General features: G+C 39.0%; 12 protein-coding genes, 1 non-coding gene and 5 pseudogenes across 42 annotated transcripts in view; 11 read left to right on the forward strand and 7 right to left on the reverse strand.

The window, feature by feature from the left end:
* Positions 1-1,416: 1,416 nt before the first annotated feature.
* On the forward strand, positions 1,417-517,376 carry RELN (reelin). Of its 3 annotated transcripts, XM_050782662.1 has the most exons (66): positions 1,549-1,938; positions 76,289-76,399; positions 154,837-154,972; positions 211,010-211,080; positions 234,156-234,188; positions 237,698-237,776; positions 252,570-252,666; positions 257,633-257,684; positions 279,842-279,938; positions 282,757-282,997; positions 299,607-299,752; positions 317,609-317,760; positions 324,901-325,013; positions 326,347-326,555; positions 327,315-327,443; positions 328,757-328,866; positions 339,067-339,133; positions 343,193-343,426; positions 344,104-344,265; positions 349,384-349,620; positions 368,087-368,279; positions 369,076-369,188; positions 375,003-375,140; positions 375,992-376,178; positions 382,825-383,030; positions 385,009-385,180; positions 385,619-385,819; positions 392,173-392,405; positions 413,543-413,700; positions 414,937-415,144; positions 416,735-416,811; positions 422,570-422,728; positions 422,917-423,105; positions 423,790-424,063; positions 427,364-427,504; positions 427,609-427,786; positions 431,569-431,653; positions 432,457-432,639; positions 435,757-435,928; positions 436,030-436,132; positions 438,280-438,509; positions 444,267-444,487; positions 446,730-446,877; positions 449,135-449,393; positions 450,261-450,510; positions 454,365-454,533; positions 466,475-466,615; positions 467,839-468,016; positions 470,210-470,403; positions 474,291-474,547; positions 478,143-478,297; positions 485,900-486,114; positions 488,217-488,394; positions 490,905-491,080; positions 491,227-491,333; positions 492,371-492,613; positions 493,239-493,414; positions 497,110-497,183; positions 498,276-498,437; positions 499,198-499,355; positions 502,924-503,143; positions 505,339-505,536; positions 506,177-506,275; positions 506,874-506,957; positions 510,631-510,766; positions 516,259-516,353. In XM_050782662.1, the coding sequence occupies exons 1-65, from the start codon at positions 1,713-1,715 to the stop codon at positions 510,758-510,760; spliced, it is 10,494 nt and encodes a 3,497-aa protein (XP_050638619.1). In that variant the 5' UTR covers positions 1,549-1,712; the 3' UTR covers positions 510,761-510,766; positions 516,259-516,353. The 3 variants fall into 3 exon arrangements, with proteins under 3 accessions (XP_050638621.1, XP_050638619.1, XP_050638620.1); XM_050782663.1 differs by lacking the exon at positions 506,874-506,957 and having other exon boundaries at positions 1,550-1,938; XM_050782664.1 differs by lacking the exons at positions 506,874-506,957; positions 510,631-510,766 and having other exon boundaries at positions 1,417-1,938; positions 516,259-517,376.
* Positions 517,377-520,148: 2,772 nt separating this feature from the next.
* On the forward strand, positions 520,149-520,277 carry LOC126951918 (uncharacterized; annotated as a pseudogene).
* An 18,110-nt stretch (positions 520,278-538,387) lies between these two features.
* LOC126949857 (60S ribosomal protein L7a-like) lies at positions 538,388-539,228 on the forward strand (annotated as a pseudogene). Its single transcript, XR_007723980.1, has one exon. The product of XR_007723980.1 is annotated as a 60S ribosomal protein L7a-like (transcript).
* Positions 539,229-541,474: 2,246 nt separating this feature from the next.
* Positions 541,475-613,177, forward strand: SLC26A5 (solute carrier family 26 member 5). Of its 2 annotated transcripts, none has more exons than XM_050782758.1 (21): positions 541,475-541,526; positions 542,383-542,510; positions 544,495-544,623; positions 563,770-563,974; positions 564,456-564,595; positions 571,833-571,943; positions 573,372-573,538; positions 574,412-574,576; positions 577,274-577,426; positions 587,292-587,374; positions 592,114-592,261; positions 593,152-593,265; positions 594,682-594,759; positions 596,080-596,175; positions 596,391-596,497; positions 602,972-603,041; positions 604,189-604,281; positions 604,949-605,056; positions 605,707-605,907; positions 606,661-606,715; positions 608,872-613,177. In XM_050782758.1, the coding sequence occupies exons 4-21, from the start codon at positions 563,823-563,825 to the stop codon at positions 609,063-609,065; spliced, it is 2,235 nt and encodes a 744-aa protein (XP_050638715.1). In that variant the 5' UTR covers positions 541,475-541,526; positions 542,383-542,510; positions 544,495-544,623; positions 563,770-563,822; the 3' UTR covers positions 609,066-613,177. The 2 variants fall into 2 exon arrangements, with proteins under 2 accessions (XP_050638715.1, XP_050638716.1); XM_050782759.1 differs by having other exon boundaries at positions 542,383-542,506.
* Positions 613,178-615,654: 2,477 nt separating this feature from the next.
* PSMC2 (proteasome 26S subunit, ATPase 2) lies at positions 615,655-892,604 on the reverse strand. Of its 2 annotated transcripts, XM_050782773.1 has the most exons (13): positions 892,595-892,604; positions 637,076-637,185; positions 630,874-630,911; positions 629,903-629,984; positions 629,071-629,170; positions 621,850-621,981; positions 620,999-621,071; positions 620,311-620,406; positions 619,448-619,612; positions 617,606-617,693; positions 616,196-616,398; positions 616,001-616,097; positions 615,655-615,913 (listed from the first exon to the last, which is right to left on the reverse strand). In XM_050782773.1, exons 2-13 carry the CDS (start codon positions 637,143-637,145, stop codon positions 615,756-615,758), a joined length of 1,302 nt encoding a protein of 433 aa, XP_050638730.1. In that variant the 5' UTR covers positions 637,146-637,185; positions 892,595-892,604; the 3' UTR covers positions 615,655-615,755. The 2 variants fall into 2 exon arrangements, with proteins under 2 accessions (XP_050638730.1, XP_050638729.1); XM_050782772.1 differs by lacking the exon at positions 892,595-892,604 and having other exon boundaries at positions 637,076-637,343.
* On the reverse strand, positions 630,925-637,046 carry LOC126949882 (40S ribosomal protein S29-like). Its single transcript, XM_050782783.1, has one exon. The coding sequence runs from the start codon at positions 636,250-636,252 to the stop codon at positions 636,091-636,093; it is 162 nt and encodes a 53-aa protein (XP_050638740.1). The 5' UTR covers positions 636,253-637,046; the 3' UTR covers positions 630,925-636,090.
* Positions 640,581-675,032, forward strand: DNAJC2 (DnaJ heat shock protein family (Hsp40) member C2). 2 transcript variants are annotated; one of them, XM_050782760.1, is made up of 17 exons: positions 640,581-640,907; positions 643,215-643,405; positions 647,656-647,731; positions 656,251-656,349; positions 657,320-657,461; positions 659,453-659,533; positions 660,356-660,421; positions 661,049-661,140; positions 661,218-661,339; positions 662,258-662,407; positions 667,395-667,483; positions 667,574-667,643; positions 670,539-670,723; positions 671,455-671,555; positions 671,674-671,781; positions 674,453-674,607; positions 674,900-675,032. In XM_050782760.1, exons 1-17 carry the CDS (start codon positions 640,844-640,846, stop codon positions 674,972-674,974), a joined length of 1,866 nt encoding a protein of 621 aa, XP_050638717.1. In that variant the 5' UTR covers positions 640,581-640,843; the 3' UTR covers positions 674,975-675,032. The 2 variants fall into 2 exon arrangements, with proteins under 2 accessions (XP_050638717.1, XP_050638718.1); XM_050782761.1 differs by lacking the exons at positions 640,581-640,907; positions 643,215-643,405; positions 647,656-647,731 and adding an exon at positions 656,626-656,672 and having other exon boundaries at positions 656,322-656,349.
* PMPCB (peptidase, mitochondrial processing subunit beta) lies at positions 673,511-690,897 on the reverse strand. 2 transcript variants are annotated; one of them, XM_050782768.1, is made up of 13 exons: positions 690,767-690,896; positions 689,581-689,721; positions 688,760-688,846; positions 687,594-687,723; positions 683,843-684,041; positions 683,378-683,457; positions 679,806-679,918; positions 678,455-678,598; positions 677,095-677,255; positions 675,849-675,934; positions 675,680-675,768; positions 675,448-675,523; positions 673,511-675,370 (listed from the first exon to the last, which is right to left on the reverse strand). In XM_050782768.1, the coding sequence occupies exons 1-13, from the start codon at positions 690,863-690,865 to the stop codon at positions 675,306-675,308; spliced, it is 1,470 nt and encodes a 489-aa protein (XP_050638725.1). In that variant the 5' UTR covers positions 690,866-690,896; the 3' UTR covers positions 673,511-675,305. The 2 variants fall into 2 exon arrangements, with proteins under 2 accessions (XP_050638725.1, XP_050638724.1); XM_050782767.1 differs by having other exon boundaries at positions 673,511-675,523; positions 690,767-690,897.
* On the forward strand, positions 734,335-734,858 carry LOC126950826 (60S ribosomal protein L23a-like; annotated as a pseudogene).
* On the forward strand, positions 737,080-786,460 carry NAPEPLD (N-acyl phosphatidylethanolamine phospholipase D). Of its 5 annotated transcripts, none has more exons than XM_050782763.1 (5): positions 737,080-737,657; positions 758,973-759,282; positions 767,506-768,152; positions 772,853-772,967; positions 782,703-786,460. In XM_050782763.1, exons 1-5 carry the CDS (start codon positions 737,374-737,376, stop codon positions 782,826-782,828), a joined length of 1,482 nt encoding a protein of 493 aa, XP_050638720.1. In that variant the 5' UTR covers positions 737,080-737,373; the 3' UTR covers positions 782,829-786,460. The 5 variants fall into 5 exon arrangements, with proteins under 5 accessions (XP_050638720.1, XP_050638719.1, XP_050638722.1 ...); XM_050782765.1 differs by lacking the exon at positions 782,703-786,460 and adding an exon at positions 744,253-744,358 and having other exon boundaries at positions 737,590-737,657; positions 772,853-773,163; XM_050782762.1 differs by lacking the exon at positions 782,703-786,460 and having other exon boundaries at positions 772,853-773,163.
* On the forward strand, positions 745,155-748,794 carry LOC126949878 (60S ribosomal protein L19-like; annotated as a pseudogene). The gene has a single exon (XR_007723985.1). The product of XR_007723985.1 is annotated as a 60S ribosomal protein L19-like (transcript).
* ARMC10 (armadillo repeat containing 10) lies at positions 787,579-811,083 on the reverse strand. Of its 2 annotated transcripts, XM_050782778.1 has the most exons (7): positions 810,848-810,999; positions 810,388-810,491; positions 801,759-801,907; positions 798,843-798,977; positions 793,188-793,364; positions 788,924-788,995; positions 787,579-787,963 (listed from the first exon to the last, which is right to left on the reverse strand). In XM_050782778.1, the coding sequence occupies exons 1-7, from the start codon at positions 810,997-810,999 to the stop codon at positions 787,709-787,711; spliced, it is 1,044 nt and encodes a 347-aa protein (XP_050638735.1). In that variant the 3' UTR covers positions 787,579-787,708. The 2 variants fall into 2 exon arrangements, with proteins under 2 accessions (XP_050638735.1, XP_050638734.1); XM_050782777.1 differs by lacking the exon at positions 810,388-810,491 and having other exon boundaries at positions 810,861-811,083.
* Positions 795,950-796,937, forward strand: LOC126949751 (quinone oxidoreductase-like; annotated as a pseudogene).
* On the forward strand, positions 811,116-1,082,062 carry FBXL13 (F-box and leucine rich repeat protein 13). Of its 9 annotated transcripts, none has more exons than XM_050782737.1 (21): positions 811,116-811,571; positions 831,464-831,567; positions 832,028-832,118; positions 855,372-855,439; positions 856,044-856,192; positions 857,247-857,356; positions 859,560-859,727; positions 915,222-915,317; positions 921,344-921,476; positions 960,974-961,026; positions 966,578-966,678; positions 979,783-979,912; positions 1,008,612-1,008,710; positions 1,009,234-1,009,351; positions 1,009,453-1,009,615; positions 1,018,856-1,018,975; positions 1,019,714-1,019,840; positions 1,042,807-1,042,890; positions 1,062,044-1,062,178; positions 1,071,837-1,072,000; positions 1,080,507-1,082,062. In XM_050782737.1, exons 1-21 carry the CDS (start codon positions 811,116-811,118, stop codon positions 1,080,694-1,080,696), a joined length of 2,859 nt encoding a protein of 952 aa, XP_050638694.1. In that variant the 3' UTR covers positions 1,080,697-1,082,062. The 9 variants fall into 9 exon arrangements, with proteins under 9 accessions (XP_050638694.1, XP_050638695.1, XP_050638696.1 ...); XM_050782738.1 differs by having other exon boundaries at positions 811,116-811,562; XM_050782741.1 differs by lacking the exon at positions 811,116-811,571 and adding an exon at positions 811,670-812,017.
* On the reverse strand, positions 939,319-979,944 carry LRRC17 (leucine rich repeat containing 17). Of its 2 annotated transcripts, none has more exons than XM_050782770.1 (4): positions 979,853-979,944; positions 957,568-958,474; positions 952,789-952,944; positions 939,319-939,371 (listed from the first exon to the last, which is right to left on the reverse strand). In XM_050782770.1, exons 2-4 carry the CDS (start codon positions 958,337-958,339, stop codon positions 939,334-939,336), a joined length of 966 nt encoding a protein of 321 aa, XP_050638727.1. In that variant the 5' UTR covers positions 958,340-958,474; positions 979,853-979,944; the 3' UTR covers positions 939,319-939,333. The 2 variants fall into 2 exon arrangements, with proteins under 2 accessions (XP_050638727.1, XP_050638726.1); XM_050782769.1 differs by lacking the exon at positions 939,319-939,371 and adding an exon at positions 947,030-947,772.
* LOC126951766 (U6 spliceosomal RNA) lies at positions 1,060,061-1,060,166 on the reverse strand. Its single transcript, XR_007724632.1, has one exon. It is a non-coding gene; the product is annotated as a U6 spliceosomal RNA (small nuclear RNA).
* Positions 1,066,831-1,150,021, reverse strand: FAM185A (family with sequence similarity 185 member A). 3 transcript variants are annotated; one of them, XM_050782774.1, is made up of 9 exons: positions 1,149,325-1,150,021; positions 1,147,175-1,147,284; positions 1,139,841-1,139,933; positions 1,136,393-1,136,531; positions 1,124,044-1,124,085; positions 1,118,769-1,118,864; positions 1,108,728-1,108,862; positions 1,085,689-1,085,750; positions 1,066,831-1,066,955 (listed from the first exon to the last, which is right to left on the reverse strand). In XM_050782774.1, the coding sequence occupies exons 1-9, from the start codon at positions 1,149,773-1,149,775 to the stop codon at positions 1,066,884-1,066,886; spliced, it is 1,200 nt and encodes a 399-aa protein (XP_050638731.1). In that variant the 5' UTR covers positions 1,149,776-1,150,021; the 3' UTR covers positions 1,066,831-1,066,883. The 3 variants fall into 3 exon arrangements, with proteins under 3 accessions (XP_050638731.1, XP_050638732.1, XP_050638733.1); XM_050782775.1 differs by lacking the exon at positions 1,066,831-1,066,955 and having other exon boundaries at positions 1,084,792-1,085,750; XM_050782776.1 differs by lacking the exons at positions 1,066,831-1,066,955; positions 1,124,044-1,124,085 and having other exon boundaries at positions 1,084,792-1,085,750.
* A 248-nt stretch (positions 1,150,022-1,150,269) lies between these two features.
* The window catches only part of CCDC146 (coiled-coil domain containing 146), a 189,832-nt gene continuing 186,668 nt past the window's right edge, over positions 1,150,270-1,153,433 (forward strand). For 3 of the 6 annotated variants that reach the window (XM_050782732.1, XM_050782735.1, XM_050782736.1), the window contains exon 1: positions 1,150,277-1,150,382. The gene's annotated coding sequence lies outside the window, so the exon portion shown is untranslated. Of the gene's footprint in view, positions 1,150,383-1,153,433 lie in introns of all 6 variants that reach the window. The other 3 variants (XM_050782731.1, XM_050782734.1, XM_050782730.1) reach the window with 2 other exon arrangements.

The following is a 1,153,433-nucleotide window of genomic DNA, read 5'->3' on the forward strand; positions in this document are numbered from 1 at the left end:
CGCAGAGCTACAGTGTAGCAACTGTTACATCATATATATACACACACATATATGTATACATTGTATATTATTTATATGGCAGTTAAGCCTCTGGGGATTTTGAAGTAGGGAAACAAGAAGCTAGCTAGAAATGGGCCCTTTTTACCTGTCATTCGGTCTCGGTAAGAGGAAGAAAAACAATTTCTTCCTATTGCAACGAAGTGATTACAGAGGTCTCCCCTTGGACCCTGATTTTCACCGCCCCTCGCCTCACAAACGCAGGCAAAGGCACCATCCCTTCCAATTTTATAATCTACTCATTTCTGTACGTGCGGGTTTATATGGCTTGGTGGCAGGCCAAGGGTGGGTGGGGAGAGGCATTAAAACCTGGCAACCCCGCTCCCCCATCTCCGGATGCCGCAGGGCTCCTGCCAGCCGTCCTCGGCTAAAAACGTGCTTATGGATTATTTCACTTCCCTGCAGTTCATGTGCAGCCGCTCATTACCACCCGCTTCAATCGCCGCTGCCAGCATCTCCGTTTTTCCCTCCCCCGATTTCAGGGCCATTGGTCATAATCGACATTTAAAGGAAATAAACACTGATTTAAAAAATTACGACACCCATCTCCGACTGAAGAGCCCAGTAGCAATGAACAACAGAACAGTCCGGCGAAGAGCGCCTGTCGGATCTTAGCTCCGCCAGCTCTTCCTGCCTCACAATTCCCCACAACCGAGCAGCACAAATCACCATTTCCAGGCACCACTCGAGGCTGCCAATTCCACTTTCTCTTAATCTCATTTTAAAATCCGCTACAGATGAGGCTCTGTCGCTGCCGCGAGGGGCCGGGCGGGGTCGGCGGGAGGGACAGGGGGCCTGGGTGGGAAGGGAGCGCGAGGGCCCCTAGCGGTTCGCGGCCTGGGGCGGATTCCCAGAACGAGTGCGGGCCGCCCGGACCGCCAGGCTGCGAGCCCCGAGGGGCGCGGGACGCAGCCGGCGCAGACAAAGAAGCCGGCGCCAGCGGCCGTCCCCGCCGCCCCTCTCCTTCCCTCACGCATCCTCCCAGGAAAAACAGGGCACACTGATGGCAAAAGGGGTTGGCCTTCCCCTTCAGACAGCTGGGCGGGAGGTGCCCTCTCCGGGGCTTTGACGTCTCTTGCAGAAGAGTCGCGGGCTCAGCGGTCCTCGACAGCGTACCCCGTCCCGCTCCCCGGCGCGCGCCTCTCCCTGCCCTCCCGGGTGCGAAACGGGCGCTGGCCGGGGACTCCGGGGACGCGTGCGCCCCTCGCCGCGCGAGGTGCGGCCGAGCCAGCCCGAGAGGGCGGGGGGCGGGCGGGGCGGCGCGCGGGGGCGGGGGAGCGGCCGGGACACGTGTGGCGGCGGCGGGGGGGACGCGGCGCCCGGGGCTTTAAGAAGGTGTGGAGCGGGGCGGTCGCTTTCCCAGGCCTGGCCGAGGGGCGTCGCGCAGAGGCGGCGGCGGCGCACGGAGGCGGCGGACAACGCGCTCTCGGCGCCCGCAGCCCCGGCCCCGCGCTCCCGCGGCCCAAAGTAACTTTGGGAGCCGCCGTCTCCCGCGGAACTTCTCGGCGGGGGCCAGTTCCCAGGCCCCCTCCCGAGCCCGCTCCGCTCCCGTCCGCCTCCTTCTCGCCTTCTCTCCGCGTAGCTCCTCCGTCCCAGCGTCTCCAAAACTGAATGAGCGAGCGGCGCGTAGAGCGCGCGGCGGCGGCGGCGGCGGCATGGAGCGCAGTGGCTGGGCCTGGCGGACTTTCCTCCTAGCGCTGTTGCTGGGGGCGACGCAGAGGGCGCGCGCGGCGGCGGGCTATTACCCCCGCTTTTCGCCCTTCTTTTTCCTGTGCACCCACCACGGGGAGCTGGAAGGGGATGGGGAGCAGGGCGAGGTGCTCATTTCCCTGCATATTGCGGGCAACCCCACCTACTACGTTCCGGGACAAGAATACCATGGTAGGTACCGCAGCACCTCCGCGCTCGCCGCCGCCGGGTGCGCCAGCCAGCGCACCTTTATCATCCCTTTCCTTCTTCCAAGGGGCCCTGGAAACAAGAACCATGACAAACCTGGCCCCAGCTTTGCGCTCGGTCCAGGGAGCGAGAGTAAAGTTAGTGGAGAATGGAGTCGCGAGTTGGGATTCATTCTCCATGTCCCCACTCCCCGAACGCATTTCCTGGTAATGAGCTGGTGCTTGTGATAAACGCCTGAGAATTCTTGGGGTTCGGTGTCTTTCCCCCTCACTCCCCGTACTTAACGCAGGCACTTTAAATGGAACCTGCGCATTTTGTTTCTTTAATCCTAGGACTTGAATTTCAGACCTTTGTCCTGCTCCCGGTCCCCCCAGATGGGTCCCCGGGGGGCTTTGGGGCTGTCGTTGGGCTTTGCGGGCAGGCTGGTGACAGACTGAAGCGCCCAGGTCCGTGACTGCCCCGCGCCGCTCGCCCCCAAAGTTCCCGTTGCTCACCAGCCAGGAGTCCCTGGCATTTCATTCAGTGTCAAACAGCCCTCCTGAAAGGGAGCGGCTGCTTCCAGCTCCCTATTCTTTTGAAAGTGTAATTTAATATGTCAGTAACTGATGATTTTTCTGATTCCTGCCTTATTTCTACATGGTGCTTCTTGTTAGAATTATCTTTGTGATGTTTATTAATGACTTTGTATTTTATCTGCACAGCTTTAATTTCCAGGTACAGGCTGGAATCCCTTATAATTTAGAGGTATCTTTTAAAAAAAGGAATCATTATGCAGCCCTGCATCAAAAATAAACATTATAGAAGAAATAAAATTCAGCTCCAATAAATATAATATCATGTAGTGCATGTATTTTAAGCTAGTACATCGAGTATGTGGAAAAATAAAAAATGTCTCTTTTCTGTGTTTCTTCTGGGACTTCTGAACATTTCACTTCTATGGAGCTTTTAAGCAGCGACAGGCACTATTTAGTTAGAATTTCAACCCCAAAATATTTATACCCAACCTAATAGAAACCATTGTCCAGTAGGCTCCTGTTAATAGTTTGTATCTGTAATAGGCTAACAATTACTAGCATGGTGGGAGATAATCTATGGGGTGCTGGCACTAAAGACAGACAAGCATTTAAAATTTTTAAGAATCCTTAGGAGTTTCTGTTTTAAAAAAACCTTGATATCTATTCTATCTATCTATTTAGCCTAAATAAACGTCTCCTAGAGGTTTTAAACAGTGTTTTTTACAACTTCCTTGTGACATGGTGGCAGCCTTGTCTGTAAAGCAGGAGTTTAATTTGGTGGAATTTTAGAAATAATTTTGGAAAATTAATGTTCCGTAACTAGTCCCTTTTTAGATAAAAGTGCTTACTACCCCCTCTTCCCAAGAACAAGCTTGTGCTTTTCTGAGGTAATGGGAATCTTTAAGTGGAAGGAGCAGCTACTGTGATGGCAACCAGACCTAACCCAAAGCCTGATGACTGAGCCTGCTGCTCTGTGCGACTCTTAGCAAAAGTTCTTGCCCGGTATTATCTCCCAGTGAGAACGGTGGGTAAGTGGGCGAGGCTGGTCTCAAAGGCGTAACTGTCATGTTATGATGGAAGACCATGTGATGATACAAAGCTTTATTATTATTTTTTTCTGTTTTCCACATACTTTGGAAGGTCTTGATATCGAAAACTTAACTAAAAACACCAAAATATTGTACTCTCTTTGGTCTTGCTCCCTCAGTTAGCAAATGCAAGTCACCTTAAGACTCATCATAATCACATATTTAAGTCTGAAAAGGAATGGATAATGTAGAGTAAGAATAAAGTGTAGATACTTCAAGTTGGATATTGCGGGGGAGGATCTCAATTTCCACCTCTTTTCCACCACCAGAAAAGGTAGAGAAATTGTGTTATTTAAGTTATGAAAGGTCAAATTATTATAAGCTTTGAGAATTGTGTCAGATTTTATATTTCTATTATCTATTTTATTAAACATTTAGATTTTGGAACTAGCTGTAGCTATAGGCCTTCGAGTAAGAGGGTTTTTTTTTTGTAAAATGTTCTACAGGTAGAAGACATGTTTAAAAATGAAGTGGTGCTTATGTATGTCTCTTTTCCTTTTAGGCTTTTGAAAATTAATTTTAAAAATTCAGACACACACACACACACACACACACACACACACACACACACACACACACACAGAGAGAGCTTCTGTAAGAATTGAACTGCCAATGGGAAAACTTAATCTCATGTACTTTGTGGTTGGTCCATTTTGATATGTGACCAAAGTGAAAGGTCTTTTGGCCAAGAAGTCTTCTTAAACTTATAAGAAATCTGTAAAATGTTAGCTTGAGACTTTATTTCTAACCTTCTAGATCCTTAAAGTGTAACAGTTATATCAGGAAAAAATCAGTTACATTTATGATATACATTGAAGTCACCATTTGAATGAACTGTGTTTGGATGTAGAGCTGATAGTTGTGACTTTTTTTTTTTTTTACCTAAAAGAATGCATTGAGATAAAGGTGGTGTGCACAGTAGCACCTAACATAGAACATTTCTGTAGATCAGTCAGCTGCCCTCTGACACTGGGGTGTGTAGTAGAGCTCAGAATGTAAAATGGGGCGGCAATCGCCAGTCTAGAATAAAAGTGGTTCACAATTATAGGTCCCTGTATGTGTCGTATTTAAATATATCTATGGAATATCTTTAACAAAAATAAAAAATATATAGTACTAAAAATCTGGAGCTTTCGAGTCTAACAGAATTGTCACAGATTTTTACATTAAGTAGTATATCCATCTATTTTCAGTACTGGCAACTCTATAAATAGTGCATGGTTACATCTGGTGTGTTCTCATCTCTCAATTAAATGTCATTTGGTATCTCTCTCATCTTCCTATATCTTTTAAATTCTGTTGTCTATGACTCTTTTGAAAGGGCATTATTAGTCACAATGAACCGTGAGTATACCACAATGTAAAAGCTCAGCAAAAGGAGTTCTCATACACACCATGTTGAATTAGAAAGGTCCCAGCATCAGAACATTTTTTTTTTCTAGAATTTCCTTTTCTTTTGCACAAATCCTAAGACATGGTCAGTTTCCCCAATGTGCGTTTCAGGCACCAAACCTGGATTTTGTGTGTGTGTGTGTGTAGAAAGTTGCAAATGATGGGGAAATAGGCAACAAGAATCTACATGGTTTAGTCAGGTAGCCATTTCTTTTTTCCAGCCATGCCCCATGATTCAGCACACCTTCTCCTAGGGACAAAGGCAGTATTGTGAAAAATGTGATGGTTGGATTGAAGTCTGCACCTTTCCTCACCTATGATCGTTCCTATTCCTCACCCCCAACCTTCAGGTAGCTACCATCCGTTTTTGTTTGCCACTCTTCCCCTTGCCCCCCAATCAATTTTTGATGAATGTGACTTGTCAGTATTGAACTTTCCCACATTTTTGCTTATAGTGGTAGAAAGATGTCTTTCCCCTCTTTGCTTAAAGTAAGTTTAGCATCACTGAGCAACCAGATAATAGATTTGGGGATAGAAAGACTTGGATGCCCCTGTAATCATGTCAATAAGGAACTGCCCCTCACAAGGTTGGCTTTACTCAGTCACCATCAAAAAGGAGAGGTCAGCCATTAGAAGACACTGTACATGAAAGCCAAACATAAGTAAATGAGTCTGCCCAAAATACTTGAGCTTTGGTGAGACAATGTACCTGAATTTCCGAATGGACTAGAATTTCTGTTATTATGGTAGCATAAGATAGGGGAAGTGTTCCATTAACAATGAGAAGTATGCTCTAAAATATCAACTGAGAGAAAAAAATTTGGCCTTGAGTAGAATTGAATTGGTGATGTGGCATGATGTTTTCAAAGGGGGATTTTATTGTATTTTGTAAGTCCGGCATCACTATTGGTAATTTTTTCATGCTGTATATCCACTCCATTTTTTAAAAAAATTATATTGTGAGACAGACAGGAAAATCAATGTTCTATTCCTAAAACTAAACATTTACTTTAAAGAAAGGTATAATCAGGATAGAGTATTGAGGGCACTTTATTTTGACAATTTCCAGTATTACTGTTCAGGACACATATGTTCTGAAATTAACTGGTTGCTGTTTAAAAATTATTGTTCAAAGGAAGTGCAATTTAATGACCTTTCAAATACCAGATGATATTTATGTCGGACATAACTTTTGGAAATATATTCCAGATTTCCTTCCTTTCAAAGGAGTGATTTTATTATTTGGAGTAAATTGATTTGCTATTACTAAAGTAACTGCATTGCTGATGAGGTGATTGGTTATTTATCATTCATATGTTTCAGATTCTATAATCAGTGTATTTAAACTTTCAAAATCATTTGTCAAATGCAATTTATAAGCGAACTGAAGCTGCGTCCTGCCTATATAGGACTATGAAAATTGGGCTTTTTTTTAGCATTTTGCTCTACTTGTCACATATTTATCTTACTCTCTACAATTTATTTCATACATGTTTTACTGATGTGGTTCAGATTGTTTCTTAAATCATAAATCTTGCTTCCTGTAATTTATATTCACTGTGAGTTTCAATTCCAATTTTAAACTAAAAATCAAGTCTTTAGAATTATAGTTCAAAATATTTCATTTTGGCAGAAATTCATACTTCATTCATTCTTACATTACTAGGAGTTATTTAATTATATTTCCTTCCAATTTGTGTGAATCTTTGTTTTAAACTATTACTTTTATTTGCATTGAAAATGTTAATGAATAAAATGGTAACGTTGTGTCATTGTAATAATATGAATATAGTTTTTACAGAACTGTCTTGGTCTAATAAATTTGACTTTTTATCTTTAAAAAGAGTGATATTTTACGAAGATTTTAAAGTCAGCGTTTTTGACTTTCAAATTTTTATAGATTAGTTTTATTCAAAAGAAAATATCTAAAAATCTATCTTTGATTTTTTTTTACCGCCTGGGAATTGGTCAACTTTATAGAATAAACTAGAAGCCTTACTCCATCAATTATTTAAAATTGGTTGCGTAAGAAGCCATAATTGTTTTTCTGATCATTTGAAGTGCTAGTTTGAAACTTATTATGTCTTTAATCTTCATATATAGTTGCTGATGCAATGACCCCTTTATTTCAAATAACCTTTACGTTTGAAAAGCATAAATAAATTCAGTGACCAGTACTTTTTGAACATTTACATTTTAAAAGACACACACACACACACACACACACACGAATATGAAGTTCTTTGTGTCACATAGAAATAGAAAAACTGGATAGCCCTACACTGAGGAAAAAAAGGAAGGTAGAGTGCATTAGGTTGGAATGGGCAGGTTCACCATGGACAGAGAGAGGTGGTTTAGGCTATGCCTGAGTAATGACTTAATATACGTTAAAAGGGAAATTGACTTATCTAAATATTTTCATTTCAAAAACATTGGGGGTGATTAATCCACCCCCTTTACCTGATTTTAGAGTCATTTGAAAAATAACTGCACTATATAGCATTTCAGTCTCAACAACTTTAAGCAAAAGCGTTTTAAAAGCACTATTTCAGATATTCGAATTGAATTTTCAGATATGAATATCTCATAATGACTGTTCAAACACAGGAATTGCATAGCTTTAAAAAATTATTGGCTCTCAGAACGTTCTGCATGAGATGGTATGATCTCACTTTGGTGTCAATTGTGTGGCTCAGAGAGTAATTTTCACCACAGTCACCTGCCATGCACATCTCATTGAAGACAGAGCTTCTGAAGGGTTGAATGCTGTGCCTATAGGTTAGCCAATTATTTTTAAAATGTCTGCTTCTCTAAATCTATACCTATTTTTTTCTTTTTTATTCTATCCTCTCTAAGAACCAATTATGGCAAATGTATTTGAGTATGTGTGTGTGGTAGGGGGATCAGTACAAATGTAGAAATGTTGATTTGTGGTATAAGGCAGCTCTAAATCACTCAAAATAAAAAACGAAGCTAAGATAATTAGATAGCATTGAATCCCACTAAGAAATAACTATAGGAGTTCTGAGTTTTCAAAGTAAATGTTTAAAATGCAGGTTATCCTTTAATGCTGAATTTGCTTTCCTTAAAAAATTCGCTTTCCTTCAACTTCATGTTGAAAACAAAATTTTATTACAGCTAGGCACAGTGGCACACGCTTGTGATCCTAGCTACTTTGGAAACTGAGGCAGGAGGATCACTTTATCCCAGGATTTCAAGACCAACCTGAGCAACAGAGTAAGACCCCGTTTAAAAAGAAAATTATTGATTAAAATACTCTTACATGATAGGAGGGGTGACATGTTACGGATAGCACCAATTATTGATGTCTGCTGGTGCCCACAAACAAAGTGACCTGAAAAAGAGTGACAGTAGACCCGTAAGTGCTATGGTCACCTGAGTCATCTGTCTCTGCCTTTCCCCTCTCCTTCCTGCTCTGTCTCATCTTGTCTTCTTCCCTGTAAATTTTCTCTTTGTCTTTCCTCCTTTGCTTCCTTTGAAGCATGGTCCTTGCTTTTCCTCTCCTGTTCCTTTCTCCTTTCTGCTTCACAACTTTATTCCTTTTCTTTTTAAATTCTTTCACTTTCTTCCCTTCAGGTTTCCCCCATTGCCATCTCTACACCTTTTTTCTCTTCTTACTGATGATAATATGAAAAAAATCAGTACATTTATTATCAACTGTTTAGGTCAGTCATAATTCTTGTATCAAGCTCTGATTTGCTGTGGTCCTCCCATAGAATTGCTTCATATCGCTGAATTACATGGAGCTGCAAGGGAGCCATGGGCGTGAGTATTTTTAACTGGATGCTGAAGATAGAACCGTGTTCATATCTTGCTCTGCCATTTATTAGCAGTATAATTCAGTGATATGAAGTGAAAATCTATTGATTAGGGTCTTTGGGAAGGTTGTTTTTATTATTATTATTGAGACAGAGTCTCAGTGTTGCCCAGGCTGGAGTGCAGTGGCACCATTTCAGCTCACTGTAACCTCCACCTCCTGGGTCCAAGCGATTCTCATGCCTCAGCCTTCTGAATAGCTGGGACTACAGGTGGGCACCACTAGACCAGGTAATTTTTGTGTTTTTACTAGAGACAGTGTTTTGCCATGTTGGCCAGGATGGTCTTGAACTGCTGACCTCAGGTGGTCCACCCACCTTGGCCTCCCAAAATGCTAGGATAACAGGCATGAGCCACTGCACCCAGTCAGAGTCTTTGGGAAGACTCTTGATAAAACTGATAAAGAATATTTTATGAAAGACTCAGCAGGCACTTACTTTTTGTCCTAACCTTGCGTATTCTAGCTCGGATACAACCAACTTGTGACCTTGAGCATAATGGCCACATGCCAGTGATGGTGGAACAGAACTTTAGAGGGAGCTGGACCTTCATTTATATCCTCAGACAGCTATGCCAGCCTTGAAATCATGACTGGAATTCTTGTATTGTGAGAAAAATTAAGTTGTTTCTGTTGCTTGTAGCTGAATGCAATCCTAATTAATATGTATTTCATCTAAACACACAGATGTCCTAGTTAACATTCGCTTTTATGTCAGTCATAATTCCTGTATCAAGCTCTGAATTGCTCTGGATCCTCTCATAGAGTTGCTTTTGGTAACCTTGATAAAACTGAGGTGTTTCCTAGGAAATTTTTGACAATATATTTTCAAACTATCCCTTAAGGTATGCTACTTTTACAGGTGGCAACGATAGTGCATTTTATGTTAGCTTTTCTAATTATGCTTTGAGAAGGTAACCTGTGGCTGACCTCAATTTCTGGAGCTTCTTATATGCTGATAATTTATGCTTGTTAGTTTCCTTCACTTAACTTTATTTCCTGACACTCCTATCTCTCTAAAATGCAGTGTCACCATATGTAAATCCTGTTGACATTTAAAATATCTAGATGTGTGACATGGTTGTGAATGTGAGCTCTGCCCCAACCTTCACCTTGTTTGTCATATCTGGCTCAGCCTCTAGGACCATATCCAAGTTTGTCATTTCTTTTGCTTATTACATATTGACATAGGAAACAGACATCTGAGTCTTACCTTCAGGAACATGTAATCTCTTTGTTTGGGCCACCTTTGTTGTGAATGTTGAGATATGTTATGATCATAGTTCCAGTTCTTTTCACATTTCCTTTTCTTTCATAAACACTTCCTGAATTCTCGTCCTGCAAATAGTGTTATATGCCCAGTGTGTGTGATGGAGGAATATGAGGAAATTAGTTGGTTCTAAGCCCTTAGAAAAAGTGGATGTGCACTCCAATTTCAAGCACTAGTATTACCTGAAAAAAAGGCAACTCAAAGGCTCCTGAATGAATGAATTATGACAGTAACAGTAGCAAACCCTAAAGTAGTACTTAATATGTGCCAGGCACTGAGGTAAATGCTTTACACATATTAATTCATGTAATTCTCACAAAATCCTCATGAGGAAGGTACTGCTATTCTCATTTTATGGATGCATAAACTGAGTCACAGAGACGTTAGTGTTTTGCCCAAGATAGCAGAGCTGCTGCGTAGTTCTCCAGAATCCATCCTTTTAGATAGTAGATATTTATTTTTCAAAACGGTGGTTATTTCAGAAAAGGAAAAGGAAAATAATGATAAATAATAAAAGTAATCTCAAAAATGAGAAAACAAAGAAAAGTAAAAGCTAATTTTATTATTTAAAATAAAGATTACAAAATCAAACCAGAAAGCTGATATCTATGCTAAACAAAGTTGGAATTTCGTTGTCGTAAGTTCATAATTCTTTGACCAGACATTGTCTCCCAGGTAAAGCACAAAGCAATCATCTAGTATACTGTTGGCCTGAAAGAGTTAACATGCCTTCAAAGTATAATGACACATAAAAATACAAAAGAAAGCGATTTACAACCTTTTTAAAATTTATTTTTAATATTTTGATAATATAATTTTTATTAAGAAAAAAAATTTTTTTTGAGATAAAATTTCGCTCTTGTTTCCCAGGCTGGAGTGCAATGGCGTGATCTTGCCTCCCGATTCAAGCAAGTCTCCTTCCTCAGTCTCCTGAGTAGCTGGGATTATAGGCATGTGCCAACATGCCCAGCTAATTTTGTATTTTTAGTAGAAACGGGTTTCTCCATGTTGGCCAGGCTGGTCTCGAACTCCTGACCTCAAATGATCCACCCACCTCAGCCTTCCAAAGTGCTGGGATTACAGGCATGAGCCCTCACGCCCAGCACTGCCAGGGATTTTATACTTAACAACCTGTAAGGGAATATCAAAGCCTCTTGGGCTCAAGTGATTCTCCCAACCTCAGCCTCCTGAGTAGCTGGGATTATAGGCACATGCCACCACACCCCACTAATTTTTGTATTTTTTATAGAGATGGGGTCTTACTGTGTTGCCCAGGCTGGTTTTGAACTCCTGGACTCAATCAATTTGCCACCTTGACATCCTGAAGTGCTGGAACTACAGTGGTGAGCCACCATGCCCAGGCCAGGAGGTCGACCATTCTAATGCTTTCAGTGCTACCTTCATGCTGGTGACTCCCTAATGACTCCCTGACTGTCTTAGGCCCTCTGTATCTTACTGCCCACCCAGTATCTCCTCTTAGATAGCTACTGGAGCTTCTTGTTTCCCCTCCCCCGACTCTCCTGAAGCGTCTTCTGTAGTCTCTTCAGCTATGTTAAGGCCAACTCCGTTCCTACAATGGTTTAATCTCAAAATCTTTTTTCTCTAATGCTCCACGTCAGTTCCATTCCTAAGTCCTGCTGGCTTTGCATTTGAAAACACCCAGAATTTGCCATTGTCACAGCCACTTCTCACCTGGATATTACAACAGGCTCCTACAACTTTCTTTGCGTTAACGCTTGCTCACTTTCATGCTAGTCTGAAAACAGCAGCCTGGGTGCTCTGCTAAAAGCCAAGACGATGCCACTCCTCTGGTCTACACCTAAGACATCATATATTTCTCTCATTTGCCTATAACAGCCCTGGTCTTTCTCTATTTTGCCAGTATCCATCCACTTTAGCATTTTACCAACAGAAATAACAAAATCTGAATAGTAAATTATATAGCCATTCTATCTATGCCTTTAGTTGCTCCCAGTCTGTCTTTAAGAAAAAGATAAAATATTCAGCATGGCCTATAAAACCCTGTGGCACCTGCCTGTTTGGTTACTTTTCTGACGTAGCATTTTACCTCCTTCCTCTTATTCCTCCACTGAACCCATAGGACCTGTTTTTTTCTCTTCAAACACAGTAGGAGCTCAGACCTACCTCAGGACCGTTGCAGTGCTATTCCCTTGTCTAGCATGCCTTTCCCTAGATGGCCTTGTATGCCTGTCCTTTCCTGATTCAGATCCATACTGAAATGTCACCTTCTCCATGAGGCCTTCCCTGACCACACCATTTAAAACTGCTCCATTCTTCCCAGAACCCATATCCCCTTGACTGCTATATTTTTCTTCATTGCTGTTATCATCCTGTCTGTATTCTGTTGTTTTACCTTGTTCCCTTTCTGTGCTCTATCAGTATAAATACCTTAAAACCTCATCAAAGCGGGTTTTGCTTGCTCCTCTATTGCCTGTTTTGCTTCTATTCCTAGTGCCTAGAACAGTGCCTGGCACACAACAGGTGCATAAACATTTTTATTTAATTTAATCAATCAGTGAGCAAAAATAGCACTTGGGATCCCTGTCTAATATGAGTTATAATTAAAATTGTTGTCTGAAAGTGGCAATGCCAAGATAATTAATCAAGAGGATCATCTATAAAGATGGGTTTTGAGTACAATTTCTAAATTTTGGCTTTGAACCTATGATAACAATGTTTGAAAAGAAAATCTGAAAACCATGTTTCTACTTTCCCACCCTCCAAACTTACAAAATTCTCATGTCTTTTGTGAGAATATGCAAAGCTATTCATAGCAGTCTGTTGGAATGAGTTTACTTTATGTTAGCATATCCAAAATAGTTCTCATAGCAATTAGTGACTACATTAATAGAAACTATAATAGATTTAAAGTTGTTATTCCCAGAAGTTTCTCTATGCTGCGCCATAAATAAATTTGAAACAATCTTGATGAATGGGTAGCTAGTTTGTATTTAAAATTTCCTTTGAATAGGAATAAATAGTGGGAAGGACAGAAACCAAAATCGTTTGGCTCCATACTCAACATATATGTAATAACCTTATAGAAAACACACAAAAATGGAAACGCAACAAATCTCCCCAAGGATTTTGTCCTCTAAGAGGAATTTACTTGGACAGTGATGAACATACAAAGGAAACAGCAGCTGAGAATTTTGCATCTTCATTAAATTACATATATTGATATCCTGTAAGTTGAGAGGATCAGAGGCTCCAGACTTATGGAAATTAATATGAATGTTTCCAGGACTTGTTAGTGAGAATCGCTCAAATCTTATAGGTAAGATAGAAATAAAATTCCACTCTATCCATAACATATTTAGATATTGTAATTTATGAGCCTTTGAAATCAGAAATGACTTAACTCTCAGGGATTTGTGATAGTGGCTAGCACACAGGCTCAGGAAGTGGACTGGCTGAGTTCATTTCCAAGCTTTACACTTTTTAGTCATGTGATCTCGGACAAGTGATCTCACTTCTCTATGTCTTGGTTTCCCCTTCTGAAAAATAGTGATGATAGTACTCATCACACAGGGTCGTTTTGAATCTTCAGTGAGTTATTGCATATGAAGAACAACATGATGCCTGTCACAGAAGATGTTAAGTATTATTTATTTATTTATTGGGATGGAGTCTCGCTCTGTTGCCCAGGCTGGAGTGCAGTGGCACCGTCTCGGCTCACCTCAACCTCCACCTTTTGGGTTCGAGCGGTTATTGTGCTTCAGCCTCCCGAGTAGCTGGGATTACAGGCACCCACCACCATACCTGGCTAATTTTTGTATTTTTAGTAGAGATGGGGTTTCACCATGTTTGGCCAGGCTGGTCTCAAACTCCTAATCTCAGGTGATCCGCCCACCTTGGCCTCCCAAAGTGCTGGGATTATAGGTGTGAGCCAACACACCTGGCTGAGTAGTAGTAGTATTATGACATACTTTCTGTTATTTTTTCCTGTGATTAAAAAGGAATATATTTATTTAATCTATTTATAGTCTTAGGAATTGTAATCTTTTAAATCTTAACATTATGTGCTCTTGATATCGACATTTTTCAAAAACATAATTTTCATGGTCCATAATATCTTACTGTATGCTGTAGCATAACTTAAAAATCTATAAATATTTCACATTTTAGGTGTTTTCCTTTTGTTTTCAATGTTATAAACATTATGATGAATATTTTTGTACGTCTTAAATTTTGGCAAAATTCTTTCCCCCAAGTTGTGGTTTTATTTTTACTTTTTTCATGAATTTTTATATGCACATTGTGTTAATACATTTATGAAAACAGATACATTTTTGTTTCTTTGTTTTCTTATATTGCTTTTGTGCTGAGAGCGTCTTTTCCTAATCATAGACAAGGTAAATATTTACATAAATATTTTTCCTTTTTTTTTTTTTTTTTTTTGAGACGGAGTCTCGCTCTGTCGCCCAGGCTGGAGTGCGGTGGCCGGATCTCGGGTCACTGCAAGCTCCGCCTCCTGAGTTCACGCCATTCTCCTGCCTCAGCCTCTCGAGTAGCTGGGACTACAAGTGCCTGCCACCTCGCCCGGCTAGTTTTTTGTATTTTTTAGTAGAGACGGGGTTTCACCGTGTTAGCCAGGATGGTCTCGATCTCCTGACCTCGTGATCCACCCGTCTCGGCCTCCCAAAGTGCTGGGATTACAGGCTTGAGCCACCGCGCCCGGCTACATAAATATTTTTCTTATATTTTAAATTGTGGATTATAATAACTTGCATGCATTGTTAGTGGGCTGATCTCATTTGTTTATGTTTCTTTTCCTGTAGAGCAAAGGGTTCCCCTAGAACCACACAGACACTCTCTTATTACAGTAACTTCTGCCATTAACTGCCTTGTTCCAGCCACTGTTAGAAATGCTCTTGAAAAAGCTGTCCCATGCACCATATGGGTTGGATTATCACTACTGGCTGTGACAGTTGAGTGCAAATGCCAGATGCCTTCAAGGCACCTTTGCTCAGTCAAAAAAATTCTGGAATTTTGCACAGAGTTCTTTTTGGGATTCTAATATTCTCTATTATGAAACAACTGGATCACAGTAACTGCTGACATCATGAATACACTCTTCCTGATGGTCCCTCTTTTTTGGTGTCAATCATAACGTTTTTCTATCTAGTAGCGCGCACGCACACACACACACACATAATCATATACCCACATACATTATGGTGAAGCATCTATCTCTTTATGACAGAAAATATTAATAAGCCAGAAAAGGAACACATATGAAATGCAAACTGTGTAGGTTTCTTGTTCTTTCTGATTTAGCTTTAAAGCTATTCCTGCTGCTCTCAGTTCTCGTCTCATCCTTTCTTGTAAGCCTCTGCCTGACAGTGATGCTGCATCTCATCATGGCATTCTATTTTCCTAAATCTAGTAATGTCAAACTTTAGGAGTCTTTGATGGATGATGGCCCCTGTATTCCAAACAGAAGTCAGATGCCCAACGCCAGTCATTGTGATGGGGATCTGTTCATACCTCATGTGCATTCCATTCCTGTCAGTGCTTCTCAGTGGGACAGTGCCATCCACACCTATTTACTCTATAATTCTAAGAAATATCATAGAATTTCTTGGGAAGATTTAGAATATTTAGTTATGAGATCCAGTGAAATCCTCTTTGATGTGGTTCTCAGGACCAAGCTCTTCCAGCGCAAGGGAGGAAACTAGTTTCTAAATCCAATCTCTTACTTGTAAGCAATCTGTGTTTTAATTTGCATACATACATGCAGACATGAATGGAATCAAACTATACCTACCACAGTCAGCTTTTCTCACTCAGCTATATGTGGTCAGCATCTTTCCATGCCAATAAGTACAGAGCTACACCTTTGTTTAGTATTACAGTGTGTGGATGCACACAAACATACTCAGTTCCCTCTAATATTCAAGTTTTAGATTTTTTATTTTTTTATTTGTGTCTATTTATTTATTTTGAGAGGGAGTCTCGGTTTGTTCCCCAGGCTGGAGTACAGAGGTGTGATCTGGGCTCACTGCAACCTCCACCTCCTGAGTTCAAGTGGATTCTCCTGCCTCAGCCTCCCGAGTAGCTGAGATTACAGGGGCAGGCCACCACGCCCGGCTAATTTTTGTATTTTAGTAGAGATGGTGGTTTCACCATGTTTGTCAGGCTGGTCTCAAACTCCTGACCTCAAATGATCCTCCCGCCTCAGCCTCCCAAAGTGCTGGGATTACAGGCGTCAGCCAGCATGCCCAGCCAAGATTTTTTTTGAAGTTTATGCTTATTGTTTATTCAGTGATGCTCAAATACTTTCACAGTATCCATTCCTAGAACTGAAAGTTCCAGTTCAAAATTTATTATTAACACTACAGCTGTTGATACCTACTGTCAGATTGTCCTCCAAAAAGATATCACTTTTCATTTTGTCAGGCAGCCTGTCTGCATACACACACTAAATGCTGGGTGATAGAATTCTTTTTAATATTTGATATATCTGTAGGTTTAAAAACAGTATTTTATAATTGTTTTATTTTTATTTCTTTGATTACTAGAAAGGTTGAATAATTTTCTGTCTCATTACTAATTTTGTGTATATCTGTGTATGAATTATCTGTTAAATCCTGTACTTATTTTTAAAGTTTTCTCTTTTTCGTATTGATTTGAAAAACTGCTAATGTTAATAATTCCTTGTAATATATATGATAGGTATTCCTCCCCCCACCCCCCAGTTTGTCCTTTTTGGGTAGTCAAATCTATCAGTTGTTTCCTTTGTATGGAATGAGCATGACTATGTGTAATAGTATGATCTCTGGAATCCGATGACATGCCTGGATTCTAATCCTGATATTTTTTTTTTTTTGAGATAGAGTCTGGCTCTTGTCGCCCAGGCTGGAGTACAGTGGCACGATCTCTGCTCACTGCATCCTCCACCTCCCAGGTTCAAGCGATTCTCTTGCTCAGCCTCTTGAGTAGCTGGGATTACGGGCGCCCGCGACCACACCTGGCTCATTTTTGAACTTTTAGCAGAGATGGGTTTTGCCATGTTGGCCAGGCTGGTCTCAAACTCATGACCTCAGGTGATCCACCCACCTCAACTTCCCAAAGTGCTGGGATTACAGGCGTGAGCCACCACGCCTGGTCTTGACTACTTTTTAAAACAAGAGTTGATTCACATTATCTGTAGTAGTAATATTCAGTGAAGACTGTGAACACTGAATTAGTGACTACAGAACCACTATTCCTGGAGAAAATATAGAGTTAGGTTCCTGTCACATTTTCATCAGTCCATCAGTACATAACTTTGTTTTATGTATAAGTCTGTTTAGAGACACCTTATTAACTATATATTGTTGGTTCATTAATGTTGAACTCATGACCAAAGGCAATGTAACTTATGCTTGGATGGATTGTCTTTGTAAGGCAAGTCACAACCTTCTTTTACATAAATAGGAACACTAGACAACCCTTCAGCACTATCCTTGGGAGCCGTTTTAAACAGTGAAATCACCAAGGTGAGGTGCAAAAATAAATAAATAAATAAATAAAAAGAAAAAGCACTAAATAAATAATGAGAAGCCGGGAGTGGTGGCTCATGCCTGAAATCCCAGCACTTTGGGAGGCCCAGGCGGGTGGATTCACTTGAGGTCAGGAGTTCGAGACCAGCTTGGCCAACATGGTGAAACCCCGTCACTACTAAAAACACAAAAATTAGCCCAGCGTGGTGTTATTTGCCTGTAATCCCAACTGCTCAGGAGGCTGAGGCAGGAGAAGCTCGTGAACCCTGGAGGTAGAGGTTGTCATGAGCCAAGATCACAGCACTGCACTTCAGGCTGGGTGACTGAGCCGGACTCCATCTCTAAAAAAAAAAAAAAAGAAAAAAAGAAAAAAAAGAAATGGACAATACAGTATGAGATCTGAAAGAAGATGGCAGCCTTGTTTGACTTAAGCTATGGGGGTACGTATCCAATGACTCAAATTTTTTGCCACTCTGCATGTACATGTCTTCAAATGACTGTGAATATTGATATTGGAGTTACAGATAAATTTGTAAATAAGGGATCTGTGAATAATGAGGATAGACCATATACATTGACATTAAAGTTACTTATCTGAGTCTTCTTTCTTTAAATGTACTCAACTTCATTAAGTCCCTTTTCTTATATGTAAAATGAAGAATTGCATATCACATAGTAACATGATAATAAATAAGATATATGTTCAGTGCATAGTAAGCTGGTGAATGTTGGCTGCTATTGTTGTATGGTTTCTGCCTTCAGTATTATGCATGGAGAAACTTCCTGAATCCTCAGATTACAAAAACATTCTCGTATCCATTCTCCTACTACTTTAATAATGTTTGTTTTTTGCATTTAACTTTCAAATTCATTTGAAATGTATGGCTAAGAAAAGTTATACCTATTTAATTTATTTCCTAGATTTTCTGCCAGTTTTCCCAGTATCATTTATTAATAGAAAATTTTCTCCTACTAATTCCTAAGTATTTTACACAGTGATCTTTTAAATTACATCTTCTAATTGGCCATTTCTGGCATATAAGAATGTAATTGATTGCTGTATATTTTGGACCTAGACATATTATTGAACTCTCTAAATGTTTTTAAAAACAATGATTGGGGTTGATTTTCTTCCATTTTTAGGAAATATTTTTAAGGCATTTAAAATGAATAGGGCAGTATGGAGAAAAAGGCAGATTGTATACAAAACCAGAATGAGCCACAGAATTTAATTTTGCATCTTGCTGAATAAAATTTGTTTTCAGCAGGTCATAGGGCATGAACTTTGCCATAGTTATTGGAGGAGTTAAAAACCCCAGTTTATTAATCTTAAATGCATTTTTTTTTTTTTTTGCAAATGCAAACCTCTCTGTTTTATGAGTGGGAAAACAAGGATAGTAGGAATACTCACACCAGATGTGGGCCTTTCTCTAAACCTTTGGGGAATTAACTCACTTATTATTAGGAGAGGCTTATGAGGTAGGTACTAGTATTATTCCTGTTTTACATTTGAGATAATGAAGGCACAGAGAGGTAGTGAAACCTACAAAATGTCAAGTTAAATAGGTCATTTCTTTTTCATGATTCTGAAATTTTAATTAAATCTGGTACTTACTGGCTTGTTATATTTCCGTAAAACCATGACACTTCATATGCAATTCTTTTAAATGTCACGAAGGTTTATCCATAATTGTTTTTGTTGTTGTTAGGCAGAATGTCAATGGTAAATTTGACATCCTTTAGCGTTTTTGGATGATCATTTAAAAATACATCTTCTCATGGGTTCTATTTTCATCTTTTCTAACTGGTTCTTAATAATCTAATGCCTCTTTTCTTTAGTTGCAAATGTGTTACAGAAATAGCTTTGTGAAAAGAATTACTAGATGGTTAGATTAGATTTGAATAGGGAAGTAGTAATATCCTTTGTCTTGTTGGATCTCTCATTGAGGCTATCTAATTTCTTCGTTTTTACATTTACTTACCTTTCATAATTTCTTTCATACTTTTAATTTCTTTTTTTCCTGTCCCCTTATTTCTCATAGGCCACCAGTTAGTCCTCTGTAGCAACGCATGGTGCCTGCAGAACTGATGTCAAACCAACTGATGAAAGGGCACTTGGTATTCCAGGCAGCATCTCTAAGATAATCTAATATACTCTTCTTTAGTTCTCTTACTTCTGAGTTCACATTAAGCAGAATTTTAAGACATTCCTCTTACCTTCAGCCATGTTTGACAAGCCATGTGTGTGAAGATTGTATTTAATATATCATAAAGTAATGTTTAGCCTCCCAGTATATTTTTCTTATTTGGGGGGACATTATTTATTTTCCTTTAAAATCAATACACATTTGTTGAGGGCCTACTTTGTAGAAAGTATTCTGTTTGATCAATGAAATAAAAGTTGAGTTTTTCCTGCCATCAAGTTTGAGAAATATATACTTTGAGAAATATATAGTTTGAGAAATAGATATACTATATATTTAATATATGTATTATATAAATAAACTATAAATATATAGTTTGAGAGATATATACTTGAAAATCAAACCCAAAGGAAATTGTAAATACGAAATAATAAATGGTGTGACAGGAAAGTGGCCTGGGCCACATGAGTTAGTGGAATGTAGACACAAGAGAAGCCTCAGATCCAGAGGAATCAAAGATGGTTCCGGTATGGACCTTAAAGCTTGAAATTTTGACAGGAAAGGAGAGGGAAATGGTAGTTTAGGCCTGAGGGTGGCATAAGCAAAGGGGTACCTGTAGAGACTTGTGGGAAAAGTTGAGTGAACAGTGAGCAGAACAGCTCTGCTGGAGCTGAAGAACTGGTCTGGAGAATGGCAGGGGAGAGGGCTGATTTCAGGCAGGTTCTGTCTGACGGTGGAGCCTTGCTCACATGATAGAGGCATTCTCCTTTTGTCTGTGGGCAGCAGGGAGCCACTGAACATTTTCAGCTGGGGAATTGTGTCTTGAAAGCCTGTTTGCAGTTTCAAGCTGGGAAGCTGCCTGGAACCTAATTGAAGAAAAGGCCCGCTCCATCTGAGGATGACTGGTAGGTTCACTGCTCTAGGGTTGTCCTGGAAAGTGCAGACAACCACCTAAATCACTGCACTTCATCTTGGAAAGCCCCACAAGAAACTACAACACTTTCAACATCAGGAGCCCCTTGATATTGAATGTGTTTTGGTTTCTTGTAGGGCTTTGTAAAATGGACTGGAGTTGTAGAGGCCTGAGGAAGGAGGATCCAATACTGGGTACTAGTGATAGGAGCGCAAACAGGCTGGTAGAGTGGTTAAGAGCATAGACTTTGGAGTTGGTCTCCGTGGGTTACAATCCTGCCTCTGTCACCACTAGCCCTTAGTTTTCTCGTCTGTAGCATAACCACACCCATATCTTAGTGCCTGTAAAGGGCCTATCCCGTTAGTGGGCATATAGTAAATGCTCAATAAATGTCAGCTATTAATAGAACATTGGCAATGAGGACAGCTGCAAAAGGTCACAGGGAAGTTACACATGAAGGAAAGGCAGAGCTTTGATTAGGTGTAGGGGTGGAACAGAAAACGGTAGACTTGTCAGTGACCCCAGCATCTGAATTGTTGAAGAAATGGTGGAAGCATTGGCAGTTTGGAGAAGTTTTGGGAAGATGTGCACGTTCCCGTGTGAAGTTGAGGCTTCATTCAGTGTATAATTTTCCTTCAGGGGAAAGACGTATGAGTCACTCCAAGATAACTAGTGTTCTAAAATGGGCAACTTGCTTGGTTTGTTCATTCAATATCTGTTATTGGAAAATAAAGGAAGTTTGATAGCCTAGCTTCTGGTACATTTGTAGCTTCCAGTATTTGCTTCTGGTACATTTATGCCTAATCTGAACCAGTTAGCTCTGCATTGTTAAACTGAATCACAATAGATTATTTTTCATATTTTATGTTCTTATTATATATTGTATGCAAAACATTCCATTACAGCTGGTCCTTGAATGATGTCATTTCTTCTAATGTCCTTTCGTTATAACATTGATGAGAAAAGAAATCAATTCTGTACCTGGACCACCTCTGTGTGGAGTTTACATATTCTTGGCATGTCTTCCGGGGTTTCCTCTGGGTATTCTGGTTTCTTCCCACATCTCAAAGATGTGCACGTTAGGTTCATCCATATATCTAATTGTTTCAATCTGGGTGAGCGTGGTGTGTTTGATGAGCCCTGTGATGGGCTGACACCCTGTCCAGGGCTGGGTCCCACCTTGTACCCCGAGCTGCTGGAAACACTCTGGCCACCTGAGACCCAGAACTGGAAAAAGCGGGTAATTTTCTCACTCGTTTTTATTAATCTTTCTTAAACGTATCTGTAATTCACATTTTGGTGTTTAATATTATAAGCATTTTTTCTTTATTGAGAAGTTTGGTGACTTTTTGTGACCAGAAATATGCCATAGGAACTTAAGTCATGTTTTTATCAATTAGCCTGTAATAAAATTGGCTTTGTTATATTCATTTTGTTTAAAGATTCAGTTTCCAAGAATCTATCCATAATGTGAGGACTTACTATATTTAATTTTTCTTAATAAATTCTAAATCTGAGATTGTGATGTGGTAAACATATATATATAGTTATGAATAATAATTCAAGTGTTAGGAATAGGAAAAGAGCAAAGAACATTGGTTTAAATAAATTTTTACTTAATGAAATAAATGTTTACATAGTTTTAAATTTTAATTTTGGGGTATAAAGTCTTTTCCAAATGTTGAATACTGTTCACACAAGTACTCTAGACTTTTATATGAAACAAAGGACTTCGCAGGGCTGGCAAAAAGAGGAAAGATCTGGAAATTGGATTGATCCAACCAGGTAATCAGGGAAATATGCAAATAAATGTATTATTATTGCCTCTAGTGTCAAGGTTAATTTTCTATGCCCAAATGGATTATTTAGAATAGCGTCCAAGCCTTGAAGATACCAGGAGACGAACAACCAAAATACGTGACAGAGTCCTTAAAAATATATAAAAATGATGGTTTCATTATATTGTTTCCATTCAAAGACATGATTTTATGAGTATAATGCTATAATATTCCATTTTATTTATTTAAACCGTCATTTTAAAAGCCCACTCTATAATGTGTTTTCTACCAAGTATGTTGATAAAATTGCTTGGGGCAACCATTTTCTTCTCGTGGACAAAGGCACTTCATTGGTTGTGACTTCTGAGTTATTTTCAGCATTTATTGTGATATATTAATTTATTACATTTATTTGATGCACTTTGTGCTAGGCAGCCTATGAATATATTTACAAGAGCTGTTTTAAAAATTTCTCTCATTTTGATTTAAAAATAGATGTTATAAGGCAGCAAGTTTGAAAAATCTTGGCCCCAAGGTCTATGCAAGAAATAAAGGTTCTCTGACCACTAGTTTAAAAGGTACAGTTGGGTTTACATGAAAATGTGTCTTTGAAAACATTGCTATACATATTAAATTTTACCTTTTTATAGTATTTTGCAGTTTTCAACATTGCTTCATATAAATGATTTATTCCTCACAATGATTCTGTGAGGTAGCATTATTATCCTTATTTTAGAGATCACAAAATAGAAGTTCAGAAAGAGTGGGTAACTTGTCCTAAGTTATACTCACCTCTAACTCGGGGAGCTGACATGCATGCACAGAACTCTGGCTTCAAGTCCCTGAGTGCATTTGTGTGGGCACAGACATATCCAAGTGGTCTCACTCCGCAGTACTCTGCCAGTGGTCCCATTTTAGAGGACTTAATGAACTAAAGTATTTGACAATGTCTTGGGGACCGTAAAGTGATGACTATGCATAAACATGAGTGAACGACAAAGTTCAGTGCTTCATGTCAGTAACTTTATTTTTTTTACTTTAAATTTTGGATTTGGAAGGAAATAAAAGTTTCTCATGCCTTTACCCAGGCCACAATTTAGGTGCAATTCTGTAAATAATTTATTTAGTGGACTCTCAAGAGTGGCAGTTGTGGTCATTGTAGGTTGTGCCCTACCTGAGCCATCTGGACAGGTGGGATATTATTGCTCTAGGTGACATCATCCACTGGTGGTGGGGGGTGGAAGACATCATTAAAATTCTCTTCCTACAACATCCGGTCTAGAAGAGAGACACTGCTTGATCCTCCAATTGTGTGTGATTCATCTTGTCCGGTCATTTTCAGACCACTATTAGGAAATTAATCATTTATATATTTAGATTGACATTGATCACAAAAGGAATGACTCACTCCAATTTCTTTTGCTTCTCTTTTGAGTAATATAATAAGGAAATCTGCCAAAATACCCAGAACTAAGGAATTTATATCTAGATCTTAGTTATTATTACTATTATTATTATTTCTTTAGAGACAGGGTCTCGCTCTGTCACCCAGGCTGGAGTGCAATGTCGCAGTCATAGCTCACTGCATCCTCAATCTCCCCTGCTCAAGTAGTCCTCCTGCCTTAGCCTCTCATGTGGCTGGGACTACAGGTGTGTGCCACCATGCCTAGCTGATTGTTTTTATTTTTGTAGAGATAGGGTCTGTCTGTGCTGCCCCAGCTGCCAAAGTCCTGGCCTCAAGCTGTCCTCTCGCCTCAGCTTTCCAAAGTGTTGGGATTACAGACATGAGCCACCTAGCCCAGCCCTTTGTTAGTTATTAATAGTCAGAGTCCTCTATCTACAACTTGTGATATTAGTGTAACTTTGCATGGCAAATCACTTAACTATCTGTACTCTACTTTTCCTCATCTGAAAAGGGAGATACTGATATCCCCTTAACAAGGCTATTTTTTTTCTTATCTTTCTGATGAAATATTTCAAACATAGAGAAAATGAATGCATTGCTATGCATTCATATACCTGTGCATTGCTATGCAGATATAACAAATATTAATATTTATCATAGTTTCTCAGATTTTTAAAGAAATTTTTAGAAAAGATATAGTTAAAAGCTTCTTTGTTATCCAACTCAGTGCTATTCTGACTACAGCCCCCCACCAAATCTGCCTAGGGATGGTTGAAATCCTCAACCTAGCTCGTATCCACAAGAATTATTTTGATAAATAACATAGATAATGTCTATGAAGACTCGTACCTAGAACAGCTGAAGTGAACTTCATTAAGTCTTTGTTTATCTTCTTATACATACATTGACAATTAAAATATTTTGTTTACTTACCTCAGAGAGTGACATGAGATCATGGATGTGAAAATGCTTTGTAGTCAAGTGATACAGAAAATATACAGTAATATAGGATAATATCATGTAGGTTTAAGGTTTGTCTTATGATTGCAAGTGGTTGTATAGAAAAGGCTTGTGTAGGAAGAAAGGACAAAGCGAAGACAGAGGAATGAGGAGGAGGAAGAGAAGAGAGACAGTAGAAATCACCAATGAGAAAAAAAAAAAGAAGGGGAAAGAGGAGAGAGAGAGAATCCTGTTTAAGGCTGCTTGGTTTCGAGGCTTTTCAGATTGTCTTGTTGTTCCCATCACTGGCTTACATCTGTCTCCTGTTCTTGGTGTTTCCGTCTCTGGCACATCTAGCAAAGCTGGACTTTTTCTCAAGCTTTCCCCAGTGTCTTCTCTGGCTTGGGGAACCATGTCCTTAGACAGTGTAAGTAAAATTTTATATTACCTTATTTTTACCCTGTTTTCTCAGGCATATTCAAAATATTTCCTATCAGCTAAACTCATAATAGTTTTCTTAATTATGAAGCCATAAGTTTTTACTTTAACTTTTTTTAACCTTTCTGGTTAGATTGTCAGTTCAAAATGTGTTCTTATAACATTCAGAAGAATTCTTTCTTGTCATGCTATGTTTTGGTAATGGCAGACTCCTGAATTCATTAGTCCATAATACACACACACACACACACACACACACACACACACACACACACACACAACCTTTGAATGGAAAATTCAACAGGTCCTCTCTAAAATGCCTTTCGTCTTTGGGAGGTGTCCTCTTCTCTGGTTTGTGTTTCTGTGAGCTGAAATCTACAGGTGAGGTGCCTTAGTGCAGCGACCTTGTGACAGACCACCTGTGTGTAGCACCTATTTCTGTCGGTGGAGTCGCCTCACTCATTCCTCTTGGTGGTAATTAGAAAGGCAATCAAAGAGCACAAAGAGCAAAGAGAGGGAAGGCCACAGGGAAAGAAGGCAGTGATGCTGTGAAAAGAGAAAGACAGGGAAGAGTGCTGCAGTTCTGATGTGTTGCATGTATGGGGTTGAGAGGAATGTGTTCCAAGGAGAGAGTTCAAGGAATGCTGTCAGTGGTGAGGAGTGGGGGGAGTGGCTGTGCTGCTTAGTAGTTTGGGTAAAGGATGGCAGTGAGCAGGGAAGCAGATGAGTTCAGCAGCACAGGGAACAGGGAAGTGTGTTTTGTTACAGGTGTTGAATATCGCTTCCTATCACCAGCTCTAGGTCATTGACAGTACTAGGGGTTTAATAAAATGATCCAGAAGTGAAAAACTGTGACCAAAAAAAAAAAAAGAAAAGAAAAGAAATACGGTCTTTCAGAAAGAAGAAGAGAAGAAGAGAACTTTGAGAAGACTTCTCCACCCCTCACCCCTAACACTTTTAAAACAAGAGCTTATTTTTATTTTGTGTTGGTGACGAGACAGAAAGACCTTCCAATGGTGTTTGGGAAACTGAATTTAAAAGCTACTCTTACTAAAAGACAGCTAATACTTCATGCTTCCTACTCCCAGACAGCCTACTAAATATTTTATAGACATTATGTCATTGAATTCTCACACCTGTTTGGAATGATACGCTTATACACTATTACAGGTGGAGAGAATGAAACATGAAAAGAACTAAGTGACTTTCCCAAAGCCTTAGAGGTAATAAGAGGCAGAGCAGAGTTCATACCCGCGAGGATGATTTCTAAAGCCTAGACTCACAATCCTGAGTTACCTGTGATGTCCTTGTCTTCTAAAGCAAAGCAAAATGACAACAGTGACAACAGCAGCAGGACCTTATGTTTGTATACGCTTTGCTCTTGAGCTTTCAAGAATACGCCATTTCTCCATAGTGCACGAGAAAATTACCTGGTGAGTGAATTACTCAATTCGTTTGTTTTTTAGTATTGTCTTGCCCATTTTCTTGTTTATTAGTGGCCAAAAAATATAAATGATTCAAAAATGGGGGAAAAAAACTAAATTCATCAGTCTTTTGATTTCTGAGCTTCATTTTACTTACTCTATAGATAAAACAAAAATGGATCAAAATGTTTCTCAGATAGTTGACCATAACTTATAAAGTTCAGTCATGAATTCTTTAAAATTTAAAGTATACAGAAAACATACAGTTTTTTGGGGAAAAAAGATGGGTTTTTCATTAGGACCTAGAAAAACAGGTGGAGAGTATCTTCTTAAAAATGTTTTCTCTCACAGTTGTCCTGGTTTTCCTTAGTGAAGAATACAGGTACCTATAACAGGCATGTCTCCTGTTCTGTTTCTTGCACAAGCAACATTTTATACCTCTCTGTTCATTAGCACTTTGCTGACCAAACGTACAGTCTGTAGTCATGTTTAAAGAAATTCATCTGCCCTAACAATTTATATATCCCTCTTGTGTGCACACATACCTTCAAAAAAACACCAGCTATCCATAAAAGTTTGCCCGAGCTTGTTAGTGATTTCCGAAGAGTAAAATTAGCTTTTATATGAGGAAAACACCTTAAAGCAGCATTCTTTATTGATTACGTTGGCTTTGCCGTTTCTAGTTTATGCAGTATTTTTTTCTGTATATAAGGAAGGATTGGGGGGCAGGTCTGAGCGGAGAGTTTGGTTATTCACAGGCATCCTCACAGCAACTAAACCCATGTACATAGGCAGGCACATATGTGCAAATAATAAAATGTGTAAGTGTCTTTAATATAAACAATTTTTTTCTTAGCATTTGCTCTAATCCTGCTTTGGGAACCATTCTGATTTAAAGGGAATTCTATCCATTCACTGATTTACTCATTTACTTGTCAAATATGCCAGATATTTTCTGTTCTTCTGTTATAACCAAGATGAGGGCAGTCCGAAAATAATAAGATAAAGAAAATACATAGTATGTTAGATGAGATAAATAAAATGAAAGAGGAAAAAAAGCAGGGAAGGAGGATAGGGAATGTGAGAGATAGGGAGGTGGGAAGGAGACCCCCACGCCAAAGGTAACATGTGAATAAGGATTTGAAAGAGAAGAGAGAGTGAGCTTGCAGCTCACTGGAGCAAGAGTTTTGCAGCCAGAAGCAACCATAAACGTATAGGAAACTGCCTGTGTATTTCGGTCCCAGCAAGGATGGACAGTATGTCTGGAGGGGGACAGTATAGGAAGGTGAGAAAAGTAGGGGAAGGACAGCCAATAATGTAGAGTGTCCTGAGCTTTTGAAAGGACTTGAGTGAAAGGGAACATTTTGAAGGGTTTTGAGCCAAGGAACAACATCATCTAATTTCTTCTTTTCAAAAAGATCATTCTGGCTGCTGAATTGAGAATGAACTGCCGGAGAAATGGAGGGTAGTGGGGGCAGAGGGCAAGAATGGAAGCAGAAAGACCAGTTAGGAGGCTTTTGTAACACTATGGTTGGCAACTGTTGATGAGTTAGATCATGGTGATGTCAGATTTGAATTTGTTGACGGTGAGATGTGGTAAGATTTGGGGGGTCAGTGGGTGCAATGGCTCATGCCTGTATTCTCAACACTTTGGGAGGCTGAGGCAGGAGGATTGCTTGAGCCTAGGAGTTGGGAAACATAGTGGGACCCCATCATCACAAAAATTGTTTTTTTTTTTTTTTTTTTTTTTGTGGGGATATGCTGTCACCTACTTTTGTTGTATATGTTGTCTGTGGGATTTCTTTTCTTTTTCTTTCTCTCTTCTATTTTGATACATTGTCTCTTAAAGACCAGCCTAGTTTTCACCATCTTTCTAGAAGTCCTACATAATACTTTTTTTTTTTTTTTTTTTTTTTTTTTTTTTTTTTTTTTTTTTAAATTTATTTATTATTATTATACTTTAAGTTGTAGGGTACATGTGCATAACGTGCAGGTTTGTTACATATGTATACTTGTGCCATGTTGCTGTGCTGCACCCATCAACTCGTCATTTACATCAGGTATAACTCCCAATGCAATCCCTCCCCCCTCCCCCCTCCCCATGATAGGCCCCGGTGTGTGATGTTCCCCTTCCTGAGTCCGAGTGATCTCATTGTTCAGTTCCCACCTATGAGTGAGAACATGCGGTGTTTGGTTTTCTGTTCTTGTGATAGTTTGCTAAGAATGATGGATTCCAGCTGCATCCAAGTCCCTACAAAGGACTCAAACTCATCCTTTTTTATGGCTGCATAGTATTCCATGGTGTATATGTGCCACATTTTCTTAATCCAATCTGTCACTGATGGACATTTGGGTTGATTCCAAGTCTTTGCTATTGTGAATAGTGCTGCAATAAACATACGTGTGCATGTGTCTTTATAGCAGCATAATTTATAATCCTTTGGGTATATACCCAGTAATGGGATGGCTGGGTCATATGGTACATCTAGTTCTAGATCCTTGAGGAATCGCCATACTGTTTTCCATAATGGTTGAACTAGTTTACAATCCCACCAACAGTGTAAAAGTGTTCCTATTTCTCCACATCCTCTCCAGCACCTGTTGTTTCCTGACTTTTTAATGATCGCCATTCTAACTGGTGTGAGATGGTATCTCATTGTGGTTTTGATTTGCATTTCTCTGATGGCCAGTGATGATGAGCATTTTTTCATGTGTCTGTTGGCTGTATGAATGTCTTCTTTTGAGAAATGTCTGTTCATGTCCTTTGCCCACTTTTTGATGGGGTTGTTTGTTTTTTTCTTGTAAATTTGTTTGAGTTCTTTGTAGGTTCTGGATATTAGCCCTTTGTCAGATGAGTAGATTGCAAAAATTTTCTCCCATTCTGTAGGTTGCCTGTTCACTCTGATGGTAGTGTCTTTTGCTGTGCAGAAGCTCTTTAGTTTAATGAGATCCCATTTGTCAATTTTGGCTTTTGCTGCCGTTGCTTTTGGTGTTTTAGACATGAAATCTTTGCCCATGCCTATGTCCTGAATGGTACTACCTAGGTTTTCCTCTAGGATTTTTATGGTATTAGGTCTAACATTTAAGTCTCTAATCCATCTTGAATTAATTTTCGTATAAGGAGTAAGGAAAGGATCCAGTTTCAGCTTTCTACTTATGGCTAGCCAATTTTCCCAGCACCATTTATTAAATAGGGAATCCTTTCCCCATTTCTTGTTTCTCTCAGGTTTGTCAAAGATCAGATGGCTGTAGATGTGTGGTATTATTTCTGAGGACTCTGTTCTGTTCCATTGGTCTATATCTCTGTTTTGGTACCAGTACCATGCTGTTTTGGTTACTGTAGCCTTGTAGTATAGTTTGAAGTCAGGTAGCGTGATGCCTCCAGCTTTGTTCTTTTGACTTAGGATTGTCTTGGAGATGCGGGCTCTTTTTTGGTTCCATATGAACTTTAAAGCAGTTTTTTCCAATTCTGTGAAGAAACTCATTGGTAGTTTGATGGGGATGGCATTGAATCTATAAATTACCTTGGGCAGTATGGCCATTTTCACAATATTGATTCTTCCTATCCATGAGCATGGTATGTTCTTCCATTTGTTTGTGTCCTCTTTGATTTCACTGAGCAGTGGTTTGTAGTTCTCCTTGAAGAGGTCCTTTACATCCCTTGTAAGTTGGATTCCTAGGTATTTTATTCTCTTTGAAGCAATTGTGAATGGAAGTTCATTCCTGATTTGGCTCTCTGTTTGTCTGTTACTGGTGTATAAGAATGCTTGTGATTTTTGCACATTAATTTTGTATCCTGAGACTTTGCTGAAGTTGCTTATCAGCTTAAGGAGATTTTGGGCTGAGACAATGGGGTTTTCTAAATATACAATCATGTCATCTGCAAACAGGGACAATTTGACTTCTTCTTTTCCTAACTGAATACCCTTGATTTCTTTCTCTTGCCTGATTGCCCTAGCCAGAACTTCCAACACTATGTTGAATAGGAGTGGTGAGAGAGGGCATCCCTGTCTTGTGCCAGTTTTCAAAGGGAATTTTTCCAGTTTTTGCCCATTCAGTATGATATTGGCTGTGGGTTTGTCATAAATAGCTCTTATTATTTTGAGGTACGTTCCATCAATACCGAATTTATTGAGCGTTTTTAGCATGAAGGGCTGTTGAATTTTGTCAAAAGCCTTTTCTGCATCAATTGAGATAATCATGTGGTTCTTGTCTTTGGTTCTGTTTATATGCTGGATTATGTTTATTGATTTGCGAATGTTGAACCAGCCTTGCATCCCAGGGATGAAGCCCACTTGATCATGGTGGATAAGCTTTTTGATGTGTTGCTGAATCCGGTTTGCCAGTATTTTATTGAGGATTTTTGCATCGATGTTCATCAGGGATATTGGTCTAAAATTCTCTTTTTTTGTTGTGTCTCTGCCAGGCTTTGGTATCAGGATGATGTTGGCCTCATAAAATGAGTTAGGGAGGATTCCCTCTTTTTCTATTGATTGGAATAGTTTCAGAAGGAATGGTACCAACTCCTCTTTGTACCTCTGGTAGAATTCAGCTGTGAATCCATCTGGTCCTGGACTTTTTTTGGTTGGTAGGCTATTAATTGTTGCCTCAATTTCAGAGCCTGCTATTGGTCTATTCAGGGATTCAACTTCTTCCTGGTTTAGTCTTGGAAGAGTGTAAGTGTCCAGGAAATTATCCATTTCTTCTAGATTTTCCAGTTTATTTGCATAGAGGTGTTTATAGTATTCTCTGATGGTAGTTTGTATTTCTGTGGGGTCGGTGGTGATATCCCCTTTATCATTTTTAATTGCGTCGATTTCATTCTTCTCTCTTTTCTTCTTTATGAGTCTGGCTAGTGGTCTGTCAATTTTGTTGATCTTTTCAAAAAACCAACTCCTGGATTCATTGATTTTTTGGAGGGTTTTTTGTGTCTCTATCTCCTTCAGTTCTGCTCTGATCTTAGTTATTTCTTGCCTTCTGCTAGCTTTCGAATGTGTTTGCTCTTGCTTCTCTAGTTCTTTTAAATGCGATGTTAGAGTGTCAATTTTAGATCTTTCCTGCTTTCTCTTGTGGGCATTTAGTGCTATAAATTTCCCTCTACACACTGCTTTAAATGTGTCCCAGAGATTCTGGTATGTTGTATCTTTGTTCTCATTGGTTTCAAAGAACATCTTTATTTCTGCCTTCATTTCGTTATGTACCCAGTAGTCATTCAGGAGCAGGTTGTTCAGTTTCCATGTGGTTGAGCGGTTTTGAGTGAGTTTCTTAGTCCTGAGTTCTAGTTTGATTGCACTGTGGTCTGAGAGACAGTTTGTTATAATTTCTGTTCTTGTACATTTGCTGAGGAGTGCTTTACTTCCAATTACATGGTCAATTTTGGAGTAAGTATGATGTGGTGCTGAGAAGAATGTATATTCTGTTGATTTGGGGTGGAGAGTTCTATAGATGTCTATTAGGTCTGCTTGCTGCAGAGATGAGTTCAATTCCTGGATATCCTTGTTAACTTTCTGTCTCGTTGATCTGTCTAATGTTGACAGTGGGGTGGTAAAATCCCCCATTATTATTGTATGGGAGTCTAAGTCTCTTTGTAAGTCTCTAAGGACTTGCTTTATGAATCTGGGTGCTCCTGTATTGGGTGCATATATATTTAGGATAGTTAGCTCTTCCTGTTGAATTGATCCCTTTACCATTATGTAATGGCCTTCTTTGTCTCTTTTGATCTTTGATGGTTTAAAGTCTGTTTTATCAGAGACTAGTATTGCAACCCCTGCTTTTTTTTGTTCTCCATTTGCTTGGTAAATCTTCCTCCATCCCTTTATTTTGAGCCTATGTATGTCTCTGCGTGTGAGATGGGTCTCCTGAATACAGCAGACTGATGGGTCTTGACTCTTTATCCAGTTTGCCAGTCTGTGTCTTTTAATTGGAGCATTTAGTCCATTTACATTTAAGGTTAATATTGTTATGTGTGAACTTGATCCTGCCATTATGATATTAACTGGTTATTTTGCTCATTAGTTGATGCAGTTTCTTCCTAGCCTCAATGGTCTTTACATTTTGGCATGTTTTTGCAATGGCTGGTACCGGTTGTTCCTTTCCATGTTTAGTGCTTCCTTCAGGATCTCTTGTAAGGCAGGCCTAGTGGTGACAAAATCTCTAAGCATTTGCTTATCTGTAAAGGATTTTATTTCTCCTTCACTTATGAAACTTAGTTTGGCTGGATATGAAATTCTGGGTTTAAAATTCTTTTCTTTAAGAATGTTGAATATTGGCCCCCACTCTCTTCTGGCTTGTAGAGTTTCTGCTGAGAGATCTGCTGTTAGTCTGATGGGCTTCCCTTTGTGGGTAACCCGACCTTTCTCTCTGGCTGCCCTTAAGATTTTTTCCTTCATTTCAACTTTGGTGAATCTGGCAATTATGTGTCTTGGAGTTGCTCTTCTCGAGGAGTATCTTTGTGGCGTTCTCTGTATTTCCTGGATTTGAATGTTGGCCTGGCCTACTAGGTTGGGGAAGTTCTCCTGGATGATATCCTGAAGAGTGTTTTCCAACTTGGTTCCATTTTCCCCCTCACTTTCAGGCACCCCAATCAGACGTAGATTTGGTCTTTTTACATAATCCCATACTTCTTGCAGGCTTTGTTCGTTTCTTTTTCTTCTTTTTTCTTTTGGTTTCTCTTCTCGCTTCATTTCATTCATTTGATCCTCAATCGCTGATACTCTTTCTTCCAGTTGATCGAGTCGGTTACTGAAGCTTGTGCATTTGTCACGTATTTCTCGCATCACAAAAATTGTTAAAAATTAGCCAAGTATGGTGGCGCGTGCTGTAGTCCCAGCTACTGGGGAAACTGAGGCAGGAGGCTCCCTTGAGCTAGGGAGGTTTAAGCTGCAGTGAGCCGTGATCACACCACTGCACTGCAGCCTGGATGATGGAGTGAGACCGTGTCTCAAAGAGAAAGAGAGAGAGGAGTCAGGCTGGCTTCAAGAGTTCTGACTGGAGCAATTCGGGGAATGGAGTTGTCATTTACTTCAACGGGAAAATCTGCACGGAGAGAAGTTTGGGGGGAATGTCAGAGATAGGAACTCAGTTTCAAACATGTTAAGTTTGAGAGAAATGTTGGACACGTGATGATTTCTGGTAGGCAGGTGTTGAAAAGTCTGGAATTCTTGGGAAGGGTTTGGGCTGGGATATAAATAGGGACATCACCTGCATGTAAATGGTTCAAAAGGGAATGAATGCTGCTAGAAGAAAGAGGAAGTCCATGCAAATTCATTAACTGATGGAGGAGGGAAAGGAGCAGTGTATGATTATGAAGAAATCAACCAGGCATGATGGCTCAAGCCCGTAATCTCAGCACTTTGGGAGGCTGAGGCAGGCGGATCACTTCTGGTCAGGAATTCGAGACCAGCCTGGCCAACATGGCAAAGCCCCATCTCTACTAAAGATACAAAAATTAGCCAGATGTGGTGGCGGGTGCCTGTAATCCCAACTACTCAGGAGGCTGAGGCAGGAGAATTGCCTTGAACCTGGAAGGCAGAGGTTTCAGTGAAACGAGATCATGCGACTGCACTCCAGTCTGGGCAACAGAGTGAGACTGTCTCAGAAAACAAAAGAAAAAATTATTGGACTGGGTGTTTGGAGGTTTGTGTGACTGAACAAATCTCTATCTTCAGACTTATTTTTCTTGTCTGTAAAGTGGGAAAGGAAATAACCACAGACCTCACTTTGTTGGCCTAGATGATCCCTATGGCTCTGGCTATTTCTAAGATATAAAGTCTAATGTTTCTGAATTTTTTGCAGATTTTAGTTTGACAGTGAAGAAGCTAAAATACTTTAATCTCAATTCAGTAAGATTATTTCTGAGAGCCATTGCAGAATGAGTCACTTGTGTGTGGCTAATGACAGGTACTGTTTCTACCCTCTCCTTGCCCTTGTTCAAATGTAAGGTCAGACCAAAACTATATCCACCCACTCCTGCACACACACACACACACACACACACACACACACAGATATTCACTGAAATCAGAAACACACTGAGAGCCTCACAACAGAGAGCCCTATGTGTTCTTTGGTGGGAGTGGGAGATGGTTGAGTGGCTAAGAGGACAGTGAGTCGTAGAAAACTACCTGTGAAGCTGCTTCATTCATGTTGGGTCAGAAGCACACGCCAGTACACATGGATTCTCTTTAGACTTGAAGGAAATCAGTCACAAATCAGACCTTAACTCTTGTTTCAGGAATATCAGCCCATGGATCTTACTATCTTTCCTTACATAGGAAGCCATGTACCAAACTTACACAAGACTTAGTTTCAGAATGATGACTGTCACTGGGTCTTTTTTGTGACAGAAGAATGAATGCACTCCATACATTGCCAGGGAAGGGCAATTTATTCTCAGGGGAGGGGATTATTCATTAAGTACTTAATCCATGTAGACACTTCTGGGTACTTCATGTGCATGATCCTGCTTTAGTTAATCCTTGTATGAACACAGTGAGGTAGATACTATTTTGCCCATTGTATAGTTCAGGACTGAGGTGTAGGCAGTGTAAAGAGAGCCACTTTTGAGAGAGGTGGGATCTGCCAAAGGGAGCCTGAAGGGGTCTGAGTCTGAAGCTGCACATTATCTCTGGTGTGTGCTGTTCTAGTGTTTCCAGTGCTTGTGCGACAACTGGGTAATATGTTATTATCCTTCAGACTATTACTAATGCTTTTGTAAATCTGCTATTAAAGTACATATTTTGCCTTCATGAGGATTTTTTGCAGATTTAATGTTCCCTCTCTGCCCCACAGATGGGCGAGCATCACTTAGCCAACAATCCAGGAATGATTCTGAAATCTAAAAAGCCTTATCTGAAAGTATGCCAATACATGTAAAATGAACACAGGTACATTAAAAGAAAGGGGAGTGCAGAGGGCTTGGGCCACAAGGGGGATGAGTAGGCATCACCAGGTCCTGCTGTTGACTGTGAGTGAGTGCGTGTGAGCCTTTGTATGCATTTATGAGCATGTGTGTGTGTGACCAGGACAAGTCACTTCACCCTGTGCCTCAATTCACAAAAAGGCAAACCAGTCAACTCTGGTTTCTCTATATTACGAGATTGCCACGAAGGTGAAATGAGACGTGTGGCAGTGTTTTATGAAGTGATATGCACATGTTAAAGAACTGTTATTATGACTGAGTCAACTCCCTTAGAATTAGATAACTTTTTATTACAGTTCAGGGCTCTTTCGGTTTTGAATCCCCGAGCTAATTATTGCAACTCCACTCATTTTCATTCAGCAAACTGTATATAAAAAGAATAATTCGTTTTCCTTCATTTATTTTCTTCTGGAGTGTTGAGACAAGTTGAAAAAGTCTTCTTTTCACTTGAGACAAATTTTAGTGTAGCACTCTATCCTTTTTTCAATTCAAGGGAAATGAGTTCCATAAATATTTCCAATGAGAATGGCTTGATGGAGCGAAGGCAAACACCCGGTGTCCCTCCAATTTTATCTGTGCAGCATGAACCATTTCTCCTTCCCTGCACACTGCCAGTTTTCTTTTCTCTGTTAGGGTAAAATTCTTAGTCTCCTGTTACCTGTGTCTGTGCTTCCAGTTCCATATATGAAGTGTTAATCTTCTCTTTGGCTTAGAGAATCCCAAGACACCAAAAATACCCATTTATCCCCTGCCTGCTTTTTTCTCTTTCATGGACCTCTTTGACGGTCATTTCTAAGCACAACTTGTAAAGTTGCCAGGACAGTTCTCTTTTAACACTCCAGTGATTCCATTCTTTATTTTTGGTCCAGGACTACACTGCTTGCCATCTACAGCTTCATCCTTAGCATATCCACCTCCTTTTCAAGTCTACATTGAAATTTCAGCACTTCTAAGCCTTCTTAAATCCTTGCTAATAACCCCTTTTGGGAGAAGATGTAAACAAGATTTTTTAGTCTAATACACTTTTACATCTTCTCCTTTTAACCCAGGCTTCTATCCAAAGATTATAGTATATCAGTATGATTCCTAATTAAAAAGTTTTGAAAACTAGCCCAAAGGAAAGATTTTCTCATTTTTTAAATTTTTCTCATTATTTTTTATTATATCCAGAAGTCATGCTGTAAGGATATACTCTTCTGTTGTGCTGATTAGAACTCTCATTTCATGTCTGTTTCTAAAAATTTTGTTTGGGTTTATCCTGGTCTTTTCTTTACAGGAAATTGCTTCAGCAGTGTTGTTACTTTGTTTCTTTATTGAACACTTAACATTAAAATCATTTTTTACTGTGGTCGCACATCTTTCAGGAAAGCTATTCATTTCAGGTAGTGGCTTTTCTAGAAGGAAGAGGGACTCTCTTGACTACCATCAGCATAGCGAGTAGAGCTCACCTTGCAACTGACCCTTTGAATGTGCCGTAGTGACCACCTGGGGTTAGCACTTTATGGTCTATGAGCAATGTAGATAAAGCAGTAGCTAGGAGGGGAGCTAACATGGGAAAACCCTGATACCTTTGAACACACATTAGATGCTGGATAAAATATGACAGAAATTTTCTAAAAAGTGCATAGTTTTCTAAATTTTCTAAAAAGTGCTAAAACAAAATTACAGGAAATCTTTAGGTGCCAGGAAACAGGATGAACCCAAAGAGATAGTGTTTACAAAGAATGGAAGCTACAGTGGCCCACAAGGCTATCCAGATCTGGTACATGCCTTAGGAGCTGAGAGTTTCAATGTCCGAATCAAGGCTTCAGGACCCCTAAACACAAAATAAAGATGGATCTGAGCTCTCAGGACAAGGTCTGTAGCTGGGATGGGCTTTTCCTGTCCCTGCATAATTACCAGAAAATCTCTGCCCCTCAGATTTGCTATTTGACATGGAAGTTTCTTGAAGAGAAATAGAAGCCAAAGTGTTTTACATGTAGATAGGGGCCTTACAGTGCACAACTCATTGTCAGAAACCTGAGCCAGGAAAGTAAAACAACAACACTATCCTGCATCTAATAGGAGTTTCAGGGTTCAGCAAAGAAGCCAAATACAATATTCAAAGGGATACTAGCAGATGATTTTCTAGAATTGGAGGAGGTCGTAAGTCCTGGTATTGAAAATACACACTGAATGTTATTGATAGGATTAATTTGGATGGTGTAGAATGACAAGGAATTACCAATTTATAACCATTTCTGTGCTGCTGGAGAAAATAACCTTAAGGTCTACTAGGACAAGATTTTATTTTTACTCATTTTAATTTCTAGAGAAAGGAATTCAGTTACTGTTCATGGAAATATATTAAAACATCTCATAGGAATGCCATAGGGCCATAAGAGATTTTGAGCTGAGAAACATTTTGTATGTCATTGAATGGGTTTTAGTTTATTAAATTGGGGTCCAGAAAAGCAGATTATTACTCAAGGTCTCATAGATAGGCATTAATGAGACTGGAACCCTGGCTTCTTGCCTTACAGTTATTTGTTTAAGGTTGAACTAAATATGCTATTGGAAAAATATAAGTAGTTCATTTCTGTTGGATCTACCTTTGAGATCTGAACACCAGACCTAAGCCATTGGCTGGTATCCTTTTCTGCTTTCAATGAACAAATGATCTGGCATGAGCTAAAACCAGTTTTAAAGCCAAGGACGGCCCTTGGCTTTCTCTTTAGCTAAAAAGGCTTTTATTTTATTTTTTAAAGTCTTGCTAATTGTATTTTCTGAGGCTTTAAAAATTACTATTTTTAAAAAAAATTAGCATAAAAGATACATGGAAACTTTTACTTCTGTCATTGTGCTTTGAAATACAGAAGTTTAGTCTGTATCTAGATTAATAACTCATGACTTTTGTGTTGGCTTATCAGAATACAAAAATCAGTTCTTGCCGATCCAGATTTAAGCACTTTGATAACCTAATTATAATATCTCTTTATGACATATTAATTTTATGTCTAAATGTACTTATTGTAGATTCCATGCCAAAACTTGGTCTCAAGAGTATTTGGTAATTCTAATATCTCATGTGTATTTTGTTCTGTACCAGCATTGCTAAGGCTTTAATTCAGACTTTAACTGGGAAATGATTGTCAGTGGATGTCCAGAAAGGATGAATTGAAATAAAGGAAAATGGGACTAAATAACTTATGCATATGTGTGTGCTCACACACACACACACGCTCACACATACATCCTCATTTACACACACACACACACGCCCTCACAAACTCATGCCATTCTCTTCCAAAGTGTTTGGTTAGGTGTCTGTCACCATAGCATACTTGGCAACTGCACTTAGGAACTAGAAAAGACAGAAGCAGGATATGAATTACATAAAGCTGGTAAGTTTGTTTGTTTGTTTGTTTTGAAACAGAGTTTCACTCTGTCGCCCAGGATGGAGTGCAGTGGAGCGATCTCAGCTCGCTGCAGCCTCCGCCTCCCAGACTCATGTGATTCTGCTGCCCCAGCCTCTTGAGTAGCTGGGATTACAGATGCCTGCCACGATGGCCGGCGAATTTTTTTTTGTATTTTTAGTAGAGACGGGGTTTTGCTTTGTTGGCCAGGCTGGTCTCAAACTCTTGACCTCAAGTTATCCACCCACCTCTGCCTCCCAAAGTGTTAAGATTACAGGCATGAGCTTCCGTGCCTGGCATGTTTTTGTTGTTGTTGTCGTTTTTTTTTTTTTTTTTTTTGAGATGGAGTCTTGCTCTGCCGCCCAGCCTGGAATGCAGTGGTGCTGTGTTGACTCATTGCGGCCTCTGCCTCCTGGATTCAGGGGATTCTTCTGCCTCAGTCTCCTGAGTAGTTGGGACTACAGGCGTGTGCCACCACGCCCAGCTAATTTTTTATTTTTGGTAGAGAAGGGGTTTCATCATGTTGGCACGGCTGGTCTCAAACTCCTAACCTCAGGTGATCCATCCGCCTCAGCCTCCCAAAGTGCTGGGATTACAGGTGTGAGCCACTACACCCAGCGGAGGCTGGTAAGTTTTGGTCATTTATTTTTACTGAAAAAATTTTACTACAACTACTAGTTGAGATTACATTCTCATTTGGTATTTAAATTGGCATATTTAACATTCTTGATATAAAATTCTGTGTGTGTGTATGTCCTCCAACCAGTGCCTTAAAAATATCAGCACTGCCAAAATGTGATTTGTCAAGAGCACATTAGAACTGCTTTCAATGAAGCTACAAAGAAAACTGAATGTTGCAACTGATTGAATCACATTATCTGAGTTGTCCTGAGTCGTCTTGATGTTCTGTGGCAGAGAGTGCAATAAGCTATGGATGGGGATCCGAAACCAAACAATAAAACATAACCCTTCCAGTTGTTATTGTGAGTTTCAGGTAGGGCAGTATTTTAACTTTTTCAGTCAACTGTTTGAAATAAATATGAGTTGAGGACACTTTCAACGGTTTGTCTTCCGTGGGAAGAGTTTTCTTGCCCTGATTTTTCCCCTGTGTTGCTGATCTTGGAGCAAATATCTCTTTGAAGTGAGCAGGAATCTTGGTGCTTCAATCAGCATGTGGGATGAGGAAGAGAACGAGAGAAACCAGATGCTGGTGGTTAGTCTCCACCATAAGGCACATTGGGAGGCGAATGCAGTAGTGGCTGTGAGATTATAGAGGAGTATAGCATCTAATAAGTGCATAGTGGGGAGAGGGGGAAACACCTTTTAATGAGGTCAGAGATTAGTTCCATGTTAAAATACCATTTTCCTGGTTAGTAAAGATGGAATTAAAAACAGAAAGCAAAAGACATTTTATCAAAATATTTTTTCATCCTCTGTGAGTGTTAGATGTATTTTTCAGCATCCTTTTGCTTAAACAATTTTAAATGTAATTTCCTGACCTTTTGCATATAAACAGGCAATTTGGTTTTTTGAGTGTGCATCTCCATAATGTAAAGACATGGAAAGATACTACTTCTTCATGTCTCCATTTACTTCATACAGATTTATACATTTAAGGTCATTTGCAGTGACATATGTCAAGACCCCAGAGATTTTCTTTTAGTGTCAAGTTTACATCCAGAAAGAGAGAGAGAGAGAGACTGACTGACTGTGTATGTGTGTGTGTGTGTGTTTAAGGTTTAAAGCAGGGTTTATAAAAATGCATCAGGAGACATAAATATTTCAGTTGGAAACTGGAAATGAAAGTTGTTAGCTCATAAGTAAATACCTAAAATATAGCATATTAGAATAAATTTAAGTAAAGTTATTTAAAAAGTAATATTGCATAGTGTATCTGCAATGTCAGGAATCATAGGGAGTTGTATGGAGCTAACATTCTGTCATTTTCCCATTTCCTGACGTGGTAGACTGAAGGGTGACACAAAGAATCAGACTGAAGGTTCTCACTGATCCTTGGGCTCACCCATTTCCTGCCTTAAAGTTCACCAGATAATTAACAAAATCAAAACAAAATGGAATGACAGCAAAACCACTGGATACGTAAGCCCTAAAAAGCAATAAATATCAATAACACCCAGACTAAATTATTTTATTGAGGACTAACTTGACAATGAAAAGATGTTTGACTATCCAAAATAAGAACTGATAACTGAATGTCTGAATATTAGTTCATCAGAGTTTTTTATTTAAGGGCTCAAAAGCCAAAGATGGTCCAGAGGGTCGGGCGCAGTGACTCACGCCTGTAATTCCAGCACTTTGGGAGGCCAAGACGGGTGGATCACCTGAGGTCAGGAGTTCCAGAGCAGGCTGGCCAACATGGCAAAACCCTGTGTCTACTAAAAATACAAAAATTAGCCAGGCACTGTGGTATGTGCCTGTAATCCCAACTTCTTGGGAGGTTGAGGCACAAGAATTGCTTGAACCTGGGAGGTGGAGATTGCAATGAGCCTAGATTGTGCCACTGCACTCCAGCCTGGGTGAAAGAACGGGACACTGTATTATAAAAACAAAAAAACAAAACAAAACAAAAGGCTAGAAATGTGAGAGCTAAATCATATCAGCACAAAAGACATAATGAAAATGTTTTCATGGCAATGGGTGTTGGAAGATTTGATTTAAAAAGTTCAGGCTAACTCAGCTGCACTGAGGGGTGGCATACTAGGGTGAAAGGAAGGTCTTAAAGCAGGGTTCTGTAGAAAAAAGTGGAGATGAACATTCCTCCCCCCCAGTCAAGGTGCCTTGTTAGGACTGATTTGGTGATATGTGCAATATACAAACTAGTCATTCCATAATGATAAGACAGTCATAGGATTTAAATTAAAGTAGTATTTATTTCCCTTCCAAAATATTGTATCTCTAGAATATTATTCCTTCCTATTTTGTTTCAGTATAATTCAAAGACAGTATCTTGATATATATGTGATTTGTTATTTCCCTTCCAAAATATTGTATCTCTAGAATATTATTCCTTCCTATTTTGTTTCAGTATAATTCAAAGACAGTATCTTGATATATATGTGATTTGTTTATGAATTTGTAAATGTGCTCGACTATTAGCAGTTGGAAAACTGATAAAGCAGTTGGTGCAAGTGGTGTCAGATTTCTAGTAGATCTGATTGCTAGTAGATTTGAGAGGACTGGGGGACCCACTCATTTAAAAAACATGGTGAAACCCTGTCTCTACTAAAAATACAAAAAATTAGCTGGGTGTGGTGGCAGGCGCCTGTAATCCCAATTACTCGGGAGGCTGAGATAGGGGAATCGCTTGAACCAGGGAGGCAGAGGTTGCAGTGAGCCGATACTGTGCTACTGTGCCACTGCACTCCAGCCTGGACGACAGAGCGAGACTTCGTCTCAAAAAACAAACAACTACGACGTCAAAAAACAGCTGTAGTCGTAGTGACAAAGCACTGGAGATTCTTTTTTTGCTGAACAACATTTCAATAGTATTTATACAAATTTTCAGTAATGTTTCAGTAGTATCTTAACAAGGAAAAAGAAATAGATCATGGTATGATCCAATATTGGAAAGGAAATGTCTTCATCACAACTGTTCCTTAAAAGTCAAAATTGTTTATAAAATGTCTTTCAGTAAAAAAATTAAAAGATTTAGAATTTTATTCTGGTAGTAGAAGGCTAGAAAATACATGTATAACTAGATAAGATGATATTAAAATCACTTAGTCATATTTGATTGATGCTTGAAATGTTTGGTATTTATCTTAAGTTTCTATATTTGCATAAATATGGGCACATGCTGAGGAACCACTTTAAATAAACGTATCTAGGTTTAGTGTTTTATATACCTTTTTGGATAACTAAATTCATATTGCTGATTTTTTTTCATAATCTTAGTGTATCATGAATCAATTTAGTTTTATATTTATACATTTCTTGAAATTTTATTTTAGAATATACAATCTCATTATATTATAATGTGTTAATTATTATAACTGTGACTATGTCTGTAGAAACTGTGCTGTGGTGTGAATGTTTATGTCCTCCCCAAATTCGTGTGTTAAAATCCTGATCCCCAAAGTGATGGTATTAGGAGGTAGGGCCTTTGAGTTGATTAGGTCATGAGTGTGGAACCTTCATGAAAGGATTAGTGCCTTTATAAAGGATTAGTGCCTTTATAAAAGATACCCCGGAGAGCTAGCTAGCCCTTCCATCATGTGAGAACACAGAGAGAAGGCCCCATCTATAAACCAGGAAATGGGCCTTCACCAGGCACCAAAACTCTGGAACTTCCCAGCCCCCGGAACTGTGAAAAAGAAATTTATATTGTTTGTAAGTTGCCCTGTTTGTGGCATTTTATTATGGCAACCTGACAAAACTAAACAGACAACATGGTTTCCTTTAAGATATACGTGCTATAAGCTTGATGTAAATTGCTTTCTTTGGCATTTTGACACAGAAATATAAATTCAGTCCACTGAACTTCCAGGCACAAACTATGCATCTTGTAATTAAATGTTGAGTATAGAGTATGTGAGAGGTGTAGAGTAGGAAGGAAACTGTTCTTTTTGAGTTTCCATTCTTGAGAAACCATACCAGTTAATTTTCTACCAATTATGAAAGGAAGGGTTGTAATCTAGGATATCATTATCTCTTTTCCTCACATTTGAACAGGCATCTTAGTTCCTGCTGCTATAATAAATTACTGTAGACTAGATGGCTTAAACAAAAATGTATTTCTCACAGTTCTGGAGACTGGGAAGCAGAAGATCAAGGTGCTGGCGGCTCTGGTGTCTGGTGACAGGGGTTGGGGGGTGTGGGGAAGAGAGAGAGAAAAAGGAAGCTCTCTTGTGTCCTCTTCCTTTAAGAGCACTAATCTCATTCGTGAGAGCTCCTCCTTTATGACCTAATTACCTCCCAAAGTCCCCACCTCTAAATACCATCATGTTGGGGATTAGGGCTTTTTTTTTTTTTTTTTTTTTTTTTTAAGTTCAAAGTTTTAATCCAAATTTGGATGGGGACTAGGATTTTAACATGCAGATTTGGAGATGGAGGCACAAACATTTAGTCCATAGCAACAGGCTGATCCAGATTTGACTTTTGAACTTGATGTGATCTTGGGGAAATTACTTTTCTCTCAGTAGAGATTTGTTATTGTAAATAATACTCCCATTCTAGATTTTTCACCCATATGTTTTTGAGAATTAAAACTTTTTAAACTAAAAATGAAATTGCGTGTATACACATATATGTGTGTGTACACATATATGTGTGTGTGTGTACATATATGTATATGAGGTTTTTATTTTTTTTTTTGAGACAATGTCTCATTCTATCACCCAAGCTGAAATACAGTGGTGCAATCAAGGGTCAAGGCTCATTGCAGTATTTTCTGCCCAGGCTCAGTTGATTCTCCAACCTTAGTCTCCCGAGTAGCTGGGACTACAGGCATGCACCACCACGCCTGGTTAATTTTTTGTATTTTTGGTAGAGATGGGATTTCACCGTATTGCCCAGGCTGGTCTCAAATTCCTGGGCTTAAGTAATCTGCCCACCCAGGCCTCACAAAATGCCAGGATTACAGACATCAACCACATTGCCTGGCTTGAATTGTATATTTTAATTTATGCAAGCCTGATGTGAAATCCCCAAATTATTATTATTATTTGAGATGGAGTCTCACCCTGTTGCCAAACTGGAGTGTAGTGGCACCATCTCAGCTCACTGCAACCTCCGCCTCCCAGGTTCAAGTGATTCTCCTGCCTCAGCCTCCCAAGTAGCTGGGACTACAGGTGTATGCCACCACGCCCAGCTAATTTTTGTATTTTTAGTAGAGACGGGGTTTCACCGTGTTGGCCGGGATGGTCTCCATCTATTGACCTCAGGTGATCCACCCGCCTTGGCCTCCCAAAGTGCTGGGATTACAGGCGTGAGTCACCATGCTCGGCCCCAAATTATTTTTAAAAGATGAATTGAGATAGGATGAAAAATAGACATACATAAGTATACTGATTATATAATGAAAGTATATGTGTGTGTGCATGTGTGTGTGTGTTCACCAGCACCTAGAATGTGATTCTAGTTACGAAAATGTAGCACAAGGCATCTAAACAAAATACAAGTAGGTATTAAATGTTTACAGATGTTTCACGTGTTGTATTGAATATTCTTATTGCATTAATGATTATAATGGTTATAGGCACTAACAGTGCTGGACATCAATGTATTTGTAAATATGCTTGTTGTGCCTTTGTTTATCTGTTCTGAATTTTCATTACTGAAACAAAAGTAGTGTTATTCATCTGATGAAAATGATTATGTTTTATACCTTTTTCTTTGTTGTAGTTTTGCTATATATATAGACAGAAATTGGCTTATTTTAAAGAAGGCAAAAGATCATTTCATACTAAAAATCTGTATCAGTGTGAAAAAGTTAGACATTTCAGAGGAACAAATGCCATTGCAGCTATAATTCTCCTAAGCATGATTGACATTGTAAGGGGTAATATTTAATAATATAAGATAATTTCTCATATATGCACTAGAGTCAGATTGCAGCTGTACTGGGAAATATAATTTTTGTATTTTATGAATGGAATATTTATGTTGTAACACACAACATTTTACTATGTCACTTGCTGGGACTGCTGTAACAAAGTATTACAAACTGGGTGGCTTAAATAACAGAAATTTATTGGTTCACAGCTCTAGAGGATAGAAGTCCGAAATCCCCAGAGGGATTACTTCTAGAGCTGTGAGACAATAAATGAGGGAGTGATCTATTCCAGGCCTTTTTCCTTGGCTTGTAGATGGCTATCTTTTCCATATGTTTCTTCATATTGCATTCCTTTTATGCATGTCTGTCATTAGATCTAACATTTGTCTTTTTCTAGGGATATCAGTCTTATTGAATTAGGATCCACCCTAATGACCTCACTTTAACGTGTTTACCTCTGTAAAGACCCTATCTCCAACTAACATCACATTCTGAGTATTGAGGATTAAGACTTAAGCATATGATTGCTTTGAAGGGAACCACAATTCAACCTGTAACAGTCACCACTGTTTTGTATCTGATGCACAAAGGTACTTCCCTGCTAGGGTGAAAATAACTGAATATATTGTAAGGCATAATGAGTCACAGTTAATTTCCTTGAGACTTTTGAATGATGAGATATATGTAAGAATAAAGCATTATGGCTGCTGTTGAATTTTTAAATGCCAACATTAGTTTTAAGATGCCTGAGAGGACTTGGAATGGGTGAATTCATTTGGGGGGATATTATCCTATTATTTCCACAGCTAGTGTTTAGAAGATTTACTAGACTAACATTCCAACACTAATACTTTGTACTGCCTAAAATGCCTTTAGCATACCACTTACATTTGTCTAGGGGAGTTCATGAAAACCAGATTTTTAGTAAGCTGCTACAAATCATTCATCATGGATGAAAGGCAATCACATTGCAAAAGCACTTACTTCTGCTTATCATGAGTGTTTTTTATTATCTTTTTGCATCTGAGACAAATGTGTTGAGAATTTCATCAAAAGCTTAATGCATTACAATCATGTTCTCCTCCAATATACAGATCACTGTGGATTCCATAACCAGAATTCTAAGAAAGTATGTAGCAACTCTATTGTTATTCAGTTGTAAGAGACATAGTAAAGTGTAATAATTCCAAGAGACTGTGGAAGCACTAGCATTAAATATTAAACATTTAAATGAGGAAGTGCTGATTAATTCATAATATTCTGAGCAGTTCATGAATGTTTAATACTTATATCTTGCCTTGATTGGATATTATTTAACTGAAGCCATGGTCACTATAGAACTACTTAGTTACCATTTTAAATTGCAGACCCAGTTTACAAAATGATTCATTTTACTTTAGGTAAATACTAAATTGAACTTCTCACCTTTTTTTGGTTCAATGTTTCATAAACTATAGCGGAATGAAAAATTAAAGGTTTATCTGTTAAACATTTTAAGCCATAATTATCTTAAAAAGTAGTAGTTGAGGTTAAGTTTGCATAGTTTTAATAAGTTTTAATAAGTAAAAGTACCTTACAATAACTTACATTGATTTCAATATTTAGGTGTTCCACTATCATTAAGTAGATATTATTGAGCACCTATTATGTGCTCAGCACTGGGAGAACAGTAACAGTGAACAAGGCAAACACAGTCAGTGCCTCATGAAGTTTTTTTGAGAGACTTTGAGAGATTTAGAGATTGAACAAATAATCACAGCCACACATTGCTTAACAATGGTGATACATTCTGAGAAATGTGTCATTAGCAATTTTGTCATTTTGTGAACATCAGAGTGTACTGCACTTACAAACTTAGATGGTGTAGCCTACGAAACACCTAGGCTGTATAGTCTAGCCTTGTTGCTCCTAAGCCATAAACCTGCACAGAATATTATTGACTGAATACCAGAGGCAATGGTAACATAATGGTAAATATTTGTATATCTAAACATATCTGAATGTAGAAAAGGTACAGTAAACATATGATATTATCTTAGGGGATCATTGCCATATGTGATGTCCATCACTGGCCAAAATGTCTTTATATGGCTCATGATTATACTCAAATAATTATTTGATTACAGCCTGGTAGGTGCTCAGCAGGAGGAGTGTGAGGTTTTGAGGGAATATTTAATGGAGTTTGTAACCTGGTTGAGGGGATTAGGGAACTCTTCCCTGAGGAAAAGCAAGTATGATGTGGCTTGTTGGCCAGAGGAACAGCTAGAAGGAAGAGCATTCTCTGCAGGGGGGACCATACGTGAAGGCCTGGAGGTTCATCTGTCTTTGGGAGGGGGTAAACTGAATCAGATTTGAAGGCCAAAATAATATTACAGTTGAGAACTTGTTTTCTTTACAGATTAGGATCAGCTGTTGGAAAGTGTCTGAGAGGTCTAGAGAATCAGGAGTGTAATCCCTGAAATAATGGATTATGAGTGTTCATGGTCAAGACTGATCCTAGGTAAGGGAATAAAATGACAGGATTTCTTTGGCAGGGGTTGGGTTAGGTGAAGGTCTTTCTCACATTGGTCAATTTTCTCCTGCTGTTCTTTCCCCTTGTCAGTCTTTTGAGAGCTCCCTCTGAGAGCTCCCAGTATTTGCCATGTAATGCAGAGATTCTTGTTATTTGTAGCTTGTTTTCTCTTTCTGTGAGTTGTTTAACTCTTGTCACAGTTTGTCTTGTAATTGTATTTTGCAAGTGGACTGGAGGCACTGCCAGGTAGAACTACAAGGAAGTCCATAGGTGTTTTTGTTGTTGTTGTTTTTAATAACATACCTGGAGACTGGGATTTTTTACTTCTCAGGGAGCAAGCATGACAGATTGTCCCTCCAAGGGCTTTGGTAAAGGGATTATGGGGTCACGAAGGTACTGGTTAGCTCTGTCATCCCAAACCAAAACAGCCTGGAGCCATATCAAACACCCAAAGCTTAGCCAGTGTCAGAGTCTTCAGTGGATTCTTTACTCACATCCCAGTCTACAAAACACCAGGCGTGAGTGGCTGAAGATCCCCATTTTTGGCTCAGCTTGCCACATTGGAAGCCAACTCAGCCATGACCTGGCAACCTACTGCTGTGCACCTGCTAGAATTTTGTCAGTCAGGGATTCATTTTCAAGAGACAGAGGCATAGCTATAGTACAGCTGGCTTCCTAAGACCTTACTTACAAGATGGGCATCCTCTCCTTTTTCTTCTCAGCCCAGAATAACACCATCAAAGGAAGAAGTCAGAGGGCTCCTTAATGGTCCTGATGTAATCCAATGTAGTATATCCATTCCTGACTTATATCACCCTTCCTTGAACTGGACTTGGCTTCTCTATCCCTTGGCAAAGGACCAAAGACAGTATGTCTTCCAAGGAGAACACAGTTTCAGAGTGTTCTTCCTCCTCTGGGCTTAGTAAGGTTAGAAATTTGGCCTGGGAGTCCCAGTCACTGTTTACCTACTATCCTCCACATGCCTAGTACTTCTCTGTAGAAAAAAAACCATAGTTTTTTCTTATGGTTTCTTCTTATTCTTATGGTTTATTAATTAATTTATTGATCAATAAGAATTACTGCTACCGCTACTATAGGGCCACTGGTCTAGTTTGCCACAGGTTTTTCTCCATTCCCCTGCAATAAGGGTTTCTCAAGTTTCTGGAGACAGTAGGTTCATCTAGGAGTTCCAGCCCCTGTTTGATCTCCAGTCCTACTGTAGCCATCAAATCCCTAGAGGTCTGGCTTGGCTACTGTGTGGTGCTGAAGCCTTAAACCAGTCCGACCAGGTTCATCATTATCTTGGCATCCATAAAGGACTCCAAATTTCAAGGGAACAGTTATCTGTGGATGTTACGGGGAAACTAGTAATTTCCAATATATATATATATTTTTTGAGACAGAGTCTTGCTCCATTCCCCAAGCAGGAGTGCAGAGTGGCATAATCTCAGCTCACAGCAACCTCTGCCTCCTGGGTTCAAGTGATTCTCCTGCCTCAGCCTCCCCAGTAGCTGGGATTACAGGCACCTGCCACCACACCCAGCTAATTTTTGTATCTTTAGTAGAGACAGGATTTCACCATGTTGACCAGGCTGATCTCAAAGTCCTGACCTCAAGTGATCCACCCACCTCTGCCTCCCAAAGTGCTGGGATTATAGGCGGGACCCACCGCACCCGTGCTCATTACTTCTAAGTGGAGCTTTTTAGATTTAAGTTTTGTGAACTCACATAACACTTACTTCTCTGGAGGGTATAGTTAGTCCTCAGGAGTCTATTCTCCCCAAATTTACACATCAAATTTGAGTACAGCCTCAAGAAGGTCTCATTAAATTTCCGTGTTGTGCCACTAAACATCATGGTTTCCCCCTTCATTAAATCTCCTGCACAAAGCTTTACATGGTTATTCTAACAGGTTGGTGGTCAGGATGTAAATGTGTTTCTGGCTCAGGGCAGCTGTCACAATTTTAATACCAGTGGTGTCCTATCTTATCTCCAACTTGGTACCCACCCCTCTTATATCCACTATGACCAAGGCTAAACTTGCCTTCTTTCTAGCAAGGGAGCAGCTTTTCTATTTTGAGAGAGAAAACTAGGTTTGCAATGATATGATTCTTATCACATCACATTATTTATTATATTCAATTTAGAAGAAAGTCGTTGTCTTCAATAAATCCTTTCAGTGTGCACTTATTTCTGGCCATGTCTGTGCAGTGACACCAAAAAGTATAAATGGTTCTTTGAGTTTTGATTCTGGAGACAATCCTGGTTGGTGGTTGTTTACTAAGAAACAAAGCAGTGGTTCTCCAACTTTAGCACTTTAAAGATTTTTTTTTTTTTTTTTTTTTTTTTTTTTTTTTTTTTTTGAGATGGAGTCTTCTCTGTCGCCCAGGCTGCAGTGTAGTGGTGCAATCTCGGCTCACTGCAACCTCCACCTCCTGGGTTCAAGCGATTCTCCTGCTTCAGCCCTCCTGAGTAGTGGGGATGACAGGTGCACACCACCACACCCAGCTAATTTTTGTGTTTTTAGTAGAGATGGGGTTTCACCACGTTGGCCAGGATGGTCTCAATCTCTTGACCTTGTGATCCTCCTCCCGCCTGGGCCTCCCAAAGTGCTGGGATTACAGAAGTGAGCCACTACACCCAGCCAAGAGTTCTTTGAATGCCTGTTAAACATGCAGATTCCCTGGGTCTTCTCTCTGCCACTGCCACATTCTGCTGGGAATTCTGCTTCTTAGATTTTTGGTAAGGGTTGAAAATGTGCATTACTAAGAAGTCCCCTAATTGATTTCTTTAAAAGTGTTCTGTAGACCACACTTTGAGAATCACTGAGCTAGGAAATGTGTCCCTCATTATGCTAAGTAAATGAGCCAGACACAGAAAGACAAATACTCTATGAACTCATTTATATATGTACCCTAAAATATTCAAACTCAGAAGCAGAGAATAGAATGGGGGTTGCCAAGGGATTGTCGGGGAGAGTGGAAGATGTTGGTTAATGGGTACAAAGTTCCAGTTAGACAGGATAAATGAATTCTGGAGATCTACTATACAGCGTGGTGACTGTAACTAATAATTATTGTATCCTTGAAAACTGCTGTTAGCAGATTTTAAATGTTCTCACCACAAAATTATAAGTATGCGAGGTGATTGATGTTAATTTAAAAAAGTATCTCTTAATAAGTTTATAGGCATAAATTTAATTTTTGCTTTATGAAAATGTATGGAGTGTGTAAAATACAGTAAATCAAATTGTATTTTAAGTCTTAAAACTATACTAATACTTAATGTATTAGTAATTACATATAATTTGTTATATAGTAAATATAATGATAATATAGTATTTTGACATCATGATGTACATGTCAGTTTTATTTAAAGAGATACGGATGTCTTGCAAGTTCTCTCTGTTTGTCACAGTGGCCTAGTGTTCTGCGGATCCCTGAAACAGTCTGATGATGTTACCAGTTTACTCATAGCCTCATTTGTAACTTTTTAGTTTCAGAAAGTCACCAGCTTTTTGATTACCAGGGAAGTAGTGGACAAATGTTCATTGTTAAATGTTATGATTTTATAGATGTGTTTGGACTAGAATGTTGACACCAGTGATTTCTGGATGATATTTCAAATAATTTTATCTTTTTTCTAGAATGTTTAAAAATGTTTTCAAAATTTTAGAATGAGTAGACATTAAATTTATGATTAGAAAACATTTAACTTTATTTTAATACATGAAAAATAATTTTCATTTGACTAGGTATGTTGAAGATAGAGACTAATAAAATAAAATAGATATTCCAAATAAGAAATCAGTTAGCTCTAGATGGGGGTTTTACTTGTGAGTTTGACAGAAGCGGGAGAAAGCCAGTCTGCTTTAAGAGGAAAGAGATGGCTTGTATTCTTCCAGGCCCTTCAAACAATCTTGACAACTGATATTTGTCTTAATAAGTTCACTTACCTAAAAATGTTTTACCTACCACTTAAAGGAAACACAGGAGGATTTGGGATTTATGGTCAGAGTAAGTCTAGTAGAAACTTCAACACATCTTTCTCTTTTTCCAGCTGCATTAAAACCCTCCCAAGGTGACAGTTATGGAAGTCTGAGCTCTTCTGAGGGGATAGTATGTCTTAGAGAAATTGTACCAGTCTCATGTCAACCTGATGGTGAGGGAGCAGGAGGGGAAGGGGTGGTGACCCAGGGGTAATAACATCCGGGGAGAAAGATCTGGGCCTTGAACATTTATTGAGTAGAAGCTAACCTCAACTCATTCTCGACCTTTAGAATCAGAGGTTACTATTAATTTAGCAATGAAGTTTCCAGGCTTGGATGGAATCCAGAATGTCTTTCAAAATGTTAGAAAGTAGGCAAAAGCATAACAAAGGAAGGAAATAGTACTGACAGCTGATATCTCATAAGATTATTTCATTAACAAAATAACTGTGGAAACTTTTGGTTTCAGTTATCTCTTCTCTGAATCCATTGTCCAAGCAATCACCCAGCCAATCCACCACAAAAGGAAGCAATTTTATTGAATCTGGAAGCAAATTAAGGCAATTTGGTTCCTTTCAGGTTTCAGATTTACTTATTTTATCAGGGATATGAGAGGTTTATGCCTCAAGGTGCTCCCAGGCCAGCCCTGGAACTCTACTGGGTGCTGCAGGGAAAGAGCTTGGGGAGTCCACATAAGGGGGTATGGAAAGGATAGCAGCTGCTGCACAGCAGAGATCGTTGCAGGACAGGAGGTTGATGCTGTAGTACAGTATACTTTGTGTTTTTAGTGATTGCTTTCAGTAACCACATTCTTGACAAGAACTTAAGGCCCGTTGTATGGTAGTTCTAAGGCTGTAATAACAAATCTGATAGTTTGAACACAGAAGTGTTATATGTCTTCAATTACTCATAATAATGGACCAGACAGCCTTCTAAAAAAATTCGTATAAATCGTTTTATTTAATTCCTGAATCACAGTAACCCGCTTTTACAGATAAGGAGAATGAAACTCAAAGAGGTCATGTAGCCCTAGGCAACCCAGCCAATAAGTAGTGAAGCTTGGTCTTGGAGCCCTTTTGCTTTCCATATGAGCCTTCCTCCAACTCCAGTAAATTACCAAGGCAAATACTGGGAAGATTAAAATGATTTTCTGTTCATATTTTTTCCCGTTTTTTTGGACTGGGTATATGTATAAAACATAAATCAACCATTAACAAATGGCTTCTTAATGTATATCATGGATATAGAAAAATAATAGATAACATACAGGTACAGATTGTTGAGTTTTCACGAACTAAACAGACCCATATAACGTTCATCTAGTTCAACAAGCAGAACATGTATAAATATACTTTTAAACAGAATTGGATCCTACCATTACATAGAATTTGGTCTCCTACTTTTTCCACTTAATATTTTATTGTCAAATATTTACCACATTAGTACGTATCTCTCACAAACAAGCTTTTTAATGGCTACATGATAGATCCTCTGTGATTGTACAATAATTTATATAACCATCCTTTGGACATTGAACATTTAGGCTGTTCCAGCTTTTCATTATTGTAAATGGCATTGTGGTATATAGTATTGAACATAAATCTCTGGCTGTGTATTTGATTATTTCCTTAGGATATATATGTAGAAGTATAATTCCTAGATCAAGGAGCATGAATATTTTAAAGGTCTTGATGTATATTGACAAAGTACACACAGAATGGTTATACCAACCCACCACTGTTCATGAATGCTCATATTCTAATGCTGGTTCATTTCATCATATGTGCATGGTGTGCATGTGTATATATGTGTGTGTGTTTGTGTCTGCTTGTATTTATCTTAGCCTTTTTGATAGGCAAAAATTTTTATCTGACTACTGTTTTGGATTTGCTTTCATTGTTAATGAGGTTAGTATATTTTTATATGTTCATTAGACATGTTGCTTTATTTTTCTATTTATTTTCTATCGAATCTCTACGAAGTTATTCCTTACTTATTTTCTTTAATTTATTTGGAATATAAAAGCTTATAAAACTTTATGGCTGGGCACAGTGGCTTACACCTGTAATGCCAGAACTTTGGGAGGCTGAGGTGGGCTGATCACCTGAGGTCAGGAGTTCAAGACTAGCCTGGCCAACATGGTGAAACCCTGTCTCTACTAAAAATACAGAAAAAATTAGCCAGGCATGGTGGCGGGTGCCTGTAATCCAAGCTACTTGGGAGGCTGAGGCACAAGAATCACTTGAACCCAAGAGGCAGAGGTTGCGGTGAGCCGAGACCACGCCATTGGACTGCAGCCTAGGCAACAAGAATGAAATTCTGTTTCAGAGAGAAAAAACAAAAAAAGCTTGTGAAACTTTAGGAGAATGTCTTTTTTAGCTCATAAAAATTTGTAAAGTAATGAAATAAGTTTTCCCTTCATGACCACCTTTTTCAAAGCATCTGTATAACTGTTTTGGAGAAAAATCATCTCCCAAAAGCTGCTCTAGATAGATCCAGGTGAGATTTGAGTCTTAATTGACATGTCTAATTGGCACACTGTTTCCTCACAGATGACTGTGGTCTTAATGTGGTGACTCATTTATTCAAGAGGGTCAGACCTCTATTCCTGTATCTGGAAAATAAATGATGTTGGAAGATACTATGTATTTGCATCAGTGAAACACAACATAATTAGATAATTCAGTTATTAGAAATTTGCACATCCGTATTTATAATATTTCCTATTTGGAGAATAGGATTGGACAAGGTTTTAGATCATTTTTTCACCTTTTGAGAAATACAATGTGAAATTTAAGGATTATAAGTAAAATAAAAATTATATCAAAGGTTTTATAGTTGGCTATTCAGTATATGAAAAAATTTTGATATTAAGGTTGTTTCTCAGTCTTTAGAAGTATATTATGTATTTAAAAACTTGTCTGGGAGACATAAAATATAGGAAGCCTTAATAATTTGAGGAAGTAGGGTTTTTCTTTTTCTTTTTTTTTTTTTTTTGAGATGGAATGCAATGGCACAATCTTGGCTGACTGCAACCCCCGCCTCCTGGGTTCAAGCGATTCTCCTTCCTTCTTCAGCCTCCTCAGTAGCTGGGATCACAGGCACGTGCTACTGCACCTGGCTAATTTTTGTATTTTTAGTAGAGGCAGGGTTTTACCTTGTTGGCCAGGCTGGTCTCGAACTCCTGACCTCAAGTGATCCGACCACCTTGGCCTCCCAAAGTGCTGGGATTACAGGCGTGAGCCACCATGCCCGGCCAGGAACTAGGGTTTTTCTAAAGTGGCTTTTCCATGAAGGCAGTGGACTTTTAATAAAATAAAAAAATTCATTCACAAAAGTGAAGGTTAGTGGGGATGGGGTGAAAGATCTGTGTTTCATTGTCAGATATATCTCCATTTCCTTCTGGTGTTTATCCTGAGCCTGGTTAGTGAGCAGAGGCTGCCAGGACTGGCAGATTGTGCTGTGTCTTGTGTTACACGAGCAACTAACCTGCAGTTCTGAGCTTATTATGATGAGACCGTTTTAACATGTTTGTTTTAATTTCTATGTCAGAATTCTGATCTCCAGATGTTATAAACATTAAACTATTCTTTTCTCTTTTGTAAATAAATTTTCCAGAATATTCTCTGTTGTTGAGAGTACCTGGACATTGACTGAGTTTTACCTGTTATTCTTTGCTTTGCATTTCGATGTTAGCTAAATCCAGTTTTCTCCCATCATTTCATAAATTTTTCTCACACAACAAAGACATACATGGTTTTCACAGTTAGACCTTCAAGATCATATCATCCTTTAGATCCTCAAATCCAAATACCTTCCAAGGCCAACGATATCCATATGACCTTATCAGGGGTAAGTGATAGTGACTACACAAACTAGAAAGTATAAACCCAGCCTAAAGGCATCAGGTTTTAAAGTTTATTCAGACACTGTGCTGTCCCAACAAAACATGTTTGTGGGACACATTAACCTGTAGGCCTCCAAACTGCAGTCTCTAGTCTTCTTATTTTAAAGATAAATTGATCTTTCTAGTGAAGTTAGTGTGAGAGGTGATTTGAGACCAAGTTTTCTTTCTTCTAATGAATTGATTAATTAAACATCTATTGTGTGCCCACTTCCATCAGATATTTTCATATATTTATTTTATTTGTATATGCCTTCACTTACAAAAGCAGATTTAAGGCTAAGGACAATAAACACTAAAAAATCCATAAGGAGGGTAAAATAAAGATGAAAAAGATTTAAAACCACAGGGGAAAAAGAGCTTAAAATTTTCGAAGAAGCTCAAGGTGAACATGGTAGGCAATCTTTTTTTAAAAGAACAAATGAAATAAAAGATTATCTAGAAGTATCTTATGCTGACTTTTGATAACATTCATTGGTTAACAGATATCCTTGGAAATAGTTCAGAGCAAACAATATAGTTGTAAACTGAATGAACACATGGAAAGTTAGGGAAGTCTTACCTGCTGTGACTGCATAAGAAATAGAATTTTACCAGGAAGGTGTGCGTGTGTGTGTGTGTATATGTGTGTGCGGGTGTGTGTGTGTGTAGGAATTTCCCAGTAAAAGAAACAGCAGATAGATAGGTACAGTGTTGGGGCAGAGAAAAGGTAAGTGTGGATAGAACAATGAGGGCATATATTGTTCAAGATGAGGCTGAACAGTAAGCAAGAATTTGTAGGCCATTGCTGAGAATTTTGTCTTACATCTAAGGAATAAATAGAAGGGAATGAGAGGTTTTAACCTGGGGGTATGAATGAGGAAGAAGAGTCCCATGATCAAATGTACCTTTTGAAAAGACCACTGTGGCTGCTGTGTGAAGAGGCACACTAGAGTGAACATTGAAACACCAGTTAGAAGTCAGGCTGGGCACAGTGGCTCACTCCTGTAATCCCATCACTTTGGGAGGCTGAGACAGGCAGATTACTTGAGGTCAGGAGTTCAAGACCAGCCTGGCCAACATGGGGAAATGCCATCTCTACTAAAAATACATTAATTAGCTAGGCATGGTGGCACACACCTGTTATCCCAGCTAGTTGTGTGGCTGAGGCACGAGAATTGCTTGCACCCAGGAGGTAAAGGTTTCAGTGAGCTGAGATTTTGCACTGCACTCCAGCCTGGGTGACAAAGTGAGACTCTATCTCAAAAAAAAAAAAAAAAAAGCCATTGAAGCAAGTCATGCAAGATGAATAGGGAGGGAATAGAGGAGATAAACAGACTTGAGACTTGGACCAACATCAGATGTATTTAAGAGATAAAATTGGCAGTATTAGGATGGATGTGGCTGAGGGTGGGAAGACTGAGACAAAGACTTGTTAAAGGTGATTGCAGAAGTTGGGTTTTGCACCTGCTTGAACAGCTGTGCCCCACAGGGAGGTGAGGAATACTGAGAAAGGATCAAATTGGGAGTGGGGGAATAGAGGGTGTTTTTATGCCCCGTAAGGTCGGGGCACAGTCTTACTCACTGATGTCTCTGAATTCCGGAACAGTGCCTGGCACACAGTAGGTACTCAGTAAGTATGTTACATAAATGAATTATGTATTGAGGTTTAGGCAAGTTGAATTTGAATGTCATTGAGACATCCAAGTGGTGATGTGAAGTACACGTCTGGTCTTACTGGTCTTACAGGGAGCTAAGCTGGAGCTTAAAGGAAGGAGACTTGGGATCCATTGGCATGTAGATGGTATGTAAGATGCTGCAACTGCCTGGAAGTAGGAATATAATAGGAGTGGAAGAGGGCCTAGGACAGAGTCTTAAATAATACTGGCCTTTAGAGTTGGGAGGTATCAGCCAATAAAAGACAAGAAGGAATTTCCAGTTATGCAGGAAAAAAAAAATGAGGCTCATGGAAGCGAAGAGAAGAGAGTAGACTGGGACAGAGGAGTCAAGTAAGATGAGAATGAAAATGCAGTTGAATTTAGCACCATGGAGGTCATTAGTAACCTTAGTGAGAGCTGTTCTAGTGGACCATTTGAGATGGATGCTTACTTTAGAATTGACTGAAAAGTGAATGGGGGTTGAGGGAAGAAATGCAGCAGTATTTAGGCAAAACATATGCACATTTGATCACTTGTAAAATATGATTACAGACCAACTAAAACCCAGGAGATTCCAGAAACTGGAATGTACTTCAACACAAATACTTGGGATACAGAGAAATTTCATTCACTTATTCACCAAACATTTACGGAGCACTTGGTTCCAGGTCTTGTGCTAAAGAAACATGTTAGTCTGATGGCTTTTCTTGTGTAGCCACAGTGATTGGAGATGTCTGTGGCTCTGTACTTTAGCTGCTAGTTGTTCTATTTAAACGTCTAGGTTAGTATATAGGTTAAAGTGCTCTCCTGTGTGGGATCCTTCCTAGTATGGTTCTGTCATCAAAGACTGTGATTCTCACCTAGAGCAGATGAGGTGAACATTCTTCTCATACCATTCTGGAATCCCTTTTGCCTTTAGATTAATGGGAATCCTGCGTCAGTGAAGTGCCCTTTGCTGCTGCTGCCAGCCATTCTGACTCCACAGCCAGTGAATAGGTGCTGCTTCCACCACCAGGTGGAATAATAGGAGCATATGCTGCCAATCAGCATGGTTGCCTAGCAACAGGAGGAGATGCTATTCATTGTCTATCAGTGTGGGGGCACAATATGTTTAAGTTTAAGGTGCTTGATGAACACAATGATTACATGGACCCTCCATATCAGCCTTGGAAGTTGTGATTCTGAGGCTGGGAAGCTGGACTATCTTTGAAAGCTAAATTTGGAAGTGAAAGGGGGATATAGGATATGATCATCTGGTTACATAGATAAGTACTGAAAAATAGGATTTGGGTTTCTGGCTATGGCTTAAGCTATAAGAATAATGGGCTTCTGGCAAAGGATAAAGTATATCTCATGAAACAAGAAATAATGTGTCTGGCAGGCATGCGATTCTCACTGAATATGAGGAAGTGGGAGACAAATGCCTAGATAATCTGAAAAAACAAAAAAGAGATTTTACGGAGGACACCAGGTATAAAGTAGAAAGAACCACAGTGGGAAAGATACCCAGAGTGAATATCAAATTTTTATACAAGACAGTACTCCTAGATATTATTGATACTTGGAAGTGTCATGCAACATGGGTCACTTTGTGATCACCAACTGTCCTAAAAAGATTTGGGACAAATTCCACAGTGTCATGGTATGGATGCACAAATAGGCACTGTTGAGAACACTTAAAGAACAAGAAGCAACAAAAACAGAAGGTATTTGGCTGTTTATCATCATCTCATGGAAAGGTGAGCAGGGATCAGGGTGCCACAGAACCCTTGGTGTGTGTCTGTGTTTTAGCAAAGGAACCCTCCCTTCCCCTATGGTTCTCTCTGTTTATTGAGAAAGTGGAAAACAACAACAAAAACAAAACAAAACAGTTTTGTCAGTGGGGAAATAATCAGTCTGCATGGGGCCACGTGGTCAGAAACCTGAGTTGTCTGGAAAGTTAGCCTGTCCAGCCTCTGGAAACTTTGGGGCCCAGAGAGTGTTGCAAGCCCCACTGGGGGAGGAAGACCCCCATTCTTTGGGAGGCTGAACTTGAGTACATCTTCTTCTGTTGCAAAATTGTGGACCCATCTCTAACTAGCTCTTAGGCAACCTGGGCTTGTCGACGGTTCTGCTTGTTGCCTCACAGGTAGGATAGAAGGCATGGTTGGAATACAGCATAGAAAGGCCTTCCTTCTTGACTGCCTGCCTGCCTGCCTCCCTTTCCTCCCTCCCTTCCCTTTCCCACCCTTCCTTCCCTTCCTTATCCACCCTTCTTCCCTCCCTTCCTCCCTCCCTCCCTTCCTTCCTTCCTGGGCTCAAGTGATCCTCCTGCCTTGGCTTTCCAAAGTGCTGGCATTACAGGCAAGAGCGACTATGCCAGGCCAAAAGGGTACATTTTCAAAAAGAACACCTATTTTAGTGCCCTCTCATATTTGATTAGCTCATGAATGCCATTGGTTAAATTTTCAGGAATTTTGCAAGCCAGTTGTTAAATGGTAATTAGTAAACATTAAATTATGCAATATTATAATTAAATTATCTCAAAAACAAAGGTAATGCATACTCAAAACTCATCACTTCCTAATTGTCTTACTACCTTTTACTATTGTTTATGTGTCCTGTGTCTGTATGGGGAAAATACTCTGTGTGGGCTAACAGTATGCTGCTGTGTTGTCCTTCCCAGTTCAGTGTCCTGTGAGCTAGTTGGAAGCTTAGAATCCACCATGGTGGGATTTGGTAGTATTTATAAAACACCATAAACCAGAGTGTCTTGCCCCAGAAGGGCAGTTGTTACACATTTACCAGCACGCTCTCGCCCATAGCCCTTGAATCTTGCCATTTCATTGTGCTCCAGCCCAGCAGCTCTAGCATGTGTCTGTCTGCCAATGTCTGCATCCGTGTGCCAGAAGGCTTTCTCTGGAAGGTAACTTTCCTCTTGCCTATGTGCACTGCTACATAGGAATTAACTGTCTCCAAAAGCTGCCATCACCTTGACCTTTGAGTAAGATAGTTTTGAAGCAATGGTTTTGCACCATTTCCCAAAGTTTTACCTGAAGAAACTTGCTTTTGCATCTAGATTAATGGGAATCCTACGTCAGTGAAGTGCTCTTTGCTGCTGCTTCCAGCCATTCTGACTCCAGAGCCAATGAGTAGGTGCTGCTTCCACCACCAGGTGGAATAACAGGGGCATGTGCTGCCAATCAGCATGGTTGCCTAGCAACCTTTTAAAAAATCTTTTAAGTTCAGGGATAAACGTGCAGGTTTGTTATATAGGTAAACTTGTGTCATGGAGGTTTGTTGTACAGATTATTTCGTCACCCAGGTGCTAAGCCCAGTACTCAGTAGTTGTTTTTTTCTGTTCCTCTCCTTCCTCCCACCCACCACCCTCAAGTAGACCCCAGTGTCTGTTGTTCTCATCTTTGTGTTCATGTGATCTCATCAGTTAGTTCTCGCTTATAAGTGAAAACACACAGTATTTGGTTTTCTGTTCCTGCATTAGTTTGCTAAGGATAATAGCCTCCAGCTCCATCCATGTTCCTGCAAAGGACCTGATCTCATTCTTTTTTATGACTGTGTAGTATTTCATGGTGTATATGTACCATATTTTCTTTATCCACTACACCATTGATGGACATTTAGGTTAATTCCATGTCTTTGCTATTGTGAATAGTGCTTCAGTGAACATATGTGTGCAGGTGTCTTTATGGTAGAATGATTTATATTCCTTTGGGTATATACCCAGTAGTAGGATTGCTGGGTTGAATGGTAGTTCTGTTTTTAGCTCTTTGAGGTATTGACACACTGCTTTCTACAATGGTTGAAGTAATTTATGCTCCCACCAACAGTGTATTGTGTCCTTTTTATTGACTGCCCTTTCTGGCCTGTTTCACTTCTTTTGCTTCTGTTCTGGTGTTCCCTCCACCTCCAGGTCTACTTCTGAGTGAGTTGTATACAAAGGAGGAGTAAAGTGCTGCCTGGGCAGTGGAAGCATATTGGAGAACATTTGGGTAGGACTAAGGGGGAAGAGGCAGAAATATGACATCCTGTGCGAATTGACATTAAATCAGCCAGATGGCAGATGTGGATGGTGATTTTCTAATAGCTATCACAAAATTGGCAGGAAAGCAAGATAGAAGAGTCCTAAGGGATTTCAACTGTATTTACCTAATTTAAATTCAAATTCTAATAGCAGTGCATATCTGCTTTAAAAACACTTGCTAATAACCTATTAGGGACTATACTCAGTGGTGTGGGGATGCAATGAGGAATCACACGGCCCTAGGTTCCAAGGCACTTACAACTTACCAAGGGATATCAGATGTGTACACAACTATTTCGAGGTAGAATGTGGTAAGCTTCACAGAGCTGAGAGTGGTTGTCGCTCTTGAGAGGGAGAATGAAGTCTCAAATGCAGGGGGAACTTCATAGAAGGGCTGACATTTAGACAAAGCGTTGGTAAGTTGGGAGGATTTCAACCGGAAGAGATGGAGAGGAAGAGGATTCTAGGTGGAAAGGGTGGTGAGAACAAAGGCCTGAAATTGGGATAACAATCCTTGTGTTCACATATGGGACACATAGAGGTGTTCCAGAGCGTGGGGTCAGAGGAAAGCCTAGAATGGCAGGTGAGGGGCGTGATAGGGAGGCTTGGATGGAATTCTGTGGGATTCTTGATACCTGCCTAATAAAATTTAAGGATGCACTGAAACTGTATAAGGGATCTGATCCCCTGGCCAGAGGCTCCAAAAGGGAATTTTATAAGACTCAGGAAGGACAGCAGTCTCTAAAAGTCAATCCTAATTATATATCGTAACTTGTTATAATGAGGAGTAAAGGGGAGAAAGTCCTGATTGGCTTGGATTTCAAAAGCCATTTTAAAAGAACAGAAGGAGACACACACACACACACACACACACACACCCACCCACCCACCCACCCCCAAGAAGCATGACTTGAAGAATGCTTTTGAGAAGTCCAAGCCTTCAAGGAAATGAAGCATGAAGAAAAGCAATGAATAGAGATGTGTTATGGGGCTGGGCATGGTGGCTCATGCCTGTAATCCCAGTACTTTGGGGAGGCCAAGATAGGAGGATCTCTTGAGCCCAGGAGTTAGAGACCAGCCTGGGCAACATGTCAATACCTTATCTATACTGAAAATTTTTAAAAATTAGTTGGGCATGGTGGTGTGCACCTGTAGTCCCAGCGACTCAAGAGGATGAGGAGGGAAGATCACTTGGCCCAGGAGTTTGAGGCTGTGGTGATCCTTGATCGTACCACTACCCTCCAGTCCGGGCAGCAGAGTGAGACCCTGTCAAAAAATAAAGAAATGCATTATGGGCTGAACTGTCCGACCCCGCCTTCCCCCTCCCCCAGCCCCGCCCCACCACAACCCCCTGCCATTCATATATTGAAGTCCTAATCCCTGGTAACTCATAATATGATTATATTTGGAGATAAAATTTATTGAGGTAATTAAATTAAAATGAGGTCATTGGGATGGCCCTAATCCAATATGACTGGTATCATTATAAGAAGAGGAAATGTGAGTACAGACATGCGCAGATAGAGGAAAGGCCATGTGGGGTCACAGTGAGAAGGTGGCCGTCTGCTAAGCGATGAGGGAGGCTTCAGGAAAAGCAAACCTGTGAACACCTTGCTCTCAGATATCCAGCCTCCAGAGCTGTGGAAAAATAAATGTCTGTTGTTTACACCACCCCATCTGTGGTATTTTGTTATGGCAACCCTAGCAAACTAATAGACTTGGCATGAGGTGAGCAATATATGAGGCCTCTGCCTTAGGGCAAATAAGACAGATAATGATCCTCATTATTTGCAAGTTCCTTCTTTGTGATTTCATCTATTGACTAAAATTTATTTGTGACCTCAAAATCAACACTTGTGGCACTTTGACAGTCATTTGCAGACACGTGCAGAGCAGTGAAAACTTTTGAGTTGCCAGACGTGCTGAAGTCAAATGCTCTGCCTTCTTGTCTCAGCTCTCCTACTGTAAACAAGTGTTCTTTCATAGGCTGGAGTGCATCTTTCAAACTTTTGTTCATGATTTCACTGTTTAAAATGGCCCTGAGGTGTCGTACCAAAGTTCTGAAGGTAGTGATGTGCCTTACAGAGAAAATATGGGTGTTAGATAGCTTGCTTCAGGCATGAGTTATATTACTGTTGGCCATGAGTTCAGTGTTATGATGAATCAATATATGTTAAATAAGGTTGTCTTGAAACAGAAACACACATAAACCAAAACTATGTATGATCAGTTGATGAAAATGTCACCAAAGCCTCACAGGACCCTAACTCTGTATGTCTCCTAGGAGAAATGGTTCAGTATTTGCTAATTCGGTGTTTGCTGTGACTTTGGTGGTAGGAAAGTCTAGCTATTCAAATTCTGTTTTGACCTTCTTCACCAAGAAGGGTATTGCAAATGAAAAATTTAGAACACGAGTGCTTTTTAGGTAAGAGTTGAAGCTCAAGGTGGGTAAAGTAGTAATGAGATGACCTAGACACTGGCAGTGAGCTCAGTGCTTCAGCCATTATGCTGAAAAAGTTATACATGATCACTGACCACTATTTCTGCTTCATGGGTCAGATAAGTACTACAATGAAGACTCCAGCAGCAACCAGATGCCATTTAACTTGATGTTGGTTCATTGGTAAATTCAAGAAATTCTGATGACCTAAAGGCAGTCAGAAAAGAGCAGGTTGCAACAAGATATGCTGACCTAACCTCATCTCTTCACCTCCAATTATTTTTTGGAATGAATTATTATAATATATGTAATGTTGGCTAACTGTTCTTTCAACATATACCTGCCAAATTCAGAAAATATTTAGGTACTTTTCTTTGTTATCAGTTCAGCCAGAATATATAGTGGCCTTGTTTGCCAAGAACATCACCGCAGGGCTGTGACATTGCTCTTTAGTGCTCACCCAAAATCCCCTGCAGTGTTGGCTCATCATCTTCATTCTGGATTGGTTTCAGTCCTTGTCAGTTAGAGAAAATTCTCTGGCATACATGAGGTCTCCTAAGAACAGGTGTCCCATTACGTCCTCATCTTGTAAAACATCATTTACACTAGGAGGAAACTGCAGTATAATAAAAGGCAAAGTGGCTTCTTACTGTAGTGGAATTCATAATGTAGCCTCAATTCAATTCAATTATAATTTTTCATCAATGGATAGCCTTCTTTGGAAATTCTGTTTCTTAAGAGCTGTGGATTTGCAGCTTTTTGTATCACTGTAGTTGGTCTACGCCAGGACCACTCACACAAAATCCACCTAGATGGACATTGTTAAATACACTGATTCCTGGGCTTTATCCCAATAATACAGAAACAGAATCCCTTTGGGAACTGGGAGTCTGAATTTTAAAAACCTTCTCAGGTGATTGAAAGTTTTGGTTATAAAAGTAAAATGACCTTTGGTGGAATTTCATTGGCTAATAGTTCTAACAAATATTTGTTATTTGACTAAAAAGTAATAATTGTATTGATCAAATTGGCACTTACAGAATTTGAGTCTAGCACGCAGAATTTGAGTCCATCGGTGTTTAATAGGTATTTTAATTGATATTGGAAATTGTTTAGAACTTATATCTTAAGCATTTCTGTGTATGGATAATTGTGAGCAAGATATATGTTTATACAAATATATCTATATTTTAGTTTGCTTTTCATCCAACTATGGTTTTCTATGCCATGTCACCAACTTAAGAATTTAGATCAGTTTTCTAAAATAAAAAAAAATCAACAAATCCAAACCAAATATGTGCTAAGGGTAGATTAAGATTTAGTTAGAAATTGTATACCAGAACATGAGGAATATTAAAGCCAGCAAAGCATACTTAGTCCTTTGCAAAGTCCTTTCATTTAAACACTCTTTAGATAACGAATCACTTAACTTTTTCCTAAACTCCTAGGCCTCAAGACATCTCGTGATAATTATTCACACCTGGAGTTTTTCTCCATCCTTATCCTTGGAAAAATTGTCTTATAACTATATTGAAAACACAAGTTTATACTTAAACCACAAAGATACTTTGTTATTTTAAGAAATTTTAAGACTCATTGTACTAAGTGCCGTCCCGTAAAATAAAAAGCATTTTCCATTTTACCCATAGGAGAAATATTATTTATAATTACAATTTAATGTTACACAAATTAGTTGTGCATTTATTTCTTCTTTTATACTTTCCCAAATAACTATCAGATGCCATCTATCAATGTAAATGTCATTTACATTATATCCTTATTTGGTAATTATTTTAATCTGAAAATCTTAGAATTCAGTTGTAGCATATTAGAGCAACTATCTGTGCTACTACCTAAATGTCATTTATTTAACATTATTTTGTGAATTTAACATTTATTTTGTGAATTTCGGTGTCAGCAATAATAATTTTAGATATTATGAATTGGATTTTGAAATGTGGAATAGAGATTCTTCTAAAAGGGACAGGAACAATAAAAATGTTATTTTTATAAACATACAGATGGTTCATCATTATGTTCTCAGTATCAAGAGTGGCACTTTATAAATATTTGCTTAATAAATGAATAAGGGGAGCAATACACATAGTCTCACACCTATAGGGTCTGATCATAAAATAAGTGACAGTTTTAGAATTTGTCTTATATAAATTAGTAATAGAATTTTATAGTTAGTTTAATCATGTGTATGCCATGTGTATATTTACTCAGCATATATTTAAATGAATTTTTTATTTTAGCATATATTTAAATGAATTTTTTATATTTACTCAGCATATATTTAAATGAATTTTTTATTTTAGGACACTTGCTTATGATTAGTTTTAGTATATTGAAATGAACATATGGAAGTACTAAAAGAGAATACTGTGGAAAAACTTGTTTAAAAAACTTAGGCCCAGTGCGGTGGCTCACGCCTGTAATCCCAGCACTTTAGGAGGCCGAGGCAGGTGGATCATGAGGTCAGGAGATTGAAATCATCCTGGCTAACACAGTGAAAACCCGTCTCTATTGAAAATACAAAAAAATTAGCCAGATGTGGTGGCTCATGCCTGTAATCCCAGCTACTTGGGAAACTGAAGCAGGAGAATGGCTTGAACCTGGGAGGGGGAGCTTGCAGTGAGCTGAGATCGCGCCATTGCACTCCAGCCTGGGCGACAGAGAGAGACTCTGTCTCAAAAAAAAAAAAAAGAAAAAGATATTTTAGAGCTGCATTTGGTTGAACTATGTGTATTAGGAATTCTATCAATTATTAATGTTGATCTAGACATTTTACTAACATAACATATAAGACATACACACAAGTCTCATCAAAGTCACTCTTGGCGTGTTCTTGCACAAGCACAACGTTGTTGCAAATATGAAAATATTTAAGAATTTTGTAATGGCATATTTTCAATATGTTGAACTACAATCAAAAGCTGCCCGGGTGCGGTGGCTCACGCCTGTAATCCTAGCACTTTTGGGAGGCTGAGGTGGGTGGATCACAAGGTCAAGAGATCAAGACCATCTTGGTCAACATGGTCTCTACTGAAAATACAAAAATTGGCTTGGTGGCACGCGCCTGTAGTCCCAGCTACTTGGGAGTCTGAGGCAGGAGAATTGCTTGAACCCAGGAGGCAGAGGTTGCAGCGAGCCGAGATTGTGCCACTGCACTCCAGCCTGGAGACAGAGTGAGACTCCATCTCAAAAAAAAGAGGGGGGCATATATTTTATGTTTTAAACTATTTGGGGCACTATTAGGAGTGACTTCATTATTTGTTACATGAGTTCAAATTTTCTTTAGTTACCTTTGGTCAAAACAACATAAAAAGACCCAAAATATAATAGAAACAGAAAATTTAGAAGCCTTTTTTATTGTATAAAAGCTTACACACTTGATGATTTGGGGGAGAAAAATCACACATGTATTTGTTCTCTAGGCATCTGTGTATTTTATTGTAAAGTTTTCACCTGTGTATGTGCTTATAAGAATTACTAGACTTGTTTTTCTCAACCTAGAGAATAATCCATGCCTCAAAAGAAAAACATTGTTAAAACTTCTTGTAGAGATTTGGAGTAATAAATCTCCCAAAATGATTTTTTTAAGGCTAATCTTTCCTTAAATTTTACAAAGATATGTTGCGTTATAGGCAAGATAGTCTTTCCTTTAAAAAAGCAAGAACAAAAGGATAAAAATTGCTGAAAACCTGAACACTACATTCCTATTCACATCCCTTTAATAATTTATTGAGTGCAGGGCCAACAATATGAAATTTTCATGGATGAGTATTATCCAGCCTCATATAAAGGTAACATGAAAAATAAGGTCAGAGATAAATCACAAATACCAGTTACTCTTGTCTGTGGTTCTCTAAATTATAATAAAGTATCATTTATAAAGAAAAAAATTTGGGGTTCTATAATAGAAACTAATTATCATTATTTGTAGAATTTTTTAAAAATTCAGAATTAAATTATAAAAGCCAAAAGTGGATGATAAAATGAAATTATTCCTACTTTAAGTGTGGTTGGGGCTAAAAATTGGTAGAGAATTGTAAAATTATATTTTTATTCTTTATCGTTAATATTACTATTTAGGAATTTTTATTTAGGCCAGATTGGACAGTCTCCGGAGATTTCAAAAATACTCTTCAGGACCTCATTCCAGGTGCTTTATTCTGACATACATCTCCAAGTCTAGGGAAGGGATCATCTGAATAAGATGAGAGATTTTTACTCCAAAGTTAATATTTTTAGAAATTCTGAGTGAGCGCGTGTGTGTGTGTGTGTGTGCACGTATGTCAGAGAGTGCTTGTAGGGTGGGTTGGGGTTTGGAACATAAAGAAGAGGAAAGGCAATGTAGAGGGATGGAGTAGGAAAGATTTATATTCACCAAGTGCTCTCATTTAAACTTACTTCCAAAGGGCTTAATTTTAAAATGATAAATTCACAAACACATTTGACTGCACCCGTTTTATCTCCCAAGAACTTGAAGAAAAAAAAAATCTCAATGGATCTCCTTTTATTACTGGTGGTGCCGGAAGATAAGACTTAGGCTACGTGTGGTTCATCTGAATCTCTGAATTAGTAATAAGTATATCATAATAGCGTTCCACAGAGATGCTGTACCCCTCCTCTAGCCAGCAAAGAGCATTTTCCAGACACTGGAAGGTGTTTTCATCTGTCATTAAGTTTTGCATGTGATGGGTCTCCTGCACCTGCTAGAATTCCTGGATCATGCTCAGTTTTTCCTCTCCTTGCAGGTGGAGACAAAGGTGGAAAGCATTTGCAGGGCATTCTCTGCCTGCTTTCAGAGGTGGGCTGATCCAGGGCTCTTTGACCGTATTATTTTGATCTTAAGCTTAGTCCTTTATCACACTGCGGTTAGTCCTCCCTGGAGGCCACTCCTCCTCCTTCCTTTTTCCCCCAAGGAACAGCACAGATCCATATAAAATGAAAAAGAGAAGTAATAATAATGATAACAAATGACTGTAATAATAATTGGTACAGCAGACATCAGGTTAAGTACATTCTACAGAACAACCTGCTGGGGATACGCCAGGAGACTATACCCGTGTACCCAGAGCATGGAAGCACTGCCTTCCAGGAAAAGATCAAGCTCCTGCCGTCCTCTTGGGCATAGCACAAGAGAGATAGAGGCTGCTCTACTTACTGCAGTCCATTCAGGTTGGGGAACATGACCTCCATGTCCATGTAACTAGCACCTTTCATGTGCTAGTTAAGGCACATGACTTAGCCCTCTCCCCTCTTTGTTTCAGCTTTAATGAGTAAAAGGGGTACAATTATAGTAATTATCACGTAGGATATTGAAAAGATTAAATAATACCTATAAAAGATTTAGAACAGTACCTGGCATGTAGTGCTCAAATATTGTTTAGCTGTTATTGTTAAGGAGGTATCTATTAAATCTGAGGGTGAAGAGCTCTTAGAGATGATCTAGTCAGCCATCTAAGCCTTATGGAAGTAGGGAAGGGTGGCTGTGGTACATTTAGCAGTGTTCCCCTAGAGATGGACAGGAGACTATACTGGGTGGGCAGCCAGCTCCTTCCTCATCGTGCTCCTTATCATTAGTTGTTGGAATAGATAGGTAAGGTGGGAACAATCTCCCTCTACCCCTCACAGAGGGCTGACTGGAGTCCATTTGTTCCTGGAATAAACTGAGTTTATTATCCTGATCTCATTATTTAAGATCCATTTTCATTTCTATGGATTCATGTCCTCACTCAGTGAATCTTGACTTCCAGTCATTTTTTTTACTTACTTATTGGGATGATTTTTTTTCTTTGCTGTTGTTGGTTTGGGAATGCTATTATTGAAATACCTGACTTAATATTTGAAATCCACACAAAACCATGTCAAAATGGAGTTAATATATGTAATGAGAAGTAGTGCAAGGGTCATGTTCTTCTGGAGGTTTGGAATGGAAATTATAATGTATTTTTTTATGGTCTCTATTTGGTGCCCAGAGCTAGTGGCACTTTAAGGAAGAATCAGTAGTTGAACGTACAGTGTTGATGAAATTTTGCAGCAAATATGCTGTTTATTTTATTTTCAGAGAAAGATATTTGTTCCTTAGACTATTTAATTTGTTCTGTATTCAAAAAGCAAACAAATTTCTCTTCATAAGGCAAAATGCGATGATGTTTTCTTAAATATTGACAATATTAGATTCTGCTGGTGTTTTTCATCTTCAGAATATACAACATCAAGAAATGGAAACTTTGCAATCGGTGCATCATCACTAATGCTTATGTACCTAATTTCAATTTTTTTGCAATTTGCTATCCTCTGATGCTTGTCGTTCTGAAAAAAAAAGTATGGGAACATCATTTTGAGTATTACTTAATATATTTCTTTTCTGCACATATTAAAGATCTTTTGTATAAAGTGGTAATGGAATATCCTGGAAATGATCAAAATTTAATGGACCGTAGAGCATTTGTAGACCAGAAGCTTTAGAATGAAATGCAAACAGCATTAAATGTCTAAATTTATTTTCTTTTAGACTTTCATCTTACAGTGATTTTCTGCAAGAATGGTATTAGGGTCTTGTGGGGAATGTTTAATAGAAGCTATAATAGATAATAACTGACTCTGTAATTAGTCATTTCAAGACAGAGGTACTCTTTGAGACACTGATAAGAATTGAATTGTGTCACTACATCATGTTTTCATTCCGCTGTCACACCCCAGCAATCCATATTCATGGTCTCCCGGTGCTAAGCTCATTGCCAATTTAACACAGATGTGGAAGAGATATTTGTAACCTGCTCAGCCTTTTGATCCCTTACATTTTATTTGAGGAAATGGCAGAGTAACTTAGGAGTGAGGATAATAGTGTAAAGTCTTAGTGACAAAAATTATCAGATTAATTTGGTATGTACATTTGTACGTATCTATATATTCACATACAAAATACAGATATGCAAAAGAAAAGCTATTGTGGTTAAATGTAAAATCCAACTAAAATTTTCCTAGACCTACCTGGTTTTTGAGTACTATAATTGAATACTGCGTTATTTTTTACTTTTTGTTTACTTTTCAGAGGAAACTTATTTTTCATGTATCTCTAAGAATAACAGTGGTCCAGTTTTTACTGCCAAAGTTAGATTTTATGATTTTGGTTACACTGGCTACATTATACTCTCAATTTTATTTTATTCTTATATGTTATTTTATGCTGTAATAAATGTTTCTATGTGGTTGAATTCAACAAAAGTTGAGCTTCTCCCTTGAGCCAAACTCTGGGGAAAGTAGTGTGTGAATGAGCTCCGGGGTCACTGAGGAAGGAGAGGTGACTTTCCCCAGGAGATCAGAACAGACTGCATGAGAGAGATGGCATTTGAACCTGCACCTGAATACCTTAACAAAAGGTAACCTGGTGAGGGGTCATTCTAGGTGAGAGCAGAGGCCAGGAGGCAGAGAAGTACAGAACATGTTCTGGTTTAACTGTTTAATCCAGTTAACATCTTTTAATCAGATGTTTTCAGCTGAAATGGAGAAATCTGACTGGAGGGACTGGTTATGGCCACAACCCAAAGGCCTTTGAAACCACATTGAAGATTTAGGGTTTTAATCTACGGACGTTAGGAAGCTAGAGATGTTTATTGAACAAGGGAATTATGTGATCTAAGATGCATTTGCTTTCTAATTATAGGTAATAATATACGTGCTTTATTTCCCCCTTAAAATGGACTGGCAAGTTCAGAATTCTATTTGAAATCTATAATATTGATATTTTCCTCTGTAATAAAGTAGCCAGTTCTATTGACACTTTAATGCAAAACTATGAAAGACATAAAAATTGACTCCAAGAGGGAAAAAGTCCCTTGGGAAAGAATGTTACAAATTTGACCATAAAAGTTTGTAAAGCCATGAATGGAGACTGATTATATAGGAGAATGGATTGTTTAAATAGGTGTTTACTTATTTAAGCTCATTAGATTATTATTTAATGATTTTATGTAAACCTTTGGTGTCTGATATGGATAACTTGTGGGTCCTATCCCATAGTGGTGATCTATTTTAATTTGTATAAAATAGCTGGAATTGACAGGATGTCAGATGGAGTTTATAAACATTTCTGTCAAGGGAGAACTATTTCTAAATATCTCTGCCTGTCCAGTTAATGAAACTCAAATTAAAGTGCTAACACAAGTCTTGGCTCATAGAAGTTATTTAGTTTTTTGTCTCAATCAGTCATACACCTTGCTTCATTCTTCGAGTATGAATGCATTACGTACCTTCTAGTGCATTTTACTGTTTGGCTTAACTTGCTCATTGGAAGTGCATTTACCACAAATTTCTTCTTCTCCCCACCAACTTTTTAATATAAATGTTTTCTTTTTTTTTTTCTTTTTTGAGACGGAGTCTCGCTGTCGCCCAGGCTGAAATGCAGTGGCGCAATATCGGCTCACTGCAAGCTCCGCCTCCCGGGTTCACGCCATTCTCCTGCCTCAGCCTCCCCAGAAGCTGGGACTACAGGCGTCCGCCACCACGCCCGGCTAATTTTTTTTTTTGTATTTTTAATAGAGACCGGGTTTCACCGTGTTTGCCAGGATGGTCTCGATCTCTTGACCTCGTGATCCGCCCGTCTCGGCCTCCCAAAGTGCTGGGATTACAAGCATGAGCCACTGCGCCCGGCCTAATATAAATGTTTTCTAAAATGAAAGTTAAAAGACTAGTACAACAGGTGGGCATGGTGGTTCATGCCTGTAATCCCAGCATTTTGGGAGGCTGAGGCAGGTGGATCACTTGAGGCCAGGAGTTCAAGACCAGCCTGGTGAACATGGTGAAACCCCATCTCTTCTAAAAATACATTAATTAGCCACGCATGGTGGCACACCCCTATAGTCACAGATAGGCAGGAGGCTGAGGCACAAGAATGGCTTGAACCCAGGAGGTGGAGGTTGCAGTGAGCTGAGATTGTGCCACTGCATTCCAGCCTGGGCAAGAGAGCGAGACTCTGTCTCAAAAACAAACAAAAAAACCAAAGGCTAGTACAACAAACATCTGTATACCCACTACCTAGACTTGGCAATTGTTCATAGTACATGATAAACTAATTTGAAAGAGAATTAACATGGAAAATATTTGTTCCCCATTTTAACATTAATGAGAGCATTTGACTGATAATCTTGGAAAGGGCATGAAGGATTTGCTTTTTAACATGTCTGAGTTAGATATCAAACACATGAAGCCCAATAGTTACTTTTCTTAAAAGCAGTTCGAAGATAAAAAATTTGTCCAATTATCCTCATCCTAGTATACCCAAATTTATATCTCTTAACTACAGCTTCTACTTATGCAAGCGTATTTTATAAATATTTTTAAAGGAAACATTTTAAGGTGACAATTGCTATGGAACATTTTAAACTGTGCAGCTTGGAACCATAACATTCTGAATCGGAGTATCAGAAAACTGCAAAAATATCTGTAGTGGGAATTAGTGTATTTTACGTTCTTCAAATGAATATATCTAGATCTACACACATGGATAATCCTATGATTCATGGAGAGCTTGTTAATTTTAAATAGTAGACAGCAGTTTTATCTCTGTCTGTAATCAGCTTCATCAATGGGCCAAATTGTTGACCATGAAAATTATAAGTTTCCTTCTAGTTCATGTACATATTAAAATAGTTTTACATTCACAAGTGTGAACCTCAGTTTTTAAAATCATGACCATATTATTTCTGTGCATGGTAAATTTTCCCTTTAACTTACCATAAATCACTTTTCCGCTTTCAAGAACCATTCCAGTTGCCTGGATGGCACAAGGTTGTGGATGTAAGTGATGAGTTAAGACTAGAGAAGCTAAAATAGTGCTTGAAAAGTGAGTCCAGTGAAATTAGAGGAAAGAAAGTCAAGTCAGGGCACAGAGGAAAGATGAGAGCTGGTGCACGTACGGAGTCACATAGCTTGATAGAAAGGAATCAGGAAGACGCCAAAGGGAGAAGTTGGGGGGAGAGGGCCTCATGTGACAACCGAAAACTGCAGGAGCCGATGTCACAGGAAACTGGCAGATTAACCCAGGGCTGCAAGTAGAGATAAGTGGAAGCATTTCGGTGAAAGGGAAAGAAAGGGGGTGGAGAGAAGGGTGTTGCTGACATAGTTTCAAAGTCGAAGTTCCTTGGTGTGAAGTTTTCAGTATGCTCCTTTATACTGCTCATGGGTTCACCACCAGTGTTCCAGTCAGTGAAAACGCGGGCTGCAGACATTCTGAAATGGTCTGCCTGCTAACAGAGAATCTACACTGTGTCCAGTGGGTTTTACATACAGAGATTGGACCCATTATCTTCCTGAGTAAGTGGAAGCCTGGTGACCAGAAAGATATGCCTTAAATCCCATGAGAGTCTGGGCAACATTTCCTCCTCTTTCTTAAAAAAAAAAAAAAAAAAAAAGACCGATTACCAGTTCACATATGGATTATGCATCACATTTGCTTAAACGAGGAAAAGGAATGCTTATTCTGCTGTCAAAAGAGTAGCATTTTTCCAAAGGCAAATATCATTTTTTCCTTAAAAAATTCTGAACTCTAGCAAGCAGATTATAAGCAATACATTTCAAACAAGTATTTTTTTTCTTTAGATGATTTGTGTAAGCATACAGCATCTGATAAAATTTATGCATAGTTATGCCTTTTAAAAAATGTCTTTGGCTGGTCTTTTAGTCAGTTTCTCTCTGCATTGATCTGTCTTGCACTCTGGAAAGCATTTTACTTATTTAAATAGCCAGGTTTTCTCTGTCTTCTTTTTTTCCATGTGGCTTTTCCAAGTGGGGCTCATCTGATGTATAAAGTCTAGGATTCATAACATACTTTTCCTCTGGAAACAAGCTAAAGATAAAATAAGCTTTTACTACTTTTATATGAATAAATTCTTCATTAATAATTCACTAAATATTGAGCACTGAAGAGTACCATAAATTATTCTAGAGACTTGAGATAGATCAGTGAATGAAATACTTGAGATGCCTGCCTTGATGGAGTTTGACCATGGTTACTTTGCCACTTTGGGATCTGAGGGGAGCAAAGAAGAAACAGGAAATGTCCATACAGACAGCATCAAAACATTTTAGATGGTATCAGATGGTCCTGGGCCAGTCTACACATTCTTCTTTTGTATGCTGGAAATAATAATAGTACCCTTCTTATAGGTATGTTTTGACAATTAAATGAGATAATATATGTAAACTACTTACCTGAGTGCCCAGCTGAGTGGTTGACTTGCCAGCACTAAAAAATGTTAGCTATTATTTCTTATTAAAGGGTGAGAAGGTGATTTATTCCAATCCCCCATACCATTATGGTAGTAGCATGATGTCAGGCTATTCTATTGATATGTGTCTTGTTTTACACTTTATAATGTGGATGTTTCAGACCATTTAGCTCTGTTCACTGGATTTTCTGGAGTTTAATTTAAACATGCTCATTAAAGTTAATGTGACTCTGGTCATTCTCCTTATTGCCACCAAGGATGATGACAACCTTGTACTGTGCACTACCTAAATAATGTTATTACCTTCCCTTGGCTGCTTCCTACAAATGGCATCATCTCAATCTTAAAAAACCTATGCAGGAGAAAATGTTATGTCAAGCAGGAAATTATGATGAGTTTTTAGGGTGGTGAGCAAGATACAATTTGAAGAAGCCAAGCCTGAGTAGCATACATATACATTTAATTTGATCCTTTTCTTCCCAGCAATGTCCTGATTTTATGGTTATGAAACCACTCCTCTTCCAGACTTTGTTCTAAAACTTAAAGCATGCAGTGATCTTCCTTTCTTTTTTACAAGAGGAAAAAGTCTGGCTGTCTTCATGCAAATTAGTCTGCTTTTGTTGGAAAACTTCAGGGAACTCATCTATGAAATGTGGACTCACAATAAGAAATGTGGTTCATCTTACTGTTCTTCTTTCAGCTGATGTACAGTTGTTTCCCACAGTATGAAATACTTAAAAAAAAAAGCATTTTATCATAATGCCAGAACTCCAGCAATGCCTTTGACTCTTTGACTGCCTTCAGGCGTGGTAGTGAAGGTGGGGAAACCATCTATTCAATATTACATTATTTTCAGATGATTGTTCACATAGGAAATGTGTAAATGAATGCAGAAAGTAGGGCTGATGTTCTAAATTTAGGACCAGCATTTGTAGACACTGGAGTTCCGAGCTTCTTTACGCTCTGCTGTAATTTCTCATACAAAAAATACCAACTAGGGATAGTATGAAAATAATAGGTTAATGAGTAAAGATTGTTTTGACAGTGTCTAACACTTCAGAAATATATTGTGTTATTCTGACTGTATTGAGTTTTTTTTCTTTCTTACATTTCAGTGACAATTTCAACAAGCACCTTCTTTGATGGCTTGCTGGTGACAGGACTGTACACATCTACAAGTGTTCAGGCATCACAGAGCATTGGAGGTTCCAGTGCTTTTGGATTTGGTAAGCTATTCTGACAAAACAAAAAAACCCCCAGCAAATTGGGGTTATTTTATATAGTCATAGGTCTCATGTTTTAAAGTATCTGTTTTAACAGTGTTATACCTTTATTACTTCCAAGAAAATAATCTGAAGTGTTTTGTTTTTGTGTGTGTTTGCTTGAAGTTGGGTGAATTGAAATAAGTCATGTAAATGTGCAGCTAACCTTGATCTTAGTGTGATGAACTTTCTATCATTCTCACCCTCCACTGCCACAATTGTACTTGGCCCTCTGGGGTTCATGTAAATTTCCATATTCTATTACATAGGTTGCTGGAATTTGCTCTGATGCCCATGCAATCATTCGGTAATCTGTTCTCATAAACAGTTCTTAAAATATTGTGGTTAGTGAAAAGTGTCATGTTAAATCTGGCAAGCGAACGTTGTATAAAGCAGAAGATGGCAATATTTGATAAAATTATCGAGTTTTATGAGTATTCATAGAAGAATCCTGTTTAATATTTAAAATATTTGGATGTCCTTAAATCAGAGATCTGGCAGGTTACTTATGTAGAGAAACAGAAGATCACGTGATGTCCATTAATCTCAGAGGAGTCTCAACTTAGGAATCTCTAGTTTACCGATAATGCTGTTAAACATGCCAAACTGGGATTAAGTAGATCCTTCACAGCATCAAAACTTCAAACTTAATATATCAGTTTATGTAGGTTATGAAATCACTGATCTTACTCTGAAATTGGAAGACTACACAGGACTTCGTCCATAGATGTGAGAAGGATAGAATTGCATTATCAGACACAAAGTTATGTGTTCAACATTTTATTTTTTTCTGTGATGTTTATCAAACAAATAATTTTCTACCTCCTTCTGATACATGAAGTGTCGAGTCCCAGCAGTAGCCCTGCCCAGATGACTCATCGGCTGATGTCAGAGCAACAGTGTTGATGCTGCATTGTCACTGCTTGCCCAAGATGAGGTCCACAGCCCACAGCTTAAGGAAACCGTGAAGTCATTCTGTCATCATTTTAAATGATTTCACATTGAGAATTTGCTCTATTTTAAAAAGATCCCAGGTTAGATTTCACACTCTGTTGGTAACTACTTCTAAGGTCCAAACCTCAGGGGAAAAATGTCCTCTTAGGTCTACAGATTCCACTTATTTAGTCCCTTCCTTTTTCTGCTCTGCAGAGAGAAAGGGTGAGGTCATAGTCTCATATATATATGTAATATATATTATATCTGCAATGTATATAATATATATGTAACATATATATCATATAACATAACACATATAACATGTTACATATATAACATGTTATATATAAAATATAAGTGCATAAGTATATTATATGCTATATTATATATATTTTATAATATATGTAAAATATAAGTGCATAAGTATATTATATACTATCTGTTTTGTTACAGCAGGACTCATAAGTAGAGTCGTCAGATTTAGTAAGTAAAAATACCAGACACTTTGTTAAAATTGAATTTTAGGTAAACAAATACTTTTTTAGTATAAGTATGCAATATTTGGAATAAGACCTTCTGGGCTGCAGCCTAGCCCAATTAAATGAAAACCCTTGGGGGTGAGGGCGTGGGCACTGGTAAATTTTAAAGTTCTCTAGGTGATTCTAGTGTTTATCCAGGGTTGAGAACCACTGTACTGGATCAGTGCCCAGTCCAGTCATCAGCATCACCTGGAAAGTAGTATCTGCAGGGTTCTAGACCTCACTTCAGACACGGTGAAACAGAAACTCCAGAGGTGGGATCCTGTGATCATTTTTTGAAATAAACACTCTAGGTGATGTTGACCCATGTTAAAGTGTGAGGACTTCTGTTCTAGTGGAAAGACAGATGTTGATTAAATGATCGTGTAAATATGCCATAGCAAACCTTGCTAGGGGTTGACAAAGAAGTATACTGAGTGCTGGGAAAGGGTATGACAGAGAAACTAGATCCAGTCTTGAGTAAAGTGTGGTGTAATTTGGAAAGGTCTTCCTGAGGAAATGGCATTTGAGTGGAGTATGAAGCAGTAGAGATTATTAACTGAAGGTGTGTGGATGGTGGGTCACAGCATACCCAAAGGAAGGAACAGCAGGTGCAAAGGCCACAGGTGGAAAGAGGCTGGCTATGTTCTAGGAACTGAAAGAAAACCTTGGAGTGGCTGGACCTGGAATCAAAAGGGAAAGGGATACAGCTAGATAGGAGACCAGAGCCAGACCATTCAGGATATTGTAAGTTTGGGACCTTTATCCTAAGTGAAAGGAAAGGTGTTGAGGATTTTAGGCTGAGGAGTTACTCCACCAACCTTTCATTTTAAAGAGATCACTCTGAGGTCATTATGGAGAACAAACTCTAGAGCCCAGTAGTGGATTCAGAAAGATTGTTCTGTGGTTAAAGATTCTGATATGGCAAGGCGTGTAAGGTGTCCAAGGTATGGGCTGGGATGGGCAACAAGAAGGAGTCAGATGTGGGGGGATAAGAGTTGAGGCTTTGAATCACATTGGCCTGCTTGTAGATCCAGTATTCATCTCTTATTAGTTGTGTGCCTCAGCCAAGTTGTTTAACCTCTCTAAGCTTAATTTTCTCATATATGAAATGATGATAAGGTTACCTTCTTCATAAGATGGTGGGTGGCCCTGATAATTAAAGGAGGAAGTGATTTATGTAAAGCCGTTAGCACATAAAAAACACTCAATAAAATGAGCTTTTCCAAATTATAATCTTGGCAACTGAAGCAGACAATTTCCTTAGTCCAAGGCTTATAAACACGTCCTGTGGGGGGCAAAAAAAAAAAAAAAAAAAAAAAGTTCTGATATGTAATTAATCTGAGATATGTAGGTTGAGATGATTTGAGGACACTTGGCTGAATTAAGGAACTATCATTTGTCAGTGCGGGAGCTTTACATAAGGAAAATCATTAAAGATCATTCATAAGTGTGTTATAAGCACATTTTGAAAGAACATGTAAAATGCATGTATCATATTGCCTCAGATTTTAGCTAGTAAGGCAAATGAACTAAGAATAAAATTGTTACAAATTATTTAAGAAACTTGGTCTTCAAGACATTTCCTGTGGTAACTTTGAAAGCTGTAAAAAGTCAGTTTGTACTTGACATTAAAATGTATTTTGATGAGCCTAAATTGCACCTTGCCTTCCTCTCACAGCCAACCGTGTATCATTGGCTTAATGGTCCAAAGGGGCTTCTGAGCTTGGGCAGAGCCCATCGGTGACTTCCATAGCTCAGGTCTTACACTAGATCCTTTGCATTTTTATAGGATATGTGTTTTATATGGATGTATAGATAGGTGAGATCTTTTATTAAGTTCTGATAATATCCAAATAATTTTATGTGTATTTATGTGATAGTAGTAAATAACTTTACAAATAAAATTTAATAATATGCCTGGATATTACGTAACAAAGTTAATTTTCATGAATAATGTTTAGAATGGAAAGCAGGAGTTAAAATGTCTTTTTAAATAAAATGGTCACTTTTGAAAAAAAAGCACATTAATTTTTTGGGTATTTGATCTAAGTTTAACATATTCTTTACAAGTTGAAAACAAAATTAAAGATTTAATCTGATTAGGGTGCAGGTAGGAAAGTAGAGGACAATTATAGAAGGTATAATTTCTAAATATTGCTGCTTTTTGGTAGTTAGTAGTTATGGTAGTATCAGGCTAAAGTAATGTGGCATTTTTTGACCTAGAACAAAAGAGTTATTGAATACATAATCTATCATTAGTCTCTGATTTTTTTGATGGAATGTTAAGCAAATGTGGTTAATTTGGCATTTCCCCAACATATCATAGGATTAATGTGCAATATGTTTAACTAGCTGTGACAAATAAGGCAAAGTAAAGCATTTAGTTGAGTCTAAATAGGTACTTTTGAAAGTTTTTTTTTTCTATTTGTAGTAGTTATTTTAATTGTACTAATTACACTAAAGTTACAGCTACTCTTCTTTGAATATAAAATGTGTGTGTGACTAGCCAAAATGTCCATAATTATACTTAAGATATTGCTATAGAAATGTAATTCCACTAACATTACTACAGCTTTTTATGCAAAGCCAGAATTCTTTAGCATGCATGCCTCACTGACCAAAAATAGACAAATGCCTAATAGCCAGAAATACGTTAAGACAATAGCTATGCAAAAGATGACTGTAAGCCAGCAATGCCTGATTTGAAATACCTCATTTTACTTGTCAATATAAGAAAACATGCTGCCCTTGGGAAGTGTGATGTTTAATTATGGATATCTCTTTGTGCATCCCAGAAAAAAAAAAAATGCTTCTCTCTTGTCTTTGGCTTTGAATTCCAGCTCAATCATGTAAATCTTCAGGGCTCATTGTGGTCGCTCAATGAAGGGTTATTTGAATATCCTTTCATACAAAATTATTCCTTTTCCAGGGCTGAAATGCATTTACTCAAGATTTAGAATTCTGGTTCTAAAAGCTAGAGATTTTACCCAATTTTTGATATTCTGGCTCTGAAACCTGAGAATCAGATTTACAAGTCTGATGAATGCAGCCAAATTTCAAATTGTTAGACCTTCCATAAATTAAGGTCTTTGTACTTCCTAGATAATCTTGCTTAGCTAATACATCAGCCATTACAGCACTTTTTTACTTAAACTCTTGTAATTTTCTACGTGTTTCATTTATTTATTCTGTAATAATTAGGAATCCTAGATCTAATCATTTAAGTTAAAAAATGCTTAAAAGGCTTTGCACGGTGGCTCATGCCTGTAATCCCAGCACTTTGGGAGGCCGAGGGAGGGGTGGATCGCAAGGTCAGGAGTTCGAGACCAGCCTGGCCAGCATAGTGAAACCCCATCTCTACTAAAAATACAAAAAATTAGCCAGGAATGGTGGCAGGCACCTGTAATCCCAGCTACTCGGGAGGCTGAGTCAGGAGAATTGCTTGAACCTGGCAGGTGGAGGTTGCAGTGAGCCAAGGTTACACCATTGCACTCCAGCCTGTGCAACAGTGCAAGATTCTGTCTCAAAAAAAAGAAGACAAAAACTTTAAAATGACAAAATTTGATTAAATCCAAGTTGTGGGGGAATGTAGTGAACAGGTGTAGGAATTTTTTTTTGTAATTTTTTTCTCTTAAACATTCAGTTATTCATGTCATCTTTTTAATGGAGATTAAGCAATTAACATAAAACTAGTATTTTCAACACTATCTTTCAAACACAGTATTAGAAATTTTTAACTTCATTATCTGATTATTTTCAATGTGATTTGACACCTTAGGGATAGGAGTATAATTACAAAATAAATTATTTAAATATATATTATATATAATAGATATGTGTGTGTGTGTGTGTGTGTATATATATATATATAGTTTGTTTGTTTGTTTGTTTTTGAGACAGTCTTGCTTTGTTACCCAGACTGGAGTGCAGTGGTGCAATCTCAGCTCACTATAACCTCCACCTCCCAGGTTCAAACAAGTCTCCTGCCTCAGCCTCCCGAGTGAATTATTTACATATTTTAAGAAAAACTTCAAACTTTAGTAAATCTTATATTAGTCACTGGTTAATAAAAATTGCACTTCATTAGTAATTTTAGATTTTATGTTAATGTTTCATTGCCAGGATGAAGTTTTTACTATTTTGTTTTATTTTTCACTGAAAATAGAAATGCAGGGTCTATATATGATAACTTTTCATTATCCTTCATGTTAGGACTAAGTAGAACCTATTACAAATTTACTAATTATCATCAAGATCTTTACTCCCCAGGGCATTAGCAGCAGTTGAATCTTAGGTATCTTGTCTGTGTGACTATGAGACATACATTATGAATGCATGAACATATTTAGGGCTTAATATTCATGAAGAGGGACAACCATTCACAATTTCATTAAATAGAGTATTGTATAAGTAGTGGTACTTATTTACTAGCCTAAATTAAGCTAATATTTTACTTAGAATAACCTGGCTAAATTTATTTTGTCTGCCTCTTTACAAAGAAACACAGAAGTAAATGCAATTTAAGCATACTTGAGGAATTCAAAGGCACAATCTTTTATTGGGTATGGTAAATGATCTGTAATTAACAAGAAGACTTCAGATTAATTAAACAAATTACTCTAGCCAATGGTACAAAGAGCAGAGCTGACAAGAGATGAAATTGCCATTAATTTGTCCTTTTAATAAGATATTAACTTAAATTTGTCTTTATTCATTCCATTTGAGTATTCCATTCTTACCTTCATTAAGAAATAGTTTTATCTAGTTTATATTTGACATATGATAAATAATTCAGGGATATTTCCCAACTTCCAAATAGCTAACTTGAAAATAATCACTTATTAAAATAGTGAGCATGACAAATATAAAGCTATTGAATTAATTAACCAATAAATTGTTAAAGCAGATGTTCAAGGGCATGAGACTTGAGCCAAGGTGGAGGAATTAGTAGAAAAAGTCAGTTCAACGCAGTGGCTCAGTACATGAATTCTGGAGTTAGGCAGCTCAGGTTCCATGCCTAGCCCTGCTTCTTGCTAACTTGGGCAACATACTTACCTCCGTGTCTGCATTTGTAAACCAAGAATAACCATGGTGCCCAGTTCATAAAGCTGTTGGATGCATTAAATGAGATTATCAGTTCAAATACCTACTATATGTTATCTGCTCTAAAAATAGGTATTTAAAGACTCGGAATGAAGTAAGAATCCTTTCTCTGAGAAGGGCAATAGAATGAGAAGATTGTTCCAGTGGCAGGGGTTTGAGAAGTTCACTTTAATTTTGGGGAGCTGCACTCAGTTTCTTACCCACAGAGTTTAGAGCTGGAATGGACCTCCCTTAGAGCCTGGCTCAGCACCCATCCCCAGTGTATATTCAAGGAAGCAATGCTTGGGAAGGCCAGTGATGACTGTTGCAGGACAGTGTAAGTGTGAGGATAAAACCAGGTGTTCTCCTCATGTTCTCACTCATAAGTGGGAGTTGAACAATGAGAACACATGGATGCAGGGAAAGGAACATCACATACTGGGGCCTGTTGCAGGGGTAAGGGAGCAAGGTGAAGGAGAACATTAGTACGAATACCTAATACATGCGGGGTTTAAAACCTAAATGATGGGTTGATAGGTGCAGTAAACCACCATGGCACACATATACCTATGTAACAAATCTGCATGTTCTGTATCCCAGAACTTAAAATTTAAAAATAAAATACAAATTTTTTATAAAAAGAATAAAACCAAGCTTTCTGGCATCTTATCCAGTTCTCAGATATTCTTTTAAGGCTGTAATTTATATACTATAAAATTTACCATTTTAAAGACTGTATTTCAGTGATTTGCAGTATATTCACAAGATGGTACAACTAACATCACTAATTCCAGAAAGCTATTCACCTCCAAAAGAAGCCCTGTACCCATTAGCAGTCACTCTCTTCTCCCCTCAGCTCCTAGGCGACCACCAATCTGCTTTCTGTCTCTATGGATTTGCTTATTCTGGACATTTCATTTAAGTGGAACCATATAACATGTAGCCTTTTGTGCCTGTTTTGTTTTTGTTTTTGTTTTTGTTTTTTTGATGGAGCCTTGCTCTTGTTGCCCAGGCTGGAGTGCAGTGGCGCATCTCAACTCTACTGCAACCTCCGCCTCCCAGGTTCAAGCAGTTCTGCCTCAGCCTCCCAAGTAGCTGGGACTACAGGTGCACACCACCATACCCAGCTAATTTTTGTATTTTTAGTAGAGACGCGGTTTCACCACGTTGGCTGGGATGGTCTCAGTCTCCTGACCTCGTGATCTGCGTGCCTCAGCCTCCCAAAGTGCTGGGATTACAGGCATGAGCCACTGCACCTGGCTGTGCCTGGCTTTTTTTTTTTTTACTTAACATGTTTTCAAGGTTTATCCTGGCATAACATATATCACTGCTTCATTTATTTTTATAGATGAATAATATTCCATTGTATGGATATGTCTTATTTTGTTTAGTGGATGGATATTCAGCAGTTACCAGATTCTTAAAAGGAATTAGGGCTGTGTAAATAGGAAAAAAAAAGTTTAAGGAGGATACAAAGCAGTAGGATCACCACGTTCCTTAGATATTCATCCGTGGCTCAAAACCTCTAAAGATTAAAATTGCTTAGCCTGTTCTGTGGTTCAGATGTGAAAATAGTTATGCTTAGAAATCAAGACAGATTTCTCCTCTGCCCTCTTTTTCTGCCGCTCAGGAGAGATAGGCCACTGTATCATGTTTTTACCCTAACCTTTTGGCCTTAGTTTAAACCATAAGATACAAAAGCCAAGCTAAGTCAAATATACTAGCACAGGAGTTAGGAACTGAGACATGTCAATTCCAGTCTAACTCTATGAGCGGAATCCAAGGAACATGTAAACATTCAGGAGCTATGGGCAGCCATGCTCCATCATGGCTCAGAGGAATCATGAGCAGAGAGAGGAGAGAGAGAGTCAGAATGCTGCCTGAAGTACCAGAGCTTTCCAGCCTCCTCTTTTAGGCTTGCTTTTCATCAGGCTCAGGTATTTGGGGGTTCTAAGAAACAATAAACATAGCTAATGTTATCAAGCACTGGCTGTCTGCCAGGTGTGTTGCAGATATTAACTCTTTTCATCCTAAAAACATATTCTACAATTCTCCTTATTTTATGGATAAGGAACCCAAGGCACAAAGAGCGTAAGTAACTTGCTCGAGGTTATGCTTGCTTAGGGAGTTGCAGAGCTGTAATTCAGACTGAGCCCTGCAGCCTCTCATTAAACTCCCCTTGCAGCCCAAGCCAGCTTGACTTGATTTTTATTATCACCCAAAGAACCTTGACTGAGAAAAGGCCCTCTCTGCTCTAACCCTGCTGTCCTTTCTCACCCCTCTTCTCAGCCTCTTTTCCAGACACCTACTCCCACCACATAAGCACATATACCCCCTTGCATCAATTAAAATAACCCACACACAGCTTCAAAATTCCAGCTGTTTTAAACCTCTACTGCCCTTGCTTGTGGCCCTTGGAATTCTTTCTGGCTCTGTCTCTGGGGCAAACCTCTATCATCTTTTAGGGCCCTCTTCCCTACTCACCTCCTCTATTAAAACTTTAGAACCCTTCCCCTCTGCTCCTCCCTTCCACTAACTCCGTGGAACTCTCCACTCCCTCCTCTGTGCTTCTCTGTCTTCTCCGACCTCCACCAGTCACTTCTAACAAGCTACCAAATTTGCTTGTTTAAAAACCTTTAAACCTCTTTGAAGACAAAGAGATAACCTGGTCATCTTCACTCCGGTGGCACATTACAAGTGCTCAATAAATATTTACTGGATGAATAAACCAATAACAATCTTCAAGGATTCTAAGGTATTTGAGCTGCTGTTAGTAAATGCATGTGTCTACACAAGTGTTTGGGTATAGACTGGGCCAGGTGGGGTGGCAGGTTGGGAGGAGAATATTACTGTCTTTAAGTTGAGGATATTTCTAAATCTATATGTGTCCCTATATGTGTACACATCTGTACATGCATTTAAAACTCTACAAATATATGTTAATCTTATGAAAAGAGATCATGGGGAAATTGATCATCCTGGCTACCGCTTTGTCCATTTCTGTCCTGGAGGTGGCAGACACCAATATTTACAGGTAGGACAGTGATTAAGTATCTTCTGTAGAATTAAGAAAATAGAGGGCAGGAAGCAGTGGCTCATGCCTGTAATCCCAGCACTTTGGGAGGGTGAGGTGGGTGGAACACTTGCGGTCAGGAGTTCGAGACTAGCCTGGCCAATATGGCAAAACCCTGTCTCTACTAAAAATATAAAAATTAACCAGGTGTGGTGGCACATGTCTGTAGTCCCAGCTACTCAGGAGGCTGAGACAGGAGAATCAATTGAACCAGGGAGGCGGAGGTTGCAGTGAGCAGAGATTGCACCACTACACTCCCGCCTGGGTGACAAAGCAAGACTCTCTCTCAAAAAAAAAAAAAAAAGAACCTCAAGGGATTGCCCAGTCCAACCTCATATCTTACAGCATATTGGTGTCTTAATGATACATTATTAAGTTCTTATTTCATCTCTTTCCAGTTTTTATTTCATCTTCTTTCCAGAAATAAGTCTATAATTTCTTGGTAATATATTCTAATATTATGTCAATTGAAATGATTAAGGAAGATTCCCTTGTATGAAGGTGCGATCCCTTGCTTTAACTTCAGCACCTTTCTCATATAATTTCTCATAAAATTGAAAAGGATAAGTGTTTGTTAAAAAGTAATTAAGTCACTTGTTTTCTTTAGGCAAACAAAAACACATATTCCACATGAGACTCATCCATTTCCTAACTCCTTAATAAAATTTTCATGTCAGTTTTCTCTGGACACTTCACAGATCATAGAAAGAGGAATTTAGTCCTGATAAGATATGTAAAGTCAAGAAACAGTAGATGCTGGTGAGGCTGTGGAGAAATAGGAACGCTTTTACACTGTTGGTGGGAATGTAAATTGGTTCAACCATTGTGGAAGACAGTGTGGCGATTCCTCAAGGATCTAGAACCAGAAATACCTTTTGACCCAACAATCCCATTACTGGATATATACCCAAAGGGATATAAATCATTCTATAAAGACACATGCACATGTATGTTTATTGCAGCACTATGTACGATAGCAAAGACATGGAATCAGCCCAAAAGCCCTTCAGTGATAGACTAGGTAAGAAAATGTGGCACATATACACCATGGAATACTGTGCAGCCATAAAAAGGAATGAGATCATGTCCTTTGCAGGGACATGGATGAAACTGGAAGCCATTATCCTCAGCAAACTAACACAGGAATAGAAAACCAAACACTGCATGTTCTCACTCATAAGTGGGAGTTGAACAAATGAGAATACATGAACACAGAATACAACACACATCTCGGGCCTGTTGGGGGTGGGGAGTGAAGGTAGGGAGAGCATTAGGACAAATAGCTAATGTACGTGGAGCTTAAAACCTAGATGACAGGTTGATAGGTGCAGCAAACCACTGTGGCACATATATACCTATGTAACAAACCTGCACATTCTGCACATGTATCCCGGAACTTTAAAAAAAAAAAAAAAGATATGTACCCAGAAACCATTGTAGATACTTTAAAAACGTATCCCTAAGTACGAGCAATTCTTCTAGTTCCTTTCTCTTATATCTGTTCAAATGAATATGCTCAGAATCATATAGAAAATTGAGAAGTATGTAAATCATATATAGGAAATATAATCATATCAAAAACAAAAAGGAAATGTACACTTTTGAGCAGATTCTGATAGAAGTTGCCACTAAGCTTTATAAGTTATGATTTTTGAAAATATTGTTGTAATTTTGCCTGTTAGTGTTAAAAATGTATTTGTGAAATGTTTCTTCTGTCTTGGCAAAGCGTAACCTTATTTCTGTTATTAAAGCAGACATTTGCCCTGATGACTGAGAGAGAACAAACAGGAACACAGCAGGAGGTCATTACATGGGATACGTTCTCATGTGCCAAAGTTTAAGAATTCTGGAACATAAGTTTCTGTAAATGAAGCCTTATCCCTCACCAGATAAAAGCAGAATCAAGAATACTTTTCTCTTTCTTAAATACGAACTGAAACAACAGCAACAACAACAACAAAAAAACCACTTAGGAATCATGGGTCTTTGCTGATAAGAAATGCTGTTTTCTAGGAGACTGGTGTTTTTTTGAGTATGCCAGACTGTTCATTTTAACAGGAGACAGGATTGAAGTATATGCTTGAGGGAATGAACTTCAAAGGTTGACTCTGACCTCGCAGTCATTTTATTTGTAGTGTGGTTTACTCTTGAGGTTTGAGGTTTTCCAGCCCTTTTTTGGGGTTTCCAGATAATGATGAATGAGTTCCATGTTGACACTCATTGACTTATAAATACTCTTGGATAAAGTTGACTTTTCCTGGCAGTTAAATCCAAGAAAAACTTAAAATAATTTTATAATGTTATTACTTCCCAGATATGATTCTGATAATTATCATTGAGATATTTTTTAAAGTAGTAAAAGTGAATTCTTGGCATGTCCTAGAAAATAGTTATTGATACAGCATATGAATTTGAAAGTAGATGTAGGAGTCCAATAAAGACACTTCACCAAATACGAGCTCTGTTTCCACTTCTGTCTTCTGTTTTGTAGTTTGTTTTCAACCCTCCGATGCTGAGTTTTGCATTTAGCATAATAGGCGTGTAGGCTGTTCTCTGAGGCAAGCACACAACTAAATTACTGTTTTCAGGACTCTGAATGTCTGAATGGAAAGATACTTGTTAGTGTAGGAGTTGCCATTTTGGAAAACAGAATAGCAAAAATTGTTAATATTTTGGTAAAAATTCAGATTGAGCTCTTCTCCTGCTTTTCTTCCTACATGTTTTCCTACATCAGAACCACGTTGTTGTTATTATAAAGTTAATTATGTTATTTCTGGTTCTTTTTTGGAAAAGTTCCTCTCCACTTGAACTCTTGTAAATAGCAAATTAAAAGTAAAATATAGCTATCAAAAATCATATTCTGGAAAGATGTTTTGCTTATGGTTTAATAGTTTTCTTTTAAAAATAATTATTTGATTATGAGAAGATTCTTTTTAAACCTTTTAACATATGATTTGATAGCATTTCAATAATAACAAAAACAGAGAGAAATCTGTTACTAATAAGAGAAGAACTCAACTGGGGTTTGGCTTTCTTTTTCTAGAGAGTGGGACAAACGACTAGCTCTAGAGTAATTATGAGGCTGATGAAGTTTATCCCTAGCCTCTCTGTTTCTTTCTTCTTCTTATCCCTTTTTCAGCAAGGAGCTGATGTCAGCCATATCTTAGAATGAATTTTAAAATATTGTGTTAATAGCCAGCTTTCCCCACACTGTGCTGTTACAAACATTACTGCTGCATGATATATTAATAAGTCTCACATGGAAAAAGAGTATTGCAATATAAAAAAGCTTGGAATATTCTGGTTAAACAAAGTTAAAAAGTAATGTGTTTTTCTTTTGAGACACAAATCACATACGAAAAATTTAGCATTTTGTATTCAATTCAGTGGTTCTTAGTATATTCACTATGTTATGCAACCATCACCACTAATTTGAAAAGATTTTTACTACTACAGAAAACAATCCTGTATCTATTAGCAGTCAGTCCCAAATTCCCCCACCTCTCATCCCCAGGCGACCACTGATCTTCTTTCTGTCTCTGGACTTGCCTATTCTGGACATTTCATATAAATGGAAGCATATAACATGTGGCCTTTTGTGACTAGCTTCTTTCACTTACATGTTTTCAAAGTTTATCCATTTTGAAGCACGTGTTAGTACTTTATTCTTATTGTGACCGAATAATATTCCATAGTATGGATATTCCATATTTTATATCCATTCAATCTATTGATGGGAATTTGGAATGTTTCCACTTTTGTCTATTATAATGTTGCCATGAATCTTTGTGTCACGTTTTTGTGTGAACATTTGAAATTTTCTTGAGTATATACCTGGGTGTAGAATTGCTAGGTCTTTTAATTTTTTGAGGAACTGCCAAACTGCTTCATGTAGCAACTGTACCATTTTACATTCTCACTAGCAATGTATGAGAGGTTCGGTTTCTTTGCATCCTTCCCAACACTTGCTTTTTGTTTTGTTTTGTTTTGTTTATTTATAGCCAACTTCATAGGCATGAAGTGGTATCTCATTGTGGTTTCATTTTCAATTCCCTAATAATTAATGACACTGAGTGTATTTTCATGTGCTTATTGGCCATTGTGTATCTTCTTTGGAGAAATGTCCAAGTCTTTTTCCAATTTTTAAATTAGGTTATCAGTCTTTTGGTTGTTGAGTTGTAACAGTATGCACAGTGTGAATTTTTAAGAATATCATATGATAAGCATTCTTTCAAAAATGTATGTTAACATGGAGTTCTTTTTTCCCCCCAAAGAACATCTATTTACATCTTTACCCATGCCTACATCCTGAATGGTATTGCCCAGGTTTTATTCTAGAGTTTTTATGGTCCTCAGTCTTACATTTAAGTTTTTGATCCATCTTGAGTTGATTTTTGTATAAGGTGTAAGGAAGGGGTCCAGTTTCAGTTTTCTGCATATGGCTAGCCAGTTTTCCCAACAACATTTATTAAATCGGGAATCTTTTCCCCAGCTTTGTTCTTCTCAACCAGGATTGTCTTGGCTGTGCGGGGTCTTTTTTTCTTCCATATGAACTTCAAAGTAGTTTATTTCCAATTCTTTGAAGAAAGTCAATGGTAGCTTGATGGGGATAGTATTGAATCTATAAATTACTTTGTGCAGTATGGCCATTTTCATGATATTGATTCTTCCTATCCATGAACATGGAGTATTATTCCATTTGTTTGTGTCCTCTCTTATTTCATTGAGCAGAGGTTTGTAGTTCTTCTTGAAGAGGTCCTTCACATCCCTTCTAAGTTGTATTTCTAGATATTTTATTCTCTTAGTAGCAATTGTGAATGGGAGTTCACTCATGATTTGGCTCTCTGTTTGTCTGTTATTGATGTATAGGAATGCTTGTGGTGTTTGCACATTGATTTTGTATCCTGAGACTTTGCTGAAGTTGCTAATCAGCTTAAAGAGATTTTGGGTTAAGACGATGGGGTTTTCTTTTCTTTTTTTTTATTATTATTATACTTTAAGTTCTAGGGTACATGTGCATAACGTGCAGGTTTGTTACATATGTATACTTGTGCCATGTTGGTGTGCTGCACCCATCAACTCGTCAGCACCCATCTACTCGTCATTTACATCAGGTATAACTCCCAGTACAATCCCTCCCCTCTCCCCGCTCCCCATGATAGGCCCCGGTGTGTGATGTTCCCCTTCCCGAGTCCAAGTGATCTAATTGTTCAGTTCCCACCTATGAGTGAGAACATGCGGTGTTTGGTTTTCTGTTCTTGTGATAGTTTGCTAAGAATGATGGTTTCCAGCTGCATCCATGTCCCTACAAAGGACACAAACTCATCCTTTTTTATGGCTGCATAGTATTCCATGGTGTATATGTGCCACATTTTCTTAATCCAGTCTGTCACTGAGGGACATTTGGGTTGATTCCAAGTCTTTGCTATTGTGAATAGTGCCGCAATAAACATACATGTGCATGTGTCTTTATAGCAGCATGATTTATAATCCTTTGGGTATATACCCAGTAATGGGATGGCTGGGTCATATGGTACATCTAGTTCTAGATCCTTGAGGAATCGCCATACTATTTTCCATAATGGTTGAACTAGTTTACAATCCCATTGTAAACTAGATGATGGGGTTTTCTAAATATACAATCATGTCATCTGCAAACAGAGACAATTTGACTTTCTCTCTTCCTGTTTGAATACCTTTTCTTTCTTTTGCCTGATTGCCCTGGCCAGAACTTCCAATACTCTGTTGAATAGGAGAGACAGGTGAGAGAGGGCATCCTTGTCTTGTGCCTGTTTTCAAAGGGAATGCTTCCAGCTTTTGCCCATTCAGTATGATATTGGCTGTAGGTTTGTCATAAATAGCTCTTATTATTTGGAGATATGTTCAATTGATACCCAGGTTATTAAGAGTTTTTAGCATGAAGGGGTGTTGAATTTTGTTGAAGGCCTTTTCTGCATCTATTGAGATAATCATGTGGTTTTTGTCATTGATTCTGTTTATGTGATGGATTATGTTTATTAATTTGCGTACGTTGAACCAGCCTTGCATCCCAGGAATGAAGCCAACTTGATCATGGTGGATAAGCTTTTTGATGTGCTGCTGGATTCGGTTTGCCAGTATTTTATTGAGGATTTTTGCATCGGTGTTCATCAGGGATATTGGGCTGAAATTTTCTTTTTTTGTTGTGTCTCTGCCAGATTTTGGTATTAGGATGATGCTAGCCTCATAAAATGAGTTGGGGAAGAGTCCTTCTTTTTCTATTGTTTGGAATAATTTCAGAAGGAATGGTATCAGCTCCTCTTTGTACCTCTGGTAGAATTCAGCTGTGAATCCTTCTGGTCCTGTACTTTTTTTGGTTGGTAGGCTATTACTGCCTCAATTTCAGAACTTGTTTTTGGTTTATTCAGCGATTCTACTTCCTCCTGGTTTAGACCTGGGAGGATGTATATGTCCAGGAAATTTATCCATTTCTTCCAGATTTTTCAGTTTACTTGAGTACAGGTGTTTATAGTATTCTCTGATGGTAGTTTGTATTTCTGTGGGATCAGTCTTGATATCCCCTTTTTCATTTTTTATTGTGTTTATTCAATTCTTCTCTCTTTTCTTCTTTATTAGTCTGGCTAGTGGTCTATCTATTTTAGAACTACTTTTGTATGGGACAGTTTGGGAAGCACTGTTTTAAAGAATATCATGACTAAGTTGATATATTTAACTCTCTGGACTATCAGGATGGCTTAATTTTAAAACATCTAATACTTTTCTTCTCTACTTTCTAATTTTCTGACAGTGAAGAAGAGCTGCTTGTGTAATTTAAAAATGCTAATTTTTAAAACTTAAAAGGATAAACAAACATTTTGCTCTAGCTCTAAAGGGGCCTTTAGCTTTTAAACAACCAGTTTCCTAATAGAAAAGTCTCAAAAACCCAGATCATTTACAAAGAAATACAAATGTTCAATATATGTGAGCAAAATATTCAACTTACTACTAATAAAAAATGCTTAATTACAACAGTATGAGACACCTTTAACTTTGGCAAAGATGTTTAAAATTATGCACACTCAATCCTGGCACCAGTGCTATAAAATAGATATTTATTGTTGATTTTAGTGTATATTGGTTTAGTTATCTAGAAAGCAATTTGATACTATATAAAAAGAGCCATTAAAAATGTTAATATAAGTTATTTTGCTTTGGGGAATCTTTTATACATTTTTATAAATGGAAAAACAAACAGTTTGATGTATATCATTGTTCATCAAAACACTATGATAGGAAAATTTTGAAAAATTTCTAAATGCCCAGTAATAGGGAAATGATTAAATAAGTTATATTAAGAGGAAGGACTAGTATACTGTCATTAAAATAATATTTTTAAATAATATTTAATGGTAGGGCAAAATGATTACTGCAAAATTGAAATAAAGATAGAGAATTTAGAAATTTACCTTCCTTCCTCAAATACCTACACACCCATATCCACACTCACTTACTTAAGAAACTGTTATTTGACATGGTCAGTACTAGCATTGAGTCAGCTAAAATAAATTGGTTAGACATGCTCGTTGTTTATTTTCTATGAATAATTAACTAAACTGTAGTTTTAATTAGTTTGTTAAAAAGCGATCAATCCAATGGGGAGGAAGTAGGCTAGGGAGAGAGTGACTGGAAGTACTTATGTGGGTCTTATGTGGGTGCTTATGTGGGTAGGCTAGGGAGAGAGTGACTGGAAGTACTTATTAAATAGGACGACTGGGTCATAAATTCGTCAGTTTTCAGATGTCAGCTGAGAATGGTTCTTTAAATATGGATCCACAGATTGGAGTTTCACTAGGATTCTGTTACACAAGCCGTGTTTCCGGTTTTGGTTTCTTTAAAGTGGAGCAAGAAAAAGAACCAGACTTGTGAAGAAGTCTGTGTGTAGAATTCTAGATTCTTATGGCTTTTATTTTGCAATCTTTAACAGGTGCCTTTTCCACCATAATTTTAAAATAAGATTTCTTTAGCTTATTTTTGTCAAGTCTTTCCAAACCATTCCAGCTAGCTTTGTATATAAACAACTCTCTTTCTTAGGAATATTCATTTTTCATTGGTTTAACTAACGTTTAATGAAGTAATATTAGGAGAATAACAGGTTCAAATGTAATAAACAAATATAGGGGCACACACCACATAAATACACATGTGAGCACACACCAGTTAAGCACACTGGTAGAAGCACAGAAGACGAACACGCAAGCAGCAGCACCTACTCTTCTGTGTCCAAAGCTGATGTCACCAAGTGAATTGGTGAAAGGAATGCTGTCAACTTTGGTGAAAGAAATTGCTGTTTCAACAGTTATATTTACATGGTTTTATATTGCTTGTCGACACTCAGCTAATGAACTGATTCTATTTTTAAAAGTAATTGATATAGTTTGGCTCTATATCTCCGCGCAAATCTCACCTTGAATTGTAATAATCTCCACGTGTTGTGGGAGGGACCCAGTGGGAGGTAATTTAATCATGGGGGTGGGTTTTTTTTCTATGCTGTTCTTGTGATAGTGAATAAATCTCATGAGATCTGATGGTTTTATAAAGGGGAGTTCCCCTACACAAGCTTTCTTGCCTGCTGCCATGTAGGACATGCCTTTGCTCCTCCTTCACCTTCTGCCATGATTGTGAGGCCTCCCCAGCCACATGGAACTCTGAGTCCTTAAACCTCTTTATAAATTACCCAGTCTCAGGTATGTCTTTATTCGCAGCATGATAACAGACTAATACAGTAATTTAATATGTATCTAATTGAAGTCATATCAGTCTACTGTTCAACATTTTATTATGAAAAATTTCAAATGTACGTCAAAGTTGAAAGAATTTTACAGCAAATGCCATGTTTGTAAAGTATGTATACAATGATATGCATACATCTTAAGGATACATGATATGAGATTTAATAAATGTACACACCTGTGTAACCCAAGCCCTTCCCTATCATTACCCTAACCTCAGAAGTGCCCTCGTGTCTCTCCTCTGTCACCTCTCAGCCCACTACCCAGAGGCAATCTCTGTTTTGATTTTGTTCAACCATAGATTAGTTTTGCCTGTTCTAGAACTTTATGTAAATGCAGCCATTCAGTATGTACTTTGTTGGCTAACTTCTTTCATTCAGTAGTTTGTTCTTTTTTACTGTTGAGTAGTATGTTTATGTTTGTTCTTCCATTCTCCTGTTATTGGACACCTCAGTTGTTAGTAGTTTGGGGTTATTATGCATACAGCTGCTATGAACATTCCTGTACAAGTCTCTTTGTGAATATGTGTTTTCACTTTTATTGGCAAATACTTAGTAGTGGCATTGCTGGGTTTTGTTTTGTAAGAAACTACCAGACTTTTTTCCCAAAATAGTGTGCCTTTTAACACTCTAACCAACACAGTATTAGAGTTGCAATTGCTCTATGTCTTCAGCATTCGGTGGTGTCAGTGTTTCTAATTTTAGCCATGTTGGTAGGTGTGTCAAGTGTTATCTCACTGTGGTTTTAATTTGCATTTCCCAGGTGACTGTTGATATTGAGCACTTTTTCCTGTACTTAATGGCCACTTTGTCAAGGGTCTGTTCAAATCTTACAGCCATTTTAAAAAATTGAGTTGTCTTTTTATTACTGAGTAATAGTAGTTTTTAATAGATGCTGTATATCAGTCCTCTATCAGATATATGTTTTGTGAATATATTTTCCCATTCATGGCGTGCCTATTCTTTTTTCTCCATGTTGCCTTAAGATGAATAGTTTATTTTGATAAATTCTAATTTATCATTTTTTCTTTTATGGTAATTGCTTTCTGTATGCTGTCTAGCAAGCCATTGCCTACCTCAATGCAATTTTTTCAATGTATGCTCCAGGTGGTAAAGCCCAGCTATTAAAAAGTAGTTATTTTTCAATCTCACAACCTTTGGGTGAGTTCCAAAGTAGATACTAGAGTTGATATACAATGTTTCTAAAAGTTTCTTTTTAAGCAGTGCCTGCCTGTTTTTAAAAAAAAAATCGGGACCATTTTCATGATGTAGCATCATATTTACACTTAAAAGTTTTTCATTCTGCATGTATAAGTTTCTGACTTCAATGTACCACTTTATAAATGACTGAAATTGCTTCAGACCCCTGGATTATACTGTGATAAGCCAAATGGGCTTCCGGACACTCCCTTCTCACCAGAGCCACATGCCAGAAACCAAACAGATGGTAAACTAGGCAGAAATGACCCTCGGCATTCTCATTAGAGCAGTTGGGGAAATTTTAATGGGCCCCCATTTTCCTCGTGTGGTATCTAATACCCTTTGAACTACCACTTTTTTTCCCTGTTACAAGTCAACAACTGCCATGTATATTTTAATAAGGATTATCGAACACAATTTGCCCAGAAGATGTACAGCCCTCTAATGCTAATTAGTCAAGTTTAAATAATCACTGAGTTCTGGGATAATTGGAAAGAAACACTGTTTTTCTTGCCAGTGCATAATTACTAATTAACAGGAAGATAAAATATCAGTGTAACAGTCATATCTAAAAGAATCTGTTAACAGTTAATTAACTGACGAGTTGGTGCCAAGTTGATTTTAGTCAAGAAAGTTTACAGATGAAGTTGTCCTGTCAAATAAAACAATAAATATACACATTATGTAAAGATGCCATGGCTGAGCCAGAGCAGAGCATAAGCAGGGTAAGTATACACGATTTTGGCTCTGCATTAGAGTGCTTAAGGCAGAGGTCAGGTCATCACATTAAAGACATAGTGTTACTTTGACTTTCCGTATTAAACGCACCAACTGCGGGTTGCTTCTCTGCTGCTTACATACAAAATTTGAGGCTTCAGAATTTGCTTTTCTCTTGATCCTAATAATTGCATGGGCTTTCTCAGCCTTAATATTTCCCCATGACATTGGGCCACAGCTGCCTCTGCGTTTTTCTACATATTAGAGTTAGGACTTGAGTGCTTGAAATGGGTAACTAGAGATTCACAAATGAGAAAATAAAAACTTGACTTCCCATTTTCTTTGTTTTTGTTAATGCAGGAATTACCATTATGTCATTCTTTGAAAGTATTTGAAAGCACATACATTAAACCATTTTTAAAAGTTAACAGTTTTTGTTAAAAATAGCATGCTTTTAAATCTGTTTTAAATTTTTTTATTTAGACTAATGAGGGAGTGGGTACTGTCAAGCATTTAATATGCACTGCTTGAGGTTTAAGTGTTTTGAAATTGTATTTGTTTGGGGAGTCATTTAGTCACTGGGCAAAGCCTAAAACTTCAATTATTTATGATGCATACTGTTTATTAAAACTATTTCTGCAAAATCTTTACTGCAATGAAGAGTATACTATAGGTCAAAGATCTTGTAGAACTTAGAAAATTTTATAAATAACAAAATGCTGAATTGTTCAAAAGATAGGGAGGTGGTAGAACGTGGTAAAACTATGGTTTCATAGATTGGTGGATATGAAGAATGGTTTTGCTAGTTTCTCTTGAAATAAAAGAAAATGCATGAGGAAGACTTTGTAGCAGTAACATTTTAATAGTTGTACATGCACATTAAACATACTGAAAATTTTGGAAGTTATTGGAGCAGGAATTTTAATAAGTTATAATTTATTCTCTTATATTCAGTGTTCAGCTATGCCTGAGAGTAGTTTCTCTTCAAGGAACACAGGAAGGAGAATCAGTGCTGTGTGATTGTTTTACTTATATATTAGTCTGCTCTCATGATGGGGAATCACTTAACCAAGATACTGCTTCATTATACACATTATCTTAATGATCCTCAACCTTTGGAGGCTATGTGCTATTCTGTAGTTAATGTTTAAACATGTCATGACAAACATAAGTATTGTTTCTTGAATTTTTTTTGGTTATGTGGGGGTATACTTGTATGTCTTTGGTTGCAAAGGAAAATATCTATTGTTTGCTCTGGACTATGGTATTAAAAGAAGATTGAAAAGCACTCATTGCTTTAAGAGGTCTCTCCAACACTATGTGGTTGCTTAAGTGTGTTTGGATTTATGTTCGGATATCTATACATGCATTAGATCTTTGGCATGTAAAATTTACATTTGTACTTTCAATGACTAGTAAGCCTCCTCAGGGAACAAGGTCATGCATTACCTTATTTGGCTAAGGCAACATTGGAAAGATACACATTTTAAGACTTAATGAGGCTGGGCGTGGTGGCTCACACCTGTAATCTCAGCACTTTGGGAGGCCTAGGCGGGCAGATCACGAGGTCAGGAGATTGAGACCATCCTGGCTAACATGGTGGAAACCCCGTCTCTACAAAAAAATACCAAAAATTTAGCTGGGCGAGGTGGCGGGCGCCTGTAGTCCCAGCTACTCAGGAGGCTGAGGCAGGAGAACGGTGTGAACTGGGGAGGTGGAGTTTGCAGCGAGCTGAGATCACACCACTGCACTCCAGCCTGGTCGACAGAGTGAGACTCCGTCTCAAAAAAAAAAAAAAAAAAGACTTACTGAGCTCTCAATATTCATATTCAAATGCAGTTTTGTGTTTTTCTAATAGTTCTCATGCAATAAGGAAGTGACAAGAAATTTATTTCCTTGTGAAAATTACCGTACAAAGGAGATCAAGAGCTGGAGACAGACATGGAAGGAAAGAGACAAGTCCTAGCCTGGATACACACATTCTTGGGCTTTTAACTTCATGAGTCCCACCTGAGAGTTCCGCATCCTGTATAGGAATTTCTCGGGGGTCTGGCTCTCCCTAGCTGAGTGCTGGCATCCCTATGTTCCATCTTCATGTGGAGTCACCTGTGAACACAGCTTTTGGGAGCAGAAAAGAGAAACTAATTTCTTTCTCTTCTCTCTGTGCAGTATCTTTTTCTCCTCTACCCATGAACTTGGGCTGTACAGGGAATTCCTTTTGGCCTCCCTTCAAGACCCTTTCTACATGATCAGTCACAGAAGCCTGTCAGACCCCTCTCTTCTCTTTCACAGTTTCTGTGTTGGGCTCAGAGCTAAAGACCCCTTTGGCTAAGCCATCCGTTTTCCTGTTAAATATGTGAATAGAGATTAGTGAGTGATCACAGGTATATTCTGAATGATGTTACTTCCTACATGCATACAGGAATTTTTTACAGTGATCCTCGTTTCACAGTGATAGTATGAGTCTCTACTGGAAATTATATTTTAAAGTATACCACAAAAGTGTATCTTAGGCCGGGCGCGGTGGCTCACACCTGTAATCCCAGCACTTTGGGAGGCCGAGGCGGGCGGATCATGAGGTCAGGAGATTGAGACCATCCTGGCTAACAAAGTGAAACCCCGTCTCTACTAAAAATACAAAAAAACTAGCTGGGCGTGGTGGTGGGCGCCTGTGGTCTCAGCTACTCGGGAGGCTGAGGCAGGAGAATGGCGTGAACCCAGGAGGCGGAGCTTGCAGTGAGCTGAGATCAAGCCACTGCACTCCAACCTGGGTGACAGAGCGAGACTCCGTCTCAAAAAAAAAAAACAAAAAAGTCTATTTTAAAGTATTTTTTGAATTATTGAATAAGGGTTTTATGCTCCCTATTCATAATTGTTCTTTCAGATATTTGGGAAATATCATGAGTTCCAAAATATTAAATACTACAAATGTGTTAGCTCTATATAAAATCTCTGAAGACTCCAAAATAAATCTGAACAGAAATTGGTTGTGACCTTATAAAAAGTTACCCATATTCCTTAACGCACATCTGGAAAATGGATCTATTTCCCCATGACTGTGGTAAGAATTGTATAAAATCACAGAGGAAAAAAGTACTAATGTGAAACACGTGCTCTTCATAAATGTTTTTAATATTCCCTTTCACCCTTTAAATGTGTTAGGAAATTAGTAGGTGCTGTCACATGTGCGTGTAAAATTTCAATGGGGTAAACAATAGAATTTCTGTCCTCACTTGTGTATGAGCCCATCATGGGTGCTTTTGGTCAGCATGGAAGGCTTCTCTCCACACAGTCATTCAGTTCCTGAATGACAGAGGCTCTGCTGTCTCCATAACGCTTCCAAGGTCACCTTGGGTATCAATTTCCAGCTGATTAAAGAAGGAAAGCAGAGAAAAGAAGGTGTGACTGCTTCTTAACTGTCTTGGCTCAGAATAATACATCATTTGGAAGATGATTGAAAAATAGTTCTGTGGCTTTGTCTGAATACATTGGAGTAGGGGAAGGATATGCTGAAAACTACAGTTCTAGATGGGACAGTTGCTTCCCAGCAATAATTCCATTCTGTGCCTCTGACACATTCTTTGTCTTACCCTACATACGATGTTCTTCCTTCCTCTTGTTCATTCTGTTCTTGGAAGTTGAAGAAAGGGTGTCTAGAGTGCATTGGATATGAACTGGTTAGAAAAAAAACTGAGGCTTAAGGGTATTAGGAATGGAATTTAAGAGAAGTAAATAAATCAGAGGTCAATGTGGTCATATAGGTGATACGATTTTTATTGAAAAAAAAATGAATAATGAATAGATAGTAACATGGGATAAAGTGGTAAGAACTGGAAGAAGAGGAGTGTGTGGGGAGATCCAGGATGTGGGGATTTGAAACTTCACAGGTACAACAATTCCAAGTGAGGAAAAGGCCCAGAATGTCCTTTGAAGTGTTGCTGAGGTGGAGCGGAGGAGAAGAGAACTAGCACAAATTTGCCAAAAAGCTGGGAGTAAAAGCTGCAGCAGGAGTCGCCCATTTAAGCATTGAACATGCTCACTATTATAGTAGGGGTTATGCTAGACAGGAGAATACTGAGCCTGGTATACAGTCATTGTGCACTCATTGGAGATGGGCCTCCTGCTTCACAGGAGACATTAATTACCATAGCCAGCACAATAAGATGAGAATCACCATTCTGACCAGAACATTTGTATGATATGCTGTAATTTACAAACCAATTTCATGCATATAACCCCAGTTAATATAAGCCCTAAAGTGTCTAAGTTGAACAGTGTTGTTTTTAAGATAGAAGAGTTTATTCTAGCTGAAGCAGAACAGATGAGGAAGACATTTTATTTTATTTTATTTTATTTTTTATTTATTTATTTTTTTTTGAGACGGAGTCTTGCGCTGTGGCCCAGGCTGGAGTGCAGTGACCGGATCTCGGCTCACTGCAAGGTCCGCCTCCCGGGTTCACGCCATTCTCCTGCCTCAGCCTCCCGAGTAGCTGGGACTACAGGCGCCTGCCACCTCGCCCGGCTAGGTTTTTTTTTGTATTTTTCAGTAGAGACGGGGTTTCACCGTGTTAGCCAGGATGGTCTCGATCTCCTGACCTCGTGATCCGCCCGTCTCGGTCTCCCAAAGTGCTGGGATTACAGGCTTGAGCCACCGCGCCCGGCCGAGGAAGACATTTTAGAGAAAATGATGACCCAGCTAGATGTCAGTTGTTAATGTCTTATCTAGCAAATAAACACTTTGATGGAATTCTACTTTCTTTTTGTTTTTTGTTTTGTTTTGTTTTGTTGAGACAGAGTCTTGCTCTGTTGCCCAGGCTGGAGTGTAGTGGTGTGATCTCTGTTCACTGCAACCTCTGCCTCCTGGATTCAGGCAATTCTCCTCCCTCAACCTCCTGAGGGATTACAGCATGGTGAACAGCCATGCCCAGCTAATTTTTGTATTTTTAGTAGAGACGGGGTTTCACCGTGTTGGTCAGGCTGATCTCGAACTCCTGACCTCATGATCCACCCCCACCACGGCCTTCCAAAGTGCTGGGATTCCAGGCGTGAGTCACCGCGCCTGGCCAATGGAATTCCACTTTCAATTGCTACTACCCACTTTGTGATTCAGAGACAGGACAGGACTCTGGAGTCATATCATGTCCTGGTGCTTATATAGGAGGCTTGACTGGTAAAATGCTATAAGGCCCTGGTGTCCCCCTTAATTGAGTATCATAGTGCAGCAGTCCCCAGCCTTTTTGGCACTAGGGATTGGTTTCTTGGAAGACGATTTTTCCACAGACATTGGTGGTGGGGATGGTTTGGGGATGAATCAAGCACATTACATTTATTGTTCGATTCTCATAAGGAGGACACAGCCTAGATCCCTTGCATGCGCAGTTCACAGTAGGGTTTGTGCTTCTGTGAGAATCTAATGCTGCTGCTGATCTGACAGGAGGCAGAGCTCAGGCTGCTCACCTTACCTCCTGCTGTGTGGCCTAGTTCCTAATGGGCCAGGGACCACTACCCCTCCATGGCCCTGCGGTTGGGGATCCCTGTTATAGTGTGAATCCCAACGACAATCTTCTACAGTCTGATGGACACATTGTGCCAGAGCTGCAATGAGAAGAATTGACAATCTTGCTTAACTGGAAAGAAAAACCTTTAAAAAAAAGTTCAGAGTGCCTATGCACATCCAAGACATAGGTATAACTGCAGTATCAATGGTGAAGACCCATAAGACCTAGGAGAAGAAAACCAGAGACGTAGTGATGAGCAGACTGCAAAAGTGTTTGCCATAGGTGCTGTGGAAGGGCTAGAGTGAAGTCAAAGAAACGTGAGAGAGGAGGAGTGCATTAGCAAAAAGGTCACAGAACTGAAAAAAGAATTCATTTGGCGGTAACTATTTGGCCAGAGTTCAGAAAACTCCACAAAGTGCCAGCTAAATCAGAATTGGAAAGGTCTCATTTTTAGCTGACTTAAAGTCTGTGTTGTGCTACCTGCTTGGAGGAGGTTGGGAAAATGTTTCTAGTGCCTGGTTTTATGCTAGGATTTTAGGGTTGGTGCTTTTAATAGTGTCTTATTTTCCTCTAACAAGGGAGTGTTTGAGTCTTTGTAGATAACTGTAGAAAACTTATTGTTTGATAGAACCTTCCTCAATATTTACAGTGTCAAACCCCTTTGTAGTTTCAGTGTCTCTGCCTGCCTACCCCGCCCCCCTTTCTCAATCTGTCAGGTGGAAAGAATAAGATAATGCTGGAAAATATGTAGTATCTCTGGGGAGGGGGTGCCTCTGACTCCATCTAAGCCGTTTCTATCAACAGTGACTGAAAAGTGAAAAGGTTTCCCTCCGGTAGCCTTACACTAGGCTCACTAAACCCTCTTGACTCAGAAGTATAAAACTGTACTTGGCTTTTCACACTTTCCATGAGTTATGCACTTAAACTCATAAGTTACACATTAAGTTCTTGGTAACATTCCCAAAAGAGAAACAAGTGTGGCTGACCTTTTGTCCTCTGTTGTCAGAGCTCTTAATGGGTAGAATTGGCTAACTTCTTACCATGAACATTCCCGTGTAGCTCAGGAGCGGCCCGCAAAGCTGATCACCTCCTAAAGGTGTGTTATCAGAAAAGCAAGAGTGTTTTAGTTACGTGACGTGAAGTATAGATTGTTTTCATATTCTAAAGCAGTCTGGGATCTTAGGGTTTAGGATAGTTAAAAGATGGTGTAAACGGTCTCTCTGCTCCTGACACCATCACCCTTGATAAGTATAAGTTTCTGTAATTGGCTGTTTTGGCCTCTGCATTTCCTCTTGTCAGAAACAGAGCTGGTTGACAAGGGTCAGAACAAGGAGCTGCAGTGCTTGAGTCCTCAGCATGTTGAGGTCATGAGTTGGGGTCAATGATCAGCAGGCCAAGTGAGAATGTCAGAACCCTCCTGGGATCTGAGACCCAGAAAGCCAGGATGATAAGGGTGGGTCAGCAGGAGTTATCTGGAGATGTAGTGCATGTGGTTGGGATCAGGAAATGGAGTGCTGCCTTGCAGTGTTGTGTAGTTTGTGCTTTAAGCCTCCTGGCAAGTGGGGCTGAAATCTGGCTCATATTGTGCTTGCCAAGTCTCGTGCTTTGGTGCAGACCTGTGTCTGTTAGGAGAATACACTCATGGATTACCAAGCTGTGGCATCATGGGGCTTCCCTGATGGAGCGGGGGGTATCTTTATACTTTCTACGAGGACCAAGGACAGGCAAGCAGTGGCTCTGCCAGGGAGTCTTCTTTACTAGATTTTGAGGCCATCTCTTTAGCAAAGTGCTAAATAAATGGTCCTTAGACACCTTGTTAAATGATTAGTTGGGATTAGGTGGTGCCAAAAGTTGTTTATAAGTGTACTATCATCGAGGAAATATAAATTCTAAAGTAGTTTCTGATTCAGCTTTTGGAATTTCCTGTGGCTTTCAGTGGCCAATCTCAGGTTCTTGGTCCAAGCCCCATCTGTGGGAAGAGGCTAATAAAGATGTCTGGTCAGGTGGGGAGAGTAACAGCAGCTTCTTGTGATTCCTCTCTAGGTATCTCTATATCTTCACTTCATAGATACTTATTTGATTTCAGGTTCTCGGGTGATATTTTTTTTTCTTAAAAGAGCTGGTATAAAAGAGCTTACGTCCAGATGTCAATTTGGGAGACCAAGATATTTTATTTAGGGGAAAGAGCATTTGTATAAATTTTTTAGAACAGCTGGAGGATGAGTTAGAACTCTCATGTTGTCCAGGGATATCTGGAAGCAATAGAGAACCCCTACAGGGCAGGGTAAGGCAGTGAAAATGCTGGAAGTCTGAGGCTAGTTACTGTTTTTTCACTAACTTCTATCGCAAAAGGAGCACAGTTGATCCATGTCACTGACGGTTTTCCCTGGAACTCTCTGGGTTAGTTCTATCCTAGTTATTTTGCCATTTTATGACTGTATGTAATGAGAGAAGAACATATTCTTCCTAGAACTCTTCTGAAAATGTCAAAGGTAAGGAAATGGAAGAACTTTCCCAGTTCTGGTGCTTCTTCATTAAATCCAACTACCTATCTTCCTTTCCACTGAGACACCCCCGTACACACCAAAACACTTTAACTAGGAGAAAGACAGAGCACCTCCTCCCCATCTGACATTTCTTGTATTCTCTTCTTGTCTAGACTGTGTTGATCTCATGTCTGACCACAGAAATCTCTTACTCATATAACATCCAGTTCCTAGTTCTCTCATCCAATCTGCCATAGGCAGAGTGGACTGCAAATCATCATGCTACACCCCCAACTCATTTTCTTTTGAATTTTTGTTGCACAGGAGACCCAATCCTCAGTTTGCACTTTGGATGTCCCTTATATAATTTCCCTTTCAGTTGCCAATATTTGAGTTAGTATCCTTCCATCCATTCAAACTTCCCTCTCTTCTGCAGCCCATCTTTTGGTTTGGTCTTGTGTGTTGTATGAGGAGCAGACACCTCCATTCTGCATCCTTTCATGTGTAATGACTAGGGTCTGTTAACCAAGACCCTCTCAAGACCTATCATAAGATATATAACTAATCCTCACTTCCATGTAATTGTTAATCAGCCAACACCAAGATTGGTGTAAATTGTGAGGCTGTCTGGGGTGTCAAATATTGGAGTTGAAGAGGAAGTAGTTTCTAAATTCCCTCAAACTCTATTTCAGCTCTTTAGCAGCCACCTTGTGTTAAGGCAGATATGCTTCTTCCTTGGCAATTAAATTGCCAAAATTGTCCAAGGATGAGAACAAGCAGAGGCTTTGGAGTAACTATTCTGTTAATTAATGAAGACCTTGCAGTAGTAATCTGGATATAAACATTTGCATGAAACAGGAAATCACCTTGTGCTGGTTTTTATATTGTCTTTTTTATAGTTTTATTTGTATATTATCCTGCTACATGTATTTATCTGTTCCTCTTCTTAATTTCATCTTGTCCACTTTATATCTTCACTAGGTTGCTAGCAAGTGAGTTCAAGGGTGGTGGCTGCCTAAAAGTATATACTCCGTAGCACCTATTATGAAGACAGATACAGTGTGAGTATAGAATTATCATTGGCAATGAGATACATTCTTACAATGGCTGGAAAATATGACATTTCATTAGGGATTGATAAATTTAGGTGACCTTAATTGTTATCACAATTGTTAGTTCACAAACAGCTATCCTTATCTCATAGCTGTTTTTTAGATAAGTTTATAACATTATGGGATTTACTTAATTAGAATTACTTTTTTTTCTGTTCTGAATATCAAGATGACTTTCATATTCACACAAAGCAAATAATTCACCATTGCTTAAAATCAAGATGTGCATTAATTTGTACATGAAAGATAATCCCTTGATTGAAAAAGGCTAATTGGGGTTACCTTTTGTTAGTACAGAATCACAAAATAGCTTTGATAGATTTTAGCATATGGATAAATCCCTTCTCCAAACCTCCCACGATGAAGAATATCTTTCAGTTGGATATCCTTTAAAGAATTTGATGCATAAAGAAAAAAAATCTTATCGGGCATAAAATGTTTGTCCATTTCCTTTTGATATGAATAATGAGTTCTCTATCCTATTAACAAAGGTTAAACTTATGCATACCAAAGAGATGGGGTTCCAATGTAGCTTTTTTTCCCTTTCCTTTTGCCTATTTCATTTTGGCTTTAAGAATAACAAAAACAAGTTTAAATTGCTTCCTCAGTGGAGTCATGATCTATCATCTACTCTAATGGCACTGTTCATAAACATAACTCATAAAATAATAGTCTCTAATATTTAGTCACTTCACGTAGTTTTTAAGATGTATTTACTTTCACCCTTACAAATAATATAGCTTCTTTTTGAAAGAGAAAAATGGTGATTAATCACCATTTCTTCTTTTTCTTTTTTTAAAAAGCATACTTAGCCTGACATTAAATGTTTAAGTTATAAAAGCACTTTAGATTGGACACTTCATTACTTGGAAATGTAAGTATCTCGATGCAGCATTTTAATTGTTAGACATTTAAAACTTGTAGGGCATTTAGAAAGCTATTAGAGTAATGGGGTAATGAGAGTGTGAACTACGATGGAGCAGGAGGATTTCTTTTTTTAAATACTTTAAGTTCTGGGATACATGTGCAGAATGTGCAGGTTTGTTACATAGGTATACATGTGCCATGGTGGTTTACTGCAGTCATCAACCTGTCATCTACATTAGGTATTTCTCCTAATGCTATCCCTCTCCCAGCCCTCCACCCCCTGACAGGCCCCAGTGTGTGATGTTTCCTTCCCTGTGTCCATGCGTTCTCATTGTTCAACTCCCACTTATGAGTGAGAACATGCGGTGTTTGGTTTTCTGTTCCTGTGTTAGTTTGCTGAGAATGATGGTTTCCAGCTTCATCCATGTCCCTGCAAAGGACATGAACTCATCCTTTTTCATGGCTGCATAGTATTCCATGGTGTATATGTGCCACATTTCCTTTTTCCAGTCTGTCATTGATGGGCATTTGGGTTGGTTCCAAGTCTTTGCTATTGTGAACAATGCTGCAATAAACATACGTGTGCATGTGTCTTTATAGTAGAATGATTTATAATCCTTTGTGTATATACCAAATGATGGGATTGCTGGATCAAATGGTATTTCTGGTTCTAGATCCCTGAGGAATCGTCACACTGTCTTCCACAATGGTTGAACTAATTTACACTCCCACCAACAGTGTAAAAGTGTTCTTATTCCTCCACATCCTCTCCAGTATCTGTTGTTTCCTGACTTTTTAATGATCCCCGTTCTAACTGGTGTGAGATGGCATCTCATTGTGGTTTTGATTTGCATTTTTCTAATGACCAGTGATGATGAGCTTTCTTCATGTTTCATAAATGTCTTCTTTTGAGAAGTGTCTGTTCATATCCTTTGCCCCTTTTTGATGGGGTTGTTTGTTTTTTTCTTGTAAATTTGTTTAAGTTCTTTGTAGATTCTGGATATTAGCCCTTTGTCAGATGGATAGATTGCAAAAATTTTCTCCCATTCTGTAGGCTGCCTGTTCACTCTGATGATAGTTTCTTTTGGTGTGCAGAAGCTCTTTCGTTTAATTAGAACCCATTTGTTAGTTTTGCCTTTTGTTGCCATTGCTTTTGGTGTTTTAGTCATGAGGTCTTTGCCCATGCCTATGTCCTGAATGATATTGCCTAAGTTTTCTTCTAAGGGTTTTATGGTTTTAGGTCTTGCGTTTAAATCTTTAATCCATCTTGAGTTAATTTTTGTATAAGGTGTAAGGAAGGGGTCCAGTTTCAGTTTTCTGCATGTAGCTGGCCAGTTTTTCCAACAACATTTATTAAATAGTGAATCCTTTCCCCATTTCTTGTTTTTGTCAGGTTTGTCAAAGATCAGATGGTTGTAGATGTGTGACATTATTTCTGAGGCCTCTGTTAAGTTCCATTGGTCTGTATATCTGTTTTGGTACTAGTACCATGCTGTTTTTGTTACTGTAGCCTTGTAATGTAATTTGAAGTCAGGCAGTATCACACCTCCAGCATCGTTCTTTTTGCTTAGGATTGTCTTGGCTGTATGGGTTCTTTTTGGTTCCATATGAAATTTAAAGTAGTTTTTCCTAATTTTGTGAAGAAAGTCAATGGCAGCTTGATGGGAATAGCATTGAATCTATAAATTACTTTGGGCAGTATGATCATTTTCATGATATTGATTCTTCATATCCAATAACATGAAGTGTTAATCCATTTGTTTGTGTCCTCTCTTATCTCCTTGAGCAGTGGTTTATAGTTCTCCTTGAAAAGGTCCTTCACATCCCTTGTAAGTTGTATTCCTAGGTATTTTATTCTCTTTGTCGCAATTGTGAATGGGAGTTCACTCATGATTTTACTCTCTGTTTGTCTGTTATTGGTGTATAGGAATGCTTGTGATTTTTGCACACTGATTTTGTGTGCTGAGATTTCGCCGAAGTTGCTAATCAGCTTAAGGAGATTTTGGGCTGAGTCGATGGAGTTTTCTAAATATACAATCAGGTCATCTGCAAACAGACAATTTGACTTCATCTTTTCCTATTTGAATACCCTTTATTTCTTTCTCTTGCCCAATTGCCCTGGCCAGAACTTCCAATACTATGCTGAATAGGAGTGGTGAGAGAGGGCATCCTTGTCTTGTGCCGGTTTTCAAAGGGAATGCTTCTAGCTTTTGCCCATTCAGTATGATATTGGCTGTGGGTTTGTCATAAATAGCTCTTATTATTTTGAGATATGTTCCATCAGTACCTAGCTTATTTAGTGTTTTTAGAATAAAGGGTGTTAAATTTTATCACAGACCTTTTCTGCATCTATTGAGATAATCATGTGGTTTTTGTCATTGGTTCTGTTTATGTGATGGATTACGTTTGTTGATTGGGATATGTTGAACCAGCCTTACATCCCAGGGATGAAGCCGACTTGATCATGGTGGATAATCTTTTTGATGTGCTGCTGGATTTGGTTTGCCAATATTTTATTGAGGATTTGGGATATTGGCCTGAAATTTCCTTTTTTTGTTGTGTCTCTGCCAGGTTTTGGTATCAGGATGAAACTGGCCTCATAAAATGAGTTAGGGAGGAGTCCCTGTTTTTCATCTGTTTGGAATAGTTTCAGAAGGAATGGTACCAGCTCCTCATTGTACCTCTGGTAGAATTCGGCTGTGAATCTGTCTGGTCCTGGGCTTTTTTTGGTTGGTAGGCTAATTAATTACTGCCTCAATTTCAGAACTTGTTTTTGGTCTATTCAGGGATTTGACTTCTCCCTGGTTTAGTCTTGGGAGGGTGTATGTGTCCAGGAATTTATACATTTCTTCTAGATTTTCTAGTTTATTTGTGTAGAGTTGTTTATAGTTTTCTCTGATTTGTATTTCTGTGGGATCAGTGGTTGATCTCTCCTTTATCATTTTTTATTGTGTCTATTTGATTCTTTTCTCTTTATTATTCTGGCTAGCAGTTTATCTATTTTGATAATCTTTTAAAAAAAACCAGCAGGCAGGAAGATTTTTAAAGGACAGGTTAAATACAAAAAAAGAAAAAAAAAGTTACCGACCCAAATTGGTGGGAACTAGAGCCTGGATATATTGATAGGGAGATAAATAATTATCTCAGTCAAAGATAACTGAGATTTAGAGAATGAAGAGTCATAGTAATATAGCCAGAATGATCAAATAGGCCCTGGTTTGAGGATTTGTAAAAGTTGAATTTTGAGGTTAAGGAGCAGGGACACACTTAAGAACAAATATGTATAGGAAACAGAAGTGAGACTGTAGTTATAATAGAGATCAGAGCTAGAGATTTAGATTGGAAAGTTGCTCCAGAAACAGCAGCTTACATAGCATTAGTTATTTTAATTATTTCTCCTTTTCTCTCATTTTATTGGCTTCCCTGTGCTTTGGTTCAGAGAATCATTTAATTAAAATAAGGTAGAAAGAATACATTTAGGGAACTTTGGTTGATGGACTGGCTTGTTCATTGGTTAGTTGATTCGTTGGTTGGTTGACTGATTGATTGATTGATTCATTCATTGGCACTTCATGAACCAGGAGATACATTGGTTTTAATACAATATTCAATGAAACATGATTCTGCCTTTTAGGAGCTTAAAATCCAGTGGGTTTGGGGGTGTTTTGCATATCCATTGCTGCCTGGTAAACCACCCAAAACCTTGTTGCTTAAAACAATAACATTTATTCATCCATGATGTTTTAATTTGGTCAGGGCTTCATGAGTTAGCTTGTCTCTGTCCCATGAGGCATCTGCTGAGGGCGGAACATCCAAGATGACGTTACTTTTTCACTTGCAAATCTGGTGTCTCTGCTGGAATGGCTGGAGCATAAGGTGATGCTTGAGCTGAGTTTTGAAGGACAAATACAGAGGACAAGTGAAGGGAGGATAAAGAACCTAACAAAAAGAAGTGTCATCTGGAAGGCTGACAAACAGGATACAACATGATGCATTCAGGGAACTGGAAGTAGGTCAATGACATAAAGGGGCAGGGAGAAGGGGGACAGAAATAAAAATATGTTATTAATTTTAGAAACTGAGTCTACAGAACCAAGCAGGGGTCAGATCACAAAGAGCTAAAGCTCTTTCTGTCTCTGATGATGATGCCAACAGTTAAGAATGTGGAGGAAGAGGAATTTATAGGAAATCAGAAGCAGCAGGCATAGTAAGGTAGGAAAGAAAATCAGGAGAGAGGGTTATCACTGAAATCAAAGGAAGAGTTTTCTAAGAAGGATAACGTGACCAATGGGGTCAAATGCTCTAATGACGTAAAGAAAGATGAGGAATGGAAAGTGTTCATTGTATTTAGCGAAAAGAAGTGGTGCTCAGTAGCCTTGTTAAGATCAGTTTTTGTAGAAGCAGAAGACAGATTACAAGGGATTGATCACTTAATAGGTAGTAGGGAATTGAAAGAAAGGAAAAAGAGAGCAGTAGTTAGAGTACGATGAAGGTGGAGAGAGTTGGTTTGTTTGCTTAAGATAAAAGAGTCTTTGGCATGCTTTAATATTATGTTGATAGTAACTGATAAATGGTAAGAAATAGTCTGGATGTGGTGGCTTCCACCTATAACTCCAGCACTTGGAGGCCGAGGTGGGTGAATTGTTTGAGCTCAGGAGTTTCAAGACCAGCCTGGACAACATGGTAAAACCCCATCTCTACAAAAAGTAGAAAAAATTAGCTGCGCATGGTGGCACATGCCTGTAGTCCCAGCTACTTGGGAAGCTGAGGTGGGAGGATTGCTTGAGCCCAGAAAGTTGAGGCGGCAGTGAGCTGTGATTGTGCCACGGCCACTGCACTCCAGCCTAAGTGTCAGAGGTAGACTCTGTCTAAATAGAAGAAATACATTATTAAGTGCTTATTAGGCCTTTGGATGAGGAAATTGAAAATCAGAGAAGTTAAGCATCTTGTTCCAGGCCATACAGCTAAGAAGAAAAGGAGCAGGAATTTGAACGTTGGTCCCCCTTGTCAGAGCTCGTGCTCTTAACCACTATACACAATGATGATGATGATGACAAAGGAGGGACTCTTCCACTGAATTTAGACAAATGAACTGGACATTGAATTTATACAACCTATAATTATTGGTGCCTTAGTTTTCTCACATTTGAAATAGCAGCTTTATAATGGTATTGACTCATGATCTGCATCACAGATGAGCTAAAAATAAAATAATAGCAAAAATAGCTTTAAAAAGATGTAAAGTTTTTACATTTATAAAATTCTATTCTATGTTTTAAACCTTTTTTCAAGTTATAAATAAAAGCTACTAATAAATTATACCAAGAATGTGTAAGCTTTTTAGTCATGCTTTGCCACCTTTCTGCTTGTGATGGTGGATGTTAACATCACCTGCTTCTTAAATCAGCCATCTGTTTTAGTCTGGAAGTAACAGAGATGAAGAACAAGTGGGCTCAGCTTTGGCTACTGTTGGGAAGAATGATGGTATTTTTGTAGTTTTTCAATCCAGAAAAGGGGAAATGTCTTATTTAAACACACATTAAGCCCAGCTTGTGGAAAATGCTTACAAGCAGTTTTTGTGATATTTTGATAAACATTGCAATGATAGGTAGGTGAGAAAAATGGCTCAAGGGAAAGGAAATTAATGATGGCTGGGAAGAAGCCAGCTGCATGATTATACATGTGCAAGATCAGTTTTTAGAAAAATGTTTTTATTTTTCCTACCAGTGCTTTAGTTGTCACATATTAAAAAATTAAAATATGTTCAAAAGAAAATTGGCCTGTGGGAAAGATAGCAGTCAAGGTTATCCAGACATTAGAAAATACTGAGTTATCCCACCCACTCCCAGCACCTGTGAGAAACTGCAAAATGATGAAAATGCATATGTTGCAGACTGGGCCATCTGTTCTAGCTACCACTGGCCTGGTCAGTGTTTGGAATGGAGACACCTGTCAGATCTATTCACATGTTGCAGGAAGTCTAGTTGTTGGTGTTTTGGCAGGTTATTCTCTCCTCTGAATAAATGTGAAACAAATGTTTTGGCATTAGGAAGACTGAATATTCCCTCCAGTGGAATATGAAAGTGTGGTTTGGTTCCCTCACTGTGGTAGGCAGTCCCACAGCACTCCATTCTAACACCAGAACATTAAAAACAGAGATGTTCTTTCTACCCTTGATAACTCCAGTTATCTCTGCCTGACTTGTAAAACATAAGAGGAAGGAGCAGTAGCAATATGATTAAGGTAGCTAATACGTGTTTCAGGTATTGTGTTAAGCACTTTGTGTGTATTCGCTCAATTATTCTATTAAAAAATACTTTGAAAGAGATATAATCTGTGTAAAAATTAAAGCTAGGAGAGTTTGAGTTACCTACCCAAAATCATACAGGTAATTAACTGAGATTAGAATCTGGACCTCTCCAACTGCAGAGCTCAGCCTCTTAACCATAAAGTTATACTCCTTTTCATGTCTGAAGAGGATATAGTTAACAAGAGTTAACACATAGCTTGAAATTCAAGATAGCTTAGACATGTCTGTTACCCTTTGCATTGAATAGGGTCTCAGCCTGAGGTTCGCTTTGTTAGTAAAAGCCTGAGTTATGACTTCACTCTAAGTCTAGTGTTTGAAGATTGACCACGATTAGAACCAAACTCTGATTATCTGCCTGCTTGTCAGGAAATAGGTAAATAATAGAAAATCAATGTGGGTTAGGTCTGTAGTCAGAAACATATATTCTGTTGGAGGCAAACATTTGGACAGATATTTTTAAAAGGACTTTGGGAATCTACCTTACTTGAAGACAGAGAAAGAAATTAGACATGATTTCTTTACTGAATTCTAGTGTTTCGCTATTCTGCCCCCCATCCTGGGTACAAATGATTGTGTAATTTTTGATCTATCTGTTGGAGCTAACTTTTTTGAGGAAGGAATTTTTGTCATCCATTCACTCCCATGGATGTGCCAGAGCCTGCGCTGCTGGAGCCCCATTCACACAGCTGTAGTCAGCACCCCAGGTGAGGTCTCTAGTGAACACCTGCTCTTGCTTCTGGAGCAGGCAGTGACTCCTCCATCACATTACTGGATGAGCCACTTCTCAGGAACAGTTCTGAGATATGTATACCTAGAAGTTGGGAGAAGGAGATAAACACCAGTAATTTATAAATATCCCACAATTTGATAAGTATTTATCAAAGTAGACACCAAAGATACAATGTTGACTAAATCACAATGGTAGCTTGAGGGTAAAGTGGCTGTGCAAAGGTCAGGGTAAGAACAAATCCTACATTAGGAGGATAGAAGAGGGGCAGAGTTTCTTCTCAGCTAAGCCATAAGGGATGCTTAATTGTGGGTGTGAAATTGATGGATCAGTTAAGAGAGTGGTGTTTTAGAAAGAGGGACCAGGCCGGGTACAGTGGCTCACGCCTGTAATCCCAGCACTTTGGGAGGCCAAGGCGGGCGGATCACCTGAGATCAGGAGTTCGAGACCAGCCAGGCCAACATGGCAAAACCCTATCTCTACTAAAAATAGAAAATATTAGCTAGCCGTGTTGGTGCATGCCTGTAATCCCAGCTATTTGGGAGGCTGAGGCAGGAAAATTCCTTGAACTCAGGAGGCAGAGGTTGCAGTGAGCCGAGATTGTACCACTTCACTCCAGTCAGGGTACAGAGCAAGACCCTGTCAAAAAAAAAAAAAAGAGAGAGGAGAAAGAAGAAGAAGGAGGAGGAGGAGGAAGGAGGAAGGAAGAAGGAAGGGCCTGGAGGCAGGAGAGAGTACTGCAGTTTGAATAACTGGAAGGAGTTTAGGATGGCTGGAGAAGAGATGGAAGATGGAATCCTGATAAAAAAAAAGCTAGATTCAGACTTTGAAGGGTCTTATGGGTTATACTAGGGAGTTGGATTTGATATTTTAGCAGGGAATTCGTATGATGAATTTGCACTTTAAAAAAAATCACTCTGGGCTTTGGGGAATTGAATCGAGAAGGTCAGGAATGGAGGAAGGAGACTCAGCAGTAATCCAGGAAAGCAATAAGAGCTGAGCCAAGGTGGTAGCAGAGGGAATGGAGAGACGTGCGTATGCTTAAGAAATATTAGAGAAATAAAATCTGCAATTTTGGAAGCTGGAGTTGAATGAGAGTAAAGGGTCAAAAGTAACGCTCAGATTTCTGACTTGAGTATAAAGTGATGATCTTCACTCTGGCAGGGAGCACATCATGAGCAAATAAATTGAGGCAAACATGTTGGGATATTCAAATGGAAGTATCCAATATGCAACTGTAAGGAGCTCAGAGGAGGTTTGTGGCTTGAGATATAAACTTGGAAATGAACTGTTTTCCACAGATGACAAGTGAAGCCATAGGAGTAGATGAGATCACCCTGCAGGGGAAAAGGAGAAGAGAGGTGTGCGTTAAATTCTGAGGTGTACCAATATTTATGGGAGAGGCAGAACAGGAATTTGCAAACAGCCCCAGGAGACAGGTAAGAGGTAGAAGACACTGGGTGAGGGCATAGAGGAATATCCCAGAGGCTGAGGAAGAGAGAATTTCCAGAAGGAGTGAGGGAGTGAGGAGGTCAAAGCTATGGAGAAATCAAGTGAAGTAAAGCCTGAAAAATGTCCATAGGGCTTAGCAACATAGAGGCTCTTAGCAAACTTGAGTTAGATGTTCTCTACTGAGAAAGCAATAAGTGAAAGTAACTGACTTAAAAAAAAAATTTAAGCCTGAAGTAGGGCTTTTTAACCAAGAGTTTTTCTTTCTTTTTTTTTTTTAAAGCAGACGTTTTATCATGTGATCTGATAGTTTTTTTATATTTTGAATCAGAATTTTTAAGTTAGCATTAAGCATCATGTAGTATATTTCTGAAAAGAGCTCTCGTTATCAAACTTTTTAGATGGAGATTAGTAAGTCACATGTTCACACAGTGCAAATAAAATCAACCATGCATCAGGCTTTACCCTATTAATGCTCAGTGTAATTATAATATAAAGTATTACTAATGTCAATAGAAGAAACAAGAGCAATAAAAGCTTAATGATAGTAATAACTTATATTTGATAGTATTTTTTGCTTTATATATTTAAGCATGAACAAAATTGCATAGACCAATAAATACTTTTGGAGGGACAGGAGGTAACTGTGATTGAGGAAAATAGTAATTTATATTTGTGTGTGTGTTCAGAGCTTTCAATGATATGATAAACCCCCAAATTAATGCTCCATATCTTTATCTTGTGTGAGCCTCCCCTTGTGTATGGCCTTTCACAGATATGTGTGTTTAGAGGATGAAGCTAATGTGTTTACACGTGGGAGGATGAAGCTAATGTGTTTACACGTGTAAAAAAGATACATTCTAACATTTCATCTTAATTGAATCCCTTAATGCCTTTCTTTTCATCTTTCTATACAAGTTAATCCTTAAAAAAGTATCAGTAATGACCAATTGTTAGAGAAAGTGAAATACAGAAACTAGAATTCGTAGCCCCTTAGGAGTACATAATCAAACAAAGAAATCTCCACCCTGCAACAAGAGCATAGTGGTTACTTGGGAATTCCTGTTGTTATGTTGTCTTTAGAATGCTTCCTCAAGAATGCTTGCAGGAAAGTGGCTTTTATGTGATGTTGCATTGACTCTTGGGGGTTGTCTCTCACATGTGCTTAAAATATGAATTATGCCCTAAGCCTCTTGAATCTCTTCAGAATCATCTTACTGCAAGGAAATTTCATTCTCTTGAATCGTTTCAGAATCATCTTTCTCCAAGGAAATTTCATTTAGCAGGTCCCAAGGTGATTTCCATTCATCAATTATGAAAGAGAGATTCAGGGTTTTGAGTTTTAACTGGTTGCGATCTTTGACATTTCCAGACTATGCCTGAAAAAAAATCCCTAAGTCTTATATATATTTTATTTTGCCGTGGTCATTTAAGAAGTAAGTCATAGGTTTATATCCACCTGGTAGTTTTAAAAAGGCATTTTAAATTTGCCTAGATTACAGTTGATATTTAGCATCTTTTTGGTATAACACATTAAATATCTGTTAAGTATAGTGCCAACCTATATATAATGTTTGACAAATATTTCAAAAATGTAGTCTGTTAAGATGTTTGGAATTTATTAGTCAAAAATATATTCATATACTGTAGATAGAATGTAAGTAATAAGTGATCATGTGAATAATTAGCATTATATCTCAATGGTTTACTTTGCCTAGTAGTAAAATGAATGGAGTATTTCTAATATAGACTCTAGTATTTAAAATCTCTGGCAGGTCTCCAGAAATAAAGAAATCTTGAAATATACCAGTGAGCAAAGCAGGGATTGCCCTCTCTTCCAAAGATGAACTGATACCATGTTAGTGAAATAGTGATTGCCAAAATGTTGTTTTGCCCTTCCATTCTCCTTCTCTCTTACTAGTCTCTTCATACTTTATATCTGAGGCCTAAAATAAAAATACATCCTCCCAAGAGTTCTCTGTGACCCTTTACTGTTGTCAGCATTTAATGGACTAGCTTGCTCACTGCTGCTTCTCCACTCCTGCCCTCCATGGTTTGTAGTGGGCCAGTAAACAAGCAAGTCACTGACGCAAAGTGGTCATGCTTCCTCTGAAGTTACATACCTAAAAATCCATGACTGTCCTATTATTAATATGGCAAACGTAGCCTCTTGCTTTGTTCTTGGTAGTTAAATATTTTATGATCCACGTGTCACTTTAGTGTTTATAACACTGAGAACAGTATGATAAGTAGTAAAATATAAATTTGGTTGCTGTTATTTATTTGCAATCTGTCACTCCCCACTTATGAACAACTACTTACAATATAAAAATAATTACAAAAGGTAGTTCTCAAAGTAAAGAATGAAAAGTGATATAACACCATAATCAATCTTAAAACTGGACCAAATAGATTGGGTTTTTCCTTACTGGACAACAGGTAGTGTAACAGGAAAGGTGAGCTTCATAATCACCCCTGTTTTCTGCCTGAGACAGTTTCCTAACTGCAGAGCAGTGAGCAGGAGTCCAGAAAAAGCACAGTGGACCTGCTGAGATGAAGAGGCAGAGATCACAATTCAAGGCAGGTGAATTGGCAGGAATCTGTGGAGCTAGGCACCCAGGAGGGAGCTGCTCAGCAAGAGGACTGCAGAAGTCTTTGTGGATGGATATTGCTCATGAGTTCTTGGTTCAGGGCAAAGCTGCACACATGTAGGAAGAGACCACGTGATGCTTTCCAGGCAATGGCTGCTACAGGGTTGAGAACAAAATAGAGACTAGAGGGTGAGTAGGAGTGGAGGACATTGAAGGTCTAGCCTTGCCAAAGTGAAGAGATTATATTAATACCTTGAAAACACTCTGGGCATCTAGCTGAGATACCAGAAGGCCAGAAGGGTCATGCTCTGGCAATAAGGACGTGACTAAGAGTAAGACCTCCTCTAGAATTACCAGTACTTGATAGAGATCCTCAAGGATGATTGAGCTTGGATGCTGAATCTTGCCACGTTAGAGGGACCTAGGAAATTTACTGGGCATTCTAGAGATCCATCCTAGCAAAGATTTTATAAAGCAGAACTCACACAAGTTTAAGCTAAGTAACCAGTAGTTGAACTGCCTGCTAGTAAGTAATCCAAACTCTTCAGAAAAAAAAACCCCAAAACCAGATTCTGTACATTGTATCATTAATAGTATGTATGTGAAAATGAACAGGAAAGCGGGACCCATCATCAAGAAAAAAGCATTCAATAGAAACCAGTCCTGAGATGGCGCAGATGTTGAATGGAACAAAGACTTTAAAGATGTTGTTGTACATAGGTACAAAGAACTAAATCAATATATGTTCAAAGCACACACAAAAAATCATGGTCTGAGTTTAGCATATATAGAGAATCTTAGGAGAAAAATAAACTATATAAAAAACCAAACTGAAATTCTAGACCGGCATGAATGAAGAGTTCATTGGATGATCTTAAAAGCATGTAAGGATGGCAGAAGAAAGAATCAGTGTACTTGACAGCTCAATAGGAATTACTCAATCTACAGACCAAATGGGACAGAGTTTGAAGAAAGACTTCAGGTATCTATGGGAAAATATGAAATGGTCCAAAATATGAAGAACAGGACTTCTAGAAACAGAGAATGAAAGTTGGATATACAGATATTTGAAAAAATAATGGTTAAAAATATCTTAAATTGTTGAGAAACATTAATTTGCAAATTCAAGAAGCTCAGCAAATGCCATGCAGTGTTTTTTCACAAAGAAATTCATAATTTGGCACACTGTAGCCAATTAGAAATCAAAGCTAAAGATAAAATATTTAAAGCAGCAAGAGGAAGAGAGATAACTTACACATAAATAAAAGTGCTTATTTCTTGTCAGAAACTGGAATCCAGGACACTTGGTGACACTATTAAATTGCTAAAGGAAAATAAAACTGTTATCCCAGAACACTATATGCATCATAAATATCCTAATATCCTCAAAATAAAAATTACAAAGATATTTTTGAATAAGCGAAAGCTGAAATAATCCCTTGTCATTAGATTTGTACAATAGGGGATTCTAAACGTTATTTCAGATAAAGGGAAATAATAATAGTTGAAATCCTAGATCTATATAAAGTAAAAAAGGTATAAAGAAGAGCACTGGAAATGGTATAAAAGTGGGTGAATATTAAGTGTAGTGGGTTTTAATCCTTATAATTTCCTAAAAGGAAGAAAAATAACATTAAAATGTGGGGCTTAATATGCCTGTTTATTGTATCACTTCACACCTGACCCTGTAGATGTCGTTCTTCACACTTTCAACTTCTTACTTTATAGCTTGAAACTCCTCATCCTACACTTCACAAAATTTGTAAGATTACCACTTGTCCCAACCGTTTCTGCACAGAGGGGACAAATAAAAAGCAACGATCTTAAACCTAACCATATTGATAATTACACTAAATATAGATAAACACTTCAGTTAAAAGGCATGTATTTTCAAACTGGATATAAAAGCCAAGATTCACGTGTATCTTGTCACAAGAAGTACATTTTAATTAGGAAAAAAAGCAAATAGATTGAAAGCGAAAATATATACTGTGCAAACAATATGTATAAAAACTTTATTTGGCTATATTAATATGAAACAAAATGTCAAGACAAAGGTTATTACAAAAGATAAAGAGGAACGTTTCATGAATATAAAAGGCATGATTCAGTAAAAAGTGATCCTAAATAACATATATATGTACTGTTTAACAGTCTCAGAATTCATAAAGCGAAGCGTTTGAAAGACCTAAGAGAGACATAGCCAAAGCCAAGATCATAGCTGGAGATTTTAAATTAACTCTGAGTTCCATAGCCTACCAGGCAGAAAAAAAGGAAAGATTATTATTGTTGTTTAGTCTTGTCTGATTAGTGGAGGGTGATCTGGATGGACAGACTTTCCCTAGCACTAAATTCTGGGAGAGACTTACGGCACAAAGAATTAAACTAAGGACAATTTCTTAGTAGACGAAGATTCTGAAATGATGTAGAAACAATTTTCACGTAGAGTTTCTCATTTTATGTTTTCTACACAATAAAATTTAACAAAATATGTTCATTTCTATATGGAGGTAGGTTTAGAAAACACTATTTTGCCTTTTAAATTGACTTATCTTAACACAGACATAGAGTTTGGGAAGCCTAAAAATATTAACGTGACCCTGGGAAGCTTTCCTTGGATATCAGATGGTTCAACCAGATGTGTAGCTTGCTGGATTTGAGGCGGAATTTCCAAATTGGTTCCCAATATCCTATTTTACTGATTAAGAAGAGATCCACGTGTTTTAGAGGTTGCAGAGATGCAGGTGGCACTTCATTGTGAAAATCCAGAAGCTCTCTGTATTTGTGTCCATATGGAGTGCCATCCACTTATGCATGGAGGTGGCCTTAGGGGTGCCTTTGGGAAGGGCCAAATTTCTTCTCAAAATAGAGCTTTGAATTTTGTCAAGCACTTGGACAGAGCAGGAGGGCACTTGGCGCCAGGAGGAAAAGAGACTTTGAAAAGGGAGGTGGGAGGACACAGTGGATGGATTTGGCTGACTTCACAGCGTTGCCTGGGGTCTGCTCTGGTTTGGAATATGAATTAGGCAGTTTGTGATTGGTACACATTGTTTTACCACAGAAAAAAATCAGTCTTTTTTTTTTTTTCTCTCTTGCTATTCTGTAAAATGAAATAAAGAGTATACCCACTTGTATGATTACTAAACATCATAGCCTCCTGCAGTCAAGGAGAGATTAAATTTCAGGATGGCACAAAGGAAAATAAGCTAAATCAGGAACAACACCAAGATTTTTTAAATAGCATATATAAAGGTAAGAATTCTGACTCCCAAATTGATTCGGCTTTATTTCAATGGAAGGAATACTGATTTTTCTTCTAGGAAATATTTTCAGATTTTCCCACTTAAATTTTTATTCTTTTCTTATATAAGTTTAATAGTTGCATAGGAAGCTCCACAGTTTTGATCCAGTACATTGAAAATGGTTTGTAATATATATTCCAAAACAAAAAGTAGCACGAGTCTTCTATGACTTCATATTTTTATGCCCCAAGGACAGATAACCTGTATTTTTTTTTTTTTTTTTAAGTAAGGCAGTATAATGAACTAATCTTTCTCTTAGGGATTGACATTTTGGGGAACTATTATCAAACTGGGAAATATAAATGGTCTGGTTTATTGAGTTTCTCTTTTTAAATGAAGGTACTGCTTCATGATTTGACTGCACTCTGCACAGGGATAACAGCACATAAATAATATTTATTTTGTAACAAGATCCACACAGAAATGTTTAGTTAAATTGCTTCAGGTAAATATTAACTGTCGCTTATTCAGCTGTTGCAGAACTCATGTAACATCTATTCGGTGATGATTGTGAGATAGAAGTAATCTAATTTCAGTCTTAACAGTTCTCATTTTTGGTCAGGGTTACTTAATTTTAAACAATACAACTACATTTTACATATCTCCTGGTGTTTAATCCATGAAACGTATTGATCTGTTAGGGCAGTAAATAGGATAGCTAATGATTCCTTGTCTAATTAATTAACAAACAAAGCACTGTCTAATTCTGTGTCTCTACAGTGTGTATGTCAGGGGTAGGAGCAGGCTGTGTAGCCATAATAGAGAGCAGACAGGATGATCCACTGGATGATGTAAAGAAAATATTAGAACTTCTGCCTATGTATTATTTATTATTTCATCCTTTGAGGATTTCTAATTTGGGGTATGTTTATAATACACATAATGGTACAGTAATTAGTGCATTATTTTGTAAAATAAAGACATACATCTTGGGATACATGTCATAAAAATATTTCTGATAGGGATGCCTATCAGAAATATAGGTGTTCTAATTATAACACCTATTCTTTTTATTTAAATTACAAAAATAAGAAAAATAACCATTTAGTTATTTATTTTGATTACCTAAATGATTTACTGGGGTCCAAATGATGTCAGGAGTACAATCACAATTATCTAGTTTTCAGAAGATGTAATTAACTATACAGTTTAAAAATTGGGTTACTAAAGCTATATCTGTCCTTAAGGAGAAGCCAGCTCATGCTTGCTGTCAAACATACCCCAAATCAAGTCCTAAAACTGCACCTTAGCTTGGTTTGGGGGAACCAGAAAGGCAAAGCAAATCTGTTTTGATATGTTTTTTTCAACTTTAACCTGGGTTTTTGTTGTTGTTGTATTAAAGCTGTAGTGCTCTTTTATATATGGTGAAATCATCTTCATTCCTTGCTTAGTAATAGGCTGGGAAGTTTCCAGGACTAGTTCAAAGACAGAAACTGATATTTTAAAATAATAATTCTTGCTTTTGTTATGGCTGTCAGTTTACAAAATATTTTAACTGGCATTATCCCATTTGATCCATGTAACATACTGTCAATAAAATATTGGTAATAATCTCATTTTGCAGATAAACTGAAATCAAGTGGTTGGGTACATTGATCAAGGTTCCATGGCTTTCAAATGTCAGATTTAGGTGTTATATCAAAGTACCTTAACTCTTAAGTTCATGGTTTCCCACACTCTGCCTTTCACAATAAACTTTTTCCATACTGTGTTGAATAGAAGTGGTGACAGTGGGCATCCTTACCTTTTTCCTGATCTTAGAGCAAAAGCTTTCTGGTTTTCACCATTGAGTATGATGTTAGTTGTGGGCTTTTTATATATTGCCTTTATTGTATTGAGGTAAATTCCTTCTGTACATAGTTTTTTGAGAGTTTTTATCATGAAAGAATTTTGAATTTTTTCATGCTTTTTCTGCATCTATTGTGATGATTATGTGATTTTCGTCATTCATTCTGTTAATGTGGTATATCACATCACTTGATTTGTGTTTATTGGAAGTATCCTTGCCACCCCAAAATAAATCCCACTTGATCATGGTATATGATCCTGTATGAGCTGTTGAATTTTGTTTCTTAGCATTTTGTTTCAGCATCTTGTTTTAGGATTGTTGCATTTATGTTCATTAGGGATATTGGCCTGTAGTTTTCTTTTAGTGTAATACTTTTTCGTCTGGCTTTGGTATCGAGGTAATGCTGGCCTCATAAAATGAGTTTGGAAATATCCTTCCTTCTTCTATTTGTTGCAAGAATTTAAGAAAGATTGATATTACTTCTTTTTTAAGTGTTTGGTAGAATTCACCAGTGAGTCCATCTGGTCCTGCGATTTTCTTTGTTGTGAAATTTTTTTATTACTCCCTGAACTTTCTTTTCATTATTGATCTGTTCAAATTTCCCATTCTTTCATGATTCAATCATGGTAGCTTGTGTGTTTCTAAGTATTTCTTTTTCTTTTTTCTTTCTTTCTTTCTTTTTTTTTTTTTAGGCAAAGTTTCCCTCTTGTTGGCCAGTTTGGAGTGCAATGGTGTGACCTCGGCTCATTGCCACCTCTGCCTCCCAGGTTCAACAAACAATTCTCCTGCCTCAGCCTCCCCAGTAGCTGGGATTACAGGCGCCTGCCACCACGCCTGGCTAATTTTTGTATTTTTATTAGAGACGGGATTTCACAGAATTTATTTCTTTTGGGTTACTCAGTTTGTTGGTGTATAATTGTTCATAATAGTCTCTTACCCGTTTCATTTCTGTGACATCAATTGTAGTGACTCCTTTTTCATTTCCGGTTTTTTTTTTTTTTTTTTTTTTTTTTTTTTTTTTTTTTTTTTAGTCTTCTCTTTTTCTTAGTCTGGCTAAGGGTTTGTTCATTTTACTTATTTTTAAAAGCCAAACTCAGTTTTGTTGATTTTTTTCTATTGTTTTTCTATTCTCTATTTCTGCTCCAATCTTTATTTTCTACATGCTAACTTTAGGCGTAGTTTGCCCTTTTTCTAGTTCCTTAAAGTATAAAGTTAGGTTGCTTATTTAAGGAAATCCTGTCATTTGTGACAACACAGATGAACCTGGAGGACATCATGCAAAGTGAGATGAACCAGTCACAGAAGGACAAATACTGCATGAATTCACTTCTATGTGGGATCTAAAAATGTCAGACTCACAGAAGCAGAGAATAGAATGGTGGTTGCCAGGGGCTAGGAGGAGGGGGAAATAGGGGTTGCTGTTCAACGGGTATAAAGTTTTAGTTATACAAGGTGAGTAAGTTCTAGAGGTCTGCTGCATAGCATTGTACAACCTATAGTTAAAAGAACTTCACTGGGCACTTACAATTTTGTTAAAGAGGGTGGATCTCGTGTTAAATGTTCTTACTGCAATAAAAAAAAACACTTTTTGTTAACTTTTTCATGATACTACATACATATGGGTCTGAGATGACCCTAGCCTTGTGAACTTGGGCTAGTCACTTAAAGTTGCATTATAGATGTGTTTAAGTTATGAGATTTCAGTTATGGTTGAGAGAGACAGAAGAGTAAAAAGTAAATGATGTGAGTGATCCTACCCAACTGCCCATCTAGAGAGCACACACTTCTGAGTGAAGTTGAAAAGCAAGATGTGAATCCGCTGTTCCTTCATTCTGAGTTCTCGCATGGCTCCCGTAGTGTGAGCATCCCCAGCCTGGGTGTAACTGTATTGTTTAAAGTTTATTGTTTAAAGTCCATTTGTTTTTTGTAGCATGTCATCTTCCTGAAAGCCTGCTACCTAATTTGGTGCTCAGCCAACAAAACAGTGATTTCTTCCAATGTTGTAAAACTTAGAGGATTTTTTTCTTAAAAAAAAAAAAAAAGATTACAAAGGATTTATCTCATGTGAAATTTAAGACGTGATTCCATCATACGATCTTAGAGTGAAATTTCCTCATCTGTAGAATGGGGCTAATAATGTCCATTTTACTAATCTCAGAGGAGATTCAGGTTAGGAAATGTCCTGAATGCACCTGGGGTTCTTTGGATGCCCTCTCTTTAAGCCCCATTCCAAAGCTTTTTATAAAACCTTTCCTCAAAGCTCCAAGGGTTAGCGTCTTATGAAGATGTGGTTAAGAAAACTGATGTGAGGCTGTTTAAAAAAACGACTCCCATTGCAGGGATATAGGATTTTTGGAATAGCAGCCTGGGCCTTGGAGACCTGCATTCCAGTTCCTGCTCTCTCACTAATGACCTCTGTGTCCTTGGACAAATCACTTCACGTTTCTGGGCCTTAATTTCCTTACCTGTAAAAGGTGGAGATTAGATCAGATGCTTCCAGGGCCCTTTCCAGCTCTAACATTCTATGATTCTTTCATATCGTGCATGTGTCAAAATTGTCTTTTGGGTAGATACTATAATGATTATAATTATTCCTCTTGCTTTTATGCTTCATGTCTTTCTTAGATTCGTAAGCATCTTGACACCTTCACTCAAAATGATCCACCTCTTTTTTTCAGAGTTGCCAAGCTGATCATTGCTGGTGGCCCACATTGCTGCTTATTCTTTTCAGTCTCTCTTGCTGAGCTTTATTGTCTTAATAGTAGATGACTGAGTTCTTAAAACTTTTCTTCCGTTTACCCTCTTGGTGTTTGGCCTGTTTCAGCACGCCAGCTGCCTAGCCTGTTGGACATTCTGACCCACAGTAACTGTTGAGATGAACTTGAATAGATGGTCACTCTTCAGTATATGGCTCTCCCTAAGTAATCCTTACATTCTTCTACTGGGAGAAGAGCCATGTCCATTCACTGATTTCCTGCCTATTTTGCAACAAATCAAATGTTTTTATCCACCTTTAGACCAGCTACTTCTGTCACCCAACTGCTGAAAGACAGTGTCCTGACTGCCAATGGATATGCAAGGCTTAAATTTCTGTTCTTTCTCAGCTTTGTATTTCAATATGTTTGACTTTAGAGGAAGAGTTTGTGGCATGAAATTATTTTTTTTTTATTTCAGTGGAAATGTAATGAAGGCCCATCATGTGACATGCACTGGAGATACAAGTGGGAACCATCAATTAGGGAATCTGAAAGGTGAAAACACTAAAAGGGAAATGGGGAAAAATAAGACAAAGAGGTATGAGAGTGAAGGGAACAGAGAGACAGTGGTGGGAAGAGCATGAGGTGAGAGGGAGCCAGAGAGGGAGAAAGACTGAGAAGATGCATGGATGCATGGATGGATGGATGGATGGATGGATGGATGGATGGATGGATAGACAGATAAGATAGACAGATAAACAAAAGCATAAATGGAGGAGGCTAGTTCCATAACAGGATGGCCAATACCAAAATTACAAATTAATTTCCAGCTACAACTGCCTTTTATCCACCTGAAGACTATGAACATCTATTGACTACAATCACATACAAATACTCTGATAATGCTGCAATATTTCAAATTTACTGGCAGCCATGCACTTTCAGATCCATATACTGAAATGTCAGCCGTTCTGTACTACCTGATAATCTTAGCTTTTTCCTTCTTTAATTAGAAAATTTTTACTTGTTTTATTTCACTGTCCTTCTCGGATTTCCTACATCTTGACCTTATCCAAGGGAGTTTGGAGTTATGACCACAGTGAACTGTAGCTGATGGGCAGCCACCAAATTCATTCATAAGCCCTCCACTGGCAAAGCTTCACCTTATTTTTGCATACTTCCATGTTTTTATTTTTAATTTCTTCCTCTCTTCTGCTTATTTTTAGCTTACATCCTCAAAAGACCAAAACGAAAAAATAAACCCTGTAGTTGATCTTACATTGTCTTAAAATTATCATCATGCCTCCCAGCTTTCCTTCATCACCAAACTTTACGTAAAAATGCTAAGTAATTTCACTTCCTCTTCTTCTACTCACCACTTCATAACTTCTTATAAAGCTTTCTTTTGTCCATCATACTATTGATTTTACTTGCATAAAAGTCAACAGTGAGATTCTTTGAGCCAAATCCAATGACCTGTTTTTAATGTCTCACCTTTCTGGGTCTCTTAGCAATATGTGACACTGTTGACAACTTCCTGTATGTGGAACATCTCTTTTTGCTTTGGAATGTAAATGGGTTTTTCCTGTTGGTGAGCAGGGGTTTCCCCGATTCAAAATGGCCAGCCTTACTACAGCAACTATATATTACCTAGCATATTGTCAGGCAGCGTGCCACTCTCTAAAATACACCTATTACTGAGACATCTAAAACTTACCTATTTCCAAATACTGTGTTTCATAGCATAGGCTCTGCCAACCTTTAGGCTTGTTGAAGTCCCACCTCTTCCCTTCCCATCCCTGGACTGATAATAATGCAATAATTTGTAGTATGTTGCATTCTTTCCTAGTTTTGAACCCCAAGAGCCTATTAGTATACCAGGGATTTGAGACAATTAATTTTTTTAAAATACTTGAATAATATTTGTAGCTGCTTGAGATAAGATTTCCCAGAGAATTGAAAGTGTAGTTGAACACCAACTTCTAGGAATCTTAGTACCTTTAATCATAATAACTGTGTATATCAGAAAAAAGAAACTGTTATTTTAAAAGTCCCTCCTCACTTTACGCGTGGAGAAGAGATTACATCCTACTCTGTCATTACTTTAGCATTGATAAATTAGCATTTATCTTCTGTCTTGTGCTTTAATATTATTTGTCCTCAACTAGGAGATTAGATGTTTGTTATTATTTGTTATTTTTGTTATATTTGTTATTTTTGCATGTTATATACATATTCCTGTTATTAAATTTTATAATGCTAAAAACATGATAGAGTTATCCTCAAGGTGTCATGAACTTTTCATAGTAAAGGTATGTTAATTACTTGGAGGAAGTTAACCAGAAGTCAGCAAGTCATTTATCTTTTTAATATGATAGTGATGATGATAATACATTGCTGTTTCAGTTTTTATAGAACTCTTTATAATATTTTTGTTTGTTTTAGAATTATGATTGGGGCCAGGTGTGGTGGCTCATGCCTGTAATCCCAGCACTTTGAGAAGCCAAGACAGGTGGATCTTGGGAAGAGATTGTGTACAATCAGCTTTCCCTAGCCAGTATAAGCCACGTCTGCCATACTGCTGCTGCTATTTCACAGAGTGGCAGTGAGGATTTTTTAAAAATCCAAGTTATATGCTAAGCATCAATAAATGTAGTTCTCATTTTATTCTTATTTTTAGCCTAATGAAACTAACTCCTCACTTGAGAGAGTTCTTCAACAAGTCCTCGTTACACATTTTTCTGCATCTAAACATTCCGGTTTCAGTACTATCCAAGGACCAATAAAGCAGTGTGATCTCATTTACTGCCTTATTCCATATAATAATTGGCTTGCTACATATTATAATTAAAACAAAAACTTAATACCTTCATCCCTTAGGGAATATAGTAAAGAAGTGTTAACATATTTGTCTTACAGAGTTCGTGATATGATGAATATGAAGTGTTTTGAGAGTTGGGTATAAAGTTATTTGGGATTTTTGTTTTGTTTTGTCATCATTAATTACTAACTTCTATTGATAGAAACATCTGGGAATATTAAGAATTTCCATTGATAGTTTTGATATAATGAACAATGTATGACTGATTTAATTTATGGTGGCTAAGCTTGCATGTTTAACGCCAATAAAAGAAGTAATCGTACTACACGCCTTTAGAGGATGGAGCTTAATGGTTTACTTACATAGGGTTGATATTTTGTTCACAGGGACTTGAAGATTGTTAATTGTCATTGTGAACAGATTTTTAATGAAGTCGTCTTGCTGTCTTATGTTGGATATCTTCTTTTATCTGTGTAATCTCAGTGATGGCCAAACAAATGTTGAAACATTTCTTACTATGTTCTGTGCTCCACTTACATTTTTTAAAACTTGCTAAAGATTTGATATAAAAACAAAGTTAGGCTTGGAACTCTAGATTTTGTGAAGAAAAGTTCAAGTGCCATAAAGTTGTTTCACCATGGGGAATGCAATGAAATTGGATATAGTGCGTGCCATGTTTTTAAAAAGCCAATTAATATTCTATTTATATTATCTTTAATCAAATCTTCATAAAATTAAATATGAAGCCTTTGGCCGGGCATAGTGGCTCACACCTGTAATCCCAGCACTTTGGGAGGTCAAGGCGGGCGGATCATGAGGTCGGGAGATTGAGACCATCCTGGCTAACACGGTGAAACCCTGTCTCTACTAAAAATACAAAAAATTAGCTGGGAGTGGTGGCAGGCGCCTGTAGTCCCAGCTACTCAGGAGACTGAGGCAGGATAATCACTTGAACCTGGGAGGTGGAGGTTGCAGTAAGACGAGATCGCACCACTGCACTCCAGCCTGGGTGACAGAGTGAGACTCTGCCCCAAAATAAATAAAATATGTATATATGAGAAACCTTTGAAGACTCCAAATGTGCCAGGTATTATGGTGACACTGAAGTGTCCATTCTTTGACTAGTATTAATATTAGAATTCTGCACACACTTGAGAAATTCCCAAAACATACATATTTTTCTCATTAAAGCTAATCTGATAATTTATGTATTATTCTCTACTTATTTCTCCCCACTCACCTGACCCGTTTATTTTTACCACTTCAGTTTTAAAGTGAAAAGAAGCACGTATTTGCTACATTTGCCAATGACTGTTCACAGTCATGAAGAGCTGAAAATATGGAATTGAGGTCTTTTACCTCCAGTCTTCTTCGTTCTCTGTTCTCTAGGCAAGCCTGTGCTTGCATCTTCATTAAGTGTAGTAAAATGTACAGAAGTTTTTGTTGTTGTTGTTCCTTTAGGCTAGTATTCATTTCTAAAGCCAGCTAGATATAAAAGACTAATTCATTGGTAAATAAAATTTGTATCACATTGTCCACATTTGCTGTAATGAAAAATGAAAGCTATTAGAGCACCACTACTACACCAGGAAAGTGTCTTTGCATTTTGTGTGTTCAAGCCTGAGTAATCAAGGTGATGAAATAGGGATGTACAGTGAAGGATACGCTAATGACAGTGTTGGTGCAGGTCAGAAAGGAAATGCTCATGCAAATAGGCTAAGTATTATATACTATATTGTTTTAATGATGTTTAGGATTCATAATTATATTCTTCCAACTGCAAAAAAAAAAAAAAGCCTCTAATAGTTCCATGAAAATTATCTTATTTCTAAATGTTTCTAACTCCTAGCCCCCATTGCAATCCATCAGAGTATTTGGCTGGATTACCCAAATTTTATAATATTGTATTTGTTAATAATACAACTACCATGTCAAAGGTGAACAGACAGTATATTGAATTATAGTAGCTAACATTTACTGAGCACTTACTATGTGCCAGGTACTATACTAAGAGTTTTGCTTATACTGACTTATTTAACACTCCCAGTGATTCTGAAAACCAGGTATTGTTATGATCCCATTTTGTAGATGAGGAAACAGAAGCCTAAAGAGTTTAAGAAATCTGACCAAGGCCACACAGCTAGGAAGTGGTAGAGGCAGGATTTGAGCCCAGGCTGCCAAGTGCTAGCCCTGTTGTATTTAACCATTACACTACACTGCGTCCTGTAGAGATTATTGAAGAACAAACTAGACACTATATACATATATACATTTATTCAGATGCCATAGTTAACTTCTGGTGACATAGAAGGGGATTTGAAGATTGAAAAAAAATCACTGAAGAGGGTGGTTTTATAAAACATTGCTATGCTGTAAATAGAATTTAAAAAAATCAGTGAAGTTATAGCTAGAGAGAAATGTAGAACATTAACTAAAACCCTCTGCAAAGCCTTAAAGATGTGGCTTTTTTCCCCCAATTCCTTCCCTGCTGACTTATTTTCCTGGAGTAGAACAACTGATTAGCGTATTTTATTTCTGTCGTTCATGCCAAGCCTGTTTACCATGACTGGATTTGCCTGACTGGTGGTGTTTAGTGCAGTGCTTGGCGGTCCTCTAAGGAGCACTTAGACATCGGCTGTAAATCATCTGCTCAGCCTCCCTGACTGTGAGCTCCATACCTCCCACCTGGTGCACTGGGCACAAGCATCCACACACTCACCATATGCAGGCAGATTCGTGCTCAGCCTCTGGGGGCAACACTGCAAATTAGAAGGTGAATTCGCAGCTCTCTGGGCAGGCCCTTATGTGTGCAAATCCTGTTCCTTGTAATTGGAATTGTGTTTGCAAATCCCTCTACACCCAGGTGAGCTTGTATTACACCCCTGGATGTTGGATGGAGAAGAAAACACAATCTGCTTAAAAGAGGGCAATTCAACTTCCTCTAAAAACTGTAGAGTATGGGTGAGCTTTTTGCAACCACAGCCTTTCAAGGAATGTGATTGCAATCACAATACTGCAATGGTGCTCTCCTCGTTTCTTAAAAACATTCATAAAATTTATATTCAATGATAGCTTAGAGGTCTTTCCTAGCTGTGCAGTGAGTCTTTAGAAAGAGATCTTGATGTTGCCTCTAGTGACATATTTCTAAGAAACTACATTGTTACAATACAAACTAATCTCTGCTTGGCATGTGAGTAGATGATATAAGCAGACAATAACGTACGTTGCAAGAGAGGGGTAATGTAGTTAATTGAGTTGGCAAGTAACCAACTAGGATAGTTTTTACTAATAACTTTTGCTAGGTACAGTTACTTCCTCCTATTTGGAAGCCTTTAAATGACACATTTAATGATCATTATATTGTAAATGTTTATATGTTCTTTCAGAGTTTACCTTAGCCAGTGATTTTCAATATATATTTTTTAAAGTATGGGTGATGGTAGGTTAGAACAGGAACATACTCAAATTAAAAGTACCTAAATAGACAAATATATAATTATGCATGCATGATAAAAAAAATTGCTAATAGAAGAATCTAGTAAAAAATATTTGGCCACCAAATACAAAGTTCCAGCTAAATGGGAGGAGGAGTAAGTGTCCTGCAGCACTGTTCTCTCTTTAAAGGCAAAGTCATGCTTAATTGAAAAAGTCATGCTTACTCCTATGTACAATTTCCGATTGCAAAGCTAGAATTTTTTTCTAGATATTTTTGTCAACATATTTGCTTTTTTTTTTTTTGAGACGGAGTTTCACTCTTGTTGCCCAGGCTGGAGTTCAATGGGGGTAATCTCAGCTCACTGCAATCTCCGCCTCCCGGGTTCAAGTGATTCTCCTTCCTCAGCCTCCCAAGTAGCTGGGATTACAGGCATGCGCCACCACACACGGCTAGATTTTTGTATTTAATAGGGGTGGAGTTTCACCATGTTGGTCAGGGTGGTCTCAAACTCAGGTGATCCACTTGCCTTAGCCTCCCAAAGTGCTGGGATTACAGGTGTCAGCCACTGCGCTTGGCCCATATTTGCTTTGTGATGTAAATTTCCCTCCCCCCTCCCGCTGCTGTCTAGTCTTCCAGTTTGCCCCTCCCCCATTTTATGTGGCATTATATTCTGTTATACTTGTATTTTAGGCAAGTTTGAATGGTAAAATCAAACAGTATTTAGAAAATGAGTTATCCTTATTTGATAGCATCTTCATAAGGAATAGCCCTTCTACCCAACTCTGATTCCCAGAACACCGCTCATGCTTTCACTATCAAAAACTTATTTTTCTGGGTAGGAACACTGCAGTTCCTTGGGTTCGTCTTCATTCCCTTGAGGCATGTTCTGGGTTGACTTCTATCCCCCGCAAAATACTGTGTTGAAGTCCTGACCCCTAGTACTTCACAGTGAGACCTTAATTGAAAATAGCGTCATTGCAGATATAAGTTAAGTGAAGATGAGGTTATACTGGAGTAGGGTGGGCTCCTAATCCAATGTGATTGGTGTCATATTGGATACAGATATACAGGGAGAATGCCACATTAAGATGGAGAAGCTCAGGAATGCCTGAGGCTGCTAGAATCTAGGAGAGAGGCTCAGGACAGATCCTCCCTTAGGGCCTTCGGAAAGAGCTAACCCTGTTGACACCTTGATGTTGGACTCCTAGCCTCCAGAGCCGTGAGACAATACATTTGTGTTCCTTTAAGCCACTCAGTGTATAATAAGTTGTTACAGAAAACTAATAAATGGCATACAGCAAGGAATTCAAATCAAAATCCTTTCTGCCTCTTAACAGTAGAATCCTTGCCCTTTCATGCCTTGCCTGGCCTCTTGCAGGGATCTTCCAGGCATATTCCTCGGTGCTCTCTTGATCTGCACTCATTCATTTTAGATGCCACTACTATTTTAGTACTTTCTTACACACACACACACACACACATTTCCAGTGGTCACTCCCCATTGTGTCTGCAGTGGCACACATTCTTTAGTGACTCAATTGATGGCCTCCCTTTCTGACTTCACTTGCCTTTCCAGTGTTTTCTGCACTGTGCTGCCTGCGCACACCACTGTATTTCGGCCACAGCACTCTTCCTGTTAGTTCTCTGGATGCAACCAGCACTTTTCCACTTCAAGCATGCTGTTCCTTTTGCAACAAACCTCCCAAGAGAATTTTACTCCTCTTTCAAGACCTGTTTCAAATGCTGCTCTAATAGAGTTTGTACACCAAATGCTGTGTATTCAAATTCTATTATACATTCAGTTCTATACATTCATTTTAATATATTCATTGGATACATTCATTTGATTCAAATGCTGGTATACATTAACTCCCACTCTTAAGTAGATGCATTTGCCATCTCTTTGGTCTCACAAAATAATTCCTACTTCTTTTATGAAACTTATAGTAGTGTTCTTTGCGTTATTGGTATTTGTGCACTAGTGTTTCATTGTCTTCAGCCCTCAGGGCATCTTTAGCCCTTTTTGGCAGAAATCCGGAATCCTCAGGCTAGATCACAATTCCACGACAGACCAGGGAGACACATTCTGCCAATTTCAGGCGGATACGTTCCTCCTGACATGTTCTTTGTTCCCTTGAAGGGTACTGCAGTAGACTCAAATCAAGGCCTTTTGTGTTCTTATTCCCATCACTATTATACTTGGTATCTCCTTTCTAACCACAAGAGGATAAATTAAGAATCTGATGGTTCCCTCATCTCAGAAAGTCACAAGGGAGATGATTTTTCTTCATACTAAATCTCTTAATCCCTTAACTCATCCCTGACCTGATGAAGTCTCTAAAGCAATTGTAGCCATTTTTTTCAAGACTTTATGCACTTTATTATATGCATGTTATACCTCAATAAAAATACTTTAAAAAAGCAATCAGAAAAAAGAAGAAAGACTGCCAGCAAAGAGATGACAGCTAGATTAGCAGCCTACATTTGGTCAGAAACAAAAAAAGTTCAGAATATAATTCAATCGTGACTTTAAAGTACCAGGGAAGATAAACATCATCTCAGTGTTTTACCTAACCAAATGATCATTTATGAGTAATGGTGACTAAAGTCATTTTCTCACCAAGACTGAAACAACCTCTAAAATATGTGCTTCAGCAAGGACTACAACAGATGAATTGATAATAGCAAACAGGTTGGTGAATCTACATAAGCATTAACTTCCAAAAATAATGAATTTTTTCTTTTTTTTTTTTAGTGACACATAATAATTGTGTATATTTATGGGATACGGAGTGATATTTCGATACATATATACAATGTGTAGTGATCTAATCGGGGTAATTCACATATCTATCACCTTAAACATTTATCATTTATTTGTGTTGCAAACATTGAAAATCCCTTCTTCTAGCTTTTTGAAAATATACACTAAATTATGGTTAACCATATTCACTCAACTGTGCTACAGAACACTTATTCCTCCCACTTAGCTGTAACTTTGTATATGGTAGTCATTTTTTACTGGGTTCTTCTATTAGTAAACTTTTTTTTTTTATCATGCATGTATAATTACATCTTTGTCTATTTATTTACTTTTAATTTATGAATTATATAATAAACTCATGTTCTGAAATAATTTGTATATTATGAGACATAAATTTTACATTAAAATTTAAAAATTCTCATATTTTATTTGCAACTATAGATAGAGGTATATAAATGAATTTTTTAAAAAATTATTTGCGATTGTTTGCTGAGAATGATGTTCTTTTCAATTAGAAACTGTAGGTGAAATAATTCCAAATTTAAAAATAAATTTGTTTCCCTTGAATAATACAAACTGGAAATGATGTCAGGTTTGCCAATAATGTAAGAAGCAATGTATGATTACAAATTCACATTAAAGATAATATCTTCTACATAAAGCCTAAAAGAAGCCATATGGTAGAAATATAATCATTCAGATTGATGCTTGGAATGATAGAATTTGAATGAAAAAGCAATATCGAAGGGTTCACAGCATCACCTGTGATTTATTATAAATAAATGAAAGCTACAGGGGAGAAACAAAATTAAATTTACCTTTTAACAAATAACCCAAATTTTTGAGAATCTTTTCTTTGTGATCTTTCAAGTGAATGTGTATTGAAATAATCTCAATATCATTTTTTAGTCAATCCAATGTGCTCTGCCTAACTTCAAGTTAATAGATTATAGCAATTTTTAGAGAGTTGCAGTTTGTCTGTTTTCCCCCCAATCTATTTTAAATATGAGGGAACTTCAGAATTTCCGAGACTACGTTTATAATCATTTAGCCTCAAGGAGTATGAAACAATCAGTTTTCTGATCCAAATTACTCCAATTATTGCCTCAGTGGAGTGTGAATTTTAATAAAACTTAAATGAAAGTAGTAGTATACATCATGTGAAAAATAATTCTTCCTGTGATTTGTCTTTTTAAAAAGTATTGTTATTTCTCTTGTCTAGGCACTATTGGAATTAGAAAAACTGCAAACATGATGAAATATATTTTATCATCAGAATTAATTAATGGTTGATGTTTTCTTATGGTATATAATCTGCTACCAATATATAATAAAGTTCTTGAAATAATTGTAATGTGATACACATTTGAACTCTAACTTTTTGGTATTATACGTGATTTAATGTTATTTAATGTATTATATTTAAAAGCAAAAAACAAAAACAAAGGTGAGTTACTGAATGAAGTTTCTTTGCCAGAAAAAAAAGTCATTGATTTTGTCAGTCATTAAGGACATAGATAGAAATTTAGGGCTCCTAAAAAGTTTTAGCAATATAGTAATAGTCAACATTTACATAGTACTTTCTATGTGCTAGACACTTTACATACATCGATTATGTAACCCAATGAAGTGTTGTCTTCTATATTTCACATGTGAGAAAAGGGAAGCATAGAGAGTTTACATATAATTTACCAAGGACATAGCTAGTATATGACAGAAATGAATGTGAACACAGGTAATTTGACTCCACAATCTTTGTTCTTGACTACTACTATACACCTTATATTCATTACAGTTTTTCTCTGTTGGAAAAAAGATAGTTTGTTCTGTTTGAGGGTATGAAATATGGAGAAGAGAAAAACAGACTTAGAAGTCTATTCATTTGTTTAGCAATTGGGTGATGATCTTCAGAATCAGTAAGACCAAAACACTTCTCCAAAAAACTTATAATTTAGTAAAGTAAGTAGAAGTAAATGGACTGTGATTAAGTGTTATATTCAAAGGGTATATTACTCAGGTAAGTCCTGTCTTGCTGTGGTAGCAAATTAACTCCCAAATCTCAGTTTAACTCAACAATCTTACATAGTTGTCCTTTATACAGGGACTCAGCAGCCTAACTACTTCCATATTGTGGCTGTGCCATCTCAGCATGTGGCCTCTGTTATCATCAAGACAAAGGAATAAAAAACACAGAGGGCTCATGTTTTCTATTCCGTGTTTCAACTAGGGAATAGTATACTTCATTTCTGCTATTATCCGATTGATTAATGCCTACTTGAACTGCAAAGGAACTGGATAATGTGTAGGAGCATACAGCTAATTGGTAAGCAATAAATGCCTTGACCAAGAGGTATGTATGTCACCTGGAAAAGAATGCGGGTTGGGCAATAATTAGTTAGGACCCTACAGGAAGTTGACTGAAGAGTGGCAGAAAAAGCATTGATAGGGGCTGGTGAAGATAATTGAGGAATTGCAAACAGTAAGTTTCTGGGCACCCCACAAGAAGAAGCTGTAGCAAAGACTTCAGTACCACGGAGAGCTCCTTCCATTTACTTTGCTTCCTTGCATATAACGTAAATTGTTTTTCTGTTTTGGGGGGATTTATTTATTTTTCCATAAATTATTGGGGTACAGGTGGTATTTTGTTACATGAGTAGGTTCTTTAGTGGTGATTTGTGAGATTTTGGTGCACCCATCACCTGGCAGTATACATTGCATCATATTTGTAGTCTTTTATCCCTTACACCCCCCCATTCTTCCCCCTAAGGCCCCCAAGTCCATTGCATCATTCTTATGCCTTTGCATCCTCATAGTTTAGCTCCCGCATATCAGTGAAAACATACGATGTTTGGTTTTTCCATTCCTGAGTTACTTCATTTAGAATAATAGTCTCCAACCTCACCCAGGTCACTGCAAATGCTGTTAGTTCATTCCTTTTTATGGCTGTGTAGTACTCCATCATATATACATGTACATCACCGTTGCTTTATCCACTTGTTGATGGGCATTTGGGTTGGTTTCGCGATTTTGCAATTATGAATTGTTCTGCAATAAATATGCCTGTGCAAGTATCTTTTTTGAATAATGACTTCTTTTCCTCTGGTAGATTGAGATTGCTGGATCAAATGGCAGTTCTGCTTTTAGTTCCTTAAGGAATCTCTGCACTGTTTTCCATAGTGGCTGTACTAGTTTACATTCCCACCAGCAGTGTAGAAGCATTCCCTGTACACTGCATCCATGACCACATCTACTGTGTTTTGCTTTTTTATGGCCATTCTTGCAGGAGTAAGGTGGTATCACATTGTGGTTTTGATTTGCATTTCCCTGATCATTAGTGACGTTGAGCAGTTTTTCATGTTTGCTGGCCATTTGTATATCTTCTTTTGAGAAATGCCTCCCAGCTGCGAAAGAAAGGGGCATTGGTTCTTCCCCCGTCTATGAAGTCTGCATGCCTGATTCATGCCCTCCTCTGAGTTCTGGCCAGGAGGCTTCTTGCCTCATTCAAATTGTTACAAAATTCAGCTAGAGAATTCCTTCTCCCTGTGGAGTTTGACCTTCTGCTGCTCTGGCCACCCTCTCAATGGATCCCTGTGGTGCCAGGCAGGAATGGGCCACCTGGCAACCCAGAGAGCTCCTAGGGCTTTTCTGCTGCTTCCCCTACCCCTGTATTTCACTCAGCTTGGCATTTTAACTTGACTCAGCTCTAGGCAAAGTTGGAAACTTCTCCCGCAAACAGACCTTCAGCTTCTCCATTGGGGGTGTATGTTAGGGAGCGGAGGGTTTCCCTTTCCCACTTCCACATTTGGATCACTCACAGTATTTGGGGTGTCTCCCGAGTCATGCAGGAGCAGTCCGCTTCCTTCAGAGCATCTGTGGGTCCTGTCATATAAATTGTAATGTCTTTTCAATAACAGTTTATTCCATTGACATTTGTTATGAACCTATAATGTATTTTGTGAATAGAAAAAGTCATAACACATAACCATCATTGGGAAGATAAAACTCTCTCTAATGCAGTTGATATGTTCAATGATAGAACCATTCACTTGGTATTATGAGATTATGCAGATGTTCCTAACATTAATCTTGGGTACAGAAAGGAGTTGCATAGGAAAATTTCTTGAAAGAGATGATTTATGATTTCATACATTTTATTAAGTGATAAGTAGGACTTTTGCCAAAACAGAGAGAAAGAAGACAGTTTTGGTCAGGAGTTGAAAAACTTTTTCTGTAAATGGCCAGATAGTAAATATTTTAGGCTTTTCAGGTTATATGTGGTAGGTCTCTGTTGCATATTCTTTGTGTTTTACATATTTTTAAGATATAAAACCATCTTCACCTCAAGGGTTGTAAAATATAGGTTGTGGCCCAGGTTTGATGTGTGGTCCATAGTTTGCTGACCCCAGTTCTATGCAGAGAGAGCAGTAGCAAAAAGAGAGATGTGTACTTAAAACTATAGACAGTCTCGTCTTGACAGAGTATGAAGTTTGAAGAAGGGTCATGATAGATAAGCCCAGAGATGTAGGTAGGGGATATGCAGGGTGTCACATTGAGGAAATTTAGACCTACATCTATAAATATGAGTATCAGTAGAATGGTAAAATCATATTTGCATTTTAGAAAGATAGCTGCATCTGAACTCAGAGACCAATTAGGAAGCTGTTGGCAGTGGTCAAAAAGGAGGTAATGAAAGCCTGAATTAACGCAATGGTGAGAAGGATAGGCAAGAGAAGACTCTGTTGAAAAAAATCTTAAGATATCATAAGAAAGACTTGGTGATTGGTTGACTGGAGTGGGGAAAGTAATCAATAATGACTCCTTGTTGATTGATTGAGTGGGAAAATTAGTCAATAATTACTCCCAGACATGATAGCATTGCTTTGACTGAGATTATAAATATTATGCAAACTCATTAATGTTCATTGTTTAGCAGGAACTGTGATTGTTAAAAGGATCTGACATTTAGTCCATAATCCTGTCATCTAGGGTCAGACGGCACTGTCACATCTTCTGACATGATGTGACCCTGTCACACCTGGCAGGCTGTGGGAAGTCTGTTAGGCCATCTCAGGTAGGGTATGGGGAACTTTTGCTGCTGTTCATCAAGTAGATTGACTGTGATAAATAATATCTTTCCCATTGCGGAATGCTCATTCAAGGTAAGAGGTAAGGTATGCAAAGTATAGATTCATGGAAATAGTCCTAAAGACGATAATTTTTTAAAACTATCAGTTATTTTAGCTACTTTTAGATCAAGAAGTCCAAAATTGTGTAGATTTTGAACTTGCCCCTATGGGCATGTACCATCCATGATTGCCCAACATTTTTATATAGTTTCCCACATTGTGAATATAGTCTTCCCAAAATACAATTCCCATAGTTCCTTCCTTTCTGGGGTGAAGGCGTGTCACCTAGTTTACACCTATAAGACTCAGCCTCATGAGACTGGATATCGAAGAGTGCCTGGGAACCAAGAATGCCAATGTGACCTGGGGACCCAGTATGGCAAGATCAGTATTCTATCAAGTGAAGATTCTTATTTTGGAGGAATAGCTGAGGTGACAGTTCTGTTGATTCGGGGGGAAGAAGCTGTTGTTTTTATGTTGGACCTGTCCCATGGTGGGGTGGACATGACTCTTTGCTGGGTAACACCCAAATTTACTTCTCCAGGCCTCCCAGAAAAGCTATATATCTTAAAATCCCTTCAGTTAGGTTACATTCTGTGCTTTCCAACTGAAAATGTCAATAGCCGTATCCTGGGCTTCAATTCATTAAACGTTGAAATTTTATTTGTAGAATTAAAGAATATATCTCAGTCCTCTGTTTCTCCTGCACTCGAACAAAATCTCCATTTAAATAGGTAAATGATCTGGAGATCACCCATGCTGAGCATGAAACCACAGTAGAAGTGATGAACAAGAGGCATGGTAATCCTTGTCTAACTCCAGAAAGCCTCTGTATGTAGAAACAGGATCTGATTATTTTAACTGTACCCCCAGATTGGCTGACCTAAAAGAATTATCCCTAGCAATGTTATATCTGAATAACCTGCGACTGCTGCAATATACAAACAGCTCCAGGTAGAAATGTTTTATCAAATATTTTATTTATTTTTATTTATTTATTTTTTTTTTGGCTAAATGAAACTAACGGCAACATGCTAGCTGCCTGTCCAGAACCGTATTCTGCCTTAACACCTGGTTCCTGCTCCTGTGACCTGCTCTCTTGTGTGTTTAATTCACAACCCAGCTTCCAGTTTAGGAGTCAGATTTTACACATATGCAGGCCACAGAAATTCAAAGAAGAGGAGGCTTTAATGATACAAATACATGCCATGTAGGAGACTAAAAAGAGCCCCAACAAGGCTTTCTTTAACACAAAACAAAAATAAACTATCACCAGGTCCTAAAAACTACCTCCAATGTTCTCAAGCCTGTCTCTTCTCCTCTCTCCTCTCTGCCAAAGAAATGCCCAATTTGACCTATCAGTCAGTTACATGATATATCCTTTTTTGTTATTATACTTTTAAGTTATGGGGTACATGTGCAGAACATGCAGATTTGTTGCATAGGTGTACACGTACATTGGTGGTTTGCTGCACTCATCAACCCATCATCTACATTAGGTATTTCTCCTAATGCTATCCCTCCCCTAGCCTCCCACCCCCTGGCAGGCCCTGGTGTGTGATGTTCCCCTCCCTGTGTCTGTGTGTTCTCATTGTTCAACTCTCACTTATGAGTGAGAACATGCGGTGCTTGGTTTTCTGTTCTTGTGTTAGTTTGCTGAGAATGATGGTTTCCAGCTTCATCCATGTCCCTGCAAAGGACATGAACTCATCCTTTTATGGCTGCATAGTATTCCAGGTGTATATGTGCCACATTTTCTTTATCCAGTCTGTCATTGATGGGCATTTGGGTTGGTTCCAAGTCTTTGGTATTGTGAACAGTGCCACAATAAACATACATGTGCGTGTCTTTATAGTAGAATGATTTATAATACTTTGGGTATATACCCAGTGATGGAATTGCTGAGTCAAATGGTATTTCTGGTTCTAGATTTTTGAGGAATTGCCACAGTGTCTTCCACAATGGTTGAACTAATTTACACTCCCACCAACAGTGTAAAAGCATTCCTATTTCTCCACATCCTCTCCAGATTCTGTTATTTCCTCCCTCTTTAATGATCGCCGTTCTAACTGGCATGAGATGGCTTTGCACTGTGGCTTTGATATGCATTTCTCTAATGACCAGTGATGATGAGCTTTTTTCGTATGTTTGTTGGCCACATAAATGTCTTCTTTTGAGAAGTGTCTGTTCATATCCTTTGTCCACTTGTTGATGGGGTTGTATTTTTCTTGTAAATTTAAGTTCCTGGTAGATTATGTATGTTAGCCCTTTGTCAGATGGATAGATTGCAAAAATTTTCTCCCATTCTGTGGGTTGTCTGTTCACTCTTATGATAGTTTCTTTTGCTGTGCAGAAGCTCTTTAGTTTGATTAGATCCCATTTGTCAATTTTGACTTTTGTTGCCATTGCTTTTGGTGTTTTAGTCTTGTAGTCCTTGCCCATGCCTATGTCCTGAATGGTATTGCCTAAGTTTTCTTCTAGAATTTTTATGGTTTTAGGTCTTACGTTTAAGTCTTTAATCCATCTTGAGTTAATTTTTGTATAAAGTGTAAGGAAGGGGTCCAGTTTCAGTTTTCTGTGTATGGCTAGCCAGTTTTCCCAACACCATTTATTAAGTAGGGAATCACTTCCCCGTGGCTTGTTTTTGTCACGTTTGTCAAAGATCAGATGGTTGTAGATGTGTGGCATTATTTCTGAGGCCTCTGTTCTGTTCCATTGGTCTGTATGTCTGTTTTGGTACTAGTACCATGCTGTTTTGGTTACTGTAGCCTTGTAGCATAGTTTGAAGTCAGGTAGCGTGATGCCTCCAGCTTCATTCTTTTTGCTTAGGATTGTCTTAGCTATACGGGGTCTTTTTTGGTTCCATATGAAATTTAAAGTAGTTTTTTTCTAATTCTGTGAAGAAAGTCAATGGTAGCTTGATGGGAATAGCTTTGAATCTATAAATTACTTTGGGCAGTTTGGCCATTTTCATGATATTGATTCTTTCCTATACATGAGCATGGAATGTTTGGGCAGTATGGCTATTTTCACGATACTGATTCTTTCTATCCATGAGCATAGAATGTTTTTCCATTTGTTCATGTCCTCTCTTATTTTGTTGAGCAATCATTTGTAGTTCTCCTTGAAGAAGTCCTTCACATCCCTTGTAAGTTGTGTTCCTAGGTATTTTATTCTCTTTGTAGCAATTGTGAATGAGAGTTCACTCATGATTTGGCTGTTTGTCTATTATTGGTGTATAGGAATGCTTGCGATTTTTCACATTTGTTTTGTATCCTGAGACTTTAATGATATTGTATCATTTTAAAAATTACATGGGAAAAATTAGGAGAATGTCTAAAAAGGCTTTTTAGATGGATGATGTTGAAAAACAGATTGAGAACACTGTCATCAACTAAATGGGTGACAGATCACTTTGCAGATATGACAGCAGCCAGTATGGGCTACAGTGGTCAACCACAATGTTGAGAGCGAGCCGGGTGCCGTGGCTTATGCCTGTAATCCCAGCACTTTGGGAGGCCGAGGTGGGTGAATCACTTGAGGTTAGGAGTTCGAGACCCACCTGGCCAATATGGCGAAATGCTGTCTTTTCTAAAAATACAAAAACTAGCCAGGCGTGGTGACGCATGCCTGTAATTCAGTTGACTGAGGCCTGAGAATCACTTGAAACCAGGAGGCAGAGGTTGCAGTGAGCCAACATCGTACCACTGCACTCCAGCCTGGGTGACTCCACCTCCAAAAAAAAAAAAAAAAAAAAACAAACAAAAAAAAAAAAACAAAATATTTGATAAAATAGTTCTACCCAGAGCTGTTTCTGTATGGCAGCAGTCACAGGTTATTTAGACAAAACATTGCTATGGATAATTCTTTTAGGTTAGCCAGTCTGGATGTAGAGTTAAAATAATCAGATCCTGTTTCTACATGCAGAGGGTTTTCTGGAGTTAGACAAGGGTTACCATGCCTCTTGTTCATTCCTTTGGCTGGGGTTTCATGCCCAGTATGAGTGATCTCCAGCTCCTTTACCTATTTAAATGAACATTTTGTCTGAGTGCAGTAGAAATAGAGAAGGACTGAGATACATTCTTTAATTCTGCAAATAAAATTTCAACATTTAATGAACATTATCCTAATCACTTTATATGCAATTTAGTATTTAATCCTCACAATATGAATTATTTTACTTAATCATTCTCACAGTTCTATTGAGTAGATCTTATTATCTAGATATAACAAAATAATAATCCTGGGACTTAGAGAGTTTAAGTAACTTGTTCAAGATCACACCACTAAAAATTGACAGGGCTGAATCCCTTGTGACTATTAGTCACTGAAGTCACTAGTGACATGGACAACTTAACTCCTTTAAGCTTCTATAAAACAAGAATAAGAATAACACTTCTCAGGATTTTTCATGAAAAAATGTGTTAATATTTGTAAAACACTCAGAACTTTGCCTGCATCATTAAATGCTTAGCAAATGTTAGCTGTTATTAGTTTGTCCAGAATCTTCTCTCTTTCTCTGTTTTTTGAGTATTAGAGTGGGCAGAAATCTGAACCACGGTGCTGAGTAGTAATTTTGGTATTGTAGTAAACTTCCTAGATAGGTCAACTGGGCATTTCTTTGGCAGTGATGAGAGAGAAGAGACAGGCTTGAGAATTTTGGAGGTAGCTTTTAGGACCTGGTGATAGTTCATTTTTGTTTTGTTTTAAAGAAAACCTTGTTGAGGCTCTTTTTAGTCTCTTCTGTGGCTTGGATTTGTATCTCTAAAGCCTCCTCTTCTTTGAGTTTCTGTGGCCTGCATCTGTGTAAAATCTGACTCCTAAACTGGAAGTTGGGTTGTGAATTAAACACACAGGAGAGCAGGTCACAGGAGCAGGCACCAGGTGGTGAGGCAGAATATAGTTCTGGACAGGTAGCCAGCATGTTGCCATTACTTTGAGGAGAGGCCGGGGGCAGGCAGTGGGGAGTGATTATCTACCACCGTGCAGCTGTTAAACAGGGAGGGAGAGTATTCAGTGTTAGAAGAGAAGACAGCAGAGATAAGCTTTGGACCAGCAGATCAGAGAGCTTCCATTACAGATAGGCAGGGCAGAGTCTGCACAGCTCTTTGAAAAGGATGCTATATTGTGAAACTCAGTGGTCACACAGACCCGAGTATAACTTTGGAGAACAGCGTTTGACTTAGAAATGTCTCACTCATTTCTATATCTAACTCAGAGATGTGTCTGAGAGCAAAGGGTAAATAATAAGTGATGAAAAATTTAGGCATTTGGAGAAAAAGACAGAGAGCCTAAGCTTGTGTCTTATAGGAAGGGCTTTCTTCCTGTTCATTCTCTGATGGTTTGCATTCTATAATTGGATTTGGACAGGGTTTCTAATGGATCAGGAATGTGTCTTCCCAGAATTAAGGTACTACTATTTAGGAATGTGGGGAGGAAGCCAGCAGACAGCGTCGTGGAACCTGTGTGTAGATGCCACTCACTAGTCCTATTATCCTTGGGAAGTCACTTAAATCTACTGAGTCTTACTGGGCATAGTGACGTGTGCCTGTAATTCCAGCTACTCAGGAGGCTGAGGTGGGAGCATTGCTTGAGCCTGGAAAGTGAGGCTGCTGTGAGCTGTGATCATACCAGTGCACCCCAGCCTAGGTGACAGAGCAAGACCCTGTCTCTTAAAAAAATTTCCTGAGTCTTGGTTCCTTTATCTTTAAAATGGGAATAGTAATAATAGCCAACATGTACAACACCGTGTGCCATACACTCATTTACTCTTCACAGCTACTCTATTATTGTCATCCTCATTTTCCTGGAAAGGAAACTGAGGAACAGAATGATAGAGTAACCTGCCCAAGATTCCACAACTGCTTGGCAGTGAGCAAGGATCTAAACATAGGCAGACAGGGTTTCTATGCTCTCATCTTTTCCCTTCTCCTGCCTCTCTAAACCTGGCACAGAGAGGCATTCAGTAAATGGTAGTTCTGGGAGAGGAATGGGGAGGCAGCTTCAAGACCTCTCATCTTTAAGTGCACTGAGCAAGGAAAGAATCAAGTTGACTTAGAATTGGCTCTATTTATAGAGCTAACTAGAGGTGTGGAAATCGCATAGGTTCTCTTCCATTTCTAACTTGTGTCCATAGATACACAATTCCAGAATGACTTTTAAAAGATTTTAGTGCTTTTTGCCTTCTTAAACTTAAATCTGAAAACAAATACCTTCAAATCAGTGCTTTGAAAAGTAAACATACACAGTGTATATGTGTGAGTGTGTGTGCACGTACTATTCAATATCTTGTAGCATTACCCTACTTCAGAGCTATTGTTTTCATACCTGTTTTCATCAGGCTGGTACTTCACAGATAAGCTGCAATAAGGGTGTTTTTAGAAAATTCTATGATTACTTTTCAGCATATGAAATCGTGTTTGGCTTTGTGGAAATGTCTGAGTATACTGATCTAGCAAAGAAAGCAAATAATAGACAAGCCAAATTTTGTAAGTAGACAGTTACTCATATTTGAATTAACAGATTAAAGAATGATAAAAAAAATTCTATAATTCATTTTTTCTTTTCCAGTTACAATATAACACTAACTTTCCAAACTAGATTTTCAGAATAGTCTGTGTTTTTTTTTATTAACTGATGGAAGCCTCTAGATATCCCTTTTAAAGAAAGAGGCAAATGATGAAAAGGAAAGGAAATGAAAATCATCTTAAATATTTGTGCCATTCTTAGCTTACACTTCTTATGTAGACATAAGGTAATAACTTTGCTAAACTTCCTGACAAAACATTGTACCAAGCTTTCTGAAAGTGTTTGAAATAATAAAACATTTATTTTACAATTGTATCATTTTTATATATGAGGTTATATTTTTCACATAAAAAATCATAATTTTAATGTACTTGCCCTTTGTTTGGTGATACCCTATCTACAGATGTCTTCATTCTTGAAACCCATGAAAAATAGACCAGGACTTGTTATACCCACTTTAACACTAACCATAGCAAATTATAAACTAAAGAGATTTGAGTAATCCACATCTTTCATCTCTGAAATATAGAATTGACCCAACATGAATGTGTAATTTTATCAATAGGTTGCTTATTTTTGGTAATAAAATATTCAGTGTGTTTCTTGGAAGCGAGTAGCCTACATTTTTATGAACATACGTACATTTTATTGTAGAGATGGGGGATCATAGAACTTCTAGTTATGGTTTTGAAGACCCAAAGTGTGCACATTAAAAGCACAGAAAAGTATTCCTGGGGGAAAATGGGGTTCACACAAGATTTAGTCACAAACTTAAAATAACTGAAGACTTGTCAAGGAAAATGACATCCCGGAAGGCGCAGAAATATATGTCACTGTCTTAAAAGAGAGTGTGGGGGCAACTTTAAAATAATTAAAGACATTGTGAGTCAAATCTTGCTGAAATATAATGTGGATAAAGGATACTGTGCTATTGATTCCTATCCTTCAACCACAACTTTGATAAAGAAGACAGATATTTGATATTTGTTATCTAGATACCCACGGTTTGTAGGACAATGAATTTAAAACCCCATACTTCATTAAGGACTCGTGGCTTTACAGAGTGGTATTGGTTGTTGGTACAGAGATTACAGCAAAGTTATGATTCTATTTTTAACATGTTTGTACACAATATGCAAAAGAAAAACGTTTTGTAACAATAGATGCTTTAAAGTCTTACTGAAAATAAAAAAGTTGTCAATTTTGTAGAACTCTAGAGTTTGAAGGATAAACTCCACTTTCTTTGCCCAGAGCTACATCAGGAGAGCCACATTTGACTTGTTTACTTTCTCTCAATTCTCTTGAAAAAGTATAGCCTCTTTCTCTGGGGCAGAAGTTTCATATGAACATTTTTTTGCATAAGTTCATAACTTATGCATAACCAAAGCAATGAAAATAAAATCATTATTATAAGTACACTATACACACATATACATTATATGTACATATCTCTCTGAGAAAAAGTGTAGTTAAATTATTGTGTTATAGATCCTGTTTTCCCTTTTCCAAATAATAATAAAAATTCAATATGGATCCTATTATTCAGCATGCAGCAGGGAAAGCTGCATGTAAATTTAAATTTATTATCAAATTCAAAATTTTAGTTATCCCAAGAATGGTTTCCAACTTACATATATTAATTAGGTGGTATATGTCTGTCATGGTACAAAAGGCATTAAAAAGATCACCATGGTGGATGCAGTAAATTGTGTTTCATAGAACATGAGAAGCTGATTCTGAGTTCTCTCATTCTCCTAGTTCTCAATTTATGTATGCACCCTTGCTCATTATCTCTGCCTTTGTGTAATGTTCTCCCATTTTTCTTGTATTCATTTAAATTGTACTCAGAGATTACAATGAGGAGGGGGTCTTAGTGATCATGACCAGCATTTTAGAGATGTCAGAATGAAGCTTGAGAGGGGGTGCCCTGAGAGAGGTCATACAGTAGTGTGTGACAGAACTGAGGTAATCATCTCTGGGTTATACTCTGCTGCTTTGTGTAAATAAAAACAAATATGGGAAATCTTAGCTTTTTCTTTAAGACTCAGTTCCAGTCTCACACTCCAATAGGAGCCATTTCTGACTGAGGGCACTGACTGGAATCCAGGCTACTTTGTACACTTGCTGAATGAACATAAACAGATTCTTTTATCTCCATGTATTGGTCCATTCTGATACTGCTATAAAGAACCACCTGAGACTGGGTAATTTATAAAGAAAACAGGTTTAATTGGCTCACGATTCTATAAACTGTGCAGGCTTCTCCTGGGGAGGCCTTGGGAAACTTACAATCATGGTGGACGGTGAAGGGGAAACAAGTACATCTTCATATGGCCGGCAGGAGAGAGAGAGGGAGAAGTATTACACACTTTGAAACAACCAGATCTCGTGAGAACTCAAGATCACAAGAACAGCAAGGGGGAAATCCACCTCCATGATACAGTCACCTCCCACCAGGTTTGTCCCCCAACACTGGGAATTATCATTAAACATGACATTACAGTATCAAACCATATCACTCCATTTTATCAGTGTCTTAATTAGTAAAATGGAGAACCTAACACTCCTATCTCATAGGGTATGAAGGGCCTTAAGTAAGTTAATATTTTTGAAGCACTTAGAGTAGTGTCGGGTCATGGTAAGTGCCTAATAAGCATTAGCTGTCATTGTTATAATTGTCCTTATTAATAACTTTTCACTCTTATTTTGTGTTTTTTATCAATATCACCCAAGTAGCACTTAATTCTTTTCTAGCTGCTTTATTTAAGATGTTAGTTTATTCCAGTTTTTTCTTCCCAGCTCAAGTCATATCAGGGCAAGGACTATGTTCTCTATTTCTTTTATATACCTCCATAGAACCTAACACAATGTTTGATGCAAAATAGGAATTCTGTAAATAATTTTCTTCCTGCTGGTTGATTTTAGATAAATCTATTTCTAATAGTTGCAACTCTGGCCAATGTTTACATGTTCTCAAAGAAAGTGCCAATTACAATGTGTTGCAATATAATATGCCAGTGCTCTATGTTAAAAGAAAAAAAAAAGCAAAGACCATTGTATAGTCATAGTGTTTGAAGTTGCATAGAAAAGTCCAGAGAATACATGTTTGGGATGGTTTTAGGATTAGTGAATGAGAGGATAGGTTATTTTGTGTTACCACCAGAGACATTATGTAAGATATTGTTGGCTGTTTTCAAACTGCACATTGATACCATCATGATATGAATAGTATTACTCTAAGTCCTGAATTCTACACATTTTACTAAGGCACATTTTTTTTTTTTTTTTTTTTTTTTTTTTTTTGACAGAGTCTCGCTCTGTTGCCCAGGCTGGAGTGCAGTGGCCAGATCTCAGCTCACTGCAAGCTCTGCCTCCCGGGTTTACACCATTCTCCTGCCTCAGCCTCCCGAGTAGCTGGGACTACAGGCTCCCGCCACCTCGTCCGGCTAGTTTTTTGTATTTTTTTTAGTAGAGACGGGGTTTCACCGTGTTAGCCAGGACTAAGGCACATTTTTAACACAAATTATTGACTAGACATCAGAATTGCTTGGTGAGCTTTAAAAAAATCTCAATACCCACACCATACTTCAAAACAGTTAACTCAGAATCTCTGGGTAACAGTATTTATTAAATCTCTTCTCCTGATGCCACCGGGCAGCCAACTGGGAGGACTATGCTAGAATGTTAGATTGCAAGAATATCGTTCTATGGCATATTCACCCAAGGTAGGGCATTAAGGTAGCAACTTACAAAATTGTCAAGCAATATGTGGCCTAGACATTGACTCATTTTCAAAGAGGGGTTTTGAGAAATCAGGAAGCATTTGACCATAAGTCCTGTTACTAAGGCTCTATAATGCTGAAACCTTATTTTGTTTAATTTGTTTTCCTTCCCACAGGACTGTGGCTAGGACTTTGTTTTCCTTTTTGGCCAGGCAGACTCCTGTAGACTTGTCATTTTCCATACACTGGATCCCTGCTTTATGCCTGACCGGAGGGGAGTGGCAGCTCCTGAGTCACGCTATTGAGTCTCCTTGGGCACTCTGTGATTTTCCTGGGACTCTCGTATTCTCCCCAAACTTGTGATTTCTCTGGCTTGATGATTTTTGTCTCAGGATTCAGCTTAAAAACATAGAGTCTTGCATGGGAAAAAGAACATTTGGATACGTCAAAACATAGATTTGTTTTTCTATATTTTAGACCAGTTATGACCTATGCTGAACAACTTTATACTGTAGAATATTCTATTGCATTTAGTTAATGTGAAATGTGTGTTATAATTTCTGTCGTCTTTTTTTTCAGTCCTGCTCCTGAATAAATAATTTGTATTATAAGTTGTATTTATTCCGAAATTACTTCTTCTTTTCTTTCTTACAGTCTTTACCCTTTCTGTGTATTCAGAAAATATTTCTTGAGAATCTGTGGTATGTCAAGACACCGTGGCAGGCACTTGGGATATAAAGATTAAAGGCGGTATCCCTCATGGACAACTTGGGGAGATGGTCAAGGGCTGTGATAAAGGGATGTATGAACTGCTTTGATGCCACAGAGGGAGGAAACCTATCCAAACATGGGGCAGGGGCAGTGAGTGGGCAGCAAGTGCGCAGTGAGAGAGGGAGGGGCAGTGAGGAAAGTCTTTGAGGAGTGGGCCATGTCAGATTGCATCATTAGGCCTAGCATAGTAAGTGACTTCTCTCAATGTTTGGTGTTAAACAAAGGCTACATTGAGCCTTGCCTTGAACAGCACATAGAAGTTAGCCTAGTAGAGAAGAAGGATGGGTGGAAGGAGAGCAAAAGTCTGGGGCCTGTTGTGTTGAAAGCAGAGCATGTGCTTAGAGGTATGAGCGAGGGTGGCTCAGCCACTAGTGCTTGAGAGTGATGGCATCGCTGGTTCGCAAAGGATGGCAAGTGTGTACAGGCAGAGCAAGTGGGGGTCAGATTGTCCCACATCTTCTAACTGATGCTAAGAAGTTAGTATTTCTCTAGAATCTGATGGGAGCCATTTAAGGAGATGTCACGGGAATTGACGTGATCATGTATGCCTTTCAGAGAAATCATTTTAGTGGAACATGGGAGTGAGACAGGACAGAGAAACCTGTGAAGAGTAACATGATATGCCAGGGGAAGAATGGTGGGAACCTAAGACCATTTAGGGAAAAGTCAAATCCTTGCTTTGTACCACACAACAAAATAACATTCAGAAACATTAAAGATGTCAATATGAAAATAAAATAGTAGAAAGAAAACATAGGAGAATATTTTTTAAATCTTGGGGGTTGAGGAATCCTTTCAAAGGAAAGCAAGAGACCAAAGGCCAAAATATAACAAAAATGAAGGTTTGACTATGTGTAAGGTACTAGATGCTAGAGGAGTGTGGATTAGTAGACCTGCTTTGTGCTTTTAAGGTGCTTAAGAAGTAAAGAACGTTAGGAAACAGAACATTCCAAATGCCTTGGGCTAAGTGCTGCGTTGGAGTTAAGTAAAAGATTCAGTGGGGACCTATAGGAGCAGTTACCTGGGTTTGCTTGGAAGTGGACAGGAGAGGCTTGAAAAAGCAGAAAGTGAACCACATCTTCATGTAGGATCTGTCAGGTGTTTGAGAGCAGTGGAGGAGAGAGAGCATTTTAGGTAGAGGGTACAGCTTGTACGAAGATAGAGGAGGGTTCATTTGGTATTTTGGGTGTGCAAAGTGCAAGAGGATGGGCAAGACGTGGGGGTGGGAAGTGCTGAAGCTGAGGTTGGAGAAGGCAGTGAGAGGCAAATGCAGAGTCTTAATTATTCAGAGTCTTACTGATGGCCAGTGCCATCGATAGAGCTTTCTGTGATGATGGGCATGTTCTGTTCTGTGCTGTCCAGTGTGGCAGCCATGAGCCACATGTGCTATTGAGCATGTGGAATGTGGCCAGTGCAATTGAAGAACTGAATTTTTAATTGTATCAAATTTTAATTAATTTAAATAATTGCTGTGGCTAGCAGCTACCATATTAGACAGTGCAGCTATAAACAATATGGAGTTGGTCAGGCGCAGTGGCTAACGCCTGTAATCCTAACATTTTGGGAGACCAAGGTGGGTGGATCACTTGAAGTCAGGAGTTCAAAACCAGCCTGGTCAACATGGTGAAACCCCATCTCTACTAAAAATACAAAAATAATTAGCCGGCTGTGGCGGCAGGCACCTGTAATCCCAGCTACTCGGGAGGCTGAAGCAGGAGAATCGCTTGAACCCGGGAGGCGGAGATTGCAGGTTGCAGCGAGCCAAGGTCACACCATTGCACTCTAGCCTGGGTGACAGAGGGAGACTCCGTCGTAAAAAAAAAAAAAAAACGGGGGGGGGGGTCCTTGAGAGTTTTTTAAAGGGAAATATTAACAGTGTGAACAAGTTTATATTTTAGAAAGATCACTCTGGTAGGCAGGAAGAAAATCAACATTTGTGAGAGCCCACTGCTTCCAGATAGGATACTAGGTGCGGTCATATGTATTGGGTCATTTACTACTCACAGCAACTTCAAGGTATAGAGGGCATGGTATTTCCATTTTACAGACAAGAAAACTGATCTCAAAGAGAGTAAGTCATTTGTCCAAGGTCACAGAGCCAGTAAATGAAAGAAATTTAAAATTTAACTTCCCATTTCTGGCAAAGCTTTTAGTAATTTTTTTAAAAAAACTTATTTTTTAGAGAAACTTTAGGTTCACAGCAAAATTGAATAAAAAGCACAGAGTTGCCATACACCCACCATCCCTACACACAAAAAAATCTGACCTACTGTCAACATCCTTGGTACATTTGGTACAATCAGTGACCTACATCATCACGTCATTATTGCTCAAAGTCCATAGTTTACAGTAGTGTTCACTCTTGGTGTGTACATTCTATGCATTTGGACATATTTATAATGATACATATCCACCATTACAGTATCATACAGAGTCGTTTCGTTCCCTTAAGAATCCTCTTTGCCCTTTCTGTTCATCCTGCCTACCTCCCTCTTTAACTCCTGGCAACCCCTGATCTTTTTACTGTTTCCATAGTTTTACCTTTTCCATAATGTCATCAGTTGGAATTACACACTATGTAGCCTTTTCAGATTGGATTGTTTCACTTGGTAATAAGCATATTAAATTTCCTTTATGTTTTTGCATGGCTGCATAGATCATTTCTTTTTAGTGCTGAATAACATTCCATTGTCTAGATGTACCACATTATCCATTCACCAACTGAAGGACATCTTGGTTGCTTCCAACTTTTGGCAATTATGAATAAGGCTGCTATAAACATCCATGTACAGGTTTTTGTCAGACATATGTTTTCAATTCACTTGGATAAGTACCAAGAAGTACAACTGCTACATCATATGGTAAAAATATGTCTAGTTTTGTAAAAATACTGCCAAACTGTCTTCCAAAGAGGCTGTACCATTTTGCATTCCCACCAGCAATGAATGAGACTTTCTGTTGCTCTGCATCCTCACCAGCATTTGGTGGTGTCAGTATTCCGTATTTGGGACATTCTAATATGAGTGTAGTGGTATCTCATTATTGTCTCAATTTGCAGTTCTGTAATGACATACGATCCTGAATATATTTTCATATGATTATTTGTCATCTGTGTATCATTTTTGGTGGGATGACTGTTTAGGTGTTTTGGCCATTTGTTAATTTGGTTGTTTTTTAATTTTTGAGTTATTTATTACTATTTTATATCTGAGATACACCTAAGATAATCACCTTATGAAAAAAAGAAAAGCATCCCCTGATAGCTCAGCTTGGAGCTGACCTGCTCACAGCTAGGCCATGATGTTCTCATTTTGAACATGAACAATTCACAGAACATCGACATTACACAAGACCACTTTACAACTGTGATGTTATAAGGCAAAATCAAGACCGCTCTGTAACATACCTGAACACAGACAAGACTAAGAACATGAAGCAAACCACAAAGTGACCAACATCCCCCTCCATGCACATAGGACTGCTGTTGCTTTTCTGCCAGTCACAGATTTAGCCTCACCCCATTCCTCATGCCTCTGAGATTAAAACAACAACAACAAACTAAGATACTCAGTGAAAAGATTGCCTCTACTTTGTGATAGCCCCAAATCCAGAGGCAAAGGACCTTTTCTTGAAACCTCCTGAATAGGACTGGGGAGTTTTCCAGGCAAACCTGATCAACCTGCCCTCTGAAATAACCTAACACAAGCCTAAATATTTTAACAAGCCTCTCCTGACATCCTTTTACTGAGATGCCTCCCACCTCCCTATGCCGTTTGGTCTCTCTTGCTGCAGACGGTTCCAGTAAACCTAACCTTGTTCAACTGCAGGTTGGTCCTGTTGGTTTTTGGTGATAGGCAAAGACCAATCAACAAAATCAAGGCAAAGCAAATACTATAGCAATGATTCCAGCAGGTCACTCCTTTAACAATAATATTTTAAATGATTAATTTCCCTGTAGCAATAAAAAGTGAAAAATTACATAACTTATTGGGAAGCCAAATAGCATAGAACCTTAACATGAAAGAAAAATATTCAGAAAATACTGTGATGCCGTGATAGGCAGATGTTTGTTTTGTTGTCTTTGTAACAATTCTCCTTCCTTTCTCTCAGGGATCATGTCTGACCACCAGTTTGGTAACCAGTTTATGTGCAGTGTGGTGGCCTCTCACGTGAGTCACCTGCCCACAACCAACCTCAGCTTCATCTGGATTGCTCCACCTGCGGGCACAGGCTGTGTTAATTTCATGTGAGTACCCAAAGTGTCTGCAATACGTACAGAAGGCAAATACTTAGGACTTCTCATGGGATTACATATAGAGTAACTATTTAGTGTTTTATTTTGACAGATTTAACCTTAATTAAAGTCACTAATTTTGTCAAAAAAGGTTAAAACTTTTTTAAAAAGTAAATTTAGCAGTTTATTTTTGCATATTTATGTGTACCTCCAAAAGTCTAAATTGGATTTTAGCTGACAAAAGTACACAATAAAATAAAAGTAAGTGAATTGGTGGGACGGGAGGGTAGGGGACCTGGGGAACAGGGAGAAATTGTTCAAAGGGTACCAAGTTTCAGTTAGGAAAAGTAAATTTGGAGATCTGCACAGCATGGTGACTATAGTTAATGTATTGCATATCTCAAAATTGCTAAAAGAGATTTTAAACATCCACATCACAAAAAAATATGTGAGGTAATGGATATGTTAATTTGCTTTGATGTTTACAAATGGAAACATATATGAAAACATCACATTGTGCTCCATAAATATATGCAATAAATATCAATTTTTAAAAGACAAAAATAATCGAGTAAATCAGGGCAATTGGAAAATGAATGTTCAGAAAATATGGTGAAAACAGGTTACAACATGCTATAAGGCCTTACCTACCTTTTGGAAAAAGACCACAAATTTAGCTTTGAGCTTTCTGGCCATTAGTGCCAAGAGGAAAATGTGATCGGTTAGGGAATTCGTGGTGGCCAGAAGTCAGGTACTCTACAGGAACCTAACAGCTCTCCCAGGTGCTTTCATTTAGAGGAAACTAGAGGAGGTTTTGAGCAGTGTTCTCAAGAGCATCCTTAGATAAACACTATACTATGGTTCCAAGGCTGTGACTGTGACATCTCTTGATAGAGACTATACCCCTAACCCCTATCCCTACCCCACAGTCACCATGCCTCATCCTTCTTATTCAGGGTTCCTTTTTCCCCCCATAGCATTTTTAAACTTCTAATACATGATATCCTTCACTTATTTAGTTACAAACATTGTTTCTCATTTGTCACTTCCTACTAAAATGCAAGCCCCTTGAAGGCAAGAATTTTTTGTCTGTTTTTTTGTTTTTTGGTGGTGGTTGTTTTCTTCACTGATTTGTCCCAACTGTCTAGAACAGTCCCTGGCACATAGTCAGCCCTCACTAAATATTTGTCAAATAGATGAGTAAGCCAATGGTGTAAAGTCAAAGGCAGTTCAGAAACAACTGTTCTATGGGCAGTCAAGCAAAGTAGAGCTGGAAGGCATCTTGAATGGTTTTCTCTTCAGACTTTCTGCTCAGACAAAATCCCGTAAAACCTGTGTACTCTAAAATTTACCACTGCCTTTTCTTCCCTCTTGATGACAAACAGTTCAGTGTCTGGGGTTTCTATGGGTCAGACATCACTGAAATATATACTCTTTCTGCCTATCCTCTGAGTTACCCAAGCTGCCAACATCAGACTCATCTCACATAACTGGTTGATATTTAAACCCATCATTTTCTCCCTCAGAAAGTTTTTTATAAGTGAACCTTTTCCTTCCAGTACATTTTGCTAAGATGATTGCAGTAGCTTCCTAACTTGTCTGCCTGCTCACCTCTAGCCCATTTTTCCTTCAGTATATCCTGCATATTGTTGTCCAGTTAATCTTCTGAAAGTGCAGCCTTGATTACTCAAAATTTGGCTAAGTCTAAAACTCCTTTCTGAAGACCAAACCTTTAGCATAGGTTTGAAGGCTCTTCCAATGTCTTTGTTTATTATCTTCTCTCTTATCTCCCTTGGCACACACCTCCTGGTGGAGCCCGAACTGGCAGGCCTTCCTACAGTTCCCTACAGATTCTATAACTTTCTTTCTCCATGCCTTTTCCTTGGCCTGGAATGCTTTTCAGTCTCAACTTCAATTGTTAAAATCTTACCTATTCTTAAAGACCTGTGTTAAATTCCAACTCTTCTGTAAAACTTGCCAAGGTATCAACAACAACATTGATGTGTATAGTCACATTTTGCTTATAACTCTATTGTAGTGCTGATTATATTTTACTATATAGTTGTTTGAATTAAGTTATTGTCTTTTATGTTAGATTGGACAGGGACAAATTCATATTTCTTTTTGATTCTCCATTAGTTGCTAGTGTCTTATATATAAGATGTCAAAGAAAATTCCCCTTGAATTATATGATGGTCAATGTTGTCATTACCTTTAACTTAATAGTGATCACTGACTCTTTTGGTATGTTTTCTCTTACGCATATTGGCACTTGCAAGGATGAATTGAATTCTTGCCATGCATAACTTCTTAATGTAAAATAAAAGTTGCTTGTTTGAAAGACAAAACACAAAGTATATCTATATCAGCAATAAAGAACTGTCTACTTCCAAATGGATGTGTTTTTAATTGAATCTGTTTAAGACTGATATTTGTTAGCTTATGATCTCACTACTTTTGAGATATAAAACTCTATTTTCTTCTGAGAAATAACTTAGGTATTTTAAGTCTTAAATTCAAACAATGTTTTCTTAGCAGTTAGTTGGAAAAATACAGTTTAGTCAGAGTTTTTACTGGCTACAAAAAAGTTTACACATCCTCACCCATATCTCTCAGTATAATTTTGATGATACAGTTTGCACTTTTTAACATTCTTGACAAATGGTTAAGTCCTTTTTATCATAAGCCATGATAATGTTGAAAGCTACATGGAGTAGCTGCTCCCTTTGTGGGCAAGATGATTTTGTTGATCTCTTCCTACTCAGTTTGTGAGCGAGTACAGGAGAAGTTAAAATTGAACATGGGCCACTGAAGAAATTTATTTAAAATTTTCTGAACTAAATTTTTGCAATTTTTTACCTTTATTCTTTACCATAATATTTATTACATATTCAGTAGAGCTATATGTAAGAGTTAGTATCTGTAATTAGCAACTGCCCAGGAATTCTTGAAGAGGACTGCTAATATTCAATGTTAATTTTAAATATTAAACTGAAAAAAACACACAAAGCCTCTGGCATTTGAAGGTAAATATACCATGATTCTCTTTTCTGATTAACCTCAAAAATTAAGGATTTTACTTTTTAAGGTAAGAAATATTGTTTCTTAGAAATTAAACTTTAGCCATGCTTATATGATTTTGTAGTATATTCTGTATGACTTTTTGATATTATTAGTTAACTCATACCATTATTTAATTTTCCACACGCTTGTTTTCTTTTACTAACTGAATTTTAAGATCAGGGACTGTGTGTAATATTTTTATACACCTAATAGTTTCTAATGCTGAACTGTAGACCAATAGAATGCTCTTAATAAATATTTGTTAGTAGCTAATAATGAATCTGTATTTCATTGATTATAAGATACAGTTTTGTTGGTATTTTTTACATTTTGGCATCTCTGAAGTAGGGTTGTATTTTACATTTGATGGCATCCTACAATTATAATTGGCAGTGCTTATTTTTTAACGTCTTACAATTAATGGTGCGTTGTACTGGAAGAAATGCGGAAATGAACATTTATCATTTACCATTTACATGGTCTTTCTAATGCTGGCAGTTGAATTGACACTACAGTCAATTCTGCAATCTCATTTTAGTACAGCCAATGTATGATGCAAACTCTGTGATTTTTGAAACCTTAGTTACCTATTTAAAATCCTTTTTTTAAAATCCCATAGTAAGAATTAGGAAGCATTTGAACTGAAATTCAAGATGATTATATAATGTGCTGTGTTTGCCTTTCCCAGTGAAGAGTAAGAGGCGTGTTGTCTGAATAAACTGTGTTTTACTGGTAAACCACTTAGCCACATAGTCATTTGGGCTGTCTGTTTATGGCCTTTCTTGTTAAAAATAATCAAGTGGGAGACACAGAGGAGTGGATGATTTCAGGATAAAGTGATGGCTATACTGGTACAAATGTAGAAAAATGACCAAAATTATTTTATCATTACTTTTATGACACCTGTTGATAAAATTTATATTTGAAGTGTTAATTTTAATTCAAGATTTGCTGGGTATTCAGATCCTGTGGCAGTATAATTTGTTTTCACTTTTATATCTGATTATAGTCTTTAGTGACTAGTAAGTCTCAAGTTAAAAGAGGCAGTTAATCATCCAAACTTATTGGATATCAATCCCCTACCCCCAAGTCCAAAGGGGTTTGGGGAAGGGAAAGAAGAAGGAGGAGGAGGAAGAGGGGAGAGGAGGAAAGAGGGAAGGAAAGACAGAAGAAAGAAAGTAAGTCAATCTCCAAGCCATCTAACCCTAAAAATTAGTAAGAAACTAGCAGGGAAAGGGGGTTGTAAAATAACAACTACAACATTAATAATATTTTTGAAATTTTACAGTGTGCCAGCCACTATTCTATTTACCTCTTTTAATCCATTTAATTCTCAGTGATTCTGTAAAGTCAGTACTATTATTATCTCAGTTTGCAGATGAGAAAACTGAAGGACAGAGATGTTAAATCACTGGCCTAAGGTAACTCACCTAGTGAGTGACACAGCCTGGATTCAAAGGCAGTCTGGTTTCAAAGCAGGTGATTTTGCTACTTCACTCCATTTGCCTTTAAAATGATCACTTGTCTATTTTATCATGGTAAAATACAATAGTCATACAATGAAAATTAAATAAGAGTTTGCAGTATGGTATCAGAATCTCTCTAAGTTTTCCAGGTGACCCACATGTGTTTCCTATCTACTTTTGAAATCTATCTCTATGTGAATATAGGAATATTATTGAATTCATTCAAATAATGAGAGGTGCCACTTTAAAATTCTGAAATATGAAGAACATGGGTTTAATATTGATATGTATGATATATGGATATTGATCATGTCCTATCCTTCATCACAAGGGAATTTCATATGGGGAATGTGTGAATTACAGGCAAAATTCATCACAATTAGGTTTAGGTTTAACTATCTAGACAGAGATACTAGCATAATATTAGGATTAAAATGGAACATAAAAGAAGATCAGATTTGTGCCTAGATTAGTGATGATTTAATCTTATGTGAACTTTCTCAAAACTGAAAACAGAATAAACCAAGCAATATTCTATTTAAGATACTGAGCATGGACAAATAATGAACTTTGGTCAGCAAAGAGGAACATAAGAGGATCATATTTGAACATTTGATATGTTAAAGAAAGTATCTCCTAGAGGGATAGTTTTCTTAAAGTACACTAAACAAGAAGGCAAAAAAAAAAAATCATTTAAAAAATTGAAGACACTAGCACTTTCTGAACACCTGCCAGGCTCAAAGTAATAATACAGATGCAGAGATTCGAAGTGCTGCCTTGAGTGTATCTCAGATGCCTTTAATTTTTGATGAGAGCCATTCAAGACTGTCTAGAGAATTCTTGAGAAAATATAGTGTGGTTGTCCATTTATTTCCTTTCATCAGACGGACACATCACAGATGTATTTGCCTTGTTACTTAAACATTTGAAATAAGATCAGGGATTCCCCCATGGGTGTGTTTATTGGAAGTGCATTCATACCTATGGATAAAGATGCCAACAATGGATGCAGACAAATGTTCTTTTACTTTCTAGATTATACATAGCTTACTGCAAAAATAAATTACCTCCCATTTAAGTCTGAAATGATTGTACCTATGCAACGAGATAAAACCAGATATGCTGTCTTCTAAAGGGGAAATTTCATCTTTCTTTTAAATCATGTCTTTTTTTTTTTTTTCTGATGGTCTGGTTTTCTGTTTTTAAGTGGACATCTCCCAACTTGAGACAATTTCAGTGCTGCTTAAAAATATACCTCTATATGACAAGATAAAAAAAAATATTGTCTAGCCTTAAAGGTAAATAACTAGGATCCTAACTGATAGTTCTTACTTCCTCATAGGCCCCTGTTTTTCATCACATTTAAATAGCCAGTTAGGCATGAACATGGAGAAAGTCTAAGTTCAGGGACTAATGTGTGTTCTTATGTGTCAACACTTTGGCAAATGGTCAAATGCTTGAGGTCAGAATGCTTCTTAGGGATTTAGTTTTTAATTTTAGGAAGTATGGTTGAGATAAAATGTCAATACATCTCCAAGAGGGCTTGAAAAAATTATTTTTGTTATATTAATTGTACAACATATCTATTTTAAGACATTCAGTGAGCAAAGCTATTCCCTTCATTTTCCCCCCTCTTTTCTCCTTTCCTGTCTCCTCCACCTTCCAAGAAGTCATGGTATAAACAGCACAGGTTATATTAGGGGAATCTTCTGGCATCTCCGCAGGATGCTGCTTTACATCAAAATCATAAGACCATCAGAGAAGTGGAACTGCTTTACCGTGGGAAAATTTTCTATTCCAGTAATAAAATATTTTTTAACGAGGGTCCAAAGAAGTACCTGTTTCTATGGAATTTTATGCTGCAGCAAATAGTTGTGTTAGCAGATTTGCTCTTCTTCCTTTTTTTAATCTCTGCTTTTTTATTTTTTAGAGAAAAATGTTAGTTTTTTCCTGATGTTGAAGCTAGAAGCAAAAAATAAAAAATAAAAATAAAAAGCTATAGCAAAACAACCTATTCCTTTCTTTTCCTCTCATGTAACGTAATGGTGTGAGAACTTATGGAGATCACTCAAGTAAATGGACTGAACTTGGTATCCACAAGATGTTCCTTATTACAAGGCTTTGTGGTTAAGATGGGATTACTATTGTACTTGGCACTTCTTATTTGAAACCACATAGGACATTTGTGAAAGCAAAAAGACCAAAGTCAGTAAATCTAAAATTTTTATCTATTATAATTATTAGACGTTCTCTAAATCGAGTAGAAATTTTTTAAATGAGGTGTGGGCAGAGATTTGGGTTATTTCCCTATTATTAGAATTGATTAAACCAGTTTTAGAAATGTGAAATTTCATTTTTCCAAACTGCCTACACAGTCAAAAACATTGATGACAAGGACGTCTGAGAAACAGGTGAATAAATTTTTCCCATGGCAGAAACAGCTCTATGGTTTGCCAGTATAGTTATTTGGATACTAGCAACAGCATATTATTAAGCTCTATTTTTAGTAAAGTCTCTGTATACTAAAGTCTTATTACAAATGTGAAATAAAACTGATTGCTTCTTACAGATAAGAATTTTTTAAAGAACTTTTGTCCTCTGTGACCTATTTAGATATATAGACATGTATGTGTGTATACAGAAACACACACACACACACACACACATTGTTTTAGTCTGTTTTGTGCTTCTGTAACAGAATACCTGAGACAGGATCATTTATGAACAATAGAAGATTTTTGGTTCATGGTTCTGGAGACTAGGAAGTCCCAGATTAAGGGGCTGCATCTGGTGAGGGACTTCTTGCTGTGTCATAACGTGGTGGAAGGCATCACATGGCAGAAACTGAGCATGCCTGAAAGAAGAAAGGGGCCCATCTCATCCTTTTATCAGGAACCCACTCCTGAGGTACCTACTCTACTCCCACAATAATGGCATTAATCCATTCATGACGGCAGAGCTGTCATGACCTAATCACTTCTTAAAGGTCCTGCCTCTCAACACTGTTGCATTGGGGATCATGTTTCCAACACACGAACTTTGAGGTACACATTTAAACCACAGCACACATATAAGCACACACACATACACACATACGTTCTAAAACTTGTTTAGCACCATACTTTCTAACATGATACTATAAGCCATGTGTGGCTATTTAAGTTTGAATTCATTAAAATTAAATAAAAAATTCAGTTCCTCAGTTGTACCAGCCACATTTTGAGTTCTCAGTAGCCACATATGGCTAGTGACTATTTTATTGAACAGCACAAATATAGAACATTTCCATTATTACAGAAAGTTCTGTTGTATCGCATAAGATTAGATAATATGTTGAGTTATCTTTTCCCCAAATATTACCATGACATTTACAGAAATTAACCATGCAATTCAAAGGACACATAGAAGGAAGAAAGCAAAACTAAGTTTTTTGCCATTGTTATGTGAACTTGAACCATCATAACTTCTAAACTCACCAAATAAGACGGAAAGAGCTGCTTACCTAATTGTTCATTTTAGTTTTATTTGCCAGTGCAACAGTTTCTATGGTTTTTTATTTTATGGGCAATGGTAGCCAAATATGACAAGTGAGAATTGCCTCTAGTTATCATCCCTTACAGTGCCCAGGACTTAGTGCTGCCCTTTGGCTGCCTTGGGCTAAGGCATTTTCCTCTGCCTGCCCCTATGCCTGGATCTCAGTCCCTGCTTTCCCCTTGCTGATCTTCCTCTTCCCTGCTACAAGGTTTTAGATTCTACATCTTTTCAAATGTGCCCTTATGCATGAAAACTTACTGTCATGTACCTAATATTAAAAAATAGCTAGTCTGGAAGACTAATTATTAATATGAAAATGAACATTAATGGAATTTGAAACTCCATTTTATGATAATGATGGTAATAATAGTAATAATAATAAAAAAAGAAACTTTAATTATTGAGTACTGGTATACCAGGCAGCCTACTAAGTTCCTTTACTCTCCTAGAACCACCTGTTATGAAGGAAGAGCTTCAAGAAAGAGCTCACAAAGACAGGTGTGTTTTGATCTAAAACATGTCCTTTAAACCACCATTCTATACTACCACTTTGTATTGCTTTTAAAAATTAGTATTTATGAAGATAGTATAGCAATGAGAGATGCTTGGAACATCAAGTGACATAAACAAAATATTTGTTTATGTGGTACAATTTCAAACACATAAAAATACATTCGTAGAGGATTTCTGGCATCATGGAAGATTGAATTGGCATAGAAGAAATTCTTGCCACTGAAATAAAATAGCACCTCTAGCTAAAATGAAGCAAACACACACACACACACACACACACACACACACACACACTGTTTTGAAAGAAAGTGAAAACACTGGTTTCAAGAAGAAAGGAGATATATCAAAGCTGGGTCAAGAAATAGGAACTGACATTGTGGTGGCCTACACATCTCTTAAACCTGATTTAGGTCCTAGATCTGGAGTTTTAACCTACGTGGGGCCTAGAGCTATTGTCAGGAGCCTCTTAAAAGACAGCAGGAGATAAGAAAGGAGAGGGAGTTGGAACTGGGCCCACTGATTGAAACCTGACTGGGAAAACAGCAGAGAATTTTGTCATCTGAGTGGAGCCTTTGGTCAAGATAAGGTACTTATAAGAAGATAAAACCCTCAACAAGTGGAATCTAGCTTTACATTAGTAATCTGTGCAGAACTCCAAGTGAAGAAATTAACAACTAATTGAAGTTTTAGAAGGAGAGACAGATTTGAAGAGATAATGGCAGAAAATTTTCTAGAACTAAGGAAGATGTGTGTGTTTTCTATCTAAGCAAGATAAAATAAATTATTACTGATACAGGTCATGATAAGCCTTCAGTATATCAAAGACAGAAAACATCAAAGGTGACAAAATAGAAAAGACAGATTACCTATAAATTTAATCTGACAGTGGTCTCATTAGCAACAAGAGATGCCAGAAGACAATGGAACAATATCATCAAAGTGAATTGTCCTCCTAGAATTCTGTACCTAGATAAAGTATCAGTCAGGTATGAAAACAAAACAAGATATATTTTTAAAAAGTAAGTTTGATATTTTTACTGTACATAGCACATGTTAAAGCAAATTTTTAAAGGATGCCCTTCAGTAAAAACAAAACAAACCCAGAAGGAAACTGTGGGATACAATAAATTGCAGTGTGATACAATAATTAATAGTAAGTAAAGAAATTAGTAAGAACATTAGAAACTCTCAGCATTTTACATGCAAATAAATTTACGTATAACATATATACCAGTAATTATTTTAGGATAGAATTTAAAGGCAACGTATAACTAAAATATATGAAGCAACATTAATGTATACTTTGGAGGAAAAAGGAAATCAGTATTAAAGTTTTCTAATGTCATCAAATTATTTTGCAAGAAGGTTATGGGCTCAGTTGATTGTTAAAGATATAAATGTAAAGAACAAAAATAAAATTATAACTTCAAAAATAGGGAGGTGAAGGGCAAAGGATTAAAGAACAGTTAGTTAAAACATCAGAATAAAGGAAAAGGGTAAATTAAAAAATCATAGAAGTATAAAGCATAATATAAGATAACAAATAATTTTAAGTAAATTATCAATTACAATAAATATAAACAGATTAAATTCACCAGGCAAAACACTGTGACTTTCAGAATGCAATTACAAAAATACAGCAATATGCTGTTTCTGAGAGATAAAACTAACATAATGGCACAAAAACACTGAAAGTACAGAGATGGAAAAAAACATACCAGGCCAGTGCTAACCAAAGATAGGCTAGTGTTACTATATTAATAACAGACAAAATAAGTAAAAAATTATTAGGGATAAAAGGACAATTACCTAAGAATGAAATAACCTGCATGTGGACTAAGCTGAAGGAAACATACAAAATTGAAACCCGTCTTTCAGGTGGCAGAATACTCAGTACGTATCTCTAGTATTTCAATTGCAGGTAGTATTATGAAAATATTTGGGCAAAGTAATTCCTTAAACATTAGTTGTTGAATAGATGAATGAATACATGCTTACATGAGTGGGAAAATGCACGAATATGCCAGAAGATTGTGTTATAGAATTAGAGTTTATACTCTGCCATTTCTACCTTTAGGCATGTACTGCTGACAGCTAGCTTTATATTACAGTATCTTAGGTGCTCTGGAAATACCAATTTGGTAATTTAACAAAATTTTATCAATAATTTGAATTTTTGATTTGTGGTTAGTTTTTCTTTACTAATTTAAATGACATTGCATACATGCCTCTTCTAAATATTATGAAGGTTTAAATATGCTAAAGTATAAATAGTTAAATTAGATTTTTATGGTTTTTGAATGCTATTTAGACTAATATAAAATTTAAAAGGTTAATATTAATAATATTTTTAAATTGATGGCATGAATTCATGTAAAACTTTGTTTACATGAATCACAAAGTTAAAAGAAAAACAATTTGAGGAAATAAAAAAATGTAAGCCACATCTTTTCTGGAATTATAAGATAACCTATTTAAAATTAAATCAGTGCATATTGATGTTTTATTTAGCACTGAGAAATACTAAATAAAATTATTATTTCCATCTGTATTTTAGCACCTCACAATATTAAAGTGAGGTTTTGGTTATCCACATTGACGAGTTCAAAGCTGGAAACAAAAATGTGTTAGTCAAATCTCCTCCATGTATTTCCACTATTAGTATTTATAGAAGGGATTATGAATAGCATGAGCATATTCGTTATCTGGGCTGACATATATTTCAAAGAGCAATGTCCTAAATTTTACAGGAAAGATAAACAGCAAAAAGCCTTCTAATTAAAAATGTACACTGTAGTTGCAAAGGAGCAAAGATGGTAGGTCCCTTAATCAACCCCTGGTTTTAACCTAAGTAAATATATTGAAAGTGTGGCTGTAAAGCTAAGCCATATAAGCCTTTCTTCTAAATCCGCCTGCAGGCATTAATGCTCAGATTTGAGATGGCATCCTTATTTGCTAAGTGCAAAGATGGTTACAAAAGAGCTTTTCTCACTTTGAGGATAAAAGCTAAAGTATTCTTTAATTTTGGTTACCGCCTGGCTCATCTCAGCACCATAATAGTTATTTGGCTTAAAACCAAAAAGTAGCAATACAGTACTTACATGTCTATGGATCAAAATTAGATGAAAAATTGCTGTTTCTCATCTCCAAAGCTATTTGCTGCACATTTTATAACCCTCAAGATGCCTTTTGTAATATGTGATAACAGAGCCAACTGCAGCATCTGCCTGGAAAGAGATTACTTTAATTATGGACTCAATGTCCTATTTTCTGCAAGTGATCCCCAGAGACAGGCTTCCTGCTGAAGGAGAGGTGCAAGGATACACATTAAAGCCTACACATCAACCACGAAGAGGTGGATAAAGTGAGACAAGGACACCCATAAACCTCCTTCATTTTCCTAGTCTGTAATGTGATGGAAGAGTCTATAGTGATAGGTTTTTAATTATTGTAGCATCTGTTGTTATGGACTTTTGATGGTAAGGGCAAGATGAGCTTGTAAAATAGCAAAACCTTAGACAAATCTACAGAGAAAATGTTATATTTTAAAAGTTCAGTATTGTTTAAATTACTCTTGATATGACTTTTTTTTAACGAATAAGTAAAGCACTAAAAAATAAATGAATAAAAATGTTTTTAGAGGTTTGATAAACATGCTTTAAAGTTTTCCATTCAAAATTAAATGTGTGTGTGTGTGTGTGTGTGTGTGTGTGTGTGTGTGTGTGTGTGTGTGTGTGTGTGTGCTTTTTTCAGTTACTTGCTATAATATTATTAGAAAGTGAAGCTAAGTGGTTTTCTTGTCAACCCCAGTTCTGGATAACACATCAAGTGCCTCATTATTAAGAATTCATTTGCCATTCAGTATAATAGAGCTGCTCATAATGAATTTCATTTAAAATCAAGGTGGATGTCTTGTATATTTCCATGGAAATTCTTTATAATTTAACACTGATTTAACATTATGAATGGACACTTAAAGCAAATTGTTACCTTGTTCTTATTAATTACAGAACCAGACTCCTTGATTAATAGGTTATTTTTTTCTTAAGAATGAGTGTTTTTCTTTTTAAAAGCATAGCACATACTCACATAGGATATTTGGGATGTCATCTAATTTCTCAAAAAGTATAAACATATTTTGAATTTTTAGAAGATGGAGGATTATTGAAAAGTAATCATGGGAATTAATTTTAAACTTCAAAAGAGGAATTTAAGGGATTTGACATGGAATGAATTTGTGTGTGGGAAGGAAAGATGGAACAGAAAAATGTACCTTACAATCACATTAGGTGAAAACATCAGGTCTTTTAAGTATCATGCCAACTATGGCATTGATTACTTTCTGGTGTTAAAATGAAATGCTATTACTACTTTTATAATTTTATAAATAAATCCAAATAAATTTATCTGAGGTAATTTTAAATGGTACTATTTAGCCCTAAGATATTAAATGAAATATCTGATATTTTTCAGACTTCCTTATTTATAATAAATGCCACGTTGGATAAATTTTTTAAAGATATGTTGAAATGGATAGTTTTATAGAGATTTTTATATTGTATATTTTGTAAATGAACAATTAAATCTATATTCATACATCACCAGAACTTATAAATAGGAGCAAGGGTTTAGTGTTCATTTCTGTTTAAAGATCTTGGATATTAAGAATTAAAGCAATAATTGTGGACTTAGGGAAAATAGAAACTTATTAAAAGAAACTGAGAGCATGAATAACTGCTCTAAGGCATCAGTGAAAGGATGTCTGATTTTTATTCTGATCAGTGATTTTTAATTCTGATCAGTGAAAATAATTCCTGATTTTCAAATATTATATTTTGCTTTTCAAATATTTCATTATTTGAAAAGCAAAATAAATATTTCATTCTATGTATCTCAGATTTGTTCTGCAATCAGATATCTCATACAAATATATAGTAAGGGAGGATTTTTAAATGGCTCATTTGGAGCCTGAGGAGATGACCTCTCCAAAGATCAAAGGGACTCAGAGACTTCTCTTGAAGAGTGTTTATTCTGTAACTTCAATTCCATATTGTACTTCGGTAACTCCCAACCAAGCTTTTCTTTAAAAAGTTAAGTTGTTTAATCCAAGGGTTGTATGATATCTGAAATATATACTTACCCCACTAGCAACTGTTTCAGACATTGTATCTTTCCGAGTTTTGTTTTTGTTTTTGTTTTTGTTTTTTTGTAAAAGTGTTGAGTTAATTTTTTTTTTTGTCTTTCTCTATTTCACATTTGGGTTAGAAAGCAAAATGTCTTAGTTTAGACTTATAATTTAAAAGAATTTCAGTAAATAAATATATGTCATAAACAGAATCGATTTTAATATTTAAACTTGATAGTAAAACTTATTTTAAAATGAGTTTTAATTTTACCTTCTGATTATGAAAGCAATGCCTATATACATAAAATACAGCTAAGCAAATATTTATGTATGTATAAAGACGCACGGTTACACTGACATCTGCACATATGCACACATGTATGCATATCTCCACTATCCCAGAAATAAGAAAAATATGTATCTTGGGGTATATTTCTCTAGATATATGTGTGTGTTGAATTTTTGTTTTTACAAACTTGAGCTTCTCTTATACATTTTATTCTCAACCTAGCTTTAAAAAAAATAAATAACATTACATTATGTATGTTTCCCAATAAATATGTGTGTGTTCAATTTTAGTTTTTACAAACTTGGTGTTCTATTATACATTCTATTTTCTAATCTAGCTTGAAAAAAACCCTAACATTACATTACATTATGAGTGTTTTCCCAATAAATATGCATCTACAACATCATCTGGCTCAAATTCTATGTGGATGTATTATAATGTATTTATAATCATTGTCTTATTTCTGGACATTTTGCTTGTTTCCAGTATTCACTATTGTACAGCTTTGTGAAGAACAACCTTGTAACTAATGCTCTTTTCATTATGAAAGTATGTTATTTTTATGTTAAGGTTAACTATGAAGTCAACCTGATAAAATGAAAAGCTCAGACATATGCATAAAACTGTATATGATTTTTGTATCAAGGCCAGTATTACAAAGACTAATAGTAGTTAACTTTTCAACTGTTAACACTAAGAGTCTTGTATAATAATGTTTCATAATTACTCATAAGATAATGCCAGGTTCCTATCACTATTCTAATTACTCAGTCATCACATTAATTAAGAAAACATTGTCTCTCATTTTGCAATATTTTCTATTTCATGGTTGAATTTCAATAAATGCCTTTTAAATGTTTATTTTGTAAGGCACACTAATTCAATCGAAAAGCGACACATTCTGTCTCTTTTCCAAAGCTCCCTGGAATGCATAGCCTTGCAGCTAACTAGTATTAATTAATAATGAGTAAACCTCTTAGTCTGATACTTTTATTTTTAAAAAATCTTTTGATATTTTTAACTGTATACTTTGAATATAAAATTCCCATTTTTTCTTTTGTAAGATAACAGAATATAAGTTAGTGGAATCACTAGTGTGATTGATAGGTGATTGTGCCTGCATATTGATCTTTTTTAAAAAAGTGAGAATTGGCTTTGTTATATTATGTAAATTCACTTTTTTTTTTCTTTTTTTTTGAGATGGAGTCTTACTCTGTCACCCAGGCTGGAGTACAGTGGTGCGATCTCAGCTCACTGCAACCTCTGCCTCCCAGTTTAAGCAATTCTCCTGCCTCAGCCTCCCCAAAAGCTGGGACTACAGGCACACACCACCACACCTCGCTAGTTTTTGTATTTTTAGTAGAAACGTGGTGTCATCTTGTTGGCCAGGCTGGCCTCAGACTCCTGACCTCAGGTGATCTGCCCACCTCAGCCTCCTAAAGTGCTGGGATTACAGGCGTGAGCCACCGCACTTTTTATTCTATAGTCTGTATAGTCTTCACTGAGAAAGTAAAATTTTAATATAAATATAACTAAGCGTTTCACAAAGGAAATCCTACAGATTTCTTCTTTGACATCATGGTTTCTTGTACAAACATAAATGTGAGCATGATTAATATTAACAATTTCTACCATTTAGGAAAGCCTTTAAAGTCCTTTTCACCTGAGTAAAAGTCTTTTTCACCTCCATCTCTGCTTTTGCTAAATTAAAAGCGAGCATTATCTCAAATAGAGAGGTCCTGGCCACATATTTAGATCCTTGTCCTCCTCTTTTGGGTATCTGCCTGACCTTGGTCTTAACTCATGGCTTTATAAATCACCTAGAAGTGAGGATTTAGAGTGAAATATTCAAGTTTATGGGGGACACAAAACTGTTCTAGAGCGTGAAATGCTAATTTGATGTGAATAAATTGTGATATTGTATACATGAGTAAGCAGAAGAGTGGAAAACAGAATCAATATGTAGACAAACATAAAGAAATATAAGCAAGGGGCTGAGCGTGGTGGGTCATGCTTGTAATCTCAGCACTTTGGGAGGCTGAAGCGGGCAGATCACTTGAGGTGAGGAGTTCAAGACCAGTCTGGCCACTATGGTGAAACCCCGTCTCTACTAAAAACACAAAAATCAGCCAGGCATGGTGGTGCGTGCTTGTAGTCCCAGCTACTCGCGAGGCTGCGGCAGGAGAATTGCTTGAACCTGGGAGGTGGAGGTTGCAGTGAGCCAAGATAACATCATTGCACTCCAGCCTGGGCATCACAACAAGACTCCGTCTCAAGGAAAAAAAAGAAATATTAAGCAAGGAAAAGTAATCTGAGCTGTTTTACAAAATAGTGGTCTGTGAGTTAGCAGTTCTATTCCAAGAGGAAGACTCAAGGAGCAATTATGGGATGTATCTTCAAGAAATCACTGTCATTGTAGCTTACATGATCCCCAAGTTTGGAGAAGCCTCTCAAGGCCCACTGAAAGGAGAATAGAGAATGTTGGTCTTACAGATCCCTGGAATTATGGTTGCAATGTTAGATAAAATTATTTTCATGTAGAACCTATGTTATATCAATCCTGTAGGAAGGCGTTAGGGGGGTGTGTGTGTGTGTGTGTGTGTGTGTTTCTAGAGAAAGATGGTTCTGGATAACCACTATAAATCTCATTGTTTTCTTTTGGGAGATACTGTGTGCATATTGATCTTTTTGTATTTTTATGAAAAATAAAATATTTACATTAAAATTTTTTTAATGTAATGAAACTTATCCTTTTTTTTTTTTTTTTTTTTGAGATGGAGTCTAACTGTGTTGCTCAGACTGGAGTGCAGTGGCACGATCTCGGCTCACTGCAGCCTCTGCCTCCTTGGTTCAAGGGATTCTCCTGCTCCAGCCTCCTGAGTAGGTGGGATTACAGGTGCGTGCCGGCATGCCCAGCCAATTTTTGTGTGTTTAGTAGGGCTGGGGTTTCACCGTGTTGGCCAGGCTGGCCTTGAACTCCTGACCTCAAATGATCCACCCACCTCGGCCTCCTGAAGTGCTGGGATTATAGGCGTGAGCCACGGCACCCAGCCAGTGAAACCTGTCTTGAAAGCTATATTCCTCTTTTGCTAATTTGACATTAAGAAAATGAAGATAAAACTCTAGAGCAATCGGAAGTGCCTTTTTTTTTCTATTTTAGAGGACTTTGACATATGACAGTTTAACTTACTAGATATTTTACATGATTGAACTTAAAAAATAAGTGTTTTAATGAAAGATGTAGTCAGGGATTTAAGTATCAAAAACCCTTGAAATACATTTTTGTTGGTTCAAATCCATTTACACAGAGCTTTTCAGCACAGCAATGCTGGGTGGGAATGGACACAGTCTTGGACAATTCATGTCTACAAGAAATGCTGCATTCTCATGGAGATTTTCAGAGTAACATACCTCAGTGTGTCAATTTTAAAAAGTCTTTAGGGGATAGACATTTGTCTTAAAAAGGGTCTACCAAAACTGTTATTACAGCGCTTTAGTACACCTCTGCCAGATCACAAGAATTACTTTCCACAGCTCATAATGCTAATCCGTAAGTAGAAGTTCTATTTTTAAATATAAAATTGTCAAAATGTCCAATAACAGTATTTGATGGAGAAGTATGAATCACTGGCAAATCAAGTGTTGAAATTAGTAAAATTGCAGGAAACATAATGATATTCATCTTTTTAAATTTTCATAGATAATTTTGTTTCATGTATCAAGTCACACTTACGATTTTAAATCTGAGGAAGATTACATCCTAAAGATGTCCACCGAGCTACTTGTCTTAGAAGCCTCATCAATGAGCAAAGATTTATTTTATTTGCCTGGAAAGTGTAAAATGTTAATTCATTATGTGATAAACCTTACAAGTTTAAATATTAAACAGCATGTGACTATATGGCTGATAGCCGAATGTCTCAAATGTTTAAAGATGGAAAAAAATTCCATAGCAAAATTGACTCAAGAAATAGCTCTATGATAGCTTATTATAATACTTGTCTGCACTTCTACAAATTCAATCACTTTCATGAACAAATATTTTCAGTATATAAAGTTGCTTGAATGACAGTTGAACAGCTGAAAGCTGACAATGGAAAATTATACAGCAAAGACTCAACATATTTTTGTATTATCTTAAGATTGCTCATGTTTATTTCTGTACCTTCTTCCATCCCTAATTGACTTTGCAACTGTCCCTTCCTCTGGACAAAGATGCATAAATTAGCTTGGATAATACTATCTTTTTAGAAGCATTGCTAAATAGACGTATTGACAAGAGCAAAGTTTTCTTGGCCTAGCACAATTTCAAGTTCTAATGGTAGCTAGAAAGGCCTAAACTCTCACTTTAAAAATGAGGAAACTGAGGCCCAGAGAGGGGTGAGCTCTATGTCACAGAGCTACATGGTGACAGCCCACAGTAGAACCCAAGGTTTCTACTTCCCTGTTCATCACACCATGATGAACCTTCACTCCATGATTGTCTGGGCCCTCAGAGGGCATTGAAGGCTGAGCGCGACCCTTCTGCTCTCCATCTGTTCCATCATATATTAATAATGTGGCCAAGGAAGTGAAGCATAGCACTTGAAGACCACAACACTAATCCTTGAATACTGATGAAGATGGGGATGTTTCATTTGGATTTATTGATGTATATGAACCGTGACCTTATATTCTTGGTTTTCTGGCACAGGCTTACTTGCAGATAACTATATTCTTTCCAATAAAGGCATTTGTGAAGTGTATAGCACTAACTAGAATTCAATCTTTAATCATAAGTGAATCAGAATAAACTTCCAAATCAGAAAAAAATCTGTCAGGTGATCCATCTTTTGTCTTTCGTTTTCTTTAAACATATGTGACTCTCTAAATGTCTTCTCTCTGTTGCCATCCACTCTGCTAGGCTCATTGCCTCATTCTTCTAATTTAGTCTTCACAACAGTCTTAAGAATAAGCAGTGTTATTATGCCCATTTTGCATTTGAGAAATCAGAGGCTTGACAAGTTTAAATAGTTTTCTCCTGACACAGATAGTTGATAGAGTAATAAGTGCAGGATTCCAGCTCAGGCTTATCCTGAGTCGATTCAGGCCCTTAACCAATGCTCTTCCTATGACCACACAAAGTTGATTACCACTATATGTAAAAGTAAAGAAAGAAAATGAGAAAAGAAACTCTGAAAAATACTGTCATCTGGGGTCCACGTATATGGAAATGGTTAATAAATTGATTAATATGTATTGAGTTGAGTTTTTAGGAAAACTTCTGGGGGAAAAAGAAAAGAAAAACTTTAAATAAGAGAAAGAAGATATGGTCTTGTGATTCATTTAAGGAGTCAGAATGGCATGTTACACTAGAACAGCAGAGAAAAAGAAGACAAAAAAAAAAACAAACAAACAGAAAGTCTTCAAGTTTTCCTCTTTTTCTTGTAGATCTTCCTGATACAATATTACTTGTGCTCCATGTTTAAGATTTTCTTGCTGTGCTCATGGCATAAGATTCAGTTTTCTGGATTCATCTGGAAATTTTCCTTATGTAGAAAGTTCAGTCGTTCAGTTATGTCCAATTAAGCATTATTGTATGTACATATATATGTATGTACAAAAATTATAAATATTCTAAAATTATAAATATTCTCCCCTTAAGTATAAGACGAAAGTAGTCAGATTGACTCATTAAAGTTCTGATGTGATTGGCTTCTCTGCTTCAGCTTCTCCATCTGAAGATAAAGTTACTCTTATTTAGCATTTTCCTAATTTATTTCAGAGAAAAGTTCATGAAGAATTGCTTAAGTGTATGCCACTTTGATACTCCTGGGTGTTAGGAACTGTAAGTATACAAAGCACCATCACTTGGCAACAACTTTTCTCATTTCCAATGCAGTGTTACTGAGAAACTTCAAATTGACAAGGATGTGGGTGTTACCACATAATGGAGGTGAGAGAGAGACTAGCCAGAGGATCATAAAAGGCAATTGGCCATGTATTGATATGTGGAAAGAGAAAGGGTTTCCAGTGACCTTCCAGGGAAACAAATGTAGTATCTACATTAACATCCTCATCATTGACCTAAAACAGAGGGAAAAGAGCAAACTGATGAAGTTCTTAGATGATACTAAATGGAGAGATGTTTGTTGCAAAACACCAGTGAAGAATAAAACAAAATTTAAAAGGTGTCTGGAGATTGTTAGAGACAGGAAATAACTAGGAAAAAATTGAGCTTAAACATTCAAGCAAATGTATCTAGAGAGGGAGCAATTTTAAACACTGATGTAAGATAAGCAAGAATTAGAATGCAGTAATGACAAAAGAGGCCTAAGATGATATTAGACAGAAAATTAGATATAAGCTTGAAATGGAATATAGTTAAAACGCTACTGTATTTAGTCTTCTTGTATTGAGATTCTGCATAGTGGATCAGATAAACACTCTTTGCTGATGAGAGCTCATTTGGAGTTACTTGATTACAGATTAATTCAGGGAAGACTTAAATCTAAAAGTAGTAAGAAAAAGAAGATTGGCCTTTGTCATATGTGTGCAAATATACTACAGACCAGGGAAATCCAGTGCTAGCCAGCTATAAACTGCAATAGAACACTCTCTTCCCTCAAAATATCTCCCTTACCTGTCTGAACAAGTACATGAGGTTCTTATCTTTAGAGTCACCACTTTCATTTAGCTTGCTATTCCAAAATTTCCATTCAATTGCCCACTGATCGCCTGGGAAGAATAACTCTGGAAATGAATTTGTTTGAAAAACTTCAGCAGCAATGTGGCAGAAAGCAGGATTCTGAGTTGAGGGGCAGGACAGCTCATTGTGTGACATAGACTCTGTGCACAAGGTCAGAAGGGCAAGAAGGGGCCAGATAGTGAAGTCCTGGACAGTTTTAGGGAATCAGTTTCTGAGGGTCTGGGGAGAATGGATGCTTAGGGGAGTGCTGACTAGAAGGTGGATGACTGGGGAAATCACCCTAAGGAGTGAAAGTAAAAGTCACCTAGCAGGTTAGTGAAAGTCATCAGGGTTAGTGAAAGTCACCTGAAAGCAAATGTTTTCTCATCCACATAAGAAAACAGTGACTCTGGCCACATGCTATCTATTTTTACAGATCCTATGGCTGCAACAAGGCAAAGCCATTTGAATAACTAGCATCATTCTCACTAGCTTATTCTTTACAGAAATGCCATTAGCTTATCCAAGGGCTTTATGCCAATACCATTATATCATTCATTTGATAGATTCATAATTTGGGCTCTGAAAAAAGTTGCATTGGATTTAATACCTGACATGTATTTACTTCTGCATGTAAGGAAGTTTTGGGAGTTGATTTTAAAAATCAGTGTTGGTTTATGTTTGCCAAGGGAAATCCATAAGGAATTAATTCTGCTCAATGAATTTTTGCCCTTCTAAAATTGTTTTAACACCAAACATTGCCTGTTTCTAACACTGTACCAGAGGCATTTCTTTACAGTCTGGTACATATGTAGTTTGAGCTTCTTAGCATAACTTATGATGAATTAATGACTTGTTATTTATTGCTTAGCCACTCTGCAGAAGTGATTTATGGGCCCGTGCTATGCACTGGTGGTTACTTTGCAGTCTCTGTGCAGGCTATCTCATCAATATCATTAAATGAATTCACAGTGACACAGCTCTGCAACTGTAGTTTTTGATATGAGGGATAACTGAACATAAATCAGGACTTATGTTTAATTCATAAGATGTACCAATCTCTCATGTGGGTGTGAGTTAGGTTACAGATGTCACAAATGTGTTTTACAGTACCTCTTGTGATTAAACCCAGGCTCTTCCACATGACTTTATGCACCAGGTAAAAATAATAGGTTTTTCTACACTATGGCATTTTTCAGATACAGGCAATTTATTTTTATTTAGGCAGATTGGCTTCTATTGTTGCCCCACAAGCGGGATATATTTTAGAAAGTAACACTGAGAGAGGTATAATGAACAAACAGCTACTTTATTTGTAATTTTTGTATATGCTTTAACTAGTTAAATATGAATCAATGATTATTTTTAAAAATACTTTTTGCATAAGATTTTTTAAAATAAATAACATTAATGCCAAATCAAAATAGTTTTTATTTTAAGCCTTAACGTTTATTTTCAGTAGTAACTTTCAAAGTGCTTAAGTAACTATGGGAGAATGGACCTGGTTATCTTTCCTTGTTATTCCAATTGAAGCAAAACAGTACAGCTTAATATGCAGCAAGGAAAGTCAGTTCCTTTCTTGTTTGAAAGCAAGCAACTATACAGAAAAAGAGAAATCAAGATATATTTATATGCTAATTTCTTTAAAAAGGTAGAGAAAGTTAACTCTCCTAGTGTCAGTAGAATTTTTCTGGCATTGTTGTTATCATTGCTACAATGACCAGTATTTATTCTTTGAACAAACACTGTGCACATGCACTGTAATCCATGCAGAAGAGGCAAGTTTTTTTTTTTTTTTTTTTTTTTCCTGGAGGGAAGGGTAATCTGCCTCCAGCAGTGCTGCAACCGTAAGTACTAAGATAATAGCGAGATTGCCAGGTTGGCGCGCCTTGTCACTGGCCCGCTGTGTAGTCCTGTGATCGGCTCTGCTGACTGTCACGAAGAAAGAATGTGACATATTTCTGCCAAAGAAAATAATTCCAACATATGCAAGAAACTGACACAACTGTCTTCTCCTCCTTCCTCTGGTTCCAGTTGATTAGACCTAGCTTTAGGTCGTGATGATTGTTAAGACCTAGTTATTTGGGCCTTGCACTGAAAAGAAGATGGATGACCTATTGCTTTCAAGGCCCGAGTGACAAAAGGATGAGAGGAAATGACATTACTTAGTAGCTTAATAAGTAATTGATTTCATAACGCTTGGGGCAAGGGGCAGATTAAACGCACGCATGAGAGCAGAGGACGCCCCGGGCATGTCAGCAGAAGGGAAAGAAAGTAAATGTGCAAGTATTAGGGAGTGAGTGCCTTGGAGGGGAAAAATTACTATAAAAGGGCAATGGTAACAGTAAGATAATTGAAGTAGTTCCTTTGGTTTGAATTGGGAGATTAATTAAAAGTGGGGAATTTATTAAAAGTAGAGATTTTCTGTAAACAGTATCAGCCAGGAAGTCTACTTTCTGGAATTTGTATAATTTAGGAATAGGTTCCACTGCACACAAGAGAAAACCTGAGTTTTAGTGTCTTAAAAAATATAAGTCTCACCCAAGAAGTCATAAAAGTCACACTTCCCCTGTTATGTGTGTCTCTGATGCTATGGTCACAGCAGGGATCCTCTTTTAGCTGATTGTTTCTAAATTTTCCTCCGTATCTCTAAATAATATGCTTGTTTTGCCAATTCTTGTTTTTTCTAGTTTAGACATTGTCTGTTAACTTTCTACAAATGACAATTCGATTGTCATGTTAATGATCTACAATGCCGATTATGTAAGTACCATTCACAGCCCAGCCGGGTCATATACTGCACTGTAATTTCTTTTCCTTTCCAAACCCAAGTTTTTTATTTTCCTAGAATTAGTAATTGCCTTGCTTTTCACTTGCTTTGTTTTCTAAGCATTTATACCTCCCCTAATTGTATAAAACTTTTCTCAACACATTCAAACCCACTACAGTTTCCATCAGTTTAAACCTCTTGAGTAACTCTCCCCTGGAGGTGGCTGGCTGCTCTCGAGGCCTGTAGCACAGGTGGTACCCTGGGGGTTTCCCTCTGTCTCTCCTGCTGCTTTGGACCTCCAGTTGCCTTTGTTTTATATCTTTCTCTTTTTTCTACTACCTGCACCCTCATCCCACTTTTGTTACCACTGTCGTTATTTGGAGAAAATCCTCTAGTACCTTGCTGAGTTGACAGAAACATTTTTTGAGACTTTGTTGGTCTGAATATGTTTTAGTTCTACCCTCTTGAATGATAGGTTGATTGTGTATAGAACTTTAAGTTGGAAATGTGTCCCTTAGAATTGGAAGGCAATGCTCCTCAGAATTATAATGCACTGCCTTCTAGCTTTCAGTGTGGCTTGAGAAGCCCAAGGCCATTCTCATTCTTCACCCTCTCTAGGGAAGAAATTTTTGTTTCTTTAGGCTTGTTTGGGGTATTCTCTTTGATCTCAGAAACCTGGAAATTCTTGATGATGTACATTTTATGATTCTGTTTTTACCATTGTGCTGGAAACTCAGTGGGCCTTTCCATCTGCAAACTCATGTTTTTGAGGACCAGGAAATTTTATTGCTTTATGTCATTGAAGATCTACCCTGTTTCTGTTTCAGTTTTCTCTTTTCTATTTTGTTCTGGAATGCCTCCAACATAGCATTAAACATTCTGGACAGATCTTCCAATTTTCTTTTTTTTTTCCTCCTATTTCTACCTCTTTTTATTTGTACTTTCTGAGTAATTTCTTCAGTTATATTTTCCAAATCTTCAATTGGTCTTTCAGCTCTGCCATAATATTTCAAATTTCCAAGATACTTTTTTCCTTGTGAATATTTCTATTTTTATAGAAATATTTTAACTTCTATAAAATATTTTTTCTTTGTATCACTGTATATTCTCTATTTTCTTTAATTTGTATTTTTTTCCTTGCTGTTTGTATTTATCTCTTTCATAATACAGATTTTCCTAAAACTAGCGATTCTTGGCCTGTAAGTTCTGTGCCAGGGAGAGCAGGAGTTGAAGAAAGGTTTTTGATGGTTATCTTTATTGTTGGTTGATCTGACTTGGCTGATTACCTGGAGAGTCTCATATTTTAGTATCTTTAGATTTTTCTCTTAGGCCAGAATTTTTAAAACAGACTTTCCAATCTCTTGAAGGAGGATGTATACCTAATTTCCAGTCTTATGAAATCCAAGAGGAGGAAGAAAGCTGGGGATCTCATTCACATCTAAACTTTTACTTATCTCTGTTCTCAGAAGAGTGTCCCACCCTCAGTTGTGCCTAGTGTCTCTGGAGAATAAACTTCCAGTCTTCTGCTGGTGGGATGAGGGCCTGTTATGGGGCTGCATAGAATTGCAGAGAGGAGCTCTTTGGTTCAACTGGATAAAGAAAATGTGGTACATATACACCACGAAATAATACATAGCCATAAAAAAGTATGAAATCATGCCCTTCGCAGCAACATGGATGCAGCTGGAGGCCCTTATCCTAAGCAAACTAATGCAGAACAGAAAACTAAACACCACATGTTCTCACTTACAAGTTGGAGCTAAATACTGAATACACATGGGCACAAAGACGGGAGCAGTAGACGCTGGGGACTTCTTGAGAGGGGAGGGTGGAAGGGGAGCCTGAATTGGCAGGCTACCTGTCAGGAACTATGCTCACTACCTTGGTGATGGGATCATTGGTACACCAACCCTCAGTCACATGCAATTTACCCATCTGACAAACCTGCACATGTGTACCCTGAACCTAAACTAAAAGTCGAAAAATAATAAAATACCAACAAAAAGCTTCACGAATAGACTCGGCAAATTGTCTCTGTTTTCATCCTAACTTCAAAAAGTATCCAGTGCCACTAATTTCTGAGCCTCTTTCCAGTTACTCTACTGCTGGTTTAGGATTCAGTGTTTTAGTGTGTATTAGGTTAGTTGCAACTCATCTATCGGCTTTCCAGTTTCTCACATTTTGATATTGTTGTCATCTTTCTTGTCTTCTTGGCTCTTTGGGTATATGCTTTTAAAAACTCTTTACTGTATTCTAGCAGGTTTCAGGAAGAAATGGAAACTAGTATTGTATTCAATCTACATCTTTAAAACCTGGCAAACTCTCAGTTGCCATTTAAAACTCAGCTCCAGTACCTTCTCTCAGTCTCCCCATTCAGATTACGATCTTCCTGGGCAGCCATTGCACTTACCACGTTCCACTGTAATTGTCATTTCATGTGTCTCTCTACATTAGTCTGTAAAGCCATTGACTTGAAGGGATATATTATTCCTCGTCCTAGTTCCAGTGCTTGCGTGGAGCGTGTAACACTAGGTGTCAGGAAGAACTTGTTGAATGATTAAGTGTGGATATTAGGATAGGAAGGAAGAGGCTCTTTTCCTGGCTTCATCTATCTTGAAAGGATTATACTGACTCTAATGGATTTAGTTGTAGTAGTACTTGATTTTTAAGGCCAAGAAGAAGATAAACTGATTTTTTAAAAAGAGATAATAATTCACTTTTCAGATTCTCTTGACTCAAGTTACTGTTTTTCTTCTTTCTTAGAATGTAGGAGAGGTAAATCATATTTTTCCATAAGAAAGTGCTTATGGCCGGGCACGGTGGCATACGCCTGTAATCCCAGCACTTTGCCAGCCTGGCCAACATGGAAAAACCCTTTGTCTACTAAAACTACAAAAATTAACCCGGTGTGGTGGCAGGCGCCTGTAATCTCAGCTACTTTGGAGGCTGAGGCAGAAGAATTGCTTGAACCCGGGAGGCGGAGGTTGCGGTGAGCTGAGATCACACCATTGCACTCCAGTCTGGGTGACAGAGTGAGACTCTGTCTTAAAAAAGAAAAAAAAAGAAAGAAAGAAAAAGAAAAGAAAGAAAGTGCTTGCAGGGAGTTCCGTTCCCCCTCGGTAGCAAGGATAATGATTATTTTCACAACTGGACTAAGCTGAAGTCCCTCTACCCAATAATTATAGATAGGTATTACAGTTATCTGGTGTTTAACTCAGACGTTAGTGAAATGTTTGGCTCTTTTTCTCTTCTTGAATACATATGGTAATATTATGCCCTTGTCACCTGAAAAATTAAGCATGACTATTTTAGATTTCTCTAAAAATGCATACTATATTTTCCTTACCAACACATAGAGCATTTTTTCCAAGGTGGGTAAAAACTTGCAGTTGTAAAACCTCAACTTCTCCTTACTTATCAACTCAAAATTCAGGCTTTCTTCCACATATTTTCTCTTTTGTGTGAAAAAAAAAATTTCCATGGACCATGGTGAGTCAGTGCTCCTTCCCCATGGAATAACTGTTAAGAAAGGCTCTTGGGATGGCAATCACTGTCTTCTCTAGCCCCTCCTTGTTATTCAGCATTCTTCTAGACTCCTCTGTGTCTGTATTCTGCATGTCCCTTAAGTAAAAGCCAACAATTTGGCTTATACGTCATTTTAAAAATGACTAAGGGACCAATTATAGCACATTTTGATAAGTTAAAAGAGCCTGTGACTCAGCAAAATGTGAACAATCTTGCACATCTCCAAGATTAAGTGAGCACCAGGCCAAGGCTAAGAGAAGAATCTTCAGATTATAATCCAGTCAGAAGGAAATTGGCTGGAGGATTCAGGAGAATTTGGGAGGGGGTGGACCCACTCATGTCTCTGACACACACTTTGGCATGTTGTTTTAAATGTTTAGACCAGAGGACTAGAACATTGAAAATAGAGTTCAAATTTTAATGACAATTTTACAGATCTGAAAGTTGGCAACACATAGAGTTGTCAGTTACATGATTTTATGCATGGATGTACCACACATATGTACTCATTTGACATGCACGTTCATATATCTAAAGTTGGTTAGAAAGACTTTTGGGAAGTTAGATTTTAATTCTTTACATGTATTGAGTCTTTAACTGTTTACAAAGCACTTTCACATCTGTTGCCTTATTTGGTACTCACAGTAGCAACCTGTGAGATAGGCAAGCCAACTATCATTCCCATTTCACAGATGAAGAATCTGGTGCTTAGACAGGTTATACTATTTACCCAAGTTCACTCAGCCAGATTGTTAGTGGCAAAATCAAGAGCAGAATCTAGTTTTCTTTTGAACTGCTTCTCAACACTGAGTTCTTTTTTTTTCCTGTTCAACCTGAGGAATGTATATTATATACCTGATTATATATAATTCATATTTAATAGATATTAGATACCCAATTAGGTATTAAATTATTTCATGAAAGGCAAGTCCCTGCTAGACCTCCTGATGAGCAAGAATTGCAAGTTACTCATCCATGATAATCTGTTTACTTCCTCACATTAAAACTATGTTGGCTGGATGTGATATCTAGCAAAAGAAAAATGGAGAGAAAATTCATCACAAAAAGCCACTCCTCACTGAATAACGTGGGCAAGCTGTTGTCTAACCTATTTTTGCAACTAATATTTAAGATTAAGGAGTTTGATTTGTTACAAGAAGCAACCTATTACTATTTTCTACATTATTTCTTAGTGATAACATGCATTAGTTTATTAGCTATGTCTAAAAGATCTTGTTTCTTTTTCCTTATAAATAATTTGTGGATACCCAGCCACTGCAGAATCAGATTTGGTGTTACTACGCATTATTTATGACCATATTTCTTTAAACATATTCTAACCTGGAAGCTGTGTGTAGATTTTACATTTACATATCTAATATATGCATTGTCGCTGCCACACAGTAAGAAATGCTTACCTGACAGGCTGTGACCTGCATAGTATAACAGGCATTATTCCTAATTTGTCAGACATTCAGAGCATAAATGATGGGTTTCTTTTCATGCCACTATTTAGTGCCATTTTATTTGAAATAGAAAAAATTTCCAGCAACTTCAGACAAAATTTGGGATTTATCCTCATTAATATTTTGGCTTTGTTATCAATCATGCAGGTATGTTAGACATAATTTAGAATAATTCTTATATGTACTTGAAATAACCTTACTTTTAACCCCAAACTGAATCAACTTTTATAAAATTTTCAATAAACAAATACAAGACAGAAAGATTAAAGATATGAATAATTTAAAAATATTGCAATGGTAGGAATTTTTTTCCCTCTGCAAGATGAGGAAATGCATGGATGTGATAAAGACTGTCTCTCTGAGCAGTACTGAAGGTGAAGCTAATTACATGATGGAGCTTTTCTTTCCAATGACATGTCATTTGAAGATCTTAAATACAGAACTCAAAGATTCTCAGTGGTTTTTATGGCCTTGAGATATTTTTAGGTGCATTTTCCACCCTTTATAAAGATTTCCACCTTTAAAAATATCTAGTGAACCCCAATTTCTAAAGCATTTCCTGCATCTGTTGCTAGGAGAGGAGCAGAGGAAAAATGACAGGCTCCTAAGATCTGTAACCTTGCCAGTTGCTGTTATCCTGGAAATGTAGTAGTCAAGGTTGTCATCAAGTCTTACAATGATCTTCACTCATTATAATTTGCAGAGTGCCTGAAAAACTGTATAAGCCTCTAAGTTCCTTTTACTCTTAGAAGCTGAATATCTAACTTCAATCTCTAAGAAATTTGATAACAAGGTTTACTGGGTATTTGTCCCCCATAGAGTATAGCATAAAGGCTTAGAAAGTGCCAAAGAGTATTTATTTAATCAACCATTGCACGACTAGGTAGTCGTGGAGTTAGTGTCATAATTTGCAATTATCACTCCAGCCAGGTGTCTTTTATTGAATACTGTGTTAATTGTCCAATCTCTGACTTCTTAAAGTTTATTATATAAAGAAACAATGCTGAGTATATTCAAGATATCTAGCATATGAAGAAGCATTAAGCAAAGTCAATGAATTAAGAGTTAAGATGTACTTAAAATCACTAGATATATAAAGGTGTTTTAATCATCACTGTGAGTACATTAGTGTGAACAAAAGATTAATGTCTTTAGTGAAATGGCAGGTGAAAAAGCAGCAATTGTAAATGCATTTATAAAGTAAGTTTGAGTAGGAGTAAAGATGGAGTATTTTAGTGTTGCAGTCATTAAGCTGGACAGGGTTTTAGGGGAAAAAAGGAGCTTATTCTTGGCCCACAAAACAGACTCAACACTCTGGTTTTCATGTATCTATGTGAGTGATTCTATTTTGACCCAAATGTAAATTCACTTTGAAATAGGGCCTGGGAATGTTCATCCTACATACTGATTGGAGAAATGAAAATAATATTATGGTGTTATATTACTTTGTAAAACAAATGCTGTTGATTTACTTCATGTTGAAAAGTTGCCGGCATTCTTAAAGCAGTTTTATATTGTGGTGGTGGTAGTTAGGAAGTTTTGTTTTTGTTTCAGCCAGTAATACAAGCATTGCAGGAATTCTTATATCTACATTTTATGTGAAAGGTACACTTTTTAAATCCCTTCTTGGATATTTCAGATGTAGTTTATATATCTATCCCGAAAGCCAATCTGTGCCTTTAAATGAAGCCCATACTCTGATTTCATAAGGAGACTTGCAATTATATTGGTACTTAGAAGTCTAGTTTATTTTCTTAGGGATTTAATGCACAGTGCTAATATTATCTTTTGCTACTAAACAAGATGCTTCTCAAAATTTCACATTTGAGTATCTTGAATTTGTGTGACTTCTGCAGCAATTTTGTATTTAAATTACTTTAAATTCTGGTGAATCTTGGTCTAAAAGTAAATCTAATATATAAAAACCCAGGTCCACCAAAAAAGACCAATTAGGGCATTATGATTTGTTTTACAGTAGTAGTTCTTTTAACTGTGTACTTAATATTTAAATGTCCTAATACACCTTTTCAGTAACATACATATCACATCGTATGAAGCAAGTATCAGTTGACTTTGATTTATTTAGTCATGTCTTAATTCTACTTTGGCATTGAAAATGATAAACTTCAGCACTTGATCATGTTTCTTTTTCCCTCCGAAAAGTTTGGCAAGACCCTGTGACTAAATTTTGAGGACTATAAGATTGTTTCCTTTATTTTCTCCTGAATTTGCGAAACTTAGTGATCTTTCATCTTGCTCTTACTTTAGTTCTTTTATTTTCATGTACAAACAACTTTATGACCAAGAGGAAAGCTGGTTTGTATTTATTTTGTTTCTCATTAATTCAGTAATTCAAGAAATATATACTGACACTTAACTATCTGCCACAAATTATGCCAAGCCCCAGAAATATGTAAATACGTACCAGTGCATTAGTAAACAAGTAGCAGTGGTCCCTCCCTCACAGAACTTATATTACTACTACTGCTACTGCTAGTATTACTAATTACTACTATATTAAATCAAAATTAATATTGTAGCTAGCACATACTGAGAACATATTATATGCCAGGATATGTGTTTTGTGTGGATAAATTCTTTAAACCTTCACCATTACCCTATGAGGTGGGTACTATCATTAGTGGAACACAGAGAGGTTAAGTCACTTACTCTTTTTTTAATATATACTTTAAGTTCTAGGATACACGCGCACAACGTGCAGGCTCGTTACATAGGTATATATGTGCCCTGCTGGCCCGCTGCATCCACCAACCCATCATTTACATTAGGTGTTTCTCCCAATGCTATCCCTCCCCCCGTCCCCCACCCCACGACAGGCCCTGGTGCATGATGTTCCCCACCCTGTGTCCAAGTGTTCTCATTGTTCAATTCCCACCTATGAGTGAGAACATGCATTGTTTAGTTTTCTGTCCTTGTGATAGTTTGCTGAGAATGATGGTTTCTATTTTCATCCACGTCCCTGGAAAGGACATGAACTCATCCTTTTTTATGGCTGCATAGTATTCCATGGTGTATATGTGCCACATTTTCTTAATCCAGTCTGTCATTGATGGACATTTGGTTGGTTCCAAGTCTTTGCTATTGTGAATAGTGCTGCAATAAACATACGTGTGCATGTGTCTTTATAGTAGCATGATTTATAATACTTCGGGTATATATCCAGTAATAGGATGGCTGGGTCAAATAGTATTTCTAGCTCTAGATCCTTGAGGAACCATCACACTGTCTTCCACAATGGTTGAACTAGTTTACACTCCCACCAAGAGTGTAATAGCATTCCTATTTCTCTACATCCTCTCCAGCATCTGTTGTTTCCTGACTTTTTAATGATTGCCATTCTAACTGGTGTAAGATGGTATCTCATTGTGGTTTTGATTTGCATTTCTCTGATGACCAGGGTTGATGAGCATTTTTTCATGTGTCTGTTGGCTGCATAAATGTCTTCTTTTGAGAATTGTCTGTTCATATCCTTTGCCCACTTTTTGATGGGGTTGTTTTTTTTCTTGTAAATTTGTTTGAGTTCTTTGTAGATTCTGGATATTAGCCCTTTGTCAAATGGGTAGATTGCAAAAATTTTCTCCCATTCTGTAGGTTGCCTGTTCACTCTGATGATAGTTTCTTTTGCCATGCAGAAGCTCTTTAGTTTAATTAGATCCCATTTGTCTATTTTGGCTGTTGTTGCCATTGCTTTTGGTGTTTTAGTCATGAAGTCCTTGCCCATGCCTATGTCCTGAATGGTATTGCCTAGGTTTACTTCTAGGGTTTTCATGGTTTTAGGTCTTACATTTAAGTCTTTAATCCATCTTGAATTAATTTTTGTATAAGGTGTAAGAAGGGATTCAGTTTCAGCTTTCTGCATATGACTAGCCAGTTTTCCCAGCACCATTGATTAAATAAGGAATCCTTTCCCCATTTCTTGTTTTTGTCAGGTTTGTCAAAGATCAGATGGTTGTAGATGTGTGGTGTTACTTCTGAGGTATTTTATTCTCTTTGTAGCAATTGTGAATGGGAGTTTCCTCGTGATTTGTCTCTCTGTCTGTTATTGGTGTATAGGAATGCTTGTGATTTTTGCACATTTATTTTGTATCCTGAGACTTTGCTGACATTGCTTATCAGCTTAAGGAGATTTTGGGCTGAGACACTGGGGTTTTCCAAACATACAATCATGTCATCTGCAAACAGGGACAATTTGACTTCCTCTCTTCCTAACTGAATACCCTTTATTTCTTTCTCTTGCCTGATTGCCCTGGCCAGAACTTCCAACACTATGTTGAATAGGAGTGGTAAGAGAGAGCATCCCTGTTTTGTGCCAGTTTTTGCCCATTCAGTATGATTTTGGCTGTGGGTTTGTCATAAATAGCTCTTATTATTTGAGATACGTTCCGTCAGTACCTAGTTTATTGAGAGTTTTTAGCATGAATGGCTGTTGAATTTTGTCAAAGCCCTTTTCTGCAACTATTGAGATAATCATGTGGTTTTTGTCGATTCTTTAAACCTTCACCATTACTCTTTGAGGTGGGTACTATCATTAGTGGGGCACAGAGAGGTTAAGTCACTTATTAATGTGCTTTGCCTCAGTAAATGCTGAAATCAGATTCAGACTCAGATTCTAGGGCCTATGCTCTTCACTGCTCTGCTATACACAAATGGAACGCTTAATTATAACTGTGGCAAATGCCATGAAGGAAGAGTCAAAGTTACAGTGAGCAGCTGGAATAAGAAATTTGATTTAGTTGGGGAATTTAGTTTACTTTGGGAAAGGTCTGTCTGAGGAAGACATTTAAGATGAGACCACATCTTGGGATGACTAAGGGATGACTAGGAATTGGCCAGGAAAGAGAATTCCCCCAAACATAATTGGACAGCACATGCACATGTTCTGAGGTAGGAGATGGTTAGGTTAGAGGAGCTAAAAACATGCACTGGGCTGTGAGTGTGAGGAGTGACAAAGGAATACTGATAAGAGAGTAACGTGGGTTACAGAAGCCCTGGTCTCTTCCCACAGGGGCACAATTTGTTGAGCAGTGTAACTTTGCCATGGTTCTCACTGTAGTAGCATCCTATATAACTAGACCTAGTCATATAAAAATGCAGACTAGGGGTAGATAATGCATTATTTGATACCATCTTTATCATAGCTATGTGATTTCCTGTGTATTTCCTACTCAAGATTGAGGATACCTGGAAGTACAAAGTATTGAAATCTCTAAATTAGTTACTTAATATAGATAATTTTGGCACCATTTCAATTCAATATTACTAGTAAGATTGTAAGTCCATGAATATTCTTATTGCAAATTGCAGTTTTGTTACTAGGTGTGGCTCTCATGGCAACCCATGACATGTGAGAAGCAAAAAGAAAACAGGGGGTAGGTCTGAAACCAGTGCTTCAGAAACTGATGCTACATGAGGGAATGGCTATAGGCCCTGGGCAAAGACCACAGGACACTGATACCTCGGTTTCCCTTGGTTGGAGCCCAGTGACAGAAAATTTTGGTAGCTAACACAGAAGCAGGAGGAAGGCTGGTTTGGAGCTAAAGCTCTAGCTGTGGGTGACCATGGTGTAAACTTGAGAACACAAAAACATTTGTTCATTGCTTTATCTCCTGTACCTAAACTAGAGCCTGGCATTATAACCTACTTCTAAGGAAGTATGCACCTAGGTAGAAACCTTAAGCACGGAGATAGCATGGAAGCAGGCAAAGGAGTGCCCTAGAGATGTCTTCGTGGGAAAAGGGTCCTAGGTCTGCCTGGCAGAGGAGATTTATAGAGAACAACATGGGTGCTGAGGAATGATGACTGGCCCCTAAGATCCTATATCTGAGAAGTCAGGAAAATTCCAAACCTTACTGGGTAACAGGTCAAACCATTATATTCTTCTTCCTGCCTTTATAACTGGTTTAGCTTCACCTTTTGAGTGGCAGGCATGATTACCTGCCAAGCAGATATTCATGGGGATTAGCTCATTGAGTCTTCCCAACGATAACAGGTAGGCCTCATTATTGCCTGTGTTTTACAGATGAATACATGGAGGCTTAGAGATATTACTTAATTTGCCAAAGATCTTAATACTATGGAGTGTTGTAGCTAAGATTTGAACTTAGATTTGACTGCAGAGTTCTTGTTCTTAATCACAATACCTTTCTCCTTCTTAAAATATATATTTGTCTTCAAGTTGCTATAAGAAGAAGAGTGTAGCTAGTAAGGGCTCACAATGAAGTATATGCAGTAACAGAACTGCTCCACAATTTATTCTGCAAAGGCAGTGAGTAGTGCTGTCCAGGGCTGGGCAGTCGGAAATGTCTTCACATGGAACTAACTCCCAAGAGTGCAGAGCAGGGAAAGCCTGAAGAAGCAAAATGTTGGCTGACCAAAGGCACAAATCACAGTGCATGTAGAATCTACATACAAAGATTTTAATCCATGACTTATTACCATAATTAATGATTTGTTGTTTTCTCTCAAATGAAAATGAGTTTGTCAGATGTAGTGATTGAGGAAGCTAATTACACATAGCTGCACAGGGCCAGCCCCAGGCAAAATTGAATGTCTTTTGGCTTTGATTTGTTACCTCCTTTCTTGGCAGCATTTCTTTCCCTTCACAATCCCTTTATATACACCACATGCCCCGGATTTTCACGCTGCCCTTATCTCTCCTTCCAGAAGAAAATTGATGTAATAAACGAGTTCATAATAGGGTTGGTTGGTAATTTAATAAATTACACTGCCTGGAAATTTTTGTATTTACAAAAGGAATCTCACTAACTGTGATATGGTATCTCGGATTGAATATTGGAGGGATAAAGGACGTTATCAGAAAAAAAAAAAAAAACCTGGTAAAATCAGAATGTTAATTTCTTAAGGACAAATGAACCATGGTTATGTAAGAAGTTAACAGTAGGGAGAGTTGGGTGAAAGGTATTTGTGAACTCTCTTGTTCCATCTTGGCATTGTTCTATCTTAGCAACTTTTCCATCAGTCTAAAATGATTCCTGGCCAGTCACAGTGGCTCACACCTATAATCCCAGCACTTTGGGAGGCCATGCCAGGTGGATACCTGAGTTCGGGAGTTCGAGACCAGCCTGGCCAACATGGTGAAACCCCGTCTCTACTAAAAAAAAATACAAATATCAGCTGGGCATGGTGGTGGGCACCTGTAATCCCAGCTACTCAGGAGGCTGAGGCAGGAGAATCACTTGAACCCAGGAGGCAGAGGTTGCAGTGAGCCAAGATAGCACCATTGCACTCCAGCCTGGGTGACAACAGTGACACTGTCTCAGAAAAATAAAATAATTATAATGATTCCCAAATAAAACATTTAAAGGAGTAAAAGAAACTTACGGAGAGATCAATTAATAATATTCTAAAAAACAAATCTCTAAGTAAGAAATTTTAGGCAGGCAGGTCTTACCACAGAAGTATATAAGGATGCTTCCATAGTTATGTATCCTTTCTTTTTTTTTTTTTTTTTGTGAGACAGAGTCTAGCTCTGTTGCCTGGGGGCGCTGGAGTGCAGTGGGGCAATCTTGGTTCACTGCAACCTCCTTCTCCCAGGTTCAAGCGATTCTTCTGCCTCAATCCCCCAAGTAGCTAGGATTACGGCCCTTTGCCTGCCTAATTTTTGTATTTTTAGTTGAGACAGGTTTTTGGCATGTTGGCCAGGCTGGTCTCAAACTACTGGCCTCAAGTGATCTGCCTGTCATGGCCTCTCAAAGTATTGAGATTACAGTCATTAGCCACCACACCCAGCCTGTATCCATTTACTTTCTACAGACTCTAAGTTTCTTGAATATTTCTCTCTCTGCTTAATTTTGGATGCTATGAGTTGTATCCAGGGAAAGAAGATTATACCTATTCTTCTCACTACAATAAATGATACTGAAAGACAAAATCCAAACCACAAATTCAAATTGCAAAACAGGAAGTACAGACATTTTTCTTCTCTGGGAAGGATGATAGATTCCAGAAATTTGAATTAGGCAAACATTAATTGATGTGCTAGGAGATGAGTAATTAAGAAGAACTAAGGTCACAAAATTGCTATTGTTTTAAAGTATCAGAAAAATAACAAAGTCATTTGAGTTTTCAAATACTCACATAATGTTTCTTCTTTATGTAATGGTAATATGGAAATCAGTATTCTGTATGACCTAATTTAAAGGGGTAAGTGCTTGAGTACATACACTCAGTTCAGTGTTCCAAAATAATTTACTGCATATAACTTCAGGGATATTTAAATTATATAAAGTGTTTAAAAACATGATTTCCCTATTGAAATAGGTAGACCGACTAGTTGGCACTGTGTCAGATGAGAGACAATAGAAGCTTGTTTATTATTTATACAAATTGACTGGTTTGGCAGTTGCCACAGCAATGAGCCATAATGAACTACAGAAAAATGAAAATGTGATTTCTTTAGCACTATACAAAAATGGAATATTTACAGAAAGGCAGAGAATGACATTACAAGAGCCCCAGCCGTGTCAAAATGGTCTTCCTTGTTGCTACGTTATCCAGAATGTAATCCAAATAGTGTGTGTTTACTGGGGCAAAATTGTAATGATGGGCCATTATTTGCCTGCTGTTAGTAAGGGGACTGTGCTTTGTAATTCCAAAGGAATTTAAAATGTTCATTTTCCATGATTTACTTTTCACTTTTGACTATACCTTTAACCTGCCTTTGTTTGCAATAACAAAGTAGTGAAGTTCCTGAAATTAGATGGTTTGTTCATGTCTTCCCAGCAAATGGAAAAATAAACTCATAAAGCATATGACTCCACTCTAAAATACCTAATTTTTTGGTTAGTTGATTCAGTCTCTTTTGCTCTGTTAGGAAGTTGTTGGCTTTTCTGTTACAGTTTTGGCTTTGAACTTTCATGTTTATACCTTATATTTTTGTCCACTCCCGATTATCCACACTAGTTTTCCTGTAACCGTGTTTTGTTCACTTCCAGCAAAGACCTTTTAAACAAAAACACTATACATTTTAACTTTCCCAAGCCTAAGGGCTGTGTGAGTCAAACAGTAAATTCACAGAAAATGTGAGTCAGACGAGACAACTTTCTAAAGCCAATACTTAGCTTGAGCCTGTGAGGATCATTTATATAGATATCTACTGCAGAGTGTATGTTTGTCAAATCTTTCTTCTCTCTTTTGCCCAAAGCATTGCAGGAAGCTGGTTATGATTGTTCCATACAAATGGACTTCAATAGATAATACTAGTTGGCATTAGGGGATATTATATATAATTAAACTCCTAGACGTCAATAGAAAATACTAGTTGACATTAAGGGATATCATAGAAAGTTAAACTCCTAGTCATGAGCCAAATTTGAAATATTTATCATAGTGTGTCAAAATGCCTATGATATTCAGTATGGTAAACATGATGTTCTGTGTAAATACTGAAATTTTGATATGGACTGAGTTCTTACAAACCTATACACCAGGGGTTCTGAACCAGCTGTGATTTTACCTATGCTCCCAGGGGACATTTGATAATGTCTGGAGACATTTTTTGTTGTCATACTTAGCATCTAGTGGTGCTAGGGGTACTGCTAAATATTCTACAATGCATAGGAAAGCCCCCCTACAGCAAAGAATGATCCAATATAAATAAATGTCCAGTAGTGCTGAGGTTGAGAAACTGCCTGTTCACCAGTTTGTAAATGACTTTACCAGAGACAACTCCAAAAATGCATCATTTCATGTGGGGTCCTTTTTGACTCGTGGGAGAATCCTACTTCACTGAAAAATTACTATTTCTGCCTGTTGTTGTTGTTGTTGTTGTTGTTGTTGTTGCAACTTAGATATGCACGAGATATGCATCTACCAAGGAAAGTGAAAAATCAAAGGGGACTGGAAGGTAATCCACTGCCAGGCCAAGAGGATAAATTTTAATCCTTACCAAAGGGTCTTTGGTTGGGGAAAGAAGGAATAAAATAACTTGCTGATAGTGATGGTTGTGACAGGAATGGAAGATGTTACTTAGTGGAAGCATGAAATATGTCCGACTCATAGGGGGATGTTTAACAGTTTGTCTGTTCAGACTAGTAGTTTTCGAGCCTGGCTACAGTTGGAATCATGTGTGCCTGAACCCTGAGCCCAGAGATTCTAAACTAAGTGGTCAAGGTTGGAGCCTGGCAATGTGTATATTTTAAAATTTTTCCATTTCTAGAATCTCTAGTCTAGATAGTTTAGTATCAGTATTTTAAGTACCCTTAAAAAAAAAAAATTATCTACAAAATTAAAGACTATTACTTCTGTTTATGGCCAGGCACTGTGGCTCATGCTTGTAATCCCAGCACTTTGGGAAGCTGAGGCAGGTGGATCACTTGAGGCCAGAAGTTCAAGACCAGCCTGGCCAACATGGTAAAACCCCATCTCTACTAAAAGTACAAAAATTAGCCAGGCATATGGGTGTGCACCTGTAGTTCCAGCTACTCTGGAGGCTGAGGCACGAGAAGCACTTGTACCTGAGAGGCAGAGGCTGCAGTGAGCTGAGATTGTGCCACTGCATTTTAGCCTGGATGACAAAGCAAGACTCTGCCTCAAATAAAGAAACAGCATTCTGTTTAGCAAAATGTTCACTTGTCCTACCCATGACAACCACTGTCACTCTGACTGTCCTTTCCCATCTCTTGTTCCATTTGCTTTCCCTGAAAATGCACCTGCTAGGGTCACTGTCTTTCACTAGCTTCTAAAGTTTCTTATTAGACTTGTGCTAGAACTTTTACTATTCTAAAATTGGATTTACTAGTGACAGAGCTGGTAATAATCACCAGGAATATCACCTGGATGCTTAGCAACATGGCAATGCTGGAATTTTCATGAAACACTGAGGAGAGTCAGTCTAATTATGGTTCTATGTAGACTTAAGGGAGTGTATTTCTAGGTGAGGAGGGCACAGAATAAAATCAGCTATAATCCAGACAACATCTGCAGCATTCATTTTGATTAGCTCAATTCTTTAATTTATCAAAACGTGGTACGCATGACTGCTTTGGAATATACTTGTAAGAGTTGTATTTGCCTGAATGGGGCCAAAGGGCTTTGCTGTAAATATGCTAGATAATTTAAAGGGACTTTCAATTAATCATTACATCAATAATTTAATGTGTTTTCTTTCATCTAAATGTGTCCTGAGGCAGGTAAAAGAAGAACTACTTCTACATTGCAAAAGAAAAATTATTCTCTCCCTGGGCTCAAAGTTGCATGCAATATATAGAAATTCAACTTTGGTTTAATTGAAATTTCATTGCAATTTGAGGCTTTATAGTTTCCTTGGGCCACCTATTGCATTCTTTTTAATGAAGCATTGAAGGATAGCAGTCTTTAAAAAATACTAATTTAGTTTTGTTCTTTTCATGTTTCAAGCAACAAAAACATCTTTTGTCCATTATAATATCAGTCTCAAAAAACAGATGACCCCAAAACACACCAGACTGTCCCCAGTATTATTATGCTTCCATCTGCTATTAGCTTATCTACAGCCTTCCAGAATATACTTCCATTTTATTTTTTAATAACAGTTTTATTGCGATATAATTCACTTACCATAAAATTTATTCCTTTTAAGTATACAATTAGGTGACTTTTAGTATATCCGCAGTTTCACAATTATAAAAAATTTTATAACATTTTTATTACTCCCAAAAGACACGCTGCACCCATTAGCTGTCAGTTTACCTTTCCCCATCTCCCCATTCCCCGGAAACCACTGATCTATGTTCTGTCTCTATGGAATTGCCTAATCTGGACATTTCATGCAAATGGAATCATATAATATATAGGCTTCTCCGACTAGATATTTTTCACTTTGCATATTTTCAAGGTTTATTGATACTGTAGCATGAATCGTACTTCATTTCCATTTATGGTTGAATAATATTCTGTTGTATGGATATATACCACATTTCATTTAGCCAATCATCTGTGGACAGACATTTAGGTTGTTTCCACTTTTGCCTATTACTAATAATGCTTCTGAGAACATTTGTGTATACATTTTTTTTCTCTGTGAACATGTGTTCACGTGTTTCTTGTGTATACAACTGCAAGTGGAATTGCTGGGTCACACAGTAACTCAATGTTTAACATTCTGAGGCATTGCCAAACTGTTTTCCAAAGTGGCTGTACCATTTTTATTCCCACTAGCAATATTTGAGTATTACAATTTCTCCACTTCCTTGTCAACACTTATTATTGTCTGTCTTTTTTTAGTCTACCTTGTGAGAGTAGAATGGTATTTCATTTCATTGCATTTCCCTAATACTAATGATGTTGAGTATCTTTTCATGTGCTTATTGACTATTTGTATTTTTTCTTTGGATAAATGTCTATTCAAATTCTTTGCCCATTTTTAAATTGAGTTAGGCTCATTTTTTATTGAGTTGTAAAGAGTTCTTCACATATACTGGATACTATTTGTTTATCAGATATATGATTTGCAAACATTTTCTCCCATTCTGTGGGTCTTTTTTTTTTTTTTTTTTTAATTTTTAAATGGTATCCTTTGTGGCACAAAGGTTTTAATTTTGATAAAGTTCTGTTCATCTATTTTTTCTTTTGCCTTTGTTTGCATTCACCAAATGAATGCTGAGGATTTAAGAAACTATTGCCAAGTATCAGATCATGAAGATTTATCCCTATGTTTTCTTTTAAGAGTTTTACAGTTTTCTGGCCGGGCACGGTGGCTCAAGCCTGTAATCCCAGCACTTTGGGAGGCCGAGACTGGCGGATCACTAGGTCAGGAGATCGAGACCATCCTGGCTAACACGGTGAAACCCCGTCTCTACTAAAAAATACAAAAAAATAGCCGGGCGAGGTGGCGGGCGCCTGTAGTCCCAGCTACTCAGGAGGCTGAGACAGGAGAATGGCCCGAACCCGGGAGGCGGAGCTTGCAGTGAGCTGAGATCCGGCCACTGCACTCCAGCCTGGGCGACAGAGCGAGACTCCGTCTCAAAAAAAAAAAAAAAAAAAAAAAAAAAGAGTTTTACAGTTTTCGTTATATTACACTTAAATCTATGATTCATTTTGTTAATTTTTGTATATAGTGTGAGGTAGGGGTCTAACCTCATTCTTTTGCATGTGGAAATCTGGTTGACTGAACATTATTTGTTTTAAAGAACTCTTTCTTCATGGAATTATCCTGACTGTCAAAAATTCATCATAAATGTAAAAGTTTTCTACTGGACTCTCAATTCTGTTCTTTTGATCTCCACATCTGTTTTTATGGCAGTATCACATTGTCTTGATTATGGTAACTTTGTAGTAAATTATGAAATGAGGAAGTGCAAATCCTCCAGCTTTCTTCTTTATCATGATTATTTTGACTCTTCTGAGCCCCTTGCATTTACATTTTAGAATTAGCTATCAATTTCTGGAAAATACCCAGCTGAGATTTTGAGAGGTATCACACTGAATCTGTAGATCCATTTGGGTAGTATTGACGTCTTAATAGTTCATCTTCTAAGTCATGAACATAAGATGTTTTTCCATTTATTTAGATCTTTCTTTTTTTCAATGGTGTTTAGTAGTTTTGTACAAGTCTTACACTTTTTTGGCAAATTTATGACTAAGTGCCTTATTCTTTTCGATGAGTTTATAAATGGAATTGTTTTCTTTCTGTCTTTTTTTTTTGTTTTTGAGACAGAGCCTTGCTCTGTCGCCCAGGCTGGAGTGCAGTGGCGGGATCTCAGCTCACTGTAACCTCTGCCTCCCAGATGCAAGCAATTCTTCTGCCTCAGCCTCACGAGTAGCTGGGACTTCAGGCACACACCACCATGCCTGGCTGATTTTTGTATTTTTAATAGAGACAGAGTTTCACGATATTGGCCAGGCTGGTCTCAAACTCCTGACCTCATGATCCACCCACCTCGGCCTCCCAAAGTCCTGGGATTACAGGCATGAGCCACTGCGCCCAGCCTATTTTCTTCTTAAAAGGACACCAATCCTGTGACCAGGGCACTACCCTCATGATCTCATCAGCCTCCCAAAGACCCCATCTCCAAACTCTATCACCTTGGGAGTTAAGGTATTGACATACGAATTTGGAGGGGGGAGGGTGGGACACAAACATGAAGTTCATAACAAAAGCATTAAGTGCTTATGCCCATATTTTGACTACCCCAGACCTGGAAATACATCTTAAAATGCAAGAGATATGGTCAAAGGTTTATACACTTCATTATTTAAAATTATAAAGAAGTAAACTTCCAACAACAATAGAATAAAGAAACTGATATAGCTATCCAGTGGAATTTTTTTATTATTATTATAATTTAAGTTCTGGGATACATGTGCAGAATGTGCAGGTTTGTTACATAGGTATACATGTGCCATGGTGGTTTGCTGCACTCATCAACCCATCATCTACATTAGGTATTTCTCCTAATGTTATCCCTCCCTTGCCCCCACCCCCTGACAGGTTTTAGGTCTTACGTTTAAATCTTTAATTCATCTTCAGTTAACTTTTGTATAAGGTGTAAGGAAGGGGTCCAGTTTCAGTTTTCTGCATATGGCTAGCCAGTTTTCCCAGCACCATTTTTAAAATAGAGAATCCTTTCCCCATTGCTTGTTTTTGTCAGGTTTGTCAAAGATCAGATGGTTGTATTTGTGTGGTGTTACTTCTGAGGCCTCTGTTCTGTTCCATTGGTCTATATATCTGTTTTGGTACCAGTACCATGTGGTTTTGGTTACCATAGCCTTGTAGTACAGTTTGAAGTCAGGTAGTGTAACCCTTACAGCTTTGTTATTTTTACTTAGGATTGTCTTGGCTATACTGGCTCTTTTTTGGTTCCATATGAAATTTAAGGTAGTTTTTTCTTCTAATTCTATGAAGAAAGTCAATAGTAACTTGATGGGGATAGCATTGAATCTATAAATTACTTTGTGCAATATGACTATTTTCACGATATTGATTCTTCATATCCATGAGCATGGAATGATTTTCCATTTGTTTGTGTCCTCTCTTATTTCCTTGAGCAGTAGTTTGTAGTTCTTGAAGAGGTCCTTCACATCTCTTTTAACTTGTATTCCTAGGTATTTTATTCTATTTGTACCAATTGTGAATGGGAGTTTGCTCATGATTTGGCTCTCTGTTTGTCTGTTATTGGTTTATAGGAATGCTTGTGATTTCTGCACATTGACTTTGTATCCTGAGGCTTTGCTGGAGTTACTTATCAGCCTAAAGAGATTTTGGGCTAAGACAATGGGGTTTTCTAAATATGCAGTCATGTCATCTGCAAACAGAGACAATTTGACTTCCTCTCTTCCTATTTGAATACTTTATTTCTTTCTCTTGCCTGATTGCCCTGGCCAGAACTTCCAATACTGTGTTGAATAGGAGTGGTGAGAGAAGGCATCCTTGTCTTGTGCCTGTTTTCAAAGGGAATACTTCCAGTTGTTGCCCATTCAGTATGATATTGACTGTGGGTTTGTTATAAATAACTCTTATTATTTTGAGATATGTTCCATCAATACCTAGTTTATTGAGTGTTTTTAGCATGAAGCAGTGTTAAATTTTGTCAAAGGCCTTTTCTGCATCTATTGAGATAATCATGTGGTTTTTGTCATTGGTTCTGTTTATGTGATGGATTATGTTTGTTGATTGGCGTATGTTGAACCAGCCTTGCATCCCAGGGATGAAGCCAACTTGATCATGGTGGATAAGCTTTTTGATGTGCTGCTGGATTCAGTTTGCCAGTATTTTATTGAATATTTTCACATCAATGTTCATCAGGGATATTGGCCTGAAATTTTCTTTTTTTGTTGTGTCTCTGCCAGGTTTTGGTATTAGGATGATGCTGGCCTCATAAAAAGAGTTGGGAGGATTCCCTCTTTTTCTGTTGTTTGGAATAGTTTCAGTAGGAATGGTACCAGCTCCTCTTTATACCTCCGGTAGAATTCAGCTGTGAATCCATCTGGTCCTGGACTTTTTTTGGTTGGTAGGCTATTATTTACTGCCTCAATTTCAGAACTTGTTATTGGTTTATTCAGGGATTTGACTTGTTCTTGGTTTAGACTTGGGAGGTTGTATGTGTCTAGGAATTCATCCATTTGTTCTAGATTTTCTAGTTTATTCGTGTAGAGGTGTTTATAGTACTCTCTGATGGTAGTTGATCTTTCTGTGGGATCAGTGGTGATATCCCCTGTATCATTTTTATTGTGTCTATTTGATTCTTCTGTTTTTCTTATTAGTCTGTCTCGTGGTCTGTCTATTTTGTTAATCTTTTCAGAAAACCAGTTCCTGGATTCATTAGTTTTTTTGAAGGGTTTTTCATGTCTCTATCTCCTTCAGTTCTGCTCTGATCTTAGTTATTTCTTGTCTTCTGCTAGCTTTTGATTTTGTTTGCTCTTGCTTTACTAGTTGTTTTAATTGTGATGTTAGGGTGCTGATTTTAGATCTTTCTTACTTTCTCCTGTGGGCATTTAGTGCTATGAATTTCCCTCTAAACACTGCTTTTGCTGTGTCCCAGAGATTCTGATATGTTGTATCTTTGTTCTCATTGGTTTCAAAGAACTTATTTATTTGTGCCTTAATTTCATTATTTGCCCAGTAGTCATTCAGGAGCAGGTTGTTCAGTTTCCATGTAGTTGTGAGGTTTTGAGTGAGTTTCTTAATCCTGAGTTCTACTTTGATTGCACTGTGGTCTGAGAGACTGTTATGATTTCTCTTCTTTTGCATTTGCTGAGGAGTGTTTTACTTCCAATTATACGGTAACTTTTAGAATAAGTGCTATGTGGTGCTGAGAAGAATGTATATTCTGTTGATTTGGGGCGGAGAGTTCTGTAGATGTCTATTAGGTCTGCTTAGTCCAGAATTGAGTTCAAGTCCTGAATGTCCTTGTAAATTTTCTGTCTCGTTGATCTGTATAATATTGACAGTGGGGTGTTAAAGTCTCCCACTATTATTGTGTGGGAGTCTAAGTCTCTTTGTAGGTCTCTAAGAACTTGCCTTATGAATCTGGGTGCTCCTATATTGGGTGCATATATATTTAGGATACTTAGCTCTTCTTGTTGCATTAATCCCTTTACTATTATGTAATGCCCTTCTTTGTCTTTTTTGATCTTTATTGGTTTGAAGTTTTTGTTTGTCTTGTTTCATCAGAGACTAGGATAGCAACCCTTGCTTTTTTTTGGTTTCCATTTTCTTGTGTAAATCTTTCTCCATCCCTTTATTTTGAGCCTGTGTGTGTCTTTGCACATGAGATGGGTCTCCTGAATACAGCACACTGATGGATTCACCTTTAAAAATCTTGTCTGAAAAGTATTTAATGACATGGCAACTATTTATAATAAATATTAAATATAAGCTAATAGAAAACAGCTGTTTAGGGAAGCAATTTTCTAAACAACTTAATATTAATATTAAAAACTACAAGGGTATATGATTTACCAAAATATGAATAGTGATTATCTCTCCTTAGCATGAATATGAGTAATTTTATTTTCTCATTAATACCTTTATGTATGTAAAATTTTTCGTTGTATAAGTTACCTTTATAATGGAAAAAAGTTTTTTAATATTGTATGCCCTAGTAGAGGCTTGCTTTACAACTTATTTCCTTCAAAGCAACACTTGTATATACTTTGGCAGGATTTCTTTGCAGGAGTACACCATTATTGTCCTAATTTGTTATGATTAATTAACTAGGTTAGAAATCCTATCCTTTATTGGAGCTTTCATTGACTTCATAATAGTCAAAAAAAATTTTGGAGTTTACAGTCTTCCCTTTTTTTCCTTTTAAGATCAAAAATAGCTTTTGATCTTAAATCCTATAGAACTTGCTCCTTTAATTCCCTTTCAGTTTTTTGCTGTATTCTGAAGTGACCAGCCAGACATCATCATCGTAATTCCTTATATTTTCCACAGTATTTTCACAGAGTTGATCTCATTTGATTTTCATCACAGTCCTGAAAATAAATAGCACAACATTTCTGGTCCTATCTCAGAGAATTACCACTCATATGAGATCAACATAAATCATTGAGCTGTGGTGCAAACCCACATCCTCTGATTCCAGATCTGCTGTTTGAACCTTAAAATTATTCAGTCCATTCCGTTTATTTTATAAATTAAGAAAGTAAGACACACAGAAGTTAAGTGACACAGTGTAAATCATGGAGGTAATGAATGCCCATCCTAGAGCAAAACTCCTTCTTCTATTGTGGAAACTAGTACTCTTTCTTTGAGTCCAATTAAAGGTGATACCTGAATACTTTGCATACATCTTTCAGCAAATTTACAGACTCTTTAATTCATATCCAGCAGAAAAGATTATTTTTTACTAGGATTTTCTTTGGAATTAACGTGCCATTTTTTCAGTTTTATTCTTGCCTTGCCTAAGAATGCCTCTGAGACAAGTGACCATAGGCTTACTTAATTAAAAGGTGTTTAAAACAGCAGAGCCTCTCAAATAATTTAATGATTTTAAAAGGTGATATGGAAAGCGTTTTTATTTTAGCGTTTTAGAAGGCATTTCCAGAATACAGTTGGTTTAAGGAAACTCTGGAATATGTTAAATGATGAAATGTGTTGTGATAATAAAGCAAATACATCAGCTTATTTACTTTTACTGTTCTTGCTGTTAACTGATTTCCAAGATACATCTTAAACAATGTTTGTCTTGACTATTATTATCATCTAATCATCTTTTTCATAGTGTTTCTTATGCAATAACTTGCTGGTTACTTTTTAAAGCATTTAACATTCTGTATCAAGTGTAACATACATTAATCATTCACCCATTTCACAAATATTTACTGCATGGGTGCTTTATGTCAATTATCAAGTAAAATATTAAAAAAGAAATAGACCAAAATCCCTGTGCCTAGGGTACACATAACATAACAAAGAAGACATAATTCAAAAAGAATATTTGCTGAGATTATATCATATGCCAACAGGGCCAAGGTAAGAAATGTGAGCACCTAAAGCGGGCTAACAATTAACACCCTGTCAGATTCATAATTCATAATGGTTTGTTGAATAATTATTAGCAGAGGCAGAGAGAACATCATCTTTTTATTAAGAAAACTTGTATCCTTTTTGCTGTTGTTCATAATCAAGGATCCATTAGTTGTGAACCAGGAAAAATCAGGAAATTCCTGATAAAACCCAAATAAAGCCATTTTAAATTTAAACAATAAAAAGTCACTCACTCTTGGTAGACAGCACTGCTGCATTCAGTTTTAGAAATGTAGATGGCTTCACATGCTTACACCAGATCACTGTTAGCTGGGCTGGTCTGAGGATTTCACCTGTTACTAATGTAGGTGAGGGCTGTTGAGGAATTTTTCAGTCTGCATTTCTCATTTGGCTTAATTCATAAAGTTATTTTCTCCTGAAATAAATTACATATTCCTGGAAATTAAAGTTAATCCTAAATGTGAGTTGGGAAATTTTGACACATTTGACACCTTATTGGTGATCCTTCTTGATACATAAATCAGTCCAATCAGCATCCCCTTACTTTAAAACTTTGTGATAATTCTGAGAAATTTGTCCCTTTTTATTTTTACTAGACGAGCCATTCTTCTGCATAGGGACAAAATAAAATGTAGTTTAATCTGCTATCTTCCCTCCCCAGATTCACTTCGTTGGTGATTTATAAGAGATATATAACTCTGCCAAAGATAAATGTCTGCTTCTCTTTGGTATTACATATCCTACAACTACCAAGTGTTTTTCACCAAAATTATTACTCTTTATTTCAATGCAAAATCATTTAGTGATGTTATTGAAAACACTTTAAGTAAAAGAATTCACAGTACATGCGACTGAATACATACAATACCATGGATGAACAAATACTGTCAGATGAACATAAACCCTCCATCCATCTCCATTTCAGGAGTTTGCTGAATCACTTTGGAAGAAAGCTAAGTTACTATTAACCATTCATTGATTTGCCATACTTAAAAGATTTCATCTGTATGTTCCTTCTCTTGCTAATAAAAAGTATACTTTGATCACAAATCAAGGTTAAACCATCTATTTGGTAGCCTTTAAGGACACATAGACTTTGTGATTACTGGATAATGAACATTAATACTGAAATTTGTTGTTTTCAAGGAGATAAAGTATTTATACATTTGACAGAAAAAAAATTATGTGGCTTAGGAATAAAAGATGTAACTATAAAAACAGTTAGGTCAGTAAAGCTTTGAATAGCAAAAGCATTGTGAAAACATATGCAATCCTTTGCTTATTTTGCAATGACTTTGCCATAGTTGAAGTTGAGAGTTTAACAAAAATAATTACTCCTTGAAGTTATTCATTTCTCTTTTTTATGGGTTTTGAAGCATTTGAGTTTTTTTTCTTATTTTGATAAACATCAATATATATCCCCAAATTAGAATGCACTGTAAGTTTTATGCTTTTTAATCCCACCACGTTCAGAGGGCAAGGTGGGAGGATTGTTTGAGCCTAGGAGTTGAAGGTTAACCTGGGCAATATAGTGAGACCTTGTCTCAAAAAAAAAAGAAAAAAAAAGAAAAGAAAGTACTGTAATTTGCTGATATAAAGGGGTAAGAATTTTAAAGGGAAAATTGATTCCTTTGAAGATCAGATTTACCAAACTCAGATCAACTCTTTTTCCCTCATATTCCACATATTTAGTTACCTTTCCTGAAGGGTGGCTTGGCACAGGCATACTGAGTTACACAAGACTAACTTCAGATTGCTGATTAACGAATGCTCTTCCAGCTGTAAAATGGACAAGTCACTAACATACCAGACCTCATTGACAAAGCAGTAGAAAATGGAAAAAGTAGCCCACCCCTGGAGGTAAAGTGCATTGTCGTAGGTTTAACAATGAACCAAATGGTATGATTCTTTATGTTAATCTATGAGCAAATTGATTCATGAAATCAAGAAATAGTAATACACTTGGGAATTTTGGCATTATAGCAACTATGTTAAAATACTTTTGTATTCCTTCTTTGTAAACTGGATGTCAATACATGGTAAGCAAATTATGGAGTGATAAATATAAATCATATAAATATAAATCAAAAATATAAATAGCTCTGATTCCTTCATATATTCAAATCATTATGTCCGATGCCTTATGAGGGACAATTTCTTTTTAGCTACTGATTCCTATTCCAGAAGCTTGAAATCTGTTTAGGTTGAGAGACTCTAAGTATCTTAAGAGTGAATATTAATATATTGAAGTAATAGGTGTTATTCCAAGTTATCCCTGTCCTCAGATAGGGAGTCTGTTGCCTAGAGTGATTAAAGAAGTTGCCCCAAGTCATTAAGCTCATAAGTGGCACCTGTGTTCTGTCACTGGTCTTTCTCCTTGCAGAGACTATACCTCAGCACTGCATGGCAGCACAATGCACGCTTAATTCTTTTTCTTTTTTAATTTTTTTTTGAGACGGAGTCTCGCTTTGTCGCCCAGACTGGAGTGCAGTGGAGCGATTTCCTCTCACTGCAAGCTCCGCCTCCCAGGTTCACACCATTCTCCTGCCTCAGCCTCCCGAGTAGCTGGGACTACAGGCACCCACCACCATTGCCCGGCTAATTTTTTGTATTTTTTAGTAGAGACGGGGTTTCACCGTGTTAGCCAGGATGGTCTCCATCTCCTGACCTCGTGATCCGCCCACCTCGGCCTCCCCAAAGTGCTGAGATTACAGGCGTGAGCCACCGCACCCGGCCTGCACAGTTAATTCTTAAATGCTTTGGGTATGGCCTGGTGCGGTGGCTCATGCCTGTAATCCCAGCACTTTTGGAGGCCAAGGCGGGCGGATCACGAGGTCAGGAGACCTAGACCATCCTGGCTAACACGATGAAATCCTGTCTCTACTAAAAAAAATACAAAAATTAGCCGGACGTGTTGGCGGGCGCCTGTAGTCCCAACTACTCGGGAGGCTGAGACAGGAGAATGGCGACAACCCGGGAGGCTGAGCTTGCAGTCAGCCGAGATGGCGCCACTGCACCCCAGTCTGGGCTACAGAGCGAGACTCCATTTCAAAAAAAAAACAAAAAAAAAAAAAAAAAAAAAAAAAACCAGCTTTGGGCATACAGTTACTCTGTTGTTTAGTTAAGATGAAAATATCACAGGCTTTTAAAAAATCATAACAAATGCTTTTTCAAGCACTGAATATGATGATCATAATGAACTTTCTTCATTTTGGAGAATCTATAGAGCTTTTAAAATGATAAGTAATAACATAGGGGCTCTTGTTGGCAAGTTAGCCTTAGAGATCTGTGCATCTCCCAAGAAGAAGATAAGTGCTTATTAGAAACATGTTTAAGAAACTTGGTCTACTTTCCAAAACAGTGAACAATGAGGATATTTTCCAAACTCTTATGAAAAAATATTTCTAATTATGTAAAATTAAGTGCAAATAGTACCAACATAGTTAATAACACCATCAGCGTGCTGGACCTTCCCCCAGAGAGAGCTGTAAATTACATAAAATAACAATTCTGGAAATGAATCAGGCTTGTCACCATATTCCATAGCTCTGTATTCTTATTTTAAAAGGTATTGTGTGTTACAAATTGGAGGACCTGGTGGAATCTAAAAAAAGTTGGTCATATAGAAGTAAAGAGTAGAATGGGGATTACCAGGGGCTGGGTGGTTTGGGGAGTGGTTGGGGAGATGTTGGTCAAAAGATACAAAATTGCAGTTAGACAGGAGGGATAAGTTCAATATATCTCTTACACAACATGGTGACTATAGTATTGAACTCTTGAAAATGCTAAGAGAGTGGATGTGGATCTTACCACAGAAAGGATAACTATAGGAGGTAACGCATATGTGAATTAGCTAGATTTAATACACAGCTTTACATACAGTTTTATCTGTCAATGTAATTTTAAAAATTGGAGGACGTGACCTCTAGAGACTTAATTCTGAGTTACTGTGCTTTTAGCAATTTTGGAATATATAATATATATTTATATAGTAGAATATATATATTTCCATAGAAGATTTGAAATAAATGCTGTGATTCTGTGGGTAAACCACCATGAATTATTTGACAGCTCTAAATATGTTCAAATAGGCTTCCCATATTGACATTAATCACACCCTGAGGAGAGCAGTGTAGACGGCTCATGGGATAAAGCAAGGGAGCCTGTGTTATTGCTGGTCACTTGGGCTTCTGCTCTTTCTTTTCCCCAAGATAAGATGCCAATATGCAGACCTTTAAAAATACTAACCATGCATCTCCTATAGGGTAGGATCGTTTTAGATTAAAATGTTATCTGAGAGTTCTAAGGGTTTGGAAAGAAAATGATGCAAATGATGTTTATCTGTCAGCACATATGTGTGTGTTGGGTATCCACATATGTTCCAGGGTTTGGGCAGCAGCATGGCTGAGAACATCATCCAGTAATCTTATGGCTGTAGCATACAGGAAGATGCAAGAGGTCTTCATTAGAAGAAATATGACAAAGGGTAGAAAGGGCACTATAGTAAGCTGATAGAAGTCTAGGGGCTCCATCAATGGTAGACTGGATAAAGAAAACTTGGTACATATATACCATGGAATACTACGCAGCCATAAAAAAGAATGAGATCAGGTCCTTTGCAGGGATATGGATGGAGCTGGAGGCCATTATCCTTAGCAAACTAACCCAGGAACAGAAAATCAAATACCAAATGTTCTCACTGATAGGTGGGAGCTAAATGATGAGAACACATGGACACATAGAGAGGAACAACACACACTGGGGCCTATTGGAGGGTGGAGGGTGGGAGTAGGGAGAAGGTCAGGAAAAATAACTAATGGGTACTAGGCTTAATACCTGGGTAATGAAGTAATCTGTACAACAAACCCCAATGACACAAGTTTACCTGTGTAACAAACCTGCACATGTAACTTAAATGTTAAAACATTTTTTTAAAAAAGATTAATTAAAACCTATAAAATGGAAGGAAGTTTAAAATTGAACAAATACTATGTGCTAGGTGAAGACTAAATACATATGCAAATAAACATTTAATGGATCTTAGATTTTATATTAAATAATAAAAAGTTGAAAAGAATTTGAGGGGCTCACAGAACACTGCAGGAGAAGGGGTCAAGAGAGAGAAATGGTATTTTCAAAGACAAATTGCGAGGAGTTGCTGCCCAAGAGGCCAGACTTCCAATGGAAATGACAAGAAGTTTGTCCAAAAGGAGGTTAACTAAAACAGCTTTAGCCTGAAGGGTTGGAGTAGAGATCACAAGTCAGAGAAGACAATTCTTTAAAGATCAGGCCCTGGGCTGGGCATGGTCGTTCACACCTGTAATCCCAGCACTTTGGGAAGCTGAGGCAGGCCAATCTCGATCAAGAGATCAAGACCATCCTGGTCAACATGGTGAAATCCCGTTTCTACTAAAAATACAAAAATTAGCTGGGCATGGTGGCACGTGCCTGTAGTCCCAGCTACTCAGGAGGCTGAGGCAGGAGAATCGCTTGAACCCAGGAGGCGGAGGTTGCAGTGAGCCAGGATCGCGACACTGCACTCCAGCTTGGTGATGGAGAAAGACTCCGTCTCAACAGAAAGAAAGAAAGAAACAAGAAAATTGGGCCCTGAAAACAGGCTCTTCCTCTGAAAAGAGACTGAAAGCTACCATCATATTTTTGAACCAGGTTAATGAAATATTGCTGTAATGCTTAAAAGCAAAGACTCTACACTCAAACTGCCTTGGTTTTAATCCTGGCTTTACCACCAGTTGTGTGACATTTGTAAATCATGCAATAGTTCTGTGTCCCAGAAAAAATGGATAAGAATATCTACTTTGTAGGGACGTTGACAGGAATAATTGAGTTAATTTATGCAAAGCCCTACAACAGTGCCTAGGGGTAAATTTCAATTCATAATAGTTGTTAGAATAACAGTAGGTATATATACCAGCCACTGTTATTATTACTACTTCTACTTTTCCCAAGCAGGGTACCTCAGATAATGGCATTGAGCACATGGTATGCTGTGCTTCTCAAGCCAGCTTTTAATTGCTGAGCCCTTTCTTTAAACAAAATAAATTAATTAGAACATATAAAGCCTAGACAGTTTGGTTGAATTGGCTGGTGCCTGGAACACTGGCTGTTGCCCCTCCTTCTCTTGACTCTCATGGAGACCCCTAGGGCATCACTGTGGAACACATCTGGAAAACAGCTGATGCAAGGAAAAGGATCCAAGGCCTCGAATCAAAGACCTGAAATCACATCTTATCTGCCATTAATGGGCTGTGTAACCTCCAGTAGGTTAATATCCTCCCTGGCCTCATATTCCTGATCCATATACTGTAAGAATTAGACCAGTTTAGTGGTTTTCAAACTCTGCTCCCTTAAACCCTAAGAGTTCCAGAGAAGCACAACGGCAAGATTTGGGAAATAGGTAGTGCGGAGCCCCACAACTTCAAAAGCTGGGGCTCCTGTCTTTTAATCATTCGAATTCCGTATTTGTTTGAAGAATGAGTACCACTGCTAAAGACGTCTTGACTAGCTGATCTTCAAGGTTCCTTCAGGTTTAGTTACTCTATCATTATTCTTTAGAAATTTATGAGATGTATTTATTGAACCAAAGTAGCAGAAGTAAGAATATTAATGAAGGCAACAAATAATAAATCTGAGGAAACTCAGTAATGGGGAAAACAGTGTGGACTCCTCATGAGATGCTGTAAAGTGACTAAGAGATGTTGGTATATCTGATATTTAGAGAAAAGGTGAAACCTCTGTTACCTGGATCTTATTTTGATAATTTGGCTGATCGTGATCATGAGACATAGGCTGGCACAATGACAACTAGGCTTGTGGACCAAGAAGAAATATTATGATAGGAATATTTTATACTTACAACCAGAAGACAACTAAAACAAACAATTATTTAAACACTGCGTGTCGTAGGACTTTTCTTGGTGGTTAGTAATTTCAGAAAATGTGTCCCTTCCAAAGCAAATGTCACATTAAAATTCTAAGTTGGTGATCACTGTGTTGTTATTAGAAGTGTATGTAAACTCAGACGCTCTTGGCTTGATGGGTTTGAACAGTGTATTTAAGTAAAAAAGTTACAGTGTTCCCTCTGGTCATAAAATCTGTACTGATTAGTGAGCCTCTAGGCCATGTTTATGGCTTGGATTGGCCCTATATTTAGTTCTCCTCATTTTCAGCTTTCTGAAAGCAAAGGAAAACCTATAAACATATGTGAATATATAAAAAGAATGGTAGCATCTGTTTATGTGTAATTTTGATAATGATTAATATGCAACAACAAGGGCTGATACCCCTTATAGGCTTCACATATGGTGTGAGTTGAAGGCCACCCAATGATTTTTCTCTCGAATTATATCTCCCTTCCACCATTCAAAACTCTCACTATTGTGCCATTGTGTGTGTGTGTGTGTGTGTGTGTGTGAAGGTATAATACTTTCACTGCTGAAATATGTTAGCTTGAAGTGATATCACCCATTAACACTTCAACATGGATTAATTTATCAGATTACTTTCAGAGAGTTGGTTCCAGGGGTACTGACACTGGGGTCTACTTACAATTCAATCAGGATGGAATTCAGAAAGGTCTGCAGAAGAGAGGGGAAATATGCATCCACACATGGGCCACAGCGAGGAATGTTGGGAGCCAGGAAGTCCTACTGGGCCCAGCAAACAACAAGATGTTGACCAAAGGAAGGGCGCACGTATCAAGGGGGAATACATAGCCTAAACTTGGCCCTGTCGTGAGCTAGTACAGTGCCTTGTACATAATCCGTCTTCAGCAGATGATAGTTAAATTATTTTTGCCCTAGGATGGTTTTGGTTAAAACTAAAGTTAAGATTTCATGCTAATTATTTTGTTACTATAAAAGGTTTTGTGTATGGCTTATTTTCTAAAATCAAGTTTCTTAAAGAGACATGATTTTCTGTTTCAAATTTGTTTAATACATTTTGCGCCAGCAAGATTCTTTTTAAGGGAAAACCCTTCATATATAAAGCATAATTATTCCTTTAATAGGACATTTTTTATTATAGCCATTGAATAACACATCTGCTGCAAGGATGTTATTTTTTTTTCCATCAATCCATGTGCACAGCTCTGATTAGAAGAGGTAAAAGATACACATCGCCTTCAAATAGTGAATCTCCTTCATATGGTTTTATTTTGTTATGACAGATTTTATTATGAAAGCTTTGAATAGCCCTCTTTTTAAGAAAATACTTTTTAAAAATGTAATTCTCTGTCTCTATATGTTACAGTGACTATTGATTTCAGAAAAAAAGTACCTTAAGAGCATCTTTCTCCAGTATTAATATCAATATTGCTCCACAAAACATTTTATATCAAGGTCTCTTGAAGAAGAAATTTTAATAAGCCTCCTCTCCATCCTTTTTATTCTATAGGCTTTATTCACATCTGCTGTTTTCAGAACAAGCTCACAACTGTTACAATGTCTTTATATAGTAAAACCTGAAGACAGTCCTCAACCCAGGTGTCTTGGTTTAAGCTTTCACTCCGTTGTTATTTATATCACCGTTCTGATGTACTCATTAAAAATATCATATCCACACAATAAAGTTTAAGAGTAAGCTTTTTAAAAAAGTTTTAAAAATACATTTTCACCAGACATATTCCAAGATTTGAATTAACCCTTTCCTATTTGTTTCCAGGGCTACAGCAACACACCGGGGCCAGGTTATTTTCAAAGATGCTTTAGCCCAGCAGTTGTGTGAACAAGGAGGTAAGAGTCATATTTGATTTGTTTGTGTTACGTCCAAACTATTCATGATAGGTCCTATGTTCCATACCAAGTAAGCATTTCATTATGATAACTTAATCATAATGCTTTAAAAATTTAAGTATTGACCCTTCATATCACTAATAATTATTTATTTAGTAATTACTAACAAAGATCTATAGACTTCTGAAGATACTAAGTGTGAGCAAAAGAAAATTTATTTTCATAACTTTTTTCTAATGAATTACCTTTAGTTATTCTGGAAGTACAAATCTTAGTCGTAATTGTTAAATTCTACAGAATGCGTTTGCTTAATTTACCATTTAAATGTCTTGTCAGCTTTGTTGAAAATGTTTCTGATTATTGCTTTTAACATTTGATCATATTATACATGATTTTGTGTACAGTATCTATGGGTCTGTTTCAACTGCGTGCACTATTTCAGACTTGTGTGGCTAGACATTGTATCGATTTAGATTAAATTTTACATACTGTCAGATATGTATGACTGGGATGCACACACATGCACACACAAACACAACACAATGAAAAAGTTAAAACCAGGATCCACACTCCAATGCTCATTTGTTCCCCCTGTCCCTTGAGTTTCCACCCTACCTTGTGTTTCCATTATAGCATTTACCACTTCATAGAGAATTTTTCTCTGAAAAGGGGTGGGTGTTGCCCTAGACAGACTGAGCTTCTCAAGTATGGGGACTATGCCTTAAGGGGCTTTGGTTCCCCAGACGCTGACGTAGAGCTTACCATGTAAGTCATTCTAAAAATCTTCATAGATTGAATACAAGTTTGTCTCAGCCGTACATACATTCCTTGATTTCAGCATCTTGATAATGAAAACATTTGATGTTGGTCTTGGTAAATGTCATGCCATTTTCATTGTTTATTGTAAGTATAGTATTAATTTTTGTTTAAAATGACATTGGGGGGAATTTGTTAACTTTTAGAATTATAATATTGAATTTAAAGGAAATTTTTATTATCTCTCTGCTAAAGAATATCTAATGGGCTTTGGAGAGAAATGAGGAAAAATTATATCAGTTTTTGAAATACCTAAGAATATACCATTTATTATTAGTTATATATATCATAATATGACTTTATCTAAGTAACATGATGCTTAATGATTATTAATGGCAAAATCCTGATTATTTACACACATAGTTCTTGAATTATAAAACTTCATTCTAGTTATAGTATCAAACATACTATCAGTATTCCTGGGTTTAACAGATTTTTGTCCTGTGACTTTTGAGAATACAGATATTAAATTGTGCCTTTGTAGGTAGGCTCGAGAATTCGATCATAATACAAATCTTCTTCCAGACTATGAAACTGCTCACATTACTGCAAACATAGAGTACCACATAGCAGTGAGCATTAATATCCTGGAAAATTTATAGTGTCAGAAAAAGAAATGTCTAATTTTATTAACACTTACCATTGTCTACAAACTAATTTCTTTTAAGCCTTAAATTTTTTAGTCTTTTCTATTATAAACGAATTATTGGGGTTGGGAGGAGGCAAATTATTCTTTTCATTTAAAATGAAAAGAAAAAGCCAAGAAAAACTAATGGGAAAAACCTCTCAACCAGTGAGGAAAAGAAAAATGCCTTCTATAATAGTATTACACATGAGCATGATTTACACGATGGTAGGTGTGCATGTTATTAAAAATGCTGTACAGCCCAGGACCAGAAGAAAAACACTGAGCTTTTCAATAGCATCTAACTCATTGAAATTATATCAGTCTATCCAAGATAAAGTGAAAAATAATGCTAACAAGAGTGCAAGAGTGATGGCTTCCTACTGTCAGGAAATAATAAGGAAAATAATTAATGCTATAAACTATATATTTATTCTGGCCTTATCTATTTTTAATTAAAACATTAATTGTCTCCTCAAATAAAGTAACATTTTATCATGCAATCATTTTTATATATTGGATAAGGAATATCTAATATATTTATTAGAGGAAAAACAACTGCAGTCACCATACATCACAGCACCGTGCCTTTCCATTTTAACATGCTCAGTATATTTGTTGATTTTAATTAAACAATTCAAGCAAAGCGAACTTTTTCCTGTGGATCCTGAGGATATCTGTTATTACAAGACTGTACTGCTTGCTAAACATATTGAAAAAGTAAAAGGATTAGAAAATGTACTCGTTATGTCTTAGAGAGTCTGTAATCTTAATCCCTTTTCTTATAAAACATTAGTTGAAACTCTTTTTTTCTTTCTCTTTTTTTTTTGAGACAAAGTCTTGCTCTGTCACCCAGGCTGGAGTGCAGCGACGCAATCTTGGCTAACCACAACCTCCGCCTCCCGGGTTCAAACAATTCTCCTGCCTCAGCCTCCTGAGGAGCTGGGATTACAGGTGCATGCCCCTGCACCTGGCTAAATTTTGTATTTTTAGTAGAGACAGGGTTTCACCATGTTGGCCAGGCTAGTCTTGAACTCCTGACCTCAGGTAATCCGCCAGCCTCAGCCTCCCAAAGTGCTAGAATTACAAGCATGAGCCACCACGCCCGGCCGAAAGTCATTATTCTGCAAAACTGTATACAACACCTGCAAGACCTCTGTCCTAGCTCACAGTGCTAATATGGATATGAAAGTGAAAAGGACCCATTTCTTGTTCTTCAGGAACTCACAGGCTAAGATACAAATGACAGATCTATAGATCACAGAGGCAGCTAAGTTTGCTTGAAGGTGTTAGGAAAGGCATCCCAGGAAGTTAGACCTGAATGGCCAGTGACGTTTAAGAATAAAGGAGAGGAGGCCAGGCGCAGTGGCTCATGCCTGTAATCCCAGCACTTTGGGAAGCTGAGGCAGGCAGATCACTTGAAGTCAGGAGTTTGAGACCAGCCTGGCCAACACGGTGAAACCCTGTCTCTACTAAAAATACAAAAATTAGCTGGGCGTGGTGGCACGGGCCTGTAATCCCAGCTACTCGGGAGGCTGAGGTAGGAGAATGGCTTGAACCCGGGAGGCAGAGGTTGCAGTGAGCCGAGATCGTACCACTGTACTCCAGCCTGAGTGACAGTGAGACTCTGTCTCAAAAAAAAAAAAAAAAAAAAGGAAAAAGGGAGAGGAGAACCATCTATCTCCTCCTTCCCATTCTCATTGACCCACTTTACATCAGGGCCCAGCAGTGCCTCCTTTGGGAGCTGCCAAATATCCTCCTTCATGATTTTTCTGCTCCTATTTTCATGGTGCCTTTACAGAGCTGCTATAATGAGCTTTCTAAAATGGAAATATGCTGCTTTCATTTGCCTGCTTAAAACCTTTCACTATCTCAATTGGAAGCGATAGTTTATCTTCATAGTAAAATTCCTACTGCTTATCACACATGGAAGGAAAATCCCTTACAATCTGGCTTCAGTTTGTCTCTCCTACCTCATTTCTTGTCATCCTCTCATTTTTACCTTAAAACTCCCTGAATGCACCTCACTGTATCATCCTGGTGCTATCTGCACCCTATACTCTCCCAGTTTTCTTTGCCTGGGCTATCCTTTTACATTCTTTTGTTCTGTCTAACTCGGGCTGTCAGACCCTGCTTACGGTATTACTCCCTCCCTCTGGAGAAAACATCTCTGATTCCCTCCCTCTTCCTCTCAAGCCGGTCTAGACAGCCCTCATACATAACTCTCTACAGAATTCTCAAGGCACGTTAAGTAGGAACACTGTCAACACTGTTACGTGCAGACACCACTCCAAGCACTCTACAAACTCATCTAATCTTCACAGCAACCCTCTGAAAAAGAAACTATTATTATCTACACTTTGAAGATGAGGAAACAAAGGCATAAGGAGAGCAACTTACTTGTGCATGCATTCATTCATTTGACAACTGTTTATTGCATGTTGTCATAAGAACATCATCACAATGCCTTGTCTGCCACGAGATATATGCTCCTTGAGGATAAGGGCTGTGCTTTTTTAGTATGGAATCTCTAAAGCTTCTCACAATATCTGATGCACAGTATGTACCTCTTAAATGTTTGTCAAATGAATGAGCAAACAATTAAACTACAATAGTCTGATAGACAAGAAAGAGGAGGCTAGCCAGTAACTCATTACAGCTAAACCATGAGACCTGGAAAGGTAAGTGGAAAAGATCATGCAGGGCCTTCTGTTAATGCTCAGGGACTTAGGCGTTCTGCAGGCGATGGGAAGGAAGCAGGAGAATGATAGAACAAGTAAAGAAAACCTAATGGGGGTTGGGGGTGGAATGTGTTGCAGAGTTGTTGACAGATTAAAGGCAGATGATGGACAGCAGACAAGGGAAGACAGATTATTGTGAAACGAGAACTAAATGCTGGGCAGTTTAAAGTTGAGGCTTTGAAAAAACATGATCATTATACATTATATGTATTACTGTGATTAGATCTTGGAGGCCAGAAAGAAGGGGATATGTTAGAGAGACCTAGAGAAGGTATGGGGGTATGGGTGAGGACAGGGAGGAAATCTGGGGCTACTCTGTCACTTCTGGCCTTGGTGACGGGGTGGACATTGATGCCAGGAACAGAGAAGAAATGAAGAAAATGTTAGAGGTGTTTGGAAGAAAAGATAATCAATTGCACTTCCACATGTTGGCTGTGAGGGAGTTGCAGAGTTCTCCAGCAGCCTGCTGAGAAGGGGGCCTGTCACTGGCTGGAGCAGCCAGGGAGATTTGAAAGCCATCAGCCTATTGATGCTGGGGAGGCAATGCATTCATTAGGGAGATGATTGGAGCAGGGAGGAAGCAGCCAAGTGAGGAAGACCAGTGACTGAGCAGGGGTGGGAAGAAGAGGGAATTCTGGAGAAGAGGCAAGCCTCTGAGGTTGGGGGAACTGAGGGAAGAAATCTGAACATGGTAGAGATATCTAACAAGGACAAACAGAGGATGGAGGATAGAAAAGGACATTAAGATTTTACAATCAGAAGGTGATTGGCAATTTGGGCTGGACATGGTGGCTCACACCTGTAATCCCAGCACTTTGGGAGGCCGAGGCGGGCAGATCACCTGAGGTCAGGAGCTTGAGACCAACCTGGCCAACATAGTGAAACCTTACCTCTACTAAAAATACAAAAAAAAAAAAAAAAAAGCCAGCTGTGGTGGCAGGCGCCTGTAGTCCCAGCTACTCAAGAGGCTGAACACAAGAGAATCGCTTGAACCTGGGAGGCGGAGCTTGCAGTGAGCCTAGATTGCGCCACTACACTCCAAGCCTAGGCAACACAGCAAGACTCCACCTCAAAAAAAAACAAAAAAAAAAGTAGACGATTGGCAATTTGGCTGAAAATGAGGGTGGTTTTGGTGAGGTGAGACCACCTGAGGCAGCTTTGTAGCACAGAAAGCTTCTTGCTCAATCTTTGGAGTCAAGAGGTCAAGGGAAGACAGATTACTGTGACATGAGAAATAAATCCTGGGCAGTTTAAAATTGAGGCTTTGAAAAAATATCACTATACATTATATATGTGTGTGTGTGTGTGTATATATATATATATATATAGAGAGAGAGAGAGAGAGAGAACACGCTGTGGATCCAATGAATATGTACCGTTATTATTTGTCCATTAAAAAAAATTTTTTAAAAATAGGGAAAGAGAGAGGTAGGCACCCAGAGACAAAAGGATTATAGATTTTCTCTCTCTCCAGATCAGGGTGTGTTTATTATAGGCTTCCAGTGCCTTGCAGCCAAACACCACCAAGAACACGCCTGGTTGAAGTTGAATAGGTTAAACAGGTTGGTTTAGTGCTTGTTGCAGTGTGGGAGAAGGCAAACCATGGGGGAACCATGGGGCATCTCAAGAAGAGGATGTTACGAAAGGAATTGTTATTATAAGATTTGGGCTGGGCGGGGCGCGGTGGCTCATGCCTGTAATACCAACACTTTGGGAGGCCAAGGCAGGTGGATCACAAGGTCAGGAGATTAAGACCATCCTGGCTAACACAGTGAAACCCCATCTCTACTAAAAATACAAAAAAATTAGCTGGACATGATGGCACACGCCTATAGTCCCAGCTACTCAGGAGGCTGAGGTGGGAGAATCACTTGAACCCAGGAGGCGGAGATAGCAGTGAGCCGAAATCATGCCACTGCATTCCAGCCTAGGTGACGGAGTGAGACTCTGTGTAAAAAATAAAAATTAAAAAATTAAATTGAAAAGATTTGGGCTCTCTTTGGTGGTTAAGGTAGGGTTTAAGAAAGTGGAGCTGGCCGGGCGCGGTGGCTCAAGCCTGTAATCCCAGCACTTTGGGAGGCCGAGACGGGCAGATCACGAGGTCAGGAGATCGAGACCATCCTGGCTAACACAGTGAAACCCCGTCTCTACTAAAAAATACAAAAAAATAGCCGGGCGAGGTGGCGGGCGCCTGTAGTCCCAGCTACTCGGGAGGCTGAGGCAGGAGAATGGCGCAAACCCAGGAGGCAGAGCTTGCAGTGAGCTGAGATCCGGCCACTGCACTCCAGCCTGGGCGACAGAGTGAGACTCCGTCTCAAAAAAAAAAAAAAAAAAAGAAAGTGGAGCTTTGCTCTGGACTCGATGCTGTCTGGAAGTGGGAACAATTCTGTGGTTAGGTATCTCAATAAATCTACCCTAAGGGCAGACTAGAGCACGGCTACTGCTGTAATTGATAAAGCAGCAGCAGTCGCTCCTACGAGCCGGGAGAGAGGGTACTTGGCACCTTTGTGACTTGGACAGTGCTAAAGTTGTGTCTGTGTTGAGACAAGATTAAGAAATAGGTGTGTCTCTATCTTGATTCATCACGGTCACAGAGTAACCTTGTCTGAAGCTGATGTTCTGTGAAATTGTTTATGTTCAATAGGAGGACACCAAGGCCCAGCAGGGATTGCCAGGCCAGGTTCTGGATGTCAGAGGCTACTTTTTTCTCAATTGAGGCTGAGGAGAGAATGCTAGTGGACATGATTTACTTTTGGATTTTAGCCTTTACGAGGGCTTTGAAATCATAGAGAAGTGGATTGTCTTATTTGCGCTGCTATAACAGAGTGCCACAGACTCGGTAATTGATCAGGAACAGAAATGTATTTTCTCACAGTTCCAAAGGCTGGGAAGTTCAAAATCAAGGTGCTGGCAGGTTTGGTTGTCTGGTGAAGGCTGCTTGAAGCTTCTAAGATGGTGCTTTGATGATGTATCCTCTTAAGAGGAGGAATGCTGTGTCCTCACGTGGTGGAAGGCAAAGGGGCAAGCCAGTTGAGCGTGAAGCCTTCTTTATAAGGACCTTAATCCCATTCACAGGGGGAGTAACCCTTATGACCTAATCACAGCTTAAAGGCCCCACCTCTTACTACTGTCACGTTGGCAACACCTGAATTTTGGAGGGGACACATTCAAATCACAGTGTGGATTCAGGCTTTACTTGTATGACCTTACTTTCCAGAGTCCCTGGCGCAAAGCACAGATTCAGTACATCATAAAGGGAAGGGATTTTGCTGAAGCAAAATTTTATTCAAGGTTGGTTTGTATGAAATAAAAAGCATAAGTAGATCAGTGGGGTAAAATTATGAATGTTGGCCGGGCGCGGTGGCTCAAGCCTGTAATCCCAGCACTTTGGGAGGCCGAGGCGGGCGGATCACAAGGTCAGGAGATCGAGACCACAGTGAAACCCCGTCTCTACTAAAAATACAAAAAATTAGCCGGGCGCGGTGGCGGGCGCCTGTAGTCCTAGCTACTCAGCAGGCTGAGGCAGGAGAATGGCAGGAACCCAGGAGGCGGAGCTTGCAGTGAGCCGAATCACACCACTGAGCTCCAGCCTGGGGGACAGAGCAAGACTCCGTCTCAAAAAAAAAAAAAAAAAAATTATGAATGTTTAATTTTTTAAAAATGTATCTCTATTTTGTAAATTGTTTACAGTGAACTTACATTATTTGTATTATAAAGAAATAGCACATGGCCGGGCGCGGTGGCTCAAGCCTGTAATCCCAGCACTTTGGGAGGCCGAGGCGGGCGGATCACAAGGTCAGGAGATCAAGACCACAGTGAAACCCCGTCTCTACTAAAAATACAAAAAATTAGCCGGGCGCGGTGGCGGGCGCCTGTAGTCCCAGCTACTCAGGAGGCTGAGGCAGGAGAATGGCGTGAACCCAGGAGGCGGAGCTTGCAGTGAGCCGAGATCGCGCCACTGCACTCCAGCCTGGGCAACAGCGTGAGACTCCGTCTCAAAAAAAAAAAAAAAAAAAAAAGAAATAGCACACATTTCCTCCAAAAAGTGTACATATGGGGTTAGACTTAGGAAGGAGGAGGGACGAGTCTGCGTGGCAAGGGGAATAAATCCCTTCTCAAGAATCGAAGGAAAATTCTGAATTATAACTCCAATGTCTCCTCCTATATGATCCGCCTGACTCCCTTAACATGCTCTGTTTCTGTTGTGTCATAATTATTTGTTTAAACACTCATTTCCCCCAACTGAGAGCTTTTTGAGGGCAGGAACCATGATTTAACTTTTTGGTTTTTTTAACGTTTAATCATGCTTGGTGTGAAACATAGACTCAATAAATGTTTGCTGAATGATCAACTTAAACATTTTACAATTGAAAAATCACTGTCCTTACTGAAAAATCTTTAACCCTGAATGTTTGCTATGGACCATGATGAGGCAGTGTGGCTGCTACTAGCAGTGTTGCTCACACTGATGTCTGGTTGTAAAATACATGTACCAACATATTAAAAATCATTGAAAATTGTTCATGGATTTTCATGTAAGCTGTAAGGAGTCCCCTTAATGTTCTTGGAACATAGAACAGGTTTAGAGATTTTTTAAATATATCTCTGAGGTTCCAAGTAATCGTAAACACATCCCCATCTGAGTTCTGCTGTCATGTCATGGTGCAGACAAGGAGCTAGAGTTTTCCCATCTTTAGTCTGGGGTGCAGGGTTGGCTGGGCTGTATACCCTCAGTTGTTTTGAAAGTAAAAGATGCTTAGGTTAATTCACTAGCTATAAAACAAAAAGAACTGAAATTATTCAATATTTAGTACTAAACAAAAATTACTTAATGCTTACCATGTGCCAGACTCTGTTCTAGGCTAGGTCTTGGAATATGCCAAAAAACAGAGCAAAGATCTCTGCTGCCATGAAGCCTACATTGCAGTGAAGAGGAGACAGACAGTAAATATGAGACATAAGAAATGACTAAATGTGGTACCATGTTAGAAGGTGGCAGGTGTTGTAGGGGGAAGTAGACCACTAAAATATAGCAGGTAAAGAGCGTACAGTTGGGTGGAGGGGGAAGAGGCTGATTGCAATTTGGCAGGTAAGGCAGGTAGACTCACTGAGAAGGAGACATTAGAACAAAGATCAAGAAGGGGATAAAGGAGTTAGCCCAGTGACTATCTGGGGAATTGTCTGAAATGTCAGTAAGTGATTTTAAAGATAAACATCGTGGTGTTTTTTGAAGTACTGTTAGAGGTGACCAAAACAAAGAATAGAGACAGTATCAGAATAGACTAAAAACTTGAAAGGAACTAGGAGAAATCAGTTTTTTTGCAGAAATTATTGCTGAACTACCTAAAAAGAGCTGCAGACCTAATACGTCTCTCTCTGAGCCACATGAGTACTATTGAAAATGTTAATGTGAGTGTGGTATATATAGACTTAGGATGAGGACTAGTATTTGAATTTATGCTGTGATCATGTACCTATAGGTTCCTTATCTGTGGATTAGTGATGTAGCCAAACAAGTTAACTTGACAAAATATACAGTGCTCATGAGTGGCAGGCCTAGAATTCCAGTCTCTGGACTCACAGCCCAATGTTGGTTTGATTATACCAAGTAGATTCTTAAAGTTAAAAAAAAAATTAAACATTAAAAACCCTCAGGAACCACAGCCCTAATAAACAAGATTATTGCTACTGCCTAAATTCCCCGAAAACCTTGGAAAGAACACATATACTCTTCGGTGCCCTAAATCTACACAGTTAAGGAAAAAAGGATGTGAGTGCATCAGCATTACTGCCACTGGTCCAGCAGCATGCACACATCACATTGAAGATGGAGCAGGGAAAATAATCGTGTGTGTGTATATTCATTGGCCTGTGGGCTTCTTGGCATACCCTCTTCAAACACACACATTGATTATTTAGCAAGACCAGATGGCAGGCTTAGTGGCCTGACAGCAGTCATGCCCTGTAGTGCCCCCAAAGGGCGCGTGCCATTTATAAACCACCCTGGAATTCTCTGTTGTTGTGTTGATGGAAGTGGCTATAACTAAAGGCAAACGTTTTATGTCAGGAGGAAAGAGGTCAGGCTTACAGCTGGCGCAGAAAACCTTGACTGCTTTTTCTGCCAGCTTAGCAGTTTTTCAGCTGTTCATCACTCTTAGAACAGTGAGTGGTAGAAAGTGTGGCTGTGCTCTCTAAGGGCCCTTGGATCATGGTGGTAGGCAGCATATATGCTTCATCCCAAATGCAAACTCTTTGCAATTTTTAAATCATTTGTATTAAGGATTGGTGAAAGTTTAAACTGTGAGATGGAGAGGGGAAGAGGAGAGTTTAACAAGCAAGTCCATAAAGTGAATGGGGTGTTTAACCTCCTTTGATATTTTTTAGCACTTTAAGTGTAACTTTATACCCAAATATTGTAAAAATTGTAGATCAGATCTACCAAAATCTTCTCTTGGCTATCCTTGGTTATTCAACAGTTTATATTACTAAATATCTTTCCAATACCCTGAAATGCAAAGTCTTTATTAATTCAGACTTGTTTCTCTCTCATTGTTAGAATTGGGTTTTAACATATCTACTTTAATTGCTGAAAAGAAAAATAAATACTGATGTATTTCACTTGAATGTGCCCAGTGTTAAGCATTTGCTAGTCAAAGACATCTGTGCTCCCCTTGGCTATTTTGCAGCTTATATTTCATTTCAGTGGTTACAGCTCCTGTTCATGACATCCCTAGGCTTTGTGATTTATAAACAAAGAGAACTGAATTAACAGGATCAGGGAAGACCATCCAGGACCCCCCGATCTTGCTTCAAGGTCTTACAAACTACCCAACAAAGCGAGAAACTAAAGCCCTCCTGGGGCTATGGCAGGCAGAAAGTATCCCTAAGTGATCTGAAGACAAGCATATTAAGGGGAATGACAAAGAGCTGATTCACATGACCATAGTAAAATTTCTTGCTAGTGACTCTGGGGGTGGGTCTGATTATTCTTTTGATTTCCTAAAGAATGGTGTTTTGGACTGGTGCTGTTTATCCCAAGGTGATTGAACATAGATTTAAACAGCCTTCTTTTCAGTTCTGAGTGCTATATACATTCCCACTTGACAGCTTTATCTAGTCCAAAGTCAAAATTCCTAGATTTATGCCCAAGAAGAATTTTGCATTGAGTTATTTTGGGTGCCCATGGAAGAATTCTTTCTACACATGCTGCTGTATAACCTGCTTGATTCCTCCATATTTTGAAGGACAAAGACCAAATCTGGACCTATACAATCACTTGGGGAGGGAGAGCAAAGCTGTTACAAACATACATAACTCATAATTTTGTTTGGCGTGAAATATTATTTCATCCAATTTATTAATCCACATTATTTTTAATGCACATGTGAAAATTCAGTTGTTTCATGTAAAAATTAATATAGATTTTTTTTATAATCAAGATTTTAAGAGTTGGAGTTCATTGGTATTAATATATATTGTGCTGTATCCCCAGTGGGCATATGTGAAACACTGTACCAGACCCCAGGGGAGGTGTGTGGCAACATAAGGCAGTCTCCCATCCCATTGCTAAGATGCTTATAGTACAGATTTACTAATGCAAACCCAGAAGAGAAGGACCAAAACACATTTGCAGAAAAATATAAACTTAGTGGAATGGTGTTCCTCTCATCTCCTTTAAGGCCTTGCTCCAATAATTGTGCTTTCTCTTTCTCATAGCTTCAGTGTCTTCCTCTTCAGTAGCCACCTCCTCCTCTGTGCTTAAATATGCTGAAGCCACTGCTACTTTCACAAGTATTTCATCCTGAATTTCCAGTACCCCCGGCCGTGTTTCCTTCTTATACTCCAGCTTCTTGAAAGAGCAGTGGTGTCGCCAGGCTTTCCTCCTAACCCTGCCGTCTGGCCTCTACCGCCAGCACTCCCTGGAAACCATCATCCTCAAGGTCACCAATAACCTACTAGGGTGCCAACTAATCCAGAGGACTCGGATCCTCACCCTACCTGACTTCTCTTTTCTTTCTCAGTTTCCATAATGAGTTGTTCTTCTTCCCACATCATACATTCTGGGGTTGGGCTTCTTTTTGCAATTTTTTTTTTTTTTTTTTTTTTTTTTTTTTTTTTTTTTGAGAGGATTCTCACTCTGTCACCAGGCTGGAGTGCAATGATGCGATCTCGGCTCACTGCAAACTCTGCCTCCCAGGTTCAAGCAATTTTCCTGCCTCAGCCTCCTGGGTAGTTGGGACTACAGGTGCCCGCCTCCACACCCGGCAGATTTTTAGTAGAGATGGGGTTTCACCGTGTTGGCCAGGATGGTCTCAATCTCTTGACCTTGTGATCCACTCGCCTCAGCCTCCCAAAGTGCTGGGATTACAGGCCTGAGCCACCATGCTCGGCCTTCTTTTTGTGCTTTTATATTGTCCCTGTTGAACTTACTCACACCTATAATTTTCATCTCCCTAACTCTCCACTTGCTTGATGCTTATACAAAGAGTCAAGAAGGTAAAATGATTGGGAGCATAAAATTTGCAGTCACCTGCATACTCTTGAGTTAGAATTTCTGCTCTGGCACTTTCTAGCCATGTAATCTTTCTGAGTCTCAATTCTCTCATCTGTAGAAAAGAGAAAGGGATAGTATCAACTTTTTTGACCACTTCATACCATTCCTAAGAACTGGTATAATATTCTGTGCCCAGAAGGAACACCATAAGATTGTGAGGATTATATCGTGATGAAGTGCATAGCATAGTGGCTAGCACATACTCTGTAGATACTAGCTCCCACTACTATTACTGGACACTACATTTGGGTGTCGTTTAGGTACCGTGAACTCAATATATTCTAAACTGAACTTTCCTTCCTCCCAAATCTGTACCCCTCTGTTGCAGTTCTGGTTAGCACCTTCATAATCACCCCAGTCACTAAACAGAGCTCTAGGTAACACATTTCTTTGCCCATTCCTTTTTGTCATCCATGTCTATACCCGGTGTGTCTAAGGCCAATTTACATAATATCTCTTCAACCAACACTTTTCTTTCCATACCTACTGCCATTTTTTTTTATTCAGGCCTTTCACACATTGATCAAAATGCTCCTGGCCTCAAACCCTATAACTGCCCTCTATTTCCCCCCAGTTTAGCCTGGCTTTCAGGACTTCCCTGATCTGTCCCACCCCTCTCTCTCTCCAACCTCATCTCCACATCCATCACCCTCACCTGACACCAGACTCTCTATTTCAGCTGGAATAAGTACTTCCTTCATCAGAGATGCCATCCTGACCCTATCACTGTGGCTCATGTATGCCAACTCCTTTCCCCAGTGTACCTTCCTCAATACCTCCTCTGCTGTCTAACTGATGAAGCTGTGCTCATCCTTAAAGATCCAGCTCAAGTCTGTCCTCCTATATCATCTTTATTTAGGTATTGTACACTCTTTTTCACTGATGAACTTTACTAGGAGTAGCTTAACAAAACTCAGAGTTGGATAGATGGTATTTGAAATGATGTTTGCTTTATTGCTCAGGGCCCTCTATGAGAAACTACAGAAGAAACTTGTGTACAGTCTGTGTACCTGCAATAACTGTCCTTCTCCTGAACAATATGTGTTCTTTAAAGTTATGAACTCTTCTGTTTCTGTAACTTTATGGCTTGAGAACCAAATTGAAGTCCTGAGGGGCATGCATCTTGCATACATATCTCAACACGGCATGTATTATTTTTCCACCCTCGTTTGTCATCTTTGATTTCCCCCCCTTTATTGTCTTGTTCAGCTGTCTGCCTTTTTTGTAAACTGCCTTAAGTCTATCTTAGAGCAAGACAGATTGTACAGTTCATCCTTAGGTATGTAAAGGAAAGTGAAAAGAAATATGAAGAAAAATAAAGGAAGAAGATGACATATGTACACGCAATAAGGAAGAAAAGGAACATAGAAGATGATTATAATTTTCTAACAACAATGGTTTTAGTAATATTGCTTGCTGATCTTATCAGAATCCATTCAACTAGCATATTTGGAACTGCCATGTATGAGACATTGTGCTCAGCATTGGGAATGCAGAGATATTCAAGATAGAGTCTCTCTACTCACAGGAATTTGCAGTTTGATCAACTCTAATAGCTACTGTCGCCCTTAAGATTATGACTGAGATAAAGAGAAGAAACTTTTCCCCAAAAGGCTGTTAATTCCTCACCCATGAGAAATTAACTATTGTAGTTTGAGTATCAATTAAGCTTCTATGTACTTGAGGTACTAAGCAAAGTACTTCGACATGTCGGTGGGTTAAATGACTGGAATTTTATTTCTTAGTCATAAACCAGTTTGAGGATGGGTGGTCTAGGGCTGGCAGAGTGGTTCTGCTGTGCACAGCATGTAGCTTCCATATCTCGGAGCCAAGCTGGCTGCTCCAGCACTCACCACCTCCTACAGCAGGGAAGGGAAAGGGCCAAGGAAGCATGCCCATTCCTTTAGGGCATCACCCAGCCCTGAAAGTTACCTTAGTCACTTCTGCTCACCTCATATGGGCAGAGCTTAATTCCTTTGTCACAGGAAGCTATAGGGGAGGCTGAGAAATAAAGAAGTAAAAGGAGAATAGACATTGGTAAATCTCTAGCAATTTCTGCTGATGTTAGCAACAAGGTTTCTTCCTTCTCCAATTCTTCCTCCTCCTTCCTATTTTGAGCCTTATGATTTTTCTTTTCAACCTCTGAGTGTTACTTAAAAGCCATACATTCTCAGGTTTTGGGTCAATTTATACCTGCATTTCTGACATCTGCTCCATTGATGAACTTCATCTCTTCAAGTTCTCAAAGGTCTGGGATTTTTTAAAAATTAAAATTTGGCCAGGCGTGGTGGCTCATGCCTGTAATCCCAGCACTTTGGGAGGCTGAGGCGGGTGGATTGCTTGAGTTCAGGAGTTCAAGACCAGCCTGGGCAATGTGGTAAGATCTTGTCTCTACCCCAAAAAAAAAAAAATTACTGGTCTTGGTGCTGCATGCCTGTAGTCCCAGCTTCTTGGGAGGCTGAGGCGGGAGGATCGTTTAAGCCCAGGAGGTCGAGATTGCAGTGAGCCAAGATGTGCCACTACATTCTAGCCTGGCCCACAGAGCGAGACACTCTCTCAAAATATAAATAAATATAAATATAAAAATGTACCAACAATTCAAATGATACTGTTTTGCATTCTGATTTTTCACTTAAAACTTTTATTTATATCATAAGCAAATTTTTGAAAAATGTATGGATATCTCCCCAGAAAAGGTGGGGACATGAGCATGGTAAGACAATAAGCCATAATTTTTAATGTTTAAGGCCCCATTATTTACAGCTCCTATTGGAATCTTACCTGAAAGAGTTCTCTATCTCCCAGTTGCAGGTTATAAAGATATATTTTCATTTTGCTCCTATTTCATTTATTTTAGAATATGAAAGATGATAAATTGTTATGAGACACAAGTTGAGGTGGAAAATCAAAGAGAAGGAAGAGAAAAATAATCCCTAATATTGCTGGTTCTGTGTATAATTTAGCTGTCTCTGAATATTAAGTAATCTTTTATACTGATCATAAGTATGTTCCTGAACACAGGGAGAACTGTTTTCACTCTAAATTTATAACATTTTTGGAAGCTTAATTATCATACTTGAAGGTCAAATGGTGCTTTATTGCAATAAAATACAAAAAGTAATAAAGAAATTATTCCTGGGGAGATGAAAGTCTAGGTTCATAGCTCATTAAATGCTAACTTCAGAGCCCATGTCTAATTTGTCATATTTAGCTTTGGAAGTTTAATACATTTGAATTTCAAATTAGGTGAGGAGATACCTGAGGCAAAACTACCTAGGGCCTTTGAATTCTAAAATGATTCAGGAGATATAGTCCCCGTAACATAATACCTGTATTTGGAAGAATTGCTTGCCATCTATATATAATGCTTGTCTGACCCAAAGGCTTTTTTTTTTTTTAAGTAATCAATAATATTACCTCAAAGCTCATTTACCACCTCCCCAATTCATTTTTAGGCATCTTTTCGTTTTTCTGCTCCACATATTTACATCTCCATTCTTTGCACTGAGTAATTTGTTCAACAAGTTGGCTGAAATTTATTAGTACTACTGTCATTTGGAGTCAGATGATTACTTTAAAATTTCCATTCAAAATAAGTCAGTTGAAAGAAAAAAACACATCTGTCAAGAAAATAACCTTTGGGGGAATTAAACACGACCTCATTCTTTCTAATATGCCTACTTCAGGCTGCTGTGATCTATGAGATTCTGGCACGTTCAACTTTTGAAAGAGCATATGCACAGAAATGCTTCTTAAGAAATGAAGCTTTTTTTTTTTTTTTTTTAACTTTTAGCATGTAATTTGTCTCCTGGACAAATTGAATTGATGATGGGAGGAATTTAGGCTTCAATTTAATATTGAGATACCATCTAAGGATCCACGTTTATAATATTTATTTTGAAAGGCCCAATAGTTTAAGCTATTAAAATGTTATTAAGAAAAATATGACTGTGAGCACCAATAACCAAATGTAGTCACAGAAGCTAATGTGGAGATATTTGCTGCCTGTTTTAGTTTACAGAGATGTTCTAACTTTCATTTCTGTGTGCAAAGCTTAGCTGATGCTAATGCAAGAGAAACTGTCATAAAGATAAGCCACTCATTATAATCTGTGAGATGCGCTAAATAATTGGAGGTAATTTTGGAGACAAAAATACATTTAGTAAATTAAAGTAATGTTCACAAAGTAAGTCTATCTAATGACAAGCAATACATTAGTTGCACTTTAAAATTTAAAAAGTGAGTAAAAAGTGGTTCTTCTCATAGTGCGATGAAGGCCAGATTAATTCACACTGAGTGAAAATAGTGAGTTTTTAAAGATAATTTTTCACCTTTCCCAAAGATATTCCTTGGGAAAAGACCTACAACTCTTCTGGCTAGAACTGTCTCCAACACAGAGACATGTTAACATATATGAGCTAAGAGCTTTCCATCATTTATTCAAAAAAGTATCTGCATGCACTTTTTCTGCTTTCATTTTAAGTGAAAAAATAGTAACCTTGTTTAAAGAGACCAAGAAGCATGTTATTCCTTTGAAACTTTTGGTACTGAATTTACTTGCTTTCATGTTAGGCTCAATCAAGCCTTGTGATATGAATTGCTTATCTTATGAACTGGGTCTTTTCATGGCTGTTCTATGTAATAATCATTCACGCTCACTATTTTTTGAATAATTATCTTTATCGAATCTGCATTAGTACAGAGTTCTTGTGTTCATTCAAGGCAGTTCCAGTCTCTTTCTTTTGCTAACTTATGGTGATAAATCATTTCAAGAACAGTACAATTGAATTTTTAAAAAAAGAAGTTCTATAAGCAATCTATTTTTTTCAAACTTTGAAGTACCTTCCAAAAACAATGATTGTTTACTTTTATTCTTAGCATGTTTAAGCTTATTAATTTTAAAAATCTATTTTTCTCCTCTTTGCATAGTCTGTGACATCTTAGTAAAATACATATGTAATCTTCAGGTCACTTAATAGTACTCAAGCATCTAGGAAAATGCTTGGCTAAGGAAAGACTTAGAATGTTGCTGAAGCATACCATTGCTGATCTAAATCTTTGTATTTTTCCAAAACATCATCTGGATAGGCCCCACTGGAGAGAGAATTTGGAGGACAAATAACTGTTAAATGGCACTATCACAAACATCAAAAAGAATCTGGAAAAGAAATCATAAGTACACATTTATGAGTGGTTTTGACACTCATAAGAACATTTGTTTACTTATCTAGTATGAAAAGATTGTATTATGCTGAAAACTTTAAAGTTTCATTTTTTTCTCATTTAACTGCTCTGCTCTCAAGAGGGATTTGACTTATGAAATTAAGTAGATTCTCATTTATCAATACTTTCCTAGTAAAAATTGCTACCAATTTGTATTGATAGTTTTAAAGAAGTTTGGCTTTTTCTTTTTTTTTTTTTTTTTTTTTTTTTTTTTTTTTTTTTTTTTTTTTTTTGAGACGGAGTCTCGCTCTGTCGCCCAGGCTGGAGTGCAGTGGCCGGATCTCAGCTCACTGCAAGCTCCACCTCCCGGGTTTACGCCATTCTCCTGCCTCAGCCTCCCAAGTAGCTGGGACTACAGGCGCCTGCCACCTCGCCCGGCTAGTTTTTTGTACTTTTTAGTAGAGACGGGGTTTCACCATGTTAGCCAGGATGGTCTCGATCTCCTAACCTCGTGATCCGCCCGTCTCGGCCTCCCAAAGTGCTGGGATTACAGGCTTGAGCCACCGCGCCCGGCCGAAGTTTGGCTTTTTCAACTAAAAACAAGTCAAAGTAGGCTAGGCTTTCTTTCTGAATCCCTTGCTGGAAAAAAAGCTTTTAGAAAACCTGGTGATTTTAGTGAGATTCTATTGTAATTCCTCCATTCTGTTGGCTTGCTTTTACTTGTTTTTTAGGCAAAGTAGAACCTTCATTTTAACTTACCTGTGTAACTTTTTATATTTTATCTGTGGTTTTAAGTAAGTTAATTCAGTCTGAGGACATTTGGCTTACTCTTTAAGTTATCATGATATACCTAAGGTCAATTTCCAATTAAGTCTAGTTATTTGAACTTGATCAAGCTTTACAAAAAAGGATATAGTTTCTGTAATGTTTGTGAATTTCAATGGCATTGTATTTCTGGATAAAGATTACAGAGATGTATGGTTATTCTGAATGAGATTTAAAGTTCATTGAAACACAAACACATTCACATGCAATTTATAACAGGGAACTCTTAACAGAATTAGATATTCCTAGATTCATCCCAGCTGAACATTCATTCCTAGTTGAGCATCCTACCTTATAGAAAAAATATTCACTTCTGAAAAAATGTAGGAATTCAGTTTGATTTATACAAATACTTGATTCCTTATTAAATCATTTATCTTTCCGTAAGTTCCTTCCAGCCTCTACATATAGTTTCATGGGTGTCACCAATGAAACTAAAATAGGACCATATTATGAAGCTTCCCCACAGTGATCTCTGTGGGTACACAATGACTCCAGCCTATGTTCCTCTCTCTTCAATTTAGTGTCCTCTGACAAGCAGCACCATCCCTCGTGCATCTTCCTCTGTGCACACCTTTGGTCGTCTGACCTGATCTTCTTATCACTACCACAGAAATACCTGGAAGAAACTGTGATATCTTTTACACTTCTGTTAAAGGTGTTCCATCCTATTCTTTCTCCAAAACCAAAACCTACTTCTTTAAGAAATTTCTGTTGTCTCTCATCCTCAGAAACCAAAACTCCCTAGTTTAAGCCATTTGACAATTTTATGTCATTGCTAGATTTTAATCATGCAATTTTAGATTCAAAGGAGCTGAGAAACTGGGCAAGATGCAAGGTGGGGTAGGGCATTCTAGGGTCCTGGGAGAGGCAGAATATCAGTAACAGACCAATAAAATGTTGAGATAAAAACATAGGAGCAATCTAGAAAAATTCAATGATTCAATCTAGAACTAGTTCAATGGTAGAGGAACAGGAAAGGTAGACTTGGAGTTGACAAATGAGGACCTGTCTAGCAAGCATTTAATAAAGGAAAGAGTAAAGGCCTTTATGCCAAGTTCACATAATATAAGAACTTAATAATTCACTCATAGTCACTAGTATGAGGCAAGGCAGGTACTATCCAAATGGGAGTATACTAAATAATGTTGAACTATATCATTCTTCCTCAGGCTACTCTAATTTTTCTGTGGTGCATTTACCTCAGTAAATGTGAAAAGATGGTGAACTTCCTACAGGCTTAGAAAATTTGTTTAGACTACATAAAACTAGATTGATATGGTCACTTATTGAGAAATGATTAAAATAAACTTCCAGGCGCAGTACTTTACTAGCTTTTGGCCCATTTTTAAACTACATATGTGTGAATCTTTCTCAAGAAAATTTGTACTTTTCCTTTCATTAAGTTTTGCATACTAAACACGTTTCTCTTTTTGAGGAAATAATGTTTAGTTATCTCAGAGAGTGGACATTTTTGTTAAAATATATTAAAACAAGTCTTCGTAACTAGTGATTTACAATATGATGTAAATTTGTTGAGTTAAATTAAATCCAGGTAAATACTGACTGGGTGTTGAAGCTCCCCAGACCACTTATAATAAAGGACCTTTGGACAATGTTATGTGTCTATTCTGTCATTTTTTAATGGTTTGGATCTTCAATTATTTTCTGAAATATCATAAAATATATTACAACTAAGAAGTAGCTTTCAAATCAATTTGTTATTTATTGAGACACTATTACCAGCTTTGGCTGATATCTTGGGTGGACGTATTTTCTGCTTTTGAGGAGCCTATTTCTTCTTCAGAGCAAAGATAAGTACTTAATACAGAGAACAGTTCAGCATGCTATAAAAATAAACAGTGGATTGTGTTGTTTAAACCTGTGAATTTTAAATCTGGCTTTCCGTCAGAATCAGTCAAGGAGGTTTTAAAAAATACAACTTCTGAGCCTCCACTCTCAGAGATTCTGACTCAGTGGGTCTTTCTAAAATGTGATGTAGGTGTTTCAGTGAAAGCTCCCATGTGCCCAAATAGTTTAGCAAAGGTAGATGTCCATTTGAATAAACAATTTAAAGTAAAGCATTTTATAACTTATTCCCTTTATTGGGTTGAGGCCTTAGTCACCCAATCATTTAATGTAAAGTAGGCAACAATATTTCTGCAGATATTTCGTTATACATATCTAACCATTGTATTGCATGGTAAATATTTCTAATTAATAATTGTCATAACTTTTCCTACATTTAATTTAACCAATTTATTTCAAAACCTGTGAAATAATTTGAAGTTCCATATTGTGTAGACAGGTGTTTTTCCTTTCTTCTTAACACTTTATAACATCAATACAGAGAATTCCTTTTGCAATATAGCTAACATTAGGCATGGTAAACTGTCATATCTTAAGAAACAAAACAAAAAAACCCTTTGGTCCTCATCTCCATGTAAGATCTCATTTCTCACCTTTGCAGCTAACCTTCTAGAAGGAGCAGTTTGCACAGTAGTTGAGTCTAGACTCTGAGGCCAAAATCCCTGAGTTCATCTATAGACACTCCTTAGCAAAGTGCCTTACTAGCAGGGTGTTCTTCATAGATATCAGCTTTATTAAGATTATTTTGGCCTCTCCTTCAACTCTCTTAGCTCTTCAAACTCTTTCTTTTTCTTATTTCCTTAATGGAATGCACTTTTACTCATTCACCTTTGCTAGCTCGTCTTCTTCCACCTGTCCGTTAAATACACATTTGACTCCACATTTCACTTCTTTCTTTTTATTATGTATTTAGAGACAGGGTCTCACTCTCTTGCTTAGGCTGGAGTGTGATGGTGCATTTTTAGCTCACTGCATCCTCAAGCTCCTGGCCTCAGGTGATCCTCCTGCCTCAGCCTCCTGAGTAGCTAGGACTACAGGCTGCACCACCATGCCCAACTAATTTTTCATGTTTTTTTGTAGAGACGAGGTATCTTACTATATTGCCCAGGCTGATCTTGAACACTTGGCCGCAAGTAATCCTCTTGCCTCAGCCTCCCAAAGTGCTGGGATTATAGGCATTAGCTGCTGCTCTCAGCCTCACTTCTCTCTTTATACTTTATGTTCTCTCTGAGTGACTCAGTCTTCCTTTTGTAACTCCACCTCTCCTACTTGATAATGATTTCCTAATTGATATACAGTGCAAATGTCCCTCCTAGCTGTAGTTCAGCACTGTGTAATAGAAGTATAATGTAAGCCCCATGTGCAATTTTAAATATTCTAGTAGCTACATCTAAAAACCGGAAAGAAATAGATGAAATTAATTTAATAATGTATTTTATTAACAGAATATGTAAAATATTAAACATTTTGATATAATGTGGTCAATTTAAAACTACTAATGAGATATTTTACATTTTTTGTACTAAATCTCCAAAATCTAGTATGTACCTTACACTTATAGCACATCTTAAGCAATATTGGGCTTGTATTAAGAGTTCATAAAATTGACAGTTGAAAAGTAGATCCACATACCCAAGTGTTTCTTACCTACTTAAAGATCTTCCAGTAACTGAATTGAGTATCAAAAAATCATTTTCCTTTAATGTCCAGATCCACCTTTACAAATTTTTCATTTTTATTAGAAGAGCTGATTTACCTTTAATGCAAAAACATCAGTTTCAAAACTATATCCAAGTATTATTCTTGTGTCAGCATAGTATTATTAACATGGAATTCACAGAAATATTGGATAAATTGAAAAGCAAGTCTAAAACAATTAACATCAACAAGGCATTCTTCAAATTTTTCTTGTAGGTTTTTGCAGACAATTTAGAAGATACTGAAAATTACAGTTAAAATCTTCTGGAGACACAGTTCACGTTAGGAAATTCGTGTGTAAAACCGTTATTAATTTGTATTTTCAAAGTTTCAATTTCAACATAAATTTTCCTCCTTTTCCAGCTAGTTTGCAAATAAACCCTTGTTTTCCTTGAAGCTTCAGATTTGGCTTGTTCATATGCACTGTGATACTAGTGAGAGAATGTATATCATTGTGCCAGGGTTTTGTTATTCATTATTGATTAATTGGCAAGTATTCCTTTTGTTTCAAGAAAATCTTTAATTAGAGTCAACGATTCAGTGAATCTTTGTGAAACTCTTCTCTGATTTAACCAATAAGCGTTGGCACAAAATACAAGATCATTAAACTTATTGTATTCTATTTTTTCAAGAGTTCTAGAAACTCCTAAAAAGATGAAAAAGTCTGTAGCCATTTGATTTGCTTAATGTGACCTAAGTTTTGTAACTGTATTGTGACTGTTTATTACTGGATTTTGCTTTCATTCCTGATCAGTTGTCTTTCTTCTTTCCTCTCTTGATTCAGCTCCAACAGAGGCCACTATGCACCCACATCTAGGTAAGTGTTTAAGACTCTGATGTCATTAACCTTAGCACCTGATCTATTTGTTTGGCTCTTCTGGCTATGTGAGCAGATGTTACAGAGGTGAGGAAGCTGTCCTTTCTGGTCACTGATCATTCACTGAAATTAGACTTGGATACAGATTATACTTGAATACAGAACCTCCTTGAGGAAATGTTCATGTTGCCCAGCTGGGGGCTCATGCAGGAACTTTCGCACCTGTTAGTACCCTCAGCCCTGAGATCCTATTGAGTGTAAGCTTTTGCATTCTAATGCTGAATTTTCCCCAGAGTCCCTTATAATACTAGATGCCCATCATAAATATTAGAGCATAGAGCTAGTGAGTAAGAAGCCATGAATATAGAAGAATTGAAGTCATTTAGGATTTGAGATCTGTACCAAACGAATGTTAAAAATTAGTCGGTGTAGTGGTATGCACCTGGAGTCCTAGCTACTTTGGGAGCTGACATGGGAGGATCATTTAAACCAGGATTTCAAGGCTGCAGTGAGCTATGATTGAGACACTGTCCTCCAACCTGGGCAGCAGAGCAAGATCCTGTTTCTTTAAAAAAAAAAATTGAAATGAGACTGTTTAGATAAATACCTCCTTCTTAAAATGGCACCATGGATTTTCCATAATGTCATGCTTTTAGTGGTCCACAGTTCTTGAGGCAGGGTGTGTACTGGTTAGGATCACAGATTCTTGAACCAAACTACCTGGGTTTATCTCACTTTTACCACTTGCTAGCTACATAATGTAGAGCAAGTTACTTAACCTCTCTGTGCCTCAGTTTTCTTATCTGCAAAGTAGAATTAAGAATAGTACCTACCTCACAGGGTTGATATAAGGATTAAATGATTTTGTGTTCATAAAGTGTATGGTAAATAGTATAGTGGTGTTTGGAAGTAAATCAATACACAAGCAGGTATCCAGTGAGGCTTACCCATTGCCTTTGTAAATAAAAATGTCTCTAGAAAGCAAGTGATCTTTAAGCATTAATTTTCTCATTTGTGTCAGTGAGGACTTATTTTAAAAGCAATTTCCTACACTGTAGTATTTAATAAGAATAAAAAGAAATCATCCTAGCTGGTTGCAGCCTTTTCAAATGTCTCTCACTGTGGGACTTTCCAGGTAGGTCAGTTATTTGTCTCTTGGGCTTTTCCTTTCAACCTATAAACCCAATTAATTTATTTTTCCTCTTTGGAAAATCTGCCTTGAGAAGCTCTACTTTTATGTAATGCTACAGCTTGGGGCTCCTCTTACTTGGCAGACAAATGCAAGCGCTTAGAAGCATGCCTTCTGGCAGCCAAGACAGGCTGGTGACCCGCAGTGGCCCAGCCGAGTCTCGCCCAGATTGGGTATCTGAGAGAGCTGTACCCTGTAGGCATCTGAGGCACTGCATCTCATCGCTCAGAGGAATCATTAAATCACTCCATGCACAGAATACATCACAGCATTCTCTCCAGTGTATATCCATATTCTCCCTGTTCTCATGCCTAGGGCTTCGAGTCTGAGCATCCAGTCCTCTCAGTACATGCTGATTCACTGGTTTCCATGACTTCATTATGTGCTTGCCTGCTGGCATACCTGGTATAAAGGAGGCAAGGACTGCCATGGGTTGGGGATGTCACCAAAGAGAATGTGAAAGTATGATTCCTGATATTGGGAAGTGATTTTAATTACCCAGTGAGTTCAGAGAATTACATTTGAGTGAGCCTAAAAAAACAAAGTATCACCTTTAAAAGAAAAAATTGTGAGATATTTTTGTTAATCAGATAATATTATTTTAATTTTTCCAAAAGATAGTCTGTTAGCTACTTCAAACAAAATTGTCAAGACTCAAAGAAGTTATAGTAGCTGAAACAAACTTCCTAAGCAAACCATGAATCAGATGAGAGCATTGTTAAAGTACTAAATTAATTTTTACAACATGAATAGAAATAATTATCATTTCTCACACAACCTTTAAAATGAGCACACTTACATTGTAACTGGCCGTGAAAGTGATTTTACTTATTCATCATCTATTCAGCGAAAATATGAACTCTACAGTTGATGAAAATATCGCGCTTGACATGCCTGAAGTTCTTCTAGAACTTAAAAATAGATATTCAATATATCTCAAATGTGTAGTGATAATATATTTAAAACCATGTATGGCTTCCTGGCATTCCTCCTGACTTCTAAATTGATTTTATTTAGGAATTTTACTTATTCATATAGATAAATTCTCTTTTGCAGTTCTGAAAGAGAAAAAAAGTTAACAAATTTAAAAACTTTGAATAAAAATGAGTAAATATAAGGAAGGAGAGAAAGCAAGCCAGGGCAAGAAGGATAGGGGGAAAGGGAAGAAAAAAATGGATCACTAGATTACAGCAATTTTGGCTGACAATGAATAGCCAGAATGTTCTATCCAATTCCATGCTTTAAAGTGAGTTAGACACTGACACTGTCTGGGCAATCTCTTGGAAGCCATGGATGAGTATATGTTGAAATATGGGTATATTAGTTCATTCTCATGCTGCTAATAAAGACATACCCAAGACTGGGTAATTTATAAAGGAAAGAGGTTTAATTGACTCACAATTCAGCATGGCTGGGAAGGCCTTAGGAAACTTACAATTATGGCAGAAGGGGAAGCAAACACGTCCTTCTTCACATGGTGGCAGCAAGAAGTGCCAAGCAAAAGAGGGAAATGTCCCTTATAAAACCATCAAATCTCAGCCGGGTACGGTGGCGCAAGCCTGTAACCCCAGCACTTTGGGAGGCCGAGGCAAGTGGATCACCTGAGGTCAGGAGTTCAAGACCCAGCCTGACCAACATGGCGAAACCCCGTCAGTACTAAAAGTATAAAAATTAGCCAGGCGTGGTAGTGGACACCTGTAATCCCAGCTACTCGGGAGGCTGAAACAGGAGAATTGCTTGAACCCAGGAGGCGAAAGTTGCGGTGAGCTGAGATCGAGATCGTGCCACTGCACTCCAGCCTGGGCAACAGAGCGAGACTCTGACTCAAAACAAAAACAAAAACCATCAAATCTTGTGAGAACTCACTCTCACGAGGACATCATGAGAGTAACTGCCCCCATGATTCTGTTACTTCCCACCGGGTCCTTTCTACGATACATGGGGATTATGGGAACTACAATTCAAGATGAAATTTGGGTAGGGACACAGCCATCCCATACTGATGGAAGACAAGTCCCGTATAGCCTCTCCTTGTAGGTTGGTGCTGAATTTGGCCTTCCTGCCTCCCCTGCCTAGTGACAGCTTCATAGGTTTCCTTTTGGGGTCTTTGGTTTTCCCAACTTCTAGGTGTCTAAACTGCAGAGCTGTTTACCCTTGTCCCTTAGTAGTTTGAGGGACAAAGCAAATATAATCAACTGCTCATTTAAAATTTAGTTTTAAAATACATTATTCTTCATAAATACAGCATGTTGACACTTGTGTTTAGCTAACTATACTGTTGTAGTATATTTCTTTCCTAAATACTTCCTTTTTCTTGTAGCTGAAATACATAGTGACAGCATTATCCTGCGAGATGACTTTGACTCCTACCACCAACTGCAGTTAAATCCAAATATATGGTAAGTTACAGAAACATTCCTCACTTTGGTTTGCTTAATGCAACAAATAATGCTGACTGCTCCCTTAAGGAGCAGTTACTTAAAATTAAATTGATCTTTAGTGCTAAGGTATCAGTGAGACTTGTTAAGCTATAGAACTGGGCTTAATGTAGACTGCATATAATGTCTATTATTTGACTTCTCTAAGAACTGAATCCAGGAGCTCCTCAAAGCCATGGGTGTGGTTAGATTTTTTTTTTCAGTTTTGCAATATCCTTACATAGAAAATATTATGCTATTATATGTTTAATAATTTCATTTATGCCTAGCAAAGAAGGGAAATGGTTTATCTGAAATGACAAACGCTTTGAGTCATACTTCCAAATAATTTCTAAATTATTAGGTCAACTCATTATGTATACTCCAGTCTCTCCTTCAAAAGCTGTTTAAGTATAACTCTGTGGGATATTTGAGGGCAAATAAATAATGAACCAAAACTCACTCATTAAAAACTTGTCTAATACATAAATGGATGCCTGAATTTGTTGGCAATTTGTTGCATTTTTGCTGACTTTGAAGAAATAGATCTATTGACCCAGAGTTACAATGAAAATCAGTCTGCATCATTTGGAACAATATCTGAATTTGGATTTTCTGTTATACTAAATGCTTTTTGTTTGGACAGAAGAGTTCAAGATAAATTAGAAACTCTAATGTAAACTAAGTTCAAGCAATATAATAAGGCTAAAAAGAAAATAATCATTTCATCCTCGAATGTCAGCATATGATATTCATTTCTGTCTTATTTTCACTTTTTAACAAATATTTAGCAATAATCATTTTATTTTTATAGTAATTAATAAGAGGTATGATTCTCTCAAGTAATGAACGGTTTAATAGAGAAGACACTAAGACCACATCTTTAAAAAGCTTGTAGTACAGGATAGAAATCCTTAAATGTGACCGAGGGGAACAGACAACATACTAGAGGAATTCCAAAGGAAAGAGAGATGACTCTGGTGGGAGTTTGTTGGAGAAAGTTGCCTTTGACCCGAGAGTTGAAGATGACATATAGGTAGAGTGTTGAGGCTTCAATATTACACAAGAAACTTTTCTTTCTTTTCTAGAAAGAAATATAGATCTAGATAGTATAAATATAGAAAAAAATATTATCAGGCTAGCCAGAAAGTCTAGTCATAAAGTCTTATAATTTATATGCCACTTAAAGAAACAGTTTGTCAATAGAACTCTGCTTCCCTAAATATAAATTTTCTTAAATTGAAAATCTTTATTAATAAGCCAAAAAATAAAAAACCTTTCTAAGTACCACTTTACCCAGAAAAAGTTTTTTACTTCTGACATTTTGCTTTTTTATATTCCATTAATATAGATGTTATCATATGATTTTTTTCTTTCAGGGCAAATGCGTTTGTGTCAAGCTAATTCATTTTCTTCAGTGAGTTTTCTTGACAAATACAAAATGTGACTGTTATGTGGTGCAAATTCTGTTGTTTTTTAAATCAATAACGTGTGATTGATTTTTCTTCACCCATTTTCATGACTGATCTGATAGATGCTTTCTTGACCAAAGTTATGGATTTTATGTCTCTTTTACTTAAGCTATGGTTTTTCCTACCTTTTTTAAAAAAAAGTTTTTTCCTACTTTTTAAAACAATTCTTTTTTATCTTTAAAAGCTGAGTCTTTCTGCATTTTATCAGATATGCTTCGGAGTAATTTTACTTTATCCCTTATTGCCCACAGTCTCCTTCATTTAGCCTCTTTAAGATACAAAAAAAAAAAAAAAAAAAAATGTGAGAGTAGGGAATGGTGAAACTGTCATTATTTGAGAGATGACTGTTCTGTTAAACAAAAGGTGGCAGAGGCCCTGATATCAGACTACCCTGGCTTGACTCTTGACCACGCCACTTGCCAAATGAATACCTTGAGAAAAGCAAAAAGCTGCTTCACCTCTGTGAGCTCTATTTCTGTGCAGTAAAAGTAGGCAAATACCGTGCTTGCAGCATTGTGTTAACGTTTCAGTATCAAGAGGTCTAGTGTATTGTAGGTGCTCAATACACGTCAGTTTCCTCTCTCCCTTCCTCTCTTTCCCTCCTTCCCTGTCTTTCCTTCCCTTTCTCTCTCTTTCTTCTCTTCCTCTCCCTTTCCCTTTCCTCCCTCTTCTCTTTCTCTCTCCTACTTTTACTTCTGCTCACCCTCCTTTTCTTCCTTCTTCCCTCCCATCCTCCTTTTCTTTCTCTTGTGATGTATTTGTACATTGGACTGTTTGTTTCTTCTAAGCCCAGACATGATGAGAACATTGTTATTATTAAAATAATTTTAAGCTAATTTATTTAACTGAGTCCCCAAGTCTTCCTTTCCCTGCATTTTCATAAAAAACAAATGCCAAATTAAATATATTTATATTATAAAATCTATGGAATATAAACAGATCAAAATAGCATTACAGCAGAATCATAAAGGAGGGAAAAATACAGTGTTAGATGTATTGAACCCCTTAGAAGCCAATGTAAACATCCTAAAGTCAGAAACAAGCATCTAGTAAAATCGGACATCCCCATGAAATATTTCCAATAAACTAACAAAGCCCTACTTTGTTTTGGAACCTGATAGGCAGTTTTAACTCTCCCAGAGCTTCTATTTTCTTGCTACATGTTTTGTCACATGAGTTTTGTCCCTGATAACATTGTCTTTGATTCTCTTTACCCCAGAAAAGAATCAGAAACCCAGTGGAGCTTTGTAACAGTGTGGAAAATAGAATCCTTGTGGCCAACACGGTCCCTATGCCACTGCCACACACCACCAGATAGAAGCAAAGTGCCTGGGTATGCTGCATTTAGCCAAATTCCCATAATCAATACACCACTGAATAATTTCCCTCAAAAGAAAAACTGTGCTACTTATAAGAACATATTTCTCCCATGGGATTCTCAAAGCTTTATATGAATTGTTTACTCTGTACTTTTTATTGTTAAGCAAAAGAGAAATTAAGAAACTAGTTATGTCTGTACAATCTTAGAGAGGTAGGTCAGTTTAAAAGTTAAAACGCTCACAATGTATTCACTTCCATTAACTTTACCTAATGAATTCAACTTTTAATTCTATTTCACATAACCCTTTAATATTCAAGTTTATCTCATGTACTGTACATAAAAAATGAAGAACATAAAGTGATATTATTATGAATGAAGGTAACAGGTAAGTTACTCTTCCAAGTTTTTTATGGCAGTTGGAATAGAAATGAGAAACTTTTATGTCAGCTCAATATTGAATGTACTATCTGTTCAGTTTGAATATTTGAAATTATTTAAAAATTTAAAAATTTATGTGGTTAAAAGTTCAAATAATCCAAAAATATAAGCAGTAAAAATAAGCCTCCTTCACACACTAGACCTGTATTCTTTCTCCATGGTCAACAACTTGGGTAATAGTTTCTGTGAGTCTTTCTGGAAGTTGTTTATGCTTATACAAGTGTAGCAGTTATGAATTCTGTCCAGAAACTTGAGTATCAGAGAAATAAAACTTTCTTTATTCTTCCATAACCCAACCTAATTTCTTTATATTCTCCTCCTCCTGCCATGTTGGTGGAAACTTAATTTCAGTCAACTCTGGCTTGTCATCTTCTATTTTTTTTTTAATTTTTATTTTTTGGTTTTTGAGCCTAATGTCAGGTGTCTTATTAGTGCAAAGGCAGAAGATAGAATGAGGATGCACTTCTGGTCCCCAGCCATCTATCCGTTCCTGCAGATATCCACTGAATCTTGAGTTATCTCATCTAGTCTGGTGACTAGTCCACACAGCTCGGCTTTGTCCCTGTCCTCACCACTGTTACCAAGCAGTGGTTCTGTTTTGAGCCCAGCCTGAGGGCATGGAGACTGCTCTGCTGTTCCCAGGCCTGGGCCATGGGCATCTTTTCTGTGCTATACTCTGGTGTGCAATTGTGCAACTCTGGTCCTTCTGCCTCCCTCAGATGCAGAGCATAGATTTCTTCTACTCTTTGCCTCCTAGATCTCTCTGGGGCTCTGCTAGGGAAGTGGCCCTGCACATCCCTACTCCCCCAGTGGCTTCTGATTGACTTGTTTGAATGAGAGATGAGAAGTAAAGTTTTAAGGGAAGAGAGTAACAAAATCCCTTCATGTGAATATAATGGCAGCTCAGTCTTGATGAGAATGAAGCTTCTACGCTTTACCCTGAACCACAAGCAGCTATACCTCTGGAGCTCAACACAAATTGCATCAATTCCAATGTGCCATTGAACCCAAGAGGGTGAGGGAGAGCACAAATGAATGAATACCACTTTACCAGTGCTGTTAGCACGTGTGTTCAATGTGTCTGCACTACTGATGAGAGAGGGCATCAATAGTGCCTTTGTCATACAGCAACAACCCTCCAAAACCTCCCCCAACAAAATGGGAAGAAAAACCTCATATAACTAAATTCAGGAGAATGTAAGGGACCACAAATACATTTTATTTTATTAACACTTTACTTATGCAGCTACTATTGAACATCGACTACATATACATAGATTCTTTTATGAATTAAATTATTGCATTGTAATATAAACACTGCCAGTATTTTATGTGAATGGAGAAAGTCTTGATTTTTTGAAAAATAAATATACCTGAGAGCCAAAAACTAGAACCATCCCAGATGTTCATCAGCTGGAGGATGGATACACAGTGATGTGTCCACACAATTGAATACTATTAACATTCAGCAATAAAAAGGAATGAATTATTGACAGTTGCAACGACATGGATGAATCTCAAAAATTTTATGTTGAATGAAAAAATGCCATGCCAGGTGCAATGGCTCACGCCTGTAATCCCAGCACTTTAGGAGGCTGAGGCGGGTGGATCACGAGGTCAAGAGATCGAGACCGTCCTGGCCAATGTGGTGAAACCCCGTCTCTATTAAAAATACAAAAATTAGCTGGGCATAGTGGCGTGCACCTGTAGTGCTACTTGGGAGGCTGAGGCAGGAGAATCACTTGAACCCGGAAGGTGGAGGTTGCAGTGAGCCGAGATCACGCCACTACACTCCAGCCTGGTGAGAGATACTCTGTCTCAAAAAAAAAAAAAAAAAAAAAAAAACAGGAAGGAAGGAGAGATGCCAGACCCAAGAGTTCTATGAAATCCAGATTAGGCAAAATTAACATGATAGAAATAAGATCAGTAGTTGTTTCAGGGACAGAGAGTTGACTGGGAAAGGGCATGAGGCACCTCTCTGGGGTGATGATTATGTTGTATATCGTGAGGGGATGTGGATTACATAGATGGATGCATTTTCAGAACTTGAGATCTGTGTATAGCACTGTGTATAAATTTTCCTCAGTAAAAATTTCAATAATAAGAAGAAAGGCAATGAAAAAAAAATAAGACATAGGAGATATTTCTGATTCATAACTTGAGACAGAGAAAGAGAGACTGCAAAGGAACTAAAACATGAATGGATTCTAGTTTTCTCAAGAAGTGTTTTACCCTCTAAGCAATTACAAAGTCAGAGAGGATCTGTGTTTTACTTAAGTTTTCCCTTTAATGCTTATTTTCTGAAGATCACAGAAGGCATCCAGACTCTAATATCACCAGGCTCTGATGTTCTAGTGGGAAATGTAGAACTATTAAAAAACACAGTGATAAATGGCAACTAGATGACAACAGATGTTTCCCCTCCAGCACAATGATAGAACAATAATAATAGCAGAGATGCCCTATTCAACAGAGATCAGGGAAGAACAGGAGTTACTCCTCAGAAATAGCATCTTAGATACTGGGTTGTAATGCCAACAAAGATGTGAAACATCAAGAAAGTCACGAATAAAGTTGTTTCAGATCCTGTGGTACAAGAAGACCTCCATCAGTTGGATGATGATACAGAAAGGCCCACAATTTACAACAAAGGAAGCTAAAGCCATGGTTGGCATTGCATTGGATTGCTAGAATCAAGGAAAGACTAGAACGTTTCCATTTTCATATATAAATGACAATATTACAGGACCAGGGAAATAGCAATCATAGACTGTGCCACATCTGGTATTCTCTTGAAAATATCAATTTTTTGGAGCAATTAATATGAAATCAGAAAGAAGACTGGTGATTTGGCTTACTAACATTCCTTTGAGAAAAATAATTGTCTGAACAACGAGTATAAAAATACTGAGATTTCAAGATGATGGGTGAATTATTCTAACTGGAGCTTTATTTAATAATAGCTTAGCCCATAAACGAAAATAAGTCAAGCAAGCAGTAAAACCACTTTATAGTTCATTAGTATCTTGGACAACCCCCATGCCATAAATAATAAAAAACAAAGAGGACTCCTCCATTTAGTAGCCAAATGTGAGAACTCCAATGTAAGTGGAGTTTCTAGGTAATCAGAAAGAAGTAAGACTAATGAACAAACAAGGGAGAAATAAATTGGATAATAAAAGTATCTCCACTGTGCTCGGTATCCAACATGCCCATGGGCAGTGAGCCGGAAAGGCAGTGCTGGTGAAAGGGAGCATAAACCTTTCATTTTCTCAAGAGCAAGTGGCTACAGAAAATGGTGAATAGATGAAAAAAAGTCAAACACAATAAATATTTTCTCTGATGACATACCCTTGCCAGAACCTCTAGTGTATCCGTGCATTTTCAGGTTATGGAATTATAATTTAATATTTGGAGTTTAATGGTTCACTATTTTGATCATGTGTGAATCTCTGCTTTTTCTCTAACCTGCTCTCTCTTGATTTGTTCACCGCTTTCTACTCTCTTACTTTTTCTTCTCTTTTGTTAATAACCTTTTTCTCTTATTACAAAACTCTCCTCTAACTTTCCTCGCTAGCTTCCTCCCCCTCATTTCCCTCTTTTTCTATCATGATGTAATTGCTCCAGGGAAAAGTTTCATCTACAATAGAAAGGTTAACCAGGGGGTGTCCAACTAATAAAATAAGGTGTGAATCTAGAGGTTTATTACTTCCTTGTTTAATTTCTGGTTTAGGTGACAGAAACAAGAGCTCACTCAAAGGAATTAAATGTCAAGTACATTTGAAACAAGTAAGAAAATATTTCTTCAAGCAGCATGTAGTGCAATTTACCATAGTAGGAGGTCAGAATATTGTGTGCAGTAGTAAGATTTTAGAGGTGTTATTTTTAACCTAAATAACGTTTGTCATTCGCACCTGTTAACGAAGAAGAGATCAATTTTTTAACTCCCTAGTGAAATAAGAAAAGTTATCTTACCTTCCTCGGTGAAAAGTAATGAGAAAGAATGAGCTATAAATGGAGTTTGTCATTTTCACATTTACAGCATGTGTTAGCTCCTTAGAAAAAAAGACATGACATAGTTGAAGGTAATATTATTCTCAGTCTTATATAATGAACTTTCCTTGCTGTTTCTCTAAAAAGATTCCACATTTACAAAGAGAATAGGATTTATCATGGGGAGGGGGGAGGGGGGAGGGATTGCATTGGGAGTTATACCTGATGTAAATGATGAGTTGATGGGTGCTGACGAGTTGATGGTTGCAGCACACCAACATGGCACAAGTATACATATGTAACAAACCTGCACGTTATGCACATGTACCCTAGAACTCAAAGTATAAGAAAAAAAAAAAGAAAAAAAAACAAAGAGAATAGGATTTAAAAAATTTCATTTCTTGAAAATGATCATGTAAATTGCTTAGAAGTATAATGATCATGTCCTCTTTATTATTATAAAACATTATCTATATTGTAAAATATGGTCAGAAGTTGAGTATTTGGTTGTTGAGGTTTGAATGGAAGGTACAAAGAGTTCTGGTGTCTCGGAATAAGTCAGCTGACAGCCCAGCTACCAAATGGCTGGCAAGATCTCGTTTACTTTGATGAATTCATCAGTCCTTGATCTGGCCTTGCTTTGCAAGTTCACACCTCAGATTCTTGTTAGCACAAGCAGTGTGTGATCTGTACCTGGGGTTGCAGACACATTATCTTTGGGTCAGGAAATTACAAGAAACTTTTCTTTTCCTTTTTCATTTTTAAAGAACCTTTAAATAATCAGAACAAAAGTTAAAATTATCCAAATATCTCCATTCAGAAATGCTGGTGAATGTGGCTCAGAAATGCAGGTTTATAGAATGTCAGATTGCTTCTGGTGGAGCTGATCATCAGACACTGACCCCTTCAGCGGCAATACATTATGGAGAGATAATATGATGTCCTTGGTCTTGAGGACAAATTACATGTATCTCAAATGAGAATTTGATGATAACTGATTGTCAGTGAGTTTCCAGGTGATTAACTTGCTTCAGCAGAGTACCTGACTACCGGCTGAGTGATTTCACTATGATCTAAAAAGAATGAGTCATGCCATTAGACTGCTCTTGAGAAAACAATATTTCAGTTATTTATTTACTGTTATCAGGATGATGTCACCACCAACATTCATAAATCTCTGGTTGTGCAAAGGAGCTCAATTTTCTCATTCATCCTCCTCCGCTTTCCTGCATCCTGAGAGCCCATCTGAGTCACTGCTCTGTGGGGACCCCAGACTACAAGGACATTTCACCTCATCTTCCTCTGTGCCCGATGAATGGTGGTTGAGCATATTTTCATGCCTAATAATTTCAAAATCAGGATTAAAAAGCCCAGTTATATCTTCAGAAGTATACTCTCTACTGTTCAAAGGTATCATCGCATGTAATTCTTTATCCTTCGAAAAAAAGTCACCTGAATAATAAATAGCAAAAAATAGATAACTAATACCAAAATAACAAGCTTGCAATTTGCCAAGGAGCTTGTTACAGTGGAAGACAAAACCCGGGTTCAAAGCATTTGTTTTTCTTTTATGTTTATGGTTTGATCCTAGTTTTTTTGGTCAGCAAGTACCAGTCTTTATATTTACTGATTCTTTTATAATTTTGTTAGTGAAAAAAGAGATAGTGTACATACGAAATAGATTGTGATGAATTATCTAAGAATATATATAGCCAAAGGGGTACTGAATTTGATTGTTGTGTACTTCAGTCCAGTGAATTCACTCTTAATGTTTTTTATGAAGTAGTCCATTCATCTCTCTACTTTTTGTGCTTTTTTATCAGCAAAAAAAATTATCCTATAAATGAAAAAACAGTTTTTAAGAAAAGTTATTGTAAATGTTCAAAATAAATATTCACAGTAAAAATGACAAACATTCCTTGAAATGCACATTGTTTTTATAGAATTGGAATTTTTCCGTCACTAGCTGCATGAGGCAGAGTGGGAACAATACTGGACAAGAAATCAGGCAACCTGAATTCTAGTCCTGTTTCATCATCATAAGGGAGTGATGAGATGCAGTGATATTTCAAGTCCCCTCTCACTTGATGATCTGTAAACTCAAGTAATAGATAAGCTTCATGTAGAACCTAAGCATGTGATAAATTGGTTCAGGGAAGGTTTAATAAGTTCAAGCTTTCAAAGGTTTTTGAAGATTGCTAGTATTTCCCTTAAAATGTCTTTTAATCATATTGTTCATGGCAAAATATATTTTTGAGGTGGACAATCCATATGATACGCCAAGGTATCTGGCAGATTCTTATGTTCTGTTTTTCATATTGGGAAATATAAAAGGAGAAAAGCATTCTTAGATTAGAGAAACATTTAGTATTACTTTTACTATTATGCAGAGAAACAATCCATTTATAATCCTTAGGCTGGGAGGTCACATTCCTTTTCAAATTGAACAACAGAAGTCTGTTTAACTGGGATTGTTGAAAACTTCCTTCTTCCCACAAATCTCTGAAGACTATGTTACCTAACTTTACAAAGCCCAACATTTTCCTGAGAGAATGAGAAAGTAGAAAACATTTAATTGTGAGGTTACAGATTTACATGTCAGCAATAAACAACAGCAGTTTTTGTTTTTGTTTTTATTTTTGTTTTACACTGAGCCTAAAGAAAATTGAACCACTCATTATCCAGCAAATCAAATCCTAGTTCTTAGGAACTCATAGAACTTTTCCATAAAGGAAGAGTAGAATTTCAGATTACTTGTGGTCTTCATAGGAACATTTTTGGGGGTTAAATACCTCACTCCACTCAACCAAGTTAAATTGTTAGACACAGAGGCATTCTGAGAAAGTGAGGAGGGTAGGACTGAAAGAGCAGTTATGCATTTAAGTATTGTTTCAAATTCTGGGGTGAGCCAGGAATTATTTTTCTTGGAATTTGAATGTTTATTTATATCCATAGGTTTTTAAAATTCACCTCATCTTTCTAGCAGGGGTCACTATTCTCTTCTTGGAAGCCATGACCACCAGTTGCCCTCTGTACTGTCTTGCCTGGTCTCCATCAGGATCATTGTGTTCATCATGAAATTATGATTTATCTTTCCCTTTATCATAATGGCATTCATATGTGTAGTTGTACAATACTTAACTTTATTGGTAGAAAAAAATATTAGGAAGATCACCTTAATGGGCAGCACAGATTAGTTAATAATATGCATAGAAAGGAACCCCACTACCAATAATCATGGAGAAGTAAATGGAGATACACTTGGATTGATACACACTGAAGGATTATGATGATGGTTAGAGCTTTCCAGAAACCAGACCACGGGCAATCTGGTTGTTCCCCAGGAATTCATTCTTGGACCTTTTCTCTTTTTACTTTGTATATCCTCCCTTATCCCCAGGCCCCTAAAGATAAGCACTCCCATGATTTCAACTAGATCCTAAACTGTCCTATCAGTCCCAATCGCCTTTCTCTGAAAGTTCAGCTGATCATCTCCAATTTTGAGAATAACCAGAAAGCAGGCAGTTTCCAAGACCTCTAATTCTCTAGAATTGTGTTGTCCAACATGGTAGATGCTAGTCACGGATGGCTGTGGAGCACTTGCAATGTGGCTAGTCTGAATTGAGATGTGCTGTAAGTATAGAATATACCCCACAATTTGAAGACAGTATTTAAAAACGTAAACAGTGTAATTAATAATTTTTATATTACTTACATGTGAAAATATAATTTGAATATATTGAGTTAAATGAAACACTTTGTTAAAATTCGTTTCTTTTTAATGCAGCCATTAGAAGTAGAAAATGACAAATGTGGCTTACATTAGGTTTTTATAGAGCAGTAGAGGGTGTCCACTTTGCTCCATCCCACCTTATTTCAAGGCACCATTGTATCTTACTTGAGTTACATTGGTAGCCCCCAGTCTTGTCTACCTCCGGTCCATAATTTGCTATAGTAATTTTTCTAAAAGGGATTTGCCACATGACTTTTGAAACAAAATAATTAGTTCTGCAATTGCCTAGCTGTGTAACCTTGGACAGTAATTTAATATTTCTAAATCTCAGTTCTAGCATTGTCTAAGTGGAGATAAAAAATAGAAGGAGAGGATTTTGTATCAATTAATTGAGGCATTATTTGTAGAGCTTCTATCAGCACCTATCACATGGTAAATAGCGCATGAAGCCTTTGTGAGCTGGTTGCCACTTTCTGGCCACATCCTTTGCTGCCTTTCTGCATGGATCAACGTGGTTCCAGTCATACTGACTCACTGAACTAACAGTCCAGCTGTGTGTCATAATTTCTGCATTCCATGTGTCCTATCACACACTCATCTTTCTTCCTTGCTTGAGTAACTCCTATTTCTCATTCAGGACCAGTTCTGGGACCATCTCCTTTGAAGGCTTTCTCTTACTTCTCCAGTCTCTGCATTAGGTACCATTGCAACCAGTGTATGCTCCTGTTATGAGTGAAGAGCAATGACAAGTGTCACAGCTGTTGGAGTTAGCAAGTTGTAGGTCCAGATTACAAACTCTAGGTTCAAATTGCAACTTCACGACTGTGTGACCTTGAGCAAATGCCTAACTTCTCTGTAGCTAAATCTCCTCCTCAGTAAAATAAGACACTGATAACTGTCTTAGAGAGTAAGAGGCATTTGAGTATCTGATACGTCATAGAATGCAATAAATAGCTATCATTGCATTGATACCCTCTATTGTAACTCTTTGTTTACTTCTCTGCCTTTCCATTTGAAATGTAAGCTCCTGGAAGAAAATACAAGTGTTTCTTTGGTCCTTGTATCACTAAAGCTTAGTGCAGTGCTTGTGAGCCCTCAACCTAAGTTTGTTAAAATCAAGAATGAATTAATAAATGATGAATGAATAAATAACACCATTGGCATCTAAGAGAGGGTTGAATTTGACCTCCTAGAGGGATGGACATTCAGGGTAAATTAAAATAATTTATGTTGACAAACCCAGTCAGACTGTGAGAAATTCAAGTAAAGGACATTTAAAAGACCTTGGCAGAAATCTGACAGATTTGTCCCATTAGTCGTTGATGAAGCTATTGTTTCTGGAGGTAGCAGCCACACAGTGGGTAATATCTGATCATTATAAATCTTTTAGTTTCTTCAGCAGGGTTACCAATGCCTTTTTCCATTTATTATAAATTTGTGGAGATATAAAGCACAATGAAGAAGAGAAGGGTCTAGAGGATTGTTGAGTTCAATGGGAAGAATAGCTGTATCTGTTTTCTTTTCTCTTGTGTTTATTGTTTTTTTTTTAACCCCTGCTATTCTACTACATAGAAGTGATTCTCCAAAGACATCAAACATCTGTCATCTAAGTACTGGTTCTCTAATTCCAGGCTGTAGGCCATTACTTTTATACAGTTATCCAGTTTCTAGCTGAATTCTGTTTAAGCAAAACTGTGGAAGGAGGGGGCCTATAATACATATATTATATATAGATATTTTCTTGATATATAGTTGATTTGGAAACTGCTGAGCAATATTTATAGACAAAATAATTGCTATAGAAATTTAAGCAGCAGGCCTCAAATTTCACATCAACAATGACGCTTTTAGTTTAGAGTCACTGGAGACAAATTGCAGATAGCTATTGTGAGGTTTGAACATTCTTTTACCTTTTCCTCCATCAAACTTAATGTTTCTCTTAAGCCGTTTCACAATGACTTGGAGGCCAAATAATCTTCATCTCTCACTAAAGTAAGAAGCCTACTATAAATTTTGTGCTACTTCGCTGTACTTTTATCACAATCACAAGAGTTAGAAAAGTAGTAAGAAGTCATTCGCATAATACAGTCTCTATGGAAAAAAAAAACCCTCATGTAAGGTTCTGGAGTAGATGAAAATGGTGGAAATCCACGAGAAATTCTTAGCAATAATAATAGCTAACACTTACATCATGCTTACTATGTGCCAGGCACTGTTCTAAGTTATTTAGACCTCAGACCTTTAAAATGGTTATATTTATGAAGTTGTCTTATATTCATTTATTCATTCAACAAATATTTCAGGAATACAATGTTCTCAAAAGGAATATGCCCTAAATGATGAACAAGAGACAGGTTTATTGTCCTTATGAAGCTACTGTTGTGTCTCTTCTAATGTCTTGCTTCACAGTAACCAAGGGAAGATTTGAATCTCCTAAGAATTGTGATGCTATGAGATATTAACATTTCAAATTCTGTATCAAATTTGTTTGTTTTTTCTAAAATATGTTAAAAACACTTGGCACTGTTGATCTTTTGTGTGGGAACGTGGCTCAAAAGATTAGAATAATAACATTTAATCAATGTGGTAAACATAGAGGAAGAACTTTGATTTCTTTGCCAAGTTTTGACATGCAGTGTTTCTGCCTCCTGGCTTTATGGGCTCCTTTCACACTTTTGTCTTCTTCCTATTTGGATGGGTGTTCTACTCCTTTTCTTTAAAATTAACAAACGGCTGAAAGGGCATAATACAATAATCTCCTAAACAAAGGGCATAGTGCCCTTTCTGCAATGTTTGGCACCTGGAATGTGAAAGTCTTTGAAAATGTTCTTTCTGCATGAAATACAGCTCTCATGTGGTTTGAGGTTCAGACAGGGGAAACATAGCTCTTTCTTTCTACATGTTAGGAATGTAATGATTATAGGTTGAAATGTCACAATGCAGAAAATTGTAAATGTTACTGTAAATATACAAGGTCAAATCCAGAATACACATACCTTGTGTATTCAATCTCTACTAGATAGAGATATGAATAAATTCATTTTTAAGATCCTGTCCTAAGATTTTAATAACCACTTCATTTTATAGTAATAAAGATAGGAGCTAATTACGTTATTTGCAAAGTTAGCATAATAGCTCAGTATCCAAAATTTGCTTGAATTAGAATTTGTGTGTATATCATACTAATACGTGGATTAAATACAATCTGATTTCATTGTTTTTAGCATGGTGGGATGTATACATGCAGATTTGTCTGAGGACAGTCATTTTAAACATTTACATTAACCATAACTCCAAAGAAAAATGTTTAAAATGCATAAAACACCTTTTAATTTCAGAGATACAAGTTTTTATGTAAGTGGATATTACTCTGCTTATTTTCAATACTTGCAAAGTCCTTGTATTGGGCATGTATATATTATATAATTATTGATTATAATATCATCTTTCATTAAGTGCCTGCTATGACATTGGTTCTGTACTCTGAGTTTTATATATAGTCTCTCATTTCATCCTCACAATAACTATGTGGGATTTAGGTCAGTATTTTTATCCTCGTTTACAGGTGAGGGAACTGAAACTTTGGAAGGTTAAGTAACTTGCCCACCACTGTAAGTAACTGAAAGAATTGAGATTTATGTTCAAGTCTTTCTGGTTTCAGGTCTTCTTAACCTTATTATAATACAAAATACCCCTACTTTCCTCGAAATGGTGATTTGAGCTGACTAGCAATAACTGTTACATCTCTTCTTACCTGAGCAGTAAACCACATGTGCTACTTAGTTCTCAGACTGGAAATGTGTTCTGTGTTCCTGCAGGGTTGAATGTAACAACTGTGAGACTGGAGAACAGTGTGGTGCGATTATGCATGGCAATGCTGTCACCTTCTGTGAACCATATGGTCCACGAGAACTGGTAAGTATGTGCTATTTATGTACATTATTCCATTATAGTATTTACTGAGCTTTTTGCCAACAAAAGTTTTTCTTATGCTCTTAAAGTTCAGATGAAAATTCGAATATGATTTATGAGTCCTTTTACAAATATCTTAAAATTGGGAAGGGCGATTCTATGGCCTATTTTCAGATGTAAAAATAAGTAATTCAATAATAAAATTGTCAGCATCAATGGATCTCATTAAATATGGAGCATCACTATGATTAGATGGCTTTTTAAAAATATGAGTATTTGCTATAATATAAATAATAAACAGTTTATGACCTTCTAAGTTCTCCTATAAAGCCATGCTCTTAAAATTGTCCTTATTTTCTCCTTACAAGACAAAACTGTTAGATGTTCAGTTTTATCACGTTATTTTAAAACTTTGGTTCATAGTCACAGAAGAACCTGACGGATTTTTCTTTAAGTGAAAGAGCACACTGAATAAACCAGTTTTAAAAAATTTTTGATTCATGTCAAATTACTTAGAAGCAGATTATTTTCCTTTACTTTAGATTGATTAGTAGCTTTTGCTTGCCAAATCGTATGTAAAATGAAACATGAGCATTCAAAAAGGAAAGAAGTGAAACTACTAGCCATCAGCATGCAGCTAATGAGCCTTTTTTGTTGTTGTTGAACAACAAAAGAACTTGGTAATTCTTTCTGGCATGAAGACTACTTTCATTTTACCTTCTTGAAAAACAATATAAAAGCAATTGTTATGTTATATCCTGTCTCAATTCCTTTGTGCCTAATACTCTTCTTGTACTATCTCTTATGCTTTACTTTTCTGCTTTGCGGCTTGGCTTTAATGCTTGTTCTTTTATTTCCCATATCTTCCTTTTCAGAGGGCTTCTAGTAATAGGTTGTATTTTTCACCCTTTTGTCACAATTGTGTTTAAAAATCATTAACTTTCAAAGTTGTCAAAAGACTGACTTCCAATGTAAATTGTTGCGGGGGGGTGCCAAGATGGGCAATTAAAAGAAGATTTAGTTATCAAAATGTGAAAGCCAATTAATTGTTGTAAGATGGTTCTATTTTATGCTGCTTAAATACCCCTTTCATGCCAACAGATACATTTAATTTATTAAAGATACAAGCTTCAGAGCATTGATGAATTGAGGAGTTTTTAGTTGAAATTACAACACAAACAGAATTAATTGGATGCAAATTAAAATAATAGGTGCTCATAATTCAAGCCTCACAAGTGCTATAATATTCCTGCAGAGAAGTATGAGTCTAGTGGTGAAGTTTTTCTTGAAAAAATAGATTTGCTAGTACATTTTAGATAATATACCATGACAGAATTAATTATCTATAAACCTTACCAAATTTAATTTTTTTACTGTAGTTAATTGAGCTTAGACTAAATGCCTGTTTTAGAAGGTGTCTCATTTAGTAATATTCCTGGAAATTCTTGGCAAGTTATTTTTGTTGCCACTGGTGAATAGGAAATAAAAATATCTAAGAATATAATGCCAAAATTCATATTTTCATAGCATAAAACTGAAGTATTATTTAATCCTTTGTATGTTTAGTCCTGATTGTTTCACTATATCCCTGTTTATTTAGCATTAGAGTTGACATATTCAGTGGGCTAATTTTGAATTGTGTTTTATAATTAATGTGGGATTAGCCTTTCAACTAAAAAGGAAAATATTCAAAATAATTATCTTCATCTGGGAAATAAGAAAGCATGTAGTTTTTATATTTCCATTGTAAGCATTTTCCTAAGATGAATTTGTATGGTGAGATTCAAAGGGAATAAAATAAAACAGATTGAGAATGATGGAGATGATGTCCACATTTTATACTAACTTCTAATTTTTCATAATTTTTATACTGTATTGGTGTCCCCGAAGCAAAAATATATATTGTACCCAAGTTGTGTTTATAGAAGACAGATCAATCAAATGAAAAGTGAGGAATTCAATTTTCAGTTAACATTATATTCAATATTTACTAAAATCCAAACATTTGCATGGTACTTTATGACTGAATCCAGTCAAAATTGTTGTGCATGAGAACTAATGAAAGTTATCAGCCCCAAAACATCACTTTTTAAACAATATTCCTTCTTATTGTTCATAAAACCCATTCTGACTGAAGTTGTAAGAAAAAGAACCACAAGCAAAGAACCTTAGTAGGCTAAGGCTTTATCTTTTAAAATGCTAAAAAGAGGATCTCCATTTTTGTGAATGTAGTTAAAAAGCCATTTCATTTCAGGAGAAGTTAGTCAGTGAGAGGTGGCAGCAACTGTTACCTGGACATAGCACAAGTTTTTGTTCCTTTTACTGCTGTGCCATGCACCCCCTCACTGGGTTTTATTTAACCCAGTGAAGTCTCTGTATTTCAGGTGGTGACACTGAACTTTATTAATTTTGTTAGCATAAAATAAAGGTATAAAGGAATTCATTTACTCACTTCTTTAAAGGAAAAATATGCTCTCAGAATTTAAAATGAAATGAGTTACGTTACCCTCCATTTTAAAAAAAGAAATTATTTACTAAATTATTACTATTATGTTTTAAGGCAGGGCTTCACTCTGGCACCCAGGCTGGTGTCCAGGTGCGCCATCATGGCTCACTGCACCCCTGACCTACCGAGCTCAGCTGATCCTATGGCCTCATCCTCCCACCTCAGACTCCTGCCTCAGACTCCTGCCTCAGCCTCCCGCCTCCTGCCTCAGCCTCCCAAGGAGCTGGGACTACAGGCATGCACCACCACACCCAGCTAATTTTTTTTAATTGTTTGCAGAGATGAGGTCTCCCTATGTTGCCTAGGCTGTCTTGAACTCCTGGGCTCAAGCAATCCTACTGCCTTGGCTTCCTAAAGCGCTGCGATTACAGACATGAGCCTCCAGGCCAGGCCTATTTACTGAATTATTCTCACATATTTGGAAATGCATTTTAATTACAAGGGTGTGTTTGGACTAAAACAATATCAAACCCAATAAAAAATTTTAGAGAAAAAGTGCAGAACGAACAGCTTTGGCCTACAGTGATTTCTTCTGATTCATTTAGTTATCATACTAATTTCCTGTAGTTTTGAGTGTATTTAATAATTTAAGAGAGATTTGGTAAGAAAAAAGTTATGTCTCAGACAATCATAGTTAACATATTATTTACCAAAAGCTCTTTAAAGGCACCTTTTGTTTCAGAATGTCAAATATAAAGGCTTAATAACTCACATTTGAACTCAAGATTAATAATTTGTAATACCCAATTATAAATACAGGTATAATTTGTATTTATAATACTCAAGTATAAATATAGGTGAATAGATTTCAGAATAGATTTCATAGGCAGTGCTTCTTTTTTCTTTCCCTCATCTCTGCTGTTCTTTCTTGTAGCTGATATTTTACTAATAAAATAAATGGGTAAAGGTAAAGAAATGAATCAACCAGTCCTAATCTTCTGTGGTGAAAAAAAAATAGAATCAGTGACTAATCAAAGTCTAGGTTCACCCTCAGTTAGCACACATAATTTGAAATTTGGCGATATTTCACACAACTTGCTGTTCGCTAGCAGAAGTCACGGCTGTGGAACTTGATCAAGTAGGTGACACAAGCATCATTTATTACACCATCAGGATAAGTAAGACTCTTCAGTACATTTAATGCACTAGCAGTAGCTTTATAACTATGTATTTAAAGCACACATTCAGTCACCTCTCCAAGTCATGATATAGATATTTTGATATTCACATGCATCCGATCTTTTAATGTTCACATCTCAACGGAATTCCAACAGAGCAAGAGGCTTGCTCACTCATTTCCTACGGCTGTTCATGAATTGTATAGCACTTGACCCTTCTGCAATTGTGGACTCTATCCTATAAGGGGTAACAAAGTACAGGGATATGTCTAAAGATGTTATTAAGACATATAAGAAGCCAAGTACAACGGAGACTCTGTCTCAAAAAAAACAAAACAACAAAAACAAGAAGCAAAAGTAAGACAACCTACTGCCTCTGCCACAGTGAAGAGTTATCTGCTTTCTATTGCATAGGGCGGAGTCATTGAAATGTCCAATATTGTAGTGTACAGAGTTTCAGAACCCAGCAAAATGAGAACCTGAATTCTCGTCTCATTTGAGCTGGTATGTGTCAAAGTTACTGCTCTGACCCATGAAAGGGTCAGATAAAAAAAAGTTAAAGGATAAAAAAAATGTTAAAATTAAAGAAGCACCATTCTTCTTTCAGAAGGGGGAAATTTTGCTTAAGCATGCTTCTTCGTGAAACTAAGGAAAAGTAGCAGAAACTTATCTGAAGACTATTTCTAGGTCCATAATTATATTTCTTTTCTTCATTTTTTGGGTAACAGTTTTATTGAGAAATAATCCACAGATTCTACATTTTTAAAGTGTTCAGTTCAAGGCTTCTGGTTTATTTACAAAGTTATGGAACCATTATTAAAATCAATTTTAGACCATTTTATCACACCCCTCCACAAAGAAAGCCTATGACCTTTAGCTATTGTAGTTCTATTTCTTTTTCAAAATAATTTTATTCTGCTTATTTGTTCTTAATTTATCTCCCAATTTTTGTTTGGTAGCCTTTTGCTACATTCTCTTTGGGTCACAGATCTGTTGATATGGTAGGATGGAGGGGAGATGGTGGAATGAGTGGAGAGGAGCCTTGTTAAATGCCTTCACAAGATAACCTGCTGGATTCCACTAAAAACAGTTTATGAAAGGACATTGAGAAATATGCTATCCATTCCCAAGTCAGGATTTCACTTATTTATTCCCCACAGGGGAACAAGAAACAGATCTGTGTTTGGACACACTGACAAAATGAACTAACAACTGGATAAATGCAACTTCTGTTAATGGATTTCCTCTTTCCTCTTTTTTAACTCTTCCCCGCCCCGTACCCCTCCCAGCATCTTTCTCCTCTTTCTCCTATCTTGTCTTATTTTTATATATTCTTTTTCCCTAGATTACCACAGGCCTTAATACAACAACAGCTTCTGTCCTCCAATTTTCCATTGGTAAGTGTTTTTAGCAGTTATAATGATTTAACTTGGAAACGTTTGCTTTAAACATGGTGTGCAATCAGGATTATAATGCCAGATGCTTTCAGATTTAGAGAATAGTAAGTCTTAGTTTTGCAGTAAATAATCTACAACATTTTTAAAGTGAAATAAATATTTTTAAATGTTACATTCTGTTCTCACTTCTCTCCAGCAGGGAGTGGCATTAAAAATACTGCAGATAATTCAATAAATCTTAAGATGATTTACATATGTATTTTGCATACATTGGCTTATTCTATTACAGCAGGATTACCTTCCTGGTTGTGTTTTGCTCAGATTAAGATTGAAATATGTTCTATTTCCTGAGCTCTGGCTAACTGGTAGTGAGAGAGATAATTACTGGTAACCAAAAGAAACCAATTAAGGCTTCATGTTTGGCATGAATAATCTATGTTAAATTCAAACATAGGTAATGAAAACAATGACCGTGTCTGGCAGTGTTTCTTTTAAGTGATTTTGTTTTAGAGCTAAAAGTTCCTACCCAAAGTATTCAGTAAAATAGGGTGCCCTTTGATCGAGTGTTTGCAGTTTTGCTGTCTATTCTATTACCTTCAATTTTATTTTTCAAGGGTATGTATTTATAAATAACTGGTATACATTTGCAAAGGAAATGTTCAAGGGGAAGAAAGATGCTGTTTTTTAATGGGGCTAGGTCCCATAAAAACGAAACCCCCTCCTGGTCGTTCCCTGTGGCATGAGAATTGCAGATGTCCAGCAGCCATGCTGAGAACAGCATCCTTCAGTCGCTTCCATATCTTAGAAGATCCGCCATTAGCGAAAGGACTGTTTCCCTCAGGAGCCTTCTATTCCAAATTGCAAGTCAGTGTTCTACAGCCAGGAGCCCACTGTGGTTGATTGTGCTGAAGAACAGTTTTCTTTAAGTCATGTATTTGTCACTTTTTCATCAGAGTGCCTTGTTTCAGCCTGTGTAGCAGGTACTATGTGAAATCACCTGGTTACATTTTGGGTTTTCTTCTCCAGTTGACAGTATTACCTACAACAATTTACAGGCAGTTCAGAAGTCCATGTATGATCATAAGCTAAGCATTAGGAAAAACAAAAATAATAGTTTTTTGATGAAAGAGTTTTCTTTGACTTATTAACAAGTGTATCCTAACTCTTCTGTAGCAAACACATAATTTTTTATAATCAAAAGAATATTTTATTTTTAAAGAGTTGTGGTGCTACAAAAATAATTTTTTTAACTGTAGCGTGACAGGCAACTTAGAGCCTCTTACTCAGAATAAATGTGTTTAGATTCATTATGCTGTTAATATATAAAAATAAGCTGAATAATGGTTAATAATGTATCAGTATTCTGAGTACTTGTTCTTTTTGTTAAAGAAATGAACAGTAGTTTCAGATATTGTCTTTAAGCAATTAAAGAACACGAAAATCAATTTTAAAATACATGTCTCCTAATTCTAATATTATTCATACTTTATTCAAGGGAGGAGATCTCCTATACTGATTAAATTATCCTTTATTAGAGGGGAAAAATTACATTTTGGTGAATAGTATACTGGTAATATGGCATAGATTCTGTATTTCCTTGCCTTTCATTTGTACCTATTACAACAGAGTTGATGGAAAAAGTACCAAGAAGAGGAGGTAATCAGAGAATGAAGGGTTTATTACCTAAGACTCAAAACCCAGAGCAAGCACCAGGGCCAAGGTCTCAGGACTAGACACAAACATGGGACTTAGCAAGAACCCTTGGTCTCCCCACAAGCCAGAAGACTGTAGCCCGTCAGGCCAAATTATGTTATTTAAAGCACGGATTTGAATCCCGCTGGAAGACTGGAAGAGTAACAGAATTGGGGAATGAGAGAGAGAGAGAGAGTAAGGAGAAAATGAAGGAAGGGTGGAAGGAGGAAGGAAAGAGGGAGGAAGGAAATGAGAAAAAGAGATCTCAAGTTTATAACTAAAAATACATTTATAAATCTTTTCAGGTGGCAGTTTTAGAATCAAAAGTGAAATTTTAACATATCCTAGGAATGAAATGGAACATATTTAGTAAAAGAAATTGTAATTTATTGTTCATAAACTTCATTGGTGAATTTACTTACTACATTTTGAGAGTAAAAAATTGTGGGAAACCAAGAAGAGTTAGGATGGCAAAGAAACAATGTAGCAAACCATCTGTTGTATGGTATGTGGTGGTATGTGGTGAATACAGTATAACGGGCAGAACTTTCCAGAAATGTTTTTGTGTGTCTCATTATAATTTGTTTATATGGATGTTTATGAGGTATGAGGGTGTGACATCATTCTGTTTACTTGAGTGATATGAGGGCCAGATTGAGGAACACTCACAAATTCTAGAAATGCCATAATTCTGTGTATCCATAGTAATCAGACACCAAAATAGAAATTAAAATGAATCCAACCAATCCAATAGCAACCATAATAGCCATTTTATTTATACTCAGTTGAAAAATTATATTAAGATTATGTTATAAAAAACCTATATGTTAACAATTCAACATTTACATTTCCTTGTGTACTATGGAATTCTCCAAATCTATACTAATAATATGGTTACATATGTTCAGTTAGTTTTAGTTCACTCCTTAGGAAGTACTTTAGGGTATTAAATGTTAAATGTTCACTGTGTAACACAATGATTCAAGCAGTTTTCTAGGGAATTCCATTATTATTTACGACCTAAGTTGTCAATTATGTTCATAATTGAGCCTATATCCACAATTGGAGAAATTATTGTGTTGATACTTTCATATTGGTCTTGTAAACATTTTCAGTTGCATAGCAAATGTTATCCAAAAGACTCCCAAGTTCCTCATACAAAAACTGCTTGAATTATTAAGGGGTGTCTCAGATAAATTCCATCATGCCCATGTTTAGCAGCAATGCTCTCTCAGTTCTTTCAAATACACACATACACACACACGGTATATACAATATATACATATATTACATTATATATGTATACATACATGTGTATATCTGATGTTTATATAATGTGTATTTATTATGCATGTATATATAGATTATATACATGTGTATATACACATATACACATTCATACATATATATACATAAATGTAAGGCTGTCTTAACCAAATGATTTTAAAAGTTAAAGAATCCTGAAAATGCATTTCTGCAAGATGAAATTTATCATGTTATCCATAGCTAAATCATCTTGGAAAGTGTCCTAAAATATTCTTAGAAGAACTCTTCATTTTTCCATTCCAATGAAAGGTCTTGTATCCATTTCTGTGCTGAGGCATAGATTTGCTACCATTCTCACTTGATTCATTAGATTCAACTTGTGGAATTTATAGTTGTCGCCTTAGGGGCATTTATCCGCTTCCTTTAGATTTCCTCTGGGATAGGAAGAAAAATTTGAGGTAACACCCTTGGAAAATGTTATCCTACAGATGCCTCCAAACTCTGCTTTCTCAGGCAGGGTTGAGGGTCCAAAGGAAATGCCGGTAGTACTTCGTGTCCATCATTCACTTAACAAAATTTCACTGAGTATTTGTTGTGTGCTCAGTATTTGCTTGAGCTGGCTTTAACTCTGGGAAAACAAAATAAGTGAGAAAACAGAACACATTTAACAAGGCACTGGGCACATACAGAGCATGAAATCTCTAGAAAGTGGCATTGTTGTAAACAGGGTGGGTTTGTATAGAGGTCCCCAGGGTGGCAGTGCCTAATGAGGTCCTTTAGGAAGGCTTCTTAGGAAGGAGAATCCCTGTCAACAACCTGAGTCACTTGAAAGGACAGAGAAAGGTTTTTCAGTTGATGAGGCAGAGTGAACACAGGCAAGGCGTTGGAGGGGAACATGCGTGCCCTCCTGGAGCAGAGGAACTGGGCCTGGTAGCTATGAGCAGTGTCAGATAAAGTTGCATCTGTCTGAAGACTAATCTGTATCAGCTCAGGGCTTCAACTTATTTAATAGAGAGATAAATGTTAAATGGAGGTTTTAAACTCATTTAATTAATCTTTTAAAAGTAAAATAATGTTGTTCTTTAGCTATGTAATAGAGGTCTGCAAAAGAACCTCTTTCTGTCTTGAGCAATAGAGAAATAGAATAAAATTAATTCTTCAGAAAAATTATTTGGGTAGTTGTGTTAGGGGTGACTTTGTCATTTCCTTGATAGAGATCTACATTGAGTCACTCTAAAAGAATTTACCAAGTAATATGCTTGTTCAGTTTAGCTTACCTCTTATATCAGATTAATAGGATTCATTAGCCAAACAAGGAATAAAGGTAAAGCATTTAAAAACACACCATGAAGAATAAATAGTTTGGCTTGCCAGACAAATCTATCTTGTCCATCACAGTATCCTCAGTCACTAGCCCAGGGACTTATAATAAATAGATGCTCATAAATATTTCCTGCCTGAGTGACAAGTAACCATTACAAAGACATCTATAGTAGTATGTTACCAAGTGTTAAATTGATGTGATGCAGACATTTCATGCCAAAAGCGGGTTTGGGGGAGATGATCTGAGGACCACAGTCAATGGAAAAGATTACCCAGAAAGAAACTGAGAATCACCAGTCAACTATGCTTTAAGTGAAACAAGTAGACAGAAATATATATGCATGTGTTTTATCAGTACGTAATTACTGAGCTAACTAGAATCTGTTATTTGTTCATGATTTATAAGATTAGTACCTTTTCTCTTGAGTTTTACTCATGGATGTCCTAAACATTCGGGTTTTATTTTCGTATGTGTGTTTAATTTCTTATTTATTTATTTATTTATTGCTGCTTTGTTTTTGTTTTTATCATTTCAAGGCAGAGGGAAGTCATTAAATCATAAATTCTTTGTATTTACATATTAAGATGTACAAATGTTCTTAGGCCTGAATTATTCTCCTTCTGTACTGTACGTGCTACGGAGTCTCAGAGATGAATGAGAGCCACTCTGTTTACACGAGCGTATTTTGAAAAATAAAAACTGGGAAATTACAAAAGCTGAAAATACTCTTACCTGAATTGGAATATTGCTTTGTGAAAGAAAAGAGATCTGGTATTATTTTTTCTTTAATAGATGTAAAGGATAAAATGTCACTTGTAAAAGGTATTATATTTCACTTAGCATTAGAAAAGCAGTTGATTTTTCCCTTGAGCCTAATTCATAAACATCTTAATTACTCAGAACTTAATTCAGTAGAGAAATTCTCTCTGAACTCTTTTAGAACAGGTAATTCAAGAGGAGGAGAAATCGATTCCTCCATATCTTGGTATGAATTATTGCTCATTTCCTCCACGAACTTACTGAAATATATGTAAAATTAGATTCTCATTTTTTTTTCAAGAATCGCTCTCCCTGGTGAGTAAGACCTTGGGGAACTTATTATGAAATAGTGAACACCTCTTCTGAAACATGGACGCTTCTAAGTATGAGACTAACAAAATCTTTGGTGACCTGAGCCCAAAACAAAAATAAATAAAACGTTAGAAAATTTTAATGGCAAAAATCATACATATGTTTTATAAGGTTAAATACATGTTTTATTTAAGGGTAAGATTATTGAATGTAAAATATATTCAACTAAGATTTAAGATTTGATTTCCAGATCTTCAAATATCTATATTAAAACAAAAAATGAAATATTTATATATGGAATACCTCTATGTTAACTAAAATTTGGTAAGTAAAGGAGTGAAACTGATTATGATGCAGGGTATCCTGCTTTGTCATCCCAGAGGTGACATTTTTAGGAAATGCTTATTTTTAAAAATGAGTTTAAATGAAATATATTTAAATATATAACATATATTTATATATAGTATTTATAAATATATATATTTCAAATCCGCCTCACCCCAAACTCTTAAGCCCTAGCTTAAGTAATAAAAGAGAATATTCTGAAATCCTGTAAAATACCACTAAGCCCAAAGTTCTGGCAAAGATTGTTAAGATTAATTATAAGTGTTATTTAATTATTAGAACTGATAATTAAATATTTTTATATGAATTAAAATACACAATTTGACGTAAGTATTATCCCCTTTCTCTTTTGAGATATTCAATTTGTCACTCATCTGATAAGGCTTAGAAAAATAAATGTCAGTGATTCATTCATAAATCTGTGCTGTTAACATTTTGAGGGGACTGTTCTAGTAGAAGGAATACAGCAGTGAACTACAGGATGAGAAGAAATTCATTATTGATGTAGACCAAATGGTCTCTCAAACACCACTCCTGCATGAAAACTCATCCCGTTGCCCCAGCCTGATATCTTTGAAATCCCACCTCCTCTGAATTTATTTTATGACACTCTGCTTTGATAGATACACTGACCATTTCTGCACATTCACTTTCACCTTTTCTAACTTAAATATTCCTTGAGGGCTAAGGAACATACAAGCGTCCCTTTCTGTATGTAGGACAGAATTTGGCTCACACCTAGAACTAAAAAAAAAAATGTAACTAAATTGAATTCCTAGGTTACTTTAGGGATTTTGTACTGTTCCACCTTGGTGCTGAATACTATCCTCATTCTTGACTTCTGAAGCAAGGGAGTATGCTAAATGAAATCCATGGGCATTGTTAGAATTTAGTCTGAGCCTGCAGTTTCCAGTTTCTTGTCAATTAACCAGGGACTCATCTGTCAAAGAGAAGATCTTTAGGATCTTTAGAATGTTTATTATATGTATCATAATGTGCTTATGTTCACTCTAGAGAAAGCAAAGCCTAAGACGCTGCCCTAATCTTTGAGAAGTTTATTATCAAATAGAGGGGAGGGGGTGGGGGGAGAGTCCACATGGGAGAAGAAAACAAGTATGGCAGTAAACATTGCTGATTAACAGACGCAGACTACAGAGGAGAATGACAGCATGATTTGTTGGAAAGTCCAGGAAAGAGGGAGGGCTGGAGGGAGGACTTCATTATTTGGGAAAGAGATTGACAAGAGCAGGTATGGTACCACCAGAGGGTCAGGCGTCACAGTGTAGGTTAGGGAAATGGCACCCTGTAGGAAGAACAAGACGCAGGAGCCCTGCTAAGAAGTGGGGACCAAGGTCAGAGCCAGACAACAACAATGATACTAATGCTGTCTCCAGATTGCCATGAGTGGAGGAGAGGAGATACTTAACACTTGCTGCCCAGGGTGGGGATTAGTCCTCCTAGAAAATGGGCCAGGCATGAGCATCTGGGCGTAGTTTACATGGGCCCTGGGGAAAGGAGGACGGCCTGGCAGGGAACCTGGCAAAGCCAGATACATTTCTCTTCCTTGTGTTTCATGCAACATGGCAAGAGTTCTCTACTGTGGGCCTGGGAGAAAACTTGCAGGGGTTGGGCACTTGGAAGTGGTTGGAACGTGGCTTGGCATTCCATAACCTGGGAGATAATGGATCCCTCTCTCCATTATGGTAGGAGTACCAGTGATAATGAAGAAATATATATATTTTGGAAGTGAGGGAAGAGGGATAGGACTGGAAGGGAGAAAAGCACAAGCAGGGAGGAGGACAGCTGTTCATTTTATATCCTGTGGTCATTGTCCATCTGCCATGAACTGGAAGAAGTCCCCTAATGAGGTTTGGGAAATTCAGCCAGGAAAGTGACTAAGGGACAAAATATTAAGTACAATAAATCACGCACTGTCACATTTAGCCAGAAAGAAAGGTTTGTAAGTCTGATAGTCAAAACAGAGATTATTACTAGTAGCCTCATTTTAAACATAAATATAAAACAGAAAGTGGAAGACAGTTGCTTTTCAAACCTGATTCTTTTTCTATATTTTATGAAAAAAAGACTTTCAAGTATAAAGGAAGCATGTTTTTAGTTCAAGTATAGAATATTTTTGAAGATTTTTATTGATTTTATTCTTCTACTTTATTTGACCTCTCTTAATCCTTATTATCAGTTTTTAGATGCTTAGAATGAAAATTTTGCTTGCATATAATGTTCCCTCATACAACATTGTCCTTGAAATATGTTTTCTCACTTAATAAATGCTGAATTCCCCCGTGGGTATTTTTGGTGGGCAAAACAGAGGTATAGACATAAACTCTAGACTTCCCTATCCAAATTCCCTAGCCCAAATTAATTGATAATTTGGGCTGACCAAAAACGTTGGACATTCATTTCTTTAAATTTATAATTTCTATTCATAAAATAATTATCTTAATTTTGATGATCATGGTTTACCAAAATTAAATTTGTTTGCTCTGTCAAGAACAGTTCTTGACAGATCCAAGAGTAATTAGAGGATTTCTGTTCATGCAGAATGGAACTATTCTTAATTAAAGTAGTATCTGTGGGCTTCTTTCAGTCACAATTGTCATCCCTGTCATTTGGGAATGAGAAGCCCCAGGACACTTCCCGCCTGGGCTGCCACAAAGCATTATCCGATACAGTAACCATTTTTTCCTGCCCTGCTTCTTACCCATGAATCAAACTGCTGCCCTTTTGGCTAAGGCCCCTGGACTTCAACAAAGCGTGAGTTGCCTCTATGTGCAAGCATAGGCAAGGCAAATCGAGCCTGTATTTCATGAGAGCCAGAAGCTGCTCTGCATGGTGGGATGTGCACACACTGTCAGACATGGGGGACAGCAGCTGAGTGCATACCATCCAGGCAGATCATTGACTCAACTGCATTCCCTGTGTAGCCATTTCTCATGCATTTATTTTACCTGTGATCAGAGAATTGGTAAAATAGCACGCTTAGAACCAAATTCTCATCTTTCCAGTAGATTTTCCCTCCTGCCTTGAACTGTTTTCCAAAGTACCCTGTGGATATGTGATGTACGGTAAGGTAATAAGAGTAATAAAAACAATTTGCTTTGAATATTATCAAGCAAAAAACTAGCTGCTAGAAAATAAACACATATTTTTATAAAATTTAAAAATTATTGGAACAAATTTATATAGATAGTCATATTATCAAACAAAATGCTCAGATATATAAAATGTTATATAGTGTAGGTTTTTGTACTAGAAGAAGAATAAAACAGAATGAAAACTAAATGAAAACTAAAATATATATATAATCTATGTATTAAACCAGCCATCCTGGAAATTACAGCATTATATGCTTTAAACTGGGAGTCATATTTTAGATACTGTTCATGAGTTAGTACTCCTAGACTTGCCATGTCATCAAGATGTTGCTCTACTTAAGAGCAGAATATTTTGATACCATGGGCCAAGAGAGCTAATATTTTTAGGGATTTTCTGGCAGATGGTAAAGAAGGAAATTAAAATCTAAGTATGATATAATCATTTTTCTATAGTGCTGTTCATAGAACTATCAAACTATTGATAATCTGGGTAATAATGGTCTTATTTGGGGCAGAGTTATTTGAAAAAGAATTGCAAAGTAGCAAAGAAGCTTTTATTGTGTTTCTTAATTTTGTGGGGGGGGCGGGTAGAGTAAGTGTATTTTCTGCCTGGTGAATAATACCTCAAAATTCACCCTTAGCTTCAAAAAAAGGGGTAAATGCCAGAACTGCTTATGTTGCTCATCACATTTTTCACATTTCAATATAGAATGAGACAAGTCTTTCTTGAATGCCCTAGCCTACAGTAACATGTAATATTCCCTGAGAGTAACAGTTTCTAGCTGTGTAGAAGCTCCCTAAAGTTTGCCCATTCATCTCTTTCTCTTTCCACTCACTGCAACCTCCAGTTAATGGTCCCGTTCTCCTTTTATCTATCTAGAAAAGATGAAAGGACGTGCTGATTCTGCTAAGAGTTGTTCTAGTTTGTGGCAGGAGTTCTGAGTAGCCAGATTGCATCCATTCTATAACTTTATGATCTTTCTATATCAAATGCTGTTGTTTACATGCAGCTCCTAGAGCTATGCTTGTCTCTGAGGTCTGAGTTTTGAGTAATGGCAGTGGCAGCACTCGCGCTGCAGGAATCCTCAACAGAGTTCTGTCCAGACACTCCTCAAGCCTTCAGTATTTATGGGTCCCACTGTGCTATCTAGAGGCATGATTTCTGGCAGTGATTTTCCCCATCTATAAATTCTGTGAGATCAGTTCTCTCCTTCTGTGGCTCTGTGCTGCATTTGAAAAGGCAGCTCATTTTTAAGGCAGAGCTTTGGGGAAAGAGGCTGCTCCCAGCAACCACTACCAATCCCCAAGATAACAGTAGTTCTTCTATTGCATTCTACTGTGATTTACTTTGAAAAGTCCTGGGATTGGTGGGGAATGATATAACCAAATTAAAAAAAACTACCCAAAACTAACCAGGCCTTGAGAGACTAAACACCAATTGATTGATCCTTCTATAAAAGTAAAACAAAATAGATGTAATTCTTGAAGATACAGGCTCACAATCCCTAATCTGTAATTTCATATTACAAAAAATATGGAAAATCACAAGCCAGTTTTTTAAAAATGTATGTGATGGCAAAGTTTGACATGACCTGAATTCATTTGGCAGCAAGACCTGTGTTGAAAGGATTTAAAGCTATTTATGATCATTATTTCTGTTACTTATGTGAATTATCATGCATTTCACTGTAGAAGTATTAACGTGTTGGAATATAGAGTGCTGCTCTAGGCATGGCATTTGCACCATATTGCCTTTTTGAAATCTATAAGTTAATTAAGTTATTTGAATTATAGAATTCATTTAACTTCAAGGGATTATGGACCTATATGGCTATTATTCCAAGGAAGGAAGTAACTCTTTAATTTTCATTAGGAGTTACTAATACTTGTATTTTCAAGTGGCTTTGATTTTATATCAAATCAAGCTATTCTTTATATTGTTTGTTATTATGTCAACTACTGAAGAGGGATGGAAAGAGAAAACAAAGTTTATTTGTGAATTTTGGAAATTTCCTGGCTCTTTATATATTACGTGTATATTATAGTAAATAGGCTACTGCACAATGAGCAGAATTTTTATGTACTTAATATGGATTGCATTTGATTAGTACATAATTGCTGCAGGTTCATGTGCTTGTGTATTCTTAAGATTATAAACTCTAAAAGCTCTTTAGGATTCTCCAGGCCGGCATAGCACAGAAACATTCTGGTTAGCAAGACTTGGAAGTTACAGGTTCTCTCCGGTTTCTGAGTCCCTGAGGTTTAATGAGGTTTATGAGGGTCAATGTAGGTTTCATTTTGACAACACAGTCAAAAATGAATGGCAGGTCAGGTGTGGTGGCTCACACCTGTAATCCCAGCACTTTGAGAGGCCAAGGCAGGTGGATCATTTGAGCCCAGGAGTTTGAGACCAGCCTGGGCAACATGGTGAAACCCTGTCTCTACAAAAAATGCAAAAAAATTAGCCAGGTATGCTGGCGGGTGCCTGTAATCCCAGCTACTTGAGAGGCTGATGCGAGAGGATGCCTTGAACGCCGGAGGTTGAGCCTGCAGTGAGCTGTGATCACACCACTGCACTCCAGCCTGGGCGACAGAGCAAGACCCTGCCTTTAAAAAAATGGCATTTTTGTGTGTGTAAACATTGCTTAAAAGTCATTTCATCAATCCTGATCTAGTTGTACTGTGATTCACTTCCATATATAAATACTTTAATTGAGTCAAACCTACCTTAAGAGAAGAAAAGAATTTCAAAAATGTCAAATTCTTGTTCTGTCTTTATTCTTGTCCTGTCATTAAATACATTTGATTGTGGCATGCTAAGCAAAGTGGAAAATGAACTTTGTAGTCTGGATTGCCTTGCTCTGGGACCCGTGATTTAAGACAGTTTTGAAATGTAGGAATGTAGCGCAGTACAAGCTCTGTACAGAGTGGGTCTGAGTTGTGTAGGTCCACCTTTGAAGCTTAAACAACTTGAGTGAGGGTTAGGGTCTCTCTCTAAGGAAAAAAATACAAAATTACATATTCCAAATTAGGTACAAATGGGAAAATTTATTTAGAATGCAAAAAGAAGTAAAAACAAATTACAAATTGTTCAAAATTGACTGTACCACAAACATCACCAAATCAAGAAATATAACATTTTTGTTAACTGCCTGTTAACTGCCTGAAATGTTCTATAGTACTTTTTTCCTTATATCCTTTTTTTTTTTTTTTTTTTTTTTTTTTTTTTTTTAAGACGGAGTCTCGCTCTGTTGCCAGGCTGGGGTACAGTGGCGCACTCTCGGCTCACTGCATCTGCCTCCCGGGTTTGAGCAATTCTCCTGCCTCAGCCTCCTGAGTAACTGGGACTACAGGTGCGGTCCACCATGCCTGGCTAATTTTTGTATTTTTAGTTGAGACGGGGTTTCACCATGTTGGCCAGGATGGTCTTGATTTCTTGACCTCATGATCCACCAGCCTCAGCCTCCCAAAGTGCTGGGATTACAGGCGTGAGCCGCCACGCCCAGCCGGCCATGTACTCTTAAATTGCCTTTTCTTATGACAACAATTTTGTAATATTTTCTGGAAATAATAGAAAGGGTATTCTGCCTCTAGCTTGTTAGATCAGAGTTGATGCTTAATATTTGCCTTTGCAACTCCTTACTGATCATGTCATTTAGATTTTTAAAATCGTTATAGAATTGGAAAACCTCTCTCTTATTTATATTTCAGGACATTTCAACTTCCCTTGTGCAGCGACTAATCTTAGCTGCTCTCTGAATTGACGTCACTCATTAAATAGTATATCATCATTATCCTTGAGTCATGATGCTGGATGCATCAGCACAGTGGGCATAGGAGTTCCTGGAAGCTGTTTTTCTAGTGAGAATGACATGACTAGACTACAAAATGGAAAGTAAACCACATAACTATATCACACTAACCCAAGATAAATGTATTTCCACGATCTTAACCAACTGCAAGTGGTATAAAACATGGCCATCAGACTATATTGCTAGAGCTTCTCCCAGGACCTTAGATAGTGCTAACCAAAGTGAGGGCCGTGAAGCCGAAGCTTCATCAGCTTCGTGGTAAATCCTCTTCTGTCTATGACAAACATGTTGGAATTGAACATTACACTTAGATTCGTTGCACTGATAATATACGTTCACATTCTGACATTTGTCTTATTGACGCTTCCTTCCTCCTTTCTTACTCTCACTGCAAGTTAGTTGCCTCAACTTTCCCTTTCAAATTCTGATTACATCTTATCTTCCCTTTATTTCATGTTCTATTGCTTTTGCCTTGACATGTAGGAACCATAGAGATTTCTATATACTGCTATAGCTACTGTTTTGATTCTCAATAAGAAATAATCATTAATGCAAAATAATATTTTTAATTTAATGTAGGTATTTTAAGCCATGAATTTTTTTATATATTTGGAATATTCTACAGCATATGCACATCACTTTATGACTCATATATACTGACAACTTTTTTTTTTTTTTTACAGTTTTAGTAAGTTTTCTTTCTTTTAATTAGACTTTGTGTTCTAGGGTACATGCGCACAACGTGCAGGTTTGTTACATATGTATACATGTGCCATGTTGGTGTGCTGCACCCATTAACTTGTCATTTACATTGGGTATATCTCCTAATGCTATCCCTCCCCCCTCCCTCCACCCCATGACAGGCCCCAGTGTGTGATGTTCCCCTTTCTGTGTCCAAGTGTTCTCATTGTTCAACTCCCACCTATAAGTGAGAACATGCAGTGTTTGGTTTTCCATTCTTGCGATAGTTTGCTGAGAATGATGGTTTCCAGCTGCATCCATGTCCCTGCAAAGGACATGAACTCATCCTTTTTTATGGCTGCATAGTATTCCATGGTGTATATGTGCCACATTTTCTTAATCCAGTCTGGCAAACAACTTTTACTGTTGGTATAAATGGGCAGAGGGAAAAGAGCAGTGATTTGGGAGTCAAGCCATATAGTCCTTTCTCTGTCAGTTGAACTCCCCACATAACCGTGGGTAGTGGTAGAGGCTGCCTGGGCCCCTCACAAGTAAGCACGTTCATCTTTGTGATCTCTTAAATGTCTTACCACTGTGGTCCTAAGTCCTAGAACTGGGTAACAACAATGAACCATGAGTTAAGCAGGAATTTAGTTTGGCTGAAAACATGGTTATTATGTTTTCTGTTTCAATTAAGGCAGCCCTTACAAGAAATATTAAAGCAGTCACCATATCTTTAACCAATTGTAGTTAATTTATACTTGTAGCTTATTTTATCACCAGGGAAAGATATTAAACAGAGAAACAGAAATGTAGCTTTGGCAGAACCATGTGATGTTGTTACCCAGATAATACTTGGTGCCAGCCTGAGATGCTGCCCTTCTGGCTCTTCCTAGAAGAGCATCAGTGTTTGTAATAGTGGACAGGGGCTGTAAATCACTTCATCTCCCTATCCTGCTGAAAATAGGTACTACAGAAAAGTTATTAATAATAATAGTATTATTGTATTTCCAAAAGACACTCTTCCTGGAGTTTAACTGACGAGTCTCGGAAGGGCTTTATTGCCTTCATTCATTCAAGTGTTCATTGAGCTCCTCTTCTGTGTGAAGCAGCTTTCAAGGCACTTAAAATTTGTGAAACAAAATCTTTGCTCTGGAGGGGCCAACATTCTGGTGAGAGGAGGCAACCATCAAATAAATGAACATGTCAGGGAGTAATAAATGCAATGAAAAAATTAAATCAGAGGTCAGTGAGTGATGGGGTTAGCATTTTATTACAGGTGGCCAGGGTAAGGCATCTGAGGGGCATAACCATTAAACAGAGGCCCAAATCATGTAAGAGAGCTAACCGAGCAGAAGGACTAGCCAGCATCAGGAGTCTTACCCACTGGTGTTTGGGTGGCCACAGCAGCCCTTATGGAAATGTCAGTCCAAAATGATGTTTTACTTCTTAAGTAAGAAGGGCTGTTTAGAGGGTCTGTTTTTCCTACTTTTTTTTCTGAATGACAGCTGAGGTTAAAAGAAATGAGTCTGAATCACAAGACAGCAACTAGGCTTTTGAGTTCACATATACTTCTAACATAAGAGATACTTTTAATAGTTGGTCACCTCATTGATGAATTGATTGATTAATTCATCATCTTGGCCTGGCTTCCTATGACAAAAGTGGGAAGTTACTTGTCTATTTTATCTAAATGATACCAGGGACAGTAGTATTTTAAATAGAACCAGAGTAAAAGTAGATACCTATTTCAGTTGTAATTTTAGATTAGGTAAAGTAGTTCCTAGATCAGACCAAGTTTACAATAAAATATTTGTTAGAATTATACTGATGAATCTCTCCAACATTAAAAGGTAGCAACAGTTTAGAAATATCTGTCATTCTTTTTATTCCTTCATTTTTAAATAACAAGTACTGGGTACTGTTTTACACTGGTAAATATTATTTCTTTATGGTAAAAGTGTAACTTTAGAAATAGGTTTTTTTTTGTTTTGCTTATCTGAGAGGTCAAATTTTTGTAAAAAAGAATAGATTTGCGGTCGGGTGTGGTGGCTCATGCCTGTAATCCCAACACTTTGGGAGGCTGAGGCAGGCGGATCACAAAGTCAAGAGGTTGAGACCGTCCTGGCCAACATGGTGAAACTCTGTCTCTACTAAAAATACAAAAATCAGCTGAACGTTGTAGCACCCGCCTGTAGTCCTAGCTCCTTGGGAGGCTGAGGCAGGAGAATTGCTTGAACCCGTGAAGCGGAAATTGCAGTGAACCAAGATCATGCCATTGCACTCCAGCCTGATGACAAAGTAAGGCTCCGTCTCAAAAAAAAAAAAAGAAATAGATTTGCAAGCCATCATGGAATGTGTTATTTAGGAAGCAAATATGAATTACATGCATATCTTAAATTTATGATTGCAATATTATGTCAGGTTAACACTTCTCACATAATTGAGTTGGAAAATGTTGGGATATTACTTTTCTTGGAATGCAGCATTTTTAGCTCTCTTTATAGTGCCTTCCCATAGTTTTTTTTTGTTTTTTTTTTTAAGCAAATACATAATAAAGAAATTCTTTAGAAGGTTAATTTTTGTGTATTTCTTTTGAGCGCCCAGTTAGGAGGTTCTCACATTGATCTGGGTGAAAAATGATCTAAGGAGGTGGTGGTGAAGGGAAAAAACAGGTATAAATTTAATAAATATGTAGGGCTGGGTATGGTGGCTCACGCTTGTAGTCCCAACTACTTGGAAGGCTGGAGTGAGAGAATATCTTGAGCCCAGGAATTTGAGGCTACACGAACTCTGATCCCACCACTGCACTCTAGCCTGTGCAACATAGTGAGACCCCTGTCCATAAACAGATGAGCAAAAGGAGGGTCTACAGGTTTGGGTGACAGGCTATGAGGGCAGGGAAAGGAGAGGAATGGTCAAGGAATGTGCAGAGAAGTGATGCCCAAGTACACATGGTATTTCTTCTTGGTTCATTTTTTCTGTAATCTTCTCCCATGGTAAAACCTGAGAGAGAGTTGAGATGATGACTAGCAGCGGGATTAAAGGTTCAGTCCTTTTGGTTTTTCTCTCTTTATCAAAAACAAGACTATTATGGCCTTAAGTCATGAGCCTGAGTAGAAGCAGCAACACATAAACCCGTCCTGATACATTCATGTATCCTGTGAAAATGTAGCACTATTAAAAAAAAAAAAAAAAGATAAAGAAGAAGAAGAAAGTGTTTTGTACACCAGGAGAAGTATAGTGAAGTAGTCAAAAGCATGGATTTATATCTACTCCATTCTGAATCTCATTTGTTAGTAGGTGTCCTTGGATGAAATTTTTAACCTCTTTACCTTAGTTTCCTTACTTGTAAAGTAGAAATGTCTATAGCAGAGCCTATCTGTTCATAACCCCTATAATTGTTCTCTTGAGTTGCTGGAAATTTTTTTGGATGGGTACTATTAAAATTCTAACTAATCAGATTTTCTGGTTTCTTTGGATGCTTGGAACTGCACAATTAAATTTTTAACTCCACTCTAGCAATTGTATAGACCTTATGAAGTGTATCTCTTTTCCTAATCTGTCTTACTAGCCTACTCTCAGAGCAGCTCCCTGTTTTTTTTTCAACAAGTAAAAGGAGATTCTTCTCTTTCCCTACTAGTATATTTGCCAATGATGCTAACAAATAGATGGGCTACTCAAGTTAGGTCTCAGTTTTCATATTGTTATTGAATTTATAGCATGTCCAGTAAAGAGTAGGGGAATAGCCCAAAGTAAAAGAAACTATAGAGGAAAAGTGTACTGTAAGTTCTTTAGTAAGTAGTAGTTGAATTTAATATTTAGTCCATGAAAAAATATGATCAGGCATTACCTCCTTTTTCTGGGATAAATGAATTTAAACAATAAAATTTAAAAATATTCAATCATAGCTAAACTTTATTAAATAGTATGCACCAGTAACTATTTTCTAAGTACTTTTCTTGTGTTAACGCCTTAATTTTTACAACAGTTCTGTGAAGCAGTTGCTGTCATTTTGCACATTTTACAAGTGCAGAAGTTAGGACACAGAAAGAGTAAGTGACTTGCCCAGCGCCACACAGCTTAAGACATGTCAAAGGTCACACATCTTAGAAGTGTCAAAGCTCAGATTGCAACCCTGGCAGCCTGTCTCCTCTATCCATTCTCCTAACCCTACACATACTGCCTCTCTGGAAGATATGTTATATCAGAGGCAATTTTACTCTAAAAAGTGGAGTACAAAATTATATAGAATGGTTAGTAGTGCTAATAAGCATTGAATTCATTATCATGTAGGCTTCTCTCAAATAAGAAAAATTAAGTATGATCTGTTAAAGGCTAGGTGATGCATTGTAAGATACACCTACCATCAGATTTTTCTCGTTACTTCATCATATTACAAATTAGAGAACCATTTTTCTATAAGGTTACAATTTTATTATATTTCTTCCTAAACACCAAAGTGTTTTAGGTTTTTTTGTTTGTTTGTTTGTATTTGGGGTGGTGTCATTCGAAATGAAGAGACACACAGAATATCTGGTTACAGGAAAATCAATACTTCTGATTTTGACTTACTAAGATTAATATGCCCATTTAAGAGGTAAGAATGAAGTATGTGAGGTGATGGATGTGTTAATTGGCTGATCTAATCATTCTGGAATGTATACATATATCATAACAGCACACTGTACCCCATAAATCTGTGCAATTATTATAAATTAAAAATTAAATTAATAAAAAATATTTGAGAGTAAGAGGAAAAGGGCCACAAAGGAGACTCAGAAGCAATGGCCAGTGAGGCAGGAGAAAAATCAAGAGGGTGGTGGAAGTGAAGAGAAAAGAACATCCCAGAAATATCGGATCAGCCTTGACAAATCCTGCTGCAAAGTCACGTAACCTGAATTTGGGAAAGCAATCTGTTGATTTGGCAGCATGAACTCCCCAGTGACCTGGGGACTAGCCAAGAGTGGTATCAACGGAGTATTTGAGAGTAGAAGCCTGGATGGAGTGGGGAAAAGAAAATAAATTGTGAGAAAGTGGAGGCAGTCACTGGACGGCCAACCCCTTGGAGAAGTTTTGCCCGAAAAGGGAGCAAAAGTAGGAAGGGAAGGAGCAGAAGGTGGGCCCATGACATCGAGAAAGTTTTTTGGGTTTTTTTTTTGTTTTTTGTTTTTTGTTTTTAGATAGGAGATGAGTTGTATATTGTTAGATGTTTGTAAGATAATAGACATTATCCAGGAAATTCATTGGGAGAAATTGATGATGCAGGAGGAAGAGTGGAGGACTCTTAAGAAGCAAGGCAAGGTGGGATCTAAATAGACCACATGAGGAAGTTAACCTTTGATTATAGCAGAAATATTTCATCCACCGTAAGAGGAGGATGGCAGAAAACACTGGTAGGATGGTATGTGTGGATTTGTGGGTGAAAAGATGAGGGCATTATAATCTGTGTTCCTATTTTTTGTAATTACATGTTTTACATTGTTAACCTAATAAGAATGAACTTACACATAGGATTTTACATTAAAATGCTAGAAAATTTTTAAAAGCCAGAATTTTTATATTTAACTTGATCATACAAAGGAAGTTATTAAAATGACAAATTCATAGGCACAATTGATAACAATTTGCCTTATATATTATGGGGTTGAGTAAACAATATGATAGTGTGACAGTTGCTATGACTGTTGGTTTATCTTTATCATTCACCAATTTATTTGTCAATTTAAAATCAAGAATTGATAACCAAGACCACTGGAACCATTTACCTTTCACAAAAAAAAATCCTTTCTTCTCCCAAACTGGCAGCATAGAAGTATTCTGTGTGCATCAGTGTGTGAGGGCCAGATTTCTCAGACTGTGTGGGGACCTCAGTAAATTCATGATGTTTGCTAATTTTGTTTATGACTACCAAACCTTAGAAACCCTTACTCACTTTTACCCTTGTTGTGGGTAAAAATGAAGTATATGGGCTTTGCTCATTCGCCTGAAAGTACAAAAGAAAGTGCTTGCATTTGTAGACCAGTTTAAGTTCATCAGTTCCTCTCAGACCACACCTTGATAGCCATGATTCTCCATTACCTTTCCTCCTTCAACAACTCCTTAAATTCTTAAAAAATTGCTGCCTCAGAGTGAGGGATTACATTGGAAGTGACCTGAAGGAGGAAAACGAACAGGCAAGTAAGATGATATTTTGCATTTGACATTTGAAATTGTCCTTCCTTTCTGGTTTTAAATTTCAACTTTGGCAATAAATATCTCTGATTTAAGAGAGGAAATAAAGAAGTGCCTGTTACAGGTGCTGCCTCCTTAGCATTGCCTCCTCACTCCCTAAGAAGATACCTTGAGGGGTGTCACAGTGTCTGGGCACAGGGAACCAGGAGTGACATTAAGCACCTGGGTACATGACAAAGGGATGAGCAATGACTAACTCTTTCCTCCTCTCACCCCAGACAGAGTCAAGCAGCCATTTCAATCTGGGCAAGAACAAAACATATTCTGCTGACCAAAGTCTATGGGACAGTGGGATTGCAATTTGGAGGGTTTGTGTGAAGAAAAAACTTACCCAGTTATACATACAGCAACACTGGGCGGGAGTAGGGAATCATTTATCATTGGCCTGGTATGTTTGGAAGGGTAATCTGGTGGGAGTGGCCTCTGAGTGAGGCAGATTTCCAAAGCTGAGGGCTCTCTTGGGAAGTGCTCCTTCCAGCTGGTACCTTCCACCTCAGTTCCTCTGACGTGGGCAGTGCCTCTCCACTGGCTGACCACTCATACCCTGAGACCCAGTCATGGTCTTATAGTTGTCCACCCCTCTGTTGGAATCTCTTTGCCTTTTTGGTCATCTTTTTACATATGAATGCTTCAAGATAACCCTGGGCTAGTTCTGTTTCTCAGGGTACACATTTGATCTGTAGGATCTGTGCACCTTTACCCCACTGGGGATAGAAGTGCAGCTTTTCCCTCAAAGGACTGAGGAATTGTTACAAGCACAGAGGTAAATTCCGCTGACTTGCAGAAAGAGCGCTGGCAACACTAGCTGGGTGAGAACCGGTGAGGCTGGGACAGGGAGACTAACTATTCACTATCACTATTGCAGAGATCTGGCAAGAGCCAGTGAGAGTCCCTTGACATGGCAAGGAAGAGATGCATTCAACAAAAACTAATGTTTTAGATATAAGAAAACGTTACTGAGTGGCTGAGGAAAAGTGAGTCATCTGCTAGGTGCCCTTTTATTTTCTAGATGCATAAAATTAACCTCATGACACTGAGATGGTGCATAAGAAAATAGACAAGAGAAGTCATATATGTCATCAAGGCTATATTTTGACACATTTTTATTTTTGTGTGTATCAGCTTTCCTTCTCTTTCTTAATTTGTAAACAATTCACAAGAAATTGCATTCTGTAAGGAACATTTTTGGTTATCATTTGTAGAATGCTTTCCTTTTGCAGAGACTTGCCTTATACATTTGCTTTTAAGTAGTTACGGTGTGTAAGACATAAAGGAAGCACACGAGTAACATTTAAATTCTTGAGGCTAATTTGAACTTCCCTTCAAAATCACAGATTCTCTGCTAGACCTCATTCTTGTTTGTATTGAAGTTTGTCCTACATAATCCTTCCTGTCACCATTTCCAGTTGCACAGTTTGATATTTATTTTAAGCACCTGCTCATGAAAAGTAGAATTTTAGCAACAATTAAAGTAGCATAAGGCGGGTTTCCATTTGAGATCAGGGTTGCTCGGTAGCTTTCCTTTGAATATCCTTTTCTTTCATGCTTTTTCACTTACGTTTTGGCTGTGAGAATAAATCTAGGAAAACTGCTGTTTGGCCTTTTAGTACACTGCCAGTTCTGGCAATTACCAACTAACTGGTTTTGTACTAAACGCCACTGAGATAAAATAAATGAGTCTGATTAAAGCTTGGAACCCCTGAGCACTACAAATGTAAAATTTTCAACAGATGCCATTAGCTGAAACTGAGGCTCCTCTAGCAGATGGGTGAAAGTTAAACATAAATCGCACTATTTCTTTTTCTTTTGGTTCAGTCGTTTTAAAGATAGTATAAAAATTTGTGCTACATCCGTTACAATACTCTTCTGGCAAGTGTTTCAGGGCTGTTTTGGGCATTCTGAGAGCTTTGAAATTGGAGTCATGCTATGCTTTATTGTATGAATTCATTCGACATGGGGAAACAGATCTTATCAGCTTAAAAATTTTCTTTGGTGCTAGTGTTTCCACTATTGAAAATAATAATGATAAATAATCACCAAATATTCAAAGGGACACAATCTGTATTTGAAATCTGTAATGCTGGGCTATGGGAGAGTAATACCAATCACATCCGTAATAGGACTCATTCATTTAGTATCTGAGTTTTCTTTACAGTATTTTAGTTTCTCATGTACCGTCTCATCATTTAGATAATACACACAGAGAAAAAGAATGGTGTTTTTATTCTTCAATGGAATGACTTATGTACCATTTAATGTAATCACTCCTAATTGATATTAACTTGCAAGAACCATGATGACCTCATTAGCCATCCCATAATACTTATTTCTTGGCATAGCACTAAGTATTTATTTTACAATTAAATTTAGTAGTTCATGTATCTCTAAAGAAATCTGTAATTTTTATTTATTTTACCTTTTTTTCTGGTTCCTAAGATTATTTATCAAATGATAATTACCAGAACAGATCACAGGAAATTTCAGCATCGTTAGAAGAATGGGGAAGTTACCAGACAAATATCTAATAGTTTAAAGGTTATCTAAAATATTTATCAGAAAAGATAATATGTATTTGCATCATTTTTTAACCTTGAAATTTATTGTTATTGCTATTTACAGGGTCAGGTTCATGTCGCTTTAGTTATTCAGACCCCAGCATCATCGTGTTATATGCCAAGAATAACTCTGCGGACTGGATTCAGCTAGAGAAAATTAGGTTTGTTGTAATTTAAAGTATTTTCTTAAATTCTGACATAGATGGAATTCTACTCTCCTATATGCCTTTAATCCACCACCAACTTTTTCTTTAGGGTGAAAAGGACTCTGGTTGTTAATTATGTTGAATTCTATGGATGCACATGTTATGACCGGCCCTGCTCAGAGAAGATATTATTAAAAGTGTCATTTTCCATTCAGAACTTCCTCCTGTCAGCAGTACTTATAACAAATTATTTTTGGTAAAAGTAAATTTGCGATCATAGCTTTTATGATAACATTCTCCACAAAATAATATCACCACCCATTGCTCTAGGTGGCCTAACTCCGGCCTGCCTTATGGTCTGGAAGTACATCAGATGACTACTTAAATCCCTTCCAGTCTGTGATGATATTGAGTTAATAGCCACAAGGCCTTTTACATCTAATCTCCAGTTCTGTCACATCCTTTCTAACTTCCCTGAGGCCAGTTCTAAAATTCTATTGTCATAATTGTGATGTGACTTGTAATTACATATTACATTTTCTTTATTAAAAAATATCCCTCAATAAGAAAATAAGGTAGGATGCTTGAGGATGAAGAAATTCATTCATGTTAAAAAGATTTGGCTAGATTAGCAAAACTCAAATTACGTTTGCCACTACTGAAGAGTTTAAACCATGAAATAAAATTCTAAATGGATACTTAATTTTAGGTATAAGATATTTAAAGGAAAAAAATAGCTTAAACTTTTATAAAGTGATTATTATGATTGGGTTAGCTCTTAAGTTAGCATAACTTAAGTGGAATATTTTCTTATCAGTTTTGTGACAGCTTTCTTTTTTTCTACCAGTTGTTTTCTTTATTATAGTTCCATATTAAAAGAACTATTATTTAGGGTAGTAGAATAAATATTAGGCTGTCAGTATAATACTAAGCCAGTTTGTCTAAAGTTTCTTTGGTAGTGGTGTTTAAAAATAATAATAATAAAAACTTCACAAATCTTTAGTCTAACCAAAAACTGAGAAAAGTGTTTCTAACTCATGGATTTTAATAGATTGTCTTTCTCTGTGTCAGGACAAAATATAATGTATGGGCACCTGATACAAGCTGAGCGCTGACATACTGTGACAATTTTATAACAGAACATTTTGCTATTCTTTGCAATTTCTAGTAGTTATGAAAATGCATTCATATTAAATATTTCTATAAATGGCTTTAAACAAAGAATCATAAATATTGAAAATTTTAGCTATATTTCCATTTTTTTCTCTTTCTAGTATGCTATATATCATAGTTTAAGTAAATTATGGTACATATTTCTTGCTGGAAAACAGCTACAAGTTTTTGATATGATGAACAATGAAACTACATATTTAATTAGAACATATAAAGATCGTGTTCAGCAGAACCCATCTATTTTTCACTAAATGGTACTTCAAGTTTTAGGCCATGTACCAAACCAATGCAAATTTCCCTTACCATTGGAGGTTAGAGTGAAAGTGCTCCCAATCACTGCCTAAATATATTCTCTTCATCAATTTCAATTCTTTGGGAAGCTAAAAGCATAGTCATCATGAAATATTTTTAAAGAAAAGGGAATTGATTACCCCCAAAGGTAAGGTACACCATCTATAACCTATGGTGACAATTTTACGGATATATATGTGCTTCATTGATGAGTGAGAAATATGGCTCTTCTCTAGTCCTTTCAAAACTGATTTATGACAAGCCCAGGGTACCGCTAGTTTGCATTTTAGTACCACTTTTAATCTTAGCAAAGGCAATCATTTTTACTACAGCAGGTTTCTACTTTGGTGGAAGAAAATGTTTAATAAAAATATTTTATTATATAGCAGAAGGATCTAGATTCTAGTAGAGGTAATATAGAAAATCATGTTATATCATGTTTTTAAGGATGATCTATGTGAAATGGTGAGGTATTATAAGTGAGAGCATTTAATTATGGCAAATCTCACATTTGATACAGACTAAACATGAAAACATATCTGGTTAGTAGAAATAAAAATAATTTAGATTGATTATTAAACATATTGCACACAGTGGTTTCTAATAGGTGAATAATTTCAAAGTAAGAATCAACATTAAGATCACAGCTTTGCCAGGCATGGTGGCTCACGCTTGCAGTCCCAACACTTTGGGAGGCTGAGGCAGAAGGGATCACTTGAGCCCAGGAGTTTGAGACCAGCCTGGGCAACATAGCAAGACCTATTTCGACAAAAATAAAAATAAAAATTAGCTGGGTCTGGTGATGGATGCCTGTAGTCCTAGCTACTCAAGGAGGGAGGATCACTTGAGCCAGGAGTTCAAGGTTACAGTGATCTGTGATAGCACCACTGCTCTCCAGCCTGTACAACAGACCAAGACCCTGTTTTCAAAAAAAAAAAAAAAATCACCCTTTTATAATTTTTCTCCTTATTATTGAGTAACCTGTTTTAGGTTGTATGTTTGCCATGTGCAAAAAATTGTGCTGGATATACTTTGTGATTTGTAATTTTTTTACATAAGCCATAACAGTATGTACCATTTTCTCTTTAATTTTTCCCTTACTGACTTACTTGAACATACTTAATGCCTGACTTGTGTTCCATGTAAACCTTTTGTAGGTATTTAATACTTGAACTGTCGTCATTCAATATGAAAATCTTAATAGTCAGCAAATATTAAAAGATTTAAGGGCTACGAGATTGTGGGTATTTTATCGGTAATAAATATAACATTCTTGAGATCATGAAACTACAACCTTAAGAAACAAAATTCATCTCTAAGAAAGAAAAAGTCAACATTGCTGAACTTCCCATCTCTCTCTATGTTCCAGAGCCCCTTCCAATGTCAGCACAATCATCCATATCCTCTACCTTCCTGAGGACGCCAAAGGGGAGAATGTCCAGTTTCAGTGGAAGCAGGAAAATCTTCGTGTAGGTGAAGTGTATGAAGCCTGCTGGGCCTTAGATAATATCCTGATCATCAATTCAGCTCACAGACAAGTCATTTTAGAAGATAGTCTCGACCCAGTGGACACAGGCAACTGGCTTTTCTTCCCAGGAGCTACAGTTAAGGTTAGAGCTCTTTTTGGTTTGGGGGTTGTTTTCATCCTTCATCTCCTTTCTAAAAGTGAAGCTCAATAAACCAAATTGTATAAAGATAACTATTTTACGAAAACCACTATTAAAGGAATAGATAATATACTTATTTATCTTACTGTACCTTTTAAGGATGGAGAGTCATTGGTGTAAAACATTCACTTATTCATTCATTTAACAAGTATTTTTGAGAACCCACTGTGCCATGTACTGGGCTGAACCCAGAGAATATAACCACAAAAAGTTAGATGTGTCTCTTCCTATTGTGTGGATGTCAGTTTAGTTGGGGGGAGTTAAATATGTCAACATGCAAATACGAAACAGCCTAATGGTTATGATTTGCTGGGAAAGTTCAGAGTATTGAGAAAGTACAATATAACCAATGCAGACTTGGGGGTTACAAAGGCAAGGTAGGAGAATAGGGACTCCAAGTAGAGACTAAACAGTACTTTGGAGTTGGCCAGGTAGGAGGAATCGTGTGTCTAGATTTATAAATCAGATACATTAAGGCTGGGTTGTGGGCTGAGTGTGTCCCTCCACCTCCCCAGGATTCATACATTGAAATCCTAACTCCAATACAATGGTATTAGAGGTGGGACCTTGGGAGGTAATTAAGTGACAAGGGTACAGACACTCCAGAGAGCACATTGAGAACCACAAAGTAGCCCTTACTGAACACCAAATCTTCCAGTGCTTTGGTCTTGGAATTCCCAGACTCCAGAACTATAAGAAATATTTGTTGTTTAAGCCACCCGGTCATAGTACTCTGTTATAGCAGCCCAAACTAAGGCTGGAAGGTGAGAACACAAAGTAAAAGTCTTAGGCAAAATTCAGAATAGTTGTCTAATACATTTTAAGTTGAGACTTGTGATAGAAAAGTCTGAAGACATGGCCAGTGACAAGACCTGGAAGATCTTGCAAGAGTCTGTAGAGTTTGAATTTTTATCTTGAAGGTGATAGAGAGCCACTGAAGTGCTTTAAACAGGAGCCAATCATATTTGTTTTTGAAATATCCCTTTGAGGATAGAGGACTGAACGGAAGGAAGAAAGAGCGCATCCAGAGAAACCAAACAGGAGGCTTATTATAGTAGTTCAATGGGAGATCATATTGGCCAGAATTAGGAGTGAGAGGATGGAAAAAATGTGGCTATTTCAGTTTTTAGGACAGGGAACAGAAAAGGTTGGGGACGTATTGAGAAGACAAAAGAATGTTAGATGTCAGGGACAAGGTGTAGGCAACTGGGTGGACAGGTGCCGTTCATTGAAAAGGAAACATAGTGAGGAAGCAGTTTTGCTAGAAGTTGGTGAGTTCTTTTGGACATGTCAATTTTGATTATCTTGAGGGAAAGCAAGAAGAACGATTTGATGGGAGGGTAGATGTTTGGGTGAGAAACTCAGAGAAAGATCCAAATTTGGCAGTCATTAGGCTTATGAATGGGAATTGAAATCATGGGCTTGCCTGCTCGGAGAGTGCATGAAATTGCACTTGGGTGATATGAAAATGCCATGAGACCCTCAACAGTATCCTCTCAAGTTTCTAACATATGAAAATAAAATACAAACACAGCTTGAAGAATTTTTTAAAGTGTGTCTCACAGCTACAGAACATCCTGAGCTAGAAAGGGGTGAGGATCACAAGAAAAGTAGCAAGTAGAATAGAAAGATCGAGAATGCTCACCTCCTTTTAATAATAGAGTTGAGCACCAGAAAAACTATTACAAATTATTTAGTGAACCCTCAACACAGGAACTCTCCTGATGCAAATGACTTCTTGCTTAACAAGTCAAACCCTAGTCATGTTGCTTTGATTTGAAAGTATACTAATTGATGTTAGGAACAGGCATTATCTTTGCTCAATACAAGCATTAAACCTTATGGAAATTTATTCTGACAGAATCTGAAGTCATGGCTCCTTAAAGAGCCATGGATTTCTTTTGTATGAATCTAGAAAAAAAACATTTGTCAGAATAGCCTATGTCATATCCCACTACCACTTGATTAAAAGAGGAATTTCTGCTGTCATTGTTCAATGTTGGCAAGCAGATGCATAAACCCAGGAGACCTCAGGGCCTGGGATTCACATTTTGCCATGATGATCATTTATCATTTCGTCTGAGTACCCTTTATGGCATAAATGTCCTTTCTGTTTCATTTTACAAGCCATTACACTAATCTAATTAGCTATTCGGTTTCTCATTGCATGTATTTGGTACCACCCATGATAAAAATGCATGAAGTATGGTTTTGCTTCGGTAGTAATTTTAATTATATTACAACTTTATGTGGAATATGCTTTGCTTTGTGGTCCCTCATCCTACTCATAAGCTTTCCAATCACACGTTTGAGACTTGCCAAGTGACCTATGTCTATTAAGGAAAAAAAAATCATTGTAGTAATGATTTATAACATTATCTTTGACTTGGCCATTGGGTAGAAATTTTTCTCTGATGTTTCTTTTTAAAACTTCAAATAAATGCATTAATAAAATCTAAGAATTTGTCATTTTAATTCATTTACATGACTGCCCTTTTGTTTTTGGTTTCACCATCTGAGAATGAAAGAATTGCTTTTGCCAAGTGATTTAGAATTCTAGAAATAAAAATTGTTTCTTTAGACTATATGCAACTTCTCTGTCAAATATTGTTTCTTTACTTGACGGCCTCTGAGGTAAAAGCTAAATACAGCAAATTAGAAAGCATATCTCAATGTTCCTATTGGTCACAAGGTGTTTTTCAAGCATTGCTTTATTTTGGACTTTTAGTTTTTAGAGTTGTATTATTTGTTCAACCTACTCATTAAAAGTTCCCAAGATGGCCAGGCACAGAGGCTCATGCTTGTAATCCCAGCATTTTGGGAGGCCAAAGTGGAAAGATCACTGGAGGCCAGAAGTTTAAGACTTGCCTGGACAACATAGAGAGACCCTGTCTCTACAAAAATAAAAATAAAAAAATTAGCCAGGCGTGGTGGTGCACACCTGTAGTCCCAGCTACGCCAGAGGCTGAGATGGGACCATTGCTTGAGCCCAGGAGTTCAAGGTGCAGTGAGCTATGATCTGGAAAAAAAAAAAAAAAAATTCCAAGGTGTTTCCATCTTGATTATCTCAAAGAGTACATCTAACAGCAATGCTTAATTACAAAATGGAGCTATTTATGGAAAAATTTCCAAGCACAGTTAGGATTACCTTTGATCAAGTAATGAAAGCTACTTTTATTGAACACTTAACTCTTCTAGGCACTCACTATTCCAGACGCACGCACACATCATCATCATTGTCATCGTTATCATCATCATCTCATTTAACTGGATCCTCATAAACCTTTAAAGAAGATGCTGTATTAGTCCCATTTTTGGTATGTGTAAAGTGGAGCATAGAGGGTGTTAAATACCTTGTCCAAAATACACCTCTCACCAGTAGCAGGATAAGGATTCAAATCCAGGAACTGACTTTAGAACTCTTGCTCTCAGTTGCCACATAGCTTTGCTCTCACAAGTAGTAAGTAACTGACATGCTTCTTGATTGTCTTGTGTTTCTTCCCAACATATACCTGTTAAATTATCTGCATATTTTCTCCCCCATCACTCTCTGGCTGCAGGTTAAAAGATTCGTGTTTTTCTCATGTCTCTTGATCTTGCTCCAGCTTTGTTCCATGCGTACCACCTGTTCCTTCCTCCAGAAGACTGATTTTGTTATACATTACAGTTTAACAAGTGCAACCCAAGCACTGTTTGCTTCCCTTTCTTCCACATCATAACAGCTGATTTTGTTTTCAAAATTCTAGTTACTGGCTCATCTTAGGCACTGATGGGCAACCTATTGTGTATTTAAGGAGGAATAAGTATTAAAATATTTCCTTTATGAAGGCAGGAGGTGTTTTCAGTAATCTACAGAGGAGGTGAAATAGAGTAGGGGCCTTGGAACAATAAAGAAAGAGAAATCAACAGTCTAATGTGGCCAACTGCCTGGCAAGATGTTGGAACCAAGGATCATCCAAAGGGATGCCACTGGCAAAAACTCTAGCATCATTCCTTAACACATACTACATTATGCTGCCTCCATGCTTAAGACCTTTGATGACTTCCTATGTAGGCCTAGAGGATACAAGCCAAAATCCCTCACTTATAATTCAAGGCCCTTTCCAATTTTCATCCAGCCTAATTTTCTTTTCTTTTCTTTTCTTTTTTTTTTTTTTTTTTACTTTTTTTCATCCTTTGTTTTTTTTTAATTTTCCTGGATTTTGTTATATTCCTTTTATATATGCATACTTTAAGTTCTGGGATACATGTGCAGAACATGCAGGTTTGTTACATAAGTGTATGTGTGCCATAGTGGTTTGCTGCACCTATCAACCCGTCATCTAGCTTCTAAGCCCCACACGCGTTAGGTATTTCTCCTAATGCTCTCCCTCCCCTTGCTCCCCAACCCCCTGACAGGCCCCAGTGTGTGATGTTCCCGTCCCTGTGTCCATGTGTTCTCACTGTTCAACTCCCACTTATGAGTGAGAACATGTGGTGTTTGGTTTTCTGTTCCTGTGTTAGTTTGCTGAGAATGATGGCTTCCAACTTCATCCATGTCCCTGAAAAGGACATGAACTCATTCTTTTTATGGCTGCATAGTATTCCATGGTGTATATGTGCCACATTTTCTGTATCCAGTCTATCATTGATGGGCATGTGGGTTGGTTCCAGGTCTTTACTATTGTAATTAGTCATCCAGCGTAATTTTCATCCTCATCTCCTGATCCACTGTGCTCCAGCGTCACAAATACAGCCAACTGAAAAATTCTCACTTGCATTCCTTTAGGTGTGGTTTTCCACATTTCTTTATTCCCTTCCTAGTAATTCCCCTCCATCCTTAGGGGCTCAGTTCAAATGCCATTGTCTCTGGGAAGTTTTGCATAGCTAATGTCTCCCTCCTCTTTGTGCTAGTGGAACCATTAAGTTTAACAAACAGGACTTGTCAGGATGGAGACAGGTGACAAAAAAAATGCCACTCTTTTTCCACTGGTCATTCAAATTTGCTGTGGCAGCTCCTTTATCCCTGCCCTCTTTGCATGAAACTAGGATAGGTCCTAAGACTGCAGATAGACCAAAAGAGTCATCTAGTTACTTTAGTCTCCCAGATATCTCAGTTCACTATCAATATGATCAGTTAATGATGATAATGCAAGCTCCAGATTTCGTCCACAGCTGCTCACCTCCAGCGCAGGTCTCCTGCAGTAGAAATGGGGACAGTAATCAGCTCCTTCTCCCTCCTTACTCACCACCCCCAATCCTAACTAGTTTCAGATTCTTAACCCTCCAGGATTGGATCTGGAAGGAGAAGACAAGGCAAGAGGCACGTATTATTGTGAGCTGGCATTGATTCCTGGGCCTGGCAAGTGATCAAAACTCGCTTTCTATTGAATCTACCAGTAGGTTCTCTGGAAATCCTCCCACTCTTCACCAAAGCTAGGGCTCACTCACCCCAAAGCATCTCTCACGCAGGTCGTGCGTGCTTCCTCTCTTAGCATTGCACCTCTGGCTAATGAATACAACATTTTTGTGCTGAGGGCTCCTTGCCCCTTCATGATCCCACTGGGGGAGGATCTTAGACAGCCTAGAAAAGCTGGAAAAATATCAAGAGGATCTAATTTATAAGGCAGGAAGATTAATTTTTAATTCAGTGATGACTTAAAGACACTGCAAATGTTATGAAAGAGACTGGATATAACACAAGTGTTAAAACTGGTCTGGGTTCAAGTCTTGGCTTAACCATTTGTTAGCCATCTGGTCTTGAGTTGTTGCAGGAAGTCAGGGACCCCTAACGGAGAGACCAGCTGAAGCCACGGCAGAAGAACAAATTGTGAACATTTCATGGACATTTATTAGTTCCCCAAATTAATACTTTTGTGATTTCTTATGCCTGTCTTTGCCGTAATCTCTGAACATAAATCGTGAGGATTTCATGGATACTTATCACTTCCCCAGTGAGTATCCTTGTGATTTCCTATGCCTGTCTTTACTTTGGTCTCTTGATCCCGTCATCTTCTTTGTAAGCTGAGGAGGATGAATGTCGCCTCAGGACCCTGTGATTGTGTCAACTGCACAAATTGTTTGTAGAGCATGTGTGTTTGAGCAATATGAAATCTGGGCATCTTTAAAAAAGAACAGGATAACAGCGATGTTCAGGGAACAAGAGAGGTAACTTTGAACTGGCCGCCAGTGAGCCGGACGGAAACAGAGCTATATTCCTCCTCTTTCATAAACAATAGGAGAAATATCGCTGAATTCTTTTTCTCAGCAAGGAACATCCCTGAGAAAGAGAATGTGCCCTGAAGGTAGGCCTATAGACGGCCCCTTTTTAAGGCGTCCTGTCTTTTATGGTCAAAGCCGATGGGATGAAATAAGCCCCGGTCTCCTATAGTGCTCCCAGGCTTATCAGGTGGACAAAAATTCCCACCTAATAAATTATGGTCAGACAGGTTGTCTGCTCTCAAACCCCATTTCCTAATAAGATGTTATCAATGACAATGCGTGCCTGAAACTTCATTAGCAATTTCAATTTCACCTCATCTGGTGGTCCTGTGATCTCGCCCTGCCTCCATTTGGTTTGTGATATTGTATTACCTTGTGAAGTATGTGATCTCTGTGACCCACACCCTATTCGTGCACTCCCTCCCCTTTTGAAAATCGCTAATAAAAACTTGCTGGTTTTACGGCTCGGGGAACATCACGGATCCTGCCAACATGTGATGTCTCCCCCAGACACCCAGCTTTAAATTTCTCTCTCTTGTGCTCTTTCCCTTTATTTCTCAAACCAGCCTAGACACTTAGGAAATAGAAAAGAACCCATGTTAAACATCGGGAGCGGGTTCTCCCGATATTGAGTAAGCTATTTAACCTCTCAGTGTCCTTGCCTGTAACAGGAATAATAATAGCATCTGCCTCATGTTGTCATGACTCAATAAGAAAATATTAAATAATAAATACTGTTAAAGTATAGTAGTTTTATTAACTACAAATGATTTTTTGTTTTTATTTTTTAGTTTTTATTTCTATTTTTTGAGACAGAGTCTTGCTCTGTCACCCAGACTGGTATGCAATGGCATGATCTCGTCTCACTGCAGCCTCACCTCCCAGATTCAAGTGATTCTCATGCCTTGGCCTCCTAAGTAGTTGGGACTACAGGCGTGCGCCACCACACCCGGCTATGTTTTGTACTTTTAGTAAAGATGGGGTTTCTCCATGTTAGCCAGGCTGGTCTTGAACTTCTGACCTCAAGTGATTCACCTGCCTTGGCCTCTTAAAGTGCTGGGATTACAGGCATGAGCCACTGCTCCCGGCCTACGAATGACTTTTTTAATGCTACTGTCAATAAAACAAGGGAATACACAGAGTAGTGAGTATATGAACTCTCCACTGCTGATCTTAAAAATAATGTTGACAGTGGCAGGTCAAATAGGAAAGATAAAAATAAACCATTGTCATTCATAGTACATTTTGCTCTTGTCTTCTTTAGATATTTCTGTTTTTTTGGGGGGGGGAATATCTAAACCATTTCATCCGAGCCTATTCTTGTTTATCTCAGGTAGGGAAGGATGATATAGGACCAAATATGGTAATTATCTTCAGGACTTTATATGATTTACAGAATTGCAATTACAGGTCACCAGTTTAAATCGGCCCTAGGTTCATAGAAGGCTTTACCATCTGTTGACTTTTTTTAGTAATTAATATGAAATAGATGTATAACACTATCAGCTTTTAATGTAGAACCTGGCGTTATATTTGTTGTGCTTTTTGAATTGGGGTTGGAAAGCTGAGGAGGACTGTAAATGGTTACAGAATTAATCTATTCTTCTATGTCACCATCTGTTTCTCCTCCTTTCTTTTTCCAAGTCCATGGCCTTGCCTGATTCATCTTGCAGTGTTTTCACAGAGAACTTCCCGTGTGGAAGAAAAGGTGTACTACATTCCTATCCTGCTTCTAATTACCATCATAATTTTTTATTTCCCACAAATCTCTAAGCAGCCCTTTGTTCACTACCAAGGAGGTAGGGCTTTAAATACCAATAAATATAGTGCTACAAGTTCAAAAGCTCCCCAGAGCCCCACCCTCATTAGTAATCTCCCAGAGTAAGCAGCTCATGCACTCAGCAAAGGAAGGTGCCTGAAACTCACTCAGTATCAAATCACCTGCCGCAATTGTTGTTTACGATGATTTTGCCCTCTTTCACAGAATATTGTATCCTTCTTTGTATTTGCGTACATGATTTCCAGAATAATCAAGTATATTTTTCCAGCTGCTCCTATTCTAAAGATAAGGGATACACTGTATCAGCTCATCATCTGCAGTTACTAGAATAGCTATTCGTGCCAGGCAGGCCCTCTGTCATGTGGTTGTGGGTGTTTGTTCCACATTTAAGAACGAAAGGCACATTCTTCCTACCCATAGTGGGGGAATGATTAATCTCAAGGAACATCTGGTGCACCAGCTCTGTGAGAATGGTCTTGGTTTTGCCGTCAAGGATTAAAGGATATGAACTGATTTTTTTTCACTCCTTCCATTTACGGCATACAGTAACAAGATTCAGCATATCACCTTGAGCAGAATTCTCATATCCAGGAATGATACTTGCAGTGGCATGAGCACTACATAGATACTGGATAGTAATGAATAATAATAACAATAAATAGTAGTAACCATAGTTATGATAAATAATAGTAATAATAATGATAGTAAAGTATTGATAGCATTTCATGAATGCTTTGTAGATGCCAGCACCATGAGGAAGATCTTGCCATACAGTTTTATATCTAGAGTAGATGAACATTGTGTGTCTGTAAAAACCCTGGATGCTCAGTGCTTAATTTTCCTTAGTCACTCTTGAAACATCTGGGCAAGTCCATCAAAGTCATCTCTTCCCAACTTCTCAAATACACATCCTGCAATCTGAGAATATTCTTAATTTTAAGTTGAAAGAAAAACATTAGATGTAGGTTTTCAGAGGGTCAGCCTGGAGCTGCTGCAGCTGCCTGCTTTCCACAAGTTATCAGTTTCCACAAGTTTCCACAAGTTTGCAGCCCACCAAGAGCTGCAAAGGTCAGTGAAGCGCGTCACAGGGAACCCAGGGACAATTGATTTGGAAAGAGCTGTGAGCAGGGCTTTTTGTTTCTATTTATTTATTTTTGTTTGTTTGTTTTCCTCATCCTTTAATAATACCCCATGAAGCAGTATCTCTGAATGGATCAATATGCCATGGAAGTGGATACTGGTCTGGCAGCTGCTGCATTTTATTTGTTTATGCTCATCTTTGGTGGCAGCCAAAATTTTTATTTTGAAAGCATGAATCATCCTTGAACACTTGGTGTGTGTGTGTCTGTGTGGGTGTGTGTGTATGTTTTCAAAAGAGAAAAAAGGAGTGCTTTGCTCACTCACAGTTAATAAATGTTTATATCTGCTCAGCTATCCTGGTTACCCTCAGCTTGCAAAGGCATAAATCACTGGTTTCTGTCAACTCTGGAAATGACCTACAGATTAAATGCAGATCATGGTGAGATAGGTGCTTTCCACATATTTTTTATTTTTAAGAAATCTTCCCACTCTGCTGGCTGTGCCTGCACCTGCTAATCTTTTTCTATTTATTACCCTAGTTCATTGTGTGGATAGCAAAGAATTCCAGATTACCTCTTCTACACATTTATGTCAACTTGTTTTAAGAAGTAAATCAGCACTAAATGATTATTCTGTTGTGAAGATTTGTCCTTTAGAATAGGCTGTGATTTGATCACATGTATTTAAAAGAAATTTTATTTTTAAAAAAGTAATTTGTTAAATTTTGCAAACTAATATCAAGGATTTGGAGTAACTAAGCTACTGAATTTAGAAGGGTCATATCTTAATATTTCCTCTACTACTACTTTGAATTTGACTGCCTCGCCGTTATTACCTTTACTATTGATAAATATCCAATAATAAAGACAATCTTTCTAGTTTAACAAACATCAAAAGGCCCTAATGAAGATGACAGACGTTAGGTAAATCAACAACCCATTAAAGGGAAGCATTAAGTCTGAACACGAGAGTCTATTAATTTTCTGTTGTTCTTGTACCTTATGCATTTGCCAATTTCATTGTCCCAGTGGACACTAGGCAAGTCTCCAGTCCTGAATAAGAGCTGAATGTTTTATTCTGGGCTTCTGCTGTCACCCATCTAGTACTGTTGTCACAATTGCTGAACCATCAATGGAGAAAAAAGGTCGTTATATCAAATTATGAAAAAAAATAATTTGTCTGAAAAATTTAGCCTTAACACAAGGTAAGGCTAATGAAAAAAATCTAAGACAAATGGTGAAAGGGAAGATCACACTCAAGGTAGAATTCACCTATAAACCTACTTTTTGGGAATATAACCCCCTGGCACAGCAATACTATCATACCTAATTCATCTTCCATGCAATGTTCGATTGGGCACCTCAGAAAAAGGTTTCAGCAATTCATTTGATGGTTTTATATTCTGACAATACACAGGACAAATAAGAGAAAATCAGATTTACTTTTCAGAAATGTGCTTTGCATTATCACTGTACTGGAAACCATCTAGTGTGTAACTTGAGGGATTTGAGTGGTGGCTTTCTGATGAGGATAAACCTGAGCTCAGTTAGACTTGTGGCTAGCCCATGTTCCCATGTCTTTTTTCATTAAGAATCAGAATGTTAACTGTGGTTTTCTGGCCAGATTCCAGCATGGTTAATTGCATGCTGTCTACCTAAATTCCCTTTGCTTGGGATGTTCTTCACTTTGGATCGTATTGCTCTTATTGTCATGTTTCCCCCAAGAGGTGGGTACATGATATTGTAGAATGAGCCAGAATATAATTTGTTAAGCTAATAAGAGTACTTTGGGGATGAAGGGTTAAATGTAAGTAGTGTGCTTTTCACAATTCCCCCCAATGAGGCCTATTTGTACAGTAATTAATGTGGAATAACATTAGTGAAACATGGAAATGAGCCAGATCGCCATGACAAGAGTGGCAATAGCACAGAAACAACTAATTCTGATAATTTATACAGAAAATAATCATTTAAACAAATATGCAGAAGCTCCCTGCCTAATGCATCTTTTGCCTTATTTATTTATTTGGTCCGAAACTGACACATTCAATCACTAATTGAGTTAACACAATATTCAGTAGGTGAAATTTATTCCAAATGAACGTTAAAAACAGTTACAGTTTCTGTCATCTTTGTACCTAGCATGGCACCTAGAACAATAGCTTGCATAGTGACATTCATTCGTTAAAGTAAGGTTTGTTAATGAATGAAGATGGGGGCAAAAAAAAAAAAATCAGGAGGGAAATAGTGTTTACAGATTTCCTAAGACGCAGCAATCTTTAGGCATGTTCCCTGCAGTATTTTATCTAATACTCACAATTATCCCCATTTCACAGATGAAAAAACAGAGGCTTGGAGATGCCAAATGACTTCCCCAAGATCAAACAGCTTTAACTTTCAAAGCCAGTTCTATTTTACTATAAAACCCAACCATTCCTTGTTATCTTGCAGCCTCCCATGCTGTGCCTGGCATCTTTGCCCTTAATTTGAGGAGGCAAGTCTGAAAACCTCCAACACTGTGAAAGTCAAGTTGATCCCCAAAGACAAGGTTAACAACAGCCCTATGGAATTTTACATTGTTATTCTGCCTCTCATTACTCCAATTCAAATCTGTCACTATTGCCATTTTAGAGTTGTCATAATTATTGCCAAGTAATTATATACTTGTCATAAAATATACCGTAAATTGAATCTTTAAAAATTGTAGTACAAAGGAGTTCAAATGTGTTTAATGAATCCAGAAATTAATGAGAAAAAACACTCTTTAAGCTCCCTAAAATTGACTCACCATGGTTGAATCTATTGTGTTGACTAGAGAAAATGTACTTCAGCCCTCCTGCACCTGCACTGTATTTATAGCCAAGTTTTCAGTTTTTTAACTGACATTAAATTATCTAGAAATTGAATGTGTGGAAAATGATAGAAATTTATTTTGCCTCATGAGAGAAATCGTTCTCTTTCTATTTTAATTTTTCTTTTAATGTAGCATGAAAGTCTATACCTTTAAAGTCTGTTGAACTGGGATGTAGGAAATGTGTATTTCTATATGATAATGGGTATAGCATAGTAAAAGACTTGAAATACACAATAATACATAGACTATAAATTAGTCAATCTCCAACGGTTCTAGCACACATCTCACTTTAATACAGAAATTCTTATACCAATATATTTCATTTCCAGCCAGACAGTGGCTAATTTATGACTCTGCCAACAATGCCATTTTAATTAATTTTATTCATCTTATTTCTCTTTCCTCTGTTCCTCATATCTCATCTGTTTGCATTGCCTAGATTTTAATTAAAAAACCTCTCCTCTCTAAGGAGCAATCTGAAGTGGCAAAAATAATCACTTAAAATATTACAGTCATTAAAAAATTGGCTGTGGTGGAAGCCATGCATTTTCAATTTTCCTACAAATGATGTTTTAGCTTCCTTTTAAAGCGCACTTTGTATTTGAATTGTCTGCCACCAGCCAGCTTGGCTATCAAAAATGGTCTTCCAGCTGGGTGGGCTGAGTGACAACTCCTTAATGGAGGAAATGGATGGCTCTCTGCTCATGTGGAGGAGAAGGCATACCAGGCAGATTTCATTCCATCTGCCACCAGCTCTCTGCAAGCTGGCATTGCCCAAATGCCCAATATCCTCATTCCAACAAAAAGGATATCGTCAAAAAATAAATGGTAAGGCTACAGATGCCTGAAAGAATCATCAGGGTCATTAGACCCCAGGGAGATCATATTAAGAGGTGCCTTGGTGTTCATCTTTGATGAAAACCTAATAAAACAATGGTGGAGGCAAATGTAAGCACTTTTACAAGTACGGAGGTGAAGTCATTAACATTTTCAGCAGAGTATAGGGAGTAACCTTAGAAAACTACTATCCTGAATTGTGGCCAAGGACTTGTTATATTGAGGAATTTGCACTGATGTTTCCTGTTGATGATTTTCTGAATGACAAATTCTTGTCACTTAGTTACACTGCGTCCTGCTTGTCAAGTAAAGGAAATCCATTTAGTGGCAAAGTAGGAAAATATTTTTGATTGACAAAGAGAAACACATAAGAGCCATACTTAAGGGACTTTAGAAATCGGTAATCTGCTAGTACTTAGAAGTATAAAGTGTATGTCATTGATCAAGGCTAAATAATGAAACAAGTACAAACAATTATAATTATATAATAATGTAGTGCTAGAAATAGAAATAAAAATTTAGAGCCAGCTGCAGAATTTATATCTTTATTTCACCCTGAATAGATGCTTAGTTGCTTGATGTGTATTCACCGTATGTCAATCAAAAGCTGTGGTTCAGGAAGTGACATGTGATTTAGAATCATCTGCTAAAGAAAACCTAGTAGATTTTCATGATGCTCAACATAAAATAGTCCTGAATTCCAAAAATTCTTGTTTTTTTCATATCAAGAGCTCATGTGTCTTACAAAGTTACACATTTAATTGGTTTTGAAGTTGTTTAGAGTTTAATTGTTACTGCATACAAATGATAGGAGTTCAAATAGATGTTGAACAAAAATAGGTATTAAAATTGAGACCAATTTTTAAAAATTCTTTTCATGCTTTCAATGATTTTTAACATAGTAGATTGATGTTATATAATGCAAACTTATCTGTAAGAAAAGTGGCATCAGACATCTTGCATTTCCTGTTTTAGGAATATTTGGTAATCTGCCAAAATTTGGAGGAGGGCTTTTAAAGTTCTAATTAATGATTCAGTCTGCCCTGAAGATGAATGAATGTTTGCAGTATTTTTGCCTGTTGTATTGTGGGACATATTCTATGCATGTTACTAAAGGTTTTAAGTTGATCTGAAGAATTTTAATGACTATTCTGATGAAAAGTAGTTAAAAATAGATTGAAGTGCTCTTCTATTTTTCCATCATGTTTGCTAGGCATATGAAATGTAATAGCATATTTTTGGAAAATATATATATATTTAGAAATAATGATTATTTTGTAGCACTTAGAAGTTTCAGAATGCATTTCCTCATATATTATTTGTGCCACTAACAACACCTCTAGCAATAGATACTATTGATTCCATTCTACAACCTGAGAAACTGAGGCCTAGAGGGGTTACATGGCTTCTGCAAAAACATGGAACCATTAAATAGAGAAAATGTATTTCAACACATTTCTAATTCCAATCCCCAAACTCCTTGAGGGATTTCAGTCCTTATCATCTTAATTGTTTTTGGTTTCCAATTTTTATTCTTTTCCAATCTTAATTTCTTCAATTAATGTACGTGCTAAATTTACTTGAGTTAGATTCTAGGAGAAAGCTCAAGCAATGCGTAACCAAGGAAGCCATGGATTCCCATTCAGAGCCAGAAATGCCGATAGAAAGCAAGCAAGGCCCAGGGACACTATCTCAGTCTGAATGCATTCAGGCATAATTTGTAGTTTGGAGAGCATCTAGGAAGTAGGCTAATTCCAAGACAGCAAGCCCACTGTGACCAATCGTAAAACAGAATTAACATGAAATTCTAACTTGTCTTGTAATTGATTTAGCCATTCTCAGAATGAGAACCCTAATCTGGCCCCCCACCCTGGATAAGGCTCCAAAATACAGGGCCTATGATTATCAACTCCTTAGAAAGAAATGGAGACTCAGTATACCCATTGCTCTCAAATAGCTCAGGAATTCACTGGTTTCACAAAGACCATCCCCAGTTTTACAGGCGCAGTATACTACGGGCTCATATATCCTTAAAAGAGCATTTTATCACTGCAAACCTTGAGAACACTGGGTTCTATTCAGAATGGCAGAGGCAGAAATCATATCTTGATCTCCTTAGCATGGTGGGGAGCAGAGCAAGCCATCTGCAGCTGTGTGGGTTCTGTGCATCTCCAGACCCTGTTGCCTAGAGAGTGACAGTCCCATCTTGCTAAGAGACAGGGAACATCCAGCCATCTCCCGCTGAGGGATGGCTGCTTCCTTTGGGTGTGTCACAGCCTTTCTTTGGTAATATGTCACTCTATTAAGACTCTAAAGAAGAGAATATTCAAAGAGCAATACTTCACCCCCCTCCACACCCAAAAGTCATTTATTATGATTTTCAAATATTGTGTACCATACATAATTTTATATGCTGTTTTATAGGATTGGCAGCATAGTAGGTTTATTTGCACCAACATCACCAAAAACACATGAGCAATGTATCATGCCATGATGTTATGATGACTATGACGTCATTAGGTGATAGAAATTTTTTAGCTCCATTATAATATTATAGGACCACCATTGTATATGCGGTCTGTCATTTACTGAAACATTGTCATGTGGTACATGACTGTATGTGTCTTAGAAAATCATGTTGTATATCTTAGGCATACACAATAAATTTATCTTTTTAAAAAAATAATTACCTTAAAATGTATTTCCATGTCATTCACTCATTCATTTGTTGAACTATTTAACAAATATTTTTTAATGCCTGCTATATGCCAGGCACTGTGCTAAGACCTGGAATATAACAAGAAATAAAATGGACATTGTCCCTGCCCTACAGAACTCACAGTCCCTGGGCTTGACTGATAGGTTTTGTCCAATTGGTTTTTTTTCGTCTGTTTCATTTTAAGAGTATATAAAACTTAAAAGAATGTTTGATATTTCATGTATAGCATTTCTCTTTTTATTTCTCCTTTTTACTGTTTTAGCTTCCCATGACCAGCCCCAAGCATTTCTGTATATATGACTTATTACCAAAAAATGTTAATGCAAACTTATAATAATTTTTTAAAGTAAATAACATTTACTACCTCCAGAGTTTGATCTTGCCTTTATTCTCTTCAAGCTGAAAAAAAATGTCATTAGAAAAAGTATCACAAGAAATATATTTTCCTTATTTTTTATATGTTCTTTTGGGGATTAACAAAGTTTGTAGTTTCCCAGTTCCTCATTTGGGACTGCATGCACTTTTTAGGTCTGGTCAGAAACTTTTACTCAGAAACTGGTTGAGAATATGTGATTATATCTGGGTTTACTTTGACCTTTTCTGCATTGCGTATTTAGATTAGCTGGCTGTTCTACTCATATTCCATTTACAGATAAATTGTGGAAGACTTGAATGGCAAGTAAGAAATATATGGAATATTGAAAAGGTCAATGCTATTTAGCCCATAACCACAGAATTTAAAATACATGACAAGTCATTATCAAATTTAATTCCCACAACAAGGACAGTGGTAAAGATGGGAAATTATTCCAATTAAAATATTCTTGTTTCATATTGAAGACAGAGATGGCAAAGCTCAAATGCCCTCTTGACTCCTTTTTTATAATAACTTAATAAGTTAGAAAGAAATTGTAATTGAATTAAATAAGGCAAAAAGAGGTAACAAGCTCTTTTGATTTGAGAGTCCATCATAGAGGAACTAATATAATAACTTTTCTAAAAACTCTAATTATACATGAGTAAGACAAATACAGCTACAAAACCAATTCAACAGCCACCCCATGCTTTCTTTTCATCTATAGCATAGCTGTCAGTCAGATGGGAACTCCATTTATTTCCATGGAAATGAAGGCAGCGAGTTCAATTTTGCCACCACCCGGGATGTAGATCTTTCCACAGAAGATATTCAAGAGCAATGGTCAGAAGAATTTGAGAGCCAGCCTACAGGGTAAGTAATTGCTATCTCCCATGCTGTGTACGTAGCACTTACATTTATTCTACTGGACATGTTTTAAATGCATATTGTTAAATGGCAAAAGCATACTTAGATCAATACTGATGATTCTTATCGTAGACAAGCCAAAAGGGGTGCACTTACCCTAAAGATTCTAAGTTTATAATTAACTATTTTTTGCATATTAAAAATGTGTGATTGCAAATGCTTTTAACTTCACTTGACTCACTTATATCTCATTTTAGTTTATTCAGCTTTTACTGGGAGAAAGGTTTTTTCCCAATGTTTATATAGAATACAAAATCTTCCCACTACTATCATATTGAGATTTTCATTTGTCTTCCTGGGTTCTGAGATTTATAGATGCTGCTACCTGATTTGCATTGGAATGTGGTTTTGATCTATAAAAATTGTTTAGGGGATAAAATTTATCTTTGAGAGATTTATAAAGGAGGAATTTGGGACTGAGGTTGAAACAGGAGACCTGAAGCAGTGAGCATCCTTTGATGGTAGTGCTTTCTTGCCGTTCTGAGCTGTGTGCCGCCTTCTGGGTCCTAAGTCCCTAATATATATCCTACTAATTGGGCAGCACTTTCAGAAGTTCAAGTTGAAAAGAAACATTAATAAGATTAGAGACTCAACCCATAAGGTGGTATGAATTGGAGGCAAATGTTTTCTAACACTATGATAGGGATGAATGAAATTAACATAAAATATAGTTTTATAATGAATATGAAATAGCAATAATTTATTGACTGAGAAACTTTTCCAGAATACAACATTTGACGTATAGTCATGTCACTCTGATGATTAAAAACTGATTAAACTTCGAAGTCTCTGAGTGGCAAGATGGCTAGTATTGCCCTTTTGGGCTCCCTGCTGTGCCTTGCCCAAGAACTTCTTTCAAACCCAATAAGACTCTTCCATTCTCTCTCCCAGAAGGACCTGTCTTTTTTAGCTTGTATCCTCAAAGCTTATCTATGAAAGAACACAAAAATTCTTACCCTCAGCCTGAGCCATTGCGGCCACAATGGGGTCTTTCACTGTCAAATGCTGAATTTCTACTGCATTGACCCAGCCCTGCTCCTCCCTGCCTCAGGGAAGTGACTCAGGTCCAGCCTGTGGCACAGCGGGCTAAGCCTCTGCAGAAGCCTGAGAATCTGAATGACTCCACCCACTCAGGGCCTATTGACCTCTACAGGCCCAGCACCAAGGCTCAGTCCTTAAACCCACAAGGCCTTTTCTGACTTTCCTGATACCCTGAAGCTCCATGTGCAGTACAGCTCCAGTATCTCCCTGAGATACCAGAAGCCTGTTTCTCATTTTAGCCTCTAGGATCTCTCCAGGGTCAGGCTGGGGAGACTCTAGAGGAAAAAAAAAAACAGTGGTTTCTGGTCCTTCTAGCTCTTGTAAGAACAGTCCGCTCCCCTCCCAGATCAAAGAGCTTTGGTGGAGTCCAGAGCTTTGACAGTGCACAGAAGTCTTTCTACCTTTATCTTTCTACCTTTATCTTCTGGAGATAAAGGATCACCAGCACATCACTTCTCTCTGACTACTGATTAAAAAAAAAAAAAAAAAAAAAAAAAAAAAGACCAATTCAACTCCCTTTCCTGATTATGGAGCTTGATCACAGATGAGGGGATCCAAATGTTGAGGCACAAGAGACTCATTTACTCCCACGCTTTCATCTCTCCACTCTAATTCCATCCATATATCAGGGATAAATCACCCCCTTCAGGGAGTCCCAGAGCCCCTGGGGACTCAGATGATTCCCCAGTGTTACCAGCCCCCATCCCATTAAAGCAGAACTAAAGAGATGCATTTCCTCTCCAGGAGTACCATTCTGATTCACACATAAATACCAATCTGTCTCTTCCCCATCCTCCCTCTCCTTCTCACCCTCCACCTCTCTCCTTCTCTGTGTGTGCCTGTATCTTCCAAGAAAAATCAATATTTTAAATGTAACTTGCTCTTATTGTTTGGAGGGGAAATAAAATTTATTTTTACCTATGGCCTTCATACTGGCTGTTCTCTCTCCCAAAATGCCCCCCATCTTCTTAGCTTATTCTATTAGCAAAGCCTGTCTAATAAAAGGACACAATAAATGCCTTAGTAAAAGAATGAATAGTCCATTCAGCTCTCTATGAGTAACACTTGTGGAGACTTGGTACAAAAACATGGAAAACCCCTTCATGAAGTAAGCTTAGAAAGGAATTGACTTGATATTAGAAGAAACCAAGCATAGTTTAGAAGATTAATATATTAGTCCAGAAACATAGTTGGCAAAAATTATATATTCCAATTAACAGATCAGACATTCTGCTTTCCTACAGCACAAATAATATAAGAGAATTTTTGGCTACAACTAAATCATTCCCCCAAACAGAAAAAAAAGAACTAAAACTGTTTATGCCTGAAAAAAGAGCTGAAGTCAATATGGACACAGAGGATCATCGGAGGAAATTCTATTAACCAAATGATTCAGGTGGCTTTAAGTATGCTCTTTGGCTATTTCTCAGGAGTGAAGATTGACCAAGGTTTTGGTCACAGGGAAGAAGCTGGTACTTCCAGGCCCTGTCATTGTCAGCAGGTTTCTGTTCCAATAAGATATAATCATGTGCTTGAGAAAAGCACCTGTGCCACTCTCATTGCTCTGCAATTAATTTATCTAAATTCTAAAAGTGGTGTAATTCTTCTAGCAACTACACCTTGGGTTTATTTGTGACTTTTGGCCAGGACGTCAGGCCACACCACCAGAATTAGTTCATTCATGCTGTCATCTGGTGACCTAGCTATGAAGTTGGCATTATGTTATAAAGGTATAAAAGGATAATAAGAAGACCTAGTGTTTTCTGCGTTTTGGGTGATGATAAAAATGATAATTTAATCCATGGTGTTTTGTGTGCTTGTGTGTGTTGTGGGTTGGGGGGGCCTGCACTCCCACCTGATCCCAAATGTTACTTTATTGGTCCAGGAAAGAATGCTGATATAATAATTTTTAGTCACAGATTCAATTTTTTTAAAAGTCACAAAATAAAATTAATGTGAAGCATTTTTACCTAGGGTAAGAGCTGACACAGGAAAACAGATTAAGAATTTGGTAGTGAAATTCTTGATGTGTTCTGTTTTCTCTGCTCAGTTTATCGAATATTTGTCTCATTCTTCTTTCATCCACCACCACCCACACAAACAATTTATCATGGTAAGCTCATCTGCTAAAATAGACAGAAAACATAGTTGGCAATCCTCACTCATTCAAGGGTGGCCAGTTGAATTGACTGAATTCTACTGCTTTGAGTTCACTTTTTTAAGAAATAAAAAATTATTAATGTGAATATAATGCTTTCATCTCTTTAACAAGGTTTTTCTTCCGTAAGAATTATGAGAGAGAAAAAAGAGTATGCAGTCCTCTCTAATAATGTTTCCAAAAGACTTAATATGAATGGCAAGGAAGAAAAGATAGCCAGTAAGCCATTATGGCTTTTTTGGGAAACCAGTTTCCCAATTATCCATATTTTCCCACCATTTGAATTAAAGTATTTTATCTCAGATCACAAGGACACAAGAGCCGTTTGCCTTTCATATCGCTTAGCTGTCCGAAAATCCAATGTTGATAGGTTTATTTTTTTTAAGTGGGATTTTAAAGTTGTGTTTTCCTTTTTTCTAGAGAAGATACATCTGTTAGTTCAGGCAGGGAGAAACTTGAATAGACACACTGATAATTTATGTGAGTCTTTCTGAACTTTGGCTTAACCTTACAAGCATGTCATTGAATTAGCAGCTACCACATCTCACTTAGCTGAGGCTGTCTTTAGGTGGAAGGCGGCTTTGTAGAACATTGCACATGGAATTTGTATATTTGCCTTTCATCCCAAACGTAAACATTATATGCTTTTACTATTCAAACACCTTTTTTAAAAAAATCTGTTTTACTGCTGTTACCACAATATTTGTGCAAAAGAGAAACTCCACAAATGTAATGAATATTAAAAGCTGGAATCAAGACAGTATGTTCTAATCTTGCCAACCTGCCCCAAATCCTTGGAAATGACAGAAAATAAGCAAACGAGTCTATAATGACACTAAAAAACAAGAAAGTGACCCGTAGTTGGACCAGAGAGAGGAGGTATCTGATGGAAGGAGGGAGACAATAGCCCAGAACACATATTGAATGAGACACTACAAAATGCATCTCAGTATTGCTCCAGGTCATAGATGCTGCACACAGGAATCAGGGTGAGGCTATAAGGACTGCTAAGTAGGTGAATCCCTCACTACACCTACTTCTTTCTTTTCTTTTCTTTTTCTTTTTCTTTTTCTTTTTTTTTTTTTTTTTTTTGAGACAGATTCTCACCATGTCACCCAGGCTGGAATGCAGTGGTACCATCTCAGCTCACTGCAACCTCCGCCTCCTGGGTTTAAGTGATTCTCGTGTCTCAGCCTCCCCAATAGCTTAGATTACAGGCACGCACCACCACATCCAGCTAATTTTCTGTACTTTTGGTAGAGACAGGATTTCACTATGTTGGCCAGGCTGGTCTCAAACTCCTGAACTCAAGTGATCTGCCCGCCTGCCCGCCTTGGCCTCCCAAAGTTCTGGTATTACAGGCATGAGCCACCATGCCTGGCCCTCACTACACCCACTTCTAAGCAGAGACTTATGCCCCCAGGACCAAGCAATGAATATGGACACGTGGAATGGAGAAGCGGGGCATTGTACCCCCATGGAAATCCTCACCCAGGGGCACATCTGCTCCCGGTGAGTGGGCATTTTTCCACTGAAACTAAGAGAGAATAGCAGATATGAATTTAAGCAAATAATCTAAATCACTAAATCTAAGAAAACCACCTCCATGTAAAAGAAATAAAAGTAAAGCATTAAACTAAAGAACTAGGAACCAAGTAAGTAAAAGGAAGTAACAGATTAAACTAATGGAGATTGTATAAGAAGTATAATTAATATCCTCAGCAGGATAAGGGCGTATACTGTATTTGTGAAATTAGAACAAATTTTATGAGGAAGAAACAATTAGAGATGTGAGAAATGGCAATATATGATTGGTGAAACAAGTTTAATGGATTTTTTTCCCTGAGTATCAGTATAGGCAGAGCTGAATAACAAATTAGTGAGCTGGAAATTTGAGTCTTGAAATGTTATTTCATTACAGAAAAAGAGATATTAAGATATTAAGAGATAAGTGACACTTCCAACATTAGAAATAATAGGAATTAAAGAAGAAGCCAGAAGGAATACATGGAATGAAATATTCAAATTAATAATTGAAAAAAGTTCCCAAGATTAAAAAAAGGAGAAGAAGGAGGAGTAGGAAGAAGAGGAGGGGTAGGGAAGAGGAGGAGGAGAAAGGTATAGTGGCTATGAATGAAAATGTTTAGCAGGATGAATGGAAAAGTACCCAGTCCTAGATAATCAGGGAGAAATTTTAGAACACCAATAAAAGAAAATTCTAAAGCTTCTAGGTAAGATTTGTTGTACTTTCCTTGGTAGCATTAAGCATTTTTTCAAAGGAAGCAGTTATGTTGAAGTTCTGAAAATGATTTGAGTTGTAAAATTCCTTCTCCAGCCAAATATCACGTATTAGGAAAAAATAAAAATGTTATAGACACACAGGATTCAGAAAGTTTACTACCCTCTCTGGAAGAATTACTGCAAGGATACATTCCTGGAAACTAATCCAAGAGGAAGATGAGATATTCAAGAAAGAGTAGTAAACAAGTAAAAAAGTAAAACTTGTACTTCAGTCTAAATAAGTATGGATTATTTGAAAAGTTTAACAAAAATTTGAAATTAAAACACAAAAGATTGCAACATGAGAAGTATAGAAGGTGGCTGGCAGGAAGGGAAGCTGAAAAAGGAAATAAAATATTGCGCATGTTCTTAACATGTTTAGAATGAAACTGTAGATCTTGGTTAACTCTTAATGTTAATAGAAAACTTTAAATAAATATAGATATGTGTGTTAAAAAGTAGATAAGCCAGATAGAGGTTATATAACTTCTAAAGCATTAGGTTAACATTAGAACAAAGAAGACATAGTTCAGTAATGTCAGGAAAGTGGGAAAAATAAACAATAAAATACAGGGTAAATAGAAAATAGAAAACAATTGGTCAGGAGCCAATTCAAACATATCAGTAATGTGAAAAATTAGAGTGAGTTATATTCACTTATTAAATGAGATTCTCACAGTAAATTTTGAAAAATAAGCTGTATATTTGCCCTTATGAGAGACTTAAACTATAATAACAAAAGAAATTCAAAGTCAAAGAGGAACTAATACACCAGGCACATGTAACAGAAGCAGCAGGGAGGCGTATTACAATAGGATAGAATTCAAGTTTGAGCATTAAAAGGGCGAAAAAGGAATATTTCATGTATCAATACATGTAGAGCACTTTGCCTAAAGCATGGTGCATAATAAACAAGTTAAAAATTAGTTATTATTCAAAACACTGTCAGTAATATGATATGGGCAAAGTGGTGCTCAAAAGAAAATTATACTGATATTAATTAATTAATGAGATATAAAAGGTTAAACACAAAGTTGAATAGCCAATGAAACCTGAATCATTCTCTAAACAAGAAATATATCATTGGGAAAAAACCAATATTAATTAAAATGATGATTGGATATGTTTAAAAACCACACAAGTGCTAAAATGGATCAAAGTAAACTTGTTGCAGGCTGTTAAAACAGATGTATTACTTCCTCCTTTTTCTGATTTTCGTTTGACCTAAGTGCTAATATTGCTTTCTTTTTAAGCTAATTGTTTTTATAGTTTAAATATTAAAACAGTAATTTTTCAAATGACAAGTATGTAAGTTCTCTGTGCCAAAGTTGTTCTGCAGCTCCTTCACAGAAGTTCTGAGCCCTTCTTTAATTTATAGCACGTTTCCACACCATCTTTGCTCTTGGCACTGCCATACTTGAGTTGTTTAATAGGCCCCCAGCCCCAAAGTAGCTGTCCATGTGAGCATCCAGAATGCAGCAACTGGCTCCCTATCCTTGTTCCTAAGAGAGAGAACCAATGAATCTAACATATAACCAGGAAAAAACAAATTTGCATATAGAGCAACAAGAACAATCTCTACTGTAGCCCTTTTGATGTAAGTTGACACTTTCATTAAAAATAGGCTGAAATTTCTTTAGAGCTCTTCCAAACGGTTTAAGCATCTTATTTTCCACAAATTATACCCTCTTAAACTAAAATTTAGTGGAAAGTGTTCTAAACCAGAGGTAACAATTCATCCTATCCATCTGGGTAGGATGAATTGTTACCTCTGATTTAGAACACTTTCCTATCCAGACGAATTGTTACCTCTTATTTCAAATACTTTCACAAAATGCTCATAACGCTATAGAGGGATTTTATGTAAGCTTACAATTCAAGGTAAATGAATTGAAGGTAGTTTGGCAGTCTGAGTTAACATTATATTAAGTGGGTTTTGTTTTTACAGTCATGTTCACTTTTATTAAAGCAAAACTTAACCATTTAAATAACATAAATAATAAATTTAGGAGCCCAGATAGATTGTAGCTAAAATCTTAAACAGTGCCAAAGACCTACAGGTAGATAAAGTGTAGACAGTTTATCTTTTGCTAAATATATCCTTGATTAAAGATTGTTTGAGCAATAACTCTTTGCATACTGTACTGCAACTTCATCTAAGGTTGTTTATTAATTATAGCAAGAAAAAAGTAAAAACACTCATTATAATTTAGAAGTTCATTTGAATTGCCACGTTGACTTATTTTAAAATGAAAACAGCACTACATTTTACAGGAGGAAAAAAGGAAACCAACATTTATTGAGACTCTGTAATGTCCCAGGCAATACATCATTTTCTCTAAACAGTCTCCAGTCTGGGTTATGTTACTGTCTTATTAATGAGAAAGCTGGGTGCTTTCTAACCGTTCTGAAACCCAATATTCTTTATTAGTGTTGTTCCAACGAGAGTGTAAATAAACATGATGCATGTCATAAAAACCTAAAACAAAATTAAATTCGAGAGGAACCAATTGAAGAGAAGGATCTTTGAAATGTAATGCATTCAGGGAAGCCTTCAAATTGAGCTCATCCCTTTACCTTCACCTAAGCTGTTATGCTGGAGGGAAAACCTATAAATGCAATGAAGGTGGAGAAGGCTTCAGTCAAAGTATACATCTTGCTAGACTTCAGAGGACTCATACTGGAGATAAACCTCATGAATATAAATGAATGTGGAAGGTCTTTACCTATGACACATCCCTTATTAAAGAGCAGAGCATTCATCCCAAATATAGACCTTATAAGTGTAATGAACTTTTTCGACCTCAGAGGATTTATATGAGATTTTTTTAAAACCTTATTAATTTGGTCAATATAGGATCTTATAGCCAGGCTTTATTCTGGATCTTAGTTCATACTTAAAGTTACCAACTTTAGGTGTTTTAATATGTTCTGAATAATATAATTTAAAAATTCATAGAAAATATGAAATGTTCCATTACTTTTACTGCCTTTTATGCTAATATTAGTAGGGAAAAGGTCTGGCTAAGATACTAGATCTCTAATTCCTATGTTCATATTCTTAATATTTTCATCAACCTATATTGAGATAATTTAAATTTTCACTGTGAATTATAATCATATAAACTGAATACCTGACTTTTTCCTGGAAATTATTTGCTTATTGCAAAGAAAATGAGCAAAGTAAAAGTCCAAAATCTCCCAACCATGCTAATTCCCATTCTTCACTGTTGAACTGTTGGCATCTATTCATTCAGAAATTTTTCCATAATGATACCAAAAAAAAAAACCCACAAAACACTAGAATCACACTTTGCGTATATACTTCAACTTGATTTTTCAAAACTTAAACATATTATGAAAGTCCCTTCTAGTCAATAAATATAGATCTTCATTATTTCACAAAGGCCAGTTAATCTAACTGAACCCCCCTGTTGACAGACAAAGAATATTGTAGTAAACATTCTTGTGTGCTTGTTAAAATATTTCTGAAAGGTAAGTTCCTAAAAGGAAAAGGAAAACTAGATAATCAGATGTATATGCACACATATACATACATATGTACATAAATAATTTCAGTTTTGATAGTTATTGCCAAGCTACCCTGCCAAGAATACATATCATTCTTAAAAGTATTGGAGTATGAGCTGGTTAAAATATAATTAATCCTAGTTACAAAGAATTCCAAAACACCTGATAGAGAAGACCATCAGCTTTCCAGCTAAGACACCTCTTTAAATTACTTTTTGCTTACAAAAATATTACTCTTTTAGTGACAGAAAAAACAGAAAGCCTTATTTTAAAAATATAAATTAAGTATTTATTGTGATCTTGCTATCTCTAAGGAACAGAGTTGCCTTAAGGCATTTTATTGATCAGAAAACTTTTTCTGTGCTCCATCTTCACCTCATTCTATTTGTAGTAAATAATAGATACCAGTGTATTTATAATAAATAAGGTAAGGGTTTTTTAATTTTAGAATTAATCATAAAAGAATAAATATAAATTGCTGCATTGTAGAGAGCTCTCTCCCTCAGGCAGACATTCCTTCAAATGCACTTCACATAGAACTGCATTTCCTTAGGGAAAGCATAGTTTAAACCACAGAGAAGTAACATACCTTTGGAGGGAAATTGCCATGCCATCCGAGTTATTGACAAACCTATGGAGCTCCTCAAATAACCACTACTGGTCTCAAAGATTTGGTTATAATTTTACTTCATGTAATTATTATATTTGGAGAGAGTCAGGGACAATATAATTTTTGTACAATGTAATTTTTGTATATTTGGAGAGAGTCAGGGACAATATAATTTTTACAAGGTCACAACTTTGTGGCTTTGTAAATTGGGACTTTGAAGTCTGGGGAGTAAAGACTCCACCTGAAGTCCCCTGGTAGTTGATAGACCTCTGGGATCTCCTTAAGGATACTTTGCCTCCAACAATGTTTTAGCCAGTGTTCATACAAATTCCTGAAAGAGTGGGTTTGTGCTATAACAGGCTCCTCCTGAATTTTTAATAAATGCAAAGTAGTTATTCAAAGCAACAAGACTTTTGCAAAACATAAATCTTGTAAAAATTCAGTAAAGCAGATTTATCTCTGCCTTTTTCTCTTCAAAGTAGACTAAACTTCCCATTTCACTTGATTATAAATATTTGGATTTCTAAAGGAAGTAACTTCACTTTTGTTATCTTCCAACAGTTAGAGTGGGAGAAATAAAGACTAATTGAGAAAAAAAAATGGATATGTAAGATTTAAATAAAGATTGAAAGTTATTATATGTTCTGAATCGTATCACACAACGTTGTGGTAGAAGTGATAATAACTCATTTAAGTTAATCTAGAAAAGTTTTTCATTTACAACAAATAGAAGAAAAAGACTACTAATCTCATTTCTCACTTAAATAGAAGGTTCTTTTAGTCCATGAAAATTCTTTTTCAATTTAATTTTTCACTTTAAAAATACTCTAAAGCAGATAGATGTCAAAAAGGAGTCATCATCTGCATCATTTATAACCTTAACTTGCTTTGTGGATCAGTAGGCTGAGTGGTTTAATTGGGATAAATGGAGCAAGCAAAAGACCAATGAACCAGTGTGAAATTTTCATGTATGCGTCAAAAGAGGCTTCTGGTTAATTTGCAAATGATGCAATACTATTAAGAGCTATTTCAAAAAGTTACTATTCCGTTTGCTTGCTCCTTGAATGATTGATGTAACCTGTTAAAATTTTTTAAAAAGAATTTTCTAATATATTTGTCCCAAATCTGTTATAAAATGGGATGGTTCAACATAATCATCCTGGTATACATAATATCCTTTTTACAACTATAACTATGAAAATCACAGCAAATCAAGAAAGAAAAGATCTAAAGTTTAGAGCTGAACAGGTGGTTGGCCTTAGGCAAGTCACTTACCCTTGTGTGTCCCAGTTTCTTCCAAATGTAGACCAGTTAATTGTGTGCATAACAAAGGCCAAATTAGACATGGCCAGAAATAAATACTAAAGATAAAATCGGTTTTAAAATATCAAATATTTCGACTTTTTAAATATTAAACACAAGATCAAAATATCAAACTTCTCTCATAAATTATACAAAGTATACAATTATATATATATAATGATATGTGATACATTTTATTTTACTTGAGACAGAGTCTCACTCTGTCACCCAGGCTGGAGTGCAGTGGTGCAATCTCAGCTCACTGCAACCTCCACCTCTTGGGTTCAAGCCATCCTCATGCCTCAGCCTCCCCAACAGCTGGGATTATAAGTGTGCGCCAACACGCCCAGCTAATTTTTATATTTTTAGTAGAGATGGGTTTTCGCCATGTTGACCAGGCTGAACTTGAACTCCTGGCCTCAAGTGATCCGCCCACCTTGGCCTCCCAAAGTGGTGGGATTATAGGCATGAGCCACCATTCCCAGCCTATAATGTATTTTAAAATAATTCACGCATCTCCTTTGATATCTGTTGCCAAATGTGTGATATTATAGATATATGCTATTTGTTTGGTGTTCCTAAAAATTATTTCCCTGGATAGTCTTTGCTTTGAAAATAGAATTAAGTAATTCTAAAGTAAGTATACATGATAAACTTTGTGCAAGGAATAAATATACATGTTTTCAAAAACTAGAATGATTAAACATTTTACCTAAAATAGCTGTAATTCTGTTTGCATATAATGATTTCCAACAAAGTTTGGCTGCTTAATGAAATTTGATGAAACTGCTGTCCATATATTGAGAACTGAGCCTGTGGCTTAAATACATTGCTTAGAGACACTTCGATATATAAGCTTTGGATGAAGAAATTATGGCTAATAAATATTATATTTATTTTCCTGATAAGAAACATATCTTCATACCTTAGGATAATTATTAATATTCAGTAACTAACAATTGTTTTTGATTTATAAAATTGCTTTTTATATAATAAAGTCACCAAGGATATTTAGAAACAAAAATAGTTAACCAGACTACATTTAAAAATCGATTATTTAACATGTTAAAATAAGTTGAACCTACTCTAAAAGAGAAGCTTGCTGATTTGAAAGATGACATCGTCCTTTAATTTGTTAACACTTCTGATGACATAATGGAGAGCCTAAAATGAACTAATTAGCTTACCTCTTTTAGTTCCCCATCATTGCTAATAGTAATCAGCCAGCCGAAAATTTGAAACTGAAAACAAGGCTGTCTGAGCTCATGCAATTCCTTTTCCTCTGCAAACCCATAGAAATGTTGGATCAAGTATGATAATTTTCTTCAATATGTAGCCCTAGGATAGGGGAGGAAATGAGCAGATACCTAAAACAAAGGGAAATTAAAAACCTGATTAATAAGCGTTTAGATGAAACTTAAGCAGTTCAGGATGGACTGACATATGTAATCTAAGGCTGAAGATTAGAGTTAAAAATACTCACACAGGATCTTTGGCAGATGACAGATAGAACAGATATTCTTGTATAAATATGGAACCTTGAAGAGTTCCTTCTCCATAAAGACGTAATTAGGATAACAACTTCTCTCATTGATTCAAGAGTGAAAAAACTCCCAGAAGAATGGAAACTCCAAACAAATGTGAAATTCACGTTCATTCCACCCAGGTGGTGGGAAAATTCTAAACTGAGGAATTAATGTAAAAAGAAATTCAGGACCAGGGAACCTCCAGGATGCTCACAAATGCAAATGCAAAACCCCTTTGTAAAAATATTTCTTCTACACAAAGTGTGTAAAATTGATGCTGGAAATAAGTCCACTGAAGATGAGCTCACAACAAGAATTATGATCTATGTGATTTTATGATTCACCAAAAAGGACAGTTATCAGATACAACAAACAGAAGAATAAGTGCATTCCAATTGAGATAACAGAGAGAGATGAGTAAATATGATTAAATGATTTAAAAGATTTTTTTTTAATCTAAGTCATTTTGAAAGAAGAGGATACTATGAGAAAAGAATATGTAGATGGTAAAAAGAGTCAAAGAAGTGGGGCACAGTGGCTGACACCTGCAATCCCAGCACTTTGAGAGGCCAACATCGGCAGATTGCTTGAACCCAGGAGTTTGAAACCAGCCTGGCAACATGACAAAACACCATCCCTAAAAGGAAAAATACAAAAATTAACTTGGCATGGTGGCGCCTCCTTGTAGTCTCAGCTGCTGTGAGGAGAGCCTGAGGTGGGCGGGTCGCTTGAGCCCGAGATGTTAAGGCCACCATGAGCCATGATTGCACAGCTGTACTCCAGCCTAAACAGCAGAGCAAGACCACTTCTCAACAAAATCAATCAATCAATAAAAATTTAAAAATCAAAGAAAACATTTAAAAATGAAAAATACAGTGATGGAAATTACATATTAACCATGAAGGTAAAAATAGAAGCAACTGAAGAGAGAATTGGTATATTGAAAGAGACAGATCTGAGAAAAAAAACACATGTTGCAATATAAAAAGAAATAAAGATTAATGAGAGAGTGAGAGACATGGAGAATAGAATATGACATTTCAATACAGATCCCATAGAATTTCCAGAAAGAATATAGAATGAATAGAGGATAGTTAATATTTGAAAAGAGTGACTTACATTTTTTGAGAGCTGATTAAAGGTTTGGATCCCCAAACTGACAAGGTACACCAAGTTTCCATAGAATAAATAAAGTAAACCTACACCTACATACACTGCAGGAAAATTTTAGAATACCAAACACAAAAATGCAACCAGAGAGAAAGACAGATTATTTACAAAGGAGCAACAATTCAATAGATAGCTGCTTATCAGTAACTAAAGAGACATTGGATTCTTGTCAAGATCCAAGTAGGGTTTTTAATATAACTCAACAAAGTGATTCTAACATTCATTAGGAAGAGTTAACAAGGACAAGAGTAGGCAAGACAATTATGAAGAAGTGAAAGGTGTGGCTGAGGGACAGAGGGAGCTCAGCTATCAAGAGCTATTTTACATATACAGATAACATATATGTGTACACGTACCATATGTACGATATTTAAATTGGTTTGGACACGGAGATAGACATATAGACTAATGGAGGAAAAGAGAGAGACAAGTTAATTGTAGAAACAGACTCACGTTTATAGGGGATTGTTATGTGACAGAAGTGGCATTACCAATAATTAGGGCCAATGATTAATGGTTCTGGAATAAATGGCTATCTATATAGAAAAAACCATATTGGATCTCAAACTCATTCTTTACCTCAAATCAATTTCAGATTCATTAAAACCACATAAATGTGCAAAGCATAGCTTTAAGGCTTTTAGAAGAAAATATAGACGAATATCTCTCTGATTTCAGGATAAGGGAGAATTGGATAAAAAAGGCACAAAGCATAGAGAAAAGATAGATAAATTCTACTATATTAAAATTAAAACTCATCTATACATCCAACGAAACAAAGTGAAAAAAGTACAATACATATAGCCAAGAAAAGAGTACTACATGAAATATATAAAGAATTCAAATCATAAAAAAATGAGAGAAAAAAGCGATCCTAATACAAAATGGACATAAATGGGCAACTCAGATAAGAGTAACCCCAACTGGCCAATAAACATGAAAATATATTTAGCCTCACTACTAATCCTGTAAAATTTCATACTCATCTAATAGGCCAGATTTTAAAAACTTGGCAAAACGAAGTGATGGCAAGCTTGTGGGGACACAGGAACCTCGTACCCTCCTGGTGGAAACATAAATTTATCCAACCATTTTGAAGAGCAATAATGAAGTACCACATTGCCCAGCAACTCCACTTCCAGATATATGCTCTACCAGCCTTTCTTAGCAGAGATTCCTTTGTGCTAACCCCAGAACACAGAAAATGATGCCACTACGTCCTCAATTCTCCTAAAGCAGGTGCACCTGCGATTCTAGACACAAAGGCGAAAAAGCAATTCACTAATATAATGGGTGCCTTGGGGTATTAGGACTCATTTCTCTCACAGACACCAGTTAAGAAGGGCTGATAGGGAAACTCCCACCTGCATATGTAAACACACAAGGACCTTTATATAGCCTTGTTAATAATAACAAAAAAGATAGAAATGACCTAAATGTCTGTCAAAAGTTTATGGTCATTCCCCCAAACACCAGTTTATGACTTCTGTTATAGCCAACATGTATTGCAAGGTTTTTGTTTGTGTAGTTTCAGAGTTCTGTTGAATGTGGTGTTCTGTAAACACCTGTTCCCCTAACCATGGAGCTGTCTTTGACCTTCTACTTTGTTTTCACTTCTCACTGACACAGCTGGGACTTGTGTGGCAACAGATGGGTCCGCCTTGAAAAGGTGAGGGAAGAGGAATCAGACAGACTGGTAGTAAGGGTGGAGAAAGAGTATGAGTAAGGGAAGAGGCAGCTGTGGGCAGAGAGGCCAGATCTCTATATAAGACCATTCATCTAGGCCTGTAAATCTTTAAAAGAGATCTAAACCTGAAAACCTCTCTGAATATTTTGGGCATTTAAAGTGTGTGCCTAGAACCTAGACTAACAGAGAAGCTAAAGACCAGGTGGTCATTGCAGGGCTTGGATCTAGACAGGCAGATGGTGTAGGAAATATCTAAGGGAAAGAGGAGGCTGAACCATCAGAGCTATGATTGTAAGGTGACGCAGTGCCAAAGCCTGGCAGCAATGGTAGCAGTAGGCATTGAGTACAGATACAAGGGGACTTTGAGTGGAAGTGGTGGTCAGACCTGCCTGATGTGTGGTCAGGAGCAGAAGATGGTGCTTTCCAATATGCCAATTGGAAAGGCTGCTTTCCAATTTGTGCCAATTTGTGCTAATGGCATGAATTGTCTCAGAGGATAGGGCAAAGATGTGGCTAGAGACAGCAGAGGAAAGTGAGGACGGGATACAGTCAGGGCACTCTACAAGTTTCATTTATTTTCTGAAGATGGAATCCCTTAATCCCGCCATCACTCAACAAGAATTATTGAGACTCTGCTGGGTGTTGAACACTGAGCTAGGGTCTAAGGACACAAAAATAAGATGCAGATCCTGTCTTAAGAGCTGACATATCAGGGATAAAGAAAGGCAAGTAAAGAAATGATGGCAGTGTACTGTGAGAAATGAGATCACAAAGGAAGAATCTAACTGAGTCTGAGATGGAGTGGTGGGGCTGGGTAGGAGGAGCCAAGAAGTTTGGGAAAGACTGTTCAGAAAGGTGTTTGATATTTCAAGGACATCTTGAAGAATGACCCTGAGTTTGTTTGATAGACAATGAGTTAAGGTTCAGAGGGCTGACAGAGAATGTTTTAGTGACTTTGAATTCACATTGTATGGCAAAAGAGTTTGGGTACAAGGCAGAAGAGACATGGTACAAGGCAAGAGATTGGGCTAGAAATGTGTTCTTGGACCAGGCCAAGAAGGACTGCATATTCTGCATTAAGGAACTTGGAATTTGTCCAGATAGCAATGGGGAAGCCCCTGAAAGACTTTAAACAAAGGAGAGATGTAATCATATATGCAGTTTAGAAATATCACTGAGTGTCTACTAAATAGAGTCTGAACTCCTCTCTTTCCAAACTCTCCATGGATTCTTTCCACTGTACTATTCAAATGTATTTTTTCCTCTTCCGCAACACACATCCTCCACCAAGGTCTATTGATGTCTGCACTGTTAATAGTGTCAAGGTCATTCCCATTTCTTTCCTTTTTTTTTTTTTTTTTTTTTTTTTTTTTTTTGAGACAAGAGTCTCACTCTGTCACCCAGGCTGGAGTGCCGTGGTGCGATATGGGCACAATGCAACCTTTGCCTCCTGGGTTCACGCCATTCTGCAGCCTCAGCCTCCTGAGTAGCTGGGACTAGAGGCACGCACCACCACACCCAGCTAATTTTTTTGAATTTTTAGTAGAGATGGGGTTTCACCGTGTTAGCCAGGATGGTCTTGATCTCCTGACTTCGTGATCTGCCTGCCTCAGCTTCCCAAAGTGCTGGGATTATAGGCGTGAGCCACCGTGCCTGCTGGTCATTCCCATTTCTTAGCCTGTACTCATGTGATTTCATCAACACGTTATGCGACTGTGGTAAGAGCATAGGCTCTGGAGTCAGACTGCATGGATTTGAATACTGTCCTCTTCCTTTGCTAGTCATTCTTAACCTCTCTTCATCTCAGTTTCTTCATCTAAAATTGGGGTAGTAATGGTGACTATCTCATAGGGTCACTGTGAGAATTGAATGACTTCAATGTGTAAAGGACCTAGAAAAGGATCTGGCCAGGTAGTTGACACTCAGTAAAAGCCAGCTATTTTTATTCTCTTCTACGTATCCAATTACCTATTTGATGAGACCCAGTTTAAATCCCATCTCCTTTTTGAAAACTTGCTAGACTTTTGCCAATTCTTTTCATTCTATTGAAAAGATAGACTTTTCATTCTATTGCTATTTTCAATATGTAAAACATCACGTAAGTATATTATGAGTCTGTCTTTTAGAATTCACTGTTTCCTTAGTTCATTGATTTCCCAACTCAACTATAAGTACTTTAAGAATAAAAAGTGTATCAGTCTGGAGCATGGCTCTGATCACAATATACACCATATACAATATTGATTAAATTCATCCCTCTACAGGAAAACTATAACTGTGAATGTAATGTGTTTAAATGTTATTCACTACCTAAAATTTGTGTTTAAAATTTATTCATTACCTAAAATTTATTTATTACCTAAATAAAGTGCCATATCTTTATTTCAGAATTATTCATTACGAAGTAAGTGTCCCTCACTAAAAACAAAATGTTATGCTTTATAAAGATTTGACTTAATATTCTAACTCTAACTCTTAAATCCTTTTTTTTTTTCAGATGGGATGTCTTGGGAGCTGTCATTGGTACGGAATGTGGAACAATAGAATCAGGCTTATCAATGGTCTTCCTCAAAGATGGAGAGAGGAAATTATGCACTCCATATATGGACACTACCGGTTACGGGAACCTGAGGTTTTACTTTGTGATGGGTAGGTACATTTTGCACAAACTTTGTTCACCCTGGGGTAGATCCTAGGCCAGCACCTATTCCTGAGGAAGTAAGGTTGTTTGTTATCAACTACATAAAATGAACATTCATGAAATATGAGCTCTGCAGACAGAGCAGAAGCCCGTGGTACTCACCCGTGTATCCGGCTAACCCCACTGGAGCCAGCCTATAGAGAGTCGTGGCTTGCCATGGTGAGGCCTGAAGAAAAAATGCCGTAATACCTTCCTTCTACCTCTCCCTCCATGGTTATAGCTGAAAAGACAATGAGAGAAAAGCTAAAACAAAGCAATTTCTTTTTCCTAGCTTCCCCCAAAAAATAATCATCAAGGTGAGCCTTTGTTTTCATGAATATCTCATCATTGTATAACTCTTTTGTAATAGGAAGCTGAGAAATTTAGGTTAATACTTTAATAATACTCTCTATTTTCTAATAAGTTTGCAAACACATTAAGAAAAAAATGTGTTCATAAGTTATAGTTTTCTTCAAAGTATTGTAGAGCAAATATAGTTGGAAAATTACCCAAAAAGGAGTTAGAAGGTTGAACTTTGTGACCTCCAAAGTTAATCCTTTTAGTCAACAAGAGCCACAGTTACATATTCTCTCACTGACGTCATTCCAGAAATGTGAGTAGATGTCACATGCCTTCTTTGTTGAGTGACTGGAAAAGCACAGGCAACATCTGGAAGTGAAACAGGAAATAAACACTGTCTACCTTTGAACTTACTAGCGAAGATGTCAGTTCATCAGGACAAACAGATCTCCTGAGTCTCACTTCAGCAGTGGCGATTTATTTCTCTCGTATTCCTCACTTCACCTTTTTGATAATCATACAGCTCAGGGTTGCATGGGAAACCTCAGATTGTATCCTGCTCTCAAGTATATTACCTATGTGATGCTAACTCATTTTCCATAATGATCTGTTTGATAACAGAGAAATTGTGCATATAAAATAAAGTAATGTAATCTCACGTTTAAGGATAACCTCACCTTCACTCTGAACTGGTTTGTATATTTAAAGGCCCAGAGCTCATTTTCTTTACATAATTAGAGTTCAAACTGGCTCTCATTTTATCAAAAGGGATTCCTGGAAAACCTTAAGCCCTCCTCCAAAAAAGTTGTAATAAACATTTAGTATGCCAGCGTAATTTAAGTTTTTTCCCTCTTGCCCATTTTTGACACGATATATTTCATACTGTATTTTGATTTTATTATAATAAATTAGCCATATTTGGTGATTTATATGAGACTAACTCATCATTATATAAGTTCCTTTATATAATTGTCATATTTATATAAGAGATTAAGTAATCTTTAATTTTTCCTGGAACAAAGCATATTATTAATCAAGGAATTAAAACAGTATTGACTATGATAGGGAATTGATTTGAATGAGCCCAAAGAAGTACATTATCCCAAGTAAAAGCCTCTTCATTCAATTAAAACAGTAAGGAATGCCTATTGAATATAGAGCCTTGAGCTAGGATATATGGAGAATACAAATAGGGAGAATAATGTCACCTAAATCACAGAGTTGCTGGTCAAATGAGTTAATGTATGAAAAGCACTCAAAACCGTGCCAAATAAATATTTAGACTCGGTATATTTCTGTTGTTATTGATATAAAAATTAATCAGAGTTCCCACCCACACGTACCATGTGACTACAAGGTAGAATGCAGTGTGCTGTAATAGAATGAAATGCTATGGGAGTATAACAGAAGCTGTTATTGCAGTGGAGGGATTAGGGTAAAGCTTCATGAAGGAGATGGCATTTGAACTCACCCCTGAAGGATGGGCATGATTTAAATTTAAGGAGAGAATTCCAAGCTAAGCCATTATGAAAAAAAGTCACAAGAATAAAGGTATGTGATATGTTTGGGACTGGGTTATTTTCCCAGTATAAATAAGTGGAAGCATGTAAGATGGAACTAGAAAAGCAAATTGGAGCCAGAGTAGTGATTTTCTTTAATTCCTACTAAGGAGTTTGGATTTTCTTTCTCTAGGTAGTATGGAGCTATCAGAAAATTCCTGTTAGTTCAGTCTTACATGATCACCTGTGTTTTAGAAAGGTAATTCTAGCCTAAATATGATGAAAGATTGAAATAATTGGAAATTAAAGGGCAAGAGATCAGTTAGGGTAGGGTCGCTAGATTTAGAAAAGAAATATGTATATAAGAGAGTAAGTGTGGAATAGAATATTTTTATGTTACTTATGTTAAGATCAAGTTTCTGGAATGCCATATGAAGGGAGAAATTCTATTCAGGATATGAATCAGATTTGAAAATCATGCATATTCAGGTGATAACTGGAGCCACTAGAACTGCTGTGTTCTCCCAGGCAGAAGGTATATGACAAACAATTCTTAGGGAGAACCCTCATCTCTAGGTATAGGTAGAGGGGGAAATAGTAAAGCAGACTGAGAAAGAACATAAACAGAGGTGGGCAGAAGGTGTTATTGGAGCCTAAAGGAGGAAGGAAGAAAGTGGTTCAGGGTGGGATGGCAGGGAGATGATCAGCAGTATAAGGAATGCCACAGAGAGAGAGATCAACCAGCATAAAGGCTGAGAAGCCACCAGTGACTTTGGAGAGAGTTTTCCCAATGATGTGGTGCCTGGAAAGCCAAATACATGGAGTTAAAAATAAAAATATGTCCCTGAAAGAGGAGGACTGCCACTTCAAGAGTTTTATCAGTAGAGAGAAGAAAATAAATGGTGGCTGGATCTTGAAGAAACAGCAGCACCCGGGAAAGGTGTTTTTAGGATAGAACAGATGGATAGGATAGGGTAGGGTGGCATAGGGTAGAGTAAGGATAGGGTAGGTTATGGTAGGATGGGATATGGTAGGATAGATAGGATAGAACTGGACCTATAGAAAAGACTAAAATTGTGTTGGCTGATGGGAAATAAAGACATATGGAAAGAGATTTAGGATGAGATGGTTATAAGTAGCCCCTCACTAAATACAGTACCTTAGGAAAATCAGACTGATTGTTAATCTGGACTTGATCACACTCTCTCCCTCTCAGGCCCTGACTGTATGTTCTGCCCTTGGTTCATATCAGTCTGCTGTGAGCATATTTCTGGAAAATTTGCTTGACTTTCCAAGTTCAGTTCAAGATCTATTTCCTTTACTCATATATTCACGTATGTAACACCAATTCATTGAGGACAAGTATAGGGCACTGTTCTTAGAACCAAAATGCAGTGAATTAGACAAAAAATAACCTAACAGACATCAACTCATTCATGTATTTGTTTATGGTTCCTCCAACAAATATTTACTAGGCATCTGCTATATGCCCAGCTCTTTTAGCTCACATTGTACCCTTTTCTCTGTATTTTTACTGCAATTAGGGCAGCACAACACAGTTTACTGCCAATTATTATTCTTTAAAAATGACTGAAAACAATATTTAAAATATTTTAAACCTGACTGCCCCGTTCACTTTTATTGAAATCTTCCTGCACCTTAATTTCTGTACAAGATGCCTCTGAGTCACACCTTTCCACAAGGTGCCAAAGGCTATGAAGCTGAGGAAGAATCCATATCTCCCTGTTGAAGCTGCTGTCATTGACACTTCACAGAACTATAAATTGCTCCCGGAAGAATCTTTCAGATAAAATGTGTCATCATTTTCAAGTCTTGGCTCCTTTAGGACTTTTTTCTTCTGCCGTTCTGGGCTGGGTGTGGCTCTCACGTGCGTTTCAGTTATCTCTGAAGGGCAGATGCAGTTCATGAACTGTTCTTAAGAGAACAGAGAGAAGTTACAGAAAACGGGTTAATGAAATTAGAGAACACTGATAGTTCAGTACCTGTGTCATTAGATATGGTGTACTAAACCCACACTGCCTGTGATTATTCACCATTTTTGTCCTTTTTTGGTAAATCCTTAATATATAATTATGAATATCCTATTTTATTTATATATATATATGTATTTAGCCTCAATTTAAAAGTTTTGCTTTCTAATATGAATTTCATTTTCATGTGGATCTTTTCTCCAGAGACCATCAATTAGAACGGCTTTAGTAGCTGTATTTATCATAACACTGAAGTATGTAAGGAAATGCTTGAATATATGATATAAATGTCAAAATCATAAGATTTTTCTCTACAGGTTGTTGAACAGTAAACATTATTAGGGTGAGATATACATTGTCACCATACCTGACTTCTCCATTCTCAGTTCAAATTACCTAATCCAGTAAATATTTATTATATGCCAAATTACATGTGCCTAACATATGTAGCATGCCAGACTTCAATGCTTTGCAAAAACCATCCTCCAAGACTTACCTATTGAGTGGTAGTAAAGGTTTGAAGTCAAACAGAATAACATTAAAGACATGCTTTACTTTGGGACTATAGGCACATTATATAACCTTTCTTGGCCTCCGTTTCACTATCAGCAAAGTGAATCTGTATTAATTCTTACCTGAAAATGTTGTTAGGGGATGAAAAGAGATAATGGTTGTACTTGATTTTACATGGTGCATGGTTCTTAGTAAGTACCTAATGAAAAGTAGACATTTTCACCCTTACGTTATCATTAATAATACTCAAGGAGTCTGGCTACAAAAGAAACCCTGATCCAGACGGTACCAACCACCATTTGCAACATCACTCATTGTCAAAACAAAAACCCACAGATTTCCTTGGGAATAAACAAAATTATTGGGCAGTTTTCTCACAAATGACTCAAATATAAAATCAGTGTGTCGTGAGCTGGAAAATTCGATCTACCTGTAAAACCTTTCAGATCAAATAGAGAGATCAGTTTCCCATGGCTTCATCCTGTAACTCACTGCTATCCCATAAACTGAGCTGTTCTAGGAACACACCAATGGGGTGAGAATGTGTACTAAACTCTCTCCTTCCCTGGCTCAGCTAGAAACAGGCTTACCCCCAGATTCCCACAGCCCTCTCCAGTTTGTCTTAAAGGGCTTAGTTTTCAGTCAGACACTAGCTTTTCTGCCATCAAGCCAGCTTCCTGGGTTGCTTCCAACTCATGTATACTTAGATACGCCAAATAATTTTAGAATTCACCTAGAAGAATTTAGTTAAGAATATTTGTATAACGTAATTCCAATAGTGTATTTTCAAAGTCAAATATAAATCATCTGTTATTTAAGTTATTAATTTAGATCATCAAAAGTTGTTGCATTCTGAAAGATGAAATAAGATGTATCATATAAAGAAGACACCTGGCCAATCAGAATGGGCATCATAGGTGACCTTAATGAGGTTACTGCAGTCAATTGTACAGATCTCAGGTTTATAGATTCAGAAAATGAGTTTTCTTAATTACCCCAGAGCAGACATACTGGAGACCAACTCATGCTCTAAGCTCAGAGGAGACTTATGAACAAATCATAATTCTCATCAATAGACTATGGAAATTTAACTGCTAAGCATGAGGGAATAATCAATGTTTATGGAATCAAAAAAGATATATATCACCCAGTAATTTTAATGGCAGCAGTTCCAGAGCTATGATAGCCTGATGCATCCTGTTCCACTGTGGGGGACATTTTGCAAATGAATCCCCAAGATTTGCCTTGGTCATTAAGGACTTCTCTATTCCTACCCAGTGTATGGACATTCTATGAAAGTCTTGCCCTCTGATATCTGATTTTGTCTAATATTCCTTCTATTGTTAATGAAGTTTCTTGTACTAATTCAGTTCTAGCTTTCCCGCTTAATATCACATATCAGTCATTTCTCCCCAGGATCAGACCCAGTTACTTAGGTTGAGTTTGACCCAGACATTTACAAACAATTGACACTTTCTTCTTAGTTTATTTAATATCAGATGCTGAGTCTCAGCCATTATTTGTGTATTTTACTAAATTAACTCTCAGAGGGTAGTTTTATTCTAGAATGCTGATGTTGTTTTACTGTCGTCAGACAGTATTAGCAACAGCAGTTGCCTGTAGATAAAAATTAACATTGATGGTAGTTGATTTAGGAACTGAAGAAATTTTTTAGAAAGATAATAATAAAAGAAAAAGAAGTTCATGTTATAAATGTGGAGACTTAAGGATAGAATATTTGCCAGGAAATACATGTACATCCCCATTGTCCTGCTGTTTTGGTTGGTACGATCACAAAGGCTAATGGTGGATTAAGAGAGGCTTCTAGTTAGACATGTCATCCTTTAATATTCAGGTCGTACAGACAGTTGAGAGAAGCAAGCAGTAGCAAGAATTATTGACTGGGGCTGAGTGTGGTGGCTCATGCCTACAATCTCAATGCTTTAAAAGACAAAGGTAGGAGGATTGCTTGAGTCCAGGAGTTCAAGGCTAGCCTGTGTAACATAGGAAGACTCCGTCTCTACAAAATGAAATATTTTAAAAAGAATTATTAATGGAATTCAGTCATGAAAATAATGGGTTCAAAGACATACATGTACCCCTGGCTCTTCCAGTAGTTAGTTATATGATCTTAGCTTCAAGTACCTGCTCTGTCATTCAGTGCCATTATCAGGATGATCGTAGTTGCTCTTCAGCTTCAATGGCATATTGTTTTTCGTGACTATAGAGTAATAGAGAACAAAACACTCTATGTACCTTCTAACAATCAAATGAGATACCAAATATAAAAATGAAAAATGTAAAACAAATTGCATTTAAAATACAAATAATATGCTAAAATATTAAAGATACTATGTGCAACAGTTTAACTAACACTACTTCAGAATTCCTTGATGCAAGAAGTCATAACCCTTGTTTTAAAACCATAGCCAATAGGTTCTGAACTTTGGTCATAAAAACCTCAAATTAAAGAAATAACAGTTTATTAAAAAGCAGAGCACGTCTTTTTAATGTGGGTTAGAACATGAACATGTAGTTGCTGCTCAAAGTAGACAATTATTTGAGTAATCCCATGAAGCAAATAGCTACTTTGGCCTTCACAAATGTCAAGTCTTTGATCTTTAGCATGGCCTACTTGAACTATCGTTATAATTTATTTCCTTGAGTCTGTTTACCTTTGTTTAGGGTTATTCTTAAGTGACAACTGGGTACTATAATGATTTTTTATTCGGAAATTTATCACTATATTTGATATGTTTATGGATGCTAGTTGGTATTAGCAACTTAAAATTTTTGTTTTGTGCAGGAGGAATTTGTGACCCTGGAAATTCTCATGAAAATGACATAATCCTGTATGCAAAAATTGAAGGAAGAAAAGAGCACATAGCACTGGATACCCTTTCCTATTCCTCATATAAGGTACACATGCCAGTCTGTGTGGCAAATAGACCACCTCAGACCACCCTGGACAAGCCCAGGTCAAAACTACAAAGACTACTCCAGACAGAAGATACATCCCTGTTCTGGAAGGCCAGAGGTCGCCAGATTTCTTTAAAAGTGAAATGGACATTTTATCATTCATGTTTTTTCCTGATACAAGTGAAAAATGAGTTATCAGGAAGGAAGAGTGAATTACAGTCCATCAGAGACAGTAAGGCAGAACCCGATAATCTGACAGTTATTCTTGTCCCCAAGAAAGCCCTAAATGTAGCTCTAATTATGCCTCCTCACACACTTGCTGTCAGTCATAATGAGTATTTGTCCAGCATTTTGAGATCTCCTAGGTAGAAGACACTGTAGAAGCACAGGTTATTATTATCTTTGCTTTTTTCTTTGCTAATTAGAGTTACCGATTTGAGGTTGGCCTTTTTTCTTTACCCTTTGGATATAGAACAGGTGTTAGCTCTGGTTATTTGCAAACATCTTCAAAATTATGTGAGATACTCATCATAAGTTGTAAAATTATTTTTTGTAAAAGTAGATTTGTTTGTGCCTAAGCCACACCCACATACTCATTATTCGTTAGCCTTTTCTTCACACTGATGGTACCCTAAGTAGTTTTAAAAGCTTAAACACAGCTAACATCTAGCATCTCAGGGTTTAAGTTAGAAAGACAAAACAAACATCAAGGTTAAAATGGGAAACAACCAGAGTGAATATCCAGCACATTCCATGTGCAAGGGTAACCCAAGTTATACCATTTGGGATTTCATAAAGGACTATGTTTCCAGCAGTGGCAAGGTAGAACTACACCTGCCCTGGTCATCTTCATGCCTCATATCAAGTCAGCTTTGTGAGTTATAATGCATTGACTCATTGGCTCTTTTGTCCTATTTTCACAATACTAGTTTGGAAAGCCCTTAATATGATACCAATCCACTTTCAAAGAGGACTGATGATAAAGTATAAATGTCAAGTTGCCTTTGTCTTGTGCTAATTAAATAAAATGGATACACATGCTTAGATAACTCTTAAAGCCCTTATATCAGTTTATCTTCAGGCAGGGAAAGCCTAATCAAACACACACAGAGGCCCCCACCTCGTGCACAGGAGGAATTCTGAGTCACTAGATTGAATGCTCCTTGAGGATAGCGTCTTCTTCATGAAATAACAAATGCAACACAAAGGACATTTCCTGGTGCTCAATAAATGGCAGTTACATACATGGTGTTTACTAGGCCAAATCTAGGATAATTTACATGGATTAACATAGAAAGGATTATGAGTGATTCTGGTCTCCTTTGTTGGAAAGGTTCCATCTTTGGTTTCTGTGGTCATCAATCCTGAACTTCAGACTCCTGCTACCAAATTTTGTCTCAGGCAAAAGAACCATCAAGGACATAATAGGAATGTCTGGGCTGTAGACTTTTTCCATGTCTTGCCTGTTCTCCCTTCTACAATGTCTCACATGATACAGTTTTCCATCAACCTGGGATGTGGAACACATCAGCCTGGTAACAGGTAGGAAGCCCTTTTTTGTAAGTGTACAAAACTAAAAATGAGCTTGCAGGTTTGACTATTAAATAAGAGGTAGTTTCTAAGTAGAGTTTTAACTGGATTTTAAGTAAAATACTCATTGATGAGATAACACGCTTTTCCCAAAAGAAAAGTTCTTCAATTAATATGAGGGGTATGATTGGATAGATTTCAAGTAGGAATGGCTTCATTCTAAGAGCTTGATCTTAGGTGTCAGAGGTGTTTGCATGTGCTGTGGCAACCATCCATTACAACAGATTGCTAAGACAGAAAAAAAAAAAAGCAACTGAAAAAAAGCTTGACCTCCTGTCGGCTGGTGACCCCCTAATAATAAGCATGGAAATCAATTAGCGCTTTAAGAACTACGACTTCTCAGTTTCACTTGCCCAAGTGTTGCTCGTATTTTTTCTAGGAATTTTGTCGGTGTCACATTCACAGGATGAAGTGACAGTGTGAGACATGGTAATTGCCTTGCCACCTATCAAACTCAGGAGCATAAACTCAAGTTACCATTTGTTGTCTTTAAAACATAGTTTGTTTATAGCAGTAATTTAACTAATTGCCCTTTGAAAGCTGGTCAGACTTTAGTGAAAGACAAAACAATCATTTAGGGAACAGCATCTTTAAAAATTTTTACGCTGTTTTCACAGATGTTTAATGTACTTAACCAGAGTTGAAAATTTCATTTTTTTTGTTATTTTACCCTCCCCAATCTTCTGTGTGTGCTTGTTCTGGTTTTATTAGTGTCAGCTTGGAGTTTTCTACCAACCACGGACGTTCCTGGTCCCTCCTTCACACTGAATGCTTGCCTGAGATCTGTGCTGGACCCCACCTCCCCCACAGCACTGTCTACTCCTCTGAAAACTACAGTGGGTGAGTACATTCTCTCTGAGATATTGAAATACTTGAATCCATGTTGCAGAATAAAAATCAATGAGTAATCCTGAAATTAGCATTTTTGTCATAATAGGTAAGAAACCTAACCTCTTTAAAAGTGGTCTTGTAAAAAAAAAAAAAGAAGAAAGAAAGATAGTATATTTGGTAAATTGGATGCAAGATTAAAATTACAATTTGTGAGGCCATTCATTCTTTATGTACTTGACTTATATTTTGAATTGCATGAACTTAAATTCTATATGGCAGTTCTGTGGTTATTGCCAAAAGATTTATTGCCACAGTACTTTTAGAGAAATGCAGCATAGAAAAAATGGAAGAAAGTTAAGTTTTGAAATTGGACCTGGAATCCATTCTGTGTAACCATATTTACTCTCCCTGACTTTCCACTTTTTCTGCATAATTAAGGATATAATATACCTCATTGGGAGCTATTAAGAGAATTAAAGATGATTATATAAAATACTTGCCACATGACAGAATAAGCATTATGAGAATAGTAAAAATATTTGCAAGAATGGCAAAATTAAGTTGAGAATTATTTTCTTTGTTATCCCCTTTTAAATGTGTGTAGGGCTAGGGGAGAGCAAAAAATAAAAGTAATTGATGCTAAGTAGCAGTACATCTCTGCACAGATGTCTAGCATAAGGTAATATCTAAGGTCTGAGTATTGATGGAAAATTTTCTTAAAAGAATGTATAAAAACTAAATATCGCTCACTATTAAGAACAAACTGACTATGTACAATGACTAACACCTGTAATCCCAGCACTTTAGGAGACAAAGGTAAGGGGATTTCTTGAGGTCAGAAGTTTGAGACCAGTGTGGGCAACATAGTGTGAGACCCTGTCTCTACAGAAATAAAAATTTAAAAATTAAAAATTAGCTGGGTGTGGTAGTATGCTTCTGTAGTCCTACCTACTCAGGAGGCTGAGGCAGGAGCATAGCTTGAGCCCAGGATTTTGAAGCTACAGTGAGCTATGATTGTGCCACTGCACTCCAGCCTGGACAACAGAGCAAGACCCCATCTCTAACAATAAATTAAAACTTAAAAAACTTTTTAAATAATATAAAATAACAAATCCATTACTCTGGCATGCTGTGGATGTTTTTACAAGTTGTATATCTGTTTTAAAGATATAAACAAATTCCACAAGTGAATTTAAAGAGTTTATTGGTAAACTTTAGTGCTTTTGTAAACACACAGAAACTAGAGCATGAAAAGCATGTAAAATACATTCAAAAGATATGAACATAGTTGTGAAGATGGTTCTGTGCTAAATTTCTTGCAGGTGGAACCGAATAACAATTCCCCTTCCTAATGCAGCACTAACCCGGAACACCAGGATTCGCTGGAGACAAACAGGACCAATCCTTGGAAACATGTGGGCAATTGATAATGGTTAGTGTTTATGCCTGTCATAATCACATGCCATTGATGTAGAGTCTTCCTGTGCTTTTGTTTGTCAGCACAGACTTAATCACATTTCTAAGTTATGGTCTTGCAATTCATTAAACACCCTTTCTTCCGTTTCTCCTTTGCATTCTGTTAGAAGCCCAGGGATGTGCAATCAGAAAAAAAAAAAAAAAAAAAAAAAAAAAAAGCCAATGGAGTCAGCAGTATTAGATGCTAGAATGTTTCAACATACATAAATAAAAAATGCATAAAACCTTGAAACTGAAATTCACAGTTGATGACAAGGGATATCCTAACATTTTCTTTGAATGTTGTATGCAAAATTAACATAAATACTTACCATACTGCATGTATTAAAATAAGACCCATTCTTCTCTTAGTAACTACCACAACATCTGGAATGCTTTTCTTTTGCATGCAGACAACACACAGAAGGAAACATCATCTCTAAAAAAACTAGTGAAACTTTTACCTCCTTTTCAGAAAATAGCATAGAAAGAAAACTTGGATATATACCTTTTTTAAATCTTTTATCTTTCTTTCATTTTCAAGTGAATTTTTGGAATTTTGCATAATTTTAAAGCTGATACCACTTATGACAATGACAGAAGATATTTTAAGCTCTCCGGTTGCATGTCTGTACATTTCTTATACTTGTTATTAGTCACCAACTCTTTGGTTTTTGTCTTTCTTTTTATGGATTCAGTGGATACAAATGTAGTTTTGTATATGAGTATATTGCATGGTGGTAAAGTCTGGACTTTTAGTGTAACTATCACCCAAATAGAATACAAGGTAATTTCTCATCCCTCGCCCCCCTTCCGCCCTCCCACCTTTCTGAGTCTCCAGTGCCTATTATTCTACTGTCTATGTCCATGTGTACACATTGTTTAGCTCCCACTTATAAGTGAGAGCATGTGGTCTACAACTTTCTAAGTAATATCACTTAGGATAATGGCCTCCGATTCCAGCTATGTTGCAGCAAAAGACACGATTTCATTCTTTTTCATGGCTGAGTAGTATTCCATGGTGTGTTTGTGTGTGTGACATATTCTTTGGTCACCCATTAATGGACATTTGCATGGATTCCATGACTTTGCTATTATGAACAGCACTGCAATAAACATACAAGTGCAGATTTCCCTTTAATATATTGATTTCTTTTTCTTTGGATAGATACTCAGTAGTGAGGTTGCTGGATCAAATGGTAGTTCTAGTTTTCATTCTTTGAGAGATCTCTATTCTGTTTTCCAAAGGTTTTCCTAATTTAAATTCCCACCAACAGTGTATAAAAGTTTCCTTTTCCCTCACATCCTCACCAGTATCTGTTATTTTTTTACTTTTTAAGGATACCCATTCTGATTGGTGTAAGATGGTATCTCATTGTGGTTTTAATGTGTGTTTTTCTGATAATTAGTGATGTTTAGCATTTCTATATGCCTGTTGGCCATTTGTATGTCTTCTTTTGTAAACTGTTTGCTCATGTCCTTTGCCAACTTTTTAATGGAACTGTATGTTTTTTCTTGTCGAGGTGTTTGAGTTCACTGTTAATTCTGGATATTAGTCCCTTCTCAGATGCATAGTTTGCAGATATTTTCTCCCAATCTGTAAGTTGTCAGTTCACTCTGTTCATTATTTCTTTTACTGTGCAGAAACTTTGGGCTTAATTAAAGCCCATTTGTCTTTTTGTTTTTGTTGTCTGTGCTAAGGTATTAGTCATTAATTCTTTGCCTAGGCCAGTGTTCAGAAGAGTTTTTCCTAGATTTTCTATATTAATCCATTCTTGCATTGCTATAAAGAACTACCTGAGATTGGGTCATTTATAAAGAAAAGCTGTTTAGTTGTCTCACAGTTACATGGGCTGTACAGGAAGCATGGCTAGGAGATCTCAGGAAACTTAACAATTATGGCAGAAGGCCAAAGGGAAGCAGGCACGTTTTACATGGCCAGAGAAGAAGGAAGAGAGAGTGAAGCACGAGGTGCTACACACTTTTAACCAAACAAATCTTGTGAGAACTCACTATCACAAGAACAGCAAGGGGGAAATCCACCTCCATGATCCAGTCATCTCCCACTAGGCCCCTCCTCCAATATTGGGAGCTACAATTTGACAGGAGATTTGGGCAGGGACACAAATCCAAACCATAGCAGTTTTCTTCTAGGATTTTTATAGTTTCATATCTTACATTTAAATATTTATTCCATCTTGAGTTAATTTTTGTATATGATAAGAGGTATGGGTCCAGTTTCATTCTTCTGCAAATTGCCATCCAATTTTCCCAGCACTATTTATTGAATAGGGTGTTCTTTCCGTAGTGTATGTTTTTTTTGAAAATTGTTGAAGATCAGTTGGCTGTCTGTAAGTGGCATTATTCTGGGCTCTCTATTCTGTTTCATTGATGTATGTGTCTATTTTTATACCAGTACCATCCAGTTTTGGTTACTATAGCCTTGTAGTATAATTTGAAGTGAGGTAATGGGATGCCTCTAGCTTTGTTCTTTTTGCTTAGGATTGCTTTGGCTATTCACTTTCCTTTGGTTCCATATGAGTTTTAGGATTGTTTTTCCTAATTCTGTGAAAAATGACATTGGTATTCTGATAGGAATTGCATTGAAGCTGTAGATTGCTTTGGGCAGTGTGATCATTTTAATGATATTGGTTCTTCTAATCTATGAGTATAGGATGTTTCTCCATTTGTTTTTGTCCTACAGTTTTTTTTCATCAGTGTTTCATAGTTTCTCTTGTAGAGATCATTCACCTCCTTGGGTAAAAGTATTCCTAGGTATTTTGTTTGTAGCTATTGTAAATGGGATTGATGTCTTGATTTTATCCTCCATTTATTATCAATATATAGAAATGTTCCTGATTTTTGTACATTGATTTTATATCCTGAACCTTTACTGAAGTCATTTGTCAACTCTAGGAGTCTTTGAGAGAAGTTTTTAGGATTTTTTAGGTATAAGATCATATCATAACCAGAGATAATTCGACTTTATATTTTCAAATTTGTGTGCCTTTTATTTCTTTCTCTTGCCTGATTGCTCTAGATAGTATTCGCAGTACTATATTGAATAGGAGTGGTGAAAGTGGGAATCCTCATCCTGTTCCAGTTCTTAGAGGGAATACTTTGACTTTTTCCCCATTCCATATGATGTTGGCTTTGGGTTTGTTATATACAGCCTTTATTATTTTGAAGTATGTTCTGGCTACACCTAGTTTGTTGAGGGTTTTTATCATGAAAGGATGCTGAATTTTATCAAATGCTTTTCTGTATCTATTAAGATCATTTTATGCTTTTTGTTTTTAATTCTGTTTATGTGGTGAATCAAATTTATTGATTTGCATATGTTGAGCCATCCTTGCATCCCTGGAATGAAACCCACTTTATCATGTTGTATTATCTTTTAGATGTGCTGTTGGATTCAGTTTGCTAATATTTTGTGAAGGATTTTTTCATCTGTGTTCATGAGGGATATTGGTCTGCAGTTTTTCTTTTTTGTTGTGTACTTGCCTGGCTTTGGTTTGGGTTTATATTGACTTCATAGAAAGAGTTACGAAGGATTCCCTCCTCCTCAGTTTTTGGAACAGTTTTAGTAGGATTGGTACCAGTTCTTCTTTGCGCATCTTGTAGAATTCAGCTGTGAATCAGTCTTGTCCTGAGAGCTTTTATTTGTTGGGAGATTTTTTATTACTGATTCAGTATCACTACTTGTTATTGGTCTGTTCCGGATTTCTATTTCTTCCTGCTTCAGTCTTAGGAGGAGGTATGTCTCCAGGAATTTATCCATTTTCTGTAGGTTTTCTGGTTTGTGCACATAAAGATGTTTATAGTAAACACTGATTATCTTCTGTATTTCTGTGGTATCAGTTGTAATGTCTCCTTTTTCATTTTTTATTCTGCTTATTTGAATAGTCTCTCTTCTTTTCTTGGTTAGTCTAGATAGTGATTGATCAACTTGGTTCATCTTTTAAAAGAACAGCTTTTCATATGATTGATCCTTTGAAATTTTTTTTTTTTTTTGGTCTTTATTTCATTTAGTTCTGCTCTGATCTTCATTATTTATTTTCTTCTGATAGCTTTGGATTTGGTTTATTCTTGTTTTTCTAGTTCCTTGAGGTACAATATTATGTTGTTAATTTGTGATCTATTTTTATGTAGGAATTTAAGATTATAGCCCTCTCTCTTAGCACTGCTTTTGCTGTATCTTAGAAGCTTTGTTATGTTATGTCTCTATTTTCACTCATTTCTTAGCTGGGCGCGGTGGCTCAAGCCTGTAATCCCAGCACTTTGGGAGGCCAAGACGGGCGGATCACGAGGTCAGGAGATCGAGACCATCCTGGCTAACATGGTGAAACCCCGTCTCTACTAAAAATACAAAAAACTAGCAGGGTGAGGTGGTGGGTGCCTGTAGTCCCAGCTACTGGGGAGGCTGAGGCAGGAGAATGGCGTGAACCTGGGAGGCGGAGCTTGCAGTGAGCCAAGATCTGGCCACTGCACTCCAGCCTGGGTGACATAGCGAGACTCCGTCTCAAAAAAAAAAAAAAAAATTTAATTTCTGTGTTCATTTTGTCATTAACTCAAAGATCATTCCGGAGCAGGTTGTTTAATTTTCATGTATTTGTGTAGTTTAAGATTTCCCTCAGAATTAATTTCTAGTTTTATTCTACTGTCATTTGAGAAGGTATTTGATATGATTTTGATTTTTTTTTAAATTTATCGAGACTTGTGTTGTGGCCTAACACTTGGCCTATCCTGGAGAATCTTTCATGCACTCATGAGAAAAATGTATATTCTGTGGTTGTTTGGTAGAATGTTCTGTAAATGTTTGTTAGGTTCATTTGTCCTAAAGTCCAATTTAAGTCCAGTGTCTCTTTGTTGAATTTCTGTCTCAGTGATCTGTATGGTGCTGTCAGTGTCATGTTGAAGTCCCTTACTACTATTGTATATATTGCACCCCATCTATTTTCTTAGGTCTAGTAGTATTTGTTCTATGAATCTATATGTTCCAGTGTTGCATATATATTTAGGATTGCTACTATATCTTCTTGTTGAATTGAGCCTTTTATCATTTTATAATAACTTTGTCTTCCTTTTTATTGTTGTTGATTTAAAGTCTGTTTTATCTTACATAAGTATAGCTGCTTCTGTTCATTTTTGGTTTCTGTTAGTTTGGAATATCTTTTTCCATCCCTTTATCTTTAGTCTATAAGTGTCTTTACCAGTTAGGTGGGGTTTTTTTAAGCAGTGTATGTGTATGGTTGGATTGTGTTTTTTAATCCATTCTGTCAATCTGTATGTTTTAAATGGAGCATTTAATCCATTTCTGTTCAAGAACTATATTGACATGTGGGTTTTTGTTCCTGTTATAATGTTGATTGTTATCTTGTTGCTTTGCAGTCTCATTTGTGTAATTGTTTTATAAGACCTGTAAGTTTTTTACTGTCATTTGTTTTTATGATGGTGAGTATTGATCTTTAATTTCTATGTTTAGACCTCCCTTAACATTTCTTGTAGGATTGGTCTAGTGGTAATGAATTCCCTTAGCATTTGCTTGTCTGGGAAAGACTGTTTCTTCTTCGTTTATGAAGCTGAATTCTAATGGAATACAAAATTCATGGTTAACAGTTTTTTTCTTTAGAAACCTAAAAATAGGATCCCAATCTCTTCTGGCTTATAAGGTTTCTATTAAGAATTTCACTGTTAGTCTGATGGAATTCTTTACATATAATTAGACATTTTTCTCATGCTGATCTTAAGATTTTTTCTTTCATGCTGTCTCCAGATAGTCTGATGACTATATAACTTGGTGACGTCCTTACAATGTATTTTTCTGGAGTTCTGTGAGCCTCTTGTATCTGGATGTCTAAATCTTTAGCAAGACTTTAGGGATGTTTTCCTCAATTACTTCCTCAAATAGACTTTCCAGAGTTTTTGCTTTTCTTCTCCCTCAGTAATACTTTTGACTCATAGGTTTGGACATTTTACATAATCTCTTATTTCTCAAAGTTTTTGTTCATTTTTTAAATTCTTGTTCTTTCTTTCAGTCTGTGTTAACTTGAAAAACCTGTATTCAAGCTCTGAGATTATTTCTTCTGCTTGGTCTAGTCTATTGTTAAAACTTTCAACCATATTTTGTAATTCCTTTTTGTTTGGGATTTGGGTTTTCTTTAAAAAAATACTTACTTCTTTGGTAAATTTGTCATTCATATCCTGAATTGATTTTCTGATGTTTTTGTATTGGCTTTTACCTTTCTCTTGGATCTCATTAAGATTCTTTAAAATTAATATTTTGAATTCTTTATCTGGTATTTCAAGGATTTCATTTTGATTAGGATCCATTTTAGAGCATTATTATGATTTTTTAACACTCTGTTTTTGCATGCTTCCAGAATTGTTCTGCTGCTTCCTTCTCATCTCAAGATACTGTCTCTTTTTTCTTTTTAATTTACTTTCGTTTGGATGGAATTTTTTTCTCTTGAGGATGTAACTATAATGTATGCTGTGTAGGATCATTTGGCCTTGGTTCTTGGAGCATTCAGTGGCAAAGACTGTCTATGTGTTCACTGGTTATATATATCCTTAGTGTACTGGCTTTATCAAATGCTGATTGTAGTAGTGATGTACTGGGTATGAAGAGGCAGTAATTTTCAACCTACTCTTTTTAAATGTTTTTGGTAGTCAGCCATGGCACGTGCCAGTATTCCCAGCCACTCAGGAAGCAGAAGCAAAAGGATCACTTGATTTCAGGAGTTTGTGGCTACTGGGTACTATCATCTCATCTATGAATAGCTACTGTACTCCAGAACAACAGCAAGATCTCATCTCCCCAAAGACCATGGAAGCTGAGAGTCCAAAGAAGGAAGCTGACAAATTCAGTTTCTTAGGAAGACACACTTAATAAAGACTTACAAACAGAAGCTGTAGTTTTGGGAAGCCATGAGATAAGATGATGAATCCCTGCCTGATTTTTTGGTTTCTTATTTTAATTACAGGTAGATTAATAGCGTTCCTATTTTCAGAGAGCATATAAGTTGGCTGAAGGCTTATACTACAAGTAAGTAGAAAGGAAGAAAGAGAGAAGGGACAAAATGTCAATAGCTAAGCAAATTTAGCATAGCCACTGATTTTAGGTCAATTTTATAAAATAGAAAAAATATACACCCTTGTTTAATGTTGATTTTCCATGTCTTAATCAGGTCTCTGTTATTTTTTAATAATTTAGACATTGAGAAACAACTAATTCTTGAAACTGGAGAAAACTTTAGAAAAGATAGTTTGCTGATGAACCAATATGAATCATTTCCCAATATGTATCCAAAACACAGACCAATGGAAGGCCCACCCTCAAAGACCATATGAGTTATATGGATATAAACATAGTTAATTTGCAAAAACATCTAAAGATGAAGGGATTAAAATGGAGTTTCTTCATTGGTAGAACATTTTGCATAGCATTTTAGGTATTGCACCTGTTCATTAGCTCTAGGGAGTAGGCATTTGCATCTAGATAGCAGAATATGAGTGATTTTTTCTTGCTGGCACACTTTTTAAGGATTCTATAATGAACCTTTATTCCTTTGATAATTATCAAAGTGGTTTAGAAGTGAATAATGAAAAAGTATGTGAGAAAATTAAGAGTGCAATGAAGCACATGTAAGCCTATGAAAAGAATGTTTCAATTTCCTAAAGAAGGCTGTTACAACACAATTTTAGTTCAGAAAGTGTTCACTACACATCCTCTGAGTTCCCATGCTTTGAGTGGAATCATGCTTTGAGTAGAATGGGAAAGGGTAAAGATATATGGAATGCACATGGTTAGCAAGGTAGGCTGAATGCAAAACCTGGTGCAGAATCTCTTTAATTCTGTTATCATTCTATGTGAGTTTTTCACAGAAACAGGACCCACCGTTTGGCTTCTTTTACAAGGGAAGAAGAGGACACATACTCTCTCCCAAGAGAAATGTGTGCTTACTTGCCAAAAAAAAAAAAAAATCCTGAAATCTCTCCCATTTCACTACGTAATTCCAGAATTATGTCACAGAAAAAAATAGAGAAAAATAGATCAATATCATAATTCTGTTAGATATGTTCTTCCTTCATGGCAGAGTCAACTTCTGCTAGTGTGTAAAGAAATTACTTCGGAAATTACCCTGAAAATCTTAGCTAAATGGAAAGTCCTAAAGCAAAGTACATTTCTTACCATTTTTAATATTTTTTTCAACTTGACTATATTACTGATAATAGTGAAGAAAGCTATTCTATCCTATTCACACTCTTAGGAAACAAGAAGCCTGTTATGAGTCCTAATGGCTTCATCATTAGCAGGAAGGGATGACAATAACATTCTTTTTTTTTTTTTTTTTTTTTTTTTCTTTTTTTTTTTTTTTGAGACAGTCTCGCTCTGTCGCCCAGGCTGGAGTGCAGTGGCAGGATCTCAGCTCACTGCAAGCTCCGCCTCCTGGGTTTACGCCATTCTCTTGCCTCAGCCTCCCCAGTAGCTGGGACTACAGGCACCCGCCACCTCGCCCTGCTAGTTTTTTGTATTTTTTTAGTAGAGACGGGTTTTCACCGTGTTAGCCAGGATGGTCTCGATCTCCTGACCTCGTGATCCGCCCATCTCGGCCTCCCAAAGTGCTGGGATTACAGGCTTGAGCCACCGTGCCCGGCCTACAATAAAATTCTTAATTGCAACTTTTTTCATTGACTGGGAATGTCTTAATTTATTGTTGAATTTTTTATGATGGAGGTTTTTTGAACTATGACATGGGTACCCTATTTCTTAGAGCATATCTTCAGCCATAAAATCAAGTGTGCTGGGAAAACAATCCATATGCTTTTCCAGGCTGAAGAAGAATGGAGCCAGCCCCTTTCTTGTTCCTTGGTGCACAGTGGAGCACATCAAAACAACAGGACAAGAGGGTATCAAGGAATACTTGACCTCAGTATGGTGCTGATTGTAACCATATAGTGCTGGGTACCTTGCTAAGCATAATATGTTTCTTTACTTATTTCCTCCAAGAAATATCATTATCCCACTTTAAGGAATAGGAATATTGAGGCTTAGACAGGATAAATTACTTATCAGAATTTCCTGAATGAAGCCAGAATTTGAAGCCCGGATTATGTGACACCTGAAACCAATACCTTTAACACCTGAAACCAATACCTTTAATAACTCAGCCTGCTATCTAATCTCTTCCTAAACCAGAAGTTTCCATCACCAAGAGTTTTCCTTTTCCATTGGCCTGCAATGCATTGAATTTGAATTACTCCACCTGTTAACTGGCAGGTATTAAGTGCTTATAGGAGCATAGGCTACAGGAAAGTTTATTTTACAATAAAATTATTTAAATACTTTGAAATAACTACAGAACAGAAAAGAAAATGATAACGAGTTATAAATTTGCTTATGCCCAAAACACTGAGTACACGAGGTTTTATTGCATCTTGAATTTCTCATTAGTTTAATACCACTTTTACACCATTTGGTATATTATTAATTTTGCTGATTAACAAAAGAATTAATATATTTAGATGTGTTGGAGTCTGAGTATCTCAGAACCTACCATTCAACAATCAGTAGCCTTTTTCTCAGCATTCCAAAGATTCAAATTTAGGTTTGTAACATCCTATTATCAGCCAAGCCCAGCGTTTAGGAAAAAAAATCTGCATGATGGAGAAAACTTTAGGCTCAACAACAGATTCTTAACCCTCATTTCCAGGAAAGGTAGATTAATATTTAGAAATATATGTAATAGTCATCCACAGTATTATAGATTTTTCCCCTAATAGGAATGAAAATTATGGCATGACTTCTCCATATTGTGATATGTCAGATTGGTCCTTTGTAAATTCTTTTTTTCTACCTAAAGAATATAAACTTTGTAGAATGTTCAAGGCAGAAGCACTAATATTGTCTAATAGAGTCTATTGAGGAATTCATAAGCTCCTATCTTCTTTGATATGAAATGTTAAAATCTTAAAAGGATTATCTGTGTAACTTGTAACCGTTTCAGTAGCTTTGTAACTAAGCACTTACCTTATCACACAGCACTCCATATGTCACCCTGAATTCCTGCACACAACATACACACAAGGGGCCATGTTGCATGGATATTGCTTCACAAAATTGTACTGGTAGTGTTCTGTGTTTTTGTAATTATGTTCTCTTTTCCCCCGACAGTTTATATTGGCCCATCGTGTCTCAAATTCTGTTCTGGCAGAGGACAGTGCACTAGACATGGCTGCAAGTAAGCATCTTAAAATAACACTTACGCTTCTCCTTTTGGATGTATAATTTACATATTGAAGTCACATGTCATTTAATAACCTTTTTTAGGATTGGGGGTCTTTTAAGATTAAAAAAATGGATATTTCTAATAGAATTTAAGTGTAATTCAAATGTATTTTTAAGTGAAAATTAATACATTTTATGTTAGGCTAAATTGTGGACAAATTTAGCATTCCTCATGCGAATTTGTGAACAAATTGGAATTCCTCACAGCTTGATGGCTGCCTTTCCTGCCTGTAGTTACATCCCTTTCCATAAACTTGTTCGGGTGTTCGTGAGTCACATTGTAATTCCCAGCATGCTTTGTAAATGATTATAAAAATCAGTAATGACCCATAGATGCAATGCTAAAGGAAACTGGACTGGGCCAAATTTAGCAGATTTGATAAGCAAATTCATCATCTTTAAATATAACTTAAGAATCTTGTTTACTTTTGAAAATCATTTGGGTCTTTAATAAATTATAAAGTATTTTACAAAACAATGCTGTTGAATATGAAGTCTGAAATTATACATTAATAATGTAATATCTAATTACACCAGTGAATTATTTTATGTTTATACCAAAAAATGGATATTCACATTTATTATGTCATTCTTATATTAATATTTAATTATAAAATATTCTGGAAATTCCTGAAACCACAGGCAATCTGTTATAAAGATAAGTTTTCAACAGCTGATCATCTAGTCTACTTTTTCTTGTCCTTCCAAGAAAAAGAGTAATTAATCAATTAGTTAATTTGTTAATGAGTAGAGAACTCATAAAAGGGCTTTGAACCTGATCATTTAGAAATTGCAGACTGGGCATGGTGGCTCATGCCTGTAATCCCAACACTTTGGGAGGCTGAGATGGGTGGATCACTTGAGGTCAGGAGTTCGAGACCAACCTGGCCAACATGGTGAGACCCCCCATCTCTACTAAAAATACAAAAATTAGCCAGGCATGGTGGCATGCATCTGTAATCCCAGCTACTAGGGAGGCTGAGGCAGGAGAATCACTTGAACCTGGGAGGCAAAGGTTGCAGTGAGCCAAGATCGCGTCACTGCCCTCCAGCCTGGGCGACAGAGTGAGACTCCATCTCAAAAAGAAAAGAAAAAGAAAAAAAAGAAATTGCATGTATGAGCCAAGCACTTGTTGACATTGAGATTAGTGTGGCTTTTTAACTTTCTAACTTTATTTCAGTGATTTGAATTAACAAAGACATCACTCTGCCCAATGGAAACTTTTTATAAAATATGTGAAGAATTGAAAAATTTCCATCTATGTTTCAAAACTGAATATGCATCCTTGTGTTCTCATAAAACTACCAACTCCCACCCCAAAACACTACTCATTAGATCTATGAAACATTGGCTGATATTTTCCTCAAGTTGTTATGTGCATCCATTATCCATAACCAGATCATCTTCTTAGTGTATTTCAAATAAAATTAACATGAGGCCGGATAGTTTTGCAATTCCTGATGTTGTCCTGAAAAGTTTTGGGAAAAAAAAATTATCTAAAATGACAACTGCTTTTGTTTTCAAAAAATAGAAAGTGGTATTTATAAAAAGACCTATCTATAATTACTGTAGTTATACTTCAGACTTCATTTTATATGTATCATATTCCTCTTAGAATTAAGTGGTTTTATTAAGGCTACCATCTATGCCACCCATGGTGGATACAAACAGAAATCTAAATGGTGGCTTTATGCTTTTGAACATTGTTCTTTTTTGACACCATACATTATTCTGAATAGTCATAGTCTTTTCCTCCTTCTGAAGTTTTACCGAATATTTTCACCATCTGGAACTTTAGTATTTTTCCCTATTTCTAACAAAGTTTTATGTAATACTCACTGGCTTTGTCCACTTACAGTTGAGCTAAAAGTTTGACTACTACCTCCTTTTCCAGCAATATGTACCTTATTGAGTTTGAGCAAAATTGCACAGAAAAGAAATGTATATGTAATGCCACTTCCTTTAAACAAACCATTGAATCTGGGACCTTTGCAACTTTGTCTTTTTCTCTCCTCTTTACTCTGCCTCTCCCCCGTTTTACTGCTATTTGCTATCAAGATTCTACCCTCTCATGTTCCCTCTAACACTTTCTGGCCTGTGTACAATCCCAGACCTGGTTCTCTAAATGGACAGTCTACTAACCTGATAAGCCCAACCCTGTTAGAGATGCTAATGAGGAGAGAGAGCATTAGAACCCTTTCTTCATATGTGTCATCCATATAGCTTAACAGTGGGGTCTTTTTCTTGACACTACAGGGTGACTCTACTGCTAAATTTAAGCATGTGTAGATTCATCAGTAGGAGATGTATTGGGAGTCAGGAGAGACTCGTGTCATACTCAAAATCACCAACGTGGGTGATCCTGTTGTTTTGCTGAGAAACAGACTACAAAGTTTTTGTTTTTTAAAAAAGTTATTTTTAAAAAACTATCAGCATTATTTCTCAATTGAATAACCTTTGATTAAAAGTAGACTTTTAAAACGACTAAATGGAAAGTGACTCCAATGTGAGTCATCTCTAAATGAGCGCCAGTTTCTCCCAGTCACTTGTCCTGAGAAGACACATTTAAGATACACAAAAATGTAATTGCCCTGAAATGCACTCTGGAATAGATAGTCTTGTTAAGGAAAACTAATTCCAATTCGTGACTGTGGTAAAACACACTCAGTTTCCTGACTTTAAAAAGTGTTCAGTTTAGCTGATTTTAAACATTCTTTTCTGGAAACAACTTGGCTATTCAGTCTAAGTCCATTAGACAACATGTGAAAGAAGGCTCATCCAGTAAATATTGGCTTTCCTTTCATCCCCTTATTGATGCTACTTAAGATACCAAGACAACCTTCAAACTTCATGCTACAGTAGTTCTTAGCATTTTAGGCTCCAAATTATTTGGTAATCTGATAAAACCTGTGAACCTTCTCCCCAGAAAATCCAATATACATAAAAGTGGGCATTTGATTTTAGCATATTTTTACATTCCATGGATCCCTGAAAGGCCAGCATAGACTCGAGTCTCAGTAGTACTGCCAAAGAAGAATACTGAGTCGTGCCACAGTATCACTTCATTGGTACATTTGCTTTGTAAAGGTTTGTTTCAGATTTCAGCAAGCTTTGAATGCTCCCACGAGAATCCCCCACTCAAAAAGATACCAATTGAGCAACCTTATAAATGTAGTGAACAGGAAATAGCACAGTAAAAACAAAGAATTTGAAACTATTTCATGATGAATAATCTCCTTAAAACATAGATGTTTCCATTGCTGATTCATCTGTGATGAGGTTTTCTCACTGATAGAAGGCTTGGGTCACTCCTATATATTCTAGTCAGCTAATATAAATACAGCACATTCTCACATAGAAGCAAGCAGGTTATTGGGGAGTAGGGAAAGGTTTATTTTTCTTGAAGTGCCACTAATTTGGGAGAGTCCACTGAGAGGCAACGCAGTGCTGCTAAGGATGTCTATCTAGGTCAAGGGTGTACATATCCCCTTTATACATTTGAAATAGTTAGATTCATTTTCCAATAGTTTCTAAATATTTAATTCCTATCACAAGCATAACATGTATTTTAACATTTGTTCTTAGAAAAAGTTTATTCTGGGTATCTTATTAGAAGTGCTTTATGCTGTTTCTTTTATAAATGTAATGAGCATTATGAATAAAATTGTATACATAAACCTTTTACAGATATTTTAAGTTGGAAATGTGTATGAACATAGATGTATTTTAGATAAAACTGCTGGTACTGGTTGAAGGTACTGGTTGAAGCTGAATTGCTGTTTTAATTGTAGGCTTTTTATGGCAGTGCTGCGCAAAGACTGTATTTGTCTGGAATATTTACAGTCAATTAGCCCTTATCAAATCTTCAGATTCAGTAGTCTCCAAAGACTAATGAGCCTCATTTACCATTCAATGAAATCCTAGCCTCTGGACTTACTCCTCCCCAAAGTAGATTCGAGAATCTCCAAAACAGCCAACAGTTTAAGATTTAATTTCACCATATTTTTTTCAGGTGTGACCCTGGATTTTCTGGCCCAGCTTGTGAGATGGCATCCCAGACATTCCCAATGTTTATTTCTGAAAGCTTTGGCAGTTCTAGGCTCTCCTCTTACCATAACTTTTACTCTATCCGTGGTGCTGAAGTCAGCTTTGGTTGTGGTGTCTTGGCCAGCGGTAAGGCCCTGGTTTTCAACAAAGATGGGCGGCGTCAGCTAATTACATCCTTCCTTGACAGCTCACAATCCAGGTGAGTGAAGGCAGGGGAGAATACATACAAAAGCCAGATACTAATGTTGAATTTAGTTATATGATCCATTTTTATTTCTTATATTTTTTCTGATAGACATCTTCTCATTTTTAACCAGGGTTGTAGGGAACTTACAGTTTATTGACAGTTAATTTGCCCTAGTTTTTAGTAAATTAGGAGGCCCACCAATGACTTGGATATTAATGACTGACTAGGATTTTTAAAATATGAAATGTTAGCATCAAAACTATGTTCTTAAGCCAAGAGCTAGTTAATTATTTATGTAGTTTTATTTATTTGACAGCTTGCAGAGGCTGATTAGATTTACTCTACAACTTCCCTTCCCCCAGTGTCTAATAAATAATGCAGTAAAGAAGTGATTGGCATTTTAAGTGTATGTACACAAGTACATAGTATACAAATGTGCATAAACATCCAGTTATATTTTTATGGATCTATCTGTATATAAAATATGTATATCGACATGTACATGAATATCTACACATACTCATACATCTCACAATGAAATTACTTACATTTCATAAAAGAGGGATGAGTGGAAACATTTAATTTGGGAGTAGTTCACTTAAATCAGTTTGAAATTCCTTAAAGACCAAAATGAACATTATGATTAAAAATGTTTATGCATACACTAATTATAGACAATTTGTGTCTAGGTTTCTGCAGTTCACACTGAGACTGGGGAGCAAATCTGTTCTGAGCACATGCAGAGCCCCTGACCAGCCTGGTGAAGGAGTTCTGTTGCATTATTCTTATGATAATGGGATAACTTGGAAACTCCTGGAGCACTATTCATATCTCAGCTATCATGAGCCCAGGTATGTTGGAAAGCATTTGGAAAAATGGTTGCAGAGTGATATCTCCCTCCTGGGGAAATCATAATTCAAATGGTATAAAATTCTAGATATTTTTCCATTGACAGATGGAGCGGACAAAGATTGATGTGTCTTGCAATGAAAAACTACCAAGCCGACCCATTCGTTTATCCCACTGACTTCTGATCATTTGAAGGAATTTATTGTCATATTTTTAAATATGCATCTAAGGGAAATATTTCGATGCTTGTAAAAGAGAAAAGTAGGCTGGACGTGGTAGCTCATGCCTGTAATCCCAGCAGTTTGGGAGGCCGAGGCAGGTGGATCACAAGGTCAGGAGATTGAGACCATCCTGGTCAATATGGTGAAACCCTGTCTCTACTAAAAACACGAAAATAAGCTGGGTGTGGTGGCGCGCAGCTGTAGTCCCAGCTACTCAGGAGGCTGAGGCAGGAGAATTGCTTGAACCCGGCAGGCAGAGATTGCAGTGAGCTGAGACTGCATCATTGCACTCCAGCCCTGGCAACAGAGCGAGACTCCGTCTCAAAAAAAAAAAAAAAAGAGAGAAAAGTAATTAACACTATTACACAGGATTTTAATATGGCACTAAATTATAAATGCTGTTGATAAATACTAGTGATATATTTTAATATGTTGGAATAAATTATATGATGTAATATATATCGTATAACCAATATGTTATTAAGATTTACATGTAATATAATTAAGTAATGAATACAAAGAAATTTTTTAGCATGTATAGTGTCTCTGGCAAAAATGGGATGTTAGGGTTTATTTAAAGCCCTTTCTTCGGACCATTTCTATTTTTCTTTAGTGTATAGATTTCATCATATATAGTATCAGTTGTCAGATTTAAGTCTTACTTGAAGCTGGGCTATCTTTCATTGTTGGCAGAATAGTAACACAATTAATGGTACAATTTCAGGTGTGTCTGAAAGATCCTTTCGCCTCCTAAACACTTACTGAGCTACTCACTGAAATTCCTTTAAAAATATCAAGGCATTAAGGTTTAAAGTTAAAATTCCATCAGAGTAGTTAATACTGTGGCTTACATTCACAGTCACATATAAATGGACTAATACTCCATTTCACCTCATGGAAGTATATTTTAATCATGAGGAGATGAGAAAGAGAGAAAGCTTTGGACACGGAAGTTTGCATTGGCACCCTGGAAAAAAGACAGGGTTAAGGAAAGTAAGAGAGGGGGACTGAGGATATATTTTATATATTTTACAGTTTTGCCTAGACCTGCCCCTATATTTAAGTATTTGCAAATAGATGAGAACTTTTATTTTCATAGAAAATGAAGTAGCATGTAACAGATAATGATTAACATCTATTATAACTTATAAATGTCATACATTCTAAAATTTTAAAGATGCACCAACTGTGTTAGGTATTTTCATTTTCCCTGTATAGGTAAAAATCTACTGCTAAACTCAACTTTCTTACTAAGTAGAGACACATGAATCCTAAACAAACCTTTCATAGACTCTCCATAGTAACCATTAAAAGAAAATTAAACAAAAATCAAGGTAATGATGAAAGCATGAAGAAAATATCACAATCCTAAGTTGGCCTAAAGCACAATTTTTTCTAACAAAGATGGACAGCTGCAACATTCAGTAATCAATCTATATCATGAAATTTAATTAATCTTTGTTGATATGAAAAATAATTACACATTTAATGTGCTATTGCAAAGGCACGTTTAATCTTGCCTGCCATTTGACAGCAACATTTTTCTTCTAAGAATCAAGGTGGCTTTTCAGTATTAGATATGTGCACGGCTTGAAAGATTAAGATCAAAGTGGAGTTTTTTTAAAAGGAGAACGTGGTAATGGTAGCAAAAACACCTTAATTTTCTGTGTGTGTGTGTATGTATGTGTGTGTGTGTGTGTATATATATATATATCTCTCTGTATCTCTGTCCATGAAATTCTTCCTCCCGCCCCCTCTCTCTTACAAATATTAACAAAAGGTGACATGGCAGAAGGGGAATTTGATATATTCTAGATACCAAATTATATTTTATATGATAAATAATACAAACCATGTAAATTCTTCATAAGAAAGTTAAATATATCTTGATGCCTTTAGCCATTTGCTATATTTCCTTCAGTATAAATTGCTGCCTGTAACTGCTGTGAATTCCATACTGTTTCTTCATGCTATGGTTGTTCAAAAATGAAGTGTGATTCATAAATTAGACGTGCTAGTTGGCTAACCACTATTACTCCTTGACTATTTTAAATAATTTGCTTGTCTATGATTCATTCAGTAAATAAAAGAACTCTATCTGCTTGTTATTAATAAAAATTTAATATATCTAAGTTAGTCTTTTAATTCCAACTGACTAGAATGTCTTGTGAACTAATTGGTATTTTTATTAATGTAAAATTATGTATCACTGGTGAGACTAAAATTATTCTAGCTTTTCGTCTTAATCATAGGGCTTGTTTTTACTCTAAGATTATTATGAAGTCTAATCTTAGTTTCTTTTTATGTCTTGATTATTATATTTGATCTCCTCTTTGTTCTATCATGTCATCCAATTCCATAGTGTATATCATTGTAAAACATTTTTTAAACAATTTGATCTTTATATTTGATCTCCTCTTTGTTTCTGTGTGTCACCCAATTCAATAGTACATATTACTATAAAACATTAAAAAAATAAATCTATGAGGTTAGGACCTACAAACAAAAGGAAGATTGAGGTAGAAAGTTGACTTAAGTCTCTGTGTTCTCCTCTAGGAATATTCTGATCAGACAGTTCCACAGCTATTCTAACCAGCCACTATAATTTGCAAAGAGTGGTGAAATCACCAGGAACTCCTCCTATACCCAAAGATATGATGTAGAAGTTAAGAACAAGGCTCTAGAGCCAAGTTCCCCAGATCCAAATCCTGGCATTAGCACTTATAGTCTGCTTAACCTTAAAGGGATTATTTAACCTCCTTGTGCCTCTGTACTCACATCTCTATCAGGCATATACTGATAATACGTACTATGCAGCAAAAATTTGTTGAGTCCTTATTACGTGCCAGATACTGCTCTAGGTACTAAGGCATAATAGTGAAAATCAGACAAAAAAGTTTCTCGCCCTTGCCGTAAGAATAGCATTATTCTAATTTCACAGATGAAGCTGCTGAGACACATAGAAGCCAAGTGCTTTATCTACAGTTGCAAAATCATTAACCATTAGGTGTCAGAGTGGGAACTCTGGCCCAAGAGTCTGATTACAGACCCATAGTCTTAACACCTCTGCCATGAAAATATTGGTCACTTCAGTCACTACTATCACATTCATATACACTATTTTCCTTAAAAGTTGCCTGGCAAATTCTAGTTTCCAATTGTTATGTTAAAAAATAATATTTATTTTCATCAGAGAGAATATTAACTGCTTTTATAATTATTAATATGAAGAAAAATTATGTTTTTAATAACAGTGCTAAACAAATTATTAAATCAATGACTGATATTTTCATTGTTAAACCAATTTAAATGTAGTTTATTTAGTTTCTTTCTATATATTATGTATTTTTATAAATATATGCATTTATTTAATAAACAGATTCGAAAAATTAAAATGAAAATTAGTAAAATACTTAATTTAACAAAACCTGACTCTTCTAATAAATTTACACTGATGAAAAATTTTACAGATTTTAGAAAGTATGTAAAACTCATAAATGTATTATAGCTATGTATTTTTAGTTTAAGAACTGTTTTTAGGGCCGGGCGCACTATCTCACACCTGTAATCCCAGTACTTTGGGAGGCCGAGGCAGGCGGATCACGAGGTCAGGAGATCGAGACCATCCTGGCTAACATGGTGAAACCCTGTCTCTACTAAAAATACAAAAATTAGCCGGGTGTGGTGGCATACGCCTGTAGTCCCAGCTACTCAGGAGGCTGAGGCAGGAGAATCACTTGAACCTGGGAGGCAGAGGTTGCAGTGAGCTGAGATCGCACCATTGCACTCCAGCCTGGGCAACAGCACAAGACTCCGTCTCAAAAAAAAAAGAAAGTGTTTTTAAAGTTTTATTTCTGTATTTGCATATGGATTTTCCTTTATTTAGAAAATATGTTTTCTTCTATTGTAACAAGTCCTATCAGTTCTGTACTGTTTGTATAATCAATGGTGATAGTCATATTAGTCTACCCCAAATATCCATGTACAAATTATTTGAAGGAAAACTAGGTAATTATTTTTTAAATAACTTTCAATATGTAAAACAGCACATTCCCAAGAGGTGGTTTAGCATATTTCTTCACACAATAAAAATATGAAAGCCAATCCAATTTCTCAGTAAATTCAGCCTTAGATGTTGAAGTTTTAAAATAATTGCTTTCTAAGTAATTCAACTAGTCACTTGACTTAGGAAGTTTTTATTTGCTCATTAGTTTAAAAAAAAAAAAAACAAACTCAGCCCTTCCAGTGTGTCTTTACTGCAAGCACCTTTCCTGGTGTTTAATTGTACTTTGACGGTAACAAATATTCCCTTTGCCATTTGCTTCACATCTCACCTGTGTATGGATGCGAGCAGCATGGTACTGTGATTTATGGAGCTTTCAAGTAGATGTCATTGCAGTGGCAATTAATATATGGTTCCTGCTGCTGTGTACAATAATTGCTCCTGGAAATTAGATATTATTCTTAATTTTCTTCCCCATTTATCAGATACAGGTTTATTGTCATAGCTGCCATGACACAGCAGATGACCTCACACACTATGATAAACTCATGGGAATGAGGAAGTATCCTGGTTCCAAACAGCCAAAACTGTAATATGTGTAACAAGCTGCCCAAGATCCTTTACCAGACTGTGATGAATACTGTCACTTTGACCACCATGTTTATTGAGAGCTTTTTCAAAAGCAGATGAGTGAAAGCAAAGTTACATTTTGGGGTGTGTGTGGAAGATTTTGTTGAAAACAGACAGGAAACTGGACATCTCAAAGAAACATGTTTATCATCATGGGAGAACTATTTTTTAATGCTATACTTCAGGGGAAAATCTATCCCACTATAAATATTTGTGTTTTAAGATGACAAAATAATCTGAATTTTGACCCTTTTTTTTTTCTCTAGAATAATCTCTGTAGAACTACCAGATGATGCAAGGCAGTTTGGAATTCAGTTCAGGTGGTGGCAGCCGTATCATTCTTCCCAAGGAGAAGATGTATGGGCTATTGATGAGATTATCATGACGTCTGTACTTTTCAATAGCATTAGTCTTGACTTTACCAATCTTGTGGAGGTCACTCAGTCTCTGGGATTCTACCTTGGAAATGTTCAGCCGTGCTGTGGCCATGACTGGACCCTTTGGTAAGGATTTCATTGTTGTTGTTGTTACAGTTTGCACTAGGAATTAGAACATGAGGATGATCTTCCAGTCTATTCAGCACTTAGCCATTTGTTGACAAGTATTTACTAAATAGGAACTACTTGAAAATAGTACTTCTGTTACGAGTATGTCTACACAAGCCTACTTGTATGTCTGCAAGTAAAATGTCTTGGGAAAGAGGACCGAAAACAAAATACTGATAGATTTAAATAAACGTAAAATTTTATGGCCGGGCATGGTGGCTCACACCTGTAATCCCAGCACTTTGGGAGATCGAGGCAGGTGGATCATGAAGTCAGGAGATCAAGACCATCCTGGCTAACAAGGTGAAAGCCCGTCTCTACTAAAAATACAAAAATTAGCCAGGTGTGGTGGTGGGCACCTGTAGTCCCAGCTACTCGGGAGGCTGAGGCAGGGGAATGGCATGAACCTGGGAGGTGGGGCTTGCAGTGAGCCAAGATCACGCCACTGCACTCCAGCCTGGGTGACAGAGCAAGACAACGTCTCAAAAAAAAAAAATTACCGTATTTATTAATCTCAAATTTTCATTTCCCACAGTTACATATTTAAAAAAACAAACAAACAAAAAACCTCTTCAAAAAGTGTTAGTAATTAAAGTGACTGCCATATTCTCCCTCAGAGGCCCATGGGGTTCGTAATGAAACATGAAGTCACTCTAGTGACTATTTTAATAAAATTTATCATGAGTAGCTCTGTTTTCATGCTCTCTTATATAAGGCCCCAGAAGTATTTTTAGCCATGATTGGTTAACTAACATCTCCTTTTTAATCCATGTTATCAAACACTATTGGACCAGTGACTCATATAGTTAATGCCAGTGGGGTTTCAAAATTGTGGGATAGCCTAATTAAGGTACCCTTCATTTTTAGATTTTTCCTCCTGGGGTCATATGTGAATTTAATTATACAACAAACAGTAAATAATTTAATGGTGATTAGTACTTCATGTACATCAGTAGGATAATACAGCAGTGTTAACTAGGGGCAGGAGCTGGCTACTTTACATAGGAAACTCCCAAGAGGCTTCTCGGAGGAGGCTACCTTTGTGTAGTTCACATAGTGGATATAACACATTCCACTGATTGGGAAGCGGGAGAACATGAAAGCTCCAGCCACATGAAGATCTGGAGGAAGAGAAATGCAACTACAGAAAACTTTGTGGTGCACACAGTTCCCCCAGGCGAGAGTGACCATGACATGTTCAAGGACCAGGAAGGAGGCCAGTTGTCCTGGAGACCAGGTAGTGAGGTAGTGAGTGTCAAGGAAACCAAGAGATGTGCAGAGGCCAGTTCTTTTAGGGTCTTCTAGGCCCGGAGATCCTGGACTTAAACTCAGTCCTGTGTGATTCCAAAACCCACAACCTTCACCACTGTGTATACTGCCCCTCTCTAGGTTCCATTAGGACTGGAAATATGATTGAAGAAGCATTTTCTAAGAGACTTTTATTTTGTATTGAGTCATGGTTAGACCAATTTAATTCCTTCAGATGAATCTCTCTGAAAGCTCTTCACCACTGTTGCCTCCAGAGAGCATATCATAAATGACCCATCAGTGACCTTATCATAATTAGAGGTAAATTTTACACACTATTGCACAGAAAATTACCTTCGATGGGACTTGTGCATGTATAGTCAGATCTCACAGCAGGCTCAAATTCTAGCATCAAAATGACAGCTAATGGAATGGAAGTACAGCTGGTCACTTTTGCTGCAAGCACTGTCAAACTGGATAGAATGAAATTTCTAAATTTCTATAAGACAAAGTAGGAAGGTGGTGGTTTTGGTTTTTTTTTTTTTTTTTTTTTTTTTTTTGAGACAGAGTTTTGTTCTTTTCACCCAGGCTAGAGTGCAATGGCGCGATCTCAGCTCACTGCAACCTCTGCCTCCCGGGCTCAAGAGACAGATTTTCTATTTGATAGACTCAGATGCTTGTTTTTACAGATGTTCTTTGTTAGTCCCAGAGACTTTAAAGAAAATAAAGGAATAAAGCAAATAAGGTGTAAAGATGTAGAACAAAATGAGATTTCTTAGAATTTCGTGCTTCTGAAAATTTAAATTGACCTGAATTTACAGTAATTCAAACTGATCATGTACCATAAACTCTATCCTTCAAGTTTGTGTAGAAGAGTTTTTTCCTAACACTTTTAATATAACAAAGAGTCATATCATGAATGCAAGTCCTGTATCATGTTTACTTTCATAAATAGTTAACATCTGCTCAGATAAATGCAAAAGTTGCTGAGCATTTTAATTTAACACTTGCATTGAATGCATGATAACAGCAGTTTAATTTCTGTGCTTTGATCAAAACCCTAAGAACAATATCCTTTCACACAAGTCTGATGAATATTCTTAACCCACCCCCGCTTTAATTGGTGGAGATACATTTACTTTGTGAAAGTACAATCACAGTAATTATGGAAAAACCATAAGAAAACATAAATAATTGTACAATCCCTATGGGCACCTTGAGCAGCCCCATAGGAGTTTTATTAACAACCACATGTGAGCAATCGATTTGACTTTCTGATCGTCTCTGAAAGGAAAAGGAGTTGTCTTGGTTATGAAACAACAGAGAGTATACCCTGGCGGTGATAATGAGACTACAGAAACACGTTAACCACTTTAATAAGGACATGAAAAATGCTTGCTTCTCATTAAAATGAAACAACATGGAAGATCTCAAACTGTTCCTATTTTCTTAGCCAGTGAGTCAGAATAAAACCCCTTTTAGTGACATTGTTTTCTCTCTGCCACTGTTGAGAAATACATTGTCCAAGATTTAATGTGAATTTACCTTGGGGATGTTTTTCAGAAACACTTGTTACAATATTAAAATTTAAGTGATGATATCGACCAACTATTTATTATAATCTCATAGTCCTAAAACAAGCTGTCATTTTTTAAATGTAAAACCTTTGGAGCATATTGTCTTATGAAGTAAGAATTATTTAAACATATTTAAGTATGCAGTCTCTGCCCTTTAATGACCTTGTTTCTCCCAAGAGAAATTTTGAAATATATGTGTGGTCTTACGAATGGCTGGTGTTAAATTAATTGTTGTTGGTTTTTCTCAGCTGTGAGTTCTTTTGGTTCTCATTTTCTAACTCATGACTTTCCATGAGTGTAGATTGTCATTACTCAGAGTGTTCTTCAGGGAAAACTTGGACAATTGCTTTTTCATTAGAAGAACTACAGTCAATATGCTATAAATCACTTTCCAGCATGTCATCCTAGAGCACTTTTTTCCAGTGGAGAAACGAATTGCTTTTAATTCTTCGAATACTTTCTTCCATACGTAGTATCTGAACTCAGAACTTCTGTCTCCTTTAGGTTCTAATATTCCTTAAAACCTCTTACATATATTTTAAGATCACTAAGGGAAAAATTCTAATTGAAGTTTATTATATTGCATCTAGTACTATTAGTGATAATACCAAGGGAACATTAACATTCCTCTGGTTTATTAGATGAACATAACATTCATCTAATAAACCAGCTAGATACAACAGGTGGGAAGGACATTGCTGTCGTATTAAATTTAGAGTTTGGGTTTTAAAATGTATACAGTTAAGGCCAGACACAGTGGCTCATGCCTGTAATCCCAGCACTTTGGGAGGCCGAGGCAGGCAGATCACCTGAGGCCAGGAATTCAAAGACCAGCCTGGCCAACATGGTGAAACCCCACGTCTACTGAAAATACAGAAACTAGCAGAGCGTGGTGGCACATGCCTGTAATCCCAGCTATTTGGCAGGTTGAGGCACAAGAATCGCTTGAACCCAGGAGGCAGAGGTTGCAGTGAGCTGAGATCATGCCACTGCACTCCAGCCTGGGTGACAGAGCAAGACTGTCTCTCTAAATAAATACATAAGTGTACAATTGAGAGAGAATAGTTGTTGTAGCATTTAGAATTGGCAATTGTTTTTAGGAAATATGGTGTGGTACAAACATAGGCTTTGAGGTCATAGGCCTGAGTTCAAATTCTCACACTGCCACTTAGAAACTTGTAAAATTAAAGCCAGATAATTTTAACTAAGGAGGAATTTTGAGTATATATTTTGATGTAGCTGCTTTAGGAAGTTTGCATCAAAGCAACTTTATCAAAAGAAGAAATAACTGAGTTTTGTTAGTAATGTACAACAGACATCCCTGACTTCTAGCTCCACCCAGAACTTCTACCCTTTCATCCCATCTTTGTCTTTCATTCCATTCACGAGCTAGTGCCATCCCTAACCCTTACTCCGACTCTAACCACTGCCCTATACAGCCTCACTCCATTGCCAGCCCCTAATCATGAACTATTAGTTGGGCATAGAGTGAGAACATCAGTCTTGCACATTCTTTTGTAATTTCTAGAAGGTGACATATTTTAATGATTTCTTTTTTAAATTACCAAACCTTTTCCCATATCAAAACAGTAACATCAAAAGACCACATATTCAAGGAAATTTGTTTAGCCTCTTTGAGCCTGAGTTTTTCTTTTCTTTTTCTTCGCATCTTATTTTTTTTTATTTTTTTTTTTCTTTATTTCTTCTAAAAAAAAGAGGGGGGATACGTGTGAGCCTGGAGTTTTCATCTGTAAAATGGGAGCAATGATACTTACTCCCAAAATTGTCATAAACATTAAATGAGATGTTAGATAGCAAATACCTACCATGAGCCTGCCATTTCCATTCCCTTCACTGTCTCGTTGAAAGAAAGAAAACTGGTGTCTATAAGATCCACATAATGAGCAACGTTTTTGAATTTTGAAAGCTAAAAAACATTATTTTGCCTGAGCAATACAAAAGAGCATTCTCTGAAATTTAAAGAGATCAAAATAGAAATGTTAAGAGCTTTATTGTATAAACTAGATTTGGTTGAGGGAGAAGGTTGTAGGGTTGTGCAACAGAAAGCTCATAGTGGGTATACTTATTTTTGCCAGTACTTTCCTATCTAAATGCCAATCACCATCACTATACAGATGGATTACATTCTAGGAATGCTGAATATGTTATCATAGAAAGTATTTTGTGAATGGTGAGTGATTAGGTTACTAGGAAATCCCAGACCTGAAGGATCCTAAAAGCCTGTTTATCTCATATTGTAACTGAAACACAGTTCATTTGCAATAAAAAGGTAGAAAAAAGTGCTATGACTCTACTAATAATTAAAGCAAAAATTAAGATAAGAAAAGCTATAGTTTTGTTTATCATTAATGGTGCTTGAGGAACAGCAGATATAACTAAAAGATTTAAAGATAGACGAGACCTGTAGAAATGTTCAAAGGGCCTCTTGGGTACTTTCATGGGCATGAAAGACAGAAGGTTCCTTATGTCTAATTTTAGTTTTTTTAATTAAAGCTTTCTTTTTTTTTTTTTAACACAAGTAAATCACTGATACTAATTATCTGTTGGTCATTTTTTAGAGAGAGAAATTTCCTAAAGTAAGTAGAGAAAGTACAAAGAAAGTAAAAGAGCAACATGAACAAAGTGAAATCAGCTGTGATTTACAAAAGGCATGAGGAGGCCAGGCGCAGTGGCTCACACCTGTCATACCAATGGGAGGCCGAGGTGGGTGGACCACCTGAGGTCAGGAGTTCGAGACCAGCCTGGCCAACCTGTTGAAACCCCATCTCTACTAAAAATACAAAAAATTATCCGGGCATGGTGGCAGACGCCTATAATCCCAGCTACTTGGGAGGCTGAGGCAGAAGAATCACTTGAACCTGGGAGACGGAGGTTGCAGTGAGCCAAGATCGTGCCATCGCACTCCAGCCTGGGCAACAGAGTGAAACTCCGACTTAAAAAGAAAGGCGGGGGGCATGAGGAAAAAAGGGTCACATTGAGTGGTATGTGATGATGTGATGGGAGGATCTTTGAAACTTGATTTTCCACACCAGCCCCAGGTGGCATGATCCGCCCTAGAGAGAGTAGGAAGCTAGAGGTGTAAAATGAAGAGAACAGTTGCAGTGTGGGTGCCCAAGTCAAAGGGAATTGACAAATGCGACATGTTCAGGACATTTTAAAAGTATGTGTTCATATTTCATGGGATATTTATGAACATGGACAAGCAAAAATTATTTGTTTGTATATTTTATGAGAAGCAGCAGTCACCCAGGCAAAAATCCCAGATTAAAAAGGATCCTAAAAGCATGTTTATCTCATAAGTTAAATACAGTTCATTTGGCATAAGAGCTAGAAAATAGTACCATGGCTTATTAACAATTAACCAGTACTTTAGTGTTATATTATTATATAATAATGTGACAGAACTGAATGATAGGTGAAATTTTAAGTTATACAAGATGGGCTATTTGTTAACATATGTGTAGGTTATAAGGACCATCAGGAATCCACAATAATGTGTAGTAATGGGTGACTCAAAGAGTTTGCCAAAATGACCTGAGAATGGCCATCAGAGCTCATGCTACATAAACCTGCCTCTGTAGGGACATTCAGGCCCACAGGAGGATCTGCACACAGTGAGCAAGCATTGTACCACACATTTTAAAATGAGGTCTACCTCTCCTTCTGCTACCTTTTGGTTAATTTATTGAAATAGGAATATGTGTTTAAAGAGGTTTGAATCAGAATCTTAACTACATGCAGATCTTTATTCCTTTAGACCAATCTTAAGAAACTAGTCAGTGTTTGCCTGATACTAATTGTAAGGATTGTGTTGTTGGTAAACATGGGTGAAGGGGGAGTCAGATTAGTGCATAAATAGAATATTAGATAGCTCTATTCCTTGGTTCACAAGGAAAAAAAATTATTGACAATCCTTTATAAAATGAATCAACCTATAGAATAACAGCCTAGTAAATTTTGTTACGATTTTCCTTTCACGAAACATCAACCTGTAGCTTATACAGAAATTTTGTCTGTTTAAATAGTTTGTTAGCAAGCTTAGAGTATTCTTGGAATTATCTCTTACAAAGACTATTAAAATGAGCAGTAAATCAACTAATATTGTACTGCTGAAGGAAGTCAGTCCGGGTGAGATGGCTCCCAGGAGCCACCTCAACGACCATTTCACAGTAAATGATTATCTAGGAAGCTTAGCAGATAGATAGGTAAATACATTGAGTGACAAATGGAAAAGTCACTTCCTATTACTCTCAACTGCTGTGAAGAGTATTCTCAGTACTGAAGACTTTTGGTGCCTCTATAAAATTGCCAACATAATAGAATAGATTTATAAGTGACTTTCTAAGCTAGAGCCTATTTATTTAGCTTTTCCCCAATGAGGATTTCATTACCTGAAGTTTTTCATTTATTGATAGACTAATTTATACATTCGGCTATTTATTGATTGATTTACAGGCACTATTTGTACTAAAAGTGTAGCAATTAGTGTTGGAGACAAAGATAGAAAGGCCCTTTGCTTGTGAACCTTACATTCTAGAGGGAAATAACAGGTACTCAAATTCATAATCATATTCCAGACTGTGATAAGTGCTGTTAGGGTAAGAGAAATGGGGTTTTATGTGGCAGAAGTGGAGAGTGGAGCTATTTTAGGTAAGAGGGTTGGGGAAGCCCCCTTGGGAGGCATTAGAGTCTAGAATGATGAAAGTGACAACTATGTAAAAGTATGGAAAAAGAGCTGTGCAGGCAGAGGGAACAGCAAGGGCAGAGGCCCTGAGACAGCCAAGAAACTAGATCATATAGCTTCATAGAACAGTATAAAGATGCTGGATTTTACTCTAGTGTTACAGGAATCCAGCAAATAATTTGAAACAGGGGAGTGATGTAATCTTCCTTATGTTTAAAAAATATTTGTGGTTGCATTGTGGAGAATAGGGGTAGAAGATAATAGAAGGAGCAGTAGAAGGAGCTCAGCTAGGATGCTAGTAATGTCATCTTCATGTGCTTAGAATAGGATGGTGGCAGTGGATGAATGGACTATTTGAAAATATATATTAGAGGATGTATTAATTATTAGGACCTGCCTAAGGGATGGATTTAACGACTATATTCTAAAACTTACGCCATGTTGATGTCCACAGGGTTAATTTTTAAGTCACGTATTTCTCCAAAGTTAGAGTTCTCTAAAAATCTTGTTTTGGACTAAACAGCTGAGTGAGGTTTCAGAAATAAGGAAACAGACCACTAAACAAATTAACAGCAAGAAAAGTCTACATTTGATGGTTTACATTTGTACTTCTTTCTGGTTTGTTGAAACACATTTAGCAGTCTGAGACAATTATTTTTATTTTTGTTTTTATTTTTCTGAGACAGAGTCTTGCTCTGTTGCCCAGGCTGGAGTGCAGTGGCACAATCTCAGCTCACTACAATCTCTGCCTCCCAGGTTCAAGCAATTCTCGTGCCTCAGCCACCTGAGTAGCTGGGATTACAGGCACCTGCCACCACACATGGCTTATTTTTGTATTTTTAGTAGAGATACAGTTTCGCCATGTTGCCCAAGGTGGTCTCAAACTCCTGGCCTCAAGTGATCCACCTGCCTCTGCCTCCCAAAGTGCTCAGATTACAGGCATGAGCCACCGCACCCAGCCTAGTCTGAGACAGTTATTTTCTATGGACAGTGGTTCACAAAATCTCCTTGACAGGCCCTGGTTGAGCCATGTGGGTCAGCCTCTGCAGCCTCCTCCCCTGCCTTGCTGCCTTTCATTCAGTCTACTCCAGTCACACTGCACTTCCTTCTCTCTGCACCAACAAGCCAAGCTCTGTCCTCTCCCAGTACCTTTGTATGAGCTGTGCCTCTGCCTAGGAACCTTTTCCATTATTTCTTTTGGGCACAGTGCTTGCAGCCTCCAAGCTTTCCAGGAGACTGGGAAAAGTTTAAGGGCTGCAAAAATGGGTATTATCTCAAAACTATGACAAGAAACTCACCAAAATAAAATGAATACATTTTAATTAAATGTCTACAAAATACTACATTAGGCTAACTTCATTAATTGCTAAATTTCATATTCATAAAATTTCAAGATGGAAATAATATTTTGGTCACATTCCTTAGTATGCTGAGAAATCACAGCCAAAAGTATATTAAATGCATTACTAGTAGCCAAATGAAATTTAAAGGCAATGTTACAAAATCCATTTGGGTACTTTTTGCAGCCCAAAATATTTATATTTAATGTGAGACATAGGTGCATTTTAATATGTTTTCTATGAAGTGAGATGAAATTTCCAAAATTAAAAGTATCAAGATCCTCAAAAGTCTTAAAATGGCTCTGCTTGAGTATGCTCTAAATAAGGCACTTGGTTGCACATAGGTGGAAGGAAAAAGAAAGATAATTTCAAAGATTCCTCATGTATTTTCTCTCTCCCCTGCATGCTAAATGTTTTCAGCCAGGGCATCAGACCTGACTACATCAACCAGTGTGTTCTGTTCCAAAAGGGAGTGCTGTTCAAGGAAATAGAGGAGACAGAAAAGAACTGAGAGAGACAGGAGTGTGTTGAAAGGGCAAATCCTAATGATAAGTAGTATAAATGTGGATCAGGTTAGGCCAGGCATGGTGATTTATGCCTGTAATCCCAGCACTTTGGGAGGGCGGATCACTTGAGGTCAAGAGTTCAAGACCAGCCTGGCCAACATGATGAAACCTTATCTCTACTAAAAATACAAAAATTAGCTGGGTGTGGTGGTGCGCATCTATAATCCCAGCTACTCGGGAGGCTGAGGCAGGAGAATCACTTGAACCTAGGAGGCGGATCATGCCCCTGTTACTCCAGCCTGGGCGACAGAGTGAGACTCCATCTCAAAAAAAAAAAATTGTGGATCATGTGAGTTCTCTTCAGCCAAAATTGAATCTGGAGATAATGTGGATGCAACATAAGAAAAACAGGAGTCAGGGAGTTCGTCATAGCCTGAGATCAGAGATGAATTGAAGTTGTGTTAGTCCATTCTCACGTTGCTAATGAAGACATACCTGAGACTGGGCAATTTATAAAGAAAAAGAGGTTTAATGGACTCACAGTTCCACGTGGCTGAGGAGGCCTCACAATCATGGCAGAAGGCAAAAGGCATGTCTTACATGGCGGCAGACGAGAGAAAATGAGAGTCAAGCAAAAGGGGTTTCCCCTTATAAAACCATCAGTTCTCATGAGACTTATTCACTACCATGAGAACAGTATGGGTGAACCCACCCCCATCATTCAGTTATCTCCCACTAGGTCCCTCCCACAACACGTAGGAATTATGGGCACCACAGTGCAAGATGAGATTTCGATGGGGCACAGTCAAACCATATCAGAAGTGGAGGACAGAAGCAGGAGAAGCTGGAAACAGCGAAGGCTCTTCTCATCATCCTCATCCCCACATTAGTGGCAGGGAAATATTGCCCCTGACAACTCGTCTACACACACACACACACACACATACACACACACACTCTTACTTTCCTGACAAAAGACTGGCAGGCACCACGAGAGCGGTGAGGATCAATTCTTCCCTGGGTGCATGGTCTCCTGCAGTCGGCCCCTCTCTGACCTTTGGTCTCCCTCTCTCCCTTATTCTCTGGGGGACACAGCCCACGTTGTGCTTTGCACTGACTCCCCCTCCAGTGGGCACCTAGCAGAGGTTTGCTTTTTCATCCACAGATTGCTCCAGCTGATATGCATTTTCTAAAAAATGCTGTGAGGTGGGCACAAGGAAGACTTATCAACAGAAACTTGACAGAAATCTTTGAAACCATGATCTCACCAACAAATTTCTATAAACTTTAAAACTATATATTTGTTAAAGTTTTTGGAATTAGTTGCTGGCATCTGGAATGTTGGGTAAATTGGCCTAATTTCACAGGAGACACAGGCGAGTGGCCGGGCTGAAAATGGAATCTGGACTTCAACAGAAGGGGTGGAGGAGCTGCTCTCTGAGGCTTCTGGAAGAATCTTCCGTCCCACAGCAGCACCGCTGCAAGTCCACATAGCCTGGTTAGAAAGAGGAGACAGCGTTCATTTGTGGTCATCATGGCCATTGCGTACAGACAACCTGAACCTCACAGTGGACACATTCCCCCCAATTCTATCTCCCATGAAGTTAGCTGATCCTTGAGAGTAAACTGCCACTAAGCACCCAATTTGATGCTGAGTTTTCATTGGATAGCATCTTTCTGTAAATGCTGAATTTTTTTTTTTTTTTTTTTTTTTTTGAGAGAGAGTCTCACTCTGTCACCCAGGCAGGAGTGCAGTGGCATGATCTCGGCTCACTGCAAGCTACGCCTCCTGAATTCATGCCATTTTCCTGCCTCCGCCTCCCGAGTAGCTGGGACTACAGGTGCCCGCCACCACGCCTGGCTAATTTTGTCTTTTTGTATTTTTAGTAGAGACTGAGTTTCACCATGCCAGGATGGTCTCGATCTCCTGACCTCGTGATCTGCCCACCTTGGCCTCCCAAAGTGCTGGGATTACAGGTGTAAGCCACCACACCCAGCCAATCCAAATACTTAATTAACAGCAGCCAAGAAACTCAACTTATGCTTTTTACTAAAGAGTTTATCTAGCTTAAAGTAAGATTCTAGCCCTGAATTGAAGAACTATGTATAAATTTCCAAACTGAGAGAATGGGAGTGGGAATGAAAAGGCTGAAGAATATACACTGTGAACTTTAAATAGGAAAGGTAAAGATAAGCAAAACAACACAGGTGCTAGGGGTAAAAAGTATAAAAACAGCCTGAAACAGATGCTGAGAAGCACATGTATTCCAAAAGATTTTTGATTCCTGACATAACCCGAAAATCTTATCTAGATAAATAAGAAGTTGTCTATCCACTTAGAAATCCATAAAGACATTTTAAATGAAGTATTGGGTAAATACATGCCAAAATGCATTGGTAGAGAGATTTCAAATTTGTTTGGAGCTGTAGCTGCTGCCTCTTCTAGGCAGAAGGAGAGGCTAGAGACCAGTAACAGGTGATGCTGTCAGAGGGAGAGGCCCATGGGAAGGCAAAATCAGTCAGTGTCTCCACACATTGAATATCGTAGAATGGGGACTATCATGCAAAACCTGTTCAAATTACAAACGGAAAATTACAACCACAGTAACTTAGAGTGTTATTTTAATTTTCTGCTCTAGTGCTTGATGGATCAAGCAAACAAAAAATAAGTGAGAGCATAGACAAATTAAGAAGGTAATTGTCTTAGTTCATTTGTGTTCCTATAAAGGAATACCCGAGGCTGGGTAATTTGTAAAGAAAAGAGGTTTATTTGGCTCACAGTTCTGCAGACTGTACAAGAAGTACAGTGCCAACATTTGCCTCTGGTAAGGGATTCAGGCTGCTTCCACTCATGGCAGAAGGAGAAGGGGAGCCAGTGGGTACAGAGATGACATGAAGACAAAGGAAGCAGGAGAGAGGGCAGGGAGGTATCAGGCTGTTTCTAAGAACCAGCTCTCAGGGAAACTAAGAAAGCAAGAACTCACTCATTACCTCAAGGACAGTACCAAGCCATTCATGAAAGATCCACCACCATGGCCCAAACATCTCCCATTAGGCCCCATCTTCAGCATTAGGGAACAAATTTCAAAATTAGATTTGGAGGGACAAACATCCAAACTATGGCAGTAATAGGCAAGATTTAGTATATATATGTACATGTATATGTATGCATGTACGTATACATGTATATGTATACATATATGTGTATACATGTATATGTGTGCAGCCAATAAACATGAATAGCTTCTAAATTTGTTTAGTAATAAAAAAATGTAGATTAAGAGAGTGTAGGCATAAAGTGGCCAAAATAAAAAGTGTCATCAAAGTTCAGTATTGACAAGTAGGAAGAATTGGCACCTCAGTCATTGTTGATGTTCTTGGTAAATGTAACTTGGTGCAATCTTTTTGGAGGGCAGCTTGACAATAAGTGTCAACTTTTTAAGTGTGCGTTTGCTTTAACGAAGCAATGTGCTTTTAGGAATTTAACCCAAAGAGACAATTGGATACGTGCACAAAGATATACAAGGATGTATATTATAGAAGCATTGCTTATAATAGTAAACAAGTGAAAACAACCTCCCCAAATTTTTATAATTGAAGATTGGCTTGATTCGTTAAAAATCAAAATGTCTCACCATATTTTTTCAATATAGAAAGATGGCAATGAAATGTTGTACAAAGGAGTAAAGCAGATGTACTATGATTTCATAATTTTTTAAAAAAAAGAAAAGTAATGTGTGTGTACACATGAGAAAAACTGTCTGGAAGTGTTTTTACCAAAAAACTGTACATTTTGTGGTCATCTTTAGAAGGTGGAATTGCACATTTTTACCTTTTAAAAAATGCTGCTTTTATATTATCAGGTTGTTTTTTCCATTAAGTGTACAATTTCTATAATCCACTAAAATAATATGGTTATTTGTTTTGAAATGTAATATCATAGAAATAACAAGTGAGTTAAAATGCTGCCTTTAAGCCCACAACATCAACAAGTTTATCTAATCTAGTAAACATTTCTTCGGTGATTACAAGAACATAACCAATAAGAGAATGATATCGGAGAGGCTTAGATTCATTCACCTCCTCTTCTTCAGATGAATATAACTTCCGAATGGTATCAAAACAAAAACAACATTGTATGGCTCTTCTGTTTTTCTAGAAATGAGCTCTGCAGACCTGTTTTTTCTGTGGGACGCTTGAAAATAATAGAATGTTGCTTAGGTTTCTAAGAAATGTAAATATGGATGCATTAGCTTCTCTTATGGCACATGAATAGTGAGATTTCATCCATACTGACTTATATACTAAACTGCTCTTAAAGAGATGGGCTCAGTTGTAAAAAATGGTTCAGTTCTGTAGGTAGCTTGGCTGTTTGACATGAATTTGCTTTTAAGGAACTTTGTGGCCCACTTACTTTGGCTATGTGTGTCTGCCTTTCATATAAAAGAGGCTTTTTTCTGGAGATGGGAAAGAGGCTCTGGGAAAATGCAGAAACTGATTTACTTAAGTGAAGATAACCTCAAAACCTTGTCGGTATCCATTACAGCATTTAAGTAACTATAGCTTTGTTAAACTTCCCTACTCCCCAGTTGAGAGACCTCACTCACATGCTCATTTTATTTAACAAACAGTCCTTGGGAGCCTTTGAGAGGCAGGATATAGTAGAAAGGACTTCAAAGGAGAACCCAGAAGGCCTAGTTTCTAGCTTTTTAGTACCTGTGTGACCTTGAGGCCAGCAACTCAGCTTCTCCATTTTCCTTCTCCATAACACAATGTTAAGGATCGCTGTTGGTCTCCCAGAGGGTCCTGACTCAAAGGTCAAGTAAGATAATCCAGCTGTTAGAAAATCATGATGTCCAAAACAATGTGCTTCTGTGAGTTGTAGGCAAGGTTCTGAGGGCTTTAGGGGATGCAGAGATGAATAAGATATGATCCCTCCCTGTGGACAGGCTTCCGACCTGATCAAAAAACAGATCCTCAGCAATACATGAGATTAAGCAAGGGAGGGTGAAGCAAAGGTGCTGTAGTATGGACTAAGCAGAGAACTATGGAGACTCAAATTCCACCAGGCTCTTATCCATTTGGCCAGTGTCATAGCCTACTAGCCTTCTTAGAGGTGGGAATAAAGAGGGCTAGAAAGGTAATCCTGTCCTAAGTGGAGTTATCCCCATTCTCTCATTAAATCTTGCAATTAGATGTAGGAGCTTTATTTTTGAGGCACCCTTGCAAGTCAATATAAATAAAGCTAAGCCTCCTGATTCACAGTGCCTTCTCTCTCTAGAATTTCTCCCCAAAATGCTGATGTGGGCTGTTCTTTTCTGTCCCTATGACTGTAACAGAAAAGAAGTTCAGCCTCATGTTTGCCTTTATAAATGTATCTTGATTTAGACAAGCAGCGAAGAGGAGCAGTTTTGTAAGTTAAAGGATCAGTCTGTGAAATGCATAGTCTGTGGAAAAAAAACAGACTGAGTATCACTGCCAGTCTTGAATAAACCAGAAATTTAATCAAGTGGACTAATACTTTGAATGGTCTGGAGTTTAAGGTGCTTTTCTGTGTTATTTTGCTTCAGATTAAGGCATCAGGAAAGATATCATATAGTACCAGGAAGTATGACAGATGTATCGCTTAGAAATGTGTTCAGCTCTAGATTACAACAAACACAAGAAAAGACTGACCATGACATAAATGAAAGTAAAGAGGCTTAGCTGTCATTTGTAACAAGCAGTCCTAGAATAGGCAGTCCTGGGCTTGTGAGCACCTTAAGAAGGCCACTGGGACCCAGATTCTCTCACTTTTCTGTTCCGCTATCTCAGCAGAGAGGCTAATAATGTTCCATTATTGTCACAAAATGGCTGCTGCCCCCAGAGAGGAAAGATGACCATAGGAGCAACAGGGAAAAGGATGTGGCAGCCAATTCCATTGGTTCCCTTTTGAAACACTTATAATGAAAGCCCAATGCATAAATTCACCTTCCACCTTTTACTTACATCTCATTGGTGAGAACCCATTGCTGGACGCATGGCCACCCCTAGACCAATCACTGGATAGTGGCTAAAAGGAAGAGGCTGTGACTGGCAGCTGGATCAGCCCACACCAAAGCATTTGCAATAGGAAATAGGAAACACCAAATAACTCTAGGCTCCTATTCTACCAGTTGAACAGATACAGTTACTAAGCAAAAATTTTGTTATCATTGTTTAACTGCCTTAATTTCGCTTATTTAACCTATTATTTTACGTAATTTTTATCTTGTTTCTCTCTTGGTGTCTTGGCACCTTTAAAATCTGTTATCAGGTATTCCAAAATAGCTCACAAGCACACAACTCTCCTCAGCATTGAATACTTCCTCTCTTCAGCCAATTTCATAGCTACATTTGTAATTATGCAAACATTAGATGCAGGCAATAGTTGTAAAACACAGCATTTCCTTCTGTTTCTGTATAGAATTGTGAGGACACAAAACCATCCCAGAAGGGAGAAATTTACAAGATGCTGATGGTAAAAATAATCTTGAGTTATTTCAGCAATGGTCAGGTGGGGAAATACTGTTCATGGCGTGAGTGAGAAAGCGTTGTTGGCTCTGTCATTTGCAGACCCTTCAGCCCATGTACTACCAGGCGCTATTAGGCTTTCTCCCCAGATGCCCAGGAGACTGGTGTATCTTTAAAGCAAACAGTTGAAGCCTAGTTGGATGCCTCTAATTATCTTCCTCATAAAGGGTGCTAGAGAGACATTTAACCCTTGAAGCTAAAAGCAATGCCTGTTTCTTACAGAGATAAGCATTTGGGATTTCTTTTGCCTACTTAAAAGACCCTAGGAGCAATATAGGCAAGTGTGTGCCTCTACGGCTTACTACTATTTTTATTCTGTGTTGATTTCTTTTATTTTTTCCAATATTGCTAAAAATTACATTCTACAGCTTGATATTTTCCAGATTGTATCCTGTGGATCCAAACACATAACAGCAATCATGGTTTTATATTTTTAACATCAGAGTATCATTGCATAGTAACTGAAAGTTAGTGATTTGTAAATTCACTATAAACAAAATAAAAATTAAAAAATTACTCCAAAATGCAGGATTTTTTCTCTCCCAATCTTAGAGTAATAGGAAGACAAAGATTTAGTGTATTGGTTAAGAAGCTTTACAGTCAGGCAAAGCTGATTTCTCATTGAGTATCCCATTTACTAGCCCTATTTTCTCATTTGTTAAAAAGAAATAATTATTCCTACTAAACAGAGTTACTGAAAGATGAAACTAAGGAAAGTAATGTGGGTATTGTGTCTTAGGACATGGCCTAGATTGCACAAATGGTAGACATCTTTAACAACAATGATAAACAAGTTGTGGCATTTGCTATCTCTTAACTGGATTTGCAAGACTAGCAGTATTTAATATAATTTTTCCCTTTCTTTTATTGACCATTCAATTAAAGCAGAGAATGGGGCTTTTCCATTTTATTCCTCTCTTCATTGTCCAATTGCAAAACCTTAGTTTTAAAACTATTAGTTAAGCAGTAATTATTCTGTTGGGGAAAGCTGCTTGTATTTTAACCTTGAGTTTAAGTCCATGGTAATCCTCTATGTGGACAATATTCTGTCATTAAATAACATCTTAATCTCTGCAAGAAGCAAGTCAGAATAGTTATCCTTATTTGGCTGATTTAGCAAAAGGTAATTAAGAAAATGTATTAAATATCTCAACGATTTCACAGAGTATTGCCTTAGCCTTTTTGTCCATATCAGCTATGCCTTCTGACTAACAGGTTTACTGTTGACTAACAGGTTTACTAACAATGGTACTGAAACTGCTTCAGAATAGCAGAAACAAGTACCGTGATGGACAAACCTTAGTGCGATTGACCCTGGGAATATTTACATTGACTCATGTAACTACAATATAATGTGCCTATATTTTAATCTTCTCTGATAGATTACAAACTCCCGAGTATTTTTCTCTTAAAAATTAATTTGCCTGCCTTCAAACAGTTTGCAATTATGTAGTACTCAATTGGGACCCAGTAAGATGTGAATTTTACTGATTTGAGACACAACCATTAAAACTGTATTATGATGTTTTCAGTACTTAACCCATGAGTATTAAAGGCCATTTGAAAAATAAGGAAAATAAAAAGAAAATTATAAATCGCAAATTTCCTGCCACCAAACACAGCTACCAAAAACATTCTGGTGAATTTCCTTCGTGCATAATTTTATGGCTTTTTAAGACTTATTTCATCATATACACTTTAATGTGATTATATTATCTATAAATATTTGAAAGATGGATAATGTTCTTTCAAGTGCTCTACCATTTTACTTAGGCCTTCCATTTTGACATTGGCATTGTTACCAATTACTATTAGCAGTAATCCTGTAATACTTTTTGTATTTTATAAAACTGTCTCTAAATTTAAAATTATTTTCTCAGGATAGATTTCAAGAAGTGAGATTAATGAGTCAAAAGGTTTCGACTTGCCAGGTGTGGTGGTTCACGCCTGTAATCCCAGCACTTTGGGAGGCTGAGGTGGGCGGATCACGAGGTCAAGAGATCGAGACCATCCTGGCTAACAGGGGGAAACCCCGTCTCTACTAAAAATACAAAAAATTAGCTGGGCGTGGTGGCGGGCACCTGTATTCCGAGCTACTGGGGAGGCTGAGGCAGAAGAATGGCATGAACCCAGGAGGCAGAGCTTGCAGTGAGCCAAGATGGCACCACTGTACTCCAGCCTGGGCTGCAGAGCGAGGCTCCGTCTCAAAAAAAAAAAAAAAAAAAAAAGGTTTATACTCATGAGCAATATATGAGTGGGTACCCAATTTTAGGTACATTTGACAACTATAGATATTAACTTTTTAAAAAAAGTTTCATCTTTGAAAGCTTGTTTCAAATTGCATTTATTAGATTTACTGAAATCCATTCTAGAATTCGGCAAGGTTTAAATAAGTAAAATGAAATTATTTTGGTATATAGTGTGAGGTGAATAATTTAATTTTTCTCTAATACATTGTGTTCAGAATTTTCTGATTTCCATCTCTGTCTCTTTCAGTTTTACAGGAGATTCTAAACTTGCCTCAAGTATGCGCTATGTGGAAACACAATCAATGCAGATAGGAGCGTGCTATATGATTCAGTTCAGTTTGGTGATGGGATGTGGCCAGAAATACACCCCACACATGGACAACCAGGTGAAGCTGGAGTACTCAACCAACCACGGCCTTACCTGGCACCTCGTCCAAGAAGTAAGTCTAGTTTCCCTAAACCTTGTGACAGGTAACCTGCCTTTTACCTAGCAAGCCAAAAAAAAAAATTGCAGTTCTAGAAGTTTAGGTTTGGTTGAAAAGAAACAGTGTTATTTAATATTTGTAACTTAGAATTAACATAAAGTCAGCAAAGGATTACAAAAATGCCACATTCTTCATGACAGATATTAAAGAGTAATTGGAAATATAAAAAAAAAAAAGAAAATAACTTCCAAAACTGGCTACCCTCAAATGATGTTTTCAGTATTATTTTCTCTAACCCTCTTTCTTTATAAATGTGTCCCTTTCTTTTTTCCCTGTAAGGTGTCTTCATCTGTCTCTACCTGTAGGTAGACCATATTAAGAATGTGGTATCTCTTGTCTTTAGAAAAAAAGAAGAAATATCTTGGAATAAAATTCATATATATCTTAGCAATGTGCCATTGCAATAAATGAATAAATATAATGAATAAACTAATTTTTACCAAATGCCAGTGTTATGATAACAGGCCTAAAAACAGCATCCTAATCCATGTCTGTTTGTACGTGCGAGTATTGGGAAATACTCAATTTCATTATGCACCTCATTTGAAATTATTACTTAAATAATTTTAAGACTTTCTATGAAGTTTTAGCTTCATGGAAAGAAAAATCGTGGATTGTTTCCATATCACAAATAGTTAAGATTATGACATTAGATTTCTTTAAGGTCTTTTTCACTTACAGTGGGTGAGTAGACATATTTCACCTGAGGAAGACAGAAGCTGGATTTGATTTGTGCCTAACTTTCTTTCAGGAATGTCTTCCAAGTATGCCAAGTTGTCAGGAATTTACATCAGCAAGTATTTACCATGCCAGTGAGTTCACACAGTGGAGAAGAGTCATAGTGCTTCTTCCACAGAAAACTTGGTGAGATGACATCTTTAGATATGGCTGTCACTTTAACTTTGACTATCCCTTTTGATTCAATTCTATCTCTATTGATTCAAGTATGACTTGAATATGAAGGCAAGTTAAGCAAAATGGCAAGATGTTTATTCTTTTTATTTCATTATCAAAAGACCAAAACCTTTCTTTTTTATGAATAATATTTGAAAAAGAGAGCTAATGACAAGTAGGAAAATGTGATTTCCAAACTGTTCTAGCCTTCTTCTGACCTTCCTACTTGCTCCCAGCATTTTCTTTTTATGGGAGAACTCAATGAGTCAGTTACTTTCGGTTTGACATAGAGAAAGGAATATAGGAATCTAGAAGTTCAAGTAATTTGGATTGCAAAGCTGTTTTCTCGTTGCAAAGCCTTACTTTTGTGTATCAAAAGCTTAATATACACCTTTTCTCTATTCATGTTTTTTCAGTAGCACTAAAAATTATCCCCCAGGAAACAGAGGCCTCAGTAAACTAGGAAGAAAGTTAAACATTTGATAGTGTGAAAGAAAAAAGCACAATAGTTTTTTCCCAAATATTACACTGTTTTGTGTTAGATTGATCACTCAAAAAAATGTAATGTTTGAGGAAAAAATTAAACAATTCCTGGTTCAGGATGAACTCACCCAAAGAAAAAGCCTTAGACTAGAAATTAGAAGGCCTGAATTCTCAGTATAGCTCTACTGATGATTAATCACATGATCTTAACCATTCACAACTTCAAGGTCAGGTCCTTGTAAGTACAATGAAAAGGTTTAATTACATGATCTTACAGGTCCCTCCAGTCCTGTAGTTCTAAGATTCTGTAATTTGCGCACAAGAAAAAGCATAAAAGAGGCAAGTATTATATTATTCTGTAGTATCTGACTAACAATCACTCTTTTGTAAAAAGAAAATTACTAAATAAACCCTCTCAGATTACTTTATGTAAAAGTTAGACTCTACACAAAAACAATTGGTTAGATACCAACCTAGAGTTATTTTTATGCCTTTAGTTGAAGATTGAATTCCTGCATTATGTAAAAATGCCTTTTTGAATATTTTGAAGGATGCATTATTATGTCAGTTGGAATAAAATGCTTGAAATTTGATTTCCACAGATTTTTCTGTTTCCAACTGTGAGCCATTTCCTAGATACTCTACTAATGCTTTGTATAACAAGTTACTACTTTCTCTAGCATTCTACTTTTTTATGTCTACTGCTGGGAATATAATCAAGACTTTTATCTAATTTCAGTGGTATTCCAAGCATGTATGTCAAATTTATGCAAAACAACACTTCAAACAATTGAAATACTGGTCATATTCAAAGCAAAGCTACTGAGGGTTATTTTTTCATTATTTTACAATTAAGTACATTTCCCTCATATAAAAAGTGTTGTTTTTTACTCATTGACATGTGAAGCACACTTTCAAAATTATGATGGTAAGATAATATTGATAGTGTATTTTTTTTTTTTTTTTTTTTTTTTTTTGAGACAGAGTCTTGCTCTGTCACCCAGGCTGGAGTGCAGTGGCACGACCTTGGCTCATTGCAGCCTTCACTTCCTGGGTTCAAGTGATTCTCCTGCCTCAGCCTCCCAAGTAGCTGGGACTACAGGTATGCCCCACCACATCCAGCTAATTTTTGCATTTTTAGTGGAGATGGGGTTTTGTCATGTTGGCCAGGCTGGTCTTAAACTCCTGACCTCAGGTGATCTGCCCGTCTTGGCCTCCCAAAATAACTGAAATTACAGGCATGAGCCACTGCGCCTGGCCTAATAGTATATTTTAGAGATGTCTTTTTGTCCCTAGAAACATTATGAACTATTGTTCCTATTTAATGCAGCTTAGGCAAATTCAGAAAGTGTTTTCCTTATCAGAAAAGCCTTCCCAAGTTCTGTGACACTCAAATTGTGTGCTGCATTATTTTCTAGCTCAAAAGATAGCACCACCGAGTTGGAAGTTTTAGTATAGTCAGAAAAGGTTAATTATCATCAGTGTTAACTAGACACTGAAAGGAAATATATTAACCCATAAGCATTTAAGAGCCATGGAGTACCTGGCACATGGTAGTTGTGCTTATTGGACATCGGGGAATTAAATAGAATTTTAACTTGATGAGACTCAATGTGCTAAAGAGATGTTGTATTATAAAGTATCTCTTTTAATAAATAGTTAAGATTATGATGTTAGATTTCACTAAAATTTTCTACTAAATTATTCCCCTGACCATTTACCTTTAAGTATATGTAACAAGTAATTTAATTCTGCTTTTCCAAATTTCCTTCAAAGCCCTGGGGAAAAAAAGTGAAAATATTTTTTAAAAACAAATAACCCAGCAGGATATTTATCTTAACATTCCTACTGACTAATATTTAAACTAAACATTATTGCTGCATTTCAAAAAAAACCCATATTCTACTAGTTATTGTCATTGTTTTTAGATCTATAATGCTTAAAAGCTCTGCCATAAAAATAAAGTATATTTGCTTTCCTTGGAAGTCTTGATAACTTTATTTATTTTGATAATTTTAAAACTTTGCAAATAGCAGGCTTTCTCAAGCATTGGGGAAAGTGAATGCAGTTTGCAGCAGTAATCTTTTTTTGGTCAATCTTTGTTCTGCCGTTTTGATTTAAACATATGCAATTATAAATTGAATGCATAAAAGCAAATGTGGTCCCTGCATTATCAAATATCTGTTAACTTTGGAAAACGTGCTAGATAGGGCAACTTAGAATGGAAATACTGAATGTATACACCTGCTTAGAGAAATTATATTGTGTATGAACAATTTGTTACTCAATGAAAATTAATTTTGTTTTTATGAGAGACACTTACATAAGAACAGAGCCTAATGAGACCCAAACAGCTGTCAGTCGCTGACTTCATAAACAAATCAACACCTAATGAGTGAATGAGTTTCAGAATAATTGGGTAAATGTAATTACAGGAACTCTGAAGGTGGAAAATACAATTTAGTCAGCCTTCATTTACCTTGATTCCTCAGGTAACCTAACTATGAGGAGACAATTCAATACTGTTTCATTTCAGTCTTCAAGTTATATGGGAAGGAAAAATCAAATAAAGGAGTCAAGTTTTGTTGCTTTGGGGAATCCGGAGAGTTTAGATTTTAAATGCAAGTCAACTTCATTTCATGACCCACACAGCAGTAGTCTGCTTTCAGACTCAATTCAAAGTCGACGAGATTTTCTTCCTGAGACTACTTAGTTTTGAAAGGGAGAGAAAGAAAAAATTGGCAATTTAAATATTTGTATTGAGGGAGAGACATAGCAATGACGCCGCTGCAGATCAGCAACCTTACACCTTGTCTTCTCACGTGTGACAGCTGGAGATGCCTCACACAACTAATTTTTTTTCTCAATAAAACTGAAGCCAATATTCAATCTCTTTTTCCTGCCTTTTCTCTTAATTAACATTAGCACCTTAAACTGTGGATTGTGGTTTTAAATGGAATTGTCCCGTTGAAGCTTTGTATCCTAAGGAAATAATATCTTTTTTAAAAGTTCATAAGATGCATGTAAGGATTAATTTACTTAGGAAAGCAATTTAGAATGTGTCTGCGTATGACTGTTTAGAAGCATAAGCTATGTAACCTAAGACAAGTTTCTGAAACCCTTCCCTATGCCCATTTTCACATTTGGAAGTAAAAAAAAAAACTCAAATTAGTGGGTGCCATGGGTTTTTTATAGGCATGTAACTATAAAGAAAATAAATTGTCACTTGGTCAACAGACCAGCAGAGGAATCATTATATTTGAGAGCTGGAAGGGATCTTAGAAATTAGTTTGCCCAAACCTTTTATTTGAGAGGTGAGGAACTACAAACCCCTGAGGGCTTACATTTCTCACTAAAGGTCACACAGCTGCTAAGTTGCAGAACCAGGGTCCTGGGGGCCTTGTCCCCCGACTACTAGTACATTCTTCATTCCATTACCTACAGAAGAGTCATAAACAGGCTGCCCTTTACTGACCTGTTCATCCACTCACTGACTTACTCTCTTAGCAAACTTTTTTGGAACCCCTACTTTATTCAGTTCCTGTGCAAACTGTGGAGACTAAAGATATCCCTATCCCCAAAGAGCTCACAGTCTAGTCACCCATGGCCATGGACTTGACTCAGATTAAAATCTATCTTAAAAGAGTAAAGTCAGCTTTCCTTTTCAGAATGACAAGGTGCGTAAGTCTTACTTACTTCTATTCTGTAGCGCTCTCTGCTCTAAGATAATGCATCTACTTTTATAGTAGGCTTTTCTAAAAGCCATTTCTTAGTGGGATTATGAAAATTGTGATGGCTGTTTGCTTACAAATATAGACTGATTACCATAGAGGAGGTGGTGCATCTGTCCCACTGTATGTTCCATGACAAGCACTGATAGGCAGCAATCCTGTGTCTACTGGATGCACCTTGGTGAATCCTGGTATTATCCTGCTAGGAATGAAAATACAACCTATTAGTCACAGATCATTGATAAAATAAACAATAAAGGCTTAGTCTGAATTTTAACCGTCTGTTATGCACTTAGGGAGTACTTAATATGTGGGTAATTGACGCAATAGACTTTAATGGATCATTCAGATCATTAAGATCAAGGGTATCTGCATATAGTGTGCTTGGGAAATGTTCCTTCAGTGGAACTGAGCATACACAATAATTTTGCAAATCATTTTTTGTTTCTTTGTTTCATTTAGCCCTTTGACCAAAAGAACTAACCACAGGCCCCTGAAAATTCCTACAGGTGAAAAATATGCTATAATTTTAAAGGAATGTTTTATAGCAGTCAATGAATAGACAGACACCTTCTTGACATCACTTTCAAAATATCCACTTCTCTGGACTTTACATTTCGTTGCAGTGAACTAAGGTCCCAAGTGTTTCTGTCTGTGTAATGAACTGTTTAATTTTCATCCCCACTTAAGATCAGTTTATCCATGAAACTCAGGCAAGTTAGTGTTTCAGAAATGAGTAGAATTTAGCATCCAGATATTCTTCTTTGTAATATAGTACATAGTGGTATGTCTTCTCAACCCCAAAACAATACCACCAAACAAAACTTGTGTTTTATATTACGAACTAGCTGAAAGTGTTCTCATAACTACTGTATTTATTGTAAGAAATTCTTTTACTCTAAGGTTACACATCTTACATTTTTGTCTATAAAAGATAGGCTAAGTTGGCAGTGCACAGTGGCTCACACCTGTAATCTCAGCACTTTGGGAGGCCGAGGAGGGTGTATTATCTGAGGTCAGGAGTTCAAGACCAGCCTGGCCAATATGTTGAAACCCTGTCTCTACTAAAAATACAAAAATTAGCGGGTATGGTGATGTGTGCCTGTAATCCCAGCTACTTGGGAAGCTGAGGCAAGAGAATGGCTTGAACCTGGGAAGCAGAGGTTGCAGCAAGCCCGAGATCGCACCATTGCAATCCAGCCTGGGCAAAAAAAAAGATAGGCTCAATTTAGCAGTTTAGTAGATGTCTTTATTTTTTAATATTCTTTCTTAGTACTTTTTCTAGCAACAAATCTGTGCAACCAACAAAATCTGATACTGTGTTTTTCTTTAAAACGGCTCAAATTAAGATTGAATTGCATCCAATAGACAGATTTCTCTTTACCTTTCTTTCAGGATGGAATTGTTGCATTGGATAATAATTGAGTGGAAATTAAAGCAAAATGATGCCAGCTAAGCTCAAGTTCCAGAAAGTTAGTTAGCTGAAAGATTTTGGACTCTGTCATTCTGTGCCAGTGTCACTGCTGAAAGATTGAAACACTGTTTTTGTTATACTATACCTTGTTTCTAGGTCCAGTGCCACCCGCTTCCGTTGGAGCCAGAGCTATTATACAGCTCAAGACGAGTGGGCTTTGGACAGCATTTACATTGGGCAACAGTGCCCCAACATGTGCAGTGGGCATGGCTCATGTGATCATGGCGTATGCAGGTACGTGCACCAGAAAGCGCGATGAGGTCCATGCTTCTCAAGATTTGTGGCTGGAGGGTACTACAGCAGTTGTCATCAGAGTGATATGGATAGACCGATAAATAATGAAATAGCCAAAAGAAACAAGTCCTCCCTTCTGTTCTTATTTTAGATGTAAAAGATATGGTTACATTAAAAATAAGTATGAAACCATATATTCTTAAAACTCTAACCTCAAGACAAGGCCTCTGGGGCTTCAACGTCAGAGTTTATTAAAAGAGGCTTGCCATTTTTTGCCTTTTCACCCACTGAGAGTCTTAGAGCACTAGTCAAACCCTGCTGCATGCCCTCTTATCCCACTTCACCAGTTCAAGGTTGTATACGTGGGGAGATGGTGATTGTTGCTAATGAGGACAGAGGAACACACTTGAATACCTAAAGACTCTAAAAAGGGCGTAGTTTAATCAAAAAAAGGAACTCTAAAATGTGGCCAGAGTTACATGTTGGTTGAGCAGACCGACATTTACATGTGGCTTTTTAAGGCTATAGGGAAATCCCACTATCTGTCCCCGCCAAGACCAACACACACTCACATAAGCGCACACACCAATGTCCTTTTTCATAAGTACTTGATGCCCAAATTCTACCTTTACAGCATTATTTCTTTTAAGAAAAGATTCTGTCAGTTTTCAGGGGAGTTTGAAAAACTGAGGGTTGTTACTACCACATACCCAGATTAACACTGTAGGGAAAAATCTAGTGTGAATGATAAGACCTGAGCAAAAGTAAGACATGGGAAATGGTTGAGGTCGGGGGACATAGCATTGGCAGGTGGGCCTGTAACTTGCCTACTCAGCCCTGCTCTCTCATAGGTGTGACCAGGGATATCAAGGCACTGAATGCCACCCGGTAGCTGCCCTTCCTTCCACAATTATGTCAGATTTTGAGAACCAGAATGGCTGGGAGTCTGACTGGCAAGAAGTTATTGGGGGAGAAATTGTAAAACCAGAACAAGGGTGTGGTGTCATCTCTTCTGGATCATCTCTGTACTTCAGCAAGGTATGACCAACAGTTGGGATGAGTCATTGGGGCCATGGCTAGTTTAATATGAGACTCTGAACTCCAAATGTACAAATATGAAATGGTTTTATTGATCCCCACGTTCCCTCCTTTTGACTGGGCTCTGTCAGATTCCTATTCCTTAGCTACCTCTTGGGAAATTCTTGTTTTTATTATTATTATTATTATTATTGTTTTTGGTTACTAAAAAATCAGGTTCGGCCAGTTTAAAATTCTACCCTCCTGTACTTGATGTAAATACCATTTCTTTCCTTTCCTCCATTTCCAGCCAGGCTTGTGTGTTGAGGAAGTTTGAGTAGGGAAGGCTCTTGGTCTCTTCTCACCCTGGCCTATGGAGGGTGTGTCAGTGTGAGGCCTGGGAGCGAGGAGGGGATGAGCTTAGAGGTTAGGGCAGCAACTCTGGAGCCAGATGGCCTGGTTCTATCCAATTTGACCACTTTATGATTCTGTGATTTTTTTTAACTGTGTAAGTTCTGGGGTACATGTGCAGAACGTGCAGGTTTGTTACATAGGTATACACGTGCCATGGTGGTTTGCTGCACCCATCAACCCGTCATCTACATTAGGTATTTCTCCTAATGCTATCCCTCCCCTAGCCCCCCACTCCCTGACTGGCCCCAGTGTGTGATGTTCCCCTCCCTGTGGCCATGTGTTCTCACTTATGAGTGAGAACATGTGGTGTTTGGTTTTCTGTTCTTGTGTTAGTTTGCTAAGAATAATGGCTTCCAGCTTCATCCATATCCCTGCAAAGGACATGAACTCATCCTTTTTTATGGCTACATAGTATTCTATGGCGTATATGTGCCACATTTTCTTTATCCAGTCTATCATTGGTGGGCATTTGGGTTGGTTCCAAGTCCTTGCTATTGTGAACAGTGCCACAGTAAACATACGTGTGCATGTGTCTTTACAGTAGAATGATGTATAATCCTTTGGGTGTATACCCAGTAAAGGGATTGCTGGGTCAAATGGTATTTCTAGTGATTTTTGAAGCGCATTATTTAACCTCCTGGTGATTTAGCTTCCCCATCTGTAAAGCAGGGATATGGAATATCTACCTCATGAGGATTAGTATGTAGATTAAGTGAGTTAATATTGGTGAATCATGTAGAACAGTTCATAACATATAGGAAGCACTTCTGTATGTGTTTATTAAATCTGTCAATCCATTAATTTTAGGAATATGACTGGAAGAAGGAGGAATAGTGGTGAGAGTGGGGGTATGTAGAGCTGTTCCTAGAGAACTGACCAGCTGTCTGGGGTGGGTAGACATCTCAGGTCCTATTCTGGCTTAGTTTGGTGGCTGCTGGTGGCGTCTGCTGATGTGGGACTCTGTAGGAAAGTTTTTCTTGCAGTAGTCAGCTTCCCCAGTGGTAGCACCAGATTAGGCATGCAGATTACTAGAAACCAACTAAGGACTGAGGTGCCAACCAGAATCACTAAAATTGATCCTTTTGGAATACCCCAACCTGTGTCGCTTGGTTAGGGATGGGAGAGGGGTATAACCACCTCTCTCTCCTCCCTCACTGCAGTCTAGGCAGGACATTCTTTTTCTCTTTTCCAATCCATATCCTTATATAGTCTTGAAAGGGACTAAAAAGAGAGCAGGTCTGGTATCCAACCTGAGCAACATGTCTAACCCTAATCTGTAGAATGTGGAGTGTGTAATATCACTTCTTTCAAGCAGGTAATATAGCCACCAATTCTGAGGCAATTGGAGGTGTCCCACTTCGCTTCGTGTAACAAGTAGACAGGTGTGAGTGATATGCTACAGGGCTGATAGGTTGCAGAATCTGTTTGGGCAGAAATCCAAGATGTGTTAATTTATGCAAATGCAAAAATAGCTGCAGGTTTTGTTTTAATGCAGGTGAAGAACAAAGAAACATCAAGTAAACAAGATAGAGGATTATAGAAAATCAGGGAAGGAGTCCATTTAGCAGTATTTCCTATCCATTGACATGGAAGGTCCTCCCCTGACGATTATTGTTAAAGATAATAGTCACTCAGTTATCAAAATGCATTGCACATATCTGGATCCCCTGTATAATTGTTCAGAAATGGAAAGGTTGTGCTTCCTGTAAGCATCAATTTTAAAGTAAGAGTGTAAATCTTTTACCAATACGTACTCAGACACCCCAGTGAGTGCACGCGCCCGTGCGCGCGCACACACACACACATATTTTAACATGTAAAGGGTTACATATCAATATTTCTTCCACTTAATTCAAGATGATCTCTGAAGTCAGACTATCTGGGCTCCAAAACTTATTGATTGGTTCACTTTGCAAAGTTGTAACAACTCTCTGTATCTCAGGTTTCTTGACTTAAAAGTGGATATAGAGAGGAGTAAGTGAGTTGGTGCAAGTAAAGAGTAAAGAATAGTGTTGGGAACACAGAAAGAGATCATATGTGTTAGGTATCATAGTTGAATTTTATGAGAATAAATTCCAAATTTGTCTTATTGAATATTTTCACATTTATGCCCTGCAACTAACTAAAAATCATTTCAAGGGTAAAATTCTCTGCCCCTTCCAATTCAGCTTTCCCCCTAAATTTTTGTCAAAATACCCCTGGGTTACATTTTACTTTTTTCTGTTGATTCATTCAGAACTGTTTTGAATTCTAAGTAAGAGGAGCTATCTTAACTTTCAAAAGGAATAAATTTGGTTTATAGGAAGGAAAACACAAGGAGGGCTTAAATGGGACTGGTGCAAGAGAGACCTGGAACCAGTAACTCCAAAGCTCACAGAACTTTCCCCTTAAGAGTAGACCCAGTTTGAAAGAGTAGACCTGATTTGCAGGCCAGCTGTCACATGAGAATGGAACCATAGCCACAGGGCTTTCCAACCAGTTCTGTAGGAAAACACAGGGAAGGCTCCTGGTGGCCAGTCACAGTGTCCTGGGAGGAATGATGTACTATGATTGTATAGCCAGATTCATGCACTCACTTGTTTGGAGGCAAGGTGGATACACTGTCTGGCAGCCCCCACCAGTAAGCATGTTGAAGTGAAGGGGCAGCAACCCAAAGGAAGGGTTCCTTAGACCATTTTCCCACCAGCCTAGATCATATTATCTAAAACTTATCTCCAGCCAGATGTGGTGGTTCACACCTGTCATTCTAGTACTTTGTGAGGCTGAGGTGGAGTATCATTTGAGGCTAGGAGTTTAAGAGCATCCCAAGTAACATGGCAAGAGCCTGTCTCTAAAATAATACAATAAAATTAGCTGGGCATAGTGGGGCATGCCTGTACTCCAAACTAGGAATGAGGGAATGAGGCAGAAGGATCGCTTGAGCCTAGGCGTTTGAGGTTGTGGTGAGCTATGATCACACCATTACACTCCAGCCTGGGCAACAGAGCACGACCCTGTCTCAAATAAATAAATCATGCATACATACATACTTCCATTCTTTCCCTATCTGATCACAAATATTCAAGCTGGTCTCTAATACTCCTGCCCTAACTACATAGCTTATATTCGTTTTCTAGGCATGAGCCCTTTGCTCCAGCTATGAAGCTCTTCTCACCATCCAAGGTTTTGCCACTGCCTACCATTTTGCCTTTTATCTTCTATGCATTCACATAAAATTTTCGGTGTTCTGTTCAAATCCCCCTGCCTCCCTGAAGCTTTCTGGAGCTCTGGCAAACTGTACTTCTCTCTTTTCTTAGAATTCCTCTCTGATTTTTACATATAAATGTCATATTTTAATTTTCGTCCTCACAATTACAAGCAGAATGTGGAGTCCCACGACTGAGCCAAACTCTGGCTAAGGTGTGCAGCTCAGAAATGCACGTCATGCACTAGACATTTACAAATCAATACATACTCTTGAGACTAAATACGTTGGAAAATTATTAAGTGATCATATGACTAAACGGGGCTTGACTAGAAATCAGGACTGGGTCTGCAGCCCTTGGTTACCATTTCTGTCTCTGCCAGAAGTCCATGAATCCATTCATGTTTGTTTTTATAACACACGGTGTTCTGCCTGCTATAATTGTTGAAGAAAGACTGAATAAATGAATGAAAAACATTAAGAAAATTGGGAAACAATTAAAGATTCTAAAGAAATGGTTATTTTCAAGTAAATAGAATTGCTTTCTAGTGACATTTTGATTAATTTCAAAAGACTTTAATGGAAAGTAAACGGTGATTAGTCATGAAGTGTTTTGGAGGCTTTGTTATAAAGGTTCTAGATTCTGAAAGCTTACCTCTTAAAACTTGTTTTATTTTAGCTAAACCTTAAAGCAGTAAATCATTTTAACCTAGAATCTGGGGGGAAGTTGGAGGCGATTTTCCATATACCAGGAATGGTACAATATTACTACTCCAATACATATGCACACACACACATTAGATATGTATATGTGTTTACACATATACACATAAATACATTGATCACAGCATAACAGAAAAACTGCAAAGCGTATGTTACATCGAATTCTGAATTCTGGCAAAAACTTTGCCATGAGCCATTTCCCTTTTCTTTTTTCTTCCTTTAAAACACTATTCAGCATATCAGGTCACCAAACAAAAGAAAATGGTTTGTGCTATTCTCTAGGAAAAAACACTTCCAGTGCCAAACTAAGCATTTGTGTGGTATTTTTCCATCATTTACAAAAATGCCACAAAACATTCTTTGAAAACCTCTGTAGACTAACACCATAGTCTCCTGGAAAAACAGCACTACTCTGAATTTCACAGTAGAGCAATCATTCCAACCAACTAATTGTGATAATTGGATTTTTATAATTCCCCTCACCTTAGATCTTTATCCTTCTGGCTCATTTCCACATGCCAGGTTTCTCATAGGAGTTTGCGGGATTGGAATTAACCTGCTAGGTTCTATAGTTTTTCTTCCAAAAATCATTCTTCCTGTAATGATCCTGAGGCTTGAAAATGCTAGGATCTCTGAGGTGTTCTCACTTACAATATTTCAAATCAACAACAGGAAAAATTAAAAGGCACATATAACAACTGAAAAATGCATATAACTTACAAGATTTCCTCAAATACATACCTAAAATTGAGATTTCCAAAGAATGAGTTTCTGTCTCTGAATTAACTTCAGTTCTCATTTTGCTAGCATCCGTGTTTATTTTGAAAACTCTTAATTGGCTTTAGACCTATCAGTAGCAGTATAGTCTTTTAATTAACCCCAGGTATTTCCCAGTGACTTCTAATAACAGAAACCCTTTCTTAATTAACTTAGTGGATTAGAGTAGAGTTTAAATCCTAAGTGTGAGAGCCATTTTTCTCTAATACTATGTATATTATCTCAGGTTTTCTTCCCAACTTTTAATTGAACTTCCTGGGAGCGCTCAGAGATCAGCTCAGAGAAATCCATGGACGAGCTTTGGAAGAGTCTGTTTAGGTGGAAGACTCTCATAAGCAAACCTTTCTTCAGCCCCATTAGCTGAAATCATTTTGAACAACAGGAACAATGACAAACCTTGCTAATTTCTATGTGACACCTCACCACAGGACTGTGACCTTCAGGGGACTTAATAAGCAAAGGAAGCAAGTTAGTGGATTTCAGGAAATTTGTAGCACTTTTAAGACACAGAGACCATTTAGTGGTTGCAAAAATTTATTTAAATGATCTCTCCTAACCTCTGTTTATGAGAGAGAAGGGAGGGAGACTAGGATCCTGAGAGATTCAATTCAAGTCCTCTTTATTTTCTTTTTTGAGACAAAGTCTCACTCTGTCACCCAAGCTGGGGTGCAGTGGCCTGATCTCAGCTCACTGTAACCTCCATCTCCCAGGTTTAAGCGATTCTCCTGCGTCAGCCTCCTGAATAGCTGGGATTACAGGCATGTGCCACCATGCCTGGCTAATTTTTATATTTTTGGTAAAGACGTGGTTTCACCATGTTGGCCAGGCTGGTCTCAAATTCCTGACCTCAGGTGATCCGCCCACCTCACCTCCCAAAGTTCTGGGATTATAGGCATGAGCCACCGCACCCGGCCTCAAGTACCCTTTCTTTTTGTCAAGAAGCTTCTGCCTTGCCTGGTCTACTTTAATTCTCACAAGACTGGAGGGTCAGGGGCATATCTCTGGAGAGGATGTTCTGTCTGGAAGGCATGCTGTGTACCAGCAAGTTCCATGCAACATGTTATTTCATCTAATTGTCGCAACACCATATGAGGAAGGTATAATTATCCATATTGTACCTTTGAGGAAAATAAAAGCTCAAAAAGGTCACACAGCTAGTGATCAGTATGAATAATGGGCTAAGACTCAAACCCATCTCCTGCAGATTTCAAATAGATGGTGTTTCATCTCCATTGTTCTGCCTAGAGGAAATGGGCAAAGTAAGGATTCAGAGTGTTTTCATTAAAATTTAAAAAAACATTTTAGTACTGTTTGGTATAATTAGCAATTCCCAAGGGTCTCTCATAACCCAGCCTGGGAATCAGTAATGTAGACATTAAGCAAAGATATCCAGCAACAGTTACCATAGTTGAATCAGAAACAACTAAATGGCATGACTCTTTCCACAATGAGTGGGGACAAGACCATTTCCACATAGTGCTAAGATGTCCAGGTGAATTTGAAACTGAAACAACAAAATGCCAAAGAACTCCCAGATTATTCAATTTGATTTTTCTTCTTTTCTGAAAGGCTGGGAAAAGACAATTGGTGAGTTGGGACCTGGATACTTCTTGGGTGGACTTTGTCCAGTTCTACATCCAGATAGGTGGAGAGAGTGCTTCATGCAACAAGCCCGACAGCAGAGAAGAGGGCGTCCTCCTTCAGTACAGCAACAATGGGGGCATCCAGTGGCACCTGCTAGCAGAGATGTACTTTTCAGACTTCAGTAAACCCAGGTAACTACCCACCTGATGAGCCTCCCAGTAGTTTCCAGGAATGGTAAATGTTAAATCATTGTTGGTGTGTTTCCAAAATGTTAACTGTTGTAAAAATAGACAAACCCATAAATATTTAACATGAATGATAGCCCAGTATATAAAGATTTTATTTCACTTAAGTGGCTGTACAGAAAGCATTTGTATTCATGTTTGAATTTTTAAGGATTTTTTAAAACTTACGACTAGAAGATAAGCAAGATAAGTAACCACTGTTTACTCAAAGAAACCATGGAATATGGGCATGTTCCGTGCTCATTTTCCCATTTGCAGGCTTGTTTGACTATTTTTAATGTACACACAAAGTATGCTTAGCTCTTAGATTTAACAGTAAGATGGATTTTTTTGTTAAAATTTTTCACACGGCTGCACCCAGGGCTATCCCTAAACAGTGTATGAGTAAGTGCGTAGGGCTCAGATTTTCTAAACACTTTGCCCTGGCCTATCCCTGTCTTAATTTTGATGTATGGGGAATATATGTAATAAAATGTCTTAGGCAATGACTGTTGAAGAGTTTGGGGAAATAACTCATGTTTAATAGTAATACCTATACCAGGCAAGGCATTTATATGTATTTAAATTTAGTTCTTTTGCAATTATGTAGTATTTTGAAATTCTGTATTTATATTTTATATAAGTATTATTAAAGTCTATTCAATGATATTATTTTAGAATACTCCTTTTTTTATAATCTGTGTATTTTCGTTGTAACAAAAAAAATAATTTTTTGTATGTTGACTACTATTAAGTTTTAACATATGGATCTTGTCCCTGTTTTCATTTTACAAATGAGCCTTGTTTATTGAAAGAAATTATCTAAGAATATATAAACCCAGTTCTTACAGATTGAATATGTCTTAAACATATTACTTAAAACATACTATTTTGTAGATTTAAAGTTCATAAGTTTGACATTTTAAAGTATTAGGTCATTTAAAGGTGACATAACTTTCCGTGATAAAACATAAGTAGACATGCAAACAGACCAACAGAAAGCATTTCTTCTAAGGGATTTAGGGGAGACGGAGAAACCAGAAAAGAGGCAACTGGATGAAACAAGAAATACAACAGGAATGGTGGGTGAGAGATGAAGCCTTGTGAGAGTCTCCTAGATGCAGTATAGTAGAGAGGGAATTGATAATGGTGCCAAACTGGCTTAAACAATGATTTTAAATAACTCAAATTATTTTTTCCAAGTAATATGTCAACCTGAAATTATTGAGAGTTCAGTAAGGTGACCAGGTACTTTATAGGTAAATAAAAATGTAATGGCGTCCTCAAATTGCGGAACTGCATGTCTTTGTCATGAAAAATTACATACACAAAATGATCTTAAAAAATAATTTTACTAACATGAGAATGTGCTTATGATGTAAAGTTTTAAAATGTAGATCACCAAATTATACATATAATGCCTTGCCTATATAAAAGATTACAAGCTGTGATGAGATACATCAAATTGTTAAAAGAAGCCAACCCTATGTGGTAGATTATGGGCAAGTTATGCTTCATTTTTAATGCATTTCTGTGCTTTCCCACAATGAGAAAGAATGCCTTTGAAAAAAATGTTAAATGTTATCTTCATGTATTAATATTAAACAATTTTATCTTGGTATTTCTTTAAAAAGTTATGACCATCAAAAGATACAGTTCAATGAATCAAACTCAGTTGAAATATTCTCCCTCTTCTCCAAAAGATACAATTCCAAATGAAATAAACATGACCAGGACTAAACCTGCCTGCAAGGTTAAACCTCAAGTCTGATATGTCCAAACTTACAAGCTTTTGAAAAATATTGAGATCAAACCAAACAAAACTTTCTCTTGTTGTTACCCTTGTTGTTTTAGTAGCTGCAAAAAAAAAAAAAAAAAAAAAAAAAAAAAAAAAAAAAAAACCAGCTTTTCTTTTCCCAACCATAAATGATCTACTTTTATTCAGATTTGTCTATCTGGAGCTTCCAGCTGCTGCCAAGACCCCTTGCACCAGGTTCCGCTGGTGGCAGCCCGTGTTCTCGGGAGAGGACTATGACCAGTGGGCAGTCGATGACATCATCATTCTGTCCGAGAAGCAGAAGCAGATCATCCCAGTTATCAATCCAACTTTACCTCAGGTATCCTCCTATGTCTGAACTCCAGGAAGACAGATTGTTATAAAAGTGAATGGCATAACGAACTCATTTCCTTAAGGATTTAGTGCTTGACACTGAATGTATCATATAAGTTGAAGGGCTTGTACTTAATTTTTTGTTACCTCTCTATGCTACCACTTCACAGATAATTTAGATGTAAAAAAGACTGACGTCTGGTTAAATCATCAAGCAAAATTGTTAGTGTGTTTATAAAATGATTAGATACACAGTGGTAAAATACTTTCAGTTGTTGAATCATCAGGAGAAAAGTTAATAGCTGTAAAAAGACATGGAGATTCTTCTGTGTTTTCCTAGAAATGCAAGTGGTACATGGCCCAGCATGTCATGAAATGAAAATTCCTTTCTTGTTTTCAAAGCTATCAAATTGCCTTTTTGTGTTACTTGTATTGTTTCTATTAGAACTTTTATGAGAAGCCAGCTTTTGATTATCCTATGAATCAGATGAGTGTGTGGTTGATGTTGGCTAATGAAGGAATGGTTAAAAATGAAACCTTCTGTGCTGCCACACCATCAGCAATGATATTTGGAAAATCAGATGGAGATCGATTTGCAGTAACTCGAGATTTGACCCTGAAGCCTGGATATGTGCTACAGTTCAAGGTATTTATGCACAAGCTTCTTCCCAGAGCAAGTTAAGGAGTAAAACATCTTCCAGATGTATACGTGGAACTCACAGAGAACACACATTTTTCATGTTCTATTAAAGAAGGGACTCACCTGTACAAAAGCTCAACAGTGTTAGAATTGCAAAGCTTTTCAGCTCTACTCATAAGGAAAGCAGCTTGCTAGTTTTTAAGGAGTCCCGAAAGTTGTGGGTATACCATTTCTTCAGGTATTCAAGGAACTCTGCCAGAATTAAAAATAACATTGACTTTTAGGACTTCAATCTGATAGTGACTTAATGAATCTCAAGCTTCTAAACGATGATGGATAAGTTGTCCTTTTCATCTTACTAGTGGTATTTGAACTTGCAAGATATTTTATGCTTTTGCTGTATTATTTTCGAACAAATTATCTTACTTAAATTCAGTAAATTTTTACTCCAGTCATCATTGTTCTCTTAAAGGCTTCTTGTGTTTCAGCTCTGTGATAACGTATCAACATGTATAGCAAGTATTTACTTTGACAAGGTCTTGTTTCAGAACCCTAATCAAAATTTCATTGTGTTTATAATAAAATCCCATAGGTGACTTCTGGGGTTGGAAGTAATGCAGTTTTAATGAGCTAGCACAACTACATGGTCCTTACATAATGGCAGGATGCAGATGCTAAATAATTTACAAGTGGAATTATTAAAGAGATCAGATGTTTATAGGCAGCTCTTCAAATATAATTTTCACAGGTCTGTAAACAAGGAGTTAGTCATAAATAATATGATTAGTAAAATGTTATCCTTGTTTAGATTCTGATGTTAAACTATAATGGAAAAATATCAATAACAATATATGATCTATATTCATTTGTTGGTAATACCTAAAGTAGTAACAAAATAAGGTTAATAGCAAATATATTTCCAGAATACTATGCTGTTTCTCATCTGACACCTTTTCTATTTAATTAATCACAAACCATGGTTGTGTAGGTATTAAAGTCTGCAAGGTAATATTCTGAAATTTTAAAAATCTAAATTTAAAAAATAGTGTTAAATATTTCAAGCACTTAAACAATGATCAGGAATGCAAACTGCTTAAGAAAATCTTAATTCTCTACCATTTGACCCAGCAATCCCATTATTGGGTATATACCCAAAGAAGTGTAAATTATTCTACCATAAAGACGCATGCATGTGTATGTTCATCAAAGCACTATTGGCAATAGCAAAGACATGGATTCAACCTAAATGCTCATCTGTGGTAGACTGGATAAAGAAAATGTGGTACATATACACCATGGAACACTACACAGACATAAAAAAGGATGAAATCATGACCTTTATAGCAACATGAGTGGAGCTGGAGGCCATTATCCTAGGCAAACTAATGAAGGAACAGAAAAACAGATACCACATGTTCTCACTTGTAAGTGGGAGCTAAACAATGAGAACACATGGGCACATAGGGGAGCAACGGACACTGGGGCCTACTTGAGGATGAAAGGTAGGAGAAGGGAGAGGATCAAAAAACTGCCTATTGGGTAGTATGCTTATTACCTGGGTGACAACGTAATCGGGACAGCAAACTCCTGAGGCACACAGTTTATCTATATAACAAACCTGCACATGTACCCATGAACCTAAAATAAAAGCTAATTTAAAAATTTTTAATTTTCATATCACACAAGCAGAAAGCTATTAATTTGTGGTTATTTAATAAGTATAGAGCACAGATCATTCAGGGGTTGATAATTAGTGTATGTTTGAAACCTGCCTATAAGAATTCTGGGTGCCATTTGTACAAAAATACACAGGGCTGGTGCAGTGCTGTGTGATAAACACTAGCTAGTCCTGGGACTATAGAAATGAAAAATGTGACCCCACATGAATACCTGTGTAACAAACCTGCATGTTCCACACATGTATCCTGGAACTTAAAGTAAAATTTAACAAAAAAAAAAAAGAAAAAAAAATATGACCTTAGCTTTCAAGGAACTAGAGAATGAGGCAGAAAAGTGAACAGTCACAATAAAGTCACAAGAATGCTGCAGTATAAGTTGGCTCTAGGTGCTATAACAATACTCTGCATAGTGCCTAACATGTTTCAGGCACTCAAAAAATGTCTGTTAGTTGAATAAATGGATGGATGGTTGAATGGATGGATGGGTGGGTGGAAAGACGGATAGGAGTAAAGGAAGGAAAGGAAGGGGAAGGGAGGAAGGGAGGAAGGGTGGATTGATGGATGAGTTCCAATTGGAAGTCTCTGGAAATACAGAGACTTAGCCAGCTGAAGAATGGAGGGGCAGGAATTCCAGTTAGAGACAACAAAATGAGCAAATACATGAAAATACACCGAAGTGCAAATGAGAAAAGGGGCAAGTCTAACTTTGAGGACTGTGGAGTATGTGCAGCAGATATGAGAGATAAAGTTGACTCTGATGGGCATTATATTCTACATTAAGTCACTTGAACATTATCCCAAGAGCAATGAGTCATGAAAGATTTTTAGCCTGTTGAATGCCAGAATCAGACCTGTGTTTTAGAAGAATCATTCAACTGCAGTATGGATGTTGACCCAATAGAAGAGGAAACCAGAGTCAGCAAGTACATTCATTCCTTCATTCAGCAAATACTTATAAAGTCTCTATATTCTATTCACATTTCTGGGTTATGGAAATAAATACAGAGAGTATGAAATAGGGTAATGGAGGATCTTTACCATTTTATAAAAGGTTGTCAGGTTGGTTGGCGTCACTAATAAAATGACACTCTTAAGCCACAACCTATAGAAAGTAAAGGAGTGAGTCATGCAGTTATGTGGAAAAGATCATTCTAGGCACAGAAAACAAAAAGAACCAACATCTTGAAGTAGGAATGTTCTAGAAACCACAAGTATGCCATTGTGACCATAGCAGAGAAAGTGAGCAAGAGTAGGACAGATGAAAAAAGTAAGGTCAAACTTTGACTTCTGTTCTGAATAAAATAGCAGAAAGGTGACACATTCTGATTTAGGCTTTTAAAGAATCATTGCTCTGGTAACTGTGCAGGGTCAAGGGCAGAAACATTAGCAGCTATCCAGTGATCCAAGTAAGAGATTATGGGAGATAGGACCTGTGAAAGAGGCAGAGAGAAATGATCAGATTTTTAAATATATTTTGAGTAAAGTAAGGATGCTAGAGCTGTAATCGAAGTCAGAAATGAGAAGGCCAGGTTGAGGCATAGCATGCGTTATAAAGATAAATAAATGAGTATAAAGATGTTAAAGTGATACAATCAATAGATTTGGGTGACTGTTGAGTAATAGAATGGAGTCTAGAATTATTCTCTTATTTCTGGTTCTGGCTGCTGAACTACAGAAAAATGAGGGTTTGCTTTAGGAGAGCAGTTGAAGAGGACTGGCTTGGACATAATGGAGTTACGGGTGCTGATGGGCTGCTGAAGTGGAAATGAAAAGGAAGTGGTAATGTGTATTTGTCCAGAAAGTAGGAGAGAGGTCATATCTGTTATTCAGACTACAGGCATTCAGAAGAAACATGAGGTTATGATTGTGAATGAGATTAAGAAGCATGCATACAGTAAAATGATAAAGTCAAGACTGAATCACAGAAAACACCAACACTTAAAAGGCAGGCTAGATGGTCAATAAAAAAGAAATGGTTAACAATGTTAAAAGCAATAGAAGGCCGGGCGCGGTGGCTCAAGCCTGTAATCCCAGCACTTTGGGAGGCCGAGATGGGCGGATCACAAGGTCAGGAGATCGAGACCATCCTGGCTAACATGGTGAAACCCCGTCTCTACTAAAAAAAAAAAAAAAAAAACAAAAAACTAGCCGGACGAGGTGGCGGGCGCCTGTAGTCCCAGCTACTTGGGAGGCTGAGGCAGGAGAATGGCGTAAACCCGGGAAGCGGAGCTTGCAGTGAGCTGAGATCCAGCCACTGCACTCCAGCCTGGGCGACAGAGCGAGACTCCGTCTCAAAAAAAAAAAAAAAAAAAAAAAAGCAATAGAAGAATCAAGTAAAAGAAGGATTAAATTTTCCCATTGCATTTTGTGAGATAGACAGTTTCCTTGGTAATTTCACTGGGGCAGCAGCAGCAAAAGTCAGATTACAATGGATTTTAAAATGTTGAGTAAAGAGGTCTACACAGTGCATACGGCCTTTCTCTCAATTTGTTTAGCTGTGTAGTTAGAGGGAGACCAAAAATCAGGGAGAATTTTTATGTTATTTTTAAAGGTAGGAGAGACTTAAACGTATGTATCTGATCCATAGAAGGTACACAAGTAAATATTTGTTGAAGGTATGCCTAACTCCTGAATGGAAAGTTTAAGATAAATTATATGTTTAATACAAATGAGAGTATGTCTACACTACCCTATTACCTGATTTCTAAAGCACGAACTTGTCACAGAACTTAAAGTTCCAACAACTTGTCTATGTTAGAAACAACAGCAATCATGGCAAATTTAAGACAAAAAGTTAACTAGACGTGCCCAATGTGGCTGCTTTCACTACATACCAGCCAAAGGCCTTTGGTACTATTGAGTAATGCAGTAAAAGGAATTTGTGTTAGAAGAGTTTAATCATGCATCTGAGAGGGTTAAGTCTTTAATTATATTCTTGATGTTTTACTATATAAACTTGGATAAACTGTGCACAATAAAATTTCTAACCAAATTATAAATTCTCTGAGAGATACTTTCTAGCTCTGAGTATGGAAATAAAGAAGATACTAAATCTTCTTTTTAAAAACTAGATAAAGCTACCTTATAGTCATCAGGATTAACTGATTGACCTCCTGAGCTATGGCTCAATATTATTAGCCCATGACTCTACCTTTATATCATCCTTTTTTTTTTTTTTTTTTGTCATATCATGTTCTTTTCATTCCTGATTTCAATTTTCCTTCTAAAACTCAGACTATTCTTATTTAGTAAAGGCTTATACAACAAAATGTGTGGCTCCAGCCAACAAATGAAATAAGATGTGAATAGGCCATTCATATAAGATGGCATGTAATTAAATGAACATGAGAAAAAGAGTTTGACATTTGTAATTTTAAAAAATGTAATAAAATTCATTACACATTTATTTGGAAATAAACTGTCTTAAACTATAATACTCAATGCCTAAACTGATTCATTTGGACTCAACCAATACAAAATGAACACACATAACTAGAAAATTTTAAGTGTTTCTACATTTTGGCTAATTAATGCTACTCTCAGGAATTTATCTGGTGATGACAAATCAACCAAAGAAGAAAGGTGTATTCTCTGCAATGCTATGTATAACAGAATGTGGAGGAAAGCTCTAGATGTGTAATAATTTCAACTGTATGACCAATATATAGATTCCCTATAAAGATCAGTAGAGAAAATAGAAAAGTAAGGACAGTTATGATAGACTAGTGGGATTTAGGTTGTATTTTTACAGTTTTTTAAATGTTATTAATCCTATGATGACAGTCCTCCCTAAAGGTATACCAAACAGTAACAGGTTCATTTCTGGATTATGTTGATTATTTGATGCTGTGATAAACACTTAGCTCTTTCATCTAAGTTGACACTGATTTTATTTTATTTATTTTTATTTTATTTTATTTATTTATTTATTTATTTATTTATTTATTTATTTGAGATGGAGTCTTGCTCTGTCGCCCGGGCTGGAGTGCAGTGGTGTGATCTTGGCTCACTACAACCTCCGCCTCCCGGGTTCAAGCAATTCTCTACCTCAGGCTCCCGAGTAGCTGGGATTACAGGTGTTCGCCACCACGCCCAGCTAATTTTTGTATTTTTAGTAGAGACAGGGTTTCACCATTTTGGCCATGCTAGTCTTGAACTCCTGACCTCATGATCCATCGGCCTCAGCCTCCCAAAGTGCTGGGATTCAAGCATGAGCCACCGCGCCTAACCAGTTGATGCTGATCTTTAATGAGCTTTGGCAAGGAAACAGAAGGATGCTCGTTCCACTGAAACCTTCCTGTACTGAAGAAGACAGCTGCTTCTCCATCTTATGGTTTCCTCTGTTTGTACCCTCTGAGGAGGGAGAAAGAAGCAGTTTCTTGGCATATCTTTTGTCTGGGACTCAAGAACCACTGACACTGTGCTTCTCTCTTCTCTCCTATAATCCCAAGAAATCCACAAAATGAGTCCAGCTTTCTAGTAAAAAGTACCTATTGTTTGCTTAAACGAAGAATTCCAGAATCTATTGAAGGGTCTTGGTTGGCACTGAGCTCACAATTCCTATCATTGTAAATTCAATGCAGATCCATTGGAAGGCACCCTGGATGCTGTAGCACCTAATTTGTTGAGTGATGACTTAGAACCAAAATCTTGTATAATTCTTGTCCTTCCTTTTAACAGCTAAACATAGGGTGTGCCAATCAATTCAGCAATACTGCTCCAGTTCTTCTTCAATACTCTCATGATGCTGGTATGTCCTGGTTTCTGGTGAAAGAAGGCTGTTACCCAGCTTCTGCAGGCAAAGGATGTGAAGGAAACTCCAGAGAACTAAGTGAGCCCACCATGTATCACGCAGGAGACTTTGAAGAATGGACAAGAATCACCATTGTTATTCCAAGGTCTCTTGCATCCAGGTAAAGTAAGCATTCTTAATAGGTTTGGGCCATTAAGAAAGACACAATCCCAAATGCTGTAATCCTAAATGTTGAAATCCTAAAAGATCAAAATCCTGAAAATACAATTCTGGAAAAAATAATTTTAAAATATTTTAAATTATTTTTAAAATTATTTTTAAATATTTTAATTATTTAAATAATTTAATTAAATATTTAATTAATTTAAAATTATTTAAAATATTTTAAAATATTTAAAAATAATTTTTTAAACATTTATATTTTAAAAGGGGGATTTATTTGAGAAACAAAAACATGACAGAACACTTCATAGGCCATTTTACACAATACTTATTTTTGCAAGCATAAACATTCAGATATACTAAAGACCGCTGCATTGGTTTAACATTTATGAGCAGACAAAATGTATACATAGAGAAATAGGTTAAAAAGCAAAATGTATAAATGTATATCACTATGGTTGGTGATTGTTTGCACTCAGCTGTATAAATGTGGCCATCTGAAATACAGACAATTTAACTCTTTTGATGAGATTGATCAAAAACCTCAGTGGGTTACCACTGCATATGCAGTCACCAAAAAGCTGAGACCCAAAGAAATTTTATCTTTCACAAAAGCAGATGTATGAAAAAGATGTCTCTCCCTTTATCGAGTAAGATTTTAGCGTTTTTAGGTACACGCACAGTGTTTACACGCAACGTCAACATTGCACTTTTGTGAAGTCAAATTTGCAAAAGAAATTCATAAAACAAATTATAACTCTCTGAAAGTCCTTACACAATTTACACATCCCGTATTGGAAATGATGTGAAGACAGAGCACATCAAATAGATAGCATAGCCAATTGGCACAGTGTGGGAACGGCAGAAGTCCTATGACTGGATAATTTGGCGGGGGAGATTTCTTGTATTTTTGGAGGTTTCTTGTATTGTTTTCACTTCTATGATCTTCAAAACACTCACTACACTTATATTTGGAGAGTAGTTGTGGTCTACAGAGTTTGTAGGGATATGCTGTCTGGAAATCTGGTTATTGCTGAGCCATTGCAATTAAACAATTTTCTGCTTTCATAGCACCAATCATAACTAGCTTTTACACTTTTGTATGTTTCATTTGCCAGAGTATATGTGAAATATTGTTACATGTACATAATGCATACTGATTATGTCAGGATATTTATGGTGTCCATCACTTGAGTACAGCATACTTTTGTTAAGTATAGTCACCCTTCTCTGCTATCAAGCATTGAATTTATTCCTTCTATCTTACTGTATGTTTGTACCCTTTAAACCATTTTTCATCCTCCTCCCTCCCTCCCTTGGTACCCATCCTAGTCTCTGTTATCTGTCTTTCCACTCTCTACCTCCATGTATGAAAAACATGTGATCTAATATTTAGCTCCCACATATAACTGAGAATATGCAATATTTGTCTTTTTGACCCTGGCTTATTTCACATGAAATAATGGCCTCCGGTTCCATCCATGTTGCTGCAAATGACATATTTTCATTCTTCTCTATGGCCAAATAGTATTTCATTGTGTATATCCATTCTTCTGTTGATTAACATTTAGGTTGATTCTATATCTTAGCTATTGTCAACAGTTCTGCAATAAACATGAAAGTGTAGGTATCCCTTTGATATAATGATTTATTTTTCTTTGGGTAGACACCCAGTAGTAGGATTACTGGATCATATGGTAATTTTATTTTTAGTTTTTTGAGAAATCTCCATACTGTTTTCCACAGTGGCTGTACTAGTTTACATTCCCACCAACAGTGTATAAGAGTTCCCTTTTCTTCATATCCTCACCAACATCTGTTTGTTTGTTGTCTTTTGAATAATAACCACTGTGACCGGGATAAGACAGTATTTTATTGTGGTTTTGATTTGCATTTCTCTGGTGATTAGCAATGTTGACATTTTTTCATATACCTTTTCACATTTGTATGTCTTCCTTTGAGGAATGTCTATTCATGGCCTTTGCCCACCTTTTAATTTTATTTATTTATTTATGTTGCTGTTGTTTGAGTTCTTTGTATACTCTATTCCTATTATATTGGTCCCCTGTTGAATGAAAAGTTGCAAATATTTTTCCCATCCCATAGGTTGTCTCTTCACTCTGTAGATTATTTATTTTATTGTGCAGAAGCTATTTTTAGTTTAACAAAGTCTCATGTGTCTGTTTTTGTTTTTGTTGGCTGTGCTTTTGAGGTCTTAGTCATAAATTCTTTCTAGACCAATATCCAGGAGAGTTTTCCATAGGTTTTTCTTCTAGAATTTTTGTAGTTTGGGGCCTTATGTTTAAGTCTTTAATCCATTTTGAGTTGATTTTTGTATGTGGTGAGAGATATGGGTCCTGTTTCATTCTTCTGCATGTGGCTGTTCAATTTTCGCAGCACCATTTATTGCAGAGGGTGTCCTTTCCCCAGTGTAAGTTCTTGTCAGTTTTGTCAAAGATTACTTAGCTATAAATCTGGGGCTTTATTTCTGGATTCTCTATTCTGTTCCATTGGTCTATGTGTCTATCTTTATACCAGTATCATGGTGTTTTGCTTATTATTGCTTTGTAGCATAATTTGAAGTCAGGTAAGGTGATGTCTCACATCCTTCTTTTTGTTTAGGATTGCTTTGGCTCTTCAGACTCTTTTTTTATTCTATATGAATTTTAGGGTTGTTTTTTCTAATTCTGTGAAAAATGACGTTGGTAATTTGATAGGAGTTACGTTGCATCTGTAGATTGCTTTCAGCATTGTAATCATTTTAACCATATTGATTCTTCCAATCCATGAGCATGGGATTTTTTCCATTTGTTTTTGTGATCTACAGTTTCTTCCATCTACAGTGTTTTCTGGTTTTCCTTGTAGAGATGATTCATCTCCTTGGTTAAATGTATTCCTAGGTACTTATTTTATTTTGGAGATTGTCAGTGGGATTGAATTCTTGATTTGGTACTCAGCTTCAATGTTACTGGTATATAGAAATGCTCTGATTTTTGTACATTGATTTTCCATCCTTAAAATTTACTGAAGTTATTTTTCAAGTCTAGGAATTTTTTGGAAGAGTCCTTAGGGTTTTCTAGGTATAAGATCATGTCATCAGTGAACAGAAATAATTTGATTTCCTTTTTCTCAATTTGGATGCTTTTTATTTCTTTCTCTCGCTTGACTGCTTTAGCTAAGACTTCTAGTACTGTGTTGAACAGGAGTGGTGAGAGTGAGCATCCTTGTGTTGTCCCACTTCTTGGGAGGAATGATTTTACCTTTTCCCCATTCAGTGTAATGTTGGCTATGGGTTTGTCATGTATGGCTTGTATTATTTTGAGGTGTGTTGCTTTGATGCCCAGATTGTTGAGGGTTTATATCGTATCAACATCATGAATGGATGTTGGATTTTACCTAATGCTCTTTCTGCATTTATTGAAATGATCATATGTTTTTTGTTTTTAATTCTGTTTATGTGGTGAATGACATTTACTGATTTAGGTATGTTGAACTATCCTTATATCCATGGAATAAACTCATTCAATCATGATGTATATCTTTTCGATGTGCTGTTATTTTCAGTTTGCTAATATCTTCTTGAGGATTTTTGTGTCTGTGTTCATCAGGAATACTAGCCTGTTTTGTTTTTTGGTTGTGCCCTTGCCTAATTTTGGTATCAGGGTGATTCTGGTTTTGTAGACTGAGTTAGGAAAGAATCCTCTCCCATCAATTTTTTGAATAGTTTTAGTAAGGTTGGTACCAGCTCTGCTTTGTACATCTAGTAAAATTTACTTGTGAATCCATCTTGTACTGGGTTGTTGTTGTTGTTGTTGTTGTTGTTTTGTTGGAAGACTTTTTATTACTGCTTTAAAATCATACTTATCATTGGTATGTTCACAATTTCTATTTCTTCGTAGTTAATGCTTGGGAGGTTGTATGTTTCCAGGAATTTATCTGTTTTCTCTAGGTTTTTTAGTTTGTGTGCGTAGAGATGTTCATAGTAGTCTCCAATTACCTTTTTTATTTCTCTGGTATCAGGTGTAATGTCACCTTTGTTATCATTTCTGATAGTGCTTATTTGAATCTTCTCTCATTTATCTTACGTAATCTAGCAGTCTATTAACTTTGTTATCTTTTCAGAGAACCAACTTATCATCTCATTGATCCTTTGTATTATTTTTCTTGGTTTCAATTTCATTTAGTTCTGCTCTGATCTTTGTTATTTCTTTTCTTCTGGTAGCTTTGGGTTTGTTTTGTCTTCATTTTTCTACTTCCTTGAGGTGCAATTTTAAGTTGTTAATTTACTGTCTTTCTATTTTTTTTATATATGCATTTAAAGCTATAAACTTTCCTGTTAGCACTGCTTTTGCTGTATCTCAGAGGTTTTGATATAGTGTCCCTATTTTCATTTGTTTCAAAAAAATTTTTATTTCTGCCTTAATTTCATCACTTACCCAAAGATCATTCAGGAGCCAGTTGTTTAGTTTCCATGTAATTTATATACTTTTGAGATTTCCTCTTGGTATTGATATCTAATTCTATTCTGCCATGATCTAAGAAGATACTTAGTATAATTTAGATTTTTAAAAATTTATTGAGACTTGCTTTGTGGCCTAGCATATGGACTGTTTTTGAGAATGTTCCATGTGCGGAAGTGAAGCAGCATGTTCTGTGGTTGTTGGGTATAATGTTCTTTGTGTGTTATGTCCATTTGGCCTGGAGTTCAATTTTTAAAATCCAGAGGTTCTTTGTTCATTTTCTGCCTCTGTGATCTATCTAGTGCTGTCAGTGGGGTGTTAAAGCTACCAATATTATTATGTTGCTATCTGTCTCTATTCTTAGGCCTAGCAGTATTTATTTTATGAATGTGGGTGTTGCATGGTTGGGTACATATATTTAGGATAGTTGTGTCTTCTTGCTGAATTGAACCCTTTACCATTATATAATGCCCTTTTCAGTCTTTTTAAACTTTTATTGAATTACAGTCTGTTTTATCTTACATGAGTATAGCTACTCTTACTCATTTTCTTTTCCATTTGGGTGGTATATCTTTTTCCACCCCTTTGTGTTGAGTCTGTAGGTGTCTTTACCCATTAAGTGGGTCGTTGTAGGCAACAAATAATTGGATCTATGTTTTCTTATCCAATCTGCCAGTCTATACCTTCTTAGTTGAGCATTTAGCCCATTACATTCAAGGCTAATACTGATATGTGAGGTTCTGTGCCTTTTGGTGCACTGCACAGTCCTTTCCCTGGGGAGCAATACTCCCTGTAGGATAGAGAATTGGGGACCTTGTAGTACCTTTGGGTCCAGCCAGTGCTGCTCCACTGCAGCCTTCCAAGTGGACATTGGAGATGTCAGCAGGAACTCCTGGGATGTGGAGATATGGGGACTGTTACCAAGGGCAAGATGCAGTCCTATGGCAACAGCACTCCCCAGATGGCTCCCTGCTGCAGCTGTTCAGGTCTCAGGAGTGAGGCATGAGTGACCCAGCGTGAGTTCGCTGTCTGGTGCATTGCCTTCACAGGGTCTCCAAATCACCACCCATGCTAGTGTCAGAGTTTGTGTGGGTGGTGGTGCTCTCCCACAGCTCGGATTGCAGCAGTCTGTGGCAGGGGTGTGGACGCTGAAGCTCTTTCCCCATAGTTCCAAGCCCCACTAGGTTCCTGGCCACTCTCAGCCATGCTGGCTACTTGTTTCCTTCTCCTTTTGTGCCTCAGGTGTTTCCTGTGAGTTCTCTATTAGTCTTTAGTATTCTCTCCTAGATTCAGGGTATGGTTATCTACTCATAATTTTGGTTCTTCCTTGGGGAAAGGATGAGTGTCTGATATCTCTGGTCAGCCATCTTGAACTGGAATCTTCTAAACTTTTATCTTTCACTATTAAGTCACCTCATATACTTAACTTGTCACAGCCTTTTTGTGAGGAAACAAATTTGCAGATCTCTTTCATTGTATTGTAAGGAATACAGTAAGAAGGAGTGATATTTGGCTTCTCCAGTATCAAATCTGAATTAGTTAGGGTTCTCCAGAGAGATAGCATCAATAGGATATGTATATATATAGATACATGAGAGGGGATTTTTTTTTTTTTAGAGGAAATTGGTTCACACGATTATGGTGGCTAACTAGTTCCATGATAGACACCTGCAAGCTGGAGACCCTGAGATGTCAGTAGCATGGCTCAGTCTAAGTCCAAAGGCCTCAAAACCAGGGAAGCCAATGGTGTAATTCTCAGAGAGAGGCTGGAAGCCTCAGGCCCCAGGGAGCCTCTGATGTAAGCTCTGGAGTCCAAAGGCTGGCAAACCTGAAGTTCTGATTACCAGGGAAACAGAAGAAAAGTCTGTCCTATATCTCAGAGAGATACCAGTTTGCCTTCTGTATTTGCTTTCTGTTCACCTTCTGGCTAATTGAATGGTGCCACCAACTCTGAGGGCAGATCTTTCCCACCTAGTCCACTCAGACTTACCCTCACAGACAGGCCCCAAATAATGCTGCACCAGGTTTCTAGGTTTTCTTTAACCCAGTCTAGTAGACACCTGAAATTAACTCCACAGTCCATCTCTTGTCAACTCGGAACCCATATGCATCTCTTTAAACCATACTTATTTTTCAAATAAAGACAAGGTAATAGTTCCACCGAACATGATGCAGCTAACATGATGTGACAATCCTGCACGATCTCCTCCCCAGAATTAAGCTTTCAGAACTTCAACATTTGGGATTTTCATCTTTTGGAATTGTGATTTGGGGTATTTTCGATGTTAGAAATTTTAGGTTTTAGGGAGTTTCATCATTCAGGATTTCAACTCTAGGGATTATGGTGTTCATGATTGTGTCTTTTGGGTTTATGATCAGCCTACATTCTTATGTGCTGTGGCTGCAATTTATGGGGAACATTTGTGTATCTCAATTACCTCAATAACTTAAAAGAATTTATATAGTCTAGTTATACCTATCCAAGTTGAAGTAGTGACTACTGAGGAAAAGAGCCCTGGGACAAAATTTCCAAAATGTCTGTGTGTGTGGCGTGGGGCAGGGGGTGCACGCAAGCACGCACGTGCACATGCTTGTAAGACACATTTACTTATTTATTCAGCAAATATTTATTGAGCGTCTATGTGTGCGTGTACAAAAGTGCTGTTCTGGACACTGAGAGTACAGCAGTGAACAAAATGTATTGAAGGCCAAAAGAGTTATAAGACATTATTATATCAGACTTTCACTACACATAGATTGTTAATAATTTAACGCCTCCTTATATACACATAGACAAGTTGAGATATCTTACAATATAAATGTTCCATTTAAATGATTATTAAAATAAATAATAAAACAATAAATTAAAAATCAGTTAATGGGAAGAATGAAATCAATGGACTGAGAACATGAAGTGAATTAGTTTCAGGAAAGGGGCAACAAATTAACTCTTAGCTTCCTGGCAGCTCAGACAAAGAGAGAAAATATAGACTCATTTAGTTCCCATTGTTGAGTAATAAAAAGGAAAGCAGATGCATTCTGATTTTTTTAAAGGTGTGCTTTTTTTTAGGCTTGGTATTTCAGAATAAATTTATAGCATGTATGCTTGTACTAGATAGAAGAGGTAACGCAGAGATCAGTATTTTTAACTATATCATTTTACAAAAGATAAACATTTTTCAAGTAGGCACTTCTTAATTGAATTCTAGAAAACAACATTAATTGTCACTCATGATAACAATTAATCATGACTCAGTCAAGGCATTTCTGTTCAGAACTGAGATGATATAATAAGTCTATTTGCACTGCTTCCTGATGACATAGCATATGGTTTGTATGCTCATTATTGCCATTCAACAATATTTCCAGCTTTCTTTTTCCCTAGAGGATTATACTTTCCCCACAGCCTGTAAAGCTTGGCATGTCTAAATGAAATGTGAATGAAAATGAGACATATGGCTTTAAGAGCCCATGTACACTTTGCCATCTTCCCTGCTCTGTGGAAGCTTGTATTGAGATGAATCTTATATCTCAATGAGTGTCTACAATAAGCAGACACCCTTGCTGACCTACACTGGACATATAAAATAAGCAAGAAATAAACTTTTTCTAGGTTAAACCATAGAGATTGAGAGTTGTTTGTTGCCACAACATAACCTATCTCATTCTGACTTATATGGTAAAAGCTTAACAATCTATAGACATGTCTTATTCATAAAGTTCTTGGAGGCCATTCTGTTTGTGGCATCATTCACCTAACTTAGCACCAGTTTACTGTGCATCATCTGGCAAGATAAACTGGTTGTGCTCTCTGCCTCCTTGTTACTTAGATGTGCATACCTCAAAAAATTACACAACAGCCCTTGGTAGGCAAACTTCCTGGATAGGGAAGGAATTTGTTTGGTCAAGGATGTGCAAGTTTCTGTGCTGATCTGCTAAACTTTGAAACATAATCTTTAAACACCAGCTGTCTCAAGAAAGTTTGTCAATCAGTGGTTCCAACTCATAAGTAATTTATTTGTCCTTATATGCTAGTGTTCTTTGTAGTTTATCAAAATGATATGCAAATGCCTTCAAAATGTGTTATGTAGGTGGCAGAGTTGATGAATTTACTACCTTTCATGAAATTAAGAATTTGACTTGCCATATGCTTTAGTTAGGATACAGACCCAGCTACTATGACAGAGAAACACACAAACACAAATGATTAACAAATTTTCAAAAATATAGAAGTTCATTCTTTCTCATATGCTGGTCCAAAAGTGAGCAGTTAACAGTTGACAAGTTGGCTCTGCCATCCTGAACATGTGACTTCCATCTCTGGATCCAGGGCAGCTGTTCTAGACTTTACCATCTCTTAACCAGTGGAAGGAAAACAGAGTCAGGGATAAACAGATAAATTACTTCTTAAAAGAAAAATCCAAGATGGCCGAATAGGAACAGCCCCAGTCTACAGCTCCCAGCGTGAGCAATGCAGAAGACGGGTGATTTTTGCATTTCCAACTAAGGTACTGGGTTCATCTCACGGGGGCTTGTCAGACAATGAGAGCAGGACAGTGGGTGCAGCCCACCAAGCATGAGCCGAAGCAGGGAAAGGCATCGCCTCACCCAGGAAGCGCAAGGGGTCAGGGAATTTCCTTTCCTAGCCAAGGGAAGCTGTGACAGATGGCACCTGGAAAATCAGGTCACTCCCATCCTAATACTGTACTTTTCCAATGGTCTTAGCAACCAGCACACCAGGAGATTATATCCCACACCTGATTTGGAGGGTCCCACACCCACGGGGGCTTGCTTATTGCTAGCACAGCAGTCTGAGATCGAACTGCAAGGTGGCAGCGAGGCTAGGGGAGGGGCACCCACCATTGCTGAGGCTTGAATAGGTGAACAAAGCAGCCAGGAACCTCGAACTGGGTGGAGCCCACTGCAGCTCAAGGAGGCCTGCCTACCTCTGTAGACTTGACCTCTGGGGACAGGGCATAGCCAAACAAAAGGCAGCAGAAACCTCTGCAGATGTAAATGTCCCTGTCTGACAGCTTCGAAGAGAAGTAGTGATTCTCCCAGCATGGAGTTTGAGATCTGAGAATGGACAGACTGCCTTCTCAAGTGGGTCCCTGACCGCTGAGTAGCCTAACTGGGAGACACCCCCCACTAGGGGCAGACTGACACCTCACACCTCACACGGTCGGGTACCCCTCTCAGACGAAGCTTCCAGAGGAACAATCAGGCAGCAACATTTGCTGTTCAACAATATTGACTCTTCTGCAGCCTCTGCTGCTGATACCCAGGCAAACAGGGTCTGGAGTGGACCTCCAGCAAACTCCAACAGACCTGCAGCTGAGGGTCCTGACTGATAGAAGGAAAACTAACAAACATAAAGGACATCCACACCAAAACCCAATCCGTACATCACCATCATCAAAGACCAAAGGTAGATAAAATGACAAAAATGAGGAAAAAACAGAGCAGAAAAGCTGAAAATTCTAAAAATCAGATGCCTCTCCCCCTCCAAAGGAACACAGCTCCTCGCCAGCAACGGAGCGAAGCTGGACGGAGAATGACTTTGACGACTTGAGAGAAGAAGGTTTCAGACAATCAAACTTCTCCGAGCTAAAGGAGGAAGTTCTAACACATCACAAAGAAGCTAAACACCTTGAAAAAAGATTAGACAAATGGCTAACTAGAATAACCAGTGTAGAAAAGTCCTTAAATGACCTGATGGAGCTGAAAACCATGGCATGAGAACTACGTGATGAATGCACAAGCTTAAGTAGCTGATTCGATCAGCTGGAGGAAAGGGTATCAGTGTTTGAAGATCAAATGAATGAAATGAAGCAAGAGAGAAGTTTAGAGAAAAAAGAGAAAAAGAAATGAACAAAGCCTCCCAGAAATATGGGACTATGTGAAAAGACCAAATCTATGTCGGATTGGTGTACCTGACAGTGATGGGGAGATTGGAACCAAGTTGGAAAACACTCTGCAGGATATTATCCAGGAGAACTTCCACAACCTAGCAATGCAGGCCAACATTCAAATTCAGAAAATACAGAGAATGCCACAAAGATACTCCTCAAGAAGAGCAACTCCAAGACACATAATTGTCAGATTCACCAAAGTTGAAATGAAGGAAAAAATGTTAAGGGGAGCCAGAGAGAAAGGTTTGGTTACCCACAAAGGGAAGCCCATCATATTAACAGCAGATCTCTTGGCAGAAACTCTCCAAGCCAGAAGAGAGTGGGGGCCAATATTCAACATTCTTAAAGAAAACAATTTTCAACCCAGAATTTCATATCCAGCCAAACTAAGTTTCATCAGTGAAGGAGACATAAAATCCATTACAGACAAGCAAATGCTGAGAGATTTTATCACCACCAGGCCTGCCCTACAGAGATCCTGAAGGAAGCACTAAACATGGAAAGGAACAAACGGTACCAACCACTGCAAAAACATGCCAAAATGTAAAGATCATCAATGCTAGGAGGAGACTGCATCAACTAAAGAGCAAAATAACCGGCTAACATCATAACGACAGAATCAAATTCATATATAACAATATTAACTTTAAATGTAAATGGGCTAAATACTCCAATTAAAATACACAGACCGGCAAATTGGATAGAGTCAAGACCCATCAGTGTTCTATATTCAGGAGACCCATCTCACATGCAGAGACACACATAGACTCAAAATAAAGGGATAGAGGAAGATATACCAAGCAAATGGAAAACAAAAAAAGGCAGGGGTTGCAATCCTAGTCTCTGATAAAACAGACTTTAAACCAATAAAGATCAAAAGAGACAAAGAAGGCCATTACATAATGGTAAAGGGATCAATTAAACAAGAAGAGCTAACTGTCCTAAATATATATGCACCCAATACAGGAGCACCCAGATTCATTAAACAAGTCCTTAGAGACCTACAAAGAGACTTAGACTGCCACACAATAATAATAGGAAACTTTAGCACCCCACTGTCAACATTAGACAGATCAACGAGACAGAAAGTTAACAAGGATATCCAGGAATTGAACTCAGCTCTGCACCAACCAGACCTAATAGACATCTACAGAACTCTCCACCCCAAATCAACAGAATATACATTCTTCTCAGCACCACATCACACTTATTCCAAAATTGACCACATAGTTGGAAGTAAAGCACTCCTCAGCAAATGTAGAAGAACAGAAATTATAACAAACTGTCTCTCAAACCACAGTGCAATCAAACTAGAACTCAGGATTAAGAAACTCACTCAAAACCACTCAACTACATGGAAACTGAGCAACCTGCTCCTGAATGACTACTGGATACGTAACAAAATGAAGGCAGAAATAAAGTTTCTTTGAAACCAATGAGAACAAAGGCACAACATGCCAGAATCTCCGGGACGCATTTAAAGCAGTGCATAGAGGGAAATTTATAGCACTAAATACCCACAAGAGAAAGCAGGAAAGATCTAAAATTGACACCCTAACATCACAATTAAAAGAACTAGAGAAGCAAGAGCAAACACATTCAAAAGCTAGCAGAAGGCAAGAAATAACTAAGATCAGAGCAGAACTGAAGGAGATAGAGACACAAAAAACCCTTCAAAAAATCAGTGAACCCAGGAGCTAGTTTTTTGAAAAGATCAACAAAATTGATAGACCGCTAGCAAGTCTAATAAGAAAAGAGAGAAGAATCAAATAGGTGCAATAAAAAAATGATAAAGGGGATATCACCATTAACCCCACAGAAATAAAAACTACCATCAGAGAATACTATAAACACCTCTACACAAATAAACTAGAAAATCTAGAAGAAATGGATAGATTCCTGGACACATACACCCTCTGAAGACTAAACCAGGAAGAAGTTGAAGCTCTGAAAAGACCAATAACAGGCTCTGAAATTGAGGCAATAATTAATAGCCTACCAATCAAAAAAAAGTCCAGGACCAGATGGATTCACAGCCAAATTCTACCACAGGTACAAGGAGGAGCTGGTACCATTCCTTCTGTAACTGTTTCAATCAATAGAAAAAGAGGGAATCCTCCCTAACTCATTTTATGAGGCCAGCATCATCCTGATACCAAAACCTGGCAGAGACACAACCAAAAAAAAGAGAATTTTAGACCAATATCCCTGATGAACATCGATGCAAAAATCCTCGATAAAATACTGGCAAACCGAATCCAGCAGCACATCAAAAAGCTTATCCACCATGGTCAAGTGGGCTTCATCCCTGGGATGCAAGGCTGGTTCAACATATGCAAATCAATAAATGTAATCCAGCATATAAAGAGAACCAAAGACAAAAACCACATGATTATCTCAATAGATGCAGAAAAGGCCTTTGACAAAATTCAACAGCCCTTCATGCTAAAAACTCTCAATAAATTAGGTACTGATGGAACATATCTCAAAATAATAAGAGCTACTTATGACAAACCTATGACATACTGAATGGGCAAAAACTGGAAGCATTCCCTTTGAAAACTGGCACAAGACAGGGATGCCCTCTCTCACCACTCCTATTCAACATAGTGTTGGAAGTTCTGGCCAGGGCAAAGGCAAGAGAAAGAAATAAAGAGTGATCAATTAGGAAAAGAAGAAGTCAAATTGTCCCTGTTTGCAGATGACATGATTGTATATTTAGAAAACCCCATCGTCTCAGCCCAAAATCTCCTTAAGCTGATAAGCAACTTCACCAAAGTCTCAGGATACAAAATCAGCATGCAAAAATCACAAGCATTCTTATACACCAATAACAGACAGCCAAATCATGAGTGAACTCCCATTCACAATTGCTTCAAAGAGAATAAAATACCTGGGAATCCAACTTACAAGGGATGCAAAGGACGTCTTCAAGGAGAACTACAAACCACTGCTTAACAAAATAAAAGAGGACACAAACAAATGGAAGAACATCCATGCACATGGAGGGGAAGAATCAATATCATGAAAATGGCCCCTGCCTAAGGTAATTTATAGATTCAGTGCCATGCCCATCAAGCTACCAATGACTTTCTTCACGGAATTGGAAAAAACTACTTTAAAGTTAATATGGAACCAAAAAAGAGCCTGCATTGCCAAGTCAATCGTAAGCCAAAAGAAGAAAGCTGGAAGCATCATGCTACCTGACTTCAAACTATACTACAAGGCTACAGAAACCAAAACAGCATGGTACTGGTACCAAAACAGAGATATAGACAAATGGAACACAACAGAGCCCTCAGAAATAATACCACACATCTACAACCATCTGATATTTGACAAACCTGACAAAAACAAGCAATGGGGAAAGGATTCCCTATTTAATCAATGGTGCTGGGAAAACTGGCTAGCCATATGTAGAAAGCTGAAGCTGGATCGTTTGCTTACACCTTATACAAAAATTAATTCAAGATGGATTAGAGACTTAAATGTTAGACCTAAAACCATAAAAACCCTAGAAGAAAACCTAGGCAAACTTAAACAAATTTACAAGGAAAATACAACCCCATCAAAAAGTGGGCAAAGGATATGAACAGACATTTCTCAAGAGAAGACATTTATGCAGCCGACAGACAAATGAAAAAATGCTCATCATCACTGGTCATCAGAGAAATGCAAGTCAAAACTGCAATGAGATAACATCTCACAACAGTTAGAATGGCGATCATTAAAAAGTCAGGAAACAACAGGTGCTGGAGAGGATGTGGAGAAATAGGAACACTTTTACACTGTTGGTGGGACTATAAACTAGTTCAACCATTGTGGAAGACAGTGTGGCGATTCCTCAAGGATCTAGAACTAGAAATACCATTTGATCCAGCCATCCCGTTACTAGGTGTATACCCAAAGGATTATAAATCATGCTGCTACAAAGACACATGCACACGTATGTTTATTGTGGCACTATTCACAATAGCAAAGACTTGGAACCAACCAAAATATCCATCAATGATAGACTGGATTAAGAAAATGTGGCACATACAGACCATGGAATACTATGCAGCCATAAAAAAGGATGAGTTCATGTCCTTTGTAGGGACATGGATGCAGCTGGAAACCATCATTCTCAGCAAACTATCGCAACGACAGACAGAACCACACATTCTCACTCATAGGTGGGAATTGAACAATGAGAACACTTGGACACAGGAAGGGGAACATCACACACTGGGGCCTGTCGTGGGGTGGGGGGGGAGGGGGGAGGGATAGCATTAGGAGATATACCTAATGTAAATGACAAGCTAATGGGTGCAGCATACCAACATGGCATATGTATACATATGTAACAAACCTGCACATTGTGCACATGTACCCTAGAATTTAAACTATAATAAAAAATAAAATAAAATTAATTAATTAATTAAAGAAAAATCCTCCTTACTTTTTGTTTAGATTCCTCAATAGAGCCTAGGATTATATTTGTATAGTTACCTATTGCTATGCAACACACTTCTCCAAAATTTAAGAGCTCAAAATGATAATGATTTGTTATCTCTCATGGTTTTGTGGGGTTGGCTGGGCAGTTCTTCTGCTGGTCTTCCTGGGCTCCATCATCTGGCTGCACTCAGTTGATGAGTTGGTAGGAGTCTGGGTCAGCTGGACCTTTCTCTCCATGCTGTCTTCATCTCAATATTTTTCAGTTAGGTGGGCTCTAGCATTCCAAGAGAGGAAAAGTAACTGCAAAGCCTCATCTCATTTGCCACATCCTTTTGGTCAAAACAAGTCACAAAGCCAGTCTAGATTTAAAAGGTGGCTAAAGAGACTTCCTTTTTTAATAAGAAGTGCATTAAAGTTGTACTGCAGAGGAGCATATACAAAAGAAAGTGTGATTAAGTGGGAGGCATTATTGTAACTATATACCATGGTCTGTTTTAGGCCCATTAATTCACATCTCTTCCACTTAAAAAATGCATTCACTGTCCTCCCAAGACTCCCCAAATTATCATCCTATCACAGCACCAGACACCAAGTCCCTGGATGTATTATCTCCATCAGGTTGGGATGTGAATGTGGGTCCTTGATCTCTAGACCTGTAAAGACAGGTAATCTACTTTACCCTTACCCAACATAAAATGTTGAGACAACGGCAGGATAACCACAATAGACATTCCCACTCAAAAGTAATAATAATAGTAATAATAATAATAATGGAAAAGGAAGGAATGGGAAGCACATAGTAGTCACTGGCCCTCAGAAATTCTAAATGCAGCAAGAGACTTGTTACTAGGGCTCCCTCCTCTAAGAACAATGTCCAGGACAAGAACGTTCCAATGATTAAGACAGGTCTGTTCCCTGATAGTGGTTCCTTCATCCACTGTTCTTCTTAGCTCTTGATTGTACTCTCCAGGTTTCACCCCCTGAGAACATCTTTATTTTTCCATAAGAACATATCTGTGTTTGCAGCTACATAGCTATGTCATCCTGCTTCCTGCCCATCTCCAACTGTGCAGCCCTTGTACTCCTCACCTCCAGTACTGCCTTCCTCCCTCCATACTTTCCAAAACTGTGGCCCAACTGCAGCTCTTCCAGATAGATTGGTATAATGTGCCATAAAGTTGGAGAACATCAAGTGGCACATCATTGCTACAATGATACAATGAGGAGCCAAGAAATACAAATCTTGTTTCATTTCCCTGAAGTCCAATAATAAATTTACAGCTGAAGGAGGACGGAAAGGCATAAGAATGACACAGTGGACTTTGGGGACTCAGAGGGAGAAGTTGGGGAGGAATGTGAGGGGATAAATGGCTACAGTGTACACCGCTCAGGTCATGGGTACACTATAATAAAACCTCAGAAATCACTAAAGAACCATGTAACTAAAAATCATCTGTCCCCCAAAACACTATGGAAATAAAAAAAAAATTAAGTAATAAAATATATAGCTGAATCTGAAACTGAGGTGTGTTTGATGTTGGGTGGAATAACCCAGTTAGTAAAGCCACATATGAGAAGTAAGAGCAGATTGTCCTTAGCATCACAAAGTGAGCCAGTATTTTGAGGCTCCCAATGTATCAATACTTTCTTAGACCTCAGCTTTTGGAAGACAAAATATTCATCATTAGAATCCAGCGTCATGGTTAATTTGGATACCATCCAGCTTGCTGGCTGATGGCATTTGTGATGAAGAGCCCTCAACTAAAGAACAGTAAATATGTTTCTACTTTACCCCAAGTAAATGAGCTGTTGTTGCTCCTTCTGCAATATGTTAAACTCAGATATCTCCAAATGCAGTGTTGGAAAACTGAGAATTCTAAGTGTTAAAATTGTTAAAATTCGGAGCTGTTTTGCCATGAGGCAAACATGCTTATAATAGTTACAAGAAAATTGCTCTTTCAGAAATAAGTCTAAGCTGATTTTCTCAAAGGAGCCATTTGTGCTCATATTAATTCACTGGGCTCTTGCCTACAGAAAACACATTGGTGATGGCGAAAATATGTTGGTATACCTCTCACAACTCTCAGAGACATCCCCATCCAGGCAGTATGCTATGTAGCCTGCTCTAGGTATCCTATGTAGAGTACAAAAAGTGGCTGTCTCTGGGCAGGACTAGAAAAAAAGTTGCTTAGTATTCTGCAGAATACCCTGCATCTCTGCACAGGACAAGCAGAAACCTTCCTAGTTTGAGAGGCAGATGCAACATCACATTGAATTGTGTGGTGATGGAAGGGTATGGGTGTAGAAATTGATTCACTCAGGCATCCTCCAACCAAAAATGAAAATTGGGGAAGGAAACAAAGAGAAAGATTGATATCTTCTTCTTTTTCCTTATCTGGGACATGCAAAACAAAAGGCGATGCTTTTTGAATAGAATAGTCAAATCACACTATTATGTACCTTTTTTTTTTTTTTGAGATGGAGTCTTACTCTGTCACCAAGCCTGGAGTACAGTGGTATGATCTTGGCTCACTGAAACCTCCACCTCCTAGGTTCAAGTGATTCTCCCACCTCAGCCTCCTGAGTAGCTGGAATTACAGGCATGTGCCACCACATCCAGCTAATTTTTGTATTTTTAGTAGAGATGGGGTTTCACCATGTTGGCCAGGCTGGTCTCGAACTCGTAACCTCAAGTGATCCGCCTAGGTCTCCCAAAACACTGGGATTACAGGCGTGAGCCACTGCACCTGGGCTATGATCTATTTCTAATAAAATTACATAAGATTAAACTCTTTCTCTCAATCATTACTTCCTCTAAATTATTTCTAGACCTTCCTATCAAGTCAAGACCTCTATTAGATACTCTTCTCTATGTCCTTCTTAATGGTTGTCAGAGTTGCACAGGTGCATTTGTGTGGGTGTTTAAGTGTGTCTCCTCACTTAACTGTGGGCTACATGAAGGCAGGAAGCATGTCTGGGTTTTGTTCCTCATAGTATTACTAGCATTAGTACTGCACCTAGCGTGCTGTAGATGCTTTCTAAATTAATTTAGAAATTGAATGAAGGGATGTTGAATAAGGAATAAAGACCAGCAGTAGGTGTTAGCTATAATGAAGACACCTTCCTTTTTCATATTTTTCCAAAATGTATCCAGTGCTACTTAAGAAATCATTGTTCCACATTCTGTGTCTCCTTGAAAAGGCAAGAATAGAACATATGCACAAATACATTAGTAGTCACAATTGCAAGACTGTATCTCCTCTACTTTAAAAGTATAGAATTGAGACATAGTTATTAACTTAACTTTAGCCTACTTATTTCCTTCCTTCTTCTGATGGTCTCTCAGTGACTAGTTTTTATAATAAATTCTTTACCAGTTCTTCCACCTATTCCAGGAACCCTGAGGTTGCTAAATCGCTTGTGTTCAATCCCAAGATTTTGCCACCGAGAAGAGAACAGAGTGGCCGTAGACATCGGGAACCAGGCATAACTTGGAGAAATGGAAATGAAGCAAAGCGTGCTGAGGTCATGGCCAGTGAAATCTTTATTGCTTTGAGTTGCACCTTTCAACAAAAAACAAACTAGCAAAGATTGAAAGAAGGGAAAAAGGAACCATCTCTTCCCCTTTCACTCTGAAATACAGTCTTCTATCTAGGACCCGCAGCTATGATTCACCACATACCGGACTCGCCCTGTTAACCAAATGATTAGTCTTTTGGTGTTTTTCTTTTTTAAATCTAAATAAGTATTCCTTAGTACTGAGCTCCTGGGGTCTTTTACCCTCTCAAACATGTAACAGTGCATTCTGCTTCTTGGGTCTATAGGAGCCTTAGGATCTATAACTGCAAACAAGGATACCTCCTCACTCTGGCCAAATCGGAACTTGATTCTCTTATAATAAAATCTGTAAGAGCCCAAGAATCAGAGACAGGTCAAAGGATTTCACTTGTCCTTCATTCAGTATCCAATTGCCAAAACTTTTTCTAAAATTCTACGTAAACTTAGGATTCTTCAACCCTCTGAATGCTTCTGGGCCCAAATCCGAGCTGGTTTCTTCCATGAAATGGGGCAACTGATGGAGAGATGCCCTCATCTTGCCCAAGTGAAAGAGCCTGGGGTGGGGGAAAGAAGTTTTCCTTTCTCTTTCATCACTTCCCTTACCACAGATGCTGTGGATCCATGTTTCTCTGGGTTCTATCATAGCAACATAAAAAAGAAGCAGCAAGCATGACTTCTAATCCAAGAGGACTTGTATTAGGGAATTGGCATATTTTCCTCATTTATCACAAACATGCAGTCTATCTTTTGGAAGAGGCATAGAGGCCTTAACACTTTCCTTAAGAGTAGTTGACAAATGCTGGTGTTCATTATTTCCCTTACTTCCTTCAAGAGGACAGATACCTTCAGAGGCTGAATAATGTTTCAGCTCCAAGGGAAGGAATTTTCCCAAGGTCCATGACACTAAGACAACTGTACCTTTTTATTTTTTTTGCTTTTGCTTTGTTTTTCTAAACTTATTTAATTCAATTCTTTTTACCTTAAAAAGAAGACCAATATATTTCAAATTAGCTCCAAAGGAAATATATTTGTATGTTTACCTTCCTCTTACACTGAAACTGGGGCTTGGGGCTTACGTTAATAGGCAATTATCTCAAAAAATTTTAAACCTAATAAACAACATTACTAGTTACAGTTTATAAAGTTGCCATGAGTAGGTAACTTAAAATAATGAAGGGGGGAAAAAAGCCAAGGTTATGGTTCAGTGCTGCCAAATTTCCAAAGCCACTTGAAGAGCCAAAAAGAAATCCATTCTGATCTTGCCATGTTATCCTCACAATAATAGAGGGGAGAGGGAGCTGTCTTTATCTATGGTTTTAACAATCTTCATTAATCTTTAAGATGATTTATGCTTGTGTACTAAGAAGCTGGATTAACTCAAAAGTCTATAAATACTGGCAGCAAAATAAATTGGAATGTAGATATACTAATACATTTTCATCCTTTGATTATAGCGGAACTGAGAAGGAAAAGATATTTCCCTGGTATGAAATCACAGGGGTGTGTGTGTGTGTGTGTGTGTGTGTGTGTGTGTGTGTGTGTGTTTTCCATATGTTGGAAAAGAAAAGATGTATTTTAAAAATTGGAAAGCAATTGGGACAAATTTTAGTTTGGCAACCTCAAAACTATTGTTCTAGGAGACGAAGAACTGGGCAGTAGCCCAGCCCTCTAGTGTTCCAGGGTTTTGAAGTACTCGGACCAGGTCCTTCTTTTGTTCATTGGCAGTTAAAACTGGTGTTTGTGATTTAAAGATGAGAGATGAACAGGAAGGGAGGGAAGGCACAGGTGAATAGAGCTGTCAGTACAAACTTAACTCTTCCCCACCTGAAGCATGTCAACAGCAAATAGCCAGAGTTCTCTTATCTGTCCTAAGAAAGAAAGATTGTTTCAAACGTTCCCAAACAGCCTCTTCTGCAGATATCCATAAACTGAGCGTGATAGCAGGGTGAAGTATTAATTAAGTAAAATAATGGAATATCTTTCTGGATTTTATTACTAAAAGAGCAGAAGGTGAGAAAATATTCAAACATTTATGCTGAAAAAGAAATCAATCTGGGCATGGTGGCTCACACCTGTAATTCCAGTACTTTGGGAGGCTGAGGTGGGCGGATCACATAAAGCCAGGAGTTTGAGACCAGCCTGGCCAACATGGTGAAACCTCATCTCTACTAAAAATACAAAAATTGGCTGGGCATGGTGGCGTATGCCTATAATCTCAGCTACTCTGGAAGCTGAAGCATGAGAATCTTTTTTTTTTTTTTTTTTTTTTTTTGAGACAGAGTCTCACTCTGTCACCCAGGCTGGAGTGCAGTGGCACGATCCCAGCTCACTGCATCCTCCGCCTCCCCAGTTCAAGCAATTCTCCTGCCTCAGCCTCCCAAGTAGCTGGGACTACAAGCGCCCGCCACCACATCTGGCTACATTTTGTATTTTTAGTAGAGACAGGGTTTGCCAGGATGGTCTCAATCTCCTGACCTTGTGATCTGCCCACCTCGGCCTCCCAAAGAGAATCTCTTGAACCTGAAAGGCGGAGGTTGCAGTGAGCCGAGATCACCCTACTGCACTCCGGCCTGGGTGACACAGCAAGATGCTATCTCAAAAAAAAAGGTCTGAGAGAAAGACACCTTTTGAAGGTTAAGTGCAGTCAAGCAGACATGACTTTGAAATAAATATTAAGTCTCTGTTGAATTTTCCTGAATTTTTCTATATTCCAATGCTTTGATATGAGATGTTGGTACAAGAAACAGGTGTGTTGTTTTTCCCAACAGCAAGACCAGATTCCGATGGATCCAGGAGAGCAGCTCACAGAAAAACGTGCCTCCATTTGGTTTAGATGGAGTGTACATATCTGAGCCCTGTCCCAGTTACTGCAGTGGCCATGGGGACTGCATTTCAGGAGTGTGTTTCTGTGACCTGGGGTATACTGGTAAGGCTAAATACATGTGTCTGAGGGTTTTATTGTAAAATAGTCATCTCTAGTTGCTGTGTTTCATGTTATTCTCCCAAAGAAAGAAATTCTGAATTTATTCTTCTTTAAGTCTGGGAATTGTAGGAAGTCGCAACCCAGGCACGTGAGATGCTAGGATATTTTGTAGTTTTGAGCTGCCCCAGAAAGGAAACATGCTAATACAAATTTCGTTTCCTTAAGAGGATTTATTATTCATAGCAGTAATAATTCATATTGCTTGAGATCCTACTTCATGCCAGACATTGAGGTTCTTTTTATTTCATCCCCTTTAATTCTAACAATAACTCTGTCATAGTACTGGAAGCCCTATTTATATTTAAGGAAACTGAGGCACAGTAACTCTCCCGAGATCATTCAGCTGGGAGTTGCTGGAGCTGAGTATCAAACCCTGGCAGTCATTCTCCAAACCCCAAACTGAAGCTCTTAACCACATGCTGCATGGCTGCACGGCCTCTGTGAGCCCTCTACGTCGCTATCTATAGGAAATGTAATTTTACACATTTAAAATAAAAATGCATCTTATGATAAACCCAGGTCTGCCAAAAGAGTACTTTATGAGAAAAGTATCTCTGACCACAGTGACCTTTGGATGTTGCTACAAGCAAAAATGAAAAGAGCTGAGATTAAAGAGTAAAATTGGAGAAAATATTATAAGCTTCAAAATCTTTTTTTTTTTTATTTTTCCTGGAGACAACTTCAAAAGGCTTCTTCCCAGCTTTTCAGTATTCCAGCCTTCATCTGGCGCGTGACCAAAGACAAACATATGTTGTTGCAGGCCTTCTACGGGGAGAGCTGTCCCTCACAGTTTCAAGGATTTTTGTTTTAATTTGAGACTGACTGCCCCTATTGATCCTAGAATAGGACAACAAATGAGCAAATTTTATTGTGAATGAAATCTGTTTCTCAGTTTACACAAATCCTCAGCAGCAGGAACTATGAAATGTATGGTTCCCAATGTCTTCCCAATGTCTGTCTCTATCAAAAAATAAAAACTTACAGAGGCAGAATAGTGTTTTTGATGATGGTAGTGATGGCTGTCTTTCAGAACGACAGTTGTGAGATACAAAGTTTCATGTGGTCTCTCTCCCCAATGTTAATCCATATGGACATTCTTCATTTGCCCATGTGTTGAATAGACCTTCTCATGTTTGATGATTCCAACAAAGCATCTCTCCTCTCTATTTTTTTCTGAAGCGGCACAAGGAACTTGTGTGTCAAATGTCCCCAATCACAATGAGATGTTCGATAGGTTTGAGGGGAAGCTCAGCCCTCTGTGGTACAAGATAACAGGCGCCCAGGTTGGAACTGGCTGTGGAACACTTAACGATGGCAAATCTCTCTACTTCAATGGCCCTGGGAAAAGGGAAGCCAGGACGGTCCCTCTGGACACCAGGAACATCAGGTAAGAAGTATTAACTAGTACGCTTTTTCACAAACATATTATTTACCACACGATGTGGTCTAACCTAAAACATTCTGTTCTGTTATTGAGAATTTATACAATAATGTTTCTGTATATAGATTATGATACGTAAAAATGAAGATAACTTTAGCTTTGCAATAAAATAGGTGGTTTCTACAAAAACCATGCCGCAATTCATGAATCCATGTGTGGTCATCACCAAGGCCTGTGTGTCTACGGTATGCCAGCTTGATTTTCTAAAGTTTGATATTATTATGAAAACCATTTGATATTATTCTTAGTGTGTGCTGTGTGAAACAAAGATTTTTCCAACCTTACATTCTATGTCCGAAAATGATGCATCCTCGTTTATCTAAGTTGATTTGTATTCACTTATTGAAAATGGTGCCCAGAAATATTAAATGCCTACACTGACACCTACTGGTAAAATAAAGAACTGTTTGGTTTTTAAGATCAAAGGAAATAATAGTACACCTAAAATAAAACTGCTTTTTAAAAGAGCAATTAAATTATTTGAGAAGTGGAACAAAGGAAATAGAAAAAAAAATGTTTAAAATTTTTAGATCTCCTCACAAAACTGGGGTCCTGTGTCATATTTTTTCTGCTTTCAATTTCCGTCCCTTTCCATCTGCATTGTCAGAGGTGTGCCTGTCAAGCAGGTACTCTCTGTCGGTCACTATGGACTGAGGCATAATTTACGTCATACTGACTGAAGGCCCGCTGTGAAAAATTTAGCCAAGTGAGTCTAAATCAGCAACTGACAGGTAATCTGACTCTAAACAAATAATGGTATTCAACTTCTTAAGTTAGATTTTTCCTCATCTTGGCTGGATGCGGTGGCTTATACCTGTAATCCCAGCACCTGGGGATACTGAGGCAGGTAGATCACTTGAGGTCAGGAGTTCAAGCCCAGCTCCTGGCCAACATGGCAAAACCCTGTCTCTACTGAAAATACAAAAATTAGCCAGGTGTGGTGGTGCATGCCTGTGGTTCCAGCTACTCAGGAGGCTGAGGCAGGAGGATCACTTGGGCCCAAAAGGCAGAGGTTGAAGTGAGTTGAGATTGTGTCACTGCATGCCAGCCTGAGTGTCAAATGTCTAATGTAGATGATGGGTTGATGGGCGCAGCGAACCACGATGGCATGTGTATACCTATGTAACAAACCTGCACGTTCTGCACATGTATCACAGAACGTAAAGTATAATAAAAAAAAATCTTAATCTTGAGTTTCCAATGATAGTGTTAACTAGATTTAAGGAATTTCAATTTCCATTTTAGTAATTCCATTACATTATAGCAGACTGTCACAATGAAGTGATATTCAATGGTTTCCTTTTGTTTAGATCATTATTACAGAATAAAATGAATGGTCATATTAATTAACTTTTTCTAAATGGTTACCGAATTAGCTTACTATAATTTATGTGTTTTCTGCTTGTCTATGCCCTTTGAGTTTGAAAGTAGTACTTAATAATTACAGGAGGTTTTTTTTCTAAACTATCAAAATGCAAATGGTTAAAACTCTTCTGAACTCTTATTTGTAAGTAAACTGAAGTTTTTATTCCCCAGACTCGTTCAATTTTATATACAAATTGGAAGCAAAACTTCAGGTATTACCTGCATCAAACCAAGAACTAGAAATGAAGGTAAGCTGCTATATTTCCTTGGAAATTACAGTTACTATTGGCAGATTAGTCCTTTTTCCTCCCAAAGTTTGGCCAGGATTTTGCAAACTGATTCCTTACCCTGAATCATTCCTTCTCTTCTCTTCTGCTTTGTAGAATCGGCAGCTGCACAGAGCCATGATCCCTAAGATTTCTTATACAGATCCTTAGGCCTGAAATATATCATGTCTGCTCTGGGTGTAGGCAGAATCGAAGTGGCATTTGTTTTAGGGAACCCTATTGTTCTATACTATCCATAGGGAGGCACACACACAAAAAAAATCCTAAAACAATATCAGAGACTCTTACATTTAGCATGGAAGCTAGAGACTTGTTTGCACGGGGCATTACTGAATGCAGATCAAAGTCTAGTTCCACCCATAAACTTATATTCTGGGCAGACCAGAATCCTTGTGTAGGAGGAGCAGTTCTTGGCAATAATAAATGTTATCTTTTACTGAGACTTATTATATGCAAGACACTATTCCATGTGTTTTACTGGTGTTAATTCATTTTATCTCCTGCCTACTCTTTTGCCATAAGTAATATAATTAGTTCTATTTTGCAGATGTAGAATCTGAGGCACAGAAAGGTCAAGTAACCTGCCTATGATCGTGCACTAAATAAGTGGATGAGCAGGGATTCAAAGCACTCACGCTGGCTCCAGAATTTATGCCATAACCATCATACTATACTGCTTCTCTCCTTGTGCCGAACTCCACCCTCCCTAGGCACTCATACCATCTTCGGCCTCAAATAATTCCGTTCTGAAAGAAATGCAAAAGGCTTGAAGCATGGGTGGCCTGTAGGAGCTCTACAGATATGATATAATTCCTTAGGGGACCTTGAATGTGAACTGACTCCTTGCACAAAATTCACAGGTTTCTCAGATGTGTCCTCCTCCAAACCGTGGTCTCAGCAACATGTGAAGAGTTTGCACCTTCTAAGTTTGTTAATATCTCAGTATGACTGTATAAAACACATTGGCTTAAACGGTACCTATTAGTCAGTAGAGCTACCAACAGCTGTGTTCATCAGCTCTCCATTTCCTTGGCTGTCTTATCACTAACTGAAAGCTTTAATAACTTTTACTGAATATCTCAGTACTTTTAGTCTAGTAATTATCCAAGTCATCTATTTACTGAAGCAGTATAGAAGGTTTTATAGACCGTTTTTGCATTCTGTAATCTCTTCAATAAATATTTATTAAGAATCTGTTCTAAGCCAGACATTGTTCTAGGTGCTTTTGTTGATACAGTATCACCAAAAGACAGATATGTCCCTCATGACGAGATAGGTTATGCTGCAATAATAAATAAACCTCTAAATATCAGTGGGCTAAAATAAAATGGTTTCTTCCCTGTGCTACATTTTCTTCATGGGTCACCCGAGGTCCTCATTCCAGCACCCAGAATAATGAGGTGGCTGCCGCATAGATTCTGGATGTTGCCAGCCATGTGGCAGAGGGAAAGAGAAAGTGTGGTGAAGGGGAAAAGAAGCATAAACCTACCATGCACTAGAGGGTGAAGAACCAGTGGGGCACTAATGACCACCTAAGGGTAAATCCCTGTCCTCAGGGGAGCTTACATTCTAGTGAGAAGACTCAGGTAGTAAGCAATCAAGAAAGGAAATAAGTCAGAAAATGTTAGATTGTAAGGGTTAGACAGAAACAAATAGCCTGGTGAGGTGGAAAGTAAACTTATGCAGTGGGAGGTGCTGACTTGGACTCAAAAATAGTCTGGGTGGGGGCTCCCCAAGGAAGTGACATTTGATACATTGAAATATAAGGGAAATTTTTGTGTATAACCCTTCTGAAAATTACAAATCCATACCCTTATTTATGTATGACCTAAAAAAATAAATCCTAAGCAAGTTAGAATAGAAAGCATCTGCTTATCGTATAATATAGACAGGAGTCTTTGCTCTGTATTGACCTTCTGTTTACAAGTGCTGTTTTCTGCCCTGCGATGCACATTGCCCTCAGTATCCTTTTAGTAACAAGCAACCTTTTCTCAGCTAGTCTTGAGCCACTTTCATAAACTCAGTGCCGGCCACATAATTCACATCCCACGGGCATTTCTTAGCCTTTTATTGAAAACTGGTTGTTAAAATGTAAATCTGCTTAAATCCTTGAACAAATCTCTTCCAGTGATGAAAGTAGAGATTCTTTACTTACTCAAGTTGAAGCATCAATTTACATATTTGGAATTAAAATCAAAATTATGCTATTTTCAGTAAGACTGGGCAGAATGCAGATGGAGCTGCTGTTTAGAAAGAGAAGTGTTTCACATGCCTTGAACACTCGGTAGATGAGTTAAAGGGCCTGGTTTATTCAGATATACAGTGTGTTAGATGACATGGCTAATGAGGTTCGCAAGTGATATGAGATATGTATATTGCTGTTTCCCTTTCTTGCATTCCTCGACCCTCTCATTCTTATCTGGGAGGCTCTCCTTCTTTGTCCTTTGGAATTGGGGCCCTCATCTCTTTAGACCTTGTTACTGCCTGAAGGTGTATGTGGCACTCCTTAAAAAGCTAATGAGGAGAAAGGCAGAAACCAAATGAAGTATGCACCTCCTGAGCCATGTTTCTTATAATTTAATGTGCACCTGAGTCATTTGGGAGGCTTGTTAAAATGCAAATTTAGATTTAGTAGGATTGGAGTGGTATGCTACATAACAAATTATCCCAAAACTAAGTAGCTTAAGACATCAAATATTTGTTATTTTACAGTTTCTGTGAGTCAGGAATTTGGGAACAGCTTAGCTAAATGGTTCTGCCCAGGGTCTCTGGTGAGGTTGCAGTCAAGACAAAAGGCAGGAGGGGTGCAGTCACTGGAAGACTTAGCCAGGGCTAGGTGATCTACTTCCAAGATGGCTCGCTTACATGGCTGTTGGCAAAAGTCTTTAGTTCTTCTCTGCTGTTGGCAAGAGGTTTCAGTTTCTCACCCTGTAGACCTGTCCATAGGCTGCTCGAATGTCCTTACTAAATGTAGGCTGGCTTTCCCCAGAGCAAGAGATCTGAGAGGGAGCAAGGAGTAAACGGCAATGCCTTTTATGACTGTTTCCAAAGTTACACACCATTACTTCCACCATATTCTATGCATTAGAAGCAAGTTACTAAGACTATCCACACTCAAAGGGAGGAGAATTAAGCTCCACTTTTTGAAGGGAGGAGTGTCAAAGAATGTGTGGACATATTTTTTAAACCATCACAGGTTATAAAGCCTGTTCCAAGGTGATGCAGGTGCTGGTCTCAGACCATACTTTGAGTCAAAGGCACTATAAAGGACCAGCCAGTGACAGTTTATCTCATGATGCTTCATTTCTAGTATTATCTACCTTCTGATTAGGTCACCCCCAAATAACTAAGTAATCTCAATCTCAGCCTCTCTCTCATCTTATTAAGCTTAAACCATATTAATACAAATTAGTAACCACAAAAAAACCTGAATTTTGATGTGTCTGCACCCTCAGACATCCAACATCACACTAAAAAGCCCATAGGACATATCTTGAGCAACATCAGAGTTTGGAGACTGGAGCTTATGCCACACATTCCTCAACTTGACTAGAATAAAGACAGCCTTGCTTCCATTTTCTTCATGAACTTTAGTGTGACTGTCCCTTTCCCAACATGTGGGTCTCACCTTCGTCAACAGAACCTGTAACCCTCATCCCCACACCTGTATACAGCATGCTTTCTCCCCAGAGAGTTCTGTTATTTGAACATATTTTCATCCTCTCATTCAGTCTAATGAGTTCTTTTATTTTAAATACAGTAGGTTTTATTATCTTGAGATTTCTAATTTTAGCATATTTGTCATTTTTGTTCCTAGCATCATCCTTTGTCAGATGTAGTGGCAATAATTCCACGTGCAATTAATTAGCCATAAACAGCATTCTTTTAGCACTACACTTTATTATAATATTTTTGACACTAAAATAATTATCCAACATGATAAAGGGTTGAGAAATTCTTGTTAGTCAAGAATAGAGAAATAGAAAGGTTCTATATAGCAAAAAATATATATATATAATTTTCCAAAAGAGTTAGAATTTGCCGAGTGCAATGACTCATGCCTTTAATCTCAGCACTTCGGGAGGCTGAGGCAGGCAGATCGCATGATCCCAGGATTTTGAGACTAGCCTGAGCAACATGGCAAAACCCCATCTCTACAAAAAGTACAAAACCTAGCCAAGCGGGGTGGCACACACCTGTAGTCCCAGCTACTTGGGAGGCTAAGGTGGGAGGATCACTTGAGCCCAGGGAGGCAGAGGTTGCAGTGAGCTGTAATCATGCCACTGCACTCCAGCCTGGGTGACAGAGTGAGACCCTGTCTCAAAAAGTAATAATAATAATGAAAATAACAACTTTACTGAGCAAAATTTCTATGAATATTCAAAAAGTGGTTCAGTATCCCTAGTCATAATTATGAATATGCAGTGCCAGTCTTAGGAAAATTATGGAATAGGCAATTAGATCAATACCCTCTACCACTCTATCCCTTCCTACCAAAGAGGGGGTATAAAGGCTGGCACAGTCTTATTCTTAACACGGGCACTGATTTATACCTAGTTATACACACACACATATGTACATAATTAATTCCCACAATTTCATCCTTAGCAACCTTTTCCTTTCATTCAACATTACACTTTCTCTGCACCCTCTTTTAGAAGGGACATGAGGTCCCTTACACGTTAATGTGCAGTTCCCTGGATCATATCACCCTAGTGACAGTGGAGGGGCATGGATGACTGGGACAAGAAAAGGGGAAAAGGTGACACAGAGAAACAAAAGTCAGACTAACGTTGGAGAGGCGTGAGCCTTTCTGCTTTGCCACTTAATAATTTGGTTTCCATCATTCTTAGCAAACTATCACAAGAACAGAAAACCAAACACCGCATGTTCTCACTCATAGGTGGGAACTGAACAATGAGATCACTTGGACTCAGGAAGGGGAACATCACACACCGGGGCCTATCATGGGGAGGGGGGAGGGGGGAGGGATTGCATTGGGAGTTATACCTGATGTAAATGACGAGTTGATGGGTGCTGACAAGTTGATGGGTGCAGCACACCAACATGGCACAAGTATACATATGTAACAAACCTGCACGTTATGCACATGTACCCTAGAACTTAATAATAATAATTAATTAATTAATTTTAAAAAAATAAAAAATAAAAAATAATAATAATAATAATTTGGTTTCACTTAGGCTTCACTGACCAAGGTCTGACAAAGTGTGAAGTGCGAGTAAAGGGATCTTTCTGCTTAATAGATTTTCAGACCAGGCAGTGCCTATTGCCTTGTGCTTCGGCAACAAAGAGCTACTTGATTTTTTTGCCAGGGAGATTGAGATATTTCTTCTGAATATGTAATAATGATATGAGATTTTGTAATGTTCAGAACAGAATCTGAAATTCAAATACATGATCTATAGTGGGTTTTTATGTTCCCCTTACCAACTTACTCATCACTTATACAAAGCTGAGTAGTCTTATAAGAGCTTCTGTATTTTTTCCTTCATTTCCTGGGAATCAGTGCATTAGAAACTCTCAAAAAATTGATGAGCCTTCAGGTCCACTAATTCATTCCTTGGAAGTTACACGAATATGCCCTCTTATTCTAGGAGACACAATTTGAGGTTGCTGCAGTCTCACCATTTAAGAAATACTGTTCCTTCCCTCTAGGAAAGTGTCCAAATAACTGGATTTATGTCTTTTAACTCAGGGCTTATTGTTCAGTATTCAAATGACAATGGGATACTCTGGCATTTGCTTCGAGAGTTGGACTTCATGTCCTTCCTGGAACCACAGATCATTTCCATTGACCTGCCACAGGAGGCGAAGACACCTGCAACAGCATTTCGATGGTGGCAGCCACAACATGGTAACTTACTGCTCACTCCAGCTTTCTGGTAGCTTTTAGGTCATGCAGTATCCATACCCACCTTGCACTGTGTGTTTCTTAATTTGCTGTCAATTTCTAGACAATTTGATTTAAAATCACCATCATGAAGATATTCATATTGCTATGTAACAAACCTTCTCTAACTGCCTTTATTCATCTGATTGCAGGGAAGCATTCAGCCCAGTGGGCTTTGGATGATGTTCTTATAGGAATGAATGACAGCTCTCAAACTGGATTTCAAGACAAATTTGATGGCTCTATAGATTTGCAAGCCAACTGGTATCGAATCCAAGGAGGTCAAGTCGATATTGACTGTCTCTCCATGGACACTGCTCTGATATTCACTGAAAACATAGGTATATATTATCACTAGATAAAAGGAGAATATTTGATTACCTAGAGGACTAAATTAACTAAAACTCAGGAGGAAACTTTCTAATGCAAAACTGTGCCTAATTACCCATGCTGAGGGTGGCTCTCAGGGAAAAAAAGGAAGTTTTATTGTCCTAAGACAACTTGGTCATCCTAGTGATGGTTTTTGTTGGAACTGTCTTTCACGGAACGTGAATGATATGAGTAAGGTTTCTTAAAAGAAGAGCAAAAAAAATCTATGAGAAGACATTCCTATGTTTCATACCTTGTAGACTTAAGACTCTGTGTTTAAAAAAAGATAGATGTTTGAAGTGATAGATATCCCAATAACCCTGACTTGATCATTGCATATTGTATAAATGTATCAAAATATCACATGTAACCACAAAAATATGTAAAACTGTAATATATCAGTATTTTAAAGATACTATGTTAGCCCTTTCCAAGGTGGTAATGCTTTTCAAATTAGCAGCCTTCCATATTTCCAAATCTGTGGTAACCAAATAAAAACAGAAAACATAAGAAGAAAAGTCAAAGCACATACGGGGCATTAAAGATACGCCGTGATTTTTGTTTGCTATTGAAAATGTTTATTATAAGCATAAACACCAAATAAGAAAATGGCACACATGTATGCTATCATTACACTTTTTTTTTTTTTTTTTCAGGAAAACCTCGTTATGCTGAGACCTGGGATTTTCATGTGTCAGCATCTACCTTTCTGCAGTTTGAAATGAGCATGGGCTGTAGCAAGCCCTTCAGCAGCTCCCACAGTGTACAGCTCCAGTATTCTCTGAACAATGGCAAGGACTGGCATCTTGTCACCGAAGAGTGTGTTCCTCCAACCATTGGCTGTCTGCACTACACGGAAAGTTCAATTTACACCTCAGAAAGATTCCAGAATTGGAAGCGGATCACTGTCTACCTTCCACTCTCCACCATGTGAGAATTGTCATTTGGCTACATGTCAGAACGTTGGGTGCCTGTCACTTAATTTGAAAATAATTGTGATTCGGCCTAGGAATTCTATTATTCTTTCATGATAATTATGCATGGAAGTGCCAGGAAGAAAAAAAGTGCAGGGTGCTTTGGGTTGCAAGTTTTAAATGTGGCTAGAGAGCACCAAAAGTTTTACGAGGCTGAACTTTTCTGTTCTTTGCTAACATAAAGGCTGCCCACCAGATTCCATTTTTAAACTGTTGTAAAAGTAAGTCTCTGCCCATAAACCAGACTGATACTTATTCACACTAAGCAGTATGTGAAATTACCACATATTGGAGAGTACCCTTCGTTTTTTTTTTTTCATCTCAGTACCACAATATGAACAAAAGGTTGGTTCCTTTGGAATGCTCATATTATTTTGCATCTGTCTTCCCCTCCCCGGCATTTCAGATCACATTCAAGAGTTGTACTGACTTACAGCAGGCTCCCACTTTTGTGGCGCAGGCATTTGGATCATTGGAGGATGTTTCTAGGAACTAACGGGTACTATGGTGACTGATTACCTCCTGGGACTGCTCCCCTCCAAGATCCTTTCCTCTCCCTTCCTGTGCTCTGTTCTGAATGGCAGGTTGCGTTTCCCAGCCTCCTACCTCTGCTGTCAGACACTGGCAGGAGAAAGGAGGGGAGAAATAAGGGATAAATCAGGGTGTTCCTCCCCCTTCTTTCTGCCTCAGCTGCGTCTTGGCCAACTTCTGTGGCTCTGGCTCCCGTGGGTGGCCCTCCAGGTGACCCTGGTCCCTGGGCACCAACAGCAACACTTCCTCCCTGTGTCCCTCTAGTCTTAGACTCATAGTAAGTGGCCTCCTGACTTTGCTAAACTCTGGTTTCCTCGCTGCTTCTACTGGCTTCTCTGCTCTGCCACTTTCTATACATCCAATTCCTTGCATTAATTTCTTTCTGTGTTAAGTATTTATAGTGGTTTCTGTTTTCCTGGTGCAAACCTGATCCAGACATGTACAACCAAGTGGCAAGGGAAAATTCAGGAAGCCAAAACATTTTAGTATTTAGCCTAAAGTAGTTTCCTATGACTGCTAAAGCTTTAAATAGTGCTTAGTTGTAGCTCATTTACTCATTTTTTTTAATTCAACAAACACTTATTGAATATCTACAGTGTTTTAAGCACTCTGGTACTAAATGAATAAGCTGATGCCGGGATCCAAATATATTAAAGTCATGCGTCACTTAACGATGGTGATATATCTGAGAAATGCATTGTTAGGCAATTCCATTGTTGTGTGAACAGCATAGAGTGAACTTACATAAACCTTCATGGTTTAGCCCATTACACACCTATGCTGTATGATATAGCCTATTGCTCCTCAGCTACAAAGCTGTACAGCATTTTACTATACTAAATACTGTAAGCAATTGTAACATAATTCCAAGTGTTTGTATCTCTAAACATAGGAAATGTACAATAAAAATATGGTATAAAAGATTAAAAACTGGTACACTTGTACAGGGTATTTCCCATAAACAGAGCTTACAGGACTGGAAGTTGCTCTGGGTGAGTCAGTGAGTGAGTGGTGAGTGAATGTGAAGGCCTAGAATATTACTGTACACTACTATAGACTTCATAAACACTATGCACTTAGGCTCCACTAAATTTTAAAAAAGAATATTTTCTTTCTTCAATAATAAATTCACCTTACTATAACTTTTTCATTTTATAAACTTTTCTTAAACTTTTAGACTCTTTTGTGATAATACTTAGCTTAAAACACAAGCACATTGTACATCTGTACAAAAATGTTTTCTTTCTATATTCTATAAGCTTTTAATATTTTGAGAACTTTAACTTTTAAAACTTCTTTCTTAAAAACTAAGACACAAAAACACACATTATTAGCCTTGGCATACACAAGGTCAGAATCATCAAGATGTCAATCGACAATAAGAATTTTTTTCAGCTCCATTATAATCTTATGAGACCACTGTCATAAACGCAGTCCATCATCGACAGAAGCGTCGTTACGCGGCACATCACTGTATTTAGGATAACAAACCTCTAAGCAGCTATTTATGCTATGAGATGATACCAGAGGAAGTACTCAGAGATATTATCGAAACACAGGAGCATACTACCTAACTCATTTGGGGAGAACTGGAGGGAGCTTTCTAAAGGAGTTGATGTCTCAGCTGCCTCTGAATAGGGCTTATCCAGGAGAAGAGGGGAGCGAGAGGGCACTTGTGCTGGCGTAAGCCAAAACAAAATACAGGAAGCCAGAAAAAGCATGAGTGGATGGGAAAATTCAAGGGTTCAGTGTTGCCAGAATATAATTGCAAGGTGAGAAGTAGGAGGTCTGGAGCCAGGAAAGAGGGCAGACAATGGAGGAACCATGTATGTCGTCATAAGTAGTTTGGTCTTGACAGTGCACGTGTAGGGGAACCACTGACAGGTGTTAAACAGTGGTGCTGTGATGAGGTTTCCATGTTAAAGCCACCATGCCGACAGCTGTGTCACATCCACAGAGAGTTTGTGTAGGGGAAACAGTACTACTTAGAATGGTGCTGCTGAAATTCTACTTCAAGTAGACTGTGTTCCACATTCCACATCATAGACAAACACACTTCTATGCAAACTTTTCCTAAGTCAGGGGCTGTTACTGTTGTTTGGTAAGTCTGCATCTCTTTCTGGATAAAGCAGTCTTGTGACCCAAGATACTCCAAATAACAGACTGCAAATAAATAGAAAATATGAGAATGCATCACATCATTCTAGACCTCAGCTTTAGAAACCCAGGACCTCGAGAACCAAAGTGGAGTGCAGAAGTATCAAGGGCTTCCATTTACTCTCAGAAACCATTCCGGGACAGTAAAATAGAGACCTCACTGCCAGAATTTTGTAAGACTCCAACTTTTCCTCATGTTTATCACCTTCAGTCCCTCCCAGTACTGAATAGCAATAAGAGTCTGAAAGCAAAAACTAAAATTCTGCATATATTTCAAAAACAAAACAAGTGGATATTTCAAAATAACTTTTCCATTTCACACATGTGTTTGTAGAATCTTACATGAGAAAAAAAAAGTGAAATATATAAATAACATGCTTTCTACTCTCCTGTTGATGAGTCAAGAGAAAACAGCATTTCCTACTACTTAGTAGGAAGATAAAGTGCGTCAAGGAAGAGACAACTGGACTCTGGAGGAGGGCACTTTAAAGAGAAAAGGGAATTAAAATAAATGTCCTTGTGCTTTCAAGGTTGCTCGTCAAACCAATGGTGTGTTTTCTTTGGTTAGTTCTCCCAGGACCCGGTTCAGATGGATTCAGGCCAACTACACTGTGGGGGCTGATTCCTGGGCGATTGATAATGTTGTACTGGCCTCAGGGTGCCCTTGGATGTGCTCAGGACGAGGGATTTGTGATGCTGGACACTGTGTGTAAGTTAATAAAACTGGCAGTTTCTTTCTTTTCTAACGCAAAAATAAATATGGCTCTTTGAACTCGTGACAAATGTCTTTTCTCCACTCCCTCTCTTTCTTAGGTGTGACCGGGGCTTTGGTGGACCCTATTGTGTTCCTGTTGTTCCTCTGCCCTCGATTCTTAAAGACGATTTCAATGGGAACTTGCATCCTGACCTTTGGCCTGAAGTGTATGGTGCAGAGAGGGGGAATCTGAATGGTGAAACCATCAAATCTGGAACATCTCTAATTTTTAAAGGGGTCAGATACAGATAAGATTCTCCTTCCCAACATTACTACTAACATTGTCGTCTTCAGTCACTGCTCAACACAAATGCATTTCTGAATCTCTTCAAATGACATAATATTTAATGCATAGTTATTGACTTTTAGCCCAAACCCTGTTTCCTCTTCTGAGTGCAGTCACTTTTTCATGATCACTTGGGCATAAACTTCTTCCTCTGCTTTGGTGATCAGACCTTCCTTACTTCCTGCTGGAATTATATACATAAATTTATATGTATATAGTTTTTAGAATGTAAATTTCCATAATCTAAGATTTGATGTTACTAAATATTTAACTTGGAATATTTTCTGAATGACTTTATGAACAGTCTGTAGTTTTTCTTTTCTCTTTTTTTCTGCCCATAGAACCATTTGGTGACTTTAAGAAAACCAAATATTTGGCCAGGCGCTGTGGCTCACGCCTGTAATCCCAGCACTTTGGGAGGCCAAGGCGGGCAGATCACGAGGTCAGGAGATGGAGACCATCCTGGCTAACATGGTGAAACCCCGTCTCCACTAAAAATACAAAAAATTTGCCGGGCGTGGTGACAGGCACTTGTAGTCCCAACTACTCAGGAGGCTGAGGCAGGAGAATGGCGTGAACCCGGGAGGTGGAGGTTACAGTGAGCCAACGTCACACCACTGCACTCTAGCCTGGGTGACAGAGTGAGACTCCGTCTCAAAAAAAAAAAAAAAGAAAAGAAAACCAAATATTTAAGTCAAATAAAATAGCATTTTCAAACATCATCTTGTATTTCAGCCTAGATGTTCGGTTAGAGAGATGTTAAGCAATTATGTGACACTCTGTGCTAAGCTGGCACATCTTCATATGTGAATACATGCCACACCCATTTCTCTCAGCATGGGGAAATTGGCTAACCTAGGTGTGCAAATGAAGTCTTTGACAAAAACCTGCATGGGTTTCTGTACAACCCTAATGATTAACATCTAACACCTAGAAAATTAGATACCCTGGAACCTTTTCAATTATAGTTAATAGATGCCAGTTATCATCCTTGCTTGAATCCAAATTCTTCTCAAGTTTTGGATGAGAAAGAAAGCAATGCATAGTGCCTGAGAAAGATTTACAAGTCCCTGAGAGTTTTGAGGGACTGAAGAAATTGAGGTAGAACATTTCAGAGTGGAGACTCCTGGTTTTGGGAGCAGCAGGATTTGTTTTGTTTTGTCTTAACTAAGATATTAGTTCTCGTTACCACTAGCTCACATCTGACCCATTTGAACCAGTTGACAAGACTAAAAAGCAGAAGTCCTATAACTTTTTGTGATTGACAGATCTTTATCTGATAAATCTTTAAGTGGTAGAATTAACCTAGTCTTTTGATCCTCTAAACAAGGAAGATGCATGGTGTTTTGTATTTTCCCTTTAGCCATCCAAATGCAAGAGCAGCCAAGCATTGTATGTGTTAGACGTATTATCTATCAGCTCTGCAAGATGTAGAGAGGACGCAGCATGTGCCATTCAGTACATTGCAGTGTGACCTAGAAAGTCATTCTTTCGCGAAAAAGGATATGATAGTCTCTTTTTAATGTTTACAGATTCAGGAATACTATCTACTATTAAAATAGCTTGTTTGTTACGAAAGAATTTCTCACATTTAGCACAAATGGATCACTGAACCTGAAAAAGGATGAGAAAACACATCTGTGTGAACTAGAATGTATGTGGCAGCAGAGTTTGACAGTTCTGCTGTATAAATATCAATACAAAATGCTAACCTATAAACAAATATTGCAAATATAAAAGAAAGATACTTTCAGTTTACAAATCATGCCCACTTTCAATAAAATTGCTCCTACAAAATACAGTGTAAAATAGGTCCCTTTATGAGTGTCTTGTATTGACGCATGGGAACAATTTTATACTTGCATTCCATAATCAAGGGGAAAGAGTAATCCTATTTCTATATTTTGATGTTAGCAAGGGATATTTATTACCTGAATCTGTCAACTATCTACCTCAAAGCTTTTTCATTACGATCTGAAGAAGGGACCTTTCCTCTGAACCTCAACTTCCACATAGCATTGAGCTCTAAAAGAATCCAACACTTAGCCAGGCACAGTGGTGCACATCTCTAGTCCCAGCTACAGTGGGGGCTGAGGTGGGAGGATCATTTGAGGCCAGGAGTTCGAGTCTCTAGTGAGCTATGATAACATTTATAAATAGCCACTGGGAAACAGAGCAAGACTCTGTCTCTTAAAAAAAACAAAATCCAAGGCTTTATGCAAGTGTATAAGGAAGAGGGTAAAGACATTAAGACATGAAGAAATGAAGAAGATGCATGGGTTAGGGATCATGGACTGAGCAGAGCAGTGAATTACTAGGCATAAAAGAAAAAACAAAGACTAGAAATATGAGGCTTTTACATGGCAACCTGTTGTGGAAGTATGAATCTGTGCTTTGTGAAGTTATGAGATAGGTTAAATGCACTTGCGTTTTTATTATAACATCAAATAATTTTCAAATTCTACCTTTGGCATTATCTGGATATTTTTCTCCCCAAACCAAAAGATAGTTTAATAAACAAAACACTGGTATCTTATAAAGGATAAACATTTTAGAATATGACATATCTGGGTTCAAATCCTACCATCACCACTTACAAACTATGTAATCTTGAGGAAGTTACTTTCCCTCCCTGAGTTTTAGTTTCCTTATCTGCAACATGAGAATAACATTTTTCTCTTAGTAGTGCTAGGTGCTTTAAATGAGTAAAGTGTCTATCTTAGCACCCAGCATGTATAGGCACTCAACATATGGTTGCTATTGTGGAATTTGCTCTACTTACATTTTTTTTCAGCTATTGAGCAATGTGATCTATAATATATATGGTGAAGAAGAGGAAAAATGTTCTCTTTTAGCTAAAATTACATTTGGCATTTGTTAGTTGATGAGAAATCAGTTGACAGTGTCCACTTATTATCACACAGCCATGCATCTGTTAAGAGTCACGTCATTCAGAAGTTGCAGCTGAAAAACTAAAAGACCTGTTTGGACCTTAGCCTATTTGCATAGTGAAATTCTGTTTTACTGGCTGTCACTGCAATCCTATGTACCCATGAAGAAAAGAACCTTTCGAGTTGTCAATCCTAGGCAACCAGAAGTAGTTAAATTAGCAGAAAAAATTATGAAAGCTAATGTGGTCTGTTTCCTTGTTCATTGACTTCTCTGCATGAATGCTTACAGCCTGAGCATCAGGCCTTGTCTTAGTTATGCCTTATTTAACTTGACCCACTGAGGGGTGGTGGTGTGTCCACCTGAATGAGAGCCCCTGGGGCTATCAGAGTGAGCAAAGGAGTAGTAAGTTCCTAAGACTCCTTGGAACCCTGAGAAAGTTACCTATTAGTTCCCATCTTCCAGCGGGAGCACTTGGCACATATTCCATCTGCTTCCTCGTTACTCCTCTCATAACATGCTGTGATCAAAGGAGTCTATTTTTTTAAAAGGCCTGTAGATATGGAATGCTATCATTTTTGCACCACTTTTTAGAAGAGTCACAGAAAAGTATGATTTAGAGTTGAAACAATGAAACTGTGTCATTCAGGCACAGGATATGAAGCCATTTAGAGAGGGGAAACAAGGATCATCCCATATTTCCTTTTAAACTAGGCAAAATTTGCTTCTTAATCATGATATGTATTTATTACTCGGCTAATGCAAGTTAGGTGTATAAAATCAAAGGGACACAATTTTGCAAGTGAAAAAAAGAGTTTCTTAACATATATGTTTTTATTTTCAGGAAGGAATAAGGATGCTTATTTCAAGAGATCTGGATTGTGCAAATACGATGTATGTCCAGTTTTCACTTAGATTTATAGCAAAAGGTAAGTACGAATTCATTATTTTCCTTCAAGAGAATTCTCCCCTGTACAATTCCTTTTCCACAAAAAATCACAGATTTAAGGCCCATAAGTTTTGTTATATGGAAGAGCTAACATACATTGGTACACATAAATGTTTACAAGTATTTTTCTTTAAGTTTATCTTAATATAAGGGGGAGAATACTGATTTTAAATAATTTCATATAGCTATAATCCTATTAGTTCTATGGTAGTTAAATTTATCATCATGCCCCTGAGTCTTTCCACCACTACTTTCTAACTAAAAGAAATCTAAATTTTAAAATGTTTAACTTGTGAAAAATGTGGTTTTTCTTTTACAGATATGAATCCAAAAAAAAGCCTATTCTTAGTCATTGACTTTTCATATTAACTAAATGATTTTCTTGAACAAATTGATGGTAGATATAATACATATTCAAGTAGTTTTTCTGTTTATATCCTGAGATTTAAATGTTTGACCCTTTGTAAAACCGTGATGCCTGTAGAATCAAAATGTTTTGATGTAAAGTTTCCTAAATACAGAAAGATGTCTGTGCATATCTCAGAGAAAAAGAGAGGTATTATTGTGTGCACATCCAAGGTTTGGTGTGTATTTTGAGATATACAGAAAGCCCAACCTGTCATCCCCTTAAGTTGCTTCTGAAGTATTTGGACTATAAAGCCTCCATATAAACTATAAAACATAAGTTCACATATGCATTGATGCCTAAAGATTCAGCCAACAACATACCATTTCCCTATTTTTATCACAATATGTTTTGTACCTGTGTTATCTTCTTCCTAGGTACCCCAGAGAGATCTCACTCTATTCTATTACAATTCTCCATCAATGGAGGAATCACTTGGCACCTGATGGATGAATTTTACTTTCCTCAAACAACCAATATACTTTTCATCAATGTTCCCTTGCCATATACTGCCCAAACCAATGCTACAAGATTCAGACTCTGGCAACCTTATAATAATGGTAAAAATGCATGTGTTCTCCTGTGATCAAAACTGACAGTGGCATGTTAACACATTTGTTTCTAAGGTGTGGAGGTAGTGTTTGTGAACTGAGCAGCTTAACTGTCCACAGCACACACATTGTACATGCTTCACTTTTGACAAGTGTATTAGTCCGTTTTCATGCTGCTGATAAAGACATACCCAGATTGGGAAGAAAAAGAGGTTTAATTGGACTTACAGTTCCACATGGCTGGGGAGGCCTCAGAATCATGTTGGGAGGTGAAAGCCATGTCTTACATGGTGGCAGCAAGAGAAAATAAGGAAGATGCAAAAGCGGAAACCCCTGATAAACCCATCAGATCTCATCAGACTTACTACCACGAGAACATTATGGAGGAAACTGCTCTCATGATTCCAATTATCTCCCACTTGGTCCCTTCCACAATACATGGGAATTATGGGAGTACAATTCAAAATGAGATTTGGGTGGGGACACAGAGCCAAACCATATCAACAAGTCTCAATAAATAGTTAAATATTTAACATATATATATGTATATATAATCTCTTCCTATTTGACTGTAGGTTCTCCTGTTAATGTAAATATAGCTGAATTCTGTTACAGAGCTAAAGCTTTATAAAATAATCCAGCATTATCATTAGGCACTCATCAATTGTAATGACATTTTTGTTGCATTTATTTGGGAATACATAGTTCTTCTGATTGTGGCGTTTCATTAGTGAAATAGAACACTATTGCAAAATGCCATGATGAAGTGAGAGGGACTTAGACCAAGCAGATAGTGCTATAGATAAAATATTCTTATCACATACACTTGCTTCAGTGATAAGTTAAAGTGAATGTATAATTTAATAGCATTTCAAATGGTTACAGAAAATGATTCTACAAATTGGTAATGTTTTGTTGCTTCCTATATTTCTATTAACTGCTGATTATAAAGGACCAGACTTTACCAAGTCATGCATATAATCTCCTAAATAAATATGGAGATGCCACATTAAGCAGCAGATTCTTTGCAGAGGTAACACAAAAATGGAAAAGGCAAAGGTTCTCCCTTCTCTAAAATTTAACCTATTTCGTTAACAATTAATAAGTTAAAAATAAAACATAAAACAAAATTTTTAATTTATTGTGAAACATATACATACATCTTGTCACTGAATAAAAGTCCAAAAAAGGAATGTGCCAGGTGCGGTGGCTCACAACTGTAATCCCAGCACTTAGGGAGGCCGAGGCAGGTGGATCACCTGAGGTCAGGAGTTCGAGACCAGCCTGGCCAACATGGTGAAACCCCATCTGTACAAAAATACAAAAAAATTAGCTGGGCGTGGTGGCACACACCTGTAATCCCAACTACTCGGGAGTCTGTGGCAGGAGAATCGCTTGAACCCGGGAGGCAGAGGTTGGAGTGAGCCAGATGGCACCACTGCACTCCAGCCTGGGTGACAGAGGGATTGCTGCCTTCATACTATGTTTGGAATGCTCATCTAATGTTTTTTTCATTGATTCCACCAACCACTTTCTAAACAAGAAGAGGAAAGAATGTGACTAAAATTAGAATAGTGATAGGATTAGAGATAGAGACCTGTGATTTCATTCAAAGCATCAGGTTTGTTCTACAGGCTCCTATTTACAGTTCCTTTTTAAAAATGTTCTGTAAGAATTGTACTAAAGTAGAAATCAGTGAAGAAGCAACCTAGGGAATCTTGACATTTCTGCTTGGCATGGACTTATCACCTTGTTTCAAGGTCAGTCCAAACAGTGCTTTACAAAAGCAGCCTGGTGTTTGCCCTTCTTATTTACTCTATAACATATTCCTTAAACACCTGGTCTAAATCACTGAATCAAATCCTATAGCAGTAAAAAGAGTGATTTCCCTTGTGTCCTATATATTCCCACAGTATCTCCAGATCAACATAGAAGACTTGAAAAACATTAAGATAACATGGAGTATTATTGATCAGAGAATATTTTTCTTCTTTGTTAAATAAACAAATAAATACAATTGTGTATCAGGGCATTCTTTTAATGGCCACAGTCCTTCAGCCTGACTCAAGTATGGGTTGACCCTAAAAAGTCATGAATTGCTCCCTGAATAGACTGGTTAGTGTACCTTGGTTCTAAGTCCACTAACTGACCACCCATTCTCACAGATTCCCCTAAACCACTAAAACACAACTCAAAACCCACTCTTGCCAGGGGAGGGTTCATAGCACTGCTATTATTTGAAGGACAGCATGCTTTCACGTACATGATATACAAAGCATTATCACAGCTTTCTGAAATTAACAAGGCAGTTCCATGCTATATCGATTTAATATGGTTGCAAGCTTAATTTTTTCGTTTTTTTTTTTTTTTTTTTTTTTTTTTTTTTGAGACAGCGTCTTGTTCTGCTGCCCAGGCTGGAGTGCAGTGGTGAGACCTTGGCTCACTGCAACCTCCACCTCCCAGGCTCAACCGTCCTCCCCCACAGCCTCCTGAGTAGCTGGGACTACAGGCACGCACCACCACGCCCAGCTAATTTTTTTGGTTATTTGTTTGTTTGTTTTTTTTGTGTGGAGACAGAGTTTTGCCATATTGCCCAGGCTCAGGCAATCCGCCCACCTTGGGCTCCCAAAGTGCTGGGATTACAGGCGTGAGCCACTGCACCTGGCCAATTTTAATCACTGACAATATACTGTTATGTACTTTATGGGTTTTTTTTTCCCCTAGAAAGCATATGGATTTGGCGGGGGGGTGGTTTGTGTGGTTCTTTTTTGAGACATGGTCTTGCTCTCTTGCCCAGGCTGGAGTGCCGTGGCATGATCACAGCTCACTATAACCTCAAACTCCTGGACCCAAGCAGTCCTCCCACCTCAGCCTCCTGAGTAGCTAGGACTACAGGCATGTGCAACCACACCTGGCTAATTTTTTTTATTTTTTGTAGAGATAAGCCCTTACTATGTTGTCCAGGCTGGTCTTGAACTCCTGGGCTCAAAAAAATCATCCTGTAGAAGGCATATGTTTAACTTATTGTTACTGAGTTGCTTTTGTCCTTTGCTTTCTTTCAATGGGCAAAAGTGTTCATTTGATTTTCATCACTGGAAAAACTTGCTTTATCCAAAAACGCCTTAGGTAAGAAAGAAGAAATCTGGATTGTTGACGACTTCATTATCGATGGAAATAATTTAAACAACCCCATGATGCTCCTGGATACATTTGACTTTGGGCCCAGAGAAGACAATTGGTTTTTCTATCCTGGTGGTAACATTGGTCTTTATTGTCCATATTCTTCAAAGGGGGCACCGTAAGTATTTAATTAAGAATCTAAACATGAAACCACTCTTGCATACAAATCATGATGAACTTTTGCCTAAATGGGTTCCTGGTTGTTTACCTATGTAACAGGGAAGAAGATTCAGCTATGGTGTTTGTTTCCAATGAAGTTGGTGAGCATTCCATTACCACCCGTGACCTCAGTGTGAATGAGAACACCATCATACAATTTGAGGTACTTGACTTTGTTCTAGAATAAATGCTTTCAATTTTATATTGAACAAAACCTGGGAAAGAGGAGGAAAATCTCAGATGATTTCATGCATTATGACCTCCCATTTTTGTGCAAGGATGTAAGAGGTTTTGGCATCATCATTTACCTTTATTAACAGAGTCAGTTGTCATACTAAGGTTTATTTCTGAATTCTTATCCTTTATGACGTAGCTTCCCCACCTGCTACAATGGGAAGTTGAAATATTTTAAACATTTTAAAAATGAAAAGGCTCATACTATTCTTGTATTATATTTCCACACTTTTTATGTGAAACTTAAAATTTCTTAGGGACCAGGTCAAATGTAACTATAGTCTATGCCATGCTAGTATATTTATATAATATTTATCATGATGTTATTAATTTTACAGATAATACTACACTGTTTTATAACTTCAAATATATTTGCTCTGTGTATTTTATTAATATTTATGCACTCCTTATATTTGTCAAGAGAGCAAATTAATAATTAACATAAAAATATTTACATATTTCAAAACCTTAGATAAAATCAGCAGAACCAAAGGTACATTATACCGGCGTTTTAGAATATTAACTTTTCAGAATATTTTTTCATAGCTGATAAAAGATGACATCTTTAGCCCATTTAAGAGTTCCATTATCAGCCGGGCGCGATGGCTCCCACCTGTAATCCCAGGACTTTGGGAGGCCAAGGCGGGCAGATCATGAGGTCAGGAGTTCAAGACCAGCCTGACCAACATGGTGAAACCCCGTCTCTACTAAAAAATACAAAAATTAGCCGGGTGTGGTGGTGCACACCTGTAATCCCAGCTGCTCAGGAGGCTGAGGCAGGGGCATTGCTTGAACCCGGGAGGTGAAGGCTGCAGTGAGCCGAGATCACGCCACTATACTCCAGCCTGGGTGACGAAGTGAGACTCCATCTCCAAAAAAAAAAAAAAAAAAAAAAAAAAAGAATTCAGGTAGAAACAAGCGCCTATAGGTGAAAGTTTATCAAATGTCAATAGTTACTCATCAGAAGGTAAAAGGTATGTAAGTTCACATACCTACACACACATAATATGTATAGTGTATATTTATTGATATATAACTATAGATGGCTATATGTAACTATATATATCAATAACTGGTTGCTATGCTTTGATGGCATGATAGTAAGAAAATGTTAATCTCCATTGGAAAGGGGACAATTTTTATAGAAAGAATTGCATGTATTTATTCAGTTTATTTTAATGCACTTGAAAGCATGGAAAAAGGAAGGGAAAGCCATTGTTTCCCTAATGGCTAAAAAGGTCTTTACATAAAGACAGAATACACTGGTGGATACCAGGGCAGGGAGGGGAAGGATGTGGGAAGAAGTAGGTGAAAGGAGACAAGCTTGCAGTTATGTAGGATGAATAAGTCTAGAGATCCAATGTACAGCATGAAGACCATAGTTAATAATATAATATTGTATGCTGAAAACGTGTTAAGAGAATAGATTTGAGGTGCTCTTACCACACACACAAAAGGTAACTATGGAAGGTGATAGATAGGTTAATTTGCTTGGCCATAGTAATTATTTCACTTTGTATATTATATCAAAACAGTATGGGTACACCTTAAGTATATATAATTTTAAAAAGATCTTTCCCTGTGCCAGGGAAATGATGACAATGTTTGTATTCTCTTTTGGTATTGAATATGCATTGAAGATTCATGCGTAAAACCCTTGGGATTATTTGGAAGGTGTCACAAGAAGGAAAATAGAAGGTATCCTACCTAGTAGATGGGGCAGGGGAAGCTAACAGGGTTAGGGAAACAGTCTTTTCACTATGATGTGCTTGGCTTGGCTAGGAAAATGGGCCAAAGGTAAAATTTGGAATTGTCCCAGCCTCTGCCTTATCCACTTCCTGCTTTTTATAAAATGAAGGGAAATAAATTTTTCATGAGGCCCTTTGAGGTTCTTTATGAAAAATTATAATTTAAAGGTAATATACAATATGACTCAGGCAAAACATAATTTTATAGTGTTAAATATTTCAACAAAACAGTTCCCAGGAAAATGGACCCTAGAAAATAATGAAGTGGTGAATCATTTCAAGGCTTGTTGCTCTGAGGTAATTTGTATCGTTTTTTCTTCATCCCAAGATCAATGTCGGCTGCTCGACTGATAGCTCATCCGCGGATCCAGTGAGACTGGAATTTTCAAGGGACTTCGGGGCGACCTGGCACCTGCTGCTGCCCCTCTGCTACCACAGCAGCAGCCACGTCAGCTCCTTATGCTCCACCGAGCACCACCCCAGCAGCACCTACTACGCGGGAACCATGCAGGGCTGGAGGAGGGAGGTCGTGCACTTTGGGAAGCTGCACCTTTGTGGGTGAGGACCCGCTGCTTGCCGCCACATTTGTTTCTCGTTTGACAGTTTATTCCTGAAGTCGTCATTCACTTGCCACTTTATCACGGGGAAATTTCCACCTGACATTTCTTCCTCAGTTGTCCAGGAAGCAGATCAGTGGCTATTTAAAATGTAGGACACTGAGCTGACATAACTACTAATTTCTAGTTTGAAGGTAGATTTTAACAGCACACCGTGGGCTGCACCCTGTAGTGGGGTTCATATCCTTGTGAATGTCTCTTAGATCAGTTAGAACGCAACAAAAATAGGGTTTTCCCCTAATGCTGTGACGTTCCTCTGCCTACTCCCACCTCACGATATAAATGCAGCTAGAATATTATGACTTTCAAACATCTGCCTATATGTCTTATGCAGGGAGAGTGTACATAGGGAGCATAGAAGCCCACAGAATATTTCTGGTGTCTCATTAAAAAAAAAAAAAAAAAAAAAAAAAAAGGCTAGCACGTTGCCCCCAGGCATCTCTACTTTTCCAACCTCTCTGAGCATTCTTGTTACATATATTTGACTCTTCTGCTGAAAAACAACTTAGAGATAAAGGACTTCACCCCCAACAGAAATGAAATGAAAAGTATATTTCAAAAAATAAAACTAATAATAAAAGTGAAGAAAGAGAGGAAGTCAACAAAGCAGTCTGCCTCCAAATTTCTGTCTTTTCTCTCAGAATAAAGAATGTTTTCTTTCAGAGTATGTCAAAAAAAGAAGAAAGTACTAATATCATACTTTCAAGATGGAAATAGATTTATATTCCTGATGTGAAACTGAGCATAATTAGAAGTCTTGAGTCTTCAAACAAGACTACTAATACGTAGTACTTTTCCAAAAGGGTGAAAGTGAATTTTTTAAAGTCTGCATCTCTTTGAACATAGATCTATCCACTCATTATATTATCAGCATAACTGTTATAAATTGAATGCTAAGGATTTTAATATTTTGGGTTGTTGAATATATCATTTACTAATCCTTGTGATTATGCCAGGATATGATTCTAATAGGAAATCCAACTATCTTTTTCAAAACAAGCATTACTAAGCAAAATGTCCTCAAAGTTCTTTAGAACTGACAGCCAGAGGAGGCAAAGAGTGTCTCTGGAGATTGTAGGAATAGATGGAGCTAATGACACAGCCAGCACAACCAGAAAGCTACCATTGGTTGGGGGGAGCTTGTCTTTAGAAGAATCTGACAGGGGAAAATAAGCCAGGAAAAAGTTTTTATTCAAAATAGTTGTATTACTTAAGATCGTATGTTGCAAGAAATATAAAGAGGCTTACCAAAAAGGTGAAAGAACTTATTGGAAAGATACTGGGGAATTTCATGGACTTCACTCAGAAAGTGTGGGGAACTTAGCAACAGAAGTTTGTGATCCTTGTTTTTATAGTGCTCACTTTAACATCACTCAGCAAACTAGAGCTTTCATTGCCTGGAGCTCTTAATTCCAAATTTCCAAATCTGAACCTATCAGCTGTAGCCTGAAAGCTAGGTGTTCCAAGAGAAGCATAGCTGTTGAAAGACCATGCCTATGAGCAGGACAGGCAAGGGAAAGGCCTAGATAGCTTAGGCACTGTTGTGGTCTGAATTGTTGTTGAAATTCACATGTCTCAATTCATTCCCCTGAAGGTAATGGAATAAGGAGATGGGGCATTTTAGGGGGCAATTAGTTCATGAAAGTGGAGCCCTCATGATTGGCATCAGTGCCCTTATAAAAGAGACCCCAGTAGACTGCCTTGCCTCTTCCACCATGTGAGGACCCAGCAGGAAGGCACCATCCATAAACCACAAGTGAGCCCTCAGCAGACACTGATGTGCTGGCTCCTTGATCTTGGACTTCCCAGCCTCCAGAAGTGTGAGAAATAAATTTCTGTTATTTATAAGCCACCCGATTTATGGTATTTTGTTACAGCAGCCTGAATGGAGTAACACAGGCTTCTAGATACAGAGCAGTCTGCCGAACTCCCTCGCGGTATTACGGAAAAACACTAGGTTTTCTATTTAATGGACCTCCAATTTCCTCCAATTATCCAGCTAAGAATTAGATTAAATAGAAAACCACCCTAAAGATAGATTGTAGGTTATGATTTTAGGTTGTTTTGCCAACTGAGACTTGCTTCAGCAAGTTCCCACGTGGAAAAATCCCATCTAAAGGTGTATGAAATAAGATGGCAAAGATCTGCCAGTCAGAGGCACTGAGTGAAGACGCTCATGCCAGGGGAGTGCTCCAGCATCACAGAGACCACCTCGCTCAGTGTTGGTAATGCCCACTGTGCTGTGCTTCCACGTAAGGCATGACAATATAATTTGGAAATATCAACAAGAGAATTGCAGACATCTGTATTTTTACCCACTAGTACAAAGCCACTTACAAAACACAATACTATAATAGTGTACAGAATCTAGACTGTCACATTATTTGCATTCTGTGTCATTTTTATTTCTCTGAAAAGAAAGTAAATGTATCAAGGAGGCATGCATGCCTGTTTTCAGAATGGTATAAACGCACCTTTCAAACTGCCTTCAACCATTTCTGTGAGGAGAAAACTTTGCCTTAGGGTGTTGTCTACTCCTTGTTTCAGGAAAAGAATTAGCACTCTTCTTAAAACCCATGCAGGCATGAATGGCTGGAAGGCAAAAGTTAAATTTTCTCCAACTCAGTGAACCATCCCTTGGTTGGTATTCAACATGGTACATAGTAATGGCACAAGTGCTGGATGCTAAATATATATATACACACACACACACAAAAATCCATGTTTAAAATACTTTTTTCTGTGCATTTGTTGGATACTAGATACACACAAAAAGTGTATTCAATGTTCTCAGGTGCAAAATAGTCAAATTTTGTTGCCTCTACATATATAGTCCATTTACATGCAAAGAATAACTATGAGCTTTCATCTAATTTTATTCGTATCACCTTGTGTCCTTTTAGAGTCCTTTTGTCTTTAAAAGTTCCTAATTGTTTTTGCTTTATGCAGCTTCGTAATGAGTCAGCCAGAACCCCTATTTAATGAAAGCAATGTTGTGTGCTTGAAATTTTAAGTTTATGTTTAAAAAACAGATCCTTTTGAATACGACTGGCTTAGAAGAACAGATGTTGACATTCACCAAGGAGGGTGGCAGTGAGAAATTTTCAAAATAAGATTTCAGCAGAAGGGAACCTCAGTGAAACCAGACCCTTCAGTCCATTTATCATAGTGCTTGCAGTTTCTGTGTCAAGGCAGGTGAACAATAATAAATATCCAACTAAGGTGGTTCATTTGTATTCAGAACATTTGAATAAATAAGTTCAAAAACATCCTTGTAGGCTTTTGTTCAAAGGAAAACTCCAGCCATTTCCCTCAGCTCAGCAGTCTGAAAGTTCAAAAGGTAAGCAGTGCTTCTTGCCAAGACTAAACTCTGACAAGTATTTGAAAATAAAGTTTAATTATGGACTGGCATTTTGGGGGCAGCTTAATATAGTTGGAGTTTGGGACTGGGTGCAGTGGCTCACACCTATAATCCCAGCACTTTGAGAGGCCAAGGTGGCCAGATCACTTGAGGTCAGAAGTTTGAGACCAGCCTGGCTAACATGGTAAAACCTCATTTCTGCTAAAAATACAAAAAGTAGCCAGGCGTGGTGATGGGTGCCTGTAATCCTAGCTACTCGGGAGGCTGAGGCAGAAGAATTGCTTGAACCCTGGAGGTGGAGGTTGCAGTGAGCTGAGATCATGCCACTGCACTCCAGCTTGGGTGACAGAGCAAGATGAAACAATGAAATTAGGGTTAAATATATGTAGGAACTTGAATCTGTCTGCTTTACTATCCACTAAATTTTAGGAGCCTAACAAGTGTATTTTTCCCTCACTACCCATCCTTAACCCTGGTATTTAACTTCTAATTTCTGTTTCTCAAACAGAAAACTATTCAGAATTTAGTTGCTATGATAATTGAAAATTGAGAAGATTCACAGGGCACAAAAATAAGTGCACATGTCATCTTTGCATCCTGCTACTCTAAAATAAATCTATCTTCTTTGAACGGAGTTTTATACATGATAAAATAGATTAAAATATTTCTGGACAGCTGCCTAAATATGTAGATTATTTCTAAGGAGCTAACTTATCAGCAACATGATAGGACAATTCAAAAGGAAAATTATTTTGGACTTAAAAAGAAGTTAAGAAATAAAAGAATCTAAAATACATCAGATTTTGCCACTTTTTATCTTAAAAAATAATATTTTTGGGCTGTTTCTGATCAGATAAAATCAAAAAAACCTTAGTTTGGCTCATAAGGACTTTCACAACAAATTACGTACAACAAAAGGTTTACTGAGCAGGTACTACGTATGAACACTATATGGTTGCCTTAAAAAGGTACAAAAAAAGAAAGAGACATGGACATTGGCCTCTACGAGCTCACAGCCAGTAGAGGAAATAGACACACTTTTAAATAACTCCAGCCCTGATAACTATAATAATGGAAATTCCATCAAAATTATGGAAGAGAAAGTAAGATAGAAAAATTTAAAAGATTAGTCATTTACCATAAGGTCCATCAATTTCACTACCCTTCTACCCAAAAGAATTGAAAACATGTATTTTAGCAATTACCTGTACACAAATATTCATAGCATCACTGTTCACAATAGCCAAAAAAATGGAAACAACCAAATGTCCACCAACTAATGAATGGGTAAATAAAGCTAGTATATCCATACAATGGAATATTGTTCAGTAATAAAAGGCATGAAATTCTGATACTTGCTACACCATGAATGAACCTTGAAAACATTACGCTAAGTGAATGAAGCCAGACACAAAAGGTCATATATTCTATCTTTCCATTTATATGAAATATCCAGAAGAGGTAAATCTATAGAGACAGAACTGATTGGTGGTTGTCAGTTGTCAGGGAGGGAGAGATGGGGAAAACTGTTTAATGGGTATGGGGTTTCCTTTTGGGGTGATAAAAATGTCTTGAAACTACAAAGAGGTGATGGTTGGACAACACTATCAATGTGCTAAATGCCACTGTGTGTACACTTTAAATGGTTAATGGTTAATTTTACATTGTGTGAATTTTACGTCAGTTTTTTTTTTAAAAAAGATTAGTTATACAGAGTGTATTAAACAGACAGTAGGGGCTGGGTGTGATGGCTTACACTTGTAATCCTAGCACTTTGGGAGGTCGAGGTGGGTGGATCGCTTGAGGTCAGGAGTTGGAGAACAGCCTGGCCAACATGGTGAAACCCCATCTCTACTAAAAATACAAAAATTAGCCAGGTGTGGTGGTGGGCACCTGTAATCCCAGCCACACGGGAGGCTGAGGCAGGAGAATCGCTTGAACCCAGGAGATGGAGGTTGCAGTAAGCCAAGATTGTACCACTGCACTCCAGCCTGGGTGACAGAGTGAGGCTCTGTCTCAGAAAAAAAAAAAAAAAAAAAAGATAGTAGGGATGGAGAAATCTTCACCAAGGAGGTCAATATTGAAAAAGATGGGAAGATCAAGTGAAATGTTGACATTCTGATAGGATTGGGAAAAGCTTACAAGAAACAAGAACTTTATTGGAAAAATCCTGGAGATTGAGGAATGGAGTTTTGTTCCTGAAATGGCAAATGTTTTCTATTTCTTGGGTGTTGAGCATAGGTAGAAGCTTCCCATTGTTCATTGATCAGATGTGCTTACTTTGAAGGTATGTTGTTCTGTCGATCAGCTTTTGAAAGACTTGTACCTCTTTTCCAGATCTGTCCGTTTCAGATGGTACCAGGGATTTTACCCTGCTGGCTCTCAGCCAGTGACATGGGCCATTGATAATGTCTACATCGGTCCCCAATGTGAGGAGATGTGTAATGGACAGGGGAGCTGTATCAATGGAACCAAATGTATATGTGACCCTGGCTACTCAGGTCCAACCTGTAAAATAAGCACCAAAAATCCTGATTTTCTCAAAGATGATTTCGAAGGTAGTCTTTTCTTACAAATTCTATGTAGTCTTGTGAAAGAACTTATATGTTAAACACAATTTTTGGTAGATAACTAATAATGCATTAAGTTTAATTCTAATATCTCATTATTACTTCAGTTGTGAACATCCAAGAATTCATTTAGTTCTGAATTTATAGGGTTCCATTTTGGAAACAATGGTCAGTGAGTGAGATACTGATACATGCTACAAGATCTTTATTGAGAAAAACTAAGGCTGTGTTCACCATTTTTTCTACCACATGTCATTTCTGACTAATGACAATTTTAGGAAATATCTATAGAGAGTTAATCTTGGATGGAAGTGTTTCCAGAAATATAAGTTCCTGTTATTGCTTTACCACAAACTGCTTAAATAGCCTCTCATCACTTTCCGTAGTTTAGTTTTACAGCTAGAATTCAGTATCATTATGTATTAAGACAGTGTTACAACATAGTAAAATGCATGTAATGTAATGATTAGAAAAAGAATTTAAATTATATATGCATTTTTATCAAACTGTGGAAAAAAGTCTCCATAAAAGAAAGTCTTAAATATAATAGCTATCCATATTAGGGTAATGGGATTAAAAGATTTTCTTTTGGCCTGGTGCAGTGGCTCATGCCTGTAATCCCAGCACTTTGGGAGACTGAGACGGGTGGATCACGAGGTCAGGAATTCGAGACCAGCCTGGCCAACATGGTGAAACCCCATCTCTACTAAAAACACAAAAAAGCCAGGCGGGCTGGTGGGCACTTGTAATCCCAGCTACTGGGAGGTGATTCGCTTGAACCTGAGAGGCAGAGTTTGCAGTGAGCCGAGATTGCACCACTGCACTTTAGCCTGGGCGACAGAGCGAGACTCCATCTCAAAAAAAAAAAAAAAAAAAAAAAAAAGATTTTCTTTCTTTTTGCTGAGTTTTTGTAAAATTGTTATATTTATGGTTTTACAATACATTTTAAAACTAGATCTAAGTATATCCATTCAGTGGAACATTACTCAGCCATAAAAACAAATGAAACACTGATACATACCACAACATAGATGAAACTCAAAAACATGTTAAATGAAAGAAGCCAGACACAAAAGGCCACATATTATGTCAATCTGTCTTTATGAAATATTCAGAATAAGTTAATTCATAAAGACAGAAAGCAGATTAGCATTTGCCAGGGCTGGAGGAGGGGGAAATGAGGGGACAGAGACAGTTTAACGGGCACAGGGTTTCCTTTCAGTCTCATGAAAAAGTTCTGGAACTAGGTAGTAGTGATGACTGCACAACAGAGTGTATCAGCTAAATGCCACTGAACTGTTTACTTTGAAATGGTTAAATTGGTAAATCTTATGTGATGTGTATTTTACTACAATGAAAAAATAAACTAAATTGGAGTATCTGAACAGATTTAAGAGCTGGTTTTTAAAGATGTTATTTTATATTTTATATTATTTTAATTTATTAATTAATTTATTTATTTATTGAGATGGGGTTTTGATCTTTCACCCAGACTGGAGTGAAGTGGCTCAATCTCAGCTCACTGCAACCTCCACCTCCTGAGTTCAAGCGATTCTCCTGCCTCAGCCTCCTGAGTAGCTGAGATTACAGGCGCCTGCCACCACACCTAGCTAATTTTTGTAGTTTTAGTAGAGACAGGGTTTTGCCATGTTGGCCGGACTAGTCTCGAACCCCTGACCTCAGGTGATCAACCCGCCTCAGCCTCCCAAAGTGCTGTGATGACAGGTGTGAGCCACTGCGCCCAGCCTTAAAGACGTTATTTAATAGGCAATAATAAATGGCATTGAAATTTCTCCCATTAAAACTGTTTTTTAAAATATTTTATTGTCCCTGCCTGATACTATCCTTACATTAGAAAGGACACAGTAGAGAGGCTGGTGGAAAGGCCACACAAGCCCCCACCTTCCTGATGGCCTGAACCACTCTCTTACTAACCAGTGTCCTTTTTTTCAGTGTGAACAAGCAGAAAGGAGGGATCCATCTAGCTGGACCATAGATACTCAAGAAAATACCCCCTCCTCCTATCACAAGAATCTGTAAAGTATACCAGCCAAGGCTAAACAATTCAAGCTAAAATGTTGAAAAGGCCTCTTATCCCAAAACACTACTTTAATATTTATGACTTCGTATTTTGAAACCACATAATGCGTTTACCATACTCCTTTTAAAAATATAATACAACTCACTATAGTTGGGGTCATAGGTAAACCATATTTTCCAATTTTTTCAGGTCAGCTAGAATCTGATAGATTCTTATTAATGAGTGGTGGGAAACCATCTCGAAAGTGTGGAATCCTTTCTAGTGGCAACAACCTCTTTTTCAATGAAGATGGCTTGCGCATGTTGATGACACGAGACCTGGATTTATCACATGCAAGGTAATCATTTTTAGATGCTGTTGAAAAAAACCACATCATAATGTATAATAGCAGAACATAATCAAATCAGAAAGAAGCAGAGAGATTTCAAGGACAAGGCCTTCCATTAGAAATACTGAACTTTTCTCTTTATCAAAGCTTTCAGGAAGACACAATTTACATAATTTCTAATCTAAAATTGAGAGAGATTATTCAAAACTTAATCAGAAAGGAAACATACCTAAACAGGCAACAGTTAACATCTGGTATTTTATAAGATTGAGATTAGGAAGTAATAATGTTTAATTTACTTTAACTTCAATCAAATATTGTGGATTTATCTTTCTATATAACATACTTTTCATTAGCACTTGCACTATGTGGAAATTATTTACACTTATACCATGCTTAGTAGAAAGCTTAGTTGAAATGCAATATATCTTCAGATTATTCACAATTAATTTTATCTCCACTATCAATTTAAGTTAAAAACATTTGAAGGGGCAGCCTTATTCTTTATAAGCATCTTTCCAATGATTCACTCACACATTCTAAGCAGTCATTTTCTAAATTGAACACAGTCACTCAGAAACAAACATTTTAAACTGGCTCAGAGGATTATGTCCTGTCAAGATGTGTATCCCTTGATCATTTGATGAGCCAAAAACTTAACAAGGAAGATAAGAAAGATGGTTTAACATGTGTAAAATGGAACCCTGACCTGATTTTGCAAATGAACAAAGAAACCATGTTTTTGTCTTTTGAAATATTTCAGAGTATCTTACAATAAATCTTAACATTTTTACCCCTTCTTTTTCCTAAATGTTTTATTTATTGATTATAAATTTGATCACACTTCATAGAAAATACAGTTCTGTGAGATAATTATACAGTTACAAAAACAATATTTTATCATTATCCCACTTTAATGCATATAGTTTAATTTGATGTTCCTTATTTCAGATTTTTCTTAGCAGCTGAGTTCTCTAATTTAGAAATTATTAGGTGTTCCCAAATAAGTAACTCTCTCATGGTTTATCTATCACTAAGTTAATACAAGGATTTTCTCAATACAAGTAGACCAAATACTAAAAGTATTTCTCTGTAAATGATTATTGTTTTTACAAATGTAAACGTCACTAGACACTAACCATGTATGTTTTCATTAATCCAATGTTAAAAGCTCCATTATTTAGCTCATCTCAGTAGCATGCTGTGTAGGATTTGCATATATTGAACTGAATATGCTCCACGTAAAATCCCAATTTTTTCAGGGTCAAAAGATAAATGAATGGGGTGGGGAAGGGAACTCATGAGGAATGAATGGTTTTACATATGGTACTGATAATATTTTTATTATACATCTTAATATCTTTCCTATGTCCAGCATGCATACATTAGTGGGTATGTGTGTTGGGTTACACATGAAATTTATTCTGCATTACCAGCTAGCATCGTGGCCAGACCAGAAAGCAGCAGCTTGCCTGCCAAAGATAACATGTGAGCTAGTTTTCATTGGCACCCCAGCTGGTTGCTTGCCACTCTGTCCACCTCCCTGCCAGCTGGGAACGCTGCCACTGGCCGGCTGCCACCATTCTCAGTGGCCAGTATCATCCATCCCCAGACCCAGCAACAGTCAGAGCCTGGCACAGCCACCACCACCACCACCCCACACTCATGCTCCCTGCCCCAGCACAAAAGAGAGAAAAGAGGCCCAGGCTTGACGTACCTCGTCCAAAAGATGCCTGGCCTTTCACAAAGAGGTGCTACAACCGGTGAATTTAAATGTGCCTCCCAAAGCCAATAACATGAGATCAGAAAAACGACTGGTGAAACCTTAGAAGAGATAATCTGCCAGTTATGTGGCATAAACTACATTAATTACATTCTTCCAGTTCCAACGTTTAAGGAGTAAAATTTATCTTAAATAGATGACAACACACACTCCCACACTAAACTGCCTTTAGACCCCTCCTATCTTTTTATAGAAGAGCCAAAGGGTGCAGGGAGTGCTCAGGTCCCTCAGGCTCTTCTCTGAGGAGAGTCGCTAGACAAATACGGGTGCAGAATTGCCTTTTTTCAGACTTCACATTTAATTAACTCCCTTTCCGATTAAAAAGGGAAATCAGACTTTGAAGTGATTGCTTTGGACACTCATTAAATTGCCATATTTATCGAGGCCATTCGTTCCCCTGCATTACCCCATGTGCTTGTCTGTTGTTAAGCATGTGGATTTCTTGTGGAAGTGAAAGTCTTCAGTAACATTTACAAATGTCAGATTTGTGCAGTTCTTCATGAGACTGGGATGTGGTAAAGGCGTTCCTGACCCCAGGAGCCAACCCGTGCTCCTACAGTATTCTCTCAACGGTGGCCTCTCGTGGAGTCTTCTTCAGGAGTTCCTTTTCAGCAATTCCAGCAATGTGGGCAGGTACATTGCCCTGGAGATACCTTTGAAAGCCCGTTCTGGTTCTACTCGCCTTCGCTGGTGGCAACCGTCTGAGAATGGGCACTTCTACAGCCCCTGGGTTATCGATCAGGTCAGTCTCTTCAGGATTAACTATTTTAATTGTTGTCACTTGAGCTGAATGTGGCCTTAGAAGGCATTTAGTTCAACCTGCTTGCTCAGTAGATGAAACCCAGAACTGACAGTTGAGTGACTTGCCCAAGGGCACACAGCTAGATTAGATATGGCATTTAGCTTCCTTTCATTCTCTATTCCTTCAATTGCCTAAGCTTATAAAAATAAACAACACAACAGAAGGACTAGGTCCTGCTCATAGAGGATTCTGCCATATGGATAGAGGGACGTTATCAAGCGTGATACAAGGTTATAATTCTCTGAAAAGGAAAATGTGCAAATTAGCATTGGTGCCACATGCAGTAGTTCCCAAATCCTCTTTCCTAGCCTTTGAGGAAAAAAAATGAACCAATCTCCCCCACATCCTTATAGACTGCTCCAAAGGATCTTTATACATAATAAAATGTATATCAAATAGAACTCAAAGAACCTGTTAACAAATCGTAGTGTTCATGCAAAGAATTGGAACTGAAATGCCTTAGGGTACAATTGTCCTTAAATAGAAATTTTACATGGAAAATAATCACACATAAGCCAAATTTTGCTTCCCAGCTTGGGTGCATGTCATTTCCAAAGGCACAGTTTAGCTGGTGTAGGCTGTGAATGGTTTTGTCGATCCTCTGATTTGTTTTCTGTAGCTTCTTGCCAGATGGGCAAGCAGACATAAACAAGAGCATTGTGAAAGGCCCCTCACATCCTGCTGGCCGTCCGGTGCCAGTTCTGAGCAGGCTGACAGATCAAAACAAACAAACAAACGAAAAAGGCAGAACTTTCCATTTCTTAAAACTAAATGGAAAATTTGTGATTTTTTAAAAATACATTTCAGATTCTTATTGGAGGAAATATTTCTGGTAATACGGTCTTGGAAGATGATTTCACAACCCTTGATAGTAGGAAATGGCTGCTTCACCCAGGAGGCACCAAAATGCCCGTGTGTGGCTCTACTGGTGATGCCCTGGTCTTCATTGAAAAGGCCAGCACCCGTTACGTGGTCAGCACAGACATTGCCGTGAATGAGGATTCCTTCCTACAGATAGACTTCGCTGCCTCCTGCTCAGTCACAGACTCTTGTTATGGTGAGTATGCCATCTCCAGATAGAGGGACAGGCATGTGTGCATGAGCTTCTGTGGCTGCCTCTGTCATAGGACTACTGTGCCTCTCTGATAGACCTGTAAGTAAAACACGAGTGCACTTTGAGTCAAACCACACTGTATTCTTGAATATACTGCATGTATTAATAACTTGAGTTTTAAAAGTTGATTTTTGAAAGCAACAGAATGTGAGCTTATTTTTTAAGCATACATATGTGAAGACTTCTTTTATAAAGTAAATAACCTAAATAATAATAATTTGTAAATCCATAAGTTTTTTAGTATCAGACTCGCGGAATAATAAATACTTGCAGTATTTTTCCAATAAGGGCTCTCATCAATCACATAGAGAATTCCAGGAATCAGCAATATGATTTATTTATATATATATATATGACTTATTAATACATATATTCACAGATTTAAATTCTTGGGGCATTAGATTAAACCAGTTATTGTCTCCTCTCCATATCCCCCCAAATGATGACATTTTGTTGTTCCCATTTTGCCTATATTTTTTGCCACCGTGGATCACAGCACATTCCAGGCCACACTCACTGTGACCAATTTGCACCCCCTAGAATGAGTATGTGCATGTGTACGCTCACACATACCATGCATTCACACTCACAGACCCATCTTAGGAGAGAAAAGCTGGCATCACTGTACACTTGGACTCTTTATCTGAACTTACAGACCTGTCAGGATTCTGGGTCTCCTGGTCTTTCACATCCCCATATAACTCTTCTTCCAGCAGACACAAACTAGAATCATTCAGTTTTAGATTCTGGGTAGCAGGGAGGCAGAAATTTGAGGAATTTGGTTATTTTCAAGGTCCTGCAGAATTCACAATTTTTAATATTCTCATTAGTCTGAATGTAATAGACATACTTTAGGAGGAATGCCAGAGATACTCTTTCTACCTCAGACACAGTCAGTCAAGATTAGATTAGTCAGTGGGGATGGAACTTGGAAAAGAGAAGACAGAAAAGTAGAAGGTGCACACCCTGTCTTCAGTAGGTACAGAGAGCCCAGTAAATCAAGTGTTCCATGGAACAGTGCTGATACAAAATGTAATGAGAACTCGAGGGAGCAAGAGATGACCAATGGTTGGCCAATATAAGAAGTTAGGGAACATTTCACAAAGGAGCTAAGTATTAAGTGGACCTTGATGGTTGAAGTAGATTTTAAGGGTGGATGGAGAAGAAAGGACCCCCAAACTAGGCTGGAAGCAGAAGCAAAGAAGCAGATGTGGGGTTCTTCTAAAACTGAGAGCAGACCAGCCTCAACAGGTCTGGTCTGCATCTAATGGAGAAGAGCACAGTGTGGTGATGTTGAAAACAGTCTAGACTCTTACTCCCTTCTTCACATAGAAAGTAGAGGAGAGCCCAGGTTGGGCGCGGTGGCTCAAGCCTGTAATCCCAGCACTTTGGGAAGCCGAGACGGGCGGATCACGAGGTCAGGAGATCGAGACCATCCTGGCTAACACGGTGAAACCCCGTCTCTACTAAAAAAGTACAAAAAACTAGCCGGGCAACGTGGCGGGCGCCTGTAGTCCCAGCTACTCGGGAGGCTGAGGCAGGAGAATGGCGTAAACCTGGGAGGCGCAGCTTGCAGTGAGCTGAGATCCGGCCACTGCACTCCAGCCTGGGCAGCAGAGCGAGACTCCATCTCAAAAAAAAAAAAAAAAAAAAAAAAAAAAAAGTAGAGGAGAGCCCAAAGAAGTAAGTTATCACATGGTCATTCTGCAGCAGCACCAACCAGGACCAAAATTTTGCCCTCGTAAGCCCAGTCACACGTACTTTCTATACAAGCCGGTGCAGCCTCCTGAGAGAGGAAATGAATTATATTATGAAAGAGTAAAGTGGCTGAGTGGAGTTGGAAACAAATTAAGAAGGGCCTTAAAAGGCAGACGTGGGGATTTGTGCTTGGTAAGGTCATGAACAGGAGAGCACAAGTGCAGAGAGGTGACATGATATGTTTCACGAAGATTAGCTCCAGAGCCAATGAAGGTAGGTAGAGAAGAATTCCAGTAGAGAAACCACAGTGGTCATCTCTGTAGGAAGCAATATGGACTTGCACTATGTGGCATGAAGAGACATGGAATGGATAAAGTTGATAAGAGATAATGGAAAAAAAAAAGCAGCAGATATCAGGACTGAGTTGAACATAGAGGGTAAAGGAGACAGAAACATAAAATTTCTAAAATAACTTCTAAATTGTGTTTTTTCTTAACAACCTCTTATACCAACGGCTAAAATCACTTCTAAATTTTGGACCCAGAAAACCAATGTAAAAGTATTGCCATTGATAAAATGTGGTAGTTAAGAGGAGATGTTTGTTAATGAGGAAAAACGGTGAGTTTTTCTTAATTCAAGTGAAAGGACTTCTAAGTGAAGATATCCTTTAGTGAAGATGACACACAGTATAGAAAGCTGGAACTGTGTCTATACTGCTCATCACAGCGCACCCAGCATCCAGCACAGTGCCAGGCTCAGTAGACACAAACTCTATTTCGAGATGTAAAACCAGGAAATTTGGGGCACAGAGGAGGTGATCGCTGAATCAAGAGTGTACTTGTAGAATAGATGGCCAGAAACAAGGTCTAGAAGAATGCCCATAGCTGGGCAAGTTAGCAAAGGAGTCAGAATAAAAGACAGAGACTCAGAATAATGTCCCTCAAAATAAAAGAACATTTCAAGAATCAGGGAGTAATCAATAATGTCCAATGCTGTTAGGAGGCAAGCACCATGAAGACTGAGACCAGGCCATTGTATTTACCTAGAAACCTTAGGGCGGTGTGTGGTCTCACACTGACTGCATGGGAGAATCACCTGGGAAGCTTTAAAGCTCCTGACACCTTGGCCATGCCCCAAAAGACTTCAATCAGAATCTCTGGTAGGGAGACTCAGGAGTCAGTCGTTTCTAAAGGTATCCAGGTGATTTCAGTGTGCAGCCAAGACTGAGAACCACAGCCTTCAGAAGGGAGGTGGGGACTGAGGCAGCTCATAAAGTGAATAGGGAGAGAGAAATATAAGATGGGGGTATGGGCTGAATGTTCCAGAAGAAAAAGGAAAGAAATAAATATCTTTCCTTAGACCCACAACCTGATGGCATGCATTGGCACATATTCCATGGCCTTCAACTTGCTCCTTAAACCCCTCAGATTTCCATATTTTATTTATATTCTATAACACAGCAGAGCAAGATATATAAGCAAAAGTTTATAATTTCTAAGAAGTTTCACCCATACCAGGGGCAAAATTGACATTAGTTGTTCAGGATTCCTATAAAATGGTCAAAATTTGAGAAGTCTGCTCAATGTATTAACTGTTTGAACACTAATTATTAAAATATATAATATGTTCCTTATTTGTATGTTAACCATTAAACTATATTAATTTATAAGTATTATACTATATTAAATTATATACCATTTAAATGATATGTTTGTGATATATATTCTATCACTATAATATTACAAATATATCATAGCAATTATATGCAGCTACTCAAATACTATAACTGTATATGAAGCAATACTTTTGTCACGATGATTGTTCCAAAAGCTTTTCATTCTAAGATGTGATTCAGGAAAATTTATGTTTCATTTGATCATATCCCCTTAAAAGTTATTTCAACATGGAAATTTAAAAATAATAACTAGTAATATACAGAGAGAAAAACTAGGAAGCATTTCAAAGTAGGAAATATAAATACAGGAAAAAATCAAACTGACATTTGAATGAAACTAAAACATATAGAAATATGATAAGCAAGTATGGTTCTTGGGTCTGCAGATATATGTTTGTATCCAAAATAATGTTTCCTGTTTCAGCGATTGAATTGGAATACTCAGTGGATCTTGGATTGTCATGGCACCCATTGGTAAGGGACTGTCTGCCTACCAATGTGGAATGCAGTCGCTATCATCTGCAGCGGATCCTGGTGTCAGACACTTTCAACAAGTGGACCAGAATTACTCTGCCTCTCCCTCCTTATACCAGGTATGGATGCTTCTACATGTTCGCCACATGCTTCTATGTATAGTGAGCCCAAATATGATAAAATTTGGCATGTCAAGTTTAATGAGATATGTGAGGATTTTGTTACTTGCTAATGGTATTGCCATGTATGAATTATTAAGGCTGCCTTTTTTTTTTTCTAATTGTTTTCCTTCTGTTTCTTTTTTTTTTTTTTTATATAATACTTTAAGTTCTAGGATACATGTGCATAACTTGCAGGTTTGTTACATATGTATACTTGTGCCATGCTGGGAACCAAGTTGGAAAACACTCTTCAGGATATCATCCAGGAGAACTTCCCCAACCTAGTAGGGCAGGCCAACATTCAAATCCAGGAAATCTTAAGGCTGTCTTAATGAGTAAAACAGAAACCAGTTTTTATCATGACATTATTCCACGTTTTCCCAAAAGCCAGGCCTTTACTGACTTTTAACTCTAATATTTTTAAAGAATGAACTACAAAAGAAAACAGTGGCTGCATCACTTCGCTTCTCCAACTTAATTCAGAGATGCCCAGACAAGTCATTTAAAATAGGCCCACTGGATCCAGAATAGACTTAAACAGGGTCTGTTTTCTGCTAGTGAGGCTGCTGTAAATATAGGAGTGAGTGATGTCATACAAATGAAGGTAGCAAATAAATGTACATTAAAATTATGTCTGCTTTTAAAATTTTATTTTGGACATTATCTTAAGAATTATCTGAAGTATTTCTAGTGAAAAATATAAAAGAAGTGTTTCATTCTTGTCTCTATGGAAAGGGATCAGGGCTTAACAAAATTGCCTGGTACGGAAGGATCACTTGAGACCAGGAGTTCAAGGCGAGCCATGGAAACACAGCAAGACCCCATTTCTACAAAAATTTAGTCAGGCATGGTGGTATATGCCTGTAGTCCCAGCCACTCAGGAGGCTGAGGCAGAAGGATCACTAAAGCCCAGGAGTTTGACGGTGCAGTGAGCTATGATCATGCCAGTGCACTCCAGCTTGGGTGACAGAGCCAGACCCTGTCTCAAAAAATATATATATTAAAAATTAAAGTAAATAAAAATAAAATTGCCTAGTAAATTCTGATAAAGAAGTTAAATCTAAATTATCTGTGCATTTCCACTCCTGTTTGAGTAAAGCAGAGAATTAACTTTGCCTAGTGGAATGGTGTTACATGACACTCTCTTTCACCATCTAAACTAGGTGCTAATTATAGGAAAGCTTTAACATCTTGATAGAAACTTCTATTTCCTCCAAGACAATGGTTTTCAGTTGCTGCATTAAGAAAGAAGCAAAGCAACCAATCCAGTGTGGGGAACAGGAGTTATAGTTTGGGCTCACTATTGTTTTGTCATCCCACAAATGAAGAATGAATAAATTTTCCTAGCAAATGGCCATAAAATTCAACCATTCATCTAGGGCATAACATTTCTTAGAATTATCATAAATGGGATGGTTTCAGTTACTAACAGCCTAGGGCTGCTTTACAATTGCTGGCTCAGAGGTACGAGACTATATTAACTGTCAGCAGAGTTGCCAAGTTTAAATGAGATACGTGAGATTTTGTTGCTCATTAAAGGTGTTGCCATGCATGAATTATTAAAGTGATCTTAATAAGTAAAATAGAAAAAAAACTCCATTAAGGCAACAGTCTTTTAAGTCTTTATGAATTCTGTGAATTATTACACAGCTACTCAGTCACATTTTGCAAATAAGCGACATTCTAAGATTTACTCCAGCTAGTCATTATGCCCTTGAGTCTTTTACTCAAGAAAAGTAATTATTTCTCATCTTTTAATCTATCTTTTAATTGTCTCTTGTACATACTCACAAGAATTTTGACCCTTTCAAATGTTATTTGAAAAATCTGATGAGCATCCATTTCCCCCGTTCTGTACTGAGAATAAGCAGTTTGTTTATTATATTACCCTCGAGGCTCATGTACACTTGTCTTAAAGGTGACACCGACTTGTAACAAGGCCCTTTGGGTAATTCAAAAAGAAATGTGCATGGAGGGAGCCCAAGCCAGACTCACTTCTCTGCCATATACCAAAGATCATTAGAACAATATGCCAGTCTCAGAGTTACTTGTTTCAAACACGAGTAAACATATCTATACTACATCTACTTTTACATTCAGTTATTTGGTAAATATGGTGTTTCCTTGTTTTAAGTTAAAATTACTGTCTCTGTTACCTGGAAATATGTTGAAATGTCAATGTTTATGTGGTCCAGCAGGCCAGAATTGAGTATTTCAGTTTGTAGCTCTTCGCTATAAAAAACACGTGATGCTGACAACTTAAAGGCATGTGCTCAGTAAGGGTCAGGAATGACTGTGACCATGTCACAACTGCAGCCTTGTCTACTCAACACACGACCATAAGGCTAGGATCCCAGTATTGTTGGCACAGTAGTAATGAGTGCCAGCTGAGGTTGGCTGGTCACAAATTGACGTCAAACCATTCACCAAACTAAAATGGTCACTAGTCATCAGTAGCAATTATTCATTCAGTCACTCTTAAAACAAATATTTTTTAACTGTTTAATTATGTGCTAGGCCTATGAGGGAGCTGAACTGATCCCTGACTCAAGGAGCTTTTAATTTGGTGGGAGAGGAGTACTGGCCATAAATCACCAATAATCACAGGAGTAAATATAAATTCAATTGTGATAAGTGATGGAAAACAGGTACATGATGCTCTAAGTTTCTATATTGGAGAGTGATATGACCTGTCAAGAAAGCCAGGGAATGCTTTCTTAAGAAAAGGATACTTGAGGTAAGACATGAAGGATGAATGTAAGTTAACTAGGTAAAGTGTAAGGGTAAGAGTGTTCCAAACAGGGACAGTAGCCAATTGTAGGAGAGGGCAGGTGTATTTGAGATGTTGAATATATGGATCAGATAAAGAGAGGAGCAAGGTGAGGTATGAGATGGTGTCAGACCATGAAGACCACTGTAGGTTGTAAAGATTTGGAGGTTCATTATAGGAACACTTAAATGCCTGTTTAGTGTTTGGCAATAGGGAGACATGAACAGATTTGCATTCAGAAAAGCTTCTTCTTTTTTTCTTATTTCCAGCTTTTAAGTTCAGGGGTACATGTGCAGTGTGTGTAGGTTTGTTACACAGGTAAACATGTGCCATGGTGGTTTGCTGCACAGGTCATCCAATCACTTAGGTACTAAGCTCGGCATCCGTTAGCTATTCTTCCTGATGTTTTCCCTCCTCCCACCCCCGACTTTCCAACAAGCCCCAGTGTGTGTTGTCCCCCCGCTCATGTGTCCATGTGTTCTCATTGTGCAGCTCCCACTTGTGGGAGTGAGAACATATGGTATTTGGTTTTCTGTTCCTGCATTAGTTTGCTGAGGATAATGGCTTCCAGCTCCACTCACATCCCTGCACAGGACATGAGCTCATTCCTTTTTATGGCTGCATAGTATTCCATGGTGTATATGTACCACATTTTCTTTATCCAGTCTATCATTGATGGGCTATTAGGTTGATTCCATGTCTTTGTTGTTGTGAATACTGCTGCAATGAACATATGTGTGTGTCCATAGTAGAATGATTTATGTTCCTTTGGGTATACACCCAGTAACGGGATTGCTGGGTCGAATGCTATTTCTGCCTCTAGGTCTTTGAGGAATTGCCACACTGTCTTCCAAGTGATTGAACTAATTTACACTCTCATCAACAGTATAAAAGCATTCCTTTTTCTCCACAACTTCGCCAGCATCTGTTGGGTTTTTTTAACTCTCATAGTAGCCACAGAAAAGCCCATTCTAAACAGAAAACAAATAGAGGATAAGAGTAGATGTAAAGAGGCTCTTGCAGAAATAAGAAATGCCAATGGTACAGGCAGTAGACATGAAGAGAAGTGGAGAGAAAGTCAAGAGACATGGGAGGCAATGAAACTGACCAAGCTGGGTCAGTTTGAGGGACATGGGAGCTTGAGGGAAAGGGCAGTGCTGAAGATGACTCCCTGGTCTCTGAGTTGCAAACCTGAAGGGATGCTGCTGCTCCTCACTAGGAAGGGAACAGTGAAACTAAACACAAGATACATCACACTCTGCTCCAGACATTGCTATGTTAAAACCTAAATAATTGAAGTAGATAGATTCATAGTTTCTATTCCTTGCCATACACATTAGTTAAGTTAGATCTTCGTAAAAGAAGATTTATAAATAAATGAACAAAAAGCATTGTAGCATAGTGAGGGGGGTTCTGCCTTTTCACCCGTATGAGCTTTTAAGGCAAGTTACTTTGTGTTTCTAAACTTCAGTTTCTTCATCTGAAAAATGGAGATCGTTTTTACCATATGAAAATCTCATAAATGTGCATGGAAGTGTTGAGAACATTGTCAAGATTTATTAAAAATGAAAATTATTTCTACTTTTATGAGTTAACCACATAATCACACTTGTTAACCATAACACAGGTTTATTATCAGACTTCAACCTCAGACTAAGAAGTTTTCCTAAGTCACAGCTTAATCTTGAATGAGAGTGAGCCCATGATAATGGATAGGGCACCGTCTTAAATTCTTGCGCTGGAGGAGGTTACAACCTATTTAAGGAAAATCAGACATATACCCGAGAAACAACTGAAAAGTAATACCTGCTGTATATAATTTAATGCTTCACTGAGGAATGGGCTAGAAATGCTGCAGGTATCAAGAAATGGGAGATGATATTGAATGCCAGAATTCGAGTGTTTCATGGAAGAGATGGGGCCTGGCCTTGAAGGATGGCTAGGAATTAGGTGGGTAAATGAAAAGAGCACTCTAAATCAGGGGAACAATGTGGACAGTGCAAGGACACATAGGTATGGGGCTGGGGGAAGCGCGTGAGTTGCCGATTCAAGCAGAGGGCTCATATCTGGAAGCTATGACAAGATGCTGGTTCGTAGAGTTGGGTTAACTTACAGCAATCATTGGAGCAAGGCAAAGTTTAGATTTGTAGGCAAAATGAACTGTGGTGGGTTTGAGCTGAAAATATTCTTCCAAGAAAAAAATTGGGACAACAGACAGATTCACATAAGAGGAGGTGGCAACGGTGTTGTGACAATAACTTCTAAGTGAAGTAACAAGTCTGGGCTACAGCTGAAGGAATGAGGCAGATATGACAGAACATTTCAAAGAAAGAATTGATTAAAACCCAGCCACTAATTTCTCCTTCTCCATTACACACGTCAAGAGATGACTCTAGAGTTTGAAGCCTAGTAAAATAGTGAGAAGATGTGAGGAGCAAGCTAAAGTTGATTCCAGGAGGGACAGTATGGCAAATTTAGTCAAATGATGCTGGATTACATGTGATGGCTCGAGGTACAAATGAAAATGTCCATTTGACAGAGACATGAAGATCTGAGCCCAAGAGAAGATAATGAACTTCGGAGGCATAAACATAGAGTAACAGGCAATGCTGTAAAACTGCACCTGTCTCCATAAGAGAGTGTTTAAAAAGGTGGGGGGGGAACTCATAAATTTAATAGCAGAAGGAGCAGAAATGGCCAGCAAGGGGGCTGAGAGGATTCAGGCAGAGAGAAGATTCAGAATAACATGGCATCCAGAAGCCAGGTGAGAGGAGATTAACAAGCAGGAAAATATGGCCTTCAATGACATAAACTATAGAGAGTAGTGAATTAAAAAGTTTCACAAAAGCTTTACTGGATTTTTCAATTTGAGAGAATGAGTGACCTTCGAAAGAACAGTTTCAGTAAGATACTGGAAATAAATACAGCTTGTCTGGCGCCAGAGGCCATGGACTTAACCACTATATTAGTACTGCCTCTTCATTGCTTGCCTAAGAGAGATGGTCCGAGGAGAAACAGGAAGGCAGGAATGCCAGGAGTTCTTGAGAGAGACTGAAAAGGAAGAGAGGAAGATGCCAACATCAGTTTCATAGCCCCTAATCTGAATCTGCCTCCTCCTCCTTACTAACCCCAGACCTAAAAATAACAGGTGGCTCAAATAGCATGGGTTCTTGAATATCACCTTAGACCCAGGGTGAGTCAGTGGAAGGGCAGGTAACCCAAATCCACAGAGAAAGGGAAAGGAGTGGCCACTGAAAGGCTCAGGTGTGACTTGGGTATTTTAAGTCACAGTTTGAAGATGATCTGTTCCCTTCTACTAGCCCTAATGACCTAGCTGATAACACCTTCTTTAAAGATTAACTACACTTTGGAAGCCCAGGTGGCTTTAGCCACAGCATGGAAGCTGCAGGAAGTTCTAAGGAAAGGTGCTGTGCACAAAAAAGGGCAACATTGTGAAAGGATTGGGGAAAAGAGATGGGGAGGGGAGGCTATAACACTTTCAGGTAAACAAATTTAGAGAGGTTTTTTTTGGGTTTTTTTTTTGTTTTTGTTTTAAATGGAGTCTTGCTCTGTCACCAGGCTGCAGTGCAATGGCACGATCTTGGCTCACTGCAAGCTCCACCTCCCAGGTTCAAGTGATTCTCCTGCCTCAGCCTCCCGAGTAGCTGGGACTACAGGCATACGCTATGACGCCCAGCTAATTTTCGTATTTTTAGTAGAGACGGGGTTTCACCATGTTGGCCAGGATGGTCTCGATCTCTTGACCTTGTGATCCACCCACCTTGGCCTCTCAAAGTGCTGGGATTACAGGCATGAGCCACTGCGCCAGGCCATATTCTTTACTTTAACAAAGCATATTGGCTGGGTGCAGTGGTTCACGCCTATAATCCCAACACTTTGGGAGGTTGAGGCAGATGGATCACCTGAGGTCATGAATTCGAGACCAGCCTGGCCAACATGGTGAAACCCCATCTCTACTAAAAATACAAAAATTACCTGGGCGCGGTGGTGCATGCCTGCAATCCCAGCTACTTGGGAGGCTGAGGCACAAGAATCGCTTGAACATGGGAGGCAGAGATTGCAGTGAGCTGAGATCGTGCCATTGTACTCCAGCCTGCATGACAGAGCAACATAAGACCCTGTCTCAAAAAAATAAAATAAAAAATAAAGTGTACAATTCAATGTTTTTTAGTCATTACTAAATAAAAAACAAAAACAAAAACACAGGGTTGTTGAAACCATCACCACAGTGTAATTTTAGAATATTTTGTCCCCGCTAAAAGAAATCCTATACTTAATAGCAGTCACTCCCCACCCCTCACCCAGCCCTAGGTGACCACTAAGCTATGTTCTTATTTGCCCGTTCTAGGCAGTTCATAGAAATGGAATTATACAATGTGTGTTTGTTTTACAATTGGCTTCCTTCATTTAGCATCAAAGTGTAGTGTGATATATTGTGGAATGTACCAGCTCCTCATTCCTCCTTACAGCTGATTAACATTCCATTTTATGGATATGCCACATTTTATCTATCTGTTCATCACTTCATAGGCTCTTGGGTTCCTTCCACCTTTTATGCTGCTGTGAACCTTTCTGTGCAAATTTTATGTGGATGTATGTTTTCACTTTTCTTGGATATATACCTAGAGGTGGAATTGCTGGTAATTATGTTCAACATTTTGAGACACTGACAACCTTTTATCCACAGCAGCTGTACTCTTTTACCTTCCCACCAGCAATGCAGAGGATTCTAATTTCCCATATCCTTACCAGCACTTGTTATTGTCTTTTTGACTGTTGCCATCTTCATGGGTGTGAGGTTGTATCTCATTGTGGTTCTCATTGACATTTCCCTAAAGGCTGATGATGTTGGGCTTCTTATCCTGTGCTTATTGGCCATTTATATATCTTCTTTGGAATATTCTTCAACTTTGTCAAAGAAGATAGGCTAATACAAAGAAACAGGCTAGTGGAGGAAATTTTATGCAAAACATAAAGGAAAGGTCTTGGCTTGCAAGGCAAATAGACACACATTTTGAAATGGGCTGACATCACAGAGTCAGTTGCTCAAACACACAGGGCCAGGGGCTTCAGCTCCGAAGCTGACACAAAAGTCAAAACACATACAGCTGCAACACATACAGCCTCCCATAGCTTAACAACTGTTCATATTTACAAGTAATGATAAGGGTAGGATGATTTTGTGGAGGTTGCAGTGGAGTTTTGAAAGATTTACTTAATGAGAATACAAAGTAATCATGAACCAAGAGATCCTTGCCTTGTTTCAGTTTTGTTAGTGAATCAGTGTGAGACTTAGGTCACTGGGCGTCATCATTGTCTTTGGTAGAATGGCATTGTTAGGCTAGATTTTCTAGGCTTAAATATTTTATGTATCTCTTTCGAAGTAAAAGATATTTCAGGGAAGGAAGAAGAGGTTTAAAACATTGTGTTCCTTTCAAAGGGCTTTTTCTCATGATGACGATGACAGTGAGGACTTCATAGGTAGAGTCATTCTGAAGAAAAGAGCAAAAATGAAGACTCTGTAATGTGTAGTGAAATCTGTTAAAAGGTGCGGAGGTAGTGTGGAGAGAGATACCTGGGACACCAGTGAGAGGAACCATACTATTAACAGTAATATTTTAACTACTTAGCAATGGATATCTATTAAACAAAACTGATGTAACACTTACTACATACTGTAGATGGGGAAGAAATGGTGTAACTCCACAAAAGAAGCAAGAGGAGAGAGTTCACGAATATGGAAAAATGAGAGATCTTCTCTGGGACCATTTTTCCCCCAACTCCAAGAAGTAGCAGCTGATGGTGGCCATCATTCTAAAGATAAATGACAACACCTGCCGAGGAACTCCACCAAGACACTCGTAGGTCTTGGTAAACAAGAACTAATTAATTTTCACAACACCCTTGTGAGGCAGAAGGTAGCATCTTCCCAGTTTTACTGACAGGGAAGCGTCAGCACATAAACATAAGTGATGTGGCCCCTTCACACAGTGGAGCTGTGACAGGGCTGGGAATAAGAAGTCCTGGCAATTCAACTTCCAAACTCTCATTTTTAACTTATATTCCAGTTCTTAGTGAAAATGTTTCCTATTCTTACAAATTAATATTGGATAGTATGGGTATCCTTGTTTGATGGGTACATAATTACTAGGTGTAGTTATTCCTAAGAATATGAAATCATCACATCTGAGAAGGAGCCTTAAAAATCATCTCATTAAACTCCCTTATTATACATGTTTAGTTACTCACCGTGGACATAGAACCTACTAGTGCCAGAGTACAAATGAAAGCCCTCACTTACCTTTACTCCTAAGGGGCCAGCTCCCATGTTAGTACATTTCTCATGTAGTTTCTTACCGTTTCCTTTTCTTTGAAATGCCAGAGAGTTGCACAAATTGAAAATGTCAGCGTTGGAAGTCCCCATAAATGCTGTCAACTCCAACAATGTATCTGGCTCTTAAATCTTCCGTACAGTTTCTCTAAGTGGTTGCCCACATTGTGATTAAACACAGCCAATGCTCAGTAAACCCATGCCACCTCTCAGCTGCGGGAAAGCTGTCTGCCCCCTTTAACAGCCATCAAATCACCACCCCTCCACAGCTGACACCAGGCCCTGCCCATCTACTCTACAGGATATCTTTTGTAGGGTGTTTTGGTCTTCCTGAGCATCTTTATTACTACGAACTGAATAGCCTTTCAGCAAATGTTTACGAAGCTCCATCTGTAGGTGCCACCAACAATAAAATGATAAATAAGGAAAATAATCTAACAGGAAATTACATATGAATAGGCACTTTTAAGACAATGTGACGAGGGCTTTGGTGAAGTATGTGTAAGATATTAGAGGAACAAAGAAAGTTTATTACTTACCTACTATCTATAAGCACTGAGGATACAAAACAGTATTCCCCTAAGGGATACAGAGATATTCTCTGCCTTTCAGAAGCTTATACTCTAAAAAAAAAAAAAAATATATATATATATATATATAAATGTTGGTGCCGAGTAATTATGTTTTATGGAAATATGGTATTCCACTATGTTAATTATAAGTTGCTGCTGCAGATAAACAGAGATAGCTATAAATAAATTTAGATAAATTTAGTCATTAAAAATAATTTATCAGCAAAACCACTGAGTTGCACAATTTGCGGGCATGGGTGCATTTCCACATTGCTTACTGTGAGAATGGAAGCCCCTGGATACCAACTTCCTGGGCCTTTAGAACACCTACTAAGCTCTAGGTGCTGTACATGAAGTCTATGATGTTGAGCAAAAAGGAATCAACCCTGCCCTGTTCCTTGTAACTTACCGTTCAAGAAAGAGACAGACATGTATCAAATATGTATGCAAATAAATGTATAACTGTAATTGTGACAAATACTGTAAGAGGAAAACAACGGTTTGCTATGAGAGAGAACAGCATGGAAGAAACATCATTTTAAAAGGGGTCAGGAAGAAAAATTCTCTGTGAGGACCTGACATTTCCTCTGACACCCGAAGGACACACAGAAGTTAACCAGGCAGAAAGAGAGGAAGGGAGGGAGAGGCAGAGAGAGACAGAGATAGAGAAAAAGAGAACATGCAGGCAGAAAGGTGGGAATGAGTTCGGTGCGCTCTGGGACCTGAGGGGAGAAACAGTACTCCAGAAACCAGTGATCATGATGAGGGAGGGAAGCAGAGGCCCAAGTTCAGGCAGATCTCAGGCAGGACCTTGTGGGCCAAGGAGAGGACTGGGGGTTTCGGTAAAATGCAGTGGAAAGTGACAGGAGTTTGTTAGGCAGAGATCACTCTGCTGGGGGAACATGAAGAAGCTGGGGAGCAAGCCAAATTATGGAGAAACCGGTTTGTACAGACGTTCAACAGACATGTATCGGACTGACCTCTTTATTTCAGAGTGAAGATTTTAGTCCTAGTCTGTTTCTTCTCCATTTTCTAAACTTATAGAAATATTTTCATTTGGAAAATGCAAACACATTCCTGTTGTTTGGTCTTTTGTCCTGCCTTAAACAGATATTTCCTCAGTCAAATGACTAATGGTCTCTTAATGACAGAACATATATGGATCAATAAACACAAATGGGTTCCTCTAAAAGTCTTTTCATGTTCAATGCACTTGAGCCTGAGGCATTGCTTGGATTTGACTGCCATCTAGTGCCTCCGAAAACACGTGTTTTTGTATTTCTGAGCAAGACACTCCCCAGAACTGTGTGAATGAGCAAATATATTTCTTCCTCTGTTTTAGCTTTACTTATATCGCTTTTGTGTCGATGTAAAGTAAGTCTGGTCTCATTTATTATGCTCTCTCTTTTCTCTGTATAATTTTCTCTGTCCAATTAGAAAGCAAGTGGGAAGCTGAAATCCAGCCCATGTTCTGTTCCCAAACCAAATGCAGAGGGGTTGCAGCTGCTCGGGGATGGTCATCTTTTCTGATTTTGCACTTACAAGTTAGCAGCAGCTCTGGTGTCACTCCATGGTACTTCCACACGAAATCCAAGGCTCATGGCTCCCCTGAGGCTTCCAGTTTTAGGATTCATTTTTGTTTCTGACTGTCGGTTCTTTACAACACTCAGAAAGATCACTGGGCTAAAATATATGATCAAGCTATCAGTTTGGTTGGTTTGGTTTGACTATAAACAATGTTTTGTATGGAATATTGTAATAATGGCCAGCCAGGCACAGTGGCTCATGCATGTAATCGCAACACTTTGGGACACTGAGGTGGGCAGATCACTTTAGGTCAGGAGTTCAAGACCAGCCTGGCCAACATGGTGAAACCCTGTCTCCACTAAAATACAAAAATTAACTGGGTATTGTGGTGCATGCCTATAATCCCAGCTACTCAGGAGGCTGAGGCAGGAGAATTGCTTGAACCCGGGAGGCGGAGGCTGCACTGAGCTGAGATGGCACCACTGCGTTCCAGCCCAGGCAACAGAGCAAGACTCCATCTCAAAAAAAAAAAAAAATGTAATAATGAACGTTCTTTTCAGAAAAGAAGTAGGAATGTACATGCTTTTGTGTTACACTTCTCCATGCACTTATTCAAACATACTGGAACACATTTTCTTTTCCACAGCATCTTCATTAAAATTCTCATCTTCTTCAAAGGTCCCAAGCCACTCGTTTCCGCTGGCATCAACCAGCTCCCTTTGACAAGCAGCAGACGTGGGCAATAGATAATGTCTATATCGGGGATGGCTGCATAGACATGTGTAGTGGCCATGGGAGATGCATCCAGGGAAACTGCTTGTAAGTCGATTTTTTTTCTTCCTTCTGTTGAAAGCTCCTGATTCACATTCCATCTAGGAGATTTTTCTGTAACTGGTTTTTGAATCACTCCCATGCTTCCTTAAGTTATACATTTTTTTCTGAAATATGATCTTGAGCTAACAGTGAAGTTGATGGATACTGTATCTTCATTCTTGCTTAGAGATTAGGAACTGAACAATAGCTATCTTGTCAGGAGATGGATGAATTATAATTAACTATATTTTATTTCCTTCTGTGTTTCTGCAATACACTTGAGCCTTGAAAATAACATTAGAAAAGGTTCAGGAGTTCAGTAAGTTCTGGCCAAAACTAATACATCATAAGTATTTTTCTCACTTAGGTCTGAATATATGTAAGGATATGCATTTGTTGTTGTTTGTTTATATTGCCGTGTTGTTTGCCTAAGAGAGTATGTAGATGTCTGGTCAATTTACCAGAGGTACTTGATGGACAGGCCTATTATATTACTCTTAGAGAACCTCAGCATATTTGGAATAATTTAAATGAAGGGGGGTGTGTGTGTGTGTATGTAAAGCATAGAGACCCATGGTGTGTGGGCCTCTATACTGTATTTTCGAGATTATCCTGTTTAATGGGGAAGTATGAATGAAGATGCTTTCCCCATACACCTGGGAAGTCTATTTTTGGCTAATGATTTTAGCCCATACCCAGGACAACCCTTGAGACCCCTGAGCCTCCTAGTCATATTTCATGTTCCCTTCCACCCTAAACAGGGAAGTCAGTCTTTTGATAAGAAGCAACAGTTATTGTCCAAAGTATCTTCTGCTGTTAGAACCATAGCCCCTTGGATTCCTAAGTGGCTCAAAGCCTCTGTTAAAAAGACCAATTTTGTAAATTATTCGGACCTACCAGTTTACTTTGGCAGCTCCCATTGTTTATCAGCCATTCAGAGCTCTGTGATATAAGAGATGGGCCTTTAGTAGACTCTTCGAAGTTGCTTCTTCCTCTTCACCTGTAACGTTGAATCACTACCTTAGGAAATGTTAGAGTTAGTTAATTCATAGATTATTTGTAACCTAAAGCACAGTTAAGGAGAGCAGGTGAATTCTGGCAAGCTCTCTGAAAATCAGTAACTTTTCATCATCTTGGACTAGGAAAAGAGTAGTCTTCACTAATTTGAGAACAAGCTTGCAGGGGCTTTGTCTGATGTTGACTTTTCCTCTCTCCTGCTCTGCACCCAGCTGTGATGAACAGTGGGGTGGCCTGTACTGTGATGACCCCGAGACCTCTCTTCCAACCCAACTCAAAGACAATTTCAATCGAGCTCCATCCAACCAGAACTGGCTGACTGTGAATGGAGGGAAATTGAGTACAGTGTGTGGAGCCGTGGCGTCAGGAATGGCTCTCCATTTCAGTGGGGTGAGTGTTTGGCTGCTGGTTATTCATTTCTGCTCCTCTTAAGTTCCTTCCAAATAGCTGACTCTCTTCTGAAGTTTAATGGGTAAACCAAGATGCAGAGTTAGTTACCCTAAATGTACAACCCTGATCTGAACTTGCAACTTTATACAAATCTTTATACTGTAAAGATAACTTTATACTATACTTTATACTAAGTAATCAGAAAATAAATATAGTATAACTTTATGCTATGCTTTATACTAAAGAATCAGAAAATACTAATCATTCCCAGGATTTTTCTACCACAAATCAGTTGAGACAATTTAATTATTCAGGGTAGTGTCAGCACAGGGCATATTTAAGTACACATTATAAAAGAATGTGAGTGAATGTTTGTCTTGGAAAAGAGCACTTGTGCAATCTTCCATCTGCATGGAGCCCTTTTAATTGACAACTCTTGAGCTTGCAACAGATTTTGCATTTAAGGAGCCAAAAATCTGGAAAATGAGCTGTAATGGTTCCTGAATTTATTAACAACAATGAATCATTTGTATAGATTATCCAGGAAAGAATAATTATTAGACATTACTAGACATCTGTAGGTGTAGCATATTATCTTGTGAGTGACAGCAGCAAGGTTCGAAACTTTCTTTGAGAAATGTTATAGTCACTCTACTTTTCTGCCAAAGGCGACTCTGTTTAAAATACAATTTCTTTTATACCATGATTAGATAGACAAATTAGTGTTGTAAAATAACAAATTTACTGCCAGCTTTTTATTTCCTTAGCATGCCCTACCTTAGAGTTTACATTTGTGCCAATGAAGTGCATTATTTATATTCAACATTTTAGCTCGAGTAACAAGATGACATATAGCATATAGGCTTTTTATAATCATCAACACTGACAAAGAATGCAGTGTTCAGGATACTTTTTCTCACTTAGAACTAAAAGTAGTTTTTCACATATGTTCAACTAAAACAAATCCACATATCAACATTAATAAATTAATACAGATGCCATTAAATTATGTCAAAGTATAAATGTAAAACATTACAATAATTAGAGATTATCTCTATAATTATAAAATTTCCAGATGTGGCTATTTTTAAATTTCATATTAAAATAGTCATCTACTTACAGGCACAGTGGCTCACGCCTGTAATCCCAGAACTTTGGGAGGCCGAGGTGGGCAGATCACCTGAGGTCAGGAGTTCAAGACCAGCCTGGCCAACACTGTGAAACCCCAGCTCCATTAAAAATACAAAAATCAGCCGGGTATGGTAACACACATCTGTGGTCCCAGCTACTTGGGAGGCTGAGGCAAGAGAATCACTTGAACCCAGGAGATGGAGGTTGCAGTGAGCCAAGATTGCACCACTGCACTCCAGCCAGACTCTGTCTCAAAAAATTAAATAACAATAATAATAAAATAGTCATCTCAGCGTGCTGTTTTCTTAGTGGTTGATTCATTTGTAAAAATCTAATAAATGTCTGAAAATAACTGGAGAGAGTTTAATAAAAATAAAGGACAGTTATCTTAGTTCCAGCTCTCATCTTGCTTATGAAAAATAAAAAACAGCCAAGACAACTTGGAAATGTATCCTGGACTGCAGTACTCAACCTTGGCCCAAATAAACTTTCATATTAAAAAAAGGAAAAATAAAAAGAGAAAATCATCTTGGAATACGTTGTTCTCTGTAAATAAGTCTTGAATGCCGAAATTTCAAAGTTCAGCAAACATGTGCTAGGTACCTACTGTGTACTAGGCAAAATACTAAGAGCCCACATAGTAAGAAACAGGGTCAGAAAATCAGTGCTACAATACTGTGTGGCTTGTATTACAAAATAAATATTAAAAGAAAGGAAATACCAGCACTTTGGGAGGCCGAGGAAGGTAGATCATTTGAGCCCAGGAGTTCAAGACCAGCCTGGACAACATGACGAAACCCTGTCTCTACAAAAAATTAGCTAGACATGGAGGCATGCACCTGTAGTCCCAGCCACTTGGGAGGCTGAGGTGGGAGGATCGCTTGAACCCAGGAGGTCAAGGCTGCAGTGAGCTGTGATGGTGCCACTGCACTCCAGCCTAGATGACAAAGCAAGACCCTGTCTCAAAAAAAAAAAAAAACCATAGAAAATCTATAACCTGCAACTGAGATTCCTTATCACTGTTTTTTTTGTTTTTTGTTTCATTTTACTTCTTTTTCTTAGGGTTGTAGTCGATTATTAGTCACTGTGGATCTAAACCTCACTAATGCTGAGTTCATCCAGTTTTACTTCATGTATGGGTGCCTGATTACACCAAACAACCGTAACCAAGGTGTTCTCTTGGAATATTCTGTCAATGGAGGCATTACCTGGAACCTGCTCATGGAGATTTTCTATGACCAGTACAGTAAGCCCGGGTTTGTATTTGATTTGATATCTAATAACGAGTACGTTGAGCAAAGATTGCTACCAGCAATCAATCACAGGAGACTGAGGGGGACCTCAGACTTATGCCTCAGTAGAGGATGCCTCTGAGACTGAAATGAAGAAGCGTTTCTGAGCTGGATAAATAGCTGGTTTGGGTTTTTAAGAACAACTAGTTTTCACATCCCAGAATAAGACGAAATATTCTACCACAATGCCAATGGTGAATAAACCCAGTGCAAAAACCCACAGAAATTAACTAGTATATTATAATTAATTTCAGCAATGCTTTGGGAAAATGGAAACAGAAAAATAAATAAATATTTATATAGTGTTCACTCCGTTTTTAGAGAATTTTGGACTGGAAAGCAAAGAAACACAATAAAATGTAAATATCCTTAAGAAGCCTAGAGATTATTTTTAAACTCCTTATTTAAAAACCTTGAATAAACACAACGTATGGGTCATTTAAAAAAAATTATTGAAGGGCCAAATGCAATGAATATGACCAATTAGAAATGTCAAAGAGTTGTTAAGAAGGAAAATAGCATATTCAGTAAAGTAGGAGGAGGACGAGGGTAAGAAAAGAGAAGAGAGAAAGAATGAGAAAGAGACAGAGAAAGGCAGGGTCCAAGGGGAGGCCGAAGAGAAGAGGAAATAAATAGAACCCAGACAGGAAACACATGCTGGGCATGGTGTCTCACACCTGTAATCCCAGCACTTTGGGAAGCCAAGGCAGGAGGATCACTTGAAGCCAGGGGTTCAAGACCAGCCTGGGCAGCAAAGCAAGACACCTTTCCCCCCAAAAAAAAAAAAAATTACCTGGGTGTGGTGGCATGTGCCTATAGTCCCAGCCACTCAGGAGGCTGAGGCAGGAGGATTGCTTGAGCCTAGGAGTTTGAGGCTGCAGTAAGCTATGATTGTGGCACTACACTCTAGCCTGGGTGACAGAGTAAGACCCCATCTTTTAAAAAAAAAAAAAAAAAAGAAACATAGATAATCCTTTAATGCATGGCAAGCCAGATATGGGCTAAAATTTGAGTAAAATAAAAAGAATCTTATAAATGATAATTTAAATTCAATATATCAGTTAAGAATAGGTTCAGCTATCAATGGCAGGAAACACAAAATAACAATTTTTTCTCTCTCTCCTATGTAAATTACATCCCCCCCCAAAAAAAAAAACTACTCCAGGACTGCTATAGTGGCTCCACAAGCACCAGTGACCCAGGTTCCTCCTGTCTTATTGTTCTGCCCCACTCAGCATGTGACTTTCATCTCATGGTCCAAAAGGGCCACTAGCTCCCCAACTTTACAGTCTATAGGAAGGAGGTTGAGGCGAGAAGGGTGTGCTCTCTCTTCAAGGACATTTCCTAACAGCTGCACATACTTCCTTTTATATTCCATTAGCTATAGAATTTAGCCACATAGCCACCCCCAGATGCAAGGAAGGCTGGACATGCTGTCTTTATTCTGGGCAACCAGTCACCTGGATAAAAAGGCAGGCTCCTATTAGGAAGGAAGAAAGGGAGAATGGCCATTGAGGAAATACCAGTAGTTTTTGCCACAAGCAAAAACTTTTAAATCTTCCACTTGCATTAAAGTTGGATGCCAATAAAGGAATCCAACTAGAAGCCAAGTGGTACAGAGTACCCTGTGCTCAACTATTAGTAGGAGATAACAGACAAGCAAAGTAAACTGCTTTCTTCATCGTGATGGAGGAATTTATAAAAACCTCAAGTATGAGTTCCTGAACACTTAAGCAGCATAACATACAAGGAGAAGAGAGTTATGTTTCTGTAGGGTAAAAGCATAACTGTCTAATCTACTTTAGTTCTCTGAAGGGGAAACAAATTGAGGTAGGAACAGTGGTCATAATTTATTTAGACTTTCAAGTAGCCTTAGGTAAATTTCCATTCCAGAGATTTTTTAAATGTGGTCAAAGATTTATCAGAGAAAATAAAAACTAATTTAGAAATAGGAAAGAAAAACTAGAGGTAAAAGATAACTGCTCTGGGTGAAGAAGCGTGATTGTGTATCCCCTCCAGAAACTGACAGATTTTGGATAGTACGTAATTAAACATGCCAAACCAATAGAGGTAAATTTTAGGAACATCTCATAAGATAAGCATACCAAAAAAGAAAAAAAAAAGGTGCAGGGAGGACAAATGAGCTTCAAAATTGACAAAAATGAGGAAATAGACTTTGGAAAAGACTCTGCCTAAAGGGTGATGTCTCCCGGCTGCCAGTACCCGCACAGGTGAGGGTCTAAGTTTCATACTTTCTAGTCTACACTGTTCTTCCTTAAGACTAAGATCCATTAGGCTATCATGGCCCAAAGGGTGCATAGAATGATGGCATAATAGAAAGAAGTATTTAAAATTCAAGTTGTAGAAATCCAACTAAAAGCATCCTACCTGTGAATGAATCTTGGTTGGCCTCCATCTGGAATACTACCTACTGTTCTGGTCACTGTACCTCAAGGAAGACAGAAAACAAAAAGGAAGGAAAAATAAAATCAACAAGGATATATTGTATAAAAAAAACTAATATAATGAAACCTCTTTAATGTGAAAGGCAAGAATTAAAACAACTGTCACTGCAGCCCTCAGTTTAAAGAGCTTCATGGGATGAACTTGGACTGGTTGCCTTGCCTTGGAACTTTGCAAACACTAAGAGGCATCCCTTGAGGTTAAAGGGAGGTAGATTAGCATAGATTTTAAAAAAATAAGATGATACTGGCTGGGCACGGTAGCTCATGCCTGTAATCCCAGCACTTTGGGAGGCCGAGGTAGGTGGATCACCTGAGGTCAGGAGTTAGAAACCAGCCTGGTCAACATGGTGAAACCCCGTCTCTACTAAAAATACAAAAATTAGCCAGGCGTGGTGGCATGCGCGCCTGTAACTCCAGCTACTCGGGAGGCTGAGGCAGGAGAATTGCTTAAACCCAGGAAGCAGAGGTTGCAGTGAGCCAAGATTGCACCATTGTACTCCAGCCTGGGCAGCAGAGTGAGATCTCTGTCTCAGGGAAAAAAAAAATACTTTGTGAGGAGGATGGTAAATCTAAGGACGTTATCTTCCCTGACAGATTTTATGAGTTATGAATATAAATACAAAAGGTTGATATGTTCCTGGGTTTTCATATATAATTGTGATTAAGGGGCATTTTAGACCTCATTTCTAGCTAATTCAGTTTCCTGTTGGAGCATGGAGCCACATTTTTCCATGTCTGTCCCTGGTGAGTGAGACAGGGATAGATAGCATGCTGGGCTTGCTAGCCCATGGTTCTCACATGACATTTTCTATGAATATATAGAATTTTAAATATTTTCAACAAAGCATATAAACAAAGTCAATGTCTGCACCATAGACAACTGATAATGGACCTGGTACCCTCAGGCTGACAGTCCAAATGTCCTCCCACAATCCAGTGTCCATACCCCAAGTCACTTGCCAGCACTCACGGAAACAGAGTAAAAACAAGGTGCCAGGGAAGGAAGCAGAAGAAGCCAAACACTAGGTGACAGAAAAAAGTCAGCATTTTGGCTTATGTCTACCAAAGTGCATATACTCTAGGCCTACAGATACCAACCAGGTATGCAAAAAACTGTGCAGTCCCTCCAAAGCCTGCCCACAGACAGAACCAATTGGTAGTTCCAGGATACTTGAATCTGTTCACATTCTATTTCCCTCAATTTAGTGACTACTGAGACTTCATAAAATTAAGCCAGTTAATTGTGGTTTTTGAAAATTATTTTAGCTAATGTCCTTCCCTCACCTACCATGTGACATATAGTATCTTATGGCTGGTTGTAAATCTTTTACTCAAGATATTTGACAAGGGTTCTTTCCCACACCCTCCCCCATCATTTTCCTATAGATTTGTGAATATCCTTCTCCCTCCTGATGCTAAAGAGATTGCCACTCGCTTCCGCTGGTGGCAGCCAAGACATGATGGCCTGGATCAGAACGACTGGGCCATTGACAATGTCCTCATCTCAGGCTCTGCTGACCAAAGGACCGTTATGCTGGACACCTTCAGCAGCGCCCCAGTGCCCCAGCACGAGCGCTCCCCTGCAGACGCCGGCCCTGTCGGGAGGATTGCCTTTGACATGTTTATGGAAGACAAAACTTCAGGTAAATTATGCACAGCACTAAATAAAAAGCCCAGTGGAAATGCAGTGGTTTGGATTTGGGTCTTTTCAAAGGGGCGAAGTGTGGAACCTTTTCAAATGTTCCAGTGGTGCAGAAACACTGAAAAGGGTGTCATCCTTTTGTTCCTCTCAGCCTTCCTGGTTGGCATTTTAACTAAATCTTTTCTTTCATTCAAGCCAGCTAGTGTGTTTTTTAAATATAGCAATCTATAATTTTATTAACAGGATGATTTTCTTTTCTTAGAAAATTTTCAGTGTTTCCTGTTTTCTAGTTTGGGTAGAAAGCTAAAGATTTCTACCCAAATCTTCTACCCAACAAATGACATTTCCCAGTCATTTGTTTTAATATCTGAAGACAAGTATTTTGTTTTGCTACAGGGCAGACACATTTGCATTTCATGTCTTAGGTCATGTCCCAGGTCTTGCTTGTTACCATTCATTCCCCATAGGGGTTTTCAACGATACTGGTGAAGCAGGAAGGACCTCTTTGTACTCCTCTCTTTTTTTTTAAAGACAGTTTCATTATTTTGCCTAGGCTGGAGTGCAATGGCACAGTCCCAGCTCACTGCAACCTCTTCCTCCCAGGTGCAAGCAATTCTCCTGCCTCAGCCTCCAGACTAGCTGGGATTACAGGCATGCACCACCATGCCCAGCTAATTTTGTAATTTTAGTAGAGATGGGGTTTCACTATGTTGGCGAGGCTGGTCTCGAACTCCTAGCCTCAGGTGATCTGCCTATCTCGGCCTCCTAAAGTGCTGAGATTACAGGCATGAGCCACCACGCCCAGCCTATCCTCTCATTTTTAATGTTTTCATTTCATGACACTATTCTGGTCATCTTTTTAAAAAGTGGTGTCTTGTATTAAGTATGTATCTTTGCCATGCCATGTATTTGGTTATACTACATGAAACATGGCATCTTCAGACAAAGCAGTGATATTCATTATATATCTCATACTAACATGTATCTAAACAGTAAAGATAGATATACTATTATGCCAGTATTGATTCAGACAGTGGAACTCTGTCACACCCAGCTCAGCCCCTAGCATCTTGCATGGAAAGGACAGTCATTTTTACAATAGTAAGACTGATAAGAATCTTCCGGAGGAACAGCATGTCCTGGAAAAAAAAAATCGAAACTTGAAGAATTTTAAAAATTTTAATTTCAGTTAATATTTTATTGTAAAAGTATACATGTTCAAAATGTGAAACTGAGAAAATACATAAAATCATAAGGATGAAAATAAAAATCACTCAGGGGATAACCATTGTCAATATTTTGGCATATATTCTTAGAGTACATTTACATAAACATATTTTTAACAAAATTATAGTCTTATATATGTCATAGCTTCTTTTTTTTGTTTATAATTAAATCCTTATCATTTCCTCATATCCTTAGATATCTTTGAATATAAAATTTTAGTAGCTATATACTCAATAATACTGGATATTTAGGTTAATTTCACTTTCATTTATTAGTATATTATGTGGCATAACATAACAGCAGATATTTACTTTGAAACACTCTTGTTTAAAAAAAAACAAAAACTTGTAAACAGAAAAAGCTTAAAATGTCCCTCACCACTACTAAGTGTCATATTCTCTTAAGAAGGTTACTGAAATTTGCTTACATAGATCTGGTTCAGAACTTTGCTTCATTACTCATTTATTTTTTTCCTGTATAATGGTTTACATAAGTGAGTTTACAATCAGAGAGAGAGAGGGAGAGAGAGAGAGAGAGAGGATCAACACATAAGATGTACTCTGCATTAATCAATTCATAGTCTTACTACTTAGGTTTTCTTTAGACTCTTCCAACTCTATTCCTTCAGTAGTATTTTGCTGAGTACATTTCCTCAAAGTGTTAACTGTTAATCAGGTTTAGGAGTCAAGACTTATTAAAAGAAATATTTATCCAGAATACTTGAATATCCATACCTAAATAATCAAATATTAAGAGCATTACCAAGGTAAATTTATAACAGTATTATCTTGGAATCCTAATTTCTTAAATAATCTCTTTAATAATATTTTATTTTACTTTTGGCCAAATTAAATATGGCTTCACATTTTAGGACTTAAAATTAGCCTTTATAACAAGTTTGTTATAAACTCATTTGTTATGAACTCATTTCTTAAACTCAAAAATCATTTGTTTATCTAATTAAATAGGGTGGTTGCCAGGATCTGGGGAAAGGGGAAATGAGGAATACTTTTTCAATAGCTATAAAGTTTCTGTCATGCAAAAGAAATAAGTTCTAGAGATCTGTTGTACGACATAGTGTCTATGGTTGACAGGATGATCTTGTGCACTGAAAATATGTTAAGAGGATATGTCTCTTGTGAGGTGTTCTAAACAGCAACCCCCCAACAACAAAAAACACACACACACACACACACAAAAGAATACAAGGAAATTTTTGAAAGTGATGGATCGATTTGGTACCTTGCTTGTGGTGATAGTATCATAGGGTGTGCATATTTCCAAAGTCATCAAGATGTATATTTCATTTTTAAAAACAAATTTTTTAGAGATAGGGTCTCACTCTGCTTCCCAGGCTGGAGTGCAGTGACACAATCACAAATTACTGCAGCCCTAAACTCCTGGACTCAAGCAGCCTCCTGAGTAGTTGAGACTATGGGTGTGAACTGCCACACCAGCTAATTTTTTTTTTTCCAGCAGTCAGGATCTTGCTATGTTGCCCAGGCTGGCCTTAAGCGATCCTCCCACTTCAGCATTTCAAAGTGCTGGGATTACGGGCATGAGCCACCATACCCAGCCAAGATGTATATTTTAAATATGTGTAATTTTTGTATATCAATTATATCTCGATAAAGCTATAAAAAAATTCGTTACAAGCTTTTTAGTTACCCAGATAATACTTTCAGAATTTGAATAGAAGTAATGAACCCTCTTTCCTATCCTGTTATTAAAATTATCTCTCCTTCTTTATATGCTACCTAAAAAGTGAAATATCTGTCAAAAAATTAGTTATTTCCTTTTGTTTTTCATTTACAATGCATACAATATGCTTTTTTTCATGTGCAGACTAATATCTATGGTTGTGTGTGTACTAATATCAGACAAAGGGCATATATCGCAATCCTCCTAGTATTTACATTCCTGAAACAATGTGTTTACATTAGTGTTTTGTCTATAGAGTATATACAACATGAGCAGTTTCTACTTAAAATAATTCTATGGCCGGGCGCGGTGGCTCAAGCCTGTAATCCCAGCACTTTGGGAGGCCGAGGCGGGCGGATCACAAGGTCAGGAGATCGAGACCACAGTGAAACCCCGTCTCTACTAAAAATACAAAAAATTAGCCGGGCGCGGTGGCGGGCGCCTGTAGTCCCAGCTACTCAGGAGGCTGAGGCAGGAGAATGGCGGGAACCCGGGAGGCGGAGCTTGCAGTGAGCCGAGATCGCGCCACTGCACTCCAGCCTGGGCAACAGCGTGAGACTCCGTCTCAAGAAAAAAAAAATAAAAAATAAAAAATAAAAATAATTCTATGTATTGCTTAAAGTATTTTTGTCACAGATTTGTCATAAAAATTTGTTCTCTGTTTTAAGTGAATGAGCACTGGTTATTCCATGATGATTGCACAGTAGAGAGATTCTGTGAGTCCCCTGATGGTGTGATGCTCTGTGGCAGTCATGACGGACGGGAGGTATATGCAGTGACCCACGACCTGACTCCCACTGAAGGCTGGATTATGCAATTCAAGGTGAAATGTTATGATCTTGGCTATATAAACAACCATACATTAGCAATATAACAAATCAAAAATATCAGAGAAAAGATAATCTCATATTTCATTGACTTTATATTTTGAAAAGTAAAATTTACTATTAAAGTAATATACAACTCAACTATATATTGCTTAATGATTAAAAGTATTTTATTTCTGAAGTATTTCAAGTTGAAACTTTTTAAAATATTTTTTATTATACTCTAAGCTCTGAAGTACATGTGCAGAACATGCAGGTTTGTTACATAGGTATACATGTGGCATGGTGGTTTGCTGCACATCAAACCGTCATCTACATTAGTTATTTCTCCTAATGCTATCCCTCCCCCACTTCCCGACAGGCACCAGTATGTGATGTTCCCCTCCCTGTATCCAAGTGTTTTTGTTGTTCAACTCCCACCTATGAGAACATGTGGTGTTTGGTTTTCTGTTCTTGTATTAGTCTGCTGAGAATGATGGTTTCCAGCTTCATCCATGTCCCTACAAAGGACATGAACTCATCTTTTTTATGGTTGCATAGTATTCCATGGTGTATATGTGGCCACATTTTCTTTATCCAGTCTGTCATTGATGGGCATTTGGGTTGGTTCCAAGTCTTTGCTATTGTGAAGAGTGCCTTAATAAACATACGTGTGCTGTGTCTTTATAGTAGAATGATTTGTAATCCTTTGGGTATATACCCAGTAATGGGATTGCTGGGTCAAATGGTATTTCTAGTTCTAGATCCTTGAGGAATCACCACACTGTCTTCCACAATGATTGCACTAATTTACACTCCCACCAACAGTGTAAAAGCATTCCCATTTCTCCACAGCCTCTCCAGCATCTGTTGTTTCCTGACTTTTTAATGATCGTCATTCTAACTGGCATGAGATGGTATCTCAATGTGGTTTTGATTTGCATCTCTCCGATGACCAGTGATGATGAGCATTTTTTCATGTTTGTTGGCCACATAAATGTCTTCTTTTGAGAATTGTCTGTTCATATCCTTCGACCACTTTTTGAAGGGGTTGTTTTTTTCTTATAAATTTCTTTAAGGTCTTTGTAGATTCTGGATATTAGCCCTTTGTCAAATGGATAGATTGCAATTTCTCCCATTCTGTAGGTTGCCTGTTCACTCTGATAATAGTTTATTCTGCTGTGCAGAATCTCTTTAGTTTAACGAGATCCCATTTGTGAATTTTGGCTTTTGTTGCCATTGCTTTTGGTGTTTTAGTCATGAAGTCTTTGCCCATACTTATGTCCTGAATGGCATTGCCTAGGTTTTCTTCTAGGGTTATGATTTTAGGTCTCAACATTTAAGTCTTTAATCCATCTTAATTTTTGTATAAGGTGTAAGGAAGGGATCCAGATTCAGCTTTTTGCTTATGGCTAGCCAGTTTTCCCAACACCACTTATTAAATAGGGAATCCTTTCCCCATTGCTTTTGTCAGGTTTGTCAAAGATCAGATGGTTGTAGATGTGTGGTGTTATTTCTGAGGCCTCCATTCTGTTCCATTGGTCTATATATCTGTTTTGGTACCAGTACCGTGTTGTTTTTGTTACTGTTGCCTTATAGTATAGTTTGAAGTCAGGCAGCATGATGCCTCCAGTTTTGTTCTTTTTGCTTAGGATTGTCCTGGCTATGTGGGCTCTTTTTTGGTTCCATATGAAATTTAAAGTAGTTTTTTCCGGTTCTGTGAAGAAAGTCAATGGTAGCTTGATGGGGATAGCATTAAATCTATAAATTACTTTGGGTAGTATGGCCATTTTCACAATACTGGATCTTCCTAACCATCAGCATGGAATGTTTTTCCCTTTGTTTGCATCCTCTCTTATTTCGTTGAGCAGTGGTTTGTAGTTCTCCTTGAAGAGGTCCTTCACATCCCTTGTAAGTTGGATTCCTAGGTATTTGATTCTCTTTGTAGCAATTGTGAATGAGAATTCACTCATGAATTGGCTGTTTGTCTGTTATTGGTTTATAGGAATGTTTGTGATTTTTGTACATTGATTTTGTATCCTGAGACTTTGCTGAAGTTGCTTATCAGCTGAAGGAGATCTGGGGCTGAGACAATGGGGTTTTCTAAATATTCAATCATGTCATCTGCAAACAGAGACAATTTGACTTCCTCTTTTCCTAATTGAATACCCTTTATTTCTTTCTCTTGCTTGATTGCCCTGGCCAGAACGTCCAATACTGTGTTGAATAGGAGAGACAGGTGAGAGAGGGCATCCTTGACTTGTGCCTGTTTTCAAAGGGAATGCTTCCAGCTTTTGCCCATTCAGTATGATATTGGCTGTAGGTTTGTCATAAATAGCTCGAGACACATTCCATCAATACCTAGTTACTGAGTTTTTAACATGAAGAGCTATTGAATTTTGTCGAAGGCCTTTTCTGCATCTATTGAGATAATCATGGGATTTTTGTCATTGTTTCTGTTTATGTGATGGATTACATTTATTGACTTGTGTATTGAACCAGCCTCACATCCCAGGGATGAAGCCAACTTGATCTTGGTGGATACGCTTTTTGATGTGCTGTTGGATTTGGTTTGCCAGTATTTTATTGAGGATTTTCGCATCGATATTCATCAGGGATATTGGCCTGGAATTTTCTTTTTTTTGTGGTGTCTCTGCCAGGTGTTGGTAGCAGGATGATGCTGGCCTCATAAAATGAGTTAGGGCGGATTCCCTCTTTTTCTATTGTTTGGGATAGTTTCAGAAGGAATGGTACCAGCTCCTCTTTGTACCTCTGGTAGAATTTGGCTGTGAATCCATCTGGTCCTGGGCTTTTTTTGGTTGTAGGCTATTAATTATTGCCTCAATTTCAGAGCCTGCTATTGGTCTTTTCAGGGATTCAACTTCTTCCTGGTTTAGTCTTGGGAGAGTGTAAGTGTCCAGGAATTTATTCATTTCTTCTAGGTTTTCTAGTTTATTTGCATAGAGGTGTTGATAGTATTCTCTGATGGTAGTTTGTATTTCTGTGGGATCAGTGGTGATATCCCCTTTATCATTTTTTATTGCGTCTATTTGAGTCTTCTCTCTTTTCTTCTTTATTAGTCTCACTAGTGGTCTATTTTGTTGATCTTTTCAAAAAACCAGCTCCTGGATTCATTCATTTTTTTGAAGGGCTTTTCGTGTCTCTAGCTCCTTCAGTTCCGCTCTGATCTTAGTTATTTCTTGTCTTCTGCTAGCTTTTGAATTTGTTTGTTCTTGCTTCTCTAGTTCTTTTACTTGTGATGTTAGGATGTTGATTTTCGATCCTTCCTGCTTTCTCTTGTGGGCATTTAGTGCTATAAATTTCCCTCTACACACTGCTTTAAATGTGTCCCAGAGATTCTGGTATGTTGTGTCTTTATTCTCATTGGTTTCAAAGAACATCTTTATTTCTGCCTTCATTTCGTTATTTACCCAGTAGTCAGTCAGGAGCAGGTTGTTCAGTTTCCATGTAGTCGTGTGGTTTTGAGTGAGTTTCTTAATCCTGAGTTCTAATTTGATTGCACTGTGGTCTGAGAGACAATTTGTTATGATTTCTGTTCTTTTACATTTGCTGAGGAGTGCTTTACTTCAAACTATGTGGTGTGATGTGGTGCTGAGAAGAATGTACATTCTGTTGATTTGAGGTGGAGAGTTCTGTAGATGTCTATTAGGTCTGCTTGGTCCAGAGGTGAGTTCAAGTCCTAGATACCCTTGTTAATTTTCTGTCTCGCTGATTCTCGTTGATCTAATACTGACAGTGGGGTATTAAAATCTCCCACTATTAATGTGTGGAAGTCTAAGTCTCTTTGTAGGTCTCTAAGAAGTTGCTTTATTAATCTGGGTCCTCCTGTATTGGGTGCATATATATTTAGGATAGCTAGCTCTTCTTGTTGCATTGATCCCTTTACCATTATGTAATGCCGGTCTTTGTCTCTTTTGAACTTTGTTGGTTTAAAGTCTGTTTTATCAGAGACTAGGATTGCAACCCCTTCTTTTTTGTGCTTTCTGTTTGCTTGGTAAATATTCCTCCATCCCTTTATTTTGAGCCTATGGATGTCTTTGCACGTGAGATGGGTCTTGACTCTTCAACCAATTTGCCAGTCTATGTCTTTTAATTGGGGCATTTAGCCCATTTACATTTAAGGTTAATATTGTTATGTGTGAATTTGATCCTGTCATTATGATGCAAGATGGTTATTTTGCCCGTTAGTTGATGCAGTTTATCCATAGCATCAGTGGTCTTCACAATTTGGTATGTTTTTGCAGTGGCTGGTACTGGTTTTTCCTTTCCATGTAAGTCTTCCTTCAGGAGCTCTTGTAAGGCAGGCCTGGTGGTGACAAAATCTCTCAGCATTTGCTTGTCTGTTAAATATTTTATTTCTCCTTCGCTTATGAAGCTTAGTTTGGCTGGATGTGTAATTCTGAGTTGAAAATTCTTTTCTTTATGAATGTTGAATATTGGCCTCAACTCTCTTCTGGCTTGTAGAGTTTCTGCAGAGAGATCCGCTCTTAGTATGATGGGCTTCCCTTTGTGGATAACCTGACCTTTCTCTCTGTCTGCCCTTAACATTTTTTCCTTCATTTCAACCTTGGTGAATCTGACGATTATGTGTCTTGGGGTTGCTCTTCTTGAGGAATATCTTTGTGGTGTTCTCTGTATTTCCTGAATTTGAATGTTGGCCTGTCTTGCTAGGTTGGGGAAGTTCTCCTGGGTAATATCCTGAAGAGTGTTTTCCAACTTGGTTCCATTCTCCCCGTCACTTTCAGATAAACCGATCAAACATAGATTTGGTCTTTTCACATAGTCCCATATTTCCTGGAGGCTTTGTTCATTTCTTTTCACTCTTTTTTCTCTAATGTTGTCTTCTCGCTTTATTTCATTGATTTGATCTTCAGTCTTTGATATTCTTTTTTCCACTTGATCAATTTGGCTATTGATACTTGTGTATGCTTCACGAAGTTCTCGTGCTGTGTTTTTCAGTACCATCAGGTCATTTATGTTCTTCTCTAAACTGGTTATTCTAGTTAGCAATTCATCTAACCTTTTTTCAGGGTTTTTAGCTTCCTTGCATTGGGTTAGAACATGCTCCTTTAGCTTGGAGGAGTTTATTACCCACCTCCTGAAGCCTACTTCTGTCAATTCATCAAACTCATTCTCTATCCCATTTTGATCCCTTACTGGCGAGGAGTTGTGATCCTTTGGAGAAGAGACATTTTGGCTTTTGGAATTTTCAGCCTTTTTGTGCTGGTTTCTCCCCATCTTCGTGGATTTATCTACCTTTGGTCTTTGATGCTGGTGACCTTTGGATGAGGTTTATGAGTGGACCTCCTTTTTGCTGGTATTGATACTATTCCTTTCTGTTTGTTAGTTTTCCTTCTGACAGTCAGGCCCCTCTGCTGGAGTTTGCTGGAGGTCCATTTCAGACCCTGTTTGCCTGGGTATCACCAACAGAGGCTACAGAACAGCAAAGATTGCTGCCTGTTCCTTCCTCTGGAAGCTTCATCCCAGAGGGGCACCCGCCAGATGTCAGCGGAGTTGTCCTGTATGAGGTGTCTGTCGGCCCTTACTGGGAGGGGTCTCCCAATCAGGATACACAGGAGTCAGGGTTTCACTTGAGGAGGCAGTCTGTCCCTTATCAGAGCTCAAATGCTGTACTGGGAGAACCGCTGCTCTCTTCAGAGCTGTCAGGCAGGGATGTTTAAGTCTACTTGAGCTGTGCCCACAGCACCCCTTCCCCTAGGAGCTCTGTCCCAGGGAGATGAAGGTTTTATCTGTAAGTCCCTGACTGGGCGCTGCTGCCTTTTTTCCAGAGATGCCCTGCCCAGAGAGGAAGAATCTAAAGAGGCAATTGGCCTTTCTGAGCTGAGGTGGGCTCCACCCAGTTCAAACTTCTGGGTGGCTGTTTACATGGTGAAGGGAAAACCGCCTACTCAAGCCTCAGTAATGGCGGATGCCCCTCCCCCCACCAAGCTTGAGCATCCCAGTTCCACCTCAGACTGCTGTGCTAACAGTGAGAATTTCAAGTCAGTGAATCTTACCTTGCTGGGCTCCGTGGGGTTGGGACTCGCCAAGCCAGGCACTGGAGGGAATCTCCTGGTTTGCCAGTTGCAAAGACTGTGGGGAAAAGCGCAGTATCTGGGCCGGAGTCCACTGTTCCTCCTGGTACAGTCACTCACGGCTTCCCTTGGCTAGGAAAGGGAAATTCCCTGACCCTTTGCAGTTCCCGGGTGGGGCAACACCCCACCCTGCTTTAGTTCGTCCTCTGTGGGCTGCACCCACTGTCCAACCAGTCCCAATGAGATGAATCGGGTACCTCAGTTGGAAATGCCAAAATCACCAGCCTTCTGCATTGATCCTGCTGGGAGCTGCAGACAGGAGCTATTCCTATTCGGCCATCTTGCCAGCTCTCTCTCAAATTGAAACTTTTATAAGAGTAAATGTGTTCCTGCTTGGGATTAAATACTAATAAAAATATCAACAATAAAAATGTAGGATACTGATTATAACTCCCTGAGTTAAATCATTATGACTTAGGCAATTTGTTTCATCAAGAGAAGATTAAAACTATAATGGTTATTTTTACATTTTTTCCCTCTTACCCATCTCTCCATAAATACAAACTATAACTTAGAAATTTAGGTTAAATAAGACCTTTTTTTCTGAGACGGAGTCTCACTCTGTTGCCCAGGCTGGAGTGCAGTGGCACAGTCTTGGCTGACTGCAACCTCCGCCTCCCGGGTTCAGGCAATTCTCCTGCCTCAGGCTCCTGAGTAGCTGGGATTACAGGTGCACACCACCATGCCCGACTAATTTTTTATTTTTAGTAGAGACAGGGTTTCACCATGTTGGTCAGGCTGGTCTCGAACTCCTGACCTCGTGATCCGCCCACCTCGGCCTCCCAAAGTGCTGGGATTACAGGCGTGAGTCATGGCCCCCAGCCTCTACTTTTTTTTTTTTTTTTTTTTTTACAAGAACATTTGGATGTTTCTGGAGAAAAAAAAAAAAAGGAAAACAAAGGCATGATTAGCATTAATGTCAACATCAACTTGGGCTAATATTTAGGCCAAGATTTTATGTGAACCAATTTATTCTGTCTACCTAAATCCCACTGTAATAACAGCAATGTCACATCATGGCTATCACCATCAATGAAGGGTGCTGTGCCTTGTTTAAACTACCTTCAGTTATTATTTCATCTTACTTGTAGTTGAAAGTGTTGTATTAAGAGTCATAAATTATACAATAAAATAGTAAAATTGGTAAAGCTGTTAGCAGTCCTTCTTGGTTAAGTATTCTGCCAAATAGAAGTGCCAGACCATTAGCACAACTAACAGTTTGTAGGAGTGAGCCCAGGCCTTCCAAGGCATTCAGCCAGCATGGCAGAAGCATGGGGTCTAAGTTTCTCTCCAAACCCCCTACACAATATATTTGGCACTTTCTATAATTTGTCACCTGGGGCAATCATTTCTCTGTCCGTTAGCAGAACAAATAATGAATCTGAAAATACAGGGTGAATGTGGTAACGTGCGTATCAAGTGATCAGCAGCTTTTTTGTTGCCAAGTCCTTGGAGAAGAATCATATAGTTTTAATACCTTGATCTTGCTTTTCTGTTTATTAGATCTCTGTTGGATGTAAGGTGTCTGAAAAAATTGCCCAGAATCAAATTCATGTGCAGTATTCTACTGACTTTGGTGTGAGCTGGAATTATCTGGTCCCTCAGTGCTTGCCTGCTGACCCAAAATGCTCTGGAACTGTTTCTCAGCCATCTGTATTCTTCCCAACTAAAGGGTGGAAAAGGATCACCTACCCACTTCCTGAAAGCTTAGTGGGAAAGTAAGTAGAAAACCAAAACAAAGCTTGGTTCCAAGCATCCAGAAGCCCATTAGGTACACTGTTGTCAAGCCTAAAATTATGTGTATTTGTGGGAAAAGTGCTTTCTTTCTCCCTAACTCTAAAGGTTCTTTAATTGGTGACTTTCATCATAACTTCCATGATGAGCTAACTTCAGACCTCAATTTGTAATCCTCAGACTTGGCAAAATGTGCTTTCGCAGACTCTTCTATTTTCCACACCTCAAATGGGAACAGAGCAATAATTATGGCCTTGGAGCCAGATGAAAAGGTGTACCCTACCTTCTCAACCTTGTAGACTGTGGACCGCTGTGCACTACATACTTTCCACATTATTGCCTTATCATTCCATGATAGACAGAGCCAGGAGCAAATCCTAACTCATCATGCTATTTCTACCAGTGTGACTTACAGGATCCATTTTCCTCTTACCAAAGCATTAAGTTCTGATCCTGCAGTGAGAGGTAATCAGCCTGGACCAGTGATGAGCACAGGTAATTACACCTTGCTCTGCAAAGTCTGTGGATATATTAATTTAAGGCAATTCCTTAAAGATTTATCTTCTACTTTAAAAGTAGGGGGAAAGATACACAAAGGAAAACAACAGGTGCACCTCAACTGTATTAATCAGATGGTCTGACTAAATGAATCTTCTTGTGAAACATACAGAGCCTTTGAATAAAGTGCTTACACACAGATTTCCCAGTGTCCCATAGATATTATTATTACCACTCATGGTTTTCTGGAATGTATCTAAAGAGCTTATTCAATTAACATACTAAGGAACTAAATCAGGATGCTTTCAGCTGCAAGGAACAGAAAACCCAATTCAAACCAGCTCAAAATTTGTTGTATCTATAATGAATGAATCCAAAGATAAATGAACTCTAGGGTTGGTTGATTTGTAAGTGGAACGGTGTCTTCAGGGACACTGTTCTGCCTTATTCTCTTAAGAGAATGTCTGCTGTCCACAGCACTGGCGCCATACTCTGCTCTCTCCGGCTGGTTTTGCAATTGAACATGAGATGGCAGCCAGAGAACTGGGGCAGGATGCTTCCGTACTTATGTCCAGTGAGAAAGAAAAATAGTTGCTTTTTGTTCCCAGACAGCCAGAACAAGCACCACCTTGCATCCCATTGGTACCAATTAGCCACTCAATAGTTAGGAAAGTGATATTACAATGATCATTTCATGGATTATCTGGGGCGAAATGGATGCTGGGGAACCACCATAATGTCTATCATAGACTCATTTTCCCCTCCCATTCTCTCTCTTTTTGTAATAATGAGGTATAATTTACATTCAGTAAAATACATACATCTTAATTAATTATTCAGATCAATGAGTTTTTACTGTTGTGCAACCCACGTAACCACCACATAAAACATGGTACAGAACATTTATATCACCCCAGAAAGTTCCTTCATGTACTCTGGACTCTTTAAACCAAAACAGCATGGCATATTTTAATATAAGGATAATTATGAGGCTTGTTTTTTTCCCCCCAGAAGACAGAGAAGAACAAAGATGAAATTAAAATCTCAGAGAAAATGTCCTTTAATATAAGCCTTTCAAAATTGTTTTGTAATTAGCACAGTTACTCTGAGAATATTGATTGTCTTCAGGGAATTCAGAAAATGCTGCCTCCCAACGGCCTGAGGGCTGTGTGTATGCTGACAAGGCTCTTGTCAAAGGCGTCACTCACCTTCTGTACAATTTCAGGAATGAAATTAGTGAATCTAAATTGCGTCATGACCACAGAACTCCAGTTCAGAAGAAACCTGATTTATGAAAGTTACAGATTTGTATATTTAAATATTTCTATTTCTGGACACAGAGATTCCACTGATTTTAACTTTGTTGTGCAAGTTTGCCCCGATATTCTGAAATTTAAATAAAACCAGCTTGAAAGTTCCATTACTAGAAAGATAAAAGTGCTCAGCAAACATTTTTTATTAACCTGTTTCATCTAGTAAGAGTGTCTTAAATGTTTTTTCTCTTGAGTACTGAATACACATGCAGGACAATGGACCTAAATAAAGTTAACTTTTGTTTTTCACTCCTTTGCTTTTGCATTGTCAATAGTCCAGTGAGGTTTAGGTTCTATCAGAAGTACTCAGACATGCAGTGGGCAATCGATAATTTCTACCTGGGCCCTGGATGCTTGGACAACTGCAGGGGCCATGGAGATTGCTTAAGGGAACAGTGCATCTGTGATCCGGGATACTCAGGGCCAAACTGCTACTTGACCCACACTCTGAAGGTAAGGGTAAAGCTCTGGACAGAAGCATTACTCACATCATGGGCCATGCCTAGGAACCAACTTATATATGAGACATAATCTATAACAATGTCCTTTGGGTCCCCCAGGAAATAAAATCATTTGAATAGAAACTTTAAAAATGCTTCCTAAGTACAAGAATATTAGGATCAAGTTCTAGTACAGTTTATCCAATTCATAAAATGAGCCAGACTGTACGGATTACAAATGATAAATACTCTGGGTTTTTTTTTTTTTTCTTAAGCAGACTCTTTATAAAGTCAATATTAAGCCTTTTTTACTTCACTTTTTCAACTGATGCACTATTTGAAGGAGGATATTATTGTTACTGTTGTTATGAAATAAAGCAGATAATATACATTATCACAAAAGACCAAATTTTCAAAAAGGCCTAAACAGTACCTGAATTGTTTAGAAAATTCTATGTTCTGATTTGTTGACTACTGAAATGGGGTTGTGTATTAAGAATGGAGAGGTCATTTTTGAAAGCTTTAGCTGTTACATCATTATTTAATATGCAAAGCAAATAGTTACCCAACACAGTTGCCATATATGTACTCTAATTCTGTGAATAAACATAGTGCATTTGTCATTACAATAATAGATAAATGACTCGGCTAAAAAAAGCAAAATTCCTAGTGATTGAAATCCAACATATGAAAGGCAACAATGTAAACCAAATCTGTTCTGTCATTTGTGTTTGTTCTAATACTTCAACTATGGAATTGAACATTTTTTAAATAAAATTGGAACAATGCTCATTTGTGTCTGAAGATGTAAGTACATTATTAACAAATGAGGTTACCACAGGGAAAACATAGCTTTATATACCACAGATAATTAATAAACTTTTGAAAATCTAATTTCTTTCATGAGCACTCAAATTTTATTAGTATTCCTCAGTTGGATAAGAAATTGTACAAATCTATAAAACTATAAACCCTGATTAAAATCTTCTAATGATAGTTTATGTGGTTAACCACGCATTTCTTCTAACACTTGTTTTCTTACAAACCTTCAGTTATAAAACATATTCATTTGCTATCCATTAGTGGGATGACGTCAGACTGACATTTGACTGTATATCTTTAACTATAGAATTATCTTCTAAGTTTAAGAAACTGTTTAAATCATTTTAACTACACAGTAAGATAGAACGCTCCTTAAATGAAAAAATATAGGTTTTTCTGTATACAGCTATTGCAACTGCAACTAGAACAAATTGCCTTTATGATATCTTTTCATCATTTTAAACAAGAAAAAATGTGTCTCTACCTAATACAAATCTGCATTATGGATAAAATGAAAGTACTGTGGACAGAATGAATGGGGAAATTAAGACCTTGACTGTGAGGAGATAAGTAAATTTTACATAAAATGTAGCCACGAACCTTTATACTTTGTACACTCTCTAAAAAATAGATTTCCTGGTTGTCAGTCATTCTCAGTTACAAGGATAAACTGGAGATCCAGGGAAAAAATATTTTATTCTAGATTTTGAGTACTTGTCGCCCTACAACTTGGCCCTGATAAACAGGTGAAACATCTTTCAAACTGCCTTCTAAAGTTTACTTTCTTTTGACTTTATATAGAGAGATTTGATTTCAAGTGTCCCTGCCTAACCATATAGACCTTCAGGGTTCACTCTGTGCTAGAGCTGAAGGATCTTGGCTGCCTCAGGCAGTCTCCAAAGTGAGGGCACACACACCAGGACAATCTATTGGGGAATGTTGGTGGGAAAGTGCTGGATTGCATGTTTATATTTTATCTTATTGCTTTCAAATTTCCTTTTTTTTTTTTTTGGCATGTTTCATAATACATTACAATAATACTTTTATATACTATATAAACAAATATACATATTTGGGGGTATATGCTTAAATAACTTTTTACAAATAGAAGTGTTACTATAATATGGCCAGGCATGGTGGCTCACACCTGTAATTGCAGCACTCTGGGAGACGGAGGTGGGCAGATCACTTGAGGTCAGCAGTTCGAGACCAGCGTAGCCAACATGGTGAAACCCCATCTCTACTAAAAATACAAAAAATAGCCAGGTATGGTGGCACACACCTGTAATCCCAGCTACTCAGGAGGCTGAGGCATGAGAATAGCTTGAACCCGGGAGGCAGAGGCTGCAATGAGCCGAAATTGTGCCACTGCACTCCAGCCCAAGTGACAGAGCAAGACCGTCTCAAAAAAAAAAAAAAAAAAAAAAAAAAAAAAAAAAAAAAAAAAAATTGATATAGTCAACTTTACAGTTATTTTAAATTTCAATTATTAAACATTATTTGGGCAGTTTAAATGATTTTCAATATATGACAGAAAAGAACATTGTGGAAATAGCCTGTTATTTTTTTGAACATCTTTGAAAAGCATTTGAAATCAGCTCTATTTTTTTTAAGTCCAAGATATCACTCTGTATTGTCTTAAATATTCCATAGTTATCTGAAGTTGTTTTCTTGACCACATCTGGCTTATGTTTTTTCCAGACTTTCCTGAAGGAACGCTTTGACAGTGAAGAAATCAAACCTGACTTATGGATGTCCTTAGAAGGTGGAAGTACTTGCACTGAGTGTGGAATTCTTGCTGAGGACACTGCACTCTATTTTGGGGGATCTACTGTGAGACAAGCGATTACACAAGATTTGGATCTTCGAGGTGCAAAGTAAGTCAATTTTTTGTTATTTCTATTGCAACATAGCAAATTGGTCCCAAAGCAAGGAACACTTGTATGGAAGAAATTATCCAGGACTTGAGTAGAGTATTTGTTCTAATGAATTATTCTGATGGATAAAATGTGCTTGCATTCAGGTTCCTGCAATACTGGGGGCGCATTGGGAGTGAGAACAACATGACCTCTTGCCATCGTCCCATCTGCCGGAAGGAAGGCGTGCTGTTGGACTACTCTACCGATGGAGGCACGTGTCAGGGGTGAAAACCACACCTTGGAGCAGATTCCCAAATTCCATCCAACACCCTCAGAAAAGTCTCTGCAAAGCTTTGCCGACTTCACAGTTTCAATTGTGAAACTCACAAAGAAAAAGCTACAGATTTTGTTTGTATTACATGTACTGTACAAGTGACTTCTGTGTTATGCAAAAAGGGGACAAGAGAGAAACCACATTAAAAAATAAAGTCCAAACTTTATGAATAAACAACCTCTGTGCTTTACTGAAGCTTGAGTGATACAATTAAGAAATGCATTTTGTATGATTTCCAAGTAAAAGATCATTTTTAAAACTTTAAAGCATTTTTAAAAGCTTATATGTAAACATGTAGTAAATGCTATAATCTATAGAAATCTTTAAAAATTGTGAAAAAAAAGTCTGATTTTGTGAGTTTGTTATAGAATATTTTAATAGAATTCTGTTTTATTTTGAAGTAGCTAAAATGAGACCAGTAATACCATGGTGTCTTTAGAAAAATCTACTTTAGCAGATAGATATCATTCTTAATAACTAGCTGATTAACAGATGACTCTGAAGTATTTTAAGGTATTTGAAGGATGTTTTCTTAAGTAACTAAACATCCCACCTGCAATCTTATCAAGCAAGAAGAGATAAACTTTATACCAGTCCAAATAATTACAAAATTGCATAAAATTACAATAACTATTTTAATACTGAAAGCTATTGCCAAAAACATGTAAAACATAGGTATATCTCATTTCTGAGAAATAAGAATTTAGAACTAAATTTTAAAAGCAAAACATAACTAATTTTTACTTCAGTGTTTTTATTTTGGCCAACTCTTTCGAAATACCCTTCCCCTCATATCATTAGCCTCATACAGAAACAGTATTTATAAGTAGTGAATACCTAACATCAAAGTCAGCAAACTCAGTTGTCATTTGCTGGTTGAAAATTTCTCTGGGAAGTTCACAGTATCTGAAGTATACTGGTGGTTTATCAGGAGGCAGGAGATTCTAGATATATTGGTATATTTGTTGTTATAGGAATTACCTGGACTTTGCTCCATGAGATGGATTACCAGAAATACATTTCTGTTAGACATGACTACATACTTCTTCCTGAAGATGCACTTACCAACACAACTCGACTTCGTTGGTGGCAGCCTTTTGTGATCAGCAATGGAATTGTGGTCTCTGGGGTGGAGCGTGCTCAGTGGGCACTGGACAATATTTTGATTGGTGGAGCAGAAATCAATCCCAGCCAATTGGTGGACACTTTTGATGATGGTAAGAAACAAGACATTGAACAATTTTCTTTCCTGTAAGCCATTTTTCTGCTTATGTCTTCAGATACATTAGCACATGAAAAGCATTTATAAGAATGCCTAGCCCATACTCCTGCTCAACAAATGTTAGCTGTTATTTTGCCCAATGGTTTATAAATCTTCAAAGTTGGCTGCCTGTTGAAATGTCCACTGAGAATTCAATAAATCCTGTTAAAGGCACAATGTCTGGCTTTAAATATAATTTGAAATTTCAATACTCCCAAATAATTTTAGTTTCTTTAGTGATTAATGTGTCACAGAAATACTTAATGCACTGGCTGACGAAGTATATCAAGAACTTTTCAGTGCTAAGTTACCTAGACTAGCAATTACATTTTAAAAGTACGGTAATCATTATACTACCATTTAATAGTCTTGTCTAAGTTTGATTTCTCATGTTGGATTTATGCATTATCCCAGTTAAATAAAATAAAAATCCTAAAGTGTAAGCAGAAAGCTAGTAGAGTATAAAAATTTATAAAGAATTCAACAATAAATCAATCAGTTCAAGAGAATAATACGCCATATTGCTTCCAATTTTCCTCAAGAGAATAACATGCCATATTGCTTCCAATTTTCCTTAACAGAAGGCACTTCCCATGAAGAAAACTGGAGTTTTTACCCTAATGCTGTAAGAACAGCAGGATTTTGTGGCAATCCATCCTTCCACCTCTATTGGCCAAATAAAAAGAAGGACAAGACTCACAATGCTCTCTCCTCCCGAGAACTCATTATACAGCCAGGATACATGATGCAGTTTAAAGTAAGGAAAAGTGACTCTTTAAAACAGAAAGTAGCATTGCATTTGGGGCCCGGGGGAGAATGTTTATTCAGACAACTTTAAGGAAATGACTGATATTATTCATTAAAAGAGACTTTATCTTATGAATAAAAGAGGTCATCTTTTGCAAAGACCTTTATTCAAGTATGATTTTTTGAGGATAGATGAAATCCCTGAAAATGTTGGGACACAGCAAGAAATGTAACTATTAGGCTGGTGCAAAAGTAATTGCAGGCTGAGTGCGGTGGCTCACGCCTATAATTCCAGCACTTTGGGAGGCTGGGGCGGGAGGATCACTTGAGGCCAAGAGGCCAGGAGCTCCAGAGTAGCCTGGCCAACACGGCAAAACCTTGTCTCTACAAAAAAAAATAAATAAAATAAAATTAGCCGGTCGTGGTAGTACACACCTGTAATCCCAGCTACTCGGGAGGCTGAGAAATAATAATCGCTGAAACCTGAGAGGCAGAAGTTGCAGTGAACCGAGATCATACCACTGCACTCTGGGTGACAGAACGAGACTGTGTCTCCAAAAAAAAAAAAAATTACTTTTAATGCCATTCATTTTAATGGCAAATACTGCAATTACTTTTACACCAACTGAATATATTCCATCTTATATATGTAATCTGGATTTCAGTCTCCCTAACCTTGTAAATTAAAAGCTCAAATAGGAGACTGCCTACTTCTAGCTCTCTGTAACACTATCTCCTTTTTATGTTGCACAATTCTGGCTCTCTCCCTTCGCTTCCTGTATCATCTCTCTCTCTCTCTCTCTCTCTCTCTCTCTGCCTCTTTCTCTTACTCCATGCCTATTATGTGCATTGAGCCATTTTTTCTCCATCTATTTTTTTTCAGTATATCTTTCTATTTTCTTGTGTCTCTCATTTCATATGCCTATATGACATTAGTCTTGTTGGAACTTCCTAAATCCTCAAATAATTAAGGAGAACTCTCAAATATTTTAAACTGAATACTTGATTCATACAGGATGTAAGTGAAGATATAATTAATAGACACTCAGAGAAAGGCAAAGCAATATCAATTGATATATATCTATTGCAAACACCTGTAATCCCAGCACTTTGGGAGGCTGAGGAGGAAGGATCTCTGAGGCCAAGAGTTCAAGACCAGCCTGGGAAACATAGCAAGACCCCTGTCTCTACAAAAAAAAAAAAAAATTAGCTGGGCATGGTGGGATGTACCTGTAGTCCTAGCTGCTCAGGAAGCTAGGCACAAGAATCACTCGAGCCCAGGGGTTGGAGGTTACAGTGAGCTATGATCCCACCACTGCACTCCAGCTAGGGCAACAGAACAAGACCCTATCCCACACACACAAAGCCATTACAGAAATGCATTGTATTACTAGGTCATTTTAAAGACATCAGTTATTCTAATACCCTTTTTTGATATACTACAATGACAGTTAATAGTGAAAATCTTTATTAGCAGAAATAAAAATGTATTTGCTTTTTGCCTCAGCTCTATGTTAAACTCCCCTTCAGAGACTAGAGGGTAAGGCAAGCTCCCCAAATGCTACCATTCCTTCAGGACTAGTCTTAACTTAGTGATATGAAGAAGTGTTATACTTCCTCTGTTTCTAAGCCGTGTTCCTTAAGAGTGAAGATTTTCCCTCTACCACGTTAACGTTGTGGCCCAGATCCAAGGCATTATATTTGATTGAGTTGACTGGAGCCTCCTCTTTTGTTACTTCTGTAACAGAGGTCACTGCACTGAAGAGACTGGGTCTCTCTTTCTCTAACCAAGGCAATTTCCTTAGGAAAAACAGGGAGTTTATCCTCAAAAATTCAGTAAAGTATCACTAAAACTACATACTTGAAAGTCACCAGAGTCTTACTGTACCCAATGTCAACAGCTTTTGCGTATCCCCATCTTCCCTTTCCTCTCTACACCATTTGACACTGTTATTCTCGCCCTCTTCAACCTGTGGAGTTATCTTTCCCCTAGGCTTCTGGGTTCTCTGCTGGTTCTCCTTTTACCTCTTTGATATCTACTATCTTCTTATGGCTTTTCTCCCCTTAGCCCTCTAAATGTCAGCATTTCTCAGTATGTATCAACTTTCTTCTCTCTCCATAGACCTTCTCACCGTCAGGAATTGTATCCAATCATCTAGCTTCAAGAATCATATCTTGAAGAGCAAATTTCAAATCTGCACATCCAATGTTGACTGGCTAACAATTAATTCAATATTTGTAATAGCCCCTACACATGTCTACACCTTTGTGCACATTGGCACCTCAACTGAATGTGTCTAACAGTGCACTTAATATCTTCCCTCACCATACCAACTCCTCTTTCTGATTTTCCTGTTTCTCTCGATGGCACCACCATTCACCTAGTAACCAACTTGAAATGTTCGACTATGCTTTGATTTTTCACTTTTCATATCTAATCATATCTAGTGACTACATCCTTTGAATTCTACTTTCCAATGTTCCTGGTATCCATCCAATCTTCTCTGTTTGCACTATCACCACCTCTGTTCTGGCCCTAACTAAATCAATAGTTGACTAAGTACTCTTTTCACTCCCAGTCTCTCTCCACTCCTATGTGTCTTTGACATCACAGTCAGATTGATCTTTATAAAGCATATCTCTAAGCAGCACATTATTCCACTGCTCAGAAACCTTTAATGACTCTCCCACTTATCAAATTAAGGTCAAACACCTTAGGCTACAGCTTCTGGTCTGCCAAATTCAACCGACCATTCTAACCTCATCTCTGAATATTTCATATATGCTATACTTGGACCAAAACATGCTATATGCTGTGCTCTGGATGTGCCACCACGATTCCCTACTTTGTCTTCACTCACACTGTTTCTTTCACCTAAATATCTTTTTCCTATTTCTACCTCTCACACTCTTCCCAGTCTTCAGGGGCAGCTTGCATGTACCCTATCTGATTATTTTCTAATCCATTTAATCAAATGCTATCTCCTTTGAAGCACCACAGCATTATATTTGTGTCTTTTATGATTCCCACTATCATTATGCTTCTTATTCTCTCTCTGAATTTAGAGTTGTTTTATTCATGACTGTATGGCCTGAAATTTTTAGCACTAACCTTCCCTAGTTATCAGTGCTGAAATAGGACTTGATTAAATAGATGATTAGGACTTAAATTTGAATCACCAAATTTTTATAGCATTTATGTATTACTGATTCAAACATTTAATTGCATATAATATGGAAAGCTTTCATTCATACGGAAATACAGAAAACCCCAAGAACAAATATTAAGTAATTAAAATTGTTGATTTTAATTCCAAATAAAAATTTAATAGTAACAATCAAGAAAGTTAGGCTATCAATGAAAATGTTTTGAATCAGTGATACTTACAGTTTCTGTCTATAAATTCGGCTAATGTTACTTTCTTTTTGGCCAATTTATCTTACCCAGATCTGTGATTAATGCATTATACTAATTTAGTGAATAGAAATGTAACTTTTAAAACCTTAATTTTCATCTCCATGCAAAATTGAACGTCTATAACAGAATCCAAAAGAATGTATTCTTGGTATCCCAGCAGGCTGCTCTGTAAAAGCTTCTCTGAATATTACCTGTCAGAGTAATAAATGGCGGGATGGGATTTTTAATTAATGGGATTCAATATCATCTAATCTTACCTGTGTATTGATTGTTTACATTTGTTTTAGATTGTGGTGGGTTGTGAAGCCACTTCTTGCGGTGACCTTCATTCTGTAATGTTGGAATACACTAAGGATGCAAGGTTTGTGAAATAATTTTTAACATTATCTCCAAACTTGAATACCCAATCCAAATGGTTGTCGTGAGAGTGTGAGTGTGTGTGTGTGTGTGTGTGAGAGAGAGAGAGAGAGAGTTTTGCTCTTGTTGCCCAGGCTGGAGTGCAGTGGCGGGATCTCAGCTCACCGCAACCTCTGCCTCCTGGGTTCAAGCGATTCTCCTGCCTCAGCCTCCTGAGTAGGTGGGATTACAGGCATGTGCCACCACACCCAGCTAATTTTGTATTTTTAGTAGAGACAGGGTTTCTCCATGTTGGTCAGGCTGGTCTTGAACTCCTGACCTCAGGTGATCCGCCTGCCTCGGCCTCCCAGAGTGCTGGGAATTACAGGTTAGGGCAGTTGCTTACAGAGGAATAACCTTATATCCTAAAAGTGGCAGTTCATACATATTTTTATATAAATTTCACTTGTACAAAATGTATACATATGTCTTATTTTCAAAATTTTCCTTCAAACCAAAAAAAATCAATTTTCATACAAGGCTGCCACCAAGAAACTCTGTATTTTAAATTTTATCAAAATAAGCAAAGCACTACATTTGTCCTCAGAGTGGAACTCTCTTATTCATGTTACTCATTTTCAGCTACCTCTAACAAAAACTTTGAATGATCTGAATATGCACCAGCCAGAGTCACCTCTTCTAAAGCATATTAGCAGTATTGAATAAAAGTCTGACATAGTTCAGTTACCTTATTAGGGTTAATAGCCCTCCCACTATCACCTTTAAACACTAATTACATTAAGTTTGAGGAGACGGACAATTTTGTCAGTCAACTCCAGGTATATTTCTAGTAACAATGTCAGTAGGAAGAATCCACCAGAATTCATTGCTATGCATGCTATTATTTTATTCTGTTTTCCGTGTGCTTTTAAAGAGTCAGAATATTTCTGAAAATATTTTAATTTTTTTATAATCTGTAATTATAAATGTATATAGAAGACAGGAAACTCATATACAAATATTTTAATTTAACCTGACCACAAAGTATTACCTTGACATTAGACAGATTATATGTTTCTCTTACAATTTGTCTAACAAAGCCTTCTGGTTTCTGCAGATCAGATTCCTGGCAGCTTGTACAGACCCAGTGCCTTCCTTCCTCTTCTAACAGCATTGGCTGCTCCCCTTTCCAGTTCCATGAAGCCACCATCTACAACTCTGTCAACAGCTCAAGCTGGAAAAGAATCACCATCCAGCTGCCTGACCATGTCTCCTCCAGGTAGGTTGCAAATTAAGGTAAACTTTGTGAAATTATCTGGCCTCTCTACAGAGTTCATGCAGTGAGCTGAAAACAACTGACAGTGTGAGCCAGAGCTTTACATGCAGCCCTGGTGCTCTCTCCCATCTTCTTTCCCTCCTGTCACCAACCCATGCCCCCAAATGGCAACTGCATGTCCCAGGGGAAATTGGAGTTTGTCTGTAAATGATTCAGAGATCTCAGATTTCCTTTGACTTAATACCATAGCATGTACCAAACTCAATCACAGGCCCTGAATGACAGACCCTAATCCAAGACTGGCATTGGCACCAGTTTTGCCCCAGTGTTCTGCCCTCCCAAAGGCTGCGCTTCTCATCCAGATACAAATACCAGTTGGGTGTGTAGGGCTGACAGGTTACACAAAGCTGCAGGATAAATACAATGGAGTGCAATCTTCCTAGAGCAGATTTGGTTTACTCAAAGATTTGGAAAATGATACACCTTTATAGGAAAAATGAACACAGATTTATTATGGACTAGAATAGGAAATTCACATGAAATTTTCAGAGAAGATACAAGTTTCCAGAATGGCATTTTGGGTTATACTCCCCGAGTCTAAGAAATACAAGTTCTCTCACCTCTGCCAGCAGGGTGCTTCAGGAAGACATTTGGGAAGCCCTTTTCTCATAAATAGTCCCCTCTCCCAGATAGGCTGGAGGCAGGACGCAGCCATGGAAGTAACAACCTACTGAACCCCTTCTGCTCTCTGTGGTTCTTTCAGTGCGACACAGTTCCGCTGGATCCAGAAGGGAGAAGAAACTGAGAAGCAAAGCTGGGCAATTGACCACGTGTACATTGGAGAGGCTTGCCCCAAGCTCTGCAGCGGGCACGGATACTGCACGACCGGCGCCATCTGCATCTGCGATGAGAGCTTCCAAGGTCTGAATCCCAGGCTGTCAATTTTGATACAGGAGACCATGAGGTTCTCCTCATCTTAGCATGTATATCAAAGTCCACTAGGAAATGGATAGAAATTCCAGCCTGAGGGGTCTGAGATTCATGACACACTCCTTGGTCACTCCTTATTTAACTTTGGGACAAATTATTAAGCATAGCCTTATGCAATATTCCTGAAGGTATTTTTTAAAATATAGAATTGAAATCTACCCCAGACATTCTATAAATTTATAAGCATATAAATCCAGATATGCTAAATCAGGATATGGTATAGTACCTCACATTCTCTGTCTTTCATATAACTCCCTACCCCCACCCACATCCCCAATACTTAATTTCCACCTCTGGGCCTCCCTCCTTCCTGGCCTAGCTGCCTGTGCCTACGTACTTGAACAGTATCCCTCCTTCCTCAGCCTCTTCCAGCAGCAGCTGCCACTGTTCTCCTAAGATGTAGCTGACAACTCAAGATGTTCTGGTTTCCAGGTCACTGTGATACTGACACACACACACACACACACACACACACACACACACACACACACACACACCCCTTTATCTGGTTTCCAGGTCACATACTGACACACACACACACACACACACACACACACACACACACACACACACACACACACACACACACACACACACACACACACACCCCTTTATGACTCAAAGAAATCCATTTCACTCCTTGAGTTTCTAGAGGCTGAGTATGTATCCCGGGCAGAGAGTATCTACTCCACCCCTCACATCATAGGAAGTTGCTCTGTTGGTCTGTTAGAAGGTCTACAGGCCCGTTTTCCTTTGAGCCAATGTTTCCAACAGGTTTCAGCCTCTATCATTACAAAGTTCACTTTCCATAGTTAACTTTCTGTATCCTCATAGCTTAATACTTGGCCGATAGCAATGCTAATAAATCTTCTTTGAATGAATCCTTACACTGTCTTATGCTTTACTATTTACATAGTATACACCAACTTATTCTTCAGTCGCTTATAATCTATGATATCCCCATCAGTTATCTGTGGTTAATATAATTATTCCCATGCTACAGGCAAAGAAACTGAGACTCAGGGAGGCTAAGCGACCTGCCTAAGGTCACACAGCTAGCAAATATCAGAAAGACCACCACTCAAGGTGTTCCTTCCAATCAGCCTTGCTGTCTCTCATGGCTGAGAGATTTATCCAAGGAGGAGCGGAGTTACCCAATTTCCCCCAGATATGCAATGTAAGAATCCATGTATTTGAATTCCGGAGTCGGATCTATTTAGATTTCTTGGTTGATGTTTCCTTGCATCAAAATCAAATGGATATGATTAATGTAGACTGCTGCACATCTCTGATGTTAGAAATTACTTAGCCATCTCCTTTCTCCGCTGGTGTCACTGTCACTGAGACCAGCTGGGTCTGTCACTATATTGGCTGGAGAATTGTAACTCTAGGCAAATGAGTGAATCAAATGTCTCACAAGAAGTCCTAGATGTCTGGAATTTGCCCTCTCCCCTGAACTTTAATTTTAAACTATTAAGGACATGTAGAAAAAATGTACTGTTTAAATCAAGGGGAAATGCAAGCACATACACATTTGCTAATATAATATCTTACTTAAATGCCAGTAATTCAGTTCAGTGGTCTCTGAGAGACACTTCCAGTTTTATCATTATTTATTTTATGTATCCCAGCTTCGTTACTGAGTATCTTTTTTTTTTTTTTTTTTTTTTTTTTTTTTTTTTGAGATGGAGTTTTCACTCTTGTTGCCCAGGCTGGAGTGCAGTGGCATGATCTCAGCTCACTGCAACCTCCGCCTCCTGGGTTCAAGTGATTCTCCTGCCTCAGCCTCCTGAGTAGCTGGGATTACAGGCACGTGCCACCATGCCCAACTCATTTTTTTTTTTTTGTATTTTTAGTAGAGATGGGGTGGTTCACCATGTTGGCCAGGCTGAACTCGAACTCCTGACCTCAGGTGATCTTCCCACCTCAGCCTCCCAAAGTGCTGGAATTACAGGCATGAGCCACTGTGCCCCGCCCATTACTATCTTATATGTGCTAAATATTGTTTTAGATGCTGGAATCCAACGAGTTAAAATATAGACTCTACTCTTAAGAATCATCAAGTATATATTAACCTGTATTTTCTGCTACAAATCATGCTAGGAAAAAAGAAATTAGATAGGCCTCTTATACCAGGGTGAGAGTTCCCTACTGAGACCCACCACTGGTAAACATTCAAGGCCCAGCCAGATGCTGTGGTATTTAAACAACAGTTTTACACAGCAAATACGGACATGAGCACTACATATTTCAGTTAACATTGACTCAAAGAAAATTGGATTTTTTTTTCAACGATATAAGCCAATAATTGCCAAAACAAAACATTTACTTCTGAGAGTCTGTATCTACTTAGTATTTTGCCATTCTTTTTTTTTTTTTTTTTTTTTTTTTTTTTTTTTTAATGTAAGAACGTTCAATTATTTATTTATTTATTTATTTATTTATTTATTTATTTATTTATTTTTGCTGGATTCTGTTACGTTTCCTTTTTTTTCCCTAAGTTCTGGGATACATGAGCAGAATGTACAGGTTTGATACATAGGTATACATGTGCCAGGATGGTTTGCTGCACCCACCAACCCATCACCTACATTAGGTATTTCCCCCAATGCTATCCTTCCCCTTGCCTCCTATCCCCCAACAGGCCCTGGTGTGTGATGTTCCCCTCCCTGTGTCCATGTGTTCTCATTGTTCAGCTCCCAACTATGAATGAGAACATGCGGTGTTTGGTTTTCTGTTCTTGTGTTAGTTTGCTGAGAATGATGATTTCCAGCTTCATCCATGTCCCTGCAAAGGACATGATCTCATCCTTTTTTATGGCTGTATAGTATTCCATGGTATATATGTGCCACATTTTTTTTACCCAGTCTAACACTGATGGGCATTTGGGTTGGTTCCAAGTCTTTGCTGTTGTGAATAGTGCTGCAATAAACATACATGTGCATGTGTCTTTAGAGTAGAATGACTTATAATCCTTTGGGTGTATACCCAGTAAAGGGATGGCTGGGTCAAATGGTATTTCTAGTTCTAGATCCTTGAGGAATCACCACACTGTCTTCCACAATGGTTGAACTAATTTACACTCCCACCAACAGTGTAAAATTTTTCCTATTTCTCCACATCCTCTCCAGCATCTGTTGTTTCCTGACTTTTTAATGATCACCATTCTAACTGGCATGAGATGGTATCTCATTGTGGTTTTGATTTGCATTTCTCTAATGACCAGTGATGATTAGCTTTTTTTCATATGTTTGCTGGCCGCATAAATGTCTTCTTTTGAGAAGTATCTGTTCATATCCTTCACCCACTTTTTGATGGGGTTGTTTAGCTTTTTTTTTTTTTTTTTTTTTTTTTTTTTTTTGGTAAAGTTGTTTAAGTTCCTTGTATTTTGCCATTCTTACAACAACAACGACTTAAATCTGAACTTGAATACTTGTTCTTAATCTTGAATAACTCTGGTTGGTCCAGTTAATTTCTGTGACTATTCCTTGTCCTCTAGGTGATGATTGCTCTGTTTTCAGTCACGACCTTCCCAGTTATATTAAAGATAATTTTGAGTCCGCAAGAGTCACCGAGGCAAACTGGGAGACCATTCAAGGTGGAGTCATAGGAAGTGGCTGTGGGCAGCTGGCCCCCTACGCCCATGGAGACTCACTGTACTTTAATGGCTGTCAGATCAGGCAAGCAGCTACCAAGCCTCTGGATCTCACTCGAGCAAGGTACCCAAACATCCATATTGTAGTCCAGACATAGAATTAGTCAGTGAAAACCTATCATTTGAATTTGAGACAAGGAAGCATATATGTTTCACAACTCAGAATTATGCTTCACTTAACTTTATTAGAGAATTGCTTTGTATTTCTTCACTCACAGTGGCTGAGTGGTGGTAATGTAGGCATAAGCCCAGAAAAATGGCCAAATATTTTTTTTTAATGATTAGGGATAAACTACATAGATAATTTAATGTTGAGCACAGGCAAATACATAAATGTGTATGTGAAGTAAATTTGTAGCAATGCAAACATATGCCTATATTTAGCACACGTAAGTAGAATAAATAGAAATGGAGGAGGGATGGATGAATGGATAAGATCTTTAAAATTTTATGTGCTATAGTTGCTGAGGGTTAATGCAGAGTAGAGTGGGCAGAGACCTTGCAAATGGACTAGGGAAGTGACTGACAAAGACATAAGGAGGACTGAATTTCCTTCCCTATCTGCCCTTCGCAGCTTTGGCTTCCTTATCCAGAGTAAACACAGCTTTTTGTCTATATAATTCAAGAAAAGATTCCAAGGCTTAAAAAAGGTTGCTAGATATTATTGTAGAGTATTTCTTGAATGCTGAAAAGTGTTCAGTAGCTATGAGAATATGTGTTTGATTAATGGGAAGATAGTTTACTTAAAACCTTTCACTTTGGAAAATATAATATTAGTGTTGTATTTTCACAGGCAGAAAGGCAGGTTTGGGGGCCCTTAATATGATAAACAATGAAAATAAAATTAATTCCTGTATGGCAACCATGATATGATAAAAGTTGCATCTACCATCTTTTTTTTTTTCCTACCAAAAAGAAATACTTAATCTAGAGATACCCTGGTGTTTTCTGTGACACTACCATATATAGCTGCAACTAGGTACATAGTTAGTAATGGCACACTATGTTTTAAATTAGTTTATGCATTTATACGTTTCTAAATCTAGCTCTTTATTCCACCACCTACTTTAAATTAGGTACTCTGTTAATCATGAGGAATCTTATGAGGATTTATTTCCCATGCCTAAAAGCTCTATCTAGGCCAAAGATGACAATGAAAAGCAAAATGTCATGTTGAACAGAATAGCAGACATGGTTCAGAACCTGCACATCCTAACTCTGTTTTCCTTCAGCTCTAATCTCCAGACAGCCTTTCCTAAAATAGTCATAATTTATCCCCATCCAGATGTGTTCAGCTTGGAGTTATCTGTAAAAAGAATGCAGCATAAATATTGTGGTTGTATTCTATGTCCTCAGCTGTCTGTTTGGTCCATATTACCTTTCAGAGAAAAGAAGATGTTTTCAATGAAATACTCTTAACAAGATTTCCAACATCATGAAAAGAGGGCACATCTTTGAAAGTCAAAAATACTTTCTTTGTATAGAAAGTCAGCCTGAGGTCTTCACATGTATAATATAGAAGACAATATGAATAAATTTTGTTACTAACAGTGATATAAGACTGGCTGCTTCACAGATGTGAGGGTGATCTGGCTGCGACATCTGTCACTCCATTGATCACCAGGGTTGATTCAGCTGATCTGGCTAGCTAGGCAGGTGTCCCCTTCCTCCCTCACCACTCCACATGCATCCCTCCCAAAGCTGCATGCTGGGTGAATAGGATGACCATCCCCAATAGAGGTGGACCAGTCTTTGGTGAAGGGTATACAAGTAACTGTGCTCCCTTGCTAGAACCTCCAAACAAGCTCTCAAGACTGGCTGCTTCTGGTTCTACTATATTATGAACTTGGAAATTATGGACTTTAGAAACAAGAAAAGACTAAGGAAGTATAACTCCTTTAATACTTCCTGAATTTAAAGATTATTTCCCAGCCGGGCACAGTGGCTTACGCCTGTAATCCAGGCACTTTGGGAGGCCAAGGTGGGTGGATCGCCTGAGGTCAGGAGTTCGAGACCAGCCTAGCCAACATGCTGAAACCCCGTCTCTACTAAAAATACAAAAATTAGCCAGGCGTGGTGGTGTGCACCTGTTATCCCAGCTACTAGGGAGGCCGAGGCAAGAGACTCACTTGAACCCAGGAGGCAGAGGTTGCAGTGAGTCAAGATCACACCACTGCACTCCAGCCTGGGTGACAGCGCAAGACTCCATCTCAAAAAATAAATAAATAAAAATGAAGATGGTTTCCTTGTGTTTTTCAGCAAAATCATGTTTGTCTTGCAAATTGGGAGCACGTCGCAGACGGACAGCTGCAACAGTGACCTGAGTGGCCCCCACACTGTGGACAAGGCGGTGCTGCTGCAGTATAGCGTCAACAACGGGATCACCTGGCACGTCATCGCCCAGCACCAGCCAAAGGACTTCACACAAGCTCAGAGAGTGTCTTACAATGTCCCCCTGTAAGTGGCTCAAATGGAAAGGCATGGTCTCATGCACAATCTCTTTGTGAATCCCTGGGAATCACAATGCCACAAAACTAGGTGGTGGCAGAACCAAGACTAACCCAGATCTCCAAAGTGGTGTTACTATTTTTGATTAGGACAAGAAAGGCACAAATTAAAACAAGGAATAGGGACAAGAGGAAATAGACAATAATAACTAAATGCAAGGGCAGTTTTTGCCTATTTCCCTTGCTTTAACTTGTTTTTCTAGTCTTAGAAAACATTTATTTTCTGCTGGCATGCTAGTTTGAAATTTTAGTGAGGTTAAGTAGTCATGTCAGTTTTGCTTTGCATTGTAAGCCCAGCTTCTAGCACAGCGTCTGTCACACAGAAAGCACTCCATGCTTGACTAAATATCTTTGGACATTAATGGAACAAGTGAAAGGAGGGAGAGAGATGGAAAAGTTTTACAAGTCCTTGAGTAGCCAATAAAATTTGATGCTGCTCAGAATACTATGACTTAAGCAAATCTGAATTCCATGCACAACATTTTGTTGATTTAGATTAGCCTATTATAATATTTGACATCTAGAAGTCAAATACCAAAAAGTTCTGCTTCCTAATGTATAATCTCTTTGTCCCTCTGTCTGTGACCCAGGGAGGCACGAATGAAAGGAGTCTTACTGCGCTGGTGGCAACCACGCCACAATGGAACAGGTCATGATCAGTGGGCTTTGGACCATGTGGAGGTCGTCCTGTGAGTATCTGATACATGGCATCCCACGTCCATTTCAGAAAGGTCTGAAACTCCTTTGATATGGCATGCTCCTTAATTCAGTAAGAACCGTTTTTGATGAGAAGCCCCCACAGGAGCACTTTGGCTTACACTCTTTTGCAACTGCAAGCTATGGCTCAAGTCATCAGTGAAATAGCAAAGCCCCAAATGAAATGTACCTTAGAAAACCTCCATAAGCACAACATTTATTTAAGGATTGACAATATTGGTTAAATTGGATAAAACAAAAGTCTCCAGGTAAATGAGAAACCATGTCTTAAGGCAGATCTGGGTTGCCTTATAAAATGAAATGACATCCTTGAAGAGGAAGGATCTGTAGTGGGCAGTGTCTGACGTGTTACTAACTAATGTGCCCAATTACAGACATTCTCCATTTAATGATGTGGGGGTTGCAACTAGAACAAAGAATTTGTGGTTTGAGATTCCTCCTGACCAATCCCAGCACCTAACAAGTTAAAGGTGTTTTTCCCTCTATATAATAAAGCTGTCACCACTCTCACCTGGCCGGGTTGACTGTTCCCTCACAGACAGATGACTTGCTTTTTCTCTAACGATCTAGTTCCTGTAGAACTGGAATGCTTATGTCTCGACGGGTTCGGACTGATGGCTCCAAGTGGTTGGCAAGGAGAGGCGAATCTTCTCGGTAGATAGGTTCAAATGTTCATTCTGTTTACCAAATCCAAAATGAAATCAGTCCCTTGGCTGATTTCAGTCATTTTGCAAGCAAATTTAAGTGATTAATTGGTAGGAAAACTACCAGAGTTGTTTTCGTTCAGTCATAGCCATGAGCTGAATTTTTCAGTCTTGAGCTAGCCCTCGTCTTAGTTTTCACTGAGGCACCTGCTTGCATGGCATCCATATCAACCCCCAAATCCAAGAGCAACCCGGTCCCCACACTAGCCTCCTGTGCGCGCTGCTGCTTTTGGACAACTTGCTGGGCTCTGCCTCCACAAGACAAAGTTGAAGTTTAAAGTAACAGTCCAGACTCATTTGAATCTAAATATGAGGCTGATGTTTTACTTAGATACTGATTTCCTCAGACTACGTTATTCCAGCAGAATAGCCTGGGTCCTGAAATGAATCTACGTACAGTAAGGTCTACGTACGTACAGAGAGATGTCTACATAGACCAAAATCCAACCCTGGAACCATTTTGCCCTGGCTATTTGCCTTTCAGGACAGCACTTCTCAATCTGTTTGAACGTCAAAATCACTTGGGAAGCTTTTGAAAACATCAACGAATGTCCCAATGCCCAGGCCCATCCCTTTGGATGAGGCTTTAAATTGATGTGCAGTGGGAACTGGGCATCATTCTTGTTTTAAAAGCAGCTCAGGTGATTCTAATAAACTGGTAGAGAATAAAATTAGAGTCAATAACCACTTCTTATCTTTCAAGCGGCTTGCCAATACAATTTGCATTAATGGGGCTCCCTGTGCCTGACAAAGCATTACCAACTCCTATGGAAACTTCAAAACCTGACAGTCCTCAAAAGACGGCAGGATACTAATCCTGCCCTTGAGTAAACACAATAATTTTTAACGTATCACACATTTAAGTAGATATTTTCATCCTGCCCAAACAATCAATTGCACTCATCTATTTTGGATTTCAGAGACATATCATCACCAGTAATTTCCTCACTTTGTACTAAGATTAAAAAGCAGGGGCGAGGGGTTCAGAGGTGCCAATATACCAGCCAGTGTAAAAGCAACCCCTTCACATATTGGAAACAGAACTCTATTCCTTGCTCCCTGTCAACCTGCTGCCTCAGAGGTTCTCAGAGCACCGGCAGGAAGCCTCAGCACACAGCACCCAAGGAATCTCCCAGGTCACCTGGTGTTGGAATTAATGCTTATAAGCAACTACCAGCATCAAGCTCCGTATTTTAAACACTTTGAAGAATTTGTCATCTACCAGGCTCATATCCTTATAAGTCTGTTCTTATCCTGCATTATCTCAAACTCTCAGAGCACTAAAACATTTTGAATGAGACAAGCGCATTGTTACATTTGCATGGTGTTGTATGCTTTGAATTTTATTCCAAGTCTTCTTTCAGGAATAACTTAAAAATTATAACTTTATATATACCACCACATGCTTTTATGTATATATAATTGCAAAAGCAAATGCAGTCTCTTTAATGACATTTCAAAAATTTGTTAAAGGAATTCCTTTATTTTCCTGCTTTTTGAAGAAAAGAAATATCTCACAAAGCCGAGTTCAATAAATGAGTTGTTTCAAAAAATGTATAATAAGATGTTATATTTCCAGAACTGTTTTTGATGTTTTGCTCTGATCTTATAGTTTAACATTTCTATATCACTCTACCCTTTCAAAGCACTTCTTTTCAAAAGAGCCACAAACAGTTTTAAGGCATTCATTCATTAATATGCAATTAGTAGCTCTACAAAATAATTACTTCAATTTATTCATGTGATGAGCTCAAAATAAACAAGTTCCAGATAATTCAAAAAATTAAATATAATAGTTTTCCAGAGTGTCTTTCAATCACATGAGGCACAAAGAAGCTAGAGCCAAGGTTCATGTCATGATCACAAATATTCCTAATTATAACTTTGCTCCAAAGGATGTATATTTAGAAATAGGTGGAATACTTCCATAAACCCCTATTAACTGAAAGCGTTCTCTTAATTAACTGCACTTTTGTATCAGAACACTTGATTATTTGAACTAGCAATGTTAACTCCTCAAGCATGGCGGGGAGAGGAGCAGACTGAGGCTTGTATCTTAAGAGATACAAACCCTACCTAACTGTATGTTACAAACAGGGCTACTGGTATGTTTTTGCAACTAATGGTTGGGGCATACATTTCACTTAGGAATTTTTAGAAATGTACTTCTTTTTTTAAGAGAAGGTTGGCTTTAATCTAACTTTATTACCATAGTTTCGCTTTTGTGCATGTGCACCAAGGACACATGCTAAAAACCCCTAGAAAGAAAAATTATGGTGATGCATGGTATCTTATATTGAGTTTAACCTCAGTACTGCCCATATTAACCAAGAAAACACAAGTTTAATGAGAACAAATTTAGCACTTTCAACAATATTTCAGGATATGAGTGTATCCTAAATGAACAAGATTTGTAATCTTTTTAATTAAATGGTTTAATTCTAAAATACTACATGTGGAAGGATTTGAGTTTCATAAATATGGACATACAGAATGACAAGCCCCACACCAAAAAGATGAAAACCTCCCTTTTAGCATTTAACAAGCAGTCTCTTATGCTTGTTTGAGAGTGTAATCTTCCCACGCTCATATTTTCCAATAAAATCTGCACATGAAAAGCATTTCACGATGATTAGCCCCTGCTAATCTGCCGTGTAACAGAAGAACCGAATTGACAGATAATATTTTTCCAGCCTCACTAGCTTACAAAAAGTCCTCATTCCATAAAGTCTGAATGATGTGGCATAACACGATCATTGACAATCAAGTGTCAGAAAAATAATTTCTCTGAATTCATTAGCTAGCATAGAATATTTATTTTTCAGTATATGTTTATGAATACATTGGGCAGATCCCTCACAAGATCCATGCTGGTGAGGTTCTTCTTAGGATAAAAGAGAATTTGTTGTCTTAACCATTTTTGTTGGGCACTCATACTTCTATCCTAAGAATCTCCCTCACCCAACTCGCATTTCATTCACACATCACATTTCCTGCGTACGTGTCTAAGTCACACCTGTCATGTGTATAATGAAGTGGGCCAATTTTTGCATGTGTACCTTGAAAGCAAACTGCTCAGTAAAAAGCCTTCGTGAATGAATTGACTAAAAAGTGAATTATTATCACATTTACGGAGAACTGCAAACCTTATGTTGCTAACTATAGTCTTAAAAGCATTTATCAGTTTTTAAAATGAGTTCCATCGTGACCATCCCCTCATGCTATTCATTATCAAGATACTGTCACATTTTTGGCACAAATGATTTATGGAGATGAGCATATTACATTTGTTGCAAAGCATATTTGTCCTTTATTAAATTTGATTGTGTTATCTGACATAGAAGACTTCTGTATTTTTTAAAGTCCATTCCTTAATATATTCAGGAATTAGTATTTCCTACAATGTAAAATAATTGAAAATCAGATAATAAAATTAGTAGTTATTAAGCTATTAATATTTATAATTTATATGCAACATTTATGCCAAATGTAGTACTACAGCTACATGTATCTTAACATACGGTTATGAGCAAATATTGCATGTTGCATTACATAGAAAAGTATATGTATATATTGGGTATAGAAGAATAAGAAATAACTTCTTTAATTTTTATTTTCAAAAGAGATGAAAAATCCTATATTGCGTCTAAACCTGATCAGACTTTTATGACTAATCACAGTGCTGCATGCATTGAAAGGCATTTTTTAACTTGTGTTATATTTCATTATTTGCTGTCATTGGTTTTCCACTAGAGTAAGGTAAGTCCTCCTTACTAAATCTGGGGAACTGTTTACTAATAAATAGTTTCAACAGTGTCACCAAACTTAACTGAGAAGTTTTGTAAAACACCTTTGCAACTAAAAAAAAAAAAAAAAAAAAAAAAAAAAAAAACTATGAAAACAGTAATAAATGATACCGGTACATACTGGAACATTCGAAACATATCTATGTAAATTCAGAGCCAGTCAAATTGAGATAAGTCCGTAATATATACAATATCGGGCACAACAGCATAGACCAGAGTGCTAGTCAGCATTTTGTCATTGGGCAACAGATTTGACCTAGATTCTCCTCTGTGCTTGACACTGTATTGGGTGCCTCTGAAGTACTCACAGTTGACAAATTTGTTATGAGGGACAGGGGAAAATAGAAATGTGTGCAAAAGATTTAGGGACTCTCATTACATGTAATGTCTTTTGAAAGACCTACTATGTTGAAGATGCATGAGGGTCCCTTGACTTACCAATTCTCCTCTAAGTTATTAACTGAATTGGCAGATGGAGTAGATGTGTTCATAATACTTACAAGTTCTAGATCTTGTCCTTAGGTAAGATTGGCCACTTTTAATATATACTTATATTTGTCCTCTGAGATACTTTAAAACTTAAGAAGGCAAAATGGTTATAATTTATTGAACATCTATATATAGTGCTAGAAGTTTTCATTTCATCCTTACAGCTCCTGAGGTGCACATGATTTGATATTATTCTCATCCCCATTTAGCAGAGAAAAGAAATATGAAATCTTCCATATGTGTGAGATATTTGTGCCTGCACTTACTTGTGTGTAGCCTTCCTGAAAATGCATGGCCTTTAAGTCAAATGTGTGGCATCCTCTATGCAGGCAAGTTTCAGTGATAGTTTGAATGGCAGCTTCCCATCTAACACTCACCAATATTTCTAAGATATGTTGAATAGTCCACTGGATTCTTATGTCTGCATTCATATAAATCATTATTCTACCACGTTTTGATAAATTACTGACAAGTAGAAATGACTATATTTCTATGAGCTCAAGTTAGTATCAATTCTCTATCTCCTCCATTTCCTTTAGAATCTATTAAAAAATCAATTGAATTGTTTTCATAATAATAAATGAGCTAAAATTGTGTCTCCTTTGAAGAGGAACAGTTCAAAAGAGCACAGAGTCACTATTTACTCAAAGATCTTGCAATGGCCATATTTCCTACGCAGAAACAAGGAAACACTTTATAATTCTTTATGCCATCTAAGTCCCTAAACTCCCTTGGCAATAAAGGAAATTTACATTATCATTTCCAAGAAGCCTTTGTTGTTCTTTCTCCCTTCTTTCAATGACTTATTCATAATGGGAGAATTTAAACATGGACCTAGTTCTATCCACAACCAAAGCAAATTGATATGTCAAGTGGCATAGCTGACGTGCCTTGGGATGAACATTACCTCTTTTTATTGAACTGAAAATAAAAATTACTTTCTCTGGTAATTGCAGTGAATAAATAAATCTTTAAAAGTTCATTGCACTTATTTCAGTTATAAGGTTATCTATAGCTGTACATCTAAATGTATCAAAAACAAAAAATAGGCTCACAGATATACTGCACACCAAAAAATGAGTAAATATAAGATAAACTTGTTAAAAATTCCCCTAATGCCCAATGCTGTTAGACATTTTAGAAGATACAATAACTGTGTGGGAACCATGTCAATTTATTAAGTGGTCTTAGAGGCAGACAGCATTTTGGTATAGCTTGCCACAGTGCTTGATTTTGAAAGGCTCATAAACTGGAAATATCCACTTCATTACATTTTTATATTGACTCAACTGACTCAAAAGATTTTTATATTTCACATACCAAACTACCAGCTAGTTTCCAGGATGCTTTGATAGTGTGTTTTTTTGTTTGTTTTTTGAGACGGAGTCTTGCCATGTTGCCCCAGGCTGGAGTGCAGTGGCGCGGTCTCAGCTCACTGCAACCTCTTCCTCCCAGGTTCAAGCAATTCTCCTGCCTCAGCCTCTCAAATATCTGGGACTACAGAGGCGTGCCACAACACCCAGCTAATTTTTTGTATTTTTAGTAGAGATGGGGTTTCACTGTGTTAGCTGGATGGTCTTGATCTCCTGACCTCGTGATCCACCTGCCTCAGTCTCCCAAAGTGCTGGGATTACAGGCATGAGTCACTGCACCCCGCCGCCATTTTTAATATGACTGTATAAACACTAGGCATCTATAGCAAGTCCATTACTCTATGTATATCAACATTCTCAGGGATCCAAAGATATGATACTGATGCATAAACTTATTCAGAATTAAAGAGCACCCAGGCCAGGCACAGTGGCCATGCTTGTAATCCCAGCACTTAGGGAGGCGGAGGAAACAGAATCACTTGAGGCCAGGAGTTCGAGACCAGCCTGGCTAACATAGCAAGACCCTACCTCTACCAAAAAAAAAAAAAATTAAAAAAATAAGAAATATATTTAAAATCTTCTAAGAAAAAATATTATTAAAAAAAGAATATCCAGTGACTCAAAATGTCCCCTAAATTGGTTGTAAGCTTCCACCTGGGAGTAGTTTTTAGGGCACTAAAGATCTGCAACCTGCTACTATTTATTTTCTCACCTACAAAGACAGAGACTTTCAATCAGCTCCATAATAAGTAATTATATGGAGACGTTGCTTTAAAGCTGTTAAGTAAGCACATCAAGTTTTGTTAAAACTAAATGTTATTTTGTTCCCATATATTAAGATAACTTTCATGTCAATCTAGGTTGCATTGAGATAACAAAATATCTTCAGTGTTCTAAGTTTATCTTTTTTTGATGTAAAATATTTTAACTATTTTAAATTCTCTTTGAGTACCTTATATCTTTAAACGTGTTTTAACAGAATAATGTTCATTGCTTTAACTTTGCAATTATTCCTTATAGTTAAAGAGTAATGATTTACCACAGGAATCCAATCAGTAAGTCACCATAAGTTCAACAAACATGCCTTGACCACACACGCATGAGTCAGGCAGGAGGCTCAGTGCTATTGCTATGGTGCGGGGGTGGGGGGAGTTGGGGAACTGGCCCCCATACCAACAAAAGTTTAGTTGTGGGGAGCCAAGATACGAAAACAAACACCTTCAAAGCAGGATATGAGCACTCTGAGAGTTCAAAGTAGAAAAAAAAAAGTTCACTTATGGAGGGAGTAAACAATAAAGAAAATGTAATACTTGAACACGTGGAATCTAGGAAGTGATGTTGACAGCTGGCCAATGAGGCGGGTAGAAAGGACTCAAGGCATTTGAGTAGAGCGGTTTGTATAGGAATGTAGAAAAAGAAAGGGCAGAATAAGATTAAGCATGAAGAGGACTTGAAACGTCTGTTTAAGTTGGCTTAGCTGTTGCTCCATAGATAAGAGGATTCTGCATGGTTTTGGGCAAAGTGAGGCCAGTGTTTCATGAAAAGTTTACTGAATCTGGTGGTGTGCAAAATCAGTTGCATGTATGTGTAGGAAGGTATACATGCACATGTATACAATTATGCATTCAGTTATACTTTCTTAGTATTTCAGGGGTTTCCTTTCAGTGGAGTTTTTTTTTTCTTCATAAAAGGAAAAAAATTAAGTTAAGGAGGCTAGTTCGAGGAGCCACTATAATAGCTCGGGAAAAGAACTATAAGGTGACCGAGGATGCTGGCAGTAAGACAGCAAGTGCCAGTCCCAAGATTTGGTGAATAAAGGAGCAACAGGATAATTTTTCTTGACACTTCATTAGTTCAGTACCTTAATTCCTTGGGTTTTTTGGTTTTGTTTTGTTTTTTTTTTTTTTTTTGGTAACTCAATTTTACACAGGCAGCAGTTAGTACTTATAGCAGCTAATAAATGGATAAATTTGTGTCATTCAACTATGACACTGAAACTGATCAACTTAGTTGATACATGTATTGTCACATGGAGGGGACAGGAGGGGGAGGATAGTAAATCTGCATAAAGACAAAACTTGATTTTTTTAAATATTTTTCTCTACAATGTCTTCAGGATATATTCTGTTTCAATTTTATTGTTTCTAGCATTTTTATATTATTGAAATCTAGGAGGGGATGTTATTAGTACCTTTATTTTATAAAATATGTATCAATTTGACATCTATCAGTATTTTAGCACAGATGCTATTGCCTTTTGATTATACATATTTGATGAAATTCAATTTATGTCTTTTCCTTTGAAATGTTTTGTTATAAATTTTCTTTTCTAATGATCAAACTATAAAAGTATCTTGTTTTAAAGTTTATATTTTACAAGTGCTAGTATAATATACCTAAGTATAATATCTATTATACTAGGTAAAACATCATTTTACACCTTACCAGCATATTGATGATTGATAATGCAGATTATACTGCTCAGGACCAAATTACCCTTTCCCTCTCTCTTACCCTAACTCAAGTTCATGTCATATCGATCTTTATGTTGGAATCACATCACATGACATTATGTGCATTTTATGTTTTCATGGAATTAGGAAGAAAAGGCTTTGGGACCATGAGGAAACTCAGTGAATTTGGAAAATACTGATAGGCTCACTCTCATAAACCACATATTGATGCCACATATGGATATATTGTCACTCAGGTCAGAGTGTGAGAATATGATCCTTTCAGTGATGTTATAGCTCACGATCCTTTTTAAAGGACCATGCCAAAACATTAACAGCTATCACTACTAGTATTGTACAGTTTCCTACAGGATCCTGAAATCCATCTTCAGTATTTTTATCAGCTTCACACACAGCATGTATGTATAAATGTATGTATGCACATATGTGGGGGGATACATACATACATATTTACAATTATACGTTTGGTTACACTTTCTATTTTATGACCTCTTCTCAGTGGAGTGTCTCTTTCCTGAGGCCATGTTTATAAAATATGCTTATGGTTTGAGGAAGACAAGAGAATCCAACATTCTGAGAAAAACTGACCTCCTTATTTTGTTCCATGAGACTGCATGAACTAGGAGGTCAAGCTGATCCAGCTAACAGTCTGTTTCTGTTTGTTTTTTAAGCTTTAAATGAGAATGTTTGCTAAAAGAACCAGATTATTTTTCCTCCTTGTTAAAGATATATTTAAATAAGGCAATGGGTATAGTGCACACTTCTCAAATGAAATGTACCCAAGTAAGTATTTTCAGGAAGCATTCAAGAATAAAATAAAATTCAAGTTTTAGTTTGCTATGAATCAAGAGAATTTGGCATATTTTCTGGTTCAGAGCTCACTCATGAAAAGACAGGGATTTCTTCAAGGCCAGAGGCAGTGAGCATAGGTCCCAGCCTTCAGTTCCTCTGACCCTGGGTGGTCATGTGAGCTTGACCTGTTAACCCTGAACATTTTCAAATAAATATCAGAGTAACTTAGGACTTAGAATAGATTGCACGTTCAATGATGGGACTTACATGCTCTTTCTCCTTTCCCTCCCTGCCTCTATCCTGTTTGATTTTAACAGCACTCGCAAACAAAATTACATGATGAATTTTTCACGACAACATGGGCTCAGGCACTTCTACAACAGAAGACGAAGGTCACTTAGGCGATACCCATGAAGAATCAAAAAGTTTATTTTTTTTCTTCCAACATGTGATGTGTTGCTCTCCATTCTTTTACATCTCGCACTGCATCTGATATCAGGAAATATCCGTGAAGGACTTGGTGATTACCTGAAAGCCCTTCTCAAGACCGAGTGTACACCACTTTCCCACACTGTGAACTAATGACAAGTGACTTATTTGCTCATAAGTAAATGTCTTCATGTTAATGTGTCCATGAAAGTTGTGATTTGTCATAATATCGGTTACAGTGGCAGTATTGACAATAAGAAACACTTTAACAGAAAAAAAAAGTTTAAGCACAAAAAAAGTAAGAGATTTTATGTTTAAAATGGCATTTAGCACAGTATTTAACATTCTTGGTCACAAAGCTATTTAAGTGGACTGTATTTCAGCTATGTCTCATGTTTTATATGATTAAATTATCATTGTTTGTCCTTTATGTATTCTATTCTACAATATAACACATTGAAACTGTATTTACTTGTTATGTTGTAATATTTTGCTGCTGAATTTGGGGCTACTTATATTCTGCAGAAAATTAATTAAAATGCCTATTCAAGAAGATAGTAGTAAAGATATTGTATCTCCTTTAATATACTCCTTAAAAATGTATGTTGGTTTAGCGTTGTTTTGTGGATAAGAAAAATGCTTGACCCTGAAATATTTTCTACTTTAAATTGTGGACGAAGACCCTATCTCCCACAAATAAGTTCCCATTTCCTTGCCTAAAGATTTTTTTTAAGTGTTCTGTGGCTGATTTACTAACAGTAACTGCCATTTTGTGTCTGTGATAACAGAGTGATTTGTAAAACAGTGGTTGTTTTTTCATTGTGTTTTCTTCGTGGATTGTTTTTTCTGGGGGTCATATTCATGCCTTCTGATGAAGTTGTACCAACACCAGCAACATTATAATGGCCCTGTAGCTCTGAACGCTATTTGTGTAACTGAAAGGTTGCACTCTAGGGAGAACCAAGCTAAAAGCCCATGCTTAAATAAAAATTATGTCCAAAAGCCACTGAAGTTCACTGGTCTTCATTCATTTTCAATTAAATTTTATGTAAGATTTGTAAGCCTGGTCAGTTTGGAAATTATGATGTCAAATATTTGCACCAGTTTTTTGTTTCATCATTGATAATAGCAATTATGAAGCCACACTTTCAATTTAGCCATTTTTCTCTTATTCACCTTTTTCTGCTAATTACTCTGTAATTACACTAAGAAAAGACAATAGATAATTCCAATAGTGACTTCACTCCTGAGAATTTTGTTACTGCTAACGCTTGTCTGATCATAAGCACTCATGTGTTCATTGGGTAAATATTTATTGAGTGTTTGCTATGGTCCAGGCACTGTGCTAAGTGTTGAGGATAAAATGGTCATTGAAACATTTTCCCTTCTTGATTTTAACATCTACAAAATAAAAAGTATGTTAATATCATTGATTTTTTTTTTTATTTTCAGTAGGAGGAAAAAATAAGAAAAAACTGTTAAAACTAGAGTTTTCAGCAATGGCAAACTTTCTCAATACTTTTGACCCCTCTAATGCTAAGCCTAAATACTCCTACAGTGAATGAATTAATATTTTAAAGAACAAATACACCCACTGGAGAACAGCACCTTTTAAAACACTTAAATGTGAAAGAAATAACTGATTTCAGAAGATTCGTCCTACCATGGCCCACTTTAGTCATTTTATGTATGCAATCCTTCATCAAATATCTATTAAGGGATACCATGTGCCAAGCACAGGCAAGGGCACTAGAGATGGATTAGTGAACAAAAGGAGACACCATCGCTGCACTAAGGAAAGTCACAGTAGAGGAGGAAGGTATTTACTAATAATCACACAAATAAACGGATAACTGGGTAAATACCTCATTAAGCACTAAATATTCTTTAGATAAGCATCTGTTAAACATCTACTATACTAATGTACATTATTTGGGAATGAAATATGGTTCTCTTTCTCAATGTATAGTCTAGACCTAAACTCAGAAATACCAACTAATACATACAATACTAAGAAGAAGGTGCTGCCATAGACATGTATTTTGGGTCTAATGGGCACATGTAAACATCCAGACTGGGCAACATAATGACACCCTGTCTCTACAAAAAAAAAAAAAAAAACTGAAAATTAGCTGGGCGCAGTGGCATGCACTGTAGTCCTAGGTACTCAGGAGGCTAAGGTGGGAGGATCTGGCCTCAACCAAGCCCAGAAGGTAGAGGATGCAGTAAGCTGTGATCACACCACTGCACTCCAGCCTGGGCGAGAGAGCAAGATCCTGTCCCAAAGAAAAGTAAAAAATAATAAATTTGCAAGTGATATCATACTTAGTGGTGAAAAACTGGATGCTTTCTTTCTAAATTGAAGAACAAAACAAGGTATTTCCTTTTACCACTTCTACTCAACATTGTACTAAAGAGTCTAGCCAGAGCAATAAGGTTAGAAAAAGAAAAGGCATCCAGATTCAAAAGTAACACGTCAAACTCTTTATTGGAAAACAACATGATTATGTGCATAGAAAAGCCCACAGAATCTATGAAAAACTACTAGAACTAATAATTGGGCTTTCTAAGATTACAGGATACAGAATCAATATACGAAGATCAATTGTTCTTCATTGTTGATGGGAATGTAAATTAGTAAAGCCATTACAAAAAATGGTATAAAAGTTCCTCAAAAAACTAAAAATAGTACTATCATATGACCAAGAATACCACTTCTAGGTATATATCGAAAGGAACTAAAAGCAGTAGGTCAAAGGGATCTCTGCACTCCCATGTTCATTGTAGCACTATTCACTCAATAGCCAAGAGATGGAATCAACCTAAGCGTCCATCAATGGATGAATGGATAAAGAAAACGTGGGCCTGGGCACGGTGGCTCATGCCTGTAATCCCAGTACTTTGGAGGCCTAGGCGGGCAGATCGCTTGAGGCCAAGAGTTCGAGACCAGCCTGGTCAACATAGTGAAACCTTGTCTCTACTAAAACTACAAAAATTTGCCAGGCATGATGGCGTGGGCCTGTGATCCCACCTACTTATGAGGCTGAGGTGCAAGAATCAATCGAATCCAGGAGGTGGAGGTTGCCTTGAACCAAGATGGCACCACTACACTCCAGCCTAAGTGACAGAGCTAGCCTCTGTTCCCCACCTCCCTCCCCCCAAAAAAAGAAAATGTGGTATGTATACGCAATTGAATACTATTTAACCTTAAAAACGAAGGAAATCCTGCCACTTGTGACAGCTTTTGGATGAATCTAGAGAACATTATGCTAAGTGAAATAAGCCAGGCACAGAAAGACAAACATTGCAGGATCTCACTTATATGTGAAACCTAATAAAGCTGAACTCCTACAAGTCGAAAGTAGATCAATGGTTACTAGAGGCTGGGGCTGGGTACGGGGTGGGGAGGGAGGGAATGCAGAGTTGTTCCCTGTTACATTATTATGTAATCATTATATTAACAATTTTTGTGAGATGTGTAAATGCCTACCACTGTAAGTAAATGCCTACCTTTTCTCTTTCCAAAGGATACAAAATTTCAAATAGACAAGAAGAATAAGTTTTGAGATCTGTTACACAGCAAAGTGACTATAGTCAATAATTATTGTATATTTCAAAACAATTAACAGTAAATTTCCAATGTCTTACTATGAAAAATGATAGTTGAGGTGAAGGATATGTTAATTAGCTTGATTTAATCCTGCCGCATTGTATACATATATCAAAACACTGTACCCCATAAATGTGTACAACTATGATTTGTCAAAAGATCAATTGCAACTTTGTGCAATGGCAGTATCATAGCCAGTGGGATTTATCCAAAGCACAATTATTGCTAGTTGAAAAGATCATTGTATTTCTATATACTAGCAATGAACAAATGTTTTTTTAAAACTCTTCTTAAACATTTATTAATTTATATTAAGTGTGAGCCAAAGTAATAGCACAAGTGATTAATAATTAAAATGACAAACCAGGAATGGTGGCTCAGACCTATATCGTAGCACTTTAGGAGGCTGAGACAGGAGGATAGCTTGAGCCCAAGAGTTTGAGACCAACCTGGGCAACATAGGATTCAAACTGCTCACCTACAAAATATAGTAATAAAGACAAAAAGTAACTACGCATGTATGTATTGTTCAGAAAAAAAAAAAATCAGCTGTTATTAAAAGAATTCCAGTTCAGAGGTGAGAGGGTTTGTCATGATTACTGTTTCTTCCATGTAGTCCTTTGGGTGTTTACTATAAATAAATGGGTACAGTTGGTTGTTGTTTTTTTTTTAATAATAATCCACCATGGCTGTAAACTGATGCTGCCTTTATAGACGTGGGAGACCATGCAATGACAATGGGAGTGTCTGCCACTCTCCAGTGGCCCTACTACCATATTCCAGTGCCTGGATCTCCCGTCCCAGAATTCATGCCAGTGCAGCCGAGAAGGAGAAGATAATGTCTAGAAAATATAACTTTTTATGGAGAGAGTACTGGTAGAATAATATATGGAGATATATAAGTGAATAATAAAAAGGCACCGAAATGTGTGTAAGAAATATTGCCTCATAAACCTACAAACAGTAAACTAACTCATATCAAAGTTTTTACGATACCCCCTTAATGTTACTAACCATAGAAAGCAGACATAATGAGACAAGTCAGACATTTTTTAACACCTCTACAATCACCTTAACAGAAACTAAACAGCTCCCTTAAAGGCTAAGGAAGAAACTCAGTCACTATTAATTCTAACACAATTTCTTTCATATCGACACTTTAAGAGATTTCAAGTTGGTTCTTTGCTCTGCCTCTAAATTTCCTAACTGTAACAAAATACTTATTTTCTAGCACCTTCTATGTGTGGAGCTTGATAAAATACCAGAGAAGGAAAGCTGTCTTTTGGTCTCTCTACCTAAGACACACCCTGATATGGTTTGGCTGTGCCCCTACCCAAATCTCATCTTGAATTGTAACTCCCACAATTCCCACTTGTTGTGGGAGGACCCAGTGGGAGGCAACTGAATCATGGGGGCGGGTCTTTCCCATGCTATTCTGGTGACAGTGAATATGTCTCTTGAGATTTGATCTAAAAGGGGATCCTGCACAAGCTCTCTTCTCGTCTGCCATCATGTGAGACTGCCTTTTACCTTCCACCATGATTGTGAGGCCTCCCCAGCCACATGGAACTGTAAGTCCAATAAATCACTTTCTTTTCTAAATTGCCCAGTCTCAGGTATGTCTTTATCAGCAGCATAAAAATGGACTAATAGGGCCGGGCGCGGTGGCTCAAGCCTGTAATCCCAGCACTTTGGGAGGCCGAGGCGGGTGGATCACGAGGTCAGGAGATCGAGACTATCCTGGCTAACATGGTGAAACCCCGTCTCTACTAAAAATACAAAAAACTAGCCGGGCGTGGTGGCGGGCGCCTGTAGTCTCAGCTACTTGGGAGGCTGAGGCGGGAGAATGGCGTGAACCCGGGAGGCGGAGCTTACAGTGAGCCGAGATCACGCCACTGCACTCCAGCCTGGGAGACACAGCGAGACTCCGTCTCAAAAAAAAAAAAAAAAAAAAAAAAAAAAAAAACAATGGACTAATACACACCTTCATGCAGCCAGAACTCTGTTCAAATTCCCACACCATGAAAACCAGCTTCATCCCCAATCCTACAGATTAACCAACTCTCATAATGGAAAGAGAAAAGGTAGGCATTTACTTACAGTGGTAGGCATTTACACATCTCACAAAAATAGTTAATATAATGATTACATAATAATGTAACTGTAATTTTTCCCTGAGGGATTTATATTTTAGCAAGTAGTGTTAAACTTCCAGAACTGTTTCAAGATCCAAAAGAATGAGTTTTTAATGGAGAAACTTCGGGTATTTAGGTAATTGAGATGGGTATTTAGGTAACTGAGGTGGGTATTTAGGTAATTGAGGTGGGTATTTTAGCAAAATAGCTTTGTCAATCACCATGGCAACTGAAGTCTTCCATTTGGATGGATCAGACACTGAGTTGCTAGTCCAGTGACACAAGTTCCAGGGCCCACCTTCCTGTAAGACTTTGACCTACGGGTTAGTCCACTAGATCTCTTTCAAACTCAGTGCACACAAACGCTCAGCATTTGATAATTTAAATACCTCCTATAGCACATCTGCCCTGCCCTGCTCATGCTGGCCTGGTAGACAAGCCTCTAAAACCAGGAAAATAGACCTGATTCTCAGCTAAAAGAGATATTGAGGAGCTGCCTAAGCCAGAGATAATGTGTTAGTTACACCTATTCCTTGGGCAACACTCTCATCCCAAGTCATTATTACCTCCCATGCTGCTTGGGATTGGGGCAGATCCAGGTTTTGGTGGGCTATTAACTTACATAATTTGGTAGAATCTCTGTAAGGGGAAAAAAAAAACCACAATATGAGAAAAAAATTAGGTCCAAACGTGAATATTTAAAATGAGAAAAGAAATCGCAACATGTTACAAATTTATAAATATTGAAAAATTGACAAATTTCATAAATACTATCTGGAACTGCCAGACTTCATCAAGAAAAAAATGGACCAGTAACCAAGATGTCTGGTAGGCCGAGGTGGGCAAATCACTTGAGGTCAGGAGTTTGAGAGCAGCCTGGACAACATGGTGAAACCCCATCTATACTGGAAAAAAAATAAGAAAAAAAAGAAAGAAATTAACCCAGCATGGTGGTGGGCGCCTGTAGTCCCAGCTACTCGGAAGGCTGAGGCATGAGAATCGCTTGAACCCGGGAGGCGCAGGTTGCAGTGAGCCAAGATTGCATCACTGCACTCCAGCTTAGAAGCTGGGTGAGAGTGAGACCCTGTCTCAAAAAGGAAAAAGAAAAAGAAACCAAAGAACCAAAGATGTCATCCAATATACATATAAAATACGTAACTTTACACACCCAATGAACTCCCTATTACTTATTTGAAGAACTAATAACTAGAAGTTTCTGAATTTGAAAGGATCTATAAATCTACAGCTCTAAAAAGCTCAGCAAACTTCAATCAGGATAAACACAAAGAAACCTTTTTAAAATCTGGCTTCCCTGGAGGAGGCACCACTTTCTAATTCTCTAGTGATGGCCTTGCCCTTTCCTTCTTCTGGTTTTCTGCCTACTGTTTTGTTTGTATTTTCTCAGTCTACTTGTTGATAATAATCACTAGAGTAGCCAACATTTGGTCCCCTGCTGCATCCATTCTGGTCCTTTCCAATCCCTTTTGCAAGCAGTGATGTGGTGGATCTTTTCAAACTGTAAGTACGATCATGTCATCTCCTGTTCAACCTCTTCAAAGAGTTCACATTGACCCGGCACAGTGGGTCACGCCTGAAATCTCAGCACTTTGGGAGGCTGGGGCAGGCAAATCACCTGAGGTCAGGAGTTTGAGACCAGCCTGGCCAATATGGTGAAACCCCGTCTCTACTAAAAATACAAAAATTAGCTGGGCATGGTGGCGGGTGCCTGTAATCCCAGTTACTCGGGAGGCTGAGGCAGGAGAATCACTTGAACCTGGAAGGCAGAGTTTGCAGTGAGCCGAGAACTGGCCCTGCCTTGCTCTCCAGCTGTATCTTATGCCACTCTACTCTTTGTGCTCCATCCACCTGAGCCTTCTTCAGGCTTGTTTCTGTCTTTCCAATGTGCAATGCCACTTGCACTTACAGAGCGTTTGCAGGTGCTGGCTCCTCATCCTACCTCCACCCCTTTATCTAATTGACTCCTAATGTTTGACATCCCACCCTTTCCTGATCTGGATTGAGTTTTTTCATTTAAATGTGCTCATACTTCTGGATTTTTTTTTTTTTTTTTTTTTTTTTTTTGCCTTTAGAGCATTTATCCAAGTTGGTAGTTACAGTCTTATCAGTGTGATTATCTAACCAAACTCTGGCCTCTCCTCTGCAGTTAGTCTGTAAATTCCATGTGAGCAACTTACCCATGCAGTCTCAATGCCTGCCACGTGGTATTTGAAAAATTAACAGTTATTAAAATAATAAATGAATCCATAAGTATTTTTAAAAAATTTATATTATGCTATTTATTAGCTTTACATCCTTTGGCAAGTCAGTTAACATTAGCCTGTCTGTTTGTCTGTAATACGAAAGGAATAATAGCCACTCATAAAACTATTATAAGTAAAAATATATGTGAGTCTCTTAAAAAATAAGCAGTTCTATCAGCAAAAACAATGCTTTCAAGACAAAATACAAACAAGAAATTGAGAGAGTATATTTGTAACATATCACAGACAAAGAGCAAATATTCCTAATATAGAAAGCTATTTTAAATTGAAGGTAAACATCGACCAAAAATTATATTGAAAAATGAGCAAAAGATATGAATAGATAATTCAGGAAAATCATACAAAAAATGGCCCTTCAACATACGAAAGGTGTGCAGCATCACTCATTATAACAGAAGTATAAAGTAAGCCCCACTGAGATACCACTTCTAACCCATCAAATTGGCAAAATTCAAAAACTTAACAATATAAGCTTGGAAAGGCTGTGAAACATAGGCCTTCTCATACCTTGCTGGTAGGAATGCAAAATGACATAAGCCCTAAGGAGAGGATTATGGCAATAGCTAAGAAAACTACATATGCATTTACCTTTTGACCCACCAAACACTTGATCCCACTTCTAGGAATTTATCCTAAAGATACACCTCCAAAAATATGAAAATGTACATGTACAAAGTTATTAATTGCAGCATCATTTGTAACCACAAAATATTGTAAGCTACATAACTAGCCAAACATAGCAGAGTACTTCAACACACTATGGTACCAACATGCAACGTACTACTGTGTAGCTATTTAAAAAAAAAAAAAAAAAGGAGGACGATCTCTGTGATGTAATGTGGAGTGATTTCCATAGATACTGGTCAGTGGAAAGAACTAAGTATAAAATAATATATGAAGAATGCCACCTTTTGTGTAAGAAAGAAGGGGAGGCCGGGCGCAGTGGCTCACACCTATAATCCCAGCACTTTAGGAGGCTGAGGAGGGAGGATCGCTTCAGCCCAGGAATTGAAGGCTGCAGTGAGCCATAATTGTGCCACCGCACTCCAATCTGGATGAGAGACTTCTGTCTCAAAAAAAGAAAAGGAAGGAGGTGGCTGACAAGATGGCCAAATAGGAACAGTTCCGGTCTGTAGCTCCCAGCGATATCAACGCAAAAGGCAGGTGATTTCTGCACTTCCAATTGAGGCACCCGGCTCATCTCATTGGGACTGGTTAGATAGTGGGTGTAGCCCATGGAGGGTAAGCCAAAGCAGGGTGGGGTGTTGCCTCACCCTGGAAGGGCAAGGGGTCAGGGAACTCCCGCTCCTAGCCAAGGGAAGCTGTGAGGGACTGTACCGTGAGGAACGGTGCACTCCGGCCCAGATACTACACTTTTCCCATAGTCTTCTTAACCCACAGACTAAGATTCCCTCAGGTGCCTACGCCACCGGGGCCTGGGTTGCAGGCACAAAACTGGGTGGCCATTTAGGCAGATACCAAGCTAGCTGCAGTTTTTTTTCATACCCCAGTGGCAACTGGAATGTGAGACAGAACCGTTCACTCCCCTGGAAAGGGGGCTGAAGCCAGGGAGCCAAGTGGTCTAGCTCAGCGGATTCCACCCCCACAGAGCCCAGCAAGCTAAGATCCACTGACTTGAAATTCTCACTGTCAGCACAGCAGTCTGAGGTCAAACTGGGACACTCGAGGTTGGTGGGGGGAGGAGCGTCCACCATTACTGAGGCTTCAGTAGATGGTTTTCCCCTGACAGTGTAAACAAAGCCAACAGGAACTTCAAACTGGGCAGAGACCACCAAAGCTCAGCAAAGTCACTGCAGCCAGACTGCTTCTCTAGAGTCCTCCCATCTGGCAGGGCATCTCTGAAAAAAAGGCAGCAGCCCCAGTCAGGAGCTTATAGATAAAACCCCCATCTCCCTGGGACAGAGCACTTGGGGGAAGGGGCAGCTGTGGGCACACCTTCAAAAGACTTAAACATCCCTGCTTGCCAGCTCTGAAGAGAGCAGTTAATCTCCCAACACAGCACTCCAGCTCTGCTAAGGGACAGACTGCCTCCTCAAGTGGGTCGCTGACCCATGCCTCCTGACTGGGAGACACTTCCCAGCAGGGGTCAACAGACACCTCATAAAGGAGAGCTCCAGTTGGCCTCTGGCGGGTGCCCCTCTGGGACGAAGCTTCCAGAGGAAGCAACAGGCAGCAATCTTTGCTGTTCTGAAGCCTCCGCTGGTGATACCCAGGCAAACATGGTCTGGAGTGGGCCTCCAGGAAACTCCAACAGACCTGCAGCTGAGGGGCCTGACTGTTAGAAGATAAACTAACAAACAGAAAGGAATAGCATCAGCATCAGCAAAAAAAGATGTCCACTCACAGACCCCATCCAAAGGTCACCAACATCAAAGACCAAAGGTAGATAAATCCATGGAGATGAGGAAAAAAACAACCCAAAAAGGCTGAAAATTCCAAAAGCCAGAATGCCTCTTCTCTTCCAAAGGATCACAACTTCTCACCAGTGAGGGAACAAAACTGGATGGAGAATGAATTTGACGAATTGACAGAAGTAGGCTTCAGAAGGTGGGTAATAACTCCTCCCAAGCTAAAGGAACATGTTCTAACCTACTGCAAGCTAAGAATCTTAAAAAAGGTTAGAGGGATTGCTAACTAGAATAACCCATTTAGAGACAAACATAAATGACCTGATGGAGCTGGAAAATGCAGCACGAGAACTTTGTGAAGCATACACAAGTATCAATAGCCAAATAGATCAAGCGGAGGAAAGGATATCAGAGGTTGAAGATCAGCTTAATGAAATAAGGTGTGAAGACAAGATTAGAGAAAAAAGAAAGAAAAGGAATGAAAAAAGGGCCTCCAAAAAAATATGGAAATATGTGAAAAGACCAAACCTACATGTGATTAGTGTACTTGAAAGTGAGGGGGAGAAAAGAGACAAATTGGAAAATACTCTTCAGGATATTACACAGGAAAACTTCCCCACCTTAGCAAGACAGGCCAACATTCAAATTCAGGAAATACAGAGAACACCACAAAGATACTCCTCAAGAAGAACAACCCCAACATATATAATTGTCAGATTCACCAAGGTTGAAATGAAGGAAAAAATGTTAAGGGTAACCGGAGAGAAAGGTCAGGTTTTCCACAAAGGGAAGCCCATCAGACTAACAGTGGATCTGTCTTCAGAATCCCTACAAGCCAGAAGAGAGTGGGGTCCAATGTTCAACATTCTTAAAGAATTTTCAACCCAGAATTTCATATCCAGCCAAACTAAGCTTCATATGAAGGAGAAATAAAATCCTTTACAGACAAGCAAATGCTGAGAGAGTTTATCACTACCAGGCCTGCCTTACGAGAGCTCCTGAACGAAGCACTAAACATGGAAAGGAAAAGCTGGTACCAGCCACTGCAAAAACATACCAAACTGTAAAGACCATGACACTATGAAGAAACTGCATCAACTAACAGGCAAAATAACCAGCTAGCATCATAATGACAGGAGCAAATTTACACATAAGAATATTAACCTTAAATGTAAATTGGCTAAATGCCCCAATTAAAAGACAGACTGGCAAATTGGATTAAGAGTCAAGACCCTTTGGTGTGCTGTATTCAGAAGACCCATCTCACCAGCAAAGACACACACAGACTCAAAATAAAGGGATGGAGGAATATTTACCAAGCAAATGGAAAGGAAAAAAAAAAAAAAAAGGGGTGGGGGGTTGAAATACTAGGCTCTGATAAAACAGACTTTAAACCAACAAAGATCAAAAGAGACAAAGAAGGCCATTATATAATGGCAAAGGGATCAATTTAACAAGAGACTTAGCTATCCTAAATATATATGCACCCAATACAGGAGCACCCAGATTCATAAAGCAAGTTCTTAGAGACCTAGAAAGAGACTTAGGCTCCCACACAATAATAGTGGGAGACTTTAACACCCCACTGTCAATATTAGAAATATCAATGAGACAGAAAATTAACAAGGATAACCAGGACTTGAACTCAGATCTGGACCAAGCCGACCTAATAGACATCTACAGAACTCTCCGCCCCAAATCAAAAGAATATACATTCTTTTTAGCTCCACATCACACATATTCTAAAACTGGCCACAAAATTGGAAGTAAAACACTCCTCAGCAAACGGAAAAGAATGGAAATTACTACAAACAGTCTCTCAGACCACAGTACACACAAATTAGAAGCCAGGATTAAGAAACTCACTCACAATTGCACAACCACATGGTAACTGAAAAACCTGCTCCTGAATGACTACTGGTAAATAATGAAATTAAGGCATGAATAAATAAGTTATTTGAAACCAATGAGAACAAAGACAACGTAACAGAATCTCTGGGACACAGCTAAAGCAGTGTTTAGAGGGAAACTTATAGCACTAAATGCCCACGAGAAAGCAGGAAAGATATAAAATCGCCACCCCAACATCACAATTAAAAGAACTACGGAAGCAAGAGCAATTGAATTCAAAAGCTAGCAAAAGGCAAAAAATAACTAAGATCAGAACAGAACTGAAGGAGATACAGACACAAAAAAACCTCTTCAAAAAAATTAATGAATCCAGGAATTGGTTTTTTGAAAAGATCAACAAAATAGACTGCTAGCCAGACTAATAAGAAAAGAGAGAAGAATCAAATAGACACAGTAAAAAATGATAAAGGGGATATCACCACTGATTCCCAAAGAAATACAAACTACCATCAGAGAATACTATAAAAACCTCTATGCAAATAAACTACAAAATCTAAAAGAAATGGATAAATTCCTGGACACATACACCCTCCCAAGACAAAACCAGGAAGAAGTCGAATCCCTGAATAGACCAATAAAAAGTTCTGAAATTGAGGCAGTAATAGCCTACCAACCAAAAAACGTCCAGGAGGATTCACAGCCAAATTCTACCAGAGGTACAAAGAGGAGCTGGTACCATTCCTACTGAAACTATTACAAACAACAGTAAAAGAGGGAATCCTCCCAACTTATTTTATGAGGCCAGCATCATCCTGATACCAAAACCTGGCAGAGACACAACCAAAAAAAGAAAAGTTCAGGCCAATATCCCTGATGAACATCAATGCAAAAATCCTCAATAAAATACCGGCAGACCGAATCCAGCAACATATTAAAAAGTTTATCCACCACGATCAAGTCGGCTTCATCCCTGGGATGCAAAGCTGGTTCAACATACACAAATCAATAAATACAATCTATCACATAAACAGAACCAATGACAAAAACAACATAATTATCTCAATAAATGCAGAAAAGACTTTCAATAAAATTCAACAGCTCTTCATGCCAAAAACACTCAATAAACTAGGTATTGATGGAACATATCTCAAAATAATCAGAGCTATTTATGACAAACCCACAGCCAATATCATCCTGAATGGTCAAAAGCTGGAAGCATTCCCTTTGAAAACCAGCACAAAACAAGGATGCCCTCTCTTACCACTCCTATTCAGCATAGTATTGGAAGTTCTGCCCAGGGCAATCAGGCAAGAGAAAGAAATAATGGGTATTCAATTAGGAAAAGAGGAAGTCAAATTGTCTGTTTGCAGATGACATGATTGTCTATTTAGAAAACCCCATCTTCTCAGCCCAAAATCTCCTTAAGCTGATAAGCAACTTCAGCAAAGTCTCAGGATTCAAAATCAATGTGCAAAAATCACAAGCACTCCTATACACCAATAATAGAGAGCCAAATCATGAGCAAACTCCCATTCACAATTGTTACAAAGAGAATAAAATACCTAGGAATACAACTTACAAGGGATATGAAGGACCTCTTCAAGGAGAACTATAAACCACTGCTCAACGAAATAAGAGAGGACCACAAACAAATGGAAAAACATTTCATGCTCATGGATAGGAAGAATCAATATCGTGAAAATGGCCAAACTGCCCAAAGTAATTTACAGATTCAATGCTATCCCCATCAAGCTACCATTAACTTTCTTCACAGAATTAGAAAAAACTACTTTAAATTTCATATGGAACCAAAAAAGAGACCATAGAGCCAAGACAATCCTAAGACAAAAGAAAAAAAGCTGCAGGCATCATGCCACCTGACTTCAAACTATACAAGACTACAGTAACCAAAACAGCATGGTACTGGTACCAAAACAAATATACAGACCAACAGAACACAACAGAGGCCTCACACATAACACCACAATCTACAACCATCTGATCTTTGACAAACCTGACAAAAACAAGCAATGTGGAAAGGATCCCCTATTTAACAAATGGTGTTGGGAAAACTGGCTAGACATATGCAGAAAACTGAAACTGGACCCCTTCCTTACGCCTTATACAAAAATTAACTCAAGATGGATTAAAGACTTAAACGTAAATCTAAAACCATAAAAACCCTAGAAGAAAACCTAGGCAATATCATTCACAACATTGGCATGGGCAAAGACTTCATGACTGAAACACCAAAAGCAATGGCAACAAAAGCCAAAATTGAGGGGACTTCCAAGATGGCCAAATAGGAACAGCTCCAGTCTGCAGCTCCCAGCAAGATCAACGCAGAGGACGGGTGATTTCTGCATTTCCAACTGAGATAGCTGGTTCACTGCATTGAGACTGGTTAGACAGTGGGTGCAGCCCACAGAGGGAGAGCAGAAGCAAGGCGGGGGCATCGCCTCACCCAGAAGACATGAGGGGTCAGAGATTTCCATTTCCTAGCCAAGGGAAGCTGTGAGAGAAAGAAAAATGCTACACTCCTGCCCAAATACTGCGATTTTCCCATGGTCTTTGCAACCGGCAGACCAGAAGATTCTCTCCGGTGCCTAGCTCAGCGAGTCCCACACCCACAGAACCCAACAAGCTAAGATCCATTGGTTTGAAATTCTCGCTGCTAGCACAGCAGTCTGAGATCGACCTAGGATGCTGGAGCTTGGTGGGGAGAAGGGCATCCGCCACTGCTGAAGCTTGAGTAGGTGGTTTTATGCACACAGTATAAACAAAGCTGCCAGGAAGCTCAAATTGGGCGAAGCTCACCACAGCTCAGCAAGGCCGACTGCCTCTCTAGATTCCACCTCTGTGGGCCAGGCATATCTAAACAAAAGGCAGCAGCCCCAACCAGGGACTTATAGATAAAACCTTCATCTCCCTGGGACAGAGCACCTGGGGAAAGGGGCAGCTGCCAGCACAGCTTCAGCAGACTTAAACATCCCTGCCTGACAGCTCTAAAGAGAGCAGTAGATCTCCCAGCACCGTGTTCGAGCTCTGATAACGGACAGACTGCCTCCTCAAGTGGGCCCCTGACCCCATGCAGCCTAACTAGGAGTCACCTCCCAGTAAGGGCCTACACACACCTCATACAGGAGAACTCTGGCTGCCATCTGGTGGGTGCCTCTCTGGGACAAAGCTTCCAGAGGAAGGATCAGGCAGCAATATTTGCTGCTCCATAGACTCCGCTGGTGATACCCAGGCAAACACGGTCTGGAGTGGACCTCCAGCAAACTCCAACAGACCTGCAGCTGAGGGACCTGACTGTTAGAAGGAAAACTAACAGACAGAAAGGAATAGCATCAACATCAACAAAAAGGACATCCACACCAAAACCCCATCTGAAGGTCACCAACATCAAAGACCCAAGGTAGATAAAATCACAAAGATGGGGAGAAATCAGAGCAGAAAGGCTGAAAACTCTAAAAACCAGAGCACCTCTTCTCCTCCAAAGGATCACAACTCCTCACCAGCAAGGGAACAAAACTGGATGGAGAATGAGTTTGATGAATTGACAGAAGTAGGTTTCAGAAGGTAGGTAAGAACAAACTCCTCCAAGCTAAAGGAGCATGTTCTAACCCATCACAAGGAAGCTAAAAACCTTGAGAAAAGGTGAGAGGAATAGCTAAGTAGAATAATCAGTGTAGAGAAGAAAATAAATAACCTGATAGAGCTGAAAAACACAGCATGAGAACTTCATGAAGCATACACAAGCTTCAGTAGCCAAATGGATCAAGTGGAAGAAAGGATATCAGTGATTAAAGTTCAAGTCAATGAAATAAAGCAAGAAGACAAGATTAGAGAAAAAAGAGTGAAAAGAAACAAAGCCTCCATGAAACATGGGACTAACTGAAAAGAACAAATCTATGTTTGAATGGTGTACCTGAAAGTGACTGGAAGAATGGAACCAAGTTAGAAAACACTCTGCAGGGTATTATCCAGGAGAACATCCCCAACCTAGCAAGACAGGCCAACATTCAAATTCAGGAAATACAGAGAATACCACAAAGATATTCCTCGAGAAGAGCAACCCCAAGACACATAATCATCAGATTCACCAAGGTTGAAATGAAGGAAAAAATGTTAAGGGCAGCCAGGGAGAAAGGTCGGGTTATCCACGAAGGGAAGCCCATCAGACTAACAGCGGATCTCTCTGCAGAAACCCTACAAGCCCGAAGAGAGTGGGTGCCAATGTTCAACATTCTTAAAAAATTTTCAACCCAGAATTTCAAATGCAGCAAATTTCATATCACTTCATAAATGAAGGAGAAATAAAATCCTTTACAGACAAGCAAATGCTGAGAGATTTTTGTCACCACCAGGCCTGCCTTACAAGAGCTCCTGAAGGAAGCACTAAACATGGAAAGGAACAACCGGTACTAGCCACTGCAAAAACATGCCAAATCGTAAAGACCACTGACGCTATGAAGAAACTGCATAAACTAACGGGCAAAACAACCAGCTAGCATCATAATGACAGGATCAAATTCACACAGAACAATATTAACCTAAATGTAAAGGGGCTAAATGCTCCAATTAAAAGACACAGACTAGCAAATTGGATAAAGAGTCAAGATCCACCAGTGTGCTATATTCAGGAGACCCATCTCACGTACAAAGACACACATAGGCTCAAAATAAAGGGATGGAGGAACAAAGACACACATAGGCTCAAAATAAAGGGATGGAGGAAGATCTACCAAGCAAATGGAAAGCAAAAAAAAAAAAAAAAAAAAAAAAAAAAGCGGGGTTGCAATCCTAGTCTCTGATAAAACAGACTTTAAACCAACAAAGATCCAAAGAGACAAAGAAGGCCATTATATAATGGTAAAGGGATCAATTCAGCAAGAAGAGCTAACTATCCTAAATATATATGTACCCAATACAGGAGCACCCAGATTCATAAAGCAAGTTCTTAGAGACTTAGAAAGAGACTTAGACTACACACAACAACAATGGGAGACTTTAACACCCCACTATCAATATTAGATCAACAAGACAGAAAGTTACCAAGGATAGCCAGGACTTGAACTCAGCTCTGGACCAAGCAGACCTAATAGACATCTATAGAACTCTCTACCCCAAATCAAAAGAATATACATTCTTCTCAGCACCACATCACACCTATTCTAAAATTGACCACATAATTGGAAGTAAAACATTCCTTAGCAAATGTAAAAAAAAAAAAACAAATCATTACAAACTCTCTCTCAGACCACAGTGCACTCAAATTAGAACACAGGATTAAGAAACTCACTCAAGGACCGGGCACAGTGGCTCATGCCTGTAATCCCAACACTTTGGGAGGCCGAGGCGGGCGGATCCCGAGGTCAGGAGATCGAGACCATCCTGGCGAACACTGTGAAACCCCGTCTCTACTAAAAATACGAAAAAATTGGCTGGGCATGGTGGCAGGCACTGTAGTCCCAGCTACGCGGGAGGCTGAGGCAAGAGAATGGTGTGAACCCGGGGGGCGGAGACTCTGTCTCAAAAAAAAAAAAGAAAGAAACTCACTCAAAACCACACAACTACATGGAAACTGAAAAACCTGCTCCTGAATGACTACTGGGTAAATAACGAAATTAAGACACAACTAAATAAGTTCTTTGAAACCAATGAGAACAAAGACAATGTACCAGAATCTCTGGGACACATTAAAGCAGTGTGTAGAGGGAAATTTATAGCACTAAATGCCCACAGGAGAAAGCAGGAAAGATGTAAAATCGGCACCCTAACATCACAATTAAAAGAACTAGAGAAGCAAGAGCAAACAAATTCAAAAGCTAGCAGAAGACAAGAAATTACAAAGATCAGAGCAGAACTGAAGGAGATAAAGACACGAAAAACCCTTCAAAAAAAAAAAAATCAATGAATCCAGAGCTGGTTTTTTAAAAAGATCAACAAAATAGACCACTAGCAAGACTAATAAAGAAAAGAGAGAAGAATCAAATAGACACAATAAAAAATGATAGAGGGGATATAACCATTGATTCCCACAGAAATACAAACTACCATCAGAGAATACTATAAACACCTCTATGCAAATAAATTCGAAAATCTAGTAAAAATGGATAAATTCCTGGACATATACATCCTACCAAGACTACACCAAGAAGAAGGTGAATCTCTGAATAGGCGAATAACAGTTTCTGAAATTGAGGCAGTAATAACCTACCAACCAAAAACAGTCCAGGACCAGATGAATTCACAGGCAAATTCTACCAGAGGTACAAAGAGGAGCTGATACCATCCCTTCTGAAACTATTGCAAACAATAGAAAATGGCCATACTGCCCAAAGTAATTTATAGACTCAATGCTATCGCCATCAAGCTACCATTGACTTTCTTCACAGAATTAGAAAAAACTACTTTAAATTTCATATGGAACCAAAAAAGAGCCCACATAGCCAAGACAATCCTAAGCAAAAAGAACAAAGCTGCAGGCATCATGCTACCTGACTTCAAACAATACAAGGTTAAAGTAATAAAAACAGCATGGTACTGGTACCAAAACAGATATACAGACCAGCAGAACAGAACAGAGGCCTTAGAAATAACATCACACATCTACAACCATCTGATCTTTGACAAACCTGACAAAAACAAGCAATTGGGAAAGAATTCCCTATTTAATAAATGGTGCTGGGAAAACTGGGCAGCCATATGTAGAAAGCTGAAACTGGATCCTTCCCTCACACCTCATACAAAAATTAACTAAAGAGGGATTAAAAACTTAAATCTTATACCTAAAACATAAAAACCCTGGAAGAAAACCTAGGGAATACCATTCAAGACATAGGCATGGTTAAAGACTTCATGACTAAAACACCAAAAGCAATGACAACAAAAGCCAAAATAGACCAATGGGATCTAACTAAAGAGCTTCTGCACAGCAAAAAAAAAAAAAACTATCAGTGGAGTGAACAGGCAACCTACAGAATGGGAGAAAATTTTTACAACCTATTTATCTAACAAAGGGCTAATATCCAGAATCTACAAAGAACTTAAATTTACAAAAAAAAACAAACAAACAACCCCATCAAAAAGTGGGCAAAGAATATGAACAGACACTTTTCAAAAGAAGACATTTATGCAGCCAACAGACATGAAAAAATACTCATCACTGGTCATTACAGAAATGCAAATCAAAATCACAATGAGATACCGTCTCAAGGCAGTTAGAACGGCAATCATTAAAAAGTCGGGAAACAACAGATGCTGGAGAGGATGTGGAGAAATAGGAAAAATTTTACACTGTTGGTGGGAGTGTAAATTAGTTCAACCATTGTGGAAGACAGTGTGGCAATTACTCAAGGATCTAAAACTAGAAATACCATTTGATCCAGCAATCCCCTTACTGAGTATATACCCAAAGGATTATCAATCATGCTACTACAAAGACACATGCATACGTATGTTTACTATGGCACTATTCACAATAGCAAAGTCTTGGAACCAACCCAAATGTCCATCAATAATAGACTGGCTTAACAAAATGTGGCACATATACATCATGGAATACTATGCAGCTATAAAAAAGGATGACTTCATGCCCTTTGCAGGGACATGGAGGAAGCTGGAAACCATCATTCTCAGCAAACTAACACAAGGACAGAAAACCAAACACTGCATGTTTTCACTCATAAGTGGGAGCTGAACAATGAGAACACATGGACACAGTGGGGAAACCATCGCACACTGGGGTCTGTGGGTGGGGGGTGGGGGGCTGGGGGAGGGATAGCATTACGAGAAATACCTAATGTAAACAACAAGTTGATGGGTGCAGCAAACCAACATGGCAAATGTATACCTAGGTAACAAACCTGCACGTTGTGCACATGTACCCCAGAACTTAAAGTATAATTTTTTTTAAAAAAAGCCAAAATTGACAAATGGGATCTAATTAAAGAGCTTCTGCACAGCAAAAGAAACAATCATCACAGTGAACAGGCAACCTACACAGTGGGAGAAAATTTCTGCAATCTATCCATCTGACAAAGGGTTAATATACAAAATCTACAAAGAACTTAAATTTACAAGAAAACGAACAACCCCATCAAAAAGTGGGCAAAGGATATGAACAGACACTTTTCAAAAGAAGACATTTATACAGCCAACAAACATATGGAAAAAAGTTCATCATCACTGGTCATTAGAGAAATGTAAATCAAAACCACAATGAGATACCATCTCACACCAGTTAGAATGATGATCATTAAAAAGTCAGGAAACAACAGATGCTGGAGATGTGGAGAAATAGGAACACTTTTACACTGCTGGTGGGAGTGTAAATTAGTTCAACCATTGTGGAAGACAGTGTGGCAATTCCTCAAGGATCTAGAACCAGAAATACCATTTGACCCAGCAATCCCGTTACTGGGTATACACCCAAAGGATTATAAATCATTCTACTATAAAGACATATGCACACGTATGTTTATTGTGGCACTACTCACAATAGCAAAGACTTGGAACCAACCCAAATGCCCATCAACGATAGACTGAATAAAGAAAATGTGGCACATATATACCATGGAATACTATACAGCCACAAAAAAGGATGAGTTCATGTCCTTTGCAGGGACATGGATGAAGCTGGAAACCATCATTCTCAGCAAACTAACACAGGAACAGAAAAATCAAACACCACATGTTCTCACTCATAGGTGGGAGTTGAACAATGAAAACACACGGACACGGGGAGGGGAACATCACACACTGGGGCCTGTCAGGGGTGTGGGTGCTAGGGGAGGGATAACATTAGGAGAAACGCCTAATGTAGATGACGGGTTGATGGGTGCAGCAAACCACCATGGCACGTGTATACCTATGTAACAGACCTGCACATTCTGTACATGTATCCCAGAACTTAAAGTATAATTAAAAAAAAAAAAAAAAGAAAAGGATGGAAGGAAAGAAAAGAAGGAAGGTAGGCAGACAGGCAGACAGGAAGGCAGGCAAGAACACATAACAAATATCTGTGTGGCTTTACAAAAACACAAGAAGAATAGATGAGAAGTAATGACGTTGTTTACTCACACAGGATTGGGTAGAATGGATGGAACAAAAGAAGGAAGACAATTCTCTGAATATACGTTTTCAGATCTTTTAATTTTGTTTTTTCTTTTATCAGCTTTTAAGTTCTGGAGTACATGTGCAGATTTATTACACAGGTAAACGTGTGTCATGGTGGTTTGTTGCACAGGTCAACCCATCACCTAGGTATTAAGCCCAGCATCCACTAGCTATTCTTCCTGATGCTCTCCCTAATATTCTTTTTTATTCTTTTTTTTTTTTTTTTTTTTTTTTTTTTTTTTTGAGACGGAGTCTTGCTCTGTCGCCCAGGCTGGAATGCAGTGGCCGGATCTCAGCTCACTGCAAGCTCCGCCTCCCGGGTTTACGCCATTCTCCTGCCTCAGCCTCCCGAGTAGCTGGGATTACAGGCGCCCGCCACCTCGCCCGGCTAGTTTTTTGTATTTTTTAGTAGAGACGGGGTTTCACCGGGTTAGCCAGGATGGTCTCGATCTCCTGACCTCGTGATCCGCCCGTCTCGGCCTCCCAAAGTGCTGGGATTACAGGCTTGAGCCACCGCGCCCGGCCCACTCCCTAATATTCTAACACCAAAGAAATGAAATTAAGCCAGCAAGGATGGGAAGCGGGTAGAGGGTGGGGAAGACTCATATTAAAAGTAAAGTCATCTCGCTCTCTCCTCCCGCCGCCCAAGATGCGGAAAGGAAAGAAGGCCAAGGGGAAGAAGGTGGCTCCAGCCCCTGCTGTCGTGAAAAAGCAGGAGGCCAAGAAAGTGGTGAATCCCCTGTTTGAGAAAAGACCTAAGAATTTTGGCATTGGACAGGACATCCAGCCCAAAAGAGACCTCACCCGCTTTGTGAAATGGCCTCGCTATATCAGGTTGCAGCGGCAGAGAGCCATCCTCTAAAAGCGGCTGAAAGTGCCTCCTGCTATTAACCAGTTCACCCAGGCCCTGGACCGCCAAACAGCTACTCAGCTGCTTAAGCTGGCCCACAAGTACAGACCAGAGACAAAGCAAGAGAAGCAGCAGAGGCTGTTGGCCCTGGCCGAGAAGAAAGCTGCTGGCAAAGGGGATGTCCCCACTAAGAGACCACCTGTCCTTCGAGCAGGAGTTAACACCGTCACCACCTTGGTGGAGAACAAGAAGGCTCAGCTGGTGGTGATTGCACATGACGTGGATCCCATCGAGCTGGTTGTCTTCTTGCCTGCCCTGTGTCGTAAAATGGGGGTCCCTTACTGCATTATCAAGGGGAAGGCCAGACTGGGCCGTCTAGTCCACAGGAAGACCTGCACCACTGTCGCCTTCACACAGGTGAACTCGGAAGACAAAGGCACTTTGGCTAAGCTGGTGGAAGCTATCAGGACCAATTACAACGACAGATACGATGAGATCCGCCGTCACTGGGGCGGCAATGTCCTGGGTCCCAAGTCTGTGGCTCGTATCGCCAAGCTCGAAAAGGCAAAGGCTAAAGAACTTGCCACTAAGCTGGGTTAAATGTACACTGTTGAGTTTTCTGTACATAAAAATAATTTACATACAAATTTTCCTTCAAAAAAAAAGTAAAGTCATCTCTAAATTAGAAATAATAGCAGTATCTATACAAGTAAATCCATGTAAAGTGCCCAGAACAGTGCCTACTATATGTAAACACTGAACAGGTATTAACAACATTGCTATTATTGTGTTAGTGTATTAGGTACCTGGTGCCACTAAGGAAGGAGACCACTACTACTCCTGCTGCCCTCCTCCCCCCACCTTGCCTAGTTCACAACACAGGAGGAAAGCGAGAAAGAAACAAAAGATAAATAACCAGACAACCTTGGCACCACCACCCGACCCTAGGAGTTAAACAAAGTAATAATAATAACATCAACCCCTGGCCTAAACTACTTGTGTTATCTGTAAATTCCAGACACTGTATGAAAAAAGCATTGTAAAACTTTCTGTTCTGTTAGCTGATGCATGTAGCCCCCAGTCACGTTTCCCACGCTTGCTCGATTTATCATGACCCTTTCAGGTGGACCCCTTAAAGTTGTAAACCTTTAAAAAGGCCAAGTATTTCTTTCTCAGGGAGCTCGGCTCTTAAGACGCGAGTCTGCCTACGCTCCCGGCCGAATAAAAAACCTCTTCCTTCTTTAATCCGGCGTCTGAGGAGTTTTGTCTGCGGCTGGTCCTGCTACACTACCAGCAAAGGCAGTTTATCATCCAACTGTCTCCAGTGTTGCTACTCAAAGTTTGGTCCTCCAGCAGCCTATCAGGATCACCCAGGGGCCTGTTAGAAATGCCTATCTCAGCCCCTACCGCAGACCTACTGAATCAGAATCGGCATTTTTAACGGGATCCGCAGGTGATTCCTATGCACATTATAGTGTAAGAAGCACTAGGGTACAGACATGTATGTGGCAAAATAATTTCATAGGATGGCAAAGGCCAAGTGGCAAATGAAGGACACCAGAAATGCACGTCCCAGGAGCCCAACTCCTCTTTAGTAACTTATCCTGTTAAGATTTGTTTAGAGATATTCAAAAGCGTGGAGAAAAGCAAATTTGGTTTCCTCAGCTAGGGAGGTGGAGAGTGGTCTGGTGCCCTTGAAGAGATCGCCCTCGTGTGGAGTAGGGAGGGAATCTCCAGCCCTTCCTCCCGGTTGAAGGACCGCACCAGCGCTCCAAGCCGAAGGCCTGGCCTGGGTTCTGGAGGCGGGGGTCTCCTTGGCAGAAGCCTCTGGTGTCTGCAGCGTGCATTTCAGCTTTAAGACCAAAGACCTTGTCCACCACATGTGTCACTACAGTGTGCACGCGCAGAAATGCACAAAGCAAAAAACAGATGCTCTTAATGAACCAACTATAATCCTTACTAAGACAACGCCAGAGGGAAGTGTATATTTGAAATCATTTTCTACACTTCACCCTCCTGGATCCCGGCACTCTGGCTTCGGCGCTCTCTTGTATCCCAGTTTTTAGAAGAAGACAAGCTATTTCCTAATTTGTTTTTTAAGAGACAGAGTCTCGCTTTGTTGCCAGGCTGGTCTCAAACTCCTGGGCTCAAGCAATTCTCCCACTTTGGGGTAACATGTTACGTTATTCTACTTAATAAAACGCAAACGTTGTTTTGTAAATTCTAATTTAAATGCCCGGAAAATAACCTATCATGCATTGCCTTGTTGTGCAATAAATAGTCAATATTTGCAAACAAAGTGTTAACCAAAGGCAGTTCATCAAAACTTTTTGAAAAAAACAAAAACAAAAAATCCCACACTTACATTGTCCTAAGGATTTCCTAAGTTTTCGAATGTTCCTGTACGAATCCGAGTCTCTATAATGACCGTAATTGAAAAGATAAGTCAGGGTTCTCTTTTGGTTCTTTTCCATTTTAAAATCATAAAACGCAATGTTTTCCACTTGAACGCTATACCTTAAGTATTGTGCTTGCTTCAGCCTCGAGCCTCTACTGACGTTCCACCTCAAGGCGACAGGAATGCCACCTGGAGAAACTCCTGGGCCGTAGAGGAAGAAAGCCGGTCTTATCAGGGTACTTTTGCTCGTCAAGAACAAGGTGTTAAATTCCAAGCACACTTTGGAAAGTTCGAGGTGCTTGGGAAGAGGCCCCTAGGGGGCAGGGATGCCCGCGCCCCGGCGTCCCACAGCGGAGGGTGGCTGCGGGGCCTGGCTTTGGTGGGGCGGGGCGGGCTTGTGTTACCCGGAGGCACCGGGCGCAGCCACCACTGCCCGCGGCGCCTCCTCCTAGAGCCGCACCTGGAGGCAGCGCGCCCGTCGAAGAGGCAGCGGCTGGGGAGCGCGGCGGGGCGGCTCCGCCCAGGGCAGCCCGGGCTGGTGAGTGCGAGCGGGGCCGGGGGTCGCGGTCCCTCGGGAGGGGGCTGAGCTGAGGCCCGCGGGCCCACCCGAGCAGGGGCCCTCGCTGTCACCGCCTCTGCCTCTGCCCCTCTCTCCCGGGCTCCATGCCGCGCCCTTTCCCTAAACGAACAGACGACAGGGCTGACCTGCCCGCACTCTGCTGGTCTCTACGCCGGGAAGGAGAAAGTCTCACGAAGCGCTTTCCTTTGCAATCCCCGTCCCCTCGCCCTCTGCAGCTGCACACAGCATTTTTACTTCACGTTTGCCTCCTCGAATCCCTTCGGCGCTAATCCAGCCCTTTGCCGTTTCCAGTTTGGTTTTCATCTTTTTCTCGCGCGCCCTGGCTGTGCTCCGAAACACCCTCCTCTTGCCCTACGGTGGCCGGCACCAGACTCCTTGGGTCTGGCCTGATTTGTATCCAAACCGAATTACCCAAAACTAGGCCCTCAGTTCTGCCTCTGGCCCTCTCTCCGGAGACCGGCCGTGCCTCCTCCTGTGCCAGGCCGGGCTTGCCCGGCTTTGGCTGCCCCGAGCTCCCAGGGAGCGAGGCTGTGGTCCCGAGACTGGGCCCTCCGCTCAGTGCCGGGCAAGGCTCGAACCCCGGGTCTCCTACTTCTCCGCTCACGAAGGGACTGGTCAGAGCCTAACAGCCCTAAAATTTGGTATTGGCCCCCTGCCGGGAAATCCTTCTCCCTGCTAATCAGGCATCGCGGCAGCTGCTCTGCCATCATAGAGGCTCTGACACTCTGGACTCTCGAAGCTCGCGGCAGTGTTTATTTTTACGAGAGATTTAGTTGATCAGGAACCAATTGACTTGGTTAACTGCCTCATCTAGAGCGCACCTGCGCCGGGCTCAGCCGGGAAGGCGTGCTGGACGTTCTCAATGAGCTCCGATACCTACAGAAGACACAGCGGCAAGGATCCGATCTGCTAACTGTGAAAAAAGCCTCCGATACGCTGTAGGTGGGCAAAATTCTTTTCCTAGCTTCGATGAGTACTGTGGATTCTAGAATTTAAATAACATTCATGGAGACTCTTAAAACAACAAAAAAAATGGCAACCTTTTGCGGGGACTGACTGAGATTTAGCTTTTTCCTATCTGAAAAGTGAACAGTGTGCACTAGATACAAATGTATTGTCTAAAGTGTAGGAATCTACAGCATAGAAATGCAGGGGAATTCGGAGTATGCAATAGGAAGTATCAACCTTTTTGAAAATGAAATTTAAAATGTGTTTTTGTCAGGCATTCCTTCTAATTACTGTAGTATTGCTTTGTATCAGAAGACTTTCAGACAGAGGACAGGAGGGAGGAGAGAGAAATTCAAACTAATTTGCATTAGAAAGAAAGTTAGGGCGAGGAATTCCTAGGTAAGGTTGCTATAGCTCATATCTTAAGTGCACTGTTGGAAAGCTTTCTAGTCTATTAGGTAACACCTGAAGCCCCAATTCTCTTACGTAGCATTTCTTTTTTTCTCTCTCTTTAACTACTCTGAAACTGTACAGAGTTACACGTTCCTCATTAATTTATGAGCGAAACCAAAAGAATTGACTCAATCCAACAAGTATTTGAGTGCCTTTCGAGTAGAGGCGCTTTGCTAAGAACAGAAGAATGGAAGACTAAGGAAGTTTCTAACAATCAGTGGATTGTCTTGTGAGGTGTAGATGCAGGTGTGCACTGCCTATTTAACTGACAATCAAAATCAGTTGAGTTTTCATCTCATTCTAAATATCATGTGTTGCCCCCGGTATCTTAATTTTTCTACCGTTGCAGGTAGTCTGCATTTTAGTAACCCAAGTGAAACAGTTTTCGAGGGAAATCATGATAAATAAGAAGTACATCCATATTCCCAGGTGTTCTCATTACCATTACATTAATAAAGTTAAAATCAAGAAAAATGAGATGATGATTTTCCTTTCTTTTGGTTTCAAACTAGTGAAATCTTGCACAAAAGAAGACACAGCATGAATAAATTTAATAATTTTGTGCCTCAAAGTATGTTTTATGTAAGTCTATTCTTTTGGAGGATAGATCTAATTTCATGAACTCTTAATCCTTTTGAAGGCTAGTTCCAGGACCAACTTCATAAAATGTTTTATTGTAGGTACCAACAACTGTCAACATCATTATCTTCTCCCCACCTTCACCTTTGAAAACAATTGTATTCTAGAGGACTATGAAAGAGGGGACAGGTCTCTTTCAAAATCTGGAGAACACTAGGGGCTTTATCCCCCCCAAAATAAAAAAGCACACCCATTCAAAATCTTGTACACCTTTCAGAGGATTCCTGGTGCCCAGGTTGTGAGAGCTTGCTTTAGAACGGGTCAGCGAATTAGTCAGAGGGTAGGTAGGTGGAGGGAAAGGGAAGTGAGCAAGATGTGGGTAAATTCACAAACTGAGTGGATATGACTTAATTTACTTTCAAATGGAATAAATACATGGTCCCTTGAGTAAGTATTCTGTGAATGGGAAGTAATAATTGTATTATTTGTAAAAGACTAAATACAGATTGGCCTAATTTTTTAATTGATCAAGGTCAACTCTTATCATGAACATTATGAGTCTCTCATTTTTCTACTTTTCTTGCTCTTTTCAAGGCAAGTGCTCTAGGAGGATTTGCTCCCAGTACTGATGATGCCCCATTCGGGACACAATCTCTCATATGCAAACTTGTAGTCATGAATTGCTACATATGGGAATGGTCGAGTTCAAAAATTGAAATATATGTTTTTCACACCCTAGCAGTTCACCCTTAGGAAGAAGATATAATTATATATAATTAGCCTATCCCATGTAAGCCACTCTGATAGCAGTAGCTGTGCCTTGGAAGGTAGTGGGTTGATATTAGGAATGAAAGGACAGCATTAAGAAATATTTTAGACATAGCTTCTTTCAAAAACACAAACCAGCAACTGCTGAATTAACTTACTTTTCTTCTTCTATATATAGGGCCAAGGAGCGAGCTCTACCTTCTCTAGCTCTCAGCCCCAGTAATCAAGGTTTCAGTGAACTTCACTGGAGCTCCCAGTGGGGGATCTTGTCCCCTGTCCTGACTTTTGTGCTGCACATTGGATCTGGGTAAGTAGACAGCCTCCTCGAACTAGTAAATTGGAGAGTGGGTCAGAGGTAGTGATGGATTTTATCCAGATCAAAGGATTCCTCAAAATTTCCAGAGATCTGAATCACACACCACTACTTGGAAGAAAACTATAAGAGAGAATACCAGAACCATCACACCTTACACTTACCTTTTAACTTGGATCGGGATCAGCCTAAGATATCCTTAGCTATCAACCAGCTTTGACTTACCGTATTCTTGAGTGGCAACTAGGTGGTGGGCCAACAACCCTAGAATGTCCTTGAAAGATGCTTATTGGATTTGTAAATTAATGGAGATCATGGTTTTAAGCCAAGCTCTGCCACTAACCAGGCATGTGGTCTTGGGCAAGTCACATGTCAGTTAAATTCTTTGGACCTTAATTTTTCTATGTATAAAATGAGGGTGCTACATGGCACCAGTGGTTCTCAGCAACTAATGTATAATTCCATTGCATTTGCATTGCCTGGGAGTTTATTTAGAAAAAAAAATACCCAACAGAGATTCTGATTAATTAATCAGATTTATTTTGAGGATAAAGTCCTTAGTGTTCCCTAGATTTTGAAAAAGACCTGTCCCCTCCTTCATAGTCCTCCAGAATACAAATGTTTTCAATAGTGAAAGTGTAGGCCAGGCTCAGTGGCTCACACCTGTGCTCCCAGCACTTTGGGAGGCTGAGGCGGGAGTACCATTTGAGGCCAGGAGTTCAAGACCAGCTTAGCCAACATAGCAAAACCCTGTCTCTACTTAAAATACAAAAATTAGCCAGGCATGGTGGCGCATGCCTGTAATCCCAGCTACTGGGAGGCTGAGGCAGAAGAATCAAACCCAGGAGGTGGAGGTTGCAGTGAGCCGAGATTGCGCCACTACACTCCAGCATGGGCAACAAGAGCGAGACTCTGTCTCAAAGAGAAAAAGAAGAGTGATGAAGGTGGGGAGAAGATAATGGACTGGCATAGGCCCAGGCATCTTTATTTTTTAAAAGTCCCCCCAGCAAATACTAATATCCAGTCAGGATTGAGAAAAGCAGGCCCACAAAATCCCTGGTAAACATAACCTGGCCCAGCATTGCACCTCCTCAGTGGTAACCAAACCTAAACATGCCTTTCTCAGAAGCAGTCCAGATCAAGCCATTTCAGGTTATTCAGGGGAGCTGCTGTGCCTGCTCACCTTTTTGATATTCCCACAATGCTTTGCTGACTTTGCAGCACCCGGTAGTTTTTGACAGTCTGAATTAGGTGTAACTCTGCCTATCCAGGATGATCAGCTGTTCCTAAAGGTCCCCAGAGACGATAACATCTCTGCTCTGGGTATCCATGCCAGTGTTTAATAACCTCTTGCAATTTTCTCCTTGAAGTGATCTGTGACTTGTTGAGGTGGGGAAGAAAGGTGTCAGCAGGGGATAAGCATGATCACCTTGATCGTCGCTGAAATGTGAGCTTCAGTGTCCAAACTGAGATAAAAAATGATCCTCACACCTTCTCAAGTAGTTGAAGACTATTGAGTTACCAGGGAGAGGAGAAAAAGAGCACATTGTTTACCTTAATTATTTCTTGGGACCTAATCATGTTGCCATTACACTGTAAATTCTGTAGATTTTCACACTTGGAAAATTCTTCTAGAGTTAGCACTTACTATATTGTAATCCATGAAATGTATTTGTTTACCCTACTCTTCTTTTAATCTCCTAATACTCTTCATATCCCAAAGACAAAAAACTGTGTGTATATGTGACTGTCAGATCAGTAAGAGAGACAGACATCAGTTGACCAAAAATGGAAAGGAGGAAAAACTGACAAGGGTAAGAGGCACGTGGGTTACCAGGAGCTACACTTAATTTCTCTCTTTTCTTTATCGATTAGTCTTATCTCTGCTATAAGCCTATTCTCAACTTGCTGAAATGCAGGCAGATTACCATATCCCACCTGCTCTGTTGGGAGCAAGCCTCCCAAAATCTGGCCATAAACTGGCCCCAAAACTGGCCATAAACAAAATCTCTGCAGCACTGTGACATGTTCATAATGGCCCTAACGCCCAAGCTTGAAGGTTGTGGGAATGAGGGCAAGGAACACCTGGCCCGCCCAGGGTGGAAAACCGCTTAAAGGCATTCTTAAGACACAAAAAATAGCATGAGCAATCTGTGTCTTAAGGGCACGTTCCTGCTGTGGCTAACTAGCCCAACCTATTCCTTTAATTCAACCCAACCCTTCATTTCCCATAAGGGATACTTTTAGTTAATTTAATATCTATAGAAACAATGCTAATGACTGGTTTGCTTTTAATAAATATGTGCGTAAATCTCTGTTCAGGGCTCTCGGCTCTGAAGGCTGTGAGACCCCTGATTTTCCACTTCACACCTCTATATTTCTGTGTGTGTCTTTAATTCCTCTAGCGCCGCTGGATTAGGGTCTCCCCAACTGAACTTGTCTCGGCATGCTCCGTGTTGACAAATGTGGGCTTGTGGCCCTTGATTCCCGCATGTTCCCTGCAGCCTTCCATACACAGTGCATGCAGTACTGTCTCCAGGGGTGAACTGGCAGCCTGGACACACTTGGTCTAATCCAGCGTTGGCCAATCCCAGGGCCTGACTTAATTCTAAATCACAGCTTAGGTTGGAGCATATTTTATTTTTTCCTGGAGTGGAAAGCTATTGGCAGTAAAGTTTTTACCTCTGTATCTCAGAGGAGTGGCCTTTACCTGATGTCAAAAATCCAATGCAGACCTACAAAACCAGCTCAGCCCCCACCTCTCCAGCTGCCTAGAGCTGGTTGTACTCATTGCCAGTAAAAAACAAACAAAAGAAAACAAAATTCTAGGATTGGAGTCGTTTTATATGTTCATTGCTGATCGTTGTTCCCAAAGATTTAGTAGTATTGGGCACATGTTCTGTTATGTCATAATTTATTCCTGACCTACTTCTTAAAATGAATTAAAGTAGGAAGAAATATACCAGGAAAAGGTAGATTTGTCATAATTTCAACCCTACTGGAAACTTAATTATTACTAAACTCAATGGCCCATTTATGTGTTTATAAATAAAAATGTATCCTCCCATACATCTAGTTTCTTAAGATAATAAGAATAGGGTCGTGCTAGTCCTTAGGATTATCATTAGTTTGCTTTTTAAATCTTTACTTCCAAAAAGCAACACAATTTTGCAAAATAATTAGAAATGGTAAAATTTCTTAGCCAGTCCCTGTTTATTGAACACTTTTAACAACATCCTCAAAGGTAACAAGGGTTTTCATTGCTTCCTTTCTTGCATTTTTGTTTCCTTCCTTTCTTCCTAGAGTCATTCATTATCCAACAAATATCTAATGAGTTCCCCCATGCCCCTGACTTCACGTAGGTTACATTCTTATGAAGAAGGGAAGGGAGACAGAAAATAAAGAAGTAAACCATCATGTAGGTTAGATAGTGTTAAGTGCTATGGAGAAACATACAGCTCATAAAAACATGAGACTGTCTGGGAGTACAGCATCCTGGCCAGACATGTGCTTGGCATGTTCATAAAACAGCAAGGAGGCCATGTGCGGTGGCTCATGTCTATAATCCCAGCAATTTTGGAGGCCAAGGCGGGCGGATTGCTTGAGGCCAGGAGTTCAAGACCAGCCTGACCAACAAGGTGAAATCCCATCTCAACTAAAAACACAAAAATTAGCTGGGCGTGGTTGCACACACCTGTAATCCCAGCTACTCGGGAGGCTGAGGTGCCAGAATCACTTGAGCCCAGGAAGCAGATGTTGCAGTGAGCTGTGATTGCACCACTGCACTCCACCCTGGGCAACAGAGCAAGACTCTGTCTCAAAACGAACAAACAAACAAACAATAGTAACAGACAGCAAGGAAGTCCATGTGGCTGGAGCAGAGAGACAAGGTGGGAAGGTGAAGAAAATGACCCCAGCAAGGAAAGGAGCAGTGGACAAGAGTTTGAGAGGGTGCTAAAGATCATACAGGACCCGTTTTCAGTGGGATACTTGTAAAGTGATGTGAAGATGGGGTTTCTTACTGTTTAGTTGAAACAGCAGCAGCCTGTGTTCTCTTTCTTCCTTGTTATACCTCCTGGATAGTCCCCCCGGCTTTCCTTTCCTCTCCAAATTAATCTCTTCCCATTCCTCCCCTTGTGCTTCCTTTCCCCCTAGGCTGGCTGCAGAGAGGGCTTCGGTTTCCCTTTCTCCTTGTTGCCCTGAAGATAAGCCTGCCCCTCCTGTTCTAAGAAATGTGCTGCTAGTTGCTAAATAATAAAAACTGTCAGGTAGCACCCCAACCAATAGTCATGAAAGAAATCTTAATAAACTTATGCAAAATATATTCCTTGTTTACACTACAGACCAGACACAAAGTGGTTGTGTTATTGTTGAGCTGAGTTGAGCCTGTGTGTTTTGTTGGGTCTGCACATTGTTTCACAAAAATGTGGATTGGTTTCCAACATTTAAACCAATGTTTAATGAAAATTGAGAAATTTTTTATTAAAATGTATTTTCAAGTTTTCATTCCAAATTGATGTCCTTTATGAAGTTCTAGAATAGGCAAAACTGATCTATGGTGATAGAAATCAGAACTGTAGTTGCTGACATGTCAGAGATTGACTGGGTAGGGACACGAGGGGAATTTCTAGATAATGAAAGATTCTATTTCTAGTAGTCTGAAATGCACCGTAAACTCATACACTGATCTGTATAGTTCACTATGTGTACATGAAATCTCAATATAGGTGGGCTCGGTGACTCACACGTGTAATCCCAGCACTTTGGGAGGCTGAAGTGGGTGGATGGCTTGAAGTCAGGAGTTCAAGACCAGCCAGGCCAACATGGTGAAACCCTGTCTCTACTAAAATTACAAAAATTAGCAGGGTGTGGTGGCACATGCCTATAGTCCCAGCTACTTGCGAGGCTGAGGGAGGAGAATTGCTTGAACCTGGGAGGCAGAGGTTGCAGTGAGTCGAGAGTGAGACTCCATCTCAAAAAAAAAAAAAAAGAAAATTTTTTAAAAATTATAACTAATATTTTAACTGACAAATTATAATTTTATACATTTATGGGTACAATGTGATGTTTTGATATATGTATAAAATGGAGAATTATTAAATCAAGCTAACATATCCACCAACTTGCTTACTTACCTGGTTTTTATAAGATATTTGAAATTTACTCTTAGTTATTTTAAAATATATAGTCGACCCTTGGTCTCCACAGGTTCTGCAGATAGAGAGGGCCAACTAGGGACTTGAACATCTGCAGATTCTCATATCCATGTGGGGTCCTGGCACCACTCTCCTGTGGATACAGAGGGCTGAAATCACGATTATGATTTCTATCACCATAGATTAGTTTTGCCTATTCTAGAACTTCATATAGAACATGAGTTTGGAAGGAGAACTTGAAACTACATTTTAATAAAAACTTTCTCAATTTTTAAATGTTGGAAACCAATGCAAATGTTCATGAAGCAATGTGCAGACTCAACAAAACACACAGTCCCCCTGCTGTGCAGTCGCTCTCAAAACCTATTCTTGTCTGTCTGAAACTTTGTACCCTTTGATTAACAATTCCCCACTCCTTCCCTCCCACCCCTCACCTAGCCTCTGGTCAACACCATTCTACTCTCTACTTCGGTGAGTTTTTTAGATTCTACATGTGAGATGATATGGTATTTGTCTTTGTGTACCTGGCTTTTTTCATGTAGCATGATATCCTCCAGATTCATCCGTGTTACCACAAATGACACGATTTCCTTCTTTTTAAAGGCTGAATCATATTTTACTGTGTCTATAGACCACATTTTCTTTATTCATTCATCCATTGATGAACACTTAAATTGATTCCATGTCTTGGCTATTGTGAATAACGCTATAATGAACATGGGAATGCAGATATCCCTTTGACATATTGATTTCAACTCCTTTGGATATATACCCAGAAGTGGGATTGTTGGATCATATGGTAGTTCTATTTTCAGTTTTCTGAGGAACTGTGATACCATTTTCCATAATGGTTGTACTAATATACACTCCCACCAACAGTATACAGGAGTTCCCTTTTCTCTGCATGCTCACCAACACTTGTTATCATTCATCTTTTTGATGAAGGCCATTCTAACAGGTGAGGTTATACATCATCGTGATTTTAAAGTGCATTTTCCTAAATATTGGTAATGCTGGACATTTTTTCATGTACCTCTTGGCCATTTCTGTGTCTTCTGAGAAATGTCTATTCTGGTCCTTTGCCCACTTTTAATTGTGTTGTTTGTTTTCTTGCTATCACGTTATTTGAGTTCCTTGTATATTTTAGGTATTAAGCACTTGTCAGATGTGTCGTTTGCAAATATTTACTCCCATTCAGTGGGTTGTCTCCTCATTTTGTTGTTTCCTTTGCTGTGCAGAACCTTAGTTTGATGCCATCCCGTTTGTCTGTTTTTGTTTTTGTTGCCTGTGCCTTTGGAGTCATATCCAGAAAATAATTGCCTAGACCAGCATTATGGAGCTTTCCGCCATTTTCTTTTAGTAGATTTATAGTTTTAGGTCTTAACATTTAAGTCTTTAATCCATTTTGAGTTGGTTTTTGCATATAGTATGATAAAAGGGTCCAATTTCATTCTTCTGCATGTGGATAGCCAGTTTTCCCAACACCATTTATTGAAGAGACTGTCTAAAGGAAAGTTTTAAATGGAAGATCTACGCAACATTCAGCAATACCTGGATAGCAACTGACCACTTAGGGGTTGGCACATGCTTTCTAGATTAGCTCGGACACCTCGTCCACTTCTGTCATTTTCATTACCTACTTCCTTGTAGGTGGTATTGGTTTGTGATTCCTTTGGTAGATGCGTAGCAGTTTGGGTTTCAACTATCAGTGGGGAGCAAACCTGAAGTCGTTTAAGGCATCTCATGAGGAAACTGGATTTTAATAGAGCAATGGCTTTAAATTTGTAAGGAAAAATGATTTCGAACTTAGAATCCTATTGTCAATAACTTATCAAGTGTGACAGTGAAATGAAGACATTTTCAGACATTCAGAGACTCAGGCCGTTTACTTCTGAGTACCTTTTCTAAAGCAGTTGCCTGAGGATATGCTCCAGAAATGAGGGTATAAAGCAAGGAGGAGGAAGATGTGGAATTAGAAAGAGTGGAGCTAATCCACAATTCCAATGAAATAAATTGTAGGTTGACAGACGTTCACCAGGCTTAGAAAAAAATTAATACAAATTAGGGCAGATAGTGAGCTCAAGAAGAATGACTTTAAGAAGAATTAAGTCAATTTCCTTTTATAGATAGAAGTAGCAACGAACAATATTTGCATAGTTATAGAAATAATAGGAATTCAGCCTGGCGCGGTGGATCACGCCTGTAATCCCAGCACTTTGGGAGGCCGAGGTGGGCAGATCACGAGGTCAGGAGATCGAGACCATCCTGGCTAACATGGTGAAACCCCGTCTCTACTAAAAATACAAAAAATTAGCCGGGCGTGGTGGTGGGCGCCTGTAGTCCCAGCCACTCGGGAGGCTGAGGCAGGAGAATGGCGTGAACCTGGGAAGTGGAGTTTGCAGTGAGCCAAGATCAAGCCACTGCACTCCAGTCTGGGCGACAGAGCAAAACTCCATCTCAGGAAAAAAAAAAGAAATAATAGGAATTCTTCCTGGTCCAAGTGCAGTGGTATTTACAACTAATTGATCACAACCAGTTACTGATTTCTTTGTTCCTTCTACATTCCCACTGCTTTACTTGACTAGCCTAAAAAAATGATGATGAGGATGATGATGATGATGATGATTTTGGGACTTCTAGCAACCTAGAGGGCTAAGCTGACTCATTCAGATCTTCCTCCAGGACAAACACACACAAAAAAAGGATAAAACACAACAAATGTTCAAATAACCTTGAAATAAAGACTGTCAGAAAGATGCAGAGAAAAATGTTTAAGAAAGAACAGTAATAGTAAGAAATCTCACATGCAGCCCGAACCGTGGGAGTTTTTCTGTGGGATATAGACCCTGGAGTGTTGAATGATGAGGTTGTATCATTCAAACTTTGGCAGAAAATTTGGCTTCAGGCCCACAGGAGACCAGGACCATGGAACTGAAACACTGGATAAGCCTGGAGCTCTAAAGACCTGTCTAGTCCATTAATAGAGTATTAGGCAAAGTCTAACCACTACTTAGGGAAACAAGGAAGTCTTGTAGGCCTTGAGTGAGAGTTAAAAAAAGAAAGTCACCCTTGAACAATCAGAACCCTGGGCCAGTGCCTCATTCAGAAATTGGGTTCAAAATTATACTTCCTCTATGAATAAGAAGACTCAAACCATATTAAACAAACACCAACAGTAGTGAAAAGGTCCAGGACCCACTAAAACCACCAGAACCCTGGCAGAGTAGACATGAAAGCTTCTAAAGACACGTCACAACTTAAGTGTACATGGAACATCCACAGAACCACTCCTCCCCTTCCACAATTAAATATGAGCTCACAATTTTAAAAACCTACAAATCACTGCAAGGGAGTGTCAGCAAACAGAACAAGCAGAAGAATCAGATCCCCAAGAATTTAAAACAATGGAAATAGATGAACAAGATCACAAGTGTGTTAAAAATTATTAAAAGAATAAAGAGAATTGAAAACAAAAGGAAAAATGGAACACTATGAAATTAGAACAAGCCAATTTCAAAAAGTATAGAAATGAAAAATATAGACATTAAATTTTTTTAAAAACGTAATGTCCTACTTAAACAACGTATTAGAGCCAAAAGTAGATTATTAAACTGGAAGCTAAATCTGAGAAGACTATCAACCCAATGAGATAAAAAGCTGGAAAGTGTAAGAAGTTAAAGCACACAATGACATGTGAAGCTCCAACAAATGTCTAATAGAAATTCCAGAAGGAGAGAGAAAAGGGAGAATAAATTGGTATATATTGGTTTTATAGGTAAAGGAATTAAAAATAGTAATATAATTTAGCAAAAATATAAGTGAGTAAGGAGACTTAAATGCTAATATTTCAGCTGGGTGCAGTGGTTCCTGCCTGTAATCCCGGCACTTTGGGAGGCCAAAGTGGGTGGATCACTTGAGCTCAGGAGTTTGAGACCAGCCTAGGTAACATGGTGAAACCCCGTCTCTACAAAAAATACAAAAATTAGACGGGTGTGGTGGCATGCACCTATAATCTTAGCTACTCAAGAGGTTGAGACATGGCAATCTATTGAACCCAGGAAGTGGAAGTTGCAGAGAACCGAGTTCATGCCAGTGCACTCCAGCCTGGGTGACAGAGCCAGACCCTGTCTCAAAAAAAAAGTTAATTTTTCATGGTAAGCGTTCGTGAAAAATATCTAAACTTGATAAGTAAAAAGAACAGCCATATGATTTTATTACTTAGAGCAGTAGTTCTCGATTCCAGAAAAGATTGGGAAATGTATCCTGTGGATGGAGAATGCTACTAGCATTTAATGTCAAGAACAGAGATGCTAAATGCATAGAACAATCCCACACAAATCCCACCTGAAATACCAGTTTCCCTTTCTGAGAATTGCTGATTTAGAGTTAATAATAAACTCACCAGAAGAATTAATATCAAAAATGATTCTAAGAAAATGGTGGCTGGCTACAGTGGCTCACACCTGTAATCCCAGCACTTTGGGAAGCCAAGGTGGGAGGATCACTGAAGCCCATGAGTTCAAGATCTGCCTGGGCACCATAATGAGACCTCTATGAAGAAAAATTTAAAAACTAGCCAGCTGTGGTGGTGCATGCTTGTGATCCCAGTTACTCAAGAGGCTGAGGCAAGAGAACAGCTCGAGTGCAGGAGGTTGAGGCTGCAGTGAGCCATGATCACACCACAACACTCTAGCCTGGGTGACAGAGTGAGACCTGTCTGAGGAAAAAAAAAAAAAGAAAGAGGAGAGAGAGAGAGAGACAGGCAAAGAGAGACAGAGAGAGAGAGAGAGAGGGAGAGAAAGAAAGAAAGAAAGAAAAAGAAAGAAAAAGAAAGAAAGAAAGAAGAAAGAAAGAGAAAGAAAGAAAAAGAAAGAAAGAAAGAAGAAAAGAAAGAAAGAAAAAGAAAGAAAGAAAAAGAAAGAAAGAAAGAAAGAAAGAAAGAAAGAAAGAAAGAAAGAAAGAAAGAAAGAAAGAAAGAAAGAAAGAAAGAAAGAAAGAAAGAAAGAAAAGAGAGAGAAAGAAAATGGTTGCTTCAGGAAATAGAACTCGCATTGGGAAGAATGGGATGGAAAACTATTGTTTTTCATTATTAGTTCTGTCATAATACTTGCAGTTTTATCATGTGTATATTATTTTGGCTAAAGGTTATTATTTTAGAAAAAGAAATAACTAGTCAACCAGTAGATTCTCCTTTCATTTTTGCTTAAACTAGAGAACTTTTTTCTATTAAAGTATCTGTCATTCAAACCTAAGCACCACTTTGAATTACTGAGCTTTTTACCTCAAAGAAAATTCTAAGGGCATATCTTGTGAGCATTAAAGATCTTTCAAGCGTTTCTAGCTGGAAAATAAATCTTGCTATTTATTAACTTACGGAGTCACAGCAAATTAGTGCTGGAAGGGATTCAACTTATTTAGTGGTATGGAGTAATTTCTCCATGGCAGAGTGATTTTGAGCAGTTTTGTATAGGCCAAAGGAGGACTGGGATACAGTCAAATAGCAAGAGCCCATGGCTGCAAATTGGAACCTGCATCCTGCCTTTCATGGACTTTAAAAATCTAATCCTGCTTGACCTCTCCAGTTTTATTTCCTATAACCACCCAAAGCACGATTTCTACCAGTACCTTTGGTATTCCATGAACATGTCCTATTAGCATTTACCTTTTCACATCTCTGTGCAAAATCACGTGCCTGCCTTTTTGTCTTCTATTCATTATTTGAGAGCCACTTCAAATTTAGCATCCTCTCCAAAGCCATCCTCTGGAACAGCAGGCAGAAGCCAGGACCTGTGGTCACCCTACTTAGATCAAGTAACTCCCACCATAGTGGCAGAACCAGGACTTGAATTGAGATCTATGTGATTCCACAGCCTGTACTCCCGGCTGCCATTTACAGATAAGGAAATTAGGATACAGAAAGCTTGTATATCTTGCAAAAAAACATGCAGCTCTAAAGTGCCAGTTCTGGCTAGGTGCGTTGGCTCATGCCTATAATCCTAGCACTTTGGGAGGCCAAGGCAGGCAGCTTACCGGAGGTCAGGAGTTTGAGACCAGCCTGGCCAACATGGTGAAACTCCGTCTCTACTTAAAAAAAATTAGCCAGGTATGGTGGCACATGCCTGTAGTTCCAGCTACTTGAGAGGCTGAGGCAGGAGAATCACTTGAATCTAGGAGGCGAAGGTTGCAGTGAGCCGAGATTGCACCATTGCACTTTAGCCTAGGCTACAAAAGTGAAACTCCATTTCAAAAAAAAAAAGTGCCAGTTCCAGCCTTCAAACACAGTCCTCCTGAACCCTAAGCTATGCATAAGGAGTTGCCTCTATGGATATTAACGTGTAAGAGCCCTTTGGTAGAGGAATTTAAGGGGAGAAAACCACAATCACTTTTGCACCAACATAATATAAAAGAAGAGGGAAAGTACGGGCACAGCACAAGGCTACAGGCTATGGCAACCTTGGCCCCTGCCACTCACTCAAGATCATTCAGCCAACAAATGTCTGGGAGACAGCCGCATGCCAGGCTGTGTACTTGATGCTCAGAAAGAACAGTCCTGCCCTTAACGAGCTTACAGTCTACATTCAAAACCAGCTTGCATAGGTCTTAGGGCCTTTTGCTCTTTCTACATTTTGAGCCATTATAATTAATCAATGATAGTTAATAAGGGAAAACAGATAGGTAATATATTCTGGTTATGCTAACAGTCCAAAAAGTAATAAGAATAGAAAGCAGCTTTTTCAAATTCCTTTTAGGAAAGGCTGATACAGTCATAAGTGAAAATACGTTTTTTCTGGGTTCTAATTCATGAGACTTTTGCTATTTGCTGTCTACATTATAGAAAAGTTCACATCCTCTTATTCAGGGCAATGTTGAAAAAATTCATAATAAAATTTATTTTTGTTGTTTATATTGAGGCCCACAGAGAAGTCATGTGAAAGATATAGTAAGCTTGGGCATGTGCTTGCATATTTGGGATTAAAAAGTTAATATATGCATTATTAAAGTTATAAATGTGTAAATTATTTTGAGTAGATGGGTGAAGGTCCTTACTCTCTTCTGATGCCTCCAGTTCACAGAGAAAAATACTATTTCAAAACTTAAAGAAAAGCATTACTTTACTGATGATGGCTCTTAGTTTCAGACAACTGAATCCATTCTAGCTAGTTTAAGCACCAAGAGATTTAATTGGCATTTTGAAACTTGCCAAATACTGTTCCCAGAATGTTGTCACTGGAAACGTTTAAAGATAAGGAAACATAGAAGCAGAGAATAGTATAGTTGTTTCCAGGGACTGGGAGGAGAGAAAAATGGGGAGAAATTAATCAAAGGAAATCAAGTTAAAATTATGCAAGATGAAGAAATCCTAGAGATCCACTGTACAGCATAGTACCTGTAGTTGACCACCCACTGCTGTACACTTAAAAATGCACTAACAGGCCGGGCACAGTGGTTTACACCTGTAATCCAGTACTTTGGGAGACCAAGGCAGATGGATCACTTGAGGTCAAGAGTTCGAGACCAGCCTGGCCAACATGGTGAAACCCCATCTTTAGTAAAAATATTATACAAAAATCAGCCTGGCATAATGGCGTACAGCTGTAGTCCCAGCTACTCAGGAGACTGAGGCAGGAGAATCGCTTGAACCTGGGAGGTGGAGGTTGCAGTAAGCCAAGATGGTGCCACTGCACTACAGACCTGCAACAGAGCAGGTCTCTGTTTCAAAAATTTTTTTTAAAAATTCTGACAGTAGGTCTTGTGTTCTTATCACAAAATAATAATACATAAAGAGAAAAGCAAACTTTTGGAGGTGATGGATATATTTATGGCATACATTCCTCCAGACTCATCAATTTGTATACACTAAGTATATACAGCTTTTTGTATGTCAGTCATATCTCAAAGTGGTTTAAAAGTTAATAAAGATAAGGAAACTAAGACTCAGAGGCAAATTTTGTATGTTAATTCAGCAAGCATTTTTCAGCCCTAAGTACCAATCACTGTACAGAAATTAGTAGTATTGCGTTTCTCCTTTCATGAGGCTCACAACTATTTTCCCAATAGGTTGTGCATCAGTCTCACTCTATGAGCTTTAAAAAAATACAGATTCTAGAATTACTAAATTAGAATCTCTAGAGGGGGCTGGGCATAGTGGCTTATGCCTGTAATCCCAGCACTTTGGGAGGCTGAGGTGGGCAGATGACCTGAGGTCAAGAGTTCGAAACCAGCCTGGCCAATATGGTGAAACCCCATCTCTACTAAAAATACAGAAATTACCCGGCCATGGTGGTGGGCGCCTGTAATCCCAGCTACTTGGGAAGCTGAGGCAGAAGAATCGCTTGAACCCAGGAGGCAGAGGTTGCAGTGAGCCGAGATAGTACCACTGCACTCCAGCCTGGGCGACTAAGCAAGATTCCGTCTCAAAAAAAATAAAAAACTATGATGAAAAATGTTCTACATTACCTTAAAATTCCTCCCTTCATAGCTGTGGGGAAATAGACCTTGAAGCTCTAGGTCAGTTTGCTTTGCTATCATTAGTATTTTGTGTTTGAGGACCTGCCAGAAGATGTGTCCATTTAGGTAATCCTAGTAAGTGACTTTTCTCATGTAAGGATTTGTGTACTTTTACAATTTGGTGATTTATAATTTCAATCAGCACACTGGAAACTCTTTATCTGTCGTATAAGAGTCTGGTTATTTGATCTCCTAGTATTGGTTCCTTGGTTACTTTGCCTCTCTGCCTTTGATAAGATGGTTATTGATAGCCTTCGAGGCTTTAATTATTTAATCGTTGTTGATACAAATAAAAATTCCCCCAAAAGGACAGCCTTTCATTATATCTTCTTCTCCTTTCCTTTTCCAGTTGAAACGTCCTTGAACTACCAACCAGCTCTCTCAAAAAGGACATAGATTAATAGCCAGGGTGCCAGTATCTCAAAAATATTTGAGAAGTCGTCTCTGTGTCTCTTCCTAACCTACAGAGAGTTAAGGTTGCCAGATTTAGCAAAGAAAAATACAAGATACCCAGTTAAAGTTGAGATAAACAAAGAATATTTTTAATATAATTATATCCCATGCAATATTTGAGACACACTTATACTAAAAGTTTATTTCTTGATTATCTAACATGCAAATTTAACTGAGCCTCCTATATTTTCTCTGGCAACCCTACAGATAGTGCATATCTTAATGCTTTAGAAAATCCATCTAATGTTTTGAGATCTCAATTTGAGATTTGCTTCTAATTGAAACCCACAAGGAAATGGTTGTGACAGTTAAGACTGCATTTGCCTGAAGTATAGTGGATGTTACACAACCCACCTCCATACAACTCTCTTTTGTTGTGAGAATATAAGCATAGAAACAAGACTTTGCTTGAGAAACCTAAGCCAAATAGTACTGTTTTGTAATTTGTATTATTTTGCAGACACACATAAGTAAAGATAGTGCTACGATGCATTGCGCAGAATTTATGTACACCCTATTTAGTTTTTTTTCTTTTTGTTTGTTTGGGCGGTGGGCACATGGATGGGTGGGTGAGGGTGTTTGTTTTGCCATCTCCTGAGTCAGTGGTTTTGAGCCTTAGCTGTACAATAGAATCACCTGAGAGCTTCTTAAGCTCTCAATCCGTGTCTGCTTTGCAGACCAATTAAACCAGAATCCCTGGAAATAGAGTCAAGCATCAGTATTTAAAACTGCCCAGGTGACTCCAATGTGCAGCCATGGCTGAGAACCAATGCCCTAAATGAAAATGGCAAATTTGAAAAAGCTCTTTTTACCACTAAATTATGTCCTTATTTTAATCCTCTTCCAAACTCATTTCATGTACTTTTCAGTCAGCATATTATGGCAATTACATCTATTATTTTGTATTATATCTTCTATATATGATGTATAATATCATAAAGCTTACTTTAAAAATGATTTCACGTGGCTTTAATCATGTCACTGATTCAGTATTAGTTTCTTCAACATCTATAATTGATTTTCATTTTCAAATATTTCTTTGTGATTTTTCTTACGTATTTTTCATATGTATTTCTCTCTCTCTCTCTCGCTCTCTCAGATTCTAAGCCAGTGATTCTCAACTTAAACGGCATATTAGAACCATCTTAGGATGCTATAGAGAAATGCCCAAGCCTGCCTCCTGGAGGCCATGCTATAATTGGTCGGGTGTGGAGCCTAAGCATTAGTGTTTAAGTACCTGAGGAAGTTCTGGGTTTAGCCAGAGTTGAAAGTCAGTGTTTTCAATATGTCAACTACCTATCTAGCTGATCAACTGCATGTCCTGGGGAACTTTTAATACATAAATATAATTGCTCTGCTTAATGAAATAGAAGAAATTTTGAGGTTCTGGGAGAAGGAGAAATAAGGGAGTGGTAAGTGACCACCCTCTTGTCTTTATACTCTCAGATTCATGGGTGTCATGAGGAATTCCTGATGTTGGGGATAGCCAAAGGACTCTCAAGACTAAAGATAGAGATGCCTCCTATTTTAAGTGTTTGCTGTGCTTCAGTGTAAACCATTCTATTGCCCTGAAATCTCCAGAAAAGATTGCCACATACATGGGTAAGGGACACATGCTTACACCCACAAGTAGTGAATACCCATTGTTCGGGCCTCACCCAGTGGAAATCCTAACTGTGTAGGTTCAGGGTAAGGCCCTGAACCCAGTAATTCAAGCCCTTCCCAGACCACTGTGATGATTGGCCACATTTGGTCACCACTGCCTTGTAGGTGATAAAACATCCCTAGACATGATCATCATAATTCACCCAGTCGACAGCTGAGCAAACTCCTGTGGGGTAACAGGAAAATCAATGGTAAAACTGAGTTTCTGCAGCAGGAGAAAAACCAGAGTCTGATTCTTATTAAACCTTCCTCAGGTCTACCAGTTCCTTTTCTCTTCGAGTGGCCACATGAAGGAAGAAATTACCTTTCTGAACTAGGACAAAAGAAGACTAAGAAGATGATGCCTACAAAGAATAATAATAAAAGTTTAAAGCAGATGTAATCTATAAGATGAAAGATTAGACAGGAAGCATGGCATGCATTATCAATAATCATAACATACCCATTCAAAGATTTCATTCACCCCCCAGTTACTCAGCACCTGCTAGGATACAAGTGCTGAGATAGGTCCTGGGAATTCAGAGTATGATATTGTCTCAAGGAATTTACAGTCTAGAAGAGTAGATTAATGATTCTATTAGAATAGAAGAATGGAAGAGTATACAAAGTAACATGCATAGGCCCATTTCATAAAGGATTGTAAGTGAGGGGAGACTTCACAGAGAAGCAGAAGACAGAACAAGGGTTTGGAAGATAGAATGATCAGGCTGTGGGGAAAATGGAAGGAGTGAAGGGAAAGAAACAACATCTCTTATTAGAATGAATTGAAACTCTAGATGGGCACAGAGGCATAAAGCAGCATGGTATGTTGCCTGGATGACAAATGGTTTTATAATGATGTCATGTAATGATCTGGAGGAGTTAGGGCAGGTGGAAGCCAGTGGTAGGGTTTTGATGTGTCGAACTCCACTCACACATCATCCCAGTCATCCTTGTATTTTGATGAGTTCCTAGAGTGGCCCTAAAGAGCTGGATGAGAGGTGGCCAACCCACCTTGCTAGTCTGAAACAAAAAATGTATAATCTTTATTTCTCGGGTTCTGCAATATTCTCTTTCTCCAGATTTACCATTTCTTAGTTCATATGAGCTGCTATAACAAAATGCTACAGACAGAAATTTCGAAACAATAGAAATTTATTTCTCACAGTTCTGGAGTCTGGGAAGTCCAGGAACAAGGCACCAGCTGGTAAGGGCCAGGTGTCTCTGCTTCCAAGATGTTGTCTTATTGCATCATCCTCTGGAGAGGAGGAACGCTGTATCCTCACATGGCGGAAGGGACAGAAGGGATGAAAGGGGGTGAGCCCCCTCTGCTAAGTCTTTTTATAACTTAATCCCATTCGTGAGTGTTCTGGAGCCCACATGATCAATCAGTTCCTAAGGACCACACCTCATAATACTGTTGTATTGGGGGTTAAGTTTCAACTTGAATTTGAAAGAGACAAAAACAGTCAAACCGTAACATTTTAATATCATCCTTAATAGTAATTGGTTGCATTTGCTGCCATAATTTTTTTTTATAGGCTCTTGAATTTTCAACCTCTTTCAACATAGGTATTTATTTTGCATAATATTTTGTGGTAGATCATACACAACCCTGATTTCAATTTGTTTTGTTTTGTTTGAGATGGAGTTTCGCTCTCATCACCCAGGCTGGAGTGCAATGGTGCAATCTCAGCTCATTGCAACCTCTGCCTCCCAGGTTCAAGTGATTTTCCTGTCTCAGCCTCTCAGGTATCTGGGATTACAGGCATGTGCCACCACTCTCAGCTAATTTTTTTTTTTTTTTTTTTTTCCAGTAGAGGCAGGTTTTCTCCATGTTGGCCAGGCTGGTCTTGAACTCCTGACCTCAGGTGATCCACCCACCTCGGCCTCCCAAAGGGCTGGGATTACAGGTGTGAGCTACTATACCCAGCCTTGATTTAAATTTGAATGTGATTTTATTTTGATGAAAACCTGAGTTTTCACTGTGAAGGAGTTGTATTGACCAACATTAATAGCCCTCACAATTCCACAGTCACCACACAAGCACTTAACCATGCATTCACGTTAACCTCTGCCTGCTCTGCCATTAACTTCCTTCAGTTGGGAACACTGGCTTTAGTTGTTGTGCTTTTAATATTTTATTATGAGGTATGTAGTTCGAATGTACAGACAAGTACAAACAATCATGTAACAAGCACCAGTTTACTTACTAAGCAGCATAATAAAATCTTCATATTTTGCTGTCTTCATATTTGTGCCAGTTCTTTTTTTACAAACTAAAACATTGCAGATACAGTTAGTAGAAGTCCTCTACTATCCCTTCCTAGTCTCATTTCCCTCTCTCTAGAGGTAAAACCAACCTGATCTCAGTGTTTATTGTTGTCAAGAGTGGTTTTATACTTTTACTACAAATATATGTAATAACATATACTATTATTTTGTTTTTAAACTTTAAATAATTGAATCCTCTCAGTATTCATCTGTGCCTTACATTTTTGTTGAACATTGTCTCTGAGATTTGTTGATGACACATATAGATGTAGTGTGTTTCTTTTAATTACTATATAGAATTAAATTTATGAATATACCAAAATGTATTTTTTACTACATACAAGTAGACATTTAGATTTTTTCCAATGTTTCACTGTTATAAGGCTGCAGAAAACATTCTTGTACACATCTCCATATGCACAAATATGTTGTATTTTTATTCTTTAATCATTTCTTTTACTCATATAAGTAGTATCACTATGTAGCAATGAAAAAAACTATCAGTCATTCTAATAATCAAAAACATGACAATGTAATCAACTTCAAAACAATATTAGAATAGTGTGCTGATGTTTTAATTTATTGCCTTTCACAAAGGTCACCAGCAACTTCCCTCAAACAGACATATAAGCCTCAGCCCTGAACCATGGAATAATTTAAAGAGTAATCAACCATAAATATAGAATTGGAAGAGAGGCTAATATAGCTTTAAGAAACATTGAGTCAATTTAAGGACTGATCGTACACTTTTTTTCTGTTTCCTTGACATATAGCTGGTCAAAATTGACCTGATTTGCAATTCCTCTTATATGGACCTAGAGGCAACTGACTGTAGTATTTAGCCATTGCACTTAATATGAGCTTTTGTTAAAAGTACACACATTAACTATTTATTGCCCTGGGAGGGAATAAGTCACGTTTATTTTTTTTATTGATTTTGATTTCATTAATTACTGCCTCCTATATACAGATCAATCCATTAGGTCCTCTGGGGTGTCCAAAGAAAGCCTCAGAAGAGCTTGGAACACCACAAAGAAGAGATGCTTAGGAAAAGTCATCAGTAGGATTTTGGCATGTAAAATGGATTTTTTCTTTTTTCCCCTAGTAACACTCAGGAAATGCTTGTCTCCTGCTATTAATGAATGATTTCAGAGTACTATGGATCATGCTGAAGAAAATGAAATCCTTGCAGCAACCCAGAGGTACTATGTGGAAAGGCCTATCTTTAGTCATCCGGTCCTCCAAGAAAGACTACACACTAAGGACAAGGTTCCAGATTCCATTGCGGATAAGCTGAAACAGGCATTCACGTATGTTGCATTTTAACCTGTTTCTGTTATTGTATCATTTAGTTATGAGAGGCGCAAGGTCAAATGTGTAAAGAAAATCTGTTTGGTGAAGTGGAGAAAAAAATGAATGCTGAGCCATCATGGTTTGCAAAGCTGTTCACAAGGTTCAGTCAGTGTTAGATATCTGTACACAGGCTTCATCATGAATTTCACCATATTGAATTCCTACTATGCCTTTTGTCTGTGTAAATGTTAACATAACCAGCACGCTTTCTAATTCTCCACCCACCTTCAAAATACCTTTTGTGTCCCAGGAATATTCCAGCCACTCTCTTTTTTTCCCCACCCCTGACTCCTACCCTGTCTGGCAACATCCTGAATCACCAAGTGGAAATTTTTCCAGATTGCTCCTGGGAATAAGGAATGGAAAGTGCTTTGGTTTGAATTCTACAGAGATGTTTCTCATTTATAACTTTATCTCTGTCTGTCTTTGTACTTTCAGATGTACTCCTAAAAAAATAAGAAATATCATTTATATGTTCCTACCCATAACTAAATGGCTGCCAGCATACAAATTCAAGGAATATGTGTTGGGTGACTTGGTCTCAGGCATAAGCACAGGGGTGCTTCAGCTTCCTCAAGGTTAGTAGATCTTTCTTTCCCCCCTCGCTGTCTTCAAACAAATGCTTGACCTTCTGTTTATTTCATCATGATTGCAAATTCATAATTTTTATCATATCTTTCTAGTAACCTTTACCTGTCTAAAGGTATTCTTCAGAAACATGTAATCCTTAAACCTATAATCTCAGCACTTTGGAAGGCCAAGGTGGGAGGATCACTTGAGACTGGGAGTTGGAGAACAGCCTGGGCAACAAAGTGAGACACTGTCTCTACCTTTGAAAAAACAAACAAAAACAAAAAACACAGCTGGGCATGCCTGTAGTCTCAGCTACTTTAGAGGCTGACACAGGAGGAGCGTTTGAGCCCTGAAGTTCAAGGCTGTGAGGAGCTCTGATCATACTACTTCACTCCAGCCTGGGAGACAGAGTGAGACCCTGTCTCCAAAAGAAAGCTCCAGGGATATTAATAGTAGAAAATGGTGATACTGTTTTGCAGATCAGTACATTGGTTGGGCATTATCTTGCCACTTGCTAAGTCAGTCACTCAAGAAACATTTTGTTGTTATGGTTGTTTTGAAGGTTTGTGGCTTCTGAGTCCATATTCTAATTACAAGGTACCATGATATGCTAAATTCCTGTAGTATATTGCAGCAACCCTGTGATTTTATATGTCATATAAGAACTTAAGAAAATATTCATTAACTTATTCATTAATTTATTCATGTATTCTAAATAGTACATGTTTATTAGGCACCTACCTGGCTCACTGTCCTCATGGAGCTCACTAACCATCCAATCAAGGCATGAGATGCTAAGCAGAAAAAAGCACATAGAAAAATTTTAATTACAATGATAAGCACAATGAAGGAAAAGATAAGGTATTGTGAAATAAAAATAGTGGATCTAGGGCTGGCTGTGGTGGCTCACGCCTGTAATCCCAGCACTTTGGAAGGCTGAAGTGGGTGGATCACCTGAGGTAAGGAGTTCAAGATCAGTCTGGCCAACATGGTGAAACCCCATCTGTACTAAAAATATAAAAATTAGCTGTGCATGGTGGCATGTGCCTATAGTCTCAGCTACTCAGGAGGCTGAGGCAGGAGAATTGCTTGAACCTGGGAGGTAGAGGTTGCAGTAAGCTGAGATTGTGCTACTATACTCCAGCCTGGGCAACAGAGCAAGACTCCATTGGGAAAAAAAAAAAAAAAAAGGAATAGTGGATCCAGGAAATGAGGTTTGAGCTGAGACCTGACTCAGGTCAAGAATAAGAGAAAATGCATTTCAGGCAGAAGGAATAGCATGTGTGAAGGCACTGAGCAGGAAAAGAATTGGGTGTGGGACAAAGAATGAATGGAAAAGCATTGTTCTAGGAGTGTGAGGGAGCAGGGGGCAGTGGCAGGTGAGGTGGGCACAGGCAGGCCTGCAGAGTCTTCTTAGGCCATTTTTGGGTTTCATTCTGAGTGCAGTGGAAAGCTATCAGCATTACTTTTTATTTAGGTTTTCTTTGTGCATAAGTCTTCTCACACTGCTAATAAAAACATACCTGAGACTTGGCAATTTATAAAGAAAAAGAGGTTTAATGAACTCACAGTTCCATGTGGCTGGGGAGGCCTCACAATCATGGCAGAGGGCAAATGAGCAAAGTCACATCTTACATGGTGGCACGCAAGAGAGAGCTTGTGTAGGGAACTGCCCTTTATAAAATAATCAGGTCTCGTGAGACTTACTATCATGAGAATGGCAAGGGAAAGACCCACCCCCATGATTCAGTTACCTCCCACTGGGTCCCTCTCACAACACATGGGAATTATGGGAGCTACAATTCAAGAAGAGATTTGGGTAGGGACACAGCCAAACCATATCACTCTGTAAGAGGTCACTGAAGACTGCCGTGGGGGGAATGGATTTGGGTAGTGGGAGGGGTACCAGAATGGATGTGAGGAGACCAGGTAGAGGTGACAGCAGCTCATGGTAGGCAAAGGTGATAATGGCTTGAACACCTCTAGGTCAGCTGTCCAAAAATCAATTCCCTTGTAGCCAGTTTCCAAAAAATTGTCAAAAAAAATCACTTCCCCTAATGAGCAATTGGCTTTGTTTTTAATTTTCCAAGTGACTGATTTACCATATTTATTAAATCTGTTATACAAAATCTTGCAGATTTGGGACAGATTCCCACAATCATTTTGGTGCCATCACCCCAAGAATAGATAAATGGACAGATTCAAAGGCAGAGGCAAGGGCAGGGTGAGAAGCAGATAAGGGCTCAGTATCCAAAACAGGAAGCAGAAGTCAAACTGACATTCAGTCAAGCTGGACTGACGGAGCTGCAGGAATGTCTGCCGGCAACCACGCAAGCTCACACTCGAAGAACTCCTCAGGATTCTGCCTAGTTGAATTTTCACCGTCATTCTGCAAACTTATCTTCAACCAGCTGACCTTCTTCCATCTCGAACTAGAATGCTGGCTGTAAGAATGGAAAGAATTGGAAAGACATATATTTTGTAGGTGAGATCAGCAAAACTGGCTGCTGGATTAACTTAGAAAGAAGGAGGAGGGCGTGTCAACAATAACTTTAAGACAACTGGGCTTATGGGTTGGATGTGTGGAGATGGTGAAGAAGAGGGATGGTCAAGAATGACTTCCAGGTTGCGGTTTCAAACACCTGAGGGATGGAGGTGTCAATTGCAGACATAATAAAGATGACAGGACTGGGTATGGTGGCTCATGCCTGTAATCCCAACACTGGGAGGCCAAGGTGGGTGGATAACCTGAGGTCAGGGGTTCAAGACTGACCAACATGGTGAAACCCCATCTCTACTAAAAATACAAAATAAGTCAGGCATAGTGGCACACACCTGTAGTCCCAGCTACTTGGGAGGCTGAGGCAGGAGAATCGCTTGAACCTGGGAGACGGAGGTTGCAGTGAGCTGAGATTGTGCCAGTGCACTCCAGCTTGGGTGTCAAGGGCAAAACTCCATCTCAAAACATAAAAAATAATAAAAAAGATGACAGGAATAGGATTGAAGAGTAAGTCTGATTATGTTAAATTTGAGATGCTTGTGAGATAGACAAGTAGATATTTCATGTTTGTATTTAATATATGATGAGCCCAAAAGAGAGGGAGGGGCTAGAGATATCAAGTGTGGAATCTTTGACCTATAGAAAGCATTTAAACCATGGCAATAGACCACGGCACCTAGGGAGAGAATGTGGAGTGAAAAGAGAAGGGAGCTAAGATCAAGCTCTGTCCAACATTAAAGACCCAATACAGAAGGAGGAAACAGCAGAAGAAATAGAAAAGTATCTGGAAAGGAAAACTAGGAGTGTATATTATTACAGAAAGGAAGAAATTATTTCAAATCAGGGAATGATTCAGTAGGTGGAACACTGCTGAGATACACAGATCATCCCACAATCAAATTTGCATTGGAAAGGTATTTTTCTGCTCATTATTAATGAAGATAGATAAGTATGAAAAACAATATAGCAAAGATAGAGGTCTAAAAGGAAGTAAATACATTTCTTGTGATTGATAAATAATTTAAATTACCAAAAAAATTTTGTGTTAAGCATGTCAGAGTGAAAGTATGCTCTTATCTCGAATTGTCTTAAAAATTCCTCTAAAATGACAATGAAAGGGGAAATGGTATAAGCTAGCAAGGAGGAAGAGCATGAGAGAGCAGACACAGTGGAACAGGAGAAATGTATCTATGGCAAGCAGATGGACAAGTGGCAGCTGAATCATTAGAGTAGAGAAGCTTAAATGTAGGTACGTACACTACAAAACACTGGGAAATTGGAGGCTCCAAGTATTGTGAAAGCTGTAAGTCAGGCAGAAGGCTAAAAGCAAGGGAACTAGTTCAAAATCTTTGCAATCAGTAGCATCAATACACTCAGGTCCCCACATCTACATGATGCAGTGGATGGTAGGATAAAAATACCAAGAGATGTCAGGAAAGTTACCTAAAAGTCTGCACACTGAACTGTGAGTCAACAAAGTCTGTTCCCTTGCTCTACTTTGTTTGCTTCAAAGTGCCTGCAAAAAATCATATAGCCCAAAGCAGATGGTGACCTATAAAAGACCCATAGTGACAAATAGAGGTCCCCCAGTAAAGATGCTGGCTGGCCACCCAGTTTTCCTACAGTAAGGCCCATCAGTAAACAGAGAGCCAATACACATGAAGCTTCAAGAAAGAGACCAAATCATTCAAAAAAGAATTCATAAGGAACAGAAATAACAGAGCAAAATAAAAAACTTTATAGTATCCTAACAAAAACACATTGAATCTCTGAAACAAAAACAGGATGCTATTTTGAAAAGAGCATTCAGAGAACAAGAAAGAGCTCATAGAAATCAAAAATGTGATAGCTGGAATAAATATTTAGTCAGGGTTGGAAGACAAAGTAGAGGAAATCTGGAAGTAGAAGAAAAAGACAGTAAGAGAGAAAACATAAGAAGACCAGAGGATCAAGCCTGATGTCCCATCATACATCTAATAGGACTTCCAGAAAGAAAGAAGAGAGTAAACAGAAGGAAGAAATGATCAAAGAGTAATCCCCAGGGCTGAAATACATGTGTTTTCAGACTGAGAGGAATCATAAAATACCCAGCAGAATAAATGAAAAATAAAACAAGGCACACCATAGTAAAATATAGAATACCAGGAATCAATAGAGGATCTCAAACTAGAAAGAAAAAAAGTCACATAATGAAAAGCTGAAAAAGTAAACATAATGGAAAATTAAGTTTGCATCTAAAATGGATAAATTGAGAAATCATGATACAAACATATTTAGAACAGTGTTTCTCAACTTCATGCCATTTACCCTGTTTGTTTTTGGGGGCCTGTCTTGTGCAGTGTAGGGTGTTTAGCAGTACCCCTGGCCTTCACCCACTAGATGCCAGTAATACCCCCTCCCCCATCATCATAATCAAAAATGTCTCCAGACATCCCCAAATGTCTCCTGCCAGAAGTGGGGGTGGGGGAGCGCTCTCCTTTGAGAATGCTGATTTAGGAAAATGGAGGTAAATAGAGAAAAACAGCTCCACGAGTTGGAAGTCATTGGCTCTGAGGAGCAAAACCTGGAGGAAGAGGGGTAAACAGAAAAGAGCTGGCTTTTCCAGAGAGCCTTTGCTGCTTGGCTTTTTAAATCGTATGCATGCATTTCTTTGCTAGAAATAAATTTTGTTAACAACATTCAAGTGACCGTGTTATTATACATGAAGTTAGGATGCTTTCCCAACTCTTGTTTTGCTAAAGCTGTCTCCTCCACAGCGTAACAGTGCATTAAATGAGTTTTTTAGTTGTCCCAGAAATTTGGCTGAGCCCCCAAAGCTGAGAACAAAGAGTGCTTATTGCCTATACATTTGGAAGAGGGATGCCAGTCAATCTATCCCGAACTATGAATGAATGACCCAGGCTCTCTTGAGTGTGTCACTTTTAACAGAATATATGAGGGAACGAGAAGACTGACTTGGAATGAGAATTTTCCAGGGAGAGGTTAAAACCCTATCCATTTCCCCTCCACCTGTAGTCAAGTAAGGAAGGACTGCAAGAAAGCTACTCAGAGCGCTGAGCCCCACCCCTGGAGTTTGTGGAGACTGCTGCCTAATTCTTGCATGAAAAAGTCCAGCTGCTCTAAAAAATAAAGTTTTTAAAAAACTTTCAAGTGAACCTGCACGTGGATGTTTATAGCAGCTTTATTCATAATTGCCAAACCTTGGAAGCAATCAAGATGGCCTTCAGTAGATGAATGGGTAAACTGTGGTACATCCAAACAATGAAATATTCAGTGTTAAAAAGGAATGAGCTATCAAGCCATGAAAAGACATAAAGGAACCTTAAATGCATATTACTTCGTGAAAGAAGTCAACCTGATGTAGCTTAATACTGTATGATCCCAATTGAACGACATTCTAAAGAAGGCCAAACTGACCAGGCACAGTGACTCATGCCTGTAATCCCAGCACTTTGGGAGGCTGAGGTGGACACATTGCCTGAGCCTAGGAGTTCAAGACCAGCCTGGAAAACATGGGGAAACTCGGTCTCTACAGAAATTAGCCAGGTGTGATGGTGCACACCTGTAGTCTCAACTACTAGGGAGGCTGAGGTGGGAGGATTGCTTGAGACTGGGAGGTTGTGGCTGCAGTGAGCCGTGAACATGCCCCCGCACACCAGCCTGGGTGACAGAGCAAGACTGTCTTTAAAAAGACAGTAAAAAGATCATTAGTTTCCAGGGGATGGGGGGAGGGAAGGATGAATAGGCCACAGAGAATTTCTAACCAGTGAAACTACTTTATATCATACTATCATGATGGCTACCTGTCATTGTACATTTGCATAGATTGTACCACACCAAGAGTAAACCTAATGTAAACTGTGGACTTTGGGTGATGATGATAGGTCAGTGTGGGTTCATCACTCGTAACAGATGTGCCCCTCTGGAGGGGGATGTTGATAGTGAGGGAGGCTGTGCATACATAAGGGCACGGGATATATGGAAAACCTCTGTATCTTTTGCTCAATTTGCTGTGAACCTAAACTGCTCTAAAAAGTCTATTTTAAAAAAAATGTGTCAAGGATGATGTGAACTGCCTAGGACAGCAGAGTGAGGGAAAGAGTCCTCCAGAGGGTGTGACCTGCACTTCCAAAGTTTCTTGGGAGTTAAATGCCAAGCTTTCCCATTGGATAACTGGGCATCCTGAAAGGTAACGAGGCTTGGCTCATTTGATAGGTACCTGCCCAAGAAGACTGCCTACAGGATGAGCATACGCCAGCCGAAATTACCTGGAAAGCCGTACCTTCTGATAAGAGTTGGAGGGAGGATATCTAAGAGTCAGGAGGAAGGAGCATTACATAGTTAGGGCATAGTAACTGGGAGTCCTTTATTGCAAAGGGGTCTCCAGAGAACCCACAAAATCACCCCATTGGAGAAAGAGCTCGCATTTGTGCATCAACACCAAATTACGATGGCACCCACTAAGATAAGACTTTTTTCTGCTTTTATCTAATTTGTGAAAGAATAAAGCAGAAAAAAAAAATCACCCACTGGCAAAAAGGAGATGACAATGGAAACTGTCTCAACCTGGACTCTGTCAGCACCAAGGTAAGATGATGTGCAGGATTGGGGTAGGGTAGGTTGCAGCTTAAATTAAGATGGGCTTCACTCGTTCATCAGAAATAAAGAACCAAGAGAAAAACACATGTAACCCCTCTGTCTTCTAATGATCTCCCATTTCTGTTCGGTTTTTAATCCCACAGGCTTAGCCTTTGCAATGCTGGCAGCTGTGCCTCCGATATTCGGCCTGTACTCTTCATTTTATCCTGTTATCATGTATTGTTTTTTTGGAACCTCCAGACACATATCAATAGGTAAAAGCTTATACTTGATATTCTACTACCTTCCCTTGTGTATTTCCAGCCTTTGCAATGTGCCAAGGAAATAGCATGGTCATTATTAAAAATTGTCTTAATAACAACTTTTGTTACTGCATGCACGACAGGTGCTTTAAAAACCTACACTCGGCCAGGTGTGGTGGCTCACCCCTGTAATCCCTGCACTCTGGGAGGCCGAGGCGGGCAGATTGCCTGAGGTCAGAAGTTTGAGACCAGCCAGACCAACATGGTGAAACCCCATCTCTTTGTAAAAATATAAAAATTAGCCAGGCTTGGTGACGGGTGCCTGTAATCCCAGCTGCTCGGGAGGCTGAGGCAGGAGAATTGCTTCAACCCGGGAGGCAGAGGTTGCAGTGAGCTGAGATCGCACCACTGCACTCCAGCCTGGGCAACAGAACAAGACTCCGTCTCAAAAAAAAAAAAAAAAACTACACGCCTCCCAAGATTTCTAGAACTTACAACTTTCTTATAATCTTGGAATAATAAAAAAGACAATTTTCTTGTGTAAAAGGGCAATTGTTGAAATCTGTGAAATGAGATAAATGCTTCATTTCATAATGTAATTTGCCAGCATCTGGTTTTTATTTTTATACTAATGGTAGTATTTCAAGTTCCTAATCGCTCTTCACGTATTTCATTTTTGTCGTATTTGGGGCTCTGAATTGTACATATTTTCAGTTTATCAGAGGCATATGGATTTCATAATAGTCCTGGTATTGCATAAGGCTACCACCTAGCACACACACACTTTCCAGATATCTACTGTTTGGTAACAAATACCCTCAAAATGTTGCAGCTTTACAACAACAATCATGTTTGTATCTTCCATAGTGCCTACAGGTCAGGACTTGGGAAGGCCTGGTCTGGATAATTCTTCCTCTCTCCCTTTTTCCTCCCACTCTTCCCTCTTCCCTGCCTTCCTTTCTCCATGCAGTCCCAGGAATTCTCCACTTGGCCTAGTTGGAGCTTTCTTACACATGGTGACTTGGCTTCAGCAGAAGGTGGAAGTTGCAGCCCTTTTATTACCAAGCCTCGGAAGTCACACAGCTTCACTTCTGCTGCATTCTTTTGTTTACTAACAAGTCAAAGCCAACCCAGATTCAAGGAGAAATTAGACTCCACCTCTTGATGGGGAAATATCAAGAAGAGTAGGTGGATGGAAGATATTGCTATGTCTATTTTTGGAAAATACAGTCTGCATGCACACACATGCGCATGCACACACACACGGTTGCTCACACACCAGAGGCAGGACACTAAAGAAGGGAGCATAGCCTTCTTTCAAGCATGACTTCTTGACCTCAACTTTGTCTCTTGGTGTACTGGCAAAAACCCTATCAGATACTCTGAATTAGATAGTGTCCTTGAACCGTGAACAGGGATCTTCATGCTTCATTATTTCAGGTCCTTTTGCTGTTATTAGCCTGATGATTGGTGGTGTGGCTGTTCGATTAGTACCAGATGATATAGTCATTCCAGGAGGAGTAAATGCAACCAATGGCACAGAGGCCAGAGATGCCTTGAGAGTGAAAGTCGCCATGTCTGTGACCTTACTTTCAGGAATCATTCAGGTAAGGCTCAAAGATGGGGAAATGGACTGTCTCATTTGTTAACCTAACAGGTATCTATTGAGAGCTCTTAGCTGGTCTTCCTATACGGTGGGCGGGGTCTGCTGGAGAAACCCCAAAGCTCTGGGAGTAACTGCAGACCAACTGCATGCCTTATTCACAACTATGAGTGACCAGCAAGCAAGCTTCAGGTGGATGCTTTAAAGATCCCAAAAGCAAGACAAGTTTGACACAGCAGGATTGATTAGTGCTGGGAGAGGATATTCCTCTCTGCTTGGAGGGAACAGCCAATGATCATGATCATGCACTTTAGTCTACATGATGAAGCATGCCCCCAGCTCCATGAGAGACAGGGAAGGCATTAGTGTGGCCAGTGCACTGTGGGACACCAAGCCACTCCAGACTTTCCTCTGTTTTCTGTATAACCAGTGATTGATTTGTTAGCTACTTACCCACTTCATGTACAAGTTTGCAGTATTAGAAAATGGTCCAGAGGCTGGGCGCAGTGGCTCACACCTTTAATCCCAGCACTTTGAGAGGCTGAGGCAGGTGGATCACAAGGTCAGGAGTTCAAGACCAGCCTGGCCAACATAGTGAAACCCCGTCTCTACTAAAAATACAAAAATTAGCTGGGTGTGGTGGCATGCACCTGTAGTCCCAGCTACTCAGGAGCCTGAGGCAGGAGAATCACTTGAACCCGGGAGGCGGAGGTTGCAGTGAGCCGAGACCGTGCCACTGCCTGGGTGACACAGCGAGACTCCATCTCAAAAAAAAAAAAAGAAAATGGTCAAGAAAGAACTTGTATATTTGCTGTGGGTCTTAACTTCCTGACCTATCATGTGATTCATTTGTTTCTTTGTCATTAAAAAAAAATAGTTTTGCCTAGGTGTCTGTAGGTTTGGATTTGTGGCCATATATCTCACAGAGCCTCTGGTCCGTGGGTTTACCACTGCAGCAGCTGTGCATGTCTTCACCTCCATGTTAAAATATCTGTTTGGAGTTAAAACAAAGCGGTACAGTGGAATCTTTTCAGTGGTGTATGTAAGTAAGCAACTCCCAGACATTCTGGTACTTGTTTTTTCTTCTTTATTTCCCCCACTTCTCTTCTGTATCTCTTTTTACTTTCAAGACTAATTTTTCTTTTTCTCCAGTAATTTCCATAAAAAAGGAAAAATTCGTTTATTCTAAGGTTTTCTGAAAAGAGTGTTACAAAGAGGACTAAACCTTAAAATCTCTATTATTAATATGTGATACTGCCCACTTCACAAGGAATTTTTCGCTAGGTCTTTATTTGGTGACTACACCATCACTCTAATTAGGTGAAGAGAGAGCTTTTTCTTACAACCAAATCATAGTCTTTTTGGAAACTAACAAATAATTTAAAGGCATGAGGGGAGAACATCTCTCTCTCTCTCTCAAAAACTGCTAATTCAGGCTGGGCGCGGTGGCTCACGCCTGTAATCCCAGCACTTTGGGAGGCCGAGATGGGCAGATCACGAGGTCAGGAGATCGAGACCATCCTGGCTAACACGGTGAAACCCCATCACTACTAAAAATACAAAAAAATTAGCTGGTGTTATGGCAGGCGCCTGTGGTCCCAGCTACTCAGGAGGCTGAGGCAGGAGAATGGCATGAACCTAGGAGGCGGAGCTTGTAGTGAGCCGAGATCGTGCCACTGCACTCCATCCTGGGCGACAGAGTGAGACTCCGTCTCAAAAAAAAACCAACTGCTAATTCAAACCGGCAAAAAAAAATAAGGCTGTAAAAGATTTAACTAACATAAATCTTTTAGTTACATAGACCCCTTACCAAACTCAGAGAAAATATAAATTATTTGCAAGCACTTAAGGAACAATGGTACTAACTGATCATGTTGAAATTGATCATGTGAAACTGATCACCAATTCTAAAAATTCAATGTTTTTTCACACAGTGCAATATAATTAAAAATCAAAAACTAAACATAGCTTTAAAACTCCCACATATTTAGAAACCAAAAAACATTTCTAAATGACCCATGAATAAAGAGGGAATTAGGAAATAATTAGCATTAATTGATAGAAGTACTACATATCAAAACCTCTGAGATGCTGTTAAAGCTGTCCTTGGAAAGAGGCCTGTAGTCTTTGTAGGTATTTATGTGCTAGGCACTGGGTGCCAAGATGCAGCTGTGAGCTGAGAAGATACAGGCCTTTCCCTCTGGAACTTTCAGTCCAGTGGGAAGATAGTAAACCTTTAATTGCATACATGTGTAATCAATTACAATTTGTGTTGCGTGCTATGAAGGAGAAGTACCAGCTGCTCTGAAAGTTAAATAGGGAGACCTTGAGATTAGGGGTCTAGGAAAGGCACTTTGAGGAAGTGACATTTAGATTGAGTCATTGGCCGGGCGCGGTGGCTCAAGCCTGTAATCCCAGCACTTTGGGAGGCCGAGACGGGCGGATCACGAGTTCAGGAGATCGAGACCATCCTGGCTAACACGGTGAAACCCCGTCTCTACTAAAATACAAAAAAAAATTAGCCGGGCGAGGTGGCGGGCGCCTGTACTCCCAGCTACTCGGGAGGCTGAGGCAGGAGAATGGCATGAACCCGGGAGGCGGGGCTTGCAGTGAGCTGAGATCCAGCCACTGCACTCCAGCCTGGGCAACAGAGCCAGACTCCGTCTCAAAAAAAAAAAAAAAAGATTGAGTCATTGACTGGTTAAAATGGAATCAGACTTTAGGAATATTCTCTAAATAACAAAATTCTTAGTCTCCCATAATAGCTGTTACCGTACTTCTTACTCTGAGACTTCTTCAAGTGCCTTGTCACAAAGGAAATAAACATACTGAGTACTCTAGGCATCGATAGGAAAGGGTGCATGGCCTGGGCTGAGCAGGAAGTCTACTTTATTGGGTTTCAAATGAGAATTGACTATATTTGAGGTGCCCGGTTGGTAACCCTGGGATATAATTAAGTGGATTTCTTCTCTAGTTCTCCTGGGTTCCTTTCCCAGACATCAGCACTCTTGACTTCAAAGTCCTGCTAACAATACTTTCTCCTTCTTTGAGCTCCTAAAAGCTTTTCTATGTATTTACCTTTGGAGTACTTTGCTATCAACCCTTAATTCTTTCCAAGTGCTCAGGACTCAGCTTCAGGGTTCCTTTTCTGAATTTTATAATATTACATTGAGACATCAGCATATGATAAGAATAATTGTTTGATAGGAATAACTATAAGGCTGGGTGCAGTGGCTCACACCTGTAATCCCAGCACTTTGGGAGGCCGAGGTGGGCGGATGACTTGAGGTCAGGAGTTCGAGACCAGCCTGACCAACATGTTGAAACCCCATGTCTACTAAAAATACAAAAATTAACTGGGCATGGCAGCAGGCACCGATAATCCCAGCTACTCAGGAGGCTGAGGCAGGAGAATCACTTGAACTTGGGAGGCAGAGGTTGCAGTGAGCCAAAATCATGCCACTGCACTCCAGCCTGGGCAGCAGAGCAAGACTGTGTCTCCAAAAAAAAAAAAAAGAATAACAACTATTTAAAAAAAAAAAGAGTAACAACTGTAAAGTTGTAGACTGGGTAAAAATACCTCCTAATTGGTGGAAGCTACAAAGAGAGATTTCAGCCTGAGAACTTTTAACTAGAAATACCCAGTGGAATGGCTGATGTGAATTAGTGCACTAGACAGTCTCTGTCTCTCTCAGGGGCAATTTCTTGATGTAAACATCCAGCGTTCACTGTGTTACAGAGTACAGTTGCTGTGTTGCAGAATGTTAAAAACCTCAACGTGTGTTCCCTAGGCGTCGGGCTGATGGTTTTTGGTTTGCTGTTGGGTGGCAAGGAGTTTAATGAGAGATTTAAAGAGAAATTGCCGGCACCTATTCCTTTAGAGTTCTTTGCGGTAAGTCACCTTGGGTCAATGACCTATTCAGCTTCTATGACTGCATTTACTTATTTCTGTAAGGGATTTTGAAGTGGATGAAAGAAATTTTTTGCTCTCAATTCTGCCAAAAGAAGGTTACAATTTGTCGAAGAAATTTGACAAATTCATTGACAAGAAAGTAAAAAGAAAAAGCCTTAAAACATAGACACAGATGATTTTTTAAATTATATGTAAGACTATACATGAAAATTTTAACATTAATTATAAGTGATGGGGTTATGGAAGATTTTCTCCTCAAATTTTTGTTGGCTAATTCTTTTATAATGAGCACATATTACTTTAGTAACCAAAAAAAAAAAATCCATTTCCGTTTTGACAAAGCAAAGGTTCCCAAACTTTCTCCATCCCTTGACACTCCTAAGCCAAAAGAAATACCTCACAGTTCCATTTATTAAGTAGTTAGTTCCAAACACTTTAATAATATTTATGATTAACAACTTCCTGGTTGTTTTTAAAAATATGCACATAAATTGGAATAAAAATATTTTATTATGTTAAGTAACCACAATTATTTAATCATGGAATGCATATGCCTGATGGAAACTGCATAGATCCTCAAATCTCAGAATCAAAAAGGGCACTGCTACCCTCATTTCCTGTTCACATGAATATGTATGTGGTTCCTGCTTTTTCATCACAGCAACCCCTGAACACCCAGCTTTGCAAAGATACGGCATTATTGAAAGGAACACAGTATTCAAACTGTGAACTACTGCCAACTAGAAGTTTGCACAGTGCCCAATAGATGTCACTGTTTCACTGGGGACCTTTTAATATCCAAAGTGTCCCATAGAGTGCCCTTGGCATCCTGGGACTTGTTTGCACATGTGTGGGAGCTACAAGGAGAAGAAATGAAGAGTAGGCTGGGTGTGGTGGCTCCACACCTGTAATCCCAGCACTTTGGGAGGCCAAGGCAGGCAGATCACTTGAGACCAGGAGTTCGAGGCCAGCCTGGCCAACATGGTGAAACCCTGTCTCTACTAAAAATACAAAAAATTAGCCAGGTGTGGTGAAATGCACTTGTAAACCCAGCTACTTGGGAGACTGAGGCATAAGAATTGCTTGAACCTGGGAGGCAGAGGTTGCAGTGAGCCAAAATCGCACCTCGCACTCCAGCCTGGGTGACAGAGCAAGATTCTGTCTCAAAAGAAATGAAGAGTATGTTTGGGGGTAAAGGACTGGCAAGATGGCCGAATAGGAACAACTCTGGTCTGCAGTTCCCAGCGAGATCAACACAGAAGGCAGGTGATTTCTGCATTTCCAACTGAGGTACCTGGTTCACCTCATTGGGACTGGTTAGACAATGGGTGCAGCCCACGGAGGGCAAAATGAAGCAGGGTGGGGCATCACCTCACCCAGGAAGCACAAGGAGTCGGGGAACTCCCTCCCTTAGCCAAGGGAAGCTGTGAGGGACTGTGCTGTGAGGAACAGTGCATTCTGGCCCAGACACTATGCTTTTCTCATGATCTTCACAATACACAGACTAGGAGATTCCCCTGGGTGCCTACACCACCAAGATTCCCTTGGATTTCAAGTACAAAACTGGGCAGCTGTTTGGGCAGACACTGAGCTAGCTACAGGAGTTTTTTTCATACCCCAGTGGTGCCTGGAACACCAGTGAGACAGAACCATTCACTCCCCTGAAAAGGGGGCTAAAGCCAGGGAGCCAAGTGGTCTAACTCCAGCGGATCCCACTCCCACAGAGCCCAGAAAGCTAAGATCCATTGGCTGGAAATTCTCGCTGCCAGCACAGCCGTCTGAAGTCGACCTGGGATGCTCAAACTTGTTAGGGGGAGGGGCACCTGCCATTACTGACTTGAGTAGGCAGTTTTCACCTCACAGTGTAAACAAAGCCACCTGGAAGGTCCAACTGGGTGGATCCCACCATAGCTCAGCAAAGCTGCTGTAGCCAGACTGCTTCTCTAGGTTCCTCCTCTCTGGACAGGGCATCTCTGAAAGAAAGGCAGCAGCCACAATCAGGGGCTTATAGGTAAAACTCCCATCTCCCTGGGACAGAGAACCTGGGGGAAGGGGCAGCTGTGGTCGCCGCTTCAGCAAACTTAAACATTCCTATCTGCCATCTCTGAAGAGAGCACCAGATCTCCCAGCACAGCATTCGAGCTCTGCTAAGGGACAGACTGCTTTTTCAAGTGGGTCCCTGACCCCCGTAACTCCTAACTGGGAGATACCTCCCAGTAGGGGCCAAAGACACCTCATACAGGAGACCTCTGGCTAGCATCTGGCGGGTGCCCCTCTGGGACAAAACTTTTGGAGGAAGGAATAGGCAGCAATCTTTGCTGTTCTGAGCCTTCACCGGTGATACCCAGGCAAACAGGGTCTGGAGTGGACCTCATCAAACTCCAGCACACCTGCAGCAGAGGAGCCTGTCAGAAGGAAAACTAACAAACAGAAAGGAATAGCATCAACATCAACAAAAAGGACGTCCACACAAAAACCCCATCTAAAGGTCACCAACAGCAAAGACCAAAGGTAGATAAATCCATGAAGATGAGGAACAACCAGTGCAAAAAACTGAAAATTCCAAAAGCCAGAATGCCTCTTCTTCAAAGGATCACAACTCCTCGCCAGCAAGGGAACAAAACTGGATGGAGAATGAGTTTGATGAATGCATAGAAGTAGGCTTCAGAAGGTGGGTAATAACAAACTTCTCCGAGCTAAAGGAACATATTTTAACCCAATGGAAGGAAGCTAAGAACCTTGAAAAAAGGTTACAGGAATTGCTAACTAGAATAACCAGTTTAGAAAAGAACATAAATGACCTAATGGAGCTGAAAAACACAGCACAAGAATTTCGTGAAGCATACACAAGTATCAATAGCCAAATCAATCAAGCAGAAGAAAGGGTATCAGAGATTGAAGATCAACTTAATGAAATAAAGCTTGAAGACAAAATTTGAGGGAAAAAAAGAATGAAAAGGAATGAACAAAGCCTCCAAGAAATATGGGACTATGTGAAAAGACCAAACCTACGTTTGATTGGTGTACCTGAAAGTGACGGGAAGAATGGAACCAAGTTGGAAAACACTCTTCAGGACATTATCCAGGAGAACTTCCCCAACCTAGCAAGACAGGCCAGCATTCAAATTCAGGAAATGCAGAGAACATCACAAAGATGCTCCTCATGAAGAGCAACCCCAAGACACATGATCATCAGATTCACCAAGGTTGAAATGAAGAAAAAAATGTTAAGGGCAGCCAGAGAGAAAGGTCGGGTTACCCACAAAGGGAAGCCCATCAGACTAACAGCAGATCTCTCTGCAGAAACCCTACAAGCTAGAAGAGAGTGAAGGCCAAAATTCAACATTCATAAAGAAAAGAGTTTTCAACCCAGAATTTCATATCCAGCCAAACTAAGCTTCATAAGCGAAGGAGAAATAAAATCTTTCACAGACAAGCAAATGCTGAGAGGTTTTGTCACCACCAGGCCTGCCTTACAAGAGCTCCTGAGGAAGCACTAAATATGGAAAGGAACAACCGGTACCAGCCACTGCAAAAACATACCAAAATGTAAAAACCATCGATACTGTGAAGAAACTGCATCAACTAATGGGCAAAATAACCAGCTAGCATCATAATGACAGGATCAAATTCACACATAACAATTTTTTTTTTTTTAAACAAAGTCTTGCTCTTGTTCCCCAGGGTGGAGTGCAATGGCGCGATTTTGGTTCACTGCAACCTCCACTTCCTGGGTTCAAGCAATTCTCCTACCTCAGCCTCCTAAGTAGCTGGGATTACAGGTGCCTGCCACCACGCCTGGCTAATTTTTGTATTGTTAGTAGAGATGGAGTTTCACAATGTTGGCCACACTGGTCTCGAACTCCTGACCTCAGGTGATCCGCCCGCCTCAGCCTCCCAAAGTGCTAGGATTGCAGGCATGAGTCACCACACCTGGCCCACACATAACAATGTTAACCTTAAATGTAAATGGGCTAAATGCCCCAATTGAAAGACACAGACTGGCAAATTGGATAAAGAGTCAAAACCCATCAGTGTGCTGTATTCAGGAGACTCATCTCATGTACAAAGACACACATAGGCTCAAAATAAAGGGATGGTGGAAGATTTACCAAGCAAATGAAAAGCAAAAAACAAAAAAAAAATAAAGAAAAACAGAGGGTTGCAATTCTAGTCTCTGATAAAACAGACTTTAAACCAACAAAGATCAAAAAAAGACAAAGAAGGGCATTACATAATGATAAAGAGACCAATGCAGCAAGAAGAGCTAACTATCCTAAATATATATGCACCCAATACAGGAGCACCCAGGTTCATGAAGCAAAGTCCTTAGAGACCTACAAAGAGACTTAGACTCCCACACAATAATAGTGGGAAACTTTAACACCCCACTGTCAATATTAGACAGGTCAGTGACACAGAAAATTAACAAGCATATTCAGGACTTCAATTCAGCTCTGGACCAAGCAAACGTAATAGACATCTGCAGAACTCTGCACCCCAAATCAACAGAATATACATTCTTCTCAGCGCCACATCACTCTTATTCTAATATTGACCTCATGATTGGAAGTAAAACACTCCTCAGCAAATGCAAAAGAACAGAAATCATAACAAACAGTCTCTCAGACCACAGTGCAGTCAAATTAGAACTCACGATTAAGAAACTCACTCAAAACTGCACAACTACATGGAAACTGAAAAAAAGGGGCCTGCTCCTGAATGACTACTGGGTAAATAACAGTATTAAGGCAGAAATAAATAAGTTATTTGAAACCAATGAGAACAAGGACACAACATACCAGAATCTCTGGGGCACAGCTAACGCAGCGGTTAGAGGGAAATTTATAGCACTAAATGCCCACAGGAGAAAGTGGGAAAATCTAAAATCGACACCCTAACATCACAATTTAAATAACTAGAGAAGCAAGAGCAAACAAATCCAAAAGCTAGCAGAAGACAAGTGATAACTAAGATCAGAGCAGAACTGAAGGAGGTAGAGACAAGAAAAACTCTTCAAAAAAATCAATGAATCCAGGAGCTGGTTTTCCGAAAAGATTAACAAAATAGACCATTAGCCAGACTAATAAAGAAGAAAAGACAGAAGCATCAAATAGACACAATAAAAAATGAGAAAGGGGATATCACCACTGATCCCACAGAAATACAAACTACTGGCCGGGCACGGTGGCTCACGCCTGTAATCCCAGCACTTTGGGAGACCGAGGCAGGTGAATCACAAGGTCAAGAGATCAAGACCGTATTGGCCAACATGGAGAAACCCCCTCTGTATTAAAAATAAAAAAAATTAGCTGGATATGGTGTCCCACGCCTGTAGTGCCAGCTACTAGGAAGGTTGAGGCAGAAGAATCGCTTGACCTGGGAGGCAGAAGTTGCAGTGAGCCAAGATCAAACCACTGTACTCCAGCCCGGGCAACTGAGTGAGAATGAGACTCCGTCTCAATAACAACAACAAAAAAAACTACCATCAGAGAATACTATAAACACCTCTATGTAAATTAACTAGAAAATCTAGAAGAAATTGATAAATTCCTGGACACATACACCCTCCCAAGACTAAACCAGAAAGAAGTTGAATCCCTGAATAGACCAATAACAAGTTCTGAAATTGAGGCAGCGATTAATAGCCTACCAACCAAAAAAAAAAAAACTCCAGGACCAGACGAATTCACAGCCGAATTCTACCAGAGGTACAAGGAGGAGCTGGTACCATTCCTTCTGAAACTATTCCAAACAATAGAAAAAGAGGGAATCCTCCCTAACTCATTTTATGAGGCCAACATCATCCTGATACCAACACCTGGCAGAGACACAACAACAAAAAAAAGAAAATTTCAGGCCAACATCCCTGATGAACATCAATGCAAAAATCCTCAAAAAAATACTGGCAGACTGAATCCAGGAGCACATTAAAAAGCTTATCCACCATGATCAAGTCAGGTTCATCCCTGGGATGCAAGGCTTGTTCAACATATGCAAATCAGTAAACATAGCCCATCACATAAACAAAACCAATGACAAAAACCACATGATTATGTCAATAGATGCAGAAAAGGCCTTCGAGAAAATTCAACAGCCTTCGAGCTAAAAACTCTCAAATGAGGTATTGATGGAACATATCAAAATAATAAGAACTATTTATGACAAACCCACAGCCAATATTGCACTGAATAGACAAAAACCGGAAGCATTCCCTTTGAAAACCAGCATGAGATAAGGATGCCCTCTCTCACTACTCCTATTCAACATAGTATTGGAACTTCTGGCCAGGACAATCAGGCAAGAGAAAGAAATAAAGGGTATTCAAATAGGAAGAGAGGAAGTCAAATTGTCTCTGTTTGCAGGTGACATGATTGTATATTTAGAAAAACCCATCATCTCAGCCCAAAGCCTCCTTAAGCTGATAAGCAACTTCAGCAAAGTCTCGGGATACAAAATCAATGTGCAAAAATCACAAGTATTCCTATACATCAAAAATAAACAGCCAAATCATGAGTGAACTCCCATTCACAATTGCTACAAACAGAATAAAATACCTAGGAATCCAACTTACAAGGGATGTGAAGGACCTCTTCAAGGAGAACTATAAATCAGAGAGGACACAAACAAATGGAAAAACATTCCATGCTCATGGATAGGAAGAATCAATATCGTGAAAATAGTCATACTGCCCAAAGTAATTTATACATTCAATGCTATCCCCATCAAGCTGCTATTGACTTTCTTCACAGAATTAGAAAACACTACTTTAAATTTCATATGGGACCAAAAAAGGGCCCGCATAGCCAAGACAATCCTAAGCAAAAAGAACAAAGCTGGAGGCATCACGCTACCTGACTTCAAACTATACTGCAAGGCTACAGTAACCAAAACAGCATGGTACTGGTACCAAAACAGATATATAGACCTGTGGAACAGAACAGAGGCCTCAGAAATAATGCCACGCATCTACAACCATCTGATCTTTGACAAACCTGACAAAAACAAGCAATGGGGAAATGATTCCCTATTTAGTAAATGGTGTTGGGAAAACTGACTAGCCATATGCAGAAAACTGAAACTGAACCCCTTTTTTACACCTTATACAAAAATTAACTCAAGATGGATTAAAGACTTAAACGTTAAGACCTACAACCATAAAAACCCTGGAAGAAAACCTAGACAGTACCATTCAGGACACTGGCATGGGCAAAGACTTCATGACTAAAACAAAAAAAGCAATGGCAACAAAAGCCAAAATTGACAAATGGAATCTAATTAAACTAAAGAGCTTCTGCACAGCAAAAGAAGCTATCAGCAGAGTGAACAGGCAGCCTACAGAATGGGAGAAAATTTTTGCAACCTGTCCATCTGACATAGGGCTAATATCCAGAATCTACAAGGAACTTAAACAAATTTACAAGAAAGAAATAACCCCATCAAAAAGTGGGCAAAGGATATGAATAGACACTTTTCAAAAGAAGACATTTATACATGCAACAAACATATGAAAAAAAACTCATCATCACTGGTCATTAGAGAAATGCACATCAAAACCATAATGGGATACCATCTCATGCCAGTTAGAATGGTGGTCATTAAAAAGTCAGGAAACAACAGATGCTGGAGAGGGTGTGGAGAAATAGGAATGCTTTTACACTGTTGGTGGGAGTGTAAATTAGTTCAACCATTGTGGAAGACAGTGTGGCGATTCCTCAAGGATCTAGAACCGGAACTACCATTTGACCCAGCAATCCCATTACTGGGTATATACCCAAAGGATTATAAATCATTCTACTATAAAGACACATCCACATGTGTTTATTGTAGCACTATTCACAATAGCAAAGACTTGGAACCAACCCAAATGCCCATCAATGATAGACTAAATAAAGAAAATGTGGCACATATATACCATGGAGTACTATGCAGCCACAAAAAAGGATGAGTTCCTGTCCTTCGCAGGGACATGGATGAAGCTGGAAACCATCATTCTCAGCAAACTAACACAGGAACAGAAAACCAAACACCGCATGTTCTCACTCACAAGTGGGAGTTGAACAATGAGAACACATGGACACAAGGAGGGGAACATCACACACTGGGGCCTGTCCATGGGTGGGAGGCATAAGGAGGGATTGCATTAGGAGAAATACCTAATGTAGATGACGGGTTTATGGGTGCAGCAAACCACCATGGCACATGTATACCTATGTAACAGACCTGCACGTTCTGCACATGTATCCCAGAACTTAAAGTATAATAAAATAAAAAATTTAAAAATTTAAAAAAGAAATGAAGAGTATAGGTGTCTGATCCAAATTATAGCAAAAAGTTCTAGCTATGAAAACAACTGGCTGGTGTAGCTCACAAGGAAACCAATACCTTCAAACTTTTTCTTTTTTTCAGTCTTGTCTATATGGCATTAGTACCTTTTAACAGGCAAAACAAAACAAAATGTATCTCTAACAGTTTCAAAACCTCTTCTCTCACTGGGGCTAGGCACAGAGTTCCCGTTTTGACTTCGAGTACAGCAAAAGGTTCTGAGCACCCTTGCGAGGGAAAGAAGGCAGGCAAGCCCCAGTTATGAAGTAAATGACACAGCTTGCCTCTCCTGCTTTGGGTTACTAATTCTGTTTCCTAGATTCCCTTTAAAGACTTTTCCATGTTTCCCAGGGTAATGGTTTCCCAGAATTCTAGAAAGTTTAGGGACAGCATCTTTATGACTCCCTTTAAGTGTCAAATTTATTTTTTATTATAAAAATATTTTTTGAGTTTTACATTCAATTTTATAATACATCTATTTGTGTTGATAAGAAAACAATGGTTTAAATTACTCACCACTGTATAAAAGTAAAGCTCCAGGAGCTTAAGCCATATATATTGTGTGGATTTAAATATTCGAGGCACTCTCCTAGTTAGAGATGCACAAAAAATGCAATTAAGGGTGATGAAAATAATTGTCTTCAACAGAAAAGTATCCTTCCATCAAAAGAGCCAGAATCCCCCATGCCCCTGGTCTCCCAGGCTGCTGTTTCTGATAATAAGCTTACCTTATTATTTGTTTCCTGCAGTGGCCCTCCTCAGGAGGGACTGGCTTCCTTCCCTGGCCAGCTCTGATTTCTTCTCTGTTGGATAACTCTCTCAGAAAACTCTATAGGCAATAGTTCCTGGGCATGGAGCAAATTGCTATCTCACCTTTTGTTATGTTTCTCTTGTAACTCATTAGGGATTGTACTTTACACCCCAAGTAAATCTATGCCCTGCCAATCCAGGATGGCCTTATGTACTGTGACCCTCTGTTTGATGTACAGTTCTACCCTTACTTTGTAGCTGAAATGGGAGGAGACAGCTATGGGTTGCTGCTGGGGCCCTATCACCACACTTGGGGCTGCTGTCCTGGAAACAGGATCACCAGGAGGATTCTAAATCCAGACGTATGTTTTGTAATCATACAGTGTCATTTTACCACCCTCAAAGTACAGAGTTAAATATCCTTTATTTATAACGTTGTGGCCACAGACTCATTTCACCACCCTAAAGGTAAGGTCAACGTTTGAAAGGCTTTATGACCTTTTTCTGTTGCAGTCAATTAGCCAAACACCTCAGTGGAGAAAAGGACAAAGCATGAAGAAAATTCCAGGACATAAACTGTAGAGTTCATTTTAATTACGTGGGGTGGGTCATTAAGAGAAGTTAGAATTGTTGAAGCTAATGGTAATTCTTTTTAAATCTGAATGTTAAAAGTGAGAATAGATTTGACTTGACTAACATATTTGAAGCTGATTTTTGCAGTATTTGAACATTCATCTCTAAAGGTGCATTTGGATTTGTGTCTTTTTAGGTGGTAATGGGAACTGGCATTTCAGCTGGGTTTAACTTGAAAGAATCATACAATGTGGATGTCGTTGGAACACTTCCTCTAGGGTAGGAAAGTAGTTTTAAGTAACCATGTGACTGAAATAATCAATGGATCTATTGCCTCTAACTCTTACTTTAGTACCCTTGCAATGAAAAATAATCATTGGGTGCATTTTATTTTTAGTATTATTGTAGTAAAAAACACATAACAAAATTTTGTCTAAATCTTTTTTTTTTTTTTTTTGAGACGATGTCTCGCTCTGTCACCCAGGCTGTAGTGCAGTGGCACCGTCTCAGCTCACTGTAACCTCCGTCTCCCGGGTTGAAGCGATTCTCCTGCCTCAGCTTCCCAAGTAGCTGGGATTACAGGCGTGTGCTGTCACACCCGGCTAATTTTTTTTTTTTTTTTTTTAAGACAAAGTCTCACTCTGTCACACAGGCTGGAGTGCAGTGGTGCGATCTCAGTTCGCTGCAAGCTCCACCTCCTGGGTTCATGCCATTCTCCTGCCTCAGCCTCCCAAGTAGCTGGGACTATAGGCTCCCGCCACCATGCCCAGCTAATTTTTTGTGTTTTTAATAGAGACAGAGTTTCACCGTGTTAGCCAGGATGGTCTCAATCTCCTGATCTCGTGATACACCCGCCTCAGCCTCCCAAGTGCTGGGATTACAGGCGTGAGCCACCGCGCCCGGCTAATTTTTGTATTTTTATTAGAGACGGGGTTTCTCCATGTTGGCCAGGCTGGTCTCAAACTGCTGACCTCAGATGATCTGCCCACCTCAGCTTCCCAAAGTGCTGGGATTGCAGGTGTGAGCCACTGCGCCTGGCTTTTTTTTTTTTTTTTTTTTTTTTTTTTTGAGACCGAGTCTCACTCTTTTGCCCAGGCTAGAGTGCAATGGCACAATCTCGGCTCACTGCAACCTCTGCCTCCAGGGTTCAAGTGATTCTCCTGCCTCAGCCTCCTGAGTATCTGGAATTACAGACATGTGCCACCACACACAACTAATTTTTGTATTTTTAATAGAGACAGGGTTTCACCATGTTGGCCAGGCTGGTCTCGAACTCCTGACCTCAAGTGATCCACTCAGCTCAGCCTCCCAAAGTGCTGGGATTATAGGCATGAGCCACTGTGCCCAGCCAATCTTAATCATTTTTAAGTGTACATTTCGGTAGTGTTAAATATATTCCCATTATTGTAAAACAGATCTCCAGAACTTTTTCACCTTGCAAATCTACAACTCTGTACCCCTGAAACAAGAGCTTCCTCTTTTCTTCTTCCCCCAGCCCCTACTAACCACCATTCATCTTTCTGTTTTTATGAATTTGACTTCTCTAGATACCTCATGTAAGTGGAATCATACAACATTTGTCTTTTTGTGACTGGCTTATTTCCGTTAGCATAGTGTCTTCAGAGTTTGTCTATATTGTAGCATATGACAGTATTTTCTTCCCTTTTTAAGGCTGAATAATATTCCATTGTGGATATATACTGTATTTTATTTCTCCATGCATCCATTGATGAGCATGTGGGTCGCCTTTACCTCTTGGCTATTGTGAATATTCCTGCTGTGGATATGGGTGTGCAAATATGTCTTTGAGACCTTTCTTTCAGTTCTTTTGGGTATATACCTGTAAGTGGGATTGCTGGATCTGTTTTTACTTTCTTGAGAGCCTTTCATACTGTTTCCCATAGCAGTTACACCATTTTACAATCCCACCAATAGTGGCAAGTGGTTTTCTGTTTTCTTTTGTTTTCCTAAATTTAATAGTTTTAAAAATCTCTCCTTGAGTGACATAGGATTTAAGAGCAAAACAACCTAAATCCTAGCCTGCCACGTACTAGCTGTGTGACCTTAAGCAGGCCACTTATCTTCTCAAAGCCTCGTTTCCTCGCCTGCCAGATGGGCGTGGTAATTAGTGCTTATCTCAAGGGCAGTTGTGAGAACTACAGGAGATAATGCATGGAAGGCAGTGAGTGAACACCTGAACACACAGCATTCAAGTCATGTGAATTACTTATTATTAATGGGTTCTAAGACTGTTATTTCAATGAGTTTTTAGTTTCTAATCATGTTACTTCTTTGCTTCATCTATATTTTCTAACTGTACATTTTAAAAACATATTATTGGCCGGGCATGGTGGCAGACACCTATAATCCCAGCACTTTAGGAGGCCAAGGCAGGCGAATCACGAGGTCAGGAGTTCCAGACCAGCCTGGCAAACAGGGTGAAACCCCGTCTCTAGTAAAAATACAAAAATTAGCTGGGTGCGGTGGCAGGCGCTCCTAGCTACTTGGGAGGCTGAGCAGGAGAATCACTTGAAACTGGAAGGCAGAGGTTGCAGTGAGCCAAGATCACACATGCCATGGCACTCTAGCCTGGGCAATAAGAGTGAAACACCATCGCAAAAAAAAAAAATATATATATATATATCTCTCTCTCTCTCTACTTGTCACTATAATTTCTACTTAATACCTTCCTTTTCCTATTGCATTGTACTCAAACATACTGCTTCCCTTCTATATGTGACAGCTTAACTTAAAAAAAAAAAAAAAGACTTTACATTTCTGGAAATTGGCTACCCAGAAACCTTATCTTTCTGGAACATTGCCCAAAACCAAGTAGGTAACAAATACCTACCTACCTATCTACATACAATCATACCATTTCAGTTACCTGTGAGTCTTATTGCTCCACTGATAACAGACTACCCCAAAACAGTGACTTAAAATAGCCGCCATTAATTTGCTCATAATTATTTAGTCTAGGTTTGGCTCAGTTGGGTGGTTCTTTGGCAGGTCTCACTTGGGGTTTTTTATGCATCTGCAGATGTCTGCAGGTATGACTAGTGTTGGAGGATCCAAGAAGGCTTCACTCACATGTCTGACACTTCAGCTGGAGTGACTGGAACAGGTGAGGGCTGGCTGGCATGTTCTCTACAAGTGGTATCTTCAGCAGCATTGCCAGACCTCTTTACATGGGGGCTCAGAGCAACAGGAAAGAAAAGCAGAGAATTTACCAGGCCTCTTAAGGCACTCATACAGCATCACTTCCACCACATGCTGTTGCTCAAAGCAAATCATGAGGCCAGCCCAGATATAGCTGGAGGGGAAACAGATTCCACATCTAGATTGGGGGAGTGTCATGCACATGTAATTACGTATGGGAGGAATGGAAGCAAACTACCACGCTTCTATGTACACATACATACACATATAAATGCATCTACTATAGACAAGCAGGTTCTTCGTGGTTTTGTCATACTTGGTAGATGAGCAGTGCATTTTGCAGTGCTCAGAAAGTGACAGTTGACTATTAAAGATCCCAGTCATAGCACTGTATCCTGTTTTCTTGTTTGTTTATTTACTTTCCTTAACTCATTCCAAAATATGTCCTTTTCTTATATTCTTATTCCCTTAGGCCCAAACCTGCTCCTAGGCCTTCCCTCTTAGTTCATGCCTTTGCAGCAAACAGCAGGGAAGGACAACAGATTTTATAGTCAGACCCCCCAGGTTTGACTCCCTGCTCCATTTTGGAAAATCACTTAACGTCTGTCAAAATCCATTTATTCATCTATAAATTGGGATAATAGTGGAACCTATGTAATGGGAGTGCTGTGAGGAAAAATGAGACGACTTATGTAAAGTATGTAGCAGGTAAACTCACCTTAATAGACACTAGGTTCCTTTCCCTTTCTTCCGCTCTTTCCTTACTCCATGACGTGAAACATCCCTTCCGTCACTGCGCTATGACATAGTAAGAGAAATAGCTGTAGCCAAGCAGGTTCTTCATGGTTTTGTTGTACTTGGTAGATGAGCTGCTTGTCCTTGTACAAGTTGCTGAACCCCACTATGCCTCATTTTCTTCATCTGTAAAATTATAATGGTGCCTAGTTCACTGGGCCATTGAAAATAATTAAATGAGCACAGAACCTGGCAAAGAGAAGGCACGTAATGAATGCTTGTTATTGTAATAATTATAATTATTAGTATCAGTTAAGTTATTGCTATTATTGTTTAGCCCAATGCCTTGAATTGGAGCAGAATGTCTGAAAATTCCTATTGCCCACTTCTCCCCATAACATGCTAGGGAATCCCTATTCTGTTTCTTTAGGATAAGAATCCCAGACTACAAGTATGTACCACAAAAGCTGGGTTCTCCATTGTGGGATTCCAGGAGTCATACTTTTGTCTCCTCCAAATTCAAAAGATTCCTAGGTGACACCCAAGGAGTATAGTCTTCTGCTGCTCCCTTCCCGTGTTACAAACTCAGCTAATTGGTTAGGAAAAAAAAAAAAAAAAAAAAAACAGGAAGAGGTAGCAGACTCAGAGTCCTTACATCAGATGACAAGGGGGAGAAGTATGGGGTGCCTAGCATTGCCAGGACATTAATTCTCCTCTAAGGTAGCCCTTAGACTACGCTCCTCCCCACCCCAGGACTTGGGTTCAGATGCCTGGTGGCATCCGAGCACTTTGCTGACCCTCTCTTCTTCCTGCTTTCTGTGTCTTACACTTGCCATTACGGTACCATGAGGTATGAGGTTACTCCTTTTATAAATAAAACGGCATCTGATGTCTTCTGATAACCCATCCAGGTAGAAAGCTGCACTCTGCAGTTTGAGCCTGAAAAGATCCTCTCTGTGTCAAGGAGGGCCCTCCTTTTTTGCTAACCAGAGCAAATAAGTACCCAAACATTGATCACCTCATTTGCAGATAATACCCCCCTAAAATGCTTCCCTGCAGTCGCAGGGTTTTTTTTCTTTTCCCTTGTGGTCACAACACAAGTTAAAGTCAGCTTGACTTTTCAGGCTGCTACCTCCAGCCAATCCGGACACCAGCCTCTTCCACCTTGTGTACGTAGATGCCATTGCCATAGCCATCGTTGGATTTTCAGTGACCATCTCCATGGCCAAGACCTTAGCAAATAAACATGGCTACCAGGTTGACGGCAATCAGGTAAAGATAATCAGTTTCCTGCAGATGTTTCATAGCAGTACAATCACCAGCGTCGATTGTGGAAGTCACAAGAACTAATCTATCTTGGTAGAAAAACTTTTTTTAACTGGTGATTGTTGTATCTGAAGCATGTATTTATTCAACCTGTAATGTTATCCCTATTCTTAAAGCTCACAGCTTAGAATTAAATGTTTTTCCAGGGCGTTTTTGCTCCCCAGGAAGGCTTATCTTTGTTCATTAGAAGTTGGGTATATGATTCATCACTAACTCCACAATATTCTCTTTGTCACCTACTTTATAACACAGCCATAGATAAGGTGTTTAATCCAAACACTGTGACCTATAATGTTGACATAACAATGTCTATTTCAATACCTTATGTGTTCTAAGGAGAAACTAGATGCTCCACATTCATCTGAGATGCAGTTGTCAAACTAGAAATACCCAAAGTAAACCTAAGAGCAGGACTCGCCCCAGGAAGACACTGGCATGTATTCATTGACGAGCAATAGCCCAGGCATTAAAAAGATGCCAAGAGTCCTATACAACAATAACTTTCTCTTCGGCAATAAAAATAGTTTATCCCTTTTCGTGCAGTTTTCTTCTTAAGCATTAAGAAGATTTTGTAGAGGATGTGTTTGGAAAGAAGGAGGCTAAGCAGGGAGCTCAGCATTTATCTCTGACGAAATAAAAATTCAAAGTGTTTCCTCCCCCCACTGTAAAATATGCCATAATTCCTATTTTGAACTCATGCTAAACAAATTCTTACATCTGAAAGGAAAATGAAGAGATAGACTGTAGTGCTGACAATGTGTATTAAATGGGCTATTACGCTTTTTTTTCCTGAAGAATGACCTATCTCTTTTGTGTTTTGTTTCTACATGGAAAAGGAGCTCATTGCCCTGGGACTGTGCAATTCCATTGGCTCACTCTTCCAGACCTTTTCAATTTCATGCTCCTTGTCTCGAAGCCTTGTTCAGGAGGGAACTGGTGGGAAGACACAGGTGTGTAGATAACAGGCCTCTAAGACCTGGTGATATGGGTGGTAATTAAATTTTAATCTTTTGATTATATTCTGAACCCAAACAAAGCTACTCTGCCGGCCGGGCGCGGTGGCTCAAGCCTGTAATCCCAGCACTTTGGGAGGCCGAGACGGGCGGATCATGAGGTCAGGAGATCGAGACCATCCTGGCTAACATGGTGAAACCGCGTCTCTACTAAAAAATACAAAAAAACTAGCCGGGCGAGGTGGCGGGCGCCTGTAGTCCCAGCTACTTGGGACGCTGAGGCAGGAGAATGGCCTGAATCCGGGAGGCGGAGCTTGCAGTGAGCTGAGATCCGGCCACTGCACTCCAGCCTGGGCGACAGAGCAAGACTCCGTCCCAAAAAAAAAAAAAAAAAAAGCTACTCTGCCTGCAGATCCATGCTCCAATGAGCTGTATAGTGAATCAGAGAAAGGCATGGTTGGTTGAAGTGAATCACAAGGAACTGAATCTATAGGAAAGAGGTATATTCTCCAGTTAAATTGGAAAGTTATGCAACGCTCGGCTACCAGTCAACCTCAAAGTTCAGACATGGGATGTTGTTCATGAAAGCCTGAGACTGAGTGTGGGCAGTATGCCAGCACCATCCAGTAGAACTTTCCACAGTGATGGAAATGTTCCATATCTGCACTGTCCAATATGGCAGCCACTAGCAACATGTGGCTCTTGAGCACTTGAAATGTGGTTAGTTCGACCAAGACCTGACTTAATTTTTAAAAATGTAAATGGCCGGCAGGGTGCAGTGGCTCACACATGTAATCCCAGCACTTTGGGAGGCCTAGGCGGGCGGATCACGAGGTCAGGAAATCGAGACCATCCTGGCCAACATGGTGAAACCCTGTCTCTACTAAAAATACAAAAATTAGCTGGGCATGATGGCGGGCGCCTGTAGTCCCAGCTACTCGGAAGGCTGAGACAGGAGAATCACTTGAACCTGGGAGGCAGAGGTTGCAGTGAGCCGAGGTTGTGCCACTACACTCCACCCTGGCAACAGATACTCTGTCTCAAAAAAAAAAAAAAGAAATGACCACATGTGGCTACTGGCTCCATTATTGGACAACAGACACTTATCTGAACTCTTCTGGTGGCCTTTGTGGGTCTCAGATTGACACCAGACATCTTTTCCCCACCTCCGGAAAGGGCATTTTAATTAGGATATTTCAGCATTTCAGCTTCCATTTAAAAGCTGTAAGAAGAACCAAAACTTCAGAGAGGGAGTGGGATGGAGCTATAGGTATGTAGTGGTTTAGTTGACTTATTTGAATGCTTATTTTCTTGATCTTCCCATAGTAATTATCAAAAGAATAAAACCGACTTATGCCCTGCCTCTTATTCAGGTCTCCTAAAAGCCCCCTCCATGTGTCTTCTCCCATTCAGCTTGCAGGTTGTTTGGCCTCATTAATGATTCTGCTGGTCATATTAGCAACTGGATTCCTCTTTGAATCATTGCCCCAGGTGTGTATAATGTGGACTTGGGTGAAGTTTTTTTCATGTGTAGAGATTTTGCTATTTTATTTGTTTATGTTTTTATGGCTATATTAGGGTTATTTACTGTAACCCTCACAGGATGGCATGAGAAAGGGCCAAGGCTAGGACCAAGATCCTGCTCTGTAACCTACTGACAGCTGCCTGCAGGAACTGGGGAAAGCCATCTTAACTTCTCTGAGTCTCAGTTTCCTTATCTGCAGCGTCAGAGTTTGGACTGGCTGATCTTGAACGTCCCTTCTCTCTTTGACCTTCTATGACCTTATACTTTCATAAAAAAATCTGAGGTGGCCTATACTCATAAGATAGTTACATGATGATACATTTAATCTAGTAGAGATCAGAAACCATATAGAGTAGAGACGATCATAATGTAGAAAGACCATAGGTGAAATAATTCCTTGAGTACCAAGTTTAATTCTGAACCTCTTGGCCACCATGCAGGTTTGCTATTAGGATATCAGACTGATTTCCGGCCGGGTGTGGTGGTTCACACCTGCAATTGGCATTTTGAGAGACCGAGGCGGGCGGATCACCTGCAGTTAGGAGTTCAAGACCATCCTGGCCAATATGGTGAAACCCTGTCTCTACTAGAAATACAAAAATTAACTGAGTGTGGTGGCATGTGCTTGTTGTCTCAGCTACTCTACTCAGAAGGCTGAGGCAGGAGAATTGTTTGAACCTGGGAGGCAGAGGTTGCAGTGAGCCAAGATTGCACTACTGCCGGGCGCGGTGGCTCAAGCCTGTAATCCCAGCACTTTGGGAGGCCGAGACGGGTGGATCACGAGGTCAGGAGATCGAGACCATCCTGGCTAACACGGTGAAACCCCGTCTCTACTAAAAAATAGAAAAAACTAGCCGGGTGAGGTGGCGGGCGCCTGTAGTCCCAGCTACTTGGGAGGCTGAGGCAGGAGAATGGCGTGAACCCAGGAGGCGGAGCTTGCAGTGAGCTGAGATCCAGCCACTGCACTCCAGCCTGGGCCACTGAGGGAGACTCCGTCTCAAAAAAAAAAAAAAAAAAAAAAAAAGATTGCACTACTGCACTCCAGCCTGGGTGACAGAACAAGACTTCATCTCAAAAAAAAGAAAAAAGACTGATTTTCCAAGGCCCCTTTTAGCTAACCAGGTCCTGAAAATCCAAGTGTCCATGGCTTCAAAGCTGCCATCAGTGCCATATAGGAAGTGAGTAGGGAGAAGACATGGGGAGGACAGCAGGAGGACAGTGAGGAACCAGCAAAGGGTACTCTGTGGACACAAGAGGAGAGGCATGGGGGATGTGCTCTGTTTCAGGCTGTGCTGTCCGCCATTGTGATTGTCAACCTGAAGGGAATGTTTATGCAGTTCTCAGATCTCCCCTTTTTCTGGAGAACCAGCAAAATAGAGCTGGTAAGTAACAAAGGTGATGGCTATGTTAATATGTCATAGAGCAAATATGATTATGCTAAGAAAAATGTGAGAAAGATAAGTTAATGCAGTTGTTATGTGCAGTATCCAGTTAGGCAAGGTAAAAGTAGCATGTGTGTGTGCACAGTTAGTTGCGTGTTTGCCTCTTGTGGGATGTTTAACATGGTTCTTCATCAAGCTTTCTGTCTTTTGCTTAGACCATCTGGCTTACCACTTTTGTGTCCTCCTTGTTCCTGGGATTGGACTATGGTTTGATCACTGCTGTGATCATTGCTCTGCTGACTGTGATTTACAGAACACAGAGGTGAGTGCCCAGATTTGAATGGGTGTGAGTATCCCGGCAGAGATTACAATGTTGACTTTGAGTGTAGACCAAAGTTTAAGATGGTAAAAGTGGAGCCCTTTGATGATTTCTAGTTAGTATGAGAGGGAGTTATAACACTCATGTAGACTAAATGAACAAAATGCCAATTAAAAAATTCCATATACTTTTGCCAAATGCTCTACTGTGTCACAATTTATGCTCCCATCAATGGTTATGTTAAAAGAGCCTAATTTCCATCATTGTTTCTGCCATTCCCGGTCTAGTGCTATGCAGGTTTATTTACCCTCTTGCAGTTTGTTTTGGCACCAGGTACTGACATGGGTTTCAATGACATGAAGCAAACTCTGACACCAAGTTATCATTTGCAGTCCTTCCATTGTCCTTTCCTCCACCCTGAACCACTATCCCTGTTATCTCTTCTCCCTAGTAGGAAGCTGAGCCCACTAGGGAAAGTATAAAATAACTTTTGAAAAAATATGGTTGGGCACAGTGGCTCACGCCTGTAATCCCAGCACTTTCGGAGGCCAAGGCAGGCAGAACATTTGAGGTCAGGAGTTCAAAACCAGCCTGACAAACATGGTAAAACCCCATCTCCACTAAAAATACAAAAAAAATTAGCCAGGTGTGGTGGCGTGCACCTGAAATCCCAGCTACTTGGGAGGCTGAGGCAGGAGAATTGCTTGAACCCAGGAGGTGGAGGTTGCAGTGAGCCGAGATTAAGACACTGCACTCCAGCCTGGGCAACAGAGCAAGACTCCATCTAAAAATATATATATATATTTATGGGCTGGGCGTGGTAGCTCACACCTGTAATCCCAATTCCAGCACTTTGGAAGTCTGAGGTGGGAGGATCACTTGAAGCCAAGACCAGCCTGGGCAACATAGCAAAACTCTGTCTCTATCAAAAAAACAAAAACAAAAACAAAAACTTTTTATGATAAATCACCATAAAGGTGAAAAGGAAACATTGTCATAGAAATAGCCTGGACTGGCCAGGTGCAGTGGCTTTTGCCTTGAATCCCAGCACTTTGGGAGGCTGAGGCGGGCAGATCCTGAGGCCAGCAGTTCGAGACCAGCCTGGCCAACATGGTGAAACCCCGTCTCTACTAAAAATACAAAAAATTAGCTGAGTGTGGGGGCATGCACCTGTAATCTCAGCTACTCAGGAGGCTGAGGCAGGAGAATCGCTTGAATCCGGAAGGCGGAGGTTGCAGTGAGTCGAGTTCGTGCCATTGCACTCCATCCTGGGCAACAAGAGCAAAACTCCATCTCAAAAAAAGTTTAAAAATAAAATAGAAATAGCCTGGACTTTAGTCAGGTCCTGGCAGTACCTCTGTAAGCTCTGTGATTTTGCATACCTCTCAGAGCCTGTTTCTGCATCTATAAAATGGGACTAATACTTTCTACCTCATATAGTTACAATAAGGTTTAAATGACAAGGCCTACAAACAGCCAGCACAGTGCCTGAAAAGTGCCACACACTCTCCCAATGCCAGTGCCCTTCCCGCTTTCACACAGGGAAATGAAAATGAAGCTAGTGTGTTTTGCCTGTGGTTGCAAATCACATGAAATCTTCAAGTTGTGACTGCGGTGTGTTGAAAGGGCACTTTATGAGGATGTTGACCCCTTATCTGCAGGATGTCAGGATGCTCCCTACCCTCAAGGGTGGGAAATGAGCTCTTTCATCATCACAAATGACATAACAGAAAAATGTTAAGAATATGTGGGATTCTAAACTCAAGATAAGAATTTAACTACTTTTAATAACAAGTTCCAATACTGTTGCCCATATTTATCTAAAAGAAGTGTTTCCCATTTTTATAAAGAACATTATTAGTATATATAAGAGTTCTTTATCTCAGAACTTTGGTGAACATTATGGTTTTAAAATATCTGTAACTTTTGGCCAAGTGTGGTGTCTCACTCCTGTAATCCCAGGACTTTGGGAGGCTGAGGCAGGCAGATCAGTTGAGGTCAGGAGTTCGAGACCAGCTTGGGCAACATGATGAACCCTCATCTCTACTAAAATTACAAAAGTCAGCCAGGCGTGGTGGCGGGCACTGCAGTTTGGGCTGGGCACAGTGGCTCACACCTATAATCCAAGCACTTTGGGAGACTGAGGCAGGTGGATCATTTGAAGTCAGGTGTTCAAAACCAGCCTGGCCAACATGGTGAAACCCCGTCTCTACTAAAAATACAAAAAAAGTAGCTAGGTGTGTTGGCGCACACCTGTAATCCCAGCTACTGAGGAGGCTGAGGCAGGAGAATAGCTTAAACCTGAGAGACTGAGGTTGCAGTGAGCCAAGATCACACCACTACACTCCAGCCTGGATGAAAGAGTAAGAGCCCATCTCAAAAAAAACTAAAAAAACTCCAGTTTGGGCAATCTGGTAAAACCCCATCCATACCAAAAGTACAAAATATTAACCAGGCATGGTGGTGCACACTGTGGTCCCAGCTACTTGGAGGGCTGAGGTGGAAGGCTCACTTGAGCCTGGGGGGCAGAGGTTGCAGTGGCAGGTGTACTGGGGAGGTGTACTGCCACCATGCCCAGCTAATTTTTTGTAATTTTTGTAGAGATGGGGTTCCACCATCTTGGCCAGGCTGGTCTTGAACTCCTGACCTCGTGATCCACCTGCCTCAGCCTCCCAAAGTGCTGGGATTAGAGGCGTGAGCCACCGCTCCTGGCCTCAATCAGCATTTCATAATCCATCTTCAAAAAATTAGAATATAGGCCAAACACAGTGGCTCATCTCATGCCCCTAATCCCAGCAATTTGGGAGGCCAAGGCAGGAGGATTGCTTGGGGCCAGGAGTTTGAGACCCGCCTGGACAACATAATGAGACCCTGCCTCTACCAAAAAAAAAAATTATTTTTTATGTTATTATTTTTAGAGACAGAGTTTTACTTTGCCACATGGGCTGCAGTGCAGTCGCACGGTCACAGCTCACTGCGACCTTGAATTCCTGGGCTCAAGGGATCCTCCCATCTCAGCCTCCCATGATGGGCACACACCATCACACCTGGCTAATTTTTAAATTTTTTGTAGAGATGGGGTCTCACCATCATGCTGAGGCTAGTCTTGAACTCCTGGGTTCAAGTGTTCCTCCCACCTCAGCCTCCCAAAGTGCTGGGATTACAGGTGTCAGACTTTGCACCCAACCTACAAAATTTTTTTTTTAATTTGCGAGTTTGTAGCGGTGCACACCTATAGTCCCAGCTACTCAGGAGGCTGAGGCACAAGGATCACTGGAGCCTAGGAGTTCAAGGCTACAGTGAGCCATGATCAGGCCACTGCATTCCAGCGTGGGCCACAGAACAAGATCCCATCTCTAAAAAAGAAATAAGCAAATAATAAAACAAAAGTAAATTTTTAAAGCTTAGAATACACAGTTATGAGTGCCTCAACAGGTGTAAGCAAGGTACAGTGTGATAAGCATAAGAAATGCCAAATAAAACCCCATGGGATTTCATTAAAAGAGACTTTCTTGCTCTTGGTGTCATTAGGGAAGTAGTGAGGACTTGGCCTTCACTGGGAGCAATAGTATTGCAGAAATGGTGTGCCAGGGCACTGCAGATCATCAGGAAGGCCTGTTCATCTTCTACATTTGAAATCCTCATCCTTTGAGGCCCAGTCAGGGACCTCAACTTCCCCTGGGTACCCACAGCAATGCTCTGATCCTTCCCCAGCACCTTGCATGTGTCCATCTCAGCTAGTTGTGTACTTGTGATCCATGTGCCTATCCCCTGCTCTGCCTCCCCTGCGGCACTGGATTGCAACACATGGACGGCACTTTGAGTCTCTTAGAGGTTTTCTCATAATCGCAAACTCAGCTGAGAGCCTTGGCTCCTTATCTACAGTATCAGTCCTCAGAACCATATTTGTCCACAGATATCACTAGACTGTGAGCGTCTTGTCTGTAAAAGTGATGTTCCTGGAGTCTAGTACCAGGCACATCATTTGTGTTCTCTGAATGCTTATGGAGGGAATCTATACAGCAAAACAGCTAACACTTGTGTGGTATATTCTAATTTACAAAGTACTTTGACATTCATGCTAAGAAGCACCAGGACATAGTAGCAAAACTGTGGAATGTCAAATCAAAGACCTTGAGCCATATTCTGGCTCTGCCAAGCTTTCTCACCTTGAACAACTCACCTAATCCCACTGAGCCTCAATTGCTCATTTACATGACGGCAGGATTGTTAATAATGTTAACTATTATTATAATATTAATTATTAATAGTTCCCAGTAGCATTGTTCAAAGGATAGAATAACAGGTGTTCAAGATGTATCTGTCGTTATTACAGTGTCTAATTTGAGCCAGATGGTCCTACAAAGAGTTAGGAATTAGGAGTGGGCACAGTGGCTCATGCCTGTCTGTAATCCTGACCCTTTGGGAGGCCGAGGTGGGTAGATGACTTGAGGTCAGGAGTTCGAGACCAGCCTGGCCAACATGATGAAACCCCGTCTCTATTAAAAATACAAAAATTAGCCAGGCGTGGTGGCGCACACCTGTAATCCCAACTACTTGGTAGGCTGAGTCAGGAGAATTACTTGAACCCGGGAGGCAGAGGTTGCAGTGAGCCAAGATTGCACCACTGCACTCCAGTCTGGGCAACAGAGTAAGACTCTGCCTCAAAAAAAAAAAAAAAAAAAAAAAATAGGACTCTCAAAAAATAATATTTAAAATCCATTCAGACTAAATTAAGAAAACTTCTATGCTAATTTGAGATTTTCATTTTCTCCCCACGCCCTCAATTGACTACTCCCCTACCATGAGTCAGTGATTCTTGCTAATAACAAACAAAAATTCCCTCTCCTACTTTAGAGTTAGAGCAGAAAGACAGTTCTGTCTACTGAGTGGCATGAGGAGAACTTGTGTTACATATATCCCTGGCATAACTTGAACTCTGCGATATTCAGAGTTGCCTCCACCTCTAAATGCCTGAGTCTTTTGTCCTGACCAGATCATATTTGTGGTATGTTGTTGCAGGGAGGGGAGGTATAGGGTGTGTGATATGCATTGTGTATGTGGTGTGAGGTATACGTGATGTGTGTGTGTGTGATGTTATATGTGAGGTGTATGTGATACGTGTATAAGTGCATGATATGTATGTATGTGTATTGTGTGTGTGTATGCATGTGTGTGGTGTGTATTGTGTCTCGCATGAAGGTTGTATATGCAGGTGTGTGTGTGTATGTATGTGGGATGAAGGTTGTATATGCAGGTGTGTATGTGTGTATGTATGTGGGGGGGTGTGTGTGTGGTAAGAGGGGTATATGGTGTGTGTATTGTGTATGGTATTGTGTGACATGTAGTGTGGGGGGTATGTATGCATGTGTGTGCATGTATGTGTATTGCCTGTGTAGTGTGTGCATGTGTGTGGTGTGTACACATGTATGTGTGTGGTGTGTGTATTATATATTGCATGTGTGGTGTGTATGCATGTGTGTGTATATGTATGTAGGGGTGTGTGTGGTGTGAGGTATATAGTATGTGTGTATTGTGTATGGTATTGTGTGTGCCATGTAGTATGTGTGTGTTTTGTATGCATGTGTGGATGTGTATGCATGGTATATGGTGTGATTGTGTATATTGTGTATGTCTGGTGTGTGTGTATTGTGTGTCTTTGTGGTGTGTATGCATTATGTGTAAGTATTTGTATTGTGCATGTGTGTGGGGTGTGTATGCATTGTGTGTATGATGTGTGTGGTGTACATGCATTATGTATAGATGTGTGTATTGTGTATGTATGGTATGTGGGGTGTGTATACATTGTGTGTGTATTGTGTATGTGTGTGGTATGAGGTGCATGTGGTATGTGTGTATTGCACATGTGTGGTATGTATATGCATGGTGTGTATGCATGTGGGGTGTGTGCATTGTGTAGTATATCTGTGGTGTGTATGATGTGTATATGTGTAATATATTGTGTGTATATTGTGTGTGATATGAGGTATGTATGTATGGTGTGTGTACATTGTATGTGTGTGTATGCATGTGGGAGGTATTGTGTATTATACATGTGGTATGTATGCATGTGTGTATATATATGTGTAGTATATCATGTAATTGTGTATTCTGTATGTGTGGTGTGTGTTTATTGTGTGTATATATGTGTGTGGTATGTATGCATTGTAAGTGTGTGTATTGTGTATGTGTGTGGTGTGTGAGGTAGGTATTGGGATGCATATGTGTAGTATGAGATGTACATGGTGTGTGCATATCATGTGTGGTATGTATGTGTGTGTGTGGCATGTGATGTGTATGTGGTGTGATGTGTGTGGGGTGTGTTAGGCTTGGAATGGCACTGGGGACATAATATGTAAGGATCAAGCATTCCCAAATGCACTAGCAAACCCCAACCTGACGCAAACATACACAACCTCCTGTTGAAATCACACGCTGTGCCTCAACACAATGGTATTTAACACTCTCTGTCTTCAGTCCGAGCTACAAAGTCCTTGGACAGCTTCCTGAAACTGATGTGTATATTGATATAGACGCATATGAGGAGGTAGGACCTTTTTCTATCATTTAAAAAGGTTGTAAGCATGTGATGTGCTTGGCTAAGTACCATTTTTACCCAGGACAAAAAGTAGGGGTAAGGTGGGAGACATAGTGGTCAAAGTGAAAAGTCTGAGCTTTGATCTACTGTATGGATTCAATTTTATAATTTATACTATGCATTAACTACTCAATTTCCAATATTTATTTTTCCTCATTTTTTAATGGGAATAAGTATATATTGTGGAAATTAAAGTATATATTTATACAGTATTGAAACTGAAAGGATGGTTTGTGTGTGCATGGTTTTTTTCTGATGAATGTAAACCAGTGGTAAAATAATTTTAACCATGTAAAATGTAGGTGGTGGGGCTGTGGAATTCTCCCACTTCATTTTAATGGTTAAAATTATGGCTTCAGACTTCCTTGATTTTGAATGTTCTTTTCTTCTGTGGAATCTCAAAGATTTTTACAAAATATTTTAAAACTAGTTTTGTCTGTCTGTCTGTCTTGTCTTATGCTTGGGAAGAAATTCTCAGACTCACGCTAAGGTAGTAGAAAATGAGGAAACAAAATTCACTCTAAGGTAAAGGTGTTAGAATTGCTATTTTTTTCCTCAATCCAAAGAATTATATGCAGGATTACTTGTTTCCAGCCTGCCTCCCAGAGTTCCACGAGGGTTCTTGATAAAATATTCACTCAGTTTCACTTGTGTCCATTTAGGATCCTTCCTGTGTCTGTGAATCAAACCAGTGTAAACCTCTGTTCACTTTATTTGCCTGCCTCTCACAGTCTGGGCAGCAGCCTTCCATCTCCTATCCATTTTCTTTTCTGTTTTTGAGTATTTTTCAGTTTCTTCTTTGTGTTTAATGGTAAAAATAAAACAAAGACTGACTTTTAAAACAAATGGAAAGATGCGCATGTTTAAAAGGTCTCTGTCAGTTCTGTTCAGAGCATGAGTAGATAAGAGTGACTTCTTTTTTTATCTTTGTGTGTGTGTGTGTGTGCGCGCGCTAGAGTGACACTATTTTAGCTAAGCCCTGAAAAGGAGACCTTAGCAACTTCTGCATTCATTTTCTATTTGGAGTGGGGAGGCTATGCAGTTTTCATTCTGAAATATTTCCATGTGTTAAATTCAGCAATATTTTACTCTTCAGGTGAAAGAAATTCCTGGAATAAAAATATTTCAAATAAATGCACCAATTTACTATGCAAATAGTGACTTGTATAGCAATGCATTAAAACGAAAGGTGAGTCATGAGAAATTGATTATTTCTGAGGGTGGGATTTGTGGGTTGACAGGGATATAAGGATCACTAGAATACCCTTGTATATACTATTTCATTTTCACTTTGTTTCTCCCTTTTATTGTAGTAAAAGATACATAACATAAAATACACTATTTTAAGCATTTTCAAAATATACAGTCCAGTGGGTGGCATTAAGTACATAAACATTGTGCAGCCATCACCATTGTTCATTCTCTCTTATCATATATATATATATATAACTTTCCCAAAAAAATTTAAGAAAAAGTGAGAAAATAAGTTTAGGTTTCTTACTCCTGGGATCATATAGATTCCTATGGTCATATTTAGAACTCAACCCTACACCACCCAGTATATAGGAAAACCTCCCTATCAACCCACAGAGTGTCTTAAATATAACAACCTAACAGATCTGAGCCTGATAAAGACTGCTCTAAAAATTATCTTTAATACTTTAGCTTCTGGTTGTCTTGAATAAAGACTGAGAATAAGAAAGGCTACTAATGCCTCTGAGGGAAAAGCAGTGCAAGGGTTGGGGTGATAACCTGACACAGAAAGCAGTTAAATGGGGAGATTTGAAAGGGAGTGGCATTGGGGTGGGTCTCTGAGCGCTATGAAGTGATTTTGCTTATGTTGCTCTTCTGTAAAGACTGGAGTGAACCCAGCAGTCATCATGGGAGCAAGGAGAAAGGCCATGCGGAAGTATGCTAAGGAAGTCGGAAATGCAAATATGGCCAACGCGACTGTTGTCAAAGCGGTGAGTGGTCTTTTCATTGAAATATTCCCTTCTGTCTTGTTCTTCAGTGACCTCCATCTTTACTCATGACTGAAGTTTAAACACAGTATGAAGTTACTAAAAGAGGAAGGTTTAGAAACCACCTAAGTATCCTCTATATTTTATAGGCACCTGATAAGGTCAGTTATGAGGATGTTTCTGAAAAAAATAAGGAAACATCATTTGAAAAAATAAAAATTAGGCAGTACTTTAACAGATTTTACCATTAGCACTTTGTCGTAGATTGATTTAGCTGATAGTTTAAAAAGCTCAAAGGCTGGCTTTTGCTGTTCAGGCATGCTAATGTGTGAGCCGTCGTACTAAAGTTAATGGAACTATTTTAGAAGTTAGCGGCAAATGGATAGATAACTGAGGAGAGTGGATTTTGTTGGACAAGAAAAAAAAGAGGAGGAGAAGGAAAAAGAGAAAATAAATTGAGTTAAAATGGAAAGTTATACATACATCCTTTTTTTGTTCAGTTACAAGGCTGGAATATGACAAATATTTTACAAGGGGTCTGGTAGAGTCAGTAGCTTAAGAATACAAGGGTAGATTTTCCATTATAAATCTTTCTCACAACCAGAAATGTGAGTTGTTCATAGAATTCTGATTTGGTTTAATTTTTGACACAGGATGCAGAAGTAGATGGAGAAGATGCTACCAAGCGGGAAGAAGAGGATGGTGAAGTAAAATATCCCCCAATAGTGATCAAAAGCACATTTCCTGAGGAAATGCAAAGATTTATGCCCCCAGGGGATAACATCCACACTGTCATTTTGGATTTCACTCAAGTCAATTTTATTGATTCTGTTGGAGTGAAAACTCTGGCAGGGGTAAGCATCCTCTTGAATGAGTCATTTAACACCTCTATGTCCAATGTCATACTATCAGCAAAATCAGGGAGGTGGACTAGGCTTTCTTCTCAACTCTTAAAATTCTCTTCTGTTGCCGTTTATCACCTTTTGATTATGGAAAATTTCAAAAATATATAGAAGTAAAGATTTTAGTATATTGAACCCCCATGAACTATCACTCAGCTTCAACAATTATCAACTTATGGTCAATCTGGTTTCCTTTATAGCTGATATCCACTTTCTCTTCTTTTATTTTGAAACACATCCCAGTCATAACATCATCTGTAAATATTTTAATATCTATTGCTACAAGAATATTCATTTTAGAAAACATTGCTGTAATATGCTGGGCTACTCAGGAGGCTGAAGCAGGAGGATTGCTGAGCTCAGGAGTTCAAGACCAGCATGAGTAAAATAGTGAGATGCTGTCTCTTAAAAAAAATTGTTATAGTTTTAAAATTATAATATTTTTAAGTTAATATAATAGTTTTATTATACTTAAGTAAAATTTAACAGTATTTTTGCTACCCCTTATTATCACTGCCCACATAAAAAGCAAAAGAAATACAAAATTATTTTTAATTGATTAGCTCAAAATACATCATTATTGAAGCAAAGCAGCTCAAGTGAATGAATTAGAGTGTCTTCTATCACTGAAAAACAATGGTAAAAAGAGACTTTCATCTGGCACAGAGTAAAGAGAAACTAAACTTTATTTCAACATTATTACAGATTGTAAAAGAATATGGAGACGTTGGTATATATGTATACTTAGCAGGATGCAGTGGTGAGTATACCTCTAAGATGGGGTGAAGCTTAATATTTCAGTTTTGTTTCTCTTATTTAAACAATTGCACTTGGAAATGTCCTGAATTTTAATTATTTTATAAAAATGAAAATTATTCCTCTGAAAAATCACTCTAAAGCCAGCTTTGAAATTAGCCACATGGAGGCATTCATATTACAAGTTACTTGTGACAACCCTCCTGAACTGGAGTTGGAGGAAAGGAGCCAAGAAGCCATCGTTTATTCTAATATTAATGGCTGCTATAAATATAGTAATTATAATATATACATTACTACAGTAACAATTATCTAATGACTGCCATAAACAGTTACATATAATCATTCAGGTTGCTTGTTTCTCTGTCCAATGGTTTGGGAATACTTTGCCTGCTATTTTTGTTTTATATTACGTTTTGATTAAAACAGTGCTTGAGGCCGGGTGTGGTGGCTCACACCTGTAATACCAGCATTTTGGGAGGCCAAGGCAGGTAGATTGCCTGAGCCTAGGAGTTCAAGACCAGCCTAGGCAACATGGCAAAACCCCGTCTACTAAAAATACAAAAATTAGCCAGACATGGTGGTGCATGCCTGTAATCCCAGCTACTCGGGAGGCTGAGGTGGGAGGGTGTCTTGAGTCTGGGAGGCAGAAGTTGCAGTGAGCCAACATCATGCCACTACACTCCAGCCTGGGCAAAGGAATGAGAACTTGTTTCCAAAAAAAAGAAAGAAAAAGAATTTTTAAAAAAGGAGCCAGGCATGGTGGCTCACACCTGTAATCCCGGCACTTTGGGAGGCTGAGGCGGGTGGATCACCTGAGGTCAGAAGATCTAGACCATCCTGGCTAATATGGTGAAACCCCGTCTCTACTAAAAATACAAACTATTAGCCTGGCTTGGTGGCACATGCCTTTAGTCCCAGCTACTTGGAAGACTGAGGCAGGAGAATCACTTGAACCTGGGAGGCGGAGGTTGCAGTGAGCCAAGATCACGTCACTGCCCTCCAGCCTGGGTGAGGAGTAAGACGCTGTCTCATAAAAAGGAAAAACAAAAAAAGTAAAACAGTGCTTGAGGCTGGGTGTGGTGGTCACGCCTATAATCCCAACACTTTGGGAGGCCAAGGTAGGAGGAGTTCAAGACCAGCCTGAGCAACATAGTGAGAGCCCATCTTTATTTAAAAGAAAAAAAAAATTAATAATAGAAAAAGTGCTTGAAAATGAAATCTGCATAAAGATGCCAGTTTTCACCTGTAAGATTACCAAAAATCAAAAATAAATGACAACATGCTCCATAGGCATATGGTGGGAAAACGGGCTTTCTCAGACTTTACTGATGGTAGCACAAAATGCAACAGCCCCTATGGAGGGCAGACTGATATTAGCTTTCAAAATTATAAGTGCATTTACCTTTCGACACAGAAAATCCAGCAACATGCTGCATATGTTCAAAGTGACACATGTATGTTGTTGATCATCACAGCATTGTTATAAAACAAAAGAAAAAACTCAAGTACCAAACAAAAGGGACTAGTTAAATAAACTGTGTACATCTATACAATAGAATATGATGTAGTGATAAAAAATTAAGCAAAAAGGGTTCAGAATTAGATATATATGTTATATTTATAACATTAATATATGTATTTTTATTTCTCACTTTTCTTATCCCCAAAACAGCTTTTTATATATGTGTGTGTATATATGTGTGTGTATGTATGTGTATATTTATATATGTTTATATTTATATGTGTGTATGTGTATATATATATATTTCCCATTTTTCTTATCCCCAAATATATAAAATATGCTGTTTTGGGGATAAGAAAAGTGGGAAATAATAATACGCATTTATTTATATTTACATAGAGAAATCCTGGAAGAACACACAAGAAAGTAGTTTCCTGGGATTGCGGGTATGATGGGTGGAGACAGGAATTGGAGTGAAACTTTTCCTATAGCATTTTAATATTTAAACTATATGTGCTTGAACCCAGGAGGTGGAGGTTGCAGTGAGCTGAGATTACGCCACTGCACTCCAGCCTGGGTGACAGAGTGAGACTCAGTAACAAAAAAAAAGCACTATATGGAAGTGTTACCTTTTTTTTAATTGTTGAAGACTGATACCCAGAGTGTGGACTAATTTTCTTTTCTTCTTTTAATAGCACAAGTTGTGAATGACCTCACTCGGAATAGATTTTTTGAAAATCCTGCCCTATGGGAGCTGCTGTTCCACAGCATTCATGATGCGGTTTTAGGCAGCCAACGTAGAGAGGCACTTGCTGAACAGGAAGCCTCGGCTGCCCCTCCCCAGGAGGACTTGGAGCCCAATGCCACTCCTGCCACTCCTGAGGCATAGATGAGGACCTCACCCTAGGATGGGGTTATAAGCCTCTCGTGAAGTTCATAATTTACACGTTTTAAATACTAGACACTAGATTTTTTTTTTTCCTAAGGGTAAATACTAGTAGTCGAGGCTTGATTTGGAGGGTGAATGACGCCTAGCAAGATGTATCGTACTTGTGTTTTTTTAATTGAATATTTCAAAGATAAATTGGCCTGTTGCCTGCATTTATTATGGAGAGGCATTTCTGCTACATTTTAGTATTATCTTTGTAAGCTAAGCACTGAAAAATTTATTTCAGTTAAGTACTTTTAACCTATGAATAGGATATGCTGTCGCCAGATAATTAGTGGTTCTTTGTTTTTGTACTTGTTGGTCTACAGACTGTCTATAACTAGTTATGTAACAGAAGAAAGAAACTGCAATTTTCTAGAAGTTCTTGTTTTAAAATAACCTTTTATTTATTATAGAAGCAATATAAATGCATTGAGGACATTTTTGAAAAAATAGACAAGCAAAAATAAGAAGATAAAACATTGTATTTCCACCAGAGATTACCACTGTTAACATCTTAATGTCCTTCCAGATCTTTTTCCATGCATATACATTTACATTTTTAACCAAAGTAAGACCACATCTATAGTGTTTTATAACCGATTTTTCTTTAATCAACAATCTCCACTTTCTCATTCCAGCACATTTTTTTGCCTTAGACCATATTTAAATTTCCCCAGTTGTCCCCAAATTTGCAGTTGGTTTGTGCAAACTGATATTCATTCTATGACCTTACGTTGCAACTGGTCATGTCCTTTAAAGTCCCTTACGTCTATTTTAATCTAGCACGGTTCCTTTTTTATGACATTGACTTGTTAAAGAGACTGGGGCAGCTGTCCTGTAGAATCCTGTCTTGTGAATTTGCCTAGTTGCTTTTTCATGGTGTTGTTTAACTTATTTTTATATTGCCTTTACTACCTGCAATCTGAAAGTTATATCTAAAGCCTTTATAGATTCAAATTAGAGCATTTTGTGCTAGATTATATCATAGATAAGATACATGCTTCATATCGCATCACTTCAGAAAACACGTAATATCTAATTGATGTACCATTAACTAATCTAGTGATCTAAGCTAGATGAGTGGATCAGCATGAGTCTAATCCTCCAGTTAGATTTTCCCCTTTGTGACTACAGACTTATCTGTGTGGTATTCCTTTGGCATTGAATGAATGTCCAGTCCCCCACTAGCCATTTACCAGGAGTTTTAACATTGGGTGGTAATTCTTTGCTAAATCATTAACTTTATTAAGGTTTGTGAGTAGGTTGTCTAGTTCTTTCATTTCTTCTGCATTTATTAGTTGATTGTTCTATGTGAACTATAACTTTCCCTTCTCCACTTGAGCTGTTGGTCATCCTTACCCACCTATAGTTCTACTAGCAGGGCAGATTGAATGCTTTATTATTTTCATTTAATTATGAACTTCAAAGTAAATAACTGGTTTATTAGATGGTGACAAATTAGTGGGGTTTTTTTAGAGTTCCCTTTTCTGGTGTGATGGTGGTCTTGTGAATTTTGAAAGTTTTAATGGGTTTCAATCCATTATGTTCTTTTTGATGCTCAAAGTGTCATGACTGTGGCCAGTATAAGTCCTTAAAAGCTTTGTTATTGTTGCTACACATGAAGTAGCATTAAAGACCATGTTTTTAAGAAAACTAACCCCCAGGTGTAACTTAAATCTTCCTTAGAAGTTCATAACAACTATTAGTTCATTACACATCAAACTCAATGTTCAGCCTAGGAATAAGCATAATGCTCATCATACTCATTCCACAGAAACATGGAATGTCAAAGGTTGGAGGAGGATACCTTTAAACCAATTTGTCACTTTCAGTTGTTTGTAACTATCAGCTCACTATAAATCAAAGCATAGGTATTAGCCAACCTGTCTAAAGCCTCCTCTGCTAAGAGTTCCTGCTGATAGTGAGTTTGTTTTTTCTTTAATATGTTGTCTTATTGACATCTTGTTATAGTTTTCATGAATAAGATACTGCCAGGAGAAAGTAGTCAGATCCCAGTGGAATTGTTAGCATGGCCTACTTGCAACCAAACCCTGTGTATGTGTTCATGTTAACTCCTATCAGGTTTCTCACTGTCTTTACTAATTTAATTCAAAATAAACTCCTCCTTTTAATCAAAACTTTAGCTAATTCTAGAGTGGAATTTAGATTTGCTTAGTTATTTCCTTTGCAATCATCACATGAGATCAGATACATCTGCATTCTGATACAGACTGCCTTCTGAAAGAGCATGTAGTTGTAGAACTTCAGCTTACACTAGAAACTTTTGTAAAAGAGCCCATATCATTTCAGCCATTTAAGTAGAATTTAAGGATTTTAAACTATGTTAAAATACTTTGGCCGGGCGCAGTGGCTCACACCTGTAATCCCAATACTTTGGGAGGTCGAGGCGGGCAGATCACGAGGTCAGGAGTTTGAGACCAGCCTGGCCATCATGGTGAAACCCTGTCTCTATTAAAAAATACAAAAGTGAGCTAGGCATGGTGGTGCACACCTGTAGTCCCAGCTACTCGGGAGGCTGAGGCAGGAGAATGGCTTGAACCTGGGAGGCGGAGGTTGCAGTGAGCTGAGATCAGCAGAAAATGAGTCTGCTGTCTTGTGTAGATGAAGAAAAGAGGGTAGCAAACCCAGCCTGGGTGTCAGAGCCAGGCTCCGTCTCAAAAAAAAAAAAAAAAAAAAAAAAAAATTCATTGCACATTCTTTAGCACCAGCAGATACCGTGCTTGATAGATTGAAAGTAGTGTACAGGCTGGGCATGGTGGCTCACACCTGTAATCCAGCACTTTGGGAGGCCGAGGCGGACGGATCATGAGGTCAGGAGATCGAGACCATCCTGACTAACACGGTGAAACCCTGTCTCTACTAAAAATACAAAAAAATTAGCCGGGTGTGGTGGCGGGTGCCTGTAGTCCCAGCTACTCGAGAGACTGAGGCGGGAGAATGGCATGAACCCAGGAGGTGGAGCTTGCAGTGAGCAGAGATCGTGCCACTGCACTCCAGCCTGGGCAACAAGAGCGAGACTCCATCTAAAAAAAAAAAAAAAAAAAAGAAAGTAGTGTACAAAAAAAGGTATTTGTCTGTTACACATTTGTATTTAGCTTTACTGTTAAACTTTTAAACTGTTTTGAATAGAATTGTTATGAATATTAAAAGCACCAAGTCTTAAGGAGGGAAATATATTTTTGTTTTATCATTTTGCTTAGCATCTGAGAACGAGTGCATTTCAAAATACATTTCATCTGTATGTAAATATGTCAGAATGTTTTACTTAGAATTATTTCATACAGTGAAAATTTCCTGACCTTTTTTGTCTTACAGGCTTATCTCTGCCTTTCAAGGAAATAATGTGTAAGCCCACCTGTTCTTTCTGGGCCTTAATAGCTGCTACTGTATCTTCTATGTTTTTCCACCCTGATTCAAATTCAGGTTCATATGGTCCTATCAAAATGGGTATAATCTACATAATCTAAGGACTAGCCTTATTTTATGGCAATATATGGGAAAGCACTGTTTTGAAGAAGGTCCCGTAAAGAAAAGTCCTTTGACCTTCTCAAACCCTGTGCGGTATGACAGTGGTTGATCTCTGTCTCATGAATCAATGGAATATGTTTGAAAACGTTTGTGAAACAGGGCCCAGGAAATTCCAATCTATGTCTTAGACACTGACTCTGTATAAGTATATGGCAGCCGATAATGGGATCCCAATTGCCAATCTCATCTGCAGTGGAACCCGAGAAACTGTTAAGGGTATGGATCCTCTTCAAGCCCTGGAATAGCTCATTTTGTAGTTCGCAGGAAACATCTAAAACATCCACTCCGTGTGGTTTGATCCTGTGTCCTTACCTGTTTAGCAGAGAAAGACAGTACCAGCCTCTGAGTGTACACTTTTTGAGAAAATGAGTCTGCTGTCTTGTGTAGATGAAGAAAAGAGGGTAGCAAACCCAGTGAATCTGTCCTGGGGTGGGTGGGTGTGTTTTTGTGTGTGTTGGGGGGTGGGGGTGTGCCCTTGTGTGGGGATGAGGGAGGGAAGAGTATGTGGTGGGGAAGGCTCTATTATGTCTGCCCCTTTAAAGATAGTAAATCAATTTAAATTCTAAAATCAAACAGAACTTCCTCGGTGTGAGCCTGTATGCTTTACTGAGTGCAAAAAATGCTATTGGTCCTTTTTAGTGCACCTCACCCTTCAGGAGTGCCTTTAGGATTCAGGATGTTTGGATTCTTTTTTTTTTTTTTTTTTTTTTTTTGAGACGGAGTCTCGCTGTGTCTCCCAGGCTGGAGTGCAGTGGCGTGATCTCGGCTCACTGCAAGCTCCGCCTCCCGGGTTCACGCCATTCTCCCGCCTCAGCCTCCCAAGTAGCTGGGACTACAGGCGCCCGCCACCACGCCCGGCTAGTTTTTTGTATTTTTAGTAGAGACGGGGTTTCACCATGTTAGCCAGGATAGTCTCGATCTCCTGACCTCGTGATCCACCCACCTCGGCCTCCCAAAGTGCTGGGATTACAGGCTTGAGCCACCGCGCCCGGCCAGGATGTTTGGATTCTTACTGTTCTGAATGCTCATAAAAGTTTGAGAACTGTGAAAGTATTATGGAATTCTTCAAACCAAAATGCAGGCAATGGTTGTGAAGCCCCTCCAATCCCAACAACACAATGGTAAAAGCTAGCCCCACACCAGGTAACGTGCCTGCTTAGTGACTTGGATTTTATCAAGTTTGAGCATCTTAAAACTCCACCTGGCCTTTGAGAAAGGTGTACCAGGCTTTTCATTGTACTGGTATATTGCATTTCACTTTACCTAACAGATAAACCTCAGAAGCATCATGAAAATTGAGTTTTTTAATAAACCTAATCACATTTTAATGTTGTTTTTAAACGGGATTCTACAATATGTATTTCTAAGGTCATAAATCCTTTGTATTCTAACTTAGCACCCTGACACATATATATATGTGTGTGTGCATCTACACACATGTATATAGACACATCTATTTTAGGTGGAAGAAGTTATTGGTAAATGTCTGTTTCATCTTTTTAAGTAGGGTACAAACATGCTGACCTAGACAATGTTGATGCTACCTGCATAAATATGCCTTGACAGAAACACCCAAATTTTTCAAATAGTTGATTTTATATTTGATGTGTAGCCAATTAGATTTTCCTTATGGACCTAAATTAATTATCACAATAGTCACTCTGTATCGTTAGAACAGAGTATGCTCAATACTATCTAATTTGAGTTGTCTTTAATTGGTATATATGAGCATGTGGCCATGACAAAGTGGAAAGACTTGAGAGTGTGTTCTAAATGCATACATTTATTTAATCAAAACATTCAAAAACATACATCTTCAGTCATTTTCTTGAGTATATTTTATTGTAAGCATAACCTGAAAATAGTTTGGTCTATTTAATTCCTCAAGAAAGACTAGAGCAGGGTTTAAAAAGATGAATTTTTCTGATCAAGTTCATAAAAATGAAAAATCAAGAATGTTGGTTGGATTTTATAAAGGGCTTTAATTTCTTGAAAACTTTCATAATTTTCCATATTTCAGTGCAACACAGCATTTTCTAGGTTGTCAACTTTTTCTATTGTAAATTTAAAATGTGTCCAACTTTATTTTGCAACTTATTTATGAATATCGAACTTCAATAAAAATATTCATTATTGTGCTCTGGTCTTGGCATTGGGGGAAGGGGTAATTGTGGTAGAAGATAGGATTTGGTGGTGGTTACACAGGAGATAATTTTAAAAAGATCTGTTGAGGATTCTAATATAACCTTTATTTTTAAAATACCTAACTGTAGACCAGAAGCCTAACAGACATTTTACCAAAATTTTAAACTAATTTGTAAAATGAAAGTAATCACTTTTCTGTATGAAGCCAATTCCGGATTTTCTAAATTAGATCATATGTACACACATCTTTTTTTTTTTTTTGTCTTTTTTACTACTCTTTCACCTCTGGCTGAACATTTTTCTTTCTGCTTTATTGTATTACTTTACTGCTCATTAAAATCACTAATTCTTCCTGATTAATTTGAAATCAAATTGCAATGCAAAACATATACATCCAATGTTTCTCTTACTTTAAAAAAGATTTGGCCAAAGCTTTTATTATTCAACATGGTGGTGGGAAACTATCATAATGCATGTGGTCAGAAGCCTAAGTGAGCTACTTTGATGCGGGACAGAAGAGGGTAATAGGAGCATAGGTAATGGAGCCGACAAACTTGGACCAGAAACCCAGCTTTGCCACTACAAGTAAGTAGGAAAGTTTATGAATCCATTAGATGAAGATCCATTTGATAATCTTCCTCAATGGACAGATGGGAGGATACAATGAGAATTTCTATGTAGAGCACCCAGCCAGCATATGCCCAGGATATAAGCCATCTAAGCAAGCACTCTGTTTGCTGTGAAACCCTTAAATGGGAGTGGGTCAAAAAAACAGTCAAAATATATTCTAACAAGCTTTTCTGTCTAATAACATTAGAGATCACCTTTTATTATAAGAAGAGATATGGAAACATACAATTTTGAAGCCATTTATTTGTTTATGAAGTGGTTATTAACAAGTCTATGTAAGGTTAGGATTCCAATCTAAAGTTTTCACCTGAAAGCCTTCAGGGTTCAGTTGTATGTCATGTAACGAGGAGTAGCACTGAATTTGGCATAAGACTTAATGACCTTATTTACAGCTTCCAAGAAATCCTTCTCGGTAGCGATTTTTCGCCGTGCTCTGATGGCAAACATACCAGCTTCTGTGCAGACGCTTCTAATCTCAGCACCTTTCAAACAAAAAGAAAATAAACAGGCTTAATTAAAGCAGCCTGAACAGACAGACCAGCAAATATAAGCAAGAACTTTCTACTTACCAGTGCTATTTGGACACAGTCGTGCTAACAATTCAAATCTGATATCTCTTTCAACACTCATCGAACGAGCGTGAATCTTAAATATGTGGGTCCGACCCTAAAAATGAGAGAATTGACAAATATGAAAATGCAAAAAACATCACAGGAAGAAAAAACTTCAAAAATCCCTTTCCTAAAATGAAATGATTTTCTTACCTCTAGATCGGGCAGGCTAAATTCAATTTTTCTATCCAATCTCCCTGGCCTCATCAGTGCTGGATCCAAAGTATCAGGTCTGTTAGTGGCCATCAGCACTTTAATATTGCCTCGAGGATCAAAACCATCAAGCTGATTGATCAGTTCCAACATTGTTCTCTGCACTTCATTGTCACCTCCAGCACCATCATCAAACCGAGCCCCTGAGAAGACAAAAGATAAGCTCTTCAAGTCCACTCAGAGTAGCACTATGCATGACCTGAAAGTACCATAAATCTCAGCTCAAATTATGCCCTCCGGAATAAGTGCATATCCCACTTTGAAGCAAATCCTGTAAGAACAGCCTGCGTTATACAAAACTAATTAGAAAGTGAACCTTTGCTTTCAAAAGTATTCATCACAGATTTACTTAACATTTTTTAAACTGCCTATGGGGCAGTTTTATGTTTTCAAAGTCTACCACATTTATTACTTAATTTGAACCTCTCAAAACCTCATGAAGTACACAAGGCAAGAATTATTCCCTTTATAAGATAAGAAAACTGAGGCTAAGAGATTAGTCAAAATAACTTGTCCTCAGGAGTTCGAGACCAGCCTGGCCAACATGGTGAAACTACGTCTCTACTAAAAATACAAAAATTAGCCAGGCATGGTGGCAGGTATCTGTAATCCCAGCTACTCAGGAGGCTGAGACATGAGAATGGCTTGAACCAGGAGGCAGAGGTTGCCGTGAACCAAGGTTGCGCCACTGAACTCCAGCCTGACCGACAGAGTGAGACTGTGTCTTTTAAAAAAAAAAAAAAAAAAAAACCTGTCTAGATTTCATGGCTAATACTGTATTTCCTGTGCACTAAGAAAAACCACCACCAATTAAATTATGCCCCAGTGCTTTCTTATGACATTAGATGATACTTCTCAATTTAGGAGTTGTTTAAAGTGTGGAAATAGGTGTTGTATGAATGAAATCACATATAGGTTGAGCATCCCATATTTGCAAATATGCAAAATCCAAAATGCTTCAAAATTTGAAACTCTTGAGCCCCAACATGATGTTCAAAGGCAATACTCATTGGAGCATTTTAGATTTCAGGTTTTCATATTTGGGATACTCAATCAGTATAATGCAAGTACTCCAAAAGCCAAAAGCCAAAATACCTGAATTCTCAAACATTTCAGCTAAAGGATATTCAACCCATTGCACAAAAATAAAGGCTCTGAAAAATGGCAATGGTATATAATGTTTCTTCTTCCCTTTACAGTTTAGCAGTACTACTTATTAGATCTGTGGCGCCAGTGTTTCAGAGCTCATAGAAGAGTTACTGTTAAAATTCTGTATAAGAATTAACATATCACTTTAGAGTTTTCATGAAACCGAATCCTAAAGCAGTTCTCTTAACATATCATTCTCACCTCCAATAGCATCAATTTCATCAAAGAAGATAAGGCAGGCTTTTTTTGTTCTGGCCATTTCAAAGAGTTCACGAACCATTCGAGCCCCCTAACAAGAAAAATGATTTATTAATTCAAAATTGATTTTAAAATATTTTAAAGTAAATATAAAGTTACGCTTCAAACTTTTCAATATTTATTTTTAACAGTATTCTCACTCATTATTACCTAAACTTTTTTTATTTTTTTGTTTTTTTTGAGATGGAGTCTTCCTCTGTCGCCCAGGCTGGAGTGCAGTGGTGCGATCTCAGCTCACTGCATCCTCTGCCTGGGTTCAAGTGATTCTCCTACCTCAGCCTCCCGGGTAGCTGGGATTACAGGCATGTGCTACCAAGCCCAGATAATTTTTGTATTTTTAGTAGAGATGGGGTTTCAGCATCTTGGCCAGGCTGGTCTTGAACTCCTGACCTCATGGTCTACCCGTCTCAGCCTCCCAAAGTGCTGGGATTACAGGTGTGAGCCACCACGCCCAGCTGTTTTTATTTTATTTTATTGTTTATTTTTTGAGACAGAGTTTCGCTCTTGTTGCCCAGGCTGGTGTGCAATGGCACAATCTTGGCTCACTGCAACCTTCGCCTTCTGGGTTCAAGCGATTCTCGTGCCTCAGCCTCCCGAGGAGCTGGGATTACAGGCATGTGCCACCACACTCAGCTTTTTCTATTTTTAGTGGAGATGGGGTTTCTCCATGTTGGTCAGGCTGGTTTTGAAATCCTGACCTTAGGTGATCTGCCCGCCTCTGCCTCCCAAAGTGCTGGGATTACAGGTGTAAGCCACCGCAGCCAGTCTACCTAAACTTTTTTTAAAAAGACTGAAGTTTGCTCCCCAGTCCACCAAATTAATCTTGCTAGCCTTAAAATATTAAGTCATTTGCATGATTCTGTATCTATTAAATAGCAATAGGTTTCGGATCTGATGAGGTCAAATTAATAGTTAAATAAAGGAACCATTCTAATCAGTAAAACTTGAGTAAATAAAAGCATCTGATCTATCACTTGGAATTCCTGATCATTGAATTTGACTTGTAAGTTTTAATTAGGGAATAAAAGGATACTTCAACTCATGCAGCTCCGTATCTAATTCTTACTGTAAATATACAAATCATCAACAGGTTTCAGATACAATACGTATAGCCCTAGACTTATTCTCTAAATATATATATGTATATGGATGTCTACAAACATACAGACAACCTATGCTCTCACTTTCTCATTAGGACTGAAAACACTGCCCCTGAAGTAAAAGTATACTTTTGAATTCACTTACCAGGCATTTCCATAGAAAAGCCACATCTGTAGAAAATGTCATCCTTCTGAGGAGGGGGCATACTGGTTAAAATTTTAAGTGGTTGTCTATTTCCAAATGACCACAAAGGCAGCTTCTAAACTACTAATTACAATCAAGAAGTTTCAGGTCTCAGGCCGGGTGTGGTGGCTCATGCCTATACTCCCAGCACTCTGGGAGGCCAACGCAGATGGATCGCTTGAGCCCTGGGCCGCATGGCAAAACCCCATTCTACAAAAAATAGAAAAATGAGCTGGGCGTGGTGGCATGTAGCCATGGTCTCAACTACCTGAGAGGCTGAGATGGGAGGATCGCCTAAGCCCAGAGAGGTAGAGGCTGCAGTGAGCTGAGATCACAACACTGCACTCCAGCCTGAGCAACACAATGAGACTGTCTCAAAAAAAGAAAACAGAAATTTCAGGTCTGGATCCCTCGATGCAGAAGTGCCATTTTTAATTTCATTCATACTGTAAAATCTTTCACAGGGCTATATATTCTTTGACTATGATAAATTGACTTTACCTCACCGACGTATTTCTGTACAAGCTCAGATCCAATAACTCGAATGAAGCACGCATCAGTCCGATTAGCAACCGCCCGCGCACAGAGTGTCTTGCCTGTACCGGGTGGACCAAAGAGCAGCACGCCCTTGGGAGGCTCAATGCCAAGGTTTACAAACCTCTCTGGCTGTGATAGAGACACAATTTTCACACTTACCACTTCTGTATAACAAAAATCAGACTACTTCTACATCAACAAAGTGCTTTTATGTTTAGTCTTTTATCCTGAAAACCATACTTTAATATTTAAATCAAAATTATTAAGTCCACAATCTACATACTTGGACTAAGTAAGAAATTTTACTTATTCTAAGACATAAGTTCTAAACTGGACTCATATCAATACATAAGACTGAATGGCTTTTAAAAAGCGCTTCTATTATCCAGTCTTAAAATATTTTCCTAATTTTAAAAAATTATGGTGTTTAAGGAACACAATTATCTGGTATTCAATATCCTAGTTTTCCATTATCCTCCCAAGTTTAACCTGCTTCAACTTAAGCCCCTTTCTTCTCGATGTCTTTTGAAGAACCAGTTTCTTCTATAATAGCCTGTAACATATTTAACATATTGCTAAAGGTTACACTGAGCCTCCTCTGTCACTGTAAACAGCAGATCTTTCTTTTTTAAATATACTTGACCATTCAATCCTTTTTGCTTGCTCTCCCCTAGAACTTACCAACTCTCCACACCTCCTCTCTCCACCCTCTCAAAAAAATTCTCATTAGGGAAAATAGTAAAAGCCATCTAATATACAAGCAATTTTAGTGCTCAATACACAAAAATTTATACAAAGAAATTTAAATACAACACTCAGCTACTTACATGAAGTAATGGGGTTTCAACTACTTCTCGCAATTTCTCAATCTGTTCCTTACAGCCACCAACATCACTGTATGTGACATCAGGTTTCTCTTCCACCTAAGAGAGGGACAGAAATGTACAACATACAGTCACAGGCCTTTTGGATACTGTCCAAATTCAGTAGAATAGACCTAATACCTTAAAAGAAAAATCAAACTCACAAGTGAGAATCTTAATAAAAATTGAATACATTGCCCAGTGCCCTGGTACTACTTGCTGTATTACTTATTATGACACTAATGAATGAAAGACAAACCAGTAAAATAAAGACAGGTGAGAGTCTGTCTCAAAGAAAACAAAAAATACTGCCAGGCTCAGTGGCTCACGCCTAGAATCCCAACACTTTGGGAGGCTGAGGCAGGCCGAAAACTTGAGGTCATGAGTTCGAAACCAGTCTGGCCAACGTGGTGAAACACCGTCTCTACTAAAAAGACAAAAATTAGCCAGGCATGGTGGTGGGCGCCTGTAATCCCAGCTACTCGGGAGGCTGAGGCAGGAGAATCGCTTCAACCCAGGAGGCAGAGGCTGCAGTGGGCCAAGATCACATGACTGTACTCCAGCCTAGATGACAAGAGTGAAACGCCATCTCAAAAAACAACAACAACAAAAAAAACACATAGCCTTCCTTTTCCCTCCCATAGTTTCTTACCTGCATCATGGTAACTGTTGGGTCAATCTTAGGAGGCAATGGAATGTGAATTTGATATTTATTTCTGTCCACACTAAGGAAGTAAAAAAGACAGTCACTAATACATTCTTTAAGCTTTCAAAGTGATTTTATGTTTAGTCTTTTATCCCCAAAGCCATATTTAAGAAAACAAGAGAGAGACAGAATCCCTAAGGTTATATAAAGAGAAATAAAGAGAGCATGAAACCTGAGGATACTAAATTATATGTCTAATGTGGCAAACAAGAATTACAGAGAAATACAAAAATAGCCTGTGGAGTGCGCACATAGGTAGAGTTAAAAGTAAGGTAAAGAATGCTTTGGCTTAGCCAGGTGTGGTGGGATGCACCTGTAGTCCCAGCTACTGGGTAGGTTGAGGCTGGAGCATCACTTGAGCCCAGGAGGTCAAGGCTAAAAAAGAACGCTTTGTCCTAACAGCAACCAAACCCTTGAGGAGGGAGGGGAGATTTTTTTTTAATTTACTGAGTGAATTGTTATGGATTCTATAGACATTAACACACTTGGCATCATAACTATCCTAAAGCAAGTAGTCCCCCAACCTATACCATGTTACCGTAAATAGACTGGTAACCTCAACTCTGAAATTTGAAGCCATTCATAATAAACAACAGTAGGAGTAGGGGAGTCAGGGAAGCTGATGGGATGTTAGAAAGCAGATGCAGAAGAAAGAATTTTCAACTATAGTACATTACTAGATCATCCCTTGGTATTCCAAGGAACTCAGTTCATTTATTCACCACAAAGCCAAGGATGTGAACGTGAGACAGCATCCTTAGTGAAAGAAAAGTATTTATTGTAAATAGAAATCTTACCCCACTCTCATCCCTTCTTCAATGTCAGTAGGTGCCACTTGATCACTAAGGTCCACCACAAACTTGGCAAACTGCTTTACGTTGATAATGTATTTTGGGTCCTCCGAATCAGCATTGATTATCTTTGTACACCTAACACAGCAAAAAGCTTGATTAGAATAAGGAACCTAAGCCACTAATAATTAATTCAACCAACTAGATTCTATCCTGAGTGTGCAAAATATAGGTATAAACTGGAACTACAGAAACTGGGACATTGTTAAAGATCCTTTTCTGTACTCAACTCTGAAGGTCCATTCGACTTTAGCCAAGCCATAAAATTTTCAAATACATTCTCCTGGAAAATTAAACCCAAATATCTCATCATTAAGAAGTTATCTGATTTCTTGATTTCCATAATTTATATTCCTTTATTATTAGTGATGCTCCTGTATATCTTAAGTTGCTCTCGTTTTCATTTTCCCTATAAAAAGATGGTCTTGTCTTACACCAAATTCAGTAATAAATGGGTTTTCATTCTTTTCCTGAGTTTATACTTTAAATCCGTTTTCTTTTTATTTTCTTTCCCTCTCTCTCTTTTTTTTTCTTTTGAGATGGAGTTTCACTCTTGTTGCCCAGGCTGGAGTACAATGGCGTGATCTTGGCTCACTGCACCCTCCGCCTCCTGGGTTCAAGCAATTCTCCTGCCTCAGCCTCCTGAGTAGCTGGGATTACAGGCAACTGCCACCATGCCTGGCTAATTTTTTTTTAAATTTTTAGTACAGACGGGGTTTCACCATGTTAGCCAGGATGGTCTTGATCTCCTGACCTCGTGATCCGCCCGCCTCGGCCTCCCAAAGTGCTTTTTCGAGACAGAATTTCACTCTTGTTGCCCAGGCTGGAGCGCGATGGCGTGATCTTGGCTCACTGCAACCTCCGCCTCCTTGGTTCAAGCAATTCTCCTGCCTCAGCCTCCCGAGTAGCTGGGATTACAGGCATGCACCACCATGCCTGGCTAATTTTTTTTTTTTTTTTTTTTTTTAGTAGAGATGGGGTTCCTCTCGAACTCCCAAGGTCAGGCTGGTCTCAAACTCCCAACCTCAGGTGATCTGCCCACTTCAGCCTCCCAAAGTGCTGGGATTACAGGCGTGAGCCACTGTATCCGGGCTTTAAATCCATTTTTATTGTTTTTGCTACTTTTTTTTCTTTTTTTAACTGAGGCAGTAGAAGCTTTTTTTTTTTTTTTTTTGAGACAGAGTCTTGCTCTGTAGCCTAGGCTGGAGTGCAGTGGCATGATCTCAGCTCACTGCACCCTCAGCCTCCCAGGTTCAAGCAGTTCTCCTGCCTCAGCCTCCCAAGTAGCTGGGATTACAGGAACGCACCAGCACGCCCGGCTAATTGTTTTGTATTTTTAGTAGATATGGGGTTTCACCATGTTGGCCAGGCTGGTTTCAAATTCCTGACCTCAAGTGATCCACCTGCCTCGGCCTCCCAAAGTGCTGGGATTACAGGCATGAGCCACTGCACCCAGCCAGTAGAAGCTATTTTTAACTTAATTATATTCATTTCCATATGGCCTGGTAAAAATGAATTGATAATGCCACGTACATCACAGTATAAAAGTCAACTGCCTTTCCCCTTCTATAGTATCTATCTACTAAAGAAAAACAAAAACAAAAGCAAATCACATTAGAAAGCTGCTACATATGCAAGAATTACAGAGAAATACAAAAATAGCCTGTGGAGTGCACACGTAGGTAGAGTTAAAAGTAAGGTAAAGAATGCTTTGACTTAGCCAGGTGTGGTGGGATGCACCTGTAGTCCCAGCTACTGGGGAAGCTGAGGCTGGAGCATCACTTGAGCCCAGCAGGTCAAGGCTAAAAAAGAATGCTTTGTCCTGACAGCATAATTGTTTGAAGGACTCTGTTTTCTGTTACCAACCACGTTTGCTATGGAAGAAGAATTATGCCTATTCTCTACCAAAAAAAAAAAGAGGCTGACCAAAAATCCTGAAAGGAATAACAAGAACAACAAACAGCAATAATACCAAACCCCGGGGAGAGGAAAAATCTGATTTCCAGAGGTGACACATTACATTATTTTAAATGTCTAGTTATCACCAAAAGTTATGAGATGCAAAACATTATGAGATGCATTTTCCCTTATGTATGACATTATGGCTCATACATTAAGGGGGAAAAAAGCAGTCAATAGAAATCGTCCCTTAGGAAGCCTCGATGTTGGTGTTATTAAACAAAACTTTTTTTTTTTTTTTTAGACGGAGTCTCACTGTTGCCCAGGCTGCAGGGCAGTGGTGCGATCTTGTCTCACTGCAACTTCCGCCTCCCAGGTTCAAGCAATTATCCTGCGTCAGCCTCCTAAGTGTCTGGGATTACAGGCGCCTGCCACCATGCCCAGCTAATATTTTTATACTTTTAGTAGAGACAGGGTTCACCATGTTGGCCAGGCTGGTCTCGAACTACTGACCTCAAGTGATCCACCTGCCTCAGTCTCCCAAAGTGCTGGGTTTACAGGCATGAGCCACTGTGCCCAAACAAAAACCTTAAATCAGTACAAGAAATTTTTTCAAAAAGCTAAAGGAAACCATACTTAAAGAGTTAATAAGAATGATGAGAAGAATGTCTCACCAAATAGTGAATACAGATAGAGAAATTAGACTGGAATATTATTTGGCCATAAAAAAAACTTCCAGCCATTTTTGAATATGGATGAACCTTGAAATATGCTAAGTGAAGGAAGCCATATACTATATGATTCCATTTAGGTGATATGTCCAGGGTCAAATTCATAGACACAGAAAGTAGATTAATGGTTGCCAGGGGCTGGGAAGAGAGGGGAATGAAGACTTCTAATGGGTATCAGGTTTGTTTTTGGGGTAACAAAAATATTCTATTCTGGAATTAGTGATGATAAATGCACAATTTTCTAGATATTCTAAAAATCACTAAATTGTACACTTTAAAAGAGTGAACCTCATGGTATGTGAATTTTATATCAATAAGATTGTTATTTAAAAATTCATAAGCTGGCCAGGCAAGGTGGCTCACACCTGTAATCCCAGCACTTTGGGAGGTTGAGGTGGGCAGATGGCTTGAGCCTAGGAGTTCAAGACCAGCCGAGGCAACATGGCAAGACCCTGTCTCTACTAAAAATAAAAATAAAAATAAAAATAAAAATAAAAAACAGCCGGGCATGAGGTGGTGTGCACCTGTGGTCCCAGCCACTTGGGAGGCTGAGGTGGGAGCCCAGGAAGCAGAGGGTGCAGCGAGCTGAGATCATGTTACTGCACTCCAGCCTTGGTAACAAAGTGAGACCTCGTCTTTAAAACAAAAAAAAAATTTCACAAGCTAAAAATTACACATACACAAATTTTATCAAGATTTTTAAGCAAAGAGTATGAGACTAAAATCAATGGAAACTTTTTCAAATAATCTTTGCTTTCTTTTTTTTTTTTTTTTTTTTGAGACGGAGTCTGGCTCTGCCGCCCAGGCTGGAGTGCAGTGGCCGGATCTCAGCTCACTGCAAGCTCCGCCTCCCGGGTTTACGCCATTCTCCTGCCTCAGCCTCCCAAGCAGCTGGGACTACAGGCGCCCGCCACCTCATCCGGCTAGTTTTTTGTATTTTTTAGTAGAGACGGGGTTTCACCGTGTTAGCCAGGATGATCTCGATCTCCTGACCTCGTGATCCGCCCGTCTCGGCCTCCCAAAGTGCTGGGATTACAGGCTTGAGCCACCGCGCCCGGCCAATCTTTGCATTCTTTAAGGCCTGGGATCTTGCAGGAGTGTGGGGCTCTTTAGCTAGTCTGTCTGTTATGAAAAATCTATATGAAAAGTTTCCCTCTAACTGCTTTACGAAAAAAAAAATTCCCCTCATACGGACTAGACAAACGTACCTAAATTTTTTATTTTCCCATAGAGAGATAAGAACATATTACAACCATGATATAAGAGCAGAACATTCAACACACACACACCAATGAAAGAATAAAGATGAGATCCTTGAAATAAAAAACCTGAGTGTTTTTTTTTGTTTTTATTTTGGTTTTTTTTTTTTTTTTTTTTTTGAGACGGAGTCTCGCTCTGTCGCCCAGGCTGGAGTGCAGTGGCCGGATCTCAGCTCACTGCAAGCTCCGCCTCCCGGGTTCACGCCATTCTCCTGCCTCAGCCTCCCGAGTAGCTGGGACTACAGGCGCCCGCCACCTCGCCCGGCTAGTTTTTTGTATTTTTTAGTAGAGATGGGGTTTCACCGTGTTAGCCAGGATGGTCTCGATCTCCTGACCTCGTGATCCACCCGTCTCGGCCTCCCAAAGTGCTGGGATTACAGGCTTGAGCCACCGCGCCTGGCCAAAAAACCTGAGTTTTTTTACCTGAGAAATTAAAAACCTACGAGAAGAAAACTGGGAGGAAAAAAACCTCAACAGAAGAATTCAAAGATAAAGAAAAGCTCATAGAAAGTAAAGTAAAAAGGCAAAACAAAGGAAACCAGGAAAGAAAGAGTAGCATATTAGAGGAGCAATCCTGCAGGCCCCATATCCAAATAAGAGAATTCAGGAGTAAAGGTCCAAGGAAATGGACGGAAAGAAATTAACAAATAGTTTCAAGAAGATTTGCCTTACTAAAGGATAAGAGAGCCCAGCACAACGGATGAAAACAGACCAACACCAAGGTATATCACCATGAAATTTCAAAAAGAGAACAAGAGAAGACTCTAAAATTTTCAGAGAAAAAATAGGCCACATATACAGGACTGAGGATCAGAATGGCTTCAGAGTAACACTGGGAGGCAAAGGACAACAGAACGACACCTTCAAAATTTTGAAGAGAAAAGAACTTTATACTCGGCTAAGATACTTTCAGACATATGCAGTCTCAAAATATTACCTCCCAACTGACCCTTTTCCAGGAAGCTACCAGAGGATGTATTAGACCTAAATAAAGGTGTAAGGAAACCAAGGAAGAAAGACTAACAGTACACAAGCAACAGGAGGGAGGCAAAGGGAAATCTCCACAGTAGAGAAGTCAGACAACGATTGTCATTAAACAGGCATAAAGGACAACTGGTCCAAACCAAAGCAGTTCAGGAAGTGCTGGGAAAAACTTAAGGAAAATGAAACCGAGAGAACACCAGATGCAACTGAGGTATAATTGAGAGAAAACTAACAGATCTAATGCATCTGAAGAGCAGCTTAGACAATCAAGAGAAAGTGGGAGGTTGAGTTTATAACATATGCACAGAAAACCAGGCAAATGAAGAAACAAGACATTAAAACAACCACCACCAAAATAAGTGGCACAAGAAAGGAAAAGCAATCACAGCTTACCACTTGGCTCTTTGTGAATAGTATTTACATAGCCATAATCATATAAACACTGAATACTGATCTAACCAAAATTATAACAGAATTACACCGGAAGGATGTTGGGATAGGAAGGGTGTGCCTTCAACATGAAGGCAGAGGAAACAAAACAAAATCCTCATCTTCCATGGTGGGAAGCCAAAAGATAATACCTAAAACTAAAAAATCAAGAAGCAGGAATCTACAATACACAAGATATAGCAATATCCATTAGAACCACGAAGGCGAAAACCAAAATAATCAGCTAAAAAAGGTGAAAATGAGTGTCTGTAGGGAAGAGAAATTGGGAAATACAGTTGTTATTATTTAACTATTTAACTCTTTTTTTTTTTTTTGAGATGGAGTCTCACTCTGTCGCCCAGGCTGAAGTGCAGTGGCACAATCTCGGCTCACTGCAACCTCCGCCTCCCAGGTTCAAGCAATTCTCCTGCCTCAGTCTCTCCAGTAGCTGGGATTACAAGCGCCCGCCACACCCAGTTAATTTTTGTATTTTTAGTAGAGACAGGGTCTCACCATGTTGGCCAGGCTGGTCTCAAACTCCTGACCTCAAGTCATCTGCCCGCGTGGGCCTCCCAAAGTGCTGGGATTACAGGCATGAGCTGCAGTGCCCAGCCTGAACTATTTAACCCTTCAAAAACCATAATAAAACTAAAAAATGGATAAATAAATAAATAAATAAAGGGAGAAAAGATGGAAATTGGGAGGTAGGAAGGGTGAGTAGATGGGAAAGAAAAATAATCTTTAGCTTTTAGGAACTAAAAATAAAAACAAAATTTTTAAAAGGATCATAAACAGAGAATATGTTTATAGCCTTGAATTGGGCTAGGCTTTTCTGAGCAACATTAACACCCAAAAGGTATAATGGAAATACTGGTATATTTTATCTCCTAAAAATGTAAAACATTAGTACAACAAAAGGTACCAAGAAGTTAAAAGTGACTAGGGAAAAATACTTGTAGCATTACTTAAGAAAAGATAATATGTACAATATATGAACTGTTTCTAAAATTAACAAGAAACAACCCAAGAACATGAGTAGTCAAAGAAATACAGAGGTTTAGTAAACACAAGAAGTAGCTATCACACTAGTAATTAGCACAGTACAAATTAAAATTATTTTCCCTCAAATGACAAAAGTGTAAAAATTGAAAACTGCATATCTTACATTCATCAGACAAATGGATATTTGCCTCAAATCCTCTCGGTAAAAGTATAAACTGGTCAAAGCAATTGTCACAGGATTTTAAAACTGTAATATCTTCGACCCCTAGAATTCCACTTGTAGTAAGCTAGCCTACAGAAATGTATGCACATACACTGAGAAACATTTAACATGAATGTTCACTACAGTGCTGTGTATAATAACAGAAATTGTTATAGCCTAACATCTACACATTATGCAATTTTTTAAAAACATGAGAAAAAAGAAATAAGTGTACCTATATTAAAGACACAGATTCCCAAAACATGTAGTTATGTCTAAAAAACAAAAAAAAATCAGGATATGTTTCTTGCATGCAAATACACACAGGAAGATACACAGAAAGAGGATTAGGAGGGCCAAACTATTTCAGTACTTATGTTTGAGGAAAGGGCAACAGGAAAGCAAGTAGGAGAAGGGAGTTTTTCACATCTTGCTCTACATCTTTTTGTATCATTTAAATCTTTTAAATGAATACACCTTCATATATTTTTGAATAATTGTTTAAAGCATAAAATTTTAACCCCAGTTTTGTAGAAAGCTTTATTTACTTGGAATTTGGAATAAAAATACTTTATGAACTATTATATTATCCCCGAGACTCTAACATTAAGTGCTTGAAAATACAGACAAAGGGAAGTTGCCACAGAGCACCTGTGCATACCTGGCAACCTGTAAAGGCTGTTCACTCTGGAGTGTCTGCTTATCTGCAGCCAAATCCCAGAGTGCTGGTGGGGCCAGGCCAGTGTCAGATTCTTTAATACCTACATAAAGAAAGATGACAAAATTTACTAAAATGTAATGCATCGCCCTAAAATAAGCTTTCTGAACCTCAGCCCTCCTGACATTTTGCACTGAATTTCGTTGTGTGCATTATAGGCTGTTTAGTAGCATCCCTGGCCTCTCACCACTGGATGCCAGCAGCACCACCCTCTCTCAAAGTCATGACAATCAAGAATGTCTCCAGACATTGCCCAGTGTCCTCCGGGAGCGGGTGGGGGGTGTGGCAAAATCACCCCAGCTGAAAACTACTACCCTGCCCTAAAGTAATTGTCAAGCCAAAAATATAATGCCACATTTGATATTTTTGTGTAGGTCAAATGTAAAACTTCATCATTCAAGTTCCCCCAAAAAATGTTTCCAACTTCCAGGAAAGAGCCCAATTACTTCGAGCAAAACTATGCTGTGGATCTTATTTTTATCCAAAAAAGTTTTTCGACTTGTTAACTGAAGTTTACTGAACTGGGTTTTGACCAACAGAAACATTACTGGCTTAGAAGATGGTATTGTTTCTTATTTCTTAACTGCATAAGCATTAAACCTGGTTGTAAAAAGCAGTGAAAGATATGGTTAAATGAGATCAAATTTCTTAACAGAAAGGAAGAATAACGATTTTTTAAAATCTGTAATCATAAAGGAGTAAAATCTGTAAACTCTTTTGATATTATTAACACATTACATTTAAAGGAAGGAAATGGGAATTTAAAAATACATACCAGTGAGCTCATTAATTTTCTTGAGAAGTTGCTGAATGTCATCTTCAACTTGCTTGATCTGCCTAGAGTAAGTGCTCTGACCCTAGGTGATGAAGGTCAGTTTAGTTAGAATATCAGGATATCAACAATTTATTAAACTACAGGCAAAAATTATTTTTAAGTTACAATTTCAATAGCTATCATTATCCCAAAACTTGTGAAGTAGAGAGGTGTTCCTGAGCCAATATTTCCCCCTAAATACACAATCCACTATTATGCAAGATAACAAATGAAAATCATGGCCAGGCACGGTGGCTCACGCCTATAATCCCTGTACTTTGGGAGGCTGAGGCAGGTGGATAACCTGAGGTCAAGAATTCAAGACCAGCCTGGCCAACATGATGAAACCCCTCTCTACTAAAAATACTAAAAATTAGCCAGGCACAGTGGCAGGCGCTCGTAATCCCACTTACTCAGGAGGCTGAGGCAGAAGAATCCCTTGAACCCGGGAGGTGGAGGTTGCAGTGAGCCAAGATCGCGCCACTGCACTCCAGCCTGGGTGACAAGAGTGAAACTCTGTCTCAAAAAAAAAAAAAAAATTGTGTGAAATTATGCAAAACTACTGACTTCTATGCATTAAAACTTCATTTCCAACTAATTCAGTAATACTTGTTAAACATAGTAAACACATGTAAATTATTTTAAATATCTTTCAATATAGTATCACATTTTAATCATGAATAGGATTAAAATAATACATAAACTGAGACATGCCAAAAACTCTGATCTATAAACTTCAGGTAGGTAACTTCATTTAGTGAAAATTACAAAGAGCTGCCAAACATTCTAAGTATTTCGTTTCTTTTTATTTTTTGTTTGGTTTTTTAATTTTGGTTTCTTAACTTCTTCTAATTATTTTGGAAGGACAATACCAAAACAGCTTTTATTTCAACATAAAACATCTATAGTTTGTAGACACTGAAAGGACTTACATAAGTTTTTAGCAAGGCAATATCCCCCTCATCCAGAGCTGAAAGAAGAGAGACAATACATGAGATTCAAAAAGAAACTACAATTAACATTTTCAAAAAAAGAAACAAAAAGAAAAAAAAGAAACTAGAGCTGATCAACTTTTCTGTTCGATTCAAATTGTTTTAATTGAGGGCCAAAACTCAAGCAAGATTATGATGATATAAATCCAATCAAATAGTTCCTGGACTCAAGTAATTTTTATCTAACTGGGAGGAAGACAGATTTTTAAAAGTACATAATATACCTGATTACCTATTTTATATAGTATTATGTAAAACACATCCATTAAGGATCTTGGTTAAATTATACCATATTCATACAATGAAATATAACGCAGGCTAGGTGTGGTGGCTCATGCCTGTAATCCCAGTACTTTGGGAGGCCGAGGCGGGCATATCACCTGAGGTCAGGAGTTTGACACCAGCCTGGACAACCTGGCGAAACCCCGTCTTTACTAAAAATACAAAAATTGGCCTGGCATGGTGGCACATGCCTGTAGTCCCAGCTACTCGGGAGGCTGAAGCCGGAGAATTGCTTGAACCCAGGAGGCGGACGTTGCAGTGAGCCCAAATCACATCACTGCACTCCAGCCTGGGTGACCAAGAGACACTCTGTCTCAAAAAGAAAAAGGAGATCCAATGCAGCAATTTAAAATGGTAACAGAACACAGGCATAGAAAGCAATCCAACAAATGCTATTCAGTGAATCAGGTAGGTTTAAAAAAAACCATATAATGTGCATATATTTTGTTTTTATATAAAAATCACTTAAAACACATGTGGAGAGTAACCTGAAATGGTGTTCTACGGTGGTTATCCGGGATTTCAAGTGATTTACAGTTAATCTTTTCTATTCACGAATTCTGCATTCCTGAATTTGCTTAGTTGCTGAAATTTATTTGTAATCCCCAAATCAATACTCATGTGCTTTCATGGTCATTTGCAAATAGGCAGAGTGGTAAAAAATTTAAGTTCACAGCTAAGAACAAGTCACTCTAACTTCTTGTTTCAGCTTTACAAAGATGACTAGAAGATGGAGACGGTAGGGGAAACGTAATGTAATCCAAGCAGTTCAGGCTCTGGGGCCAGGTGGACAGGGTTTGAATGCCAGCTCTGGCATCTGTTAGTGGGGTGACCTCAGCCAAGTCACTTAACACTTCTGAACTTTGTTTTCTCTTTTGCGAAATAAAGAAAAAAAGAATCTACCAGGATGAGTTGTTTTTAGGATTTAAGATTATAATCGGCCGGATGCTGTGGCTCACACTTGTAATCCCAGGCTGAGGCAGGCAGATTGCTTGAGTCCAGGCGTTCAAGACCAGCCTGGGCCACATGGCAAAACCGTGTCCCTACAAAAAATACAAAAATTAGCTGGGCATGGTGGTGTGTACATGTAGTCCCAGCTACTGCGGGGGCTGAGGCAGGAGGATTGCTTGAGCCCAGGAAGTGACAGCTACAGCAAGCTGAGATCGTGCCACTGCACTTCTGCCTAGGTAACAAAGTGAGACCCTGTCTCAAAAAAAAAAAAAAAAAAAAGGATTATAATCTACGTGAGATGTATATATGTATTTCTCCTAGGAGCAAGTGTTCAGTACTTCCTAATTCACGGTTCACAGCAACTGTATAGAACATATCTATCATGAAAAACAAGAACTAATCATACGATCATACATATTTTAAGGAAAAAAATGGCAGGCCTTTTTTTTTTTTTAAACTAGGTATGAGTAGAGGTAGGAAAAAGCATGCTTAGGTAATAGCAGCTAGACCAGGTAAGCTGAAACACAGTATACACATTAGGCAGTAATAGGAAATTAAGTAGATGGAGGTTTGGGGCTCTAGTGAGTTAGACCATAAATTCCAGAATGAGGTAATCAGGGCCACTACAGTCGACATCATAGGAAATGTGCCTTAGAAAGAAATAGTTCGCCAAGATATGAACAACAGATTGGAGTGAGGCCACTCAGAAGTCATAAGAACCTAAATAAAAATGGTAGCAATGAAAAGAGAAAGGAACGGTTGGATTAAAAAAAAAAAAAACCCTCAGAGGTAGAATCTACAGCACATGGCAAATGACTAAATGCGAGAAGCTGAGGGGAGAGGATCAAACCTGATGCCCAGGCTTCGGACCTAGGTACTACACAATAGATGTCACAATAGAAAGTGGTTGGCAGGGAGATACAAAGTTCAGTTTTAATTTTCTTAAGTTTGTGGTACTATTACCAGAGCAGAAAAGAGTTAACATAGCATGAATAATTGCTATCCTTTGAAAGGCCTGCTTATAAGGTTGGTTCTTGGCTCTTGTCTGAGAACAACGATTTCAGAGGGTTCCTACCATTCCCAGAACTGAAAAAGGTGGTTCACTGTGCTTAAAATGTTTATACAAACTATAGGGTTTATGCAGAACATTTATCTTCCTTCAGGGAGTCTAGAATTTTGGTATGTGCCAGGCAGAGATGCCTACATTACCACCCCATAATAAAAACCCTTGGTGCCAGATCTCTAACAAGCTACCCTGGTTTGCAACATTTTACACAAATTGTCACTACCTGTTGCTGGGGGAATTAAGCGCATCCTGTGTGACTCCAGTGGAAGAGGACCCTTGGAAGCTTGTGCCTGGTTTCTCCTGGACTTGGCCCCATGTGTCTTTTCTCTTTGCTGATTTTGCTTTGTATTCTTTCACTAAAATACATCATAGCCATGAGGATGACTACATGCTGAGTCTTGGGAATGCTCTTAGCATATTCCTGAGCCTGAGAGTAGGCGTGGAGACTATCCAACACGCCAGCATATCCTGATGCAGCATTCTAAAAGGCGGAGAGAAATCTGGCTTTAGAGGTCAGATGCTAGCTTGAGGATAAAAAGATTGACTAAGGAAGCATATAGAGTCCAAGACCAGAATGGATGAAATTAACAGAAACAAAACTTTAGAGAAACTACGTGAGGACACAATGAAGGAAAGAAAAGAAGCAGGAGGATAAACGGGAAGGTTCAGCAAGAGAAACCAAGATAGGCTCAAAGGCTCAACAATGTCAAAAACACAAGGATTGGGATTGAGAAATACTAAAGATCTGGGAATTAAGAAACTATTGATCAGTTTCAACAGATTTATAGAGATAGAAACTAAAGTGCAATAAGTTTAAAAATAAAATAAGAGCCTGGCATGGTAGCTCACCCTTGAAATGCCAGTACTTTGGGTGGCCAAGGTGGGAGGATCACTTGAGCCCAGGAGTTTGAAACCAGCCTAGGCAACATAACAAGACCCTGTCTCTACAAAAAAAAGAAAAAATTGTTTAAATTAGCATGGCATGGTGGTGCACACCTATTGTCCCAACTACTAGGGAGGCTGAGGCAGAAGAATGGTTTTAGCCCGGGAATTCCCAGCCTGCAGTGAACTATGATTGTGCCACTGCACTCCAGCCTGAGCGACAGTACAAGACTGTCTCTAAAAATAAATAAATAAGTAGTAAAGAAATGTACTGTGGGCGAATAGTAATAGCTGCTATAAATCGAGATGATCATTGTATGAGACACCGTGATTAGAGATATATATTATTATCTAATTCTATATAAACCTGTGAAGTAAATACAATTATTTCTACATTACAGATAGGAACAACAGTTTCACAGAATTTATTAGACAAAACTCAAAGCCAAAATTCAAACCTAGGTCTTTCTAACTCCCAAGCCTGTCCTTTCTGCCACTTTTAGGCAGTGAAAGAAAAAAAAGAAAATGACTTGTAACTTCAGAGAGCAGGAAGATTTTCTCAACTATGTTTTTAAGATAAAATGGATATTAGCATGTTTACAAGAACAAAAGGGAAAAATTCCATAGGACAACAAATAGAAGAGGTAGTGACTGAAGAAACAAAGTCCCAGAGGAGGAAGGCATAAGATCAAAAACAGAGATGGGAAGGTTGCACATAACAAAAAGTGATACCACTTCCTCTAAGGCAGAATTAAAACAGAAAATGGAAAATGTCAGAGAAGTTAAGAGAACTCTTAAGTGGATTCTCAATCTTCTCAGGAGAGAAAAAAGTCATCAGTCATGAAGAAAGAGACTGAACTGAGGACCTGAAAAACTTGTAAAAGGCTTGAAATAACCACTCAAACAAAGTGAGTCAACAGGAGATTCACAAAAACTTAACTGCAATTAGGACCAAGTTGAGATCTGAAAGCTTAAATTGAAAGTAACTTAATCAGGCCAGGCGCGGTGGCTCACGCCTGTAATCCCAGCACTTTGGGAGGCCAAGGCGGGCGATCACCTAAGGTCAGGAGTTCGAGACCAGCCTGGCCAACATGGTGAAACCCCATCTCTGCTAAAAATGCAAAAATTAGCTGGGCGTGGTGGGGGCGCCTGTAATCCCAGCTACTTGGGAGGCTGAGGCAGAAGAATCACTTGAACCCAGGAGGAAGAGCTGAGATCACACCTCTGCACTCCAGTCTGGGGAACAAGAGCAAGACTCCATCTCAAAAAAAAAAAAAAAAAAAAAGGCAGGGGGGATATGTATGAATAAACGCACAAGATCCTATATACATGTTAGTCATAACTGTATCCAAGGAATAAATGCGTTAATATTTTTACAGAATAACAAACCCAGAGAAACACACAGATCACTGTGCACAGATCAAATGATAAATCTCTGTGTCTAACTTTTCCAATAAATACTGAGTATCTCTGACATTTTCAGTGTCCTAAAATATTTTTAAAAGAAACAGCAGAATGAGATGAAGGTAGAAAGGAAATGCTTTCTTTTGGGGGAGGGTGTAAATGGAACAGGGTGCAAGGAAAAGATGAAGTTGTTAAGAAAGGGAAAAGTAAGAAGAAACATAAGAAATACCAAAAGAACATTTAAAACTAGCTTAAGGAACAAAAGGAGAAACAGCATAAAGATGAGATTACAAACGGGACTACTGGGAAGAAGTTATATCCAAAAATGGTGCGCATATCTCATGCACTGTAAGTTAAAGTATCAACTGGTACAATCTCCATGGAGAGTAATTTGGCACTTACAAAATCAGAACTCCATTTCTAGAATTTATCCTACAATTTGCACTTGTGCACTTGGTAAAAGTTATATAAACAAGATTATTCATTTTTTTAAATGTTTATTTTAAGTACAAAGAACTATCATGCTTCTTCATTGGGTAGATGCCTTGGATAATCCTTTGAAGGAAGATTATTTAGTCCAACTTAATGAAAGCAATATCCTTCAAATACTGAGGAAAACACTGGCGGCACATATTGAGGCACATCAGACCGTGCCGGTTTGAACAGACACGACAAGAGCTATAACCCTGGCCGAATTTTCGCGGGTGGCTCCAGTACAGCTGCTGGTGACCCATCTTGCTCTCAGAGTGCAACGAGGTAAAAGGTATTCATTGTTTTAAACAGCAACAAATTGGAAAAATCCAAATGTTCATCAATAATAGTTAAATACATTATTGTATACCCATAAAACGGGATACTATGCAGATGCAGAGAAAGTGACTACATGATAGGAAATTATCTCTTATATTAAAATTGTTTAAAATCGAGATGTTGAAGTATGTACAGCATGCTACATTTCTGTAAAAAAAAAAAAGGAATATATAAGCGGACTTGCTTCTATATGTATAGAGTATGTCTAGAAAGATATGCAAAATGGCAACATTAGTTGCCTCTGTGGAGAAGTTGGTGGCTGGGGCCAAGGATGCCAGGCTTTCCAAATGTATCTTTTCTGCCTCTTGAATTGTGAGCCCTGTGGCTGTATTATCTGGTCAAATAATTTTTTTTTAAGAAAATTACGTCTCAGAATTATAGCTACACAGTGGTAGCTCCCAGCTGTCACAGGGGGAAGGAGGAGGAGAGGAAAGAGGATCAGGTGACCCAGCACCGCCAAGCAGAACTTTTCAAGGCCTGTTAGGCCAACCAGGGTACGTGACTTCTTCAAGACCCGAGAGCTGAGAATGAATAAAAATGTCCATCAGCAGATGAATACAGAACTTGTAGTGGATAAGGGAGACTGAGAAGGCAGGCAAGTTAATCCGGCCGGCGCAGACTAAATTACTAGGGGCACAAAAGGGCCAAGGCACAGAGCCAGGAGCGGGAATCCAGCTCCTCTCCTGTGCCAAGGCAGCTCCGCTCCAGTCCCGCCCCAGCTCCGAGCTCCTGCCCATGTCAACTGACCTCGGATGGGCTTGTCGTCCTTCTCATCCTCTTTGGTCTTCCGCTGATCGGCACCGAGGTAATCCGGCATTTTAGCAGCTCCAAATGCCTCCTCTCCTTAATGATTACACAGCACCTTCCTTGCTTCCGGTGGTGTCTTCCCTTTCCCTTCCCCACCGGAAGTATATTGGGCTCAGGCGGGCCCCTTTACGCAGTGCTAGAGAGTCCGGAGAGAGCGCTGGGGGAAACGCTGTGGCACGCTGGTTTTTGGACTGATTACCTGTGAAAAGGAAACTACAGTGTTTGTAAAACGCCTGTCATATTAGACACAATAAGTAGTGGCCACATCTACAAACATAGTGAAGGTAATCTATTTCTGGTAAAGAGTTAATATCCAGAATATTTAAAGAACTCCTATCCTACCACCCAAGAAAACAACCTAGTTTTTTAAATGAGCAAATAACCTTAATAAACATTGCTCCAAAGAAGATATACAAATGGACAACATCACTGTTAAGGAAATGCAAATCAAAACCACAGTTGGATGCCGCCACACACCCATTAAGATAGCTATTATTAAAAACAAGCAAAAACAAAACAGGAAACGAGTGTCGGAAAGGGTGACCCTTGGTTCCAGCAGACGCATGCGTGTGCTGCTGGATAAAATGAAATCCTGGTGCACTGTCGATGTAAATGTAAAATGATAAAATAGTGCAACTGCTGTGGGAAACAGTACGATGATTCCTCGGGAAATTAAAAATAGAATTACCATGCCATCTGGCAATTCGACTTCTGGATATGTATCCAAAACAATTGAAAACAGGATCTCAAAGAGGTATTTGTGCATCCATGTTCATAAGCAGCATCAGTCACGACACCCATAAGGTGGAAGCAACCCAAGTGTCCATCTACGTATGAATGGACAAACAAAACGTGATGCGCGCGCGCGCGCACACACACACACACATATTATTCAGCCTTAAAAAGGAATGGAATTCTAGTATAAGCTACAGCACAGATGCACCTTGAGAACATTATGCTAAGAAAATAAGCCAGTCACAAAAAAGACAAATACTATATGATTCCACAAATATGAAGTACCTAGAGGTGTCAGATTCCTAAAGACAAAGTAGAAGGATGGTTTCCAGTGGAGAGTTTTCTCCACTGGTATAGAGTTTCAGTTTGGTTTGTTTGTTTTTCGAGACGGAATTTTGCTCTTGTTGCCCAGGCTGGAGAGCAATGGCTAAATCTTGGCTCACCGCAACCTCTGCCTCCCGGATTCAAGCAATTCTCCTGCCTCAGCCTCCCGAGTAGCTGGGATTACAGGCATGCGCCACCACGCCCAGCTAATTTTGTATTTTTAGGAGAGACAGGGGTTCTCCATGTTGGTCAGGCTGGTCTCGGACTCCCAACTTCAGGTGATCCGCCCACCTCGGCCTCCCAAAGTGCTGGGATTACAGGCATGAGCCACCATGCCCGGCAGAGTTTCAGTTTTGTAAGATTAAATGGGTATAGAGTTTCAGTTTTGTAAGATAAAAATAGTTCTGTAGGGTAGTTGCACAATAATGTGGATGTACTTAACATTACTGTACACTTAAAAATGGTGAAGATCGTAAATTTCATGTTATGTGTATTTTAGAACAATTTTTTTAAAAAACAAAACCCCCAGCCGGGCACGGTGGCTCACTCCTATAATCCCAGCACTTTGGGAGGTCGAAGCGGGCGGATCACGAAGTCAGTAGTTGGAGACCAGCCTGGCCAACATGGCTAAACCCCGTTTCTACTAAAAATACAAAAATTAGCTGGGCGTGGTGGCACGCACCTGTAGTCCCAGCTACTCGGGAGGCTGAGGCAAGAGAATCGCTTGAACCTGGGAAGCGGAGATTGCAGGGAGCCGAGATCGCGCCACTGCACTCCAGCCTGGGAGACAGAACAAGCCTCCGTCTCAGAAAACAAAACAAAACAAAACACCCTATGACCTTAGAGTTAATGGTAAAACTCAATGGGAGGAGGTGTGAGGAAAAACATATATTAATATGACGAAAGTGGAGTCAGGTTACTTTGCACCTTGGAGCATGTTTTAACAGTGGTTGCATTAACAGGGATCAGGAAGAGGTTTGGGGGCACAAGATTAGTTCAATTTTTTTTTTTTTTTTTTTTTTTTTTGAAGACAGGGTCTCACTGTTACCCAGGCTGGAGTGCAATGGTGAGATCTCGGCTCACTGCAACCTCCACCTCCCGGTCTCAGCGATCTTCCCACCTCAGCCTCCCTTAGTTCAATTTTTGAAATGTCAATTTTGAAGTGACGATTTTATAATGCAGCAGATATACAGGTCAATTAAATGTATTTAATTGGCCTGGAACGGTGACTCACGCCTCTAATCCCAGAGTTTTGGGACACTGAGGCAGAACGATCCCTTGAGGCCAGGAGTTCAAGACCACCTTAGGCAACATAGTGAGACCCTGTCTTTCTTTCTCTCTCTCTCTCTCTATATATATATATTTTAAAAGTTGCTTAATTGTGAAAATATAATGAAATTAGTAAATTAGAAGATAATTTACTAATGTCTGGTGGTCCTTGCTGAAGAATGGCACATGAAGTTTATTTTATTGAACGTGTTTCAGATACTGCTGTTGGGGGTGAGCCTTTACCCACTGTTTTTTGTTTTTCTAGTTTTTGCTTTTAACTACAGTCTTGGAAGGAAGCTTATAGTAATAATACAATTGATTTTATTACACATTAAACAACTCTGATTGGGGATATCTTGAATGAAAACTTCATTCCATTAGAACAGGGTAAAATATTGCTGGCCTTGGAATACAATCTAACACCAGAGAGAAGTTTCTTCTCCAAGTGAGTATTAAAATATATAATGCAGGTAAATTAGTAATAGCACGACAAATATTAGCTGCTATTATCATCATCAAGTTAAACACAAACGTATCACAAATACACGTACGTAATTCTCCGCAAATGTATATACTAGTCGTCGATACTGGTTCATACAGTTATTTTCATTTTTTACTTAAAAGTGTAGCGTTCGGCCGGGCGCGGTGGCTCAAGCCTGTAATCCCAGCACTTTGGGAGGCCGAGACGGGCGGATCACGAGGTCAGGAGATCAAGACCATCCTGGTTAACATGGTGAAACCCCGTCTCTACTAAAAAATACAAAAAACTAGCCAGGCGAGGTGGCGGGCGTCTCTAGTCCCAGCTACTCGGGAGGCTGAGACGAGAATAGAGTAAACCCGGGAGGCGGAGCTTGCAGTGAGCTGAGATCCGGCCACTGCACTCCAGCCTGGGCTACAGAGCGAGACTCCGTCTCAAAAAAAAAAAAAAAAAAGTGTAGCGTTCCTGGGAAAATCACTGATTAGGTTCAGATTAACATATAAAGCAGTAAGAACTTAAAAATAAAGATAATATAAAAAAGAGCTGCTTTTAAAGGTTATGTTCTATGTATTGCACAGGGACGTGGAATATAATCGTTTTCATAGGAAAATTAACGCGCCTAGGAACCATTCTCTCGTGCGACTTGGTCTCCAGCCGGATCTCAGTCAGTGTGGAACTAGGTTGCCGCACACGTTGGCGAGGGTAGGAGGGTGTCAGACTGGCCGCCGCACCACGGAAGATCCATCCCGGAAGTGCTTACTGGTCGTCTCCATGCGCCGGTTCCTGGGCGTCGTAGAGTCAAGGCGCGAGGCTCGGACTGAGAGGTAGAGCTGGGGGCACCGTAAGCGCCCTCCGCCCGGGACGTGAATCGCTGCTCCCACCGGGCTAGACCCGGCGCCATCATGCTGCTCTTGCCAAGCCCCGCGGACGGCCGGGGCACCGCCATCACCCACGCTTTGACCTCTGGTAAGCGCCCACCCAACCCCGGCTCCTTCCCACCTCAGCCGCCCCTGCCTCAGTCCTCCGCCTTGGCAACCCTGGGCTGTCTCTACCTTTGACCCTGGCGACTAGCCCTGGGGCAGTGTGGAGCCGTAATGGGTGCGTTTTTGCTCCGTGTTTTAAAGTAATCCTACCCTAGATTAGAAGGAAGGAGGGTGAGGGGTGCCTTCCTTTTGCTCCTACCGTTGCTGCTTCCTTTCGCCGCTGCTGACTCATGGATTGGGCTGAACATTTCGGGACCGAACCCCCCAGTACCCCAGAAAGATTCACATAAGCCTCTCTTTGCCTACGGCGGAAAGACTACGCGCAGCCAGCACCCCACGTGCCTGGGGTCGTACAAAGCTTTGCTGCTGGCGGTCTCTTAAACACCTTTCTCCCTCTCTACGTTTGTTCCGGCCTTATTTTTTAAATGTCACAACTCAGACACCGCTCCTCATATTCGGTGTTAAAAGACTGTGCTGCTGAAAAGATCCGCGTAGATTTTGAAAGGCAGTTATTACAAGTGAAACTTGTCCTGCTGCTGTAGGTTTTAGATTTATGGCCCAGTACAGTCATGAGTATTGTAAACTTAAGAGTCTCCAGTTCCAGTCATCTACAGTAATTCCCATAGCCAGGTACATAAGCGTTTGTTGAATGTGATTTTGAACATTACCCATGGCACATGTTGCATTTGTGTGTCTCCGTGTGCCTCTTACAACTAGAGGAAAAGGCTTAAAAGGCAGTGTTTTTAAAAGCCACACACACCCCGTACTACAAGGTAGTACCTTTTTGACAGTGTTTTAATCCTCTCCTGTGTAAGGTGGAGGAAATCTTAAACTAAATTTTTCAGGGATTTTCCTTTTTCGAATTGCTAATATACACATGTACAGTGATTTACCGCCATTTCCGAGGAATAGATGATATCTTTACTACAAGTTTTTAATTTCAGAGAGTTTTTATGGTCTCATTCAAGCTTCCTAGGAACTGAATGAGATAAATAGGTATTGTTCCCATTTTATAGGTGAAGACATCCTGATTCATTTCAGGCCACACAGCCACTGTCAGACCTAGTCTGAAACCCAGAGTGTCTGGTTTCAGATTGAGAGCTTGTTCCGCTACAGCTTAGCTGCATTAGTAAATCCCCGTTTGCTGCTTGGAAAATTGTTTTCAGTACAAATTCTTGTTAGTGAATCCTTAAAATTTTTAAGAGCTATAGTTCAAGATTTTAATAAGTAAGATGGTTTGAGTTGGCTGGGTACGGTGGCTCATGCCTATAATCCCAGCACTTTGGGAGGTCGAGGTGGGTGGATCACCTGAGGTCAGGAGTTCGAGACCAGCCTGGCAAACATGGCAAAACCCCGTCTCTACTAAAAATACAAAAAAGTAGCTGGGCATGGTGGCGGGCGCCTATAATCCCAGCAATTTGGGAGGCTGAGGCAGAAGAATCTCTTGAACCCGGGAGGCAGAGGTTGCAGTGAGCCAAGATTGCGCCATTGCACTCCAGCCTGGGCAACAAGAGCAAAACTCCGTCTCAAAAAAAAAGATAGTTTGCGTTGCTTTTAGATTTTTTATTTTTGGTGAGGCTAGCTCTTCGTGACAATTTATCACTATTTATTACTTTATTAAAATTATTTGTCTGGGCGCAGTGGCTCACACCTGTAATCCAAACACTTTGGGAGGCCCAGGCGGGCTGATCACCTGAGGTCGGGAGTTCGAGACCAGCCTGACCAACATGGAGAAACCCCATCTCTACTAAAAATACAAAATTAGCGGGGCATGGTGGTGCATGCCTGTAATCCCAGCTACTCGGGAGGCTGAGGCACGAGAATCATTTGAACCCAGGAGGTGGAGGTTGCATTGAGCTGAGATCTCGCCATTGCACTCCAGCCTGGGCAGTAAGAGCAAAACTCCATCTCAAAAAAAAAAAAAAAGTGAAAAGATAAATAAATAAAATAATTCGTCTAAAAGTCAAGCAGTTTGCAACATTTCTTCCTGTTCCTCAGCTTACTCTCATATCCCGAGAAAAGTACTGATTTATTGTTGACATTACTAAGTTTTTTTATGTTGTCAGATAACTGGAAGAGGTTGATTAAATACTCTTTAATACTAGGAAAGGATAATTTCTTGTTAACCCTCATGTAAACTGGATGACTGCAATTATTTTCTTAGTTGGTGGTTTTAAAAGTATATTCTTGTATCACTGTTTTGATTTTATTTCCTGAAAAAGTTAATTGCCTTGAAACAGATTTATTCCATGCAATACATTGAAGCCTCTCTTAACACTTTCAATCACAGCCTCTACACTTTGTCGAGTTGAACCTGTGGGAAGATGGTTTGAAGCTTTTGTTAAGAGGAGAAACAGAAATGCTTCTGCCTCTTTTCAGGAACTGGAGGATAAGAAAGAGTTATCTGAGGAATCAGAAGATGAAGAATTGCAGTTGGAAGAGTTTGCCATGCTGAAAACACTTGATCCCAAAGACTGGAAGGTATTTAATATCTGAATATTTTGTTCAGTCAGATGCTTTGTTAGACATAGTTTTCTTGGGAGTTTTCCATTAATAAACCGTGTTTTAAGATGGTTCAGCAAGATGACTATAATTTAGCATCTGTTTATTACTAAGTCTTGAGTGGGTTAGCACTAGCCATGAGATACTGTCTCTGCTGGAGAAATCCAGGAAGAGTTCACAGAAAAGATAATGTTCGCACTGGTCTTAAAAGGACAGGCGGCAGTTAGTGAAGCAGAGAAATGAGAGAAGTATTCTGGGCCGAAGGAGTAAGATATACAAAGACACAAAGGAGTAAAAGAATATGTAGTGCCTCTTGAGGGATCGATGAGTCGTACAGGGTACATGCAGTATGGTGGTGAGAAATCTAGTGTCCTTAAAATCTTTTGGACTCTAGACCAAACTCTGTTGTGTCCTTTTTACACCATGCTAAGGAAGGAATTAAAATTTATTTTGGGGACAGTAAGATGCCATCAAAAGTTTCTTAGCTAATTTTAGAAAAGTAATTCCCTTGGCAGTACAGAAAATTGCTTGAAAGGGGGCAAGGGACTGGAGGGGAAGTGAATAGTTTACTGTTACAGGGCTGGTGCACTAAGGCAGACCTGTGACTGAATCCTTGAACTTAGTGTGTGGCTGGGTTTTGAGGAAGAAGGGTCAGATTTCCTTTTTTTGGAGGTAGAATTGATAGGCTTTGGTGACCCTGGCTGTGTGGCACAAGAGAAAGGGAAATATTCAGAGGTCCTCCCCAGCATTAGGGCTAGAGTGTGAGGTCAGTAACCAGTGCTGGGATGAGGATAAGAATGTTTGTGGGAGGTGCTGTTTGTGTCCAGGTTTGGCTATGTGAAGACTGAGGTTTGGTACCATAGTGGTGAAGCTGTCTAGTAGTTGGTTAGAAATTGGTCTATGACTCCAAAAAGAGGTTAGAGCCAAAGACTTTTTGAAGTCATTGGCACATAGTGGTGGTTGCTGTGGGGAATTGAATGACATCAGCAAGGGACAAAAGTATAAACAAATAGATAATGCTTTAGTAGCTACTTGTATAATAGTTAAATGTGTATGCTGTGGAATTGGAGTGCCTGAATTCAAATCTGGTTCTGCCATTTGGCGCACTTGGACCTTGGGAAAGTTCCCGGACATGTGTGTACTTCGTTTCCCTTGTTGCTACAGTGAGATTGTTACCAGCTCAGAGGTTTATCTTGAGGATTAATAAAAGGATGCTTATAAAGCACTTAAGTTAGTACTTGCCACATGATAAATGCCAAACAAATAATGGATAAAAAGAGTTCCTATGTCATTGGTTGTTTAGAGGACTAAATGAGCTAAGGCATATGTATAAAACACTTGGAAAAGTAAGCACTCAGAAAGTGTTAGCTGATTCTCCCACCACCTCATCCATTAAAAAAAAAGAAAGAGACTGAACATTGAGGAGCATGGATATTTCCAGGGTAGGAAGAGGAGGAAAAACAGCAGAAGATACTAAGAAGGGTAACAGAAGTAGAAAGAAAACAAGGAAAAAGACACTTTGTTATTTGAAAAAAAGACTTCCTAAATATCAGGCACCGTATTCTTCCAGAAACTAAGGGAGGAGCAAGGGGGAAAAAGAGGCAGGGTGCGGTGGCTCACGCCTATAATCCCAGCACTTTCGGAGACTGAGTCGGGCAGATCACCCGAGGTCAGGAGTTCGAGACCAGTCTGACCAACATGGTGAAACCCCGTCTCTACTAAAAATACAAAATTAGCCAGGCGTGGCGGCGCATGCCTGTAATCCCAGCTACTTGGGAGGCTGAGGCAGGAGAATCGCTTCAACCCAGGAGGTGGAGGTTGCGATGAGCCAAGATCACACAATTGCACTCCAGCCTGGGCAACAAGAGCGAAACTCTGTCTCAAAAAATAAAAAGGGGTCTGGGCGCGGTGGCTCAAGCCTGTAATCCCAGCACTTTGGGAGGCCGAGACGGGCGGATCACGAGGTCAGGAGATCGAGACCATCCTGGGTAACACAGTGAAACCCCGTCTCTACTAAAAATACAAAAAAAACTTAGCCGGGCGAGGTGGCAGGCGCCTGTAGTCCCAGCTACTCGGGAGGCTGAGGCAGGAGAATGGCGTGAACCCGGGAGGCGGAGCTTGCAGCGAGCTGAGATCCGGCCACTGCACTCCAGCCTGGGTGACAGAGCGAGACTCCGTCTCAAAAAAAAATAAAAAATAAAAATAAATAAATAAATAAAAAGGGAAAAAGAGTCACGTGTGTCACTGCTTCAGAAAAAGGTCAATCACATAACATGAAAATTTATTTTAAAAAACATTGTACGGGACATGGTGACACATGCTTGTAATCCCAGCTAGTCAGGAGGCTGAAACAGGAGAATCGCTTGAACCTGGGAGGTGGAGGTTGCTGTGAGCTGAGATCGTGCCACTGCACTCCAGCCTGGGCAACAAGAGCAAAACTCCATCTCAAAAAAAACCACAAAAAACATTGGATTTGACAAACTACTTCAGTGCTCTCATTGAAAGCAGGTTGAGTAAAATGATTGGGAAGGCAAGAGATTACAGTGGATGAGGAGTGATTAGGAAGTGATGAAGTAGGACCAAAGTGTAAAATACCCTTTCAAAGCTGGGTAGTAAAGAAAATGAGAGAAGATAGTAACTTGAGAAGAAGGCAGAGTCGGGAAAAGAACTGGGGAGTGTTGAGATCTATAAGAGGGAGAAGGTCTTTGGTATAGAAAGAAGTAGATTGTATCAGAGTAAGGTAGCAGGGTTCATTTGCTTGTTCGGTTTATTTTCATTCATCAAATATGGATCAAACACCATGTCAGATACTGTTCTAGGTGCTGAGGATACTGTACTGAACAAGACAGTATTACTGCTTCCACATAGCTTATATTCCAGTGACACAATAAGTAAAACAAGAACATGTAGCCGTAAGTGCCATAGGGTGACCATAAGCTATCAGCAGGTGCTAAGAGAAAAAAGGGGTCTTTGGTCAAGTAGGTTTGGAAAATGCTAGGTTTTACAGGTTTCCGTTTATTTTTTAAATCTAATTACAGGACTTCTCAGAGCCTTTCTTAGGCTTTTGTGCCTATAAATCATCAAGGAGGCTATATAATAGTCCACATTTACCCTTTTTAAAATTTATATTTTATTTTATTTTGATACAGAGTCTCACTCTGTTGCCCAGGCTGGAGTGCAGTGGCACGGTGTCTGCTCACTGCAACCTCTGCCTCCCAGATTCAAGCAATTCTCCTGCCTCAGCGTCCCAAGTAGCTGGGATTACAGGCGGGCGCCACCACGCCCGGCTAATTTTTTTGTATTTTTGGTAGAGACAGGATTTCACCATGTTAGCCAGGCTGGTCTCAAACTCCTGACCTCATGATCCGCCCACCTCAGCCTCCCAAAGCACTGGGATTACAGGCGTGAACTAGCACGCCCTGCCTTTTTTTTAAAAGACAGGGTCTTGGCCGGGTGCGGTGGCTCACACCTGTAATCCCTTGACCCTTTGGGAGGCCAAGGCAGGTAGATCACCTGAGGTCAGGAGTTCGAGACCAGCCTGACCAACAAGGTGAAACCCTGTTTCTACTAAAAATACAAAAATTAGCTGGGCATGGTGGTGTGCACCTGTAATCCTGGCAACTTGGGAGGCTGAGGCAGGAGAATTGCTTGAACCTGGGAGACGGAGGTTGCAGTGAGCCAAAATGGCACCATTGCACTCCAGCCTGGGCAACAGAGCAAGACTCTGTCTCAAAAGAGTAAAATCTTAAAATCATTTAAAAAAAAAAAAAGAAAAAAAGGGTCTTGCTCTGTTGCCTATCCTGGAGTTTAGTGGCATCATCACAGCTCACTGCAGCCTCTACTTACCAGATTCAAGCAATCCTCCTATTTCTGATTCCTGAGTAGCTGGAACTGCAGGTGCACACCACCACACCCAGCTAATTTTTAAAAATTTTTTTGTGGAGACAGGAATCTTGCTTTGTTGCCCAGGCTGGCATCATATTCCTGGGCTCAAGCTATCCTCCACCTGGGCCTCCCAAAGTGCTAGGATTACAGGCTTTAACCATGGCACCCAGCCTAATCCACATTTCTCAACCTTATATGACCATAGAACCTGTTTTATACAGAACCTTTTACCAGACACCTGATGAAATGTCACTTTGGGAAATGCTGTATTAAGGTACCAGAACACAAGGGATGGAATATATTGGCTCCATTTCAAATTTGACTCCCTTTTGTGTTTTTATCAGAACCAAGATCATTATGCAGTTCTTGGACTTGGCCATGTGAGATACAAGGCTACACAGAGACAGATCAAAGCAGCTCGTAAGTACTTAGTTATTTTTAAATAATCACATATCTGTTATAGGAACACCCTATGCTTTAAGTACTTAGTTATTTTGAAATAATCACATATCTGGTATAGGAACACCCTATGCTTTTTAAAAGATACACGGTATCATAGTCTGCAGCTGTAACTACATTTAACAGCATGCGTTATATTGTCATAACAAGCAAAAAACCATGGTCTCCCTTGCCGTCAGAATCAGAAGAAAGCAATCCATTTTACATGTAGACTTTCCCATTAGGGATAAGAAATTAGGATGGGTGTGTGTGTGTGGATACAGAATATTCTCCCAATGGCAAGCTTTTAAAAAATAATACTTTGCCTCTCTTTAGAAGTATGGCCAGCTGTACTTAGTGGATACTGCCTTTTTCTTTGTTTTTTTTTTTTAGGTTATTTTGTAATCTTAGGTCACACCTTTATAGATATCACCCTGTCTTCTGTCCAAGAAAGTTGTCTGATGTTTTATTGTTGTTTTCATTGACAAGGTTAAAATTTGGCATGGGACAGGGTAATGTTGGGACCCCAGTCTTCATATGCCTTATAAAACACCATCCCTTAATGCTCCTAAATGTCCTATGCTTTGCAATCCTGTGGACATAATTTCTTATACACATGATCAGTTCAACTAATAAAGTTTAGTGAAAGAGGTAAGAGATGAAGGTGATCAGTTTTCTATCTTAGGAGAATGGGAATGTTCTGCCCTCCACTCTAGAGAATGGGTATTGAGGTCAGAGAGGGTAAGATTGTGGCCACATGGAAAAGGAGTAGGGAGTCAGGGCCTGTCAAGAAGAGGAGGAATTATACTTGAAGGAAGATGACTGAATAAGAACGCCTATGCTAAAAATTATTAGTCAATACTTAGTATAGTAGATGAACTCAAAATCGTCCCCATTACTGCTTACATTTAGGAAAATCACAGGAAATATTTTTTAACAAAGTGAAGGAATTTATCAGATTATTTTAAACCAGATTTGTTTAAAGGCTGGCATGATTCTAGACAAAGCATATGCTAGTGCATGTGAATAGTTATTCCAGTATACATAAATGCCAGAAAAATCCATTTGCCACATACAAGTGTTTGCAAAGTTTTACTATATGAAAGAATAGCGTTGGCCGGGCGTGGTGGCTCAAGGCTATAATCCCAGCACTTTGGGAGGCCGAGATGGGTGATCACCTGAGGTCAGGAGTACGAGACCAGCCTGGAAAATGTGGTGAAACCCTGTCTCTACTAAAAGTACAAAAAAATTAGCTGAGCATGGTGGCAGGCACCTGTAATCCCAGCTACTTGTGAGACTGAGGCAGGAGAATCGCTTGAACCCAGGAGGTGGAGGTTGCAGTGAGCCAAGGTCGCACCATCGCACTCCAGCCTGGGCAACAAGAGTGAGACTGTTTCCAAAAAAAAATGAATAGCATAAAAAGACCAAATATGTCTCAATACAGATAAATTTGTTAATTAGAATTGATATATAACTGTGAAAATAGTTTGTGTTTTAAGGTGAAATAATTCTTTGTTTCTCAAAAGATTAAAAATGTGCAATAAATTGCAAAAGAAACATTCATTTGCTTCTGTTAAATTCACTCTCTTTTTTTGAGACAGAATTTCACACTTGTTGCCCAGCCTGGAGTGCAATGGGGTGATCTCGGCTCTCTGCAACCTCCATCTCCTGGGTTGAAGCGATTCTCCTGCCTCAGCCTCCTGAGTAGCTGGGATTACAGGCATGTGCCACCACGCCTGGCTAATTTTGTATTTTTTTGTAGAGATGAGATTTCACCATGTGGGTCAGGCTGGTCTCGAACTCCCGACCTCAGGTGATCCACCCACGTCGGCCTCTCAGAGTGCTGGGATTACAGGCATGAGCCACAGCACCCGTCCTACATCCACTCTTTTTATTGGCCTTGTAGAAATAGATTTTTAGCCAGGCACAGTAGCTCACACCTGTAATCCCAACACTTTGGAAGGCCAAGGCAGGCGGATCACTTGAGACTGGAGTTCAATACCAGCCTGGCCAACGTGGCAAAACCCCATCTCTACTAAAAATACAAAAATTAGCCAGGTGCGGTGGTGCATGCATGTAAGCCCAACTACTTGAGAGACTGAGACATGAGAATCACTTGAACCTGGGAGGCAGAAGTTGCAGTGAACTGAAATTGTACCAGTGTAGTCCAACCTGAGCAACAGAGTGAGACTCTGTCTCATTAAAAAGGAAAAGAAAAGAAATACAGCTTTTGAATATGTATTCTCTAGCCAAAAGTTTTGTAGCACCAGTGCAGAGATTGTTAACAATAAGGGTAATTATAACTTACTCTCTACCACCCTTGCGGAATATTCCATCAGCCTTTATTCAGAAAGAAGCTGTCATTCTTGCACCTCTGTCACTATAAAACACAGTTGCTACTCCCTGCTTTCTGAAAATCTTTCTAAAAGTTAAAATGCAAAGTTACTGTTCGCAAATCTGTAATTATTAGCACAAACAAACCTAATGAAAATGGAAGTCTGGTACCATTTGAGGGCCTTTGAGTGCTTGCTTCATATTACAAGCAAAGTTATTTTTGTTGAGTATATTTTGAATGTCAGTAATGAAAATTAATTAAGTGTGAAGTAGGAGCCGGCTGTGCTGGCTCACGCCTCTAATCCTAGCACTTTGGGAGGCTGAGGCGGGTGGATCACCTGAGGTCAGGAGTTCGAGACCAGCCTGGCCAACATGGCGAAACCCCGTCTCTACTAAAAATACAAAAATATTAGCTGGGAGTAGTGACGGGTGCCTGTAGTCGCAGCTACTCGCGAGGCTGAGGCAGGAGAATGGCGTGAACCCAGGAGTTGGAGCTTGCAGTGAGCCAAGATAATGCCACTGCACCCCAGAAACTGGAAATCACCCAAATGTTTAATAACATGGAAATAGATAAGCAAACTGCTATATATTTTGGTGCAGTGTAATACTAAACAGCAATTTTTAAAAGAACAAATTGCCAATACACAGAAAAACATGGATGAATTTCAAACCATGAATAAAAGAAGCCAGACACAGACATACTGTAAGTTACATCTACTTGAAGCTCAAGAACATACAAAAGTGGTGACAGGCATCAGAAAATGGTTGCCTCAGCTGGTAGAGGATGGGAGCCCAGTGGAAAAGGGTACAAGGGAACTTTCTGGATGATGGAAATGGCCTCTGTTTTCTTTTGGGTAGCAGTTACATGAGTGTATATGATTGCCAAAACTCACTGAACTTAATGAATTCTTAAAATCTGGGTATTTATTTTATGTAAATTTTATCTCAGTTGAATCAGATAGATATGATTAAACAAACCAAAAATACCAGTCACTTGGGAAATTAAATATATTCTTTTGAGCCTAGACAGAAATAAAAATTATGCAATAGACTTCTTTTTTTCCACAAAAGTAAGATTACTGCTTTACCAAAACTTAAGGACTGGCAGCTAGAGCTGTACCTTAAGTAAATTCATTGCCTTAACCTATTCTGTTACTTTTTTCAAAAGAGGGAAAAGATAAGGTGGAAATTCAATTCAGAGGTTTAAAAGTATAGCACAAAGGAAGATGCAGGAAGAAAATAAATAAGACAATATCCCAAAATGGGTTTTATAAGAAGAATAAACAAATACAAGTTGAGCATCCCTAATCCAAAAATCCAAAGTCCAAAATGCTCCAAATTGTGAGTGCCAGTATGACGCTTCAAAGGAAATGCTCACTGGAGGATTTTGGATTTTCAGATTTGGAATGGATGCTCACCCAGTGAGTATAATGCACATATTCCAAAATCTAAAAATATTTGAAATCCCGAACGCTTTTGGTCCCAAGCATTTCAGAGACAGGATACTCACAACGTAGTGAAATACACAAAGAATTAATCATGGTGGCTCATGCCTGTGATCCCAGCATTTGGAAGGCTGAGGTGGGCGGATTGCTTGAGCTCTGTAGTTCAAGACCAGGCTGGGCAACATGGCAAAATGCCATTTCTACAAAAAATACAAAAATTAGCTGGGCATAGTGGTGCATGCCCATGCTGCTCAGAAGGCTGAGATAGCGCTTGAGCCCAGGAGGTGAAGAAGCCCATGCAGTGAGCCATGATCACACCACAGCACTCCACCCTTGACAGTAGTAAGACCCTGTCCCCCTGCCCTCCCCAAAAAAAGAAACAAAAAAAAAGGATGAAAACATTAAAGTTACCAAAGGATTTACTCCTAAAAACAATTATTAGGCCCAGATCATTTTTCAGGTGAATTGTTTCAAGTGTTAAAGAATCAAAAATTCTAATGCTGAATATAAACTTGATTTTTTATGTTGTAATTGGAGAATCAGTTAATCATAAACTGTTTTGGAATAATTCATTTTGTTAAGTTGTACAGTTTAATGTAATCTGAGTATGCAAAACCTAGCAGAGAGCTCAAAAAATCCTACAAACAATTCCTATTAATATAATGAAAAAAAAAAACCCAGTTAAAATGTTAAAATAATAGCAAATTCAAGAAAAGGGAATTTTTATACACTGTTGGTAGGAATGTAAATTAGCATAGCCACTATAGAAGATAGTATGGAGATTTCTCAAAAAATTAAAAATAGAATTACCATATAGCCCAGCAGTCCCACTACTGGATATTTATCCAAAGAAAAAGAAAACAGTATGTCAAAGGGGTACTTGCACTCCCATGTTTTTATTGCAGCTCTGTTTATAATAACAAAGATAAGGAATCCACCTAAGTGTCCATCAGCAGACTAATGGATAAAGAAAATGTATATGTACACAATAGGATACCACTCAGCCATAAAAAAGAATGAAATCATGTCTGCAGCAATATAGATGGAACTGGAGGTCATTATGTTGAGTGAAATAAACTAGGCACAGGAAGGCAAATATTGGCATGTTCTCACTTTTGAGAACAGTGGGAGCTTAAAAAGTTGATCTCATGGAGATAGTAGATAGAATGATAGATACCAGAGGCTGGGAAGGGTGTTGGGGGGAGAGGGATAAAGAGAGGTTGGTCAATGGACACAAACATACAGTTAGAAGGAATAAGTCCCAGTGTTCTGTAGCAGAGTAGGGTGACAATAGTTAACAATAATGTATTGTATATTTCAAAATAGCTAGAAGAGAGAACTTGAAATGTTCATAATACATAGAAATAATAAACACTCAAGTTGATGGATACCCAAATACCCTGACTTGATCATTATATGGTTTATGCATGTATCATGAATTATGCACAAAATGAGGCCAGGCGCAGTGGCTCATGCCTGTAATCCCAGCACTTTGGGAGGCCGAGCCGGGCGGATCATGAGGTCAGGAATTCGAGACCAAGCCTGGCCAACATGGTGAAACCCCGTCTCTACTAAAAATACAAAAATTAGCTGAGTGTGGTGGCAGGTGCCTGTAATCCCAGATACTTCGGAGGCTGAGACAGGAGAATCGTTTGAACCCAGGAGGCGGAGGTTGCAGTGAGCCGAGATTGCACCATTGTGCTCCAGCCTGGCCAACAGAATGAGACTCAATCTCAAAAAAAAATAAAATGGATTTTGTTCGTGTATTATGAACAAAATATCACATGTACCCCGTCAGTGTGTACAGATACTTGTATTATGAAAAAATAGTGGCCAGGTGTGGTGGCACAGGCCTGTAATTCTAGCACTTTGGGAGGCCATGGTGGGAGGATCGCTTGAGCCCAGGAGTTCAAGACCAGCCTGGCCAACATGGCGAAACCCCTTCCCTACAAAAAATAAAAAAAGTTAGCAAGGCATGGTGGAGCGCACCTGTAATCCCAGCCACTTGGGAGGCTGAGGTGGGAGGATCACCTGAGCCCAGGAGGTTAAGGCTGCAGTGAGCCAAGATCGTGTCACTGTGCTCTAGCCTGGGCAACAGAGTGAGACCCTGGCTCAAAATAAAATAAAATAACAAATGCAATTTAACAGTATACTAAAAGAATAATAGTGTTCATGAACACAGTTTCTCTCAGGTATCCAACTTAGGAAGTGTATTAATATAGCAAAATTATACCTCAGATAATATTAAATCTATGTGATTTCCTAAGTCGGTAGTGAAAACACATACCACAATTTAACACCCATTCCTTTTTGATAAGAATTTTGAAAAGAAATGTAGTTAATTCCCTACTTTGATAACTGTTTCAGGCCCACAGCTAGCAAACTTTTAGCTATGTGGCATTAATGCTGTTACCTAAAATCTAGGGGTGAAGCAGCCTGCATTTTATTTTTTATGCGATTTTGGGAGTTTGGGTTAGTGAGTTAAGTTATTAAATAAGAGACAACTGTTGGAAAGAAGAAAATAAATACATTTGTAGATAATATAGGATCTGTCTAGAAAAGCAAAAGAGAGTTAAGGGACTAGATGCAAGAAAAATAAGCAAAAATTACAGTTTTTGTAAGTTACCATCAAATATATAAGAAAGCTGTGGTCATTATAAAGATAACCGCAGGGCAACAATAAGTAACCAAAACAAGTCCTTGTAAAATTTACTATTATAAAGATAGTATCACAAATCAGTGGAATAGGGAAGGATTATATTAAATCACAGTAAGATTTTGAAAAATGACAAGTTTAGATACTTTCTTGGCTATATTAAAATTCCAAAAAGATTTTAAAATTTTTTCAATCTAACTGTAGGAAATATTAATGAAACTAGAACTATTATAAGTACTAGAAGAAATTATAAAAGAAATAATCAGTAAATCTAACTGTAGGAAATATTAATGAAACTAGAACTATTATAAGTACTAGAAGAAATTATAAAAGAAATAGTAAATGTAAATAAAAATGACTAAATTTTTTTTAAAACATAAGTGTTAACAAAACAGTTGGGAAAAAATTAGCAATAAACATAGTGAATTAGGAGGCAGCATTCAAACATGCTGAGGAGTCAGGCCGTCTGGATTAGAGCCCGACTTGGCCGGAAATTTGAGCAAGTTGCAGTGGTAGTGGCTACGTAACATCTCTGTGCCTCGTTTTCCTCATCTATAAAGTGGAGACAGTAATAGTACTTTCTTCATAGGATCATGGAGAAGATTAACTGGTAAACAGGCCTTGCACATGTCAGCTACTCCATAGATGTTAACAGCTAGCCATTATTTATTGTAAAGTGACACACAGAGTCAGAAGAAAAACTGAGACAGCCCCTCCTTTTTCCCGTTAAAGAATGAAAAACAAAAAAATTGTTGACCACCAGTGATAATCACAAATTTTAAATAATTATACCTACTGTGGCTGAGGCTGTGGTGAAAGAATATTCACATAGGAGTATGAAATAGTATGCCTTTTGAAAAATAACTTGTTCCATTTCCACTCACAAAGTTCACTTCTGTGATTATATCCTAAGAAAGAATCCTAAATAAGGAAAAATACTTATATTTAAAATTATTCAAATTGGCATTATTTATAATAATGCAAAATTGGAAATGGCCCAAGTGTCCAACAGTAGAGAAATGCCTAAATTACAACAAATCTACTTGTAACACTGTATTAAGCAGTCATTTGAAAGAAAAATTTGAAGAGTTTGCAAGGAAAAAACTATGGAAAATGCAAATGCTATAATGTGAAATTGAAAAAAGCAGAATATAAATTAGTACATACGATTACACCTGAATTTTTTTCTTCTTCTTCTTTTTGAGACAGAGTCTCACTCACCCAGGTTGGAATGCAGTGGCGCCATCTCAGCTTACTGCAACCTCCACCTCGTGGGTTCAAGCGATTCTTATGTCTGAGCCACCGAAGTAGCTGGGACCACAGGCATGCACCACCACACCCATCTAGTTTTTGTATTTTTAGTAGAAACCAGGTTTTGCCATATTGGCCAAGGCTGATCTTGAACTCCTGACCTCAAGTGATCCTCCCAGCTCGGCCTCCCAAAGTGCTGGGATTACAAGCATGAGCCACCATGCCCAGCCTACACCTGAATTTTTAAAAGCATATGCTTAAGAAAACAAAAATATCCATGCAGAAATACACCAAAATGTTAACAGTCACTGTCGTTGGCTAGGGGCACTTTGGCTAGTTCTTAAAATAATTATTTCAAGCTGGGTGCAGTTTCTGACACCTGTAATCCCAGCACTTTCGGAGGCTGAGGTGGTTGGATCACCTGAGGTCAGGAGTTCAAGACCAGCCTGGCCAACATAATGAAACCTTGTTTCTACTAAAAATACAAAAAATTAGCTGGGCGTGGTGGGGGCACCCGTAACCCCAGCTACTCGGGAGGCTGAGGCAGGAGAATCGCTTGAACCCGGGAGGCGGAGGTTGCAGTGAGCTGAGATCGCGCCATTACACTCCAACCTGGGCAACAAGAGCAAAACTCCATCTCAGAAAATAATAATAATAAATCAGTTTATAATTTTCACATTGAATAATCATATATTTTACTGTGGGAGAAAAGATTCTAATATTAGCCTTATGATTTTAGAAATGGTCTACATGTAGCTTATCTTTAGTTTTGGTGCTTAAAGTGACAAATTATCTCAATCCGACTGATTTTGTAGATAAAGCAATGGTTTTAAAACATCACCCAGACAAACGGAAAGCAGCTGGTGAACCAATAAAAGAAGGAGATAATGACTACTTCACTTGCATAACTAAAGGTAAGAAAATGCTTTAGAGTCAGGAATTTCTAATAGTAATTGTTATTTATTAATTGCTGGGATTGGGTTTCTTATGCATACTGTAGTTCATTCAACTATCCTTTGACATTTTAAAACATTTCAGTTATATCAAGTTATTTCTAATCATCACCCCAGAGCCTCACTACACAAATGAGGTTTCCCCAGCCAGCAGCATCAGCAACACCTGGCAGCTTATTAGAAATGCAGTCTCAGGCCCTGCCCCAAACCTACTGATTAAAATCTGCATTTTAACAGGATCCCCAGGTGATTCTTATCAGAAGCTCATCCTACAGTTAATTCATGTAAGTGTTCTATTTAATGATGAGAATACTAAGATTTTTTTTTTTTTCGTTTCAGATGCTTTATGGGACTAAACTGTTCCTCAGATGTTTTGCTAGCCTAGTTTAAATCAAGAAGTTGATTATATCCTAGTACAGACCCTACAGTTACTTACTGCTATTTACATACACATCACTAAGCAAATTAATATAGGTTGCCACCATTTCCAAATGTTTCCTTAAATGTGATTTTACATTTTGATGCTAATTTTTAAACAGTTGTATGCACACCGTTCAAATTTACTCTTTGCCAGCTCTCTTACACAGTGCTCCAGAAGCCTAAGATCCTTCGATCTTTTACAACTTTGGGATCTAACAGTTAACTTACTAGCTATTTCTTTTTCCCCAGAGTCATCTGTTCTCTTGAAGGGTGGGTGATATTGTTTTGTCACTTGTCTACTAGAAAAATAATTAAAGAAAGAGTTAAGTCCAGTTATATCCAGTAGTGCTAAAGCTGTTGTTACCTAAATTAAATCCTCCCCAACCTGCAAACAAAATTTTCAAATATGAAAATTAATGACTTTTATGTTTTAAGGAGGGAAATATTTGTTTTCTTGAAGAAAAAAATAGGTAAAGTTATGGTGATATGATCTTAACAATTTTTTTCTCAGCTTATGAAATGTTATCTGATCCAGTGAAAAGACGAGCATTTAACAGTGTAGATCCTACTTTTGATAACTCAGTTCCTTCTAAAAGTGAAGCAAAGGATAATTTCTTCGAAGTGTTTTCCCCAGTGTTTGAAAGGAATTCCAGGTGAGTTAAGGCATCCCTTTTGATCGTAGTGCCCTGTTGGCTTGTTTCTTGTAGTCTTCCAGGTTTCTGTTTTTTTCCCTCTGATAATAGTTTCATTTATAGATTATTTCCACTGTCTCTTCTCCTCCTCCTTCTCTGCAATATTGAGCCCTTCTGGTGAACTTATTGTTCTCATTTATATTGCTTTCTAAACAGAAGTTCTACATTTCCATAGTAAAATTTCTGTTCAATTTATGGGAGGTTTCTCTTTTAAATTTACTTGGGCTGGGTACAGTGGCTCATACGTGTAATCCCAGCACTTTGGAAGGCCGAGGTAGACAGATCACCTGAGAGCAGGAGTTCAAGACTAGCCTGGCCAACTTGGTGAAACCCCGTCTCTACTAAAATACAAAAATTAGCCGGCCGTGGAGGTGTATGCCTGTAATCCCAGCTCCTTCGGAGGCTGAGACAGGTGTTTCGCTTGAACCCAGGAGACGGTGGTTGCAGTGAGCCGAGATCGTGCCAGTACACTCCAACCTGGGTGGCTGAGTGAGACTCCATCTCAAAAAAAAAAAAAAAAATTTACTTTGAGAGAAATAACAGTATCTGACTTTTATAGTGTGATTCTTACACTTAGGTGACAGTAATTTTCTATTCTTTGATTTCCTCTTTATGAATGGGTATACTACTCTGACTCATTGTCAGTTGAGAAAAGCCTTTGTTCTTTATTTGATCATCTGATTATCATAAGGCTTCTTTGACAAAACATTATTTATATTTATGATTAAAGCATACATATTTCATTAAAGTTTGTTTTAAAATAGTGTGTACCAATATTATTTTACATCTTTTTTTTCCATCTGCGTTGGCAGGTTCCCTTAAAGCACATCTTAGCTGCACATTGGAATTACCTGGAGAACAGGAAGAACTCCTGATGCTTGCGTTCCCCCTGGAAAGATTCTGATTTATTGGTTTGAATTCCTGTGGGGATTTTTAAGGCTCCCAGGTGATTCTACTGTGCAGCCAAATTTGAGAACCACTTCGGTTAGCAGTTTGGCGCTGCCTAGTATTTCCGCCATCTTCTCTCCCTTGGATTTCACGTTTATTTTTTGTTTTTGTTTTTGTTTTTTTCCTTGTTTATTTTGAGACAGGGTCTTGCTCTGTTGCCAAGGCTGGAGTGCAGTGGCACGATTTTGGCTTACCGCAACCTCTGCCTCCCAGGTTCAAGCAATTCTCCTGCCTCAGCCCCCTGAGTAGCTGGGATTATAGGAATCTGCCACCACTAATTTGTCTATTTTTAGTAGAGACAGGGTTTCACCGTATTGGCCAGACTGGTCTCAAACTCCTGACCTCAGGTGATCCGCTGGCCTCAGCCTCCCAAAGTGCTGGGATTACAGGCGCGAGCCACTGCGCCTGGCCACATTTGTTTTATAACAGTGCTGAGGTGGTAAAAAGGAGTAGTATATTTTTCTGTGTAATGATTTCACAGAGTAGAAAACGTGGATCAGTAGCAGCCTCAGGATCCTTTTCAGCAGTGATCGATGAAGTGCTGCGCCAAGAAATCTGGCTCTAAGGGGAAGGTGGTGGTGGTGATGGGGTAGAAATTACTTCCATCTGTGACTATTAACACTTTTAAAGGGCTAGGCCTACAGGTTGTTGTTGTGCTGCCTATTTAGGGACAGGAGCTTGGCAAAAGGAGCTAGCTGCCATTTTTCCTAGCCTGACTAGCAGCTGCTATGGCATTGTACTTTATAGAACTGAAGGTAACCTGTGATTAGAAGGCTGTCCCGTGTTTCTCTCCTCTCCCCAGTCCATGTCTGGCCTCACTTTTCACACGCCTGTGTTGTTTCATACCCCACTGCTGACTTTCCAGCGACATCTTCGAGTTGTAGAGTTTGTAGGGAAGGGAAATCAGAGGGATTAGTTAAAACTGTTGTTTTTAATAAATTGTTTGTTGAACTTTTGTACATAATTTTTGAAGAATTTTAAGAATATTTCCTTTGATATTTCAGATGGTCAAATAAAAAAAATGTTCCTAAACTTGGTGATATGAATTCATCATTTGAAGATGTAGATATATTTTATTCTTTCTGGTAAGTGAATATACTGTTTGTATGATGCTGTCATCTTTTAAAAAGAAAAGTATTCAATAAGTACTTGATTGTTTATAAATTAATTGAGATGGGCAAATTGCAGAACCTTCACTGAACAAAAGCACTCTGTTACCTTTGTGATATTTAGGCTTTTAAGATTTTCAGCCTGTTTTCTATTAATGAGATTTCTAGATATCAAGCACATGACAGTAGTAAAAGAGGAAAATTGGGGAGTCATTTGAATAAAAATCAGTACATTTTTATTTAGTTAATACTAAAAGTACTTGAGTTCATGAGGAAGGAGACAGTGCTATATGTCTCTGTAACCAATTCACTAATTTTTAATAAACACAATAGTTAGTGGCCATTTTATATGCGCTACATTTTCTCATCAAATGCCTAGTAAATACAAAAACAAAATCATGTAGAACAAAAATAACAAGATTTAGTTCTATCAGTTGTAATTGCTTTTGCCTTCAGAGGATACAAACTGGAGATGAGATAACCACTACTAGGGTTACCTTCAGACTTGACAGACTGGCGAAACTGAAAGGCAAGGAAAATTTAAAAATAGGTCTTGGTCAAGCAAAAAACCTAACAGAGAAGAGACAGCAGGGAAGTGTGGTTTTGATTATGGAGTGATGCGTGCATTTTAGATTTTCATACCAAATGCAATGTCATTTAAAAAGGAGAAAGATTTGACCTTAGTTTAATACTAGAAGAGAAGAAAGGTATCTATTAAAACAAATTCATCCATTTGCATTAAAAGGAATTTTTTTCATTTGTTCTTTCTTGATTGTAAATTATTTCTGTCTATATTAGGTATAATTTTGATTCTTGGAGAGAATTTTCTTATTTAGATGAAGAAGAAAAAGAAAAAGCGGAATGGTATGTATGCAAATCATTAATAATGGAAGGTGTTTATTTGGTTCTCTGGTATTTGTGATGATGTAAAACTATGTCACATAAATTTTCTTTCAAATTTTTCTCTTTGTACATCTTTTTTAAACAATTTTTTAATATTTTGAAATCCTTTCTCACAAGTTAAACTAGGTGGGCCCAGATCAATAATTGGTTAGGATATGCTTAAGAAATTGCCAGGGAATATAACGTCAGCGCAGTTCAGCAAAATCTTTTTCTTCTGGTTGCTTAACCTAGGTTTTATTAGGTTTTGTTTGTTTGTTTGTTTGTTTTTTGTATGTGTGCAGAAATGCTTTTGACATGAATGCCCAAAAAATAACCAGAATTAATATTAAATAGAACCACTGTTTAGTCCAGGCCTGCTGGCTCATGCCTGTAATCCTAGCACTTTGGGAGGCTGAGGCAGGTGAATCACCTGAGGTCAGGAATTCGAGACCAGCCTGGCCAATATAAGTCATTGTTTAATGTTAGTAATGACACAGCATTTTAACCTTCTAGGATGTTATTTACATATTAATATTTTATAAAATATTACATTTTCCAGTCACAGTATCTATAAGCAGTAGTTTGTTTCCAGTATTTTCTGTTTTATAGTCGTGATGAGAGGAGATGGATTGAAAAGCAGAACAGAGCAACAAGAGCACAAAGAAAAAAAGAAGAAATGAACAGAATAAGAACATTAGTTGGTAAGTATAATTGATTTTTTTTTTCAGTCCCCTAAATGTTAGAAATTCAAAATGAGATCAACTTTTTCTTTTGGTAGACAATGCATATAGCTGTGATCCAAGGATAAAAAAGTTCAAGGAAGAAGAAAAAGCCAAGAAAGAAGCAGAAAAGAAAGCAAAAGCAGAAGCTAAACGGAAGGAGCAAGAAGCTAAAGAAAAAGTAAGACAACATTTAATGAAGGTGGACTTTAAATGTTTATGAAATCTTTAGATTATAAATCATGCTGCTATAAAGACACATGCACACGTATGTTTATTGCGGCACTATTCACAGTAGCAAAGACTTGGAACCAACCCCAATGTTCATCAATGATAGACTGGATTAAGAAAATGTGGCACATATACACCATGGAATACTATGCAGCCATAAAAAAGGATGAGTTCATGTCCTTTGTAGGGACATGGATGCAGCTGGAAACCATCATTCTCAGCAAACTATCGCAAGAACAGAAAACCAAACACCTCATGTTCTTACTCATAGGTGGGAATTGAACAATGAGAACACTTGGACACAGGAAGGGGAACATCACACACTGGGGCCTGTCGGGTGGGTGGAGGGGGAAGGGATAGCATTAGGGGATATACCTAATGTAAATAACGAGTTAATGGGTGCAGCACACCAACATGGCACATGTATACATATATAACAAACCTGCATGTTGTGCACATGTACCCTAGAACTTAAAGTATAATAAAAAATTTTAAAAATACATCTTTATTCTTCACATCTATTTTTTTAAAAAACTATAATTTGAAAGCAGAGAATTGGGTGCTACTGTGAATCATGACAAGTTGGTATAATTGAGAGAGATCTTCCTTACCAGCAAATTTTTATTGAGCAAAAAAAGGGTGTCATACGTTCCTTTAATATTATGTTTATTTCTAATGTTAATTTTACATTTTCTAATAAATGTCTATGGATCTTTACCAGCTGCCTTTCCCAGTTCATCCTTCAGTTTTCAATTAGTTTATGTTGCCTTTTTTCCTAATATAATTTATTAAAAGTTTAAATTTTAAAAAATATAAAGCATTTAGGAATTTTACTTTATTAAAATGATTTTACTCCCTTTTTTTAAAGCAAAGGCAAGCTGAATTAGAAGCTGCTCGGTTAGCTAAGGAGAAAGAAGAGGAGGAAGTTAGACAGCAAGCATTGTTGGCAAAGAAGGAAAAAGATCTCCAGAAAAAAGCCATTAAGAAGGAAAGGCAAAAACTTCGAAACTCATGCAAGGTATGTCAGACTGAACAAACACTAGGCACAAGTAAATCAAGTTGCTGATTAATCAAAAACCAGTTCTCTTTTTCGTTTTTTTTTTTAGACAGAGTCTTACTCTGTTGCCCAGACTGGAGTGCAGTGGCGTGATCTTGGCTCACTGCAACCTCCCCTTCCGAGGTTCCAGCAATTCTCCCACCTCAGCTTCCAAGTAGCTGGGATTACAGGCGTGTGCCACCACGCCCAGCTAATTTTTTGTATTTTTAGTAGAGACAGGGTTTCGCTATGTTGGCCAAGCTGGTCTCGTACTGCTGACCTCAAGCGATCTCCCCACCTCAGCCTCCCAAAGTGCTGGGACTACAGGCATGAGCCACTGCGCCTGACCAAAATATTTCTTGAAAAAAAAAAATATTTTTATTTATTTATTTATTTGAGATGGTGTCTCGCACTGTCACCTGGCTGGAGTGCAGTGGCATGATTTCGGCTCACTGCAACCTCCGCCTCCTGGGTTCAAGCAACTCTCCTGCTTCGGCCCCCTGAGTAGATGGGATTACAGGCACCCGCCACCATGCCCAGCTAATTTTTTGTATTTTTAGTTGAGACGGGGTTTCACTGTGTTGGCCAGGCTGGTCTTGAACTCCTAACCTCGTGATCCACCCATCTCAGCCTCCCAAAGTGTTGGGATTACAGGCGTAAGCCACCTGCGCCCAGCCAAAAGAACAATTTTTAATTAAGTTGTTGTTGTTGTTAGTTGTTGTTGTTGTTGAGGCAGAGTCTCACTCAGTCACCCAGGCTGGAGTGCAGTGGTGCCGTCTCGGCTCACTGCAACCTCCACCTCCCCAGTTCAAGCCATTCTCATGCCTTGGCCACCCAAGTAGCTGGGATTACAGGTGCACAGCACCACTCCCAGCTAATTTTTGTATTTTTAGTAGAGAGGGGTTTCGTCATGTTGGCCAGGCTGGTCTCGAACTCTTGGCCTCAAGTGATCCACCCACCTTGGACTCCCAAAATGCTAGGATTATAGGCATGAGCCACTGCACTTGTCCAAGCATAAATGTATTTCTTTTCTTTACTATGCAATTATAACTAAACGAGTCTGGTCGTGGTGGCTCATGCCTGTAACCCCAGCACTTTGGGAGGCCAAGGCGAGCAGATCACTTGAGGTCAGTTGTTTAAGACCAGTCTGGCCAACATGGTGAAACCCCATCCCCACTAAAAATACAAAAATTAGCCAGGCCCAATGGCATGTGCCTGTAGTCCCAGCTACTCGGGAGGCTGAGGCAGGAGAACTGCCTGAACCCGGAGGCAGAAATTGCAGTGAGCCGAGATTGCGCCACTGCACTCCCGCCTGGGAGACAGAGTTAGACTCCTTCTCAAAAAAAACAAACGAACAGACAACTACAACTAAACAGGTTTAATTTTATCTCAGTGTGTTTTTAACTTTTTCTAAATTTCACCTTACATATTTCAGTTTTCAACCCTGATAGTTTTTTTCTAAACATAATCATCTTACCATTATCAAACCAAAAAAAAAGTTAATATTCTGAAACTGTCCCAGCACTTTGGGAGGCCGAGGTTAGTGGATCACAAGGTCAGGAAATCGAGACCATCCTGGCTAACATAGTGAAAACCCGTCTCTACTAAAAATCCAAAAAATTAGCTGGGCATGGTGGCAGGCACCTGTAGTCCCAGCTACTCGGGAGGCTGAGGCAGGAGAAAGGCGTGAACGCGGGAGGCGGAGCTTGCAGTGAGCAGACATCATGCTACTGCACTCCAGCCTGGGCGACAGAGCAAGACTCTGTCTCAAAAAATATATATATATATATTCTGAAACTGTGTCTATATTCATATCTTCAGTTATCTCAGCCATGTCTTTTTTTTTTTTTTTTTGAGATGGAGTCTTGCTCTGTCACCCAGACTGGAGTGCAATAGCGTGAGCTCAGGTCACTGCAAGCTCTGCCTCCCGGGTTCAAGCGATTCTTCTGCCACAGCCTCCTGAGTAGCTGAGACTACAGGCACCTGCCACCATTCCCGGCCAATTTTTGTATTTTTAGTCAAGACAGGGTTTCACCGTATTGGCCAGGCTGGTGTAAAACTCCTGACCCCATGATCCACCCACCTCGACCTCCCAAAGTGCTGGGATTACAGGCATGATCCACCACACCCAGCCTCAGCAATGTCTTTTTATAGTTGGTGTATTCAAATTAGGACCCAAATAAGGTCAATACAATATAAATACTTCAGTTGTTTTGTCTCCTGGTTGTTCTTAAGACCCTCTAGTTCTGTAACACCTCTGTATCACCACTTCTCCCCACCTCACACCATTGCCACTGATTTGTTGGAGAAACCAGATCATTTTTCTGAGAAGGTGCCACAATTTGGTTTTAGGTTGTTGCTTCCTATTGGTGTAAAATTAATTTTTAGCTTAGAAAGTTTTTTTAAAAGTTTTAACTTGTTTTTAAAGTTCTAAAAGCTTTCAATTTTATCTAAAATGGTATCATTTGAGTGAGTACTGGCAGTTTTCATTCAAATACAGTTTCCACTAGAAAGTATTTACCAAAATCCCCAAAAGTTTTTAAGTATAATTTTGACCAAGAGCTAATTCTTATATTTTAAGCTGGTAAAGTCACAGGACAGTACTGTTCCTTACTAAACAACATTGAATGAATAAATTGGTGGAATTCCAAGCTATAATAGAGATTGCCACACAAAGAATATTGTGTACTATACCATTGTCCATTGTAGTTGAATCTAGCAAGTATGTAAATGTGTAATATGTATAGAAAAATTATCTTTTATGTGACTATCTAGAAGGCTGTAGACATGTATGGTCTAATATATGCTATCCTAAATCTTCAGATAATAATACAATTGAAATTAACTTGCCCCATCAGCTGACATTGAAAGAGGCTTAATAAAAATACAAGCACTTGTTTCTTTAGGCATTTTAATAAGGAAAAAGAAAATCCAAATTTGAAAACATATATATTTTTCTCAGATTCCACTGTATAGAAGATTGTTTTCAGAAGGATGCAGTGTTATCAAAGTGGTAAAGAGCATGGGCTCAGGGCAAGCCACCTGGGTTTGAGGCTATTCTCTGCTTACCTCTTACTAGCTGTGGGACCCTCAGGAGATTACCTCAACACTTTTGTGCCTCACTTTCCTCACCTCTTCTATAGTTGAAATGATACCTAGTCACAGAGTTGTGAAGATTAAATGAGATAATTCACATGTAGTGCTTGGCACATTCAGCAAGAACCTTAAAAGGCCAATCAGGAAATAAAGCTTGAATAGTTCTTAGAGATTATGCATAAATAAAAGTCCTGACATTTGGAAACTTTGTTTTCTTGCTCCTTTCTCACATAATTTATTCATTCAGAGTAAATACTCATCAGATTATTGTAAATCCATATCTGATGAGCATTTACTATGTACCAAGCAGTTGTAATTGATGTGAATGTAATGATTGCACAGTTCTTTCAAGGAGTCTACTGATTAGTGATGAAAAGTAAACAAGCTATTCTAACACTTCAAGGTAGGTATTAGGATGAGAAGGTACCAAAAAGGTAGTCAAGGAAGGCATTCTGCATCTAGTAGGATTTAGCCAGGTGAAGCAGTATGTACACAGGATTAAGGATAAGACAGATGGAGTATTGAGAATGCAGAGATCCAGAGAAATGAGATTTAATGAACCAGGGGCACCTGAGGAGGTAAGGAGGAGCCTGGTCTTAAAGGGCTTTATACGTCTTGCTAAAGAGCTTACTCCGATCCTGAGTTGGTTTTGGTCAGGGTGCTGAGAAGACTAGAGGCAGAGAGACTAATTTAGGAGTCTTTTGCCACAATCCAGGTGAGAGAGTATTGTGGCCTGAACTCAGAGATGATAGGGATGGAAAAAGGTAGATGAAAGGGAGAGAGATTCAGGAAGTAGACTAGGCTATTGCCTGTTGGGATTGATTGTGTGTTGGAGGTAACAGGAGGAGTGAGATCTTTATATGCCTTGGTTTATTGCACGGAATACTGGATGGATGACGCTGGTAGCATTCAGGGAAGTAGAAAACAAAGGAGGAGGAAAAGACTTGGCAAAAATGATTTCAGTTTAGGGTGTGTTGAGCTTGTTGGGACACTCAAATGGAGATAACTCGGCACATGATTGAGTGTGTAAGTTCAAGAACAGGATTATCACAGACTCTTCCACATCTTGATAGCACTAGAAACTCTGCAGATATAGAAGATCACCCTGGGAGAGGGTATAGAGTGAGGAGAGTGGAGGCTGGGACTCTGGCAAAACACCAGTACATAAGGTACTGATAGAGGAAAAGAAGCCTGAGAAGGAGTGACCAGGCAGGTAGGAAGAAAATCAGTAGTGCTTTTGGAAGCCTAGGGAAGAGTGAATAGTAATAGAAGCACTGGAACCTTAGTGAGAGGCAGATTGCATGGATTAAGGAAGCAAGGAGAAGTGAGGAATGGGAGACATAAGTCTCAACAGCAGCTTAAAGCATGGCAAGTACTCGCCAGTTACTTCTTGTGCATCATGCTGTTCCATTCCGAGCATAGTCTTTAGTTAATTGAAATTTTTGCTAATACCTCTTGTTCCTAAGCACACACAGTCATCTTTTTAATTTCACATTTAAAATTTCCAGATTTTACAGTTCAGCACACATTGCAACAGGCCGCCAAACAAAGGGATTTTGAGTCATCATACAGAATTTCTTGATCCTTAAGTGATTCTCTAAGGAATCATTCTGACTTTTTATAACATCCCTAAGCATTCTTTTTTCTGTTATGCTTCTCCTTGGTATGTACCTCCAACTTGGTATATAATGCCTTTTATTGCTAGGTGATCAGGGAGAGCCCTGGGAGGTACCGTGGAAGTACAGCTGGGGATGGGCAGAAGGCCATTATGTATGTTCACATCAGGAACTCCTGAGAGCTCATGCTTTGTAATTATGTTGATGGATGTATTTTTGAGTGTGAGTAGATATAATTTTTGTGTTTGTGCTTTTAGACCTGGAATCATTTTTCTGATAATGAGGCAGAGCGGGTTAAAATGATGGAAGAAGTGGAAAAACTTTGTGATCGGCTTGAACTGGCAAGGTATACCTATGGAACTGCTATTGAAGTCTTCACTTGAGCTTAGGATAAAGTTTCATTTCTTCTTCTTTTTTTTTTTTTTTTTTTCTTTAGCTTACAGTGCTTGAATGAAACACTCACATCATGCACAAAAGAAGTAGGAAAGGCTGCTTTGGAAAAACAGGTAATAGAAGAACACATCACTCCTGCCTATATGTAGCATTTAATTCTGCTTTTACCTGTTTCTTTACCTAATATATAAGTCACCAAGTACAAACAGTATCTGATTTCTCTGTGTTTCCCACTGTTTTTTTGTTGTTGTTTTGTGTGTTTGTTTTCTGTTTTGAGACTCGCTGTGTCGCCCAGGCTGGAGAGCAGTGGCACAATCTCAGCTCACTACAACCTCCGCTTCCTGGGTTCAAGTGATTCTCCTGCCTCAGCCTCCTGAGTAGCTGGGATTACAGGCACACACCACCACACTCGGCTAATTTTTGTATTTTTAGTAGAGACGGGGTTTCACCATGTTGGTCAGGCTGGTCTTGAATTCTTGACTTCATGATCCGCCTGTGTCAGCCTCTCAAAGTGCTGGGATTACAGGCGTGAGCCACCACGCCCAGCCTGTTTTTTGTTTTTGAGACGGGGTCTCTCTCTGTCATCCAGGCTGGAGTGCAGCTGGGGTTACAGGTGTGTGCCACCATGCCCGGCTGATTTTTGTATTTTTACTAGAGACAGGGTTTCGCTGTGTTGGCCAGGCTGGTCTCGAACTCCTGACCTCAGGTGATTCATCTGCATCGGCCTCCCAAAGGATTATAGGCATGAGCCACCACGCCCAGCCTGTGTTTTATGTAGTAAGTGCTGTTGTTGATTTAAGTTGGATTTAATGTGTATGGTTTTTTACCATGCTTAGTGTTTGAATTGTGGTATCTATCACAATCATAGCTTTTGCAAAATCATCATTAGAAGAAAATAATTGTTTTGATTATTCCTTGAGTATTTTCTTTTTTTTTTTTTTGAGACGGAGTCTTGCTCTGTCACCCAGGCTGGAGTGCAGTGGCCGGATCTCAGCTCACTGCAAGCTCCGCCTCCCGGGTTCACGCCATTCTCCTGCCTCAGCCTCCCGAGTAGCTGGGACTACAGGCGCCCGCCACCTCGCCCGGCTAAGTTTTTGTATTTTTAGTAGAGACAGGGTTTCACTGTGTTACCCAGGATGGTCTCGATCTCCTGACCTCGTGATCCGCCCGTCTCGGCCTCCCAAAGTGCTGGGATTACAGGCTTCAGCCACCGCGCCCGGCCTCCTTGAGTATTTTCATAGGGTAATAACATTTAGAACCAAAAGAGATCTTTGTTCTGTCTAGTCTATACCTTTTATTTTACAGATAAGAAAACAGGCCCAGAAATTCAATTCAGTTCAACAAGTATTAGTACCTACTATATATAACACTGTGCCTAGGTTCTTTTGGAGAAATGCCTAATGCTATTGCACCACAAAGGACTTAGGCTGAGAAGAACCTTAAGGACCAAAAGATGGAGAGCCCATAGTAAATGTTGTGTAGGATAGGAAGGGCCACAAGTTTAGTGGCCAAGGAAGGCTTGGTATAGAGTTTGAACCAGCCTGAAAGGAAGGATAGAGTTAAAGTGAAGGTCAGAAGAATACCACAAACTATCAAATAGAAATAGAAGTATAAAGTATGGTTCAGCCTGGGCAACATGAACAAAATCTCTACTGAAAATACAAAAATTAACTGGCATGGTGTCATGTCCCAGCTTCTCAGGAGGCTCAGGTTAGAGGATTACCTGAGCCTGGGAGGCCACAGCTCCAGTGAGCTATGATCACATTGGTGCACTCCAGCCTGGGCAACAGAGCGAGACTTTGTCTCAAAAAACAGACCAAAAAAAAAAAAAAAAGAAAAGGTAGAACATTATGGGGAAAAGGAGTGGGAAACACAATCAGTTAGAAAAAGTAGAACCAGTTATCAGGTTTTTAATACCTTGTTGACTAGTTTCCATTACTGCAAATCTTTGATTAACAGAAGGTTCAACATTGTACTACTAATCTGACGTTTGTGGATAAGGTGCATCAGATAGATGTGACTAGTTGTGAGAATCTTACTTTAAGAACCTGCACTATGAGCTGGGCATGGTAGCTCATGCCTGTAATCCCAGCACTTTGGGAGGTCGAGGCAGGCAGATCCCCTGAGGTCAGGAGTTCAAGAGTAGCCTGGCCAACGTGGGGAAACCCCATCTCTACTAAAAATAGAAAAATTAGTTGGGCATGGTGGCAGGCACCTGTAATCCCAGCTACTTGGGAGGCTGAGGCAGGAGAATCACTTGAACCTGGGAGGCGGAGGTTGCAGTGAGCCGATATCACACCACTGCACTCCAGCCTGGGCAACAGAGTGAGACTCCATCTCAAAAAAAAAAAAGAAAGAAAGAAAAAGAACCTACACTATGAACGCAATGATGGGAATCAAAAAACTTTTCAAAGTTAGCATTATTGAGACTTTACTGGTTCTAAGGAATTGAAGGGGAGAAATGAGCCAAAGATGACTCTAAGATAGCAGCTGACAGAAGCAACAAGGCAAATAAAGGTTTTCTTTTTTTACTTGTGCATGTTTGAAGGTAGACTAGAAGGAACAATGTAAATGGTACAACTTGAAAATAAAACAGAGGCCATTTTGCTATGCCTTCACCTTTTGTAGAGAATAAATGAGATTGTCTGCAGAAAGGGTGAATGAGTTTAAAGACAGGTATGAAATGGCCTTGTGGATGAATAACTCAGTGAACCACAGACTTGTCAATTAGTGTCCAAGGCTAATGGAAGACACGTGACGTGAGTACTGGGAAGATCAGGCAGGCTGTGGGCAGTTCTTGGTCCCTCAGGCAGACCTATGCAGACTGGAAGCCAGAGCAGGAGAAGCCAGAGTGAAAAGCTGGTGCTTGTTTTTGGGTTGGCCTTGGAGAGGAGTATGGGGTCAGAGTGAGAATGACATTAAGAGTTGAGGATCACAAAGCCCTAGCCAGGAAGAGAGTGTAGAATAGCAATATACTTTTAAGTCCCTGACTTATGATATTTGTGCAGATAGAAGAAATAAATGAGCAAATCAGAAAAGAGAAAGAAGAAGCTGAGGCTCATATGCGACAAGCATCTAAGAACACAGAAAAATCAGCTGGTGGAGGTGGAAATGGAAGTAAAAATTGGTCAGAAGATGATTTACAATTACTAATTAAAGCTGTGAATCTGTTCCCTGCTGGAACAAATTCAAGGTACTGGTTTTAATGAAACTTTTCTTCAACTCACACTGGAGCCTGGAGATAATGTAGACAGACTCCAAATAGCAGCACTTGTTATCACAGAAACTTGCAGAGATAAATTCTGTGCCACAGCAGAAGTGTGAAAAAGGTACATTTTGAAGCTGTCAGTCTTACCCATTACACCAGTACACATGCACATACACATAGGACAAAATGCTTCAGCTTCTTAGGAAATTGAAGATCATGAGACAAATCTTGACTTATGTTGGCCTACTCTGTCATGGCTTGTGCTGGGGATTAGGTTTTCTGTAGTTTTTCTTTTACAGTCTTGCTGTTTGTTTCTTCCCACCTCAAGCCTGGAGCTTACTCCCAAGAAAGCCCTAGGGACCCAGCATCCCTAATTCTATAGATGAAACTGAGGCTGTTTTCAGAATGATTGATCTTCTGAAGAAATGTGTTAAAGTGGCAGTATACACAAATAAGTGGTTTTATTTATGTTGATTTGTACACAGAATATGTAAGATGTATGGACTTAAAACCAAGATTATATAGTTGATTTAAACATATGAAAAGCAAAAACCCTAGTCCAGGCAACAGGAATTTATAGTAGCAGCATCATTAGACTACCAATTTGAGCTCATTCTATACTATAACCTTTCTGCAGTAAAAATCTAATGGTATTTGTTGTTTTGTTTTTCCTTAATACTATTAAATTATATTATTGGTATAATATGTCCTATCAGATGGGAAGTTATTGCTAATTACATGAACATACATTCTTCCTCTGGAGTCAAAAGAACTGCCAAAGATGTTATTGGCAAAGCAAAGAGTCTCCAAAAACTTGGTGAGTTTTGAGAAGTCCATTTGTTACTTTAAACACCTATTTTTAAAATAACTTACGCAATTTAATGAAAGATTAAATGAGATGATCTGTTAAGTATTAAAAGTTTTTCATTTCTCAGACCCTCATCAAAAAGATGACATAAATAAAAAGGCATTTGATAAGTTTAAAAAAGAACATGGAGTGGTACCTCAAGCAGACAACGCAGCACCTTCAGAACGATTTGAAGGTAAATTTTGCTTTTCTAAAAGTAGAAAATGCTAGCCATGTATCTGTGCTGCTTGGATATACAAGACTTAGGGTTTATGTTCAGAATGATAGGGAAATAAAATGTTTAGCAGACTGGAAGCTGTAAGCAAACATTTCCAGGGCAAAGATTTACTTCACCTCACCATTAAAAATGGAGAATTACAGTTCTTGCATTTCAGATGCCATTAGAGAAGGGGGCTGTGTTTGTTTTTCTTACCAGGTTTTACAAATCAGTGTTAGAGGATATTATTGGGACAAAAGAATAGTATTTTATCGGGATAATTGCTTGATTTTGAGAAATGTACTGTAATTATATAAGAAAATGTCCTTATGTTTAAGGAAAAACAAAGTAGGAATAAAGAGGCATCATGTCTGTAACTTATGGTTCAGAGCAAAGTATGTCTGTACATATAGAGAAAAAGAATTAGCAAACATGAAAATGTTCACATTTGGGGAATGCAGGCAGAGTATACAATTCTTTCTACTCCTCTAAAATTATTTCAAAATAAAGTTAAAAATTGTTAGGGTTCAAAACGAGCCTGGGAAACATAGTAAGCCTCTCAAAAAAAAAAAAAAAAAAAACCCTGTTAGGGTTTGATATTGGGTGTTCTAATTTGATTACCCTAGACCAGTGCTTTTCATATTACAAATCATGACCCCTCACTGGGTCATGAAGTTAATTTAGTGTGTCTTGAATAGAAAATTAGTGAGTGTGACACCCATTATATAGGTGGGTATACTGTAATGAAACTCTTGTTCATGTGTGTCTTTGTGTCTGGGGATGTGATACAAATTTTTTTCTTGCTATGAGTTTGAAAGCAGTTTATGTGAAAGAAGTTCTTTCACTTGATGTTCTGTGAGCCACCAGTCCTTTCTTAAACTAATCGCAGAAAGATGCTTTTGGATTAATAGATTTGACTATACATGATAAGCTGTTTCTTTCTTCTAAGAGTCCCAGTTTTACCTATCTTCTTAATCTTGTTTATTATCCCAAAATTTCAACTTAAAAGATATGAGACTCAGTGTTATATAGGGGAGGAAGATCACTGTTTGCAAAAATCAGGGGTAACTTGTTTGGCTGAGTTAGGCATTATTTCAGTTCTTTTAATAAAGGTAAAGTAACAAGGCAGGGTTTCAGAACACCTGAAGGACACTTCTAAAGGGGTTTATTCTCCTGTGCCTTTATCTCCACAAAATACCATACAACAGGTATTAGCACACTAGTCTCAGCTCTTAGGGGACTTGTTTCCATGTTGGAGGGAAGTAGGCCCTGATACTTGTCCAGTCTGCTGTGAGGAGAGGTGACCCTGTGAAGGCAAGAGTGACTGACAGTAGTCCTTTGTCTTTTAGCATCTTTGCCTCTTTTATGGAAATGGGAAGGCTCCTTCCTCTTCAGTTGTACCATTAAACATCAACCTGGCACCATTTTTTGAATAGTGATTTCTCATAGGAATTTTGCAACAGTACATTTAATTTATTTTGGTATTGTGAAGTAACTGGAAAACAGCAGGAAATACTGCCATGTCACTTCCATCTTTTTTCCAAGAGAGGATATAAAATCTATGGTATTCAGGGCTTTAAACCAATATAAGGAAATTCAACAAGACTTCCTAGAACTTAAAAGTTACCTTCAAAAAAGCTTCTTTATGTACCTTAGGTACCTTCAAATATTATACAAATTCTCTGCTTTGTTTTGAATAGGTAGTGGGTTTTTTTTTTTTTTCCTTCTTTAATTGGGAAGGAACTTTGGTTTCTAGGCTTAACTTTGTGATCTCACAGGATGCAGTTTCAAGTAGTAGTCAAGGTACTGGTAATATTAAGTCTGTGTTGTCACTGCATAGTCTGAAATAACTAAATTGCCAGAAGTCCACTGACTTAACCAAATCAGCTCTCTGCCACTTAACATTCTCCTTTTACCTACACAAGTGGACTGTGTAATACTTAACATCCTTAAGAAATAAATACATTTGTTTCTGACACACATCTTAGATGTTTTCTGAAATATTAAAGGTTTAGTTGAAAAACCACAATAGCAGTTATTGGAAATGTTCAGCATTGGCTCCCAAGATTTTAGCAGATGTGGTGAAGAGAACACCACACTACAACACAATCTAATCTCACCTTGCCTCTTCGGCACTGGTACCTTGGGCACTTGGCTTAATTTTGCTAGGTTTGTTTCCTTCAGTGTAAAACAAAAATGGTTTCCAGGGTTTCTATCCAGCAGAAGTTTAACTGTGAGGAAGCTCTTTTACCTATCCTGTAAGGAAGTAGATTTATCAGAACTCTCAATGAATTGTGGTTGTGTTTTTGAGCCCGAGAGTCCAACAGTACTATAAATTTAAATATGGCTTTTTTCCAGTCTAGTGGGTATATTACATTGATTTATAAGAGATAAACAGTACAAGGCAGATCTTTACTCTTGTGTTTTAAAAAGCCTTTGAGATTTTATTTTCTGGGATGTGAGTCATCTAAAGTTTTTTCTCTTCTTAACACTCAGAGGGATATATGTATCTCTCATCTCTACAAGTTTATTTCAAAATGACACATCCCAGACTGAAATGGGCACTTAGCGGACACTTGTGGACCACAAGACTTGTCTGGGAACATGTTCTGAACAAGACAGTTTTCAAATAAAAATTTTTCTTAAACAGGTCCATATACGGACTTCACCCCTTGGACAACAGAAGAACAGAAGCTTTTGGAACAAGCTTTGAAAACATACCCAGTAAATACACCTGAAAGATGGGAAAAAATAGCAGAAGCAGTGCCTGGCAGGACAAAGAAGGACTGCATGAAACGATATAAGGTTGCAGACTTAAGAGTTTATAGATTGTTGTATTTTAAATTTAACGTGGGTTATATATAGCTCACATTTTATGTCTATTAAGTGGTTAATAATATAGTGCTTATTTCAACACCAGTAGTTATGGGGCCAATATTATTAGGAATAAATGAGCAACCTTAGAAACTTTCTAGGCCCTGGCAGGCAGTGAAATCGGTATACTTAGTACTGTCTTAGTTGTTTGAATTCTTTATACCAAACACTAGATTAAAATGTCTGTTTTTAAATTCTGACAACTTCCTTTCTCCCTTCCTAGGAACTTGTCGAGATGGTAAAAGCAAAGAAAGCTGCTCAAGAACAAGTGCTGAATGCAAGCAGAGCCAAGAAATGACTTAATGACAATCTTTGTTGTATGTGCATTTTTATAATAAAACTGAAAATACTGTAAACATTTTCATTCTTAAAATTATACTTATGGTAATAATTTGAAAGTATGCTGCTTCCAACATAATTTCTCAGAGAACAAAGACTGACCATTAATACAAAACAACCTTCAGAGGGGTAGTCTTTTTATCCTTTGAAAGTATGATACAGTATTTCATTCAAATTTCTAGATGTATATACATGTTTTCATTCAAATGTATATACATGTTCATTTTTATTTTTTTCTAGATCTCAGTTTTATAAATACATGTGTTCAAATAACCTTGATAACGAGCATTTTAACCACGAAGCCAACACATGTTACTGCAAATCTGTTTAAAATCTGGTAGTTGCTCAATGGGACCTAAGGATTAAAAAGAAGACAGTTAATTAAAAGTACTTGGCCAACTTTTCGCATAGAAGAAAAGAAGCCAGGCTTACCAACAGCAGCAATAGCTGGACTCCTATTATAAATATATTTGGTACATACTTCTCGAATTGTCTCAGCATTCACAGCCTGAAATATGGAAGATACTGTCATTCAGCTTTTTGTAGTAAAGACGTCTATACCTGGAACTTTTTAAAACTAAAGCAAGATGAAAGATAAATATTCTCAGCTTTTGTAACAAGGATCTTTTTACACATGACCCAGTAATAACTCAGGACTACTTACATCAATTCTTGCTTCAAGCTCAGGGATGGGAATCCTTCTATTATAGCATAACATTTGCCTACCAATATCTTCACAAATTGGAGTTGAACCTGTTTAAAGAGAAGGAAAAATTAAGTATTGGAATATAGATCAACCATATGAAAATAGAAGCTATGTCTTATATTTTTACCATCAAGCTGCAACAACATGTTTGTTTTCAGGAGATTTTTGGCTCGTGCGACTTCACTTTCGGTGACACTTGTACAGAGCCGCATCCTAAAAAACATTTGGAAAAACAGTATTATTAAGCAGTTGGAAAATGTTGTATTTCATGAGTTAATGACCTAAGAATGATGATGCCGTAGTCTACACCTAACATACAGGTGATTATGATTTAATTCTAACCTAAGCAAAAGCTAAAATGATTATTTTCCCCAGAATTAATTTCTCAAAAATGATAAACATGTCTAATTACTCATTAGCACACAAAGGTTTAATACAAATGGGCTGATGACATTTTCAGAAATGCTTTATAAGCATCTTGAGACTTCATGAGTCCCCATCTCTTGGGGTCTGATATGCTATGGGTTAAGTCAGTGGGTCATTCATTGGTTTCTAAAACAATGAAAATCTTAACTTAAACCTAATTTTTAACTTAATAATTACATCCTAGTTGACTAGATTTAGAAAGATATAAGCCAATTTAAGAATAGTGGAGGAAAGGAACCAGAGCTAAATGTTTTCCAAGAAGCTGTGAGCCTTTCTGCCCATCTACTGACTCAATATACTTTGTTTTCTTTTAGCAGTGGCAACTTCAGATTTACTTTCCTTTCAACCAGATTACTTTCAAAGATATTTTCCAAACAACTTCTAGTTGGCTTTTAAACTTTTAGGATCATCTTTCTGAGTTAACCTGCTTCTGAAAGATTAAAACTTTCAGCCGGGTACGGTGGCTCACGCCTGTAATCCCAGCACTTTGGGAGGCTGAGGAGGGTGGATCACCTGAGGTCAGGAGTTCAGGACCAGCCTGGCCAACATGGTGAAACCCTGTCTCTACTAAAAATACAAGAAATTAGCCGGGCATGGTGGTACACCTGTAATCCCAGCTACTCAGGAGACTCAGGCGGGAGAACTGCTTGAACCTAGGAGGCAGAGGCTGCAGTGAGCTGAGATAGTGCAACTACACTACAGCCTGGCAACAGAGCAACACCCCATCTCAAAAAAAAAAAAAAAAAAAAAAAAAGTCCTATAGTATAAATCAGCTTCACATCTTGAGGCTTAGGAAAAAACATCAGAAACCTTTAAAAACATGGCAACTACTGTTTATCTAGGTCTCTTAATTAAAAGGTAAAATTACCATAAATCACCATGAAGTATACAGAAAAAACTAGTCTAAAACGAATTAAAGGCAAAATTTAAATTACTTAAATTCTCACCATTCTTTCTGAACAACATGTAGCATGTCTGCAACAGTGGCTGGTTCACAAACCATATACAGTCCCCATAATCCTGTATCTGTGTAGGAAGTGTTGAAAGACTGAAAGCTATGGCAAAGATTGCCATGACAAGTGAGCTGGGCCAGCTTGCTAGATAAATTCTGTAAGGAAAAAAAAAATTCCAAGAGAATTTTAAGTACACATGTCCAAAATACAGAAAGGAAAATGGAGTGTGTGGAAAACTGAATATCCTTAGAGGCAAATTTCCTAGTTTTATTCAACATCTCAGTAGTACAGTTAAAATTCAGTATGACTAACAATTGTGCTTATTAATCCAGTGCACCCCCTGGAGAAATTCATGTTATAAAAGCAATGAATCCTTATAATTAATGTAGTAGCTATACCTACTTCTAAAACTAGACTGCTATTATCAACCCAATTTTTAGGGCTCTTGGTTACATACACTTAGATTCAAAGTTATATTGCATACAAAGCTTAAGATATTTAGATGAAATGTATTTTGGAGAAATCTATGAGTAAAGACAAATCTATACACTGTGTTTTGCAATAATTCCAACTTACAAAAAAGTTGCAAAAACAGTACAGAGAATTCCCTTTATCCAAATTCCCTGTTATTTTACCATGTTTGCTTTATTCTCTTTATACAAGTTTTTTCAACTGTTTTGAGTTTTAGATGTGATGCTTCTTGCCCCAAGTACTTTAGTATGTACTTGTGAAAAACAAGGAAACTAATTTTCTTACATCACCTCAGTATAGCTCCTCAGTATCTGTGGAGAACTGGTTCCCAGATCCCTGTGGATACCAAAATCCACAGATGCTAGAGCCCTCATGTACTATGGTGTATATAGTATTTGCATATAAGCAGATTGTCCTATATACTTTAAATCATCTCTAAATACCCAATCCATGTAAATGCTATGTACATAGTTGTTATACTATATGGGAAGTGACCAAAAAAAAGTCCATACATGTTTAGTACAGATGAAACCATCCATTTGTTCCCCCAAATTTTCCACCTATGCTTAGTTGAATCCATGAATATGGAACCCACAGATATAGAAGGCCTACTGACCATTAAAATTAGGATATTAACATTGATATAGTACTTCTAGCTAATTTTTCTGTCCTTATTCAAATTTTGCCACTAACAAACTTTGTGGCAAAGAAAAAAAGAAAATGTTTTTTTCTGGCCCACATGCAAACCAGGATCAGTTTATATAATTCACAGTACAAGGCTCTATTTTGCCACTTCAAAAAAGGATTCTTACAAAGAACTTGTATTTAAGAAAACATGATAATCTTCCATCTGTTACGGAAAATTTCTTTTAAAATCACCTACCATTCCTCCTCCAAAAGAGCGATCCCAGTTGCCAATCAGCGTGTTTGCAACCATGAGACAGATTGTATCTGGATGTGCCCAACCAACAGCTTCAACAGCTATTGCAAGGTGCGCCAAAGGCATCTTGTCATCCCTCACACGAATCTAGTTCAGATAAAGCAGGAGGACCTCTAGTTAAGATTAACATTATATAACATGCTTATTAACAAGAAAAAATCACCAGTCCCATTAATTGCAAAGTTAAAATGCACACCAGGACTCTCTCTTGATTTTTTAACTATCAGGCCTCATTACATTGTATAGTTTAGCCTAGAAGAAATTTCATGGGTTAAGGAAAAATTACTTTTCCCAACGCATTTTACTACAGACGGCCACCACGTGGTTTACCAGGTCAAAAAGTGTTGCATCATTTCACTGGTAGAAATTAATCCTTTGTGTTTGTCAATCTGAATTTTTCTTTTTATTTTTTTGAGACTCTGTCGCCCAGGCTGGAGTGCAGTGGCGCCATCTCGGCTAACTGCAACTTCTGCCTCCCGAGTAGCTGGATTACAGGCATGCACCACCACCACACCCAGCTAACTGTTGTATTTTTAGTAGAGACGGAGTTTCACCATGTTAGTGAGGCTGGTCTCAAAATCCTAACCTCAAGTGACACACTTGCCTCAGCCCTCCAAGTGCTGGGATTACAGGCATGAGCCATCACGCCCAGCCTCAATCTGAACTTTTCTATCGAAATGTCATATTGACGTTACAGGTTTATTTCTGTACTACAGTTCCAGGCAGCTGCCAATATCAGGGCATTTTCCAGATACTACGTTGAGCATCATTCTTAACATGGCAAACTAAGCCCCTAAAGAGGCTTAAAGCTAGTTGATAACTAGTAGATTCCCTGCAAGTTCTGGCTCTAACAGTTACTACCCCCTCCCAAAACATACTGTGGGCAAAACTGAGCCAAGAGTAAACCTGAAGTGAAAGTCAAAATATGGGGTTTAAAAGATTACTTCCAGATATTACAATATATAAATTTGCACAGGGCCAAAGAAAAAGCACAAAAAGACCAAATTATAAACTGCTCTTAAAACTCTGCTTCCTTTCAGACTAGAATGGAGAAATTTAAAAACAAAACAAAAAAAGCCTTGCTTCCTTAGGAAAGAAAAACAGGTGGTTAAACAATACAGAAGAGGAAGGAATCTTAAGCAAATGAGTACATCCTCTTCCCTTTTTCTGTATTTCAGTGTAAGCCTTTTATTCCATTTTATTCCTACTGGAAATAGTACATTTTGTTTACTTATGTGTAAATACAACACAAGGAATCCAAAAGGCTAAATACTAGCTGGGAGGCTTGCCCTACCTCACTTCCTGTGAATGTGCAGGGAGGCAGAGCTGGTATTTCTCCTTTGTGTGCGCATAAAGAGTCACCAAAATGAAACTTTGCTAAGTCAAGCAGTTCATCATGGGAAACACCTAAATTAAAAGAAAATATTTTCACATGTATCCAGCAGCAATATAGTTTACAAAAATCCCTAGGTGATATAATGTGATGTACATTACACATGAAGTATCTACACTCACTAAAAGCCATTATTTAAGAGCAAGCTCACATAGGACACCTATTTCCTTGGCATTGCAAAGCTTGAGGTTGCACAGCTTTCTCATTTTGTAGAGCAAATGACAGTTTTCATCAACAGACCAATGGTTTCACAGCTAAGAATAAGACAACTTGAAAACTCCACTTTTTACAAAATCATGTTCTATTATAAAAATTTCTGGGATCCACACTAGCAAAAAAAAATGCCAATTTTCCAATTTGCAAAAAAAAAAATTTTTTTTAGTGGAAAATACAAATATGAGCTCTATCTAATTTTTAAAAAGCTGGAGCTGGGCATGGTGGCTCATGCCTATAATCCCAGTACTTTAGAAGGCTGAGGTGGGAGGATCATTTGAGTTCAGGAGTTCAAGACCAGCCTGGACATAGCAAGAACATAGTAAGACTCCTGTCTCAATAAAATAAATTTTAAAAGCCGGGTGCCGTGGCTCACACCTGTAATCCCAGCACTTTGGGAAGCCAAGGTAGGCAGGTCACTTGAGATCAGGAGTTCAAGACCAGCCTGGCCAATATGGTAAAACCCTGTCTCTACTAAAAATATAAAAACTAGCTGGGCATGGTAGCAGGCACCTGTAATTATCCCAGCTATTCAGGAGGCTGAGGCAGGAGAATTGCTTGAACCCAGGAGACAGAGGTTGCAGTGAGCTGAGATCACACCACTGCACTCCAACTTGGGTGACAGAGCAAGACTCTGTGTCTAAAATAAATAAAATTAAATAAATAAAGCGGGCCGGGCGCGGTGGCTCACGCCTGTAATCCCAGCACTTTGGGAGGCCGAGGCGGGCGGATCACAAAGTCAGGAGATCGAGACCACGGTGAAACCCCGTCTCTACTAAAAATTACAAAAAATTAGCCGGGCGCGGTTGTGGGCGCCTGTAGTCCCAGCTACTCGGGAGGCTGAGGCAGGAGAATGGCGTGAACCCGGGAGGCGGAGCTTCCAGTGAGCCGAGATCGCGCCACTGCACTCCAGCCTGGGCTGGGCGACAGAGCGAGACTCCGTCTCAAAAAATAAATAAATAAATAAATAAATAAATAAATAAAGCGGGATACACAGATATACTATATTCTCTGCGCTCTCCTATCAGAACTCAGGAACAGGGCCCGGCGCGGTGGCTCATGCCCATAATCCCAGCGCTTTGGGAAGCCGCGGCAGGCGGATCACCTAAGGTCGGAGATAGACCAGCCTGACCAACATGGAGAAACCCCATCTCTACTAAAACAAAATTAGTCGGGTGTAGTGATGCATGCCTGTAATCCCAGCTACTCGGGAGGCTAAAGCAGGAGAATCGCTTGAATCCGGAAGGCAGAGTTTGCAGTGAGCCAAGATGACGCCATTGCACTCCAGCCTGGCCAACAAGAGCGAAACTCCGTCTCAAAAAAAAAAAACTCAGGAACAAAATAGTGTCATCTAAATTATTTCTGAATACATTAATAGGTATCCAAATGCAAAAACTTAGGAATTTCTTAAGACTCTATATCTCTTACTATCTGAACTTGAGACCCAAATTAAGATTCTTTAACTTAATGTATAATTAAAATGTTAAATTATAATTTTATAATAAATGAAGCTAGGATACAAAAAACTATTTGGCAAATAAAAGCTATACATCCTGAAGATTAACCTAGAAGAGCTAAATGGTAGCCAAGACATAATTCAGAGGTCAGCAGAAACTTAAAACTGGCCTATTTAATTGAATTTAAGATGCAATCATTTGTAAGGCACATCACTTATATAGTATTTAAAATGAATACTAATTAATCTATATGCATTAAACTAAAGATATCTCAACTTTGTCAAAATGAACCCATAAACCAAAGTAAAACAACAAACTCATTTTGTCCATATGCCACCAACAATGGCAGAGAGGTTCGAGAAAGCTTTGTTGTTGAGGACCCATCTAACAAGTATCTTGTCCCATTTCCAAGACAGTTTCAAACACTTAAGCCCAAGTCTGCAAGAGCCAATTTAGAAACAGTGTTACTCAAGAGAATTTCAGAGTGCACTTCCTGCCATGTACAATGAAAGTAACATGATTTTTAGCTAGGCACTACAATGAATAACATGCTTGATATTTAATGTTTTCATCTTCTTCATTACCCCCCAGGTAATTAGCTCAGAAATCAATCAAGAGCAACTAGAATTTTTAAATTACAATTTCTAAAAAGAGAAAAATTTACAACATGAAACAACACTTCACTTTGCTCTAATATTAAAAAATACAAAGAAATGAAAACTGGAGACCAGGTGCAGTGGCTCACGCCTGTAATCCCCAAGCTTTGGGAGGCCAAGGTGGAAGGATCACTTGAGCTCAAGAGTTCGAAACCAGCCTGGGCAACATAGTTAAGAATCCATCTCTACTTCTATAAATATATTTTTAAAAGAAAAAAAACTGGAAACCAATTAAAATGTACTGTTGCCTAGATTCAGACTGCCAGGAAATCTGGCAGTATCTGCTGTGAATTTTTTTTTTTTTCATTCATTGGCTTCAAACATGACCTCAAGGAAACCTTCTAAAGTCACCTGCATGTTTGGATTCCCATTCAGCATTCTCATGGCTCCCTATGTGCTTCTCCTTCCCAAAAATTAGATCTATTAAATGAATAATTGAACAAATCAAAGAATTAACATACCCATTCCATGCTTGAACAAGGACGAAGTTGGTTCTCAAGAAATAATTTAAAATCTCAAGAAATTCTCAAAGTACAGAATGCTATCTTCCGACTCTCTCCCAGTTCACTCCTTTGCCCTTTTCTTGCACATTCTACTATGTACACTTATGTATTAAACAGTTCATTAAGTCTTTCTAGAAATAAAACCTACTTTTTTTTTTTTTTTTTTTTTTGAGACAGTCTTACTCTGTCACCCAGGCTGGAGTGCAGTGGTGCAATCTTGGCTCACTGTAACCTCCGCCTCCCGAGTTCAAGTGATTCTCCTACCTCAGCCTCCTGAGTAGCTGGGACTACAGGTACCCGCCACCATGCCCGGCTAATTTTTCTATTTTTAGTATAGACAGGGTTTCACCATATTAGTCAGGCTGGTCTTGAACTCCTGACCTCGTGATCCGCCCGCCTCGGCCTCCCAAAGTGCTGGGGTTACAGGAGTGAGCCACCACGCCCAGCCTAAATGAAACCTACTTTAAAAAAAATAAAGAGAAAGTCTAGTTCCAGTGCTCCACATTCCCCTTACACAGTATCAAATACAGTTACTTGCTATGTAAATGAAAATTCTTAGGCTATCTCCCAACAGGATCAAACTAATAAGCACACCACTCCAACAACTGTGTTTAAAACATTTGTAGAAATTTAAATTGACTAACCTCCAGCAGCAGCAAGCACTATTCTTGGTCCCTTATAATGTGTGGTTATATAATCCACTAAGTCCTTACGACTTATAGATCTGTAAATGAAGTAAAACCATTTTTAAAGGAAACCAAAAAAAAAAAAAAAAACAGATCTTCACATAATATACCTGAAATCAAATTGGACCATAACTGTATCCTAAAATGCAGGCAGAAATAGGATATAGACAACACATCAAAGAACTTCGACTTTTTTACATCAAGGAAAAAAGATTTGACACCATTACTGGTTTACTCCGAAGTACCTATGAACTCACATGCTTGGGAGCTAGGTGGGACCAAAATGTAGCTAACTACAATTTCACTTAGATTACCAGGAGGAAAATGACTTTTTGAAACATACTTTTTGAAAGTTTGTAAATGTTAATTTTCAAAATTCATAAATTCCCTTACCCACCAAGAAATTCTGAGAGTTATACCTACTTGATATTTTCTGTTGGTCCCAAAATTGTCCGTCCAAGTGCAGTATTTTGATAAGCTGTGGCATGAAGATAATCAAAAACAACTTCTTGTAAATTGGTTTCAACTTCTTGCATCTCTCTAAGGATTACTCCACGCTCACGTTCAATCTCTGCTTCTCCCAATGTGCTGTTTTGTATTATATCAGCAAGAATTTCTACAGCTAATTGAAAATAAAATATAAGAAAAAGCACCAGCAATCTTAACTTTCACTATTAAAATCTATTAAACCAAAATCAGAAATCATGACACTGACCCATCACTCAATACTAAATGATTAGCCTGGGAGAAAAACATCAGAAATACTTAACAGGACAAAATTAAAATTTCACATATAAACCCCTATAGTACAAAAGATTTTCCTTGGGGAAAAACTATAAATTTGCCATCACCTTGGAATGACTCTACCTACTTCAAAAATGCTATGGAAATTTGCATATTAATATAGACTGTTCTATATGAAAATTACAAAGTTATATATATTAGTCTGAAAATACCTAGCTAGGAATATACTGAGGGTTCAAACCACCCAAGTATTTACTATGCAAGTTCCCACAGCAATGAGAGTGCTATGTTAAGAAGCAAAGAACTGACCAGGCACGGTGGCTAACGCCTATATAATCCCAGCACTTTGGGAAGCTAAGATGGGCTTCAGCCCAGGAGTTCGAGACGAACCTGGGCAACATGCCAAAATCCTGTCTCTACAAAAAATACAAAAATTAGCTGGGCGTGGTGGCATGTGCCTGTAGTCCCTGCTACCCAGAAGGCTGAGATGGGAGGATGGCTTGAGCTCGGGAGGCAAAGGGTGCAGTGAGCTGCGATTGCGCCACTGCACTCCCGCCTGGGCAACAGAGAAAAGAATCCTTATAATCTAAAATATGCCCCAAATGAATCACAGAATTGTGTGTTCTCAAACCCAAACTTGCAAAAAGCGAAAAGTGAAGTGGAATATGTCATATTAGGCCATTAAGCAATTTTATCAGAAAAAGTGCATACCTCTCCAGAAAAAAACTGTACTTCATTCTTGAAGTATTAGTACATAGTTGCAATCATAAATCTAAATTTCATTAATACTATTAATGTTATTAAATAAACTTACAATCTTAAGTTTCTTTTTTTCCCCTAAGAGACAAGGTCTCATTATGCTGCCCAGACTGGACTCAAATTCCTGAGCTCAAACAATCCTCCTGCCTCAGCTTCCTCCAAGTAGCCAGGACTAAAGGCATGCACTACCGTGTCCGATTTAGGTTTCATTTCTTACTCTACTATAAACTTTTGTTCCTTGTTTTAATTCAGTTCACTTTAAGGGGCACTGTCTCAGAAGTGATTATGTCCAAATACTAAGAACATGACAAAACAGACTATTATGGCAAGCTGTGGCTGAGATCATGACCAAAAGGAAAAAATTATGTGTAAAACCAAATAAAACCCATCTGTCCAGATGAGAGAACCAGAGTCTAGTAAAATGGGTGAGAAAGAGCCCATAGACAAATGGAAAGACAAGAATTCTGTGAGAAAATCCTCCGTTATGTGGGATGGGTGGTCTACACTGGTAGTTTCCAAAGGCGGGGAGGGGGGCTCCTATTTCCCAGTCTGTTTTAATCTGAATCTTTTTTTTTAAATGTATAGATACGTTAGTATAATAGCACATGTATTTAACTTACAAGTATACATACATCAAGGATATATGATCAACTTTCTTAACAATAAGTGATCATCATGCACACGTATGTTTATTGCGGCACTATTCACAATAGCAAAGACTTGGAACCAACCCAAATGTCCATCAATGACAGACTGGATTAAGAAAATGTGGCACATATACACCATGGAATACTATGCAGCCATAAAAAAGGATGAGTTCATGTCATTTGTAGGGACATGGATGAAGCTGGAAACCATCATTCTGAGCAAACTATTGCAAGGACAGAAAACCAAACACCCCATGTTCTCACTCATAGGTGGGAATTGAACAATGAGACCACTTGGATACAGGGTGGGAACAATCACACACCAGGGCCTGTCGTGGGATGGTGGGAGCGGGGAGGGATAGCATTAGGAGATATACCTAATGTAAATGATGAGTTAATGGGTACAGCACACCAACATGGCACATGTATACATATGTAACAAACTTGCACATGTGCACATTTACCCTAGAACTTAAAGTATAATAATAATTTTAAAAAATAAGTGATCATAAAAACCTGGAGACCATTATCTAAATGTCTAATTATTACCTCATATACCAGGCTTCACCCAGGGTGAAGGGTGAAAAACCCCAAGTAAATCCCCAAAGTTGGAGCTGCTTTACCCAGGGTGAGGGCATAAAAACCCCAAGTAAATCCCCAAAGTGGGAGCTGCTTCAGAGAGCACTTCCATTTTGTATTCCTCAGGGAGAGCCCCTCTGCTTCTCCACTCCCACTAGCAGAGGCTCTACCCTTCCCAGCTAGATGCCGAGAAAAGGGAAAAAAGTCTTTTAACTTCACCCTTACTTTTTCTGTTTCTCCTTTTTGCCTTCCCTGTTCTGTGTAAATAAAGGAAGGAACTAGGCTGGAATGAACAACTCTTTAAAGAAGCTTGGCCTAGCCCTATGTTCTTGGTCCCTAATTAGTCCTGGGACAAAAATTGTCTCATTGGTTTTGTTATTCAAACCAACACACCCTCCATAGTTGCTGTCATTTTTGTTTTAATGCAAAAGTTAGGATATCATATTAAGTATTTTAGTTATTTACAGGTGATAGGTTTCTTATTTTATTGTTTTGACAAAGCAAATGAATCTGGTAAGAAGACATGTACTTGAGTCCACAGTAAGCCACCTGATAGCTATGCAATCTTGGGCAAGTCAGAGTCTGGGTTTCGGTTTCCACAACTGCAAGGTAGAAACACCTATGCAGATCAAATGGATAATATATACACAAAAGTACTTGTGTAAAGTGCCATTTAAACATTATTAATGGCAGCCTATTAGGAATCCAAAACTGCAAAGTAGTAACTACAACTACAGAAGGACCTTAAAGGTTAATAATTTCACTAATGGCCGTGCACAGTGGCTCACACCTATAATCCCAGCACTTTGGGAGGCCGAGGCGCTGGGTCACTTGAGGTCAGGACTTTAAGACCAGCCTGGCCAACATGGCAAAACCCATCTCTACTGAAAATACAAAAACTAGCCGGCCATGGTGGCAGGAGCCTATAATCCCAGCTACTCAGGAGGCTGAGGCAGGAGAATCACTTGAACCCAGAACCCAGGAGGCAGAGGTTGCAGTGAGCCCAGATCACACCACTGCACTCCAGCCTGGGCGACAGAGCGAGACTCTCTCTCTAAAAACAAAAATAATAATTTTACCAATAAGCTCTAAAACTGCTAAATTTTGTTATTTCTTCTACTAGGAAAATGTTTTGTGTAATAACTTTTAAAAGAGTCAAAACAGTCTACAAATATGGTAACAAACTGCTGTCCTCTCAAAATATTTTATTTCCACCAAATAATCTCTATTTTATTGCTACATATTAATAAAAACAATCATCCATAATCTTACTATCTGTCATATTTAGAAAAAAAATAAGATCAGCTGTACCCTCACCCAGAATTCAGTTTCGTTTTTTCACATTTCTGGGACTTACTCTTTTACAACAGACATAATAAAAAGTACTCAATAATTTCTGATTCTCATGAAAATTATATTATCTGCTGTATAAATAATAACAATACCTCTTGGCAAGTCTTTAGAGAAAGCTTTGGCATAGTATACAGTCTGCTCTCTGGAGGTATAGGCATTGAGATGAGCACCCATATTTTCAATCTCAAGTTCCAGATCTAACTGGGATCTCTTTTTGGTGCCCTTGAAATAAAAGAGGAAAAATAAATTATGCAACCTCCCTTTATCCTTCATCTATTCTAAACACTTCAGATAATGAATACGGAGGACAATAAGTTAGTTTCGGCCGGGCGCGGTGGCTGAAGCCTGTAATCCCAGCACTTTGGGAGGCCGAGACGGGTGGATCACGAGGTCAGGAGATCGAGACCATCCTGGCTAACACAGTGAAACCCCGTCTCTACTAAAAATACAAAAACTTAGCCGGGCAAGGTGGCGGGCACCTGTAGTCCCAGCTACTCGGGAGGCTGAGGCAGGAGAATGGCGTGAACCCGGGAGGCGGAGCTTGCAGTGAGCTGAGATCCAGCCACTGCACTCCAGCCTGGGTGACAGAGCGAGACTCCGTCTCAAAAAAAAAAAAAAAAAAAAAAGTTAGTTTCATGCAGAGTCAAATTTGGTTTCTAAAGTACATCAGGTAGGGTACGATGGCTCACACCTGTCACCCCAGCACTTTGGGAAGCTGAGGCAGGCTGACTGAGCCCAGGAGATTGAGACCAACCTGGCCAAAACATGGCGAAACTCCATCTCTACCAAAAAATAAAATAAAATAAAATACATATACACACACACACACACACACACATATATGAATAAATTATCCGGGTGTGGTGGCATGCACCTACAGTCCCAGCTACTCCAGAAGTAGATGTGGGAGGATGACTTGAGCCTAGGAGGTGGAGGTTGCAGTAAGCAGGTTGTGTCACTGCACTCCAACCTAGGCAACAGAGCCAGATCCTATCTCAAAATAAATTAAATTAAAAAAAAATAAGGTACATCAGGCTTCAGAAATGGTATACATTCAGATGACTCCTGCATCCCAAGAGAAAGTTTTCATTTCAACTTTACAAAGCAATCATCAGTACTTATTTTAGATACTGTCCTGGAAAAAAAAAACATAAAACATGTTATACTACTGAAAGAGCTCTCCCTGCCTCTAAAGAATGAGACTTAGTGCTTACTATCTCTTAAAGAGAGTGCATTTTTGTAAAGTTTTACAACTTGCCTTGAAAGCCATATGCTCCAGAAAGTGTGCTGTTCCATTATTCTTCTCATTTTCATATCTACTTCCAGCATCAATCCAGAGTCCAACCTTAATGCAATCAACGAACAATTAAATAAATCCATTTTATTTATTTGAGGTTGCAGGGAATAGTCTCCTTCCTTTTTCTGACAAGTGCTTTCTGGTCTTAACACTAAGATTTTCTTGATCTGAGTGAATTAATAGTTCATTCCTATGAACCATGAGATTTAAAAATTTTGATCAGGATACTGCTGGGTGCTACAAGTATCTACCTGCCACCTTCACTGAGGATTCTTTGCCCAACTCATTAACCCAGCCAATTAATAACCGTAGTATCAAGAACATCAGAAACTGTCAGAAAACTTTGGTTGAAATCCTGGCTCTGTCACGTATTAGCTAAGCGACCTGAACAAAACCATTTAACTTCTCTCACTTCCTTAACTATAAAACAGGTGTGAGGACGCCCACTACAAAGAATTGCTTTTTAGCAAATAAGACCTCAGTAAAAACACCTGGCAGAGTAGCCCTGCAAATATACCTCTTTCATTATTATCAATACTACTAACAATAAATAATCCATAATAAGCTACAAGAACAAGATGCAGACAAGGCAACAGGATCCATATGCACCCTGTAACTAAGTATCACTGGAACAAAAGGTTCACAACTCATGGAAATCTGTCAAGGCAAAATAACTGCCACCCTTTTTGAACCACCAGCCAACAAAGAAACTAAAGACTAAAATCAACAATTTGCTACACTAAATGAAGGGTCACTTAGAGAAGGTTGCCTGAGTCACTTACTGTGCATGTTGAGAGCCCAGAGTCTTCCGAAGCCACTCTGAGTCCGCTTTCTAAACATGTTACTCTTGTTTCAGGAACATTCAGAACAACTTGGGTAGCAGCCTGTGTACTTCGTAATCTGTTCTCTCCAAAATATAATGACTGGTTGGGGGTAGGAAGTGGAAGAGACAAAGCAAAACACATTATCAATCTGATATTAAATGTTGACTTTAAAACCAAATCTATGTTAAACAGGCTCTCTCTATAAAAGAATCTTTCTTCTTGAATTTTGGTTCCACTGGGATCTCTGCCTGGCCTAGAAACGTGTCACCAGCCACTGTCCTAGAGCCAGCAACGTGATTATAAACATGCCCTTTCCTCAGGGAAGATGAGCAGTTATTATCATTACCCAGAGAGAAACTGACTTTATTTCACTACCTCTCCTAGAAATGTTTTATATTCATTATGCAGAAAACAAGCAGGGAAAAAAAAAAAAAGGAGAGAAAAGATGTAAAACTACCTACACACAAGACAGAACTGACACTCGGGTTTTCATTGTTCAAGAAAAGCAACAGGGTTTGGAAATGGTTTTTAAAAAAAAAAAAAAAAAAAGAGGATAGGAAGATGGGCCGGATGTTCAAAATGCACCTGACTGGCTTGTCGGCCAGGAACTATTCGTCTTCCAGCAGTTTTTATTTGCCCTTACACAAAAGTCTCACATCTCTTTGCTGAAAGTCAGAGGCTCGCTCATGAGAAAAATGCAAATACATACAAAATTTTACTTCAGCGATGTCCAGGTTAGCGGGAAACCCAGCTGAGGACGTTCAGTCATAGGCTAAAACATAACTCTGGAGCGGTAACCATATTTCACTTTTTAGTTTTCCCCAATTTGCCAGCACTACGTTTTTAGTGGTCAAACATGCACTCCTCAGTAGCTGGCGGGAGAAGCCGAAAACCAGGGTCATCCCACACGTCACTAGCAGGTCTCCTGGCGGGTAGCCACAAGCCAGCCACCCCGGCCAGTTCAGCAGCCCCAGGCCGCCTGGCGCCCAGCGGGTCCAGGTCGAGGAGGCCCTCCCCGACCCCGCTGTTCGGATCTGTAGCGCCGACTCTCAGGTGCGCTGCGCCGGGTGCCGCGAGAGAGGCCAGAGCCGGCCCGACTGGGTCTGGCCCCAGGCAGCGCCCAGACAAGCAGAGGGAAGCTCACCCGTCCCGCAGCGCCGCGGATCAGGAGACTCTCGCTGAAACCCCAGAGCCGCCGCCGCGCCGCGGGTAACAACATAACTCGAGCCGCCGCAGCCGCCATTTCTGCTGGAAAGAAGGCGGAGGATGGAGGATGTGCTTCCGGGGTCGCGACCTGAGGTCCCAGAGCAGGAAGGCGGCCTCCACCTTGTGGCCGTGATGGGAATGACACTCCTCGAAGCTGTCGTGAAAGGAATGAGGGCCCGACCATGATGCTGAGCGGTCTTTACCAAATGAATTGGGGAGTCTGTAGAAGCCCCTGTATCATCAGTTATTTTGTTGATGGCCTACTAACTGCAAGGCACAAATGCGGTGGAGTGAAAGATAATCTGATGTAATATATCTCACTGGTGGATGGAATTGATTGAAAACAGTGGAATAATATCCACAAGTCACTGCCTTTAAAGGAAAAGTCTACTGGGAAAGACAGATGCGGTGAGGGGAGGAAAAGATGTATCCATATTGACCCCTATTCACTCTTCGAACCTCTACAGTATGGCTCATCCCATTCCATAGAAATTGCCCTTGGTAAGGTCACTAACTGCTAAAAGTTGGACACTTTACAGACTTATGTTACAGTCCTGTTGGAGGATTTTACATCGTTGGCTTCTTTGAAATTCTCTTTTCTCAATATATTCTAGAGCTCCACCTCCTCGTAGTTCCCTCTGCACCTTCTTGGACTCCTCCTTATTCATATATATATATATATATATATATATATATATATATATTTTTTTTTTTTTTTTTTTTTTTTTTTTTTTTTTTTGAGAGGGAGTTTCACTCTTGATGCCCAGGCTGGAGTGCAATGGTGCAATCTCGGCTCACTGCAACCTGTGCCTCCCGGGTTCAAGCAATTCTCCTGCCCCAGCCTCCCAAGTAGCTGGGATTACAGATGTGTGCCACCACGCCTGGCTAATTTTGTATCTTTAGTAGAGATGGGGTTTCACCATATTCGTCAGGTTGGTTTCGAACTCCCAACCTCAGGTGATCTGCCCACCTCAGCCTCCTGAAGTGCTAGGATTACAGGCGTGAGCCACTGCTTCCAGCCCACAGATCTCTCAAGGAACTAAAAATTGCAAATGTTTTTCTAACTCAGGTAGGTGCTGTTGTGCTCATTTTGCAATTAAGACACTGAAGTCAAATAAATAACTTGCCCCAGGTTACCCTGCTAGTAATAGGTAAACTCCAAAGACTGTGCTGTGAAACACTACATTTTGCCCTAAAAGTTGGCGTTTGCCAGGACTCGAGTCCTCTTCTACTGAACAGTCTCCCTCTGGGCTTTTCCCTCCACTTCAGGACCTGTCTGCCCAACCCAGGCCTTTCTCTTGAGCTCCAGGCCCACTTAACCATCAACTACTAGGAAACTACACTTGAATATCCCATTGGAACCTCAATATTAACTTGTCCAAAAGGGAATTCACTGTGGCCCCTGAATCTCTTCCCATATTTGCAATGCTAAACAGCCAATCATACCTCCATTCACCCAAAAATCCAAACCACCCGGAAGCACCTCTCTTTTTCCATCTTCCACGTTCAACTGATACACCCCTTTCCTGCCCCTTCAATCTACTCCGGGTCCATTGTCAGTTTTTTCACATTACTACCTATGGGATCTTTTAGAAATGCAACTATTACAGCAGTCCCATTGTGAAGAATCCACCTGGGGGCCCTTGGTCACAATAAAGTAAAGGGTCTTTAGCATGGCAGGTGGGGCCCTTCATGATCTGACTCCCATTTATCTTTTCAGACTCATCTCCCTCCACCTACCCCGCTGCTATGATTCACAGTTTCAGCCCACGAGACTCATGATGTAATGTAATAAAGGACGACCAAGGTTATTCCCTCATGTTTCTAAAACAAACGTGTGTTAACTGTAAATAAATACAAACATGCATACATATATACAAAAACATTTAGGTATAATCACAAGAAACACCTAGGAAGTTTTAGCAAGAACTTGTATTCAATTCTAATATACATTGTATTAATTTATTAGTCATTATTTATAGTCAATATCTTAGAACATAAAGCCTACGGAAATTAAGTGCACCAGAGTAGAGCCAGAAATCAAAGTACTCTGACTACTGACAAAATAGCCCTACACCCACAACAGTGTCCATTTCTTTTTTTTTTTTTTTGAGACGGAGTTTCACTCTTGTTGCCCAGGCTGGAGTGAAATGGTGCAATCTCAGCTCACTGCAACCTGTGCCTCCAGGGTTCTAGCAATTACCCTGCCTCAGCCACCTGAGTAGCTGGCATTACAGGCGCCCACCACCACACCCAGCTAATTTTTGTATTTTTAGTAGAGACAGGGTTTCACCAAGTTGACCAGGCTGGTCTTGAACTCCTGACCTCAAGTGATCCGCCCACCTCAGCCTCCCAAAGTGCTGGGATTACAGGCGTGAGCCACTGTGCCTGGCCTATTTTAAATAATTTCTTAACTGACTGGATTTTATTGGCAAAGAGCCGTTGTTATTTTGTTGTTTGGAAATTTTCATCACAGATGTCATATTCCTTTAATTCTTTCATGTTTGAGGATGTCTGCTTTTATCTTTATACTTGAATAACATTTTTGTCTGGACTTAATATTGCTGGGTCACAGTTTCATTTTCTCAGAATTTTATAAACATTACTCCATTATGTTCTTGAATTAAATGTTTTAGAGAAGTCTGAGGCTAGCCAGATTTTTTTCTTTTTTACCACCCTTAAATGTGACCTGTTTCATCTGCCTAAAAACCTAAAAAATTATTTTATTCTTGAAGTTCAATAACAACTAGGCTATATCTTAATGTTGAGTAATTTTTGTGTCATGATTTTTATCACAATTTTCAAAAACATAATATGTTTTCATTCTGCATGTTCACTTCTTCCTTCATTTTAGAGAAAGTCTCTTTGAATACATCTTCTGGCATTCCATTCAGTATGTTATCTTTTCAAGGACTGCAGCTCTTCTTATGTTGAATGACTTTATCTGTCCTTCATATTTATTAGCATCTCTCTAACTGCTTAAGGCTTTGTCATTTTCCTCTACTTTTTTTGTGATTATCTCAAGACAGAAGTAGGCCTACACAAACATGCCCTACTAATTTTTGGCAAAGGTGCAGAAGCAATTCAATAGATTGCTTTGAAAGAATAGCCTTTCAACAAATGCTGCTAGAACACTTAGATGTTCATATCCACCGCTCCCCGCTCCCCAGTGAACCTGAACCTCACACTTTATACAAAAATTAACTCAAAATGAATCATGGATGCAAATATGTGACATAAAACTGTAATACTTTTAGAAAAACACATAGGATAAAATATTTGTGATATCGGGATAGACAAGGAGTTTTTAGACCTGATATCAAAAATATAATCCTTAAAACAAGATTAAGGCCAGGCGCAGTGGCTTACACCTGTAATCCCAGCACTTTGGGAGGCCAAGGTGGGCAGATCACCTGAGGTCAAGAGATCGAGACCATTCTGGCCAACATGGTGAAACCCCGTCTCTACTAAAAATACAAAAATTAGCTGGGCATGGTGGCACATGCCTGTAGTCCCAGCTACTCGAGAGACTGAGGCAAAAGAATCGCTTGAACCTGGGAGGCGGAGGTTGCAGTGAGCCAAGATCATGCCACTGCACTCCAACCTGGTAACAGAGCAAGACTCCATCTCAAAAAAACCAGATTAAAAGCTTTCGCTCTAAAAAAGATGCTGTTAAGAGGATGAATAGACAAACTACAGACTGGGAGAAAATATTTGCAAACCACATATTCAACAAAGGACCTGTGTCTAAATTATGCCAAAAAAAACCTCTCAAAAACAGTGAAAAAAAAATGGGCAAAAGACATGAACAGACATTTCACTGAAGAAGAAATACAGATGGCAGATAAGCACATGAAAAGATGTCCAATATCATCAATCATTACAAAATGCAAATTAAAATGATGAGATATCACTACACACATAGCAGAATGGCTCAAGTGAAAAACAGCAATAACACCACATGCTGGCAAGGATGTAGAAAAACAAGATCACTCATACATTACTAGTGGGAATATAAAATTCTAGAGTAGTACAGCCACTTACTATACAACCCAGTAATTGAACTCCTGGCCATTTATCCCAGAATGATGAAAACTGAAGTTCACACAAAAACATCTACATGTATATTCATAACAGCTTTACTTGTGATAGCCAAAAATTGGAAATAATGCAAATATCCTTCAACAGGTGAATGGTTAAACAAACTGTGGTACATTCTTACCATGGAATACTACTCAGCTCTCAAAAGGAATGAACTACTGATAAATGTGACAACTTGAATGGGCCTTAAGGGAATTATGACAATACCAAAAGGTTATATACTATATGATTCCATTTCTATAACATTCCTGAAATGACAGAATTATAGAGATGGAGAATAGACTAGTGATCCCAAAGGGTTGGACTGGGGAGGGGAGAAGGGCAGGGACAAGAGGGAGATGAGTATGGCTATGAAAGGGTGGCATAAGAGGTTCTTGAAGCGATGGGAGCATTCTCTATCTCAACTGTGCTTCTGGTTACACGAATGTACACATGATAAAATTGCATAGCGTTAAATACACACAAATGAACGCACATAAAACTGGTAAAATATGAATAAGTTCAGTGTGTTGTATCAACATCAGTTTCCTGGTTGTAATATTGTTTCTATTCATGCAAGATGTTATCACTGGGGCAAACTGGATGAAAAGCATATGAGATCTCTCTGGATTATTTCTTACAACTGCAGGTGGACCTACAATTATTTCAAAACAAAAAATTTAATTAAAAGAAAAAAACGAGGTTACATTTCCAAAACCTTTTTCTTTTTATGGGAAGGGGACAGTGGGAGAAGAATACTGCTTTCTATCTGTTGACCATTATGTATTATAGTCATGCATTCAAGTACACACACACACACACACACACACACACACATCACAAGGGCTCTTACACAAGTTGAAATAGGAAAGAATCTCAGAATTGTTCATCTGGCCATAACTAATAACATAATAAAGGGAACTTCAGATGAATTGGAGCAAAAAAAATCTTTGCATGTTTCATAAAGCGTTTCTGATCCAGCCTTTTCCACAATGGTTGCTGGTGATGAGGGAGCGATTAGTGTGCTATGAGATGTGTAATGTGACAGTTTGAGTGGCTCCCTGAGTCTCGCTGTGGTGCTGGCAGCCTTTGTGCACAGTCTGGTGTCATTGAAGTGCTTCAGCTTTATTCCTTTTTGTCTCCTGCCTCTTAATGGAGGTTACACTGAGTAGGAAGCAGTCCCTGAGTTGAATGTATAATCACCATGGGAACTGAGACTACAGTTAATCCCTGGGAATGTGGCCTATGGCCCCCATATGCCTTTTGTCAAAATCCTTCTTGTGCACTGTTTTTTTCTTTTTTTTTCTTTTTTTTTTTTTTGAGATGGGGTCTCACTCTGTTACCCAGGCTGGAGTGCAGTGGCATGATCACAGCTCACTGCAACCTCCGCCTCCCAGGTTCAAGCGATCCTCCCACCTCAGTAGCTGGGATTGCAGGTGTGCACCACCACACCTGGTTGATCTTTTGTATTTTTTGTAGAAACAGGGTTTTGCCATGTTGTGCAGGCTGGTCTCAAACTTCTGGACTCAACCGATCCACATGCCTCAGCCTCCCAAAGTGCTGGGATTACAGGTGTGAGACACTGCACCTGACCTTCTTGTGCACTTTTTAATGTTCTGAATGTTTCTGAGTTTGAGTGAGTGTATATGCCCCTCCCCGCGTGTGTATATGCATTATTGGCTAGCCGATTTGTCCCTGAGGACAGAAGCAGAAGAAAATATGAGCACTTTGTGCAAACAACTTCACATCCTTCAAGCTTCTGCTTTGTGCCTATTAGGAACCAACTATTATATAATCAAGGAATTCTTTAAAACTCCCACTTATCCCCATGCAAGCCACTATATCTCTTTATAGGAAACTAAGCCCAGCCTGTATGATACCAGTGAAACCTGATTTTTTATCTTCGTCAACTTCATTTCTCCATGGTCTATGATGATTCCAAATTGTGAGGCTCTTTCTGTGCTCACTGGTCTTTCTGGCATGGTTGAATCATGAATTGCTTCCCCATTTTGTTCTCCAGAATTCATCTCTTTCATGCTCCTGGATTGACACTGGGTTGATGTGTACTGAGAGTTTCTGCCCCGACTTCCATTCACTCCACAAACCTTCCTGGAGAGTCTGTGTATCTGTTGTGGTGACCAGCAGGACCTTCTAGACAAATGTCTTGCTCTAGATGTCTCCAGGGGTACCTTTAGCAAGAGGCTTGGTAAGGTGGAAGTGGGGGAAAGGGAACAGAGTCCGGATTCTAATTGCATGAGGGAAAGCTTTAATAAAGATCTCAACACAAATTTTCAAGAATACCAAATTGCTTGGGTCCCAAAATGCTATTATTGAGATGAATATAAGATTCTTAACAGAAGTAAACTGAACTTATTTCCAACATCTGCTCAGTTGTCTGGTATCTGAAAAAATAATAGGAGATTCAGAAAATGCAGGGATGGTGATTTTCCAATTAAGTAACCTAGAGCATTGTTTTAGTATTGACTTCCAGGGAGAAAAGCTAGTCTACTCAGTTCTATTATCTATCTGCCTAGATCACCTTTATGCATCCTCCCCCTTTCACTCCTGACTGATTTCACCAGTTTTGGGTGGAGAGCTCTTATCTTGTGGTAGAAATTTAATGGTAAAAGTATTTTTTTTTTAATTCCCACCAAATCTATAGGGTGGCATGAAACTCTTCTATTATTGATCTCTTTTTAGTTTTTAGTTTGTGATAGGCAGAATTCTAAGATGTCCCCCCAATAATCCAAGCCCCTTTATAATCCCCTCCCTATGGAATCTCATTCCTATGATTAGGTTACACTATATGGCAAAGGTGAAGGGATTTTTCAGATGTCAGCAAAGCTCCTAATCAATTGACTTTAATTTAATCAACTAGGAGGTTATCCTGGGTGGACTTTACCTAATTAGGTGAACCTTTGTTAGAACAGCTAGAGGTAAGAGATGCTCCCTGCTGGCCTTAAAGAAGCAAGCCACCAAGAGTTCTATAGCTGCCAGGAAATGGATTCTTCCAACAGCTTTGTGAACCTTGAAGAGGAACCCAAACCTTAGATAAGACCCCAGCCCTGGCTGATGCATTGATTGCAGCTTTGTGAGACCCTGAGCAAAGGACCCATTCTCGGACTCTTGACCCATGAAAACTGTGCAATAATGAAAGTATTGCTGTAAGCCACTAGGCTCATGTTAATTTATAATGCAGCAATATAGATAAACATCCCATTTAATCTCCAAAAGTGGCTGGGTGCAGTGGCTCATGCCTGCAATCCCAGCACTTTGGGAACCTGAGGGGGGCGGATCACTTAAGGCCAGGAGTTCAAGACCAGCCTGGTCAACATGGTGAAACCCCATCTCTACTAAAAATACAAAAAAATTAGCCGGATGTGGTGGCACGCACCCGTAATCCTAGCCACTCGGGAGGCTGAGGCATAAGAATCACTTGAACCCAGGAGACAGAAGTTGCAGTGAGCTGAGATCACACCACTGCACTCCAGCCTGGGCAACAGTGCAAGACTCCATCTCAAAAAAAAAAAAGCCCGGAAATGTGGCAGGCTGTTGCAGAGTGGCTGTTCTGTTACCTTGCTTTCATTGTCAGTCTCTTTCAATATGCCCTACCAACTACACAGGGATAGACAGAAAAGAAAAAAAAAAAAAAAAAAAAAACACTCAATATCAGGTTCTAAGTCTATATTGTGCATATCAAAGGAGTATAAATAGAAATCCTTACCATTTCCTGCCAAAAATAAAAGTTTTTTCCCATCTAAGACATCTCCTGACCTCGTGATCCACCCGCCTCAGCCTCCCAAAAGTGCTGGGATTATAGGCATGAGCCACCGCACCTGGCCTCAAAGTAATCTTGACCTGTTTTTCCCATATCTCATGATTTTTTAGCCTTGCTGATTTTTTTTGTTTGTTTTTCTTCATCTGTGCACATGTTGTTCTCTGAGCCTGGAATACTCCTCTTTGCCTACCCCCTACTCATCCTTCAAATCTTAGCTCAAAATAACTTCTACAGAGAAGCCTCTGCACATACTCTGTAGCAGACACTCCGAATAGCCCATCTACACTATGTGTACCCCGTTAGTGCCCCTCAAGCAGGGCAGGTGTGGCTGCTGTGAGCCACTGACACTTGCACACTTGCAGTTTTCTTCAGAGCGGAGACTTTGATTGATGGGAACTGCCTTGCTGAAAGATTCCTGGAAGTTTCTTCTAAGGTGGCTCTTCTGAGCCAATTATCGACAGATGTGGGGTAAAACCATTCAGGCCCCTTGTGTCTGAGTGGATAGACTTGGCCCTGCAATTCCTGCTCCAGAACTCCCTGTGGGGTCAGGCTGAGTCTAGAGTTCTCTTGAAACCACAACATTGCTCACGTTCTTCTCCTGCCCTATCCTGCTGCCCTCACTCCCTTACAAGTTTCTCCGGACAGCATGCCCTTCATGAATCACTGCATGAAAATGCCCACCTCAGATTCTGCTTCTAGAAAACCTACCTTACGACATCCCCAGTAGAAATGACATCCTTCGGCCTGGCGCGGTGGCTCACGCCTGTAATCCCAGCCCTTTGAAAGGCCAAGGCAGGCGGATCACAAGGTCAGGAGATTGAGACCATCCTGGTTAACACGGTGAAATCCTGTCTCTACTAAAAATACAAAAAAAAAAAAATTAGCTGGGTGTGGTGGCAGGCATCCGTAGTCCCTGCTACTCAGGAGAATGAGGCAGGAGAATCGCTTGAATCTGGGAGGCAGAGGTTGCAGTGAGCCAAGACTGTGCCACTGCACTCCAGCCTGGGTGACAGAATGAGACTCTGTCTCAAAAAAAAAAAAAAGATATTCCTCATTATTGTCTCATATACGCCCTCATACGCCCTCTTTTCCTTTATTGTACTTTTCAAAAATAGCAATTTTATATCTGTTTGTGGATTTATTCATTTTTACTGTCTGCCTATTAGCCATGAGGTTGATGAGCTGTGAGTTCTGTGAAGGTAGAGACCACACCTGTTTCATCTTCCCTTGTGTGCCCAGTATCAGCGGGGAGCTCAGAAGTCATTGAACGGGTGAATGAATGTGTGAGTTTGGTGTCTTTCTTCAAGACGAGTATGGCTTGCATGGAGTTTAGATAGGTCTCAAAGCCCCGGCCAGCTGGGGCACGGTGGCTCACGCCTGTAATCTCAGCACTTTGGGAGGCCAAGGTGAGCAAATCACTTGAAATCAGGAGTTCAAGACCAGCCTGGCCAACATGGTCAAACCCCGTCTCTACTAAAAAATACAAAAAATTAGCCAGGCGTGGTGGCATGCACCTGTAGTCCCAGCTACTCGGGAGGCTGAGGCAGGAGAATTGCTTGAACCCAGGAGATGGAGGTTGCAGTTAGCCAAGATCACGCCACTGCACTCCAGCCTAGGCAACAGAGCGAGACTCTGTCTTGAAATAAATAAATAAATAAATAAATAAATAAATAAATAAATAAAAAAAAAGCCCGGCCAAGGTTTAGTCTTCTAATAGTACTCCCTGCATCCCTGTGGCTCCTATTCACTGGGACCAAGCTAGGAGTCTCTTCTCCCAGAAAGCAAGAAATACATTCTGCACTAACAATCATGATTTCTGTGATTCTCATCAATTCGTACACCTGTATTCTATAGAGATTTTACAATAGTATGAGCCCTTTTGCCTCTTTGTTCATTCGTATTGAGATCTATATAACCCCTACTAGGTACAGGCACTGTTTTACTTGCTATTGCTATAACACTGTACAGCAGACAGGACCCCTACTGTCATGAAACTCAGCATCTACTAGGGAGGGGCAGTCACTGACAAAAAAGCAAACATAACAGGTAATGATGAGTGCTATGAGGAAAAGTAAAGAAGAATAAAGGATGCAGACACTCTGTTAGACAGAGGGGGCAGGAAAAGCCTCTTTCACTACAAGTAATTTGAGTTCAATGCTGCATTATAACACAATATATAGTCACAGGATAATAATATAGTAAGTACACTATATTCCTTTATGCATTTCTAAGTGGAGGCACTTAGAAAACAAGGTTTCATGAGCTTACTCTTTCTCCCTAAGTAGATACAGAAGGGAGGAGAACACAGTTATGGCCCAGTGGTGGTATTTGTCTATTCACCTTATAGTGATGAGAAAACCGAAGTTCAGGGGCATTAGGCCGCTCGCCCAACGCATAAAATAAGTAAAAGTTTGAGCTGTGAACCTAATCGAGGACTTTCTGACTCTAAAACCCATTTCTTTTCTCCCATTATGTTTTACTCCCTTAAGCTACTACTACTACTCTTACTTGAGTAAGTATTTATACTAAATATGGGCTAAATATTTATAAGTAAGTTTTAATACCTAAGCTCCTGTGCTTGAATAAATGTCATAACTAGACATAAACCTTAAAGTTCTGTTGGTCTATATGAAACATTGTTAGTCTATGGTATTCTACTGAATATATAATGTGTTGAACACGGATCTCGCCATGAATAAAGGAAGTTCATTGGAGATGATATTTTGTTTTGTTTTTGTGTTTTTCTGGTTTTGGTTGTTAATTGATGACTTAATAAGTCAGGGCTTATAAGTTTAATCATCTGTCTTGTTTGTTTGTTTGTTTGTTTGTTTTGTAGAGGCTAGGTCTCATGATGCTGCCCAGGCTGGTCTGGAAATCCAGGGCTCAAGCGATCCTCCTGCCTTGGCCTCCCAAAGTGCTGGGATTATAGGCGTGAGCCACCACGCCCAGACTCGACAGTCTGTTTTGTGTCTGGGAAAGAGTCATTATTAGTTATTTATTTACTTTTAAAATGTCAAGTTTATTTTATGCTTTATTGTTCTTAAAGCACATTCACATATATTATCTAGGTTTCTTTATATATCTATGTATTCGTGAGATAGAAAAAACAGGTATCAACATCTCCATTTTGTAGATATGGAAATCAGAGCTCTAAGTGCTTGCCCAAGTTTATATAATTAGTAAGGGAGAAATCTAAGACGAGAAACTAAAGTTGTGTCTCTAAATCCAACGATGCTTCACTATCCACTCTCTTTCAGTTGGAGGAAAAGCTATAAGCCCTGGAGGACAGGGGGTTTGTTCAGGGATGAGACGTTCCCCACTCCAACCACTTCTGAGTCAGAGTCTGGTCTGGTGGCCAGGGGGTGTGAGTTGGACGAGATCTGTGGATCTCATCTTGTGCCCCTCGGAAAAGTAATGTTGTGTTAACAATGTGCCCTGCCCCGAGGTCTGTTTCCCAATCCAGATATTAAGCTAATGGATAAAATGTTTCTCCAGGAACTCTATTCTGAACCATGTCAAAATGCATGAACCCAGAGTAAGCAAGTCTTGGTAGTTTAATATTTTAAAACATTACCAAATGTTATTAGGAAACCATCTTTTGTTTGTTGTCAATTTGTATCAATTGGATTTCCTGCTGGACCAATTGTTCCCGGTTCATCTGATGCAATTAAATATATTGGTGTCTCCAGTCTCACATCCTTAAACCCATCCTGATCCCAAGAGTTTACAGTAACTTTTCATTCTCTTCAGGATAAAACTAAAACTCTTTTTTTTTTTTTTTTTTTTTTTTTGAGACAGTCTTGCTCTGTTGCTCAGGCTGGAGTGTAGTGGCACGATCACAGCTCATTGCAACCTCCACCTCCCAAGTTCAAGCAATTCACCTGCCTTAGCTTTCAAAGTAGCTGGGATTACAGGCATGAGCCACTGTGTCCAGTCAAAACTCAAATTCTCTATCAGGGTCCATCAGGTTTCCATAACCTGGCCTTGCCAGCTTCCTGCCCCATCTCTGGTCACTGTCCATTTGGCTTTTTGGGGGGGTTCTAGTCGTGCACAGCCTCTTATACTCCAAGGTACACCCCTCCACAGCTTCAGCCTCTTTGCCTTTGCTCAAACCATCTCTGCTAGCTCAGGGCTCTTTTCTTGCCAAGCTCTGCTCTTCCTTTGAGATTCAGTTTCGGCAGCACATTCACCAGAAGGGCTAGGCTGACCCCAACGCCAAGCTACAGATCCCTCCTGTGGGCTCCCGTATGCCCTGTGCCGTTACCATATTGTTTTGATTTTTAAATTTTCATTCGTTTATTTTTAATTCATAATACATTCATGTGGTTCAAAATTAAAAAGGCTCAAGAGAGTAAATGATAATGTACTTTCTTTTTACCCTGTCCCCTGGCCAGCTTTTCCCCTTACACAGAGGCAACCAACATTACCACTTACGTAAGAATCCTTCCAGAGATTAACCAGAATATCTCACAAATTTATGTGTACATCCTAAAATTCTTTGGCTTGCCTGCCTGCCTGCCTGCCTTCCTTCCTTCCTTCCTCCTTCCTTCCTTCCTTCCTTCCTTCCTTCCTTCTTTCCTTCCTTCTTTCCTTCCTTCCTTCCTTTCCTTTTTTCCTTCCTTCCTTTTACACGAACGGTATCATACCATTAAAAAACATGCAGCTCTTGTTTTTTAAAACAATATATCTCAGAGAGAATTCCATAACATGGGACAATCATAAAGATCTTCTTCATTTTAAATATACAATTATATAGGATTCCACTGAATTGACGCCCCATTCTTTGTGTAACGAATCCCCAGTTGATGGGCAATTAGTTTATTTCTAATTTCTTGCTATCAAAGGCAACGCTACAATAGATGGCCACACACATGCATCAGTTTGTACATGCCACATTATATTGAAATGATCTTCTTACTAGACTATCTCTTGGCTTAGGCTATTGGTTCCCCTGAGACAAGAAATGATGCTTTATGCATCTCCCAATTCACTTGCCTCTAGGAGGGCCTAGCATGTAGTAGGCAGGCAGTTAAAGTTGGTTAGACTGAAGGTGTTGTGTAGGAATCAGCTGATCTTCACGTGCTTTGCCACCCGAACAGGTCTGAGAATCACTAGACACGTGGCCCTTTAAAAGTTTGTTCTGATTATTCTATTTGCCTTCCTGCTCCCCCAACTCATTCCCGGTCCCTCTGTAACCTGATCTGTGCTCCGGATGGGAGCTGAGCCTTACTGACAGTGTAGTCTGGGTTCCCTGCCTCCAGCTTCCCTTGGGGTTTATCCAGTGGGAGGCACTCACAGGGGATGGAGGGCAGAAGCCAGAGACTGAGGTACTTCTTCCTGTTTCTTCCCTGCCTCAGGGGCCATGTCTTCCTCTGCATAGGACGACAGTTCTCTCAGCTCCAGCTCTCACAGGGCTCACAATACTGTTTCCTGCCCTTGCCTTCAGGGCCAGGATAGTGACAGCCACCCTGTTAATCCTGGGTGTTTCCTTAACCCCTTATGAATATGCCTTACCATGCCCACATCCCTGTAAATGATCTCGTCAGCTCCAGTTAAACTCTTCGTATGCGATTCTGTTTTCTGCCAGGACCCTCATAGATACAGGAATGTGGTGCAGTGGCTCACGCCTGTAATCCCAGCACTTTGGGAGGCCGAGGCAGGTGAATCACGAGTTCAGGAGTTCAAGACCAGCCTGGCCAACATAGTGAAACCCCGTCTCTACCAAAAAATACAAAAAAAAAAAAAAAAAATTAGTTGAGTGTGGTGGCAGATGCCTGTAATCCTAGCTACTAAGGAGGCTGAGGCAGGAGAATCGCTTGAACCTGGGAGGCAGAGGTTGCAGTGAGCCGAGATCGTACCACTGCACACCAGCCCAGGTGACAGTGCAAGACTCCGTCTCAAAAAATATATATATATATATATTATATATATAAAAAACAATAGCCTCTTAACCAGAGATTCTATTTAAGTATTGGTAAGGAGAGAGTTTCTCAATTGCATTTTGAAATATAATAAAAGCTAGTGACACAGACAAACTATAACGATCCCCCAAAGCTTTATAACAATACTAATAAAAGGTGTGGAAAGACAACCTAAAAATCCTCCTTGTTCCATGGTAACCACTTTGCCAGCACCAGTATTTATGATTCAGCCTGAAAAATGCGGCAAAAGGTTTAGAAAGTATTTCAATAGCTTTTGCCTAGAGGTTCTTTACCTCATTGAGGCAGCAGATAGAAACTGAAAAGATAGAACAAACAAGTAAGACCAGAAAGGTTTTGTGGGAATTAAGCAGTGTTCTGCATTATACATTCCTTATAGAGTATATAGTGTTTTCAATGTGTGCATTTCTTGCATAGCTGTTCATTAGTGGGCTGTAAATTTTTTTTTTTTTAATGTCTATAGGTTACCCTCCAACCGATAAAGTTGAAAATAGTGTTTTTTCCCTCCCGATGATTAATCACTGAGTAACAGCCTGAAGAGTCTTCAGGGCATTGAGATTGATTCTTTGTACTTGTGAGTTGTAAGGAAATCTGGTTTCAAGTAAAACATAATGGCTGCAGATTGCAAGTTGTTCCCGTCATTAGTAAAGCTGCTTTTGAAGTTGGTGATTAGGATTTTCCTTCAGGGAGGATCAGGCTGCAATGTCTGTGCACACAGTTTTTGCTTCTAGACACTAACCACCAAGAATATTAAAAGACATACAAAAAGTAGGCCTGTCACTTTGTCTCAAATCATTCAGCTTCTAACATAAGCAGAACCTTTCTCAGGCATCAAAAGAGAGTTTGAATGATTCATGGAATTCTTTCTCCACATTAAAAATAAAGAGATGAGGGGAATGACAAAGCAAAATGTTTCTTTAATTAGCAGCAAATAAATAGAAATTCCTTTGGGAAATATATGCCATATACACGTACATATGTGTATATGCACACACATACATATACATACAGGGAAAGTAAATGCTTTCTCATCTACAACTCTACCTAGAAATCTTTCTTTAAAACCAGTATTCATAAGGTATTAAATTTAATAACATGTTTATTTTACTTGTTTTTAGATAATTTACTTGGGCTTACCTCACATAAAATCTTATGTATGTATCTGTATTTCTCTTTTAAAATATTTCTTTTTTTCTTTTTTTTGAGATGGAGTCTCGCTCTGTCACCCAGACTGGAGTGCAGTGGTGCAATCTTGGCTTATGGCAACCTCTGCCTCCCAGCACTTTGGGAGGTCGAGGCAGGCCTCCCAACCTCAGCCTCCTGAGTAGCTGGGATTATAGGTGCCTATCACCACGCCTGGCTAATTTTTGTATTTTTAGTACAGACAGGGTTTTGCCATCTTGGCCAGGCTGATCTTGAACTCCTGAGCTCAGGTGATCCACCTGCCTTGGCCTGCCAAAGTGCTGGGACTACAGGTGTGAGTCACCGTGCCCAGCCTAAAAATATTTCATTTAGAATGGCATTGACATAGCAGTAACAGAATGCCTTTAGTTTTAACTAAGTAGGGATGCTGCATTCACGCATTTGATTAATGTACTCTTTTCTGGTTGATTAGAGAGATGACAATATGAAAAATATGCCAATTGTTATGGTTGTATTATTATTATTATTTTGAGATAGGGTCTTGGTCTTTTGGCCAGATTAGACAGAGTGGAGTACAATGGCACAATCATGGCTCATTGCAGCTTTGGCCTCTCTGGCTCAAGCAATGCTCTTACCTCAGGCTCCCAAGTAGCTGGGACTACAGGCATGTGCCACCACGTGCAACTAATTTTTTTTATTTTTAGTGGAGGCAAGGTCTTGCTATGTTGTCCAGGCTGGTCTTGAACTCCTGAGCACAAGTCATCCTCCAGCCTCGGCCTCCCAAAGTTCTGGGATTATAGGCATGAGCTACCATGCTCAGCCATGTTATGGTTTTAAACCTCATAATGGTCATTTGCTCATTTTTTTACATTTGTGTTTTGATTCCCATAACACCTTACTATGTTGAGCTCCATCAAAGTGCATATGATCAACTTACTGCAAAGAGGTATGTGTTTCTATGGAAAGCTAGGCCCAATTTATTATCATTATTGTATATCAAACTGATGTTATTATTGTATATGCAACAATAATTTATCTTAGTTTTGGCTGCTATACCAAAATTACCATATATTGGATGACTTAAACCCTGGTCCATGGCCTGTTAGGAGCCGGGTCACACGGCAGGAGGTGAGTGGCAGGCAAGTGAGCATTACTGCCTGAGCTTCGCCTCCTGAGACATCAGCAGCAGCATTAGATTCTCATAGGAGCATGAACCCTATTGTGAACTGCACAAGGGATCTAGGTTGAGTGTCTCTTATGGGAATCTAACCGACGCCTGATGATGCAAGGTGAAAGTTTCATTCCAAACCATTCCCCCTTCCCCCCCATATTCCATGAAAAAAACTGTCTTCCACAAAACTGGTCCTTGGTGCCAAAAAAAGTTGGGTGCCACTGTCTTAAACAACATTTCTTTCCCACAGTTCTGGAGGCTGGGAAATCCAAGATCAAGGTGTTGGCAGATCCAGTGTCTGGTGAGGGCCCACTTACTGGTTTGTAGACAGCTCTTTGTGTTGTATCCACACAACGAGGATGGAAGCTAGCTTTCTCCTGTGTCTTCTTAAAACAGTGCTAATCCCGTGATAAGGGCTCTACTCTCACAACCTCATCTAAACCTAATTACCTCTCAAAGGCCCGTTCTTCAAACACCATCACATTAGGAATTAGGACTACAGCATGTGAATGACACAAACATTCAGTCCATAGCATCATTACTCAGTTTATACAGGAGTTTACAGTTTTGATGAAACCTTTCTATCCTAGTCCTTATAATTAGTCTAAAAAGCTAATATTATCACTGCTGTCTTACAGATGAGGAAATTGAGGCTCTGAGAAGTTAATAAACCTCCTAAGATCACATAGCTTGTAAGAAATCAAGGTGTGTCCCAGCATGGTGGCTCATGCCTATAATCTCACTACTTTGGGAATCCAAGGCAGGAGAATCACTTGGGCCCAGGAGTTTGAGATCAACCTGGGCAACATGGGGAAACCCATCTCTACTAAAAATACAAAAATTAGCTATGCGTGGTGGTGTGCGCCTATAATCCCAGCTACCCAGGAGGCTGAGGTGGGAGGATCACCTGAGTCTGGGAGGTAGAGGTTGAAATGAGCTGAGATGGTACCATTGCACTTCAGCCTGGGTGATAGAGGGAGACTCTGTCTTTTAGGAAAAAAAAAAAAGAAAGAAATCAAGGTGAGATGCTGAAAAGAACCTAGGGCTCTGACCAAATTCTGTGTTTTATTGACTCCACTATCCTAAGACATTATCTCACAAGATGACTGCCTAAGGAATTTCATTCCCACAAATTTGGCCTTGAATCTGGTGATACCGAAGGCATGAGTTCATTTAACACAATGAGGAAAAATGTGTTCAGGAAGACTATCCACAAGATATCATTCTTGTTCCATCTTAAAGAATCAATATAGAAGTAGGTGAAGTCTGTACTGGCATAGCACCACTTAGCGGGGCCTGGCATTCTGGTCCTTAAAAAAAGAATATTACCATTTGAATAACTAACACCATTTTCAATATATTTTTTTTTTTCTTTGAGACAGAGTTTCACTCTTGTTGCCCAGACTGGGGTGCAATGGCATGATCTTGGCTCACTGCAACCTCCGCCTCCCAGGTTCAAGCAATTCTCCTGCCTCAGCCTCCCAAGTAGACGGCATTACAGGCATGCACCACCATGCCTGGCTAATTTTTTGTATTTTTAGTAGAGACAGGGTTTCACGATGTTGGCCAGCCTGGTCTTGAACTCCTGACCTCAGGTGATCCACCTGCCTCGGCCTCCCAAAGTGCTGGGATTATAGGCATGAGCCACTGCACCCAGCATCATTTTCAGTAACATTTAAGTGGTCTTTATTAGGTAGACTATACACTTCTATCTTCCTTTATTGAATTAGCTGAATAATCCTCTTAAGAATTCTTTGAAGAAGATATTATTGGCCCCATTTTACAGATGAACGCAAACCAATGCCTCAGCCAAGTAAAAATAAGAAAGCATTGTCTTTATGGATGAACCCTCAAAGTGGGAATCTGCAGAACTCTGAGCTTTGGAGGGTAAGAAAAATTTCAAGATAACAAGCAGTAAGGATCTCCCACCCCCACATAAGAAAGAATAGGGACAATTTTTCTCCAAATACTTGCTAGAACCAGCAGAAATACACCTTGATGGTAAAATGGTCGCTGTCTGCAGTCTGTGATTCAACTGTATGATCTAGATTCAGCCAATCAGGAAACCTATTACACTATGGACCATTTGTGGATTTGGCTCTAAGAGCCTATATCATCTCTATTCCCTGAGGCTCCATCCCAGGGTTGAACCCTTCTCTGTTAGATCAACATCCTATTCTCTGTTGGACAGTGAAGTCAGCTCAGTGCTCACTCTGTCTCAGAGACTGTGTTTTCTCTTAATGTTATTCTTATTCTTATGATCACATAGTAATTCAAACGGATGACTTATTTTTTAAAATAGCAGCTAGTGCACTTCCTAGTAAAGACTGATTTAGTTGGCCAGGCCTGGTGGCTCATGCCTGTAAAACCAGCACTTTGGGAGGCCAAGGCAGGTGGATCACTTGAGGTTAGGAGTTTGAGATCAGCCTGGCCAACATGGTGAAACCCCGTCTCCACTAAAAAAAAATATAAAAATTAGCCAGGCATGGTGATGGGCACCTGTAGTCCCACCTACTCGGGAGGCTGAGGCAGGAGAATCCCTTGAACCTGGGAGGCAGAGGTTTCAGTGAGCTGAGATCATACCACTACAGTCCAGCCTGGGTGACAGAGTGAGACTCTTGTCTCATGGAAAAATTAAAAAAAAAAAAAAAAAAAAAAAAAAAGGCTGATTTAGTCATCCATTTACTCACTTCCCTTTTGGGTGCCTGCCTTGTGCCAGGAGCCATGCCAGACCTTAGGTGTCCAGAATGTTGACATGGAGCCTGTTGTCACGAGCTCATACTCTAGTCAGGGAGGCAGATAGGAATTTGGCCTATTCAGGGAGGTCAGGAAAGGCTCCTCTGAGAAAATATCCTCTGAGCCAAGAAAGGAGAATTATTGTAGGCAGCAATGTAGGCAGAGGGTGCAGCAGAGACTGTCAGGAGGAGGAGGAGGATGAAGTCATGGAAGCCAGTGGGTGCAACCGGAAATGGGGCCGACAGGGTTTGGTGGGCCAGATAAGGAGCTTAGTCATCATCTTAAGAGGTGACAGACCCAAATTGTGTTGTACACGGGGACTCTGGCTGTTGTACATAGATGATGGATGGAAGGATGCCAGAGTGAGTGCTGGTAGACTAGTGAGATAATGACTGCAATAGTCTGTAGAAGCATAATCTAGTCCAGAAGATGCTGATTTTAAACTGTAGTGTTAGAAAGTTTGTCTCAGAGGTGTCTTCCACTACAGCTTATTTTCTAGTCACTGCTGTTTCCTTCCTTCCTTTCTTCTTCTTCTTCTTTTTTTTTTTTTTTTTTTTTTTTTTTACAGAGTTTTGCTCTTGTTGCCCAGGCTGGAGTGCAATGGCACCATCTCGGCTCACCTCAACCTCTGCCTCCCAGGTTCAAGTGATTCTTCTGCCTCAGCCTCCCAAGTACATAGGCATGAGCCGCCACAACGGCTAATTTTGTATTTTTAGTAGCGACGGGGTTTCTCCATGTTGGTTAGGCTGGTCTCGAATTCCTGACCTCAGATGATTGGCCTGCCTCAACCTCCCAATGTGTTGGGATTACAGTCGTGAGCCACTGCGCCTGGGCTTTTTTTTTTTTTTTTCTTTTTAGAGATGGAGGGTCTCATTATGTTACCCAGGCTGGTCTTGAACTCCCAGGCTCAAATAATCGTCCTGCCTCAGCTGCCTGAATAGCTGGGATCTGTAGGTGCCTGTCACCGCAACTGGCCCTTTCATTATTTCTCTCTTCATTCAGACTTTTTCGCTTAGTCACTGTTGCTCAGTGTCACCCACAGCAGGGCCTGCTATAAAAATAGGTTGAATGCATTAAGGAATAAAGGAATGAATAAAAGATTGGTCATTGTACCAGCACTCTGCTTGTGAGAGAAAATGTTACACTTTGGAGCAGTGCCATATGCAAATAACTAATACATTTTTTTGTTGTTGTCTTTTGTTTTTGAGACTGAGTCTTGCTCTGTCGCCCAGGCTGGAGTGCAGTGGCACGATCTCAGCTTTCTGCAACCTCCACTTCCTGGGCTCAAGCGATTCTCCTGCCTCAGCCTCCTGAGTAGCTGGAACTACAGGCATGCACCACCACACCTGGCTAATTTTTGTACTGACGTTTTTGAAATTAATGTCTTAAATGTAGCATGCTAACAGTGGCCCTCTAAGTCATGGGATTCCAAGTGACCACTGTTTCCTTCTTTGTGCACAAAGAAGACTGTGTTGGGTAAGAGCACATGCTCTAAACAGGCTGCCTGGCTTGAATCTGCTTTTTCCTTACCAGCTTACCTGGCAGGGCTGTTGGGAAAATTAAATAGGTTCATATATATTGTAGCACTTAGTACAGTAGCTGGCACACAAAGTACCCAGTAAGTGGTCATCATTATTTTTATTACTTTTTGTTTTCTAATAAAAATATTACTATTATATGCAAACAAAATTATTTTTCAACTAAAAGCATGATCAGTATTAAAATGTTAGCAGTGGTTGGGCGTGCTGGCTTGCGCCTATAATCCCAGCACTTTGGGGCTGAGGTGGGAAAATCACTTGAGCACAGGAGTTTGAGACCAGCCTGAGCAACACAGTGAGACCTCATGTCTACAAACAATAAAAAATAAAATTGCCAAGCAGGGCAGGCGTGGTGGCTCATGCCTGATCCCAGCACTTTGGAAGCCCGAGGTGGGTGGATCACAAGGTCAGGAGTTCAAGACCAGCCTGGCCAACATCGTGAACCCTGTCTCTACTAAAAATACAGAGCGAGACTCCGTCTCAAAAAAAATAAACAAAATTAAAAATACAAACATTAGCCAGGCATAGCGGCAGGAGCCTGTAGTCCTAGTTACTCAGGAGGCTGAGGCAGGAGAATCGCTTGAACCTGGGAGGCGGAGGTTGCAGTGAGCCGAGATTGCACCATCGCACTCCAGCCCTGGCGACAGTGCTAGACTCCGTTTCAAAAAAAAAAAAAAAAAATTGCCAGGCATGTTAGTACATGCCTGTAGTTCTAGTTACTCAGGAGGCTGAGGCAGAAGAATCGCTTAAGCCCTGGAGGTCGAGGCTGCAGTGAGCCGTGATCATGCCACTGCACTCCAGCCTGGGCAATAGGTGGTAATTTTACTGCTTCTTTATACTGCAATGTATTTTTGTAAGCTTCCAGAGTAAACATGCATTATTTTACCATATAAAATGTTCTTTTTAAGTGTCTTCTTCCTAATTTGGATGACTGTCACCAGGCAGGTGGAAGAGTTAGAAAACAACAACACATGGTGCTGAAAATTTCCCCAGACACCCTGTCAGGAAGAAAGGATGGCTGAGCCGAGTGACTTACTGGATCTGAGTTGGGCTTACCTCCAGCACAATGTTGACAAAACAGTACCAATGATGCCTACTTCTTATTACTTTTTAGTTCCCAAACATAGTCAACAACAAGCTGGCAGCTGTGTGTGTGTGTGTGTGTGTGTGTGTGTGTGTGTGTGTGTGTGTTTGAGAATTGGCAATATTACAACACTAATCTACAACCTAAATTGAAACTTTGTCTTTAGCGAACTGTTAAATGCTAAGAGCAGCTGAACTCTCCAGCTCTTTAATATATGAACATTCCAGATTAATTTAAAGCAATGACTCGCCTGCAACCCACAGCACTTTAACACTGTCATTTGCAGCCTCCATTACCATTTACAAGGTCTCCAGATCAAAGTTTAACCATTTTATACACTTCCGTGTGACCCTCAATTAAAGGCTTCAGAGAGTAGTTTTATTACCCTGATACTACTTCCAATATAAATAGGCAGGAGGAATAAATAGCATTCAGGAATTAGACCTGAAATTGGGTTGATACAGGTATTCAGAAGGCAGTACTGGGAGAAAGGTGCAGTCAGAGAGACAGAATACACTATTCAAACCAGGTGAGGGAAGATCTAACTCAAAGTAACTAGGATATCCCAACTGGTGGAGGACAAGACCTGGAAATCCAGAGCAGGAGATCCTTGAAAATCCAGGCAGTGCAACCAGAGAGGCTTGTTAGCAGGTGGCAGGACAGCAGTAATGGGCTGACCTAATGAGCAGGACCGTTGTCCTTCATCTTTTTTGTAGGGGTTGGGAAGTTTGACAAGAGGGTTGCAAAGAGAGAGACTCAGTATTGTGCAAGCACCAACACGCAGGCCCATGGATACAGGGCAGAGTTCCAGTTCTCAAAGCAGAAGCAGGTGGGCAGGAAAACCAGCAACCTGCATGAGTGGACATGAGGTCAGCAGGCCTAAACACTGGCCCAGGGCTGAGCCATCTGGTGGAGAGTGGGGCCTGGAGTGGGTGTAAGGTGGCATCAGACTTGGCAGGGATGAAGAATTAAGTAGTTGGAGACTAGATAGAATCTGACATTGATAAAAATAGCAACTGCTCACTGAGCACCTACTAAGTGTTAGAATAAAGTGAGTTAGAATGTTGCATTCATCGTCACTAAACTTACAAAACCCCTACAAGGTAAGTGATATAGTTTGGCTCTGTGTTCCCACTCATATTGAATTGTAATCCCCAGGTGTCGAGGGAGGTTCCTGGTGGGAGGTGATTGGATCATGGGGGCAGTTTCACTCATGTTGTTCTTGTGAAAATGAGTTCTCAAGAGATCTGATGGTTTTATAAGGCAGTTTTCCCTGCTCTTGCTGGCTCTCTCTCGCTTGCCGTCATGTAAGACGTGCCGACTTACCCTTGGATTGTAAGTTTCCTGAGGCTTCCCCAGTCATGCAGAACTGTGAGTCAATTAAACCTCTTTTCTTTATGAATTACCTAGTCTTGGATATGTCTTCATAGCAGTGTGAAAATGGACTAATACAGTAGGTATTATCATTTCCATTTTATAAATGAGGAAACTGGGACTCAGAGAGGATAAATAATAGCTCAGGTCATAGAGTTCAGAAGAGACAAGCTGAGGTCCACCTGACTCTAAACTCGTGATCTTTCTACTACTCCATGAACATATTTACTCCTTATTGTATATAAGCCCAGTGGATTCCAAATGTTTTTGCTCTTAGAGGGAATGCCATGTAAGTAACATATAATTCATGTTAAAACGGTAACACTTTATTCATGGAAAATTAAGCTCAAGCCTCAAGTTGGTAGTATCAATAACATATATCTGTAATTCCATACTGCAGGTAACAGGGAAGTCTGTCATTACTTTAAGAAGGTATAAACAATCCTAGCCGGGTGTGGTGGCTCATGCCCATAATCCCAGCACTTTGGGAGGCTGAGGTAAGTAGATTGCTTGAGGCCAGGAGTTCGAGACCAGCCTAGTCAACATAAAGAAACCCCATCTCTACTAAAAATACAAAAATTAGCCAGACATGGTGGCACATGCCTGTAATCCCAGCTACTCAGGAGGCTGAGGCAGAAGAATTGCTTGAACTCAGGAGGCAGAGTTGCAGTGAGCTGAGATTGTGCCACTGCACTCCAGCCTGGGTGACAGAATGAGACTGTGTCTCCAAAAAATAAAAGAAAAGAAACGAAAAGAAAAAGGCATAAACATTCCTGAAGTGACAGGGACTGGTAGGAGCTTTGACATTCTTGCTGGCCATTTTGCTAACTCTGTAGAGATCTTACAAGTTAACATCAGCTGGTAGCCATTGGAGCTTTATTATACAAAATTAGAGTCGTTTTAAAACAAAGACTAAATATTGTACGTTGAGGCAAATTGTCAACAGGCACAGGAATCCTGGTGGGAGGGTGTGAGATCATGGGCTTCTAAGAAGCACCCTGGGACACAGCCCCATTCTTCCCAAGCAAAACCAGCAGTGTCATTGCCAACTCCCCTAGTCAAAAAGTACAAAATACAGACATGCGAGGGGAAGTGTCTTTACCATTTGCAATCCCAAATTCCAGGATCTTGGTTTCAAAACTATATGACTATCTCACCATGACCCTATTCAATGTGATGAGAGAAATGAAGCAGGGAGGGAACAGACTGAGCCGAAGGGATTGAGACCAGCAGGTGCGCATCTGTGGTCTGATGAAACCAGATTTACTGACTCCAACAGAGGAGAGAAAGGGGCATCTTTGGGTCCCCTCTGAAGGATGCTGAGGATGCCAGAAGGGAAGTGGGGATCAGCTGTGCAGTGGGTGCTATTTCTTTTTGTGTGTGTGTGTGTGTGTGTGTGATGGAGTCTTGCACTGTCAACCGGGCTGGAGTGCAGTCACGCGATCTCAGCTCACTGCAGCCTCTGCCTCTCAGGTTCAATCAATTCTCCTGCCTCAGCCTCCTGAGTAGCTGGGATTACAGGTGTGCACCACCACACCCAGCTATTTTTTTTTTTTTTTTTTTTGTACTTTTAGTAGAGATGGGGTTTCACCATATTGACCAGGCTGGTCTGTAACTCCTGACCTCATGATTTGCCAGACTTGGCCTCCCAAAGTGCTGGTATTACAGGCGTAAGCCTCCACGCCTGGGCAGTGGGTGCTGTTTCTACAGCGGGTTTATGAGAAGTGGGGGTAGTCCAGGGGCTGGGTGCTGCCATGAGGTGAGGGTAGCCTAGCATTTAGGATCCCCAGTGAAAGATGGGAATTATAACATGGATTAGAAGCATCACTGGAAAGAAAGTAATAGTCACTCAAAGAGGGGGACATTATGGCATTTTACAGCTGCTGCAAGACCCTGGGACAGACAATGCTTCCTGATAGCTTTGTGGCTGGCTTTATCTTTCTTTGTCCTCTTCTTCCCAGACTGACTCACAGCATGGCTGCCTTGTTCTTCCGTTCAAGCTGATTTTTCATCTTTCAGTTTTGGAAACCGAAGGGGTGAGGTCATCTGAGGAGGAAAGCTGGGAGATTGCCTTTTGTCCTCCAGGGGGCACTCTGACTGGCTGTGAAATCCCTATCTTCCTATCATCATCTTTGGCAGCTTTAGCCCCACCCTCTGAAGCAATGTTTGTGTCATAACCCCAATGAGAACACTGAAAGTATGCTTACAAATGACAAAAAGGTGGAGGGATAGAACCTTCCAGATGACTGGACAATTTGTGAAACCTAAGTTCCCACCAGGCCCAAGCGCCTTGAAGAAAAGAGCTCCAGCCAGTGCCTTCTGATGCTACTGTATTCCCACCTCTGTTAAAACCAGATGGTCTCCCACCTCCAACACATCTCCCACATTTAAAACTCAACCAGCCTTCTAGTGCACTGCAAATAAAAGCCAAACTTCCTGATGATTGGGCCCTGCCTACCTCTCCAACTGGTTTCTGCTACTCTCCCCATTCCTCATGAGGTTCACCACTCTGGCTTTTCTGTTTCCTAACACCGACCTCATTCCTGCACCCAAGTTTTTGCCAGAATGTGCTGGAATGCGGGTACAAAGATTTTGACCAGAGTAACTCCTTTGTTCATACTGTGAATCCCAGTTTAAATTTTATGTTTTCAAAGAGACCTTTCCTGTCAACCCTATTAGTTCTCTTCTCTCCACCCTGGTCTCTCCATCTCTTGCCTTATTTTTTACCTAATGGCATTTATCACTGAATTATTATTGTTATTATTATTACTTTTTTTTTTTTTTTTTTTTTTTGAGACAGAGTCTTGCTCTGTCACCCAGGCTGGAGTGCAGTGGTGCAATCTCGGCTCACTGCAAGCTCCTCCTCCTGGGTTCAAGTGATTCTCCTGACTCAGCCTCCCCAGTAGCTGGGATTACAGGCATGTGCCACCACACCTGGCTAATTTTTGTATTGTTAGTAGAGATGGGGTTTCACAACGTTGGTCACGCTAGTCTCGAACTCCTGACCTCGTGGTCTGCCTGCCTTGGCCTCCCAGAGTGCTGGGATTACAGGCATGAGCCACGGTGCCCGGCCTTATTTTTAAACCTGTTTATTGGCCAGGCGTGGTGGCTCACGCCTGTAATCCCAGCACTTTGGGAGGCCGAGGCGGGCAGATCATGAGGTCAGGAGATCGAGTCCATCCTGGCAAACACGGTGAAACCCCATCTCTACTAAAAATACAAAAAATTAGCCGGGCGTGGTGGCGGGTGCCTGTAGTCCCATCTACTTGGGAGGCTGAGGCTAGAGAATGGCATGAACCCGGGAGGTGGAGCTTGCAGTGAGCCGAGATCTCGCCACTGCACTCCAGCCTGGGTGACAGAGCGAGACTCTGTCTCAAAACAAAAACAAAAACAAAAACAAAACAAAACAAAAAAAAACTTGTTTATTGTCTTTCCTTCCCATTAGAATAAGTAATCTCTGAACAGAGGGTCAGAGTCTGTATCACCAGCACTATAACAACATCTGGCACACAACAGGTGCTCAATTCACATCTGTTGAATTAATGAATGAATATATTTTTGTCAAGTGACCCTATTATGTTGGCCACATCCAAGGGGACCAGGAATTGCTATTCTATCCAAATCATCTATTAGGCTAGTCATGGCAGAGAAGTAGCCTTGGAGTGGTCTGCATGAAAAATCTGCCCAACAGTGTGCTACAGATTGTAACTATCACATTTGTATTAATCAAATTCATATTAAGGGCATTTTGAATCTAAAATATAGAGGGAAGGCAGTAGAAGTAAACAGCTGCACAGGGAGCAATAGAAGCAGGGTTAATGGAAAAGCAGATAGAGAGGGGAACAAATACAAATGTAGGACCTAAAAAATGGGGGTGTTGCCGGTATTTGAACTAGCTCTCAGTTACTAAAGATGTTTGGGCCAGTTTGGGATTACCAAAGATGTTTAGAGCTATATCTGTATCCCAACTGCTAAACATTTGTCCAGTTTTCTGTGAGGTCCTTCCCTTTTATATCTTTCAGTAAAAACAGATTTTTTTGTTCCCATATGAATGAATACCTTATGGAGAAAAAAATGGTACCTAAAATGCCCTCAAAAGGCTAGGATGGCCAGGCGCGGTGGCTCACGCCTGCAATCCCAGCACTTCGGGAGGCCGAGGCCGGTGGATCACCTAAGGTCAGGAGTTTGAGACCAGCCTGGCCAACGTGGCGACACACCGTCTTTACTGAAAATACAAAAATTGGCTGGCCTCCTGGCGCATGCCTGTAATCCCAGCTGCCCTGGAGGCTGAGGCAGGAGAATTGCTTGAACACAGGAGGTGGAGGTTTCAGTGAGCTGAGATTGCACCACTGCACTCCAGCCTGGGTGACAGAACAAGGCTCTGTCTCAAAAAAAAAAAAAAGAGGCTAGGATGATGGACCTAATGTATTACATTAAGATTTCATAGGTATGAAAGCTCTCCATTTATGTTTAAATAATCAACTGTACCAATATGAGATTAGTAGAAGACAGGACTAAACAACCTAAAAGCAATTTTTTTCCCCATAATTGCAAGTTCAGTTTATATAAGCAAATCAATAGTATGATGACTAAAAAAAGTAAGTCAATCTTAGGTGACTTTTGTAAAACTATAGTGTCCTATCTGGGAAAAGACATCCTCCCTGTCCATTCTGCACATCCAGCTGCACATGAGATGGTATTCAGCTCTTTCAGAGAAATTTTATGGGCAAGGCCCCAGGCTGAGTCTGTTTGTTTCACCTCTGGAATTCAGATAGATATGTATGTGTCTAGCTGGCTGACAGACAAATGAGCCTCATGGGAGAGAAAGTGGAAAAGAATAGGCAGCTAAACGTGGCCCAGTTACAAAGCCTTAATTGTTGACAGAAGGAGTTATCTGGGCATATGTTTTGCTTGTCACTGAAATTTATCTCTTGACTAAGACAACAATCCCCCACCCCAACACCCACACTCCACGCACAAATTTACACCTGATTCTTAGAGGTTGTAAGTAAAACTACTAAAACAGCAATTTCGCCAAAACTCTTCAGGACTCTGGGGGCCTTGGGGTTTCTAAGCAACATGTCCTTGGTACTTGTAGAAAATAATTAACCATGTGGGAATACGAGTGGTTTTCCGGCTTTGCCACAGAACTCTGACCCATCTTGGGCTCTGGTGCATCAGTAATGGTACCCAGAGGCAGCAGAAGTGTCTGATGCAGGCCACAGAGCTGCAGGGAGTGGTGATGCTGACAGGCAGAGCTGGAACAAGAGGCCAGCTGCCCACACTGGGAGCACTGAGAGCTTCCCTTGCAGATTGTGATGAACTCTGACATATCCAGAAATACAAAAAAGGGTCTGAAAACACCAGCAAATGAATAGTAATTCAAAGACAATTGAGCTTGGAAAACAGAAAACAAGAAAAAATATGAGAGATGTCAACTAAACAGTTAAACTGTTTGGGAATAATTGGGAAGTGGAAAGAAAAAGTGGAAAGAACATTTGTAAAGTGCCTGGTCTTCATTCATTTGTTCAACACTAAGCCAAAGGCTTCCACATTTCTTATCTCATTTGATTCCCATAGATGTAATTCCTTCCATTTTTAAATTTTTATTTATTTATTTATTTATTTATTTATTTATTTATTATTTATTTATTTATTTATGTATTTTGGATGGAGTCTTGCTCTGTCGCCCAGGCTGGAGTATGGTGGCACGATCTTGGCTAACTGCAACCTCTGCCTCCCAGGTTCACGCAATTCTCCTGCCTCAGCCTCCCGAGTAGCTGGGGCTACAGGCATGTGCCACCACGCCTGGCTGATTTTTTGTATTTTTTAATAGAGACAGAGTTTCACCATGTAGCCCAGGCTGGTTGTGAACTCCTGAGCTCAGGCAATCCGCCCGCCTCGGCCTCCCAAAGTGCTGGGATTACAGGCATGAGCCACCGTGCCAGGCCATTCCTTTCATTTTTATAAATGAGAAAACTGAGGCTTGGAGAGTTTGAAGAATGTGGCTGATGTAATGTAGACAATAGGTGGCTGAGATGGGAATTGTGCCATACATTTAGCCACATGCTGCTACATGTTTAGCTACCAGCTGTCTGGGGAAAAAGAAGCCCTGGTTTGTAGTGTTTGCTGATTTCTGTGGTGTAAATACTTTTATTAAGGTTGGTTTCAAGCTCCCAACATGGCATCATTAAACACAGTGCTAGGAAGAGATGCACATAAACAGCTCTTCCAAGTCAGTATGAGCCAACTCCAATATACTGCCTTACTGACCCCCAAGTCCATACTCTCCATCCCATCACGTTTCTTCTCAGGCTCAGACTTAGTCTCCATAGAGCAGAGGATGCAATAGTTAACGCCTAGGATTATATAAAAAATAGAATAGGGCCGGGCATGGTGGTTCACACCTGTAATCCCAGCACTCTGAGAGGCTGAGGCGGGTGGATCACTTGAGGTCAGGAGTTCAAGACTGGCCTGGCCAACATGATGAAACTCCATCTCTACTAAAAATACAAAAATTAGCCACGCATGGTGGCACACACCTGTAGTCCCAGCTACTCATGAGGCTGAGGCAGGAGAATCGCTGGGGGGTGGAGATTGCCGTCAGCCAAGGTCGTGCCACTTCACTCCAGCCTGGGCAACAAAGTGGAACTCCATTTCAAAAAAAAAAAAAGAATAGGCTATCCTGAGGTGGCTGGCTTCCAATCCTAGCTGAGAGACTGCCAGGTAAGAAGTTGCAAAAGAAGAAGATTCATACATCAGATGAGAATTTTCAGCATTCCAAACCTTGCTGCACATCAGAATTACCTGGAAAACTTACTACAATACAGATATGAAGAGCACAGCATAGAGGTTAAAGTGCAGACTGGAGTCAGATAGCTTATGTTCAAACCTGGACCTGCCCTGACTGGTGATGTGACCTTGGGTGAGTTCCTTAATCTATCTGTGCCTCAGTTGCCTTATTGATAGATGATGATGATGACGATAATCATATTTACCTCACAGGATTTCTGGGCAGGTTAAATGAGTAAACGTTCGTAAAGTGCTTAGAACAGAGTTGGGCCGATAGTCAATACTATGTAAGTATTAGCTGTTATTATTGTTGTTATTACTGAGACCTCCTCTGAACTTAGGCCCATCTGTCTGTATTTTGAGCAAACTTCTCAAGTATTTTTTATGCAACCAGATGGGCTTACCCATAGACATCTGCAGAAACCATTGAAGTCTATGATTTTTGCTCTTTGGAAAGTTGAGCAGCTTCTTGTAGGAACCAAGACCAACTGAAGAGGGAATCTCAGAACAATCCTTGAGAATCTGAGACATTCTGTAAGTTCACTGTGGTTGCCTTGGAAAACCTTTCACAAATCTTTATACTTCCATAGAAACATCAGGTTGCAGGATACCATATACCCCTAATAAAGCAAAATAAGGAATAAATAAAACTGAATCCACAAAATTTCATCTTAATGATGGCACAGAACATGAGTAGGGGTCATAGGTTAATTTGAATTTCTACAGAACATTATCATTTCTGCTAATTTTCCCCTAATGTACATTTACATGTACATTATAAGCCTATATTTCACTTTTGGCTCAGTTGGATATAGGGAGTCCTTAGGCCTCTAGCTTTGCTCTCTCTCTAACTTCAAGAACTAAAATAGAGGCCAGGCCCAGTGGCTCACGCCTGTAATCCCAGCTCTTCGGGAAGCCAAGGCAGGGGGATGGCTTGAGGCTAGGAATTTGATACCAGCCTGGGAAACATAGCAAGATAGCAAGACTCTACAAATATTTTTTTTTTTTTTTTTTTGAGACGGAGTTTCGCTCTGTCACCCAGGCTGGAGTGCAGTGGAGCAATCTCGGCTCACTGCAAGCTCCGCCTCCTGGGTTCACGCCATTCTCCTGCCTCAGCCTCCCCAGTAGCTGGGACTACAGGCGCCTGCCACCATACCCAGCTAATTTTTTGTATTTTTAGTAGAGATGGGCTTTCATGGTGTTAGCCAGGATGGTCTCGATCTCCTGACCTCGTGATTCGCCCACCTTGGCCTCCTAAAGTGCTGGGATTACAGGCGTGAGTCACCTTGCCCGGCCTACAAACATTTTTTAAAAATTTAAAAACTCTATGAAATATTTTAAAATTAGCTGGGCATGGTGGTACATGCCTGTAGTCCCAGCTACTTGGCAGGCTGATGCAGGAGGACCTGTGGGCCCAGGAGTTTGAGGCCGCAGCGGGCTATGATTGCAACACTGCTCTCCAGCCGAGCGACAGAGTAAGACTCCATCTCAAAAATAAATAAATAAATAAATGAATAAATAAAATAGAGACTAATTTGTTTTATAAGTGATTTAACCACCAGTCCTTGAGGCTGAAGAAACTTTGAACACACGTAATACACAACTCTGTCCACTAAGATGTAAATATATGTTACCTTGGACCACCAAGATGGTGGTCCTTTGTGCATTAGTCTGCTAAAGCTGCAGTAATAAAAATCCGCAAACTGTATGGCATAAACCACAGTCTTTTATTTTCTCATAGTTCTAGAGGTCAGGGTGCTAGCATGGTCAGTTTCTGGTGATGACTCTCTTCCTTGCTCTGAGACTGCTGACTTCCCACTGTCCTCACATGCCAGGCAGGGAGAGTTAGAGTGGGGGAATCTCTCTCTCTGTATCTTTTTCTCTTTTTTTTTTTTGAGACAGAGCCTTGCTCTGTTGCCCAGGCTGGAGTGCAGTGACATGATCTCAGCTCACTGCAACCTCCGCCTCCCAGGTTCAAGTGATTCTCCAGCCTTAGCCTCCAGAATTGTTGAGACTACAGATGCCTGCCACCGTGCTGGCTAATTTTTGTATTTTTAGTAGAGACTGGGTTTTACCACGTTGACCAGGCTGGTCTCGAACTCCTGACCTCAGGTAATCCACCCACCTCGGCCTCCCAAAGTGCTGGGATTACAGGTGTGAACCACCGTGCCCAGACTCTTTCTCTCTTTTATAAGGCCACAGTCCTATGGGATTAAAGCCCCACACTTATGACCTCATTTAACCTTAGTTATCTCCTGAAGACTCTTTCTCCAAATATAGTCACATTGGGGGATAGAGCTTTAACATAGGAATTGAGGGGAACATAATTCAGTCCACAGCACTGCACTTGGTTTCCAAGGGAAATTTTGACTTTGGAAGTAAGGGTTACATTGAAAAATTTCTCCCCACAGGCTATTGTTAATTGCTCAGTGGCATTTCTTTGGCAATTTAATGTCACATTAGACTTGTGGAAAGCAAGAAAGAAGATCGAAACTCTCCATCCAATAGGCATAAACCCGAGTCCTACCTCCACATCCCAGTAACCTTAAGGAAAAAGCTAATTACCTCCGTAAATCTCAGCTTCCCCATCTATAAAAAGGGTGTAATAATGCTCAGTGCCTGAATTTGTTATGAGGATTCAATGAGAATTGTAAAGCACTTAGCATAGTGTCTGGCACATGGAAAATATACAGTAAGTGGTACCTTAAAAAATAAGCTGTATCTCAAATGTAAAATTCTAAACCAACACAGATATATAGTATAAAACAGGAAAGGAGCACACAGAGTTAACTACATCATGAGGAGTGATGCATGATCAAAGACACACCGTAAATTAACATCAGTCTATGTATTGCAAAAAGTATGATTTCATAGGTTTTCTAGGTGTGTGAAATTGACAGCCTCATTTCCACTGAAAGAGGGTTTTCAGCGTAGGTTTGTCCTTTGTACTTTGGATCAAGATAAAGGGACGATATATCTGGAGTACTTGAGGGGTAGAGGGAGGGTACTTTTATGCCTAAGAAGGAAAACTAAATGTAGATACTTTTATGAGCTGTTACTCTGAATGGTCTAAAAGGACAGAGTTGTCAAACAGCTACTATTAAATCCTAAAGTTGTCAGCCTCTGCCTAGAGCCATGCAAGGATGCAGAGCTGACAAATCGTGTGTGGCTGCTTGCCATCTACCCCAGTTAAGAGCTTCTAATCAGCAGATTGCTGTGTGAGGTAGCACATACTGTTAACTCCACTTAGAAACTGACTTTGAAGCAAGGTCAAGAGAGATGCTAAATTGCATGTGTAATGAGCATCTGAGGATAGCCTCAAATTGAATCATCACACAAATCAGCCCCATCTTTTTCTCCAAGACTCTGAATGTCTTGCTGAACCATGAATTTCCTGTTGCCTTGTCCTTTACCTCTATCCCTCCCCACTTCCCATCCCTGCCCACCTCCAGGTAAGCTCTTCAGAATTCAGGGAATAGTCATTCATCTCTTTATTCAGTTCATAGATAGGAGTGTCTGTGCCAAGCAGAGAAGTAGGTACTAGTTGTATAAATATGGATCATAGAGTATTTGCATATGCATATTTGCATTCACATTCTGATTTGGGAAACAGAAATGGAAACAAATAGTCACAATGTAATTTGATAACTGTCAGGCTTCTGAGCCCAAGTTAAGCCATCATATCCCCTGTGACCTGCACGTATACATGCATATGGCCTGAAGCAACTGAAGATTCACAAAAGAGCTGAGAGCGGTGGCTCACACCTGTAATCCCAGCACTTTGGGAGGCTGAGGTGGGCGGATCATAAGGTCAGGAGATTGAGACCATCCTTGCTAACACGGTGAAACCCTGTCTCTACTAAAAACACAAAAAATTAGCCGGGCGTGGTGGCAGGCGCCTGTAGACCCAGCTACTCGGGAGGCTGAGGCAGGAGAATGGCGTGAACCCAGGGGATGGAGCTTGCAGTGAGCCGAGATCTTGCCACTGCACTCCAGCCCGGGCAACAGAGTGAGACTCTGTCTCATAAAAAAAGAAAAAAAAAATCCACAATGTCATCCTTAACTGATGACATTCCACCATTGTGATTTGTTTCTGCCCCACCATAACTGATCAATGTACTTTGTAATCTCCCCTACCCTTAAGATGGTTCTTTGTAATTCTCCCCACCCTTGAGAATGTCCTTTGTGAGATCCACCCCCTGTCCACAAAGCATTGGTTCTAACTCCACCGCCTATCCCAAAACCTTTAAGAACTAATGATAATCCCACCACCCTTTGCTGACTCTCTTTTCGGACTCAGCCCGCCTGTACCCAGGTGAAATAAACAGCCTTGTTGCTCACACAAAGCCTGTTTGGTGGTCTCTTCACATGGATGCATGTGACAACAACTACTTTACATTTCTACAAAAGCACCAAGGCAGAGATGACCATTCTGCTTTGGGAAGGTGGGACAGCTTCTCAAAGGTGATAATTCTTGATTTGAGTGTTGAGGGATGTAAAGGCCAGGAATAAAACCCAATCAGAAGAAAAAACATGTACATAAGCTCAGATGTGCATGCAGTTGACATATAGGCTTCACGGTGAACAGGGAGGCTGAGGAGAGACTGTGACAGCAATAACATGTAAACATGAAATTCAAAGGTAAAATGTTTTGCCACAGTTCTAGCTCAATCTAGAGATCACGGTATGGAGTTGAGATCTATAGTCCTGTGCCTACTTATTAATGTTATATTAATTTGACAAATATTTTATGTATCATTATCAGACTTCAAAGATTGCTTAAAGGAAACTGTGTTAGCTTTCTATTGCTGCTGAAACAAATTACCATCAACTTGGTGATTTGAAACAACACAACAGTTCTGATTGCAGACCAAAATCTGAAATCTGTTTCACTGGGCTACAGTCAAGGTAGTCAGCAGGACTGGTTCCTTCTAGAGGCTCTCAGGGAGGATCTGTTCCTTGCCTGTTTCAGCTTCTAGAGGCTGCTCGCATGCATTGGCTCCGATCTCTGTGCTGTTGTCACATTGCCCCTTTCCCCCTTTGACCCTCTTGCCTCCCTCTTTTAAGAACCTTGTGATTACATTTAGGTCCCAGATCCATCTGGATAATCCAGGCTAATCTCTCCATCTCAAGGTTTTTAATCACTCTGCAAAATCTCTTTTGCAATATAAGGCAGCATTCACAGATTCTGGGGATTAGGAAGTGGATATTTGGTTGTTGGTGGTGATGGGGATTATTCGGTTTGCTACAGAGAACAATATTCTCAGTCTCTGTTAATGAAAAAAACCACACTCATGCAGAGTGCTTTTTTCCTATTTTTTTCTCTCAACAACAGCAACAATCAACACAGAAGACTTCTGTGACCCCAAAGTATGTGAAGAATTCTCTCCACCAGCTAGCAAGCAATCAATTCTGTACAGACATCAGCTGCAATCCAATTCTGGATTATGTCTACCTGGAAATAAAGTCAGATCCCACAGATTGAAAGCTCAGTCCCCAAGACTGCCCACCAACTTCAGACACCAGTCACAAGTCCAGGTGTGTAGAATGTCTGACCAACCAGCTTCAAGTTGGGGTTCCCACGACCCACTCTTTGGGTTTGATTAGTTTACTACAGTGGCTCACAGAACTCAGGAAAACACATTTACTGGTTTATTATAAAGGATATTACAAAGGACACAGATGAAGAGATGCACAGGGTGAAGTATGGGAGAAGAGGCGTGGAGCTTCCATGAACTCCCTGGACTCATCACCCTCCAGGGACCTCCATGTGTTCAGTTATCCAGAAGCTATCCAAACCCTGTCCTCTTAGGCCTTCTATGGAGACTTCGGTGGATAGGCATGATTGTCAAATGTAATTGGACAAAAAAAGGAAAGATCCAGGCCAGGTGCGGTGGCTCATGCCTGTAATCCTAGCACTTTGGGAAGCTGAGATGGGCGGATCACCTGAGGTCAGGAGTTCGAGACCAGCCTGACCAACATGGAGAAACCCCATCTCTACTAAAAATACAAAATTAGCCAGGTGCGTGGCACATGCCTGTAGTCCCAGCTGCTTGGGTGGCTGAGGCAGGAGAATTGCTTGAACCCGGGAGGCAGAAGTTGTGGTGAGCTGAGATCACACCATTGCACTCTAACCTGGGCAACAAAAGCAAAACTCCATCTCAGAAAAAAAAAAAAAAAAAAAAAAAAAAGGAATGATCTAATACTCATAGACTGGGTGGGGAAACTCAGCAAATCCTGTCTGTTTAGGTTCTTCTGTGCTCTTCTGCGTGGCATTCCTTCCTCCAGGGTATCAGGCAGGACCGTTTCCGAAATGAGGGTCTTCTGACCTACAATCAGATTGAAGTCCTGCCTTGGTTAGGTGAAAGGAGGGTAGGAGGAGATCAGAGAGAGAGATTCTGTTCTCTGAGGCCTAAAGCACCCCAACATGATAACAAGGGCTATGGGAGTTATGAGCCAAGAACTCTGTGTGTGTGTGTGTGTGTGTGTACACACAGAATGCTGGGCAGAAGAAGAGCTCGGAAGAATCTAAACAGAGAGGATTTGCTGGTTCTCCCCACTTAGTCTATGATCATTCTTTTTTGTCCAATTACATTTGACAGCCATGCCTATAATAAAATAGTATCACGGTCCCCACATTGGAAGCAGGTAGCAGATATACACCTGTTTGTGGTTGGGGACTTGGGAATTCAATTGTAAATGGTAAGTGCTGGGACAAGTAGCCCTCATTAATTACTCAATCTGTGGAGATTCAGATATACCTGAGGGGTTTGGTCCATTCTTTGTAGGGAAGAAAGCAATAGTCTATTCTTCCTCTGTTCATAATAAATGCCATTGTAGTTGAATTAACACTGTGCTGGAAATGTATTTGGCAATTTTACATGAGTTGGAGGGCTCCTTCTAAAATTTATTGTTTTCTTCTTTCTTTTTCCTTTTTTTTTTTTTTTGAGCCAGCGTCTCCTGTTGTCCAGGTTGCAGTACAGTTGTACGATCTCAGCTCACTGCAACCTCCACCTCCCAGGCTCTAATGATCCTCCCACATCAGCCTCTTGAGTTGCAGGGACTACAGGTGCACACTACCATCCCCGGTTAAGTTTTGTATTTTTTGTAGAGACAGGGTTTTGCCACGTTGCCCAGGCTGGTCTCAAACTCCTGGACTCAAGCGAAACAGCTACCTCGGCCTCCCAAAGTGCTGGGATTACAGGTTTGAGCCACAGTGCCTGGCCTCCTTCTAAAATTTGTGTTAACTGATCACCGATGGCAGAGTCACATGATTGAGCATTGGAAGTGAACTTTTTTGATGTATAAACACATGAGGTTCAGTTTCTGACTCTGGATTGGCTGTGTGTACAATTCAGAACATGCTAAAGTCTCAGAGCAGAACTCCTTTAGAGCCAGGTAAGAGGACCCCTGCTCCAAGGCCTGCCCTTGAGAACCTACTCTGGCCTCCTTTGGCTGTGCTTCTCCCCACGTGTGCCAAGGGGACATGCGCACTTGGAGTCCCAGCTCCTTCCCCAACCACTCTTCAGGTATCCAGGAATTTGGGGTATTGTTCAGAAGGTTCCAAGTCTGCTTCCAGGGCCTGTACCAAAATGTTTCCCAGGTCCATCCTACTAAGGTCAGGAGGCAACACTGCTGTATGTACCCCTAGGCCTAGGGATGGCCAAGGGACAGCTCTTTGTTGGGGATAAATGGTGCTATGGTCTGAATGTTTGTGTCCCCCAAATTCATATGTTGAAATCTTAACCGAACAGAGGATGGTATCAGGAGGTAGGGTCTTTGAAAGGTGACTGGGGATTAATGCCCTTATAAAAACAGCCTGCAAAAAGCTCCCTTGTGCCTTCTACCATGTGAGGATACAGTGAGAAGTATTCATCTATGAACCAGAAAGCGACCCTTCTCCAGACACTGAACCAGCCAGTTAGTGCCTTGATCTTGGACTTCCCAGCCTCCAGAACTGTGAAGGAAAAAAATCCCCATTGTTGGTAAACCATCCAGTTTATTGTATTTTGTTATAGCAACCTGAACAGACAGAGACAGGCTGAACTTAGACAATGGGAAGGGTCTGCATGGATAAGTTCCAGGCTGCCACTGAACAGGACAAAGCCTTGAAGACACAAATTCTGAAGAGTCTGAGAACTCAGTCTATCCTTATGAAGGTGTATCTGTCAACGTAGGAGGACCAAATATCTTGCACTTAACAGTTGTTCAGCCTGCTTTATTCCCTTTAAATAACTAGACATGGGGCATGTGGGCTCAGTACTCTTACCCTGGGTCCTGTACATGCGAGTGGCAAGCCTGGCCAGAGCTACACTCACTGCCACAAATAGCAACAATTGTCAGAGGTGGCCACATCCAACCAAGCAGCACAAGCAAATCACCATAATGGGAAGGAATTGAGTTGAGGTTCTTTGGGCAGTAGGCTGAATCTAAAAAGAAGACCAATTAATCTCTCAAATCATGAGGACAGCAATAGCTATCTGAGGGCCTCAACATTCATGAAATAGTTTATTTGCTTAGCTGGGGTGAGGAGGATAAACAAGATTTAATGCCTTCAACATTAACAGTCAGTCTTCAGTGTTTAGATTTTGAAAAATGTCTGGTTCTTTTTTCTAAGTTCCAATCATACGATAACTATGTAATTCAGCGACATGGGAATGCGAGAAAAAATCTAAGAGAACAAAACAATGAGTGATTTTTCCTAAATGGCATCCTTCCATGAAGATTCACACAAAGATTCATATTTTTGAATGACTTAGGTATAGGTGGGATCCTTTTTCAATGGAGAAAACCAGGGTGGGTTTTCTCAAAATTCTCCCGGTTGATTTAGCAATGAATTTCTCTGGATAAGCTAATTAACAAAGATTAAAACTGAAGTCTAATCATTTATTTATTTATTTCAGAGACAGGGTCTCATTCTGTTGCTCAGGCTGGAGTGCTATGGCATGATCAGAGCTCACTGTAACCTCGAACTCCTGGGCTCAAGTGACTCTCCTGCTTCAGCCTTCCGAGTAGCTGGTGTGCACTACCACGCCTGGCTAATGGTTTTGTGTTGTTTTGTTTTTGTTTTAGAGACAGGGTCTTGCTATGTTGCTCAGGCTGGTCTCAAACTCTGGCCTCAAGCTATCCTCCTTTCTTGGCCTCCCAAAGGGTTCGATTACAGGTGTAAGCCACCACATCCAGCCTGAAAGTCTAATAATTCTTAATCATAAAATATGTATTGGCTACTGTAGTTCCTCTTTTACTAATTTCTTGTCTTTTTTTATTTTAAAAATACATCTAAACATTCATTGTTGTGATGAAAAGTAGCACACTCACTTGTATTATCTTAGTGCTGGGTACTTACATGTTCTTGAAGGCACAGAATTTTTCAAGGTGGAATAGATGATAATGATGGTGGACTAATCCCTTCATTTTTGAAGCTCTCCCCTGTATTTTTGTGGATATTAATCCATATGGAAAATAGCATTTCTAAAAAGCTATAATTTATATTTTTTAAATCACCAAACTAATCAGCATTAGTTATCAAGTTTAACTACCCGGGGCTTAGAGTTTACATTTTGAAGATCATATTCTGAGTCTTTTAGATTTAAAAAAATAGAAAAAGGAAAAGAAAGAAATTGGCCAATTATTAGTAAGATAAATATTACTTTTCTCACAATGGAAATACTATATTATCTGCCTAGCCTGTATTTTCCAGTTTCTGATAAATTCTAGATGAAATTCAAAGTGTGGTGTCACAATGACAGTATGTGAAACTACTCTTAAGCAGCAAAGGAGTTTAATTTTTAGTTATTTTCTTGTGTCAGCTGTCTCCCACAGTTGCGAATACTATTCTCTTAATAACTCTTATTATTATTATAATACTATTTTTCAGATGAAAAAACACCAGTGATGTGGCTGGACTCCAGGGTGAATGGCCATGTCAGACCCCAGAGATGCTGCATCCTTAACCTTATTCTCCCAACTCAAAGATTCCCTAGGCATGGCAGGCTATGAAGCACAGCCACGAATCAAGGTGATGAGGGCTGGGACATTAAGTGGTAACCTGGATGGACAGTAGATTAGGAGGCTCCTCTAATGCCATATCACTGCAGGAGTCACAGAATGGCACAATTCAGGGAAGTCCCCTAAGTTGAATTGACAGCCATTTTGGTGGGATAGAGACTAAAGGTTGAAATTAATTTGATATCTAGAATGTGAAGAAATTAGATATTTTGGGCATGTATAAGTTCGTGCACTGAGATTCAAACTCACAATATCAATAATACAAAGCAGTGTATAATAAAGCCAAGCGATCAGCACAATGGCTTTTCCTGGAATTCAGAGGAGAGAGATCATTGAGAGCAATCAAAGAAGGTTTCCCTGGAGGATGGGACCTGCAACAATAATAGTACTACTAATAACTATTTATGGAGGGCTTGATTCTTTATATATTATTGATACGGTTTGACTGTATCCCCACCCAAATCTCATCTTGTAGTTTCCATAATCCCCACGTGTCATGGGAGGGACCCAGTGGGAGGTAATTGAATCATGGGGGTGGTTACCTCCATGCTGTTCTCAAGATAGTGAGTTCTCACGAGATCTGATGGTTTTACAAGGGGCTTTTCCCCTTTCACTCATTCTTCTTCTCCCTGCTGCCATGTGAAGAAGGACATGTTTGCTTTTCCTTCTGCCATGATTGTAAGTTTCCTGAGGCCTCCTCAGCCATGCTGAATTGAGTCAATTAACTATACTGGTCTCCAATTTTTTTTTTTTTTCTGATGGAGGCAACCCAAATATCCATTGATGAATGAACGGATAAACAAAATGTGTTAAAATAACATACAATGGAATATTATTCAGCCTTAAAAGGGAAGGAAATCCGGTCACATGCTACAACATGGATGAACCTTGAGGACATTATGCTAAGCAAAATAAGCCAGTCACAAAAAGGCAAATATGGTATGATTGCACTTATATGAGGTCTCTGAAGTAATCAAATTCATAGAAACAGAAAGATGAATGGTAGATACCAGAGGCTGAGGGGCTGGTGGGGAAGGGGAGGTCGTTGTTTAATGGGTGCACAATTTCAGATTTGCAAGATGAAAAAGGTCCAGAGATTCAAATTGTTTCACAACAACATGAATATACTTAACACTACTGAACTGTACATTTAGAAATGGTTAAGATAGTAAATTTTATGTGTTTTTTGCCACAATAAAAAAAAGCATTGCTATAATATGAATGTTGAGGACTTTATGTTCTGAAAAATAAATAGTTTGAATTAAACAAACAGGCAGCAGATCAGATTTGGCCCTCCTAGTTTGCTGACCCATGGTCTAACATACTCCTACAACCCCTGTAACCTGCACTGTTCCTTCATATATTTTTCCTCAAAACCTTTTTATAGAGTAACAGAATGTTACAACTGCAAGTAGACATACAGACTTAGGGTCATTTTGGGGTGTAAGGGTATGGGGACTGGGGAATTGGGAGGGGTATTTTCCAAGGTGGGAGAGGTAGTAAACAGCAGAGCAGTTAAATTACTGTCCAGGCCAAGTGCAGTGGCTCATGCCTGTAAAATCCCAGCACTTTGGGAGGCCAAGGCGGGTAGATTGCCTGAGGTCGGGAGTTCGAGACCAGTCTGGCCAAAATGGTGAAACCCCGTCTCTACTAAGAATGCAAAACAAAACAAAACAAAACAAAATTAGCCGGGCGTGGTGGCGTGCGCCTGTAATCCCAGCTACTTGGGAGGCTGAGGCAGGGGAATTGTTTGAACCAGGGAGGTGGAGGTTGCAGTGAGCTGAGATCGCACCACTGCACTCCAGCCTGGGTGACAGAGTGACTGAGAGCAGAGAGACTCCATCTCAAGGAAAAAAAAAAAAGAATTTAGCTGCCCAAGATCTACTGCTGTTTGTAGTTATCTATAGATTCTTAATGATCAGGAAAACAATTTTTGATTTGACGGGGAGTGAATGCAGCATTTAGATGTGTCAACCTGAAATAATGAAAAGGGTCAGAATCGTGTTCTAAAGAGTTTATTCAAGCGAAAAGCTGGTTAATAGCCATTCCAGCTCACGCAGACTCCAGAGAAATGGGGTCAGTGCTCTGAAGTTAAGATTAAGTTCTTGCTTTTATAGGAAGAAGACAAAGAAATTTAACAGTATTACAACATTTTTCTATACAAGGCTGGTTTGAGAATTACAACACATTAATTCATTTGTTTTCTTTTCCATACAGCTTGTTTTCTTTATAGAGGATTTTCATTTTGTTTCCAATTTAAAAGAGTGTATTTAACATTTCATCTTAAGATAATGAGATAGTCATTAAGTCTTTGCCTGAGAAAGGTAAGAGGGAGGCTAATCTATAATGAAGATTAACAATGGAGAGGGAAGAGGTTTTTCCTGACACTCTTCAGTCATTTACAACATTTTACAAACCAATACAGATAAGAAAGAAGGTCTATAATCAGAGAAACAAAGTTTACAGCTGCCTGGTTACAGCTGCCTAGGATATAGCTGCTTTTCAGGCCCCATAATCACATTCTTTTAAGGCTCAAAATAATTTGGAGTTCCAACAGCTTAGATTTCAAATTACTTAATATCACAACTGAATTCCACAGGTGCCACTATAAATATACACTGAATTAAAAATACTCTAGTAATGAGTCCTCTAGTCCTCTGTGCTTTTAAAACTAGAGCTAGAAGAAAAAACGATGGTACTGATTACAGAACTTACCTTAAAACAATGCTAAAATTGTTTTAAATGTGGTTTCCCAGAAGTAATTTAAGTAGCACCTGATACTTTATGAAATGTTAAAATAATCCTATTTAATACAGTACTAGTCTCCAAGAAAAAAATTACATTGGCCACTAGTCACTTTTAGGGAATTGTGTAAATCTGTCCCTCTTCTTGACAGAATTAATGAACAATACAGGTAAGGAAGAAAGTCAATGAGATGTACAAAAATTAGCAAGGGAATATTTTAAATTGCTTCTTATGTAAACATTAAGTAACAACTTAGAAGACAAATAGTTATTATTTTCTGAATGTCTGACTTCCTAGGGGTGGCATAAAAGGGAAGGACACATAAAGCCCAGTTCAGCAGGCCAGGATCTAAAATTAAACCATGAGTAAAATGCTTAGGGTGCAATGTTCATTTTGTTTTGTAAAGTGAAGCAAGGCAAGCTAGAGGTTTTGCCTGGAGTGATATAAATTATTATACTAAACAGCTTCTTTCCATTATCTAGAAAAAACCCAACCAATTACACTTTAGAAGTCACGTTGAGCAGAGATTCCAACATAATCCATAAAGTTGATGTAGTATTCCAGGAGTTAACAAAGTACAAATGTTACTGTTTAATTAATACAGCTTCAATTATACTGTCAATGTTGTATTAAAAGACATTCCTCCTAGACTTTTCTGGTGTACACAGAAATATGCTTTTCTAAAGCACCAGCTCTCAATGAAAAACATCCTGTAAACATCTGTCTCTTTATAATATCTGTATGATATGCATAGAGAATAGCGAGTGAATACTTTAGATTGCTTCTTATTTAAATATAATACATAAACGCAACACACTAGCGTAGGTAGTATCCTAGCTCAGAAAAAACCAGCTGTTATAGACATTCCATGATTGTACATCATGGAAACTTGAAAACAGATTATTAAGTGATATTGGGGAATTGATGCTTTCATAGGTGGAATGATACTGTGGTTATGAAGCAAATGTCCTCATTCTTAGGAGAGATATGCTGAATTATTTAGGGTGAAGCATTTTGATGTCTGCAACTTACTCAAATAGTATTACAAAAAGGCATATCTATTACCTGTATATTTGGATTTTTTTCACAATAAAGAATGGGAGTGCCCTTTCCACAAGATGGCACAAAAAGATAAGAAGGAAGCTCCTGCCCCTCCTAAAGCCAAAGCCAAAGCGAAGGCTTTGAAGGCCAAGAAGGCAGTGTTGCAAGGTGTCCACAGCCACAAAGAAAAAGGTCTGTATGTCACCACCTTCCCACAGCCCAAGACACTGCGACTCAGGAGACAGCCCAAATATCCTCGGAAGACCGTCCCCAGGAGAAACAAGCTTGACCACTATGCTATCACCAAGTTTCCTCTGCCCACTGAGTCTGCCATGAAGAAGACAGAAGACAACAAAACACTTGCGTTCACTGTGGATGTTAAAGCCATCAAGCACCAGATCAAACAGGCTGTGAAGAAGCTCTATGACATTGATGTGGCCAAGGTCAATGCCCTGATTAGGCCTGATGGAGGAAGAAGGCATAAGCTCCACTGGCTCCTGATTACAATGCTTTGGATATTGCCAACAAAATTGGGATCACCTTTGTTGCTGACCCAACAAAACTGGGATATTGCCAACAAAATTGGGGTCATCTAAACTGAGTCCAGCTGGCTAGTTCTAAATATATGTATCTTTTCACCAGGTACATGCCTCTTTGTCAACTTCTGGTTGGGCTGGGGATGCCACTCACAGGTACTGAGGTTGTAATGGGGCCTGGGAAAGACTCCTGTTCTTCTTATCCTTTTGGAACACTCACTCTGCCACTCCACCATGCTTGATTACTGAAGAGATCTTTGTGACTAGAGCTAGTTGTCCTAGGAAAACCAGAACTTGTCTCCATACTAGAGGGAAGAAAACAAGAAGCTGCCGGGTGGCAGTGGCTCACGCCCACCATCACTTTGGGAGGTCCAGGTGGGCAAATTAGTTGAGGCCAGGAGTTCGAGACCAGCCTGGCTAACGTGGTGAAACCCCATCTCCACTAAAAATACAAAAATTAGCCGGGCGTGGTGGTGGGCACCTGTAGTCCCAGCTACTCAGGAGGCTGAGGCAGGAGAATCTGGGAGGCGAAGGTTGCAGTAAACCGAGATCCGGCCACTGAACTCCAGCCTGGGTGACAGAGCAAGACTCTGTCTCAAAAAAAAAAAAAAGAAAGAAAGAAAAAGAAAAAAGAAAAGAAGAGGCTTTACAAGAACCCCTTCTTTTATCCCTGGAAGAGGCTGTGTGTGAATCCGATGCCCACAGTTTGAAGGGGATTAGCATTCATTTCAGGGGAGTGTGGGTTGGTTGGCTTTCGGGTAGCACTTTGACCTCGCACACCCATCTACTATGTCCAACTGGTCTGTCTGCTTCTCTCAGCCCTTATCCAATAAAGGACAAGAATTAAAAAAAAAAAAAAAAAAAAAAAAAAAAAAAAAAAAAAAAAAAGAGTGGGAGTGAGGGGAACAAAGGGCTTTTTTTTTTTTTTTTTTTTTTTTTAAATACAGAGTCTTGCTCTGTCCACCAGCCGAGTCCCATCTCGGCTCACTGCAACCTCCATCTCTGGGGTTCAAGCAGTTCTCCCGCCTCAGCCCCCCTAGTAGCTGGGATTACAGGTGCGCTCCACTATGCCTAGCTAATTTTTGTATTTTTACTTGAGATGGGGTTTCGCCATGTTGGCCAGGCTGGTCTCGAACTCCTGACATCAGGTGATACTCCCGCCTTGGTCTCCCAAAGTGCTGGGATTACAGGTGTGAGCCACCGCGCCCAGCCTTTCTTTTTTTTTTTGGAAATGGGGTCTTCTCTGTTGCCCAGACTGGAGTGTAGTGGCGTAATCACAGCTCACTGTGGCCTTGATCTTGATCTCCCAGGCTCAATTGATCCTCCCACATCAGCCTCTGGAGTAGCTGGGATCACAAGTGCGGGCCATCAAGGTGGTCTAATTTTTTTTTTTTTAAATTATTATTTGTAGAGATGAAGTCTCGCTATGTTGCCCAGGCTGGTCTCCAACTCCTGGGCTCAAAGGATTCTCCCGCCTTGCCCTCCCAAAATGCCAGGATTACTTCTTCGTTGCTTAGTCAAGAACACTATGAAGAACTTTTGAGTAGTAACTTCAGCTTACCCTTTGGGTTTGCATGTATGCTGTTAGTTAGTTTTTTTTTCTTCTGTTGTACAAAGGTATTATTTACCTTGTGCAGTTTCAGCTCCACCCGGGCGCAAGCAGCTCTTAGTCACGCTTAAGTTCAGCAGCCACTCTAAACTAGCCTGAGGAGATAAAGTCCACACTTGATATAGTTCTTTACATTCCTGCAATGTCACACAGGCACATTCACTTTCAAAATGCAGAATAGTTTGGTTTGCATTTTTCTGCCAGTTTTATCTCCATTTAGAACCTGTGGTGGTGGTTTCTTTTTTGCCAAGATAACCCCAGAGACGAACTTTTTTTTTTTTTGACCCCTGGCACACCCCAGGAGGACTTTTGTAATCTTTTTGCCCAACCACCCAATGCTGAATTTTACTTCGATCTGACTGTACTTAACTTTACTTCTTGAAACAACTAATTTCATTCTGCAGTTTAAAAAGCAAATCCAGTAAGAAACTCAGAATCACAACTGTAGGCTCTTTCGTAGTTATCCTAGCGTTAAAAAAGATGCAAATTTAGAAGAGAACCGTGTGTACCAGGGGGCTGTGATATCATTTTAAAAGTAAACGAGCACACAGTGAACAATGCAGTGCTGCCACTAATATTCAATACCTACTGCACAACACTTCAAATTACAGTTTAGTTTCTTCGCTACCAGGATCCTAGCGACATAGGCTGGAAGCATTCCAGTGCTTCTCGACTGTGATTGAGTTGGCTATGAGAGTCCATCAAAGGGTCTGCAGGATCCCATTTAGTTTTAGCAACTGTGGCTGGTGTCCAGGAATGTGTTCATGCGATCTGAAAGTAAGCCTCTGCCTTAGGACAGCTGGGGGGAACCAATTTGGTCTTAGGAGGGTCCCTGCAGAGTGTTTGAGTCGCAAGGCGGGGCGGGGCAGGCCGGGAGAAGGCTGCATGCCCCCAGGCGCTTCCTTTACCAAGATGGCTTCGACGCCCCGGCCCACAGGGGCGGCCATCTTGGTAAGGGTTGGAGAGGCAGGATGAGGGAGGCCGCTGCTGGCCCTGCTGTGAGATTCGAAGGTCATAATAAGGGAGTGACCCGGCGACGACTCGCCCCAAGGATGGCGAGGCGGCGAGCGCTGAAGCGCTGCCTGCAGCTGCTGGCACCCTCGGCGGAGCCGGCGAGGCGGGCGGGGGGTCGGAAGAACCCGGCCACCGGCCGCCGAGGCCCCTCCCGCTACGCGGGGAAGCTTTGCAAGGGGACTCTGTGGCCGGAAGCCGAGGAACAGAGGCGGCGCGCGCGCCCAGCCATCCCCATTGCAAGGTGAGTCCGCGCCCCCGCGCTCTCACCCCGCCTCTCTGGCCGCGCGCCCGCGGCCCGGGATCCCGAGTGCCCCGCAGCCCCGTGGTTTCTGTGGGACCTCGCGGGAGGCGGTTTTCTCCCGCCTGCTGTGTGGCCTCTCTGCTGCCTCATCCAGGGTCTCTGGGCAGAGTAGTCCACACTCCCGAGCCTGGGGTGGTTTGGGATTCTTCGGCGAAGTGGAGCGGTCTGAGTGGGTTTCCCGGTCCCCGAGCCCTCCCTCATCCCGGAGATGCCGCACTTGTGAGCGACAGGGCTTCATTTGAATTTTCGCACCTCGCGAGTTACGGAGCCTGCATCTCAGAAGCTGCCTGGGTGAAGAGCCACAGCATTATTTTTTTTTCTCTTTGGGAGAGTAGCTGTCTGGGATTTGATTGAGATTCCATCTTCCCTGCAAATTACCAGGTTCCATCTTCACTGATAGGAATACATGTGGGTTTATCTTCTTTCGGTTGTATGTAAATGAATGGGTCGACAACTTCCTCCTAGCAACTTATTGTTGCTTCATCTAGAGTATTTATCTTCTAAAAATCCATTCCAACAGGTTTCTCCCCTTTTATTTTGGAATAAGTGTACTTATTTAACTATGGAATGGAAATGAAGAGCAAAAAAAAAAAAAGGGGGGGCTAGCTGGGGAGCGGTGGTGGAAGGCTGTGCTTTCTTGAGTTTTCTGTTCTGTGGTTGCTTGCTTCTTATAAATTGGGAATTATTGCGGGCTTTTCAGAACACGTATTCAGATAGGTTTTTGTTTTTTTTTGTTGTTGTTGTTTGTTTTTTGCTTTTTTTTTTTCCAAGCTAGAACTCGATATGGTCCTGGTAGTTGAGGTAGATACTCTTCCATGGGTTCCGGGATCACATGCATCGTTATACCTCAGTTAAACCTGGAAAATATTAAGGGAGTGAGTAAAGTTTATCGACCTTTTAAAAAGTCCTTTCGTTCTTGTCTTTGCCTTTAGTGTACGTGGTTATATATACATGTTATAATATGAATGACTCACCTAGTTGGCTTTGGCTTAGCATGAAATGTTTGCTACTTGATAATTCTGATTAATTTGTCAAGGAAGTCATTCCTGAGATGCAGTTCTTCAAATTGAGAAATAATTTCCATGTTTGTTAAAAAATGGAAATCTCTATAACATTTCCATTTCTATTTTCAGTTACATTGGTTATGAATTAGCCGCAGACATGGACTTCGTTTAGAAAGAAGTTATGTAATCTTTAAAAAGAAAAGATTACCTATATCCCACAATAGTGTGATTTTTGTTGCAAGAAAATACTAGGTCTGTTAAAGAAGAAATTTAGGGTAAAAGTACTTATTTAAAATAATAATTTAAGAGAGAGATTGAGGGGTTACAATTTTTTAAGTCAACTGAAAATATAGTCAGGATTTTCAGAGATTTTATTTTGTTAACGTTCTGCAGGCTTTCCTGCTACAAGAATTATAGTAAGTCTCCAAGAGACAAAAATACTTAGTGTGTTTCTCATACCCTTATTTTCACTCATAATTCCAAATTATATTTTAGAAATCCTATATTGCAAAATTCTAATTTTAAAATTAGTCCAGTTATAACTATATGAAGAACATTTTAGCATAAGCATTCCATCGCAGGATTTTGGTTATGCTTTAGTTGATACAATCATCCTTGTGTTTGTTTGAAAGGGGTATTATGTTACTTTGAGTGTTGGTGAGTTTGGAAAACTGAGGGGATTTTTATGAACATTTAGTCTGTGTTTGGAAAAGCAGCAGTATTTGCCTTTAATTTTGTAGTTTTATTCTGCTTTTTCTTTGTAGTGATGGATAGCTGTGGATATAGTGAGTTTTTCCATTACTTTCTACGCTTTCTAAATAAGAGTATAGCTATAGCTGGAGGACCGTTAATCTGGGCCTTTTAGGTTGAAATGCATACACGTAAGTGTTTTCATTGAAGTATTATTAGGGAAATGAACTGTGTGTATAATTAATCTTTAAAGAGCACTTTTATTCTGGAGGCCTGTGATGGCATGCATAAAACTGTCATTAAAATATCACTCGCGATTTCTAGCATAAGGTTCAAGTAATATATCATTCGAACGCCTAAACTGCTGAAGAATTCTGTCTACAATTTATAGTGCTTTGCTTGATTTGCCTTTTGAATTTATTAACCATTTATTGTGTATTTAAGTATTTTGCTAACAGACTTTGCAGACAGATTACATATGAACTCATATATCCCCAGGGGCAGTTTTATGTTAGAGATACAGTCTTCTGCCACCTCAGCTGGTTAAAAAGTGTATTATAACTTTATCATTTACAAAGCTCTTTCAAGTATTTTAAATATATGTATATATCGAGAGAGTTTGATTTTATAGACATAAAATACGAAATTATTAGCCTTGTTCCACAGATGAGGAAAAGAGGATGCCGAGAGCCTGGGAGAGTCTGGTGATTTGGCCAAGGTCCCTTAGCTCAGCAGCCCCAGGCTTCAGCAGAATATATACACTGCAGACTCATGTTACACCGGGGTTCCAATGAAGCGAAAGTGGAGGAGTGTGGATCAGCAAGCGTTGGTCAGCAACACACTCATAGATTGCACCCCTGCCTTTGGGTATCAGGTCGTGAATGGTCAGTGCTGTTGGCTATGGAGGCACAGGTCTGGCATATAGATGGATCAGCATAATTCAAAATCTTGATTGAAAAACAACTCAGTTTGTACCTGCTACCTGGAACAATCCATTTTTCCTCTTGAAGGCGCAGACTCTTGTGTTTTATCTAATTTGGGCACCTTCCCAGATTAAGGGACAGTAATATATTGATTGAACAATAAATAATGAATGCCTGTAGACTTATGTGTGATTTTGTAATCTCTCTCAGTTACGAGAATGAATAAAGAAACACCAAGCTTTCTCATTGTTACTAGCACTCTTAAACTAAACTGGTCACATCTTTTTTTTTTTTTTTTTTTTTGAGACGGAGTCTCGCTCTGTCACCCAAGCTGGAGTGTGGCGGGGCAGTCTCAGCTCACTGCCACCTCTGCCTCCTGTGTTCAAGCGATTCTCACGCCTCAGCCTCCTAAGTAGTTGGGATTACAGGCGTGTGCCACCATGCCCAGCTAAAACTGGTCACATCTTAATAGGACACTCCGATGACAGCAGTCATTTGTTTTGAAAGTTATTTTCTGTATTTTGAAGGTCCTTCAATTACAAAGATGTTCCCTGTTCAAGTTACTGTGTTTGTTCCTTTGGTTTGTTTAGAGAGCTCATGAAAAGCTCTGTAAACTAAGCTGTCTGTATATTCTGAACGTGTGTGTGTGTGTGTGTGTGTGTGTGTGTGTGTGTGTGTGTTTTCCAGAATGTTGTGGTGCTTTATGGTTAAAGTAGCCAATGAAAACTTAAAGAGTTTCTGGACTCAAATTCTTTTTTTTTAAACTTGAAGCCAAACTAAGTAAAATACCCCATATAAAGTAAAATGTGTCATTTATCTTCCTATGCTGATTGTATGCTCTTTCGGTTCCAAGTGTTTTTAAGCATAATTAAGGTGACAGCATGGCCGATAGATAGTCCGGGTTCCATCATCAGCCAGAACTAGATCCTTGGAATGTCATGTAACTCTGCGGCCTGACTTGCTTTACCTCTTAGGTAAAAGGGTCACACAAGTGATGACTTCTGTCATGGAATATTCAAGTTGGAAGGGACCTTAGAGGGAATGTACCTGGTTCAATCTCTTTAATGTGCAGATTTTTAATTTCTGCCTTCATGGGAGTTTAGCCTGTCATGATTACCTCAAAATTGAAACATCAAAATTAGGCTTTTCCACCATTTCACAGGTATGAGATACTTCACAATTCTTGCCTGAAAGTTGATTCCTTTCTCAATCTTTCCTCATATAGTGTCTCACTTTTGTATGTAGACTAAATGCCCATTGTATGTAAATGTACATGTGCTGTTTGGAGCCTGTTTTTTAGCTGGGTGAACGGTAATACTGGTGTACATATCGAATTCATGAGAGTGAAGAATTTGATCTAATAAACATTTTTGGTATTCTTAGCAACACTGTCTTAGTTAAGCCTGATTATGTAGAGCATTATAATTTTTTTTCTTTTGCTTAGCCACCCGAATACCTTTACATCTTACTTTATAATCTTCATCTTCAATTTAGTTTAAACTGTCCACATATTTATAAATTTTGTTGAAGATATGACTATGCACTTATATGGTCACCTGAGGCATAGAATGACCAGCCCTCCAGGTTTTTCCAGAACCGAGGGAGTTCCCAAGATGTAGGAAGGTTTTTTTTTTTTTTGAGACAGAGTCTCACGCTGTCGCCCAGGCTGGAGTGTGGTGGCGCAAGCTCAGCCTACTGCAACCTCCACCTTCAGGTTCAAGCAATTCTTGTGCCTCAGCCTCCTAAGTAGCTGGGACTACAGGTGTGCACTACCACGCCTGGCTAATTTTTGTATTTTTAGTAGAGACAGGGTTTTGCCATGTTGGCCAAGCTGGTCTCGAACTCCTGGCCTCAAATATCTGCCCGCTTCAGCCTCTGAAAGTGCTGGGATTACGGGTGTGAGCCACCACACCTGGCCTAAGATGCAGGACTTTAAGTGTTAACACCGGGAAGTCCTCAGGCAAACCAGATATGTTGGTCCTCCTACCTGACAGTGTCTCTTTATGGGACTTGACTAGCCGTTCTCCCCAGCTTGAAAGATAACATGTTAGATGGTTTTATGCTGGATAAACTCAGACACCTTTTGAAAACAAGGGAAATGTCTTCAAGGTACCATGTGTATTTTCTGTTTATGTGACTAAAATATGGGACCAATTATTTGTTGATGGTTCTTTTCAATGTAACTGTAAATTAGAAAAATTGAGCAATAAAAGTTACAGCATTTGAAACCTTCTTCATGTAAAATTAAAGGGGCAATTATATTTATAAGAGAACTAGTATTTACTGAGCATCTCCCAAGTACCTTTTTTTTTTTTTTTTTTTTTTTTTTTTAGGAGACGGAGGCTTGCTCTGTCGCCCAGGCTGGAGTGCAGTGGCGTGATCTCGGCTCACTGCAAGCTCCGCCTCCAGGGTTCACGCCATTCTCCTGCCTCAGCCTCCCGAGTAGCTGGGACTACAGGCGCCCGCCATCACGCCCGACTAATTTTTTTTTGTATTTTTAGTGGAGACGGGGTTTCACCGTGTTAGCCAAGATGGTCTCGATCTCCTGACCTTGTGATCCGCCCGTCTTGGCCTCCCAAAGTGCTGGGATTACAGGCGTGAGCCACTGCGCCCAGCCCCAAGTACCTTTTAGTTTGAAAAAGGAGATAAAATTTTGTTGAAAGCCAAAAAAACAAAACAAAACAAAAGGCGAGCGTTGTCAGTGAGACTGTAACTGTTTGCTAAATGCTACTAACTTTAGAACCTAGGTATCTACTCAAGATGAATTTATTGAATTTTCCTCGTAGATTCAACATGATTAGTGGAAAGAGCATGGGCTTTGGCATCTGGTCAACTTGGGTTTCATCCCTAGATCAAACTGTTACCAACTTTATTGCTTTGTGCAAGCTATTAAACTCCGTGAGCCTCTTTTACATCACCTATAGCATGAGGATAATAATGATCTAAAGTGCTTGGTACATAGTAAGTGCTTAGTAAATGATAAATGGACCAGGTGCCGTGGCTCACGTCTGTAATCCCAGCACTTTAGGAGGTCAAGGCAGGAGGATTGCTTGAGTTCAAGGCTACAGTGTGTTGATCAAGGCACCCACATATGGATTAGGAAAGCTGTATTTTGGGCATGTGTTACCATTAGTGTTTTTATAGCTCCCCTAAACCTAAACCTCCCAGTTATGGTAATCGTATCAGTTAGGATTAGTTTGCTGTGATTTGAAAGATTGCTCAAATATGTTTTTCCTACACATGAAAGAAATCCAAAGTTGGACAGTTCAGGCTTGGTATGGTGGGCCCTGAAGTCCTTGTAGCTCTCTTCAACGCCATTCTTAGGATGTGGCACCCTCCTGGCTCAAGATAGCTCCAGGTAGCCAGATGCAGGACAAATCAAGAAGAATGCCTCTCTCCCTTAAGGAGACTTATGGAAGCACCATAAAAGGCTTGTATCACATTGTTCAAAGTACTACCAACCTGGCCATCCCTAGCTAGAAGGCTGGGAAATGTCATCATTTAGGTGGTGCATAGTTAGCCTAAGTAAAACGGGTTCTGTTACTGAGAAAAAAAGGAAGAGAAGTTTTTTTTTTTTTAAACACATGACAGATTAAAGAAGACTAGATTTTATGGTAGGCATCTTTTCGTCTTTACCACTGTGCTACCACTTTAGCACTATAGAATTTTAACTACTCATTTATTCCCCAAGACTTTTCCATTTTTATTTATTTATTTTATGTTTGTTTGTTTATTTATTTATTTATTTATTCATTTATTCTTAGACAAGCTTTTGCTCTGTCACCCAGGCTGGAGTGCAGTAGCTTGGTCATGGCTCACTACAGTCTTGACTTCCTGGGCTCAAGAAATCCTCCTACCTCATCCCACCACACCTGGCTAATTTTTGTGTTTTTTCCTTTCTTTTTTTTTTTTTTTAAGACGGAGTCTCCCTCTGTTACCCAGGCTGGAATGCAGTGGCACCATCTTCACTCACTGAAAGCTCTGCCTCCTGGATTCAAGCCATTCTCCTGCCTCAGCCTCCCAAGTAGGTGGGATTACAGGTGCCCGCCACCATGTCCGGCTAATTTTTTTTTGTATTTTTAGTAGACACAGGTTTCACGGTGTTAGCCAGGATGGTCTTGATCTCCTGACCTCGTGATCCACCCACCTCGGCCTCCTAAAGTGCTGGGATTACAGGTGTGAGCCACTGCACCTGGCCTTTCTGTTTTTTTTTTTTTTTTTTTTTTTTTTTTTTTGTAGGAACAGAGTCTTACTGTGTTGCCCAGGGTGGTCTTGAACTCCTGGGCTCAAGTGATCTACCTGCCTTGGCCTCCCAATGTGTAGGGATTAGAGGTGTGAGTCCCTGTACCTGGCCAGTTTTAATTTTTGTTAGCAGAGTTGGTGGGGATCCCCACTGTTGATTTTTGTCTCTCTGTCTTCTGGTTACTTTTGCTTCTATTATTTGACTTCTAGCAGGAGATCTTTTAAAAAAAACAATTAACTATATCCCAATGAAGAGTGATTAGGAGTTTAAGCTCTGGTTTTTTCATTTATTTATTCCATAAATATTGTGCACTCATTGTGTACAGGCTGCTTTGTGTTATTATAGACAATGTGAATCATTACTGATTACATTTCCCTTTTATTGACTTGGCTTCCTGGGGGCACAGAGTCAAATTTGTGACTCAGTTGGCTTGAGTACAAGCCTTGCCCTATCAAACTTTCTTTTTCTCTGTTGCCCAGGCTGCAGTGCAGTGGCGCGATCTTGGCTCACTGCAACCTCTGCCTCCCTGGTTCAAGTGATTCTCCCATTTCAGCCTCTCGAGTAGCTGGGATTGCAGCCTCCTGCCACTATGCCCGGCTAATTTTTGTATTTTTAGTAGAGATGGGGTTTCACCATGTTGGCCAGTCTGATCTCGAACTCCTGACCTCAAATGATACACCCGCCTCGGCCTCCCAAAATGCTGGGATTACAGATGTGAGCCACCATGCCTGGTCCCTGTTAAACTTTCTACCTAGCAACGTAGTTAGTCTTCCCATCCCACTGTATAACAGTTTCAGGATGATGCTGCCTCTCTAACTTGGAGTGCTGAACAGGAAGTAAGAGTGGGATTTAAAGCAGTGGTTCTCAACCCTGCCTGTATATCAGAAACACCCACAGAACTTTGAAAAATTACCTAGAGAAACTGCCCCACCTGACATTTTGATTCAGTAGCCTCAGGTGTAGTTTAAAAAGCTCCACAGGGGAGCTCTTTGCTTTCGCTGCTGTGGCCACAGCCATGAGTATACTCAGGCTTCAGAAGAGGCTCACCTCTAGTGTCCTCCGCTGTGGCAAGAAGGAGGTCTGGTTAGACCCCAATGAGACCAATGAAATTGCCAATGCCAACTCCCGTCAGAGGATCGGAAGCTGATCAAAGATGGACTGATCATCCGCAAGCCCGTGATGGTCATTCCCAGGCTCCATGCCGGAAAAACACCTTGTCCCACTGGAAGTGCAGGCATATGGGCATAGGTAAGCAGAAGGGTACAGCCAGTGCCCGAATGCCAGATGAGGTCACGTGGATGAGGAGAATGAGGATTCTGCGCCAGTTGCTCAGAAGATACCGTGAATCTAAGAAGATTGATCGCCACTTGTATCACTGTACCTGAGGGTGAAGGGGAATGTGTTCAAAAACAAGCGGATTCTCATGCAACACGTCCACAAGCTGAAGGCAGACAAGGCCTGCGAGAAACTCCTGGCTGACCAGGCTGAGGCCCACAGGTCTAAGACCAAGGAAGCACGCAAGCGCTGTGAAGCACCTACACACCAAGAAGGAGGAGATCATCAAGACTTTGTCCAAGGAAGAAGAAACCAAGAAATAAAAGCCACCCCCCTTGTCTGTACATACTGGCCTCTGTGATTGCATAGATCCGCCATTAAAATAAAACAAGCCTTTATCTGCTTGCAAAAGAACAACAAAATCAAAAACAAACAAAAAAAACACAGGTAATTCTGATGTACATTTGAGGTTTAGGGGCTTGTAACCCTGTGGACTGGCAATGATCTAGGGAGGATTTACATTTTGTTCCTTATCTGTCACATACTGGAGATCAAATCCTTTCTTGAAAACCTGCATGGAAAAAGCAGATGGGGGAACCAATATGATAGTCGAGTCATTTGGGTAAGAGAGGCAAGAATACTGAAATGCTTTAGGGGAAACTTAGTTACTCGTGATTTAGGTAGAACTGGCCTTGCTTACCTATTTTGCCAGCTCCTATTGTGGGAAATTTTTCCTTTGAGCAAAAGAATCTGTTTAACTGGGGCCTCAAGCTCTGGGAAAAGTGCTGAGTCTGCATGTGGCCACTGTTAGTATCACGAGTTTTCAGCTTCTGCTCCTGGGGCCAGTGAAGGGAGATAAAGGGAAGTCAGGTTGATTATTATTTTTAGAACCAGGAGACTATCAGTGAGTCTTCTGAGCTAATGAGAGCCTTCTGGTGATTCCAGGAGGGTTAGTTAGGCCACAAGGAACTATGAGGTTGGGTAGGAATCCTGTTTTGTGTTAAGAGTTCTGTGAATTCCAATATCAGGCCTTCTGTTACTCAAATAGAAAAAAAACACATTCCAGAGTTTATTCTGTTTCAGTTTATTCATGCCATTTCCCTCAGCTCCCTTATCTCATTAGTGTAGAAATGCAAAAATGGTATACTTTTTTGTATATTAATGTATATCCTACTATCTATTTAAAACAGTGTTTACAGCATAGTAAAACAGTGGCTTAGTTATTGAGGGCTTACTATGTACTTTGTGCCAGAGACTGGGCTAAGAATTATGAAACTGAGGCTTAGTATGATAAGGGGCAAAGTTGGGAAGCATTTATTTTAAGATGTTTTTAATTTATGTTGCCCCGTTTTCTGATAATGTGCTTTTTCCTGATAACCCATTCCAGTATATTTTAATTATATTCATTTTTAATACACTTTTATAATTTGCTACATACTTTCTGCTATTCTTAAACAGAGGCTACTGAATTGAACTCAGGGATCTTAAAGTCCCTTTGAACCTCAAGATTCTATTAACCTTTTGGGGATGTCTCTAGCCTCACTCTGACCCTGTTATTTACGGTGTACTGAAGACTCAGGAGATGGCTGAACAGAGTCTGGTGTAGTCGTGTCCTGGGCCTTGTTTCCCTGTAAAAGTCTCACTGTTCGTTTATTTTTTGTCAGTTACCTTTTTCTCACAGAGGATGGACCATGCGTGACATTGCGGGCAGAATAACATGTCTGCCCTTTGCCAAATTCATTTGTAAGTGAATCAGGGGTTCAAGTAACCTCTCTAGTGACTTTGTTTCTTTCCATCACCCTCTCTGTTGCCATCAGGGCCCTTTAACTTGTTGGCTGAATTCAGAAAGTTCTGAGCTTTTCAGCGTCTCTGACCTGCTGGATCACAGGACTGTTGCTGTCAGTGTGAACGGCTCAGCCTAAGGAAAAGTATTCATCACCATCTTGAGAATTTGGCCAGTGTGTTTTGGAAATGCCTTATTCTGAAGTCTATACCATTTTCATTAAACAGAGCTGACACTTCTGTAAATGTGATACTGAGCCAAAAATCTGTATGGTTTGTGATTTTTTTCCCTAATGGATTTTGACTCCCTGGAGGTCAGGGCTTCATATTCTCCACAGCAAACTGGAGAGCTAGGATTTAGATAAGGTAGACGTTCTAACAATGTTTCTTAAACATAACTTTTAAAATGCTTTAAGTAGAAGCCCTTACAAGTAATATCTGGAATCTTTTTAAGTTTGAAAATGGCTATTTGTATCAGATTTATATGTCCCGGCTCTTAATAACCTCCTAGTCTACCTGATAAACCTGTGAAATTGCACTTTCTTCCAGTAGATAACTTTGCTGTTCTCAGGTGAAATACTTTGCTTATCCCTTGCCAGTCCAGCCTAGGGAAGGTGGCTGGACCTGAGCTGGGAATTTTATTTGAGGGAGTGGAAATAGGAGGGGTTGGCCAAGGCTGCGTTAGAGGGCACAGCTCTTTAGTGGCCTGAGCTGGCTCTTTGGTGCAGCCGAAGATTGTTAGAATTTTAGAGGTGGCGAGACTTTAGAGGTACAGCCCAGTTCTCTTATTTTACAGATGAATGAAAGAGAGTCCAGTGATGTTAAGTGACTTTTTAAAGGCTGCAGAAGGCTGGGTGTGGTGGCTCACGCCTGTAATCCCAGCACTTTGGGATGCTGAGGTGGGTGGATCACCTGAGGTTGGGAGTTCAAGACCCGCCTGGCCAACATGATGAAACCCTGTGTCTCTACTAAAAATACAAAAAATTGGCTGGGTGTGGTGGCGTGCACCTGTAATCCCAGCTACTCAGAAGGCTGAGGCAGGAGAATCATTTGAACCCAGGAGGTGGAGGTTGCAGTGAGCCGAGATCGCGCCACTGCACTCCAGCCTGGGCAACAAAAGCAAAACTCAGACTCAGAAAAAAAAAAAAGGCTATAGTATTCAGTAGGGTCAAAGTTGGAACTGGACTGAAGTCAGAAAGAAGTGAAAAGTGTGCTTTTTTCCCTTCTTTCTCTGTCCTATCCAGGAGCTATGAAGACATGTTTCTCCTTTGCGTTTCTTTTTTTTTTTTTTTTTTTTTTTTTTTTGAGACGGAGTCTCGCTATGTCGCCCAGGGTGGAGTGCAGTGGCCGGATCTCAGCTCACTGCAAGCTCCGCCTCCCGGGTTTTTACGCCATTCTCCTGCCTCAGCCTCCCGAGTAGCCGGGACTACAGGCGCCCACCACCTCGCCCGGCTAGTTTTTTGTATTTTTTAGTAGAGACGGGGTTTCACCGTGTTAGCCAGGATGGTCTCGAACTCCTGACCTCGTGATCCGCCCGTCTCGGCCTCCCAAAGTGCTGGGATTACAGGCTTGAGCCACCGCGCCCGGCCTCCTTTGCGTTTCTTTACAGGTTATGCTTTAAATTGGAAGTTTTTCTTTTTGTATACTTAATTATGAGATGGAGACAGTAGAGAGAAGGTAGTCCCATTTTGGAAGCATTTTTTTTTGTTAAAATCTTGGCTCAGGAACAGTAAATGAACATTTTAAGATCATCTACCTGCCTGGCCAACATGGTGAAACCCCATCTCTACTAAAAATACAACAATTAACCAGGCGTAGTGACACATGCCTGTAATCCCAGCCACTCGGGAGGCTGAGGTATGAGAATCAGTTGAACCTGCGAGATAGAGGTTGCGGTGACCTGAGATCGCACCATTGCACTCCAGCCTGGGTAACAGAACGAGACTGCATCTCAAAAAAAAAGGAAAGATCATCTGACATATTTAGGATGCATTTTCAAGTTCCACAGGCATCAACTTACTGTTCCTCCTGCCTTGTCCTCCCCCAACCTTTTCTTTTTTCTTTTCTTTTTTTTTTTTTTTTTTGAGACAGGGTCTTGCTCTGTCGCCCAGACTGGAGTACAGTGGCTCAATTACAGTTCACTGCGGCCTTGACCTCTTGGGCTCAAGCAGTCCTCCCAGCTCAGCCTCCTGAGTAGCTGGGACTACAGGTACGCACCACCACACCTGGCCTGACCTTTTCAATTAAACACTTCTGTATATCATTTAGGTATAATTGATTATACCGGAAATGAACCTGCACTTTGTGCTTGGTATTATTTTTTAAGGTATTAAAGAGATGATACCTATGTTATTTCAATAAATATTTTATGCATGTTTTCCAAATTTGCCATAACATGACATTTTAATTTGATCACCCTAAGGATTCCAGTCGTAAAAGGTATTTGTAAATGGGCTTTGTTCTTAAGCCAGCTGTTTCTCTTGTTTTATTGTTTTTGATTCTAATGAAAGCTTTGCTTTCTTACATATGGGGAAACCTCTTATTATAGAGAAAGCTTCTAGAGTGTTTTTATATTTTGGTGACTTAAAGTCTGTTAATAGACTGTATCCCAAAGATTCAGATTGCAGTTTGCATTCTTTCCTCTCAAAAGTATTTATTTGGGGCCAGACGCAGTGGCTCACGCCTATAATCTCAGCACTTTGGGAGGCCAACGTGGGCAGATCACGAGGTCAGGAGTAAGGTCAGGAGTTCGAAACCAGCCTGGCCAACATGGTGAAACTCCGTCTCTACTAAAAATACAAAAATTAGACGGGCATAGTGGCGGGCGACTGTAATCCCAGCTACTTGGGAGGCTGAGGCAGGAGAATCACCTGAACCTAGGAGGTGGAGGTTGCAGTGAGCCGAGATTGTGCCACTGCACTCCGGCCTGGACAATAAGAGCAAAACTCCGTCTCAAAAAAAACAAAAAAGAAAAAACCAAACAAACTATTTATTTGGACTCTTAAATGCTTTTGGTTGGTTGGCATTTCTTTGTGAATTATTTGTCAAAATAATTTTTTGTCTGTAATTGGATGAAGGCTTTGCGACCAATTTAAAGTTTTTTTTAACAAAAGAAAATACATGTTTTTTTAAAGGATAACAAAACTTATGTACTTTTATAGACTTGTTACATAAAATTAAGGAAAGAAAAATGAAAAACATTGAGCAACTTAGGTTTTTAAAGCTATATGGAATTCTAGAATGTTTTATCCTTCACCTGAAAAACAACTCAATTAGATCAAAAAGTCCTATTTATCATATATTCTTTACTCTTCAATTTGCATGTGTGTGTGTGTGTGTGTGTGTGTGTGTGTGTGTGTGTGTAAGACAGAGTCTTACTCTGTCGCCCAGGTTGGATGGCAGTGGTGCGATCTTGGCTCACTACAACCTCTACCTCCTGGGTTCAAGTGATTCTCCTGCCTCAGCCTCCCAAGTAGCTGGGACTACAAGTTTGGGCTGCCATGCCCAGATAATTTCTTTTTGTATTTTTTTTTTTTTTTTTTTTTTTAGTAGAGACAGGGTTTCACCATGTTAGCCAGGCTGTTCTCGAACTCCTGACCTCAGGCAATCCCCCAACTTTGTCCTCCCAAAGTGTTAGGATTACAGGTGTGAGCTACTGCTCCCAGCCTCAACAATTTGCATTTTTTTTTTTTTTTTTTTGAGGTGGGGTCTCGCTCTGTCACCTAGGCTGGAGTGCAGTGGTGTGATCTCAGCGCACTGCAACCTCCGCCTCCTGGGTTCAGGTGATTCTCCTGCCTGAGCCTCTGAGTAGCTGGGATTACAGGCACGCAGCACCACTCCTGGCTAATTTTTTTTTTTTTTTTGTATTTTTAGTAGAGGGTTTCGCCATGTTGGCCAGGCTGGTCTCGAATTCTTGACCTCGGCCTCCCAAAGTGTTGGGATTACAGGTGTGAGCCACTACAACTAGCCAGCAATTTCCATATGTATAGCTCTTCCATATGTATAGTACTAACTCATGGTCTCCTTGAATGACTAACAGTCATTTAAAGAGACGTTTAGGAGTTACTATCTTTACTGAGCAGATGAATAAGCCCAAGTTTAGAGAGGCTGAGTTACTCCCTGCAAGCTAACATCTCTAGTTAATAGTAGAACTGGAGTCCAGTTTTTCTGACTCCTCACTAGTGTTCTTTCTATTCTTGTGAAGGTAAATTGTTTGGTGAGATATATAGATTTATATGTACATATATCCAAATGTATATTATGCATGTACATTCTATTTTTGATGCAATAATTGTTATTAAATGTCATACTCTCAGGTACTGTATATTAAACTTCTGTTTGCTTTGTTTTCTTTTAGCTTCTTAGCAAAACTGGTTGTTAGCAAAACTGGTTGTTTTGCTAAGTCAATAAAGTGTGGTAAGAATGAAGTTCAGTGATAACAGTGCAGTACTTTTTGGTTGATGAATGTTGTGTACATACCTCCCACAGAACATTCTCCCTCTTATTATCCAGTGTACTCCTGTGCTTGGACGTATCTGCCCTCCCACTGGTCCCCTAAATGCCTCTGGGAGTAATACCAGTATTGCCTGGAATCTTTTTGAATGCGAAGGATGTGAACTGTTCAGTTTTACCCCCACTGAAGCCCTTTGCAGACGTTTCAGTGAATTGATGTAGTTTCTTTAGCCATGTTATCTAGCATTGTATCAAAAGGGCCCTTTCTCTTCAATAAGGATAAGGAGAGCAAATACAGAATTGTAAGTTTAATGTTATTTAGTCAGAGATATCTGAAAATACAGTTCTGAATACTTTCCAGATTTAACGTCAGCATCTTTGTTGTTATGTAATGGACAGGAACTCAATTAGTATTTATTAAATGTCTACTCTGGGAATGATGATTTACCACTTCATAATTGTTGGAATTGTTGTTGTCCAGTATGTTGAAATCCCAAACATATGTTGTACTACTCTGATTTTTTTCTTTAACTTTTTACATGATAAAGCAATGCATTCAATTCCAGGTAGTTGGCAAATCTTAAATGTAGAAAAAACAAAGCATGAAACATTTGCTTTTGAAATAGAAAATTCTTATTTTTTGAAAGCATTTTACCCATGTGTGCAGTTATTGAGAGAAAATATTTGTACTTGGCTGACTTGTCTTCACCAAATGTCACAGCTCAGACCTCTCTTTGGTTGGAGACATAGGGATAAGTCCTTCTGCTATTAAATAGGCAATGAATCTTTAAAAAATGTAGAGAATGTCCTTGATAATTACTAGATGGAATTTATATTGTCCTTTTTGTAATAAGTTGTTCTTTAAAAAAGAACTTTTTATTTATTTATTTATTTATTTATTTATTTATTTATTTATTTATTTATTTTGAGACAGTCTCTGTCGCTCAGGCTGGAATCTTGGCTCACTGCAACCTCTGCCTCCCGGGTTCAAGCGATTCTTCTGCCTCAGCCTCCTGAATAGCTGGGACTACAGGCACGCACCACCATGCCTAGCTAATTTTTGTATTTTTAGTAGAGATGGGGTTTCACCATGTTGGCCAGGCTGGTCTTGAACTCCTGACCTGAGGTGATCCACCTGCCTCGGCCTCCCAAAGTGCTGGGATTACAGGCATGAGCCACTGTGCCTGGCTAGAACATTTGTATTTTATATTTTTCACTTGTCACAGGGATTTGTTACCTTTAAATTTGCTTCTGGATTCTAGTTTTCTAGAACAAATTTAGCTATTTGGTATGTTTGTAACTAGCTGTTGTTCACAGACGGAAAGAGGATGAGCAAATTAATTATGCTTCTGATTATATTTAATTACCAAGAGCAATGTTTTCACTCCTGTCCCAACATATTTATTTTCAAACACAAGATGCTATATTTCATCCATTTTGAGATAGACATTTTATTCACATTTTAACACCACTGATATCAGTATGTGTCGTGTATAACGTGTGACCTAACTATAATTGATAACATTTTTACTTCCTTAGTGGCAGATGACACATAAGGGTGCCTGACAATTTGTGGTATTTTTATTTATTTATTATTTGTTTAGATTGCTCTTTCAGATTCAGGGTATCTTTAATTGAATCAAAATCAGTACAATGGAAAGATCTTTATCAAGTTTTAAAGCACTTTTTGAAACACGGGTTGTTTACAATTTATGTGTACTCATGTACACATCTACTTTCAGTTGGTGTTGGCCTGAAATCAAGGGTGGATTATTTTCATTTACTTTGTCAATTTTGGAAACAGTTACATAACAAGAAATAGTTGGAAATTTGCCACATTTAATTAGAGAAACTCCAGCTAGATGTTAAGGGATTTGTCAAGCTTGAAGAGCTCAAACCTAGTTAATTTTAACAGGACCACAGAGACAACCTACTCTTCCTCATTCCTAGTTTTTCTGTCATTTTGTCTGTGGTGTTTGAGGATGACTGTTGCGGGATTGTTGCTGTGTCCTCTACTGAGTGCCCAGAAGACACTGGGGATGAGGAGCGTTCTTGTGTGACCCGCTCTCGGGCCGAGGCTCCTTTGTCACTGGGGCACTTGTTGGCAGAGCTTGTCATTTTGCACATTCACCAAATGGGCTTCGAATATTTTTCCTCCAGAAAAACCAGTCCACAGATTTTCAAGGCTCAGGTTTTATGTGCTTCTGCCCCTTCTTGCCCTTTCAACGGTGCATTGTGTGAAATGGTGCTTCATAGTTTCATCATTTTGTGTTGCTTTAACATCTGTTGTGGATGGCAATACATAATCCTGTGACTATCCATTTCCCCATACCCCAAAGATATTAAAACGTGGCAGTTGGTTGCCCTGACGTGGGTACATGATACATCTGAGGAAATAGTTTCAGGCCGTGTTTATGGAGCAGAGGAGAGTGTGGGTAGGGTTAGAAACACAGACCCTGTGAACCACCTGCTGACCTTTGCCCTCAAAAAACCCTTTGGAGCTTTTTTCGTTTTGTTTGGTTTGTATCAGATTTTTTTTTGTTTTTGTTTTTTAAAGAGCATTCCTGAAAACTGGACTTTGTGTGTGTTAGGGGAGGGGATTTGTTAGGAGAGGATGGCTATTTGGTAATGAGACCTGTTCCCATAGATTGATTGGGGTGAAAGACTGAGTGGATGGGAGGTGAGAAAATGGAGGTCGTGTGAATAGACAACTTTGAAAAAGCTTATTGTTTAGAGACAAGAAAAGATCACTGACCCAATTTTTTCTTCTCTCTTTTTTTCTTTTTTCTGTGTGTGTGTGTGTGTGTGTGTGTGTGTTTTGTTTTTTGTTTTTTGTTTTTCCAGATGGAGTCTCGCTCTGTGGCCTAGGCTGGAGTGCAGTGGCGTGATAACAGCTCACTGCAGCCTCAACTTCCTGGGCTCATGTGATCCTCCCTGTCAGCCTCCTGAGTAGCGGGGACTACAGGCTTGCACCACCACAGTGGGGTGGTTTTTTTTTTTTTTTTTTAAACCCCCAAAGCAGCCTGAATCCATTTCCTTTGGGTGTTAATGAGGACTTTCTCTTGGGTTCTTGCTTTCCCATGACCTCAAACCCTTCTCAAACTCACTAGGTCACAATCCACCTTGATTAGTGGTGCTGCCATTTTTGACTCTTCCCACTCTCCTCCCGACCAACCAGCCCTACAAAGTCCAAAATTTGTGACTATCCAAATACTCTCAAGTCTTACTGATTCATTTTCTTTATTGTCTCTTGGATTTATTTTGCTTTTTCTCTTCTCATTGCACTGCCTCCTCATCTTTTGACTGGGCTGCTATTCACTATTAAAAAATGGGGATTATAATACCTACCTTGAGGGTTAGCTAGGAACATGAATTTAAATGAAATATGTGAAACATGTGGCATGGTGGTTCAGTGTTATTGGGTGTTCTGGGCTGCTTCTGTTTTCGCTCAATCCATCTCCCAAGCTCCAGTTTTTGGCCACTTCCTTTCTTCTTTATCCTGCTACCGGAGTTGTCTTCTCTAAGTACACTGCTTTTTTTTTTTTTTTAAAGGAGTCTCCGCAACCTCCGCCTCCTGGGTTCAAGCGATTTTCCTGCCTCCAAGCGATTCTCCTGCCTCAGGCTCCCAAGTAGCTATGACTACAGGTGCATGCCACCACGCCCAACTAATTTTTGTATTTTTAGTAGAGACAGGCTTTCAACATGTTGACCAGGCTAGTCTCAAACTCCTGACCTCATGATCTGCTCTCCTTGGCCTCCCAAATTGCTGTGATTACATGCGTGAGCCACTGCACCCAGCCCTTAAGTACACTGCCTTTTAAGTGTGTTCAGTGTTTCCCCATTGCTTGCAGTGTAGCCCATCCTCCTTAGAGGGAGTCCAGGCTCACAATCTAGTCCCATCTTTACTGTCCAATCTTTTAACCCTTTATAGTCTCGACTGTCACAAACCTTCCTTGCTTTTTTTTTTTTTCCCCCTCGAGACAGAGTCTCACTGTGTCGCCCAGGCTGGAGTGCAGCGGTGTAATCTCGGCTCACTGCAACCTCTGCCTCTAGGGTTCAAGTGATTCTCCTCCCTCAGACCCCCGAGTCGCTGGGATTACAGGCACATGCCACCACACCAGGGTAATTTTTGTATTTTTAGTAGAGACAGGGTTTCACCATGTTGGCCAGGCCAGTCTTGAACTCCTGATCTGAGGTGAGTCATCTGCCTTGGCCTCCCAAAGTGCTGGGATTATAGGCATGAGCCACTGCACCTGACCCTTCCTTGCTTTTTATGTCCTAGCTACATTAGACCACTAGATGTTGTTCAAAATCCTATTTTGACGTTGTCTTTGTGGTCTTTGAATCAAAGAGTCCTTTTTTCCTTTCTCCCTTATCCCTTGATTGTTTAAAACAATGAGCCAAACATTTATTAACATATTTGGTAGAATTGTGATATATATGTGCGTATATCTACATGTATATGTATATGACAAATATAGGGATCTCATAAGCTGTTTTATCATGACAAGGGGTAGCAAGAGGTCAGCTCTCCCACCTATTGGACATATTATCTGGTTGAGAAGTAACTTAAACTATTTAAACTTGTGCATTTTCATCTGTTAAATGAAGTGAGGTTCAGATGGATGGTCATTGTTTCTGCTCTTTGTAAAGTCCTTGGCCTGAACTTAATTATAACCCAGAAAAAGTGATTCTATGAGAGCTTACTCTCTGAGACCACTTTAAGTTCTAGAATAACTTAAAGAGTTTAGCTATAATCCTAGCACTTGGTGAGTTCGAGGAGGCAAGCAGATTGCTTGAGCCCAGGAGTTCCAGGTCAGCCTGGGCAACACAGTGAAACCCCATCTCTACTAAAAAATGAAAAAATTAGCCAGGCATGGTGGAGCACACCTGTGGTTCCAGCTACTTGGGGGGCTAAGGTGGGAGGATAGCCTGAGCCCGGGGAGGTTGAAGCTGCAATGAGCTGTGATTGAGCCACTGTATTCCAGCCTGGGTGACAGAGTGAGACCCTGTCTCAAAAAAAAAAAAAAAAAACAGAAAAAAGAAAAAAAACAATTTAGATGTATGGCCAGTTAACAAGATTAGGGAAAAGAAGAATGAGCATTTGTGAGTGCCAAGTACGTTATGTACCTGTGTCATTTGATCCTTTGAAAGAAACCTCCACAGGTAGGTAGATCGTTTACAGGGAGAAAATGGAGGATGAAAAAGAGAAGTTATTTGCCCAAAGTATAAATCTTGTTAGACTCTCTCTTAACTCTTGGACTCTCCCACACACAGTGATGGCTGAGCAACAGCGTGTGCTTTAGCTTTAGTCTCAGCTGGGGTTTCTTTTCTTCACAGTGATTCTTTAGATTACAGACTATTTACTCTAGAGAATTTGGAAAAAAAGTTTTGGTTCTGTGTACGTGTTCATCCTAGGGTTTGTGTTTTTTCCCTTTCTCTCTGGGGCAGTATTTCTATTTAAACACCATTGTAGCCATAAAAATAATATTTGGCTTTCAGTTACTGTGCTCATTTCCTTATTTTCACTTACAAAATGTGCTATGTGTGTGCATTGTATTTAACTAATGAAACAGAAAGCAAATGTTTGTTTAACAGAATAAGAAAGAAACGAAATTCATGGCAGATATGTTATTTACCACTTTTGTGTATCTGGAGTTCTGTATAGTTCAAAATCAGGGATTTTAATGCCTTGAGTTAAGCAGTAGCAGTAGTAGCAGTAGTAGCAGTAAAACAAGGTCAGCAGCAACAGCTAACATTGATTGAGCTGTGATGGTGGGTTTATATGTGTGTTACTATGTTTCCAAGTGCTTTATTTGTATTACAGGTCTTCTCAATAACCCTAGGAGGCAAGTAACCTTCTCTCCATTTTATAGATGAGGAAATCAGGATACAGAGAGGGTGGGAAACTGGCTCAAGGTCGTATAGCTAGGATACATACTCACTGACTTGGCAGTTCTGAATTAATTTAAATGTATTTTATTGATCAGTTAAATACATTATTGAAATGTCTCTCAGTTAATGTGTTATCCCCTTTCTAGGGATTTGGACTGGTTGTACTTTCTGGGGGCATTGGTTACAGAATATCTTCAGTGTAACTATGGCTAGGCCTAGTGGGGTATATATATGACTTGCTTGAATTACTAAATTCTCTCAAGGAACTGAAGCAGTCCTTACTATGCATTGTTAACAATAATGTTTTTTAAATACATGTATGAAAATATTATAGATTCATGAAGGTACATTAATTTATTCTACAAAACATCATTGAAATGGAAAATTTAATATGCTTACATGCTAACTGGGGAAATACGTTGTTTTGGATTGCAGGAGATAAAGGATTTTTTAAGGGCTTTTTGGCAGTTATGCTAATAGGTAAACTTCTTTCTTTCTTTCTTTCTTTCTTTTTTCTGAGACGGAGTTTTGCTCTTGTTGCCCAGACTGGAGTGCAATGGCGTGCGTGATCTCAGCTCACCACAACCTCCGCCTCCAGGGTTCAAGCAATTCTCCTGCCTTAGTCTCCTGAGTAGCTGGGATTACAGGCATGTGCCACCATACCTGGCTAATTTTGTATTTTTAGTAGAGATGGGCTTTCTCCACGTTGGTCAGGCTGGTCTCGAACTCCCGACCTGAGGTGATCCGTCTGCCTTGGCCTTCCAAAGTGCTGGGATTACAGGTGTGAGCCACTGCGCCTGGCACATCTTTCTTATTTAGCAAGAAGTAATACTGTATTCTAAAATTGTGCTTTGCAGGAAGAAAGTTTCAGCTAATACAGACATAATATTTTCATAAGTTTGGAGAAATTTTTATTGGCTAACAAATGGTACCTTGTGTTATGTTTGACTACCTTTATGTTCAACTCAGTATTTTTCCCCCTTTTTTTCAGTTCTTCACCAAAGGACATGGATGAAAATGAAAGCAACCAGTCCCTGATGACAAGCAGCCAATATCCTAAAGAAGCAGTAAGAAAACGTCAAAATTCAGCACGGAATTCCAGAGGAAGTGATTCTTCTAGGTTTTCCAGGAAAAGCTTCAAACTGGATTATAGACTAGAAGAAGATGTAACTAAATCCAAGAAAGGAAAAGATGGGAGATTTGTGAATCCGTGGCCAACGTGGAAAAACCTCTCTATTCCAAATGTTCTCAGATGGCTGATAATGGAGAAAGATCACAGCGGTGTTCCAAGTTCTAAAGAGGTGGCGCTTGGCTTTTTTGAATGCTTTATATTTGCTCTTAATATATGACTAATTATTTGAGCCCTTATATATCATAAGGCATAGAATTAGTCTGAGGAGATAAAGTGGACAGGTGTAACCTAGGCCCTAAAGTTCATCATTCAGTAACAGAGTGCATATAGGAATAACCAGACCTGATCTGGTGGCAACTAGAGGTAGGAACAGAGTGCTTTAGAGGTACAGGAAGGAACGTGATGCTGACAGGCAGAGCTGGAGATGTCTTCACAGAGGAGATGAGTATTTCAGCTGGGCCGAGCCAACTAAAAAGTATTTGGACAGTGATTTTCCAGGTAGATGATGGCACGAACAAGGTCATGAAGGTGAGAAAGTGTATTACATGCTCTGGAAGGTAGTAGCCTGGTATGTGTGTGGAATATGGATTATGAGGGTGAAGGCATGGCCTAGAGTGCTTGGCTTTTAACCCTTGGATAAGCTGCCAACACTGTGAAAGGGAGCTTCAGATGACCTTTCCAGACCTTGAAAAGTTGACTCTGGGTTCCTAGCCTTTAAACATACTAGTTTTACTTAAGATGATTCTACTTGGCCTTCTGCTATTCTGTTAGAATAGATAGATCACGGTTTTGGGTTAAGTTGATTTCATGGTTTACATTGAGTATATCAATATTTTTCATTGGTGAACCAAGTAAATACTATGGCTGTGTCTCCTTTCCTTATATACCTCTCCCTCTGCCGTGTTAATAACATCTCTTTCATTTGCTTGACTTTCTGTGTATTTATGACGATTATTTTCCTGCCTCCCCTGGCCTCTCAGTGCCATTTTCCTGAGGGAAAGACTCTCAGGTGGTCGTTCAGCACTGGGCTGTAGTCTGAGCTGATGCCTTCCCAGGGTCTCTGCCGGCTTCTGTTCTAGGGTACCCTTCACCAGCCTCCTGGGCTCCCCTGTGTCTTCTATGGTAGCCCTTATTTTCTGCATCCCACTTGTTCCTCCTTCTGTGTCATTTTCTCATTTTGGTGGAGCATATTTTCAGTGAACTTCCTGAGAAAGGGTATATGGAAAGTAAGTTTTTTGAAAACTTGCTTGTCTGAAATGTCTTTATTCTCACTCATAATTGATAGTTTGGGTATAGAAGTTTTGTTTGGAAACAGTTTTCTCTCAGAATTTGAGAGTATTGCCTCCATAATTTTATTTCTAGTGTGGCTGTGGGGAAGCTCAGTGCCATCCTTACTCTTGATCCTTTGAACAGACCCTTTGTTTTCTCTCTAGAGACTTTGAGAATCCTCTCTTTGGTACTAGTGTTCTGAAAATTGCCATGATGTGTAGTTCTTTATTTATTCATTATGCTCTGTGTGTGGTGGGCCCTTTCAGTCTGAAAATCCATTTCCTTCACTTCTAGAAAATTTCGTCTGTATCTTTGAAAATGTCCTTCCCTACATCTGCTTATTCTAAAATGACTATTAGTTATAGTAGTTCTATTTTGGACCTCCTGGATCAATTCTCTGTAATTTAAGAAAATTTCTTGTGTGTTTATCTTTTTAAAAATATTACATGGCCAGGTGCAGTGGCTCATGCCTGTAATACCCACACTTTAGGAGGCCGAGGCAGGTGGATTGCTTGAGCTGAGGAGTTCGAGACCAACCGGGGCAACATAGCAAAATGCCATCTCTACCAAAACCAACAACAACAACAACAACAAAAACCCAAAAATTTAGCCAGGCGCAATAGAATGTGCCTGTAATCCCAGCTACTTGGGAGGCTGAGGCAGGAGAATCACCTGAGCCTGGGAGGCAAAAGTTGCAGTGAGCCGAGATCACGCCACTACACTCCAGCCTGGGTGACAGAGCAAGACCCTGTCTCAAAAAAAAAAAAAAAAAAAAAAATTACATTCTGAGGAGTCGACCCCTGGGAGGAATGATGCTAGGTGCAGATGCAGTGTGGCTTTTGATGGTGCCTTATGGACAGTTGTGTCCCAAAGGAGGGATGAGAATAACTGCTGAGGTCCTAAAGAGCAAGCCTAACTCCAGCCATTGGCACACAGGCATTAAATGGAAACTTGGAAGTTGAAATGATAGAATCTCACTTGTCTAGACTAGCTTTATGGTTTTATTATTGGTAATATTTTTATCCATTGATTGAGTGCAGATTTTTGGAGACCTTTTAAAGGTATAGAGAATCGGCTTGACAACAGTGCACATGCAGCAAGTTTTAAAGAAGCAAAGAACTAAAAATTCATGCTTGTCTCCGAGAAGTGCAGGCAGACCTGATTTCCTAGAGACGTCTAGGATTTTAATGACCACAGATAGCAAGCAAGCATGCAGCTTACCCCTTGATAGGGTCTCACTCTGTCACCCAAGCTGGAGTGCAGTAGAGCTTTGAGACTCATCACTACAGCCTCAAACACCTGGGCTCTAGTGACCCTCAGCCTCCCAGTGGTTTTTGTAGACAGCCTGATGGAGTTTCATGGCAGAGAAGATTAATTAAACAATGTCTTTCAATTTTAATAAATTTTGGCAATTCAAAACAAATTTATATTCTGAACAATTTCCTCAATAATTTGTTTCATTTTTATTTATTATTATTATTTTTGAGACGGAGTCTCATTCTTTTTGCCCAGGCTGGAGTGCACTGGCACAGTCTCGGCTCACTGCAACCTCTGCCTCCTGACTTCAGGCGATTCTCCTGCCTCAGCCTTGCGAGTAGCTGGGACTATAGGCGCCTACCACCACGCCTGGCTAATTTTTTTTTGTATTTTTAGTAGAGACGGGGTTTCACTGTGTTTGGCCAGGCTGGTCTCGAACTGCTGACCTCAGGTGATCCACCTGCCTTGGCTTCCCAAAGCGCTGGGATTACAGGCGTGAGCCACTGTGCCTGGCCCTGTTTGTTTCATTTTTAAATCTTGTGTCTCATAGAGTCGTAGGGATGACTGAAAATGTCACCATATACAATTTTTTATAAAACTAGAAAATATGAATACTCTGATCGCAACCATTCATAAAATAGAACTACAAGTACAGATCATAATGTTAACAGTGGTTATAATCTTTGCATGTTGGTATAATGATGGCAACTATTTATATTTTTCTGTATTTTCCAAATATTAAGAGCATTTTCTCTTATAATCAAGGAGTTTAAAAATACTAAGCCATTTTGATAGATCTTATACTCTTAATACACATGGGAAAAATGTCAAACATTAGCATCAATACTTAATTGAATTGGAGTTATTTTGGTAACACATGTATCTTTATTCAGTGTTCACATATATCTTATAAATATGAAAAAGAAAAATGTTATTTTTTAATTTAAAAATCTGAGTTGCAAATTACAGTATAGGTAGTAAAGTGTTCTAAGATGGTGAAAATGTACCTTCAGTTGGAAGGAAAGTATTACCTTGTCTTCTTTAAAAGTGATATTTTAAAAACATAGTTTAAAAGGATTTGAGTCACATCTTTCTTTTTTGTCTCATTAATACACACAAACACATACTCTTAAAATAGTAAGTATATTAAGAAGATATGAGTTTCATTGTTTAATTTTAATGTAAGTTAATATGTATGCCATTGAAGGAGCATGGCTTAGTGAAAGAGAGGTCTTTTGAGTCAGGAAGACCTAGATTTCACTCCTGATTGGTTACTTACCTCTTGTATGACTTTGGCAAGTTTCTTAGTGACCCCAGTCTGCCTTGGTCTGGTCATCTGTAAAATGGCAGTAATATTTGCTTCACAAATGTAGATGACACAGTGTACCTAAAGCACCTTGCAAAGAGTAGCTATTGAACAAATGTTAGGATTTGTTCCCTTTTCCCAAGAAAAGTAAAACATTAACTAGTATAGTGGTTAATTATGAGTCTTGGGATTTTCCATTTTGCAGCTTTCAAAAAGGAAGACCAGCCAAGAAAGTCTTGATCTAGCCATGAAAATGCCACGTGAGTGATTGGTTTCACCAAGTAAACAAGAATCCATCCTCTCCCTACCCCTTTTTCTATATGCTTTTTCTTTCTTTCTTTCTTTCTTTCTTTTTTAAGACGGAGTTTTGCTCTTGTTGCCCAGGCTGGAGTGCAGTGGCATGATCTCGGCTCACTGCAACCTTTGCCTCCTGGGTTCAAGTGATTCTCCTGCCTCAGCCTCCCGAGTAGCTGGAATTACAGGCATGCACCACCACACCTGGCTTATTTTGTATTTTTAGTAGAGACACGGTTTCTCCATATTGGTGAGACTGGTCTTGAACTCCCGACCTCAGGTGAGCCACCCACCTCGGCCTCCCAAAGTGCTGGGATTATAGGCGTGAGCCACTGTGCCTGGTCTATTATTATTTTTAAATTATTATTTATTATTATTTTTTAATAGAGGCAGGATCTCACTATGTTGCCCTGCTAGTCTTGAACTACTGGCCTCAAGCAGTTTTCTGGCCTAGGCCTCCTGAAGTGTTGGGATTACAGGCATGTACCACAGCACCAGCCTTAAAATTTTAAAAATAGTTTTAACATAATATAGGCTTCACATATTTAAAATGCACAACTTAATGAGTTTTGACATATGTATATACCCTTGAAAAGATCACCACAATCAAGATAATGAACATATATATTATCCCCTAAAGTTTCCTTGTGTTCTTTTGAAATTCATACCCCCTTATTCTCCCAACCTGGACCCCAGGCTGTTACTTTTTAAGAAAACATGTTATTAAATGAGATTTAATGAGAAGAAGTATGTTTTACTACAGTGGGTCTGGCTGGGTGACCTTGCCTGAGTGCTGTAACTTCCCTAATTCATGGTTTTCTTACCTGTAGAATGGAGCTGGTTTATAGGACCTACTTCCAGTGTTGTGGTCAGTAGCCAGTAGCAGTTAGTACAGTGTCTAGCACATAAGCACTTCATAAACGGTAGCTATTGTTAATAGTATTTTGTTTTGTGTTATGCTAAAGTACTTGATACATTAGGTAGTTCATCATCATTATGTGCCCAATACGATGCCAAGTATGAGTACATAGTAGGTACTCAGTTTATATTCATTCCCTCTCCCTTTCCTCATTAATTCTGTATATACCACTTGGCATATATCATTGTTCACTAACCCTAACTACCAATTTTAAGAACTGATTGAAAGTTGACATTCATTCATTTACTCATCCATTCAACAAATTTTGTTGAGCACATGCTGTGTTTCATTAATCAAACTGAGCACTGAATGATTCTACCTTTCATAGGACATAGGATAAATTCTGTGTACCTATAACCAGAATATCCAGAGGAGATGTGTGAATAGGGAGATACGGAAGTTGAGAGGCAGGAGTGAGTGCTTCCAGCTGTGGGACTCAAGAGATGGCCCGAAGGGATAAGGGGGAAGATAATTTAACCTGAGAAATGGGATGAATACTGTGCAGGGTTCTTGAGCTCAGTCTAGGAGTGGGAAGCAGTCTCCATGTAGATGGGGCACAGCACATGTGAAAGAGGAGCATGAAACAACCCGAGAGAATTGGGGCAGTCCCTGGGCAGCTCACTGCTGGGCTGAGGAGGTGAGACAGACTTTGTCAGGTAGTAGAGAGCCAGTGGAGATTTTGCAGCAGAGGAGACTTAAGTTATACCTTAAATTGGCTGTTTTTGAGGTGGCTCTTGTGCATGGATTGAGTTGACAGGCAGATAGTTGGGCATTCTGGAGAGCTTTGAATGTCTGAATATTTCTTAGCATCTTAACTAGGTTACTAGCTCCACAGAAATGCAAAAGATTGGTAGGATTGGTGCCTGGTTGGTTGTCAGGGTTGGAACTTGCTTGCTTCTTCTTTTGGAGTACTTGTAGAGTGCTTATTATGTCCCAACCACTCCTAATTCTATCCTCACAGGAATGAAGCGTAGGTACAATTATTATACCCATTTTTCAGATGAGGAAACTAAAGGTTAGAGTGGCTAAGAGAAACGTTTTTGTCCTCCACCTGTGCTGCTCCTTCTCTTCCTGTCCAGGCCTTCTTCCCATTCAGACTCTCCCATTGACCTCTCAGTTTCCCTTCACCAGTATCTCCCCATCTGTCCTCTCTTGTCTCTGTCTACCGCTGTCTCCTTTGCTCAGGTCCTCATCTCTTCATATCCTGGCAACTGTTGTGACACTCTCCATGCCATCATTTGGACTCTAGAATTGTTTTATCTAAACATAATTGGGTCATGTCTTTTTGTGTGTGTGTGTGTGTGTGTGTGTGTGTGTGCATGTGTACGTGTGTGTGTACGTGTGAGGGCAAGAAGATACTTCCTAGGCTGGGTGTGGTGGCTCACACCTGTAATCCTAGCACTTTGGGAAGCAGATCGCTTCAGCCCAGGAGTTCGACACCAGCCTGGGCAACATGGAAAAACCCACCCTGTCTCTACAAAAAAAAAAAAAGATGCTTCCTCATTGTCTTAGAGTGAAGTGTGACACTCAAGGCTTATTGTGTTTCCATCTTTATAGATTTAGTTTGTCCCCCTCAAACACCACATTCCTGTTTGGCTCTGTACCTTTGCTTGGGTAGTTTCTCTACCTGAAATGCCCTTCTTCCTTTTTTCTGCATCATGAATTTCTCATCATTCTTCAGGAACTCACACAAGTCACTGTGTCTGTGATGTCTTTGGCAACTGGGCTCTTCATTCCTCCTTATCAGGCTATAACATGACCTGTATTTTAACTACTTATCCAATACCACACCCTTTCAAAGTTGATTTAGTGGCAACTTACAAACATACATAAAGCAGTAAAACAAGAAATGGATGAGGTATAGAATTACTATACCTAGCCAGTCTAGGAGCAAAATGGACTATTAGACTAGAGAAATAAAATAAAGCCAAGAATAAAGTTAATACAGAAATATGTTCCATCATGTGCTGCACATTGCTGCAGGTGGCCTCAGCTTTTCCTCTGAACTTCCTAGTTAAAGAGAGAAGTAGCATGAAATCTTAAGAGTTTTCCCAGTGACAGAAATGACAAAGCCAGGTGCTCTGGAGAAGGAGAGTTTTTCCTGTTACGAGATGGGAGAGAAATGTTTCTGGGGTAAGTAGGAAGGTGGAGGTGGTACCAAGTCTGCAGCCTGAACACATGCATGGCAAGTTTCATGAGGTGGCTTCCTATGAGAGACCTCCATGCAGCTATATAGCATGGTACCAGAGCACAATTCAGTAAAAGAGCTTTATAAAAGCCAAGACTGTGACGCTGCAACCCACAACGTTTTGGCCTAGCTTAATCCAAGTATAAAATGTAGAATAAGCAAGGAATAATACTCTTCACACTTTGTTATAGTTATTGTTTTATACCCATTTACCACCCCCCTTACCTCAGTGATCAGCTTCTCACAGGAAGGGATCATATTCACGTTGGTTTGATCAATGGTAGAAAATCAGAAAGGTAAGGAATGAGGAAAACAATTTATGACTGTGATTTGTCCAGGAATCATCACAGCGCTCCATTTTGAAACTCAGAAAGTGAGATTCAGGCCAGGCACAGTGGCTCATGCCTATAATACCAGCACTTTGGGAGGGCAGTCCAGGACGGTTGCTTGAGCCCAGGAGTTCAAGACCAATCTGGGCAACATAATGAGACCCTATCTCTACAAAAAATAAAAAATTAGCTGGATATGGTGGTGCTGCGTGCCTGTGATCCCAGCTGAGAGGTTGAGGTGGGATGATCACTTGACCCTGGGAGGTTGTGGCTGTAGAGAGCTCTGATTATGCCACTGCACTCCAGCCTGGGTAACACAGTGAGAGCCTGTCTCAAACAAACAAACAAAAAAGAAAAATATCAGATTCATGATTCATGTCTGAGATCCAAGAGCTACAAATAAATGGTCATAAGCTTTCTTTACTATTTCCAGGGACTGACCTGCTTTTAAGGCAGTTTTTAGCAGCAAATACATCAGCTGAGTAGAATGGCAATAAAAAAATGACTGCATCTAGGCCAGTCTACTTCTGGCACTACTGAAGAGAGCCTTTAAAAAATTAATACATTTAGCAGCACTCAGAGTTTTAAATTTAATTTTCCCTTTTGCATTTGGGATGAAGATGATTACCATATTATCATGATTATTAAGTCAAATTCAGAAAGAAGTATGCATTTTCAAGAAAAAAGCAAAAGTGTAGCAAGTTTATTGAATAACTTTAGTTCTCTGAAAATAGCTCTTCTTGCTGTTATTTAGGTCAAAATGTGGACTATGATGATATAATACTTTTTTTTCTAACTACTCTTTTGTCTTGCTTTCTTTATACACAAAGGAACTTGACAAAGAACTCCCAGTGCTTAAGCCATATTTTATCACTAACCCTGAAGAAGCTGGAGTGAGGGAAGCTGGCTTAAGAGTCACATGGCTGGGACATGCCACTGTAATGGTGGAAATGGATGAGCTCATATTTCTCACGGATCCCATCTTTAGCTCTCGTGCTTCACCATCGCAGTACATGGGTCCAAAGCGATTTCGTCGTTCCCCGTGCACAATAAGTGAACTCCCTCCAATAGATGCAGTCCTTATCAGTCACAACCACTATGACCATCTGGACTACAATTCTGTCATTGCTTTGAATGAGCGATTTGGTAACGAGTTGAGATGGTTTGTGCCTTTGGGTCTTCTTGACTGGATGCAAAAATGTGGCTGTGAGAATGTGATTGAGTTGGACTGGTGGGAGGAGAATTGTGTCCCCGGACATGATAAGGTCACCTTTGTCTTTACACCTTCCCAGCACTGGTGTAAAAGGACTCTAATGGATGACAACAAGGTGCTGTGGGGCAGCTGGTCTGTCTTGGGGCCTTGGAATCGATTTTTTTTTGCAGGAGATACTGGTTATTGCCCTGCTTTTGAAGAGATAGGAAAAAGATTTGGACCTTTTGACCTTGCAGCTATTCCCATCGGAGCTTATGAACCAAGGTATGTAGACTTCCAAAGAAAACACTCCTGCTATGTGGTAAGTTAACTGAATTTAAAAGTAAAGCAATTATGGTTTTTGTGACACTGTAATTTATGATTTTAATGGTGGACTTTGTTATACATGATTGGGGGCCGGTGGATCAGATTCAGTTAGATTTTATTTTTAAATATTTTAAATTAAATATTTTTTAAATTGGCAAGTAAAAATTGTGTATACAGTGTGCAACATGATGCTTTGATATATGTATGCATTATGGAATGACTAAATCAAACTGTTTTACATGTGCATTATCTCACATACTTATGTTTTTGTGGTGAGAATTAAAATATTTTAATTATAGTTGTATCAGTTAAAAAAATTACTCAAAATCAGGGATGATGTTATCATAAAAAAAGGATCAAGGTTTAAAGAATTACTATACCTAGCCAGAAGTTCACATACCATTCAACTACACTGGTCAGCCAGTAATAAAACCTACTCTTGTTCTTTTACATGGAGAATACTTTCTTTCTTTATATAACCACTTTTTGCTCCATAACTTGAGTGCCCCAATCCCCTGTCCTATAGCTCTCCTACATTTAGCAAAGAGAAAAAGCAGGGAATTGGCCTATAGCATTAGTCCTTGCTGATTGTTTTATTTCAGTCAGCACTGAAGTTAATCTGGTTATGGTGTTATTGTGCTACTCATCACTCATCCTCCAACCTTGACATACTAATGACCTGTTTCAGAGCAGTGAAAGGTCACACTCTCATTGGACACCAAGGAGACTCATCCACTGTCTTCGTTTCCTTAATATTCTCTGTTTAGGGAAAAGAGAAGTGATTTCAAAGAATTAAATTAGATTTCAGTCAACTCTGGTTTATATGTGCAAATAAAGAGAAAACAAAACACTGATAGTAACAAAGCAATGGATAATTTAAAAAATATTTTATTCTATAGTGCATGGACAGATACATACAAAAACATTTTGTTTAGGTAATTCCATAAGCAGAAGAACAAGTATTTCTCTAATACATAGATTAATTGAATGAATCTAATCTTTTGTTTTCATCCGATTTTGTTATTTGCTAAATTTTTACATTCACTAAAACCATTTTGTCCCTATTTTTATTTATTAATGCTTATTTATCCCTTTTTTGTTTTTTGCTAGTTTCCTTATTTGGAGGGGCTAGATATTTTTACCCTTTTTTGGTTCTTGATAATGGTTAAAATGATTACAAATCAATATTGGCGCTTCAATTTTACTTTTCTAATTAGTTATAATTCTAACGAAACCTCTCAAAACCTGTCAACTTGTATATTTTTAGAACTGTTACAAGTCAGTTTTATATTTGTAACATAAAATTGGTCTTTACTCGATGTATGTTCCTTTTTTGTTTGTTTGTTTGAGACGGAGTCTTACTCTCTTGCCCAGGTTGGAATGCAGTGGCGTGATCTTGGCTCACTGCAACCTCTGCCCCTGGGTCCAAGTGATTCTTCTGCCTCAGCCTCCCAAGTATCTAGGACTACAGGTGCCTGCCACCATGTCCGGCTAGTTTTTGTGTGTGTGTTTTTAGTAGAGACAGGGTTTCACCATGTTGGCTAGACTGGTTTTGAACTCCTGACCTCAAGTGATCTGCCTGCCTGGGCCTCCCAAAGTGGTAGGATTACAGGCGTGAGCCACCGTACCCAGCCTGATGTATGTTCTTAATAGATTAGAACATCTTTTATTTGTTGTTATGAAAATAAGTTTTCATATGTAGTAATATATAAATTTGTCACATATATTTGTGATGACAGAATGTGTACAACCAAATTTACTCACATAATCCCCTTTCCTGCTTGCATTGCAGGCAAACAGGAAACAACTAAGATGGGAAAAAGACAAGGAGGCTATTATTTGCCCCAAGAGAGTTAAATTGTGAGAGCCTGTAATGTGTAATCTGTTTCTTTGGTTACTATTAACGGCTTTAGAAATAAGACATCGAATAAAGCTTGAGAGTGCTGTATAAATTTAAGATGTTTACAACGAAAACAACTTTCAATAAGATGCTTGGAATGTTTCATTCTTTCTTTAGGGAATCTCCTGTCACCAGGTATTCTATCCGAGTCAGTTAAGATTTTAAGTTTTTATTTTAATTGTTATATCAGAATAAAAATTTTAAATCTATTTCAGGTGGAAAGGAATGTATCTATCTCTTTGATTTGCACTAGGATTTAAAAAAAATCAAGAGAGAAACAGCAAAAACCATTTTCATCTTTCCCTGAATTCCAAGAGTCAGGAGATATGGCAGAACAGTGCTGCTCTCATTTGCTGTTGAGAACACAGTGGCTTTGTTTTCAGGCTTCTGTAGGACCCAGCAGCTCCTAACAGTAAATATCTGTTGCAGATGGATAAACTTCTCCATGATGCCTTCTGTAAAGTGTGGAAGCTCCTGTGCTGAATCCATGTCTGTTGGTCTTCACTGTAGTGTTAGTTGTCACTGGCAGACTAGGATGTAAATAATGTGAACACAGTGTTGTTTTTCCTCCTTGAAACTGATGGCTTGGAAGGCAAAGGATTTGCTTGTAGACAGTACACTTTCTCCTTTGTATCAGGAATAATACTTCTTTCTTCTGAAAGTATTGGTTTTGTTTACTCTTGGGAGAATTCTATGAAAGTAGATGATGTTCTCTGTGCCTTCCTAAGCCTTGTCTTGTTTAATCCTCACATAATGGGGTAAATTTATATTTCATGGACAAAGAAATAGAAGCTCAGAGAATTTGAACAGACTTTCCAAAGGCATTCTAAGAACTGCAGGAGCTGGGATTCACACCCAAGCCTTCTGCCTCCTGAGCCCTTGCTCTTCCCAAGGCATTAGGCAGCCTTTCATTATTTCCTTAATCATTTACCCATTAGTCTGATGTTCTTGCCAAACCGAACACCTCATTGTTCAGTTTTATGGTTAAATAAAATTTCTTGAATAGTAATTGGATATTTTGGCTACTGGTCTTTAAATTTTATGTACTAGTTTTTGTTTATTTTTGCTTTAGCAAGTTTTTACAAATTTGTATCAGCAGGACATACAAATTCTTTTGTAATTGGAGTTTTGGTTTTTATTTCTTTACCAACTATTCAGTTTCTTTGATTCATATCCAGGACTGTAAAATATCTACTTTTAAAAGTAACAGTGAGTCAGGACTTATTTCCCAGTCTCAATGGATAAAGTAAAAAAACTGGCAGCTGGGCACACTGGCTCACGTCTGTAATCCCAGCACTTTGGGACGCGGAGGTAGGCAGATCACAAGGTCAGGAGATCAAGGCTAACACGGTGAAACCCCATCTCTACTAAAAATACAAAACATTAGCTGGGCGTGGTGGCACGTGCCTGTAGTCCCACCTACTCAGGAGGCTGAGGCAGGAGAATCACTTGAACCCAGGAGGTGGAGGTTGCAGTGAGCTGGGATCATGGCACTGCACTCTAGCCTGAGCAACAGAGTGAGACTCAGTCTCAGAAAAAAAAAAAAAAAAAAACTGGCAAAAACCAGCAGATGGTGACAAAAGTGATCCCTAGCTGCCCTCATTGCTCATTAGCCTAAGGCACTCCCACCATCACCATGACAGTTTACAAATGCCATGGCAACAACCTAGAAATAAATTACTGCCCCTTTCCATGGCAATGATCCAGAAATTACCACCCCATTCCTAGAAAGTTCTAAGTAATCTGCCCTTCAATTTGCATTAACCCATTCCCTAATTTACATATAATTAAAAGTGGGCATAAGTGAGTATAAATACAGTTGCCAACCCCTCATATGTTGCCAACTCTGAGTGCACTTACTGCCTATAACTTAGCCCTGCTCCGCAAGGAGCAGTATCATTTAATAAAAATTGCTGGCCAACACCACTGGCTTGCCCTTGAATTCTTTCCTTTGTGAGGCCAAAAACCCTCCTGGGCTAAGCCCCAGTTTTGGGGCTTGCCTCCCCTGCATCATCAGTAAATTGTGTCTTCAGATAGATCCAGTAAAATCAAAGTATACATGAAACAAAAATCTCACTATTCAGAGGGGAGTTTGCTTGAGACTTACTTATTTTATAGCAATTTGTACAAAAAAGACTTTTGCTTGTTTTATTTTTCAGCAGAAAGTGTATTAAAGGGAGATGGTTTTGCTCCTGTGACTTACTCCTGTGCAGAATTTGTTTTGTTTTGTTTTTACAATCTAGTCTTGACCTGACCTTCAGACTTGGTTTCTAGCTCATCCTCCCCAAAATTGCATGCTTTATCCCAGTGAGTGGTTCTTTTTTTTTTTTTTTTTTTTTTTTTTTGAGACGGAGTCATGCTCTGTCGCCCAGGCTGGAGTGCAGTGGCCGGATCTCAGCTCACTGCAAGCTCCGCCTCCCGGGTTCACGCCATTCTCCTGCCTCAGCCTCCCAAGTAGCTGGGACTACAGGCGCCCGCCACTTCGCCCGGCTAGTTTTTTGTATTTTTTAGTAGAGACGGGGTTTCACCGTGCTAGCCAGGATGGTCTCGATCTCCTGACCTCGTGATCCGCCCGTCTCGGCCTCCCAAAGTGCTGGGATTACAGGCTTGAGCCACCGCGCCCGGCCAAGTGAGTGGTTCTTAATTCTCAACATCCATAGTCCTGCACAGAATCTTAAAGTTTGATTAAATGAAACAGATTTTAGAATTTAGTGTATATCTCAAAGGTCAGAATTAAGAAATTGCCTTGTTTCATCAGGTGGTTTATGAAATACCAGCATGTAGACCCAGAAGAAGCTGTAAGGATTCACATTGATGTCCAAACAAAGAAATCTATGGCAATTCACTGGGGAACTTTTGCCTTAGCAAATGAGGTAAGTTTGATTGCGATAAAAATAACTGTGTGTTTGACCAATGATAGGATTCAGGCATCACTGTTCCCTAGTTTTCAGACCCAAGACTCTGGAATCAGATACTGCATACTCATCACAGTCACTGCATGAATTAGGGTGGTAAATCATACTAATTAGTAGAACAATACACACATATACAGTCAGAAAAAAAAAACAAGCTCATTGTGTTTTCTTTTGGCTTATTTCTGAAGTTAGTAAAGCTTGTGTTTGTATAACCAAAAATCTGTATGTGATCTGGAGAATAGAAAAGCAAGCCATCATGTCTCACCCCTCAAGCAGGCTCTCACGCTAGCAGAAGACAGAAGTCATGTATGTGATACAGGTGTTAGAAGGGGAAAGTGCTGTAATGTGGAACAGATGACATGGTCTCAGAATCAGGACGTTTGCTGATGGCAGGGATCAGAGGGAGCTTGATGGAATAAGTGACAGTTGAACTTGGCTCTGAGAGGGCAGGGAGGAAGGCATTTTCAGAGGAGGAAAGGGCAGAGCATAGGCTCGGAGGCAGCTAGTGTGGGGAATACTTGAATCAGTTCAGCAGGAGAGTGGAGGGCAACAGGGAGAAGTAAGGCTAGTGTGGAACTTTCAAGAAATATGTTCAGTAAACATTGACTCGGTGTCTGCTATGTGCCAGGCATAGGGATAAATGTGATTTTATTCCTAGATTAAAACACAAGAGCTAATTTTTCCTTAAGGCAGATGGACCCTAGAACTTTGCTACTAGCCTGGGTTCTGGGAGCAAGCAGAGGATAGTATAAAGCTTTCTCTCCTTTCCTGGATCCAAGGTCTTCTCTAAACAAAACTTAGAAATGTATGGTTAGGCCAGGTGCGGTGGCTCACACCTGTAATCCCAGCAATTTGGGAGGCTGAGGCAGGTGGATCACTTAAGGTCAGGAGTTCAAGACCAGCCTGGCCAACATGGTGAAACCCTGTCTGTACTAAAAATACAAAAAAATTAGCCAGGTGTGGTGGTGTGTGCCTGTAATCCCAGCTACTTGGGAGGCTGAGGCAGGAGAATTGCTTGAACCCGGGAAGTGGAGGTGAGAGTAAGTAGAGATTGTGCCACTGCACTCCAGCCTGTGCAAAAGAGTGAGATTTGGCTGGGCACCTGTGGCTTACACCTGTAATCCCAGCACTTTGGGAGTCTGAGGCAGGTGGATCACCTGAGGTCAGGAGTTCGAGACCAGCCTGGCCAACATGAGTAAACTCCGTCTACTAAAATTAGCCAGGCATGGTGGCAGTTACCTATAATCCCAGCTACTTGGGAGGCTGAGGCAGGAGAATAACTTGAACCTGGGGGACAGAGGTTGCAGTGAGCCGAGATCACGGCACTTCCCTCCAGCCTGGGTGAAAGAGTGAAACTCTGTCTCGAAAAAAAAAAACAAACAAAAAAACCCAAAAAGTGTGGTTAGTACTTGGCTTCTTTACTTTCTGTGCTATCTTCCATCCCAGAGCCTCTCTGCAGGAACCCAGTGTTTTCTTGTGGTTTTAAGTACTCCTTTGTCTCATTTATGGCCCGCTCTCTCCCAAAGATACAGTGTGTTCCAAAATTACCTAGTACACTGCCTGCCCATTCCCCCACTCCCTAATCAAAATTCCTGTGCCATGAGGCAGCAATCCTGAGCCACAATGCAGCAATTCTTAGCCACTGTTGGGAGAAGGAATAGAATAATGACTAACCATGGGGTTGTGGGGAGGATAAATGAGAATATAAATGTGGGTGTGTGGTATAAATGAGAATATATATGTGGGTGTATATGTATTTGGAGAAGGGAGAAGTTTGAGACTGGTTTCCAGTGCCATACCACTATATTTAGTGACAATTTCTTATTCCATCTGTATATGTGTGCGTGTATGCACATATTCCTTATGTATATTCCATATATATGTGACTCAGATGAAGTAATGGTATTTTATTAAAGCTATGCAAAGAAAGGAATCAAGGTTGACTCCTAGATTTTTAGCTTAAATAGCTGGTTAGACAGTTGTGCTCTTTACTGAGATGGGGAAGATGTGGAGAGGATTAAAAAACCTGTCTTTGAGAATTATTGTATTATTCAGCCCTCAAGAATTATTCCTGTTATAAACCTAACCTCCATCTTTCTTTTTTTTTTTTTTTTGAGACTGACTCTTGCTCTGTCGCAAAGGCTGGAGTGCAGTGGTGTGATCTCGGCTCACTGCAAGATCTGCCTCCCGGGTTCACGCCATTTTCCTGTCTCAACCTCCGGAGTAGCTGGGACTACAGGAGCCCGCCACCACTCCCGGCTAATTTTTTGTATTTTTTTTAGTAGAGACGGGGTTTCACCATGTTAGCCAGGATGGTCTCAATCTCCTGACCTCGTGATCTGCCCGCCTTGGCCTCCCAAAGTGCTGGGATTACAGGCGTGAGCCACCACGCCCGGCCCATCTTTGTTTCTTAATGAGAATGTAATAAAAACTCATTTAGCTTTTAGCAATTTGGAATTTGTTCATGTTTTGATGTTGAATAAACCTCATGAGTTAGTTGAATTATAAAGTAGATATAATCTTCAGAGAGGATATGTTACCATTACTTTTTTTTTTTTGTTATACTTTAAGTTCTAGGGTACTTGTGCAGAACGTACAGGTTTGTTACATAGGTATACACGTGCCATGGTGGTTTGCTGCACCCATCAACCCGTCATCTACATTAGGTATTTCTCCTAATGCTATCCCTTCCCTAGCCCCTCACCCCCTGACAGGCCCCAGTGTGTGATGTTCCCCTCCTTGTGTCCATGTGTTCTCATTGTTCACCTCCCATTTATGAATGAGAACATGCAGTGTTTGGTTTTCTGTTCCCGTGTTAGTTTGCTGAGAATGATGGTTTCCAGCCTCATCCAGGTCCCTGCAAAGGACATGAACTCATCAGTTTTTATGGCTGCATAGTGTTCCATGGTGTATATGTGCCACATTTTCTTTATCCAGTCTATCATTGATGGGCATTTGGGTTGGTTCCAAGTCTTTGCTATTGTGAACAGTGCCTTAATAAACATACATGTGCATGAGTCTTTATAGTAGAATGATTTATAATCCTTTGGGTATATACCCAGTAATGGGATTCCTGGGTCAAATGGTATTTCTGGTTCTAGATCCTTGAGGAATCACCACACTGTCTTCCACAATGGTTGAACTAATTTACACTCCCACCAATAGCGTAAAAGCATTCCTATTTCTCCACATCCACTTCAACATCTGTGGTTTCCTGACTTTTTAATGATCACAATTCTAACTGGAGTGAGATGGTATCTCAATATGGTTTTGATTTGCATTTCTCTAATGACCAGTGATGATGAGCCTTTTTTCATATGTTTGTTGGCTGCATAAATGTCTTCTTTTGAGAAGTATCTGTTCATATCCTTTGCCCACTTTTTGATGGGGTTGTTTTTTTCTTGTAAATTTAAGTTCATTGTAGATTTTGGATATTAGCACTTTGTCAGATGGAGAGATCGCAAAAATTTTCTCCCGTCTGTAGGTTGCCTGTTCATTCTGCTGATAGTTTCTTTTGCTGTGCAGAAGCTCTTTAGTTTAATTAGATCCCATTTGTCTATTTTGGCTTTTGTTGTCATTGCTTTTGGTATTTTAGTCATGAAGTCTTTGCCCATGCCCATATCCTGAATGGTATTGCCTAGGTTTTCTTCTAGGGTTTTTATGGTTTTAGGTCTTACATTTAAGTCTTTAATCCATCTTGAGTTAATTTTTGTATAAGGTGTAAGGAAGGGATCCAGTTCCAGCTTTCTGCATATGGCTAGCCAGTTTTTCCAGCACCATTTATTAAATAGGGAATCCTTTCCCCATTTCTTGTCAAAGATCAGATGGTTTGTCAAAGATCAGATGGTTGTATATGTGTGGTGTTATTTCTGAGGCCTCTGTTCTATTCTATTGGTCTATATATCTATTTTGGTACCAGTACCATGCTGTTTTGGTTACTGTAGCCTTGTAGTATAGTTTGAAGTCAGGTAGCATGATGCCTCCAGCTTTGTTCTTTTTGCTTAGGATTGTCTTGGCTATGTGGGCTCTTTTTTGGTTCCATATGAAATTTAAAGTAGTTTTTTCCGGTTCTGTGAAGAAAGTCAATGGTAGCTTGATGGGGGTAGCGTTGAATCTATAAATTACTTTGGGCAGTATGGCCATTTTCACAATATTGATTCTTCCTATCCATGAGCATGGAATGTTTTTCCATTTGTTTGTATCCTCTCTTATTTCCTTGAGCAGTGGTTTGTAGTTTTTCTCGAAGTCCTTCACATCCCTTGTAAGTTGTATTTCTAGATATTTTATTCTCTTTGTAGCAATTGAGAATGGGAGTTCACTCATGATTTGACTGTCTGTTGTTGGTGTATAGGAATGCTTGTGATTTTTGATTCTGTATAGGAATGCTTGTGATATATTGATTTTTGTATCCTGAGACTTTGCTGAAGTTGCTTATCAGCTTAAGGAGATTTTGGGCTGAGGCAATGGGTATTTCTCAATATACAATTGTGTCATCTGCAAACAGAGACAATTTGACTTCCTCTTTTCCTAATTGAATACCCGTTATTTCTTTCTCTTGCATGACTGCTCTGGCCAGAACTTCCAATACTATGTTTAATAGGAGTGGTGAGTGAGGGCATCCTTGTCTTGTGCCGGTTTTCAAAGGGAATGCTTCCAGTTTTTGCCCATTCAGTATGATGTTGGCTGTGGGTTTGTCATAAACAGCTCTTACTATTTTGAGATATGTTCCATTAATACCTAGTTTATCGAGAGTTTTTAGCTTGAAGGGCTGTTGACTTTTGTCAAAGGTCTTTTCTGCTTCTATTGAGACAATCCTGTGGTTTTTGTCATTGGTTCTGTTTATGTGATGGATTACGTTTATTGATTTGCATATGTTGAACCAGCCTTGCATCCCAGGGATGAAGCTGACTTGATCGTGGTGGATAAGCTTTTTGATGTGCTGCTGGATTCGGTTTGCCATTATTGAGGATTTTCTCATCGATGTTCATCAGGGATATTGGCTTGAAATTTTCTTTTTGTTGTTGTTGTTGTGTCTCTGCCAGGTATTGGTATCTCTGCCAGGTTTTGGTATTAGGATGTGGTATCAGGATGATGCTGGTCTCATAAAATGAGTTAGGGAAGATTCCCTCTTTTTCTATTGTTTGGAATAGTTTTAGAAGGAATGTACCAGCTCCTCTTTGTACCTCTGGTAGATTTTGGCTGTGAATCTGTCTGGTCCTGGATTTTTTTGATTGGTAGGCTATTAATTTCTGCCTCAATTTCAGAACTTGTTATTGGTCCATTCAGGAATTTGACTTCTTCCTAGTTTAGTCTTAGGATAGTGTATGTGTCCAGGAATTTATCTATTTCTTCTAGATTTTCTACTTTATTTGCGTAGAGGTGTTGATAGTATTCTCTGATGGTAGTTTGTATTTCTGTGGGATTGGTGGTGATATCTCCTTTATCATTTTTTATTGCGTCTGTTTGATTCTTCTCTCTTTTCTTCTTTATTAGTCTGGTGAATGGTCTATTATGTTGATCTTTTCAAAAAACCAACTTCTGGATTCATTGATTTTTTAAAGGATTTTTCGTGTCTCTATCTCCTTCAGTTCTGCTCTGAAGTTATTTCTTGTCTTCTCGCTTTTGAGTTTGTTTGCTCTTGCTTCTCTAGTTTAGTTGTGATTTTAGGGTGTCGATTTTAGATCTTTCCCACTTTCTCTTGTGGGCATTTAACGCTATAAATTTCCCTCTATACACTGCTTTAAATGTGTCCCAGAGATTCTGGTACATTGTGTCTTTGTTCTCATTGGTTTCAAAGAACATCTTTATTTCTGCCTTAATTTCATTATTTACCCATAGTCGTTCAGGAGCAGTTTTTTCAGTTTCCATGCAGTTGTGTGGTTTTGAGTGAATTTCTTAATCTTGAGTTCTAATTTGATTGCACTGTGGTCTGAGAGACTATTATGATTTCCTTTCTTTTGCATTTGTTGAGGAGTGTTTTACTTCCAATTATGTGGTCAATTTTAGAATAAGTGCAATGTGGTTCCGAGAAGAATGTATATTCTGTTGATTTGGGGTGGAGAGTTCTGTAGATGTCTGTTAGGTCTGCTTGGTTCAGAGCTGAGTTTAATTCCTGGATATCCTTGTTAATTTTCTGTCTCGTTGATCTATCTAATATTGACAGTGTGGTGTTAAAGTCTTCTACTATTATTGTGTGTGGGAGTCTAAGTCTCTTTGTAGGTCTCTAAGAACTTGCTTTATGAATCTGGGTGCTCCTGTATTGGGTGCATATATATTGAGGATAGTTAGCTCTTCCTGATGAATTGATCCCTTTACCATTATGTAATGGCCTTCTTTGTATCTTTTGATCTTTGTTGGATTAAAGTCTGTTTTATCAGAGACTAGGATTGCAGCCCCTGCTTTCCATTTGCTTGGTAAGTATTCCTCCATCCCTTTATTTTGAGCCTATGTGTGTCTTTGCACATGAGATGGGTCTCCTGAATACAGCACACTGATGGGTCTTGACTCTTTATCCAATTTGCCAATCTTTGTCTTTTAATTGGGGCATTAACCCAATTACATTTAAGGTTAATATTGTTATGTGTGAATTTGATCCTGTCATTATGATGCTAGCTGGTTATTTTGCTTGTTAGTTAATGCAGTTTATTCATAGTGTTGATGGTCTTTGCAATTTGGTATGTTTTTGCAGTGGCTTATACCAGTTGTTTCTGTCCATGTTTAGTGCTTCTTTCAGGAGCTCTTGTAAGGCTGGCCTGGTGGTGACAAAAATCTCTCAGCATTTGCTTGTCTGTAAAGGATTTTATTTCTCCTTCGCTTATGAGGCTTAGTTTGGTTGGATATGAAATTCCGGGTTGAAAATTCTAAGAATGTTGAGCTGGGTGTGGTGGCTCATGCCTGTAATCCCAGCACTTTGGGAGGCTGAGGCGGGGAGATCACGAGGTCAGGAGTTCGAGACCAGCCTGACCAACGTGGTGAAACCCGGTCTCTAATAAAAATGCAAAAATTAACCAGGTGTTGTGGCACATGCCTGTGATCCCAGCTACTCAGGAGGCTGAGGCAGGAGAACTGCTTGAACCCAGTAGGTGGAGGTTGCAGTGAGCCGAGATTGTGCCACTGCACTCCAGTCTGGGCAACAGAGCGAGACTCTGTCTCAAAAAAAAAAAAAAAAAAAAAAAAAAAAAAAAGAATGTTGAATATCGGCCCCTCCTTTCTTCTGGGTTTGTAGAGTTTCTGCTCAGAAATCCGGTGTTAGTCTGAGGGGCTTCCCTTTCTTGGTAACCTGACGTTTCTCTCTGGCTCCCCTTCACATTTTTTCCTTCATTTCACCCTTGGTGAATCTGATGGTTATGTCAGATTCTTTGCATATATGCTGTTATAGTAACTGCCTCCTGTAATATAAGCAGATTAAGGATGTCCTTAACTTGGCAATACTCTAAAATTGCATATATAGCAACATCTAATTTAGGGAATGATGAGTGGATTTCCTACATATATTTAAGCCCTAAAACTTAAATTACTAGTTTTGATGGAAACGAATTTCAAGCATTACATAATATGTACATTGCCTTTCAAGTGATCAGGGTCTTTGAATATATTCTATTGTAGTATATCATGAAACTGACCCCTGTAGGAATTTACAAGTTGTGTGTGGCTAGCTGCCTAGACCCTAATGGATCCGGAGTGCTGGGAGTCTTCTGCTTTTCCCACTTACTCATATTGATCTCTGATATACTTTGCTTTATACATAGTTGTTTTGTCCCATGGTATGGCATTTTTATCTCCCTTGTGGATGAAAGAGCTTGGACTATGAGCTCTCAGTCACTCAGAAGCCTTTCAGACCTACCTCCAAGGTTTTCTAGATGGTTGAAACAGTGAAGAATTGATCTATGAAGAAACTCAGAAAGATACTGCTAAATCTAGGCAGATTAAAGACAGAGGGTCTACTGCCAACTCTAACATATCAGAATTCTCACTAAATCCACACATCGCACTCCACACTAAAGTTAATGGCTTAACAAGTAAGTTACCAATGTAGGGTGACTGTGTGAGTGTGTCTTGTTGGCCGAGACTTGTAGAGCATGGGAGAAAGAGAATTTAACAAAAGAAGTTATTTTTCAATGGGAAAAAAGTTCATCATTTTGAAATCTCTTAAAATAATTTGGGAAATTATTTTAGGGGAAATTTCTTGACTTAAGGTATAAAGTTAAATTTTATTGATAATATAATTAGTGATCTTTTTCCTTTATATATAAAACAGATTAAAAGTAAATTCCTGTTATCAACTATCCATTAGTAAGGGGTTAGTTCTAGGAATATTGGATAACTAACACATAGTTAAAACTGAATATACTCAGTAGTCAGTCGAAAGGTATCCTTGATCTTTTTTTTTTTTTCTTTGAGATGGAGTCTCGCTCTGTTGCCCAGGCTGGAGTACAGTGGTGCAATCTCAGCTCACTGCAAGCTCCGCCTCCCAGGTTCATGCCATTCTCCTGCCTCAGCCTCCCGAGTAGCTGGGACTGCAGGCACCCACCACCACGCCTGGCTAATTTTTGTATTTTTAGTAGAGACAGGGTTTCACCTTGTTAGCCAGGATGGTCTTGATCTCCTGACCTCGTGGTCTGCCCACCTCGGCCTCCCAAAGTGCTGGGAACTACAGGTGTGAGCCACCGTGCCCTGCCGATCTTTAAACATAGCCATAAAACCTGGAACTGAGCAAGGGGGAAAAGGATGACCTGTGTGTGGCCAGTTACCAAACCTGTGCATTTAAGGGCTCAGGAAACTTACCTGGTTTTCCTTGTACATCATTGGCTGTCCTTTCTTATTCTCTGTTGCTAGTTCCTCCTCTCCGCTTGTTCTGAACAGTGCGTGCCGTAGGAGTCAGTCTATGGACCTCTTCTCTTCTATAGTTGGTTTATCCCTTGGGAATCGCATCCAGTCTTATGGCTTCAAATACCACCTATCTGCTGTTCCTCTCTAGCTATTTTTCCTCTATAATCCACATTTATATATCCAACTGTCTCCTTCACATCTCCACTTGGATATCCATTAGGTACCTAGAACTAAAGTCTGAAATTCAACTTCCTCATCTTCCCTCCAGCTTACTTTTCAAACATCTCAGGGCGACTCCCATTTGGCAATTACTCAGGGCAAAATCTTGACTCCTCTTTGCCACACACAGGTAAACCTTCAGATTATATTCTCTGGGATCCTCTTTCATTCTGTAGACTGGTTTCTGTATGTGACTAGACTTTTTGAGAATAACAACCCTTCTTCAGCCAAAACAATTTGCTGTAGCATTTGGCTACACACACACATACCCACCCACCCACTACAATCTCAAGATTTCTATATTTTTCAAAAATGTTGGTAACATGTAATTCTCTAATACCATCATCTTTGGCACTGATTCCGTTTAGATTGGAATTTCATATGGTGAAACCGTGATAAGATTTCATGCAATCCAGTGATGTTCAAAGTAAGATGGCACCAAATTTGACATACATGGTGTTGGCGTGATTTCTATCCAACCAACTACCTTTCTGTTGACTTATTTCATGACTCAAAACTGTATTAGAAAATGTGATAGACCCATTTGCTAATGCTTCAATTATTTTAGTTTGAACTGTTATTTGAATAATCTCCCAAATATGTGTATAATCTTTTCCTGTTTTTCTTCTTTCTACCTTTGGCCAGCATTACTTAGAGCCTCCAGTGAAGCTGAATGAAGCTCTAGAGAGATACGGACTTAATGCTGAAGATTTTTTTGTCTTGAAGCATGGAGAATCAAGATACCTAAATACTGATGATGAAAACTTTTAATAAATGTGAGCACAGGCACTTTTAATGAAAAAGGCATCATCTGAGTTTAAAAACAAATGAAAAGACTTAGAAATTCATGAATATTGTGATTCTTTTACATTTGGAAACAACTTCTGCAAGTTTATGTTTTATGTTTTGTGTAATAACTTGCTTCCTAATATGATCAGCTCATATACACTATGAGAGGGTTCAGGGGTGGGTCATTTAAATAATGAATTGGCTAATGTGAATTTTAAATCTCCTATCATGATATAAGCACTGCAATGGAAATGTTTTTACTAAAGCATTACACTTTTGTGGTAGTAGAATTTCCTGAGATTGTGAAAAACTGATATTGAAGACTCATTTTGTTTTTTCCATTCTTCAGGACCTTCTGCAAGGTGAGTCAAGCCTGTCTACCCACCTAGATTTTTTTCAGAGGCCTACAAATACAAGTATCTTTCTTATATGCACATTATAATAAATGATGCAATTCAGTCCAACATGCTTATTATAAAAAGCAATTCTTGCTCTATCAAGATTAGCTTATATGCCAAATATTAAATATGGCTTATTTCAGTAAGCATAAAAACATAGGGGCTATCATTTTTAAAGACTTGATTTTTTCTGTCGTGGTAAAAATATATAAATACGTATTTGCCATTTTAAACATTTACCATTTTAACCATTTTTAAGTGTACAGTTCTTTCGCATTAATGCATCCATGACCAACATTCACTTAAGTTTTTGAAAGAGGGAACAGTTATTTTTTTTTCCTAGAGCCTTCAGATGAGAGGAAACAGTGTATTCTGTTGCACATCTACAATTCCCAAAAGACCTCTTACTTTGGGAGGCCAAGGTGGGTGGATCACTTGAACCCAGGAAGTCGACATCAGCCTGGGCAACATGGTGACTTCGTCTCTTGGGGGGGGGAAAAAAATTAGCCGGGTGAGGTGGTGTGTACCTGTAGTCACAGGTACTTGGGAGGCTGAGGTGGGAGGATCACTTGAGCCCAGGAGGTAGAGGCTGCAGTGAGCTGTGATTATACCACTGCACTCCAGCCTGGGCGACAAAATGAGACCCTGTCTCGAAAGAAAGCCCTCTTCTTAGCTGAGCAGAGAACGGAAGGGGTGTGGCTATGAGAATATGATTTATGCCATTTTCTTTTTTTAAATCTAGATCTTCTAAGCACAAATATAGCTACAATGAAGTATTTTACAGATAAAATGTTAATAGACCATATACTTTGAATTAAATTTTATGTTTTTAAATTTCTCTACACATTTTCTTTTTCCGGGGTCTCTTAGCTCTAAATATATCAATCAGATTTATAATTTTTTTTATATGATTCAGATGTCTTATATTTTTATATTAAATGAACCTTAAGCATGATTCTTTTGGTAAGCCAGTATGAACACCAGTGGTTACAAAAAAAAAAAAAAGTCAGTTGACGTAAGATTTAGTCCTAATAAGGGCTCTGTATTCACTTGATTATTCTGACCCTTCCTAAGGGAGGGAGTTGGATTAGATACTGCTGGAGGCCCATTCTGTATTCCTAATCCAGTCTCAGCACTTTATTCATACAAAATAATCAAAATAGGTTTTCTACACCAAATGCTACCCAGGCAGTGCTCTATAATTTACACATGTGTATGTGTAGTGCCACACGTTAGCCACTAAATCTGAACTTTTACCCTGCTTTCATCATGGATTTTTTGTGTAACCTGAAACAAGTCACCAATGCTCACTGTGCCTGTTTCCTCATTTGCAACAAGAGGATAATTCCGACCTACCTCTGAAAAATGTGTAGAATAAATGAGTTTTTAAAGCACTTTAGAAATATAAGGGAGAAAATCATTTCTTAAGATATCACTGCCTAATATAGATAGGTATATTTCAAAGCTGAATATAGGTTAATGCTTTTGATAATGTATTGTTCCTGTTGCAAATTTAAGCATCATATATTAGGAGACTAAACACTGAAAACAACTTTATTTCACTGATTTTGTAAATTGGAGTAATAGCCTAAATAAGTGTAAATAATCTTTATCAAAATTTAGTGTTTATCTACAAAGATGCGAATCAGTCAAGGGGAAATGTGTATGCAATGTGTGTATATATAATGTATGCGATTTTGGGGTACTAAAGCACAAAAAAATCCCCCATAAAATAAACCTTCCTGAAAAGACTGATCATAAACTTTTTCACTCCAAGCAGATGTGAATCAAGATGTTAGGTTTATGGTTAGTTTTGAGGTGTGTTGCCCTAATACTAGCCAACTTTGTAGCCATATTCCTTGCTGCTGCACACCGAATTGAAAATCCATCTCTTACCTCTACTCTATGAAGCAAGCCAGGTATGTCTTGCTTAAGTATTTCTTCTCCATGAATGGCCTTAACATTATTTTGTATTCATATGTACTGTTTAACTGAGGGCCTCAAAGCACTTTAAACTGTTGTGTTCTATTTCCACTCATCTGGCCTGCCTCATTTTTCTAAGCCCTTTCATAAGCTGTAATTTTTTATTACCACTCATGTTCTTTCTACACTGACACTATTCATTAAGAATGTCAAGCTTCATCCCTACTTACAGAAATCTCACCTTACTGAGTGGGTTCCACTTTTTCATTTGTTATCTACATTTTGAAGGGCTTATGTGCAAAGTGAAAACAAATTTTGAAAAATAAGACAAATCCATTCTCTTTTTCAATTCAGTCTAATATGCATTGTAGTGTCGTTTAATCAGTCTTATCCTCTAAGTCAACTTTATTTTCCTCTTTGATTAGTGAGTACCCATACCAATATGTAAGATTTTATTGAAGTTTCCTGCGATAACCGAGGAACACTTTGCTATGCCTCACTGCCCAATAGGGTGGGTCATCAATTACGAGAAATCCCAAATTGTAAAAGCCAACATATGCCGTGACCTACATACGAAAAGAGGTATTTGTGCATCTTCTTTCTGGGTAGTTAAAAATTACTCCCTCTTTTCTCTAGCATTTTGACATTTCAGACTCAATGGTCTGATCTCTAGGGAGCGTGATTATTCAAACTAATGAGAGAGGACAAGACAGTTTTAGAATCCACTGCTGCTAAAGCACATTAAAAACAAATCCTGGTTTTCAATGTATGCACATTTTCATATTTAATTAATATGCGTTCATTAAATAGGGAGGTAGATTTGAAAAAACTGTTACAAAGAAATGTGCCTTTTGGGGAATGCATACTTTTGTTCATGTCTAGCCCACTGGGAATTTTCAGTTTTCACCTTATACTGACCCCTTTTTCTAATGTAAAAATATTCCTTCAAAGTTTGATTTCTGTATCAGGATAACCTTGAGAACACACATATTTCTGTTTGAGGGTTTGTGACTTCCTATGGAAACAGTCTTGTATCTATGTATTTACAAATGAAATTTAAAGTATTCTTAAAGCTTTTGCCTTAAATACTGCTTGCATACTGATTTACTTAATGCTACGCATGGCAGGGGTTATAAATTTAAATATTATAAGACCTGGCTGAATCCCAGATATATCAATAAATTGTTATAGTAGCTTATGGAATAAAAATACTATTAAAGATAACTTTTCATACATTGTATTTTTAGTCAAGTAAAATATGGATGAAAATTAATAAAGTACTGTCAAGGGAAACAGTATGTATAACCTTGTGAGTGATTTTTTTCCTCTTTATTAAAAAAAGATTTTATAATTTGGGCTCATAGTAAAAAATTCAAACAGTAGAACAGTGTGTATGTAGAAGGCATTCCCCACTCCCACTACAAGAGTTTGGGTATCATTCTAGAAGTGTTTTGTCAATACATAAGCATTTTTCATTTACACACACACACACACACACGATCCCATATTCTTCTATAATTTGTGTTTTTTAAAAAAACCACCATATTTCATAGATAGCTTTCCACATAAGCACATTCAGAGTTCCATCATTCTTTTTTTTTGAGACACTGTTTTGCTCTTGTTGCCCAGGCTGGAGTGCAATGGTGCGATCTCAGCTCACTGCAACCTCTGCCTCCTGGATTCAAGTGATTCTCCTGCCTCAGCCTCCCAAGTAGCTGGGATTAACAGGCATGCGCCACCATACCCAGCTAATTTTGTATTCTTAGTAGAGACGGGGTTTCTCCGTATTGGTCAGGCTAGTCCCAAACTCCTGACCTCAGGTGATCTGCCCGCCTCAGCCTCCCAAAGTGCTGGGATTACAGGCATGAGCCACTGTGCCTGGCTTCCATCATTCTTTTCCAAGACCAGAAAATTTATTTAACCAACTGTCTAAAGATGGACATTGTGATTGATCCCACTATTTTATATATAACTTTCTTTACATATTGAACATTGAAGGGGAGTGGGTGAGTCCTAGGAAACATTCTCTCCTAAAAGTTTACATTTTTCACTGACTAGAAGTGACCAAAAAAATAGATTATACTGACGAGAAAAGACTTTTGAAAGCAGTATGGTCAGGTTGGCAGGTGAGTGGCCTCAAGAACTTAGGATTTCATTGCTACTAAAAGAACAAGCTATGATAGTTCTGAAGCAACGATTTAGTCAAATACTGATGCTGTCTCAGATGAGTAACTGCAAATCACTTCAAAAAGTAGAAGGGTAGCTTAAATGTGAAAAAGGTTACTGCCACTTCATGTAGGGAAAATAACAAGTATTTGCAAATAGCAAAATAAAAAGAAAGAAACGGTTTCAGTACAAGCTCTTATACTCACTTGGTATCAAAACAGTCCAAAATCTAGAAGCATGGCAAGTTATAGCTGTGTTAATGATGAAATGCGATATTTACTGTTTAAATTCAGCAGCTGGAAGAATCCCCTTACAAGGAAAATAGAAAATACGTTTACATCCAGACTGCATTACTCTTTGGAAAAATATGACCAATCAGATTTTCGGTATTATTGTTAAAACCTTTTCCTTCACCTCTGCATCATGGTGGTCAACTAAAGCTTTTATTTTCTGGGCACATTCTTCTCCATGTAACAGGAAAAACAGTGAACCTTCAGTGAAAGTAGGCTGCACAGCTAAATGGCCTTCTATTTTGAGGCAGTTATTTATATTCTGAAATAGTGTAAGTACTCGAAGAAGAATCTCCTTTGCTACGTGGCTGTCATAAAGGGAAAGGAATGATGAATCCACCTGAAATAGGAAACAATGAGTATTATTTTGTATTAATAATATATGAAAACATTTTTCACGTATATTTTAACATCTTAAAATTGCATTGAATAACATTTAAAAATTTTAAAATTCACATTTAAAATGTGAATATCTCACATTTTAAAAATTTTGTCATAGAAAATTAACCCAACATTGCATAACTTAGATGTATAAAACCTTATGTATCCCCATGCTGTATACTAATGGAAAAAAGGGAGTGTTTTAGCTGGAAAAATACAATTTCCTTGTAATTTTAGAGTGTGGTTATTTGGGAAAAACAACCATTTTTCTTTTTTAAGATCTGTCATATGGTTTCATGGGAACTCATTATTTCATCAAACATTTAGTGCCCATACACTAGAGGGCGCAGAGCTGGGTGGGGAACAGGGATGAGCAGATGAATATGATGGTTCCTTTTCTACAGGAGTTAAGCTCCATTCTATCCCAGCATTCAGACCACTTATCACAGCTTTTAATTACCTTGTTCACTTGTTATATATTTTTGTTTCTCCACACGACTGTAAGCTTCATGAGGACATGTACCATGTCATGCTGTGCTCACTGGTGTGTCTCATCTAGAGTCTAGCATATGCTGGGGACTCAGTACTGCTGTTTCAGTGGATACTAAGATACATGTAAACACAAACAGGTCCAGTATAAAAGATGGAATGGCACAATTGTACCCAAAATTGGGTAGAGAAAAAAGTTATAATTTATTGTTGCTAGGGTGAATTTTTAAAAATGTTTTTCAAAAGTAAGTAAAATAGACTCATTGCAAAAAATTTAGGAAATTCATATATACAAAACGAATTTAAAAAATTCTTTAATACTGCTCCTCAGAAAGAATCCCTGTTAACATTTTAGGTTAAATCTTTCCAGATCTGTCTGCTCAAATTTATATATGTATATATTTACAAAATAAACATATAAGCTATTTACTTGGGCATGAAGAAGTCCTTCTGTCATGGCTGGATTTTCAGACAAATTCAAAAGCAGTTTCAAAACTTGCACCTGAAAGAAGATGATACTGGCTTATCTCAGAGTGGCAAGCATGAATTTTCTCTCTCAGGCATGCTTTCTCTCACCATGTCTTCCAGGCCTGGCTCAAATTCTCTTTACTCCAGGAAACCTTCTCTATTCATTCTACTTTAAACATCTCACTGTGAACTCTTATAACACTTGGCACCACTCTTAAGAGAACCTATCACAGAGCAGTGTTATTTAAACCTCACTTTTCCAATTACACCGTTAGGGAGATACAGAGTATACTGCAAATGTCCTGCACTACTCTTAGAGAACCTATCAGAGATAGAGGTTTTCTATCACAGTGTTATTTAAACCTATTTTTTCCCAATTATAATGTTAGGGAGATAGAATATTGCAAATGTCTTCACAATCTACCCCCAACTCACATGCACATCCGAACAGATGGTAAGCTTAACATCTGTTAAATACACGATCTTTATTATGATTACTGTTAAGTGAAGTATGGCCAGGCATGGTGGTGTCGACACGGCCTGTAGTCCTAGGTACTTGGGAAGCTCAGGTGGGAGGATCGCTTGAGCTTTCCCACCTTAATGATGTTCAAGTTCAAGGATGTTCAAATTCAAGCTATGATTGTGCCTGTGAACAGCCACTGCACTCCAGCCTGGGCAACATAGTGAGACCTGAGACCCCATTTTCACCCCCCACAAAAAAGAAAGAAAGAAATATAATCTTTAAAACAACAACAAAAAAACTCTCAAAGCTCATTTCTACTTAAAGTATAAAAATTCTGGAACTGTTTGGTTACCAAGACTAAATACATAACAATATGGCCCCTTTTAGTAAGCTACTATGAATCTTTGAGGCTATCTTTTAATGTGAAAGTGTTTTACAATCATATAAAAAAGCACAGTGATAAAAACTGATTGATGGGTTGATTGATTGAGATGGGGTCTCCCTATATTGCTGAGGCTGATCTTGAACTTCTGGCCTCAAGGAATCCTCTCACTTTGGTCTCCCAAAGTAACTAGGATTATAGGCATGAGCCACCATGCCCAGCAATGATATAAATAATAAGCAAATAAATGTTATTTAATGGCTGACTAGCTAAAATATCAGCATTCTTATCACTTATAACTGAAAAGTCAGTAATAAAAAGACTCAAATAGAACGCCTCTTTTTAAAAACAAAGGCCATGTGAAACCATACTTTCCACAAGATACCTGGAACTAAAACAAGGAGCATAGAGCGGGGGTACTAACTCAGGGAAATGTGACAAATGTGCTCTTCACTAGAGCTGGGAAGGAACCTGGATATTATTTTGCAAAAATTTTTTATTACAAAGGCAACAGATGTTTACCATAGCACTTTAAAAAAAAAATAGAAAAGCACAAAGAAAAAGAAAATTTACCCATATTTACATAACTAGAAATGATCACGGTTAAGTTTTGGTATTTTTGGCCAGGTGTGGTGGTGCATGCTTGCATTCCCAGCACTTTGGGAGGCCAAGGTGGGCAGATAACTTGAGCTCAGGAGTTCAAGAGCAACGTGGGCAACACGGCAAAACCTCGTCTCTACAAAAAATACAAAAATCAGCCAGGCGTGGTAGCATGTGACTGAAGTCCCAGTTATTCGGGAGGCTGAGGTAGGAGGATTGCTTGAGCCTGGGAGCTCAAGGCCGCAGTGAGCAGAGATCATGCCACTGCAATCTAGCCTGGGCAATAGAGTGAGATTCTGTGTCAAAAAAGAGAAAAGTTTTGGTATTTTCTTTTTGATCTTTATGCGTATATCCTGTGTACTCACAATTCCTTTGATCATGTTGTAGATACTAATTTATTTGAGGATAACATAATACTTTGCTTAATTTTACTGTTTTTATCAAATATTTCTTTATTTTTAGAAAATTACTACTTGGTCATAACAAAAATTTTAAGTAATGAAAAAGAGAACAAGGTAAAAACAAAAGCCACCATGCTATTGACCCCTTCCAATCCTCAGCAGTGACCACTGGTAACATTTCTTGAATATGCAGAGATTGTCTTTTTCAAACAGATGCTCTTAATAAATTAAGGTCTCTGGGAGTGAAAGAGTAAAGGAGACTTTTGACCCTTCTTTAGTGCACTCCGTGGAGGTCACTATCAGATCTCATCTGGCCTGACTCGCTGTCAGCAACACTAGGAATAAGTGTTAGAAAAAAAAAACCAAAACACCTGGTTCCAATGTCAATGAAGTTTCAATTAGAAAAATAGGAAGAAGAGGTATGAAATAGGATGGTTCTGAACTTATGACATAAGCCTGGATGAAGTCAAAGTCTGACACCCACTAATAGTCATGAAGGCAGGTATACAACCAGGGAATAGCAACAGCAATAGCTATTTGGTACCCTGTATTAAAATCTGATGTTGCTACTCTTTGTAGAAAGGAGTTAAATATGAGAAATATATATATACATATATATATATACACACACACACACATACACACACAGTTAGAGTACAACTACAGATTAAACAAATATATGGATTTTGATTTGAAACCATATTGACATGTTTTTTTTTTTCCTCATCACATGCACCATCTTGTGGTGACACTAGGACATTTTAAACCATTAGTTTCGTTTTCATTGCGGATGTAACAAGCACACAGTTTATTTATGTTAATCCTCCGCTATCTGCATTTGGTTATCAATCAGTGGTGTACCCAAAAGGTTATCATAGTACAGTGAGATCCCTGACTTAAGCAAAGTAAGATATTTTAAAATTCATTTTAGTGGTTATTTACTAAGAAAATACCTAAATCAGACATACTTTCCCACTAACAAATGGACGACTATCCAAAAGTTTATTTGCAAGTTAGAACTTTAAACTCAATTTTTATGGAAATCAATGTTGTAATTGGTGGCTATGTTCCAAGGCAGACCAAGAAAGCAAATTTTCTATCCTAGAAATACTGAACTAGCAATGTAATGGAAAAACACAACACAACAAAACAAAAATAGAACATACTATCGTGGTGTGGGTCATCTTTTAAAAAGTCAAAAAATACATGAAAATGCAGACGATGTCTGAGACAGATATATACAGCCCCAAGGCCAGACTCGCCTGGCTGAACTCAGCCTGACTCTGAACTCAGAGTTCCTCCAGAGTCAGGCAGAGGAGAGATTTCTCCTACAGAGGCAACAACATAAGAGTAAAAAGGGAAGGAGTTTCCACAGGGGTTCAGGGGCTGTAAGTTATCTTGCTCCACTGGAGACAGAGATGTTGATGCATGTTGGAAACTGCCCGGGAATGGTGCAATATTGCTGTAAGACTCTTACATTTAATTTTCAATACCTTTGGTACATCTTGGACCAGATCCAAACAAGTTTGGCTATTGGAAAAGAGAAAAGTCCACGTACAAACACCTTGGAAACATAAAAGCAAGACTACAGTAAAACTCTGCTGTAGTCACATCTTGATAACCTCAAAAATAACTGCAGTGATGTTGAATATTTGGAGTATGGCTTCACATTTGGTCTTTCTAAAATGCTTATGCATTTGTCTCTCAACTGTTCCAGAGAACACAGAGCAACATGGTAAAAAGCCTTGATGAACAATCAACCCAACTTATCAGAACTTTTAATTAGCCTACAATCTATTTTTATGCTACTTTTTCTTGAAAAATGGCAATTGATAAGAATGCACGCTAATATGAGAGATTTACTCAAGAACCTTTTTATAGGGCATCTCCTAAGGTCCTACTTAATTCAGCTCAATATCTGTTGCCTCTTATATCAACCTAACTGGACAGAGTGAAGCACTGAGACATCTTTCATTCATTCAATTCACTTCATTTACTACAACTTAAAAGTTGTTTTAGAAATATTTTTCAACAAATAACTGAATCAAAAAAATGATTTGTTAACCCCAAGGTAAGTAAAATATTCAACTAACCACTATTATTATTCAAAGACTCCTTTTAATCACAATGTTCCTATATTTGGTGGGGGGAAAGCTAGCTTCTGAGAAAACCAAATGAACATGAATCTGCTGATAAGTGAAACAACAGATGATCTTCACAAGTTAATTTCGCAATGGAGTATTTGGGACTAAATATACTTTCTTGGGCCCATGTGAGTTTTTAATAAATCTTCCTCTTCTTTGAGGCACATTAACTTAAGATAGGTGGCCTGCAAATACGATTTCAATGTTAATAAGCTTGACACAACAGCTCTTCATACCTTCGTGTTTCCATTTCCAGTAAGTAATACCTGGAACAGGTCTGTAATGTAATTGTGAAGCATGTGCTGGTGGTCATTGGTAACAGTCATGTTTGTCAACAATCTCAGTCCGGCCAGCTGCACAGCAGAGTTCAGAGGACCAGAGAAGACATCCTCACAGACTTGATTGATGTATATCTGAAAGCAGGGGAGGAATATGAGCATCTTAGAATCTCCAAAATTTTTCTACTGAACAGTCACTTTTCTGCACAGTGGAGTAAGGCTACTGCTCAGGATGGAACTGACTCCTCAAAAAATATGACATTTCCATCTGACCCTCAAATGTTGTTGACTTTTTAAAGCTTCCTTTGGTAATTCCAGGCACAGTGCTTAGCATCTTACAAATACTCCTCACTTAATCCTGAAGACAACTCTAATGAGGTGGGTGTTACACCATTACAGCTTTCTTGCAGACAAGGACTTTTAAGTCTTTGAGGAGCTCGAGTCCCCTGCGCAATGTCAGACAGCAGGTGGGGATGCAATAGCCAAGCCCAGAGATCATGCTCTTAACAGCAGTGGCCTCTCCCTGGCTGGAGGCCTCCCAGCTTAGTCCACCTTTCTGTTTCAACTGGTCTGTGCACAGTAGGATCAGGGAAGATGAGAGGCCATTTTGTGTCACGGTAAGTACCTCAGCAGTAGTGTCTAGAGAGCTACATCATTTCTGAAGTAAAGAATGGGAGGATAATGTGAAACAGAATCTTTCCCTAGAATTAATCCTATCAAAAGTAAGCAGAACAAAATTATACTTGGCCTAAGGTTCTTATTTACCTAGGTGTGTGTATATATATATGTAATTCACCCCTTCATAATATTGTTAACTATCACTGGTAAAAAGTAATGCAATGCTGTAGTACTCCTGTATCATATATCACAGAACTAAACTCAGTGTGATGGAAACTTTTCTGAAACTCTATTTTCTGTGTCTGGCCATGAGCTTTCTTTTTTTCGGGGGGACAGGGTCTCACTGCCGCACAGGCTAGAGTGGCACAAACTCTGCTCACTACAGCCTTGACCTCCCAGGCTCAAGTGATCCTCCTGCCTCAGTCTCCAGAGTAGCTGGGACTACAGGCGTGAGCCACCATGCCCAGCTAATTTTTGTATTCTTTGTAGATACAGGGTTTCACCATGTTGCCCAGGCTGGTCTCAAACTGTTGAGCTCAAGCAATCCGCCTGCCTCAGCCTCCCAAAGTGCTGGGATTACAGGTGTGCACCACCATGTCTAGCCTGGCCATGAGACTTCTAGCTTAGAAAAATGATGTTTTACAGATAACTGCTATTCACGTAAGCAAATCTGAACTCCACCAAAAGTTCTAACTGCTAAGAAAATTTTCCTAATTTGAAGTGGTAAGAAGTTACCAATTGTCCCATAAACAATTATTAATTTTTTAAAAACCCCAAATGTATCCATGTTACCATAGAAACTAAATGGCAGTAAAGCAAAGAGAGATTAAATTTTTAATCTGGTTTCAAGATCTAAATTACATTTATTTTTAGAGACAGGATCTCACTCTGTCACCCAGGCTGAAGTGCAGTGGCATGATAACAGCTCACTGCAGCCTCAAATTCCCCTGTCTCAGTCTCCTGAGTAGCTGGGACTACAGGTGCATGCCACTATGCCCAGATAATAAATTTTTTTTTTTTTTTTTAGAAATAGGGTCTCACCTAGCCTGGCCAACATGGTGAAACCCCGTTATCTATTAAAAATACAAAAAATTACACGCATGGTGGTGGGCACCTGTAATCCCAGCTACTCAGAAGGCTGAGGCATGCTGCTTGAACCCAGGAAGCAGGGGTTGTAGTGAGCTGAGGTTGCACCACTGCACTCCAGCATGGGCAACATGAGCGAGACTCCCAAAACAAATAAATGGGGTCTACGTTGCCCAGACTGGTCTTGAACTCCTGGCCTCCAGCAATCTCCTGTTTTGTCTCCCAAAGTGTTGGGATTACAGGTGTGAGCCACCACACCTGGCTGTCATTTACATGTGAAAGTCAACTGGTTCTCTTGGGTTACAATTTAATTATACATCCATCCTTTAAAAACAGGGCATTTATTTAGCTCTTTATAAATCATATATTTCTGTAAGAAGCTGATGTCTTTCAAAGCGTTTCCTAAAATGTGTGGACTGTTTACAACCTTATTATATCTGAATCTTCTGACCATTTCAATTCTAATAACAAGTTTACCAAAGGGACAGCTTAGTTATTCCTGTAGCTGTGTCCACCTCATCTTGTTCTGTTCTCTTGGAATTCTCTCCTTCCCCAATTCTACCTGTAGAGTAACATTCTCAAGAGCCAGGTCAGACTCCACCTCTTACAGAAACTTTTGGATCAAATCTCTCCTTTCTATGTACTCAATAATGTTTTACTTACATTTTTCCTTAAAGGACTTCATTATGTTCTGCCTTGACTTACAATTATTTAAGAACTTGCCTTGTCCTTCCTTCCACCTTTCTTAGAACAAGAGTTGCGTCATGCTCATTTGCACCACAAAGCAGGAGTTTGATAAATATTGAATTGAAATAACATAATTTCCTAATATTGCATTTTTCTGCTGACATTATCTGACCCTGACCTGGTTCCTTTAGCACCCTTAGATTAAACTGAACCCCAACTCCAAAAGTCTTGCTGGCTGCAAAAGTTAGAAGCAGCCTGGCCACCCTCCTTCAGTGGCATATGAAGAAGCCCTTGCAGATTTTGATTCCCACTCTAGAGCTTTTATCTAGATGACCACGGCAACTGAACAGAAGCTGATGAGAGCTGTTAGAGTGTTTGAATTTGGTAGACCAGAAGTCCTGAAACTCAGTCAGATGTTGCAGTACCAATTCCAAAAGACCATTAGGTGTAATCAAGGTTCATGCATGTGGTGTCAACCCTGTGGAGACATACATTTATTATGGCATTTATAATAGAAAACCACCTTATTCTATACTGCTGGCTCAGATGTAACTGGGGTAATGGAAGCTGTTGGAGGGAATGCATCTACTTTCAAGAAAAGTGACAGTTTTCACTACCGGCACAATCTCTCGGAGCCATGTGGAGTATGCTCCTGTAGCAGATCACACTGTTTACAAACTGCCTGAAAAACTGGACTTTTAAACAAAATGCTGCCATTGGTATCCCATATGTTACTGCATATAGAGCTCTGATTCACAGTGTCTGTATGAAATCTGGAGACTGGGTTCTGGTTCATGGGGCTAGTGGAGTTGCTGGAGTAGCAACATGCCAAATGGTTAGAGTTTATGCCTTAAAGGTTTGGGGCCCAGTTGGTATTGAGAGGGACAAAATGCTTTTGCAAAATGGAGCCCACAAAGTGTTTAATTACGAAGAAGTTAATTATGTTGATAAAATTAAGAAATGTGTGGTAAGAAAGGAACTGATGTGATTATTGAAATAATAGCTAATATAAATCTTACTAAAGCTGTGAATTGTTTGTCATATGGAAGATGAGTAATAGGTGTTGGCAACAGTGGTACTATTGAAATAAACCCACGGGACACTATGGCAAAAAAGTCTAGTAAAATTGTCGTTACTCTATTTTTCTCCAACCAAGGAGGAATCTCAGCAATTTGCAGCAGCCTATCAAGTTGGAATGGAAATTGGTTGGCTGAAACTTGTAATAGGTTCTCACTATATGTTGGAGAGGCCGCCCAGGCTCACAAAAATCTCTCTTACGGCAATGGGGCTACTGTAAAAATGATTCTTCTCTTTTGATGATTAATTCTTTCATGGATTTCAGAGGTTGTCTTTTGCCCAGTTTTACTTACACAATCTTTTGTTTAATTAACATTCATTTGATCCAGTGAGTTTCTTATGTGAAAAAAGTAAGATTTTCCTTTGGAGAACTGAGGAAGTACAGTAAAATTTATTTTATGGCTGGCAATATATTTTTTACCTTCTATTTCAAATCAAGAAATCTTCATAGTACAAAAGAGCACGCTAGTGGTTTTTTGGCATTGGGGTGCATTCCAGAAATTCTTAACTGATACTTGATTAATTCTATACCTTTGATTAAAACATAATAATTCAAAATAAGGTTCTCAGTTTCCAAGGACGTCCAATCCTACTTACCTTTATAAAGGTTCTTTTGTATCTGATTAGCCATAACTGTATTGGACTCTAAAGATTTTCTGGACTAAAAAAAAACCCCTATTCCAAACTAATCTCATCTGGATCTTTAAGTCTTGTGGAAGGGCAAGAATATATAATTTCCAGGGCACTTTGCTAGTTTTCCAATATTTTCCCAAATATTAGAATATCCACTTCATTGGATATTCTAATTGATTGTCAATGACACCATATATTCTGTGAGGACAGCAACCTTATCTTTCGTATGACACTTGGTACATAGTCTCCAAACTGGTAATACTTCTTGACTGATCAGATTTTCAAAGTAGATTTAGAGTTACCTGTGTGTGATGGGGGTCATATATTTTTATTGAAATTAATAAGCTTACCAATTTGACACATTAAGAATGGTCTGCTTTTGCTTCATAGCATAGTAATCTGTAATTCTGTAGAAAATTAAATTTTCTAGTCTATATAGTACTTGCCTCTCATCACTTCTGCATAGCTCCTCACAGTTACTGCCTAACAGTGTTCTGGGCTGGAAGTTTTTATCTAAACTAAATACAGAGATTAACTCTTACAAATCTTGCCATCAATATTATGTCCAAGGAAATAAAGTTTGGTTATTTGTTGTTTTTTTCTTCATATGAGCACATCCTCCTGTCTCTTGTTTTGTGATTGTCTTGACCTGATTTGTTCTGTTGAATGACAATTTCTGGTTTGAACATGGGAGTCCTGTTTCAGTAATGAACAGAAAACTGCTCTTTTCTATGACTGAGGGGTATCACTGGGTTCTGGCTACATATGCCATGGCTGAAGTGTTTTAACTGTTAGCATTTACCAAATTAACTATTTTTTTTTAACAGGTTAACTGCCTTATAAATAACATTTTTGAAAAAAGCATTAAAGCAATGTCAGTAACGCAGGTTAGCATGTGAATCCTAAAATGAAGAATTTCTCCCCATACAATGACATAAAGGAACAGTTATTCTGTAAAAGTCAGTTTAATCTATTTGCACATTTGCCTCATCCACTGAAAGAGCTAAAGCATACAGTGACTTAACGTTTTCCAATACACTCATATAGTACACTTAATTTCAAAGGCAAAACTAGCCAAACTATATGCATTAACAACCATATTTATGAATATGTAGCACTGCATATGCTCTCTGAATGAATGTCTTGTAATACTAGTTCTAGTTCTATTTGGCACGAAGTCTTGTCCCAACTTTCAGCCAACTACATTCACTATTTGGTTGGTGCCTATAGCTTTAAGGCTATTACTGTCACCAGTGCCTGTGCCTGATGTAAAGTAGAGGATAACCTGTAGAATAAACAAGCATTATTTTACTGAAACAAAAGTTTTATTGTACCTCTTATTGGCCAGTTCAGGTCCCTCCCTCTTTTGTCTTATTCTCCATTCCTCTAAAGGTAATCCTTGGCTGTAAAATTACAAAGGATAGTCTACTGAAGTTTCATTACTCATCTTTTTGTTATTTTTTCTTTTATTTATAGAAAACCTTATATATTTGGGATTTTCAGTCAACTTACCTTTATCTTGATTTGATTTTCAACATTCACACTCAGGTTATTTAGTGCATTTAAAGCTTTCTCTTTAATACTCTGGTTGGAATGGTTGATTTTGTTTCCAACAATTGGAATACCACCCAATTCACGAATAATAGCCTATGAGGGGAAAAAAATCAAAACAAAACAGGACTGGGACTTCAGTACGCATCTCCGTTCACTGAATTCTTTGCATCCACAAATACAATTAAAAATTAATGGCTTTTTGGAAATATCTTTCCCATATACAAATATTTAATTCAGATTTTTAAAAAATCTCACTACCTATACTTTTATAGGTAAAGAAAATCCATTGAAAACAAAATTAAGATATAGAATTACTTAAACTACAGTGTTGAGAAATACAATAAAAATTTACAGAGGTACTATAGCGATCTTGAAGCAACTTACAAATAAAATTATTTTTCTTTGAGATGAGTTATATGACTTCTCCATTATAGGCAAAACTGGAAAAGTGTTACTATTTAGAATACTAAAGTAAGTGTTTTAATTTAGAATACTACAGTAGTGTTTTGCTAACATGTATTATTTGAAACACTAATCCCTCAAAATGTTAAGAGATGTTCCATAAAAATAAGGGGGGGGGGTTTTCCCCTGGTTATATAAGTTTAGGAAAATCTAAGTATAACAAGAGTAAGCATGTTTCTTTAATATGTTCATGTGCATTGGGAATCTTGAAGAGGTGTGTGTTGATGATAGTATGTCTATGAACTATACACAAAAAGAGGGTCATTTTTCAGCAGTGGAAATGGTGGGAACACACTGACATCTTGCAGAATCAGATTCCACACAGTTTGAAAAATGGTACCCAGGGCCAGGCGCGGTGGCTTACACCTGTAATCCCAGCACTTTGGGAGGCCGAGGTGAGCGGATCACTTGAGGTCAGGAGGTCGACACCAGCCTGGCCAACATGGTGAAATCCCATCTCCACTAGAGATACAAAAATTAGCCAGGCGTGGTGGCTGGTGCCTGTAATCCCACTACTGGGGCGGTTAAGGCAGGAGAATCGTTTGAACCTGGGAGGAGGTTACAGTGAGCCAAGACTGCGCCACTGCAATCTAGCCCGGGCAACAGAGTGAGACACTGCCACAAAAAAAAAGAAAAAAAAAAAAAAGAAGAGAAATGGCACCCAAATATTCAGAGGAAAAATAATCTGGGAGTTCTTATAGGTAGTTGCAATAATATGTTACCATGTACCTTTGCCTAAACATTGAAAGAAATAAACTGCTTTAATTCTTGTAAGAAAAACATGCTAAAAATGATTCTTGTCAAGTCAAGACATGCTATTCTAGCAGGAAAAAAGAAAAAGATTGCCATCATCTATCTACTTTTTACAAATAGCTCAATACTCCATTTTACCGTTAAGGGTGATCTTAGCATTAAAAGAGAAATAAACTTTCCCTTTACAATTTCAAGTTCTTTTAAAGGACTTGCAGTAACTAGAAAAGTTTTTTTTTTTTTTTTTTTTTTTAACTGTACTGTTAAAGCAGATTAAGGTACTACAATTGATGGTGAGGGCACTGACCCCCGCTCCTCAAGAAAGTACTTCTTCTCCAGTGGGTACTGGCCTACTCTGACTGCAACTTATTTTAGAGGAATACAAAATTATGCCATCAGAAATACTCCTTTAAAGGTAGGCTAACACATTAATCACTAGCTATTGTTTTTGCTTGTCTAGTGGCCCTCTTTCCACGGGGGCAGATGTGGCATCTCCTCTGTTCCACACAATCCCTCCTGGGATTGTTGTTCACTTGTATTCACAGCCATCCCTGCTACTTAGCTGTAGGCTGCTCATGTGAACCAGGTTTCCTAAACATGGGCGATGGTCCCTTGATTGATCCAGAGATTGCCCCAGAGACTGATCCAAAGAGCACTGGATCCTAGAAGAACAACTGTACCTTTTGGATCATGAGCTACAGAGATGAAGGCTTAGAGAGGCTAGTGGCTTTCTTTCAACCCTTGTGAAGAAAACCACTTTGTGGCCAGAAAGATAAAGACCAATACATAAAATTGAGTGGCCATAAGCAAAGCCAAGAGGTAGAGAAAGAGAAAACTCTGGTAACTCTTTCTGCGACCTTGAACTGGACTCAGTTGTGTCTGAAATCTGCTATTCTTTGCTGTCTAAGTTAGCTGAGCTCAATATTTTCCCTTTAAAGCTTAAAATAATTTAAGGTGAATTCTGTCATTTATAACTGAAAGAGTAGGTAATACACAAAGATTCTCTATCTCTCTATACATCTATAGAGCTTTACAGTAAACCTTGCCATTCTGGAGAAAGCTGGGCTAAAAATACAATAAATTCAAAATAATTTTGTACTTATGACAATGTTAACAAAGGGCATTAGCTGAAAACAATTACAATTTTTTTTTTAACTATTTTCTCATGCTGGACGGTTGTCAGAAAGAGTAGGAAGAAGGACATGTTCAAATTAAGCTCTTTAGTCTTAGTTTTAAGTCTCCATTTGCAGGAGCCATTTACATTGATTAGTGGTTATCAGAGTGTGGTCCAGTATCGGAATCATACTCAGACCTATATACAATTTAAAGTATGTACTTAAATGTTAGATGCATTTATTGTTTTACTGAAGCACTGCTGAATTTTAAATAATTTAGAAGGCCATGAAATGCTAAACGTTCATTAGATATACTTACGAATGTGATGCCAGTGACCAACTTCATAGGGATCTACAATCACATTAATAATCATATTACTATTAGGCTGTGTTTTTCAGAAGTAAACATTATGTTTTAAGTATAAGTAGCCACATTGCACAGATGAGAAAATTGAAGCTCTGAGAGGTTAAGTAATTTATTCAGGGTCACAATTACTGCTAGTGTGTAAGAATGGAAAGAGCCTGCTTGCTGAGTTGAGGTACTTACTTGGTTAACTGAAAAGGCTGCATTGTTACCCAAAGTAATCAAAGCTCTTTCAATAATTACAGGATCCTCAGTCGACTCTAGCAGGTAAAGGAGTTTCTGAAGTTGTGCAGCATTTAGAACATCATCATATGAACCATCAGTTAAGTCTTCTGCATAAGAAGAAAGTTATTTGAAGTTAATCTAAAATCAATATGAGATTTTTTTTTTTTTTTTTTTTTTTTTTTGAGACAGAGTCTCGCTCTGTCACCCAGGCTGGAGTGCAGTGGCCGGATCTCAGCTCACTGCAAGCTCCACCTCCCGGGTTTACGCCATTCTCCTGCCTCAGCCTCCCAAGTAGCTGGGACTACAGGCGCCCGCCACCTCGCCCGGCTAGTTTTTTGTATTTTTTAGTAGAGATGGGGTTTCACTGTGTTAGCCAGGATGGTCTTGATCTCCTGACCTCGTGATCCACCCATCTCGGCCTCCCAAAGTGCTGGGATTACAGGCTTGAGCCACTGTGCCCGGCCCCGAGATTATTTTTGAGACAGGCTCTCACTCTGTCACCCAGGCTGGAGTGCGGTGGCACGATCATGGCTCACTACAACCTTGATCTCCTGGGCTCAAGTGGTCTTCCCGTCTCAGCTTCCCAAGTAGGTAGGACCTGTGGTCCTAGCACATGCACCACGTCTGGTTAATGTCTAAAATTTTTTGTACAGATGGGGTCTCACTATGTTGCCCAGGCTGGTCTCAAACTTCTAACCTCAAGCAGTCCTCCTGCCTTGGCCTCCCAAAGTGGTGGGATAACAGTATGAGCCACTGTGCCCAGTCTGTTTTTTTAAATTTTAAAAACAATATCGAATACCTACTTGTATGGCAGGCACAGTATCAAGCACTTTACATCCTTAGGAAGAAGATACTGTACTACTCTCAATTTACAGCTGGGAAATGTAGGCTTATAGATACCAAGAAATTAGCCAATGGTCACTTGGCATATGGCTGTTAGTAAGACACTTCATGCAAACACTATATACCTCAAATGCTGGTAACATTTTCTGTTTCTCCTTTTAAAAACCAGGTACACCCATCCAATGGAACACTTCCCTCTAAACAGATTAATTAGGAAATATGATTTGCGTTAAGGAGATCTTTTCTGAGCACATCAGATAGAAGGAAAGCTATGGGAGTAAACCAATCTTTTTGCTAGTGTGGCATTTTTGTTTGATTTATACAACAAGGCATGTTGACTAGGATACTAGAATAGTCCTGCTGGTGGTGATGACAAAAGAAAAGCTGACATTTTGAGGAAGAGCTAGGATAGCCAAATGCTGGATCTGCTCAATGATGTTCAGAACTTATGGCTGTACCTTAAAAAAAGTCCTCTTTACAGAAATCACCACAGAAATAACAGAAACCATTTTATAACACTCTTACTGGGGTGGTTGGGGGGAGGGGAAAGGGTAGGGTGAGGAGGAGGTTACACAACAATAGGTGCTACATGATCTCAAATCTGTGTTTTTTTCTTTAAGAAAAAACATACGAAATTGTTAGGCTGGGCATAGTAGCTCATCTCTGTATCCCAGCACTTTGGGAGGCAGGAGAATCACTTGAGGCCAGTGGTTCGAGACCAGTCTGTACAACATAATGAGACCCTGTCTCTATTTAAAAAAAAAAAAAAAAAAGTAAATAAAAATGTTAAAAGTGGTTATCTTTGGGTAGTGGGATTATGAAGGACTTTTATTTTCTACCCTGTACTCAACAGTACTGTTTTTTTTTCCAATAAACATGTATTATTCCAATAAACATGTAACATAAAATAAGTATATTGCTTAAAGAAGAATCACACGCAAAAAATAAACAAAATAAAGGGACTAGTATAGATTATGTATGGGAAACAATATGTGATATGTGATATATAATATGTGATGCCCTGAGGAAGTCAAATAAGAAATGTTAAGAAAATGTCACAGCTACGAAGCCAGAATATTCTCACTACCAAGTCTTAATTGAGACCTTTTACTTTTGAATCCACTGTCGGCCTCATTAACACCTTATAAAACAGGGTTTCGCCCCAAGAATACTTGAAAAGATAAAGGAAAGAATGATAAAAACACAGCTTTTCAGAATGGAAAGAATTTGGGGTTCATTCAAACCTCTCATTTTACACAGGAAGAAACTGAAGCCAGGATTGTTCAAGGATCTGCCTAAAATCACAGCAGTAGCTAGAAGCAGAAACCAGAGAAATGAAAAATCAAAGTTACAAGTAAGTCACTTACTATTTTTTGGGGTCTCAGTTTTCTCATCTGTAAATAAAAGGGTTTGCTTAATACTGTAACTGGCTCCAGAGTTTCCTACATAGCCCTGAAGTTGTATGATTTCATATACACACACATACATACACGTGCACATGCATGGCAGAAGTGTGATAAATTTAACTCATCCATATTTGAGATATTTCAAAATCATATTACTTTGTTACATGTTATCTCATAAAGTCATTTTTAAAAAGCTTACAGACTGGGTGCGGTGGCTCATGCCTGTGATCCCAGCACGTTGGGAGGCTCAGGCGGGCGGATCACTCGAACTTAGGAGTTTGAGACCAGCCTGGCCTCAGAGATGGTGAAACCCCATCTCCACTAAAAATAGAAAAAAATTAGCCAGGCATGGTGGAGGATGCCTTGTAATCCCAGGTACTTGGGAGGCCAAGGCAGGAAAATTGCTTGAGCCTGGGAGGCGAAGGTTGCAGTAAGCCGAGATTGCACCACTGCACTCCAGCTTGCGTGACAGAAGTGAAACCCTGTTGTTTTTTTTGTTTTTTTTTTTTAAAAAAAAAAGAAAGAAAAAAAAGGAAAAAGCTTTTAGATGTATAAATTCTTTATAAATAGCCATTTAAAATTTCTCTAGGGATTAAATCACTGAAAGTAAAATTTCACGGTGTTATATCATAGAATTTTCACTTGGTGGGAAGAGGCACAGTGTGGTAGTTAAAAGTAAGGCAAGGCTGTGGAGCCAGGTTGTTTAGTTCAAATTCCCAAATAAGCTACTCACCAGGTAAGAGACTTAGGCTCTCTCAGCTTCAGTTTACTCATCTGCTAAATAGGAGTTAATAGTGCCTACCTCAAAGCACTTTTGTACCTAGAATATTTAAAGTGCCTAGTATATTTATTATTTTCATTAATGGGACACAGAGCCGATTAATAGCAAAAGTGGCTTTAGAATCCAGATCTTTTTACTCCTACATTACTTACTCCCCCCAACCATTATTCCTCCTAGTATATTAAAAAAAATGAGCCTAGCCAGGTGCAGTGGCTCACGCCTGTAATCCCAGCACTTTGGGAGTCTGAGATGGGTGAATCACGAGGTCAGGAGTTCAAGACCAGCCTGGCCAAGATGCTGAAACCCTGTCTCTACTAAAAATACAAAAATTAGCCAGACATGGTGGCACGTGCCTGTAATCTCAGCTACTCGGGAGACTGAGGTAGGAGAATTGCTTGAACCCAGGTGGCAGAGGTTGCAGTGAGCCGAGATCGCGTCACTGTACTCCAGCCTGGGCCACAGAGCAAGACTCCATCTCAAAAAATATAGAATAATAATGATAATAATAATACTAATAATGAGCCTATATTTTAACTCTGTAAATTCTGTTTGAATTTCTAATAAAAACCATATATTGGCCTGGCACGGTGGCTTACACCTGTAATCCCAGCATTTTGGGAGGCCAAGGCAGGCAGATAACCTGAAGCCAGGAGTTCGAGACCAGCCTGGCCAACATGGTGAAGCCCCGTCTCTACTAAAAGTACAAAATTAGCCAGGAGTGGTGGCACATGCCTGCTGTCCCAGCTACTCAGGTGGGTGAGGCAGGAGCATTGCTTGAACCTGGGAGGCAGAGGTTGCAGTGAGACGAGATCGCACCACTGTACTCCAGCCTGGGCGACAGAGGAAGACTCCATCTCAAAACAAAAAAATAAAACAAAACAAAAACCATGTATTACTTTTTAGTAAAGAAATGTAAAACTTAAAACTCCAAATACATTTTACAGGAGGGCGATCATCAAATACTCAGCTCTTCCACTGGTGAGTTTTTGGACTACTATTACACAGGTGAGGCAGTCAAACACCATGTGTTCTACTTCCCATCTAGCTTTGTGCCAACAAGATTGTGAAAGAAAGGCTCAGTGGTTCGTTGTCTCCTCCAGTAAATCAAGGAGAAATTACAATTCTCAAAGGGAATGAAAAGTAACTACCACATTATAACACAGCAAGACAAATTTCAAGATAACTGTCATGGTTCAGAATCTTTCCAACTGTGAACACAATATGTCTGTTTATGTAGTCTTAGGCCCTTCAGTAAAATTATCTTCTCACTACAGAACTCCTACTTTTTAAAGTGAATTCCTAATTTTTAACGTGTTTACAGCTATCATGAATGATATATATTTTTTGAAACAGGGTCTCATTCTGTTAAAATCTTTTCAACTAAAGTTTTAAGTTGTTACTGCATGTATACAAGAAGTTATTGGTCTGGGTATATTGACTTGTACTCAAGATATTCTATAAACTCATTGCCTCTAGTAGTTAGTTAATTCTCTTGGATTTTTCCAAGTAAATCATTATGCCTCCTACAATTATAATTCTGCCTCCTTTCTAATGTTTACACATGTTGCTTTTTTCTTATCAAGTTATGACTCCAGAAGAAGGTTGAATAATAGCTGTGATAGCAGACACTGTTGTCTTGAGTTTAATAAGGATGTCTTTAATAAGGATAACAGTGTGTCTATTAAATATAATATTTGCTTTCGGGTTTTGATGGATGCACTTCATTAACTTAAGAACATTTCTTTCTATTTATTCCTAACTTGCTGCAAGTTTTTATCAGAAATGATACAATTTTTTTTCTTTTTTTTTGTTCAGAGTCTTCGGCTATGGAAAGAAATAATATTTTAATGCCTTTTTACTATGAGGTCATCATGTGGCTTTTCCTTTTTCTAATATGACTCCTCCTTCCATGTCCATTTGGCCTTGGTATATTATTACTTTAATCCCCTGATAGATTTGATTTGCTAATATTTTAAGATTTTATATCTTTATTCGTAGTTGAGACAGATTTATACTTTTTCATACTATCTTTGTCAAGTTTTGGCATTAGACTGTTGGATGAATTGGGACTGTTTCCATCTTTTTCAATGCTCTCAAACCATGTTAATACAAAAATTATTTTTATTTTATTTTATTTTATTTATATATATTTTTTTGAGAAGGAGTCTCGCTCTGTCGCCCAGGCTGGAGTGCAGTGGCCGGATCTCAGCTCACTTTAAGCTCCGCCTCCCGGGTTTACGCCATTCTCCTGCCTCAGCCTCCCAAGTAGCTGGGACTACAGGCGCCCGCCACCTCGCCCGGCTAGTTTTTTGTACTTTTTTAGTAGAGACGGGGTTTCACCGTGTTAGCCAGGATGGTCTCCATCTCCTGACCTCGTGATCCGCCTGTCTCGGCCTCCCAAAGTGCTGGGATTACAGGCTTGAGCCACCGCGCCCGGCCTTTATTCTATTTTATTTTTTAAGATAGAGTCTTGCTCTTCTGCTCAAGCTGGAGAGCAGTGGCACAATCACAGTTCACTGCAGCCTTGACCTCCTGGGCTCAAGGGATTCTCCCACAACAGCCTCCTGAGCAGCTGGGATTTCAGGTGCACACTACCATGCCTGGCTAATTTTTGTATTAAATTAGGGGTTTCGGCCGGGCGCGGTGGCTCACGCCTGTAATCCCAGCACTTTGGGAGGCCGAGGCGGGCGGATCACAAGGTCAGGAGATCAAGACCACGGTGAAACCCCGTCTCTACTAAAAATACAAAAAATTAGCCGGGCGCGGTGGCGGGCGCCTGTAGTCCCAGCTACTCAGGAGGCTGAGGCAGGAGAATGGCGTGAACCCGGGAGGCGGAGCTTGCAGTGAGCCGAGATCGCGCCACTGCATTCCAGCCTGGGCGACAGAGCGAGACTCCGTCTCCAAAAAAAAAAAAAAAAAAAAAAATTAGGGGTTTCACTATGTTGTCCAGGCTGGTTTTGAACTCTGGGCTCAAGTGATCCTTCCACTTCAGCCTCCCAAAGGGATTAGAGGTGTGAGTTTAAAACAAAGACAAGATTGCCACTGCACTCCAACCTGGGCAGAGCGAGACTCTGCCTCAAAAACAAACAAAAGATCATCTTCTGAAATCTAAGCGTGATGACTGTATTAGTCCATTCTCATGCTGCTATGAAGAACTGCCCAAGACTGGGTAATTTATAAAGGAAAGAAGTTTAATTGATTCACAGTTCCACATGGGTGGGGAGGCCTCAGGAAACTTACAATTATGGTGCAAGGGGAAGCAAACACTTCCTTCTTCATAGGCAGCAGGAAAGAGGAGTGCGGAGCAAAGGGGGAAGGCCCACATAAAACCATCAGATATCCTGAGCACTCACTATCATGAGAACAGCATGGGGCGGGGGAACTGCCCCTGTGATTCAATTACCTCCCACTGGGTCCCTCCCACGATGTAGGGATTATGGGATTACAATTCAAGATAAGCTTTGAGCTGGGCACGGTGGCTGATGCCTGTAATTCCAGCACTTTGGGAGGCTAAGGCAGGCATATCACTTTGCCAACATGGTGAAAACGCGTCTCTACTAAAAATACAAAAAAAATTAGCCAGGCACGTGGTGTGTACCTGTAATCTCAGCTACTCCGGAGGCTGAGGCAAGAGAATTGCTTGAACCCGGGAGGCAGCGGTTGCAGTGAGCTGAGATCATACCACTGCACTCCAGCCTGGGTGACAGAGTGGGACTCTTTCTCAAAAAAAAAGAAAAGATTTGGGTGGGGACACAAATCCAAACCATATCGATGACGAAATGAGCATTTCTTAAGTCTTCTTCAGTGATAAAGGTGTAGCTTCAGGAAGAAGGGACTGTGAGCAAATTATTTTTTAAGCTGCCTTACCTAAGATAATGATTATGGGAACTGGTAAATTTAAGTTTAAAAGACTTTGTCCACATTCGTCAGGTTGAGTCAGTAAAACTGAGAAGATATCTGAGTCTAGGACACCTTCCCAATGTACTTATACAAAAATATTTCTGACATGGGAAAGAAAACAAATTAGGCTTTGTAAATGCTATGATTTGAATGTCTCTTGCAAAACTCATGTTGAAACTTAATTCCCAATGTGGCAATATTGAGAGGTAAGGCCTTTAAGAGGTGATTGCATCATGAGGGGTCTGTCCTCATGAATGAATTAATCCATTAATTATGGATTAATAATCATAATCATGGATTAATGAGCAGGACTGGTGGCTTTATAAGAACAAGAGACCTGAGTCAGCATGTTAACACACTTGCCCCTCTGGCCTTGGGATGCCCTATGTCACAACAAGAAGGTCCATACCAGCTACGGCCTCTCAATCTTGGACTTCTCAGCTTCCATAACTCTAAGAAATAAATTCCTTTCTTAATAAATTACCCAGTTTCAGGTATTCTATTATAAGCAACAGAAAATGGACTAATACAGTAAGAGTAAATACAAATCTTAAAAAAAAAAAAAAAAAAAAAAGCTGAATTATACCTAGTGCCAAAAGTGAAAGAGACCTTCCCCTTCCACTCCCTTTTCCTTAAAGCATTCCCTCATGCAAACTTGTAATTACAAATCCTTTGTTGGCCAGGTGAGGAGGCTCCATCCTGTAATTACAGCACTTCGGGATGCTTAGGCAGGAGGACTGCTTGAGCCAAGTTCAAACCAGCGTGGGCAACAACACGGTGAACACCTGTCTCTTAAAAAAATACAAAAATTAGCCAGGTGTGGTGGTGTGCGCCTGTAGTCCTAGTTACTTAGGGGGCTGAGGTGGGAGGAGCCCAGGGAGGTGGAGGCTGTGATTGCGCCACTGCACCGAGCCTGGGTGACAGACTGAGTCCCTGTCTGAGAACAAAACAAAACTCCTTTTCCTGTTTCTTTGATACAAATGTAAATCTTTTTAAAAGCGAAATAAGCATTTGGCCAGTTTTACAGCCCAAGAAAGTCTTTCTTAAAAGCTTTGGAGCCTACTGTTTGAAGAAAGCCTACTCTTTGAAACCTACTCTTCCAGGAAGATAGAGCCCCAATCTCCCCAGCTCTGTGAGTTTTTACCCTGGGCACCTGGTTCCACATCATAAAGACATTTTTACTTTTCCTCTGGATAAAGGCAATTAGATAACAACCACCCCAATTACCAGTAAATTTAGGATAAACTACATGTAGTGAATGGTACTGTCAAGTCATCTTACTTAAGGACAAATTAGTTTTTATCTTGAGAACACGTACGTAATACGAAATCGGTTCTATCTGTCCAGCTACACTTAAAGGAATTAGAATTCTTCTGGCTATCCCATTAGCAAATTGCCCGTGATGCTTGAGACAATCTAGTTTGTGCTTACTCAACAATGACGCTGTTTAGTTCTCTTCTACAATTGTGGACAGGAGTTTCTTGGATGGCACATATGTTATTTTAAATTACTTCCCTAACGGCTTCCATGATGTGAAACATGCCTCTGGAGGGTTTTACCGTACCGATCAACTTTTGGACAGAAACCGAATCTGGCATTTGTCCGCTGGGAGGGTGTGTCTCGCGCAGACAACTGTTCCCATTTCCAAAACACACACCAGGCTGGGAGGTCTTGGACCACTGTGACTCCCAGGTACCTCCCCTCTGAGGCCGGGCCGAGCGCCCGCACAACTGCCCCTTTGACGTCCCTTCTTCCAGGATACTTGCAAGCAGAGCTTCACTTATGGCTCCGGGCCCCTCAACAGCCCTTCCACAATCGGCAGAATCCCTTTAATTACACAAAGGCCCGGAACAAGCTTTAAAGTGAGAGGCCATCAACAGGCTTTTAAGAAACCTAATCCTCCACTGTGGCGCAAAGCTCAGGCAGGAAAGCCAGGTCAAGTTTTCATATCAGGATAGTGAACAAAGAATGGGCGGCGGGGGCGGCGCAGCACCACGCACCCACACAAGTACTGCCTCTCCCTCTAGCTCGGCTCCTCATCTTACCCCGAGGACACGCAAGCCACCACCCAAGCCCGGGAAGCCCCCCTGCCCAGTCCCCGCCCACCTGCCGGGCACCCCGCGGTCTCACCTGCAGACTTGGAAGGGCGCATCCCGAGCTCGCGGTCGCCCCGCCGCCGACCCCGGGTCAGTCTGTAAATGCAGTAGCAGGCGCCGGCGCCGAGGAGCAGGCCCGCCGCCACCCAGCCCGCGCCCCGGGGGCCACCCATTCTGCAGCCGCGGCAGAGCCGCCGCGCTGGGCCAGGGCAGGAGGCTCCTGGGGGCCAGCGCGGAGGTCTCCAGATCACGCGGGCCTAGCCGCCACAACAAACCGCGCGCGACCTGGATGTGGAGAAAGGAAATGGGGTCTGAGCTCCGCCTCCCGGAAACGGCTCAGCTCAAAGCCTATAACCGCCCACTCCAGCCCGGCGCCTCCCGGCGGCTTCTCCCAGGCGAGGCGGGGCGGGGCGCTGGACGCCAGGAGGGGAGGCTAGGACGGTGCGCCCCACGCGGAGACGCCTGGGCCCTGAACCCGGAGCCGAGCTTCCCGTCGCTTCTCCTGTGGCATGAAGCAAGCCTCCCTCCCTCCTGCCCCGGGCAGCGGAGCGAGGGGCGGTGCCCCGTCCAGCCCCGCCCCCTGGTTGCCAGGACAACGCCCGCACGCACCCGGCTTCTAGTCCCAGCGCGGGGAGGGTACCAGCGCAGCTTCTCCGTCAGGCCTTGGGCCATGGCCTCCCTACGCAATGCCAACCCGAGGCTGAAGAACTACTTCAAGGAGAACTATATTCCTCAGGTCTGCGAGGTACTGGACACGCGTGGCGGCGGACACGGACCGACGGTGGGGAATTAGAAGGGGGAGGAGTCAGGGAAGACGTCTCGGAGGAGGGACTAGGTTTAGGAGTTGAGGGAGGAGGGAGAAGGCGGGGCGGAATGCGAGAAAGTGAAGTCAAACTCGGATTTGTAGGCGATCTGGGCTGAAGATGCTGATCAGAGAGAAGACAGAGGGTGATGGTAGCTGCAAGTGGGGAATGGGTGACATCTCCCAGGGGAAATGAGCACAAGGCCCAGATCGGAAACCCCAAACTCAGCTTTTAAGGTTTGAACAAGAAGTGCCTGAGGAGTGGAGGAGTGAGAAAAATGCCAGAGAGGCTGAGGAGGAAAATCAGCAGACTGTCATTATGAAGAGTGTTGTCAGAAGTAGGGAGTAGGCTCTAGTCACCTAAGATAAGGACCTGGATTCTGCCCAAGGTGAGCCTGAGGTTTCCATGGAGCCGTGAGTGCAGAAAATAGATGGAGGTTAGCTGAGGGGAGAGTGGAAGCTGATACCTTTGGTCAGTGTAGTCAGCCCTTTGTGAAGGTAAGGACCCTCTCAACCGGGATTGCCTTTAGACAACAGGAAGGGCTACCCTTCCACCCCCATTGTAATAGGAGGGAAGGAAGACAGGAAGGGATAGATACTAGGTTTTGTAGGTTTTTGGGGGTTGGAAGCTGAGAACGTTTGCCTTTGTTGACCTCTTTTTTTCTCCACAAATAGTTGATGAGATATTTTCCAAGAATGTGCGGGTCTGAGTGGGGATGGGGCTGTTGGTGCAGTAGGAGGTTCGAGCAAAGATACGCTATGCGGGGAATGAGGGAGAGAGATGTCTAGGGAAGGAAAAAGGAGGTCCCAGCTGAGGGTAGTAACGCTCCTAGGCGTTTGGGAGGGCAATTTGGTAGAGACCCCCGTCTCTTTTTTGGATGGCAATTGAGAAATATTTATTAAAATGTTAAATACATGTACCCTTTAACCAAGCATTTCCACTTCTAGGGATCTACTTTAGAGAAATACTTGCACATGTGTTCAGAAGGATGTACAAGGATGTTCATTATAACTTTGTTTCATAGTAGAAGTAGTAAATGACCTAGAGTGACTAAGCGAATGAGGTATTATGTAGAATAAAGTATATCTGTACCTACTAAGAAGAAATGCCCTCCAAGACATATTATTATTATCGAGACACGGGGTGTTGGTCTGCCACCCAGGCTAGAGTGTAGTGGCTCCATCCTAGCTCGCTGCAGCCTCAAACTCCTGGGCTCAAGCCATCCTCCCACCTCAGCCTCCCAAGTAGCTAGGACTACAGGCATACACCATATGGCTGGCTCCCAACACATATTATTAAGTAAAAAAGAAAAAGTGCAAGTTGCTTAGCAACTGTCCATTCTGCTCTAGCTATCTGATTTCATGTATGTTGTATATGTGTTTATGTGTACATATATGTGTGTGTATCTTTAAGACAATAGTGCATGCATAGAACCTATGCCAAATTGTTAATAACAGATGTCTTGTGGAATGGTTTTGGGGGAGGAAACGGGGAATTCTAACTTTTTGCTCTACCCATAGCTGTATTGTTTTAATTTATTATAGTGAGTTTCATGTTGTACCTCTATACAATTGTGCTTGAAAATATGTAGGGAGAATGGTACCCATCTTCCCGGTTGTGTGATTTTTGTCAAGTAGCAGTCAGTAAACCAGATGTAGGTACAGAGATAACCAAGTTGACTTCGTCTGGGATAGGAATTTGCCAGGCATATATTAATAGAATAGAAAGGCAGTAGGTTAGGGAGCTAAGCTCCTGAGTATCTGAAGTGATGCGCCAAGGACTCTAAGGACTCAGTGGGAAATGAGAAAAGGATATGATACTGATATATGTACAGAAAATGGAGACTCCTAAGAGGTGAGTGAAGAGAAGTAGAGGGAGTAATTAAATGAGGGAGCTGGAAACATAGGAGGTGGGGGTCAGAAAGTGGAATGTTTATATTTACAATTCAGGGTGCAGCCATTCTGAGTGGTGATTCAGTCTGTGATATGGCGGTGCAGCAGGTGGAAGAAACAGACTTGAGTTGAGAGTCAGGGTACATCAAGGAAATGGTGGCCTCTTCTCATCTAGCCTGCCAGTTACTATAACATCACAAAGCTGCAATGAGGCAGTCCCCAGTTCCCCCTCTGGGTGAGAGCGCTCCTGGCTTGCCACATTGTTCTGCACCCAGAGAGGAGGCCCTTATATGCATTCCCCATTGTCTAAGATCATATTCTCCTGAGAAGTCCTTCACTCACCTCTGCTACCACACTAGCAGCAAGAACAAGGGAGCAGTCTTCTGGGCCCCACACACCCACCTTAAACTCATTACCTATTTCTCCTAAGAGACTATCAAGATGAATTCCATTCTGCCTCATATCTATTCTGTCTGTACATTTATTCATCTGACTCAATTTCCCAGATGGGTTTTATACTTTTTTTTTTTTTCTTTTTTGAGATGGAGTCTTGCTCTGTCGTCCAGGCTAGAGTGCAGTGGCACCATCTCGGCTCACTGCAACATCCACCTCCTGGGTTCAAGCGATTCTCCTGCTTCAGCCTTCCAAGTAGCTGGGACTACAGGCACCTGTCATCATGCTCAGCTAATTTTTGTGTTTTTGGTCGAGATAGGGTTTCACCATGTTGGTCAGACTGGTCTCGAACTCCTAACCTCAGGTGATCCACCTGGCTCAGCCTCCCAAAGTGCTGGGATTACAGGTGTGACCCACCATGCCTGGCAGGTTTTATACTTTTCTAAAACTCATCTTCTGCAAGCTTTGGAATACATAAATAACCTTTCATTAAAATTTTCCCTGTATATTTAACCTCTTCTGAATTTCATCTGCCTGTCCTAAATAAAACCTGATTGTCTACCTACAACATCATTTTCCTGCAAATCTCTTGAATAGAGACTGATTTTTAAAAAATTCAGGCCTGGCTTGGTGGCTCATGCCTGTAATGCCAGCACTGTGAGAACCGAAGGCAGATGGATTTCTTGAGGCCAGGAGTTCAAGACAAGCCTTGGTGACATAGTGAGACCCTGTGTGTACAAAAATTAAAAAAAAAAAAAAAAAGCTAGCTGATCATAGTGGCTCACACCTGTAGTCCCCACCACTTATGAGGCTGAGATAAGAGGATCGCTTGAGCCCAGGAATTTGAGGCTACAGTGAACTACGATTGCACCACTGCATTCCAGCCTGAGTGATGGAGCAAGACCCTATCTCTAAAAAAATAAAAAATTAAAAAAAATTTTAAACAATCCTGCTTGGTTCCCTGGGCTTACTGAATCTGTTGATAGATATTTTTCATCCATTTTAGAAAATTCTTGGTTCTTTTCAAATAGTGCTTCTATTCAGTTCTCTCTTTTCCTTTTGGAACTCCAACCGTAAATATGTTAGCTTTTATTTATTTTTTTACCTTGTTCTACACGCCTCTTTTGATTTCTGCTTTTTCCCCATTCTTTTCTTCTTTTTGAGCTCAAGTTTGGATCTTTTTCATTGGTGGTTTTCAAGTTTGCTAATTTTGTTTTATGCTGTGTCCAGTCTACTCTTAAATACATCAAATGAAATCTTAATTTTAGACATGTTTTTCAGTTCTAGAATGACAATTTGATTTTTAAATAAATTCTGATTATTAGAATTATGCATCTTTTCATTCGTTTTGCCTTTTTCTGTTTTCTTTATTTGTTCCCTCCAAATCTGTTGAAATTTGATCCCCAGTGTTGGAGGTGGGGCCCAGTGGGAGGTATTTGAGTCAGGTGGGCAGATCTCTCAAGAATGGCTTTGTGCTCTCCCCTGTGATAATGAGTGAGTTCTCCCTCTATTAGTTCACCCAAGAGCTGGTTGTTTAAAAGAGCCTCCCTCCAGCTGTTTCTCTTACTCCTTCTCTTGCCATGTGACATGCAGGCTTCCTTTGCCTTCTGCAATGAGTAAAAGCATCCTGAGGCCTTCACCAGAAGCCGAGCAGATGCTGGCACCATGCTTCTTGTACACCCTGCAGAACCCTGAGCCACATACAACTCTTTTCTTATAAATTACCCAGCCTCAGGTATTTCTTTATAGCAGTGCAAAATGGATTAACACACATGTTGATGGTTGTTATTTTAAAAGTATTGTTTGTTGCTCATGTCTGTAATTCTAGCACTTTTGGAGGCCAAGGTGGGTGGATCACTTGAGGCCAGGAGTTCGAGACCTGCTGAAACCCTGTCTCTACTAAAAATACAATAATTTGCCAGGTGTGGTGGTGCATGCCTGTAATTCCAGCCATTCAGGAGGCTGAGGCATGAGAATCGCTTGAAACCAGGAGGCAGAGGTTGCAGTAAGCTGGGATCACACCATTATACTCCAGCCTGGGTGACGGAGTGAGACTGTGTCTCTAAAAAAAATAAATAAGATAAATACATAAAGTGAAATCATTGTTTGTTAACTTGAACATCCAGATCATTTGTGGGTCTGCTTCTATTGCTTATTTTCTTCTGTTGGTAATTCAAGACATTTTCCTGCCTTCGTACATATCTAGTAATTTCTTATTTTTATTGGACATTGTGTGAGAAAAGAACAATAGAAGCTCCAGATGATATACTCTTTTGCTAGCAAAGGTTCATCCTTTCCTCTCTATAGGGTGCAGAGCTCATGACCTCAGTCCAGGAAGGGATTGAGCTCTGTTGAGGTTGGACTATGGATTTATTTGGATTCAGTTTACATCTGGTTCATCCCTGTTCCTCAGACATAGCTCTTCTGGGCTTTTGATTGAGAAGCTAGCTAGTCTCTGTCTCCTCAGACTGAAAGATTGTGAGATTTGGTTTTGCTCTTCAGAGGTATTTGAGCTTAGCTCTTCAGTTTTCCTTCTAGGCCCTCAACTTTATTATATATGTTATATATAATTATATATAATATGTATATAATATATATTCTGTATTATATATTATATATAATATATGTAACAATTGGGGAATATAATATAGAATATATATTACACAACTTATATATTATATAATTATATACATAATTATATTTATATTATATATTATATAATTATATAAATTTATAATTATGTAAATATATGTTTATATAATATATAATTATATATTATATAAATTTTATAATTATATATTATATATGTTTATATAATATATAATTATATATTATGTATATAATTATATATGTATATAATTGTATATAATTTATATAAATATATAATATATAAGATATGTTCTATTTAATATATATTCTCTATATAATATATATTCTACATAGAATATATATTTATATAAAATATTCTATATATTCTACATATTCTGTATATATATTCCCCAATTTAAAACTTTTAATTTAAAATGCAAACTTGAGGAAGGCATGAAAATCACACACAAGCCTGCCACTTCACACTTGGAGGGTTGCACAGCGGCTGGGCAAAGGTGCTCCTCACTTCCCAGACAGTCCAGCAGCTGGGCAGAGGCGCTCCTCACTTCCCAGACGGTGCCATTTCCCAGATAGTGGGGCGGCCTGGCAGAGGCCTTCTCACTGCCCAGAGGGTGGGGCGGCCAGGGAGAGGCACACCTCATTTCCCAGAGAGGCGGCAGGGCAGAGGCGCTCCTCACTTCCCAGGTGGTGGGGCAGCCAGGGAGAGGCGCTCCTCATTTCTCAGAAGGTGGGGTGGCCGGCAAAGGCGTTCCTCACGTCCCAGACCATGCGGCCACCGGTCAGAGGCCCTCCTCACTTCTCAGATGGTGGAGCAGCTGGGCAGGGGCGCTCCTCACTTCTCAGACGGTGCGGCCGCTGGGCAGAGGCGCTCCTCACTTCCCAGATGGAGCAGCCCTCAACTTTAAAATCTGGCAAGTACATTGAAGGTTATGCTGGCTGTATGTTTGAGGCAGGCTTCCTCTTCCTTCCCTGAGATTATGAAAGGCTCTGTCTGCCTTGTAGGAGTTGATGTTCTAGCTCCTCAGCCTCCTGTGTGAACACTCCCATAACTCACTGCCTTATGGGAGACAGTGGCCACACTTGGGGCGCCTCAAGTTTCTAATCTCGTGTTAGCCCCGTGCCACCACCTTAAGCCTATTGATTTCTCTTCCCATTTGTAGACTTCCTCTGTCTGGGCCCAGCCCTGTCCTCTTTCCTACCCAGAACTGCACATGTCCTCAGGGAAAATAAACAGCTGTGCATTGTCAGCTCACTTCAGAAAATTTTCCTTCCTCTGGAATTCCATGGCTCTCCAATATCTTTTTTAAATGTGATTTTTGTAATGTATCCGTTTTTTTCTAGTTGTTATAGCAGGGTCATTGGACCATGGTGACTTTCCACATCCTACTCAGAAATGCAATCCTATGGAGACTGTCTTGTTTCACTCCTCAGTTAACCTCAGATCTAGAGATAGGTTAGATGTCTTCCTTGGCACCCCATTTCCACTTCCAAAGTACATATCTTCCCTCCTTTTTCTAAAGTCTCAGCTTCTTTGTAGTTCATAACGTCGGATTTAGCACTCACTCTCTTCGTTATGTACCAATCTCTGTGTTTTGTTGGTAGCATTAGCATCTGGCTCACCATCTTCCTTTCCCTCTACTCCTGTCATTGTTCTTGTGGCCTCAGTATTCACAGGGATGTTCCATTCACATCCTTGACCTTTCTTCCAGTTATCTTTGCTTTCACCATTCCTCAGTCATTTCCTTCTATGATCATACTCTTAACCATTTTATCCTGAATTGCTGTACCATCTTCGAAATCTCCATGTCTTCATCCATTTGTCTCCTCATTTTCTAGCACACTCACATTGGAGCTTCTACACTAGCACTTCTTCAACTGACTCAAACCACCATTTCATTCTTTGCACTATCAAATATTACTCTCATGTCCTCATTTCTCTCTTTACCCATCTTAGATTCCTTGGTTCATCATTGTTGTAGATGTCTATTACCTAAACATTTAGTGATTTAAAGTAACAGTATTCATTTTATTATTGCCTCTCACAGTTATGGGAGTTGACAGAATGTTATTGCTTGAGATCTCTCATGCACTTACATGTCAGAGTGGCTGAAGTTAAAATCATCTTGAAGGCTTCCTTACTTACATGCCTGGCAGTTGATGCTGGCTGTTGATGAGGACCTCTCCTGAGGCTGGCAGCTAGAACATCTATGTGTAACCTTTCCGTGTGGCCTGCGCTTCCTCACAGTGTGGAGGCTGGGTCCCAAAACAGGTGTCCAAGAGACAAAGCCAAGTAAAATCTCCTTTTATAACCCAGCCCCGGAAGTTACTCGACATCACTTTCCCTGTATTCTCTTTATTACAAGTGGATTATTAAGACTAACCCATATTCAAGAGGAGAAGAATTAAACCCCACCTCTTTATGTAAGAAATATCATTTGTAGACATGTTTTTAAAATGTCACCATCATTATGATCACTTTCAAATACGATTTCTCCCTTGTTTCTCCCTTGTCCTATTGATGTGACAAACACCTACCCCTAGTAAAACTCAAATATCCAGCAATCTGTGCTTACCCCTGAGAAATGAACATTATTTAAAGGAAGAACACACAATTAAACTGACTTGTGTCACTTTAGATTCAATCCTCAGTTGTCAAATGGGCTCTCAATATAAACAGTCCTACATTTCCTAGTATTTTCAGTTTCTGACTATCCCATTACATCCACAGTGAAAGAGTAGACCAAAAAAAAAAAAAAAAAAAATCCTTGGGAGGCCACGGTTGGCAGATCACCTGAGGTTGGGAGTTCAAGACTAGCCTGCCCAACATGGAGAAACTTCATCTCTACTAAAAATACAAAATTAGCCGGGTGTGGTGGTGCATGTCTGTAATCCCAGCTACTCGGGTCGCTGAGCAGAGGAATCTCTTGAACCCAGGAGGTGGAGGTTGCGGTGAGCCAAGATGGCGCCATTGCACTCCAGCCTGGGCAACGAGAGCGAAACTCCATCTCAAAAAAAAAAAAAAAAAAAAAAAAACCTCACAGAATTCTTCCACTGAATATTAAAAAATCAATTGCATTTCAATTCACTAGAACCAAAGTTTTTAATAGTAGCTTTTAAAAATTACATTCATAATAGCCACAAAAAATAAAAGGTTTCTTAGGCCAAGATGTGAAAGACCTTTTGGGAGGAATTTATAAAATTTTATCAAAAGATGTTTAAGGTGACCTAAAGAAATGAAGTGCTCTGCCATGTTTATGAATGGGAAAGTAACAGCATGTAATGTCTTCCCAGAAAATCTATACATTCAGTGCAATTTTAGTTAAAGTCTAAAATTTTTTTCCCCATAAAACTAGACAGCTGATTATAATACTGCAAAAATATTGAGGAGGAGAAAAGTAGCCCTTGACACCTAGAAGCTGGACCAGTGCCATGATCTAGACCTTGGCATTGCTTTGGGCTAGCATTATGTTAAGGCTTGTCGGTGCTGAAGGGACCCTGGAGGGAGATGGGGCTTCACTTCCTGATTCCTATGTGCTTCCTCTCTTCTTGTTCACGTGACACAGCTGCCAAGAGCATGTGTGTGGTGCACCCAGTGGTGCCCACTCTTCAGCAAGTTTTGCTCACCAGCCTCAGCCCATTGCACCCCAGCAGGGGGTGTCTGCTCACTAGTGTGAGCTGCTGGACTCCTGTTCACCAAACCTTGGCCCGTCATGGCTGAGAACTGTCTCTGTCTCAAGACAACCTAATGGACTTTCCCACTACACCTCAGCCACACTCTACATTCTCTGAATCTCAGCCTTGGGGAGGTGGCTGCCCTCCTTCCAAGGTTATTTCATCTTTGGGTACTCTGTCTGTGCCACAACATGTCCTTTAGTGTTTTCTTTGCTCTCTCTTAGTAGTTATTCACTTTTTACTAGCTAGTAATTCTTTGAATTGCATTCTTTATTAGAATGTATTTATGAGATAGAATAAGTGTTCTTTATTCAAAATACAGGTGTGATTTCTGTCTCTCGACTGGACTCTGAGTGCTACAGGAGGATTAACTGGACAGGGACATGAGAACTTTCTGGAGAGTTGGAAAGAAACCACACCTGGGGTGTGGGTATTTTCATTATCAAAATTATACCAATAAGATTTATGCATTTGAAATCATGTAAATTTTACCTTAAATTATAATTGAGAATAGGTGGGGGAAATGGGTAGATATATAGATGATACAAAAATCACAGAATAATAATTGTTGAAACTGGGTGATAGGTACGTAGGTATTCCCTATACTATTGTTTATACATGTTTGAAATTTAAAAATCTACAATGAAAGTCATGGCTGGGTGTTTTTTTCTCAGAATGTATGTAGCTAGGGATGGATGGAATGACACCTTTGATTTGGCTGTATAGTCATTTTCTGTTTGTTTGGTGTATCAGTTATCTATTGCCATGTGACATACAACCACTTAAAGCACTTAATGGCTTACAACAACAGGAATCACTTAGTTTGCTTAAAAATTTGAAATTTTGACAAGGTTTTGCAGGGGGTGGAAGATCCACTTTTAAGATGATATCTTCTTTTGCGTGCCTAGCAAGTTGGTGCTAGCTGTTGGCTGGGAGTTCAGCCAGGTCTGTGAACCAGTAGGCTTGGTTCCTCTTCATCTGGACCTGCCCATGGGCTGCTTAGACTTCCTCACAGTATGGTAGCTGATTTCTAAGACCAAATGTCCCCAGAGAGAACCAGATAGAAGTTATATCATTATTTATGATCTAGGTTTGGAAGTCAACATTATTTCACTTAGATTCAAGGGGAGAGAACATGGAACCCATTTCATGATGGGAGGCATAACAAAGTCACATTGCAAAAAGAGCATGGAGGATGGGAGATACTGTCATGGCCATTGTGGAAAATATAATCTGCCATACTTGGCTTGTTCATATAAGGGGAGTCAGATGAAGTTGGATCTCAAAGCAGTCTTTGAAAAGATGTAGATCACAACAGCATCACTCAGTAAGTGGATCTCAACCCTTCTGTAACTACCCCCTTTTCTTCTTCCTTTCCCATGTTGTCCAGGAGCAGATATCTACTGAGCATTTACAAGTTACCTACGCAGCATCTACTTCCCTTTTCCTAGTATTTCCTCCATTCTTATTCTATACGCTGTCTCTTCCCTCACCTAGCCCATTTGCTTCAAGAAAACTGTCTATCCCCGTTTCTGGGGTTGGACCCCGACTGTCTCACAACAACTAGTGCATTTAGTTTCCCTGGCCATGATGTTTGTGACCACAGGAAGATGGAAGGTATAGGGTCATGGGGGAGGGCAATATATAATCCAAGCTGATTTAGATCAGGATGCTGGTTGGATATACCCTCTCTGGATGTTAATGGGGAAGCACTTAGTCCTGGGAACATTGGCAATTACCTGTGTGGCCACAAGGAGAGAGAATTTTAGCATGAAGTGGATTCCACAAAAGGCCAATTGAGGAAATGGAAAGAAACCAGGCCCTAGTGACATTAGTAAGCCACTGGATTAAACCTACACTCAGGCCTCATCTACCTTTGAATTTCTTGTAGGAGCTAATAAAGTACATATTAAGTTGAGTTTGTTACTTGAAACCTAAAGCAAGATGCGGGGATTATTTTGTATTTGTAAGAATTTCCTGGGCCCCACGTGATGGCTTATGACTGTAATTCCAGCATTTTGGCAGCCTGAGGCAGGAGGATTGCTTGAGGCCAGGAGTTTGAAACTAGCCTGGGCAACATAGTGAGAGATTGTCTCTACAGGAAAAAAAAAATAAATAAATAAAAATAAAAAAGATTGCCTAGGCTTCACCAATTGTTAACTGGGTGACTGAGAACATTTTCAAATCTCTCTGCTTCGGTTTTCTTTATAGTAAGATTCCAGATGGATGTGATAGAGGGCTTTATTTTCTAGAGTGGGAGAAAGAGCCATCGTGAAAGAGAAAAGTAGGAAAAGAAAATAGCAAACTGTGTCCTCAGGCAGATCAATTTTAGTAAAGAATACAGTAATCCTGGCCGGGCGTGGTGATTCACACCTGTAATCCCAGCACTTTGGGAGGCCGAGGGGGGCGGATCATGAGGTCAGGAGATCGAGACCATCTTGGCTAACATGGCAAAGCCCTGTCTCTAAAAATACAAAAAAAATTTAGCTGGGCATGGTGGCAGGCACCTGTAGTCGCAGCTACTCAGAAGGCTGAGGCAGGAGAATGGCGGGAACCCGGGAAGCGGAGCTTGCAGTGAGCTGAGATTGCGCCACTGCACTCCAGCCTGGGCGACAGAGCGAGACTCCATCTCAAAAAAAAAATCTCTCAGTATCCATGAGGCATTGGTTCCAAGACCTTCCTTGGAGACTGACATTCAAGAATTTTCAAATTCTTGATAAAAAGTGGCATAGCATTTGTATAGAACCTATACACATCCTCTTGTATACTTTAAATAATCTTTAGATTACTTATATCTAATACAATGTAAACACTATGTAAGTAGATGGTATACTGTATCATTTAGGGAATAATGACAAGAAGAAACATTCTGTATGTGTTTCGTGCAGATGAAACTTTTTTTCAAATGTTTTTGATCTGTGGTTGATTTGAATCTGTGGATGCAGGAGCCATGGATATGGAGGGCCAACTTGCGTAGGAATGGTGAGGATCTGAAAGTGGACACCTTTATACTATTCGTACCGGTGTAATCCTTTGAAAGTCTTTGTGGGCTCTTCAAGATTCACACGTCCAGCTTAAAGACTGCTGGATTCTACGTTCAATTCAAGTTAAACAAGTAACTTAATTTTTTGAACAGATGAGGCTCTTGACACCAGCCAGCCTTTTTTCTTGGGAAACAACAAGAGTGGTCAGCTGAGGGGGGTACGCTAGGACATTCTGTCAGCAAATATTTGCTGGGCCTCTACCACGTACAATTGAAAACACCTCAATGACTTCAACCACTTGGAGCTGTGACTCTCAGGCTGTCTCTAGCCCAAGCTTGTCTCCTGAGTTCTCTGAGCATTTATCCATTTGGGATGAGATTATACATTGATAATACTTTTTAGGAAAACAGTTTTGAAATATGTATGAAGATCTTTAATATATACCTTTTGATTCTATATTTTCATAGAAATCTATCTTGGAGAAATAGAGATGAAGATATTTACATTTCATCATTAAGATTCAGGAAAAATATATTTTAGAAATTCAATTTTTTTTTTTTTTTGAGCCACATGAAGATACTCAGAGCCTGAACCTAGGTGGAAATTCTAGGAAAACTAAGTATTGCCTTCTGATCCCTCACACTTCCTATATTCTTCATTTCTGTCTCTCAGAGCTCTGAGATACTCTTTCTACCACTGCGGGAATTAGCTCAATGTGCCCTCTATTTTTGGATATACTCCTTCCCAAAGACATTTGTGTTTTCAAAGAGATTATTAAGATAGGAGCTCGCATAATAAAGCCTTACTGGTAGACCTTCAGACAGTGGGTCATCCAGAGATAACGTAGAAATCCTAGTTTCTCCCTCAGTTTTCTACTAGGTAGAAGTCAGTACATTGTTTACAGACAAACAAGGACTGCCCCACAGGGACCAAAGATGAGCTAGATATTATGGTGTACAAAAATATTAAGCAGATATACCTAGTGTTTGTATCTGAGAGGAAGAAAGCACTTTTCAAATGGTGAGCTCCAATTTCAGCTTAGTATAGGGAAGATGTAAAGAGTTTGCAAAACCAGATCTGTTCAGCAGAGGGAGTACTTAATCTACAAATCATGATTTTTAAAGCAAAGTTTGTTTTTTTTTTTTCGTATTGATGATTTTGTGAGAAGTTTTTATGTTTTATGTTTCTTTCAAGATTAAGCTGCCAATCAGGTTTTTTTTTTTTTTTTTGAGACAGAGTCTGGCTCTGTCGCCCAGGCTGGAGTGCAGTGGTGTGATCTCAGCTCACTGCAAGCTCCACCTCCTGGGTTCCTGCCATTCTCCTGCCTCAGCCTCCCGAGTAGCTGGGACTACAGGCGCCCGCCACCACGCCTGGCTAGTTTTTTGTATTTTTAGTAGAGATAGGGTTTCACCGTGTTAGCCAAGATGGTCTCGATCTCCTGACCTCGTAATCTGCCTGTCTCGGCCTCCCAAGTGCTGGGATTACAGGCGTGAGCCACCATGCCGGGCCAGGTATTTTTTTTGAGACTAATTGCTGCACGTATTTGTCAGAGATGCAAGAATCAGGAATTGCTGATTACTGAGCAAGGGACTGCCCTGCCCATTTAGGAGAGCAGGAGCTGGATACACTAACTCATTTTGCTGGACCTTGGGCAGGAAGGTTGTGGCTTCTCCAGAGGACAGTTATCTTTGCTAAATTCCCTCAGCCCAGCCAGGCAGTTTACATATGTAGTTCCTGAGATAAATCCACAGGACACTAAACAAAGGGTATGATTTATTATTTTTCCATTTACAATTTTCTTAGAGGGGATGAGACGGCTGGGACTGCTTCCCCACTGGGACAGACCCAGTCTGGCAGGTATCAGAGTCCTTTGTCTCACTCTCACCTCATAGAGCCTGCTGCTCTTCACCTGTCCTGTCCAGTCTGCTTTAAAAACCTTCAAGTCTAACAAAAAAAAAAAAAAAAAAAAAAAAAGGAAAAAACAACAAAAGCCTTCAAGCCTGGTCCCGAGGGGCATCTTCCTCTTTCTGGGGTCTCATCTGAACATTGAAGCCAGTTGGCCTCTTTGAGTAATCTTCCAGAATATTCATTTATAGAGTTTCTAAAATAAAATTTTGACACCATCTATTTCAATGTTAAAAAGACATAAAAGCCCCTTTATTTTCAAAATTGTAACTTACTAACTTCCGTAAATACAAATTAAGATATCTCTCAAAACAACAGCGTGCTACCTCCATCTCCATCTCACACGGGGATGGCGATCATTTGTGAGATACTGCTTTAGATATGTTTCAGAGGTTGGGGTAGGGGATAGGGAAGTGGAAGGAACTTATAACTTCCATAAATACAAAGTAAGGTATCTCCCAAAACAACAGCGTGCTACCTCCATCTCCATCCCACACGGGGATGGCGATCATTTGTGAGATACTGCTTTAGATATGTTTCAGAGATTGGGGTACCAGAACATCCTTTTCTGTTTCTTCACCTGCTGAGGGCTCCCCAAGAATTTGATAATCACTTTTATCTCTGCACTTTTGGAGTAATTATTTTTTATATTACAATATTACTATTTCAGCCCTCAGCATATTTCACTATGTTTATCTGAGTATCTGAAAAGCTAAACAAGACTTGCTCTCTTAAGTGTCTTACATTTGTTTTTGTGTGTCCACCCAGAGTGATAATAGTTACTATCTTGCTATTTATATTTGAACTGTTGGTCTATAGAGTTTTCTCCTAGCCATTTTCCACTAAATGCTTTTGTGCTAACATCTTCCATTAGGTGTGGTTTAAGTCAGAGTCAGTCTCTCTCTTTCTCTCTGAGTCGTCACACTGGACTTTGAGTAGTATAAGGGAATATTTTCAATTTCTTTTCTCTATATCTAAGTGTTTTCCTCTAATGAAGATGATAATTAGCAGTGGAATGTTAAAAATAGTGATGGACCGGGCACAGTGGCTCATGCCTGTAATCCCAGCACTTTGGGAGACTGAGAGGAAGGAGGATCACTTAAGCCCAGGAGTTCAGGACTAGCCTGGGCAACAGATTGAGACTCCATTTCAGCAAAAGAATTAAGTGAGTTTGGTGGCACATGCCTGTAGTCCTAGCCTCTTGGGAGGCTGAGGTGGGAGAATTGCCTGAGCTCAAGAGCTTGAGGTTACACTGGGTTGATTGTGCCACTGCACTCCAGCCTGGGTTACAAAGCAAGACCTTGTCTCAAAAAAAAAAAAAAAAAAAAATACACACACACACACACACACACACACACATATATGTATGTGTGTGTATATGTATGTATGTGTGTGTATATACATATATAATAGCTTGCTATCATTATCTATTGAGTGCCTATTTTGTGCTGGACACTATTCAAAGCAGTTTTTAATTTTCGTGATAGCCCTATGGCATATGAACCTTTATTATCCCACTTTTTTAAGGAAACAAAAACAGAGATGTAATTTGTCAACGATTGAATGGTAGAAGATTGCACATCCCAGATTTAAACCAACTGGATTCCACTCTTTGCATTTTCTTGCTCTTTGAAAGATAGGTAGTAGGGGAAAGGAGTGGAAGCAACAGTCCTGGATAAACCCACGTTTGTCCTCAGGACCCAGAACATCCTTCAGAATAGATGAGAAATATTGGGAACTGAGTTTAGGGAAGTAGAACCAAAGAAAGTGAGGATTACGTAATTGCTTTGTGAATTTACAAGCTTGAGAGAGTCAATCCAATAATTAATTCATGTACTTTTTTGTCCTTGATTGTGCAAGTTTTTACTGAGAATATTATTAATAATATGATTAATGTTTTCAAGAGTCAAACATTAATCTTGTGGGAATGTTTGCTTATTTTGCCTCTGCTTACAATAAAGACTAAGTTAATGGTTTTGTGATTTTTATATTCATTGGGCAGGGAAAGAGCTATTGATTCATTAACTGTGCTGTCTTATTGGCATGTAGCTATGCACTGTTCACTCAATACATAAAATATCATGTTATGCTATTTTGTCCAAGGGAAAAAGACAAACAGTGAGATTTCTTTATTATTATATTTTGAGACAGGGTCTTTCTCTGTCACCCAGGCTGCAGTACAGTGTTGTGATAATAACTCACTGCAGCCTTGAACTCCTGGGCTCAAGCAATCCTCCCACCTCAGCCTCCCAAGTAGCTAGGGCTACAGGTGCACGCCACCATACTCAGCTAATTTTTAAAACGATTTTTGTATTTTTTAGAGATGGGGTCTCACTGTATTGCCCAGGGTAGTCCTGAACTCCTGTCTTCAAGAAAACCTCCCACCTCGGTCTCATAAAGTGGTGGGATTATAGGCATGAACCACCATACCTGGCCAACAGTGAGATTTCTTATGTGAAAAGTGTGCATTTCAACTCTGCTAGTTCCATATGCCTTTATTAGCATTTCAGAGACTTATCCTGTCAACCTGACTTCTGCAGGATAGCTTTTCAGGAAAAGTAGTTTATTGTAAGTGGAGCTTGGAAATATATATATAATCAATTTCTGACATACATTAACCAGATCTCAACTTTCTTAAAAATGTACCATAAAGCTGAACTTCATTTAGGTACTTATTCTCAGACATCAGTATGCATAGGAATCACCTGGGGAGCTTAGTAAAATGCAGGTTTCTAGGCCCTATTCTCAGAGACAAATTCATTCTCCAGGTGATTCTGATATAGATGTCTTCAGGGTGCCAGAATAAGGTGGAGAAAAGAATGTAGAGTGGGGAGTACAAAAACTCAGTAGTCTGGAGACCCAGGCATAGAAGTGCTAGAGAGCAGATGGGCTTTTCACCAAGGATATTGAGGGAGCTGTGGGAAGTCTGATTGGCCTCCAGGTAATATAAGGCTTCAGCACTTTTTGTTAGGTCCCTGTAGGACTCACTCTTGCTGGCTCTTTAGGTAATAGATGACTGTTCAAATTCAGGTTGCAACTGTGGTGAGACCACTAATCTCCTGTGTAACTGTCTCTTGGTTTGGGGGAAAAGGAAGTCAGTCTGCAGGTGACTGAGCGCTTATAAGCAGTTAGTATGGGCTCGGTTTGAAGGCAGAGCTGGAGAGGGAGAGGGATCTAAATCTTACCATTCTGCCGTTCTCTAAAGGGCTGAGCTTCCTGCTTGCAGGCTGTATGCTAAGAAGAGGAGCATAGAGCTATTGCAAAGGGGGAGATTGTTATTATGCAGGGTCCAATTAGGAGAAATTACCCTTTCTAGTTTTGGAGGAACACTATGAGAATTGCTGAGAGTCTAAGACAAGACCCCAGGCCTAGATCTGCTGACACTTGGCCTATGGAGGTAGGAAGGACTGCTCTGTGTAACTCCAGTGATGGAGTTATTTTGTTCTGGAAATAGAGGATCAAGAGAAAAAGACAGCAGGAGTGGGTCCAAAGCATCCCGACTACCTGCAGCATGCACACTAGACCCCATCAGAAAACAGTGAACCACGAAGGGAAATGAAGAATTCCAGGTGGTTTCTGTGGGAAGTGTGCTGCAGACCTTTTCATCTGTCTCAAATGGAGAAAACATCAGTAATTCTGTATATCTTGCCAACACTTTTAACAAGAAGTTTCTTCTTTTGGGGGGGCCTCGTAAGGAAAATGAGACAGCAGCAACTTTACGAGTTCTATATATGTGCTTTAAACAGTATCTTAGATCCAGCAGGTCCGTTGTTTCCCACCTACGTGTACTGAGCTACAGTTTTTCAAATGTGTATACTCTGTAGATGCTGTGAATGATAAAATACAAATGTATTTTTAAGAGTTCTTGGCCGGGCGCGGTGGCTCACGCCAGCAATCCCAGCACTTTGGGAGGCCGAGGTGGGTGGATCACGAGGTCAGGAGATCAAGACCATCCTGTCTAACACGTTGAAACCCCGTCTCTACTAAAAACACAAAAACAAAATTAACCAGGCGTGGTGGCGGCGCCTGTAGTCCCAGCTACTCAGGAGGCTGAGGCAGGAGAATGGCGTGAACCCGGGAGGCGGAGCTTGCAATGAGCCAAGATCGCGCCACTGCACTCCAGCCTGGGCGACAGAACCAAACTCCGTCTCAAAAAAAAAAAAAAAAAGTTCTTAAATTCACACATTTTAATGGTGGATTTTCTCAATCTCTTTTATGGTTGGGTCTAAGGAACTTTTTGTCCAAAAAAACAAACCCCAAAAAAACCACAATGAGTTTCTCATACTTTAAAAGGCTAGAAACCCCTGAAGTAAAGCATCATAGTTATGTCTTCAGATTGGCTGTAAAGAACTTACTCCTCACGTAATGCAAACCCTCATGGTACAGTGACTTTATTGTGTTGTTTATGATGGATTTTTAGACAGAGGCAAGATAAACTGCATTTTTGTTTTACTTTAGCAGAATATTAACACTGAATACAGAGTGGTATGTAAAAACACATTTACTTTAAAACTGTCACATTATTTGACTTTTTAACTGTATAAGAAAAAGTTTGCTGCTGCTAGAGTAAGCAGACAACCCACAGAGTAGGTGAAAATCTGTACATCCAACAAAGGACCAATATCCAGAATCTGCAAGGAACTCAAGCAAATTAGCAAGAAAAAAACAAACAATCCCTTCAAAAAGTGGGCTAAGGACATTAATAGACAGTTCTCAAAAGGAGATATACAGATGGCCAGCAAACATGAAAAAATGCTCAGCATCACTAATGATCAGGGAAATGCAAATCAAAACTACAATGTAATACCACCTTACACCTGCAAGAATGGCCATAATCAAAAAACAAAACAAAAAAACCCAACAGATGTTGATGTGAATGCAGTGAAAAGGGAACACTTCTACAATGCTGGTGAAAATGTATGGCCGGGCGCGGTGGCTCAAGCCTGTAATCCCAGCACTTTGGGAGGCCGAGGCGGATGGATCACAAGGTCAGGAGATGGAGACCATCCTGGCTAACACGGTGAAGCCCCGTCTCTACTAAAAAAGTACAAAAAACTAGCCGGGCGTGGTGGCGGGTGCCTGTAGTCCCAGCTACTTGGGAGGCTGAGGCAGGAGAATGGCATGAACCCGGGGGGCGGAGCTTGCAGTGAGCCGAGATCGCGCCACTGCACTCCAGCCTGGGGCACAGAGCAAGACTCCGTCTCAAAAAAAAAAAAAGAAAAAAAGAAAAAAAGCAAATGTAAAGTGGGCTGGGCATGGTGGATCACGCCTGTAATCCCAGCACTTTCAGAGGCTGAGGCAAGCGAATCACATGAGGTCAGGAGTTCAAGACCAGTTTGGCCAACATGGTGAAACCCTGTCTCTACTAAAAATAGAAAAAATAGCCAGCCGGGTGTGGTGGCGGGCGCCTGTAATCCCAGCTCCTCAGCAGGCTGAGACAGGAGAGTCACTTGAACCTGGAAGGCAGAGGTTGCAGTGAACCAAGATCACACCATCGCACTCCAACCTGGGCGACAACAGTGAGACTCTGCTCGGAAAAAAAAAAAAAAAAAGTAAACTAGTACAACCATTATGGAGAACAGTGTAGAGAGTCCTTAAAGAACTTTAAAGAACTAAAAGTAGAACTACCATTTGATCAGTAGTGGGATAGCAATCCCACGACTGAGTATCTACCCAGAGGAAAAGAAGTTATTATACGAAAAAGATACTTGCACATACATTTATAACAGCACAATTCACAATTGCAAAAATATGAAAACAGCCCAAATGCCCATCAATCAATGATTGGATAAAGAAATTGTGAGAGAGATATATATATTACATCATATATATATGATGCAATACGAGTCAGCCATAAAAAGGAATGAATTAATGGCATTCGCAGCAACCTGTGATGGAACTGGAGACTATTATTCTAAGTGAAGTAACTCAGGAATGGAAAACCAAACATTGGACCTGGATGGAACCTGGATGGAACTGGAGACCATTATTCTAAGTGAAGTAACTCAGGAATGGAAAACCAAACATTGTATGTTCTCACTCATAAATGGGAGCTAAACTATGAGGATGCAAAGGCATAGAATGATACAATGGACTTTGGGGACTCAGGGGAAAGGGTGGGAGGGGGTTGAGGGATAAAAGACTACAAATTGGGTTCAGTGTATACTGCTCAGGTGATAGGTGCACCAGAATCTCACAAATCACCACTGAAGAACTTACTCATGAAACCAAATACCACCTGTTCCCCACAAACCTATGGAAATAAATAATTAAAAAACAAAAAAGCCCAAAACAAACTGAGCAATAAAAAGTTATCTGCTGCTTAGTAAAAACATGAAAATTCAGACACATTGATGCCATTTCCCTTTTTTTCCCCAGGCACTGTTATGTGGTATACTTGTTACATGTCCTGAGGATCCACTGAGATATTTAGAGGGAATGATCATGGTTATAATCAAAAGTGGTCTTCAGAATCTTCTTTGGTAAGTATTGTTTTGATTCGTGATAGGGAAATTTTTTTTGTGAAGGAAAACTTTTATTGTACGGTAACAAAATAAGGTCTTGCCAATGAATGCTTCCAATCTTAAGATTGTTAAGGAATCCTTCCACAGGCTTTTCAGTTCCAAAGACACAAACCTGAATAATTTGCCCAGTGGTTCTCAACTTGAGAAATATCGTGTATTCTCATCAGTAACGTGTTCATAGGGCCAGTTTATTTCAAGTTGGGAATGAGGAAAGGGAGGCATATCCTCCTTTGGGGAACACAGCAAAATCTTGTGAGAGTAGTTTGAAAAAGTCCTCCAGGTGATTCTGATCTGCTTCTCCTAAGGGGAAATGTGTTTTCTTTCTCCTCTCTTTCATTCCACCTACAAGAATCACTGATTTAATTATGGAACTAATTAATGAAATTAATTTTGACTGTGTTTTATGATGTTATTAAAGGGATATGTGCATTGCTCCATCAATGAAACCAAACATTCGAAGATTGTCTGAAACTTACCTGGAACAACTTTTTGAATTGGATGATCAGCTGGTAATTATTACTAACCAAGAATATGCAAATATATATTTTAAACTTTGATGGAATTTTCCAAATGTATTTTATGGGAGGTGTGAGGTCAGACTGTTTTTGGTATTGGGGGCACCGAGAAAAGTGAAGGAATAGCCACACACATACACAAACGCATGCAAAACCACACCCATAGTAACCTTCCCAAATTTCCAGAAAGTATTTACAAAGGCATTTGTTCCTTCTCTTTCTGATACAATCTTTCCATTAAGTTTTCCCCCTTTCCTCTTTCTCCTTCTCCCATGCATCTTTATAAAGATAAAAATAGCATTATGGAAAGCTTTACAAGAGGATGTTTTCTTTCCTTTCTAATCTGCTTCCTTCTGTGTTCCATTCCACCGCCCATTCTCTCTGCTGTCTGTCTTCTCAGATTAGGTTATAGGGAATCATGCTCATGACGACATGACCAAAACATTAATGACATTCAACTTAAAAGCCAGATCTCATTGTTACTGAAAACTAGTGCCAGCAACTGGTTTTGATCTTGTAAAGAGGGCAAGGAAGTAATTCAGGACATGAAGACTTTAGAACAAAGCTCATTTAAGGGAGGCTAACAGAGCAAAAGGAACGTGAAGAGAGAAATACTAGCACACATTAGATATGTGTGGAACCATGTGTGATACCTCTTTTTTTTTTTTTTCCCCAGACGGAGTCTTGCTCTGAATGCCTGGGCTGGAGTGCAATGGCGCGATCCCGGCTCACTGCAACCTCTGCCTCCCGGGTTCAAGCGATTCTCCTGTCTCAGCCTTCCGAGTAGCTGGGATTACAGATGCATGCTGCCTCGCCACTAAAATATAATTTTTTTGTATTTTAGTAGAAACAGGGTTTCACCATGTTGCCCAGGCTGGTCTCGAACTCCTGACCTCAGGCAATCCACCTGCCTCAGCCTCCCAAAGTGCTAGGATTACAGGTGTGAGCCACTGTGCTTGGCCCGTGCATGATACCTCTTGATTACAGGGCTGTAGTTTGGTAGGCCCAGGCGGGTCTTGGGAGTTGCTATTGAAGTTGGATGTTGAAAAGTGGAATCAAAGCCATGTTCAAGGTGGGGGCTGAGAGTCAGAAACAATTTGAGGTATCTGTTTAGAAGGATGGGTGGTGAGTAACACTGGAAACAACAGAGAAACAATTAGAGGGCTGAGATGATTCTGAGGCACCAGTACATTGAGCAGATCCCATGTGTCCCATCCTAGTTGATCTGCATCATGGTGTGTGGGTGTTTTTACTGCACTTTATTAACCACAGACTTTCAATCTACTATGGAGTGCAGATATCTGCAAATTACTATGTTTTTGGAACTGTTTGGGGACAACCTCAGGAGCTGAGGGAGAGGCCTAGGGGACAGGATTCTGGGTCCTGTATGCCTACCCCTGTACTCCAAAATAGTTTTGCTTTCAGTATGATTTTGCTTGAAAAAAGCTTGACAGCCATTGCTAAAATATACTAGTTTTTGAAAGCCACTGATTTAGAGTGGTAAACCCTATCGTCAATATTATGACAAGGACCTTATATAAAGTCAGGCCAGCTGTCCAGTGTCCAGTGTCTAGCTAGAAGCCCATAGGGAATCATTTAAAAACTGCAGATAATTCTGGCCGGGTGTGGTGGCTCACACCTCTAATTGCAGCACTTTGGGAGGCCGAGGCGGGTGGATCACCTGAGGTCAGGAGTTTGAGACCAGCCTGGCCAACATGGTGAAACGCCGTGTCTACTAAAAGTACAAAAATTAGCTGTGCATGGTGGTGGGCACCTGTAATCCCAGCTACTCAGGAGGCTGAGGCAGGAGAATCACTTGAACCTAGGAGGTGGAGGTTGCAATGAGCCAAGATTGCACCACTGTGCTCCAGCCTGGGCGACAAGAGCAATACTCCATCTCAGAAAACAAACAAACAAAAACTGCAGAGAATGTCAAGAGACATCATAGCTACTTCAAACCTAAAGTTTTATTAGAAAAGGAATTGTTGGCTGGGTGTGTTGGTTCATGCCTGTAATCCCACTTTGGGAAGCTGAGGCAGGCGGATCACCTGAGGTCAGGAGCTCGAGACCAGCCTGGCCAACGTGGTGAAATCCTGTCTCTACCAAAAATACAAAAACTAGCTGGGCATGATGGCGGGCACCTGTAATCCCAGCTACTCGGGAGGGTGAGCCAGGAGAATCACTTGAACCCAGGAGGAAAAGGTTGCAGTGAGCTGAGATCGTGCCACTGCACTCCAGCCTGGGTGACAAGAATGAAACTCCATCTCAAAAAAAAAACAAAAACAAAAGGGAATTGTTAGATCTATTTCATGGTGTTGAAAATGCAGAAGTTAAAATATTAAAAGCTGATCCAAACTTAGAGTTATGACAGTTTGCCAAGGCATAGAAAAGTTGCCCACTTCATGTAATAAGTTGGAAATAATAGAAATGAGATAGGACTTTGCAAAAGCAATGAGGGAAATATTTGTTAAGGTTAGACATGAAAATGTGAATCTCCAGGTGTCCTAGGGTTGCTTGTTAGAGGGCTCAACCTAGGTTGGATCTAGATTAATTCATTTCTCCTCCACCCTTAGAGAAAAATGAAAAGTTTTTTTCTACAAAGAAGCAAAACACTTTCATCCTCAATGTTTTTGATATTTTAAAGTATATACTCTAAAGCCAGGCACAGTGGCATGCACTTGTACCCCCATGTACTTAGGAGGCTGAGGTAGGATAATTGCTTGAGGCCAGGAGTTTGAAACCAACCTGGGCAACATAGTGAGACCTCATCTCTTAAAGAAAATGTATAGTATACTAAATGAATATTGGTTTTACTTTTTTTTCATATGCCTTTCCTATGTAGTTTTCCATACCATTATAACTGGCAGTAAAATGATTTTTAATGTTTTAACAGAAAACTTCAAAGGTCATGAATAACTATAATTTTTCCCATTAATTACTGATTGCTTAATTGCAGGGTTTTTCAGTCTTACACTGCACAGTTCTGCACAGTGAGGACTGCCTATATGTGCTTGTTAAAGTGATCTAAATATGTCCTGAGAAGGACTCTGTACTTCTATATTTGAGTTCTTGTGGAAGAACTGCAACCTAGCTTAATAGGTAGACAAGATTGAAAACCTAACTAGGAGTATGTACCTATAACTATAGCTGAGACTTGGCCAATCCCAGCAACCATACTTAAACCATTCATACACCGCTGAGTGTTCAAACTGTGTTCAAACAAGGCAAACATCAGTCTGTAACCAATCTAGCTGTTCTGTACCTTACTTCCGATTTCTGTACATCATTTCTCCTTTTTGGTCTATAAATCTTCCACGAGGTGGCTGTGCTGGAGTCTCTGTGAATCTGCTGTGATTCTGGGGACTACCTGACTTGTGAATTTTTCGTTGTTCAATTAAACTCCATTAAATTTTATTTGGCTAAAGTTTTTCTTTAATCAGATAGTGTCAGAAGTGGGATCTGAAGTAGAGCTTCTGGCAACCCCCAGGAGTGCTGAGTGAACTGAACAAGCAAGGTACCTGCAGGACCCACTTGTGTTCACTGATCTCTCAGAGCAGCTGGGGCTTGTGGATAAGCTCTCTCTTGGATTTCAGAGCTCCACAGATTTGTGTTTTTAGCTCTCCAAGTTTCTTTGAGCCAATTTCTGATCCAAACAGGGTTTGGAAGTCATGACAGAAACTGAGCTGGGTCCAGGAATGGATTTGATCTGGGAATTAATTGGCTTGGATCCAGTTAGAGGTCTCTTACACCTGACTGGTTCAGAAAGGAACTGATAGTAAGCAGTAATATTGCAGGATTATAAAACTTGACTTTTGAAAATTCACAGGGATTTTTATGTTCTACCCCTTTGTTTCATTTTTCTTGCATGCTTAGGTAGGAAAAATCATTGGCTCAGTTAATCAAGAGACCCTGAGAGTCAAGCCAATATTTTAAGTAAAAATGAGATCCTTAATTTCCGGAAAACTAAGTTCCTTCCAGCTTACATTAGGCCTGGGAGGCAGCATAGTCTTACAGAAATGGCAAAATCTTACTAAAGATAACTTACAGTGGAATGTTGCAAATGTACAACAATGCAATTAAGTATGTTTAAAAATAAGGGCTCTCAGTAAAGTCTCTTTCAGTTAAGAACAAGTTTGGCGCTATGGGATGTTAACTGCTATTCTCTTTTTTTTTTTTTTTTTTGAGACGGAGTCTCACGCTGTTGCCCAGGCTGGAGTGCAGTGGCGCGATCTCGGCTCACTGCAAGCTTCGCCTCCTGGGTTCACACCATTCTCCTGCCTCAGCCTCCTGAGTAGCTGGGACTACAGGCGCCCGCCACCGCGCCCGGCTAATTTTTTGTATTTTTAGTAGAGACGGGGTTTCACTGTGGTCTCGATCTCCTGACCTTGTGATCCGCCCGCCTCGGCCTCCCAAAGTGCTGGGATTACAGGCTTGAGCCACCGCGCCCGGCCCCTGCTATTCTCTTTTGATTAATCTGTCTTATACTTTTTGCTGACTGCTATAGGTGACAGTATTAGACATGTACAGGACCATGGGACATGGGAAGCTTTTTCCTCTCCAAAAGGGGAATCTTGAGAGCTGATGGGATTGCTGGAAAAGATCCCTTCACTACTGACAAGTGGCCTCCTGAACTTTTCAGTGTCACTGCAATGAATGGGTCTTGCTCTCGCCTCCCTGAGCTCTTCACTTTCCCCATCTTGCCACAGGCAATACTTTTCTTTCTCTTCCTTTCCTTTCGTATCTTTTCTGTTACTCAGGGCAGCCATCTTGCCCAGAGACCATGTGCTGAAACTCCTAGTTGGAGGTTGGATTGAAGATGACAGGGGCCATCGGAGGGCAAATTTAAGCCTAACCAGTTTGATATTGGGTGCTAAACAGAGTGGCTAATGTCTGTGTTTTATCATATGTGTTTTGTTCTGGCCAAAACGAAAAAAGATCATTTTCTTTTATGATGCAGCTTGGCCCCCAGGGCGATGGTGTGGCAAGCTGGGTCACTAGAGCTGCTCAGGGAAAGGGAAAGAGAGCCCAGAAGCCTAGCATGCCAGTAAAAGGGTAAGAATTTCTTACCAGTCAGATTTCTGGCTTTTTCCCTCTTTTTCTTTGTGCAAAATGTTTAAATGAATGGTAAAAATCACTGTTATCTCCTATGTAAAGTTTTGATTCATACAAAAAAGAATTCTGAGGCTTGTCTTAAGCTCTAGTGAATCTGATGTGCTTTGTGTGTCTTTCTGTATTGTTTTGTCATAAAGAGGGGTACCTTAGGATAAAATGTGTGCCCAAAACCTCATAAGCCTGTTGTTCAAGACGACCCAGCAAACTGGTCAGTTACGTGTTTAGGAGCTTGATCTTATAGCCACGTGGCCATGCTTTCTCTTTTCACAATGGTGGCCCAGGTTCAGAATTCAATCCCTAGCTTAGGGGATGAGCCTTTCTGAATGATATTTGGGTGACCTTTGCCATTTTTTGATTCTCTTCCCCTCCACGAACTGTTTTGAATTTTCCTTTCTCAGAGCACCTGTGAGGTTACCTTGGGTAAAGTTTAAAAGCCAGAAATATCAGCTCTTTGGCCTGCGTAAAGTTGGGTAATAAGAAATTTTAAAAGGACTTTATTAAAGAGTGCTGTGGTTAAAAGTCAGCTTAATTAAAAGTGGATATTCAAGCTCTCAGAGACTGGGACTCCTTGGGAAAAACATGAGGCACCAGAGACCCTTTCTTGGCCCTGTTCTTCCAAGAACTCTACCCTAAAGCCAGTAATCTAATTAAGAAACTTAAAAACTGGCAAATGGAGAATATTACAACTACTGTAGTAATCTTCTTTGGTCTGTCTGTGTAGTTATATATGTGTTGTGTGTGTAGTGTTTGTATAAAAGAACTCTAATTGGTTTAAACAAAAAAAGTGCTTAAATATTTTGACAGAAAAATAAAAACTTTAATGCCTTTTAGTTCATGTAATTTTAGTCATCTTTGGGAAATAAAAACAGCTCTAAAGATTATTGATAAATAAATACATTTAGTCTAAATTATGCAGGCCAGGTATTAGGTTTGCTTAAGATTTTTAAGGCCATAAACTGCTTTGACCCTTGAAAATTGCTCAATTTATTTTGGAGACATTAAATTTTAAATAAGGCCTGGGGATATGTGGAATTAGCCGTGCCACCTAGCTACGAAAAGAAGGTTATAAAGAAAAGAGATTTTATATAAGGAAGGATCTTGTATAGTAAATTCTTGTCCTAAAGTAAAATGACTGGTTGTTTAAAAAGAGGGATGTTTAGGACAAGTCAGAAAGACCAAGCACATTGTAGATGGTCTATGTAAGTCATGAAAGGATTCATAAAAGAAAATTTATGTACCCAAAGTGAAAGTTGCTAAGAATTACCATTATAACATGTAACTGAGACTACTGAAAAACTAGGTTTACGTGCAAGGTGTGTGAGGAGAATGAAACGTGTTTTTGGTAAGAGATTGTAAGAATGCATGAGAATGTAAATTTTTACCTAGTTTAGAGGGTTAAAGGACTGTTTTAAATTAAATAGAATAAAGCTAAAGGTTTGAACAAGTTGTGGAAGGTTTGTAAAAATTAACTTTGTAAAAGAAATTCTATGTGTGAAAATATTGACTAAATTTAAAGGTGTATTGTTCAGTTTTTCTGTAAATTGAATATTGAAATAAAAGCACAACAGGTTTTTCTTAAAGCACTAATCTGCTCTTTAACAAAAATTGGTACAGTGTTATAAAAGGTTTATGAAAGTCTCACCTTATGGTCAAACTGATTAAGATTGGATAGATTTGTCTGTGAGGTTTTATTAAAAATTGGGGTTGACATTAATAGTCCACTAATGCAAGTCCACTAATGAAATTTGACTTTCTCTTTTGAACAAGATTTTCATGTAATGTTAGAAGATAATGAAAAATTTTTGTTTTGTTTGCCTTTTAAATACGCTACCAAAGGAAAAAAAAAAAAAAAGAAAGACAAAAGACAGATTGTTTGGAAAGCTAAGTCTTCCCTCTATCAATGAGTAAAGGTTTTTGCCTTTTAAAAAATTTTCGAGTCATCATTTTGGCTAAATGAATGACTTAGCCAACTAGACGTGGAATTCTAGTTCATAATATCAAGTGTTTTACAACTTTAACATATTTAATAGGCTTCCCAATATTTAATAGGCTTCCCAAAATTCAGCTTTAAAATGGTCTTTTCTGACCTCTAACTTTGGAATGCTACAGAGGGCCCCTGAAGCATCCAAAAGAGAGGTAAACAGAATTATTTAACATGTTAAGTTACATGGGAAGTGTTGTCAAAATAAAAATAATGTTTAATCTTCAGGTTATATTTTAGTGAATGATATTAATGTATGTTCTAAAATTGTATGGGGCCAGGCATGGTGGCTTATGCCTGTGTAATCCCAACACTTTGGGAGACCGAGGAAGGCAGATCACCTGAAGCTAGGAGTTTGAGACCAGCCTGGCCAACATGGTGAAACCCCGTCTCTATTAAAGGTACAAAAAATTAGGCATGGTGGTGAGCACCTGTAATCCCAGCTACTTGGGAGGCTGAGGCAGAAGATCACTTGAACCCAGGAGGCGGAGGTTGCAGTGAGGCAAGATCTTGCCTCTGCACTCCAGCCTGGGTGACAGAGCAAGACTCCATCTCAAAAAAAAAAAATGTATAAGATTTCTAAAATTCTAATATGTCTGAGTATATACTATCAACCATAATTATGGTTATTATGTTAAGTTATTGTCTACCACAGAAATAACCAAATTTCCTTGTATAAAACTGCTAACCCAAGTAAAACAAAAAATTAATTAAATACCAAGAAAATACTTTGCCAAGATTTTCATGTTAAACCAGCTGATACTGAAATTGATTAGATATACAATTTGAACTCCATAGTCTAAGTCTAATTGCCTATGATAACCATTAGTTATCACTGCTATGAATTTAAATTGGAAAAACAACTGGTATTCAAGGGGACATAAGTCCAATATTAAACATGGACTCATGGAAGACCAGGAAGGCTATCCTGTCCTTCCTGAGCCCTTAAAGCTTTTGTTATTAAAGGCTCTGCATTCCATGACTCATCATGGAAAAAATAAAATCACCAAAATTGAATATATTGATATAATGACTTATAAATTTCAAAAATAGTTTAAAACCAGTGTTTGGTTCCATAATCCTGGGAAGATAATCAAACCTTCAGGTACGTTTGGCTATCCGATGGGTCATTTAAACATTATAAAGGGAGTTCATTCAATTGTCATTTTCAATGCATGTTTTATGTTATGCCACAGTATATTTTCACCAGGTAAAGAAAGTTTTTATGGTTCATTGAGGACAATCAACTGCTTCACAATCTAGAACCTGAAGATTGGATCTTTTGAGAACGTCAGAGAAACACTGTGCTTGCCATCCACACTGCAACAAAACTTTGGAACCTTGAACCTTGAGTGCATAATCTCACAACTGAGAAGGGTCCCTCCACACTCTTGGAATTGTACACCCATTGGAACCCTTAAGGTAAAACTAACCAAGAAAGTTTCTCCCCAGAAGAAGAAGACATCCTTGATGTAAACAGCTTTTCCCGAGATCACGGATCAAGACATCTACTACTATGAGACTCTTATCTTTGAATATTTTTTCCTTATTTATGCCTCTATAGCCAATAGAAATGAAGAGGGGGTCTATTATGTGCACTTATAGGGTATACTTTCATTCGTGAAGGATTTTGCAGCCAGCCTTATACGTGAATAACTTTATACTTTGATGGATAAAAGATGAAGGCCCAACATAGGTGAGAAACTTTAATGGTACATATATCGCCTCGTAATTAGTCAAAACTCCTCTTAACCCACATCATGGGTTAAATAGAACATTGCCAGGAGGCCTTCACTCTTCTAGAAGGACATCATTTGTTAGGTCCATTTTCCATGGTTTAGAATAAAAGAGGCAATAATTAGAAATGTATCCCTCATGATAGGCTGTATAGCAGATTCTAATGTAAAGTCCATTGTTACACAACAGACTTTAAATTCTCTTGTGAAAGTTATGCTAAATAATAGAATTGGGTAAACAGATTCTGACGCTTGTGGCCTGTGGAGAAATGCATCAAATGTAGATTATAAAAATTCAGTTGTAGAGAATTAATGAAAAGACCACTTAAAGCAAGTAGACTCTTTATCCAGCTCATTCTTTAATCTATTTAATTTTAGGTGGTTTGGTTTATGGGTACCCTGGGTGAGAAGCATACTCTAAACTCTTGGTATTATCCTCCCGAGAGTCATAATAATAGTCTCCCTGGTGCACTGTATTCTCTTGAAGGTTTTAAATGCTTGTATGCAGCCATCTCTAGAATGTCAAATGGTCTCTCTTCAAATGGAAAGACATGGGCTGAAAGAAATGTGTGACCCTGAGGATACTATAACCTATGAATGATGTGGTGAGACTGGAAACCCAAAATGATGGTAACTGAGAGTGGCACTAAGGCCCTCAATTGTGGTCACACTTTTACGTAAGTGAGAGCCTGACCAAAAAGGGGGAATCTTTTTTAAACAAAGTTATAGGAGGCCATTGTTTTGGACTAAGCTCATTCACTAGGCCCCCAACAGGCCAAACCAAACTAAAATGGGGTCACTCATGCTAAATGTGACATAATCAAATTAAGACTTTACGGAAACACATAGATCCTAGAACAGACCAGGTTTTGTTTTTCTCCAGTAAATAGGACATTCTAGCATAAAGAGATACCCATAAAGGGTACCTCTACTCATACTTGTTTTTACCTTTGCAAAACTCAGTGCTCTACAAAACACACTGTTTCCCAGTGTGTTTCAAGACCAAATAACTACTTTTACAATGATGATAGTGACATTGATAATTAAAGTTTTGGTCAATCTCTCAAAATTGAGAAACTGACCAAAAGCAGGGAGTTGTTAAAGTGAACTAAATGTGGCCTGAGAAGGATTCCCTGCTTCTATATTTGAGTTTTTGTGGATGAACTACAGCCTAGCTTAATAGGTAGACAAGACTGAAAACCTAACTAGGAGTATGCACCTGTATCAATAGCTGAGTCTTGGCCAATCCCAACAAACTGTGTTCAAATAAGGCAAACACCAATCTGTAACCAGTCCAGCTGTTCTGTACCTCACTTCCGATTTCAGCATGTCATTTCCCTTTTTTTGGTCTATTAATCTTGTTCCACCACGTGGCTGCACTGGAGTCTCTGTGAATCTGCTGTGATTCTGGGGGCTGCCCAATTCATGAATTGTTCATTGCTCAATTAAATTCCTTTACATTTAATTCGGCTGAATTTTTTTTTTATCAGTGCCTGTTTATAAAGGATAAATATGTCTCTTTACTTAAAGAAGAGTGAATACAGCAAACTGTGAGTAAGCCAAATAGTAAAGAAAAAGTAGGAACTGCTCTCATAACAGTAGAAGGAAAGACAATTTCATTGTTTCGACTGTTCCAAGATGAAAGAATCAACCATTGTAAGGAGGAAATGAGCTTCACAGACTTGGTTCTCATTTCTTAGGAAATGAAATCTCCAGATGGGCCTTCTAACTACAAGAGAAAGCATATATAAAATTTTAAAAATCTTTTTATTATGGAAACATTTTAATACAACACAAAAGTAGAAGGAATACCATAATGATCACTCATCATCTAACTTGAACAATAATCAGCATTTTGCCAATCTTGTTAATTTCTTCTCTCTTCCTTCATTTTTGCCAGAGTATTAGAAAGCAGATCCCAGAAATTATATTATACTGTAGTGTGCATCTCTAATAAGATACTATATTTTTAGAAAATAGAAACACAGTGCTACTGTCTTATGAATGAATAACAATAATTCCTAAATGTCATCTAGTCCTGATTATATTCAGATGCATATTCTATATTTGAGTTTCCCAGAGTGTCTCAAAAATGCCTTTTTACATGTGGCTCTGTTCAAATCAGAATCCATACAGAGTCTGCATGTTGCCCTTGGTTGTTATTTATCTAACGTCTCTTGTAATGGACAGGAATTCTCCTTGTCTTATTTTTTCCCCATGTGACTTATTTATTGAAGGAAACAGATAATTTGCCTTGTAAAATGTCCCACATTCTCACTGCTTCCTCTAGCGTCGTTTTACTTGCTCTGTTTCCTGTATTTCCTGCAAGCTGGTATTTAAATCTAGATGTTTGATTTCATTCAGGTTACCCACTACCAACTTTTTTTGGTGACAAGAATATTGTATAGAGCTGTTGTGTTTTTCCTAGTGCATCACATCAGGGAGCACACATGATCTGGTTCAACCACTTTTAATGAATTTTGACTCTTAGAGATCTAAATATAATTCCTTATTATTTGTATCCTACCATGCGCATATAATGATTTCTGAATAACATTACCACAGAACCACTAACAAAAAGACTAGTGAATGCAGTTTAAGAAGATTATGCAATTCTTTTTGCTTTTGAGATGGTATATTCAGCTTTGGTGTGGTGGCTCACACCTGTAATCCTAGCACTTTGGGAGGCCGAGGCAGGTGGATCACCTGAGGTCAAGAGTTCAAGACCAGCCTGGCCAACATGGTGAAACCCCGTCTTTACTAAAAATGCAGAAAAATTAGCTGGGTGTGGTGGCACACACCTGTAATCCCAGCTACATGGGAGACTGAGGCAGGAGAATTGCCTGAACCCGGAAGGCAGAGGTTGCAGTGAGCTGAGATCACACCACTGGACTCTGGCCTGGGCGACAGAGGTGCCATAATAAACATATGTGTGCATGTGTCTTTATAGCAGCATGATTTATAATCCTTTGGGTATATACCCAGTAATGGGATTGCTGGGTCAAATGGTATTTCTAGTTCTAGATCCTTGAGGAATCGCCACACTGTCTTCCATAATGGTTGAACTAATTTGCACTCCCACCAACACTGTAAAAGCATTTCTATTTCTCCACATCCCCTCCAGCATCTGTTGTTTCCTGACTTTTTAAAGATCCCCATTCTAACGGGCATGAGATGGTATCTCATTGTGGTTTTGATTTGCATTTCTCTGATGACCAGTGATGATGAGCTTTTTTTTTTTTTTTGAGACGGAGTCTTGCTCTGTCCCCCTGGCTGGAGTGCAGTGGCACGATCTGGGCTCACTGCAAGCTCCGCCTCCCAGGATCATGCCATTCTTCCACCTCAGCCTCCTGAGTAGCTGGGGCTACAGGCGCCTGCCACCGCGCCTGGCTAATTTTTTGTATTTTTAGTAGAGGCGGGGTTTCACCGTGGTCTCCATCTCCTGACCTTGTGATCTGCCCGCCTCAGCCTTCCAAAGTGCTGGGATTACAGGCGTGAGCCACCGCGCCCGGCCAAGATGAGCTTTTTTCATATGTTTTTTGGCTGCATAAATGTCTTCTTTTGAGAAGTGTCTGTTCATATCCTTTGCCCACTTTCTGGTAGGGTTGTTTTTTTCTTGTACATTTGTTTAAGTTCTTTGTAGATTCTGGATATTAGTCCTTTGTCAGATGGGTAGATTGCAAAGATTTTCTCCCATTCTATAGGTTGCCTGTTCACTCTGATGATGGTTTCTTTTGCTCTGCAGAAGCTCTTTAGTTCAATTAGATCCCATGTGTCTATTTTGGCTTTTGTTGCCATTGCTTTTGGTGTTTTAGTCATGAAGTCTTTGCCCATGCCTATGTCCTGAATGGTATTGCCTAGGTTTTCTTCTAGGGTTTTTATGGTTTTAGGTCTTACATTTAAGTCTTTAATCCATCTTGAGTTAATTTTTGTATAAGGTGTAAGGAAGGGATCCAGTTTCAGCTTTCTACAATTGGCTAGCCAGTTTTTTCAGCACAATTTATTAAATAGAGAACCCTTTCCCCATTTCTTGTTTTTGTCAGGTTTGTCAAAGATCAGATGGTTGTAGATGTGTGGTAATATTTCTGAGGGCTCTGTTCTGTTCTTTTGGTCTATATGTCTGTTTTGGTACCAGTACCATGCTGTTTTGGTTACTATAGCCTTGTAGTATAGTTTGAAGTCAGATAGTGTGATGCCTCCAGCTTTGTTCTTTTTGCTCAAGATTGTCTTGGCTATGTGGGCTCTTTTTTGGTTCCATATGAAATTTAAAGTAGTTTTTTCCAATTCTGTAATGAAAGTCAGTGGTAGCTTGATGGGGATAGCCTTGCATCTGTAAATTACCATGGGTAGTGTGGTCATTTTCACGATATTGATTCTTCCTGTGAATGAGCATGGAATGTTTTTCCATTTGTTTATGTCCTCTTTTATTGTGTTGAGCAGTGGTTTGTAGTTCTTCTTGAAGAGGTCCTTCACATCCCTTGCAAGTTGTATTCCTAGGTATTTTATTCTCTTTGTGGTAACTGTGAATGGGAGTTCATTCATGATTTGGCTCTCTGTTTGTCTCTTATTGGTGTATAGGAATTCTTGTGATTTTTGCAAATTGATTTCGTATCCTGAGACTTCGCTGAAGTTGCTTATCAGCTTAAGGAGATTTTGGGCTAAGACGATAGGTTTTTCTAAATGTACAATCATGTCATCTGCAAACAGAGACAATTTGACTTCCTCTTTTCCTAATTGGATACCCTTTATGTCTTTCTCTTGCCTGATTGCCCTAGCCAGAAGAACTTCCAAAACTTGTTGAATAGCAGTGGTGAGAGAGGGCATCCTTATCTTGTGCTGATTTTCAGAAGGAATGCTTCCAGTTTTTGCGCATTTGGTAGGATATTGGCTGTGGGTTTGTCATAAATAGCTCTTATTATTTTGAGATATGTTCCATTGATACCTAGTTTATTGAGAGTTTTTAGCATGGAGGGCTTTTTAATTTTGTCAAAGGCCTTTTCTGCTTCTATTGAGATAGTCATGTGGTTTTTGTCATTGGTTCTGTTTATGTGATGGATTATGTTTACTGATTTGCATATGTTGAACCAGCCTTGCATCCCAGGGATGAAGCCACCTTGGTCGTGATGGATAAGCTTTTTGATGTGCTGCTGGATTTAGTTTGCCAGTATTTTATTGAGGATTTTTGCATTGATGTTCATCGGGGATATTGGTCTAAAATTCTCTTTTTTTTGTTTTGTTTCTACCAGGCTTTTGTATCAGGATGATGCTAGCCTCATAAAAAGAGTTAGGGAGGATTCTGTCTTTTTCTATTGATTGAAATAGTTTCAGAAGGAATGGTACCAGCTCCTGTTTGTACTTCTGGTAGAATTTGGCTGTGAATCCGTTTGGTCCTGGACTTTTTCTGGTTGGTAGGCTATTATTGCCTCAATTTCAGAACCTGTTATTGGTCTGTTCAGAGATTCAACTTCTCCCTGGTTTAGTCTTGGGAGGGTGTATGTGTCCAGGAATTTATCGATTTCTTCTAGATTTCCTAGTTTATTTGTGTAGAGGTGTTGATAGTATTCTCTGATGGTAGTTTGTATTTCTGTGGGATCGGTGGTGATATCTCCTTCATCATTTTTTATTGCATCTATTTGATTCTTCTCTCTTCTTTATTAGTCTTGCTATCAGTTTATCAATTTTGTTGATCTTTTCAAAAAACCAGCTCCTGGATTCATTGATTTTTTGAAGGGTTTTTTGTGTCTCTATCTCCTTCTTATCAGTTCTGCTCTGATCTTAGTTATTTCTTGCCTTCTGCTAGCTTTTGAATTTGTTTGCTCTTGCTTCTCTAGTTCTTTTAATTGTGATGTTAGGGTGTCGATTTTAGATCTTTCCCACTGTCTGTTGTGGGTATTTAGTGCTATAAATTTCCCTCTACACACTGCTTTAAATGTGTCCCAGAGATTCTGGTACATTGTATCTTTGTTCTCATTGGTTTCAAAGAACATGTTTATTTTTGCCTTAATTTTGTTATTTAGCCAGTAGTCATTCAGGAGCTGGTTGTTCAGTTTCCATGTAGTTGTGCAGTTTTGAGTGAGTTTCTTAATCCTGAGTTCTAATTTGATTGCACTGTCGTCTGAGAGACAGTTTTTTGTGATCTCTGTTCTTTTACATTTGCTGAGGATTATTTTACTACCAATTATGTGGTCAATTTTAGAATAACTATGATGTGGTGCTGAGAAGAATGTATTTTCTGTTGACTTGGGGTGTAAAGTTCTGTAGATGTCTCTTAGGTCTGCTTGGTCCAGAGCTGAGTTCAAGTCCTGAATATCGTTGTTAACCTTCTGTCTCGTTGATCTGTCTAATATTGACAGTGGGGTGTTAAAATCTCCCATTATTATTGTGTGGGATTCTAAGTCTCTGTAGGTCTCTAAGGACTTGCTTTATGAGTCTGGATGCTCCTGTATTGGATGCATATGTATTTAGGATAGTTAGCTCTTCCTGTTGAATTGATCCCTTTACCAATATGTAATGGCCTTCTTTGTCTCTTTTTGATCTTTGTTGGTTTAAAGTCTGTTTTATCAGACTAGGATTGCGACCTCTGCTTTTTTTTTTTTTGCTTTTCATTTGCTTGGTAGATCTTCCTCCATCCCTTTATTTTGAGCCTGTGTGCATCTTTGCACATGAGATGGGTCTCCTGAATACAACACACTTGATGGGTCTTGACTCTTTATCTAGTTTGTTGGTTTGTGTCTTTTAATTGGGGCATTTAGCCCATTTACATTTAAAGTTAATATTGTTATGTTTGAATTTTATCCTGTCATTATGATGTTAGCTGGTTATTTTGCCTGTTAATTGATGCAGTTTCTTCATAGCATCAATGGTCTTTACCATTTAGGATGTTTTTGCAGTGACTGGTACTGGTTGTTCCTTCCCATGTTTAGTATTTTCTTCAGGAGCTCTTGTAAGGCAAGCCTGGTGGTTACAAAATATCTCAGCATTTACTTGTCTGTAAAGGATTTTATTTCTCATTCACTTATGAAACTTAGTTTGACTTGATAGGGGATTCTGGGTTGAAACTTATTTTCTTTAAGAATGTTGAATGTTGGCTTCCACTCTCTTCTGGCTTGTAGGGTTTCTGCCGAGAGATTTGCTGTTAGTCTGATGGGCTTCCCTTTGTGGGTAACCTGACCTTTCTCTCTGGCTGCCCTTAACAGTTTTTCCCTCATTTCAACCTTAGTAAATCTGGCAATTATGTGTCTTGGGGTTGCTCTTCTCGAGGAGTATCTTTGTGGTGTTGTCTGTATCTCCTGAATATGAATGTTGGCCTGCCTTGCTAGGTTAGGGAAGTTTTCCTGGATAATATCCTGAGCAGTGTTTTCTAACTTGGTTCCATTCTCCCCGTCACTTTCCGGTACACCAATCAAACGTATATTTGGTCTTTTCACTTAGTCCCATATTTCTTGGAGACTTTGTTCGTTTCTTTTCACTTTTTTTTCTCTAATCTTGCCTTCTCGCTTTATTTCATTAATTTGATCTGCAATCACCGATATCCTTTCTTCCACTTGATCGAATTGGCTATTGAAGTTTGTACAGGCGTCATGAAGTTCTCGTGCCGTGGTTTTTGGCTCCATCAGGTCATTTAAGGTCTTCTCTACACTGTTCGTTCTAGTTAGCCATTTGTCTAATTTTTTTTTCAAGGTTTTTAGCTTCCTTGCGATGGGTTAGAACATGTTCCTTTAGCTTGGAGAAGTTTGTTATTACCCACCTTCTGAAGCTTCCTTCTGTCAATTTGTCAAACTCATTCTCCATCCAGTTTTGTTCCGTTGCTGGCGAGGAGCTGCGATCCTTTGGAGGAGAAGAAGCAGTCTGTTTTTTTGGAATTTTCAGGTTTTCTGCTCTGGTTTCTCCCCATCTTTGTGATTTTATCTACCTTTGGTCTTTGATGTTGGTGACCTACAGATGGGGTTTTGGTGTGGATGTCATTTTTGTTGATGTTGATGATATTCCTTTCTGTTTGTTAGTTTTCCTTTCCTTTTACCAGTCAGACCCCTCAGCTGCAGGTCTGTTGGAGTTTGCTGGAGGTCCACTCCAGACCCTGTTTGCCTGTGTATCGCCAGCGGAGGCTGCAGAACAGCAAATATTGCTGCCTGATCCTTCCTCTGGAAGCTTCATCCCAGAGGGGCACCCACCTGTTTCAGGTGTCTTTCGGCCCCTACTGGGAGATGTTTCCCAGTCAGGCTATATGGGGGTGATGGACCCGCTTGAGGAGGCAGTCTTGTCAGTTCTCGGAGCTCAAACGCCATGCTGAGAGAGCCACTGCGGTCTTTGGAGATGTCCGACAGGGATGTTTAAGTCTGCAGAAGCTGTCTGCTGCCTTTTGTTCTACTGTGCCCTGTCCCCAGAGGTGGAATCTATAGAGGCAGTAGGCCTTGCTGAGCTGTGGTGGTCTCCACCCAGTTTGTGCTTCCTGGCCTTTTTGTTTACACTGTGAGCTACTCAAGCCTCAGCAATGGCGGACGCCCCTCCCCCCTGCCAATCTGCAGTGTTGCCGGTAGATCTCAGACTGCTGCGCTAGCAATGAGTAAGGCTCTGTGGGTGTGGGACTCACCAAGCCACGCATGGGAGGGTATCTCCTGGTCTGCAGGTTGCTAAGATTATGGGAAAAGCACAGTATTTGGTCAGGAGTGCCCCGTTTCTCCAGGTACAGTCTGTCACAGCTTCCCTTGGCTAGGAAAGGGAAACTCCCTGACCCCTTGTGCTTCCTGGGTGAGGCAACGCTCTACCCTGCTTCAGCTCACCCTCTGTGGGCTGCACCCACTGTCCAACCAGTCCCAATGAGAAGAACCGGATACCTCAGTTGGAAATGCACCCGTCTTCTGTGTCGATCTCACTGGGAGCTGCAGACTGGAGCTGTTTCTACTTGACCGTCTTGGAAGCATGCCCAAAAATATTCTTTTACAGACAGGGTCTCACTCTGTCACTCTTGCTGGAGTGCAGTGGCATGATCATTGTTCACTGTAACCTTGAATTCCTGAGCTCAAACAATCCTCCTGCCTCTGCCTCCTGAGTAGCTGGGGCTACTAGGTGTGAGCTACTATACCTGGCTAATTTTTTTTTCCTTTGGTACAGACAGGGTCTTGCTGTGTTGCCCTGGCTGGTCTCAAACTCCTGGCCTCAAGTGATCTTCCTACCTCAGCCTCCCAAAGTGCTAGGATTACAGGCATGACCCACTGTGCCTTTCAAAATAATAAAATATAAAATATTTTAAAATAATGCTGTCACAGAGGAGCACCATGTAAAAAAAACCCTAAAATGTAAATGAAAGATGTGGATTTGAAAAGTCTTACTGATAAACAAAGTTTAACTATGGAAAGGAAAGTTAATCTTAGGACCCTTAGGGGCTGGAGTTTTAATCATTTGGGAGAGGCAGACAGTGCCTGTGCCCCAAACAAAAATCAGTTGGTTGATAATCAGTTGGTTGATCCTGTATCCTTGTTGGCTTTGCAAAGATATTTCATTTCTTTTGAAACTGGGTACATTACTGTTATCTGATAGGGCATCAAAATAAACGTTACTGTAATCTGGAAGGAGTAAAAAATAGTGAAATGTGGAAATAATGAAGATGTGAATTAGATTCATGTTGTTTAGGATAAGTTTAAGTGTAACATATAATGATATTTTTGTATATTCTGTCTGCTATTTATGGCATTTTAGGTGTTCTAAGGAATGGGTTTGTAAATTGTAATTGTAGTTTAAATTATTTCAGGGACTTTACTTAACGAAGTTGGCAACAAACATTACATGTTTAAGAAACATTGAGTTTCCAAAATTGTACTTATTTAAATATGTGTTTATTGATAAAAAGCATTGAAGTACAAATGTTAGTGAGCATTTCTGTCCAGGCACAAAAGCCCTTTAGGCATTAAAGACTCTTTGGGGCCAGGTACTGTGACTCGTGCCTGTAACTCCAGCATTTTGGGAGGCCAAAGTGGGCAGATCAGTTGAGGCCAGGAGTTCCAGGGCAGCCTGGGCAACATGGTGAAATCCCGTCTCTACTAAAAATATAAAAATTAGCTGGGTGTGGTGGTGTACACCTGTAATCCCAGCTACTTGGGGGGGGGGTGGGGTTCGTGCTCCTGTGAGAATCTAATGCTGCGGCTGCTGAGATGGAGCTCAGGAGGTAATGCTCGCTTGCCTGCTGCTCACCTCCTGCTGTGTGGCCTGGTTCCTGACAGGCCATGGACCTGTAACCAGCTTCGAAAGGAAATACCCCTCAGTAAAATTTTAATTTGAAGGATTGTATTATTTCAAAATTTGGCATAATGTAAGACTCTTGTAATATTTTTTGTATCACATTAGTTTAAGTTTGCAAAATTTAAAGTCACATGAAATTTGATGGCTTTGTGCTATGTGTGCTGTACAGTAGTGGGGAACATGCCTTTCCTTCACTTTGTATTGCACAAATAGTGCTGTGTGCCTCATGGGAGCAATTCTTTTGGATTCTGCCTGCAGTTCTTTCTTCCCTAAGAGTCAGACCCCCAATTCAGGTGGCAGAGACAGATGCCATGTGACTCCCCACCCCTATCCCCATTCTTGTTTTTCTTTCAGAGGATAGGAAAAGAAAAAAGAAACAAAAACAAAAAAACAAACAAAAAAAGCCTTTCTTAGTCTCCTGTCTGTCAAAACAAAAATATTTAAATTGACTTTTAGAACTCTATGTGTGTGTGTGTGTGTGTGCGCACGCGTTGCGCGTGCGTGCTTGTGTGTGTATTGGGGGCGGAGGGAGAGAGAGAGACAGAGACAGAGAGAGAGAGAGAGACAGCAGAGAGAGAGAGAGGGTCTCACTCTGTTGCCCAGGCTGGAGTGCAGTGGCACAATCATAGCCTGCTCACTGCAGCCTCTATCTGAGCTCCAGTGATTCTCCAACCTCAGCCTCCCAAGTTGCTGGTACTATGGGTGCATGCTACCGTACCCAGCTGATTTTTTATTTTTAGTAGAGACAAGGTCTCACTATGTTGTCCAGGCTACTCTTTAAGTCCTGAGCTTGAGGGATCCTCCCACCTCAGGCATCCAAAGTTTTAGGATTGCAAGTGTGAGCCACCATGCCTGGCTGACTTTTAGAATGTAATATTAGACAGACCCAGGTAACAGAATCCATTAGATTTAGGCCAGTGTTAACCTACCTCCACAACTCATTAAATGTTGAAAATATAGAAAAGGAGAAGGAAAAACTAAAACTTTTTTTCTGTAGCTATTGAAATCCTCACATAGAGTTTGCAGTGCAAATATATGGTCCTTGTCTGGATTCTAGTTTGAACAAACCGTATAAGACATTTGGAGGCCAATTCCAGAGAGTTGGCTATGGCATGGGTACAATGATATTAAGCAATTACTGTTAAGTGTCTAAGGCAGGATAATGGAATTGTGGTTGCAAAGAAAATGTACTCATTTTTTAAGAGATGGACATTATAAGATTTGGGGGATGAAATGTCATGTCTTAATTTATATACTTTAAAATAGAAAAAGCAAGTATGGCAGAATGTTGACAATGTTAAACATGACTATGGGTATTAGGTGTTTATTTTATTTCTCAGTAAGTTTGAAATTTTAAATCTTTTTTTCTCCAACCCTGGCAGAGGAATGAAATTTTTTTATAAGCTATTTTTGCAGGACTGGGTTGTAATCATGCTACATATAATATCTTTTCAAAAAGAAATCAGTTTTATATTTCACTTATTTTTCTCTCCTAATCTATACAAATATGTTTCCTTGAAACTAGTGTGTGTGCTATTGTATGCTGCTGGAACTCAGCTTAAAAATTGGGCCTTAACACTCTTCTGTCCCTAGTGTACATGAGGAATAAGACATACTCTCGGTCATAATAGTGACTAATCACCGCAGTAATTCCTTAGAGCAGGTAAGAGTGGAGGGCTAAGAAATCTTGGGAAGTGAACCTGGGTAGTTTACAAGAAGTTTCACAGGTAATTCCAGCTGGCTTCCTGTCGGCCACTGGCCTAAAAAAGGAGTGTCAAACCCTAACTAAATATTATGAAAAATCTTTCACAACTAATTCATTGTTTATTTACACATTCCCACTCTTTAACTTTAAAAATCATCTCTTATGGTAGAATTTTTTTCTTTTATTTCCAGACTAGAAATTAACCTTACAGTGTACCTGGACTCTCAGAAATCATATTGTGGTGCACTGTCCATTCCTCCCTCACTGTATTTATAACTACAGGTGTCTGGGGACAGCAGCACTTGTGGTGTCAGTGTTATGTGAGGGCACTCTGAGGCCATCTGTAGCCAACACTAACTTGCTGTTTATCCACTGACTTCCCCACAAAGTTGTTACCAGAATCCTTTGCCCTCCATTTGTGGTAGTCAGATGGCAGAGAATTGGCTTGCATCTAAGCAGTTTTCTAATTCTGTTGATCGATCAATACATACATATTTGTTGAACTCCTACTCTGTGCAAAACACTGCTAGCTGGAATTAAAAGGTGAGAGGAAGAGTGTTTTCCAATCAGAAGCAGTTAAACAATATGCAACGACTATGAAGGGTGGGAAGCCATTGGCTGGAGTGTAGGTGGTGGAAACGTGAATGGAGGAAGTGAAGCCATGTGACTAAGTGGTCCAGGCATGTGCCCAATGGTTGGATTGGCCAGAGATTCCTTGGAGCTGCAGTGAAGTCAACACATGCCCACCCCCAAGTGGGGAATGGGGCATTACTGGGCTGGAGTCCTCTTGCATATTAGTCCCTTGGAGATGCTCTCTTAAAGTTGCTTTTCCCTGTGAAGAAAACAAGAGTATACCAATAGTAATAATAAGGAAAAAATCATGATTTTAATTGTTTCTCTTCTTCCTTCTTTTCCCTTCCCTCCCTTCCTCCCTCCCTCCCTCCCTCCCTTCCTTCCTTCCAAACTGGGAGAACAATAAATGTAAAGTTAAAGTAAAAATTTATGAAGAGAAACTCTTAAAAAATGAATATTAGAATAGCAAAAATTCTCGTATATTATAAATCGTGAATTAATGAGGATTTAAACTACTTCTTTCAATAATAGAATAGAAAATACCTCTATGCTCTTTTAAAGAATTGATCATCAGAAAAGAAAACTTGAGTTCAAATGGTGCTTGCTGAATTTTAATAATTCTTTTCAAAGTCATTATTACTATAATGTTTTGAACTACATTCATTTGATCGTATAATATACTCACATTTTATGACATATCATTTACTGTAGTTAGTTATTTAGGACTTTTCAGGTAATATCGTCTAAAAAGAATCAGGCTCATGAAATTTAGGGACCTACAATAGTACTGAAAAAGTGTAATGTTAATGAAATTTGTTTGCCTCTGCCACCTCATCCCCTTCTTGGTTTTTATCCTGTCTGCTATAATATCCTCAATACTCCTTCTTTACTTATCTGGATTCCTTTCTTCTATAAAAATCTGAATTTAGTGAAGAATGACTTGAATCATTTATGTTTTCCCTCACTGTAGGCATAATTTGCATTTAATCTCCATCAAAAGTGAGGATTTTCACATGTCAGGGGTCCTGTGGGCCTTTCTTGTACATATATATGCCATATCTGTTAATTTAACAAAGTATTTACAGCAATCTGCAAAGGAGAAAACATTTGCCTTAGAAAAGTGGAATTCAGAATTCCTGGCTTTTGGTATAGATTTGGACTAAACTTACCTATACACCAAATAGTTGTGATTCATATGTTTGTATTTCTATATAGTAAGCAAAGTGGCAATAAAATAAGAGGAAAACTTAACACCATTAACACCTAACAGTAGCCATGTGCATATAATAAATATCTTAATATAATAATATCTTTACTTATTAAAGAATACACAGAAGGTGTAGATGATTTCAGTTAGCTCTTGCCACATGTTGTTGTGAATAGTTTGTAAGTGATAAATTTGCATCTCTATAAGCATAGTCCACACTTCAGACTTTAAATTTATGTGGTTTTCCTATTCCTGTTTGGTAAATGAGGAATTCCTCTATGTTGAAAAGAGAATCTCAGTTTGTATCCTTGAGAAAATCATTCTGTTTGATTCAGAATGATTCAGAAAATCATTCTGTTTTAATAGTGAACAGCAGAACTGCAATTCTATACTATTGTAAATATAGATTATCATAACAATGCCATGTTGCTTAACTCAAAATGTTTCAAACGAAGTGAGATATAATGGGAAAATATATTAAGCTGTGGTTTTAACTTAAAAAAATAGCTTATAGACATACATAAAATTCCAAAACATAAATGGTATATAATTCTTTCAGCCCATTCCTGTCTCCAACTGCCCAATTCCCTTCTGTCTTGGCATCCATTGCTCTCTTTTTCTTGAGTATCTTGCCGAGGTAGTCCGTGCATTCCATTTATTTCTAATATTGGGTATTTCAATTATTTATTTACTTTAGATGACTCCAGAATTGATGATAAAAGCCTGTAGCTTTTATACTGGACATTTAGTAAAGACTCATTTTTGGTAAGAATGTGATTTTTATAAACAATTTCTTCCTCTTTGTGTTTTTATTCTTGATATCCTCCGTACAAAGAAAAATTCACTTTGGGCCAGTTGTGCTGATTTTATCTATTTAATCATGTTTCTACCATTTTGTATTATATATTTCTGTTATATTTAATCAGCTTTTACTTAGTTAAAATATGTATTTTACTTCTTTAAGGTATAACTATCTTTTCTTAAAAAATAAAACTTTAAAATTAAAAATACAGTTTCACAGTCAACTTATCTGAAACCGTTGGAGCCAAATATGTTTTGGAATTTAGACTCCTTTAAAAAAAAAGACATCATTAGGTGGTTCTTTTGGTAAATTGAAATTATGACAACATGATTTCATCCCATGATTTCTTTATTTTATCCAAAAAGATATATGACTCATATAATCTCCATTTTTCTCTATTACTATTAGGAATTCTTCAGGTCATACCCAAGTTGTAGAAGTTTCTTTCTATGCTGTGGCTTTTGAGATCATAAAGGAGATGTCGTTCTTTGTTCCCCTTAATTTATTGACTGATATATTGCCCTAATATCAGAATATTATTTTTAAGAATATGTCTTCTGCCTGCAGCACTTGGAGAGACATAGCTCGTACAAATGAAAATGTTGCCCTGGCTGAAAAAATGAACAGAGCAGTGACATGCTACAATTTCAGACTTCAGAAATCTGTATTTCATCACTGGCACTCTTATATGGAAGACCAGAAAGAAAAACTCAAAAGTAAATTCTTTCTTAGTAGCAATTACTTTTTGTATCAATTTATTGAAATAATAAAAAAAACTAACAGTTAAGCATACTTTGTATACTTAGAGAACCTGTCTTTTTTATGTCTAGACAATTGTCATGAAATGAAGGTAGAGCTGCTAATTTAAAAATACTTAATGAAATTTGTCTCAAAGGATTTTATTTTAATAGAAAACAGACATATTTAAAATCACATCTTGTGTGCATTTGTGTGTATGTATACATGAGTATAAATAGAATCTACTATGAGCTTTTTTATGTAATAGAGACCTGGGTGGGTTCCAAATAATATGGACAGGTACCAAAACTGACTATTTTTGTAAAGAGGTTTATGCTTTTTACAAATATTACATTTAATGTATATATGATGAAACTTAAAAATAAAAATTATTTTCTCTTAAGACCTTGGGGGTTATACTGAGTGAGTGAGAGGTACATTAATGTGATCCATGCCCACTCAGTATAACCTCCAAGAGCTCTTGTCTTCCGGTTAGATTTTTTTGCAGCTCTCCTGATAATAACTTGTTTATGGCTGTTGCAAACCAGAGAATCATTTCTTTTTGACTGGCTGTGGTTGGTATCTCAGTTAGAGTGGACCCTCTGAAGATTTTAATATTAGTGTAATGAAGGGTTAGGAATGGTTAATCATAGGACATAAAATTAAATTCAAAGGCATTGGATCTAAATGCTACCTTATGACTGTATTTCTTATGAAAAAGTTTAGAAGTTCTGGTTTTACAAATAACAACCTTGTTTAAAAAAAAAGAAATGATACATGTCTTGAGATTTCTATTGCAGCTATTACATCTTAATTTCTGAGGGCACAGGTGATGTTTCCAGGTTGATAAAGTCTCGAGAGTACTAATGCTATCAAAAGTAATTAATTTCAAGTGTAAATAAAACCAAACAAAAATGATCAGATGTGCCATTGGCTCATATTATAAACGTGATAGAATATTAAATCACTTTGTGTTTTTTGGAAACAGCTATAACTATTAATATATACAGTAATCTAGTAAATTTCCTTCAGATACGCTATTGCGGATACAACAGATCATCTATTGTCACAAGCTGTCCATTATCCTAACAAAATGGCGGAATAGAGCAAGACTTAAGAGTAAAAAGAAAGAAGATGAGCTGGTATTGTATATTGAAACAATTTTTTAAGAATCTGGATTTTTCAGTTATATTCATGTTGCCTCAAATAATAATGCTGTGTGTGGAAAATACTAAAATCCTGAATATTATCTACTTTTGAAGGGATTCTTGTTTTTTTTTTTTTTATTTTTTTATTTTTTTGAGACAGAGTTTTGCTCTTGTTGTCCAGGCTGGAGTGCAATGGCGTGATCTCGACTCACTGCAACCTCTGCCTCCCAGGTTCAAGCGATTCTCCTGTCTCAGCCTCCCAGGTAGCTGGGGTTACAGGCGCCTGCCACCACACCCAGCTAATTTTTTTGTGTTTTTAGTAGAGACGGGGTTTCACCATGTTGGCCAGGCTGGTCTTGAACTCCTGACCTCAGGTGATCTGCCCGCCTCGGCCTCCCAAAGTGCTGGGATTACAGGCGTGAGCCACTGCGTCTGGCTGGGATTCTTGTTCTTTAACTTAATAATTTAAAATTTACTTCAGCTATTAGTATATCATTTCTTAATATTGGTTTAGTATGTTCAAAGTAACACTATGATCAGACATAGAAACATGCTGGATTTTTTTTCTGTAGTTACATTATTTAGTAGGAGATATTTTATTAATATTCTTTGAAATACAAAGTAAGGGTAAATAGGAAAGAGAATGTGGGGTGAAGTTAAATCCCCTTCTTTTGTGGTTGCCCCATGGATCAATGCCCCCACTCACCTGAATTTGGTTCAGATGTTGAGACCAACAATAGCACACACGCAGCAAAAGAGTATGAGGAGATTTATTACTTATGTATGCTTAAAACAGTGCTAGAGCCTGTGCTGAGCTTTAAGCATCTCAGAGGTTACTTGAGATGCTCTCTAGAAGTTTATAATGTGTAGGTTTTGAGCTGATGGTCTTGTATGCTGTCCTGTAGGCTTTGCCTTTTGCATACTACCTTTTCAGTGTTACCAGTGAAACAGCTCTACTTTGGGTACCTAACACTATATTAGTCTGCTCATTCAGTGCTTTCCACCACTCTGTATTATTAAGCTAGTGTTTTGATCACTGCCCTCTATGCCTGATCACTGATTGTCTAATAGTGAAATAGGTAACAGTACATGACCAGTCTGCCCCTGTACACCCGCTTCAGCTAAACATCCCTGAACATAAAAATTAGCCAGGCATGGTGGCAGGCCCATGTAATCCCAGCTACTTGGGAGGCTGAGTCAGGAGAATCTCTTGAACCCTGGAGATGGAGGTTGCAGTGAGCCGAGATCACGCCACTGCACTCCAGCCTGGGCGACAAAAGCGAAACTCCTTCTCAAAAAACGAATAAACCAAAAATCCCTGAGAGCAGGCAGTGTTGTTCTCTTAGTAGTCTCTGTATGCTGAGCATGATGTTTTGCACACAGTTGATATATATTAATATATATAATGTATATTATATATACTATAATATTGTTAAGATATATGTGTATTATATAGTTAATTGTGTGTTTAGAGAACATTTTTTCTAGATACATGATTTATTGACCTAACAATCATTCTACATTCCCTTAAATGGAGTGAGGCTGGCAGGGGTATGCTGGGAGCAGAGGCAGGGAACACCTGTGTGTCAAGCGCTCCACATGTGTTCTTCCTCAGGCTCTAATATGTGTGTGTATATACACACACACACATACATACACACATATATATTACATCAATATATATTGCCCCAATATTGTGTGTATATGTTTATGACTGAAATACTTACTACCTTTGTTTATTACATAGTTTTCAGAAGTGTATCAAGAGTTAAAATGGGGACTTCCTGTGATGATAAATTTGGCAATTTCCCAAATACATTACTTCTGACTTCCCTTTTTTGTTATCCGTATGTTAATCACCTTCACTCCATGCACCAATTACCAGTTTTATCATTGCCAGAGCCTTGACTTTGTGGTCCTCACTTCCTCATCTGTGAAAGAGGAGACTAGATCAGCCTTTCAAGGTGGCTGCCTGTGCCAGTGTTTTATGACAACTAATGGAAATGATCTGTAATACTTTGGTGGTTCAGAGAACGTTAAACATGCTTATGAAAAATTATAGTTGTGTAGTAATGATGACAATCATAAATAATGTTTAATTTGTTCTATTCTTGTGTCAAGCACTGTGCTTTATGTCTGTCATCTCTCTTGATCGTTACAGCAATTCCATGGAATTTTAAAATTATTTTCATTGCAGATACTAAAACATGAACTTCAATTGAAAAAATGGAAAAATAGGTTAATACTCAAAAGAGCTACTGCAGAAGAATCCAATTTTCCTGAACAAAGTTCTTCTGAAGGCTCTCTTGTAGATGAGACTCTAAAATGTGACATTTCACTGTTACCTGAAAGAGCGATATTGCAGGTTTGTATGAATACACTATACATTATATACTATAATCTGCCAGGTGTGGTGGCATGTGCCTGTAATCCCAGCTACTTGGGAGGCTGAGACAGGAGAATTGCTTGAACCCAGGAGGCAGAGGTTGCAGTGAGCCGAGATGGTGCCATTGCACTCCAGCCTGGGCGACAATAGCAAAACTCCCATCTCAAAAAAAAAAAAAAAAAAAAAAAAAAAAATATATATATATATATATATATATATATATATATATATATATATAATCCTACTGTTGATATATTGCATTCAGTTAGAATAAGGTTATTTTTGCCCATTATTTCTTCCTTTACAAATTACCTGTTCCTATCTTGTCTGTTTTTACATTGTAATTCCTATAATTTTCTTACTGGTTTGTAATAGCTCTTTATATTGGCAATATTAGCCCTTTGGAATATATTTGGAGATTTTTTTCCCCTACACTTGATGTTTGCTTTCAGTTTTGCTTGTGGAGTCTTTTGGTGACAGAATTTTTTTTTTTTTTTTTTTTTTTTTTTTTGAGATGAAGTTTCACTCTTGTCGCCCAGGCTGGAGTACAATGGCGCAATCTCGGCTAACTGCAACCTCCGCCTCCTGGGTTCAAGCGATTCTCCTGCCTCAGCCTCCAGTGTAGCTGGGATTACAGGTGCCCACCACTACGCCCAGCTAAAATTTTTTCTATTTTTAGTAGAGATTGAGTTTCACCATATTGACCAGGCTGGTCTCGAACTTCTGACCACAGGTGATCCACACACCTTGGCCTCCCAACGTGCTGGGATTACAGGCATGAACTACCGCGCCCGGCTGATGACAGAAATGTTAAATCTTTGTGTAATAAAGTCTGTCATCCTTGCCCTAATTATTTCTCTCTCTGTCTCTTTTTAACTTTTATTTTAGGTTCAGGGAGTACATGGAAAGGTTTGTTATATGTAGGTAAATCGCGTGTCATAGGAGTTTGGTGTACAGATTTATTTTGTCTCCCAGGTTATAAGCCTGGTATTCAATAGATACTTTTCTGATCCTCACCATCCTCCCACTCTCTACCGTCAAGTAGATTCTGGTGTCTGTTCCTTTCTTTGTGTCCATATGTACTCAGAAGTTTGGCTTCCACTTGTAAGTGAGAATGTGCAATATTTGGTTTTCTGTCCCTGTGTTAGTTTGCTTAGGATAATGGTCTCCAGCTCCATCCATGTTGCTGCAAAGGACATGATCTCATTCTTTTTTATGGCTGCATAGTATTTCAATGTGTGTATATATATACACACACCACATTTTAAAAAATCCAGTCTACTGTTGATGGATATTTAGGTTGATTTCATATCTTTGCTATTGTGAATAGTGCTGTGATGTCCATATGCATGAATGTGTCTTTATGGTAGAATGATTTATATTCCTTTGGGCATATACCCAATAATGGGATTGTTCGGTTGAATGGCAATTGTGTTTTATGTTCTTTGAGAAATCACCAAACTGCTTTCCACAATGGCTGAGCTAATTTACATTCCCACCAGCAGTGTGTAAGCATTGCCTTTCTCTGTAACCTTACCAGTATCTGTTATTTTCTGATTTTTTAATAATAGCCGTTCTAACTGGTGTGAGATTTACATTTCTCTAATGATTAGTGATGTTGAGCATTTTTTCATATGCTCATTGGTTGCGCACATGTCTTCTTTTGAGAAGTGTTTGTGTACTTTGCCCACTCTTTTAATGGTGTTGTTTTTTTCTTGTAAATTTAAGATCCTTATAGATTCTGGATATTAGACTTCGGTTGGTGTGTAGTTCACAAATTTTTTATCCCATTCTGTAGGTTGTCTGTTTATTCTGTTGATAGTTTCTTTTGCTGGTAGAAGCTCTTTTGTTTAATTGGGTCCCATTTGTTAATTTTTGTTTTTGTTGTAATTGCTTTTGGCATCTTCATTATGAAATTTTTGCCAAGTTCTATGCCCAGAATGGTATTTCCTAGGTTATCTTCCAGGGTGGTTATAGTTTTAAGTTTTACATTTAAGTCTTGAATCTATATTGAGTTGATTTTTGTGTGTGGTGTAAGGAGGGGGTCCAGTTTCAATATTCCGCATATGGCTAGCCAGTTATCCCAGTATCATTTATTGAATGAAGAGTTATTTCCCTGTTGCTTGTTTTTCTTGATTGTATAGATGTGCGGCATTATTTCTGGGCTCTGTTTGTCTATTATTTCTGGGCTCTGTTTGTCTGTTCCATTTGTCTATATTTCTGTTTTTGTAACAGAACCATGTTGTTTTGGTTACCATAGCCTTATAGTATAGTTTGAAGTTGGGTAATGTGATGTCTCCAGCATTGTTCTTTTCACTTAGGATTACCTTGGCTATTTGGGCCCTTTTGTGGTTCCATATGAATTTTAAAATAGTTTTTTTCTAATTCTGTGAAAAATGTCATTGGTAGTTTGATAGGAATAGCATTGAATCTGTAAATTGCTTTGGGCAGTATGGCCATTTTAACAATATTGATTCTTCCTATCCATGAGCATGGGTTGTTTATCCATTTGTTTGTGTCATCTGTGTTTTCTTTCTTTCAGTGTTTTTTAAATCTTGTTGTAGACGTCTTTCACCTCCTTGGTTATGGCTGGTTATAGCTGTATTCCTATTTATTTTATCCTTTTTTTTGTGGCTGCTGTGAATGAAATTGAATTCTTAATTTGGCTCTCAGTGTGGATACAGAGTCTCACTCTGTCACCTAGGCTGGAGTGCAGTGGTGTAACTTTGGCTTACTGCAACCTCTGCTTCCTGGGTTCAAGCGATTCTCATGCCTCATCCACCCAAATAGCTGGAATTACAGGCATGGGCCACCAAACCCAGCTAGTTTTTGTATTTTTAGTAGAGACAGGGTTTAGCTATGTTGGCCAGGCTGGTCCGAACTCCTGGCCTCAAGTGATCTACCTGCCTCAGACTCCCAAAGTGCTGGGATTACTGGCATGAGTCACTGTGCACAGCTAGTACAGTGATTTTGTATCCCAAAACTTTGTTGAAGTTGTTTGTCAGATTAAGTATCTTTTGGGCAGAGATTATGGGGTTTTCTAAGCATAGAATCATATTGTCTGCAAACAGGGAGTTTGACTTTCTGTCTTCCTTTGAGTGTCTTTTATTTCTTTCTATTGCCTGATTTCTCTAGCTAGGACGTCCAGTACTATGTTGAATAGGAGTGGTGAGAGAGGGCATCCTTGTCTTGTTCTGGTTTTCAAGGGAAATGCCTTCAGCTTTTGCCTGTTCAGTAGGATGTTGGCTGTGGGTTTTTCATAAATGGCTCTTATTATTTGAGGTATGTTCCTTCAGTGCCTAGTTTGTTGAGGGTTTTTAACATGAAGGGGTGTTGAATTTTATTGAAAACCTTTTCTAAATCTATTGAGATGATTGTGTGGTTGTTTTTAGTTCTCTTTATGTGGTGTATCACATTTATTGATTTGTGTATGTTGAACCAACCTTGCATCTTAGGGATGATGCCTACTTGATCATGGTGGAAAAGCTTTTTGATGTGCTGCTGGATTCGGTTTGCTAGTATTTTCTTGAGGATTTTTGCATCCATATTCATCAAGCATATTGGCCCGAAGTTTTCTTTTTTGGTTGTATCTCTGCTGGGTTTTGGTATCAGGATAATGATGGCCTCATAGAATGAGTTAGGGAGGCATTCCTCCTCCTCAGTTTTTAGAATAATTTCAATGAGAATGGTACCAGCTCCTCATTATACATCTGATAGAATTCAGCTGTGAATCCATCTGGTCATAGGCTTTTTCTGTTTGGTAGGCTTTTATTACTGATTAGATTTTTTTGTTTGAGACAGGGTCTTGCTCTGTCACCCAGGCTAGAGTGCAGTAGTGTGATCATGGCTCACTGCAACCTCAACCTCCCAGACTCAAGCAGTCCTCCCACCTCAGCCTCCAAGTAGCTGGAACTACAGGCATGTGCCACTATGCCTGGCTAATTTTTGTATTTTTCTGGTATAGAAAGGCCACTATGCCTGGCCTTTTTACAATCTTACTGTCATGGCTTACTGATTTGATTTTGGAACTCAATATTAGTCTTTACAGGGATTTAATCTTCCTGGTTCACTCTTTGGAGGTTGTATGTTTCCAGGAATTTATCCATTTGTTTTAGGTGTAGAAGTGTTCATAATAATCTCTGAGGGTTTTTTGTATTTCTGGGGGGATCAGTGGTAATGCACCCTTTGCCATTTTTGATGGTGTTTATTTGGATCTTCTTTTTTTTTTTAAAATTAGTTTATCTACCAGTCTACCTTGTATTATTAATTCTTTCAAAGAAAAAGCTCCTGGATTTATTGATTTTCGTATGGTTTTTTGCCTCTTAATTTCCTTTAGTTCATCTCTGACTTTAGTTATTTTTTGTCTTCTGCTAGTCTTGGGGTTGTTCTTATTTCTCTAGTTCCTCTAGTTGTGATATTAGGTTGTTAATTTGAGATCTTTCTAACTTTTTGATGTGGGTGTTTAGTGCTATAAACTTCCCTCTTAACACTGCTTTGGCTGTGTCCCAGAAATTCTGATATCTTGTATCTTGTTTCTCATTAGTTTAAAAGAATTTCTTGATTTCTGCCTTAATTTCATTATTTATCCAAAAGCCATTTAGGAGCAGGTTTTTAATTTCCATGTAATTGTATGCTTTTGATTGATAGTCTTAGCATTAATTTCTATATTTATTGCATTGTCTGAGAGCTTGGTTGGTATGATTTTGGTTTTGGGGAATATGGTGAGGATTGTTTTACGCCCAGTATGTGCAGTTGATTTTAGAGTATGGACCATGTGCAGATGTGAAAAATGTATGTTCTGTTATTTTCGGATGGAAAGTTCTGTAGATTTATATTAGGTCCATTTGGTCAAGCATTGAGTTCAGGTCCTGAATATTTGTGTTATTTTTCTGCTTCGATGATCTGTTCAATACTGTCATTGGGGGTATTCAAAGGTCCCACTATTATTGTGTAGTTATCTAAGTCTCTTTGTAGGTCTCTAGGAACTGGCTTTATGAATCTGGGTTGGGCACATATATATTTAGGATAGATAGGTCTTCTTGTTGAATTGAGTCCTTTACCATTATTTAATGCCCTTCTTTATCTTCTCTTGATCTTTGTTGGTTTGAAGTCTGTTTTGCATGAAATTAAAATAGCAGCCCCTGCCTTTTTATGTTTTCTGTTTGCTTGGTAAATTTTTCTCCATCACATTACTTTAAGCCTATAGGTCACTGCATGGGTCTCTTTAAGACAGTATACCATTGGGTTTTGCTTTCTACTCTGTGCCTTTTAATTGGGGGCATTTAGCCCATTTACATTCAAGATTAGTATTGATCCATGTGGATTTGATCCCGTCATCATTTTGTTAGCTGGTTATTATGCAGACTTGTTTGTGTGGCTGCTTTAGAGTATCACTGGTCTATGTACTTAAGTGTGTTTTTATAGTGGCTGGTAATGGTCTTTCCTTTCCACATTCAGTGCTTTCTTCAGGACCTCTTGTAAGGCATGTCTGTTGGTAACGAATTCCCTTAGCATTTGCTTGTCTGAAAAGTATCTTATTTCTCCTTTGTTTAGGAAACAGCTTGGCTGGATATGAAATTCTTGGTTGAAAATTATGTTTTTTAAGAATGCTGGATATAGGCCCTCCAATCTCTTCTGACTTGTAGGGTTTCTGCCGACAGGTCTGCTGTTAGCCTGATGGGGTTCCCTTAGCAGATGACCTGCCCTTTCTTTCTAGTTGCCTTTTTTTTTTTTGAGTTGGAGTTTCACTCTGTCACCCAGGCTGGAGTGTAGTGGCACAACCTTGGCTCACTGCAACCTCCACCTCCCAGGTTCAAGTGATTCTCCCGCCTTAGCCTCCTGAGTAGCTGGGATTACAGGCATGTGCCACCACGCCCGGCTAATTTTGTATTTTTAGTAGCGATGGAATTTCTCCATGTTGGTCAGGCTGGTCTCGAACTCCTGACCTCAGGTGATCCACCAGCCTTGGCCTCCCAAAGTGCTGGGATTACAGGCACGAGCCACTGCGTCCGGGCCTAGCTACCTTTTTTCTTTTCATTTTGACCTTGGAGAATCTGATGATTATGTGTCTTGGGATGGCCTTCTTTTGTAGCATTTTTCAGGGGTTCTCTGCATTTCCTGAATTTGAATGTTGGCCTCTCTGGCAAGATTGGGGAAATTTTCATGGACGATATCCTGAAATAATGTTTTCCAAGTTCCTCGGTTTCTCTCCCTCTCTTTTCTCTTTCAAGGACACCAGTGAGTCATAGATTTGGTCTGTTTACATAATCCCATATTTCTTGGAGGTTTTGTTCATTATTCTTTTTTTTTTTTTTTTTGTTGAGACAGAGTCTCGCTCTGTCGCCCGGGCTGGAGTGCAGTGGCCGGATCTCAGCTCACTGCAAGCTCCGCCTCCCAGGTTTACGCCATTCTCCTGCCTCAGCCTCCCGTGTAGCTGGGACTACAGGCGCCCGCCACCTCGCCCGGCTAATTTTTTGTATTTTTTTTTAGTAGAGACGGGGTTTCACCGTGTTAGCCAGGATGGTCTCGATCTCCTGACCTCGTGATCCGCCCGTCTCGGCCTCCCAAAGTGCTAGAATTACAGGCTTGAGCCACTGCGCCCGGCCTGTTCATTATTCTTTATTGTTTTTTTCTTTATTTTCATCTGAATGAATTATTTAGGAGAGCCAGTTTTCAAGAGATTCTTTCCTCAGCCTGGTTGATTCTGCTGTTAGTACTTACAAGTACATTATTGTGTTTTTCAGCTCTATCAGATCAATTTCTTTCTTTTCTTTTCTTTTTTTTTTTTTTTTTTTTTTTTTTTTTTTAGACAGTCTCACTCTGTCTCCCAGGCTGGAATGCAGTAGTGCAATCTTGGCTTACTGTAGCCTCCACCTCCTGGGTTCAAGCGATTCTCCCACCTCAGCCTCCCGAGTAGCTGCTATTACAGGCATGTGCCACCAAACCCGGCTAATTTTTTGTATTTAGTAGAGATGGGGTTTTGCTATATTGACCAGGCTGGTCTCAAACTCCTGACCTCAGGTGATCAACCCACCTCGGCCTCCCAAAGTGCTGAGATTACAGATGTGAGCCACCACGCCTGGCCTGTTTCTTTCTTACAATGGCCATTTGGTCTACCACCTCCTGTATTGTTTCATTATACTCCTTAGACTTCTTCGATTGGGTTTTAACTATCTCCTGTATATTGATGATCTTCATTCCTGTCCTTATTCTGTATTCTACATCTGACATCTCACCCATTTCAGCGTGGTTAAGAATCATTGCTAGGGAACTAGGGCAATTGTTTGGAGGTAAGAAGACACTGGCTTTTTGAGTTGCCAGAGTTCTTACACTGGTTCTTTCTCATTTGTGTGGGCCGATATCTCTTTAATCTTTGAAACTGCTGTCCGTTAGATGGATTTGTTTGCTTTTTTCTTCTTTGATGCCCTTGGGGTTTGATTATAGAATAAGGTGGTCTTTTGACTGGCCTTGATTCTAGTATACTTCTGGATGTTGGAGGACCCCCCACCTCTGATTACTCTCTCCATGCCCATGTTTCTTTTGTTGGGTGTTCTGTTCCACAGGGCTCAGTCAGGCAGGGGCTGCAGTTGGCATACAAGCCATATCCTTGCCAGATCAACCCTTGTCTTCTGTCTGTGTGCTTCCTGGGAAAACATGAGATTGCCGGGGAACACAGATTGTAGAGAGGAATGAAGCTGGGGACCAGCCTGTCTGGGTTCAGCATGGAACCAAGAGAACCACTGCAACATGGGAAAGAGTGAGTGGGTGAACGCCCCCAGGGCGATTCCTACTCTCCACAGGGACCTGTGCAAAACTGGGAATGGCAGAATCCCCTTGGTTTCCCCCTAAACCCCCCTACCGCACTATAGACTGAGGTAGAATTCAGGCAGAAGTGGTACTGCTGGGTTGGAAGCTCTAGTGGGTGTGGCCCATCTGGCTATGAGAGGCAGGGGTGGGTGGAGTTGGCCACCCTGCCATCCAGGTGTTTCCAGGGTAATAGGAGGCTGCACTTCTCAGCAAATTCAAGCAGAAGTAGGATTGCTGGTCTCTAGGCTGTAGCAGGCATGGCTTACCTGTCTGCTGGTGGTGGTGGTGGCTGGGGACGCTCACCCTGCCATCTGGGTATTTCCTGGGACAACAGGAAGCTCTGCCCTCTAGCTGAGTTCACATAGGAGTGGGAACACGGGTCCAAAACATCTAGCAGGCATTGTCTGCCTGGTTACCAGTGGCGGGAGTGGGTGGGGTTGCACACTCTGCCATCCAGGTATTTCCCAGGACAGCAGGAAGCTGTGCCCTGCATTCGAGTTCATATAGAAGCAGGGCCGCTGAGCTGGAAGCTCCGGCACCTGGTTACCAGTAGTGGGGTGGGTGGGGTCATGGGCTCTGCCTGCCATCCAGGTGTTTCCTGGACCAACAGGAAGCTATGCCATCTGGCTTAGTTCACACAGACGTGGGGCTGCTGGGCTGCAAGCTCTAGTAGGTATTGCCAGCCTGGCTACCAGTGGTGGGGGCAGGTGGGGACACCTGCCCTACTGTCCAGGTGTTTCCTAGGACAACAGGAGACTGCACCCCCCAACTGAGTTCACACAGAAGTGGGACCACTGGGTTGCAAGCTCTAGCAAGTGTTGCCCACCGGGCTCCAAGTGGCAGAGGTGGGTTGAGTGGCTGGCTGAGTAAGGGCTGAAGCAGGACTGCTGGGCTGGAAACTGGTGCCTAGCCCTGTCCAGCAAGGAGGGGTGGAACAATTTTACTGCTTCCAGGTACTGCAACCGCAGCCTCTGTTGGGGCTGTAGTGCTGGTGCTGGTCTGCTCCAGGGCCCAAACCTTGTAGAGGTCCCCTTGCACTAAGGAGTTGCCCCTCAAAAATGTCTGACTGGCTTTCTGCCTCAGTCTAAAGTGTGGTAGCAGGGTGTTGGGGGAAGCCGGGAGGATTCTCCCATTCCCAGTCTTGCACAAGTCCTTGTAAACAGTGTGAATCCCCCTGGGGGCTCTCACCCACTCACCCTTTCTCATGTTGTAGTGGTTCTCCTGACTCCATGCTGAGCCCAGACAGGCTGGTCCCCAGCTTCATTCCTCTCTGCAATCTGTGTTCCCCTGCTGCCTTGATGGATCGAATGTTGTTTCTCAGATGGTTGGCCTGCAGGGTCAGTGTTCACTAGCCCTTTTGTTTTCTGTGAGATTGGTGTACATGAGCTGTTTCTAATTTGCCATCTTGGCCCCTCACCTATTTGTCTTTTTAAATGTCATATTAGTATGTCATTCTTAGTTGTTTTTCTAAGCCATATCACACTGCTTCCTACACTCACGCAGCTATCTTTTTTTTTTTTTTCCTGTGAACTCCTGTGCCTCTGACTGCTAATGTTCCTTTTTTAATCAGTGGCTGCTCTAGGATTTACGATATGCATTTTAGATAGCATGGACTATCTTCAAATAATGTTATGCCACTTTACATTAAAGGACCTAACAAGATTATGCTTTTATTTTCTCCCTCCTGTGCGTTGTGCTATTATTGTCATTTATTTTGCTTTTATAGATTTATAAACTCTACAATATAATTTATTTTTGCTTTAAATAGTCAATTATAGGCCAGGCGCGGTGGCTCACACCTGTAATCCCAGCACTTTGGGAGGCTGAGGCGGGCAGATCACCTGAGGTCAGGAGTTTGAGAGCAGCCTGCCCAACATGGTGAAACCCTGTCTCTACTAAAAATACAAAAATTAGCCGGGCGTGTTGGTGTGTACCTATAGTCCTGGCTACTTGGGAGGCTCAGGCAAGAGAATCTCTTGAACCCTGGAGGCGGAGGTTGCAGTGAGCCGAGATCACACCACTGCACTCTAGCCTGGATTACAGAGAGTCTCCATCTCACAAAAGAAAAAAAAATAGTCAATTACATTTTATCCAGCATACATTTTTCTGTTTTTAGCAATCTCAAACTTATAGGAAAGTTGCAAACACAGTACAAAGAACATTTTTTCCTGAATAATTTGAGAGTAAGTTGCCGACATGATGCCTCATCAACCATGAATATTATTGATGTATTTCCTATAAACAGGGCATGCTTTTACAGTTGACAATCAAAATCCTCCCAATTCAGGTTTCTTCAGTTGCCCCAAAATGTTCTAGCAAAAGGACCCTGTCCAGTTCATATGTTGCATTTGGTTGTCATGTCTCCTTGGCCTCCTTCAGTTTGGAATAGTTCCCCAATCTTTCTTTAATTTTCCTAACCTTGACATAAAGATTAGGGATGTTTTATTGTAGAATGTCTCTCAATTTGGGCTTGTTTTATGTATAATATCTGCATGAGTAGACTACTGTTAGGTGTTTTTGTTAGAAAGATCATAGACATGGTCTCATGACATCATCTCAGTGGCACAGGACTTGGATTTGTGCTGTTCACTTCTTCTTGGGCTCCATCTATCACCTGCCTTGGGCTCCAGTACCCCACAATAAACCATGCCTCCTCAATTTGCCTTCGTTTTCCCACTTGGGCTCTGATATTTCACTCTAGGCCATTCCTCCTTGGAGACACCCTCCTCACTTTTCTTGAGCTCCAAACTCTGAACCAGGATGGCCCACTGATTGGATACCGTCCTTTCCACACTTGTTCTGATATACCTGCCCTGGGCCACTTTAGCTCCTCCCATACCCTTCATCTGGCATGGATGCCTACTCTGCTTGGCCCAACCTAATGACTTTAGGATTGAACTCTATGGGAAGGAGAAAGGAAAAAGGTAACAGAAGGGATTCAATTATTTTTTAGTGAAATTAAAACCCCAGAAAAACATATTTTATATTTCTCCACAAATTGTTCATTTTTGGTACTCTTTCTTTTTCTTTAGATCTGAGTTTTCATCTGGAGCTATTTTTCTTCAACATAAAGAACCTCCTTTAATATTTCTTGAAGCTCAAGTCTGTTATTGCTAAGTTTTCTCAGTTTCATTTTTCTGAAAAAGCATTTTGCCTTTATTTATAGAATTCTAGGCTGACAGTTTTTTTTTTTAAGTTTATTCATTCTATTTTAAGATACAATTCCATCGTCCTCTGACTAGCATTGCTTTAAATTGGTTAGGGGCTAAATTTTTTTTTCTGCTTTTGTAAGTAATGTGTCTTTTCTTCTTGTTGCTTTTAAGATTTCTGTCTTTATCACTGAGTTTTCAGCAGTTTGATTATGATGTGCCTTTATGTGATTTTCTTTATGCTTGTCCTATTTGGAGTTCATTGAGCTTCTTGGATCTGTGGGTTCATATTTTTAGCAAATTTAGAAAGTTTTCAGCCATTATTTCTTCAGCTATTTTTCTGTCTCCTTCCTCTTTTTTGGGACTCCAGTTATACAAATATTACATAACTTAGATAACTTAGTATTGTCCCATAGGTCATTGAGTTTCTATTCATTTTTTGTTAGCCTTGTTTTTCTTTCTGTGCTTCATTTTGAATAGTGGTTATTGCTATTTCTTTAAGTTTAGTAATTTTTTAATGCAAGTGTCTGATACACTATTAGACTCTTCCAGTGAACTTTTAAATTACAGATATTGTATTCATCTCTAGAAGTTTCCTTTGGTTCATTTTTAAAATCCCACTTCCCTTCTTTTTAAGTTCATTTTTTTTCTTTATATCCTTGAACATTTTTATAATAGGTGTTTTAGGCTGGGCTCGGTGGCTCAAGCCTGTAATCCCAGCACTTTGGGAGGCCGAGACGGGCGGATCACGAGGTCAGGAGATCAAGACCATCCTGGCTAACACGGTGAAACCCCGTCTCTACTAAAAAATACAAAAAACTAGCCGGGCAAGGTGGTGGGCGTCTGTAGTCCCAGCTACTCCGGAGGCTGAGGCAGGAGAATGGCATGAACCCGGGAGGTGGAGCTTGCAGTGAGCTGAGATCCGGCCACTGCACTCCAGCCTGGGCGACAGAGCGAGACTCCGTCTCAAAAAAAAAAAAAAAAAAATAGATGTTTTAAAGAATCTGTTTACTAGTTCTGTTATCCTTGCAACTTCTCTGTGTTTCTATTTTTGGTTTCTCTCTTAGTTATGTGTCATGTTTTCCTGCTTCTTTACAAATCTAGTATTTTTTTATTATATGTTAGATAATCTTATAGGTTATATTGTTGAGTGTCTAAATGTTGTCTTTCTTTGAAGAGAGTTGAATTTTGTTCTGATAGTCAATTTACTTGAAGATAAGTTTAATCTTTTCCATTTATATTTAAGCATTTTAAGGGAAAATCTAGAGTAACTTTCACACTAAGGCTAGTTTATCTCTATTTCTATCATGTGACATTTCTGGGTCTTTATTGAATGTCCCAAGTATTCAATGACACATCTCCAGTTTGGTTTGTTTTAACTTATAAATTTCTTAATCCTGTATGAACTGTACTAGTGACTCAGCTTACAGGTCCCTGGTATATGTTTTGTCCCTGGTAGATATTTTTTGTTCAGCTTCATGGTATCTCACTCTGTGCAAACACAGCTTCGAATACAGTCAAAGACTCAAGAAGATCCATATGCCTATTTCTCAAGCTCTCATTCTGTGTAGCTCCCACTTTTCTGCCCTAAAATTCATTCCAGCCGCCTCAACAAACTTGAACTCCGAGATCTGTCTTCTTGGCTTAGTGAGACTATCTGGCATCCTTTCTTTCTTTCTTTTCTTTTTTTTTTTTTTTTTAATTATACTTTAAATTCTAGGGTACATGTGCACATCTGGCATCCTTTCTACCATAAGTAGCTAATATACGTCCCCAAGTAGTAAACCTGGGCTATCATGGATCTTGTGTCATTTTTTTCCCCTTCTTTTGGAGATCACAATACTGTGCTGCCTTGTTATCCAACATCTAAAAGCAGTTGTTTCATATATTTTTTCCATTTTTTATATTTTATGTTAGGAAAGATAGCCTAGTACCAGTTACCTTGTAGGTGACTGTCTATAGTTTTCTGAACTTGCATGGTAACCAACTTCAGCCATAATGGTTTCTGATTGTCCTTCTATGGGTTTCTTCTTTTTTTTTTTTTCCAGTTTCTTACAGAGTTTGTCTAAACTCTTATTCTGAACTGAATGTTGTGTCCCTTCAAAATTCACATGTTGAATTCCTAGTCCTCATTGTATTATATTTGAAGACAGGGCCTGTGGAGAGTTGATAAAAAATTCGATGAGGTTAAAAGGGTGGGTCTCTAATCCAATAGAACTGGTGCCTTTTTAAGAAGAGAGACACCAGAGCTCTCTCTGCGCCATAAGAGGATGCAATGAGAAGGTGGCTTTCTGCAAATCAAGAAGAGGGCCCACAGCAAGAAATGAATTGACCAGTTTCTTTATTTTGGACTTCATAGCTTCCAGAACTGTGAGATATATTTCTTTTGATTAAGCAATCCAGTTTGTGATTTTTTTTTTTTAAATGGCAGCCTAAGCAGACTAAAACAACTCTTTAATTTTCATCATGCTAAATCCCCCACTTCACTGCTCTTTGCCTTTACTTTCCATCCTTCTTCACTGAGAAAATATATGCCATCAGGTAGGAACTCCTTCAGCTTGCTTTCTTACCTCCTTCCTCAATTCTGTTTTTCTGATCTCCCTACCCTGTTTTCAGATGTACTTTCATCTATACTTACTTTTGCTTCCTTTTCTGTTCTCAAGAAATTTTGCCTATATAATGTGTGGTATTTATATCAGATGCTTTTATTTAATTTCTGCCATAGGTAGTGATATTATTTACTTTTGGGCCATTATTAATATCAGTTCTGAGTAAATGAATTGTGGTTGACAGAAAGCTGTATAATTAACTTTAAATACAAGATTATTTGTCAGTATAATTTTTGTTGCCTCTTAAGCAAGGTACTCAATTGTCGACCCATACTGAATCATACCTGGAGGTCTAGGACTATGTTCCTTGATTTACAGGCCTATGTAAAATATTTAGCAATTAAGTGAATATATCGTAAGATTTAAGAAGTTAGCAAGTTATTTGAAGGAGTAACGTCTCCAAACTGGCAGAGTAGAACCAATCTGGCTTCTCTCTGCCCCTCAGAAAATGAGCACCAGGATTATCACCATCAGTATCCCAGAACTCAAGTCTGAGGCTGAGTTGATCCCTGGGTGTACAAAGAAATGAAAAACTCTCAGCAGACAGTAAGAGAAATGGACTTCTCTGTGATGCACTCCTCTGATTTACCAGGGACCATGCAGAAAATTCCTCCGCAACTCAATTTCCACACTGGAAAAAGTGAAATTGAGGTAGCCAGCCAGCCTCCCCACTATCTTGAGTTTCTTTGCAGGAAAACTGTTCTTGTGAAGGAACAAGAAGCATAGTGAGTACCTGTAGGGAGAAAAACCCCTGAGAGCAGTTAGAGACAAAGAGCAATCTCAGCCCTTGAAATTCTGCTCTTTATCTTAGCCAAAGGAGACACTAAATCAGAGTGGCTGTTCAGCAGCACCATGCTCTAAGAGGCACACTGCATGGGTCCTCTGGGCACAAACCTCTAGCCAGTGTTCTTCTCACACAGTTGGAGTGTTCCCTCTGGGGCCTCCTCCACCAACCTATGATGGGCAACACTCTGAACATTTGTGAGAACTGAGGCAAACCTGGATGGACTTACAGCACTATCTAGTGCTGAAAAGCAGGTAGCAATCTAGCATTAATGGAACTCAACAGGCAAACTGCAAAGAACCTCCAAGCAAACATATCTTAGAAAAAGCAAAACAAGCTAGACAGCAAAGACTGAAATAAATTACTAATTCTTCAGTGCCAAGCCACAGATACACATCATAAAAACAGCAAACAGGGGACCATGATCTTCCCAAACAGACAAAGCAGGGAGCTAGTGATTAATATTAATAAGATGGTAATGTGTGAGTTTTCACACTGAGAATTCAAAATAACAGTTCTAAGAAAACTCAGTGACCTCCAAGATAACACACAAAAGCAGTTTATAAATTTATCAGATACATTTAACAAGGATATTAAAAATTTTTTAGTGTTTTAAAAACTCAAACAGAAGAGATGGGCATGGTGGCTCAGGCCTGTAATCCCAGCACTTTAGGAGGCCAAGGTGGGTGGATTACCTTAGGTCAGAAGTTTGAGACCAGCCTGGCCAACATGGTAAAACCCCATCTCTACTAAATAAAAAAAATAGCCAGGTGTTACACACGCCTGTAATCCCAGCTACTTAGGAGGCTGAGGTACAAGAATCACTTGGACCCAGGAGGTGGAGGTTGCAGTGAGCCGAGATTGTGCCACTGCATTCCAGTCTGGGCCACAGAGTGAGACTGTCTCAAAACAAACAAAAACGGCCAGATGCAGGGACTTATGCCTGTAATCCCAGCACTTTGGGAGGCCGAGGCGGGCAGATCACAAGGTCAAGAGTTTGAGACCAGCCTCACCAACATGGTGAAACCCTGTCTCTACTAAAAATATAAAAATTAGCCAGGTATGGTGGTGTGCACCTTTAATCCCAGCTACTCAGGAGGCTGAGGCAGGAGAATTGCTTGAACCCAGGAGGCAGAGGTTGCAGTGAGCCAAGATCACACCACTGCACTCCAGCCTGGGCAACAGAGTGAGACTCCATCTCAAAAAAAAAAAACCCCTAAAACAACAACAACAACAACAACAACAACAACAACAACTACACTTAAACAGAAATCCTGGAACTGCGAAATGCATTTGCTGCACTAAAAACTTCATTAGAAGCTCTCAATAGCAGAATGGATCAAGCAGAGAAAAGAATCAGTGAGTTCAAAGACAGGCAATGTGAAAATATGCAAAGGAGAAAAAAGAAAAAGAATGAAAAGGAATGAAGAATGCCTACAAGATATAGAGAATAACCTTTAAAGAGCAAATCTAAGAGCGGTTGGCATTCAAAGGGAGTTGAGAAAGAGCAACGGTTAGAAAGATTATTTAAAGAAATCATAACAGAAAACTTTTCAAACCTAGAGGAAGATATAAATATCCAAGTGAGGAAGGTCAGAGATCACCAAATAGATTCAACCCAATTACCCAATTAAGACTACCCCAAGGCATGTAATAAACTCATAAAGGTCAAGGTCAAAGAGGATTCTAAAAGCAGCAAGAAAAAAGAAGGAAATAACACATAAAGGAGGTCTGATTTGTCTGGAAACAGCAAACGGTGGAAACCTTGTAGACCAGGAGGGAATGGCACAACATATTCAAATTGCTGAAGGAAAAAACTGCTAAATGAGAATACTGCATTCAACAAAAGCTTTCTTTCAAACCTGTAGGAGAGATAGTCTTTCCCAAACAAAAGCTTAGAGAATTCATTGACACCAAAGGCTTCTTAACAGGAAATGCTAAAGGAAGTTCTTCAATCTGAAAGAAAAGGACACAAATGTGCAAAAAGAAAACAGTTGAAGGTATAGAACTCACTGGCAAAAGTAAGTATTCAGACAAATTCAAAATCTTCTAATACTGTGTCATGGTGTGTAATCCACTCATCTCTAGTATGAAGCCTAAAAAATCTATTGAAAATAATAACTATAGCAACTTGTTAAGATATAGACAACATAAAAATACGTGAATTCAGACAATAAAAAGTCAAAATATGTGGTAGATTGAGTTAAGGGGTAGGGTTTTAAAGTTTTTCCTTTGTTTGTGATCAAAGTTCAGTTGTAATCTGTTTAAAATAACTTGCTATTTCTATAAGATGTTTTTGGTAATTCTCATTGTAACTACAAAACTAAAACCTATAATAGATACACTAAAAATAAATAAATAGATACACTAAAAAAGGAAGAAAGGAGAGACCAGTTTGGCCAACAGAGCAAGACTCTGACTCTATTTTTTCAATTAAAAAAAGTTGAATGAATTAAAAAAAAAAATAAAAAACCAAAGTTGCTTTTGTTGTTTATTTCTAGTTTTATTCCATTGTGATCAGAAAAGATACTTTATAATGTCAGTTTTTGAATTTGTTGAGACTTGATTTATGTCCTAATTTATGGTCTATCCTGGAGAATGCTTCACATGCTAAAGAAAACATTGTATATTCTCCAGTAGTGAGATGAAATGTTCTGTAAATGTCAGTTAGGTCCATTGGTCTAGGGCGTAATATCACTCCAATATTGCTTTGTTGGATTTTCTGTCTGCATGATTTGTCCATTAATGATCTATTAATGTTTGCTTTACATATTTGAGTGTTCCAATATTGGGTGCATATATATTTACAATTGTTATATCTTCTTACTGTGTTGATTCCTTTATCATTATAGAGTGACCTTCTTTGTCACTTTTTACAGTCTTTGACTTGAATCTATTATATCTGATATAAGCATAGCTACTCGTGCTCTTTTTTGGTTTCCAATTACTTGAAATATTGGTTCGTTGTTGCTGTTGTTTTTGGACAGGGTCTCACTCTGTTACCCAGGCTGGAGTGCAGTGGCATGATCATGGCTCACTGAAGCCTCAACCTCCTGGGATAAAGCAATCCTCCCACGTCAACCTCCTGAGTAGCTGGGACTATAGGCACATCCCACCACACCCAGTTACTTTTTTTTTTGTTTTTTTTGGTATTTTTTTTTTTTTTTGTAGAGACAAGGTTTCACCATGTTGCCCAGGCTGGTCTCAAACTCCCAGGTTCAAGTGATCCACCTGCCTCAGCATCCCAAAGTGCTAGGGTTACAGGCTTGAGCCACAATGCCTGGACTGGAATATCTTTTCCTATCACTTCACCTTCAGTCTATATGTGCCTATATGTGAAATGGGTTTCTTGTAGGCAGTATATATCTGGGTCTTTAAAACAAAAATCTATTTGCCACTCATTGTCTTTTAATTGGAGAATTTAGTCCATTTATATTAAATGTTATTATTGATAGGTGTGATGGTTAATATTAGGTGTCAACTTGACTGGATTGAGGGATGCCTAGATGACTGGTAAACTATTGTTTCTAATTGTGTTTGTGAGGGTGTTGTCAGGGGAGATTGATTTTTGATTCAGTGGACTGGGTGAGGAAGACCCACCCTCATTGTGGGCCCCATCCTATTGGCTGCCAGCACAGCTAGAACAAAGCAGGCAGAAGGAGGTGGGATAAATTTGCTTGCTGCATCTTGTGGTTCTCTTTTTTCTTCCCTGCTGGACACTTGCTTCCTCTCTTCCTGCCCTTGGACATCAGACTCCAGGTTCTTTGGCCTTTGGACTTTCACCAGTGGCTTCCTGGGGGCTCTTGGGCTTTTGGCCACAGACTGAAGGCTGTAATGTCAGATCCCCTAGTTTTGAGGCTTGTGGACTTGAACTGAGCCACTATTAGCCTCTCTCTTTCCCCAGCTTGCAGATAGCCTATTGTGGGACTTCACTTTGTAATCATGAGAGCCAATTCTCCCTAATAAACTCCCTTTTATATATCCATATATTCTATTGGTTCTGTCCCACTGGAGAGCCCTAACTAATACAATAGGTAAGGACTGACTACTGCCATTCTGTTACTTGTCTTCTGGTTGTTTTGAAATTCCTCTCCTTTCTTCCTTTTTTACTGTCTTCCTTCGTGCTTTTTCTGAATACTTACTTTTCTCTGGTGGTAATGTTTTAATTCATTGCTCTTTATTTTTAGTGTTAGCAATCCTCCTGCTTTGGCCTTTCAAAGTGTTGGGATTGGATTACAGGTGTGAGCCGCCATGCCCAGCCTAAACATGACTTTGGAAACTATACAAACACATGGATATTAATAACATACTCCTGAGTAATTAATAGGTCAGTGAAGGAATTAAGATGAAAATTTTTAAATATCTTAAGTTAAAAAATGAAAATAAAAACACACCAAAACAACATACCAAAATCTATGGGATACAGCAAAATCAGAACTAAGAGGAAAGTTTATAGCAATAAATGCCTATATCAAAAAATAGAAGCATTTTAAATAATGATGCACCTCAAGAAACTAGAAAAGAAGAACAAACCAAACCCCAAATTAGTAAAAGACAGGAAATAATAAAGATCAGGGCAGAAATAAATTAAGACTGAAAAAATGCAAATGATCAACACAACAGAAAGTTGTTTTTTTGAAAAGGTAAAATGGACAAAACTTTAGTTAGACTAAGAAAAAAAGAAGACTCAAATAAAATCAGAGACAAATCATGAGACATTGCAACTGATACCATAGAAATACCAAGGATCATTAGAGACTATTGTGAACATCTGTGCAAACAAGTTGCAAAACATAGAAGAAATGGTTACATTCCTAGATACATGCAGCCTATCAAGATTGAACCATGAAGAAATAGAAAACCCAAACAGACCCATAGCAAGTAATGAGATTAAAGCAGTAATATAAAGTGACCCATTAAAGGAAAGCCAGATCTAATGGCTTCACTGCTGACTTCTACCAAATATTTAAAGAATAGTTAATACCAATTCTATTGAAACTATTCCAAGAAATTGAAGAGAAGGGAATATTTTCAAACTTACTCTATGAGGCCAGCATTATCCTGATACCAGAACCAGACAAGGACACAACATAAGAAGAAAACCACAGGCTAATATCCCTGATTAGCATAGATGCAAAAATCTTCAACAAAATACTAGCAAATGGAATACAACAACATGGCAAAAATTATCATTCTCCATGATCAAGTGGAATTCATCCCAGGGATGCAAAGATGGTTCAACATACACAAATAAATAAACATGATACATCTCGTTAACAAAATCAAAGACAACCGTATGATCATTTCAATAGATGCTGAAAAAGCATTTAATAAAATTCAACATGCTTTTATTATTTTAAAAAAAAAAACCCTCAACAAAGTGGGTATAAAAGGGGCCGGGCGTGATGGCTCATGCCTGTAATCCCAGCACTTTGGGAGGCCAAGGCGGGTGGATCATGAGGTCAGGAGATTGAGACCATCCTGGCTAACATGGTGAAACCCCGTCTCCACTAAAATTACAAAAAATTAGCTGGTCGTGGTGGCAGGCACCTGTAGTCCCAGCTACTTGGGAGGCTGAGGCAGGAGAATGGCGTGAACCCATGAGGCGGAGTTTGCAGTGAGCTGAGATTGTACCACTGCACTCCAGCCTGGGCGACAGAGCGAGACTCTGTCTCAGGAAAAAAAAAAAAAAAAAAAGTGGGTATAGAAGGAATAAACCTGAAAAAATAAAGACTGTATATGGTGAACCCACAACCAACATCATACTGAATGAAGAAAAATTGAAAGCCTTTCCTTTAAGATAAGCAATAAGGCAAGGATGCTCACTTTCACCACCTTTAGTCAACATAGTAGCCAGAGTCCTAGCCAGAGCAACTACACGAAAGAAAGAAAGGGTATCCACATTGGGAACGAGGAAGTCAAATTATTCTTGTTCATAGAGGACATGATATTATATTTTTAATTTTAATTATTATTATTATTATTTTCTTTGTAGAGATGGAGTTTTGTCATGTCGCCCAAGCTGGTCTCGAACTCTTGGGTTCAAACAATTCTCCTGCCTCAGCCTCCCAAAATGCTGGGATTACAGGCAGGAACCACTGCGCCCAACCTAATATTGTATTTAGAAAAACATAAAGACTCCACCAAAAAACTGTTAGAACTGATAATCAAATTCAGTAAAGTTGCAGGATAAAAAAATCAGCATATTAAAATCAGTAGCATTTATATATGCCAACGGCAAGTAATTTTGAAAAGAAATCAAGAAAGCAATCCCATTTACAATAGTTGCAAAAAATATAAAATATCTAGGAATAAATTTAACCAAAGAAGTGAAAGATCACTAGAAGGAAGACTGAAACACTGATGAAAGAAGTTGAAGAGAACACACAAAAAATGGAAAGATAGCCCATGCTCATGGATTAGAAAACAATCAACAAAGTGAAGAGGCCACCAACGGAATAGGAGAAAATATTTGCAAACTGCCCATCTGAAAAGAGATTAATAACTCAAATATATAAGGAACTTATTAGCAAAGAGAACAAATAATTTTGTTTTGAAATAGGCAAAAGATCTGAATAGACATTTCTCAAAAAATGACATACAAATGGCCAAAAAGTATATGAAAACATGTTCAACATCACAAATCATCAGGGAAATGCATACCAAAAGCACAATGAGATATCATCTGTTATCAAAAATACAAAAAATAACATGCTTATTAGGATGCAGAGAAAGGGGAACATTCATACACTGTTGGTGGGAGTGTAAATTAGTACAGTGATATGGAAGACAATGTGGAGGTTCCTAACAAAACTGAAAATAGAACTACTGAAAATAGATCCAGCAATCTCACTGCTGAGTATAAATCCAAAAGAAAGAAAATCAGCATACCAAAGATATCTCACTCCCATGTTTATTGCAGCACTATTTACAATGACCAAGAGTATCTGTCACCCTAAGTGTTCATCAGTAGATGAATGGATAAAGAAAATGTGGTATATGTACACAGTGGAATATGATTAGGCATAAAAAGAAGAAGGAAATTCTGTCATTTGCAGCAATATGGATGGAACTGAAGGTCATGTTAAGTGAAATAAGCCAGGCACAGAAAGACAAATATCACATGTTATCACTCATTGTGGGAGCTAAAAAAGTGGATCTCATGGAGGTAGAGGTTATATTGGTGGTTACCAGAGTCTGGGAAAGGTAGGGAGTATGGGGGAATAGAGAGTGGTTAGTTAATGGGAACAAAAATACAGTTAGATAGAAAGAGTAAGAATTAGTGTTTGATAGTAAAGTTGGGTGACTATAGTTAATAATTTATTGTATATTTTAAAATAGCTAGAAGAGGCCAGGCGCGGTGGCTCACGCCTGTAATCCCAGCACTTTGGGAGGCCGAGGCGGGTGGATCACAAGGTCAGGAGATCGAGACCACGGTGAAACCCCGTCTCTACTAAAAATACAAAAAATTAGCCGGGCGCGGTGGCGGGTGCCTGTAGTCCTAGCTACTCAGGAGGCTGAGGCAGGAGAATGGCGTGAACCCGGGAGGCGGAGCTTGCAGTGAGCCGAGATCGCGCCACTGCACTCAGAGCAAGACTCTGTCTCTAAAAAAAAAAAAAATAGCTAGAAGAGAAGAATTAGAGTCTTCCCATAAAAAGATAAATGTTGGAGGTGATTAATATCCCAGTTACCCTGATTTGATCATTACACATTGTATGCATGTATTAAAATATCACATGTACCCTCAAAATATGTACAACTATTATGTATCAATTTTAAAAAAGAAATTACTTCCTGGTGTTCTAATCCAATGTTAAGAAAGATGGTGCAAATCTATAATAAAAGCATGAATGTTTTCCTCAGGCCATTCATTTTGTATCTGAAAGTCAAATCTCTAAGCAGTTATTGATGAATAGACAAAAATGGCAGGCTTTCAATAACTATAAAAATATTCTAGTGCTGGTTGGACAGAAGAATAAAGGGATAAGGTTTTGGAAAATCTTAATGCTTCATGTTTTTTATGAACACATCATCTTTCTTTTCATGGATCTCTCGGTCTAGTTATTCTCAAATATATCAGTGAGCACTGTCTTCAACTACCAATGTAAGAAAATATAACCAATGGTAAGACTTAAAGAAATAAGGGCTATTTGTTTCATATTACACAATGTGCAGAGAAAGGCAGTCCAAGGCTGGTCATCCACAATACCAATAAAAATGAAGTCTTGTTAGTCCACAGTCCTTAGGATATTCTTGCTTGTCTTATGATTGCAATATGTCTACTCCACCTCCAGCCTCATGTTCATTTACGAAGCCAGAGAGGGGAAAAAGCACAGTGGTAAAGGCAAGATGTTTGTTGATTTGTTTATGAGGAAATCCAAAGTTTCCCCAAATTCCCACAGTTGAGAATTTCATTGATGTGTTTTAGGTTAGAACTTTGTCACAAGGCCATGTTAAACTGCTAGGGAGGAGAGGACTTTGGGTGGAGTTTGAATGAGGTAATCGGTATAGCCTGTCTCACTGAATGTGGATTTGAACTTCCTGTCATCAGTATTTAAAAGGGAATTTTTCCTTGCCAGAAAAGATGTTGTTTGGGTTGCAGTAAAAAGGCAAAACAACAACAAAGGAACAATCACAGCAGATAAGAAGTAAGCAAGTGTTTGATAAGTCATTATATCAGTGCTGCAAAGGAACTCTGGTCTAATGCTCTTTCCTATCCCAGACCCCTGTGGTGAATAATTCAGAGACCAAAAAAGCCAACTACTGAAGAACCACAGCACCCACAGTCAGCAAATCACTTCATAATGGGATCCAGGGCCTAGAAAAGCTTGTATGTGGAAACAGCAACCATTGTGACAAACTATGAACTTACATATTTTCAGCAATCTTTTAGTTTGACAATATATTGATTAAAAGTCCAGGCTCACGACTCAGACAGAACCGGGTTTATATCCAGTCTCAACTATTTACTAGCAAGATGACCTTGGGCAATTTCAGCCCTCTTGGCCTTTGATCTTTAAAACTACCTCACCCCCATTTTCCTACCAAACCCTAAACTAATAAAGAGTTTGGATTAATGTTAAGTTTTAGGTTCACTTTGGGAAAACCATTTCAGAATACGGGAAATGTGTAGAATTGCTGGGGAATGTTGCTCAGGACAGTGGAAATCATTGCCAGTTTTTGCATTTTATATATTTATTTTATTTTATTTATTTATTTTTTTTATTATACTTTAAGTTCTAGGGTACATGTGCATAACGTGCAGGTTTGTTACATATGTATACTTGTGCCATGTTGGTGTGCTGCACCCATCAACTCGTCATTTACATCAGGTATAACTCCCAATGCAATCCCTCCCCCCTCCCCCCTCCCCCCTCCCCATGATAGGCCCCGGTGTGTGATGTTCCCCTTCCCGAGTCCAAGTGATCTCATTGTTCAGTTCCCACCTATTAGTGAGAACATGCGGTGTTTGGTTTTCTGTTCTTGTGATAGTTTGCTAAGAATGATGGTTTCCAGCTGCATCCATGTCCCTACAAAGGACACAAACTCATCCTTTTTTATGGCTGCATAGTATTCCATGGTTTATATGTGCCACATTTTCTTTTCTTTTTTTTTTTTTTTGAGACAGAGTCTCGCTGTGTTGCCCAGGCTGGAGTGCAGTGGCCGAATCTCAGCTCACTGCAAGCTCCGCCTCCCGGGTTCACGCCATTCTCCTGCCTCAGCCTCCCGAGTAGCTGGGACTACAGGCGCCCGCCACCTCGCCCAGCTAGTTTTTTGTATTTTTTTTTAGTAGAGACGGGGTTTCACCGTGTTAGCCAGGATGGTCTCGATCTCCTGACCTCGTGATCCACCCATCTTGGCCTCCCAAAGTGCTGGGATTACAGGCTTGAGCCACCACGCCCGGCACATTTTCTTAATCCAGTCTGTCACTGATGGACATTTGGGTTGATTCCAAGTCTTTGCTATTGTGAATAGTGCCGCAATAAACATATGTGTGCATGTGTCTTTATAGCAGCATGATTTATAATCCTTTGGGTATATACCCAGTAATGGGATGGCTGGGTCATATGGTACATCTAGTTCTAGATCTTTGAGGAATCGCCATACTGTTTTCCATAATGGTTGAACTAGTTTACAATCCCACCAACAGTGTAAAAGTGTTCCTATTTCTCCACATCCTCTCCAGCACCTGTTGTTTCCTGACTTTTTAATGATCGCCATTCTAACTGGTGTGAGATGGTATCTCATTGTGGTTTTGATTTGCATTTCTCTGATGGCCAGTGATGATGAGCATTTTTTCATGTGTCTGTTGGCTGTATGAATGTCTTCTTTTGAGAAATGTCTGTTCATATCCTTTGCCCACTTTTTGATGGGGTTGCTTGTTTTTTTCTTGTAAATTTGTTTGAGTTCTTTGTAGGTTCTGGATATTAGCCGTTTGTCAGATGAGTAGATTGCAAAAATTTTCTCCCATTCTGTAGGTTGCCTGTTCACTCTGATGGTAGTTTCTTTTGCTGTGCAGAAGCTCTTTAGTTTAATGAGATCCCATTTGTCAATTTTGGCTTTTGCTGCTGTTGCTTTTGGTGTTTTAGACATGAAGTCTTTGCCCATGCCTATGTCCTGAATGGTACTACCTAGGTTTTCTTCTAGGATTTTTATGGTATTAGGTCTAACATTTAAGTCTCTAATCCATCTTGAATTAATTTTCGTATAAGGAGTAAGGAAAGGATCCAGTTTCAGCTTTCTACTTATGGCTAGCCAATTTTCCCAGCACCATTTATTAAATAGGGAATCCTTTCCCCATTTCTTGTTTCTCTCAGGTTTGTCAAAGATCAGATGGTTGTAGATGTGTGGTATTATTTCTGAGGACTCTGTTCTGTTCCATTGGTCTATATCTCTGTTTTGGTACCAGTACCATGCTGTTTTGGTTACTGTAGCCTTGTAGTATAGTTTGAAGTCAGGTAGCGTGATGCCTCCAGCTTTGTTCTTTTGACTTAGGATTGTCTTGGAGATGCGGGCTCTTTTTTGGTTCCATATGAACTTTAAAGCAGTTTTTTCCAATTCTGTGAAGAAACTCATTGGTAGCTTGATGGGGATGGCATTGAATCTATAAATAACCTTGGGCAGTATGGCCATTTTCACGATATTGATTCCTCCTATCCATGAGCATGGTATGTTCTTTCATTTGTTTGTGTCCTCTTTTATTTCACTGAGCAGTGGTTTGTAGTTCTCCTTGAAGAGGTCCTTTATATCCCTTGTCAGTTGGATTCCTAGATATTTTATTCTCTTTGAAGCAATTGCGAATGGAAGTTCTTCATGATTTGGCTCTCTGTTTGTCTGTTACTGGTGTATAAGAATGCTTGTGATTTTTGCACATTAATTTTGTATCCTGAGACTTTCCTGAAGTTGCTTATCAGCTTAAGGAGATTTTGGGCTGAGACAATGGGGTTTTCTAAATATACAATCATGTCATCTGCAAACAGGGACAATTTGACTTCTTCTTTTCCTAACTGAATACCCTTGATTTCTTTCTCTTGCCTGATTGCCCTAGCCAGAACTTCAACACTATGTTGAATAGGAGTGGTGAGAGAGGGCATCCCTGTCTTGTGCCAGTTTTCAAAGGGAATTTTTCCAGTTTTTGCCCATTCAGTATGATATTGGCTGTGGGTTTGTCATAAATAGCTCTTATTATTTTGAGGTACGTTCCATCAATACCGAATTTATTGAGCGTTTTTAGCATGAAGGGCTGTTGAATTTTGTCAAAGGCCTTTTCTGCATCTATTGAGATAATCATGTGGTTCTTGTCTTTGGTTCTGTTTATATGCTGGATTATGTTTATTGATTTGCGAATGTTGAACCAGCCTTGCATCCCAGGGATGAAGCCCACTTGATCATGGTGGATAAGCTTTTTGATGTGCTGCTGAATCCAGTTTGCCAGTATTTTATTGAGGATTTTCGCATCGATGTTCATCAGGGATATTGGTCTAAAATTCTCTTTTTTTGTTGTGTCTCTGCCAGGCTTTGGTATCAGGATGATGTTGGCCTCATAAAATGAGTTAGGGAGGATTCCCTCTTTTTCTATTGATTGAAATAGTTTCAGAAGGAATGGTACCAGCTCCTCCTTGTACCTCTGGTAGAATTCAGCTGTGAATCCATCTGGTCCTGGACTTTTTTTGGTTGGTAGGCTATTAATTATTGCCTCAATTTCAGAGCCTGCTATTGGTCTATTCAGGGATTCAACTTCTTCCTGGTTTAGTCTTGGAAGAGTGTAAGCATCCAGGACTATCCATTTCTTCTAGATTTTCTAGTTTATTTGCGTAGAGGTGTTTATAGTATTCTCTGATGGTAGTTTGTATTTCTGTGGGGTCGGTGGTGATATCCCCTTTATCATTTTTTATTGTGTCTATTTGATTCTTCTCTCTTTTCTTCTTTATTAGTCTTGCTAGCGGTCTGTCAATTTTGTTGATCTTTTCAAAAAACCAACTCCTGGATTCATTGATTTTTTGGAAGGTTTTTTGTGTCTCTATCTCCTTCAGTTCTGCTCTGATCTTAGTTATTTCTTGCCTTCTGCTAGCTATCGAATGTGTTTGCTCTTGCTTCTCTAGTTCTTTTAATTATGATGTTAGAGTGTCAATTTTAGATCTTTCCTGCTTTATCTTGTGGGCGTTTAGTGCTATAAATTTCCCTCTACACACTGCTTTAAATGTGTCCCAGAGATTCTGGTATGTTGTATCTTTGTTCTCATTGGTTTCAAAGAACATCTTTATTTCTGCCTTCATTTCGTTATGTACCCAGTAGTCATTCAGGAGCACGTTGTTCAGTTTCCATGTAGTTGAGCGGTTTTGATTGAGTTTCTTAGTCCTGAGTTCTAGTTTGATTGCACTGTGGTCTGAGAGACAGTTTGTTATAATTTCTGTTCTTGTACATTTGCTGAGGAGTGCTTTACTTCCAATTATGTGGTCAATTTTGGAATAAGTGTGATGTGGTGCTGAGAAGAATGGGTATTCTGTTGATTTGGGGTGGAGAGTTCTATAGATGTCTATTAGGTCTGCTTGCTGCAGAGATGAGTTCAATTCCTGGATATCTTTGTTAACTTTCTGTCTCGTTGATCTGTTTAATGTTGACAGTGGAGTGTTGAAGTCTCCCATTATTATTGTATGGGAGTCTAAGTCTCTTTGTAAGTCTCTAAGGACTTGCTTTATGAATCTGGGTGCTCCTGTATTGGGTGCATATATATTTAGGATAGTTATCTCTTCCTGTTGAATTGATCCCTTTACCATTGTGTAATGGCCTTCTTTGTCTCTTTTGATCTTTGATGGTTTAAAGTCTATTTTATCAGAGACTAGTATTGCAACCCCTTCTGTTTTTTGTTCTCCATTTGCTTGGTAAATCTTCCTCCATCCCTTTATTTTGAGCCTATGTATGTCTCTGCATGTGAGATGGGTCTCCTGAATACAGCAGACTGATGGGTCTTGACTCTTTATCCAGTTTGCCAGTCTGTGTCTTTTAATTGGAGCATTTAGTCCATTTACATTTAAGGTTAATATTCTTATGTGTGAACTTGATCCTGCCATTATGATATTAACTGGTTATTTTGCTCGTTAGTTGACAGTTTTTGCATTTTAAAGATTACTTTCTGCTATGGTGTTATGGATTATGACTATGCTTTTATTTATTTATTTATTTATTTATTTATTTATTTATTTAGAGACAGAGTCTCCCTCTGTTGCCAGGCTGGAGTGTAGTGCGCCATCTCGGCTCACTGCAACCTCCGCATCCTGGGATCAAGTGATTCTCCTGCCTCAGCCTCCTGAGTAGCTGGAACTACAGGCGCACGCCACCATGCCTGGCTAATTTTTGTATTTTTAGTAGAGACAGGGTTTCACCATGTTGGCCAGGCTGGTCTTGATCTCTTGACCTTGTGATCTGCCTGCCTCAGCCTCCCAGAGTGCTGGGATTACAGGCGTCAGCCTCTGTGCCCAGCTTATTTTATTTTTATTTTTATTTTTATTTTTATTTTTGAGGTGGAGTCTCACTCTGTCGCCCAGGTTGGAGCGCAGTGGTGTAATCTCAGCTCACTGCAAGCTCTGCCTCCCGGGTTCACACCATTCTCCTGCCCTCAGCCTCCCGAGTAGCTGGGACTACAGGCACCTGCCTCCACACCCGGCTAATTTTTTGTATTTTTAGTAGAGACGGGGTTTCTCCGTGTTAGCCAGAATGGTCTCGATCTCCTGACCTCTTGATCTGCCCACCTTGGGCTCCCAAAGTGCTGGGATTATGGGCATGAGCCACCATGCCCAGCTGACTATGCTTTTAATGCCTTCTTTCACCCCTGCTTCCCCCATGCTAATGGGAAGTAAAATAGAGCCCTTTGGGGCCCAGATTTATAAAGTCTAGCAGAGTGCTCAAACCATAGCATGATCAAGCTAGAAGAGAGCTTAGAGATGTTTGTGCTAAGCTTTTCCCTTTTACAAGAGGGACAGCTGTGAATCTGATAAATTTTATGTACGAATCTGAAAGAGCCAAGCTCTCAAGGTGAATTTTGAGTACCTAACTGGGCTGAAATTCAGCAGTCAAGTGGCCATTTGCTGACTAGAGCTCACACACATACTCTGAGTTCCCAGAAAACCTACACATCTGCTTAACTTTGGGTTGTCATAGCTAACAGTTTCTGTCCACATGGCCTGAACCAACCAGTAGAGTGTAGCCTGCACTGACCAATCAGAAGTCAGCAGCATTGACTCATCAGAACTCAGCAAGTGTCAACCAATCAGAACTAAGCCAATTTGAATCGTGCATTTGCGTAAGAGAACCTGAGTGGAAAGCTGGGTGGGAACTTTCACTATAAAAGTGAAACCCTCCTTTTGTTTTCTGCAATGTGTCTTCTGTTTCCACTGAAGGCTGTGTCTTCCCTGTTTGCAAACTGTTCACTGGAATAAAGTCTCTCTTCTATAAATTCCTTTTCAGATAACTTTTTTCATATCCCCAAAGTCAGACAATTACAAAACTGGGGGAGGACCTGGTTTTTCTGTGTCCTTGGCTAAGCTTATAGCCTCTATATCTTTCTATTTTTTTCCCCTCGGAGAATTCTAAAGAAATAGAATATATGTTAATATTTCATTCGTGAGACAGAAAGCAATAATTAAGAATATTTTACATCTGTTTAGTTGTCCTGTCCTTAAAAACACAATGATAACTTTTTTAAAGTTACTAAATCTTGATATGACAGAAAAAAAATCCAGTATTATTTTTATAGGTATCCTCCTCAAAATTTCCCCAAATAATGTGCAGAATGTTCATTAAAAATGCACAATAAGAGATTTATATAATAGCATATAAACATAGAAGTTAATTATTCTAAGACTAATATCTTGAATGGTTGGGTTTGTTAGGCTTATTAGTGTATAATAGATTTGCAAAGTTAATTTTTTAAATCATACTTTTTAAATCATACTTTTTAAATGGCATTTAATCTGTGGTTCACTAACTCTCAGGGACTTGAGAAGGAAAGGTGTGAAAACAAAAATGTAATGTGAATTTGGTCTGAACCTTATTTAAAATGTTTAGAAGCGTTTTTTAAATGAGGTTTTTTTTATATACAGGCTGTTTAATGTTTTGAAGGCATAATTGAAACCAGCAATTTGGATTGGGATACAATTTGAACTTACTTGGAATACACATAACAAACTGTAGTCTTGCATTTTAGGTTCAGTTACATCAACTCATGAAAACAAGGCAGGTTCTGTTTTGCAACCATTTTTCTTAGTATCATTTACCCGTTAGGAAATGCTGCTTAGTTAGCAGATGGTAGGGCTCATACACTATCAGTCAAACTGTTGGCCAAACTTAGAGCTAGTGGGAGGGTTGGCAAAGACTGCTTTCCGTGAAAGTACAAGTTTTTTTTTGTTTTTCCTTCTGTGTAGTTTGGCAAGCAACACAGAGAAAAGCCTTATGCTGATGAATTTGGAAACTCTAAATAATATAGTTAAGTAATGCAGTTGTCTTAATAATGTAAGTATTGCTTTAGGGTTGTCTTCATTTTAAACTATGACTTCTTGTTTGTAAAATATATGTCATGTGGACTTGCAAATGGTTATAAAATCACCTTCAGATTTTACTGTGTTGATGACTCATTTTCTCACTTGGGGAAGAAAAGAAACCTGGATAGCTATTAAAACTAGTACCATGTTGTAAAAGAGCCAGATGGTTCAGGCCTGTTTGATTAAATTACTTGGAATTACTTGTAAAACAAAAGAATATTCTCAGTGACTTTTCAGATCTGTGTTTTGATAACCTCAGGGGTCAGTCTGACCTTATTTCACCAATGCAGACAGTGGTTCCAGGTTTCATAGCTATGTACTGTGTGAACTTCAGATAAGGAAAGGTTCCACAACCACATTGCTCTATCAAGGAACTATGCAGATGTTGGCTCAAGTTGTGGTGTGGGTGAAAAAGCAAATGAAACAAAACATCTAGAAGTCACTTTGGGAACAGTTTATTTTTGGTGGAACATGCTCTACCCATAGACCTCACTTTCATCACTTTAGTCTTCATCACTGTCTCTGTTAAAGTGTTTACAGGCTGGGCGTGGTGGCTCATGCCTGTAATCCCAACACTTTGGGAGGCAGAGGCAGGTGGATCGCTTGGGTCCAGAAGTTCGAGACAAGCCTGGCAACATGACAAAACCCTGTCTCTATGTTTTTTTTTTTTTTTTTTTGAGTCGGAGTCTCGCTCTGTCGCCCAGGCTGGAGTGCAGTGGCCGGATCTCAGCTCACTGCAAGCTCCGCCTCCTGGGTCTACGCCATTCTCCTGCCTCAGCCTCCAGAGTAGCTGGGACTACAGGCGCCCACCACCTCGCCCGGCTAGTTTTTTGTATTTTTTTTGGTAGAGACGGGGTTTCACCGTGTTAGCCAGGCTGGTCTCGATCTCCTGACCTCGTGATCCACCCGTCTCGGCCTCCCAAAGTGCTGCGATTACAGGCTTGAGCCACCGCGCCCGGCCAACCCTGTCTCTATGAAAAATACAAAAATTAACCAGACGTGGTGACATATGTCTTGTAGTCCCAGCTACTCAAGAGGCTGAGGTGGGAGGATTGCTTAAGTCTTGGGAGGTTGAGGCTGCAGTGAGCTGTGACTGTGCCACTGTACTCCAGCCTGAGTGACAGAGTGAGACCCCCATCCCCCTCCCAAAAAGGGAAAAAAGTTTACAAGTGATTTTGATCTAAAGTTTTCATGACTTTTAAATTGCAGAAGCAGTTCTATTAATTTTAGCAGGACCACCCTTGAAAAATGATCTAGCATATGAAAGACCAGAAACTACATCACAGTAAGAGGCAGCCACATGGAAATGGAGAGAATGTGCCCTGGAGTCTGGGTAGTCGCTTCTGTCATTAGCTGTGTGACAGCTGTGGCTGGGCATGCTGCTTAATCTTTTTGTGTCTAAATTGTCTCATTTGTAAAAAGGAGATGATAGAGAATTTAAATTGGGAGTAACAAGATGTTTTTGGAAAGGTGGGTTGTGTCTGTGTTGTTGAGGCCTTGAGTATCCACTTAGGAGATGGGTTTTAACCAGTAGGCAATGAGGGACCATGCAAGCCAGTAACATGATGGCAGACTTAAAAAGCTGTTCTTTTTCCCCCTTCGCTGTTCTTCCTTCACCCTCCCCCTTCCCTGGGTGGGTCAAGGGGGTTGGATGAAGTCTGGAGGTAGACGGATTTCTGTAAGAGCACTGGGATATTATCAGTGGGAAATAAAAAGAAAGGACCTATGTGAGAACCAAAGCATTAACAGAAGTCTGGGACCCACAGTATGTGGAGTGAAAAAGTGAGTGAGGAGGCTGATAGGGCAGCACTGAGACTGGGTGACTGGAGGGGTTGGAGGCTCAGAAATAATGCAGTCAGGAGCAAAGCCAGCTTCTTTATTGATCTCACAGGCATGACTCACACTGCCCGCCACTTATTCCTGACTCATGCTTCCTGTCTTGCTAAGTATTTTTCTTTCCATACCATACAATGTTCCATTGGAATGGTTGGTGGAGCCTAATTTATTTTAGCAGTTTACCATCTGTTTCAGGTGGCTCGTGATTTGCACTGAAGCCATTTATCAATTAAGAGTCCGTGTTTTATGTTCCGAAGACAACCCTCCTTTTATTGCACTACAAGGTAACATTAAACAGGAGAGAACTGCCAGCTTGCTCTTTCCCATGCCTTCCCTGGCCCTATTATCTTAAATTTCTTTTTTTCTATTGATTTATTCCTTCATGTATAAAAATGTGTTTGACTCACTCCTTTCCTATAAATCATTTCTCAATGCTGCTTCTCTCTTAAGTATTCTGTTTTTCTCCTGTTATGTGTTGGCAGACTTCTTGACACTACCTCCCACCTGCCCACTGCGACACTCAAAAACTGTTTTAAACAGTCTCTACCTGGGTATTCCAAAGGCACAAGCCAATTCATCATTACCAAAACAGAACTCATCATTTTCTTCCTCCAACCTTCCTTTTCCCCTATATCCTGTCCAACCCTCTCTCTTGTATCCTGTTTCTCAGTGAATGGCAACATCATCTACTCAGTTGACTTGGCCAGAATTTGGAAATATCTTTGACTTCTCTCTTTTACCCCCTACTGCATTTTTTTTCTTTTTAGCACGTAATTTCACTTTCTTTCTTCTCTCCATTCTCTCTGGCACTCATTGTCTATTAGAGACATTACTATCGAATTCAAAGCTTCTGAATTTGTCTTCTAGCATCTACTCTTGACTCTTGACTTTGACCACCTGACTTATTTTTCATTTGTCCACCAGAGTTGTCTTTCTCAGATCACATTTATTCGTGTCACTTCCTGGTTAAAATCTCTCTTGAACTCTGTTGGCTTTAACATGCTGCATGAGGTATTTCCGGTTCTAACCCCCAGTACATCTCAGCTTCATTCTACATCATTGCTCCAGAGGAGCCCTTGGCTGTAGCCACGTGGAGTCACTCTCTGTTACCCAACTGCAAGGCATCCTCTCTGGCCATATGCCTTCACCCATCACTTGCTCTCTTTGTAGGCTCTCTTCTCTTCTTCCTTGTCCTACTCAGTCCTGCTTAGGCTGAGCTCAGATGTCATCTCTTCCAGGAAGGCTACCCTTGATCCTCTGTCCTCTCTCTGTCTTCGTTAGTTACCCTTGCTCTCTGTTCCCAGAGTCCCTCCCTAGATACTTTTTACTCTCTTATAATGGCCTATTTTGTGTTTTCTTCTTGGACTATATGTGCCTTGAGGACAGGGACAGTGACTTACCTGCTTTGAATTCACACTTGGATGCTCAATAAATGTTGGTTGAATGATCGAATGAAAAATGATGTTTTCTTTTCAGCTCCACTATTACAAACTTGGTCTCATCAAGGTCCCAAGAATTTCTTAATCATCAAATCTGATTGCCTATGATCCCTTCTTGTCTTGCTTTTTCAGTAGCATTTGATTCTGGGCTTCTGTGGCATGACATTTCCTGTTTCTTTTCTCTGGGAATTATTTCTCTATCCTCAGGATAGGTTTCTTGCTCTTTCCTCACATCCAGATGTTGGCCCTAGTCTGTACCTCCAGATGTTGGCCCTAGTCTGTACCTCCAGATGTTGACCTTGGCTCTCTCTCTTTGCCCTACATTCTCACTAGGTCATGGCAGTCACATCTAGGCTTTCACCCACTACTCTCTGGTGTTGGCATTGATTTGGAATAATGATAAGGACATTTCCAATTTACCTATTATTTGACAACTTTAACCTTTTAAATCTTGATGAATGTGAAGCCAGTGCTACTTACGATGTGCAGTAATGTTGGGAGAATGAACTGGTTTTGGGGAAAGAGAAACTTAATTTTAGATTCACCGAATTTGAAATGTCAATGAGGCATTAAGTTAGAAGGTCCTAGAAGTATCTGAAAAGTAAGAGTCACTTTTTACATATACAGCAATTCAACATATACAGCAATTTTAGAGTGATATGATCCAAACTCTTTTCCAGGAAAATATTCCTCACAGATGTTCTTGAGGTTTTAGAGGGCACCCTCTTCCGTATCTGAGTTTGGAAACAATTGAGAAATAGACAGATGGAAGTGGACATATTATTTGACACAGCTGATAGGAGACTATGACTTAAGATCAGTGACAAAGTATACTACTTCATTCCTTCTTTCCTGAATCAGATAGACTCGCCCCTCAGTCACTGCACAGCTGAACAACTGCAGGCCTCCCTGTGCTGCTGAGAGCAGACCAGGATGCATGCATCTTGCATTCAGGTCAAGGCAGGGTGGAGCAGGAGCTGAATTGTAAGCCTAATTCTTTCTCCCAAACACTCCTCCTTTTTTCCTGGGAAGATATGAGGGGTAGAGAGAGAGAGGCCCAGAGTGTTTCTAAGGTGTTTCTAGGTAGAGATGTGAGGCCAAGGCAATGAAACATCTCTATTAACAGTAATGTTTATCCAGCATTTGGTCTAGTACTTTCTGTGCTGGAGAGTCTGTTGACTTTGCGACTCTTTCTGGTCTGTCTTGGGAAAGATTAGATAATTAGAAGGTTGTCCTTCAGATCAAAGCAGAGAAAGCGGCCTCCCCATCATCTTTTGTTTCTATTCCTTCTTCTGCATTCACAAGGAAGATCAAATTTGTCAGTTATTCATGCATAGCTTTCATTTTATTTTCTAGTGCTTTTGTGAGTACTTGTTTCCAGTTTACTCAATTGTTTGTTCCTCTGTGAGTTTCTAGTCTCAGCCTTCCCTGTCCCCATCCTTGCAACTCTCTTGGCTGCTGCCTTCTAAGAATTCTCTGTTTCTAGCTTCCTCATAAAGTGGGCTGGGTCATGTTTTCTCCCTGATTCTGAGTGGTCCCACCTTCTGAAGGGCAAGGAGCTCTCCAGGTTATAGCTTGCCTGGATCTCTTTATACCCTGATACTGAGCTCCCTCATTATTGTGTCTGGGGCTTCTCTTTAAGCAATGTGAGAGAAAACTACACAGGATAATGTGAATATGTAACCACATGATTTATTACGTAACACAGTCAGATCAGAATCAGTGGAACAAGCAGCCTAGGATGTCCCTTGAACACCCAGGTTCAAGTTAATCCTTTTACATGGAAAACACTTTCTCCCACGTAGAGATACCCAGGTCATTTAAGACTCTACACCAGTTATGGTTCTGCATCATGAAGGAGTCCTTTGTCCAAGCAGTAGGGAGCAGAGAATGCTCACTGCTGAGACTCCTAAGTCCCCACTGTGTTCTTGGCTACATTCATTCTTGGGGTTAAAAGAATGTACACCATTCTACATTTCTGCCCTCTCCCACTTTGTTTTGTTTTTCTTTTTCCCTTCAATATGGCTGATCTGTTTGGGTTTTTCCAAATTTTCTAATTTATCTTCTATTTTCATTACCATTTTTGCTGCTGCTCTGCATCTCCTATACAGTGGCTTCCTTCTCCAATTAGTTCTTCATACTCAGCAGTATCTGGAGGTAGAAAAAATATTACAAGTGTGGTCTGATTAGTGCAGCATTCAGTGCAGGTATCATCCCCACACATTAAAGTGGACGTTCCTGAGCCTATCTTTACCCCTTATTGAAGCAGTGCTAGCTAGACTCACCACTGACCTGCAATAGCCTCTTCAGCATTAATTCTCTCTGGAAACTCATCCTCAGTGACAGTACTCCCACTTGGTTTTCTGTCCACCTTTTTGATCACTTATTTTAGGATTCTTTTAGGATAACGTATCCTCATTGCCTTCTTGTATGATGGTGTTTGTAAGGACTCTGTCATTGTTTCTCTGTTCTTCTCATTCCATCTTCACTTCCTGGGTGATTGCAAATACATGCTTTAGATTATAGTTATATGCTGTTTACTCAGGATTGCCAAATCTGTGTATCTCTAGCCATCTCTCTCTTCTAAGACCCAGGTCATTTAACAATGCCTGCTGGATAACTCCACTGGAATATTTCACAGCACCTACCTCCTAGCATGTTCAGCTTGAAGCCATCACTTCGCCACCTCTCTTATGGGACTACTCCCCACCCCTCTGTATTTCTGTATTGCTTTCTTGGTAAATGGTGTCATCACTTGTCATCCAAATTAGAATTGTGGGAATCATCCTAGACTTCTCCTTTTAAAAAAGTTATCCACATCCCATTAGTGATTAGTGTATGATACCCACTCAAGATGCATTTTCATTTAGGAATAAATATAAAATGGGATTTCACATTATTTCAAGTTTTGCCACATAGTAAGGCTTATGTTTCTATTTCACTATTTTAAATTCACCAAATTCAAATTTGTATAAAATGCATCCACACTACCCTGAGAACTATGCTTGGATTTTTGCTATTAGTTATCTCATGTAATCCTCCCCATATCTTTGTGAGGTAGGTTTTTTTTTTTTTTATTTTGCAAATGAAATAAATGATGCTTGGGGAATTAGGTTAAATCACAGTGGTATGGTTGAATTTGGCCTACTGTATAAGCCCTTTTTACTTCATAGAGAGTGTGAATTATACTCCCTAATGTATGTGGGATTTTTATTTACAATTTTTAAATTTCAATACCTTTAGGGGTACAAGTGGTTTTTGGTTATATGGATGAATTATATGCTGGTGAAATCTGTAATTTTAGGGTAACTGTCACCTGAATACTATACATTGTACACAGTATACAGTACATTTTTTTATTCCTCACCCCTCTCTTGCCTTCTCCCTTTCAGAGTCTCCAGTGTCCATTATACCACTCTGTATGCCTTTGAATACCCATAGCTTAGCTCCCACTTATAAGTGAGAACATACAGTATTTGGTTTTCCCTTCCTGAGTTATTTCACTTAGAATAATGGCCTCCAGTTCCATCCAAATTGCTGCAAAAGACATTATTTTTTATGACTTAGTTGTATTCCATGGTGTGTATGTATGTGTGTGTGTGTGTTGATCACATTTAGATATATATGGATATATACACACATACATACACACACACACATATATATCACATTTTCTTTACTCATTAATTGATGGGCACTTAGTTTGGTTGATATCTTTGCAGTTGTGAATTATGGTGTGATAAACAGAAATGAAGCCAAATAGTTACAACCAACTGATCTCTGACAAAGCATACAAAAAAAAATATACTCCCTAGTATTTGGATGAAAATAAATGTTATATTTATTCCTTTACAATAGGCCCATCTGCTGCATGTCCCCACCGATTTAACCAGTAAATTCAATCTCAATCATCACATTCAGTTCTAATATCCTTCTGCCCCTGCTGCTTGGTTGTGCAGGAGTCTTAGAGGTGTCTTACAGCCAAAGCACCCATGAAGAGAGCTGGACTGGAGTCCACATCCACATGGGCAGCCGTGGCTATGCTCACTGCCTAAATCGACACAGTCTGTTGTAGGCGGGAGACACCATGGTTTCTGAGCCCAGCTTGGGCACAGGGACCATGGCCCTCAAGGCAGATCTTTTGATCATCAGTTGCCATGACTTTCTGATGGTGCCCATTAGAGGGCCTGCCACATTTTAGGAAGGTCTACATGGGAATGTGGCACAAGTATCTGTCATGAGCCTCCATTCCTTCCCTAAGTCTCAGCAACTTTCCAACCTCCCCATCCCCACACACCAGCAACATTTTTCATAGATTGGCCCAATTTCTCTCTTGAAGGCTAGGTATTTTGTGGGGCTGGTTTGGCTTCTGATGGTTGGCAACTTCTGCTTTTGGCTCTGCCATGTAAATGCCATGAAAGGACTCAAATATTAGCACATAAACCTTAATGTCTTCCCATTTCTTCTGGCATCCTAAAGTAAAGAGAATAGGCAAAAATGAATATTTCAATAGATTATTTGCAAAGTGCTATGATGTCTCCTACTAAATGTATTGATGGCAGGGGGGCATTGTGCCAGGTTCCAGGGATGTGGGGTGTGGATTACTGAGTATCTCCCATGCATTCTAGGCACTGTTCACACATGCTCAACGTGTGTTATCTTGTTCATACTCATCTATTTTATGAGTGAATATGCCCATTTTATGAGATAAAGGCTTGGGTCATAGCAATTTAGTGGTGAAATTGGCATTTGAGATTGGGTTTGTTTGAATCTAAATGTTGTTTTTTTCCTCCAGTACATGATAATGCCCGTCCTTGAGCTTGTGTTGAACAAAAACTCTGAGGTCTTTATCTGAACTGCTGACTGGATGTTCTGCCTTGTGTCACTGCTAATCTCAACTCTAGCATAACCGTTTCTGTTATTCCTGTTCAATTTCATCTTGTTGATTTTGGTTCTGATTCCAATATTCAGTGAGTCAGCTATGTCTTCCAGCTCTACGGAATTCACTGATTTCATAAACATGAATATAGCTTTATCTATGTAGAAAAAAATGTTGAACACAAATCCCATCTACTCTCCCTTTTGGGGAATCTTCCTGCTGCCCCTGAGTTGTAACATGCCTCTATGGGTTGTTGGTTAGTTATCTATCCACAGTTTGTACCTTCCCACAATATCTTATATTGTGTGGAATGTGGAGTAGTTTGTTTGCTGGTTAGAAGCTTGCTCAGGAGCATAGCCACCAGGGTGGTGTGGGTTCTGGATAGTGTGAAGTGCAGACTTTCACATAGCTGGATGTGCTAGGGCATGGTCTACAGAGAATTTGACTATAGTTTAGAAGTTCCACCCCAGATGCATGCCAGCCAGGTGGTGAGCATAAAAGAATTCTAAACTGGTGGGAATCCTGCAGATAGGTAGAACACAGTGGCGTGTATATGAAGCCGTCAACACATCTTAGTGACAGGCAGGTGATCAGAGACTGGGTGATCAGGTGTCAGGAGTGAAGGTCTGTCTGCAGGGTAAAGGAGAGAGAGATGAGCACAAGCAATGCAGGACCTCAGTCAAGGGTAGGGTTGCCAGAATTAGCAAATAAAAAGAAAGGATGCCCAGTTAAATTTGAATTTAAGTTAAAGTTGTTATTTTTTTAGTGCAAGTATGTCCTGTGCAATATGTGGCATATACTAATACAAAAAATTTATTTGTTCTTTATCAGAAATACAAATTTAATTGGGCATCCTGTATTTAATGTGTCAACCCTAGCCCAGATAGAACTAGAAAATGGTATGCAGTTAGATTCCCCCATCTTTAAATTAAGATAATAATTGGCACATAGCGGGGTTCTTCTAAGAATTAAAATAAAATGCCTAACACACAGAAGTGCACAACAAATGTCAATCCCCTTTCTATCTCCATACAATTGTAATCTTCTTTCCCTTCTTATTGAAAGTAGAGCATTGAAAAAAAATCAATTAAGTAGTTGTAATAAATAAAATGTCTCATAAGCCCCAAGAATGAATGAACTGCCTTTGATCTGCAACATCAATCTTCTCTTGCCTTTGGACTCAGATTTGTACTAGAACTATACCACCAGCTCTCTGGGGTCTTCAGTGTGCCAGCAGAAGGTATTGGACTTCTTGGCCTTCATTCTTGTATGAGCCAATTCCTTAAAGTAATTATCTTTCTCTCTCAATATATATCTAATGGATGGATGAATAGATATGTAGATAAATAGATAGATAGGTAGGTAGATAGATTGATAGATAGATACATAGATACATAGATAGTTATATATATCTTCTTGGTTCTTTTTCTCTGGAGAACCCAGACTAATACAGATTTTGGTACCAAGGGTGGGTCTATAGGAACAGAATTTTAAGGATGAGTTTTTAGAATTGGTTTTTGGGTTCCTAGAATTGGCTTTCTAATGTTATCAGATTTAAAGATGCAAATGACTCTTTTTTCAGTGCTAAAAAATGCACTGATGTTTCATGGTGTTATCTGGCAATAGAGATATGCCACATATCTCCATTGGATGTTCCCAATCAACCACTTATAAGAAGCAAGGAGCTGGTAATTGTGCATATGATACTCTCAAACATTTCTGGAAATCAAATGAATATAATTAGGTTGGCTTGTTGCTCCTAATGTCACGAACAAAGTATTGAAAGTTCTTTTCAATACTCAGGAATGCAAATTTCCATCTCAAGTACTGCATAAATGACCTGAAAGCTTCCACATGTGCCCTGAGGGAGAGTCTTATCTCCTTTAGCCACAGGGCTGAGAGTCCTGAAAATCAAATGCAGAATCTTATCCTGTGACCCAGTTTTACAGTTATCTTGTCTCATCCTGTGACCCACTTTTATACTCTGTTAAAGTGAAGGCATTGACTGGGAAAGAATGGGTTTCTGACTGGGTGTGGTGACTCCCACCTGTAATCCTAGCACTTTGGCAGGCCAAGGCACGCAGATCACTTGAGGTCAGGAGTTTAAGACCAGCCCTGGCCAACATGGTGAAACCCCGTCTCTACTAAAAATACAAAAATTAGCTGGGCATTGTGGTGGGCACTTACAATCCCAGCTACTCGGGAGGCTGAGGCAAGAGAATTGCTTGAACCTGGGAAGTGGGGGTTTCTGTGAGCTGATATCACACCACTGCACTCCAGCCTGGGTGACAGAATGAAACCCCACCCCCCGACCCCCCCAAAAAAAACCAGAATGGTTTTCTGTAAGTTGGAATGGGGACTTGTGGGAAGACCTTAATGAAACTGGGGACATCGAGCCTCTAAGTTCTGGTGAGTCTTCTTTGCTAGTGGAAGATGCAATCTTACTCCTAGTGAAAGTGGCCTCCCCACTCCCAGTGCTAGTGGCTTCTCCACCTCAGAAGGTGGTTAATGCTACATTGCATGAGGAAATTGTAATGTACTCCACTGAGGCAATTGCCAAGCAACACAATACTGATTTTTCTTAGAACTCACCCCTACCACCCCTCTTTGCTTCTAGTCTCATAATTAGACTCAAGTCCCAGCAGGCCCTTGAAGATGTGGGACAATATGTGACCCATAAAAAAGTGCATTACACTCCAAAACAACTACTTGAGTTTTCTAATTATAGAGACAGAAATCTGAAAAATATGTGGAAATGGATAATGAAGGTATGGGATAATGGTAGAAAGAAGATAAAGTTGGAAGAGGCTGAGTTTATTCATATGAGTTCTCTAAACAGAGATTCTGCATTTATATTTTGGCACAAGGAGTTAGAAAGGGCTTTAAAGCTTGTATTAGTCTGTTCTCATGCTGCTAATAAACACATACCCGAGACTGGGTGGGTAATTTATAAAGGAAAGAGGTTTAATGGACTCACAATTACACATGGCTGGGGAGGCCTCACAATCGTGGTTCCAAATGAAGGAATAGCAAAGGGACATCTTACATGGTGGTAGGCAAGAGAGCTTGTGCAGAGGAACTCCCATTTATAAAACTTCACAGCAAAAGAAATGCCTCAATGGGTCCATGCTCCTGGAATTCACTGCTTTTACAGTGAACACAGTTACACTGTAGCTTTTTTTTTTTTTGAGATGGAGTCTCGCTCTGTTGCCCAGGCTGGAGTGCAGTGACATGGTCTTGGCTCACTGCACTCCACCTCCTGGGTTCACACCATTCTCCTGCCTCAGCCTCCCGAGTAGCTGGACTACAGGCGCCCACCACCACGCCCGGCTAATTTTTGTAGTTTTAGTGGAGACGGGGTTTCACCATGTTAGCCAGGATGGTCTTGATCTCCTGACCTTGTGATCTGCCTGCCTCGGCCTCCCAAAGTGCTGGGATTACAGGCTTGAGCCACCACGCCCAGCCATACACTGTAGTTTTTACCACTACTCTAAAGTAGCTGGTTTGATAGGATGGTGAAGTGGCCTTTGGAAGACTCAATTCCAGTCCCAACGATGGAGGAGTACCTTGCAAGGCTGGGGCAAAGTTCTCCAGGAATCTGTATATACTCTGAATCACAGTCCAATATATGATACTTTTCCTCCCATAGTCAAGATTCTTGGGTCTAGGAATCAAAGGTTGGAAATGGGAATGGCACACTCACTATTACACCTAGTAACCCACTAGCAAAAATTTTGCTTTCTGTTTCCATAAGCTTATGCTGCTAGCCTAGAGGTTTTGGCTCAAAAAGGAGGAATGTTTACACCAGGACACAATGATAGTTCTATTGAACTAAAAGTTAAGACTGCTACCCAACCACTTTGAACACCTCATGCCCCTGAATCAACAGGCAAAGAAGGGAATTACTGTGTTGGGTGGAGTAACTGACCCTGACTATCAAGGAGAAGTGGGACTGCTATTCCACAGTGGAGGAAAAGAAGAGTGTGTCTAGATGTGCCTGGGATCCAGTGTTTGAATGCTGGGCTGTAACTACTATGGGTTGGACCCATATGGACCTGTATAGTCAAAATAATATTTTGGTTTTTAATGGAATTTGGGAAACATAGTTGCTATAGAGTGAATGTTTATGTACTCCAAAACTCAGACGTTGAACCTAATCCCCAGTGTGATGGTATTTGCAGGTGATGTCTTTGGAATTGATTAAGCCATGAGGGCAAAACTCTCATGAATGGGATTAGTGCCCTTATAAAAGAGATCCCAAATTCTCCTTGGTCCTACTGCCATGTGTGGACACAGTGACATGACTGTATATAAACCAGGAAGTGGGCTCTCACCAGACACTGAATCTGCTGGAGACTTTATCTTAGGCCTCCAGCCACTAGAACTGTGAGAAATAAAATCCTCTTGTTTATAAGTTACTCAGTCTGTAGTATTCAATTTTAGCAGCTCAAATGGACTAAGACAATAGGGGAATGCTCTTTAGAATACTATCTTCTAGAGAAAGTATGTTTTCTTTGAGAAGAAGTTTCAGACTCCTGGCCTGTGGGATGAGAGACTGGCCTGTGTGGAAGGTCAGAAAAAGAGGTGGGTAAGGGGGGAATTTGCACAGGAAAGGTGTGCAGGCAGTGGAAGATGGGTACATACAGGGGAACACATCAAATAAGTAAAAATTTTAGGAAATTCGGAGCCAGATTTTTTGAACTCGAAATATCTACCAGTATAACAAGGAAGAATATTAAAATGGACCTTTTTAAACAAGCCATTTGTTCTTTCTCTGTATGCTCAGAAAATTGGTTCTATATTTCTACTGCTTTTCTGTGCTGCCACTTCTCTTTTCTAGTTGCTTTGACGTCTCTGAACGTAGGACTAATTATAATACTTCCTCTCTCTTCAAAAATATACTACAAGTACAGTACAGGTACAAAACTACAAGTATAGCTTTCAGGCCACCTGATCCACCATAATACCTTTCCAAGGCTTGTTGGCCATTTCAACAACTGATTTAATTGCTGGCATTTTTCTTGCCCTCCCCAGTACATACAGGCAAAAACTGAAGTCTTTACTTTCTTTATCATGTTCTTTGACACACAAAAGGTTTTCATTTTGATGAACTCTTATTTATTTTTTCCTTTGTTGCTCAAGCTTTTGGTGTCATATTCTTTGTTAAACCCAGGGTCATGAAGATTTATTTAGCCCTATTTTTTTCCTAAGAGTTTATGGTTTTAGCTCTTTTTTTTTTTTTTGAGATGGAATCTTGCTCTGTCATCCAGGCTGGAGTGCAGTGGCACGATCTAGGCTCACTGCAAGCTCCGCCTCCTGGGTTCATGCCATTCTCCTGCCTCAGCCTCCCAAGTAGCTGGGACTACAGGCGCCTGCCACCACGCCCGGCTATTTTTTTGTATTTTTAGTAGAGATGGGTTTTCACTGTGTTAGCCAGGATGGACTCAATCTCCTGACCTCGTGATCCGCCCGCCTTGGCCTTGCAAAGTGCTGGGATTATAGACGTGAGCCACCATGCCCAGCTGGTTTTAGCTCTTATAATTAGGTCATTGATCTCATTTTGAGTTCATTTTGCTATGTGGTGTGAGGTAGAGGGTCCAAATTCATTCTTTTACATTTGGATATCCAGTTGTCCCAGTCCCATTTATTTAAAAGACTTTTCTTTCCCCCATTGAATGTTTTACCACCCTTATTGAAAATCAGTTGGCCATGATGTATGGATGTATTTCTGGTCTGTCAGCCCTATTCCATTGGTCTATATGTCTATCCTGTACCTTGATAATTTGCTCACTATAGATTTGTAGTAAGTTTTCAAATCAGGAAATGTGAGTCCTCCAACTTTGTTCTTTTTCAAAATTGTTTTGGTTACTTGGGACTCCTTGCCCTTACTGTGAATTTGAGGGTCAGTTTTTTCATTTTTGCAAAAAGAGCCTTTGACATTTTTATAGGGATTACATTGAATCTATGGATCACTTTAGATAGTATTGACATCTTTAGTATTTTTATTGTTTGTAGGGTCTGTTCTTTGGATATTTGATAGAATACTCTTATAAAACTCTTGGCCCATGTCTGTTTGGTGTTTATTCAGAGGCAGATTTTAAATTCTGATTCAATTTCTGTTATCATTGTTATGTCTTCCTATCCATGAACATGGGATGTCTTTCCATTTATTTAGGCTTTTAAAAACTTTTTTACAGCAATGTTTTTTAATTTTCAGTATACTAGTCTTTCATCTGTCTAGTTAAATTAGGTAAATTTATTCCTAGGTATTTTTATTAAAAAGTGAGATTATTCAATAAAATATTTCAGGCATGCAAAGAAATTTAATGAGCAACTGTACACTCACCACCCAGCTTAAGAAATAAAATATAACATACAATTAAAGCCTCCATGACTGCATTCTCTTTTCTCCCTCAGAGGTAATTGCTGTCTTAAATTTAGTATTTATTATTCCTTCATATAATATGATAGGTAGAACATTACCCTACCCCCTACAAAGATGTCCACATCCCAGTCCTCAGAACCTGTGAGTATGTTACCTTACGTGACAAAAGAGTCTTCTCAGATTTGATTAAGTCAAGAATTTTGAAATGAGGAGATTATCCTGGATCACCTGGGTAGACCTAATACAATCACAAAGATATTTATAAGTAAAGAGAGAGGCAATATTTCTTAGAATGCATCTCTCCAAGGGCCAGGTAAGCCCTAGCATCTCCAGCTTTTATGACCTAGACGTGTCTCCAAGGCCCTGGGACCCATTTCTTCTTGAAATGTAAATTAGGGATCTTCCTGACACCTTGGGATCTTGACTAATCCAGGCTGTGACCATTTGACGTTCTTGGGGAGGTAAGAGAATTTTGTTATTCTTTTGGATCAGAGAAATTAACTGTTTGTCAGACAAATAACTGTTTGTCTACAAATAACTACAGATTTAATTTCAATAGTATGCAGAAAGTAAAATGTTTGTAAAGTAAGTGAAGGGTAAAATTACCTATATTTATATCATGTAGAGTTCCATGCCTCTGGAGGCTAGTGCTTTTTACAGGTGCACTGAGAAATCCAAGATTTGTTTCCTTGCATTGATCTATCAAGTATTGAGATAGTTTTAATATTATCTTTCATTATAATTGTGGATTTGTCAGATTCTCCTTATCACTTTGTAGCTTTGTTGTTAGCTGCCTGCGTAGTTAGGATTGCTATAATCTCTAGTGAATTGCTACCTTTAATTATTATGTTGTCACCCTCTTTGTGAGATAAACTTTAAAAATCTAACTAAAATATAATACAAAACTGAAGGGTTCTTGTATCGGTTCAAACCCCAAGAGTGTGCCAACAGACAACATGAGGCGGTGTGGAGCAACATGCTGTTTTAATGAGCGCCTGGGTACAGGCAGGCTGAGGCCTAAAATGGCGTCAGCACCAAATGAGTACGGGGCAGGGGTTTTATAGTCTTCTGTAAACAGGAAGTGTCCCAGTCTGATGTAACTGCTATGTGGTACCCGGATGGCTTCTTTCTCAATCTTCAGGGGTAGGTGTCTTCTGGCTGGCTGTCTTCCTGCTTCTGCTATCTTGCTGACTCACGCTGCTGGCACAAGTGGCCTTGTGCCTTGAGACTGGGCCTGAGAAGGAAGGAGTTATTCATTCCTTCAAGTTTTCAGGCTCTGGGGAGAATCCTTCATTCCTTTCTATTTGGTTATAGAAAAAAGGGAAAAGGGATGACTTTCTCAATAACTACTTCAGGCATGACATAGGGGGTGGCCTGGTCACCTTGGAAAAAGAAAACCTTAATTTTCTGGGTATTCTTGAGAGATGGGGTGGTATCCATCTTGTAATTGTAGCAGGAGCATTGTCTGGATTGTCTGGCAGTCAACTGTAGTTTCATCAAGAGTTGTAATGGCTTTTATTATCAGTGGGATAACACAGGGAAGAAACAGGAGGAGCCCGGTGATGAAGATTACTGTCCTTACCAGCATTTTAAATCCTTCTAAATTAGAGAACCACCCTCCTAGAAGGTTTGCCAGATCCCATCCTTTCCAGGTTTGGACTGGTACATGGGCTACTTTTCTGATGTTTGAAGCAATTTCTAGAACTGCTTTTGTGTTATCGTCTATGTTAAGACAACAATTGGAGATATTAAAGTTACCACAGACCCCACCCTCTTCTGCTAATAAGTAGTCTAGTGTTAGCCTGTTTTGATAAATTGCCACGCACATTTGTTTTTGTTGTTGTGCAAGCATTTCCAGGGTTGAGACGGTTTGGTTAGTGATTATCTTTAGAATAGCCTGTAGTCTAATTATTCTATTTAGCATATATATGGGAGTGTGATAACCCCATGAACCATCCTCCTCCCAAGTGGCAGGACCATAATATTCGATGATCCATTGTGGAGGCCACTCGTGCTCTTGCCATCTTTGGCTTCCTCCTACCTTTAAGGATCGTTTTTCTCTGTTTAAGTGATCATATGCAGGGACTCCGTGGGTGTTGGGGTTTTCCCACATAAAGGCAAAGAGGTTTTGGGAATCAGAGTGTAAAGGAATTGTGAAAAAAGCATCCTTTAGGTCTAGAACAGGTGGGAGGTTGGAATAGAAGAAAGAAGCCCCAGAGGGGTCTGGATTGATGGCATTGGGTACTATGAGGAACGTAAGTGGAGAGCAGTATGGAGTTTTTAAAGGATGCCTTGGAGCAGAGTTGGGCATGAGGGCAGGACTAAGAAAGGGTGAGTGAAGGAAAAGGTGTGCAGGGAGCAGAAAAGTGGAGGGGGTTTTTCACGGTTTGGAGGCTTGTTCATCAATTCCTACAAGAGAGACTTGGGAGGACTGGGTGGGTCCTGAAAAATTAGGTTGCCCCGGTATTAATTATTAATTTGAAAAACATACTGGCCTACCTGCCACCATCGGGGTTACCCTTGACTCGGATGAAGTGATGGTAGTTGCTGGGGTGTCCATTCCAAGGCACCGTCAGTCTTCAGCGGCAAGGCTGATGAGATCTGAGTGGGAGGTTTTGGCTGGCTCAGGAAGGGATGGGGGCAGTCTTTGCAGGGGCTGCTCACAGTCCAACTTCCAGCGGGGTCCTCCACAGAGGGGGCATGGCCTGGTAGGCTTACCTGGGTTTGGGCATTGTGTGGGCCACTGGCCTTCATTGCCACACTTGAAACAGGTGTCAGGTGGAGATGGATTGCTAGGAGGCTTCTCTGTGGAGCTGCGGCCCCATGAGCCTGCAGGGCCCCTAATGGCAGAGGCAAGCATTTGGAACCCTGCCTGTTTTTGCCTTTTACTTTCCTCATCAGGATTGTTAAAGACTTTGAAGGCTAAATTAAGAAGGTCTCGTTGTGGGGTTTGAGGGCCGTCGTCAAGTTTCTGAAGCTTGCGCCGAATATTGGGAATGGATTGGGAGATGAACTGAAGGTTTAAAATAGAGGTTCCTTCTGGGCTGACTAGGTCTAGGCTGGTATATTTTCTCATGGCTTCAGTTAAATGAGAGAGAAAGAGGGCTGGGTTTTCATCAGGACCTTGGGTGATTTCTGAAAGTTTTTCATAGTTTACCACTTTATGGGCAGCCTTTTTGAGTCCTGCATGGAGGCACACAATCATGTGGTCTCAACAGCAGCGTCCAGAGGCCCTGTCTTGATAATCGCAGTGGGGATCCTGGTTGGGGACTGCCTTTGCGCCAGTAGGCTGGGCAGGAGCTTGGTGATGAATTGTATCAGCGTGTGCCTGAGCTAGGGTCCAGATATAGCCCCAGTCTTCTGGGGTGAGGGTGGAAGAGAGGATAATTTAGAGGTCATGCCAAGTTAGTTCATAAGACTGGGTGAGGTACTGAAACTCTAATATAAGAGAGAGGGTCTTCTGGAAATGAACCCTTTTGTTAATTTGAATGAGATCACTGAAGGAGAAGGGAACATAAACTTTAACAATACCTTCAGTTCCTGCTAATTCCTGAAGGGGGCACTCTAGCACAGGTGCTGAAGTAAGGGTGGGGCATGGGCCAAAGATGGCGCCTGAGCTAGTGTGGGTGGGAGAGAAGGAAGAACCTGGAAGTGGTTCCTGCTGAGGGTTTGAAGGGGGAAGGGGGATTAAGCTGATAGGCAGTGGAGGATAGATAGGAGCGTAAGGTGGCAGGATGGGTTTACAAGCTTCAGGAGAAGGCAGTGAGGAAGGAGAATGAGTACAGGCCATGGTAGAGTTGTCCTGAGGAGAGGACGGTGTAGGAAAAGAAGTGGTGATACTGCTGACTGGGAAGATGGCATCTGGGAAGATGAGGGCTGAGAAGATTGTGGCTGAGAAGATAAAGAGGAGGCTCGGGGGATTAAAGTAAACAGTTGAGAGGGAGAGGTAGGGGCTGGGAGGGGTGGACAGCAGTCTGCTGGATCTAACGAGGAGAAAGAGGTAGGGTTGAGAGGAGAAAGGCGACCTGGGTGGCGAGAATGGAGGATTTGAATAGGTAAGCAAGAATTACAGAGGTCGGGTTGTGATCTGAGTGCAAAAAGGGCTGGACAAAAGGAATTATTCCCCATTTCTCCAGTCGTCAGCAATAATTGCTTAAGTCAGTTAAAATTGTAAAGTCAAATGTTCCATTTGCGGGCAATTTGGACCCATTATCCAATTCATATTAATAGTGGCCAGTCTGAATTGCAAAAAAAGACAAGGCGCTTAGGGTGGATATCTTGCCTGAGGCCTAAGGTTTGCAGGGTTTTTTTTTTTTTTTTCCAAACGAACTGTCACCCTGTCACCCAGGCTGGAGTGCAGTGACGTGATCTTGGCTCACTGCAAGCTCCGCCTCCCTGGTTCACGCCATTCTCCTGCCTCAGCCTCCGGAGTAGCTGGGACTACAGGTGCCCGCCACCATGCCTGGCTAATTTTTGGTATTTTTAGTAGAGATGGGGTTTCACTGTTAGCCAGGATGGTCTTGATCTCCTGACCTCGTGATCTGCCCACCTCAGCCTCCCAAAGTGCTGGGATTACAGGCATGAACCACCGCACCTGGCCAGGTTCACAGGTTTTTTTTTGTTTGTTTGTTTTTTGTTTTTTGTTTTTTTTACACAGGTTTTTTATGAGGCAGCCTAGAAGGCTGTTTTTTGGAATGGAGGATGGGGAGTTTCCCATAACGGAGGGTAGGCTCCGGAGAACAGGGAAAAAGGAGACCATCCTGGACGGCCGGAGGGAGACGATAAAAGGAGTGATCGTCACCACTGCCTTTTTCATTCCCGGAAAGGGATAAAATGGCTTAGAGGCGTCACCCTAAGACTAGATGATAAGCGAGTGCCTGGCACACATCAGAGCCTTCTTGGACCAACGCTGGATTTTTGGACTGGAGAAACCAAGAGAGGCCATGTGGATTTTTCTCTGTTAACCGGGCTCCCGGGAAACTTACCGGTAGATGAGATCAGTGACCGATGTGCATGCACAGAGAAGCGACTGGAGGCTGAGGAGCATCCTTTGTCTGGCTGTTGTGGCCTGCTTTCTGGGGTGGAGGGGTAGGTCCCCTGGGGACGTGAACTGGAGCCGCTCCCGGGTTTCAGCACCAGATAAAAGGTTCTTGTATCCATTCAGACTCTGAGAGCATGCCAACAGACAACAGGAGGCGGTGTGGAGCAACATGTTGTTTTAATGAGCACCTGGGTGCAGGTGGGCTGAGGCCTAAAATGGTGTTAGCACCAAAATGAATACAGGGCAGGGGTTTTACAGTCTTCTGTAAACAGGAAGTGTCCCAGTCTAACTTAACTGCTATGTGGTACCCAGATGGCCTCTTTCTCCATCTTTGGGTGTAGGTGTCTTCTGGCCGGCTCTCTTCCTCCTTCTGCTATCTTGCTGACTCACGCTGCTGGCACAAGTGACCTTGAGCCTTGGGACTGGGCCTGAGAAGGGAGGAGTCACTCATTCCTTCAAACTTTCGGGCCCTGGGGAGAATCTTTCAAAAATAAAATGAACACAAATGAAAGGAAGACTGATAACCATCATTTTACTCCCTACTTCCGTAAGTCCAACATTTTAAAATGTCACATATAAGTGAAATCATGCAGAATTTGTCTTTCCGTGCCTGGAAGAGCAGATTTTAAATGTTTTCTTCACACACAAAAATGATAATTATGTGAAGTGGTGATTTGTTAATTATTAACCTGATTTACTCATTCCACACTATAAACGTAAATCAAAACATCACATTTTACCCATAAATACATTTTAATTATTATTTGTCAATTAAAAATAAAACTAATAAAAGAAAATAGATAGCTACATTAATATTGGGGGAAAAACATTAAAGCAAAAAGCATTTTTAGGAATAAAATATTTCTGTCTTCTAACCAATGCATTTTGTTAAATTTGTTACGATTATTGATATACTTGGATTCATTTTTATCCTTTCATTTTATACTATTTATTATCTTTTTTATATGTTTTATTTTTCCCCTTTCCTGACTTTATTTGTTGACTTTTTTAAAAATAAAAACATTTAAAGTAATTTCAATAGCTTCTGGGATAGATGTGGTTTTTGGTTACATTGATGAATGGTATAGTGGTGAAGTCAGATTTTAGTGCACCCATTTCCAAGTAGTGTACTATTCATTGAGTATTTAAATCTATCCCCTTTTTTCTACTTTCATGTTTTAGATGGTATACATTCTATTTCTACAATTTTACTGGTTGCTCTTAAATATTTTTAACATATTGTAGAAGATAAACATTCTATTTCTACTATTTTACTGGTTACTCAAATATTTTTAATGTGTACATTTATTATTAAGGCCTAAGTAAATTAATATTTATAGTTTCTTCTTGAATAATAATTGAAATTTAGAACACTAACTCTTGATTACTCTCTCTGGTGTTAGAGTGTTATTATTATCTATTGTTTTTGTTCCATCTTATTTTTCTACCCCCACATTAGTCATCATGATACTGTTTTATAAAGTTAATGGCTTTACCCATATACTTATTAGATTTTTCGCCCATTGTTATTATTTGCATTTCATGCCTTTCTTCTGATTTCAGTGTTCTTTAGAAATTCCTTTGTGAAGGGTCCTTCGGAAGCAGACTCTCAGTGTGTGTCTCAAAGTGTCTTTAAATTTTTTTTTTTCTTTTTTTTTTGAGATGGAGTCTCACTCTGTCTCCCAGGCTGGAGTGCAGTGGCACCATCTTGGCTCACTGCAACCTCCGCCTCCCTGGTTCAAGCGATTTTCCTACCTCAGCCTCCCAAGTAGCTGGGATTACAGGTGCCTACCACCACACCCAGATAATTTTTGTGTTTTTAGTAGAGATGTGGTTTCGCCATATTGGCCAGGCTGGTCTCGAACTTCTGACCTCAGGTGATCCGCCCACCTTGGCCTTCCAAAGTGTTGGGATTACGGGCATCAGCCACCATGCCTGGCCTTAAATTTTTTAGAGACAGAGTGTTGCTATGTTACCCAGGCTGGCCTTCAATTCTTGGGCTTAAGTAATCTTCTTGCCTCAGCCTCTCAAGTAGCTGGGACTACAGGTGTACTACATGCCTGGCAAAAAAGTGTGTGGTGTTTTTTTTTTTTTTTTTTTTTTTTGAGACGGAGTTTCACTCTTACTGCCTAGGCTAGAGTGCCATGGTGCGATCTCAGCTAACCGCAACCTCCGCCTCCTGGGTTCAAGCGATTCTCCTGCCTCAGCCTCCCGAGTAGATGGGATTACAGGCATGTGCCACTACGCCCGTCTAATTTTGTATTTTTAGTAGAGATGGGATTTCTTCATCTTGGTCAGGCTGGTCTTGAACTCCCGACCTCGGGTGATCTGCCCGCCTCAGCCTCCCCAAAGTGCTGGGATTACAGGCATGAGCCACTGTGCCTGGCCAAAAATGTCTTAATACTCATTTTTGAGTTGTAATTTACTTGCATATGATATCTCAGATTGATAGTTTCTGCTGACTTCCACCTTATGTTGTTCTGTCTACGTGACAATCTTTTGTAAGTAATCTGTCCAATTGCCTGAAAAATTTTCCTGTGCCTCTTGCAGTTTCTCTCTAATGCCATTGGTATATTTTCACTTTCCTGCTTGGAACTTCTTGTGCTTTTTGAATCTGAAAATTATTGCTTTTCATCAGTTCTAGAACATTTTAGTCTGTGGTATTTTTAAATTTTGCTTTGATTTTATTCTCTTTATTCTCTTCTGGAAATTCTGTAAAGATGTATGTTGGACCTTTTCGTGTTATGTAATGTGTCTCTTAACATCCTTTATATTTTTCATCTCTTTATCTCCCTATATCTTATCCCGTGTAATTTCTTCAGGTACATATTCATTTGTTGAGTCTATTCTCAGCTGAGTTGCATCTGCTATTTAACTCACCCACTGAATTTTAAATTTCAATAATTATATTTTTAATTTTCATGAATTTAGTTATTTTACAGATCTTCCCAGTCCTGTTTGACATTTGTCTCAAGAGTTTTATTTTGCTTTTTATGTCTTCATCACTTTAAAGGTTTCTTTTGAATCTTGTTGGAGTTTCTTTTCCTCGTATGTTTTGCAGTTTTTGATTGGGAGCTTGTTTTTGGAGGGCTTAATCTGTGGGTATCCTGTAAGGCTTGGCTGGAATGTGTCTGTGTCTCTTTAGAGAGAATATTTATTTCTGCCAAATGTCCCAGAGTTATTACCAGTGTAACCTCTTTGCACATTAATATATCAAATCCAGTTACAAAGGTAATAAATTCAAATTGGATCCCAGGCGTGATAAAATTTAAATCCCAACACACATCATCACTGGCCTTTGGTTATAAACTCTTTTTTTTCTTTTTTTCATCCATTTTTAAAAAAAAATATTTATTATTATTTCTGTTTAACCCAAACCAAAAATGGTCAATATGGTTACAAATTCTTTGAGAGATTTTATTTTATTTTATTTTATTTTATTTGAAATAGCATCTTACTCTATTGCCCAGGCTGGAGTGTAGTCGCGTGATGATGGCTTACTGCAGCCGCAGTCTCCCAGGCTCAAACAGTTCTCCCATCTCAACCTCTAGAGTAGCTGGGACTAGGGACTACTTTTTAAAATTTTTAGTTGAAATGGGGTTTCACTGTGTTGCCCAGCCTGGTCTTAAACTCCTGGGCTCAAGCAAGCCTCCCACCTCGGCCTCCTAAAGTGCTGGAATTACAGATGTGAGCCACTGTGCCTAGCTGGAGATCTTTTTCATACCAAGCTAGATACCTTAGTTTTTGTTTTGCCAATAGGTAGATTTCTTTCCCCTCCCCTCCCCTCCCCTCCCCTCCTGTACCCCTTTTCTGACAGTCTCGCTCTGTCGCCAGGCTGGAGTGCAGTGGTGTAATCTCGGCTCCCTGCAACCTCCACCTTCTGGGTTCAAGCAGTTCTCCTGCCTCAGCCTCCTAAGTAGCTGGGATTACAGACGTGTGGAACCATGCCCTACTAATTTTTGTATTTTTAGTAGAGGCAGGGTTTTACCATGTTGGCCAGGCTGGTCTTGAACTCCTGACCTCAAGCAATCCTCCTGCCTCGGCCACCTAAAGTGCTGGGATTACAGGCGTGATTTCTTTCTAACTGTTTAGTAATCCTGGATTTTTCTCTCTCTCTCTTTTCTTTTTTTTTTTTCTGACTCGGTTACAGTTTCAGTCACACATTGCTTAATGATGGGGATACCTTTTGAGAAGTGTGTTATTAGGTGATTTTGTCATTGTGTGAACATCATAGAGTGTGCTACACAAACCTAGATGGTATAATCCAGTATACACCTGGGCTGTATGGTATAGCCTATTGCTCCTAGACTACAGGCCTGTACAGCATGTTACTGTACTAAATATTGTAGGCAATTGTAGCACAATGGTAAGTATGTATTTAAACATATAAAATGTATGGTAAAAATATGGTAAAAAACATTAAAACTGCACACCTATATAGGGCACTTATCAATGGAGGACTAGAAGTTGCTTTAAGTGAGTCAGTGAGTGAGTGTTGAGTGAATGTGAAGGCCTAGGATATTACTGTACACAACTACAGATAGAGTACTACACTTTATAAACAGTGTACACTTAGGTTACACTAGATTTATTTAAAAATGAAGTAATTGTGCTATGATATTACAATGGCTATGATGACTCTAGACAATAGAAAATTTTCAGCTCCATTATAATCTTATGGGACCACTGTCATACATGCAGCCCATCATTGACTGAAACATCATTATCCAGAGCATGGCTGTACCAGCTTTGTACAGGCCTGATGACTGTCTTGTGTCTCTGCATGGCCAGTAAAATATGAACCCATTTTATTATGAAAAGTAGCAACCATCTTTATTGTTCCTCCCTCCCAAGTAACTATAGCATGAAGCACCTTATTATCAGTCTGGGTTTACAAGGATTGGGTCCTTGCATATTTGTTTTACTTTCTTGACAACTGAATTATGCTTTTAAGAAATATTTCTTTTAGCATTTATTGATGTTTTGTACCAGAAGGATTTCCTGGTTTTTTGGTCTACCACATTTCCAGAAGTAGAAGCCAAAATGCGTTTATTGCTCTTTCCCAGGAATCCTTTTTTTTCCTTCTCTGAGGAATCCTACATCTTTAGAAGGAATGCAGTTCAGTTCAGCAGACGGTATTGATTGCCTTCTATGTACCAATGACTATTTATGGAAATCATTAGTTTTCTAGCAGAATTCTATCTTCATTCAAAAAATAAAACAAATATGCTTATCTTTCTCACCATCCTTCTGCAACTATCAGTCACAAGGATTATATTATATAAAAAGAGTCAGCAGATAGGTTCCAGTACTTTAGATAGAACTCCTGTCTTGAGATAAAATTCTAGCACTTAAACTCTTGCTATTTGCAAAGTATGGATTACATTATCATTACTAATGCATGTGTGCACCCATGTGCGTGTACACACACACACACAGAAGGTAAGTGGACAAGTTACATCAAAGTTCACATATTTTTCAAAGTTGCGTATTTTTCTTTGTGTTTAGATTTTCTTCTACCTCAGTTTAAAAGATGTGATAATATGTGGCCAAGTTAATCATGCCTGGATGTTGATGACACAGCTGAACTCACTGTGGAATGCTGTAAGTAGATACTAACTGAACTGTGTCTTCACACTAATTCTTAAAAGGAGAATGGACTGCTGTGAAGCCAACTGTTGTGGGGACACCTTCTTCCCTGCTCTGTGGTCACCAGCAGCAAGTGAATTTGGTTTTCTTTTGTCCAGGCACAAGCCTGGGGGAAGAGATAAAAAAGATAATAATGCCATTTTAAGAGATACATCATTAGTATTTTAAAATATAAATGGTAGATATAAATGAATATCATTTTTGGATTGAAACAAAGCTCCATTTTATTGGATAGTTTGTACTCCATTCTGGTTTTATTACTGTGTGCCTACTTCCTTTTCATGAGCATAGAGTATATGTTGAGTCCATGACTATGGGAAAGATGTTTAGAGTGTGAGGTGTGCAATAGCTTTTTCTTAACTCATAATTTTTGGAAGGGTTATTTCCATTAAAAAGAGAGGATTATGCTGGGCACAGTGGCTCACGCCTGTAATCCTCGCACTTTGGAAGGCCAAGGCAGGTGGATCACCTGAGGTCAGGAGTTTGAGACCAGCCCAACATGGTGAAACCCTGTCTCTACTAAAAATGCAAAAATTAGCCAGGCACGGTGGCAGTTGCCTGTAATCACAGCTACTCGCAGAATTGCTTGAGCCTGGGAGGTGGAGGTTGCAGTGAGCCGAGACTGCCACTGCATTCCAGCCTGGGCAACAGAGCAAGACTCTGTATCATTCAAAAAAAAAAAGAAAAGAGAGGATTGGCTGAGCGCTGTGGCTCACGCCTATAATCCAAGCATTTTGGGAGGCCGAGGCAGGCGGATCACGAGATCAAGAGATTGAGACCATCCTGGCCAACCTTGTCTCTAAAAATTAGCTGGGCGTGGTGGTGTGCGCCTGTAGTCCCAGCTACTTGGGGGGCTGAGGCGGGAGAATTGCTTGAACCCAGGAGGCAGAGGTTGCAATGAGCCAAGATCACACCACTGCATTCCAGCTTGGCGACAGAGCGAGACTCTGTCTCAAAAAAAAAAAAAAGAGAGGATTACAAGGATGACCTTAGTGTACCTGGGTGATGGTATGCAAAACTGATAAGGGCAGAGGTTTTTGGAGTGGCCAGGGCTGATTGATAAACAATAACATTGATATCACAGTATTGCTAATATTGTCAGCTGAAAATTTACGTTTGTGAACATCCAATTGCCTGTGAACAGGCAACTTCTCATTGCCTTCTGAATAAAGTTACTGTTTGTGCTAAAAATGCTGATTATAATTGTGCCACATTTGAACACTCACAAATAAAAGCAGAAATAGGAGGATGGAGCAACATACAATTGTGGAAAGAGAAATTTGCTGAACATAAAGCACTAACTTCCTACCCTGGCTTCATTCCTCACTGCCATGTGCTTATAATGCTCTCCATCTTTATCCAGTGAGGTCTCTGGGCAGAAGCGTTGGCTTTTTCTAACTCCTGCCAGCTTCCTCAAGACATGTCATGATCGAAATATTGTATATATTCTTTCTCCTCTAGACCATTTGGATGCATTTTTTTCTTCTTTATAGGTTTTCCGAAGGAAAAAGCAACATCCCCAAATATCTGTAATGTAATTTAGAGATTTATCACTTTAAGCCAGTGGTTCTCAAAGTGTGGTCCTGGGACCAGTAGTATCAGCATCACCCAATACCTTGTTGGAAATGCAAATTCTTAGGCCCCATCCCAGACCTACTGAGTCAGAAACTCTTAGGGTAGCAAACAGTAATCTGTTTTAACAACCCCCTAGATGATTCTGATGTACGCTAACGTTCGAGAATCACCGCGTTAAACTAAAAATAAAATTAAGACAGGAACACCTAATTTGTTAGCTAAGATAGGTTTGGTAAGATGAAATCAGTTCTTTCCTTGCCATTGTTGCACAGAGCGAGAGTAGTGCAACTGAGAATGGGATGGTGTCCAGATGCGATGTAAAGATGTTGAGTTAACTTATGAAGCTAGAGCCCCTGACACCTTCTCAACTCCTTTTAATTTCTTTGAGTTAAGTTTTAGAGCTTCTACAAAATGGCGCCAGGCCCCCTATTCATAGGTCAGTCTGAGCACGTGATATCATCAGTGCTTCAATCATTAGCACTAAGGAGGGGTTGTGAAGTCAGCTATTGACTGGACTTTAGACAACAGGGAAAATGTTGCCACTGAACATTGGTTGATGGTGTAAATGACCATGTTTGTTGATATTAAAGTATCTTACAAGAAACAGACAAGAGAAGTTGTTGGGGGATGTGTGCTTATTTGCTTATTTTTTATTGTTGGCTGAGTCCTCTCCTCAATGTCTCTTTGGAATGAGAAACACAAACATGTTTCAGGTTAAAAAATAGTTCTGTGGCAAGAATAGTACATAAGTGCCAGCCTAGGAGTTCATATTAGAAAATGACAGAGTGTATGTGTTTCCGCATGCATGCAGACACACTAAGAATGTCAAATATGATTTATGTGTTGTTTATTTTAGTCCTATTCCATGCTTTTTAAAATTTATGTACTCCATATTTTGTGTGCTTTGTCATGTCTTTTTGAAGTAATAATAGTAGCTAATATTTATTGAATGCTTTCTTATATGCCAGATGCTACACTAAGTATTTTATTTGCATTTTCTCAGTTTGTCTCTTCAGCCTCCTAAGTTAGGCACTATTATTTTTCCCATTTTACAGATAGAAAAAAACTAAGCCTTAGTTAAGTCATAGCCAACATGGTTAAATGGCTAGGATGGGATTCACATTCTGATCTGTCTGACTAGAAAGTATGTGTTCTTAATTATCAACTATTTATAAGGAAATGCCAGGTCTGCCATTTGCCTTTCCCCTAACTGGCAGCATAGAATTTCTCCTCTTAAGGTTCTTTAACAATGATATAACCTTGAGCTCTGAGACCCAACTTTCATAAAACGCTTGGCATTAATGAGTAATATTCATGAAGCGTTCGGGTCAAGTAAGTCCTCTAGATACTGTGCATTTTGTCCCTGAATTGAATCAGCCAACCAGAGAGCAGCACACTTGGACTCTATTGCTTTAGGTTTTCTCTTTCTGAGTTGTGCTTTTTTGCACTGAATTCAGCTTTTGTCCAGTGGTTTGTTATATGGAAGTCACTCAATTTATTTAATCTGTCTCCTATCGAAAGACATTTAGGTTGCTTACTATCTTTTGTTAATAAAATCCTGTGGTGAATATCCTGTTTCTCAGTGTTTCGTTGTATACATGTATGATTATATTGGCAGGATAAATTCTTAGCAGTAGAATTGTTAAGGCAAAGGTTGGATTCGTTTATAATCACAAAATTGGCTAGGCATGGTGGCTCATGCCTCTAATCCCAGCACTTTGGGAGACTGAAGCAGGTGGATCATTTGAGGTCAGGAGTTCGAGACCAGCCTGGCCAACATGGTGAAACCCCATCTCTACTAAAAATACAAAAATTAGCCGGGCGTGGTGGCAGGTGTCTGTAATCCCAGCTACTCGGGAGGCTGAGGCAGGGGAATCACTTGAACCCAGGAGGCAGTGGTTGCAGTGAGCCAAGATCATGCCTCTGCACTGCAGCCTGGACAACAGAGCGAGACTCTGTCCCCCCTAAAAAATTATATATATATGTGTGTGTGTGTGTGTGTGTGTGTGTGTGTGTGTGTAAAGTCACAAAATTGTGTGGAGTTATGGAGTACTTTTTGCCCCCAAATTTCCTTAGCTCTCTCTATTTTTTTTTTTTTTTTTGAGATGGAGTTTTGCTCTATCACCTACACTGGAATGCAGTGGCACGATCTCAGCTCACTGCAACCTCAGCCTCCTGGGTTCAAGCAATTCTCCTGCCTTAGCCTCCTGAGTAGCTGGGATTACAGGTGCATGCCACCACACCTGGCTAATTTTTGTATTTTCAGTAGAGACAGGGTTTCACCATGTTGGTCAGGCTGGTCTCAAACTTCTGACCTCAGGTGATCCGCCCTCCATGGCCTTCCAAAGTCCTAGGATTATAGGTGTGAGCCACCATGCCAGGCCTATACTTTTTTTTATATCTGATATCACATTGTTATTTTAATTTATGTATCTCAACTCACAAGAGAGACTGAACATTATATGTCAGGAAACCATTTTGCATTTACGTTTTTTATCCTAATTTACTATATTTTTATCAGCCAACTCAAATCATTTTTGGGAACAAGCAAAAATGTATGTGTGTATGTGTTGAAATTTCCATACTGTACTAAATAGAACATTCAAACTAACATTTCAGTCTTTTTTTCTGTCTGGAAATGATGTGATGAAGAGCTTTTAGTACTAGAAGCTTTAAAATATTTAAAATTTTTACATGAAACAGATCTTATTTCTTTTCAAATAATTTCAACTTTTGTTTTAGATATAAGGGGTACATGCTCAGGTTTGTTACCTGGGAATATCATGTGATGCTAAGGTTTGGGGTACAGATTCCATTATCCAGATAGTGAACGTAGTACCCAATAGGTAGTTTTTCTAAACCAGCCCCCACCTTCCGGTAGTCCACATAAATATGCAGATGTGCTCCCATATTTATGTTCGTGTATGCTCAATGTTTAGCTTCCACTTATAAGTAAGAACATGCAGTATTTAGTTTTCTGCTTCTGCATTAATTTGCTTGGGATGATGGCCTCTAGCTCTATCTGTGTTGCTGCAAAGGACATGATTTCATTCTTTTTTATGGCTATGCAGTATTCCGTCGTGTATATCTACCACTTTTTCTTTATTCGATGTACTATTGATTGAATATGTGGTTGATTCCACATCTTTGCTATTGTGAGTAACACAGAGATGAACATATGAGTGCATGTGTCTTTTTGGTAGAATGATTTATTTTTCTTTGGATATTTACCCAGTAATGGGATTACTGGGTTGAATGGTAGCTCTGTTTTAAGTTCTTTGAGAAATCTCTGGACTGCTTCCCACAGTGGTTAGATTAATTTACATTCCCACCAATGGTGTATAAGTGTTCTCTTTTCTCCACAACTTTGCCAGAATCTGTTGTTGTGTGACTTTTTAATAATAACCATTCTGAGCTGGGCATGGTGGCTCACACCTGTAATCCCAGCACTTTGGGAGGCCAAGGCGGGCGGATCATGAGGTCAAGAGATCAAGACCATCCTGACCAACCTGGTGAAACCCTGTCTCTACTAAAAATACAAAAAGTAGCTGGGCGTGGTGGCATGTGCCTGTAGTCCCAGCTACTCAGGAGACTGAGGCAGGAGAATCGCTTGAGCCTGGGAGGCAGAGGTTGCAGTGAGCTGAGCCAAGATCATGCCACTGCACTCCAGTCTGGCGACAGAGCAAGACTCTGTCTCAAAAAAAAAAAAAAAAAAAAAAAAAAAAAAGTCATTCTGACTGGTATGAGACAGTATCTTTTTTTTTTCGTGGCAGAGTCTTGCTCTGTCATCCAGGCAGGAGTGCATTGGTCTAATCTCAGCTCACTGCAACCTCCACTTGTCAGGTTCAGGCAATTCTCATGCCTTGGCCTCCCGAGTAGCTGGGACTACAGGTGTGCACCACCACCCCTGGCTAATTTTTGTATTTCTAGTAAAGATGGGGTTTTTCCATGTTGGCTAGGCTCATCTTGAACTCATGGACTCAAGTGATCCGCCACTTTGGACTCCCAAAGTGCTGGGATTACAGGCATGAGCCACTGTGCCCAATCTCATTGTGATTTCAATTTGCGTTTATCTGATAATGATGCGGAGCATTTTTTCATCTGTTTCTTGGCCACTTGTATTTCTTCTTTTGAGAAGTGTCTGTTCATGTTCTTTGCCTATTTTTATGGGGTTGTTTTTGCTTGTTGATTTAAGTTCCCTATAGATTCTGGATATTAGGCCTTTGTTGGATGTATAGTTTGCAAATATTCTCTCTCATTCTGTAGGTTGTCTGTCTGCTTCATTGATAGTTTCTTTTGCTGTACAGAAGTTCTTTAGTTAGGTCACATCTGTCTATTATTGTTTTTGTTGCAATTGTTTTTGGCGACTTTCTCATTTCTTAATGCATTTTGTTTATTCTTTTTAGATTGATTTTTCCACAGTGAAAAATGTGATTCCAGATAAATATATACTGTCTACTTTGCAAAGGTGGCGTTTAAATGTGCTGCGTTTGAATTTTCATGGTTGTCTTCTCCGACCCAAAACTTTCAGATCTGTCAGTAAGTATGTTCATTACAACTATTTGTCTTGCTTTCCTGTATCACAATTAAACAAATATACAGAAAAGCATAGATTAGAAAGGAAACTTCAGTGACAGTTTTAGGTCATAAGGATACCAATTATAACCATTTAAAAAGTGTATAATATAGTACAGCTTTTACTGTATTGTGTGCCCTGGGAGTTGGTTCTTTGTCTATTCTGGTTTTTTTTTTGAGACAGAGTTTTACTCTGTCTCCCAGGCTGGAGTGCAGTGGCACGATCTTGGATCACTGCAACCGCCGGCTCCTGGGTTCAAATGATTCTCGTGCCTCAGCCTGCCGAGTAGCTGGGACTACAGGCATGCGCCACCACGCCCGGCTAATTTTTTTGGTATTTTTAGTAGAGACGGAGTTTCACCATGTTGGCCAGTCTGGTCTCAAGCTCCTGACCTCAAGTGATCCACCCGCCTCGGCCTCCAAAAGTGCTGGGATAACAGGGGTGAGCCACTGTGCCCGGCCGGTTCTTTGTCTATTCTTGACTACTCTTCTGGGGTCTAGTATTTGTATATCTATGGATCATCAATTTTTTCTACTAACAATTATAAAACATATTCTTATTTTAAAAAATCTAACAATAGACAGTAAAACCATCTTTTTTCACCTCCCTCAAACCTATTCACTTAGTCAAAGGCATCCGATGTTATTAGTTTTCTGTTTTTCTAAAATACATTTCTATATATGTGATTAAAAATACACAACTTTACAACATGAAAGGAGTCATATTGTTTTATATTTTCTTTTATGTCCTGAAAATCTCTCTGTCAGTACATTTAGATTCACTACATTCTTTTTAAATACTGTAAAATTATTTTCTATGTTATAGATGTAGCATGCTTTATTTAACCTTCTTCCTTTTGATGGACATTGAGATTATTTACAATTTTTTCCAAACTGACTGCTTTGTACTTCCATTGTGATATTTGTCTTTAACCTATATATCCTTTAACCTATATATTCTTTGAGATGCATTTTCTATCTATCATATAAGTATTTCTGGAAATGAAAGAAACAGTATATTTCAAAAAAAGTAGACATTCATATTGACTCCAGATTATCGGGAGAACCCGCTCCCAATGTTTAACAAGGGTTCTTTTTCTATTTCCTGTGTGTCTTGGCTGGGTTGAGAAATAAAGGGAAAGAGCACAAGAGAGAGAATTTTTTTTTTTTTTTTTTTTTTTTTTTTTTGAGACGGAGTCTCGCTCTGTCGCCCAGGCTGGAGTGCAGTGGCCGGATCTCTGCTCACTGCAAGCTCCGCCTCCCGGGTTCACGCCATTCTCCTGCCTCAGCCTCCGGAGTAGCTGGGACTACAGGCGCCCGCCACCTCGCCCGGCTAGTTTTTTGTATTTTTTAGTAGAGATGGGGTTTCACCGTGTTAGCCAGGATGGTCTCGATCTCCTGACCTCGTGATCCACCCGTCTCGGCCTCCCAAAGTGCTGGGATTACAGGTGTGAGCCACCACGCCCGGCAAGAGAGAGAAATTTAAAGCTGGGTGTCCAGGGGAGACATCACATGTCGGCTGGATCCGTGATGTTTCCCTAACCGTAAAACGGACAAGTTTTTATTAGCGATTTTCAAAAGGGGAGGGAGTGCACGAATAGGGTGTGGGTCACAGAGATCACCATCACAAGGTAATAAAATATCACAAAGCAAATGGAGGCAGGGCGAGATCACAGGACCACCAGGTGGGGTGAAATTAAAATTGCTAATGAAGTTTTGGGCATGCATTGTCATTGATAACATCTTATCAGGAAACAGGGTTTGAGAGCAGACAACCTGTCTGACCAGAATTTATTAGGTGGGAATTTTCCTCCTCCTAATAAGCCTGGGAGCGCTACAGGAGACCGGGGCTTATTTCATCCCTTCGGCTTCGACCATAAAAGACGGCACACTTCTAAAGGGGGCCGTTCATAGGCCTACCCTCTGGGCGCATTCTCTTTCTCAGGGATGTTCCTTGCTGAGAAAAAGAATTCAGCGATATTTCTCCTATTTGCTTATGAAAGGAGAAATATAGCTCTGTTCCATCCTGCTCATTGGCGGCCAGTTCAAAGTTACCTCTCTTGTTCCCTGAACATCGCTGTTACCCTGTTCTTTTTTAAAGATGCCCAGATTTCATATTGTTCAAACACACATGCTCTACAAACAATTTGTGCAGTTGACACCATCACAGGGTCCTGAGGCGACATTCATCCTCCTCACCTGACGAAGAAAATGATGGGATTAAGAGATTAAAGAAAGGCATAGGAAAACACAAGGGTATTGATTGGGGAAGTGATAAGTGTCCGTGAAATCTTCACAATTTATGTTCAGAGATTACAGTAAAGACAGTCGTAAGAAATTATAAAAGTATTAATTTGGGGAACTAATAAATGTCCATGAAATCTTCACAATTTATGTTCTTCTGCCGTGGCTTCAGCCAGTCCCTCCATTCGGGGTCCTTGACTTCCTGCAACACCAGATAATGAGAAAGAATGTCAATATACATGTACAAATACCAGTTGAATAAGTCTAAAGATATTAAAGGGTAAAATGAAGTTGCATGAGAAAGCTATATATTGTATATAAAATCTAATACCATTTGTATATAACTTTTCAATTTGCAAAATTATGTATATTTTTACCTTTTATTTTGAAATAATTTCAAACAATATACATTACTATAGATTTTTAAGTACACACACATATGGTGACATATAAAAAGCATGCATGAGAAAGAAAAACTCCAAATGCAAGACAGTGATTGTAAAAGTGGACAGAGAGAGTTTAATGGAAAGGGGAAGAAGTGCACAGAAGTTTCAACTGTGTCTGTACATTTTTAATTGAAAAAAGAAGTTATGCAAAATGGAATAGTTCTGATTGCTTATTGCTGGTGCTACACAAAGCTGTAGTTTTTTGTATGATGTTATTGTATCTGACCATGTGTTAAGCTTTCTTCTTGGTTTTAATAGTTTGTCAATTGATTCTCTTGAATTTTCTAGGTAGACTGTCGTATCTGGGACAGTTTTATTTTCATTCATGCCTATTCTTATCTCTTCTCTTTTTCTCATTTTATTACATTGCTTAGGACCTTTTTTGCAATGTTGAAAAGTAGCAGGGATATATATGCAGGAGTCTTGTTCATGGCTCCTTTTTTATATTTTTCATGAAAATAATGTTAATACATCTTTTAATTTCTGGGATACATCCTATATGGGGATATAATGCCGTTTTCACCTTTATAGCAACTGCGTCCTGCATGTTCCTCATTCCGTCTGGTTACATCTGCCTTTGGATTTTTAGGAACTATTCGTTTCTGATCCACCAAGGCCATTCTTGCTTTGGCTTCCATGCATGTTATACATTTTTGAAAAAAAAATTCATTCTTGGATTTTGGGCAGGAGAGAAAAGCTGAATGTGTGCTTAGTCTGTCATTTTTAACCAATTTATTATGTTTGTAGTAATAAAAAGTTAATAAAATAATTATAAACCTTAAAGTGTTAGCCACCCAAACTTGCTCTCTCTGTCTCTGTTTTATTATTATTATTATACTTTAAGTTCTAGGGTACATGTACACAACATGCAGGTTTGATACATAGGTATACATGTGTCATATTGGTTTGCTGCACCCATCAACTTGTCATTTACATTAGGTATTTCTCCTAATGCTATCTCTCCCCCAGCCCCCTATCCCCTGACAGGCCCTGGTGTGTGATGTTCCCCGCCCTGAGTCCAAGTGATCTCATTGTTCAGTTCCCACCTATGAGTGAGAACATGTGGTGTTTGGTTTTCTGTCCTTGTGATAGGTTGCTGAGAATGATGGTTTCTAGCTTCATCCATGTCCCTGCAAAGCACATGAACTCATCCTTTTTATGGCTACATAGTATTCCATGGTGTTATGTGCCACATTTTCTTGATCCAGTCTATCATTGATGGGCATTTGGATTGGTTCCAAGTCTTTGCTATTGTGAATAGTGCCGCAGTAAACATACGTGTGCATGTGTCTTTATAGTAGCATGATTTATAAACCCAGTAATGGGTTCAAATGGTAATTCTAGTTCTAGATCCTTGAGGAATCACCACACTGTCTTCCACAATGGTTGAACTAATTTACACTCCCACCAACAGTAAAAGCATTCCTATTTCTCCACATCCTCTCCAGCATCTGTTGTTTCCTGACTTTTTAATGATTGCCTTTCTAACTGGCATGAGATGGTATCTCATTGTCATTTTGATTTGCATTTCTCTGATGACCAGTGATGATGAACTTTTTTCATGTGTCTGTTGGCTGCATAGATGTCTTCTTTTGAGAAGTGTCTGTTCATATCCTTTGCCCACTTTTTGATGGGGTTGTTGTTTTCTTGTAAATTTGTTTGAGTTCGTTGTAGATTCTGGATATTAGCCCTTTGTCAGATGGGTAAATTGTAAAATTTTTCCTCCATTCTGTAGGTTGCCTGTTCACTCTGATGGTAGTTTCTTTTTCCGTGCAGAAGCTCTTTAGTTTAATTAGAGTCCATGTTTCTGTTTTGGCTTTTGTGGCCATTGCTTTTGGTGTTTTAGTCATGAAGTCCTTGCCTGTGCCTGTGTCCTGAATGGTATTGCCTAGGTTTTCTTCTAGGGTTTTTATGGTTTTAGGTTAGACATTTAAGTCTTTAATCCATCTTGAATTAATTTTTGTATAAGGTGTAGGGAAGGGATCCAGTTCCAGCTTTCTGCATATGGCTAGCCAGTTTTCCCAACATTATTTATTAAATAGAGAGTCCTTTCCCCATTTCTTGTTTTTGTCAGGTTTGTCAAAGATCAGATGCTTGCAGATGTCTGGTGTTATTTCTGAGGCCTCTGTTCTGTTCAATTGGTCTGTATATCTGTTTTGGTACCAATACCATGCTGTTTTGGTTACTGTAGCCTTGTAGCATAGTTTGAAGTCAGGTAGTGTGATGCCTCCAGCTTTGTTCTTTTTGTTTAGGATTGTCTTGGCAATGCAGGCTCTTTTTTTGTTCCATATGAACTTTAAAGTAGTTTTTTCTTCTGTGAAGAAAGTCATTGGTAGCTTGATGGGGATGGCATTGAATCTATAAATTACCTTGGGCGGTATGGGCATTTTTGTGATATTGATTCTTCCTATCGATGAGCATGGAATGTTCTTCCATTTGTTTGCATCGTCTTATTTCATTGAGCAGTGGTTTGTAGTTCTCATTGAAGAGGTCCTTCACATCTCTTGTAAGTTGTATTCCTAGGTATTTTATTCTCTTTTGCAGCAATTGTGAATGGGAGTTCACTCATGATTTGGCTCTCTGTTTGTAAATGGTGTATAGAAATTCTTGTGATTTTTGCACATTGATTTTGTATCCTGAGACTGCTGAAGTTGCTTATCAGCTTAAGGAGACTTTGGGCTTCAATGATGGGTTTTTTTAAAATATACAATCTTGTCATCTGCAAACAGAAACAATTTGACTTCCTGTTTTCCTCATTGAATACCCTTTATTTTTTTTCTCTTGCCTGATTGCCCTGGCCAGAACTTCCAATACTTGTTGAATAGGAGTGGTGAGAGAGGGCATCCTTGCCTTGTGTTTATGTGATGGATTATGTTTATTGATTTGCATATGTTGAACCAGCCTTGCATTCCAGGGATGAAGCCAACTTGATCATGGTGGATAAGTGTTTTGATGTGCTGCTGGATTCGATTTGCCATTATTTTATTGAGGATTTTTGCATCGATGTTCATCAGGGATATTGGTCTAAAATTCTCTTTTTTTGTTGTGTCTCTGCCAGGTTTGGTATCAGGATGATGTTGGCCTCATAAAATGAGTTGGGGAGGATTCTCTCTTTTTCTGTTGATTGGAATAATTTCAGGAGGAATGGTACCAGCTCCTGTTTGTACTTCTGGTAGAATTCAGCTGTGAATCTGCCTGGTCCTGGACTTTTTTTGGTTGTTAGGCTATTCATTATTGCCTCAATTTCAGATCCTGTTATTGGTCTATTCAGAGATTCAACTTCTTCCTGGTTTAGTCTTGGGAGGGTGTATGTGTCCAGGAATTTATCGATTTCTTCTAGATTTTCTAGTTTATTTGCATAGAAGTGTTTATAGTATTCTCCAATGATAGTTTGTATTTCTGTGGGATCAGTGGTGATATCACCTTTATCATTTTTTACTGAGTATATTTGATTCTTCTCTCTTTTCTTCTTTATTAGTCTTGCTATCGGTCTATCAATTCTGTTGATCTTTTTAAAAAACAAACTCCGGCTGGGCGTCGTGGCTCATGCCTGTAATCCTAGCACTTTGGGAGGCCAAGGCGGGTGGATCACAAGGTCAGGAGATCAAGACCATTCTGGCTAACACGATGAAACCCCATTTCTACTGAAAATACAAAAAAATTAGTTGGGCATGGTGGCGGGCGCCTGTAGTCCCAGCTACTTGGGAGGCTGAGGCAGGAGAATGATGTGAACCCAGGAGGCGGAGCTTGCAGTGAGCTGAGATCGCACCACTGCGCTCCAGCTTGGGCAACAGAGCAAGACTCCATTTTGAAGGGTTTTTTGTGTGTCTATCTCTTTCAGTTCTGCTGTGATCTTAGTTATTTCTTGCCTTCTGCTAGGATTTGAATTTGTTTGCACTTGCTTCTCTGGTTCTTTTAATTGTGATGTTATGGTGTCAATTTTAGATCTTTCCAGCTTTCTCTTGTGGGCATTTAGTGCTATAAATTTCCTTCTACACACTGTTTTAAATGTGTCCCAGAGATTCTGGTACACTGTGTCTTTGTTCTCATTGGTTTCAAAGAACATGTTTATTTCTGCCTTCATTTCATTATGTACCCGGTAGTCATTCAGGAACAAGTTGTTCAGTTTCCATGTAGTTGTGCAATTTTGAGTGAGTTTCTTCATCCTGAGATCTAATTTGATTTTACTGTGGTCTGAGAGACAATTTGTGATTTCTGTTCTTTTACATTTGCTGAGGAGTGCTTTACTTCCAATTATTTGGTCAATTTTAGAATAAGTGTGATGTGGTGCTGAGAAGAATGTATATTCTGTTGATTTAGGATGGAGAGTTCTGAAGTTGTCTATTAGGTCTGCTTGTTGCACAGCTGAGTTCAGGTCCTGGATGTCCTTGTTAACCTTCTCTCTCATTGATCTATCTAATATTGACAGTGGGGTGTTAAAGTCTCCTGTTACTATTGTGTGGGAGTCTAAGTCTCATTGTAGGTCTCTAAGGACTTGCTTTATGAGTCTGGGCGCTCCTGTATTGGGTGCATATATATTTAGTATAGTTAGCTCTTCTTGTTGAATTGATCCCTTTACCATTATGTAATGGCCTTCTTTGTCTCTTTTGATCTTTGTTGGTTTAATGTCTGTTTTATCAGAGACTAGGATTGCAACCTCTGCTTTTTTTGCTTTCCATTTGCTTGGTAGATTTTCCTCCATCCCTTTATTTTGACCCTGTGTGTGTCTTTTCACGTGAGATGAGTCTCCTGAATACAGTACACTGATGGGTCTTGACTCTTTATCAAATTTGCCAGTCTGTATTTTTTAATTGGGGTATTTAGCCCATTTATATTTAAAGTTAATATTGTTATGTGTGAATTTGATCCTGTCATTATGATATTTGCCGGTTATTTTGCCCGTTAATTGGTGCAGTTTCTTCATCTCAGTGATGGTCTTTACAATTTGGCATATTTTTGCAGTGGCTGGTACCAGTTGTTTCTTTCCATGTTTAGTGCTTCCTTCAGGAGCTCTTGTAAGGCAGGCTTGGTGGTGACAAAATCTCTCAGCATTTGCTTGTCTGTAAAGGATCTTATTTCTCCTTCACTTATGAAGCTTAGTTTGGCTGGATATGAAATTCTGGGTTGAAAATTATTTTAAGAATATTAAAGTGCAGTATTTGGGCAGGAGTGCCCCGTTTTTCCAGGTAGTCTGTCACAGCTTCCCTTGGCTAGGAAAGGGAAATCCCCCGACCCGTTGTACTTCCCAGGTGAGGCAACACCCTGCCCTGCTTTGGCTCGCCCTGTGTGGGCTGCACCCACTGACCAACCAGTCCCAGTGAGATGAACCAGGTACCTCAGCTAGAAATGCAGAAATCACCCGTCCTCTGCGTTGATCACATTGGGAGCTGCAGACCAGAGCTGTTCCTATTCGGCCATCTTGGAATGCCCCTTGTCTCTCTGTTTGTCTGTCCCTCTTTCCCTATATGTGTATACACACATATATACACATATGAAATATACATAGAAAATATACTATTAAATAAATCTACATTTTCTGAAGGAAGGAAATGGACTCAAGATGCAACATTCAGGGTTTCAGTTTGACCTAAGATTTTCATGATAGCAGTGGTAGTTGAATAATGGAATGAGTTTCTGAGAAATAGCAAGGCATGCTTATCTGGAAGCTTTTGTTTATTGAGGTACATTTTATGTAACATAAAATTCACCTTTTTAACCATTTTAAAGAGTACAACTCAGTGGTTTTTATTATATTAACAATGTTGAACAACCATCACTATTTAATTCTAGACCATTTTCATCAGCCCAAAGAGAAGGCTCATACCCATTCTGCCTTTTGTTTCTTTTCTTACACAATTGCTCATTGAGGAAGCTCCTATATATTCCTACTTTGCTGAGTGTTCTTATAAAGGGGTAATGGGATTTTGTCAAATGCCTTTTCTGAGTCAACTGAAATGGTTTTCCCCTCCTTCCTTCTATTAATATCATGTATATCACATTGATTGATTTTTTTTTTTTTGTCTGTTGAACCACCCTTGAATTCCTGAGATCAGTCTCGTTTGTTCGTACATCATGGTGTATAATCCTTTTAATATGCTGCTGGACTCTGTTTGCTAATTTTTTTTTTTTTTGAGATGGAGTCTCTCTCTGTTGCCCAGGCTGGAGTGCAGTGGCCGGATCTCAGCTCACTGCAAGCTCCGCCTCCTGGGTTCATGCCATTCTCCTGCCTCAGCCTCCCGAGTAGCTGGGACTACAGGCGCCCGCCACCTCACCCAGCTAGTTGTTTTTTTTTTTTTGTATTTTTTAGTAGAGACGGGGTTTCACTGGGTTAGCCAGGTTGGTCTTGATCTCCTGACCTCATGATCCGCCTGTCTCAGCCTCCCAAAGTGCTGGGATTACAGGCTTGAGCCACTGTGCCTGGCCGCTAATATTTTTAAAAGGATATTTGCATCTATATTTAAAAGGAATATTACTCTGTAGTTTTTCCTTCTTATGGTGTCTTTGGCTTCCTTATCGGGATAATATTGGCTTCATCGAATGAGGTAGGAGGTATTTTTTTGGAAGGAGTTTGAGGATTGATGTTTGGTTTAAGATTTGAGGATTAAATGTTTGGTAAAATTTGCCCATGAAGCCATCTGGCCCTAGGCTCTCTCTTGGAGGTTTTTTGTTTGTTTGTTTGTTTGTTTTGAGATGGATTCTCGCTCTGTCACCCGGGCTGGAGTGCAGTGGTGCAATCTTGGCTCACTGGAACCTCTGCCTTCTGGGTTCAAGCGATTCTTCTGCCTCAACCTCCTGAGTAGCTGGGATTACAGGTAAGTGCCATCATGCCTGGCTAATTTTTGTATTTTGAGTAGAGACAGGGTTTTGCCACATTGGCCAGGTTGGTCTTGAACTGCTGACCTTAAGTGATCCACCTGTCTCAGTCTCCTAAAGTGCTGAGATTACAGGCATGAGCCTGGCCTTGTTGGAAGTTTTTTGATTGCTGATTTAGTATTTTTACTTATTATAGTGCTATTTAGATTTTCTGTTTCTTCTCGAGTCAATTTTGGTGGTTCATGTGTTTCTAGGAATTTGTCAGTTCCATGTAGTTTATCTAATTTGTTGGGGTACAACAGTTCATAATATTCTCTTATGATCCTTTTTACTTCTGTAAAGTCAGTACTAATGTACCCACTTTCATTTCTAATTTTAGTACTATTAGTCTTTCTTTTTGTTTTCCTGGTCAGTCTAGGCCAAGGTTTGCAAATTTTGTTGATTGTTTCAACCAACTGTTTGGTTCTTTTTTCATTGTTGTAAAAAATAGATAACATAAAAATTACCATTTTAACCACTTTTATGTGTACAGTTCTGTAGCATTAAGTATATTCACGTTCTTGTGCAACCATCATCACTGATGCATCTCCAGAACTTTTTCAGCTCACAAAACTGATAGTTTGTACCCATTAAGTACTAAATCCTCTTTTCTCCCTCCTCCTAAGTCCTGGCAATCACCATTCTACTTTCCATCTCTATGGATTTGATGACTCTAGGTGCCTCATATAAGTGGAATCAAACAATAATTGTTCTTTTGTGCCTAGCTTACTTCACTTAGCACAGTATCATCAGGGTTTACTCCTTTTAGCATGTGTCAGAATTTCCTTTTTAAGGGTAAATAATATTTTATTTTATGTATATACCACATTTTGTTTATCCATTCTTCCAATAATAGACACTAAAGTTGCTTCAATCATTTAGGCATTGCAAATAATACTACTATAAATATGGATATTCAAAAAAACCTTATTTTTGTTAATTCTCTATTTTCTATTTTCTGTTTTGCTTATCTCCACTCCAATTTTTTTTTTTTTTTTTTTTTTGGGTGAGAGGGTCTTACTCTATTTCCCAGGCTGGAGTACACTGGCATGATCACAGCTTACTGAAGCCTCAACCTATTGGGCTTAAGTGATCCTTCCACCTCCCACCTAAGTAGCTAGGACTACAGGTGGCCACACCTGGCTAATTGAAAAAAAAATTTTGTAGAGACGGGATCTGACTGTGTTACCCAGGCTGGTCTTGAACTCCTGAACTCAAGAGATCCTCCTGCCTCAGCCTTCCAAAATGCTAGGATTACAGGTGTGAGCCACTGCACCCAGTCCACTTCAGTCTTTATTATTCTGGTTGACTTGGGTTTTGTTTGCTCTTCTTTGCTAGTTTCTTCAGGTTAAAAGTTAGGTTATTGATTTAAGAACTTTCTTTTCTTTTCTTCTTTTTTTTTTAAATTAACATTTATTTATTTATTTATTTATTTATTTATTTATTTATTTAGAGATGGAGTCTTGCTCTGTTGCCCAGGCTGGAGTGCAGTGGCTTGATCTTGGCTCACTGCAACCTCTGCTAGTAGAGGCGGGGTTTCACCATGTTGGCCAGGCTGCTCTCGATCTCCTGACCTCAGGTGATCTACCCGCCTTGGCCTCTTAAACTGCTAGGATTACAGGTGTGAGCCACTGTGCCCAGCCATAAACTTTATTCTTAAGAGAAATTTCAGGTTCTCAGCAAAATTGAGCAAAAGGTATAGAGATTTCCCATATACCTCCTTCCCCGACACATACATTGCCTCCCCACTATCAACATTACCAACAAGAATGACACACTTGTTACAATTGGTGAAGCTATATTTACACATCATTATCACCCAAAGTCCATACTTCATATAGGGTTCACTCTTAGTGTTGTATATGGTATGACTTTGGACAAATTTACAGTGATATTTGTGTTCGCCATTATAATATTGTGCTGAGTAGTTTCATTCCTTTAGGAATCCTCTGTGCTCTGCCTGGTCATCCCCCCTCACCCTGCTAGTTCCTGTCAACCACCAATCTTTTTATTGTCTATATAGTTTTGCCTTTTCTGGAATGTCATGTAGTTGGAATCATACAGTATGTAGCCTTTTCAGATGGGCTTCCTTCACTTATTAGTGTGCCCTTAAATTTCTTTTATATCTTTTCATGGCTTGATAGGTCATTTTTTTAGTGCTGAATAATATTCCATTGTCTGAATGTATCACCAATTTATTAACTCACCTATTGAAAGACATCTTGGTTGTTTCCAAGTTTGAGCAAATATGAATAAAGTTGTTATAAACATTTGTGTGCAGGTTTTTGTATAGACAGAAGCTTTCAACTCCTTTGGGTAGATACCAAGGAACATGATTGCTGGATTGTATGGTAAGGGTATGTGCTGTTTTGTAAGAAAGTGCCAAACTGTCTTCCAAAGTTGGCTGTACCATTTTGCATTCTCATCAGCAATGAATGAGAGTTCCTGTTGCTCCACATTCTCATCAGCAATGAATGGGAATTCCTGTTGCTCTATATCCTCATCAGCATTTGGTGCTGTCACTGTTCTGGATTTTGGCCATCCTAATAGGCGTGTGGGGGTATCTCATTACTGTTTTAATTTACATTTCCCTGATGACATTTGTTATGGAGCATCTTCTCATATGCTTCTATCTTTCTGGTGAGGTGTCTGTTAAGGACTTTGGCCCATTTTTAACCAGGTTGTTTTCTTATTGTTTTGTTTTTGTTTTTGTTTTGAGGCAGAGACTTGCTTGTTCGCCCAGACTGGAGTACTGTGGTGCAATCTTGGCTCACTGCAACCACACCTCCCCAGTTCAAGCAATCCTCATGCCTCAATCTCCTGAGTAGCTGGGATTACAGGTATGCACCAGCATGCCTGGCTAATTTTTGGACTTTTAGTAGAGATGGGATTTCGCCATGTTGGCCAGGCTGGTCTTGAACTCCTGACGTCAAGTGATTTGCCTGCCTCAGCCTTCTGAAGTGGTGGGATTACAGGTGTAAGCCACCATGCCCAGCCTGGATTGTGAGGTTTTAACCACCATACATAAGATATATATGTTGATATATGTATCTGAGGTCAAGATAACCTGTAAACATTTTCTTTGTTTAAATTTTTTTTTTTTTTTTTTGAGACGGAGTTTCTCTCTGTCGCCCAGGCTGGAGTGCAGTGGCGCGATCTCGGCTCACTGCAAGCTCCGCCTCCTGGGTTCAAGCCATTCTCCTGCCTCAGCCTCCTGAGTAGCTGGGACTACGGGCGCCCGCCACTGCGCCCGGCTAATTTTTTGTATTTTTAGTAGAGACGGGGTTTCACTGTGGTCTCGATCTCCTGACCTTGTGATCCGCCCGTCTCGGCCTCCCAAAGTGCTGGGATTACAGGCATGAGCCACCGCGCCCGGCATGTTTAAATTTTTAATATTTTGTGTCTAAAATATATTTCACATAGTATTTATCTGGAAGTGTACTTCTTAGTACCATTGTCTTCATCACAGAAACAACTGAGCATTCAAGCCTGAGTAGACCTTGATCTTTTTTAAGGAAGCAAAGGTAATGTCTGTCTTAACTTGGTAATATTTTTAATTTACTGAAAATTATTTACTGAAAATTGTTTAATCAAACCTATTTTAATTCCAGCAAACTTGAGTGTATCAAAGATAAAAACCATTCTTAACACATGGACACATAGCGGGGAATGATGGACACTGGGGCTTACTGGAGGGTGGAGGGTGGAGGAGGGGGAGGATCAGCAAAAATAACTAACACATACTAGGCTTAATACCTGGGTGACTAAATAATCTATACAACAAACCCCCGTGACATGAGTTTACCTATATAACAAGCCTAATACATGTACCCTTGAAACTGAAATAAAAGAATTTTTTTTTCAGAGATGTTTTAGTTTTTCTATTGTTTCTCCTGCCCCACCCCACCCCCTACCCCAGCTGAGATCAGTTCATCTATTGGTGTGTGGAGAATTACATACATTTCTGGGAAGATTGGTTTTCTGACAGTTGGATTGAAGATAAATATTGGCTGCTCTTTTGGGCCGTTTGGCTGACTGAACACAACAGTTGTAATCCTTATACCAGTAAAATTTTAGAAAATTAAATGTAGAATGTTATCTTAAAATATTTAAGGCAGGGCACAGTGCCAAGGCACGTGGATCACTTGAGGCCAGGAGTTTGAGCCCAGCCTGGCCAACATGACGAAACCTTGTCTTTACTAAAAATACAAAAATTAGCCAGGTGTGGTGACATGCGACTGTGGTTCCAGCTACTTGGGCGGCTGAGACATGAGAATTGCTTGAACCCGTGAGGTGGAGGTTACAGTGTGCCAAGATCATGCCACCGCATTTCAGCTTGGGTGACAGAGCAAGACTGTGTCAAAAAAAAAAAAAAAAAAAAAAAGGCTGGGCGTGGTGGCTCATACCTGTAATCCCAGCACTTTGGGAGGCCGAGGCAGGCGGATCACGAGGTCAAGAGATTGAGACCATCCTGGCTAACACGGTGAAACCCTGTCTCTACTAAAAATACAAAAAATTAGCTGTGCGTGGTGGCGGGTGCCTATAGTCCCAGCTACTCCGGAAACTGAGGCAGGAGAATTGCTTGAACCCGGGAGGTAGAGGTTGTAGTGAGCCGAGATAGCGCCACTGCACTCCAGCCTGGGCGACAGTGTGAGACTCCGTGTCAAAAAAAAAAGAAATCCTTAAAAGGCAGATGAGGGCACAGACTTACAGAATTTAGACAAGTAGATCCTCATTATTGGCCAGGCATTGTGGTCCTATAATCCCAGCACTTTGGGAAGCCGAGGTGGGCGGATCATTTGAGGTCAGGAGTTTGAGACCAGCTTGGCCAACATGGTGAAACTCTGTCTCTACTAAAAATATAAAATTTAGCCAGGCGTGTTGGCGGGTGCCTGTAATCCCAGCTACCCGGGAGACTGAGGCAGGAGAATCACTTGAACCCGGGAGGCAGAGGTTGTGGTGAGCCAAGATGGTGCCATTGCACTCCTGCCTGGGTGACAGAGGGAGACTCCGACTCATTAAAAAAACAGATCCTCATTACTGAATCCTTTCGATTTGCCAATTTGCCGGAGCAGGAGACTCAAGATTTCTCAGAAACAGACATGAATTGATCCAGAGTATAGGCTCCAGAGGATGGAATGGTGAATGAATGAAAAGCAGTGCTGCTTAAAGTTGAATATCTTTTTCAAGTAACTAGGCATTAGGTCACAGCCAACTCACGACTCAGGAGGACTCTGTTTATAGTAAATCTTGTTTACTTCAGAAAAATCAGAGAATCTTACGACTAGGAAAGGTTGTTTTGTTTTGTTTTGTTTTTTTTAACTTATTTTATCCAAATACCCAGGTGATACATACATTCAAATATGTATATCTCAGGACAGTAGTAATTTTTACTACCATAAAATATACTGATTTTTGTAACCTTATGAACTTGTATTGTCTGTCGTAAAAAAGAGACATCCAGGCCGGGCGCGGTGGCTCACGCCTGTAATCCCAGCACTTTGGGAGGCCGAGGCGGGCGGATCACAAGGTCAGGAGATCGAGACCACGGTGAAACCCCGTCTCTACTAAAAATACAAAAAATTAGCCGGGCGTGGTTGTGGGCGCCTGTAGTCCCAGCTACTCGGGAGGCTGAGGCAGGAGAATGGCGTGAACCCGGGAGGCGGAGCTTGCAGTGAGCCGAGATCGCGCCACTGCACTCCAGCCTGGGCTGGGCGACAGAGCGAGACTCCGTCTCAAAAAAAAAAAAAAAAAAAAAAAAAAAAAAAGAGACATCCAAAGGCAAGTTACTAGAGTAACTGTCAAGTAAGAAATTGGTGGAAGAGGAAGTGTCTAATTGTTCATTCCATCATGAATCAACTACACTTCCCTGAAAAAGTTTAACTCCGATGTAGAAAAGGGGCAAATCTTAAGGTTTGAAAATCCACTTTGGTCTTGACCCTGAGAGATGTTAGGAATGCCTACTGACTTACTTTTGGATGTCCTGGATTAATTTCTGTTTTGATGTGTTCAGGAGCTTTATTTCCAAATACATCCCTGGGGATTAAATTGAATATAAAAATCAACCAATAAAATCCCTAACTAGCCTCTAAAAATTATACCAGAGAACAACTTGGGCCCTTTCTCTGAATCAGGTTTCATCTCATTTCATTCCAGAATCCTCTTGCCTCCAATATGATTCTCTTGTCACACCAGGCTTTTTCCATCATCAAATCTTGGCTCTTTCAGCTCCTATGTCCTTAAAATTCCACTCTGATGCTCATGAACAATAATAAATGAATTTGTAAATAAATGAACTTGTTACATCTCTCTGGTAACGTTTGAAATGTAATAGCTGGCTTTCATGCCTCATAGTGAACAATGTAGGGATTTGCATGAAGAAGTAATGTCTCTAAGTCCCCACCTCTGACCCAAACCACTGGGCAGAGTGGTTAGAACCTCACAATCCAGTCCAGGCTCAGTGGCTTACGCCTGTAATCCCAGAACTTTGGAAGGCTGAGGTGAGCAGAACACCTGAAGTCAAGAGTTCGAGACCAGCCTGGCCAACATGGCAAAACCCCCATCTCTACTAAAAATACAAAAATTATCCGGGTGTGGTAGCGGGCGCCTGTAATCCCAGCCACTTGGGAGGCTGAGGCAGGAGAATCGCTTGAACCCAGGGGACGAAGGCTACAGTGAGCCAAGATTGCACCACTGCATTCCAGACTGGATGACAGAGCGAAACTCTGTCTCAAAAATAAATAAATAAATAAATAAATAAATAAATAAATAAAAAAAATAAAATAAAAATAGAACCTCACAATCCAGAGTTATTTACTGAAGCATTAGCTCTGGCAATTCTTCCGGCTTCCCATTCTCTTTGTTTCCTGTATATAAATACAGATCTAAATGTCTTGGACAAAAGACTTTCTCCTGCCAACTGCCCTCATGAGTGCTCCCCCACTTTCCTGGTACCTGCTCCTCTTTGGGGTTTAGTTCTGGAAGTTGTGGTGCCAGACAGCCACAGACAAGGGTAACTTTTACAATGCTGTGCAGCCCTGCATAGCAGAAAGGGCTTAGGCAGATCTCAATCCTGGCCCTGCCACTTTCCAGCTGTGTGATTTTGTCCAAGTTACCTCCCCTCTCCACCTTGATTCCTCATCTATAAAAGGCAGACAGTATTACCTACCTCAGAGGGATTTTGTGAGAATTAGAAGTGGAATATGTGAAGCTCTTAGCACAGTGTCTGGCATGTAGCATGTGCTTTAAAAATGTGTGGCTGAGTGTGGGGCTTACGCCTGTAATCCCAGCACTTTGGGAGGGTGAGGTGGGTGGATCACTTGAAGTCAGGAGTTCAAGACCAGCCTGACCAACATGGTGAAACCTTGTCTCTACTAAAAATACAAAAATTAGCCAGGCATGGTGGTGAGCACCTGTAATGCCAGCTACTCGGGAGGTTGAGGCAGGAGAATCGCTTGAACCTGGGAGACATAGGTTGCAGCTAGCTGAGATTGGACCACTACACTCCAGCCTGGACAACAGAGCAAGACTCCCATCTCAGAAAAAAAAAGTGCCTAATACTATTTGTTATATACCATCTTCCATGCTTTGGGAGTTTGTGCAAATATCAAATAAGGTGGTTATTTGCTAAACTTTGTAGGAATACCTTGATAGAAGAAATAAAAACGTATTCAACTCAGCATGAAAGGAAATTGTATATTAAGAGGAAAAAGTAGTGTCTCACTAAGGACGTGTGTATATTTCTTTTCACTTTATTTTTCTCTTTGTAGAATATGACTATCTAAATGCAAACTGATGGGATCAGGGTCTAAAATCCTCCACTGATTTCCTCTTTTGCTGGTGATCTAGTTCTCTAGGTGAGCTCATTTTAACCTGCAAACCCAAATCACGGGGCTTCTTTTGGGCACCACCTCCTCCCTCAGTGGCCTCATATTATTTCCTATATTTTATTCTGGCTTCATCCCAAATACTGCACCCAAATCCTAATTTCATTCTTTATTTTATGGTCCTTGACATACTAGCTTATCAGGAAGGGCCCTTTCTCATGGACAGGTGGATTCCCAGTGTGAACCCCGCTCAAAACAAAAACAAAAAGAAACAAAAATGATGTTTCCACATTCACCAGTGTTTATACCTCTTCAGGGCTCGTGCTTCACACCATCTACAGCTGTTAATCAGGGTCCTAGCTTCCAACTAGCTTCCAACATAATTCTCGCATTCTCTACTTACTGTTTGTGACAGTTCTCTTTCAGGTCTAGCTTGACAGTGTTTTGCAAGGATCAGTGAAGAGTGGTTGAGAATTTGGATGTATCAGGACCTGATTTTGGAATGCACATAAATCAGAAATGGAAATTTATTTAATGTATAAGATGACTTACTGAAAAAAAGTAGAGGGGTGGGGAATGACATTTTATTATAGCAGCATTTGTATAAAATCATTTTGATCATCTTTAGGTAAGGGAGGAGACCACTCCTCATATCATCTTATGCCCAATTTCTGCCTCCAAAGAAAGAAGTAAAAAATAAAAGGCAGAAATGAAATGCACAGGCAGACAGCCTGGCGCTGCACCCTGGGCCTGGTAGTTAAAGATCGACCCCTGACCTAATCAGTTATGTTATCTATAGATTACAGACATTGTATAGAAATGCACTGTGAAAATCCCTATCTTGTTTTGTTCCGATCTAATTACCAGTGCATGCAGCCCCCAGTCATGTACCCCCTGCTTGCTCAATCAATTGTGACCCTCTCACATGCACCCCCTTAGAGTTATAAGCCCTTAAAAGGGACAGAAATTGCTCACTTGGGGAGCTCGGCTCTTGAGACAGGAGTCTTGCTGATGCCCCTGGCCGAATAAACCCCTTCCTCTTTAACTCGGTGTCTGAGGAGTTTTGTCTGTGGCTCGTCCTGCTACATTTCTTGGTTCCCTGACCAGGAAGCAAGGTGAATGGCGGATGGTTGAGGCAGCTCATTAGGCGGCTTAAACCTGCCCTGTGGAACATCCCTGCGGGGGACTCTGACCAGCCCGAGCTATGCGATCCTGAGAGCGCTCCCAGGTAGGCATTTTCCCTGGTGGGACGCCTTGCCAGAACAGTGTGTGGCAGGCCCTGGTGGAGGATCAACACAGTGGCTGAACGCCGGGAAGGAATGAGCACTTGGAGTCTGGACATCTAAAACTTGGTAAGACTAGTCTTTGAAACTTGCCCACTCCGTTTGAGTGGAAGCGTGGCCTGATCACCCAGGGCACTTTGGTTTTGGTTTTGGTTTTGACTTGGTTTGAATTGCTTGACAGGATTGGTCTTGGGAACTTGCCTACTCCATTTGAGTGGAAGCGTAGCCTGATCACCCACGGTGTGCCTATACTGGGCACTTTGGTTTTTGTTTTTGACTTGACTTGGATTGCTTGATACTTTGGTTTTGGTTTTGACCTGGCTTGGATTTCTGGATACTCTGATTTTGGTTTTGATTTTGGTTTGGTGCAAACTGCCAAACTGTGTGTGTGCCCTTTTTACCCGTTCTTTGTTTTGTGGTGTGCGTGTGGTGTGAGCGTGGTGTTTTGTCTCAAAGAAGCATAGGTTAGGCACAAGTAAGCCCACCCTGCTAGGAACTATGTTGAAAAATTTCAAAAAAAGGATTTAAGGGAGACTATGTAGTACTATGACACCAGGAAAACTTAAAACTTTGTGTAAGATAGACTGACCAGCATTAGAGGTAGGTTGGCCATTAGAAGGAAGCCTGGACAGGCCCCTTGTTTCAAAGGTATGGCACAAGGTAACCTGTAAGCCAGGGAACCCAGACCAGCTGGTTTTAGACCCCCCACCCCCAACACACAGTGGTTGAGAGAACAGCAGCATAAGCTGCAGGCAGAGGCAAGGAAAGACCAGCAGAGAGAGAGAAAGGAAAGATACAGAGAGGACAAGAGGCAAAGAGAGAGGAAGAGACAGAGAGGAAGAAACAGACAAAGAGTGAGTCAAGGAGAGAGAGAGAAGAGAGAGAGACAGAGAAAGAGAGAGGCAGAGAGAGAGAAGAGACAGAGGCAAAAGGAAAATCAGAGACAAAGTCAAAGAGAGAAAGAGAGAGAAGGAAAAAAAGTGTACCCTATTTCTTTAAAAGCCAAGGTAAATTTAAAACCTATAATTGATAATTGAAGGTATTCTTGTAACCCTATAAAACTCCAGTACCACTTTGTTGTCAGTGTAAACAAGGGCGTATTCTATCCGAAAGCACTGAGACCTTCCTATCAAAAATCTTTTACCCAAAAACCCACGGATGGCCCAAATGCATTCAATCTGTAGCGGCAACTGCTTTGCTAACAAAAAAAAAAGGTAAAAATAAATAAATAACTTTTAGAGGAAACCTCATTGTGAGCACACCTCACCAGTTCAGAAGTAACCTAAGGAAAAAAAAAAAAAAAAAAAGGAAAAAAAAAGGAGGGGGGCGGAATTTATATAGAAAGAGTATTACATGGTAAATTTTTGTCCTGAAATAAATTAACTAGTTGTTTAAAAAAAGAAATATTTGTAATAAGTCAGAAAGTTGAGGCACGTCGAAAAATTGCCTGTAAAAGTCATGAAAGAAAAAAAAAGGTTATAAACAAAGTGTGTTTAAAAAATGTATGAAAAAAATGTTGTATAATTTAAAAGTAACTAGGCCTCCTGAATGTAAAACTATTGGGAAAAAAAAAAAACAGTTTATGTGCAAGGTGTATAAGAAAAGTAAAATATACTTTTGGTAAAAGGATTATAAAGAGGCATAAGAATGTACATTTTTACCTACATTAAAAAGTTTTAAAAAATTATTGTTTTGAAGGTTTAAGCAAGTTTTAAAACATTAATTGTAAAGAAAATTCTGTGTGTAAACATTAGCTAAAGTTAAAGAAATATCACCCAGTTTTTCTGTGAACTGGACATTAAAGTAAAAGCATAACAGGTTTTTCTTAAAGCACCAACCTGCTCTTTAGCAAAAATTATAGAAGGTTAAAAAGAGTCTATGAAATCTTACCTTATGGTCAAACATTAAAAATTAGATAAATATGTCTGCAAGATTTTATTAAAATTAGGTTTAACATTAATAACACACTAATATAAAGATAAAATTTAGCTTATCTGGTATAAAAATCATACGAGAAGCATTGTTAGATGTAAAATGGTATTTGGCTTTCTTTGGTTTAAAAACTAATAAAAATAGGTGCTAAAGGAAATTTCTCACTAAAAAGGCACTAAGGAGTATAAAGTCCACTGCCAAGGTCCCCACATTTAAAACAAAAGGTCAGTTTCTTAAAAATTATATACTTAGTTTATCTTCCACTTTCTTTTCTCGCAAAAAAAAAAAAGCAAAAAACTAAAAGTCTTTTAGCACATGTACCACCCCTAGAATTTCCGGTAAACCAGCACCAGCCTGAAGATCACGTTCTCATTGAAAGGTGGAAAGAAGAAAAACTCGAGCCAGCCTGGGAAGGACCCTACCTTGTGCTGCTAATCACCAAGACTGCTGTTCGTACAGCAAAAAAAAAAAAAAAAAGGAGGATGGATTCATCACACCCGAGTCAAGAAAGCACCACCTCCTCCAGAGTTGTGGGCCATAGTCCCAGGGGAAAACCCTACCAAACTAAAGCTAAGAAAAATTTAACTCTTTTCATCTATTCTATCACTTTTTCTTCTTTCCTCGTTCTATTGCTGACCATCTGGTTATTAACATAACCAAGTTGATTTTTCCTCAAACTATTGCATTTAATGCTTGCCTTGTTACACCTTGTGGGGACTTGCCAAGTCAAAGACAGCTGTCTACTTCAGAAAAGTACTTCTGTCCCTCCTGCTGTCCTCAGACTGGGCATTAGTAAACAAGGACTATTTAATCTGGGGAGATTTCAATAAAGACCCCAGTGCCAACCAGGAGTCTTGCCCCCTGATATAGAGCTTTCATGCCATAGTTGGTCCAACGTTTTGTGGACCACTAAAGAGCAAGGATGGACTGCCCCAACCAGTTTTTGTTATTTCCTAAAACCATACATTCATTTTACTAGAGGAGCATAGAAGTTAAAGTCTTAAAACAAACTTTAGCAATTAAGACAGGATACCAAGATGCAGATGCCTGGTTAAAATGTATCAAATATTCCATCTGCATGTTAAACAAAAGCAATTGTTATGCATGTGCACATGGCAGGCCAGAGGCCCAGATTGTCCCCTTTCCGCTAAGGTGGTCCTCCAGTCGACCAGGTGTGGGCTGCATAGTAGCTCTTTTCCCGGATTCTACAGCCTGGAGTAATAAGTCGTGCCAAGGTCTCTCTGTTACATCCCAAAGTCTGGCACCCTGCGGGTCAGCCCCCGAGGGCCATCCAGCCTCTGTCTCCCAACACTACGTTCACTTCATGTCTCTCACGACAGGGAGGAAACTTAGCCTTCTTTGGAGACCTGAAAGGATGCAGTGAGCTTAAGAATTTTCAGGAGCTTATCAATCAGTCAGCCTTTGTTCATCCCTGAGCGGATGTGTGGTGGTATGGTGGTGGACCTTTACAGGCACTCTGCTGAATAACTGGAGTGGTACTTGTACTTTAGTACAGTTGGCTATCCCTTTCACCCTGGCATTTCATCAACCAGAAGGGAAAAAAATAAGACATCGTAAAGTGAGAGAAGTCCCTTATGGGTTTTCCGACTCTCATGTCTATTTAGACGCAATTGGAGTCCCACTAGGAATACCAGATCAATTTAAAGCTTAAAATCAAATAGCTGCAGGATTTGAGTCAATATTTTGGTGGGTGACAGTTAGTAAAAATGTAGATTAGATAAACTACATCTATTACAACCAACAGCAACGAGCTTTTCATGCGTTAAAAGAAAAACTCATGTCGGCCCCAGCCCTGAGGCTGCCTGACCTAACAAAACTCTTTACACTCTATATGTCAGAAAGGGAAAAAATGGCAGTTGGACTTTTAACCCAGAATGTGGGGTCCTGGCCAAGGCCAGTGGCCTATCTCTCAAAACAACTAGACGGGGTTTCCAAAGTCTGGCGCCCTGGTCTAAGGGCCCTAGCAGCAACGGCCCTGTTAGCACAAGAAGCAGATAAACTAACCCTTAGGCAAAACCTGAATATAAAGACCCCCCATGCTGTGGTAACTTTAATAAATACCAAAGGACATCATTGGTTAACAAATGCTAGATTAACCAAGCACCAAAGCGTGCTATGTGAAAATCCCCACATAACCATTGAAGTTTGCAACACCCTAAACCCTACCACTTTGCTCCCGGTATCAGAGAGCCCAGTTGAACATAACTGTGTAGAGGTGTTAGACTCAGTTTATTCTAGCAGGCCCAACCTCCGAGACCTCCTTAAACATCAGTAGACTGTGAGCAGTACGTGGATGGGAGCAGCTTCGCCAACCCCTGCAATGTAACTCTGAAGAAGACGACAAGCCCTACCCCAGTCACACCCGGAAACCGACTGGTCCATGCACAGCTGAAGCATGAGGAAATTCATCGTGGGACTCATTTTCCTTAAAGTTTGGACTTGTACAGTAAGGATTTCAACTGACCTTCCTCAGACTGAGAGCTGTTCCCAGTGTATACATCAAGTAGGACAAAAGGTTGCTACGGTCCTATTAGTTTATGGTTATTATAAGTGTACTGGAACTCTAAAAAGAACTTGTTTGTATAATGTTATTCTATACAAGGTATGTAGCCCAGGAAATGACCAACCTGATGTGTATTATGACCCATCTGAGCCTCCCATGACCACAGTTTTTAAAATAAGATTAAGAACTGAAGACTGGTAGGGGCTCATAAGCGATACGAGTAAAGCGTTAGCCAAAACAGAAAAAGAAAAAGGGTGCCCAAACAAGTCACCTTAAAATTTGATGCCTGTGCTGTCATTAATAGTAATAAGTTAGAAATAAGGTGTAGTTTTCTTAATTAGAAAAGAGGCTATCTGATAGAAAATAAGTACATCTGTCATAAATTAGGACTATGTGGAAATAAATGTAAATACTGGTCTTGTGTCATTTAGGCCACTTGGATAAAAAAATGAAAAGGATCCAGTCCACCTTCAGAAAGGAAAAAATGGCCCTTCCTATATTAAGGGACAATGTAACCCCTTAGAGCTAGTAATAACCAATCCCCTAGATCCTCACTGGAAAAAAGAGGACCGTGTGACCTTAGCAATCAATGGGGCTGGACTGGATCCTCGAGTAAATATCGTGGTTTGAATAAAAGTTTATAAACACTCTCCTGAGCCAGTATTTCAAAGCTTTTATGATAAACTAAAAGTGCCAGTACCAGAAATTCCATGAAAAACAAGAAATTTGTTTTTGCAATTAGCCGAGCACGTAGCCCAGTCTCTGAATGTCACTTCATGTTATATAAGTGGAGGGACTGTAATAGGAGATAGGAAGCCCAAGAATTAGAACCTACGGACCCAGTTCCTGATGAATTTTCTGGCCCAAAAGAATCACCCTGATCACTTCTAGGTCCTAAAAGCCTCAATCATTAGACAATACTGTATAGCAAGAGTGGAGAAGGACTTCACCCTTCCTGTAGAAAGACTACATGGTGGAGTTCAAACCACACAGAGAAAAATCCATTCAGTAAATTTCCATAGTTGCAGACCGTTTAGGCCCACCCAGAATCCCAGGACTGGACGGCCCCCAATGGGCTATGCTGGATATGTGGACATAGAGTCTATGCTAAGCTGCCTGACCAGCGGACAAGTAGTTGTGTTATTGGCACTATTAAACCATCGTTCTTCCTACTGCCCATAAAAACAGGCAAACTCCTGGGCTTCCCTGTCTATGCTCCCCGCAAAAAGAGAAGCATAGCTATAGGAAATTGAAAAAATAATAAGTGACCCTCTGAGAGAATCATACAATATTTTGGGCCTGCTACTTAGGCACAAGACGGCTCATGGGGATACCAGACCCCCATTTACATGATCAACTGAATCATACGGTTATAAGCTGTATTAAAAATAATCACTAATAAAACTGGCAGAGCCTTGACTATTCTGTCCTGGCAAGAAACTCGATGAAAAATGCTATCTATCAAAATAGATTAGCTCTTGACTACTTGCTAGCAGCTGAAGGAGAGGTCTGTAGGACATTTAACCTTACTAATTGCTGCCTACATATAGATAATCGAGGGCAAGTAGTTGAAGACATAGTTAGAGATATGACAAAACTGGCACATGTGCCCGTGCAAGTGTGGCATGAATTTGATCCTGGGGCCATGTTTGGAAAATGGTTCCCAGCGCTAGGAGGATTTAAAACTCTTATAATAGGAGTTATAATAATAATAGGAACCTGCCTACTGCTCCCTTGTTTGCTACCTGTACTTCTTCAAATGATAAAAAGCTTCATTGCTACCTTAGTTCACCAAAATGCTTCAGCACAAGTGTACTATGTGAATCACTATTGATCTGTCTTGCAAGAAGACATGGGTAGTGAAAATGAAAGTGAGAACTCCCACTAATAAAATGAGTGAAAGTCTCAAAAGGGGGGAATAAGGAAGGAGACCACCCCTCATATCATCTTATACCCAGTTTCTGCCTCCAAAGAAAGAAGTAAAAACTAAAAGGCAGAAATGAAATCCACAGGCAGACAGCCTGGCGCTGCACCCTGGGCCTGGTAGTTAAAGATCGACCCCTGACCTAATCAGTTATGTTATCTATAGATTACAGACATTGTATAGAAATGCACTGTGAAAATCCCTATCTTGTTTTGTTCCGATCTAATTACTGGTGTATGGAGCCCCCAGTCGTGTACCCCCTGCTTGCTCAGTCAATCACAGTCCTCTCACACGCACCCCCTTAGAGTTATAAGCCCTTAAAAGGGACAGGAATTGCTCACTTGGGGAGCTTGGCTCTTGAGACAGGAGTCTTGCTGATGCCCCTGGCCGAATAAACCCCTTCCTTCTTTAACTTGGTGTCTGAGGAGTTTTGTCTGTGGCTCATCCTGCTACATAGCTATGCACAAACAGCTATTGAAAGGCATGTAAAAATGAACCAAGTTTTTTTTTCTTTATTTTCAAAAAGCAGTAAAAACATTTATACAGGACATTATGAAAGTTTAATGCCATCATTAGGACCCAGCTGCTGCAGGTTACCAGTGTGGAATTGCATATCACCAGATGCTGTTCCACAAATGGACAGGCAAACATGATGACAATTCCCTTGATTACTATAATAGTCACAATAATACTTAGCATAATTAAAGAAAGCTTCCTTTAGCTGGATTACCCTGCATAAATAGGCAACACAGTTAATCAAAATGTAAACATATGTTTTCTAACACCAGTATAGAAAATACAAAACTAATTGCAATGAGAACAATTTCTACCTTATCCCACTATAGTAATTATTACGCTTTGCTTCTTTGCGGTGTGATCTCTATGTTTTTTTTCCCATTCATCATCTTCTGTGTCCTGGTCAAATGACTCAGGATATGCTGGTAACTTGTCTTTGGGGCATTCTTCATAGTAACTTCTAATATATTTTCCCACAGACCACCCTTTGTATTCTTCAGGCGTTTTGCATTCCAGGCCATTAAAATGGACATTGTAGTGGTGCTTTAACCAGTAGTAGAGGTAGTGAATGTTGTAGTCACATCTCCAAGGGTTATCTCTGAGCCACAAGAGTTTCAAAAAATACAAGTCTTCTAATACACCATAGTCAAAGTTTTGCAGACTGTTGTTTGATAAATCTAATTCTTCTAAATGTGTGAGCCCTAAAAAAGCAGCTGGAAACAGAAAATATTTATTGAGCCTGAGTAATTGAGTTAATCACTGTATGGTATAGCAAAAGGACAAATACAAGTTTTAAAAAGAGGCTTAATTTTCCCCTTTGAAAATAAAGAGATTTCTCTTCCCTTCTTCTTCCCAGAGCTTTTACTCTAGAAAACTTTTAACTGTAAGTACTTTCTCCTCCCTTTGAAATGTCTTTAAATCCTTTTGAAGACCAGATAGGCTTTTTGTCACCTTTATGATGCAAGAATGCCTTTTTCAAGGACCTGGGAGCTATCTCTTTGAAATGTAAACATCAAGGAAGATGGTACCGCCATCTCCCAGCTCTGGTGGGAGGGTGGGGTCCTAACTTTGGCGAGAACTTGCTTCTGGTTGCAAAACTACCTCCTGTCATGCAGACAGAAATTTATTTTTCTCTGAATAAGGCCAATAAGCTAACACAGATGGTCACCCCATTTATCAGGTAAAGTTAGGATGAATTTTGTGTGACAAAAGGTGTTGTCAAATCTTCCTTACAGACTCATTATTGTTTGTCCTGAAAACGTGTATGTAATGGGTGGTATCTGCTTGGCTACATAGGCGCGAGATTCCTGTAATGGGTGGTATCTGCCTGATTCCATAGGGGCAAGAGTCTTTGCAGTCTCTTAGTGGATTGCCTGTGATATGCATCACATTCTAGTTTAATGCTTAGTCAATAATGAAAGTGTTTTCTTTCATTACCACCTTTATGGAGAGAGTTTCTGGATTGAAGGAAGGTTTTGTTTTTAATTATATTTCTCCATTGTAAACGTGTCTGACTGCAAAATTGTGAAATATATTGTTACTCAAAGCTTTTCCCTTGATTAGTTTTACTAGAATACAATATTCAGTTTTAAGTTAGCTTTTAAAAATGTATTTTGGGCTCATGTATTTTTTATTTTTATTTTTTGATACTTGGGGAAAAAAGATGCTACAAAAAAGAGAAATGAATTAAGAAAATATTTCACATGTAAGACAAGTGCAGATAAAAATGAAAAATGTGCTGGGTGGTGATTTGACAGTTCCCTGGGATATCAGTAACCCTGAAAATGCCTAGAAAACAAACTTTTCCCAGTGTTGGGGGAAGGGTTCTATTCCTGTAGAATCCCAAAACAAACAATTTTTTCCAACATTTTGAAAACATCTGGTTGTATTTTTGCAAACTAGGTAGCTATCAGCTTTGAATCCATATGTATTTAATTTTGCTGGAGGTTGGATAATTAAAACCAATACAAAATATAACTGAAAATAAAACAACAAAAAGCTTTTTTCCCCCTCTAAGAGCAAAGAAGTCTACACTTGGGTCATCTGTATTCCAGTTGATATGGACCAGCCAGATACTCCAGAAATACAAATATTTTGTTTCTATTTCAAACATTATCTCATTATTGTTTTAAAATACCCTTGTAGAGCATAGCGTCCTTATTTTGAATTAGGAAAATATGTGATCATACCATTACTATTAACTATTTTCATATTATCTGTTCTCAGAAAAAACCCATAATTCCCCCTTAAAAAAATAACTTTCTATTTTGGTACCAAGCAATGTCTTGGGGGTAGGGGACAAAAGATCAGCCCTTGTGTTCTGAAGATACTGGATATTTTTCTATTTGCTAAAATTCTGTGAGTGAGTGATCTCACAGATTTACTTTTCTCAAGACATTAGACTTTGAGATTAAAAGCATATGTAAACATTCCTACATTTTATTTTGAAAGTGCATATTGTTACTTAAACCATATATATTCAGGCACTTGGGAAAACTAGTTTTCGTCTGTTTCTTAAAGGAGGTAAAAACCCCCTAGTAGGGTATCTTCTTTCTCTTTTCCACAACAATATCTGGCATTTTGTATGATATTCACGTCTTTTAAAGTCTAGCGACTCCCACTGCATTTGTATACTTACCAGCAAAAATCATTCAAGTAAGGCTACTTGTAGGGTTTCATCCCAAAGACCCTGAAATATAGGAGACCTTTCATTTTAAAACTTCTTTAGGTTATTTTGCCTTAACTGCTGAGATACTTTTTTGTTTCAAAAGAACTTTTTGTTCCAGGAAAGTGCTTGGCATTTGGTAGGTGCTTAATAAATATTTATTAATGTAGAAAATATGTTCCTGAGATTGAATTGAACAAAGAGGGAAAAGAGAGTACCACCACTGATGATAGAGACCATTTTGTGTCAGCAAGGAGCACACATTTGGTGAACAAGATTAAAAGACCTTCAGGGGATCCTAAGGACAGAAAAGGAATCCCTGCAATTACGGCAATTCCACAACTGATGAAAAGTATCAGTTATGGAAAACATGTGAAAAACATCAGTAGAAGCAAGGCAAGTCCATTTTGCACTATTATCTATCTCTTTGCATTGTCTTGTCATTTTTCTCAAGTTTTATTTATATACTAGTTTTGTTGTAACTGTTACTCATTACTTTAATACATTTAACTTAGGACATATAACTATTATAATCTCTCTCTTTTTTTTTTTTTTTGAGACAGCTTTAAAACTTGGTTTGCATTGATAGTTGGTAAACTACGGCTTTGCTTGTAGATGACAGCAGAAGGAAATCAGACACTTGCCCAAGGACCTTTGGAATAGCTTTTGTTTGTCCTGCGATTCTTTAGTTTGTAACCACCCAATGGGATCACCTTGCCCGCTGCCTAGACAGAGTCGATTTATCAAGACGGGAATTGCAGTGGAGAAAGAGTAATTCACGCAGAGCTGGCTGTGTGGGAGACCAGAGTTTTATTATTACTCAAATCAGTCTCCCCGAGCATTCGGGCATCAGAGTTTTTAAAGATAATTTGCTAGGTGGGTGCTTGGGAAGTGGGGAGTGGTGATTGGTCAGGTTGGAGATGGAATCATAGGGGGTCGAAATGAGTTTTTCTTGCAAGAAAGCGTCTCCACTTCCAGATTCTTTACCCTGTGCCCTGGCTTTGTGGACACAGCACTGGCTACCAGTGACTGACTTGCACACTAATATAATGCTTACTTCATTTGGGGGAAGGGTGTCTGTAGTATTCTCATTTACTGAGAAATGAAAATTGCTTTTGACTTCACAGTTCAAACATACTCCCAAGTTAGCATCATCTGTAACAGGCTAAGGTGTAAGTGTAGCATACTGCTGTCCCTTGGGAAATTTTAAAAAATTATGATTTTCTAATTTTTAAAAAGATGTTAATTCTAAAATATGCCCTTGTGGCTCCAGAATGTTCATTCTAATTTTTCACTTTTATTGTGTTAAAATTCTAATGATCTGGCCGGGCGCGGTGGCTCAAGCCTGTAATCCCAGCACTTTGGGAGGCCGAGATGGGCGGATCATGAGGTCAGGAGATCGAGACCATCCTGGCTAATATGGTGAAACCCCGTCTCTACTAAAAAATACAGAAAACTAGCCGGGCGAAGTGGCGGGTGCCTGTAGTCCCAGCTACTCGGGAGGCTGAGGCAGGAGAATGGCGTGAACCCGAGAGGAGGAGCTTGCAGTGAGCTGAGATCCGGCCACTGCACTCCAGCCTGGGTGACAGAGCGAGACTCCGTCTCAAAAAAAAATAAAAAAATAAAATAAAAATAAAAAAAAAAAAATTCTAATGATCTATTAATGCTATTAGATTATCACAAAGAAAAGCAGGGAAAACAATTGTACTCAAAATGTTTATAACATTACATTACATTATTAATAATTTTAATAATCATTTTCATGGTTAGAACTTTTCAAATTGAAGTAGCCTAGTGAAAGCACTTGTGTGATATATGTTATAAATCTGGTCAATATTGCAGTAATTCTCAGTTCTTTCCAAATCCGATGTGTTTACTTAATTTACCAAGCTCATTTTCGCCAGTGGCTTTGCTTAGCAAATGGAGAAGAGATTTGAAGGACGGGAAAGAGAATTGGTCTTGATCTAGAACTAGATATAATATGTCTGGCTCTGGTTTGAGCATATTTTATCCTAATTTATGAGCTTAGTGCTTAGAAGTTTGTTTCTAATTTATTCTAAACAAGATGGGGCTTAATGAATAGCAAAGAAAATTCCAAATTTGAATTTCCCTTTAAAAATCACTACATTTAGTCCGGGCATGGTGGCTCACGCCTGTAATCCTAGCACTTCGGGAGGCCGAGGCAGGCAGATCACGAGGTCAGGAGATCGAGACCATCCTGGCTAACACAGTGAAACCCCGTCTCTACTAAAAATCCAAAAAAATTAGCTGGTCATGGTGGTGGGTGCCTGTAGTCCCAGCTACTTGGGAGGCTGAGGCAGGAGAATGAAGCCGGGAGGCGGAGCTTGCAGTGAGCCTAGATTGCACCATTGCACTCCAGCCTGGGCGACAGAGAGAGACTTCTTTTCAAAAAAAAATAAATAAATAAAAATCACTACATTTGGCCAGGTGCGGTGGCTCATGCCTGTAATCCCAGCACTTTGAGAAGCCAGGGTGGGCAGATCACCTGAGGTCAGGAGTTCGAGACCGGCCTGACCAACATGATGAAACCCCATCTTTACTAAAAATACAGAATTAGCTAGGCACGGTGGGCACATGCCTGTAAGTAATCCCAGCTACTTGGGAGGCTGAGGCAGGAGAATTGCTTGAACCCAGGAGGCAGAGGTTGCAGTGAGCTGAGATCACACCATTGCACTCTGGCCTGGGCAACAAAAGTGAGACTCCATCTCAAAAAAAAAAAAAAATCACTACATTTTAGCACACTACTGACCATTTGCCATATATTACTTTAAAAATCTATTCTATAACACACTATTTGGGCTAACTATAAATGGTAGTAATATGTGGTATTACATACTTCATAAAGCAGCAGTTTGGCAAGTATTTCTCTGAGTGCCAAACAACTCCTAATATAAGTGTCATGTTTAATTAAAACTGGTATTTTATTATTTAGTTTAGTTCAGTTATTTTTAAACTAAATTTACTGTATATAAGTGTTGCCATAGGAAAAAAAAAATCACAGAACACTTGCCACCCATTGAAGGGGCTATACAGGGGAACTTACTGGGATCGATGAATTCAATGCCATTGCTGCTGAGGTTTAATTTCTTCAGCTCATGAACATCTTCAAATTCCTTGGGTCGAAGTTGGTTGATTTTATTGTATGATAAGTCAAGTTTAACAATATCTGGAGGGATGTTGTTTGGCACTTTTTTCAACTCTGGAAAATTTAATAATATTTAGGTTATTATGCTCTTTTTGCCCCCATTTTCTCGGTCACCATTATATCTGTGTGATTGAAGAATCAGCTCTTAAAGAAAAGGGGTAAGGAATATCTAAAGCCAAAGAAAGTTGGTATGAAACAAGCCTTAGCATGTGCTAAATCTTCCAGTGACTTCCCATCTCATTGTGATGAAAGCCAGAGTCCTCACTAAGGCCCTATAAAGCCATTAAGACCTGTAGGTCATCCTTGTCACCAGAGTCAGCACCTCCTAGGTTCTAGAAAGCAGCCTGTTTATCAGGACTTGCTTACTGAACCCACATCTGCTGGGCTGGACATGAGGGTGGATGACAGAGCAACCATTGTAGGGCAAGCTAAAGTGGGTTAACCACAAATAAATGGGTAGAAAAAAATGTTTATGAGAACACTCTGACACTCGGCCTAGGCAATGTGGCAGATCTGTGGGTGCTGGAAAAAGAATATAAACTGCAGAATCCATTTTGGGATTGTCAGCAGCAGTCCAGGGTAAAAATAGCATCCACAAGTAATACCAGGAAATGCAAAGCAAAGGCTTTCCTAGTGTGGCTTAGAAAAACACAGGAAAATCTCATCTGCTGTGTTGATGAATAGAAAAATTCTTTACTTCTTTTACCTTAGAACTTGAATGAGAATTGCAAATACTGATACACAGTGTTTGCTTTTGATGAAGAGTATATAAATATACATTTCCCCAGACCAGAAGGAGAATTTGATCAATTCCCTTATTTCTAGTTCAGGTACTATGCAGTATGCACATTTCATATATACTGCTACCCCAAATTCTTGGTAAATGCCTCAACAAATACCATATTTACTTGATTATTACCCCTTACAAGCTTGCTCCTCCTCCAGCCAAACCTTGTTGATTTTGAGGAGGAAATTAGGAAATTTCTCCAGGTAGTTTCCTCATTTAGCAGGCTCTCTTGATTGTCAGCCACCTCAGAAGTACTCTGAAAGCTTGTAATAGTAAGAAAAGAGACATAAATGGCCCTGTTTATTGCATATACAAAATTCTTAACTATTGTTCAAGCTGTAGTAAAATTGTGCCCTTAACTTGGGAGGCAGCTAAGGGTAATGTACCTGCGTGACTCTCCCCCATCTGATGTTAGAAGGAAAATAACTCCTTAAAAATGGTAAACTATTCTGGTCAATGTGAAAGTAACAGCAGTTTAAAAACTCCGACTTTCACATATTCTTGGCAAATCCATTTACCTCAATATGGCATAAATATGCCTTTCAATTAGTCTCACATTTATTCCCTTTGAAAAACTAGGATTTCTTGGCAAAGTACCTGTTTCTCAGTGAATAAAGCTATGATTTCTTTTTCTTGCCATTAGATATTTAAGGGAAAAATACATAGTGATTATTGAGGTCTGTGTGGTTGAACTGGCACATATTAGGTCCCCTACACACACCATCTGACTCATTACAAGTCAGCTGGGCAAGGCTCAACTCCGAGTTGGGGAATCTGTATGCAGGTTCTCTATTTGTGACCATGTGTATGTGGTATACTTGTACAGAACCTCAGGTTGTCACACTTGAATTCTAGCCATGATTTTTAACTTCTGTGTATTTTCACTTTCAAAGGTTGCAGTCCAGTTATCATCATCAATCTAAGGCACATGGCTCTGTGGCAGCCACTACCAAAGGGAATTTAATAAACAAGACTTTTCCCTTTGAATTTATGGAAATCAGCAATATAACAAAAAATCATGAAATGAATCACTAGATTTATATAAACCATAGTGAAAACCATTTGTATTGATAGTATTAAAAGACAAAGCTACCCTTCATTTTTTTTTTTTTTTTCCTTTGAGACAGAGGCTTGCTCTGTCACCCAGGCTGGAGTGCGGTGGTGTAATCTCAACTCACTGCAACCTCTGCCTCCCGAGTTCAAGCGATTCTCAGGCCCCAGCCTCCCAAGTAGCTGGGATTACAGGTGCCCGCCACAATGTCTGGCTATTTTTTGTTTGTTTGTTTGTTTTGTATTTTTAGTAGAGATGGGGTTTCAACTTGTTGGCCAGGCTGGTTTCGAACTCCTGACCTCAAGTGACCCGCCTGTCTCAGCCTCCCCAAGTGCTGGGATTACAGGCATGAGCCACCGCACCTGGCCTACCCTTCGTCTTATAATCTAAAATAATAGGCTCTGAATTACGTAGTCATTAACACTTGGAGAAACTTAAGTTGTTCTTTGATGACCCAATATTATATATGCTAAGTGTATATGTCATGAAACCTTATTTATATTGTGTTTCAGTAAATGATGTGTATTTTTAAAGCAGGGGGTATGAATTTATGGGGCATTTCTGGAAGGTTGTGTTTAGACAACAATAAGTTGAAGAAAGAAAGCAATAAAAATGTACTTATATTTTTATAAGCTGATGTTTTTCAAGATAAAAATATTATGGGAAAAAAGGAAAAAACACAAAAGCAGAAATAGGCTCATTGGGGGAGGGAATGGCCCAAGAGCATAAAAGCAGTGAAAAAGAGATATTTCCTCACATGTTATCTCTTCTTAGAACACAGTGTAGTCTCGTTGTAGAAGTTTTAAATCTTGTGTAGATGGTATTTTTCTCAGATAATTAATAAACTTAATACTATTTACTTTTCTCATTTACACCTGATACAACAAGTGCAAATTCACTGTAGCTTGAGGTTAGATCCTCAGCAATATCAAGTATTCTAACTAAAATCTAGGAGAGTAGCTTTGTATTAGTATTAAAAATATGTAATTCCAGTTTTCAATCTAAGCACCACAAAGGAAATTCTAATAAACATGCTCTTCAGCATGAAGCACTAAGGACTCAGCATAACAATATCCGGGAAATTCTACCCACTCTGGCTACAGAAAAACTACATTTACTTACTCTTCGAAATTCCCTAATGCTTGCATTGTTGAGGCAGCTGATTGTTTGAATATGCTCATGTTAATTCTGGAGAGCGCACATAGGCTCTGACTCAGGTAGACCAAGATTCACTTCTTAGCTTTGCTACTTACCTGTGAGACCCATGGTCAAGTGACTGAACCTCTTTGAGCCTCATTTTCCTCATCTGTAAATGGGTATGTTACTGTCTTCCTGAAAGTTATAAACAGCATGTGTGTGGGTACCTAGAGCCTAGAATGGCACGTCCCAGGTTATGACGCTGTATGTAACTGCTCTCCTATGGGACTGAATTATATACCGTTCACAGGGTGTCTTGGTATGCAAACCTCCCTGTGCCACATGGCTGCTGTGGGATCTAACCAGGTGCCATCTTTACAGTTGGGGTGGGGGGCGGGGGAGTGGGGCGGTGGGGCAAGGCTTGAGCATGACTTTGCTGGTAAGTGGACAAATTTACTTCTGGTTCAGGTTGCCTGACAATGTTAATAAATTCCTGCCTAACATTCTCTTGGGAGGAGCCAGGACCTCCTCTCTGAACTTTCCCTTTCTCTTGCCCTTAAAGAAACAAAACATAGCAAAATTTTCCAAAATAAATGGAAGAAATGATACCATGCTGTATATGAACCTCACTTAATGACATCTGGCTTTAATTTAATATTACAAATAAGTTATTAAACCATGCCAGAAATGAAACATATAGACATTGTTATATGGTTCGTTATTGTAGGGTAGATTAGCAGTTCCCAGACCACACTTTGAGAACATCAGTCTTCACTAACATGTCAAGAGCATTACTGAAATCTCCCATCTGTTTTCTTAGCTCATGACTTTATCTTGCATGTGCAAATCCTGCATAATACTAGCACAAGATTGCATCGGTTGCAAAACCCAGTAATGATTTGCAGGAAGTAGGTAATATTCTAGAAAGATTTCCTTAGTCTCATAGTTAGGTTAAATATTTTAAATTTAGTTCTTTAAATTTTTATTGTTTTATTCTGGGTAATTTGGAAATAATTAAGATATAGGACGTTAAGAGGCATTTATTAAAATCAGCTACTTGAGAGGCTGAGGTAGGAGAAGTGCCTGAACCCGGGAGGTGGAGGTTGCAGTGAGCCAAGATCGTGCCACTGCACTCCAGCCCGGGCAACAGAGCGACAGTCCATCTCAAAAAAAAAGGAGCATTTATTAAAACCTTGGGACTAAATGATAAGAAATACAGAAGCGCCATCACTTTCACTCTGTTTCAGAGTGCTCTCACAGTCCTGTTCTGCAGATGTTTTCTCTTTGAGGTTATCTTCTCACAGATGCACACCATGTTTCGACTTTAATCAGTGTAAGTCAGGTTATATAGATGGCATTTGTACTTATTTTCATACCCCTTGGTTTACCTACCTAAGTTAAATTGGATTTAAGATGAAAGGAACTCCTTACAGTGACAGCTTGCGATGTGCAAATGAGTAGAACCCAAATGGCTGCCCTACTGAGGATACCTCCTTCCCTCTTGTCATTGTCCTTTAATTACCAACTGCCTTGAGTCTGGACCCCAAAAAAACTTGGGGTAAATTCCATTGCCAATGGGGAAAGGTTTCTGGTGGAAGTGACATCGAGAATTCCAAGACATGGTGGGGTGTAGGGAGGATTATAAGATTCAAAGAGCATTTCAAGTTATTCATGAAAATGAAGAAGTAAGAAAAGTACAAACCTTTCCTTTTGCAGTCCAGTGTTTGTATGGGAAATACGTAATTGTGGCAAAAAGTCGAGTCCACCTCAGGCTTGATGACTGGGGGTCTCCCTGACACTTGGGGTTTCGGGTCCAATTGTTCCTTTTCTTCTTCATTACACAACTGTTCAGATTTTATCTGCCGCAGTTTTTTATTTTTTTGTTCTTGTGGACTTTCACACTTGGCGTAGTTCCCCAAATTCCGGTTCCTGGGAATCTGCAACATTGAAATAAGCGTTTCTATCTCACAAGTACAGTGCCAGGGGTTGTCATAAAGACGCAGGTAGCTCAAGAGAGGTGTATAAATGAACACTTCCTCCGTCAAGACTTTGATCTGGTTGTGCTGCAGTAAGAGGGTGGTGAGTTTGTTTAAACCAAAGAACGCCTCACTCTCAATTTTAGAGATCTCATTCTGCTGCAGATCCAGGCTTTTCAGCTTTTTAAACTTGGAAAACATGTTGTTCTTCAATATGCGGATCTTGTTTCTTGCTAGCAGCATGTGCAGCAAATCCTGAGGCCAACCAGGCAGCACATAAACTAATTTTCTTTCTTGACAATCTAAGTATTTCTCATGGAGATATGTGTACACGTCACACGGGAGGCTTGGTGCATAGCGTTTGACTGGGTTGGAGCCTCTCCGGCCTCCACCCGCCCGGCCATGATTCACTCGGCTTCTCACAGTGCTTGAGCTTGCTTTGCGCAGCTCAGCAGCTTTGCAAAAGCAGAGCAAGATTACAATGGTAACCACACGCATCCTGACATCCAGCTGGCCCCAATTACTTCGTGTTACAGACGGAACAATGAAAGTATTCCTTTGAAATCCAAGTTTGGGTAATCTTAACTAATGCAGTTCTGGAACAATGAGACCCAGCTGGGGTATGTGGAGTCCCTAGGTTGAAAGAGAAAAAAATATATATTAAAAGTTAAGGCCCATTGCAAGCACTGTATTACTGACAGATAAGAACAGACTTTTTAAGGCAAAGGCCTTCTAGTTCCACAGAACAGTGACATAGAAAGCTTCTTCCCCTCTTAGTTGTCTGGGTTAGAGGCTGAATGTTTATGCCCTGTGTTTGAATCAAGGCTCTCTTACCTGCTTAAGTATATCAACCCAGGTCATCTTCAGCATCTGTAAAACGGGACCAAGGGTACCTCCTAATATTGTTGGGAGGATAAAATAGGCTCATGTGCAAAAGATGCTTCACAGTGGCCACCCCGGCGGAAGTAGTCACAAATGTTAGGACTCAGCATGATTGAAACTGAAGCCTGTGGTTCATCATCACATCGGATTTAAGAAATTAAAAGAATTCTCCTTCTTTTAAAAGAACATAGCCTTGAGATGCACACACAAGGGTAGGACTTGAATGGTTGTCTTCCTGAGCTTTTTTTTTTTTTTTTTTCTCCTATCCTTTTCTGTCTCCCAGTCACCAACCATGTTGGGTGTGGGCTCCAGAGATGCTTGGAGTAAATGGCACTGTCCTTGTTATCTCCTGCACGTCTTGGCTCAAATGTTACCTTTTCAGTGAAAACTTCCTGTTCAGCCCTATTTTAAATCACACTTCCTCCCACTTGTTGGGTGCTCCCAATCCCTTTTCTTGTTTTATTTCTTCTCCATAGCACTTATCACCATCTGTCAAAGTAGATACGGTATTTAACTTCTTTTGTTTACTGTTAGTCTCTCCCCACTAGAAAGTAAACTCCTTAAGGGAAAATATTTTTGTCTGTTTTGTTAACTGCTATATTTCCTTGTTAAGTATTTGTTGAACTGATGAATTACTCTCAAATAACTATTCTGGCCGGGTGCGGTGGCTCATGCCTGCAATCCCAGCACTTTGGGAGGCTGAGGCAGGCAGATCTCTTGAGCCCAGGAGACCAGTCTGAGCAGCATGGGGAAACCCCGTCTCTACAAAAAATACAAAAATTAGCCAGGCATGGTGGTATGCACCTGTAGTGTCAGCTACTTGGGGATGGGAGTGGGGGTTGCTGAAGTAGAAGGATCGCCTGAGCCTGGGAGGTTGAGGCTGCAGTGAGCCAACATGGTGCCACTTGCACTCTAGTGTGGGTGACAGAGTGAGATTCTGTCTCAAAAAAATGAAACAAACAAACAGAATAACTACTGTATTCTGTAAGAACATTTATTTTGTAAACTTATATTGCTTGGGAAATCTATTTTCTCCTTATTAAATATTATTGAGGACTTCCAGGATGTGCAGATTTTTAACAATTGTTTTCACTTTTTAAAATTCTGAAAGTATTTCTGGTTTGCATATATCACTTAGGATGCAGTCCATTCTTGGCAAAGGAAGAAATGTTCAAAATGGATTTATAACTACTAGCATGTCTGTTGTTACTAGCGTGGGGCTGTGTGGTTATGAGCAGCAAATGTGTTTTCTATTCGTTGTGACAGTTTGAACACCAGAATCGCCCTCTTGCCTGGAGTTTTCCTGCTTCATGGGGTCTCCACCTAGAATGCCTTCCCTTTTCTTTGCTTCAAGCATTCCTCCCAGTCACTGGTTTGTGTAGCCTCCCTAGCTGCTTCTCTTCTGTCTCAGATTTGGAGTTTTACTTACTGTCCACTGAGATGCAGGGCACTGGTTGTGAAGCACTTTGCCATCTAACTGTTTGTATACATGTCTCATTTTCCCCGAGAGATTATAAGCTGTGCACTGGCCTCTGGTCCCAGAGCTAGTCAGTTAGACTTTCTGACCTTCCACTTGTCTATTTACAATTCATTATAAATTTTATATAAGTCTGACCTAAACAAAATCATGTCAACTATTCTGTTTATTATTATATATGCTGAATTATTTATGATATACATGTTGAAGTATTTGGGGTAAGTATACTAGTGTCTGCAACTTACTTTGAAATGCATACAAAAATAAGATGATTAAGGGATGTATAGAGAGATGAATGAGTGGGTGGATATATGATAAAGCAAATACAGTAAAAAATAGAATCCAAGCAGTGGCTATATAGATTATTTATTGTACAATTCTTTCCACTTTTGTATATGTTTGAAAATTTTCATAATAAAATGTTAAATGAAAACAAAAAAATAAAAAAGCAGGCACAAAAAACCAGATTGGTTTTCTTCAAGTGCTTTCAAGCTAAAAGCTCTGAGTATATAGTGTTTTTCCCACAGTAGTATTTTTCTCTTTTCCCCTTACTCCTATAATCCTCAAACAATAATAAACATGTCTATGTATTTTAATTCTGAAGCCCAAAAAAGTCATTTTTCTCGGAAAAGAAACCATATACTTAGAACATGTTACTTGCCAAGGTTTTTGTTTGTTTTCTAATGAATACACTGCATTCAATGTAGGATAGAAAAACTCTGTTTAAACATTTGCAATATGTAGTTTAGTGATGTATAACTTATTTCCTTCAGGCCACTGTAGGAACTTGCAAGAGCTGAATGTCTCTGACTGCCCAACATTCACAGTGAGTATAAGCAACCATTTTTACTGCTGTTTACATAGATTGACTTGCTACATTGGAGTGCCAATATGCAGAATAGATGCTTGTGTGCTTATTTGGGATTCAATGTGGAAAACAGCAAACTATGTTAAACATTGACAAGAAATTTTACTCCATCTGTACAATGCTAATGTTAATCATGTAGATGTATGCTCAGTGTTGGAGCCTCTGGAAAGTAGAAATTTTTCAATGACTACCCAAAGTGAACTGTATTTATATTTAATGGTATGTGTGTATGAGACAGAAAAAAATTGGGCCCCAGTAGACATGATAGGCTCATTTTATCTTCATGGCTATCAACAGCTGTACCAAAGAAGATGGAAATGAATATGTATCCCTAGTTGCTTTCTTCCTGGTTCCTGTCTCCAGTCTTTCCCTCTGTCCCCAACCTGTCTTCCATTCTGTGAGCACTTTATACTCTTTGTAAAAGGTGGATATAACTACTTCACTCTCATCATTCATCAGCTATACACACTCCCATCATCTACACAACTGGATAAAGCCAATGCCCTTAATATTACTCTACCTTGAAGACCCTCTGTGGTTTTGCCTCTGCCTCCCTTTCCAGCCTCACTTGCTTCAGTTTCTGTGTACACACTAATTTGCAGTGCCTACAGCCACTGAGTTTCCTCTGCTGCATGCTCCAAGTTGCTCCTTGCAGTTGTGCATTTGCTGTTTGCTTAGAATGCCCTTTCCCTTTGTCCCCAAGTGGTGCTTTCCTCTTTATCAGGCTTTAAGGCTTATTACCACCTCTTCTACCAAGACATCACTGGTTCCCAGGACTGGGGTCACTGCTGTTCCTCTAGGTTCCTATGATAAGTATCCTTAACCGTAGGGTTTCAGCTTCTTCCACTAGCCTAAGAGACCCCAAGGGCAGGAGATGTGTCTTATTATTTGTGGTAGTCATGGCACAACAGCACAAACTTTGGCATATCATATTCAATAATATTTAGTGAATGCAACCATCTGGAGATACCAAGTAGGCAATGGACAACATTGACTAGAATTGAGATCCCACCTTGGGTTGACATCTATGTATAAGTCATAATTAACATCATAAGAGTGAATAAGATGAATTTAGAAGGTATGAGAAGAGGAGAAGACTTAAAGTTGAGCCTTACAGAATGCTGACTTTTAGGAGCAGACAGAGGATATTCAGAAGGAATAGTAAGAGAAGTAGGTTGACAATGAAGAGGTATCACACAGTGAAAGTGAGTAAAGAGTTTCAGAAAGAACCAAAGTGAACAGGTAAGAAAAGGACTGAACAATGCATTGTAGATTTGAGAATCAGAAGGGACTGCCAATTTTTGCTACAACAGTTTCATTGGGATATTGGAGCAGAAATCTACTTGCAATGAATTGTGAAGTGGACAAGAGGTGAGAAGGTGAGGCATTAGGCATAAACTGATCTTTCCAGAAAAGTGTCTTAGAGAGTGGTAGAAGGAAAACAGGGACAGGGAAATGGAAACAGGTTTATAGAGGATGATGGAGAGTCAGCTGAAGCAACTCACGGAACAAGTCCCTAAGGAGACAGGAGGTAATAGGAGGAAACGCCTGGCTGTGGAATGCCAGTCACGGGGCACCAGCTCCATCATGAAGGCCAAGCCCTCCTCGCTGGTGAAAAGACTGCATGAATTGGCCCCTTCCTGCTACCTCTCAGCCTCACTTTTACAGCCTCATCTTTCTAGTTTTTTCTTTCACATTTTTACTCTGTTTCAATACTGAACCACTTGGAAGTTCCCTGTTCATGTCATGCTGTTTCATTGTGTCCTTGAACGTGTTTTTCCATCTGCCTAAATGACTACCCTTCCTTCCCCACCACCCCTATCCCAACCTGGCTAACACCTGTTCATTCTTTAACACACTCTTCAACTCTACTGAGTCTTCCCATTCTCTTTTTTTATTGACCTTTAAAAAGCAGCTTTATTGAGATATAATAAATTTATATTTATATTGAGATTAAATTTACCCACTTAAAGTGTACAATTTCATGGTTTTGTATTTTTACAGAGTTGTGTGACCATCACCACAACCAACTTCAGAACATTTCCCTCACCCCTAAAAGAACTCATGCCCATTAACAGTCACCCTTCATTTTCTCTCAACCCCCAGCCCTATGCAGTTCTATTCACTTTTTGACAGTTAATTTCTAATATAATTAAATTATTATTATTATTATTTTTTTGAGATGGAGTCTTGCTCTGTAGTCCAGGCTGGAGTGCAGTGGCGCCATCTTGGCTCACTACAACCACCACCTCCCGGGTTCAAGTGATTCTCCTGCCTCAGCCACCCAAGTAGATGGGATTACAGGCACGTGCCACTGCACCTGGCTAATTTTTGTATTTTTTTTTTTTTTTTTTGTAGAGATGGGGTTTCACCATGTTGGCTAGGCTGGCGTCGAACTCCTGAGCTCAAGTGATCCACCCGCCTCGGCCTCCCAAAGTGCTGGGATTACAGGCGTGAGACACTGTGCCCAGCTGACAGAATTAATTTCTCTCTCTCCTGAGCTACATATGGTCTCAGTACTTCAACACAGATACTTCACACTGTGTATAACACTTACGTTTACATATATGTCTCCTGTTTTAGAACTGAGCACTTTGAAAATCCTCCTTTAGTAATTTTTCCCCATGAAATCCATCCCCCTAATTTCCACAGTAAAACATCTTTTCAAAACATAGAAGGCATTATACACAAATAGAATGTGTACAGAAAAATCTTAAGACCCTCAGAACTCCTCCACTCCTTGCCTCAATACACAGATTCAGCATTTAAATTAGTTGTTTAATCCCTGACCAGCAGAACATAAAGAACCACCCATAAAGAAACTAAGCATCTTCTCAGTGGCTTGTACTTTAATACAAATAAGCTGTTTCTTTATGTTCAGAAGTGCCCTTGAGGGTCATCCACAAGAAATGGAGGCATAGACAGACATGTCAAAGATCATATCAGAGAAAAAATGTTCTACTTTCTCTGGTTGCACTCTTTTTCCACTAGCAAAGTGAACGTGGGCTCCTTCATGAAGAAAGATTTTAAATCTTGACTACTACATTCTCCAGATGTCTGCCTGTGGTTATAATGAAGTTGTTTGTCAAATGGATTTACTCTTTCTGTGGATGTTTTAGCACCTACTATGTTAAATATGTTCTGCTAGGTGTTGGAGGGAATTAAAAAATGAATCATTTTTCAGTTCTTGTCCTCAGGGAGCTTCAGTTCTGTACTTGAGTAAAATATCAGATTCTTTGAGTTTGGCCCTCTAATAGGGAAGTTAAAACAATGCCATCTGCATTGAATTTGTGAACATCAAAGTCTTGTCCAATTTTGGAGTCTAATATTATACAGGGCCGATAATTTTATCCAGCTACATTTTACTATTGTTTTTCCCTTTGAGACGTAGACTGGGACACAGGCTTACATTTACGGAGTTGGGTAACATTCATTCAAAGAGCTTTGATTTCTAAGCTTGTCTTATGAAATATATTACATTCAGAAAGATTTGAGTACATTGAGGACAAATTCATAAGCCATTCTGCAATGTAGGTACTCAGTTTTTGCATTTATGTGTTCAAACATTTGGGGATTAAATCCTGAGTTCTTTTAAGTACTAAGAATGGGAGTGGTCTAAATTTGTTTGGATGTTCAAGCTTTTTCAGACAGGAAAATGTAGAGAATGCATTACCTCCTCATCTCAATCTGAGAATGGGAGTGGTCTAATTTTGTCTGGATGTCCAAGCTTCTTTAGACAGGAAAATGTAGAGAATGGATTGCCTCCTCATCTCAAACAGAAAGTCAGATTTCTTTGTGGTACATAAAGCTACTCCATCTTCCTCTTCCTGATCCCCACATTTTCATCTTCTTTGGGGCTGCCTCTCTGAGGGTGTTTAAGCCAGCTCTTTCTCCTCTCCTTGCCTCATCTCATTTGCATTTTGCCAAGGTCTTTCAACATGTGTATAATCACTTTGATACTTGATTGGCATGCTGAACGTTTCCAAAGACAGATTTTCTTTGTATTAAAATATAGTGCCACACATTATGGTTATTCTCTCGATTCTTTTTGGAAAAAATTGTACTGTACACATTTTGTGTATCCCCACCTATTCAAATCCTTCATTTTGGTGATGAGGCATCTAGAAAAAATGCTGACAGCTTGAATACTATAGTTAAGACTAGTGTTTATCAAAAGCTCTGCACTGGCCTCTCATGCAGCATGGGTGCATAGAACCTTTCCTATAGCAGAATCACATAGATTTACAGCTTTCAAATAGAATCTTGTGTTCTCTTTAAGGCATGGTTTGCTGCCCCTGTAAATCAACCAATTCCTATCTGAGTGTGATGGATGCTCTGACCTGCAGGATTTTATTATTTTAAAAATCCATGACTACTGGAAATAGTAATGAATGGAATGTTAAACCTCAATGATCCTGCTGAAAATAAACCTTTACTATCTTTAGTGGTGTTAGGAGTGGCCATATTTCTGATACAGAATTCTTCTCAGAACCACATCTTCTAGCCTAGTGATGATTTAAATCTCTTCCAGATAGATAGATGCAACAGTCTATTCTTTTCGGGACTGAGGTAGTGTCAAACATTGCATACACCACTAATACTTAAACTGGGTGCCCTGTTGATGTTCCTGGGGAGATTCATCAATCATTAAATAGAAACCTGTTGCTACTCATTGTATTTTCTATAGTGTTACCTGTACAAAAAGCAGCTTGTTGCAATCAATGCTTGAAATTCATCTGGTCTTGTAAATTTCATTGTAGGATCTGTGATTGAAACCTCTGTTTTTCTCTCTCTCTTATTTCATGGTCACAGTACTTACTCTCTTACTTCAGTTTTCAGCTTTCTGGGGGAAGGGTGCTTGAATCTTTGAGATCCTCCCCCACCCTAACCCCAACATTGAATCTCCTGCCCAACTGGTATGTAGCCTATATTTTATTTTAGCCGTCTCAAACTTACCATAAATCTGTTGAAAATCTGTTCAGCTATTTAAAATATTTAATTAACAGAACCACAGAAGTTTAATTACACACACACACATCTATGTCTAAATGTATATGTGTATAAATATGGACTGTTACTAAAGTTCCACTGTTGAGAGTGTTTACTATTCCTGTCTTTCAGAATAATTTTAATAAGTTTAAAATGGATGAGTTTTTAATTGCTTTCCTGCATAGGAAGAGTCAGAAGTGTTTGACACTTTGACATTTGAGCTCAAATTTCTTGTGACAGAGTTGAACTTGCATGGGTTCACATTTTAATGAAGTGTCATTGTGATGGAATGAGACTTGATTTCCAAGGAAAGGGAAAAGGAGGGAGTAATGATGCTTTGAGCAAAAGCATTGGCTTCTATTTAATTTCATTTCAACCTAATAGCCGATAAAGAATATGAAGAAAGCAACTCTTGCATGTATTTTTTTCTGGAACAGGAAGAGGGATAATAGAAAGATAATAGGGAAATTGCAAAGCCTGATATAATTTGATAAGCGTCTCCCCTCTGTTTTTCATGCAGGATGAATCAATGAGACACATTTCTGAGGGCTGCCCGGGGGTCCTGTATCTCAATCTGTCTAACACAACTATCACCAACAGGACGATGCGACTCCTGCCGAGGTAATGTTGGTGTTATTTGTATGACACTGAAAATAATTATGCTCCCAAAGTCTCTGGCTTGCTCTAGCATTCTACAAAGGCAGTGCTCCCTTTATCAACACCCCACCACTGTGGCACTGCTACTCTTATAAGGGGAGTGCTGCTTTCAAGTCCCTAAGCTAGTGCCTAAACTGGTCTGCCTTGACTAGCATTTTTGTTACTCTTACAGCAGTGTGCCCAGTAGCTTGAGTTACACCTTGCCTGTTTCTTTCTGGTCCCCCATCCTGGGCATTTGAGCTCTCTGACTCTTACATTCCAGTCTGGTGTCTGGGACCTTTTTTTTTTTTGAGACAGAGTCTTGCTCTGTCGCCCAGGCTGGAGTGCAGTGGCATGATCTCAGCTCATGGCAACCTCCGCCTCCCAGGTTCAAGCAATTCTGCTGCCTCAGCCTCCCAAGTAGTTGGGATTACAGGCGCCCACCACCACGCCTGGCTCATTTTTGTATTTTTAGTAGAGGCGGGGTTTCTCCATGTTGGTCAGGCTGGTCTCAAACTCCTGACTTCAGGTGATCCACCCGCCTGGGCCTCCCAAAGTGCTGGAATTACAGGCGTGAGCCACCGCACCCTGCGGACCTCTTTATAATAGAATGCCAACATCCTGATTACCAAACTTTGAACACATTTGTCCCAGATCCCTGTTCCCATGCTCTGGCTACCTGTTGAGATTCCCACCACCTCCAAGGAGCTTGACACTGGTTGTTTTTTACTGTTTATGGAGTTTTGACAACATTGGACATGAATATTGCTTCTCTTTTTTTGAGGAGAATTGACAGAATAACTAAAAAGTTGACAGAATATTCAAATTCATCAAAAATTTTTCTTTTTAGTTTGTTTTCAAACAGGGTCTTACTCTGTCACCCAGGCTGCAGTGCAGTGGCACAATCATGGCTCACGGCAGCCTCAGTCTCCTGGGTTCAAACAATTCTCCAACCTCAGCCTCCTGAGTAGCTGGGACTACAGGAGCATGCCACCATGCCCATCTAGTTTTTGTATTTTTCTGTAGAGATGGGGTTTCACCATGTTGCCCAGGCTGGTCTCAAACTCCTGGGCTCAAGTGATCTGCCCACTTGGGCCTCCCAAAGTGCTGGCATGAGCTGCCATGCCTGGCCCAATTATTCTTTATTTTCATTATAATAAGGCCAGTCAGGAAGGGTATATGATCACACTAGGAGAGATTCAAATTTGACTTTGGGAAAACATTTCTCAAACTATTGTGAAAGAATGAACTATTTTTGAGAACATAGCTTTTTAAAGTTCCTTTGAAAAATAACAGTGATGAGATATTTAGAAAAGCTTACACAGAAAATTCTGGGTGATAATTTTCTTTATCTTCTGACTCTAACCATTTTCTGCAAATGTGCCAGCTTAAGGAGTGGCACCATATTTTCTATTTATCCCACTAATTAAGCTGCCACAGTTTTTTAGTCAAATCTATAAAGCTTTCCCTTTGAAATTTCTTCTGACGCTCTTAAACATAGAGAGTCTTCCTCCTGTCAGGCATTTAATATACATTTGCTTATTTTTCTGTGTTCATGTATTTTTACTTAAATATATAATCAATCTGTAATTAATCTTGGTAGATGAATGAAGCGATGATCTAAATCAGGGGTCAGCAAACTACAACCCATGTGGCCCAAGGCCTAGTTTTTTGCAGTATATAAGCTAAGCATAGTTTTACTTTTTTTTTTTTGAGATGGAGTTTTGCTCTTGTTGCCCAGGCTGGAGTGCAATGGTGCGATCTCAGCTCACCACAACATTTGCCTCCCGGGTTCAAGCGATTCTCCTGCCTCAGCCTCCCAAGTAGCTAGGATTACAGGCACGTGCCACCATATGCGGCTAATTTTGTATTTTCAGTAGAGAGGGGTTTCTCTATGTTGGTCAGGCTGGCCTCAAACTCCTGACCTCAGGTGATCCGCCCTCCTCAGCCTCCCAACGTGCTGGAATTACAGGCATGAGCCACTGCGCCCAGCCTAGTTTTACATTTTAAATGTTGTTAAATAAGTAACCAATTATTTCAGCATCATTTATTGAATAAAATTTTTATTAAGTGATGTGTGATTCTTTCTTACATATCTAAAATTCTTTCTATTTATTTATTCTTTTTGAGATGGAGTCTTGCTCTGTCGCCCAGACTGGAGTATAGTGGCACAATCTTGGCTCACTGCAACCTCTGCCTCCCAGGTTCAAAGAGATTCTCCTGCCTCAGCCTCCCGAGTAGCTGGGATTACAGGCGCCCACCACCATGGCTGGCTAATTTTTTTGTATTTTTAGTAGAGACGGGGTTTCACTATATTGGTCAGGCTGGTCTTGAACTCCTGACCTCATGATCCACCTACCTCAGCCTCCCAAAGTGCTGGGATTACAGGGATGAGCCACTGCGCCCAGCCCTAAAATTCTTATACAGGCAAGAAATACTTAAAACTCATTACTTTCTAATATTTTTCTGCATGTTACTTTACCTGTGTTCTTATAGTTATTTATGTCCATTGTATCTCTACGGTGAAAATACTACAGAATGGAGTGCTACTGCACATTTCTTCCCAACTCCGTGTTTGGTGACCTCTCACTGATAGCTTGGAATTGTCCAATATGGAAGTATTCTATACCATGGAAAACATCAAACACTACAAATCAGGGCTTGATTTATTGTTCAGTTGATTGTTTAGACTTAAAGTGATAGAGAACACAATTAATGAAGCAAATTAAATTTAAAAGTAGGTCATGTCTGTAGCCACAACATTGTGAAATAGCACAAAATATTGAGGAAATATTCTCTCAATACTTGAAAACTATTCTTTGATTTAGCAAAGAAGGCACTCACATCATTAACAAGCAGATTTTGGACATACCTCTTTGACATATATCACTTGTGTCTTATTAATGTTAATAGCATAATTCATATTGGAACTGTAATCATTCTTCAAGTTCAACCATTGGTTGGCTGGCTACATTTATAAGAGTTTCATTGACAAAAGTCAATGAAAACATTGTGTGAGAATTGATTGACTAAGTGGAATTAACAGTAAAGAATATTGTATATTTTATCATTTGTAAGTTGCATGCTACACATCCTTTATATATGCAAAATAGTAAAATATAAAATTTAATGCACATACATTTATACGCATACTTTTTTTGGAAAGCCAGTTGTTAGATACTTATCAGTAAACCAATAATTAAACTAGGAGCTAATTTATATTTTTGCATTTGCATGATTTGATTTCTCTCCTTTTAAAAGTAAAAAAAAAATACGGTCATGAAATGACTTCTAAATAAGAATTTGGGAAAAGTTTGTGTAATTTGATAAGTATTGTTTTAGCTTTCTAAACCAATTATTCTATATTTGCTTTCCTCTTTCACTCAGTAATGTTTATTTATTTATTTATTTATTTATTAAAAAAAATTTTTTTTTTGAGACAGAGTCTTCCTCTATAGCCCAGGCTGGAATGCAGCAGCACGTCCTCAGCTCACTGCAACCTCTGCCTTGCGGGCTCAAGCAGGTCTCCTGCCTCAGCCTCCCAAGTAACTGGGATTACAGGCATGTGCCACCACACCCTGCTAATTTTTGAGTTTTAGTAGAGACGAAGTTTCATCATGTTGGCCAGGCTGGTCTCAAACTCTTGACCTCAAGTGATCCACCCGCCTTGGCCTCCCAAAGTGCTGGGATTACAGGCGGGAGCCACCATGCCTGGCCTTCACCCAGTATTATTTAGAGCAAAATTTTTGGTTCTAAGTAGTTGAAGTTTCTTCAGTTGAGCTTCTGCTTTCAATTAGGCACTCTGGTCAAGAAATGTGGACTGAATTATTTCTACTTTTTGGAATTTATTGAGATTTCTTGGTATACTAGTTTATAATTAATTTCCAAAAGTCATCCATGGATACTTAAAACAGAGCTTCTTTTATTTTTTGTTTTTTATTTTTTGAGATGGAATCTTGCTCTGTCACCCAGGCTGGAGTGCAGTGGTACTATCTCAGTTCACTGTAGCCTCCGCCTCCTGGGTTCAAACGATTTTCCTGCCTCAGCCTCCCAAGTAGCTGGGACTACAGGAACGTACCAAAATACCAGGTTAATTTTTGTATTTTTTAGTAGAGACAGGGTTTCATCGCATTGGCCAGGCTGGTCTCAAACTCCTGACCTCAGGTGATCCACCCACTTCAGCCTCCCAAAGTGCTGGGATTATAGGCAGGAGCCACTGTGCCCGGCCCAGAGTTTCTTATAGAGAACAAAATTTCTGGGTGTATATACATATAAATTCTTGATATGTCATTATAATAGTGATATATTAGTTGCCTATTACGATCAAGCTTCTCTTTATTTTGATGTTATTTTACAACTTTATTAACAAAGGTTAATAAGCATCATGTTTCATTACAAATTATAGCATTTATTCACATGAAGTGATATTCTTTATGCTGGTTGATGTTTCTTTGCCTTGAATTCATTTTGTTTTGTTTTGTTTTGAGACGGAGTCTCGCCCTGTCACCCAGGCTGGAGTGCAATGAAGTGATCTCAGCTTACTGCAACCTCTGCCTCTGGGTTCAAACGATTCTCCTGCCTCAGCCTCCCGAGTAGCTGGGATTACAGGTGCCTGCCACCACTCCAGGCTAATTTTTGTATTTTTAGTAGCAACAGGGTTTCACCATGTTGGCCAGGCCAGTCTTGAACTCCTGACCTCGTGATCTGCCCGCCTCAGCCTCCCAAAGTGCTGGGATTACAGGTGTGAGCCACCATGCCCGGCCTGAAGTTTTTAACTGCTATCAACATAGTTACCTTTGTTTTCTTTTGCTTGTTCTTTTTGTGGAATAACTACATTTCTCTGTATTTTTAATCTTTGTGATGCAGGATTTTAGGTTTATCTTTTATATGTAGCACGTAGCTAACTTCTATTTTTAAATTCATTCTCTTTGCCTTTTTAAGACAGCAGTTTAAAAGATCAATGTTTATTGTCAAAATTGAGTGTATGGGCCATGCGTGGTGGTTTGCTCTAACCCCAGCAGTTTGGGAGGCTGAAGTGGGCAGACTGCTTGAGCCCAGGAGTTTGAGACCAGCCTGGAAAACATGGTAAAACCCTATCTCTACAAAAAAATGCAAACATTAGCGGGGTATGGTGGCATTCACCTGTAGTTGCAGCTACTCAGGAGGCTGAGGTGGGAGGATCACTTGAACATGGAGGTTGAGGCTGCAGTGAGTCATGATTGTGCTGTGACAGAGTAAGACCCTATCTCAAGAAAAAAAAATTGAGTGTATGGTTTTATTTTTATTATCTTGTTTTATGTTTTGATTTTTATGTTACTGCACTGTACACAGTGTTTCTGTCTTTTGCTCTGTGAACTATGTTTACTTGTATATGTGAAGGTATTCAAAAGGTACATTCACATTCTGTTGTGTGTTCTAATTGGCGGCTATTGGCATATTTTTAAAAACATACTTTAACAGGTATTTATCTAATTACCAAAGTCAAGATGAAACAATAACTTTTAACTCCTCCTGTGTTACACAATGATCTAATACATTTCAATTGTCCCTCTACTTCTCCCTTGAACTTGACACCCCTTCACACCTACTCCCCCGTATGAACACACATGTTATTTGTGGTTTTTGCTAATCATTTAACTATCTTTTTAATATTGAATTGTAGTTTTTGCACTCAATATTGTAATTATATTTATAATGAGTATGTAGTCTTAACTCTAGGCCATGCATTGATGGTCTTTTTTCTCACAACTTACTTATTCTTTAGCCTTGATTTTGATTTATCTGATGATAACTGGAAATATAATTTTAAAAATCTTTCTTCAGTAAAGATGCATGAGAGTCAGATATTTTAGCCATTGATCTCTGAAAATGACTATTATCTTGGAGGATGAACAGAAACTTCTCTTCATGTATAGTTCTTGAATCATGTTCTGTATTTTATCTTTAAAACCCTAATGTTTTAGATATTGGTCAATAAACTTTGATATTTCAGTTTATAGAAAGTCTGAAGCTAGCATGTTTTTTGTTCCTTCATTGGTAACCTTTGTTGGTAACCTATTTTTTCCTGCTAAGATGCTTGCAAGACTTTCCTTTTCTCTGAGAAACTGAGGACATTCCCAACCTTAATTGTGTTCCTTCAATTAATTTTTCCTGGTACATTTTAAACCTTTTGAACACTAAAACATATTTTTTCTCAGCTAGGGAAGGCATTTTTCTTCTTCTTTTTTTTTTTTTTTTTTTGAGACGGAGTCTCGCTCTGTCACCCAGGCTGGAGTGCTGTGGCCGGATCTCAGCTCACTGCAAGCTCCGCCTCCCGGGTTCCCGCCATTCTCCTGCCTCAGCCTCCCGAGTAGCCGGGACTACAGGCGCCCACCACCTCGCCTGGCTAGTTTTTTTTTTTGTATTTTTTAGTAGAGACGGGGTTTCACCGTGTTAGCCAGGATGGTCTCGATTTCCTGACCTCGTGATCCGCCCGTCTCGGCCTCCCAAAGTGCTGGGATTACAGGCTTGAGCCACCGCGCCCGGCCTGGCGTTTTTCTTCTTAATGCTTCTATCCATTTGTTCAGAGTTTATCATAAGAATCTCCTTTTATTTTTAGATCTGATTTTATTCCTTTGCTTCAAAGTTGTCTCTTTCATCATTTTTATCTCTATATGCCTTTCCATTAGCATCGTGTCTTCTCTATAGCAGTAATTCTTGAAATATATTTTAGGAACAGCGGCATTCTTGTAAATGCTTAACAACTGGCTGGTGGCAAGGGTGAGTAGAATCAAAAATTCCTAGTGTTTACTGATTTCTGTAAACAATTCCTGTGGTGTAAATAATTCCACCATGTGGAATTAAATAATTCTGTGGTGTAAATAATTCCACCATGGCTGATTTTAAGCTATCAACACAATGTCACTAAATGTGGAGTTGGGAAAAGATGCTAACAATTGACTCCCATGAGCTGGCGCAAGCTGACTCCAGTGACCCTGAGGTTTCTTTAACACTGTTTCAGGAATTCCTTAAGGTCCTCCAGTCCTGTAACATTGAATACCACTCAGTACTTTCTTTAGGCATTCTGTACTGTGATACGTAAGTATGTGTATATGTGTGTGTATATATATGAATATATGTACATGTATGTATGTGCATAAACATAGAAAAAGAGTATTATACAATCCATAAATCATAGGTGAAAATCTGAACTTACAAAGTAGATGATTTGGGAGCCTTTATTTTGTTTCATTTTGTTTATAGACAGGGCCTTGTTCTTTCACTCAGGCTACAATATAGTATGATGATAGCTCACTGCAGCCTCAAACTTCTGGGCACATCCAGCTAAATTTTAAAAAATTTGTGTAGAGACAAGATCTCACTGTGTTCCCCAGGCTGGTCTCAAACTCATGGCCTCAAGCAGTCCTTTTGCCTCAGCTTCCCAAAGTGCTGGGGTTATAGGCATGACCCACTCTGCCTGACCCGGGGTGTGTTTATATCATATTACAAATTATTTTTAACTTAAAACATACTTATTTTCAATCATACATTGAAATAGCTTTTTTTCCTCCTTAGATTTGAAGGTAATATGACAGCTATGCATATATTTTTAGGGACATTCATTTTACAAATGAAGTTATACCTTTAGTAGGCAATAGATAGAAAAGTAGGACCCAAAATAAGAATTTTGTTTGGCTTTTCCTTCTAGTTCTTGCCATTGAGAGAATATTCAGAATAGATACTACTTGATACTGATTTTTTTGTCATGTAAAAAAGTATACTAACTTATCTACGATAAAAATATATTTCATAATGATTCTGTTTTTGCTCTGTTTTCCATTGTTTCAAATAGGCTTGGATACGCAAAAATGTTCTTGAAAGTGCAAATAACCAGAGAAATGTTGGTTGTTTCTGCTGTCATTCTCTCTTCATTGCTTTTAGTATTTCTTTCCAAAAAAAGTACTTGCCAAAAGAAAAATGTAATTTGTTTGTCCTTGGCAACAGTGATTTGCCAGCTTTTTGAATATTTTTTTCTCACTTCTTTGGGGACTTGCTCAGTTCTCTAAAGTTGAAAATGAGGGCTGCCTAAAGCCCATGCCCATTCCAGGAAATTTGTTGCCTCTAAATGTTTCCAGAATTAAACACTTTCTATTTATTCCTAGTGTCACAACCTAGGTGGCACTCTCAGCACCTCATCTGGCACAGTATCCTGGTGGTGCTGCCTCTGGTCTCTTCTCCCTTCAGTCTGCTGTGTCTCATGCTACAAGAAGTGTCATCCTGGAACAATCTTCTTATCATGTCTTTGACATGCTTAAGGTCTAGGTTCATCCCTCACTCTCTGTTAACATTGTCCAATCAAACTTCTCTGCCTAGGTTTCCCAAGAGAAGCCCTTAACTCCAGTCATCTGATTGCTGCATGCTTCACATTCCCTATAGCTGCAGTGCCTTTCTCCTTCTCATGGCTAATCCACAGCCTTCACACCTTAAGTCTCGCCATCTACCAGAAATCCAGTGATTTTTCCTTTGCCTGAATTCTAATAACAACATTCATTCACTTGTTCATCATGTATTGATCAACTCGTATGTGCAAGGTGTTCTGGGCATACAGTACTGAGAAAAGCTATTATGATCTCTGCTCTTTGAGTCTTAAATGCTATAGTGGAGTAGTATCCAATTGTTTTTTATATAGATGAACTGATCTTTCAGTTGGTTTGGAAATTTCTTATTGTCAGGGACTATCATGATCTATAGTCTCACCAGTGCCCATCAAAGTGGGGCAGACAGAGTAAGCTGTTGTCTTGACTGGACAACTTCAAGGTCTACCCTGTAAATAGAAGGCCAGATCACTCCATTTAGGTTTTCTGCAGAATTCTATTACTTGAAATGCCTCTGTGAAAACAAGGAACCCAACACTCAACTCAAAAGAATCCACATGCAAATTCCCTCTTTTACAGACTAGGCCTTGTCTTGGTAATTTTTTTAGAGAAATTTTTATTTAAGTACGTAATTTTCCATTCATCTTAGTAGTAAGTCCTTCAGGTGTTAGAAATTTAACACAAATGACTTCAATTCTTTAATGGAAAAAAGCCAAAAGAAAGGAGAAAAAAACATTTGTAGTTTCTATAATAATTGTAATTTCTCTAAAGATTATAGTAATAGCAGAAAAATAAATAAATCACAAAGAGAGAACTCACAGCCCCCAATAAGAAACAGTTATCAAATAATTAGAAAAAGATAAAAACAAGCTGTAAACATTGCCTCAAAGCAGAATTAGAATTACCAAGTGTTCTGTGGGCTGGGAAAATGATGAATCAGATCTTACTCATGCAGGGGACACGCGTCTTTGCCAAAATTCAGAATAAAGAGTATCAGTATTGCACAAAATTTGCCACCTGTGATTTTGCTGTCAACTGACACTTTTCCCGTCCCTAGCAGCTTTAAGTCTGCAGAACTGTAAATCCCTAGAAAGGCCTACAGGGCCACTCAAGATTCCTGAGCTTTGTCTTCAAACTGACGGTTCCCATGAGGTTCCACTGTGAAAAGAGCTATCCAGGGACTTTCAGTCCAGGAGGCACTTAGTCTAATGAACAGCCTCTTTTATCTAAACCAGAGGTTCTTAGCTGGGGAGCAGTGGATTCCCCCAAGAGGATCAGGGATAGAATTCAGGAACTCCATGAATTTTAATGGGGGATATAAAAAAACTCATCTCGGCTAGGCACAGTGGCTCACGTCTGTAATCCCAGCACTTTGGGAGTCTGAGGTGGGCGGATCACCTGAGGTCAGGAGTTTGAGACCAGTCTGGCCAACATGGTGAAACCCTGTCTCTAATAAAAATACAAAAAAAATTAGCTAGGCATGGTGGCGGGTACCTGTAATCCCAGCTACTCGGGAGGCTAAGGCAGGAGAATCACTGAGTCTGGGAGGTGGAGGTTGCAGTGAGCCAAGATCACGCCATTGCACTCCAGCCTGGGTAACAGAGTGAGACTCCATCTCAAAAAAAAAAAAAAAAAAAAAAAAAGAAGAAGAAACTCATCTCTACTTTCATTAAGCTGTAATTGAAATGTAGGTAAAAACTACAGAAGTGTTAGCAGTCTCTGGGACATTTTTATTCATATAAATCAATATATTCTTACCACATTTCAGTTGTTATAAATATTTCAAAATATCACTGATACTTCACAATCACAGCAGTTACTAGAACTGCCACAAAATCTTATTTAATATGTTAATAAAGAAGCACATATATTACTATTCCACTCATTTTTTAATTTGAAAATTATATATTTCAATATAATTGACTGTTTTTGTAATCTTATATATTTTATTTTATGCATTTAAAAACATTAAGCCAAGAAAGGGGTCCAGAGACCTCAGCTGGCCGGGCGCGGTGGCTCAAGCCTGTAATCCCAGCACTTTGGGAGGCCGAGACGGGCGGATCACGAGGTCAGGAGATCGAGACCATCCTGGCTAACACGGTGAAACCCCGTCTCTACTAAAAAAAATACAAAAAACTAGCCGGCCGAGGTGGCGGGCGCCTGTAGTCCCAGCTACTCGGGAGGCTGAGGCAGGAGAATGGCGTAAACCCGGGAGGCGGAGCTTGCAGTGAGCCGAGATCGCGCCACTGCACTCCAGCCTGGGTGACAGAGCCAGACTCCGTCTCAAAAAAAAAACAAAACAAAACAGAGACCTCAGCTGACTGCCAAAAGCCAAAGGTGTCTGTGACATTAAAAGTTAAGAGCTCCTAGCTCAATTCTCATTTTTGATATTTGTTGACTGATCACATGGATTTAAAGAAATTGAATATAGGTGTAGATCGGCATATAGATTCAATGTGAAATCCCTCAAACTCTTGGAATTATTGTATGCACCACTCTTGGAGGTAAGTATCCATTTCATTAAATGGAAGAATAATACAAACTCCATAAAAATAGTTAATGTGTTACTGTCATTTCACATAGTAGTAGCAATAATATTACATATAGTTTTAAATCTTCTACTATGTCCCTGCCGATTTTGATTGTTAAAATCACCCTGAAGATAATACTGTTATTTCTGTGTTCTCATTTAATCATCACACCTTTAAAGGGAACAAGCAGATCAGATTACATCCATGTTCCAGATGGGAAAACTGAGGTTCAGGAAAGCTGGAGGCCCCACAGTTGATCAGCGTAAAAAAAAAAAAAAAAAAAAAAAAAAACAAAGATAGTATTTTAATCTCCACTTAACAAATGAGAAAACAATCTCTGAGAGGTTAGGGAGGTTGCAGTTAAGTTTCAGGGCTTGGATTTACATCTCGTTTGGCTGGATTCAGAAACCTTGTGTATTTTGCATTGTGTCATGCTGCCTGCCTCACAACTCCTTTCTACAGATTATGGAGCTGAAGGATTGCTAGAAATGACACCCTGGTGCGCCTCTCCCTACCCCAAGAAAATTGTACTCAGTTGAATCACAGGGTGTACTCAAGGGAGAGGAAGATAACGCATTTCCAAAACTTTAGCACAGCTCAGTCCACTCCACAGCCCCAAGAGAGGGGGCGTGTCTTTGGGATATTAGCACTGCTTTCTCCTTCAGGCCCTGCCCACCTAGTCACTGGTGAATCCGAAACCTTCCCCCTCGCTCTGTCGAATCTCACGTACACAGCCATTCCCAGATCGGGACTTGTGTTCTGAATCAAGTAATTTGCTATGGAATGCAAATCATTATATCGTATAGATGTGCTTTCCAAAATCTGATTAATGGTCAGTGCTTGTATATCTTAGTTCCCATTTATGGGAAGGTAAACTTTATTCACCTGTGTGATTTTGAGAGGCAGAGAAGCATTTTCTCCTCACTTTTCATTCTTTTTGCTTTGTAATTTGCTATTAAGCTGTTGCAGATCACAAACTAAGAGCATGATTGCTAATTCTATTAGAAGACCAGGCAGTAGTGGGAGTCCTTGACCTCTTAAAAAGTACCAGGCTTTCCAGGCACGGTGGCTTACGCCTGTAATCCTAGCACTTTGGGAGGCTGAGGTGGGTGGATCACCTGAGGTCAGGAGTTCAAGGCCAGCCTGGCCAACATGGCGAAACCCCGTCTCTACTAAAAATACAAAAATTAGCCAGACATGTTGGCACGCACCTGTAATCACAGCTACTTGGGAGGCTGAGGCAGGAGAACCGCTTGAACCGGGGGGTTGGGGAAAGCAGGGAGGAGGTTCCAGTGAGCCGAGATCTCACCATTGCACTCCAGCCTGGGCAACAAGAGTGAAACTCCGTCTCAAAAAAAAAAAAAAAAGTGCCAGGCTTCGGAGGGCTTGGAAAATTGTCCACAGAGTGTCCTCAAACTGCGAGCCCTCGCATGGTAGTACAGGCTCATCCTAACTACCCTCCTTTTTTCTGGAAGCTCTCATTTTGGTCATTGTGGTAATACCATATTTAATCTATTTCAACTCCAGCGAGATTTATAGTCTCTGATGTTGCTTTTAACTCTTCTCATGTGTTGCCCACTTATTTGCAAACTGGTCTTCTTAATCCATGCTTAAACTCTGCATATCAATTAGTCTTTCTTTAACTATAATAATGAAACTGTTACAAAATCATGCATATTTAAACCTATTTTTAAAAATCATTTGCTTATCAGATCTATTTTAAGAGCATGGTTATATTCAATTTTGCCTTCTGTCCCAAATCCTCACTCTCCTGTAACAGTCTCCATTTAAATGTTTACCAAGGATTTGTCCTTCTATATATTTTGCACATTATTTTGGTACTCCAGAGATAAAACCTAAAAGCAACAATAAACTCTGCAAATTTGGTTTCACTTCCAAACAATGTGATTGCCTCCCCCACCTCACACACACCAAAAAAGCTTTATCCCAGTCAACTTTCTTAAAAATCTAGGCAAAGATTATTGCATTATTAGTACTTTCACTTGAAATGTATTACAATTATGTGTTACTGTAGTCTCCTTTAATTAACAACTAGAGAGTTAACAGTAAAGTTAAACGTTGAACATCTGCAAGAAGAAGAGTTGAATTTACAGTTTTCTTTGTCATAGTGGCTTAAGAAAGATTTGAGAGAACAACTGAAGTATAATACTTTCCTTGCTCTCTTTCTTGCCTTGCCTTTTCAGGCACTTCCACAACTTACAGAATCTTAGTTTGGCTTATTGCAGAGGGTTCACAGATAAAGGCTTACAGTACCTGAACTTGGGGAATGGATGCCACAAGCTCATCTATCTGGACCTCTCCGGCTGCACCCAGGTTTGTCTTTTAGTCTTCTCTTTGCTGCGGTGTGTGAGGAAGTTCTCCAGAGAACGGGCTGCATTCAGCCCTCACGTTATACTAATGCTGTGCACGGACTGCAGCACACTTTTCAGAGGTTTTAAATTACATGGCCCCAGCTGCTGAAATTTTCCCCAGGATCTCTACTATAGGCTCTTGGCTTCCTTCCACTGGAGTGTCACACAGACAAACAGGCAGAGCTCATTGGATGAGGAAACGGACCACTCTTATGGAGACAGTCTGAGCACAATTCTAAAGCAGAATCCAAGTCCTGAAAACTCTGGAGTTGCTTCCAAGACACAAACAAAGGAGAGTGTTTTGAGGGAGAATTTTGCACGGGATTCCTGAAAAGTCAATTAACTCCCACATGGATTTTTTTTTTTTTTTGGGGGGGGCGTAAAATGCTGCAAGTGATAAATAGGAAAAGAAAATACAACAAAAACTTGTAATTTTAAAAATTGCATTACACCCTTGGGCTGAATAACATGAAGATTTGAGATCTGTGTGGGAAAATATTTTAAGTTTGAGGGAACAGGACTTGGCAAGTTGGGCAGAAAATTGGGTAAAGTTGCGGAGGATAGGGCATGGCACTTTGGAAGTAGCTACTGCCTCATTGATAGTTTCTTCTGCTTTAATTTCAATAGATTTAAGCCATAATTCTTTTAACTTATTTTCTTCTGCTTTTCTGTGTATTTTATTAATTTGGTGTCATAGTATGTTCATTATTCTCCGAGAATAATATAATAGCACAGGTGAAAACTGACTGAAATACTGATAGTTATCATTTCTTGGGTCATTACCGTATGCCAAGCATTGTGTTAAGTGCTATACACAGATCAGATTTACTCCTGATACAATGCTGTGTGGTATGTATTTACTATGCTTATTTACAAATGAAGCAACCAAGGCTCAGGGTGGTTGAGTAAGTTGTCCAAGTTTGCACAGCTGATGAAAGCACATGGTACTAATACAGTTTTAAGCATCTGTTGGTAGATACTGGGGCAGGCAGAGTCCCCTGGGAGAGCGGGAAATACAAGGGCAGCACAGGTCTCCCCCCCAGGATTCTTGAATGGATAGAATTCTTACCTAGTCACCACCACTGACATCTTGTGGTATCCTGATGCACTGGGTGGTCTAGAGGGAGTGGGGGGCAAGGAGGGGAGGATTCTAAGTTAGGGCTGTAAACATCTAACATTCATATTTGTTTAAAACTAATCTGCTGATGTGTAGCTTTTTAAACATCAACATCTACCATAACTTTATGACTGAGATGGCACTGACGTTCTCCTCAGCATGACTGAATTTTAGACTGGCTTCTTACTGACCCTAGGCCCTGACTTCTTGTTTTCTTGTTTCTTAGAACATTTGTTTTAGAAAACTTGGAATTATAAGTTCTTTCTCTGCCTCCTTTGACATTTCTTTTTAATAAAAGCTTCTTGACAGTTTTACAACTCAGGAAAGTCTTCCTCAAGGACCTGAGATCTATCCCTTTGATATATAATCATCAAAGAAGATATCTCTCAGTTCCTGTGGGTGGGTAGAAGCCTAACTTTGATGGGCACCAATTAGCAAATGCCGATGGCCTAATCCCAGAGAATAATATTTGCAAACTCAGGAACAACTTAATGTGCTTGACATATCCCACTGATAAGCCTCCCCCTTAAATATAAATCCTTCAGTACTTTTCTAACTTGCCCTTGTGCTTAAACCCTCCTCATGGTATGACTTACCTCCTTGTTCTTCTCAGTCTCTCAATTACCATGAGGCAATTATTGTAGCAACAATGCACAAATGTACACACAAGTGTCCTAAGGATAAATATTCTCAGACACAGTAAAGTTTAAATGAGAGGCTTCAAATCTATTACCTACTGCCCAGATATGCATACAAAACACACATAATTGGAGGAGGTGGAGCAAGATGGTGGAACAGAAGGCTCCACCCATTGTTCCCCACCCAAGGACACCAAGTTAACAACTATCTACAGGGAAAAAACACCTTCATAACGTTTTAGGCTGGGCACGGTGGCTCATGCCTGTAGTCCTGGCATTTTGGGAGGCTGAGGTGGAAGGATCACTTAAGGCCAGGAGTTCAAGACCAGCCTGGGCAACACAGTGAGACCCATGTCTCTACCAGAAATGCAAAAACTTGGCCAGGCATGGTGGTGTATGCCTGTGGTTCCAGCTGCCCGGGAGGCTGAGGTGGGAGGATTGACTGAGCTTGGGAGGTTGAGGCTGCAGTGAGCTGTGATCCCACCACTGCGTTCCAGCCTGGGAGACAGAGTGAGACCTTGCCTCAAATAATTAAGTAAATGTGTTAATGCTTTTGTCTTGCACACCTGTATTTTGTTAGGAGTGTTGGCTGTCACCCTTATGGGTGAAAAAAGGTATCGTACCTTTCCGCCCCATGGTACTAACAGGACAGAGACCTCAGGTGTCTAATAGCTGCTTGGTGGTGGTAAGGGGCAAGGGGAGCAGTGCATGGGGATTCACGTGGTGTCTAAGAAGGTGGAATCCAGCAGGGCACAGGCTATGTACAGTTGAGAGCCTGTGACAAACTGGAAAGCAGAGATTGGAGCCCGAGCCACCCTGAAGCACACACCACGCTGAGAGCTTTTCCTGGGCATCACATACAGCACTCCATGTGAATAAAGACCCCCCCTCCCCACAATGCACAAAGGAAAAAAAAAAAGAAAAAGAAAAAACACCTTCATAAGAACCAAAAATCAGATGAGCACTTGTTGTACCTGGTTTTAACTTCATATGGCTGAGTCACTGAAGAGATAGAAACAGTAATCCTGAATTGCCAGTGCCACCCCTCCAGCATGGTGCAGAGAGCCTCTCCGGGCGCTGGGGAAGGGAAAATACAGCAATTGTGAGGCATTGAACTCAGTGCTGTCCTGTTGGATCAGAGAGGAAAACTGGACCAAACTCAGCTGATGCCCACCCACGGAGGGAGCATTTAACCCAGGCCTAGACACGGGAATTGCCAGTCCCAGCAGTCAGAACTTGAGTTCTGCAAACCTCACCACGGAGTGCTACAGTGCGCTATGCCTCCGGGTAAACTTGAAAGGCAGTCTAGGCCATAAGGACTGTAACTCTTAGGCAAATCCTAGTGCTCAACTAGGCCCAGAGACAGTGGACTGAGGGATACATGACATACTGAGACACCAACTGCAGCAGCCAAGGGAGTACTGGCATCACCCCTCAACCAGCCCCAAGCCTCACAGTTCATCGCTCCAAAAGAGACCCCTTCCTTTCCCTTGAGGAGAGGAGAGGAGAGGAGAGGAGAGGAGACGGAAGAGTGGGGAGGACTTTCTCTTGCATTTTGGATACCAGCTCAGCCATGGCAGGATAGGGCACAAGTCAGAGTCATAAGGCCCTCGTTCTGGGTTCTAGCTCCCAAGTGACATTTCTGGACACACCCTGGGCCAGAAGGGAACCTGCTGCCTTGAAGGAAGGGACCCAGTCCTGGCAGCATTCATCACCTGCTAACTGAAGAGCCCTTGGGCCCTGAATAATTAGCAGCAATACCCAGCTACTACATTGAGGGTCTTGGGTGAGCCTCTATGACTTGCAGGCTTCAGGTGAGACTCAGCATATTACCAGCTAGGGTAGCTATGGGGCAAAACTCCTTCTGCTTAAAAGCAGTGGGGACATTGTCTTGCACCTTAGATACCAGCACGGCCACAGGAGGGTGGAGCACTAAGGCAGGTTCTTGGGGTCCCCGATTCCAGGACTTGACTCTTGTATGACAATTCTGGACCTGCCCTGGGCCAGAGGAGAGCCCGCTGCCCTGAAGGATGAGTCCCAGGCGAGGCAGCATTCACCACAAGCTGACTTAAGAGCCTTTGGGCCATAAGAGAACATTATTGGTAGCTTGGCAATACTCTTCATGGCCTGGGGTGGTGGTGGCTACAGGGTAAGGCTCCTCTGCCTTTGGAAAGGGGAGGAAGAGTGGGAAGGACTGCATCCTATAGTTTGTATGCCAGCTCAGCTGCAGTGCAGTAGAACACCAAGTAGACTTCTAAGGTTTTTGACTCTAGTCCCTGATTCCCAGAGGGCACCTAAGGACTCACCTGAGGTCTGGGGGACCTCACCACCCTGAAGAGAAGGACATAGGCCTGGCTGGCCTTGCCACCTGCTGATTGTAGAGCCCCAGGGCCTTGAGCAAACAATGGCAGTAGCCAGGAAGTGGTTACAGCAGGCCTTGGGCAAGACCCAGTGCTGTGATAGCTTCAGGTCTGACACAGTGCAGTCATAGTGGTGGAGGCCACAGGGGTGCTTGTTTCACTCTACTACCAGCTTTGGGTGGCTCAGAACAGAGAGAGAGACTCTGTTTGGGAAACAGAAGGGAAGAGAACAAGAGCCTCTGCCTGGTAATCCAGAGAATTCTTCCAGATCTTGTCTCAGACCATCAAGGTGGTACCTTGACAAGTGTGCAAGAACCACAGCATTACTGGGCTTGGGGTGCCCCCTAAAGCAGGTACAGCTTAGATTACAACACTCAAGTCCTTTCAAATATCTGGAAAGCCTTCCCAAGAAGGATGGCTACAAATAAGCCCAGGCAGTGAAGACTACAGTAAATACCTAACTCTTTAATGCCCAGACGCCGAAGAACACTGGCATTTTAATACCATCCAGGAAAACATGACCTTACCAAATGAACTAAATAAGGCACCAAGGGGCAATCCTGGAGAAACAGAGATATGTAATCTTTCAGACAGAGAATTCAAAATAGCTATGTTGAGAAAACTCAATGAATTCAAGATAACACAGAGAAGAAATTCAGAATTCTATCAGATAAATTTAACAAAGAGATTGAAATAATTAAAAAGAAATTCTGGAGCTGAAAAATGCAATTGGTGTATTGAATAATGCATCAGAGTCCTTCAATAGCAGAATTGATCAAACAGAAGGAAGAATTAGTGAGCTTAAAGACTATTTGAAAATATGCAGTCAGAGGAGACAAAAGAAAAAAGAATGAATCTTTATAGCAGCATGATTTATAATCATTTGGGTATATACCCAGTAATGGGATGGCTGGGTCAAATGGTATTTCTAGTTCCAGATCCTTGAGGAATTGCCACACTGTCTTTCACAACGGTTGAACTAGTTTACAGTCCCACCAACAGTATAAAAGTGTTCCTGTTTCTCCACATCCTCTCCAGCACCTGTTGTTTCCTGACTTTTTAATGATTGCCATTCTAACTAGTGTAAGATGGTATCTCATTGTGGTTTTGATTTGCATTTATCTGATGGCCAGTGATAATGAGCATTTTTTCATGTGTCTGTTGGCTGCATAAATGTCTTGTTTATTGCAGCACTATTTACAATAGCAAAGACTTGGAACCAACCCAAATGTCCATCAATGACAGACTGGATTAAGAAAACGTGGCACATATACACCATGGAATACTATGCAGCCATAAAAAAGGATGAGTTCATGTCCTTTGTAGGGACATGGATGAAGCTGGAAACCATCATTCTCAGCAAACTATCTCAAGGACAGAAAATCAAACACCACATGTTCTCCCTCATAGGTGGGAACTGAACAATGAGAACACTTGGACTCAGGGTGGGGAACATCACACACCAGGGCCTGTCATGGGGTTGGGGGAGGGGCGAAGGATAGCATTAGGAGATATACCTAATGTGAATGACGAGTTAACGGGTGCAGCACACCAATATGGCACATGTATACATATGTAACAAACCTGCACATTGTGCACATGTACCCTAGAACTTAAAGTATAATAATAATAATTTAAAAAAAGAATGAAAAACAAGGAAGAACACCTACAGGATCTAGAAAATAGCTTCAAAATGGCAAATCTAAGAATTATTGGCCTTAAGGAGGAGGTAGACAAAGAGATAGAGGTAGAAAGTTTATTCAAAGGGAAATAACACAGCCTGGCCAACATAGTGAAATGCTATCTCTACTAAAAATATAAAAATTAGCCAGATGTGGTGGTGGGTGCCTGTAATCCCAGCTACTCAGGAGGCAAAGGCAAGAGAATTGCTTGAACCCAGGAGGTGGAGGTTGCAGTGAGCCAAGGTTGTGCCACTGCACTCCAGGCTGGGCAACAGAGTGAGACTCCGCCTCAAAAAACAAGCAAACAAACAAAAACCAACGAGATAATACCAGAGAACCTCCAGAAACCTAGAGAAAGGTATCAATATCAAAGTACAAGAAGGTTACAGAAATCAACTATATCTAACCCAAAGAAGACTACTTCAAGGCATTTAATAATGAAGCTCCCAAAGGTTAAGGACAAAGAAAGGATCCTAAAGGCACCAAGAGAAAAGAAACAAATAATGTACAATGGAGCTCCAATACATTTGGCAGCAAACTTTTCAGTGTAAACCTTACATGCCAGAAGAGAATGGCGTGACATATTTAAAATGCTGAAGGAAAAAACTTTTACCCTAGAATAGTATATCTGGTAAAAATATCCTTCAAACATGAAGGAGAAATAAAGACTTCCCCAGACAAAAGCTGAGGGACTTCATCAACTGTCCTGTCCTACAAGAAATGCTAAAGAGAGTACTTCAATCAGAAAGAAAAGCAAGGAATAAATAACCACCTGAAGTTGCAAAACTCACCAGTAATAGTAAGTACACAGAAAAGCACAGAATTGTATTGTAACACTATAACTGTGGTGTGTAAACTACTCTTATCCTAAGTAGGAAGACTAAATGATTAACCAATTAAAAATAACTACAACAACTTTTCAAGACATAATCAGTACCATGAGATATAAATAGAAAAATCAAAAAGTTAAAAAGTGGGGCAGGGGGACAAAGTTAAAGCATAGTGATATGGTTTGGCTGTGTCCTGGCCCAAATCTCATCTTGAATTCCCATGTGTTGTGGGAGGTAATTGAATCATGGGGGCAGGTCTTTCCCATGCTGTTCTCATGATAATGAGTAAGTCTCACAAGATCTGATGGTTGTATCAGGGGCTTCCGTTTTTGCATCTTTATAATTTTTTTCTTGCTGTAAGAAGTGCCTTTTGCCTCCCGCTATGATTCTGAGGCCTCCCCAGCCATTTGGAACTGTAAGTCCAATTAAACCTCTTTTTCTTCCCAGTTTCAAGTATGTCTTTATCAGCAGTGTGAAAACGGACTAATACACATATAATTTTTATTAGTTTTGGTATGTTTATTTGTTTGTTTATGCAAACAGTGTTAAGTTGTTATCAGGTTAAAACAATGGGTTTATAGGCTAGTATTTGCAAGCCTTATGGTAACCTCAAGCTAAAAATCATACAGTAGATACACAAAAAAGTAAAAAGCAAGAAATTAAATAATATCACCAGAGAAAATTGCCTTCAGTTGAAGAAGACACAAAGGAGAGAAAGAAGGAAAAGACCACAAAACAACCAGAAGACAGATAACAATATAGCAGGAATAAGTAAGTCCTTACTTATCAATAATAATATTGAATGTAAATGGACTAAACTCTCCAGTGAAAAGATATAGATTGGCTGAATGGATGAAAAAACAAGATACATTGATCTCTTGCCTACAAGAAACAGACTTCATCTATAAAGACACACATGGACTGAAAATAAAAGAATAGAAAAAGATATACCATGCCAATGAAAACCAAAAAAGAATGGGAGTCACTATACTTATATCAGACAAAATAGGTTTTAAGACCAAAACTATAAGAAGAGACAAAGAAGGTCACTATGTAATGATAAAGGAGCCAATTCAGCAAGAAGATATAACAATTTTAAATATATATGTACCCAACACTGGAGCACCCAGATATATAAAGCAAATATTAGTGCTGGAGAGAGATGGACCCCAATACAATAGTAGCTGGAAACGTCAACACCCCACTTTCAGCGTTGGACAGATCTTCCAGACAGAAAAGCAACAAAGAAACATCAGACTTACTCTGCAATATAGACAAAATGGATCTGATAGATACTTATAGAACACTTCATCCAAGAGCTGCAGAATACACATTCTTTTCCTCAGCATATGGATCATTCTCAAGCATAGATCATATGTTAGTTCACAAAACAAATCTTAAAACATTCAAAAAAATCTGAAATAATATCAAGCATCCTCTCTGACTAAATGGAATAAAACTAGAAATTAATAGCAAGTAGAATTTTGAAAACTATACAAATACGTGGAAGTTAAACAATATGCTCCTGAATGACCAATGGGCCAATGAAGAAATTAAGAAGGAAATTGAAAAATTTCTTGAAACAAATGATAATGGAAACACAACATACCAAAATCTATGGGATACAGCAAAAGCAATACTCAAGGAAGTTTATAGCTATAAGTGCCTACATCAAAAAAGAGGAAAAACTATAAATAACAATCTAATGATGCATCTTAAAGAACTAGAAAAGCAAGAACAAACTAAACCCAAAATTATTAGAAGAAAAGAAATAAAGATCAGAGGAGAAGTAAATGAAACTGAAATGAAAAAAACAATACAAAAAGATCAATGAACTGACAAAAAAGATCAATGAAACAAAAAGTGGGTTTTTGAAAAGTTGAACAAAATCGACAAACATATAGCAAGATTGAGAAAAAAAGAGAGAAGATCCAAATAAATAAAATCAGAATGAAAACTGAGACATTACAAGTGATACTTCAGAATTCAAAGGATCATTAGTGGCTACTATGACCAACTATATGCTAACAAATTTGAAAATCTGGAAGAAAGGAACAAATTCCTAGACACATACAAGCTACCAAGAGTAAACTGAGAAGAAGTCCAAAATCTGAACAGACCAATAATAAGTAATGAGATTGAAGCTGTAATAAAAAGTCTCCCAGTAAAGAAAAGCTTGGGACCTGATGGTTTCACTGCTGAATTCTACCAAACCTTTAAGGAAGAACTAATACCAATCCTACTTAAACTATTCTGAAAAGTAGAGGAAGAAAGAGTACTTCCAAAGTAATTCTATGAGGCCAGTATTACCCTGATACCAAAACCAGACAAAGATACAGCAAAAAATAAAAAATAATAAATAAATAAATAAAAGAAAACTGAAGGCCATATCTCTGATGAATATTGATGCAAAAATCCTCAAAAATATACTAGCAGACCAAATTCAACAATACATTAGAAAGAGCATTCAACATGACCAAGTGGGATTTATCCCTGGGATGCAAGGATGGTTCAACATATGCAAATCAATCAGTGTGACACATAGCATCAACAGAATGCAGGATAAAAACCATATAATCATTTCAGTTGATGCTGGAAAGCATTTGATCAAATTCAGCATCTGAATGTAGCATTATGGAGCAGGAGAGAAAAAAATTTTAAAACATTCAATATCCTTTCATAAGAAAGACCCTCAAAAAACTAGGGATAGAAGAAACATACCTCAACATAATAAAAACAATGTATGACAGGCCCACAGCTAGTATCATACTGAATAGGGAAAAACTGAAAGCCTTTCTTCTTAAGATCTGGAACATGATAAGGATGCCCGCTGTCACTACTGTTATTCAACATAGTACTGAAAGTCCTAGCTAGAGCAATCAGACAAGAAAAAGATATGAAGAGCATCCAAATTGGAAAGAAGAGGTCAAATTATCCTTGTTTGCAGATGATATGATCTTATATTTGGCAAATTCTAAGGTCTCCACAAGAAAACTATTAGAATTGATAAACAAATTAAGTAAAGTCACAGGATAAAAAATTAACATACAAAAATTAGTAGCATTTCTATATGCCAATAGCGAACAATGTGAAAAATAAAAATGTAAACCCATTTACAATAACCATACATTAAGTTAAATAACTAGGAATTAACGAAAAAAGGAAAAGAAGTCTATAATGAAAACTATGAAACACTGATGAAATAAATTGAAGAGGACACCAAAAATTGGAAAAACATTCTGTGTTCATGGATTGGAAGAATTGATATTGTTAAAATGTCCATACTACCCAAAGCAATCTACAGATTCAATGAAATCCCTATCAAAATACCAGTGACATTCTTCACAGAAATAGAAAAAACAATCCTAAAATTTATATGGAACCACAAAAGACCCAGCATAGCCAAAGCTACCCTAAGCAAAAAGAACAAAACTAGAAGAATCACGTTACCTGACTTCAAATTAACTGAGGTAAAGTAACCACAACAACATGGCACTGACACAAAAACAGACACATAGACCAATAGAACAGAATAGAGAACCCAGAAACAAATCTATACACCAGCAGTGGACTCATTTTCAGCAAAGGTGCCAAGGACACACACTGAGGAAAAGACAGTCTCTTCAATAAATAGTGCTAGGAAAACTGGATATCCATATGCAGAAGAATAACACTATATACATAATGTATGCAAAAATCAAATAAAAATGGATTAAATACTTAAATCTAAGACCTCAGACTTTGAAACTACTACAAGAGAACACTGGAGAAAATCTCCAGGACATTGGTCTGGGCAAAGATTTCTTGAGCAATACCCCACAAGCACAGGTAACCAAAGCAAACATGGACAACTGAGATCACATCAAGTTGAAAAGCTTCTGCACAGCAAAGGATACAATCAACAAAGTGAAGAGACAACCCACAGAATGGGAGAAAATATTTGCAAACTACCCATCTGACAAGGAATTAAAAACCAAAATATATAAGGAGCTCAAACAACTCTATAGGAAAAATTCTAATAGTTCTATCAAAAAATGGGCAAAAGATGTAATAGACATTTCTCAAAGAAAACATACAAATGGCAAACAGGCATATGAAATTGTGCTCAACATTATTGATCATCACAGAAATGCAAATCTAAACTACAATGAGATGTCATCTTACCCCAGTTAAAATGGCTTTTCTCCAAAAGTTAAGTAATAACAAATGCTAGTGAGGATGTGGAGAAGAGAGAACCAAAGTACGCTGGTGGTGGGAATGTAAATTAGTACAACCACTATGGAGAACAGTTTGGAGGTTCCTCGAGAAACTAAAAATTGAGCTATCATATGATACAGCAATTCCACTGCTGGGTATATACCCAAAAGAAAGGAAATCGGTATATCAAAGATAAATCTGCACCCCTATGTCTGTTGCACTGTTCACAACAGCTAAGATTTGCAAGCAACCTGAGTGTCTATCAGCAGATGAATGAGATCTAGTCATTTGCAGTAACAGGGATGGAACTGGAGATCATTATGTCAGGCACAGAAAGAAAAACATCCCATCTTCTCACTTATTTGTGAGATGTATTAAGAAAAATTGCGGCCGGGCACGGTGGCTCAAGCCTGTAATCCCAGCACTTTGGGAGGCCGAGACGGGCGGATCACGAGGTCAGGAGATCGAGACCATCCTGGCTAACACGGTGAAACCCCGTCTCTACTAAAAAATACAAAAAAAAACTAGCCGGGCGAGGTGGCGGGCGCCTGTAGTCCCAGCTACTCGGGAGGCTGAGGCAGGAGAATGGCTTGAACCCGGGAGGCGGAGCTTGCAGTGAGCAGAGATTCGGCCACTGCACTCCAGCCCGGTCAACAGAGCAAGACTCCGTCTAAAAAAAAAAAAAAAAAAAAAAAAAAAAAAAAAAAAAAAAAAAAAAAAATTGCATATTCTCATTTGTGGGATCTAATAAAAATCAAAACAATTGAACTCATGGGCATAGAGAGTAGAAGGATGATTACCAGAGGCTGGGAAGGATAATGGGCTTTGAGGGTGAGGTGGAAATGATTAATGGGTTATTAAAAAAAAATAGAATAAGATCTACTATTTGATAGCATAACAAGGTGACTATAGTCAGTAATAACTTAATTGTACATTTTAAAAGAACTTGAGTGTAATTGGGTTGTTTGTAACTCAATGTATAAATTTTAAGGGGATGGATACCACATTCTCCATAGTGTGCTTATTTCACATTGCATGCCTGTATCAAAACATTTCATGTACCCCATAAATATATACACCTACTATGTACCCACAAATATTAAAAACAAAATAAATACTGCAAAACACACAAAATCTGTCTTTAAATTTCGAGCCAATATGTAAAATTTTGGAGTTTTCACAAAACATTCTAGAGTTCAAGATTCTCTTTAAAAATGGGAAGAACTAGCCGAATTGGACCTGCATTTCCATATGGCCACAATGGGCTGGAGCTAAGTCAGCCTCACTCCCTCCCTCGAGATGGACCACTGTTTGCCAGCCTCTCCTCCACTCAGTAAGGTCAGCACAAGCATTCACACCTGTACTGCTACCACTTAATGGCATTGCCTGCCTGGCCTCAGTAAGTATTTGAGTTTCTAAATGTGTAAAGAATTGAATTCCTTTCCTAATTACGTCTTAATTTGTAAGCCTCAAAACACAATGAAGTTAGCATTTCACATCATTATGCAAAACAATGTTAGTTTCTTTCATTCATCTCTTTTTCATTTCCATCTGTTCATTTAATAATTCAGTAGTATTTACCTCTAAGTGTCAGGCACTGTTTCAGGCACTAGAAATTGTGGAGTTTGATACTGAGCCCCTTTAGGCCCAGTGAGAGTAAGAAATGGGTTTGTCGTGAAGCACAGGTATCTTAGTAATTGTTGCTGCTGTAGCTTCATGAAGAACCGGTGAAGTTTGAATGTTACTGCTTCTGAGTGACTTATTAAGTCTTTTGAGGAGGCTCTATCTACCTCTCCAGCTCTGGGTGTAGTACAAAAATGGATTCATAGAAGGAAAATCGATAATTCATAGATTTTTAAGGTTTTCACCTTGAAGAGGTTCTCTCTTGGAAATTAGAATCTATTTTCTTTTTATAAATTTGGAATGTTGTATTAGGAAGTTATATATTAATATATGTGACCAAGAAAAAAGGTCTCAATAAAACAAAAAGCCTTGAGAATGGGAGCTTACACCTAAATGCTTTTTGCAGGCGTTTGTTGAGTGCCTGATGCATACTGGGCACTGTGACGAATAAAACAGCCTCCCTGTCCTTTAGGAGCTCTGAATTAACATAAACAAAATATGTCATGGACTAAACTTTAATGCCAGCTGATGTTGTCCAAAAACAGGAAAAATGTATTCATATGATATTGTGAAAGAACTTTAACTATACTTCTTAGAAAAAATAAACGATGATGGAGAGCTGCAATAAAAAGTGAAAATCAATTACCTATGTTTTAGAAGTATTCTGCATTCTTTTGGGATTATTTTATTATTTTATTTTATTTTTTTGAGATGGAGTCTCACTCTGTCACCCAGGCTGGAGTGCTGTGGTGTGATCTTGGCTCACTGCAGCCTCCACCTCCTGGGTTCAAGCGATTCTCCTGCCTCAGCCTCCTGAGTAACTGGGATTACAGGTGTGCGCCACCATGCCCAGCTAATTTTTGTATTTTATTGGCCAGGCTGGTCTCGAACACCCGACCTCAGGTTGCCCATCTCGTCCTCCCAAAGTGCTGGGATTACAGGCATGAGCCACCATGCCCAGCCTCTTTGGGGATTAGATACACACTGTAGGTTCTGTAATTAATGTGACTGATTTTCTAATGAATATCATACCTTGCAATTGTACTTACATGTACTGGTATTAGTATTTTCCCATGACTACTAGTCATTTGATCCAGGCCTGGCCAATCATAAATTCCATCTCCAGGGGTTAAGATTTGTCCAGGAAGGACGTGTAACCCTAACAAAACAATTCAGAATCTTCCGGATACTTAACATTGGGAAATATAAATTCTGTGCTCCTTGAGGTTGCAGGGCCTGGAGCTTATAGGTCTAGGCCACTTTGTGGTTCTCTTCTCCAGCAGCACAGAGGAAATTTGTTTGCTGTGGGAGAGAGAATGAAATCTTCACAAAGAAGCCTAGCAAGAGGGAGAGATGATGTGTTTGAAGAGAGATGATATGTTGTTTAACTGGACTTGCGAGTAAAGACATCATTCATTCCCATTCTAGCTAAGCTAGCTTATGTTGGGTCTCCATCATTGCAACTGAAAGAAACTGGTACAACTCTGGTGAGTCTGTAATTTCTATTTAGCTTTCATTTGAAGTTTAAAAGAATAATTCCAGACTGGGCATGGTGGCTCACGCCTATAATTTCAGCACTTTGGGAAGCCAAGGTGGACAGATCACTTGAAGTCAGGAGTTCGAGACCAGCCTGGCCAAAATGGTGAAACCCTGTCTCTACTAAAATTACAAAAATTAGCCAAGTATGGTGGTGCACGCCTATAATCCCAGCTACCCAGGAGGCTGAGGCAGGAGAATTGCTTGAACCTGGAAGATAGAGGCTGCAGTGAGCCGAGATTATGCCACTGCATTTCAGCCTGGGCGACAGAGTGAGACTCTGTTTCAAAATAAATAATTAATTAAATTAAATTAAATAAATAAAAATAAAAAAATACTTCCAGATGTGCTTTAGGGAGAGCCTTACTCGAGAAAATAACTGAAGTGCAAGAGAGAAAGTTGTGAAGGTTTCTCACCATTATTCACATGCTCATATTTGAACGATATATCTGAATTTGTTGCTTTCAACATGCTTGTGATTGACCACAGAGTAATCCTTAACATCCAAGATGCCAGGTGAAATCTACTTCCCACTTTGCTGGCACTGACAGTTGGGACCTAATGAACAAAGAAACTTCCCTAATGACTTTTTTGGGGTAAGTTTGGCCAAAATATAATATAGGAAAGTGACCAGGCACAGTGGCTCATGCTTGTAATCCCCACACTTTGGGAGACTGAGGTGGGAGGATCGAGACCCAGGAGTTCGAGACCAGCCTGAGCAACATAGGGAGACCATTTCTCTACAAATAATAAAAAAAGTTAGCTGGGCATGGGGGCACGTGCCTGTAGTCTGAGGCTGCAGATCGCGCCACTGCACTGCAGCCTGGGTAACAGATCAAGATCCTATCTCAAAAAGAGAGAAGAAAAGTATACAAAGTGCAATGAACATTCATGTATGTTGCTTTTGGTGAATGTAGCAGACATTTTTTTTTTTTTTTTTTTGAGACGGAGTCTCGCTCTGTCGCCCAGGCTGGAGTGCAGTGGCTGGATCTCACTGCAAGCTCCGCCTCCCGGGTTTACACCATTCTCCTGCCTCAGCCTCCCGAGTAGCTGGGACTACAGGCACCCGCCACCTCGCCCGGCTAGTTTTTTGTATTTTTTTAGTAGAGACGGGGTTTCACCCTGTTAGCCAGGATGGTCTCGATCTCCTGATCTCGTGATCCACCTGTCTTGGCCTCCCCGTAGCAGACATTTTTGTTGGATATATATATGTGTGTGTGTTTATATATACATGGATATATATACACACTATATATACATGGATATATATACACACTATATATATATACACATGGGTGGATATATACACATTATGTGTGTATATATAGGAGTCCAGTGGCTGGGTTGCAGGTGTGTGTGTTTGGCTTTAGTTGATATTGTTAGTTTTCAAAATTGGTTGTGCCATTCCTAATGACACTTTTATGATTTAGAAAACTTAGAGATGTGGTTTCTACAGGAAAGCTGATGCTGTGGCTCCCCATACTTACTTCCTATTTTTACCCATGTAATTAATTTTTATAGCAATGCTATAAGCATATTACAAAAGGAATGGGAGAACAGCATTCAAACTTGGAGTGGATTTTTATGCTGATAAGTATTCATTCCTTCTCAGAAACTAGCAATAAGTATTTAAGTCATCTTATATTCACTTCCACAGTAACTAGGTTTCACTCAATTCCCCTTTTTTCAAATATTTTTTGATCAAAGTGTCAGAACTCAATAAGGAGTTTCTATGGTGACTATTCTCACTAAAATAAGTTAATAAGTTTAAAAATGCTGTGTTTCCTCTGCAATATTGTGCAGGGAAGAAAAAGAACCCAAGGGAAAAAAACATAACCAGGGATTTATATTTTATTTCACATTGGATTTATTTTGTTTATTTTGGAACTCAGATACCAAGAGCAGATTTAATTATACTCTCAGTTCATGGCAAACTTCCATAATCAGTCTGTGCAAGGCCCCTCTCTTGTTTATTTTTATTTCCTTTTGTTCATATTTCCCATTTCTATTCCCCTCCCCCTACACAAGCAACCCCTCTAATTTGTTTTATATGTTTCCTTAAATCTCTATGCATTCTTATGTTCTCATAAATTATATTGTGCTATAGATCTTTCTCTTTTCCTACTTTTAATAGTATTTCTTAAAGTGCCTCTTTAAGTTACCTCGTCATCTCTCAATCCTTTAAGCACAGAGGGCCCCAGGGTTCAGTCCTTGATCCATTTCCCTTCTCTGGTTATATCTACTCCCTTGATGATCTCATCTTGTCTCATGGCTTTATATCACCTACAATAATGAGCACTCATATATATATAAAATCATATATATACACACATATACCATATTTGCTCATATAGATACACACATATACATATATGTAATATATGTATTTAAAAGTATATATATCTCATATATATGACTTATGTATCTCCAACCCAGATGTTTCTCTCAAAATTTAGACTCTTGTATCTTAAAAAAAAAAAAAAATTCCTGCTCCTTGCTCCGCCTACAGTCCTCCCCATCTCAGTTAATGGCAGCTCCATCTTTGTAGTTGCTTAGGCCAAAAATCTTGGCACCATCTACTATGGATTGATGGAATCCATTGTTCATTGATGAAATGAACAACATTTATATGTTGAAGTCCTAACACCCAATAGTACCTCAGAACATGACCTTATTTGGAAATAGGGTAATTACAGATGTAATTAATTAAGATGAGGTCATTAAGGGTGGGCCCTAATCCAGTATGATGGCTGTTCTTATGCAAGAAGGAAATTTGGACACAGACACAAGCATACAGGGAGAATGCTTTGTGAACCTGAAATGGCCATCTGTAAGCCAAGGAGAGGGGCTTGGAACAAATCCTTCCTCACAGCCCTCAGAGGGAACCAACTTTACCAAATTCTTGATCTCAGAATTTGTGCCTCCAGAACCAGAGAATACATTTCTGTTGTTGAAGCCATCCAGTTTGTGGTACTTTATTACAGCCAATCTAGCAAACTAAGATATTACCTTTGACTGTTTTCTCTCACGCCACATCCACTCTGTTAGGAAGTGCAGTTGACTATTCCTGCATAATCTAATCAGGATCTAACCATCTCCACAGCCACCACCCCAGTCCAAGTCACCATGATCTCTTGGCTGGTTATTGCAATAGCCTCCTAATTGGCCTTCCTGCTTTCACCCCTGCCTCCTGCAAGTCTGCTTTCAACACAGTGTCTAGAGGCATCCTTTAAAAAACCCAAGTCAATGTCCTTCCTCTGCTTAAATACCTGGCAAGCCTTCTTATTCATTTAATAAAAGAAAAGCCTTGGAAGGACCTACAAGGCCCTGAGAAATCTGCCTCATCTTCCAGTTGCCCCTTTGACAGCACTTCCTGTTCTCCTTCTTGCCCACTCTGCTGCAGCTACACTGGCTTCTTTTCTCTTCTTCAGAAACATAAGCAGGCTCATGCTGCAGGGTTTCACACTGACTGTTCCCCCTGTCTGGAATCTTTCTACAGATATCTGTATGGTTAACTTCCTCTAAGTCTTTCCTTAAATATTCCCATGAATGAATGGATAAAATGTGTTAGCTAAAATGCTCCAAGGAGATTCACATTAGTTCCCAGTTCATTTCAGAGCTCTTTAAAATATGTCCATGTTTCTCTCAGAGTCTCAGAATGGAAAATATGAGTAGGAGTAAGAGTTTTAATGGAGAGAACAAAGCCATCCTATTTGTACATGAGAAGGTGCCAATTGGGAGGGTGATGATTCCTGGTTTTACTTTCCCTTTATCCTCTGCTCTGTTTATGTGTAACTCCAAAGATTCTCCCATTGACATTATCATGGGGTAGCCACTTTCCCTACAGATTCATGTATCTTCAACTGTGTGCAATGGTGGGTTATGGCCCTCTGCAGGAAGCCAAGCATGGAACAACCACAGACATGCTGGGAAGCAAGGCTGGGGTCCAGCAAAACTCAGGCTCAAACCCAAATGCCTAGAAGCCAACAACTCTTGAATGTGGAGTTGGAGAAGAAGCTGGATGAAAAGTGAGGAGTTTGGACCATGTTTCAGATTTATATGTTTACATTTAGGATAGTGAAACCAGACAGTAGGGGAGCTTGCCATAGGGGTTTCTGCTTTGGTGCCTCCCCGTTCTTCATTTCCAGCCTCAGTTGTTTCACTAGGCTCACTTTTTGCCCTCTGCCTGGACATCCTGCTACTGTCCCTTTCCTCCATTCACCGCATTAACTTGCACTTATCCTTCAAGGTTCTGTTCAATCACAGCCTTCTCTAGAAGGGCCTCGCTAAGCCGTTCCTTGCCCTACTCCAAGCTGGGTTAGTATCCCTCTTGTGTATACTTTTATCATTGTACTTTACGTTAAGCATTCTCTACATATTCAATTATCTGCTTGCTTGTCTGCTCTCCTCCCCAAGGTGAGTTCTTTGAAAACAGGGATGGTGCCTTATATAATTGTGTATCTGTATCCTTAGCAAATAATACAATACCTGGCTCATAGTAGGACTTTGATAAGCTTGACGAATGAATGAGACTGTGGCCAGGGTCAGGGCATGCCTCCCCAGGGTGTGTTTCAGAGATGCCTGTTACGTAGTGGAGAAGTTGGTAACTTGCTAGAGCAAGGCTTGATGATCTCTTTTCTTGGTAAGGTCGAGTCTGATATTTCTTTAAATTTATAGGAAGAAAAGTGCCTAGGAAGCTATGAAATATAAAGTGAAAGTATTTTCTGTCTCTCTCTCTCTGTCTTTTTATTTTTTAAGAGACAAAGTCTTTCTCTGTGACCCAGGCTGTAGTACTGTGGTGTTATCATAGCTCACTGTAGCCTCAAACTCCTGAGCTCAATGGATCCTCCTGCCTCAAGCCTCCCAAGTAGTTGGGATTACAGGCGCATGCTACTAAGCCTGGTTAATTCTTTTCAAATTTTTTTTTTCTAGAAATGGGTCTTGATATGTTGTCCAGGCTGGTCTCAAACTCCTGGGCTCAAGCGATCCTCCCACCTCAGCCTCCCAAAGTGCCAGGATTACAGGGATGAATCACATGTGCACTCTATTTTTTCACCAATTATATTTTAATCACTATGCACAAATCAACAAAAAATGAAAAGGGACAGTATTCTAGGAATGTTTGAATGATTATAATAATCAGTGCAATAATAATGGCTTATCAGTTCTTGTACTGTTAAATCTCTCTAGAGCCCACAAAACTTAAAGGTAGGCTGTACAAACTGCAAACTGAAGATTCCAAGGTCATTTCAGTTCTCTCTAGGTTACATAAATTCCAACCTTCCCCTTTCAGAGAAGCAGAGATCATGGAAGGTCTTACTTGTTCACCCCTGGGATTTGTGTTGGAGGTTGGAGAAAGCCACACAGGCATGTCCAGGGATGAATGTACTAGCCAAATTGAATGGAGATTGCATAAGCAAAGCAAGAGTCAGGGGAGGAATTTCTTTGTCTCTTTCTTTTCTTTTCTTTCCTCTTTCCTTCCTTCCTTCCTTCCTTCCTTCCTTCCTTCCTTCCTTCCTTCCTTCCTTCCTTCCTTCCTTTTTCTTTCTTTCTTTCTTCCTGTCTCTCTCTCTCTCTGTCTCTCTCTCTCTCCCTCCCTCTCTTTCTCTTTCTCTGTCTCTCTTTATTTCTTTTTCTTTCTTTCTTTCTCTTTCCCCTCCCTCCCTCCCTTTCTTCCTTCCTTCCTTTCTTTTTCTTTCTTCCTCTCTTCTCTCCCTTCCCCTTTCCCCTCCCCTTCTTCTCCCCCTCCCCCATTCCCCCCTCATCTTTCTCTTTTTTTTTGAGACGGAGTCTTGCTCTGTTGCCCAGGCTGGAGTGCAGTGGCGCAATCTGGGCTCACTGCAAGCTCTGTCTCCCGGGTTTACACCATTCTCCTGCCTCATTCTCCTACCAGCAGCTGGTACTACAGGCACCCACTGCCACGCCCGGCTAATTTTTTTGTATTTTCAGTAGAGACGGGGTTTCACTGTGTTAGCCAGGATGGTCTCAATCTCCTGACCTTGGGATCCGCCTGCCTCGGCCTCCCAAAGTGCTGGGATTACAGGCACTAGCCACCGCGCCCACCCTCTCCTTTCTTGAAGTTAGGAGACCTGGGATCTATTTCTTGTTATGCCACTGACCAGTTATGCAACCTTGGAGTTACTTGGTTTTTCTGCCTCAATTCCTTCACCTGTCGAATGGCTAGGCTGGGCGAAATAATCTCTGAGGTCTTTTTCAGCTTTAGGATTTTGTATTTCTGTATGGTAACTAGACAAGATAACCAAAAAAGGAGCAAGAGTGGGGGTAAAAGAATAATGAATCTCATTTTGGAAGGGCCAAATTTCAGGTTCCTGTGATACATCTGGGTGTAAATGACAAGAATAAATTGGAAGTAGAAGTCTGGTCCTTGAAAGAGAGCTGGGAGTGAAGGTATAGATTTGGAAGTCTGTCAATAAGTGTTAATTGGAACAACAAGAGTTTTGTGAACAGCTAAACCAGTTGTGAATGAACAAATTATGTATCAAAATGAATTGGAAACAGTTAAATTCAAAATTGTAATGCACTTATATTTGGCTGATTCCATTTTCCTTTTTTCTATGGAATAATAAAGGGCAGGAAAAGCCTGACTTTTTAGTGTTGGCTGAATTCTATGGTGTAAATACTCTCACCATGGCCTATTTTAAGCTACCAACAGGAGGTCACTGAACAGGAAGTTGAGAAGACATATGCAGTAGCACATTATTATGTAATATTCTAGGGAAATGATAGACATTAATATCATCAAGAACATAGATAATGCTAGTGTGGTAAAATAATGAGGAAGTGATACATATTGAGTATGTACAACCTTGGTTTTTAATATAAGAATATAATTTGTGAAACTATAAAGTACTATACTGCATATAGTAAAAAAAACTGTTGCATTTTGTATTTGAAAAAATATGTGGTTTTAAGTATCATTTAATAAGGAGGAGTTCTAGTGGAAAAGTAGTCATGAGTCAAAAAACTCACAGTGCAATTCCTGCTTTTCTGGGTCAGTTATTGTGTTTCAGTTTCCCTGTTAGAGGAATGCTTTGTGTCCTTTCTGAACCAGACTTCAACCTGTGTTGAAAAAAAATTGTAGAATTTATGAAAACTTTTTATATGTCTTATAAATAGGACTTACATAAATTTAAATGGTTGTTAAAATTATTCGTTGGAACATAACGTAGAGTTATGTTCATAGTGAAAATTAAAAATTAAAATAACAAACACCTATTGTTTAACATCCACAGGTTAATATAATCTCTTTGTAGGCAAAATGTATAAGGATGTTTATTATATTAAGTGGTAAAAATGAAACATCTGGCAACAATTTTTACATCTTGAAGAATGAGATGACAAAATGATGAGTCTCAGGGGACTAAGATCATGTTTCCTATTCCTGAAAAAAAGGTTTGAAAAAAATTTTATTCTTTCTGGAAACATACTTATTTTGGTTTCTTCTATTCTCCCTATCTTGTGAAGTGACACAGAATTTCATGAACTGTTCACAAAACTCTATTTTGGTCTTGGACCTGGGTGAAGCATGTGGTTAGAACTGTAGCTGTAAAGCCACCATCTCGTTCAATAAATCTAGACAAACCAAGTAGCTCTGTGGATCATTGTGTTGTAAAAAGAAAGTATTATGGTTGTGATTCTCTCAGTAATACAAGGGAAACTATGAGCAATTTGGCCACTGGTTGAGGAGAAGAACCAATTAGTGTATTCTAGACAAGAATGGTGAAGTTTAGGATGGATCAGCCTGCTTCTGACAGATCCCAGCTCTGAGTCATTGTGCAGTAAATGCACACAGAGTTGGCAAGCATGCAAGCCTTCCTGGCATCTGTAGGCTTCACTCAGCTTGTGTCCTGGTTCCTCATTCACACTGGAAAATTAATTTTTTTAAATATTTGATTATCCAGTGTTTTTATGTAAATATGGCAATGTGTAACAACTGACCATATTGACTGCCATCCCTTTGAAACTACTAATTCTCATTTATATTCTACAAATAATTCATTCAACAACTACTTGGTCTATTAACAAACACTCTGCACCAGGCACTGTGCTGTACTGTAAAGGATACAGTGATGGCTAAGATGCTGTCTATGCTTCTTGGCAAGGATACTAGACGTGTGCAGGTAACTGTCATATAAGGCAGAGGATATAAAATGCAGAGTGTAGACTACAGGCTTTGGTGCTCAGATGTAGGTTCGAAACATGTCTACCTGAGGTGATCAGGGAGGGCTACCAGGAAGAAGTCCATAGTGAATGGATAGGATTTCAGACCATAGAGATGGGGATGACTGTGAACCATATATAGACCTGGACAATACAGGATCATCCAAAGAGGGGTTGGCAGGACCTCAAGAAAGACAATTACCAGACCCTTCTTCCTGTCCCTATAGAGGACATGGTATTTGAGAGTCTGTCAAACCCTTATAGCACAGTCCCTGGGAAGTGTTGCTATTAAAGATGCTTGTGGTGCATTTGAATGCAATAAAACTATGTTCCATAATAGTTTTGAAGGAAAGCTTTGTTTTTCTCTCCAACAGTTCATTCTGCTTGCTAAGTCAGGCTCCTTTGAGGTCACTAAGAGGACATGAAGAATATATGGATATGAATAAAGTCATCACACTACCTATTAGTCATTGGATGCAATGCTGTGAGAATGTGAGAAACAGCTGGAGGTGGTACAGGACCACAGCATGGCCATGTCTATCTCAGATGGATATTTCCAGCTGCCTTAGAGGGTCTAGCTCTGCATATATGTCTTTTCTGTGCTGCTGAGCTAGCCGACTCACAGGCACTGTTGTAAAGGAGGTGTGGGAAGTGGAAGCTTCGTATGATGTTATCATCTGTTTGCTAAATCTCTTCCTTTTTACTACCTTAGAGTGGCAAAGAGGGATCTGAGCTAGTCCTTTGTGCTTTGCACTTGGTCTTTAGTGAGTACGTGGCTCACTGACAACTCATTTCCTTTACGGACAGGTCTGTCTTCTCATGATGATGGGTTGAGACACACCCAGAGGCAGCTGGAGAGAATTTAACTGATCACCAAAGCTCCTCTGCCCTCATCAGCAGCAGTAGCTGTCTGCTGGGACTTGTGGTTGGAACACCACTGGTGAGACCAAGTTCCTCAACTTCCCAATCAGTGGGGGCTTAACCAGCAAAGGACAGGGTGGCAGGGCTCCAGTTGGTGTCAAAATGGAAGCCAAAATCACTTTACAACCAAACAGGAATCGGATTTCAGGTGTAAAAATCCTACGCAGAAAACGCACAGATATCAGCCTGTGATGACACCTGGAATTTTAACTTGATAAAATATTTTGCTTTTGCCTTTAGAGAGGAATTTTTAACTTCAGACTTATATCTCCATTATTTTAGGAAGAGAAAGGACAACTAATGGTTGCTTGGCCTAAAAGATTCTGGGAGGAATATGTGAGTCATAAAATATTAGCCAAATATCTTTTTGGATATTCTAATATAAACTATGTGGAAAACTAAGTACTTCATGCCAGGACAAAGCTAAAGAGCCCTTCTCAGAGCCCTACCCCCTACCCCCCACTTTCTGGATACTAATCTTATTGGTTGACAGCACCAAGTTCTGGGCTGTATTGTAAGGAATCACCCAGTTGTGGCTGTTTTTTGCTATCATTTTCGCTCTTGTTCAGGAAATCTTGACATGAACGTGTTACAAAGAAAGCAAGAGAGAAAAGATTGTTTGTTTTATGGAAAACTTTATTAGAGATACTAGTGTTAGGGTTATGAACTAAGGTCTGGGATAAGGGGGGAATTTAGAGTTGTCATCAAAAACAACAAAGGATGAGCTCATGTCCTTTGCAGGGACATGGATGAAGCTGGAAACCATCATTCTCAGCAAACTAACACAATGAGTGACACTGCATGTTGTTACTCATAGGTGGGAATTGAACAATGAGAACCCTTGGACACAGAGCGGGGAACATCACACACTGGGGCCTGTCGGGGGTGGGGCATTGGGGGAGGGATAGCATTAGGAGAAATACCTAATGTAAATGATGAGTTGATGGGTGCAGCGAACCAACATGGCACATGTATACCTATGTAACAAACCTGCACGTTGTGCACATGTACTCTAGAACTTAAAGTATAATAATAATAAAAAAATAAAAACAAACAGAAAACAGTTCTCAAACCTTGGGTTGTGTGTCATAATGGGAAGAGGTGGCCTCTAGCCTTGGCTCTGCCACTGCTATGTGACTCAAGATAATCCATTCATTCATTCATTCAACATTTCTGGAGCAGCCATTCTGTGTCAGATGCTATGTTCAGCACTGGGGCCACGTTGTGAGGAATAGATAAAGAACCTGTTCTCCAATCACACAACTTCTCCGAATCCCATTTCTTTGTTTGCAATGTGAGGGCTGCACTACAATGAGCTCTCAAGACCCCCTACCCCTGCTTCTTGATTCTTTCACGTGGGAGCAAAATGTGCCCAGAAAAACAATAACAGGAAAAGTGATATCAATATTACATGCCAGACATTATGCTAGCTAATCACTTTTATATACATTGCCTCATTTTGTTTTCTCAAGAATTTTCTAAAATAGGTATTATTATGCTCATTTTCCGGGTGAGGAAACTAAGAGTTGAGAGGTTGAGCTGCTTTTTGTTATAAGCAAGAAAGAGGTAGAGCCAGACTCAAAACCAGCTTAGCTAACTCCAAACTCAGCATTTTTCTCTCCTACTCTGTTCATGTTTTGAAAAGCTCATTAATCTCCCCTGGACTTTGCTCTGGGATACTTATAAAAAATTTACTCAAGAATTCATGGCAGTACGAATATAAAAAGAAAAAGAAAAGAAAATAAACAAAAAACCTACCTCATTCTTGCCTTACCGGTTTTCTGCTAGCCTTCCCTCCTTCCTTACCTCCTCAACTTTTCTTATTCATCCCAAGAGTGATCCTGTCACGTCAGCCAAGACCAGCACCCCCACTGCTTTGAAGGAAAATAAGGCACACACAGATTGCAGGAAGAGTTATAAAGAGTCATGGGCCATTTATTAGTTGGTGTTTCCCTGCAAGGAGAGGTCTGTGGTAGGAGATGATTCAAAAACTGTCCAAGGGCTTTCTTATGCTATCTTTTCCCCAAAGATGCCTTTTTCTGTTTCTCTTTTTTTCGGACTATACATGGTCACTGTAGAAAATTTGAAAACTATCTACTCTTCAGAGATAATCACTCTTAGTATTTGGTGTATTTCCTTCTGTGGTGGTTAATTTTATGTCACCTTGGCTAGGCTATAGTGCCCAGTTGTTTGGTCAAGCACCAGTGTAAATGTCATTGCAAAGGTTTGTTTTGTTTTTATTTTTAAGATGTGATAAATATTTTAATCAGTAGACTTTGAGTAAAGTGGACTACCCTCTATAATGTGGGTGAACTTCATTCAGTTGAAGATGTTAAGAATAAAGACAGGTCTCCAAGACTGAGGTTTCCTGAAGAGGAGGCAATTCTGCTGCAAGACTTGCAATGTAGAAATTCTGAGTTTCTAGCCTACGAGTCTGGTATACTGATTTCAGATTTGCCAGCCCCCACAATCACAGGGCCAATTCCTTAAAATACATCTCTAACTCTGTCTCTTTCTCTCTACACAAACACACACACACACACACATATGGATGTTTGTGTGTGTGTGTATGTGTGTGTATATATATGTATGTATGTATATATATTTGGATGTAAGTATATCCTATTGGTTCTGTTTCTCTGGAGAACCATGACTGATATACTTTCTTTTTGCTCTTCATTTCCTCTCGATTAACACTTTTCAAACTGTCATGTCTGTGTGTAAATCACCTGTCTTGTTCAAGTGCAGCCTCTAAGTCAGTGGTGGTGGGCTAAGATTCTGTGTTTTGGACAAGCTCCCAGGTAATGCTTATGCTGCTGCTCTATGGACCACATTTTGTGTAGCAAGGCCTTATATAATCAACTTTTTCTTTTAAATAATGTCATGAGCTCAGTTATTCTCCTAAAACATTAACTTGTAACTGTATTGCACTCCATCATACGAGTTGCCATAAATTTGTTCAGGCTTTAGAAACACATTTCCCAAAGGCTGTTTAGAAAAATTGTCTGAGTATAATCTCACCCAAAGGCCTGACTTCTGTAGCACAATAGAAAAATACTAGAAATGTAGAAAAATTGTCCAAATATAATCCAACCCAAAGGCCTGGCTTCTGTAGCAAATCAAGCCTGCATGCTCAGCCCCTGGCTTCAAGGGCTTCCGTTAGTGTTTTTTTTGTTTGTTTGTTTTTTGTTTTTTTTTTTCTTTTCTTTTTATTTCAATAGCTATAAAAATTCCCTTGGCTTTTGTCTGGGTGCTTATATTATTATTGTCTGCTGCGAAGGGGAACCTACTGAATACACATGGTTCTCAGAAGCCATTCATACATTCCTCCATTTATTCATGTAATAATATTACTCAATTATCTCATCAGTTGATGTTATAAGCACCATGCTGGGAGCTGTATACAGGGGATTCATTTAATAACCAATCATAAAATGAATGTAATTGCAGTTATGATAATTACATGGTGATGTAAGTATATAACAAGAAACTGCTCTAATCTAAGGGTCAGGAACACTTCCTAAGGAAGTGACATTTGAGTTGAGCTCTGGTTGTCCTGGGGATATACCACTCAGTTCCTTAACTTTTGGCTAGTCCTTTCTGAATAGGTGGAGGCTTTGATGACAGAACCTTGGAAGTCACCTTTAGTGAGAGGTGGCACACATGAAGTCTCCAAAGGTCTCCCTAGAGGTCCATTGTAGTTGCTGCTCCTCATTCTCCCTGTCATACTCTTCTGGAGATGACACTTCAGGGGAGTTCCCCTTATGTCTGCTTCTGGGCAGCATCTCAATTTCCCTTTACTGAATCTGAACACAATCTGATTTCCCATCTGTTACAGGAAATACAGTCTAAATAAGAAGTTATCTTAAGGTAATTCATCATAGGCAAATATTTTGATCTTTGAATCAGTCATTATTTCAGACACTTTCTGCCACTGCTCTTTCTATTAATGTGGGTAATGATAGTTGAAAAGAAAGAAATCGGTACTACAAAGCTACAGTAATCAAAACAGTGTGGCACTGGCATAAGGATAGACATATAGAACAATGGAGTAGAATTGACAGTCCATAAATAAATCTATACATTTATGGTCAATTGATTTTTGAAAAGGGTGCTGAGACCATTCAATGGGGAAAAGAATACTTTCTTCAGCAACTGGTGTTGGGGCAACTGTATATCCACATGAAAAAAAAGTGAAGTTGGACCCCTACCTCACACTATATATAAAAATTAATACAAAATGGCCAATAACCTAAATATAGGAGTAAAAATAATAAACCCTTTTGAATAAAAAATAGGAGGTAAATCTTCATGACCTTGGAATTAGCAATACATTCTTAAATATGACACCAAAAGCGTGAACAACAAAAGAAAAAATAGATAAACTGAACTTCATCAAACTTAAAAGTGTTTATGCATCAAAGTACATGATTTTAAAAATGAGAAGACAACCTACAAAATGGAAGATAATTTCAAATCATACATCTAATAAGGACTTGGTATCCAGAATATATGAAGAATTATTACAACTCAACAACAAAAAGACAAACAACCCAACTAAAAAAAAAAAAATTGGCAGATAACTTGAACAGACCTTTTTCCCAAAGAAGATATACAAATGGCTAGCAAGTACATGAAAAGATACTCATCTCATTACTCATTAAGGGGATGCAAATGAAAATCACAGTGGGGTACCACATCAAGCCTACAAGGAAATTTATTTTAGTGGGAAATAAGTGTTGGTGATGTGGAGAAATTGGAGCACTTACAGATTTCTGGTGGGTAGGTAAAATGGTGCAGCCCCTATAGAAAACATTTTGCTGGTTCCTTAAAAATTAAGCATAGAATTACCGTATGACCCAGCAATTCTCGTCCTAAATATATACCCAAAAGAATTGAAACCTGATATTCAAACAAATAGATGTACATGCATGTAGATATTCAAAATATCCAAAAGATGGAAAGAATCCAAATACCCATTTACAGATTAATGGATTTTTAAAATGTAGTTTTCCCATTGAATAGGGTATTATTCAGTCATAAAAAGGATTGAGATGTTCATACATGCTACAATGTGCATGAACATCAAAAACATTACACTAAGTGAAAGAAGCCAGGAACAAAAGGCCACATATTGTATAATTCCATTTATATGAAATATTCAGAATAGGTAAATTTATAGAAACAGAACAGCGATTAATGATGCCAGGGCCAGGAGGCAAGGAGTATAGGCAGCAATTGCTTAATGGGTACAGGGTTTCCTTTTGGGTGATGAAAATGTTTTGGAACTACATATAGGTGCTGGTTGCACAACATTATGAATGATTAAATAACTTATGTAAGTGGTTAATTTTTTTTAGTTAAAAAAATTTTTTTTTAATTATTTCACCTCAATAAAAAATTAAATAATAAAAAAAATCAAGATTAGATTCTTTCTTTCCCTCTTGTGTCTGCCATATTTTATGGTTAATTTTAAAACATAGTAACAAAATTATAATGTATCTTTGGTTATTACTCCCTTGGGTTTTTATCATGCTAATGCATTCTCCCATCATTTTCTACTTTGTACAATTCAGATTTCAGTCCAAGGCTTCAGGTACATTGCAAACAGCTGCACTGGAATTACGCATCTTACCATTAACGACATGCCAACTCTGACGGACAACTGTGTAAAAGTAGGTAATTGGAAAGTACCTTTTCTTTTCTGTCCCATAAGATAGATATATGTTCTAATGGCTTGAATTACTGAAAAATATGAATGGACTTTTCATTTTAGTTATTTTTTAATAGTAATAAAATCATTTAAAAGTTTCCACACATACACATACCCTTGAAAACATTTGAATCCTTAAATATCCTAAGAAACCTTGTTTCACAGTTAGGATTTTTTTTAGTGATGTTATAGCCTAAGCATAAACTTTGAGTTCAGTTCTCCATGCTAAGCTGCCAAATGTAGTAATTTTTTTCAGTAGTCCATTTCTCATGTTTTCCCATACTCTTAGTACATGATTTAATTCTGATTCTTCCACATTACTGAAATGTAAGTGTGTTAAAATGTATTGAAAAATCCAGTTTTCTTTGAAATTAGGAAAATTAATAGTTAACATGTCTGTCTCTAATATATTGAAGGAAAAAATGACTTCATTAGTTTGCTAAACCTGTTCTGTACCCTTGATTAATCATTTTTTTCTTCTGAAGGCTTTAGTTGAAAAGTGCTCTCGTATTACATCGCTGGTTTTCACTGGTGCACCGCATATCTCCGATCGTACTTTCAAAGCTCTTTCTACTTGTAAACTCAGAAAGATCCGATTCGAAGGTCTGTTATATTAAAAATGTGGTTCAGCATTATCATTTACTTTTACTCTTGTGGCATTATAAATACAATACTTGTCTTTTCTTCTGTTTTTTTACAAACAGGAAATAAAAGGGTTACTGATGCATCCTTCAAATATATAGACAAGAATTATCCAAATCTCAGTCACATTTATATGGCTGACTGCAAGGGAATAACAGACAGCAGCCTCAGATCCCTTTCACCTTTGAGGCAACTGACTGTGTTGAATTTGGCAAATTGTGTAAGGTAATGAGTCATTCAGTAATATACTCAAGAAATGTTGATTATCTAGTATGTGCCAGGTCCTCTCCTACGGAACTTATGGTTCGTGGGGTAAACATGAAAGTCAGGAGTCCAAGTGTTAAAGTAGAGGTAAGTGCAGAGTTCTGTGGTTATAAGAAAGAGGCCTCCCAACCCAGATTGATTATATGGGGTGTAGGGAGAGCTCAGGATATGAGGAATTATGGACCCTTGTAAAATTAAGCAAACTCACAGGAATACTTACAGGCTACCTTTCCTAATGAGGGTTTCCATAGCTAGTTCAGTTAACATGATCTTTTCCCATATGGACTTTCTGACTTGCTTATGAAGAACCAATCTCACCGAAGGTTTTTCCTCTTGGGTACTGGTTAGATTTTTCGTCTGTGTAGAATTTCTGACAAATGGACAGAGGGTGGGTTCTTATTGAAATTCTTTCTTTAGCTGGTCCACTATTGGACTACTCTCCTGGTATTCTCGGGAGCAAATTCTGTTTTTATTTTTTATTTATTTATTTATTTATTTGAGACAGAGTCTCACTCTGTTGCCCAGGCTGGAGGGCAGTGGCATGATCTCAGCTCACTGTAACCTCTGCCTCCTGTGCTGAAGTGATTCTCCAGCTTCAGCCTCTTGAGTAGCTGCGATTATAGGTGTGTGCCACCCCACCTGACTAATTTTTATATTTTTAATAGAGAGAAGGTTTTACCATTTTGGCCAGGCTCGTCTGGAATTCCTGACTTCAAGTGATCCACCTGCCTCAGGCTCCCAAAGTGCTGGGAATACAGGTGTGAGCCACCACACCCAGCCAAGGATCAAGAGGGTTCTTGCTGAAACCCCTTCCCCAGTGGGTAGCTCAGCCTCTTACCTATGTAGGATTCTTATAATCTTATAGGACCAGATAATAACAAAATAGCATTTGATCCACAAAATTATACTTGAGCCACATTGAAGTTGGCTAATATTTGGGAAAGCACAAGTCAGCATAATAATCTAAGCTACACAGAATCTTTTATTTATTCATTTTTATTTTTTAAAGACAGGGTCTTGCTCTGTTGCCCAGGCTGAAGTACAGTTGCACAGTTACTGTAACCTTGAACTCCTGGGCTCAAGTGATCCTCCTGCCTCAGCCTCCCATGTAGCTAGAACTACAAGGCACACTTCATCATATCCAGCTAATTTTTAAATTTTTCTAGAGACAGGGTCTCACTATGCCCAGGCAGGTCTTAAACTCCTGGCTTCAAGTGATCTTTCCACCTTGGCCTCCCAAAACGCTGGGATTATAGGCATGAGCCACTGCACTGGCCCACTACATAGAATCTCAACCTATGTTGCCTATTATTAAAATGGGAAGGCAGCATGGGTCATTGGGAGCTGGAGGAGATATAAGGGTTTGGAATGGAAAAAACCTGGATTAGGAAATGAGGGCTCCAGCCAAGGGCCAGTGAAGAATTAAAGACTCCTGCCAACAGCCATGTGAGTGAGCCTGAAAGCAGACCCTACAGCCCCAGTCAAACCTTCAGATGACTGAAGCTCCAGCTGGCATCTTGACTGCACACTCATGAGAGACCCTGAGCTAGAACTACTCTAGTTCACTTCCAAATCCCTCAGATCCAGAAACGGGGAGATAATAAATATTTGCCATTTAAGCCACAAAGTTTGGATCAATTTGTTACATTTAATAATAACGGTGAGATGCAGACACAGACACACACACACTACATAAGTGTGTGTATCAACTAATTCTATCTGTATGAATATGTGAAATACAACTGAATTTCATTCTTGTATTTCACACAGGCTTCTGCAGGTTTTTTTTTTTTTGAGATGGAGTCTCACTCTGTCACCCAGGCTGGAGTGAAGTGGCACAATCTTGGCTCACTGCAACCTCTGCCTCCCGGGTTCAAGCGATTCTCCTGCCTCAGCCTCCCAAGTAGACAGGCACCCACCATCATCCCTGGCTAATTTTTGTATTTTTGTAGAGACAGGGTTTCACCATGTTGGCCAGGCTGGTCTTGAACTCCTGACCTCAGGTGACCCACCTGCCTTGGCCTCCTAAAGTGCTGGGATTACAGGTGTGAGCCACTGTGCCTTGCCTAATTAATCTTAAATGGAAGTTTTCTGCCTCCAGAAGTAGAGGTGACAAGACACTTCAAGGGGCTCTGCCAAAAATAGTTCAGATCCTTGATTAAATATATTTTCAATATATTGCTGAGCTCACAAAGAGTAAGAGAAATATCTAGTAGCCCTGAATCCCCTGGTTCTTTTCTACTCTCTCAATGAACAAATTCACTGAGATGAATAGTGAATAACCAGCAAACATAAAAGGTTGAGCAGCTCTGAACACAAATGTTATGACAACAGTTGCCTTTGAGAGAATCAGCTCTGAGCAAGACTCAAAGTAGGGAAGCAGAACCTGAGACTTCTGCAGAGTTTGTACCTCTTTAAGGGGGACAGAGTGGTCTCAGGTAGGTAGTTCCTGAGCTCCTGGAAGAAGTTAGCACAAAGCTTCTCAGGCTAGAGATTAAGATCAAATAAATAGGTACTCAAAGTCAAAGATTGCCAAAATGCACAAAGATACAAATCACCATGAAAAAGAGTCACAGAAACAGCAAAATACATTTGACCTTCAGGTAATTCAGATATTGGAATTGTCAGACAATTAAGTAGCCATGTATGAAATGTTCGAAGAAATAAAAAATGGAATCAGAAATATGAGCAGACAACCAAACAGGATAAAACAATTAGATTTATCTGGGAAAAAAACCTAACTTTTAGAAACAAATGATGTAATATAGTTATTGAAATAAACAATGGATTGCTGATCAGCAGATTAGAACTCACAGAGGAGAGAAGTATAGAGCTGGAAGATCATTCTGAAGAAATGACAACAGAGGGAGGATGAAAAAATATATAGGGTAAAAAGATAAAGCTTAGTATTGTAAAGGTAAACTGAGGCTGGAGCTGAACTGGGAACGAAGACACAAGGCAAATGGCAGTGAGAATAGCCTTTATTAGGACTCGCGGGTGAGGTTTCTCAGTCCAAAGGTGCGGGCCAAGGAAGTCGCGCTGAGGGAGGAGGATAGGGGCTTTTTATAGCCTGAGAGGTAGGGAAGCTGGTTGTGCAAACAGGGCCTGGGGGGTCTTGAAACTACTAGGGCAGGAGTTGAGTAAGGGTCATGAGGAAGGGGTCTTTGGAAACTGTTAACTGAAACTGGTATTTATGAACTTGTGGAATGCAGGTGAGCTGCAGGTCATGGGGGAGTGTGGTTGCCCAGCTGCAACTCTGACGCATGTGTCTGTGGGTGTGTACAAGGGTGAAGGGAGTCTTTAACGAAAGGCCTGCTACGCCGGGTAATGCCACCATGTTGGGTCTAGATTCCTGCCTAACATTCTGACCTCTTTCTAATAAGAAAATGGGGCGACGTGTTCATCTGGCTGCTTTCTGCTGGTATGGGTCATCGTGGGGTTCTTCGGAGGTCGGAACTTGGGTATAGGGGTGGAGCAGCATCTGATTGAAAGTGACCTGGGAGACTTCTTTCATGCGGTCCTGGATGAAGCGGAGGACACAGGGAGCTATGAGTAGCAAGAAGCCAATGATTAGTAAGGGGCTTAGAAAGGGTAGGACTTAACCGGCCACAGACGACTGCCACCACGTAAGTGAGGGCCTTGATCTGAGGTTTTTCTGGTGGAGTCTTTCCTGAATCTTTTCCAGAGTGAGGAGATTGGTTTCTACTAGTCCTGACTCATTGATGTAGTGTTCGGCTGGGAAGGGGAAAGGAGGGGGTTAGGTTAGAGGAGTTAAAAGGGCTGGGTAAGGGTACCGCAACCAGTGGGGGCTTATTCTATCTGCTGTGAGGCTTTTTGTAGTGAGTGTGAGGAGTATGCCTAGGTAGGTGACAGAAGGGCTGCAAAGTTGAGCCTTAGCCAGGGTAACCTGATAACCTCGGTCACCTAGAAAATTTAAAAGTGTAGCAGTATCTGCAAGGGAGCACTCCTAGGAAGGACTACATAGTAATAAGTCATCAACATACTGCAATAGTGTGCTGTGGGTCAGGGGACAGAGGACAACATCCATTGCAGTGCCTGTCCGAAAAAATGGGGGCTATCACGGAACCTTTGAGGCAAAACAGTCCAAGTCAGCTGGGAAGAAATATGAGTGTCTGGATCTTCCAATGTAAAAGCAAACAGAAAGTGGCAGTCTGGGTGTAGAGGGATGGTAAAGAAGGCATCCTTCAGGTCAAGGACAGTGAAATGGGTGGTGTCGGGGGAATGCGCAAGAGGAGTGTATATGGATTAGGAACAACTGGAAAGGTAGGGACTACTGTCTCATTGATGAGGCGTAGGTCCTGCATGAGACGATAGGCCCCAGAGCTTTTCCGTACAGGCAGGATAGGAGTATTGCATGGTGAGTTGGTGGGAACTAGAATGTGCTGTTGGAGCAGGCGTGTAATGATAGGTTTTAATCCCTGTCGATGTTCAAGGGAGATAGGGAACTGGGGTCTAGAGGGAAACTTGGAAGAGTCTTTTAGCCGGATGCGGACCGGAGTATGGTGCTGGGCAATGATCGGGGTGGAGGTGTCCCACACCTTAGGGTTAATGGGGACTGGAAACGGGAGTCGGGGGTCAGCCTGGCGGGGTTTGTCAGGTGAGAGAAGGGGGAAGAGGAACGTGAGGTGTAGGGAGGGGTTGGGTCGGAAGTGAACTGAGGCCCCTAGCTTGGAGAGGAGGTCTCATCCTAACAAGGGAACTGGGCACGAAGGAATGATAAGAAATGAGTGCAAGAGGGAGCCATCCAGGTGGCAAGACAGAGGAGGAGTCTGGTGGTAGGTGTAGGGAGTGCCTTCAATTCCCATGACTGTGACAGTGGAGGGGTGGCTGGGGCCACTGAAGGAAGGCGAAACAAAGTAGGTAGCCCCCGTGTCCATAAGGAAGGATATGGACTTACCTGCTACCTGGAGCATGACCCTGGGCTCGGCGAGAGTGAGAGGGGTTCCCGAGTCTGGGTTCCCGAATCTTCGTCAGTGTCGAGGAGCTGGAAGGCGCCTCCAATACCTGGAGGAGGGTCGTCATGTGGAGGTGCAGCAACCATCCTTAGGTTGGGGCAGTCTGACCTCCAGCGGTCCATCCGCTGACAGTTCGGACAGGGGCGAGTTGGCTCCTTTGGGTTAGGGCACTGCCTGGCCCAGTGGCCGTCGTTGCCACACTTGAAGCAGGCACCAGATGGCGCTCGGGGAGTACCTCCTTTCTGGGAGCTCCTGGAGCCAGCTGGCCTCAGGGCTGCTACCAAGGCCTGGGTTTGGAGTTGTACCTTCTGTTTTAGCCTGGGCTGTCATTGGGCCTTGGCTGCTTCCTCCCTGGAGTTGTAGACCTTGAAGGCCAGTTTGACTAAATCCTGGATGGGAGTTTGAAGGCCTTCCTCTGCCTTTTTAAATTTTTTTGGATATCGGGCCGACTGAGAAATGAAATATGAGGCCAAGATGGTTCCTCCTGCTGGGGAGGCAGGGTCAAGGCGGGTGTACTGAATAAGTGCCTCAGTCAGCTGATTAAGAAAAACGGCTGGATTTTCATCTTCGCCTTGGACTACCTCCTTTAATTTGTTAAAGTTGACTGATTTGTTAGAGGCTGCCTGCATGCCAGCAAGAAGGCACTGAACCATCATGTCTTGGTGGCGGTGGCCTGCCTGCCCTACTTGGTAGTCCCAGTCGGGCTCAGCCGAGGGCATTGCCTCAGTGCCAACTGGCATGGCAGGGTCAGTTAAATGAACCTGGTTAGCGTGCTGCCTGGCTGCCGCTAGGATGCGTTCCTGCTCCTCAGGAGACAGGGTTGAGGTCATAACGACATGGAGGTCGTGCCAGGTGAGATCATATGCCTGGCATAGATACCTGAACTCTTTGATATAACGAGTAGGATTGGCCGAAAAGGAGCCTGCACGCTCCTCAACCTTAGACAAGTCTGCCAATGAAAACGGCACATGGACCCGGACTACTCCTTCGGTGGGACACAGGAGGTCAGTCCTGGACCGAGTATGGGCTGAGACAGGTGAGGAAGGGGAGGAGGTGGAGGTAGGAGAGGCAGGATCTGTCAGGTTTGGTGGGGACACAGAAGGGGTAGAGGGAAGGGGTGGTGCCGACGAGGATGGGGACAACGAGGGGTTAGGGTACGGAGGGGGTTGTGTGGGGGGCCAAAGAGGAGGCAGGGAAAGAGTGTCAGGAGGCTCAGAGAAGGAGGAAGAGTTGTCCTTCTCCTTGGCTGAGGGAGTAGATTTCGCGAGCAGGACCTGGGCCAACGAACATCAGGCACAGAGGTCTGGGCGAGAACGCAAGTCCTAGAAGGCCTGAACATAGGGTATCTCGGACTATTTGCCTAGTCTCTTACAGAAGTTGGTCAGATCTGTGAGAATGTTAAAGTCTAGAGTGCCTTCTGCAGGCCACTGAGACTGATTATCCAATTTATATTGCGGCCATGCTATTGTGCAGAAGAAAATGAGCCGCTTTCGTTTTATGTCTTGGCTGAGACTTAAAGTCTGGAGATTCGCCAAGAGGCACCCCAGAGGAGATTTTCGGTTTGGTTTGGACTGGGTAGTTCCTATGGTCTCAAGGCGGGCAGTCCGGAGGCAATGGGAGCGTCCTCTCACTGCCACGTGGAGTGCGGGGTATGGTGGCTTTCAGGGAGGTTGGATGTCTCCTAGTCCCCGGTGCCAAGGTCACAGCTGACCAGAGAGAGCCCCTGACGCAGCCGCGCGTTTCGGACAGGGACTCCTGGAGGGAACCTTCAGAACGGGGGGAAAACTTACCCAGCAGTGATCGAATTGAGTCCTCCAGGCTTTAGGAGGGGATCCTGGCTCGGGGAGAGGACAGCCTGCCCGACCTAGCAGGAGTCCGGGGAGGGGTCTCCTCCCGGGTTTTGGCACCAAATGTAAAGGTAAACTGAGGCTGGAGCCGAACCGGGAACAAAGACACAAGGCAAACAGCAGTGAGAATAGCTTTTATTAGGACTCGTGGGCGAGGTTCCTTGGTCCAAAGGCGTGGGCCAAGGAAGTCGCGCTGAGGGAGGAGGATAGGGGCTTTTTATAGCCTGAGAGGTAGGGAAACTGGTTGTGCAAACAGGGCCTGGGGGGGTCTTGAAACTACTAGGGCAGGAGTTGAGTAAGGGTCATGAGGAAGGGGTCTTTGGAAACTGTTAACTGAAACTGCTATTTATGAACTTGTGGAATGAAGGTGAGCTGCAGGTCATGGGGGAGTGTGGTTGCCCAGCCGGAACTCTGATGCATGTAAGTCTGCGGGTGTGTACAAGGGTGAAGGGAGTCTTTAACAAAAGGCCTGCTACACCGGGTAATGCCGCCATGTTGGGTCTAGATTCCTGCCTAACAAGTATCAGAGTTTTAAGGTTTTAAAATGTATATATAAGAGTTAGATCTAAGATAGTAAGTTGGAGAGTTAAAACAATATATGTTTTTCTCAAACACACATCAATCCTTTAAAAAATCAACCATCAACAAAGTTTAAAAGCAAGTTCCAGCAACTTTCAAACTATTTTTATCAACAAATGATACTCTCTCACTACAAAGCAATTAACTCAGGAATCAGCAACAAAAAGATAAATTAAAAATACATATTTAAAAGAATTTAAAAGTAAAAATCCTAACGTGTCAGAATCACCTGAGGAGCTGAATAAAACTATAGACGCCCACCGGGCACAGTGGCTCACGCCTGTAGTCCTAGCACTTTGGGAAGCTCAGGCGGGCGGATCACGAGGTCAGGAGATCGAGACCATTCTGGCCAACATGGTGAAACCCCGTCTCTACTAAAAATACAAAAAATTAGCCGGGCATGGTGGCGGGCGCCTGTAGTCCCAGCTACTCAGGAGGCTGAGGCAGGAGAATGGCATGAACCCGGGAGGCAGAGCTTGTAGTGAGCCGAGATCGCACCACTGCACTCCAGCCTGGGTGACAGAGTGAGACTTGGTCTCCAAAACAAACAAAAAACAAACAAAAACTGTAGTTTCCCAAGCCCCACTTCAGAGCTATTGAGTCTGAATCTTTAGGGTTGAAACCCCAGCTTGTGTATTTAAAAAAAGAAAAATACAAAAAAAAAAAAAAACCCCAGCATGGATACTTTTGATACACACCTAGGTTTGGCCCTAACTGCATTAACCAATTAATTTGGATCATTACCTCAATAATCTTTACCATTGACTTTTAATCCTTTCTTGACTATAATATGAATTTCTACACACACACACCCTTAACTGCTTTCCTAGGTGCTGGCACACTCCCCCTCTTACAGGTGGAAGGTGGGTTGATAGGCACAGCAGGCATCCACTTACTATGGCTCATTCAGCTGAAACAGGATATCTTTTGTCTTTGCTGCTCAGTTCTTTGCAAATCTGAACCAACAGGGGATGTAACGGATGTCAGCAATCAGCATGTTTTGCTCCCAATGTTCTTCCCATCTGTATGCCCACCTGTAGAGCTGTTGTGAAACTGCCTCTTAGGATTGCATTGGTGGAAACTCCTGTCCTGCTTTATTTCCTGAAATGCTTCCTAGAAGGATCTGGTGGTTCTCAAAAGGAATTAGAAATGAAGATTCCAATGGAAGACAGGGAACTGATGGGCCAAACGAACATCCAGCCATTTATAAAGCAAGATCAACATGGTAGGGGTATGGCACTGACACAGAGAAGTTTCTGATTAGGATAGTGTGGGAAGGCTGAGGTCAAGGTCTTCTTCCAGCATCAGGTTTTCTCTGATTCAGAAGGAAAGAAGCCAAAGGGCTCATGTTGGGTTTCCTGTCTAGCAAATTGACCTTGTGTTTAGTGAAAATTTCTCCAAAATCCTGGCAGTAGTTTGACTGTTAGTCTTGGTTCTCACTCTTCTAAGTTTTGATCTTTTTCTTTTGCAGGAAATGGTATCAGGGACTACTTAACTTGATCACATTTTAACCCAAGAGAAAAAGATCTTGAGGGCCATCTGTCTTATTAAAAATTATGAACAAAGGAACAGAAATAACATTTTAATTAATACTTCTCCCATTCCTCTCATTTCTACTTTTTTCTTACATTAAAATCTATATAATCAAATTTAGTTTTAAAATATTGACAAAATACCAGTGTATAGATATTACCTTGGTATTTTGGAACTATGTTGGGTATGGTAGCTATTACTTTAATACTATTCTATATGTTTATATATAGAATCACATGTAAAGTTTTTCTCACTCTTTCCTACAGAATTGGTGATATGGGGCTAAGGCAATTTCTTGATGGTCCTGCAAGCATAAGGATAAGAGAGCTAAATTTAAGCAACTGCGTGCGGCTAAGTGATGTCTCTGTTATGAAACTATCTGAGCGGTATGATAAAACAGTCTTTTACATCATATCATTAGTAATTGTATATTTGATAATAGGAGAAATGAGACACCTAAAAGCAAAGATTTCATGACATTGGGGGGAACATCAGAGATGCCCAGAAGCTGGTTAAATATTCAGTGAAACCATGTGAAAGACATATGAAGTCACAGATTGGACCAATTTTTAAATTATATTATTATATTTAAATTACATCTGAGATGGAGTCATTCCTGAAATAATGAATATCTAGATATGAGTGGCTGTACTTTTTCAAGGAGATTATCTCTAATCTACTTTTTCAAGGAGATTATCTTTACTCCAGCATTTTCCAAGGGGTATTCTGGCTGGTTACTTTATTCTTGACTCCCCTCTTGTCAGAGGTCTTGTACAATTCCTGTAGCACACTTGTAAGGGATAAGTAGGGATCTTAACTTGCACTTTTAGAGGTCATTCATTGTGGTACTTACATGATAGTTTTTATATGTATGTGATATATTTTTTCCTTGTAGAAGTCGCAATATGAAACTAAATTACAGAAAGTCATATAATAATCTACTGCCCTTTCATCCAGCTTTGTAATGTCAAATTACTTTTTACTTTTAGTCTTACTTTTATGTTGAGTAAAGGAAAATCCTTGCTTCAATACCATTTGTTTTCCCAAGAGAGTTTTTATATGAAGAAATTGCTTACTGACAATATGATTGACAGCTAAAATTAATTCATGCTACTTTCTTTTAGCTGCCCTAATTTAAACTACTTGAGTTTACGAAATTGTGACCATTTGACAGCCCAAGGAATTGGATATATTGTGAACATCTTTTCCTTGGTATCAATAGATCTCTCTGGAACAGACATCTCTAATGAGGTAAAAAAAATTCAAAACAGTACAATGACTTTTGTTTTCTATAATACAATTATTTGCTGTTTTGTAAACAATGGAGAGAACAACAATATGTTTTATTTCTTATCCTATTATGAAAGTGAAGTTTAGGGATATTGTTTCTAGAAGGGTGATAAAAAAGTTTCTTTGTGAATCAACAGTCATGTTTCTCTGTTTAAAAAAATAGCAAAATATTGTATTTGGAGGAAAGTCATGATAGATCAGAGTATGTCATGATAATTTGAGATTTGTTTCATTATAGAAGTTTTGGAGATAATATATGTTAGATGGCTTAACTATATGTTTCTTACAGATTGCACATTTTATAAGACTGCCTGAATGCCTTGAGATCTAAGTCTTTAGTTCAAGACTCTAAGTCTAGAAATGGCCTCAACAAATCTACAAAAGGATATATTTTAAGGAATTCATTTCCTGCAAGCTGCTGATTGTATTCATCAGGGTTGAGACTCAGGCCATATCCATCTTATCCCTCTGGGACTGCCCCATTTACTAATCAAAAGGAGGATAACCCTGAGAGATTTGTCATGTTTCTGAAAGAACTAAATGGGCTATAGTTATATTAAGGAATATATGGACTTCTCTTGAAAATCATGCATTTGGAGGGATATAGGAAGACAATATCTTATATCCTATATCCTTCCTATATAGGAGGAATAGCCCCAGTGCATCCTTTAACATGAACTGTTTCTCTCCGCTTCTCACTGCATTGCAGACATCTGTGTTATGTGTTCATCCTTCGTCAACATTCAGTGGAGTCTTTTAAATGAAGGACTAGATCTGTTCATTGGTCTAGGTTCTTTCCTTTCTTTATCTATGAATGAACTTGGATTCAGCCTCCTTTCTGCTAGATGATCTCCTCTTCCCTTCCATATCATCCATGAGTGATAGGAGATTATGGGTAGGGAGCAGTATCATGGAGTCAACTCATTATGGCAGGGTCAGTGTCTGGTCTTCTCAATGTTGTCTTCTGTCCAAGCTGGAATTCACTGAGATGTACGAGGGCCCATTTGGTGTTTAGTTTCCTGTCCAGGTGGATCCCGGATGTCTCTTCCTTGTTCCAACTCCAAGGCCCCTTCAAGTCTTCAGGCTTCCCTGTCATGTCTGCCTTGCTCGGGGCTCCTCTGGGTTTTTCTGCATCATGGAGATCCTGTGAGGCTGTCTTAGGTCCACAGTCCTAGACACCTGCTGGAGACATTTTCTTGCTCCCGCATCATGGATGTTTTTGCCCCCAAACCCATGACTCACCCTCCCCTTGCTCCGCTACACAGTGACTCACACAAGTCAGCTGGATTCCAGAGTAGGGTTGGTGCTTGTGAGACATTTGTGAGTGATTAAAGGGCCAGCAGAAGGGATATTCCAAGGTTTTCCTCTACCTTTCTTTGCATCATCATCATCAGCTGCATTTCTTTAGTGGTATACTCCCCTCTGAACCACAGGCCTGCTGTGGTTCTAGCTTCCCTGAATGACCTTGACCTCTGGGCTTCTATAACATCATATCTTCCCATTGTCCTTCCAGCATAGGGACAGTAGTGGCTTCCTACTGCTGCTAAGTTCTAGATTTTGTCACTGTCCCATTGGCTTCTCAGTTTCTCTACCACCTATGTAGCCACTCCCCCATTAAAATTAAATCTCAGTTTTGAATGCTCAGGGTTGTTTCTCCTTTTCCCATTGACTCTTAACTGATGCAATGACGAGCACAGGAACACTCTGTCTTACTGCTTTTATCAACCCTCCTGGGAAAGGTGGAATGGGTTCCCATCTACTTAGGTCCCCAAGCCTACCTGGGGGTTCCAACTTTTTCTCTAGCTGGGTAGAGACTGAGAAGGTCTAGAACAGAGCCCCATATGGTGAATTTCTCAGCATTTGCTTCCCTCTGGCTCTCCCCTCCCCTCCTCTTTTCCCCTGTCCTCTCCTTTCCTCCTCTCCCTTCTCATCTTCTTCCCCTCCACCTCCTCTCTCCCCTCTTCTCATATTTGCTCCTCTCCTTTTGACATAGATTATTTTCCTAATCTGAGGGTGGAAAAGAATGTTCCAACCGATTACATGGTTTTGAAAAATGTTATGCTCCAAGTCTTTCAGGGCTTGGGCTTTTGAAGCTTAAAGGCCCAGGATTTTTCTCCTGTGTTCTTCTGTAAGAACCTTTTCCTGACACATAGGAGTAGAATGGCCAGCTGTTGTCTGAAGGGTCACAGAGTGACGAGAAGTAGAGAATCAAAGCACATTATAAAACACATCAAAATATGATTCCCCCGCAGCACTTACCACAAGGCTGAAGTGCCTGGGGAATATTTGTTGACTGAATGGAGTGAAGGTTAAAATGCTTATTTAGTTTTTAGCATTTGGGGAAAGCTCAGGTTTTATTTTTAAAGACTGTATATTAAAATTTTATCTACAGAGGACAAGTTAAAAACTTAGGAATATAGGCCAGGCACAATGGCTCATGCCTGTAATCCCAGCACTTTGGGAGACTGAGGCAGGCAGGTCACTTGAACCCAAGAGTTTGAGACCAGCCTGGGTAACATGATGAAACCCCATCTCTACAAAACATACAAAAATTAGCCAGGTGTGATGATGCGCACCTACAGACCCAGCTACTCAGGAGGCTGAGAGGTGGGAGTATGGCTTGAGCCCGGGAGGTCGAGGCTAGCGAGCTGTGATTGTACCACTGCACTCTAGCCTGGGAAACCTGGGCAACAGAGTAAGATCCTGTCTCAAGAAAACAAAAAACAAAAAACTTCGGAGTATAGCCTTGAGTTCTAGTCTCTGTTTTTATTTTCTTCCGAAGCATATATGTAATTTAAGAGAATTGTAAATGGATATCTATGGGGAATTATACTAATTGTTTTCTGCTACAAGATTGAAAAATAAGTCTTCTGTTGTTTTCTTCCTCCAAGTCAGTTAAACTCTGATCTAAAAAGCAAATGATTGACAATTACAGTGCTACAACAGCTGAGGAAGCTAACCTCAAACAGTCAAATTAAAATGAGTCATCCCGGATGTCAACTTGGGCAGCTAAACACCAGCCTGATTGATTATAGGTCTGAGTAAGTGCAAATTTGACTACAGACATAACATTCAGGATTTAAACTGGAATGTTGCAGATACCCAGCAAAGATCAAATGTGACCAGTTGTGCCATTTGGGGGAAAATTTCCCATATTTTCTAATAATTGTGTTCATTCTCAATTCTTAATGGTGAATTTTGTTAGAATCACACTACTCATTTAGTTAACAAGTATTTACTCTGACTACATTGTGCTCAGTGCTGAGAATACTGGAATGAACAAAACAGCCATGATTCCTCCTCCTAGTACTTACATTCTAGTGGGAAGACAGGAGTGGGGCAAGTGGTTACACAGTATGATGAGTGTGGGAAACAGAGGGGAAACCTAACCTGGCTCAGAGGACTTCTTTTCCCAGAGAAGAAAGGATGTTCTGTGAGCCAGAGAAGCAGCCTGCACAAAGGCATAGAGGTTTAAAACTGTGAGACATCAAGAAACTCACACATTTGAGTATGGCCTGAGAAGTATGGTGAGAGATGATGTTTAAGAGGTAGACAGGGATCAGGTCATTGAGGGTCCAGAGGCCACATTAAGGAATTTGATCTCTGCTCTTTGGGCCGTGGAAGGACATTCAGTATCGTCAGAACAGTAATATGGTCAGATTTTTTTTATTCTGAAAAGGTCACTTCTATCTGCTAGACAGATATGGGAATCATAGATGCATAGTGACCAATTATAAAGCAGTCATCCAGGTGAAAAGTTATGAACGCCTGTGTTAGGGAGAGGGCAGTAAGCATGTAGCAAAGTCAGCACAGTTGGGAGACACTGAGGAAGAAGAAACAATGAGATAGAGCTCAACTGAATGTGAGGATAAGGAAGAGAGGGAGCAAATCAAGGATGGCACCAGAGTTTTGGCTTGAGCATCTGCATAAAGGATGGTGTGCCTTCCTCAGCTATGTCTCTTACACAATCAGGGAGCAGGTTTGCTGCAGGTTGGGAAAATGAACATGTTTAGTTTGATTCACTTGCAGGACAGCTTTATAGAGATGTAGCTCAGGAAACCAATTGAAATTCACACCTCAAAAGTAGAAGAGCTTTTTGGGGTTGGAGAGGCTAAAGGGACATTGTGTTCTGAACAATCATGAAAACTCAAGAAGTGGATCAGCAAAGGCAAAAATCCAGACATTTAGAAATCCAGAAAGATGTTTATTGGAGAGAACTAACTTAAATGGGGGAAGCAAAGGGGAGAACACAGTTATTTCAAGATTTATATGTTTCTTATAACAATCTTATTCTCCTCAGTTATTCCTTTTGTGGAAAATAGTGAATCATTTATTGTATCATCCATGAATAAAAGTTGTTTAGGAAGTTACCTACCAAGTACATATTAGGGAAAGAGGAAATATGTCAATTTGCCTCTTCTTATATAAACAGGATAGGGTTCTAAGTGGGAGAAATAGCTTACTAATGTGATAATATCTTAAGGTATCTTTAGAAATCTTTAATCTCCTACAGCTTTTCAAAATATTCACTTAAATGGGCTATTATTCATTCCCTTCCTGCTCCAGAGGATTATTTGAATATGAGGTTATATCTCCATGTATGTGGGAAAATATTTTCTGCTACTTAATCAGATTATCATTTACTAAAGACCACAGGATCCATGGTGAGGGCAGTTCAGTCTGTTACTTAAGTTGCCTTAGTCACCACCATATTTGTTGTTTAAAGGAAAAGTGAGTCAGAGCAGTCTCCCAGACAGTGTGCTGAGACAGTGGTTTAAGAACACTCTTTTTATTTGCTTGATTTTCAAAAATTTTTATTATGAGTACAAGATCTTCAGTGCCTGTTATGTAGGCAATCTCCTGCAGTTCCCTCACTAGAATATCAGATCCATGAAGACTGAAACTTTGTTTTGTTTACTGCTGTTTTCCCAGAACCCTGGGAAGTAGTAGACACTTGATCAATACTCATTGAATGAAGGAAAAAAATGCTAGGCTCTAGGATTAACAAATGTGAGTAAGACCTATTTTCTGCAGCCCAGTTTGGAAGGGTGGGTGTGGGCAATTTAGATGTGATGGGGCAGGCATAGTGATAGAGGTGAGAAGAGGAAAGCATCTCTTAATTCAGCCTGCCCAACACAGAAGCATGTGAATGTATCCTTGTTCAAGGAACTTGATTTAGCTTAGTCCTGCTAGAATACACTATATAAAAAGATATCATGGAGGGAATTTCATGCTCTGTCAAGGAGATTGGACTTGCACTAATGGGTGATGTGTAGGGGAGTCATAGTCATAGTCAGCCTTCCATTTTAGGTAGATTATTTGGGTTGTTCTCTGGGGGACAGACTGAAGAGGAGAAGGACTGGGGGCAGGGAGGCAAGTAGGAGGTATTTTCGTAGTTAAAGGAAGAGATGAGGAGTTCTTGAACTAGGTCAGAGGCTTGAACAAGCATGGAAAGGACATATTAAAGAATGTTTAGTAGCTAAAACTGAAATAACTTGGTGATTGATTATTGTGGAAAATGAGGACCTGGGTGGAGGGATGGGAAGATAAGAATTGACTTAAAAGTTCTGGCTTTGGAATAAAAAATTTAAGAATTGGCCAGGTGTGGTAGCTTACACCTGTAATCCTAGCATTTTGGGAGGCTGAGGTGGGCAGATCACTTGATCTCAAGAATTCAAGACCAGCTTGGCCAACATGACAAAACCCCATCTCTACAAAAATACAGAAAAAAAAAAATTAGACAGGCATGGTGGCAGACTCCTGTAGTGCCAGCTACCTGGAGGTCTGAGGTGGGAGGATCACTTGAGTCCAAGAGGTCAAAGCTACAGCGAGCTGAGATTGTACCACTGTACTCCAGCCTGGGTGACAAAGTGAGACCCTGTCTTAAAAAAAAAAAATTAAAAAAAATTTTTTAAATCTGGCTTTGGGTGGATGGAGGTCCTACCTCTAAAAAGAGGTAATATAAGAGAAGTAACAGGTTTTGAGGGAAAGATGGTTTTAGTTTTATCAGACTGAGTTAGAATCTGTGGGATATTCAGGCCAAAGGATTGGGAGAGAAATGATTACCAGACCTGCAGATGGGGGAGTCACTCTCATGGAGGTGTGAATATGGCCAAGATCCTCAAGGACAGCGTAGGGGCATGAGGAGAAATGTACTCCCAGGAAGAATGTAGCAGAACACCAGTGCTTAGGGAGTAGAAAGAAGAAGATAAATCCATGAAGGAGACTAAAGAAAGAAGGTCAAAAAGATTGTAAGAGGACCAGGTGATGTAGTCAAGTGTGGAGTGTAATGGGAATAACAACAGTGTCTAATAAAACCAAGAAATTAAATCGGAAAGACAAAAATTAAAGAAAGAAAAATTTTTTTTAGAGACAGAGCCTCACTCTGCCCCCCAGGCTAGAATGCAGTGGCACCATCAAAGCTTACTGCAGCCTCGACCTCCTAGGCTGAAGCAATAGTCCTGCTTCAGCCTCCTGAGTAGCTAGGACTATCGGCAAGTGCCAGCACACCCAGCTATGACCAAAATTTGAAGGAACATTTACTATTAATTAAAGAAACCTCTGTCTACCACTCCAGGACCATGCCCCTGCTCAGCTCATTTCCTTTCCCTCAGCCCCACTGCTCTCATTTAGCTCCTCAAGCCAAATCCCTTCCTACCTCAGGACCTTTCTGTATGTTACACCTCCTGCCTGGGTCTGCAACTCCTTCCGTTCTTCATGTGCCTGGGTAGGGGCAGATGCTAAGCAAGTAATCACTGATGATAATGACAACAAAGCATCTTGACATATGTTAATAGTGCCAGTTTTTACATTTATGACATTATTTTTTCTATTATAAATATTGGTCATGTTGTCCATAATTATCAGAAAATCACACTTCTCAATCTAGATCATTTCAAGGCAATATCAATGGGTTTGTATTACGGATTCATTCTTTAAGAAAACATAAATCATATGGTGATGTTAATGTCTCTAGATTTTTAAAAAATAAGTGTGGTTTAGTTCCTAATGTGTTGTATATTATCTCTGCCATATTACAGCATAGTTCCCTAGGGGAGTGTTACCTATTACTATTATCACAGTAATAATGGGTCTTAAATTACTGACAGCATACAGATTATTTTCAAATTGAATTGCAAAAAGAAGAACTCTAATTGAATATTGGCATGCTGTTTCCATGTTAGTTTTAATTGTATGTATTATAAGGCTATCTAGTTTCAGCTATTTCTAGCCAAAAAATCTATTACTAAATACTATACTAAAATAGAAAGAAGCCAATGTGAGAACTTTAATAGTCATTGGTAGAGTCTAATCATTTCTTATAACTGCCCATCTGCCTCCTCTCCATCCCCACTGCCCCTGGCTTAGTTCAAGCACTATTTCTCATACTCACCTTTGCTGCAGGGTTAGCTTCCAGCATGCAAATCTCAGTCCGTCTATAAAAACAGACACACAGACCAGTGGAACAGAATAGAGAAACCAGAAGTAAGCCCACACATTTATAGCGAGCTGAGTTTTGAAAAAGGCACCAAGAACACACATTGGGGAAAGAACATTCTCTTTAATAAATGGTGCTGGAAAACCTGGATAGCTACATGCAGAAGAATGGAACTAGATTCCCATCTCTCACCATATACAAAAATCAACTCAAAATGGATTAAGGACTTAAATGTAAGAGCCAGAAATATGAAACTATTTGAATAAAGAATAGACGAAACACTTCAGGACATTGGTTTGGGCAAAGATTTTTTTGGATGGTACCTCAAAAACGCAGGCAACAAAAGAAAAAAAATAGAAGAATGGTATTATATCAACCTAAAGAGCTTCTGTACGGCAAAGGAAACAGTGAGCAGAGTGAAGAGACCACCTGTGGAATGGGAGAAAATGTTTACAAACTATGCTTATCTGACAAGGGTTCAATATCCAGAATATACAAGGAACTCAAACAACTCAATAGCAGAAAAACAAATAATCCGATGGGCAAAAGACCCGAATAGGCATTTATCAAAAGAAGACATACATGTGTACGGCCAACAGGTACATGAAGACAAACTCAACATCATTAACACCAGGGAACTGCAAATCAAAACTGCAATGAGCTGTTGCCTCACGCCAGTTAGAATGGCTATTATCAAAAAGCAAAAAGTAACAAATGCAGGCGAGGATATGCAGAAAGGGGAACTCTTATAGACTGTTGATCGAAATTACAATTAGTATAGCCATTGTGGAAACATTATTGAGGTCCCTCAAAAAATTAATAATAGAACTATCATATGATCCGGCAATCCCACTACGTGGTATATATCCAGAGGAAATGAAATCAAGCCAGGCACAGAGGCTCATGCCTGCAATGCCAGCACTTTGGGAGGCCGAGGCAGGCACATCACTTGAGGCCAGGAGTTCAAGACTAGCCTGGCCAACATGGCGAAACCTTGTCTTTACTAAAAATACAAAAATTAGCTGGACATGGTGGTGCATACCTGTGATCCCAGCTACTTGGGAGGCTGAAGCACGAGAACTGCCTGAACCCAGGAGGTAGAGGTTGCAGTGAGCCACTGAAGCACTGCACTCCAGCCTGAGTGACAGAGTGAGACTATCTCAAAAATAAAACAAAACAAAACAACAACAACAAAAAACCCACAAAGGAATTTAAATCAGTATGTCAAAGATATATATGCACTCCCATGTGCACTGCAGCCAATATATACAATCAGCCTAAGTGTCCATCAATGGATGAATGGATTAAAAAATGTGATATATATATGCACAATAGAATACTATTCAGCCCGAAAAGCGTGAAATCTTTTCATTTATGACAACATGGATGAGCCTAAAGGACATTGTGTTAAATGAAATAATCCAAGCACAGAAAGATCCAAGCACAGAAAGACAGATATCTCATGATCTCACTCATATGCGGAATCTAAAAAAGGGGATCTCATAGAAGTAGAGAGGAGAATAGTGGTTACCAGAGGCTGGGGAGGGAGTGGTGAGTGTCTCACGTGTCCGTGTGAAGAGATCACCAACAGGCTTTGTGTGAGCAACATGGCTGTTTATTTCACCTGGGTGCAGGCGGGCTGATTCTGTAAAAGGAGTCAGCAAAGGGTGGTGGGATTATCACTGGTTCTTATAGGTTTTAGGATAGGCGATGAAGTTAAGAGCAATGTTTTAGGGGCAGGGGATGAAGCTCACCAAGTACATTCTCAAGGGTGGGGAGAATTACAAAGAAACTTCTTAAGGGCAGGGGAGATTACAAAGTACATTGATCAGTTAAGGTGGAGCAGAAACAAATCACAATGGTCATCAGTTAAACTATTTTCACTTTTTTTGTGGATCTTCAGTTGCTTCAGGCCATCTGGATGTATACGTGCAGGTCACTGGGGATATGATGGCTTAGCTTGGGCTCAGAGGCCTGACAGTGAGGGGGAGATGAGGAGAGGTTGGTCAATAGGTACAAAGTTACAGTGAGATAGGAGGAATAAGTTCTGGTGTTCTATCGCACGGTAGGGTGACTGTAGTTAACAATAATGTATTATTGTATATTTCAAAGTAGCTAGAAGAAAGGATTCTAAATGCGCTCACCACAAAGAAATAAATGATCAATGAGGTGATAGATATGCTAATTACTCTGATTTGATCATTACACAATGTCTACATGTGTCGAAACATCACACTGTATCCCATAAATAGGTACAATTATTTTGTGTCAGTAAAAAGCAAAACTTAAAAAATATCTGGCTGGGCATGGTGGCTTACGCCTGTACTCACAGCACTTTGGGAGGCCGAGGCAGGCGGATCATGAGATCAGGAGATTGAGACCATCCTGACTAACACGGTGAAACCCCATCTCTACTAAAAATACAAAAAAAATTAGCCAGGTGTGGTGGCGGGCGCCTGTAGTACCAGCTACAGGAGGCTGAGGCAGGAGAGTGGCGTAAACCTGGGAGGTGGAGCTTGCAGTGAGCTGAGATCGCACTACTGCACTCCAGCCTGTTTGACACAGCGAGACTCTGTCTCAAAAAAAAAAAAAAAAAAATTATATCTGTCTGTCTGTCTGCTGCCTATCTATCTATCTATCTATCTATCTATCTATCTATCTATCTATCTATCTATCTATCTATCTATCTATCTATCTGAGCCTATCACTCCCTGGCTCAGATTTCCTTGGGGACTCCACACTGCTTACAGTATCAATGGGCTGGTAGAGCAAGCGCTTCCTGAGGTGGCCCTTGCCCACCCCTGCAGCCCTACTTCCAGCTGACTCCTGCCTCTCATCCTCAGCTCCAGAGACACAGAACTGACTCTCCTACAGCTCCTCAAACATGCTGTGTTCTTGTTTCCCCATCTCTACAAGTTATTCCCTCTGTCTGAAACACCCTCTCCCCTACTTGTCCGCCTAGTAAATTCTTCTTCTTTTTGTTTGTTTGTTTGTTTGGGTTTTTTTTTTTGGATACAGAGTCTTTCTGTGTCACTTAGTCCAGAGTGCAGTGGCATCATCATAGCTCACTGCAGCCTCAACCTCCTGGGCTCAAGCGATCCTCCTGCCTTAGCCTCCCGAGTAGCTGGGACTATAGGCACACACCATCATGACTGGCTGATTTTTCCATTTTTATTTTGTAGAGATTGGGTCTTGCTATGTTCCCCAGACTGGGCTGAAACTCCTGGACTCAAGTGATCCTCTTGCCTCGGCCTTCTAAAGTGTTGGGATGATAGGCGTCAGCTGTCATGCTTGGCCTTGCTTATCTCTTAAGTTTCAGCTGTGGGGAAGCTTTCCTAGAATTTCTGGGCAGGCTTAGGATCTCCTACTTTGTGTTTCCACTGCACTTTCTATATGTCTCTACTGAAGCAATCAGCTCGTTATATTCTAGTATCTGTTCCATGCCTGTCTCCCTATAGCACTGTAAGCTTCCCAAGGGAAGAGGCTGGATCATCCCGTCTTTGGGATGTCTAGCAAGATGCCTAGTTCATAGGAGGCACACAAAATGTTTGATCAGTGAGTGAATGAATGAATCTGGCACGAGTTCCTTCCTCTTAACAAAACATTTAAGGCTTCTTTAAATTCCACATTGTCTCAGATATGGTCTGAGCTGGAGTGAAAGCACTTACAGCTGCGTGTCTTAAATCTGATGATACACTTGAAAGAGACCACCCATCTGCATGGAACACACACACAAATAAAGCCTGAATCCAGGGAAGCAAAATCTCTAAAGCAGGAAACACATGAAATCACTTGGGATTCAAGAAATAGGAAGAATGAGAGTTGAAAGGAAGCAGGGTAGTTCAGAGACAAATGGATTTGCCATGGATTTTCAAAAAGTACATAACAAGAAGTCTGCCCAATTATGGACTTTTGGTTTTTTTCGTATGGAGCTGGACCTCTCCTAGTCCTCCTCAGGCCCTTCTCTCCAGCCAGTGGCCTTATGTGAATCTGCTGGTCCCATCACGCAGTGATAGTGGTTCCTTCTCACAGAGGTTATGGTCCATTGTCTCCTGTTTCTAGCAAAGTGCCTACTAAAAACACTGCAAACAAAAGTGACCAACTTGAGCCTGTCACTTCCCTCAAGATGGATCTTTGGCAGCATGACTGTCCTCTCTACCTCCATCAGGTAGGAGGCAAGCAGTCTCAAGGCCAGGTGATCTACTTCCAGGTAACAGAGATGCCAATTTTCCTTCCTTCTATGAGCATCACAATACAGAATCTATTTCTGTGTGGTGATCAAAGCTGGCTTTCCTTTAGACTTGTAGGTCAATAAATTAGGTCAGAGAGGTTGATACATTTTCAAAAGAAATGTGATTACAAAATTCATACTAACAATTGATTAAGTAGAAATAAACAAAAATAATTGAGAAGACTGGTAGTTCCAGCTACCGAGGAAGCTGAAGCTGGAGGATCCCTTAAGCCCAGCAGTTTGAGATCAGCCTGGGTGATACAGCGAGACACTGTCTCTTAAAAATTAAAATAAAATCAGCCGGGAGCAGTGGCGCACCCTGTAATCCCAGGGAGTATTTGGGAAGCCAAGGCGGGCAAATCACAAGGTCAAGAGATCGAGACCATCCTGCCCAACATGGTGAAACCCCGTCTCTACTAAAAAAACCCACAAAAATTAGCCAGGTGTGGTGGCACGTGCCTGTAGTCCCAGCTACTCGGGAGGCTAAGGCAGGAGGATTGCTTGAACCTGGGAGGCAGAGGTTGCAGTGAGCCAAGATCGCGCCACTACACTCCAGCCTGGCTATAGAGCGAAACTCCATCTCAAACAAAAACAAACAAAAATAAATAAAATAATTGAGAAGAAAAGGTACATTATATTTATAAAATCCTAATTACTAACTAGAGAAGAAAAGGGAAGATTGCTTGGGAGATGAAGATAAATTTTCAAGAACATTGTACATGACAGTATTATCAGTGAATTTAGAAGGAGGATGTGCTCATTGAGATAATACATATTTCCAAGTATAACTTTTGTTCTTTATTTCTGAAAGAAATGTGGTATGCAATACCAAACAGCAAATCTTTCAGAAAGAAGCATGTGAAATGTAAGTCCTGATTCAAACAATTCCAAATGGAAATACTTTTCATCCAAAAATTCTGAGAATATGCCAGCAAGATAAGAGAAAATTGAGTCCATATAAATAAATAATTTTATAAGTAGACTGATTCACTCAACAAATATTTACTAATTGTCAGCTATATATCCTACACATTGTTAAGTTCTGGGAGTACCAAACTGAAAGACAGAGTACTGGTCTCAAGGTATAGTCTAATGGCAAAATAACAACAACAAGAAAAGCAACACCACTGTATAGTTAAAAGTTACTAAAAGTATGAGTTCAGAGTATGGGTTCATATCTTGGCTGGTGCCACGGCACTTTGAGACCGCAGGCAAGTTACTCAATTTCTCTGTGCCTCCATTTCCTTCTCTTTAAAATGGTGATTATAATATTACCTACCTCACAGTGTTGTTATGAGGATTAAGTAAGGCAGTGCATGTAAACTGGCACATGGCAAGCAGTCAATGCATCTTAGTGATTATTTATTTGAATTATGACATAATGAGATTTATTTGCTGAAAAGGAGATGGAGGCATTGCACCACAACAGCATGGATAAGTTAGAAAATGAACACTTGATTGGGCGTGGTGGCTCACACCTGTAATCCCAGCACTTTGGGAGGTTGAGGCGGGTGGATTACCTGAGGTCAGGAGTTCGAGACCAGCCTAGCCAACATGGTGAAAGCCCATCTCTACTAAAAATACAAAAATTAGTTGGGCATGGTGGCGGGCACCTGTAGTTGCAGCTACTTGGGAGGCTGAGGCAGGAAAATCGCTTGAACCCAGGAGGCGGAGGTTGCAGTGAGCTGAAATCACTCCATTGCACTCCAGCCTGGGCGACAAGAGCAAGACTCCATCTTAAAAAAAAAAAAAAAAAAGAACACTTGTCTCTATTGTCTCTGTGGAGGAGTCAAGGGAAGCTTTTCAGTTTTTGAGGTGCAGCTGAAAGCTGGAGGAAGAAGCAGGTGAGAAGGCCTGGAGGCATGAGGAGGGTTATGTGTTGGGATCCACAGATGACTCAGTTCTGTCAGAGCATGGCCGGAGAAGAGAGGGGATGTGGTGGGAGATGGGGCTGGAGAAAGAGATGGAGGGCAGAATTTGGGTGGCCTGGAGTGCCCTGCACAGCAGTTCAGGCTACATGCAGTATGTAGTAGGAGCCATTGAAGAACTCTGAGTAGAAGAATAGGACAGATTTGTGCACAAGAAACATAACTCTGGTGGCAGTGTGGATGATCTATTGAAGAAGGGATGAGCAATTGCAATGACAGCCAGAAATAGTGAGGTTTTGATGGTGGCGGCAGATTTGAGAGATATTTAGGAGGTAGCTTTGGTAGGGCTTAGTGATTGTCTGAATATGGGGAACAGGGAGGCAGAGAGGAGACATACACAATGCTCAGGTTTTTATTTGGTCAGTTGTGAATATGGTGGTGCCATGAACCAGGAAAAGAACCTAGGAGAGTAATTAGGGTATGGAGACAAGATGCTGAATTCCATTTTGGACAATTTTAATACTAGTACTAGCACATCTCTCTTTACTATGGGCCCCTTTGATTCTGGGTGACAGAGAAGACAAACACCCATCTGACTTTTGGAATCTTTGTTTTTGTTTTGTTTTACTTTGTTTTCCTCAGGATACCTGGAACCATAGGAATTCAGTGTGTTCAAATTCAAGCATTTCTGAAAGAAAACTTACACAGGATTTTCAATACCATCCCCCTCCGGTTTTATACCCTCTATCACAGAAAAAACTTATGCCCTGTTTTATCCTTAAAAACAAACAAAAAAGGCATGAAAGAAGCCTTCTTATGTTTACTGACTGTCAGGGGCCTTTTTAGATTTCCCATGATCTATACCCCCAATAACTACATCCTGGAGTGCTGGGTGCCCCATTCCATCTTATTTCATAGAGTGCATTTTCCAATATGCTGAATTCAAATATCAAATACCCTAGGTTATATAGATTTCCCATATAGAGAAATTGGAGCCCTATAAAGAGGGTCATAAAGGTACAAAATGCAGAGGAAGGAGCAATGTACTTAAATCAAAGGAAAGTCCATCACAAGCATTCATCTTTCACCAGACTCCTGACTGAAGCTAGCAGAAAGAATAGGAAGAGCTCAGTGAAATCTCATGGCTTCCAGTTTGAATTCTAGTCCTCTGAAAGTAACAGTGTTGAGTTAGAGGGGCCTATGACACATTCAGATGTCTAGTTATCAGTTAGCGAACAAGATCTGTAGCTCAGGAGAGAGATCTGGGCTAGATCTAGAGATGGCTGAAGTGGTCAAACCCATGGTTGAGAGATAGAAAGAGAAGAGAAGATCAAGTTCCAAGCTCCAGGGAACATCAGTATGTATTGGATAGATATGAAAGATGAACCTACAAAGGAAACTGAAAACGAACATCCAGAGAAGTAGGTGGAGAAAGAGGTCAGAGTAATATCATGAGAAACAAGGAAGATGCTATTTCAAAAAGCAGGCGATGGTCAGCAGAGTCAAGCTTCAAAGCCGGGTCAAGTAATATGAAGATAGAGCAGTATCCATCATTTGTAAAGTAAAACTGTTCATCTATGTATATAATACTTGTACATGTTAACATTCATAGCTGAGTACTTTGCTTCAATATTAGTGCATTTGTGCTGATAGTTTGTTTAGAATAGAAAGTAAACTAACCAGAACTGTGTGGCTTTGTATAAAGAAATAAAGCCTAGTGTTAATATTTTATATACTTCTTTGTTGATATACAAAAATATTCAATAAGAGACTTATATATTGGGTTTTTCTCCTCCAAATTATGCTATTTTCATAAACATTAATAATACTAAAAGAAATATGGATAATGAAAAAACGTATCATTGCCCACCCTCCAAAACATCCATTTCTTTTTTTTTCTTTTTTCTTTTTTTTTTTTTTGAGACGGAATCTCCCTCTGTCGCCCAGACTGGAGTGCAGTGGCGTAATCTCTGCTCACTGCAACCTCCGCCTCTGGGGTTCAAGCGATTCTTCTGCCTCAGTCTCCCAAGTAGCTGGGACTACAGGTGCGGACCACCACACCTGGCTAATTTTTGTATTCTTAGTAGAGATGGGGTTTCACCATATTGGCCAGGCTGGTCTCGGACTCCTGACCTCATGATCAACTCGCCTTGGCCTCCCAAAGTGCTGGGATTACAGGTGTAAGCCACTGCGCCCTGCCCAAAACGTCCATTTCTTTTAATACACATATGCATACACTATACACACACATATGAAGATGTGATCTTTTCCTTTTTTTTGGAGACAGTCTCACTCTGTCATCCAGGCTGGAGTGCAGTAGCATGATCTTGGCTCACTACAACTTCTGCCTCCCAGGTTCAAGCGGTTCTCCTGCCTCATCCTCCTGAGTAGCTGGGATTACAGGCACCTGCCACCATGCCCAGATAATTTTTGTATTTTTAGTAGAGATGGGGTTTTGCCATGTTGGCCAGGCTGGTCTTGACCTCAGGTGATTCATCTACCTTGGCCTCCCAAAGTACTGGGATTACAGGCATGAGCCACCGTGCCCAGCCTGCAGATGTAATTTTGTATACTGCTTTTTGAACCTAAGTATGTTACTATATATTCTTTATAACAAACACTTCTCATGTTTGCAGAATATTCTGTGTGTACTATGACATCTCAACAAATTACTTTTTAAATAAAAAGGGGTACCTCTTCTAATGAAGAGATCTATGGTAGTCATCTTCTGAACCAAGTGGCCCAACAGCATCACCAATTGTGGAACAACTGGACATATGTGCCTCCCAATGGGATGCTATAATAATTCAGGAGTATTTTTGCAAAAAAAGTTTACCTTGAATCTAATCATAAGGAACAATTAGACAAATACAGAATGTGAGACACTCTACATAATAACTGGCCTAAATCCTTAAAAAAAGTCAATGTCTTAAAATAAAAATAAAAAATAAAAATAAAAAAAGACTAAAAAGACATGATAACCAAATCCAATGCACAAATTGGGTCTTGGATACAAAAAAATGTGCATGTTGACTTTGTACTAGATACTATGGTATTACTGTTAATTTTCTTGGGTGTCATAATGCTATATATGTCTATACTATATATACATAATAATACTATATAGTTACATAGGAAAATGTCCTTATTCCTAAGGAGATGCACATGAAATATTCAGGGATAAAGCATCATGATATCTGAAACTTATTTTCAAGTAGTTCAGAGAAATTTATGTATATTTGTGTATATATACGTGTGTGTTTATATATAACTATATATATAAACTATGCATATGTATAAAAACTTTGTTCATACATATATATAAATAAAATATGTATGTTCATATATACACTTAACTAAATAAATGCGGCAAAATGTTAATAATTGGTGAATTTATGTAAAGGGTATGTCGGTATTCTTTGTAACTATTCTTTAAACATTTCTGTACATTTGAATATTTTCAAAATAGAGAGTTGGGGAAGCATGTTTTCTATTTATGTTGGTGATAGTCTAAGCCAGATGTAGTATGACTCAGCCGTATAGTAAGTACATAACACCCACACACACGCGCACACACACACACACACACACACAGACACACACACACAGAGCATTCCAATATTTGGTAACTAGTTCATTGCTGTTGTCTATGTACATCAGCTAAACAATTCCAGATGAAAAAGTGTGGGGAAAGTGTAGTGTTCAAGGATTTGTCTGCTTTCAAATGTCTGTGTGCATGTGTCTGTTCCTGGCAGTGTTCCATCTTCCCTCCCACTACTCCCAGTGACCCCAGACTGAACTACTTCCCAACAACTCACACTTTCCACATGAAGTCTCTGTTCAGGCTGTTTCCTCAGCCTGAAACACTGTTCTCATTGTTTCACTCGTCAAAATGATACTTAATCTTTAAGGCTTGATTCAAAATCTCCTTCCTCTGTGAAACTCTTTTCTAGACTGCCACCTGTTTCTTCCAACTGGAAGCATTCATTCCCTGCTGTGTGGTCCCTATAGCTCTCTTGAAACACATACTTTATTCCTTCTGTAGAGAATGAGTTGGTACATAAGGAACCTCATTATAGTGACTTATGTACCAGCTCATATTCCCCAGAGAGAGAAAGTTCTGTTTAACTCTGTTGCATAGGATGAAGTCCAGATTCCTTAGAATAATGTACAAGGTTCTTGTGACTTGGTGCCTGCTTCCTTTTGAGCCTTATGTCTTGATATGCCCCTCAATGAACCTGATACTGGAGATATAATGAAGCCAATTTTCCACTCGGAATTCCTGGGCCCCTAAGATTTAGGCACCTTGATTCCATTAGCGATGGAGGAGCAAAGTATTCCCCAGGATTCCTGTGAATTTCTGGTGCCTCGCATTCTCATGCAACCTGTAATGCTGGTGACTTCTCCAGGCCACCACTCCAGCTGCTTTCCTCTGCACTTCACCTGACCATGAAATGTAGTCCCTTTTTATGCTTTGGGAAAATAAGAGCAAAACCTCTTTCCAGTAAAAGCATTCATGAGTTTGGCTGACTTATGAGGGAGACCAAGGACGATTTCCATTGCAATGATGCCACGGTTTTCCTGAAAGGTAAGCATCAATCTGCCTTTTGCCCCACTGAGGCTGAGTCAGTCTATCTTGCTGTTACCTCTTGCCTCCTCATTTTTGGCTTGTCTTCCCACTGTACTCTTCCCACTCCACTCTTCCTGTCCCTCCCAGAGCTAAAACCTTGGCACCAGAAATCTGTAAAATGTAAATGTCACTTGTTTCAGAGAACACCTCCTAATTTGGAGCATTTATGAACCTCACAGTGCCAAATAGAATATTTACCTTTTTGGCTCTGACATTCTTTAGGTCACTAAACTAAAAAGCTTCTGAGTAAAAAAGAAAAAAAAATTAAAAGTGAATCCTGTTGCCTGAAATAGTGTATTTCACTTATTCAGCAGTGAAATTCACTGGTCTCCTGTAACTAGCATGAGGCAATTTTTAGTGGAGACCTCATCTCTGCCGGCTCAATTTGTTGCTGCTTAGTTACAAAGATGTGTTTACTTCCAGGAGAAAGGGCTTCAAGTTACTTGTCTAACACATGAGCATGGTGACATCTCTTGCTCCCTGTTTGGCTAATATTTTGGTCATCAGGGTCTGAAGTTGCTAACAAAAATATATTAAAAGTGGGTAATATCTATATTCATCTTGGACTGAAGGATGCTGTAGGAATATTTTCTGAGTTTTATTTACTTATACAATTATTACATCAATCTTTTTTTGAACACTTTTTATTGAGACATAATTCACGTACCATAAAACTCACCAATTTAAAGTATACAATTCAGTGGTTTTTAGTATGTTTGTGGTGGAACCACCACTAAAATCTAATTCCAGAACGTTTTCTTCACTCCCCAAAAGAAAAGCCCTTCCCATTAGCAGTCACTCCTTATGCCTGTCCCACCCCTGAGCCCGCTCTAGGCAACTGCTAATCTACTTTCTGTTTCTATATATTTGCCTGTTCTGGACTCTTCTTCATACAGATGGAATCAAACAATAGGTGGCCTTTTGGGTCTGTCTTCTTTTACTTAGGATGACATTTCTGTTGTATGGACATAACATATTATATTTATTCTTTCATCAACTGATAGATTGATGTTTGGGTTGTTTCCACTTTTTTCTTTTCTTTTTAGTTGACACATAATAATTGTATAATTTGTGGAATGCAGAGTGTTATTTCCTTATGTAATGATCTAATCATGGTAATTAGCATCTATCACCTCAAATATTTATCATTTCTTTGTGTTGTGAGCATTAAAGATCCTCTCTTCTAGTTTTTTGAAAATATACAATAAATTATGGTTAACTATATTCACCCCACAGTGCTGCAGAATACCTGAACTCATTCCTCCTATTAAACTATAATTTTGAAATTGTTAACCAACCAATCTCCATCCTCCCTCCCTGCCACTCTTCCCATCCTCTAATTCCCACAATTGTACTCTACTTTTTCTTAGCTCCCACAAGTGAGGACATGTGGTATTTATCTTTCTGTGCTTAACTTTATTTTGCTTAACATCATGTCCTCCAGGCTTATCCATGTTGCTGCAAATGACAGGATTTCATTCTTTTTTTTGTGGCTGAATAGTATTCCATTGTGTATATATACTACATTTTCTTTATCCAGTTGTCTGTTGATTAACATTTGGGTTGATTCTATATCTTAGCTATTGTGAGCAGTGCTGCAGCAAACATGGGAGTGCAGATATCCCTTTGATACACTGAGTTCCTTTCCTTTGGGTAAACACCCAGTAGTGAGATTGCCGGATCATATGATAGTTCTGTTTTTAGAGAAATCTCTATGCTGTTTTCCATAATCGCTGTATTAATTTATATTCTCACCAACACTATATAGGAGTTTTCTTTTCTCTGCATCCTCACCAGCACTGTTATTTGTTGTCTTTTTGAAAATAGCCATTCTAACTGGGGTGAGATGACATCTCATTGTGGTTTTGATGTATGTTTCCCTGATGATGATTTTTCGTATATTTGTTGACTATTTGTATGTCTTCTTAAGAGGTTGTTTGGAGGTTCAGGCAGGTAAGTGCAGCTACTTGTATACCCTAGACCAATAACCCATATCCTCCTCCATCAGGGTTGGCTATCCTCTTTGACTGAGCATGCAGCTTTGGGGAGGGACACACATGGAAGAGTGAGGGAAGAGGGGGACACCTGCCTAGCCAGCCAGATCAGCCGAATCAACCCTGGCGATCAGTGGGGTGACAGATATCACAGCCACATCGCCCTCACATATGTCTTCTTTTGAGAAATGTCTGCTTAGTTCCTTTGTCCACTTTTTAATCAGATCATTTGTTTATTTGCTGTTGAGTTGTTTGAGTTCCTTGTATATTCTGGATATTAGTCCTTTGTTGTATGACTAGTTCACACATGTCTTCTCCCATTCTGTAGGTTGTCTCTTTACTTTGTTGATCGTTTCCTGTGTTGTGTATAATCTTTTTAGTTTGATATCATCCCATTTGTCTATTTTTGTTTTTGTTACCTGTGGTTTTGAAGTCTTAGCTATATAAAATCTTTGCCAAGATCAGTGCCCTGAAGCATTCCCCCTATGTTTTCTTCTAATAGCTTTATAGTTTCAGGCCTTATGTTTAAGTCTTTAATCTATTTTGAGTTTATTTTTGTATGTGGAGATACAGGAGTCTAGTTTCATTCTTCTATATACAGATATCAGGTTCTCCCAGCACCATTTATTGAAGAATGCATGGATTTTATTATAAATAGTGCTGCTATAAACATTCATGTACAAGTCTTTGTAAACATATGTTTTCATTGCTTTTGGGTATAAACCTAGGAGTAGAATTGCTGGGTCATAGTATAACTCTATGTTTAATTTTTGAGGAAATGCCAGACTGTTTTCCAAAGTGGCTGGCTCATTTTACATTTCCACTAGCAGTATATCCAATTTGTCCACATCCTCATCAACGCATTTTATTATCTGTATTTTAAATTATAGCCATCCTAGTAAGTATGTTGTGGTATGTCATTATGCATTTATCTAATGGCTAATAATGTTGATCCATTCAATTTTTAGGCCATATGTCTTAATGAACAATTACAGTGATGAGACAAGGCATTCCATCTTAATATTTTAATTTTTAATGATTTTGAATAAAGTAATAAGCATATATGCTGTTATATGTCATATTTAGCAAATGCACTTCATTTGTGGCTCATCTTAAAAGATTCTAACTTGACTACATAAAAGTGAAATCTAAGTGAAAACTTCAGAGATAGTTTCATAGGACAAATTTTCTATAGGATACTAAAACATACTTAGCTATTATCAAGTATAGGGTAAAGAGACAAACTTTGCATCTTTTACTTGATATTTGTGTTCAAACCATTTGGATTCTATTGGGGAATATCTAAACTCTTCCAATTCTTTTAACATGAATAAAATAGCATCCACATCTGGAACCCAGACTACATGTGATGGCTCTGCAGGGTTTGGTCAGACTTTGTTTTGAAACAGGGAGGCAGAAAACATAATGGGTTCCTAGCAAAAGATCCACAGTCAACAATAAAATTGAAAGGATGAGGTTGCATAGAAGAAAAATATATTCCTGAAGAAACCGAACAAACAAATGAAAATTTATGGCACAGGAATAAATTCAGCATAAAATAAATGCAAATAAAAGTTTTTAAAAAGTTAAACGAATTCACAGATTTTATTTTGGAGTGGTATGCAATACCATTAAAAGAAATTAGAAATCATAGTTTAAGCAGAGGCTTAAATAAAACACATTTTTCTTAATCCAGACTTTTTTTTTTTTTTTTTTTAATGAGAAGGCCCAATCTGTGCATTGGGAATTTAAAAAAACAAAACAAAACAAAAAAACAAAAACAAAAAAAACAAAAACAAAAACAAAAAAAACAGAAAAAAACCAAGATATAATATTTGCATAGCCCATTTTCAACTGTGGTCCAAATGTTGTATTTAAGATCAATAAAATATAAACCAATCCTGCAAATAAAATATAAAAAGGACAAATCTATGTGTCATTTCTGGTATTTTCCCTGCCAGCCAGCCGTGGAATCACAGAATGGCGTGGGTGGGAACAACCCTTCTCTTGTCCATGTAGTTTAGGAAGCACATTGTATGGGATTACATAAAAGTAATGTGATCCTGATTAAAAAACAGAACGATGGCATTAATAAGCCACATTCGTCAGTTCCTTATCTGAGTGTTGTGCCAGTAAATTTGGGGAAAAAATACTGAGAAATGGGACAACACAATCACACATAAAAAAATTAAGGCTGGAAGTGCAATCTCTTCTTTTTAATTAAAAAAATCCAAGGCTTTTAATCTGAAAAAGAAGTGGTTTATTACTGAATGATTATCTGTCTCTAGGCCTTTATGTAAAGATCTATTCTCTTCCTCTTCAAGGGATTAATCATTATAAAATGAGCTAAAGATTTTAAGATGTTTTGGTTAGGCATAAATAAAAATATATTAACAAATAGGTTCTTTATCCACATGAAGTGTCTTCAAAATAAATTAGTAAGTTGGATTTGTTTATATTGATTCAGATAACATGTATCTGGAAACAAGTGGCAAGATAATAACCTCCTAAGGGAGTTTTCTGACTCTGGGATTCCATAAAAGCTTTTGTAAAACATTAGAGACAACCTGAAAATTTTACTTAATGGCATTGCCTAACCTAAGTGGTCTTATCATTTGTTAAGTATAAAGAAATATGACAGCAGCTAAAATTTTTTAGTTTTCATAAATGATTTTTTATATTGTCAGTTTGTATAAATGGTTATTGGAACTATATATTCCATACTAAATGATAATCACAAATGATCTTTATATTAAATATTTTTAGGGTTTGAATGTACTTTCCAAACATAAAAAATTGAAGGAACTTTCTGTATCCGAGTGTTATGGAATCACTGATGTTGGAATTCAGGTAAGATCATTAAGATCATCTGTTAGAGAATTAAGATTGAAATTTTTCAAAAAATTGATTAATTCACTTTATTTCTTATTTCCATAGGTTTTTGGGGAATGGGTGGTGTTTGGTTACATGAGTACATTTTTTTTAGTGGTAATTTGTGAGATTTTGGTGCACCCATCACCTAAGCAGTATACACTGTACCCAATTTGTAGTCTTTTATTCCTCACTCATTTCCCACCCTTTCCCCCAAGTCCCCAAAATGCATTGCATCGTTCATATACCTTTGCATTCTCATAGCTTAGCTCCCAATTATGAGTGAGAATATACAGTGTTTGGTTTTCCATTCCTGAGTTACTTCACTTAGAATAATGGTCTCCAATTCCATCCAGGTTACTGCAAATGCCATTATTTCATTTTTATGGCTGAAGAGTATTCCATGTACACATTCCATACACACATATATATATATGTATGTGTGTGTGTGTGTGTGTGTATGGAATGTGTACATGGAATATATATATGTGTGTGTGTGTATATATATGTGTATATATGTGTGTGTGTGTATGTGTGTATATATAATCACAATTCTTTATCCACTCATTGATTGATGGACATTTGGGTTGGTTCCCCAATTTTGCAATTGCGAATTGTCCTGCTATAAGCATGCTTGTGCAAGTATCTTTTTCATACAATGACTTTTTTTCTTCTGGGTAGATACCCAGTAGTGGGATTGCTGGATCAAATGGTAGTTCTACTTTTAGCTCTTTAAGGAGTCTCCACACTGTTTTTTATAGTGGCTGTACTAGTTTACATTCCTACGAGCAGTGCAGAAGTGTTCCCTTTTCACTGCATCCCTGCCAACTTTTATTATTTTTTGATTTTTTGATTATGACCAGTCTTGCAGGAGTAAGATGGTTTCACATTGTGGTTTTGATTTGCATTTCCCTGATCATTTGTGATGTTGAGCATTTTTTCCCATGTTTATTAGACATTTGTACATCTTCTTTTGAGAATTATCTGTTCATGTCCTTAGCTCACTTTTTGATGGGATTGTTTGGTTTTTTCTTGCTAATTTGTTTGAGTTCATTGTAGATTTTGGATCTCAGTCCTTTGTCAGATGTATAGATTGTGAAGATTTTCTCACACTCTGTTCATTGTCTATTTACTCTGCTGTTTCTTTTGCTGTGCAGAAACTTTTTAGTTTAATTAAGTACAAATTGAATAAATTTTGTGGGTCATAGTAGAAAAAAAAGAAATGGATTGGAAATGTAACAACACATATGTGATCCTAGTTGAACCAAGTTCAACTCCAGGCTCTTAGTTAGGTCTCCACAGCCAAAGTGATTGAGATTTATTTTCCCATTTTTCCCTGTCTACTCTCTCCCTTCCTCATGTCAGATTCAAAACAAACAGGGATATTTTACATGGAGAGTGATGAACTGCAATGTGGTAAAAGTCTTCTCATATAAACAAAGTATTCTGTAGATAGAAATGTTATAGAATCTAATCATTGAAAGTTGGGGGAGTTTGAAAAATTATGCCAGACACTCAACAGTTAGGAACTTAAGTTACTCAAACATACTTGCTAGCATCCTTTATGGGAATGGGAAGCATGAGATAAGTAATTGGCTAGGATAAATGATTACATGCTCAATTGATTCTTCAAGAGCTTGCAAGAAAAGTAAAATTCCTAGACCTACTCTTCAGTGATGTGCAGGAAGTCATAAAGTACATACTGTGAGCAAGCCACAGTGTAATTTTTCCATCACTTTAAGCATATCAATGTGCTGTTAGAAAAAAACCCAAAGTTATTTGTCATACATGTATTGAACAAGAAGGGAAGCAGTAACCTAGGAATGCAAGCACTGAAACACATTGGAAGTTCTAGATAAATGTGCCTTGAGAGTTTAAAACCCCAACCACTCATAAAAGCCTGAAGCTAAAGTAGAAATAGAAAGAGAGAGAGAAAGAGAAAGAGACAGAGAGGGAGAGAGAGAAAGAAAGAAGAAGAAGGAAGAGGAGAAGGAGAAGGAAGAGGAGGGGAGGAGGAGGAAGAAGAAGAAGAGGAGGAGAAGGAGGGGAAGGAAAGGGAAGAAAGGAAGGGAAGGAGGGAAGGAGGGAGGGAGGGAGGGAAGAAAGAGAGAAAGAAAAACCTATAAAAGGGTTTATCCCACAAGTAGGAAGATAATGCAATAAAAGCTGAGAAGTCCCCAGAGCATGGCAAACCTGAAGTTATCTCTGTCAGTTTGAAGTAGACTTTCCAAGAAGTTTTAACATGACTAATAGGAGTGTTACAATACCATCTCAACTGGTGGGCTGTAGAGGATTCCAGCTCAAAAGATGCTCTAGACCTCTAGCATTGAATTCTAAACTTCTGGAGCTGAAAGAATCTTAGAAACATCTAAAGCAACTCCCTAATGTTAAGGCAGTAGGAATAAAAAATTACATCAAAGGCCAAGAGGGCTTAAATGACTGGCTCAAAGTCTTATGCCTTCTCAGCAAACTAATTCAGTAACAGTTTTACGGAAATGAAAGGTGGAAATGGAGAACTGCTGTTCTGAATGGTTGATTGACAGTTTAGTGAGAAAAAATGTTTTCAAATTATTTTTGCTGTTTCTCACTGGGTCTGAACAATGTAATCATACTTGAGGGAATCTACTTTAAGGAGCATTAGTGTCACATAATGTCAATTTCTCCCAATTTTAGACCAAGGGTACTGATGTCCTAAGAAGTCCCTAAGAAATCTGCCTGGTAGTATATTCAGTACTGTAGAGTTAAATAAACGAACACAAAACACATATCCCAGAGAGGACTAGAAAATTCCGTATTGGAAAGATTGTAACTCTTTCATAACAAAAAGGATTACAAATTATTTAGATGTATGTAACCTACTAAGAGAAAAAGCTGAAAGATTCCTCTAAAGTTAAGCCATGATTTACCTGCTGCAATTAATTTAAGGGTTAAACATACATTTATACAAAGCTTTATCTATGAATATGATATAGTCAGGCTTTCAAAAGATCTTTGACAAGGTGATAGACTAGAAAAAACCGTTTAAAATATTAACATTTTAAATACTGGGTTATATTTCTCATATCAATTATATTTGACCAATAACTAGAAATCATTTAGGAGTATTGAAACCTACCATGGTGATGACATAGTCTTTTAATATGCATCATTGATTAATTTTTAGATGCTCCTCTCATCCTTGGGATGAAGGAGTATTGACCAAAGTTTGATGTTAAGTATCAGGAGACCAGTGTTTTCTGTCATTTCTTTTTGATTCTGTGGGGTCCAGACATTTTTCTTTTCTCTCTTTGGAGCCTAAAAATTGTACTATGTTTAGGTGCTCTGAGATTGTAGACGAAAGCATTTACCCATTTGCTAACTATATGACCATACAGCTGACTTCTGGCATATCTTTAAAACAATGTAATCTTTTACAAACTGACATGTATTTATTTTCAGTAATCTAAAAGATTAGTGGTTCTACTCTTGAGTTCATGAACAAGAAATTTTTCTTTTATTTTCCTTAATTTTTTTCTAAACAAAACAAAACAAGATACATGTGCAGAACATGCAGGTTTGTTCCATAGGTATGCATGTGCCATGGTGGTTTGCTGCACCTGTTGGCCTGTCCTCTGAGTTCCCTCCCCTCACCCTCAACCCTGAAATTTTTCTTTTTCATCATTTCTCATCCCTCTTTTTCCCCTCCCTGCTTTTGGTATGTGTGTGTCTGTGTGTCTGTGTTGTGGCTTTTAACCAGTTTTACTCTTCCAAGGTTCATACTTCTGGCCTGTGGTAATCTTTCCCCTTGCCTCCTCTAGCCCAATTATTAAGTCCCAAAAGGGAACAGACAAAGCAGGGGGAGGAGAAAGTGACATACAAACGAATTTCACAATTCCTTACCTGGATTTAGAAAGAGAGGGAAAGAGAATAAAATAAGATGAGTAAATTGAGATGTTCAGATTATCCACACTTTATCAAGAATGCTCTCTCATTACTTAGAAAAGGTAACTATAGGAGAGATTCTGTTTTTAGCATAAGACGTTGAAAACTTATACACTACATAATTCACTTAATGAGAAAAATGAATAAATCTTTTACCCTGGTTGGGTTTTGCAAGAGTTGTGAACATAATAAGAATAAAAAATTACCTCATTTTAGTGTTTAGTGGAAACCACAGCACATACAGAGTCATTGTCTGGAGCCTCAGATGTATTGACTTTTAGGATCTGGCTTTAATTACTTTCTCCAACTTTAGTTCTTTTCTGAGAACAACAGACATTCAATGATTATGTTACACTAAAATTATTTGGTTCTCTTGAAAGGCATTTTGGAGAAGATGTTTGATGCAGCTGTAACTGAGCATTTCTTAAGAAATCGTTTTCTTGAGGATTTGATGAGGTCAGTTAAATAACAGATGGCCAAGTATGGCAAAGGAATTGGCTTAAATGCAGTGTTACAGTACAGAAATATTAGAAGTTCCATCTTACTAAGTTGTTTTGATAGAACCAATGGAATAAATCCAATTATTTACTCTGGTTACTTTTTTTCTGAGACGGAGTTTCACTTTTGTTGCCCAAGCTGGAGTGCAATGACACGATCTCAATTCACTGCAACCTCTGCCTCCTGGGTTCAAGTGATTCTCCTGCTTCAGCCTTCTGAGTAGCTGGGATTACAGGCGCGCACCACCACGCCTGGCTAATTTTTTGTATTTTTAATAGAAATGGGTTTCATCATGTTGGCCAGGCTGATCTCGAACTCCTGACCTCAGGTGATCCACCTGCCTCAGCCTCCCAAACTGCTGGAATTACAGGGGTGAGGTACTGTGCCTGGCCTCTGGTTGCTTTTTATACTCTTAATCTAGTTTGCATTTCTCATTCCCCTTTCCTAGAATGAAGCATAATATAAACACGTTTATATAATATCCATACACATAAATGTGTATTTTTTATGCAGATTATCTTTGAATGAAAATCTTGCAGCTAGACAAAAATTTCTAATTATTTCAGTGTTAGTAGGTTGAGGTAGTTGATTAAGAAATGTCATTAGTGGGAGAAAATCAGGTTTCATTAGGATGCACCAAAAGGACTGGCAGGTGTGTATACAGTGAAAGTGTGCATATATGTGTGTTTACATGCAAATATATGTAAATGTACATCTATGTCTAGTATATGTAGGTAAATTAAATATATGTATACACCTTGGTATATATTACATCATATATATGTCAATGTGTATATGTATTACACCCAAATTATGTATAGAGACATGCTATATGATTATACATTTCTAGGCTAAAACCAATAGATGATGGTCAGTATTCAAAGCAAGTAATAAAAATTGGTTTATTGGTCAGGTGCAGGGCTCACACCTGTAATTGCAGCACTTTGGGAGGCCAAGGCAGGTGGATTACCTGAGGCCAGGAGTTCAAGACTAGCCTGCCCAACATGGTGAAACCCCGTCTCTACTAAAAATACAAAAAAATTAGCCAGGCATAGTGGCGCACACCTCTAGTCCCAGCTACTCCGGAGGCTGAGACAGGAGAATCACTTGAACCCGGGAGGCGGAGGTTGCAGTGAGCCGAGATTGCACCACTGCACTCCAGCTGGGTGACAGGGTGACAGAGAGAAACTGCATCTCAAAAAAAGAAAAAAAAGAAAAAAAAATAGGTGTTAAAGAATTACCTTTTTATCTATATTTTATTTAAAAAATTAATCATCCATTTAAATGACAAAGCTCTTTTTCTTGTGGAAGTGTGTGGATTAGTTCTCTGATAGCAAAAGTAATAATATAATTTAGGGAATGTGGGACTAGCTGTCAAGAGTCCTAATTTTTATTCCAATTCTGCCTCTTACATGGCCATGTTTTCTTAAGCAATTCACTTAGCCCACAACAATTCATTCCCCTATAGTGACTACAATTATGAAGCAGACAGGAGCTTGCACACTGGAGCAGGGGTAGGCTTTTTTTTTTCTGTCAAGTTTTGAAGCGTCAGGTAGTTTCTGTTTTAGGCTTTGTAGGCCATACAGTCTCTGTCGCAACTTCCCAGCTTTGCCATTGAGCATAGAAACAGCCATAGACAATATGTAAATAAATGAGAGTTGCTGTATTCCAATAAAACTTTATGGACACTGAAAATTTGTATTTCATATCATTTTCACATATCATGAAATATTATTATTCTTTTGCTTTTTTGTCTACCATTTAAAATATATAAACACCATTCTGAGAGTGTAGGCCATACAGAAGAGCTACAGGTTAGCTGAGAAGGTGGACAGCCACCGTCAGTGAGCATTGAGTCTGTGGCTGTCATAAGCAAATGCTTTTTGTGCTCTCTACCCTGCAGCCTGGTGGGCTGGCTGTGCTTGCATAGGTGGGGCCTGTGGCTGTCCCAAAGTTCAGGCACTTTGGTCATGTCCATTACGCTTGTGAACGATTCTTAAGCTTCCTTACTACAACACTGGGATATTATTTGCAATTAGCAAGTTGGAAAGAGCTTAGATGATTAATTAGGCTACTCCATACCTGCATGTAAGATCATGCTCAAATCATCTCATTTCAGTTTTTTTTTTTTTTTTGAGATGGAGTCTTGCTCTGTTGCCCAGGCTTGTATGCAGTGGCATGATCTTGGCTCACTGCAACCTCCTCCTCCCGGGCTCAGACCATTCTCCCACCTCAGCCTTCCAAGTAGCTGGGATTACAGGCATGTGCCATCATCCCCAGCTAATTTTTGTATTTTTAGTAGAGATGGTGTTTCACCATGTTGGCCAAGGCTGGTCTTGAACTCCTGACCTCAGGTGATCTGCCCGCCTCAGCCTCCCAAAGTGCCAGTATTACAGGCGTCACCCACCATGTCCAGCCTCAGATTAATTTATTTTGTGAAAATGTGACATCTTGTTCAGTGATTGAACACAAAACATTTTGGATTAGACTTTCCATGTAGAGGACATGGATAATCTGTTTGTTTTTTGAAAACAGAAATCATTATAATTTTTTTTTTTAATGATGAGGCTAGGTCTAGTGGGGTTAGGCAGATATAAGCAGAAAAATTCAATACTATGTGGTGGTTGTCAGCTAATATCAATTTAGCACTTACTACTGCCAGGCACTGTTGTATTTCCCATGTATTAATTTCCTACTTTATGAGGTAGGCAATACTTTTAATTCTATTTTACAAACTGGAGGTTCCAAGAGGTTAAAAAACCACTCCCAAGTCATAAAACAAGTAAGCACATGAGCTAGTGTATAAAATGTCTAATTCCAAAAGGATGCTTTTAGTCATAATGCTGTGATAAAGGCATGTAGGAGGCTATGGGAGGATTTGGGTGAGGTACCTAATCCAGCATGGGAATGCCAGGGAAGTTTATCTGTTAGAAAAATCACTTTAACAAGGAATGTGGAAGTTAGATTGAAGAGCAGAAGGGGAAAAGGAGACCTACCAACAGTGAAGGTAGGAATATAAGAGGTTTTTGTTACAGTCCAGGGGTGAGAGGATAGCAACCTGAACACGGGAAGTAACAGGGAGGCTGGGGATAGGGAAATGGATTAGAGAACATTTAGATAGCAAAATCCATGAAACTGTCAATAGTTCAGATGAGGGATGAGTGTGAAGATGTGGTTAAAGACGATGTCCATGCATCTGACTTCTCTGCCAGGAATATTGGTGGTATCCCCACTTTCAAGCCCTATGAACTACCAAGATTGATTCAGTATTTTGGCACTTACTGTTGCCAAAATATCTCTTCTTCTGAGTGTGTGATTTATAGGAGATATGTATATTTTGGTCTTTGTCCACAGTCCTGGCCCAGAGCTCCTTAAAGGGCTTGTAACTTTCTGAGCAATAGGGGTAATAGGTATCTTTTGTTCTAATATTTGGTCTTTGACCATGGTTCCTGATGCAGAACTCCTAATTCCTTGGAGTTTCCTGGGTGTATCTTCTGTTCTAATGAGGTGACTCTTGGTGAGTTCTTGGTTGGGGACTGGTCATGAGAAAGGCCAGGCCATGATTAGAATCTTGGAACTTTCTGCTCTATTCCCCATCCTTTGGGAAGGTGACAGGGGCTGGAGATTGAGCTAATAATTGATGGTGTCTACATGACGAAGCCCCCATAAAAATCCCTGAACTACAGGGTTTAGAGTACTTCCAGGTTGGTGAACACATCCATATGCCAGGAGAGGGGTGCACCCCAACTCTATGGGGACACAAGTTCCTGCACTCAGGACCTCTATACCTAGCCCTATGTACCTTTTCGTCTGCCAGTTCATTGGTATCCTTTATTATATAATAAACTGGTAAACATGTTTCCCTGAATTCTTTGAGTTGTCCTAGCAAATTATCAAGCCCAAGGAGGTAGTTATGGGAACCCTAATATATAGGTGGTTCATTTGAAGTCCAAATGACAACCTGGGACTTGCGATTGGCATCTGAAATCTACTGGGATTGAGCTCTGAACACGTGGGGTCTGTGCTAACTCCAGTTAATGTCAGAATTGAATTAAATTATAGAACATCCAGTTGGTGTCACAGAATTGGTTAGTGTGCGGAAAAACGCGCACATCTGGTATCAGAAGTGAAGTGTTCTGGAAGTATTGAGAGTGGTGTGACTATAGAGAAAAAAACATTTTTTTCCCCATTGTGTATGGCATGATTTTGTCTGTGTTTCCTCTAAGCTCTCTTCGCCCCTCCACTCTTAGGACAGAGTCTTTTAGGCATTCTCCCTCCCACTCTATCTCTAGGTTTGTGGCAGCAGCAGGCAGGCTAAGGGAGCTCTGTTTGAATTTGTTTTTACTCTAATTATAAGTAATTTGAAGGTTGTATTGTTCTCTTAATTCTAGTAATGATGAATATATGGGTATTGTTGCAGTTTTATTTCTTTTCTCTTTATATTTTCTGGTTTGGAGGGGAGGTGAAGATTCAGACTTAGATAATCGTCATTGTTTTCCAAACCCAAACATTGCTCCCTCTTATCTTTTATTAACTATAAAAGATAATTAATAAATGACTCTGAAATTAATTATGAAAAAGTATCTCTAACAGAGACAGTTCATCTGCTTTTTAAAGCCCTGAAACCAGAATGCAGTGTGTAGTATTTATAATTACACCAAGGAAGGAAGTCTGTGGTAGTGGTTCAGCCTCATCTGCTCTCTTGTCTTTTCTGCCTGGTTTCTGGCTGATACTCTTCACGAGCTGGTTTAGTAATACCTTACAGATGGCACCATCGATGAATTTTAAGGGTGTCACCTAGGTCAGCGCCCTGTTGTCTGATGATCACTTAGGTATCTGACTTTGGCTTGTGGGGTATAAACAGCAGTAGAGATACTAGAACCTCCACTTCTCTCATTGTCCTCTTCAGGCTCCATCTTTTTTGAGACCCTCAATCTTGCTCTAGCTGCTTCACACTGGATTTTTAAATTTTTATTATTATTATTTTTTATTAAGATGGAGTCTCGCTCTGTCGCCCAGGCTGGAGTGCAGTGGCACAATCTTGGCTTACTGCCACCTCCGCTGCCTGGGTTCAAGCAGTTCTCCTGTCTCAACCTCTGGAGTGGCTGGGATTACAGGTGCCCACCACCATGTCTGGCTAATTTTTTGTATTTTTAGTAGCAATGGGGTTTCACCATGTTGGCCGGGCTGGTCTCAAACTCCTGACCTCAAGTGATCCACCTGCCTTGGCCTCCTGAAGTGCTAGGATTGCAGATGTGAGCCACCATACCCAGCCTTTCTTTAAAAGCAGTTGCAGGTTTTTTGGTGTTTTTTTGTTTTTGTTTTTGAGATGGAGTTTTGCTGTTTTTGCCCAGTCTGGAATGGCATGATCTTGGCTCACTGCAACCTCTGCCTCCTAGGTTCAAGTGCTTCTCCTGCTTCAGCTTCCCAAGTAACTGGGATTACAGGCATGCGCCACCACGCCCGGGGAATTTTGTATTTTTAGTAGAGACGGGGTTTCACCATGTTGGTCAGGCTGGTCTTGAACTCCTGACCTCAGGTGATCCGCCTGCCTCAGCCTCCCAAAGTGCTGGGATTACAGGCCTGAGCCACCACACCTGGCCTACCACTTGAAGTAACATGCTTCTTCTCTCCCTTAATCTTCATAAACTTTTATGATATATTCTCTTGGATTATAAACTTTTGATTTTTAAAATTTGCCCTTTGGTAACAGTTATCTTGATTTACAAATAGAAAAGGAAGTAGAGGAGGAGGGATTTGGAATGAGGGACTGGGAAGGGCGGCAACCATGTGGCACAATCATAAGCTACTTCATAGTTGGGAGAACAACAGAGCAAGAGTCATTGCTGTTCATTTGACTTTTGGTCTGACCCAGGAATGTTCAGTAAGTTGAGGGGCTCCAGGCATAGTCCAAGTGGAAACTGAGGGTTCAGAGTTCTGAGTCTTGTACTCTGGACTATCTGTGCTATGGAACTGAAACCCCTAGAATTTGTATGGAACATCTGTCTACATGGATACTCAGGTCAGAAAGGCCCAGGAGTACCTACCTCATTCAGCAACAGTCCAGTCAAAATCTTCCTCCCCCACAATGGCCTATGACCAGTGTGTTCTGGACGTTCCTCTCTAGAGTGTAAGAAGGGTTGAGTTCATGTGCCCTAACAGCAAGAACTGGATTACTCTCCAGTGACTCTCTTCTGATCTCAAATACTTACTTTGAATCACTAAGCTTTGTAACTAGTTATAAATGTTGTTTGCGCAAGATTCTCATCAATCATTCTCATCAGTTGATAGACTCCACCCCCTGGTGCTCAACCAAAGTTGATTATGGTAGCCTTTGACACATACTGACTTGTAATGCCAAAGATGGATTAGATGTATTGGCTCCATGTAGCAACAATTTTTTTTAAAGAACTCAACATTGATTTCTATTTGTTTTCCAAGATTAAGTCATTCAGTAATTATCAGAGCATGAGATTTCAATAACTCCACCTCTTCTCTAGGGTTACAAGTTGTGTTTATGGTTCGCAACAGAAGCAACGGAGGACTCCTTTCCAAAATGACTTTAATTATTGGCCTTTGTTGCAGCAGAAGCTCTGAAATCTCTTGTATGGGGAGGTGGAATGTCCAGATATTTGGATCTTTTATCTCTTACCATATTGCTTGGCAAAGTCTCTCTTCTCATCCAATACTCCAAGTTATGATTAGGAAATAATTGACTAAACTGTCTATGATGGAGATTCCAGAGGGCCTCTGGTTTAGAAGTGTTTTACAGGTTATTGGGAGAGGAAACTAAGGAATTCCTCTGGTAGAATGAAGGGTAGTGGGGATATCTGGTAGCTTGTGGAGAAAGCAACCCCCCACAAAACCTGAAATAATTAAGAGTTTTACTGTGGAAATCTGTGCTGCATGGCTATCCATGCCAAGGATAGTTTCCTAAACTTTATAATAGAACAACATACCCCTGGAGACCCAAGACACCTGGAATCAACTGGAAGTCACAGATAAACTCTTGCCAAGATACCCAGGCATTATTTCTTCAAAGCCCATGAGCAAAAGAAATAAACAGTATTCTCTGTGGCTCCTGACACTAGTGTGTTTCTAATTGTGGAGGCAGTTCAAAAGAATTAGAAATTTGCTAGACTTCAAAGGATGTGGGATTTGACAGTTCGTCAGTTTCCCATTGTCTGTAAGGTTCCAAGGGATACTGGAGTCATGGGTACTATGTTTTCTTGGCTGAAAAACAGCTGAAGCTGAGAACACCCCACACCAGTCCTGGCTTCTTGCCCACTCCCATTGGGGAAGAACCACTCTCAGACAACTGAAGCACTGCTGAACTTGCTAAATGAATGTGCACATCTGTTCTTTTCATGTTGAGGATCCACAGAACAGAACTAAAAGAGAATGTGTTAAAAGGAGGATAATCAATAGGAGCCCTCTCCCACTCTTTAAGCCGCCCCTGGAACATTAGTTTATCCTATGTAAGATGAAACTTGCCAAAAGTTAAAAAAAAAACTATCAGATTGTCTGAAGGCAAACATAAAAAAACAGGGAAAATAAACATCAGAATGTTTGCTTCTTTTTTTCTTAAACCTCTGTTTAGGTTTTTGATATGTTTTTGATCCTTCTTCTATGTGACACACCTAGGCTTTGCTCATTGTGCCTCGCCTGACATAAACAAATGCCTGTGGCATGTTTCACAGGAGCTATGATTTCTCCTTGTTATAATTTGTAATAACCCTCCCTATCAGTTCCAGTTAAATTTTGTTTATTATATTTCCTCATCCTAAAGCCCTCATCACATACATCACAGATAGGATCGTTCCAGGATCTCTCTGGTTCACAGACAAAACCCAGGGTCCATGTCTTCCAAGAGCTTTTAGAATACACATTTTCTTTTCATCTTCTAATAGGCCTGTGAGATAGGTAGACAGTTATTTTCATTCTCCTCTTATATATGAAGAAACTTGAGGTTAAATGACTTGTTCATGGTCACATAGATACAATTTCAGATTCCAGGCTCTGTTTTTTTCCATTAGACTGGTAGCCTCCCTTGATTAGATCACCTCTTATTCTATTATGTCCACAAATGGGAGGTGAAAGCAGTACTGATAATAGTTCATGAACTCATTATCTCTTAGAGATCCTTAAATGGAGGAGGTCATAGGATGGTGTGACTGTCCTTACAGTAAACATTTTGAGTTGTCATTTTCTTGGGAAACACTAAGAACAAAAGGTGAGGTGTCTGGCTGTGCAAATAGACACCCATCAACTCTTTCAGGCTGATTATTTTAGCTTAAGGAATTCCCCCACCTTTCTTGTCCCACAGAGGACCCTGGACTGGTGCCAGGTGATTGGGCCACTAGGCACCCTTTTTAAAAATAAACTTAAATAAATGGAAAAAGTGTGGGTTATGCCACAGGCAACAAGAAAAATATCTGATTGCCTTTTGGGTAGTCCAACCCTGGTTCATTTTTATTTTGGAGAGAAAATCTAAAACCTGAAGCTGTTCTAAAATTTTTCTCAACAAATTCTAGTTACCAAATACAATTCAAAGATATTTTGTTTTGGTCTTTTCCTGGTCATCTTTCCTTTTGGTTTTCCCAATATACATTCTCTTTCACTGCTTACCCTTTCTGTTCTTTAATTTCTTCCAATTTGCCTTCTTTTTATGCATCTGTGATATTTTATATGTTAAAAATGATTCCCTTATTTTTACAAAATGCTCAGGATCTGTGCAGCCAGTAAGCCATCAAGATTTACTGGCAACCAAAGGTGTGCTGTTGGGTAGGCGTCTCCAGAGAAAGTACGTACTCCAGCAAATGAATAACACAATTTTTTTGATGTGATGAGAAAATATTAAAAGTCCTAGAAATGTTAGATTTATTTTTTATCTCATACATTTTATTTTATATGTTTAAATATATGATATATATTTGAATAGTTATATGCCTATATAATTTACAAAGTACATTAATATACATTTATTGAAAGCGTATGCTCAAAATATTTTTACTAGGCCAGGCACAGTGGCTCACATGTGTAATCCCAGCACTTTGGGAGGCCGAGGTGGGCAGATCTCTGAGATCAGGAATTCAAGACCAGCCTGCCAACATGGTGAAACCCCATCTCTACTTAAACATACAAAAATTAGCTGGGCGTGGTGGCAGACACCTGTAATCCAAGCTAGAGGCTGAGGCACGAGAATCTCTTGAACCCGGGAGGTGGAGGTTGCAATGAGCCGAGATCATGCCACTGCACTCCAGCCTGGGTGACACAGTGACACTCTGTCTCAAAAAAAAAAAAAAAAAAAAAAAAATTTTTTTACTATGGTGTTCATGATTTTTAAAATTTGGCAATCAGCCACAGAGAAGCAGTGCATACAAATAATACTACTAGCTACTATCTACTGACTGCTAACTATGTGCAAGGTACTGTTCAACTGCTTTATTCATATTAACTCATTTAATCTCCCCAACAACTCAATGAAGTAGGTGCTACTCCTCATATTAAGTGACTCCTATGTTATTCCCACGCCACAGATGAGAATATTGAGGGGTAAGAGAGGTTGAGTAACTTATCCATAGACACAAAACATCTCATGGCAGGATTTGAACTCAAGCCAGTGGGCCCCCAGACTGTGCTCTTAACCAACCCTGTATGCTGCCTCTGGCAGTTACTGAGCCAAGTGAGAAGGACAGGGCTTAGTATTCTGAGGTTCATCTAAGGAAGCTCATTCTCCTCACTCCTGTGCTGAGAAGCATTCTTCATTCATTTTGGATACTCTCTCATCTTGAACTAATTCTGCAGGCCAGGTGTTGGCAAAGATAAATTAGACATGGATTCTACCCTCAAGAAGCTACAGTCAATGCAGAAGATAAGACACTTATATGAATAACTATAACACAAGTAGAAAGTGAGAAAGTTGCCTGGGCGTGGTGGCTCATGCCTGTAATCCCAACATTTTGGGAAGCCAAGGAAGAAGGATCACTTGAGGCCAGGGGTTCGAGATCAACCTAGGCAACATAGCAAGACCCTGGCTCTATAAAAATTAAAAAATTAGCCAGGCACAGTAGCATGCACATATGTGGAAGACTGAGGTAGAAGGATCATTCAAGCCCAGGAATTCGAGGCTACAGTGAGCTATGATCATGCCACTATGCTTCAGCCTGGGCAACAGAGCAGGACCCTGTCAAAAAAGAAAGAAAAGCTTATAAGGATTTGAGAGCGCATTTCTTCCACAGGGAAGAATTGGGGAAGACTGTAGAATAAACCACATTTGAGCTGGTATGAAGCCAAAGTTTATCCCTCAAATCACCATCTAATTTTGTAACAACTTTCATCATGAAAGTGTCTTTGGAAATATTTGTTTTGGTCCTTGGCCTTGTCCCCCTTTCCCTTTCAGAGTCCTCTCCATGTTTTAAAACAGTGAGCTCCTCTGAGGCTGGGCCTTCGCTAAGCCTTGCTTAGCCTGGTTTCCCTGGCAGGGAGGGTAGGAATGCAAGAGTGGCATCTCCGGGAGGGGCAGCTTCAGGCTCTGCAGAGTTTAGTTGTGGTGCCAGGCCATGACCAGTCACACTTGCTCTGATGCCCAGTGGGAACAAGGCCATTGTTGGTGGAGTGTAGTTCTGCATCTCATGGGATATGCGATGTAGATATTTTGGGCCTCAAATACGAGGCCCAAGAAACTGAAGTTTTTGTATTTAGTTGATCTCTTAAAATTGTGGAAGTTGCATTTTAGCCTTTGGGGCAGCCAAAAATGTCTTCATTATAGAAAATGGTTCTTGCCAGCACATTTTTTCCCCAGAATTACCAACAAACAAGGAAAAACTCCCCAACTTTGCAGTAGAATTAATTGGGACCTAATGAGGCGAATAGTCAAGAGATGGTGTTACGGGTCTGCAGCACAAAGTGAGCTTTTCTAAGGCTAGAAGCTGCCACCTGTCGAAGTGGTTTAAATCAGGATTTTGGCAGAAGCACATTATTGTGACAGTCAATCAATGTGAGTGAAATTCAGTCTCCTCTACATCCCCTATTTAGGAATGTAGTCATTAAGCCCCTACACTGTGACTCAGCTCAGAAGACACAAGAAGGAATGATCTAACTCGCTAAGAGATATGGAGGTTTTCTTCCAGATTGTTAACCCACAGCAAAATTGGCTGATACACGGGAGAGGAGCCAAACTTTATAATGTTAGCATTTTATCTCTGTCTTTACTGTAAAAGATTTTGACTTGGAAGAAACTTAGTGTTGTATTTTCCAAGAAAAGAAAATCGGCAGCATGGATAGAAGTATGATTCTGCAGCACTGGAGCCAGAAGTGTATACTGTAATCTTATCTGTAGGGGGAAATGGAATTTCATGAGTGATTATGTTGAAACATGCTTGCAGATTTAAGTACTTAATATGACTTATATGTGTTTAAAGGAAAACCGATTATAAGAGGGGAAAAGTTCTGACTTTAGTTCGCCAATCTGCCACTGATTTAGCATAAAGCCTTAGACCAATTTTTGTGCCTCAGGTTTTCCATGGATGAGAATGGTACCATGAATGTATCATAGACCTTGTAATCATTTTTAAATTATTTTAAAATTTAAAATCTCTGAGAACATTTGGCTTTAAAGAATATTAGAGCTTTTAAAAAGGCATAAGGCAGAATTGATTTGAGCAGTCCAAGACATTGGCAGATGCTACTGAAGAGGATTTGCAGACACAAAGAGCCTTGAATCTACCTTTAAAGCTTGTTTCGTCCTTCAATAAATTATTCTTATAGTTTAAATATTCTTTCTTGCTTTAATTTTTCTCTGGTTCCTTTAACTCTGTCCATTCTCTCTAACAATGTTAATGTCTCTAACAAGGGAAAACAATGTCACTTTACTCCTTGCAACATAAAAATTCTTGTATTATTAAAAGAGACTTCTTAATTTTCTTGAATACATAAAGGATCAATGAACCAACTAGTATTTATTGAACACTTACTGTGTTCTAATATGATGTTTGGGAAAGGGCTATGAAAGCAGATTTCCAGGCAGTACAAGAGACTTACTGCATTCTTATTGAATCTCCAAACTGAGATTCAAGGCCACTGATTGCAATAATTCAAAGGTAGATTCCTTTCTGTACCTCCTTGGGTGTGCCCCACTGTGTTGATTACCTGCAGCGACAGGTCCCAAGCTATCTCCTGACAAGCTGCCCCTTCTAATTTTTGCCATCACGTAGTTGCCAGACAAGACAGATTTTCATGCAATACAGGAATTAGTCAAATACCCTAAGTGCTGAATCAGTTGAAAAAGACAAGTTCTGCATGAGATCAAAGAATGAATCACTGTTGGCTTTGTGGTCAGGAAAAGATGATGACTTAGGGTTAAATAACCAATATCTTTCAGTTTTTCTCAAAGTACAATACATGTGTGCATCTTATTATTATTATTGGTGTCATGTGCAAATCCTGACAGTAGTTAACATTTATCTTATTCTTTTTAATGGCTTTAAAATTTCTAACTGACAAATAAAAATCGTATATATTTATGAAGTACAACATGCTGTACACACACACACACACACTGTGGAATGGTTAAATCAGGCTAATTAACATTCATCACCTTACATACTTATGATACTTTTTATGGTTAGAACATTCAAAATCCATTAGCAAATTTCAAGTATACAATACATTATTATTAACTATAGTCATCATATACAATAGATCTCTTGAACTTTCTCCTCCTAACTGAAAAAAAAAATTAAATGTTTCACAAATCTGTGTCATCCTTGTTCAGGGGCCAGGCTAATCTCTGTATTTTTTTTCAATTTTAGTATCTGTGCTGCTGAAGTAAGCACTAGTTAACTTTTATGGGGTCTTCACTATGTGCCAAGCACTAGCCAATGTGCATACTGCCTCTCAACTATAACACAGTATATAAAATCTTAGAGATAGCTAGAGAATCTATTTTGTGCTAAGAGCCACATCAGGTATATATATATTATTTCATATAATCTACACAACCACTCTTTGATATGGGTATTATTATTACCATTTTGCCCAAGGAGACACTGGGGCTCTGAGAGGTTCAGTAACCCACAGTAGCAGAGCCAGGCTTCTCACCCCACTCTGTGTGATGCCACAGTCCTAGTTTTAACTGTTAGGCTACACTGCCTCTCCTGGAAATCTTCCCTATTCTGTTAACTTGCTAAAGAAAATAGCTGGCTAACTAGTTCTTTCCAAACTTCCTTAGGGCTAAAACAAGAGAAAATTGGCATAAGCAGTGGGAGAGAGGCCCACTGGTGGTTTTACCTGTAAACTGTCATTCTGATGCCCAGGCACTGACCCTTCTCTTATTCCTGAGAGGAAAATCACATGTAGTCCAATGGACATCTATTTTTACATATAAATAAGAAGTGGACTAGTACTTACAACTGAAATTAATGGTAAACTATCATTTATTGAGGTCTCTAACTTTGTATTCTAAGAGGAGCTGCTTCATAATGAGGCAGAATCCTTAAGAGTGATTGAGCACATGTAGTTATTATAATCTCACATTTTGGGGAGGAAATTTCCTCCCTCTCTTTCTTTTTCCTTACTTCTCTCTCTTTCTTTCTTTCTCTCTCTCTCTCTTTCTTTCTATCATGGTTTCCAATTTCCACTCCTATTGCTTTTTAAATATATTTTTGCAATGACAGGTTTACTTTTGTGGATCATTTTGTTCTTGTATAACTGCTGAGTTGTGAACTTTTAAGTGTTATTTCCTCATGGATTCTTATCACTGAGTTATTTTTTAACTGAAAAGTAGGAATGAAAATTAAGAAGTATTGATATAAAGGAATGATTTCCAGGCCTTTTTCTAGCCCTAGATGTTTCAGGTGAACATTTCAGCATTTCGAAACAATGCTAGAGAGTAGATATTATTTTCCCTAAGTTAAAAAAGAGGAGCTCGGCACGGTGGCTCATGCCTGTAATCCCAGCACTTTGGGAGGTGAGGACGGTGGCTCACTTGAGGTCAGGAGTTCAAGACCAGCCTGGGCAACCTAGAGAAACCCCATCTCTACTAAAAAAAAAAAAAAAAATTAGCCGGGCATGGTGGTGCACGCCTGAAATCCCAATAGGCGCAAGAGGCACAAGATTCACTTGAACCTGGCAGACGGAGGTTGCAGTGAGCCAAGATCACACCATTGCACTCCAGCCTGTGCAACAGAGCAAGACTCTCAAAAAAAAAAAAAAAAAAAAAAAAAAAGGAAACTGGGGCTCAGAAAGGTAACAGCTTGCTAAGATTTCAGAGGTAGTAAGTGATAGAAATGAAAGTAAAACTCGGATCTGTCTGATTCCAAAGAATTTGTTCTTTCCATTACATTCCACTGTCAATCTTGGAGCGTCTGCCATCTAATCTTACCCTCAGATTTCTTTTCTTCCACTCATTTGGCTGAATGTAATTAATAATTACTGACCATGTGAGTCAAATTTCATTAGACCTAACTTCAAGAAAACCAAATTTTGTTAGCAAGCATTTGAATATCACTAAGCTGTTAAGCTGCTTTGTGAATATCTTTTGCTATAAAGAGATGTTGGATGTAACATGGGTTTTTTAAAAATTATTTTTTGGGGGCATCAAGATCTAACATCTGTATTTCAGGGACTGAAATGTACATTTAATAGCTGCTATTAGTAGGATAGCTCTAGATGACTAAAGAAAAGAAAAAATTGACCTTGGAATTTCTTGCAGGCATTCTGCAAAAGCTCACTGATCTTGGAACATTTGGATGTCTCTTATTGCTCCCAGCTGTCAGATATGATTATCAAAGCACTGGCCATTTACTGCATTAACCTCACGTCTCTCAGCGTTGCTGGCTGTCCAAAGGTATGTGCAGGAGTCAGGGCTCAAACATGTTCAGTTTAAGCACTGCCATGGGACAAGGCAGGACAGCAGTCAGGGCTGGACTCAGAATGTGTTTTCTTTGCCATGGTTGAGGTATTCATTGGATTTTTTTTTTCTATCCTCAGATTGGAAATAGCTTATGATTCCATTGGTGTCAAAGTAGAATTTTCCAAAAGTTAAAAATATAATTTTCATACAAATATAAACATGTGTCAAAGATTTCTTTAATTCACTAATCAGAGGACCAACAAAATGACAAAGCCAGTACGTAGAGCATTTGAATGAACTTAGTATTTATAGGAACTGATGAAAGAATGTTGGATTAAGAGTGTTAGGTTAGATCTAAAAATGTCTTACAAATTATTAAATCTATAACCTTGGGGTTACAGTTTCTACGAGATACAAATAATTTGCATCTTTCCTGGACAAAAATATAACAATTAACATGTAACTTCATTGAGCTGGGGCCTTAGTGAACAGTAAATAGTATGTCAAACAAAGGCATGATTTCCTACAGAATTCTCCAGGTAGGCCTGTTAAACAGTGTTCTAGGTTGACACTCCAAGGACATACCATCATCTTTTGTGTTATTTTCAAGCGTTTTATAATTTTTCTGAACCTCTGTATATAAATGAAGTACTCATTATGAAAAATTTGATCTACATATAAAAGCTTAAAGAAGAAAGTAAATATCCATTGTCCTATCATCACCTGGACATAACCATTGCTGGTATTTTATTCTTCTAGATTTTTTTTTCTGTGCACAAAGAGATTAGAAATAGTTATAGAAAGTTTGTGTTTTCTCTTTTTTAAAAAAAAATAGAATCATACTTTACAAAATACATTGTAACCTACTTTTTAATATACTATGGACATATCTCCATGTAAAGAACTAGAGATCTCGGGTTCTGGATTAATAATAGTAGACTGCATATACACATATAATTTTGTTCCTCTTGAAACCCTACCAAAACTAGACATGAAGAGTGAGGGCCTACATGGATAAGGAAAACAGGAGAGGAGATAAGAGCAACAAAAATTTGGAAGCTTGAAAATAGATGGACTAATTTAGCAGACCAGAAACTGCTTTGAATCCTAAGCCAACAGTAGAGAAAGCTGGGAAAAAAAATCTGATTTACACCACAATCTTCAAGCTTGGGAGCACCGTGTACCTTTGGAACTGGCTTAAGAGTGGTGATGAAAATAATGATGACTGAGTTAGAGATTCTTAAGAAGTAGATAGATCTCTATATTCCAGCTTCTGCTCCATAAATCTGGGCAACTGTCTCTCCCCACCCTAAACAGAAGCTTGGAGATTTATTTCCTAAATTCTGTTTCTTCATCCCTGACACTATGGATATTTTGGACAAGATAATGCTTTGTAGTGGGGTGTGTGTGTGTATCCTGTGCACTGTACATGTTTAATAGCATGCCTGCCCTCTACTCACTATATGTCAGTAGCACGTAAGATCCCATCCCTCCAGACCTTACCAAATGTTCTCTGGTGGAGGCGAGGGCCAAAATTGTTCTTTAATTGCCCACTACTCTAGAGATAGTAAAACAGAGGGTTGCTAGGCTAACTAAGTGACTGAATGCTGAGTGCAGAGATATTCAAGCACTTTTTCCAACTGAGCATCAAGAACTTGGTGGCCAGATCTTTTTCTCCAGGTGGGAGATTGGTAGCCTCTTCTCTGGGAACCCTGACTAGCCCAAGATGAAAGACCTAAAATAACTGACGGCTGGGTGGGGGGTTCCCAACAAATAACCCACCTAGATCATCCTTCATTGAAGCTTACAATAGAGATGCATGTACTCAGACCTTCCGATTAGTTTTTAGTCCTCCACTCTTAATCATGAACAAAAGGATTACCAGACATAAGAGGAAGGTCTCTAAAGTGGAAGATACTGATCAACACAAATTAACAGGAAAAACTTGGAGTTAGCAAAATATGAAGAACGAAGAAAACTAAGAAATCTTTTTGAAAATCCTCAGAAATTACAAGGTTATTAACAATCTTGTTCTATTCTGTTGTGCACACTGAGGGTTTTTGTTTACTAGAGCATCCACATCAACTCTCAAGATGCCCTATGCTTTATTTAATCTAGAAGTTCAGCTTCTGTGTTGTTTGGTTTGTATGGTTAGCTAATTGTACTGCAATAAAAAGGAGGAGGCGGCAGGGAAAAAGATGTGGTAAACCATGACAAAACTAAGCCAAAAAGTTCACAGCAAAAATTATTTTTGTTTAATAATATACTTGTTTAGAACTATGGGAACCAGATGGTTTTCTGGTCAGCATCATCTGGTTCTATCAGTGAGCTGGGTCAAGGGACCCAGAACACTAGCAGCACTGACCAACTGACTCTCTGCAGCTTAAACAGTGATAGTTCGCCAGGATTCTTGCGTTCATAGCACACAGACATATGGGCAACACATGGTTTAGTGAGAAATGAGAACTGCTCTGGCTGTAAAGCAGGCACAGATGGAGACTGGGTTTCTTAGTGGCTCTAAAGCAGAAAGTAGGAGAATGAGAAAAGAAGAGGCTCCAGTGCAAACAGAAAACAGGGCAGAGGATTTTGTTTGTTTGCTTGCTTTGGTTTTTTGTTTTTTGTTATGAAGGTTGAGGGAATTCCTTCTGTAAACTGTGCATGGATATTGTCTTGCAGCCCAGAAGCTAAGGGGGATGTTAAACAAATATGCATGAAATGCATCACTCTATATCAAAAGTTTAGAGGGAGAAAGAGGAAGAAAGTGGAGTCGATTATTTTAGAACTCGGATATAAAGGAGTAGAAAGGTTTAGCTTTACCATCTGAATTAATTCTGGTCACACTGTGAGTCAGATGAGCATCCTGATTCAGATGTGGGGCCCATCATCTGGACCAATCTGAATACTCCTCAACTCACCCTGAATTCATAAGGCTGTGGTCCAGCCTAACATATTCCACTTATGTCAATTTTGATGAGCCGTAAAAAATGTTGGTATCTGGTTCATCATTCTGTGCCAGGTTTCCCAAAAGTCCACGGGTGAATTTTGAATGGTCATCTTATCCATCCCCAGAAAGGCCAGCTTTTCCTTGCAACTACCTCACCTTCAAGGTCAGTCAGTAGTACTGTGACCTCATCCTACTCGACACTAAAATGCCAAGGAAAACAAAGATAGCTGCAAATCAGAGGAAAAGCTGGTTGTTCTGGGGCCAGTTCAAAGCACTCAGCAGTGCACTAGGCCCTGTGATTAACACTGTCACTTTTGACCCTCATGACTGATGTGAAGTAGGAGTTAGTAATGATTAGAAAGAAAAGGGGGTGGGAAATGAGAAAAATTAAAGCGAAGCCTTGAACAAAATGTCTCTGCAATACACCTCTGAGAGGGATAAGGTAAGTGAAAACAGGCCAGTGCTTTAGAACTGCATTTCTGTCCTAAAAGCGTAGGTGACGTGAAGCAGGTCCACTGTGCACTGGTTACCAACTTGTCTGAGTCTAGTGAGACAGGATTCCTGGAGAGCCTGTTTCCCAAGGCTCAGGAAAGCTGCTCAAGATGGATGAAATCTCAACTGTAAATGTTCCACTTGCACCACAGCTGAAGGACTCTGGAAGGTGGACCACCTTGGGTTTTATAACCTGGGGTTCACTTGACCCACTGGGCTGAAGCACAAAGATGTCCTGTTTCTCGGGGGAATTGGAACAGAGCCTGGCTGTTCCAGTCAGTACCCCCTATCCTCAGTCTCAGGATGTTACATCCCAGCACATTCTATAGTTATGCTTGAGAATGACGATCTACAAAAGGGAGAGAAGGGGTGTGCCAAGGTTACTTGAACTGTCCTACAGGTGAAATACATCTGAGAAGGTGATTGAGCCAGGTCACAAAGCCCGGCTGCTCTTCCCTAAGGCCCCGGGCTCAGTTAAAGCTACACAAACTTGTGAGCTGGGAGAAATCCCCAGGGCATGCACAGAATTTCTCTTATACTAATATGGTAAAACATTTTACCCAAAAAGTTTATTATTTGGAGAAATGTCTCCAGACCACTGAAACACTGGGAGATGAGAGTAAATACTATTTTTTGTCTGTTTTAAATTACCCTCATTTTACAGATGGGGAAATTAGGAGTGGAAAGGTATAGAGTATTGAGCAAATAGGATTTAGTGAGATAACTTTATCCCAGTTCCACAGACTTGTAATGTAATGGGAGAGGAGTAAGAGATTTGCTACTTCTGGGATTCCCCATGACAACCCTACCCTTTTCAACCTTTATTTTCTTAGTGCAGCTGGCTAACATGTTTGGAAATTCTTTCAGCTTCGAGGTTTTAAAATGACCATAAGGAAAATCAATTAGAGGTTTCAAAATGGTCATAAGTTAAAGAAATGATCAATGGGTCATATTTTACTATATATTACAAAGGGTGAGATTTCTGGCACATGGTATTGGCTGATCTATTGCTATGTAACCAGTCACTCTCAAACTCGGTGGCTTAAGACAACTACGTTTTATTTTCTCACAATCTTATGGGCCAGGAATTTGGGCTGGTTTCGGCTGCGTGGTTCTTCTGATAGTGGTTGGCCCCAGGGTTGCCCAAGCAGCAGCAGTCATCTCTTGACTCCCCTTAGAGCTGGTTGGCCTAGGGGACCCAGCTGTGACATCCTCCAACAAGCTAGCTGAGCTGCTTCAAGGGCAGTAATACACTCCAAGAGGCTAAGGGCTAAAGGCAGAAGCTGCAAGGCATCTTGAGGCCTGGCTCAGAAGAATATGACTTCTGCTCCATTCCTTTGGTCAAAGCAAGTGACAAGGTTAGCTTAGATTCAAGAGGTGAGGAAACAGACTCTACTTCTTCCCGAGAGTAGCTGCAAAGCATTTGTGGCCATTTTTAATCTACCACAGCTACATTCTCACAAATAAATGAAAATAATACAATAGAGCTCTTAGGAAATAGCCAAATATAGCCTAATATAACATAATATGCAAGAAGATAATTTCCTAAGAGCCTCTCCCTCTCTTGGAAATATATCTTATATATTATATGATATATTTATTATATATTAGATATATTTATTAGATATATATATTTTATATATATATATGAGACAGGGTCTCACTCTGTCTCCCAGGCTGTAGTGTAATGGTGCAATCACAGCTCACTGCAGCCTTAACCTCCCAGGCTCAAGTGATCCTCCCACCTCAGCCTCCTGAGTAGCTGGACTACAGGCATGCCCAGCTAATTTTTGTATTTTTTGTAGATATGGGGTTTCACCATGTTGCCCAGGCTGATTTCAAACTCCTGGGCTCAAGTGATCCTCCTGCCTCAGCCTCCCAAAGTGCTGGGATTACAGGCATGAGCCACCATGCCCAGCTTATATTAAAAATATTTTTATTATATTTAAAAGCCCTCCCACAGTTCAGGGGCTTAACAAAAAGCTAGAGCAAAAACTTGGACTCTCTTTTTTGGCCTGACCTTTAAAACACATTATTTCTTACTGCATTAGATTTTCATTAGTTAATGTCTCATGAAACCAACTGTCATTAACCTAAAAGTTCATTTTGTGGACTATTCAGCCCCTTTCTTGCCGTCCATCTTCAAGGCAGTTTTTTCTTGGGATGATCACCAGAAGTGCTAGTAAAATTACCTGACTTCCAACACAATCAAAACAGGACTTGGAGGGGAGGGGGCAAAGGGGAGGAGAAACAAAAGTATAATTCAGCAAACTGAAAGCCAACAGTCAAGTTCTCTTTTGTATAAAGAGGTTCTACTAAAAAAAACAAAAAAACAAAAAAAAAAACCTATCCCATATATTAATGGCAAAGGAAATGAATAATCAAAATTATAGCTACCATTTATTGAGTGCTTTCTTTATGCTAGTCACTGGTCACATACATGTTCTTCTTTAGTTCTTTGGCAATCTTGGGTAACCATTCTACAAATGGGGAAACTGAGGCTCAGAGAATTTAAGCAACTTATACCTATGGTCACAATTGAAGAGTGCCAGAGCCAGGGGATTCAAATCAGAGAAAATACTACTAGTAAACGATGTGGAAAAAGATCCAACATAAGAAAGAAATCCAACTTAAAACATTATTATTTGAAGTATCATTTATTACCTACCAAATTGCACATTTTTTAATGGTAATGCCCAGTGGTTGGCAGGGGGTCAGTGAAACTGGTCCTTATATTGTAGATAGCATTATAGATGGGTTTAATCCTTTTGTGAAGCAATATGAAAATACGTAAACAAGAGCCACAAAAGTGGTCATACCTTGTCTTTGCCCACTTTCTGTTGTGTATAACAGAATACCTGAAACTGGGTAATTTATAAGAACAAAATTTATTTAGTAATATTACATTTCTGGAGGCAAGGTCAAGGTGGAGCATTTGGTGGAGAACCTTCTTGCTGGCAAGGACTCTCTGTAGAGTTCTAAGGCAATGCAGGGCATCACATGGCAAGGGAGCTGAGCATGTTAACAGGCTAGTTCAGATCTTTCTTCTTTATAAAGTCACCAGTCCCACTCCCATGATAACACATTAATCCATTGATGAGAGCAGAGCCTTCATGACCTGATCACCTCTTAAGGGCCCTACCTCTCAATACTGCCACATCTTGGATTAAGTTTCAACATGAGTTTTGGAGGGAACAAACATTCAAACTATAGCATACAAATCCACTTTCTGAAATCTATCCTAAGGTAAACAGTCCAAAACTTGGAAAAGACTATATTTATGAACAGTCATCAAAATGTTATTTAAATAGTAAAAACTTAAGAACAATGGAAATGACCAGAAATATGTGAATGATAAACTAAACGACATCTACTAAATAAAACATTTTATAATAATTAAAGATTGTGAATATGAAGACTGTGCAGTAGTATGAGAATGCACTAGGAAAAACAAAAAAGCAAGATGAAAGCAAGGTTTGGTGGTGTGCAGCTATGTTTCCAGCCCCTTGGCAGGCTACGACAAGAAGACAGCTTGAGCCCAGGTGTTCCAGGCCAGCCTGGGAAACATGGTGAAACCCAACTTGAAGAAAAAAAAAAAAAAAAAGGCCAGGCATGGTGGCTCATGCCTGTAATCCCAGCACTTTAGGAGGCCAAGGTGGGCGGATCACTTGAGGTCATCAGTTTGAGACCAGCCTGACCAACATTACTAAACACACAAAAATTAGTTGGGCGTGGTGGTGGGCGCCTGTAATCTCAGCTACACAGGAGGCTGAGGTGGGAGAATTGCTTGAACCTGGGAGGCGGAGGTTGCAGTGAGCCGAACTCGTGCCACTGTACTCCAGCTTGGGCAACAGAGGAAAAAAAAAAAAGGGAGGATGCAAAATGAATGTAATTACTATATTTACAAATCTGTTAATGGGGATAGGAATGGGGAACTAGCAAGAAATATTCCAGAACGCTAAAAGTAGTTATGTTAAGGTGATAAATTTGTAATTGTTTTCTTTTGCTATTATTGCTATTTTTTGGCAATGTGCTTATATTATTTCTAAAATATAAAATAATTTCATTTAAAAATAAACCAAAACATTTTTTCAAGGAATCAAAAGTAGTTGTGTTGGAAGTAACACAATCTGCCCAATGAGGCTGAGATCAGGCCCTTATATCTGGGAGTTAAAAATGTAGCAAAGTTATTTCCATCTCCAGTTTCCAGCCCTTAATCCATAAATCCCAACGACATCACGTCAGTCATTGAACAACTTGAGCTACTGATCTGCAGGAACTGTCAGGCTCTTTTTCAGCTCTCCTAGTATCAAACCAAACCTGCTACTCTGAACTCCACCTTCCCTGGACTTTTCCATCACTTTGTTGTCCCTCCTTTTTTCTACAATTCTGAGGGCTTTTTTTTTTTCTTTTTCTTTTATCAATGACATCAGATCCTCAGAGATCAACCTATTATGGCAGGAATGTCTGAGACATTTTTGTGGAGTCAGTTGTAATGTTTAACCTTGGTCCTGAGCGTGTTCTGGAAACAAAGCATGTTTAGACAATGACAGCATCTCTTTTTCCAAAGTTAAAAAGTATATATTTCAAACTGAAGTGTTTTTCTGGATAATTCTTTTTTTTTTTTTTTGGATAATTCTTTTAACTTTATGTTAAAACAAGAGCCAAGCCTCATGGCCTATGTCTTTTAGAATATTCAAACATTTAAAATAAGAAATTGAATGCAGTTGGAAAAAAATTCCTTTGGAGAGAGTAATCTAGTTGATTCTGCAGCAAGGCTCAGTTTAGCTATAAATTTGAAAGCTAGTCCTGGAGTGAGTGAAATAATCTAAGTAGTATAGTTGAATTACCTCTGTAGTACATCTGGGCAAAACTGTGAGATGTTGGAACCCTTGGCAGGATATTTCAGAGTGGGATTTGGGTAGTATCTGTGGCTTCTGCTTCTCATTCTCCCCTTGCTTCCAAACATCTGTCTGGCCTACTTGTCCCTTTCCAGAACTAGGTTACTCCATCTTTTTACATCTAAATGAACAGTGATGTCCAGGTCCCTTCTCATAGTAATATGAGCCTGTCTGCAGATTAACTTTGGAGGATATATATTTTGTAGTTTTGTAACATGTAATGTTATTAAACATATATTTTCACATTGATGATGCCTTAGAGAGGATTTTAAACTTAAAGCCAAATCCCATCTCTATAGCATTTCATAAGTTGCTCATATTGGTGTAACAGGTATTACTAAAAAATTTTGATGAAGTTTCCCATCCAAACCAGAGGACTCTTAAATGAAAATAACAGCAAGATCACAACTTTGTGTGTATTGGGGGGCGGGGGAGCGTGTGGGGCACAGGGTACCGCTCTGTCACTGAGGCTGTGTCACCCAGTGCAGTGGCGTGATCTTGACTCACTGCATCACTGACCTCCCAGGCTCAAACAATCCTCCCACCTCAGCCTCCCAAGTAGCTGGGACTACAGGCACATGTCACCATGCCCAGCTAATTTTTGTATTTTGTATTGGGAGTTTCACCATGTGGCCCAGGCTGGTCTCGAACTGGGCTCTAGCAATCTGCCTGCCTCAGCCTACCAAAGTGCTGGGATTATAGGCATGAGCCACCGTGCCTTGCTAAGATCATAATTTCTATTGGTGCTACTTGAGGCAGATATTTTACTGTCCTAACCTTATTTGGAAACAGCTAAACAACTCACTTGAATTGTAGGCCCATTATGTGACAAGCTGGGGGAAAGAGAATTTGCAAGTGTCTGATTTTGTTACTCTATTTGTTATGAATTGAATGTTTGTCCTTCAAAAATTCTTATGTTGAAACCCTAACTCCCACTGTGACAGTAATAGAAAGTGGGGCCTTTGGAAGTAAACAGGTTTAGAAGAGATCATAAGGGTAGAGCTCTCATGATGGGATTATGGCCATATAAGAAGAGAAAGACTAGAGCTCTCTCTCTCTCTCTGCCATGTTAGAAGATAGCAAGAATGGAGGCATCTGCAAATAAAGAGGGACTTCCCAAGACACCAATTGCAGCTACCTCTATCTTTATCTTGATCTTGGACTTCCCAGCCTCTAGAACTGTGAGAAATAAATGTTTGATGTTTAAGCTACACAGTCTGTGGTAGTTTATTATAGTCGCCCAAAGTGACTAAGGCACTGTTCTTCCCTGAGATAGTGTTTGAATAGCCAGTACTTACTTTGGCTCTGTGTTCAGATTACTGACTCAGCGATGGAGATGTTATCGGCAAAATGCCATTACCTGCACATTTTGGATATCTCTGGTTGTGTCCTGCTTACTGACCAAATCCTTGAGGACCTTCAGATAGGCTGCAAACAACTCCGGATCCTTAAGATGCAATACTGCACAAATATTTCCAAGTAAGTATGTACCTGACTATGACAAACTTTGAGAACTACTTTCTGAGAAAACATAGTATATGGCTATAAGGTTCATAATACATAGCAGCTTTCAGTGTTAGGAAGTTTCATTTCATTTTATTTTTTGCCTAATTGAAGCTAACATTGTGAGCTGTTCTAAAATGGCCTTTGTGGTTTCCTATCCCTTTTCCAGTAGGCCTTTTACTTTAAGCATCTTCCCTTCCTTGACTAAGCAGGTGTCCAAAGCTTTAACTCTAGCTCTTTCTCTGCTCATTTCTCAAAATACAGTCCATTCAGTTAATCTCCCCTAGAGGATTACGAGAATCATCTGATTAAACAAGCTCACAAGTTTTTGCCTCTTGACTGAGGGCAAAAATGTGCAAGTATTTTAACTGACCTGGTAAAGTAACATATGAAATGCTTAAAATGAGAATCCTTGACCATTCCCTGAAATAGAAGATAAGGTTCTATTGGGCAGGTGTGAAAAATTAATACCAAGAATTAATATTATCAAAGTATAAAGTGCACAATGTGGCCCACGCATGTAGATTTCACAGAGGAACTTTCTTAATTAAGTAGTTATGGCATGAGCTGAACCATGAGCTCTGGTTACTTGAGGCCTGAGGAAGAAAATGGTTTCTTATCCAAGGAAGTGTGAGTTAAAATGAAATGGAAAAAAGAAAGAAAAATTACTTGTAAAACAGCCATTCCCACTGGGCCCAGGCCTGCAGCGGGAGGGCAGCCAGCTGGAGCTGGATCAGAGAGAAGGGGGTAGGTCCTTGAAAATTTTTGAGGAGGGGTGGAGACTCAACCCTTCATGATAGGTCTGGAGATAACTCTGATATGAATACTATTAACCTCATTTAAAGAACATACAATGAAATAGGGTCCTAGGAGTCTCTGCCAAACTTGTTAGATTATTAACAGACAACTTTGGGCAAGATGACAGTGAATGAATAATGTGTTACTCAAAGGAGTTTAGCTTCTAATCTTTTGATTGTATTTTGCCAATCACTATTTATAAGAGGTAATATTACTGAACTTCTAATAAGTAAGATTCTAGAATGAATGGAGATTTTCTGGCAAGGGGCTCTTTGAACCTAATCATGGTGTGATGCTATGGTTTGAATGTGTTCCCCCAAGTTCATGTGTTGAAAATTAATCCTCAATGCAACATTATTGAGAGGTGTGACCTTTTCAGAGGTGATTAGGTGATGAGGGCTCTGCCCTCATGAATAGACAAATGCTATTATCGTGGAAGTGAGTGAGTTATCATGGGAGTGGGTTCCTGATAAAAGGATGAGTTAGGGCTCCTTCTCTCCTGCTATGGGATGATACAAGAAGGCCCCTGCCAGTTGCTGGCACCTGATATTGGACTTCCCAGCCTCTATAACTATAAGAAATAAATTTCTTTTCTTTATAAATTACCCAGTCTGTAGTATTCTGTTATAGCAACACAAAATGGACCAAGACATATGGGACACTGAAGTATGATTAATATAGTGACTGGTCAAGAAGACCCAGGATATCCAGTAACATCCGAATCCTGCCTTTAACTGCTCAGTCTTCTTGCTGGGTCCCTAGATTTAATAAATATACGTGCAAAAAATAAAACAAGGCATAGTAAGACTTGGCTACTAGCTGGGCTTTGTCCCAAAACCCCAATGCAGAACTCTAATTAACCGGCTATAGCTATGAAAAATTCCATTGTCTAAGCCGTGACAGCCAAAGGCCTATTTTGTCTTCTGCAATCAAACTTGGCTGTCCCTATCCACAAGAAGCAGGCAGAGACTTGGCCCTAATGCTTAGAAAGGGGCTGGTTTTGTGTGTGCACTTCGTTGTCTAAAGAGGCCATACCACTACCCTTTAGTCTCCCTGAAAGCTCCACCTTTGCTTAGCTCTAGCAGGAAAGAGGCCTAGAATCCCTTGATTCCATCTTTGTCTAGCGATGGAGAAAGACAGTCCTCACTGCAGAGTAGCTTGGAGAGTCCCAGTGTTTGGACTAGTAAGGCTCCAGAAACATCTGTCTTTATGTCCAACATCTAGGAGAGGGTGCTACTTGTCAGTTAGGGGGCTCCTGAAATACCCTGGCCTCAAATTTTTTGATTAGAGAAGTGGTAAGGAGGCCTAGTTGCAGGCAGCTTTTTGGGATCAGCTCTGGGGGCTCTATTTTGCATTTAAATCCTTTGGTGGAGTTGGAAATGCACAGTGTATGTAGACCCTTCAAAACTCAAGCCCTTGATGATCTCTAATTCCTTACCTATGCTCACTCTAATCAGGGCCAGTGTGGCTCCCTCAACTGCAGAGGCTTTGTCTTGTCTGGGTGAAACAGAACCTTTGGCAGGTGGGATAAGAGAGATTTTTCTGGCTTGGGAAGAAGCTCAGTGACTTTGAATCACAAAGCAGTGCTCTCCACATGCTTGATTCCATTTTGAACATGAAAACAATGTATGGTGCAGCCCTTAAGATCCAATTACAGCTGTCAGAAGAGGCTGTTTTATACATAAATTCCCTCATACTCAGTGGAATTTGAAATTACTGCGCCAGCTTTGCAAATCAAAGAGGTCTGCTCAGCTCACCCTTTCTGAACCAGGGGAGTAGCAAACTTTTGGTCAATGAGCAAATTGGCTGTAGCTCTTTTGCAGGAGAGTTTCCCACAGAAGATATGTCTGGCATTCTACCAACCCCAGAGTCTGAAGTGTTTCCAGGAAGTGACCCCAGAAGCGCCATGTGGATGCAAGATAAAGGCTCCTTTATTTCAGGGAGGAATAAGTAACAACTATGATCAGAAAACATGACAAGCTGTTTGAAGCAGCTGTGACAGCCAGCCATTCAATTTATGGCCCTCTGTGGGGAAAGGCAACAAGGTAGAAGGAGTGAGAGAGAGGAAGAAAGACCTTCACAATGGCCCCCACAACCCAGGAGGGCCTGAACCACAGAGAACCTGAAGAATTGTATAGTTAGCGAAAAGGCTAATTCAAGAACAGAAAACCAAATAATGCATGTTCGCACGTATAAGTGGGAGCTAAATGATGAGAACACATGGATGGGAACAAGACACACTGGGGCCTGTTGGAGGGTGGAGGGTGGGAAAAGGGAGAGAATTAGGAAGAATAACTAATGGATACCGGGCTTAATACTTGGTGATGGAATGATCTGTGCAGCAAACCACCATGGCACATGTTTACCTATGTCACAAACCTGTACATCTTGTACATGTACTCCTGAACCTAAAATAAAAGTTGGAAATAAATTTTTGAAAAAAGTAAAGGAAACTTTCTGGTGTATTTGCATCTGGAGCCCAAAACCTTCAATTCTAGAGAACGAGTAGAGTAAGTCTTAGTGGCCTTCAGAGCCCCAGATCACAGTATGAAGATTCCTGGAGGGCCTTCTTAGCAGTTGCTAGAAGCGTAAACTCGAGCAATTCCTACTCTCAGGCATTCTAGGAGATCTGTGTTGCTAAAACATAAAACTCTTATCAGAGTTCTCCTCTCCAGCTCATGGAAAGGTTCAAGCCTTTCTGATGTGGAACTGTTGACTTTTATTATCGGTATGAACAAATAATGTTATTTAACAATTATTTGCCACGTACTGTGCTAAATCCTATTTTACAGATATTATAGAATCCTCACAAATACACTTTATCATCAAAATGGATAAGGAAACTAGTTTAAACAGGTTAAATAACGTGCCCACAGCCACACAAATAAAGAGTGCCCTACTTTGTGCTGCTTTTTGCCTTTAGATTACATTCTCAAGCTTTTTGAAAGCTCTGACATTCAAGGGATGTGGTCAGTAAGGGGAGACACGTGCTCTGCTGTGCCCAATTTATGTCTGATGCACATTTATAAGACAGGCTATGGATTATGAGCAATCCTTGGTGGTGGCTCCAACATTCCCTTTTTTTGCCTACTCAAGAGATTAGAAGGAAATGTGAGCGAGGGCACACAATGTTACTACAGGGCTAACCCTGAATCCCTTTTAATTTATAAGAAACAAAAATCACTAACAAACTTCAGTACAGTGTTGTTATTAACCACCTAATGTGAAACATTACAACTGTGACATACCATGTTTGAGAATCACTGTTCTATACTGATCCAAAGAAACCTCTCTCACCAGGTTAAATAAGTAATGATGACTAACCACTGCAGCAGATTGGTTCAATTCCCAAATCATTTCATACAGGGTCTCACAGTCACTTAGGCCAAAGCAGAATGGAATACAGTCAAAGGATTCCATATGTGCTCTATGAAATTTAGAACACACAGTGGTTCCTAAGAATACATTTTCTTTTCAATATTTCCTAGCTCCTATGTGCTGATCATACTACAGCATCAAGCTATTAAGACAGAAAGGGGAGGGGTGGGGGGAAGAGAGAGAGAGAGAGGTTTCTCGCAGAAATGTAGTTTCTACATTTTTAACGTTCCTGATACCATTCAAAATACATGTGTAAGAGCTTCTGCACAGCAAAAGAAACAGTCAACAGAGTAAACATAATGGGAGAAAAATATTCGCAGATTATGCATCCGACAAAGGTCTACTATCCAGAATCTAGAACTTAAATCAACAAGCAAAAACCAAACAACCCCGTTAAAAAGTGGGCAAAAGACATGAATGGACACCTCTCAAAAGAAGACATATAAGTGGCCAACAAACATATGAAAAAATGCTCAACATCACTAATCATCAGAGAAATGCAAAATTACTCACAATGAAGTATCATCTCACACTAATCAGAATGGCTATTATTAGAAAGTCAAAAAATAACAGATACTGGTGAGGACATGGAAAAAAGGGAATGCTTATACACTGTGGTGGGAATGTAAATTAGGTCAGCGAAAATGGAAAGCAGTATACAAACTTCTCAAAGAACTAAAATAGAATTACCATTTAACCCAGTAATCCCACTACTGGGTATCTACCCAAAGGAAAAGAAATAATTCTATCAAAAAGACACCTGCACTTGTATGTTTATTGTGGCATCATTCACAACAGCAAAGTCATTGGATCAACCTAAGTGCCTGTCAGCGGTGGACTGGATAAAGAAAATGTGGTACATTCAGACCATGGGATGCTACACAGTCATAAAAAATAATGAAATCACGTCCTTTGCAGCAACATGGATGCAGCTGGAGGCCGTTATCCTAAGTGAATTAACACAGAAACAGAAAACCAAATACTGCATGTTCTCACTTAAAAGTGGGAGCTAACCATTTGGACATAAAGATGGAAACAATAAACACCGGGAATTCCAAATGTGGGGAGGCAGGGAGGATGGTGAGGGTTAACAAAGTACCTACTGGGCATCATATTCACTATTTGGCTGATGGGTTCAATACCAGCCCAAACCCCAGCATTATGTAATACACCCACATAACAAACCTGCACATGTATACCCTGAATCTATTTTTTTTTTTTAAAGGTACATTTGTGCAAACACACAGCTACATAGGATGCTATGATAAAGAACTCAGAAAAACCTTCTGGCAGTCACTTGCCGATCTCTTCTCTTGGCAAGGTCCTGGGTCTTAGGATAGTCAGTCCATGTGAGGATGCCAAAGGTGATGAGGACAGCTAGTCATGGCTAAGGCTTTTCTGAAGGGCAGGCAAGAAGTGGAATAGGGAATAGTCTACACTAGTATCCATAGCTCTCTAAAAATAATCCTAGATTTGCTCCAGGACAGATTCATATTTTCTGTTTTTCCCTAAGACCACCCTTGTTGTGAAAGCACTTAAGACTAAAACAGGCCCTAAAGACACACCAGGTGGAGGAAGCCTTAACCTCCCAGAACTTGAGTCTGGAAGGAGAGTGCGTCTGAGATCTTATCCTTTGCTCCCCTCCAGTCAGTAAGGATCACTTCCAATAGTCAGGGGACCCACTGATGTTTGGTTTCACTAAAGCTGTCTGTGGGTGGACTGGAGAGCAGAGCTGGGGTAAGGGGGATGGGGATTAAGGAATGAGTACATTAAAGAAATGTGTATACCAGTGGGCACTTCACCCATGGCTGGGGTTCAACATGCAGCTCATTTCGATTCTGTCCCATCACACTGCATTAAAGGAGTTGTCTCCCTGTTCACTTGCTGTTTTTCTTATATTAAGGAGTCAACATTCTCACCTTTCTTTTTCTTATTTTTTCAAACCCCCACTACTTACTAATTGTTTTATATCACAATTACCATCTAATTTACCCTGGCTTGTAGCTGACTAAGCAACCATAGTACTCAATATTTACACATTCCCAGACTTATCATTAGTAGTACTTATCCTCTTACCAGTTATCTAGAACCCTCAAAACTGTTGCTCTTCTGACATTAAAGGTAAGATGTAACTTAGTGAATCAGGATTTGCAAATCTTTTACTCCCTAAAACAAGCATTTCCTTTTCCTGCAGGTCAAGATCATTGTTGCCTCTAACTGTGCTACTCTTGTACTATAGTCAACATCAGTGGCATTGAATGATTATGAACAACTGAGAACTACAGGGTGTGTCCAGAACTCTGGTGTTTGGGAGGCAGGAGGCAGGAGGGTGTTGGAAATAGGAACATAAGAATGCCCTTCTAGACCAGCAAACCAGCAAAAGCCAAGAGGGTTAAAGGACTTCCCTTCTTGGTGTAAGCTGCTGAAATCTCTCGTTTGAGCTATTCACGATAAGTTTCAGAAAGTTGCAAAGAAATGTAATAAACTCTTAAGTAACTTACTGCCTTCTTAAATAAAAGGAAAATGACAAAGTTTAAAATTATAAATAATTAATGCCATGAAGCTATGTAATAGAAAGAAATTAATTCTATGATCAACTTCCTGTAGATATTTAGAGGAGGAGAAGATTGGGTTTGAGCCATTTCCAAGGAGGCTGGATTGGTTTGGAGTTTTGAAAAATGGATAATGTTTAGGCTGGTAGAGGTGGGTGAAGGGTAACAATGGAGCCTTGCTGTTTAGGACACTGTTTACTCACATGAAACTGATGGTGCCAATGTTATATGCCTCAACATTTGGTATTACGTTTCAGTAAGTCTTAGGGGGAGAAATGTTCAGACAGTGTGTTGAAAGATACGATAAGTTCACCTTTATAGAATTGAAAAGGGAGAAATATCATTAGGAGAATAATATGGGAGAAGCAAAAGATATAAACCCATTACTTTTGCATAGTAATGTTCTATGATGAGGATATATAAAGATTACATAAGAGGTTTAAAATGCAGGATAGCACCTTTAAAAAAGATAAAAAAATTAACAGAATGCAAAACATTATCTTTGACAATAAACTTATCATTTTCAAAACTGAGAATAAATATTTCTCTGAAGAGAATAAACTTGTTTGCCAAGTTTTAGTCCATAGGGATTGGTGGCTTCAAACTAGAAATTAGTATATGATCATTGCTTTTACTCAATTTGTTCTTTAAGTATGTAGAAGTTTTGTGTGAGAGCAGATATATCAGTTAAAAAGCAATGTGCTTAGAGGCAGAATTAGCAATGCTTTGGTTATCTCCCTGTTGAGTTTGGTTACAATTATTTTAATACATCTAAAGTTCAACTTAACTGTAACAGCAATTTAAACTGCTATCTCTGTGTTGTTGGGGTTTTTTCTTCCTATTTCATTGCCTTACCTGAACTCATATCGCCATTCAGCACAAACTTAACTCAAAGTGTATGGTAATGCCAGCTCCATATCAATGACTCAGTTTCCAGACTTTTGCAATTAATAACTCAATGTAACATACAGCAAGAGTGGAGAAGGTAGTGCCTTCATGGGTAAACATCACAGTTACTAATTTCTAATCCTACAGAAGTGGTCAATTGCTCATCTCCTTTTTAGTACTAATCTCGTGATTCAAACTAACTTTCTAGGAAAGGAAATTCTTCCTTCTGTCCTCACAATGGCTTTGTTTTAAAGTTAGACATACTTTTTTTCTGATGCCTTCTTTACTTTCTTATTTCCTCCTAAGAAAGACTATAACAGTATTTTTTAATCACTTTGGTCATGGACACCTTTGAGTCACAAACCTCATAAAAATGTGTATTATAGACAAAACTGCATGAACTTTCAGGGAGTACATGGACCTCCCTGAAGTTCATCCATGTAGTCAAAAGGGATCTGTGAACTCTGGGTTAAGAGCTCCTGGCCTGGTGCATGGTCAGCCTTCACAGGTAGGGTGGTTAGGTTACTCCCTCATCAGAGAAACTAGAAATACCAAGGAAGGGGCTTACTCAAAGCAGTGTAAATAAATAGAGGCCTCAGTGTTCCTCTTCCATGGCCATGTGTAGTTTCCTTACCCATTCACTGTATCTGTTAATTTCTGAAGTGGTTGAATCAGAGCTACTGAGGCTTTGGGACCCTCTTTATTTGTACATTTACCCATCTCCTCACTCTCAGCAAGGCAAGAGAGGTCTGATGTGAATTCAAATTGTGACAGTGAATTCTCTAACTCCAAATTTGGTTGAGTTTGAAAATTCTGCACTAGGGATTACTTCTGCAACTAGCTAATGCTAAGCACTGTTATTACAGGAAGGCAGCTCAGAGAATGTCATCTAAAGTTCAGCAGCAGGAATACAACTCTAATGACCCTCCACGTTGGTTTGGCTATGATAGGGAAGGAGACCCTCTTACAGAGCTTGACAATGTAACACCATCTAAAGGAGCCTCAGAATTAACAGTGGAAAAGTCAACATACAGCAGTGAAGAGCAAGCAGCGTGACCTTCAGCCTCAAGCAGGAAAAACAACAAATCAAGAACTTGACAAGTTTTCTCCATTTGTTGCAAGTATGTTCACTAGCTGAATCTCAATAACAATGTAAACAAGCAACAAACCATCTTCTGATTCTTATTCCAACTACAAATATTTCCAAATACATCAGTAGTTCTTCTGTCTAAATAATCATGATTTAAAAAAGAAGCCAGGCCGGGAGCAGTGGCTCATGCCTGTAATCCTAGCACTTTGGGAGGCCGAGGCAGGTGGATCATAAGGTCAGGAGTTCGAGACCAGCCTGGCCAACATGGTAAAACTCCGTCTCCACTAAAACTACAAAAATTAGCTGGCTGTGGTGGTGAGCGCCTGTAATCCCAGCTACTCGGGAGGCTGAGGCAGAGGACTCACTTGAACCTGAGAGGCGGAAGTTGCAGTGAGCCTAGATCACGCCACTACACTCCAGCCTGGGCGAAAGAGCAAGACTCTGTCTCAAAAACAAAACAAAAAACAAACAAAAAAAAGAAGCCAAATCAAATACTGACTACATAAAATTTCTGCCTAAATTTAATCAAACCAATAGTTTTTTGATGAGATTATAAAATGTAAAGTTATATGAAACAACCCTGAGAGATGAGATTTTTTTTTATAAGAAATTAAGAAATTTTTCTCTAGAAAGGAAAAAGAAAGCAGAGATGGCCATATGTCAAACTAAGAGTTTGAGCCAGGGCCATAACTTTAAGGATCTGTGGTGCTTTATAAAGTTTTATAAAGAATACAGACATATATTAATATTTTCAAAGGAAATGTGGCTTTCCTGTGGTTTCCAGACATTTAACAACAAAAGAGAACTAAATGCCACCAATTAACTCTGGACTTATCTCAACATTTTACTTAGTCAGGGGCAAATTAAATAGAAACTAGAACTATCTGAATAGAAAGAATGTCCCTGCAATGTCTCAGAAAGATATTTCTTTAATCAAATTTGCACAATGGAGGAATTCTTAAACTATGCTATGCCAAAAAAGATGCTCCCTCAATTTTATGCTAGGAAGTATGGGTTATTAATTGCATATCTACATATTAGTTTTTAATAAGCTTTAATCTGTGGGTTTTAGTATATGTGCTGCTGAAGCCAGCACATCTGCGGGTTTTTACCATTATTTGATATTATGTAACACTGATGTTGACACAGTCCAAGAGAAAGCACAACTCTGTTCTGACTGCTGCAAACAAGCTATGTCAGCAATATCAGATCAGCCTTTTAACCTATTTCCTCAATTACTTATCTCTCACGTGGAGTTCTCTTTTTGTATTCCACAAGTTTCAAACAAGGATTAAAAACTTAAAGCATCGTTACTTTGAAAAGTTTTAAAAAGATTGTACAAAGTATTATTATAGGTTACCCTGTATTAGCTAAATGCTTTTAGTAATTCTCCCCCACTGAGGTTGATTTGCAAAGTTTTTGAAATAAGGTAATATTACTTAGCTGTGGAAAGGTTCTTAGGAGTGGGCACACAGGCAACAGAATCATTTCAATGGGAAGTTTTAGAACCATAGCCAAGAGACATAAGATGACATAAAAGTACGGTTTTAACCTAAATTTGGAAATTTCTGGCAGCTGCATTAAAGATGTTTTCAAAAATCTGATTCCTAAGTGCCCATGCACACAACTGGAGGAACTTATAAAAGAGGCAATTGCTTTCTAAAGGAATGACACCTGCCCTGGGAAGACCCCGGTAAGAAACACACCCTGTTACGTATTCTCCAGAAACCTAGCAGGTTGCTTTACATTCAGAGCTTGCTCCAAAGCTCTTTGAGTAACATCCTCTCTTAAACAAGAACAGAAGACACATTCATTCATTCCAGGGAGACAAATTTTACAGCTACATAAATGAAAAAAAGGAGTAGAAAAAGTGAGCTATGAAAGGAACCAAGAAGTAAGGTATACAGGTAGAGAGATCTTTTAAGTTCTCAGTGCAAAGTACTCAAAATATCAAAGATATTAGTTAGGTCTTTAGCCCTTAAACATTTCATATTCATAGGTCTGTGTCCAAGAGAGTAAAATATTTCAGCTTTTTCTTTTTGTCTGGGACTTAACAATGTGATCCAAATATGTACAATTCCATTAATAGTTTAAATATAGTTGACTGCTATTATGCTTATGACTTTTCTGGCTGTGATTGGCTAATTTATTTTTAGTCATGAAAATGTTTATGTAATTGCATGAAGGTGAAAAAAGATTATAAAAATTGCCTCACTGCCACACAGTTTCCTCTACTTAATAGTATAACACACCCCAACCATACCAAATATACCAATGTGTGAGTATCTTTCAGACTTGTATACATTCTCATTTCATGAAGGGTGAACTAAAAGGAGACTTTGAGATACCCTACAAAGCTGACTTTTGTTTCATAAATAAGAAGTTAAAAACAGAACTCTAAAGAAATGGCATATTAATAAAAAGGAGGCTGGGCACAGTGGTTCATGCCTATAATCGCAGCACTTTGGGAGGCCAAGGCAGAAGGACAACTTGAGGCCAGGAGTTCGAGACCTGATGAATTTGTAAGACCCACCTCTATAAAAAATTAAAAAATTAGAGCAGGCATGGTGGTGCCTGTCTGTAATTCCAGCAACTCAGGAGGCTGAGGCAGGAGAATGCCTGAGGCCAGGAGTTTAAGGCTTCAGTGAGCTATGATCATGCCACTGCACTCCAGCCTGGGCAACAGAGTGAGACCTCAGAAAAAAAGAAAAAGATAATCATAAATAATATTTGGAAAGGTTTGTTAAAAATTAAGTGTTTAAGAATGGACTTCTCCTGGCCCAGTGCAGTGACTCACACCTGTAATCCCAGCACTTTGGGAGGCCGAGGCAGGCAGATCACATGAGGCCAGGAGTTCAAGACCAGCCTGGCCAACATGGTAAAACCCATCTCTAGTAAAAATACAAAAATTAGCTGGGCATGGTGGCGTGCACCTGTAATGCTAGCTACTCTGGTGGCTGAGGCATGGGAATTGCTTGAATCTGAGAGGCAGAGGTTGCAGTGAGCCAAGATTGTGCCACTGTACTCCAGCCTGAGTGGCAGAGCAAGACCCTGTCCCAAAAAAGAAAAAAAAATGGACTCATCTTAATCATAAAAAATATAATCCAAGCGATTTAGGCCATTCTTGTTTTGCTATAAGGAATACCTGAGACTGGGTGATTTATAAAGAAAAGAGGTTTAATTGGCTCACAAGGTTTAATTGATTCTGCAGGCTGTGAAAGCATTGCATGGGCACCTGCTTGGCTTCTGGGGAGGCCTTAGGGAGCTTTTCCTCATGGCAGAAGGCAAAGTGGGAGCAGGTACATCACATGGCAAGAGCAGAAGCAAGAGAGGGGGAAGATGCCCACACCTTTAAACAGTCAGATCTTGTGAGAACTCACTATCATGAGGATAGAACCAAGAAGGTGGTGGTAACAATCAGTGAGAAATCTGCTCACATGATCCAATCAGGCCCCACCTCCAACACTGGGGATTACATTTCATCATGAGATTTTGGGGGACAGATATCCAAACTACATCACCAAAAGATAGGTCTGGTCTTATAGTATTATATAACTTATTTATTTATTTTAATTAATTTTATCGAGACGGAGTCTCACTCTGTTGCCCAGGCTGGAGTGCAGTGGTGTGATCTCGGCTCACTGCAACCTCTGCCTCCCAGGTTCAAGCAATTCTCCTGCCTCCGCCTCCCGAATAGCTGGCATTACAGGGATGAACCACCATACCCAGCTAATTTTTTTTTGTATTTCTAGTAGAGATGGGGGTTTCACCATGTTGGCCAGGCTGGTCTCGAACTCCTGACCTCAAGTGATCCATCCACCTTGGCCTCCCAGAGTGCTGGGATTACAGTCATGAGCCACTGTGCCTGGCCAGTATTATGTAATTTAAATATTCCAGGAATAGAGATGTTTGAAAGAAATTAAATTAATAAAATATCTTTATACAGTATACCTTTATAAAAATCTGTCTTCATACATCAAGCTATAAAATAGCTGTTTCTTTCCTCCTAATGAGCTATATCTTAAATTACACAAAAGATATTAACAATCAGTAGCAACTGCTTCACATACGTGTTTTTTATTTACAGCTTAAATTTACATTGATGCCATAAGAGGTACTAAGTAGAAAACCTGTCATGTGAGAGCAACATTATAAAGAATTCTAAGCTAATTGCCCCCACATGATGGATGCCTTTGTATAATCTCCTTCCCTTGAGTGGGAGTGGAAACTGAATGCGATGGGCCATCACTCCTATGAATGTTACATTATATGGCAAAACAAATGTTATCCTGGGTGGGCCTGACCTAATCGAGTGAGCCCTTTAAAAGTATATATTCTTCCAGCTGGTTGCAGAAGAAGTCAGATATTCAAAGCATGAGAAGAACTCAGTGCATCACTGCTGGCTTGAAGATGGAGGGGCAACATGAGAAGGCCTGTGGGTGGCCTCTAGAAGCTTAGAGTGATTGCTGGCTGACAGCCAGCAAGAAAGTGGAGACCTCAGTCATCCAGTCACAAGGAACCGGATTTTCCCAATAATCTGAATGAAGTTGGAAGTAGATTTCTTCCCAGAGACTCTAGATGAGAACTCAGCCTGGCCAAAATCTTGATTCTAGCCATGTGATTCCCTGAGCAGAGAACCTAGACATACTGGGCTCTTGGCCTACATAACTGTGAGCTGTAAATGAGTATTATTTTATGCTGCTAAATTTGTGGTAATTTGTTATACAGCAGTAGAAAATGAAAACAATAGCAAAGTACACATTTTGAAAAAGCCTCCCAAAACAGTTCACCAGTATTCATTCTCAATTTGTTGTTTTCAACCTTTATATGAACGGTGGGATTTACATTTTTGTAGTCACAGATCTGCGAATCATTGTTAAAAATCATAAATCCAAATCAAATCAGTCTTAGTCCTGCAGTTTCAGGGACTGAAACCAGCTTTGCCTTCTAAAACTTACAGTGCCTTTTGGGGCATCAGCCTTAATCCATTTTTCACGTTTGCTTGCTTGATTCATGAGTCCTAAAATACAAAATTGCATAAAGTTATATCAAGAGCATTAATTGACCACATAGATCCTAGCAACACATCTATAAAACTGAAAAACACCTTAGAACATCAAGAATCTTGGTAAAGATAGTCTGAACTGGGAAAGAGTTGCAAAGAGGTTATCTGGGCTTGCTCCCCTCCATTCACTTTCTCAGAACAACCCTGCGAGGGAGGCTACTCTGTGTTTTGTTTTGTTTTGTTTTGTTTTGTTTTGTTTGAGACAGAGTCTCGCTCTGTTGCCCAGGCTGGCGTACAGTGGCACGATCTCGGCCCACTGCAGCCTCCGCCTCCTGGGTTCAAGCGATTCTCCGGCCTCAGTCTCCCGAGTAGCTGGGACTACAGGCACGTGCCACCATGCCCAGCTAATTTTTTTGTATTTTCAGTAGAGACGGGGTTTCACCATGTTGGCCAGGCTGGTCTTGAACTCCACACCTCAGGTGATCCACCCACCTTGGCCTTCCAAAGTGCTGGGATTACAGGCATGAGCCACCATGCCCAGCCTACCCTGTATTTTTTTCTTTTTTTTTTAAGTAGAGACGGGGTTTCACATGTTGGTCAGGCCAGTCTCAAACTCCTCACCTCGTGATCCACCAGCCCCAGCCTCCCAAAGTACTGGGATTACAGGCATGAGCCACCACGCCCAAGCTCTGTTTTTTATTTGTACAGGATGAGTATCCCTTATCTAAAATGCTTGGGACCAGAATTGTTTCAAATTTCAGATTTTTTTTTTTTTTGTAATATTTGGAGAAGACATACTAGTTGAGCATCCCTAATCTGGAGATCTGAAATCCAAATTACTCCAATGAGCATTTCCTTGTTTCATGTTTTGGAGCATTTCAGATTTTGGATTTGGAATGCTCAGCATATATTATTTTTAAATGCAGTCTTAAAAAATTGCTTTACTGGAGTATAACTGACAAACTACATGTACTTAAAGTATACAATGTAGTAAGTTTTGACATAGGTAAAAATCTGTGAACCATATCTCCTTAATCAAGATAATGAACATATTCATCACTCCCAAAAATGTATTTGTATTCAAGTGCAGTCTTTCCCTCATGCTCCTCCCTTCCTGTCACCCTCCAACCCCCACCCCCTTCAATCACTGATCAGCTTTGTAGCACGATGGAGTTGTTGCTTTTTCTAAAATCTTATATAAATGGCATAAATGGGAGTATACAGTTATGCACTTTAAAAAAAAAATCCGTCTTCTTTAATTCAGCATAATTATTTTGAGGTTCATCCTCAAGTGGACCATGTATAGGTAGTTTCCTCAACGCTTGCTCATTAGTACTTTGCTGACTGTTCATGGCACCTTCCGCAATCCCCTCTGTGCAGCTTGCTCCCCTCCGGAACTTTCTCTTATGAACTCTGGGCAGCCCTGTCTCTCCAGAAGCTCAGCTCAGAAGCTCAGTCTCCTCTACTCAGGCAGTCTGCTGGGCTCTGCCTGTGCAACCTCTCCCTGCCCTGCAGCCTGGAAACTCTTTCAAGGTCATAGGCTGTGGCAATCACAAAGCTCTCCTTGTTTGTTTCTCAGATCTATTCTTCTAGTTCTATGTTTTCTTTACAAATCAAGGTTATAAAGGTGTTATATGTCCTCTGGAGTTCCACTGCAGTTCTGGATTTAAGAAACCAGTCAAATTGAGATAGAGCAGGGACTGCTTGTAGGGGCCTGTGGGCCCTTCTCAAGCACAAAAATTAAAAAAAAAAAAAAAAGAAAAAAGAAAAATCTTGGGTTCGTTAAAACAATTCCAGGCACCTACCTAAGTAGCCTTAAAAAGCAAATAAGCAGGCAGGTGAGGTGGCTCAAGCCTGTAACCTTAGCACTTTGGGAGACCTAGGTGGGCGGATCACCTGAGGTCAGGAGTTTGAGACCAGACTGGCCAACATGTTGAAACCCTGTCTCTACTAAAAATACAAAAATTAGCCTAGTGTGGTGACAGGTGCCTATAATCCCAGCAATTTGGGAGGCTGAGGTAGGAGAATGGCTTGAACCAGGGAGGCGGTGGTTGCAGTGAGCCGAGATCACGCCATTGCACTCCAGCCCGAGCAACAAGGATGAAACTACGTCTCGGGGGAAAAAATAAAGCAAACGAGCAACTTAATAACAACAACAACATAATAATAGCTTAAAACAATAGCCAAAAAGGTTAAAATAGATGTCTTCTTTTCTGTAAGAACCAAAGACAAAATCTGAACATATGTCTCTGAGTTGTTTCTCAAAAACCTGGACCCCCACACCAAACAGATCTGCTGGAACGTGGACTTCAGATAAGCGGAAGCTCAAGACTAAACTCTGACCATTGTACATTTCTCAGGGGCCTGGAGAAGGTCATGCCCATGAGCCAGAACTAACATTCTTTTTTGCAGATCCCAAATTTTTAGATAAAGCTTCACTTCCTTAACCAATCAGAAATCAAAGAATCTTTAAATCCACCTATAACCTGCAGCCCCCCTGCTTCTAGATGTCTTGCCTTTTTAGGTCAGACCAATATGTAGGTCCCATGTATCAATTTATGACTTTGCCTATAACCTTTGCCTCCCCACCTTTATTTTAATTAATTTATTTTTTAAATTTTTCCATAGGTTATGGATGTACAGGTGGTGTTTGGTTGCATAACTTCTTTAGTTGTGATTTGTGAGATTTTGGTGCACCCACCACTTGAGCAGTATACACTGCATCCCATTTGTAGTCTTTTATCCCTCACCCCCATCCCAACCTTCCCCCCAAGTCCCCAAAATCCATTGTATCACTCTTATGCCTTTGCGTCCTCATAGCTTAGCTCTCACATATCAGTGGGAGCCTATGATGTTTGGTTTTCCGTTCCTGAGTTACTTCACTTAGAATAATAGTCTCCAATCTCATCCAAGTCACTGTGAATGCCGTTAATTCATTCCTTTTTATGACCGAGCGGTGTTCCATCGTGTGTGTGTGTGTGTATATATATATATATATATATATATATATATATATTCCACAGTTTCTTTATCCACTTGTTGATTGATGGGTATTTGGGTTGGTTCCTTGATTTTGCAATTGCAAATTGTGCTGCTATAAGCATGCCTGTGCAAGTGTCTTTTTCGTACAATGACTTCTTTTCCTCTGGGTAGATATCCAGTAGTGGGACTGCTGGATCAGATGGTAGTTTTACTTTTAGTTCTTTAAGGAGTCTCCACACTGTTTTCCATAGTGATTGTGCCAGTTTACATTCTCACCAGCAGTGTAGAAGTGTAACCTGATCACCACATCCACACCAACATCTACTTTTTTTTGATTTTTTGATTATTCTTGCAGGAGTAAGGTGGTTTTGATTTGCATTTCCCTGATCATTAGTGATATTGAGCATTTTTTCATATGTTCATTGGCCATTTGTATATCGTCTTATGAGAATTGTCCAGTCATGTCCTTAGCCCAATTTTTGATGGGATTGTTTTTTTCTTACTGATTTGTTTGAGTTCGTTGTAAATTGTGGATATTAGTCCTTTGTCAGATGTATAGATTGTGAAGATTTTCTCCCACTCTGTGGGTTGTCTGTTTACTCTGCTGACTGATCCTTTTGCTGTGCAAAAGCTCTTTAGTTTAATTAAGTCCCAGCTATTTATCTTTGTTTTTATTGCATTCTCTTTTGGGTTCTCGGTCATGAAATCCTTGCCTAAGCCAATGTCTAGAAGGGTTTTTCTAATGTTATCTTCTAGAATTTTTAGTTTCAGGTCTTAGATTTAAGTCTTTAATCCATCTTGAGTTGATTTTTGTGTAAGGTGAGAGATGAGGATGCAGTTTCATTCTCCTACATGTGACTAGCCAATTATCCCAGCACTATTTGTTGAAAAGGGTGTCCTTTCCCCACTTCGTGTTTTTGTTTGCTTTCTTGAAGATCAGTTGGCTGTAAGTGTTTGGGTTTATTTCTGAGTTCTCTATTCTGTTGCATTGGTCTGTGTGCCTATTATTATACCAGTACCATGCTGTTTTGGTGACTATGGCCTTAAAGTATAGTTTGAAGTCTGGTAATATGATGCCTCAGGATTTGTTCTTTTTGCTTAGTCTTGCTTTAGCTATGTGGGCTCTTTTTCAGTTCAATATGAATTTTAGAATTGTTTTCTCTCTGTGAAGAATGATGGTGGTTTTTTGATGGGGATTGTGTTGAATTTGTAGATTGCTTTTGGCAGTATGGTCATTTTCACAATATTGATTCTACCCATCCATGAGCATGGGATGTGTTTCCATTTGTTTGTGTCATCTATGATGTCTTTCAGCAGTGTTTTGTAGCTTTTCCTTATAGAGGTCTTTCACCTCCTTGGCTAGGTATATTCCTAAGTACTTCATTTTTTTGTATTGTAAAAGGAGTTGCATTCTTGATTTGATTATCTGCTTGGTTGCTGTTGGTGTTTAGAAGAGCTACTGATTTGTGTACATTCATTTTGTATCTTGAAACTTTGCCGAATTCTTTTATCAGTTCTAGGAGCTTTCTAGAGGAGTCTTTAGGGTTTTTGAGGTAAATAATCATATCACCAGCAAACAGTGACAGTTTGACTTCCTCTTTACCAATTTGGATACCCTTTATTTCTTTCTCTTGTCTGACTGCTCTGGCTAGGACTTCCAGTACTGTGTTGAAGAGGAGTGGTGACAGCGGGCATCCTTGTCTTGTTTCATTTCTCAGAGGGAATGCTTTCAACTTTTTCGCATTCAGTATTATGTTAGCTGTGAGTTTGTCATAGATGGCTTTTATTACATTGAGGTATGTCTCTTGTATGCCGATTTTGCTGAGAGTTTTAATCATAAAGAAATGCTGGATTTTGTCAAATGCTTTTTCTGTATCTATTGAGATGATAATGTGATCTTTGTTTTTAATTCTGTTTATGTGGTGTATCGCATTTATTGACTTGCATATGTTAAACCATCCCTGCATTCCTGGTATGAAACCCACCTGATCGTGGTGGATTGTCTTTTTGATATGTTGTTGGATTCGGTTAGCTAGTATTTTGTTAGGAATTTTAGCATTTACGTTCATCAGGGATATCAGTCTGTAGTTTTCTTTTTTTGGTTGTATCCTTTCCTGGTATTGGTATTAGAGTAATGCTGGCTTCATAGACTGAATTAGGGAGGGTTCCTTCTTTCTCTATCTTGTGGAATAGTGTCAATAGGATTGGTACCAATTCTTCTTTGAATGTCTGGTAGAATTCTGCTGTGAATCCATCTGGTTCTGGACTTTTTTGGTTGGTAATTTTTAATTACCACTTCAATCTCCTGCTTGTTATTGATCTGCTCAGGGTATCTAATTCTTCCTGATTTAAGCCAGGAAGGTTGTATCTTTCCAGGAATTTATCCATCTCTTCTAGGTTTTCTAGTTTATGTGCATAAAGGTGTTCATAGTAGCTTTGAATGGTCTTTCATATTTCTGCTCCCATTTTGTTTCTTATTTAGGTTATTTGGATTTTCTCTCTTCTTTTCTTGGTTAATCTTACTAATGATCTATCAATTTTATCTGTCTTTTCAAGGAACCAGCATTTTTTTCATTTATCTTCTGTATTTTTTTGTTTGTTTCAATTTCATTTAGTTCTTCTCTGATCTTGGTTATTTCCTTTCTTCTGCTGGGTTTGGGTTTGGTTTGTTCTTGTTTCTCTAGTTCCTTGACATGTGACCTTAGAATGTCAGTTTGTGCTCTTTCAGTCTTTTTGATGTAGGCATTTAGGGCTATGAACTTTCCTCTTAGGAGGAAAAGTAGCCTTAGGTGGCCTTTGTGGTATCCCAGCAGTTTTGATAGGTTGTGTCACTATTGTCCTTCAGTTCAAAGAATTGTTAAATTTCCATCTTGATTTTGTTTTTGACCCAGTGATCATTCAGGTGCAGATTATTTAATTTCCATATATTTGCATGGTTTTGAAGGTTCCTTTTGGAGTTGATTTCCAGTTTTATTCCACTGTGGTCTGTGAGAGTGCTTGATATAATTTCAACTTTCTTAAATTTATTGAGGCTCATTTTGTGGCCTATCATATGGTCTATCTTGGAGAAAGTTCCATGTGCTGTTGAATAGAATGTGTATTCTGCAGTTGTTGGATGGAATGTTCTGTATATATCTGTTAAGTCCATTTGTTCCAAGGTATAGTTTAAATCCATTTTTTCTTCATTGACTTTCAGTCTTGATGGCCTGTCCAGTGCTGTCAGTGGAGTAATGAAGTCCCCAATTACTCCTGCTCACTTGTGGTGTCCACTTGCATGAAATGCCTTTTTCCACCCCTTGACCTTAAGTTTATGTGAGTCCTTATTAGCTGAGTCTCTTCAAGCAGCAGATAGTTGGTTAGTAAATTCTTATTCATTCTGCAGTTCTTATCTTTTAAGTGGAGCATTTAGGCCATTTACATTCAATGTTAGTATTGAGATATGAGGTAGCATTCCATTCATCATTTTATTTGTTGCCTGTGTACTTTGGTTTTTGTGTTTTTGTTTTTTAAACTGTATTTTTGTTTTATAGGTCCTGTGGGATTTATGTCTTAAAGAGGTTCTGTTTTGATGTGTTTCCAGTATTTGTTTTAAGATTTAGAGCTCCTTTTAGCAGTTCTTGTAGTGGTGGCTTGGTAGTGACGAATTCTCTCAGCATTTGTTTATCTGAAAAAGCCTGTATCTTTCATACACGATGCCTAGTTTCGCTGGAAACAAAATTCTTGGATGAGAATTGTTTTGTTTGAGGAGGCTGAAGATGGGCCCCAATCCTTTCTAGCTTCTAGGGTTTCTACTGAAAATCTGCTGTTAATCTGATAGGTTTTCCTTTATAGGTTACCTGGTGCTTTTGTCTCACAGTTTAGATTCTTTGTTTTGTCTCAACTTTGGATAACCTGATGTCAATGTGCCTATGCGATGATCTTTTTGCGATGAATTTCCCAGGTGTTCTTTGTGCTTCTTGTATTTGGATGTCTAGGTCTCTAGCAAGGCCAGGGAAGTTTTCCTCAATTATTCCCCCAAATATGTTTTCCAAGCTTTTATATTTCTCTTCTTCCTCAGGAACACCAATTATTCTTAGATTTTGTCATTTAACATAATCCCAGACCTCTTGGAGGCTTTGTTCATATTTTCTTATTTTTTCTTTGTTGGATTGGGTTAATTCGAAGACTTTGCCTTTGAGCTCTTAATTTCTGTCTTCTACTTGTTCAATTCTATTGCTGAGACTTTCCAGAGCATTTTGCATGTCTATAAGTGTGTCTGTTTCCTCAAGTTTTTATATATTGTTTTTTATTTACGTTATCTATTTCACTGAATAATATTTCTCCCTTCACTTCTTGTATCATTTTTTGGATTTCCTTGTATTGGGCTTTGTCTTTCTCTGGTCCCTCCCTGATTAGCTTAATAACTAACCTCCTGAATTCTTTTTCAAGGTAAATCAGGGATTTCTTCTTGGTTTGGATCCATTGCTGCTGAGCTAGTGTGATTTTTGCGGGGTTGTTAAAGAGCCTTGTTTTGTCAGAAAACCAACACTTTTTTTTGGTTCTTTCTCATTTGTGTAGGCTCTGTCAGAGGGAAGGGCTAGGGCTGAAGGCTGTTCAGATTCTTTTGTCCCATGGGGTGTTCTCTTGCTGTAATACTCTCCCCCTTTTTCTATGGATGTGGCTTCCTGAGAGCCAAGCTTTAGTGATTGTTATCTCTCTTCTGGATCTAGCCACCCAGCAAGTCTACCAGGCTCTGGACTGGTACTGGGGGTTGTCTGCACAGCTTTCTGTGATGTGAACCGTCTGTGGATCTCTCAGCTATGGATACCAGCACAGTATTTTGGGTGTCTCTTGGGTCCTGTAGGAGCAATCTGCTTCCTTCAGTGGGTCTGTGGGTCCTCTTGGGTTTACTGATTTATTCCTATGGTTGTTCTGGAGCTAAAATTCATGATGTGAGCCTCTACATGCTGCTCTGTCTGTCCGAGTCGGAGCTGCAATCTAGTCCTGCCACTCCCGGCCACTGGGCTCTCTCTACCTGTAAAAACCCTTACTTACAAGCCATCTGAGAGTTCGGGTGGTAAGTATAATCTGCCTGATTCTCCTTGCTTGGTCCCTACAAACAAACGCTTTCCCTTCTCGTGCTACAAGCCTTGGTTTAGATATGGCCTAGACACCTAGTCTTATTACGCCGGGTGAGTGGACCTCTGTTTGGTTCAATAACAAAATCTGAACTGAGGGGAGTTGTGATTACATATTGCATTTCATCATAAATATTTTCTGTGTCGAATCCAAGCACACAAAATACAGAATGATCCTCTTCCTCAGTACAGTTTTTCCCTCTGTTATAATAGTACCATGATATTCTCAGCTGAAGAAAAGGTGCCAGGTGCTTGTACCATCTGATCTTTTTGTCAAGTGCTTTTCTGATGCAAATTATTCTCTGAATTCTTATCTCTCCTTTTCACTCCGAGCCATAATCTTGTCTATGTCCTGGAGCTCATTGCATCTTTCCCAGAACACAGTTGAGTATTCAACGACATCCTGTAAGGTTTTTCCCTCTTATTCTCTCGCTATATTTTCAGTATCACAACCCCGTTTTAATTAGCTTTGATAAGATGGTTAAAATATCTTAGTCCAATTGGTAAATCCCTGTGTTTACTCTAACCTTCATCAATAAGGGGTTCAACTTTATTAAACTGTTCTTTTTCTGTGCCCATGCTGCATTAGGTAGGTCATGATTTTGAGGTACCTTACACCCAGTTCCTTTTCTGTAATACAGAGTTTCTTTTTCTAGTAATTAAAATAAATGTTGGGCTGGGTGCGGTGGCTCACACCTGTAATCCCAGCATTTTGAGAAGCCAAGGCAGGCAGATCACCTGATGTCAGGAGTTTGAGGCTAGGCTGGCCAACATGGTGAAACCCCATCTCTGCCAAAAATACAAAAATTAGCTGGGCGTGGTGGCAGGTGCCTGTAATCCTAGCTACTCAGGAGGCTGAGGCAGGAGAATTGCTTGAACCTGGGAGGCAGAGGTTGCAGTGAGCCGAGATTGTGCCATTGCACTCCAGCCTGGGCGACAATAGTGAAACTCTGTCTCAAAAAAATAAAATAAAATAAATGTGGAGGAAAGAACTGGAAATCCTGAAATTTTTGTTTTTCCAACTTTTTCTTCTTTTTTTATACCATTTAGCACCAATAATAAAGCATCAATAATAGTAAGGCTTTTCTAAATATCTGAGATCTCTTCCTTAATGTATTATTTATCACCTCCCCAATAATACATTTCTTACTTATGGAGTGAAAAGCCTTCAACCTATTTCCTTTTGCAGCAATAGAGGCCAAGCACAGTGTTACTGCTCTCAAGAAAAAGAACACACAAGCAATTTCAGCTTAGAGACAATACTCAAAAGGGAGGACAGTTTATAAAATTCCATTTAGGTAGCTTTTTCTATCTTGCCAATAAATAATTTACTGAAACTTCTTTGCACTTTGACCTGAATCTGTGGAGACTCTATTCTATTAGTAATTTGTAAAGTTTATAAATTCCTTCCTACAAAAGTTTTTCAACATATATTGGAATTTGGGGTTTCAGAAGCCTTCCTCCTTATTTACTTCCCTTTGTTGAAGGGGTGGCCTGCCCCTCCACACCTGTGGAATGAGAGACTTGAGAAAAGAAATGAGACACTGAGACAAAGTATAGAGAAAGAAAAAGTGGGCCCAGGGGACCCGCGCCGGCACCGGTCTCTGAGATCCCTCAGTATTTATTGATCATTATCTTTACCATCTGGGGGGGGGAAGGGGAAGTGGCAGGATAATAGGATCATAGTAGAGAGGTCAGCAGTAAGACATATGAATAAAGATCTCTGTGACATGAGTAAGTTTAAGGAAAAGTGCTGTGCCTTGATATGCATATGTAAACATCTCCATAAACCTTTTCAGTGCATAAAGAGCAGCATTGCTGCTAGCACATCCCACCTTCAGCCCTAAGGCGGTTTTCTCCTTTCTCAGTAAATAGAACATACAATCGGGTTTTACACCAAGATGTTCCATTGCCCAGGGATGGGCAGAAGATGCCAAGAGGCCTTCTTTCCTCTTATACTAGTCCTCCTCAGCACAGACCCTTCATGGGTTTCAGGTTGGGGAACGATCAGGTCTTTCCCTTCCCACGAGGCCATATTTCAGACTATCACATGGGGAGAAACCTTGGACAATACCTAGCTTTCCTAGGCAGAGGTCCCTGCAACCTTCCGCAGTGTATGTGTCCCTGGGCACTTGAGATTAAGAGAATGGTGGTGAGTTTTAACCAGCAAGCTGCCTTCAGGCATTTGTTTAACAAAGGACACCCTGCACAGCCCCATATCCATTAAACCTTGAGTCACCACAGCACATGTCTCTTGCAAGGACAGGGTTGGGTGTAGGGTTACAGATTAACAGCATCTCAAATACAGAACAAAATGGAGTCTCTTATGTCTACTTCTTTCTATATAGACACAATAACAGTTTGATCTTTCTTTTCCCCACACTTTGCCAATTAAAATCACACTATGTTTCTTTGACCAAGAAATGGGAAAATGACTACTCTATCCCTATGCAGTGTGGTTCTACTAAGGGCAAGGAAAGGCTTCCTAAGACATGTGTTTAACTCTGTAATTTGCTCTCAAAACTCCTGCCCCAATGTACCCAAATATATGAATCTATATGTTCTTTTTATTTAATCCAACATGTACCTGATCTATTCTGCACTAGCTATCAACAAAGACAGGGCTCCAGGAAGTAACTTGCGGAATTGTCTTGTTTAAAAATAGGATTAACAATCTTCTTGGTAAAGTGAGCTTTTTCCCACCTCCCTCCCCACTCCCACTTCTAACCCTGGAACAGTCTTTGTTTATGTACATTTGGTTCAGAGGGATACTTCTAGTGCTGCCTTATTATTAATAATAGCAGATTAAAAGTCAGTGCATTAGGGTTGGAGGATTCTCTTTTACACTACAAACACTTTGGGCTGCCCACTATAGGAAGTGCCATGCTAAGTATATTAGGGAGGTTCAAAAGATGTAAAAAGACACACCAGTGCTCTCACAAAGCTTACCAACTCACTAGGAAAATAAATCATACACTATGAAACAACATAAAAGTAATTACTCTGAAATTTTATTATTTTTAACACATACATTTCACAAACAAAACCTTTAACACCACATACAATTCCATAACAAAATATTTTAATTTTGTCAACTTTTTTTTTTTTTTTAGATGGAGTCTCACTGTGTCACTCAGGCTGGAGTGCAGTGGTGCGATCTCGGCTTACTGCAACCTCCACCTCCGAGGTTCAAGCGATTGTCCTGCCTCAGCCTCCCGAGTAGCTGGGACTACAGCCACATGCCACCACGCCCAGCTAATTTTTTGTGTTTTTAGTAGAGATGGGGTTTCACCATGTTAGCCAGGATGGTCTCTATCTCCTGACCTCGTGATCCACCCACCTTGGCCTCCCAAAGTGTTGGGATTACAGGCGTGCACCACTGTGCCCTGCATCAACGTTCTTTAACTTTTTACAGTCTTCTCTCAACAAAAGTGTAACCCAAGATACCTTGACAAGAAATCTTCCAGATAAAAAAAAATATTTTTGAGCTAGTTTTAATGATGCCTATCCACTAAATTTTCTCCCAAATACTTGGAATAATAATAAAATCAACAGTACTCTAGGCAAGAGTATACCAAGGAAATATACAATTCTGTCCAAAAAATAATCATAATAGTTTCTTCCTCAAATCTTTTCTTCTGCAATGTCTAATCCCATCCATTGTATTTTTCATCTCAGTCACTGTAGTTTTCATTTATAGAAATTCAATTTTGGTATTCTTTTTATATCTTCCATGTCTTAAGTGAACAAGTGGAATACAGTTATAATAACTTTTATTTTCCTTCTCTGCTAATTTGGTCATCTGTGTCAGTTCTGGGTTAGTTTCAATTATTCTCTTCATTATAACTCATGGGTTCTTTTGCCCTTTGCATGTCTGATAATCTTTGATTCAATGCTAGATATTGAAACCATCTCTGTAAAAATCATAACTGAGAAAATTATTACAGTGAAAGAGCTCTGACGTAACCAACTCCATCTTGCTTCTAATCTCGAAGCTGTCCTTGTTCATTCCTAGGTACAGGCTGAACTAACTGTTGGGAGGAACTTAGTTTATAGTTTAGCTTTTAAACCAAGACAATAACAGCCATTTCCCAAACAAACCCCCTTCCTGCCCGGGGACTAGACTGCCTTTTCAGGACAACAAATTAGCCAGAAGATTAGAAATTGTGGTTTAGGAGTCATGCAGCTGGAAGCTGCAAGATTCTAAACCTCCCCAAATTGCTCCTGCGGATAACATCACCATTGTAAAACCTAAGATCAGTGCTTGAGATATTTTGCAGACCCTAAACTCAATCGATCAGCTGGCATAACCCAGATTGATAAACTGGCTCATCTGATCTTGTGGCCCCCAGTCAGGAACTGACTCAGCACAAAAGGACAGCTCTGACTCCCTATGATTTCATCTCAGATTGACTAATTAAAATTCCCAACTCGCTGGCCCCCTATCAAATTATCCTTAAAAACTCAGATTATCAGATTCTCATGGAAACTGATTTAAGTAATCATAAAACTGGTCTCCTGCATAGCCATCTCTGCGTGAACTTCTTGTTCTCTATTGCGATTCCCCTGTCTTGGTAAGTTGGCTCTTTCTAGGCAGTGGGCAAGGTGAACCTGTTGGGTGGGTTACAACATTGTGATTTTACTTTGTTGAGTGCTGGATACTTTTGTATTCCTGTAGATCTTCAGCTTTGTTCAAGGATGCAGTTAAGTTACTTGGAAACGGTTTAAGCCTTACATCTCTTGCTTTTATAATTTGTTAGGCAGTTATAGAGTGGTGCTCAGCCTAAGACTAATTGTTTCCCACTACTAAATGCTCTACCCAATGCCCCATAAGTTATGATTTTCTTTCCAGACTGGTGGGAAGAACAGACATTATTCCTGGACCTGTGTGAGCACCAGGTTCTATTCCCTCGGGTACTTTGTCCTATGAACTCGGTCTTGATCTTTATGGACTCTCATCTTGATCTCCCTAACTCAGGGAGTGTTCTAGACTCCAGAGCAATTCCCTTTTCCTGTACTGGAGCCTGGAGACTCTCTCAAGGCAGTAAGCAGGACTCATCTTATTTGTTTCCTAAATTTGCCTAATTTTTAAATTTTTTTTGTCACTGTTTCAGGTGGGAAGGTAAGTCAGACCCTTTAGCTCCATCCTGCCCAGAAGACTTCATTATTTTTCTCCCTCTCCCTTTTTCTCTCCCCCTGCCTTCTTTCCACCCTCTTTTTTAACTTCTTATTTTGAAATAATTTCATACTTACAAGAAGTTACAAAAACAGGTACTGTGTACCCATCACTCAGTTCCCCTAATGGTGACAGCTTCTATAATTATACTGCACTATCAGCTTCTATAATTATACTGCACTATCAAAACCAGGAAATTAGCTGGCAAATTAACTGGACTATAGACCTTACTCAGATTTCACCAGTTTTTATATGCATTCATTTTTTGGGTATGTCTTTGTATATACTCATGACATTTTATCTATCACATATATAGATTCATGTAACCATCATTTTAATCAAGATATGGAACTGTTCTGTCACTACAAAGGAAGTCCTTTGTCATGTCCCTTTAAAGTCATACTCTCCTTCTCCTTCCCTAACCTATGGCAACCACTTGTCTATTCTCCACATCTTTAATTTTGTCATTTCAAGAATGTTATATAAATGGAATCATAGAATATGGAACATTTTGAGATTGGCTTTTTTCACTCAGAATAATACCCTTAAATTCTCTTCAAGTTGTTTACATCAACAGATTGTTCCCTTTATCAGTGAATTACCTTCTGTGGACATAACCATGAGTCATATGAACATTCAGTCATGGAAGGATATTTCAGTCATTTCCAGTTTTGGGATATTACAAATAAAGCTGTGAACATTTGTGTACAGGTTTTTGTGTGAACATAATTTTCATTTCCCCAGGATAAATACCCAGGAATATAAATGCTAGGTGATTAATGGTAGTTTCTTTTTTGTTGTTGTTGTTTTTAAGAAACTGCCAGACTGAATTATAGAGTAGCTGTATCATTTTACATTCCCACCAGTAATGTAGAAGAGATCCGGTTTCTCTGCACACTTGCCAGCATTTGAATAATCAGTATTTTTAATTTTAGCCATTCTAGTAAGTATGTAGTATTTTATTCTGGTTTTAATTTGCATTTCCCTAATGGCTAGTGATGGTAAATATCTTTTTGTGTATTTATTTGCCATCATATATCTTCTATTGGTTGCACTGTTTCTTAAATGTTACAAGATTAAACTTTTATGTGCATGAATCATGTTTTCTTCACTACTGGGGATAGTTCACTTAGGATAAGGATTTGGCTATGGTTTAATATTTCTTGAATGACCAAAATAAATACAAAAACAATAATAAAACAAAACTCCACAGTCATCACAAACAGAGCTCATATGCTCTAAGATTGGGGCCTGCACTTTGAACTCTAGTCTAGGGATCAGCAAACTATAGCTCACAGGCCGAATCTGACCAGGGGCCTGTTTTTAAATACCCTGAAAGCTAAGAAGGGCTTTTATTTTTTACCTTTATTTTTTATTTATTTATTTGTTTTAGAATGGAGTCTCCCTTTGTCGCCCAGGCTGGAGTTCAGTGGCGCGATCTCAGCTCACTGCAATCTCTGCCTCCTGGGTTCAAGCAATTCTCCCTGCCTTAGCCTCCCGAGTGGCTGGGATTTCAGGTGCCCACCACCACACCCAGCTAATTTTTGTATATTTAGTAGAGACAGGGTTTTGTCATGTTGGCCAGGCTGGTCTCTAACTCCTAACCTTAGGTGATCCGCCCGCTTCAGCCTCCCAAAGTGCTGGGATTGCAGGTGTGAGCCACTGTGCCTGGCCAGGCTTTTACATTTTTTAAGGGTTACTGAAAAACAAAAAAAAAAAATATGCAACAGAGTCCATATGTAATCTGTTAAGTCTAACATATTTACTATATGGTGTTTACAGATAAAGTTTGCAGATGAATGGAAAGAAAACCTGATCTTTTTTGGGGGCAAACATTAGCAACACTGACATCTGATTACCCATGATACTCTCAAGATCTTACAGTTTAACAAAAAGGTGGGGAAATAAAAACACCATAAAAGCAGGTGGGCGCAGTGGCTCACGCTTGTAATCCCAGCACTTTGGGAGGCTGAGGTGGGCAGATCACGAGGTCAGGAGGCAAGACTATATGGTGAAACCCCGTCTCTTGAAAATACAAAAATTAGCTGGCCGTGGTGATGGGTGCCTGTAGTCCCAGCTACTCAGGAGGTTGAGGCAGAAGAACCACTTGAACCCAGGAGGCAGAGGTTGCAGTGAGCTGAGATGGCGCCACTGCACCCCAGCCTAGGCGACAGAGAGAGACTCCATCTCAAAAAACAAAAACAAAAACAAAAACCACCACCATAAAAGCACCATGACTTGAAAACAGTTCCTCCATTAACTCCCTGTCAAATATTTTTAAGCAGATAGCTATAAGCCTTATAGCATTCTTCATTCTGTTATTGAATTTCTTCCATGTGGTCCTGAAATATATATACAGACAAATTCATGTGCTATAAGCTTTGAAAGACCAAAAACTTCAGTGGGTTCTAAACTCAGAGCTATTTCCAAGAGTTAGTCATATCAAAAGACTGGATTTTTCCCGATTTGGAGAGAAAACAGTGTCTCCAGGTTTTTAAAGTAGCATTTTATGAGCTTAGTCTCATTTCAACCTCTTTTCCAACCCATGAACCAGTATTCCGTTATAAATAACGATTCCATTGTATGTTTACTCTCTGGTCTTTAGACAAGCTAAGAACTCTTTTCTGACTTGGTGGTTCATTTTGATCCCAAATGAATTTATTTTTTATATGCTTTATATTTCCAGTTTTACTAAAACGAAGTAAACCCAGTAGTGCTAGCTTCCCTACCATCCAGACAATGACAAACACCAGTCCATTCACTGGCAACACACTTTACCTCTAATATTCTTTGAACATTTAAATATCTAAATCATGGAGCTGTAAAGACAAAAGGACTTTGTACCACATGCATACCTGGGCTTGGAGACTTGATGTATACCACTGTCAAGTTTCATATCTAAGTTGATGAACCAAGTCTAAAACCTAATAGAGAAGCCACCTTATTAGAAGTATCTTCCCTAAGCCACTCACAACATGTTAAATTTGCCACACATGGATAGGGGACAAAATTTAGAATCAAGACTCTCATAAAGATTAGAGAATGCAGCCCCAATACACACTTGGGTATAGCTTTTTAGTAGGTAATATTTCAGCCTGAGAGTCTCAGGTTTCCTTTTGACTTCAGAGTAACACATAATACGTGTAAATCATGGTAGGAATTATACACCTGAGTTATTTACCAGTGACAGCAATAGCAAAGGAAACCATGGAGCAGGAAATCAAATAAAATTATAGAGCTGACACATCAAAACCCTGTGGGAAGCCAGAACCTAAGGGACTAAATTTTACTGGCATGGTTTCTTACAGAGATTATCCAGAAGTCATGCTGCAGATAAAATCCAGGCTCTTAGCAATAAGAGTTATTTCTGTTTCTATCCCTCATGGGCTCTATGAGGAAGGCCCAGATGAGATGAGCTCAGCTGCCTATAATAATAGCTCACATATAAAGCTGCTCATTATTTCCAAAATTTGGTTTCAGACTGGAAATCTCCACAGAAAAAAAGAAATCTGCCTTGATTTTCTAGGCCTCTTAAATTATTTCATCCAGTTGATACATAAGACCTGTGGCTGACTGGGCACCAAATAGTTTTAAAACCAAAATGAAATATGGAAGTTTCTCTTAAACCCAATCACCTGTTCACACTCACAGCTCCCTCCAGAGACTGCTGCTTTCTTCACCTGAGGTCCTGCTGCATAAATTACTTTAATGGATTTAATTTGCTATCAGAGACAACCTACAGATCTATCTGGGTACCAACCTTATATGATAGTCTGTGCTACTCTGCAAAACGATGCTTGATCAGTACCTAGATTCTTCCACTGTGAACAGGAAATAAACTCATCATTCTGTAATTTGGCCCTTCCTGGTTCAGGAGGTGGGGCCAGAGTGTAAGACATAATAACAAGTAACACACAAAAAGAACTCAGTAGGCTAAGGTGCTTCATAATAACCAATGGGTTAAGCATGCAGCTTCCTCAAAGCATTCATTCGTCTTTGTCTTCAAGCAAAGGTTACTGAAGGCCTATTTATTTGATGACCTTAAGATAGCTCACTATGGAGTCCAGGCCTCTGTACTCCTTCTCCTGAATTACTGCAGTAACCTCCTAAAAAGCAAAAGTTTTTTTCTCCTTCATCCACCATTGTTCCTTCTCATCTATTCCCACTCAACATTCAGAGTGATCTTTCTAACACACAAATCTGATTATGTGAACCCCAAATTAAAACCTCCCAAGGGCTTCCCAATGCTCTTAATATAAAATCCAAACTGTCCCATATGATCTGACCTCTCCCAAACTCTCCTGCCTCCTTTTATGCCACTTTCTCCTTCACTCTCTATACTTTGGCCATATTTGACTTCTCTCACTTCTCACCTCTGTGTTCTCACAGTACAATGTACATACGTTTATGCTAACATTGATCCCATTGTACTGTATTCTCTGATTTGCCTTTCCTCACTAGAATGTAAACTCCTCAGAAGGCAATGAGACCATGCTTTATATTACCCTTGCACCCCTAGTTTCTGGCAGTGCTTGACTCAAACATTTGTTGAGTAATTGAGCAAATAAAGAAAAATAGAGAAGACAGGAGAAGGAAGACATAGGCTAGGGAAAGATAATTTTGTTTTTAAACATTAAGTTTGAGGTGGCACTGGTTTAGTGGAATAGAAATGGGCAAGAACAATAGAGATCAGGTCTGCAGGTATTGATTTGGAAGTTATATACACAGAAATAATGACTGAAGTCATGAGAATAGTTTTAAAACGAAATCTAAATTTTAGAAAGACATATGATTCTATGAATAAGTGAATAAAATATGACAAATTACCTTTAGCTTATAATTCAAACATGCTTACATATGCTAATAATTTTAGTTATGCTGTGACTCAGAGCACACTTAAACAAACAAACGTGTATTATTGTTTTAGACTACTGGGACCAAAAATAGGTAATTCTCTTGGCTCCTTATCAAATTCAAGACATTAGATCACAAGTTGATTCTTACTATATTTGATATCCAGTCTTTGCATCATAATGTTTCAGTCAACGAGGAACTATAGAAATGACAGTTGTCCCATAAGATTATAGAAGAGCTAAAAAATTCCTATTACCTAGTGACTTTGTAGCCATCCTAATGGTCGTTTAAATGTAACACACTACTTGTGTTTGGGGTGATGCTGGTGTAAACAAACCCACTCCAGTGTCATATAAAAGTATAGCACATATATTATGTGTAGTTCATAATACTAGATGAGAATAAATGACCATGTTACTGATTTATGTATTTACTACACTTTTTGTCGGTATTTTAGAGTGTACAGCTTCTGCTTATTTAAAAAAAAAAAAGTTAAGATACAATAGCGTCTCAGGCAGGTCCTTCAGGAAGTATTCCAGAAGAAGGCATTGTCATCACAGGAGATGACAGCTCCACGTGTGTTATTGCCCCTGAAGGCCTTTCGGGGGGACAAGATGTGGAGATGAAAGTGATACTGATGTTCCTGACCCAGTAAAGGCCTAGACTAATGTGTGTGTTTGTGTCTTAGTTTTTAACAAAGTTTAAAAAGTAAAATTTTTAAAAAATTAACAATTTTAAAAACAGAAAAAAGCTTACAGAATAAGGACAAGTGTATTTCTACAGCTGTAAAATGTGTTTGTGTTTCAATCTAAGTATTATTACAGAACAGTCAGAAAGTTTTTTATTTTATTTTTTCTGAGAAGGAGTCTCGCTGTGTCGCTCAGGCTGGAGTGCAGTGGCACCATCTTGGCTCACTGCACCCTCTGCCTCCTGGGTTCAAGGGCTTGTCCTTTTTTTAAAAAAAAAAGTTTATTCTTTTTTTTCTTTTTTTTTTTTTTTTATTATACTTTAAGTTCTAGGGTACATGTGCACAATGTGCAGGTTTGTTACAGATGTATACATGTGCTATGTTGGTGTGCTGCACCCATTAACTCGTCATTTACATTAGGTATATCTCCTAATGCTATCCCTCCCCCGTCCCCCACCCCACGACAGGCCCTGGTGTGTGGTGTTCCCCACCCTGTGTCCAAGTGTTCTCATTGTACAGTTCCCACCTATGAGTAAGAACATGTGGTGTTTGGTTTTCTATCCTTGCAATAGTTTGCTCAGAATGATGGTTTCCACCTTCATCCATGTCCCTACAAAGGACATGAACTCATCCTTTTTAATGGTTGCATAGTATTCCATGGTGTATATGTGCCACATTTTCTTCATCCAGTCTGTCATTGATGGACATTTGGGTTGGTTTCAAGTCTTTGCTATTGTGAATAGTGCCACAGTAAACATACATGTGCATGTGTCTTTATAGCAGCATGACTTACAATCCTTTGGGTATATCCCCAGTAATGGGATGGCTGGGTCAAATGGTATTTCTAGTTCTAGATCCTTGAGGAATCACCACACTGTCTTCCACAATGGTTGAACTAGTTGACAGTCCCACCAACAGTGTAAAAGTGTTCCTATTTCTCCACATCCTCTCCAGCACCTGTTGTTTCCTGACTTTTTAATGATTGCCATTCTAACTGGTGTGAGATGGCATCTCATTGTGGTTTTGATTTGCATTTCTCTGATGGCGAGTGATGATGAACATTTTTTCATGTGTCTGTTGGCTGTATGCATGTCTTCTTTTGAGAAGTGTCTGTTCGTATCCTTTGCCCACTTTTTGATGGGGTTGTTTGATTTTTTCTTGTAAATTTGTTTAAGTTCTTTGTAGATTCTGGGTGTTAGCCCTGTGTCAGATGGGTACATTGCAAAAATTTTCTCCCATTCTGTAGGTTGCCTGTTCACTCTGATGGTAGTTTCTTTTGCTGTGCAGAAGCTCTTTAGTTTAATTAGATCCCATTTGTCAATTTTGGCTTTTGTTGCCGTTGCTTTTGGTATTTTAGACATGAAGTCCCTGCCCATTCCTATGTCCTGAATGGTATTGCCTAGGTTTTCTTCTAGGGTTTTTATGGTTTTAGGTCAGACATTTAAGTCTTTAATCCATCTTGAATTAATTTTTGTATAAGGTGTAAGGAAGGGATCCAGTTTCAGCTTTCTACATATGGCTAGCCAGTTTTCCCAGCACCACTTATTAAATAGGGAATCCTTTCCTCATTTCTTGTTTTTGTCAGGTTTATCAAAGATCAAATGGTTGTAGATGTGTGGTATTATTTCTGAGGGCTCTGTTCTGTTCCATTGGTCTATATCTCTATTTTGGTACCAGTACCATGCTGTTTTGGTTACTGTATCCTTGTAGTATAGTTTGAAGTCAGGTAGTGTAATACCTCCAGCTTTGTTCTTTTGGCTGAGGATTGTCTTGGCAATGCAGGCTTTTTTTGGTTCCATATGAACTTTAAAGTAGTTTTTTCCAATCCTGTGAAGAAAGTCATTGCTGGCTTGATGGGGATGGCATTGAATCTATAAATTACCTTGGGCAGTATGGCCATTTTCATGATATTGATTCTTCCTATCCATGAGCATGGAATGTTCTTCCATTTGTTTGTGTCCTCTTTTATTTTGTTGAGCAGTGGTTTGTAATTCTCCTTGAAGAGGTCCCTCACATCCTCAAGGGATTCTTTCTCCTCAGCCTACCAAGTAGCTGAGATTACAGGCTCCCACCACCATGCCTGCCTAATTTTTGTATTTTAGTAGAGATGGGGATTTCACCATGTTGGTCAGGTTGGTCTCAAACTCCTGACCTCAAACGATCCACCCACTTCGGCCTCCCAAAGTGCTGGGGTTACAGGCGTGAGCCACGACACATGAACTAAAAAAGTTCTTAAAAATTTAAGTTTATAAAGTAAAAATGTTCTTTGGGAAGTTGAGGCGGGAGGATCACTTAAGGCCAGGAGCTGAAGACAAGCCTGGGAAACATAGCAAGGCCTCATCTCTACTAAAAACTTTTTTAAAAATTAGCTGGGCATCATAGTACACACCTGTAATCCCAACTACTAGGGAGGCTGAGGCAGAAGGATCACTTGACCCCAGAGTTCGAGTTTATAGTGAGCTATAATTGCACTCCAGTCTACACAACAGAGAAAGCAGCTATCTCTAGAATAAATAAAGTAAAAAAGTTACAGTTAACTAAGGCTAATTTATTATTGAAGAAAAAAATAAATTTAGTGTAGCCTAACTGTACAGTGTTTATAAAGTCTATAGTAGTAATGTCCTAGGCCTTCACATGCACTCACCACTCATCACACTGACTCAGTCAGAGCAACTTCCAGTCCTTCAAGCTCCGTTCATGGTAAGTGCCCTATACAGGTGTACCATGTTTTATCTTTTATACCATATTTTTACTGTACCTTTTCTGTGTTTAGATATACAAATTCCATTGTGTTACAATTACCTACAGTTTTCAGTACAGTAGCCTGCTGTACAGGTGTAGCCTAGGAGCCATAGGCTACCAAACAGCCTCAGTGTGTAGTAGGCTCTACCATTTAGGTTTGTATAAGTTCACTCTATAATGCTCACATGACAACAAAATTGCCTAATAACACATTTCTCAGAATGTATCTCTGTCATTAAGTGATACATGACTGTACTTAGATTTTCATCAAATTTTCACCACATAACTATGAGTCTGCCCATTAGGCAGCATGCAGTTAGATCTGGGAGTGTATAGGTATTATTTTTATTCCCGTTATGTTTTTTGTTAATATTCTATGAATTTTAACAGAACTTTCTTAATTTTCATGACATATAAAATGAATATCTAACACTGAAATTTGATCTTACGAAGACCACCCTCTCCTACTCCCCTATTCTTCCTTTTTCTAGTTGGCATCTCGTGCCTTTAGCTTGTAGCATTCATCCCTATACACGGTCTAATTGCAGTGTCCTCCTTGATGCCATTCTGGTAAAATTTAAAGGAAAACTTCACCAGCATTAATTTTTTTATTCATTAAAACAACAAACCTTGGCCAGGCGCAGTGGCTCACGCTTGTAATCCCTGCACTTTGGGAGGCCAAGGCGGGCCAATCACCTGAGGTCAGGAATTCGAGAGCAGCCTGGCCAACATGGCAAAATCCTGTCTGTATTAAAAATACAAAAAAAATTAGCCAGGCGTGCTGGTGCATGCCTGTAGGCCCAGCTACTCAGGAGGCTGAGGCAGGAGAATCGTTTGAACCCGAGAGGCAGAGGTTGCAGTGAGCCGAGGTCACGCCACTGCACTCCAGTATGGACAATAGAGCGAGACTCTGTCAAAAAAAACAAAAAAAACCTCAACCAATGACAAATCTTAAAAAAATAGTATCAGCCACCAGTGTAGCCAGATATAATGAAAAATGTACAAAAGCTATTCACATTTGTGGGACTGAGAATTTGTTGTTCTAAAAGAGTACACTTAAAATGTACATACCAAACAAAATTCATATTTACTCCAGTCATATGAAGTTAGTTTTAAATTTTGCATTATAATATATGTATTCAGTTTATTTTTAAGTTCAAGAATTAGAAAGCAGCTCTTCTAGAAAATTTAAAAATCAATTTTACCCAGTGACAGGACTAATAAGTGTTCCTAAATGATTTAATGAAGTCTTTTTAAACAAAATGTCTGTATCATATTAATGATAAGCAACTAGAAGAAAAAAAGATGTCAAACATGAGAACGTAATAATGGAAAAGTATAAAAAAGCTAAAATTTCCGTTAAGTGTACCACATTTCTACTTTTGTATGGAGAATGGCTATTCATCTGACATAGCAAAATGCAGCCTCCTTACCAGTCACTGTTACAACATCATCTTTATGAGCTTCAGTCATTTCCTGAATATGGACTTCTGAGTTCACATCAACCTCTTTCCCTGATAACTGTAAATGAGCTTCAAGTGAAGATGGAACCTTGACAATAATAGAACCTGTAATAAATGTAAAGGAGAGTTTAGTAATATAAAGAAATCAAAAGTACCAGAGTCTATTTTAAATTTGACTGAAAGGGTAGCATTGCTCCTGGGACACTGTTTTTACTCCTCAGCATACAGTATTTATTTAAACCTTTTCCTTATTCCCAGGTGCTCAAAGTTCTCTTACTCTCAAGGCATTCATGGTAACTTCCGTCAAGAATATGGGTTATTAGCACATTATTAACTACTAGTTCTTCTTTTGCCAGTAGAACTACCCAGCTCATCCAACACCAGAAAGTGAGTAATTTATTACACATGTAGCTTATAGATAGGATTTACCCTTGAGCATTTAATATGAGCCAGACCCCTAATTACATTATGTTTTAATCCCCATATTAACTTTATGAGTTTTTTTTTAATTATACTTTAAGTTCTAGGGTACATGTGCACAGCATGCAGGTTTGTTACATATGTATACATGTGCCATGTTGGTGTGCTGCACCCATTAACTCGTCATTTACATTAGGTATATCTCCAAATGATATCCCTCTCCTACCCCCTCCCCACAATAGAACGCGGTATGTGATGTTCCCCTTCCTGTGTCCAAGTGATCTCATTGTTCAATTCCCACCTGTGAGTGAGAACATGTGGTATTTGGTTTTCTGTTCTTGCAATAGTTTACTGAGAATGATGGTTTCCAGCTGTATCCATGTCCCTACAAAGGACACGAACTCATCCTTTTTTATGGCTGCATAGTATTCCATGGTGTACATGTGCCACATTTTCTTAATCCAGTCTGTCACTGATGGACATTTGGGTTGATTCCAAGTCTTTGCTATTGTGAATAGTGCCGCAATAAACATACATATGCATGTGTCTTTATACAACATGACTTATAATCCTTTGGGTATATGCCCAGTAATAGGACAGCTGGGTCAAATGGTATTTCTAGTTCTAGATCCTTGAGGAATCGCCACACTGTTTTCCACAATGGTTGAACTAGTTGACAGTCCCACCAACAGTGTAAAAGTGTTCCTATTTCTCCACATCCTCTCCAGCACCTGTTGTTTCCTGACTTTTTAATGATTGCCATTCTAACTGGTGTGAGATGGCATCTCATTGTGGTTTTGATTTGCATTTCTCTGATGGCGAGTGATGATGAACATTTTTTCATGTGTCTGTTGGCTGTATGCATGTCTTCTTTTGAGAAGTGTCTGTTCATACCCTTTGCCCACTTTTTGATGGGGTTTTCTTGGAAATTTGATTGAGTTCTCTATAGTTTCCGGATATTAGCCCTTTGTCAGATGAGTAGATTGCAGAAATTTCCTCCCATTCTGTAGGTTGCCTGTTCACTCTGATGGTAGTTTCTTTTGCTGTGCAGAAGCTGTTTAGTTTAATTAGATCCCATTTGTCAATTTTGGCTTTTGTTGCCGTTGCTTTTGGTGTTTTAGACATGAAGTCCTTGCCCATGCCTATGTCCTGAATGGTATCACCTAGGTTTTCTTCTAGGGTTTTTATGGTATTAGGTCTAACATTTAAGTCTCTAATCCATTTTGAATTAATTCTCATATAAGGAGTAAGGAAAGGATCCAGTTTCAGCTTTCTACTTATGGCTAGCCAATTTTCCCAGTACCATTTATTAAATAGGGAATCCTTTCCCCATTTCTTGTTTTTGTCAGGTTTGTCAAAGATCAGATGGCTGTAGATGTGTGGTATTATTTCTGAGGGCTCTGTTCTGTTCTATGGATCTATATCTCTGTTTTGGTACCAGTACCATGCTGTTTTGGTTACTGTCGCCTTGTACTATAGTTTGAAGTCAGGTAGCGTGATGCCTCCAGCTTTGTTCTTTCAGCTTAGGACTGTCTTGGCAATGAGGGCTCTTTTTTGGTTCCATATGAACTTTAAAGCAGTTTTTTCCAATCCTGTGAAGAAAGTCATTGGTAGCTTGATGGGGATGGCATTGAATCTATAAATTACCTTGGGCAGTATGGCCATTTTCACGATATTGATTCTTCCTATCCATGAGCATGGTATGTTCTTCCATTTGTTTGTGTCCTCTTTTATTTCACTGAGCCGTGGTTTGTAGTTCTCCCTGAAGAGGTCCTTCACATCCCTTGTAAGTTGGATTCCTAGGTATTTTATTCTCTTTGAAGCAATTGTGAATGGGAGTTCACTCATGATTTGGCTCTCTGTTTGTCTGTTACTGGTGTATAAGAATGCTTGTGATTTTTGTGCATTGATTTTGTATCCTGAGACTTTGCTGAAGTTGCTTATCAGCTTAAGGAGATTTGGGGCTGTGATGATGGGGTTTTCTTAATATACAATCATGTCATCTGCAAACAGGGACAATTTGACTTCTTCTTTTCCTAACTGAATACCCTTTATTTCTTTCTTTTGCCTGATTGCCCTAGCCAGAACTTCCAACACTATGTTGAATAGGAGTGGTGAGAGAGGGCATCCCTGTCTTGTGCCAGTTTTCAAAGGGAATGCTTCCAGTTTTTGCCCATTCAGTATGATATTGGCTGTGGGTTTGTCATAAATAGCTCTTATTATTTTGAGATACGTTCCATCAATACCGAATTTATTGAGAGTTTTTAGCATGAAGGGCTGTTGAATTTTGTCAAAGGCCTTTTCTGCATCTATTGAGATAATCATGTGGTTTTTGTCTTTGGTTCTGTTGATAGGCTGGATTACGTTTATTGATTTGTGTATGTTGAACCAGCCTTGTATCCCAGGGATGAAGCCCACTTGATCATGGTGGATAAGCTTTTTGATGTGCTGCTGGATTCAGTTTGCCAGTATTTTAATTGAGGATTTTTGCATCGATGTTCATCAGCCATATTGGTCTGAAATTCTCTTTTTTTGTTGTATCTCCGTCAGGCTTTCGTATCAGGATGATGTTGGCCTCGTAAAATGAGTTAGGGAGGATTCCCTCTTTTTCTATTGATTGGAATAGTTTCAGAAGGAATGGTACCAAACCTTCCTTATACCTCTGGTAGAATTTGGCTGTGAATCCATCTGGTCCCGGACTTTTTTTGGTTGGTAGGCTATTAATTATTGCCTTAATTTCAGAGCCTGCTATTGGTCTATTCAGGGATTCAACTTCTTCCTGGTTTAGTCTTGGGAGAGTGTGAGTGTCCAGGAAATTATCCATTTCTTCTAGGTTTTCTAGTTTGTTTGCATAGTGGTGTTTATAGTATTCTCTGATGGTAGTTTGTATTTCTGTGGGGTCGGTGGTGATATCCCCTTTGTCATTTTTTATTGCATCTATTTGATTCTTCTCTCTTTCTTTATTAGTCTTGCTAGCGGTCTATCAATATTGTTGATCTTTTCAAAAAACCAGTTCCTGGATTCATTGATTTTTTGGAGGGTTTTTTGTGTCTCTCTCTCTCCTTCAGTTCTGCTCTGATCTTAGTTATTTCGTGCCTTCTGCTAGCTTTCGAATGTGTTTGCTCTTGCTTCTCTAGTTCTTTTAATTGTGACGTTAGGGTGTCAACTTTAGATCTTTCCTGCTTTCTCTTGTGGGCATTTAGTGCTATAAATTTCCCTCTACACACTGCTTTAAATGTGTCCCAGAGATTCTGGTATGTTGTATTTTTGTTCTCATTGGTTTCAAAGAACATCTTTATTTCTGCCTTCATTTCGTTATGTATCCAGTAGTCATTCAGGAGCAGGTTGTTGAGTTTCCATGTAGTTGAGCGGTTTTGATTGAGTTTCTTAGTCCTGAGTTCTAGTTTGATTGCACTGTGGTCTGAGAGACAGTTTGTTATAATTTCTGTTCTTGTACATTTGCTGAGGAGTGCTTTACTTCAACTATGTGGTCAATTTTGGAATAAGTGAGATGTGGTGCTGAGAAGAATGTATATTCTGTTGATTTGGGGTGGAGAGTTCTGTAGATGTCTGTTAGGTCTGCTTGTTGCAGAGTTGAGTTCAATTCCTGGATATCCTTGTTAATTTTCTGTCTCATTGATCTGTCTAATGTTGACAGTGGGGTGTTAGTCTCCCATTATTATTGTATGGGAGTCTAAGTCTCTTTGTAAGTCTCTAAGGACATGCTTTATGAATCTGGGTGCTCCAGTATTGGATGCATACATATTTAGGTTAGCTCTTCCTGAGATGAATTGATCCCTTTACCATTATGTAATGGGCTTCTTTGTCTCTTTTGATCTTTGATGATTTAAAGTCTGTTTTATCAGAGACTAGGATTGCAACCCCTGCTTTTTTTTGTTTTCCATTTGCTTGGTAGATGTTCCTCCATCCCTTTATTTTGAGCCTATGTGTGTCTCTGCATGTGAGATGGGTCTCCTGAATACAGCAAACTGATGGGTCTTGATTCTATCCAATTTGCCAGTCTGTGTCTTTTAATTGGACCATTTAGTCCATTTACATTTAAGGTTAATATTGTTATGTGTGAACTTGATCCTGTCATTATGATATTAGCTGGTTATTTTGCTCGTTAGTTGATGCAGTTTCTTCCTAGCATCGATGGACTTTACATTTTGGCATGTTTTTGCAATGGCTGGTACCTGTTGTTCCTTTCCATGTTTAGTGCTTCCTTCAGGATCTCTTGTAGGGCAGGCCTGGTGGTGACAGAATCTCTAAGTATTTGCTTGTCTGTAAAGGATTTTATTTCTCCTTCACTTATGAAACTTAGTTTGGCTGGATATGAAATTCTGGGTTGAAAATTCTTTTCTTTAAGAATGCTGAATATTGGCCCCGACTCTCTTCTGGCTTGGAGAGTTTCTCCCGAGAGATCTACTGTTAGTCTGATGGGTTTCCCTTTGTGGGTAACCCGGCCTTTCTCTCTGGCTGCCCTTAACATTTTTTTCCTTCATTTCAACTTTGGTGAATCTGACAGTTATGTGTCTTGGAGTTGCTCTTTTCGAGGAGTATCTTTGTGGTGTTCTGTGTATTTCCTGAATTTGAATGTTGGCCTGCCTTACTAGGTTGGGGAAGTTCTCCTGGCTGATATCCTGCAGAGTGTTTTCCAACTTCTTTCTATTTTCCCCGTCACTGTCAGGCACACCAATCAGACGTAGATTTGGTCTTTTCACATAATCCCTTATTTCTTGGAGGTTTTGTTCATTTCTTTTTACTCTTTTTCTCTACACTTCTCTTCTTGCTTCATTTCATTCATTTGATCTTCAGTCACTGATACTCTTTCTTCCAGTTGATCGAGTCGGTTACTGAAGCTTGTGCATTTGTCATGTAGTTCTCGTGTTATGGTTTTCATCTCTATCGTTCTTTTAAGCACTTCTCTACATTGGTTATTCCAGTTAGCCATTCGTCAAATCTTTTTTCAAGGTTTTTAGTTTATTTGTGCTGGTTATGTCGTTCCTCCTTTAGCTCTGAGAAGTTTGATCGATTGAAGCCTTCTTCTCTCAACTCGTCAAAGTCATTCTCCATCCAGCTTTGTTCCATTGCTGGCGATGAGCTGCGTTCCTTTGGAGGGAGGAGATGCGCTCTGATTTTTTGAATTTCCAGCTTTTCTGCACTGCTTTTCCCCCATCTTTGTGGTTTTATCTGCCTTTGGTCTTTGATGATGGTGATATACTGATGGGGTTTTGGTGTGGGTGTCCTTTCTGTTTGTTAGTTTTCCTTCTAACAGTGAGGACCCTCAGCTGCAGGTCTGTTGGAGTTTGCTGGAGGTCCACTCCAGGCTCTGTTTGCCTGGGTATCAGCAGCAGAGGCTGTAGAAGGTAGAATATTGCTGAACAGCGAGTGTTGCTGTCTGATTCTTGCTCTGGAAGCTTCGTCTCAGGGGTGTACCCAGCCGTGTGAGGTGTGAGGTGTCGGTCTGCACCTAGTGGGGGATGTCTCCCAGTTAGGCTACTCAGGGGTCAGGGACCCACTTAAGCAGGCAGTCTGTCCATTCTCAGATATCAACCTCCATGCTGGGAGATCCACTGCTCTCTTCAAAGCTGTTAGACAGGGACATTTACCTCTGCTGAGGTTTCTGCTGCTTTTTGTTTAGCTATGCCCTGTCCCCAGAGGTGGAGTCTACCAAGGTAGGCAGGCCTCCTTGAGCTGTGGTGGGCTCCACCCAATTCAATCTTCCCAAGTGGTTTGTTTACCTACTTAAGCCTCAGCAATGGCAGGTGCCCCTCCCCCAGGCTCGCTGCCACCTTGCAGTTAGTGCTAGCAATGAGGGAGGCTCCGTGGGTGTGGGACCCTCTGAGCCAGGTGTGGGATATAACCCCCTGTGTGCCGTTTGCTAAGACCCTTGGTAAAGTACAGTATTAGGGTGGGAGTTACCCGATTTTCCAGGTGTTGTGTGTCTCAGTTTCCTTTGGCTAGGAAAAGGAATTCCCTTCCCCCTTGCACTTCCCAGGTGAGGCGATGCCTCGCCCTGTTTCAGCTCTCGCTGGTTGGGCTGCACCCGCAGACCAGCGCCAACTGTCCGACATGCCCCAGTGAGATGAACCCGGTACCTCAGTTGAAAATGCAGAAATCACCTGTCTTCTGTGTCACTCATGTTAGGAGCTGGAGGCTGGAGCTGTTCCTATTCAGCCATCTTGGGCGTGCCCCCATGAGGTATTATTATCACCTCAATTTTATAGATAAGAACTTGTCAAGTTCTCACTAGTGCTAGTGCTGGAACCTAGACTCAGCTCAATTATTACAAAGCCCATGCTTTTAACCACCATGGTATTTCACACATTGCTATCCCATCATAGTACAGGACTTGTGACCTCATCATTATAACACAACTAGAACACTGAGCTCTTGTGCTTTCAGATATGTCTTGTGTGTAACAAAAAATAACAATAGAAAAGGATTATTTGAATTCCAACTCACTAATATTTCTTTTGAGTATATTACAGGCTTTTGGATAAGATAAGACACTCAACCTGAATTTCCATACAACCTGGCTGTAATTCAAGCTTCTAAAGGAGTAAATCAGGAAAAGTACTCTGTTAGGTATGGAATCATTTTTCAAAACAATTATGAGGGTTGCATTGTAAATTCACCAACACACTCCTATTTCAGAAGTTTTTCTTTCTGTTTTTCATTAAATAAAGTAGGCAAAAGGCCCCTGCCATAAAGCATTAACCCATCTCTGTGGACTAAGATGGTCAGGATGGGGTTTAGGATGCATTTACTTATGGGTGACAGTTTTCCTTCCAATCTGGCTAACATCAGCTTAAGCTTCCTTAAGTCATTTCTTAGTCTTCCTAACTGGATCTAGAAGTTTGAGATAAGCATGATGAACTGTTCTGTTCTAAAAAAAAATTAGGGAACAACGCACATCACTACAACTAGTTTATTTTATTAAGAAATAAATTGCAGCCAGGCACGGTGGCTCATGGCTATAATTGCAGCACTCTGGGAGGCCAAGGTAGGTGGATTGCTTGAGCTCAAGAGTTCGAGACCAGCCTGGACAACATGGCGAAACCCTGTCTCTACCAAAAAAAAAAAAAAGAAACTGGGTGTGGTGGTGCACAACTGCAGTCTCATCTACCTGGAAGGCTGACCTCCCAAGCTTAGGTGATCCTGATGAGGCTGCGGGGAGCTATGATCTTGCTGCTGCACTCCAGCCTGGGTGACAGAGTGAGACTCTGTCTTAAAACCAAAAACAAAAAACCAAATTGCTTTCCAGAGTTCAAATGTAAACTACAGACAGGAGATTCCCATAACAACATATGAGGGCTTTAGGAAAAAACAAAACAAAAACAACCCTGGAAGATTTCAGGATAAATAGAAGATATGTTTTTCTACCAAACATACTTTCAAAAGTAGAAAATCATGGATTTAAAAAACTTTTTTTGTAGCGCTTGATATCTCTAAATGTATGAAGTTTCAAGTGTACTAACTTTATGAACACTTGTCTCTGTTCTTAAATGCATAACATGATCTTAGATTTTTGAGATCTTTAAAAATGTTAAGCAACACAAAGATTTCTACCCCATCTCCCTCCACATCTTTAAAAACCAAAAATCACCACTACCAAAACTCCATTACTGTTTGTGAATGAAGAATTTTCATGACTTGAAAACCTTCCTAATATCCAGTCTTTAACACTAACTTTTTTAGAAAGGAGAGCTCTTGTTGTGTTCTTTAACCTCTTTTCACTTCATAAAGTTCTTCATGGTTGACATCAGTATTATCCTCTTAAAAATTCAAATGTGAACTAACAGCACCATTTATTGAAGGCATATTATTTTAAAATTAGTGATTTATCCCAAGGACAAAATGTTAAGTGGAAAAGTCAGTACTCAGATTCAGGTGTGACTCCCAGGCCCAAGCATAGCCTTTCTGAATGAATTAAGAAGGTCACTATATTAATTTTCATAAGGTGAAAGAAAACAAGCATTATATATTTTTCCACATCACAAAATGGTGAAGACCTAAGAGACTCCAGTGGCTGGCTCTGAACCCTACAGCAAGACAGTGGCAGAGTTGGAATGGATTCCAGATGTCTTTGCTAACCATTAAGAAAGAGTTACTGAATAACGTTCCATTACTCTAAAAAGTTACTGTTCCCAAGTGTATTGAGAATTCGGAGATCTGAAGTAAGACAGAAATCTTTGTTTTCAGTTGTCTTTAAGCTTCTGCCAGTAACATGGTCCCAGTAGAAGAAAACATAAAACTGTAATCTTAATCAAAATTTGCAACATCAAATACTATTTCAATAGTTTCAAATACTATTTCAAATAATACTAAAAAATATTTTAAGTGAATAAAGACTAACAATCTTCAAAAGTTTTACAGTTTCCTGTTTGTTTTATTTTGCCTACCATGCAAAACATTAAATTACTTTTATGTAAGAGCTGCTTATTCAAAACTTTGTTCCTACTCTGTTACTAGTTATATTAACAATATATCCCTTTTCTCCTTGGATCTTTGTAATAACGGAGTACAATTATATAACTTACATGCCATTTATAATTTACCCTGAAGAGTATTACCTAAAGCTCTTAGATTTAGTGAGGACATAAGTTTATCCTATTTTAAAGGGAGAAAATATGATATTGAGAAATCACACCAGTGTATCAGCAATAACTGAGGTTTCAGACCTCTGTGTTTTGCAGTTTTCACACTGACAAATTCTAGAGATGGATTAAAAAAAAACTATTAAATCAATATGGTAAAGAAACTACTAATAGCAGGAACAATCAGTCTCTGTGAGGAAATATTTTCCTTGTTAAACATCTGGCCAACATGCAAGAGCTTCTAGACTATTTAAAAAATTTTTTTATACAGAGCTACAGTTCTTAACTTTCTGCAGCCAAGCCACTTCAGCCCCTATGGCCAGCCTACTTCACCCAAGTCACTTGTCAACACGTATGTGTACATCCATGTGTGCAGAAGAACAGACAAATTCATATTTAGCTTTCAGATGAAAAGTATACCATTTTAAATGAAAGAGTTGGACTCAGAATAAGTTGTGTCAGAAGTTAAATGATAGAGACATATCCTAAGTCTTGATACTTTAAGAGACTAAATAATCACTTTAGAGGACCTTCCTGTGTGATACTTTTATTTAAGGATCACACTTTGAAAACTGTTACTCTATACTGATTGCCTGAGAAGTTCCTTTTACAGGCTGGCAGAAAAGCTCCCAAAAGAGTGTATGGCAGCATTTTTCCTTCAAAGATTATTCTATTTCAGAATAGATTAAACTAAAAAATTCACAGAGTAACATTTTAAAATTCCGTAACAACAGTCAAAATACTCATTTTTGTTTGTACTACAAAGAGAAAGATAGTCTGCATGGCTATCTATCCCAAAAGTTGTAAAGATCATTGGTCTAGAGAGCCAGCAGACCAGTGCCTTTAAATCAGGTTCTATCTGAAGATATTTTCTTGAAATCACTATGTCAGTATAGATAATTTGACCATCTGTTTCCTGAGTGTTACATAAACCTTCCTTACATCATATGTCAAAATAAAACATTCCAGTTCACTAGCCTTCACTAACCTTTATGGGATTTCAATTCCACTGTCCCCAGTTGACTGACATAAACATCTATAGCACCCTGATGAGCTGAGGCTTTTAGACATCCAGAAGATGAATCTAGGAAGAAGAAAAACCATAAGTAAAATCATTCTTACTTGATGAATGGAATTATAAACTTGAAACAAAAGGCTCTGCTTTAGCACTAGGATAAGGGGCTAAGAATCTTGCAAGGTTTAGTATTTCCTCATAACAATGCCATTGTTTGCACTTAAACGTAAACAGTATCAGAAATCTAGAAATCTATTAAACTGGACAACTAATTAAAAAATCTATATCTACATTAACCTGAATAACTTATCTCTAAACATTTACTCTAAAACTTAATGAATAGGAAGGAGAGTCTGCAAGTAATGGATCCTGAAACCACTAAGCACCATGGATATTTTTAGTTTTTTATCATGTTGACACATTTAGTAAACTTTCAATAATTACCAAAGAATTCTACCTCATGTATAGTCACATACAAGCAGTAGCAAGGCTAACAAAAATCAAAACCTCTTATAATTTCTCCTTGTAGCAAATTTGCTAATACTAAGAAGTACTCCTAATAGTAAAAGATTACTCTACATAAAGTTGTTGAATTTCTTTTTTTCTGTAGAGACAGGGTCTTGCTATGTTGCCCAGGCTGGTCTCTGACTCCTGGGATCAAGTGATACTCCTGGGATTACAGACACAAATCACTGTTCCTGGCTTGCTGCATTTCTTTAGGGGGCAGAAGGACAGGGAATAATTTGAAGAATAGCTTGTTTATATCTAATAATTCTTTTCAAGTTTCTGGAATTGAACAGGTATCGTTAAGTGTGGATAAGAAAATAATAAAGGTAACCCTGATTTGACATTCAAATTTCCCTATGTTGTTGATGACTCCACTTTTCAATCAACCAGTATTTCAAGTTCAAGTGAAAACAGTCAGAAATAAGTAAGAAAATGAACTTGAAGAGTCAGTACTAAGTGGTTTTTCCTTCTTCTCTTTCTCCCATGGCAATTGAATCTTTAATTTAGTATTCTATCTGACTGCCTGGAGAAGGCCAAAGCATATTCTTTTTAGAGAAGCCTCTTAAAAAGCATATTTTATCAGGAGGTTTTATTACTTCAAAGTGGAAACAAAGTAGGGAGTGTGGTGAAAACTATGCCAAAAATATACTTTCTACAAAACAGAGAAAGAAAACATTTGTGTGTGTGTGTGTGTGTATGTGTGTATATATATATATAGAGAGAGAGAGAGAGAAAGAGAGAGAGAGAAAGGAGCCAACATTTTTCTTTTAAAAAAATATTAACTGACTTCAAACAAAGACAATAAATTTGGAATAAACTGTGTAAAATCTGGCTCCCATATCATTTATAATAATTTATTTCCAATCTATAATGGAAAATGCCCTTTATCAGATTCAATTTATTTAGTTTTCAAGTGTCAAAAGTAAACACTGACGTTGGAAAATGAAACCACTAGAAATAAATGACACAGAATAGCTGGACAAAATGAACATTTCACTGCTTATGTACCAACAGAACTCCTTTTTAAACCTCTTACTGCATCCTAAAAGAAGCCAAGTAAAAATTACATTATGCTAAAAAAAAGAAAAGTGCAATATACAAGGTGTGTATTATTCCAGTTTGAACAAAGTAAAATAGCTGAAACATTAGTTTGATTTCTCGCTTTCTCAAGGAGGGGAAAAAAAAACATGGAATTTTTATGTGGCTCATAAACAATAGTTTCATTTATTTTTCCCTCCAAATGAGAAATAAATGACAGCTAAATAATTATATCCTAAGCCACAAAGTAATTATATTCTCATGTTATTTGTACTGATCTCTAATAATGGCTTATCCTTTGGAGGCTGTCAAAAAATAAAAAAATGAAAACTCAAGATGTTTTCGAAAAAGAAGGCAACGGTGATACTTTAAAACTATGTAGCAAAACAAGCCCTATTTTTTTGTTTAACACAAATTATCACAACCAAAATTAATTATCAAGAGTAAAATTAAGACTTCATCCACAGAATTTCATTCTTTTGGAGTTTACATAATGGAGAAATTCTATAGATCTGGGAGAAAGTCCTGTAGATCTAATGTATAGCATGGTGACTGTAATTAACAATACTGTACTGTAAACTTGAAATCTGCTAAAAGAGTAAATCTTAAATTTTCATCATACACATAAAATGGTAATGAGGTGAAGTGACAGATATGTTAACTAAACTGACTGTGGAAATCATTTCACAATATATATGTATATCAAATCATCATATTGCATGTACACCTTAAATATATATGGTTTTGTCAATTATGTCTCAATAAAGACAGTAAAAGCAAAAAAAAAAAAAAACCACCAAACAAAACAAAAAACACAAAAGAAACCAAAATAAATCTACATTGTAATGTGTTTAGCTCAGTGCTTTGAACATGGGCACTGAGTAAATGATAGATATTTTAAAGAAAGGGCCAGGTGTGGTGGCTTATGCCTGTAATTCCAGCACTTTGGGAGGCCGAAGCAGGAGAACTGCTTGAAGCCAGGCATTTGCGACCAGTATGGGCAACAAAGTGAGACCTTGTCTCTATTTTTTTAAATAATAAATAAGTAAATAAAATTTAAAAGAAAAATCAGTCAGTATATTTGGCCATATTAATAAACTAAAGGAAAAATGATCATTTCAATAAATTGAGGAAATGTATTTGACAAAATTCAACACTCAAGTCACAACCAAAGAAAGTAAAAAAAGAGAAACTTAATTTAAGCAAACAAGGAATAAAAGGTAACTCTCCCAATCTGATAAAAGGCATCTGTTAAAAATCTATAGGTAACATCACACTTAATGGTAAAATAGTGAGTGCCTTCCCCCTAATAGTGGGGACGAGGATAGGGATCAAGTGCAGGGAACCACACTCTCATCACTACAACTCAACGTTATACTGAAGTTCATAGCTAGTCGGATAAGGCAAGAAAAAAATTAAAGTAATAAAGATAGGAAAGAAAGAGGTAAAACTATATGTACAGATGAAAATGTCTACTCAGCTAGGAAAGGATTCTAGATTCGAGAAAACCACTATTAGAAAGAATAAATTTAGCAAAGTCACAAAATACAAGGTCCATATATAAGAATTATTTATATATGGGCCGGGCGCGGTGGCTCACGCCTGTAATCCCAGCACTTTGGGAGGCTGAGGCGGGCGGATCACGAGGTCAGCAGATCGAGACCATCCTAGCTAACACGGTGAAACCCTGTCTCTACTAAAAATACAAAAAAAAAATTAGTCGGGCGTAGTGGCGGGCGCCTGTAGTCCCAGCTACTGGAGAGGCTGAGGCAGGAGAATGGCGTGAACCCGGGAGGCGGAGCTTGCAGTGAGCCGAGATCCCGCCACTGCACTTCAGCCTGGGAGACAGAGTGACATTCCCGTCTCAAAAAAAAAACAAAAAAATACAAAAAAAACAAAAAACATTTGTATTTACATATATCAGCAGTAGACAATTAGAAGCAAAGTCTTAAAACCTGTCTCATTTATAACAGTGTTAAAAACACAAATGAATTTAACTAAGTGCCAGACTTCTACGTTGAAAATTACAAAGCAATGCTGAGAAAAATTAAGGAAGATCTAAATAAATAGAAATAGCTACCTACCATGTTCATTAATTGGAAGATTCAATGTGATTCAGTGCAATCCCAAACATAATCACAACTGTACTTTTTGGTAGAAATTGACTGGAAAATCAAAGGACCTATTATATCCAAAGCAATCTTTAAAAGGAACAAATTTGGAAGACTTCAACTACCTGATTTACAGACTTACCAAAGTTACAGTAATCATGATATTGTGGCACTGGTATACAGCTCAACAAACAAATCAATGAATTAGGAGCAAGAGATCAGACATTGAGCCACACTTATATGGTCATTTGATTTTAGACAAGGATACTAAAGTAATCCATCAGAGAAAGGAAGTTTTTTCAACAAAAGGTGATATAAAAAATTTTTTTAACTGACAATAATAAATGTTGATGAGGATGTGGAGCAACTCAAATTCTCATACATTGTTGATGAGAGTATAAAGTGGAACTTTGGGAAAAAGGTCTGGTAGTTTATCATAAAGTTAAACACAGAACCTACCTAGTCAACTCAGCAATTCCACACCTAAGTATTTACCCAAGAGGAAAAAAATATATAAATCCCTAAAATGACTTACATTAGTATATTCATAGCAGCTTTATTTACAGTTGCCAAAAAATTAGAAATAGCCCAGGTGTCCATTAACAGTAGAATGAACAAATTAAGCCTTCTAATAGCCTGCTTTCACTTCTGAACCCTTCTGGTACATTATGAAATAACAGCTAGGTTGTTCTTTTAAAATATAAATATATATCACTTCCCTAACATCCTGTTATAGTTGGAATAAAGTCTGAACTCTTGCCCTGTCTCCAAGGTCCTAAGATCTAGTCTTACTTACCTCATATCCTACCACTTTCCCCATAAGCCAGCCTTCTATCCCCTGAAAATAATAAACTTCCATTTTCAAGGCCTGCACTTGCTGTTCCTCTATCTCGGGAGCCCTGTATCCAGAATTTTACATAACTCTTTGTCATTAGTCTGGCTTTAGTTTAAATGTACCCTCTCCAGACCACCCCCAATTGCCTAACTGATGTAGCTTTCTTTTCCCCAATCTCTATTCAGTTACCCATTCTTATTTCTTCATTGTACTTACCACAAACTAAAATTACCTTTTGTTATTTATATGCTTGTTGTCTTTCTTCCCAGGGCTCAGAGAAGTGAGGTCTCTGAACACAAAAACTATGTCCTGTTGACCAACATGTTCCCTAGTACCTAAAAGAATTCTTAATACATGGCAGATACTCAGTAAATATATGTTGACTAACTAGTTATTGGTATTCACAAGGTTGTCTTCAAATGTTAACACATTTGGAGACCAATAAACAGTGACATTATTTATATCTTTCTTTCAAAGACTTAATTTAGATATTTGAAGAATTCAAGAAATTTATAAGATCTTTCTTTCTTTTTTTTCAGAGAAGTTTAGCAAGAAATATAAGACATTTCTTAATACTAGCTCAGGCAATTTTTTTCGAGTGGACATAATTAGTACATTAGTTCTGCCTATATTTGACTTGTGAGCCTGTCAAGTTCATCAGTTAAACTGTAGACTTCATTTATTCTAATAAAGTCATCACAAATATACCTATTTTTAAAAGTGGGCAAAATACATGAACTAGTAGCTTAGCACGTACCTACTGTGATGTTACCCATCTTGCTTTGTAATGTTATATTACCTGCAAAAAAAGAAAAAGATACTTTCATATACTAGAGACAATCTAGAAAGGAACTGTGATACATAGCAATGCTAAAACATGGATGAATATCTACAATGTTATTTTTGTGGGCAATTTTTCCCAATATCACAAATCCAGTCAAAGATTTAGCTGTAGTTCTGAAATAACTAGCCTTAGGTACCTCTGCAAACCTTCTTTCTCTACTACCAAACCTTAAGCTTTTATAGCATAATTACAAATCACCATACCTACTGGCACAGAGGAAAAACAATACTTCTAAAACCCATAAGTGAAAAAAAATTACTGAAACATAATCACTATACATTTTCAACCTAAATATCAATGTATTTATCAGATCACACAAAGCCAAGTTTTCAACCAAGTAACACTAAAATATGGTATGGAAAAAAAGAATTACGTTTATTTTTCAGGCCACTTGCCATGTCTATTAAAGTAGTTTCTGGGCCAAGAATTAAAGTGGTTTGAGATACAAATAATGAATACATGGAGGTATGACTAACAAAACAGAACAAAGAAGCTTCAAAGGTTTCCGTCTTAGTGAAAATATGTTTCTCATGATAGGTATGGAATATTGCAACCATTCTTCCCAGCCCCTTTCCCCTAATACCAAAAGTAGTAGGATTATTCTTCATATGTGTGTTTGTATGTATAAGTATTCCTAAAATCAGGAACTCATATTTATTCTACTGAAAATATAAGCAATAATGTTATCTCTTCTAAAATAATTCCAAAACTACACTAAAAAGTAAAGGAATAACTTTGGCTTCAGAATTAATCTTCAGTAAATTCATTTTATCTCATTTCACATACCTTATGAATACCAACTTATATCAGTATCTGGGAAAAAGCAAAAAAGGCACTGGATTCATTTACTCAACAGCCAGATGTACCTGATTGCAAAAATCCATCTAAAGGTCTAATATACCATCATATTTCCTGTGAGTATATGAACAAGGAGTATATTTGTGTATGAATAAAAACTTGGTTTGTGTACTGAAGCTTATAGGATTACTATTTTTTTTTCATATTTTAGATTCGGGGATACACGTACATGTTTTTTACCTGGGTATATTGTGTGATGCTGAAGTCTGGGGTACAAATGGTCCCATCACCCACGTACTAAGCATAGTACCCAATAGATTTTCAACCCTTGCCCCATCCCTCCATCCCCCATCTAGTAGACTCCAGTTTCTATTGTTGCCATCCTTATGTCCATGATTATCCAATATTTACCCCCCACTTATAAGTAAGACCATGTGGTATTTGGTTTTCTATTCCTGTGTTAATTCACTTAGGATAATGGCCTCCAACTGCATCCATGCTGCTGCAAAGGATATAATTTCATTCTTCTTTATGGCCACATAATATTCCATGGTGTATATGTACCCCATTTTCTTTATCCAGTCTACCACTGATGGGCACATAGGTTGATTATATGTCTTTGCTATTGTGAATAGAGCTGCAGTGAACATGTTGAGTGCATGTGTCTTTTTGGAAGAATGATTTATTTTCTTTTGGATATATATCCAATAATGGGATTGCTGGGTTGAATGGTAGTTCTGTTTTAAGTTCTTTGAGAAATCTTCAAACTGCTTTGCACAGTGGCTGAACTAATTTACATTCCCACCAACAGTGTATGAGTTTTCCCCTTTCTCCACAGCCTCGCCAGTGTCTGTTGTTTTTTGACTTATTTTTAATAATAGCTATTCTGACTGGTGTGAGATGATATCTCATTGTGGTATTGATTTGCATTTCTCTGATGACTAGTGATTTGGAGCAGATTTTCATGTTTGTTGGTTTCTTGTACGTCTTCTCTTGAGAAGTATCTGTTCCTGTTTTTTGCTCATTTTTAATAGGGTTATTAGTTTTTTGCTTATTGATTTAACTTCCTTGAAGATTCAAAGGAACAAAGGATATTAAACCTTTGTCAGATGCAGAGTTTGCAAATATTTTCTCCCATTCTGTAGGTTGTCCATTTACTCTGTCGATAATTTATTTTGCAGTGCAGAAGCTTTTTCATTTAATTAGATCCCACTTGCTTGAACATGGCCTATAAATGAATCTGAAGGGGTGACTCTAAAACCTTTTGTTAAGACCCCAGAAAGATGGTGGTACCTCATGGTATTAATCAGTTACACCAAAAAAAAAAAAATTTAAAAAGATTAAGACCTCACAGATCCTCTCAATCAAATAGACCTAGAAAGCTGGAGGGCATTAACCTCAATATTGCTGCAGAAACCCATATTTTGAAAAGATTTTTGGATGTGGCTTTTGTCCAATGGAATGAAAGCCAGTGAGATTCACAGAAGACTGACAAAGTTTTTGAGACAATTATATCAGTAAATATTGCCAACTTGGACTGAAGGGGACAGTGACAGTACAAAGTGAAATGAGACCACTGGAGCCTCAGAATTCTACTAGCAGGAAGCAGACTGAGAAAACTACTCAACTGTAAAGATGTGCTACATTTCATAAAAAAGGATGAATGACTTAGAGGGTGGAACCAAGAGCTCAGTGGTCGAAACCTAGAACCATGAAGAATTATTCCCAGGCCTTGAGATCTAATAAAAGAACTTCTAACATTTGCCCACCTGAAAAAATCACTATGGATCAGTGACTCCTTTGTGCCTCCCATTTCAACAAGAAAGTCCACAGTCATTATCTAATGCCTGTCCACTCTGTTTGGTGTATAGGTGGTGTGTGTGTGTGTGTGTGTGTGTGTGTGTATGTTTAGGGGGTGGGTAGACAATTTGTCTCTTTAGTTCATCAGTCTTCAGATTCGCACCTGAGGAGCTTCATTTTCACCTGGAGCTGATTTTGATGCAGAGATTCTGGTCTTTCAGCTGATGCATGATGGGATGATACTTTTGGGAACCTTGGGAGGAAGAGAGTATATTTTGCATGTAGGAAGGACATGAATCATTGGAGGGCCAGAGGACACAGTGGCTATCCAAAACCTCATAGAATATCTGGAAAGATGCACACATGAAAAGTTAAAAATCAGTATATATTAATAATTTTAATATCCTAAGTGGACAGCATGACTCAGGTGCCACAGCACTTACAGGAAAGAGACTAAAATGACCTAGCTTGGACAGGGAGGTTTAGTCATATAGAAGGTATCACTTGAGCTGAAATTTGAAATGTGAGTAAAATGTTAATATGCTGAGAAAAAAAACATTTCCTGGGAAAATAAATCATATAAGCAAATGTAAAAAAGCAGAGCTATACATACTATGTTTAAATAATGCAGATCAGATAGGCTGGAGCAATGAGGCAAGTCTATGAGGACAGGAATCACATCTTTCTTATTTAGCTTCATATCTGGGAACTTAGCGCAGTGCATAGTACATAGTAAACACAATTATTTTGTGAACAAATAAAAAGTTTGGAAAAGTAGGCAAAGAGCAACGTGTGGTAGAACCACAGAGTGCTAAGTCTACTGACTATCCTACACCAAAAATGTCAGTGAACAATTTCAAGATGGATAAAAATATAAGAAAACCATGCTTTAAGGAGATTCCCCTAGTGTGAGACAGTGGGTGTTTCCATACTCAGCATTCTCTTTACTGCTTGTTGTGGTTTGAATGTTCCCCCAAAAGTTCATGTGTTGGAAACTTGGTCCCCACTGCATCAATACTGTGAGGGTGGGACCTTTGGGAGTTAATTGAGTCATAAGGGCTCTGCCCTCATGAATGAATTAACCCATTCATGAATCAATGGATTAATGGGTCATGGAGGGAGTAGGTTAGCTATCACAAGAGTGGGTCTGTTATAAGAGCCAGTGTGGGTGTCTCTCATGCAGCCTCTCTCCATGTGAAGCCTGAGCCATTTCATGACTCTGCAGAGCCCCTATCAGCAAGAAGGCTCTCACTAGATGCAGCTCCTAGACCTCAGACTTCTCAGCCTCCAGAACTGTAATATATAAACTTTAAAAATCACTCAGTCTCAGGTATTCTGTTATAGCAACAGAAAACAGACTAAGACACTGCTCTAACTCCTGAACAATAAAAGATGAAGCAGACAGGTCCCTGATATTTGTAACTTTATTAATAAAGAACTATGATAAAGTTTTACAGTCATTTAGCTAGTGAATCCAGTCACCCACTCATCAAGGCAATGGAGCTTTACTGTTTTACACTAGAGTCTTTAATAATGCAGTAAAAATTTACTATTTTTTTAAATAAAAGTATGGTCTTTTTTAAAAGGCCAATCATTAGTGCTTGTCACAAAAGTGAGGAGGTCTTGAGAAAATAATGATTCTTTGAACCAGAAAATAGAAGTTTTAGATCTATACGAAATGAGGGTTAGTTGATTATAGTGGGACCTATAGAGTCTCAGATAACATTCTTCATGAATGTTAGAGTCCTACTGTATACTAAAAGCATAATGGAGCAACAACAACAAAAACCCAAGGAATTAAGGAATCATTTCAAATACTGTATAGTTATATACTATATAGTTATACACTTCAAAATATTTTTGTCAATTCTAAATAAAACAGTAAACAAAAACTTATTTTCAACTCATATCAAAATATTTAGAAAATCTCTACCTTAAACAGAAATATTCTAAAGTCATTAGAAAACACAAAATGGATGCCTTGCCTCAAATGCATAGTGGAATAAAGTATTATATTTAAAAGTACACAAAGCAATAAAATGGGCATTATTAGCAAAATTTTCTATATTTTGGTTTCACCTACTTCATATCACTGAAAATAATAAATTAATTATTTGAGAGGAGTAAATCTTAGTAAAAGTTTCTTTCCAATAAAGCAGACACCAGATGGTCTGTAATAACTATGTGTGCTTACCCTACTCTCAAGTTATATAACTTTTCCACAAATCCCAGTATTTGAGAAAATAGATAGTTTTTCTTAGCTTGTAACCTTTCATTCTAGCATGGTCAGAGGAAAAAAATATGTAATCAATTTAAAGATAAACATTGGTTTATTTTTCTTCACCAAAAGAAATGTGATTATGGTTAAAGCACATATAACTCTTATAATCCAAACAGAGTAATCAAGTATCCTTAGAGATTAAGTCATTTTGTGTTTTTTGGTGGGTAGGGGTGGGGAGGTGGAAAGGCAGACACTTGTATTTGCAAGCCACAGTGCTAAATGTTAAGAATATAGAGATGAATAAAACATAATCGTTGCTCTTGAGGAGTTTATGATTAGGCAAGGATTTGTAGAAAACCAGAGATAAGGCAAGATGCTTTAGCTGAGGACTGAAAGATTTAAAAAGTCAAGAAGATTTTTAAAAAGCTAGGAAAAGCATTTCAGGCAGAATATAAACAGTGTGATCAGTATGATCAAAGGCTCTGATCAAGAACTCAGAGTTATAAAACAGGTAAAAATGTGTATAGGAAAAAAGACTATAACTCTGGAGACAAAGCATGGAGTCAGAAGAGGGAAAAGGGAAGTTGGGCACGTCATTAAGGCAGTAGAAAACGGTCTGAGTAAGAGAATGACATGTTCAATGTGCATCACTAATAAACTACTTTAGCTGCAGTGAGGAGAAATGGAATCTGAAGAAGGCAAAGCTGGAGGCAAAGTTATTGCTAATATCAAGGCAAGAGGTCACAAGGGTCTAAAACAGAAGTGTAGAAATTAGCAGGAAAAAGGTGAGATAGACTGAAGAACTATTTAGGAGATGAAACGTGCCTAAACTTGGTAGTTGATTAGATGTAGGAGATGAGAAAGAAACAGGAAGTTAAGACCACTGCCAGGTTTATAGCATGGGAATTGGGAACATGGCAATATCAGAAACAGCAAATGAAAATAAGGAAAGAGGACACATTACAGATGACATTCAGGGACTGGGAAAGAAGGAGAAAAAGCTAGAAATGTTGATCCAAATGGCTATGTCTACCTGCCAGATGGAGGTATAAATTAGTCGGGGCTAGAGACATAGATTTGAATAATCAGATTTGAAACACCCTTGTAAGGGTAGTTCAGACTCAAAAGTATACAAGATGCCCAAGGAAAATATGTAGAGAAAGAACAATAGGACAAGGATGAAATCCTGGAGAATACCAATTATCACAGAGGTGAAAAGAGAAGGAATATATAGACATTTGTGAAAGAGCAATTATAAATATATGATAGAGACTGCCAGTGCCCATTACTATTTGTGTGCCTCTCTTCTTCCCTAAGAGTACTGCTAAACTACGTATCTCAGCCTTTGCAGTTAGATAAAGCCATTTTAAAATATTCTGTCCAAAGATCTATGGGCAGAAGTAATATATGCACTTCTAGGCCTGGTTTCTGAAACTTCTTCCATGATCCTCTAGGCTTTCTCATTCTTTAAGGAAGACTTCGAAGTCACAAACAGGATGGTAGCATCACCTTTACAGGAAAAGTCAAGTCTCTGAATGTCTCTAAGGAGCTGCACTTATGACAGACACTGTAGGAAATATCAATGTTTTGGGTCAGAGGTCTAAACCCTGAAAAACCTACATGGTTTGCACCACACACAAAAAAGCTGTAATTCCTTTCTAGTATTTCATATAAAAAAGTTGTGGCCAGGCGCGGTGGCTCAGATCTGTAATCCCAGCACTTTGGGAGGCTGAGGCGGGCAGATCACCTGAGGTCAGGAGTTCGAGACCAGCCTGGCCAACATGGTGAAACCCTGTCTGTATTTAAAAATACAAAAATTAGCTGGGTGTGGTGGCAGGCACCTTAATCCCAGCTACTTGGGAGGCAGAGGCAGGAGAATTGTTTGAACCTGGGTGGCGCAGGTTGTAGTGAGCCGAGATTGAGCTATTGCACTCAAGCCTAGGGGACAAGAGTGAGATTTCTCTCAAAAAAAAAAAAAAAAGTTGTATGTGTCCAGATTTGAAATTAAGTATCAAAATGATAATTAAATTAAAACTTCATAATGACCTAGGCTAGGAATAAATACTAGAATTTCAATAAAGTATTTTCATGAACATCATGAAAACATCTATTTAATCCAATAAAAGCTTCCGTGTTTTAAAATTGTATATTATTTCTGACTCTCTAAGTTTACAAAGCAGATTTATAAGTTTATCAGTGACTACAAGTCCTTCTTAAAGCAGATTGGGACATTTCTTCTGAAATTTTGAGTGCTATCAAAAGTTATCACCTGTGTTTCGTACAGTTCATATAAATTGTACTTCTTGAAAATTTCAAAAATAAAAAAGTAGTTACTAAAGGAAAAGTTTATGCATGTATGCCAAATCTTTGAAGAACAAAGGACTTTTGAAGTGCAGAGAAAATGAGAGAACTAATACTCAGCAATTTATCTAGCAAGATATGTTTCCAAAGAACTTAAAATAGAGCCTAAGTTACATAGAAAATCTAAATATTTAAAACAGAGTTTTATTCATTAATCACTATTCCAAATCATAACATAGGTTTTTAAAATGCATGAAAACAAGTAACATGAACACTCTTATATCTTAATCAAATCAATTTGTTTAAATTATAGGTTATAAATAAAACCAATCCTGGCAAACCATTTCAAGGAAGTTTTTCATTGTCTCCAATAGAGTCAGGATACCATATTTATATTTTAAAATGTATTTTGTAGAGTACATATAAGTACATGCATGTATTATACATGCATAGTATTCTTTAAAAAGTATCAATATTCAAGTATCAGAATTTAATAAAATATTATTCATATAAAACCAAATTTAATTTTTGATTTAGAAGGAAATCAAGATAGTAAACTGTCATAAAATTTTACATCTAAACACAAGCTATCCAAGGACCTATTCTCCCACTAGATTCCCATCGCCAGAAAGTGAATATTTAATAAGTCAATGAATAAACTGGTTTATTCTGTAGAAGGCATACACACTTAATAGATGTGATTCAACCAGATGTACAAATAGGAAATATGACTAGTCAATTAGCTTACTCAGTTTCTTACATATAAAATATAGTTAGCTTACATGTAAAATATGTAATCTTACATATAAAATCTGACATATAAAATATATAAAATCTTACATATAAAATATAGTTAGCTATACTTAAAAATTTCACTTGAAAAAACACTTAGGATAAATTATTTTCTTCTCTAAATATAGGAATCAACTTACAAGGCCAGGAAAGATATATTGCTCTTTTCATTACTCTTTTCCTCATTAACGGGCATGCTCTAAGTACTCGGCACTAGTATGTTATGCACTAGTATGTTAAATGTTGCCTTGTCATCAGGGTATATAAAAAAATTGAAAATGCAGACAAAAAATAAATTTCATGCTCTTGCTTCATTTCATGGAAGACTTAGAAGCCACACACTTAAGACAGCACCATCACTTTTATGAAAGGAGTCCAATTCCTGAATGCCACCATGGAGCTAAGCCTAAACACTGTATGGAACATCTACATTTTCGGTCATAAAGCACAATAAATGTCCTGAAACTCAAGGAAGTTATAATGTAGAACATAGCTGAAGCAGTGCATCTGTGTTATAGTACTGTCTTCCTGGAGGAAACATCTCTAGAGTGAGCCAGGAAGCCCTCAAAGTGATGATGGAATTTGGGGTTGCAATCAAGTTCACTGTTTAAAAACCTCTCCTAGAAAGCCAAGAAACTAGGATCAAATCCTTGCTATTCCACTAATTAACTTGTGGAGTTGAGAGTAAACAATTAGACATTTCTAAGTCTAGTTTTCCTCATCTGTAAACAGCCAATCGTTGATTAAGTAAAAGGGGCTGGCCAATTTAGGCACTCAATACATGTTTGCTTTCAACCTCCCACCCACCCACTACTCTACAAGTAGAGTTTGTAGGCACAAATTCTAAAATCTACCAAAAAGAAAGTTACTGCATTATATTTGTGTATACATGGTTTTTACAACATCTATATGTTGGGGTTTTTTTCCTGCTCTATCTGGAAAAAAATTAGTTTAAGCCTTGCTTATAAGAAAAAAAGAAGCTAAAGTAAATAAATCCTGGACAAGAATACATATATTCTCAGTTTGTTTTCTGTAAGTCAGATGTTTAGAAATAGCAATATATTTTCCCGTAAAAACAAGTTTTAAGATTCTCAAGCCAGTTTATTTAAATATAGCCAAAATATATACCTAATTTGTGTTATATAACCATCAGCATTTAGAACAAAGAATTCATTGAAATATATATCCAGAGTTCTAGGTTGGGAAGATCTTGGGAGAAATAACTCCCACAAAAATTCCAGGAGCTAGAAAACTGGGACTTACTTTCACCAGCCATGACTAATTTCACCCACCAGGACGTGACACTAAAACACTGCCTACTTTCCTGTACCGCTCCCATCCCAAACCCCAAACTACAAACTCCAAACGCATGTTCATGCAATAATCCCTTAGGACAAGGATGGAAATAGAGGTGACAGAGGAGAGGAAGGCAAGAAACTTAGATGTGCCTGAAGAGTGATTTTTTAAAAGTCGATGCACTGGGGTGTGTCCATGGAATGAAGAGGGGTTTCCTGTCTTATTTCTCTCTTGTATATGCTGAAAAAACAAAGCAGAGTGAGGGTCAAGGACTAGGTGGAGAAAGCAAGGCTGATCATGGAAGTTTTTCTACAGTTACTTCTGTGAAAGTAACCATAATTTGAAATTGGATTAAATATTCCCTTCCCCTACTCCTTCTCATTGCTGTACTAGTATTACAAAAGAAGCTGTGAGAAACAACTAAAAGAGTTCATTGCATTGAGGCAGGGTGATAATGGACCACTGGAAATGAGGTGGGAAGTCACATCCCAAAGGCGATGGTAGTGACTGAGAAAATAAGAAAGTGTATTTAATCCTTCTACTCTGAGTTCTTTAACGACAGGTTTCATTTCCTGCCCAACTTTGCACCCTTGGTGCCTGGAAATATGGCACACAGTAGGTGGTCAATAAATGTGTCAAATGAATGAATAAATATAACTGTAGTGGATGCTGTATTCCTCATCCAGATCCCCCATCATAACTGAGGGCTTATTTTCCTAGCTATTGGGAGTACTGCTGGCAGACAGCCCTCAGCTGTCAGCCCTCTTTGGGAATTACCTAGGGAATAGGAGCCACTTCGGGCCAAGATCATACTCCTTCCCGGGGCAGCTTGCATCTAATGATTGGGGATATAAATGTCCAGCTCCTCTCACCCCACTTGAGACAACTCTGAGGGACCATCCCAGCTTCAGAGCTCTCCGTGTGGGTTACTGAAACTGTATCACAGTCCAGCTTCTCCCATGGAAATCTGGCTTTCTTCCTTTACATGGCATTGGTCCCAAGAGGCCTGCCTAGTAAATCTGCTGTGCTCAAATTTCCATTTCAGAGTGTCTGCTTTCAGGGAAATTCAACCTGAAACAATAGTCCAAAAGAGGATCTAGATTTAAACCAACTAAGGAAAGGTATCTGATTTCATATTAAAGGTCAGTAAATATAAAAAGGCTTTATTAAGGCTAAGGAATTAACTTTGTTTTCTAGCAATGTATTTCCATTTTAGCTACTTTAAGTAATCAACAGACTTAGAGTACTTTGAGGACTGCTTCAAAAAAGACCACCTGTTTTACTACCATGTAGGCAATTAATGATAAACCGTACCAAATTCAATTTATCTAACTTAAAAGAATGCAAAGAAAGAAACATTATGAATTTAGTGTTAACATGGTGTAAAGCATTGCAGAGAACAGAGCTGCTTTTCCTGGGGATGTTAATCTACGTCTGACTTGATAAGGAATTGTTCTCCACTAAAAGCTACTAAATACATTAAGCACTGTACTTTTCATTATGATTAAGATAGTTAGAAATGCAATGCTTATATAAAAGTCACTTTTAAAATATGAAGAGTTACAAATGACCAGATCTACTTAATGTACAACTGAATAAAAAAGAAATAAATGAATAAGTAACAACACCATTTGCTTCATCTGGATACAGCTCCATATGTACTTAAACTATTTTGGGTTCAAATATTACCTTAACCTTGTAAGAATGCTTGAGGTTTAACCATTAAATTGAGGCTCAAGAACTATTTCAAGCATATAAGTATGCTTTTTAAAAATATTTTTTTAGAAGACTACTTGCCAAATTGCTACATAGCATGATTAGCACTAACCATGCTTTCTAATGCCACTCTGTAACTCTTGCTCACAACTAAAATCTGAGGGTTTTGCCAGAGTATACAGATACCAATATCAAGCTTTACTATAGAGGTGAAATGAGTGGACCATATATGGAAAAAGTCTGAATCTGTACTTCCTGGAATATGGTCCAAAAGGCATTTAGCAGATGTTTTATACTGGATTAGTGATTATTAATTCTATCTGTATATATTTCAGAAAACATACTTGGATTTGAATCATCTGCTCTGTGGAAATTCAAGAAGCAGGCTGAGTGACACTGAACACACGCATGCCCTTTGCCATATTACCTCATCATTATACTCTTCTTATTTTCCTTCAATAATACAAACATTAACTATGTAATATTTCTTGCAGAGACAGGATTTAGAAATCACAAGAGGATATTTATCAAAGAAAATGGAAACAACAGGGTGCTGAGAAAACCTGGTGCCAGTACAAATGCACACAAAACATTTAAAACAAAATTAGTATCAGCGTTGCTATAATTACATTCCACCAAATGTTTCATTAATTTAACCCTCAGCTTTCTTATGTTAACATAAAAGCAATCACTCAGTACCCATCTTTACCTAACACTGCTTTTACTTCATCTCCTGCATATATTTCTTGCTATTTGTTTCCTATTGTAAGAAAACACAGGCTGGATGCAGTGTGGCTCACACCTGTAATCCCAGCACTTTGGGAGTCCAAGGGGGTGGATCACTTGAGCCCAGGAGTTTGAGACCAGCATGGGCAACATGACAAAACCCCATCTCCACTAAAAATACAAAATGTAGCTGGACATGGTGGCGCACACCTGTAGTCCCAGCTTCTCGGGAGGCTAGGGTGGGAGAATCACCTGAACTTGAAAGGTGGAGGTTGCAGTGAGCCAGTATCATGCCACTGCACTCCAGCCTAGGCAACAGAGCAAGACTCTGTCTCAAAAAAAAAAAAAAAAAAAAAGAAAAAAGAAATGCATTAAAAATTAGAATTACTATTAGTTCCATATATAACAGCATAATCTTTAATCTCTTGCCCAAATAAAATTAAATTAGCTTTATGAGTCATTTTATTTTTACATTTTTTTAAAAAGATGGTTAGTCTGCATTTCATTATTTAAAAGGCCAGTTTCCTGATCCTTTTTCAACTACAGAGAGTCATCTCTTAAAATTTATGCTATGTGGAAAGTCTGAGATGTATCATGCCTTTGTCAGCTTACCATGAACACTTCCTAATGTAATATCCCCAGCAGCAGAAGACAGAAATGATGATTCTGTATAAAGATACCTGGCTTTCAGCAAACCATCTTCAGTAGATATAGTAACAGAACTTCCCTGCAGTTTATCTATGGTAACAGCCTAGTAAGAGAAATACTAATCAGTTCATTATAAAACAAAGACTGGTAAAAAGCCAAAATGTTCCCTGTGGAATTAGCGGGTAACTACATAAAATGTTACTACCTAGTACACAATCACTTTATTGACTGTGATTCCCTACCTCTAATTACGAGATTCTGAGCAATAGTGCATTCTCTGTAGAATATGGAATAGATCCAATATATTCCCCCATTGACTTACGTCTCCTTTAATTTCTCTTAATAATGTTTTATATGTCCTATATAAAATTCTTAATCTTTTATTAGATTTATTCCTTTTACATATTTTTAAGTGCTATTGTACAAGGTATCTTTTAAAATTTCATTTTATCCTAATTAACTTTGTATTTGATCTTAATCCAACAACTTGACTAAACTCACTAATCCTAATAATTTATCTGTACTTTAAAAAATTATATATGTGTTACTATACTGTCTACAAGTGATGGCTTCATTTCCTCCCTTCCAATCCTTATATTAATACTTTTTTTCCTGCTTTTTCCTTCTTTTTCTTGCCTTAACCATCTGTCTCAGGCCCCCAATTCAACAGTGAATAGCAGCTAGCAGAAGCAATGGGATAGCAGGCATCCTTGTCTTATTCCTGTTCTCAAAAGAAAAGTTTACAACATTTCACCATTAAGCATGATGTTTGCTATAGATATTTTTAAAATGATTTTTATCAGATTAAGGACATTCCCTTCTATTTCAACTTTGTTTTATTGTTTTTGCTATTTAAATCATGAATAGGTTTTGAATTTTAGCACATACTTTATCTGATTCTATTGATTTATCATGATTTCTCTCTGTTAGTACATTAATGTAGTGAATATTCTATTATTTCTAGAACTTTTCCACTTGACCTCTAATAAGGCAGTAGCTTTCCACCAAACTAAACGGAAGGAATTTAAATTTACCTATTTAATGACAGAACAAAAAGTAGATTTAAAAATCAGTACCTTCCTGACAGAGGTATTGCTATAAATTTTCTTTTCTACATGAAAAGAAAAATTTTTCATTTAGTTATTATGAATATACATAAATACACATACGTAGTTCTTACAAATAATGAAAATCAAGTTTTAAGGAAGTACTGGGGCTTTGTAGCCCAGACTGAGAGGAAAACTGACAACTATGTCATCGATTCACCAAATAGTCAGACAAAATGGGTTTCTGTGTTCTTTGTTAAGTTATAAAACTAAACTTAGACACTAAAATTAATACAATTTAAAAACAGCCATGTAGAATAATGATGCTATTATTTATAGTGCTCATTTGATTCTCACAATCTTGTTAAGTGGACAAAGCAAATATCACCATCCTGTTTGCTGAATAATGAAACAGTCTCAGGGAAGCTAACTGGTAGGTCTAGAACTGGTCAAGTTATCTTTCCTGTGATTCCTTTACCTTTGTCATCATCATCGTGGTAAGCATTACATTAGACTTAGCTATGGGCCAGATGTTGTTTTAAGTACGTTACCTGTATTAACTCATTTAATCCTCTTAATAGAAGATTTTTTGAGTTAGTTCTATTACTATTATCCAATTTTCCAAAAAACTGAGACACACAAAGGTTAAGTAATTTGTCCAGTTATAGAGCTTAGTGAATGGTGGAGCCAGAATTCAAACACAGGTGGTTTGGCTCTCAATGTATTCTGTGCTCTTAACCAATTCACTATGTTTGTCTCTCAAATATCCAAATCACATTTCTATGAAAGTTGTATATTAAAAGTTAATAGATTTCACAAGTATTTTATGTTTTATAAAAACTACAAACTTAGAATTATACATTAAAAATCAATACTATACATAATAAAAATAGAAAAAAACACCTAGACTGATTCTTTAGTACATAACAAAACTCAATCAAGAAATAAAATTGTATAATAGCAAGTAAAATACATGAATATTCAATAAGCCATAAACATTGGAACAAATAAATAACTGAGAGGAAACAGTAGCCAAGATATTCAAAGTAGCAAATGATTAAGATTTTAAATTCTTTAATACTTATATTTTATTATAAATGTTACAATATTCTAGTAACTTATTTCAATAACATTAGCCATCATTTACTGAGTTTGAAGGGGCTGTAAACTTGTCTAATTTCCCTCTTGCACCTCCAAGACCACAGCAATCTAAAAAGTAAAACTAAATGCCATCTCAAAAAAGCTGCAGTATAAGGCCACACAGTGTCTTTCAACACTTTCCTAGTTTAATTTACAGAGTATTTTTAAATGTTTAGGTTTGAACAACCTCCCACGGGGTCTGAGAGAAAGGTGATGGAAGATAAAACAACAGAAACAATTACTGTTATAATCTACCTTGTTTAATTATGCCAATAATAATCTACATATAAAATATGCTCATAACTCCTCCCCACCAATTATCTGAAAATAAAGCTGACTATGGAATTTAGCAAATTTGTAGGAAGGTGAAGGAAGATAAAACAACAGAAACAATTACTGTTATAATCTATCTTGTTTAATTATGCCAACAATAATCTACATATACAATATGCTCACAACTCTTCTCCACCAATTATCTGAAAATAAAGCTGACTATAGAATTTAGCAAATTTATAGGAAACAAAAAGACTCTTGCAAATTGTGTAAATGTAAAATAAAAGGAAACTTTTTCTCAAAGATATATTATCAATCACATATTTTAAATGACAATTTATAATGCCAAAATTATACCTTTACTCTTAATACTATGCTAAATGACCAAAGGCTACAAAAGGAGTTGATTAAAAAATACAAACTATCTTTCTATAACAACTAAAATCCCAATAGCTGCTAAAAACAAAAAAGCTCTGAGAGAGCAGTAAAGCTATCTAATGGTGCCACCTTGTGGAAAATACCGAAGAAAGCTGAGTTTTGAAACACCCCTCAACTTGCCTAAGGGCGAAGTAAAAAGGTCTTAGAAAATACTCAAATAAACCTAACACAAGAAAAATCCAATCCAGTTACTGGTGATATTACTTAATGATCTATTTTAATCTATGATCATAAAAATAAAAGTCTTTTCAGAACTAGAGTTAAATAGTAAGCATTTAAGTTTTTATTGATTAGGAACTAAGTAACTGTCAAAAGTATTAAACCACAAACTAAAACTTAAGTTGTATATTATTTAATCACTTCAATTTCAAATTTGAATTTACTTATGAACTAAAATGCATTAAAAAGGGAATGTTATGCTACGAACTTTGTAGAACCTACCCACTTGGTGAGCCAAATGGAAGCAAAGTTGCAATTAGTAAAAAAAAAAAAAAAAAAGAAAGTTGCAATCTTACACTTTTATCTGATGCATGAATATCTATATTTCCATAAACTGTTCCCAGACAGATCACTTTGCCTCCTTTTGTTTGAACATGCAATTTTTGACCCTGAAAGACAAATTAAAAAATACATATAGTGAAAAAGAGAGTAAGTTTGACTTACACTAGTGAAATATTTTCAACATTTCTGTATTAATACTGACAAAGCAACAAAAGAAGAATAAGGAATGATATAGAAACTCACTGCTTCGAATAATGACATCAACTGGAAAAAAATGTCAACTGCTATTAAAGGGGTTAAATAAGCCACCTGGACTCAAAGGGAAAAACAAGAGATACTTGGGTATTCTGGTAGCTTCACTGAAGAAGGACTTGGGAATCAAAAATCACTGTGACCAGCTAACTAAATAAATCACTGTGACCAACTAACTAAATATCCACAGTGATGAAGATGACAATAATAATCATTGTTACTGTTCATCATTAATAACAATAATAGTTATCACTTACTTGGCATTTTCTCTGCACCAGATACCATGTTAGCTACTTCACATGAACTATCATTTAATCCTCATGACAAACCAGAGAGAGAAATATTACATTTTCCCCATTTTACAGAGGAAGAATACCAAGATTCAGAAAGGTAAATCACTTTATCAGGGTGACACAGAAAAAAAACCCAAAACCGAAAGTAACAATTAGAATCAAGCTCTGTACGATTCCAAAGCCAACATGCTTAAGGCTGGAGTGGTCTGAAGGACAGAATACACTTAGGGTAACAGCCCACTTAAACCTTCTAGCGCAACACATCCCAGAAACTAAGTAAAAGTGCCTCCGAGCACAAAACAGCAGTCACAAGCCAGTTAGCCTATTCTGCAAGACAGAAGACAAAAGTATGTGTGTGTCAGTGACTTGGTTTTGGACATGGAAACTATGGCAAACACTACTATTGGCTCACCAAAATCCATTTTTTCCCAAAGTAAAACAGTATAGCTTGACCCATGGCAAGACCACATTTTCCAGCTTCCTTTACCTCTTATGTGTTGTTAAGCTCTTACTAAGGGAACGTAAGTGGAAATGCTATATGCCATTTCCAGGTTGGTGCTTTTAGAACAAGTTGTGCCTTCTCTGTGCTCTTCTCATTCCACCAAGTGGGTCCAGAGAATAACAAGGCTCTAAAAGATGGCAGAGCCGGAAGATGGAAGGAACCTGGAATCACTGAATGAAAAAGACCCACCCACACACCTGGACACAAGTAAGAAATAAACTCATATTATATATGAGCCATTAGATGTTTGGTCTGTTGTTGTTTTTTGTTTTTGTTTTGAGATGGAGTCTCGCTCTGTTGCCCGGATTGGAGTGCAGTGGCGTGATCTCAGCTCACTGCAAGCTCCGCCTCACGGTTTCAAGCGATTCTCCTGCCTCAGCCTCCCACGTAGCTGGGACTACAGGCACCTACCACCATGTCCGGCTAATTTTTTGTATTTTTAGTAGAGATGGGGTTTCACCATGTTGGCCAGGATGGTCTCGATCTCCTGACCTCGTGATCCTCCCACCTCGGTCTCCCAAAGTGCTGGGATTACAGGCATGAGCCACTGCACCCGGCCTAGCCTGTTTTTTTTTTTTTTTAGAGTAGTTTATTTTCCCTTAATCATTATATATGTCTTTAGTTTTGTTACAGTTATAAAGAGATAATAGGTAAATAGCAGAAGCTGCAGAGGGAAAAAAATAGCAAAGGAAACTCACCACTATCATCAGCAATTGCAGAGAAATATCTAAAAAGCAGGGAGACAAAAACTCAAAACAACTATATGGCTTCTAGTTGCTTTACTTAGGAGGAAAAATAGTAAAACCTTAGGTAAAATAGCCCAGGAGTAAATTTCAGAAAATTTAGTGAAGAGGGCAAAATTACTCATTCTTAAGAAGATCTTGGCTGGGGTGCAGTGGTTCATACCTGTAATCTCAGAATTTTGAGACACTAAAGTGGGAGGATCACTTCAGGCCAGGAGTTTGAGACCAGCCTGGGCAATATAACAAGAACCTTTCTCTTTAAAAAAAAAAAAAAAAGAAAAAAAAAGCCAGGCATGGTGGCACATGCTTGTATTTCCCAGCTATTTGGGAGGATCACTTGAGCCCAGATGTTTGAGGATTCAGTGAGCTAGGATCGTGCTACTGCACTCTGGCCTGGGCAACACATGAAGACCCTGTCTCTTAAAAAAAAAAAAAAAAAAAAGGTCTGTATTATAGCACAGTTAACTATGTTATGTCCAGAGACATGAGTCTGAAGTCAAATTATATTTAATATACTCCTTATCAAATATGTGATAAGCCTTTGAAAAGACTATCCCCAAAGCACTTGTTGTTTTTATTTTTTAATTACTTTTATGTACAGAAAACTCAACAGTGTACACTTAACCCAGTTTCGTAGCAAGTTCTTTAGCCTTTGTCTTTTCGAGCTTGGCAATGTGAGCCACAGACTTGGGACCCAGGACATTGCCGCCCCAGTGACGGTGGACCTCATTGTATCTGTCATTGTAATTCGTCCCAATAGCTTCCACCAGCTTAGCCAAAGCTCCTTTGTCTTCCGAGTTAACCTGTGTGAAGTCAACAATGGTATAGGTCTTCCTGTGAACTAGACATCCCAGTATTGCCTTCCCCTTGATAATGCAGCAAGGGGCCCCCATTTTATGACATAGGACGGGCAGGAAAACAATCAGCTCGATGGGATCCATGTTGTGCACAATCACCACCAGCTGAGCTTTCTTGTTATCCACCAATGTGGTGACGGTGTTAACTCCTGCTCGAAAGACAGGTGGTCTCTCAGTGGGGAGGTCCCTTTGGCTGCAACTTTCTTCTTGGCCCTGGCCAACAGCCTCTGCTTCTTCTCTTGCTTTGTATCTGGTCTGTATTTGTGGGCCAGCTTAAGCAGCTGAGTAGCTGTTTGGCCGTCTAGGGCCTAGGTGAACTGGTTAATCGCAGGAGGCACTTTCATCTGCTTATAGAGGATGGCTCTCTGCCGCTGCAACCTGATATAGCGAGGCCATTTCACAAAGCAGGTGAGGTATCTTTTGGGCTGGATGTCCTGTCCAATGCCAAAATTCTTAGGCCTTTGCTCAAACAGGGGATTCACTGATTTCTTGGCCTCCTGCTTCTTCACAAAAGCAGGGGCCAGAGCCAACTTCTTCCCCTTGGCCTTCTTTCCTTTCGGCATCTTGGGCGACAGGAGGAGCACACTTGTTGTTTTAAGTCAAGAACTCTTAACCAAGCTCACATGAACTTACAAAATTATAAGCAAAACTTCATAGATATGTGCATTTTTTTCTTAAGGAGATAATTATTAGATTTTCTAAGAGGTCTAAGGTTCAAAAATAATAAGAGCTACTGTTATAATTTAAAGCTCATGTAATTCCCAAAAAAATGTGAAATTGATTATAAAATTTTTAAAAACATAAAACCAAATAGTTAAATGTTTAAATAAATCAGAAATTATTTAGAAAACAAATTACACTGCATTTAAAAACTACAAATGTGTGACATTCAATTAGTTAAGGGTCTGTTGCCTAAAAAGTTCACTTATCGGCTGGGCGCGGTGGCTCAAGCCTGTAATCCCAGCACTTTGGGAGGCCGAGACGGGCGGATCACGAGGTCAGGAGATCGAGACCATCCTGGCTAACACGGTGAAACCCCGTCTCTACTAAAAATACAAAAAATTAGCCGGGCGAGGTGGCGGGCGCCTGTAGTCCCAGCTACTCCGGAGGCTGAGGCAGGAGAATGGCAGGAGAATGGCGCAAACCCGGGAGGCGGAGCTTGCAGTGAGCTGAGATCCGGCCACTGCACTCCAGCCCGGGCTACAGAGCAAGACTCCGTCTCAAAAAAAAAAAAAAAAAAAAAAGTTCACTTATCTTATTCTTTTTTTTTTTTTTTTTTTTTTTTTTGAGACAGAGTCTCGGTCTGTCGCCCAGGCTGGAGTGCAGTGGTGCAATCTCGGCTCACTGCAAGCTCCGCCTCCCGGGTTCACGCCATTATCCTGCCTCAGCCTCCTGAGTAGCTGGGACTACAGGCGCCCGCCACCACGCCCGGCTAATTTTTTCTATTTTTAGTAGAGACGGGGTTTCACCATGGTCTCGATCTCCTGACCTTGTGATCCACCCGCCTTGGCCTCCCAAAGTGCTGGGATTACAGGCGTGAGCCACCGCGCCCGGCACTTATCTTATTCTTAAGGATGCTGCACAAATGTGGTCTTACCATATGTTTTGCCTGGACAATAAAGAAAGGCGGAAAGAGCATGAGCTTGGAAATCAGAACGACCCAAGGTCAAATCCCAGCTCAGTTTTTTTATCTATGTGAACGCAAGTGAGTTCCTCAATCTCTTGGTGCCTTCTAGTTTCTTCCTTCATAAAATGGAGAAAATTCAAGCATTAAATGAAGGTTTAGCTAAGATTCCTGGTACATAATAAGGACTTATTAACAGTAGTTATTGTTATTGCTATAAAAATTTTATTATGTAGGGCCGGGCATGGTGGCTCACACCCGTAATCCTAGAACTTTGGGAGGCCAAGGTGGGCAGATCATGTGAGGACAGGAGTTCAAGACTAACCCTGGCCAACATGCCTGGTCAAAATTAGCCGAGCATGATGGCAGGTGCCTGTAATCCCAGCCACTCGGGAGGCTGTGGCTGGGATAATCACTGGAACCCAGGAGGAGGAGGTTGCAGTGAGCTGAGATCGTGCCATTGCACTCCAGTCTGGGCAACAGAGGGAGACTCTATCTCAAAAAAAAAATTTTTTTTATTAGGTAGATCAACTATATTTCAAGTCCTTAAGTTAATGAAAGAGAAACATATTAACAGGTGATCACTAATTCAAGGTAATGATATTGTATGATACTTAAAACTTAAACCAGAGACCAAAGTGTTCTCATTTGTGAACTGAAGTTAGTTAAATCCTATGATCTCAATGATAATTCTCTTAACCCTTGGTATATCATTAGTATCCACAAGCCTAATTTTTCATGAATTTTTTTTTTGAGCTATTTTATTTGTAAGAACTGATATTTTATGATTTCTGTTATTTCTTGGGAGGTCTTTCAAGAACAAATAGAAAATGTACTTACTTTTAAAAAAATAGAACAAAACTCATTCTAACCTGTAATTACCATTATCGGTCCACTGGACTCTTATAAATCTAAAATACATTATGGGATAATAGTGTTCTTATTTCATTTATTTTATTTTTTTGCTAATTCATCATCCTAGGAGTTATTTCATCATTATTCATAAATTATTCCCAAATATGTTTTTTAAAAACACTAAAATAATAAGAAAACAGAAGAATGATGGACTTGCATAAAGCAATCATTCTCAACTGGAGATGATTTTATCTCCAGAAGACATTTGGCAAGGTCTGGAGACATTTTCCCTTGTCACAACTGAGGAGCATGCTACTGGCATCTAAAAGGTAGAGGCCAAAGATGATGCTAAACATCCTATACTGCACAGGACAGGCCCCCACAACAAAGAATTACCTGGCTGAAAAGGTTTATAGTGCCAAGGCTAAGAAACCATTTCTAATTTTATGCCTACAATGGCATAAAAGAAGAAAATCAACAGAGAAAGATCTTTCAGAACTATCAGATTAATCAAAACATAAATGCAGAGACAGCAGTATACTAGATTCTAATTTTGATCATGAAATTGGAAATCTCACACTCTTGAGTCTTCAGAGGACAAGTCTAGATTAGTTTTCTGAAACTTAAGTATCAACGACTGAACAAAATATTTCTAAGGACAAAAAAGAATTATGATATCCTCACCCAGTTAGTCATTCAACATGAAGACCTTATTGCACAATGTTTTACAACAAGAATCTGAACCAACTCATTGTGCTAAAAGGACTTGTGATGGTAATGTGAATCTTTTATGATATTTGTGCCACTAAATTTATTTGAAATGATTCACATGTGGACAGATGCTGATAGCAGATACGCAAATAAAGGTGGATGAAAGAAAAAAATGTAAAAATTAAAAATGCATCAAATTATTCTAACTAGTGTTTAGAAATCTAAAAATGAAAATATTTTGCAATTATGAAGCAAAGATGACTGACTTCAACAAAACTGCATGCTTTCAAAGTTCACAAAAGTATCAAGTTTTGACTATGCAAATGCAAGAAGCACTAAGAGTAACGATAAGCTAGTACCTATCAGAGAGGTATTTCAAACTATTTACAACTGACACCAGTCTAATTTTTAAAAAATTAAATATAGGTCAGGCATGGTGACTAACACCTGTAATCCCAGCACTTTATGAGCCCAGGGCAGGAGGATCAATTGAGTCCATGAGTTCAAGACCAGCCTGGGCAATACAGTGAGAGCCTGTCTCTACAAAAAAAACATTTAAAAAAAATTAGGCAGGCATAGTGGCGCCCACCTGTGGTCTCAGCTACCTGGGAGGCTGAGGTGGGAAGATCGCTTGAGCCTAGGGGGTTGAGGTTACAGTGAGCCAAGATCACACACTGCATTCCAGCCTGGGTGACAGAGTGAGACCCTGTCTCAAAAAAAATTAAAAAATAAAAAAAATTAATTACAGCCAGACGCAGTGGCTCATGCCTGTAATCCCAGCACTTTGAGAGGCTGAGGCGGGCGGATCACAAGGTCAGGAGATCAAGACCATCCTGGCCAACATGGTGAAACCCCATCTCTACTAAATATACAAAACTTAACTGAGTATGGTGGCACATGCCTGTAATCCCAGCTACTCAGGAGGCTGAGGCAGGAGAATTGCTTGTACCAGGGAGTCAGAGGTTGCAGTGAGCCAAGATTGCACCACTGCACTCCAGCCTGGCAATGGAGTAAGACTCCATCTCAAAAAAAAAAAAAAAGTTAATTACAAAACAAGATGAATCATATGTTACTTTGCACAAATAACTACTTAATCCTTAAGTAATGAGCTACCTAGTACATTAAAAATGTGATTAAAGTAATCTAATATTTAAGCACATTTACAGTGCATAAAGATTCTGCCTTACTCTTTAATAAAATAGAAGAAAATCATTCATGGAAACTAAAATTTCTTTAGTAAGATTTCAGAATACTAGGAAAATACTATTAGTATCACTGTACACTTTGAAATTAAATGAAAAAGAAATTTGAGGCAAAACCTCAAAACTGCTATAACCTCTGTACTTTACTAGAACTGATTTCAAGACAAAATGTTTGCCAAGGACTTTCTGAGAGATGAATAAATGACAATGTTCTGAAAAATAGAAGAATCTCTTGAGTTTGATAGTACGATTCATAGCTTAAGGGTTTTAAAAAAATAACAGTGAAATAAAATTAGAAAAATGCTATACCTTAACAGACTGCAAGACGCTAGTCCCATGCTCTGTTTCAATTTTGCAATTATCACACTCAATACTTTGAACTTTTACACAGCCAGACCCTGATGACTTGATATCTAAACCTAGAAGTAAAAAAAGAAGAAAGCACGTTAGTACTGCAATTTATAAGCTCCAAAGCATTTTAGTACCCCCAGAAATCCAACTCCTCAGTTATGTCCATAATATTGCCGAATCCTGGAAAGGGCATACTCTAAAGGTAAGGGGTCTGCTATCATGGCAACGGGACCAAATACAATAGCCTTTCTGCCAGTTTTTAGAAACAGAGCAGTTATTTCTACTGGCCTAAATCATCTAAAGAGAACTAACATAGATGGGAAGTAAAGGAGACTGCAATTCTGGTAAGTACTCCTGTGAAAGACTGTAGAAGCCTCTTCCCCAGTATATATGATCATGACTTAGGTTTTCAAATCCTATGTCTAACCTTTCATACCTAGAAAATGAAAATATTATCATGCAGCTATATCACAAGGTATTTGAAGTAATTTTTTAAAAATGGGAACAACTTTGAAAAACCTAATATATACTATTAAAACTACAAGATCAGGCCATGAGCAGTGGTTCATGCCTGTAATACTAGCACTTTGGGAGGCCAAGGAAGGAAGATTACCTGAAGCCCAGGAGTTCAAGACCAGCCTGGGCAATGTGGCAAAACTCCATTTCTACCAAAAAATAAAAATATTAGCTGGGCATGGTAGCATACACCGTAGTCCCAGCTACTCAGGAGGCGGAGGTGAGAAGGTCACTTAAAACCGTGAAGTCGAGACTGCAGTGGGCCATGATTGTGCCCCTGTACTCCAGCCTGCGTGAAAGAGTGAGTGAGATGCAGTCTCAAAAACAAACCCCCACAAGATTGTGGACAAATGGAAGTGGTATATGAAGAAAGTTTGGAAAATAAGGAATCACAAATGCCATCCTTGGCTGTCTATTTAAGATGTAACTGCAGGCATCTCTGTATACAAATTTTAAAAATTAAAAACACTGATATTTAATTTGGAATTAACATAAATATTGATGATTTCTCTTAAAGTAGACAAGACCCACCCCCGCCCCACTGGATTCCTGAAACCACAGATAGTACCAAATCCTATATATTCTATGTTTTTTCCTATATACATATCAATGACCAAGTTTAATTTATAAACTAGGCATAGTAAGAGATGAACAACAATAATAAAGCAATTATAACAATATACTGAAATAAGTTATATTACTGTGATCTGCCAAAATATCTTAATATTTTCCTACAACAGTTGAGGCAGGTAACAAACTGAGAAAGCCAAACGGTGGATAAGGGAGGACTACAGTATCTGCTATTTGGTGCAACTGTAAGCATTATAAAAGATGATCTTAAAAATGCTAAATGCTATTATTATTATCATCATCATCAATATCTTCCTTCAGTTGCAGTTAGAATGACAGTCTGGGGAGCCCTTCCTAGAAAAGTGTGTGTACACAGTGGCTTGCCATTTAGGAAATAACGCAGAACCCAAAAACCTAGGAAAGGTTATTTTGCAGGCATTATTATTGAAGTTTCCTAGGCAGGCTTACTATGTGTTTTTCTTCAAAGCTTGCTACTCATGGAAAACTTAGGCCAAAAAGAATGGAAACATAACAGTAAGAAGCTGGGCGCCTGTCTCAAACCAAATACTCAAACCAGGTGATAAACGGAACATCCTATTGACAGGGCTGTTTTGGGACACACCCCCAGGCTGTGAGTAAGGGGAAATGTAGATGGACTGCCATACCATTGAATGAATTGTCAAGAAACTTCAACCTTGAAAAATAAGCCAGTTTGCTAATGACAACGGGATAAAGGAGAACACACGCGGCTCCAGAAATATAATTTGACCTGGATTATACCAAATCATGTTTCCATTCGATGTATAAAATTTCTATAACAAATTTTTAGTTAGGCAACCTAATTTTTAAATACTACTCGGATACTCAAGAATAGAACAGAGGAAAAGGTGCATTTCCGAAGGTGCCAACTGTAAATTAGGTTTAGAAAGCCAGGACCAATTAAAAGTGCAAGTCGACCAAATTTAGTAAGTTCACTGTGCGTGCCCTGGGACCCAAACCCGTTTTCACTTCATTTCACTTGCCAAACTTCAGGGGCGCGTTCACCTCCACGAACGCCTGGGGGTCGATAGTGTCAGACAAAATGGCCATCTCCTCCAGAGCCTCGTCGTACTTCACCTGCAGGCCGTCCAGGCCCCGCGCGCTGCCCTCCACGCCACACACCGCGACCAGCACGCGGTCGCCATCCGGGTAGGTGAGGGGGTCCAAGGGCCTCACGACCAGGTGGCACGGGAGCCGCGCCCGCAGCCGACCGAACGGGCTCACCTGCAGCGTCCACTCCTTTAGAGTCCGGCGCGCCGGGCCAGGCGGAGGGACCTCAGCCTCCGATCCGGGCCAGGGCTTGCCCCGACCTGAGCCGTACGGCCTGGCTTGGCAAGCCCAGGAAGCCCAGCGCCCAGTGCCAGCCCACAATCGGACCTGACGGAGACAGAGACGGAGGCAGCCAAGCTCCCAACCTGAGCAGGGGGCAAGCATGGCGCGCCCCTCTCTCCAGTCCTTAGAACACTTCAGCTACAGGGAGGGTCACTTGCCACGGCCAATCGACTTGGCCACTATGCCGCCTCAAGTCAAATAGGAGACGTCTGTCAGGGTTTGCTGAAGCAAGAGGGAGCCGGTTCGCTTGACTAGGCAATTTAAACATCAGCCACGCAAGCCCCAGAGGCAAGTTGCAAGTTGAAAGCTCTAAACTCTGACCCGGACTCCTAGCCTACGCCCGCCCCTTTCGCTAAGGCGGACGGGATAGGTAGTTGTAAAGGGGTGGAACATCGTAGAGCTCTGGCATCTTAGAAACCACATATCCCAGGAGGCAATGCGCAGGGGAGCCCGGGTAAAAGGGCATGTGTTAGACTCCCTGGGAAAGGCGGGCGCCCTTTGCCTCAAGACCATTGGCTATTGGAGGGGCGGTACATAGGAGTCCAACTGGCCAATGGAAAGCAAGAAAGGGGCAACGTGGGTAAAGCTGCGCGGTCACCTTGGATACCAAGGACGCGACTTCTTGTTTGGCGAGGGTGGAGCTTCGAAGTGAGACCCAGGAGGCCAAATCCCAAAAAGCCTAAAATAAGGATCAGGACCAAGGGAAGGGGTAAGAAACTGCGCTTTTTAAGATGACAACTAGGTGCAAACTAGGAGTAACCTCTGTGGGTGTCAAGACCCATGCTTCACTAACCTAGTGCAGGCGTCTCCAGGGGATAGAGAATGCCTTGGCAAGAGAGTAAAGAGCCTTTACTCTTGGTGCTTTTTGAGGGAATTGCCTCTTTGGAAGTGTATTCCCTCCTATATTTCAAATATAGGAACAGAGTACTGGCTCCTTCCTGACCCTAAGTGACCTTACTCTTTGGGTTTTAATTTTCTCACTTTAAAAATGAAGATAATAATACTTGCCTTGCCTTGCCTCAAAGGGTTTTGGTAAGGATCAAGTAAGAAAATGGATGGGAACGTGGTGCACAGTCTACAAAATTACCGTGTAAAGTACTGCATTTTTATTTCAACGTACTTAACATTGATTCTGAGTTACCAAGAAAATTATGAGAGATCAGAACTTGTTTTGAGAATAGCATTGATCTCTTTGACTACAAATGATCCTCAGTTTTAGAGTGTTTAAAAACAAAACACAAAAAAAGACACAAAAAAGGGAGTTACCATGGTGCGGTGGAAAGAACAGGGACAAGGGTCAGATTATTTTCCTGGCTCTGCCACTGCTTCATCTGTGTCACCTAGACCTGTTTCTTTAGTTTTAAAATGAAGAAAGATGGTTCTCAATGACCCTACAAGGGGTGTGTGTGTGTGTGTGTGTGTGTGTGTGTGTGTGTGTGTGTTTACCTTGTATAATTCTATGGGAAGTAAAGTAATGGGAACAGAAAGATTTATTTTCTTCTTTCCTGCCTGGTTTCTCTCTCCCCTTCTGTGCCGCTACTTCCTCCTAAAATTTATTCCCTAAATTATTTAGCCAAGACACCTGCAAACACTAACGTTTCATAAAATGCAAGTGCCTTAAAAAATTGAAGCTCTTGCCCAAGTACAATGACTAGAATTCCTGGGGCAATCGTGATAGACAGACTGGGCTAACGCCCTCCTGGGTACAAGTCTCAGGTACTCTGCCAGCCACTATCTTTTTAAAAATTCAGTGTTTTCTTAAGTTATCATTGCCTCTTTTCTGTCTTTCTAGTCCTTCTTCCCTCCTCATTCCTCCTTCAGTGAGGACTGACTCATTATAGGTTCTAGCTCAGGTTCAGCAAGGGCCCACTGCAATAGTTCTATTCTTGCCTTTGTGTTTCATTGGTTATAATTATTCAAAATAATCTTCAAACTATTTTTTAGTGAAAACTGACAGGTGTAACTTTGAAAAGAAATTTGAAAAAGGCACCGGTTTAAGGAAGTTGAGAATGTACTCAAATTTTTTGTAGAGGCACTAGACATTTTTAGATTAAATATTAATTCTTAATAGATAATTCTGTTTATATGGTAATTTTTCCTTTTCTGAGACAAACTAAGTTAATGGAATTGGCAACTGAACTATAATTTTCTATGTAGCATAATCATTATTTTACTTTTTCAAAAAACAAATAGAATTGATTGAAAATTGACTTTTCTGATCACATGAGGTTGAAAATGGAGAAAATTATTATTAAGATTGATATAAAATATTTAAAGTTATGGACATTTAAAAACAGTATAATGAGTATCAAATCTGTCCACATATAAACAGTGATTAATAAAAGTTATGTCTTCCATCTATATGACATAGTTGTCAAACCATGTTCACATGCATCATCTCACTGCATCCTCGCTAATTAAGTGGGAAATTATTCTCCTCATACTATAGATGAGGAAACAGATTCAGAAACATTAAGATTAAGCAATTAGAAGATCTGGCCCTTTTATCACTCTACCAAAATGTCCTTCTATTTTCCTGACACCTTTGAAGAAAAAATGGAATTAGTCACCTCATAAGTAGAAAATTATATACAACTTTTTTCTCCTTATTTAGAGTTTGTTTCTAAGATATTTTCACATCTTAGTTTTAAAAAGTCATTTCTGTGGTCATGAACATATACTTCTGGTAGGAGTGTTAAGTTAGTACAAAATTTTTAGAGTTCAATTCAGCAATAAGCATGAAAAACTTTTTCCATGACTCAGAAATTGTACTTTTGGGGATGTAAGCATAAAATTAGGGATACTCAAGAAATTACATTTTATAGGGTTACTTGTAAAAGAAAATAATTGCATCAATTTAAATGCTCCCTGGCCAGGTGCAGTGGCTCATACCTGTAATTTCAGCACTTTGGGAGGCTGAGATGGGTGGATCACCTGAGGTCAGGAGTTCGAGACCAGCCTGGCCAACATGGTGAAACTCTGTCTCTACTAAAAATTAAAAAAATTTGCTGGGCATGGTGACGGATGCCTGTAATCCCGGCTACTCAGGAGGCTGAGACAGGAGAATTGCTTGAACGCAGGAGGTGGAGGTTGCAGTGAGCCACGATCACACCACTGCACTCCAACCTGGGCAGCAAGAGTGAAACTGTCTCAAAAAAAAAAGTTAAATGCTCCCAAATAAGAGAGTATTACATGAATTATTATATATCTGATATATTATGCAACAATTTAAACATTATATCTTGATATGGGAAATATTCCATATATAAAGTGACAAGAATCGATACAAAATTGCATGTACAGTATGATCCCAATTGTGTAATAATAATAATAAATTTAACATAGAATTATACTTTACAGAAACAATTCCAGAGGGATATATACTACTTGATAACAGTGGTTATCTTTAAGCAGTGATATGATGAGAGGTTACTGCAATTTTTTGTGTGTTATCAATAGTGAAAATATATTACATTTATATAAGAAAACAATTTTAAAGCATTTCTTCGCATATATTGTTTCCTAAAACTGGCTCAAATAATCAGAAGGGCAGAGGATTTCTTACCATCTAGATGTAAATGTCAATTAATATTTTATTAAATGATTTATGTTCAAAAAATGGACAGCAGAGGTCATGAGAGAGTTTTCAGAAGAAAAGGTAACCAAAACAAAGAATTCAGAGAAAAGCCATAAGAATTTGTTAACTTTCTGATTTATAAACTATTTTAAAAATATATCTTATGACTTCTATTATTCTTGT

The sequence above is a fragment of the Macaca thibetana genome, chromosome 3, assembly GCF_024542745.1.
Source record: "Macaca thibetana thibetana isolate TM-01 chromosome 3, ASM2454274v1, whole genome shotgun sequence".
NCBI lineage: Eukaryota > Metazoa > Chordata > Mammalia > Primates > Cercopithecidae > Macaca > Macaca thibetana.

What these genes read in the sequence shown, in the direction of transcription:
- RELN (XM_050782662.1), top strand. Translation starts at nt 1,713, where the DNA reads ATGGAGCGCAGTGGCTGGGCCTGGCGGACTTTCCTCCTAGCGCTGTTG. An exon ending in TATGGAAGACAAAACTTCAG is followed by an intron (nt 474,548 to 478,142) that starts GTAAATTATGCA and finishes CTCTGTTTTAAG; the next exon opens with TGAATGAGCACTGGTTATTC. An exon ending in GCTGGATTATGCAATTCAAG is followed by an intron (nt 478,298 to 485,899) that starts GTGAAATGTTAT and finishes TCTGTTTATTAG; the next exon opens with ATCTCTGTTGGATGTAAGGT.
- SLC26A5 (XM_050782758.1), top strand. Translation starts at nt 563,823, where the DNA reads ATGGATCATGCTGAAGAAAATGAAATCCTTGCAGCAACCCAGAGGTAC. An exon ending in GAACCAGCAAAATAGAGCTG is followed by an intron (nt 596,176 to 596,390) that starts GTAAGTAACAAA and finishes TCTTTTGCTTAG; the next exon opens with ACCATCTGGCTTACCACTTT. An exon ending in GCAATGCATTAAAACGAAAG is followed by an intron (nt 604,282 to 604,948) that starts GTGAGTCATGAG and finishes TCTTCTGTAAAG; the next exon opens with ACTGGAGTGAACCCAGCAGT.
- LOC126949882 (XM_050782783.1), bottom strand. Translation starts at nt 636,252, where the DNA reads ATGGGTCACCAGCAGCTGTACTGGAGCCACCCGCGAAAATTCGGCCAG.
- PSMC2 (XM_050782773.1), bottom strand. Translation starts at nt 637,145, where the DNA reads ATGCCGGATTACCTCGGTGCCGATCAGCGGAAGACCAAAGAGGATGAG. An exon ending in GGACGACAAGCCCATCCGAG is followed by an intron (nt 630,912 to 637,075) that starts GTCAGTTGACAT and finishes CTCTTCTTTCAG; the next exon opens with CTCTGGATGAGGGGGATATT. An exon ending in TGAAATTGATGCTATTGGAG is followed by an intron (nt 616,399 to 617,605) that starts GTGAGAATGATA and finishes TTGTCTTCTCAG; the next exon opens with GGGCTCGGTTTGATGATGGT.
- DNAJC2 (XM_050782760.1), top strand. Translation starts at nt 640,844, where the DNA reads ATGCTGCTCTTGCCAAGCCCCGCGGACGGCCGGGGCACCGCCATCACC. An exon ending in CCTGCTGGAACAAATTCAAG is followed by an intron (nt 670,724 to 671,454) that starts GTACTGGTTTTA and finishes ATGTCCTATCAG; the next exon opens with ATGGGAAGTTATTGCTAATT. An exon ending in ACCTTCAGAACGATTTGAAG is followed by an intron (nt 671,782 to 674,452) that starts GTAAATTTTGCT and finishes TTTCTTAAACAG; the next exon opens with GTCCATATACGGACTTCACC.
- PMPCB (XM_050782767.1), bottom strand. Translation starts at nt 690,865, where the DNA reads ATGGCGGCTGCGGCGGCTCGAGTTATGTTGTTACCCGCGGCGCGGCGG. An exon ending in GCTCTTTTGGAGGAGGAATG is followed by an intron (nt 677,256 to 678,454) that starts GTAGGTGATTTT and finishes TTTTCCTTACAG; the next exon opens with AATTTATCTAGCAAGCTGGC. An exon ending in CATGTTGTTCAGAAAGAATG is followed by an intron (nt 675,935 to 677,094) that starts GTGAGAATTTAA and finishes AATGTTTTTTAG; the next exon opens with GATGCGGCTCTGTACAAGTG.
- NAPEPLD (XM_050782762.1), top strand. Translation starts at nt 737,374, where the DNA reads ATGAGGGAGGCCGCTGCTGGCCCTGCTGTGAGATTCGAAGGTCATAAT. An exon ending in CCAGCCATCCCCATTGCAAG is followed by an intron (nt 737,658 to 758,972) that starts GTGAGTCCGCGC and finishes CCTTTTTTTCAG; the next exon opens with TTCTTCACCAAAGGACATGG. An exon ending in ATCGGAGCTTATGAACCAAG is followed by an intron (nt 768,153 to 772,852) that starts GTATGTAGACTT and finishes TTGTTTCATCAG; the next exon opens with GTGGTTTATGAAATACCAGC.
- ARMC10 (XM_050782778.1), bottom strand. Translation starts at nt 810,999, where the DNA reads ATGGGTGGCCCCCGGGGCGCGGGCTGGGTGGCGGCGGGCCTGCTCCTC. An exon ending in CAGCCTTTTCAGTTAACCAA is followed by an intron (nt 798,978 to 801,758) that starts GTAAGTACCTCA and finishes TTCCCCTCATAG; the next exon opens with GCTATTATTCGTGAATTGGG. An exon ending in AAGGACTTCTTCATGCCCAA is followed by an intron (nt 787,964 to 788,923) that starts GTAAATAGCTTA and finishes TTCCTATTTCAG; the next exon opens with GTGGATTCATCATTCCTTTC.
- FBXL13 (XM_050782737.1), top strand. Translation starts at nt 811,116, where the DNA reads ATGTGGAGAAAGGAAATGGGGTCTGAGCTCCGCCTCCCGGAAACGGCT. An exon ending in TTGAATTGGATGATCAGCTG is followed by an intron (nt 832,119 to 855,371) that starts GTAATTATTACT and finishes TATTTACTTTAG; the next exon opens with ATGACTCCAGAATTGATGAT. An exon ending in CTGACTGCCCAACATTCACA is followed by an intron (nt 961,027 to 966,577) that starts GTGAGTATAAGC and finishes TTTTTCATGCAG; the next exon opens with GATGAATCAATGAGACACAT.
- LRRC17 (XM_050782769.1), bottom strand. Translation starts at nt 958,339, where the DNA reads ATGCGTGTGGTTACCATTGTAATCTTGCTCTGCTTTTGCAAAGCTGCT. An exon ending in ACTGGACTGCAAAAGGAAAG is followed by an intron (nt 952,945 to 957,567) that starts GTTTGTACTTTT and finishes TAAATTTTCCAG; the next exon opens with AGTTGAAAAAAGTGCCAAAC. An exon ending in CATTGAATTCATCGATCCCA is followed by an intron (nt 947,773 to 952,788) that starts GTAAGTTCCCCT and finishes TTCTGTTTCCAG; the next exon opens with CTGCTTTTTTAGGGCTCACA.
- FAM185A (XM_050782774.1), bottom strand. Translation starts at nt 1,149,775, where the DNA reads ATGCTTGCCCCCTGCTCAGGTTGGGAGCTTGGCTGCCTCCGTCTCTGT. An exon ending in TACATTAGGAAGTGTTCATG is followed by an intron (nt 1,124,086 to 1,136,392) that starts GTAAGCTGACAA and finishes CTTTTTTTGCAG; the next exon opens with GTAATATAACATTACAAAGC. An exon ending in GATGGGTAACATCACAGTAG is followed by an intron (nt 1,118,865 to 1,124,043) that starts GTACGTGCTAAG and finishes TCTTCTTCCTAG; the next exon opens with ATTCATCTTCTGGATGTCTA.